General features: G+C 43.7%; 10 protein-coding genes across 28 annotated transcripts; 5 read left to right on the forward strand and 5 right to left on the reverse strand.

Annotated features, from left to right (window-relative positions):
• Positions 1–79,314: 79,314 nt before the first annotated feature.
• NEURL1 (neuralized E3 ubiquitin protein ligase 1) lies at positions 79,315–175,894 on the forward strand. Of its 3 annotated transcripts, none has more exons than XM_054206985.1 (6): positions 79,315–79,402; positions 111,164–111,405; positions 116,014–116,335; positions 156,532–157,212; positions 171,441–171,587; positions 172,907–175,894. In XM_054206985.1, the coding sequence occupies exons 2-6, from the start codon at positions 111,304–111,306 to the stop codon at positions 173,146–173,148; spliced, it is 1,494 nt and encodes a 497-aa protein (XP_054062960.1). In that variant the 5' UTR covers positions 79,315–79,402; positions 111,164–111,303; the 3' UTR covers positions 173,149–175,894. The 3 variants fall into 3 exon arrangements, with proteins under 3 accessions (XP_054062960.1, XP_054062959.1, XP_054062958.1); XM_054206984.1 differs by lacking the exon at positions 79,315–79,402 and adding an exon at positions 85,224–85,339; XM_054206983.1 differs by lacking the exon at positions 79,315–79,402 and adding an exon at positions 85,241–85,402.
• Positions 175,895–179,199: 3,305 nt separating this feature from the next.
• Positions 179,200–459,565, reverse strand: SH3PXD2A (SH3 and PX domains 2A). 7 transcript variants are annotated; one of them, XM_054205000.1, is made up of 15 exons: positions 459,413–459,565; positions 411,285–411,365; positions 379,295–379,370; positions 348,322–348,398; positions 338,703–338,794; positions 279,123–279,151; positions 263,806–263,853; positions 254,508–254,639; positions 219,223–219,336; positions 214,592–214,675; positions 202,367–202,484; positions 196,498–196,832; positions 195,594–195,643; positions 193,134–193,253; positions 179,200–193,002 (listed from the first exon to the last, which is right to left on the reverse strand). In XM_054205000.1, exons 1-15 carry the CDS (start codon positions 459,482–459,484, stop codon positions 191,107–191,109), a joined length of 3,324 nt encoding a protein of 1,107 aa, XP_054060975.1. In that variant the 5' UTR covers positions 459,485–459,565; the 3' UTR covers positions 179,200–191,106. The 7 variants fall into 7 exon arrangements, with proteins under 7 accessions (XP_054060975.1, XP_054060977.1, XP_054060976.1 ...); XM_054205002.1 differs by lacking the exon at positions 459,413–459,565 and adding an exon at positions 459,211–459,305; XM_054205001.1 differs by lacking the exon at positions 263,806–263,853 and having other exon boundaries at positions 459,413–459,564.
• A 6,304-nt stretch (positions 459,566–465,869) lies between these two features.
• Positions 465,870–515,073, reverse strand: STN1 (STN1 subunit of CST complex). Of its 9 annotated transcripts, XM_054206687.1 has the most exons (12): positions 511,871–511,906; positions 509,927–509,988; positions 509,263–509,328; positions 498,423–498,562; positions 493,636–493,731; positions 489,028–489,099; positions 487,012–487,173; positions 485,673–485,784; positions 484,780–484,942; positions 477,705–477,827; positions 477,125–477,197; positions 465,870–473,005 (listed from the first exon to the last, which is right to left on the reverse strand). In XM_054206687.1, the coding sequence occupies exons 4-12, from the start codon at positions 498,553–498,555 to the stop codon at positions 472,848–472,850; spliced, it is 1,092 nt and encodes a 363-aa protein (XP_054062662.1). In that variant the 5' UTR covers positions 498,556–498,562; positions 509,263–509,328; positions 509,927–509,988; positions 511,871–511,906; the 3' UTR covers positions 465,870–472,847. The 9 variants fall into 9 exon arrangements, with proteins under 9 accessions (XP_054062662.1, XP_054062664.1, XP_054062661.1 ...); XM_054206689.1 differs by lacking the exons at positions 509,927–509,988; positions 511,871–511,906 and adding an exon at positions 514,989–515,073; XM_054206686.1 differs by lacking the exon at positions 509,927–509,988 and having other exon boundaries at positions 511,871–512,008.
• Positions 515,074–515,248: 175 nt separating this feature from the next.
• Positions 515,249–566,192, forward strand: SLK (STE20 like kinase). Of its 3 annotated transcripts, none has more exons than XM_054205336.1 (19): positions 515,249–516,045; positions 536,879–537,043; positions 539,396–539,444; positions 540,211–540,360; positions 542,878–542,950; positions 543,163–543,357; positions 544,028–544,109; positions 545,108–545,236; positions 547,193–548,605; positions 549,926–550,056; positions 550,317–550,440; positions 550,694–550,873; positions 552,898–552,990; positions 556,350–556,479; positions 556,739–556,863; positions 557,259–557,447; positions 558,364–558,489; positions 560,076–560,189; positions 560,809–566,192. In XM_054205336.1, exons 1-19 carry the CDS (start codon positions 515,896–515,898, stop codon positions 560,953–560,955), a joined length of 3,765 nt encoding a protein of 1,254 aa, XP_054061311.1. In that variant the 5' UTR covers positions 515,249–515,895; the 3' UTR covers positions 560,956–566,192. The 3 variants fall into 3 exon arrangements, with proteins under 3 accessions (XP_054061311.1, XP_054061312.1, XP_054061313.1); XM_054205337.1 differs by having other exon boundaries at positions 547,196–548,605; XM_054205338.1 differs by lacking the exon at positions 552,898–552,990 and having other exon boundaries at positions 515,250–516,045.
• A 2,502-nt stretch (positions 566,193–568,694) lies between these two features.
• On the reverse strand, positions 568,695–609,104 carry COL17A1 (collagen type XVII alpha 1 chain). Its single transcript, XM_054206320.1, has 57 exons — positions 609,070–609,104; positions 604,384–604,449; positions 603,594–603,638; positions 602,699–602,797; positions 600,600–600,737; positions 600,194–600,241; positions 599,225–599,260; positions 597,574–597,621; positions 597,028–597,171; positions 595,920–596,063; positions 595,085–595,156; positions 593,988–594,059; positions 593,568–593,633; positions 592,009–592,173; positions 591,552–591,641; positions 591,368–591,412; positions 590,622–590,771; positions 589,950–590,165; positions 589,312–589,350; positions 588,900–588,926; positions 588,410–588,436; positions 587,867–587,929; positions 587,587–587,691; positions 587,030–587,092; positions 586,343–586,378; positions 586,148–586,201; positions 585,763–585,798; positions 585,527–585,562; positions 585,045–585,107; positions 584,655–584,690; positions 584,203–584,274; positions 583,810–583,836; positions 583,084–583,119; positions 582,485–582,520; positions 582,189–582,269; positions 581,130–581,165; positions 580,370–580,450; positions 579,109–579,162; positions 578,947–578,988; positions 578,076–578,135; positions 577,857–577,916; positions 577,306–577,332; positions 577,177–577,218; positions 576,950–577,015; positions 576,519–576,566; positions 575,373–575,486; positions 574,960–575,097; positions 574,286–574,369; positions 573,778–573,906; positions 572,520–572,609; positions 571,847–571,960; positions 571,450–571,602; positions 570,238–570,657; positions 569,908–570,048; positions 569,242–569,304; positions 568,937–569,008; positions 568,695–568,744 (listed from the first exon to the last, which is right to left on the reverse strand). The coding sequence occupies exons 2-57, from the start codon at positions 604,436–604,438 to the stop codon at positions 568,695–568,697; spliced, it is 4,554 nt and encodes a 1,517-aa protein (XP_054062295.1). The 5' UTR covers positions 604,439–604,449; positions 609,070–609,104.
• Positions 609,105–632,135: 23,031 nt separating this feature from the next.
• Positions 632,136–637,371, forward strand: SFR1 (SWI5 dependent homologous recombination repair protein 1). The gene is made up of 4 exons (XM_054206213.1): positions 632,136–632,163; positions 634,458–634,573; positions 635,742–636,128; positions 636,363–637,371. Exons 2-4 carry the CDS (start codon positions 634,478–634,480, stop codon positions 636,552–636,554), a joined length of 675 nt encoding a protein of 224 aa, XP_054062188.1. The 5' UTR covers positions 632,136–632,163; positions 634,458–634,477; the 3' UTR covers positions 636,555–637,371.
• An 884-nt stretch (positions 637,372–638,255) lies between these two features.
• CFAP43 (cilia and flagella associated protein 43) lies at positions 638,256–687,512 on the reverse strand. Its single transcript, XM_054206746.1, has 39 exons — positions 687,399–687,512; positions 684,032–684,285; positions 683,138–683,234; positions 680,885–681,052; positions 679,334–679,484; positions 674,460–674,610; positions 672,770–672,832; positions 671,552–671,631; positions 670,687–670,818; positions 669,456–669,572; positions 668,269–668,349; positions 667,302–667,450; positions 666,180–666,283; positions 664,993–665,133; positions 662,741–662,910; positions 661,802–661,954; positions 661,229–661,359; positions 660,353–660,518; positions 659,676–659,789; positions 657,984–658,061; positions 656,559–656,684; positions 656,026–656,130; positions 655,137–655,253; positions 654,116–654,325; positions 652,392–652,598; positions 651,499–651,588; positions 650,675–650,752; positions 649,731–649,856; positions 649,096–649,215; positions 648,908–649,015; positions 647,292–647,378; positions 646,906–646,994; positions 646,298–646,505; positions 645,392–645,504; positions 643,423–643,579; positions 642,413–642,577; positions 640,361–640,441; positions 639,116–639,269; positions 638,256–638,460 (listed from the first exon to the last, which is right to left on the reverse strand). The coding sequence occupies exons 1-39, from the start codon at positions 687,509–687,511 to the stop codon at positions 638,303–638,305; spliced, it is 5,112 nt and encodes a 1,703-aa protein (XP_054062721.1). The 5' UTR covers position 687,512; the 3' UTR covers positions 638,256–638,302.
• Positions 687,513–689,905: 2,393 nt separating this feature from the next.
• On the forward strand, positions 689,906–697,986 carry LOC128911593 (glutathione S-transferase omega-1-like). Its single transcript, XM_054206745.1, has 6 exons — positions 689,906–690,059; positions 690,172–690,280; positions 691,971–692,193; positions 693,886–693,987; positions 696,566–696,672; positions 697,438–697,986. Exons 1-6 carry the CDS (start codon positions 690,026–690,028, stop codon positions 697,589–697,591), a joined length of 729 nt encoding a protein of 242 aa, XP_054062720.1. The 5' UTR covers positions 689,906–690,025; the 3' UTR covers positions 697,592–697,986.
• Positions 697,987–707,673: 9,687 nt separating this feature from the next.
• Positions 707,674–734,097, reverse strand: ITPRIP (inositol 1,4,5-trisphosphate receptor interacting protein). The gene is made up of 3 exons (XM_054206735.1): positions 733,741–734,097; positions 728,932–729,038; positions 707,674–713,854 (listed from the first exon to the last, which is right to left on the reverse strand). Exon 3 carries the CDS (start codon positions 713,839–713,841, stop codon positions 712,192–712,194), a length of 1,650 nt encoding a protein of 549 aa, XP_054062710.1. The 5' UTR covers positions 713,842–713,854; positions 728,932–729,038; positions 733,741–734,097; the 3' UTR covers positions 707,674–712,191.
• Positions 734,098–742,118: 8,021 nt separating this feature from the next.
• Positions 742,119–800,425, forward strand: CFAP58 (cilia and flagella associated protein 58). The gene is made up of 18 exons (XM_054205501.1): positions 742,119–742,155; positions 742,950–743,278; positions 748,337–748,485; positions 750,282–750,438; positions 752,512–752,706; positions 755,445–755,582; positions 757,768–757,927; positions 759,677–759,759; positions 760,936–761,127; positions 765,386–765,547; positions 768,493–768,639; positions 772,142–772,282; positions 772,646–772,869; positions 774,835–774,946; positions 777,139–777,243; positions 794,376–794,495; positions 795,992–796,125; positions 800,305–800,425. The coding sequence occupies exons 1-18, from the start codon at positions 742,119–742,121 to the stop codon at positions 800,423–800,425; spliced, it is 2,706 nt and encodes a 901-aa protein (XP_054061476.1).
• The last annotated feature ends 101,736 nt before the right edge of the window (positions 800,426–902,161 follow it).

Raw genomic sequence — 902,161 nt, forward strand, 5'->3', positions numbered from 1 at the left:
GCTCTTGGTCGGCAGGTGTGCAAGCACTTGACTTGCAGATGTCGGCTGCTAGTGTTCAAATCCCACACACAGGTTGGTTTGGTGTCACTCTGGCTGTTATGTTGAAACAACCGTAAGATAACAAAACCTTGTTTGATATAACCATAGGGAATATGGCTTCATAAAATAACCTCCTGTTTATGTTTCAGTATCTCATTGCAAGTTGTTCCACGTTGACAGTCAAGAACATGTCATGTACAAAGTCAACTTTCTGTTCAGGCAGCAACCATTTAGGGTACCAGACAAGGGCTCTTAAATTTTCAAGATGTAATCTATAGCACAGATTTCTTAAAACACTTCTATAGCTACAGATATGTTGTTATTTTATATATATATATGTATATATATATACACATATAAAATTTACCTGCACTGACTGTGATCGTGGTTAAATTTAGTACTTCTGGGATGCGCAATGATGTATGAGTTCCCTAGAGGCAAACTGATTAATGTCACAGATCTTTTGCAAGGAGCGATCCTATATTTCTCTAATTTACGTGTCAGTAGGGGAAGAAGTTTGTAAAGATAGAAAGAGAAATTTATTAGGAAATGTCACAATCTTTTTTTTTTCCCCCAAGAATTTTTTTTTTTTCTTTCCTTGAGGAAAAGCAAAACCAACTGTGTTTTTAGTCAGGCACAGAGTTATGAAGAAGCATCCCAGCGTCACTGCTGTGTGCTCTGCTGCAGTAGAGCAGGGGCTTTAAAATAGGGAGCCAGGGCGGGTGGAGGGAAAGGAGCTGAGCAAAGCCTCTAAACGGTGTGGAAACACCTTTTCTTGGTGCAACACAAAGTGATGCACCGGCCTTAAATAGTGCATTCAGAAAGATCAAGGTTGTGTCCTTGTGCTTGAGTTGCAGAGGGACCTGCCACCACGGAGCGGTGCTGCGGCTCCCGCCTGCCCGCGGCCGCTGCTCCCCGCGCTGCCGCACGCTGGAAGGGCGGGCGGGCTCTCTGTCCGTCCGTCCGTCTGTCCGGTCATACTCAGAGGCAAGAGGGAGATTTTTCAGGAGTGCTGAGCATCCCTGGAAGTGGTGCCGGGCAGATGAGCCCCGCCAGCCCTGCTGTGGTGCCGCTCACTGGTACCATTGTCACAACTTCTGCACCACGGGTGTAATGCTGGAGGTTGAAGCACGCGTGCGGTTGTCATTCAGGGGGCTTGAGCTCGTCTCATGTATGTATCATCTCAACTACAAATCTTTATTAAGTTTTAAGAGACATCAGGCATTTTTCTGAGCTAAAAGTGAGGTGGAGCAATGTTAACTCTTCCTTATGCGCCGCAAATATGCCTCAGTGGTTGGACTGGTAACTGAGCGTGAAGCAATCCCACTGGCAAGGATTGGTGGGGATAAGGGTTGTGGTCCCCACTCCTCTGTGCTGTAAGCCATGAATCAGGAAGAGGAATTTCCCAAGAAAAGCAAATTATGCATCAAGACATCATAAGCAAAACACTACAGACGTTTTCTTGTTACAAGAAAACCCAATCTCTCTCCACAGGGATTAAAATTCACCTTGTCTCCATGTTCCCTGGTGCTGTGAGGTGGGAGATTTGCTCTTCCAGAGCCTTGTGTAGTTATTTACTCTCATATACAGTGTTGGTTACAAAGCCCTGCCTCTGTGAGAGGAGGATGTGCGTGCAGCAAGGCATGATGGCTGCTCTGCAAAGGTGTAGACCGTCACATACAGCACTATTTCATCCAGCTGGGGTTTGGGTTTGTCTCAGGTTTCCTTCAGGCACCAGTGCTGACTCCAAACTTGCCTCAGAGCAACTCACAAACAGAAAACTCAGTTCATTACGGCATTACTATGCAGAGGAGAAAAGGAAAAAAAAAAAAAGAAAAAAAAAAGGCTTTTTTTTATCAGAAGACTTTAGTCACATCCTTTGACAACCCCCTTTGCCAACCACCCTGGCCCCCGGCAGCACAGTCGGAGGGATGAAGCCTCATCTGCTCCTCATCCAAGCAGACACGTCCCCGCACAGGCGGCAGCTGCAGCCGCTGTCACCCGGGATGGAGCCCGTGTGGGAAGGGCTGAGCGGCTCTGACATCTCCCTACCCCTAGCTGCTGCTGCTTTTCTAAAAGCCTTCTCTTCCAGATAAAAATCTATCTTGTCTTACGGACTCCTCTGTTTCAGAGTAGCTCAGCTGGAGAACAGCTATTTTTTTAGGCAGTTCATTCAGCAGTAGCGACGACAGGATTGTTTAGACACTGTGCAGAAGACATCTTAATTGTCCAGGCAAATATCAAAATTTTCTCTTCTAGCTCTTCTCCTTATCTGCTGCAAAAAAAGGAACTTTCCCAAGTATCTGGGGATCAGGTAACAGCTTAAGTGTTATGAAAGTTGTGGCAGCTTGTTACCCAGCATATGTGTATACACACACGCTGCTGTCTGGTCATCTGTAATAAGTGACTTCTGATCCTAAGTAAAATCATCTTCTGATATAAAAATACTGTCTCATTCACCTACTGATGCTAGGACCACCTGAACAAAAACACATATCCCTGAAGCACTTAAAACTGGTGCTTCACAGTAGCTGCAATTCATCTTCTAGCAAAATTAGAGTCCTATTCTACAAGTTGTCTTGTCATCTAGCTTTTGTCTTTATCTGTGTATATAACCCACCTTCTCACATCGTTAATCATCTTCTCTGTGTATATTTACGATATTTATATAGTGCTGGGTGTCTCCAGAATGCTGTGAACACAAATGTGATCATCTGATTGTGGCAATTCTCTCTTTCTCCCAGGGCAATACCAGCATGCCTCAAACTTCTCCAGGGGGATCACTTCCTTTCACCAGCAGCAGATATCCTCTGTGGTGACAAGTGACTTGTGAATGATCCCTGTGGCAGGTTTCATCTATGCTTGGCCATGATAAATGGGAAACCAACAAATCCTAGGAATCTCAAGATGTTCAAACTCGAAGGTGCGTTTTTCCTTCCTCTGCCCAACTCTTATTTCTCTCTCTCCCACGTTCTGACCCAGGAGATTGTTTCTGAGCTTAAAAGCTTCAGAGCTTGAGCTCTAACATGTTATCAGAGGGAAGATGGGAGGGAGAGGTGGCCTCAGGTTGCTTTGGGTTTACTGCTGCATTGCTGGTCTCTGGCATGTTCCTGCTCCCCGTCCTCAGGTACATAATCACAAGGAGTAATTCATACATGTTTTTAGAAGAGGCAATCACAAGAAAGCAATAAAACTAACATGAAGCAGCAGGTAACGTTATAGAAACTCTATGGTAAAACCAGCCTCTCAACAAGCTCCTGTAGGGAGCTGTTGTAAGGACAAAAACGTGCCATCATGACCAGATGGATGGTTCTTCACAGAATAGACTCTGCTCGCTCCATCCTGATCCTCAGTGCAGAGCACAAAATACCTTTGGAAGACAAGATTATGGACTGCAACTTGTAACTTTACTGAATACTAACAATCATGGACTCAGCAGAAATGGTCTTTTAAGGCACATTACAATTTTCCATGTTCTCTATCCCAAGCTAAATCCTTGTGGTCCCACAGACAGTAATTACCTGCCGTGCCTTGTGTCCTGCAGAGGATAATAATCTTCTCACTCTGCCTTTGGTAACATCCCATCTCTGTCTAACCACTGCCTTTCCGAAGCAAATAGCTGGAATCACATCGTGTGGGATGATAGGATCCTGTGGCGTCGTAATAGTCACCCCTCTGTCCCTTCAGGTTTTATCTACAACGACGATGCTTTGGGTCTGGGCCTTTTCCAGGAGCTCTGAATGCCCCTGAACTGTTCTGTGTTAAACCTCCTGCGGAACTCGGTGTCCTGACTTTGGTAGCACATGCAGGATTAAATGTGCTGTTGTAAATTAATCCCTGTCCCTTCACCAAGACCTTTCATAGGCAGACCCCCTTGTGTTTCATCCCACCCCTTGCTTCTCTACAAGCCATTTCTTGTCTTTCAACCTCATTAAATTTTCCCTTTTCTTTAGCTGAAGGCAATCCACCTCTGCAAAACACGATGCTGTAGTGACTCTGAGGGGCACTACAGAAAATATGTGAGGTCCACGAAGGAATGACAGCAAAGGTGAGCAAGGAGAGGGTCAGGAGATCCGATCCCTCCCCTGTTTGGTCGCAGCCAGGGTCCCTCGGCAGTTAATGGCTGAGCAGGTTTCTTGCATCTAATTTCCCAGCCACGAGGCAGCACCTTCAGCTCAGCCCGCCCAGCGCCTCTGCACCCTTTCTGGTGTTCACCTCCGCTTCCCAGCCCTCTTCTTTTTTATCTGGCCTCACCACGTGCGTTGCCAAGGACCACCCTTGCTCGTTAGGAGTAAATCATCTCTGTGTGATTGAAGCTGATTTTTGGGGGGAACCAAGCCAGCAAACGGTGGCCACAAAACAACCACAAACTGGCTTCGCTGCTGCTGGTTACAAGCGGCGCCCGGAGCCGACTTCACTTGGATGTTTGCTGGCTTCCAGCAGCGGCTTTCTGACCTGAGCAGCAGAGCAGAACGATTAAGCCATATAAGTGCAAGGCAGGGATTGTATTTTGGGTTATTTCAGATTATCAGATTCTCCATCTCTGCATCTGGCATAATCGTTGTTTTATCGCTTGTGTCCTCTTTTAGCTAGAAGCGTGCTCTGGAAGCGGACGGAAGCATTGCAAATCCAGCTCTTGCTATTGAATTGCTGCCCCAAATGAGGCTAGATTCCACCCTAAAGGGTTTTGATTACTGCAAAGATGGAGAGGGTGAAAATAAGAACTGTAAGAATTATATAAAAGCAAAAACCCTGCCTTGGCAATTGGCCTTAAATACTAGTGAGGCCGTAACTAGGGCCTTGACCTGTTCAATTTGTAGAAAAGAAAGTTAAATGGTGGAACCACAATTCGTAAGTGTCTACTTTGCCTGTTGGATCAAACAGGAAAACACCTAATGAGCTCCACTGACACGGAACTTGCCACTCAGCAGATTCAGGCTGAAATGGAGTTGCAAGGTTTTAACTGACAGTCATTTACACGTTGCAAAAACTAAGCTAATAGTGTAGTAGCTTCTCCTTTACTTGCAATTTTAAAATTAAAGGGGAATTTGTTTCCTAAATGTCTCAGGGACACAAAAAACCTCATCATTAATTCATAATTTTGCAGAGAAGCAAAATTTCCCTTTGAATCCAGCAGGCGTAACTCATGCAGAGGCCTTTAGAAGAGATAATAATGTCAGGAATACGTTCCGCAGAAAATGAGAGCTGAAAATCTATATCTGTTCGTGAAGTGAGTAATGATGGCTGATGCTCAGTTACTAGGCTCTAATGCCGCCTGCAGGATTTTAGTGACAGCACGAACAATGCGAGTGGTGCAGTTCGAGTTGGAGTATTTATTTAGATGGGAAGGGAGTGTTTAGTCCTTATGTTCACATTTATCAGAACCCAGTGTCGGTATCTGATTTCATATTGTGATCCGTTGTGCAGACTGGAAATTTTGAGAAAAGAACAGATCTGTCAGCAAGATTATTCAAATAAGCCCTGTCAGGGACTTGTGCTCTCCTCTGTTCCTCCCTGGTTTAGTTGTGCATTTCAAGATTACAGTTTTGAAATGCATGCTAACTGTTCCTGGCTGTCAAGCCAAAATTAAGGCTGATATTTGCCTGTGAGGTTAGTCCTCACTGCTGGGACAGGACTGTACCCTTGGAAAAATAAATAGTTGCACCTGTTTTGCTGAATTCAGCAGTCCCCGATATTCTCCTGGTGAGAAGCGCTTCCCATCATGAACGCACTACAAATTGTCTTTGAGAATCAATGGGGTTTTATAATACTAAGCTTGACACTTCTGAGTTTCTGGCTGGCTCCCACCATTTGAGTCACAGAGCAAAGAAGAGAAATGGCGACTTCAGATGCTACCAGCAGGCTGCACATCCAGTGTCACCAGCAGGGCTCTGTAGACTGGGAAGAGAAGGTTATTGCTAGTGTTTCAGGGTCATCTTTTTGAGATTCAGCCAACTTCAGTGCAGTCTGCTTGGGACTACTCACAGGGGCCAGGAGGAAATTAATGAGCAGCCTGGTCAGCCTGCCTGGGGACCTCTGAAGGTGGTGTTCATCTTCAGGAACTACACAGGGATTGCCCAACTTGGATGGGAGCTTGTCAGGAAGACGAGTACTGGATGCTTCCAGTCTAAGGTTGAGTCTGATGTGGGAGGACCATCTTGGTTGGCTGGCAGTGTGGTACTGCTTTTGTTATTCTGTGTGGTGGTGTTGGGGGGCTGGTTGCTGTCTGGGGGCTCTGCAGACTGTGGAAGACTGGGAAATCAAAAACCAGACTTTTCTTATTGCTCTAAGTTTATCTGGAGTTTGTAAACCTTGGAGGGCTGTGAAGCTGCACTGCTGTCCTGGAACTAGATGGGTTGAGGGTTGAAGGGTCTGGATAGGAATAGGATTAAGTTGGTCCAACACCATGCTAGCAGTGGGGCCAGGGTCTGTCAGCAGCCCTTCCAGTGAGGAATGTGTTGAGGGGGAGAAGGAGCTGGACCAAAAGGTGTTAAAACATCACCAGTCCTCATGCGCAATATGGTTGCCAAATACTACTGTAAAATAACTCCACCTCTAGGTAAAACAAGATGTAGGGTCAAGATGTGTTTAATGCCTTGGCATTTGATGACTGACTAGTGTATCAAAGCTGTTTGGTGCCTTTCCTTTGATAATCAAACCCACCATTTTAGGTGTTGAGGATGTCAAACACTTTTAGAGGTACAAACTAATACCCCTTAACACAATTCCCCTTTCTCTAACTGATCACATTTAGTAAAAGTTTGTTTTTTCCCCCCAATATTCCTTGAGGATGCTGACTTCTCAGCATGAAGTAAAGTTGGCTTGTGATGATCCAATTAGAAATCTGGGCACCTCCACTGTTAATTTGGGCAGTAAATTTGATTAAAAGCAAATATTTGGACGCAGAAATAGGATATGAGGTTGGCACTGGTGTCTGTTGTCAAAGTCTTGATTTGTCCCTGCTTTAACAGAAACCCATTTAGATCTGCAAAGAATGTGGGATCTTCTTTAGAAGGCAAATATCCCTCAGACTCCATGTTCTGCCACAATGGTCTGCCTGCCACCTCAGTAGAAACATCCACCATCTTGACAGAGATGTGAAACTGAGACTGAAGGGAAGGTCCATTGCCCACGAGAATGTTTCAAGGGAGAAACTACCCCAAAATAAAGTGAATAGGAGCAAAAAAACCCCGCAACACTGGTCAATCTGTGGAGCTGGTAAATTCACTGTAAGGTGCTAGGGAGGAATCTCTGGCTCGTATTGCTGGAAGTAGGGGTTCAGGCTGGCTGACAGTGAAACTCCCAAGGGAAGATCAAAGGCTTTGACTATTAGCTGTGCTAAATTCCTGTTAGATTTCTCTTGTAGATCAAAGAGATTCCTTTAAATAGGGAGGAGCTGATTCCCCTGGAAATATCCTCTGCTCAGTACTGGCCTTTCGTGTAAGCCCCAGCTTAGTGGTGGGATCTGAGCCTCTGGGATACGGCACAAATGTGGCCCCTGAAGCTTTCTGCTGTGGAAGGAAGCAGCCTTGGGATTGCTCTAACATACGCTTGGGGCTCAGCAGGACCCGCCGAGTTCCCCGGTGTGGGGAGGACAATAGGTTTGAATTAAAATGGACTTAAACCCACATCGCCGAAGTATTGCAAGAGTATAACTGATACTTGCATGCCAGGGCTCAACAAATGTGACCAGTATGTGTGGGAGAAATTCACATTTTTCTAACCACCCTATTTATTCTCCCTTGTTAATAATTGTCTTCATATTCTTGACTTTGAGCATAGTCCTTAGCAAATGCATAAGTAGCACTTTGCAAAATGGCTGCTCAAAAATGTAAAAACTCTCCGGCTTCTGCTTGTCAGTACAGGGGTCAGACCCTCGCTATGACTTCTGTTGCACAAACGGGCTGACTTTGTTCATTAAAATGGAACTTCCCAAAGGAATTGATTATGCAACGGAAATGATTCTCTTTTGCTCTTTTCCTTGCTCCTTCTTATGGTGCAGTTATTGGATTTGTATGTATTTCACACAAGCAGCTTCAGAGAGAATGTAGCAACCGAGTGAAAGAAATGGAAAGTCAAAAGGTGATAATATAAAGGCATGTCTACAGCCGAATCTGGTTCTGGAAAACCTGTGAGAGGACAAGACTCCTTCATCTGTCAGGGGAAGACACTACATGATGTAAGGCTTGGAAGTTCGAGTAATCAAACTTAGAGCAGACCAGTATGCACCCATTTTTAACTGTGAGGTCAACTGTTGCTGCATTTAGTTCTCTTGAGTATGAGATCTCTACTATTGCACGGCACTTTCAAGAACGGGGTGCACGTCTTCCTGAAAATGCTGCTGTGGATCAGCCCCAACTTGTTCCTGTGGTGACAGGAATCATGGGGTGGAATTTTGTGCCCCCTGTTGCACCAGCGCGGGATGCTGTAGGGATGTTGGATGTGGTGGTCAGCGGTGGTCTCTGCACAGTCACGCGGTCTGCTGGGGAAGGCTTGCAGGGCACTGCAGCGGAGTTTATTAATTTTTGAGGCAGATAAATGAAGTAGCTTTGGTTGCTTTTATGGAAAGCGTCTTCTAAACAGGAAGGGCAGCATGGAAGAGCTGACCTCCATGAAGCTGCTTGATGGAAAAATTACTAAGTGGTTGATACAGGACGAGAGATCTCAACCCAGCAGCTGCAGAGTGCGAGAGGGAGGAATGTAGGAGTACTGGAGGAATAAGAAACCCTGAGAAAAGTCCATGCAAAATCTCTGTGCTTTCTCCCTCTTTTGAAAGTTTTCCCTTTCTGGCAAACAGGAAAGAAAATTTTGACTTTGAACAACCAGTGGGGATGAGAGCCAAGCAGGGCTACGACAGGCTTTGCCAGAGCTTTTGGGGCAAGTAAGAGCATGAATTGTATGGTGTGGGGTGCAGGGCTGGAAATAGGGCAGAGGCTCAGGGTATATGAGTGAGCTGGATGGAGTGTGTATGTGAGCACGGGCTGATTTCTACAGAAAAGGAGAAGGGGATTCAAGGACAGGCTGGTGGATGCTGGCAATCACAGTTAACTAAAGACAGGAGTCAAGCCTGTTGCAGGAGTTGTCCTGCAGAATGGAGCTGGGGCTCTGAAAAGCTTAGAAAAGCAAGTCTAGTAGCTTGATGGCATCAGGAAGAGGAACCTGCTGGGCTTCACAAACATCAATCCAGGAGAATGATTTTCCTAGCAGCCTCCAGGATGGATGTCTGTGTGTATATATATATATATGAGGCACCAAAGTGTCATGTAAGTGCTACTGTGGTTCTGCCTTGAAGGTCAGGCAGTAGCTTCTGCTCTTGTGCGGATCCTGTGCTGATGAATGGGAGAACTGCTAATGTAAAGGTCAGAAAATAAACAGAATTAATCTGAAGCATCAAGCTGGCGGTACGAAACAAGTCTTCCCAGTTTGCACACTGTAGAGCCAGTATGTCATGAAAGGTGGACACTTCTTTCCTATCCCACTCGTAGAAAACAAGTATCTACATTTCTTACAAAAGAGGTGACCTAGGATTTAGCTTTCTCAGGGAAGGAACACCAAATGGGATGATCAGCTGTTATGATGACTTTTGTTGACTGCTGCTGTCTGGGACTAAGCATTTTATAAATGTTCATGAGGCTTTACATATACAGATTTGTTCCCCCTCTTCACTTTAAGCTAGTATTTCTAGAAGTATCTTCGCTGACTGTGCTGGCTGCTGCTGTGAAATCTGTTGTCCTGTTAGACACAGAAATCCACAGGCAAGAAGTTGTTCACTTATGACTGACAGCAGGCTCTTGTCATCCCCTCCTAGTTTAATTCATAATGCTGAATTGGCTTCTGTCCCACCCGAGTCTTACATCTGTCTCCACATCGGTTTCAGAGGTGACAGCAAAGAGGACAAACCTTCCTGATGTAGCGGCTGCAGGGCTTTTCATTTCGGGGTGATCCGTGCCACATCACAAAGGCCATTGGCCAACTGTCATGCAGGCAATTAAAAATAAATTAGGAGATTAGCCCAACAATTAGGTGCAGTGAGTATCTCCCAAATGATCTTTTCTCCCTGCAGCATGCAGATTTGTACCTTTCATGGATAGGTGTGGCTTTTTCTTCCACATCTGTTGAAGTTCTGATGCCAGGCATTTAATTACAGCAAATCAAGCAACAGCTGATTTCTTTTGCAGATCCTTCTTCAATATACAGGCAAAGAATTAGATTAATGATTGCGTGAAATCAACAGGGCCCAGTGGATCAAACCTTGCTCTGGAAGGGACGTGTGGCATATCCCCGTCCTCAGCCCCTTTGCTGCTTTAAGTGCCACATATGCCAAATCAGCTTGTTGCCTCAGTTTCTCCATCCTGAGAGAGAGGAGAACAGGAAGGAGGAGGAAAGCATTCACTCCTTCAGAAACATTAATCTCAACAATAATCCAATGTGTGTAAAAGGTAGTCAAGCCATCATATGTCCAATTTCTTAGCAATCCCACTCATGTACGTGCCAGTGAGTGGTCCAGGCTGCTGGACCCCATGAATTTAAAAGTCAAAAGGAATTTGTCAGCATCCACTCACTTCTCTGTGTTTTATTCTGTGACACCCATTCCCTGGGTCACGCCTCCTGCTCCGAGCACCACCTCAGGGTGTAAATTCTGACATGTGTTTGCTCAAGTCTCTGTCAATGGTGGCTCAGGCTCAATGCGTACTCCTGTTCTTGTGATTCTTCATAGTTATACCTTGTTTGTGGTTGCCTGGTTTCTTCTGTAACCCCTTGAGGGATGATGTGCCTAGAAGGCACAAACGCAGGCTTTGCAAAGGGAATTTTTAACGATGTTTGCTTCACTGCTGCATAGTGCTTCGTAGTTAGAGATCTTCGCAAAATACCCAGAGTCCTTAGATGCAAATGCGCTCATCTGTTTCTGCACCCTTCACAGTCCGAAAGCATCCTTGTGTACCAAATCTAGCAGTCTGTCCGGCCATTCTTCTCCAGCAAGGCCTTGCACGTAGGTAGTACCCTCCAGCTGTCTCACAAATCCTCCTCCACACCCCGTCTCTCTCCTCTTTCACATATGCCTGAGCTGAACAGCTGGAGCTCATCCTTGCACCTGGCTTTCGGGTAGAGAATTCATGGGTGCTGTCATGACTTCAGGCAGTAGACGTTGTTCCATGAGCAGATGTGACTGTGCAGTGCCTTTCTCCCTGTGTTTGTTCATAACGCTAATTGTGATGTTAGCACCTTTCCTGAGCCGGTGGTCGTTTCAGATGAAGTTCACGGACTGACTACATTGTCTCCACCGACTTCTGAGCACAAATTGCAAATTGGTGGTCAGCTGCCCACGCACAAATACAGAAGGTGGAGAGGAATTATAGTTCAGTGCAAACTCATCCTGCTCTCTCCCACAGCATGCTCTCTCCACCAGACCCCCACTACCTGACAGGATTGATACCAAGAAATTGCATGTCCCTAATTAGCCAATTCAACTGATATCACTAATACTAAGAAACAAGGAATGTCCCGACGTGCTGGTATGAAAGCCCTGCAGTTTTGGCAGGCTGTTTCAATGCTCCCTGTTGCTACAGCACAGGAAAAAGGCAAAAACCCAGAATCAGTGTGATCCTGTTTTGTCTATCAAGGGCCCCTGTGATCACAGAGCATATTTCTCACCCTGCTCAACATTTTCTGCGGGAAGAGCTGACATAAGTTGGCAAGGACAGCAAGCAGCCCCTCCTTCTCACTCCTTTCCCAACCAGTGTCAGGAGCAAATTCAAAGACTCTTTGATAAAGTGAACCGAGATACGATCACAGCAAAACCCTGGTGCTGTTTTGCATTCCTCCCCACGGTGTTAACTGCAGGCTGTGGTGGCAGGCAAAGTGAAGCCCGTCCCTCACAGAAGCTGAGCATGTTGCTAAGGCAGATCTGCACGGCTTCCTCCTTTCACTGATGTAACTATGCTTTACCTCGTTTCCCCAAGGTGAAAAGGGAGCTGGTTGAGCACGTAATCTATCAGCCACGTGGGGTATGGTTTATTATTCACACTACGGTACCGAGATCAAATTGATGCCTGGTGTCTAAAACTCAGAGTGGATTTGGTGGATGCAGAAAGCACTTGGTCCTTCTGGGAGCGGGTCTACTACGCGGTGAGCTATCGCGCAAGGCATAGTTAGCAGCGTGCATGATGCACGCGTGAGTGCCTGTAACTTAATGGATGACTGCACAGAAACGTTCCCTGTGCTATTATATGGATGTCCCCTATGCCTCCAGTCCAAAACTCTGGTAACTTTCCTCTCCCAAGATCCCTTTTATCCAATGGAAAGATGCCTCTTTCCATTATAATTTGCCTTATGCTAACACCTCTTTCTGCCACGTAAAACATGACGCTTACCAGAAAAGTGACAGTCCTTACTCAAGACCTCTTACAATTCAAGGACAGTCACAGAGAGAGATTAGAGACAAGGAATTGAGAAAGAACAGGGATTATTTTTTTTGTTGTTGGTTGAGGACAATTAGGTTCAGCAGGATGGAAGCCATTGTATGATGAGGAGCTGGAGTTGCCCGTCTAAGGGCCACTCCAGTCCCGTGTTTCTTCGTGGGCTCACTGTGATGAGCTGGCTGGAAATACAACGTTCGCAAGGGATATAAATAAAGATGTGACTCAGTCTCAATCTCTGTCCCACCTCTGCTCGTGAGCTTCCTGCCTGTGGAGGCAGCTGGTGGACTTCTCATGGGGCCAGGGCAGGACCTGATATACTGGCAGCACTGGACATAGAGAAGCTTGTGTTTGAGCAGGAGTTCAAGCCCTGCGCTACCATGGCAGCACTCTGACTGGCATGGCCATCCCTCTCTGCTTCTGAGAGAGTGAGAAAGGATGCAAAAACATGGTGTACATCTCACCCATATTGCAATCTAAGGCTGGGCAGGACCATAGTCATTCCTCAGCCTGGCCTCCTGCATCACACACACCAGAAGAAATCTTCATCCTGATTTCAGCATCAGATTTTGGTTGAGATTTTCAATGTTTCTTATCAAGTCTTATTATTTAACCTCAGAATGCTTCCCCTTCTCCTCTGAAAGTTATGTACTGGAGTGGTTTCAGAGAACAGTGTGTCTTTTGGCTGTCTGGGTGGGGAAATTGCATCAGTAACTGTTTTCAAGGTGAAAATGTTCATGTGTGGGATTTTCTTTTTCTAGGAGGAAGGAGAACGGAGGGTGGAGATGGATGGACAGATGGATAGATGGACAAAATCACCTTTTGGAAGGAAGCTGAACATTAAGTTTTTGTTCAACAGAAGGAAGGAAAAAGACATTTTACATCCCTAACATAGCTGAACTGAAGCTGCCCTCAGTTTTCAGCATTTGCTGAAACTGCAGATGAAGCTTGCAAATGTGGGCGTCTCCAGAACCTACAGTCCTCTTTAAAGAAAAAGGTAATGTAAGTATGCAGTAGACCAGCATCAGGTATGGATATATTTTAATGTGGTACCAACAGGTCTCCTCCAGGTTCTGGGTTGAGCTCCTCACAGCAGAAATCCCTGTATGGCCGAGGTGCTGCTGAGGTGAGCACAAGGGGAACCTCACCACCTTGTACGGTCCCAGATGCTTTTGTGGAGCACTTGCTAGCCTGGGGGGCTCCAGAGCGGGCAAGGTGGAGAGAAGCCCCACGTCTGGTGGTGGACAGGTGTGGTATTAACATGGGACTTTCTCTCTCACGGCAAGAGAGCGAGCCATGGGCATGGCTTGTGCAGGTACGAGTGAGTTTGTGTCTGCAGAATGGATATTCATAAATATGCATCTGCGCAGAGGCCCATCTCTGCACAGAGGGCTACAACCACACAGGGCAGTCCCAGTTCATGTGGGACATGTTTATATTGCAGCAGCTTGCAGAAGCCACGCGTGCAGGCAGTGCCCCAGGCTAGCACTTTGCCAGTACAAGCTCCTGACCCTTCATAGGAGACCTGCCCGTGAAATGTTTCCCTTCACCACGTTTCTACCTCACCCCACTTCCCTGAGCTTGGCTGGAGCTCCTCGCTGCTTTGAGCCGCTGAGAGGAAAGCGGTGGGTGCAGGCACCCACCCACCTTGCTGAGTAGTTTGGGGACCAGTGTGGGACCTACTCGCCCCTCTGACTATCTGCCTTCTTGTCCACCTGCCCCAGGCCTGGGGAAGGAGCTGCTCGCCCATCTGCTTTGCCTTCCCCCGAGTGCAGCTCTGACATATTTGCATCTGTGGGAATCCTAATTGCTTTAGGGCAGTTGCATCCCAGCACAGCGCGTCTGCTTGGGTGGATGTTCCTGCAGGATGCAGCTCCTTTGAGGGGCCTGGATTCTAGGGTCAGCCGCAAATTCCCTCGCTGGGAGGATGCTGGGTTGGCCCTGGGGAAGCAGGTTGAGAGCCAGCAGGTGTGAGGGAGGTCCAGCCCAGCATCCTCCCAGGGAGGTGGAGGTGTGCCGCTCCATGAAGTGCTTTCCTCCTGGGCTGGGGAGGGGAACGACGTCCCTGACCCTGAGGCTGCCCCTCGGGGTGCGTCGTCCTGGGCATCCTTGTGATTGAAGAGGGGGGGTGCAGGGTGCCTGGGGGGAGGATGGCCGGGTTCCCCGCCCGGGGACCCGGGACCGGGCGGTGCCGCCACCCTCCCCGCGGGGCCACCGTCCTTGTGCCCGGGACCGAGCTGGAGGAGAGGGGGGGGTTCGGGAGAGGGTCCCGCTTGCCCCCACCTGTCGCGCCAGCGGTGGCACATCTGGGCGGTGCGCGGCGGTGTTCCCCCCGCGGCCCCGCGCTCCCCCCCCGGGGCGGAACAACTGTCTCCATGGCGACGGGGCGCGGCGGGGGGGCCGCGGTGCCGCCGCCCCGCCCCGCCGTACCGAGCCGCGGCGGAGCCGAGCGGAGCCGGCGCGGCCCCGCGGAGGGCGGCGGCACGGCGGGGCATGGGGCCCGGCGGGCGGCGGGCGGGAGGAGCGGGGCTGTCGGCGTCGGAGTGAGCGCGGAAGGCGCCGGCGGAGCGGTGCCCCGCCGCTGCCACCGCCACCGCCCCCGGGGACAGACCTTGCGCGGTGCCGCCCGGCCCGGCCCGGCTCGGATGCCGCCATGGGGAGCCGCTTCTCCAGCATCCCCGCGCTGCCCCGCGGCGGCCAGGGCCGCCTGCACCGCGCCCGCCACCACCACCTCAAAGGTACGGGCACCCCCGGCATCCCCGGCACCCCGAGCATCCCCAGCAGGACGGGCACCCCCGGGAGGACGGGCACCCGCGGTACCCTGGGGCATCCGAGGCACCCGTGCAGCCCGGAGTGGGATGGGTGCTCTGGGCACCCCGAGGCGGGATGGGCACCCCGGCAGGACACAAACCCCAGGGACCCCAAATTGGGATGGGATCCCCAGGCACTCATAGCACCCTGAGCACCCCACGCCGGACAGGCATCCCGGGCACCTTGGTACAGGCTGGGCTCCCTGGGCACTTCGGGCGGGTTGGGCTCTCTGGGCACCCCGGGGTGGGGTGGCTCCATGCCTGGTACCCCATGCCCTCTGATGCGTGGGCCCCCCCGTCCTGCTCCCAGCCCTGCCACTTCTTCCTCAGCAGTGCCCCACGGGTGGCTGATCGGTGCACAGGTCTCCCCAGGCAGTGGCACCCCGGCAAAGCAAGGGACAACATGTCGGAGGAGTTGGACTACCGAAGAGTCCCCAGGTGTTTCTCGGTGAATGAAAGCTTTGCTTTGGCGTCTTTTCTGGGTGCTCCAGGAATGTGTCTGTGTGCGTGGGACTATCAACGCTCTTTGGAGGAGGGCAGGGGGTATTTGGGGCTCCTTGTCCAGCTTACGTGATTATTTTGTTCCTCATAAGGATGAAATCCCTTTTCTGAAATTCTGGGGCACTGTTGGGACCAAATCGGATGGGGATGACTTCTGTAAGGCAAGCAGGAATGATTGCCCAAGGTCTCCTCTGTCCCTGCCCTTTTTTGCCCCCTTTTGCTGTAAACTGGGAGGGTGGTAGCAGAAAATAATCCATCATTCTTGAAAGGGGCAGCAGTACACACCCTATGTGTTCAACTCTACCTGGGTACCTCTTCACTAAGCACATTTTCACAGTGAAAGGCACTGAATGATGGTGGTATAGGATATCAGACATCTCTCTGTAAGCAGGGAACGAGGGAAGGTGCGGCTCCTACAGCCATTTCAGATGATCAAAACTTGTTGCAGCTTCCCCAGCGTGTTGCAGAATTTGCAGCCACAGACATGGAAAATAGGGAGGTTGCTGTTCACCCTCATTTTTACTGAGCCTTCGGATACTTCTTTGGCATGGTCTAGAGGAGTGGAAATGGTTAACGATGAGCTGGGCAACTGGTTGCAATACTGAAGGATTTTCTGATACTTGCATTATTCTTCTGTTACATCTCTCTGCTTCTTCCTCTGTACTTGGATGATTCGGAACAGTTGTGTGAACTGAGGATGATCATACCATGGCTTTTTTAATGGCCATGCAAGGAGATGTTACGAACGTGCGCTGCTCTGTCATGGACAAAGTCAGTCAGAAACTCAGCCCAGACAATGGCTGTGCTTAAAATTAGACTTGCGAGGAGGGGGATGCTGAACACTAAACGGGGAACCATCGTCCTCTGTCAATGCAAACATGAAGGCACACGCGATGCTGTAGTAGTTGATATGCAATTGTAAAACTGCCAGGGAGGATTTGTCTCTTAAGAATCACGCTGTCAGCTGGAAATCTTTCTGAAGCAACCTTAAGCAGATAAGAATCTATAAACTGGAGCCAGAAGGGACACTGCCACTTAATCCATTATCAGTGGCTTTTGTGAGATTTTTAAGATGCTCTGTATGAATCACCTGATTTTGGGGGGGTGTGAGGTGTGTGTTAATGGCACTTTGTTTCTTTCTTTCTTCCTTTAATTTCCATTTTAATCAAATTTCTACCTGTGCTGAGGCAGCAAGCAGAAATGTTCTCAAGATTGTAATGTAGCAGAGCACTGAAATAATTTTGATTTGGAGTAAAGAGTTAATAAGGCATTGCCTTTGTTGTAAAAACCAAGCAACTGCCAGGGACAATATGTGCCTTTTCTGTCTTTTTTGAAATCAGACTGCCTCAGGTCCTACATTTAAATGCAGAATAAACAAGTCTGATTGCATCTGACAGGTTCCTGTAAAATGGTCTGGAGGCATAGCAGCGAAAGTATGAATGTCACACAGTTTTGTTATATATCTGCCATTTAACATTGTGTAAAGTGTATTTTAATTGAAGGTCCCCAGTTGTTCTTCCCTCAGTGTATGGCTCAGTGTTAGGGATACTGAACTTCGGTGATTTGGCCACCATCTAGTACTTTCCTTCTGCAACGACCTCTTCCTAACCTGGTACCAGGGATGATTTAGGCTCATTCTCTCTAAAGAAGTAGTTATGATTGCATTAAGTTTTCCAAAGTGGTCTGAGGACTCTGAAGTCAGTCCCTGAACCTTATATGTTCATCTCTGCTATATAAGAAATAAGATCCCTGTACATAGTAAAGATGTTGCCCACATGTACTGAAAATTTTTATACCTTTCTGTTAGTCCTGCTAAAACCGGTCACCTTTGGTTAAGTAAATCTTCTGAAGACCGTATGATACTTTTGGTGGTACTGAAGGCATAACACATATCATTGAAGACTGGCTTGCCTGGCAAAATACTTGCTTTGCTTTTGACGGTCATGCTTAAGAAGGAAAGCACCCAACTTGATTCTCAGACTTCAGCTGCAGTTTTAAAACCAGGTAGCTGAAATAGGCAGGTCTTTACTGAAGGTTCCTGCAACAGTAAGCCTGGAACCCCAGGCTAGTGATTTTAGAGTTGCTTTCAGAGTTGGACAGTACTTTAAAATCTGATTATGTAGGGCCCTTTATAAAAGGACTTCACATTGCTGTTCACTGGAAACCACTAGATACAAGCACTTTGGAATTACCTATTCCAAAGCAGTACGTCATGCTTGGACTGTTAGTCCAGATTTTGGTGTCACAGTCATGCCTGCGGGCTTTGCCTGGTTTGGAGACAGTGGAAACTAAAGCCAGTGGAAACAGAAGTCCTCCAGGATCACAGCTGATCAGATCCTGTGGTCCTGATGTGGCTGTTAATCTTAGAAGTCCTGGCCAGTGGTTGGAAGGAGGTTGTCACTTGGTGATATCATGGTGGGGAGGTTGAGGTGAGATTATTTTCAGCATTCCTGTGAGTATTTCCCTTCCTGTAACCCAGATGTGTCTCTTTCTCTGGGGTGACGGAAGGTGATCCATTGTGTACTTCCCTAATGCTGAGCAAAAGATTGTGATTATCTGGTAACAATCTCCCTCACGATGCAGCCAGATAAACTCCAGGAAATTTTTGCTGTCCACCCTCTCTGAAATATGGTTTGTGATAACTATGAAACAAGGTGTGTATGGCTGCTTGGAGTGGAACCGAGTGGGAAAACTCCAGCCGTATCTAATCTCCTGGATTCCGAGATCAAAAATATCAACCTTTGCATCAGTAGCCCCGTGTACTGATTATTTACTAGTGCCAGGGCAGTCTGGCTCCAACTGTTCCAACCAAGGAGACTCCTATTATTTCTTAAGACATACATCCTCTGTTCAACCCATCTCCCTGCCCCAGAGTTCTTCCAAGGTAGTCTATTCAATCTCATCTCTTAATTCTACTTTTTAATCCTGGCGTGGCTCGATAAATTACTCTCTTTGCCTAGTATTACATCTTCCAAATCTCTGCGGCTGTTGCATTCCTTCCTTAGCTACTGCTCAGCCTTGCTGGATGCGTTTAACTCTTCCTACTGTGATGTGTGGGCTGTGTACGCCATTAGGGCTGTCGTGTAGTTCCCAGATTTGCTGGTCCAGGATGCTAGAAATGCAGGTTTTCCTAGCCCTTGGGCCAGCGGTGAGGAACAGAACCTGAATGCCATCTCCCGTGCTCCATGGGCAAGAGGCTCTTTATCATCACCTGTCTCCGTGTCCTCAGCTTCAAGAAGGCTTAGCCGTCTCTGTGGACAGCAGATCAATATTACATTGTAAAAGCTAAGAAGTATTACCATCTCCTCTCTTAAATCCTTTCCTCCAGCCTCCTACTCAGGTTTGCTGCTCTTTCCTGAGCCCCCTCTTGCCTTGGAAGGTAGATTTCCAGGGTGAATGACAGCGAGCAGGATTTCTTCCGATCGGTTTTCTCACGGGTTAATGCACCTATGATATTTATGCAAAAGAATGCATGCGCTATATTACAGAGACAGCTTGAGCTAGTCAGAGATCCTCTTTTCATCAGCGGCTGATTACTCATGGGTTATTCTTTATTATTTGTATTACGGTGGCATCTGGAGGCTCCCGTCGAGATCTGAGTCATGTTGTGCTGGGTGCTTCCATGGTCCCCTGTACTTACTGCTCATTCATACAGATAGCTCTTGCTCACGTGTCTGGGTGATCTCTGTGGGATGATTTGGGGTTTGTATCTCCAGAGTATCACGTGAGGCGGGCTGGTACCTTTGCAAGACAGTTCTTAGTCCCTTCTTTTGCTAAGAAACCTGAAGCAGAGTCAGGTTACATCCCACTGACACATAAATACGTCGGACTTTTTTCTCCTTTCACTGGTATTTTATGAGCTTCTGAAATACATGCAGAGGAGAAGATAGTAATCTGGCTGGTGTAGGCATTTCAATAATTGTATGTTGTTGATAGGAAAGACTATCCTGCTGCCAGCTCCATTTTGTGCACTCGCTAGATAAACTAAGTGGGGAGCAAAAGGACGTCAGCAGCTGATGATCATGGGGATTAGAAGTTGGGGTGCAAACAGTTCACCGGGGATTAGCCAATAGTGATGCTGTGAGATAACCTCAGCTCCCATTGCTGTCATAATTGGTTCTTCTTTGAAGTACTATTTCATTTTCTTCCAGCCTTAGAGAGTCAGAAGTTTCATCACTCGAGGCTTTGAAGGATTCCTCCTGCTTCCTGCCCTTCTGCTTTCATTCTTTCCTGGATCGTGCTGGTTTCCCTCTGACCCGTCAGTGTGTCTGGGTTGTCGGTATAAAGTTTTTCCTGCCTGAGATTCTCAGGTTTATATGACCTTCTCCCAAGCACTAGATTTTTTCCCAAGCTACTGAACTTTGATTTATTGCATTTAAACTGCCTCAAATTGCCCCATGCAATTTATCAATCTTACTTTTCCTTTCCCGTCATCCTTTTCATAAGGTGCCAAAGCCTCTTGGTGGAGCAGGTAATGCTGCAGCGTGTCAGAAATTTCCCACGAAATCATGTGGTGCTTTGCCAACAGGTGATGGCAGGTATTTCTCAAGGGCAGGAAATGCTACTTTGGAAAACCAGTAGGAATCAAAACATCGGTGGGGTGACTGAGCTGAAAATATTAGTCCAAGGCTCAGTAGCCATTAAAAAGAGCAAATAAAATATTAGAAATTATATGGAAGCCAGACAGAAGAAAAGAGAGGCCATGATTAGATTGTTGTATAAATCTGAATATTGTGTGTAGTTCTGGTTCTCCCCCTTCCTCCTTCTTAAAAAAGGTACAAGAGAACTGGAAAAACTTCACAGGAAGGCAACAGGGACAGCCAAAAGTCTGGATGAATTTCATATAAGGAATGATTGAATAAACTAGGATGCCTACCTCTGGAAAAAGGGACCACTGGGGTGGGAAATGACTGGCATGTAGAGAAGGGGCAGAGTTCCACTGTTCACTGTATCTTCCAGGGCAAGAATTAGGAGGACATCAAATGAAGCTTATAGATTCCAGCTCCTTTTGAACAAAAGGAGGTTGTAGCCATCTGCAGTGGCTAGTAGCTCTGCAAAGCTCATTAATAGTGGATGTTATGGATGCTTAAATGGGTTTAGTTTTGTGGGATATTGGAGGAGGTCATGGAAGAGGAATCCTTTGAAGTTACATTGCCACATACAAAGACCACACACTGGCCCTGCTCATATGGACTTCCCAAGGGTGTCTTCCTAAGGCTACACATGTTTAGCACATAAGGATAACGCTGAAATTAGAACTTAAAACTTCTCCACACCAGTGACAAGTGGAGCTGGGTTGTTCAGATGTTGCAGTGATGGATGGAGGGATAGAGCCTGCTCTGGTGTTGGTCTCTAGCTGGATCCATCCTCTCTTTCACGAATGTCTCTGCCTGGGTGTTTACAGAGTGGTTCATTGCCATGGCAGCATCGAAGTCACGCACGGAACATCTAGGCTTTATTTGGGAGACAGTAGGGATTGTGATGAGGTTCCATCACATCTTTCTTGGATGAGGCTGTGTATCCTGCACCCTGTGGTTGTGATAAATAAAGGTGCTTTTGCATTTATGGGCTCTTCTGGAGTAAAAGAAAGCAGGTTCTTTTTGCTTACATTGACCTCCCGAGTGGCAGGGACCTAAGCACTTCATTTTGTTTCCTAGACTATTGAAATAGCAGTTTTTGTGGATATATCTGTATCTGGGAAGGTTTCTAATACGGAGGCTTGGAAGATTTCAGATTTGGCAGCTGTCCTTACCTACTGCTGCTAGGATAATTGCAGGAACCAGCTACTTGTGCATCACTGAAATTGCTGCCCATGGCAGGTACATAAGTACATGTTGTTTTACTTAGGGTGCATACCTTCATGGTGGCTACTTATTTCAAGCTGGGGATCCACGTGTGCTCTGACTTGGTCTGCCTTGAAATTTTCGGACATCTGAGCAATCCAGTTCTGAACTGTCCCGAGGAGTGGGGTCTGCAACGCCTGTGTTTCGGTATTGTCTCTATCCAGAAATGGTTGATCTGAGATTAACCTTAATCGCAGCACTGTGCAGGTGCTCAGTTCTGTGCCACAAATTGACAAATCCCGAAGTATTGGGGACAAGAGCTGAATTTTAACTCAAACTTAGGATCTGGCAATGGTTAAGGTTTCTGCTGTGGCTATGACATATATGTGAGCCTGAGCTACCTTTTAAGTTAGCTAACTAGGGTATTGCTAGCCATGTAGCTGGGGAGGAAGGCAGGCACCGGGGTACTTACCCATACTAAGGTCTGGGTTCATGCAACTATGTGGTAAAATTGAGGTGGGATAGGTCTCCATTCATTCTTAGGAATCTCTAGCTGATAAAAGCTTGTTGTATATAAGATTCTAGTTCATGTTTATACTACTGGTTATTTGGCCTTCCAGTTACAGGATTAAAATAGGATTGTGTTTTAAAATTATAGGGAGGAGGATGCCATGGTCGTATTATGTTTATATAATTCTCCATTAGTCCACCTCGATTCAGCTCTTTGCTGAAGCGCAGGGAAAGATTCTCAGCTCTCAGAAAACTGTCAGGTTAAGCCTCAGGGCTATTTTACGCAAAACTCTGAAAAGTAAATGTTAACAGTTCTCAGCCAACCTCAGAGATAAAATACCATGCAGGGTGGTGGGTTTTTTGTTTAAAAAACCCACTTAATGCAGTAAGTGTAAACATATTTTGGAAAAACAGTAATAATATTTTAGACAAAATGAATTCTAAAGTACTGGCATTACTTGCAGAGTCTCCTTCCTCTCTTTGTTGCTTCATATTCAGTATTTGGGTTTCACGCTGGTAACTCTGACGCTTCCAGATATTCCTGCATCTGTGGGCTTATACACACGTGCCGGGGCAGATGCAGGCATTCCCTATTGGCTGTTGATCTCATCATTTTTATGATATGGCCAGAACACACCCTATGTCTAGCATCGGTACTTGAGAAGATCGGTAGCTCTCAAGTTATTTTCCAGTTACATTACAGTCCTTTGAGCAAAGCAACGTCTGGGGAGCTCTGTAACTAGCCGGTGCCAGTAACTAGCCAGTGGGGCAGCAAAGAAGGAGCCTGGCTTCTGCAGAGAGAAGGGACCATGGGATGCTGAGCAGAGCTGGAAATGGGGGATCCTTTGTGCCAGTGGAATTAATCAATCATCAGAGGCACTTTCGGGGTGTTGGTCTCTTCCTCGGGGAGCTCAATGGGAGGATGAAAGTCTTTTTGAGCTGCCCCTGCCTGGACATCCCCCTGGCTTCACCCTACTTGAAAGCTGTAGCTCTAACCCTCACCCAGTCAGAAGAAACGTAATCAAGTTATGCTTGATTCATTCTAATTTGCATTGACTTCCCATATGTCAGCATATGATTTAAAAACCCCACTGATCATCTTTTATCCTCTGTTAGGCATAAGCTCTGCTTGATTTCCCTTTAACTGCTACTTGGATGGAGACGTGACTGTGTTTTGTGCTCTGCTGCTCATCAACACCATCTAATGTAAAGATTAGTATTAGAGTCTAAACTTGCTACTGGGCAGGCTTTTGCCAGGTAAGCCAAGCAGCCATAGATCCAGAGCTTATTTACCACCCAGATTCCAACCCTTCATCAGAAGGATAGTTCAAATCTCCTCCGTAAGTGATACGTGTTTAATGTAGCATTTAATTTTATTGGTACTATTCACGATTTCTTTGATTTGAGCAACTGGTGCCATTGTGTTTTTAAATATCTATCTACCTATCTATCTTGCAGGATCATTTTTGTCCATGATGAATGCCAGTTTTTTGTACTTAACAAGTGTTTACTAGGTAGGAAGGGAAGAGATGGTTTGCCATAGAAATATTGAGTCACCGTAGAAGACAGGATACAAATAACTGTAAATGTTGCAAACTGAATCTGCGTATTACGTGAGTGAGTGAGTCACTTCAATGGATGTGCTAGAAAGTGGAAAAGAGAAAATGTACTTCACTAATTGATTATGGTGCAGCATTTCAGCAAATACAGAAAGAGGAGAAGCAGCTGAAATAATTTACTTTTTTTTAATTAAAAAAGGCAGTGAACACGTTGTAAGAGACCTGGGTAATCTCTGATTTTAGAACTGGATTTCTACATTCCCATTCCCATCCCTGTGTATCGTTTAGTGTTCCTGTTTTAATGGTACAACCCTTCAACAATTATATCCCTTGACAGGCGTAAAATAATAATGATAAAAAAAAAGGTGCCTAAAAGTTCTCCCTGCTTCAATCCATGAATACCTTTTGTTTTAAAAGGTTTAGAGTTGAGATGCCAAGTGATAAGTACTGACAGCCGGGAGCGTTGCTCCTTCACTTGAAATCTGCCTTGCGTTAGCTGTGGCAGAAAGTTCTCACCATCTGCTGGATGCCTCACGGCCTGTGGAGATTGTCTGGTGTTCAGTGCCTTTCCTTTGGACAGTTGTTCTCCGACCTTATTGGCATGCACTGGAGGACTTAGCAGAGAGATTAAAAAGCAGCTTGAGGTTTCAACCGGAGAAGTCCTGCAGGTGGGACCCGTAGTGCTGAGCAGAGCGAGCTCTGGTTGCTCTCGCTCACGCTCTGTGTGTTTGGCGGCCGCGCAGATATTGTCAGTCTCCGGTTGTCAGTCCAACACGAAGCCCACGAGGCTTCGTGCAATGGGTGGGAACAGAGACTGAGGGTAAACTCCCAATTTAGAAATGTCAATGCTGCATCCATTATTAATAACCCCACTGTGAAAGAAAAAATGCTTTGCTGCAAGTGAAGCTGTGACACAGGGAAGTGGCAGGCAATATTAAAATTTCATACTTGCCGTGGTCTTACAATAAAGGTTTTGTGATACACACCCAGCAATGCAGCTATAAATAGTCTTCGTTATCTAATCTTCCAACTCGGAATACGACAGAAGATTACAAGTAGGAAAACAGTTCAGTGTAGCTTTTAGCAATTTTCCCACTGCTTCCCTTGCTTCTGCTGGAGCATTATTGCTGTTCTCCTTGTAATTCACATGGAGACAACATTATTCAGAAGCACAGAATGGCACCAGGAGGAGGAGAGTTCAGATAAAACCCAGAAGATTTATGACATAGTTTAGATAAGGCCATGTAGGAACTGAGAGGAGGGAAGTAATGATACCTCGCAGTCCAGCGGCATTTCTCTGGGTGTGGTGAGAACTTCTTCATGCCAACTCCATTGGGTCAGATACGGAGCGGGGCATGTTTTAATAAGGTGCTCTACATGCTTGATTGCAGAGGGAACACTTTTGCTAATGAATAACCCAGACACATCATATAGTATGGGCTCTGTCCTCATGGGTCTAGGACCTGATCCAAAACCAACAGAAAGCTCCTAGAAAATTGCACAGAGGCATAGCTAGCACAGAGAAACCCTCTTTTTCTTTTTGATCTTATTTCCCATGGGAGAAGAAGGTGGGTGGTGGCAAGGATGATACCTCCTCTCCTCCCCTCTCTCTGCTTTGCTGGTGATGCAAATCCTCTTTTCTGACCCTTCCTCGGAGCCCTCTCTGGCCCGTTTCACATGGGATACCTGAAGTCAGTGAGGAAGGATGCCTCCTGGGAAAGCTCCCCTTGAGCATGGGCAGCTGAAAACGACCTTCTGCAGCCTTTGTGTGTTGGACACAAATAACACTTTCCCACGGAGGACTGCAGATTGCTTTCTAAACCTTCGTAAAGTTTTCTTGTGGCATCCGCGGGAGGAGGCATGAGGGACTACGGCAGTTGTAGATGTGAAACCCCATGAGTCTTGAGCCATCCTCCTTCTGCTAGACTTATGAGTATTTCTTCAAACCCCAGCACTGCTTGCCCGCTGCTGGGTGGCTTCCCCACCACGTGGCTCGGAGGAGGCTCTCCACTGGCATCACGTCGGCGCATGTCCAGGCAGCTCAGTGGAGCGTGGAGGTGGTGGGCACGCACGTGATCTCCAGCCATGGCCAACATCTGAAATCTTTTTCTGTGCCTCTATCGCACCTTTTCATGGAGGAGCTAAAACAACGACAAAACTTGAGGAATTGAGCCTCACCGCAGCTGTTGTGGGGAGGCAGGAAAAGAGAGCTTGTCCCGTCCCCTTGTCCCAAAATAGGCTGATGTCTAGGGAGGTAAAATGTTTTATTTATATTTCGCACAACAATTCAGCAGGGGGAAGACTCAACTGATCTGTTGAACGCAGTAGTCCTACATCCATCAATTTCCATAGGGTTCATGTGATCCAGGCTCGGGATCCACTTTTGCCTCCTAGGGAAATGCTGGGACTTGAGCGCTTTCCCCTGTACTCCCAGTCCATCGACACAGCTGAGCAGGCATTCACCTCCAGCTACGCACGGCACACCCTCCCTCTTCGGTGAAGCATTGGCAGCATCCTTCGGAGAGGAGCCGATGGTGTTCAGCGACCACTGACTCGTTCCGTTGGGCACGTCTCTCTCTTGCAGCCCTCGGAGAAGCATCCTTAAATATTGTTAAAAGCAAAAGAGCCAAAGGACATCCCTGACCCTGCCTGGCTGAACTGGGGCCCAATACTGCAAATTCTTTACCAGCCAAGATTCTGGTATTTCAGCTTAAATTCCCAGGCATAAGCAATTCCAAGCGCTGGCAGGTGGAATGCTTTCCGGACATGGGCTTTCTCGTGCTGTAGCCTATTCAGCAGGAAGGAGTGTTACCTTCTCATGATTAGATTCTGCAGGCAGATCAAATTTGCTGTTGGAACAGAGGTTTTATATATAGTAAAATGCTCCCAGGTGTGCTTTTTAGTAGCGTTTCTGGGCTAAAGCAAGGATTTATTAATAAGAGGCACCCAAACCATATTATGTGCCGAAGCAGAGCTGGAACAGGGTGCTTTTGCTCTGATTCAGGGGCTGATTGAATTCAGTGACAGATGCCAAGTATTTATGTCCTTGCCTGAGTTTATCTGCCAAATTCAAGAGTGTTAAAAGCCGGAGGTTTTTTTTGGACAAACATATTAAATAGTGATGGAGAGTTCCAGCTAGGTATTGGTAGGATGGTATTTTATTATTACGTGTGGTTTGTCCAAAGTGTACTGCTCAGACCATCAGAATAGAAAGCCTTGGGGATAATACGTTGCTCTAGATTCGCACCAGAATACTTGAGTTCAGAGAGCCATTGTGACATTGCTTGGTATCATAAAGAATACAATTAAATTATATTTATTGTATATGTACAACTGCATGTAGTATATTGTTACACAGTTGTAGTATTTGCTGCAAAGTTCCTGCCAGTCGTCCATATTTCTACATGAACGTGAGGGGGGTGTATTTTAATTTTAAGTATGTTTTTTAGTATATTGACAAATGCCCAAACTCTAGAGAAGCTGTTACTTGCCTTGGAAACCATTGCAAACACACACCTCTTGGTTCCTTTTGTTCACTCCCCATCCTACCAGTAGTCTTTTGTGCTTCTTTGTTTAATTTATTCTGTAACTTCACCTAAAATAGCCCCTGGCCTTTGTTTTTGTTTATAGCTTGTTTATAGTTCTTAAATGGTTTTAAATTATTTTGGTTTTATTATCTTATCACCTCCTTAATGAGTATTTTATCCTATTAGTCATTACTTAGCCTTTTAATCTTTCCATGGGCCATCTTGAAGCCCTTGCGTGGTGCCTCTTTACAACTGAACCCAGACTCAGGGTGGGGATGAAGAGCTGACCCATAAACTTCAGGCAAGTTGTCGCATTTCCAGTGCCTCTGAGCCATCTTGTGCCTCAAAAATGAACGCTGCTTACAAAGTGCCTTCTGCCGCCCTCTGCCAAATGCTTAAGATGCTGTAATTATTTCTGACAGTTAAAATCTCCTGAAGTATTCAAATAAAAGCCAAACATATAGGGACAGCACGTCCTGTGGAGGAAGGTTATAGTGTGAACGATGGCTTGCTTTGTCTGCAGGTCACATTGGCAGCCAAGCTAGAAACACACGTAAGAGATGGAGACCTCGATGTGTTAGATTTAAGGGGGAACTCCGTAGCTGCTGCCGTTGGACTATTTTCAGGTGTTTGGATGAGCGAATGACCCAAATATAGTTTAAGCCTGTGACTATTTAATTTTAATAGCAATGCAAATACTGTAGGTGAAGGCTAAGAGCGCCGCATCTAATTTAGCCGTGTTGCTTTAGCAACATCATGCAGGATGCAAATAGTCTCCTTGGTAACACTTCCTAAGTGTCATTAGATAAGCGATGGTTATAAACACGGAAGCAGATCAGAATGAGCGACATGCTCTTGTGCTGTGCCTTTTTATAGCCCCAGACATGACGATTAGCAGGATGGCAAAAGGAGAGGGGAAAGCTGCTCTGAGGATCGTAGTGCTTGTTAGCGTTTTGTATGTTGTGCTTTGGAAAACCACACCAGTGGTGACGGGGGTTTGTGACTTGGCTTAAATAAGGTTTTAAACAAAGTGAGGGTGTTGTCCTGCCTGCCGATGGCACCCGCCAGAGACATGCACTACGTGTCCTCCTGGCTCTCCAGGGGATGCAGGTTGCAGACGTTAACTCCTCTGCTCTCTGCATTAATGGCATACTCGTGTCTCGGTAAGTTTTGAATCTACAGGTTGGGAAGGGGAGAGGGAAGGAGACCCCAGCGCTCAGCGTGAATGTGACCCTCCCGTCTTCACCCTGGAGAGGATGTGGAGGTTGAGGTGGTGGTGGAGGATCTGCTTCTGGGCTGGGATCAAGTACAGGGTCTGCTCCCCTTCTGCGGAGCTTCCCCTGCCCCGGTATCACTGCCCAGTGGATTACCTCTCCAGAATCAAATTTGGGTTGCTCTGCTGAATTCTGAAGACTCTTTCCTAGGGTTCAGCAACACAGTAGGGATGAAGGTGAGAAATGGGGTTACATAGTGCTTGGAAACAGGGCAGTTGTTTCTGCTGTTGGAATTGTCATATAGAAGGGAGTCATGAATTGGGGCAGCTTTTCTAGCTCTCGTAACTGATTTTTCTCCTAAAGCCTCAGCTGCTGGACTGAAGGGATTACATGAGAATCCTAGCTTTTGTTTAACCGCCCTCAATTTTATATACTTCTCTGTTAGAGAGAGAAACTGCAAGATATAAAAGGAGTATGACCTAATGGCTCAAAAATCAGAAAGTGTACAAAAGAACCACCAATGCTTTTGTTTTCAACTGATCTTTATTTTAATCCCACTGGTCTATGCCTAAGGATCTCATCCAAGGAATCTGCATGCCTGATAATGTCAACTGGAGCACGTAAAAGACAGTGGAAGGAGCCAAGTCCACAAGAGCATCAAAATAGGTTTAGTCTGGTTTGGGATGAAAGTCTGAAAGAGCAGATGGTTTTATTTTATCATGAGCTTGACCCTGCTTCAGTAGAGGCAGGCAATTGGTGGACTTTTTCATTTTTTTGGAAATCCTCTGAACCAAAGCTAAGTCAGACCCTTTCAGCCAAACACCTCCTGATCTGTGACCTTCAGGTCCATGCGCAAGTCCTGTGGCTGGAGAGTGGCCAGTCCAAGGGTCCCTTCTTCGTGTCAGCAGTGTGCAGCACCTTGCAATTTAGGTACATGGCAAAAGACTGCCTGCAATTTTTCCTATTCTAATACAAAAGGGGATTCAAATGTCAATAGTCTCTCTTTACACGGAAAACTCAGAATAAAAAAAGCAAAACACCCAACCATCCCCCACAGCCCTTTTTAGCTCCCAAATCCTCTTGGAATTCATCCATCTTCATATCTTGTGGCCTCTGTTGTAAATGTCAGTGCTAATTAATGAGACCTTGGCCCTCTGTGTAGTTACGACGAGTAACAATCCAGTGTTTGTTTGTGAGATGGGTGTCCTTACATCTCCCCTTCCCAGGGGAAGGCAGTGGGGCTGTCAGCCTTGTGCATGACAATCTGCAAGAGACAAAGTCCGAAACACCACTCTACCTCTCTAGCGTCAAAAGTGTGCAGGTGAAGCTCTCCTGAGCTGGGTAAGGGCAGTGTTTCCTAAACCTTTTGGAGATTAAAATAGAAAGTCTGTGTTTCCCTTACTGAATTTCTTCCATCCCATCCCTGTGCTGGGCTCCTGGGATTTTGCTGGAAGGCACTGGTGTGTTTTCTGCTTTGTGAAGGAGACACTGGGGTCGCTGGACCCCAGGATGCTGTTCCAGCCCTAAGGCAAAATGTTGCTGCCTTCCCTGTGCAGCGTAACAGCCTTCATGCAGTGGGTCTTGGGATTGATTTGAAGGCGAAATTTGTCTCTGCATCCAGATTGTTCTGCAGTAGAGGGACTAAGCAGCTGTTCCTCACCTCCATGGCCCATGGCTTAGTAGGACATGGGGATTTGGACAAATGACTCTGCTAAATGGGAGCTCAACCCTCAACCTGCCCTTCCCTCTGTTGTATGCAGAATAGAGTGTTTCTCTCCAGGACAGCCATGTTGCTGTGTTTCTGCCATGTGTCATTTGGATACCAAGTTCTTACACATTTGTAGGCATCATTTTTTAAACTAACTTGGGATAGGAATTTGATCTTTCTCCCCAGTATTCCTGACGTATTTCTGCTGCAGAGAGATGTGGTGAAATTCATGCTTTCTCATGAGAATCAAAGGGCTGGAGGGGTAAGTGAGGTTTCTTTGGGGCCTACAAGTGAAAATGCATGGGGAGCAAGAACTGAGACCTAAATCACAGTCTTGCAATGAAGGACTGGTGACTCTTGTCTCGGATCAGGTGGTGCTGTGGCCATGTGTATGGACGCTACTGGTGGACATGACAGAAACCCTCAAGTCCCAGGGAACACCCTGGTGCCATCTCTCCTCATCATTGCTTAACACACGTGTCTCTGTGGCTCTTCACTGAGCTCTGACTTTTGCAAAACCAAATGTGAAACTATCCAGGATGATTTAGATCTGATTCTGGCTTGATCTAGCTGAAGAGCTGGCTGGCATTTTGTTCCCATAAGCACCGTAAAATGCAAAGCCCCGCCATATGTGACATTAGCAGAGTTTTTTGTTGGTCACAGCCCGAGGTGGAGTTCAGCCTGAGACTCAGTTTCCATGACAGGCAGGACCACGCCAGCTCATCTGAATGTGTGCGGTCCTTTTTTCACCTGTGGGGATCTCAGGGGGGTACATTTTCCCTGCCCGTACCCTGGGGTGGGCAATGCAGCCACGCTGCAGGCTTGACCTGAGCCTTGACCTGAGAAAAGCTCAGGCTTTTCTGCACTTGCACCACAGGCTCATCCCGAACGGCACCTCTGCATGATGCCAGCTCGTTGCCTGTTCAGCAGAAAGAGCAATGCTTTTGTATTCCCAGCCCTGCTTCCTGCAGCACCTGGGTTTTCCTTGGAGATCTCCTGTTCACACACGGAGCCAATCCTGCTTCTCGGGGCTGACGGGAGCGCGGGGCCCCGCGGTGAGGCTGTGAGCCAGAAATTGCCCAACCTCATCTTGCGCACCTGAGACCAGAGGGCTCTTGCCGTTGTGCAGTTGCAAACTCCCTTTAAATCAGTGTTTCAATACAAGCAAGGCAGCTCTGGCTTTTCTGAGACCTTGTGTTGGTTTTTTTTCCTTTGGTCCATAGTGGGAAGCAGGAGTTTCACACCCCACTGTGGCTTCCTAACGCACAAGGAAATCCCTTCTTTTCTCTCTTAGTTGATTGATGCTGTGGTTTTGCAGTGCACCCTCTGTTAGAGGTGGGAGAGCAGTGCGGGATTGCACTGTGGCTCTGACGAGGGATGCTATGTCCCTGCTTCCCGACGAGGGATGCTCTGTCCCGTTTGGATGTCGCTCCCCAGCTCCTGGCCTGTCCCGCTCCCATCCCCTGTGCCCTGTCTGCTCCGTGTCTGCCAGCCAGGCTCCCCCTGCCACCACCCAGGGCCAGACGCTGCCCCTCGCCCACCTCCTAGCAACCGAGGTGGTCCATAGATGAGGACTGAAGTGTTCTCCCACTATGGGCGGGCACCCCAGTGCCCAATCCAGCACACGAGACTCCTCTTTCTAACCCCCCCGCCCTGACCTCCGGTTCGCCCTTTGCTGCCTGTTTCTGTGAACACACTCCTTTTCGTGTTTCTTCACAGAAAAATAGAAGAATTCGCAGCCAAAAATCCTTCCCAAGCAGCTGGGGCAGCCGCTGGGCGAGTCTCCCTTTGACACAGAAGTCCCTCATTCAGTGTCACCTCTGACAACAGATGACTTTTGGCCGCTTTCTTCTCACTCAGATGCGGTTGTTGTCTATCGCTCCCTGGGTCCTTCCTCTGCAGCTGGGAGCCGCTTTCACGCCCCTGCAGTCATCCGCCGTGTCTCGGACTGGCACCCCTCTCTGTTATTTTTATATTTTTAGTGGCCTTCCTTGTGCAATAACATGAATTATCTTCTTTTTTTTTTATTTTGACAAGCATCTTCTTAGCAGAATATTAATGTATATAATTAAGATAGTATTGGGCTCTTGAATCGCACTGTTCATCCCAAAATTGGCTTAATTACACAGCTGCTCCTCTAGAATGAGGCTGTGTTTGTTTAAAAGCTTAAGTAGGGAGTTAGGGGCAAAATTCCTTCCTCCAAGGAGAAAACCTCCATTTCAGATTTCTAGCTATGTTGTAAACAGTGGCTTCTCTATTTTAAGGAGGGGAAGAAGTCAAAGGAATTGTACCGCTGATTTTTGGTTTAATCCTCTATATACAGAATAAGCCACAACCCGCCTTGATTTATTTGTTGGGGTTTTTTTCTGCATTATTGAAGGTAAAAAAGTGGAGGATCTTGCATTCCTTGGGTTGGTTCACATGCAATGCCTCTGGTTTTCCTCTCTCTCTGATGTCTTGACACTCAAGCATCCCTAACAGCCAGATGAAATCTGTCGGTTAAGCCACCTGCTTTTCACCAGCTTCCAGTTTGTGAACCGTAAACCTGGCTTTAACAGCAGCCTTAACCTCTCGGTGTTACGACAACATGGAAGAAAAATGCCTCCAGACGAGCCTGTGGGATTACTTCAGCTTTCTGCGAGGCAGCTGAGAAGTTATGTTCAATTTTACTGTCAATTCTTCCGCTTTAAACATTGCTGCTGTAAACTATCAGCCCCTCCTGCGAGTACGTTTGTGTTTGGAACTATGCAGTAAATCAGATTATAGCTGCCCTTTATTAACTCTGATGCACAAGATCTCAGCAGTAGAGGTTTGATTCAGAGAAAATGAATGAGGATAGTTAAAGTCAAATATAAATAGAGCTCATTAAAAAACAAACAAACCAGCCTCTGTTTCATTATGTGACTCTTAACTGCACCATGAGAATAGAAGTAGCTCTCATTATAGTCCCCTGGCAGCCTTGTTCTCTTCGTCTTCTTCTGCAAACTCACTCACCAGCTCATAGGAGCTCTGGGGGACGTGAAACCAACCTGCACCTTGGAATGGGAGAAAAGGAGAAAGCAAACAGGAGAAGCCTGTGTACGTGTGCACACCATGAAATGAGCGTAGCCCTGCCAGAGCATCTGCATCCTCTCCCAGCTCCTCATCGCGCCTGTGCAGATGCCACCGCTCCCCTGCACCCGAGACCCCTCTCCTGTGCTCTCAGCAGCACCCTCTCCTCGCCTGGCCGGGGTAAGCCAGAGGAGCCCCCCGATTTCTCCTCCTTTGCCTGTTGCCCCGGTCAGGGTTGGTGCTGTGGGTGCTGCTGTGGAGCCAGCTCCGTGTTTCCCCTCCCGGGGACCGCTGCGGGCAGCTGGTACCCGGGGATGGGATGGGCGGTGGGGTCAGGATCGCTTCTCGGCTCGAGGGCAGGAGAACATCCCCTCCATATACCCCCCCGACCACCACAGCAAAGCCCAGCATTGCTGGTAAAATGCAAATAAGCTGCCTATTCCCAAGCACAGTCTGTGAGGAGCCTCTGCCCTTTCATCACTACAGCCTTGGCAAGAAGAGCTCAGAGTCCGATTTACACACTCGCCGTCCCCGTGTAGGTGGGTTTATTCATTTCTGGTGGGTTTTTAAGTACATATGTTTTGGGGGAAGGGAGAAAGTAAAAAAGCAGTGATGAAGTCAGAGCATGGCAAAAATCCAGCTACGGTAACAAAATATAGTGTATAGCAGTCTGTGCTGAAGAAGTAAAGGTTGCAGAATGGTACCCAAAGCTTCCAATTCACTAATTTATAAGCAACCATGAATTTTAATGAGGCTTCAGCTATTGCCTTAATGAACAGGACATGCTTGCCTTCATGAGATCCTGAGCGTGCAGGTACAGTGAGTGGGAAAAGAGTGCTGGAAAAAGGATATTGGACAATGAAAGGAAGAGCTGTAGTTCTGGAAGAGGAAGCTACTTTTAAAGCAGAGTTAAAACATATTTTCTTTTAAAAAGGGTCTGTTAAAGAAAAGACCGCGTGAGTCTCATTACTGCTAGTGCAATAGCACGAGTGGGAGATTAATATTCTGTTTAAGGGAATAAAACTGCAATATCTCTTGAGCAAATCTATTCCCATATGAACGAGAGAGCTCAAAAGCAAATAGCAGCTTTATGCTATTTATGATCGCACTCCTCGAACACATGTGGAGCCTGCAAGGGACCTGGCTGTATCAGTTGCACTTTTCTCATGGTTTCCCCCTGTTACAAGCACCGGTTCGATCCCACTGTTGTCACCAGTTCAATCCCAGCATCAGGAGCACTGGGAACACGAGGTCATAGAGTCCTTGGTATTTTAAAGCAATGCGTCATCTACCCCTGCTCCCTGCAAGCTTAACTGGCGTGATGCCCGAGTGCCTGACACAAGGGCTCCCACCGTTCCAACCTTACGTGGAAAACCATTCCAAAGTGTTAATTAATTTTAATTCATGATCACAGAGCAATTTGGTGTGTGCAGATGGAAATCAGTAGAGAAGCGTTAGTTCATCGCGCTTTAGTATTTTTTTATGTATACATATGTTTTACAAAAAGAGTTGCAGCTTACTCAGAACCTGGACTGGACTGTGCCCGACTGTTTAATTACTGTTTACACAGAAGTAATTTGCAAAGTGTTAATTTCCGAAATCAATGCACTCCAGTCCAATAAATATTTAATGCTTCCATCTGCCATTTTTAGGTTACTTACCAACCCTGCTAGATGAAGTCTATGAAACAGTTGTCTGCTGTTGACATAAAGAAGGGTTTTGAGATCCAGCCTGCGCAGAAGCCTAGAAAAAAGCAGGCTTCCTAAACCCAGTTATATTCTCTTTTCTAGATTAAATATGGATAGGGAGAACGTTGCATATGGAGACAGGTTTATAGCAGGCAGGCCCATGTAAAATTACATCTGAATTTTATGAGGGGAAATACATCGAGTCTTTCCTAGTGAGACTACGTCTGCTGATCCTGGGACTGAATTTTGGGAAGAATCTTGCTGGAGCATGCAGCATCTTCTCCAGTGGGAAAAGCCTAATAAAGCAAAGGGCCCGGTGGCCGTTTCAAAGAGCAGAGAGGAGGTGGAGAAGGCCCCTGCCCACGCAGGGAGACATGGGTCGGGGTGGGATGTTGACCTCGCTTTCTGCAAAACTTGGGGCAGCGAAACGTGCCCCCCCCGGGGCTGTGCGGCAGACTATTTAATTACTGATATTCATGGAGGGTTTGGAGCTCGCTGGATGGGAATGCCCTGTGCCAATGCAAATGTCACTGCTCGCAGTACAACACGGGGGCCTTGATGATTAGTTCTGTTTTACTGTTTTTCTAGTATAATTATGTTTAATTCATGTGTTGTTTCATCAAAGTGTCTGTCACTCAGGGCTTGGCCTCATCTTCTTAAATAGCTGGATATAAAATTACAATGTGTTCCTCCAGTGAGACCATATTTCCAGAACATCATGACAGCTTTATTATGACACTGGGCTTTCTCTTTAGCTGAACGGATACACTGAATTATCCTTTTAAAAAATCAAAATCTCTTGCGGTTGGATCATTAGACTTGTGCCATATTCCATACAGGGTTACCCTAAATCAACATAATAAGGATCTTGTGCGGTGTCCTTTAAGCTTTCTTACTGGGTCCGGGTGGGCCAGGAGTTATACGGGAGACAAATCGCAAAGCACCAAGGAAAGCAAGGCTGATTTTCCAGCAGAAGATGTTCTTTGAGTCCTTCTCCAGCCTAGTGGCAGCTTCCAGGGATTATTCAGAAAGTATTGAACTAGTGGGAACAACCCTCGTATCCCTGTGGTACCTAGAGCTCCTGCAGGAACCTGTAGGAGCATTGCTGCCAGTACCACCACGCGTTAAATACCAGACCCCAAACCGCCAGTGTGGGCTGCTGCGAGACGGGTGGAAGCTTGTGCCTGTAAATACAGATCTGTAGTTTAGATAATGGTTTTAGCAACGCATTCAAATTATTGCCCAAAGCCATTCCCCACTATACTCTTGCATGTAAAAAGACCAACCTGTCTAAGCCTAATGGGACCCTAATGAAATTGTTTCCTGTAGCTTTATGCTGTGCAGCTGGATGTAATAACTCCAGCTAATGCACCAGGGACACGCAACAGCAAAGTTCTTCTCAATGCACTTGATGAAGTTGCTGCTTTAGTGGATGGAGGGCTTTTGGGACGGGTAGAGGTGTCAATCAATCTATAATGAGACTGCTGGATTAAAAAAAAAAATTGTTGGATAATGGAACAAGCTTTTGAATTGCAACTGTGCTGGGCTGCCCTTGTGTAACCAGGTACTACAGTCTCCTTTTGCCTTTCACGTGGGTGGTGGTGTACCAGAAAGGGAGAAAAAAAGAGAACCATGGGAAATTGTGTTGGAAGCATAATTTGCAGTATTGTTTTGGTACAAGTCCCTATTTTTTTTTTTTGTACGACAGCTTTTAAACTTTGTGGGGCAGGTACTGAATGGCTGCTCTATGGGTTGATAAACCAGCATCTAACCTCAGGAAAACCCCAGTTTTATTAACCACTCCTTTTGGCTAATGGCCGTGCCTGTACTGCCAGTAAATCACAGAATCACAGAATGGTTTGGGCTGGAAGGTAAAGTGGTGTCCCAGGCAGGTTTTTTGCTGTTTTTATCTGATTTCCTGAGGGAGCCAGGACGACTGCAGTCGGGTGAAGTGCAGGGGGGAAGGAACCGTCTCACTGTTTCTTACTCTTGATTTGGACATGTGCGTGGTGGTGGTGGGGGCAGTCCTAAAGAGCGCGAGGCACTTTCTGTCCCCTTCGTCTCCTTTGCAGCAATCTCTGCAGGAGAACAGAATCTGAACACTGCAGAAATCTGCTTGTTAATGTAAGACAGCATGATCTACTAGTCACAGCAGGGCTTAGTGGAGATAAATCCCTCTACTTGATGTTCCCAGCTCTCCCACGCAGATACCAAGGCATTTCACCTCTCCGTGCCTCACAGTGCCTATGCGTAGGGGTAAAGGAAGGAGAGACGTTGCATTATCGTTGTTATGGTCTAATTCTAAGCAGAACTGAGTGGCAGGAAAGAGATGGCAGTTCTAGGTTCCGGCTTTCATCATTTAGACCCAAATTGGTGACTCAGTGTGAGTTCAAAGGAGGTTTGCGCTGGTCAGTGTTGGGTCTGCTGCAGGCCCATTTCCTCCCCTTGCAGCTGGTGGCCATGTGAGAGAATCCATCTTTTTTGGACAAAAAGCAATTCCTTTTTCTCCCACCTCTTATTTCAAAAGGTTTGTTTTCGTCTGGGACTCCGAATAGCCTTGCTGTGCCATGTGATGTGTGCTGAGACAAGGGATGGGGCGGGATGGTCTGGCCAGGGAGAGAAGCCAAATCATCCCTGTGGAAGGATCGTCTCATGTGGCTTTGCTGAAAATTAAACTTCATTGGAGGGGTTGTACTGAAGACTGAAGGCATGTTTGAACTCAGGGTGTGGGTTGTCATTTGGCCAGCTTATTGGCTTGATTTGAGAAGCTTTTGTGCCATTTAGGGGAGATTCTCCTCCTGCTGACACCTCTTCTACTCTCTGTGACAGCCCAGTGCAATCAGGACCTTCCTGGAGATGACTCTATGCACACTGATTTGCAAGGCTGCCCCTTGCAACCTCCTGGAGGCCAGTTTCCCAGGGCTGTGATTTTCGTGTTTTTGTGAACCAAGAGTCCAACTGTGCATCAGGAATTCATCAGATGAAGCCAACGAGGCAGCCTTGTCATGCTGCTTCCATCCATGTATTTCCACCACAGGAACCAACCTCCTGTCTTGCACAGAGGCCAGGCAAGACCGCTTGGCTTGTGGAAGAGCGCACCTCTTGCAAGACACAGTACTTTGCCTCTTCCTCATCTCACCACAAAGGCCTGATTGTGCCGCCTCTGTAAGCTTCAATCGAGGAACTTGCTTCCAAAGATGATATTAGCATTCTGCAAAGAAAATGGGAGTGCTTTCTTCATTGAGCCAGCTCAAAGGACTAGTGTGTGTCAGCTATTGTAGGAAATAAAACGGATGCTGGAAAAAATAAAGCCATTTTTTTAAACTTATGTTCTGCATTATTTAGGCTCAAAAAATAATTTGTTTTAAAAGGATGGGGGCTGGTTCGGGAGAGCAGTGCTGTGAGAGCCAGCAGCCCCCCAAGCCTGCAGGGTGAGACCCCCGGGGACAAGGTGACTTCTGTAGTCTCCTGCAGGGCAGCCAGCACAGAAAGAGCCTTGGAAAAGAGATAAGCAAAAGCAAGCTGGAGAATAACAGCACTTCCATAATACTGCATTTCCTGGGTATTAGAGTAATTCTATGCTACAGGAATTTAATAGTACAAATCTGGCTGATAACCGTTTGGTAAATAATAATAAAAGAGCTATGACAGTTCTGCTCTAGCTTGACTAATGTAGTGATAGTATCTATCTTGAAAAGAAAAATGCAATAGCACAGAAAGTTCCTTTCTGCCATTCGTCAGGTGTGTGGCTGTCATTGGGTGACATTCAGGCCCCTGCAAGGGGCCAGCACGTACTTACACACCTTTGGGTCTGTTTTAAGCCTTCTTAAAATACCCTGTTTCTATGTCCTGAACCTTTGTGCTTGATACATTGCGCCCATTGTATGGACACCAGCAGCTTCCTTCCCACGTTTAAAGTAGGGATTGCTTCTCTCTAACAGGCAGGAAAGAGTGAGATAGCAACCCCGGCAATCTGTTTCTCCTTTACTACGTCAATAGCATTTGCTAGTGTTACAAGACCTCTGCAGCCGTGGGCAGCAGTATGGGCTGTGCGTTTTTCTTATTTAATGACCAAGAGGAGCCAGAGATAGGTGATACGCTTGGCTATACACCAAGTGCCGAGCGGAAGGGCTTGTGTCTGACCAAGTGGGAAACGGCAGGTTCATTGCCGTGCCTTCCTGTATTTCCCCAGGCATACCTTATGGCATTAGAAGCTTGGAATTATTTTGCTTTGGGTGGAGTTAATTGGAATTAATTGCAAGGGGCTGCTGAGTCATCTCCTCTAATTTGCATATTAATGCCACCTCACACCCTTCTTCCCTTCCCATCCAGTCTGGGAGCAGAGGGGCGAGGAGCCTGCCTGGCACTACCTGTGCGGCAGAGGTGAGTGTTAAAGCTCTGAGACCTGGCTCCCCCTGTGCAGGAACTGCTGGGAAATGCTGCCTTCCACAAACATGTTTGCTCTGCGTTTGCCTCTTCTGGCTGCAGCCAAGGTACCCTACATCTTTCTTTCCCAGATAGATGCTGATGTTCTTGTGGGACCATCTCAGCTGTCTGCTTTGAGCAACGAGATGTTGGGAGCTCTGCTTTTAACTGCAGGTGTGCAGCTCCTAATCTGTAGATGAATTGTCAGCTGTATTTTCATTAAAATAATGCTTCTTAGGACAAAGAACAGAACACAGAAGCTAACCCAGCTCTCATTTATTTGGATGGGAGCAGGCTCTGGCTTTCAAAGTGGTAATAACCAGTGTTGTTGGAGTTTATCTTATGGTAAGGCAGAAGCCCCATCGAGGATTATGGTCTATGTGCTCTGGTGCAGTTAGAAATGTGCAGGCTCTGCCTTGGAGAATGTGCAATCTTCTTAAAATGGTCTCCTATAGACCTCTATGACTTGCCTGTCAAGCTTTCGTTAGCTCTGTGTCAAAAGGAACAGTTTTAAGTGCCCAGAAATTCAGCTTCATTCTTCCATCCTTTTGGTTGTTGTTTTTAAAGCAAAACTAAATTAATTAAAATGGCCACTTAAGTAAGGTAATGTTATTTCCAGCTTTCTAAGAAAGTGTTGGAAAGGGAAAGTGCAAACCTTTGCGAGATTTGGCAGCTTCCTTGGAAACTCTACCCCTCTGTGAGAGTGCATTAAAAAGTATGTTCTCTGGCAGCTCTTTTGGAGTCTGGGAGTTAAAAGGTAGTAACCAACTCTGTATCACGGATTTCTTACATCTTCATTAAATCAGAAATTATGAATATTTCAGACTTGCTGCCCAAACTCCTGGAGAGGAAGGCAGCTGCTCACACTTGATTTTAATGACATTTCAGTATTACGTTGTTCCTCCTCTTTCATACGATAACGCAGGATGAACCTCACTAAGTCTCTCTGATGGCTAATTCCTGTGTGTAAGTTTGCTTGGAGCTTCTCTGCTGCTGCCTGCCGCTATATTGTCTCTTCAGCTGGGACTTCGTCCAAGTTTGTGAGCAGGGATGAGGCTCAGCCTCTGAGTTTTCAGCTCTTGAGTTTTCCTGGAGTGCCAACTGGCCGAGCGTTCGGTACCAACTGTACCAGCTCTGCTAATAAATCACACTGTCTCAGGTGATAAAATTCAGTTTCTAAATCTAGGATACTAACGAAAGTGGTAGCTGTTATTCAGTGGGCAAATAGAGAAATAGAACATTCCTCTCCCATCCCCAGAGTTCTCACTAATCAGAGGCGTGTGTTGCTGGAAACATCATCTATTTTTTTTGTATGTCTCTCTCTCTTATTGCGTAAAGGCTTATCCATTCAACACTTACCACAGTGCAAGAGTATTAGTAAACATAATCTTGTTGATGTTTGTCATTCTGATGCTTGACTGGAGGGGGCTGGAATAATGAAACCTCAATTGTCACCTATGCTCGGGAAGTAACAATGGTTGATGTTAGCCCTGAGGGTGCTGGGTTTTTCACTTAGCAGCGAAATGAGATCCTTGAATGAGAACTGTGTAATTGTGCTGGAGCTTCATGTCTGGGGTTGTGGCTCCTGATCGCCTTCTGTGTGATGTATGACCTGAAGACTTGCTTTGCTAAGGACACTAAAAAGTGGCGATTTTACAGCTGTCTGTAGCTACCAGGTATCTCTGATTCCCCTACGAACTGGTTTCTTTACCTCTCTGCTGCAGGCAGCGTGATTTATCTTTTTTTTAACTCTTTGTTATCTTAACTAACAATGATAAATGTTCAACAGAAGCATCCCTTGAGGCCATGCTGTACCGCAAAAAAAACAGACCTTTTTCTCACTTTGCACACGTGTTTTACGTTAAGGAGAGCTGGATGTGTGACTCTGGAGAGGAGGATGAAGGCAGAAAGGTTGTGCCTTGATGAGGTCGTGCATGCAGCGGTTTACTGACACGCACCCTGCTTTCTCCTGTTCATCATCCCACAACTGTTTCAGCTCTCTGGTACGTGGCTCAGGTCTTCAGCACATTCTTTGTTTCTAGCACAATGATTTGATGCTCTTTCACAATTGACTGCATTTAGTCTGTTGCATCAGTTCTGGGCACCTGGTTACTGGAAAGGCTAACAAGAAATTCAGAAAAAAAAAAGTATATGGTTATCAATTGGACTGAAAAGATTGATTTTTAAGAGCAAAGATTAAAGGAGCTGAATATGAGCAGCTTTGCCAAGTAAAGACTAAATAAGTAGATATGATTTTACTGTACTTGATGAGTGCAAACATGAGGAAAACTCATTAGAGTGCTCACTGGATTCAGCAAGGATGAAACGAGAAGACTTGATGTGATTAGCAGGTAAACTTTGAGACATCACTGTGCTATAGAAGCCACAGGCCTCGTAACATCAGACTTACTCATTCAGCTCTTAGGTAATAAATTCAGTCTAGGAACAATCCTTCTCTAGTAGAGAAAAATTAATAGATTTGAGCATGTAGCAGTTATTCTGGTCCTGATCAGATTCTGATCTAATCCCTGCTACAGTAAGTCTCCACCCTGAGTGCTCAGTGATGGTGTGCAGCCAGGACAAATGTCAGCTTTGCAGGGAGTTGGGTTTTCCTGGATAATGGGGTAAAAAGCTCTAAGCTCTGTGGCAGAAAAGCACTGTATAATTATCCAAAGAGGTTGGTGTGTGCTGCCCTTCCTTTAGCATGTCCCCTGTTACTCTGTTACAAACAGTTTTCTTGGCTGCTGTTGGTGCGGAAGGTGGTGTGGCATCTCCTCTTACGCTCTCGCGTGTTCCCAGCCTCAACAGATAGACAGCTGGGAAGACCAGGTCTTCAGATGTTGATCCTCTTGGGATCTTCACAAGGGTCTAAAGCTGCTCTCCTTTTCCCTGAGCTCTCGCCCAGCCATCTTGCTTTGCTTTCAGTGCTTTCAGCTTGAACCCCTTTCTCTGCCCTTTGTGCCAGTGGGGCAATGGAAGCGCTTTGCGCAGCAGAAAACACCCAGCCTCCCGAGGGATGGCAGCATCTTCTTCTCTCCCTCTCCTCCCCCACAGCTGCATGTGTACAAAGGTGTCAGTGCCCTCTCTTCCCACCCTCTGTCACCCAACCACCTGGTTGGGCTACAGCCCCTGTGAATCCATGACTCGCAGCACAGCCTCTCATAATTAAAAAAAAAAAACAAAACACAAAAACAAAACAAAAAAAAAACCCCAAAACAAACCCACAAACAAAACCAAACACAAAACCAACCTGTGAAATAATCCTTCTTTTCCACCGTTTTTCTCATTTTATTTCTAGGGCTCTGGCTTTGCTTGCAGCTGGGCTGGGAGGCGCAGGGCCACCCTGCATGGAGCTGGGCTGGGCTGTTGCTTTTGCTTCAGCAGCCTCTAGCGGGGAGAGTAATACAGTCAAAGCCGGGGCAGGATGCCTCCTCTGCCGTAACTCTGCTGACTTTGTAGACCAGATGGAGGAGTGAATTAGTGTCTGGAATCTGAGATGAACTCTCTTTTAATTTCTTTTGTAAGAAAAGGCTGGTGAGTAGACGAAAAGGCTATTTTTTTTTTTTTCCAAGAGGCCAACGTGGGGGATTTTTTTTTTTTTTAACTTTCAAAGGTGGGGGAAATAAAACTATCTGGAGGTGAATGAGTCACTTTACTGAGTCACCAATAGTGGGAAGAGGGGATTTAATATTTGTGAATCAGAAGCAAAAAGTACAGTCTGTTCCCTGCTTGTGTGAGAGAAAGTAATGGACAGACAGTTTCAAAAAGCTATTTTCCTCCCTAGAAGAAGAATAAGGATTAGGTTTTAGACTCTTCAGCGTCTCGGGGTGAATGGCTGCCACCCCTCCTGGCACTGTGGTCCTGCTGGTCCCTGTGCTGACTGCACCCAAAGGTGCTCGCTGCCTTGTGGGTTTTTCCAAACCTCGGGACTTCTATCACACACCGTTAGTGTGACCTTGGGCATGCCTTCCCACCAGTTGTCACTCACTTTCTCCTCTATAATACGAGGCCACTGCCAGTAACTTGAAATTTATGAAGAACCAGACTTTGTGCCTCCAGCAGCCCGTTTTCTTCCCTGCAGAAGGAAGATGTGTAAGTGGGGGCAGCAAGCAAACTGCGAGGCAGAAAAATCATTCCCTGGCTCTGCTAATCACTCTTTCAAATGCCTGGTTCGTGCTGAGTAAGAGTGTAACCACCCAAAAAACTCATGAGAGGGAGGGTGTACAGCCCTGGCGATAAAAGCACCAGGGCGAGAGGGCTGCCAGCACCCGCGGGCTGGGGGGGGTTCGGTCCTGGGTGCTTTTTGCCCAAAGTGCACCTGGTGAACGTTGTGTGGCTCCTCTCGCCAAGGCTTGTGGGCTTTGGTTCAGGCTGAGCAGAGGAGGAGGACGCGTGGGGCTTCCCCCAGTGTCCGCCAGCTGTCACTGTTGCTGCAGCCAGCCGGGCGGCCGGGGCGTTCTGTCTGGCTGTGATTTACAGCTGAGCCTGTCCACCCCCACATCCCCCCCCAGCCCGGGCCCGCGCCCCTCGGGACAGACACCGTGAAACGCCCGAGATGATGTTTGCTGCCCCAAAAGACTGAGGATGTTTGGCTCATCCGCAGCGTGAGAGTATTTAGGCTCATGTTAACAACCTGTTCCTGAAGCCGCAACTTTATTGCCTATTAAAAGGCTCTGTAAGAACTCCAGAGATAATTTTAGTGCATACCCATTTCCCCCCTTTTGGGTGTAACCGTTTTATAGATTTCTTTTTTTTGAGGGAGCTGTTACAGAACCAAAACTCACTCAAACTGCTTCTCTGATTAAACAGTGGTTTGCAAAACTAAGGCGGGGGGGAAGTAATGGTAAATCAGGAGAAGTGGTCAGGGCAGGATCTGGCAGGCTTTGGCAGTGTGTGTGCCCACACGGATATCCACATGCCTTTCTGTGTGCATAGGCACTCAGCTTCTTCCACCTTGTATTCTGTGTGAATTTCCCTGCTTTAGTTGAATTAATGAGAACTGCTTATGTTTGTAAAGTGAAGGAGATGGAGTTTTGCCTCCCCAATGGAAACGGTTCAGAGATGGAGGCGTTCCTGTGTGTGCTTGCTGAGGACAGCTCTAAAACGACTTGTAGAAGCCATTAGCATCTCTTCAAGGTATTGCACTTACGCTGCCTGAGCTGACAAACGCAAGGTTCAATTGCTACTCATCTCCCTAAGACAAGAGTCATCTGAAACGAGCCTGACGTTCACCCTGTGGCTTAAGAGACCATATACCTGTATTGTAACCAAGTTTGGCTTGAGTTCTGCTATCCCAGAACTTGATACTTGAGAGGGCTGAGTCAGCATAGTATTACTTGAATTAACTATTGATGTACTTCGTGGGGGTTATGCAGCACCAAAAAACCCCACCACACCATGTTTTACATGTAACCTTGTTTCAGATTTGAGGTTCTAACACTTATCGGACCAGATTCTGCTGTGAGAGATACAGATGTAAGATGGAAGTCATGCCATACCTTGGTGGTGCTGCTCCAGACATGCAGCAAAGAGCAGCATCTGACATCCAAAACTTAATTCTGGTAAAAGCCAAGTACCAATCTACAATGAATCTCTCCATTTAGATTAGATCCTGCCTCATACAAACATAATTCCGAGGAGTGAGCGAGCTCCTGGCAGAGACAGATGGATAATCCCAGCCCCTGCCTTGTGCTCATGCACTTGCTGTTGTCTCCTTTCAAACCTGTGTTTCCTTGTTGGCTGTCTCCCTTAAGTTAAGTGTTAAGAACGGCAAATTGATGTTTTTCAATAGTTTTCTCAATTCCTGACCGGATTAGCAGTGCTGACTACAAAGGGGAAGAATTTGTGGGAACATGTGGCTGTGCACAGCCAAAGCTGTGCGGGGGAGTCTCCTGGGAAGGGCCTGGTTGAGTTTAAATTTGGTTTCTTCTTTTGTATCCACGCTACTGCGTTAGTCGGACCTCTTCCATGCTAGGTGGCTGTGCGGCCAGTGGGGAAAAAGGGAAAGGGCACCTTTCCCACCTCTGTTTCTGCTGTAATCTGGAGGTGCAGAGAGGCGTCTGCACCGCGGGCTTGGGAAGCGCAGAGGAGGCGAGTTGTGATCAAAAAGGCCATTTGTTTCTCTGAGGTGTTTACATCTGCAGTTCAAATAAACACAGCCAGAAATGAAGCGTCCTGGTGCATGCTTTGAAAGCAGGGTTGGACTTGGGGATGTGGAAGGAGGCTGATAAGGAGTTTGGTTGTTTCTGATCTCTCCTGCCCGCAGCCGGGTGCTGCCGCTCAGCGCTCCTCCAGACTATTTTTTAATTGCTTTCTACTGACATGGTGACTTCTTGTCTGGCTCTCCAGGGAGCCAGCAGTAGCACAGGCTAGTGGTCATGCTCCCTGCACACATAACAGCGGAGTCGGTCCTTAGCTGGGATGTCCCCTTGCTTTTCTGGCTGCAAGAGTCCTATCCCTGCTGCAGCCCCAGTGTTTTCCATGTGGGGTGGGGAGCTGGCAGCCCACTGCGCTGGGTTTTGGGAAGAACAAGGCTTCTCAGTAGCTTAATTATGGGGCAATAACGTATTCATGGGATTGATGGGACTTATTCCTGATATATGCAAGAGGAGCTGGGGATGGGTTTCCTCTAAGTGGTGGTGACTGATGGGGTTTGTGCCCTTGTTGACTCCGAGGACATTCCCTTGTTTCTCTTCTGTCTCTCTCCCTATTTGTTTAACTGCAAGCACTGCATTGAGATTCTGTTGCTGAATAAATGTCACATCCTGGGCAGTATTTGGCTTTGTTTTCTACATTTCCTTGCCATGTTGAGCCTTATCTTGTTTATCAGGTTTGAATGAACAGCCTGTGGCTGCGCGGAGATGGGGAAAGCAAAGGAAGGGTTAACCAGGCGATACCCAGCTGGGATGCGAGCATATGTCTGTGTGTCAGGCAGAGGCGAATTCAGTTTGCCTAGGCTGAACCAGAGTAAATAAGCTCCGCTGAGAGGCGGTAATATTAGGTTGAGCTCAGCACTGCACAAAGTGGCCGTACAGCTTCCACGTGGCTTAGAGGACAGACAGAGTAAGGCTGCATCTGTTCAAGGAGTGCAGCTTAAAAGTACCTAATTCAAGCCTTGCTGCAATAAATAGGAGTCCTGGTAGAAAGACAACTGAAACTGTTTAAATAGCAAGGGGGAAAAGAAGTACGGGCTGTTATTTACAGTTATGACAGCAGTTCAAAGATACGGAGTATGTGGTGTAAGTTTGCTGCAAAGCAGCGAAACTTCCCCTGATCTGACATTTACTAGATAAGCTTAAAAAAAAAAATCTGACTTTGTGCTGGCAAAAATAATGGGGAAATACAATAGAAAAACTCTTGTGGGGCCTGGCCCACATCGGGAGAAACTGGAAGGAGATGGTGTGGTTGCACCGAAGTGTGACTTGGGGCTCACACGTGTTTACTCCTTGCTGAATCCGTCCCAAAGACCCTTAAGAAAAAGGAGATAACCCGGTGCTGGGTTCACTGTGGCGCGGTTTCCAAAAGAGGCCGCTGGCCACAGGACTCTCCTTCATCTGCGCTCTGGAAACAAACAACTAATTTTTCATTTTTAGTGGTTAATTCTGAAAATATGAAGGTCTGTTTAGTCTTGTCTCCCTAACATAAACCAGCCAGAACAAGGCAGCTTGAGGGGAGTTTGCAACAAGTTCCCTTATTTGGAATAAGAGTCCCTGTTGTAATGTGGCGGCCGTGGGACTCTCCCACCCCGGTGGGGCTCGGGGGGTCGGGCTGGCCTTGCGACGCATCGCAGGGCTGTGCTGGGGGAACCGCGGTGTGGAGGGACACGTCTGAGGAAGCACACCGGCACAGATTTTGTCCTGCCCTCAGCCTGTTGGTCGCACCCAGTTTGTAGGAGGAGGTTGTCATGTGAATGGGGCCCGGGAAGATGAAATGCAAAAGAAAGTAGTATTTGTGTGGAGCCAAATGTTACTTTCTCATGTAACTTCCATAGCTGTGCTTTTCTGCTTTCCTTCTGTAGGGCATAAGGCCATCCTACAAGCTCTTCCAGGGAGAGCTGCTGTCTCCTGACGATCAGGTACTTGTGGGCAAGCGCCACCTTTGATGAGGGATCGTCGTGTCACGGCCGTGACCAACCTGGTGCGGTGGCTGGGTGGCTGTGGACCTGCCCAGCACCTCCCTATTGCTGCCCTCCTTCCTCCTCCTCCCCATAGCCACCCTCACCCCGCTGCTCGCAGAGGTTTTGATCCTGCAGAAAGGAGCACAGCATGGCCCTTTTGCGCATCGCATGATATTGTCCTTAATGTGCTCTCTTTTTCTCTACCAGCATCAGATTTTCAGTAACTTGCTAATGGTGCGAACTTGTAAGCCTTTCAAGTTTACAACTAGCTGTGGTCTGACATGACATCCCTCCATCCTTGGCAAACGGGGCGGGGGGGATGAGCTCTCTGAGCTCCTGCCGATGAAGGTATGCTGGGAATTAGGGTTTGGTGAACTGGGCTCTGCTCAAACTGTGGCACGCTCTGTGTGTTTGAGTTCTGGTTACTATTTACCTTAGACAAAAGCAGAAAAAAAATTAAACACGTGCATTTCATTTCTGTATGTGGTTTTTAAGTTAAATTATTGTCCCTTATGCTGAACTACTTGTTTACGCTCTTCTCTAATGCTATCTTTCTCCTTTCACTGGTGGTATGAGACCTTTCTTTTGCTCAGCTGCTGGTGGTGAGAGTGCTTTTTCTTTCTTCCATGTCTTCCGCTGATACAATACCTTTATTTGTTCTCTTTGTTGGAATTGCATTGCATGCTAATATTGTATGGCAGATGCTAAGCACACTTAGAATACGAAGATACTTGGATATGCGTTCATCACTGAAAGAGCCTTTTTTAAAAAACTTGTTTAGTAAAGCACTAATGACAAGTTTAGATCCCAGACAAATTCTGTGTCCTCCCAAGAGGTTTTTCCAGTATCAATAAACTTGGTTTTAATTGCAGCTGCCTTTATTAAATTTGTTCATAAATTTGGAAGGTAAATTTGGTTCTATAGGTAGACATTTATCATTTCATAGTCTTCTAACCAAATTTCCATAAATGGAGTTTTAAGCACTGTCTAAATTATTTCCATGCCATCTGAAATGTTTCACGGACCATTTTCACGTCCTAATGATGACTCTAAGACAATGGAAATCTGCATTGCCGTGAAGAAACATTTCCTTTCCACACAGCCTTTTTTTTTTTTTCCTTTTTTAAAGGAGTCACTATGATAACTTGTATTCCTGCTCAAGGTACTTTATAAATCCTGGATCAAGTTCAGCAATCCAACTCTTTTTAACAAAGCATTTAAGTGCGTATTTGAATTATACCTGCTGTAAGAGAACAAGTCCAAGTTCACATGTTGGGAACAGGAGAAAACCCAGAAGAACTTTCTCCCTGGCTCTTTGACTAATGAGGGGACTAACTAGGGGAGACATTACTGTGAGTGCTGCAGCTGCCTGCCCAGGGTTTCAGTCACATCACCACTCCAAGGTTTCTTCTTGAATGAATTAAGACGGGATGGGGGGAGCCAGCGCTCATCTGATACATTCTGTCTGTTCGGTATTTGTTAAATCAGTGAGTTTTGTCAGAATTGCTGCAAGTAGCTCATGTTCTGTGCTTGGAGGACGGAGCACTGTGGGAGCCCTCCTGGCTCTGGGAAGGGGGGCAGCAGGGTGTTTCTAGGAGCTCCCCAGCCCGGTTGAGACTGCAGGGTCCCACGCCACTTCGGAGCAGCCAAGCTCTTTGCTTTTGCCTGCTTACTCAGATGGGTGGGATGAGCTTTTGTAAATCTGCTCCTCTTTTTAATCTTTCCATTACTAACACTTGCTCTTATTGACAGTCAGAACCACAAGAGTTTATTCCCCCTTTCCACCCACCTTTCCCTTTAAAACTCCCACTTCCAGAGCGAGCAATAATTACAGATGCTTTCAGATTGCTTTGCTGTCTCTGTAAACACGGAGCCTGACATCTGGCACATTTTGAAGTTACTTTATTGAATCTTGATCGTTCCTGTAAATAGGCTGCGTGTGTGTCATACCTCAATGTCAGTAAATAGATAAATCTCTTCATGCACAGACTGGGTGGGAGATATCTTCAAGGCAACCCTATGGTGGCTACAGGCTGGTGGACTGATGCCCCGGGGCTGAATGTGTGAAATAGGGTCTCTTTCCGCAAGAGTGGGAGGGTATATTCATGCTCATGACTATGTTGGTGTTAAGATGCTGGTAGAAATGGATTGCAAGATGGATGAAGAATATAGATGGAAGAGACAAAATGTTGTTAGGGCTTAGGATTGAGTCAGTTTTGGGGGAGGCCTTGTTTTGATAGACTCAGATGTGGATCGGCATAAAGCTTAAAGTATCTTTTCCAGTTTTAAAAGCTTTTCTTTTTTTTTTTCTTTCTTCTATGAACAGAAGTTCCTTGCTAGTGTAGTACGAAACTCGATAGTTTCCAGTATGAGCCAGGTGCTAAAGTAGGTTTTATTTTTACAAATTGGGAGATACTCTGCAGAGCTCCCCACGTTGCTGTATATTTGAAAAAAACCCAAAACAACCTAGCATGATGGTGTGGAAATCCTATGTGTATAGCATGAAATTCAAAGACAGCCAATGGCATAGGAACCAGGAGAGTGAACCTGGTTTTTAACACAAATGCAAAGTCAATTCCTTACTCCATGTAGCAATCTGGCTGATTGGTGCTGTTGGGTTTGAGATGGCATTTCCTGCCTCCCTGTAGCTAAATGTGGCTCTAAAAATCACTAACAGAGGCTATTTTCACAGCTTTCTGCTGAGATGAAAGTGTTGTTCCTAACTTACAGGTTGGGGAAGAGGCAGACGGAGGTGAAATGATTTGTCAGGAATTGATCCCAGGTATTTTAAGATCTCTTCTGACTTTTCAGCTGTGTTGGGGGAAGCAAATTTTCTGCACTTACTACAGGAACTGACAGAGGGAAAAAATGTTGTTTTTTTTTTTTAAGTTACGTTTGGTATAAACACAATTACTTTTCAATATTTTGTGTTTGTGCATGTCTTGTGACAAAGAAATACTGAAATTTGTTATGAAGGGCTATAATTCTTGCACATTGGAGGGGGAGGAATGAAATATTTCACTTAATCTCTATAGCATATTCCATATTTTCCTTGCTTTGGTTACATTTTTGAGAGGCAAACTATGAATTCCCTCGCCTATTATTAATTTATTGTTACTGGAACATAATAGCGCAGAACACAGTTCGTCCAGGAAAAAGCTTCAGCAGGCAGTGAGTCATTGATGGTAATAAACTTCCGTCCCTCTCAACAGACCATAGGACCGTTTAGAAAAATGTTTTTGCTATGATTCCTGAATTGCTTGTGCTTTGTACAGCAGCTGGTAGAGATAAAACTGAACGGAGCTGGGCAGACTCCCTGTCTCCCCTCTATTACTATAGCGTGTTTCTGAATCATACACAAAAAATGTTTTTGGTATGTAAAAGTGACTTCAGAAAAGCAACTCCATCTAGAAAACAGCCAGCGCTGTTTCGGAGCACGATACCGAGTGTGATATCTACCATGTATATAGTGCTGAGGGAGTTAGTGAAGCATCGACGTGCGGAACTGAGCTCTTCAGCGTTGCCCTTCCCTGAGACGCGCTGTCTCCTAGGAGCCCTGGGGCCTTCAGGAGGCGAGTCTGAACTGAATCAGATAGTGTTTCACAGCTGCTTGCGTTAGGATGCAGCTTTGCACGTTACTGTCTGTAACCTCCATCTTGTTGATGTGTAAGACCGCAGCTGCGAGAGGCTGGTCTCGTGTTTGACGGAGCTGTGTTCTGTGGTCCCGGCTCTGCCAGATCCAGGTACACGGGAGCGAGTGCCCCTTCAGGTCTGGAAGAGAAAAGTGTGTTTCTGACCATGATGTTTTGCTCTCTCTGTGAAGAGGCAATAGGGTTAGTGACTTGATAGATAATAAACACCTTTTGAGGATGTTAGGTCTATTAAATCTGGCATTGCTGGGATGTGAAGAGCATAAGCATTCCCCCGTCAGAGAACAGTTTGTGGCATGGGTCTTCAATATGTGGTGGGAAGGGTTAAATGCTTCTAATATAATTTCCAGCCTCTTTCCATCAGAGTCCTTTCAAGGCTCTTGGTCCTTCGAAGTACTGCTGCATCCACTGGGAAGGGTGCGTTGTGGCGTTGCCGTTCAGGGTATTTGGAGAGCTGTGTTGTTATCAAGAACTGTGTTGTTATCGTGTAACCGTGAGAGCCAGATTCTGCACAGCTCATTAGATGGTGTATTATGTATCTGGGCAGCAAGCTGCCCCCATCACTGTAACGGACCTAATCACGTAAACATCATGACCGAAGGTTTTGCAACCCAACCCCGAGTCCAGCTCTCATGTGAACCGCAGAGCTGCGGCTGGACGGACGCTTTTAAAGTAGCCCAGTGCAAATAGGGAGCTATATTGCATAAACAGTGTAGTAAGTGAACCCAGCTTTGCTTGAATAATGCTTTTATATTTCTAGTTTATCATATGATGGTTGTAGCTGACAGATTTTATGATTCTAGCAAGCGCAATTGCTGTTACCCTTCAGGGCATGTTTTCATTGTAAAGCCTGCAATTGGGTGACTTTTCTTGAGTGCCATGGTGTTATCTGTAACACTGCCTATTGGAGTGCTAATACAAGCTTTTTTCCTTTTTTTTTTTTCAGTAGAGTAACAAGCCATATTTTTATTTTTTTTTTAGGAGATAATAAGGTATTATGAACTATTTCATCATTTTTATCAGTGTTTAACAGATTTCTGGATCTTCCTTCATTAGAAACCTCAGTAACTTTCACATATTCGCAAAAATATTTCACTTTTTATTCCTCCCAAGAGTAGCACCGCTTCTGGAGTGATGCACAGCAGCAGCATCACAGTTAGGGGTATGCAGCATCCCCCAGGGGAATGGCACGGAGTCAGGCTCTGTGGGTTCCCAGGCTGTCATTATCTCTCCTACAGGAAAGCTGAAGGACCTATCCTGCTCAAGTATCTTTGTGTTTATGTCTCCTCTGCCAAAAGAAAGAAGATTTTTTTTTTTTTTTTTGAAACACTGTGACACTATCATGAGACTGAAGCCTCACAAAAAGAACCACTTCCTTCCCACCTTCAACAAACAAAGGCTTTTCAGTATTATATATAAAGCTCCTAGTCTACCGTTAGGACTTTGAACATCCTGCAGACGCCCATGTACTTGGCTGCTTCTTATTTACTAGAAGACACAACCTGTCCATTGGCATCCCCTGCAGGTCAGGGTTGCAGGCAGACTTCCTGCCTCTCGGTGCAGAAGGTACCCTCCTAAATATTTGACGCTGCCCACCTGCTGGGGTTTCAGGCTCCCTTGTGCCTCCTCTGCTCCCCATCCTTGTTCCCACTGTTACTGTATGCTGGGAAGAAAATTGCACATACGTAAAGAGGAGGTACTTGCATTCGCAAAATGGATGTCTGTGTGCACCACTGCTTGTCTGCTGAAGTGCTTTCTCCGTTATAGAAATGCTTGATACATCTCCCATCTCCACAAAACTGCGCTTGGATGTATCGCTGTCTTTGACATCCTCACAGACATGCAAATCCCACTGGCAGTGTGGAGCTGGGCATCCCGGCATTTCTTTAGGTAAAATTCAACAGCTGAAGACTTGGAGGTGATGAGTTTTGTGCTGTGCTGCTGTAAGGGATCGACTCATTGGGACAGATGGAGCTGATGAGGAGGTTGCGGAGGTTAGAGCAGAGCTGGAACAGGTTGGCCCTGGAGCACCTGGCATTAGCCCAGCGCAGTCCTGCCCACTGCGGGGGAGTGATGCTTCTGGCTGCTGCTGCTCACTTGGGAGCTGCTCTGCACCTTGCTTGCATACGGCTCATCACACTGCCTGCCCTTTCCTCCTTTGCTGTCACCCGGAGCATCACTTGCATGTTGCTGCCTTGCCTAAGCCAAGCAGAGGGACAGTGGCATCCTCCCGGGCTGTCTCCCTTTCCTCAAACCTCCTGGCTCAGTAGGTGCATGGCTGATGCCTGCCTAAAATGCCACCAACTTCTGTGGAGTAATCTTTGTTTGATTTTGCACAAACAAGATTGAAATTGGACCACGGCACACAGATTTTGAGATCCCAAGTGAAATGCCTTGCTTGCTGTGTCCAGAAATCTTAAGTTGTAGGTACTCAAGTTGGACAGCCAAGGGGGTGACTGGAGACCCGACTGTCAGGGGCTCTGAGCTCTTAGTCCTCTGCTGAAAGGGAATGGGAGCTGCACAATCGCAGCATGTTTAGGTCAGGAACATGTGTTTTAGGTGCACAAATACTGTGGTTTTGACCAGTACCCAGAAGGTGTTTATTCGCTGTCTAGGACTGGCTTAATTTGTTTTATCATTAATTGTTTAATATCTCTGCTGGGGCAGGCCAGCACAGTATAAACAGAAGAATAATCAGAGTCGCTGCAATTGTATTTAAACTGGTTAGACTTCATAAAGCAGAAGAAAAATTATTGTGTGTAGTCCTGTTTTATGTTTGCCCAACGAGCTCATTGAGTGGCAAGAGAGGAGCACATGGTGAGATGCAGACTGGATGGCGTGCTCTCTGCGGTGGGGCTAATACGCAGTTGTGCAGTTGTTAAGGTATTCTTCCATGCTCCCATTTAATCATGAGACAACCAGGCTGAAGGCAAGGAATGGGCAGAAGGTGAAAGAGGTCAGAAGATAGGGTTTTTTTTTTTGGACATCTGGATAACTATTGCATTGATGTACGGAAAGCATTATGCCGTGGGAACAAGGCATCCAGTGTATAAGGGAATTGCAAGTGCAGGGAAAGCCCCTGGGTACCTTCTGTGTCTGCAGGCAGAGTCTCGATGCAGGGATTAGCACAGACTTCTGACCAGCTGCAACAGGTTTGCACAAAGCCCAGGAAATTCAGTGCCAGTTCTGGATAGGTTAATGAATATTAAAACCCTCGAAAGCTGCGTTGGGGAATCTCTAAAGAAAACAAACGTGGAGTGCTGCAGGGAAGGACGGCTGGATGCTGGCTGTCTGCCGTCCCCAGGTCTTGCTGGCTGCTCTGTTCAGCTGCCCTTGTAACCCACCAGTCATCCCTGTTCCCGTGGGATGTTCTCCTTCCCTGGTCCCTGATGAACACACTTGCAGGTTCTCATGACCTCTTCTTGGTCACCCAAGTCCAGCACACAGCACTGCCCCCATCTAATAGTAAAACTCAGCAGTGCCAAGTCTAACAGCTGTTGCATTGCTTGGGAGATACAGAAGTCCTCTAGAAATATGGTTCATGCCCGTGCTGTGGATACGCTGGGGAGCTTTTGCTAAAGTCGTGTTGCTCATGCTACGTTGAAAGAGCAGTCCATGCTCTCGTTGGGCTCCTCTGTTCAAGACCCACAGTGTGGGAAGGTCCATTCCTGGTCTTGTACAAATCAGTGGAAATCTTGTCACTGAGTTCAGCCAGGACAGGGCTCAGCTGTAAAGTTCCTTTTTGTGCAGGGAAGAAGGGATTTGCTAGGCAGACATCACTAATTTTTGTAATCGGATCAAAATGTTTTATTTCTGCATTCTAAATATAAGGAAAATATGTGCTGTCCTAATTAATTCTAGATGCTTTTAGGTAATGTGGGTGTGTGCTGCCTGGCTTTGTTTTTTGTCTGTGTAATTATTGAACATCTGTGCCATAAGCTCCACTGGACATCTTTCCCAACCAAAAATTAGTGGGAAGAAACTTTCTCCTAAATTTCATGCATTGCTAATTTAGGCCCAGTGTGTTTGCAGCCTTACGGAAATGGCATGCCTTTCTGATACAGGAATTACTGCTGCTGATTCTTATCTCATACAGATATTTTGCAGCACTTTTCTCTCTTCAGTGCCTGGTATGGCTTTGCTATAAGCTTTGTTTTTCTCTTGTTTCCTACTTCTGTGAATATCTGACGGCTGCAGCAGGCAGTGGTCTGACTATCTGCAGTTGGTTCCCGTTCTTGTATGTATTTTTATCCTTTTTGAGCTAACGCACAGTAATTGCTGTCATTTTCACTGAAAATTAAGCATACAAGTAGCCATCGTCACTCGTTCTCATTTGCTGCCTATTCTTCAGAATAATGGCAGATGCTGAGATATGGCCAGTGCTTAACACTGAACTCTGCCATGAGCAAGTGGAGAATCCTGACAGGCTGTGAAAGGAATCTGTGTTCCCAACAGCTTCCTAGGGGATATGTTGCTGGAGTTTACCCAGGCGACCTCAAGTTGTGTTGTGGGTTCAGGTTGGCAGATGTTCATTTAAAAAGCAGAGAAGTGATCTGTTAACGTTTCGTCCCAGAGTTCTCTTTCCATCAAGGGTGGTCCTACAGGATGGGTGAATAGTGGGAAGTTAGTGTAGATACCGTGGAGAAGAGCTTCTTCTGGGTATCTCAGTTTATCTACATTCAAGGTAAAGGTATGTTAAGCAGATTTATGAATAATAGGTGTTGCTCAGGTAACATGGCACATTCGGTTGGCCCTGTGTTCATTACATTGAACCTTAACGAGGAGCTAAGGCAAAGGGTTTCCCTCCTGTGACAGACACCTCTCTCCAACGTTGTCTCTTAATGTTGTGTAATACACTTTAAAATCATCTCTTGCTTGTAAATATTTTAATGTTTGAATACGCTTTAAAAGGCTGTTAATATTTAAATCTGCACCCTGAAATGTTTTCTGCATGGCAATTAGAGTGCAGCCAGGGAACAGCGCTTCGGCTTAATGGCTTGTGAATTCAAATTGTAGCAACGTTGCTCTCTAACAAGTGTTTCTGTAATTTTCAAGAGCAAGGACCAGTGAAAAGCTAAAATATTTCCCATGTTGGAAAATATCAGTCTTTAATCCTGGAACTGTGGAATCTGAAATATGATGCGTGACCCAGCAGGACTTTGTCTTGGGTGGGAGATCATTAGCGGGATGATATAGATTTAGCCTGCCTCGGTTGACTTCAGAAATAATTCTACTTAATAAATAAATATTCTTACAGATCTCCCACTCATAAGAATGGGCTGGAAATTGCTGTATTGAGCGTGTCGCATTTCAGGTGTAATCACCATATATCATACATGGGCACAGAGACTGTCATCATCCAAATCATCATGTCATCATCCCAGTCTTCTGCAACGGCTCAGTTTTTTGTGCTGGTCTCTGTCACACCTATACCGAATTTACTTTTCATTACTGCTTGTTAATGTTCTTCAAATGGGTAGGTTTTCCTTCCCCATGGGATTTATTTATTGGGGGGTATTTTCTTCTGGATGTGCCAAGTTTGTGTCCTTGGAGTCTGCTCCCCCTCTGCTGTCTTCTGCCAGCCTTCCCAGTGCCTCTTGCTTATTTATTAACTCTTCCTAGTGATTACGTTTACTAATTAATGCATTCTCCCACTTCAGTTAATGCCCCGTGGCCCTCTTAGGGGGATGTGACTGGACACGCATCAAGTGATCCTATGGATACCTGGGCTAACTTCCTCCCAAAGACAGAGGCGTCTGTTCCGTAGAGTGCAATTACTAGAAAGCACCATGAATATCCTCGTGGCTGCTGGTTTCTTCCTGCCACCCAGCGACTTATATCTATCAATGGACCTGACTGATGGAAAGCGCGCTGTTCTCTATCAGCTTTTAAAACAATTCCTGACTATTAAATTATTTAAAAATTCCATCAAATTCCTTTAAACCACTTTTTCATATAATTTTGGGTTGTGGATGATTGAATTTATTTTATGAAACAAGTCTCTCTTTTCTGAGCAGACTTTTTTCTTTAATTGTCACTTTTCTGACATCTGGTAAAATATCTCCCTCATCAGTCATATTTTTCCATTAATTCTCCTTCCCAGCTAATTTTGCCTGTAATTGCTTGCATTTTTGTGAGTTGGGTCTTTTTATCGTATGCATTATTCTGTAATTACTGTTTTGAACTTATTATATTTCACATGCCAAATGCAATCAAGTTGAGGAACTGGAGCACCTGGCTGCAACTATTTTTGTTCTTTAACTCCAAAGATGAGATCCGATGAGGCATTTCTGCCTTTACTGGAGATCTTGGAAGGTGAACATTCAAATTGCAGCTTAGCTTCAATTAAACACTTGGGACTTATGAGACGTGGATAGGAGCTCATCGCTGATGGCATTGCTGGGTCAGGCGCTCTCTACTACGGCCCTGTGTTCCCGAAGCAGCTGCCAGTTGGGCATCTGTCCCCAGTGGGACCCTCCCAGTTGTCCTTACTGGAACCTCTGCTGCAAAAGAATTTGCTCTGCCTTTTCCCCGAATGACTTCCCAAGCTGACAGCATCCAAGATCCTCATTGCGGATTTGAGGAGCCAAGCTCTTGGCTTGTGCTTTCCTCACGGCTGCACCAGGATTGCAGAAAACACAGTGCTGCGTCTGACAGCATCGGGGTAGCTCTGAAATAGCTGTTAAAACAAAATAGCCAGTAAGCTCCTTTATGTTTTGCCTCTTCTCCTGAAGAGCCTTAAAATATTTGAGTTATTCGGTGAAGTAGCCTGCTTGTCACGATCTCTCTGTATTGATTATCCTTTGTGTGATAATTGAGATGCCACTTAGGGCAGGTTCTTGATGCGGTGGTGCTTCTGAAATGAATATTGCTAAGAAACCTTCCCTCGGGAATAGATTCACCACCATGACGAGGGAAGCTATAGCATTTTACTGCACGTTTCAGCAGGCTGAGAGCTTGGACATCACCAATTAGCGTGGCTCATTGGTGGGGGATAATTAGTTAAGTAATTAGTATGTGCCCATGTCTTCAATCCTTTAACTGGATCAATGACTTAACCTAGCACAGCAGTTCTTAATTCCTTTATGAAACTTTGCCTGGATCCTGGACTCCATCCAGTCCAAGAGGCTGCTGCTTTTTCATTAGTGGTTATCTAGGAAAGCAGCTAAGAGCAGCCTTTAGAATTGCTGTCAAGAGTGACGTTAAAGGAATATTTGTTCTTACTAGAGGTGCAATAAATCATTTTAAAAGCAATGAATTGGCCTGAGAAAAATCTCTCAATTAATCAAGTGTCTGCAGCGCCCCTCTGCCTGTGATAGTGATCTCGCCCTGAACAGCTAAGCTCCAAAACAAAGATAGGAGGTGTGACTGCTGGAGATCTTACTGAGATGGTTTTTTGGGAAACTGATTATTTTTTTTTTGTGTGTGTGACCTTAAAAACTGATAATTAACAACTGTATCAAGAGCTATATTTGGAGAGAAGATTATCTGAAGAATGCCTGCGTGTGTGGCTTTTCTTTTTTTTCTAGTGGCTTAGTGTCTGAGACAGGCTTAAGTTCATACCGTTGTTTGAAGGGAGTCATTTCATTTGAGTGAAATCTGCAAAAAGGTAATTACGGTATCTGTTATACCAGTGGACCAGACCTGGAAGTGCTTAACTTGCTAGAAACTCAAAACTATGTCGATGATAAAATTTGAGAAGTAATTTGGGATTGTTGGGTGTGACTCAGTAGACACAACAGCACAATCCTGATCTTGGAAAGAATTTGTGGGTGCAGATAACCATTAGCGCAAGGCTGAGCTGGGAGGCAAATTCAGCAAGAACGGGTATAATCCTGCTGCATAGGATGAAATCTTAGTCTTGAGGGAATTGGCAGAAGCCCCAGAGCTGGTCTGGGGCAGTTGTTCCCCTCAGAGATGGGGGCTAGGCTTGGGATGACATGTCCAGTTGTGGCCAGCACACTTTGAGAAGGGTATGGAAACACTTTAGTAGACCCCAGAGGAGATGAACAAGAGCAATGAGGCAGTGGGAGCTGTTTCCAATGAGAAAAATGTACAACGAAGTGGATTAATTTCCTTTGAGGAGGTGAAGGGAGGTAAAGTCTTCCTTGGAGATGGCTGTGAGAAAGCGCAGAGCAATTCCCTGTCCTTCAGCAGCAGGGAAGGGGCAACCACGTTCGATGGAATATTTTAGCCAAATATTTTGGAAAAAACTTCTAGAGGTTAGAATAGATAAGCACCAGAAATGGTTACTGCAGGAGAAACCTGTTTTGAGGGAAGTTTTAGTAACAAGTCAGACAACATCCACCACGTCCGGCTCCTCACCGTGCCTGTGCCCTGTATGTGCTGCAGCTCCCTCTGTCCCTGCGTCCTTGCATCCGTCCCCGCATGCACTGTACATCTAGGCCGGTCCCACTGACGATGACAGCCAAAACCCTGGCAGAGAAAGTCCATGGCTAATCCATGCAACAGGTACGCTGCAGTGGCACGACTGGGATGAGCAAGAGCACGGTGGTTTAATCCTGACCTGGTGGGACCACCTCGGGGGTGAAAGGGTGCTCAATCCTGTGGAAGAGTATTATATTATAGGATTAGGATTGATTTTCTTAGGGGTCAAATGGGCAATCCTGGATTTCTTTTGTGAAGCCATAGCTGAAATCTAAATTGCAACTCTAGTTATAAAATCTAAAAAGTGAAAAAGCCCCTATCTGTAAAATCCATAAAAGCAGTTCATGGACACCTTGCTGATCTTATCTCTTGCCAATGGAAAGGAGAAAAAAAATCAAGGTGGCTGGTCTGCTGCATGTACCTTAGTGTTCAAGAGGCTAAGGAAACGAGGCGGGTTTTAGGTCCCGCCTTAGTTAATTTGTATGCCTTGCCTCTTCCTTCTAGATGGTACCATGTTATATCTCTGTATGCCTGGCACAATGAAGATTTTTCTTTCTCTGATCTAAGAACTATATTTGGGATATCACTTGAGGGCTGAGCTTTAAGGTTTAACTCATTTAAAATGCTAAATTATTGGTCAAATTTTTGCAAGTTTTGAACACACCACAGCCCACTTAAATCTTCTCTGAAGCTTCAGGAGTTTGACTGCTCAGTGATATCCAGCCTCTGAAAATCAGGCCTATTTGTTTATTTGCTCCGAGTGGTGCTGTTTAAAGTATTGTGTGATGGGTGAAGCTAATTGCCGACACTCCAAATACATCTGATCTGGTGCTCACCCTCCACCTGGATCCAACCCCCTCTTCTTTTTTAGCATCTGTGTTACGTTGCAGGATCCTGTAACATGAGAAGTCAGGACTGAGCAGAAACGAACTTTGCGAGAGCAGTTAAGAGCGACTTGTGCTGAAGCAGCAGATGCGGCTGTTGTTTTCTGCAAGTAGATGATTCCCTAATCCTCTTAAGGACAGGCTGGGTAAAATCCCCTTTGTAACAGTAGGCGCAGCTTTGGGCCAGGTGGCCTCAGCTTCTGTCACCGGCTTCGTGAGCTGCTTTGCTCTGAGACACTCTCCGTGCTGCTGTTGAAAAGCCACAGTAAAAGCAGCCGAGCTGCCAGGTGTGCGGGAAGAGCCCTGGGTAACAGCCAGCATCGTGGTACAGCGAGACCTTTTGCTGAGCCCAGCTGAGGGGTCCTATGTGTTCTTAGGTCCTCGGAGCCTGTGGGTGTTACAGAAATGCTGAGTGCCCTTCCTAGCAGTAACACATGTAACAGGGCAGTAAAAGAGAGGGCAAAAATAAAAAGGGTTGGCGGTGTGAGGTGAGGGATGAATGAGACGGTATGGGAAAAGCTTAATGGTGTGAGCTGACCTGGCACAAGGAATATTTTGCAGCTCCCTCTGCCTTTCTCCAGGGAAAACCACTCCTTTCACTGATGTGTCCGGCCTGTGCCGTTGCAGAGGAAGGTTTTTCCACATGGTTCTGTTGTGAATAGTGTGGTGAAGGAGAGTGGTCAGGAGGTGGGATGGTGGTCTGACACCTGCCATCACTTCTCAGCCCGGTCCTAAACTTTCTGTGGCCTTGGACAAAATATTTTGTCCTGGAACATGCAACATACCCAAGTCTGTAAACAGTCTGAAAAAAGGACTTGGAAACTGAGAGACTTCCCCCACTTGCCTTAAGTTGATGTTCCTTATACAAGCCAGTAGTGACCCTTTAGAAAGTCCATTATTTCATGCTTAATAAAACATACTCTCATCAGAAGTCAAAATCAAGCTCCATGCCATTGCTTTCCTTCTTCAGTGCCCTCTTTCCTCCCCCATCTCCTTGTACCATACTCGACCACCAGAATCTGTATCTTGAACATTCCTTCTAAGCCCATTTTATTAACTGCTGTGAGGAGTGGTGAAGGCCATGTATGAATGCCATATGCCACCTTCATATTTGCAGCATAAAACTGAAATTACTGTAAAGACAAATGGCTTTGAGATTATTGTTTTCCTTTCAGTTTGGTAGACACCACTATTTTTGTCCTTGTTTTAACTAGCCAAAGAATTTTGGTAAGCCATAATTCATCTTTGGAATGGTACAAAATGCATTGTGGGAGCACATCAAGGCTGCTAAGTTCTCTGGATTTTGGTGAAGATAATTTTGGAGGGTGCAGTCCTGAGGTTTTTACTTGGGCAAATCTCCCGCTGACTCTTCCAAGACTACCATGTTAAAGTCATCAAGAGGAGATTATGAAAGGGTCTGAGACTGTATGCGGTATGTTTCTGTAATATATTTTTTGTGTGTCCAAAGCAACTGGTATTAGCTTTATTTCCATGTTTTCTGGTTTATTTTTAATCCCTTCACCACTCTGGCTCATCTGTTGTAAAAAGACCCTTCCTGACATGAGGATGGAGGCAAAAATTTCTGGCCTTGCTTCCTTTGTAAAAGATGGTGATGGCAGGGTCTAGGGTTGCCGGTAGTAACAACTTTAAGGGGGAGAAGATAACATTTTAGTGCAATTAAACACAGTAGCTTTTCTGTGGTGACATGCACCAGCCTCACTTAGTCCTTGTGACTCAAGATTCAATTGATAAATCAGCTGGGACACTGGAAGCATTTTTAGACTGGAAGGTGTTCAACATCTTGCTGTTGCTCAACTACTGACCCTCTTCTACAGATTATATATGAATAATGTGTAAAATGTAAGACGTGTCAGTTCACAAAACAACTTCCAGATACAGATTGTGATTTGCTTGCTCTTTTGGGAGTTTAAAGAAATGTATGCATTTCCAAAGACCTTCCTTCTTAACTGTGTCCTAACAGCCTGCTGGAAGTCCAGTGTCTGCCATGGAAGTCCAGCTCCATGATTCAGTCATTTCAAGCAGGAACAAACTGCCCTCTGAAGGTATTTTCCTCTGTTCAGTATCTTTCATCAATGCAAGTGCTGTTTACAAAAAGAGACCACATGAAAGGAAGGAGTCTGGGGTCTCAGTTTTCAGATGTTGAAACAAGCAGTTTACTTGAAGTTTGGTCGCTCACAGACCTGTTCCTGACTCAGCCCCTGCCGTTGAGGAACCTCAGTCTTTCTGGGCTTGGGTACAATTCATGAATAGGTAAAAAGATTATTAGGAAAAAAATTAAGGCAGTATTTGCATCAAATTAGCTTTTAACAAACTGTACAGCATGGGACTGCTGCAGCATTATGAACTTTTTTTGGCTTCAGTGGAGCTACTCTGTGTTTCCCCTGATGTAAAGAAGATCTGAATCTGGCCTCTTGGCTGCTCCACTTCAGCAATTGATTCTAAATCAGCCTTGCTATCCAAACATGTAGAATTAAAGATTCATTACTAATTATGTAGCTGCAATTCCTGACTATTTTTCTTCCTAGTTTAGTCAAAATCTTTTTGACATTTAGCAGATTGACATTCTCTTAGCATCTCCACAGCAATCTGTCCAGTTTGTTTAAGAAGGCAACATTTTTGGAAGAAAATGCAGCATCTCTGCTGGAAACTCAAGTACCTGGCAAGAGACGCTTGAGATACTTGTTGAGCTGGCCAAGTTCTGCTGCTATGCTTAGTGATTGCAATGGGCAGTTGTGTGACCTCATGCGTCTTCGACTGTCCAGGTTTCACCTTTTGTGTTCTGCTGGATGGTTTAGGAAAGAGCAATGTGGAGTGACGATCCTCAGCAAGAGCCATGTTGCCCCGTATGGTTTGTTCTCTGCAGTGCTGCCTGGTCTCTTTGGTGAGAGGTGATGGATGCCAGCATGACACATGGTCATATGTCCAGTGTGTTTGCACGTTTCCTCGTTCCGCTGGTGGGGATAATGACTGCTTGCTGGTCAGATGTTGCCATCCATACTCAGTGAATGTTTGACTCACCTCAGGGAAGGTATAAAGTGCTGGCTGAAGGTTCCTGTTCCTAGAGGTCTGGAGAAGACTGGAGCAGGGGAGGAAGGTTAAGTTGTCATTTTATGACTATATTTTAAGGGTCTACCTGGTTAAGAAGTAAACCTGTCCTAGGCTAAGGACACAGGACCTGTGTCCTCTGAAACCAAATAACTACTGAAGGGCAGTCATCATTCTGAAAATATCCATGATAGTGAAACAACTTACCCCCTGCCTGGGGGCTCGCAGCTCCACTTAGGGACTGCATTTCTCCAGCTGCCCAGGTTGTTCTCTCCCTTGCTGTCCAACAGTGCTCTGAGAGCCTCCTTGCACTCTTCCTTGTGAAACCTGAATAGCTTTGCTCTGTGTGCTTGATTTTTATTTCCACCAGTTGATGGTGATGTGGTCTGTTAAAGAGCCTTAACAATTGTGAAAATACTTTGAAGTGTATAAAAATACTTTAAAGAGGCATTCCCTATTGTTTTCTGTTGTAGGCAACACTCTCCCAGGTCTTTACACCTCATCCGTTTCACATTTCAGAGTGATCACGCTGACCTCTGCTGATGCCTGTGCAGATCAAGATGGGGATGAATACATGATGTGTGCTCGAGTGAGGCTCGGTGGTTTTTGTTCATTTGTTTGTTCTTTATTGCAGTAGTTTGGTGGCTGCAGATATTCTTCCATCTTGTGGGGCAAATAGGTTACCTTGCAGGATCAGCTGTGCTTTGTAGGCAGGAGAAGTGGTTTGCATGACTGTTTCTTTTTTTCATAACTTACTGCACAGCAACACTCGTTTTCTGTTGTACATGATGAAGGGTACTAAATTCTAGGTTAGCCATATTGAGGTATGCACTACTTTCGTTAGAGTCCTTTTTGGCCATAGTGAAACATAGTGGTGACTTTGGGTGTTACTAACTGATTCAACAAGGGTTACTCAAAGTTCATCCTTTTAGCAGATACTTAGCTTATCTGTACTTGTCCCCATTGGAAGATCACTGTTTATTCTCATTTTGAGCTGCATGATTTGGATAGCTTTTTACACATTGCTCATTATAAATTATACTTAGTGTGTTTTCATTTGGCCTGGATTCCTCTCTGTTTAAAAGCTTATTCCAGGATTTTTTCACTATCTCTGTTTCATATTCAAGTGGCCCTTTTATAACCTTGGTGAGAATTTACATGTAATTTAAAGCCTTGTGTCCAGTTTCAGTTTACAGCCCCTTTTCATTTATGGCACAAGCACAGACTTTGTTCTGCTGTAGATACAGCAGTAAAATCAGTGTTGTTGAAAAGTGCTGAAGACTTGGTTGCAGACACAACTTACTGGCAAACTGGTGGCTGCCTTCATTTTGGAACGGCAGTGGAGAAAATATGAGGGCTGTGCTGAGCCAGAGCATCAGCGATAACACAGTAGCAATCAATACCTCTCAACAAAAGAGGTATTGATGGATGCCCACTTGTCAAAACTTAGGGGTAAAAAAGGCTGGAATAGATAAATAAGCCCTTTCCCTCTTGCCCAGGGCTCTTTGACTTCAACTAAAAGATAAGTTCTCCTTTGTTCTTGGCTGAAGAGGGCGTATGACTTGCTTAGGCATTGCTTACTCTGCCTCCTGCTTTGCTGTCTAAGAGGCCATCTATTAAGTAGTACGCTGGCAGAAACTTACGCTCTTTTATATAGCACTTGTCATTTGAAGATCTCCAAATCTGTCCAAAGTGGAGGAAATTTATCATCTCTCTTCTGTAAATTTAGAAACTAGAAACAGACAGACACTCAAGGTCAGAAAAGCATTGCCAGCACTGGAAATAGAACCCAGCTCTTTTGAGCCATGGTTTCTGATCTTGCTAAAAACTAGATCGTAAGTGGGGAAAGGAAACCAGTTCTTAAAACCGCAATTATTAATTTACTTCTGAACCTATCTTCTGTTGCAATTAAGTTGCTAGGCTGCCATGGTCTCATATTTACCCATGCAAGATAACAATATAAAGCTGTTTGCACAGCGTAACCCAAAACATTGCTTTCCACACAGCGTCAGTAAACCGTTGCATAGCATAGGAGCACCCGTGAATGTTCTGGGCCAGCGTTGTCCTGTAACGCAGCTTCAGCTGTAGAGCTGGATCCAAAGGAATGGGGATTGTCTACCCGTAACTATGTACAGAGCCTGGCAAAATGACGTCTTCATCCTGCTTTGATCCAAGATGTTGCTGAAATGTAAATAGTATAATAATATATTTTTAGATGCAAAGGCAGCAAACTTGTAAGAGGCAAATGGAAAATCCTCATGTGTTGCAGCATCCAGAGAACTTGCTATGTTTTCTTGACTCCTCAAGTCATTCACACATGTTAGGAAGTAGGGAAGCAGTTGCTAACCTAATTTGGTACCAAATGCAAGAGAAAAATAGTTCTTTGTGCGGAAGAGCTGCAGAGACTTTGTCTTCTGTATGCAACTGACTTGGAGAACATTACTGCTGCTTTTAAAAATACCAGATGCTGGCTTGCTGTGTGAGGCAGCATCTCCCTGGGAAAGATACTCTCCTAAATTCCACCAGTCCACTACTGGAGAAAAGGGAATTCATTTTTCATCCTTGTCTCTGGTGGAGCCATCTCCTTTCTGTGAATCACAAGTCATCTCTGCTACAGGTGGCTGGAGCCTCGACATATTGAAAACATTTCAGCTGTACCTATGGTCTGTAATTGGTCCCCATCACGGTGTTCAAACATCTGCTCCCTGGGGAAGACCATTTGCTTCAGTATGTTGATTTGGAAATTGTACTGATGTAGACAGACAGCAACATCAGATTCGGCATCTTGAATGCACTTTCCAGTCTCTGCATATCTTCAGGCTATCTACTAGGAAAAAATTTTGAAAGTATTTCCAGTTAATTCACTTAAATGCTAATTCATTTAAATTCTCAGACTTTTTAGCCATTGTTGTTACCAGACACTTGTATAATGGCACAAAGAAGTAGTGTTCGCTGCCTCCCCCTCCACGTTCAGCCCAGCGTGTAGTCTGGTGGGCTTGGGGACAGCAACTTAATGGGATCCCTTTGTTAAAATGGGCAAGTCATCTCTGAAATGGAGGGCACCTTGATCTAATTGGAGATGGTGGTGTTTGTTTTTATGGAATAATACAACAAAATGCTCCTATGTCACATTGACATAATAGGCAACTTTAAAAATCCTTGGCTTGAAGGTACTTCGGGGGACTGGTGCATCCAGCCGCTCTATGAGTGGCTGTGAGTCTGAGAGAGAGCCTACCTCTTGCTTTTTCTCTGTGACAGTGCTGGGAATAGATTTTTTTTTTTTTTTCCTAATTCTGAAATGGGAATTAATTGAATGCTGAAAACGATTTGTGCAAGCTGCTGCTGAAATGAGGTGATAAAAAGTCCTGAAAGGTCTGTTAGTCTAAAGCAAAGTGAAGGTGTCTGCTGTGCTTTGCTGCAAGATGTCCCAGCAGACTTGTTGTGTTAAAGATAGCTTGCAGAAGGGCTGGCCATCCTATTGTATTGTCTTTGCTGTTTTAAGGCATCTAACCTAAAAGTCTTTCGTTCAGGTTCTGTTGGGTTTTTTAAGTCTCGTCTCCCTCCTTATCTTTGGGTTTTGCCTGCTCAGGAAAGGTACTGATACAAGGCACAGTAAGAGTAAAAATTGAATCTTGATGATCTGATGGGATAAAGGATTTTTAAGTCGAATGCTTTGAAACTTTCTTCAATTAATACTCATTTAAGTCCAAAATCCAACAGGCAGTTTAGATTCCTCACCTAGAGGTTAAACACTTCTTGAATTCCCTTTGATTATCCTCATTATGAACAGGCTGGGTGATTGTCAGGGTCATTCCAGCAGCACAACCAGCAACGGCAAGATTTCATATTCCTATCTTAAAGCTAAAAACAAGCTGGAAAGCAAAGCGAACCATCCTGTATTGTCCAGACTGTTGAAAGTCTTTGGGATGATCAAGAACCGATGCTGTTCATGGTCCCACCTTTGCTGAATGTTCTACAGTTTATCAGTAGGATCTCCTTGAAGAAGTTTATTGCTCCTATCCTGCTAAGGGTCTCAGCTCACCTGATAGATGTGCAGGTATCTTGAGGGCTTTGAAGGACTCATACAACATAGGAAAAAACACATTCTGGTTGGGCTGGATCAGATAATCTTTTGTATATTTATACCTAGTTTTTCTTCTTCAGCCCTGCTTGTCTCAAGGTAGATGTAAGCAATAGTGAACAAATTTAGGATGAAGCTAAACCAAAGCTGTATGTTTGGTGGTATAACTGTAGATTTTTGTCTTAATTCCTTCCAGCTGTGGAAGCATGTATATATTTGTAAGGTACTGAGTACCTTGGTCTCTTAAGCTGTAAAACATTTAGCACCTGTGGGATCTGACAAAACACGTCTGTCTTTCTGTCTGGCACATGTTCTCCTCAGTTGTACGAAAGTGTGAGAAATAGCTCATGGTTCAGAGCATGGCCTTGGTCTACTCTAGTTATAGAAATAGGGCAGGTGTTTCCCACCGGTCCCGTATCCCTCTGTTCTGCCCCTCTAACTTCTCACTACTCATTTCCCAAATGAAGCTCCTGGACCAGAGACTCTGGGGCTATCTGTGATGGAGGTACCCACTGCAGAGGCATAGGGAATAACATCCTTGAGATTAGTCACTAAACTCACTCACCTTAAAAGCAAAGTAAAAATGCTCTTTGTGTTTGTTCGTGGTTTCCGGTTGTTGTTTTTTTGTGTGTTTTGGGTTTTTTTTTGTTGTTGTTTTTTGTCTGTTTTTTCCCTGCAATGAGCTTTTAAATGTCTCAGCTAGATGGGTTGGTAGGATTCGGCACTCACAGGATTCGACGCACAAGGAGAGTGTGGTCTCCTGGACACACCAGGGTATCACCCTACAGCCTCCCCCTCAACCCCAACTCTTCCCATGCCATTTCTGGAGTCACTTAGGTTCCCCCGTATAACCACTGCTGACAGCATGACCACCTCTTACCGGCAATAGAAAGAAGGAAAAGCTGTGCCCAGCTTACGTGTTTTCATCACCTCCGGGCAGATGTGGTTATGTATAATATCACTAAACTCCCTACCTTGTTTGCAGGGAGAAAGAACCCAAGCCCAGGGTGTGTGCCTGGCAGCAGGCTCGGTGTGGTGTGTTGCTGTTTTACAATGTCATCCAGGGGCTGTTCAAAACAAGAACTACTCATGTGGTTTTATGCTAGTGGATATTTAGGAAACCTGAACTAGACCATGTGAGAGATGTTCAAGTGAGATAGAATATCGCTGGGCTGGGCAGTGCTGAGGGTAGGAGGCATCATTGTGCTGGATTTCCTGCATCCTCCGCTTCGGCAACTGGATATTTCCTGCCATCTCTGCTTGCACATGCTCCCCTCTGCTTGGCAGGCTGCATGGTGAAAGCTTGCTGTCTCCCAGGCTCCTTCCAAACGTCTGAGGTGTCAGATTGCAGCCAGGCTAACAGTGAAAGGAAGGGTGTTAATCATGCTAATACCTACTCGATCTTTATGTTTACCTAGCAGAAAGTTACACGTTTTGCCTCTGTAGACCAAGTGCATTGCATATACAGCAGTTATTTATGTTTCTATATTCTTCCCATAAAGATCCCACCCTTTCATTCCGTATTTTGGAAGCTCCCTGCATCCCTGGCTTAACGCCAGGATTATGGGGACTTCTGAACAACACTTCTTTTCCTCTGCTTGCTCAGGGTCCGCATATCCCATGTGCCATTTCTCACAAGTCAGTGGTTTGTGTGGCCCCTTTTCTCTCTTTGTGGGAGAAGTCACGAACTTGTGATTTTCCTATAAACTTTCTAGGGATGGGGGACAAGTGAGATGAAGAGTTGTCTTGGCCACTGCTACCTGTTCATTTCACCTGCGTGTAATTACAGAAGCTGCAGCTGTAGCGTCTGCAAGCTGAATGCAAACAGATCTGCTGCCCCTTTTTTTTCCTTCTGATTTTTTTTTTTCCCCTAATGATCTCCCCCCAAATAGATAGCTTTCTGCCTCATGGTGCCTGGAAAGACTTCATTGCATTTTGCAAGGGATGCAGCAGGGTGTTGCAAAATTGTTGTGCTCAAAGAGAGCAAACCGTTTGCTTGTGATCTGAGCGGAATAATTCACTTTTACCATCCCTTTTGAGTCAGGAAAACTTTTATCTATGGGTTGTCCTTCCAAGCATCTCTGACAGGCACGGGCCATTGGGAGATGCTCTGGTGCAGTTTACAGCAATCTCCCTCTATTGATGGGCAGCTGAACGAGGGATCTATTTTGCCATTACTAATTCATCGAGATGTGGCAGTGCGCTGCCAATGAGCACAGAGCAGGCTGTGGCACTGGGCAATGCAACTCACACCCAGCCTGGATAATACAACGATTTAGAGGTGCATTTTGTTTCCTTGTCTATTTTTTTTATATGACTTAGCAAACAGTGCTGTGTTCCACAAGTGGAAAAAGGCAGTCGACTTGGAGAGAAGAGGGAATGTGTAAGGTGCAGCAAGTGCTGTGGCAGCGGTTGCTGCCCCACTGCTACCCATCCTCATGTTTGGAGGAGAAAGCCCTTCTCTCCGTGGCTTTTCCTTGACTCACGTTTGGACAGAGCAGTGGTAAGGATGACCTTGTGCATCTTCATCCTACCCTCAAAACCACAGAGGGGTGAGCAAAATCTGGTTTGGGATGGAAGGAAGATGGGCTTGTGAAGGGACTCTGCTCCACACGGAGAGAGAAGCAGTGATTGATCGGTGAGATCCCAGTCTCCATCTACAGCCTTGGTCTGACTCTGGCAACCACCAGAACAGGCTCTGTCCTGTAAGAGACATTGTGTTCTTAAGCCTCGAAGAAAGTGCATTAGTTATGTTTTGCCAACAGCTGATGGTGTAAACACAGTGAAATAAGTGAGCTGCAGTTTAAGGGGGTGCTGTGGACATGTTATCCTCTGTGGACTGGGCATGGAGCAAACCCTGTAACTCTTACCTGGGGTTACAGCTGTGTTTCCTTCAAGATTTCCTTGCTGTTGACAGTCAGTCATCCTCCAGAGTCCCTCTGGATGCTGAAGATAGCATGTGCTGACTAAAGTTCACGTGTGGGTGACCTCTGGGAAAAGGGGTCTTGTGTTTGATCCAGTTCCATTTTCACGTCACAGGCAAGAAAAATCACCCTTAAAATTGCCACTTTGCTGACAGCGTGAGCAGAGAAGCCCAGGATGGTGGCGGTTGCACAAAAGGTTCCCCATAGAAGGTGGCCTGGGAACTGCAGGAAGGCTCCCTGTAGGCTGCAACGGCACCGCAGGCTGGTGCAGTTTGTATTTTCACATTTCCTGTTCTTTAATTGCCTGTGGTAAAGCTGGGATGTTTACCTGAGTGTTTGCTATCCAAAGTTTGTCTGCACCTGGTTGAAAAATTAATTGCTCATTAATAATGAGTTTTCATTCACTGCTCGCCTCCCTGGCACGTGACAGATCTCTTCATGATAGTGTCTCTACTTACGGGTGGGGTGATTGTAGCTGTCTGGTTTGGGATGGGAAACATGCTTTCTCCAAACATTCCTATTAGCACTGTTTTGCTTGCCTGCACATTTATCAGCGGTGAATGCAACTTATTTCCACGTGTGGTGGGTTTATATTTGCCATTAGCGGGCCTAGTTGTCGGCTGGGGTAAACCATGACAAGAGCATTGCAAATGTCTTAGGCCTGGTTGAGGGAGAACGCTGATATCATGGTCATGTTGTTAGGCTTGGGCAATGAGGAGAGGCATTTGTGCTGTTTGACTTCTGCATCTTTTAAATTTAAAGTAAGTTTAAAACAATTTTTTTTAAAATTTAATGCTGTAAATACAATTTGAATATGAAGAAATAGCAAAAGAACTTGCTCCAGCAGGAAAGCTTCCTGTACACAAACAGTAATCAGAAAAGATGCTGAACTTTAACCACATGGGATTTGCAATGCCATTTCTCTAGGGCTGGTAGTGAGGAACTTGCCAAGTGTCACAGCTGGTCCATCACCAGCAACAGTCCATTAAAATGTTGTTTGCTGCTTGGCTTGTGTCCCTTGTGGGAAGAGGGGCAGAGGAGCAGAGGAGCAGGCAGCTCTTGGGCACTGTGGTCCCGGTTCTGTGCATCTGGTGCTGGTTGCCTCTCCCATCTCATCTGGGGTCTGACCCACTGCTGGTTGGGGATGACAAGTCTCAGGTCCTCAAAGGATTTGGGATCTGACCCGTCTGTGACATCCCTGTCTCTTGCTGGACATGTTTAGATGTCAGCATTCATCCAGCATTACTCTTTCTCCTCTGCACCTTGCCTGATGTCAGAGTTCTCTGTCTCCTTGCTGCCTCTTCATATTACTCTTTGCTTATTTAAAAAGGGAGAAGAAAGCCAGGTAGTGTCAGGCTCCATTGTGCGTGCTGCCAATTCACCCTCTTACAGCCCCACTCTGTAATTTTTCATATGTGACTAAAGGGGAATCATTCCACTTACTGCTCCAAATTTTTTTTCAGAAATTTCTAACAAGGTTTGGCAAGAATGTAAAGAATACCTGAGGAACCCCCATGTCGTCTTCTTTTGAAGATGAAACCTCCACATTTTATTCTTTTGACTAAAAAAACATGAGCACCTGACTTATTAGGTAAAAAACAGATGGCAGAGGCTTGAGGGATAGTGCACACACACAAAACATCTGTTATGCAGATAGTATTTAGGAAATTATGATATCAGGGCCTGTTGCATTCCGAGGGCTGTAAATTGTGGAAATGTCTCTAACAAACACTGTTCCCAGAATGGGACCTAACCCCAGATTTGACTGCCCTGAAATGCTAGACCTGGATCTAGTTGTGGTGGCTTGATGATGCTGTGCTACTTACCCAAAGGTTAATTGTTTACCCACATTGTTAGTGGGAGATGATCTGGCTGAAGAACCTGCGGCTTTGAAGACCTTGGCCACTCTATATGTTAGGGACACCTGCAAGGACAGCATGTGAGTAGCAGTATGGGTCTGTCAAACAGGAATTTTAATCGTCAGTTGTGGACAAATTAGCAGTGTAATTATGTAATTAGGTTTTCGTGGTCCGTTCAATCTTGATGACTCTGTAGGGACTCTGCTGAGATGGAGCTGTGGTGGTGTAACCGCCATGTGGATAAAGACCCTCCCATGGCATTCTACTGGCAGCATGTGAACAAGTGACCTTTTTGGGGAAAGGTGACGCATCTTTCCTACTATCCTGATCTATCGATCTTTGTCTTTAGTGTGGGAATCTTGGAAAATATTTTTTTTTTTTTTTTGTTCTGAAGCTTGCCTTCCTCCTGGCTGGGGGATCGGTTGTCCCTGCTGTCACCAGAGACCAGTCGGCAGCTGCCTCCCTCTTGCAGATGCCCAGGAGAGGAGCTGCAGGGCAGACCCCATGCTCCTGGCTGAGATTGGAGCTTCATTTACTGATGTTCATTACTGATGGTGATATACTGAATTTGTGCTGAGCACAGGATGATTCCTTCACATCTCAGCAGTGTGGCCTTTTGCCACCAGGTTACCACTACATGGTAGTGTTTGGTCAGCATCTATGCTAAGTGCAAGTGGTGCCTGTGTGGCCTCTAGCTTCAGCTAACCCCTCTGGTAGGTGAGATATCAGGAAAGATATAGCAGATAATTTTTAAGGCTGTCTACCATTGTTCAGCCATGCAATTCTCAGTTTTGAAACTATGAATACTGAAGAAATAGGTATGTTTAATGACTAGCACACTGCTGAGTATCTTCTTGGCTCTATCTCTGGGGGCTGCTAAAATAACTAACTGATGGTGAGAGAGATGAAGATGTCTACAGGTGCTTTCCTTCTGCAGTCATTAGGTCTTTCCAATGCACCTGCAAAACTGCAGCCCTTGGAGTGATGCATCTGATAGTTTCTGCGTCCCACAGCTTGGTGTGTGCATGTGCCAGACAGACTGCCATTGCTGCCAGCCGCGAGATGTGAAAGGCTGGAAAAACCTACTTGAGGTACAGACCAGCTCATGCTCAGGTTGTTTTAAAACAAAAATGCACAAAGCTTTGCTCAGTAGGAGTCTGTGTGCCTAAAATGCATTGAGCAGAATCTTCGCTTTTTAAAGTGGTGGGAGTGGGACATGGAGGGCCACGTTTCCAAGCATCTGCCATGCTGTCAAGGGTTTAATATTTGCAAGTCTGACTGGCAAAAAGATTGGTGTCTCGCTTGCTGAGCTCTTTGTAAAATGTGAACTCCTTGTTTGCCATCTTGATGGGAGCCGAGAGCTTTCTGAAATGTCATCCCTCCCACCCCCTTTATTTCTTCTTTTATTTTTTGTCCCTCTTCTTGCTTTTGGGCTGCTGTGTAGGTTGCTCTCCAGTTCCTCATGTCATTCTTCTGCTGTCTCCCAGTGCGGGCCTGCTGCCTACACAACTAATCTGCTGAGCATCCCTGGGTTTTGATGTGATAGTCCGAGCCCTGTTTCTCTGTTCTGCCTGGTTGTCTTCATTAGATGTTCTGTGCCCAGAGAGATATTAATTTCTGAATACCATACTTTCCGTAGTGACTGCTCAGCGGCCATCTCATTATGATCTTAAAGATACAAAGCCAGATGCTTTCATTTATACTGAATAAGGACTTTGCCTCTGAGGCTTATACGATCAGTTCCCAAACATTAATAATTTACAGAAATATTTTGCCTTTTACATTCCAAGAACTTAAGTTTGAGGACTACTTCATCAATAAATTATTTACAACACACTTTAGCCAAATTCTTTTCTATTCTTGAGCACGCATCTTAATCTCTATGTTGTATTTTTATCTTTTTTTTCTCTCACATGTTCTTTTCTTTGGTGTCTTTATAGATTTTAGCATGACTACCCAAATGGAAAAATCTTTCTTAAATATGACTCAGCACAAGCAGCTTTCATAAGCTTCAAAACTCCTCCAGATCATGAACCCTCATACTGTGAAAATGGAAGTTTAAAATCATCCACTATGTATGGTATATTATTTATCCATCTCATAGGCTATTAACTACAGCAATTTGTATGAGTCTAACACAGCAAATGTCAGATGTTGTTTCCATTTCTGCTTTTGTTTTGCTTCACTGGCAAAATTCTTATTGATTTCAGTGGTGGCAGATTAAGCCCTGCATATGTTTCATTTTCATGAGCCAGCAAAAATGTCTTTCCTCTTTATTGTGCCCATCTCCTTTAAATATTTCTGTGCCTCTTTACACAACTCGCCCACTCAAATTTCAGTGCCTTCCCAAGTCTCCTTCCTCAGCTCAAGTTGTCTAAATCCCGATGGGTATTGGCTCAGGCTGTGGTCTTACCCAGATAAGTGTCCATCCCAGCTGTGTGATAGAGACGCTGCTTCTGTTTGCTAGAAGGTGAAATAAGGGATTGAATAAAGGTGCTTTTCTGTGTCACCTGAGTTCCGAGGTCAGGCTGTTAGGTGTTTCACAGACTTGTGAAGGAGCAGATAACTAAACGGCATCAGCAATATACAGTAGGTTGTGGGGAAGGAAGTACCAGCTACTGATCTTTAGGTTTGCCTAAACAATATCCAGAAAGAATGACCAGCATGGAAACTCTGGTCTCTGAGCATCCAGGCACAGATGGCTCCCTGCCCTCCTCAACAAGAGCAGCCAGGAGTTGCTCCGGTCACTGAGGTATGGGTTGCCCACATCTCATATATGTTCTCTTAAATAAACCTCTGCCTTGACAGGTGGCACTGGGGTTTGTCTTGAAGCAAAAAACTTATGTCTGGGAAGATCCCAAACTCCTCAGACCCGCATCTTGAATAGGCTTCTAGCTGTTAAAAGAACCATCATCTGAAGTAACATCACGTCCATGTTACATACAGACCTGTCCTGCTAACACTGAACATGCAGAGATACTAATCTTTTCATGCCTATGTCTAATGTTCCTGTCTTAATCTAGATGGATGGAAAAAGATTTATACTTCTAAGCTACCCTATATTAATGGAAAACATTCTTCTGTCCTCCAAACACACACTGCAGCTGCAGGGGAAATAGTCTCTGAAGTGGGAGTGAGACCATGGTCAGACTGTGAATGAGGTCTTGGAAATGTCAGTGGACTGAGTACACTGTACGTGAATTAGAAGTGAGTCACAGTGCAATTTGATGAATTTGGGGAACACCGAGCGTCAACTGTCTGTGTTTTCTCCTTGGAGAAGGCTAGGTAGAAGTCAGGTGGGTGTTCCCCTGGGAAGATCAATAGTCTCCTATGGGCAAGGACATGCTGCTGCTACCAAAGCTTTGGTATTTGCTCCTGAAGTTACAAGGCAGGAGATGTGTGAAGATGTTGACTTCTGCCCTGACAGGTCAGAAACATTGGCAAAGAGTGTGGTGGCTGATCCAATTCCAGAGAGACACATGAAAATTTTCTTTCAACGGAGCAGTCTAGCTGGATACTTGGTGTAAGCCTGGTTAAAGACTGTGCCTGCATTACAAAGTTGAAGATGGGCATTTTGTCTGTGTGACTACAAAAAGCTAAAGTGACAAAAGTCATCGTAGTTGACATGTAGCTGCACAGGTAAAAATACTTTTGTGCAGATAAAACATCTCCAGGACATTAGAACAGCTGAGTTAAGATGACCTGATAGGGAAGGAGAGATGTTCTATTTGGGCTGATGTTGTAAATGATGTCATTGCTGATTTTTACCAGCCCTGGGGTATGGCTCACAGGTCACCCTAAGAAAGCAAATAGCTGCACAGAATAGCTTAGAGTTTTTGAGTCGTCCTGTGGAACATACACTTTGATCCTAATAAACAACGTTTATACCTCATTGAAACTCAACTTCTTTGGTTCTAATTCTGTGTAGGAATTACAAGCACTATTTTTAGACCTTCATGTTGAACAGAGTTCAGATGTGTTTTATCTGCTTAGTGAAGAGTTGTGCTGGGGTCAGATTTGGCCTATTACTAGGAATACAGGAATTTAGTAAAATCTCTTGTTTATATCTAAGTTAACCATTTTTTGTTTCTCAGATAGGTTTGATTTAACTTACAGTCTTTTTGTATTAAAGATATTTTCTTGCGTTCCACGAAAACCAAATAATAGTTTTGGAGGCTGAGAGAAAGAAGTGTGGGAAGAAGCAGACAGATATCTAAGTAAAACGTATCTTGAATGGGGAAAAAAATCAGTCATCCTGGGTTCTGGGCTTGTGATTATTTCCACATGCCTGGACTGTATCACTATGCTGTGTGCCACTAATGTCATTAGATGCTTTATGCCAGAGTGGATTTTTTGCATATGCTGATGAGATTGCAGGATTGGGACCTTGATGGGTAAACACTGCCAGTGCCGTGTCAGCAACGTGGGGGTACGTGCGCACGGGGAGGTCTGCACCCTTCCAGACCCCCTTCTTGTGCTGCATGTATGGGCACGTGCCCAGCCAGCCCAGCTGTCCCTGCAGCTCTGATAACCGCCTGGCTGGTTAACCAGCCTCCAGGCAGCAGAATTTGTCCCCAGCCCTCTTTCAGAAAAGCAAACAAGAAAACTGGCTAATCAAACCCCACCTTGTTAAAAAAAAAAAAAAAAAAGGGATATTTTTAACTGGTGCTTGGTGCTGGAGGAAGGCATGGTTAAAAATAAGCTTAATGTTCCTATTCAAAGGTGCCTGTGTGTCGGGAAGAAATGCCAGCCTTTTCCCCCCCCCCATTTTTATTGGGCTGGTTAAGGGGAATGTGAGACGTTGGGAGCCATCCTCATTCCCTTCATTCCCTTTGGTTCCTGGTGAAAGAAGAAGAGATTTGATTGCTCCCCCCAGATGAAAATATAGAAGAGTCTTCTAGGCCAGAAAACAACTTCTTTTTTCTTTTTCTTTCCTTTTTTTTTTCCCTTTTTGTTATTATTCGAGCCTGCCAGATTGGTCTGCTCTCTGCTCTCCAAGTGTGTGGGCGGCACAGAAGAGGATGCTGAGACAAAGAATGGGGGAGGGAGGAAGGAGAAGTGAAAAAGACCTTTGGATTAGAAGCATGGTGTATGGGAGGAAGAGAACGCAATGGCAGAGGCAGCGTTGTTTTGGTTTGCGAAAGTTTGCAGCAGATCAGAAGAAGCTGTGGTAGGTCAGAGACACTCAGTCTAGATGCTGTAGCAATGAATATATTAGCATGGTTTAGATCCTAGGCATACAGACATTTTTCTGCGTTTGGTAATTTTATGAAGCTCATGTCCTACTGATCTCTGATCCCTCCTCCTGGAAATGGGGATGTCGGATGGAGCGGTGGCTGGAGGGGAACATGACCATTGCTCTACTCAGTGCAGTATTTGCATTTTATGTTCATCTGCTTTGTGCTTTGATAAAGTAGGTCCAAAACAAGTGGCGTTTTGGGAAGGTAAAGCTCTGATTTTTGTAGTGATTAAATCCTGTTTTCCTGAGCTGAAGAACCAAAACTCATTTCTCATTCTAATAATAGCTGCCCCCAGTCGATTGCATCTGGCTCATGATCTTACATGATACTTTTGTGAGACGGAGTTACATGCAAAATGTCATTTACTTTGAGTAATAGAAGAAAGGAGTTAAAAGATATAACAAAGGAGAAAGGGTAAATTTCAGATAAAACTTGAAAAGCTACGAAGAATCTAGGATGGGGAGGTGCAGGACAGCAGTATCTGGTGAGGGAGAGCATGAGACTAGAGAAGGGTGAGCCAACAGATAAGCAGAGTGGGAAAGGGCAATGCATGTAACAGTCATTACATGATTTGTTTTGTATTTACGCCTGCAATATTCATCTTGCCTAGGCTGGAAAATTCACCCTTGCCATGTGTTTTGCCCTTGGAGAATTTGACCTCCAGCTCCTTTGGTTCCTTGAAGTCTAACGTAAAAGAGCTTGCGAAAGCAGCCCTGTTAAGGACAAGTTTTGTAAATAAATCCCATTTCCTATAGGATGGCCCTGTAGCAGGAGGCAGGGAGGTTTCGATGTGCGAAAGGGTGGATGGGGTCCCAGTCCTGGGAGAGGACTGGGGACTTTCTTCCGCAACACCCGGAGCTTTTCCAAGCCCAGCCTGAAACTTGGTGTGGGCACACGCAGTCGGGGACGTTGTGTCGTGGATGTGTGGTATGGTCCTGCCTGCCTGTTATGCCAGCCCAGAAGGTTTCCTTTGGACCCTGCTGCCCTTCACCGCCCTCTCTGAAGGACTTTCACAGGGTAATAAAAAGGTGGTTTCACTGCTGGGCTAATATTTACATCCCAAACATACAGTGCCTTTGCTTGGTTACAAACATCAGTGCATGGAAATGAGAGCTTTTCTCAGAAAGGGTGGGACAGGAAACACAGAGGTTATTCTCTCCTGTCACTGCATTTGATAAGATATATTTGATAGAATCTTTAGAAATTACAGCTCTATGCCAAGGGAACACTATTATGATTACAAAGTCAAGTTCTCAAAAGCTCGCATGTGCTGGAGTGCAAGTTGTCTATCTAACCTTCATTTGTACCCTGGTGCTCTCTGATTGCCTTATTTACCTCTGTGGTTTCACAGAGCTCCTGCCTGTGCTCTTTCCAGAGGGCACTGAATGAAGATTGCTAGAGGGAATTAACCTGTTGCTCGTAAGATCCTCATTTAACTTTTTTGCAAAACATCAAAATATGCTTCTCTAGCCTGGGCAGAGAAGCATCTCCTCTTCCTACAGGAATATTCGGAAAACAAATGTGGTGTTTGCTCAACAGTCACACGTTAAAGGGAAAATGCCATAAAAATGCTGATGGTTCCCAGCTGGTAATTTCATTTTTCAGTGCAGAGTTTGGGTGGTGCCGATGATAAAGTGTGAACAAGCTACTTATATTATATAAAAATATATATATGGTACCAGTGTTCCCTGTAGCTCTGTGTGGAAAAATAGTATGCTTTTGTCGCTAAAGGCTGTCATAGTGCCTTGTCACATGGGATGATACTGTTCGAAGTTTCCAAACATTTAATAGCCACAGAACTGGGCTTGAAATAACAGAAATCACATGCCGTGCTGTCGTCATGCTGTGCCTCATGTCAGAGTGAAAATAAAGATATTCACATGAGATTACAGATAATCTTTGCTTGAAGATAGAAACTTTCGTTTTCTTTGCTTGTTCTGAAAGCAAAAGCCAGCTTCATCAGGTGAGTGTTATGAATCATCGCTTTTTTTTTTTATTACAATGTTTCTTCCAGTAAGATGCTTTTATTTTCGTTTTCCATTACATTGTATAGGCCTGTGATTCTTTCGAAATGTGTTGTGCTTGAAGTGTCTGAAATGGCAGTGAGAGGCTAAGCTATTAATGTTAATTTAGCCTATAAATGAAGGTGAGGACTGGAGGCATTTGAAGGCGCAGTTGGTGTGATCCACCGATGGAATGGGCTGATACTTTCCCTCAGGAATGGGCTTTTGGCAGATTCCAGGGGATATTGCCCCAAGGCAGGCATCTAAAAGCTGCTTTTCAGAAACACTGGTTAGCCTGATGTAATGCTTTATTGCAAGGCGCATCTTATGTTGAAATCTGTCATTTCCAGTCTATGCTACTTTGTACTGTCCCACAGGGTTTTTTCAATATATTATCCCAAAAGTATTCAAGGTGGAGGTGCCACGGTTGGCTTTGGGGGCATTAATTTCTTTCCTGACACCCTATGCACTGAGTCACTGTCTTTGAAGGTAAACGCAGCATCCAGTGGGGGCTTGTGGGAGCGTTTGCACGCTGATGGAAAAACATTGTGCAACTTGGCCTGAGGTCAGTTCGGTTCCTTGCCTTGGAAATCCTTCTGGTTGCTCAGCCGCCTGCCGCTCTCCAGCACTGCCGTTCTCCTCTTCCACTTCTGCAGATGGAATCACAGAATGGTTTGGGTTAAAAGATCACCTATTTCCAACCCCCCTGCCATGGGCAGGGACACCTCCCACTAGAGCAGGTTGCTCAAAGCCCCGTCCAGCCTGGCCTTGAACACCTCCAGGGATGGGGCATCCACAACTTCCCTGGGCAACCTGTTCCAGTGCCTCACCACCCTCACAGAAAAGAATTTCTTCCTAATATCTAATCTAAATCTCCCCTCTTTCAGTTTAAAATCATTACCCCTCGTCCTATTGCTACACTCCCTGATGGAGGTGGTCACGCAGGGAGGTTTTATAAAATGCCGAGCACTGGCAGGGTCAGAGTTAAGCCTGGGATGTCCGTGGCAGCTTTGACTTTGAGTGAACAGGGGTCACAGCCCCCAGGCAGTGACATGAGACCTTGGGCTCTCCTTTCGCTGCAGTGTCATTTCCACCAAATCAATCCGCATGCTGGACATCCGTTACAACACCTCGCTGATGTCTTCATTGCTCTACCGAGAGGCAGCCTTTACTGCTGCGCCGCTGCGGCTCCTGTCACCAAAGCAAACGCGACTGATGTCTCATTTATGCTGAGTGTGAATGCGAGGTGGATATTCAGCCTAAAGATTTTCCCTGTCCTTGAATTCCCCATCCTGCTGTGCCTGCAGAGAATTGTACTGGGATAATTGAGCGCCTGGGTTAGTGGTTGCGGTGCCATAGTTTGTAGGTATGAGTGGTGACTTTGATTTTAAGAATTTCATCCAGAATTTTGAACTTCCTCTGACTTACACGTTGAGATTTGTCTTTCATCCAGAGCTGCAACTTTATAATAATGCTTAATAATAACATAACTCAAATGTCTGCATAAATGTCAACTAATCAGCATACCTTTTACTAGGGCACTATCTGTATCTTCGCATTACAGATAAAGAATTGAAAGTAGAGATGTGTCTTTCGTCTAAGCCTCCTCCATTAATGGCAATAAATTAATGTTAAAAGGATGCATAGGTTTTATATAAGGTGGCATAAAAGATGGCAGGGGTTTCCTGGAGGAAATCTGTTCTCTGTACAGGTGAATTTTCTCCCCTAACAGCAGTCAGAGACTCATGCCGAAAAAAGACCTGAGAATGTGTTCCCCTAACTTCTCCCATCTTCCTAGATGATCTCCAGCTGTTTACTGAGAGCTACTGCATTGGGTGAAAAAGGACAATTTCCAGACAATCTGTTTGTTACCATAAAGTTGAGTGCAAGTGGTAATAGAGAAATTGATGGCACCTTTTTAAACATAAAAATCATTAAGAGAAGATTCCTTGTCCCTGGCAAACATCAGATCGATTTCCACAGTTCCCTCCTTTGCCCCATACTGAGATTCAAGGAAACTCTTTGGAATGTTTCTTGGTGTGATGTCTCTACCTACAGCACTGTTTAAGTGGGTGAAACCCCCATCAAGAGAGGTTTTATTGCTTGTTTTGTCTTGCTTATGAAGAGTAAACTCCAATTCTCCGTAGAGCCAAATCCAGTCCCAAAAGAGTTTTAGCTGCATGAGGCTTGCATGAACTGGAATTTCTTGTTCCTGGCCTGGCCTATGCATATGTATAATCTTATCCTTGATCCCTATGAGATGGATTTTTTTTTTTATTCTCTCCTTCTTCCCTGTCTCTTTGTACCTTTTTCTGTGTCTCCTCCTGTGCAAGGCAGGTCTCTGCTGAGCTGACTTTCCCCACCCTGGTTCCCTGCGGGTATCTCTGCTGCTTTCCATCAATCGGGGTGGAATGGGCTGTTTGGCCACGTTGGGATGTCTTTTCCCGGATCGTGGTGGGCACCCTACTTGCTGACTGCTAGCCTTCTGACCAGGACACCAGGGAAACAATGCAGTTGCTCATGACCCCTCGACTTCAGACCCAAACCCACTGCCCAGTGTCCAGGGATGAAGGTTTTAGTGTGGAGGGGTGGGAGAGGTGCCCTGTTGTCTGCTCAAGGCTGCTCGGAAAGATCCAAGGTTTTAGTCTAATACACAGCCTGATGACTGTGAATCTATCTAACGAAGTCCTCTGCAGCCTCAGCATCCGACTGTTGTGGTTAGTAAATATATTTAGCAAGATCGGACATTGCCTCAAAATACTCCTGCAGCAGATTCCTCTCGGCTTGGACAGCAGCACTGCTGCTTGGCCAGAGCTTGCTGGACACTGTTCATGAATGGGAATGGATTTAGGGGCTGGATTTCTGTTGGGTCCAGCCCTAATACCTTTGTCAGTGATTTAGAAGGGAGCACAAATGGTGCTGCTGTTGATTTTTATACTTGATGCCAAAATGGGAGGCCTTGCCCATATTGGCAAGGGCGAAGAAATACCCCAAGGGGACCCTAGAGGGTATTGGCATAGGGAACTGTAAAATAGGAACAGGATTGTGGATAGGTTTTTTTTCTATATGCCTAGAGAAAAATCAGAACCACAAAAGACTGAAGAGGAATTTGGATAAAGGGCAAGGTCTGAAGTGGACTTGGAGGTGATAAGAACAAATCAGCAATAAGTTCCAGCGTGACATGGCTGTGAAGGAAAGATTTGCCATCTGGCAAATAATCCTTGAGGAGTTATCACGAACAGGGTGGACTCACTGTTTGACTACCATGATGGCTCTGTGGGGCTGCGTCCCCAGGAGCTGCTCCACAGCAGTGAGGGAGATTCAGGAGATGGGGTGCTGGATTTTTTCTGGAGGGAAAAAAAAATAATGCAATTTTTAAATCAATTGAAATTGTTTATCATTTTCTGCCAAACAGGATGACTCATTCTGGCAGTCTGCCCTCTCCACCCTCCCCCTCAGACAAACAAACAAAGCCAATAAGTTGCAAAAAATAAAATAATATGAAAAGATAACAATTCAAAATTTTCCTTTTGGTATATTCAAAACAAAGGGCTTAATGTTGGGCGGCTTTTTTTTTTTTTTTTAAGACATCATTTCAGAGCTGGATTCAATGACCATAACTTGAAAAAATGAGGTAAAAATAACTCCGAAAATAAAATGCTTCATTTTGAGTTAAAGAAACATTTTGTTCAGTGAGATGCACAAAGCATTCAGTTTTGGGCCAACATGAAATGATATTTTTTTTTTCCTAGCAATCTCTTGGTTGAGGCAGTGAACCAAGAAGTCAATTATTCACAGAGCTGTAGCAAGATTAAGGTAAGGATGGAAAGCAGAGCTGAAATGAGAAACTGAGGGAGAAAATTTGGGATTGAATGTCCAAGTCAATCTTCATTTTTCCGAGTGAAACGTGGTAGTTGATGGCGTAAGCACCCAGACCCTTTGCCGTCAGCCTGCGCGGGTGGGCTGCCCGCCAGGAGACAAAACTGGCAATGTCCTTGTGGCATCCATGGGTCCCCAGTGGCGTGAGAGCAGAGTGGGGTGCTGTGATGGGTTGGCGTGATCCAAGAGATGTCCTGCACCCATCAGAGGCCATGCTGCTGTGGTCCCTGGAACGCGTCCTCATCTCTCACCGCTGCTGCTGTAAATGCAGCATCGTCTGGGAGGGGAGGAAAAAAATATAGAAAGGGGAGAAAAAAAAAAAAAAAAGGAAGAGTCTTCTGCCAAGAAGCTGCCGTAAGCTCTGCAGAGTGTGACTTTGGGCAGGGAGGAGTGGAGTGCTGCCTGCGCGCTGCTCAGCTGGGGAAGAGCTCTGCTCCGCTCCGGGGTCCGGGCACGAGTCTCCTCAGCTGGGCAGACGGGAGCCCGTGGTGGTGCCTGGCTGCTGCTGGGGGACTCGGGACAGGCTCCTCTCGCAGGTTGGAAATGCTGGGCACAGCTTTCCTCACGCATGCAGTGTTAGTGCAAACACCCTGACTGTGTGCTTTTTGGCTTGGGCTTTTCTTGCACCGCTTTTTTTTTTTTTTTTTTTTTTTTTTTTTTTTTCCCCTTTTTCCAGAAGTGCTGAGACCTCAGCACCCGGCTATCCTAAGCAATAATCTTTACAACACAGGCAAGAGAAAAATCTTATTTCCCATTTTTCCGGTGGCAGAGTCGAGGCAGTGGGATGGCAGGATTTGCCCAGCACCATGGTAAGAGTTGGGAGGCAGAGCTGCACTTGAGGCTGCCTAAGTTTGACTCCCACTCTTTTGCAGAGTGAAGAGCGACTGTGGCGTAGCATAAAGATGCATGAACTAGTTTTTAAATGATATGCCATGCCAGCTGGGATATGCCGTGGCTGGTGGTGGCAGCTCAGCGCCTGCTGTGTTAATTTACCCTTAGAGCAGTGGACAGGAGAGACGCAGGGAGATGTGCATGTGGGCAGGGGCGTGCGGTGCTGGAGATGGAGAGGAGGGAACGAGCGAGCTCCTGCACCAACGGCGGGGTGCAGAGAGCAACTGCGGGACCAAGCCTGGCTGCGGTACCCTGCGCACCTCCCTGCACCACCCTCGGCATCCCCCTGCTTTTAATAACGCTGGCCATTATCCATCAGCAGAGGTAATGAGCTGGAGAGCAGGAAGCATTGTTTCTGGGCTGAGCATGCAAGCCTCACACAAAAGAGTTTACAGGGGGTAATGTTTTTATTATTACAGTCAGTGGCGAACCATTCTGCATTTCAAGCACTTCTTCTTTGCTATTAAATAATTAATAATTAACCAGCAGAGGCCGTTTGAAGACTCTGGTGCGGTGATGTCTGGTAATAATTTTTTTTAACTTTTTTTTTTTTCTTTTCCCCTCTCCTTCAATTCTAATTTATTCCAGGGCTTTGCGCTAGGATACCAAACCACTGGGTAGCAAAAGTTTCAATGGCCAAAGTCGTTTCATTTTATAAATGAGTTCTGGAATTTTTGCAGTGGAGTTGGCAGTGCCCCCTGCTTTGTTCTCGGTGTTGCCGGGGAGCGGGGTACCGCCGGGTGTTCACCCCGGCCAGCAGCGCCCCCCCACCCCAGCACCCCGCAGCCCCGGGAGCGTCGTGCGTGGATGCCTTTGCCCGCTGCGTTCCGCACTGTGGGACTGCGTGTGCGTGCGTGGAGGTGGGGGGGGATAATACGGGAGAAGAGGGGGGGACCCGACACGCTGCATCGATGAAACGCCGGCAGCTATTTCAGGAAGCCGCTAAGTCTCCTCCTTCTTATGTAAATAAACATGACAACTCGGAGCGCCGGTGCCGCGGCGGGAGTGGGTGGGTGGAGGCTGACGGCGCGGGGCAGCCGGTTCCCGCGTGGGCCGGGTGCTGCTGGCGCGGAGCGGGGCCGGCTGCGGAGCCATGGGGGGGCAGGTGACGAGGAGCCTGCTCTACGGTAAGGACCGACCCGCCGCCATCCCCGCCGCCGCCGGGGGGGAGCGGGAGGCGGCTGGGAAAGGTGAGGCGGGTGAAGCGTGTGTGGGGGTGGGATGCGGGATCTGCCCGGCTGGTCCTCCCGGAGCATCCCGTTCCATCCCGGGGGCTGGGGGTGCGCTGATCCCGCTGTATTGGTGGGGATGAGGGAGAAAAATCTGCCTGCGCAGCGGTGCCGGGCGTGCTGAGAGGTGACAGGGGCGAAAAGAAAGTCACCGTGTGTGTATGTGCTGCCTGGCAGCTCCCACCGGGGACAGATCGCTAAGCGATGGTAAGAGCTTGCTGCAAGGCAGCTTAGTAAGGCTCTGAAAACAGTCACCTTATTTCTCCTTTCCACCAGGAGTTTCTTCTTAATGTCAATTCTGGTTTATTTCGTTTTGAGTTGATATGGTTTGGAATGAAGGTTGGTTTGAATTGACTGCTTTCAGGCGGAGCTAAAGCCGTTAAGTGCGGGCTGCTGTCTGCCGGGTAATGTAAAGCAGGGGAGAGGGGGGAGCTGGAAAGGGACTGGAATATCCCGCACAGGCCAACATTAAACCGGAATTTGAATCTATAGATAATGTGCGATACTAGCTGTGTCCTGGTCAGCGCAAATCTCATGCCATAAATACTCCTATGAGAATATTGCACTCCTTAATATTAAACTTGCCTATTGCTCTGAAGTGTTCCGTTTAACTTTGGGCATAGTAAACGTGCCGCGCATTCAGTGTGGTACAAGTGCATTTTCAGTGACACTTCCTTGTGGCAATAGTAAATATGGGTATGAAAGATGCAGGTAAAGCATCGCGTGGGCTTGGAGTATCTCATATCCTTTATTTGAATAGGGATGCATGAGGTATTCACTTAGGCTGTGAATATTCACATTACAGTCCTGATTCTTCTCATATTTTCCACCAAGTCCAAACTCCATAGTTTAAGGAACAAACAGGCGTAGTTAGGAAGTAGATGACTTTTTCCCTAAAGGTATTTAGCAAGCATGTCTCAGTAGAGATTTTTATTTGTTCATCATTTGTGTTGAGAAGTTTCATCTGTGATCTGACCTTATTTCTTCTCTAATTTCATGATATACATGCAATATCCAGAATAACAGTACTGTCGAGTCAACGCAAAAAAAAGAGCTCTGGCTGTTATCTTGTGATTGTAAGTGTCTTTTCGTCTTTGAAGTGTTATTTGAATGAATTTGAAAAAAAAAAACCAAACCCAAAAAACCAACCCTGGCTGGGAAAGAATAATAGCGATATATGTTTCCTGTGTGTGCCAGGGACTTGGCATTCCTGCTGGGGCTTTCTCCCGCCTGCAGCCGGCAGCGCACTGCACAGTAATCCTGCAACTTCTGCCTTTCAGCGATTCTACTCCAGCGAGCATGGTTCTCTTTAATTTTTATTTTGTTGGGAGAGGGAAATTAATGAGGAGATCTGGCTAATTAACTCAAATTTCCCTCTTCATGCAGAGGGGCTACAGGCTGTGTTATATGTACAGGTGATGTACTACTGTGTTTAGCACAGCGATGCTTTAAAAAAAAAAAGGACGTGCATTATTTTTTAAAAAATTAAATAATAAAAAGTCATGCAACAAAGCACATTTAACAAAAATAGACTGCATCTGCACTTGTGGTTTGTCTGTGGCTACTGTTCCTCCAGTTCCATCTTTCTGTTGAATATTTCTATTTCAGATGTGTCTCAAAATAGCTGTGTAAAGAGGAATGAAACCTTATCCGTTTCTCTGAAGGATAATTGAAAATGAATGTAATGATACTGAAAAGAGTTGTATTGACAGCCCTGGGGGCTGACATCCTTTGTTTTTAGAAAGCATGGGTAAAGCATAAATCCGTGTCCTCCAGACATTTCTGATGACCTCTCTGTGTTGCAAGGACGGGCTGGGATTTTCACAAGCACCTAAGTAATTTAACCTCACTGAAAATTAGCTCAGATGAGGAGATACTGCACGGGCTGGCTGCTTATGGCTCTGCTGAGCCAGTCCTGGGGAGGCAGCTGGTTTCCCTGAGAGACATGCCCAGAGCGGTGCCCCGGGTCCCTGTCTCCTCCGGGGCCCACCCTGACCTTGGCAGGGTTGGAAAAGTAAATTGAGATAAAAGCTCCTGAAGTGGATCAGGAGGGAGGCACCCTTTCAAAAAGCATAAAAGCAGGGTGGTGATGTTTAAAAACTGTGGGTACCCTGACGTAAGGACAGAGGTTTATAGGAGGCAAGTGCAGTCATACACAGACTGTCATGAGGAGCACCTGGCATCATTTTACCCTCTTTCACCCACAAATCTACTTTTAAGCAGCAAAGTCAAATCACACAGCATTCTTGCTGGGCAGAGGAGTCTCAGCATCTTTTGGCATGGGGAAAGCTATGGGTGGGTGAAGCATGATGCTCAACGATGGTGGTTGGTGGCAGTGATGCCCGATGTCCCTGGACCTGCACAGCTGCTCGGGTCTATCGTGTGTGCAAGCCAGTGCTGTGTTGATCCTATTTGAGCCATCCGGTGAGGAGCATGCATGTTTGTATGGGCAGGCATCTCCTTGAGTGAAAACGCTGCTTTCCCATACAGTGGCAGTGCAGGAGAGCCACGCTAGTCTGTCCTAATGATGGAGTTGGTGGGTGCTAAAGGGGCATTGAATCACCTGCAGGAAAGTTTCCCACCTGATGGGACTGGAAGGGGAAAAATAAAGTTTGAATCAAGGGTATTTGGTTGCCTGAGCCTTCCGGGAGAGACCCGCCTCTGACTTCAGTCCTCGCTAGCAAATAAACCTCAATGGGCTTGTGCCATGAAAGGCAGCACCTTTATTTTTGAAAGGAGACATCTGATGGCTTGATATGGTGGGACATGGGAGCTGGTCACTCTTGTTCTCTGTGGAATGACATGCATTGCCCAAGCGTCCTCGTGCAGTCTCCATTGATGTCCCTGCACTTGGCACTATGACAGCCTCTGCTCCTCTTTCCCATTCCTTCTCCCTTTCCCACCGCCCTCCACAGAAGCCTTGAGGTTCTTTCCAGAGCTCTCTATGCAAAGAGAAGAAAAGAGAAAATAAGAAGTTCAAAGGTAACACAACCTTGACTGACAGAATGTTTACTTGCTATTTATAAAGTAGTATCTATACATGCAGTGCTTACTTTAACAATATTTTAACCAGGATATGCTGGTATGATTGCTTGTGGTTTACTTTAACAATATTTAAACCAGGAAATGTTAATATAATTGCTTGTGATTCATGTGAAGCTCATTTCTTCAAGAATGACTGTGTACTGTAGTATTCCTATAACATAGGCAGTTTACTAAATATTTATTTTAAACTACTTGCTAGTTAATAATGCTTTGTACATATCCCTAATAGATGCATATGTCATAATATGTATGTTCTTATGCATTTGATTCAACTGTCACCTGCTATATTAATTTTTAATTCCTCCTTACAGCTATGAGTGAGGTGCTATTTGCGGAAGACCCTATTCTTAATTTTAGGGGGCCAAATCCTGGAGTTTCTGTGTGAGAAGGAAAACCCTGAGGTTTTTTTAGTTTCTCTGTCACTCAGAACCAAACTAACATAAAGCGATGGTTTAGCCAAGGAAGCTGCTGCACTGTGCTGGGAGAGGGATTCAGTGTATGCAGACGTGCAGAGGTTAGTGATTAACATGTGCACATCCCTTCAGAGGGCTTTTGACTAGCTAGAGCGTACACAGTGGATTAATTCATGTGCAGGGGATATGTGTATCTGTGTGTACCTGCACATTTGCTCAATAACGTTCCCTTCTACAAGTCATAATTACTAATAAGTCCCTCATTGCAGGGCTTTGTTTTATTTTGGTTTTAATTACTCACATGTCACAGGCATTTATCAGTGTTTTGTGGTGGAATAATTTTTACAAGGAAAAGGGAAAAACGTATCTTGTGCCACATTTTCCAAACTGTAATTGTATGGCATGGATGTAGCTGCAAAGTCCCTAGTGAGAGTGAATCGGCTTTTTAGCCTGGGAAGCAGTACTGATTGGCAGATGTAATTTTCAGTTTGAACGGTTGAGATTTTAAGCTGCTTGTAGAAGATTCTCTGTAAGTTGTGGATACGATATAAATAATGGCTCGTGTGTCTTTGTGTGGTGAGTAGAGGCACACGTATTATGTATGGCCAGATTTCCCCCTTACCGCATGTGTACAAGGCCTGGTGAGCAATGCAGCCACAGTTGGGTGGTTGTGCTGCAAAAATGGAGAAGGGAGCAGGAGTTATGGTGTAGCAGGACTCCATCCACGCTGCATGGTAATAGGCTTTTGGGTGGCTGTCTGGATTTATTTCCCATTTCATTGGGATCTTACTTTCCATAGTCTTTCCTGCACCTGACTGGTCGTTTATTCCCGTGCAGAAGAGGTGTGAAGCACTGGCATTGTCCTTCCTACACATTTAGTTCTCCTGGAGACCAATGTGTGGATCTTGCTCACACTGTTGGCAGGAGGTATTATGGGATATTTGGGTGAGGTGTGGAAGCCCTCAGCTCTAGCGAGAGCGTCTGCTCTAGGGCTTTGGGGAGCAGCAGAGAGCGGGGCCCATTTCCCTGGTGTAAAATAGCTACTGTATGGAACTTTGTTTACTCTTTCTTTGCACAATAGAGCTTTCTCTAGAGCTTTTTTTTAGCTTTCTCTTAATTCCTTTTAGTGTAGTGAATGGTATATCTATATGCAAGTGCTGGAATCAGCCCCACGCTTTGTTTCCCACTCTGTATGTTCATTGCCTATACTGCAATAACCTTTCCAAATACCACTTTTCACCCTTGCAGTTAATATCACTCCACAGAATTGTACTCCAGTGCACACTGCTGTACATGCCTTCAAATTTAATAATTTCCATCTTCTTACACCTAATTAAAACTGCAAATATACCAGAAGAAATAAGAAATGTTAATAGTGTAAAAAAAATTAAGACTTGGCAATACAAATCGTTAGTGAGATTTCTTTGCAAATTAGTATTACTTTGTATTCTTATAATCTCTAAGTTATTGTCTAGATTTTGGGGTAACTTCTCATTCGATGGAGTGACTGGTGATGGGATCAGCCTCACTAGGGGGTTAACATCTCCCATATTCTGTAGACTGTTGCTTGTCAAGAACCAATATGGGACTGGGGAGAAAAGGCTCTTTCTAAATTCACCCTGCTTTCAGCACAATTGGTATACAGCCCTGAGAGCGAATGTGTGTGTATGAGAAATTAATCCTGCTCAGGGTTGGATTAACTGGTGCAGAAGACCCTGGGCAGGGCGCCAAAGCAGTGCTGGCATTTCCTAGAAGTGGGTCTCCCAGAGATTATTTCGATTCATGCCTCTGATCTATGGGTCACCTGCCAATGTCCCAGGGTGGCTGATAGTAAAGCGTGTATCGACTGCTGACAACACTTCTGAAAGTGAAGTGTGTAGTACCTCTATACAGAGAGATTTTATGGGTAACCACGTTTATACTTGACAACTGTTCTATTTATTGTGAAAGGCAAATGAGGTTTTCATTAGTTGTGGCAGTATTTGACTGTAGACCTCTGGCTACAAGTGGTGAGAGCGAAGAGCATCCCCCTTCTCATTTTGTCCTTTGCTTTCATGGCATTTTCCTGTTAGCTTTTCTGTGTTGCTTTGATGCTCTCGTTATGGTGGAACCTAGGGACTGAATGTTGTTTGCCAGATTTTGTTGTCTTATTTGTCTCCGCTTTGACTGATCCTTTCCCTCCTTGATGTGGAAGCGTTCTTACATCTGATCCTTCTTCGCCTCTTCCTTACTTAATTCCTGTTTCCTTAAGAATTATGGGTGATATGTTTAGCTGTCATTCATTATCATTATTATTAGCTATCGTGTAGAGGTAGCAGGTGTCTCTTCAGGAAAGTTTGTAGGATCCCCTGATATGTCCTAGGGAATCATTTGCATGCCTAATCAAAACAAGTACTCCTGTAGCCAGAAGACTCATATTGTTACTAGTATAAAATAAATTTGCAAAACAAATACAATTACCATTGCAGACATCTAGCAGGAATCAAGAAGAGGCAGTCTCTAGACATATAATCTTAAAATTGATAGGCCTGCTTTCTTTTTATTAAATAATTTTACATTAATGATATCCATACGTGCAGAGGGTTGCATTGAGATCACTCTGAAAAAGATTAATCCTAAAGGAAAGGGAGTTTCCTGGAAAGTGAAAGCAAAGCAAAGAATTGATCCTGATCGATTGCCCTCAGGAATCGGGAGGGATTACTGATGGCACAGCAGGGTACTGACCTGGAGGTCAGGAGAGATCTTGTCTCCCAGAGGCTGAATGAAGAGCGGGGCTGCCAGCCACAAGCCTTGCAGTAGGAATGCCCATGGTCAGAGCAGACGCTGCAGCCCTGCTTGTGGCTGTGCTTTGCTCTAGGGTTAATCCCTATTACTGCTGTTGCCTGTTCATTTTTCTCCCCACCTATCCCCCTCTAAATCAGATTTTTGCTTTGAAAATATACGTATTTGAGTGAAGCTGGTCCAAATTGAGTCAGAGCCGCCTTCTCTGTAGCTCTTGTAGAGTTCGTCTCATCAGTATTTCTGTTCCTTGACTCTGTCCTTGATTGTCTCTTGAAGAGACACTGTCATTCATTGGCATTAAAAATAACATTCAAGATAACTGCAGTTGATGGGGCTGAGGAGAGGAGTGCTTTGGTTTATCTGAGATGTACCGTGGGTTTCACAGCACAGCAAAGGGAGTTGGCTCAGAGCCATGATAATTGATCGAATGCATAAACATATTTTTCCCATTGGAAACACTGATAGCACTTTCATTTTAAAGAACAAGGGAAAGTAGTAAAAAGAGGATATAATAAAAGCCATATACATTAACAAACATGATACAGAACGTAAACAGTGTCAGCAGAAATCTGGAGTTCTCACCCTCTCCCTCAAGTAAAAATTGCTTTTTAAAGAGAAGCCTTTGCAATAAACCGAGGCCCCTGCTGTGAAAATCAGCTCCTTTTTGTGGTTCGGTTTACATACTTTTCTGCCTATACTAGTAAATACACCCTAATACAAAGGAGGAAGCACGTGAGGTCAAGTAACGCTAAATACCCATGGTCTGAATTTGCCCCATCCCATTGTACCTAATAAGGCAGGTCTGCGCAGGGGCTGTGTGAGGCTGGTCTACGCGAGGTGACCTACCCAGACATGCTGGTTTCACCCCAAGGGCTCAAGAAGTTGCTCACAGCAGACTTTGTTGATGAAGTCTGGAGAACAGAAAAGGACCCAAAATTTGATCCAAGCAGGATGGATGTGCAGTGACCTGTCTATAAAATTTGCCTGGATAGCAGAGGCTGTTCCCGTCTTTGACTACTTTTGGAGAGAAATTCTTATGGATCTGTCATGGATGGAAATATTTGACACAGTTATGATTTAGCAATGATTCAAAATTTATTGATGATTCGAGGTAGATCACGAGATTGAATTTTAGCAGAACTTAACCATTAACCGATTTAAAGGTTTACAAAGTGATTTAGCGAAATGACTGAACAGTGACTTAATTACAGATTCAAAGATGACAAGATTCACACTAACTTCCTGTAAAGTATCCCAAATGAATACTTATGAGCAAAAGCACAAATCTCAGGTTAATACATAAGCAAAGCATATAAGCACTTGCACACACACATACAGACACACACACAGAGGTCTTCAATTGCTAGGATCAGGAATTTCTTAATAGTGAGCAACTCTAGCGAGCCAGAAGGTACCGCTTTTAAGTCCTACATGTGCACGGATGGATGGAAGAATATCCACATCCATAAAGCTAATGTATATCTCACAAACATATAGGTGGAGAAGTGGATGGAAAAGAGACTAGCCTATAGTCAAAATTTCCCTTTCTCAGATTTAGGGTAAATACAATGCATCAGTGTTCGTCAATGGGCAGTAGTTGAGGCTCGAGAAGGATTCTCTTACCCTGGCCTCTAGGTGTCAACCTGAGAGGTGTCTCAACTCAGAGGAGGTACTGGCTACAGCCCGCTGCGATCCAGAAGAGTTCAAAGGGTCTTTACTAGAATCGCTACTTATAGGATACAAAATAATTGACTTTTGTCAGGTACTTTTCCATTCTGGCCCAGCGTGGACAATGGAATATTCTGGTACTTTCCATTGTCTACACAAGCCCAGGACTTGCTAGGACTTGGGGTCCTGGTGGCCACAATCCATATGTTGTCAGGAGTGATCAATTATAGTTTTTATAGTCAATTAATATTTTCAAATGGTAGGAGCCATGGGAACCAGGTACACTAAGGGGTTGCCATACTGTTCTAGTCCATTGCTCTCCACCTTTTCTTTCTTTCATGTTGGACCACTATGTAACGTTCTGGCCTGTTGTATTATTATGTGTCCCGGTGGGGAGGACATTGCACCAAATACCGAGAGGCCTAAGGGCAGGGAGGGGGCTGCACCACCACAGATGGAAGCACACAGAGCCTTGAAGAGAAAGTGCCCAAAACCGACTTTCAGTGGGGCTCTGAAAACACCATTTTTTTTGTCTTGCTGCAGTTAAAGCCTTTGGGTGGGTTGCTGCGATTTCAGGAAACTTTCTCTGTCTGGCACTGCCGTATTTTCTCTGTGATAGGCCTTGCTGTGCAGCCATGTGGCGCCGTGTGGATGCAGCGTTGGAAGTTTTTGGCCAATAGACTTGTCGGTGAAAGCAGGACCTGCTGTGAGGTACCAGGGCAGGACTGAAAATATGTTTTTCAAGGAAGTGTAAGGCTTGTGGCCTGGCATACGCAGAGCTCAGGCATCCAGGCCGCAGCCTCCACAGCAGTACCTGCTGAACCGGGAGGTGGTGTGAGGGAAGCACGTGCCCGTGTCTGAGTTGCACCTTGGCAGGTCTGGAGGTTGGTGGTGGGTTTTTTTTTTTTTTTGACTCTGACTCCTGCAAGAGCCTGTTCTTCTTCTGTCCCCTGCGGTGCTTCCTAGCAACCGAGCCCTTTGTTTGCGCCACGAAGTTCAAGCGATCTTCAGGCTACTGCAAGTCCCAGACCTAGCTTGGGGGTAGCCTCAAGGAGGGTGGATGGGTTTTATCCTGGTCGAGCTCTCCCACCGGCGGAGAGGAGGTTTCCACCTGCAGAGCAAGGATGGGGACGGTGCTGTGCAGAGCCCCGGTGCAATGCTATCCCCTGCTTACAAGCGTGGAGGGGGAATTGAGCCATAAACCACACCGTGGCACACACAGAAGCCATTTTAATTTCAGCTTCTGCTGGAAGCACCACATGGAAAAGAAAATGTGATCAGTATAAAAAGAAATGTTTATGTTCCTAGGAGCAGAGACCTCCCAAATAATTAACATCACTTGACAAACTGCTGTTTAAAATGCAAGTGGTTTAAGTGCTGCAGCTCAACAGGCATTCGTCACAGCTCTGGCGTAAATGCAATACACACTCTGGGTTGGTTGCTGCTTTAAAGTAAAGAAGATTTCTGGTAAACATCTTTTGCTTAAGGGGAATGTCTCTATCGTTTTACTTTTTCTTGTTTGAAGAAGCTAAATGTTAGAAAACTGGCCAAATGGCAACTTGGTGGCATGGGCATTGGGATATGGCTTTGGAATGAAATAGATCCTGGATTTTCATTTCTGTGGCACAGATCAGGCTTTCAGTCAGAAGACAGACAGACAGAAATGTTTCATTGGCTTTGGGAGGAGGAGAGGGAGGAAAGGGCCTTTGGGGGGAGATTTCTGGAAGCTACAACTTCAGCTCTGATCACTCTATCTCTAATATTCACTGACTCAACTAAAATTTCTTTAAATAAAACCTTCTTTTTCTCTAGGGCTCTTGGGACACTGACTAGAGACATAAGGATTGTTAAGAATTTATATTTTTCAAAGGTTAAAAAATAGCAGTTTACAAAGAGACTGAGATTAAAAAAAAAGTTAAAAGAAAAAAATTCTTTCTGGAAGATAGAAATATGTGGGTGCCTGTCATATGCTGAAGCATTCCAGATCAAAATGACTTCTGCCTTTGCAGACGAAATAGAATCAGATTATCAAATACAAAATAAGGACTTAAGAATCTAATTCCTTTTACAAAGGCATTATTGATGCTGTGAATTTCATGCAACTTGGAAAAGGGAAATTGCTCAATTTATTTTCTGGTTATCCCAAACTAGTTCAATGCCTCCCTCTGATTTTTTCATCTCCAAAGGGAAAGAGAACATCACTTGTGCTGCTTTCTTCTTTTCTGATTGAGTGAAGCTCTGTATTTAGAGGGGATGCAAGTTTGGGAGTTCTAATGGGTGCCGGTCCATCTCACGTGGAGCTGTAGCTGCAGCATGGTAGGAGTTGCTGTCCTTCTACTCTTAATCCGTCAGTGGCTTTGCAAGTTGATTTAAGATATCTTGATCAAGCAGCATGTCTGTGACAAGGGTCCTGGAGAAGCTATCTCCTTTCTCTCCAGCCCAAGACTTGTTTGAGCAAGGGTAGGTGTCTCTATATCTCATTGCTTGTATTTTGGATGGTTACTGACTGTAAACTGCTGTTGCTCTCCTTGGTCTATGCTATTCTGTTCATGGCTTCTAGCAGTCATGCAGCAGAAGATCTTGTATCATGTTAGAAATTAATTCCTGAAATGGAGATGCAGCAATTACAGCTCCTGTATCCTTCCTAGGCAGATGTGCAATGGCATTTATCATACAAAGGATAAAACATTCAGGCTATCTGTTCCCATGGTAGAAAGGATAAAATGCAGAGAAATATCCTTCAAATGTTCTACAAGTAGATTTGAAAGAGTGCTAAAGTCATTCAGTGTGCCTGCAAGAGATGACTGCAGTTCTTACAATGCTCTTTACCAGAGATCCAGTAAGCTCAGCTGTTTTGCTGGAAGATGTTTCTATCCCATTATCTGTAAAGTGACTGCCAGAACTCTCTTTACCCACTTGTGAGTTATCCCACGGCTTCAGAGACCTTTCTGCTCCTCTCATACAGCAAAGCTGCTCACTGGGGACTCCAGGTGGTGCCTCATCGCAAGCTGACTGCAGTTTCAGACTGACCAGTGTACAAGCAATTGCTTGAAGGAGACTGAGGCGTTCTTTAGCATATGATGAATGGAATCTTTTGAGATTCATTGGCTATATATATGACAATCCACACTTTCCATCTCCTCTTAATCCTGCACTTTGGGAAATCTGCGCTTGAACCCTCATGGGCAGACTTTATCCATTTCATCTTTAGTGTGTGGCAGAAGCCGTAGTTTTATGACACATATGTGCCTGGCGCTGCTGGCTCAGTTGATGCAGGAGGAGGTGTGTAGTATTGTGTGGGCAGCTGTAAGAAAGTGTAAATATGGGCAAGTTACCTCAAATAACTTCAGTACTGCACAGCATTGATTTTTCCCTCAGGGAAAAAATAAAGATTGATAACAGTTTTGGATTAGTGCAACTTCAGTTTGATGACAAATGTTTTGGGTTTTTACTCTGTGTACAGTATTTGAAGCAGTTGGTTCAGATTATGCATTGAGATCTGCTTTTGGGTGCAGAAAACTAATCAGGGAAATGCTTCATGGCCCAGAGGTCTGGATTTGCAGATTCCAGTTCAACAGCTGCATCTCTCTGTGTGCTGTCAGGAAGGAGCATCTGCCAGGGGTGCAGTGTGGTCCTTATTAAATTATAATTTAGAGCTATGGCTTAGAGAAACAGGTGCAATTATATACTAAAAAAAAAAAATAATCCAGTGGTCTTTGTTACCAGAAGAAATGCCCCTTAGCTGGACAAAGAGTTAAGGATTTTCCACTATTTTTTCAAGCTACAAAGAGCAAGGAAAATGGATGACTGAGTTGCCCTCCGCACTTAATTGCTCCTTGCTCTTCTGAAATACTGTAGGTGTCTTTCCACCAAGAGGATAAAGCCCCCCGAGCCCTTTAGGCTTGTTTCCTATTTGCACGTGACTTTCAAGGCAGTCACGCCACGAATGTGGCTACATCAGGAACAGTGCTCTGAATTGTGTGACATTGCATTTCTTCCTCTTTCTACTCTTTATCAATACCCCAATATGCAAAAATGCCCTTTTGCATGAATCTTAAAACAGCATGTTGTTCCTATTCCAAGCTGGCTTGCTTTTCTAGCACATCTCTCTTCTTTCAGCTATTTAGAAATGCAGTTGTCTTTTTATCTTCATGATGTTCCCCCTGAGTCACCTGCTATACGTTACCCAACTCCAGTAAATGGTAACTGGTCATCTGAGTCGGGAAAGGTCATGTGAGTAAGTCTGCAGAAGTATAAAATTGCTGAAGACTGAATCACGGGGAAGTTTTCTTCTGCATAGCTTGCACATGTTGATGTTAACACAATTTCCAAGCTAGGAATGGCGAAGCTTCCTTGGCATCCTCTAACAAGAAATATTGCAGTAGCTTCCTCTACACAATGACTTGAGAGGTCGACTCTGTTACCCAAGTCGTAAGAAAATAACCATTAAAGTTCATAGGGGTTCTGTGAGGGCTTATAATGAAAGGGCTTTGGGCTTCTCGCATGAAGTGTATTTTTGCCTAAGCAAATCAGAGAGGACTGGAGCTTATTCATGTGCTGTTATGGTGACAGAAGAGGTGTGGAGTCACCTCCCTCAGTCCTCTGGTGCAAAGAATTGCATTGGCCATATGTATTGAACAGCACGTGTCCTGACTGATTCATTCAAATCAACTGAAACTCAGATAAAACATAGTATTACTTACAAAGTTCTCTTCCTCTCACATTTATTTGCTGTTTTGCAGACTGTAAACAGTTTGGGGCAAGACCTTTCTCTTCTTTCTATCTTTGTGTGATTCAGCATGAGGGGGTAGGTAGCAGGTAGGATCACTTTTAAAGGAATGAAACATCTCTGCATGCTCTTGTCCTCAGGCGATAAGGATTCAACACCCTTGGTCATTTACATCTGACCTGTTGCAGCAGATGCTAAGGAAAACAAGTTCCTGTATGGACTACTCCAGCAGCTATTTATAGCAAAACGTTAAGTAATAACTTCATGGGTCTGGCATGGGAATTGCTAGGAAGGATGATGGAATAGTATTCATGCTTTTTCTTTGGAATAAGCACCATGGATGCTGTTTATCTTTGTTACAATAAACTGTAACTTTATGCCCTGACTGGCTGTTGAAGTCTGATGTTTTAATTCAATGGTCCAGGTTCAGATGCTGATCTGCAAAAGAAACAGGGTTAATTACTGGTGGAGGATGTTTAAGCTGGTGTGTGATGTGCTGCAGAGCCAGACAAGAGCGGGAAAGTCAGTAATTTAGATTCCACTTGTGACTGTGGTACAGAAAGTGCAGATTAATGAAGGAATGTGTGTGCGTGGATGGCCAAAATCTTGCGTAAAGGGAGAAATGTTTCCCTTTCTCCTGGTTTTACCTCAGCAGTACTTAAATTATTTGCCTGGAAAAAAGTAATATTTTAATCATGTAGTGGTTAACGCTTCTAGTGCTACTGGAGGCTGCTGTGGTCTGGGCAGAAGTCCTTGGTTATAATTTCCATTTGTGCAGCGAGAAGTTGCTGGAGAGCAGGGCTGGTGTCCTGCACTGGGTTGGCAGCTTTACTCCTGTGCCCTTGTGCCAGTTCTGCCAGGTAGGCTGGAGGCTTAACAGCTCGATGGTGGGAGCCAGGAGTGGAGCTCCTGTGCTTTAATCCCAGCAATGCACCTGAAAAAAACGCCATTTTGATGACAAACTCTGTAACCTCCCTTAGTACCCAGTGCAAGTTACTTTGCAGGAATACATTGCAGATTAACCAGTAGGTGCTACCAAAATAAATCCAGCTGCTTATAACTTTGGGAGATTGGAGAGCCTTGGTTAATCACTAGGACCTGTTATGTTTTAGGAGAGGGATGGTGGTGTGTGTGTTTTGGTCTGTTTATTTATTTTTTTTTAAATGAGAAGATATGAAGCATGCCTGTCTTGAGGAGAACAAACCAGGAGAGGACAAGAGACTAAAAAAAAAACCCAAACAGGAGTAAACCTAAGTGAGAAAGAAATGTATTGGATAATGAGAGGCCAGTGAAGGAAGTGGAAGACTTGAAAGAGGGAAGTGGCTGAGAAACTTCGGTATTTGTGACAAGGGAGGCAGAGGCAGAGGAGGAGGAAGATGTTTTGGAGAGGAAGAATGGCAAAGCAAGCAGAGGGGGAGGTTGTGTGTTCTGTGAGTTTTCCTCAAGGAGAAATGGCCAGAGGGAGAGATGGGAGAGAGGAAAGGAGGATTTGAATAGAGAAATGACGGAGGAGCAATTCCAGGAAGTATGTGGCTCCTATAATTCTGAAACATTTAAGAGGATGTAAAATGTGGCCAAATAGCAGAGGCAATAGTAAATCTTCACCTGCCTGATAAGTTGCTAGCTCTAATAACCCCATGCTTTAAAGATTTATTTGCTGCCAAATATAGTCAGGAAAAAAGCCACTGGAATCAATATCTTTTGGATCTAGTCAGTGTGTAGCAAGACTAGAATTTCAGGTGCATTTTTCTTTTGTGAGCAAAGAAATTTCATATTCCATTTCACAACAGCATAGACCCTGTAGCCAGGAGGCCCTCAGCAGATATATGTTCAAAGGGCTTCCCTCTAGGATTGCTTTTGGACTTTATATTGAATGAAAATCTTTGATATTTGGGTAGCTGGTGTGGATGGAAATAGTTTGGAGTCTGTACTGACTGACAACAAAGCGAGTAGTGCAATTTTCTCACGCTGAAAATGGGAATTTTCAGTTGATGAGAAAGAAATTAAAACAGACAAAAGAAGAGATACACAAGGTGTATGGGGTGACAGTCACCAGCCTGCAGAAAGGAAAAAGCAATGATCTGAGTATTAAGACATCAACACCAGAAGGTTTTTGCAAAAGATTCAGAGGCCTGCTCGCACAGCTCAGCAGCCTTGTCCTTAGAGAGACAGGACTAAGTGCTCGCTCAGCCGGCTCCAGGGGTAACGCGGGCTGACCCTGAGCCCTGTCTGAGGAGAGCAATGCAGCTATGGTGGTCTGGAAATTCTTGGTGCCTCCATTGAGGGGTGGAAGATCTTTCTCACAAGGAGCCTCTGTAGCTGGACATTGTCCTTCACGCTGTCACCTCGGGGTGTCCCCTCAGTGGGAAGGGGAGCACTGGCTCTTAGGTCTGGTGACAAGCTGTTTCACGTGCGCTTGCAAGCAGATATTAATGGAGGAGGTGCACTCAGACCCCTGAAAGGAGGGTTTGGGAGCCTTTGGGCAAAGGACCGCTTGGGCTCCAGAAAAATAATCACAGCATCTCAGAATTGCTCATTAAGCTTTAAATACAGATGGGATGAGGAGCTGGTCTAGCAGGCATGCTCTCAAGAGACTCTGCAAAGAACAACGGCAGGGAACTTCAGAAGGAAGACTGTAAAGCAAATATGACTTGAGGAATGCGTTTTTAAACGACACAACACGCAAAATGACCCAACTTTACAGTACCTCGAAGTGACTCTAAATGGTTTATATTAGGAAGAAAGGCACACTCCAAGTGTAAATGTCTTGTATGAGAGAAGAAAAACTGCTTCCTGAGGTTCTTTAGAAATGGCATTACAGCTTAAAACTTCATGGTATGTGGTACTGAACGATAAACATAATCTACACTGTCCAGCTGGGTAAGAGGAGAAGTAGAACAGGCTCTGGGATATATATCCTAACCCATCCAGATGCTAAATTAAAGTGAGGGCATACACACGTGACATTCACAATAACTTCAAGCAGCAAAATGCAGAAGAGGCAACGAAGCTGCTGGAGATTTCACAACTGTGGTCCAAAGTTGTCAACAATGTCTCTGAACTGAAAGGAGTATTATGCCTTACTAACACGCTCTGCTGTAGGGCAGGAGCACATCAGGGCCGTGCTGGGCATATCTGTGCTGTGCACAGAGATAGGTAATTGGGGAGGCACGAGGGATGTGCGGATGTTGACTCCCCAGCATGGCTAAGCCTATGAGCTCTAGAGGAAAGAGCTCTTTGCTGTTTGCTGTAATCTAAACTCACCTAGCATGTTGGTCTCTAAACCTTTCATGGCTTTGAGGAACTGATGGTATTGAGGATTAAATGGCTACAATCTCAGGGATATTTCAGTTAGTGCAACTCTAGAGTTTGCTGTGAGATGAATGGTGCTGTCCCTGTCTTGAAGTGTGTTCCCGGCTCTTTCTAGAGGCATCCCTCCAGCAGTCTTTGTTCTCTGTCCCAGAGCTATGAATACAAGCCTAGCACCCATACCACCTGCCTGCAAATGTTATCTCAGCAGAGTTATTCTTGTTTTCTGTCCTACATTGGGGAGCCAGTGATATTCCAAGGTCTTACTGTTCACCTGCTTTATTCTAGGAACACTTGGCAGAGCCCAAATTTTTGGAGACAGTGAGGTAGGATGGTGTTTCCGGTCTGGGACACTTGTCTTTCTCAGTGAGGAATGGTCTCTGATTAGGGATGTGCACTAAACAAGGCACTTAGTATTTGGGAGGGCAGAAACAGCAAGAGATTTTCGTCCACTGTGTTCTGTATCCCTAATGTATAGTCTCATGCACTGGGATGAATGGTAGAGCAGTGGGAGAGCCTCCTCCAGCTGATGATCCAGATGAGATGCTCTTCATTACCCTCTTAAGACCCTATCTCTTTCCACCAGTGATAGAGGGAGTATAAAGTACAGCATCCCAATTTAGCTCATTATATTGTAAATATGCAGTATAAGTAGCCTGCTCTGGGCCCAGTTCAGCATCTTGAGTCCAGAGGCACATCTTTTATTTTGCACAGCTATGATTCAAAGCTAACTCAAGGGCTTAAGTTCAGGACAGTAGCTTCTTGAACTTGCATTTTCTTTGCATGGCTTTGTAGGTAGGTTACACTGTTTTCTGCCATCTCTTGAATTTTGGTTCTACAGGTCTGCTTGTCTCTGCCACTCTTACCTTTTGCTTTTTTACTGCTCCCCATTGCTCCCTCCTTCCTCCTTGTCCTGACAAATATGTAAAGTTTAACCTTGACAGGTTACTTCTGTTTCTGGTGAACTCTCAATATTCAGACTTCCAAGCTATTACACTGTACATGGAAAATGTGCCCAGGATAGACTTTCCATTAAACTGTATTTAAATTGGAAGAGAATGCTGGCACATCTACAAGTATTCCAGAATTAGATCCCAAAATACTGAGGCTAGTTAATCTTTTGGAAGAACAAAAACTCTTACTGATTTATATTTAGCAGAGGGAATGCATTTTAAAAACACAGTCTATATGAGGCCCCTTGAAGAAAACATCTTTTACATTGATTTGTAGTGCATGGAAATACTATGTGGCCATAAAATATTTGCAGTCAGGCTCTGCTTTTATGTAGCTACTTTTTTGCAGTGTGAACTGTCCTGAACCCTGGGAGAGTGGCTGCTCTGCTGACTGTGGGCTATGCAGTGAAACGCGGCTACCTCTGGGGCAGCAGCTTAGCTGTTCATCACAGCTGTGCCTGGCATTGCAGAAGGGGAAGGGAAAACGCAGCGTGCCGTTAGCGCTATGGTGGAAACACTCGACTTGTGAGATGAGGCTTTGGTTCAAAACCGATGCGAGGTTTTTACTTGTACTGTACCTTGGGACCTGTCTAGCCCAGGTGTCTGCCTCTGGCAGGGGTAAGGGGATGTGCTATTCGGGGAGAGCACATGCGGAGCCACCATTTGGCTTCCTGGCAAACCCAGAGCAGGACCGGGGGGAGAGCAGAAGCTGAACTTGGCCTTTCTGTGCACTCGTACGAGGTTAGAGAGAGGCGTGGAGGTCCTGTTGGCCCTAATCTCAGCAGCATCACTCTCAGTTAAATGTCTATGATATCTATTCAGGCTTAGTTTACATGATTATAAATTAGGAGGAACTCTGTAATGTCAATATAGGTGTAAAATGTTCTGTGTATAGTTCTGATCTGTACTATACGAGTCACGGGAATTATGGTAGGTGGAAAAGTTCACTGGATTGTCCAAGTGGACAGTTCCTGGAAAAGGAGCTAGGTCAGGTAAACGGTTTATTAACGCAGTAGATCAGATAAGCAAAGATAACTTGTTTTGTAAACAATCCTAGGGCCAACAGTGTACCTGCTTATCTTTGAGAAGATAAGGATTATTAAGAGGAAGCAGCATGGCAAATTTGGGGTTTTTTCTTCCCTCTGCCCCACCATCTGCAGCACGGACAGATCAGCCATCACCCTGGGCAAGTTGTTCCTCCTCCTGCTGAAGCATCAAATATTAGCAAAGGAAAAGATTCTCAAACTGCGCATCTGCAAGAGAAGGATAAACAGAATTTTTAAAACATCCCTAAATCTTAAGCTGAACTGGGCTTAATCTTGCTTTCTTCTGTTAGAAGATATAAATACTTTTTTACATCTCTCATTAGACTGCTGACAGACCTGACCTGATCACAGCAGAACAAAAACACTCCAGATCAAGAATGAGATCTTGGATGCTTCCAGAGCACCATTTTTCACTTTGATCTTCGTATTTCCTACTCACAGCATTTAACTTATGATGCCTTTGTAAAAATAACAAAGAATTACCAAGATGCAAAGAAAATAAGGTTAGATTCACTTAACAGATTCACTTAACCTTTATAGTACTTGACTCTCCTTTGGCCAACCTAAATTTTTGTTTTGTGTTTTTTTGCTTTTTTAATAAAATATTACAACTCAGGCTTAATATAACTGAAGCAGACCTCTTATTCTCCTGGCACTCCTCACCTCTTTTACCTTTTTTTTTTTTTCAACCTTTATAAAATTTGCCACCCTCCTGACTCTTACTAATATTCATAGCCTCAACCTTCAAGCAAGCCTTTGTAAAGCCTCACATCCGAGTTGTAACCAGAGACTCGGTGGGTTCAGCTGACATTGCTAAAAAAGCCCCACACCCAGGTAATCGCCTGGCACTCCTGCAGAAGTCGTTGTCTCTGCGTGAGGAGTCACTGTAGACACACCTCTGCTCCTCAGCTACTGCACTGGACATGATAAAGGGCAAATGCACACTCCAGCAGAGCAGAGGCAGAGGAAATGACTGTCCCTGCTTCAGACCATCCTCCTAAATCTACTCAATCAAACACATCAGTCTCCTGAGTCTTGCAGATTCTGCCTGCATCTATCTCATCTTCAGGGCACAGCCTTTCCCCTTTTCTTTCCTTTGTGCAAGCCTCAGTCTTCTCTCTTCTGCCATTGACTTGCCACACTTGTGTTGTATTCCAAATTTCTCCTGTTGTACCTGTTTTCCTGCCCTCTGTCCTTACTGTCACTTTTTACATCTCTTTCGCTAGTTTTATTTTTCTCTATGAAATTAAAAATCAGCTTCTTCGCTTTCAATGCTCCTCACAAACTAACTACTCCCTATCACCCATCAGTCAGGTTTGAAAGATGGATCCATTGTGGATCATCCTGCAATCAGCTCTGGCTCCTGTTGCCCACTTTTTATACTGGGGGGCCTTCTTGTAGATGTCTGTGAAACCACCCTTGTTGTCTTTCAGATCTGTTACTTTAAAAACAGCTTTGCTTTTTGGTCGTATAAAAGGAAAAAAAAAAAGCACAACTCCAAGTCCCACCCTGACTGGTATTATCTCCTTTCATGTGCATGTGGTCTGTCTGCACCTGCCTCTTGTCTCGTAGTTTGCAATTTAAATGGAAAATCTTACACTATGTGCAAACCTACTCTCTTGATACATCTCGTCACTGCTAAAATAGCACAGATGAAAATAAGTTACGTTTTGGCTTTGACTTGTTTTGGAGTCTTGGATGGGAGTGCTAGATCTGACCTGCTGGCTCAGATCCACCTTGTGTCCCTAGTTCGCTAAAGTTTAACCCAAGATGCTCCATAATTTCAGGTGTTCTGGATTTAATGCTTCAGAGTTAGCCCTTTTCATTTCTACCATTGAATGCCCCAACACCTGCAAAGCTATAGTCTGTCTTTGTGGAAGAGCAAAGCTTTGTTTCCTGGTCATCTGGTAATGCCAAGATGAGTAGTTCACCTTGGTGACAGCAATCTGATAGGGTCGTTATCATCGTAACAGGCATAGGGAGAGTTGGATATAAACTGGAGATACGTGATTACTTATTCCTCCAAGAACAGCAAACATGTTTTTAAAGGCAGTGAAAAAACCCTTGGTTTTAATTTGCATTAATTTACAGTTCTCTCTCTTCTGTGCACATGCCCTGGGTCAGGCTGCATGTGAGAAAACAAGGTTTGCAACCCCTTTTCAGTTTCCACTGGTATTAAGCTAATATTTATTTTTAGTGAACTGTATCTTGAAGTGTGCTTTTAAGAATCCATTTGCAAAGCCTACCACAACGAATTTCTTGTGGTTTTCTCCTTTTGAACTTTGTTAGCAAATGTGAATGATCAGTGTAACTAGTTACACTGTATTTCATTGTCGTAATTCCCCGAAGTATGGGAACACCTCAAAAAGCAGTAAGGCTTATGAGCTTTTACCTCATAGTTGTTTTTTTTTTTTCCCTGTGCTGCTAGTAACCATCCAGCGCTGGAAAGGCTGTGCAAGTGTTCTTTCAGAGTTAGGGCTTTTCTACTGCACCATGTGTGTGTCCTTGGGGCAGGGCTTCCCTTGTGTTCCCCACACCCGTACTTGGTTTCCTTTTCTTCCTTCTCAGAATCCTTCCTTTTAAATGCATATACAGTAAGGCCACCTGCCAGGTAAAGCACTCTCTGTTAGCCTCTTTTGATAGTGTCATAGTTTTGACTCCCTTTTCGCTTTTCATAGTGTGGTGTTTTGCCCAGTCTGCTCTTTTCACTGTCACTAACCTGCGGGACAGGTACCTCCATCACCAACCCCAGACCTCTCCTCTCCAGGTGGACAGGGGTTTGTTGTTCCAACTTGCTACTGTGTGCCAGTCCCTGGGCTCTGGTTTGAAGTCTTTTCTCTTTCTTTCAATTCTGAATGCCGCTTATTTCACATGCACTAAGAAGTTTATCTTAAATACCTCGCAGTTAGTTTTCAGTCTGAAATGAGTTTTGACAGTATTCCGATAGGTGCCTATCGAGATTTTTTCAACTGGAAAAAATGCATTTTAAAAAAATTAAATCCAGTCATTTCTTGCAGCATTTAAGAAATCCCAAGCCTTTAAGATTAGGCCTAATGTTTGCAGAGCAAGAACACTTCTGGTGAAAACCCCTAACAGGCTTTGGGATGCATTTTGCTAAGCTGAGAACATCCAGTGCCGCCTATTACATAGCATGTGGATGCTGCTCAGGCCTTGAGATCCAGGAGACCAGGGACATCTGGGGGTGATATTCTGCTTTCTCAAACAGGGCTCTGAAAAGGATGCACTTAGAGTGGGACACCTGAAGGCAAAGCAGTTCAGGCTGCTTCACATTGTGGTTCATGTTAACATCTCCTTCACCTTGGCTTACTAAAAGTTTCAGAAGATCCACCCCATGTGTTTGTGGCTCAGGGGAGCAAGCGGCACATTACCAGTTTTGCTGCTCTCTTGGTGAGGTTCATGGTATTAGGGGCAGGCTGTGTTCAGGGTTCAAACTCAGTACTGAATGAAATGGTTCAAACAGCATCTGTTTTTGAGCATGAATTGAAAATGGAAGTCTATCCAATCTTTAAAACCATAACAGTGAGCAGATGCTGTTCTTTCTGACCCCCAGCCTGAAACCTGGAAAGCTGTACAGGAGTCCCTGGTGCTTCTCTAGTTTTATAGCCCCTTGACACAGAGGCTGTTTTCAGACAGGCATGATTTTGCTCTTGTGACTTTTGTCACAAGATACGCGTGTGTGTAGTCCTGGCTTGTTTTTACAAGTCCTGCTTGTCAGGGGAAAGTTGTGTTATGTTGTGGAGCGGGAAACCTGCAGTGCCCTTGAACACGCTCTCAGATTTCAGCCTTCTTTCTAATACTTACTAGTTTACAATTTTTATTTCAAGCAATTACTTCACTTTGCCTTTGTTAGGTGACTGATAAGTCAGGTTGTGGGAGAGGAGTCTGGGACAGACTCTTGGTTAGCGGAGCCTTGCATGGTTGCTGTGAAATCAGGAGGGCTTTTGCTTATTTTGCCAGCTGAAACTCTAGGTTTATGAGTTTCACTCAATTCTTTTACATAAAGAAAAAAAATATTGAAACCAACTGCAAGGGCCCCAGCTGTATTGTACCAGCATTGCTGGTAGCAAAGGCTGAGGATGTCAAAATGTGTAGTAGTTTAAACAACACAATGGGAGGAGGCTGGAGTCCAGGTCAAGCCCAGTGTGAACAAAAACTTTAAGCAGATGATTTAATTTATTTTTAGCTTGCCGAGTAAGGACAGTGATGTATCTCACTAGGTTGTGTTTCTAAAGTGTCCCTTTCCTTGTCTAAGTCCAGACTTAGGCGCTTGTGTTGCCATCTGAAGTTGCCTGGTGTCTCCTCCTTTTGGAGCGGGCGTCCTGCCCTGAAGAAGTGAGCAAAGGCCTTTGTATTTGGCCCGTTGCTTTATAACTTCTTCAAGCCTTTGTAAGGGGCAAACCCCCATTACTATATAGATACACTTTTTAAAAATTAAGACCTTTTCTGATCCTTACCAGAGCATGTTCATCATGCAGGAGTCATTGCTGTGTAAGAGCATTTGGGAGCAAGGAGGTCTCTTCTCCATTTGCATTACCCACCCGTGGAAGCTGATCCTGGGGTGTTTTCCTCCATTCCTGCAGATTGTGGTTGCCCTGCATTTCAGCTGTGTGCATGGGGTGCACTTGTTCCGCAGGCGTTGGTCTGGCATGAGTTTGACCTATTCTCATGTAGCAGTTCCAAACTGTCAACAGCAAATAAGCGTTCTTCTGTCATCCTTCCTGTGGGGTCAGGTGGGACCCTACAGCTCTGCAACACTGCTCCAGCAGATGCTCTGGACATATGTGGTGCTGTTATCAGAGCCTGTTTTGAAAGCTCTGGGCAGTTTTGGTGACTCCATTACTACATTATAAAAGGGCACGATGTCCTACGGAGAGGTGCAGCAATTATTGTAATCACAGCCAAGTTATCCAGTAAAATTAGAGCACTGAGATATTAAATCAAACTAAAATGTGTGTGCCTTTGTGCTGCACAGGTTTGTTTTGGTGAGTCACTGCTAGGAAAATGTTTAAGCTACAAAGTTCAGATCTGGATGCAAAGATGGCATAAATTGAATGTATATGTAATCATAGAATAGAATCATAGAATGGTTTAGGTTGGAAGGGACCTTGAAGATCATGTAGTTCCAACTGCCCTGCCATGGGCAGGGGCACCTCCCACTAGATCAGGCTGCTCAAAGCCTCATATTCACTGGTAGCAGCTTCTTTTTCACACATATGCACCCCTAGAAACTATCAAAGTGGTGTTGAAAAAAACGAGACTGGAAATAACCAGAAAAAGAGTTTTTCATATTTTTCTATTGATCTTTTGACTTTATATTATCTCTAATGATTGATTGCATCCCTCAATATGTGTCTTGTTTCAGAAATGACTGTGACTTCATGTATATTCTAGAGAAGCTGGAAAAGTTAGGAATGAAAGTTTTTATACTAGGTGCTTACTTTTAGTCAGTCTGCCTGTAAAAATGGCATATAGCAGAAACAGAGAGATGAGCAATAGGGAGACCCAGTGGCCTGAAAAATTTCTGCCAAAAGAGAGGCTGGAATGGTTTACTTTGACCATCTGCCAATGGTCTTGTCCCTGTGGACCAGCATGGCCCACCTGGGGAGGTGAAGTGAAGGAAGTTTAAGGCGGCCACTTGTGCTGGCTCTGGCTCATAACCGTTTGTGATGGTGAACAGCATCATGTTTGCAGTGATAAATGAAGTACTTCCTTGCAAAATATCATTAAGCCTTAGGAACTCATCAGCAAGGTATCACTAAAGCTGGGGGCTTAACAGGATTCCAGAGGGGTGGTAACAGAGAGCGTATCTAGTTTGGAAAAAGCTAGTGATACTGGAAGGGATGTTCTTTGGAGCATAAGACAGCCTCTAATTAAACAGGTCTTAGGAGGTAGCCTCAGAAGGTTCTCTCCACGGGGCTGCTGCAGCTTGTGTTGTTTTCTAACCACCCAGTCTGGGCTGTGGGGAGAGGAAGGGTGCACAGTCTCAGGTCAGTAGCGTGCCCAGAGCGAAAAGGACAGGTTCATGTGAGCCGCTGCATGCCGACTTTCCCTGTGTCAAGCTCCCCCTTCCATGCAGTCTTGTCCTCCTGAAAGTTTTCCTCTCCAACCTGCCTGCTCAGATGAACCTCTGCTTTTTCTTGGTGCTCTGCACCACATTTCTCCTTCTCTATCAATGAGGAACAGGAGAAGGAAGATGAGTTATATTCCACATAATTTTTAGCATCAAATAACTCCCAGTTGGTTCATCTCTCCCTTAAAGCATTAATGTAAGTTTTTAAAGTCCTGTTTGGCTGGCCCCCCTGCTCTGTTCTGAAGGCATAGCACTGTGGGTGGAAACGCAAGAAAAAAATACAACAGCAAGAAGCTGAGAGGAGAAGGCCGGAGTGACTGATGCTGAAGTTGAATTAAAATGTCCTCGTCAGAAACCAGGATTTTAAGCTCTGTTGGTAGTTATTCAAGCTCACCCTTCCGATGTGCCGTTACAGCTTCATGTAGCTACAACCTAAAACTACCCGAAAGGCCGGAAGGAATGGGGTCCAGGCTTTTTATTGCAAAGCCAAGAGTTACATTAGAGATGTAACCATTATTTTATAGCAGCTATATAAAGACATAACTGTCAGCAATTAATTTGCATGAAGAATGTATATAATTAGTTTCTATAGTTTGCGTGTTTGAGGAATAGAGTTTTTAACCATACTGTTTAGTCATGCACCCTTACAGCGCAAACTGGCACATTGTTAAGGTCATATTTGCTTTTGTTGCATCCCTGAGTCTATCACGGAATAATCCTTTATTCTGTTGATACTCTGTTTCCGAATCTACGAGTATGTCCTCCCAAACATATGTGCATAATGTAGTGTGTATGTGCACACAAGGAAAAGGAAGCAGATGACTTGTGTTCAGTATAATGATTGTTTTGTGCTTGAACTGCTGCAGGCTCCCTGCTGAAAAGAAACTCACGCATCCATTCATTCATGAACAAAGCTGCTGTCGTGACTGTGTTGATCGTGCATTGACTCTTTGTGTAGGGCCTTGGTTAGAGAAAGACGTAATCTCCTCCCTGCTTCGTAGCCTTTTTCCCTCTTCGCTTTCCTCACTGTAATCATGGTGTGCTGATCAATGCCTTCATGACAAGTGGGATCTCAGCTGAGGTTCCCATCAGGGGAGAAGAGAGGAGAATAGATGGTTGTTGGTGGAGGAATCCAGGTGGGTTATTGCTGAGCATAAATTAGCAATGTATGCGTCTGAGCTGGCACTTAGCAAGGGTGGATAGGACACATGCAGGCAAGGGTCGATGGAGTTGCTGTTGCAAAGGAGGAGTGAGAGAAATGGTCAAGTTGTGTGGGAGTCCTCTGGAAGTTGAAGGTTTTCCCTAAATGTGATGGCTTTGATGCAGCAACTTCACATATGCTTTGCTCCAGTTCTGGAACCAATTCTTGCCTTCTCTTCTGATATGTGCCCTCAAAATGGCCTGTGATTACAGTGCTGAGCTGCATTCTCCATGTTGTGCTCTGTACAATAGACTGTCCAGACAGGAGCCTTCTGTATCCTTATGGCCTTTTGTTGTTCAAGATGCTCTAGAAACCCTTAGTGATTTGCAGAGTTGAGATTTGAGTAACTTTTATTTTGATCTATAATTGCCCCCTGAAGTACCTCTACTTTTTTTTTTTTTTTTTTTTTTTTTTTTTTGCATTGGAAGTTTTTTACTTACTACTCACAGCAGATTTGAAACCCTTTTTTCCCTGTTCTGCTTTCAGATTCCATAGGTGGGTCATTTTCAACTTCCTCCCACCGATGCCACCACAAGCAGAAGCACTGTCTCCCCATCCCACAGTGTGGAGCTCTGTCCATCAGCCCTCTGCTTTTCCATCCCCACACAAAGGGATCCCAAATCATCATGGACACGACGCAGAAGGCAGTGAAGCGCCAGGCTAGCTTCTGCAATGCCATTACCTTCAGCAACAGGCCCATCATTATTTATGAACAAGTCAGGCTTAAGGTAAGTAAAGGATACCTTCCTTTATCGCCATGAGAGTTGCTGTGAATGAATGTTGGGGAAATGCAGGTCTTTAGCCCTTCCTTGAAAAGCACAGTAGTTCGATCTTGGCCCTAAAGATCTGAAATCTTCGTTGGTACTTCTGCTTTGGTCAATGTAGTTCTTGGAGCCATCAGTACAGGCCGCTGTAGAAGCTAGGAAGAAAAGGGAAATCCACTCTTCGAAAGGAACAACAGATTAAGTTGAAATTGGTTGAAAAATAGCAAGAAAAAAGGGTCGTATTTGGTCAGCCTGAAAGGCAGCAGCCTCAGTATCTCTCTAGTGAAGGTGTCCTCTAGGCTTTTCATGCAGACTGAAGGAGGGTGAGGAGTTAGTTAACGTGTTCAGTTCCACACCAAGCCCTTTTCTTCCTATAAACAAGGCAGCAATGAGGGCTGGTCTCATGGAGGTGGGAGTCAGCCTCGCCACAGCTGACAGGGAAGAGGTGAAAAGGCAAGCAAAAAGGACCTGGAAGAGAAGGTGCTTGCTTGTGTGCTTGGCAGGGAAGATAAAAGGGTTTTGCTGAAAGGACGAAAGGAGCAGTCAGTGCGGTCAGAGTTGCCATCTAAGAAAAGGATCTTTCTGGCGGTCTGCTGACTGCTTTGTTGAATCAGTCACCTGATAGCTTAAGGTCAGAGGAGAGAACATTGCAGGCATCACATTTTTCTCACCAGCAGAGGCTGATTTCACTTTCTTTACATCTGTGGTAGCCAAGAAGATAGAGTTGGTACCTCTTGTGCTGCAGCTGGCGTGGGAGGTTCAGCTCCTCTAAGGCAGCATGCCTCCATGTGCAGTGGGAGCTGCTTCCCCATGAAGAAATTCATCAGTCCCCTTAGGAATTGAAGCACTTTTTAGGCTCTCAGCACCCTGACAGAGCTAGGGGCCTCCTGCACTTCATCCACGGCTATTTTCCAATCTTTAGGCCCTCTAGTTTGTGGGACTGCGTTTTTCTGTTCTTAGCTGATTCTGTGCATTTCATTGGCACAAAGTAGGTCATCATCTTTGGCAGACTTTAGTTCATGGCAAACATGAAAGATCCGCCTGCAAATCCTTCATTTATACACAAGGATTTTTCTAGGAGGTTTATCTGCATGTAACTACTGAGTCTGAATGATCATTCTGTTGCCCATTGCTAGAAGTCCCAGAGTGCTGGGACCTACAGCAGTGTATCAGCCTTCCCTGCCCCTTCCCTCACAGCCAGCAAAGGAGCAAGAAATGAGGAATATGTCTCCTTTTGAAAATAAAGAGAGATTTCAGTGCTTTCAGGCTCAGGCCCATAGGTAGAAAATCCCTCCTACAGGTTTGTTATGTTTCCTGTGGAGCTCTTACTGCTTCCATTCGGGCTAGAAACCCAGCAGGACTCCCTCACATTGCCTAATGGGATTTTTTTCCACGTTGGCCAGCAGTTTGGACAAACAACTGCAAAAAATTATTTGGGAGGAGATGAAAGCAGCATTTCATTTTTAAAAATGCCATCAAAGATTTGAGTGGGTTTAGTGGTTTAGGCAAAGGTTCCGGGTTATTCCTTCCTCATTCTGAAACAATGTAGCTATCTCAGGAAATTCACACTTGTTTATCACTGTATATTTTAGGATTTTAGCTTGCATAACATATGCGAAGAATATGCATGCAAATCTTTCATTTCTACGCAAGGGATTTATGAGCAGAGCTCCTGCTGAGTCCAGTGGGAGTGTCTCATGGGAATAATCAACAGGCTTCAGCACTGAAGGGATAGACGGAAATGTGAAAACATCTTTGCTTTTCTGATAAGTCCATCCTGCAATTGCCTTGTTATTGTGTGTGCCTGTGGAAAATGGTGTCTTAAACCTTACCAGCTAAAGACTAGCCATGAACCCAGTCCTTCAGGTCCTGTAAAGTCTAAACTCCCTTTGAAAGCTAGAATAAAGACGTCAGGAGATACCGTTCTATTTCTTAGGTGTTGTATCTTGGGTTTTATTCTGAGATTTCTTTGCAGCTTTGGGAATGCTATCAGGCAGCCAGAGCTGTGTGGGGTTTGGGAAAATTTTCTCTTTAGCTCCAAGATATGTGTCCCAGTAAAGGTTCTTCTGTGTAACTCAGGGCACTGCTAGGGAGCGGGGTGAGGTTGTCAAAGGTGGCACAAGAGCAGCAGCCTGAATCTGTGGAAGCAGCCATGGCTTAGCTGTTTGGATGTAGATTGTGTCTTTTCCTCCCCTTCTGGTACCCATTGGACCTCCCAAGCTTTTCTGCTAGCGGTGGCTGCTGAAGAGAGAATTTGGTCCATCATTAACCATTGCCTTTTTTAGCAAAACTGTGTACCCTTTGTCCAGCTGTGTCTAATTCTTGGCAAGCTTTATACTAGATTTTAATTTGGATATTAGTTTGCCTGTGGTCAGACTGTATTGAGAACTGTTTATAGGTGCTGATTAATACATGGAACATGTGCAGCCTCGATTACCATATGAATATTTACTTCATGTGGCCTGTGATTGCTGTGAAGTATTGGCAAGAGACTGTGAAAGAGTAAATTGTGCGAATAACAATGAGGCCATATTTATCTCAGACCCAAAAGCTTTTAGGGCTTGCAGTAAATTTGCTGCAATAAATAATCCAGGCTTCTTCTTGGAGTGTGCGTATACTCCCTGTTTTGGCACATGCATGCCCCATCTACCCCCCTTCCGCTGGGGACATGCATGATCCCATCCCGGCCAGGCATATAAAATAGCAAATCGGCTTCAGTCTTTTTTAGTGACACCCCAGCATCCATCCCACTAGTGGGAGCTTCCCATGATTCCTGGGACTGAGGTCAGTGCTCAAGTGTGTCATGTAAACAGTTTAGGTGCTTGGCTGGACTGAGTAGGGATAAAGAGCAGCACTCGCTTAACTGAGGAGCTGTCTGTTGATAAGCTTTTTTCTGAAGCTCTGAGTTATTTTCTCCGATACTTTAATTATAAAACAGAAATCTCTAGGCTTTGAACAATGTCTTTGTTGTGAGATTGTTGTGCCCCCAAGGGCACAAGTTCCAGATTTGCCTTGGAGAGGAACATGTGAAAGAAAAATGCAATATTTACAAATGTGATTAGAAGAGAATTCACAAGTCTAAAGAAAATGTCTTGGAGAATCCCTTGGTGAAAATCCTGTGCTGTCGGTTTCCTAGCTGGGACACAAGGAACTGCTGCCAGGCTTTTGAGAACAAAGTCCTGCCGTCCTGGACAGTTCAGTCTTTGTCATTGCCACTCATCCGAGCCCTTACCACTTTGACAGAAGGAGAAATTACAGTAAGGGAGCAAGTTTTGTATGAGCCCTGGTCCTGCAGACAAGAGTGAGACTGCTTGAGGCTGCCGAGGCTTTGATGGAAAAGAGCTGTCTCTAGTGCGGTCATGTTTGCTGCAGGTTCAGTGCATGAACAGAAACACCAATTATGTGTCAACTGGCATGCAGGAACTGCCCTGGCCCCACATCAGCTTCCTTAGGTCTTTAATTTCATAGTCTGTGTGCTGACAGGCTGAATCTCTTTGAGAGGATCAATTCCCAGCAGGTTCATACTCAAACAACAAAATGAGAGAAAAAATTCTCCAAGGGCATCATGTCCATCTAGGGACCCTAATAACCCTGGAATACTCCCTGCTTGCATGGGAAGAAAGAGACCTTGTAACTGGGTGGTGTTTTGGATGTGCTGCACATGTTTAGGACCTGCTGCCTGCTCCCCTCAGATCCCCTTCAGTCCAGAGCTCAGTTCATGTGAGAAGTCGTCAATGACTCTGCAGGCATCTGTGATTCTTTGTCCTGCTGCCTCTCAGGTGCCGAAGGGTGGGTATGGCACACGCACCATCCCAAAAACTATAGCAGATGTTCCTGACCCCAGACACACTGAGTAACCACATACTGATAGGTGGGGTGTAGATGTGCACAACTTACCTTGAAAAACATCATTCACAGCTGAAATAAATAGGTTTTCCCCATTCATAAGAAAACATCTATCATTGCCTCCTCCTAATTGTATATTTAATATAGTTAAATACTGTAAATTGTGCTTTCCCACGCACAAGTTCTCTGCTGCAAGGCTGAGATTTCATCCAATCTGATGAGCTAAACAGGAATAAGACTGTCTTTTACTTGGCTGGGAAACCCAGAAAACCCTGTAGTGGTGACTGTTATTCTGGAGCCAGTGCTTTTCCTTCAGGTCATGAGAGACCCCATCATCTAAGCACCATGGGGGAAGAGCTCTGCTGCTGCAGGTGCTGAGATAAAAGCTTTTATGGCCATTTTTTGGCACATTTTGCTGAGGGTGATTCTTAGGCCAAAAGGAATTACCCTAGAAATAGAAGTGAGTCATCATGCAGCTGTAATTACATTTCACCTCTCCGCAGAGATGTAATTATTTATTTATTTATTTTAAATATGTGCTTTGTATCCTAAGTGTGCAGCATTGCTGCTTGCAGCTGAAAAAGCTACAGCAGTGTTTAGTGGGTAAAATGTTTCCTAAGTCTAGTGGGCTCATCTGCACAGTTGGTGCTTGATGGCATAAAGCCTGTAGTGTGTAAGTAGATGTTCCAGTGACAAACGCTGTTATTGCTGCTGTTATCTTTGCAGATTACTAAAAAGCAGTGTTGCTGGAGTGGGGCTCTTCGACTTGGGTTTACTTCCAAGGATCCATCGAGGATTAACCCTGACACTCTGCCGAAGTACGCATGCCCCGACTTGGTTTCCCAAAGCGGTTTTTGGGCCAAGGCTTTGCCAGAAGAGTTTGCCAACGAGGGAAACATCATAGCCTTCTGGGTGGACAAGAAGGGACGGGTTTTCTATCGGGTGAACGACTCTGCCGCAATGCTCTTCTTCAGCGGGGTGAGGACGGCAGAACCCCTCTGGGCTTTGATCGATGTCTACGGACTCACCCGTGGCGTGCAGCTTTTAGGTGAGTACCTGGTTCCAAACACAGGAATGATGCTGAGCCAACCCCAACAAAAGGCCAGCCTGACGCCACCTGTTCCCCTCGCTTGGGACAGGCACAGGGAAACGGCTGTTGTTCCTCTCCAGAGCATCTCACAACCTCAGCCTTGATCAGTGGGAGTTTGAAACTTAGCATGTAAATATAATACAAGTGGGAGGTGGGGAACAACCACTACAGTATAGCACTAGAAGCCATCTGTAAATAAGTGGATTTCTGCTCAGAAGTGTTGCTCTATCAGAGCGTAGTCTGGACTGTGGCATATATCTTGTAAAACTTTCTTTTTTTAACTCATCTGCTGCTTTCCCCATGCTGAAGTGGGGAAGTGCATTTTATGTGTTATGGATAAATCCTTCCTGGATGGCACTATTAGGACTTTCTGGCTGGTTTAGAAGGCAGATTTGAAACATGGGTATCTTCCAAATGACCTGGGAGAAGCTGTGGCTGGTTTTGCCAGGCTGTTGCTTTCACAGGGAAGTTTGGTTAGTTTGGTTAGAGGAGAGCTGAGTGCCTGTGTCTTCTGCCATCCTCAGCTGAAGTGGAGACAGTCTGGCATTCGTGAGGACTCGGTCTAGCCCCCAATGTGCAGGCTGTCAAGGTTTGGGCTATTTGAGTTTACACATCTTAGAAGAACTGAAAAGAGTCTCCAAGGACTCAGCTCAAGATGCAGCTTGGTTGCTGGGGGACCACAGGTGTCATCATGCAGCCTTTGAGTTGACTTTTCATTGTCACTGGGGTCAAATCACAGCACTTCTCCATGTAACAGTAGTTTCATGGGTCTTGTTTTCACCATGGAAAAGATTTGGTGGTACCTGCTGACCTTCATGAGCTGAAGTTCCTTTTGAAGATGAGATGATCTCGCTAGGCTGAGAGAATTCCTGGCTTTTTCCTGCCGTGCAGCCTGATAATCTCTCTTAAAATAACAGCTTTATGCTATATAAAAAAAAAGTTTAATGAAGCCTCTTTCTGACAGTTCTGCCTCCTTTTTGCACTGCTTGCTGTATTAAAAATGTGGTGGCAGGGGTGCCCACAGCAACCTACATGGCAGGGAAGAGGGATGTTCAGGAGGTGAAGAAATGGGACTGACCTCGTCTTGCTGCAAAAACTAACATCCCAAGATTGCACAAGGCAGAGGAATTAAAGAATTTCTCGGCAGCTTTTTGCTTTCTTTTAGGAGCAGAAAGATTTATCTTTTGTGGTGAATCCGCTTGAATCAGAGCCACTAGGCAACTGTTCGTAGGCCAAGGTGGTGATATTTGAATTGGGATCTAGAATTTGGGCAAATGTCACGCCAAGGCTTCAGTTAGGAAGAGCTTACGAATGACTCCAAGTCCTCCGGCTGTTCTTGTGAGATTTGGCACCTCAGGACTCCTCTGCCTGATTAATGAGGGCTCATAACTCTGGATTATGTGTTTGCTTTCAAAACACCCAAGAAATCATTTCCTATCCGTCATCTGCCCCTGCATTGTCCTAGAATCTTCCATATCCCCTTTCGCAAGGAAAATATGACTCTTGCCAGCCACTGACTTGCCTCTAGCCTAACAGGCTCTGGACTTTCTGGTCGGTATAAAGTCCCTGAATGAAGCAGGCAGCTTCTGAGTTTACACAGTTGGCGTGGAGCTCAGATATGTATTTATAGCTCATTCCAGCAGCCTTCAGCAGGCTTTAAGCCTAGCAACTGCGCTGAAACGTCCTCAACTTGAGTCCTCTCTATCTCCATTCATTATTACACAGCACTAAAAGTCAGAGCAGGGAAATCATCAGCTGTGTTGCCTCTGGATCCTATAGACATACCCACTGCAATGTTCTGCATGCCTGTTTGAGTGTAGCAGACCACACATATAGTACAGGACAACTTGCCAAAACCTCCCGGGACTTGACAAATTAATTTCATAGCTTAGCTACAAACATATGGTTGAATTCAGCCTGGTACGGCATGCAGGGCATCTGATGGAGGCCGGGGATGCTGGAGCGGTATGTTGAACAGAAGAGCCTAGCATTTCAGATTCCAGTTCAGTGATTTATTGCCTCCCCAACCCCAAACATGTTCCTTGTTCTTGAGCCTCACTGTTTTCCCAATGACTGTAGGGCTGCAGGGTCGTACTGCATCTCTGCACTGCCTCCATTTGCTTTTATGTGTATTTCACCCAAGAATCTTATCAAAAGCTTTACCATTTCTGGTGGCTGTCTTTCTGTTTATTGCAGAATTATTCCCTCCCCACTCCCAATAGTGTAACTTCACTTCCAAAATCAGACTTGCCCAAAGGAAAGATGTGCATCAGTAAGTCTGGTGTCACTGCAGGATCCCAGCTCTGTAGGGGAATGCACAATGTGCATTTATGTCCCCAAAAGTCACAGTTTCCAAAAGGTCACATTTTTTTGCTTAGCTGCACTACAGCAGCAGTTACAGCCAAAATAAGGGACCTAGCGAGGCAGGGCAATGATCAAGTCTTGTGACACTGTTTCCGTTTTACAGATTTTAAAAAGAGAGACTTGAACAAAAGGGGGCCCAAAGCCTGGGAGAGTAAAATACAGCAGTGTCACCTGAATCAGGGATGCCATCAGCCTTGTTGCCCAGGTCAGTCCTGCCTCCCTCTCTGTCAGCGTCGCAGGCTGGCATCACTAAATTGCACCTGGTTTGTTCATTAATTTTTCATTTCCTTCTGCTTATGGGTTTACCCATAGCATCAGCCTGACTGGTAATTACCCACATGCGTTACTGCTGTCAGTGCAGAGGTTTATGTGGCTGGCACAGATGTTACTGGCTCTGACTGCCCTTGCTGTATATTCATAAGCAGAGCCCTTTAAGCAGCTTCTTTGCCTGCCTGATTTTGTTCTGAAACAGGTAAAAAGGGCTTGCGTGGTCCACTGCATCTCAGCCGAGGGGAGGTCAGGAACTGAGTTTGGACCACATCGTGACTGTCGCTGCTGAAGTGAGTCAAAATGATAGACTGGCTTAAATCCACTTTGAAGGTGGCTTCAGCAATGAGGTTCACAGTGCTCACACGCTTGGTCGCCGGCACGAGGCTACTCCTGTCTCTCCTTGCCTCTACCCACGTTATAGAGATGGAAAGGCTTAAATTCACCCAGGAATCTGGTCTTCTCTGACCACAAGGTCTCAGCTGTTTTCCTACCACAATGTAAAGGCCTGCATAGGGGAGGTTGTTACAATGGAGTGCATGTATGTTCTGTGTTTTAGGGCATGAGTTTCAGCGTAGATGCAGGCTTACGTGACCTGTAAACATGCCCTTATACAGTGACTCTTCTGCTGACATGCTCAACTTGCAGGCAGGATGGTTTACAGCTCTGCTTCCCTTTTTGGGCAGCTAGTTTTGCACAAGTGCACTTTTACATTCCAGGATAATTTAAAGTAATATTTACTAGAAGTGTGGCTTAGCCTTATGTTATCACTTCAACATACACACATGCTCATTCACACTTCAAAGAGAGTCCGAGAAAAACGGAATATAAGCAATCTGCTGCCTTGCTGCTATAATAAAGCATCAAAAAAGAAAAGGAAAGGACCAGTTGTTTAAATCCTGGGGTCTTCAGAGCCCTGGAGGAAGGATGGCAGCTCATGGGAACCAAATTGTGGTGTCTCACATTAGCCTGCTTCTTTCAAGCAATTGGTTAGCGAGCCTGGCATAGACTAAGAAATGCTTATGTACATTTTCTATGGGCTCACTGCAGGACAGCAAGGGTGGCAATTTTCCTCAGTGATGTGTATGTTAAAGCATAATGTGTGTAATATGGAAAAATGGGTCTGCAAAGAAATCATGATTTCAGCATACCCCTCTACCCACCCTGTATTTCCAGTAGGGTTACATGAGGAACAGTCTGTTCATTTTCTTTAGTCCCATTCATTACTAGTATGGTCAGCAACCAAACCCCCTTACTGTTTATTACTCTTCTCTTCATGCTCTTCTCCCATCTATCTGTATTTTCATTCATGCAGTGTTTCCAAGCGGTCTTGGTCTTTTAGTCCAGCACAGACTTGGAAAACCAAGGATAATGTTATTTAGATTGTCACACTGAGAGGCACCTGTTGAAAGGAAAGCTTCACCACCTCTTGTAAATACAAAATATGTTAAAAACTAGTAAGACCTTGCAAACTGGGAAAAATTTAAATGCATATTTATTAAATGTGCATGTATCAGATTTACCTGAATTAGAAACAGTATAAATATATACTTCAGTCATAAATACGTATACAGATCCTAGTAGAATTTACTGGCAGTGCTGTATATTATATTAGATATTTGGGAAATCTTTTCTTTCTCCAGGTCCCCTTCCTAGCTTCTTATTTCTTGCTGTTTGCAAAGTATCAAAAAGTCAAAATGTGAACTGATCAGGGATGGAAATGTACCCATCGTGGGACTTGAGCTAGTCTATATTTGACAAGGAAGTTGCACATTTTGTAGGGAAAGAAGGAAACACGTTTTTCTTTCTTCACCCTTGGCAGTTCTTAGGTAAATTGAATCTCTAGCTCCAGGGCACCTTTAGAAGAAACATTAAATAAGCCTCAAATGAGGTGGATTTATGGGCAAATTTCAGGTGTGAATGGTATAAGACTGATGATAAATCTAATTTATCACATGCATCTGCAGTTTTACCATGTGGTTATTACGATTTTATTTTCCAAGTGCAAAACTTATTTTCCATTGCCCACGGGAATCCATTTCTGTTGCTATTCTGACACATGCAAGTAAGCAGAGTGATCTGCCGAGAGTGCTTCGCACTAAACAAAATTGGATAATCAAATATGACTGCAGTGTATTTTTATAGTGTATTGTTGAAAGTGGAAGCTATAAACTATTTACCCTCTCTATGGAAGTCTGTGACTATCTGATGGAAAAGAATAATATGTGTTTAAACAGAGACCTACTTAATGAAGGCAAGATATACATGACCTGCAAACAGTCAGTTGTCATTGTTTTTTCCGCATCTCCTAAGGGGAGAGAGAATTTAAATTGCTCATAAAGTTTTATTGTCTGTAGCTGTTGTCTCTATGGCAGCTGCAGGAAGCTCTCTAACATGGCTAAAAATGTGAAAACAGTTTAATAAATAACTCCTCTCTTGCCATTTTAATTAATCCCTGCTTTGTCTTAGCACCTCTGGAGAGATGGATTTTTCCAGATGCGATAGGTACCCAAAAGTTAGCCCACAGCCCAAAGGGAGCTCCTTGTGCTTGAAGGTTTGTCCTCCAGGTTTGTCTGTCTTGCTTATGATGATAAGGCTCTTGGAGACATTACTTTCAGGTAAGCCGGAGCTCATCTTGGGTGTGTGAATGCAATGGCTTTTTTTTCTTCTCTTTGCATTTTGTTGTAAATAGCAGAGAATTTGTGCCTATGAGCCTGGGCTGGCCCGTGGGGAAGGCAGCATCTCCTGGGCTGTGCCCTGCCCTCCCTCTGGCAACGCTGGGAGCTTTGGGCTCTGCAGTTGGATGGCAAATACCGAGTAAGTCGGAACAGCCAGATGCCAAGTAAAATCAGCTCTCTGAGGGATCAGCATTTCAGGCTTCACCGGGTCTTGATGAGGTGTTGAATTACGAAATTGCACAGAGGCTGTGTGCGTAACACATATTTTATCAGCGTTGCTCGTTGGCATACCTGTTGGCTTTCATCTGAAACACCTTTGCCTTAGCAGGACTGCTCGTGGAGCTAAGGCATTGCTACAGGTGAACAGAAAGGACAAAATCTGGCACATAATGTGCTGTTGGGCACGTTATATCCACAAAATATCCACATTGGCATCAGGAGAGCCTGCAAGTGAACCTGGGCAGGAATAAATTTAAGAGGAATTAGTCTGGCTATTATTGCCCAGACTGAGAAAAATGAAGGCTGTAGCAAGACTGAATGACCAGTGGAAAAATAAATTCTGTGCTTTATAAAGTTCCTTTAGTTCTGGTAAGCTGAAATATTGTTCCTAACACAGCAAGAAGGGCTATATAATAATTTTTTCCATGTTACCCATAAAAGCACAACAAAATATGAACACTTTGACAATTGTAAGTGGTGTTTACATTATGGGTACGTGTATGCTGTAGTTTAGATGCGCTGACACTACAAAGATAACTGTTTAAAAAAAAGATGCCTTCACATTAAATATCAGTTCTGATGAGTGATGTGGCTGTTGCTTTAAGGAGGTAAATATTGCTGGTTTACACTAAGAAGTTTATCTTACTTTTGCTAAATGTTGTTATTTTTTTAGCAGAAGCGTGGAAGCTGTAGTCTGGAAACAGTGGTTCCAATTAAAAGGGCTTTGACCTTATTTTACTTCAACTAAAGATATAAGCTACTGGAAAAATTGAATATATACTGAATTCATTACACAGTTATAGTTAGATACAGGAGTTTCTAGTATAGACAGGGCCTTAGAGAATAATAACACCACTAATGGAGCAGTGTATTTTTTTGAGAAACATTTCAGAGAGTTCCTTACATTAGCAAAGATTGTGGCATTTTGATTTGAACTATTTGGATAAGTAAGGTATCTATGTTGTTTTTTCAAAAAAATACGTGCTCTTAACTGATACTTAATGCTGCATGTAGTTGTATTTTCCTTAGTTTGTCTAATGTAGTTCCTATTATAATTCTGTAAGTAATAAGTATCTTTCTTAAAAAGAAAGGTGGAGAGAATATGTTGGTACAGGTAATTAACCTTTGCAACTTCCTTAATACTTGTCTCCAAAATATTCAGCAAATTAGTTTAAACTGTACAAACCATGGACTGTAATGCTGAAAGCTAATTCCTCCTCATTCATAAGGCTATAGCTTGACAAAAAGAGTGCGTTTACTCCAGTGTAAGACAGTTTGAGCTGGAGGTAAGTTTTGGATGTAAACCGAGTAGATCATCTGGTAAAAGTATAACAATTTATTGTGCTAATCTTGCAATTCCAGCTGTTCCAGCTGTGGAGGCCCTTTCCCCTAAGCCTGTATGACAGATGATGGCTAAACATTGCTTACATGATAAAACTAAACACCAGCTCTGTACAGTATGTCTCTGCTGGCATGAGATAGCACTTTGTCATTTCAATGTCTAATTGGTATCACAGCTGCTGAATATGCAATTTACCGTACAGAGCATATGATTTTGTTATCCTTGTAGGTGTCTGGGTTATTAAAAAATTTGACACCTTTAATAAAATTAAATTGGCTTTTCCATCTGTATCAGCAACAGAGCTAAAAATGAGATTGCTTTGTACTCTGAAGTCTCCATTTGTTTCTCCTAGCAGCGTAGGCAGAACTGTTGTTGGACTCAGTCTGGAAATCCTTACCTATAGCCCTGCCCTACTCTCAGTTTTACTAGCCTGAACTTGGAGTCACTTGTGGAGTTGCTCTGGTTTTACACTGAATCTAGCCCCAGGTTTTTGTTCATTCATCACTTTTCTTTGGCCAAACACTGAGCAGAAGTTGTCCTCCAGACCTTGCCTGGCTTGTCCTGAAGAAAAAAAAGCGTTTTGACTGAGGGAACCTGTGCCTGATCCAAGCCAGGACCTCTCCTTCCATGTACCCTTGTCAGGAGAAATGAGCCTCTCGGGGTCTGCGTGAATGTAACTGTTCACAAGTGGCTGCAAGATGGCAAAAATGCAAGTGGTGTCATCTGCTTGTGCAGACTCAGAAGATCTTCCGTTAGTGACTTGGGTCTGCACTCACTGAAGGCTGCTCTCCCAGGATTGACGGACTGATGCAGCAATGCCCAGCCCAGTCAAGTATGCAGTGCCACTGACCACAGCCTTAATTTCTCACCAAACTGTGCTATCAATACAGCTGTTGCTAAATTATGGTGCATTCTCGCATCAAAAAGTTATTGTCTATGTGTCATGCATAAGAGTGTGCCTGACACTTGCTACCAGTAACTGGCTGTAGGCACCAAGTTTCACACTAAATCATGATGGTAGGTGCTACATGGGCTAGAGTAACCCGTTTGTTCATTTATGCCAAAGATATTAATTAGTTGGGATTTCATAGGTAGAAAGAGCCTCTCTGTTCATCAGCTGTATGTGACTCTCTTCTGATGTGTATGAAATGCAATTCATATGACTGTGCATCTGTACAAACAGTACAGCGAACTTTGGGGTTTTCTAGGTAGCGGATGGATTGAGTCAAATGAAGGAATTTCTTAAAAAGTAAAATTTTCAGCTTCTAGAGCAGGCAAATGCAAAGGCATTGCTGGTGCTCTGCGGCAGGGGTTGGGGAGACTGGGGCATGGATGGAGGAGGGATCGCTGTGATACCCCACGTGCGTGTGCACTCTTCCCTGAAAATCTGCTTCACCCTGTGCTGGAGGCAGAGCCTGAGTGGGCCCTTGGTCTTGCACCACTCTTCTGTCCTCAGCTTGCTGCAGTCGTGTTCCTAGTCCTGTCCTTAGTGTGGGTCACTGAAGGTCCACTGAATCCAGTGTCCTGCCTCTGACAACAATCAGCATCTCCAGGTCCTCCTTGGAAAAAATTTCTGCAAGTGCAGGTGTTATTTTCTCCTGCCTTTCACCTTTCGTCGTGCTGAGCTACAACTTCTGTTCTCCAAGAGATATACTACCTGTGTTGAATCAACTCCTGATTTTGATGCAGAGGTCGCATCAGCTCTGTTGTTGATGCAGCTGATCCTGCAAGGTGCTGTGCTCAGTGAGACACTGGGCTCCTCTCTCCTGCTCAGGCCTTTAGGGAAATCTGGATCTTGCATTCATCTATCACGTTCTCTTAATCATATTTTTATAATATGTTCTTCTGACAGTATTACATGTTTCCCCTATGTTGTGGCATTTGGTGAAAATATCATCCCTTGTACTGACATGCACTAGGTAAGTGCTTCTACCTATTGTCATGGGAATTATAGCAGGGTAATGTTGACAGAACTTTGCAAAATTTATTAAAAGCATTTCCATATATATAGGCTAGAACAATATGTCCAGTCACTTACAAGTTTTGATTCTCATTCACTAGCATCATTTTGATGTTAAAGGCCTTTACAGAAATGTAATGGATGGGGCTCTGGGCAACCTGGTCTAGTGGGAGGTGTCCCTGCCCATGGCAGGGGGGTTGGAACTAGATGATCTTTAAGGTTCCTTCCAACTCTAACAATTCTATGGTTCTATGAAATGTTTTAAAAGAAATTTCCACTCCCTTTGCTCCTATTAGATTTTGAAATTAAACTTATTTGGGATTGATAAATTTTTAGTCTCTAGCTAGGGATAAAAGATTGGTAAATCAGATTGCTGGCCACTGAATCAAATCTTGTGCCACTGGCTATGGTTAGTGTGTTTAAGAAGACGAGAATCTCTTGTGGTGCATCTGGCTACCGGTGTGACCCTTCATAGACAATTAATTCTCTTCAGGAAAAAAAAAAGATAAATGTTTAATTGTTCTATCTTCTTTTAAGAGGATAAAGACCACTCCAGGGAAAAAGCCTTTAGAATCCAATAATCCTATTCCAGTGCTGGTACCACGCCAATATATAAATAAATACTGCACCACTTGCATGGAAAGATCTGAAGCCTCCAAAATCTTCAATGCAGAGTGTTCCCTCTTTCTCTGCATGCCTGAGTCTGGAGGACCCCAGCACCTCAGAGCTGTGTAAGTGTTTACTTGAACCAGGAGACTGATGACAGTTTGATCAACGTGTTTCCATAGAGATTTATATTTCCTTTTCATTTTGCAGTGGTGTTTCCCTGGTTGGTTTTATTTGCCCTCTTTGGTATCTGTAGGCAGCAGCAGTCACCCTCCTGAGCTTTTCACAGGCATAGCAGCCCGCTGGTATCCCAGCATGGCTTGTGTGAAAGCATCTTTTTGACAAAAACACCAGTCCTGTTTGTTTCTGCTCCTGTTTCTAAGGCCTGGTTGGTTCTAGCTGGATCTGATTCAATGACTCTGTACACTGTGGAGTATACTTGTGTCTCAGATGAGCCTTGACGTTGTCTGCATTTGTCAAAACACTTTTTATTGCTTCGTTCCTAACATGGTAGAGTCTGCAGATCTTGACTGTAACGCTGCTCGGCCAGGTGGAAGGAAATTGGCCTTATGCTGAAGGTCAGTGCGAGAAACAGTTGGAAAGAAAACTGAACTGATGGAGAATTTCACTGTGGAGCTGCAGGGACTGACAATTTCAACTCAGCCTAATTGGCTCACTCAAGAGAAATACATAGATAATTTGGTCTTAGGCCATGATCACTATTATGACTATTTGTATTATAATTTCTAGTGCTTCAGTTTTGGATGTGAGACCTAAAAGAGCCATGCTCCTTTAAAAAACAGGTAAGCTCCAAAGAGTCTAAGTGACAATCTAATGGTGAGGCAGAGGGTGCTTTGCATTGGCAGGCTAATGGATGAAAGCTGATGGAGAAGAAATTTAAGCTGGAAGTGAAATACCATTTTTTTAAAGGTGTGTAGCTGCCAACCGGACAGTTTACCCAGAAAAGAAGATGGTATGTGCTGCAGGGCCTGAATTCAACAGGATGTTTAACTATTTAGCCACCTCTTCCACATATGTAGTTGTATCTGGTGTGCCAGAAATCGGGTATATGCTTGAGTAAGTCTGTTAATTCACATTCCTAAAGATAGCCATGTGCTTAAGTGCTTTGCTGGATCTTTTTCTTTGCCATCTGCTTGTTACTGGGTTCTGTGCAGGGCTTCCTAGGTCAAAACCAGTGGACTGTGGTTAATCGGTAATCAATGGTTATGCAGGGATCAGGCTCTGTGCTTAGTGGTTTTTCTGAGAAGCAAAGACTCTTTTAGGAGGAGAAGGAGGAGGAGAGAGATGAGCGTGAGTGGGGGAGGCTGGAACACATTGCTGAAGTTGAATGGGGGTAGAGAGGTTTCCTCCCAGCAATGCTTGCTTTTCTTGGAAAACTTGTCTAGTTTCTATGCAGGAAGGTTTAAGAAGGGGTCCAGAAGCATGAGGGGAGCAGAAAGATGAATGCACAGAAACAGGGTGAGCTGCTGTCTGAAAGTGATGAAAGAAGGACAGGTTTGGCAATGAGAGATCAGGTTATATTGAGGGTAAGGCAAGAACAACATGGTGACCAAGATACCATCCTTTCTTTCCTGTTCTTTTCACTCATACAGGGTTCAATTTACACTTGTAAATCACTGGCTCATTTTGACTTTGATAATTTGTAACCCAAAGGCTTTGGTTTTCTTTTATTTATGCTCCTTTATCTGGTCAGCACAGGCTGTTGGGTGTGTGTGAACTGTTTTGCATGGGTCACTGTGGATGCCTGGCATGTTCCTTGAAGATGAGAGCTCTTTTATCAGGTCAAGTACATACTACTGATGCTCTTTTTATCAAAGGGATCATGAAGATACAGGAGAAAAATGATGCACAGGGAAATACCTAAGTCAGATGCGTTTCTAACATCCTGAATTAGATTAGTGGCTTTTTGTTGTGCTCTTGGTAACACCTGTTCCTCTTTGTGCAACAACTCTTTTCATCATAAAGTTAATTTATTATATGTCTTCTGCTAATAGCAAACATTGACAGATCTATCAAAGGGGTGTTTTGGATGAAGGTGAGCAGGCTGTGTGAGGAGAGAGTAGACGCTCTTTTGTTTGCAAGTGCTTTGTAGTGGGGGTTTCACAGTCCTCGGTCTGTGCCTGTGGAATTTGCTGCCAGATGAACGCCTGTGCACCGAATTGCACTTGAGACTCTAATCTGCAACTTAGTAGCATCTCTAGCTTGCTTGGTTAAGGGAAAAAACCTCTCTAAAATATGTATTGGGTGCAGTATTTTCCTGCAGAGGGTTCAGTTACAATGGACAGCCTAGAAAATTAATGCAAATTACTTGCCAACATGGATTTAAAAAGGACTAATTATGCTAACCTGAATCATTTCTATGGGCAAGTATTTAGAATTGAAATAGCATGACTTTGGTTTAGCTAGAATCGGAGTGAGCTCGGCTGACATTTGATTTACCTTAAAAGTTTCGCTGGCAACAACAAAAGTGAGAAAAAAATCTTAGCCGCTCTCTGAGATGGGCACAGGGGTAAGTGGCAGCCACTACACAAGCTCAGGCAGCCATCTCTTCTGGCTTTAGACCTAAGTTTCACTGTCACTCCTGGAGATGTTTCACTGGTGGTTATCCTGGCATAAGCATCATCCGGGGCATATTTGCAGCCAGCAGTCCCAGATGCTCACAACTGCTGTCTCCTCCTCAGGATGTTCCTATTGGCAGATATTTGACCAAGCTATTATTTTATGGTATATTTAGTTCTTTTTTTATCTTTCCTTACCGTCAGTCTCTCCAGCCCAATAATCATGTTTTCTTCTTTACCACAGCCTCCATATCCTGCTGTCATTCTAAAAATGCTTCTGTGATGTTAAATCTTTTCCCATTATACGATGAGAATTAATTCATTCTGACACAGGCATGAAAATCTGATTCAATTCCTTTTTTTGGCATCTCAGTCACAGTCCTTGATCACAAATCAGCATGAGTCAGAATTTCCCAGGTTATTATTTCCTCAGAAAGGCTGATTGCAACCCTGTCTCCATATTTAATATCCTTTTCCTGACTGCAGTGAGGCTGAGCAGTTGAGGCTGCAGTGATTTTGTTTGGAGACCTGTCTGTTGTTCTGGCATTTCATGCCACAAGTGGAAAAGGAGGTGACACCAAAGAATACCCCAGACCAGTTTCAGTGTTTCCGTTTCCCATCATCGGGTAGTTGAGTCCATGCTGGGTCTACAGCATGAAGATGACTGCAGAAACTAGCAGGATTTATTTCTCTGGAGACTAGGAAATGTTGGGTCACAGGTGGAGAGAGAACACAGTGGCTTTTATCAGCTTGTGCCAGGACATGAGAATGTAATAATGATGGGTCTTCAAACTGGCCATATTATGCTGAGATCTTCAGCCAAAATGGACTGTCCTGAAATGTTTCAGATAGATAGGTTTTGAACCCTTTTGGGTTGGACCGGTTAAATGAGTAGCTTATTTGGAGTTACTAGAGGTAGACCAGAATAAAAAACAAATGGGAAATACACTCTTTGGGGCCATTACCATTCATTTATTCTCTCCAATACACATTTGTCTCTCATATTTTATGTCTGGAGGGCAGGACCATGTTGGCTGCCCATTGAAAGAGTGGAGTGCCGTCAGTCTGTTTTCTGCCTTGGGCTGTGCCGTGGCCCAGAGGGGTTTGGAGGCATGAGGAGGCTTCCCTTTCCTTACAGAGAGCCTCTGGCTCTGGAAGAAAACACAGAAGGAAATCCTGCTTCCACTCACCATTGTACTTCTCCGATTTCTGAAGGATGTGCTGTCGGCTGAGCAGCAGCTGAAAGGGTAGCAGGAAGGAGCAGGCATTGCTTCTTGCAGGTCACAGGAGGCAGGTCAGGTCCCTCAGCCTGCCCCAGGGGGTTTGTCACCACACAAATTCAATGCCCAGCTTGAGGACTAAGGAACCATTTCCGTGTTTTCTATTGATTGCTGCAGTTTCCTTTTGTGGTTCTCTTGGGTTCTTCAAATAAGGCAGTAGTAGCTTTAATACCCACTTGGGTTTTTTGCTTGCTTGTTTGCTTTCTACCAAGCTCCAGGAATGTGGGGTTTTTTGCATTAAAAGAGAAAAAAAAAAGCCCAGGCAGAGAATGGTCCATTATTTTAATGAGGGAAGAATATTTATTAAGATTTAATTGTACAAGAAAAGCAACTAAGCACTGCCTGCAGGGGAAAGCCTTTACACATTGCTATGAGTACATCAGATCAATAACTAATGGTTAACAGGCAGGGATAAAAAGCCATCCTTAATTTTAGCAGTAGAGGATTCAGCTCCTGATTCAGGTTCAGATTTCTCATCTTCCTGGGGCAAATCACACAACTGTCTGCTTTCTGCAGGTGGAGATATTGTTTTTCTTCCTGATAGGGGGCTGTGGGTTATAGGACTGCGGGTTATTGGGCTGCTCGTGTGTTAAAGTGGGCAAGCTGAGCTACCGGTCCAACAGAAGTGCCTTACCTGTGTTTGACTTCTGTGCCTTGTGAGTGTGTTTCTGGCAGGGGCATGAGCTACTGTTTCATGATTCAATTTTATATTGCGTTCACGTGCTGAAGGCTCTGCTGTGATGCTCCTACCCTGCTAAACACAACTGTTATTAAAGCTTAGGTGAGTGAACTCAGTTTCCCGTAAAATTTCCAAACAATTCTAGATATTATTGGTGAGGATAATTAGGATAAGATGCTGGTATGCTGAGCAGAATGGGTGGCCTTTGTGAGGCTCATCCATTATTAATCAGCCATGTAATTTCCCTTTAGTGACAAGGTGCGGTTGCCTTTTTTTAGGCTCAATTGCGTCTTCATGCTACAAGCAGAGATGAGACCCTCTCGCCTGCATTATTGTGAATTACCCATTTGGGAAATGAGGATGCTGTAAGTTGGAGATACTGCCTGGGAGCTCGCTCGTGACACAGAGAGACAATCAGATGCTGAATAAGCAAGAAATTAATTCTTCCTCCCCTTTCTCCTTTCCACATAAGAGATGGGTTTGTTTTTGCTGGAGCTTTGCCTGCGTAAAGGCTGTGGTATGGAGCCAGTGTGTGCTGTCACACTTAACCTTTGGCAAGTCAGAAAGCAGGTTATGGTGGGGGCAAAAAGCCTTCTCTGATGGCAGTATCTGCTGAATGTGCCTGCAGGGTGGAAGGGCTCTGGGAGGAGCCGAGTGCGGGGGTACCGGCCCTACAGTAAAACACTGGAAAACAAATTCCTCACAGATGAAACAAATGTGGCACTCTGATTTAATACAACCTAATAGTTGCGCTTCAAGTGACTTATAATGAAGAACAAATGAGTATACTCTTTGTTAAAAACAGAGTAATAGCATAATAAACATAACCTTATTGAACTCGAGGAAGCATAAATCACTTGTAATTCAAAAGCATTATAAAAAATAATTATGATTCACTACTGAACTCTGTTTTACGGTCTGTGAAAACTTGTTATGTTTTGCTTTCAAAAAGGCATTTCTCTTAATCAAAGATGTTGCAATTAGAGGGAGTGGTAATGATAAACATCACCAAAAAGGTGATGTTGCCTTTTTGAGGATCTCCACAGCTGCCATTTTCATAGCATATAGAGATGCTTGGTGTTGGCGGAGAAGCTCCCGTAGATCAGAGCTCCAGCGATTGGAAATGTCGTGTTTTACAGTATACCCCCATTCCCCCAAACCTACCATGATGTTGAATTCCATCCACTTAAAATAGAGCCTATGTTTAACAATAATTTAAATCATTATCCTGCCTGTCAGCTCGGAGTTAAGGGGCTACGCAACTGCGATTCTCTGTTTAGAAACTGCCTGGAATAATAACTTTCAGATGTCTCAAATATGCACCACTTATCTATAACATCTAAATACAAATGTCTCCCTGCTGAGCAAGCCCGACACTGTTTACCTATCGTGTCCAAACCATTCCAGAGGGTTTGCTTGGCGTGGAGCGGAAGGCCCTATATCCGCAGCTCCGACAGCGCTGTCAGTGTAATGTTTTTCAACTCCTCCTCACCTTTAGGTGATTGCAGAGAAAAAAACAGCCTAAGCCTGAGGGTGACAAGTGAAGAATGTCCCTGCACATGCATCCCCTCTCTCCCGCCCCCACACCAAGGGTAAAAGTGCATTGCGAGCCAGCCCCGCGCTCCTGCTGTCGGGATGATGCTGGTGCTGTTGGGTCCCTGCCAGTCTCCTGTGAGATGATCCAAATGCTCAATCCCGCATGCCCTGGGCACACTGTGGCTGGGCAGTGTCGAGGCGCTGTCGCTGGCTTGGGGGCCTCGGGCTCTTTCTCTGCGTGCAAACCTTAGTGGGACCTGTCAAGTCTCGTTGAATGTCAGGCTGCAGAATTGGCTTGCGCCGTATGCTCCCCCCAGCTACGGTGTGCTGAAGATGTGTGCTGCGCAGCTGAATGGTTCCGTTGCTGCCCGGGGAGCTGCCATGCTGGATGTGGGCGCTCGGTGCGTCCCTCAAGGAGCTGCGGGGGCGATGGGCTGTGTTGTGGGCCTGCCCCTGCAGCTCATCCATGAGTAATTAGAGCAGGGCGAGATGAAAAATGCCTACTCTCCTTGCTACAGCTGACCTGTGGCTTTTCATAGGAGAGCCCCTGTGAGTTTCAGGCCCTCTCCCAAAGGTGCGGAGTGTCTCATGCCATCCACACCTGGAAAGAGAGGAGCTTCATCCCCAAAACTGGCATTGGGTACCAAAGGCCTCTGCATGATGCTCTACAACCTAATGGGCTATGCTATGTAGCCTCCAAATTTCCTAATGCATCCCAGGGAGCCCCATGCAGTGCTTGGGCTTTGCTTCCCCTGGGCACACAGAACACCTTTAGCTGGCGTGCACTGTCATGATGCAGCCAGTGAAGGTTAAATAAGGAGAAGCATTCAACGCATCTTTGCATCGTCTTTGGTCCCTAGGTGATGTCTGAGTCATTTGGTGAGCTGAAAGATATCAGATCTATGCAAATGTTATTTTGCATTTCTTCAGGGGGTGGCTTGGCCACATGCAGGCTCTTAGCCCTTTGCTCTCAGTTAGCTCCTGGATTACCTGTTGTCCAGCTCTGCAGCACTGCTGCTCTCCTCATATTACACAACAGACATATTATGTCTGAATTGTATGCATTCTAGGCATTGAAAATTGCTGTTTTTATTAGTCTTTATAGAAAGCGTGGAAGTTGGACTGCTAGCATGGGTCAGACTTGATACCAAATTGTTTTACCTGGCTGTGGTTATGGAAGCAAGGCTTCCCTCTTGTCCAGTTTGGGCAGCCGTTAGCATGCATGTCTCCTCTGCAGGTACCCGGGGCTGCCACAAAGGAGCACTGCTGATCTGCCGCCTCTGCGGCCAGGTTGAGCCTGCTATAGGGTTTTTCAGGATATCTACGATTAGTGAAGGGTGCATAGCATTGGCTTAGCTCAGAACATGTTTCTTCTTTCCTTTTCTTTTTTTAATGTAGGCTTCCTTGCAGGGATGGGGCTTGGAGGGGAGTCCTTTATCGCTTGCTCTCAGCCCGCTCAGGAAACCAGATCAGTGAGGCTCGTTATCTGATGATTTTCTTCATGCAGAATGGCTACCTCCGTGCACATGAATATACAGTCCAATTTACTTGCTTGAAATGCCCAAATTGTGTTTCTGTTCTTCATGAAATATTCATCTACTCTGATGTAGTAAGCCAGGCTTTTTCTGGCGCTGGCGTTTCTGGACAGAAGCGTGCACAGGCACGTGGCTGCGGCGCCCGCTCGGCTTGCTGGAGCTGCCTGGCGGGGAGAAGCTCTGCCTGGGGATCCGCATGGCTCTGCCCCACTCAGGAAACGAGCTGCTCTGGGGCCACCTTCCCTCCATTCATCCTCCCATTTTGTATGGTCGGGGGCTCCATCTTTATGGGCCTGTCCCCACCTGCCCCAGTATCAGAGCAGTTGTGGCTGGCAGCAGGAGCAGCATGCAGGACTACACAGACCCTCTGTCCTCGCGCCAGCTCCTCCTGCACGCTGGCTGTGCGTAACAGCTTCTCGCATACCAGTTACTTTTTCAGCGTCTTGTCACCACCTCAGCAGCTTTTCACTGGCTCCTCCACCGTCACCCGTGCCAGAGGGCCTGGAGAAAGTTAGCACAGGAGAAAAATTTCATACATTTAACCTGTTTATCCATCACTCTGCTGTGTATCTGCGCTGCCTGTGTGTGACAGTTAAAAGCTACCTATATCACCTACACAGAATATCGTATTTACCAAGCGTTCTCTGATAATGGTTTGTAGCTTGGCCATGTGTGCAGGAAAATAATTTGCAGGTACCAGAGTTGTCTTCATGCTGTTTGTTGCTCTAAATTTGTACTGGGTGTTTGCTGCCTGGACGGAGAGAAGGCTGCGATCCAGGATGCTGGCATCTCGGATGTCTTCAGCGAGAGATGACCAGTGACGTGTTTCTTCCCAAGTGGCATCCCGAGGTGACACGACAGAATGACAGACAGATGGTGTTAGGCTGCACAACAAGCACTGCTGGCCAAAAAGGTATAAGCAGATAGTGTGACCCCGTGTGATCAGGTCCAGCCAGTCTCTGTAAGGAGCCGGGGCTAGTTTCATTTATTGGGGGTGGGAATTGTTGACTATAATAAATTAAAGGTTCAAAGCTGAATTGAATCGCAGCTCTTCCAAAACACCCAGTGCTCTCCGATCTGGTGTTTTGATTACCTGAGCCCATTTTAAATGCTAGCTCAAGCGTCAAGCCCTCACATTTCCATTTAGCTGTTCAAGGAAAACAATTTTAATAGCTACCCAGCTATTCATAAGGATTAGGTCCTCCTAGACTAGTTTGGATATCACGCAAGCTAAGTGCGGCATGGTCCGAGCTTAACTTGGAACATCCAGAGGCACCAAAAATATTTGCTTCAGTAACTCCAGTGTGTTCCTCAGCCCCTGCTCTTCATACCACTGGCCATGTCCAGTACCAGGAGAGGAGGGGCTAGGGGAGAACCGGCTCTCCTGTTATTCCTGGCGCCGATGGAAACAGGGAGAAGCAGAAATATCAGCAGGAAACATGTACTTTTGGAGCTTCTGCCCCTGAGTCGATGTGGATGCAGAGGAGAAAAGCATCCGTGTACTTGGGCGCTTACCCAGCTGCCCCCGTGGCAGCAGCACCTCTGCCCATTGCTCACTGTCTGCATCCCCCCCGCCCCGGCATTGCAGCGTGGAGCACAGCTGCCCCCCCAAAACACGTCTGGGATTCCAGTGGAGTGGGGAAAGTGAGTTTGATTCTGTATTTATTTTATAAGTTTAGATAGCTGGTGTACTGCTCTGCTAAGCGTTGAGGGAAAAATTCTTCATTTGGCCTTAAATGTTTCTTGGAGTGGCCCGTGCTGGACTGGAAGTCCCCGGCCAGCCAGCGCTGAGCCAGGTTTCCCTTTGGTGCTGAGGACAGTGGTGGCTTCAAGACTTGGGGCTGCACGTGGGTTTCCTCTCTTGTCCATGTATCTTCACACAGTCATCAAGAAGTTTTGCTTACTTCTCGCCAGTATTCAGTGGGAAAATGCTACAAAATTGTCTTTTTAAAAATAAGAAATAATAGGAGTTGAATAGGTTACGATTGTTTTCATGCTGTCCCTGCTGACGACTGGCTTTTCCCTATCCAAACTTCACTGGAAAATGTTGGAGTATTCCTGGCACCCATCAGGCACCCAAACGGATTTGGACATTTAATTATTGCCGGGGTGGGGATCTGTCAAGGGTGATGCTGGCTGCCTTCTGTGTAATGGCTGAGATCCGGAAGTGGGAGCTAGAAATCCCATGAGAGTCTGGTTTCTTTAAGTACTTTGACCCTTTGGATTGGCTGTGGAGGCTCCTGGGACAGCAAAAATTTATGTAAGACGTTTTGCAGTGTCATCTTTTTTTTTCAGTTTTAGGAAATGTTGAGGCTGGATGAAGTTCAGCGGGGTGAAAGGGATGGTTCTCTTGCATTTAATAACTGCTGCTGCTTGTTTCTGAGGCGTGTCGGTTGCTTTTCAAGGGGAGGTAGGGTAGTATCTGCTTTCTATCTGGTAGGACAGCCACCATTTTATTCACAGAAGGGTCTGAATAAAGATAAATTACTGAATCTTGTAGAAGTCTTGATGGTGAAACAAAGCCCTCTCATTAATTGAAGATAATAATGGGCTTTTTGAAGCTCTGTATAAATATTTACAGCTCTGTGTATATATATATGTATGTACGTATTATAAAAACAAACAAAAAAACTCCCCAAAAAAATACTGCACAAAGACCAGAAATCTTCCAGACTTTCACCATTTTCTTGAAAAACAAGGGGAAAGTAATATGTTAAATTGTTCGCGCTTTTTTCCATTGTCTAGACAGTGCTATACTGAAATAACAGTGTGTCTAGCTGAAAAGGGAATTCACTTAGGACTGGGGATCCCTTGCAGACAGCCGGGAGGAATTGTTGAAAAGCTTTGGGGAATGGTGAGGGTAAGCTGTCTGCCTGGGTGTTGTGTCTCGGAAGAGGTGCTGCAACTGAAAGTGGCTGTCAGCTGTCCCTACTGCTCGGTGCCATCCTCAGCACCACATCCATGGGAGGGAGGATGAGGTCAGCTGGGACCTTCAGCACATCCAGAAAATACCAGTCATGCAGGAGAATGGGCCTCGTCTCTGCTTCTCTGAAAAACAGAGAATTACCCACTTTGAAATTAAAGGAAAACTGCAAAGGAAGGAGTTTAGCTCTTATAGGTTATATATTCACAATACTTAAGGATCTGAAAAAAGGAGAAGAGTGAATTTGTTGTTGTTTCTGTTCTCATGGGACTGTTCTCCTGGCCCTGTGCTTCCCCGCATTGCACAACAAGCACAAGATGCAACTTCTGTGTAGGGGGAAGTGTGGCAATTCCCTTGAACACTTAAATACCTCTTGATTCCTCCAGTTGGACATGCAGTGGCACGCTCTTGTTGTTCTTTTCATCCTCCCCCTCTGTGTCCCCGAGCATCAGAGGCCAAGGAGGGAGACAGCCAGCACTGCCAGGTGAGCCTGGGCGGAGCTGGAGCCGTGTGGAAATATTCAGACTTTCCCACGTGGGTGGCTCTTACAGCAGGAGCAAGCGCGATGACAAACGTCTTACACAGTATGTCCTCTCCTCACCCTTTGGGCATGGGATGAAACCTTTTTCAGCTGAATGTTCATGCAATGCAGGGAGTAAAAATCCGAGCAGGACATGATGTGTTTGAATTTGGGGCATCCTAGAGGTTTGTAGATCATAGCTACTCCGTTCATTTTTAATGTGGGCAAAAGATTCAGCACCATAACTCTGCCTACCAGCACTAAGTCCATCAGCTATTGCAAAATGATCTATCAGGAGGACATTCAAGTATGAGCAGGGTAGACCCTCATGTTGGGAAGCACGTTTGCAGCGTTGCACTGTAGGATGGTGGATGCCCTCAATGAAGAAGTACTTAAAAGCTATGCCAAGTGCCTCCTCTTTGTCTGTCTGTCAGCATCATGTTATCTGAGCAGCAATGTGTTTAAGCCAGTGCTTTGTGTCTCTTTTTGGGGAGGCAACAGATACTTCTGTGTGTGCCTGCTAAAAGCAGAGACTCAGGCCTGAGTCATCTTATGAAGCCTCTGATGATTTCACTTAGATACTGGGCGGTGACGACAAATTTGGCCGTTGTGGAAACTTTAAAGCAGAGAGCGGGCTGGGGAGGGAGAGCTGATCCCAGGATTTCCTCCAAAAGTGGGGAGTAAGAGTCCCCTGCAGCCCTGGGAAGGCTGACAGGTATGTTGAAAGCACTTCATGCTCAGCCACAAGGCGGCTGCTGAAACAGCAAGGACGGGGTGCATTGTAAGCGATTGTCACTGGTTACTACACAGTCTACAATAGATTTATTTAAAGTTTTATGGGCTGCATTTCCCACTTAAAACTGCACAGATTTCCAGGAGAAGTTCAGCTGCCGGCCATCTGCTCCCCAGAGAAATGCCTAAAAGAGCCCTTTCTCCCTTTTAACACCTAAATGTTTCGACATTTAACGAGGCGAACGTGGGATTTCTCACTGAGGGCTCCGGGACCTCACTCCCCGCAGACCCCCTGGGGGAGTTATTCAGAGCATCATGAGCTGCTTGCAGGAGGAAGACTCGAGTCCCAGATCACAGAGATGAAATGATCTCCCGAAGGCTCTTTGGGGAGGACAAGGGACAGGAATAGAAACTGGGGAGCCTGACTTTCTGTCTCTTATTCTCAAGAACAATTAAAGTACAGCCTGTTCGTGTGGTGCAGCTGGTGACCACAGATGTGGTGGGAGAGCAGTGGGAGGGAAGCTTTGGGCAGGGGTGGGAGCACAAGGAGTGAGACAGGAGAATGGGATGAGATGGAGGCAGATGGTTGTGGGTTTGGAGAGGAGGGAACCTTAATGGTGAAAGCAGGGGTGAAAACCCCACTGAAAGGGTCATTACAGAAAATACTCATTTTGCTCAGTTCAGAGAATCCGTAAGTTATTCTAGAACACATTCTCGGGACAAGCCCAGTGTTTCTAATCTGAAGTCCTGTTGTCTAACACGTTTTTGACTGTTAACATTTTCCAATCTATTGTGTAAATAGATTCTATTTTAATGTTTTGGCAAACGGCTTCCCAGGAGAAGCCCAATTCTTCCACCACTCCACCAGGGTCCCATTGTCCGGGGTCTTATTTTTCCTTCCTGTTTCACATGAATGTGCAGAGCTTTGACAACAATTGCATTTGTAGTCTTGAAATGTGACTGCTTTCCAAAGCTAGAAGGAGTCTCTCAGTTTTTGAGATTGACCTTTGGTTTCCAGTGACAGCCAGGATGGATTTCTGCAATTTTTCATGTTGCCCAGAGCCTGACATTGACTAATAGGACTGGATATTCAGCAGGAATGTCAGGAAACCCTCGGTGATGAGATTTATTCCTGCTGTCCATGCGTATTTTCAAAACCGTAGGGCTAAGATCCTGTTTGGGGTGAGTGGAGCAGTGTTACAACAGGGGTGAACTTAGACCATTGCTCCTGAAGGCACAGTGCAGCTCTTTTATTCAACCCCCCCCCGATCTGTCCCATCAGCAGCAAGCAGTCTGTGCTGCTTCAAGTGTTGCAATAACGACATGCAAAATCGCATGGTTTTCTGTTGAAAACCAGCAGCAATCCCATTGCATTTGCTTTTTATTGATCTTTCGTAAGAAAACAATGTATTCTGCCTAGTTATACTGGAATAGTCCCTTGCTGGCTGGAAATTACTAACTATGCAAAAAAAAATAATGTAGCAGCATATAGCTCACTGTGTTTGAGAAAGGTTTCTGTAGAGCTTCTACACCGACTGAATGGGGGGACACGCTGCGGAGACAACTCACCAGGGGAACCAGGGGGCATTTAAAGAAGCTATTTTGCATTCTGATTATGTTTTTACGGCCAACTGGGGTTGCTCCCAGCATCCTGGCAACCTGCTCCCTTTTCCCATGGATGCCTGGGAAGACATCAGAGACCATCATGGCTGTGCTGCAGGGAGAGTTTCTTCAGGGCACCCAGGGGAGTTGGCTGTGCCACCACAGGAAGGGCGCCAAGCACCCACGCCATGCACGGGGGGGACTTTGTGAGGAAAGGGGAGGTTTTGGTGCAGCTTCATCTTTCCCAGTGAAGCAGATGGGGGCTGCAGTGAGGGGAGAGGGAGCCTTTTTGCTCTGCAGTTAGTCAGAGATCTCTGAAGCCATTTCCAACCCTAGATAAATGGGGTAAATAAACCTTCACACAGAGGTTGTCTGAGGAGCTGGTGATATAGTGGGACATGGGGGCTCCTATTTTAAAATTCTTCATTCAGATCCCTAGATGTCCACGAGTATAACCTCACATGATTAAAACAAAACTGATTTTAATAATTCATTTGTTCCTCCCTGTCTTCCATGTCTGGGGCAGGGCGAGTGGGTGAAGCATTCTTTTCTCCTATTTGCTAGTTAACCTTTTCTTTTAACCAGCGCTGGTTGAAATCAGAGGAGGTTTGGTTTTTATGTAAGTGAAGCAGTATGTAAAAACAGTCCTCATTTACCTTAGGTTTTGTAAAAGGCTATTGCTATTTTTTACAAAACACAAATTTTGGACCAAGTTTGATCTGAAAATATTGTTTTCAGTCCAGGATTGCTTTGAACCAGCCACTCATCCTCCTTTGTCCTGACTGGCACCGTGCTGGATTTCACATCTCCTTCAATTTAAATGCTCTCAGCATCCATGATGGGCCCTAACATGGCTCATCTCTTGCACAGCAGCTGGTGGGACATGTGGGATACTTGTTTGCCCATCTCCCCACTCTGTGTCACCTGGCAGCTAGTGGCTGGGCTGTGGATGCTGAGCCAGGAGGGAGGATTCCTGACTGCCCCTCTGCAGTAAAACCTGGGAAGCAGCGCTAGAGCAGCATGGCCATTTGAACCTCTTCGCAATGCTGCACGGCCTTCTCTTTTCTCTATGGGCTCTGGCACTGGGCATCCTCTTGGCCTGGAGAGTACCCCCACCCTGGGAGCCAGCCTGGAGGCTCAGCAGTCCCTCCCAGGAAGGTCCCTGCTATAGGATCAGCAAGCATTTACTTGGGTTTTTTAAGTGTCCCTTTCTGCCCCTTACATTAGAATTTGACCCTGGTTCAGGCAAAACAAGAACCGAGCAGGCGCTTCTCCAGCATTCAAAGCAATGCGAGAATTTAAAACCGATTTCAAAATAAAGACTTTCAGTTGAGAATTCATTTGGGCATAAACGTACACTCACCAAAGAAAGATCCTCAGAGACATTCAGGTGCTGAATCCTTGACCTCCAAAGGACCCCTAAATATAGCGTTGTACGCAATGTGCCTCTTTTTGTGGGTGAGATATTAAGAGCTTATTTATTTATTAGAAAGTGGTTTACAATGTAAGTAAATTAGTGAGTTCCAGGGCCCTTTCCCAGCTGCCAGATGCTGGGAGAATGTTTATGGCCATTGTAAATAATTTCATAGCTTAATACAAATACAGTTTTAGAAATCAAGGGCTGATGGCTGCATGTTTATGGCACAGTTGAGGATTTAGCAATTCCTCCAGAATATGAGAAAGAAAACAAACAGTATTTCAGATATTTTAAAAATTCATAGGAAAGAAAAACCCCAAGGTGTTCTTCATTCACGGTGCTGTGGGCTCAAGTCTGCGTTGCTTTGGCTGAGCTCTCCCAAGTCTTATCAAGTCAGTGAGATCAGAAAATGCTCAGCATCCTTCAGGACCCAGCCCGTGCATTTTGAAGGCTGCAAAGGCTGAGACTTTAATGGTACAGCCAGTTTCCCCTGCACTGAATATGTGTTTGGAGATCACTTTGCTGCTGCTGAATGACCTTTGCTAAGATCAGCTTTAAATGACAGAAAGAGATCCTTCAGTCAGCAGGGCAGCAATGTGGGGCAGCACAAGGGATTTGCTTTATGTTGTGGCTAAAAGGTAACGAGGACTGAGCAGCACCTGTGGGTACCGGCAGAAGGGTGGCTCTGGAGGGAAACCTGCTTCCCAGACAAAAATAGGACATAGAATGAAAATAGGGCTGGAAGGAATTTCCTTTTCAAGGCATGGGCACAGCAAGGAATTAGAAATTGGTGAAGTGACGTCAGAGCGTATGTGGGATGCTTGGTATCATTTTTGTGAAAAGTCTCTGTGCCTCAGGGAGGGATGGGCAAAATGAAGTATTACAGATGCTTCATTTGAGCTTTAGGTCTATTTTCAGCCTCTGTGTGGATGGCAGCGGAGAGCCTGCAAGTATCAGCAGAAGCTGTGGGCCGCTTCTGCTGTGGTGCGTTGTGGTGGCTGCACGTTCCCGTGCTTTGCTCTCTACAGCAACATATTTTCAGTTTAAAATCACAGAACCAGCTGAATAGTTATGAGCATTTACACTCTGTGTACACGGGGAAAAGCTGATTCTGGTTCTGAGCTGCTGCAAGGCAGAAATGGTCCTTGCTTTAAACTGCAGCCTAAGCTGAGCTCTCGGTCTAAAGTTGAAATGCTGTTTGACGATGGGATATGCTTAGGCACGTGCACTCACAGATGCCTTGTTCTTTTTTGGGGAAAAGTGACCCTTTTTATATTACCCAAAAGATCCACCAAGAAGCACTTTGTTTTGGGGGCAGGAGACTCCCACAGGTCTACGGCAGACCAGAGTTAGATGGCTTGACACAACGTGGTTTGCCCAGGCTAATGGTGCCAGTGCTAACTATAATTAATTTAGGGCAAAATAACTTTTTTTGCAGTTTTGAGATAGCGACCCTGCCCCAGATCTGGCAGGCTGAGATTTGGGTGCTCTCATCGCAGTGCTGGCAATTTTGCAGCGAGTGTTGCCAGGTGCCACCCTGATCCTCTTTCTCGATGGTGCTGGATTGCTCAGCCTTGAATTCAGCTACAGGGGCTGCAAGCTCCAGCAAAGCAGGGGCGGCTGTGCCGTGCAGACAGGCAGGCAATGCACGGCCACGGCACTGAGCAGGCCAGGGAGGTAAAAGGAAGGAGCCTGCAGGGCTCAGTGGTTAATCCTGGCCATGCCTGCCTTGCTTGTGTCTGTCCCTTGAATCATTCCCCTCCTGCTAATTTCTCGGCCTGACAGTATGTATGCTGGTGATGGCTTTGAGGTGGCTGGGCAGGTACCACAGTGGCAGAGCATCCTCGGAGTGAGTGCATAGCCTCCGTCGAAGGAGCCAGCTCCTGCGGCTCTGCCTCCAGCCACTTGTGGAGCAGGCACGCCTGCCAGGATGGCAAAGGCACAGAGACAGCGACAGCATTCCACACATCTGTGCTGAATGACTGGGAGTGCTGGGGAGTGAGACTGCTGACCTGGAAAACAGGCTGAGATTAAGAAATGTCAAATTTCTGGGGAGAAGAAGGTTTCCTGGAGGGCTGAGAGGTGGAGAAAGTAGACTCTGGAGGTTACTTGGGATGGCTGATTTCAAATGGACCGTAAACCCTGTTCTAGCACTGGTGCCTCTGGGAAAGGCCACCCTGACACCCTGTTGCAGCTGGGACTCCCCTCCCAAAACTGGGCGCTGGGGCATGGCCAGCATTCAGCAGGAGGACATGAGCGTAGAGGTGACTGTGTCCTGGGGACAGAGCTGGAGGATGATGCCTACTAGTTAGCAGCCTTTGAGGAGCTTCTCACAGGGTTAATGTAGGAGTGGACAGCCTGAAGCGGGCATGTGAGCCACACTGTCCCTTCTGACTTGCACCCATGGGTGCTGCAGCAGGCTGGGCCCCAGGCGAAGCTGCCGTGTAGCAATGAACTGGCACCCTCAGCTCTGCAGCGGCTTCACCTACAGTGAAAACACTTGCTGACCCCATAGGTATTTTGATTGCAGTGGATGTGAAAGTGAACCCAGCAGCCATCCTCTTATTCATTTCCTTATTAAATTCTGTTTGCTTCATGTTGCCCATAAATACGAATTTTCAAAGTGCTGCAAACCTCACTCAGGAAGGAATTTGCACCTCCTGAGCCTGGGAGAGCATGGGCCACCGAGGCGGCTTTAACAGACCTGAGTGAAATGCTTCTGGTGGGATGAAGCAATGAAATGCAGTGGATAGCAAAGCTGTCATTTATCACCGTTGCTGCAGAGTCTTGCCAAGGTGCCAAGGTCCGCATTTCTCTGCAGACAGGGCAGTTTCTCTGCCATGGGCAGCTCTCCCAGCCACGAGGTGGCTGTTGCGGCAGAGCCGATGGGGCAGAACCGGCAGCGTGGGTGAGGTGAACTTCATCTCTCCCCAGAAGGATGCAGGGGCTGGGGATGTGCTGCGCTGGCTGTTGGCAAGACAGCAGACAGAGACAATTTCTATTCTCAATGCTGTCAATCTATTCCCCTGCTAGTAAAGTCAGTGTGGTGCCTTGGGCGTAGGGAGAAGGCTTGGACTCTACATAACTCCGGTTTCTCTTCGTTGTTAAGTCCTGTTGCTCTCAGGGCAAGTCCCTGCCCACTCCGGCAGTCGGTATAAGCCCCATGATTTCTCCATGCCAATTCAGGGACTAAATGTTGTCCCCACATCCCCCTGGATGCCAGGCCCTGTTGGAAGTGGCAGCTCTGCCGCCAGCAGCCCCCTCTCCTTGCCGGGCAAGGCGGGGAGCGGGACGGTGCCTGTGCACCACTGCGACCTAGTGGAGGGAACGAGGCTTGGCCAGGGGGGATTTCACGGGCCTGGCAGCACCGACAGCTTCCCAAAAGGGCTCTTTAGCTCCAGGGTTGGTTGAGGGTTCAAGCTTTGCCTGGGGATGCTGTGGAGCCTGTCCCAGCCGAGGCTGTGCCATCACCGAGTGGCTGCAGCACAACAGACCAGACGGACAGTTGCAAAAACGCGCGGGGATGCAGAGCCCTTACAGCGTTTAATAGGAAGAATAAAAAAGCTGACAAGGCATATACGCAGCATCTCACCGTCTCGCCCTGACCCTCTCTTCCCTGTGTTTATCGTACCCTCTCGCTGTGTTATGTCTAAGTTGGGCCATAAGCTCCCCTGGGATGGGACTTGCCATTTTTAACTGCCAGGCGCCAGGCACACCTAAGCCACCTTATAAATAATATTTCTGTGCAGAGGGAAACTTGACCCTGGGACGTAAAGGGGTGGCCATGGCAACAGCTGTCCGGGTGCTTTGTGTCTCCTATGGACACAGAGCAAATGGGGCTGGTAACGTGGCTTCAGCCCGGGCTGGAGCAGAGCGTGTACAGCTTCATGAGGCCCTTTCTGCACGTATCTGCTGGCTTCCTCCAGAGCATAAGTCATCTACACTCCTCTTTCAGATTTTTTTTTTTTTGCTTACTTTGATATGAAAAAGAGTTACAGAACAGAAACACATCCAGCAGTAACCCTTTCTTCTCTGGTTTAGGTATTAGGATAACGTTAGATTTGAGCACATCATCTGCTTTTTCTTCTCTTCTAGCTTTCAGAAACGCGTGGTTTTTAGCTACGTGCCTTCCCAGTACCATCACGTGGCAGGCAAAAATGAATGCAAATGTGAATTATCCAGGCTTTTGCTCTGATGACTGGACTACATCTGTGCTTGGAAACAAAGAATGTTTTCCCAGTTGTAAATGAAAAAATAAAAGTCAAAGCTGTTATAGTACCAGGAATGGTGGGACCGTACTGAGCAGAGTGGAGAGGCACTTTTTTTCTCCCAGGCAGACCTGGGATCAATCCCAGATTCCTTAGACTGAGTAAGACATCACTGGTGCTGGTGATGACATTTCAGTTGATGTAAGCCCAGCAATTTTTATGGTTATGTAGCAAGGGTTTGATAGTCCCCTACAACAGTTCAGAGTATGTGCAGAAAGGTTCACAGTAACATTGTCACCAAATATTGTTTTAAACTTTGATGCTGAAGGAGGCAGAAGCTGAAGAGAAATGAGTCGATTAATGGGATGAGAAATCCTTGAGCTTGAGTGAGTCACCCCTATATTAGTTACCATCACCCCTATATTAGTTACCGTGTCTCTAGTCCATATAGATCACAGCAAGAGAGTTATGCCTAAAACTTTGCTGCATTGGCTCTTTTTGTTGCTGATTATTCCCAGTTCAGTGTAAATTCCAAAACTAAGCTTGGTCATGACATTCTGAAGCTAAACGTTACTGTTTACAAACCATCAAAAAGTTGATTAGCTGTTTCCCAAACCAGAGAAGCATAGTATCATGGGCTGACAGAAATAGAGGGCAAAAATAAAGGCATGGCAATCTAACAGACTGAAACAGGACAAGTGGCTGAAGGAACACTGGTACCCATTCCTAGCCAAACTGGTGCAAACCCAATACATTATGAGTAAGTAAGGAAGAGGTTCAGAGCATGTTTCAGTCAGAGAGAGTGACCTTCGGCATAAACTGAGATGCTGAATCCTAGTGAAAATGCATGGACAGTACAACAGGGCATCACATGGCAAAAGGTTTGTGCTATTACTGGTCCCTGAGACCTTTCAAGGAGGGGCAGGGAGGTGGGTAAGACAAAAGCACCTAAAAACACAATGAGTTTTTTGGCTCTCTTCCCTTTCCGCACGGTGATTTTCCTTTTCTTCTTTGACCTCTCATTAAACTCCTGTGGCAGATGTCTGCTGTTTCTCAGCACAGGCGTTGGGTCTCAGTTTTAGGATACGGTTTCCCTGAAAGATCTCCCTCCATCTCATCTCCAGGACCCCAGCAGGACTGAGCTTCTTTGCGCTTAGAGTGTCAGTCAGGTGGGAAAGGGAGAAAGAAGAGGAGGAAGACAAAGAAAAGCAGTGCTGTGGGAAGATGGGATGTGGGGAGAGCAGGAACCTTTGGGAACTGAAGCCTTGGGGGGCTGAGGAAGGTTTGGCTACTGGGGCCACAGCTGCATTTAGCATCCAGCAGTGCACGCTGGACCTTGTTTTGCGTGTGAATCCCGTGGCTTCAGCAAGGTTACACTGCCCTGACTGGCAGCCAAACTGTGGCCCTCCGGCTGATTCTTGTTTATACTTTCAATTTGCAGCTTCAGAAAAGCCTCCTGTCTTTCTGTCTAAACCTTTTGAGGCCACATCCTATGATCTGTGCATTTAAATTAGCTTTACTGACAGCCAAGGTGTTGAAGCTTTCCCTTGGGGTGAGTGAGAGCGGAATTTGTCTTTTTTGCTTGTTAAGGAGTTAGCTGAAGCTCTGGTAACAAGATTCAGCTCTTCAGTTTCTTTATTTCAGAGTATCAAAATAATTCATAAAGAAATCGCAAGTATAATGGGCATCTGCTTGACAGAATATATGAAGAATTTATTGAAGAGATGAACTTTTCAATTACGTACCTTGGCAAAAGCGGCCATCGACTCTCTCTTTGATTCCTCCCTAATTTTGTGCGGCTACGACAGCTGGAGTGACTGATTTAGGGTTACTGTTTCAGGTGATCTCCTTTGCTGTTCACTCCACTGGCAGGATGCAATGGGACAACAATGGAGAGTGGACTTTGGCATAAGAACTATTTTTTTTAATGTGGAATGTAGTTTTTAAACCTTACCCCATGTATCCCGTTGTGTTCAGTGGGTTATAAATACTTGTTTAGATGAAGTGGATGTTTAAGCACTGTCATAAAATGGAACAGACCTAAACTTTTCAGAACTTTTCTGAATTGGTGCAGGCTATAATAATTGTGCTGTTTTAAAACAAGCTCATCAAACAAAGCCTTGATTTACTGTTTCCCTGCATAACTGCTAGAGTGCTTCTTTAAAACAAAGAAGATAATCTGGATAAATAGCATTATGTGCATTCTTTCAGAATCATAGAATGGTTTGGGTTGTAAGGGACCTTAAAGATCATCTAGTTCCAACCCCCCCTGCCATGGGCAGGGACGCCTCCTACTAGATCAGGTTGCTCAAAGCCCCATCCAGCCTGGCCTTGAACACTTCCAGGGATGGGGCATCCAGTGTGTGTCAGGAGTAAGCAATGGAGTCACTGGGTATGAGAAGAGGGCTCTATAAAGTCAATGGACAACCAGGAATTGCAATTACTGCTTTAATTTCCCATGAAGAAATTAAAAAAAAACAACAAAAACAAAAACCCCCAACTTTTCGACAGAGGAACATCTTAAAGATCAGGAAGCATCAGATACAGTGACAATTTTCAGTCTCCAGGAAGAATTAGGTCTTGCACAGGTAATTAAAACAAGTAGTAAAAAACCTTTCAGCTGTAGAAAGAATAAGAGGAAAAGGAAAGAAAACAAGGGGCACTCTACAGAGAGAGGCAGGACTGAAATTAAAATAATGTAGGTATGGTCCTAAAAGCCATGATCATTTTGCTGTGGTTTTGACGTGGGATAATAATAGCTAATCATGGAGTCTAGCAGGCCTGGGGCAATGGAAGTGGAAATCATTGCGTTGGGGTGGGAGTAAAATTCAGAGGCTTCATATGCCTGAATGGGAGATAGATGTAGGAGTGAATAGCGCAGATTAGGTGGTCCCCACAAAACCCAAAGCACTTGATTTCTGCTCAAACCATATTTCTCTGACTTCACGGGGAGTTAGGAAACATCAGATGGAAAACCCACAAACACAATAAAGGGAATCAGACATGGAGGTGCCACCATCCGGAGCAGTGGCAGTGGTTAAGCACATCTTCAACCTGAAGGACGTTTGTCAGTCTTCAGGACCGCTGGCTGGGGAGGATGAGTTTACCCCGAATGAAAAGCCTTTCTGAACGAAAACCAAAATGTGTTGTTTGTAACACAGATGTTGCCAGCACCCTGCAGACTCTCTCTGAGCTTCAGCTTTTGTGGAAAAGAAAACAAATCCACAACTGTAACACGCATATGGAAGTTTGTTCTTCATAATCTACTGTCAGGCTCTTTCAAAACATTCGTATTTGCTAAAGAAAACAGTAATTCATTTTAATTTTATGAGGCTAGTTATGCTCTTTGTGCCATTTCATATGTTGAAATCCATTTCACATGCTTACAGATGTTACTCAGAATTGTATGAATGTTTGTTATGAACCAGACTGGTTCAGAGCATAACTTTATTGTACAGTACATGTCCCAAAACTACAATTTATCAGTCACTACTCAACCTTTCTACCTTCAACTGTAGTCTTATTCATGTAGGAAATTGTATGCTTTTAGATTTTATTGAAGAATATGCAGATGATCAATTCAATTACTAGGCTGGCCTGGAAACCACAATTGTTCACTCTGGTTTAAAAACAGCTGCAAGTCCCTAAAGCTCAGGGGTTTGTATTTTTTCTTGATGAATATTTCAGCTTGGAGGCTGGCAGAATACGAGCTGGCATTCTTTTAGAATCTAGGTTTTGTTTGTTTGTTTGTTTCTGATTTGTTTTGCTGTGATATTTTGTCTGTACTATTGGTACAGCGTTGGCAATCTGCGACAAGAAATCCATGATAATCCCAGTAAGCCAAGGGAGGATATTTATATCCTTAGTAAAGTATTCTGAACAGATCCCAAGGGTTTCCTGGGATTCACTTGGCAGGACACCAGCTGCTCTGTGCCTAATGGCACAAAGGCACCATTCCCTCAAAGCAGGACTCAGTGCTAAAGGGCCACATGAAGCCATCGGATTTGCACAATAAATTTATCAAACACCTAGCAGTTGATGACGACTAAAAGGCTAATTTTTCCTCTTCCATTCCATTTTTTATCATTTCTCCAAAACCGCATCATGCAAACCAAATAGCTTTAGTGCTCAGTCTCTCTCAAAATGCCTGGAAAGAAGTGCTGATTTTTATCCAAGCAAATGCAAACACAAAGCAAAGACAAGTCCAGTGAGATGCTCATGAAGCACTGTTGATTTCCACTCATTTCTGTTAAAGTGGCAGATGTTTGTAGCCTTGCAGTTTGTTCCACAGAGTCGATGGTCTGCCTTCTTTTGTAACCTGGCTTTTAAATCTGGTGACAATTTTTAGTGTAAACATGACTGATATCTCCCACAGACAAACTCCAACTTTGACCTCTTCGTAACCCTTGGCTTGGACTTTGACTTCTGCCCCTTGGTTATAGCAGAAATTCTCTCAAATGCTTTCAGCAATATTGGAAAAACACCTGAGTGTCAGATAGCTAATTTGGACTGTGTTGGTCACAGGCAAACAAATGCACTCAGCTGATTTAAATATCTGCTACTCTTGCAATGAAAATGGCTGTTATGAAATGTCAGTTAGCTTGCCTTCCAGACTGCCATGAGCAAGAAGCCAAAATTTGCGTGTAGCCCTTCACTCCCACTTTAACCATGGGAATGCACACAAAACGTGTGTTTGCCCTCCATTGACCACGTGGTGATACCAAGCTGGTGGTTTCCATGCTGACCATTGGGATCCCATAATGGATGAGGAGTCCCAAGTAGGTTGAGTTTTGAGGTGAGAGGAGCAATCTGTTCATGGAAGCAGAGGAGCAGCAGGTAGAGAATAAGGTATTGAATGCAGAGTTAGGAAATGAGAGGGTGCACCGTGGGAAACAGGGTGGTTTTGTCGTGCACTGGGGTAAACCCCAAGAGATTTCACTTCAGATCTCTACCACAGGAGTCATCTATCCCCTTGGACAGCTTACTCCATCCCATGGTTTCCAGTCTATAAAATAACAACATTAATTCTTCCTGCCTCCCACTCACCATTTATATATCCTTTCTGTTTACATGGTGAGAACTGTCTTCTGGTGCAGAGCCCAGTAGCTGAGTTCTGATCTCAGATGCTCTTTGCCCCGGGGCAGATTTTACTGTCTCTTAAAGAACAGCCTGGGCATCTTACATATATAGCTGGTACGAGTGAAATTGTCTGTAGGCTGTAGCTTTGCATATATTCCCGTAAGCATGGTGAAAAGAGAGAAGCCAGAGCAGTGAGAGCAGAAGGAAGCAGCTTTATTTGAAATGGGATATTTATACTGTCAATGAAATAGAGACATGTACATATATAGGTATTGTATAAGTAGGTATTTACTTAACTGATGTCCTTGATTTGATGTGGGTGTTTTCAAGGAGAAGAAATGGTTGATCTGAGGCAATAACTCAGGCAGTTTGATTTCTCGGTTGTTCATAAAGGGAAATGTACTTTGTAGAAGTGAATTCCTAAGTATATGGCAAAGGAGGTTTTTAGTCTGAATCATTCCTTTGAGGGATTTTAAACATTTGCCTCCCACATGCTACAATAATGCTCTGAAAGTGGCTTCGTCGTATGATCCGAGAAGCTGCATTCTGGCGCCTGATGGTTTATGAGAAATAAACACAATAGAGGGGTCTCGGATCATATAAATTCAGGATTTAACAGTAACAAGCAGGGAGGGGAGGGGGAAAGCTGTGTGCGGCATCAGAGCAGAAGCATCCACCCGGGAGCGTGGGTCTCTGCAGCGTTATGCTGAGCACAGCAGAGCCCAGCCTCCTCTCCAGACCTCACATGGAGAGTACAAGTTTGCAGAAAAACAAATAGTTTTATGAGTGTCTGCTCAGACACCGCCAGCAGGCAAGAGCACTTTCGACACGCTCTGTGAGTGGAGCTTTGCTTCTTAATGACTGTGAGCGTGGCCTCGGCTTTCTTCACTTCTCAATTTTTCTCTTGTGTTTAAGTAAGGGCAATTTTCACTCTCCCATTTGCTTAGCTCCTCCTGGTACAATAAAACAGTTAAGATATATGTGGTAGAGACTGAGAGCTCCTAGAGCATCCCATCGTGGTGAGGACATCTTTAATACCATGGGTACAGCAGACTGCATGAAGAGCAGTCCCAGGGACACGCAGCAGTCCTTCTCTTCCCAGACCCAGTCACAGCCACTCTTCTTCTTTCCAGTGGAGGTGGTGGTGTGGCCTGGGTGCCATACACACATCGGGCAAGCTAGTAACCAAAGGGCTTGGGGAATGGGTGTTGCTCCTTGCCCCCCGTCACAGGATTCTTCATCCTTATTTTAGGAGGGATAAATGAGAATATAATTAATTGTTTCAATTTTACCGAATCTTTGGTCCTCAGTCACCTTGAAGTACATAATAGATTGAGCTACAAACAACATATAGAAACTGTTCTGGCTACTTCTGCACTGAAGCGTGGCAGTTCCCCAGCAGCATACATCAGCTCGCTAGGACTGAGTCAGCAAGGGAGAAAGATTGCCACAGCAGGACACCAGCAGGGTTCGCAAGGCAGGCAGCTGAGCTGGGATTAATACCTGCACTCCCACGATGGGGAGTACAAGGCTGTGAGTGACAGAAGGTTTCCAGAAGCACAGGTTTATTTCTTGTCTTATGACTGGTTGCTTTTCCCAATTGCCTTTGAGTGCGATGTTATTTTACGGTGTGGTACATCTGCCTCATATTTCAAACACGTCTCCCTGCAATGTCAAAGTCTTGCCAAATGGGCTGTTAGCTGCGTAAGTCTGCTGTAGACCATGGAGGAGATAGCGCAAGATTCCAGGTGTTGGAAGGCCAGCTGTCCTCCCTGCATAACCCCTTGTGACAGGTACTGCTGATGGTGGGAAAAGGAGCCTTCATCTGCGTTCCTGAGTAGGAATGGAGCCCCTCCAGCATGGTGGGAGTAATACAGTGTATATCCTTTTGCAGTTGTATATTTACATAGAATATTCTTGTAGGGAACACTGACTTCAAGATGTCTTTTGGTAGCTTAGCACCTCTGAGGTTCCTTGGTCGTGGAAGTTATACAATGAGCACCAGTACTCACTAGAAATACTATTTATTACCCAATGAAGTAAGGGATTCATAGAAGAAAAATGCACTTGTGAGGAAGTAAAGCAAAGAACAGAAGGAAGGAGAGAACATGGGGCTATGCATGGGAAGGGAAGGAGTGTGCCAGCAAGGTTCTGACCTTACTAATTTTTTACTCTTTGCTTAGTAGCTGAGGACAGAAATGTTCTCCAGATGCAAGGAATCACTAGGTTGTTCCTTGGTTTCTCAGCATTCCTCTCTCCTGGGAGGGAAGATCATTAGAAATGGGATGGGTTCTTAAGCTATCAGTCTGAGCCCCCAGATTTTAAGTTTTTTTTTTTGTAGTAATAAGGCTCAAGCTTGATTAATTTATACTAGGTCTTCCATTCTTCTATAGCTCATTCTGGAGACATGCTGCAGCCCTCATACTCTGAGGCTGTAGGATTGCAGAGAACTCACCAAGAGGAGGAGTTCTGTGACCCTAGAGCTTGCAGTTAAATACTGGACTCTGCAAGTTTCCAGCATGCGTGTGCTGAGTTTGCTCTGCTTTCTCAGACCCTGTACAGGTGTGTGAATACTGGCTGCTCATGACCTTGGAAAGTCAAGCCTTCAGGCAGTAACAGACAGTACTGAAAAAGAAAAAGAGGAAGGAAATAATGATTTGACAGTCTGACAGCAACACATCGCCTTCGGGTTTGCGTGGGGCTGAGATGATCTGTGCATGGTGGTGGTTAGAAATGCCTTTCTGTTTGGACGTGCACGTAGCTATATTAAATGTGCATGTATGTGAAATCTATAATAAAAAAGTATTATACATATTATGCATGTTTAAGGAAAGAGATGATTTTAAGAAGACCACATTTGGCAGCGGTTCAAAAAAAAGGTGGTAGTGAAATACTTCTGATTTGGATGCAGCCTTTACAGCTGTGTGTGGCTGCTTCTGAGTGCTGTTCTAAAGTGTTACTGCAGTTTCATTGAGCCTGCACAAAGCGGGAGGCTCTTCCATGCCCTCTGAGCAGGAAAAAAAGAAAGCTTCGAAGCCTCTGGTTTGAGGAAGATACTTCAAGTTAATTTTCTGTGTAAGGCATCAGCTGCTGAGAATCTAAATTTTGCAGATAAAACCCACTAAAAAGGAGGAGAAAACAGAAGATGGCTGAACTGCTGAAGTGCCCCTCAGTTCTGCTTTGCTACTCCAGCTCGCCTTTTTTCTTAAACAAAGCCAGAAAAAAGATACAGAGGGATTTGTGAAGTTAGGCATCCTGTACAAAAATTCAGTGTCTCAGATTCTGCAACTGTAGAGCAGAAAAGTTTTATTAGAAATCCTTTCCGCTTTGGCTATATCTATATTGATACCAGAAACTTTAAGTCTCTAAATCCAGCACTGGCACCATAATTGGCACTGACGCAGAGCTCAGAAAAACCTCTCTAGAAAGCTACCTGGGCAGCCAGCCTGCATGGAGCTGCTGTGGTCACAGCCAGCTTGCCGGTGGTACCCCAACCAGCTGGGTTAAAGTTTGCTCTGGTGACTCCGTGAGAGCTGTGGTTTTCACTCACAAGTCCATCTATTCTCACCCAAGGAGGTCTCTCACCATGTGACTTTTCCAAAAGAAACACTGCCAACTGTCTTACACAGGAAATTTTATAGCCACGAATATTTAATAAGAAGGGATGATTTTTAAATTCTTCAGGCTGAAGCCAGGTGATCTCCTTGGTAATTGGCCATTGGACCTATTTTGTATTTTACAGTCTCATCACATAAAGTCTTTCCATCTTTTTGATGTGTGCTCCAGGTTTGTCTCTGCAAATATAAATGTGCCTGGACACTCCTACACAGAGAGTCCCTCCTTTGTAGGCATTAAAGGTCAGTTGTAAATGTTCTGCAGGAGCACGGCTGCGTTAAGGGCCACTCCAGCATGAACAGCTTGGTCTGTGTTTACAAAATGACAACTGGAGCTTTAGCAGAAGAAAATAACTTGTTCCCGCGTATCTTCTGGTGAAAGAAACTGCTCAAAGTCACCTCACTCGTTTCACATTTCACTAGAATTGCTCTTTCATAGCCCTTGGCCATTTTCAGTTATTCTGGATAAATGACATTCCACATCTCTTCCAGCTTATCTACTACCCCAAAAGATGAATCCCACTTTTGTTTTAGTTTATATTCAATGGGATATTTTTTTTTTCTTATTTGGTTGGGTATTTTGTGATTTATAAAAACATAGAGCCCTGGAGCAGGCCAGCATCTCTTAGAGACTCATCTCTAAATTTTCCCAAACCCACTTCAGATACCAGTAAACTGCAATCCTTTTTTCCATGGGTATTTGCAAACATTAATGAACTAAGTCTCACAGTCAATCCCATATGCTTGCGACATCTTATCCCTTATGTGGCTAGGCATCTGAGCTACCGATGGATTTAAGTAAAACAGTTGGATGTGTAACCCTGGTTTGCTATCAATGCCATGTGTCTTGTCTGCAGAAGAGCTCCATCTCTCTTAACCTCTTTTCAGATGGAAAAAGATATTTTGTCCAGCAGCCAAAGGGAAATGCAAGCATCCTGGTGGAAAACAAGCTGTTTCAAAACCCTGGCTGCAAGCTACCCACACATCACAGTTGTCAGCCAGGCTGCACATGCATAGTTACAGGGAATAAGATAGAGAGGACCTTCTGTTCCTATTCAGAAAGGTCTCTACCCATTCACCTCCACCAAAGGATCATCATCAACTGCCAGTATTAATTTGTTCTCCTGTGTGGGTTTCCAGCCAAAGGAGGGTAAAATAAGTCTAATTCTATCCAGCAGGAGCACTTGCAATGCAAATGCCAACCCATATATTACAAAGCATTAATGCGACCCACTTCTAAATTACTTGGGGTAATTTCTGATTTTATTTATTCCTCCTTTTCTTTAATTAACTTGTGGGAAGAGAAGCCGAAGTATCAGTATGGGGAAAATCAAATATGAGAAACAAAGCCCATTTTTATTTTGAGACTGTGCTTCCCTTGTAATAGCAGTTTATTTAAAGAGGAGCCTGGAATAATCCAGTTTAAGCAAAGCAAAGAGCTCTACTGAAGCCAAACTGTGTGTGGGTGTGCTCTTGTCAGGGCTCCCAGAAGAGGAGGGCAGGAAAGGCTGTTAGTCAGGCATCAGATATTGCAGGAGATGTTGGTTATTCAGTAGCTGGCATTTTTCCTTGGCATACCAGTTCAGAGCCACTACTCTGGTGTACTGGGAAAGGGTGCATACCATCGGGAAAATCCCCAGATAACCTGAGGCCCTGCTCTTTTGTTGTTGTAAAAGAAAATCCCAAGGACGAGGTGCCCACTGCAAGGGCCTAGCAGGTGGGTTTGGAATGAGCCTCTGCTCCTCTGCCTCATCTTGTCACTCTACTTGTGCTGTGGTTGTGGCAGGTCCCAGGCTGGGGTCTGGTGGCGTTGCTTTGTGCCACCTGTGGGGGGTTGTATTGTATGGGGTGGTCCTACCTTATGCCATTTGGATCCGGGCTTGAAGCCACAAGTCTTCAAGCATAGCTGGCGCAGAGGAACAGTCAGTATGGGCCGTAGCTTATTGCAACGTTTGCAGAAAATTACCCACGTGCTCAATTGTGTCTTGATGCTATGGGCTTCTCAGAGTTCAGAAAGCCAGACATAAGTATAAATCTTTGCATTATCTCAGCTTACTTTTATAATCTGTTTAAATAATGTGGTGGTTTTTTTTCCCACCACAATTGCTCTTTCGAATTTCCATGGCAACAGCATAGCTAAGGATATGTTAAATAAAAGTAATTTAGGCATTAAAGGCAGGTGATTCTTAGAAAAAGAATCAAATAAATTGATGATTAGCGCTTCAAACAGCAGGTGAGACTAACAAAGAGGATGAGGTGCAATTCTGTTTCCACTGGTGGATTTGAATGTGTAAGCATCATCTTTCTTTGTTATATATCCATAGAATTGCCTAGGCTGGAACAGACCTTTCAGATCATCTAGTCCATGGATTTGATTTTTAATTATTTGGCTTGGAGATAATAAATGATGGTATGTTATTTATAGAAAACTGCATATTCCCAAGTTCCGCACTGTGAAATCCATATCTGTATTGGTTTGCAGTGAGCACCAGAACACTAATGATTAATTAAATGCAGGAATATTAATTAAATTTCTTATGATGATAAATAAATTAGAACTGAACATAGCATTTTTTAAAATAAAAAAGTATGTGTAGTTAGATATTTATTTCCTAGATCTATGAGAATTACTGTAGACAATAAAGAGGGCATGTAAACTTGGAGCCTGTATAGATATTGATTGGTACGTTCAGGGTATATTTCAGATATTTACCCTCTGCTTCCCCTCTCCAAGGAGAGCCTCCCCTGGTCAATGCTTTCCATCGATTTCAAGTCTGTCTGCTCAGAAGCTGAAAATGTTGATGCTGGTGGAGAAAGTACAGGAACAGCAATCGATTGCAAATACATTTTATGATACTCTGCTTCCATTTTTTAAAGGGAAAAATTTATTAATGGCAGCAGGTCTTGGATTTTCCCTTTGAAACATATCAGTCAAACTGACAGCCATTTGCAAACTGCTGGACATTTTCATTTTCTCTGAAGTGACCCCTCTTTTGTTTTCTCTCTCCCTGCAGACAGTGAAATCATTCCTCCCGACTGCCTGCGGCCCCGCTCCTTCACCGCCATCCGCCGGCCCTCGCTGAGGCGGGAGACGGAGGACACGCGCCTCTCGGTCAGCCTGTGTGACCTCAACCTGCAGGAGGAGACCTTCCATGTGACAGCCACCACGTGCCCCATCCCGCAGAACTCCCTCAACTCCCAGCACTCCCACCTCCTCCCGTCCCAGCTGGAGAGCGACCTCCGCTTCCACCACCTCCGGGGACCCCACGTCAAAATCCTTGATGACCAAACCGTGGCCCGTCTGGAGCACGCCCGGGAGGAGAGGACTTTGGTTTTCACCAGCAGACCCCTTCGGATCAACGAAACCATTTTTGTCAAAATCAACAAGTCCAACGCTGTGCGCACAGGGACGTTGTCCTATGGGGTGACGTCCTGCGACCCCAGCACCTTGCGCCCCAGCGACCTCCCCTATAATCCTGAGTCCTTGGTCGACCGAAAGGAGTTCTGGGCCATCTGCCGAGTCATAGTGCCCCTCCAGAGTGGAGACATCCTGGGATTTATGGTGAATTCGGATGGTGAGCTGCACTTGAGTCACAACGGTGCTGGCACTGGCATGCAGGTCTGCGTGGACTGTTCCCAGCCCCTCTGGATGTTCTTCGTTTTACACGGCACGGTCACGCAAATTCGATTGTTGGGTATGTCAAACCCTGTTTTCCAAACATCATGTGCAGGACAGCAAGGAGGGGGGATACATTGCAGGGGAAGGGTGGAGGGAATGAGTCCCTCCTCGCTCTAGGATCAGGTGCAAATTTTGTTTTTATAAAAGGAGAAAAAAACCCAACAGTCATGTACGTAGCACATGGATATGAGTTACGAGGCTTACCTCTTTGCACTTCTCTAGCATTCTTCATGGTCTCAAAGTTCTTTTCAGATAATGAATTAAGCCTTAGAGACCTCCATTAAAGTACAGATGAGTCACCGCTGACCTAGGAGAAGCAAAGAAGGGGGAGGAGAGGTGCTTTGGGCTGAGCTAACGTAGGGCATAACCAGAAAGAAAAATGAGATCTGATGCCCTTTTCTGTGTGTTATGACTGCTTGCCAAAAAGCACAGTCCCCTTGCTTTCCCCAGGTTGGTATGTGAGAGGCAGGCTGGCAAGCAGAGAAGCAGCCCTGTGCCTCATGATCCTGGCACTGCAGAGAGTGTGGCACTGACCAGCTTAACAGGAGAGGCGTCTCCTGGTCCTCCAGCCCTATTTAAGGTAGCATAGCTCATACAGGTTGATGGACCTCTGGAGAGCTGGCCTCTTTCTCTTGATATTTTTGTTTTTAAGCTCTGTTAACTGAAGTTCCTAATTTAAATGCTGAAAGTCATGGTTTGAAGGTGTGGAGGGAAGAGCCTTGAAACAGCATTTAGCCAGGATCAAATTCACTTGTGTGTGTGTCTGTATTGGACACAAAAGTAGGTTGTGTTTGGCCATGAATTTGGACCATATAATGATTCTGCCGGTGTCAGCGTCAAAAGGTAAATGATGGATTCTGAGAACATGATGCAATTCCTGGTACTCCTCTAACTGGAGACGATTTGAAAATGCTCCTTTCTTGTTTATTCTGTTATATTCATATAACTTCAAATATGCTAATATTCCTTTTTGCTTCAAATCCTCACTATTAAAATGCCCCTCTTACCCAACAGGAAAAAAACCCTAAACCCAAAAGCCAACCAACACCTCCTTTTTAAGGATTTATAGACGGTCTTTGAAGATAAATTGTGGTGAGCATACACATCTGTCTGCAGGGTCTTGTTCACCTTAATCACAGTAAGAAGTGCCTTATATAATTTGCTTAAAGTTGACCATAGGCCTATGCTGTGAGTGTTTTTTGGCTGTTAAAGGCTCACAGATGACAAATGTAATACTGCAATTTATTTCCACGAGCCCAAGACTCAATCCCTGATAATTCAGCCTGATTACATTTGTTGTGGGTACCGTACATAATCCATGGCTAGCTCTGCTCTCCACCAACATGTCATTGTGATAATAGTAGGTGAAGTCAAACAGATCCCAGTAAAGTAGGAGATTAAATGCTCCTGTATATGTTAGAAGGAAAACATCCTCAGGTCATTGAGCTGCTGGTAAAACTAAGTCATCGACCAGTGCTTCCTTTCACATGAGATCACTAATTCTGGCAGTTTTGCACAGAGCAAATAGCCGGCTTGCGGTATGTCCTGAAACAGGGCAGTGAGGATGTGTCTCACCAGAGGGACAGAATCACCTCCTCATACAGACTTCAACAGAGCACGGACTTGAATGCAGGCCTCCTGCGTCCTGGACAAACCTCCTGCTGCACATACCCCGTGTGCGTCCTGCCTACCTGCTCACAAGTTCAGCCCAAACCAGTACACTCCTAGTGCATGTTTTAGATAAATCTGTGTTTGGATCCATGAAATTAAGTCTGCTGAGTTGGAAAACTCCTCCCTACCTGTATTTGTGACCACATAACAGACTTTTCTGGCTTCGGTCAGTGGAGGAGAAGCTGAAAATGGGCTATTGTTCTTAAGTGAGATGTAAGTGAAAAGAACCAGACTTACTGCCCTTGCCTCTCTCAAGGAAAGGGAAGGACCCTGCTGAGTGCACAGCTTTATCCACGTCAGTTTGGGCAGCAAGCTGCTATCTCCCAGTTAAAAGCTCTGAAATAGGAGCTTGCCTATAATCTTTAACAGGTATTAAAATACAAATAGAGCTTTTCAGACCTATGTTTCCAGTATAACAATGCTGGGAGCAGTACAGTCCCAGTATCAGTGCAGCTGCCCAGAGAAGAGCACTGATGCTGTCCCAGCACTGCACATCTCTGCAACTGCAGTAGTTACGTGGATCAGCAATATCCCAGCAGAAGGCAAAGGAAATAATGAACTCCCTTCTCTAGCTTTTGCAATGTTATTAGGGAGGTGATGTGCACTGTTTGCACTGCAGTGGAAGAGATTATGGTGCTTGCCATAATATCTGTCATTATAATATTAGAAAATGTAAGAAGAATATAAAGTGTTCATCTTTCTAATGACAAGCTCCGTCTTCGGAATGCAAACAAGAGTAATTTTGTGTGATCTATCTTTTGTAGTTTGAGCTTTCTATCACAGGAGAAGACATGTTTATAGTCATCTTTTTCTAATTTTAATGGAAAAAAATGAAGTTCCATATCCTTGAAAGAAATGAGACACAAATACTGCAAGAGGGATAATTGTAACAAACCTATCTTAAATAGCAGATGTCATTCTGTTTCTGGGGGCATACCATTATTAGATTAATCAAAGCAATGTTACGCAACGCTAAAAGAACATCGGCACTACAGCCGACTATAAAATGAAATTAAAGTTGCAGGGTTTTCTTCTTCTCCAGCTTTTCTGTTTCATTTGGAGGATGGAGAAGGCGTAGAACAGCTATACCACTCTTGCACCTAGAGAAGGTTTATTTTTGACTCATATAATAAGATGGCTCAGGGTATTGAACACTGGATACTACATTTCACGCCGTCACATTAGTTATTTGGTCCTGACCCAGAGCAGGGCTAAACTCAGGTCTTCCCTGGCTTGTGGCTTTACCATAGAAGCTGACGTTTGCTGACCACAGTTATTCCACTGTGTTGGAGATGCAACATTTATTTTCTAATCTAAATATTAGGGGAGACCATCTCTACCCAGGCTGATGGTCTTACAGAACTCTAGAAGAGAGGAGGGGAGCGTGGGGTTGGTTTGATAGTAAAGAATTCTGACTTCTGTTTCCATCTTGCCAATCTGGCATCATATACTGGCAACGTATTTGCTGTAGGAGAAATAAAATAGCAGAAAATAAAGACGAGGTTGGAAACATTTTTTTTTTCTTATGTCACCCCAGCAAAAGGGAAATAAATTAAACCCAAGCACCTCTACAGCCTATAGCGGCCACAGTCATCTGTAGTGGGAGGTGGAAGGATGTCAATTAGTTGCAAAGAAAAGGTTAAAAGGCAGCTTGACCACATGGAGGGAAGGTAAATGAAAGAGGAGGGCACTTTAATATAGCAGATAATAGCATTAAAAATATCAAGCTGCTGGAAAATGAAGGGACACAAATTTAAATTAAACATAAGTGAGGGTGATTAACTACAAGAACCAGCTATTGAGGGAGGCAATAGATCTTTTTGTCAGAATTGGAAGCCTTTCTAAATATTTTATATGTAAAGTGCTGGTCTTAATTCAGAAATTCAGTGGGTTGTGCACATAGGACAACCAAACAGAAACCCAGATCATTAGGCATGTACAAATGAAACAGTCTTTGCATATCCTTTAGGAATTCCATTAGTTCAGGCTTGGGTTGTTTTTTTTCAGGCATCATTCCTGTACAGTTGACAAAAACAGCCTATTAAATTTGATTTACTGCTTTCAGCTTTTGCTGGTAAGCATTTCAGCTCACACACAGTTTTATTGACAGCTCTGAAAGGTTGAAATGAGCCAGTCTGGATGCACTGGTCTGGTTTTGGTCTGGTTTTGGTGGTGTAATTCATTTATGAAGTTAAATTGATCGGCCCCATAAGGCTTTAAAATGTATGACTCATGTCTGGAGGAGCTATCACAGCAATAAGTTTATATATTTAGTATTTGGGGATCCAAATGGTTGGGGATATTCTTTCATTTTCTTTTGTCTCAGAATGAATCACCAGCATGTAAAACATCTTCCTTCGTCTCCTTTATTTTGTTTTTTTGGTGTGGTTTCCCTTGTGAGTTTCATCCATTCCAGTAATATTGAAATTTTCTTTTGAGCAGTGAAATAACATGTTCCATCAACAGTCATACTAATGAAGCCGAGTTGCCAACTTATCTGTGTCCTTTCTATCCATGCACTTGAATTACTCTAGCCCCACCAGAACAGCTGTACAATATTGCAGCTCTCTGGATGTCTCCTAATGCTGGCCAAGAGCCAGCGTTAGGCCTGAAAAAACCAACCCAAGAGCCAGCATTTGGTGTGGGTAAGTCTGTATTCACATCCATGCTGGATAAGTGCGGAGTGTGTGTGGGCGAAGCCCTCCTGCCTCCTTTACCGTGAGCATTGAGTTGGGGCTCCTGCTTGGCTGCCCATTGCGAGATATTTTGAAATCAATTATTGCTGAGGTTTCCGTCCTTCTTTCAGACTTTCTTGGAAACTGGGGAGGCGAGGAAGAAAGAGCTGGCCAGTTGCACCCTGACTGTCCCAGGACTCCAGCATTCCATGGCAGAGCACCTGTCTCTTCCAAAAAAGTTATTCACTCTGGATGCAGTTATATACTTACTTACTTTGCACATACAATTAACTGCAGTGAGCACACAAAATATTAAATGATTGTTGGTGTGTACAGTTGTTGTACACACCGCCCATGGTGCAGACAGCAGGTACAGTTTGTAGAAAAGTCTCCCACACAGAGAGGGAGAATCTGGGATTTTGGTTCTTCATCTCTAAGTTTCTAAGCTTTTCCTGTTTGAGAGAAGCTGGCTTGTTCTTTGCAGTAGTAAATCACACACCCTCATCTCTGATCTCAGTTGTGGCCATGTGTAGGTTACCCATTTGGGAACTTGATGCTTCTCTGACTTGGTTCATTCCAGTGATGTGGAAATTGCTGAATTGAATGCAGCAAAAGAGAAACCTGATAAGTGCATAACATTGGTGCACAGAAATGCACATAATGAATTGCTTCCTTTAACACGTGTTCAATTAGAAGTACCCCGGAGTTTTATCATCCATGTTTTGTTTTTTTATTTATTTTGGAAACATTTCACACTTGTATGGAAAATGGACTCATTAAGCTGATTGGGATATAACAGACCTGTGTTGCGTGGATTTCCTACGTACTGCAGAGTATGTGGTATTTTATAGTGTTAGAAAGCAGGGGGGGGAAGGAAGAGAGTTAATATTTAGTGCCTCTTGGAAACAAATCCACTTGTATTAATTGGTGCCTCTTCATATACCCTCCTGTCATGCGTGGCTTTATCTTTCATTGCAAGTGAAGCACACGTTACTGATGTTAAGTTGTAAGAGCTCCACAAGAGCATTACAGTGTCCGTAACTTCTGGGCTTGATTCTAGCACTGCACAGGGCTCTCCATTCACGCCCTGTTCTATATTCATGGTTTTACGGGATCATTAGCACGAAGGGAAGCTGTTGTGTTAGAGAGGACAGGTTGCTTAACAACTTGGGTTTGGAAAACTGCACAGTCACAGAGAATTGGATGCAGTCAAATGCTTGTCCCTTGTGGTCAGTGTCAGCAATGTCAGAGTTAATACCTGCTTGTGGCGCCTTTATACCATCCAGCTAAAGATCTCATCACAGGTGACACATAATTAACCCACACTTGCCACGGGTAAGTCAGTGAGCATTAGCCTGTGTACTGAGGTATCAGCCAGCATCTGGGTAAAGGCTGGGTAAAGCAAGCGGACCTCCTCTAAGCAAGAGCCACAGGGCTTGCAAATGTCCTGTCCTCTGCACGCTCTCCTCCACAAGAGCAGAAATGATTATCATCACTAGGATAATAAACTATCTGGCTGCAGTGAGATGTTCATAGCTAGTGATGTATAGATCTCCCTTATCTCATAACGCCTTTGCCTGCCTACAGTGAATATACAGGATGTGGGATCATATACCAGCCTCTTTGAATTGCAACTTGTCTGTCAGGACAGATAAAATCTGCCTATTCTTTTAAATAACACTGGCATGAGTTAGTTGTTCTGGCTACTGTGAGAGTGACATAGCAGACTAAACTTTTCTTTTCCTTCTTAGTCAGATGCCTTTTCATCCCAGAGAAATTCAGAGCAGTGCACGCCAAGAAAAGTGAGAGTATTTGTTTCCTGTATGCATCTACCACCCTATTTATACATGTCCCTCCTGGAGAAGCCCAGAGCTTGGAGGTGCTGGGTTAGGCAGCAGTATTCTATTGCTCAGAGAACCGCTTTTGCTGTGGTCTCCCAGATACGCTGAGCCAAATGGCTTTTTTGAGATGGAGCTGAAAAAGGTGCTGTTATGAACAGAAGCGTTTTTCGCCTGGATAATTAATATCTGTGATCTTTTAGAGGGCTTTTTGGATTGTTTTTCTTAAACAAGACGAAAGCTCCAACTCATTTATCATGCAGTTCAGGTACTCAATCCAGGCATCTTTTTTTACCTCTTATTGATCTAAGCATCTGTCTGGGTGCTTTGTTGGTCTGGTATTTCTCAGGTTGAGAGCTGCGGCCCCATTAGAGGCTCTTTCACTTCAGTTCAGATAGATGTTCATTGCATGGTGTCCACACCCTCAGGATTTTGCAGGATGAAGTGCTGAGTAGCCGCTGAACTTCACCTATCAAGTCAAGAAGATGCCTAAGTTTGCTGTGTGCTCTTTGCTTTCAGATGGCACATCAGGCTTGGGCTGTGAGTGTTGCTGGATCAGTTGCTGGAGAACTGCTGTGATGTCTGGAGCTTTCATATTTCTCCTGCTTAATTGGAGTGTGCATATGACTGCAGGACAGTAATAGATGTGCTGGTGCCCTGCTGCCCTTCTGGACACAGCAGACAGCAATGCTCCAGTGAAGCCATAAAGTACCCTCCTGTTCTGATCCACATGAAAGTCTGAACCGTTGTTCTCCGTGTGGTTTGGATCTAATTTTTACTTCCCTGAACAGTGGTTGTCCGACACCCACCTGTAAACACAGGCCTTATGGTTTTGCACGCACAATCTGCCAGGCTGCTTTTTTGACCTATTTCCGTACATTTCTGTAGCATAATGCAAAATCCCTTACGTTTTCATGGGCTTGTAAAGAACAAAATATAATATTGTTCTGTTCGGAACAGTTTTTAAATCCCCCAGGAAGTACTTGAATGCAAAAAGCCCCATGGATCATCAACTGATGTCGGTCACCTGAGAGGCAGAGATGAGCTGCAGCATAGAGGCTGGGCTCTGAGAGCATGGTTGGCCAAAAAACATTGAGCCCAAGGGGAAGGAAGCTCTGGTTTCTGGTCAATGCAGTATTGTTCCCATCACCGTGGGAACATAACAAATGGCTGTGTAAATACATGTATTTTATAGTGTTCAGAAATGATGGATATGCTTACATCCTTCCCTAACAGTATTGTTGATCTTTAACTACCATGTGCCCAGGCAGCAACAGGTGCTTTGTTCCTTTGTTTTAGCGTGATGGATTCAAAAGTCCGTGTTGGACAAGGCCTGAGTGGCCCTGGGGGACAGAATAGCTCTCCTGCAGCCTTGGCTGGAGGCAAGACAATCTGATCATGTGCAGAAGCATATATGGCTGCTCTTTGGAGCAGAGAACACGCTGTGGGGTAGGGCTCCCATTTTAGTATTGAGGCCGTCTTGCAAAAACCGTGTTTGATATTTGCAGGTCTCTCTACAGCTGATGGGACATTTGCATTAGTGAAAAGCAGTTACTGAAATAAAACATGGAAGGATTTAGCTCCTGCAAAGCTTCTCTTGATAAAACGCACCTTTTAGTGGATGTGCCACTGATGGAATACCAAGGTTTCCAGTGTCAGTGTGAAGGGAGAGGTGCTGGTCTGACATCTGCCAAAGAAAGAAACTTCATCTTTCTTCCTGGGAAAAGACAGAGGAAAGTACCGAGGAGATCTCAGTACACTGTGTCTTGCCACTAGCTTGCAAGGTCAAGAGAATACACGCTTAGTGTACTGTTCCAGGTTCTTCAATATGGGCTTTTGCTCTTGTAGTATGCGAAATAATAGCTGTGTAGTTCCACCAGTCTGCATTATCTAATAGTTAAAAGTACCTCTCTACCTTTTTCTGGAATGGGAGGACAAATACACAAGCTACATTCATGAGTAGGAAAAAAAAAAAAAAAAAAAAAAAGATGTATGTAGGAGATTTTCCAGTAAAATAGTAGTAAGGACCAAAATTGACGTCCCAGTCCTACCCACCTTGCACACGGCTATTTATCGAGGGTGTTCACATACTAGAGGTCACTATAAAGCCAAAGATCTGCAGTAGGTAATGTTAAGCAAAGATACGACTCTTTACATGGTTAAGTTGCTCTAGTATTCAGTCTCAGTAACATGCTCAGCTCACTCACACTGCAGGAGTCCCCATGTTATGGGATGGACCTCCATCGGAAGACGTTCACATGAACTCAGTACCCACAATTGTGCTAGATTTTTGAAAGAACCTTGATCCTATTTAGATAATAAAATCAGTGGCGCTGATACATTCAGAATGTTAAATGTGAGAATGGATATTGAGCTATTTCTGAGATAGGGGAATTATTGCAGCTGACAGGCTTAAAAATCTGTCTCCTAAAAAAGGGAAATCAAGTTGAGAGTTTTGAAAGGCATCTAAATGACTGTGACTGTCAGGTGCCCAGTGCTCACCGCACTAAAATGTATGAGAAGTGCACAGCTCTCTTGAGCACCCTTAAATATCCCAGTTGAATTCTACAGCCAGATTTCAGCAGCTGTTCCAATCTTTTCCACAGTGTGCTGGAAGCTGTGGGACCTGCAGGTGCATTGAACAACGTTGAAAAATCTGTGATTACTGGGCAAGTCAGTATGTTGCAGAAGACTTTATCTTGCTTAGAAACTATGGCAGGAGGCTCCCATATTTTGTCTTTTAGGTACAATGTTTAGTTAAGATCCTGGCATAGTCCTTAAGATGGGTATGGGTAAAGCCCATTTAATGGGAAAGCCCATTAAAAAGGTGATGATCAAACTATGTGAGCTGTGAGTTGCACAGTAGTGGTCATTTACGGACAGCATCCTGTAAGCCAGGAAAAATTAAGCTGGATGGGTTCAAAGGGGAAAAAAAGGATAGCTCTGGAGTATAGACTGAATGGTTATGCATTATTTATGCTTGTGAAATAGTCATTAAGAGCCTAGACAGGTAACACGAATAGCAGGAGGTGAGTGAACCACCTGAGAAGGTGTTTGGTGTTGCCAGACAGCATTCTGGGGGCAGAAGTCATGATATTCAGTCCTACTTGCAGCCAGCAAATACTGGGTATTGCTCATTAGTTCCTTTTCTACCTTGAAAGCAAAGTCTCCAGACTAGGCAATACCACATTTCCACTTCAAAGCAGCAGATATTTTCAGCCTGTGGAGCATGGCTTCTGCAAGACTTCCACAAGCACAGTCCCAGTGCTCTGACAGAAACATTGTGCTTGCAGGCCTTTTGGGTTAAAATCTGAAAAAAGTGCAATGGGACTATATAATGTTGAATTTAATTATGAGGGGGAAAGGACTAAAAGAAGGAGACAGAGATTTAGTAAAATGAGTTGAGTCTTGTCTCCTCATGAACATGAACGCTCCTCCCCACACTGGGACAGTATGAGGAACGTCCTGGTCAAATCCCAAGAAGTTAATGGGTACCTTTCACTGGCTGATGGATGTTTTTCATAATTTGATGCAGTTCAGCCTGTTGTCATTATTTGAGGCCCAGGAATGGCTCTACCCCTCTATCACCACTCTCAAGAATAGATACCAGATTAAGAAATGTGTTACGAACACCTTAAACCGGCAGTTTCCCAACCTTCAGTGATCCAAAGTCAACAGTAATAAGGAAGGAACATGCTCTTTGGCACTACTCTACTTTTCTGTCCATCTCAGCTGTAGTTTGAGTCCGGGAGTATTAAGATAGTGCTTGCTAGCAATGCGTTGGGAATAGCTGCAGAACAGATTCATGGCAGCTGCTCCCTGCTCTGGGCCATGGAGATGCCCTGGGGATTTACTTGCATCATAGCAAATGCCCCTAAGCACGCTCAGAAAGAGAATGCAGACAGCATGTTGCTCTTCCCACCTGCTTTTGTTGTTGTGGTTGTTTTCCGATTCTCTCTGTGGGGCCTATACAGTAAGTAATACGCAGGGCACCATAATCACTTTGTTATGAGAAAGAAATGTAGAAATAATATTTTTATAAATGAATTAAGGGGAAGAGTTGATGGAAAATTTTCTGTATTTTTAGGGAGTATGGACTTTGTATCTGGTCTTCTTACCAATGTCAGTCCTTCAGTGGCACAGCTCTCCCCAGACAGCTGCCATTAAGAGAGATCAGCAAAAAGATGTCTGCTTAAAAGTTGGGAAAGCCTCAGGAGATATCCCCTGAGAGTGGATTGCAATGTTCTGGGAAACCACCCTTTCCACCACAATAGACACAGAGAGCCAAAAGCATCTCTGAGGATCACAGCTGCTGTATTTTGGTCACAGTTAGGATGTTCTATAAAAGGGCAATCATGGATACAGATAACTGCTCTCATAAAAATCATAAATGCTGGATGGTATCCCAAGAGACTACCTACTTTACCTTCCTGTTCTTAAAGAGCTCTAATGATGGAGATGCCATGGTCTCTCTAGGAATTCTGTTTGCTTTACAGTGCTTCACTATCTACATAACGTATAACCTGAATGCATTAGGAGCCTGCACCCATGATTTCTTGTTTTATTCAGAACTTTCACCAAGAACAGATTGTTTCTTCTCTCCTTTTAGCAGCCTATGAAAAATGTTGCCATCTTAAGATCGTAGAATCATACAGCATTTCAGGTCAGAAGGGACCCCTGGGAATTAGGTAATCCAACCTCCCGCTCAAAGCACGGCTAACTTCCAAGTTAGCACAAGACCATGTCCAGTTGAGTTTTGAGTATTTCCAGGGACAGAGATACGACAGTGCCACCAGGCTCCTGCTCCAGTCCTTAACCAGCCTCATATGACCCTGGATTGGCGCAACGTTTTCATAACAGGACAGCATTGTTGATTTATGATCATCTGGTGACCTCCAGCAATCCCCAGGCCTTTTTCTGTAGGACAGCTGTATTTCTAATTGAATGGACTAATTCCTTGTCCTGTATTTGGGTAGCCGATTATCTCTGCTTAAGTGCTGCGTTTTGCATTTGATCGTACTGAATACCATCCCATTTATTTCTGATCCCGTTTCCAGTTTGGCAAGACCATTTTGAATTACAAACCTTTAGCATACTAGCAGCCTTTCCTGGCATGATGTTGTCTGTACATTCCACGGTAATGCTCTTGTCTACTGAAAATATAATACTCTGTTTCCGTTTGTGGGTGGACATATAGGTTCATTTATTTGCACCTCTCCCAGAGTGATGACAGAAGTGCAGAGAAAGAGTCAATCATCTGCATTGGATTTTTGCTAATAATTGGACTTTGCAAAGATAAAACAGCAAATGGCATTGATTCAAAATCCATTTAAAGGTGATTCCAGTGTGTTCGGCATGTTTGACATCAAGCATGAGGCAAGTCAGCAGCAGAGACAATTTATCTGGGAGCTTTAGAGAGGAAGAATGTTTCTAAATCAATATTTAAATTAATCTGTTTAGAATTATTTAATTTTTTAAAAGCATGGTTTGAAAGCTAGCTCTTGGTGGGAGCTCTGTGCGCACAATGAGTGTGTTTGGCCTTGAGCGTATGTATCTGGTTTGAGTTAAGCCAAGCTGGCCACACTCATTCCACCCTGCACATGATCTCATTCCGTGCTCCTTGTCATGGTATCTGCACACCATCCAGCAATATATTAACAGCGTGAGTAACGTGTCTTATGTTGATTATTCTGTCACCAAGGGAGAATTGTGTCTTGTCTGGTAGGGAACTCAGATTGTTTTAAACAAAACTCTATACTTATGCTGGAGAGAAGTCAAGAGCTGCGCCTTGTGTCAGGAGGAAGAATTGGGAAGGTGTGTGCTGGCCCCTGCGTCTTGGGTAAGGCCATCTGGGGACTCAGACCAGCTACAGCCAGAGAAGACTGCGGTTCCGGCACTGACGAGCTCTCCTTGCACTGTGGAAAGGCCGTTTGCACTGCTGCCAGCATGCTTCATCGCTTCATACTCACACAGTTCACTCTTGGGGCACCTCCAAATTCTCCTATTAGTCAGGAAGAAAAACGGTCCTAATAGTCTTTATTTTGCATTTAATTAAATTACCAGGTTGGTGTTAGAAATGCAATGTGCTGTGTGTCAGTCAAATGGAGCAATGTCTCCAGGCTGCAGGGCGGAGAGGGAAGGCTTGAAAAACTTGTTCAGCTGCTCAGTGTTCGTATTTGTTCTGTATGCAGTGAACCAGCCGATATCTGTGCCCCCGCTGGGCCTGTTTGCAGTGTGTGTTACCCACGGGGCAAGTTTTCTGCTACGGTCATCTGTCAGATCGGAGGGGAAGGGCCATTGCTTGCGGCTGTCATTAGAGGCTGCATCATTCTCTTTGCCTATTTACTGAGCTGAACCGCAGCCTCATCTCCCGTCTGTGTGATAAAGGAGGTGCCTCTCTACAGCATCGCGAGCGTGAGAGCCCCAAAGACCTCTATAGAGGCTAATTCAACTTCAGATTGTGCCTGGGAGCAAAGCGCTCCTCATTTGAAGAGTGGTAAAACTGAGGGACTGAAGGCTGAAGCGAATTGCTGCTTCTCCCGTAGGCAGTCCTCAGAACAGATTTCGACCCAAACATGACCCCCCCCCACACCCCCAGTCCCTGTGCTACACTCAGGCTGCTCAGTCTCATTCTGCTACAAAGGGCAGGAGAATCTGGCATTGGGGGCGGCTGCTGTGCTTTTGCTTTTTTTGCACAATCCACAGTTGGCACTTGGAGTCCCTGCTTCCCAGGTTTGGTCCTCCTTGGCTCAGTAGCCTCCCTGCAAATAGGAACTGAAGGACCTTTCTGGCGCGTGGGGTTTTCCTGGCCTCCTGCTGCTGCCTTTTCTCTGGAGAGTAGCCTCCGACTCATCGAGGACATGGTGGATCCAAACCCTCTGTGTCTCTCGGCTCCTTATATGGTAACACGAAGAAGTCTTAGCCTTTTAGTTCTGATTTGGAGTTACCCTGGTTGTCTTCTCAGCTGGGGAACTAGAAACTTTAACTTCAAAACCATAGGAAAACTAGTTTTTGCCACCAAGATACCATACCTTTGTTCATGCATGTGTATGCTGCTGTCTCACACCTGTCTTACTGCAGACCAGGCTGCATCGTTAACAATGAAATTGCCCTACAAAACCTCTCCAGCAGCGAGAGTTTTAAGCATTCCCATTTTTTTCCCTTCTGGAAGAGGCTTTAAGGTACATGTTGTTATAAGAGCAGAATAAAGAGGCTGAGCCGCAGGGAGGGTGCCAAGCGGGATGTGGGGCAGAGCTGGCTTTTCTGACAGACCACACTAACACAGAGGTGATGGTGGGAAGTGAGAGCAGGAGGTAGTGGAGCTGGGGACACCTAGAAGGGACTTGAAGGGTGGTCTGCAGTCTTGAGCCATCACATTCAGACATGCAGGGAGTGGAGAAAACATTCCTGATAGCGGGAAGAGGTGTCCTTGTTCATCCCAGAGGCAAATGCATCTTGGTGGGTTATCCCCACTCTGACAGAGGCCACCCTACGAACCAGGCAGAGCAGTGAGCAGAGCTAAGTTTTCCTGATTGCCAGACCCTCATGCTTGTCTCTAGGAAGTCCTCGAGTGACTTTGCATGAATTTGTCGGAGCCTGGAATGATGCAGTTTTGCACTGGGTTAGTGTAGAGTGCTTTGACAAGGTGATACGTTCTTGTGCTGGAGTCCAGCCCACCCTGCTGCAGGCTGTGTCCTCTACTGGCAAGGAGCGCACCACTGGATATAGTGCTGAGGGTGCACGTGAGCATGAAGCCATACAGCAAGTAACTGCACTTAATGACTTGAGACACATTTAAGGGCAGAAACAAAGGGTTTTGATGACTAAAGGAGCTCCAGCAAATTTCAGGGGCTGTGGGAGCTCCATGTCTCTTCAGGGCCAGCTGCTAGCATTTAAAAAGGCGTATGAGGATTTTTTTCCCTTTATGTCTTCCCTAGATTTCATGCTGATGAGACACAAATCCCGACAAGTGCTGAGAGCTGCACTCCCTGCCACATGTCCCCGGTGCCTCGTCAGCCCCAATTTTTAAAAGTAACTGGGTTTCTTTTCTCGTGGTGCAGGTTCCACCATATTAGCCGAGCGGCTGGGGCTGTCCACACCAAGCTCGCCCGCGTCGACACCCAATTCCCCCACCGTCCTCTGCAGTGGTGTCTCTGACCCCATATTGTCTACATGTGGCTCTGGCCCCCTCTGCAGCTCTATCAGTGGTAAGTGTGGTGGGATTCCCCCCCTCTGCCTTTCCTTTGCCTCCTGCTGCTGCTCTGCCTCCCTTCACCATCTCAGGCTTGTCTCCCAGAAGGACTCTAAAACCACAATGATCAACAGAGTCTCCCGTCAGCTCCCTCGCGGAGGAAGGAAGAGCCTCTGCAAAGGCTATTTTCAGTCTTTTACGTGGAAGCTGCTTAGATGCCTAGACAGCAATATTTCTCCAACCCTTTTCATCATGAAAGGTCCCAAGGGACGCAGCAGAGTTTCTGTTATGTGCGTGGCCCTGTGACGCACGGCTCCTTCTGGAGAGCTGTGTGGCAGTGACATGTTGCACGCTAGCTGAGACTGGAGCTATGGGTATGCCTGCAGCCCCCCTTTCCCTCTCCACACACCTTCAGTACCCTCATCAGAAAAAGGCACTATTGATATTTCTAATATGCCAATGAATTCCAGTGAGATTTAGATAAATGTACATGCAGTAGAAAACGATAGGCTGTTTTGCAGCATTTTTAAAACCCCAGGCACCTGCGTGATCCCAAGGCACTGATGGTGGGATATATAACTTGCCAAATCTTTGTCATTGTTGTCCAAACCAAGTGTGGTTTTCGCTGTAGGTACCTACCAGTCTCAAGTCTAATGACTGGTGACAACAGATGTTCAGATTTTTAGTGGATTTCGGGGGGAAAGAAATAGAAATTTCCTCATTATCTTGCTATCTCATCTGGCTTCATTGGTGAGCCCTCATCACGAGCGTGCCTCCAGCATAATTACTGCAGCCCCCTCATAGCTCTCGAAGCAATGACCTGCTATGAGCTAGATGCTGTCCACGCAGGTACTACCCCACCCCTGTCCCGAAGGATCCATGCAGGGTGATTTGTAGCCAGGCATTGTGGTCCCACACCCCTGGATCGTCCCTAGAGATGAAGCACTGCTTGTCTTGGGAGCCACTGCCACCGTGTGCCACCCAGCCTCTCCCTTTTCAAAGCAGATGGCTTGATCCGCCCCTCCTGATTTTTCCTCCTTTGCTAATGTTTAGACAGTGGTTTGAAAATGTGAAACTGTTCTTTGTTCCTGCTGCGGGGGAACAGCTGTCTCTTGGTTGGCTCTGCGTGGGCAGCAGATCCCAGCAGATGCTGCCTTTCTGTTGCCCTGAGCTGGTGAACCAGGGCTCAGTGAGTGGGACAGTAGGTCACAGGAAGGACCCCTGATCCCGGAGCATCCATTTCTGCTAGGGCATGGTTCCTCCCTCAGGGCAGAAATTACCCTGGGATGTCAAGCCTTTTAAGTAACATGAGTGACCCTGTTCTTTGTGTTTCAGGCACAGCTCCAAACTCTCCCATCAGCTTGCCTGAGTCACCCATCTCCCCGTCCGTCTCAGGGCCCTGGGGAGATGAATGCACCATCTGCTACGAGAACATGGTAGACACGGTCATTTACTCCTGTGGACACATGTGTCTCTGCTATTCGTGTGGGCTGAAGCTCAAGAAGATGGCCAACGCTTGCTGCCCCATTTGCAGACGGGCCATCAAAGATATCATCAAAACATACCGCAGCACTTAGAGCAGCACCAGATGCTGTGGTGGGGACTGGGCAGGTGGGGACGAGGCTGTGAAACAACGCAGGTCTTGCTCCATATTCATCATCCAGGAGATTCAAAAACCATCACCCAGCACCACCCTGATCCCCTCTTCCGTGGACAACAGATGAGACAAGCTTAGATGCTGCTCTTCTAGCCTCCAAGCAAGCCCTGGGGCTGAACTCCAGTGTGTCAGGGAAGTTGCGATGGACTACTTACTCTCCCTTGTGGATTTTAAACTTTATCTCAGAAAAACCCCAGCTGGTGCAATCATCCCTTTTCTACCCCATGCACAGTGGAGGGGAGTCTCCAATGTTTAGCAGGGGCAGTAAAAGGTTCAGTGCTACACATCTCCTCCACGAGACACCCAGGGTGCCGAGGACAGCTTAGCAGAAGGGGAGAAACAAGCAACGTGTTTCCATGTACAACCAGCCTGACTGTAGGAAGCCCCATAGAAAGGACAGTGCGAGGCAAGCTTTGACCCAGCCAGCGAGGTGCAGTCAGCGCATTCACAGCAGAAAGGCTGGGGCCAGTGCAGAAAAGGACCCAGGATTTGTGAAGCAAAACCCACCCTATGTCCGCAGGCAGAAGAGCGGCCCCACGGCAGCCCCTCGAGGACTGTCCCCTGCTCCTCCTTCGCTGTTCCCTGGCGGAGGCATTCATGGCGGCTTTGGCAGCCAGCACCGGCCTTGCTCCCTCTCAGCAGTGTCCAGCCACCTCCTGTCGCCGTCCTGTTGCATGACGAGCGGCTCTCCAACCCCACCACCACCCATTTGCTGTGGCTTGTCCCGAATGGTCTCCACGCAGCACGAGGGATTCAGCGGCATCTCTGCCCCCACGGGCCTGTGGGAGATGGAGATGTGTCTCCCCTGCCTTTTCTCCCCCTACCATCCAGACAGCACTTGTGAGGGAGAAAATAAAAGAAAAAAAAGAAACAAAACCCCCAACCCTGCTGGGGAAGAATGTATAAACCCACATGTCTGCGGGTTTCATTTACTGGTAACTTTATCACTGTGCTTTAAGACAAAACCAGCCAGGTGGTACTCAGCCCTTCACAGCCAGCCCGCTGGCAGGACATGGCTGTCCTTACCTGTTTGGAAAAGAGGAAAGAAAAGAAATATAGCTTGAGGGGTTTGATTTGCTTTGGTTTATTTAAATAAAATGCCTTCCCTCCTGGCCTGGTGGGGAGCCCCGCTGTCCCCATGGTGGGCGCCTGCAATGGTGGCCCCTGTGGTTGCTGTGACAACCACTGCTCTGCCATGGCCACCAGCCTGGCCCAGGGCTCCCAGCCCTTGGGCCCAGGCAGGGTGGCTCCACTGCGGCCGGAGCTGGCTGTCTCCCCTCCGGCCCCATCCTGCTGCCTTCCAGGGCCATGTGGGAGGAAGAGACGGTGTCTGGGCCCTGAGGGGTGATCAGGGCTTGGGTGCAGCAGCAGGGGCACTCGCCATGTTGCCCACCAGGGCAGGCCAGGGAAAGCCATGGGGTTGCACCCCTCCTGCCGAGCCTTTTCCTGCGCCCCAGCATATGGCCGCTTATGGGACCTAGGGGAACAGCGTGGCATAGGGATAAAGGCATTAAATATAACCAGCTGCTTGCTGCAGGGGCCATCATGCCACCGCAAGCAGCAGGCGGGTGAAGGAGCACTCGCAGAGGATGCTCCCAAGAGCACCTGGAAAACATGTCCTCGCCCTGTCCTCTTGAGGAAATGAAAAAAGAGGCTACTAGCTGGACAACGCATTGTAGAGCCTTTCTCTAAAGGCACCGCCATCACTGCAGCCTACCACGGGGGTCTGCAGCCACCCCCAGCCCGCCCCGGTGGGCAGCAACTAACTTGAACGCTGATATTCTGGTTACAGGGATTTACGTTATTTCTTTGCATACCTCTCACATACACCCCTAACCCAGCCCTGCGCTCCAGGCAGGCTGTCAAAAGCCCCGGAGCACCATGGCTTCTGTGCCCGGACACCCTCACTGAGGGGTGGGAGGAGGCCGGATCGGCAGGAGCCCGGGGGGGTGACAGCAGCCATGCCAGCAGCACGGGCGGTGGGCAGGCGAGCAGCCAGCCTCCAGCCTGCCCGAGGACAGAGCCCTGACCGGCAGACACAGGGAGCCTGTTTCAGTAGTTATACAAACTCCAGTGCAAAGATTTCAGGAAGAAGGCACTTACGGAGTAGGAAGGTGTCGATGAAACAGTGGATGTGGGGAAACGTGCAATAAGCAGCCTCCCGAGCCTTCACCACGCCAGTGGGACTGGTTCCCCTCCACGCAGGGCAAGCCAAGGGGTACATTTTATTTTTCAAGAAACTCCATCCATGGGTACCAGTGCAGTGGTGTGAATTCCCTTTTCACCTTTCAAACTCAGAGTGTTTTAATATATAACTGTGTTTGTTTTACTGTGGACCAAACTCTAGGAGTTAGCAGAAGCTCAAAGCATCCTCCAACATCCGAGCTCAAAAATTGGGGTTAAGTCCTGCTCCCAGCATCAGCTGGCCTCCGGTGGTGAGCAGGGAGGGGAGCAAAGCTCTCTCCAGGGAGAAAAAAAACACAGCAAAAGCAGTAACAACAATCCTAACCTTTTGTTTTGTTTGACTGGTGTAGGTTCCCACGTACCTCCGTGTTCTTGTGTCATTTGCATTTCATTGCTTTACTTTAAGATGTTTTGTGTTCTGTTTAAAGAGAAGAATAACTCATTGTGAAAAATTGGATAACTGTGATTGTGAATAAAGTTGATTTAGGTATCCTGCAGCGGCCCGGGCGACTGAGTATTTACCATTTCCCCAAGCGTGGCAAAAGACAATGAGCAGGGCAGTGGTGAGAGGCTGAGGTAAGAGCAACAGTGGCATGAGAGCCCCTTCCTTGGGGGGAGCTGGCTGGAGAGCCCAGGCTTTCCTTCAGTGCACGTGGATGAGACGGTAGTGACAGCTGGGTAACGAATAGCCCCCTGAAGGACACCACACAGATAAGGAATAAAGGAAGCCACAAGAGTAAAAGTGAAGGCTAACCACGTTCCTGCACCTAAAGGCCCATGGTTCTGAGCCTCTTCACACCCTGCCCAGAGACAAGCCATAGCTTCTTCTCTCTCATTGCCTTGTTTGCAGTCTCTCCTGAGTGCCTGTAACCGCAAAAAGAAGCCTTACCAGCACAAGACAGAGAAAACATACCGCGAGGAAGCCTGGGACCATGCTGCTCAGCCTAGTAGGGGCCAGGTAAGGGGCAGTGGCAATATAGCTGAGTGTCCCCACCCCAGCTTTGTAGCGACATGACAGTCTAACACCTGACAGGATGATCCCAGCCCTGAACTGGGCAACATGTTGAGAAGGCCCACTGACAAACCGTGGTCTGGCCAAGGGAGATGCTGAGGCAAGATGCAGGTGCTTCCTCAGCACGTAGCAGGGGACTCAAAAGGGATTTGGATTCTCCCGAACGATGCTAGCTCCTCCAAGATCCAGTAGCTTCTCCGCTGCAGGGCTCTGCTCAGGAGCACACCTACACCACAGCCGCGTCAGATTGCCTCTCCATCCTTTTGTTCAACTATTCAGTGGATGGGAGATTGGCTGGATCACTCCCTCCTGTCACAGGACATACTTGAGTTGGCATCATCTCCCTCAGTGTGGATGCACCATCTGCCAAGGGACATTCCAGGAGAGGTGTCCTCAGCCTCTCCAGCTGAAGCTGTTCCACTCTAACAGCTCCCCAGTGGCATAAAACTTTCCACCAGGCTGGGTAAAGCAAAACCACTTCTGCAACCCCGCTTACTTCACCGCCCCCTGAGGAGCTCTTAGCTGCTGGGACAATGCAACTCTGCACACCCCTGTGCTGCTCACCAAGAGCTGTGCCCAGCCCCTGCTTTCCCAGGGGCAGGAGGATGTCTAGGGGGTCTGGAAACCCCCCTCTGACCACAGCCCAGCCATGGGAAGCCTCCTTGTCCCCTCAGGAGCAAGGAGAAGAGACATGCCAGACAGCCCCTGCCAGATGTGCTGAGCCCAAGCAGTGCCACATATTAGGACAAGTGAAGTGCTTGGGACAAGCACCTTAAGCACTCTGGGACAAACTCAGGCCCTCCCCACCCCTGGCATCAGCAAAAGGGACCCCCCCCCCATGCTTCCCCTCCAACAGCCCCAGCCTGCTCTTTCCCTCCAGCAGCTGCCATATGCAACAGCCCCTGGGAGCTCTGCCCCCGTCTGCTGAGCATGGCTGAAGTCACCCTGCCCCGACCCTCCTCCCCAGGCCGTCACCACCAGCTCACCAAATCCAAACCGGAGCTGCCATTTCACCATCGCCCCCAAGCTAGTCACCAAGACCAAGCACGGCGCAGGGCAGACCTTGCCCAGCAACAAGGCATTCCCCCCCCTCCCCCCCTCCGCTGCTGCTGCTGCTCCAGGCTGGGCCGTCCCCAGGGCTCCCCGGCCGGCGGCCAGCCCCGGCACAGCGGGCCGCGCTGGGGGGGCCAGGGCGAGGCGGAGGGAGGGAGGAAGGGCGCGCCGAAAGTGGTCCAGGAGCCGCAGAGCTGGTCCAGCATCGCCACCTGGTGCTCACTGCCCGGCACGGCACACAGCCTCTAACGGCCTTTTTTCTTTTTTTTTTTTTTTTTTTTTTTTATTCCCCCCCCGCCTCCCCTTCTCCTAAGGTTGATTTTACTCCTTTTCACAAATACTACACATACGCAGAAGTATAACCAGAGAAATTTAGTCTGAGCGCAGCACAGCTCTGGTGGTGGCTCTCAGAGAAAAATGAGGAAGGAAGGGAGCAATATACACGGGGATACCTTGGCATACGGTGATTGCACCAGTCCAGAAAAACCCTTTCAAGCCGAAGCCGGCCGGCTAGCTCTACACGCAGGGGAGGAGGGGGCACAGTTCCCAGGCACACTTGTCACTAAGTTTGTGCCTTAAAATGCCGAGGACTGTGCACTGCCTCAGATCTAACTCCTGGCATCCTTCAGAGCGCCGGGGGTGCCCAAGCAGGACGACTCCCGCATCACCTGCCTGTCTGCCCCAATGGAGGAACATCGCCTGGGCTGATGGCAAACACTGTGCCTCCGATGAGAGCTGGCTCACCTCGGGGCCCGGGGGAGACTCGTGTCTCTGCAGGACGTCTGTGAAATGCCACATCCCGGAGTGAAGACGTAGCCTCAAGCTAAGATGAGGGATGCATTCATGAGAGGCCATTCCCTGCTGCAGGAACACAAAGTCGGGGAGAGCCAGCGCCCCTCCGCAATCCTGCTTTCCAAGGGGGGAGCCAGGCACTAGGCACGACCCCTTGTACCTACGGATTTGCAAACTAACAGACAATGAGGAGTGGACAACGCTTCACAGAGGGCTCCTGTAGCCAAGTTTGGGACTGAAGCGCTAGACCACCTCATTTCCTCTTTACTACTACACCCCCTATTGCAACCCGCTCCCCAATTAGATCCCCTAATCCACTGCTCTCTGCATGCCCGAGACATGTCCTGCATATGGAGCGAGGCTCCATTTTAGGAGAAACTCTTCAGTTTTATGTAACTGCTGGTTCATACACCAAAGAACTTTGACTTGTTGAGCTATTTGGGGCCTCCCACCTTCAAAGCTGGATAAGAGGAGCCAGCAGGGCCCAGCAGCCTCACAAGATCTGACCTTAACACCCCGTGCTGAAGCAGAGCACCCTGCACACAGGGGCGTGAAGGGCTCATCCCAACATGCAGAACAACCCTCTTATTTTGGATCTGATGTCACATCCCTCTCCAAAAAACTTCCTGAGAGTATTAAACCTTAAGACCTTGTTCAACACAGACAAAAGGTCTTCATGTTTGAGGGCAGAGGTGGCAGTCCATAAAACTTTGTGGATTAGAAAAAGAGACAAAAATACAGCATACAATGACAACTCAGGGCCAGGGGACAAGAGAAGCTCCTTTATCCATTTAAACCTAAGCTATTTGCAATCGCATGTACACGTAAATTGTAAATTATTCTGGGAAAGCTAAATTCAGTGGTTTGACAAACACAAGTGGAATTAATACTGAAAAAAAATGAAGAAAAAACCAAAATAAACCAACTGGATCACAATTAAAAAGGTCAAAAATTTATTTTTCCTTTAGGGCATAAGAGGCAATGTAAACAAAATACAAACAACAACAACAACAAAAAAAATCACAAGTCAATTCTTACAGTCTGCAAGCATTTGAAGATAGAGTACCCTTTTCCCACCTCCCCCCAGAACACTGCAAGCCTGCTCAAATGGTAACAAGCAACAATTCTGGATGCTGAAGGTCCAGTAAATTTTGCCATGTCCCAAGCTGGGACTAAATTTCTCATGTAAGAAGGACACTGCATCTGTTTTATCAAACACTTAAAAAAAATTCAACAAAATATAAATATTACAGACAAAGATCAGATTTAGCACCACCTTTGGTCCACGCAATCAACGAATTGGGAGATGACAGGTACAGTCTGTTTAGCAAGTCCTTTCTGCCTGAGTCTTTGAAAACATTAGAGGTTCACATTGCGAGAACTTGTAATAACTCTGAGAAAACAGCCCTCAGACTCGGGCAGCCCCTCACAACCTGCCCTGGTGCTGCAGGCACAGAGAGGAGAGCACCGTCGCCGTGCAGCAGCGCCAGCCCCAGCGCGTTTGGCAGAGCCGAGCGCAGTCCTGTGGGACAGGGCTAACGCCGTGTCGAGGGCCTGGTCCTGCTGTGACCCGGCAGAGCTCTGACTTGGGGCATGGCTGAAGAACAGGAAGGGCAGTGACCGTCTGCAGCCTGAAGTTTCCCTTGCCACTAGCACGTGTCGCCCTCCAAAGCCCAGCAGCCCGCAGCCCCCGCGTGCTGTCAGGGTCTGCCGTAGCAGAGCTGGGAGGGGCTGAAGTTATTTCAGCATTTCTGGAACACGCAAACCAGTAGCTCCTATCGAGCATCATTTACTCCAGGCCCTTTTTAGGGTCGTCTTTTCCAATACGCACATGCCCATCACAGACGCATGGCTATGAATTTTTGCAGAGGTGTCTGTACCCAGTAGCTGTGCCACAGCACTAGTGTGGGCCAGGATACAGTCACGAGGATCTGTGACAATCCTAGGAGAAAAATTGAGTTTGTGAAGCACCTGGCAATATTTTACATTTATTGCAACTTTCTCCTCTACAATCATCCAGAACCCAATTTGTCTTTTCTTCTCCTCCAGGAGTTTTCGAGCAGTCTTAATTAACCATTATTAAATGCTGTTCAATTCCCAAATAACACCAGCTCTAATAAATGCCTGAAGAGAAGGGCTGAGATCTACTTTTAGGCACAGCAATCTAAAGTTTTTGCTCTGCATCTTCACGTGCCCAATTGCCCGAGACAGTTTGTGTTTCTCACTCCCCGTTGGGTGACCCATGCAGAGTTTTCACCTTTACAGACACAGACGTGATTAAAATCCCCCAAACAAACATTTGCTTTTACTTCCCTGTTTCAGAATGTGCTGCTTTAGGGAAAAACCCCAAACCTCAATTGCTTTACATGGTTTTCCAGTTCTCTGAGCAAGCACGTGGGCACGGCACGTGGCTGTTCAGCAGTCACGGAGGAGAGGGCAGCCCCCCGTGTGCAGTCCCTGTCCCGCACAGGACAGCAAAGCCCTGACCCAGCCACCCACAGACACAGGCTGATCCGGTGATACTCAAACTCCCATTTACGGCGCTTGGCCTATGACATAACCACAAGGACCGCTCTGAAACCAGTTCTGGGCCAGGCACTGAAGTCAAGTAAAGTCTGCGAGTCTGGATTAGGGGGAATACAATGCTTTTTGCAACTGCTTCCCCCCCCACCACTCACAAACCCAGAGCAATGAAAACATTGTGCTATGATCATTTCATTAGCTTTCACTGGGACAGAGATGCATTTCTATTGTCCCAGTCACAGAACCAGGCCCACAGTACCGTATGTATCAGCTAAATCATCACAGGTCCCCAGGTGATCCGTGCTAAAGCTTGAGGGCCATTTCTACAGGGTCACTTGGCAAAAAGGAGAGCTATGTTCTCCCCACTGATAATGCATCTTTTGTGTTGGCCCGTTGAGAAGTTACTCATCTTTGTTAACTAGTACTTTAATCTGCATCAAATCTACCACATTTACATGCAGGCTCAGTGACTGGTCACAAAAAGGTCTTCTGTTTTGTGCCAGTTCAGACAGACTGGGGCTTCCAGCCCCTCATTAACAATAACTCTTGCCATCAATGGCAAAAGGTACTGTTAAGTGCAAAAACTGTAGTTTTTCTGGGTTTCAATTTTACTGGGATGACTGAGAAAGGCAAAATGTTCCATCAAGCACATGATTTCCTTTTCTAGGAGAGCATCTCAGACACCCACGCACACCTGGACCCTCGCAGGAGCTGTTCACTGTACAAACAGTTTTATCCAACTGGTCACCATCGCGAGTTCATTAAACAGAAATTGCCCAACACATGAGGCTGCAGTTGCTATTTCTGTCTCTAGCTCACATTTGCTATAGGTAGGTTAAGGAGCGATGCCATGTCAAAATATCTGTCAGCTCTGAAAGAATCAATATTTGGTCAAGCGCTCTGACATCTGCACAATGAACAATATTCACTCCACTACCTTCAGCGGAGCTGCATCAGAGGCCACAAGAAAATATGGTCCAAAGTTGTTACCACAAAAAAAGGTTTCCCCAGACTCATTTTCTTCCTCTCTTGGCTTAACTTGCATCCCAAAACAAACGGAATGGACTCCAGCCCATAAACCCTCTTAAAAAGGAAAAAAAAAAAAGCTCTCAGTTATTCCTTCTCACTTACACTGCAACAGAAAACACACCTAATTGTGAGACCTTTCTCCAAGCAGAACAGGCAGAATGGTTCCCACGGTAAAAAGAAAATAAACAAAAAAGACCAAAAAAAAAGAAAGTCACCAACTTGACCACACACACTAAGACCAGCCACACATTTCTCTATCTCTGGTCACCGACATACTCTCCCAAACTCCCACCAGGTACATTCCCACCACCTAACCACTAGAAAATGGAGTACTACACCAACACAGAAGTGACAACCGCATCTAATCCTCAAGGTCACATTAAAAGCATCAACCACCCAGGAAACCCACTGCAAAGCCTCACTTAGACCAGGCCTAGATCAATTTCCCCACCCTCCCCCCAAATACAAATTTGGGACGGCAAAACCCATAGGAGTTTCCAGTCCAGCCAGTTGCAATTGCTCTGCTAACGGAGGGGAGCACAACTGCTCAGATTTCAGCCTACAGTCAACAACAGGTTTAGGCTCCCAATAATGAACTACCCACCATTTCTAGAGACAATCTGGGCTAATTAACAGCTCTGGAAACAGCTGCAGACGTACAGTCCAACTGAGCTGGTTTCAACACCCACCTTGGGTTATCTGCATCTGAACTTCAGCCTAAGCACCCATCAAACTGCTTGGCAAGACTTCTCCTGACATGAAATGTGATATTGAGTCTTTACTGAGGAGTCTCATCTGCTTGATTCTCCCCGCACACTGTGAGCAGAGTAACGAGCACTGCTGTCTGCAATTAAATCTGCAACAGAGGAACAGCACCGATTTAACATGAAGTTAGCCAGACAGCAGAAATGCACCTCCTCCGTGCACTATTGACCCCACAAGACTCAGTTTGGACCCTCAGTACAAAAGAGTCATTGTAATGCTACGCGCAGTTTGCTTTTGCAATACTCCAGGTTTGAACTCACCATGAGTAATGGGCAAGGTTTTTTTTCAGCAAGCCCATTCAGCATGCTGCAGAAAAATTCCTCCTAGAGACTGGAAACAATTATAACTTCTCCCTGCCCCCTGAAAATCCAAGACAGGAAATAGTTAAGTCAGCTATTCACTGAAATATTTCATTTTTTAAAAGGTTTATTTTTAATTCCTTTTTTATTTGTTCAGTTTACTAATTATTACTGGCTAGGTTGCAGTGACTGCACTCTTCTCATCTGTCCTGCTTCTAGGGGATGGAAACAAACCAAACTGGATGCCCAGGGGGACCCCGAGTCAGACCAGAGTTTGATGCCCCCCAGTCTAAACCCCAAGGGTGATGATGGCATTTTGTTTATTTATTACCACTTCCCTGGTGACCCAAGAAGTGGCTCAAGAACAAGCTCTCAAGCCACAAAAGAACTGTTTGCACAGAGAAGGCTGCCATGTTGCTTAAATTTCAGACACCAAATACAGAGTTACTAATACAGCTTTGAAGGGGAGTATCTGTAGAAGCCCGAAATATTTATTTGAATATTAATTGTTATGTTTTAAAAATTCTCCTACAGTGCCAAGTGATTCTCCCTCCCCTCTGTTTTTCTCCTCCACCAAGCAGAGACCAAGACAGACAGGTACCACTGTAACCAAGTAACACTGAGCATCAGGGAAAGATCACTAAACCCACTGTTTTCCCAGAAGTGCCGCTAGCACAGGGCTGTCTCACAGAGGCACGACGCAGGCAGGCCGGGAACAGCCACTCTTGCCCGCTCTGTCAGCCAAACCTCAGCGTACGCAAACCCCCAGACACACAAACCATCTCAGCTACAACAAACACGGAACCCATGTTTTCTGTCTTTGGTGGATCATTGGCTTCAGGATACAGATCGTCATTGTGTATCACGGAGTGAAAAACTCAACTTTTCTCAATAATGAAAAATCCTAACACAGAGCAGTGATGTATTAAAACCATCTATACAGAGAAAGCACCTGCAGTGTCAGACCCAATAATTTATGGCCTTATTAGAAATGTCTTTTTCCTTATATTTTATCTACCCCTCCCCTGCCAATATAGTTACCTCTCATTTCTTTCCAAATTATCAACATAATTCTCATTATTTTGATTCAGTAACAAACAGGAGTCTCAACTCAGGACAGCAGTGGCTTATGCTGCCAAGAACAGGTCTGTAAAACGCCAGTGTGAAGCTTTAAACCAAATTTATTTTATTAAAAAAACAAACACAAAACAAAAAAAAAATTGCACTCTCAATGCTACCTTGATGCAAGAACAAATGAAGAACAACGTTGATGGGACCAGCCCAGCCCTGACATTATAAAATGGGAGAAACTAATTTGTTCTGCCTACGCCAGTCAGGTGCGCACGCAGTGTGGCACAGCTTCCACTCCAGGAACCGCTGCAAAGCCCTAGCACCCAAGGGCACCCAAGAGAAAGAGATCCCCTCGCTCCACCCTTGGCAATGCATGCACACCCCACAAAGCTGACACCCCAACGTAGAGTTATGGGTGACTTTACAGACACCCTCTGACTTGGGTCTAAGATGGAGAAGGAAAAGCAGCAACAGCAACCTACATCCCAATCCGAAGTCAACTGACTGCAGGGGCTTCTAGATCCGGCCCTACATACAGTACTTTATTTGAAAATTACAGACACACACAACAGACACGACTACTGAGCAGCACAGAGAGGAAGGGAAATACAAGCACTGGGCAGAGCTAGCAGAGGCCATCAAACAGTTCAAGTGTGCAGACACATTCCCCATGCATCGCCGCATTGGTGGTCCCTGCTTCTACCAAGCAACTAAAAGCAAATGAAAATAAAATAACTTACACAAACATTTGCTCTCAGACCATCATATTGGTACTGTTGGCAGCTATCGATCGCTGCACATTTATACACAGCACTTTGCTACGTGCCTAAATCGCATCTGAAGTTGCCAGAGGAGGAGCCGCCGGTGATGGGAAGCCACCAGCATTTAGCAGCAAAGCTCCAGTTGGTTTCACAAAGTTGCAAGACCTGCAGGGAAGTGGATGGTGGCATGGCAGCACTGAGGCTCGGCGGTCCCGGGCACCCTTGGAGGTGTTCCTTGCAGGAACTGAGTGTGCTGCCTTTTGCTGAGAGCGGTCCATGCTGAGCACCCTCAAGGTGCTTTGCTCCACTGCGGGTCTTCTGTCAGCATAACTCTACTGATGCTCATGGACTTCTTGCTAGTTTAGACAAGAGCACGTGAAAGAATTAAGTTGGCTCCTCAAAACCAATTTCATTTCTACAGTATTAAAGGTTTTCCAAAATCATGTAATTGATACTATTTCAGCACAGCTGCAGAATTCAGTTTTTCCTATTTGAATGCAAAGGCCTCTAGTAATATTAAGGATTTTTGGCAAACTTAAGAACAGCAGGACAAAAATTAAGCAGAAAGCTGAGGTATAACCCCTCTCCAGGGACATGAACTAGAGCCGCAGGAGATGTGCTTCCCGGAGCTCAGACAATCAAATGCTCTGGCTTTCACATTTCTTGCATCTTATGAAAACAGTCCAGTTTTTCAAAGGCAGATTTTGCTGCTACCTGGAAAATCACATTATTTTGGACAGATGGAAGTTCTTCCATTCAAATAGAATTTAAGACAAAACCTCTTTTGAAGGGCAAAGTTTCTGCCCAATTTTATTTTGGACCTGAGAGATCAGCCTCTGCAAGCCAAGAAGTATGAAATCAATACCCAAATCAGCTGTGAAATTCTGCAGGTGAGAACTAACCCAGACAAAACGGGGACCTTTTTTTTTTTTTTCCTTAGGCTAACAATAAGGAAAGAAAAAGAATAAGGACCTGTAAAAATATTCCCGTAGCTCTTGCAATAAATACAAGTAACAATACAGTATCAAAACTTGGGACTGCATCAGCAGAATTGTTTTCCCTTCTGAAGTTATCATCGATTCTGAAGCGTAACAGAGGACGTAACCGGCAGAGACATACCAGAAGACAGTATCATGCATGGATGACATACAGAGTGTTTCAAGCATAGCTCAGAAGTCCTGTACTGATAAGGATGTTAACGCACATTCTATACGTAATCCTGGCAACATGCTGCATAATCCTTATACTTTCCGTGACAGGTGATGCTTTTTTTAGTGAAAAGCAGCTACTCCCACCCCAAACAACCCCAGCTATCCGTCCCTACCTACCCAAGGGTCCTGTTTTCATCCAGCTGCCCCCTCCCCTGCATTTCCCCTTTCCCTAAGAGTGCATGAATAGAGAATTGCAAACATTTCACACTGCACGTTCCACTCCAAGTCCTGGATGAGGGGCCTGTTTATTCTATGAATATTGCACTTATCCACTCATTGGATTTGTTTTTTCTCAAGAATGCAGAGTATTTGGGAAAAACAGAAAAAAATAGTAGGATACAACACAGGAAAATATGAGTTATTAACAAGCTAGCTATGAAGATCTAAAATTAAATAGTACTAGTTCTATTCTGTTAATACTAGTAATATGAAAATAATGAATGCTTTATCAAATTCCCTTGTTTTTCATACAAGATAAAAGCAGTAACTTTCTTTTTAACTGAGGAAAGCAATGAATATATATTACAATAAAATACGATTCATTAAGATCTGAAAGTGATGAAAACAATTATATAATGCCTTCGTCAAACTTTAGAGCATCATAATGGAAGGAGTCTTTGGGGTATGTATCCACAAGGGCCAAATCCATTTTTTTAGCTGTACCCGTGCAGACGTGAAATTCCGTTTTTAAGAGGCTAACCGTGAGTGAATGTCAATCCTTCATTATTGTGCACTTGCTATTGTTGTACACATCGATTTAAAAAACTTCCTGTCTACACATCAGTTAAGTATCCGGACACGCGCCCATCCTATCTTTTATCTTGAAAAGTTTGGCTTGCACAGGGCTGTGACTACACCCAGCCATTGCAAGGCGTGAGAGCTAAGACAATTACCAGGAATTGCCTCCCACAGGGAAGGGCTGCTAACAAAAACGTACTACTCTTGCTGTTAGGAGAAAGTGTTTTGAAAGGGGAGACAAGGGAAACCAGCAATTAAACTTTTCAGGCATTATATAAACCTCAATAACGAACTCAGAAGTGCTCATTATTATTAAAGTTGCAGTATACAGCAAGACACAATTTTCACATTCTTAAATTTTGTTCTCTGGCATTGGAGTTTGGATTTTTCTGCTGGTTCAAATTCAAGACTTTTTGGAAAGCACGGACAGCGGGTGAGAGCAATGCGGTGACAGCAGCCGCCTCTTCCCCCGGAGGAGGGCCCCCTTCAGCTGCAAATGGCTTTGCCCAAGCCCTGCAGAGCTCTTCCTCTTAATCTGGTTCAAGAATAAACCAGGAGAAGAGAAATTTAAACAGTACTATTGATTTCTGCATTGAGTGTTCACTGAGGTGTACGTTACATTTAAATATTGCTCTTGATCCAGTGTCAGTTTTGACAAATTTAGTAAATAAAGCTTAAGGCGACATTAATATTTTAGAAAAGAGCTAAAACACTTCTAGCACTACATTGTCCTCTGAGGCAACCTGCCACGTTTTTTCCTGCCCTGCAGTCAGCTTTTCTGATTTAGCTTAAGGCCTTTCACTCTGGTTCACAGCTAAGAGCGGAAAGGGCTTGCTATTTCGGGTACGAGTGCAGCTGACCAAAACTAGCCACTTGCCAGTGGAAAAGAGAATTCTCTTCCCAATATCTCTCAGTTGAAAGAATCAAAAAAGAGATCGGTGAGAGCTGTTGTGACAATGGTAAGATGGGAAGGAGAAAAAAATGCATTGGGGGGTATTTGCTTTAAAAGTGCCCTTTTAAACACAACCAGTCAGAACAGCCACCAAATAGAGGGAAGCCCAAACCAAAGCTCTCCCATGGAGCGGGAAGCCCGGCATACCAGGCGATGGCCCACATTCATTTCTAGCATCAAGTAGGTCATTTGTGCCCCATCCTTTTTGCTGGAGCAGGTAGGGGCAGAGGGAAGCCACAAGTGTTGCTTTACAGCCCATCTACAGGCTCTGGCCACTCCTCAGCAGGGACATGAAGCCTTTGACATGGGGTAGGAGCAACTGAGCCATGGACACTGGGCTGTTGCTTGAGACAACCCCGGCAGTACTGCTGGTACTGTCAGTCTGTATCATTCCCTGAACCACTTGGTGCTTGGCAAACTGCCTCCCTGCAAAAGCCAGAGCTGGAGAAGTGAGCCAGCGAGGTGGCAAGGGAGCTGTGGGACAGACTGATGTCTATTACAGAGATGACCCGTGTTTCACAGGTAGATCCTAAAGCCCTCACACTAACCTGAGCCTTGAAGCCAGCCCACATCCACCAGGGACCAGCCTCGTGCAAGGCATGTGGCAGCCAGGAACCATAACCATCTGCCAAAAATGGCTTTGCCACCCCAAAGCCTGCAAGGAGTCCTGCAGTTCAGAGGTGCTCTGGGCTTGGCTTTGCTGGATGCAAGTGCGAATATTTATAGTAGTCTGGGCTCTCCCGTCTGCGCGCTGCTTTCTTCTCCCTGGGTAGGGGCTCACATCACACCGCACTGTACTCGGAGAATTCAGTGGCTCAATGCAGAAGATCTGGGAGCTGTGCTTTTACATCCCCCCAAAGAGATGACCTAGTGGGAATGTCTTTAAACAAAACTTTAGAATATTTTAAATAATAAGTTAATTCTTAATAAATACGTGCTTCAAGAAAATGATAATTAATATACTGCACCTTTAAATAATGCACTTAGTTCTCTGCATTGGCTTTCATTTTGGTTTCTTGTATTGTTAAAGTGCATTAATTCAAAATAATGAACCACTTCCGCATCATTATTGTTAAAATAAATCATAACAACATTAATACGAGTCACTAAGTCACTACTATTAGTACTGCAATCTAGCAGATAACTCTATGTATTGCTCTATTTAATACTGTCCAGCAGAAGAATATAATACTTCTATTATAATCTCACAACAGCTCCAGCAGTCTTTTATGGCTGCTACCATATTAGTACAACTAAAAATGGGGAGAAGTATGAGAGACAGGGCCACAATGCCTCAGATACACATCCAGTAAGATGTAGCTAACTGGATATATACATATATATTATACGGTAAGACATAAGGTACAAAGATGACCCTGCACACTGCAATACAAGCTGTTGTGCAGATACAACTCCTTCTCTCCTGCCACCACAATTTAAAGGGATTCCAACCAAACACCCTCCCTCCCCGCTTGCATGCGGAGAGCTGCCAGAACCACAGCACTGCTTGTAGCCAGTTGTGGCACCTGGATGTTGTTTCAGCTACCAAAAGGACATCAGCCAGGTTAGCTGTAGGCAACTCTCGCAATGTTACCATGTAAATTAATAAAAACCCCCCAAAACATCAAAGAAAAGAAAAAAAGAAAAAAGACAAGAACAATGTATAAATTGTATGATTTTTTTTGGCAGTGAAACATCCCCAGTAACACACGATATCGTTGTGCTATTTTACTCAGCCCCGTGATCCCAGCTATTTTGAAGTCTTTATAACCTTTACCTTCCAAGACAAATTGGTATCAAACTGGTAAAAAAAAAAAAAAAAAAAAGGGCATGTCTCATTTTGTGTAAACCAGTAGTAAATGGTCTGTCCCCTCCCCCTTAAACCAGATTTACAATGTTGCGTATTATTTAAAGGAACTAGATCTTGAGTGATTAACAAGGCCATTTAAAAAAAAAAAAAAGCACGACTTCCTCGAGTACAGTAGAGATTTAGCCAATGCTGTTTACAGTACAAGAGTTGGCTACCTCAAGAATAACTCCATATTCCTAGCCTTTTCCAACGGTGCCTCCTCTTCCATTTCCCACCACGCTACCCCCGCTGTGTGCCACGTTTCAAAGCATGAGTTAAGAAAGGCAAACAGAAATGGAACTAGAAGAGGCAGCTTCCTGGTTAGGTGCATTGTAACCAAATTGCTTCAATATTAAATCTCTGAGCCTCAGAAGGCCAGGCACACTTTCCAGTACAACTGTACTTTCTGGATTCAAGTGGGAACAGAAACACATATTTGGCTCCTACTTCAGTTTTAAGTCTTTTCTGGTAAAACAAGACGAAAAAAATAAAGTAAACCCAGAATGCACAGAAAAGGCAAAAACAAGACACAGAAAAACAATTCCCCAAAAATATACAAATTAAGGATGTGCAGACTGAGTTTGATGGCTTTTCCCTTCCCCCCGCCTCATTGTAAACACTGATGTTGCAGAAGGTTACGGCTGTTTCTAGTTAATACCTTGATGAGCCCTGCCAGCAGTCAGCACGCTTGGATTCAGAGCAGATTGCAAGACCTGAAGTTACACATTTGACAGCTTTGTCTTCAGTGTCTTAAGGGACTTTTGCGCATTTTGATATTATGACAAGTTTTGAGAATCTCAGCTCTGGGAAGAGAATCAACCAGGATCACCTGGCAAGAGTCAGACACAGAACCAAATACAGAGCCTACAAAGTAATCGACGTGCTTAAGCATGGGGTTTGTAGGTTTGTTTTTACAAGCACCAGTAGGCATCACTGCCCTAGAACACCTGAAATCCCAACTCAAAGAACAAGACAGAATGAAAGGAAACAAAAAGCCCCCAACGAACACCACCTGATTGCCCTTTCCGGTGAGTTAGCAGTAACAAGAACACACAGCTGAAGTCAGAGACCAAATCTCTCCATGAGGAAAAGGCTTCAACTCTGGACCAACCAACTGTTGAGAACAGTAAAAAAAAAAAGTGAACATCTCCAAAGGATTAGAGTCTCTTTGTGTTTCAGAAACTCCCATTCGCTTCTCACTGTAAGTTGCAGAAACACATCCAAAACTCTTGGGTATTCCACGTATGGACAAGAATGAGGAGAAAGGGAGCCAAGATTGCAAAACAGAGTTTGGCACAAAACTCCCCAAGTAGATGCATGTGTATTTTTCACAAAAGGCACACATTTGGTTTCCTATCGATAACGGGAAAGATGGGATGTCATACCCTGTTACACATACAAGATTATTAACAACTTCACAAAAAGGCATTTGACTATGCTGCATCTTCCTCATAGTTGCTTACGACACATTAACCCCACAAACCTCTCCAGAACATGGCAGATTTGTCCTCAGCATAGACTCCTTTGTCCCTTTGTACAAACTGGAGCACAGGGAAACATCTTTTTGTGTAGCAATTGTTTTTTCCACATGTACACAGCAGGAACAGTATAAATTAGGGAGGTTAAAGATATTGCAGTATTAGTTCTTTTTCTCCAAGTAATTTGAGGGTACCCAGCCTTTGAATGGCTTCACACCATTCATGATCTGGCAGTACCACCAGCCATTTGGGTTCCTTTCAAGGACCTCCATGCAGACACCTTCCTGAAACCCTGCAGTCTCCTCATCCCCTTCATAGTCTGCAATGGAAACATAGATGTCCTTGAGATTGTTGTGGATGAATTGGGATTTCTCGATGGGCTTTGGCCTGACTGTGGATACAGGAATCCCATTCCTCTGGGTGGGGATGTTTGAGGTGGTCTCCGAGCTCTCTGTACCTGACCGCTCAGGCTGCTTTCCCTTCACATCACCAGGCGGTGACCGTGCATTGCTGAAGGAGGAATTCCGACGGACGGTCCTAAGATGATCGGTAGCTGTTAAAGACTCATTTCTGCGCAAGGAGCACGACAGGTTGTTATCCTTTGGTGGTGGAGACACAAACACTGACTGCGGCCTGACAGCAAGTTGCCTCACACCATTCCTCATTTTCACTGGCCCTGATGTTTTCGAAAAACCACCAGGAGGTTTGCTTGGGATGGGTGGCGTTGCACGTTTGCTCTGGTTGATGGTGTTCAAAGCCTGAACCCTCTTCTCTATCTTCTCTAAACTGTTTGACTTGTTTTCATTTTTCCTGTTCCTGGCAAATGAGGCATCAGTCTCTGCTGATGTGGTTTCTTGCTGGTTATCAGGGAGAGCCAAATAATGGGAAGGAGCCCAGCCTTCCATATCTCCATATTTCAGGTACCACCACCCACTGGCTTGCTTTTCCAGCACTTCTACTTCTACTCCTGCTGGGAAGCAAATTTCACAATCCTGTACCTTTTGGTATGAGTCAGTGGTCACATAGAAACATCTGGAGTCATTTTCTTGCCCAGCTTTGGCTGAATGACTGGAGCAGAAAATGCCACGGGAAGGAGCTGTAATGAGATCAGCTGAGCTCCTCCTCACAGGATCATCTTGGTTGTCAGAAGCTGTGTGTGGGGGGCTCTCAGACTCTTCACTTCTTGAACCCTTAAGTCCACCTCTGAGTTGCCCAGTTGGCCTCAGCTGACGCCTTAAAGTGCTAATATCCATCTTTTCTTGGCTCTGAGAATCTGCCTTGTTCAGGAAGGGTTTGGGCCTAACGATTGGCTTTGCTCTAATGGAAGGACTCTGCCCAGGCTCTTTCTTCATGCCTGTTCTTGGCATGCTACGTAAGCCAACATCTGAAGCTGACCGTGGTTTCGTCTCCTCGCTCCTGGAATAGTGACATTTTCCAAGATCGGGCTGGATGTTTTTGTCCGTCTTTAGCTTCACAAGTGATGATTTCGGAGAGCTAGAACTTGGAGAATTCCTTCGGATCAAGGAGAGAGAGGAGCTTTTCTGAGAATCGGAGTCTCCACTAGATTCCTTATTGGACAAAGCATCTTCCACGTAACGCCTGAATCCCTCGTTCTCATAGATGGTCTCTTCTTCGTGAGCAACGTCTTCTGAAGACTCTCCTACCTTGAACTTTGCTTTCTGAAGTGATGACACAGGAGAGGGCTTGAGGGGCTGAAACAGTCGTTTTTCAGGAGTGCCCTCTTCACGATGACTTTCACTCACTTCACACTCTGAGTCAAAGCCAAAGGCAGGCACATCGTACTCAGGTTCTTCATATTTGAGCTTGTGGGGAGAGTCTTGGTTATCTCCTGAAGAAACCGTTCCAGGAGTTGTTCCTTCTTCAGAGTCTTTTGGTTTACTGGGAGGTGCTGGGGGAGGAACTTTTGGGCGGGTTAAAGTACTGGTTCTTCTGTTTAAATTTGGCTTCTTTCTCTTATCAATGTAAGATGCTGGTGCCCATCCTTCCTTCTCTCCAATCTGCACATACCACCATCCACCAGAATTCTTTTCTATAACCTAGGAGATGACAAGGAACACATTACTTAGACAAAAATCTCTACTAGTTGCTTTTCACTCCTTCCCTTTCAATCCAGTCCCCTGCAATAGCCAAATATTACAATTTTTCCAGTTGCACGGTTAAGGCTTACCTCTGCTTTTTGTCCTCCACGAAAGCTTATGCCATCAGAGATACACGACTGGAACTCTGCAATGGTGTAGTATTCCACTTCCACAGAGGGTGGCTCTGGTGGTTTAGGCAACTGAAAACCCTATGGCAAATAGGAAGTTTTCTTCAATTAAACCAAAGAAACAGTGGGCTGAACAGCAGTATGAAAATACATATGCCTTTATTCACTAAAAGGTCTTCCTTCTTCCTGTGCTACTTCCTAATGATAACTTCCCAGTTCTCCAGAGTGGAAGCTGATGTATTGAGACGGGCCACAAGAGAGAAGCCTTTCAAAATATGCACTGTTCATGCCGCTTTCACCAGCTATTAAAACTGTGATAATCTTTACCTGAACAGTAAAACATTTTACTGATAGGCCATAAAGTGTGAGCTGCCATTCCAGTCACAGTAACAACAGCCCATTTATTCTCAGATTTTCTTCAGAAAGACTCAGTTCTGGATGGCTTGCCACAACTGCAGAAAATTGCATTGCAACAGGTCCCTAATAGATTCTGCCTATCACAAGAATCACAGAATGGTAGGGTTGGAAGGGACCTCTAGAGATCATCTAGTCCAACTCCCCTGCCAGAGCAGGGTCACCCAGGAATGCGTCCAGGCAGGTTTTGAATGTCTCCAGAGACAGAGACTCCACCACCACTCTCTGCAGCCTGTTCCAGTGCTCTGCCACCCTCAAAGTAAAGAAGTTCCTTCTCAAAAGGAATTTCTATCATCAAATACACTACCTTAAAATGTAATCCTAATGAATTATTGCTCTTAATCTGCTGCTGGATTTTTAAACAATCTGAAATAGTGATCTGATAAAACGAGCATCTGTTCTAGCAAGAAACAAGGATAATATCATAGACCCCTATGAAGAGCTTTGCTCAGCTACAGTGAGAAAGAAAGGACTTTACTACAGGATCAGTTGTTTCCGGTTCCTCCCCGTAACAGAGACCCAGAACCTCTACTCAATCCCAACAAAACCTGCATTTAAATTGTATAGAGGCTCCATGAGAAGCAGGACACTGCTATTCACAGCTGTTCTGGCAGCATACCAGACTCCTCTAAAAGCTAAGTGCCTTTACATTAAGCTGTCACATTTTAGAGTTTGCTCCAATTAGTTTTAAGGTGATAAATGGGAAAAGAGTCCTTTCAAGGGTTTCAATATTGAAAGCTTTTCAGATTAGCACATTGCTCATCTACAGAATGCCTAGATGATGGTGAAGCTTCCCAGATTCTGCACTTCACTGCATATGGTTCTAACACAAGACCTGCGGTACATCAGGATCTCTTGAACACAGGTCAGACCTGCCACAGACAGACACAGGACAACTAAAGACACAAAATGATCCTAAGCTGTTAACAGGAGAAAGGCAAATTGCATACTGTGCTTTATTCACACGCTCCTCCATTTCTAAGATATCCTCAGTGCAACTAACAATCCATGTTTCATCACGCACAGCATGTGGCATTTCACAGAAAATGCATCACTGCACCTTAGGAACCATGTATAACAATGTTATAATTGGACGTTTCTGCTCTATAAATGTTGAAATACAGCAGAAGTGCAGCATAATAAAATGCCTTCAGATAATAGGATGGTTTGGATTAAATGAAGATAATTGGAAACAGCAGACATGTTCAGGGTTTCACATATATTATCATTGTCATTTTTAGCATGCAATTAAGCGTAGTAGTCTTGCCAAAACAAATTCTCATTGAAAATAATGCAAAGAGAAATAGGAAGAAAACACCAATGTGCTATTCATCTCGTTTGTTAAGAGGCATCTCAGACGATGCAAAAATTACATCACACACTGCTCATAAAGGGTACAGCAAAGATTGAACACTATGTATTGCCTAGTTATAAACAAGTTATTAGCATGACTTTTGTGCAACTAGATTACTGAGTAGTTCCTATCTGAAGATGACAGCCCTAATCTCAAATTGGTCCAAATTATCCTCAAAGCTAGAATTCTGGAAAACAATCATAGGAGGTCTCATTCCTGTAGTACACGTCCTTCCATTAGATCCCAAGTCACTTTAAACGTACACAAGAGTGAAGCTTAGCCACCTCAAAGGTAGCAGCAATGGAAGGACGGGAGATGTTTCCAGTTGTTAAAGACAAGAGAAGGTCAAAAGATCCAGTCTGGGCTAAAGACACCCAGAGGAACTTTAAACTTTCTCAGTCAGCCAAATGAGCTTAGGATGTTCTCCCTTCAGTTCAATACCTGCTTAGCTGGGTCAACATTTAGAAAAACAGAAATCCCCAATTAACATTAGGATGCCCAGAGGTCTGCTCAATACTTAAACAATAAAATGGAGAGGCATGCAAACAAAGGATCTCTCAGATACCCCCCACACCTTGTACAGTTGTAGGAAGTCTCACAAAGCACCCACACACCTACTCCCCTGCTAACATATACCATAAAACAATACAAACCAGACTGGATTCTCTTCGTGGTGGCGGCCTTGTTCTTAGATTTGGAGAACCTGTGCAGGAAAGGGAGAGGGGAGAGTTTGCTTAACTTTGTATGTACTGCTAAACACATTCTTCAGCAGCTCTCTGCTGTTACACAGTTTGAGAATATTAGAAGTCAGTATTTGCAATATTTAAGGCATCTCTATGAAACAAGACAGGAAACTATGAGGGTATATTAGAAATACCAAGGTAGCTTAGCTATTCATCTCAGCTAAGCCAGCAAGTTTAAGATGAAATCACTGCCAGAAAGTAGTGGATTGTATTTTCTGTTGGAACTGACCAGCTCCATTGGAGATTGGCCAGCAAAGAACTGGCCTAACATCTACTTTTCCCCCCAGCAGTAAAAATAATCCACTAAATTAATAACACTCACACTGTCCTCTATCATAGTATCTTGCCAGTCCTTGCACAGACTAGCGTTAGCATCTGCATTTTGCAGTAGTAAAAACACCATAGCAACTTGCCCCCAGGAAAACAGCAGAACACATGCAAGAGAAGACATAGGTGGCCTCCTAGATTTTCACACACCATCACATCATCTGCATTACTGGGGGTGGGGAGCACATTTTAGAGCATACAAAAGGAAAAAAATCTTATCTGGGAAAAAGAAAAAAAAGGAAAAGCATACTGACTAAGATAAGGAAGAACCAGTCAGCCCTTGTATAAACGGAAATTAAGTTTTATCACTACTAACGAAGGACCATGTCTTGGAGTCCCTGCAGATCTACAGTGCAAAGATCTGTTCATGTGGACTCAGTTATAAGGCCAGGACACATGGGACCTTAGCTGACAGGCAATGCCAGCCCTGAAAGGTAGAGAACAAGAATTCATTGCAAGCCAGTGGAAATCCGGACTACTGCCTTACTTATTTGAGCTCTTTGTGGTGCTATCCTTGCTATGGCTGGGGATCCCTGGGCCAGTTTGGAAGCCTGCTTGTCTGGGGTCATCATGGCATTGCCATTAGAGTCATTGCACAGGATGGGCAAACTGATTTCCTTCTTGCTGATATGGGTTTCTGCAGTCTCGTTTTCTGCTTGAGTTTCCTTGTCAGTGGTTGATTTCTTGTTCAGCAGGTTACTGATCTCCATGATGTTTCCTATGATTTCCACTGGCCCAGTTAAGTTCTTTTTTCTAGATGGAAGATCATCTTTAGCCTTCTTCAGATATGAAGCTGGGGCCCAGCCCTCTTTGCCTAGATACCTGCAGATACAAAAAGAAACATCACCACATCAAACAGAGCCTTCTCACGCATTTCAGGTATAATAGCTAAGGCAAAAGTGATGGATGAAAACATAAAACAAAATTTGCAGTTCTCAGATAAGCTTTTGTGGCCTCTATTCATTACCTATTGATTAGGCATCTCAAAGTCAGCTGAGCTAGCAGTGAACCGTGAACCGCTGTTAAAAGCTACTTCTTATCCTAAGGATATCCTGGATAAGAAATACAGTTTCTCAAGATAAAGGGCTTCACCAGTTTGTTCTATGCCATGCTTAGACAGTACTATGCAAACTCAGTATTTTCCCATACAGCAAAAAAACCAAACTAGCAAGTAAAATATTTTAATAGTTTTAATACTTCCTAGTGGCAACTCAAAATGGAAAAGGGCTAAAATAAGGGTGTACAGAGCCCCTGCGTCTGCAGTTTATAAGGCCCTTGTGCTAACCTCCCCTCTTGCAATTATAGTAACGAACACTACCCCTCCTCCCACAACTCCCAATCCTATATGATCAGCTTCTCCTATGGAGAATATGGGACTCAAACCACTGCAGATTCCTCTAGCACTACAAGGTGGAGAAACAATTTGACTACGGAAAAATGGCTTTGATGAAGACTCATTTTCCTGAACAACCTAGGGGCTATTTGAAGAAATAAACTGGGAAATCTGAACAGACACCTGAATCCAGTATGCGCTCCCAGAGCACCAGCCTGAGCTGCTCATGCTACACTTCAGACTGAAGTCATTCTTCCACAACTGGGCTTTTGGGAAGATGGTTTTTCTAACTCCTGCCATTCCTAACACCTCAGCAGGGACTTCAGATTACAATCAGACTCCAGGGAGGACTACGTGGATGAACTCTGCTTTCCCTAATGAAACCCTAACTTGCTACAGAGTGAGTCACCGAAACCCTTTTCTCTTTAATGTCTCAAGATACCCAAAGCAGGCGCTTGAACTGCAAGTGGGAAAGCAGGCACTATTAAAATCCTGGTGCTCAGGAAATCTGCAAGAAATACAAAGGTTAAAAGAGTAGGACTCTAAGGCTCTTTAATGAAAATGGAGACTCATTAGACAGCAGAAGAAGGAGCTGGGGAGGAGGGGAAAATATCAGCAAATCGTTCCCCAGCAGGTGAGTAACTTTGTCATGCCAACACTTGGCTTCTGAGATTTGCAGTGAGATTTCTGCACCAGGGTACACCCTGGGCTCATTCACCACATCCAGACACTCCAAAGTGGCACTGAGACTTTACGGGGAGAACAGGAAAATGCAGTGTAGGCTTGCTTCCCTAGATTTCTTCATTACTTTTCCTGTACAAAAGGAAATACAATTGCTGTACTTCTAGCAGTGACCACAAGGTCCTTTCTGTCCAAAATCTTGCCTTTTCCTCCCTTCCCATCTAGATCAGCCAAGACACTAGAGATGCTGCTTCTCCTTACACACCTGTCTTCTGTCACACAGAAAGGCAAAGAAACAGGATTCCCCTGCTCAGAGAATTCAGTGACAAGTTTTTCCAAGGATTCTGGTTTCAAAGGAAAGCATCCCAACAGCTCTGAGCCTTGTTTGCCACACGGAGACTAAGATGCAGCAAAATGGTAATGACTTGATTTGACTTCCAACAGATGCACAGCATCCAGCCATCGATACTATGTCAAGATGCAATTTGGATCTATGCAATCCTGTCCCATTTGAGGCTTTTTGATAAGCCTCAAACCAAGTAAAAAAAAAAAAGAAAGAAAGGCCTCAATATGTGCCACAGCCTCTCTTGTGGCAAGGCATCTCTCTGCCATTTTCAAGTCCTGAAGACTTTTGGCTTCATCCCCTTTTGCAATAGACAGCCCTTTTGCAGAGGTACCAACTAATGCTTTCTACTGCCTGTGCATCAGGGAAGTGGTTTTTTTTTTTTGTTTTGTTTTTTTTTTTTTTTTAAAGGATGTTTATAACTTTACATGATCTGGAGATGTAAAGGTTTTTGTCTGTGAGAAAGCCATATTGGCCAATGCACTGAGCACTCCAGTTCCAAAGGTTACTTTCAACAGTGCTTGATTGTGCAAAATCAGCAAGAAAAAACAGTTTACATCCATCTTAGTTTGTGGGAGACTTAACATGTTTAAGATCAGAAAGGCAACCACAGGCAGGTTCTGTACTGGCTCGTTAGTTCTGCTGCCAACTGTACGTATTTGGATCAGCCCATATAACCTTGCTGCTTCAGACACCTCTGATCTCACATAGTTTCTCCCAATGAATAGCAGCAGCAATAGCTGGACAGTCAATAACTCTGGGCAACATACCCTCAGTAGAGAGGCTGTTGCTGGTTATTTCTTCCTGTGAGTTACTAAATTCAACCTGAAGTTAATGCTGAGCAGTAGCTGCCAGTTTATTTGTGCAACCTCACAAATAAAAGCTACTTATGTAAGTCAAATGGGCTTACATTTTTCACCTTAGTCCTTGAACTTGGCAATCTCAAAGCCCGTTGCAAACATCACTTTAGAAGACTACTTGAGCTCCTCATTTTATAGGTGAAAGAACTAGGACAACTGCTAATCAGCTTCAGAGAAGTCCTGAACTGGTAACGATCTTCATTTCGCATCTGAGAGTTGAATCACAAGTATTCTTCCTTCATTTATATTGACCACGTACTGGAGACATTTCAAACCCCATGCTAGATTCCTCCTCACTTCAGTGCCACTACCACCAGCCAACTGCACTTCATTCACATGGGCTGAGGCCCAGAACGAACTACAAAATGAAGATGCAGGCAAATCACAAATGCTTTACTTAGCATATTGCTGCTCACTTGGCCTGCAGTTCACCTGGGCACCATGAGATTACTTCCCAGTGACTTTAACTGATACAAAGCAAGATCTAAATAATGGATGCTAATGCCAGCTATGATGATATTGGGAAGCACACGGATCCACGGAATTCAGCAGAACAGTAAAAAGGATCCCAGGGCAGAGCCTTCCCTTCACTTCTCTGGAGTCCCAATGATTTTTATTTTTATTTTTTTTTTAAAAAGTCATGATGCACATAGGGCAAAATAAAATAGACCAATATTGCCTATAGCTTCTACAGCATTGAACTGTGAGGGTTGCAGAATTAGGTGCAGTGATTTGGTTCCTCGGCGATTCCAAAACCCTCCCTGTTTATATTACATGAAGGAAAAAATGGATTCAAACCATAGGAATGTTAAAAAAAAAAAAAAGTCAGACTCACAGAGGCAATTCTGAGAGTCACATCTGCTTTCCAGCTCCAGAGCACTGGAATTAATCCAGAGGGAAGCAAATGGGGGGGGGGGGGGGGGGGGGGGAAGGAAAAAAAGAAAAAGAAAAAGGACAGGAAATGAGGATCAGCACATGGCCAGGAATTTGGGGAAATTACATATTTAAGGTGGAACAAGCTAATGTCTTTAAGGTGGATTCCATTTGCAAGCTGCTGGATTTGTTTTTATTTCTACATATTGACGTGTGTGTTCGGTCTCTGTTACCCAACCCAGCAGACAAGGCAGCAGGATTCAACTGCAGTCTCTTCCTGCTCCCTCTCCCCTCACACTCACTGCAGGAGGAGTGGCTTCTTTTAAGGCACTCAACAATCAGAAAAGCATATTTCTGCAGAAGAGGAATCCTTTTCTGAGAGGTACCTAACAGCATTAAGAGCAGTTTAAGTCTAATAAACAGCACAAGAAGTTGAAGATCAGCTACCCAGGCTGCAAAGGACCAGCTTGAAGGGATGGATCACTGCATAAACATTTCCAAAAGTGTCGCCCACGGAGAAAAACCCTCCTGTTTCTAGGAGCAGTTTAACCCTCCAGCAAGTCTGCAGCACAGCACAGCACTTTAGAGAGGATGATGGCTGACACCCAACACACTTGTCACACACATTTGGGGAGCACCTAACCCACCTTTCAACAAGAGTAGACGTTGCTCAGCTCAAAATGCCTCTTACAAAAAAGCCAAGGGCATGCTGCATTCCCAGCTATCATGGGGTGGCTGGGGCATCCACTGTCCTTCCAGCAGACCACCATGAAGAAGCCACTTAAGCCACCGCAGCAAGTGGCACTGCTCACCAGAATGCACTTCGACTATATAGAAAAATGTGTGGTTTGGGCTGGCTCAAAGGACTCCATGAGGAAAGGGTCAAAAAAAGAAAAAAAAGATACGGCAAAGGGGAACCTACAGTAGTAATAAGGTTGCATTTCAGAAGGAAAATACCAGTATTCTGATGCCTTGCTATGTTTCTCCCCTCAGAAAACCTATGTGCTCTTGATTCCTCTATCTGCAACTTTGGATTCCACTTCTGCGAATGATTAAAGGAGAAAAAAATGTGACCTGACCAAACCCAGCCATTTTTAAGTTCCTCCTATCTAGAATGCCTTCCTGGCTCCACCGCTATCTTTATTAGCCTATTCCCTCCATGGGGGCATTAGATAGAAGGAAAAAAAAATAATCAGTTTTCTAAGTAAGGAATATCAAGAAAAACAACAACATTGCTTCAGTCAGCATTTTCATAGTCCTCATTCATAGCTGGTAAGTCAAGCAGAACTCAAAAGCAAGTTATAGCTCGGGGAGGGAAAGGGGAAAAAAAATAATCACTATAATTACAGACTGCATGGAAAACAACAACTAGATGAGATGTTTTGTACTGCCCAAGAGATAAACCTCTGTTTTTAAGCTACCTGTAAAGAGAGTGGGATGTCACAGCACTGCCAGATTCACACATCAATACAAAACAAGGGGTAAAATCATGAAAGAGCAATAAAACTCAAGGGCATGAACCTAAATGGAGAAACCTCTCATTAAGTACTCATCCTGACACCTTATATCACTATCCAAGACATCTAGCCCACATTGTCTGCATAAGTATTTTAAAAAAATGGGATTTTTAAGTCACAAGTCTCCTCTATGACTGCTGTTTCAAATACATAACAAGGTTTGATACACAATTATAACTTCACCTGCCCGTGGAATCCAGTTCCTCTACACTAGGAATATCTAATGTGGACATGCATTAATCAGGCAAATTAGTTAAAACCATCAATAAGTTTGGAAAAGGGCTATAGCCAACAAACAGATCTCTTATATCCCTAGAAATAGCACTACCTGCCCCAAACAGCTCAAGAGATCACAATCGTCCTTTCAGCATTGCTATAAATAGATTTAAACGTGTTGCAGAATAACTATTACACTGGAAACACATTAAAATGACACACAACAGAAAGCCTTGTTAGGTCTCACAGATCTTAAATCAGATATGGGCTTTTAACTTGAAGGATGAAAAAAAAAAATCAAGTTCAGGAATTTCCCCTATGGAATGGTCCACAGCTTTTGCAGACACTGTAGTATTACTGTAATCACCATCGTATCGTATTAGTGTTTTCTTTACATTTCTTCAAGAGGCATTATGAAGAATTTGGGCTTCTTTGCCCAGCTACAGAATTATTTAAATGCTAACATTAAGTGAGTGATCAGAAAAGCTCATTGTCACAGGTTCTGCAGCAATCTGGCTGCACAGCTTCTTTACCTTATGTACCACCATCCTTCCAGGTTCTTTTGGATGACCTCCACGGTGACCCCTTTTTCAAACCCAATCTCATCCTTCCCCTGGCTGGCGTACGGCTGGATAGTGACATATTTCTCTTCTAGTGAAGGGAGAAAAGGCAACATCAGTTAGGATCAGAATTAGTCCAGCTGTTTTTCTGTTCTGCTTCCTTTTAAACTGTTATGCAGTGATTACGTGGAGCCATTACAAAAGGCGGAGCCCTGCTCAGGGGCCCACTGATTATTTATGCTGACGACATGATAGATAATCAGCCCCTTGCCACTACCCTGCTGCTGATAATCACAAAGTGTTTCCATGCCAATAATGACACAAAGTCCCCAGAGAGCTTCCCCCCTTCTTCCCGCCCCCCTCCAAGTTCCTCGAGCGGGTAAGGGAGAAGATTTGAAGCTGGACTTAACTCCCATACTGTAACTTGACAGAATCAACCCGGCTGCCAAATCAGCCAAGCGTCACCACGGGAGCTCCAGCCAGTTGGCTCTTTTGAACACGCACATGGCTGTACGAAGCATTGTGTTACTGAAACCCGAGCCCTGCATCCCTGAGAGGGACCGATCCTCCCCAACTCAGAGGGGCTTGACCCATCACGCTGCTCTCCTTGCACCTCTCGAACAGTGTGGGTCTACAGCAACAAGCTTGAAACAGCAACAAAAGAATGTAAGAGTTTTGCATTTGACAGGAGACCATACGGCATCTTGCATTCATGGGTTTTGAAGTGTTTTGCAAACGTACTTTTGCTAGACCTCACTCCAGAGTAATACACGGGTGGCAGTGGTAAAGGAGGGCCAGAACTAAGACACGTACTTCAAAAGCAAAGGCTAGATTTCAAGTATGGTGTTTGAGCCAAAAACTTAGCATCCCCGTTCATCTCCAGCAGCTATCCCCTTCCCAGCTGCGCAGAGGTGAACAGACGTTGTGAGCAAGCCCATGAGCAGAGTAGAACAAAACAGACACTTTCACAGCATCTTCCTTCACCCACCAGGAGTCATTTACTGCAGCGCTTCCATCATGCTCAAGGTCAACCTTTTCCTCTGTTAGCTTAAAAAAATTACAACTGGCACTGAAGACATGAACTACCAAGCCTTGCTCTGCAGCAGCAGACACAGAAAGCGTTACCAAACCCCTCTCCTGAACCCAAGCTACAGTGCATGTAACAGCATGAGTTTCTGTAGCTGGATCAAAGACAGGGCAGGCAAGCAATAAAGCGCACCCCAACTGGCCTTCCTCGCACTTTCTACTGGCAGTTGCAACAAGGCACGGCCAGGAACAAATACAGGGTTGTCAGTGCACAGGAACAGGCAGGAAATTAAGTGAATCCAGAGCTCCTGATCACTGCAAAACAGAGGAGCTACGGAAAGGTTGCAGCAGCTTGAGGCAAACACTCTTTTGGAGAGAGTGAAGCAGACCCAGCCATCTGTTTGGTTTTGTGGCTCCGCTGTATTTTGTTGCTGGGCGAAGCATGGAAACTTTAAAGAAAAGAAAAAAACACCTTACTAAGACACAGTAAGAAACAGTGCCTCAGAAAGGGGAAAAAATGTTGGCAGAGCATCTGATGGCAGAAAATTCAGCAAAGCTACATCTCTGAAGTCAACTTTCCTCTAAGGGTCGCATTTGGATCCTTCTAATTCTGACGGGGTAAAACCTGTCAAAACCTTTGCCTCCAAGAGGAAAATTCTCTCTCCTGCTCTCCCCTAAGAAGGCTGCTTCAGCTGTTTTATCACTGCTAAGGAATTCCAGCTAGTTTGTAATTAGCACTGTCAGGATACAACACCTTCCCCACAAGATGGGGCGTGATGAATGAAACCCAGCTAATGAAACTCAGCTTCAAAGTCACAGGACAGTTTTCCTAGCTGGGCTTCTGCTCTGCGTGGCAAAGGCAGACTCATTTCTCCTCTATTCCAAGTGAGTGTTGCTGAAGGAATTACGTGCCCAGTTTCCACTGCATGCAAAGCCCTAAACACTAAATTGAACTGCAGAAGATCCCGGGGCAGCTACAGCTTGTCCCTGAGAGGAGAGGGCCAAAGGAAAGTTCAGGTATGCAGAACTGCAGCACTGTACAGACACACATTGCTTCAGACACTTCCAGGGATCTCTAGGACAGTAATAAAGAGCTAAGCCATGTGTTTGCTAAGCATTGGAAGAAGGCCCTGCTTTGTCTCTCCCCCCTACCACAGCTGCTTTATAATCCAGGCTATCAGTATTCACCCTTGCCACTACAGCTACAACAGAAGTTTCTCTCTTTATCCTATTTTTCCTCCCCATAAACAGCAGTCCCTGCTGCAGCTAAAGGCAGCTATTCAGCTCCTCTTGCTGGGCAGAGAGGTCTCACTCTTCAGGGGAGTGACCTCCCTCCTTCTGCAGAGGACAGGGTAGGAGGCCATGAGTGTGGTGCTCCCTCCTGGATTTCAATACAGCTTTCCAAACTCCTGCTCCAGCAGGACTTCTCCTGTGTGAGCAACTGAGAGAGTGGTCACCCATCAAATGCAAGAGTGTTTCTGAGTCTGATCATTCATGGGAAATCAAAGTTTGGGGTGAGGGTCCTTTGAAAACTAGGATGCAATCATCTTCCAAACAGTAGATCCATTCCTTCCACACACAGACCTACTCTCTCCATTCCAAATATAGATGAGTGGCTTCTCAAGGGAAAGGGACAACAGATCCATGCAAGCGACTACAATAGCTAGCAACTTCTGCAAACTTCTGGACCTACAGCTATGCATGTGGGCACACATCACCTGTTCATTACTGCCTTCCTCCCAGCCACCAACTCCCAGACTTCCCTTCCAGTTAGTTTCAAGGTAAGGCAGAATAGAAGAGTGGAGGTATTCTCCAACTCCACTCATTCTGGCTGAAACAGGCCAGAAAGGACTGATCATGCTGTTGAGGTGATGCGTTGAAAAAGCAGCTGCCAGCTGCATGGAAAAGCCACATCTTCGGCTGTGAGAGCTTCAGTCTCTTTGCTGAGCTTGTCACCGTTGCTCAGGTTTACTGAGGAGAGAGACTGCTCTTGAGCAGCACTCTGCCCCCCGTATTGAGATGCTGCTTTGCGTGTTGCTGCTCTCATCTTGCTGCCTTACACACACCACACTCAGAATGACCAGAGACACTGGACCAGCTCTAGAAACTGAAACGCTGAGTTGCTAAGGAGGATGGAGCCCTGCCCATGTACTGTGACTCTGGGATGCACAGGTAAGACTGGTGGGCTTTTCTGAGCAGATGCTGGCTTAGCCTGTCCATAAGCACCTCTGCCGCTTAGACCTTCAGTCTTGTGGCTTCCAAGTCAAGATTAACGCTCTTTGAGTGAGAGCCTTCAGGTGATTCTTCCCTACACAGTGGGAGAGGAAAAAGAAACTGAACGGAAGTAGGAAGGGAAGAGAGAAAAAAAAAAAAGTTCTTCCATGAAGCAAGGCAACCAAAATAGTGTCAAAATTAACTTAGAAAAGAGGGTCCTACAACATTTTTCTTTAGCAGTTCTATTTTTAAGCCTACAGATCAAAACCAGGAAGCCACCATTACAATTTCCCCTTGCAAAGTGCTTTCACAGCAAAAAATTACAGCCATTTCCAAGATTACACACGTTTGGTTTCTTTCAGTGGTGCAGGGGATACCACAAACATACATGAGGTTTGTAACTTAAACAGTATTCTGGAGATATGAGCCCCCTTGCAGCCAAAGTGTAATTCTGTTTTGCTTCTCAAAGACGATGTCTAGCCAGTGGACGTTTTGTATCAAGCGAGATTTGCTGAAGGGAGCAGAGGAGCTTTCAGTGGATGTGTCACTTAAAAGGACTGATTGATGTCACATTCAACATATCAGATTACTATTCAAAAGTCTTTAAGGCAAGGTATTTGACATATCGTGAATGATACATAAAGTTACTGGAAAGACAGCACAGATGAGCTGTTTTATGAGAGAATCATCAGAGCACCAGCCAGTAGAAAGGCACTGCTCTGAGCTACACTGACAAACCTGAACTACCATGGTGGTTTCATTCAGATACTATGACAGGCGATGGTGTAAAACACAAGTCAGTAAACCATGGCAGACCTATATGAAAGTTGCATGCCCAGATCTACAGAGAATATAGAAGTGTTTAATTTTGATTCATTACGTTTTGACTTAACAATTACCAGCAAAAAAATGCAAACAAAAGTATAATTTCTATTCCCCAGCTGCAGCTTCCATTACATCAACTTCACCATTGAGGTCAAGTGGGCAGAATAAACTTTACTACGTGCTACAAAGCACACACATCAGCTAAAAGGCTACACTTTGGAAATAATGGGATGAAAGTCCTACTCCCCTTCCAAATCCGCTGAAAACAACACAGAGGCACCTCTGTCCTTAATGCGTGACACCCAGAGGTCTCTTAATAGCTCATTTAGCCAACTTCACTTGTACTTCTTTACTTCTAATTTGCAGGTCAAAGATACCTTCGCCAGCTGAACTGAAAGAAGTACCTCTAGTGGAAATTTAGCTGCACTAGTAAATCTGAACAAGGCATGCATGAAGAAGCAAAGCCTGTTTGGCAAAGAGCTGTGATACAAGTCTGTCACATCATGCATTATCCAACTGCAACCCACTTAGCTTGGAAGGAAAGGATTAGTACATATCATTCTCCCTGCTCCCTGGACACAGACACTATTTAAGACATGCACAACAAGAATTTCTGCAGTGTTTGGACTACCCCACTTATACCACCCACTTGTAGCTGGGTGGTATACCACCAGCCCTCCCAGACATGCCAGCAGCCCAGCACTCAGTCCACTAGTTATTCTAAAACCTCACTTCTCTATCAGTCTTTCTCCTCCTTCCATTTCTTCTCCCGCAAAGAAGGGAAGACTTTTCTCTAACTGTGGATCTATCTAAAGTCTCTTGTAAAAAGACAGTAGAGACTTGGGGTCAAAATACAGAGACAGATCCTGGAGGATCACTGGGAAAAGAGTGTGGACAGCAGAGGACAGTTCCCATGTCTTTGTAACAGCCCACAATACTAGAGAGGGCTTTTTTCAAGCAACCGAGATTTGCCCCCTACATGCACAGCAGAGGTTGCTGCAGTCCATCTCAGAGATATGTATGTGTACAGGACAAAGCATTTGAGCTATACGGTGTCCTGCGCTGCACTGCACCTATGCGGTTTACACAGATGTATGCAGCCATGCTATTTTCAGCAGACCTGGTACAAGGAAGCCAGTGGTATTTGAGAGTTATGGGTCACTTCTCCACAAGCCACAGACATCTAATGCCCTTCCATGGCTGTTAGGAGAGAAAAAAGTGCCCAACCATACACACAACCATTTTGCATCCCTTCCAGCAATGTAAGAGTGCTCTGCCAAGCTAAGCTCTTCCTATACACAAATAGCAATAGCTTTAAACCTAAAAAGCTTCTTTAAAAACAAAGTTTATGAATGCATGCCTAGTGCTGCAGCAGCTGAGACCATTCTCTTCTACTTCCTTCTTCCTGCCTCGCACCCACCACCTCTCCTTGCACAGTTCAGGACTCTGCTGTGAGATGGACTTGAAGCCAACCAGACCAAGGAAAAGTGAGTATGACCCTAAGCCCAGTTTGGTTCATTGCAGATCTGCATGAGCATAAAGGACAGGGGAAGATGCTGGGGAAAGTGAGACTGGTTCTTTTAGTGGTGGCACCACAAACTCTATGTAAAACTTTTCTCTGTACTAAGCCAGGCCAGTTTCAATGCAGCTTCACTTAATTTTGAGGAAAGAGGCCAACTACTGAGACTGCTGGAAGTCGAGTCAAGGTAACATAAATGAAACGATCTAAAACCAGGGTAGGATTATTTAAGAGTACCCACACGTCTCTCACCTACTTCAGGATGCAACTTAATAAAGTGCAACTTTTTTGCATAAGTAGGATTTATAATGCAGTTCTTAAACCATCATATGATTTACAGCAGAGCACGATGACCTGTAGGCACCTTGGCAATGCTCATTAAGTAGTAAGAGGTCACCTGTGCAGCCATAGTGTAGTGGGGATTGAAATATTTCTTCCATCTCACCCAGCCTGTTCAATGGCTATGATTACAACATACTGGCTGCAGAAAAAGCAGGGATGCTACATTTAGCTTGTTAAAGTTTAGGAGAACTTAATGCCAATGCCATTTATTTTTGCGTAATAGCAGACCATGACGAGACTGCTTTGTGTTTTTTCCTTTTGAGTAGGATTATAGCTTGTAATTAACAATCCAGCAGATGTGTCCATCCCATCACGCTCCGTTTAATCAGCATATACCCAAATAGGTTTTCTTTTGTTTTACCTGCTATATTTCTGCCTACTAGTAAAATGGGAATCTCAAAGAATTTTTAGGCATTGGGCATTTCCATATCAGATGACCTGCTAAGCCACCTCTTCCACAGGAAAAACCTCAGAACAGCTAAGACAAAGCTCCATCCTTTCCTGAAGACCCCACACTTAATGGTCTGACAGTGCAAGACACTGAAATTGACAGCTTGTGAGGCTCCTCCAATCCCATATGTCAAACCAGAATCACAGATTTTACACGTGCGCTCGTGCACACACATACTACACATTAAAGTTATGAGGTGTCTTGAAAAGGCAACTTGGTCCCTCCTCTGGCTGTCTGGATTTATACTTACTCACAGGTCAAGGAAAGCAGACCTACGGTTTTACTGCTCAAGTTGTAACACAGAGCTTCAGTAGTGCTTTCCAAATCTTCCTTATTCAATTTTCCCTGATTCCTTTGGCACTGGTTATTTCAGATTCCTCCTAGTCTATCACCACGGTAACAGTTCCTTTCCCCAACATCTTCAAAAACCTCTATCAGTGCCGCTCCTCACCGCTAGAGCCCTGATCTGGCCCTTCGACCTCTTTTGCACAGCCACCTCCTGCCTCCTTTGCTCCCTTCTCAGCCTCTCGGCACACTGCTCTTGCCTAAGGCTCTTGGCACGGCAGCACGCTGGTACTTCAGCCAGACTCCTACCCACTACACACCCAATTCAGTTGTCCTGTCTTGAATTTTCAAGCCTGTGTGCTGTGCCATGCTTTAATATCCTAATACACACTCTCATATGTCTTGCTCCCTTTAGATTTCCCACTCCTCCAAATCCTTTCCTCTTTTCCTACTCAGCCCCATGCCTTTCTTTCTCTTGCCTCATCAACCTGATTAGGCTGCCTCCTCCGTGGTATCAAATAACCCGAAACTCTCAAATCCTTACTAAAATAAGCCTTACCTACTCTGACTTCCTGCCTTGCCAAACGAGCTTAGTTTTAGTCTTTCTCTAAAAGCTTTTAAAAATACCAAATAAATATCACTTTCCACTGTGAAAAACCTTTTGGCTGTAATAAGATGCATGCCAAATTGCCACTTGCCCAGGCTCCTTTGATGCATGGATCTCATTTTCTTTGTTTAGGCTGTAAACTATTTAGGACAGGAACCTTGCCTTTAAGCAGCTAAAATACCATGCACGTTTCCAGCCCTGCATAATAAGTCTCATCTCTCCCAGGCAAATGGCCAGAGCTCATACGTTTCTGCTTCCAAGTTCTAAGCACCCCGTTTCGCATACCTCTCCTTCACCTATATTTTACAAGTTCGCTCTTTTCTGCCTCCATAAATAAGCGTGGAAGTTATCTGCAGCACTTCAGGAGCCAACCAAGTAAGGGAGTAATTTCCTTTGCTCAGCTGGTGTTTGTACATGCCCCCAACTTTCTGTGACCCCATCCTTATTTGAAATGTCAGTATGGGTAGAGATAGGGGGGAACTGGGCTAGAAATTAGCCAATTAATGATTTCTCAGCAAAAATGCAACAGCCCCAACCCTACATCTTCCAAACCACATAAGAATTTTCTTTCAAAATACTTTCCCCTCAGTCAGCAATCTGTGCTCGCCCTCCCCCACTCCTCCACTCCACCCCCCCTTTGTCAGACCTGCTTCTGGAAAAAGTCTCGCTGTTCCAGAAAGCGATGCATTAATTCAACATGGACTTTGTTTTACTTGTCTAAATATTCAGCAGAGAAAATAACTGCCCACAGTTATCAAATGTGTTCATCTGCAGACAGGAGCTCTTCAGGCTTTGTCCTCTCCTCCTCCGCGCCCCCCCCCGTTTTTTTTAACAACAGAAAACCTCATGCCAACAGATAGAAAAGAACAATAATGACATTTCTTCTAAACAGTTCTGTATTGCACATGCTCTTTCTTCAACCAGCAAGGGGCAATAAACATTTACTACTTTCCTTAGAGCACTGGGTGTGGGGGGGGGGAGAGAGAGAGAGAGAGAAGAAAGAACAGACTAAGTCTGAAGCTGCTCTATGCTGGTTTGATTTAGCACAGCAAAGCAGCCTTGTGCTGTGAGTGACAAACATTTCAACAGCATCAAGGACAAGCAGAGGAAAAAGAGTGAAAACAAAGAGAGAAGTCCTGTGGGTAATGAAGGGGCTGCAGAAGAGGGCAAAGCGGCTCTGGTGGGACGCTGGAAAGGGTAAGAATGCATGAGCACACCAGTCAGGCTGATTGAGGGCTCTTTCCGCAGCTAGAAAACTGACTGCGGAGTAACCCACCCAGGCTAGGAGATGGGGTTCAAGTACCAAGACCAACTCAAGATGAGGTTCAAGTACAGGGACCACTGGGTTACATGGCTGCCTTCACTCCATGCCCCATCCACCTCTCCCCATCAAACTCCCTCTCTCCCTAAGTTAGGCAAGCAATAGGAAGACTTGTAGTTTCCAAGTTTTAACTTTAACTCTTTCATTGAATAGCTTATTTTTTCTGCTAGTAGCTACTCTTAAATAATAGGCTCATTTCGCAGAAATTCAGCCCATATGTCACTATATATTGATATGAATAACTTTAAAGTGCTTTCCTGCATTGTAACAGCTTCAGTTGAAAGTGTTGGGCACAAAACCAAAGCAGCAATAACTTATGTCAAATACCTGGCATATAAACCAGGCATGTAAACCCCTAGTTTTCCCAATCAAACTGTAATAGCACAAATGACTTCTCATGAAATTGGCCTGTAAACAATCCTAAGTCCTCTTCCAGGGGAAGTTCCAAATAAATGCATGTGTAGAATTAGCATTTTACCCGGTACAAGAGAACATGAACTCTGCAGCTTGCAGGTCTAACAAGCGTCAGGACTGAGGAAAACTACAAACACTCAGGCTTCTCCTCAAATCCGTATTTGTATTACTGGAGTTTTGTAAAGCAAAGACAAAAGTTTAGAAAATGTACCACATTTAAAAACATTTAACATTCTAAAAAAACAAGCCCTGCAGCTAGGTAAGAAACATAAACCAACGTAATCTCTTAGATCTGGGCACACCATGGACCATTTTAAAGAGAAAAGTTCAGCAACAAATGTCATCTGTTTCTCTTTGTAAAAACAGACGACAGCTGTTCTCTTTGCAGATTTATTTTTTTTTTTTAGCTTTAAAAAAAAAGGAACACTACCATGATATTCAATAATTTGTCTTTCATGTTTCTTATTCACAGACCCAGTAACGTTGCTCCCAAATATCTGAAGTTCAGGGATGCTTAGCCTCTTCAAATGGCTTTGGAAGGGGTAGAAATAAATAAGCCACATGCTATCCCTGATAAGTATTCCCCATAAGGCAGTCTGTAACAGGGAAGCAAACACCGTTCCCTTCTGCACTCAGGCTTTTCCAGTGTTTTTAATATCTAAATCACTTAGAAAATCCTGGCCTTCAAAAACAATGCTTACTTCCTTCAGTTCTGGCTTTTAAGTGGTTCTTTCATAGACCTAGTCAGTAAAAAGGCTTATTAGGGGCACCCAAGCACAAATATAAAGGGAAGCATCCTTTACAGCTTGCTTTTAAACTCCAGTGAACTCTCGGAGCTAACCCTTCCAACAGCAGGGACTATCTGAAGCAGAATATCACTGGGTGGGAAGAATTTCAGCCAAAATGTTTAATTGAATTTATTTCCAAGAAAGAAGCCAAGTGGGGGAAGGGAAGCTGTTTTGCCTGCATTGAACAATTCTGGCAATCTCCTGTTTGAGCAGCTCTAGCTCTGCGCTTTGGAGCCGGGACTTGAAGGTTGGCAGGGGGGTGCGTGTGCACACTTCATGCATTCTGTCATTTCTGTGCAAACCCACCCAAATTTGGCATTGTTAGAAGACTTTTGGGCTGGGATGGGAGGGAAAGAAGGGAGAAAGAATCTCTCCTGACCTCACATAAACTGTGATCTGTTAGAGAGCAGCGGTCTGGACACCCAGAGAGACTCATACTTTCAACAGCTACAGTTTGGAGGGGTAGATGTCTGTACAGGCTGCAGCTATGCCAGATGATGAAGCCATTGTCTCCAACCTGTCCCCCAAGTACTCAAATCACTTTCTTTACTTCCAATCAACCTGCTCCTGTAAAAGCTCCCTAACCTACTATGTCAGATGACATTAAACAGCTTATTTTTCGTCAGCCTGGCTAGCAGTTGCTGAAATGCGTTAGAGAGAGCTTATAGAAGCAGCTCAGCCATGGAGGGTGCCACAAACCTTGAGATGCTGCAGTTTGTGCCAAGTTCAAGTGCCGAGATTTAGTTTGAGATAAAGCACATTCTCCAACACACTCAAATTAGGCCTACTGCTTGGGCCTAATAGGGAAGAAACTGTTATGTAGGAAGAAAAAGGCAGCAATAGAACAGACTAGGGGAGTCTGTGGTGGGGAAAACTGCCAGGGAAGACACTGGTCAGGGGGCAGGACTGGAGAAGATGCACACAGATGGTGGGTGTAACAGTGCAAGAGGAAAAACCTGGGAATGCAACTTGGGTCCTTGAGTCTTACCAGTCAACTATGCTGAGACTGATCATGCAGTTTTAATATTTTATGGAGCTTTGTTTGCAATGTTGTATGAATATGAAAGGATATATTTGTTTAAACTAGTAAACAAATTGTTTAGAAAACTGATTCCCAGAAATTCTCCCAGTTAAGTTGCCAGGAAGTATCTGGCAGACTTTGACAATGCAAAATAAGTAGCTCCCAAACTCTTGGGGTACAGAAATAAGCAGAAGTTCTTTTTCACAAGCCAGCATGTGTGCTTGTGGGATTCTTTTTGGTGCCTTCAGGGTGTATTTGGTGGCTGAGAAGCAAGACATTGTCTTCTGAGGGTAGTTCCAGTTGCTGCAGAGTCAAGCCACAGTAGGAAGAACACCCCTCTTATTTTTGGTTTCCTCAAGAATACTTTGAGGCAAAGGTAAAAGGGCCACTGAAAAGTTGTATGTGCTTGACACACACACGAGTCTGCATGTAGAACCGCCACCAATCCAGGAGAAGGTAGAATTGCTACTGTAAAAATACATTCTCTCCTTAGTAACAAAAGGCACTTTTTCCTCATCGGGGAATCTTCTCCTGTGCTTACATTTGGTTCCATCCCCTCAGTAAAGTTGTCTCAAAGTTAACAGAGGTGCAAGTGATGCTTCCCCCCACCTCCTTCCTTCTTAAAGTGCAACAAATACCACATCTGGACAATCTTGCAAGAAGGGCAGAAAGGGATAGAAAGGGATACCTTTACTGTGGGAAAGATCATTCACATGCACTGCAGAAATGCTTGGTTTGGAAGATTCCTCAGATTTTACCCAATTGCAGCTTCAGAACCCAAGCTGTTCCCCCCACCCTGCCATGCTGTCAGACCAGAAAAGCTAAAAAAACCCCAAAATAAAAATGTTGCTACTGGTGGTATTTTTAAACACCTAGGACTGACATCAAAAGCTCCCCAAAAGTTCTGAAGAAATGTCTTTAGTACCAAGCACTGCTTGTAAGGAAGAGAGAGGACTGAAACTGGAAGGATTCTCATCTTTCCACACCAAGCACTTTTCCAGTGCGCACATCTCTGACCATGGCTTTTTGGCATTCATCTCATTTTAATAGCCCTGAAAGTATCACTTATCCTTACTGAGGTAGGAAAGACTGAGTATGAATATGCCCAAAGTCAAAACACAACAGATGTGAGCCTCCCCAAGCAGCACGAGGAGTCAGACTGCAGAGTTACCCTTGGTTATTAGCCTCCAGCTCTTGGGGTGCCTAGCCCTGCCTCCAAGACACCCTTAAGCTGTCAAGTACAAAATCCACATCTGAACTCTGGAACTGTGGCCTCTCTCTACCAGAGTGACAAAGATGCAGACCCCAGCACACCACAGCTGAAGCTGTAGCATGGCTTTTGGTGCACCCTTAGGGGCTGGTGCCATAGGAAGCTATTGATTCACCTCGACTCTGCTGCCTGTTGACTATCCCGCCTAGTGTCCATCGCCGGTCCAGGCGTCTCAGGTGAGCCTTGCGTCGCTTAGAAACTAGTTTGGAACATGGATGGAAACAAAAAAAAACAAAAAAAAAGAAAAAATGATGGAAGGGTGAGGAATAAAAACAAAACAAAACATGGCATTTACAAGCACTGGTCTTGTTAGCAGGAAGGGGCTAGGTGAGATGCAGATATTTTGTGTTAGTTTATACAGTACAGTGGAACAAGTTAGCTTCCTGAGCCTGAGCAACATGACCCAACTAGAACTGTCACAAATTGCCACCATTGCTATTGGCTTTCCTTAAAAAACCAAACAAAAACACACACACACACCCCAAAACAAGTTGTACAACTGAAGACAACTTGTCCAAGGCGGCTGCAGTGGCAGGACAGACCAACATCATTGTTGTTGCATCTCCTAGTTAATCTGCATTATCTTTGAAGAATTCAGTCTACTGCATGTGATGTCAAACCCAACAGGGCACTAACCCTCTCTAAGCAAAGTTATCACACTATAAACAAAATCCAGAGAAAAAAAAAAAAGAGGCAGCTTCTCTTATGTGAGTTCACTTGTAACAGCAGCACTCAGGAACAGAGACCAAGTGAAAAAGTGTCCGATGTCCCCTTGCTTCAAACATGTGACTCACAATCACTGACACAGATAATTCTCATGAACCAAACTTCTAGTATACTGATTAAAAATATAAGGAAAAACTTAACCTTGCAATTATTGAACAGGCTCAAGAAGCTAACATGCCAGAACTGAGAATTAGTTACACACTGAAACAATAATTTATGCTTAAAATATAAACAAAGACAAGACACCTATGGAAATGGCATTGTGAGAGCAGCTGTGCACAAAGGAGACCATTTGTTTTCTGAACAGCATATGCAGAACTGTACTCAGTTCCTTCTTCCGCTTGTGAAGGTGTGAACGACACAGGAAACACTGACCAGCACAGAAACACAGACAAACAATTCCCTTTTTCCATTCAAGGGCTTCCACGCTAGTTTGGCAACTACTGCAAGGGTGCTTGGTGCTGCCACAAAGCAATGCAAAATATTATACTTCGGCTATCGCTAGTGTGCAAACACAACTGTTTTGCTAGTGATGCTAGGAAGGCGTTCATGAACTCCAATATCACACCATTAATAGTCACTCACTTCTGCTTACGTGCACTCATTTTGGGAAATATACCCTTACACTCATGAGAGCAGACACAACTGTCTTCTAGAACTATGTTCTGTAGACAATCAAGCACAAGAAAATTATTCGATTGGGCAATGATTAGCTGAACAAGTAAAAAAATCAATAAAGTTGCATTTGCCCTTTATATCTGCCAGGGGCTTAGACCAGACTTTTGCATCCAGCTCCCTCTCCTCCATTTCTCCTGTGCTGTAAGGTCTAAACCTTCCCTAGTCACCCTAAGGGGTGGTGTGGTGAGTAGCGTTGAACAGACACACTGTCTAGTTTGTGGTACTCTGTACTTCCCCTTTGGTCCCATGTGGGTCAAAGAAGCACCATAAATTTTCAGAGGAGCTGGATTTCAAATTTATAGATCACTCTGTTTTTGGCTAATGAAATCAGTGATCCTTTTGGAAGCCCATGGTGGCACAGAAGATGAGCTCTCTTCACTCCTTACTGGCAGTGCTTTTCTTACAAATTGGTTTAACCTGGTGGCTTTCTCCAAATCAACAGGACATTTAGACTGACAGTTATACATACGCTACACAAGAGGCAAAACAGGACACCTCACTAGACATACAGATTATAGCAGAGAGAAACTAAAGCTACATTCACAGTAAGGCTGCCTGCATTGGGACATTTCTATGCAAGAAGGGAGGAAATGAAAGATGTTGAACTTAAGGGCTTGTAGGAAGGAGTGGTGTGGAAGGGGTAGAAATTTGCTTCTGGTATCACCACAGAGCAGGCATCCACAGGTCCTTGCTCACACTGGGATTTTGGAGGATTCAGCCATCCAGGAGCACCCCTTGAACACAGTGGGTCACAGAGATACACTGTGCCCTCCTCACAACATATGACTATCCCCAGTAATAGCCCTTTTCTATCACAATGATGCTTTTGTACAAGTCAGGCTTTTTCCTCCTCAATAATACTGAATTTTGCCATTCAATCCCAGGCTGGGATTTGGTTGGTCATGCCACAGTTAGTCACCAGAAAAGACATTTATCAACAAGCGTCTAAACCTTTCCAGAGACCATTCTAAGATGTTTACTTTAACAGCTCCTGTGGCTGCAAATGTTTCTTTAGATTGCTTTCTGAATGTTCTCCAAGCCTTGTAAGATGTGTTGGTCTAAACACAGGCCCAGGTAGCAGCTGACTGTGTACCCTTATCCTGACAAAAGATGTTGTGCAGGCTCAGATGTCGGGAGGAAACACTTTTGCCTTTCTCATGCAACAGACTATTTAAATAGAGACACATGGAAATATTACTGCTATGCAGAGGCAGCATTATTTGTAAGTTGTATTCAGCACCTCCTTATCTTTACAAGGGCCCGCCACAGCAGAGCAGGCCTCTGGGTCTACCTGTCTTGGGGACTTTTTCCAAGCCCACTGCAAATGGAGAGGGCCAAGAGGCTGATACAGAAAGCTCCCTACCGTAGTGTTTCTACCCTTTCAAAGTAGGCAGAGCACAGATTGCCCAGTTGCAGGAAGTCAACATCTGCAGGAGTCACTCTGAAACTTGTATCAACTCTAAATCCGGGGGCTAGGGCACTTAATCCCCTTAAAGTGCCTTCCTCCTCAGTTATATTGGAGTCCCTTTCTCTTTCTTACTGAGACAAAAGTCGGCAAGTTTCTATGTAAGTATGTTCACTTTTATACACTTTTCTTTAAGAGGTGAATCTGAGTTGTTCTTTCTTCTCTTATGGAATAACCATTAGGAGGAGAATTGCCCAAGTAAAGAAGAACAGGAGGAGGGTAAAAACTAAAGAATAAAAGAAGTCTCAGCTTATGTGGCTAATAGCATAAAACAAATTTACTCAAAAGTAAGTGAAAGCTGGAGCACATCAAAGCAGCTGTGGAGGTAATGCAATTAGATTTGTCACTGAGATGGAACTGAACAGAAAGGGGAGAACAGTCTCAGGTTTCAGCGTATCTGGAATTGGAGCAAGGCAGGGAGCATGACTGCTGACCATAGCTGAGGAGAGCAGCTTAATGGATTAAAGGGGACCGAGAGGAAAAAGATAAGGGACATTTGATGGATTTTCCATTACCCAAGAAACACTGCTGCGTGGCAACAGCCCTGTGCAGAGTGCACTCCAGAGGGCAACATGAAAGTCGGAGGAGAGCTTGAAATGAAAGCAGTTTAAGCAATAAGGCTGTCAAGGATTCACCATATTTAAGAGTCAGGAAAAGGGAGGAAGCTATAGACCAACAGACAAGGCATTCTTCAACTCTTTCAGAAAAAAAAAGCAGTTAAGTTTTTGTTCTTTACTAATAGGAAAGCTTTACTAACTGCTTTTGCATCCGCTAAGATGTTGCATCATACCAGACTGGTTCCTGGTCTACCAGTCTACAGGCAGTCTGTCTCTAAACCCTAAGTGACCCAGGATATGGGTAGCTCTGAGCAGGGAAAAATGAATTACAGAGCCAAAGATTTCAATAAGCCACAGACGCCATCCTTGGGGCCCAGCACAAAGTTATGTTTTGCCTGTGTGCTATCTTAATGGGCAGATGGTCACCCCAACACATCTAAGCCTCCTGGCTGTGCTATGGAATGGTCAGCTGAGTTTCCACATACGTTTTACATAAGTGTCATGTCAAGAGCGCCTAGAAATTTAGCAAGAGATTCATTAGAATGGAGCAAATCATAATAAAAGTGTCCTTTGTACACAGTTGCTACATGAGAAGTCCATTAAGATGTGGTTAGTCTTTCATAATGGAACAGAGGAACATGTGAGGTTGTACTATTCCATTTCTGGAACCTGAATTAAGCATCTTCAGCCAAAAACCAGCACAGCTAAATACATATACATGACAAATGGCATCTCAATTTTAATAGAATGAGGCCACACCAAATAAAATTACCTTTCCACACAATCACAGACCACAGCAAACAGCAGTGAAACTAGTTTCAAGGATTAATTAAAAAAAAAAAAATTGTAATGAGAAGCAAATTGTAATGAGAAGCAACCATTAAAGTTAAATCTCACTCCTTTTAATGGCCTGTTGCTCCAACAAGCATCATCTTCTAATTAAAAGCTCTCACTTGTATAATTTCTGCAAACAAGCCATGCAAGTTCTCTCCTTCTGTGGACACGAGAACCAAGACTTCTACCAGAACATACTACTTGGACTTGCACGTAAGTTGTTTGTATGCTTTTTAAGGGTATTAAAGTGAGCATCATTTCGGCTTTTGAACCTTTTGTCACACTGAACAGCCCAATCTGGTTACAAAAGGATTACAGGCATGGTACTTCGATTTCTTCACTGACACAAGATGGGAGAAGAGGTTACCGCACTGGATTAACAGCCACAAGTGGCGGCAAGAGTTTTCAAAGTTTTCCTAGAGGGCGAAAAAAAGCATAAAGCAAGTGAAAACCAGTTTCTTCTTGATAACAAAAAGCTTTCCATACCTTCCCCAAGTTTGGATGTGTTGATGTCAGAGTCATCTCTGGTTCCATTTTGGGATTCCAGGTATGTAGCAGGGACCCAGCCCTGCTCCTCTGCTGTGCTTACAAACCACCAACCTACAAAAAGAAGTAAAAGAATTTGCTCAATCAACATTAAGAGGAACAAGAACAGCAGGATGCTACTGAAAGGCAACACAGAGTCAGCAGCTTCATTGCAGGTTTGAGTTATTCTGCAGCCTCCTCCTCGAAGAAGGGATTTATTCCTATCATACCATTTTTATCAGATACTCTCACAGTGGTAAACAAGCGTGCCAGCAGCCCTTACATAAAAAAAGGTTGCAATGGAGGAAATATCAGCTTATTTTAAGAAATTTGAAGTCTCTCTGTGACAACTCTGATCTGAGTTCTTGTGTCTTATAACATGTACATCTACAGTATCAAAACACTTTGTATGTGTATATATGTGTATGTGAAGGTATGGGAATAGCACAAACATTGGACAAATCCTAGTATGAGGTACCACAGAAGTCAAAAGATGGAAATAGGAAAGACTTTAGTAGAAGAGCACAGGTCTCAGAAGAGGATACAAAATAATAAGTGCTTCTAGAGCACTTGTCACCACAGACAGTGTTTAATAAGCATGACCTGAATTCAGTGCCTTGCGAAGCTAGAAAGTACTGCACAGAACAGGAATAAGAGACAAAAGCTAACTGAAATGTGACTTCAGGCCATAAGCACCAGCTATTTCCCTTTCCACCTGAACAACCATGCTTCTACCACTATCTACAAAAATGTTAAGTAGTCACCTGCTATATGGATATAAACTTTAGGTCTCATCCATGGACGGATGAAGAAAATTATAGGTGAGCCATCTTTAGGTTAAATGCATCCCAACCATAACTATCTTTGCTCTTTTCTTGCTGGGCTACCTTGTTTTATCGAATCCTCCATTCCTAAATTGATTTATGGAATCCTTATTGATGTAGACTCACTCAAGGGCTTGCTGCTCTCAGATACGAGCACAACTAGATTCTCCTCCATTTATGTAAGGTCAGGGTTAAGATGTAGGACAATAAAAAGCCAAGCAGGTGAACCATTTCTGCTGTTTTCTACAATCTCCCAGTCTCCCCAAAAAATGCAGATTGCTTTGTCAAGACAATGCAAACTATTGTTCAACAGCAGTCTTTCAGCCTCCCTAAAGGGAGTTGAGAAAATAGCTATTTCTGTATATGCACCTCAAAGCAGTTTACAGACTTTAATGGCTGTCATAAACCCAACAGATTTCACAGGAGACTCCCAAGTCTGCCGGCGATAAGCAAAGGGAGGGATGAGACAACTTAGTCTGTAAATAGTCAGGGCACAAAACCTAGTTAATTTACAGTAGAGCAAAGCCCCAAGCTGTGTGACAGCCACACAGCCCTCCCACAGGCAGGAGGCCGCAGCCCTGGGCCCAGCAAGGGGAAGGCAGGCTTTGCTGGGCTCTGCTGCCATGTAACACGCAACTTTCTTTAAAGAAAGAAATAAACCAGCTGAAACAATGCTCAAGTGTTCATGCTAAGTCACCCAAGTTCATTTCAAATCCTGTCACGGAAGATTTTACCAGAGGACAGTAGTTACAAGCCCTCACTTTCCTCCCTGGGGCCTGTGGCTGGGAGACAATGTGCCCCAGGCAACAAACCCCTCACTCGCCACCGCACAGCTGCTAGGTAGCTCTATTTATTTACTCTCAAAACTCAGACAAGGCTTTCCATTTTCTGGCCCAGCAGAGGTTTGGAAACTTTGCTTCACAAGGCTTATGGTTGGAAAGTTTAAATTTAGTTATTCCCCCTCAGCAGGAGGTGGATTCTCCTGCCACGAAGCCCACAGCAGTGAACACGCAGGATCTGCCAGACCGTTTCAAAAACACGTCTTCATGGTTGTTCCTTCTTTTACTAGTAACGTATCAACATGGGTAGCAAACACAGTTTAACATACACTTATAATTAGGCACAAAATGTCAGAAGCAGGCTTTCAGCTGATATCAATTAGACTGGAATAGTTTATGTAAACTCTTCCTCAGAAAGAAATTAAGCACAATTGCACAAAAGGACTTGCCTACACTTAAAAACTTGTGCTTGGGCCAAATTCAAGCCATGGTAAAACCGTCTTTGGAGGGCTGGATCACACAGCCTTGACGCCGACCCAGTGCTAGCCCATTTCGCAATGCAGCCCCTCCGGTTTGGCTCACTGAGCTGATCGTGGCCTCAGAGCAGAGTTTAAGGTCTTGTGTTTGGGGCCACTGGGTAACTGAGGCTCCATCCATCTAAACAGGGCTCCCTGCTAAAAGGCAACCTGGGCACGCATACACGTGCCTCCTTCATATCACCGTGCTTCCCCACTGCCATTCCCAGCTACTAAAAGGCCTCACGACTCCACTGATCTTACAAACAGGCTCCCACGTACCAGTTAGAGCTCAAGTCACATTTGAGGTGGGTTACAGTCAAGTAACTCAATCAAATCCACTGCAACATGCAGACAGAGCATGTAGCAGTCTAAGTGAGGTTTTAAGCTGCTTTGATTCTTCAAGCCATCACTAAGATTAAAGCTCCTAATCGCCACAGAGCTCATGAAAGTTATCATTTCTTTCTAAAGATTTCCTGTATAAACTATGTTCAAGGGTAAAGCATAAACAAGAAGCTACTGAGAAATCAGCAGCATCTCTCCAGGTTCACAGAAAACCAGCCCCTCCTTTGAAATTCTCTTCTGCCATTTCCAGCTTACTTTTCAGAAGGACAAAAAGCAGGCTTTAGTGAAACTCATTGGAATAGCATGTCCACAGAAAAAAGTATGTTTCACTTAAACAGCCTGAACAACTGAGAAGCCTGAGAAACTTCCAGTGGCACCCCCCAGCAGCAAAAGTAGTAAAAAACGGATGCTCACAAGCAAGACGTGCAAGGTCTTTCAGTGGCCTCGCAGACATTGCAGAGGCAGCTCACTCCTTATGAGGCGAAAATCTGAATTATGATGGCACATCTAAGCCATAACACTACAGAAAGGAAATTACAGCATAGTGCAAGAATTGACAAACTCCTAGCAGAAAATGGCTGAAGCACAGACAAGTTCCACAACGCAGTCCATGCATGACAGCCACAAACTGCAGAACTCTGCCCAGCTGACTATGAAGTACTTACTCTGCACCATCCCCTCATTAAGAAGCATTAGGGCAGCCACCATTTGGTCCCACCACCCTTTTCCCCCAACCCCAGGTGCATGGGAGTTCATGGTTTGCAGATCAATTAGCCAGATTTGCCTTTGTTTGCAGAAAGTCAGGGCTATAACAGCACAAACTATGCCTTGTCCCCTCCCCTGCCATCTTTCCCAACCCAGAGCATCACAGAAACATTGTTAGAAAACTTGCTTTTGAAACACAGAACAAAACATTGCATTTATTTTGAGTTCTCCCTCTATGCTGGAGTTGAGCTCAACTTCACAATTCTTTATTAAAGCCATTCTGCAGCAACATCTGCAGGGAATTATGTAAAGTTATCTCTGTGCACTGCCAAGCCAGTCTGAGGTTCGCTCTTGCACTCACACCATCTGTAAAAATTAGGTAGTGCTTTACAGCTTGAGTTAACCCTTACAGATGCCCCTATCTCTCAGGCATCAAAATTCAACTCTAAAGCTGATATGGCATGGATGTCTAGACTGAAACTCATCAGCCCTCATCCCTGATGAGGATTCAAAGGGAATTTGAGCCTCACAGAAGGCACACTGGGAGTTGTAGCCACTGCGCCCAGCTCAAGCTCAGCTTGAGCTTTGCTGCATTCCTCCAAATCCTGCCTTAATGCTAATTCAAGAATATTAATTTTTAAGGTAGGAGTGCAATTTTCCTCACACATATGTTGACCCTTTGGTTGGTGTCTGTCAGCATCCTTAGCTGCAATAGCCAAGATGTCTCCACACTCAGCGTCCATCTAGGCTCTGATAACTCTCAGGCATTTTCAGCATGGAGCTACACCAGTGACTAAGACACGAAAGGTTCCACTTGCCACACATACATACACATGGCAAGATAATGATTACAAAATAGACTGGTCACACTGGAGAGTGAATAAATGACAAAAACACTTTGATTCTGAAAATCACATTCTTGCTTTTAATTGTATTCCCAGTTCTCTCCCCAAAAGGCTTAAAAAAACCAAAAGAATTAAGCAAGCGTTACCCACAACCCACACCATAGAAACTACTAGAACATAAAGGACTATCTTTTATGCAAATTTTGCTTACATTTAACATGCATCTTCACTCATCCATGCTCCAATATTGTCCCTTTCTGCACACCAGCAGGAAGATGAGCTATTCCTGTTGAAGTCTGCCTAATCATAAGATGCTACAAACCACTTTTTTTTTTTAAATAATAAAAAGGATCATGCTGAACGTTGGTTTCTAATCCTCAACTATTAATTTCTCTGTAGACTTTGATTGTCAATTTATGAGCCTGAGTAAAGTAAACAAGAAGGATAGCAATACTGTAAAAGGGAATGGGACTCTCTCCTGTATGAGTGGACTACACATTCTTCTAAACAAATACTTAAATAACACTCCACCTCTCAAGAGTCTTGGAAAAATCCCACTCAGGCAGCAGTCTGGTACATTTGACATGCGTTCTTTGGGCTTCAGAGTGCTGCTCCCGTTTAAGTCCTCTGCCTTGGAAACCTCTTCAGTTTTTTCAGATACAACAACTTTAAAGTTGTCCTACAACGCAGTACTAGATGCATTCAGGTCACTTCCAGACCTGGCACATAGACCTTTTCATGCCAACAGCCGATGACTTTCTTTCAGAGAGGTGATCTGCTTCATTAAAAAATGCTAAGGTAAGAGTATTGCTGCACCGATGAAGGTTCTTGCTTTTTCCACCTCTCTAGAGCTCTTCCCACACAGTACATGTATATTTTATACACACAGGGAAGTCAATCATAATTGCCTCCGACAGACCTCCAAAGAATATGCAGAAGCAGAAATATAAAGGCACCAAGAAGTGGCATTTTGCAAGAGGGATTTTCTGCAGTAAGCATATTCTCACACCCACTTCCTAAAAATTCACTACAGTGTCCATTAGACACTACCACTGTACATGCTGGTTCTGCTTTCTGTAAAAGGCTCCTTCAGTCCCACACACTTGGCAAAGGCGCCGAGTTGAAAGCATTGAATTTGTATGAAGGCCAGTGTCCAATTTCTGAGCATTTTGTACTTAGAATTCACAGAAGAGGCATCTTTCTTTTAAAAAGAGAGATATATGTAAGAGGTCTTCCTAGCATGGAGCTGACTATAGTTTGGGGTGCAGAAGTCCGTGCGTGAGTCACTGCACAGCAGACTAAGGTTGTCATCTCAGGATGAATTATTAAAGTTGGTGAAATATTAAAGGCAGCTTTCATCTTTAAACACATAATGTTTCCCAGCCTGTGTGCATTGCAGACTTCACTGCAGCCACCACTCAACCACAAAGCAACATTTGTCTCATTTTAAAGATGGAAGTGGGGCTCAGGCAAAGATACGCTCAAGGAAGAGAGATACACTTGCAGCAGACATCCTACTTGAACACAATTGAGATCCACAGCACAGGTTCACAGCCCTTTATGTGCCATACCCAAAGCAGACTGGGCCACACATTAGGCTTCCAGCTCAACCACGTGCCATGATCCTTCCAGATAGTTCATGTCCTGGAGCAACCCCATATCCCATGGGAGCTTAATTTTGCTAAGTGCTGCAACCCACAAACGTCTATGCCTGACTGCTCTCACAGTCAAGAATGAAGGTTGTTATCTTGCTTGCAACTACTATGGCTGCACCCTAGGTACCAAGTACTGGTTTAAGTAATTCAGGAATAAAACTCACCACTCCAAGTTACTGCTTAACACCATGAGGTTTATTAAATTTGCTGATGAAATACCCCATGAGCCCCACAGCACTGTAATGGGGCAGAGTTGTTAGCTTTCTCATGTGAGGTGGAAGAAAAAGGATTACACCTGTCACTTTCCTGGTACACCAGCATGGGAATCTGGAGCTTCTACATGGGTTATGAAACAGGTTTTCCACCGTAACATTAAAAGCTGAATGTATTTATTTATTTATTTTAAGGAAACATGAGCTTCTCTTCTCAAAGAAAATAATTAAGATTTGAAATGTAATAAGCAAACATTTTGCTCCTGGTACCAAATATGCCACAACATGTGACAGGACATACATTAGAAACCACATGCATGACTGCTATTCAATAGCAGTCACACAGCCACAGGTTACATTCTGCCCAGCAAGCTACCCTTAAACTAGAGTGATAGTTTTATTTGGTGAAGAGAGAACACATTGAAGAAGGAAGGAGAGGCTGCACACTCCTGTGCCTTGCTCCAGCATTCAAAAACATAATAGGAACACAACCTTAAGAGCATTACTTCAGAACCCAGACAACCCAAAGCACACATGAAGTGTGTGGAAACGCTTTTCTTTCCCTCCTTAGGGAGGGTCTGAAAGCTGAGTTATGTTCTCAGAGTACGGGTCGCAGCAGTTTTTGCTTAATTTGGTGATGGAAATACTTGAGAAGAGGGCTTCCTGAGGTGAGGGAGAAGATGGGGAGCAGGAGGTGGGGACTTCTGGAAGGCTGGACTCTGTTGATATCATTTTTTGGCCATTAATAGAAGAGCACTTTGCATCATGGAGCTAAAAGTTGGAAAAAAGGGCCAAGAGCTGAGACCACAGATTGCTGTCTTCCACCAATACTTGGTAGCAACTCTAAGTGCAGTGCTTAGGACTCAGCAGCAGCACAGGGAATTACATTCCTTGCGCTGGTTCAGGTGTTACTGAGTTCAAGGAAAATAGAAATGAATCCTACAGTTTGGGTGCTGTAACATATGAGGGAGATAAGAAAGTTCTTTCCTGCAATGACTGGCTATTAAGGTAACTAGTTGTTTAAAGTCTATATGGTTATGGATTTGCTATCCTAATCCTTCCAGTCTGTCCTCTTCCTCCACCTCTACTACTAAACATGTGGCATTGGTAGATAGAGACATCTCAGCTGTACTGTTAGCATATCCCTCTGCTGCTGTACTCCAGTTCCTATGGTTGCAGAGCTGGCTGGCACAGAGAGCCCACTACATGTGAATAAATATCCTAGTTATTGCTGCCACACAGTTGGGTTTTTTTTCTAGACCAAAAGCAGCTGACTAGGTGTGTACATAAGCGCTCGATACAGAGTCCCAAAGTGCATCTCAGGTTCTGGCTTAAACATCTAGCTTGCTTGGATTGGTTTCACATCACATTATATGCATAAACACACATGTAAATTCACACCCTGACCTCTGCATTCAAATACATATTACCCTAGTCTTCTACTGGGATTGGAACCATGTTTCCTCGTACTTCTGGAAAAAGTAGAAGTGTTCAGAACATGGGAAAGTTCATGGGAAAAGAGAAAACTGGATAATATACAAGTCAGCTCCAATACTTTACGGGTTACATCACTAGCAGAGACGATGGATATTCACAGTATTAGACAGCTAGGAAATACCACACTACTGTGTTTGTTCAAATCTTATAAGCTAGGAAGTGACAAGCCTTCCAGAGGTGCACATTTGGCAAAATACTTATATATTTATCTCTTATTACAGTTGTGACTTCTTGTGTATATGCGTGTGTGGAGGTAAGTAAGCACGCAGTTTATCTTTGGGTTCTGATAATACAAACTGATAGTTACAAACCCCAAGTGCTGTATCTGCAGCTATTTGCTATGGCCCAATTGTTACCCAGGGGCTTCCCCTCCCTGTTTAAAAAAAGGACCTCAGATTTTCGTATTGACACAGCTGGAATGAAGGAATCTGCCAAACACGTTTTCAAGAATTGGCATGTACATCCACAAAGCCATCATATAATCCAGTACAAATTACACAAGTTGTGTCCTTAAAGCAAGGGAGTAAATGCACTACCTATTACTTCAACAGCTATGGAGAAGCCTTGGACATTGCCTGCAAATCCCAGATCAAGTCCCATCATGCTCCAGGTCACCAGCTTCCCCTAAACTGTCAAGTACCCTGGGCTCCCCAAGAGAGAAGCAGATGAAAGCACCGCTTGCTAAGCCTGCCCGTGGCCAGCTCCAAAACACACACAGCCAACATGCCCAAGCTGTTGGCCAGCATCCCCAGACCACTGAAATTAGGGGATTCACAAAGCAATGAAGTCAGCCGGTTGTACAGACCAGTCAGCACCCAAGAAGTTGGGGAAAAAAAAAAAAAAAAAAAAAGGTTTGCCAAGGCTCAAGCATCCTAATGCCTCCTAAAAATAAATTTGAAATAGTTTCTCCCTTCCTGCTTTACTTGATTTCAAGAACACCTAATGGTGAAACTGTCTGTGCAATGTGAGCTGCATTCCACATAACCCAACGTGTTTGCGGCTCACGGTCTTTGTTTGGTATAGGAACAAAAGAAACTAAGAGAGGGAGTGCTTTACTCAGAGGAAATATCTCATCAATCACAACAAGGAACAAAGCTATGTTTAGGTGGGCATACTATATTGTGCAAGCAGCCTGGCTGCAGCTGCTAGCCTGTGAATGCTGTGTACTGTACAGAAACCGGACTAAAACAAGGTCCACCCATCGCCCAGTAGCTTTCAAGATGTTACGGACTTGCATTAGTATACTGACCAACATGGTCCTGCCATCCAGCCCACAGTACCAACTCATTACAGAAAATACCTGCTTACTGATCAGATTTTTCTTTTTTTATCTGATCTGCTTGGAAATGGGATTTCCTGTCTGACCTCAAGTTCTGGTCACGCTACGTATCAATTCTCACCTTTTCTTGCAAACTATTTTTTCTCTTAGAAAATGGTAGATTTACATGCACCCTTCAAAGATAAAGTCTTTGTGATTTCAGTAACCACAAAACAAGGTAAGATTGCAGGAGGGCACACAGATTTAACAGGCGTTATAAGAAGTTGTGCATTAAGTCTGTATGGGCAACAAGTGGCACTGGACAGTATCTTCCTTTCTTTTTCCCTTCCCCCAAAGTTTTATTTACCTTCAGTAGGTCACAGAAGTTGACCAGTGAGGACACCAACTGCTGCTAATGTCTTTCAGTACAGCTTCCATAGTCATGAGGCACTTTCCTTCCTCCATGTTTAATTACAGCCCACACTCTTTCATCTTCTACTTCCAAAAGGATTTCTGTCCTGCATCTCCTTTAGTGTTTCTATTGGTAGGAAGATGCAGCTCAGAGTAGGAAAGTCAGGCAATAAATCCATCTCCCATCCTCCTTAAACCATCCTCCTCTCCAGCAGCCCATCATTTAAAGGCTGAAATCCATAAATCCAAGGTTTTAATGAACCCGCCAAAATGATACTGTAGGCACCATGTTAAAGTAAATCAATAATGTAGAAGAGCTCCCAACCACAGGTGGGTTTTCTGGGGCACAGATAGAGGACTCCAGCACACAATATACAGGATTCAAGTGGGCAAACCCAGCCTGTGGCAGCAGACAGGTAACCCACCACCTTCAGAAAGGCCATGCCAGCACAGCCAGGTCCTGCAGCAGATTTTCCAGAACACAAACAACTGATTACAGTAAAGGCATGCAGACAGATGGCTTTCCATCCCACAGGGCATGGGGAGCTCAGCCCCAGGAGCCAACGGGACTCTCCATTAGTCATTACCAGTTGTGGGGTTGTATGTTTTCTGTGGTCAGCCAACAGGGTGCAACAGTCAAGCTCACAAGTAATTTCCTTTACATTCACAGGACTTAATCTTAAACCAAACACATTTTGTTCCAAGCTTTCTTTAGGAAAACATGAATAAGCTTTTAAATGGGCCTCACAGTAATCTTGTCCAAAGATTACAAATTACTTCCTAGTGGTTTAAAAAAGTTACAGACCCCCAGCCCCAGCTGATAGGAAACAGCCTGCACAGGCAGCAGAGAATAGCGAATATTTACTTCCTGCACAGACCAACAAAAGTCACTTTTGTTTTAATTTCTTATTCTGAAGTCTGTAGAGAACACAGTGTCAGTTGCTTACTGGGAAATCCTCAAAACCACACAGAATCAGGAAAAAGACCAAAGTACCATTCCAGGTGCTAGCGTCAAAATCATACAGGAATCCCATGTTTCAGTCAAAAATGCGTCTGCCCCCTCTGAGACAGACTTCAGTTAAGTCATGACAGAACAGAGCAACACTGGACAAGAGCTTGAAGCAAGGAACAAAGGCTATACTATATCCAGCAGAAAGCAGAGGATAAAGCAACCAAACAATGGTATTAGTTCAGTCCGAAGCACAGCTGAGTCACCAGATTAAAAACATTGCCTTTTACAAACAGCTTTTATGGGATGCTTCTGAGCCACAATACTCCTGGCTAAAGGAACAGAGACACCTTGGTTTGCCCTTGCCCAGCACAGTGCGCAGAGCACCACTGCTCTGCAACGCTTGGATAACCATCTCACAAATTGCCATTTCCATATCCTAGCTGTCCCTTGAAGTTCTGCCGTCCAAATACAACTTCTGCCCAGCTCTATTTATTAGCTAGATCTGGCAAGATTGTAGCCCAGATGGTACGTTATCACAAATACTGATGTAAGCCAAACCGAATGCTCCGCTCTGCCTCTGACGCCGCTTCATTGCTTTTTCTCCTGAGCTCCATTCAAGCCGTGTTTCTGCAGTGACCCCGGGAGCTGAGCCTCAAAGAGCTGCCTGCAGAAGGCTGGAGGAAATGACAGCTTCGGAAATGAGTACCAGAGTGATGAATAGCAGGCTACAAGACCAGCCGGTGCATTAGCGGGCTGACAATTAACGAACTACACTGTATTGAACAAGGACATACATGGGCAAGTAGGATCACTGACACTCCCCAGAAGAGATTACAAACCCTATTCAGCCTTTTCTGAAGGGTTTTTCCAGCGTTCTCTAAAATTTATAAACTTAGACTTGTTACTGCACTTTGTACAGCAGGAAGCTGAACCAGCCCCATTGTGAGCAGAATATGGAAAAACTGGAAGAAGAAAAAAAAAGGGGGGGGAGAAATTCACCTTTTCTCTTTGTCTGTCATGAAGACCCAGATAATGAAAACAGCCTGTGCCAGTGGAAACAGAAGGGGACATTCACCTTTAGGAAGGAGGAAAGCTGAGCTCATCCATATAGACTTCAAAAAAGCAAATAGGAATTACTGGGGTATCTGGTTCCATCAGTTCTAACAAAAAGGTGCACCAGCAGCATAAGAAGAGAAGGTGAATATAGGACAGCTAATGAGGCAAAAACCTCTGGTAAGATGCCTATTTCCCCCCCTCAGCAAAAAAGCACTGCTCTTATGTTAAAGAAAGTACTCTGCGCACAGCCAGGTAACTAAGCGTTTGTTTCTACTTATTCTGGCTTAGCCCCTGGATAAACAAGAAGGCAGCACACTTTGCTCAAGCGTCTTTGCAGGGTTTCTGCTACATAGTAAGCATGCCATTTCCCTGCAGCTTGCATGGTTGTCTCACCTGGGATGTTGACTGATACTTAGCCTTTGGTGCTCCTTACAGACTGGAAAGGCAGCCTTGACTGCGAGCAGAGAGCTGCTCCACCTCGAGAGGCTAGAAACACCTCACTGAGTAAGTCTTGCACTATGAGAGCATCAACAGCAACATTCCTATTAACACCTTCTTCATAGAGAAAGGCTGGCTTGCTGGTGTCCTCAGCTGCAGGCCTGCCTCCAGGATGGCACCATTAAGCACGCAGTAAGTCAAAGTCCCAGTATTTAAACATTTTCATTTTCTGACTCTCCAAGCCTAATCAAACAAAGCCAGAACAGGTACTAAGCACAGATTTGCTGGCAATAATCAGTGAGGCCAATCTTCTGATGCTAAGTAAAGGTTAGCAAGGCAAATTAATGACACGAGATACAGAAGAGCTGTCAATCTTCACGCATTTCACAAAGCTGAGACAAGACAAATATATCATTGCAAGGCTTATTCCTCACATAAATCAACCATGAAACAAGGGCAAGAGTAATGCTGTCCTTGGGCAAAAAGCTGAGATTTGCAGACCCTCCATTACAAACACACATGCATTTTACAATACAGCACCATTTCAAATAAATAAGCAGCACAGTAAGGGATTACCTAAACCTGTCAGACAGATGATATAGAGGCGTAGTGTTTATCTTTTCAACAGTGAGTTGCTTACCCTATGCGTGTATGCAAGACTAAACCCCTACCTCTCCCCAGTACAAGGCTACCAGAAGAAGACATGCTGGACTGTCTTTAACTACCTCTGGCCTGACTCTGCTGCAAGTGTTGTACTTTCCATGTATCTCCTCCTCCCTTTGCACCGGCAACTGCTATTTCCCAATCACTCTGATGCTAACATCATAGAAAACCTTGAGTTCAGGCATTTGGCAACCTTGTACTTTTCAGGATCTCACTCTTGGCAGATTGATGGCCTTTTTTTTTTTTTCTCCCCTTCCCTTCCCCCAAAGTGCATTGATTTTTCCTTCTTATTTTGGGAAAGGTCAGTGATGGAGCACAGGGGCTGCACGTTCACTGCAAGCGGAGAAAGAGGATGGTCCTGCTGCTGGGGAGCTGGCCTAGCTTTGGGGAGTTCTCTGCAAGAGAACCGAGAACCAGACCAATTCTTTTCGTGGGAGGAGTTTTTCCCTCCCCAATGTCCAAGTCTCAGTTACTTCCCTTCCCCTCCCCCACCACCCAAATTTGAACAGTGTTCCCTTTGTCTGTCCTTTATGTAGGCTTCCATTCTCTGGAGACAAGGCCTAAATGTCTAGCACAACAGAACCCTGATCTCAGCTGGGCCTTAGGCACTGCCATAAAAAACAAACACAGGTCACAGAAGCATGGCTCTTGCAATGTAAAACAGCCTGGATAGTAAAGAAATCTTTAGATAGGTCTGTTAGCTGACATACTAATTACGATGTTGGAACGCTATGGTTTAACAAAAGCTTATATGGCCTGAAAATTTATTCCAAAGTATCCCATTTAGTGACTATGTGTACACATTTGGAAGGTTAAGTTGGAGTTCACTGCAATACCAACCTGAAGTATGTGTAACAGTACACTTCCCAGCAAGACCAACTGGACTACTAGCACATTTTAGGATGACTAATGAATTGAAGCTTCCTTGGCACGCTTCCCTCACAATGGGAAGCTATGGGGAAGGATTATGGAGTGGAAAGAACCCAACCTGGGTAGAAAGAGAAGTACATGCTCCTGTAGCTGTTACGTCCCTACTGGAGAAGGGGATGTCCCATTGCATTTCAGAGAGATCTACTCCCCCCTCCTCCGTTTGCATGAGCTCTTCAACACACAGCAAGTTCTCAGACTCCAGCTCAGCAAAACATCATGCAATGCAGCCTGCAGAAGGCAACAGAGACCGTGCATTTTTGGGAAGGACAAACATCACTTCCAAATCCCCTTCTAACTTATGCAGAGACCCTCACCACCACGTATGAGGGGACCCACCTCTAAAGCACACCAGTCCCTTCATGAATTTCTTCGTCAATCTTCTGGCTAGTAATTGACAGGCTCCTGAAGGTTCAAAACTTACGCCTGATGTTCTCAATCCCATGGTAAGATATAGCACAGGTCTTTTGTGCTTGCAAGCCATATTCATGGAGATCATGCTTTTTTTAACTGACCTATTTGTCACCAGTTGCTAATATGTCAGTGAGGTTGCCCAATACAAACACACACAAAACAAGCTTTTTGATGTGGTTATTTTAGGAATGGCCACACACTATACTTGCAGTAGTTCATGTAATTATTAGTTCGTATTAATTACACAGTATTAACTTGTTAATTTTATTTCTAAAAAAGTTTTCCCAATCTGCCCTGCTAAGGAACAAGTTCATCCAGATGCCAGACAATAATAGGAATTGGTTTAATAAAATTTGTAAGTCAGATTTACCTGGTGCTAAAATTAAGGGCTTAATTCTCTATCCTACAGAAGGTTACATTTGTTGGTCATCTGCCAGCATGTACTATCTCAACTCTAAGCTATGCCCCTACGTGCTAGTCCACACTTGAAGCTGAAAGAAAATGAAGATTCAAAAGAGATTCAACATCTGGTCTGCCCTCTTGCATCTCACAGGCCGTTAATGGCACAACACCTAGCTCACCAATGCTGGCCTAATAAACCTTTACCAGACTACTTGTTCTGAGGAACATGGCTTTTTTCCATAGCTGAGGCTACATTACGGAGGCTATTGCAGAAACACAGGCACCAACCACCAGTATCTGAGGGATTATCACACCAACATCTAACCTGCTTCCCAAGATGCTTGGTAAAGATTTAGGTGACAGAAAGGTGGAAAAATGCAGCCTTGCAACATATGTCCAGTTAGATTTTAATTTTCCATTTTGCCTGCCAGTAAAGCTTCTGCAGTTACCTTGGCAACACCTTTCAGGAGTCCTAGAAAAACTCAAGGATGATCCAAAGTCTTAGATATTTCTGTCAGCCTGTCACATCAGCAAGTGAGGTCAGAGTGACCAAGCCAAAGCCTTAAGCATTGCAACCACTGAAATTTCAGAGTATGGTTTGACTTCATGACCTATTTTCTAGTTTGAGCAAAACATAAATCTATGTTCTCCTAAAGCCTGAAAATACGTAATCCTATGAGAGGATGTGATCTGTTTCTACTTGGATGCAATGAATGAGGTGTGACAGAGGGAGGGGATCTCAAGAGCACCTTCCCACTGCAAGCAGCAATTAGTCAATTTTGCTCCCATTTGGTTTTTTTTAAGTCCTGATCTCTACGGAAAAGATAATACTCATTACAGTAACCTCAGAGCTCAGTATGACATTTGACACATTGGCTGATGTGACTTATAGATGTCAGCATGGCTATGACTGACTTCCAGGACCTGTCTCTCCCCCTGCCACTCCTCCCAGGTGATGCAGAAACTACACACCCACACCCCTTTTCTGCCTGGTATCTCTTTTCCATAGAAGATAGGATAGGCAAAACCATGAACCAGTTGACTTCACTTTCTTACCACTTTTGCCTCTCCATCAGCAGTGCAGTGCTTCCCCAGCACACAAAGGAATAGAGTTCTTCACCTTTCATGCCATTTCCACCTCTATTTTCACAATTGTAAAGAGGTTCACATTGCAGTTTACTTATTTATAAAAACAGGAAACTTTTTTCACCTGGATTACCTGAGTAGGCTATAGTCTCCAATTCAGTAAAGGTATTGAGCAGGAAAACAGTGAAATGCCCCCAAACCGCATGTTCTAGTTAAGTGTAGGCTCAAGCACTTTGTTCAGCTGAGGAGCAGAGCCAAGGAGTGAGCAACATCTTTAAGAGACAAAAACCCCACCTGCAAGGAGCCACTTGTTCCTTCACTGAAGGTCATGCCTGTACTGCCATGCCATTAGGCCTTTAACTCATCACAGCTTTGCGCTGCCACTTCCAGCCTCCCTTGCTTTTTCCTTCCAACTATGTCTCAGGCCTTTGGATGAGTCTATGCTTATTTATTTGCAGCTCAGTTTTCAAATCCTGAGCCAGAGCCAGCAAAGCAGAGTGGCTTCTCCAGATGAGGTCCTAGAAATTAGCTACAGAGGTTTCAATACAGTGAAGTAAGAACACCACATTTCCTTCCTCTCCAAACTAAACAAGGGTATGCAAGGGGTACAGATATTGCATAGCAAGTAGGAAAAAAGTGGGACGAAGTCTTTGTGGTTGGGGAAGAAGTTACAAAACCCATTTCCAGCCCAAATACATAAAGGAATTTAAAATATAGCTTACCGCCTACCCCAAACATAGGGTTAAGGTCAGGGACCGGTTTCAGGTTGGTGTTCAGGGGATTTCTCATCTGTTGCTTAAAGCCACCATTCCTTCAATGAAACGTTGGTAATCCTATCCCAGTTTCAAAGTTAGCAAGCAGCAATAGAAGTCAAGAATAAAGGATACCATCAGCCCTGCTTTCAAGCACTGCTAGCACACCTTAGGGTGTACGTCTCATAGCTGCACAGTTCAGCGCTATGCTGCGTCTTAAGACTAACTTTGGTCTTCAGCTTCTGAGAAGCATTACTAGGGTAGACTACTTCAGTGATTTTTATTATTTTTAAAACAGAAATAAATATGCAGAAGAGTGAACAAAGCGTGACCCCAGATCATTGTTTCTGTGCCTGTAGCTACACAATTTAGAAAGAGACCAACAGAAAGACCTACTTTGCAAGTAAGATGCCTGTCTTTAACCAGAGCCAGAAGTCTCAGGAGCATGACATTTCATTCAGATATAGCAAAAGACTTCTTATGACAGAGATGAGGTATTGATTAAAAAAACCACCAAAAAGAAAAGCGGCTGACGTACCCCCTGCCCGCTCAAGCAAGCTGTAAGTTTGAAGAAAAAGAACAAAATGAACTTTGGTTTGACTCCTCTGTGCTCGGAATTACTCTGCGACAACGATTCCCTGCTGCCAACACACACTCCAGCTCTGAGAACAGGGATAACAGCGTCCAAGCCAAACACACGCGTGGCTGGAGAGACTCACGGCAGATTAGACAGCTCTTCTTTGTACCGATACATGAAATACATCTGGGGCACCCCGGCTATATTAAGGGCACATTCCTTGGCTGAGCCGGTGCTTGTTGAGCACCGCTGCAGGCACCAGTGACGCTTGTCTCTGGAGCACTGATACAGCACTTCCAGCAGCTCCCCAGGCTGGCAGATGGAGATCCCTGGGAACGAGACTTGTGAAACACCCCTGACGGGTTGATATTCTCACTCAGATTAGCTAAATCCCAACATGGAAGACATGCCAAAAGCATCCTTACTCTGAATCACAATGAAATGCTCAATAAGAGGCTGGATTTACAGAAAGCCAGCTGCAAGCTAAGGCAGCCCTTGGTCATCAGTGTCACAAGCATCTTGAGGAGTCTACTCAGACCTACAGATAAAACTGTATGTCCAGGTCAAATTCCTACCTCAGAGTCCAATACTCCAATCATGTTGTGCATCTGGAATCAAGCTGTTGCCACTCCAGACACAGTACCTCTCCATAAAGTCTGTATCCTCCAGAGACACAGGGCTGCAAATGGCCCAATTTCTCAAGGGGTTTTTTTCGTGGATTTAAATTTCTTTAATTTTTTTTTTTTTTAAAAGGGAACAGAAATATTAGAAACTGCCATTACAGTGATAGTATCATCTAATGAGAAAATAAAAAAATAGAATATGGAGTTCCCTTATTTTCCATTTCATTAAATATCAGCATTCTTTCAGCCCACTTCATAACTCGCCCATCAAGAAAGTATGAAAATTCACACTGAATCATAGTTTAAGGGCCAAAACCAAACCAACGGTACCAGGCTCTCTTTTGGGTTTATACACCATGGCTTTTTCATAGATTTAGCAGTAAAGCTTTCAACTGTACAACACGAATGTCCAGTTTGACATTAGTAAGTACTAGGAACATCACTGCTCATGTCCGTCAGAGGTTATTTTATGGGGCATAAGAAGATTTAGGTAGAGAACAGACATCTCTATCAGCAGCGAGCTCTTGCCCATGCAGTATAACCTGGGCTAACAAAAATTCCAGCACCTTCCAGTCCTTCTTGTGAGTCTCGCCACAACGTTCACACTTTGCAGTGGTTTCAAGTTTCCAAATCAGAAGCTTTGCTGTATTTCCAATTTCTAGATATTCCCATGCCAGTGGTGAAAAAAAAAAAAGATTCTGAAGAATTTTAATTTTTCCAGACTGCATACCAGGCTTAATTCCGTATTCTCTGTTACTATTGTCTATGAGTTCACTTGACAATTTTCAGCTCTTCAGATTTACAGCCATTCCTAGCGAAGTATTTCATCCACAAATAAACGTAACCATCCTTTTTCTGAAGGCAAGAGGAAAATATATAGAAAGCACACAGATGTTTGGCAAGTACATCAAAGCTAGGCTAGTGAGTACAAAAGCCCTCCCCAGAAACCCTGACGTTCTCAGTGCTTTAACCATACAATCAAATTTTAAATATGAACAGAGGGGGATTCCAAATGGGTACATAACTTCTACAATAATAAATTAATTGGAAGTGCACAGAAACCTGAACTACAGAAAGCTGTATGCTATATTAAACATCTTCATATGCCACTTCATCCTGTGAGGCCAGTCACACTGAGTCAGAGCAAATCTTTGTTTTTCACATTAATATGAAATTAGATGAAGCAGGGTAGTAATATCAATTCCTGGCCACTAGGTATCAACTTCCTGTCTTTGGCAAAGTTGTGCTCGTGTTCTCTGCATAGTTGGAGAATATGGTATTTGGCTCTTCAAACCCTGCAATTCGCTGCTGACCCATGTACGTTCACTTAGATGCTCTTGGATTTTTGGAGAGCAGAGAGCACTTTCCCCTCCGACAATATTTCATAACTTCAGCACGTAATACCTTTTCCAAAGGAGGACAGATGTGCAGGAGTAGTTTCAGTCTTCCAAGAAGTTTTCCATTAGGATCTTGATTTTTCTTTGGCTGTGTAGTCCAAGAGCATAACCACAGCCTCTGCAAGGCTGGAGACTGGAGGTTGCTGCTCGAGCAATACTCGCTGTGAGCCGGCCGTCCAGCTCAGGCACTGCCCATCCGCTCTCCAGGTTCAGAGATGCCGCTGCGAGGAGGCCTGCCAGCACACAGCTACTCACCCTTTTCTGGAGAGCTTTGAAAAGGGCACCGTGGAAGAACAGCTTGAGCCCAGCTTGTCTTACAAGGGGCATTTCAGCCAGAAGCCATTATGTCAAACATTCAGGTCTTTGAGGGGTAGAGAGGTGTCACAGGGGGTGGGCGGGGGGGGGAATGTCTCTATTTGGTTTGCAGAATACTGTATATCCTAGTTACAGGAAAGAAGCCAGCAATAATGCCTTTCCCACTCACAGTACAGTTGTTTTTTTTTATTTTTGCAGGCTTTGAAGAGGAGATGGAGGAAGAGGAAGGTCCTGAGCTCCAAGAATTTCACTCTTGGCATGCCAAAGCCATCACTAGAAATGCCCAGATTTTCCACGATGGCTTGGATACATGCCACAGTAAGAGAAGTCACTTCATAGTAAGTGTGTGAAGAGACACACTTCAGATCACTCAGCTTCAGGGAGAAGGGGCTACTACCCTTTGCTACAGGGAGACCTGATCTGTACATGAACTGCTCCTGCCCAAACAGCCATCAGGCTGTTCAGTCACCCTGGGGTACTAAAGACACAAGCAAGTCTGTTGTCATATTCCACAGGAAAGCATCAAATCCATGATGATGTTGAACGTGGATTACTATGGGCTAAAGTAGCAGAAACCCTGCAAAAAGCAGAAGGGAGAAGGAGTTGATGGGAAAGAGGACAGTCGTATCCGTAAAACTCCAAGGGAAAGTCAGGTTTCCAGTATGGATCTGGAGGCTGGATGCAGAAAGACAGCCACAAGTTAACCTTTTGATATCTGTATGCACCTTAGGAAACATTATTTGTTTCTGCACATTCCTATCAGGACACATACTAGATTTTGCTTACTCTCCGTTTTTTTGCCAGGAAACCCTGATGCTGCTGCTGTCACATGATTAAGAAGTCGCTCATTAATTCAGCAGAAACCCGACACTCCAGTGTCTCTGGCTGCAGCCACTGTACAAAGAACATTTGGGATCCTGTGGCATCTGACAGCTTTCCCCTCCTCCAAGACTGACATTAACCAAAAGCCTCCTATCCAAAACAAAAACGCTAGACAGAACACAACCCACATTCCTCCTATTTTGGGAAAGTCTGGATTGGAAACCTAATTTGTCATCTTGAACCCATGTGTAGCTGTTTAAGCGTAGTTCAGGAGCCATATGACATTTACTGCTTATTCCTGTGAATGCTACAGAAAACTAATAAAAGAGTGAGAATCATCAGTAAAATGTACTACAAAACGCAATGCAGAATAAACTGGAGCAAACACTGGTCATATTGGTCATATTCATACCACTGCTGCCCAAAGACCTTCTGCTACACAGAAGAGATGTGCTGTTGGGAAAAGGCAGTTTAGCGACAAGTTGAGAGCTTGAAAACTCCAGTTTTATGAAGGGAGGCTGGGCACTCAGCTACCACTTCAGCCCAAGCCTGCTCCTCATTTCCACGAGAAACTGCACTTCGATTTTCCAGAGTCTCTGCCACCTATTCAGAAACCAGTCTTGAGCAGAAGTGGCAAGTTTGCACTGCTGCCAGTTCTTCAGCCCCTACTTGGTCACACCATGAAGTCCTCTGCCTCTAAATTCCCTCCTACCAGCCTTCAAATGGTAACTTCTGAACACTATTGGGTAAAATTCCACCTACAAGATACTACTGGCTTTGAAACAGAAGAGGACAGACAAACATCCAAATACAAATTGAAAGCACTTGCTGAAAAGACTCCACTAGTGTCTCAACAGTTCTTGACTAGTCAACACCTTACATTTTTATTTTTAAAATGTACTTCTACCATGGTTCTTGGACCCCTTATAAATCAACACCATCAAATTCCACTACAGATTTAGACTTCACAACGTGACTTTAGCTCTCCAAGCACAGAGTAAGAGTCTTGTGAGAAGGTTTCGCTTCTGCCAGCATCCACTTCCAAGTTCTCCAGCCCCGGATAGTGGAGAAACAAAACAGGATGGCTGCGTAACAGCGGTCAGCTTCCTACGCACTCAGAAGCTTCCTGGCTACTGCTGCATTATGAATTTCATGAGCTGTCAATGAGTGAAACTAGGTCCAACTGTGTGCCCACTGGTTTTACGCTGCACGGCTTGGGGCACCACATGCCATGGCAATGCAACATCCTGTCATGATCCTGCGACAGGAGGCACAGCTCTGTCATTTCAGGGAAGACTATAAAGCCGTACACATCCATCAAAAAAACCCCAACCAAACTGATATTGCCCATATTGAGATGGGGAAAGGTGCACACAAATATCAAGCCCAGTTGGGCACCCAGTTATAAGCAATAGGATGATCAGGAGCCATTTGCAGACTTGAGCAAAGCTGTTATTCACACCCATTTACTGGCAAAATTGTACAAGTCCAGTCAACCAGTGTTGGCATCTCTGAATGTAAAGCACCAAAAGAGCAGAGAAAAATGGATGGAAAACATGACTAGTTATGCAACTCATTTTTCTCCTCCACACTAGAAGTTAGCACAAACATCACAGAGCACAGGAGGCAAAAATTAAGTAACAGAGAAAGGGTGCATGACAGAGGGATACATTTGAGTATCAGACATCAAGAAAGAAGTCAATTTTAACATTCCTTTGCCTTTCAGGCCACAAGGCATCTCCCGTAACTAATGCACCTGGAACGTTTTCAAGGATGCTGGCCACATACTACTCACATAAACTTCATGGGATTAACAGTACAGCCTGTGGGATGAATCACTCCTGTATCTTTCCATTTTTATCCCGCATTAAAGTCTCAGAAGGAAGAAGAGTGGCTTGCTCATAACAGATTTTCTCTCCCTACTCTCTAAAAACATGCAAAGGGCTTGTTACAAATTGGATATTGCTGAGGCTACAAATACATTCCACAGGAGTATGTGCCATCAAAATAAAAGCACCCGAGTTCCTTCATGTCATTAGCTGTACTGTCTTCTGCCATTCTTTGTGTGGTTATTTGTTATATCACCAGTGGAAGTGGTCTATCTGAAGTAGAAGTTGGCCACAGGTAAGCATTCAGTGGAACTTTGTAATCTCCAGGAACTAGCCTTTACAAGCCCACTTTCTCCCAGAGTTACTGTTCAGCTTCAGATTCAAAGATAAGCCGTTCCAACCTCTGCCGTGGCTCCAGTTGAACGGGGGTGACTACAGTTGTGAAATTTGCTTTTTTAGGTGGTGGCTGCTTTTACCAATCTAGGTCAGGCTCCACTACAGCAATCAAGGCTCTTTCCTGCCAGCTCACTTGCAAGAAAAACACTAAGTACCAATGGATGGTTCGACTCCAGAGCTCTACCTTATAAGTGCAATTCTAGTCCATCCACCAAGACCTGATGAAGGCACAACTCTGAGACAGTTACAGAAAAATGCCTCAGCATCACATTGTTAAGGTTAAGGCAAAACTTCAGTCCTACAGAAACAAGAGATTTTGATTTCCTTAAAACTTGAGGAACATGCTCTGTTACATTTCCTTAAATCAGAATGTGCTCTTGACAGGTGAAATTAGCAGATGATTTAGCTGTCACAAAAGATCAAAAAGCTTTAATCACATGGGATTCTCCACAGAAGGTAGAGAAGATCAGTGGAAAGGAACAAGAAACACAGGAGCATAAACGATGCCCAGGAAGGAAGTCACTGATCTCCACCTGCACTCAGTTATCCTCATTGCAGGCCTTCCCTCCTGCACAGACTTAAGGTTCTACCAAATTTACCTGGGGCCAGTCAGATGGTCCACTCAGAAGTCTGCTTAAAGAAGAGGCAAAGAAGATATAGAGGAAGGATTATATGATTTGGGGATATGGAGAAGAATTACTAGTTTAGGCAAGTTTCAGCTCAAGCAGATCGTGTTCCTGATGTATCAAGGACCCAGCACTGTTATTTTACAGAAGCCAGAGTAGCTAACCTGGCAACCTGCGGCCTTCACTAAGGTGCAGATGAGTTTGGCTCAGTCACTATTTCTATTCCTGTTGCTGCACTGCCCCCCAGACATATTTGCCAAGGGGAAGTGCATGCCCAGGCACTCAGCCGCTGCTGTGTCTGCACATAATGGATGGGAAAAAGGCCCTTGTGCAACTCAAGCACACCATGCAAGGAGGCCTGAACACTGGCATCTGTCACAGCTTTGCCAAGGGTGACTACATCTCATCTGTAATAGAAGTTTCCCTGAAACCACCAGCATTTCCCCTCAAATGCCACTACACAACAATTCCTGGTAGCCTGAGCCAAATTTAAACCAGTGTCAGCAAGCATCTTGCAAGCCAACCCCAGAACCATTCAGTCTCCCAAGTTCCCTCATGCACATTCTGCGGACAGTGTCGTCATTGGGGGATGCTGGTTTCTGTTTTGGATTTTTTTGCAAGGGAGACTCTGGGGTGGCATAGGGAAAGCCACACCCTTTCATGTGGCTGGCTCTCAAACCTGGATACTTCTGCAAAAGAGATACTTAACTTCACAGTTCTCAATTGAGTGGAAGGGTTCACACACCAAACCCGAGAGGCTCATTTCTTATTTTAAAACCAACATGCTAACAGCCCAGGAAGTGTATAGTCGGCTCCAAAAATACACCAAAGTCATCTGGAATGACCAACTGTGTAATTTAACTTCTAGCTGGTACAGGAATCAGCTCTGCTTGCTGCACTCAGGAGGAGCAAAAGAGGCATTTTCTATAGGGCTCAGTTATCCCATTTGCCTGTCAATGGAAATAGCATCCCATTTCTGGTCATTCTCCTTTTATTCAAGGAGATTTTGGTCACAGAAGGTCTACTTGAAGCAAGGGAATAATATGCCAGCTCACACAGAGCATATAGCCATCCTGTAATTTTGGTTCTTCATATTCTGCAAAGAGTTTCCCTCTCAGTAGTGATAAGGAATTTAAGTCAGTATTAAGAACAAAACCTCAGAGAAACTGTCTCAGATTCCTGATCTTGTTTTCAGGCAAACAAGCAAGCTTCACCTTCTCTCCCGTGAGTCAGTGTGTGCAGTCTTCCCCTGGCCCACACCCAGAAATACATTCTTCAAAGCGGTTTCCAGGGCACTGAATGAATTGGCTTCAAGTTTAATCCTAGGGTTTCAAATGGTCAGTGATGGATCTTTCCAGGTTCACATTACCCATCCTGAATCTCCAGCTATACTCAGTTAAGATGAATGGGTCAAGTCACTCCAAGCAGCTCAAGTTTTCGTCATGCAGGGAGGCATCTAATAACATGCAAATGCTATAAAAGGCCATGTGAGAGATTAAAGTGCTATTTATCACCTTACTAGTGTTCAAAGCCATTGATTCAGGCTTAATATTAGATGCTGTTCTTCCAATCCTAGGGCCACCCTGCACCCCCCCATCACCTCCATCATGTTTGATTAGGGACCTGTGTTCAGGGCTTCCTTAACTTCATTTCAGTTTCAGCACATTGAAATTTGTTATTCCAATTGCCTAGTTTTGTATGCGCTCACCTAGACTCCCTAAGACCTATTGTCCTTTAAGCAGGATACATTTCACCTGCACGTATGGGCACTGTTTGAAAGTCAGCAGTGCCTCAAGACCTGGACATCAAATCATGAAGGTGTTATCTTACACTCATCAGACAGCGCAGGTATGTGCCTGCCAGCACTAGCCTAGCTAGTCAAGCTGCTGCTAATCATGAAAGAGTAACAACTTATTTTCTCTTTTATCCAAGTATCAAACCAGTCTGGGATTCTTAAGCAAACATATGGCAGCTGTATTAATATAGCAGCAAAGAGAAGCTAGATCTGCAGCATGAGCACACCCAGCATTGCCCTTCCCCTCCCACCACTGGGAGATAAGCTTGCATTAAAGCCCATCCCGCCAGCACGCTGACCAGAAAGGGTGTGCGCACTATGGGAGAGGGGAAAAGATCAGCAGGAGGTGGTTCTGTGAACAGAATTAAAACAACTTTTCAAAGCAACAGGCTAGGGCTCTCCAGCACGTGTCCACATTGCGGGGAGAAACAGGAGAGACGGGCTCAAGCAAGGTCTGGGAAATACTTGGCATTATCACCAAGTTGAAGTTTGGACTATGTTGCCAATATAACTGCAGTCCGGTTTCATTTGAAGTAAAGTGATGTCCCATTGCATGTGAAACTTTCAGATGAAGTCACTCAGTATCAAGATACAAAAAACCAAACCGGCCAATAAAAACAGTAAAGAGAAGCCAGCCAGTAAAACAGAGATCCAAGAGAGCCCATCTCATCCCTTGCGCCTTCCAGAACTGCTTCAGTTAATCCAGCTGCGAGCCAACATCTTTCTACCACAAAAATAATTAAAGTCCCTGTCAAGAATGCTGGAAAGTCTGATGCTCCAGCCCAAGGGGTAGACAGGAAGAGCCAACATACACCCTTCTGTCAAGCCACCCCCTAAATCTGACCATTTCGTGAAACTCCTAAGCAAGGCAATTACTTCTATAAATTTTGCTTAATCTGAAGATGGACAAGAAATTGGTTTGTGGGGAAACTGAATTCTTTTTAACATGAAAACCAAAAGTAAGGAGTTATGTTGCTGGTCGTAACTGAAACATGTCTGCTAATGATTACAGCTTCCATTTTACTGCCAAAGTATTATTAGAACTGCTTATTTGCTGTGCAGCTTGGGGAAAAAAAAATATCTCTTCCATCCTTTATTAATCTTGTCCTCATCTGACACAACAAAAATGCACCATCAGTCTTTCGCTTACTTTGAAAAATAGGCCTTAAAGTCACCACAAGAGCCAAAGCCTTTGTGTATAATTGCTTTCTTGATTAACTAGAACAAAGGGCAGAAGCCATCAGTCACTACGCATTTTAGTATTTTCAGAGCTTATTTAAAGCCATTTCAGTGACTTCCTTTCTTAAAAGAAACTTTGTAATTGCAAAAACCTATCTAAATAATACTTTTATTTTTTTTTTTTTAATTTTTTTTTTTTAAGGCAGTCACATCCCAAGGAATGTAGCCCACAAGGTACCTACAGGACTCATTGGAAGGCGTCAGTAATATCCTTGGATCTTCTTGGCCTCAGGTAGTTTCTTGCAGCAGTGCTGAGCTGGTGACCTATTTGGCTGATATAGGAAACCCAATCATTATAAAGTTTATGTATTCTAATATGAAAAGCAGATTTTCCTTGGAAACATTTTCTTGGGGCAGGTTTCAGGGTCCCGAAACTGGCAGTAACTGCATAAACAGAGGAGGTAATGAGTAAAGGCTCCAACCAGGGATGCTGTGTAAAATTTTTTCCTTTTCAGCCTGCCATCCTGGGCTCCGAACAGGGTATGCAGTGGAAACAGAGAATTTAACTATCTGCCTGAACGTAAAGGCTTAGCACAGCAGATTAGAGGAGAAGGGAAAGAGGAGGGAACTTGCAGGCAGCTGGAAATTTCAGAATTGAAGTTTTCAGAGATCTGGAGAGAGTCTGCTATTCAGAAGTGCCTGGCTGTGTTGTACAGCAAACTTAAAGGTAGTATTGCTTGCTGTCTTGACTTTTCCACGCTTACTGGTGCGCTCTGTTCCTCCAAGACTAAATTGCTTTTATAGACAACTAAGTCTTCAAGTCTGTGGTTTCAGCAGTCACATCCCACCCTCTCTGCAGCAGCCAGACTAGCAGGGCACTCTCAGAAGGCCTGGCACAGATTTCATGCCTACGGCTACCAAACATGAAGTCCAGACAGGCTTATTCCCTGCCCTGCTCCTAGAAGGGGTCTTAAGGGCCTTAGCCCCTTGTATATGGGGAAGTCAAAACAGCTGCAGGAACAAAACAATCTTTGCAAGGGCTGACATACACTTTTCCCCCTTTGAACTACACTTCTTGTGGTTTGGAGACAAGAAAAGCCTCCACACGTGCTGACCTGGCAACCTTGTGGGACCTCTTTCAATCCTGCCTGTGTGAAGGCTTTGCCCTTGCAAGCAAGCCTGCGCTGCTGCGTCTTGCAAGGTGGAGGGGATTCCTCTCTCTGGGCTCCTGTTCCCATTTCTTGAGAGATTAGAGAACTGTAGAACTAAAAAGGTAGTATTTTGTGCCGTGTCAAGCCAGACGGAGGGAAATGTAAAAAGGAACCTGTTATACTTCAGTGGGATGCTTAGAAGACAGTAAATGGAAAAAACCCAGCCCTGTAGATGCATATTTAATACATCTGGAGACTTCCTATTCACAGCAATAACCCTTCCCCCTAGGTTAGAGAAATCTAGGGGTGGGAGGACAGTTGTCCCACAGACATATGACATCAGCTAAAGAAAAGACACAAATGAATGCAAAAGTCAAAGTGGTTGGACTTCAGATGTCTCCATAAAAAGGAAAAAAAAACCACGTAATTGAACTAGCCCTGTCAGAATACCAGTTGCCCAAGATTAAGACAAACAATGGGGACTAAAAAACGAATATAAACCACACACTGAAGCACACAGCATTTGAGAAAATATGCTCTAGAAGAATAATTTCAAATTGGAAGTTCATTTTTATTGTGTCTCTATCTGGAGAGAAGTTCCTTTAAAACAATTTAAAAGTAAACACTACACAGAGGGGATCCGATAGGTACAATTAAAGAGGAGAATACTTTAGAGGAATATAACCCCATGACATCTCATGTCCCTACTACTTGTTAATCGTTTTTCCTCCCTCTATAGTAGAATGAAAGGAGGCAGCATTACTTGGAAAATATTCGTTAACTTCTTGCTACACTGAAAACTTCCATGATGAACCTGAGGGAGCAGCACTAATAGTTGACTTCAGCAAGGCTTTATGAATGCACTGAAGGTCACTTTAGTATGACATTCAGCTGCTCCCAACTCAAGTGAGACCCAAATAATACAAGACACCAACCAACTCCTCCATCCCAACAAGCAAAACATCCCTACTAGCAGAGCTCCAGAACTGTCTGGAGGTGTCCCAGGAAAGCTTCAGCAGAACTAGGCATTGCAAAGGGCATAGTGTAACCAGACAGCCATATTTCAAGTGTTCGTAATGAGCTTGTCACCAAGAAGTTAGAGCAAGTACGCACTGCAATTCAAAGCCGGGCAAACAAGGATGTCTATCAAATGCAGAGTGTTCCCAGAAGAGATGGAAATGTCACAGCACAATTAAAGGGACAGTCTCTCCTTGTCACAGGGCTGTAATGAGTATTCCCAGCAGAAAAGCAGGAGCCCACTCATTCCCTTTGCACAGTCACAAAACTGCAGGTATTTCAGAGGTGACAATGAACAACCTAATTTTCCACAGCAGAGGACAACTACAAAAACCAGAGCATTAAAACCACTGCTTTGGTTCCAACATAGAGAATTACCTTCCAAGCTCTTAAATATAGAAAAAAAAAAAGGTCACTTGCCATGTAAGTTACTAAGCTGGGGAAAGAAAAGCCATTTAGACACCACAAGATAGCTGCATGAATATTACAACACATTCATAATTGAAGCACTTTGTTTTATGCAGCAGCCTCCCAGCCTCAGCTGAGATGTTGGTTTGGTGATGCTCACACAATTGGCAGGTCTAGAAAAGTCAGTTCCAAATAGTTTATTGTTCAAACCTAGGTACAGGGAAGCCTTGAACTGCAGCTCAGGGGTAACTGAATCTAAGTTAAGTTCTTGAAACTTAAGTGAGGGCTTCAGCCATACCAACATCCTTTGCCTGGTGAAAGTTGAACAGTCAGAAAAAGAAAGCAGCCACCACCTCCTTACCTTTGCAGAGAGGCACATTTAAAAATCCAATCAGTTTGGGGGATGAGGTGGGGAGGGAAGGTAAGAAGAAAGGGGTTAGAAAATACTTACAAAACAGAATCACCAGAGAGGTCAGGGTAGGCTGTCAGGGGCTGCTTCCAGCTTAGTACAGCTGCTAAAGTCATTAGACAGTGTCACCCCACCCTTGGGCTCCCAGGGGCAAAAGCAGAGGAAGAAGTGCTCCTCCTCATCTCCTGCTGATCCGGCTGTTTCTGGTGTGAGTGTAAATTCTCTCTATCCATTCAACATTTTGCAAACAGGCCACTGGAAGAGGGAGTGCCTGTCTGCAGTATTTGCAGGGTTGGTCGGGCACTGAATTCCCAGAACAGAGCGGATCTCTAGTGAGAAGTTGGCTAGAGTAAATCACACCTTCAGTTTTACCTCTCTACTCTAAGCTTGTCTCAGGCTTCCCCTGGAGCCAGCACAGAGCCTGGATTAGTCTAAATGTTCCTGTCTGTCCTACCAATACTCCATTGACCCCACTTCCATCGGCTACTTTAAAACAAGACCCCCAGGCTCTCTCCACAGATGCCAGCTTCCAGACAGCTAAAGTTTAACTAAGTTCCACCCTTTGCACATCCACAGATGCATTAACAGGATGCTTTGCTTATACCACTGCAAAACAAAGCAAGAGAACAACCAACCTCGATCACTATCTCCAAAAAGCCCAAAGAGAGTCAAAGACAAGCAAGTTCCATTGAGCATCCTTACCCTCATCACAGACAACTCTGAGACTCTGCCTGAACAGAGAAACCATTCTCAAGCCCCTGAGCTGTAAGCACTTGAAGGAGAAAAGCATCTCTGCTTTGCCAGCATTGACCCTGTTTGGAGGAAAAGCTTCAAACACTGTTTTTTAGGACATTAAATAACTTTCCAGTAACTCCTAGCCAAAAATTCCTCATCACCCACCCTGCCTCCTCAGATGGCCTGTGTTTGTCTGCCTTAGTACATACACTGGGCAGAAAACTGGGGCAGGACAGGAACTGATTCATAAGTGGATCAAGTATCCTCGCTGCAGGGCTGGTGACAAGCCCAGAAAGACAGGACGCATGGCAAGGCAAGCACTGAGTTCAGAATAGGGCACTGGAGTCTACTGCCACAGCCAAAGCGCAACCCTTCCTCCCCCTCCTGAAGGGGTTTGGGGTGATCCTTCCTTGAACTCAGCTCTGCTGATTAGAGTCATGAACACCGGTGCACAGAGGAGTAGTTACACAAGCTATCACAGGTATTTAGTGGTGGCCACTTACCTAAACCTGTCCTCTGGGATGAAGCCACTGGTACTAGAGGAACAGTCTTCAACCTACATAAGTGTTTGTTTCTCCTCCTCAAATTCCAGGAACAGCTCCAGGACTGATGTAGAGAAGGGGCTGCTGTACGAGGGAGTATTTACTTTTTATATCACGACCATGGTCTCTTACAAGGTTTAAAATTCAAATACACAGCCATGCTGGGAAGAAACAGAAATGCAACGCAGCAAAGTAGACCTCTCTGAGCAAACTGACGAATGTACAAACAGAAATAAAGTCCGGAATCACATCTGATGTACCACACTCTCTTGAAATGCTTTGTAAGGAAAAAAAAACAACTTTCCAGGGAAAACCAGCATGCACAATTGCACCTGAAATAAAGCATGGTGTTGGCAATTAGGCATACTGTGTCTGGCAATGCATCCAACCAGCGAACACACAGCTATTGACATTTCATAAGCAAACACAGTAACTGCATTTGCAATTTTGTATAGACCTACACCCACACTGGAAGCCTAGGAAACTGCTAGCATATCACTTATTTGTTAGAATAAACAGAAGCGCACTGGTTTTGGCCAGCTTTTGCAAAATGATAATACTAACGCTCAGAGACGTTTGCTAGAAGTGCAGTTGATGCCAAGCTCCCCTTGTGTAAAACGTGGGGATCATGAAGACAACATCCTAGAGAAAGGGGTAAAGCAGCAGAAAGCAGATATAAGAGAGGAACATCTGTCTTTACAGAATTTAAAACAAAAACCCCCACCACACTAAAGAAAAGGGACTGAAAAAAAGTCAATGCTACTTGCAGGCATGGCAGAGGGGATATAGGGATCAAAGATGATCCATGAAATGCCAGAAACAGAGAAGCTGGGGTTTTTATCTGCTCCACTTGAATAGTGCCCCTTTAGACAAGATATAGTAATTCATCAAGAAAGTAAACTTGGTCTTATTTGGTACTAAGTAAAACCAGTTACTTAACCCCAGAGAACAACACCTTCAAATAAAGAGTGCTATGTTTCTTATGAAGAGGCAGAAGCCAAACTCAAAAAGCCCTCAATCTAAGAGGATGGAGTTTGCAATAGGGAAGCCAGCGTAGCCCCAGGAGTTCAGAGTCACAAGAGAGCTGTGGCCTCTTTATGTCCCTCTCCGACTGCAGCTGCTGAGCGGCACAAGTGAAGTCAAAAGGTGATCGGGAGCACATTGCCAGCCACACACTGATCTCCCAACCAGCAAGTCTCAAGACCCCTAAGCCAGAGCACTGAGACAAGCAGAGACCTTCCTTATGGTGATACCTCAGTGTCATGTCCGCCCTCCCAGTCAAGGGGAGAAGAGCAGCCTCCCTTCTCAGAGATCCCTTTGCATCCCAAAAAAGTTACACTAGCCGTAATAGCTTTGTTTTACGTATTGTATGTAATATAATACTGGAAATTAGTCTGCAGTTATGTAATTGCAAAGGAAATGGCTATGATCCCGCTCAGCCCAGCTGAAAACACCATCCCACGATGCCTCCACCGCAGACATGGCTCGCGGAGGCTGTGATGGAAGAGCCCCCATCCTGCCTGCAAGCAGAGCAGCAGCAGGAGAGGCAGAGGTGCTCGGGAGTATGCTTATACTTCACCGGCTGTCAGGTTTTCCATTGCAAACACTGCTGCCACAGTTTATAGTTTGACCGTTTCAAGCCACATCCACACAAAACTTGGCAGAGAGGGAGCTGCTCTGGCCCAGTCCCTCCTCCTTCTACCTTAAAGAAATCTGTGCAGATTCCTGCTTTAAAGTCACAACATTCCCTTTCTGCAGCAGAAATACATCTTTAAGTCATTCCACGAGGCTTTTTTTGTTAAGATTTAAAAGAAGCCTATGTACTTGACTCAACTATTCGCATTATTGTTCTGAAACAGCTCAGAAATGTTTAGATAGTGTTGGACACTGCAGGTTGGTTACACAGTGCCTTTAAACAAATTACAGTCACCTCCAGCAAGGAAGACAAGCCCTGTATCCCAGACACCATCTGGAGAGACTGTAAATCTCCCTTTTTCTCCTGATGCATCTGTGACCAGTGCTACATGCAGATTTTCCTTCTCAGCTAAGGAAAAAAAAGAATGAGATAAATATCCATCAGATATATCAGGCACACTGCAGGTCGTCTGCTCACGTAACCAGAATTCAGAAGGTCTGAAGGACAATTTTTGCTGATGCAAGACAGGTATTTGCTGCTAAAAACTAAGTGCCAAATCTGAGAGCTGGTACCTTACTAAATAATTTGTTTGAAGTATAGAAATCCTACCGATTTCTTTCGGTCTAGCAAGGTTTGCTTCTGTGGCAATTGCAGCAACAGTCGGGTTGGGCTTCACAACTGAGATGAAGGGTTTCAGAAATTATTTAGCACATATGCTACGCTGACCTCGCTTTTAAGTCAACTTCAAATGATGTCCAAGTCATAACTTTCCTTGGCACAATAACGAAGACAACCTTATCCAACTCTTTCAGTGAAAGAGAAGACAAAGTATGACACAAGGCCCTACCAAATGGGCTTGCGCATATCTGCCTGCAAGACGCCTTAAATGCCATTTCTTACATGGGAAAAGTAACACTGAATAATACGATACAGTAAACACAACACACTTACTTAAGATGAAGTTAATGTAGCTTGATGACAACCAGAACAGCTTCAATAAATCAAGTATCAGATTATTTTTTCCCCTTCTACCTCTGCCCTATACACTGGCCTTTGAAAGCAGAGCTTACATCCTTTCAGGGGGTACTCAATTTGGAGGCAAACATCACAGGCCTAGCTCAGGCCCTAGAAGCATTCAGAAGAAAACATACAGCAGGACACAAAACAGGCACCATTGTTTGGAAACTAGTTTTGACCTTCCTTGTGTAAAAAGCATAGGGCCATTTGACCCGCAAAGAGAAAGTGTTTCCTCCCCAAAGCCATGCAGCACAGCCAAGTCAAGGTTTCTCCCACTCCAGGAAAAAAAAAAAAAAAAAAGAACCCTTGAAGTGCCTCTAGGCATTGGCAAGCAACCCTGTTCAGGCAAGGTTTTAAAAAAATCAAGCGGTCATTTGTGCCTTTTCATATCTAGCTTCCCCAGAGTACAGTTAAAAACCCCCACACCAGATATATGATGTGCTATACGCATCTGTGTGCACAAGGAAGTTTGAGATATTGGCCCAGCAGCACATCCAATGCACACTGTCCAGTCTGATGGGACTTCTCAGCCATGCAGAGACCATACTTCCATCTAACCATGCTTCCTTCCTTTCATTGAAGGAACAATCCCTGCTGCAGGTGACATCCGTAACACCTTACATCACCTTTGCTTGTCTAGATCAGGAGAAGAACAATTTATACAATCACAGATATAGTTTCACAGCGCTTATCACGTCAACATAAGCATACAGTCAGATGAACTACTACACACATGCATAGTTCAATAATCTTATTTTCTTGAAAAGCATATTCCCCATGTTCTTAGAAGTCATAACCACATCTTGTAGGCTTGCTTGCCTACACTAAACAGATACCCAAATTCAAACAATAACTCATGAGTTTCCGAAGTTAACACTTGAGAAACTTTTGCTGCTTTCATTACATGCCATTTATAGGTTCAGCTATTGCTGAAGAGACAAGAAGTCACAGTATTACAGTCATTCCTGGGGTATCCCTAACCTAGGGGAGATTGAGAGTGTATGTTTGGTGTCCTGTTCTTGGAACAACTGAAACATGATTTCTCTGCCAGAACAGTTTAGACAAGTACCCAAAGCAAATGATGCGCTCTCCATCACCGACCAGTGACTTACATTTAAAAAAAAAAAAAAAAAAAAAATCAATATCTTTACTTTATACACATGTATATAAAGGACAAGATCATAGCATGGCATTCAGGGCTTCAGATCTCCTTCCTTGTTTACATGGGCATTAAGAAATCCAGCTGCTAAGCATCAGAATATGGTATTAAGAACTGTAATCCAAGTTCAAGGATGTTTCCTTAGAAGAGTCATATTTCTGGACCCACTAATTAAATTCAAACCCCGACACTCTCCATTTATATCTCCACATACCATGTGATTCAATACAATATGATGTGAACTGTGCAAGGCAGAGAGGCCACATTAAAAGAAAATACAAAGGAACTGTAATTTGGAATTTAGACACTTCTTGCATTATTTAACAACCCAATTCCCTTGGCTCCATAAGCCATTATCCAAGACAGGGATATCATGGATATGAATATAAGTTACCACCATAACCAGGCTTGTTCTGACAGCAGGAACACCAGCTATTGACAATGAGGAGCCCTCAGGCTTGGAAGGGAAGATGCTTGTCCACTAGCCCAGACACAGTTTAAGAAGTTAAGACATTCCCCCCCACACACACACTTCAATCATAACGATTGCTTTATTCTTCTACTTCATAGAATTGCCTAGGTTGGAAGGTCAGATGAGCATTTTGTCCTCCACTAGTTTTGCAAGTGACACAGTCAGTATCCAGGACACAAGCATTTCTGTTCATGCTAGCCAGTGCATTTCCACACGCTATCCTTTTGGACGCCACACTAAATCACTGGCCAGCAACTGACTCTGTCACATTCAGCCAAACAAGCATTAGGCTTTCAGACAGCAAAGAAAAGTTAAAAGAAAAATAAATAAGTCCAACGCATGGTCATCATTGTGGATAACCTGACTCAGAACTCTGGAAGATGGATGTGAGTCCGAGATCAGGGCGCCCTGGTTCCCCCAAGCTCTGGCATGCCCAGCATGCTCCAGATCCAGCCAGCCGTGAAAGCCCTGCGTGGGGAGCTACCGCGACATCAGCCTTCACTCAAACGGCTCCAAATGCCAGCAGCTCCTCTGGATGAGGACACACAAGTCACGAGTGGGCTGGAAACCAGTCCTGGACAACAGCTTTGAATTAATACGGAGGGAGTGCTGGAGGGGAGGAGGGGGAGCTGCTGAAGACAGGCAGTTATTCAAACCAGCTGCTAACCCGCTCCAACCACTCACATGGATGCACTCTCGTGTATTTGTTCAGGCTGACTCAAAGCTACCAGACATCCAAGAGTTAAAGTACACAAAAGATATCTATACAAACACTTGCCAAAAATATCATTTTCCAAGTGGAAGCTGGTTATTCCAGGGATGGCAGAAAAAGGGATTTCGTCTTGCTTTTACGTGACAGGCTCTGCCTCCTTGCCTCAAAATTCCCCAATTAACACTTCTGCAAGAAGTTCTGAAACTGTGCATGGCCACGTACTTACGCACATTCTCCCCCCTCCCTACTGAGCTCTGGGCCACGGGCTAAGCTGTCAAGCCAAGTTTCATCCCAAGCAATTTTTAAACACTCATCCTATAAATCCTCTGAAAAGGGACTTAGTAATGGAAATGCTGACAGAGACTTGAAGAGACAGCAGGGCAACTGTATCAGTCTACTATATATCAGCTTCATTAGCTGCAGATCCTTCTCTCCTTCACCTTCGTTTTCCATTAGCGTACTTTGGCTAATTAATGCACAAAACCTATGAAACATTCTTACAGTAGAAGGCAACATTTGGCCCCCAGCCCAAATCAACATTGAGAAACTTCAACATCCTCAGCCAGACATAGTAACTGTACCAGATGGAGCTAACGTACAGCTACAAGTAGTGATGAGGAAACTGAAAGAAGAGGAACACATACAAAAAAAATCGGACCATTGGAAGAGGGAAAAGCAGCAAATGTGTCTTACCGCTTTCGTTTTTCTCTATGACGTCCACGACCTCTCCAGCCTGGAGGCTGATCTCAGAGTTCTCCTGCTTCTCATAATTGGACACCACCACATATTGCTCCAGGATCATGGGTTCAGAGCTAGCATCAGCACCTGGGGAAGGGAAAAAGCAAGCCGTAAGCCAGCTTCCAGCCATGGCTCCTCGAGAGCGACCTCCGTCCATCCGATTCACGACAGGCCAACTTGTCACCAGAGCCAAGCGAATCAGCAAACAACCTTGGCTCGCAGCATATCCCCAAATGGCTGGCCATATAGAAACAGCCTCCTCTGGCCCACAACCCAGCAGCACAGAGGGACATTGGAGAGAAGAAGAAGAAAAAAGGGGAGGAAAAAAAAATACGAAAAGGAGCTGAAAACAGTGAATTAGTTGCAAAGTTTCATGATGGATTCTGAAAATAAACCTCTTCCCAACATGGTTTCCACAATCCTTGCTCCCATTCAGAGAGAAAAATCCTGGGCAGAAGCAGCATAAATCCACAGATGAGCCATCCCCCCCAGTAAACCCAAAGAAAAAACAGCTCTCCCCTTGGCGGCTCAGCTCCTTCTCCACTCTAAAGGCTTGAGCTGAAAGTCAAGAGGGGGCTGTAGATGCCAATCATATTCGTCTGCACTGCAGCCCTTAAATAGAAACACATGAGCGGGATTGAAAGAGAGGGAGGTGGGGTGGAGGGAGAGAGGGGAGGGCGGGGAAGAGTGTTTACTTGAAACAGAAGAAAGAAAAAAGTTATAGCGCCAGATCCTTGCTCAAACACAGCCACCCCCCGCCTGCCCCCTGCCAGCTACGCAGTTCCGCATTCCCTGCGGCAGAGCAGCCCTGAGCGGGATCGGGGCGCCACGGCCCCGGGCTGCCCCAGTAGGCACAGAGCTCTGGCTTCCCCCTCTCCATCACCCTTCGGCACCTTTTGGAGCCAGCTTCTCCAGTTGTTCCCTTTCTCTTCATACTGAGGGCTTTTGGCTGTCAGAGCCATTTATGAATGAGCGTAGGATCTCACACAAACGGGCGAAAAGAGGCACAAAATAACTGTTCTTCTCCCTTCCCCCACACACCTGGAGTTGTTTCTTGTGGGGTTGTTTGGGTTTTTTTGTTTTTGTTTTTTTTGTGGGTTTTTTGGGTTTTTTTTTTTTGTTTTTTTTTTTTTTGATTTCTAACTTTTTCACCCACAAACCCAAATCGTGCCTTTTGAGGTGGAGCTGTGAGGCAGGCATGCCGCTTGTGCCAGACACGGAGAGGCACCCACTCGCTCTGCCGTTCGTTGTACAAGATAAATCTCGACTCTCTAGTACCACATAAACAGTGCCGCCGAGGCCTCGGCACCCCCAAGCCCAGGCACAGGCTGACTGTGCTCTGCCTGGAAACCACCTCAAAGAGTCATGAAGACCTTTAGGACACCAGGGTTTCTTAATTTGCCCTCACTTACACACACTATGTATCAAACTGAAGTGAAAAGCACCTACGATTTCTGTCTAAGAGGCACCGGACACATGCCTTAATGCAAAACTATTTTACAGGTTTCCCGTTTACAGCAATGTGTATTAGGGCAGAGTGGTTTGGACCAACAGCATTATTATACATTTTATACAGTAAGAGGCAGTTCCTGTCGGTCTAGATTAAGACGCAGATGGAAAGGGGAGACAGCAGCAGATGTACGACTTGCTGCATTTCACGTGACGGGGGCAGAGCCAGGAGCAGACTCCAGGTCTCCTGAATCTCTGATGACAAATTGGCTACAAGAGACGGGAAGGAAGCAGTATGGTCTGAAACTGTCCACCAGACAAGTCAGGGGACTGACAGCCAAGCACAGGATGCTCAGTGCTGTATTTCCAAAAGCAGCATGTTCATATGCGTTTAGGCTGAAGATGCAAAGCGATTCTACAGACAAATAATTAGCATCCCTGCCAAGACAGAGGTAAAGAGTGCATCAGCCATTAAAACAGCATCCTGTGAAATGAAAATCCTAGAACAAAAAGCAATTAATTCAACCATTTCCTGAAAGGAAACGCTATCACAATGCCTCCCTTTGGACCAGATTTAAGAAATACAGAAAATTAGAAGACTTCCTTGCTCCCTAAGCATGCCTCTGACTCTCCTCAGGTTACATAGGTTAATTTTCTTTAAAGAGGAGTCACCTCCTCTAGAAGTTTGTGTTTAAGAGATTTAGCTTTTCTATAGCTAGTTGAACCACAGCCAATAGCAGGAATAGGGGGAGAAGACCATGAACTGACAACGTTGAAATTTATAATAAAAGTTTTCACCATAGCTGTTCTTTCGAAATAAGCATCGTGTTTCTGGTCATAATGAATCAACTTGACTTGTGTGTTCTGGTTTAAACCAGTGCTAATTTGGTTATCCAGAGTGTGACGAGATGCTTCCCCCTGTTTCCCACTGCTTCCCACACAGTCCCTTCTCCAGTCCAGAATCAGGCAGTATTATCATCTTCCTTCAACCTATTTATGCAAGTAACACCTACAACCCCTACTTCATTTTAGTCTTCTTAAGATAAATACCAGTTCTCTAACCAGAAACAAAAGCTGTCATGGCCTTATGTTTACACATGTGCGTCAGCAGAGAATTCACTGTGTGGAAGGGCAAAAGGAGGGACCAAACAGTGGCAAAGGGAGCAGGGGACATGCAGGAAGCTACTTGCTAAATAGACACCCCAAATGTCTTCTTTCCTCTTATCTCCTAGACAGTTTTCATGGGAGCAGAGTAAGGCAAAAAACCCAAAGCACAGCATTGGCTTGGCAGCAGGAGCAGTGCTCATGCGTTGCACATGACCCTGATGGGAACAAGGAGACGACCAGGCTGGCAAACACCCCGCCATCAGCCATTGAGGCCAAGCCAGGGACCATGTGCCAGTGGAGCAACCTTGCCAGGAAACCCGGAGAAGCAGCATTTCAAATCCACCTCTGCAAATCTGGCTCCAAAAAAAAGTCAGTTTATACAACAGTCCGGCAAGGTAGGTTATATCTGCACTCACATATTTGAAACCCAGCACTTTACGATGCCATTTACTCTGTCCTACCTTGGATAAGGTACTCACTGCAGGAGGATTTCTAAGTCACTATGGTGGCTGGTGCAACACATACAATCAACAGTCTGTTTTAACAGAAGCTTGTATAAGTGTTACAGGGTTCCTATTAAAACAACAACAAAAAAAAAACACCCCAGGGTGATAAATTGCTTTGTCTAGGAAGTAACCAAGGTCAAACTTGATCATTTCCAGCTACAGCAGATGATGCCTAGAGGATATCCCCCTTTGGAGAGGTGGGGTCCCTATGGCTCCTGGAGTGATGCTTGCCCAGGATTAAGGACTGCACAGTGGGGAAGACTTCAGTAAAGGAGGAAAGAAAGGAGGAAGGAGAAAAGGAAAGATGACAGAGAAACAGCTCCTCCCGGTAATTAAAAGCATTAAACATTTTGTGGATAGCCTGGTTTAGGTTGTTACTATATTCCCTTCAGCCACAGTCAGTATGGTAAAAAAAAGGAAAAAACAAAAACAAAAAACCCACCACCCAAATTTAACCCTTCTCAGCCTTCTGTCCCTCACGAGCATCTTTAAATTAATTACTCCTCAATGACACTCAGGATGCTCACAACATTGCTGTTACGTTATGTGAGACCGCAGGTTTTTCCCCCCAAAGGGGGTTCAAAAGAACCTCAGAGAGCACAGCACCAAGTACACCCACCGCTGTGGGCACTTCCATATCCCTGCCAATTAGTTCGGGTCTAATTTGTAACACGGGACACAGCATGAAGAGTAACAGGCTGCTCAGTGTGAAGCACGCCAGAGAAGAGGGATGCAGAGCAGCACAAGTTCCCCAGCAAGCTCACATGGACACTGCAATGCCCCCCAACACCAGAGCCCCACTTTTTTTTAAAAGACTCTTCAGCCTAGGCAGAAGAAACGGAAAGCAGAGGATAGGACAAAGCTGATGTGCCAGCTAAAGTTTCCCCCCTGCTTCCCCCCCCAAAAAGCAGAATTAGTGTTTTGGTTTAGCTTCAACTTGCAAGCCCGCCCCGGAGCAGAACGCACGATAGATCGCTGGCTGAAATAAGAGTTTGCTTGCCTCTCCGTTTATTTTTGCCTCGAGTCCGTTTCCTGGTTAAAGTCTTGAGGATACCCCTCCTCCTCTCCATAGGGCTCCACTTTACAATCCTCCCGCTCCTCACCTCAGCGATTCCCTTCCTGGGGCTGGGCAGAAATGTCATCGGGGCTTGTCCATACCCCTCACAGCTGGCACTATTAAGTGACACAGTTGCACCCTGTCCCCCTCGCCAGGCAGGGAGGAGGGAGCATCATTACTCCTGCTGTACTCGGAGACCGGCAACTACTCTGGAAGCCTCCTAAATAAGAGCGCAGAGCACCCGTTCCAAGGAGCGTCTTCCTCCTCCTCCTGTGTTGCAACAGCTAAGACCTATGATGGTTTTGCAATCGCCAAAAATTAAAACCACCAACTGGACTCCAAAAATAAAATCATCTGGATATGGAAATCTGAGACTCCTGATCTTTGCCAGAGTACTCTGTTGTTATCAGGCTATAAACATGTCTGCTCTTTTAATCCATACAGCGCACAAGCTTTTATATTACCCTTTTATGATTATCAATCAAGTGTTTACAGATTCAGACTTAATGAATTAGTACTGGGGTGGTCAGTGGAAGTTTTGCAGAAGCCGCCAAAACCACAGAAACGGTCAGTGAACGCCATACGGATGATTCACAGCTGAACAACCAACTGGTAGGTAGTGCAGCTCTTCCAAGCCGGGCACAACTGCTGAGGACACGTGCAGGGTCTGCACACAGGGATGTCTGGCAGAAAGCATCTCTGAGCGTCATGGCTTTCCATACAATAAAGTCAGAGCTTCACAGTTTTCTGCGCATAGGGAAGAGTAACTGTGGTAGCTTGGATCTAGAGCTGTGGTTTCTTGCCTAAAGCCAATTCATCGAGGGTAAGTCTTTACGTATCTCTGGAAAACTCCGTTTGGGGAAGGAGGAAAAAGAGTATCCAGAATAGCAGCAAGCCTACTCAAAATCCTCAATCCGTCTATCACCTCACAACAGCCATATGCCCAGCTCTAAACAAAGGGATTTTCTTCCCCTAAAAACTTTACCTCTTATTTCTTATCAGAAGGACCAAGTCACTATGATAAATAAACATGTTAAAAACTGCGTGTTTTCTTTAAGCCTTCCACCAGTGATCTGCCCCCAAATATTTTAAGATAAAGAGCTTAGGTCTGCCTAAAAATTGTGTTAAATGTCTCATGCACACAAGATAAAAAGCAGAGTTTCACATAAATCACACAAGGTTACACAAGAGCTCCCAGTCTCACGGTGGTCTCCAAAAAGCAGTTGCTAAAATAACCGGTTCCTAGAGTAAGCAGTGGGATGAGGCTGTTGAAGCCTCCTAGAAATCTGCTTGAGGACAATATGGATTCAGATCAAAACCATGTTTCTAAGCCTAGGATCTCTCTTCTATTCAGTAGGAGGTTTTTGTTTTATTTTGGTATTTGTTTGTTTGTTTTCTTAATGTGCCCTAAACAAACAATCAAGTCTTTGACTCATCTCCTGGATACTCCTGCACTGCAGCCTGACTTCAGCCCCCTTCCCACTTACCAAAATTCACACTGTATTTGCACGTCGATTATTCTTGGAAGTAAAAGGCCCCTCACAGCTTGTGACAATAGGAAAGGGGATTCATCTCCATCCCTTCTGTTAGGCAGGAATTCCCCCAGTCCCAACAGTGTTTGACTTCAGAGATCGACAGCTCTTAGTGTAGCAGTCGTAAGCCACAAAGCTTTAGGGACAGAGACAGAAGTTCAGCACCACCCAGCGTAACTAAAGGAATTCAGTACAAGCCCGGCCCAGTCCCCAGGTCTTGGCAATAAAACAGCACTGGGAAAAGCCTCTTTGCCTCATATAGATGAAAATAAGTATTTAGATAAGTCTATCAAATGGGTTATTAATACACTATCAGTTCTGTAGTTCTTTCCTGAGCTTGGCCAGGTAGGTCTTTTATAAAAAGCAAAGCAATTCTCCTCTGTGTTTTCAGAAAATAGTTTCAAAAGCAGGTGACACCCTGCTATTAAGCAGCAATAGGATTTAAAACAGAAAGGGAAGGGTTTGGATCTGACCATTAAAGTAATTTAGAAGACTCAAAGCCTGAGAAGTTCGGCCTACAAAAATTCTCAGGCCAAAGAATGACTGAGAGTAAGAGAAGGTTGAGGCCAGATCACCCAGTGATGGCCACGTCAGCATGTAAAACTTCTCACCCCAGGTTAGCAGCCATGATTAACATATAAGAAATTTCTCCACAAGTGAACATCCATCCATCCATCTTCCTCAACTCCACTGCATTCACATGCTCTGCGAGCCTTTCAGTAGATGAGGCAATAGCTTCCTTGCACAGTAGCAAAAAACTGTAATCCTTCTTACTATCTTTCTGGCTATACAGGCAGAAGTCTGGTATAGATGGTAACTCCATGAGCTGCATTAATTCCCTCCTGGTCCCCTGGGTTGCTGCTACAAACAGCTACAGGGCGCGTAAGCCAACAGCATGCATTGCCACCAAGAAGGGAATAAGACTAGTGATCATAGCAGCAGAAAATTAACGTGATGCCTGGATTCATTCCCCAGCATGCGGCACACATAGTATTTTCTAGTGCTTCTGAGAGCCAAGATCTGGATAAGCCTTCAAGAGTTTGGGACAAGTGGCAGCTTTAAAGTAGACTGTGGCTTCCAGCACTGGAGTACGTGTCTGACGCACAACTAAAACCAGCAGCAAAACACAGCCCCCACGGGGAACACGTTGGGAACGAGCTTGGCCCATGGTAAGTGGCAGACACTCTCACAAGCGAGTGCTCCAGATCAGTTCTTCCTTCTTTACAGTCCTCAGCAGCATTTCCAACAAAATCCTGACAAACGGAGAAATTCAGTGCTGACCTTTGCCAAGTGGAGCTTGTTAGTCTCAGGATTTTTATTTTTTATTTTTGATCTGCTAGGTTTTAAGACAGAGCCAAGAAAAATTAGAGGCAGGAGGGTAAAAGTTAAAAAAAAAGTTGAGTCCTCTTTCTACTCCTTGGAAAGTTGGCTCTCTGAACAGCAATTCCAACCAACTAGGTTACAGGTAGCAACAGTTAAGAATACTGAAGTATTTTGCACACAAATCTGTTAAACTGCTTGGAGATTTTCACACAGCTGCTAGACAGGGTCTTCCACCAGGCTGAAGTCACCTATATACTCTGGCATTTGCCCTAGTCCTCCTCAGCAGTGCAACACATTCCCATTACTCCACATGGCACAAAGCAGACTAGCCAAGGAGTTTAATGCTAGTTGGGGTGTTCCACCACAGCACCTTTCAGGATCTGGCTGTACGGCACCCATCTTTTTCCAAAGTAGGAAATTAAACCACTTGCAATCCTTGGTTAGAGTCTCCACTTCATGGAACAGTTTCGTGCCCTCAGCTGGAGCTCAGGCAGCACAAAATTGGCTTCTGTTCTAGTCTCCAGCCTGGGAGATCATATTCAAATTCAAGTCTGATCCATCACCTTGCCACATTAGGATATAGCCCATGGCAGTCTGGACTGAGAAGTAGCTGTCTTGGAAACCTGGGATTCATTTGGATGTGAAGTAAACTGAAAGGCCATGTGAACTGGAACAGCATGGGGAGTTAAGAACCTGCCAGATGCACCAGAAGACTTCTGAGCAGGATTACGTATCAACATTCACCTTCTCAAGCACCATGCAATGCAATTAATCACTTACATTTGCCCTATCATCACGCAAAGATATTTTTGAAGCCAAACTAGCAACACGCATTTAGCTAAAAGCAGTCAACAGAAGGGAAGAAATTTGTACCTATTAATGATTTCACTTCTTTGCCCTTCAAGAAGGGTGAAAACCTCAGCATTCAATTTGTCATTTTACATATAGCAACATGAAACATTCCCAACAGATATAGAATCAGGGAAACTCAGCCTCACCCCCCAGCCAGGCAATCTGAAGGCTTCTTGTCGTTCTTCACAAGTGACACCACCTCTTCTGTCTCCTCCTCAACACATTTTGCTCCTGCTCAGTCTCATTCTGTTTTTCTGTCTGAACTCCCTGGTGACCTATCAACCACCAGGCTCCCGTGACTTGAATACTTCAGATATTTCTGCACTTTTATATCTAACTACCACCCTGAAATTAGACCTACTCTGCTAGGATCAGGCAGAATCACCCCAGGGATATATTCAACTTCTGTCAAGGATAGCATTTCTGAAATCACAGCAGTTTTGCTTACTAAAAACCTCAGACAAGCAAGCACTCATCCATTGAGGATGGTGGGATTTTGTTCACATACTTTGAACAGGGCATGAACTTGAATATTTACGATATCAGGTATGGAAAGCAGCAGGAGTGTTTCCATCTCTCCTTGCCTTCAGACCTATGTGTGGCCTTAACCACCCAGGTGACCAGGCCAGCATCTTGTACAGACACAGGTTCTATGGCTTGTGATCATTCATGCTAACTCTGAAGGAAGAAAAGACCTTTTCTCTGGTATTCCACATCAGGTGACAAATGTTTGCATAAGAAATCCACTGGTTACTCAGGAGAAGTCCTGACCCCTTTTACTGTAAAACTTAGGTTTTGCCTTGTATTGGACTACTTCTCCTCAGACCCTGACATCTCACCTAGAAGTTGTTTCCCCACTCCCTCCTCCTTCCAGACTCCTTGTGATAAGGAGTCTGATGCTCCCATGAAAATTTTGCATCTTCTTCAGAGTCCCATGTTTTCCATATAAAACCTTTTCTACTTACTGTGGAAAAGCAAAAGAGCATTTCAGAAGAACAAAGAGCACAGTCACATTCCTCTCTTATCTTGACCCACAAAATTTCTCACTTTTGCTCCTCCTCTTCTCTCCTTCATCCCACATGGCATAGCAAGAGAGCAGCTGTGTAAGCACTTAGCTGAGGCCAGGGTCAACCCACCACAAGATGGGAAGCTGCTTTGGATTGTGGCTTTGAGTTGGGCAAGGAAGATGCAACACAGCAAACTACAAATCATTGCTAGTGCCAACATCAAGGTGTGCAGCAGTCAAAAGCAAAGCTCTTCCTTATCAGAAATCGTGCATCATGAAAAGCCAATACACAAGTAGACGACAGGTTCTGGATATCCACTGTTACAGACTCACGTTCAAGACCACTCCAAAAGCACACACAGTTTGAACTACAGACTTCTCTTTTTAATAGCATGCAGAACACCAAGACACAAGAATTTACCTGGAGCAACACTCTTTTTTGGAGTCTCAGACAAACTGGACATCCAAACTTGAAATCCAAGAAGAGGGCAGCCATGAAAAGAGAAAGTAATTAGAGAAACAAGAAAACAGTCATATCAGACAGTTTGAAAGTTAGCGAAGAAAACACTAAGTTTTTGCTCAAGAGGGGCATTGGCATGATGGGGACTCAGTTACAGGTCGAGTCATAAGAACTACCCAGTTCATTTTTTATGTTTTAGCAGACTTTCAGAGCTTCTGAAACTGATCTGTAGTGATCTGATTTTGAGATCTCTGAATAAAATATGCTCTGAGCTCATTCCCAATAGGACAGGGAATGCATACCAAGAGACAGTTTGACTCATTAAGCCTCAGACCTGCAAAAGTATTTAGCTTTGCAGCTGTTAATGATCCCCAAAAGACCAACAGGCAACTCAGAGATTGAGCTTAGCAAACACATGTGAGTTTCTACAAGCATTTGCATTTTGTTACCCTGGGATAGCATTAAGGAAAATAACAACAGACAAATAATACTCCACAGAAAAGAGTACAAAGCTCAAAAAACCGTACATTTAAAGTTTAACTAGAAATACCATTTTTTAGACAATGAATGAGGCAGAAACCTGATTAAGGAGAAAGCCAACAGAGTTGCTACCAACAAGGTCAAGAGATTTCCCTCCCCCTCCATGAAACGAGGTGTAAATACTTGGCTTGGGATTCTGGGAATAATCTTCAAATGCTAAGTGGTGGGGTATTTTTGGTTGAATACACTGGAAGCATGTTTTAAGAGTTAGTAGGTTTGCCCCCATTTCAAAATAAGAACCACCAAACACTCCCCTTCTGTGGGATGAGGGAGATAAGGATGGCTGTTACTCTCCCATTGCCTGGGAGAAGAGACAAGAGAGTATGACAGGCTAAGAATTTCCTAAGTTCTGACAAGCAATTCCAAAATGCAATTTTAAAAACTCATTTGCAACGGGGAACCCCGTTCTGGACCCATCAGTTTAACAGCAGAGAAAAATCACTCTTCAACCACTTGTAGTGAGGGGCAAGCTATATTGTTGGCCTTGTCTATTTGACTTGATATTCTGCAGGTCAAAAGACAATAACAAGACAGCCAAAAATCAGTAATAGATTCCTAGGACGTATGAGAAATTGCTAGCATGATACATAAGCATAAGAAACAGCTTTCAAACCTTCCCACTGGAAACCAGAAGTCCAAGAAACACATTGCTGCGTTTCCCCAGTGCTAAGGGAACGGTGAGGTTTTGAAATCCTTTCTTTAAATCACAGTTTTCATTGCATTAGGAAAAAAACAGAATTCAGATGGATTCAGCATTTTGCTTGCTTTTCAGTCAGTTCTCAATAGCGGCAGTCTTGAGAAAACCCTGAAGTCTTCCAACCTTCTAACTCCCAAACCCGTGCACTTCACTGTCACAATACACTACGAAATACTGTGGTAAGTTACAATAATTTACTTTGGGTTACCATTTAAGAAAAAAAAAAAAAAAAAAAAAAAAGGTTCTGCATTGGTAGAGTACAACAGGAAATCATCTGGCAGAGTAACTTGTGCTCTAGTTTATGGAGGGAATATACAGCATGTTTCTATTACAGACTCGGGGCACGCATGGAAAGGGTGTGAAGGAGTTGTTGTCAGCAACTTGTCTATTAGCTTTTGACTAGACTTCCACTGCCTTCAGGAACAGGATTGTGAACTTCAGTCAGCTGTCAGATCTTTTTCCAGACAGAAGAACCTGAATATGGCAGCAATAAATAAAGCAGAAGATTTATTGCAGGAACAACTAGGAAGACTTCAAACTGTTCGCCCCAATCCAAATCCAGTAAAAGGCTGAAACAGGCAACAATTATGGATAAAGGGAATAAGCGGCGCTTAACACAAGCTTAGAGCTACCCTGGATCTGTCTGCACAAGAACAGGAGTTTAAACCTAGATCTGCAGTAGCAGTATTTACAAACACCCCATGAGAGATCTCCCGGAACCAAACTCACCATAAAACCCAATTCCCTTAGCTACTATCAATTTTTTTAATTTTTTTTTTTTTTTTTTTAAACAAAGTATTTTTTTCTCCTTGTCAAAACCATTGGTCTATGCCAGAAAAAAAAGGGCAAGCTAAGCATTAACTGGTAAATCACCCCACAGGTCCCCAATGCAGGCTCCCCAGCCCAAGCACTTCTCAGCCGCCCCAGCCTGACAGCAGCTAGATGTGGATGAGGTTGCTTCTGAAGCAGAAGACAGCTAGCATATTTCAGCTGCTCCTGCACATCTGCTTAGCATTAAACTTCCTTCTTAGGATTTTTTTTTTTTTTATTCCAAGACGTTTAAGCTCTAATTGCTACCAGCTTTTAAGAGTTCCCCCTACAAATAATAAAAATATCAGACATTAGTGATGGATTCCACTTCACAGAGAGCTCAAACGAAGAGCCGCAGAGGGAGTCAGGGTACAGGGAGGAGGTCAAAGGCCCCAGAAGCACGCTGTGCCCGAGCCAACAAAACACAAGCTTTGCATGGCCCCGGGTTTCCCCTTTAGGACAGAGTTTTACTGGAATTCTGCGTGGGGCTTGGAGCCGGTTTCCAATGGGATTGGTAACGGTAAACGAACAAACCCTTGCTTCCTGCCTCTCCTCTCCCCCGTCGCCACACGGCTGAGCGCTGGCTGGTCTCAGATGGCTTGGAGGTGGGGGGGGAAAATCTCAGTATTTGGAAGGGAAGTTAAAGTTGCTTGCTCAAAGCAAGCCGCTCCTAAGGCAATGGCATCCCAATTCTGCTCCTAACACCAACCCCCACAGCCCTTGCTGCCGGCTTCAGCTGGAGCCAGAACAAACCCCTCCAATCAGAATTATTTTTAAAAGCTCAAGAGAAACACGGGTCCATAAATTACAGCTAAGCCACAGGGGCGAGGCGGTTGTGAAAAGCACAGAGGAGGCTCCCTGTCGGAGCCGCACTGCACAGAAATAGCAGCGGAGCAGGCGTGTCGCTGGAAGCGGCTGCTGAACCCCATCCCATCCGAGCTGCCACCGTGGAGGTGGGCAGCCCCCAGATGGATCAGCTGGGCTCCTCAGGTGGGGAAGGAAAGGCAAGAGGTGGGGGGGAAGGGGGGGTGGCAAAAGCTTTAAAGACATAACTAAGCTGGTTACTGTGGTGAACTAAATACATGAAATGGATGATTTTATTTAGATTTCACCAGATTTTTTTCTGCTGCCAGTGAGACTGGTTTGTTTGCTGCTCCTCCCACCACTGGCAAGAGAACAGGCGCCAGACTGCTGGGGACCAACGCTTTACGCTCGCAATACAGCCCCACTCATCTCATTTTAGCAACAGACTATTTGTCTTGCATGCAGTTACAGCAGAGCAAGCTTCCAGGAAAACCTACAAAAGCTAGAGTCAGCCTAGAGTCAAATGCACAAGCTCAATGCTACCAAAATCCAGGAGATGTCACATTCATGGTTCACATCAGTACTACATATCCAGCTGGGTCCTGATCCAGCAGGTGCAGAGAAACTCCTCCTCCACAGGCATTTTAGCAGTAGCTACTGGTGTGGGTTTCTTTTTGTCAGTAACACTGCTTAAATTCTTCAGTTCAATGTTGAGTCCGGTGTCCCTTATTTAATACTGCTGTAAAGGCCAGAAGGAGGACCCTCTGAAAGATTCACAGGGTTGCATATTGCTGGGGCTACCAGGGACCTTTATAACAACAAACTTTTTTAAACTAGTATCTGTATAGCTGTCTAGCCTGTATAGCTATATATTGCCCAACAATATTCCTGCAGTAATTCCAGGGAATTGGATCATTCTGGTCATGAGTCTCAGTATTCTGGCCATGCAGCCCTTGCCCCAAATGATTTGTGTGCATAGCTGAAAAGTTAACATGGGCCAAAGACAAGTCCCAGCAAGTGATCTGGATGTGTCTACCTTGCTTTGGAGAGTAAAAAGAGTTTCATTATACAGGCCTGACCTGTTCTATGGAAGTTGCGTTCCACAGGAGATAACAGTCTTAGGTCCGTTTAATAAAACGCTTTTGTTCTCATGAAGCCCTATCTGAAACATCACCTGGGAACACTTAACACCTTCAGCTGTTAAGGTGCAGCTTCAAATACTGAGAAAAGGATTATAAGAACAAGTGGCCATGCTGAAGAGATGCTAACATCTGAAAGACTGCCCCTTTCCAACAGTGATCAATTCTGTAGGTCATTAGTCCTCTCCATGATGAAGTACTACTGGCTCAGTTATTCAAGGACCACAGTGATGAGTGCAGCTGAGCATTCTGCAGATCCATTTTCCAGATATACACCCTTCCTGTCTTAATTGGAAGGGTGAAAAGAGACTAAGCAGTATCTTTGAGTAAACTGAGCTGGAATCAGGGCTCCACTCCACTTCCAAGAACTTCACTGGTGGTCCAGTAACTGGCAGTGTTTGCTCAGCCTAGAGCTGGGGAAAGTAGATACTTCTTTTACTCATCACTGTTCAAATAAAAGGCATTAAGAGAAGAATGGGGGTGTTTTCATCCCAACAGTGGTATCTGATAAATCAGCAAGAAGTGGGCTGACCAGGCTGTTCTTTAGAAGTGTCCATTTCTTAGAAGTGGCCTAGAGCCTTGTTTACTGTAGCATTTGTCACATATGGCAGAACAGAAAACAGAAATTAAGCCTTTATTTCAATCTAGATTTTTTGAGGTCAAGTCTGCCAAGGAGTTGGTATAAATGAAGTGCCACGTTGTTGTCCTGGGTGCTCAGGTGGGACACCTTACTGCCCAGAGCAGGTAAGGAACCCCAGGAACCAGGCTTAGTCTACTCAATCCCTCCTCTGGCTCCTCCAGAGCTTCTTGCTGGGATTTTGCCTCCACTTCTCCCCTCATTGCTTCCTTTCTGCCCTCTTTAGACAAGCTGAGGAACAACCTCCTCCTCCTGTCGAGGTGAGGCTGGCCATCCATACAACCAAGAGCAGGAAGATCAATGAGGAACCCCAGAACTGTGGGGTTTGTTTCTGCTCCCATCTGCAGACAGAGCACTATGCTCAGTGCTCCCCCATATCTTTGTGAGCCATCTCCAAACCCTTCATCCCCCAGACCCCTTGTCAGCCTGTCTCCAGGTTTTCCTCCTCTAGCCTCTTCCCCTTCAGCTGGGGCTTCACACTTTGGTTAAATGGGAAAAAATAAGATGCAGCTTATAGACTAGGGGAGGGAGAGTGAACTACTGGTGTTGCTAACCTCCCCCAGGAATGGAAGTAGTTACTTTTAATAGAGAATTACTTTGATAGAGAATCTACATGTAGCTGTTACAATATGGCTTAAAAGAGCTTGGAAAGAGGAAAAATGCAGATGAGCCTTAATCTGAACTGGAACCATTTTTACACATTTCTGGCTCCCACAATTAACTCATTCAATTAGGCAGAGAACAACAGATAGCCAGAGAAATGGGAGGATGGCACAGAAAGGTTGCAAGTGTTTTGATCTTTTTCAAGCACTGCAGCTCAAGGCACCCTGTTGAACGGCACGATTGATGTTTCTCCCTCCAGGCTCCAGAGGGACCTAAACAAAAACAACATTTGTGCCCAGTGCCTGACCCAGGGTGGGCCTGGTCAGACATTACACTTCCTGGGTACCACAATGACAGATTTATTTGCTACTGTGATTGCTGGGCAAGCAGCAGCCACCCCTGTCCCTCACCAGAGCAGCTTAAATTAGCTTTCCTCGCTCTTATGCCTGTGGGATGCTGATGCATTATGTTTAAAGCAAGTGTTTTAAGATAGTCCTTAAAGGAATACAGAAATATATTCAATTTCCCCCCCCACACACACACCGGGAGCCTGCATTTGAAAGTAAACCTCTCATCCCTGCAGAGATATCTCCTCTTCTATATACTTGAAGGAGAACATCACCTCCACTCCCCACACTACCCGTTCAGGAGGTAGTATCTTAGAGAGCCACATCTTGAAAAAATAGTTGACTAGTAGATTGTCAAACATGCAAATCCAGCTAAAGTGCATGAGTAAGAGGACTGGCAGCAGGCATTAAATAAGGCCATTAATTTTAGCCATATTCACTGAGTTCAGCCCCATCACAGCAGTGCTTGTACTTGGGAAGAGGTGCTGCATTTGGTCAGGGGGTGGGGGCAGATGTGCTGAGCCAGTGAGGAACCCAGCGAGCACCTTCCTCTCCCTGGCAGAAGTGTCCGCTCCGGGAGCTGCCGGGGCTCCTCGCCTCCCCGGCACCACGCTGCAGACCAATCTCAGACCACTTCCACTTGCCACGTAAGCAGAGCTGCCTGGCGTACGCTAGACCCACACACACACTGCTTGGAAAATGTTCACATCTGGCTTTCACGTGACTTGAGCGTGCCTCAGAAATTCATCATCTGGATAACTCACTCCTGCAGGGGAGAAATCCACAACCAGAGCGCTCTTTCCCAAGTTGGAATGCAGCAGTGGGGCGAGAGGCTCATGTGCTCAAACTGCACAGCGACACGCTCACCAGCTGCATTTCCACAGCCTCACACAGTCCTTCATCCTTTCTAAAAGTACAAACCTAAAGAAAACTTAGTTCCAATTTTCTACTCTGTTTACTTCTGCAAAAGCCCATCCTAATCCCATTTGCAGACCCAGAAGTACCCAGGATTGTTTAGTTTTTGTTCTGGCAGCCATAGCTCGTATTAACCCTTTCCACATGGTGAGCAAGGACTGCTTCCGACATGATCACAGTGGTACAGCCCCTGCACATACAGTTTTGTAGCAGTTCCCAGTTTTGCTGGGAAGTGCCTAGAATATCTGAACACTAATCTGCATCTACAGCTGTACAAACTGAGAGCATCACCCCTCTGAGGAAAAAAAAAAAAAAAAAAAAAAAAAACACAACAAAAAAACAGCCTCCAACACTGCTGAGGAAGAGGGCAGGGCAGAGAAGCCCCAGCCATTGCACTGGGCAAGTCACAGGTATGTACGCACATTAGCATGGCTCAAAAAAAAAAAAACCAAAACCAAAAAAAACACCAACAAAAGTCAAGAGTCAAGTCCCAACTGTGAAGAAGTCACACTGCCAAGCACAGAAAGCGTACTGCAGCACCAGCATGTCCAGGCAGCCTGTTTTAATTGGCAGCAGACTGAGCCGGCCAACTGATGCATACGTTATAACTCCTGCTGAACATCTAAGTAATGCTTCCAGCCATCTCTGGTTAGATGAGCTACTCCATCCAGAGCAGACTGGTGAGGATTTTGCCTGTCACGCAGCCTGGACCCAGACCAGCCAGAATGCGACAGGTATAAAACCATGCACAAAGCTGAAGGTGCTTAGGGAGCGCTATTTCAGAGGTGAGGACTCTCAATTACCTAAGGACACGCGCTCTGCCATCCAGGTTTCCTTCTCATAAGAGAGACTTGAGTTTCAGGTGCTTACCAGCCTGAGACTAAGTGATCTAAAACCCTCAGGTAAGAGGTCTGCTCCTCTCAGCCAGCCAGACCTGTCTGTGCTGCATGTGTATTCCTGCAAAGGCTGAGGATCATCACCCTCCACTCCAGCTCCCAAGTGCATTTCTCACCTGCCTTATCTAAAAATCAAAATCATGCCAAAATCAAAATCCGATACCACACAGTTGTCTCTGTGCAAGAGAGGAAAAACCCACGCAGGCAGTGTTAATACCATCTGCCACCGACAGACCGAGGAGGAAGGCAGAACAGGAGCAGATGGAGAATAGAGAACTTCTTAAAAACACATGAAATGCCATTACACCCCCTAAAGTACCCAGCGCTTTCTCAGCACTCAGCTGAAGGCTCTCCGAGGCATTCGCAAGGGTGCACGCTGTTCTGCTGTGGCTGTGCTCAAGACACACCTCATACTTGCAGCCCTTCCCTGCCCGCCCAGCCTCCCTGCCCTCTCCCTCATACGGGGCTCTGCGCAGCATCCATGCTGAACTGGGAACGGCAAAGAGCACAAACAAATTCCTTTCCCTAATCCTGTACCCTGTCCCCACACTTCAGTTTAAAAGCCAAGGAGCAAAACAAAAGACTCACACAACAAACAAACAGCTCTTGCTCTCTTATCCCATCTTCCTCCCACCCCAGCATATGGGCCACCCAGAAGATAGAGATCCTATACATCCAAGGGGCCACATGTCTTGTCAGCAGAAAACTGAAGCAGTGCAGAATAAAGTCTCCTATCTGCTCTTCTCTTCAGTAGCCTCAGGCAGAAGTCCAAAGCATTTCAGTTTAAACAGCGACTTTAAAAATATGGTGTACAAGAAGTGTGAGATCAGCTTCCTGCTGCCAGAATACCACAGGCCGGATTTGGAGCCTTGGATTGGAGTGGACAGATTCACATCTTGACTGAAGATGCAGAATTGGGTCACACACACAGATGCTGCAAGGAGATGAAGTCTGCCTGACTTACTGAAGCTCTCTTTCTCAAATCCCGCTTTGTGCCAGTGCACCTGAGCACAGAGCAATAGCCCAGCTTTGGAAAATACAGAGTGGATGTTCCTTCAATTATATGAAGAATTTGTTAAAAAAAAACCCAAAGACTTACAGGCTTGTTAAAAAAAAAATCAGGAAAGAAAATGAACTGTTTTGGGAATTACTGCATCACGAAAACCGATAAAATGAACAGAAGTTAGAGTTTAGCAAATTCACTAGTTCTGAAAGAATAGTTCTCCATCATGAGAATAGGAAGCTCTGACATCAAGGACTGAACTGAGGATGCACACTAAGATCATTAACTACTAACTCCTTCCAGAACCAGGCCCAAAGATGTACATCCCCAGTAATTATATGCTAAGGCTTATTTGGTCCTTGGTTGCTATGCTTCTGCCTACTCTATCCTTCTTTTATTACTAAATCCTTTATCTTCCTGTTTAAAAAAAAAAAAAAAGAAAAAAAAAGAAAAAAGCTATGTGAGAACCAAAATGTTCTGCCAGAATCTGCTGTTTTTAAATTCCATGCAGTAATTAGTACATACAGCCAAGAAGGTTAATCGTATGATGGGAGAACAGATCCTGATTTCTGATCAAGAGCAATCCTGTCAGTACATGTTTGTGAAGTTACAAAATAGCGGCTGGCAAATTACCTAGTCCAGCCATCCTCATCAACAGGCCAAATGGCACCAAGGAGCCAGTCTGCCATCGCCATTTCTGCACTAATTGCAGAAAACAATGCAAGGAACACAGCACGCTTGTGTGATTCATCAGGACACAAACAAGAGCACGTGCCTCAGTCTGCAGGGATCATGTCGTACCACAGATTTCTTAAAAGGATTAAGACACCAAGCCCAAGCTACATGGTTTAAGATGTTCCTGGGACCTTGCCATGGGCTTGGACAAACTTAGATCCCCATTCACTGCCTTCAAAAAAAAAAAATTCACCTTCCAAGCTGAAGCTTTCCTTTCAGATGGAGGATATGGAGACAGACTTCAGAGACAAACATCGCAAGAGCAGAATGACTCAAACTAATACTGGAGTTAAAAAACACATTCTCGCTTTGCTGCTATCACCTGGACTCCGCTTCATTAAGCAATAACCAACTCTCTGCGTCATTACTCACGCACTCAATGCGGGTAGCCTCAAGACATCTGCTGCAGTCACCACCCTGACAGAAGACTCATCGCCTCACGCTGGGATTTACCGTGTTAGTTAATTGGTTTTTTCAACATCTTTACTACCACACTCTTAGATTTGGCCCCTTCAAGAACCGATTTTAAAGGTTCTGGCTGAGAGGGGAAAACTGAGACAGATTTAACAGTCAACTGAGTAAGTTAAGGCATGTCCACACCACACTAGTGGTTCTGTCCATGGCTCTTCTAACATTAAAAGGGCATCTCACCACTCCAGATGATGTGTGATCAATACTGCAACAACCTTAAGGCAGAAGAAAGGCAGCACCATGTCGCTCTTGGAGAGGTCCTTCCTCCTCCCTTCACTGCAGCCATCTCCCACAAATACCATAAAATATCCGCCAGGGCTGCAGGCTGTGTGTTCCCTCCTCTCCCTGTACCCACACGTAGCTAAACGCCTACTGCACAGCTATGAAGCTCGCAGGGGGCCCCACACTCAGTGGGACCAACAAAGCTTTGTCCCTAGAGTCACCACCTCAGTCCTACAGCAGGTAGAGACAAGCTCCAGCCACACCGCCTTGCTGGTCCAGCTAATGGCTCACACATTGGTGACCCCGTTGAATGATTAAGCACAGAAAGGCTCGCACACACCATTCATTTTCTCCATATCGCCTCAAAGGAGCCAGTTCAAACTGAAGTTAAGAAAATAAAGCCCATTTATAAAACTAAAAAAGAAAAAAAAGTGAGACACGCCATGGAGCTGTAAGCGCAGGCTAGACACGTGCAGTGTGACACGACCAGAAAGGTTAAGCTCTGAAGTGATGAGCATAGCTGAGCTACAAAGAAAAAGTCACAAGTTAAGCCATTTCCCTTCATAATCACAAAGGAAGCAGAAAAAAACTATCCCTGGTAACTCAAAGAAATAGCAATTAAGGCCTGTCCCTCAAGCTGCCAGAGCATGCAGCTTCAGCGTGCGAGAGCGAGGAAGAGGGTTTCCCTAGTCATGAAGAATTAGCCTAAAGAAACAACTTTTGCTGTCAGCTCCACCCGTAAGCCCAAGGCAGCAACCCCACAAAGTGATCAGCCATGAGGGCCCTCGGTGTCGTTACAACGATCTGCTTGTTTTTCACTTGGAGGCCCCACTTCCATCATTGTTGCAGCTCTCAATTTCCCCATTGAGGGAAAAGAGAGCATTACAGATGTTTCTATAAAAAGTTTGAGAAGTAGCTTCCACTGGACTCTGAAGTTTTTATTTACTTGCCAGTGGATACATCCTTCCTAGTTTTACATCATAGGAGGGAAAGGAAGCAGAAATTGTTGTGCGGGTGCTGCCATATTCTGCTAGTCCAAAAACTGGATGTGGGAACCAAGTTGAAGGATAGGTCTCTCTGCTGAAGAAGCCAAGCCTCATCAGCATCCTCACTGAGACAACGCTGGCTTGAACCAAATTGTTACATTAATATTTTAAATGCTCAATTATAGCAGCTATTTAAATAGACTTCAGCTGGCAGGCTCAGCCAGAGTACAGCCAGCTTGATGCAGGCAGGATCTGGTCAACTAGAGAAAGAAGACACTGCAGTACTGATGGAGCCATAAACTTTTTTTTTTTTAATAGTTTATTCCCCCTCCACATGGAGGCGCATCCTACTGCATAGCAACAAGGTGCCAGAGAGAGCCCAGAGCAGCAGCTTGAAGGCAGCTGTGCCCTCAGCAGCAGCCAGGGCGGTCAGAGCAGTGGGAGTGAGCAAGCAGTGGGGATTTTTGTTATGATTTCAGAAGGGGGTGGCCGGCAACGCTCCTGCTAGCACATACAGCAGTAAGCACAAGGGCTTGGCTGCCTACAAGGCAGGCGGCGGAGATCCATACCTCAGCAAAGCATACCTGAAAGCAAAAGTGAAGCAGCATCTCTTCTGCTGGGTTTGGGCCCACTGTTAGCAAGGAGGACCCTCTCAGTAGTTGAGGAGCACTAAGACTCAGTATGGAAAAACTGTGGAGTGCACACCAACTCCCTATTGCCACCGAACACCAGGTCCCAGATACTTGCTTCATCTTCATGACTGGGGCTCTGGCAACAATTTTGGCATAAAACCAGCCAATAAAGATTTTTGGCATAAAACCAGCCAATAAAGATTCTCAGCAAGGGAAGAGGGCAAGATCACCTTATTTCCAGGAGTCTGAAGCTTGCTCTAGCCAGTAAGGGGCATGTGTGTGGGGGGGACATCTTTGGGGAGAAACATACTCCAACTGGTTTTTACAAGCCACCTCAGGATTAGCTGATGTCTCAAGGGTTAATTAGTTCACCATGCACAGATGGTAGCTGGTAAGGTTTGCAGAGTGGATTAACCTAATTTGTGGTTTGTAATGTACCATGCAAATATCCATTACTAGACTTGCAGCAATTTTGCCCTTATTTTGATTTGATGAGAGAAAACCACACAATGGCTGCTTGCATAGAAGTAATGCCTATTTTGAGTGACAAATGAGTTGCTGTTCACTTGGTTAATGAGATCGACAAATTGGAGTCTGAAAAGTAATTCGCTCCCTTTTTGCTACAGAGGGTCTTTGGAGAGACCTAGACGAGACCATTTGTTGCAAGCATACAGAATATGCCCACCATAACCACTCTTTACGGTTGTACTGAGGTCTCTTCGGCACTGACAGATGGTCATAGCACCACAATTCAATAGACTAGAAATATGAAGGCAGCTTTCCAAAGCAGCTCTGCAGCATGTCAAGTAAAGCCCCACAAATCCAAGGTAAGAGCACATGTGTCGGTTCAGGCCACAGCAAACACCCATGCCTACGCAGAGCCGCAGTGAAGCTCCAGGTCTCCGAGCTGACTGCAGGTTAAGGCATTTATAAATTAGATCATATCCAAGTAAGGGCTGTGTGTTTATATAGCACTTTGCACAAGAGGAAGCCTGGCTCAGGACTGGCATGCAGAGATGCCCCAGATCGGTGCAAGACTCCCTTCTGTTTAGCTAAGGACATGCCACGCTGTTGCATTTGGTTCAGAAGGTCTTAAATGTTTACAACCAGTATCAGCTGCAGCAATAAATGTTTCCATAACTTCTATTAAACTCTGAACTTATCCAATTTCTCCCTGCGCTGAGGGGCGAGCACAGGACTAGCTAAACAAGCACTCTGGCAAGGCAGAGGTCAGGGTGGAGGTGATGTCGGCTGTCAGAGGCATTCCCCAAATGTTTCTGCGATCAGCCACGCTTGTGTTGTGCCTGCACATGCCTGAGCCGTGGCAGCTGTGGGATTCCTGCCGGACAGTGCGGGACAGCCATACTCACACCCGAAAGCTTCCTCCCAGCACATCTTTGGTCAAGACAGAAGATGTGTTCACAGGTCTGATTTGTTGGGAGGCGCTTGCATTTAAAAGTGCTTCTTTGTCTCTTGTTCAAAGACAGGGTAGTGTCTGCAGCTACAAAGGAAACTACATTTCAAAGCTATTTGTTATCTTAAAAGACTCTCATAGCACACCCTGGAAATCTGTGCTTATTTACCCCATCATTTGTACAAGTGTCATAAAGCTGGTCTTTGTTAGAGGCTGTAACTACCAACTCTCTTGGCATATTCCTTCATTTGTTGTACACTTACTCCCACAATATCCAGCTCCCAGCAGAATGAAGCATTCCCCCGCTGCTCTAAAATCAGGCAAGAAGATGGCCAAGAACAGAGTCCCTTTATGCAGCTCACTTTGGCCAGAGAGCTGCTTCACATTCCTCTTAGTACAGGGCAAGCAGAGAAAGACCATCCCTAAGCCCTACTGTTTCCAAGCCCTGGCTGTGCAAGCAGCTTCTTCTGCACCAAGAAGCAGAGAAGAGGAAACAGTCCCAAAAGGAGACCTGGCAGCACGTGGAGGTGGGACAGCCAAGGGAAGGAGCCCAACATGAGCATCCACCCCTTGCAGGGATGGATGAGTGTGCCACTTGGGATGCTCAGGGCAGGAGGCCAAAGAGCCCAGCAGAGCAGCATCCACAACTGGTATCTCTGCTCCACTGACTCAACTTAATCTGTCTTCCCCCAGTGTCATGGCAGATCAGCTCCAACTTTCCCCTAGAGCCACAGGAATGGAGGAGAAGCAGCTTCTCACACTCCCAAAGCACTTCCTCACATCTCTTGCAAGAATATTGCAACTCCTGTGCCTGTCAACTGCTGCACTGAGCTCAAAGCTTTCCTAGTTTGCTAATGCTGTTCTAGGTCAGTGCTAAATCAGTTTGCCCCAGAGACTTCAACAACGTTTTTCAAGAGTCTTTACATGGCACGAAAAGGCCACGAGTGCTTGGGATGTAGCACTCTGAGCCAGGAGCTCCTGCACTCAGCTCTGCCTTCTACCTAGTCTCTTGTACCTTTACGGTCTCCCCCTCTAGAGAAGTTTCTGCCACCAATCTAATTCATGGTCCATTGCACACAAACACTTTACTTAATATTAAGACGTCCTAGAAGTGCAATTGCATCACTCTAAAAAGACCCCCCTTTTTTTTTTTTTTTTTTTTTAAAAAAACTGCAACTCAGACAGAAGCTTTGTAGGAGATGAGGAAGATGAAGTGTGCCCGATTTTATCCTTTCTGGTCAGCACTGTGTACCATGCTTGCCTCTTCATCACTACCACCCACCTCAGGGAAATTCAGGGAAAGAGTACCACAAGAATTGGCCTGCAAAGGCAACAGCCATTTAATGCACAGGATGGTCAAGCAACAGCTCCGTTTTAGTGCATCACTTAGCTTATTACAGGACTGCAGCATGAAAGCTCCCATAATTAACCAACAAATCAATCTAGGCAGTGACATTCATTGGAGTTCAGTATATTACATTCATCTTCCCTGCTTTCCCACAGACTAAGCCATTGCAGTGTTTCTTTATCATCTTAAAAAGCAAGAAGAAAAAAAATCCTCCCCTCCCCTGCACACAGGCCAGAGTTTTCCAGAAGTTGCTCTTGGTTTGAAAGGCCTCTGAACAGAATTTGGAGCGCCCAAGACTCCAAACAAAGTCAATGAGAGTTGCAGGTGCTCAATGCTGCTTGGGGAAAAAAAAAAAAGAAAAGAAAAGAAGAAGAAAAGCAACGAAAGCCCTGACACATCCAGCTCAGAGCAGCCAAACCCAGAGGCCCATAATTACACGTCCCTATTGAAAACACATCTGTAAAAATCACTAAGAGCTACAAGGGGAAGGGAAAAATTGGATTTATATAGTTTCAAATCAGGGGTTTATAGGACATTTGAATCCAAGATCTTAAAAACAAAACACTGAGCTAGTGCCTCTGAGGGAGCCCAAACCCAGACACAGGCACTGAGACCATTTTGCATCAGAAGCCTCACCAGAGCCTTTTGGAAAGGCAAAAACAAACAAACAAAAAGATTCCAACTAGAACAGAAAAGCATTCCCTTGCCCTCCAGAGAAGAACCCCAACTCTCAGGCTGCATTATGACTGTCTGCTCAGGTAAAGATTGACTTAAGGAAAAAAAAAAGTGAAAGAAATTTAATATAATTATCCTCTCAGACTGGAGAAGGAGCTGCATAAATACAGTCAGAGGAGAGCAGTCATTTTAACTGCAATACTATATAAGGTGGGTTTCTTCTCTCCAGTGCAAAGGAAAGAAACTGATGCTTGTCTCTTGCAGGCTCCAGCAATACAAAGTTAAACTGCTACACAATTTCATGCAACACAAGATAAAGGGCAGGTTTAAAAGAGGGGAGGGGAAGGCGGGGGGGGGGGGGGGGGAAGGTAATCATGCAGTACATAGAAAGCCTGGTATCTTACCTGATTTTCTCTTTGAAGATCCATAGTCCCTGAAAAAAAGACAACAACAAATAGACATGGTTAGAGCTGGAAACAGGGGTGAGAGACTGGGTACTTCCCAAATTTCCACCCATATGCTCAAGGGCTCATCCTGCGTGCTCCCTCCTTTAAAGAGGAGGTGAGGACCGCAAGGCATTGACAGGCAGGGGCCGGGACGGGTCCTGAGCAGCACCGGCTCATCAGCAGCACCAGCTGGGGCTTCTGCAGCACCAGGGGCTGGGGGAGCATGTGATCAACCAGACAGAGCAAACCATCCACAACCAGCAAGGCAGGGGAGAAGGGTGTCATTTTTTCCCCTTTAAATTGAGCTATTAAATGCACAGCTACTGAATTAACCCCTGACGTTCCCCTGGAGAGGAAGGGGAATATTAACTGTTTGCTGCTGGGGTGTGGCTGCTACAGGCTTATCTGGCATTGCTTGCGGTCCTCTCCTTTCAGAGGCTAATTAATTTGTGAATAACCTCCAGACCCCTCCTAGTTCTCTCTGACAAGCACTTGTCTTCCGAAAGCTAAAAAAAAAAAAACAACGCCCAAACTTTCTTCTTTCTTCCAGGATGGGGAACACACCCTTGCTTTTCAGTAGTGATTTAAAGGGTGCTGGCACCTTTGCTGGTGGCAGAAGAGCTGAAAGCTCAGCAGCTGCAACAGAAGTGGGAAGAAACTGCAGAAGGGAGCTGCGAGAACTGATTCAGGATAAGCAGAACGGAGAACAGAAATGCTTCACTATGGGTATGGTTCCTCCCGGCGCTCCCTGGAGCCTCTCAGACCCAGCTCAGAAATGGTCTGCACTGGCAGGAGCTGGGGCTGTGACAGATTGGGCAGAGCCAGCATCGCTGTGTGGGCACAGCGCCCGTGGCACGGTCACACGCCGCAGCCGGTGGTGCTGCTGTTGGGAAAATCACCCCATGAACCCACCGCAGAAGCAGGCTGTTTGCAGGAATCCCACTGGAGGGGCAGGCAGCAGTCTCTGAGTTTTTTAGGGTCAGACTGTCAGGAGTGGGGGGGTTTGTCCCTTGCAGCATTCTGTGTACTCCAGAGGAAATCAGAGAAGGATTGTCCCAAATGATGTATTTAATTTCAAGAGAGTTTGGGGGATCATCTGAAGAAATGACACATATCTTGAGGGCAGAGGTATGTCTACCAATAAATTCTGTTTCTCACAGCACTTTGCGTTCATCCCGTGCCTTACATGTCTGGGATTTGCTTCCAGTGAGTAATAACTACTTGGGAGATTTTTGCACCCTCTTTTAATTTTCCAGTGTCATTTGTATTTCAATTAAACGCTTGTTTTGTCAGCCATGTCTGCAGTTGTATTTGATGTGAAGATGCTACTGTTCATGAATAGGCTACTTCTTCTACAGCAGTGATATCATATGCAAATATAATGCCTGCTATATGGTACCCGAAACAGAGACCCCTCAGAATGAGCCATGGAAGGCACGATCCCCGAAATGTTGTCCTCTGCCCCGGTTCCGCTCCCACGCCAGGCTGGAGCTTTGCGGTTGCTGTCAATACAGTGCTCTTGGCGTGTGAAAGTCTGTGTTTGGTCCTGCCCTGAACTGCCTCTCTTCTGACAGCACTAAATGGCAAAGAGGTGAAACCCTGCTAAGATCCACACATGTAATTTGCTTGAACCCAATATCTCTGTCGTGCACATGCTTCATGACCACTTCAGTCCCTTTTGCCCTTTCTGCAGCAAAGCCCGTGGACCTTCTTGGCCCTACAGCTTTGAGCTAGGTTCAGCTGGGATTTCCCTCTGCAGTATATTGCATCCCCACCTCCCCACCTCTCCCTGTGTTGCACAAAAAGGTTGCACCCAGCTCTTGCAAATGTTTGCACCCATGAGGACCCTGGGAGGATGGTGTAGCTGGGCACAATCCCTAGAAGATAAATACAACCATCTTTCCGGTTTTTGCCAAAAGGCCGTCAGCACACATTTCCAGGGCAATCTCCTGCCAGCCAGCCATGCTGGGGGCACCCCACAAGCATCCTAAGAGAGGTCATAGGTCAACAGAGCATGCACAGCAGGGTGAAGGCAAGCAGCATCAGACAGAGGCGAAAGACCCTTCAGCCCAGTTGAAGTTGCAAAAGAACACCTAACTCCTTTTTTGCCACTTAAAAAAACACCACCCAATTTACATGATTAGAAGTGGGGTATCGATGGATTGATATGGTTAATAAGCAACCAAAAATGGATGCAGATGTTGCTGAATGTCTTTGCCCATCAGATCAGGCCAAAGTCGGTACCCAAGTTTGGAAAGTACAGTAGAAGATGACTTGGCTGTGCTCTCGCTGGGCAATAGTAGCAAATGCCACAAAAGGCCCAGAATTCAAACGTCTGTCCTGGATAGCTGGTTTTCGGACTTGTGTGAGTGACTGCAGTAAGCTTTTAGATGAGGCTTGTTCTTTTAATTCTAAAGCATGACTCATACATGCAATTTAAAGAAGGTAGAGATTAAAAAAAAAGGCAAAATTTTGAAACTGTTTTCTCTTTCTGCACACAGATCATGGGATGACACGAGATATTACTTCATAAAGAACTTTTTCACTACTTTTTTTTTTTTCCTGTTCTATTCCTCATCTGGCTGGCATTTTTTCCCCAGCAAAAGCACGTCATTTTTGGAAGTGTACTTGCCTTTAAGTCTCCTCATACAAGCCCTGAACTGGGCAGACGCGTTCCACATCACACCACTAACGCAGGCACAGAGCGCTGCACTCATTATGATGTGGCAAGCCACATTTCTGGTCAACGGCAAACATGGTGCCAACAAAGGCAGTAACTGTTCATGTGGGACAGAAGCTCTGGTCCAGCGAACCCCATCATTGCTTCTCTCATGGTTTGTGCATGGTGAAAACAAACCTTTAGATTAGTTTGAAGAGGGGGAAAAGCCCCTTACCGTCACCACAAAGTGCACAGCTGAGCGATTTAGAGTCAGCTATAAGAGGATGAAGCGGCAAGTAGCTCTCCGTGATGTCCCTTTGAGATCAGGCAGGGTAACTAGCACCATCAGAGTGTACCCAAACTCTTGAAAACCCAACTCTGCTTCACTGTCCTCTCAGTACACCAAGCTTCTAATTGCATTATGCCACTGCCTCCAATCAGGCTGCTGTGGGAAACACCAGCACGAAGGGAAGCCGAGACACCTTTCCCACTTGCTGCCCCACGCTTGGCCAGCATACGCTGGTCGTCCCCTCTGCGTCTCCATCTCACACTGTTCCCGTACTGCACCCAGGGTGTCCTCACAGGTCCTGCGTACCACAGCGTTTTATTCTTACACGTCTTTCTCAAAATTCAAATGAAGAGCAAAATGAAGGTGGGAAACTCACTTAATTAAATGCTTTGCAAAAATAAATGGCTGCTGCCCCATATTTATAAAGAAAAACAGATGATGGGAGAACAGTGTATTACACATACTGCCTGAAGTGGAGCTGTAGCAAAAGAAGGCAACTGAACCTACAACTTCTGGACTTAGTTTCCACTCTTAAGCACCAGATCACCCTTCCAGAAGAAGATAAGTGATCATTACAAAATATTTACTTAATCACCCCCACCCCTCAACTCATGAGGCTCACTCAAAACAAAAAAGCCATCAATCAATCTTTTGGGCAGGTTTTAGTATTTTTGTTCATTCTTTCTGTAACTTTTAGAGCCAAATCTTATCAGGTTCTGTTTTTGGAGTTCCTGAAGTGCATCTACCCCATGCGTCGTGGGTCACTTTTTAGTACACCCACATTTCATTCACAAAATCAGGAAAAAGCAGTAACAAGTAGAACGGAGACTGAAATAAAATCCTCATCTCCCCAGTGAAACTCTGCAAGCCAAAACTGGTTCCTCCCAGCATGGATGGGGAAAAAATCACTTTGAAATAGAAAGCAAACAAGGTATAGCAAATAATCTCTCTGGCTGGGTAAAGAGCTCTCAGTATACACGTTTTTCTCTTTTCTGCTAATGAAGAAAGCCTGTGCTGCGGCTTTGCAATAGGAGCCCTGCCTGACTCCATATTTATTTTTTATGTCCTATTATTCTGCATGTCATTCATTGATATCTTTCCCCTCTCCCAAGTGACGATCTATAAGGTGAATACTTCTTAGCCTCACTATTTTCAGAGGAACATTAGTGTGAGACTGAAGTATTTATTGGATTGTGTCTCCAAGATAATTAAAGGAAATTTTTAATGGTTTCTCTTAACTGTAACAACTTCCAAGTACAAACTCTGATCTTCTCCTCCAATACCGACTGCACCTGGCACACTGTTAGCCCTTAATTCAGACAAGAAACCTGGTCTTGCAGAACAAAAACCCTTCCAAGGAAAGGTACAATGAATGTCACAGCTGCAGCTACACAGGGAAGCTCACTTTCTCTTCAGCTCTTGCTCTTTTTATCATTCCATTCTTCTTCCATTTCTGTAGGAGAACAGACACCACAATCCTCATTTCCCTTCCAGCCATAGCTACAAGAATAGCAGTGAAACCAGCAGGTAGAATTAAAAATAGCCCTGGCAGGTCCCTTCTTCATTAGCCAGGATCACTCCATACTGAACAATCGCCTTTCGCAAAAATAGCGTATTTTGAGTCCTTTTCATATTAGAATATAGCAATTTTGTCTAAAGTCTTCCTGTGGGGCACCACCTTTAGCTGACACTGAACCTCATTACTGGCAAGGAAAGTATTTCCTGCTGCTAACGATATTAAAACATGGCTGGTGCCAAGCACGTCGCACAAGCTGGACCCACTCTTCTTTAATGACAAAGGAGAGGGAGGCTGGATCTCCTTTCTCATCAGCATCACGCCAGGATAACATTACTCGTTTGCGTTCTAGCAATGAATGTGAAAGGAAGACCACAAGCATTGCTACAGAGCCGATTGCCCCATTATCACATTAAGCTACCCACCGTCAGTCTGTAAATTTGTAAAAGATAAAAATAGCTTATGTCATTGAATTTGTATGTCACTTGCAATCTAATTTAATTACCAAGGTTATATTAACAATGTTATGGAAAAGTTTTATGGCACAGCCTTTCTTTAGGAACAGACTTTGCTGCTGTACTCGGTAAGAGTTAATAAACATTGATATGTGCATGCATGTGTTTGCATCTATCTAAATACAACAGATATACACAAACAAGCAGTGGCACAACTGGAAAGTTGTTTAACAAATGAGGAATATACTGACATTTGTTCAATAAAGCCTAAGAAATGTTCCAAGTAGAGGAGAAGACAGGCGGTGACTAGGTGCATCTGCGATGGATGGTGCCTATCTCTTTAGCTGTACTTCTGATTCAGTTTGATTTGTATCTGGCCCAGAGGGTTTCTCCTGCGTTCTCCACGGAGATCCAGCGAGTCAGCAGAAGCCTCCTGCAGGAACCAGAAGAGTTTGCAGAGCAACACTCCATCAATGGAGGGGCTGCATCAACTCGGCTCCTGCACAGCTCTGCCTCGGAGGTGATGAATTCAGTTGGGGGACCTCATCCTTGCAGTACCCATGATGCAAAGGCTCTTTTAAAAATCTTCTCCTCTTTGCCATGGGACAGCAGACCCAGCAAGCTCACTCTGTGGGATTCCTCCTTTCTCAGGTATGTCACCTTTTAGCCCAGGACCTCTGCCTATCAGTAAAGCAAGGCTCGGCTTCAACTCATTTAGCAGCGCTTTCAGACAACTCTGACTTTCAACCATGAGAGAAAACAGCGTCTGCAAAGCATGAAGAGCTGTCAGACCCATGGAGGAGCACGGCCGGGGGAGCTGCACAGCAGACGTTTCATCAGACGAGACAGAAGCTAAAGGGAGAGTAAATCAGCTTTCTGTCTGTTTCTCAGTGTTTGCTGTCCAAAGGAGATGAGACAGTGACAAACCCTGAGTAATGGAGGTTAATCTATATCCTCTAGAGTATTTTAATACATAAATTTAAATTGTTCCATATTTGTTGGCTTTTGCTAATTCATGTTTAAATACATTGTAGGCACTTATGTTCCCATGCTCCTTAATTCCTAAATGTCTCCAGTGGTGTGGGCAGGCTGCGGTGGAGATGTATGACATTTCAAACAAACAACTTGGATTATCGTTTAATCGCCAATGATTTTCCAGGCAGATTAAAAGCACAGAAATGTTTTAACAAGAAAGACCACTCTCTCCTTCCCAACACTCATACGGTTTGCAGTCAGTAATGAAGACAGCTTTTTCACAAACTGTTTTTCTTAGCGCTGCTATCAGATTCCACGACAGTGTTTTCAAAGTAAACCAATACAAAAATGCTTTGCTACTGCTCTTTATACGTGCAGAAACCTGAGCCGTGAGGATATACTTGCATCTTGAAACTCTCCTCACTGATTTTCCTCAACAGCCAGACCGACATTTTGTATTTGACACGAGGCACGAACTCAAGCGTGACAGAGGACTGTCACTAGGTGCCTGCCTGTCACCAAGGCCTATGGCTGCAGGAGCACCCAAACACATCAATACTATACAAACACACAGGAGCTATATGGAGAGCGTAGGGTTAAAATTTGCATTCATGGTACTCAAAATGCAAAAGTTTAACCATGTGCATGAAGGTATGTCCATTCCCAGTGAGCTCTGAGACGCATATGACACATAATTTAAGCAAAATTAACTCTATATGTTATGGATCAGAAACACAAACTCAAACACATGGATGCATACAGCTATACATTTTCCCCTGCCAGCACTCCATCCTCTGAAATCATAAAAGCACAGCTGATCTCTTCCCCGAGCCAAATAAACAGATGAAGGCTTTTTTCCTTCTTGGGTTTTTTTTTTTTTGATTTTTTTTTTTAGAAAATATTCTGCTCATTTCCTGATATAAATCGTTGCATTGTGGAACCCTCTTGAACATGAATCTGTCCTTTCTGAGCAGAGGTCGAGCTTTCCAGCCCTGTCAGAAAGGGCCCCATTGTGGCGGTCCCGAGACTCCAGAATTCCTTGCCGCGAGCAAAAGGGACTTGAGGGGCAAGAAGAAAATCTGTCGACCTGACTTCAAACCCAGGCATTTCTTGCTGGCTGGAAGCAGTCTCCGCTTGCTGCTAAGAAGGGTAAGCCACTGTTGTGCAACCAGCTCCTTAAGAGAAAGGAGACAACACAAAAGAGACCATTTTGCCTTCCTGCCACCTTTCTGTTGTCTTCACAGTGTGGCTGTAATGCCGGCATAGAGTAAACAGCACAGAATTATATACTATATACTTCTGGTTAGGCTGCAGTGATTCTCTCTGCATCGTGTAGCAACAGTGGCCCAGTTTGTCTCACCAGGACCCAGCTGGAGGTCCTGATTTAGTGCTGACTTTTGACAGCTCCCTAGAACCCAATAAAGTAAAAGTCAACCCAAGTTCTCCCTGAGACACTCCAAGCACAACACTGCGAACTCATCTATATAAGTGCAGAATACATCTTCCGTATACCAGTAACCTTAGCTTGCACAGAAAAGCTTTGCTTGGAAGGAGATGGACACTGCCTCCTCTCCAGCAATGCTCCCTGCACCTGAATCCATGGATTTGTATCGTGAAGGGGAGGTGCAGGACATGGAAAACCAGGGATCAGAGGATCCCGGACATTAGCCCCTCAGAGCACAACTTGAGCTCTGCCACCAGGTCCAAGGTACAGGGGATGCAGACAGCTCCGGGATAAATGACATCCCCATGGATCATCTCAGCCTCATGCAGACCCACAGTGTTTGCGGGCAGCTGTCACCACTTCTTTTTTTGCAGAGAAAGGGTATAGAAGGACAAGAAATGGGTTCAAGTCATCCTGTCCCTCCCTTAAATGATTGGGGAATGTCACAGATTTCTGTCCCAAGATTCCTCAATGGTGAAGTTGATCTCTTGGCTCCAGAGTGCAACTTCAGTTTTTGGCTCAGGCTGACGAAATGCTAATTCTAGCCTCTTGAATTTTTCACTATTATATTTTTTTATGATTACATTATCCTCCTGGAGGAAGACAGGGCTTTGGAATCGTACATTCAGCATGTCACCAGGCTATGAGATACAGGGCAGGGCGATCTGACAGCAAAGCTTGGCCTCACTGGCACCAGGGAGAGATGGCTCAGCACAGACTGGAAGCTGCAGGACACTGGGGCAATGAGCTAACACCATGTGATCCTCTACTGCAAGGCTTTAGCAGCCTTGAAAAAGACAACATGAATGTTTATAGCAAGCTTTTTCCTGGAAAGAAGTATAAAAACAAGATCTTGCCTAAGAGTCACATCCTCATCTGGTTTTGTTTTACCCTGTTTATTCATTCAGATGGCAAATTTCTCCACAGGACAGAAAAATGTATTTACCTTAGCAAGAACTCTGGGTGGAGGTGCTCTTCATCTCCTCTAAACTGACCTTGCTTGTCCCTTGCGGGGACGCCAAATTTATCTCTGTCTTACAATGACCAAGCATGTGTCACTTTATTATAGCCTTTATAGCATTAATGCTGAGTGATAAAAACAAGGTAATAAAAATTAATCATTCTCATGTGCAGCTTTTCCAGTTGTGCTCTTCACTTTTGGATTTTATTACACGCGTCTACACGCAAATACAATATATGTTTAAAAGATGCCTCTAATCATAGTTACAAATTAAGTACTGAATATCAGAATCGTAAATTCAAATGTACCTTATAAACGAGCTGGGCTAATGAGCTTGCATATATCTACCATACGAATCTGATTAAGAGCTTAAGAAGGCAGCACAGGGTTTGAATCTTTAATTTTTTTTGAGCCCCTCCAGATTTGAGGGTGGGCCCCTCAAATTCTAGTTTCCATTAGAGATTTGGGTCCGTCCTCTGATTGGCAACCACATGGTCCATCTGGGTTTCTAAATTGCAGCCCAAATGGTGAGTATAAGAACAGGCAGAGTCCCTTTGCTGTCCCCCTCCAGGGCCACCTTCCTTCTGCTGTTTTGGACTAACTTTGCTTGGAGCTATGTGTATGGTGCATGGTCACTGACTCCTCCATCCCACGGTGGCACTGCCTCCCTACGGATAACTGCCCCGAACGGAGACATTGCCCACTGCCCGACAAGTTGTGCCTGCTCACGGGAGGCAGGATACCACCACCTCTGTTGGAGCGTGCATGGAGACCAACAGTGTCACCCCCAAAACTCTCATCCCAGACAGTCCATGGAAAAGGAGAGGAAAAAGAGAAAACTTGCAAGTTACAAGTTACAGATTTCCAAGCCTCAACCCCAGGCCCAGACGCAGCTTGTCCAAAAAGGCTTTTGCCACTGAATTACTGCACCAGGAAGAATAGCTGGAGCACAGCAGTTTAAATCGAACTAAAAGAAGAGCTTCTGCATGCAACGCAGCTGAATCATGGTACTCGCTGGTGTTAGACATTGCAATCACCAAAACTAGGCAGGGGTTCAAAAAGCAATGAGATAAATTCACAAAGCAAGGATAAATGGTGGCTATTGTACTCCACGCTCTGGATGCTTTGACCCAAAAAGTCCCACAACTGCTGAATGCCAGAAGCAGAGAGGATACACAAGGGAAGTTCACTCTGTATTTGCTTTGTTTCTTGTCTTGGCTATAAGCCACTGTTGGAGACAGGAGGCCAGATGGGGCCCTGGTCTCACCTAATTGTGGCCTTATAATATATTCTCCTGTAAAAGATCAGACTGGATTAGGATAAATTACATCCACATCAGGCCGCATTACTCAGCACATTAAATTGTCCTTAATCACAGACTTTGATGGTCTAGATTCCTGCTTAAATTTACCTCCTGTGCATATTCCTGTGCCTATGCTGTTGAAACCATTGTTGAATTTCAACTATACGTAACTAGGCTCTAATGAAAAGCCAATACGGCTCTTTGATCAAGCTTTATAGGACTCATCATGGCAGCATACTCTGCTGCGGCAAAATGGTTTCCTCATCCTGTCTCTTTCAGAAATGTTTTGTGAGCCTTTAAAAGCAATTTAACCCTGATTTATGTTAGCTAAGTGATTTCTGTTGCACATGTGAGTTACAAGAAAAGGGCTCTCATCTCAGTTTGCTACACTGTTCAGGAAATCAGTTATAAATGCTGCAGTGCCTTTAGTGTCTCTTACTTCAATGCAGCGGAAACTAGCAATTTGAGTAAATACTTCATCATTCCCAATTCTCCCATACGCCGCATCCAGTACTTGACAAGAGACAAGCTATAGCATATTTTTTTTTGGTAAAGGGTGCTGAGCTTCCCCTGTCTAAGCTGTTTACCTAAGCTGTTTCCAGAAGATATTGGAGGAAAAAAACATGCAATTCTTTAATAGAGAGCATATGAAATATGTTGATGACTATCTAACAAAATCGAGCATGCATTCAATAAGAGTGAGTCACCTCATCACAAGTTTAGAGACAAGGGATGTAGAAATGGTGAGTAAGCAAGCTCACGCAGTAAGCCAGGGGTGCAAAAGCAACCCAAAAGTTTTGATAGCGTGACCTGACCTGCCAGTGGCATCCAACCTGCCCTGGGCATAGGCTAGAGCAGGTCTCTTCACACCAGGGGACAGATGCCAGTAAAAGGACAGGAGCTATTGCGAAGTGCCTATCGCCAGGAGGTGTTTGCCAGTGGTCATAAGCGCTACAGCCACTGCTGCTGCTTCATTTACGGTGTTGCTGAGCAAAGAAACACAGCCCACCAACTCTACTTCCGCGTTTCCATTTGCCAGAGAGAATAATGACAGTAACTAGTAAAGAAATGAACTATTTTCTGTGAAGTTTCTTCTATTGTCCAGCTTGAATCTCCCATACCAGTTTGTGTCCATTACTCCTGTTTGCAAAGTTTGCCACTAACAAGAGTTTGACTCCAACATCCTTTTAATTCCCCTTCAGGAAGCTGTAGGTTGCTATTAGATCACCCCTCTACCCTTTCTTTGCATGACAAGTAACAGAAGAACAACAAAGACCAAACTGTTTTTTTTCTCCCACTTCTCCTCGCCCCTCTCGAGGGGAGGCCCCTCAGAGGGACCTGAGAAAGGAGCAGTGACCCAAACGATAGTTGGTCCGGGCTGCCTTCCTCCTGCTCTCCCCTCCTGCTTATGGGAAAGCCCTCGGCATAAACAATCCCCCTCAACCCACATACCCTTGTCAGCTGTGTCCCAGCTGTAAGCACAGTTCCCCATGATGAAGCAGGGGCTGGTGTCACCAAGCTTTGGGGCGCCCCAAAGGAATGGGACCCTGGAGGGAGCCCACTGGGAAAGCAAAGCAGAAGAGCCTCCTGCTCACCCTTCTCCTTTTGACTGCCTGAGCTGCGAAGACATCCACTCACGGCCTCCTCCGGAACACTCTCCTTTGCCCCCTACTAGCCTCAAAACCACCCTGTGGTGAGTGCGGGGCCTCAGCGTTGCTCCCCAGGATTCCCTGAAGCCCGTCCCAGTGCGTGGTGCAAGTGCTGGCACCAGCCCACGTGCTGGAGGCTCGCACAGGGAATTCCCAGGCTGCCGCTGGCATTTTTGGCGTTTTAAAGGCTCTTAATTAGCAGAGTAAGAAATGAGTTACAGGCATTTCCAGACATGGCCCAGGCCCTGCTAGACCTCCGAGCTCCCAGTATAAAGGATAGCGTGCCAGATGCTTGGTATTATACAATTTTGCATTCCTTTCTGGTGCTGTTCTTATGGTGTCTAGCACTTCTGCTTACTCATCTGGCTTTTTAGCAACATGCTGCTTGGACCTCCCTGTCTTGCTGCTCCTGCTACATGTCCAAGGGCAGTAGGACCTGAAAGATTAAGACAGCAGTGTGCATAGACAGCAGATGGCTATTGCATCTGTACGTACTTTGCACTGCTAAATACCCTATTGCCCTACCTAGCTTTACATCCCCTTTTAGCTGCAGATCTCTCTCCTGACTTTTTAAAATCATCTGTTGTACATATGGCCCTAAGAATGGTAAATATTTTTTCCAGGAGAGGCAAAAACTTACGATGCACGTGAGAAGACAAGATCAAGCCCACAGTACGAACTCTGACTTCTTCATCTGGTGACCGTAGTCTTTCCTTTCCTCATTACATTACCTTCAGTTAGAACAGTGAGATTAAAACACGGCCGCTTCCCAAATCTGCCTCAGCAGTATGTCCTCAGTTAACTGTCTTGCAACATCAAATGTCTTTCCAGCATACTAAAATGTAATGTAGTTCTCTATAAGACACCAACTTTATATACCTTGGAATTGTTTTCTGCCTGTTCCTACAAAGCAGCACATGGAAAGATCTTTCAAGTCATTGGGTGCTTTAATTTACTAGTCAGAGACATAAATCATGGCATGTAAGATCTACTGTGAGTTCATGAACTCTAGGAAACTTTTCTAATCACTGTCCTTTGAACTGAGCTTTTTCAGAAACTGTAGAACTCCAAAACATATCTAGTAAACGCATCTAGTAAATTTGGCTGGATTGGCAACTACTAAAAAGCAGACTTGTCTTCCCTGATTATGTACCAGTATCAGGCAGCCTTAAAACATCCTTTCTGATTCTAAAACTACAACATAAAAGAAAAATAAAGAACTCTTGGGCTTGTCTTGCCCATGTCGTGGTTTAGCCTCAGACAGCAACAAAGAACCACGTGTCGCTCGCTCGTGCCTTCCAAACACAGGAAGAATCGTAAGAAAAGGCAAGACTCTTGGGTTGAGACAAAGGCAGTTTAATAGAACAGCAAAGGGAACAGGCAAACAACAACAACAACAACACGGATAGGGGAATATACAAACGCGATTACGGAACCGCCGCTCCCCCGCCGCTCGCCGCTCGCCGGCCGGACCCGGGCCGCCCCAGCCCGCTTTTAAGCAGCAACTTCCTGCCCCCTCCCCCGGCAGCTCAGGGTGGGCGTGGCTCACATGGCATGGAATACCAGGAAAAGTTAACCCTATCCCCACCGGAACCAGGACATTATCCACCCCTTATTCCATACCATCTATGCCATGCCCAGCAGGTTCCAATGAATTGCCACCACTTTCCCCTGTGCCTTACTTGTAGTACAACTGATAGCAATTAACAGCACACAATCTGATTCATTGGCTATTCTCGCCCAAAATCAGATCTCCATGAGGTACACATCGGACTTCCCCATCCTTCCGCATCACCCACCAAGTGCACCCAGGTCCTTGGGCAAAAGCAATCCCACGGATGGGTTTGCCTTTGCCTGAGGCAGGACTAACCCAGACTGTCTTCCCTAGCATATTCTTCATGTGCACTACGGGGACTTTATCCCCTTCTACAGTACGTGGAAGTTTTGATTGGGCAGGGCCAGCCCGATTGTTAGATCCCCTGGTGTTAACTAGCCAGGTAGCTTTTGCTAAATGCGTATCCCAGTGTTTGAAAGTCCCACCACCCATTGCTCTCAGTGTAGTTTTTAACAGTCCATTGTATCGTTCTATCTTCCCAGAGGCTGGGGCGTGATAGGGGATGTGATACACCCACTCGATACCATGCTCTTTGGCCCAGGTGTCTATGAGGCTGTTTCGGAAATGAGTCCCATTGTCCGACTCAATTCTCTCTGGGGTACCATGTCGCCACAGGACTTGCTTTTCAAGGCCCAGGATAGTGTTCCGGGCAGTGGCATGGGGCACAGGGTATGTTTCCAGCCATCCAGTGGTTGCTTCCACCATTGTGAGCACATAGCGCTTGCCTTGACGGGTTTGTGGCAGCGTGATATAATCAATCTGCCAGGCCTCCCCATATTTGTATTTCAGCCATCGCCCTCCATACCAAAGAGGCTTCAAACGCTTGGCTTGTTTGATCGCAGCGCATGTCTCACATTCATGGATGACCTGTGCAATAGTGTCCATGGTCAAGTCCACCCCTCGGTCACGAGCCCATCTATATGTCGCATCTCTCCCTTGATGGCCTGAGGAGTCATGGGCCCACCGAGCTATGAATAGTTCACCCTTATGTTGCCAGTCCAGATCCACCTGAGCCACTTCAATCCTAGCGGCCCGATCCACCTGCTGGTTGTTCTGATGTTCCTCCGTGGCCCGATTCTTTGGTACGTGGGCATCTACATGGCGTACTTTCACAACCAGATTCTCTATCCGGGCAGCAATATCTTGCCATAGGTCAGCAGCCCAGATGGGTTTGCCTCTACGCTGCCAGTTGCCCTGCTTCCACTGCTGTAACCATCCCCACAGAGCATTTGCCACCATCCATGAGTCAGTGTAGAGATAAAGTACTGGCCATTTTTCTCGCTCAGCAATGTCCAAAGCCAGCTGAATAGCCTTCACCTCTGCAAACTGGCTCGATTCACCCTGTCCCTCACTGGCTTCTGCAACCCGTCGTGTAGGACTCCACACAGCAGCCTTCCACTTTCGATGTTTTCCCACAATACGGCAAGACCCATCAGTGAACAGGGCATATTTCTTCTCATTTTCTGGCAGTTTATTATATGGTGGGGCCTCTTCTGCACGCGTCACCTCCTCCTCTGGTGACATTCCGAAATCCTTGCCTTCTGGCCAGTCCATGATCACTTCCAGAATTCCCGGGCGACTGGGGTTTCCCATTCGAGTTCGCTGCGTGATCAGTGCAATCCACTTACTCCATGTAGCATCGGTTGCATGATGTGTGGTGGGGACCCTTTCTTTGAACATCCAACCCAGCACCGGCAGTCGAGGTGCTAAGAGGAGCTGTGCTTCTGTACCAACCACTTCCGAAGCAGCTCGAACCCCTTCATATGCTGCCAATATCTCTTTTTCTGTTGGAGTGTAGCGGGCTTCGGATCCTCTGTATCCACGACTCCAAAACCCTAGGGGTCGACCTCGAGTCTCCCCTGGTGCTTTCTGCCAGAGGCTCCAGGTAGGGCCGTTCTCCCCGGCTGCAGTGTAGAGCACATTTTTAACATCTTGTCCTGCCCGGACTGGCCCCAGGGCCACTGCATGGACTATTTCCTGTTTGATTTGTTCAAAAGCTTGTCGTTGCTCAGGACCCCATTTAAAATCATTCTTCTTCCGGGTTACTTGATACAGAGGGCTTACAATTTGACTGTAATCTGGGATATGCATTCTCCAAAAACCCACAGTACCTAAGAAAGCCTGTGTTTCCTTTTTACTAGTTGGTGGAGACATAGCTGCTATTTTGTTGATCACATCCATTGGAATCTGACGGCGTCCATCTTGCCATTTTATTCCTAAAAACTGGATCTCCTGCGCAGGTCCCTTGACCTTACTTCGCTTTATAGCAAAACCAGCGTTCAGAAGGATTTGGACTATTTTACTCCCTTTCTCAAAAACTTCTTCTGCTGTGTTTCCCCATACAATGATGTCATCAATGTACTGCAGATGTTCTGGAGCTTTACCCTGTTCCAGTGCAGTCTGGATCAGTCCATGGCAAATGGTGGGACTGTGTTTCCACCCCTGGGGCAGTCGATTCCAGGTGTATTGGATGCCCCTCCAAGTGAAAGCAAACTGTGGCCTGCACTCTGCTGCCAAAGGGATTGAGAAAAATGCATTCGCTATATCAATCGTGGCATACCACTTGGCTGCCTTGGACTCCAGTTCGTACTGGAGTTCTAGCATGTCCGGCACAGCAGCACTCAGCGGTGGCGTGACTTCATTCAGACCACGATAGTCTACAGTTAGCCTCCACTCTCCATTAGATTTTCGCACCGGCCATATGGGACTGTTAAAGGGTGAGCGAGTCTTGCTGATCACTCCTTGAACCTCTAGTTGACGAATCAGCTCATGGATGGGAATCAGAGAGTCTCGGTTAGTGCGATACTGCCGCCGATGCACCGTTGTGGTAGCAATCGGCACCTGTTGTTCTTTGACCCTCAACAACCCCACAACAGAAGAATCCTCTGAGAGACCAGGCAAGGCAGACAACTGTTTAACTTCCTCTGTCTCCAAAGCAGCTATGCCAAAGGCCCAGCGGTACCCTTTTGGGTCCTTAAAATACCCTCTCCTGAGGTAATCTATACCAAGGATGCATGGAGCCTCTGGGCCAGTCACAATGGGATGCTTTTGCCACTCATTCCCAGTTAGGCTCACTTCTGCCTCCAGTACAGTCAACTCTTGGGATCCCCCTGTCACCCCAGAAATACAAATGGGTTCTGCCCCTCTATAGCTTGATGGTATTAAAGTACACTGCGCACCCGTGTCCACTAGAGCCTTATACTCCTGTGGGTCTGATGTGCCAGGCCATCGAATCCACACCGTCCAATAAACCCGGTTATCCCTTTCCTCCACCTGGCCGGAGGCAGGGCCCCCCTAATACTGGTCATAGTATCCATTACTCACTTCTTGCATAAATGACTTGGAAGTTCCTTCAAGAGGATCAGAAGCAAGATCAAGCCTTCTGCTTTGTCTGGGGAACGGCCCACTGGAAACTGGGGCGGCACTTTTCCTGGAGGGATCCCCTTTTGTGGTTGTCCTTCCTTGCAACTCCTGTACCCGTGTCCGCAGGATCGAAGTAGGTTGTCCGTCCCACTTCCTCATGTCCTCTCCGTGGTCCCGCAGGTAGAACCACAGGGTGCCTCGTGGTGTGTACCCTCTGTACTCTCTCTCTTGAGTGGGGAAATGCCTGCTTCTAATAGCTGAGATGCTGGCCCGTGCAGGTGGGGAGTAGGACATATTCTCTTCAAGTTGCTGGACCTTCCGCGACAGTTTCTCCACAGCTGAGACAAGGGGGGAAGAGAGACTTTCTTCATATCGCCGGAGCCGGCCAGCTACCTCATCCACCGTTGGTCCCTCTTCACCTTTCCATTCCATTACTGCCAGGGAGTTGGCATATGACGATGGTGCGCTCCGTACAAACTTCCGCCACATGGGCCTTGTGCATCGCACCTCATCAGGGTCTGTGGGTAAGTCTGCATTGTCCAAGTCATAATAAATCATCTCCCGCACGGCTAATTCTCTCAGGTACTGGATACCTCTTTCCATGGTAGTCCACTTGCTTGGCTGACATACAACATCCTCGCTGAAGGGGTACCTCTCCCTCACGCCTAATAGGAGTCGTTTCCAGAGGCTGAGGGCTTGGGTCTTTTTCCCGATCGCCTTGTCAATGCCGCCTTCCCTAGACAGGGATCCCAGCTGCCTGGCCTCCCTACCCTCTAATTCCAGGCTACTGGCCCCATTATCCCAGCACCGGAGCAGCCAGGTGACAATGTGCTCGCCTGAAAGTCGGCTAAAATCCTTTCGCATATCCCGCAGCTCACTCAAGGATAGGGATCGAGTAATTATCTCTGGTTCTGCCTCTTCCTCCTGCTCTCGTGATGGCCCTGGTTCATCATCATCTCTTACTAAGCGAACTGATTTCTTTGTGTACTTCTTCTTCTGTATGGGGGCAACTGATACTGGCATGGGTTGGTTCCCTGGTTCAGTGGCAGTGGCTACCACGGGGGTTGCAGTAGCCGCAGTGTCTGTCGCAAGGATTGCAGTAGCCGCAGTGTCCGTCGCAAGGATTGCAGCAGCCGCAGGGGCCGCCGCAGCCGCAGGGGCCGCCGCAGGGGCTGCAGCAGGGGCTGCAGCAGCCGCAGGGGCCGCCGCAGGGGCCGCCGCAGCCGCAGGGGCCGCCGCAGGGGCCGCCGCAGGTCTGGTTTCCATCTCTTCCCCTTGAGGGTGCTGCATAATTCTGAGCAGTGCCTGGTAGATACTGGCCAGGGCCCAGCACAGCGCGGTGAGTTGTGCCTCTCTAGAATAGCCACAGCATTTTCCCTTCAAATATTCTACCACTTGATCAGGGTCCTGTAATTGTTCAGGGGTGAAGTCCCAGACCATTGGAGGTGAGTAGTTCTCTAGGTACCTGCCCATGCTCTCCCACATGCCATGCCACCCCTGACTATCCAGCCTCGGAGCAGATCTCCGGGTGGTAGTCTTAAATAGTCGCTTAACCCAAAACAAGACCTGGAACGTATTCAGGAGACATAGCACTACGAACACGCTAGTTTGAGTATCCCAAGGATATTCAAAATTCTCAAAAGCTGTCATACCTGACCCGAAGGAGAAAAGGGAGGCAAAAGGGCTGGGGAAATTATTAACAAATCCTGAGAGACGGTGTCCAATGTACGGACAGGACAGCAAAACCGCATAAACACCCCAAAATAGCCGTCTGAACAGTGATGTTATCATATCATAAACAGATATCGCACAGGACAGCAGAATGATAATCCTCATCCCTGTTCCAGACATGGTAAACAGCATCGCAGGGAGTACATAAGCCATATAGGAATTTATGTAACACAGCCATGAGAACAAACCAAGCAACATGATGACCAGTGACTACTTACCTAATAAAATAAATGCATACAAAAAAAAAAAAAAACCAAAACCGTTTTTTCCACGTTCTAGTTGGATTCTGTCGTTATCTCAACCCTTCGAGCCCCACGTTGGGCGCCAAAAAGGACTGTCGTGGTTTAGCCTCAGACAGCAACAAAGAACCACGTGTCGCTCGCTCGTGCCTTCCAAACACAGGAAGAATCGTAAGAAAAGGCAAGACTCTTGGGTTGAGACAAAGGCAGTTTAATAGAACAGCAAAGGGAACAGGCAAACAACAACAACAACAACACGGATAGGGGAATATACAAACGCGATTACGGAACCGCCGCTCCCCCGCCGCTCGCCGCTCGCCGGCCGGACCCGGGCCGCCCCAGCCCGCTTTTAAGCAGCAACTTCCTGCCCCCTCCCCCGGCAGCTCAGGGTGGGCGTGGCTCACATGGCATGGAATACCAGGAAAAGTTAACCCTATCCCCACCGGAACCAGGACACCCAATATAACTGTTAGGATTCATGAAATGAATTCAAGTTATCATTGACAGGCACCAATTAAGCCAGAAAAACACAGACAACTTCCCAAAGATAAAACCTTTCAAACACTAGGTTTACTTTTCAAGGTAATGACCATTACCCCTTTCAAATACCCAACTCTGATAACAGGTCTCACTCTTCCCCAAGAGGTGAGAAAGCTAAATTACATGGCATTTGCAAAGTAGCATCACAGACCGTTCCTGTGTACTCCACCCTTGGAAGTATCTGCTGAAAAAGGACGTACTGAGCACCCCATGAGTGAATGGTGATGCTATATTTCGTACTGTGGGTATGAAATTATAGATTAAAAAAAAGCCCTATACTTCAAGAATGCTCTAAGAGATTGTTTCAGTTTCAGTACTCAGTTCATTCTGTAAAGGAAACAAAGAAAATAGCACAGCTATGTCAGATTCCTGAGACTAGAGATAGACAGATATACCCTGAGTTTTACAGATCCATCAAAACTTCTAGTAAATTTTATTTGGTTGGTATTTGATCACGTACTTATAGATTGTAATACTGAACTTAAAAATAACTTCACAGAGACAGAAGATGTTTTCACTAGCACATGTACGGATCCATACTAATACTTCCTTGAGCCTTACTCAATTGAAAGGGCAAATCAAAAAATCAGGTTGACCTCCAACATATACCTATATACTTGCCCAAAATGACCCCAAGTCATGTCAACTGACTTTTTAAGGTCACCAATGTTAAATATTAAATACCTCTGAAAAATGTAAAAAAAAAAAATCTTTTTATATGCATTCAAAACTTACGAAGAACGTAAAAGGCATCAAGGCATGTTAAGCACAGAAGCACCATCACACACCATGAAACACTGCAATGTCTGAAATTTTTGCAGTCCAGCTCAGATAAAAATTTGGATGTTGTTCAGACCTGCTCATGCAGAAAACACTAAATTTCTCCTTGTTCCTTTTATGTAACTCCCGTCCAATTCTCAATCCAGATATTAACTTTTAATTCACCTCATACATCTCCAAAGGGTGGGGGTGTGTGGTATTTCCCATGTCTTTTCCCATGTTCTAGGTTCATAAAAGTGAAGAGGCATAATGAATGAATTTAATTATTTCCATCCATTCCACTGGTTACTGAAGACGACCTTTTAATTTGGCTAAAAGAGGAATTACTTGTTCCTTCAAAATGAACACTGATTGGGGGGGTATTTCTGGCCTGCAACTTGAAGGATCTCTATGTTTTTGAAGCTAAATGGCCACTGGCAGCTTAGTACTGTTGAACTGTTCGTGTTATCTGATATACAGATATCAGATGTGGGCGAAGGGAAAATGCCATCAATTGTCAGGAATCACACCCCCTCCTTTTAGGCTGTTGATCTCACTTGCTCAGTAATTCACAAGCTCAGAATATCAACAAGGTTCTGCAAATGTCTTGCCCTGCAAACGGCTTTTGTGCACAATTTCCTCCCTTTGTGCACTATTTTCTCCCTTTGTTACCTGAAATTCCAGAAGGTGGATGATAAGAAAGCACACTCTCAGCAGGAGCATTGCCTTTCCTATCAGGGGACATGCCATGCCGTGCTTGGCGGTGAGCTCCTGCACGTAGAGCTGCATCTACCACAGGATAACAAGAACACCCCTGAGGTCCTGGGGAGATTTGTGTATCCTGAAGTCCACACTGCGGTGTGGTGTCCAGCCAAGCAGATACACTGGATATTGTACTATGCTACAATCATGCTCCATAAAAACAACTGTAAATGTGACATACAAAGATCTGCCTTGCTCTTAGCTCCCCATAGTGAATCTGAATTCAGTGCTATTTTGAATAATCCCTCATTGCTGGAAAATACTGTGAGATCCAAAACTAGGATCTGGGCACACCAGCCATGGGATGCAGCAGTAGGGATTATGAATCAGAGCATGAAACGGAGTGTCCTGCTGCCAATAACCTACTTATTAATGATTTGTTCCACAGTCATCCTCTGGGACTGAAGCTAATTCCTGGAATAGGGCCCTTCTGCTTTGCCTCTGCTGTCTCTCCGGCACCAGCTGCCCGGCCGTCCTCGCCTCTCCACTTCTGGCCTCGACCTGTCGTCCCCTCCACAGCCACTTTCCTCCCTCCCCTCCTTATAACACACACCTCACTGTATTGCAAAATCGCTCTGATCACAACATGAACATCCTGGGCCCTGCACAAAACCCAACTCTGACCTACCTAGCAATAGCGTGTGCGACACCAGAAACCCAGCTCTCCACCTTACCCAGCTAGAATAAAAAACCTTCAAGCTCTGCTGTGCATCCCATCCATTAGCGGTGCCTGGGGAGCTGTGCAGAGACCTACCTCATGATTAGATAAAAGCTTTTCCTTCTAAATTACTGTCCAGAAGAAACCAAGGGTCTGGAAGAGTGAACTCCACATACATTAGAGGCCAGGCACATCCCCTATGCTGATTATTTATGTGTCTTTGTTTTATGCTGAAGAATGCAAGGTTATGCGGTAGGGAGTAAGTTGCTTCATTTATTTGCTGTGATAACAATACCAAGACCCTTTTTTCAGTAAAGACACAGAAAAGGGCAAGTGCCCTGGTTTTACCCAAGAAGTAACATTTTTTAAACAATGTCGTGAAAATCTTAGAGCCCTCTGTGCACCAAAATAAACCTGTGATGGTGATGGAGAAAGACGATCAGTGATTTGTGGCCATCTCTCTGCCCCTGCTCCCCCAGAGTCTGCAGGCCACCTCATGCCCAACAGGCCCCAGAACTGCTCTAACCAGTGGAGAAACAATTAAAACTGCAAACATTATACCCTGTCCCTGATCCCTCCTTTGTCTGCCTTGAGGGTCTTCAAAGGGCAGGAGAGGAACCTGTGAGAGCTGATGACCTCCCAAAGCCCAGGGCAGGAGGACATGAACAGAGATGGGTCCCATCATGTGCACGCCCTGGGGCTGTGGCTCACCCACAGCTCCAAAGAAAGTCTGTCTCCCAAAGAGGACTTGAAAATAACAGCAACGAGGACGAGAGTGCTGCAAATGTGTTTGTGGGTGCAGTTTTGCTCAACGCTTGAAGTCAGGAACATCGCAGGAGAAAAACTGCAGTTCAGGCTGGGAACGGACCCTACTTGAAAGACCTCAGAGCACCCAGTTGCCAGTGCAGCTGTGGCCATGTTATCTTCACAGCTGAGCACCCGGAAGCTTGGGTAGATCTCTCTCCTCAGAAGCAGCAACAAGATGCCACAGCATTTCAGAAGAAGAAAGCTGAGCAAAGAGCTCCTGGCCCAAAGTCGCAAAGGAAGAGTGGAGGCTGAGGTTCAATTTCTCGGTCCCTCAAAGACTCAGACTCAGTTGGGCCGACCTTCATCTCATGCCAGAGCCTGAGTTTAAAAATATACTGCTCCTCTTAAAAATGTGTCACAGCTCTTAGAAGCAAGAAAATCAGGTTGTGGGTGGGAGTAACTGCACAGTATATATATATATATATATGTACTTTTAAGTAACAGTCTTTTAAATTCCACTTTACAAAATGCAGACTTTTTAGCACTTCAGGAGTTGAATACACAGTTATTATCAGAGGCTGGAAACAGAACTGTTTTAAGAGGTAAGGGTCACTTTCTATTCATTTTTTTAGGAAATATACATTGCTTTTGGAGCTCTGTTTTTTAAAAAAATAATTATTTTATGGTCAGTCACAGCTTTTCACTGGTAATGTCACGCCTAATTTAGAAGATATGAGCACTGAATGATTTGGCATGGGGATATACTCAAACAAAGGAAAAGAAACTGCTTACAATTTATGATACGCTTTGATAGCTGTGATTTAAAAATGCCAGTGTTTCATTACAGCAAATGTTACAATAACAAGCACAAGACTAATGACCTGATGCCTTGTCAGAGATGTTCACAGGTCAGATAAAACCACCACATTATATCTGCAGGATCCAGCGTTTCAAAGACAGCCCTGTTTGAGCTTCTCCTGGGCTTTGATCCCTGCAAGCCGTACGTCAGCACTATCCTCCCAAAAGCTGGCCTCACGCTGAGGGTTTTTCTGCCGACACACTTTCAAACCTCTGAAATACGTCCGGGCTGTCCTACCTCCCATCCGCGGCCATCTGAACCACCCGAGCGGTTTCCTACGTTATGAGGAAGCAGCGAGAAGAGAGAAGAAAACGTTCAGCCCATATCAGGCTTTGCCAAACAGCTGGCAAAGAATAACCTTAGAAAAAATGATATTTAAGCACTGTGGAGGAGATTTGTCGATTTAAGAGGAGCAGGGTGAGATCATCCATTGCCTTCTGCTGTCTTTTGGCTGAAAGCGGCCAACGGACAGCTGGATGGCCCCCGATCCTGCACTTAAACACAGTCACAGAAATATTTGCGTTTCATCATCACGTTGCATTTTTCTCTTCTTCTCACAGGCCCTTCCCTCAGCTCGCTCCAGGGTTTCCAAGCCTGTATCACATCTCTTCACACCTGCTGCAGTCTGTTCACATTTAACGTTGAGCAGAGTGTGTGAGCAGTAACGAATACTTTTCTCAGCATATTTGGTATCTCCTTTGTTCAATAAAGTTTGCAATTTTTTTCAGAGTTCCCCATTACTTAAAATTATTAGCTACATAATGTGGGGGAATAATGCTGGATTCTCCACAGGTAGGATGCTCTGAGGATGCGATCTCAGGAGCTCAGAGGTGTGGCAGCGAGCTGTACTAACACGTTGCAGTGCAGACTTTGGCTGACGACGCTGCTCATGGATCAGGACATGCAGGCAGGATTTCAGCAGTACCTGCACTTTTCAGTCACTTCATTTGCTATGGAAAAGGCTTAATTTCCCGAAGAATCCTGCGGCACTCGGACTGCCTCATGCTGCCAGCCCCTGCCACCCTTGAAGAGGCTGCACAAGGACCATGCAGGCAGCCGTGTGTGATGTGAAGGGAATTGCTGCAGTTAGTTACTTAAAATAACCTGACAGAGAAACAAGGTTTTGCTGGGACTCTTCCAGCTGTCTTTGCACAGGCATGATTGAAATTCCTCCTTGGGTGCTGCTCAGCGGTAGCAGCACTTGTTCCAGCCCTTGGGGTGAATTGCAACCATATCTTGGGCATAGGCAAATTGAGTTTCACCCTTTACATCTGACACTTCTCCCCGCAAAAGAGAGAGAGACACATGTACAGGGTGCATTCGTATGTAAATACTATACCGTGATATGTTGGGTACCAGCAGACATGGTCTTCCAAGGCCCACACGCTGCAAGAACAACCTTTGATATTCAAGGATAAGCTCCCCTCCCTTCTGCTTTTGCAGAAGATCTAATTCAAGGCCACATGCGTGCTTATTTTATAAAACATTTTACAGATCAGTTTGCCAATCCAGATGGATTTTCTGATCTGCTTCAGCTATGAAATGATTTAACAGAGTTTACCATACAATTTGTGATTGGGAGAAGGCTGTAGACCAATGAGGTTAAATGGAGGTATCATAAGGAGTTAAGCCATTGAGTTTACAGAGCAACTTCTATTGCAACACATGGTACGTCCTTCCCTTCTGAGACCCATGTCTGCACCCACTCCCCGGACCCACTGTGCAGCCATGTCAAGTCTGTCAAGGGATAAATGCCCAGAGACACAGCAATGCTCGTCTTGCCTTCCTTCTGCAAGATGCTAAGGAGCAGCTGATGCCTTGACAAAAGCAGGCTGCTTAGGGATGACTTTACACCCAACCTTCACCAAACGGGGCCTCCCCCTCCTCTGTATTACTAAGAACGTTTGCCTGAAGATTTAGTGCTTCATTTCATTATGGTCCATCTGTTCCTTGTGGCTCATCTCCTGTTGTCTGGTCAATACTTCAGCACGACTTGCAAATGATTGCAAAAGGAAGGACACGGAGTCAGGTGAATGCTGCACAACCCTCAAAATAGGACAGTAATCCTATTTTCCTACAAACGTCCCTCGGAGCAATGCACATGAGGAGTGGCACACAGAAAATGGAGAGAGCTGAGGCGCAAGGCAGTCTCCGAGGTCCCTCAGGAGCAGGGGCTGAGCACGGCGCATGACGACATGCTGCTGCCTGCTGAGGCTGGGGCACGATCGCTATTTCTGCCCAAGCACTACAGCTGTGTCTGCCGCTGCGTTTTCAGCTGTTTGACAACTGGTGACAAACACGCATCCCCTCTCCTGGCAGTAGATTAAATTTTCCCTGCTGTGATATGTGGGCTTTTTAACTATGCGTGGCTGACTCCTGCTAAGACCAGCTTGCTTTGACCAACAGGTGGTAAATGCGCTTTATCCCTGTCCCCGGCCATAGGCCCCGAGTCCCTGTCGTGTGTCGAGGGCACTGACCTTCGTGCTCTGCCCACTGAGTTCCACCAGGGATCGTCTGGTGTCGGTTTCTGCTCGATTTCAGGCTCGTCTTTGACACACTGCTCCACATCTCCTTGTCTCTCCGTGTGTTAATCACTTTGGATCAGCAGACCCGCAGCAGGGCGAGGGTCAGTGTTAACTCCAGTGAGCGCTCTTAGCCTGCCTATCCTTGGTTTTCAAACCAGGTATCACTTTTCAGGCAGGTTATGGCTCACAACAAAGTCCTGGCAGCACCCAGCTGTCACGGGATGGGGGCTCAGACACATCATCATCTCCTGCATCCTTTTCCCTCTCCAACTGGAGTCAGCCACAACGTGGATGGGCCCAAGCCAGCCCTATGGGGACATCAAGCTTGGGTCCAAGCCCAGATGCTGAGGTTCTGCTTTATCTCTGCCTCAGAACGGAGCACAGCAAAAAGCAACCCTTGGGATGCTGCAGTGACCCATTAAAATTAATGGGGTTAAATCATCCTGGTGCAAGCCACCAACTTCAAAAGAATTACACAAGGGATGAATCTGGAGCCATTATTTTTCTTCTTTGTGCCTTGCAGAAAGATGATCTACTTTCCAGACTGCTACACTCAGCTTACACTCCAGTCAGCCAGTCTTTCTAATGAAACTAACTACCCTCGTGCCGGTCCCTTACTCCGTGCTCTCGTCTACTGCCCAAGCAATTCCAAGAACTGCTCACCTGCTCTGGTTTTCCCCATGCAAAACAGCCCTCATATACTTCCAACTGGCCTAAATAATTTCCTCTTTCAGGGGCAAATAAAAAAACACAAAAAAAAAAAACAGCCCCAAAAGCAAAGCTTCATTAGAGAAACCAGGAGCGTTAGGTACCCACCATGGCACATTTCTTCTCTACCCTAGGTTGCAGCAGCAGGTAAAGGTGCAAGTACAAGTGCAACACTTGTACCCCCCTCCCTTAAAATTACGGTGCACAAAAGCCGACCATGACTGATGTATGTCACATATACTTTTCCATAATTGGAAGCACTTGTTTGAGCTAAGAAAGTGCAGGAGACCAATGAGACAAGAGGAGAAATCTCACATGTAAAAGATATAAGCTCCCAGCTATGCTGTGATCTGGAAGCCAGTCTTGCTCCCGAGGTGGCTCATTCAATAACAGTGCCAGTAGAGATGGCCTTCAACTCTGTCAGCAAAGAGCTCAGTAACCTTAAAATGCATAAATCAAAACTGTTAAAGTTGGCAGATGATGTGATAGGACTGCTTTTTGTCTGCCAAATTCACCCAGACACAGGTACACATATGGATTTCTAGCCTATCCAGGTTTCAGCGGTGATTACAGCAGCGACTGTGGTATGAACCATGCTAGACATATTATTTTGGGAGAGCTGATGCATTAGAGGTAGACAATGAAAAGCTCAGAGTGTATTTGGTCCATGAGTTACCCCACCTCCATAGTTCCCGGGTATTCAGCTCTGGGGGTTTTGGCACCGAAAAAGTAGACTTGAAATTCAGCTCCTGAACTCGTTTCAAACTTTGCTGAAAGTCCGGAGTTGTTTGGATCTGGGATTTTGACTAGTAGCTCCCAAAAGAGGCTGCTAATTTCTCTGGGTGAGGCGGCAGAGGACGGGAGGAACTAGTGTTATTTCACTTTGCTCTAAACGCAACGCAACCATCTGTGCAGCCACTAAACCATGGGGCCTTGAAGGAACTACAAAATAGTCTGACTGTAAAGTCAGTCACTGAGAAACAGTCACTGCCGGCTGACACAGCCTGCTGGTACTCCTCAAACCCCTGGAAGAAATGCTGCCTGACAGCTGCTTTCTATCTCCTGTGCTTTGGCCCCACCATGTCCCCGCTAGCGTCTTTTACAGCCGTGGTCAGACATATACCAACGATGTATCAGGATGAGTAACGGACTAAAACCAAAAATACAGAGCGATCAGGAGCTCCACAAAGCTGCCTGTAAATCTCCTAAAAGTGGCACGTTTCCATAATAAACAATCCGTTATCGTGTCGCTCTGTTCCCACTTAGCGGTCTGCTGAGAGAAGGGAAGAAAGAGGCCGGTTTGCAGGGTGCTGCATTTAATGGGAGAGACGCAGACAGTGTGCAATGGTCCGCACTCCCTCTGCCGGCTGCATCCGCTGCGTCCAGCATAGAATAGTCATAGAATAGAGCATCCTCGGGGTGCTCTTGGAGGCGATGCTTCTTGCTCTGATGGAGACCAGGCGCGACGAATTCCTGCTTGCACTGTGGCAACACCTGTGCAGGCACCGTCCGTGAAGGGAGACCCGCTTAGCCAGGCTTTACACAGATAAAGAATAAAAGTGACAGCACCTACATGAAAGATGAGATCTACATGGCGTGGCACAATGAAGAAACACTCTCTAGCTGGGACTGAGAAGTCCCTGCCGACACCTCCATGAGATGTGATCCATCACCATGCACAAAGCACGCACAAGGCACGTTGGATTCAGTGGGTGGGAAGCACTCTGGGTACCAAAAGGTTTGCAATTCTGTTAGAGGCAACACTCACTTCCCTTGCCCTGACAACCTCTTTTGCCAATATCCCTGGAGATGCAGGGCTCTGTAACTGCAAAAACCACCTGCCTTCTCAAAGATCTGTTGATGAAATGTGTTCAGCTCAATATGCTTGATCATGGCATAGCAAAACTGACAATACCTGAAAATACAGAAGTATATAGATACATGCAGCTGGCAGGACCAGGGATGGAGCATGCATGTATGTCCATGTATTTCGTGTTCGTAAAATATGTTTTTCCTAAACACAGACTAGAGGACCTTACCCTGTCACCGGTATGACTGTGGAAAGCCTGAATCAAAAAGCAAAGAATCACTGCATTACCTGTCAGCCACAGGTATCCTCTACAGGGAGTTGGCCTGAGAGTTAAAACACAGGCTAAGCCACGAACAGGGAGACAACGCAGCTCCCTTGAAGCAAATCTGCAGCAGAGAGAGAATCTGAATTCAAGACTTAACCCTTTCCTCCCACTCATCCCGCAAGTCCCTGCCCAGTGATGCTCCCACCACCCCGGCTACACAGAGCCCCTGCCCACCCAGCAGTGACGGCAGGCACAGAGCACCTCAAACCTCCATTAAACAGCCTGCTTCTTGCTAATTAAATCTTGAAGGCTAATGAGCTTCAAAAGCCTAATTCCAGACTTATATTTCCTACGTCACTTTTGATATAATGGGGGCAAAACAGCTCACATAATAGTTTTTAAGGTATCAGGCAATTTAATTTCTTGCTTCTCTGCTGATCTCTGAGCAGACATAACCCTTTTGATGTCCTGCCCCATGTGTTAAAAGGATGTGGCAATCATGACAGTTTAGAAATGTGCATACAATTATCAATGCTAATACAATTAACAGTGAAAGGCTCATACTTGGATCACAAACCCAGCTCTCTTCCATTTCAAACCCTTCTCGTAAGCTTCCAAGTAATTAGGTCAGATAGCAGTACAAAATTTCAGATAAAGAAAACTAATGCTTTTATGGAAAAACAGACTAACAAAATTCTTCAGAAAGCCCTGACTAGGCACTGTCAGAGAGATTAAAGATGGGAGCAGCTCCCTAGCCCTGAAACGGCAGGGTCAAATTTCAAACTCCAGCTGAAGTTACCCTGGGGATGCGAAGGATTTGGATCAGCAGTGAACTACGAGTGGGTTTTACCCCTGTGCTGAGCGCAGCTTCGGGATCAGTGCCTGTACCCCCTGCAAGGCACGCGTGCGCACACACACACGCACGCACACAGAGCAAATGATGAAAAATGCATGATCAAATTTATTGCAAAACTCCCACCGAGGATCAAAGCTGCCGCCCCCAGCAATACTCGCTGGCCCCAGCCAGCTTCACATGCTGCCTTTTTGAATTTTCTAACATGGGAAAATACATCAAAAGCCTTGAAAGGGGAAAAAGTGCATCTCCAGGGAACAGCACCTTAAGCAGGCAGGCAGTATTGCGAAGGAAGGGTTTTTTTTCAGCACTCTGCAAATACCATGGGCACAAAACCAGTCAGTTTCCCAGAAGAGAAAGAAAACTCCACTTGGCCAAATCCAGAAACAATTAGCCCAGGCACATCCCGTCTGAAGCTGGCACTGCAACAAGGGGAGTCCCTGCCACAGCCGGGAATTCTCGGCACTTCTGAGAACAAACCAGTTAGTACAAATATAATGGATTAAAGTAACTGGATTGCAACTGGTGCCTCTTCTCAGAAGCTTTGAGGAAATTTCTCCTCACAGACCCGGGGGACCACAGGCAGCTGGCTCAAATCAGAGCCTGGTCAGCCCATAGCACTGCAGGCTGGGTCAGTACCTCCATCACCAGGGGCCTTCCCAGCTTCTCCTCCCTTCCCAGCTCACTGACCCACCTGTGTAGGGCAGGGATGCACCTTGCCCAGGACCTGCAGCCCCAGTTCCTCTCCTGCGAGGAGGCACCCTGTGGCCAAGGCAGCCACTGCCTGAAGGGGCTCAGCTGGGAACTTCTCCAGGCACTGCTGACCGGTGGGAGGCTGTGAGAAGGGCAGAGACCCCGCGTCTCCCAACAGCAGCTTGACACGGGTCTAAAACCTCAAGATGCTGTTGCTCAGGTTTTTCAGTTCATAATTGCAAATGTATTTTTCTCTTAAGACCATTTTACCAGCAGTTCATAACTCTGCGGCTTGCAGATTGCCCAGCTCTGGGTCAGACGGTTGCCTGCAATTGTAAAACATCAGAAGTTGCTTGATTAGATCAGGTTAAAGAGGTCCCAGGCCCCTCTCTGTTTCCCCTAGGAGCAGTCATTCTTTCCTTTACTTGATTGCTTAAATTCTTTATTCTGCACCACTCCTGCCCTTGCACTGAGTCTTCCATTTCACTCGCAAATGAAGAGCAATTTTCCTTCAGTGGATTTGGAGGGCTTTGATTGGAAATTTGTCCTTGTTCCATAATTTTTCAAAGGCTTTGTGGTTCCAACCTGCTCCCCACTCTGGGTTAAAAGGAGCAACGTGAACAGCTGTTTGTCTCACTGCAAGGCAGAAGCAGGGCCTGGCAGGGAATAACTCAGCCTGCATAAGAGGTGATCAGGTGCTGGCTGCCAGATTCCCAGAAGAACTGTACGTGGTCTACAATACCACTGGGCTGGGGATGGACGGATGGATGGGAAGCATACAGGACAAGCGGGAGCAGTCCCGGCCACCTAGGGAAGAACAGTGCCTGCGAAGCTGTGGAGGGAAAGACCTTCCCTGAGCTTTGCCAAGGAGCGTCAGGGTGATTAAGTGGCAGCCCAAGGGAGCCTCATCAGATGTGGGGTGGGGTTTAATCCTTCCTGGGTCAAGCACGCAAGCCAAAACTTGGATTAATATACAGTGTGTCAGGCTGCACATGCAATGCACTGGCAACACTACTTGGATGACAGCAAACACCCAGATTAGGTGCTGACAACTCCCCTAACAGCATCACGCACGAAATCTGGCTGTAAGAAGAGTTGTCACTCTGACTTTTACAGCCAAAAATGTGAGCAAGCCAGTGACACCTTCCACACTGAAACCCCACCGAGTGCCCCGGCACAGCCAAAGCCGGGGATGAGAAAGGTTTCCCTTTCCAAGTCAGCTCTCTAGCTTAGTGGAGCAGGATCAAGGAGAGCCTGGTGATCAGCGCAGCTTCCCAGGCCTGGGGAGATGACTCACTCCAGTACCGAGTATTAAAGAGACAAGTAGATAATCTTCAATCTCTTCCATATGCTTACAAACATCTGATCCAGGTGTGGTTCTGGAGTCGTTCATATTAATGTTCAAGACTGCAAGTCTGCTTCTTTCCCATCCCCTCATCAAGTCTTAGATGCAATGTTATTAAATACAAAAAAAATTACTATCACAAGACCAACGGAAAAAGATAGGGCTGTAACACCTAATAAGAAGCCAGGTGGAAAAGCTATTTCATATCTGTTCATAGCAACATGTCACAGCTTTCCCATTGCTGTCTGGAGGAATTCCTGCTCTCTGAGACGCGAGAGCCAAGAGAAAGTCAGCTTCACCAGATGAGCATGGCAAGGGGGTGAGGCAGGGCACATCCCTGCAGAGAGCAGAACACACACATCACCCTGTCCAACATCCACACAAACCAAAGGCATTTTTATCCGGCTCAGCTTGTGCCTTTTGCTGCACAGTAAATGCATGTAAAGCAGCATCTCCCCACGATGTGGCAGTAGATGCCTGCAGAGCCTGTAACACAGCGCCTTCCCATGCCCGACCCCTTGTCATCAAGTGGAGCTATTTTTACAGGCTGCAACAAGCTGTGCAACAAATAGGGCTTTGCAAGAGCATAGGAGAGTTCTGCAAAAAACCCCAAGTGCAAACCTTAAAAACTTCTAAGTTTGCATGTCTCGTTGGCGAGGCTTTTTGGCCAGGCTGATCTGCAGGTTGCCGGTAAAGTGCAAGCATTGCCATTCATTTTTAAATACAAAGTCAGACATAAGGGTGGTGAGCTATGGCTGTGGTAGGACTGCACACATCTACATATACATACACATGCACACAAGGGCAAAATATTACTCTCTGCATCAAGTAGCTTTTGACAGGTAATGGACTTTCAGTTAAGTTTTGTGTGAAATGCAGACAGGAATCTCGGCCATCTGGGGCAATGTTGAACATGAAGCATTTTGTGGACAGGGGTGGACGTGCCTGTTAACGTCCCTGGCTGTCCTCCAGCATGATGAAGCATGCTGAGAAGTTCCCCTCCTGGCTTTCTGGGAAGGGAAGGACACTGGGCAGGTGAAGCCCTGCCCGTCCCGCTGGGAGCTCCATTTGCTGTGCCAGCCATTGCCAGTGAAGAACGGGATGTTAGAGTGAAGTGGCCTCTCCCAGGGGAAGCTCTTTGTAAAACAGATGCCAGCAATGGGACGGAGACATTAGACACCAACTCAATTTCAGTGCAGTCCCAATGTGGTCTGCAAGAATGAAGGACAGGACACACTGAAAGAGCTCGTGCAAGGCTGGGAAAGGAAGCTGTTGCCTCCGTACTAGTGAGTCCTCCTGCTGGCATAAAGGGTCCAATTCATCCCCTGGTATCTGGTCTCCAAGAACACAACATGAGTTGTGTCACCACTGACAAGAGTAATTGTTGGAATGAAGGGGCAATAAAAAAATGGCAATAGAAGAGACAAGGTGTTCAGCAAGGGGGGGACCTAATGACAGCACATTAGATATCACGGCACTTGACTTCGAATGGTATTAGTTCAGCAAATGTTACAGACCTCAGATTCAAGAGCCATCTTCATCTAGCATGGTTCAGAGGAGAGGGCCTGTGGACAATCCACTGCTCTTCAGGCTTGGAGAGCAGTGATGTGTGGTCAACTTGTCATCACTACCTTGCCCAGGTGCTGCCACTCTCACACTGAGGTGGCAGCTTCTTGCTCCACCAGCGGCACCACACTCCACTTTTAGGGCTAAGGAGGCTTTTGGGGGTTCATCCCTAGACTAGCAACATGGGACCATGCGGTGCAGGGACTGCTCTGCTTTCAGTGGGCACTTCCAGCCCAGCACAATTCACTTCCCAGCTCCCATGTAACCTGCTTCTCAGGCAGGGGGGATGAAGGGACATGTGCTTACTCTCCCATCTCCTTCCAGCTCATACTGGAGACATGAATGAGGACTGAAGTGTGCTGAGACAAAATTTGAATAGGGTCAGCCCCATGCATTGGTCTCTGGTTTTTGGAGGAGAACACAGTCCTGCCCAAGAAGCTGCCATGAGACGAAACCTGGATTGAGCCCAGGCAAGAGGCGAAGCCGCTCACCATAGCACACACAGCCCAGTGAGCTCCCCAGCGGGCACGGCTCAGCTTTCCCAACACAATACCTGCAGCGGTGGGAGCCGCTCCATGGGCAGCCACGCTCCCAGGCAGCCCAGTGCTAACTTGCCTCTCCCTCTCATGTGGCTTGGATGGCATTTCCCTCAGCGCTGCCAAGTCACGGGCCCTTGCCTTTCTGGGATGCGCAGGTATCTGCAGGCAAAGCTGGCAGGGCGGCACGCTGGAGTCAGCGAGTCTCCTGTGCTGCGGGCGAGCTGCAGGGCGAGCAGGGCAGGAGGCCTGGGGAAGCGGGACAGGCTCCCCTCCAGCTGCCCCAGTCAGGGCTGTTCACTTGTGATAAGAACTGGCCCTGACGCTTGGCTCCCCTGCAGGAAGTTTGTTCTTGTCGCCCCGTTTCCCACCTCCCACCCCTCTCCCTGCAGGCTGGGGAGGTCGCAGCCCTGGGGAGTGCAGAGGAAGGAGGCACACAGGAGCAGGCCACCCTGCCACCCTCCTCCTCGCCGTCCCCTGATGCCTGCGTTGGGACCCTCCAGCAAAGCATGTATGGAGAGGAAACACTAAGAGCAGCTCCAGCGGTTTGGTTTGCCTTGTGAGCACAAGCCTGCAGCAGGCTGTTCACGAACAAACCAACCATCCCCACTGCAAATCCTTTATTTGTTCCCTTTCCCCACCCTTCTGCCAGAGGGTTTGTCCCCTGCACTGCGCGAGGCCACACAAACAGCTGATTCAACATCCAGGATGAGAGGGGAAGCGGTGGGAGCCCTGGAGCTGCCCGTGCTTGACACAGAAGGACTCTGCTGGCAAAAACAGCTTCTCTCCACTTCGAGAGCTCCTCTCCAAGTGCATCTCCCCCCACAGTGGATCCTCAGCATCCCCTGATGTTCCCTCCTGTCCTCTCCATGCTACAGAGCAGCAAACTAACATTTCCATTCCTTCTCACGTGGGCAGCTGGGGGAGAAACCCCAGTGAGGAGAAGGAAGAAGCAGAAAGAAATGAACCTCTTCAAATGAGAATAAAAGAATACATGGCTTTAAGCAGCCCAAGAGCAACTGGAAATGGCTTAAGGGAACACACTGGGTGCTTGCATTCAGACCCCCTGCCCTCACTCCTGCCTTCAGGCAGGACTGATGGGAGCCCGAGTGGCTGAGAGAGCAGCATGTCCCTCCCGGCTTCAGGTTTCAGCATCACACACTGAGGCTGTTTGACAGAGGGGCAGGGAAAGGGAACGCGGTGGGTTATTCCAGCAAAAAGCCCTCTCTGTGCCACTTCTCTTCCACCCACTCCTCCGCTCTCAGACACACTGGAGACATAAGTACGGGACCAACTCAGCAGAGCTGTTGATCGGCACGGACAGATATTGCAGGCGAAAGGAAGCTGCCAACAAATCGTATGACAATAATGGCACTTTCCACACATTCGGCACTTCCCCTGCCAGAACCACCAAGCCCTGAGGGAGCCAAATAGCCAGGTGGGCTCCCAGTAAAGCCCATTATCTTCAGGAAGCCTGCATTAATTTAGCCTATTCTCATAATTTTACAGATAGGCAAGTCCCAGATATTTAAAACACTGAATTTCAAGGTGTCCCTCAGTTCTATGTGCTGTCACGCTCCCTGGGCTCCATTCAGGCCTTATATCCTGAAGCAAAGAAACCCTGGGTAGCATTTCCCATCAGCAACACACTTTTAAATGCCTTCATATAATAGTTGATCAAGTGGCTGCAACAATCCAGGACTCTGTGATTTGCTCTTCATTTTCAAAACTACTGACTTTCCAAACCTGGAAACAACCAATCCAATAAACGGGTCTCCCTAAAACCTGTTTTGAAATATCAGCTCTGGTGGCAAAATCTGCTGCTGCAGTCTCACCTCCTGAGACCACCTCAGATTCAGATAACGTCCACCTCAGTCTCTCTGCTCATGGTCACCATTATTTTTTCCCTTCCAGAAAAAGTAGGGTCACCCACGGGTTGTGGGGGGGCAGCTGCACAGAGAGGTGGAAGTAGCATCATAGCTTTTAATGGGAACAGCCTGCTGAGGAGTCACCAGGCCGAGCGAGGGGAGGGAGAAGGTTTCTGAGCTGCCGACTCAGCACTTTGCAACACCTCTGTTTGTGTGAGCTCTGCACAGGCAGGTTCAAACCCCTCCTGCAGGTCAAAGCAGCACCACTGACAACAGAAGCGCAGTGGTGGAAAGCAGGATGCACGCCACAGTGTGGTGCAAAGCTAAGTAATAAACTGCCCCACCTCATACCTCCAAAAAAACCTAAGGACTGGTGTATCCCCAGGGTAACTCAGCTGACATCAGCAGCGTTACCACATATGGTGCCTGCCCTCTAACGTTATACAACCCCTAAGAGGTTGCTCGCTGTGCCAAACACCACGCGGCCACCCTTGCAGCAAGAACCAAGAGTTTGTTGCAGGATCTTCCCCGAGTGCTGGACTTTGCTGGCACCCTGTGGGGAGGTGGTTCACAGCCGCTCCTTCACTGCAGCCTGAGGAGAGTCCTTGCAGCACGGCACAGGGAGAATTTCATGTGCATGCTGAGTTTGGCAGGCCATTTACATGCCAGAATTATTATTTTCCTATTATTAATTCCCTGATTCAACTAGCCAGGGCAAAGTGAAGGTGTTGCTGTCATGCAAGCTGTAGCCCATCACAACCAGAGCGTTAGTGCTACCCATTGTTTACATGTATCCTTCCCGTGTCTCTGTTTGACCCAAGAGATGTTAATAGCCTCAAGGTCGAAGAGAGGAGAGCACAGCAGAAGCAACTTCTCCCATAAATGACCTTGCACCAAATGTATTTGTGTTTTAGAGGTCATAGGAAAAACGTCTATCCAGAGAAAAACGGCTCAAAAGGTTCTGTCAAGCCCAACCGATGCCCTCTTTCCTTCCCCTGCTTCTTTTAGGTGTGAAAACACTGCGATACCGTTCAGTGCCCCCGTGCTCCTGAGGATCAGGGTCCAAAACATTAACACTCCCACCTCCAAGTGGGTTGCAGTATGCACTGTCACTCCTTCTCCCCGCACACAGCATCCAGCATCAGGTACCTAGCAAAAGGAATTCTCTAAATGTAGCCACAGCAGTTACCTGAGGTTTTGCTCCTATCTCAGCATGGCCAGCAGTAACCCACATTTTAATCCTCAGCCTGAAGCAACGGGGAAGGAAGAGAAAACCATCCATCTTTACAGCAAGGAACACTCTAGCTCCGGCTAGAGTTTTTATCCACTTTTTTATTTTTTAGCTATTTGCAACATTTGAGCCAACACAGAGACAATATCTGAATTTTAGTCTCAGTAAAAAACAAACTAAGAAATAAAAAGCAATCAGAACATATTTTGCAGTGTCAAATTCAGCTCTCCAGAGGCAAAGGACCACCTCAGATTCCCAGTGCTTCTGGTCCTTCCCCCAGTTGGGACAGAAGGGAGCAAGGATGTTTAATATCTTTATCAATGATCTGGATGAGAGGATTGAGTTGCACCCTCAGTAAGTTTGCAGATGACACCAAACTAGGTGGGAGTGTTGATCTGCTTGAGGGTAGGAAGGCTCTACAGAGGGACCTGGACAGGCTGGATCGATGGGCCAAGGCCAACTGTATGAGGTTTAATAAGGCCAAGTGCTGGGTCCTGCATTTCGGTCACAACAACCCCAAGCAACGCTATAGGCTTGGGGAAGAGTGGCTGGAAAGCTGCCCAGCAGAAAAGGACCTGGGGGTGCTGGTGGACGGCCAGCTTAACATGAGCCAGCAGTGTGCCCAGGCGGCCAAGAAGGCCAACAGCATTCTGGCTTGTATCAGGAATAGCGTGGCCAGCAGGAGCAGGGAAGTGACCGTGCCTCTGTACTCGGCACTGGTGAGGCCTCACCTCGAGTACTGGGTTCAGTTCTGGGCCCCTCTGTACAAGAGGGACATTGAGGTGCTGGAGCGTGTCCAGAGGAGAGCTACCAGGCTGGTGAGGGGTCTGGAGACCAGGTCATATGAGGAGAGGCTGAGGGAGCTGGGCATGTTTAGCTTGGAGAAGAGGAGGCTGAGGGGAGACCTCATTGCCCTCTACAGCTACCTGAAAGGAGGTTGGAGAGAGGTGGGTGTTGGCCTCTTCTCCCAAGTGAATAATGACAGGACCAGAGGAAATGGTCTAAAGTTGCGTCAGGGGAGGTTTAGGTTAGATATTAGGAAGAATTACTTTACTGAAAGAGTGGTCAGGCACTGGAACAGCCTGCCCAGGGAGGTGGTCGAGTCACCATCCCTAGAGGTATTTAAGAAACGTCTAGATTTGGCACTTCAGGGCATGCTCTAGTGGCAGAAATTGTAGGGGTTTTTTTGTGTGTGTATGGTTGGACTCAATGATCTCAAGGTCCTTTCCAACCACAAAGATTCTATGATTCTATGATTCTACGACCATGCCACTCTCCCAGCGGCATGCATACTCCCTGCACGCTGCTGGGGCTATGACACAAGAGGGAGAGGTGGTCTGGGCTGGGTACCACTTTCACACTGCTGTCCTTCAAACACAAGTCCTGTATGTGCCTGTTTCTGCCCCTGCTCCCACCAGCTGGAGTCTGGCTGTCTCAGTCTGGCTGGCACACATTTGATCTCCAGGATCAAAGAGGAGCTGTAGGCTCAGAGGGGCAGGGAGTCTCCTCTTTGCTGTATGTCTGAAGGAGCAATGCAGCTTTGGCCCTTAGACAGAGTCTGTAGGTGTTTCCTTACTTAAGCAATGCAGGTGACTTTTGCCCAGCTATGCATCCACTGATTCCTAAAAGGCTTCTCCTGAGTCCTACTGGCATCAGAGCAGACCTTGCCACAGCAGCAGCACAGAGCAAATACATGCAAAATCCCATCCTTTTTATTAGAGTTTCAGAAAGGGGAGATTTGCCGCAAGAATCCTGGACTGAATCCAATAAATTGCTACTCTTTGCTTCTTATTTACACCCCTGTGACCTCAGATCAAGTGGCATTTACAAACCAACAGAATGGGGCTGAAGTCACCAACCCTGGAAAGCTCAACCAAGAAACTCATCTCCAAACGCCAGCAACAGCTGCCCCAGCCTCGGAGGCTCTTTTGCATCTCAGCTAAGGACAGTAATGCTGCGCTACATTTATTCAGACCATATGTAATATGCAGAAGAGCCCATAAAAGCTTAAACAGCACAATAAACATTTGGAAAAGCACAGTGACCAGATTTACGGGGTTTGGACACCTGCCAGCGTGACCCACCAGAATCAGATCCTTAAGTTTTTGTGTAAGCCCAAGAAATACACACAATACACATGAGAATGTGCTGTTATCCTTGGAAAAAAGATAAACAGCTCCCAAAGCCCATCCCCAGCACTGGAATATGATGGCCTTCCACTATGCCTGATTGGACTTAAAGGCCATAAAGAGGGTCTTGGCAAGGAGAAATAAATGTAGCATGACAAAACTTCACCCCAGAGCACACAGTAAAACTGAGAAAGAGGGAAAGACGAAAAGATTTAGTCACTTAATTTCCATTAAAGGGGAGATGAGCCCTGATGCAGGAAGAGAGCTGTGCTTTGCCAAATTCCAAGATACTTTTGTGCTAATTTTCCTCCACAGGGATGATGTGATATCTCCTGTGCCACCTACCAGGCTGGAGGAGGGGGAATGACGGCTCAACAGAAGGGAAGAGGTGCGAAATGATGACGGATCCCAGGGGGCGCGGAACATTTTGTCCCAAGAACCTGCAAAAACCTTGAGCTTTCACTTGTACGAAGCACTTTGGGATAGTGGGAGAGCAAGGCACCAGTGGGATGTAAAAGTTCCTCTATTTCCCAAGGTGAAGAACAGTTGAAAGAGTTCCAGTTTCCTGGTTTCTTGGGCATATTGTGACTTTTTTTTTCTTCTCTACATTTAATAACATTCATGGCTACACACAGTATTTTGCATACCTACAGCCCCTTCCAGTTCAAAAAGATACTGAACAAGCAGGATTTAGTACAGCCGTGAGCATCTAGTGCTCAAGACAGAAGCCAGGAGTCCTGGCTCTGAGTTTTGTGTTCTAAAACGCACCCAGGGCAGAACCCCATTTCCAGACTTAAAACAAAAGGAAAGAGATAAAAGAACAGCACAAGATACTGCTTTTGAGAAACCTGCCTCATTTGTTATGATAAAGGAGAGTATTACGGATTAGCTGGCAATACATGGAAGGAGTTGCCCACCTCCCACGCATAATTTCCCAGAAAATGTTTTTACAAGTTTAAGACGAGCTGCTACATAAAGTATACAAAAGAAAGACTACAGCGTGACGACAGATTTACTTACATGAGGCTCAGGACGCGAAGATGCCCTCGCTGTTAAAGAACCGGCTCAGAAGCACTGCTCTGCTTTGCTTATTAAACCGCAGAAAAAGGCTGTTTGTGTTTATCTGCTGCTCCGGGAGGTGGGTTGTGCACTGAGAACAAAAGCTACATGCAACAGCGCATTCTCTCACCCACTGGCACGGGCACGCTCAGGGACAGCTTTGCATAGGACAAGGTCTATCTTCGGCACCAGGAGGAGGACAGAGCATGGGGGCCTCTGGTCAGATTGCTGCAGGGTACGAATTGCTGGAAAGACCACACATTTGGTGACCGCAAAATCTAGTGAGGAGGCACAGAGCAGTAAAGGGTCCTGTGGGAGGAAGATACGTTGAAGCAAGTGCCGGGATGGCGTGGGTATCGGAGCCCTCACCAATGGAAAGGCTTAGTAGCTCCTGAGGGGGAGGTCAGGCAGTCAAATGTCTATCTGAGGCAGATGTGCTCGTGTTAGCTCACGAGTCAACAGGCACAAGAGTTAGGGACGGGAAACACAGGACGAGACAGGCAGGGAGAGAACAAAGCCAGAGGGAAGGGCAATGCACTTCTGACACGTCCCTCTTCCACCCGCTCGCGAAAGTAACTCGCACCAGGAAAGCTCTGCTCAAGCTCCAAACTACACAGCTGCCCGACTGCTCGAACAGCCCCAGACAAACTGCCCTGCGCAGACAGCTCGTGGTGCTGGGGGCATCTCCAACACAAGCTGCCATTAGCAAAATCTGCAGTAAGGGACATGGCGGACAAGCGGTGGAGGAGGCAGCCGAAGTGGAGAGAAGAGGACATCAAGGGACACCCAGGGCTGACTCTGGACAGGGACTTGCAGATGGAGTAATCTGGCCAAGTGTCACAGGGAACCAAGCTTGCAGCCCCAAACGGACTGATGTGCCAGGAGCTGAAACTGAGTATGGGCTCCTGAGCAATTTTTTCTTCTACAGCAGACTGCTTCCGCTACTTACAGAGATTTGGTTGAGGAAGAAGAGGAAGACCCAGGAAACCATTAGCCCTCCTCCCTTCCTCCAGCTCGCACTGATCCTTCCCAGAATTGCCATGGGGCAGAGTCTGTGCACGAAAGCAGATGCTTCATCCACATCACAGCTACAGCCAGCCCTGCTCTCCATGCTGTCCCAGCGCATGAAGAAGCGTGAACTGGTCTTTGTGCCTCTTCTGCACAGGTATCTGCTATTCATCTCAGGAGAGTGAGTTTAGATGAGGTAATTCACCACAGTTTGGGGTAGGAAGACAAAGGGGTGAGGTCAGTCTTGGGCTAAAGATCCCCCTTCACACGCTTACAAGGAAGGGATGAGTATGCGTTCATTTGGAGGAACTTCGGGGCCAGGGTTGAAGCAGAGACTTTAAGGGCATCCTGAATCCTACTCCCACTGTAGTCTAGGGCAAACTACTTCAATGTTTCTTTGCCCCATTTTCCTCGAATAGAGTATATTCCCAAAATTGATAGGAAAGTTGATCCACTCCTGCAGATTCGGGGAGTTGTGCATCAGCAACTCAACCAGTTGGTGTGCTCGTGATATTTGCAAAGGCAAATAATGGAAAGTATGCTGAGAGTCACAACATGAAGCTAAAACTCAGACCTTCTGGCTCCTGTTCCAGCCTTGGTGACCTTTCAAAACCACTTTCGTACTTTTGCTTCCCTAGTTCTAAAATAAAACCTGTATTTCACAGTCAGGCTGAGAGAGTAGGTTCATGTTTGGGTTCCACCTCAAGGTCTATGGTGAGGTAGCTCTATAGAAGGGCAATGCAGTACTATTGGCATTACTCCTACTGTATGATTCACATGACACTTTCTTTTCAGTATTATTCTTAGGAACAATCCCTGGGAAGATTTTGGTTTCACTAAAAAAAAAAGAAAAAAGATAGATTATAGGCAGCTAGGGACAAAAATAATGCCATTCCCATGTGGTTTGTGCTATTTAAAGGGACATAATACCTATTTTTGAAAAGAGCAATATCAGAAGACAAACAACTGACATCTGTCAGCACAAAGAAATTTGGGAAAACAGACATAATATCATCTTCAAAAAGCTTTAGGTGTGCCTGAGATGACCTGGTCATCTGGTATGGGAGCAGGGGATGGATGCACGCCCTGCGCGACAGAGCCCAGCCATCTTTCCAGAGAATACGAGCAGGGAGTAGTTTTTCTAACTAATTTTTAGAGAAGGATCTTGGTTTCAAGCCAGGAGGTTGAAGGGTGAACACAGCAGCACAGTGCAGGGAGAGCGTTTTGTCCCACGGTCCCACGTTTCTGTTCACTGTCCTGGCTATGGTGAGTTGGGAAAAAATGCAATGCCACGTATTCAGCACGAATTGCAAATCCATACAATGGGCCGGGTTCTCCTCTGCTGAAGTATCTGGTGGTTGGACAGAAGCCACTGAGCTAACAACATCTGTGTCTCGCAATGAACAACAGTCGGAGGCACCAAGGAACTAGCAGATGGTGGGAATATGCCCCAGACAGTGCCGGATAAAGCAGGAAAGTTTTATGCCTCCTGCATTCCCACTGCATCCTTCATGGCCATCTGCTAGGGAAAGCTGTCTGCTGGGATCCAGAGGTGCAAGGATGGGCTGAGGTGAGTGTTGGAGCTGAAGGATGTGAGTAGACAGAGCAGGGACTGCAGGAGGAGCAGAGGGACGCAGGAGGCAGTACTGGGATTTCACAACACAGAAACCAGGGCAGGATTACTTTTGATTCCTGCCCATCCTGACCCTCATGCAACTGCTGCGAACCATTAACCTTGTCCTGGACTACAACCTGGAGACAATTTAGACATGTTTGCAACATGGAAAATCCCAAGCCATAGATTCTAGAGTTAGTTTGGGTGCATTTAGATCTACATGTTTCGCTCTGTAACCATCTCAAACTCCAGCAAAAACACTGGGTAAAGAACCGGCCAAGAGAAGGATCACATTCAGTTTGTGCTGGTGCTCCCCATACAGTTACTGTCATTAACCACCAGTGGGAAATCAGTGAGAGATGTCTCAGACACAGAATCTTCAGAGGGAGATTCTCAGCACATCATCCACTGCTGTCTCATTTATTCTGAAGATTTAAAACAAAAGATTTGGGGCAACTGCAGATACGACAAGGCTGAACGCAGAAGAGTAAACTTGCTTTGTTTGTCTATAATATTAATAGGCGCATTATGTAATTTCCTTGGCTTACTGATGCAGCAACTCTGGTTACAAGACAGGATGGGATTTCCTTGAGGTCATTCCCCCAAACTGTGTGAGTTGTTATTTTCCTGGCTCACCCACAAACAGAGCAGTTTGCTCTTCTGAAACAGTAACGTCCGACCGTTGAAAGGTTTTGCCAATCAAAACATTGTGGCCTTACCCCGTTTTAATAATCTAAGGCATCAATCTCCCCCTTAGTATTTGTTTGATGTGTTCTGCACCCTGCTGAAATATCCCCTCCAGACCTCCCTGAGCTCAGGCTCTGATTGAAGAGAGATGCCATGCATCAGGCCTGCAGCTTTCTCTCTGAAACGTTTAGCAGGGGATGGTGGTAAAATGTATTTATTTTCATGTATTGAGGAAAGACCATATATTCCAGCCTCCTTTTTTTTCCATCACTCAGAGATGGGCCTGAGGCCAAAACGGTGCTGCTAAGCTTGTTTTCTATTTAAAACCTTCATTTTTATTAATAACCCTTTACAGCCTACACACCAGCACTGCGGGAGTTGCATTTCCGTGTTATGTCATCGTGAACCGTTATGTATTTAATTCCTGTACCCACAAACCCATATGGACATCATTAAACACGCACCGTACAGTATTAAAACTGTGTTCCATAAAGTGTGATTTAGAAAAAAAAAAGACCTATGAAGTGCGGATTTTTTTTTTCCTAAGGTCATGGGAAAATGAAGAAGTAGGGGAGAGAGAAAAGGTTCAGCAGTGCTGGGGGTTAGCTCATAGCTCTCCATGCCTGCAGACTGAAAACCCAGCCTGCCTTATCCACCATGGAAGATTAATTACCCAGTAACTTCAGAGCACAGATGACGAATTTCTGTTTGGCAGACGACAGACACAACTTCTACAAAAATTACAGGTTACAAACCAGCACAAGACCTTGATGATTTTATTTCTGCCTAAATTGGTTTCTGTCACTTCTTCTGAAAGAAGTTGCCTTTAGTGGGGCGAAAGAGCAGGTTTCCCCACATTGCTGAAAGTTAGTTATCAAGGCCGCTAACACCGGCGAGGGTAGACACTTGCCCCAAGTGCGATGCACGTGCGGCTTAGGTTTTGCTCACGGTTTCTGTTATGGCTCCAGACTGGCTTGTCCTGGCTGTAATCTATGCTAGCAGCAAATCCAGCAATCAGGCAACTTCTGCAAGGCAGCGAGGGCACGCTTATCCTCAGCCTCAGGATCTCACCTGTGTCCAGGACACTCCTATCATCCCTCTGTTATTGCTTACGTGGGACTGGGCGTGAAAAGATACAGGAAAGAGAGAAAATGATAGAAGAAATACATCAGACAGCAAATAAACCCAATGTACAGAGTACCAGTGGGAGAAGTAGAAATGAGTGTAGAAATGCTAGGGGAAGCAGGGCAGAACACATTGAGAGAGAAGCAAACAATATCCAAGGGATGTAAGGAGAATGGAAAAACCCAGGGACAAGTAAAAATGGCACAAGAAAAGATATGTCAATATGAAGCAGAGAAACTGATGCAGTCAGGGATGGTATAAGCAAGAACAAAGCACAAATTTTAAATGTCCAGTAAAACAAAAAAAAAAAGATTTATGTATGAATCTAAAATCAGAGACGATAAGTCAATTGCCTACGACTAGACAGCTTACAATGACCTAGTCCTTTACACTGGAGTGAAACCTGACAAATCCTGTTTGATGGCTGAATTCCCTTCTGATCATGGAGCAAGCACTAGCTGCAGCAAATGAACCACCGTGAAAATGGTACCCAACAGGATTTTACAGAAAATACAGCCACAGAAAGGTTTTCTGCATTGCCTTGCGCTTACTGCTTTGTTTCCAAGCGGCTGCATTCCCTTATGGCGACAGTATTGGTGCTCCCACAATTTTACAGCTACACAATTAAAAGGTCCCCTCAAAGATACAGATAAAGATACATACCCAACTGCTTTCAAGCACTTTTTTTTTGTTTTCTTTATGAAATATTAGTAAACATAAATGCATAAAAAGAGCATTCAGGGCACACACACAAATTATCTGTTATATAAAACCTCTAAATGTTCAGGCCAGTTGAGCCTCTCTGCTGGTTTTGCTGTGTGACATCTATGTTTAGGATTCTCCAAGAATAGATGTCACCTACCCTCATCCGTTGAAAGCTGGTGACTTAATTCAGTGTAAATTAGCTGTGTTGGCAGTCCGTATGGTACTATGTATGGAGTACGTGTGCTCCATACATATCCATCTCCAGGCAAGACAGAAGAGTTAACATGAGTTAACATGAGGGGGTTGCTGATGAATGAACCTCCCTTATAGCCCAGCCCTCTCCAGGATTTTTCATTCCTATCAAACAAACATACACACGAACACACACACAAATAACTTTGGGTGCATGTGTGCTCCTACTGAATCCAATCCAGTTATTCACTGTGTAGAAAACTACCCACATGCATAAATGTTTGGAGGAGAATCGCTCTCGGGATGAGGCTGACAGCAAGTTTAATGTTATCTAGCTGCACTACTCTCTTTTTGACACACGTCTCTGTAGGGCTGTGCCCTACTTCATTCAAAATTCAAAATTTGCTTTGATGTTTTGAAAATAAGGTCTTAAAAGGAGAAACAGACATGATTGCCAAAACTTATTCCGGAAACCTGCAAAGGATTGTTAGAGCCCCAAGCTGTTAAATGCTCTATGTTGGGTCAGTGCTCTCTTAAACTTATAATCACATCTTCGAGTTACACAGCTCCCTGGCATGTGATTGTATCTGAACTGAACGTATCTGAAATGGAGATAAGATTGGAGATTTTCTGAGCACATATTAAGATAGACAAAAACATGGCAGAAAGCAATATTTGTTTGTTAAAGCCAAAAATTCTCTGCTCACTGATATTAATTCAATCTTCTCTCACAAACATTATTCATCCTGACAGGGATGAGGACTTATTGGGCAGTTAACCAGGGCTCAGTAGTTTATATGCCTGTCAACAAAAAAATTAAATATAAAACACTTGTCATAAATCTGCACGGCCAAAATTTTCTGATTTATGAGGATGCTGAATGATTGAGGCAAGAGTGTATTTTTAAAAAAGCCTTAAGAGAAAGCAGGCAAAAAAGGAAGAAAAAAAGGTAGTAATTACATAATGCACTGGAGACCAGACTTCCCTAAGAAGAGGGAGAAAGAGACTCCTCTTACGATGCCTATTTCATTCCTTGCCTAATAACTTACAAGCACCTAACTTTCGAAGTATTGCGTTTTTCATAGGCTGGAAGCACCACAAAGCATCCTTCATCAGCCTGGCCTTTTGGCAGGTCTCCCTCTCCAAATGCAAATGCTACATCTGGAAAAGGCAGGAATGCTCTCCCCTGCCTGAAAGCCTCCTTTTATCTCTGTCCTCTGCAGAACTCCTACTTCTTGCAACCACTCACTCCAACATACTACTTTATTGAAGGGATTCAAGGCTTTCTCCTCATCTGCTGAATGTTTGCCTCTTCTTAAAGTCCCAGCTCACCTCCAGAGCCAGCTCGCTAGCTAGTGTGGGGCACCCTGCCATCTCCTCAGCCAAGCATCTGTAAAACAACCCCCTCCCGAACACACAGATGAGGATGAAAATGATAACAATGAAGATTAACAGAAGCTTATTTGTCAGGCCTGGCAAGAAGAGCATCTCATTAGCTGGTATGGCCTGTGCAATTCAGCCGCCGGGGGTTCCTCCTCCCCCCAGGGGATGACACTGATGCATCACGAACATTAATAACATTGTTAGTGCGTGTCCAACAGAGCCCTGCTTTGTGCATTGAGACGACCCAGCAAACAATAAGATACTTTTCTACTGACCTCTTGCTGGAAGAGTTTAAAGCTGTTTGCAGGGATATGAATGACTCTTGCAGCTTTCCCTAGTTGCCCCTGGCCCTTAACTTCACTATAAAGGTAAGCATGTAGGTGAAGGAACCAATCCAGACCCAGCAAGATGCCTCAGCACCCAGGTTACTAGCTACAGGGACTACAGAGGCTATATGCAAGCTGAAGAGCCTTATTATTGGGACCACAGAAAGGAAAGCACTCATTTTTGTTACATACATGCTTCCCCAAATTTGGGAGCTATGTTGCTAAAATGTCCCATCCCATAGAAAGAAATGCAGAACGCTGGCAATATGTACTGGTCCCCACTACAGAGTAAAAGCTACCCCAGTTAATCAGTCTGCATACCTTATACCTTACCTGTGGTTGCCTGAATTGTCAGGGGGCTGACAACAGCCTTACATCCCACCTTCTGGTCCTAAGTTCAGAATAGCTGAAATCTTTCACCTGGGGTGAAAATTCACTGCACCATCCCTGGTGTCACAGTGCTGTGGCTGGGTTTTTTTATGATGAAACCCTCCCTGCTCCTCTTTCGTTTACTAAATATTCATAACACCCCACACAGGTGTTTGCACCAGGGCTTGTTCTTTAATGTGTTCATGAGCCCTTTCTTTGCTTGCCAGATGCTGGCAGAGGAGAAAGGGATCAACCACTGACCGATGCTCTCCCAGAGCTGCCCGCTGGAAGAGCGAGGCATTAAGTACGCAGGACCAGACACAGCCCAGCAGACGAAGTCCCAGCCACACAGCTCCCAGAGACCTGAACGCCATTCACTGCAGAACAGGTCACCTGCAAAGCCATCTGCTGGATGTCTCTGTGAACGTCTTTTCATCTTACATCCACCCTGCTGCTCAGTAGGGCTGATGAAAACTATCCAAATTCTGGGGTTTGGGACCACATTTCAGCAGGAACTGAGAGATTCATTTTTGGTAAAACATTTTCATGAAAAGAAAGCTCCTCCTTTAGCCAGATTTAGAGGATAATCAACATCTCTACAAAATACTGCACTTTGAGGGAAATAAGATTAATTTAATTTTACCATCCTCAAGAACTCTACAGCTCCCCTAGCAGGAGAGGACAACTTTGGTGAGGATCTAATCATTAGAAAAAGGACTGAGACCGGCAACCTATCCAACAGGGAGCAGCAAAGATGGCAATGTCACTAATTCACTAGTGAACCAGGACAGCTTCAAGTCTCTGATGAACGCTGTCTCTGGCAAGAGTCATTCACACTTCATTCCCAGCATGCCTGGACGGGAAAGGAAAAGGTTTATCTGTTAGATATGGTGCCCCTGCCATCCTAACCCCACACTTGTTGCACTGGGTCTCTTCTCATAAAGCAAAATAGACATTTTTTGGCCCCCAACGTTCAACATTTTCTTCTTCTTTTGTATTTTCAAGCACTAAGTATCTCAGGTTACTAGCAATTTTTTTTTGCAGTGGTTCCCAAATGAGCCTGAACTGCTCTGATTTTTCAAACCCACAAGACTGTAATTGAAAGCAAATGTAATCAGACATATACAATGTTCTGAGGTTCACCACAGTGCACTGCAGTCAGCATTACTGGAGTGGCTATTAAAACTCCTTGGAGCTGGGAAGCAAATACAGCTTGCAAGAATCCAGCAAATAACCAGCATTTATTAGATTAGACTAAAGTATTGCAAAGCCACAGTCAATCCTCTATTCAGAATATATCCGAGGTCTGTTTAAACGAACATCTTTCCTGAGCTTAGGCCAATTGTTTTAAGAGCTGTGAGTGGAAACAAGGAAAGAATTCTACTTTTAACACAACAAATTCTGCAATCCTTACATCAGCGTAAATCTCAAATAGTGCTCTACTGTCAGCAGGGTCGTTCCAATCAAACTCTGGCATAACTGGAAAAAGAAAGTGGCCCAAAGACAAAGGGCATCTTTGAACCCAGACACACAGCTCTAGCTAGAGATAAGCAGTAGCAAATCCCTTCCATAAACCTCCCAAACAAAATGCAAGCATTAAAAGGGGTGGGGGGAGGGTCTTAACTGAATTCCCACTGGCACTTGGGTCTGCACTTAAAAGCAGGTCTAGGGTTATCTGTGAAATTTCAATTAAATCAAAAGCTTTGATAACATGATAAGTCACTCCAGAGTTTGGAGTCAAAACACGTTGTTATTTGATCCTCTGCTTGTGTTTCTGGGAACAGCACGCATGAAAGACAGTCAGCTGCAGACCAGTCAAGAAGATGGAAAGGGTGGAAATGGATCTACCGATAGATCATTGTGTCTCCTACAGCCTCAGCCACTTGAGGTCTGGTATTTTTTATACACCGTAATTCCTGAAGAAGGCACCTTGTTACCTCAAGAGAGAGACGAACAGAGAAAAACAGATCATCTCGGACGCGTGCAGCACTCCAGGGGACGGTTCCCTACTGCCACAAATGTTTTTTCTTTCCAGGCTTGCTACAAGCAAGATTTTAAACAGCAATAGCATTGGGAGCTGAATGCAAAATTCTGTGGACACAAAACACCAAGCCCTGTGTATGTGATGAAACGGATTTCCAGCGCAAACCCTTTGGTGGCATGGGGTGAACAGGTGAAGCCAGGTGCACCAAACAATAATACTTTAATGCGCTGTTATGATACAGCCAAGCCAGAAAGGAAGCCCAGCTCTCCTACTAACTCAAAGCAGGAGGCGGTGGCTCTCCAGAGAGACCTGACTTGTTGTACCTGTTGTTCGGTGCTCTTTGATTGCTAATGCTTCCTCCTCTCTCTTCAGTGGCAACTGCTGGATGCTATGGGCAGTACCAGAGACTCCCAGAGTTCAAAGTTCTGTTTACCGAGGAACATCACCTCTACTTCCCAGTGCTTAGACAGAAACGCTCCACCGTAAATAAATGTGAGATGTCAGCTCCACTTGGCCTGTAGTCAACAGCATTAAAACACATTTTAAGCAATGCCTTCCTTTGTAAAATATAGTACAGCCTGGTAAAAGCCTACCAAAGGTAAGGGGTGCTTTACATCGCCCCCAACCAGTTCAGAACCACATGTTGGGTTGCAATAGGCACGTATGCATGAGAAAAACATTCCTTTTATAACCAGCGAGGCTACTGGTCCTCAACAGCGTTAAAAATAAAGGGACTCTCCAGATAAGCAATGTCAAAATTTCATAGCGATCAACAATAGAAGTGCAGGGCACTGAAAAGTCTCATCTGACCCCAAGCGCCACTGAGGGATAATTTATCACCCTGGCAGCAAACACCCCATTGCGCACGTCTGTCCCTAGTGCCCTCCTCTTCAGAGCAGAAAAAGATCTTCATTAAACAATAGTGCGACCATATTAAATATAGACATGGCAATGACAAGCTGGATTCTTCTTCATGATATATTTGTAACATAAGCTGCCTATTCTTGTTTTTCAGAGACGTGACACCCAGAGGACAAGACAGGCTATATTCAATTCTGTCATGTTAGTGAACAGAGAACTCCACCCCATCTCCTCCTGCCTGGCAGGTCATGAGTCGATGGTGACAGATACCTCAGTGCATGCAATTAACCTGCTAGCAGGGGCTCACCAGAACAAGACATCCAGATAAGAACAGGAAGTCCCCATCCCTCTTCCCCTTCTCAGTTCCAGGCTTATTCATAAAGCACAGCAGGACCAGATGCATCTCTTCTGTGTGGACCTAAAGATCTCTTTTGTGTTTATCAGCATGGGCGATTCAACCCTAGGGGCTGCTCCTAATCTGGGGCATCAAACCAAGCATTGGCAGTCTTTAATCGGAGACTTTCAGAAGATCCTGTGGCACTGAACCAAATGTTTCTAGAAGTGAGGGCTCAAGGATAACAGTTGCCCCAAATCATTCACATCAAGCTCAATAACCTCTGGCAGGGGTTGGAAAGAACTGCCCATTTTAAGTGAAGATCAGATTCGTGACCATCTGATGAACCTGAAAGTGTACAAGTCCATGGGACCTGATGCGATACACCCACAGGTACTGAGGGAACTGGCAGATGAGGTTGCTAAACTGCTCTCTATTATATTCCAAAAGTCATGGCAGCCTGGTGAAGTCCCCACTGACTGGAAAAGCAGAAACATAATCCTCATTTTCAAAAAGGGAAAGAAGGATGAACCAGGGAACTATAGGCCAGTCAGTCTCACCTCCGTGCCTGGTAAGATTATGGAGCAGATCCTCCTGGAGGCACTGCTGGGGCAGAAGAATAACGAAGAGGTGATTGGGTACAATCAACACAGCTTCACCAGGGGCAAATCGTGCCTGACAAACCTGATGGCCTTCTACGAGAAGGTCACAACATCAGTAGACAAGGGGAGAGCAACTGACGTCATTCACCTGGACCTGAGCAAAGCCTTTGACGCTGTCCCGCATGACATCTTGGTCTCCAAGCTGATAAAAGATGGGTTTGATGGACTGACAATTCAGTGGATAAAGAACTGGCTTGTCGGCCGCACCCAAAGAGTGGCTGTCAATGGGTCCATGTCCAAGTGGATGCCAGTGACAAGTGGAGTCCCTCAAGGATCAGTACTGGGACCGGTCTTGTTTAACATCTTCGTCAGTGACATGGACAGTGGCATAGAGTGCACCCTCAGCAAGTTTCGCGACAACACCAAGCTGTGTGCGGCGGCTGACACACTGGAGGGAAGGGATGCCATCCAGAGGGACCTTGACAGGCTGGAGAGGTGGGCCCGTGCCAACCTCATGAAGTTCAACAAGACCAAGTGCAAGGTCCTCCGTCTGGGTCGGGGCAATCCCAAGCACCAATATAGGCTGGGCAGTGACTGGCTTGAGAGCAGCCCTGAAGAAAAGGACTTGGAGGTGCTGGTGGACGAGAGGCTCAACGTGAGCCGTCAGTGTGCACTAGCAGCCCAGAAAGCCAATTGTATCCTGGGCTGCATCGGGAGAAGCGTGGCCAGCAGGTCGAGGGAGACGATTCTCCCCCTCTACTCCACTCTCGTGAGACCCCACCTGGAGTACTGTGTCCAATTCTGGAGCCCCTACTACAAGATATGGACGTGCTAGAATGTGTCCAGAGAAGGGCCACGAGGACGATCAGAGGGCTGGAGCACCTCTCCTATGAGGACAGACTGAGAGAGTTGGGATTGCGCAGTCTGGAGAAAATAAGGCTCTGAGGAGACCTTATAGTGGCCTGCCAGTATCTTAAGGGGGCCTACAAGAAAGCTGGTGAGGGACTTTTTAGGATGTTGGTTAACGGTAGGACTAGAGGGAATGGATTAAAACTAGAGATGGGTCGATTCATATTGGACGTTAGGAAGAAGTTCTTCACCGTGAGGGTGGTGAGACACTGGAAGAGGTTGCCCAGAGAGGTGGTGGAAGCCCCATCCCTGAAAGTTTTTAAGGCCAGGCTGGATGGGGCTCTGAGCAACCTGATCTAGTGGGAGGTGCCCCTGGCTATGGCAGGGGGGTTGAAACTAGATGATCTTTAAGGTCCCTTCCAACCCTAACAATTCTATGATTCTATGATTTTGGTTCTACTCTAATACTTCCTCATTAGCCTAGGTTTCCCCCATTGCCAGATGAATAAATTTGTTCTTTTGGCTCACTAACTGGTTTTGCATATAGAAGCACCAGCAGAATAGGCTTTCCTGACAGGTTTTGGAAGTAATGTTTCTTTCAACGTTGACTGATGATTTTAAAAACAAATTATTTTTCTAACTATTCATTTCTAGAGTTATACTATGGAAGGAACAGGGTTTCTTTACCAGAATCAAATCCTCTTTGCAAACCTCTGAAACCATACACCTGCAATCACATTGCAGATACAGCCAGGAGACGTGAAAAGACTTTCCAACATCACAAAATAAACCAATGAGACAAAAAGGAGCAGATTTATCAATCCTCTGCATTAAACACTGAACTTCTCTTCTCCGGAAGGAAAGAATTTCTTGGGTTAAGTTAAACATTAAGCAAACTATTACTTTCTAACCTACAAAAGAGGCATTGGCAAATTATCAGCAGTGACCGTTCCTTTAGGATATGAACAAAAATCACTGGACAGGAAAAAGGCCCTTGAGCCAACAGGCTTGGCATTTCGTTCTTCTAAAGGCAACATCTCTGTATTTCAAAATACCTCTTCAGTCCCAACTCTTCTACAGAGAAAGAAAAAAAAAATTGTCTTGAATTTGTGCTCATAAACTGTAAACTTATATTAGCCCTGACACTACTGTCGTGTTTGGTCCCAGCAAGGCAGTGTTCAGTGCCACCACTGAAGCAGCAACGTGCCAGCAAGGTTGTGATCTTGGTCACATTCTGATAGATTTCGGGTAAGTCTGGTTATTCCTAACCCATCCTGTGCCCGTGACAGCATGCCACTTTTAAACCCTGCCACATGCTCATAACCAATCCAGGCAAAAGCTATTTCTGTACACTTGGCTGCCGGTGCCGTCAGTACATTAAACTATCTTTGCTCCTCTCAGCCCCGTGTCCTTTCACAGTCAGACCTACAAAGCACGAGCAAACCCAAATGTGATATTCAAGGCAAGGAATAAAAGCTCTTACTGTATGGTTACAGCAGTAATGTATGCTATTTCAACTGCCAGTCTTCTACATCCTTTTTTTTGTGGTTGCTGAACTTATTTCATTTAATGTGCGTTCTGTTTTCCCCCAGGTTTAGTGTTTTATATTTCTCTACATATAATACATACATTTTTAATTTTCTGGATGAGTTGCAAAAAGATTCAAAGCTTCTCTCAAGAAGGCTGCATTATTTGCTGTTATCACCAACGCTGAAGCCAGTAGCAAATTTCAGTATTCTCCATTTGATATTCCAGCCCAAATCATTTACATGTTGCAAACAAAAGGGAAAGTTCCATGTGAAACTAAAGAAGAGGATGAGTTACTTCTTTTACTTCTTTTTTTCCCATTTCTAGAGTTTCCTCCATCCCTCTATTGGCTTAGTTTATTTAACATAACAGTCTCCAAGCGAGACCTTCCCAAAGATCATGATAATACGCACTGATGAAAGGCAGCGTACGCTGTCAGGGTATCTAGAGCCCCATCTGACAACGACTGGGTCCCAGAGACCGAGCTCCAGCTCTCCGGGTTAGAGGGGGCACAACTGGGAATCAGCCACACTTCACTCCTCGATTTCTGGGGCACAAGGCTGCCTGACCTCTCAGCCGCAGATCTACTACAGTCCCACACTACGGGCAGGATACTGGAAAGCACTTCTGCGATTCAGAAGCCAAGAAACCATTTTCACAACAAATTTAGGTACTGAGGCTAAATATTTCTACATAAATACAGCCCTAAAACAGGTACCTTTGAAAAACTAAACACAGGTGCGCTACTTAACTCAGATGCTCAAAGAGCTGTGGTACCTAATTCCCACTGACATCAATGAGAGCTGGATGACTAATTAGGAGCTGCCAAGCAAGGCTCTTGGCAAACTCAGTCCTAACAGGTTATTGCATCCTTAGCTACCTAAATCTCAGTGAAAGTGATTAAGCCATTCTTTGAAAATATTAACTTTTTCTTCCCTTCAGAACAGTGGGTCTTCACTGCTTCATCCTGCCACCAGCTTTGTTCAGACCTTTTCCTGCTGTGTTTTGCAATTTACTTCCCAGCTGATAAATCACAGAAAAAATAAATCTTCCATCTTTTTCTGATTTTGCATTTCTTAGGGAAATTAATTTCCATTCTGCATCTGCCAAGTGGAATGGATTTCCCTAATAAAATGCATGCATTGAGCAGTCAGAATACCACTGCCAAGTGCAGACTGTAACATCGACTGTCATAAAATGGTGCTGACCACATTCCTAAATGATGCGAAAATTACCGTCCTGTAATAAAGAGCAACCACAAAAAAAGAAAGACAGCTTTTCTCATAGCATATCTGCTCAGATACTCAGCTATCAAATGGATTGGGAAACAATTCTAAAGGGATGAAATACAAGAGAAATATAAGGGAAGAAATATAAGGGAAGAAATATAAGGGATGAAATAGAAGAGAAATTATTTGCATAATATCAAACAAATCAGAATAAATACAGATATTTTAGATATGAAGAAATTTATTCCTTTACCAATAGGTATTGTTATTACAGGGCAGATGATAGCGCATTTGGGGAACAGAAATAGTCATATGGAAACACAGTCATGCTTATGGATGGAGAAAAGCATATTGGGGAACTGTGCTTTAGCACTGGTAGACTCATAAACTACAGCATGTTTCCTTAACACGGTCACTGCATTACCCTGGCAACTTCTTTCCTTAACAGAAATCCATAGTATGCGAAGAATAAAGGGAGAATCCAGCTTCCATTTCACAGTGACTGCCTGGCATCTGAGTATCCGAGTGTTATACCAGTATTTACATGATAAAACTCATGGCTACAGACCACAATAAAGCCTTTCTGTTCTTCAGTAAAGGCACCTTCAGCATTAAGTCCAATTTCTGCATCAAACCTCATACTGTTGTGTCGTATACGTAATAAGTTCCCAAGTGTTCGTGGATTTGCATATTGTTTGAGAATTGCTTTATGATTCCTGCAGGAAAAATATTCTCAGACATTGAACATTGCTTTAAATTCAGTTGTTAATATTATTAGTGGTGGTTTAAACAGAAATCTCGTTTGAGTCTGCATGCATTTCTGCAGGGGGAGTATTGGAGAACTGAATCCTTGGCGCTTGGTCTGCTTTTTAGACTGGATCCAGACTCAGAAAGAAAAAGCGACTCCACATGAGTGGTCTGGCCGGGATAACCTAACTGCAAAAAAAGCCTGAAAAGCAGTGGACCATATGCAATGTCTAATTGATTAATCCTACTCTTTGGGTATTTCTGTTATTTCTAGTAAAAAAGAATCATTAAAAAAATGCTTTCTGAGATTTTGTTTGTTGACTATGAGCCCTGGCCTGACCTCAGCCTTGAATTTAAATCCCCAGTAGAAGTCTGAAATTAATCCATCTCTGGCTTAGTTATCAGTAATTGTAATTATTAACAGAAGTATCCAGTAAATGAATGGCTTTCAGTGACATGGTGTTTTAACTTAAAATAATGGAAAAATAAAAATGCACTTCCTTCTTACCTTACAGTATCTTTTCCCATCGCAGTGCAGGATCTGGTCCTTACATGGGCATGGTTAAAGACACAAGCCCAGCCATTTGCCTATATACATATGCATTTGCTCAAACACTAAAATTGCACATATTACAAACATAAGGAGTTGGAAACTGCTCCTGTTGTACCAGAATTTATGGTTTGAAGCTTGCTTTCTCTGCAGCTAATCAGTGGAGTGGAGTGAGAGCAGCAGAAGCAGCTGCCCTGGGAACACCGGCACTGGAGTTCCAAACCCTGCCTTGTACATCAATGCTCCCAACGCGTGCCGGTTCTCGTGCAAAAGACATGCTTTCACCACGTGAAACGGTCCAAGAGAGCTCCCAGACTATCTCATGGAATGATTTAATGTCCTCCTACGGTTTCTCCCAAGCAGCATGAAGGAACTGTGTTCAGTTCTGGGCCCCTCTGTACAAGAGGGACATTGAAGTGCTGGAACGTGTCCAGAGGAGAGCTACCAGGCTGGTGAGGGGTCTGGAGACCAGGTCATATGAGGAGAGGCTGAGGGAGCTGGGCATGTTTAGCTTGGAGAAGAGGAGGCTGAGGGGAGACCTCATTGCCCTCTACAGCTACCTGAAAGGAGGTTGGAGAGAGGTGGGTGTTGGCCTCTTCTCCCAGGTGAATAATGACAGGACCAGAGGAAATGGTCTGAAGTTGCGTCAGGGGAGGTTTAGAGTCGATATTAGGAAGAATTACTTTACTGAAAGAGTGGTCAGGCACTGGAACAGCCTGCCCAGGGAGGTGGTCGAGTCACCATCCCTAGAGGTATTTAAGAAACGTCTAGATTTGGCACTTCAGGGCATGCTCTAGTGGCAGAGATTATAGGTTGTTTGGTTGGATTCGATCTTAAGGGTCCTTTCCAACCATGAAGATTCTGTGATTCTGTGAAACCTGCTGTTTGGGAGCAATCTGACCTGGAGTTAGCTCCACCAGCAGGAGCAGACTCAGAGGAGACCGTCAGCCAGTTCAAACACTGTGATTTCTTGTGACATCTCTCCAGCTATCTGCCTGTAAGCTGCTGTACATGGAAGAGTTTTAATGGGGCTGAGTGGAATACCTTCTGCCTATTGTCACAGGACGCAAAAGCCTGGACCATCACCAAAACAGGAAACAGAAAACCTAAGCTGCGAATCCAACCGAACAAATTGGCCAGACTGTAACAGTGTTGGGAAAGCCCAGCTTTTATTATAGCTGGACTGCTTGCTGCTCAGCACTACGGGCAGTTGGAGCAGAGCAGCAGTAGGAAACGACCCTGTAGAGAGCAGCCTGCAAGCCAAACACAGCATAACCTGGAGAGGACAGTACACAGAAGCAGGGAGGAGGCAAGGGCAGGGCAGATGAAGAGTTATAAGGAAGAAGCTGGGACCACATTCAAAAAAGTGCCTAGGGGACTACAGGGAAATGTTGGTTTCTTTTAGGACGATAGGAACAACAGTGACGGGTACAGCTTCGCAGCTGAATTACTGCAGTAATACACGAATTGCTGCATGTGCATCATCGCGACTTATGGCTCAGCAATTAAGGGCATGAATACCTCTCCACACATTCCAGCTGTGAGACTCAGCAATTACGGACATGGATACCTGTCTGCAATTCCAGCTGTGAGGTAAATCACACTTTTTTGTGACTGCTCCCTTGAAGTTTAAGCTTCCATGTTTTTCTGGCTGCGAGCACGTGCTCAGTCACTGTTCTGCTGACACGCAATAACTCAATGGACTCTCTGGGTTCAACTACTCAAACGCCTGTGGGATTAGGGCTACACTCCTGAAAATTATTTAATTAAATTCTAAGCCAGGTTTTGTCTTATAAGGCTGAGCTGCTGCAGAAAAACAAAGCAGGGGTCACAAAATTAAAGACCATCTCCTTGTGCACAGAGGGAAGACACGAAGGTGGCACAAGCCACCCTTGGTGGCTGAGTCCCTCACTTGGCAATATTTGCTCTGCTTTAACCCAGCCAGTTGAATGCCATGTCTATGCTGATATATCAATATATGAACCACCTCTGCACTGAGGGCTAAAAGAAGAAGCTGAAGAAAAAGATAAAATAATTAGGGTAGTCTAGATGCCGCCCCCAGGCTACACCCTTACCACCCCCAGTGAGATGAATGGATCACGTGGTACAGGGAAGACTGAATTCAAAGGGCTTGGGCACCCCTGGCTCACTGTTTCTGGAGGGGCTTGGCAGAGTAGCAAAGTGAGGGAATAAATTGGGGTTTTTCTCTCGCAATTGTGCTCCTTCCTGCAGTGACTGCTGAGGCTGAGAATCACCCTGGAGGTGTCCTCCTTCCCCAAGACCCTACACAGTGGTCCAGTGAGCCCCAGATCTCCTCCCTTCCCCCTCAGTTCACAGAAGAAAAACACTACGATGTTTCCATTGGCTTTAACATCATCTTTTTGTAGAGACTAATCTTCAGTTTCAACAATACATCTTTTGTGAAGCACTCCCAGCAGAAACCTTAGACACCTTCCCTAAGATCTGTTTGCTTACAGAAGACGAGGTAGGATTTGTTTAAACCCAGCTAGATTAATGTCTTGCAGACATTAGTGAAGTGAGATTTAATCAGGTTATTGCTCTACATTTTCCAGGGAAATAAATCACACTTATTACTAGGTTGGAATAAGATGCAAGGCTTGGGCTGAGAAAATTTAGCGTTTTTTGTTTTTCCAGGGGAGAGCGAATGGATAACTTGAAAGTTGCTGCAAGGCTGTAGAACGGGGAGCTCGGCAAAAGGCCCTCAACAACTTGTAGGAGGAAAAACGGAAGGAGAGCCATAATGACTAATGTCAGCCCAGGGGTGGGCCTTGGTCCACATTCCCTACCTTGTGGAGGGGTCCAATCCTGACTCTATTTTACTCCGCCCTAACACTGTAGGGTCTGTATCAAGTACAGAAAGCAGACAAGAGCATCAAACAGCATTTCAAGTAGACACCCAAAGTCCATTTGTGAACTCTCCCATAACCCTGGGGACCTCACTCCTCTTCTGGGTGTCTGTTTCTGCCTGGTATGTGGGGATGTCTCCTTGCATCACAGGGGTGTTGTAGGATCAAGCAACCTTTGCAAACCTTCCTACAGACCCTAAGTAGAAACTGTGATGGTCAGCAGGTCTCAGAGCATAGGCATATCCTGCTGCAATGGCTTCTAATTTTGCAATATGTGTTTAACAATGAAAATGCAACTGCATTTATTCACCCCAGACAGTTTTCTAAAACAAGGATGGCTAGAAAAAAAAATAAAATAGCAGCTCTTTTTTCAGACCTTTGATTTAAAAACTGCTCTTTTTCTTGTTCAAAAACCAAAAAGACTTCGCTCTCAGCTACGCTAGCAGTGTTTTCTTTAGTACAAATGCTAATATGTCCCCTTGTATAAAACCAGGTATATGCAAGAGACTAAGTTTGAGAAATCAAACTGCAAAGGTCCTCTCGTCTACACCAGCATGGGAACAGACAGCTGAAGCCAATACAAATCTTTCTGCTAACTACAGGTTAGCATGCGCTGAACCGCCCAAACCCCAAAAGCTTTATATCTACTTCCCCTTACCCAATGGGCTGTGCAAACACTGGAGAAAGCAAATTACAGTAACACAGCCTGCAATCAAGTTTCAAATCGTGCAACAAAGCAGCACAAAATACAATGGGACCAAGTCAAAATCTTACTGTGGAGCACAATAAAATATATCCTGTTCAGTATGAAGGAGAAAAGGAAACATAGATGAGGCAGCACAGTTGCTTGTAAATACCATCCTGCCAACGCTTTCCCTGGATAAATTAGTCCTCTGAACCCTGACTGCATCAGCATGAATCAGCCTGCCTGCTCCAAGGTAAAGGCTGTGATTCTGTGTTCAATGGGAACTCTTTTCCCAGCCTTTTCTTGGCTTCCTGCTCAGAAAGAATAGACTCTCCAGAGACAATTTTGGATCTGGACCACAATCTTGCTCCCTTCAGATAACTAAGTATCTCTGGGCAGGAGTACATTTAAAGAAGCAGCTGGTAATTATGAGCCAAGTGCTTACTGGCAGGATTTCCCCCTGCTGCTGAGCCAATGCTTTTGGGAACTAAATGACTCCTTGGTGATAATTATCAGGTAAAACCCACAAGCCAGGGGAGGTTCCCTCATCAGAACCATCAGCAAGAAACAATGCAAAAGTGGGTGGAGGATGGCGGAAAATTGTGTCTGAGGGTTGCTTGACTCCCTTGTCCTCCACGCACCAGACATGGTTGTACGTAATTGTTGGGCATTTTCTAGGTAGTGTTTGAAAGCTACAAAATGTGTTCCCACACCTACAGCAGTAATAAAACCAAATGATCTTTTCCTTCCAGCTAATCAAAAAGAACTGAGAAGCACTTACTCTTTTGGAGGGTTAAGGTCTTCTGGGCGAGCCTCGAAGAACCTGAAGACTTCATCGCACTGTGAAATGTGAGGAGGAAGACGAACCAGCGCCTGCAAAAGAAAAGAGGGAGGGAGAAGCACTTAGAAATGTCAAGTTCAAAACACGGCCTCAAACACCTAAACTAACAAGGAAGAGGAGGCAAAAGAGTCCTGGTAGGGGGAAGAGAATACAAAAGGAAAGCATCACACCTAGCTACTTACTTGAGAAGAAGGGAAACAACATGTCTCGACTGCTAATGTCAAGTAGGATCCAATGAATTTAGACAAGCAATGGTACCCAGAGTCGTCAGTGTAACTTTTTTGCCATGTGTACAAGAGCAGAATTTGGTCCACGTGTGCAAAACCATAACACTGAGTAGACAAGTGATCTGTGGTTGGGACAGTGTCCGTGACACGTGTTTGCATAGCACCTCAAACAACGTGGTTAGGGCTTATGGGTTCTATGTGAATGCACACAAATTCAAGCAGAGAAAATCTACAGACTCAACACCCACTAATACTACAGATTAATGTGCTTCATTAGGCTTTCCATTAAGCACTGTCAACAGAAAAAGCAGAGTTTGCTAAAAAAACCCCAAAGAACCACACAAAAATTTGCTCCTAAATTGACAGGAAAAGAAGTTTGATTAACTGGAAAAAAAACAGGCAGCAAGGCTATTTCTGCATGAAGAAGGTCTCGCTGCAACGCATCTTGGCTAACAACATCCATATGCTCTGCAAGGCAGAGGTGTGCAGCGCTTGTCACATTCAGCAATAGTTAAGTACAATTCGGGAAGCGACCACATTATGTTGAAGTGTACTGGAAAGCGGGACTTCAAACCAAGGAGGCAAGCACACAAGGCAGAAACGTGCTATGAATTTGCTGTTCAGACTCTAGAGCTTGGCAGTGCCAAAAGAGGCCAAAAAGCCGTCTCCAGCCTACAGAGATGAGACAGCAGCTGTAAGTGACATGACCCTGAGATTGCCTCTGGAAATGACCAGCAGGAGAGGAAAAGAGGCTGGAGTCTACCTCCTCCTGTGCTAAGTTACATTGAAAATAGGCCACAGGATAAATATAGACCAAGCTTCTTAGAGGTGCTGTAAACCTGTTTGACAAAATGAGATTGTCTGGCTCTTCTGCTAGTTGAAAGTAGGACAAACAATCTTGAAAGATGGATGAAAAACTGCACCAGAGCTAAATGAAGGTGCATTAGGGCGAACTGGTTATACTAACCCATGAGACATCTCATTGATCTTGGTCAGACACACCAGAAGGCCTAGCCAAAGCATGAAGGCAGAACAGGGCAGTTGGTTATCCTCATGGCTGTTTTTAACCAAGCTTTAGAAGCAGCCAGATTTGTTTCCAAGACCACTCCTGCTCGGGGATGTGAAGAAAAACAGCTGAAAAATGAAAAAATCCTGGTCTGAAACTGCAGGTCTCCAGTATTACATGATGGGGTCTTGTTTGAGGTGGCCTGAAATTCAAAGCTGAGTGCTTCCAGACCTACAGCTCTCCTTTTTCTGGTGGAGGGATGTTATAAAAACACAAGGAAAATCAGTTTGCTACCAGCAGGCCTGTGAAGAATGAGGAACCGGCCTTTGGTCATGTACGACTGCACTACAGAACAGAAAAATACCTTGCAATAAGGAAGCAGCATCAGATACTGAAGCCTGGCAATAGCCCAGCAGGTCCGAGTGCTGGGGCATGTGTACAGAACGCTGCTGGCTGCTGCACTAATACAGGATGAAACTTAACAAGTGGAAAACTCAAGTGCTTTATTTTGAATGGAGGATGCCCTCGTCCCCAGCGCTGTCCACTCAGTCTTGCCGTCCTGCCTGAAAGCGTAACAAAGGTGTAAACTGTCTGCCTTTATTCCTAGTGTGCATAAACACACGCATCCAGCTGGCAAATCAAGACTAACACTGGGAAGTCAGGAACTGCCAGGGAAGGGAAACAATTATGGCATGTTGAAGGAGAAGAAGAAACGCCTCGCCAGAACAGGCTAACAAAGACACATTAGAGCATGTTTTATTCTGCTGCACCTCAAGCAGGAGACAGACTTACGCAGAGGAGCAACGTTGCCTAACCAACAGTGGATGAGGCTGAGATTTAGTGAGGCTCTATTACTAATGCCCTTCTTGGTTTGGGCAGGTTACTTAACCTCTTTCCATCAAATTCAGCAGGGACATATCTTCAGTTACCCATTTACAATGCTGGCCAATAACACTTAGCTAATCCGCAGAAAGGTTACGAGGCTCAGATATTGAATATCTACAGTGTGTTTTGAAATCTCAAAGGGCTTGATCTTAGGCAGTCAATGGGGCAAGAGCAAGAACTGCAAATGGTACGTATCATTACTAGAGAAACACAAATACCCAAGTTATACTTATCACAGGGGGTCCTGGACACGAGACGCCTTCCCAAAGAGTCACCGCTTCCCTACAGGTTGTAGGTGTTCACCCTTCCCAAAATACAGGCTACAGATGTCAATACTGAGGTGGAAAACAGAGTAGGTTTTCAGTGATGGAGGAGTACAAATCCTACCAAGCTGCCTTGGACATTTGTGTTCCTAAATCTTTAGAAGCTTCAGGAAATCTGACTACACTGAGTCAGCGATCCCCTGCCTGGAAATTTCCAGGAGCACTGTGGTCCAGTTGGGCTGAAGGGGGGCAATTTAAAAGCACCTCCATGACTCCAGGCTTTCGCAGGCAGTGGATAAAAATCAGCCAAAGCCATTTCCACACCCGGTCATCCACCTTCCGACCCTACGGACACGGTAGCCCTGGGGCAGGGCAGGCTCTCCTCCTTCTGAGTCACCTCCCAAAGTATTGCAATTTTCAGCCCAGTGCATGGAGGTGAAAGGAAATCCACATGGCAGTAACTTGCCATTGCCTGTTTTTTGGGGAGCTCAGGTGTAAGTCTGCAGCCAGACAATTTTTACTTGTTTTTGTTAAGGAACAAAACCTTAAGAAGGGGTAAGAAATGCTAAAAAAGGGTAAGAAAGTGCAAACAAGGGTGTAAAACCAGGCAGAGTCGGTCTATTGATTTTGGACAGTGGCAGGGAGCAGCAATGCTTTTTTGAGAAACAAACGTCTCTTCAGCAAACACACAACATCCACCCAGGAGCCAGCCAAGTCCAATGTGATTCCAGCAAGTGAACAAAAAGTGCATTGAGGAGATGAGGGACACGGCTGTCACTCTGCAAGGGGAAACTGTGAGTTTCTGGCATTTCCAGCAAGATAGTCTCAGGGCAGAGCTGCAAGGGCCTGAAGGAAAGACTGCAGGGTCAAGGAAATGAGGGTAAAGAAAAAGAGGAAAACAGATGGTGAAAGGATGGAAAGTACAGGGAAGTGACATTCTTCCTGGGATTTGGAAACCAGAGGCAAATGCACACAGCTACAAACAGGAGGCATCCAGAAACAGCAAGGAATTTGAACAGGAAAGGTGAGAGATAAAAAGTGCCAGCGAGCAGAATTCAGCCTTGCACAACCGCCGAGCGTTATCAGTAATAGCATGTTTCCTCGCTCGGCATGCAAAGGCAGACGTGCACTGCTCAGACCTCACACACTCCTCAGGAGGTATGCTTTTATGTGTTATTTCAGCCTGTAACGATGTCTGTCTCTCTATATTACAGGTTTCAGACAGTCTTGCAGAGTGGATGATTCAGAAGGCTATTAGAAAAGCTGTAACGTCAGGCAGGGCGTGAGCAAGCAGCCCTTGGCACTGGGGATGGCCGGCTACTCACGCAGCACCAGCCCACCTGCGGGCAGGCTGCTGCACGCCGCACACCACATTCGAAGCAAACAGAGCACCAGGCACAGGCAGGGCTTCATGGCTTAAGGTTACATGAACTGCAGACGGCTCTGAGGGACTATATTAAAGCTCAAAGGCTTCACAAAATACATGCACGCGGCTATAAAACCATGCAGGTACTTGTAAGGATGCGCTGAGTGCTGTGTGTTGCATTTATGCAGATACATTTATAAAAACAGACGCACAGACATGTATATGTAGATACACAGCATGCGCGTAGGTGTGTATGTGTATATATGCACAGAACGATATTCACCCCACTGAAGTTTATATGTCTAAAATGGGAGACTGGTCACACTTGCCTATCAACTTGTATAATCACTAGAGAAAAAGGCCACTCTGTCTACCCCACCATGGACATCGAGCTCTGCGTGGGGTGAATCACTGGCTGTCTCTCGCCACAGCCCATTGAGGGAGTTCAGATATACTGCTCCTTGATCCCTAATGTCCAGCGGGGATAATCCCAGCTCTGCACACAAATACACAGAGACAGCTGACAGTACCGCATGGTTATGACTCCCTGACTTTTCATATTAACTATCCTGCTCTCAATTTTAATTAAGGTTGATCATTAGTGCCAGACATTTGGGAATGGCAATGAGTCCAGCGAGGGGGAAAGGTGCAATTAAAATAGTTCAGTTCTCAGAACAGAGACATAAATTGTTTCACCTACGTGAAAACACTTTCCATTTCTGTTTTGTTGAGAGCCTCAATAACTCCAAGTCTGAACCCAAAGCACTGAAGTGTGGAGGTCTCATGGCAAACACTGAATGTCAGACAGAGACATGGATAAAGAGTACATGGTGGTGATTCAGACTGGAGAAGAAGTAGGGAGATACGGTAATAAATAAAGAGTTGAGGGAAGGAGGGAAAGAGGATGCAGAGTTTTGGAAGTAACTGGGACACAGTTCTGGGCCTCTGACATGGAAGGACCGTAAGGCAATGGAAAGCGAGGCTCTACTCCAGGTGCTGAGGTCCATTGCAAATAATTAACTCTCATTACTGAAGCTGGTCTAAACCCACCAGGATTCTGAAACGTAGATTAAAAAATGACAAAGTCTGAAAGTTTTTCACTTAAACTCTTTCATTCTTGACTAGGACTAACTATTACTTCATCTTCAATGAGCACTAGGTTGTACAATGGATAGAGACAGAAACATCTGTGTATCTGTCTTGACAGGTTCAAGAATTAAGCCTTGAAAGAGACGCAGGACTGAGAGACCAAGAGGGAGGTAATTAAGTTTTTGAAGTGTGGTGTCTCACACTGTGAACATTAATAAAAAAATGACCAATATTTCCTGGCACTGATGTGACTCGCTCGTCTATTTTTTATGTAGGTGGCGTGCATTTGAGTTCTCAAGTCTCACTATGGAAAAGCCTGTAAGCTTCTACTTAAATCCACCTCCAGTCGGGGCAGTATGAAGGCATGAGACAAATTCAGGTAATTGTTTATGACAATGTGACTTCCCATCTTAAGACCTTCCCTGCACAAAGATGCTTCCCTCAATTAGGTCCAACATGCACAAATATGCAAGTCTGCAAATGCTGGCCTGAGTCTTCCCAGTGGTCTGTGTGAAGAGAGAGCGGTGGTTTTATGAACCACCGACCCGAGAGGTCCTTCTTGAACACAGGACAGTACATACTGGACAAGCACACACCAGAGGTGTGTTTGAGAGATCAAAAGCTTAATAAATAAAATGCCCCTGGCAAGGCAAGGCAAGGCTATGAAGTTGCTCTTTCTTTCAGATTGGCAAAACCTCCTAATCAAATTAAGAAAACCAGGCCCAATGAGCCCAGAAGACCTTAAATCACACTAAACTAATTCCACGTCTACAGTTAAGAGGGAAATCATCCAGAGATACCAATTCCAGTGGGCAGCACACATTTACTGGCAAAACGCAGTTTGTTTGGTAACTCACTCAGGTTACCAGTAAGGACATACAGACTCTGCACTTTCGTGTTTAGAGATGAGAAAAGTCCTGGAAACCTTCCCCTGTGTGTCCCACTCCTCTGTTTGTCACTGCAACTTCAAAGTTTCTTGTGGTCTTAGCAAAAACGCTGGCCTAATTACCTTTGTGATGGCATTTCTCTAAGCTGGTACAATGCAATGAAGAATTACCCAGGCGCGAGGCGTCGGGAGGCCCATGCTGTAGGGTGCAGGGGGTTCACATCCCTCACACAGAACATTCTGCGGACCTCCCCTGACTGCCAAGTCTCCCCACAAACTCAGGCGGCCTCTGCCTGTCACTGCTCCTGTGCCTCCTGCAGGAACCACAACACATCCAAACAGCAGAAGTCAGACCTGCCTCTCAGCTGTGCAAATCACCACGCTCTGTCAGAGACAGGTTGCAAAAACAAAACAACAAATGGTCGAACATTTGCACCGCTCATTTGCCAGGACCTATCTGTGCTTCATCTTTCCAGGGCAGGTAAAGTGGATGGAGAACCCTCATCTGGCAAAAAAATTATCACAAAATTTGCATCTGAACCCGCTTCCCTTCTCTGCTTCCTCACAGATGCCAGTGGACAAAGGCCTATTGTCTCATTTATTCATTTTATTATCCCATGTCAGATTTTCTCCATCAACTTCGCCCACATCATTCCAGCATAATTCGCTAAATTTTTCAACATTAAGTATGTTGTCTGGCTACCTATTTTAGGACTAGCATGGGCCGTAAGTTTTCCACTCATGTTTTATAGAAGTCAAAATGATGCTCTTACGCTACAGTTCTACACAATTCTCTAAAGAGCCAAAACATCCACTGGACAGGGGAAGAAATGCAGAAAAGAGCTAACACTTCCAAAGAGGTGGGCATGATCCCACTCTCAAGTCATGTGCATGCATCAGTAGCTGCCACAGAGTAGGAAACAGTAGTGAGTAACATTATTTTATTAGAAGGGAAAAAAAATAATTCTCCCTTCTTACACCAAGACGGGATTCATTGCATTCACTTCAGCTTTCTTGAAGTTATCATTGGAGCTGAGCAAGTCACTCAGGTTCCCTCTGCAGTTACAGCTGAATGTAGAGAGACCCTGTGTCTAGTTTAGGCTGGTGAAGCGAGGCCACTCTCCTTCAGACTCACCACCTAATTTTCTGTTCCCGAGTCACAGCTTTCTGTTATTCCTGGTTAACTTCATATTGGGGTGGAAAGATTACAGTAAGGTTCTGAAGGTCATGTTCCCAGCAACCTTGCAAGTGGTGACCTTCAGGGAAGGTAGCAAGAAAGCAATTCTGAATTTTAAGCCTCTGCTCAGCTCCAGAGATGAAATCCTGTCCCTGATGAAGGCCAGTAACAGAACTACCACTGGCTTCACTGTACCAAGAACTTCTCCTTCTACAAGCTGTTTCCCTAAATTCTTTGTACCTTTGAAGTTCAGTGCCTGATTTTCATCATTATTTTCAGTCTTGTGGACTTTCATATCCTGGGACAGGTGTGGAACAACAATAACATAGGACAAACGTTATTTGAACAAATGCAAATTGGATGAACCATAAATGTTCAAAAGAAAAACTAATTCTCATAAAATATGCAGACTTAGAAAGGTTGGGAGAGGTATGAGTTGCAACTCTCAGGTCCCTCTGTTTATTTACACAGGTTGCCAACTGTGTGACAGGTTGCCAACATCCTGTGCCAGGCAATGGCGTGACCAACTACCATCGTCATTTATCCTCTGTAAGCTGTAGCAGAAAGTGAAGAAATCAGACCATAATTGGATCTGATGATAGGCAGGCCACCATGGCTACTTCTATTCTGTTCTTGAAAGGCGGGCACAAGCTTGTCTGCCATCCACAAGCTTGTCTGCCATCCACACTGGACACAAATTAATGTCTGGGCATGGGTTTGGAGTCAAATGCAGGGGATGGGAAAAAGAGCTTGGCATTGCTTTACTTCCCAGCACTGGCCAAGGCACTTGCCTCCCTGCAGCCCAGACTGTTCAGGCACAGCCACGGTCATACACGCTCCAACAAGATATCTCCCAGGGGGATGGATGAGTTAGCCTGGGCCTTCGTTCCTTAGAGACCTGACACCCCATGCAGAAAGACACTATGGAGGACGTTGCCCTCTTGAAGCACTCATGAAGCCATGAGATGCAATGCCTGCTCAAGCTTTTCAGTGACTACGAGCCTCGCTCTCCAATGCCATCCAGATTTAAATATCTTCTACTGGGAAGTACTGAGGCAAAGTAAATAGAAATTACAGTAAACTGCAAATGAAATAAAAAGACACTACATCAGGCACAAAAAACTTACGTGCCAGAGATTACTGGAAGCTGGGGTAATATGCTGGAGAAGTCACTATAGGTTTGTCGTACTCCTTGCTGGGCACCACTGTAGCTGCTGCTGGAGATGGGAAACACTGGGCTGGGGGAAACTGGGCTAATCCAACACAGCTGGGTCTATGCTCATAAAAGCAGCCCTATTAATAAATAGATCAAGGATACAGCTTGGCTTTGGGGAAGCATCCAGCCACATCTCCGAGCTGGGAAGCAGGAGACCTGCCCTGTATCATCTGAACCAGAGCGAACTGAGCCAGACTTCTCCAGAAGAGAAAAAAGGAAGGGAGGAGGAGGGCGGCAATCACAGTGCCATGGCCCCAATGAACATGCCAGCGGCTGACGCCACAACACATCCCTCCGCCGTGACTGCTGGGCCCGGCCGGGTCAGGTCAGGTCTGTCTAGGGTGCAGACAAAGGGGTCCCAGAGAAGCAGCTGCCCCCACCCCCGGCGTAAGTCGGCCCTTTCTCCACTGCGCATCTGCCGGGTGAACCCTGACATCAGCCCTCTGTGCTCGCGTCGCCGGCAGTTCCTGTCTGAAGGAGGGTGGCCAGGGACGCAGTGAGACCCTACATAATTTAAAGAGAGCCGTTCGGGCCGCCGGCAGGAAGACAGTGCATTAATTGTCGCACAAGAAAGACTGATCTCATGAGATAACACTTTAATCGCAGCTTCCTCACCCTGGCGGGGGGTGCAGATGGCATGGGTTTCGCTGCCCCCCCGACTCCAGCGTGCCTCAGGCACTTTGTCGATCTGCTCCCAATTTTGGATGAGCAAATGTCTGACTGGAGAAGTTCTTGGGAATGTATTTTCTTCCCCTCCACCTGCTCCTCTGGCTTTCTAAAAACGGAAAGAAAACCTCACGGGAAATAAGAGGAAGTCTGGGGTTTAAATTATGCGCTGACTGACACGCTCGATACCTCTACAAAAACTGGGTATCCGCCTTGCTTAGAAACGACTTTTAATCTACTGTCGGAGGATTAATTATCTTCAAATCATAAACTCTAAGCTAGAAAGGAAAGATTAGGTGACTTAACCTTCTTCTCAGCGCAGCTGAGACATGCTTGTCTGTCCTGCAATAAATTTCCAGGCTTTCACTCGTCAGGAGAAGCACTCCTGGAAGCCGCCCATCTGCCCCCAGTGCTGCGCCGGCCGGCCCTGTCCCTCATGCTGCTCTGGGGACAGGCGGGCAGGGAACAGAAGAAAACGCCACCTCAGTTGTGCCTCAACTCCTGCATTCATCGAGGTTGAAGTCAAAATAAAATCCACATTTTGCGCAGACGAGGCTTAGGGAAATGAGGCAGCAATCCGGTGCGTACAGTTTGCAGGGGAAAATGCTGCGAGGACCCTGGGAGCAAACAACGGCCTGTTTTCACCTGCCCTGGTGGTGCTTGGGAAGGAACCATCCTTCCTTATGATGGTGTCAACACAGATGAAGCTCTTAGTAGTATCCGGCAGGGAAAGCCCAGCGTTGGTGGTGGCCCTGAGCCCCTCACACACAGCTCTTACCCTGCAGTACTCGTCGATGGGCTTCAGCCTCTTCACCGCTACGTCTCGGACATGGCTCCTCCGGAACAGGATCTTACCTGAGGAGGGAACAGATGAAAGGGGAGGGTTAGGGGCATCGCCTGCCATGTGGGATAGCACAACAGCACCGGGCAGAAAGGCCGGCAGATGGGGTTTCGTCCCCGGCTCCAACTACAGGTGTCAGCAGTGCAGGTGGCTGAGCACTGCAAGCCCGTTACGGACCCAGCAGAAGAGTCCAGTACTGGGGAGGTTCGCACAGCAGCAGCGTTGTGTGACTGCGGCCCACCATTGCTACAAGACAGACAGGATGGAACACGGAGGAGGTGTGAGTAACAGATCCGCTCCTGCCCTCGGAGCAAACTGTGCAGAAATAGGCTGCGGGGCAGGCGATGGAGGGACGCGGGGCAGAAGCTCTTAGGGGAGCCTGCCTGGCACCTCCCACAGCTGGGTGCTGCTGGTCTTAAGTCTGCACGGGAGATGCAGCACATGGCTAACAGCTACCACAGGCACAGCAGCTCCATGAAACCTCAGCGACTGCCACCACTGCCCCGCTTGCGTGAGCCACCAAAAGGGGACCACAGTGACTCACGGGGCAGGGGGAGTTTTTCTGATTTCATCCTGCAGATAACACAAGAAGTTCTGGTTCCCTTTTAGTGATGGCGTTATCCTGGAGTGGACCAACTCTATGCTATGACTCTCTTCTACTTCAGGGCTGCTTTGGCACGTCCATGCTGGTAGCACTGGGAGCATCGCTGGGGTGGGATGCGGGCTCCAGCTACACCCCATGCTTGCCCACTCAACCGTATCCCACTGCAGAGGCTCCTGCCCTTGCAGGCAGGCAAACCACACAGCCAGCTCACGAGCAAACACAAGGCTGTTGGTGACAGAGCCCTTATAAATCTACAGAGGGAAACCAAATAAAAGAAGAAAAATAAACAAACTCTCTTTTTCTGAAAGTAAAAAAAAATAATAACCTCAGTGTCCTTGCTGGATGACATTTCTGCAAGCCAGTTAAGATTAAATAAACAGCTGGGTTTTGTGTGAAACTGATTGTAACAAAGTTTATCAAAATAATCTAAAAACTGAGTTTCCCCACACACAAGGATGTGATGGTATTTTTCTGGCTTGAAGGGATTATATCTTCATATCCTTTTTTGGTGGTTTTCTTCCCTTTTTCTTTTGTGCTGTATTTCTTTTAATGTAATGAGACAAGAATAAATTATATGTTCTCTTTGTGGTGGAAGAAAACACTATCTGCCAGCATTATTTAGTCCATGAAATGTCTGCGTTAAAAACCACTGACATATGTACCACCCCCTGCTCCAAACTTCTTCTGCCAACAGGCAAATGAGATACTCACCCATAGATCATGGGATAAGAAAATGGACTAGGAAATGAAATCAGATCCAAAATCTGAATGTGTGGCTTTGATTTTGTCATGATTACACAAGCTGAGAGGTTAATGAAACGGCAACCTTTAACAGACCAGTAGCGGAGGCTCTAACCCCCCCCAGACTCTGCCCCTTTTGGTTGCCTTTTCTTCCATAGTTGCTAATCTGGAAGGTGTTAAAGCCTTTTGTTTCAGACAGGAGAAAGTGGTTTATCTCCATCCCCAATTCTGGCAGCAAAAGAGTTTGTCCTGTGAGGTAAAGCCATTTCCTAGTGCCATAAATTTCTCTCTGGGTTCCCTGTGGTTATCTCATTACAAAGCTGGTGCTCAGCCATCCCTTTAGGATGTGATGCCACGTGGTCACAGAGCACAGGGGAAATCTTCAATAGGTGTCTGAGATGTTCATCTGAGCTTGAGCGATTTAGTCAAAAGCTGCTGGTGAAGGAAAGCGTGACTCCCATCTCCCTGCACCGATCCACTTCGGACACATCAAAACATTGCTGCTTTCCTGCTTCTCTGCCTGGTAAATGGGGAGAACTACCTGCACAACTCCAGGATCACACTGTACTTGTACTGCACAACTGCAGTAAGCTGCTTTTTTGAGTGACAGGAGTGTGGGGGTAGGTGTAGAGAAAAGACTAGTTCCTTTCTCAGTGCTCCAGAAATGCTGGTGTGCGAGATTTTGGTATTTCTTTGCAACTTTTAGAAATACACTGCATAGAGAAAGCAACATTTTGGAAACATTCTCACTTTCTGGCTTTCCTGTTTTCAGTTCAAGCCACAAATCGAAAGTCGAACCGGTGACCATATAAAAACATAAAGGAACTAAAGACTTAAACACATTAAAGATCTCCTGTAAATGCAATTCAGCTTTCCTAAAAAGACAAGGAGGCCCAGTCTTCAAAGTAACATAATAAATGAAAGACTCAAACATAAGAAACAAGATAAATATAATAAAGAACGTTATATTAAACACAGAGTACAAAAAAGACCCCAGGATATGATGAGTCTTAATTCAGTCCTTAAAAGGAGATGGAAAATATCAGGATGACTGTGGCATTAGGATGAAGCAAAGCCCAGAAGGTGCTTCCATTTTTATCCCTTCAGAAAAAGGAAGATTTTTTCCTCTGCTATTGGAAGCTGGAAAAGGATCAATGAGGGCTGTGGGGAAGATCTGTAGCTGCCCGGTCCAGTATGGCATTCAAAACTGAGATCTGGAGAAGGCTGAGTCATTTAGAGCACCATGGAGTAGCAGTCAACAAGGAAAAAAGCAATAATTGAAACAAGGACACTCTGCAACCACATCCAGCAGCAAGGGTGGGCAGCGAGGAGGGACCTCCTCACAAATCCTGGGGTCCTCGGGCAGATCGACCTGATCGACCAGCAGGAACCACTGCAAATCCAGTATGAGTCACTAGTGCTTCCTCCAGTTCCCCCATTTCTACCAGGGGAGGTCCCATGGGACTGAAAAGGAAGGTAACACGAGACACCCATGCTGTACACTCCTTTACACTCTACAAGTGGGTGCACTGGACACAGACCCCTTTAATGGAAAGCTTTGACTAGCGAGGTAGTTAGGATCATCCTGTTATCACCATAAAGAAATAAAGAGCAGGCAGAGAGCCAAGCAGCAAGAGCATGTAAGAGCCAGCAGGGAGCCCTCAGGACAGCAGTGGAAAGGAGCACTTCATGCAGCACTAACAGGAAGCAGGGAAGTCCTGGGGTGGCCAGTAAATGCAGAACAGCCCGGCCAATTTCCTTGCAAGGGTGGAGTAGTGGTTTATGTGCCACTTGGCTTTTCCTCTGGGTAGCTCTAAGGAAGCTCTAAGGAAGCTCCACATCTCTAAGGAAGGGATCTACTTCTATGTGACTACATACAGTGCTGCTTCCTCTCTCCTGAATTTTACTGCAGCTCTTTTAAGCCTACTCAGGCACCACAGCCCTGTTTTACAGAAGGACAAGAGGCTTTTTAATCATGCTGCAGCCCAGCTAGGAAGTGAAGGGGAAGTCTGTCTTGGTATCAGATGGGAAGCTATAGGCTACCCAGGACAGCACTGCCTCATGCAAGTATTTCATTCACCAATGTGCCAGGCTCAAACTGGGCCAAGGGAGGTCTGGCACATGTTAGGAAGGACTCTGAGGACTGTAGCACTGGGAGAGAGATGTGGGGAAGACACAGGGCTCCAGCCCTGCTGCTAATGCAGGATAACAATATTTATTTTTACCTTTTTTTCTTTAAAGAAAATATTATTCCTAGGAAATTAATGTGGATAAGAGGCAAAGTATCAGGTTTAGCATTGTAGGGGATATCTTAAGTCATCCCTTCATCTCTCTGTCTATATATATAGATGTAGCCTTTAATTCTGCGACCACACACCCCTTCTCCCACAAGACCCCAGTTCCCTCCTGTATACACAGCGGGTGCTCAAAGTGGGACGAATAAAGCTATGCAGGAGACCGTCTATGGCAGCTGCTGATTCCGCAAGCCTTAAAGGCATCCTCTGAATATCATTTCATTTCTGCATAACCTCACACTTGGATTAATAAAGGCTTAAAAACAACCCAACATTAGACTCCTTGGCCCCCCCATTAGACTACAAGTCTGTGCTGAACACACCAGAAAGGTCCATAGCCTAATACTTTGTAATGGTGAAGGATGTGGTTCATGCAGAGAAGAAACCTTGCTCCTCGTGGGCTTGGTGACACTGTGGAGCATGGTCTGGAGGCAGCACAGCACCAGGCACCACCAGGCTGAGAAGCACTACAAGTCTCTAAGGGGATGCCCAGCAGGAGAGTCCAGTCTTTCCTCTTCAAGGGAGGGGGACATATGCCATACAGTCCCAGCAGTCACAGCAGATGAGAGAAAAGAATTTGGCCCTCACGCAATTACAGCTTCTCCTTTTGGGCTAAGCAGCTTCCTCCTGTGAAACTAAACCCATTTTGTTGCTCATGTATTTTTATGAAGGCTTCTACTCCTTACACATAGCTGTTATTATTCTTTTTATACACTGAAGAAGCACAGATGTGCAATCAGATATGACACAAATTCCCCTCTACCCATTTAAGCTGTGACATCCGACCCAGGATATTGCATGAAACTCTCAGGCACCTGTCACACAATGTAATTCCCAAATGGAGCATTTAAAGACACACTGCCACCTTGCAATGCAAAATAGATAACTCAACAGCATAGCACTATGGGATAGAACAATTTTATGTTTCTCATGGAAGTACGTGTGATTGTCAACCAGATAGCAATCTGACCGCAGGCAAAAATGAGGTGTGTTCCTTATAAAATAATGTCTTGCTTTTACATGGGGATCCCAGTTTCCATGGATTGTTTCATCCACAATTTCCTGGAGTCAGAAAGCCAGTGCCAGGGTCCTAACATTGATGGCATTTGCTCCTGACAAAGAAAGGGGAGGGAAATGATTCATACTGTTTCCACCGGTGGGAGGGGGAAGGACTTTTTTTAATAAGTAGAAACTCATGACAGATTCAGAACTGTTGGCTGATCTTGGCTGCCAAAGTGCCTCAGTTGATAAAGGCCTTCGCTAATCAGCAGGGATTACTATGGAAGGTGACAAGAGGTGATGAAGACAGATGGGGCAGTCAGGAAAGACAACACAAGCAATAACAATATGTGGGGGCTGGTGGGGAGGGTGTCCTTCTGCACTTGGATCCTGTTTTTAATGCGCATAAGCTGCAATGTTAAAGAAAATCACCAAGAAGCCATAAAGCACGGGAAATAACATGGCTTAACTATAAAAGAATATCACCAGGAAGAGAAATCTTTCTTCCTCCATTAGAAGTGATAAGCAGAATATGCCCTAATGTGAATGATTACAAGGGGAAACCAAAGACAGACAAGAGGTGAAGCTGGATTCCCCACCAGAAAAGAGCTCCTACCTCTGAACTTGGCTGCCTTCCACTGTCTGTAAGGGTGGCTACGATCCTCCAGGGACAACAGCATCACCTCTAGAACAGCTTTGTTAGTACAGACTTTGGGAATTCAAGCACCAAGCACAGCTGGAAGAAGGAGAAAAGCTAGGAGCACTGATGCTGAAATTCAGGAGTGACAGATGGGGGCCACAGGGTGCAAATCTCAGGCTAACAGCTCTGTTACTGTTTGTGTTCTGCATAAGCCAAGAGCTACTTCATGTGGTTCTATGTAGTGCTGCTACCACCCAAACAACCTATTGCTCCTGTAATCTCCTCTTCAACTGCCCCAGCTGCAAATCTCCCACCCCTCCAAAGCAAGGCAGGAACCACAGTGCAGGCAAATTATGCAGTGTTTGCTCTGGAAAGGGCTACAAAATTACCTTTTCAATTTTCTTACTGTGGGTGGCTCTCTGTCCACTGGTCTGTATGCACCAGCAAACCCGAAGAGATCCACCACCTTGCTTAAACGAACTTTACCACCGGAGTACAGCACAGTAAAGCACCTACCCCACACAAGAGGATCTCAGTGTGAGCACAAGTCCCCACATCCCTTAAAAACTGAACTTCCCAGTCTGTGAGTGGTTGCAAAATGTTGGGAGTGTTGATTCAGTGAGTAAAGTCTTCAGCTTCTGCAGGGAAACCGGTGCCTCCTTGAACTACACAGCTCAGCTTCCCCAAGGTGGAAAGTGAACTCATTTCTAATTACTGGTTGCAAGTTCTACATTAGCCAGCAAACAGCCAACTGCTTTTAATTGCAGAAAGCAGTCAGTTTGTCCGAGGGGAGAGAGAGAATGGTATTTATACCTGCAGACAGCAACACCAGCAACTGGCACACCCTCACCCAGAGGAATTGACCTGATGATAATTCCGAGTCCCACAGAGATGAGGAGCCAAAAGAAGGTCACGTTTTCAAAACATCCAAGAAACACTGCCTTAGGAAACAGCACGGCTTCCTCACACAGAGGATGCAGGAGTGTCCTCCTCTTTGCATACAGTCTTTACTATGCTGGGAGCAAAAGGCACAGAAAAACAGGAAAGTCTATGCAGATCCAAAGCATCACTCTTGCCTATGCATACTTCTCCCCTAAGATAAGAATCTGCACACTTACACATCCACTGCACCATGTGCTTTTTTGAACATCCTCCAAAAAGATCCGTTTCCAAATTTTCAGGACCAAGTCATCCAACATGCAGAAGCATCAGGGCTTAAATAACGATCAAACTCTCTAGACTCTATACCTAATTGATCAGAGGAACATCAAACCCTACATGTCATTGCTGAAACACTTGGTTTTCCTCTTATATCAGCTGACACCAGCGCCCTGCTTTCACCTAGGTAGTTAGTGGCTCCTAACCTGTGATCTCCAAATCATTACTGGTCCACAGGCAGTCTGCAGCGCTATGTTCAAGAGTAACTTTCACTCCCTGGCCAGCGTGGGAATGATGTGGATCACTGTACATTGGTCCAACAAGTTTGGGAACCAGCAGCCCCTGTTTGTATTATGTATTTGCTGCTGAACGTGCTTGTATCATCCAAACTACTCCAGCTCCTGACTCCAGAGCAGGAAAAGGCAAGAGCCTCTCAAATGTCTTTGTGACACCTTAACCATGAAAAATGTTCTTACTGAAGGGCAAGACCATGCCTTTGCAGCTACGTTAACTAAACTCTTCCTCTACTCTTTCCCAAAACACATCAAGTACCTCCTTGCTCACTGGGGTCTGCTGAAGTCAACAGGAGTCTTTCTACTGACACTCGGTGATATGGACCCTCAGGAATGACCATATCGTTCCACCTCAATCTTTTAAAACAGCAGCCTTAACAAATTGAGCCTACTAAACCATTTGCACTGTCTTATAAGCTCTTATGAGACTCGTCATTAATGCACGCGCTGGTGTGACACTAAGCCCGAGACATTACCTCACACACGCTGGGCCAGCACTGCCTTGCCGACAGGGAACCTTTGAGCTGCATCCACTGAGGTCGAAGACCTTGCAGCAAGGGTGCAAGGTGGAGCACTGGATGGAGATGGATGTGCACCACACCCTTGCCAAACTATACTGGAAAAGCTCAGTAAGGTCCTAGCCACATCCTTTGGCGTGACTGGCAATAACACTGCTTGGGAGACTCCACCCTTAAGCTGGTTGAAAACCGGAGCTGTGAATAAAATAATATTTGCACTCTCACCACGCAGATCAAAGTTATTATTACTAGGAGGTAGGTCATGCAATAACGCGGTGCTAAGGCATATACTCTTACAGGAACATTGCCGGTAGAAATTGAGGAGTAGGGATGCAAAGGTGGCTTCACAAGGTCACAAAATGAGCACACACTAATGACAGCAATAAAGCCAGTCCCTAGATCCTTTTGCTGATCGCATGCAGAATGAAAACACGTCTACCTTGGCATCTGGGGCCAGAAAATCTTTCTGTTCAAACATTTATTCTAATCAAAACCAAATCCTCGATTTCTGCCACAAATGAGGCAAAACTCTCTCCTGTGGAAGACCTTGATTAAGTCAGCTGCCAGGTACACATGTCCCACATTACAGGAGGTGAAATTCAGCAGTCAGATTGGCAGGGACAGTGCTTCTCAGAGCAGTTGTGGTATTTGGAAGGCACCAATTAATACAGAAATTAAACAAACAAACAACGTGGCGGCAAACATAACTAGGTGTCTGTGCTTGTCAGAGGCTGGAACTCACCAGCTAGGGTTTCAGAGAGCAGCATTCAGAAACCAAATCCCCTGTGCTTTGCAAAACAGAGCGCTGTTCTCTCTTTCCAAAGGGAAGTGCTGTCTGGAGTCCTCTAAGCAAAACCTGTGCCTGGTTTTAAGCTGAATTTTCAGTAGACAACGACGACAGGCACAGAAGCTGTTGAATGACAACCAGACCAAAGCTAGCCAGCCTCCGAGTCAGAAAGCTCATCTGCAGATCAAGACACCATCTCAAACCACAGGCATCATTCCCTGGTTCCAGACACATCTTTTTAGTATGTCTTACCTTTTTGTGTCATTAAGAAAACCTCTGGTAGGGATTTCCTCTCTGCCTGCTCTGATCCCTGATAAAGCTAATGTTGACTTCAAAGGCTTGTGAGCGTGTGCATCAGGCAGGGATGGCTGATTTCTGTGTGTTACAGGAGAAGAGAGATGGGCCCTTTTATTTCCAGCACATGCTGGGGGTCTGACTGGTGCAGTCATATTTGCACCTCCCTGCACTGACTCCGAAGCTGGACCTACACCCCTTCCCCTGCCTCCTCTGAGCCTGCAGTGCAATAAGCCAGCTGGGACGTGCGATCTGGCCACAACGCCTGACAAAACAGCCTTTGGGTCAGGTCTGGGGCCAGGCCACCCAGCAGCACCTCCTCTTTAATTCTTGATCGTGAAGCCACCCTTATTTTCCCTTCCCAGCTGATGGTTGCACAGCTAACCCACTCCTTTGGTAGGCAGTGGACATGGTGATCCATATGGGTGCATGTAGTCTGCACCAACACGAGCCAGTGCCCAGTCACTCAGCCTCCCAGGGACAGCAAAGCTCACTCAGATTGCTCCATCTCAGCTGCACAAATAAAAGCACTCACACCACCAGTTACCATGGCTCAGACGATGCACAGGAACAAGGAAACGATTTTATAATGGCTTATCAGATCACCAGCCTCCTTCACACCCGACTCCTCCATGTGTGAGCACTTCAGGCATTTCCAGCTCAGGCCACCTAATCCAAACTACACTCACGTGCGACTTGGCACCAGCAGAGCCTGCTGATGCCAGAAGACAGTTGAGGACAATCTCCCTGAAAAACTCCTCTCAGTTCCTCCACGTGCAAGTAAACACAGTGTTAAGTGCGCAGGGTGGAGGGTGCCAAGCATCCCCAGCTTTCCAGGGCCACCTTCTCCTGGTTTCAGCAAAGTGCCTATGTCCAATCAAAGGAGGAAACAGCACTGTCAGATGTACACGGCTTCGCCCACTGCAGAATAAAAGCCTCTTTCAGGGATTAATGTTCTAAGCAATTACTCACCCCTTGAAAGGAAAAGTGCCTTTAGCCAAGGTGACAGCAGGACCCTAGGACTACGCAAGCTTCGTTTCCCTTTCACGGTTAATACGGCCTTTTCATTTCCCAGGGAGAAGAAAAAAAGGTAGACTGGAAACTAATGTTTTGTTATTTTTTATTTTTAATAAGGTCACTGGTCCAGCAGCATAAAAACATGAAAATAACCCAAACTTTATTGCTAAATTAAAGAAAAAACAGTAACATGACTAGGCACAGAAATCTGAATTAGGAATGTGAGCTGATAATTACCCTTTCGGGCCCTGATTAATTGCATCTGAAGCCACGGAGACACTAAGCAGCCAAACTGGACTGACTGCTAGCAAAATCCATACCACCAAACAAACTGGTCTTTCTCTCCCTATGCCACCACACAGGAATGGCAGCTCCCCAAATGCTGTTTGCCTTTGTGTCCTGGTGTGCAGTGCTACACAGGGCTGGCCAGAGGTATAAAGTCCCACTATTGGGTACCTCGGATAACCCCTCTGAGGTGGTCCAGCCTGCAGATTTGTGGTCTCCAAGTAGAAAGTCAAGAATGGACAGACGCCATCTCCTCCACTTCTAGATGGAGGATCACCACCTACATGTTTAGCTACTACAATCCCAGAATTCAAGCTTCCCTGGTAGTTACAACACACTAAAAAGGGACAGAAGACTTAGTCTGCTTTGTTGCAGTGATGTAAGAGTGTTGCATTTGGTTGGGTCAAAGATCTCTGTAGTCCAGCTCCCTGTCTACAAGACTGGCCAGTAAAACATAAGCAAGAAATTCAAGAACAGGACATGTGTAATGGGATCCTTCTCCTGATATCCACTCCCCATTCCTGCACATCAGTGGTTAGACTTTTTTCTGAATTAGAAAATAACTTTTGACAACTCTAGTACATTTTCGAACCCACAGATATTGTGGTCCCTATAGAGTCCTCTAGAAAATAATTCCATAATTTAATCACACAGCATGTGACTACATACTTCCTTTTGTTCACTTTAGATTTGCTTTCCGAATTTCACAGGCTGTACTTGTTCTTTGCATTCTGAGAAATAAAAATAATCACGTCTTCCTCACTCTCTCAAAAGTCTTTTTGATTTCACAAACTTCTACTCTATCCCACCCATCACCTCAGTTCCAGACTGAAGACTTTTAGTCTATTTATTCCCCTCACACAGAAGGCAATTCACCTCCGTAATCACCTCTGTCATCTTTCTCAGCACCTTAGTTTATTACATACCCTTTTTGAGAGGCAATGACCAGACCTGCCCATGGTATTCACGATGTGGGGAAATCGTGGATTTCCGCAGCTGAAGCTCTGGGTTTTGTTTCCCATTCTTTGCTTAATTCTTTCTAACACCACCTTTGGCTTTCTGACTGCTGCTGACTGTTGAGCTGTAGTTTTTGTGGAAACATCCTCAGAACTGCCGAAATCTCCTTCCTCAATTGCAATCATTGCAATGATCCTCTTCTCCCCCCCATAGCACTGCTTTGTACTCACCAACACTGAACTGCCTTTTTACCATCAATATCACTAGCTCCTCCTCCAACTTTTTGCAGTCAGCTCCAAATTTGAATATCCTAAGTAATTTCATGATCAGCTAAGTTAGTTATTTCACTAACACCCTCTATTGCAGATCCTAGGTTGAACAGCACAGATCTTAGACAGATCCTTCAAGAATCCTTGCTGGTAAAACCATGTCTCTTTTTGGATACGAAGTTTTTAAGTCTTCGTCCCCAGAGGATGCATCGTTTTAAACTGCGGGCTCATTTGCAACTATTGGCTTTCAATCCCCTATTTTAAAAACTTTCCTGTAACTTTTTTAATTTCAAATATCATAAACCAAGGATTATTGTTAATGTCCACAAATGCCAGAGCAACCACCCTTAAATAAAGGCTCCAACCTGGCAGAAAATAAGCTTACAGCCTATGTCAGTCATACATCAAATAACAAGAAAGGCTGTTAATATAATTATCTTCTTATTGCTATTTTGGGAGGCATGGTAGGTTTTGATGGAGCTTGTAGTAATAGGATCTCTTATGCCATAATTTACGAGCACGTCTGTCTTGAACAATTTTCCACATGGGAAATTAATCACATTCTGCCTAATGGGAGGAAAAATATCCCCCTGCAGATTGAATTGGATTTGCCATGGTCAATTGGACGTGGGATTCTTCTTTATCCCTACTCATTATCAGAAGTGTAGTGTTGCTGTCCAAAATTCACTGTATTAGACTCCAAAGGTGGAGATATTTCACTGATGGGTGATACTTTTATGCAATGCCCACAATGAAATAAGTGAAATATATGAGCATGGCACAGACACAAAATTGGATTGTGGCATATGTCAGTTATTTTAGAGAATTATTGCAGAAACCACCTCCGAGTAAGATTCAATTGCAGCTTCTGTATAGTCCAAGCGTACCTTAGTGTTACTTCTGTGAAAAAGAAACACTCAGGCCAGATTTAGGAGCAGGAAACACATTTCTCCCCACCAGTGGACACACGCAGATCACCTGGAGCCAAGCCAGAATGAAGTGGTGGATCTGGCTTTGCTCAGGACCAGACTCGGTGATGCAGCTCAAGACGCCATTTCACAGACCCACATTCTGATTTGAAGGTGTGAAACAAGTTCCTGGGTCGCACAAATACCTAAAACGTTCATGGTCCTCAATCTGATATGTACCTGTGTCTTGGCGGTACAACAGGAGTGAATTTAGCTAAGGCAAGGGGTTGCACACTTGAAATCACAACACCAGCAGCTCCACTTGGTACAGGAGTGCAAGAGCTCTCCGCAGAGCCACTGCCCATTCAAAGAGGCACCACTGGACCCTGGAGATGTGACTGGATGCTGAAGGCCAGTAAACACTGGGGCCATGCTGCAGTTCTGAATGACACAGGACAAGGTATCAATGACAGCTCAAGGACTCACAGGTCTCATTCAGGTGTTCAATGCAGATATTTATTCCTGCAAGAGACCACAAGGAATTGAAGGTTCCCCATGTGCCAGGCTCAGACTCACCTGGAGCCTAGCTCTTCCTTATATCTCCACAGGCATTAAAGAATGAACTGTCCAGAAATTAGGGCTGGCCTTCCCTAAGGTTTTTGCTGAGATAATTTGCCCAATTTCAGTTCAGGTTCGCATTTTAATCCCTTCCTCTCTCCTCATCAAATACCCAAGGTGCAGAGCACATGTCCTGGTGCCGATTCATCTCCACTGTGTATCTGAGAGACACACTTCTGCTTGGAAAATCCCAATTTTGTTTTTAGTTCCAGTGGAAAAGAAGCAAGAAAGAGAGACTCAGAAAGGGTGAGGGAAAATAAACCAGAAAACTAACACTTCAGCTGTCACCAGAGATAAAGAAGGTGTTTCCAGGTAGCAGGAAAGGAAACCAAAAAGATCCATGTCTCTGTGATCCCTTGACTTTGCCATTAAGAAGCAGAACACAGTTATTCAATGTTTCTTTAAGGCTGAAAGACTAAAGGAAAACAGGACGGCTTGAAGTAAAAAGGAGTAATCGTATGACTGGAAACTATGAGTGCCCCTAGCCAAGCACCCAAAGGAACTGAGTAATGCTCATTAGTCAGTGACTTTATTGGTACTTGGGACTTTCAACTGCTGAGCAAGATTTAGACCGAAAAGATATTCTGGGGCATGCTACTCTATTTATGTTTGAACGGAATTCAGCCTCACCCCACGTAAGCTATTTCCATGCTGATTTGAGCAAAATGAGCCCTCACTTTTTTCCTGGGCAGGGTAAGAGTGGGTCCCTTCTCAAGATCAGCACAGTGGAAATGTCACTTCCCAACCCGTGGTGTGAGGGCAGGGGGAGACGGCTGGAAAGAAGCAGTCCTTCTGCAAGGAACCTGAAGATATTTTCCAAAATATTTATTCCCAGAGCAGAAACCCACCATCCCAGACACTGTACAAACACAAGACAGTCCCCAAGATTAATTTGTTCACAATCAAAACGCTCAGTTCCACTGTGGTTTTTGAACAAGCTAATACATAGCAGAGAGGTGCCGGGCACCTGAATTAACACTGGGCACCTGTGCAAAACAAAATCCAGGTCATACCTCAAAACTACCTGACTGCAAGGAATACGCAGCATTAAAGGCCGCCTGTTCAGCAGCTTGGTGATGCTGCAATTGCCACACCAACGTTGGGTAAGATTCAACCACTTGGTAAGGTCCTGTGTATGAAGGGATGGGGCTGGGGAGAGACGGGAAGCGGGACCAGTGGAGCCCAGCAGAGAAATTCCTCAGGCACCCAACAACCCACACCATGCAGCAGAACCTTCCACTGCACTCATTTATAAGACACACAGCGAGTATTACCTGCTCTGCTACATAAAATTATGTTGTTGCAAATGGATTTGAAAGATTGGCCCTTTTCCTTACCAACAGACCAGAGGAGGAGGAAATAAAAAGTATTTCTTGTAACTGCTACAATGATTGCTCTGTGACACAAGACCTTCTGAATGTAATATTCATACACATACACTTCAAAGAGCACATTGAACTGAGGGACTGGTGTTGTGGTGACAAAAATTATGCCGGTGCCACTTTCAAATCAGGGGGGTGTTGTCCAGAAATCATGAGGTTTGGATTAAAAACCTGGAGCAGTTTAGGAAAACATCAGATCTTGAGAAGTGTCTACTGCTGGGTAGACTAAAATTCTTCTTTCTGAGGCCAAAATCTTACAGCCACAAACTACTGACCCTTCATGCCCAATTGCTGCACGTCCTGAATTAATCTTCATCACAATCTTTTCACAATATGTCTCTGAATAACCAAATCACAGAAATACAGCACCAGAAGGGAGCTCAAGAGACCTGCAAATCCACTACCCTGATTAATGGCAGAAGCAACTCTACCTACGGCACTACTGAAGTCTGTTTAACCTGTAGTTATAGACCTCCAAAGATGGAGACTCCTCACCTCCTCAGGCAGTCCAAATCCAAAATCGCCTCTGCAAAGCATTACAACAAGTAAGGAGGATGCACATTCAGTATATTTAGGACACAAAGAAAAGTTTAGGTCTGATTCACCACTGTTTTTCCCCCTTTCACTTGGTCTATGGTTTCAGTAAATCTACCTTAGCACACACTCAAGTAATCAAGTAATGACCAGTTCCAATGACTTTGCTCTCCAAGGTGAACCTGAGACGGTGAGGGAGGGACACAGTGAGGAGAAGACCAACAGGGGACAAAGGACTATGCGCAATGAGCCTGATCACTCGTTAAAGACCTTATCCAGAGTGTGGGGAAATTAAAAAGACTTTTTCTATTCACTCACTGATGCTATGTCAAGCCTGAGCTTACACACACATCTTGAGCATTTCATAAGTAGGCACTTTCCAGCCTTCTTATTTTCCCTTCTCTGAAAGAAGAGCCCTCTGAATCCCAAGCAGATCCTTAAATTACTCTGAGTCAATACACAAAACTTTTTTCAGGTACCTTCTTTTCCATGTTATTTACCCAGAAAAAGATGAGTCTGTTTCACAGGTGTTTCTTTTGTGGTTCAGCAGGTGGGGTTTTTTTCAATTTTTTCTTTGGATGGCACTAGTTTCCACATTGTTTATTTTAACTCACATTTTATTTATTTTTTGTTCATGTGCCAAGAGGGCAAGACAGGTGCATTTTCAGATATTGCCTTGGAGTTTAATGAAATAACTATTACTTGAAAAAGAGGACACTGAAATGACCTTTTGGAAAATATTCACAAAACAAAGACTCTAACTTATTTCTGATATTTTTGAAGGCATACAGAACATTTTGTTTTTAATGACAAACAGATCAATCCCCTGCAGTCAAGTCTTGAGACAGCTCAGCTGCCTGGGGTGATTCAGGAGGGTCACTTCTGAGTCAGCTCAACAAGTCAGGTTGCTTTAGATCACCTTATAACCCCCAGGAAACCTGCATTAGTAAACAAACCACAGAATAAACCCAGAGCCCCCGAGAAACCCCAGACACTGCAAATGGTGAAAAGAAAAATTCTTTCTTGGCCCTTTCTAGGCATTGCAATAGGGAAACGCTGCAGAAAGGGAAGCGCACATTTCCGAATGTAAAAGCCATCAATGAGAGTGGAGTCTGGCACTGGGACTAGCACAGATCAGAACCAAACCCAGAGACATCGGAGCCGATGTCTGATTGCTGCGAGTGAGAACCCGGCCCGGCTATGCCACGAGATCAGAAACATATGCAGCATCAGTGTGTCTCTGGGGAACAGCAAACCGTTTCAGGCTATAGATGAGAGAAGAAAAGAGAGGAGCATCAGGGGGAGACAGTCCCTTCATCACGTGCTGGCATTGAGATGGACCCAAAGGACTTCAGAAAGGGACACAAACACCCTTGCTGGCTACTCTGAAGCACCCCAAGGAGCTACGTGTGGCTCATGGGGCTGAGAAAGCCAAGAGAAGCTGCGTCCTTGTGTTGGAAACCAGCAACGTGCAAGAAGGACAGAAGCAAGAGACAGCAGTTAATGAGACTGAAGAGGATTATCCCTTCTCCCCAAGGACTCACGGGTAAATACAGGTTTTCCTGCAAGCATACTGATGCTCTTGACTCTCAGGGTAATAGCTTTCCTTCCATTGTATTAAAATAGCTAACCAATTTGAAACAGAAGACAAATTTCCAAACACACACACACAAACACACACCAGGAACACATTGACACTTCAGAAAACAGGAGCCAGGGTCAGATGACACTTGGGCTCTTCTGAAAATTTCCTGCTGGAGCCTTTCACACTGTAAAACTACCCTGAAATAATTCAAGTGCTCCAGGCGGAAAAGCCAGCTGCTTCCCTAGGTCAGCCTGAGGCTGCTCTTGAGATTCTTCACTTGCTCACCCAGAATAATTACCTTCTTGGGACGGAGGCTTTCACTGCCTTCCCCAAGAACGAGAAAAAGCCCAGTCTGTGATCCCCATATGCCAATGGGAGGTTCCTCCACCCTACCTCTGTTTGCATTAGGCTGTGTTTTATGAGCCTGAGAGCATTGCTCTGAAGGAGGACAAAATGGGAGTGAGAGACTGTAAATCGCCTGGGAAGAGCAGTACTTTGCTCTCCCTGACGCTCTCAGCCCTACACCACACTCCTTCAGTGTGGTACCAACATCAAGAGAAACTGTGCCTTGGGCAGCTTAATCTAAACCAGACTCTTGTGGGAAACAGCCGGGCACTGCCAGGAGGAGGGACCGGGCTCCCACCACCTCCCTTCCTTCACGCTGTACTGCAAAAGCTGCAGGTCACTCTGTGCCGCCCCACCAACTGCCTCAGCCATCGGATGCCCAAATTCATATTCTCTCCTTGCACCCGCCACCTTCCTGTCCTCTGAGGATGCAGCAGTGAACCATCCTCTCTTAGTTACGCTATTGCACACAGCAGCAGCCAAGAAACAGTTTTTCCTTTGCAAAGAAATCACTCCACCATAATGTAGTAATTTTACTCCCTGGTAATTAAAAAGCTTAGAGTTCCAACTCACACTTCCAAGCATTTGCTCAGAAGGGAGGAAAACTAACAAAAACATTCATAGCCATCACCAGAACCACCCCTGTGAAAGGCCTAATTCCCTATATTGCTTTAATTAAAAGCGGATGAAGAGCAGTCTCCCAGCCTAGAAACCTTGAAGAGAAAAAAAGTCAATCTATAGGCTTACAAAAATAAAACAGGAGGAGGGAAACAAACACAAAAATCCTGCCAGTTTTAGGGCTTACCAGAGGATTATAATATCTGGACTCTCTTTTCAAGGGGAGGTGAACTGGGGAATGGATGGTATGGAGAGGACACAAGCACCTCTCGGAGCGAGCATCGTGTGCAGGGAGCTGGCGATGGGAGAAGGAGAGCAGAAAGCTGCAGAGAGAGGCAACACCCTTGCCCCCACAGTTTTGTCTTCACGGCTGCCTGGAGAAATGCTCCTATCTGCTGACACCACAGAACAAAGGGTCTGGTTTATTTGCAAAAAAAGAAAAAAAGGGAGAAAATCCTAACAGATGATGAGTACAGCTGACCTCTAGCGAAACAGAGAACAAGTTGGTGAGGAATAATCTAATCCGTAAGAGCAAAGTATTTATCTTCACTGTTACAGCAAGAGACCACCCTGCTCCAGAGGACATCTGCAAACACATGTGAGCACGGAGGCTTTAAGCACGGCAATACAGGCACCAGTTGGGAATAGGTAATTAAGGAAGGACCTTAATGCTGCAGCATTTGAGTGCCACACAATGTTTTGTGGATTTATTCTTTTAACACCACAGGGAGATATGGTAATTCTAGTTTGTCTCTCTTTTTCCCCAATAAAAGAAGCGCAGAGAGTCTGGGGGTAGACTTGGACACTCTATATCCCTCCTGAGTCCCCACATCTTCTGCTTCCTCTTTGTAAAGCATCTCTGGCAGGGGGGGAAATAGGCACAAGTCTTGGGCAGAATTAATGACTAAACATAGGCTTAGCTGATGATTCCCATGATCGTACCCTGTAGTTGGGGGACAGAGAGAGAAACTGAAACCGAGCCCCCACCAGCCCCCCTCACCTGCTCCCACGTGCCCAGGGTAAGCCCAAGCATGGTGGTGGGTGCAAGACATCATCTCCGGGGCTTCACAGGAGCAGCATCGATACGTGCCCAGCATGCACGTGTGGAATGAACCAAACTCGATTGTTTTTCCACTTGGGCCAGAGAAAATTAAAACCTTGTGAAAGTCACTTTTTCTTAGAAAGAAAGCAAATTTACTTTGCTTAGCTTTATTACATCTTAGCCTTCTTATCAGTTTGATTTCACTCTTAAGTCATTTTAAACCCTAGTGTCATATAATCTGGCAGCTACTGTGATGGGCTTTATACAGGAAAACACAGGGAAGGGGCTTTCAAAAGCACTCACACCCACTGTGACTGCTCCTGCTGAAGTCAACAGTAAATCCAACAATACCACCGGGAGCAGAGGTCAAGGCTGAGTAGGCTTCGCGCCACAGAAACTTATGGGTGGGATTTTCTACCTCTTCAAAACCGATTACTAATAACAAAGTATATTAAAAATAAAGAGCTAAATTGTGACCCTGAAAATATTTACATATGTGCCTCGCTCACAGCTTGTAAGTAATTATGGAGGGCCTGATTTCTCTCACTTTCTCTAATGTAAGCCAGGAATAAGGGGCCAGATGCGTGTGGAAAACCTTGGCTCATGGAGAGGGTCAGCTACAGCGATTTTGGTGGAGTTACTCATGCTCGGCAGAGCTTACGAGCACAGACATGCACACAGCAAGACTCCTTAGAAACACCAGGATCTTTCTAAACCCACAGCCACACTGACATGTAAACACACCAAACGTGAAACGGGATTTTTCTGTCTGTGACGGTGCTGGATATTTACAGAAACAGCATTAAAATCCACTCACTTCCGATCGACCATAGTAAAACTTGGATCAGAAAATGAGGGCTAGTTAAGAAAAACTGGGAGAAAAAAAAACCTGTTTTATTATTTGTGCAGATCTGACACTGCGACATGAATTAACCTAACTTCAAAGGATGAAACATCATCATTACAAAGCATTGCATCGAGTATAACCATTTCCAGGCTATTATGCAAACCCAACTGAAATAATATTATGGGTACAGGATTATTCTAGTTCTCTATTAATCCCAAGAGGAAGAGGGATGTGACTTATTTTCTCATCCTGACAAATCATCTCAAGACGCTGCTGAATCAGACACGCTTGCAGCTTAAGAGGAAATAAGTAAAAATGTTCAGCTTTTATTACTAAATTTGAGGATTTATTAACAAGAATGTAAAACTAAACCTCATTTAAATCCCCTCATCGTTCACGATATAAATCCTTAGATTGTGTAGTTACTCTGGAATGGAGAAAGAAAAGAGCTACAGAAGGTCACCTCCCTAGCTATTTGTTTCCAGGCAGTTTTACTCCCAGGTTCCTGCACAATGCAGCACTCTTCACGGCAAACATTTCGGGGGAAATGCTTTACTTGCATAAAGGCTGCAACTGTTCCCACTGCACTGAAGCCATAAAACTATTGCAATTGAACCAAAACTTGATAACAGCTTAATGGCATAAAGCAATATTTGGACTAAACTGAACCACTCATACCACTCTAAAGTTCTTTTCCAAGTTAAAAGGCTTTTATTTATAGTCTTTACCGATACCCAAGAGACTTTGACATATTTTAACTAACCTGCCTTCCTTGTCTTCTTAACCTTGGTCTCTCTCCAAGAAAAAAGATGTCATCTGACCACGGATGGGGTTTGATTTCTAGCAGCAGAATTAACCCACGACACAAATCCCTTGTGTTTATTCACTGAGTGATGGTGCATGCCCTGGGGAGTGAACTTTCCTTGATGAAAGGGGTGGAGGGGAACAGGCTGGAGGTACCTTTGTTACCACATCAGCCACTTTGAATCCCACCTATTCCAACTCTTCTGGTTTCATAGACACCAGGAGAGCAGAATGTGCTGAGACCCACCAGTGGATCAATGTCAGTGTTACCGGGACTCACTGAATCTCCTTGCACACGGGTCACCCCGTGTTGACACAACCATCGCAGACTGCTGTACTGCAGAAACATGGCTTAGACGGTGCAATCCTGGCTATAAACACAGACTAATTGGACCTCAGGCAAAGCACGTCACAGCCTTCCCTCCACCCTCTGAGTACACACGGGAAGGACTTCGGAGCTGCCCCAGCAGACAGATACTGTGTCAAATGTACACAGCGTCTGAATGGCTATGCACCAGCCACCCCAGCCCAGGAAGGCTAATGGAAAGACAACTGAGCAGCATTTATAGACCAGAGAGCGTCAATTCACCCTCGCATTGACAGGGCTGGAAAAAATAACATTTTTGTCTAGGGTGAGGGAAAGAAATTGAAAACTGGGATTATAAAACTGGGATTATATCAGGTTGAACAATGCCATGATTGAAAAAAAATCTTTTCCCGATCTTGGAGGGTCTTTTTTTGACCTGTGTCCGAGGGTCTTTTTCAATCAGGTCTAGCAAGTGCCTCCTCTGCATACAACGTGGCTCACGTCTGCTCCCAACCTAGCTGGCGATGGGCCTGTGACGTGGTGGTGGCATCACATGAGATGCTGCAGTATCCAGATCCCGGACACCGCATCTGCCTGCAGCAGCACTACCCTGAAAGCTTCAAGCCTTCGTTTCCCCAACCCCCTTCCCAAGGCTGCTCTCTGGGAAGCAGCAGGGATATACCTCACTAGCAGGGGTACCTCACTACCTTGGTTTTTTTAGAGCAAGACCAAGGAGCGGGAAGAGAGGCACAGACAGGTGGTCCAGCAGCACATCCCTGCCTATGGGATGCAGCAGCACAGTATCACACTCCAGCACAGCAGCTTTTGCTGGGCAGAGAGCATGCTCCTTCCAGCTGTGGGCAGCCCGCTGGTGGCTCTCCTGTCCCCTGTCACCACATACCAGAGCCAGCAGCAAGCAACCTCTTCTTCTCCCAGCCCCTGGGAGAAGGGGGTGGCTAGGACATCGTGCAAAAGTAAATATTTATGTAGCCAGGGCCTTCCTTCCCCTGCCCTGTATTTTCTCCCCCTTCTTAAAATGTCACAGATCAGCTGTTTTCATAATTGTGCAGGAAATGAGTTCCCTGCTGGATGGCAGCTTAACACCCGCATGTGCTGGGTCTACTGTGGCTACACCGTTCATCTCTGCTGCTAGCTCCTGTGTCCACCCAGGATCTTCAGAGGATGGATTTGGCCAGAGAGAGGATGGGACTGTCAGGGATGCGGGCACAGAGCTGCATGACTATGGTAGCCCTTCTCGTAGCTGCAGCTTAGAGGAACCCCTGTCCCCTGGTCCACGGATCAGACCAGGATCCCGGGAGACCCGACACTCTGTTTATGCCACTTCAGAGCAAACATCCAAACCAGACTAACACAGCTTCCTGCCTGCACGCAGCAGCGAGGCCACTCAGGAAATTCAGGCATATTTCAAGCTTGGACTTTTTCTTTGTTCTTCGGACAAAGCCTTGTTCACTGGAGATGTTGCTAAAAGGATTATTATCTATAGGAGACTTCTCTTCCCCAGAGGAAATCTGCTAAACACACAATTCTGCATTTACTCTGTTCTGTAGGAGCCAAGATTAAGATAGGAATATTTTCCCTTCTGCTCTCCGCATCTAACGATTTAAATAGACCAGCAGTGACGACACTGCCTAGTGGGAATAGGCACAAATGCCTTTACCCTGTACTCTGGTCTGATGGTTTTATTGCTTGCCTGAGAGGGTACCAACCTATCCTGTGTTTGGTGTCAAGAGTTGGAAAAAGAGTTGGAAGAATTCGGTGGGAATCACACCTAACAGTGCATTCAGTGAAAAAGAGAAGTCTGTCCACCAGCCCAAACACCTCCAATAAAACCCCATCAAAGGCGAAATCAGATTGCAAATGTTTTGCTTATTCCGGGTCAGCCCTGTGCTGTTCAGAGCCCTGAATGTGAGAAGGAACCTGAAAGTCTGAACTTGACGATACTTAGGATGTAAAAGCAGAAGGAATGTAATTTTCTGCTCTTTATTTAGAGGTGGCAAAACCCTGATAGAAAATGACACAGTGAAAGTGCTTAAGTTCAGACCCAAGGAAATTTGAGAGCAAACATTAATTACCTCCATCCTGAATACAAGCCTGGGGCCTGTATTAGCACCTCTCTGAATCGGAGAAGCTCAAGAGGACTGAATTTCCCACTTCTGGGACTTAACCTTCTTTTCCTCCTCTACCTACCCTTGGTTTCCTCTTTCTAATTCCCATGTTATTTCCCTCTCTCCACCTCAGCTTTCCCATTAAACAGGACTACAACTCTAAAAAATATCACAGGGGGCAGACGCTGCCATGGGTTATTTCATTATAGTGGAAATAGATTCAGTTTGGCAAATCCCTGCCACAGTATGCCCTCACTCTGCTCCTGAGTATAAAGATCCCCTTATGAGTAAGGACAAACGTGCTCACGAGAGCCTGAAAATAGCTGCATTGTGGAGTAGGGAGGTCTGCAAACACACCACACTTAAGAACATCAGCACCCAAAAAGCTTAATAGATAGAGAAAATAAGGTAGGAGAAATCACTTGCGATCAAGCAGCAAATTCCCAGGTTCATTGTTTCCAATCTACAGGAAAAAAAATAATCACAACCTATTTTAAGCGTGTGAGTATATAAATAAATCAGCTGCCCCAGCCAAAAGGCAAAGTGAGCTGAAAACAGACTCAAACAGGGGTCTAGACTATCACCTAGCTGTGAATCTCAGCTGGGCTCTCTCAAACAGGGGTCTAGACTATCACTTAGCTGTGAATCTCAGCTGGGCTCTGCTCTAATGCTAGGGAGCTTAAATCTGAATACAACAGAAGACAAGATCAGGCAGAGAAGCAACAACCAGAGGGAATATCTAGAGCCCATGGGGCTGCAAAGCCATCCGAGTGCCTGGCAAGCTTGATTCCCATGTTAAAAAGCACTTTCATTATATGGGCTATTTGTTGATGGATTGTGGGAAAAAGTAGATTTCAACCCAGAAATGAAGACAAGCAAACCCTTATATAAAGCCACCCTCTCCCCAGCCTGTGGGTTGAATGCAGAATGCTCTCAGACTTGCTACATACCACCCACTTTAGATTACAGACTTGCAGAGTTATTTTTAAAAAATAATTATAGTAGTAGAGGGCACACTCATCTGGTATGGCTGCCTGAGGAAACGACGAGCCCAACGCAGCTCAAACTGCTTTTCAAGTCTATAATCGTGTTTATTTATTGCCTTTAAAAACAAGAATCAAAATCTAACTAATTTCTGAGTAAAAATGTCTGTACACCTCCCCAAGGAGTCCAAGCTGCTATACTGCACTGAAAACCTGCCCTGGCCTTTTCAGTCTAGCATCCAGTGCTGAAAAAAAAACAGATAAACCCCATTAGCTCTGGCTTCAAGCAAACCCAAACCAAATGCCCCTTTCCATTCTTTGTTTTCCCTTGCAACTGTTGGCTTGATCATTACAAAACTCTCATCAGGAGACTCAAATGGTCTAATGAGAGGTGCATCATGTTCTGCATATGCTGATTTCTGCCCAGAGGTGGTTTCTGGTTGAGCAAAATACCAGCTCTTAACCTGTGTGAGAGGAGCGGGTACAAGCCCCAGAAAAATATTCTGTAGGTTTTTCCTATTCCAGTCCCTCGTTTCAGCTGCCAAATGGTGGATTTTGGTTTTGTGCACCGAGAAAGGACTGAAAGAGAGGGAAGAAGACCAGGTACTTGGGCAGATGCCAGTATCTTTTTTTTTCCCCACGTTTTCTTCCTTTTGTAATGAAATTAGGCCTTTGTCTCAGGCCCTATTAATGCCCAAAGTCCTCCAGAAGGCCTGATGATGCCTGTGAAACAGGCTCAGCATGCAAAGCCAAAAGCCCCCTGCAGTCCATTACGTGGCGTCGTCACAGCCCCTTCCTTGGTGGCAGCTCTGAAAGCCAGTGGTCGCTGGTGGCTGCCTTTTCCACAGCTTCTTCAACAGGAAGCAGCCTAAGGGCATCCTATGACCTCACACTTGACGACTTCGTCTTTCGAACAGAAAAGACTTAAACCCTAAAAATATCTCCACGGAACCCAAAGAAAATAATACGCCTGCCTGCCTGCCCCCCTCGAAATCATCAATCCTGCTGCTGCCCGGCCGAGGAACAGCCGCTTCCTCCCGGCAGCCCTTGCTTTCCCTTCAAGCTCGGAGCCGACAGGAAATCCATTCTCCTCTTGTGAGAGACAGGAGATGGATTTTCCGCAATACCTCCCCTAGCAAGGCAGAAAATAGAAAGAAACAATAGAAACTGCTTTCTCAAACAATAGGAGCTCCTGAAGAGCAGCTCACCAGAAGCTCGGCATCACCCAAGTCCTAAATAAGCTGGAGTGGAAACAAGTCAAGGACCTGTTAGCTGTCTTGCTAACACACTGCTCTGGCTCAAATATAAGTTCATTTCAAACCTGGAGTCACTCTCCCCTTTCAAAGAACAGGCAGGAAAACTGAAAATATGTATATTAAAAGGAAATTATATTGCATTATGGAGCAGTCCCCAAAAAGCTCTCCATAGCTGTTCAAGCCCCCAGCATCCTGTGCTGCAGTGCCATGGGTCACCTCCCCACCCCTTGGCAGCTCCTCTGAGGTGGGGACAGGGGACTGTGATGCTGATTTACTGCAGGTGTGTGGAAGGCGCTGGGGGGCAGAGCACCCCTTTCTCCATCCGAGACAGTTTGCTGCCCCATATTCAAGAAAGCACAGCAGAGTATCTCAGTTATTTGTGTTACACAGGTAAGGCTCAGCAAACCAGATGTCTGAGACTCTTCTCTCTCTGCGTATGTGCGCCTATCGTGCCTGCAAGACTACCCCTGCATAGTAAAGGAATGCCATTAGGATAATTTAATTCATAAATGCATTTAACCTTTTTTGACTGGTTCTGAACTGCTGCAACACTACTCATTTCCGTGTAGGTCAGGAATTGAAAATGACTCCAAAGAAAAGTTAAAATCACTTACGAACACCTTGTTGCCCTGGCTCAGAGCACTGTAGGAGAGGAGAATCAAAAATGGAAAACAAGTCTGAAATGAAATATATTTTTGCACATAAAATCCAGCTAAATATTAGGACAGGGAATGCATTTCCTTTTAAATTCCAAGCTAGCAACCACCTCTCCAAAGGAGAAAATAGCCTACAGTAAGAATATCAACAAGATTTCTAAGGGTCCTCCTCGGCCAGCATGCTCCTTACGGTCCACATGCCCTCTATCTCCCGAGGTGGGCAGAATAAATGTTGAAAACACCTGGCATGCAGTGACCACCGCTGAAATGCTGCATCTTTGACAAAATTGCACATGGCTGCATGCTAATTTTGCTGATCCTGGTCTCGATTTACACAGGTGGAACATGAGCCGCTGGATCCGAAGGTCAGCGTGGTGCTGGTTGTTAGGATGAGCCAGTCATCTCTGCTTCAGCACAAGAATAACCGCCCAAGATCTCTGAACAAAACGCTGTTTCTCCTCCAGCCCAGAGCAAAACAAAAGGAGCAAAGCTGGAATATGCACAACTGAGAGGAAAAAGAGCTGCTCTCATCACCACGGACCAAATCCTGCTGTCACAAACGTGTTCGAGCCTTTCTCCTCAGCTTTCTCTTCCCCAAAGACAGCACTGGAAAGGGCAGGGGAAAAAAAAAAAACTCAACACGCTAAACCGAAACCGAAAAGCAGACATATCCACCTGGGATGCAGTTCATCGGCAGGAGATCTCCTTCCCCACTGCAGCCCGCGAGCAGCAGAAATGGAGGCGAGGAAGGTCCCGGCCGGCGTTTGGCGAGAGGTTATTCCCCGTCCTCCTGCATTGTGCAAAATGGGGAGGCTCCCGCCGTGCTCCCTGCCTGCCGGCAGCCCTCGCCAGCCCCAGGTATCTGGGCGGTGCTGGGATGGCCTCCCGCGCCCTCCTGACTCACACATGGGCCTGGGCTCGGCTGGGGCTCGCACCCCCAGCTCCCGCTTTGCCGGGGGAACAGCCTCCAGCAAACCTCGGGCCAGGGGAGGAGGAGAGGCTGGGGCTTCTCTGGGGAACCGGGAGCCTTGCCCAGAGATTAATTAGGCAGGCGAAGCCCTCCCAGCTCAGAGCAGCTCACCCCGCTCCCCACTCGCCGTCGCTGGCACGAGCCACGCGCCGCAGCTTGGGAGGAAAAAATGGGGCCAAACCTGTGCTACCTGCACGGATCTTCCTGCTGCCCTGTATTTGCTACCTGTCCTTAAAATGCCTTGGCTGGCATACTGTGTGTTCCCACTGCCTTGGGGTCCAGGAAGTAGAAAGTCCCAGAGACCATTTTGAGATGGTGCCGGGGCGTTTCTCTTCTCAAGGGGAAAGCAGGTCATCAGGGCATGGCAGGGCCAGACAACGGCTGGTGACATCTCATCCACCACATCGGCTTCCCTCCCGCTGCCCCAGGACACAGCCACCAAGTTCCACTGGCAGCATGCACCCTGAAAAGATTGGTTACCTCTTTCCTCAGCCTAATCAAGGGAGGAAGAAAATCCAAGTGGGAAAGAAAGGAAGAGAGAAGGTGTCTCTCTGGCAGAGGCTCCCAAGCACTGGAGGCAGGGACTGAAGCCAGGCCTGGGTGCTGCTTCTGCAGCTGCCTGACTGAGCTGGTAGGGCAGCCTGCACCAGCCCTCCTGATTCCCTGGGATAGCACCCAGCTTCCCAAGGGCAGGGACAACCAGGCACATAAAGCAGTCTCCTGGAGCAGGATGTCTCCCTCTCCAGGCAGCACGGAAGCTGCAGAGCAGGCACTCCGCAAGGATCTTCCCCTTCCAACACAGCCTATGCCAAAATCTCCAATTTTTTCAGCAGGGCTCAAAACTGGTTTGAAGTCCAGGCAGAGACCAAGCTGGAACGTGGGCAGAAAGTGCAAGGGGCTGCCATCATCAAATGCCCAGCCCTCCGTGCCATGGGAAGCCCTAGCCTCTCTCCGTGGCAGGGATCTGCAGCCCAGTAGCCAGCATGGTGGGATGATTTCATGCTGTGCAGTGTGTTTTTCCCAAGGCCATGCTTTGGAAGACACAGTGGAGCAAGACGAGCTGACATCCCTCCAACTTCAGCTTTGTCTCCAGATGGCTCTTCCACTTAGCGCCAAGAGAAACGAAAAACAATGCAAGCCCTGGAGTCTTGGGTCAACCGCTGCAAAACTGTTAATCCCAGGGTTGCGTCGCCCCATCTGTCATTTGTATTTGCCACTGTGTTCTCCAGAAGCACAACAGACCATTCTTCTCCTTCCAGCTGAAGTTCCTTTATTAATTACCTCAAGATCCCTGAAATAAGGGAGCCCAGATCCATAACCTCTTCTCTCTGCTGGTGCAGATATGAAAGTAGCAAAGCTTTGAAGTCCACACTCCAAAGATCACTCTTCAGATATGGAGTGGTAGAAGTGATGGAGAAATCAGTGCACTGCAAATGGACTCAACCAAGAGTCCCACTAGTACAGCCAAACAGTGTTTTTCATCTGTGTTTTCTTACAGTGACAAACTGTATTTGATCTAGAAAGGGGGTTTAGCAGCAAATTTTATTCTCACTCTTCCACAATCTCCCTCCATCTTCTCAAACAAAAATTTCTTACCACCAACTAAAAAAAAATGCTCTCTGTCCACCCCACAAGCAGGTTTTCTTATGTGGTTTGCTTTTTGCCTCACCTCCCCTGATGCAAACTTTTCCAACAGTAACAAGGGAAAACAGAGAAATGGAAGGAAAAACTCAAGGGAAAAAGAAAAATGGGGAAAGGGAAGGAAAAATATAAGTTTTGCCCTCTTGGTATGGTAAAAAAAAAAGCCAAACCTCACAGAAAAATTGAAGGCAGGAGAATGACTCTCAAAAAGTTAAACAAAAGTACAAACTAATCCACAGGACATCTTTTACAGGACTAGCTGACACTGATTATTATTTCCTTGCTCCTCTTCATGGCACTAAAAGCAACATAGTCCTTACTCGTGTAAGAGGGAAGTGGGGGAAAAATACATACAAAGAAAGAAATTGATAAAAATAAGATTAAGTTGTCCAGGGGAAAGAAAAACTGCACTTTCCTGCTGTTGAACCCAGTACGGTCTCTCACTGGAGGGCAAGGCTCTGAACTCTGTTACGCTTTCCTTGGTTTTTACAGGTAAAAGGCTTCCAGCACAGTCAAATACCAAAGCTTGATTGCCCCAACAGGGAGGCACCTTGCCCAGTAATTTGCAACCATATAATCACCCCGAACCAGCAGCAGTGAGTGCAAAGGGGGCTATTATCTGTGCGTAAAGCAAAAAGCCGAGACATAGCATGACTCTGCCCAAGCAACAGGACCTGGACTGTCCAGCCTCTTGCTCCAGATGCATAGGCAACTGATGCTCCTGATCCTACTGAGGTGACAGCGAAGCACACACTAGCCCTTTCCCTGTGGGAAGGAGATGGGGGAGCTTGCTTTCACCCAGTGAGACGTTCTGCATGCCCTGTCTGTTATCCAGATAATCATGAATAGACCAGGAGGGTGTCCCAGAGGCCATTCATCTCTTGGTTTAGACATCTTCCCTTCTCCCTCTCCAGGCCCGAGATGGATCCAGAGTCCTGGATACCCCAAACCCTGCTGTGACTAAACAGTCAGGGTGTAGGAAGGGAAAGATTACGCTCCTCCTTTGGGACCCGCAATAGGCCACCACCAGGGCTGCGTGGCCCTTTGGCCCAACTTGCTGTGGCCATCCCTTAGTTCTTTCCTTCCAGCCCTTCGCTGCAGCAGGAGATTTGGGTACCACCACCACCTACTTCTGCCTATGGAGCAGTGGCTGCAGTGGCTGCTGCTGCAACTCCACCATGCCACGGGTGACCTGCCCACCAGTCATGGTGCATCCTCTGCCATGGCAAAGTGACCTGCAAAGGTGGTTCCTCAATTCCCAGGCTCAGATCATGCCTTTATTTCAGGAGAGCACCATGGCATTGCTAACAAGCAGGAATCACGGGCTGGCATGCATTGACTTTCTAAACCAGACCTGATGGGGGGAAGTCGCCCAAGCCTGCAAGCAGCATGGGCAAACCCTGGGCACTCAGAACCTAGCACGCAGAATCACTCCAGCTTGGCTGAATCAGGCCCATAATAAGCAAGCAAGATCATAACATCTTCATAAAAGTAGGATTTAAGTACAAACATCTGCCCTGCTGTTTTTTAATTAAGACAGTTTATAGCTAGGTATTCATTTCAGTAATCCACGGCTCCGCTGCAGAAATGCCATGCGTATTCTAATTAAGGCAGCTAGTTTATTTAACAGAGTTTGACATTGTTTGACATTTAGCTGAGTCACCTTGTTCCTGGGTAAAGCAACAAGGGCTTTTCAGCAGTTCAACAAGAAAGAGGCAGAGATTTGATATCAAAAGTAGAACATCTATCACAGAAATTTTAAATTAAATACAGCTGAGGTCTATTCTATTCTGGCAGCTTCTCTCTTTGGGACACTAAGTCAACCCAAATGTTTTCCAGATATAACTCTTCCCTTTAAGGACACGCAGCAGTACCATCTCCCTCATGTTCTTGGAGGGTGGGAAGGGTAGGGAGTGTTGTAATGGGCATATGGGATATATCTCATCCTCCGCAAATATCACCCACCCATATATTGGGACATCCATCCCTAAGAACTGCACATAGGCTGAGCATCAGTCACCTGCATTCAGCCAACATTCTTCTAGGACAAAGTAAAAGAAATGGGCCATTGACGGTCAATACAGGAGGAACAACTGCTACCTGCAGACAGAGATCCTACAGCACCTCACCCAAAGCCATTTGCACTCCTGGACAGTGCATTTCAAGGATCTCAAATGCTTTCCAGCAAGAAAGGCAGGCCAGCAGTATCCCTCCTCATCATACAGAGGTTTCACAAAGTGACTTGTCTACAAGTCTGTTGTTGGCACAGCTGGAAAGAAGGCCCACGCTTAGACTCCTCTCCTCATCCCAGGTTGGAAATGGAGGGCAACACCACCTCCCCCTGGCTGCAGAGGGTGTGGATGCAGCACAGAGCACTGCAGAGAGCAAATCCCCATCCTGGGGCTGTCAGGCTGCCATGCTGCTCTGCTACAGTTCCAATGCTTGTGTCACGTATTTGCACTGCTGGTTTCCAAGTCCCAGCTTCCCCGCTGGCCCTGGAGCTGTGCTCACCACACATGTGGAGCAGCTGCTCTGCCTGCAAACAGTGTTGGGGACCGCAGCATGCTCCTGGAGAGGACTAAGCCCTCCCATCTCAGGTTCTCTTTACAGACCTTTGGGGAAGAGCTAGGATCTCCTTTTTATAGTTAGAACAGACCTTTTAACAGGCTGAAAATACTCCATTTATTCTGGCAGGCAGTGCAGTGAGTCAAACTTTAAACCAAGAGCCAGAATCGTGCAGTCAGACAATAGGAAGCTGGCCTGAGCACGCATTTCCAAGAGCAACGCTGCGGTCTGGCTCATGTTCCCCGTGCCATCCCTGCAGTCACTGCTGGAAGAAGCTTGTGTGGAAGTGTGTGCCGTTACCCTGAGGAGAGGATATTCATCATGTCCAGGCCCTCTCTGAAAGCTGTCAGAGGAACAGTGGTTCAGGCCAGACTTATCTTTTTGGCCAGCGTTGCAGAAATCCCTGTTTGCTTTAACCTTCTTTCATTTTCTTTATATCCCAGTGGCAACTCTAATTATTCATTCCTTATTGTACAGTAACACTGTCTGCAGAGCTACGGCATCCAGAAACAAGGAAGACGGTGTCTCTGGTCTCCAGTGGCCTAAACAGTTGGCGGCCCAAGCTCAGGCTGTCTGGCTGCACCCCACAGGCACAGCCCCCCAGAAGCCATTGAATCCCTTTGTATGGCAGGGCACGAGCCAATCTGAACCTGAACAGCTGATGCAAGATCTCCTGGGAGCCCTAAACACCATGCCAGTTATTTTAGGAGGTGGCGGAGGTCTGGTATCACAAGGCTTCATGTACGAGCTCCCAGGGAAAAGGCATTTGTAAGAGTGGCCACAAAAAGTACTAGAGACGGTGGCTGGGGAACTGCAGTCCCCAACTGCTCTCACCCATCTTATTTAGGGTTTTCCCTACAGCATTACCTGGTAGAAAAGGGATGATTCTTTGCTTGGGGTCTTTCTGGCCTCCTTCGATAGGGAACTTGTCCAGAAGCTGCATCTGCAAAGGAAAAAGAACAAACGTCTTAGGGGGAAAATGGACTGGCTGCACAGGGACCAGGGGACCTCTTGGTCTGTGTGTGGTTTAAAAGAGGATTAGCAAAGCAAAGCAACTGCAGGAATTACTCTGCTTCCTTGCGGGGGAGTCTGTACAGAAAAAGGTACGACACAGTTCACTCCAAGAAAAGGAGGGCAAGTTTCTGGCAGCACAGAGGAGCTGGGACAGGGCCCAGGCAGACATCTGAGTCTGGCCTTGCTGACGTTCTAAAATTAGGCGCTCATTCTTCATTACAAAACACACGCCTTGTCTCTAATCCACAGCCTGCCCGCTTTGTGGAGACACAGTTTTTACCTGTCCCTGCAACAGACCACCCGCCTGGCTAAAAACGCTGTTCAAACAACAGGATTAAAGCATACTTAATAAAACAGACACTCTGCCTTCTTTGCTGGCAAGGCACTGCCCACTGCCCCATGCAGTAAGAGCACTCCTGCTTTCCCAGGGAGAGAGAGATGGGTTTTGGGGGAATATCTTCCACTGCAGTCCCTACATGGAGGACTGCAGGAAAGGGCAGCAGGGAGGGAGACAGAGAGCAGAGCATCCCAGAGGACACCACCACCATGAATAGCCAGAAGGAACAGCTCACGGTGGGTGTGCTATCAGCCCACGGCAACCACTCTTCAGAACATGGTTATGGACCACCTGAGACAGAGTTTCACCCACATCAGCTGAGATCTTGCCCCACCAGCTCCTAAACCCTGCCCACCACAACCACCTGTTTCTAACACAGCCCTGAGGGCCAACCAGGCTCGGGATCCTGTCGTACCGCAGAGTTGCAACCAGCCTTCAACCTGAGGAGCTCAAAGGGGTACTGATGGCTATGGCCAGCTTGCACAGTGGAGCAGACCGCTGACCACCAGTGACTTTCTATGGTAGCAAGCCTAAGAAAGCAGTACGCTGACCTGATGAGCCCTACAGTTTCTCTTTGGGTGATGAACCTGGATGGACCAGTACTACTGAGGCTGAACACCAGCTGAAAATGCCACGAAGGACCTCAGCCAGAAAGGAATGAAGCACCTGCTCCAGTGGCACCTTCATGGACCTGCCCAAGAGGGACCATCCACAGCCCTGAAAACTGCCAGAGCCTCTCGCCCCTCCCATTCATCCTCTGCACCCTTTCGCTGTCATTCAGCCCATGGTGCTACCAAGATAAATACCCAAATCTTCTTATTCTATTTAATTCCCTCCCATGTTTCAAATGTCGAATGCAATGCTCTATGTCCCTGATAATCCTACATGGAAGCCCTAGCTCCCTTGGGCTGCGGGAACACCAAAGCTCCTGCTAGCCCAGTGATTCATTTCCAACAGGCCAGGAGAGATGTCTTTCAACTCACAGGCCCCGCTGCTTCTGAGGAAGGCAAGGAACCTGTTACTTGACCTTGCAGGATCCCTGTCTCCTCACCTGAGCTGCATCTACGGCTCAATACAAATACCTAAAGTGGCAGCAAAAGCTGCAGGGGGAGGAGCTTGTCAATCAGCATTTAATCTCAGCAATGCTACATGTCCAGCAGTGAGGGTGTGTGAGTTAACAGCAGTTTTGCTACCTGAACAGATTTCCTTTAAAAAATATTTTTTTGCTAACATGGGGAAAAAACAGCCAGATTATTAATTTTTTTTTACTGTTTTTGCTTCAAGCACACAGCATCCTTCTCCTCTTCCACCGCACACAACATCTCCAGCGTTTTCACCATATGGTACAGCAAACCAAAGATCAAGAGGAAACTCGGGAGTAGAAGGAACATCTGTGCAGGAGAAAAAGTTAAAAGATCCCACATGTTTCCCCATCAGGGAGTCAGCTTGGTAAATAAATAGACCATAGCTTTGCAGATTGTTAGCTAACTCACTTTTCTGCCTACAGAGACGTGTTTTTTATTGAAAATGGGAAATTTTGTTTTCTTGTAGGTAGAGCTCTGGGTGTCTGAGGTCAGGCATGGGCAGGCAGGAGTTTTGTTCAAAGAAAAAAAAGAAAGAGGGGGAGGGAATCCCCACTGACTGACTTGAAGTTTCCCTGTTGCTACACTTTTAGCCAGGAAGGCGATTCTCACTTTACTACACGGTGACTGATTCAAGCTGGAACCATTACAGTCAAATTCCCATGGTTATTCTTGGAGTTAGATTAGCTTGGCTAATACAAGCCTTTTTAACCACATCAAGAGAGTCACAACGTGTATAACTTAGCACTATTTATCTAAAGGGTGGATATCAGCAAAATAGATACAATAAACTGCAGCTGGAAGAGTTTTGCTAAACTTTATCCTAGACTACACTTTCTGCCCTGGCTCTTGCCTCTGCTGGGAGGGTCTGGATGGCAGGGAGCTGGGGAGGCAGAGGCACTCAGGAGGCCACCAATGCAATTCATGGGGACACAGCTTGTCCCAAGGCAAAGTCCTCAGGAAACATGGAAGATTTCTCATTTTCTTCCATACACAAGACAGTATCCTAATGGGCAACATGCATGCATTTGTGTGAAACAGAAGACAAGGAGTGAAGTTGCTGCTCCTCTAAAAGCCCATACAAGGTTGTGCACCCATGGAGGAGTGTGACAGTCCCTCTCCCAGCCCCTGACCCCAGACGACACTTGCTGCTGGCTTGTGGATCAGCCCCTGGACCAACGAGTTGGGCCTTGCATTTGTGCTGCCCCAGCAAGAGATGGCACAGTGCTGGGCAGCTGTGCAGGAGGTTCAGGAGAAAACTACTGGCTGAATGTCAGGCATGGCATGGGAAACCCAACAGACCTAAAAAGGATTTGAGCAAAGACGTAACTGCAGCCCCGAAACTTTGCCCCTGCCTCTATGCCTGGCTGTTCTCATTAACACCTAAAAAAGCATTCCCAGCATAACTATGTCTGTCCAGGTAAGTATTAGTGGCACGGAGAACGTGCAACACAGACTGGAAGGTAACGACTGCCTTTCAGCTCTGCAGTGCAGGAAACCCTTCAGGATGTTAAAGACAAACAAAGACCAGCAGAAACACAGAGCCTTCCTCAGCCCTGCCCTGCACCCAGTTCTGCCATTCAAAGCCAGTGCAAGTTAGATCTAAAATTCTAGAAAAGCAGGATTCTGCATCGTCCCATCCACGAAGAAGGATGAGAAGCAGAAGATGAGGAAGAGATGGATGCAGGGGAAAAAAACAGCAACGGACCTGAATGAAACATCCCAAGTCTCCCGGAGGTGATGGGGTATCCTGGGCCAACACCTAACAGCCCCACTCAGACCAGTTCTGTGAGAGGAGACGCTAACGATGGAGATAAACAGAGCAGCTGGGAACGGAGGGATCTAAGGGCTGAACCACAGAAACTGGTAGTCACCACTTTCCCCACGTGGATGATTAACAGCCAAAGACCAATAAACAGATTTTCAGTTCACTTAACTAGATGTCTGCAGAGCATCTGAAAGTCAAAAACTCTTTAGCCCATGACAAATGTTTTTTGATGAAAGGAAATTATTATTGTTATTATTGCAAATATGCATATGATTGATGAAAAAAATCCTTCACTTAACATCACAGATTATTCTGCTCAGACATGGGCGTTCTCCACAAGTTGTTGCTCACATCTTTGATATATGACATTTAACTTCAGGACACAATTTGCTGAATGAGAAAGTCCTCCCATCACCTAGAGTAAAACTGTCCCGGCATGAAGGGAAAGAAGGGAAGCCTGGATGCGAAGTCCCAAAGGATGGAGTTAGAGCAGTAGCTGGCTTTGGGCAGGCAAGAAAACACAAGCGGGCAATGCATTTTGTCAAACCTGGGGGAGCTCATACTCATACCTGGTTACAGGTGTTAGTATGTGAATCCCACCGCGGGGGAGCCTCCAGTTGTATGATGAGCATGATCAGCAGAAAGAAATCCATTACCATGTCACTGTACCACAGGGCGGGGGATCCGTTTGGAAACAGGGAGGGTATATGGAAACTGGGAAGTGAGCTTCCACCCATTTGGGCAGTATGTCTGGACTCAGGCTGAACAAACACATCCCACTCCTGCTTCTGGCACAACAGATGCACGTCCACAAATAACTCACCACTAAAGTCACCCCCCCAGCCTTTGTCTCTCCAAACTGTTCTGCATGTGCCAACAGCTTTCCTACATAAGCCCTGCACGGAGTCCTGCCTTCTGCTCCGAGCAGCTTCTTTCTTGCTTCTGCGCAAAACTCATTTAGAAGATCTGCTATAAACCTTGTGGTCCAGATTATGACTTTCTTACAGTGGTCAGCAAATAATCATGCAATTAATCCCATTAAAAATCAAGGGAATTACTTCTGTGAGTGGCTGCTCATTAAAATGGGAGCAGGCTCAGAGTGCTGGCCCATTCCACTCCTTCCTACTTGCACTGTGAGATCACTTGACTTGCAAGAATGGCGTAGGAAGATTTCAGCGGTATCAACTCTCACAATAACTGCCCTTTTTGTTGAAGTCCCAGCTCTTGGAGCTGAACAACTGTTTGAGAATTAGCACTCACTGTAAAAACCAACCAAACAAAAATGACTCTAGCTTTTATGATGCAAGGCATGAATTTGCAAACATGACCCAAATTCATCCTTCGAAGTCTAGAAACTGACAGGCAAATAACATAGAGTCACCACACTTTTGATACAAATGTAGGGAGCTCTGGAAGCTGCCTCAGGCATGTAAACGGCAAACAAGAGGTGCAGCCAGTGTCCTCACTTACAGCTAAGCTGTTACTTCCTTCTCATCTCTGCTTCAGGCCACCTTTACCCAAGAACGCAAGTATACCATGAAGAAAGAGATACTCCTGCACACAAGGACTGTTCGGGCTCAGCAGTTGCCAGCTGATGGCATTTGCGGTCACTCCGCATCAGTTCTGCTGTGAAAATAAGATTCGGCCCCTGTCTGCCTTGCGACAGTACCACCTGATTAAAAATCTTAACAAAGAAAAACAAGCACCCTTTGAGATGCTACAAGTAGCATCTCTGAGGACGAGAAGCTAAGCATCTTTCTGATAATTATTTACTTACTACATTTTATTTATCTTGGTTAGAGTTTCATAAAACAACATTTCTTTCTGCTTTAGATATAAGGACTTCGAGCATCTGATGCTAAGGGGTGACATCTCTTCTGCAAGAAAGGCTTTTACTCTGCTGTAAGCCAACCAATGCGGGGAACATGAACATATAAACTGTTCAATGGGCTGATCCTGTGGCATTTGCCAGTGGGAACATAGTTCCTGATTTTGCCTCGAGGTTTTGGAAGTTTGTGACCAAATCTAACTCCCTGAAATTAATCCACTTAGCCATTTACCTGACCTCCACCTATGCCTTACAGCACAGGCTCTAGCTGGAGTTTCCTGCTGGGCTGTTAATTCCTCCCCTTCCTTCCTTGCAGCAGTTTCAACTCTCCCCCAGTCAGAACAGTGAAGTTCTCCACACCTCTGAAAATGAGCAAATTAGGACACCCACATAACCTCTTATCAGCATGCATATCTTGCTGGTTTCTTTTGAAGTGGATGTAGGTTTGCCATGTGCACAGATAAAAATCAAAGCCCCACAGGAGGTCAGCACTGCAATCATGGGAGATTTATTTTAACACACAAAGACCCTGAGGATGACTTTCATCCAAACCCTGTACTTTGGCAAGTGAAACAACATCCACCACTGCAGACGGATGCAGGACCCTGATCTTTTGCAGAGAGAGATGGGGCCTTGCTCCCTTTCTGGAGTGTCTAATTTACTTTTGTCCCAGAGAAATAGCGGATGAAAATCAAACCATGACCAAGAGATTGAGAGCAGCAGATTTTTGGCAAGGCGCCCCCAGAAACCCCAGCAAGTTTGCCTCCTTACTTTCGATCACTCAAATTGTCCAAAGGCTACAACTCTTCCTACACTAAATGCCAAGACACATATTAGCTTCCCGTTTTCCAAGTGCTCATTAGAAAATGCATTTTCTTATCAAAAATGAGGCAAGCCTCATAATAATAACTTTACTTTAGCCACTGCTGGACTTGAAAGGTAAAGCACATGAGGACGCTTAGGCACCAGGCACACAGTGATCGCAGCTCTTGGTGATCCCTTCTCATGAGGCTGATCTGATCTCAGAGTCCTAAGGAGGAAAGAGGGGCTACAGACAACTGAGAGATGGGGCAGAGGAGAGGAGGCGTCTGTACGCGTATGGGGTTTTGTGCACACTTTTAAGAGAAGGCTGCCAAAGAAACTGGAAGAAAAGCAAAGATGCTACCAGGGATCTGAAACTGGTGATGATGGAACTCATACCCTCAACAGGAGGGGTTCGGCACATCTGCAAATCAGAAAAGGTTGAAAGTCCCTGATGTAGGTTACAAAAGCTTAGATGAGAAGGGGAGGTAAGATACGAGAATAGAAGAAGGGTTATTAATTAAAACCCTGAGGAGCAGCAGCAATTTCCTTTCATTTTGAAGTTGAAAGCCATCTGTGCTGCTCGCTGACATGACTGATGCTTACAGCATCATCAGCTATATTCTGAGTTATAAACAGTGTGATCTGCAAGAAAGGGAAAGGCCAGAATCGGGTTGAATTCAGGTCATCTGCCAGAGTTTTCCCATGGATAAACCTCTCTGGCCCTGTCTCCACTTCTGCACCTGCAAAATGCACGACAGACCTAAGGAAGGTGGCATGAGATTTAATCAAGAGCCATCAAACGCTCTGAGCCTTATGCTGCAGAGCAGGAGTCAGGGACTGAATCCATCTACAGGAACTGTACTCACTTAAAATCAGCAAGACAGAAGCAAACGGAAAAAGTATTATCAGTGGTTTTCGGGTATGCTTATCCTCCTATTCGTGGGCTTGTCCATCTGGAGCATATTGCAAATCCCAGTTAACTAGAGCATGCCAGGGGGTGTCCAACTTAAGAAAATGGCTAGCCACCATTTCCATCAAATGGATCTCATGCTATTAGGTAACGTATCAGCATTTAAATGGCAGCAGGTGAGAACAAGCAAGAGAGTAGAGAACATGAGAGCCTGTCTCTACAGATTCACCTGTTATACGCCTGTTCAGAAAAGATCGCTTCCTCAATGGTTTCATAAGTGAAAGGACCTGATTTACCCCAGCCCAGAACTGTACCTGCTGAGATCAATGACAGAAATCCATGCATGATGGGGAACAAAACCACTGCCCTAGGGGCAGATCCCTCTGCAGGATACAGCTGTTGCAGGATTTCCCCTGGATGTGGGTCACATTGAGCTTCTTTTTATTCCTCCTCTACTTCACCCTCTCACAGGAACAACAAATCAGTTTGCTCTCACAGACACAAGACAACAGGAGGTCTGCCTAACTCACACCCCTTCAAAATTAGTGAAAACAAGAGCTGTTCCTGAATATAATATCAATTAGAAAGAGTTTGCAAAAGACTTGGAGATCTTTGGGTGAGGGCATGAAACAGACTAAGCACAGCACAGCCCATCTGTTAGCTGCTCACACATATAACTGACATCTTACGCAGCAGAAGGAGGTGAAACTCCATCTCTTCCTAAAGCAGTAACCGGTTCCACAGTGCAGCAGGAATAATTATATCAGGCAGCCAGTGACACTGACTCTCTCCTGGTGTTACATGATGCCACAGCATGCAAGAGAAGTGCATTAATTCAATCCCTGAGAAGCAGCAGCAACTGGCTTTCCTTTTATTTGAAAGGAAAAAAGAAATTAAAGCAAAAACCGTGCGGGTAACAGGCTGACATGCCTGACAATTACAGCATTATAGGATATGTTCTGAATTAAATATAGTGCAATCCATGAGAAAGTCAAACAAAAGCAGGAAAACGCATATAAAATAAAGAGAACAGACATTTACAGCATGGTGTAATCCCCAAAGGGAAATGCCTCTCACAGGTCTGAAAATTTCCACCAGAAATCTTGGAAATCTTACAAACCTCTCAGTATCCAACTAAAACAGCCAGGGCAGGAGAAGGGGGGAGTAGGGACTAGGGGTCTTTCCCCAACATGATCCATCAAAAGAGGGAATGCTGGTTCCCAGCCGAGACATTTGCCATTTTTCATACAGAAATGCAGTTTTCTCTAAAGGCTCCACAGAACGAGCCCAGCGTTTGTGGCTAACACAGACTGGCAAAACATTCTGAGGTGCTGGTTTGGGATAACAGAGGCATTTGGTGCATCTCTGAAGAGCTTCTCAGAAAGCCCACACTGTCCTTTCACAGAGCAGCTATTGATGTCCCCTGCCAGAAGCATTTTCTTTCCCCAGTACTAAATTAGACTGGCCTCATCCGACTTAACCACACTGGAAGACGCTTGGACAAAGGCTACTTCATACTTTTCCGTTTCTCCACGGTAATTATACGTCCCTTGTTACTCCAGTATCTACAGTGGATTTGTCCCGACAGCATCCCTGGAAAGTAAGGTCATACCGTAATGCCTGTTTCAGAGAGGCACGGAGAGAGGAATGCCGCAGTTAAGTGGCACAGGAGGGTCGTGCAGAGATGTCAGAGCCACGCTGATGCCATGCCCATCAGGTCAATTAGCCAAGCTTCTGAGGAAGGCTTATAATGTTGGGAGGGGGTGCAAACATTTTGCCTTTTTTCCAGAGCTAGTACACCCGGAGCTAGCACATCCAGAGCCCAGCAAGATGCTCAGATTTTTCAACCGGGGCATGTCCCCCAGATCACAGCAAAATTCCGGGCTGGGGAGAAGAGCTGACCTCAGCTGTAGAGCATCCTTCCTCACCTCCTGCAATTTTTCATCCTTACAAAAATCACAGGCCTTGAAGGGTCCCTTCAGACTGCACGTAAGCAGCAAGAGCCCAATGTGCTCTGGTGACAGACACTGCAGCAATGGTGACAACTGCCCTTGGACATGAAGGGGTGCAGGACCAAGCTTTCCCATAACACTGGCCTCCAGACAGCAGCAGAACTACGTGTGACAGCACTGTCAGAGCAAAGGTCCCTTTTTTAAATACCATGACAACTCTAAGAGCTTCACTGAAAGGGAACAAAGCACCAAGGTCACTTCTATTCATCACTGCTTCCTACATCCCTTAGGAATTTTAAAAAAATATTTACCTTCCATCCTTCTTTACATTTCAAGCCTTTCAAGCCAACCATTGAAATACAGTGTAGCCCCACTGAGCTTTTTGGGTTTACTGGTGCATCAGCCTTACTGAGCCACCCCAAAAAGGCTCACAATGCAAAAAATGCAAGTGCCTAAATCCTGCCCAGGAGAGACTGTGCAGGCCGGAGCAGCTCTGCCCAGCGAAAAGCCTGGACGGGTCGGTGGGAAGCTGCAGGGCTGCAAACCCTCCGGTCCTTGGGAAACCCCCAACTGTAGTGGCAAACACTGCATTGCAGCTGCAAGCAAGGTGCTGGAGGGTGCATCCTAAAAGTAGCACAGAGCCGTCAGCAGAGTGCTGCTATTAATTACATAGCTGCTGTTATCAAACATTAGCTGTTGCCATCTGTTATCAAACATTGCTGTTACCAAATACTAAGGTCAGCTTGATTCGCAGGTTGGTTTGGTTTTGCCCTGGTCCGTTGTGTCCAGTGCTATCAGATTATCCAGGGAACAAAACTCCTGACCTGCTCCACAACACCACAGATTTAGGATGGCATCTTGCAGGAGGGGCTGGTTCTTCATTTAAGTGTCCCCTCGTACACCAGCCTGACTCCTCCTGGGTCCAGCTGGTCCCCCAAAGCAATAGGGGTGTCAAGGGCTGGAGAATCACATCTGTCATGCAATGCCCTCTTCTACCCTTACTTATTCCTCTCATAAAGATGTAACTACTGATTTCTTATGTGTTTTAGGCAGGGACTACCCAGCCAGCCAACTCCCATCTCTGCAAACGGATTTTGTTTGAACTAGTGCAAAGCCTGCTGCAGGAACGCTCTGAAACCTGATTTATACATCAGTCATCAATCTTGCCCCCACAGAATCCATCCTTAGAGAGACTTCTGCTGCTCACACAGTGGTGACCACAGTTTTAACTAAACCTGCTTAAAAACACACCCTTAGTTAAATTGGTAGAGTTTCGTGAGCCTGCAAGACTACTTCCCTGCTTACACTACTGTGAGAGAGATGAGACTTTAGCTCCAAATGTATGAAACTTAATCCCTCTGTTTTCATAATCTACATCTTCTCTACAGCCTGTTAGGTCTGCTTGATATATTGTCCCCTGGAAACCATGAGTAACTTCAATATTGAAAACAGAAACAATAGCTCCGAACACAATGGCACATTTTACTTCAGAAAATCCATCTGAAATGGTATCTACTCATCTCCGTAGGACGCTGCTTGTAGCTCTGGGGAGACAGGGGAGAGCGACCGCCCAGCTCAGTACAATGAAGAAACTGTGCCAAGCAAAACACAACCACAGGTTTTAACTCCACGCTGGGAGGAGACTCCTTTGTCTTCTCTTCTCCCTCTCTCCCCACCTCCAAACCCCGAGATGTTTTGCCTGAGTATCTGGTTCCAAACACATGTGTCTCCTGTCTTTGGGGGGATTTAGAAAGGAGCACAGACAACAAATCCCACTGCCCGAGCAGGCAAACGGAGCTGCACGTGTAACAGAAACCTTGCTCTGGGCCTCGAGGGAGGTAAGCCAGCAGCCCGCAGGACAGGCGGCTTCCAACAGTCCAGAGCCAGCTGCCAGCCTTTACGCTCCCTGAGCCAGCTTAGGCCCTTCGGCTCAGGCACTGCCTGGCCCCGGGTGCCGGCATCTCCCCAGGATGCTCATCTGCCACACAGGGACAGCAAAGGTGTCCAGCGCGCAGGAAGAGCAGACTCCAAGCTGTGGATGCCCACTTGGACTTGTAATGGAGGGAGGAAGGGAAGGATTTAGGGGATGGAATACAAGAACAAACCTAGGCTTTCAAAGTCTGTCCTTACCAGTGCCTATGGCAATGGCATCTCACGGATGGGTTTCTCTCTGCAGATTTACTTCTGGGTAGGGGAGACAAAGTCTCCGGGTATCAGGAAAGCTGTTTCAAGGAAACCTCCTGTCACTAGCACAACCACACAATACAAGCACCTTAGCTGGACACTCAAACCCACACCAGCTCCTTCTAATGGCTGCCCTGATGCGCAGCATGGACACTCTTCTCTCTGTGAAAAAAAATGGGGATTTGGGTAACATCTAAGTCCGTAAAGCCCATGCCCAGAAGAGGGATCCCAGGGGACCCATGCAGGCGTCTCAAAGGACCTTGCAGATGGACCACACCATGACACAAGACTGCACTGGAAGGAGGAACAACACATCCTGCAGGACAAATCCAACCCAGGCCCCCGAGAAGGAAGTCTAGGACTAAAACCTTATTTTTGTAAGTACCAGTCTGCCTGAGCAGCTTTGTTAATTTAATTAAGAATGAAAGCAAACCCTGGGAAAGTAGAGATGGGTTTGGATGACGGCCATGGTGGCTGCGTGTGCTGCTCAGAGCAGGGTGGGCACAGCGAGTGTTTACAGGGCCTCCACATTACACTCTGTGTGCTCGTGTGTTATTCCAGGATTTTCATTCAGATAATAATCATCCATCCCTGGATGCGCCGCTTGCCGACCAGATGGTATTCTGTGTATTATACCAACTAATCACATGTAATATTTGGCAGGGTATTAAAAGCGTCGATGGAGGTCTTTGACGATGGTGGAGTTTTTTTTGGTCTTTTTTAATCTCAGTAGCTTTTAAGTGGCGCAGGCACATTGTCAAGAAATATTGTCAGGGCTGTGACTTTTCCAAACTTGCAGATGATAAAACTGCTACAAGTCGTGAGGGACAAACTGCACACGGAGGTCGACGCCTGCATCCGGGAGAAGAGGGACTCCTTCCAGCTCCATCCTCCCCTCAGGTGGTTCGCAGCCTCTATCCCTGCCTGGTGGCTTCTAAGAGACCTGATGGTGGGACTGTGGCCAGCAGGACCAGGCGCAGCAGGTACCCGGTATGCTGCTATCTGCCATGGCCAGCACAGTGCTGCCTTGAAGGCCAGAGCTGTTGTGCCCATGCAGGAGATGCTTCTCCCATTCCCACCAGGACAGCGGGTTCCTGAGCTTTAAGCTAAGGGTGGATGCAGAGCCATGTCAGCTGCACACCTGCACCCCTTGCTTTGTAGGCTGCTGGCTACATGTCCACCTTGCCAGTGGGCATCCATGCCTGCTCTCCTCTGGCAGATGCTCTTCCTGTGAGTGATACAAGGGGAGGTGCATCACCAGGGACTGTCTGTACATTACTGGGCACTTCCTCTGTCATAAAATGAAAACACAAGTTTTCTCCAGCCTGTCTGGCCACACATGCAATCCACTCTGGCCAGGTGAGGTCTACACTAATTATATGATGCTGGTGTGCTTGGGTGATGCAAGGAAAGGGTCCTGGGGAGTGCAAGCTGCAAGGAATAGGCAACCACAACTCATCACACCCAGCAGCTCCTTCCCAAGCATTTCTGAAGGGAAGGTGCTGACCTACAGGTTGCTTTGGTGGCCAGGCTGATGTCCAACCACCAGGACAAGACCAGTGAGGATGCAGATTTCTATGCCTATGTCCTGTGACCAGCTTTAGAAGCTGGATGGGGCAGACAGGCAGGCCAGACAAGCGTAACAGTCATCTTGCACTGACCCTGCTGGGCACTGTGCAGGCATCCAGGGCTATTTCTCATCCTCCCCGTGGGTTTGCACTCGTCTGTTCTGTCCTCCTCCCCATCACACAAATCCACAACAAAGAGACATCAGAAGGATGCCCAGACTGTGGAAACATCCCCACAGATGTGTTGGAAAGTCCAAGTCTAACCAACAAGCGCAGGTACCACACAGCTCTCTTCTGCCCTAGCCCCTGGCTCAGGCAGGGAATGAACATTTCGCAGATCCCTCCAGAAATTACTTGATGATGCTTTGTCACAGAAAGGAACAGGAACACAGTAACTTGCATCAATGAGATTCTGGCCGTGTCCAGGCCTGTAATTCCCTTACCAGCAGCAGCCAAGCTGTCTGATGGCACTGCGGTATCTAGACTTGGCTGCTGGTTTTGCGAGCCCATGTGATCCTTGTGTGCTCCGCAGGGCTATTTATTGATCACCCTTCAGTGCCCCAGCATTATGGCTGTAAGAGATCAGGGTACAGCTTCTCTAGGGAACTGCCTCTTCAGCCATCTGCAGAACCTAGCCCTAAAACTTCAATTAAAAAAAAAAAAAAAACCAACAAAAATGAAGTGGAGTGGGGAGGAGGTGGGAGGAGAAATGACACACCAACTGCTTTCTACCAGGACACAAGCAACTTCAAAAATTAGATTCCACACATGTACCCTGCTGAGGGTAAGATACACTACTTTTGAGCACAGAATGGCCTGTTTTCCATCAGAAAGCAAGACACCAGCCTCACCCACTCCCAGCTACTGCTCGCCTCCCTCCATTATCAAACAGGGATAGAAAAGAGCATGGGAGGGTAGGAACTGCACACCTGTGGCCAGCACGCATGCAAGCACAGTGAGCTGCTCTTTGCCAGCAAGCCAGATGCAAAGTTATCTCGCTTAATTAGGGCTTCCTTTGGGGGGAAACCTTGGCTCAAGTAACTGAACAAATAAATTACACTACCAGACACACACGCATACACACAAATAACCTATTTTGCTCAGCCAGGTGCAGATGATTGTTTCTAGCCCTTCATCTGGGGCTGGTGCATGTCTCTCCATGAGGTCAGATGCAGGAGAACGTCACGCTGGCCAGGAACGGAGGAAAACCTGAGAGCAGCTTAAGAAAAACAGAAACAAAACTCAGAAGAAATTTTCCCTGCTCTAACAGGTGCAGAGATGTGATTATATGTGCTTCAACACACGGGCTTTCAACACCGCCTGAGCGTCACACTGCAGATCTAACATGGTTAAGGAAGCTTTGAAATCCCACCCCTGCTTTGAACCTTGCAGATTAGTATCAATGTGGAGAAGGATTTGAAGCTGGAGGAAGATGCTCATATTTCGAAAGCAAGCACTGGCAGGTGAAGGGGCAAGCAAAGGGGCTCTTCTCCATTACAGGCAGCAAGAGCTGGGACTGAACAGCATTAGACAGCGTAAATACAACAGAAGCTTGAAAAGGAAAACAAATTTCCCTTCTTAGCCGTATTGAGGCATGCAACAAGGCAAACCGCCAGACGGCTTCTCTTGCCTTTTTGTTAAAACTGAGCAGAAGAATATGATTCAAACATCAATGGTTCCAACGACAGGCAGGCTGACACTGTAATAGTATCTAATCTATTTAAAAGCATCTCTCAAATGTCAAAGAAAAAGGTGGAAAAAGAACTCCTAACTTTTTATCCCGAGTCTGAATGTGTCCCTTGAGGTATTGCTTCCAGATTCGATCCACACAGAAAGAACTTATTTCTAACGTCAGATACGAATATAGAGAAAAGAGGAAAAATAAAATGAGGAAGAGACACTGCTGGGGGGTTATGGGGTTGATTCTCAGCATAACACTGACTTGTAGGAGTCCACCAGGCCCAGGAGATGTGCCCTGTGTGCCTGCAAGTAGACAAAAAAAAACAATGAAACAACTCAGAAAAGCAAGAAGAGGAGTTGATTTCTGCAAAATCTGTTATTTCTAGGTTGCAGAAGGACCACTTTTCCAAGCTTGGGCACTTCATGCAAAGGCAATTCTTTTTTCCACAATGACACTGGATTTTCAGGTACAACCAAATTCCCTTCCCAGGGAAACCTCTCTTACATTTGCCTTTGGAACTGGGATGTCTCCAGGAGTTATTACTGTGCTACTGAAAGCAGTGAGCACACAAGGACTGCGTAGGCAATGAATAACTACAAATTGGCTTATATTCTTTACCAAGAGGGTGGTCAAACACTGGAACAGGCTTCCTAGAAAGGTAGGCAATGACCCAAGCCTGTCAGAGTTAAGAGGCATTTGGACGATGCCTTTAATAACATACTTTAACTTTTGGTCAGTCCTGAAGTGGTCAGGCAGTTGGACTAGCTGATCACTGTAGGTCTCTTCCAACTGAAATATTCTATTCTATTCTAATTCTGAAGGCCTGTAGGATAGACACATGGCAAGGATTTCCATATTTCTGGTGTTCAAGATGATGACAGTCCCACAAGATGAGGATTTTCTGTGAACTTTTAATGTCACTGGACCAGAACTGAACACTCAGGACTGAATTTAAAACTCTGCATTAGAACAAAAAGATCAGTCTGAGTTTTCATCACAACCCCAGTCACCGCTGCATCTTAGCACCTGATGGCCACAAATGAATTTACTCTCTCAAAATCCATGGGTGATGAAAGCTCTTACAGAATGGGGAAACAAAACCCCAAATCTCGAAAACAATTTTTCTGCTTTACTCAGGGCAGGGCAAAAAAACCCCCAACAAAACAGTGCTCTTCCTTGCAGCCCTTGTGGTGCTTTCATCGTCCTAAGAAAATAAGCCAGAAAGCCAATACACTTTATGTGTATTTGGACTATGAATTATGGTTTGCACCAAAAGTATGAGAGATCTCTGTCAAACTTGCCACCCCCATGGAAGAAAACAGCCCCCAGTGTTGGTGGGCTGGAGCACATGGGAGCTGCGACTGTAACCTTCCCTGCAGGAAGCTCTGCCTGCTCATCTCCCAAGGGCAGGGGAGCAGCCAGTGCCCGGCACAAGTGGCTCAATCCTGAGGTCTCACCCCAGTCGTCCCCATCGCTATTCCCTGCATCGGTGAAACGCTGCTGGCAATGTAATGCTTTTATCTCAACAGAGAGCTCCCGAGCTTAACTAATCACGATGAACAAAGGCATTATTTCTTTCAACATATTCATCAGGGCTTGTGGCTTCTCATGCATTTTCCAGCCCCTAACACCAGAGAGACCTACCTCTGCTCAGAGCTGGTATGTGCTACTGAAATACAAATAAATTAACAGGTCACCATGAGGGAAGGAGTTTTCCATTCTGAAGACTGACTTACTTGAGAGCCTGACGTATCTGAAATCAATTTTTAAAAATATATTTAAGGGCTCTCTTTTATAGAGGGACTTTGTTATGATGTGGAAAATTCACAGCTCCTAACATCAAGCCATGGGTGGAGGGAGCCTGGAGTATGAATTAAAAATAATGTGGTTGTTTGCAGAAATTAGCAGCACCGATTTAAATCCACACCCCCCTCCCTCCTCAAATAATCACCCTGTGAACGGAGGTGGTTTATGGAGCCCTCTGGAAAATGTTCCTCATGGCCTCCATTCTGAACCCAAAATAAAATACATCACATCGCAGCAAATACTTCACCAGGGTGCTGCTCTCTCTTCCCCTCAACCCACGTCTCCCATTTGTTGCTAATTAAATGAAACAGCAGGTGCTTATACCACAAGCGCAGCACGGCTGCAGTGAGCACAGTGATTAAACCCCCCTGGAATGTCTTCTTGGAGAGCTGCATCTTTCCAGGGACCGGACTTGAAGAGGAAAGATAAGATTAGAGGCAAGGGCTGGGTTGGTCTTTGGCTGCAAGCTCCATGATGAGAGGGTGCTTTCCAAGGACAGGTCACTAGAAAAGTCAGGTTTCTGGGGAAGATGCTGGCTCCTCTGTTTTGCCAAGGCACCTTCCCGGCATCCTTGCTTGCGACAGGGTGCATGCAACATAGCATGCTCTGCCTCCGGGCTGGAGACATCTCCTTTCTCACCCAGATGAGACCCATCATCCCAACGCAGATCAGCCCTCCCCATGCCAAGGCATGTGTGGGCAACTCAAATCTTCAGGCAACGATTAGCAAAGCAGTTCCTGAGGCAGGAGCCATCCCAGCCTAACCCTGGGCGAGGCCAGAGAAGGGATGCACAATGAGCCAGGGCATCAGAAGTGGCCAGGAAGGTTATCAGCCGTGTCTGAACACACGACACATCAGGCCACGCTAATGAGATGTTCCTCGTTGCCACCAGAGCAAATGGCTGCAAGCCTGGAGAACAATTTTGTAACAGCAGCTCTCTCTTTGGGACATGTCCTCACACCACGACTCCTGGTGCACCCAGTTACCTGCTTCCCTCCACACTGCGATCCCACCCACAGGTACTCTGGGGACACAGCATAGACTGAACCCACCCCATTTCCTTCAGATGGAAGAAAACAACCCTTGCTGCCACCAACGCCATCACCAAGCCTCACCTCCTGACACCAGAAATCAAGAAAATCAAAAGGCAAATACTATTCCCTTATCAATAAGGGATAGGCAATGCTGTAGGAAATGGATAGGCATGGAGCAAGAGGCACTTTCGGGCAGTCAGAGCTGAGCGCCCTGTCAAACAAGCTTTCCCCTGCATCGTGCTCTGGGGCCTCCTTGTTTCACCCCAGCAAAGTCTTTCCCCTGCTTGCCATGCACCCCATTGACAGCCACGGCTCCCTCCCATCCCAGCACGCCAGTCTCGCTACGGTGGCTTCCCATCGAGACAAGCTGGCATGACTTTAATCACCCAAAGGGCACCAGTGAGTACTAATGCAAGGGGACCCTAAGCCAGTTACCAACTGGGATAATATGGTACAAGCCTGCAAATAAACTCTTCATCCCTTCTACAAACTCCACTCCTGGCAGCAAAAGTCCACAAGACCAGGACATAATCCCAAGAAAGAAAAGCAGTATTTATATTTCTGCTGAGCAGTTCACTTCTCTTTGGTCACTCTGCTGATGTTTCACTTCTTCACCAAACCCTATTAGAAATGGCTGGGGGCTCAGGGGGGGAGGAAAGGGAACGTGGTCATTAAGGTCTGGCTTAGCTACTGTAATACAACTAACGTCTGGCTCTGTTAAAAAGACTCCAAGCCGAAGACTTCAAAGCATTTTACAAACATTAATGAATAAACTTTCTCCAGGAGGGCTGATTATAGCCCCCGTTTTATGGGTGGATATTTGCAGATAACCTTCCTGCCACACCAGCAGTTCCCCACTCCTTGTTCCACACCGCAGACTCCCAGCTCCTAATTACACAAAAAACATCCCCACGTTAAGGCGATGAAGTATATTTTGACCTAAGAGTGGAACAGGATTTGACATGAGGTTTCTTAAAAGCAACAAGCAGGAACCTACAGCCCTAATGCTCCTGCAACCCCCAGCACAGCCCTGCTCAGCTGTATAATCCAGAGCTGTCCCACACCCAGAAGGAACCTGAAACTTTGCAGGGCTTCTCTCAACTTTGGAAACACTTTCTGCAAACTTCTCCCTTTGCATAAGGATAGTCAGGGACCACCTTCGTGGAGCACACCGCCCTTTACTGCTCCACCTGCCTTATTCCCAGATCCCAACGGCAAACAAAGCTCTGCCATCTCCTGAAACATCAAATGCTGAATCCTACTCTTGCGTACAAGCGAGATGTGTCAGAGACCGGCACCTTCTAACCCTCATCACAGTAACAAAACACACGTTGCAGATGGCTATAGAGGTTTTTGCAAAGCTGCACTAATGACCACCAATGCACCAGAAACAACAAGCCAACCTGGACTTCTTACAAGGATGCAGATGTTCACCATGTACCATCCCACAATGTATTTTCCTGTCGACCAGGAAGACGCACACCCCCGTTTTGCTAAGGCAGCAGCAGCACATCACTGCAGTGACCAGGACAAGCCCCGACTTGGATTTCAAAGCTTCCCAGACCACAGAGAGGCCAAAACATCCCAATTCGCTGGGGTGTCAAAAGCCAGAGATTAGCCAGATAAAACAAAAAGCCTGTGAAATAATTTCTGCTCCAGGTGGATAAGATACACTCCCTGTAAGACAAAACTTCGATCATTAAACTCACCTTAGTCCTTCGAAATAATTTTTTCCCTGTTATCATTTTACTTAGTCCTTTACTGCTTTGCTTTCTAATTTATTCCCATTTGGCATTTTCCTCTCTGTCCCTCACACAGCGTTTTCATGGTTTGTCCTTTACCTCTCTCAAAACACCTGGCTGAAGATAGCAGCTCAGCAAGTCCCACTGGTTTTCTTAACACACCCTTAAAAAAACCAAATGCACCAAGACCCAGGCGCATGGCTCCGATGTTAACTCAGTTTGCAAAAACACCACTAAATCAATTAGGATCTGCCCTTGACTGCACCTGATGAATCAGAGACATCTCTGCGTTGACACCGATGCCTCACGAACAGCTTCAGTACAGAGCCCTGCTTGCACTTCAGATTTACAGAAATTATCTTAAACACAGGGGTGCTTTTCTGAGTCTCTGCTTAGTATGCTGTGGGCTTCTTCACCGCTTCTGTCAATCAGGAATTTGTCAGCAACTCGCTCCGCTCCAAAGCATGAAGCTCCTCACTGGACTGCAACTCCCCACTCTGCTCTGCTGGCTTTGCAACCCACAGGGTCCCAGCTGCACTTGAAGAGTCCCACGTGCAATCCCTGAGCACTCTGATGAGTCCCTGAGCAATCTGATCTAATTAAAGATGTCCCTGCTTACTGCAGGGGCGTTGGGCTAGATGACCTTTAAAGGTCTCTTCCAACCCAACACAGTCTATGATAATATGTGCGAGGACTCGCTCGCACCATTAGGGACAGCAGCAGCTCACGCCAGCCCTGCTGCAGCTGCAGACCTGTACAGTGTGACCCACTGCTGCGCACCTGTGTCTGCTACCCAGAACAAAGCTCCCAGGGTTTGGATCTGGGAATGCTGTGGGTCAGAAACACGCTTAGCATGTGCCCAGGACACCCTCCTCTCACCCACGTACCGAGGGACCATCAACCCTGCTGCACTTCTCCTGGGCATGGGAAGGGAAGAGCAAATGCTAACCCAACAGTTAACTGGGGGAGCTGCATAAAACTATGGTTACGGCCACCTGTACAGGTAAATGGCTGAAGGAAGGGTGCAGAGTCAGCGGGTTACCAGCCAGGGCAGTGCCAAAGGACCTGACGTGCTGTAAGAGTTCAAGTCCTCCCTTTCCCACACAGATACTATAGACCAGATCTCTCCTTTTAAATGAAAAGCAAAAGGTGGAGAGCAAAACCGCCAGCTTGGCCCGGTGTTGTTCAACCAGGGCACCCAGGAAGGAGCGTGCACAAAGCTGTGCTTCCCCCAGAGCATCAGTACGCTTGCTTTCTGCAAGACTTCACCACTCATCTGCTCAGCAGCGTGGCTCCTCTGTGGGTTTTGCTGCCCTCACCCCTCCACTGGAGACACATCAATGCTTCCCCTGAAGGAGGGAAATGGGGAAATGGGAAATTGCAAAAGACAGTTCTGCAGTGGGAATACTTGTGTTTGCACGAGACACAAAACCGCTCTTGCTGCAGAAAAGAAGCAGCATGCCCCAACTCTAGGCAAGCAGGAAGGGAATAAGGTAGAAAACAAACTCCCAACTTCATGCTGCGTACGCTGCTTCTGCAGAAAAGGTTAGTTATTCAGGTGCTACAGCGAAGAAGCAAACAGCGCCCAACACTCATAAATCAGGCTGGGGTGAGGAGGACTACGGCAGGCAGGACTACGCACAGTCCACAGTGGAAGAGACGCCTGTTGATGCTTTTGTTTGTCCTGTAAGCAAACCCTGGCATAACAGGACCAAGAGCTACGGCTCCTTCCAGACACAGCCTTCCCACATCTGAGCCTGTAAGAGCAGAAAGTCGGGAGGGGCGAGGTGGCAGGGAAAAGAGCCCTGACAGAGCCCTGCATAACCTTTCCATTATGGCTGGGCAATTTTCTATTTGCACTTAAGTGCAATAATGTAAATAAACTCCCGGTAACCCTTGCAGGGCTATTTAGGACGTTTGCGAAAACAACCAGCTCCTCTCATCGCGAGCCAAGGGATGCGAACACAACAGGCACTTCTCATCTCGGTCTCCGCACACTTAATGAAAGTGAAGGATTGTATTCCCAGCACAAAAGCGGAATTGTGTTTCAGGGCTGGGGGTGTGAACTCAGCGCGATTTTCCGGCAGTATAAATAATTGAAAGCTGAGTACGATTAGGGGAGAGCGGCGAAGCAGTAGAGGGGGTGGAATTGTCATGCCTGAACTTTTTGGGCTTGGGTGCTCCAGGGAAGAAAGGCCATGGAAAAATCCTACCGAGGAATTTAATTTTCACACAGAGATTCCAGAAAAAAATAAAAAGGCTGATCTTGATTTGTGGTAAAAGAGGAAACACACTAATAAAACAGCACTTGGAGAATTCACTGCCTGTGTGAGAGCAGCCCCGGAGCCGTAGCTTTGGCTGAGGCCGGTTCCACAGCCGAATTGCTCTCCTGTGTTTTATTGTTACAGCAAACAAAACCTGGAACAAGGTTAAAAAACAAGTGGGCTCCTCCCAAGGCTGAGCTTTAAATCCTGCTCCGGAGACCTAATGGGCTATCATGAGACCTTCCAACACCAGAATAATAGAGACGGAGATGGGATAACATGGGAGATATATGCTGAGGCTTTAAACATCTTCTGCTGAAGAAAGGCTTTCAGCCGTTTTACCACAATGCTGCATAATCCCTTGTACAACATAACGCCCAGGGACAAAACCAGGAGACATGGGGCCAATACCAAAGTTTTCCATCTTGGTTCAGAATTAATTTCAGGCATGTTTTTCTAAACATGTGCTTTCCGTTAGCACCACAACCTTACAGGGACTCGTGCATCCTGATGTATTTGATTTTTAACACGAAAAGCAACCAACAGCTACAGAATAGGTCTGAATCCTCCTCAGCTGATGTAAGTCAACTCAGTTCATTTGGGAGAACTTGGTGCTTTTCCTCTCTGTGGCTGTATCCAGGACCCTTCCTACATTGCAGGGTCCCCACTGTCCTCACAGCCTCCAGGTCAGCGATAGGCGTGGGATGTAGGTACTGATAACAAGAACAACTTACACAAACCAAACCTCTAGAAAGCAAGGGAATAATTCCCATCAAATAACCCTTTTGACTAATTTCACTGCTTTCTGTGCTTGCTAGAGGCCCATAAGTGGAGTGTGGTATTCTTCAGGTGTTCCTTGAAGGATCTTTGCAGGTAACAAGCTTGCGTAGTTCAAATGGTGGATGCAGAGTATCTGACAGTAGGATATAAGCTAACCTTTCTGTTCCCCATCAGAGTGGCTTTAATCCTTTATAAATCAGATTCCCACTCCAGACAATGTGAATTCATCCACTGGGAAATCTGCTATGCATTACAGTTCTGCAGTGCTCCCTTGAGATTTTTGGGTTGGACAAATCTGCTCAAGTTAAACTCTTTCTAGATAACTCATAAAAAACACATGCATGCAAAAAGCAGGTAAAGCAATTTGTCCATAGGTTCCAAATAATATCCACAGAGACTTTTCCAGTCTTTGTCCTGTTCTAAAAATACTATCCCATAAATATGTGAGCATCTGGTAATGTGGCATTACTTCACATCAGATCCGAACCGGAGAGAGAAGCTGAACTAGAAACTGGTATCACATCTGAACTTTCCCAAATCTTACACAGCTTTAGGTCAAGAGCCTTCAGTGCAAGCTTCTCTCTCATACTCAAAGTCCACACACACTCTAAAAAACCCACCCCACTGGGATCTTAATAAGCAGTGAGAGTTCATCACTGCTGAGCTCTGCCACTCATTTAATTTCTAAGTTTTCCCTGACTGTACCTGTAACTCTGCAGCCAGGGGAAGCTCTGGTCCAGCTGCCTGGGCTCAGGGCACTTGCAGAGGGCTCCTAATCAGGATACTTCCCATAACCGCTATTTCAGAGGTCAGGTCTCCTGGGGGAAGTCTGCTTTATGAGCTCTCACTCTGCACCTGAAATCGGAGCCACTTAGTAACTCCACACTCCCCTCTGAACCCCCCCAAGGTCTTCCTCCATGAAGTGGAGCTGGCACTCATCACCGTCCCAGCACGATCACACACCTCACAGACAGATTTCACACTCTCCCCTGGCTGATGAGATTAACAGGGCACTCAATGTGGGATCCAGGCCTTGTGAAATCAGGCAGAGAAAAACCCAAACCTTAGGATTGTCAGAGGCTGCAATTTCCAAAGCATTGCCCACCTCGGATCATGCACGGCACTTTGGGGAAGCAGCAGGCCAAAAACCCACAGTCCCCTTAGCCCAAGGGGTACAGGCTCTTCTCTTGCCAAATAAAATTTATCTGCTGGGCAAAAGCACACAGTTGAGCAATTCTGATTTATTCCAGCAGGGATCAGGGATATGTCTGTGTGCATCCATACACACACTCTTGCTAGAGTGATGATGGAAGATGCTTTTTAAGAAGGTTGAGGAACAGCAGTAGGAGACCATGTGTAGTTAAAAGGACACAGTGAAGAAGTCAACAACCTCTTTCTGATGCTCCCAATCTTTCTTAAAAAAAGAAAACCCCTACTCATTCATATAACTACATATAGAGTCTGTAGCTTAATTAAACTTTGTTTTACTTCCAGGATCAGGAGCCTGCCTAAAGAAGAGCTACAAACTGAATGTTAACAAAGATCTGCCAGTGTTGAACTTCTGCTCAGAAGCTGCAAAAGACAGGAAACCACAGCGACAGTGAATTCCCTTGAGTAATCACAGCAGATCACTACTTGCGCAGCCCCTCTGGAGCAGCTCAGATTGTTGCAGCACACCATTTGAGGGATCACAAGGATGGAGGGGAAAAAACCTCATCTTCAGAGCAGCTTGCCACTTGATGTCATGCTCCTGTAAGACCTCAGAGGTGAATTAGCATTTAATCTGAGTCAGATAAGGCAAAAGCTTCTTAATGATGTGATGAAATGTTTCAATACTACTAATTCCACACACAGGACATGAACACCAGGGAAATAAAGACTTGTCGACATCCAGGAGAACATCAGCATTGTATGAAGCAATGCCCATGTGGTGCCATGACCCCAAACAGCAACCATCACAGTCAATGATGCCATGGTGGGGTCCAGGACCCTGGTCTTTTGCAGCAAGGGAATGGAGGACACAACCCTCAGAGACGCAGCTTCCAGAGACTCCCATCCCACAGTGAGGTCAGGACAACCACTGAACCAGAGCCCCAAAACCTTACTGCCACCGTGTCCAGAACGTGTAAGACTCCTGTGGGTGTTCCTGGTATTGCAATACCTTTTGTGCACAGTGAAAATAAAACCTTCATCCTCTGATAGCAAAGTCCATTCCCTGTTGTTACAGAGGGGCATCTCTGAACTCAGACCACCGAGATAGAGCAGCATGGGTATCACCTCTATTCTTGCTTTGCTGCCATCACACCCTCAGGAGCTGGCTAAGCCATCACATCACTTTCTAAGCTCACCCGTGTCCTGGCCACGCCTGCATATGGGGCAGGCAGGGGAATATATTAAGTCGGTGCTGAGCATCAGACATCACCCCGTAGCCACCATGTAGAAGATTCCCATGCTGCAGTGTATGGGCAACATTCAAGTGTCAGCTTTATGCCTCAACAGCATCCAAGTGCAGAAGTACGAAGGGGAGGGTTCCCACAGGCTGGGTCGCTTTCTCAACTGCAGGTTATTTGCCGTGTTCATTGAACGTGGCCTCTATTGTAGCTTGGCAGGCACTTTGCCATTTCCCCATCATGGCCCTCATCTTTGTCTGACGTGTAAAGTCTCTTTAGAAACAAATACTGGAAGCTGAACAGATTGTTTTGCCAAGCAAACATTTTAAATAATGATGGAAATAAGAATTATAAACAATTCCATTTATTCATTGAAGACAAAGATACTGCCCAAAGCCAGATGGTATCCTAAGGCATCTTAAGACTGAGTGCTAGAAGGAAAAATGGTATTTATATAGCCTTTAAATCAGCCGAGACAAGCACTCCCAGATCAATAACCATATCAGCTATTCATTTTTTTTCCAGAGGCATCTCAATTTCCCCAGCAAGCTCTGTTACTGGCAAGCTTGCTGCTGGGCTATTTTGCTGAAGGCATGGGGGGTTCTGCCACTAAGAGCCAAGTCTCGCAAGCGCGGTCTCACCAGGAGCTCCAGCACAGCTGCCAAAACGTGGCAGGCATGGTCAGTGCTCACAGACAGCGGCTCAGGGCTCCTCCTGGAAATCTGGTTTTCTCCATCACCTGCAAACCTTGCCACTGCTGGCCCCTCCACACACTGTCCGGGACAGCGGCAGCAGCCAACTGGACCGTGTTTACTCGGAAGAAAGGACATGCCATTTCTCCCCAAGGAGCCAGCGCTGACCTTTGGGAACAGACATGTTGACAGAGCCACGTTCAGATTTCCTCCGAATTTTCCCAGGCTTGTTTCAGTTTCAATCCTGCTCTTAAGGAAGCTGTTTTCAAACCAAACCCTACATGTCAACTGCTGGAGTAACTCCATCCTCACAGCCCCGTCACTGTCAGGGATGGTCTTGAAGTCAAGCCCTGGGTCTGAACCTCGTGAGTCAGATACGGAGCCAGGCCCCTGGTCTGGTTGAGGTTTTCACAGCAGCTCTCAATGTCTACAGCAGGGACAGGATGCTGAAGCCCAGCATCCCACACTGAGGGAACAGGAGCAGGAGAAATGTGATCCTTGCAATTCAGACCATCCTGGCCAAGGCCATCACAGCCCAGAGCTGGGGGAGCCACATGCTTTGACTCCAGAGCCCAGACTCTTTGCTGTCAACGCAGCCCAGCGGAAGCAACGTCAGTAAGTAAAGTCTTCCCTTTCTGCCCCTTTGCCTTATGTTTCACTGTGCACTTGCACCACAGCTTGATGCAACAACCCTCTGCCATGCTGTTCCTCCCCACCTCCTCCCCTGCCCTGTTCGACCCCACCCTCTCCTCCAGCTTTCCTACCTGTTTCCATACGCACCCTCAGATGCACACACATCGCCCAACAGAAACACTCCCTAAGCTCGTCAGAGGCTGGGAATCTTTTTAACGCAAACCTCCCACGCTGCGAGAGGGGCAAGCTGCATCACGCGCAGAGCCACATCAACAGCCCTCCTTCTCTTCCCACAGGCCAAGGAGCTACACATGGGGTGGCACCTATGGACCTGAGCATCACTCGCTGCAGAGTGGTGTTGTGGTGGCTGCTGTGGACGGCTGAGAAGACCAGGTGGTGACTCTACTCATCCTGCTAAAACGGCCTGGTGGGTTGAAGATTAGGAGTTAGAATTTTCAAATGCAAGGAGCACGCTTGCCCCATTGCATTCCTACCTATACTCTTCACCACTGATAAATTTAGTGCATGTTTGAGCTTGTCCATTCGCTCCTGCAGAGCTAAAAGCATGAACATTACAACATGAGATATCATAGGTCCTACAAAAACAGTCATTACTGAGTTAGACGGCACTGGACCACCTGATTTAGGGACTGTGAGTCCCCACCTTGGCAATTAACCCAAATTAACTAATGGAGTAAATATATGCATTTCCATCAGAGTCCCATCAGGCACCTACCCCAAAAGCACCCTGCGCCCATTCCCCCTTTGCTCTGCCCCAGAAAGCCTGCCCCGTGAAGCCACCAGGTCCCGTTTCAAATCACAGTGACCTGGTGAAATGCAAGGCGGTCAGGCATGCGGCACAGTTACAACCACCTAACTGGAAGGGCAACTGGACATTACAATATTTGATACAGCTTGGGTTAACAGAGAAAGGGATGTTTGGACAGAAGAGCACGTAACGGAAGAACGATCAATAGCAGCAGCATTCAGATAAACTCCAGTCTGCGTAAGAAAAGCAGGGATACAGACTGCAATTACAAGTACTATTTTTGTTTAATGTCCTCTTCAATGCTCAGTTACTCCATTATAGCACTATAAACAATCAGGATGACCCGAGCAATAAAAAATGAAGCTCTTGATGTTTTATCGTCAGCCTGGAAACAACTTACATCTCTTTCCGCTCCCTAATAAAATTCTTGATATTCTTTATTTTTTTTAATGTTCTAATTGGCTGCTAGTGAGTTCCTCTTTCTGTGCCACTTTGAAGAAAACCTGCTTAGATCAGCAGACCGCATCAGGCAGATAATTTTTTGCTAACTGATACACAAAGCAAATGCTTGAACAGAGCTTTGTTTATTTGCCTTTTCAAAATTGTGACATTTCAGATGTCTCCTTGCAGCCAAAATGTTTGTGTGGGTCATTGTGCGGAGAGTCGGGGATCTGCCTACCTAACATTCCTGCCGCGGCTCCGGCGGGGACATCGTTTGCCTCTCACACAGCCAGAAACACAATGTGGGCTTATGGCACGCCGCTCAAGCCAGCTGCTGTGTTGTGCCTTGAAGAAAGCTGTATTTCGCTATTGTGAGAAAAGATCTTCCACACACGGAGACCCAGCTGTCCTCACGGGAGGAACACAGAGGCTGCTATCTGAACGCAGCGTTTGGAACCTCTGCCAATGCTCTGGTCCTGTTCATACTCTGACTCCAAGCACCAAGTAAGACACACATGAAATCAGAGCAGAACACTTGGAGTCGCTGGATAAAGCGCAGAAGATGAACCGCTGGTGATTCAAACTAAGACACCAGGCACTGAAGCACAGTCACATTTTCCCTGCTTGCTTTGCTGGGGAGAGGGTTTCTCGGCAGCGAGGGGCAGCAGCCAACTGGGGTCATCACATCTGTAAAAAGCCCAAGGTGGTACTGAGCGACTGGCAGGGTGAGGTGGGGCGTGGGTAAGAGCCCCCCCTCACACTTGCTGGCTGAAAACACTGTTGTTGCTTCTCGGCCCAGCATGGCGACCGGGAGGGTGAGCTGGCTGCATCCCCACACTTCTCCACAGTATGGTTTGGGTAATTATTTATGTGCACACTCAACTGCAAAACCCGGTCCTTCTAACAGCCTCCAAAAGCACTTCCCCACAAGAAAAACATGAGCCTTATATCTGTAGATGTCTTTTGCTGCAGACTGGAAATGCCAGGAGTTGTCCCTGCTATCCCAATAAAACAGTGTCCTTTCCCAGCATCTCTGGGGACAACAGGAGCATCGCCAGCTTGAACTACCAACTCAGGAGAGGATTCTGCTACCACCACCAGCAAATCCATCAGCGGTGGCGGGAGACCTCAGACGGCATCCAGAGAACATGCCCAAATAAGCCACTAGCCTACCATGAGAGTCAGCACTAGCTACAGGCGATGTTCACATCACCGTTTCTCCCAGTCACGGGCACTTCATGCTCCCCTGTTCTGCATCGCAGGCAAGAGTGAAGCACCCAGGTGCAGAGTGCATGAGAAAGTAGCGCTTAAAATATTACATTAGGAGGTGGCTTTGACCCCACGTGGTGCTCAGGTGCAAATGCCTCCCCAGGGTGAAAGACAACAGATAATTGGACTTGACAAGCAATTTATCGTAATGCTTTCATCTCTGCAGAGTTAATTCAATACTTTCAATCCTATTTATTGAAACGTTGGCACCCACATGTATTCTGCTGCCATCGTTTGACCCATGCTCAGCAGATGTGACTTGGTTGCACGATTAAATGATGCAGCAATGCCCTGATTTTGTTTAAGCCGATATTTATAGATCTCTAGCCCACACTGAAGCACACAGGTCTGACACTTGGCTTGTTGCATTGGGTTCTGTTTGCCGTACTTCTCACACCTTCATGGGGCAAACTCCAGCTTACAAATCCCATGGTATGCCCAGTCTCGATGCCCTTTTACTCATCTTGAAAACAGCCTGACTCCCAACTCAAGCATATGCACTGCTGAAATAGCATGGCCAATCACTTCTGGGGTTTGAATCCTTGGGACAGAGCAGCCTCTTACTGCCTGCAGAGCCTAAGAGGATTTGCTAGGAAGCATTTCAAAAAACCCAGTACCTAGTAATGCAAGGGCTCTCAAAACCACTGAGCCACTTCCCACAGAGACAGATGTTCGGGGAAGGGTGGGCTCTTTTTCAGAGAAACATGAAATTGCAGTAGTGAAATTAATTATCTGTATTTCTCCCTCCTTGTCCCTGGGCAGCCCCCCAGGTTTCCCCATGGGTCCTATCCGGTGTCACTGTCAACACCAGGCACTGCAGCCCTGATTAAGTCATTACAAGTCAGCCCTTGTTCCTCCACTTCTAGTCAAGAGCAAACGAGACACGCGCAGGCTTAGGAAGCCCTGACGTGCAGCTCTGTCGTGGACACAGTGGGACGAGAGGAGCTGGCAGAGACCTGCAGACTCCAGCTGTTTTGGACATGAGTGGTGCCTGCAAATTGGCTTAGCATTAGTCATTGAGCATTTCCTTGATTTTCTGTTGGAATGGCCACATGGGATTAAGCAGGGACGTTACCAAAGTTGATTGATTACGCTAAGGCCACATTACCACGCCTGGCATTAGGTCACAAAACACAGGGCCAACCAGTACTACATCAGAAGTTCAAACTTCCACCAAAAATCTGGAAATCACAGGTCATCTCCTTATCTGGTGCAAAGGGAGGGAGACCTAAGGAGACTGCTTTGCTCCTCTACAAGCAGACTGCACCCCCAACACCAACCATATGGTCCATGAGCAAGAGCCAGGTTCCGCCCCTCAAGGATTTGGGGAACGTGGGCTGGTATCTCCATGTTGCTCTCCAACTTCTATTGTGAAAGTCTCTACTCTGGGCTTTCTGTTGGAAACATCATTCCTCCATTCGGGAAATCTTAACATGACTGGGAATCGCCATCTGCAAGGCAAGATGCAGCGAAGCCTAGAGCCCCACTTCAGGCTAGTCGCGGTTCAGACAGCAAACATGGGGAATCCTCCATTGCTAAACCCTGAAACAGCTGCTTTACAATACCAGGAGGATTTTCCTATAAATGCTAAGGTCTCCCTGTTGCAGTTGCCTGAAGCTAGAGACACTAGAAGCAGGTCCACCACGTACAGGGAGCCATTAACATTGAGCCTGAGCAATTGCAAGCAGATGGAAAAGCTTCTAAAGTTTTCCATGCCTGCTTATCCATGTGCTGTGGGAACCCAGCATTCGCCATTGAGCCAGAGTCACTGCACATTTTTCCCAAATGTTTCCCACAAGTTTCCCAAAATGCAAAGGTTTCCCAAAGTGCCCCAATATTTAATTTGCTTTCCCAACTCCCTTTTGCAGGCTTCATTAGAGTTGCAATTCAAGACCCAAAGTCCATTTCACTTGCCTTACCTCAGAGATGCTCTGGCAGCATCAAGAGCCCAGAAAAAAATAATAGCAAAAAAAAAAAAAAAAAGAATTACCTCTGGGAGTCTAAAAGCACCTTATGGCAAGCCTGAGCACAGAGGGCCTTGTCCCTATCTTACAGCTGGGAAACTGAGGCACAGATTGCCACACTGACATGCTTACAGAGACGTGACAAGACCGTGAAAACCCCAGGTGAAGACCTCAGTTTCGGTAACTGTGTGTCGCACGCTGTAAGAGCAAAAGAGGCTGCTGCAGAGAGCTGTCACTGCTCACGCAGTGGTGGCCCTGACGGAGATTCCTGAGAGGGAAAAGGGTTAAGGAAGGGAATTTTGTTACTTTCTTGTTGTATTTTCTCGTGGGGGGAGAAGCGTTGTGCAAGCAGGCGTTTTCCACTGGCGCTAGGCCCCCTTGCACTTATCAATGGGACCTTTCAGGACTCACTCCCTGATTGAGACATCATTTCCTGTCCAACACACTAACCCCATTGATAACTCCACGCTTGATGGGAACTTTTCAAACCTACCAGGAAAGGCCAGGAGACCCAGAAGAACATACACATGAAAACAGGACTGGGGCGAAAAGAAAAAGAAGAGAGAGAAAGAAACAGTTTTGGCCACAATCACCCAGTGACAACAGATGTTTGTGATTACGGAGCTGTGCATCTTTAGCAGGTACATCAGACACAGCGAAGCCAATGACACTCTTCACAGCAGTGGGACTGGCAGGCCTGGTGCTTCAGGCCAGTAAGAAGTGGAGAGTGGCACAAAAGGATGCTTAAGAACATCCCTCTTTTGTCTTCCAGACACACAGCAAACAGAAATCAGGACTGGCTATAGAAATGGTCCAGTTTTCCACCAGAAAAGCCAGGAGGCCACAACCGATAGAGCTTGCAAAACAGGCTAGAGATTTCAGATGTTCAAGTACCAGATGTGACACATAAAGGGGGAGCAATGATGAAACTAGGACTCTTCAAGGTATCTCAGATCAAGTGCCCAAGGGAGGAACGTTTTTTTTCCCTAATTTATCATGGCAAACCTGCTCAATGTTATTTCCCAGGACAAAGCCAATCCAGCTGTGCACATTCTTAACACTGACTGTGAAGACTCACTTGATATTCTAACCACTGCCCAGCTCCAACCACAAGCTCCAGCCCAAAACAGACATTTCCCCCAAAGTTTAGGAGTCTGTCAAACCACAGCTTTTATTTTCACCTATCTCCAAGCAGAGATTTCATAACCCCAGCCAATTAGACTTTTGCTGCCTACACAGGCATAATGATACAAAGGTATTGATGGATCTGGATTATCGCTAAATAGGACACCAGTCAGAAAACTCTTCCTACTGATGCAGGTGCCATGGAGCAGCACCAAAAACAGAGTAGCTGATTCCATACTGAAACTTTGTAATTTGGACTTTTCCAGTTTCCTGGCTTGAGACTTGAGCCAGCAGCTATTCAGCAAGAAAACTTTCGAAGAAACCTAAATACACAGGGATAGAATACAGCAAAGGAGCTGTTGAAAACAGCAGGAGCCGGGACACCAGCTGGCTGGGTAGCTGGTTAGGAGGAGGGTCTGGAAGGTTTCCACTACCATCTCCATTACTGAACTGCTGTGGGAGTGTGCAAAAGCTCTGTTGTTTTCAGCAATTTGGGTAAGTAGTTTCTGGGGGCCCAAAATGTAGCTCTCTTTCTGTTCTAAGTGCATCTCAAGTATTTAAAATTAGATTCCCTCTTCAATAGGAACCATTCATGAAAATGTCAGCTTTAAATGTCTTTACAGTGCAAGTTACTCACTGTGAGCATACCACCCACTTATCTTATACCCTACAAGGAGAGAGTCTGAAAAGTTTCAAGATTGTGACATGTAACAGACCAAACAAGCACAAAGCCTTATTTAAAGGCACTATTAACCCAGCTGGAAACACAACTAGAAGTGTGAGTAGAAATAATATTTTATGTTAGACAAGACAGACTTACCTGCAGGTCAAAGAACTTGCTGTATCTCCGGTAGATGATCTGGGAAGTCAGGTCAGACCATGTTACATTGATGATATAGACCTGTTCAGGGAAAAGAAAATACAAGTTAAGGTGGGCTCTGAAGCACAGGATACCTCCAAAGGCTGAACAGTCAGTACAGGTAAATTCTGCATCTTGCTGGCCAATCCTGCTCACAATGAGGAATATAACCCTGGGTGCAGGATTAGCCGAAATTAAAGCCATTGCCCCATTGCAGCCTTTAGCAGAGGTCTCAGGAGACCACCCAGTGTTCTCCCACTCACCCCCATCACCCGTTCTCCTTGGGAAGAAAGCTTTAATTGAGTGACAGCACTTTTTCTGGTCCCTGGTAGCACACCCTGCCCTCTACCTCTGTCTGTAGGGAGGGGCCCAGAGCATGTTGCAGGCACGGTCAGGAGAGCTATTCTACTCCTGAAGTAACATTCCATCATGGGCTGCTGATCTCCAACCCCATGCTCCAGGTTTTCCTTGTATACGGAGATACGATCAAGGCCCTTCCCAAGCAAGACGTGGCTCTAGCTCAACAAGGAAATTTAAAGGGAACCCAGCTCCTGGGGGCTCATGGGATTACAGCCATGTAGCACAACCACTTATGCACACCCATACATGCACAACAGCAGCTCAACCCTACAGCACACAGCCCTCGCTGAGTCACATCGTACCACTCAGCACCTCTGGCACCTATCAGACCAATTCAAAGATGATATAAAGCTAGTCAGTGACAGCGACACTATATTCTTACAGCAGTGGAAACAGCAACACAAGCCCAGAACAAGTCCAGGACTTCCCTTGTCCAGCCCTAGCCCATCCCCAGAACAATCATCTTAGAGAAACAATGTTTTGCTGGAAGATGTAATAAAAAATGATTCACATATGCATGCACACACATGCGCATATATAGATATATATATAAATAACACAAAAGTATTTTCTTTTGACCTTAGGACCTTCAAAACATTTTCAAAAAATGAAAAACCAAGGCAGATTCTGGTCTCTCGTACACTGGCCTTCAGGCCAAATGCTGATTCTGCTGTCTTGATGACAGATACACAACAAGTTTCATCACATCACATTTCATTACATTTCATTTCATTACATCAGCAAACACAGGATGGAGCCACCGAGGGTGACTACACAACACCAATGTAATGGAAACCACAGCTAGCCCAGCTCCTGGGTCTTTAAAGCCATTTCCACGTTTCACATATGGAGTGAGATAACGATCAGCCAGAGGAAACAGGAAAGCATCCCTCCTCCCTCATCCCCAGTGCTGCAGCAGGAACTCTCCCTTTTGCCATGGTTACAGAAGCGAAGCTCTCCGTCTCCAGCGATGGGGGATGGATAAGCATCACCCTCTTCTCTGCCTCCCCCAGGTCACTAGCCCATCTTCCAAGGTACTGATGCAGGGTAATTGCTTCTGTGCTGTTATCGATAAAAGGTACTGCATGGAAATCCCTGGAGGGATGTTGAGGAACAGCATTATCAATGCTTTTCCAAGGACTGCTAAGGGATTTTTCCCTTCTTTTTCTTTCCTGGTAGGAGACAGCTGCCATCTGATGTCTGGAAACCTTGGAGGTCCTGCAGCCTCGCTTTCCTCTCTGCTCTCTTAAGGAGATCTGGGGCCTGAGGGTAAGGACTAAGAGCCTTAATTTGGCTCAGTTATGGTATCAAACCTTTCTTCTGCTCCCACCAGAGCAGAGACCATTGAGGCGGGCAAAGGAAAGACTGCCCAGGGGTGAGAGAATGACTCTCAACAAACCTAGGTTATTTCTCTGCTGCGTCTCTTTATTTCTCCTGGAAAACCAAGCCACGCAACCTCCCTCCCACAGTACCCATATACACTAGGGTGACACCAGCACTGCCTTGCTTCATGAAGGGGAGATAAGACTGCATAACATGAAGATTTCAGGTCCCCTTTAAAGATCTTACCCGCGCAGACAAGCCAGAGGAGTCAGAGAGTCAGAGCCTGGGAAGGAAGCTGCTGTTGCCAATTTTCAGTCCAGCCACACTACGCTGAAGAATATTTTTCCATGTGTTTGTTGTGAAGGAGGGGGAAAAAAAAGTTTGTAGCTTCACTCTGAGCTAATCCACAACACAAATATTTCTACTCATTCTCTATCCAACAGCTACTTTCAGATGGAAAACCCATTTGATTAAAAACAGATCATGACAGATGGGAGCTGACTGGGATCCAAAAGCAACTTCAGATACTGTAATTCTGGCCCCAGGTTCTCACAAAGGGGACGAGACAGGGACAGAAGAAACATATTGTACATGCAAATAAAGATTACATTTTTTCTTTTAATTATGCATCTTTCTCCAGAAACTAGGAAAAAAATACATATGCCACAGACATCCAGGCTTTCTGAATTTCATGGCACTTCAGGCTTCTCCATGCTACTCTTTAGAACCCACAAAAACTGTGTGTCCCTGAAATTTTTAACAGCCTGCAAGTCTGCTTGATCAAGACCTAGTCCGGACAGGAGTTAATCCTGTTTTAAGAGTCCAGCATGGCTCTGTGGTGCAGTAAGCGGCACAACGTCCCCACCACACGAGAGGCAGCAGAAGTGGGTGCGAAGGGATATTCTGGGCAAGAGGTTGGATGAGTTTGGTGCAGGGAGTGGGTGCAGGAGAAGGAGCTCACTGCACGGTGCAGATATGGTCCCAGGTCTGAAATCCAGGCTCTGAGGAAATGAAACTGCCACTTCAGTCAAGCCAGAAATCTGCTGCACATTTAAAGTAGCAATTAAATCTTTTTGAGCCTTAGGTCTCTTCAAGCTCAGCAAGTGATGAGTTGGGCAGCATGCAGATGCACTGACTTCTATTTCATGGGAAGATCATAGCAGGAGCAAGAAAAGCCTTTAATCATAACGTGGAGCTCTGTGAAGCGAGAAATGAAAGGGCTCAAAATCTGCATGGTGGGACACAGGTGCAAAATCTAAAATGACTATTGATTTTCTTTGCTTGTTCGTGTAAATCAAATTGCTTCTTGAAAGCCACCATTTAAAATAATGGGGAATCACTGTTTGCTTGAACTCAGAAAAGATCTGTAAAATGCCAGATTTTAAAAGCAAGGTCTAGAGGTTTCAAAAGCCTTAGATATCACATTTCTCTCCCTCAGAGATCAGAGTTTGGTGATTATTCGCTTCTGCTGCCTTAGCCGGACCCATAACCTTTTCATGAGCAGCAAACATTACATCAGCTTACCTCAACATTTTTTCACTCAGATCTTAAAACGGGTCACTGTGAAAGCGATCAATGATATCCCTGGGGAGACTGAGAAAAGCAGTCCTGGGGGAGCCAGAGGTCATGCAAATGCAACGGGACGAGGAGGCAGCAGGAAATATCAGATAAATACAGAGAGCCGTCCCACGCTCGAACGCCCGGCAGGCCCAGCATCGCCCTCACGAACTGCTTGCAGAGCCAAGGGAGGGCTTTCTGTGGCATCTGACGGCCCCCCAAAACTGAGCCATGTGAGCCACTGCTCCAGCACGCAGCTGGTTCTGCCCACCAGTCCCAGGCCCTTGGCATGCTGCTCCTTGACAAAAGAAGATAAAATCAAAGCATCTTACATGTCTCGGAGCAAGCTCTACCCTGTAAGTACAGTGTTTTCCTACAGTCCCTACATGCACAGAACTAAACTTTAATCGTGATCGCAAATTACAAATAACTACAACAATTAATTACTTAAGGTAAAAAGACCTGTTTTATGTATCTGCCATGTTTATGAGCTTAAAGAAGTCAAAATGCAGCTGCAAATGCTTCACTTTAAAAATTCTTAACAAAAAGAAGAGTTCTTAGCAAGAAATAATAATTGAAGTACAGATTACAAACAACTTACTGAACAAATCACTGGATGCTCCAGCCACTAAGAATTTTCAATTTTTAATTTCACAAATCCAGTCTTTTTTTAGTCTACTAAGTATTTTAAAATAAATCCTTCTTCAGAGAAGCAAGAAGTGAGCCTGTACAAACTGCAGAATATTAATCAGGAACTGAGCTTGATAAGCAGCTCTTAATATTCATGCTGCATGAAAGAAGGTGCAGGATGTCAGGAGGATTTTATCAGCTGCTAATTATTGCTTAATTCCAGCACGGGGAAACTTCCATTTCACCCACCACAGAGCATAAAATTTATTGCAAACTGAAGTTATTGCTCTCCCTTTACTGCCTACACCAAGTGATGAGGAGAGATGACTTCCTACTACAAAAAACATTCACTCAAACATCATTGGGCATGACTCCATCATTGAATGTCTTGTTTTCAATGGAAAATACCTAGTTCCAGCTGGCACAAAACCCAGAGGTAAAGAATTCAGGTTATTCTCATGTGACTGATTTTTCAATTGGCTTTTAAGAGGCTAATGTTTCGCCTTCTACAGCCAGATGAGCTGGAGTAGATGATAAATGCCTGAAATGAGCAGTCCGATGAGACCAAGATAAGAACCTCCACAAATACACGAGCTATTGGCACAGGCAGGATTACAGAGCGAAGACCAGAAATACGCCTGCACCCATAAGAGAGGGTGCTGTTAACCTTTAATAAGTAATTACAGTAAATACCAGCTATTAAGAAAGTTTTATGAATGCAAAAAAACAACGCTATGGTGCAATTTGTATGCAGATACCATCACGATAGCCCCTTTTATCCTGGAGAATGCCAGCTTCTTCAAAGTCTCATATAAAAATGTTGGATGTTTGTCCTCCAGTGAATCATAATCGAGTTGGAAGAGACTCCTTTTCTCCCGTATTCAGATGCTATCGCTGCCTGTGAGCTGGAAACTTTCCACCAGCGCAGCTCAGCACGTGAACGCTCCCTGGTCCGCTTCTGCACAAAGTCAGCCCAACTCCTGCAGGGCTCGCAGCAATTTCAGATGCTTCAGCTAGTGGAGTTTACATTAAAACAGTTCAGACTGCATCAGTCCTCCACAAAGTCAACATACACCTGTGCCCTAAATTACTGGAGTACAGGCACTACACCAATTTACTGTTTGCATAACCATTTTAATGTCAAAGATGTTCTGATGAGCACAAATCAGTGCTGGCCTAGACCCAGATTTGGAGTGGTAACAGCCCAGAGACACCACTTTCAGTACCCACGAGGCCAAAGCAGCAAAGCTGCTCACCTTTCAGAAGCAGCGTGGTTGATATTATGAACCTTCTTCCACCCCACAAGACACTGGCACCAGTACTCAGGGTTTCCCCAGGATCAGGACCCACAGTGTCCTCAATTCCTGCCCTATACAAGAGCGAGCATGGCAGCAGGGAGAGTAAAACGCCCCAGGAATAAGCACAGAGAATGTAAGCCCTCCTCCTGCACGCATCACCTGTGCCTTCGCTTGCTTTGGATCACATTTGACTCTGGATCCAGTGAGAGCAGCACGGGCTTCATGCCCAGCCCACCGGCATCCAAAAGGCCCTGAAAAGCTCTGTAAGACCTGGGAAATTCGCACAGAGATGAAGTCAGACCCTCAGCCCCAAGCCCATGGCGAGTCCACCACTGCTGCCATGCAATGATGTCACCTTTCAGCACGATGGTCTCCAAGGGACCACAACTCAGTCAGGGCAGGGCCAAGGAAGAGCTATTTTGAGCCCCCATCTGGAGCTGTTCTCGCCCTCCAGAATTTCAAGACTGAGCTGAGAAACAGAGATGAGGCTCAGAAGAAACTCGAAACCCAAGCAGCCCCAAACAGGAAAGCTTCTGGCGGGGTGGCTGCTGCCGTGGTAGGGTGCCTCAGAGCGGTGCCGAGCACGGGGGCTGACGCAGGCTGCACGCAGGTGCGGGGCGTCTGGCTTTTTCGCGAAGCAGATGTGGTTTCACGGACATCCCTCTACCCGGCTCGTGTTTCCATTACCAACGGGGGAAATGTAACTGAGAAAAAGCCAAAATAGCCCACAGGTCTCATGGACAAATGTTGCACGTACCCAAGATTTGGACACAAAGCAGAGTTACAGCATGCTGGGAGGGAACCAAGTGGACAGCCCCAGTGCTTGACAGTTCTCCTCTGTGAGCAGCAACCACACAGGCAATTTAAGCAGGACACAGCAATTCCGGTTTGCATCATAATTTGCAGGATAATTTACAGTCTAATTAAACATACAAAGAGAGGGAAGGAAAAAAAAAAAGGGGGGGATAGGAGTTTTCCTTCCTTCACTGTTTCTTTTGTGGATCTTGTTTCAGCTCTGAACAGCAATGCAAAAGGATTAATGCTGGATTTATGTTGCTTCTCTTTTCTGCCACATCACATCAAATCTGTTCTGTGTACAAGAAAAATAAACTCATTTCTAGCTCTGAATCCAGCCATACTCTGAGACTCAACCTGGGTCCTTTCTAGTTTAGAAAACCCCACCACTGCTGCATCCTGTATGGGCACAGACCTTCCTCCTGGTGGAGAATTAACCAGGGTGAAATCCATTTCTCTTTGCCAAATCCTTGTACTTAAACACAAATGAGAATAGCAAACAACTGCCTCAAGCCAGCCAGCAGACATCCCTGGGAACACAGGAAGAGGAGCTCATTTGAGTGTGGAGGCACCTGGGTAGATGTTTTTGCTGGTTTCCTAGCTTCAGGGGTACAGACCAGACAAGGAACAGGGTTGTGTCTGAATGACGAATCCAGCTCATCGTGTTTACACAGGCAGAGTAAGACAATACTTAGCCTCCCATATTTTTCTCATACATTGATGAGGTTTCAAAGTCCATGCTTCAAATTTCTATGTAAGTCTCATCTTCACCCCTCAAGTTCTTTGCGCATTTGCCAACTTGGGTTTTTAAGCACTGACTTCAGGCCTTCACAGCAACTTCCCGCTAGGAAGACTCTAACAAGCCCCATGCAATCACAGCAATAAGCCATAAGGGGAAAACCCTCCCCAACAGATTTCTTTTTATGCCTCTTGTGGCCATGCAATGTAAAAAGTGGAATTTACTCCCATAGTCTGTGACAATAACTTGACCAGAGAGCTGCAGAACTGGAACGTCTGGAAGCCCTGCAGCTCGGGTACAAACCACCTCAAAGCCTCTTGCTGGGCTTGTTTGATTACTTCATTTAACTTCATTCTTAGGGTTGCGTGAGCAGAATATGATGTGTCTGATTCTTGCAGACATGCAATATCTGTGTTGCATTAGCAGGGCTTTGTTTGTTTTCTAACTGATATCCTGGGTCACGTCAAAGACCTGTCATGGCTCCTATCTTATCTTCAACATATCCAATAACTGGAGCTTACGGAAAGAGAATAAGAAACAGGACTAGTAAAGACCGGTTGCTTTCCTGCTACCACCTCCCAGCTTCAGGAAGCAGAATAGCAGCTTCTCTGTGTATTGGGTTTGCATGGCAAGGTTTTGGTAGTTGGGGGCTACAGGGGTAGCTTCTGGGAGAACCTGCTAGAAGCTTCCCCCGCGTCTGGTACTGGTAAGAAACAACGCCAGCTGGCTCCAAGACAGACCTACCGCTGGCGAAGGCCATCAGTGATGGTGGCAGCGCCTCTGGGATAACATGTTAAAGAAGGGGGAACAAAACTTACACAACAGTAACCAAAGAGAGGAGTGAGAACATGTGAGAGAAACAGCTCTGCAGACACCAAGGGTCAGTGAAGATGGGGGGGAGGTGGTGCTCCAGGTGCCAGAGCAGAGATTCCCCTGTAGCCTGTGGTGAAGACCTTGGTGAGGCAGGCTGTCCCCCTGCAGCCCATGGAAATTAACAGTGGAGCAGGTATCTACCTGCAGCCCATGGAGGACCTCATGCCGGGGCAGGTGGATGCCTGAAGGAGACTGTGACCCTGCAGAGAGCCTGTGCTGGAGGGTCCTGGCAGGACCTGTGGACCCATGGAGAGAGGAGCCCACACTGGAGCAGGTTTGCTGGCAGGGCTTGTGACCCCACAGGGAAACCACACTGGAGCAGTCTGTTCCTGAAGGACTGCACCCCATGGAAGGGATCCACGCTGGAGCAGCTTGTGAAGAACTGTCTCCTGTAGGAGGGACCCCACGCCAGAGCAGGAGAAGAGTGTGAGGAGTCCAGTCCTCCCCCTGCAGAGGAAAGAGCGTCGGAGACAATGTGTGATGAACTGACTACAACACCCATTCCCCGTCCACCTCTGCTGCTCAGGGGAAGAAGGAAGAGAACTCAGGAGTGAAGTTAAACTCAGAAAGAAGGGAAGGGTGAGGGGAAGGTGGTTTAAGATTTGGGTTTATTTCTTATTATCCCACTCTGATTTGATTGGTAATAAATTAAACTGATTTCCCCAGGTCGAGTCTGTTTTGCCCGTGATGGTAATTAGTGAATGATCTCTCCTTGTCTGTATCTCGACCCACGAGCCTTTCATTGTATTTTCTCTCCCCAGTCCAGCTGAGGAGGGGATTGACAGAGCAGCTTTGGTGGGCAACTGGCGTCCAGCCAGTGTCATCCCACCACACTCTACAATGAAAGAAGCGGACAATATCCACCTCTTAGATTTACATACGTGCATGAGGGAGACAAAGCATCTGTGGTACAGCGTGGACCTGTTTCCAATCTGTTTCCATCCACCTGCACGTACTTTCCACGTGTGATGGAAATATTTGTGAAACAGAATAACCACAGGACTGAGTTTCTGCCATTTAAGGGTTGACAGATGATTAGAAAACACAACATCTAAGCCTACAGAGCATTAGAATAGCAGAGTGACAAACACAAAATGGAAATAAGAACACACAGGCTCTCTGTGAAACCTGGCTCCCTCACAGCCTTCTCAAATGCTCCACCTGGGTCTGAAAGAGGCTGTCTATGGCAAGCAAATGAAAATAATCCAGCTGCACTTGAAGGTAAAAAGTTTTCAGCTTATTGCCTCTTAAATCTGGACCCCGCTTGAATTATAAACTATTTTAACTCAGTGCTTGTGTCTCTCCCCAGCATGTGGTTGGTGTTTCATGAGAACCCCAAAGCATGAGAATGTCCTGGTAAAAGAAGAGAAACTCCCTTCAAAAAAGGAAAGAGAACTGGAAAAAAGCAACAACCAACAGACAAAACAGACCCTCTCATATTTGAATTTCAAGTCCTTCAAGTAGGTTCACTGAAAGATCTTGAATACAAAAATTGCTTCAATTTCACTAAATTGTTTTTAGAAACTGATTTGTAGTTGAAGTTGTTCTGAAAAGAAACATATCCCTGAAGAGTCTGGCTGAATGTCCTCAGTGCTGGATGCGGAAGTGAGGTGGAGATCCCTCTAGCCAGTCACTTCCCATCTCTTACAGCCATTGCGTTGGCTGCACAATAAAGGACTGACACAAAAGGGACATGGCACTTTTAAAAATTATTTTCAAAAATGAACATAATTTCATTCCCCTGCCTTTATTCGCTCTGCAGAAACAGATTTTAAAAACTGAATCAAAACTGGCTTCATCCTGCTTCCGCTGAAATTAATTTTAGTAAGTGTTGAGGGCAGCTATGAATTCTTTTAAAATACCTCCTTAGTTTATAACACGTCCTTCCAGCTTCAGCTACAGGAGACTACTCTGCTGGTGATAGGTGCTGGCACCATTCAGATGAGGGCAATGTCTGTGAATTAAACCCAGCCCTGGCCCAAATGGGTGCTTTGACTGCCATTACAGAGTCATCAGACCCATGGAAGCCAATGGGAAGAGTTTCATTCCGCCAGTGCTGAATCAAACCTCACACGAAAGTGGGATTGCTAAAATATCAGAAGGATGCTGCCAAATCAGAAAGACTCAAGAGAGAAGCAGCTGAACTGATTCTGGCACAAGAAAAATTGACTTGGGGGATGTAAAATAGGATGGGTAGAGCTCTGCTCATATTTAAGGCAATGAGATTTTTGTCATTGGGTGCCCTGAGGCCAGGGATACAGGAATAGCTTGGTCAAATGAGACCTAACAAGAACCTGCTTGCTACTGTGTTAAACGCATCAAGACTGACGAGACACAGAGAGAAAATATGATCCGGAAATTGCTGTTTTCCAGTTACCACTAAATCTCACACATCTTTGCACAGAGTTATTTATGCCTGGGGGAGATCTCTCCAGGTACATTTCTTTCTGCTCCAAGAACGAATGCCCATCTACGTTGTACCAGCAGTGTTGTACCGATGGGTTTTCCCAGCTGGGGAGCACATATACAGTGCTTCGAGCATACACAGCCTGTGGCCCTGCAAAGACAGAGCACACCATGATATTGCTGACCCTGTGTCATGTACAGGCACAGAGCCGATTATTGCGCTCTGTCGCTGCGTAGCTTTACTTACAGAAGTGACAAAAACTCCCTGCGCAGTCAGCCTCACAACTGCAAAAAGGCATTGCTAAAACCAACCTCCCTTTCGGCTTCTCACATTCGGGATTCCTGCTCTGCACCAACACTTGCCTGTAGTTTATATTAGCATGCAAATCTTCCGGCTTTGATTTGTAACCTTACATATGACCCCCAGATGCAATGTTGGAAAAGCAAAGCGAGGGCCTGGGAAAGGGAGCAAAACTCCTCCAGGCCCTTCCAGAACAATGACAAAGCTCTGGGACATTCTTAGTCCAAATAATGGAAATTCTCCTGGGATTTTGCCATAGAATAGTGGGATAATTTTTTTTCTTCTCATTTTGAGTAGAGGGAAACAAAAAGTTCATGTAAACCAAGAGACCCTCAGATTCACAAAGACAGACCTGAGGGGTACAGTACTTTGAGTGTGATCTATAATCCCAGACAAAAAACGACACTGAAAGACTCTTCTAATTTCTATACAGTTTGTGCAACTACATTTTTCGTGCACGACCGAAGTATAAAACTTGAGGTGAAATCAACTGGATCAACCAGCAAAGCATCACAAAACTGCCAGCACAACACGCTGACAGATGACTATTTGCATTTTAACTGCAAAATACTAGAAGAGTGAAAAATGGACCTATTCTCAAAACGTAAACACCATTCAACAAACACACAATGCATGTAGATCTTTGATTATACTGCATGACCATATATACATAAGACTGAATATACTTGTTCTCCACAACGTGAAACCAACTCTTGGAAAGAAGGGAACAAATTTCCCCAACCCCAGAAAGATGCAATGCTGAAGTCACTGGGAAAAATGACTTTCATTGCAGTGACCTTTGATTTCAGGCTTAGGAGATATCCAAATTTCCTGAGGGGAGAAGACTGAAAGAAGAAAATGACTCTGTATCCTAATCTTGCAAAGAGCACCCAACTTTCTCTGCAAAATGCCAAAAAGGAGGCAAATGTGGAGAGCCCTTCTTATTCCCCTCTGTGCTCCTGGACAAGGCAGGAAAACCGATGCAAGAGTACTGCGCGGGAGAGATCCCCTCTGTCAGGGCACAGCACTGAATTAAACCAAAATTACCTTCTTCCTGTGGAACTTCAGGGTTTTCAGGAAGATACTCTGCCAAATCCTCGCACCCTCAATCACTGCCTCTTTGCTAAGTTGAACTATTGTCTCTGCTCTTTCCTTCCCTCCTACTCTTCTCACAATCACCCTCCTTTTCACTCCTTTTCCCACGCTTGGCTTCCTGCCTTCCCACTTGCAGGAACACCCTCTCCCGCCCCAGACGCACAGGACTATCACCGGACAGTGTAAACCCATCCCTCTCCAACTCTGCAATTTGCAGCCTGGGCCACACACAGGCAGAGACACATGCAGCCACCCTCACCGCGTTCCAGATCACATTTATTCGGCACACCTGGCTGCGGGTTCTGTGGATGGGCGAGCTTTGCTCTGCCTTGGTGGGATACAGGGATATGAAGGATACGCTTTTTCAGCCTGGAGCAACACAGTGCTTTGGGCATTTCTGCTCAAAACATCGCTCCCCCTTTAAAACCTGCAAATATAAGGATCCTACGTTAGGAAAACATATTTAACTGCTGGACACAGGCATAGCTGCTGGACAGGACAGTCACACTGTCTGACTTTGTGTTTCCAGCTGGGAGATGAGTCTCCAGGCTGCACTGCAGCCAGAGGAGAAAGTCTCCAAGCTGTGTTCCTGACCTGCACTGCCCACCGAACCAGCCCGCTTCTCCCCAGACTGTGCAGAGAGGAAAAGGAGATGAGCCCCTAAAAGGACACAAAATCTGGGGATGCAGCTATCCTCAGTAGTTGTAACTATACTGCCAAAGGACATGACCACCAAATCAGCCCCCAAGCCTGCCTCTTGTACTGACAGACAGCAGTACAAGGCAGCCTTAGCTCCCTGCCAGAAGCCTGGATCCTGTCAGTGCTGGGGAGAAGAATATCCAACAGGGATTTTCAGCCACCCCGGGCTGGGCTTTGTCACTTGCACAGCCTTTTCCCCAGCAAACTCCACATCTCCTCTGGAGATACACGCTGACGTTTGGTAATGCACTTTCTGTCAGAGCTGTCAGGGGTGGCAGTGATGGCAACCACACTAATTCCTTCCCGTTTACCTATCACAACCCAGCCACAAGCCACACATACCCTGAGAGTTACTCATTTTTGGAAGGAGAGTGTGCGGCTGCAAGTCAGCATGTGTCACCTTAGAAATAAGCCTTTTAGGGCCATGCCTACATTATATGTTTTATCGAAACCAGTAATAAAATATGAATCAGCAAAATGACTGTATGCGTTTACATTTCTGACAAATTCAGGCTTAACAGTAACTTGGAACAATAAACAAACCTCTTCCTTTCAATCCCCAAGCCTGAATATCGTCCCACTTTTAGACACTTAAAGGGAATTATTAATGTTCCATGGAGAGAAACTCTATTAAATCTGCTTAAGTGACCACCCAAAGCCCAGCAAAATTACTGTCTGTAACAGCAGGCTTTCAAGATCTTATATAGCTGCACCCGACACATAGAGCATCTGGAAACAGCAGGAATTTGCTAGGCAGGATTTTGGGAAAAAGTCCTAGTTTTATGCATCCCAAAGTCAGGATCTCAAACTGGTCAAAGCTACTCATTTCAGATCCCTCTCTAAGTACATGGCTAAGGTAGACATCCATCTCTGGAGGTGCTTCTTCCTCTGCCTGCAGGAGGATGCTATGCTAGACAGACATCTAATGTCTACAAGGCTGAAGTTAAGGTAGATGTACAGTAAGGAAAGGCCTATATGGTGCTGAGATGGCCAAATTGACAGTGACCTGTGTCTCCCCCATGATGCGGCACCACCAGTCCATGGTAGTCCACAAAGCAGCTTCGCTGGGTCAGTCCCACATCTTTGCAGGGCACATCAGCACTGGCACAGCATCTTTTGGATATGGCTGCTCTGCTTGATGGGACTTCTGAACACCATACATCTCTGTCACAGCCACTGGGTCCAACTGATAGTGATGTTACACTTCCAAGTACCAGAGCCTTCTAAAAAATGAGGATTTGACTCCAATCCTCTTTCAGAGGATTCAAATTTTTTTAACCTGGGTCCCCAGGGCGATTTTAAATTCCAATTTATGAAGTGCTAACACAGAAGGAGCTGGAGGCACCACTATAATTTACCATGAAGCAGATATGCAAAGATAATAATCCTGACAGCAGGCCAGGCCTGACTGCCAGCGCACCAAGGGCACGGGCACAGCATGGATCAAAGTGAGCTCCTGCATTTAGTGACCTTGGACAAGCAGATCACGGAGCCTGGGAAGAGGACAGGCGTTTTTTTTAAGAGATGCTTCCTCTTCGACTTGGCTCGGCTGCTGGCTTTGGAGGAGCGCTCTCAACAACGTGCAGCTGCTTTGCCAACACACCCCCAGGCACAGGCACAGGCACATGATGGGGCTGATGGGTTGGACAGTCAGTTTGGCTGAAGGGCACAGAAACATTCTGCCACCCCACAGGTGTCCTGAGAGACAGACAAGGAAGCAACAACTTTTATCCCACCCAAGGGCAGCAAATGGGTTACTCCATCCCTCAAGTGAGCTGCAGGATGAATGCATCTCCTGCCAAGCATTTTAATAATGATCTGATTTGAAAATCCCTTCCCTAAGCATTTGCTCTTACAGAGCAGATTCTTACAGAGCAGATTTGAAGATGACTGAGACAAAAGATGGATGTGCTCAACAGCTTCTTGACCCATTTCAGGCTTCAAACCAGGTTTGCTGCTCCCAGGCACCAACACCCAGTGCCCCAAAACATTTCCAGCAGGCAACAGAAGCAGTGCAGACAACTTCTGAAGTACCTAACACTTTTTTTTCGCTAGGACCAGGGATCCGCTTACAGGTAAGGATACACCAAAGTTGGCTTGGATTTGAGAGATTCAAGGCTTGCTCCGAACCGCCACAGCTTTGGTTGCCAAAGGGAAAGACAAAATAAAATGCAGTGGAGGGAGCGCCAAGCCCTGCAGCCATCTCCATGCAGCCATCTCCGCTTGAGGCCTGAGCTGGCCAGGGGGCAAGCTGAGCTGAAATCATTCACGCTACGTGTGCAGGGCATGAAGCGGTCGGCTGAATGCCATGAAACGCATGAGGTGTGAATTACAGCACCATAACTCACAGCCTGAAGTGTCTCATTGCAAAACGGCTCAGGGCAGAGCTAGGATTTTTTTTCAGTGCTGTAATTCCCCTGCCTCTTTTCTCTCCCCCGCAACCACCCTTTGAGTAGAGATATGTCCAAAGAGGATCAAATCTCACCCTCCTCAGCCCTGTGAAATGTGAGCAAAACTAGCAGGGCTTGGCCCACTGTGCCTTTTCTTAAGGCTTCAATAATACTAAATTAATACTCTTCAAATATAAACCACTCGTTGCCTTGGAACAACATGAAGATGGATGTAAAATCACCCGATTCACAGACGGGTACTATCAGCCGGCTCTGGTGAAAGCCACAGCATCCCATGCTCTAGCAGAGTGTTTCCCTTTCCACCTGCCTCCGTGCCATGCAAATGGAGGTGAGGTGCAAAGGGAGGTCTCTGGGTTCAAGCCCCATAGTCTCCATGGGCCCAACTCTGCAGATAGCTGATGTGAGCTGCTCTCCACCAGGAGGTTCCCGGGTAAAAATAAACCCTTGCCCACGCACCAGTAGATGCAGACTTAAATGAGAGGGGCTGCCCTCAGCAATGCCACCTGGACACTTGCTCCAGGATTGGCCCTGGTCTGCCTCAGGTAGAAGGAACCGACATCCTGAACGTTCCCTGGGCAGAGTGATGGGGTGATCCATCACTCTGGAGGCCAGTGGGATAGCTTCCAAGGTACAAAAAAAAAAAAAATAAAATATCTGAGGCAGGGATCTGCTCCCAGGTCAACCAAATCCCACTGGAAGCAGCAAGCAGGGAGGAAGTCTCCCACAAGACATACCAAACTCTGTCTGACACAGCCACCATGGCTGCCCTCATTTGAGGGAAGAGACAAAAACCAGGCAAAATGAAGGCTGGAGCTCTTCCAGAGGAGAAAGCCACAGGCTCGGGTATCAGAGACACACTATTAGGCTCCCGCAGTCTCTCCTCTCTGTTAACCACCCAAATTGCTCTTGAGGGTAAGCGAAAGAGGCCAGTTGGAGAACTGACCGGTAGTTTTAACACAGGATAACCACCAGCCCTGAGACAGGGCAAAACCACTGCTCCCATCAGCATTCTCCAGGAGCGTCTCAGCAAGCCAAGGGCTGCACTGGATGGGACAGGCAAAGAGAAAGGGCAAAGAGGAAAACCTGGGCCTGCATGCCTGGGACCCATGTTGTCTGTGCTCCAGAGAGCTTCTCTGCTTCCCTGAGCTGACTGTGAGGCTTCTCCATCAGCAACACAAAGACAGCCAAAAACTTCCTCATGGCTTGTAAACACAAAAGCAAGTCCCACCTCATGGTGAGATGGTGGCCTGATGTTTCCAGTTCTTCATGGTCACAAAAAAGATCTCCCCAGCAACCATCCCTTTTCTAAACACTGAGGTGCCCTGTGGATAAATGTCATCTCCTCAGGAGAGGAGGCAGGCTCATCCTGTCAAAACACTGAAGGACACCTTACACTTCAAGAAAGGGCCTAAATTCCAGAGATTCCAATGGGATTTAAGCCTACGCTTAAGTCTGTTGATGACTTGCAGCCTGTGACCATCAAGGTCTTCCACTTTGTCACTTTGTTCAAAGAAGTGACAAATTACAGCCCTTGGACTTGTATAACTGTTGATTTGTGGGCACTGTTGAAAATCCTAACTCTTGGTGACTATCATCCTTCCACCATAATTTTGGGCTTTCCCAAAAACAGGCCCATGCAGTTGGTCTACAAACCTGACCAAGCATGATGATGGTCTTCCAGCCTTGCACAGATGAGCAGGAACCCTCCAGCCCGACATCTCCCCAACTCCAGCACATGTGAATTGCTCCAATACCCTCATTTCACACATCAGTTATGTCCTGCCAACTTTCAGCTGGAGATGACTGAATCCTCTCCAGATTGGCTCACTTCTTGCCACAGCTGCAGCAGCCTACACACATTTCCAACCCTTGTCAAACCGCCCTAGCTGTGGATGCCACACTGCCAGTTGTGCAGCCTGGGGTGGGCTCTGAAGCAGTCCCTCCACGGTGGCAAGAAAGCCAGGTCATGATTGCAGTCACTCAGCAGCCAGGACTCCTTGGAGGGGCTGCCATGCGGCTTTGGTCTGTCAACTGCACTGCCTCTTAACTTGCAACCACAGAGAGTTACAGCCAGCGAGCATGTCACCAACTCTCCAAGTCAGCAAATCACTATCATCACAGCAAAAATATAGAAAACAGAAAAATGTCATACCCCTTCTAGCTGACTAGCCCCATTTCTGTCCCATAAATTTAAGAAGCAGGAGAGGGAAAGAGGCTGGAGGTTTTTTCAGGAGTTCAGAGAAATCCCATCTATGGGAGAGGGGTACCAATTCCCATCTGTAGATCCGGCCACTCAAGAGGTCCACCAGTCCACTTGGAAACACCTGCCAGGCCAATTGGAGACCAAACTGACTTCTCGCTGACAAGGGTGCCCTCCTTAGTTCAAAAACTGACTCCAAAACAACATTGAACTGCAAATCTCCTTGGCAAGGTAAATTACTGATTTAAATGATTTAAAAGTGAGCTCTGAAGTTAGGGAGCTCAGCCAACTGCTGCATCTGGCCACAATATTGAGAGTCAATCCCCCAGTTAACAACCTCAGACTCCATCGAGGTGTGACACTAAAAAACAATCCAAATAATATCCTAGCCATGTCACTTTATTCTTTTCCCCCTTGAAAGGACATCTGGCATGCAATGCTTGGGTTTTCCCTCATCCCAGGGAAACCAGCAACATTTTCCAAGGGTCTCTGTTCCCTAACCAGGGAGTGGAAGGGATGCAGTCAGTTCAGGCATGGCTCCTAACATTCTTCCAAACAGCTGGACTCCCATCTCATTCTGTTCTCCCCTCTCCCACAGAGAAACACAGTTGCTACAATCAGCCTGTAGCTGGGGAGAGAAGGAAACGCCATTCCTGTTGCTGCTGCTCCAAAATCAGCAGCTGACAGTGGCAGACTGCAACACACCTACAACCTCCTTCAGAGGCATCTCTCCCACCTCACATACAAAAACTCTCCAGTACCTCAGTCTGGACACATCTAGCGATGGAAACAGCCTGCAGATCTGGCAGAGCTTCCTCTGTGTCCACGCTCTTGCATGTAACTTCATGACCCCTTTAGAAAAGCAGTATCAAGACTACCCCAGTAAAGCGCCATTCCTTGTTTTCAGGTTGACACAAGCTGAAATTCTCTTCCAACTTTGTGTTCTCCAAACATGTTCAGAAGCTCCGCTCCAAGAACCAATACAACCATGTCACTGTCTCAAAGCCAAGGGGATGGCATCTGGAAGTAAGAGAGGTGGGAGAGCCTTTTCCAAGAAGGGAAGAAAAACACTTCAGGAAAAGCTTGCGCTTAGGTCTTAATGATCCATGAAACAAGGAGTTGAAATGCAGAGGGAATTCACAAGCAAACATCCCTCGGGAACGCCAGCATCAGCACATACAGCTGGGACAAGTAAACTTGATAATGCCAGGCATAAGAAGCAAAAGAGTTTTGGAGGCAAATTGTTTTTTCCAGGAAAAAAGAGCAACATGGCTATAAAATAGTGCATTTTCATACCAAGTTTATTTCGAGCCTTGGGCTGCAGACAGCACTCTCCAACTGACTGCCAAACTGGCTACTGTGCTCCTCTTCACCCTGCAATACTTATTTGATTGGCAAGATACTATTTCAGAGCTATAAAATCCTCCTGGAACATGCTCCCAATAAACTGAATTCCTTTTCTAACTAATCAGTTTATTTGCCTAATTATTAGCAGCACTTGGAACAAATTAGACACCACAGGCAGAATCCAACAGTGTTCAGTCCCTGCCCAGCAGCTGTTTATACACTGCCCTGTTGAAGGACCAGGACTGAGGTCTCCAGCTCAGCCCCTCGTGCTGAGGCTGGGCAGCAGAACAAGCAGAAGGCTACCAGGAGCGCACCGGGGAGCTGCTTACCATTGGGCATGACGTATTCCCAAGGTTAATAACATCTGACTCAACTTCCATGTCCTACCTTGGCCTAGAAAAGAAGCTCTCTTTGGGTACTTGCCTTTAAGGAGTAGTAGGTCCCATCTACTCCCTCAACATAGTAAGGGACACTCTTACGGGGTGCAATGTCCACTGCAATAAAGAAGTTGCCCTTTGGCAGGAATGAGGCAGAGCAGTAGCTATCATTTCCCTATACAAAGTAAACAGAAAGTACGTTCCCTGTGTTTCTCTAGCAGCAACTGGAGACATAATTTGTATGTAGTATTCAGGAGACTGAACTGCTCTCCAGCCTGTATGGAAGCAGCACCATAAGGACAGGTCATAAACATAAACCCAGATAGAACCCATTCTAAGGGCACCTTAGAGCAGAGATTAAAATTCAGGAGTCGGAGGACAGGTATTCACAGAAATGAAGGGTGAACGGGTTTGTGAAGCAAGTATCAAGGGCATATTTTAAATTAACAACCTTTCAGATAACACTGAAATAAAACTAATACAGCCCAATATTAAGAGAGCGCGCTGCTGAAACACAGCAGCATAGCAGTGCACCCCACTCAACCAAAGCTGTCCCTCCAAGCAGCAGAATAAACTTGCTGGAGCCTCTTTGTAGCACACTCAAATTCTCTGGGATATAAAAAGCCTGTTGACTCGCCTGGCATGGGGGGACAGCAGCTCAGTCACGCACAGGGATTTTCTCTTAAAACACTTCTCGTCTCCCTCTGTGTGCAGGCACACAGACACACACACGGTCTTCCAGGCCAGCTGGGATGGGATATCCCAGTGTCAAATGCTTCACAAAGTTCAAACACTAGTCACGTCTGATGGGGAGAGCAGCACAGGCTTCAGCATCATGGGGGAAGAAGGGCTTTCTAGGTCCCAAATCCACCTCCTACTCCATCTCCCCTCCCATGGAACCTGAGGTAGTATTTCCACTAAAGCCCTGTGTTTCCATATGGCCAGGACAAAGGCAATCCTGGGACAAATCTGTTCTGTGCAACGTGCAGAAGGCCACAGAGTTGTCCCCAGAACACGGAACATGAGCTCTAAAATAATCTTATGGGGGAAAATAAAGGACAATATCCTGAAGCATAAAACCACTCTAAGCACATTCGTTTCGCAGTCGCTTGAATATAAAGCCAAGCCCTGGAGCTCTGCCAGGCAGTCAGTATTTTTACGATCGTATCAAAGCACATGATAAAAGCAAAAAGCTTAAGGGTCAAACTCAGTGCTGGGATTAGTAACCAGGCTGAAGTGAATAGCGTGATACCACGTCTGAACAGGACCCTCTGATCACAGGCACTTAAAACACGTTTGTTTTTAAGACAGACAGCAGTCATGCCTGAAACCCATGTGCCAGATTCCTCCTTCAGCCCATTCAGGTGGGGAGCGCTTTGTGCAAAATCTCTAAACCCTCTCCACCAACAAGTACCAACAGAGTCTGCAGCTGTCTCGAGTCACGTACATCACCCAGATGAGCACACTGTCCAAACCCTTCTTTCGTTGCTATTTCGGTCCCCTACTTCAGACACTGCCCCTGCCAAGGCTGCTCCCCACAGCAGCCCAGTATTTCCGAGTATCCCTGCATTAGGCACTATCCAGGATATGACACATTGGCAGGTTGGAGCCTGCAAGAACCAGAAGAGAAGGTTTCCCTTCCAGGTAGATTTCAGGTTCTTACAAAAAGGGCTAAAGACAGCTATTTTTATTTTGTTCACTATAAGGAATCAGTCAACTTCTGCCGAGGGATTTAACAGAAGCAGCAGCATCAGAGACTAAGAGAGACCAAGGGGTCCCTTCATGCTACTTCAGAAACTGTCGAGAAAGGGCACCCATTGCAGAGCAGGAGATCCCAACCCTGGCATTGCCCATGGAAACTGCCTTGGTGACTGCTGGCAGCAGAGACACCCTGAGCCACTGGGGATCCCTGCTCTGACTGTGGCTGGTTTCCCAAAAGCCAGCACGGTCACCACAGGGTTACAAGATGGTTATACACTGGGATGCTACTTGCTGCCACTGCTGCAGCCCAGAGCACAAAGGGTTTGCAGTAGCTCCAAGCTGAACTGCCTGGAGTTAGAAACCATCAGAAACACCATCTCACCCTGTGGGTGTCAGCACTCTGTGCCTCCGTCACCTTTGTCGTGACAAGGCAGGAGGCAGCAATGGGCACATGAGCCAGGGAGAGGAATGGGGACACTAGTCAGTGGTGGCATGTCCCCTGCCGCCTGGCAGGAGCTGATCAGCTCTGGCAGGACACAGTGCCACCTCCTGCCACTGCAGTCCCCCTCCGCATGGCCGCAGAGCCAGGGCATCCAACGCAGACCTTACTTTCAGCTAAATTTCTCTTTTATCCAAGAAGACAGGAGGCTTCCCTATCGAATAGTCTCCAAGAGTGAATTTCAATGGAAGAGATCAGAGAGAAGCTTAAAGCTCGGGCTGTTTGTTTTAAACACTGGATGTTCCCTTGGCTTGGTTATTTTGGCCTTTGGTTAAGCTCCCTTTTATGTTACACATAGAGATAATTTCTTCTTTTCTATGGCAAGGCTGATCAAAACTGGGAGTGATTTCCTTCCAAAATACTTTTTTTTTTAAACTAAATAAAATGACTTATTTGTTACATTCGGTATTTTTCAAAAGTGCTTTTAGTTTCTGCACAAGATACAGCACTTTATTACAGAGGACGTAGATTCCAATAAAAGCCTTTTACTACCCATCTTGCAGCAGGAAAAACATCATTTTTTAAGATATTAGGGTTGATTGAACATAAACTGCAATGACATTCTTCACTTTGTGTTATTTCACTAAAACAAAAGTTAAAAATGCACATTTTTTAGCCACAATGGTTTTAACTGCAGACAGGAGCTCTCCCACAACAGGAATTAAGGACAATTTGGGAACTACATTATGCACAATGGGGGTTTTTGATAAGTAGATGTTACAGTGACCAATTTGCACGTAATGACAAAATTACAACGGGGAAAAAAGTACTGAGGGAGGGAATGACTGGGAATAAAAAAAGAAAAGCCTGTTCCCCCTTCAAGCTGTCCACCGCCCATCACTCACGTCCCTAAGCTCTGACCTTACTTCAACACAAGCTGCCAAAAAGCTCTCATCCTGCAAAGTGCTGCGCACGCTCTGCTCCCACGCACCTCTCTCCATCACCAAGTCTCGATGGATTTGGGGCTGCAGCTCAGCCCCAAAAACACAGCGAGATGGCATCAAACATCACTTCTAGACTCTCCCCCAGGCAAGCTGTAATTTTGATTAAAGGAGCAAAATTTCTAACTCCCCCAAGCAGCCTCAGCTCCCACTCGCGTTTTCCTTTTGATCCATCTGCCCCCTTAATCAGATTTTTAAATGGCTCATGGTGTCATCTCTCCTTCCTGACATCATCTGACCCATGGGTTTTGGCTGGGGCTAGACCCAAAGCACAACATACAATATTACGCCACCTCTGATGCAATGTGTCTCTGTGAGAGATGATGGGGTTAGACCATGCCTTTGCACAAAAGTGGAAAGTAATTTTGGGGAAGAAAACACAAAGAGGAACTTTTCCAGGAATAAATTAACAACCTACCACAAACAGCATATGCAATAGTTTCTCTATTTCCAGCTACAGCTTATCTGATGGATTTTGAAATGTAGTTTTTACGGGGTGGATTTTATCTTGTCCTTTATCTGAAAGTTCAGCTGATATCAGTAGGAAGAGCACAGGTCTGACCGTGCTGCAAAGAGGAGACGTAGCCTTACCCCAGGCTATACTTTGCATCTAGTAAATCCCAAGGCTGCTGTAACATGTGGCTACAGAAACCCAGTGTCACTGCTGTGATATATTCCCAGCCAAGGACAGCTGGGCAGGGATCAAATCTAAACCTGCAAGTACTCCTTGTGACCGTACACACCACTTGCATGACCCCATGAAGGCACCTTCTGTCCACTAAGCTGAAAGCATCTGACAAAGGTGGAAAAACACCATCATATCCTCCAAAACTGAAGTAGGGAAAAGACAAGGAAAAGGCACTAGCTTGCATCAAGCTAGTAAACACCAGTAGCCCCCCATGACCTTCATGAAAGTAATTTTGCAACTCTCATTTTAAAAAGAAAGAAAAAAAAATGAAAAGATCAGACCATGAGCAATTTGCCAACAGTCACATGGCAGTCTGCGGCAAGGATGAGGACAGATGCCATGCCTCCTGACACTCGAGTCGCTCTGAGAGATGTTTCACCATAGCTTTTTCCCCTCAGAAACTGCTCTCATTGAAGCCCCAGTTCAAGTATCCCTCACTTCAAGGGGCTGAAATTTCAAAGGAGATGAGCCCATCCATGCACACTCATCCTCACATTGTTCGTCTTGCTGCCTGGAAGAGACGATTGTTCTTCTACCTTAAAGAGGGACATTAACAAACGAAAGACTGGTTTTGAGACAGTTTCATGGCAAACCAAACACTGGAAAAGGAAAAACCTACGTACTTTGGGTTGCCTGTCCAACAGCAGGCTTTGAGCACAGAATTTTGCTTCTGTGTACCAGCTTCTGAACGCCAGAGACAGGAGGACCATAACAGCTTAATGACAACGCATGGGGACAGGCAGCCCTGACACAGCTCAGAGACAGGCAGACACAATCTTGGCCTCAAAGGGGCAGGGTAGATACTGCAGAGCAAACCACAACGTCCAGGTGAGAAATTAAGTAAATACACCAAGCTCTGTGCTGCCCCAGCTACACAAACCCAGGGCTACAGCCAGCTCCGACACACCTACACAAAGTGCTGTCACAGCCAAGACCCACTTTCTTTGCCGAGAACAAAGATTAAAGCAGTCCGATTTTCTCAGAAGTTGCCGATGATTTTTAATGCTCAGCATTCATGAAGTCAGATATGAGAGAGTACAAGTGTTGCTTCTGGTCACCCCAGAAGCGTGCCAAGGCAAGGAGCCCCAAATTTGGGAGATGCACTGAATTACTGCCCACGCAGGGCTTGCATTTACTTTCCCATCTTGTCCTTTGGACCGCAGTTCTGGAGTGTGTAGCAGAAACAACTAAGATGACGACAATTTATAAAGAAGTAGCTCCAAAACAGACACCTTTGCACTCCGTCTATGCTGAGCACCACTAGAGAGTGGGACACACTGCTGTCACCCCTCCTAACCAGGGAGTTTGTGAGGATGCCCTCATAAGATGTGCAAGCATATTTTTGGCACTAGGGAAACCTTCCCTCAGACCATCCGATGTACGCACCGCGGCCAGGTCAGATGGATTGAGGACACCCATCAAATTGTCACCTCCTTCCATGCAAAACGGAGGGGAAAATAGTATTGAGCCTTTACATTGTCTGAGCACTAATGAGCCACGTTAGAGCACAGTGCTGAAGCTGACTGTTGCCTCTTGCTAAGTCTTATTATGACTGTAAAATTAAACAGTTCATGTTAGAAGTGGTTAAATATCTCTCACTTCAGAACACAGTTCTCAGGGGAAAAAAGAAAGTTTGCAATTTCAGCAGGGCAATGCATGAGATTGTCTCTTAATTACCAAACGAAAGGCAGCTGATTCAGTTCCTGCTATCTTAATAATTTTCCTCTCTTTGATGTCTTGATCGCATCTTTTGAACAACATGCTTGAAGCTTAACACTGCAGAGAACACTTATTTTCATAATGAAAAGGAAATATTTTGCTCCATGCATAATATTTAGTTATCCTGATAGGCTGCATTGATAGGGCTTCATATATTGTGTTTCCAAGCTAATGCTGAGTTTAAAAGAGGCCTGCAGGGTAGTGCAAGACTTCTATCTAAATGATAAATATGTAATTGGTGTACGTGTCTAGCATCTTTTAAAGTGATATCAAATGGTTTCCTAATAAGAAAGGTACAAGCACCCAAAACTTTCTTGTCCTAAGGCATAAAAAGCAAGTTCACTCGTTTCCCATTTTAGTTTTAAAAGTTAAAATTTCTAGGCCATATGAAAATGACGTTAAGCCTTTGCACAGCATGACAACATATCTACTGTTGGACAACATACAAAACCAAAAACTCTCTGTACTTCCCACAGACAGCCAAAAATCTGCAGCAAGGACACAGTTTTGAAAGCTGTCAATAACAGGCTGGGGTTTTGTGAGAGTCGCAGGGATCTGGAGAAAACAAATTTGTACGCTCCTTTGCGCTGTGCTAGAGCGACACAAAAGCAGGAGGATGACCCAGCTACACGTACACAGCACCGAATTCCTTGAGAGGCAGCTGGCCCCATGCGCTGGGATGGCAGCACTCTACAGCTGCCTGCAGTTCAGAGCTCTTCTCTTGATAAGTGGGCCCCATTCAAGATGGGCTGCGATTCAATTGATGCTGTGTAAATCATAGTCTGAAGTCAATAACGATTTCCCTGTTGGGCTGCACACCACAGTAAGGGGTAGTGAATTGTGGAGGAGAACTTGCTAAAAAGGATGTTCAGAGACAGGAAAAATGCCTCCAAAGTGTTTATGACCTGAGCAGAAAGTTTAGGGCTATGGCAAACACTCAGCCTTTGCTCCACTTCTCCACGTAGAAGCTAAGTCTTGATATTACAGGTTACATTCAATCTATCTAAACAAAACCTAGCTGCGGAGGAGTGACTTCAGGATGCAGACTTTATTTTAACCATAACACCCATTTCCTCACTCTTTTCACTTTAAACCAGATGTTTCTTATATTTGTGTGTGTGACATTTACACTTAACAATGCAGACTCTGGTCAGATTTGCTGAAACAGGGAACAAAACTATGATTAAACTACTTCCTATATGCAAAGGCGCTTTGAACATCGTGTGTGTCACAGAGACTGGCGAGTCGGAGGTACAACCGCTGCCCGGCTGAGGTCAGACATGCTTCGAGCTGCAGCTGAGCAGATGTAGGAGGCAGCTGGCCACCACTCACCATCGCCCGTCGCTGCCCCTTCCCTCCAGCGGTTACCACCACCTCACATCTGCCAGAAGGACCAGGTGTGCTGTCCCTTGAAAGTCCAGATGAGAAAAATCCTACTAGGAAACGGGCTCTGGTTAGTCCCTGTTGTTTTGGGAGAAGGGAGGGTGCCAGGGATCAGATTTGTGGGAGGATGTGACCTCTGGCCGGGAGTAGCTGGAAGTGATGACTCTTTACCCCAGCACAGGATAGCATCCCTGAGCACAGCCCCAGGCTCCCACTGAACAGAAAAGCTTCTCTTCCAAAAAAGGAAATAATTTGGGACATTTTTTGCTCCCTGAATTGGCTAACCACAGTCTCAGAGAAGTGCCAAGACAAAGCGGGTACAGGGAAGAGGACCAGGGCTGCTTTCAATGGCAGCTGCCCCTGGTTCAGCAGCACGGTCACCCTACACAGCGTGAGCCGGACTGGCTCTGGGACCCAGACCCATCTGGTCCTCTGGCAGGAGCTGCATGGGGACTTTACAAAATGGACATATACCACACTCCTGGATATAGAGCAACAACCTGAAGTCACTCCTACCAGCAACACATGTCAAAGTCCCCTTCTCTGGAGATTTTCAAGACCCGCCTGGATGCAGCCCTGAGGGATGTGCTTTAGGCAATCCTGCTCTAGCAGGGGAGTTGGACTAGATGATCTCTAGAGGTCCCTTCCAACTCTGAAGATTCCGTGATTCCGTGAAAGGACAGGGACATGCACCTTCCCAAGCACCCCCATTCTCAAGAGATGCAAGTTTGGGATTGAAACAAAACAACAAAATTAAAGGGTTAAGGTGCATCAGCCGCACTGCAGCTGGAGACAGGACCCATGGATCAATCCTCCTCAGCCCAGGTCAGAGACATGTCTGGAACAAGTCTGGGAGGAGGGGGACAAAGGAAACAGCCCTCAACGCCCACAAAACTGCAGAGGAGGTCCTTCACAGCCATTGCTTTGGTGCTGCCATTCAAGGGGCCCTTGCTGGGCGTGTTACTGCCCTACAGAGGGACAGGGATGACATGGCTTTGTGGCTCAGACCAAGATCCTCTCTCCTGCACTCTGTTCACCAGCCCAGCTGAGACCTATTAGCAACCAGCAAGCTTTGGACATGCCTAGAGATGGCTAAGACTGTAGCTGTCTCTAGCCCCCCTGGCAGAATTTCGGATCCATTTCTACCCCCATTCATTTGATACCTTCTTCCATGCCTTGTATTTGCCTCACTCCAGAGCAGCTTCCAAAACGTGCTTACTTTCATCTTCAAAAAAAAGACTTCCTATCCCACTTAAGGATGCCACAGAGACAGATCCAGACTGGGGGCAGCCCAAAAACCAGCCCAGGTTCCTGTCTTGGTGACACCAGCCTCCCATGCTCTACTCATCCCTTCTCCAGTGAACTCCAAAGAGTGGAGAAAGGCTGGGACCAGCATTAACACATGCCAGCAGAGCTGGTGGGAGGCAGGGGAAGGCACTGCCTGGGTGTGAGCAACAATCATCCTGCCCTTAGAGGAATGGTGGAAAGGAAAGGCATACCCTCTGTAGTCTTCCTCACAGGGAGGAGAGACATTCACACACCCCTGGCCACAGTTTCATCCTCTAATTTAGCACTGCACAGAGCAGAACTCTATCCAGCCACCCTCCAAAAATAAAAATAGACCGAATTTTGTTGCTGGGACAGCCCCCCGCTCTCACAGAGCCAGCCAGGGGCTTTTCCCTGCCTCAGTGCTGTCCCCTGACAGCTGAGGTGCCGAGGAGTCAGGATGTGCTGAAGGAGCCACCACAGCTGCAAGGCCAGCTGAGAGCCTAGGAGAAATGGAGCCGCTGCATTCTGCAAAATTTTGTGGAACAATCACTCCGGCGACTTTAGTTTCTTGCCCGCTACATGCACACCTCTTCCCCAGCACCAGACAGCCCATGTCGTTTTTATCAGCATCAGTTTGTGCTACCTGGGGAATGCTAAGAATGCAGCTGAATTCTGATTTAAAAATTCTTGGTTATTAGAAAATTATATTTCTAGTGAGCGAACCATATATTTCACTAGAGAAGACGAGTTTTAGGGCATCCTTTGGAATATTACTGTATCTCTAAATAAGACTGAAAGAGAGCGCTTGGTGTGTTGGAAATTTGGGCAATTTTCAGCAACAGCAATGATAATAGTATTTATATCCTGTTCCTGCTCCTTCCAGCATGAAGGAAAGCTCTTACACACAGTCTAAGAGAACAGCAACAAACACAGGATAATAAAACCACAGACTGTTGAAATACAAACACACTCAAAATAAATCAAATTAGGAGTTGTAATTTGAGAGAGGGAGGTATCTCAGGTTGTGGTAACAGACTCTACTGCTGGCAAATCCATAGCACTCCACAGCCAGAATCATCATTAGTGTGTTTCTTTACAAAGATCAATTAAACCTGGGCAGAAATTAAAAGATCTTCAAGGAAACCCAGTGAAGCAGTGGGAATTGCAAAAGAGACCTTTGATTCACCTTGAATTCACCAGATGGATCATTTCATGTTGAACAAACACCAAACCACACTGAAGAGACGCAACCAAAAGCTCCCAATCCCTGAAGCCATTTCAGACAACCCACTAAATCATGTAACAGATTGATCAGACACATTACCAAAGTGCTATGATTTTCCTTAATACCTGCATTAGCTAATTCATGGCAACTTTGCATAAACCTTGACTTGCAAGAGAATTTGACTCCGTTCACCTGCAAAGAAAGCAAGTTTGCTCTACCGCGTATTTGAGCAGACTGTGAGTTTGCAGGCAGAGTGAGCACCCCACTACTCATGCACTGTTACTTATTAAGTTGCAGTAAATTGCCCATGCGATTTAAACTGAGATCAAAGGGAGACCAAATCCCACCCTTGTAATTTTGGCAATAGCATCTCTTTGCAAGATCAGTGTTGAGCGTGTGAAGTCAAAATCACTATTACAGCTCACTGCTCAAGCATGAGGAACCTCAATTCCTCTGCCCAGCAAACCCCCACGGACACAAGCAGGAATCCAGCTGCAGCAGAGTTAACTGGCAAGAGTCAAATGGATTTTTTCCTCAGCTGTGCGCTCCCGAAGCAAGAGAACTGAGCAATTATTGAAAAATCACCTGGGAGAAAAGACTGCAGAGAGAACATTTTGCAATAAATGTTCTTAATTTTAACCCCCTTTCTATAACATTTAAGTATTCCAGTAATAACAAACCTAGTAAGTATTTTATAGCCAGAGTTACACTGCTGAATGTTAGCCTCTCTTTTTCTAGAAACAGTGACAGCTATTGGCAATCCTCCCAACTCAACTCCTCCTGCTAATCCTCATCTGCCAAGGTAACACTGCCTCAGGAAACGGGCCTAGTATCTCAGGTACATTATCATTAATGTTGTCCCGCTTTATGCTTTGTTTCCATGCCTTTGTGGGCACAACATCTCTGGGGTGGCTAAAGAGGGAGCCAGGCATCAGCTGTTTGACCCATGTGCTTGTAATCACATTGATACCACATGGCTCATAGAATCTGTTGGGTTGGAAGGGACCTTTAAATGCCATCTAGTCCAACCCCCCTGCAGTAAGCAGGGACATCTTCAACTAGATCAGGTTGCTCAGAGCCTCATCCAGCCTGGCCTTGAATGTCTCCAGGGATGGGGCCTCCACCACCCCTCTGGGCAACCTGTTGCAGTGTCTCACCACCCTCATTGTAAAGAACTTCATCCTAATGGCTAATCTAAACCTACCCTGCTCTAGTTTAAAACCACTGCCCCTCGTCCTATCGCTGCATACCCTTGCAAACAGCCCCTCCCCAGCTTTCTTATAGGCCCCCTTCAGGTACTGGAAGGCCACTATAAGGTCTCCCTGGAGCCTTCTATTCTCCAGGCTGAACAACTCCAGCTCTCTCAGCCTGTCTTCATAGGAGAGGTGCTCCAGCCCTCGGATCATCTTCGTGGCCCTCCTCTGGACCCGATCCAACAGGTCCATGTCCTTCTTGTGCTGAGGGCTCCAGAGCTGCACACAGTACTCCAGGTGGGGTCTCACGAGAGCAGACTAGAGGGGGAGAATCACCTCTCTGGACCTGCTGGCCACACTTCTTTTGATGCGGCCCAGGATGCAATTGGCCTTCTGGGCTGCAAGCACACATTGTTGGCTCATGTCCAGCTTTTCATCCATGAGTACCCCCAAGTCCTTTTCCACAGGGCTGCTCTCTATCACATCATCCCCCAGCCTGTATTGATAATGAGGGTTGACCCGACCCAAGTGTAGGACCTTGCACTTGGCCTTGTTGAACTTCATAAGGTTTGCTCGGGACCACGTCTCTAGCTCGTCCAGGTCCCTCTGGATGCCATCCTGTCCCTCTGGCACATTGACCACACGGCTCAGCTTAGTGTCATCGGCAAACTTGCTGAGGGTGCACTTGATCCCACTGCCTATGTCATTGATGAAGATGTTGAACAGCACCAGTCCCAGTACAGATCCCTGAGGGACACCAATTGTCACCTCTCTCCATCTGGACATGGAGCCATTGACCACCACCCTCTGGATGCGACTAGCTAGCCAGTTCCTTATCCACCAAACAGTCCACCCATCAAATCCTTATCTCTCCAACTTAGAGAGAAAGATGTTGTGGGGGACTGTGTCAAAGGCCTTGCAGAAGTCCAGACAGATGATATCCGTAGCTCTCCCCTTGTCCACTGATGCAGTCACTCCATTGTAGAAAGCCACTAGGTTGGTCAGGCAGAACTTGCCCCTGGTGAAGCCATGCTGGCTGTCTCGAATCATCTCCCTGTCTTCCATGTGCCTTAGCATAGCTTCCATGTGCCTTGGCATAGCTTCTAGGAGGATCTGTTCCATGATTTTCCCAGGCACAGAGGTGAGGCTGACAGGGTGGTAGTTCCCAGGGTCCTCCTTTCTACCCTTTTTAAAAATGGATGCGATGTTTCCCTTTTTCCAGTCACCAGGGACTTCACCTGACTGCCATGACTTTTCAAATATCACGGAGAGTGGCCCATTTCACACTGAAAGGTCCCAACTGTACGACTGCCCAGGAGATGTCTTTTCTTTTCTCCTGCGCAGTCAGTTGGGATCACAGACTCCAGTCCCTCAGGCTAGCAGCTAAAATTATGTGCTCCTTAAAGGGCTCAGCAATAACCTAAGAAAGCACTAAGGATAACCGTTGTCCTCACCCTGGAACATATTCTGGCAATTAGAGCAGAGGATGGACAACCAGGGTCACCTGATACTGGCCAAGATTAGCAGAAGGGATGTTGAGGTAGGCAGCTCAAGAACTCCCAGGAACAGTCCTGTTTCTAGCACACAGGCACTCAGCACCTCCTAAGAAAACAGTCTAGGACAGGCCTCTCAAAACCCCAGCAAACCCCACATCCATTCTCTCAGGGACACTCTTTCCTAATTTCACCACCAGACCATGCCAGGTCTTCCATCTTGCAGGCAAAAAAAACCAACCCTAAGATAGATCTGTATCATTTTCCTTGCAGGGCTGCAGAGGGGTTTTCACAAGTCTCAGTTAAGCAGTATGCTGAAAGTACAAAGCATCACTGCGCTCCTCCTAGTAGCCAGCCCTGGTTCCTTCCCACCACGCGTTTTTTAGCCTCTCTACACGACTCCTCTACACAGAAGCTTTACAAAGGAGCTGCCACTGAACAACGATCACTGTCCCAGCACAAACATCTCGCTCCATCCTCACGATCCCACATACTACTACGTATTCCCAACACTTACCATGAAAGCACGTGCTCCAAGGTCCTTCTGTAGTTTCACTGACACTTGTGGAGAAGCGCAAATGAAAGGCACGGCAAAGACATCAAATATAATTTAACAAGTGGCCTACTGCCAGTTGTTCTTTTACCAGCACTCCTGAAACAGGCCACAAGGCTCAGTGTGAAAACCACTGCCTTGAAACTTAAGGCGCTGTGTTCCCCTCTTGGGTTTCCCAAAGAAATCAGCCTCTAAGACAGAGTTAAACATCTGAAGGGCAAATGAGTCTCAGACTGCTTTGATCAAGTAACCTGCAGCCATCCCAAAAGCCTTCTTAGTTCACTAATAACAAATTAGTCCTACAAGATGTGTAAAAACTGGCACTGAGTATGATAACGAAGACACTGAAAAATCCCCATGTCAGGTCCTGGGAATGTTCCCCATCAAAGAAGGATGGAGACACACCAGCCAGGAGGACAGCTAGCCAAATAGCCAGGGTCAAGGACAGCTTTGGGCGAGGAACTCAGTACTTTGGAACAGAGTCAGCACCCAGCTTTGTAAAGGGGACAACATTAAGCGAGGCTGATTTTAATGGCAGTAGATCTATAACCACATAACTTGGACTCGTGGGGATTGAAATCCCAGGGGTTACTATGGCCTCTCCCTTACCCCAAAGGCAAATGCCAAAAACATTAAAAAAGAGCAGATATGGAAGCTGAAAAGAGAGAATGTTTGTGTGAAACATCCCAGCATCAGTTTCGGATCATCAGCATCACAAACCAACCTACAAAGACGCTTGCTGATAATCACCCCAGCTATCTCCACCGATACACATGTGACGTGGCCGTCATTTCTGTGCCCGCCAACACGACAAGCTCCAAATGTGACCCTGGCTGTCTTCCCCAAGCACTGAGAAACTCTTGTTATGTTTGGCTCCCCTCCTGTCCTCCCTTCACAAAAACAGCACACTTCAACGTCAATCTGGAATTATTTACTGTTGTTGAAGCTCAGACAGAAACGGCAGGTCACCTCTCCTCTCAGCCAAGCGGGACGCATTCACGGCGTATTCCTCCCAGGAGCAGAGGCTGCCCAAACAAGAAGGCTTCACCCAAGTGCTCTGGCAACCCTGCCAAGCATCTCATCAGGCAAGTTGCTGCCCTCTAAAATGATGCCCTGCGTCTCTCATGCTCTGTTCCCGAGACCTGCTGAAAACTACTTTATCTATGCTTTCAGAACATTAAATAGGCACCATCTGCTTAAGATTACCCTCATTAAAGCTAACATAACATAATCAGCCACGTTTTCTCTTCTCTGCATTTGCAAGTGGAGTGTGACTTGCAAGGCTTTGGGACTAGCTCTGAAACTCCCTGAAGGGAAGAAAATGAAACCGTGAAAGAACCACAGTTCTTTCTCCAACATTTCTCTCCAACAAGCATCCTCCTTCACACTGACACAGCGCACAGCTCAGGGACAGACCAGACCCAGGAACCCATCTCCTCCAAACCGCACCTGACTACATCTGGCAAATCACCCCACTGAGGTCAACCTCATTCCCAGGTGGCTGCATCTGGCCCCTGCCAACATGGGCAAGGCTGTTCTTGGCAGAGCAAATTAAGCCACTACATGCGTGAAGTTGCCCAGACTGAATTGTTGTCACATCCTGGGCTAAACAGTTCACTTGTATTCAGTCTGCAATGACTGTGAGAAGCGTAGGGCAGGGAAACCCGTTCGCTGTGCACCTTTGAGGGTGACCTCTTCTACAGGAGGAGGCTAGAGCAGCTCAGCAGAATGAAGGCTAAGAAGAGACACAACCACTCTCAACAAAACAGAGGAGAGAAGCGAGACAGCAGGTCAAACCAAACTGACTGCGATGAGACCTGTTTATGCCAAAGGGCAATAATGGCATGAGAACAAATGGGGTGGCTGTGAATAAAAATGTCTACACTGGAAGTTATTAACCATCAGAAGTAGTCCGAGGCTTCCAATCAACCCAACCCAAGCATCTTGAAGGTTCATATGTGGGAAAGCAACATGCTTGCACACCATTAATGACCTAGGTCTGTTCCAGGTCTATGTTCTACAGTCCCATGACCCCCATATGCAACACTTTCAGTCATAAAAGAAAACTACTTCCATCTGCCCAAATTATCCACTAGTCTTGTGAGGGCTCCGAGAAGGCACTTCTGTCAGGAGATACATTGCTGAACACACACTGCTTTCCCTGTCTGATCTGCCTACCTTGCAAAGAGGTGCCGACGCACAGAGTGTTGGGGGATCCTTGGATGAAAGGCATTAGATAAGTTCAAAGCCTGAATCTATACTAATAGTAATATCAAACACAATACCTCTACAAAAATAAATTGCCACTTGACCTGAGGCTGGGAAGCAGAAAGTGATCTGCCAAGGCCCAGACGTGTGACACTAGCCAATATACACGTGATAGGATGCAAAAAAAAAAAAAAAAAAGAGGCACATGGAGCAAAAGAGGGAGCTGGCTGAAGGTGATGATGGGAGGCTCGTTTCCTCACTGCGTACACTGTTCTTCCTAACTTCCTCTAGTCAAGACTCAACAACTCTCACCAATATTTGCAATATGCAGCAAGCCTCAGAAGCCTGAGCTTGTGCCCCACAGTAAGGTGGCATCTGGGAAAGCATCAGAACACCGAGGCTGGGCCAAAGTGAAGTTTTATCTAAGCTCAGTACCCTGTTTTTAATGAAGCTAGATGGTAACTGCTTAATAGCAACAAAGAGCACACAGCATGCCTAGTCTTCTAGCAATTGGGAGATTACAGACTTTCTGACCCAACCGCATATCTTGACTACTGTGTTTAACAGCAGTCAGCGTTGACCCCAGAAATTTGTCAATTCTTTTTTTGAACCATTTGTACTTTCAGCCTTCATAACACCTCTCATCAAGGTATTGCACAGCCTAATTACACAGTGGAGAAAAAACATTTAATTTTATTCCACCTCGTACCTAAGAATGTCCTAACTCCTGCATCACTGCCAAGAGGCTGAACCTGTTCCTCTCCATCACCTATCAGTGCCTGTAGCAGAATTCAGGATCTGCGTTCAAACTAGCGTCTCTCTCTTTCCTCTTTCCTCTGCCTCTAGACTACTTCACTACTTCAGCTGATTTGGGATATCATTTCAGACAGGTCTTGGTCTGAGATGGATTGGACTGTTACCAGCCCCAGAAAGACCAACTAGAGCTATGGATGGGGGGCTTGTTTGTTTTAAGCCTATTAGCTTCCAACCACTGAAGGTGACTGTAAATCTTTACTTTCGTAACTTTCACAGAGACAGCTGGAAATAAGCCTAGAAGCAAAACAAGGAACAATAGTTACACGAATGTTATAAATGGCTTTATTTCATCTGTGGTGAGTGTTGTTTCTGAAAGCTAAAGGAAGTTAATTTATAATGTTCGCAATTTGACAATCAGTCCTTTTAATAGGAACTTAGCTATTGTGCTTTGAAACAAACAGGAGCTAGCATGGGTGGGGTATTGCCCCTGGCTATGACTTGGCTATCATTTTATCAATTAGGAGCAAGGCTGTGCTGCAAATCCCTTCACCTTGTTTTGCATGCAGGAACTCATGAATCCAAAAGTTTGCCTTGGCTAAAGTCACCAGAAGATGAAGCTTTACAAACCAAGGCATCTTTGCTAAACAGGTACAGGAGCCTCATGTAAGACAAATAGGTTGGAAAGCGTTAGCCACAACTGCTAGACCCTACACATGTTTCCCATAAAGCATCTGTAGGCTTTTGATGGACACAGAGACCAGAACACAGGCAACAGTGGGAAGAAAGAGCCTGGGAACTCAGATAAAGCCCCAAAGTGACTGGACGTTTGTTGACGACAGCACTGTAAAGTTGGCTTTGGTGTTTGGCTCCTGGTAAAACAATGACATAATGCTGTGTTTACTAGCAGGGAAATGTGAGGGTTGGAAATGGGTCTGTAAAAAAACCACTAACACGGTTTTTTGACAAGCCAACAGATTAACATCTATTGTCACTGGGGCAAGGCCAAATTCGGCTGGAAGAGGTCCAGGAGTTTGATGTCACCAAGAGGCTTGCAAGGACGTCAGCTAAAGAGCACTCCCATGTCATTTCAGCATTCACTGCTGTGTTACTGCCTAAAGCAAGCTATTACCACCATCTTCTGTTTAACCCTTTCTGTCACAACATGCAGTAAAGACAATGTGTTGGCCTTTTGGCAATAGGGGTTTGACCCATATCTGCTACAGCTCACATTAACGAGATGCAGAAGATTGATGAAGGACCATGCAGATCAGGGTGCTGTCAGATAAAACACATATTCAATCGGGTTTGGACTGTCAGTCCTGTGTTAGTACTAATGACAGTCTCCACCATTCTACAAATAGAAACAGAGGCATCATTTCCTCATTTGACTTCTTAGGATGTTTTCAAGTTGCCTGTGATCCAAATCACATGGGCAGTTGCACCTTTGGACCAACTTGGTCCAAGTCAAGGTCTTTATCAAAACGCAGCCAATACCTCTCACACGCAGCAAGAGAATGGCCAAAAGGCTTCAGGTCCTCACCAACAAGATCCCAACACAAGGAAACCTGGACTCCCATAAATGCCAGTGCCTGGTAGAGAATGATCTCACTCTACTCACCCGATAAGTTAGAGCTCATGTTAACATGGTACGCAGACCCCACAAAGCCCTCAGCACTCAGGAAAAGCTTTATGTCACCCTTCCTCAGGGGTAAAGCCTGCAGTAAGCACATCAGTGCTACATGCTCCGTCCTTCTACAGACCCTCAAAACCTAGTGCAAGGCCCTGGTGCTTGTCCTCAAGATACTCTTCAGTCCAGCCCTACAATATTTGGAAGGTCAATCAGAATTCCATAATTAAGACAATAGGAAATAACCCCATGCTGTGGGCAAGATTAGAGCTTTTTAGAAGAAGGGAAAAAAATGAAAGAATAAAAGACTATTCTTAAGGTCTGGCCAGGACTGTGGCATCAGCTCCAACGGGACCTGAAGATACTTTGCAAACCTCTGCTTTCTACCCCATTTCTTTGACCATGCCCTCTTCCTGCTCAAATGCAGAGCCACATATAAGTTAAAACAGAAGCAAAACACACGCATGAATGCATAAAGTCTCACATCAAGACCCCAGTTCCTACCAAACATCTGCATACTCCCCCAGTGCAAGAAGAGAAGAATTATGTAAAACAGTAATTCCAGTGTTCATCCTGGCCAACACCAGGGCACAGAGATACACAGCATTACTCAGAGCTGAAGGAACCAGTTGAAAACCCAACACTGCCACATCCAAGAAATTTGGCCAACCCCTTCAGCAGTGAGGCCAAGGGTTTGAGTGGCAATGCCTTGGTCCCATCCCCAGGATGTATGTCCTCAGATCTTGCTCACTTGGGCCACAGCCTCAGTTCATTCAAAAAAAGGAGACTCCCTCCTGGATGGCAGTGCCTCTCACACACCAGTACACACTGTCACTCTCCAGTGCCACTAGCAAATTGACACTGCTAGACAAAAAGCTACTGGTCTTTATGCCAGGAGGACAGAGGGAAGTTTAAAGACAGACTGATGCACTCTCCTGTCCAGAACATGACTACTACAATCTCCAAGGGTCGCTACCCATGACAAATTCACTCAAAATATTTTTAGTTTAAACTGAACTATTTATACTTATCCTTACAAATCAGGGATGTCTGTATTAAAGGATGAAATGCAGGCTACAGCTGCCCAGCTCAGAAACAGGTGGAAAGCTGCTTCCCCAAAACAGTCCAGAGTTTTGACACAGATCGTTACAATCATGAAGACAGCAGCAAAAGATTAAACAGAAAATCTCTTTTTGAGCAATAACAGCCGGAAGACTCTTCCGTATGCCTCAAGTGAGAGTATTTCAGAGGCTGGCTACTGGGCTAGATTCCCTTTGAGTAGAACATCCTGTGTTGTCTTTATAAAACACCTTCTGCTGAAGCATTAGAGGAAAACTTCTCTGGATTGAGGGAAAGGAAAGAATTTGTTAAGGGTGTCCAAGGCTTATAAAATGCAGAAGACACAGGATTGTTATCTCTTGGTATGTGGAAAACCAGCATGGATGTTCCTCTAGAATCAGTCACTTTTTATTCTTCTCTACTTCATAGAATTGCCTAGGTTGGAAGGGACCTTTCAGATCATCTAGTCCAACCACCAACCAAACTCTGACAAAAACCGTCACTAAACCGTATCTCTAAGCACTATGTCTAAAAACCTCCAGGGATGGTGACTCAAGCACTTCCCTGGGCAGCCTGTTCCAATGCTTAATAACCCTTTCAGTGTAGAAATTTTTCCTAATATCCAGTCTAAACCTGCCCTGGTGCAATTTGAGGCCATTTCCTCTTGTCCTATTGTTTGTCACTTGGGAGCAGAGACCGACCCCCACCTGGCTACAGCCTCCTTTCAGGCAGTTGTAGAGAGCGAGAAGGTCTCCCCTCAGCCCCCTTCTCTCCAGGCTGAACACCCCCAGCTCCCTCAGACACTCCTCGTAAGACTTGTGCTCCGGACCCCTCACCAGCTTCACTGCCCTTCTCTGGGCCCACTCCAGCACCTCAATGTCTTTTTTTGTGGCGAGGGGCCCAAAACTGGACACGGCACTCAAGGTGGGGCCTCACCAGTGCCGAGTACAGGGAGAAGATCACTTCCCTAGTCCTACTCACCACGCTTCAGGCAACAGCTCTAATCTCTTGTTACTAACAGAAAATAAGCACCCTTTTTGTTAATAAAAAGAGATATTACCAGCAATGCTGGCTGAGGGATTCTGACAGTTTCACCTGATACATAAAACACACACACAGAGCTTCCCTCCTACTCCCGGCTTGCTTCTCTCCTGTGCCAGAACCCAGCTCCAGAGCCTGTTTTAATCCCACTTAGGAAAATGCTGAAATCCAGTATTTCTTCCTGTGACATATTTGGGAGATGGGAGGAGGGAGATGCACTTAAGCTGCTCCCTGTGGCTTTCTTCCAGGAAAATACTTCACATATCCTTGTTTGTTTGTTTTTAAATTCTAAGTGATTTTAATGCCGGTGAAAGTTGCTGGAGTGACAGCCCTGGGAAACTGCAAACCTACTTACACACTAGCAGGGACTGTGCCAGCTGCTGCTCTGCTTCTGCTGAAGACCAGGAGCTCAGCTGCCTCTTGTAGCACCTATCCCACAAATAACCCTCCCTCAGCTCAGGCTCCTCAAGATGAGACAGGTGTCAGAGACTGACAAATTTTCAGGCAAATGAAATATGCTGAGCTCAGAGACAGTGCAGCAAAGCACGCACAAGGCAGGAGAATGGAAAAATATTTAAAACTGATTGTCAGAGTATTTTGCTTGGGGTCAGAGGGGTCTACTCTGGGCTTGCACCTGCTGGAGAGGGGAAAATCAGGAATAACCTTCTATCCACAAAAATACATGTGTGGGTTAATTTATAAATAATAACAGAACATCCTGAGCCAGAGTAGGAAAGTCTCCAGGCATGCCGAAGGAGCAATTAGAAATCTCATCTTCACAGAGCTAGAAAAATGGTAACTCAGATGCTCTCTGTTGCATCAGACCCCCGAGGGTGCAAGAATGCCTGGCAAGAAGATTTCACCTCTGCCAGTGAGCTTTTTTGACAGGGAATACAGACACCAGAGAGAGATCAGACAGCAGCAGCTGGTAGCCTACGACCAAGGGCCTTGCTACCAGAAAGACCATACTCCATGCTTCACCTCAAATACCTCCACAGACCCTGGGACTCCAAGACAGGAAGGAATGCCCTAGAGGAACAGGCTTACAACCGGCTGGCATCCTAAATGTACATTTCCTCAAAGGGGAACATAGCTTTTATATCATCCCATTCATTACCGTGTCTGCTGAACACTATTAGGGAAACAAGGATCTGACTCCCATTTCCGGATAACGACATGACCTCGCCATTCTGCAACCCCTGCTGCCAGGGGTGGACCTGCTGATAGAGGAATATGACTCAAACTCAGGGGTTTCAGAGCCTATGCTAGCAGTCAGCCCTTAGGTAACACATCTTTACAGTCTATAAAAGGTGAGTAAACCCTGTTCACTTTGCAGCAGAGCACACTGAGATCCAGAGAGGTTAAACAAACAATCCAAGGCCACACCACCAGTAAAGAGGACATGTGAGCTCTTCTACAACATTGTACAATGTCTTGTATCACTTGTGTGTGCACTGGACATTAGTTCAAACCTTTCTGGATGATTTGTGAACTTTCTACATTAAAGTTTGCATTTATAGGCATGTTCTGGACAGTGGAGAACCACGTTTCCAGTATTTCAGGGACAACTATGGAAGACTTCTGTAAGGGAGACAGAATGGCAGTGTGGAGCTCCTGTTTAAACACAGCTATGGTTAGTAGAGGTTTGGCATGTTTCTCCCTGTGAACATAGATAGGGGTGTTTTCCTTGCAAACAAGTTTGCATCAAGCCTATAAAATCATGCTGCTGACTGCCGAGAGCGCAGGAGCCTCGTGCATCACCGTGTTTAGCTAGCGTGGTTTATAGGAAAAATAAAACACACCCCATTGGTCAGAGAAACAGTGCCAGCAACATATCAAAACATAATTATTGCTAGCTAGGTTTCAAACACAGTACGTATGGGACCACACACGTATTTATGGACACTTAAAGTCTATGAATATTTTATTCCGTCTAACGAGTCAACCATCACAAACTAAATAAGTTGCGTTGTGAAGCTATGGTACATCCAGATCCTGGGCTAGAGTAGTCGGTGACTATTAAGACCAATTAAGAATACACTGCAGCATACTAGTGCAATATGTGAAATTGTGGTGAAGACACAGATTTGGGGATGTGTATTCTGCCCACAGAAGTCGAACGCCCCCAGTCTAAGGACTCGGTTAGTTACCTATGCATTGAGCTCCTCTTCCAAAATCTGGAATAAGGAGTAGCTTTGCCAAAATCAATAGCTCAGTAAAATCAAGAGGAGAATCTTTACAACTGCCACAAAGGTCACCCTAAGCATGAGAGCACCAGTTACCACATTCAAGCACTTACAGGTACTACAACGAATAGAGTATCTCTCTCTGCTCTACCTTCACCCCAGGACAATTTAAAGCATTACTAAATTATCCTCCTTCACACTCGTTCTTTGTAGTGATGCCTAAATGACCACCAGACAGTAGCTTGGGTTACCATTACGTTGAGACCATCACCTGCTCAGCTAGTTGATATTGTCTCACTGCCCCCACCTGCCTGTATCTGTATGTCATCACTTGTCTTAACAGCCCAGGACAGAGACCACCTTTCAGGTCTGCCTGCACACGTTTCAGTGCAAAAGCATCCTTGCTTTGTAATAAAGGCTCTTACGACTATACCATATTACTGATGTTTAGTGAGTGTAAGTCTGAAAGACTGATTATTATTATATATTCACTTAGAAGGTGGTGCAAAGAATAAGTGAACAGGCTAAAGTGGGAAGGTTCTAACTAGGTTGCAAGATATTCCACTTAAAAATCTTTTCAGGTGAAGAAATATACCTGGTTTCCTTTTGCTTTCCCCCTCGCCCCAAATGTGATGATATCCCTGCCTAGAAGAGGGTAACAAAGAGATTCTGGAGAATGTATTTTTGCTTTTATAGTAAAGACAAAGGGAGATGCACTATATTAAAAAACATAGTAATTACAAACTTCTCAGTAAAACTTTCAATAAAGCGTCTCTCTGAAGGTGTGAGCAAAGGCCCAGGAAGCTACTGGGAGGTTTTTTTTCCATTGACTTGACAGTATTTGGTTTTGACACTACCTGATTAAGCAGCAGACACCACTAATTTCAACAGTATGCTACTGTGCAGCTCTCTGCTTCTTCATGTAATATTTACACAGCACACTCCAGGCAAGAGGGTGTCAGCTCTAGCTGCAAGAAAACATTCAGCTTCACAACGACAAACAACACACAGTGCTGTCAGCCCCCTCTAATGATCCTGCTCTTCTCCGTGGTTACTGGGGACCAATTCCCTTTGCGTGAGCAGACACGGATTAAGAGGATACAGCATGAAAAAGGAAGATCAAAAAAAAAGAAAACCACCTCACGTTAGAAGGTCCAGCTGTTTCCTCCCAAATGACTAAATTAGAGAGCTTGTACGTCACCTCCTGCCTCAGGTAGGGTCATATTGAATCCCTCTTCCTGTTTAATCCGTATAAAATGGGAAATGGGTTTTGAGGAAGACAATGACAGAATACGAGAGTAGTATTTTTTCAGGCTGTGTACTTTTATCAGATAAGTTGCAAGACTGCTTTGGAAACCAAAGAAAAGAATAGAAAATGCTGCCACACACTTCATAGGTGGCCTTGGGCCAACCACCTAACCTCTCTTTGCCTCGCCTTCCGGATGAGGGTATCAGCATATACCCTACCTTGCACGGATGGGAGGAGGGCAATACTCCTCAGCCGTCCATGCTACGTGCATGGATGGGATGAACACACAGACTGCTCTGGGATGCAGGAAGTCTGGGCTCCATTTCCTATTCCACCCCTTGCTTCCTTAGGATGTCTGTTCATCTCCATCTCCCTCTCCCATCACCCTGTCCGGGAAAAGGGCATGATTTGGTCTCTCCTCTCCTCCCCCTTTTAGCTCAAAGCAGTGAGACTGGCATAATTTTGACTACAACCCATCAAGCTGTGTTGCACAGGTGGGCCCCGGCACCCATCCACCCACCCCACTCAGGCTCTTATGAAGCCACTGGTCGCTTGCAGCAGCTGAAAACATTTGTGCTGTCTCTGAGGTCAACATCTGCCCAGTAACCACGTCACAGTTAGAGTCAATAGCAGCATCTTCCTTACTTCTAAAATGGAACTTGGAGGCTTTTGGAGCTGTTGCCCCCAGCTCATGGCCTTGCTAAAAGCTTTTCTCTGAGCTTCCTTTTGGCTGCCCTCCCGGCACGCTGCAGGCTCAGCCACAGGAGAGCTAGTGCAGGCAGCCTGCTGGGATTTAAAGCCTCCTGCGTTATTTCATTCTGCCCTGACCACAACAAATCTTGTCTTTCTATTGGTTTTTAATCTATTCCTAGGGCTGGGGACAGCTATTTACTTTACAAACTGTCGAACTGAGATACTACCGTCTTTTGGCTGAACGTTACCACTGCACAGCTCTGCTGGAAGAAAGGACTGTGAGTGTTCCTTAATCTGCCAGGCTACCCTACTGCCCGCCGAAGAAGCCTTGAGTCACAGAGGTAATAACTGCCAGACAGTGCATGATGAAATGCAGGTTGATGCCTAAAATTTCCCAGCTACTTTGCAAACCTGCCTTGAACAAGCTCAAAGGACTGGTCACTTCCTAAGATAAGGTAATATGGAAAAGACTCCAAGAGAGAATCACATGCAGGTATGGCACTGGAAGGCTAAGAGGATGCTGAGAAAGGGAAGAAAAATCAATCTCTCAAGGCAGTGAATAGGAAAAATCCGTACTTTATGTCGGCCTCATAAAACAACGGTGCCCAAAAAGTAAAAAACCCAACAGGACACGGAAACTAAACCCTCTGATGTTAGGGAAGAATTTCACTTCAACAAGCAACATTTCCATCAAGAACTGGTTGTAGTGATAAAGAAGAGAGAAGTCTTCTGAGCAGGCGGCTTTGGACTAGCAAGGTTTGATCTCTCCCTCCTGCTATCCCTGCTTCTCTGGACATTTGGGAGCAGGGACAAAGAGTTGAACAAACCTGAAGAGAACTGCCTATCCACAGTTCCCAGGTATTTCAGAAATATCAACTTCTTTTCTTCCTGACATGTTTCATCAGACATTAAAAAACAATGACAATTTTGTAGTCTGCAAAATTGTAAGATTTGCATCTAAAACAGGCAGAGCGTTGGAAATTATCCTTAAAGACGTATGTCTACTCCAGCAGGGTGGTGGTCTACATACGAAAAAGCCACTGCAAGGGAAAGGGAATATTTTACCTCAGTCTGCTTTCTCCTGAGCTCTCCTCTGCTATGTGCACAGGGGATCACAGCCATCTTTGACGTAACTCTTGCCAACACACCAAAGTTCAGTTCTAAGGAATGACGAAGTCATGGAGCAGCCTGCTAATTTTCTGGCTTTTTCCCAGCACCCCAGGCAAAGATAATAGTAATAATAATTCAGACCAGTGAGTCAAGCTGGATCATGACCCCTGGAAGGAAAGCCACACAGGGTGTCTTGATGGGGGGAAGGGAGAAGCAGAAAGTGGATCATAAGTCCTAAATAGGTACTCCATCTACTCATCTAACGCTGCCTTCTGGTTCTCATCGGGTCCCTCACTGCACTCTACACACAGGCCACTACCCATGTGAGCTCCAGGTGTGTCACATCCTGTTCACTCTGGAAGAGATCTGGCTCACACGCTCCAGCTCTACTAATTAAAAGGGTCCAAAAAAGCCTGGCTGAGCCTGTCTTACCCATGAGCTACTGGTATTTCTAGCATAAGTGGCACATGGAGCTCCTCAACTCAGACCTGCAGGCAAGGCCACACTGGTTCATTTGATGACCCAAGCATGGGGAATCCAGCTCCTTCTCCATGGTAGCAATGAGGGACCAACATAGGAACAAAGATCCTTGCCACTAAACCCATGATATGTCCACACCCTTCTCGTCAGTACCGGCCCAGCAGCTTGCAACAAAGAGAAGTAAAGCCATGAAGATGACTGCATCCAAGTGGCTCTTGAGCCTAAGCAGGAGCAGATAGGGCACAAGGAACAGATCTTGACCATAGCTGCACAAGATTTTTCTTCAAAACGTGCTGACATTTTACAACAGATCACCCGTGACAAGCACACTCACATTCTCCTGGGGGCAGTGCTGAAACCCAACACAGCAGGATTCAATCCCTTACAATTCAGGAAGACCAGTGCTCCAAGTTTAGCAACCATATCCATGCAGCAGAGAGATTCCTACAGGAGCGATCTCAAGACTTTCAAAGATGGCATTAGGAAACAGTTACTGTTCGGAGGAACTGGGACAGTATGCAGACATCTCTGACGACTAAAATCAGCAATGCACCTCAGTAACTGGAAAGAGACAGGGCAGCCACTTGGAAAGCAAAGCGTTTTACCTTCCCTCCGTGCTGTACAAAGCTGAAAAACACACAAAGCTGAACTGCAACAGGAGTAGAGTAGTGCTGGAAGAGGAAATCTGTACTGATGTATCCATTCCTGCCCTTGGGATAACACAGGCACACTTAGAGACCTCAGAAATGACCCTAAGCATATAAACTTCTAGTGAGATAATGCACATCAGTAACTACTCAGTCCTCTGCAGAAGAGCAAGCGGTCAGGAAGGGGGGTGGGGGACCCCATTCATGTCACCTCAGGCACCTCCCTGAGAGCAGGATCTAGCACATCTGGTAGGCAGTGGCTCCCTGCAGGGCTTCTAAAGCAGTTAGACATTTGGGTAAAGAGTAAGCTATCTGCCTAAAGATAACCTGGAAAGAGAGAGAGGAGGATGTCTTGTTTAAGCTCCTCGATGGATAGTTAAAGGAGACAAGCATCAGCTGTGGGTCTTTTTAAATAGAGAATGTATTTCTGGTTTGGGATCATTTCATGTTTAATTCGGACAATCACAATTTCAGACTAAAAGCCAGAGAAGCTTCATAACCAGATCAAACTTCAACAACTGAGAGAAGAGACTTTCAGACTGTTTAAAACTTAGCAGGGGCTGGAAAAGGGATTTGGATTTTGTTACCAGCTTTTTCTCTTCAGGATGATTAACTGACACCTTCAATCATTAACCACAACATCCTAATCCACCCAGCTTCACCAACAGCACTGCTCAGCCAATGTATGACCCCTGTTGCACCAAGGGTCTTTCCAACAAACCCAGACTTGACCTTCCTGACATTGTTCTTGTTAAAAGAAAAGGAAAGGGGGAAAGCAAGGTGATTTAACATTTTTGAAGCATTATCAAGCACAAATCAATTTTTAAAAGACCATCAGTATGAAGAAAGAATAGGAAATTAATTCAGAAAGTCAAAAGCTGTAAGAGCAGCAGTAGCTTATATTAGGGATATACCATACAATAGGCATGTGGTTATTGATCCAACCTTCTGTTTATCCTTTCACGTGCTCTCAGGCAGGGCCCCCAGTCAAACGGGTGGCATTGTGCTACCCACTTGCTGACAGGGACACAGAGGGAGGCACTGCAGACTCCTTCCCCCAGCAGTGATTTCATAGGAGGGGGAAGCTGGCTGGGTTCATATCAAATAGCACTGGATCTAAGAGTCTAATCTCTTCGCATGTGCAGAGCCCTACAAATCCTCCAGTGAGGCATTAATCTCTTCAGAAGTTTCACATACAAGGATAACAGCAGAGGATATGCAAAGCCACCTTCTTTCTTTTAGTTTCTTGAGTCAAGGCCACAAAAGCTATGCTGGTAACATGAAAGACATCTGCTCCAGGGAATGATTCCTGGCATCTAGGCCTAGCAGTGCAAGGGCTTATGTGCTACACACATTTAGCCCCCTGCGTGTACCCACAATGCCTAAGATTTGCCTTCATCTCTCCAGGCTCCACCATGGCCCTGAAAGATCACAATTAAAAGGAAAGGGTGTCAGGTTAAAATGCCTGCAATACCCGTGTCACCATCTACCAGAGAAACACATAGTTAATCTGATGCCAAAGTACATGTCACATAGCCTTAAGGCATGGCATGAAGGTGTTTACGTATGCTGGAGGTAGACAGGCTTTTTGATATTACAGAGACACATAAGGCAGAGAGCACCAAGCTTTGCATTCTCCAAACTATCCACAGGCAATAGAGAGAACTAAAACCCAAGCCAGGTTTATCTTGATTTCAGAAGAAAACAGTTGTTTCATATTAAAAAAGAGCACAGAATGAAACTAACAGTGATCAGTGGATCAGGTCCAGGGAATTAAGTTCTTTGACAGTGCAGGCTCACCCTCAGTGAGTTACTCCAGCCAAAGACAGATGAAAGGCTGCAGCGCATGCATCTGCAGCAAACTGCAATCTAGGAAATGAGGAAGAGTCCAAAACTTTTGGACCTGTGGGCGAATTCATTCATCTAAAAGAAGGAGATTCACAAGGACATGGATAACTATTATTTTAAAATTAATTACTTCGGTGCTTGTTTGTGAACCAAGACCCTATTGTGTTGAATACTGTGCAACCAGAGATTAAGAGTAAGTGGGAGAAAAGGCAGACAGAACACTAGTCACCCAACAAACCATTTAGTTTGTGATTTTTTGGCAAAGAACTGGACACACAGGGATGTGGAACTGTTGTGCAGAAAACAATATTAGAAAAGGTATACTGAGAGAAGGGTGAATGTGAAGAAATAGATTTTCCACTAGAAGCATTAAAGAGAGCTTCTTAGAACAGTTTAGATTACTGCTATTAAAATGCAAGGACAATGATCATCAAGGAAATACAGATGTGTTTCTGCAGACAAATATGGAAAATATTTTCTTTCAAAACTGTAAATACAGGGTTTAAAGCCTTGTTTTCTGGTTATTTTCCAAAAAATAAGAAATTAACAACATCGATTTCTCTTGGCAATCCGGAAGGTATTGTTATCATTTCTTTTGCATATGTTTGTGCTTGGCAGACATACTTCTCTGATGCTGAATTGCTGCCACCTTTCAGGTGAGATAACAGCCTGCGGTGGTGTCAGCCACAATTCACACCAGCAGCTTGCAAAAGCTAAAGAAGCCTTTCCCGCCTGGAAGCAGTGAATGAGTAATAGACTGAATGCACAGGTCCAGCTGGCAACCTGAGAGGACACGAGACCTAAAACTTCCAACTCCTATGAACTGGGCACAAGATGCTTAATTCCACGGTAGATGAGAGCTTCAGCTTTACATCTACAAATCAGCCTCTCTCAGCAAAATAGTGCCCTCTAGCCTTAAACTGGGTTACGGTTTGAGCCTTAGAGGGAAAAAGCTCAGTGATACAAAATAGTAATAGAAAGCTTTATGTATGATCTTTGGCCTTATCTTTCAGGCAACCCATCCAAATGCTGACCAGCTCTGAAAAAATCTGTCAGACATGCAATGCCAGGAAATACAGTATACTCCAAGTGATTTCACACCAGATGCAACACCCCCTCAGGCTTTTCCTTACCAAAGCTGGATGATTTACCTTCTCCATACACAAAATCCAACCTTCTGTGTATTAAAATACAGGTTGTATTTTGAGGAAAGAGTTAAAGGATTTGATGCAACTAAAACCTAGAAACAGACAACAGAGAGGGAAGAAAAGATACCTTCTCTCCTTATGTGGATGGGCAAAAGCTACTCCACTGTATGCTGCAAACTCCTGCAGGCAGAGAGACACTTCCACATGACACCCTGCGATACTAGAGTCTAGGAAGGTTGTTAAAAATCCTCCTCTGATGCTGCGCTATTGGCAGTAAGGTGTGAAAGGAGGAAGGCGAAAGAGAGATGAAAGAAATTCCAAACGCAGAGTCTGCCTTGATAACCGTGCAGACAGGCTCCCCTCTCAAAAAAGGTCTTAATGTAACTTATGGGAGAAAACGAGTAAAGATGCATTCAGCACCTCTGGACCACTGACCCCACGGCAGGAGAGCCTTGCTCCGCTCCCCACCGGGCACTCTGTGTTGCCGTGGCCAGGATGGGGACAAGCTAGGGAGCCGAGAGACCCATCCCATCCTGTGCTGGATCTTGCTGGGCAAGAAGGGAAGATCCACCTTCAGGAGGGAAGGAAACTTCAAAATTGTAACATATATATATAAAAAAAAAAAAAAAAAAGAAAGCAGGCAAACAGCCAAGCAGGGGACGAAGAAGGGTGAGGGAGAAGAGCTGCATTTCCATAGCACGCTGCCTCTCCGCACGCCGTGCGGGACCCCGCTGTCCCCGGCCGCCCGCGGTCGCCTCACCTGCGTCCCCGCAGGGGCAACCGGGGCGGGGGCGCCGGTAGCCGGGGCTGCCGGGGGGCAGGTTCCATGCCCAAGGTCAGGCTAGGGACGGCTCCGCGCACCGCACCGCGACCGGCCCCGTCCCGTTCCGTCCCGCCGCCCGCACACGTGCGCCGGCCGCCGCAGGACCGGGAGGTCTCGGCCGGGCCCAGCCACCACTCACGTAGTGCTTGGAGGGGTTCCTCCGCTTCTCCACGTCCACCACGTTGGCGTCCAGCACGCTGTAGGACAGCATCTTCGCCCGCCCCGCGGCGCTCCGCCGCTCCCTCCCGACGCTGGCAGCACCCTCCGCCGCGCTGCCCGCCGCGGCGATGCCGGCCCGCGCGGCGGGCGGGCGGGAGGGAGGATGCCCCGGTGCCGGCTCCGCCCCGTGCCGAGGCAGCAGCTCCCCCCTCCCGGCGGCGGCGGCCACCCGGCTCCGCGCCCTGCCCCGCTGCCTCAGGCTGCGCGGCCAGTGCGGCGGCGGCGGCGGGAGGGGCAGGGCCCGGCCGCCCGCCCCGCCCCGCCCCCGGGCGGCCCCGGGGGGCGCCGGCGGGACGGGACGGGAGGGGACCGGGAGCCACCGCCCCCGTGTGGCTGGGGGCGCGGCCCACCCTGAGATGGCGGCCGCCCGCGGCCTCGCTCCGGGTGTCCCTTCACACCCCGCAGGCGGTGGCGGAGCCTCCCCCCAACCCCGACCGGGTCCCCACACCCTCCGCCTCGGCCCGGGGCTGCTGAGGCACCCCGGCCCGGCTTGAAGGAGACCCCGGGGCAGGCAGCGCCCGGGGCAGAGGACGGGCGCAATGCCTCCGCGACCCTCCATCCCTGCAGAGAGCGGCTGAAGTACCCTCCCCGAGCGGCCGGCCAAAGTCAGGCCGGAGACCTGCGAGTGGGGCCGAGCACCCAGCCCACCAGGCTCCGGCTGGGACCTCAAGGCCAGACACGGCTTGGGGAGATCCATGCTCCCCTTGCCCACGGGCCGCAGAAGGATCAAGGCTGGTGGAAGATCACACAGGCTCTCTGTCATCTGGGCTTTTAGAGTGATAAACCCATTTCAGCTCTTTGTATATACATAGATAAATGAGCACTGTCTTCCCCAGTCACACTGCAAGAAGAGCTTGCCCTAGAAATTTCAGATTGTTTTCCTTTCAATAATGTGTCATTACTTTGCATATGATTATTTGGCAGTTACCTCAGAAATGGGAACTTGCGTGTGATCTTCCAGCCCTCAGCTCATTTCATGACATTCATTAGCTCTTCACCACATTAACTGAAGTCACTAAGAGCTCTCATTCCTCTGAAGCCTCCTCAACAGCAGCCCATGCAGATTTTCCACTAAGCTTCCAAAGTGCTGCTGACGGCTCCAGACCTGCCAGCCTAGGAACGCAGACAGGTCCCAGCTCCTGGCAAAAAAAGCCCCATATTTACAGTAAGAATGATCAGTCTCAATGGGATTTCATTATACACGCTACAGGCACAGTTTCTGAATCACAATTTTTACAAGGGTTATTAGCCTTGTTATTAGCAACAACGATCGTGAGAGAGACACCAGAATCACAAACACATAGATAGTTGGGCCTGAAGGCTGATGTTTAAAAGTGGTTGGTTTCAAACCATAGATAGTTTCCATGAAGAGCTTAAAAAAAAAGAAGGAAAATCAGGAGCAGCACCATCAGCACCCAGCCACCATCTGCCGCCAGGTGGGAACCAGGTACCTGGCTGCATAATGCCAGGGAAAGATGCTCTGAGCCAGCCTTCTCCTCCCTCCTCAGCTACTACACACATTTTACCAAAACTAGTGAATTGACATAAAAACGTCAGTCCCACCACGGCGTCCCATGTAGGATGTCTGCAGGCATGCGTGAGACTAACTTTTGGAAATAGGGAGGGTGAAAAAGGGGAAAAGCTGATATGCCCACCTTTGTTGTCGCTTTTTAGGGTTGTCTTTTCTCCTTCAGTGCACCCTCTTCCCTCCTCTTTGAGGGACTTCCCACCTCTAATCCTCATACATGACACAAGGCAGCAAGGCAATTATTTACATTAGAAACCTTTACTGTTTAGACTGGCCAAGAAGTCCCTGGTGTGCAGAGCAAACAAAGAAAATTCTTCCTTGAAAATGTAAATATTCAAATAACCCATTGATAAAAAAATATGCCTGGTGTGACCAGCCTTTTGGGTCTTGGATGCCTCTTTCCTGTGAACCACTATTAATATACGTCACACATTCTGTCCGCTTCTCCTATCACCCTGTCCAAAGGCAAAAAAAAAGGCCCCCCAATCATTAAAAACACTCAGGCTTTGTTTTAAATCAGCTTTCAAAACATGTTGTTGTGAGGGAAAGAGACAAAATACATCATTCTCCAAATACTCTGCCCCATCCTTCCTGACATTCTTACTGACTGGCATTATTCTCCTCTGCTCTCTTATAAGGAAGGAACTGCAATTTTTGGTCCAACCTGAGACAGGCACTTTGGGGTTTGTGCTCCCTTGGTGTCTACCCCATACTTTCATGGCATCTGGTCCACCCTTCACCTTTCCTCGATTCAAGACATCTTGATTTTCCATGGCTCCAGTCAACCTTCTCCAGCTGCAGATCCTGCCCAGCCCTTGTACAGCTCTGACTCCCCTCCTCCTCCTCCATCATCCGCTGGTTTTGTGCTCACCGCCACCTTCTGCTCTCCTTGTTTGTTTGCTGCATCCCTCCATCTACGTAGGAAAAATGTATGTTGCTAGGGGCATGGATTGTTCTTTTAAAATATGTACAACACCCAGTCCAGAGGGAGTCCGATACCAGCCTATTACAAGAGTAGCAGAAAAATAACTGAAACCCTTTATTATGCTGCAGGCCTGGGAAAATCCGCTCCTCTCTCAGGCAGCAGCTGGGAAAATGAAGCTGATGGCGCTTTCCAGCCTTGTGCTGGAGAGCCAGGCTCCGTCTGCTGGGACTGAAGGACAGAAAGACTGCGTATGCAGTGAAGAGCACGGCAGGCTTCTTGGATGACCGACCCCACGTGCTGAAGAGCCTGTACCTGACTAGGACTGTGAACACACAGGCTGAGGCACTGCAAATTTATAGGAAAATAACTAGGGATTTTAATCCTAAATCTCCTAGTATTTTTGTTTTTCTTTTTTCTTCAAGTCTTCATTACTGAAGTCCTATTGTTACAGTGGAATATCACTACTATTATTAACAATTTTAATACATATATTAATATCAACAGCTGATTTAATAATTCAACTTTATGGACCTGTGCTTCCAATAAAATTCACCTGAGGAACACCCTGGGAAATGCAGACTTCTGAAGACTGAGATAAATCAGCTATTTTAAAAGCTTTTGTGTTTACTCATTTGCTAGGTGGGTATTTGGGCAAAGAATTTTTTTTTTTTTTTTTTTACCAAACAGGTAATCACATTAAGCCTCACAGATCTAACACAGCTACAGGCTGGCAACCTAGAGCCTGCTCCGATTACGGCAAAAGCTGATGCGTGACAGAATGTGTGTGTGACGGTCTCAGAGCTGGAGCATGACTTGAGTTTTCATATTTCAAGAGGACTTTGTCATGCTGGCAAGTTTTTTGTAAATAAGCATTTGAGTTGTAAATTGAAAACACTTGGATCATGAAATCGGTGAGAAAATAAAACAAGGGACCGGCTTCTCTTTGCTCCATTAGGGCCATTTCTAATGCCTCTTATTAATTCATGGCATATCACTGTAGCTAAGTAAAACCCCCTGAATATTAACCACACTATAGTCTAACAGCCCTCTCTGTTGTGGCTGGAGTTGTTGCTAAAGATGATTTTTCATTCTTGTTTTTGCTTTTCAGTTTGCTAGGGCCGGGCAGCCAGGTCGAACACAGAGTTTTCCTGTCCCGCTGTCTGGGAGAGGCTCTAACAGTGCTCAGCACCCCGGGGGGGAGCAAAGTGCCCCCTGAGCTCAGCCCCTTGGGGGAAGGGGAGCGTTTCAGTGCTGTGCATGACAGATTAGCCACACAACTCATTACCAGCAACTAGAGTTGCATGCATAATCTGCTAGACATGGTACTAGAGATGTGCCCCTTAGGGTTTTTTTGGCTCTGATGTGCAACAGCACAACACAGAGCCTTTGTTACACTCCCATCTCAGCTTCTGTACTTACAAAACCTCAGCTTCTTAAAAGGGCTGCTTTCCATGCAGTCCTTCCACTTCAGGGTTTCAACATACACATCTTTTGATAGGAGCAAGAAGAATGGTAGAGCCTGCCTGGCATTCAAATCTCAAACTCTGAAACAAAAAGCAAGATGCAATCTTTTTTTTTTTTCCTATTTTTTTAAACCCCACTTGCATTTTGTCTTCTTGGGAAATTACTGCTCTTCAAATAAAATTCACTCTGGACATAAATAGACCCAGCTAATGTGGCAGAAGGGACCCGAAGAAACCAGCTGCAGTCCTGGCAGAGCAGCCCCCGGAGCACAGGAGTGTGCCCCTTCCCCTCCCAGCCTCCTCACCAGAGAGTGCTGCTTTATCAGCCCCTGTGTGCAATCCAGTACAATGGAAAACCCAAAATAATCATTCCCCCTGCTAGCAGCGTACATGCTTTCCCAACGGCATAACAGCTTTTACTTACATTATGAAAGAGCTGCTTCACCCTTGTGACTTAAATTATAGATTATCCTTTTCTCGAAGCAGCTATCTTACAATTTAACCCTTTCATGACTAATGTAATTTTTCAGTCCTCTCTTACCAGAGTTGTGGATGAAGGATTTCCAACTGCAGTATGTGCACTGCACGCTCCATTTAGGGTAGTAGCAGCAAATTGCAGACTGCTTTTCATCCACGTACACTTTGTACTTTCCTATTGGTACAAAAGCTTTACAGATACCTGTTGACGTGGTTAAAACATACAACAAAGCAAGTCCAAACCACACTTTTCTTTATATATTATATAAATGTCAGGCTCACATTCAGGCTGAAGCTTATCAAACTCATCACAGGTTTGGATTGGGACTCACCAGGTTTCTTCCTGGTTGCTCTCCCTGACTTCAGTTGCTCTCACTGTTCTCAAAATAGCACATTTTGAGACTGGCTTCTGCTTCATCTTCTACAAAAAACTTGGCAATCCATTATTGAAAGCGCAGGCTTGTTACAAGTAAAGTCAATCTAGGAAGTAGTCTTTTTTCGCATTTTCCTTCCATGTTACCTCTAAGCATACACATGGACACCAAGTCCTCCACATTAACAGATTTTAAATTTCCATCAAGTCCTTTTTAAACTTGAATTTCCTTGTTCGCTATTTTTGCTCATTCAACCCCTTCTGAAACCAAACAGTAACTTTATTTGGCTGCACATCCTCTAGAGAAAGTAGAAGAGTTTAACTGCCAATATCCAAACCAGACAAGGTTTGATTGATGGGCTGTGAATTGTAAAAATGTATCAATAAAACCTTATGAAAAGTTAGCCATGGAACTGCAGTTAGACCATAGATGAAAAAAGCACAAGCTGGGCACTGTAAGGATAAATCTGTAGAATGCAACCCCTACCACTCAGTAGCAGAGTGCATTGATTTTTATTTTTTTTTTCATTTTTTTTTTTAAGTTACCTTCATGCAAAAGCAGTGGTTTTCCCAGCAGAAAGACTTCTTCAGGAGGAGCACTTCTGGACCTCCACAGCAGCATCATCCCATGGGTAGACACAAATAGGGTTTTTTTTCCCCCAGGTTAGACTTTACAGGGCAGTAGTAGAGATGCTTGGAAAACCAAATGCCCCATAGGATGATTATTGCTTGGAAAAGGAATGAGATCATCCCAAAGCAGATAATTTCTCCTGGCAAGTGGAGCTATGGTTTCTCTAGCAGGGCCTGGTGCAGGTGTGCTTTTCAGCTTGGAGCAGTGGACACACCATCCACATGATTCCAGGAATTTATTTGGATCCAGGCACGTGTTAAGCTACGGCCACACAGCACCAGCGATGCAACCCTAAAGACCACGCCACTCACAGGAGTCTTTCTGGGCCACTGGTCTAGTGACTGAGGAACACAGAAACCACCTATGAAGCAAGGGCAGCTTCTCCTTCAGGCCTGTTTCCATCAGTTAACAGCAGCATCTGGATACGTGACAATTACATTGCCCTGAACTTTTTGATCCTCAAAGGCATTTTGTTGAACAACTCTTACTTTAGCATCTAACTTCAAGCATCCGAGGGATTGGTCTTTCAGAAAGGATGAAATACCCTGCAGAACGGAGGAACTGTTGAAGGATAATATAAGGAAGGCAGAGGAAGAGCATATAAATATTACTGTGCTCTATATAAGTGTGGCCAGCTGTTTATGATAAATGTTCTCTTACTCCATTTTTTCTTGCCCTCATTTCCTCCCCCGCTTTCTAATTGCAGAAAATAAAATAGTACAAGTCCTTGCTTTCATTACATGCAACACCTGCTGCCTGTTCTGAAACAGATGTCTAAAACATCATTAGGCAATTACTTCTTAGCCTTTTTCAATGGGACTGATTTCAAACATTGTGCTAAATCCTCCTCCCTCTGCTTCCTCTGTATTTCTCATCCTTTCCTACGTTCAGAGTTCCAACAAAAACTCCTCTCTGTATCAGTTTGCTCCTGTTATGTTTGTCCTGGATCACTGTACTTACAGAAGGACAAAGAGGGAGACTATAAGTTCAAGAGACTTTATTGGGCAAAAAACAACAAGGTGAGGGAAGAAAACAATGAGAGAGTATTAGTCAGCAGTAGAGGCAGTAGTTTCAGAACACCAGCTGGCTTGTTACAGCTCTGGGTTTTTTTGTGGACATTACGGCAACGTAGAGTTTTACATGCACGCAAGGCCAACGCCTGTGTTCTCAATATGAGTGACTTAATTTTGGCAATAAGAGAAAAACCGAACTCCAAGCACTCCTTTTGTTTCCCTACTGCCTTGTGTACCTGGCCAAGAAGAGCACGTTAGAATCAGCAGGCCTGCAGGGCTTGCACGACTCTGTTGTTGAGGAAGACATTTGAGGGAACCGATTCCTCCCTCCTATTTCCAAATGTCACCATAATATTTGGATGAGGTCTCCATTCCTGCAAGGATCCATGAACTTCTCAGACCAGTAACAGACTTGGCACATGCTTCATTTAATCATATTGGCTGTTTGGCACTGACAAAGACTTGCAATTTATCTTACCTTGTTCACAGCAGAGGTGGGATGACTTTCTCCTCTCTGCTTTACTTTTAACTTGGGGAAATTAAAAAGAACAACGAACTAGCTGTCTTGGCCTAAATTTCCTATGGAAGCAGTGGTTCAGCTGCAGCCACCCCTCCAGTTTTTAAGCAAGATGAGCAGATGTTTTGGCCTTTACATGCTTGCAGATTCCCAGCTTGTTCATCCCAAGCTAAGGTGGCAGAAAGCTCCAGTTCTAGCTGGTAGGGAAGGAGCATTCATTCTTCCAATCAATAACAAAAAGCAAGCTAGAACAAGAGCTGTAGGACATGTTGTGCCAGGTTAATTGGCACTGTACTGTTCAGTGGTTCAACACTTGCTGAAAATCGTTCCTTTAGGTTATTTCTTTCACTAGCAAATTCCTGGTTATATTGCGTTCAGGCAATCTTGTTAATCTGGGCTGGTTTCAACTTGTAAATTACCGTGACTAGATTAGTATAGTCTCCATTGCACATTTAAAAGACATTAGTGGGAACAGGCTGGTGGCATCCCTAACAATCAGTTACTCAACTTTGTACCCTGATGTAGATGCTGTAACTTTACCAGATTTTAACAGTTTGATTTGCAGTTTCCCCTCTTGAATGTCTGCCTTGGGGTGATCTCTGCACGAAAACTTCAGGAAAAACAGTCTGGTCATTTCTTAAGAGAGCATTGCAGAACAAGTACTTCTTGTGGCAGCTGAAGTTACAAAAAATGGGTTCCTTGAGACTGTCTTGTGTGTGGTTTCCCTAGTGTTCTATGACTGAGTTTCTTCCTTCCCCTTAGTGGAGGCACTAATTTGGGCTTCCCTCTTCTATCAGTGCATCTGTTTTCTAAAAATGTGCAAGACCATAGAGCTCGTTCACACCTCTTAACAAGCCAACAGATTATAAAGTCACTTGGGATGGTGAGACAGAAGAAGCTGACAAATGCCCAGACACACAGTGTAATCACATCAGAGTATAATCGCACTTTGTCAGAAAAAAACGGCTTAAAGGAGACACACAAACTAGAAGTCCACATCAACTTTATGGATCATGCCTGCAATGAAACCTGTGCAAGGACATGCAAGTGGCAGGGAGAGGCAGATGGCTTCTCTTGCCACTTGCGCTTGCTCAGGTTTGGGCAAGACACAAGTGTTTTATTTTTTAATTATATTTATTTTTCACTTGGATACCTGCAAGAAAACCACAACTAGAACTGTGGTTGCTGCTGGATCCAGGGTGCTGCTGGATCTTTGGGAGGGTGGGGTGGACAAAGAGTTATTTTTCTGAAATTGCAGCTCTTTCCTGCTGCAAACTACATGGTGAAGAAAACTCAAGACTGAAAAGGATGATATCTGCCTCTATCAGTGTCTAGACAAGGAGCGAAGCACAGCCTGCTGGAATGGGACAGGCCGTTAAAGTGCCAGGTCAGCTAGACAGGGGGATTATACCGAAGCTTTCAATTGTCAGATGCTTACAAGGATATTTGAATTAGGAAAGAAAAAGGGAACAAAGTAGAGAGGAAGGAAGGTTGTCTGGGATGTGTGGTGCAGAGATGAACCATAAGACTGTGAATGACATGAAGGGCCTGAGAAATGACAATTAGAGGAGAGAGTGGAGAGCAGAAATAGATGAAAGAAATTAGGGGGAAAGCCTCCATGCCTGACAGGGCATATTGCTGGGAATGAAACCCAAAATCCCTGACTCAGCATTTCCCTGCTGCCAACAAACATCCACAAAAATGTTTCTATAATGCTGGGGCTCCTGGACGATGGTAACCAATTATTATAACTATTCTTTTATCTCTGCGGTTGAACTTTTGTTTGCTCGCTAGCCTGTCGGGTTGGGGCAGGAGGGCTGGAGACTGTGCTGAAAGATGGCAATAAAGAATGTAGCACCGCACTGACAGGAAGTTTCAAAATTCAGGTTGCCCATGGGATCTGAACTTGCTCCCTTCCCATTTAGAGGTAAGTACAAAGATAAAAATCTTTGCTAGGCACATCTTTTTCCCCACAGGATCGGCTTACTCCCAAAGTAAACCAAACTGCACTTCTTTGACAAGCAGATTCTCAGTACTTTGTCTCATAACTCTCCATGCGGCTCCATGCCTCACTGGCTGCTCACCGATTAATTCTCATTCTGAATAATGAATTAGCAACTCCTATTTATGGTGTTGATCATTGGAATACACAAGTATGGACAGATCCACAAAAGTAAGAGCTTTCAGTCATATAGCCAGTCTAAATTTTTCATTTGTTAGTTTGAAAAAAAAGCTTCATTTCCCAGGTTACTTGTGTAAAATACATACCCTCATGGGTACAAATTTACAATCCAAAGACTTGAGAACAAGAAGACTCAGAACTCATTTATCTGGATTTCTGTTTTTAAAAAGTCACTTAAGAAGCCGTAAGAGGAAACAGGATTCCAGGAAAAAATATTTGGTACAAATAAAAACAAGGAGACTATCATCGCGTCATAGGACCTGGAGAGCAAAAATACAAGACGGGCAAAGCTATATGAATGGAAAGAGCCGGAAAAAGATAAAGCTCTTAGCAAAAGCAGGGCTTGGACTAGAACGAAATCCTACTGCAGGATCTATCCATTCATCCACTCCCACAGAGTTCTTCCCTAACAGCTCTCACAAATAGATCTCTAGAGCTTTTAATGACTAACATTAAGAAAAATTGAGGGAACCATATTATACCCAGTTTACAAAAGAAGGAAACTGAGGCATGAAGCAACCTGATCTCTTCTCCCACCTAAGCAGATAGCAGGGACTGAAGGTAGAGTTGTTCCTTCATTTCCTCACCAGAAAAGCAATCACCTTGCATTTTGCTAGAATGGAATATTAAGTTTTCTTTGTAATTTTTGTTCTCAGGCGCTGCATTTCTATGGAAACATACCTTTTTAAGGTAACAAAAAAATGCTGCCTGCTTTTAAAAAACTCCATTTTACTTACCCGCCTTTTACTGCCGTAACTGTTTCTATGGAAACTGGAACTGGCCATGAAGCAGTCCTACAACATGAATTCTCACTTGTCAGTTTTACATTAAAGTGCCACCCTCAACGTCCTTTAATAAACCAGTAATAATTGTGTTGCCTAACAAGTTTTCAAATTAAACAAAACAAGAAAGCGCGCTTTCACTGAATGTTCCGCACAATATTTTGTAGGTGTGGTCTAGGTCTAAGAATTTTAACAGTCTGCATGATATGACTCTCTTGGTTAAGGATATGATCTTTAAACAGAGAGACAGTTTATTAGCAGTAAAAGCCCTAGTGTGTGTAGACAGACTTACATAAAGGTGACTTATACCAATATGGGTATGTCTAGACTGCTGTCACAGAAGCATACTGTAGAGATACTGAGGAAATGGGTAAATCAACCTACAGTGAGCCCTGTGCTCCCACAGCTAGCTGGGGTACTTCTGTGCAGGCATATGCATACGCTATTCCCTGTAGGTACAAGAGAGGGAATGCACTCAACCAGAGTAAGTGTTTGTCTGTGTTGGGTGGCTAGCATGGAAAAAATAAAGCATGCAAGTTTGAGGCACAACTGTTCTGTACAGTTCTTCAGAATAAGAATCTGTGTAACAAATCTAGGCTCCTCTATTGATTTTACTTTAACCTTCCACTCTTGTAAAAACTGTAGGCTCCCTTATGTTCATTCCTATTTCCCTGACTTAACTCTAGTGAGAAAAATCCCTTTTTCCTGTTCTTGGGGAGCAATTTCCAACAGAATGCACCCTCGATGACAAGAGTTCTGCACTGCCAGCAAGGAACAACTTAAAAACTTCTAAGGACAGGTTTTTTTTTTTTCCCCACAGAGTCACTTATCCATCTTTCCAAGATGAATTCTTCCTAACCTCATCTCTGATGCTTTGCAGTTCGTCAATACTTTTAAATTGCAACAGGGGCAGAACAAAGAGGGAAGATAGTTTGTGTCTGCATCAACCTCCAATGCATAGAAAATAGGTGGCATGAGGTTTTAGGCAGACTTTACACACAGAAACGTATCTAAAACACAGGAAGTGCAGCATCGAAGATGGAGGCAACAGAACACATTAGATGCTGTGTGTATGACTATCCAAGCTGTAAAGGACAAAGATGTAATCCTATTTTGGTATGAATTTTAGAGAGATCCTAAAGAGCAATATGATCTCCACACCATCTTTTCCTCCAAGATTCAGCTGTGCAGAGCTCCTTCCAAAACTCATCCAGCCTACACACTTGGATTACACCCTCAGGAGAACCAGAGTCTTTCTCTCTTCTAACCTGAGAGAGGAGATCACCTTTCCCACTGAGCTAGCAGTGTTCTTTTAACCCTTTCCCAGCAAAATCAGTTTCTGCCAATATAGGACTTTTCAAGAAAATGGCCAAGTCAGTCTCTTAAATTAGATGCTGTGCTCTTCCATATGGTCCAAGATACCACATACTTTCCTTTAAAATAACCTCAAATTCATGCCAAGTAGGTGACTTGCCCATAATCAAACACTAATATATGGTTAACTCCTGATACGAGTCTGAATTTAGGAATCGATACTCCAAAAGACAGCCTTTGTTTTTAAGCATTACTTCAAACTTATCAGTAATCAGAGCAGGAATCTGAGAAGCTGTCTCCCCTGTGGCCAACCAGACCATTTTGTAGGCATAAAGTTGCAATTCCCCTCAGTACCACTTCACTCAGAATCTGGACTCCTTTCCCTGCTTTCTAGAGACGTTGGGGGGGGACGGGGGGGGACAGGAACAGGGGAAGACTTCTACAATTCGTTCTTAATCCTCCTCTTCTCTTATTTCCTTCTGCACAGGGACATCCTTTCACATGTTCAGGCCCATATTAAGATCTGACTAGAAGGTACCCAACTCAAAACAGAGCAGCAACACTAGGAGTAGGGCAGCCTGCAGGGAAACCAACTATTAAGCCCTACAGCAAGTAGGTAATTTACAGCAAAGGAATGATTCATGCATAGTTCTCCACTATGGACAAGCACACCATCTCTTTAAAGCCAGTTTTCCACAGGCCTCTGGATGCAAATGCCAAATATTTTGTCATGCTTTTCTCTTAGCCTATACCTCACTGCAGCCAGGGCTTGGAATGAGGCATATAATATAACAACAAACCAGAGACCTGGCACACGTGGGGCTACTCACTGGCTTTCCTCATGCATATCGTTTATTTTCCCCTGCTATGTCAATCCTTATAGGGCTTTACCACTACATCTGCCTCCTGGGAGTCTGCTATTTCAACTGTTACAGGGAAGCTGCAGAGGAAAGAGGACGGATGCATTCAATCCTTTCTATTCTTTTTAAGTTAAACATCCCACCTCCACACTATTAATTAAATAGATTAATTAAACAGACAAGCCCTTGCAGCGGCAAGCCCTCTCTAAGGATAAATATTGAACAGCTCCAGGCTTTGAACTGTGGCACGTAACAGAGTCCTGGTTATTCCAGATCAAACGTCTTGCATGGTAACTTTGTTTAGGCTAATGTTATTTCATCGATGTCTTGTGTTCCTCTGCAACCACAGATAGGGATAGTATTTTTCGCCAAAGTTGACAAGAAACAGAAGACACAAAAGGCAACAGGGAGCACAGAGATTACAAAGGGTCTTGCTGGCTTTCATATTTTCTTTTCCAAAGCATCTGACCTACAGTTTACCATTTGTGATGTAGGAAGCAATTTAAAAATAAACAGAAAAATGGTGGCTGTTTCTGAGAATTCTAGTCTGAACAGAATCCACAACAGAACATGTCAGTAGTGCACACAGTAGCCAGGGGAAGCCAGCCACGCTTGACAAGCGGTGGGCAAGGTTGCAGGATAGGGAAGGGATGCAGGACCCCATTCCTGAATATTACTTTTCATAGAAAGGTGAGGACTGCTTTAGTAGTGGGAAAGCTGTGCACGTTCAGGAATACATATTTACAGACATTGGTACACTAACACTGCCAGGAAGGACAGGCAAATCTTTTGAATGTTTGCTTGCACGTCGTTTCTCTAACTGTTATAAAGTATACATAAAAAGAAAGATCCATAGCTATTACCATATGGAAAGATCACAAGATCAGTCTTTAAGGCAGAAAAACAAGTCCTGATGTGACCAGTGCTGTAAACAGCGCTCTTTAGCGGTGACTTTTCTTTAGGGCTCACTGGATGTAAATGCGAGGACAACCACGTCACATCTTACTGCAGAGAAGCAGCCCAGTTTCTTTTCCAGCTCCCCTGCTGTATTCGGATATCCAGAATCAGCTTGATACAACTTTCACAAGGAATAGCAAGGAAGTCAGCAAGAATATTAAAACTCGTATTTGGACAACTTCTCAGGAGCTGGGCAAAAACAGCATTTTTGAAAATCAGAATGCTTTTTTTCCCCCCATCTAGATCATACCAGGTAACAGCAGCTTTTCAGGGTCACTCAACCACTCCTTCTTCCATCCTTTATCCTGAATGGACCAAAACGATCTCATCTCTTTAAAAAGCCATGTAATACCCTTCCATAGTGCTGACAACATCACTGTTACTCTCCAGCAGTTCCAAGACACGGTGCATCACCACTTCAGCCAGAGAGGGGTTGTAGCTCTGCCGAACGCAGCTCAGAACATGAAGGAAATGGCAACCTTTTTCAGCATCTGCAGAAAGAAAGGAAAATGCAGCCAGGCATGGAGGTAAGACTTCAATCTAACTGCCTCTTTTTAATGATTGTAATCCAGATTAGTCATGAAAAAAACCACAGCTGTCGCAGAGGAAGAATGCCCTAGGTACTGAAGCAGAGATGCGTGTATTCAGAGGGAAGAGATCCAAGTCTGTGCCTACAGTTCTCCAATTATCAACTGTTCCCACTGACTTTTCTGGGAAGTGTCAGGGCTGTAACACTAGTAATGAAGGTGAAAGATAATCAGTCTTGCAAACTCTAATATACAGGGCTCGTTCAGTACAACCTGATGATAAGGTTAATAAATTAAGGGTACCTCCACTGCCCACCTATGCAAGCCATCCAGTTTCTGCAACTGCAGAAGAAACCAAATGAAAATCCTTTTGCTCACACCCAACTTCAAAAACGTCTAGAACAGAAGGAAGGTCCGTGGCCAGGACCTGTAACTGCTTGCCCAATGCTGGCATCTTGTGGAAAAACTGCTACAGCGCAACTTCCAGAGACTTGAAACCTAGCACTGCATTCCCATTCCCAGCACTTCAGACTGACTACTCAGACAATTACGGGAGTAGAAAGTCACAGAACTTCAGTATCAAATTTTATCTCCTCTTAAGAAGAATGAACTCTGAAAATGTACAAGAGAACAGAAATGTTAAAATAATCCCCTTTCCTAGAGGACAAGCCAGCGAAAAAGGTCTTTAATGGCTGCAGTATTGTGTGCAGCTACTGTGTGCCTGGTGGAGCCATCATTTGATGCTCAGCTGTCCCACTCAACGTTTCCCCCAAGAGACCCTGCAAACCCACTAATCACCAGTGCTGCAGGCTCCCAGTCTCCCCAAGTACTGAACTCCACAACAGATTTCGTTCTCTCCTCTATAGCTAAGAGTGGAAAACTAGCATAAATGAGACACATCAGCACAAATGACTTTCCTCCTCCTCAGCCTTCAACTCACATGATATAAGATAAGTTTGATAAGGGTACTGAAAAATTTCCATGGGCCAGGGAGATGCCTGCATTTTGTTGTTGCTGACTTTGGTTTTATTTTTGCCAATCTCGACTCTAGAATCAGATGAGCCCAGAACTGACTTAGAAGCTGCTGAGAAAAGCCACTGGTAGATAGGAGGCAATGCTGAGTACTGATAAATAAACAGTTCAGCCTATTACACTGTGATTCAGGCAAAGATATCTCTTTAGAAGTCAGCGATCCAGTGTGATGAAAAACCTTTGTGGCTGGTAGCCAAAAAGGCATCCACCACCCTAGGACGGCTAAGTGGAGAGAACAGAACAATGCCTCTACCTGGTCATAGTGACTGTTGTTGCAAACAAAGTAGGTAGCTGCATTTTGCATTAGTCATAGGTTTATCATAAGAAGGTCAAAGTGCCCATCCCTGATCTACAGTAACTTAGCTTAAGTCTCAATGAATTAGATTAGTGACTCAAGTGTTACCCAACAGTACAGTACATACTTTCCTCCTAGATGCTGGTAGAAAGTGTCATTTTGGGATAGCTGCAGGTGTGTACAATCATTAAGTAACCCAGAAACACTCCTAGTCTACGACCCAACTTTGAGGGAATACACTCCTTGCAATGAAGTGGTGCTGTCCCTCTTTCATCGACATACAAGTTCTAACTTTTCTCTACCAGCTGAGGTAAGCCAGGCTGTGATTCACTTTCTTGCCTGACTACCAATAACAGAGAGGACAGAGTTATAGAAAAACTGCCATTTGCCCACTGTGGACATCTCACACAGGGTCTATTTTGACATATTAAATTTAACTTTGAGAGGTTCTGGGTTTTTTTTCCTTTTTACTATTAGCCTCATCTGACCCTAAAACCAGAGCAAATGTGTCAAAAAAAACCCAACCAAACCAAACAAATCTGGACTGAGTCTACCATTTTGCAGTTCAGTTTGGAGTCAAAATGTATTGTCATCTTTGTCTGGCTTCTAGGTAGACCCACAGTGGCCTCGCATGAGGCCATTTAAGATCAGGCTGTTTAGAATTACAATTGGAGCCAAGGACTAGGATTGTCATGTAGGCGTATTAAAGATCAGGGTTTGTGGAGCTCTGACTAGGCATGCTGAGGATTTTTTTTATTTATACAATAGTTCCAGGCAGCTGGGCTGGGCCTGAGAATGTGTCACAACTAAAGCAATGGGGCGAGGCATTGCCTTGAAAAGTGGCAGAGAAGTACCTCAATGGATGGAAGAGTTTGATTTATCATAAACCAGTCTTTCTGTCATGGAAGATTAACATTACTCTTGAAGGAAAATGGGTAGAGATTTCTTGTAACAAACAAGCAAAAGCCCTTGAGGTATTACCATGTTATTTTCTCATGAGCCTGCTTACTAGTCAAGGCCAAGCGGGTGGCTAAGGCTGCCATCCCACCAGCAGAGGGGGTCCGACGGTTACACTGAGCTCTGCACTCTTGCATCATTCAGTGACAACAAAATATAGGCACCCTGTCGGTTTTGATAAAAGCTTCTTGGCTTTCCTTCTCAAATTCTTCTATTACCAGTGACCAGGATATTGAAACGGTCCTTCTGAAAACTAGCAGAGAAAGATACACTGACCTGGAAATTCTCCTCTTTACAACAGGAAACTAAGTAGGTGGAAAGCTTCAACAAGAGGCTCTATAAAGCAGTTGCTATTTTTAACCTGCTCAGTATGGAAATGATGGCTTTGAGGACTCCAGAGTCTTCAAAGTTTTTTTCTGTGACTGATCTAAGGGTTTCTGTCTTTTGTTGACTCCTCCTGGCTCCTCTCACAGAGCACTGAGAGTACTTAACCAGTGTGATAATGCACAAGAGGGGAGTTAAACACCAGGCAGTCACTCAGCACCCTGTGTCAACTATATATATATTCTGGCCCTTATAGTGGCACAATTGAAAAAAAAACAAAAAAACAAAAAAACAAAAAAAAAAAACAGGTTCACAGGAGAACTAGCTGATGTATAAAATAGGCAGAGGGATGATTTGTCTTTTACAGACAAGATGTTTGTATTTGTTAATTGGATAAACAATAATGAAATAATGTGATACGTTGCACTGAAACAACCTCAGGCAAATGAGCCCATCTTCACCTGCGTGCCCAGTAACATCTACTCCCTCCATCCCCCAAAGTTACAGAACTTTTACCTCCACCTACAAACCCTGTCTACAATTGTACCACTGCTTAAGGTAGCCAGTTCACTGGCTTTTCACTTCACCTAAGTGAAAACTTCACTTAGCCTTTTTCACTGCAGGATAACTACCATATGCCAGGTCCTACAAGCACTATTGTAGTTATGATAGTATAAGGATAGGAGCAATTTAAGACTATATGCCTTATGTTCTAGTCAGTCATTTATTTTGTACTTAAAGTGCGTTCTACCCCAAAAATAGCTGCACTCCAGCAGCAAGTGATCCCTGCTGACACATTCTGCCCAAAGAATTGAAAGAAACTGTCGAAGTGTACCTGTGTAATTAGCAGACATTCAAGTCAAGCACAAGCTATCACTATGGCAATAAGACACAATAGGCTTGAGGGACAGGGATAACTCAGAAGCCACACCAGGGACATTATTTGAAAAGAAGTGGATTTTGTTAGACTGAAATCCCTACCTGCAAAGAACAACCACCTGAGGTCTACCTGAGCTTAAAATCTACAGACAATATCCTACTGACTTGAGGAAGTTTTATTATTGACTTAATGGAGGCAGGGATTTCACCTTTCTGTACGGTCAGCCTTGTGTCAACTCCCCCATAGAAACTGAACTAGCAAGATTTGCTACTTATCCAGAGTGCAAAACAACAGCTGATTTGGTTCCTCCCAAAATCTAAGTATTCTCAAAAGATATAGATCTAAGATAATGGCTGTTTATTTCAGATTTGAGAAGTTTGCTTCCTGCTGGGCACACCTGCTCTTTCTCTCTCCATGCTCACAGGAAGCTGCTCTTGCACTCCTGCCTTTAGCTATACTGATTAGCTACACTAGCAACTTAGCTCTGAGTTCAAGGCTAAGGACAAGAAGCATACCTAACACAGCAGCAGCAGGAGATATTGTCATCAGTATATCAGCACCAGCTTATCAGAGCCCTGACCACATTGCTACTTACGCCTGGGTTTTCGACAGTCTTCTTTAATCACATCAAGGGTCACTTTAAGCAACTCCTTATCATGGTCAGTCACCTGGAGAAAACAGAAGAAACTGGAAATACGTATCAGTCTATTTCACAGTAGATGGCATGACTGTTGAAAAGCAATCTAAGGCCATGCTGTATTCTAAAGTAATACTATCATAACTACAGTCTGCATTATATACTGCCTCCAAGATTAATAATGAATGTTACATTTTCAACCCACTTCAATAAAGAGAACTGTCCCAGGTCCCAGCTCTCAGTGTGCTCAGCTGTATCAGCACACAGTTTGGCAAGCCAGTGAACACAGACTGCGCTTGGAACAGCAGCAGTGCTTAAGTCTAGTGCTGAGTTACAAAAAGAACAAGTCAGTGGGTGATACAGAGGTAAAAGCAACAGTGAAGTAAGCTGCAGATAAGACTTTTGAGTAAACAGACAGCACTTGGACGTCCAGCTTCTCTTTCTGAAACATTTCTATTTCTGAAACGTTTCTACTATTTCTATTGACTATGAAAGTCATACCCCTGAACTTGTTTGCAAACACAGCTCAGCTCCTTACATGGTATAAGTCCTTAGAGCTACTAGGTTTCTGGAAAACCACCCCTTTTTCTTGTAGCATCCTTATTGCTTCCTTAAAAACACTGTGAATCCTTTTGGAACTGGAGTCCTTTTTTGACTTAACCTGTATGGGAAGAAAGGAATAAAACAGATGGTGAGAAATCTCAGCTCAACTAAAGTTACCAGCAAAAGCTCCATATGCTTTCAAGAGCAAGAGGACTTCAGGTGATTTTGTTACACATTTTTCTTCATTTAGTAATTCACAAATCATATCTGTTACGTATGAACTAACCAACACACCTAAGCTTTAAAAAAACAACGCTAAAACAAACATACATCAGAAGCTTGTGCTATTCTTAAGGAACTACAATGTCCTAACTGCCTTCTTTCTAGGTACTGAGAACTCTCTTTTGAAACAGGCTTGTGATGCTCACAGAGCATTTGACTGTTTAGCTAATCAAGCTTTACTCATATTCAGAGTTTTCCTAGTAATAAGAGTAGCAAGATAGAGAGATCAGTGCTTTGTCAGGTGATATTCAGGAAGACTCCAAGCGCTGGGGATTGGATTCCCATCTCCTCATTTTGAAACTGAAGCAGTGTCCAAGGAAAAGGAAGAAACCGGCAAGAACAGTATTTGTTTCTTGTCCCCTTAGTTTCCATATATTTGCACACATTCTGGTCACAGTCTCAAGAGCTTCTTCACAGCCTAACGGAAGGAAAGGATAAAGAGCATGCAAAAAATTAAGACAGGCATACAAGATAAGGGAACAAAGGATTCCATTTTGAGGGCAGGTGGTAAACAAGTCTCTTGTGAAAGGAGAACAACATGCCTAGAAGTCCATAACTGAGGAGGTTATTTAGAACAGAGAGTTATGTGTTCAGGAGTCATCTAGCAGATTACGAAGGAAGGAAGGGGAGAAAAAAAAGTCAGGGAAAAGCAGGATTTATTTGGAAGTAGAGCAGAGCCAAGACAGTGGAATGACGGCTAGGGAAATGGAAGGAAATAAAGAATCACTTGTGGAGCAGAGAAAGTATGGGTAGATAAGAGCAAGACCATGACTTACTCTTCTCCATCTCTATCTGTCCTACTGTGTCCTTCAACCTCACATTTATCTACACAGACTGCTCTAATTCCCCAATTGCTGTTTCCTCATCTGTTGTGAGCGGACTGTTCTCCCTGTGGCTTCCTTTGAGAACAGAGCTAAACTGATTCCCACAAACCAACATGTGATAACTAGAACCACACCAGAGCAACCAAAGCAAGACTTGCCAAGCCATTTCTTCAACTATCACTGTAAACGCTCCCATCCTGTCCTAAACAAAAGTATCAGACTTCACATATCCTACTACACTCACCAGACTCACAGAAGCCTTGGGAATGAAACAGGCAACTGCCATATACCCAAAGGAATTCACACGAATATGTGAAACAGACACCACATTAGCCATGGAAGAATATCTTTTCAACAAAACATTCATTCGATCCATTGGCAAGTCTTAAGTGAAACTCTGTCTGCTTCTAACCCTGGAAGCTGATATGCCTAATTGGGAATAGTTCAGAGCTCCAATAGGGGCATTAGCGTTAGCATGCATCACAAGTTTCTTCATCCCCTTTCTCCAGCTAATCCTCAATATTTCACCAGACCATAATCACATATCTATCTCTCTGTGCAACAGCCAACTATCTTTTTCCTCTCAAATCGACAGTCAAAAATAATTGCCTAATAGTTCAAGATAATTAACATACAACAATGGTTATTACTCTCAGTTCAGTTTTCTCCTTCTGTTCCAGACTGAAGGACTTCAGTGTCTGAATGTTTGTCTGTCCCCCTGTCCACCATGGCTGTATCAGTTTGGATAACAACAGACACTGCTTCTAACTACAAACTTGACCATACATCCAGTCACCATTCCAGTCACAGTGTTAATACTATCATATTTCTCTTTATAGTCCCTCTTCTGATAAACTGAAGAAACAAACATAAAACATAGCAGGAAGGGTTAAGTGAAGAGTGAATATTTTCTCATGGAAAAGCATATTCTCAGAGCCATATGTAAAATGAAGAGACTTTGCCGCTCACTCAAAGGCAGTAATAAATCCTCAAAAATCTAAGAAACTGCTAGCAAAGCAACAACCTCAAGACTCTGATCAATTTTTAATGTGAAAGCAAACATTTGGGGAGGAAAAAAAAAAGATAAAAATATCTCCAAAGAAGCACGCTAATTATTCAGTTTGGCTTAACACTGAGATCCCGTCAGAAAAGGGAGATAATTAAAAACAGACTCTGCGTGAACTGACACACAGCTCAGCCTGGATGGATACTGAAACAGAATCACTAAGAATGCAAGGGATTTGACAGAACGAAGGCAGAGAGGCAGGCTTGGGAATGAGAAAATAAGCAAGCAGCTGCTACGTATCAGCACCCTCTCATACGTGCTGCAGAGTACAAGGGAAAGGGGTTCCATGGCAGAAGGACTGTTCCTGAAGAACAAAATGAGGGCTCTTCGCCCTCTTCAGGGGCTTTAACATTATCCTGAAATGACAGGAAAAGTTTGGGGTTTTTTCCTAGTGTGCTCTAGAACATGCTTCCTCCTCTCTGAGTAAAGCAACAATTCAGGAGTTTCTTTGTGAGCACAATCTAAAATTACTTAACCGGTTCTTTTGGTCCACACGAAGTATCTCCAGCATCTCATCCTGCAAATTCACAAGTCAATAGTACTTCTTCCCAATACCTTATCATTTTCTTTTATGCCAAACCAGGCCCTCAGTTTCCTCTGGACATGGATCTCACCTCAGAGCCAATGTATACCTAAGCTTGTGATTTAGTCTACTGAGCAGAAATCTACAGGAGACTGAAACACGGGGCTATACAAAGAGGGAAGAAATCTAGGACTATGAAATCCTGTGTGATTTCACATCCCTACTTTTATTTCAGGAGGAGACTGAAAAATGCTTGCATTTCAACAGTTATAAAGATGTATTGTAGCTGTTAACATAGTTCCACCTGAGTCACAGCTTATTAGCCATCACTTTACTTTTTGTCTGAGAAATGCAGATATTAAGTAGTTTAACTGCTGAACCAAAGTACCAGCAAAGTCTGAATCTGGATTTTGAATTTACCCCTCACAGTGTTCACACCTTGTTTTGCAAAGTGTCCCCCTTCAGCATGCCTTAGTTTCAGGGTGCACAATTTCAAGTTCCCTGAAGTGCTGAAAGTAGGGGTTCCCCCCACCCCCCAAATCAGGTCCTTTTCAGATAAATTAAGCTGCACATCGAAGCACAGGAGCATCCAAAAACCATTCATTGCTTTTGCAAAAAAATGTCATGTCTCCCTCTCACCCCGAAAAGAGAAGCAGGTATTAAATAACAATTTTACCATCACTACCCTCCCTCCCAAGACCAGCCAAGGACTCTGTAGCCAATACAAGAGAAGAATCCACGCCTCCAGAATTAAGTTCATATTTTAATCAATATATTCCATCCGATGGATCTCACACAGCTTACTGGGTTGGTACTGTGCAACCAGTTATTCTCAGATCTTTAAAACAAGACAAACTCTCTGTACAATCGATAATAAGTCAAAGAATGAAGTGGTCCAGGAATTAGTCTCTTCAAAACACTGAAAGTATGTAACCTTTGGCTTATTATGAATCACAACACACCCTGACGGTGTTAAAGTTTCCTGGTATAACCACACACGTGATTCTACTCATGGAATCGCCCTTTGCAATTTCTCATGCAATGTTTAATCCTTGGCTTAGACAGGTGACAATTTTAGTAATAGTGATTCTGGACGTGTCAGTCCTGAAGTCCTATAATAAGCTTTGCAACATACATATTTAAAGTATCAGTGAACCTTCCTCAAGAGGCAGGAAGACAAGCACATAGCATCAATAATGTATAATGCACCCTGTTATACCTATAGTACAATGTACAGGGTATATACAGTAAGTATGAACAACACTGTAAAACTCTCTGCTTTAACTATTTGTCATTGCTGACCTTGAGATAATATTCAAATCAACAGAAGTACAAACAGCAGAGCCTGCATAGTACAACCGAAATTATGTGTCCAAGCTAGTGACATACACGAACTGGAATGGTACTACTAAAATAGCACACATTAGAGCTTATGCATGGAAGAAGCGCACAAAAATGGTTAATCAAGACTGGCTGATTCCAAGTCATATTTAATCCAGTTGAGAAACTGGATGGATCGAGTTCACATGTAGTTTTCTTTAAAAAGAGGAACCAAAAGCTTGTCCATTTGCCAAACATAATTGCCTAAGTCCAGCAACTATACTCTTCAGGTTATCTAAGCACAAGATTACGTTTTCTGGTTTTTTCGCTTGTAGTCTTCCTTGTGTTACCCACCCCTCCAGTCTCAAAAGTCATTTGTTTTAAGGGATAAGGGAAAGACAACAGCTTAGGGATAGAGGCGACAGTGGTTATGTGAAATGAAGCTCCTCTGGTTTTAAAAATCATAACAGATTTGTTAATTTTTAATTATTTTTAAAAACAGCAAGCCTTCCAATTCTCTTACCCATCCTCTGTAGACTATAAAATTAAATGTTCCCTAGTATATGTCTGAGCAGAGAACACAATTTGAGTTCTGCCATGTGCATCTGCTAGAGGGAAATTTATTCTGCAGAGACAGAAGACTGCACTGCTGGGGAGCCATTAGGACTGGAACTAGTTATTATAGGACATGTATGGGATGTGGACAGGGGTCAGGTACAGTAATGCCGAAAAGGAACAGAGAGATGCTGCCTACCTCAAGCTATCCCAGCTACCTCCTTCCATCTTCACCCCCTGCTCTGCTCCACTGCCAGTGTCTCCATAGCAGCTCACCACCTCCCTGGAGAAAATATTTCACGGGGGAGATACCCTCCCACTATGATGAACACTGTGCAAGTATTTTAAAAGTTGGGAAAGAGATGAAGGGGCTGCACCACATCTCCTAGGATCACAGGGAAAGGAAGGGAGGCAAGAAAAGAGCTTAACAGTGACTGTGCTCTAGAACACTAGAATTGGGGTAACAAAAATAAAGTTATACATCCAAGTATCTCATCCTTTCACATCCAGGACAAGTGCAAGAAGTGAGTACGTGTGTATATTGTTGTGTCGCCTAATTACTTTGGTCCACTCATCTCCTCACTCAGCTCCTGCTTTGCCAAATAGGCATGAAATAACATCATTCCACATTAGCTGTACTCTTTATCCTTTTGGTTTGAGTGCGATGCAAACCAGACGAATACAGAGGGGAAAAGAAAGGAAGAGGGACAGAAATCAGATCGATTATGCTTGTTTTTGTGGATCAAACTGGCTACTTAACCTCTTGCCTATTACGAGAAGTGACACCTTCAAGAGACAGAGGAGAGGAACAATGAAATGCATCTCCTGAGAATTACTAGGTGCTTCTCTTAAGGCATCCAGGTCACTTGACAACTGCAGGTTCTTCCGTATGCAAAGATATAAAAGACTCCTTGCAAGGAATTAATAGCAAAGGGCAACAGGGAGAACTGCAATTTCTAAATAAGCATCTGTGTGCCCAAATTCCTGGGACATATACTCACACCCTTGCATCAGGGTCAGGAGCAACTATTAATTATTATGATAGCTCCGCATGACTGCTAACAATGCTGATGCTACATTGGTTTTGTTGGTTTGGTTTTCTTGGTTTGGGGTTTTTTTGGTGCTTTTCTATGTTTGTTCTGCACCAGTTCCTACTTTAACTGGCTTTGCAAGTTATTCATCTTGATCTTTCTATAAATGCTGAAACTTCAAAGATGGAAGTTTCTAGTATTAATCTTAATGTAAAGTGTTTGGGAACTTTGAATACTGTTCCAGCTAGTTTAGAAAAAATACCCTGCTGTCCCATGTTGGATATTCTAGCATCAAACTTTTCTGTCAAAAATGAGAGCAGCTCCTGTTATTGTTTATATCGATGCTTGCTTTAAAGAAAATAACAAAAATGCCTTTAATAAAAGATATAGCTGTCAAGAAGCAGCTATCAGAAGCAGTTCAACAAAAGACCAACAAGAATAAAGCTACTTTGCATTATTATTTGACCTCATCTACAAGGGACTAGGTTTTGTGGGTTTGTTTGGTTTTTTTAAGGATTAAACAAACATCAAATGTTACCGTAACATAGCACTTAACTTTACAGTGCATATCAGAATCAGGCAGTGAAAATTACTGCCATAGATTTATTTCTCTAAAGAAAACCAAAAACGTAAACAAGTGAGTCACACAAGGCTCTAGCTCAAGTTTCAGTTGCCATTAGTAACATGATAAAAGCCACAACTCTGTTACTTTTGCAGAAATTTACCACTTCACACTAGTTGAGAATCTGGTCTGTAATTCATCCAAATAACACAAAGTAATATAAAGCCATTTTACAAAGTGTTTTTTGTTCTATTTCCCATTCTGCAGTTGACCAAGAGCATACTATCTCACTGGAAAGTTTCTTAACAGTTTGGTTACATACAACTACATGTAAACCGATTTCAATAAAATCCCACCGTCTGATCCTTTCAATCATGGCCTTTCACAAGTAGGGATTTCCAACACGAGAAATACATAGCAGCGAGCACTGTTCAACCACTCATTGTAATCTCCTTTTGAAAGCCACATCTCAATATATTAATAGAGCTTCAAATGAGAAACAATAGAAAGACTTCGTGCTATCTTCTCCCGATCAAATTCAGGAGCTCGAACATCTGTCCCAAACAGCTATCAAGCACCTTAAAGGGATCTCCTTATCTAGATTTGTAAATAGTGGCAGTATCAGAAAAGTTAGTACCTGTCGCAGACCGTAAGGTTACTCACCCCTAATACACAATTACCCTTAACAGAATTTTCTCACATTGTTTTCTTTAGTCTGCTTTTATATGTCTCAAGTGACAAGGTTTCCCCAAGCTCTGTAAATAATTAATGCCATAACGCTAAAACACTTGTGGTTTCTGAATCCTCTAAAGGCACCACTCTCTTACCTGTTTGTTTATGCTTAAAAAAAAAGTACATAGTATTATTTCCCCCCCAATAAAAAGCTGAAACAGTTACATTCACTCACCTCCTGACAGCTGGGGGTGGGTAGATGCACACCAGCCAGCGACACCAGAGTATCAATTGTTTCCAACTCCTGTTGGTAAAAGGTCTGAATTTTGTTTTCTAATAGAAAGCTTTTCACTTTCTCATGCAGCATGTTGATTGAGAAATTCTGACCCTCCAGCCCACTACAAGGATACATAGAATATCTCAAACAGCAAGAAATATACTACTAATGTTTTTTAGCACAGTTATGTAAAGTTAGTCTGCTAGACTTGTTTTCAAAGGTCAAAAGGTATTTCACCATCCTTAAGGAATCTGAATTTAAACCCTTAATTAAAACAGACCATTGTTTATATGCAATAAACATCCAACTGTTCCTCTTCAATCATTTGCTGTAACAGTGTTGTGATTTTAAGAACTGCACTCTCTGAAACCACACTACATGCATCAGACCTGCCAATAAGCATCCAGCTACCTTTAAACTGAATATAGGAATGGGTGTTTGGATCAGTTTATTAAGGTTATGTATTTGTGATTTGATGATGACACAGGCAGAAGTTGAGAGCATTTTGATGGAACAGCTCCTTATTCTTACTCATAAAAGGAAATCAGACGAGGACACTCCTCCATCGAATCTGTTGACCTCACCACCAAATCTTGCTCTAAACCCCAGCAGGAGGTCTGTACACAGTATTTTACTACCCTCCTAATATTCACTTTGGTTCAGCATTATATTTCTTTTGTCATCTTACGGACAGGTACCTCATCTGTATGGATCATCAATTACTGGGGAGAACAGCAGGCTGCTACTGCTACAGAGAGGCCCTGTTCTACCTTTCTACAGTTATCACAATAACAAATAAACAATAATAAAATCCCACACTGCCCCAAGGCCAGTCGGGTTACTGCATTTACCTCTGTCCCTCCTCGGGGCTTTGGAAAGGTTTATCATAAACTTCTCTATAGAGACAGGGGAGCTCCATCATTCTTGAAATCTGAACATCACACACAGGATCATCCACTTTATCTGGGGCAACAAAAAGAACACACATACTTGGCCAGAACTACCATACCAATCTTTGAAGCAAGCGTACCTGAGCCAGCACAACAGAGCTTCACATGCCAGTATTAAATTGGCAAATTTTGTTTGCTGTTGTTTTTATTATAACAAAACCACAAAGGCCACTCCTGCTTTTACAGTTTACAAGGAGGTAAATGACCTGTTGTGATGCATTGCAGATTATGCTTTTATCTGACAGCTTATTTAACTGGAATTTATGATCTATTTTACCTTTCAGCAGTCTTTATCCATTAGAGGAAGTTAACACATAATAAGAAGCTTTATTTGGGCCAAAGTGAAAGCAATTTAGAGGCTATTTGAATTGCATGGCTCTCCTTTAATGAAACAATGGTATTATTAACGGCCCTTGAATGGGTTATATATTCATAAATCTTCTGTCTGGAAAGTAGGGTTGAATTCCCTCGCAGATTTTAGCTAGAGCTGAAAAATCTACAGACTTTTTATCTGAGCTACACAGGGTTATTAAAAGACAGGCTTCCCCCCACCAAAGGAATCATTTCAGTATTGCCTCTGAAAGATTTCACTGGGGAAAACCAACTCTTACACAATAGCACAAACACGGAGGAGAGAAGTTCTGTAACTGGAAGCTTCTAGGCTGTAAACAGCAGACTGCAGAACCTTGCTGCCCAAAGAGCTGTCAGGTACAGGGCCAGCACCTGCAGATCTGTGCCAAGTGACTGAAGACAAGGAACGCTTCTCAGTCATTCTGCAGAGCCAGTAAATATAGGAGAACCTGGGTTTCAGTAGTACAACGTGCCCATATGCTGCTGTCTGCCCACAGAAGGGATTATACAGGCAGAGACAAACAGCAACCATTTCTCCAAAGCAGCTAATGCTCTTGATGAAGTGTGGCATAAAAAGGTCACCAACTCCCTTCCCATGGGCTTTGGCTGCTCTACTTCAACACCAAGAAAACTGAAGAGCAAATCACTCTCACAGATACCCAATCACACTATCTACATAGCATTCTTGTATGCATGCTAGCCATCTTTTATAGATTTTCCAGGAACGCCTCATTTACAGTCAGTCTAACCCCACACATTAAGTAGTGTGTTTTCTAACCTCACACTGCTAAAATTGAAAGAAAGAAAGTGGAAATTATTCAATGAATTACATGCAGTCTGACAAATTCAGACAACTAAGTTACATATATCACAGATCCATAACACTCACAAAAACATGAAGCCTGAATTTCTCTTTGTTGCCTGTAGGTTCGGATGTGACCTCTGACCCTGACAACATCCCCAATCTCCAGCTTGGTTTTCTGGCTCACCATTTCTTGGAGTTTCTTCATCTGTTCAAGCACAGTAAGGCTGCTGGGTGTGCTTGGACGACCTGTAAGAAGTCAGGGAAAGGAGATCAGGCATTAAGGCCGAGAGGGCTGTCCTTTTGCATTCATCCAAACACCTAAGCATCACAGGTGTCATATTACTGAAGAAGGGGTAAGGTCCCAGGAACTGTGTGTCCTGGGTAGCAAAACTTTTGGGTAACAAAGTTAGTTTACAGTCTTATATTTATTTGAATAGTTCACCTGGGGAAGGTGTAAAAGGGAAGAGATATTGATTTACCACTGAAAATGTCACAGATGGGTTGCAAAATTGTAAGATTAATTTGAAATAGGTTTTGTCATGCTAAGAAGGATAAGAAGGGAAAAGAAAGGTCAGCTGAACTTTTTACATGAAACAAGGATGAGTCATCTGAGGTGGGACCAAAGTATTCATGTGATGCAATTTGATGTCTACACTGAAGTGAATGCAACTTGACAGAACCTCACATTTACGTAACACACCTTTGCAGCAGAGTAAATTCTTCATAACTTAAAGCCTGACTAATGATCCAAGTATCCCCGATCACAATTACAAAAGGCTGGAAGAAAGCTCCCTGTGCGCCTTAGAAGCTGGTTTTTTTTAGCAGGTACAAATGAATTAATCACAGAATAGTAGCGGTTGGCAGGGGCCTCTGGAGATCATCTAGTCCAACCCGCCCGCCTAAGCAGGTGAATTTCCATTAATAACATAGTGTCCATTCAAGCACTACTGATGTACATGTAAAATAAGAACACAAGGCTGAAACAAGCATTCTGGGCCCTCATTCTGTTTCAAGCAGTATTTCATGCAATTCCTTTAATGAATTTAAGTTCCTCATAAAAAACTGATTTGATTGTGGGTCCCCATTATTTTTTTGGAAAGCTATGCCACACCATCACATTTCTAAAAGTAAGAGCTGCCTTCTAGATTCCAGTTCCAGTTGGGAACATTGTTAAATGTAAGTAAGTATGAATTATATATCTGTATTGTCATGGTTTGGGCTTGTTCCACAGACATCAGAGTTTTTAATTTTTACATCACGCTTTCCTTTCCCCATTCTATGCACATGTAACCCTAACACTGCCAGATGACACTAGTAACATTTATTTCAGCAGGATTTGACCAGCTCCATATCAGAGTTGTCAATCTACAACAAGAGCTTTCAAAAAGGTACAAAGCAGAAAGCACTTTGGTCTATGAGAACTGGTGGGAGAAAAATCAAAGAGAAAGCCAGACACTAGTAAGTTCTTCTGTTAATAATTGCAATAATAGATTCATTTCAAATGCACAATTTCTGCACATTTAGAACTTTCCCAAATCATAAAAGACTGCTGGCATCCTCCCACTGTGTTTTAAGCTTCCTTTAAGTTCATCATTGACAGTATATGTGTGAGCAGAAGAACGTGAATGCAGACAAAGAAGAGGAGGTGAATCCTGAAAGCACTGTATCACAAGGGTGGTGAATGAGACCAGGCTGCTGGTCAATGGGTTGACTTTGGAAACAGAAGCTGCAGCATGTGTCAGATTTCCAGCCTAGTTCCTCACTAGATGAAGTCACAAAAAGAACCATAAGAAGATGACTCTCTGAGCAATGTTACAACAACATAGAATTGGAATACCATATTACTCAGATAAGGAAAAGGCATGACAGGTCATAACACAGTGGTTTAATCAGCATTGGACACAACACAAGAAGTAATATGAAACTCCCAAAATAGCCCGGGCTGTAGGATGTGATGGTTTGAAATTAAAAAAAAAAAACAAAAAAAACCCAACAGTTGAATTTGCTTTTCTGCAAGTTTGATCATTTACTAAATTACATAAGACAGACACAAGGAAAAAATGTACAGTCAAAAGAGGAATTATTTATTTGATAAATTACCTGATAAAAGTGTTTCTGCTACCATGGGATTTTTCCAGCAGACACAATTTATAACTCCAGTACTATCATCCACTGTAAAAAAAATTGCAAGAATTACAGAGTAAGAAAGCAGGTAGTAATGTTCCAAGAAGTGAAGATACATAGATATGTAGGGAGATGACTGTGAAGGATAGCTCATTCCAACCAGTCTGAAAGGGAAAGTGTGTGCTCAACCCCTACTAATACCTCTGAATTAATCTCCACAGTCATTTCAGTCATGGAAAGTAACTCAGAACCAGATACAGTGCTTATATGCTTAGTCAGCAAAGTAACAGGTATATTCTCAAAAAAAGATCAAGCACTAATTTAAATTATGAGGCTTCAGTACATACTCAATACTAAAGGGTTTTTTGACAAGGTCAGAAGAAGAGTCAGTGTTGAAAGCTGAAGCCAGACAAATTAAATAGGAAACCAGGCACAAAACACAGAAGCATTACTGTAACGGTGAGAAAACAGCACTTCAACATTGGGGGGTACGTTCATGTGAATAGACTACGAGTGCTGCTACTTCCAGCTGCATTGATTTCCATGCTAATACTGTGCACAAAGTCTGCTGGCCTTACCCGTACAAGAGGACGTTCAAGAGAGCAGAAAGGCAGCTCCTCTAGCCAGGAAGGACAGAAGACAGCACGTGCTTGTGGTTCTGCTCTAGGCCAGGAATTCCCAACTTAAAGTATAAGTACCGGTGGCATGCAAGCCACTTCCGTTGCCAAAAAAGCTTAACACCTTCTGAGCATAGGAGCTGTCTAGCTTTTCCTGTTTCGTTAGAACCTAATCAAAATAAGTTTTGCAATTTCTGGCACAGGCACTGCACTGTCAAAGACAGCAGAAGACAACAAAACCCAATGAAAACTAAAAAACTATCAGAAGAATCAATTGTTCTACAGATCAAGAGACTGTACATAGATGGTATGTCCAATAAACACTCTCTAAATAAAAAGGCACTAAATGGCTGTCAAACCACAGCAAAGATCACATTTCCAGTCCAGCTAACACTTCAAGCACCTTGCTCCTTGAATGTAATCATCTTCAAGACTGAGCTTCCTGACTTCACAAATTGGAATCTGCAGTTTTCTTCTGCTCCTTAAACCAGATCCATGACTACAAAAGTAACAGCAATGTTTACCAGGAAAGTACTGATTGGTACCTGCAGTCGCTTCCTCTGGGAACCATAGCATCAAAGCAAAATGCCTTCGCATTGTCTCACATGTTTTGAAACAACCTCCCTATTTGGGGGGGTCCAATTTCATATCATTGTCTTGCCTTCCTGTTGCCCAGTGGCTTAGCTGCACATTCCTAATAACAAACATACAGCATTTATAAGATACAGGTAATTCCAAATTCCATCACAAAAGTATGCTCATCTCATTGCTATCCCCCTTTTGAGCTGCTGTGTCTGCAGCTATTTCAGCAGCTTTAATTTTGTACCAGAGCATAGATAATGATCTAGCTGGTAGGATTTCCTCTCCTTGGTATGGACAAAAACCGAACTATTTTAGTAGGAGCGAGAGCCTCCATATCCCATGCCAAGCCATTCATGCAAGCCAGCAATGGCAAGAAGAAACAGGGCAGATGACATTTCACTATTACATTACTGCAGCTTCTAGACGTTCCAGCTTGCAACTGGCTGTTGCACCAGCTGCCGCAGATACACTTCCTAAGAAGGGCTTAGAAGCAAAACAAACAAGACTGAAGGATTAGGAGGCCGGACTTCTCCTCATCAATGTAACAGGAGTAACAATGGAGTCCTAGAGAGATTGACCTGTTCTTGACCACACAAGGAATCTTGTAGCACAGCAAGGCTCACAGTTCAGAAATAAAAGCTTTGAGCAAAAAGACAAATAACTCCTGAAGCACAGATGAATGAGAACTCTTGCAATTGTATTCTAATTAGATAGGAGAATGTTAATCTATTTTAAATGCACTCAAGGGGTCTACAAGCTTCTGAAAACTTCCTGTGTGCCCTGTGCCGCCCTTCATCATCTTCTTGGGTTTAAACTTTTGTTTGTTTGGTTTTTTGTGGGTTTGTTTTTTCAGTTTTTCTCTTTCCTTTTGTGTGTTTGTGTTTGGGGTTTTTTGACTCTTACATTAACTATTTGAGGGGTAGCACTCCCAAAGCTACCTGGGTAATGAGGTAATTATGTTCATTTTTATTTCTTTATAACAAAAAGGGCATGGTTCTTGTAGGGCCTGCGTGAATCTACTGAGATGATCCTGGTGAGGTTTTTTTTCATTTATTTTCAAGGCAAGTGCCTTTCAGCCTTTCAAAACAGTTATGGAGTATAAAAAAAAAAAAAACACGTGTGATGCTTGGTTTTGTTGAAAAGGAAGGGGAAAAAAAAGTTTAGAAAGGTGTATTAGCTAAAATATGAGCTTGTTCAAAGCTACACTTTAATTAGATATCCTTCTCCAAATTGATCATAATAATAGCAATAAACAATCAAATCAAAATGTCAAAATCAGGTTTTACACAGCATGTATTTTTTTATTATTTTTTAAGCCAGGAAAGAGTCAATTCACTCTCTTTTACAATTATTATTTTGTCACTAGTTCTGACTGTATGGTTTTCAGCACAGAGAGGACCTAAGATTCTCTTAAAATGAGCAGTGTTTATTCTGAAGTAGACAGATAAGTAATGGCGGCGGGGAGATAGTGACAGTGATACAGAGACATTTCCGTTCTCTACCAGAGAAAAAGTACAGAGGGGGAATTGCTTTGTAAGTCACTTTTAAGCAGACGGAAAGTGAGCAGCGTGCGGTGCTCCAACTGATGCAATGCCTGCCTTGTGACTCACCAACCAGAGTCTGTAGAACTGAGAGATGCAAGAAGTTACAAGCAGGAAACTGTCTAAGAACTTACAATTTTACGCTGGCGGAGTCAGCCTGCCTGAAAGGGAGGGCAGGCTGGGGAGAGGCACCCTGGCAGGTAGCCTGAAAGCTCAAACCAGGAACCGCTGGAACAAAGAGTGGAGCTGGATATGAAAGGACAGCAGGAAGCCAGGCTCACTGAGCGCTGTACTTAAAGGTCGGCTGATCTAACGCTAAGTCCTTAAGTCCACTACTCTGCAGTTTCTTTTTATTTCTATTCCTTCATTTTCTGCCCTAATCAAACATTTCCAACAAGTTTACATCTAAACTAGTGCCGAGAGTAGCGTGGGAAACCCTTGCTCATAGAATTGGTTTTGCATTGGTCATTTTGAGCCTGTCATCCTCTATTCTCATGAAGTGATAACTGAATTTGCATACTAGTGCAATAGAAGAATAATAGCTGATGTTCAATTTGTTTCAACACTTCATTACATCATCAATTACATCTCCGCCTCTTAACTTAGGTGCTTGTTTAGCCTGTGCTACTTCAAGTGCCAGAGAAACTTGTGCTTCAAAATACTTACTGTCAATGAGTTATTTAGCACAATCACAGGGTAATAACAAACATCCAGAAATTAGCCTAAAAGAAAAAAAAAAACAAACCAAAAAAATAGAAAATAACCACTCTAAGAAACTTGCAGGGACACTTCTATAGAGGACACAGTCACCTCTAAGCAGCCGCACCCAGTGCGGGGTATGCTATATGCCCTAGCAGCTAATGCTACTCCGCAGCAGTATGATGCAACTCCAGGTGTTGTGGAAGCTGGGACCTGGTTAAGTTGTCAACTGTGTCTTCACAATACTCCTGTGAGTCAGGGAATTGCCGCTGGCTCAATTTTGTAAGGAAGGGAACTGGGTAAGAATAGGTGCTCTGTGATTTACCTCCATCAGGGGGAAACCCATGGCAGAGGAAGACACTCAACATGAGTCCTTCAAGTGCTTCGATAGCATCTACGCATTTGGCTCCCCTTTCCTACTGTGAGATGACCTCCCCCACCTTTGAAACTTGCCACATCACCACTACTCCACTCTGCTTCTTCTCCAGACAAAAAAGACATCTGAACAAAATGACAATCAGATGTTTCCTGTTTAATAAAGCAGTCTGAATATTGGGAAAAGAAATAGGGAGGAGACAACTCCCAGCTGGTGTTGGCAAGGGCTGGTATGACAATGCCTGAGTTAGATTTGCTAAGACTCTTACGCATCTAAATATAAACAAGCTCCTGACTGCTATTAAAAGCTGGCTCCAAGATACAACAACACATAAAAAAAGTCAGAAGGGATTTCACAGGTTCAAAAAAAGGAAGAAGTTACTTCCCATTTGCAGGCACTGTTAATTCTGTTTAGATCTGACCAAAGGAACTGCATATATATATATATATATATATATATATATATACACATGGAGAGGAAGATGGTGGAGTCCAGTGGCAAAGCAATAATCCAAATAGATTTGCTAGACGACTCCAAATGAATCAGTTACTCTGTTTTAACTATTTGTTTCTCTGCTTTTGAAGTGGAGATAAACAGTAGCTTCCCTAAATTTGTTAAGTAATCTGAGCTGTAGATACATGTTATATTATGGTAAGAGCACAGTTGTTTCAAGAACAGACAATGATCAAATAGGCAACCTTTAAGTTCTATCAGAAACTAAGATTAGAAGGCTGGTAAGTGCAAGAAGAAAGAAAGAAACGTTTCTTACCTCCATAATTATAAAAGGCATCTCTCTCTTTCGTTTGAACCACTATCCCAACAACATCCACCTGTCTTATTGGATGTCCATTATAAAAGAATATACCTAGAAACAGAACATTCTTGGTAAGTGTAACTGTTTCTTTCAACATCCTACCCTACATACTCACCTTTGTCAGTAAAAAAACATACTTTCTTACATATTTAATATATCTTAAATTATACGATGCCTAGTCATGTGAAAAATCCCCTGGATCACTGAGGACTGGGAACACTAAAAGGAAGAAATATCAGCTCTACTTAGCATACCAAAAGCTTGCTTTAGTAGAGTGTCAGAACTTTATTGCTGTCAGAATTTTTCTTGCACATTTGATCCGAAAAACAGTTTGCTTGCTGCAGGCATTAGAGGTTTTTTTTAGTTGTTTTTTGTTTCATTGTTTCATTTTGGTTTTGTTTTGGGTTTTTTTTGGGGGTGTGTTTTTGGTGGTTTTTTGGGGTTTTGTTTTGTTTGTTCTTTACATCTTGATCAGGCTTTAGAATAAATAACAGAACACAATGGAAGCAGTTTGAGCTCCTCACAATGCAGCTGTTCCTGATTAAGGCAGAGCCTCCAAAAGGAAAACTAACATAATTCTGTCTTTGATTTCTAAAAGAACAGGAACCATGGGGGGTGGGGGGGACAGAAACAACCCTCTTAGATTGTAGAGTACAGTACACAGTCATCATGGACAGCATTCTGAACTTCAGTTTCTGAAATAACACCTGCTAAAAACATCCCTTCAAAGCTATTTTTGTGCACCTATAAAGATGACTTGAATAACACATAAAAACATGGCCAGGAAACAGTGAGGAATCAGAGCCCAGTGGGCTTTGAGAGCACGGAGGTTGCCACATGCTGTAACACCTTTCAAAAGAGTGACAAATGTTGTTAAAAAACACTGATGTAAACATTATACACTGAAGCTTCACAGTCCACTAGTAAGAGGATAATAGGGCAACAAGGTATATCCTGGGCTGGCTAATTTTCAGTCAACATGTTTTCTTCAGTTTTCTAATATCGCTGCTTTACTGAAATATGCCATCTGGGATGTTCAATAACTGTATTCTAAAAACTAGATAACTCAAGGGACTCAGAAGGGAACATTTGGCTCCATACGCTGTGGCAAGTTTTATTCTTACAAAGGGAAAAAGAAACACTGCAGCAGGCAAGTGAGAAAAATGTTCTGTATATAAAAAAAATAAATCAAACCCCAAATCCAAAAATAACTTGTCCTACATAGCTGGCAGCCTTAAATGAGCCTGGAATTAACTTTCTTCATGTAAGAAAGAGAAAACCCCCAACGCTTCAGAAGAAATCACAGGTGATCAGCCGAGCAGCTCATAAACAGAAGTTCTGCTCATAAAAATCCACTGCAGTGTTCTTAGGATGCATCTATTGCTGTCGTCTTCAAGCTGGCTACACTAATCATGCAGTCACTGGTCAGCAGAGAATGCTTAGCAGGTCTGTCCACTTTTCTCTCATTCCATTTACCAGGACACCAATAAACACTGCTATAGAAACCCTCAATGGAGATGTTCCCAGTGTATATAATTATTTGCTAAACCTTACAAATCTCTATAAAAGAAGGTCTGGGTCAGTTTCAGGGTAAGCCTGTTGAGCAGACACACCAAGCTCTTGACAGTGCAAACAAGCTACATGTTATTATGTTCATTTCCCAGCTAGTAAGCTGAGTTTTGGCCAATGACAGAGACCAGATAAAACTGGTTCTCTCCATCCCCATAAATTCACATAGAACTCCACCCTTAGTCTCTGAGAAATTACCTGAATTCATTTGAAAGTTGAAATTATATTTACATTATTAAAAGTTGTTGAACTTGATGACTTTGCGGTGTAAATTGTTTCTCCTGTCAGCTTATTTGTTCAAATTATGATCATATTGGTAGCAATAAAAATATACTAAATGCTTGAAGCTACGTGCAAGCACATTCAGTCAAGCTCCTAGTAACCCAGTAAATAAAACATACATTAACATGTTGCTACTGCAACAGGAAGCCACAGCAGCCGTATAGGGGGCTATAGGTAAAGAGCTCTCTAGGGCAAGTTCTGATCACGTCTTTACCAGCATTTATGAGCACTAAGATGTTTGCCATTGCTTTAATTATTATTACCACCTCCTTTTATGCTATTTGTAGCTTCCCTTGCTTGTTGATAAGCTGTCACAATGCATTGGTGCATAACTCTGAGAAAAGCTCATTTCCATGATATGATTATGTGTTACAACCAAGTTCGACACCCACTCTCGTTTAGAGGCCTCTAAGACAACACAATTGCTGTTTTTATCTGGGAGGTTTTCCAGCCTTCTTGTCACCATTTATAGCAGGAGAGTAATTGGCCAGGTTTACTGTTTTCCTCTGTGTTGTTTTAAGGGATTAGTCATTGTGGCATCGAATCCTAATGCTTAAAAATGGAAAGAAAAAACTTGCTAGGTCATTCAGTCCATTTCCTCAGGTCCAGCGCAAGACCATTCCATACAGTAAGTTCCTGGCAATCTGTACAGTCAGGATATAAACAATCCCTGTGAAGGGCATCCCACCTTCTTCCTGGGAAGGCTGCTCCGCAGTTGAGCAGATGTCATTCTGAGGATGTTTTTCCTGACATTCAGTCTGTGTTTCTTTACACTCCTCCCAGTTACAACTCTTTGTTTTGAACTCATTCATTCTTAATTACCATTACTTAATGACTGATTTATAGTCAATCATATACTTAGCTTCAGCTGGTCTTTAACACACCCATTAAAGGCAGGAAACATTGACAACAAACACCTACCTCCTTCCGTCCCCAAAAGATATTTTTTTAGTGTTTCTGTTGTGCTATCCTTTATTGCCAAAAAATAAGATACAATGAAAGATGTCTGGCTTGGTGTACACACAGCACCAGGAGAATGACCAAAATTCAGTCTGTCCGTTCTATGAAATTTAATTTTATGCTTTAAAGTTTGCTTTAGAAAATGATACAGGATTGCAAGCAAGCTTAGTTGTGCAAAACGCCAGATGCACAGGAAGTGGAGAAAGCTCGCATGCACCAATTTTAAAGGCCGGTATCTTGACATGACAGATACCACTTCCTTAGGATCATCTTAGAAAAAAAAAGTAATAACAAAACTGAAAGAGTTCCTGAAGCAGAAGACAACTCACTCAAATACACGAACAAGAAGGAAAGTGAGAAGGGAAATTCAGGTAATTCAGAGGTGAAAGAGAGAGCAGGATTGTACTTTCTAGGACTGTTCCTGCTCTTGTGAAATGTTTGTTGGTGTTTATAAATTTAATTATTCTGAATGTATTTTTGTGTGTGTATGTACTAATGTCCAAGTCCAAACTACAATCCTATTCTGTTGACATTGAATCATTTTGTATTTTGTTTGAAAACAATTTAAATGTCTCTAATTGAAGCAGGAACAGTTTTTACCAGGTGCATTTGCTACACCAGTACTACTCTAAGACTGCACACTTTAAGAAGGCCTCTGAATACTACTCACTCTAGTACAAACATCAACAACAGACTGTAGCCTAAATCTTGTGATATATTTAAGACAAAAGTCTCCCATCATGTTAAATAACAAAGATGTATATATACTGAGCTTTGCAGTTTGTGAAATCCCTATGTACATAAAAATTGTTGCAAGAAGAGCAAAAAAACCACTAGTCCTTCATTTCTGCAAGAATAGCATTGTTGTTATCCTTGCTGTTAAAGGGAAACAAATAAGAGTAACAAAACTGACAAGGCAGAGCATATTCAAAGAGTCAAACAGATGTACCTTGCCTCTGTGGCAAAAAAAAAAAAAAAAAAAGAAAGAGACAGAGAGAGAGGAAAAAACCCAAACAAAACACCAAAACCAAACTAAAACCACACACTCTACTTAGGGTTTACTGCTTTTCCTTATTAATTCTAAATTCCTTGGGTTCTTCCTTGATAATCTTGCACCTTGTCAAGCTTCGGAGTAATGAACCCTCCTACAGGAGAAAACATACTGCAGTCTATTTAAAGTCTTCGTAGAGAAAAAAGAAATTCAAGGTCAGACCCATGTTGTTTTAGACAATGTACACATGTGGGTGATATTGGCTGAAAACCAGCAGGAAACAGACTGCAAAGCATACAATTTCCAACAATGGTTAGGAAATAAAAGGTGTGGTATAAGATTCAGCACAGATGCCAGAATTTACAATAAGGTTGTTCAAATGTATGAAAGTGTCATATATCTACCACATCTAGAAATAAAGCGGACAAAACCTCAAAACCTGTGTCTGTTTTATAATATATTAATATCCAGAGGAAAACGCAAAACCCATAGACACAGCAATGTCATCAACTGTCAAAACTTTGCAACAAAGAAGAGGCATAAAATCCTTCTCAAATGTTGTAGAGACAGTGGAAAGATATAACATATATGGCCAGAAACAACCAGCATTTTTAGAATTAACTTTATCAGAATATAACAAGTGCTACCACACAGAGGAAACACAACACTACCTTAATGTAAATGAGGTTCTGTATCTATATATATGAGAACAAGAAAAGCCATTAGAACGAACATATTTTATTTTTCACATAGATTTCTCATACAACCTATTGTTCTTAGAACTGTTAAAGATACTAATGTCACTTAGCTTAGGGGCATTGAAAAATTACTTTACTGGTGTTCATGTAGCATTCTGCAACCCCTTGATAAAGAGCACAGAGCACAACATAATTCAATTATAATTCTGTGTGCATCATAACCAGCACATATAAGTACATACCTGGTACTTGTTTAGATTCTCTCATTTCTTTTATATCTTTAATATAGAGTCTTGCAAATGCAGAAAATACAGGATCCATGCCCCAGTATAGAGAAGGCATCTCTTCTTCATACTTCTTGGACTCAGACTCCATTCAAAACCTGTGAACACAGAAGTACTTGTAATTATTTTCCACACGGGTAAAGAGCTGTTCACATATGTTCCAACTGAATGAAAAAATAGACTGTGATTTTTAACACAATAACAGAGCAGAGCTGATGAAGAGACATAGGAATTTATCTTGTAGAATGTTATCTTTGTGTCACCACAGGAAAGATTCGAAGTATCAGTACTGATGATTTACTTGAAGTACTGAGAGAGGACAGCAACAGCATTTTGCCCAGCTCCCTCAAATGAAATAGAATTTCAGGGATTTTTCCTCTATGGACCCATAATCAGAGAACGAAATACAACACTTCTTTAAAAGAGCAGGATTGTGGGATACTAGTTAGTTATTCTCTGTACACTTGATTATTTCCCTCCCCCAGCCCCCATCATTCTCTTTTCCTTCTATATTTTCCTCAGTGTTCATCCTCTGCTTTATTGCAGTGGTGCGGGAGGCTTATTTATATAAAACAAAAGTAGCCAACTCTTTCTTATTTTTGGGCATATAGTCCTCAATAACTGTGTAATTGTTACTTTCCCCTTTTACCTCTTCACATTACCCTGTTTAATGTCTGCTATCTTCTGCCATTACCAGAGACACTTCTCTACTTATCACAGGGCTGATGTCAAAAAACACAGCACTCGATTCAGGAAAGATCCTTGTAGAGATCTGGAAACTGAATATACTTTTTAGTAGCTTCTCCTGTAAGAATAGCTAAATTGTTCCTGTAAAGCTTTGCAGGTCACCCTCGAATGGGTGTCAGCCACTTACAGCTGTAGGGCACAGGTGGTAAGTGGACTGATTTTGAATAGTGTGTAATAGGGCTGAGATTTGTCCCCTACATCTCCTGAGAGGGAGCAGCTCCCTGCTATGGGTTGCCAGTGATCTCTGTGGTCTGCAGGAGACACTTCTAGGTACTGGTGTAGAGGAAACACGCCATGAATATCACGATAGCATCTTGCTGCTTTGAGAAACAACAGAGCTTGGATTCTGCAGGATTTCTGTTTTCACACATAAAGTTTAATTTGGGGCAGAAAAGCAGAGTGTAGCACAACATGCTAGAGCATTGCTGGCATCTACTCTACACTGTGAAAAGAGCTGCAGATGACAATTATATTAATTTCCCCCTTTTTTTTTATTTTTATTTTTTTTAAAAAACAACAAAAGGTTAGTGATACCTTGACCTTCCTTAGACTGGTCATTTGTTTTGTGAGGTATTGAAAGTATTTTATTTAGGCAGTTCCACCGGTCACTTCACCTTTTAGTAACAAACTAAATAGTTTTGTTTATACCTGGACTTGTGTCTCTCTCCCTGCCACAGGCAATTTTTCCCAACCTATCCCTTTTGCACAGGCAATGTCTACTCAAAAATGTCTCGCCATCCTTTTCTCACTCAAGCCTCCCCACAAAGCCCACTTTTTCTGCTGCTGAATTGCAGACACTGCTCAGTAGAAATTTATAAACTAAGCTGTTAACGGTATGATCTTAATAACGCATAGCTGCTATTCCTCCATATGGCAGTTCTCTGGTTGCTTGCTATAGTCTACGTCAAATTTAGACATAAAACTTTCCCAAGCAAAGACATGGTTTGAACCTGTATTTTACTTAGCATGTTCATTTTCATAACAAAATTAGTTTTCCCCATCCCTCTCTTCTTGCTTACAGTCTCGAAGTTGCCTGCATTGTCCCTATGCCACTGTGCTTTTATAGCTTCTATTAAAAAAAAGGGACAGGAGAGAAAAAAAAAAAAAAATTTAGCCCAACAAAACATCATGGCAAATGAGAAGAGTTCACACATCAACCAATAAACGTACACATGACAGTCAATCAAGGTTAACACATAATGAGTTGGAATAAAGAGAAGCACTACTGGTCAGTGTCATCCTGCCTCCCACTCACAAACAGGAATGTTTAAGATATAACTTTGTCCTTAATGGTGCTACAGTCCCCCAGCTATTTACTTTTAGTGGCACTTCTCCCCTGACAAGAAATATGGATACAATCACAGTCTTACTCTTTAAGATCATTTTTTATACAAAGTAATTTTCCTTTCTGCACCATGCCCCCTGACTTAACTTTGCATAGTTACAAAGTCTGTCATAGCTCAGCACCCTTTTTTCCTCCTAGACAGATGGCAGACTGAGCTAACAAGCCAAAAAGAGAGACTCGGGTAACAAGCCTATCTAACTTTTTGTATTTTGCGTGAACAGCCACTCATTGGAGTAAAAAGCAGAAGTTACCCCTGCACATGTGTACATCTGAGGGGAAAGCAATGAAGCAGGACCACTGGAGATTAAAAATATCTGTGTTTTGGTGTTTCAGTAAACACTTGTCAAGTCTGAAATGCACAAATGTTAACAGATCACTAGCCAGAAGTCCAAACAACACTTCTAGCTTAAATGAAGCATCTCCAAAACTTCCACTGCCTCCCTGTCCTGAAGGGAGAAGGATTTCTGCAGCAAAAGCTCTTTCTCTCTCTCTCAGAAACTACTGGGAGTTAAATTTCAAATTCTGGAGCTTCCTTCTAGCTCTCAGGCCTTGTTACAGCTCTTCACTGGAGAAAATTACACCCATCACGTCTGTCTTCATGTGCAGAACCACTCTGCTTGGTTCAAGTCTGCTACAGACACACCGAGTTTAATCTTACAAATGTGGCAAAGATTCCTTGCTAAATATTAAATCATGCCCCCAGCACTATGAAGGCATCAAAAGACTTCTTGAAGTCCACAGGACAAATCTGCTGAAGTCATGAGTTACAGACACTCCATCCGCACCAGGCTGGGACAGTGAAACCATACTCCAGCCACTCACTGGCTTTCGGCAATATCTGACAGGAACACGAAGAGCATTCTGCAGGGCAGTCTCCCATTGCCTCTTCATGGTTCCAACAGCCCTCCCAACCCTGCCACTACCCAAACCCAAGCCCATTTTCTTTCTTCCCTCCCAGATGGCCACTTGGTAGCTACATTTGAACAGTGACCTATTTAAAGCCAAAAGTTTGTGGCCTGCTGGGAGGAAAAGATACTTAGTGCCTCCTGTACTGCTTGCCTCCACACGCTCCTATTACAAGGTCATTCTTTTGGTCTCAACAGCAGTTGACTTTTTGCTCCTATAGCAAAGGAAGATGTTAAGTCAGAGAAACATTCCTTTCAAAATATCTATTTTTTCAGCTAGTGTCCAAGACTGATAGTATTAGAAAACATAATTCCTACAAGGCAGATAAAATTCTTCTAATAAATCTCTCTTTTGTTATCCAACAGTATCTTCCTGGAATTTTTTCTTAAGCTGGCACAGGAAGCCTCTCCATCCTAGGCAGAATATCCCAGGGGTTAATTAATTAGTGAGTCATCCTGGCGAAAGTGGAACTTTCCATTATGCTCAAAGCGTTTTCAGCTCTTAACTGGTACCATTGGTGATATGCTATCAGCAAGGAAGATAACAGCTACCCTGTACAATGAAGATCCAAGAGGCAAATAGCAAGCATTGTGGAGATGCACAGTGTTATCATAAATGAGAACACAGATAGATAACAATAGACAATTCTGAACAGATACTATATGTATCAATGTTTAAGGATTAAACTGGCGTTTGCTGAAAGACAGTGATAAGGCTTAGAAATACAAACAATACAAAGTCCTAGCAAAAGGTCATCCCTTTCCGCATTTTGTTTTAAATGCAGTGTAACGACTTTATGGTTGCTGTAGTACAAGGAATTCAATCCTGCTACAGAAGAAAAAAAGGCAAGAGAGGCATCTGGTCCACAAGTTTATTAGATATAAGATATCTGTAGTCTGTTTTTACCTCTCTATAAAATAACTCCAAAGAAAGGCTATAAAGGCATAATCAAAAACAAAAATAGAATTAAGTTCTGCTATTTGGACCACTTCTTGGGAAAACAATGCTGTTTCAAAGGCAAAAATCTAAAGTTTACACAGCAGTTATCTAAACACAAATAAACAAAAAGCCTAATTTGAGATTATTCTAAATACTAACCTATTAAAATAAGGTTGTCTCTTTCACCTACTGTTACCAATGTTAGCTTTCCTGACTGTAGAGAGAATTAAACAAAGTCCATAATCCTCAGAGTTATCTTGTGAGCTCAGCAAGGTATTAAACTAAAAGGGAAAGAAGGGAAACCAAGGAAAACTGGCAGCCTTCCCAACAACACCACCACCCAAAACCAAGCCCATTTTCTTTCTTCCCTCCCAAGCAGCCTTGTTCAAATAGCTCCCCATTTAATACCCAAGTGATTTTTTCAACAGAATCAGCCCTGGCCAAATTTGAAAAGGTTGTACCTTTTTCAAAAATGGCAAGTGATTAAGAACTGGTCTTCTTTAGGGTTTCCATTTCACTGGGATTGGAAGAAGAGTATCTGTTTTAATGTTTCTTCTTGTCTTTTCTCCAGATGTGATTAACAACAAAAGCTTTTGGAGAAAATTGCCTTAGTTTGAAATTAATCATTTGGAGCCACAGAAAAGGTATCTTGCCAGCAGTTGACCACAACTACCCTGCAACTGCTTGCAGACCTCTCCAAAGATTCTTTCTCAAGTTAGCTGTGAATCAGAAGCAGAGGATATTTACCCACCAATACGGGCAGTTTAACCATCCTACCAGGCATTCACTCTTCTCCAAAGACTGCCACCACTCTTACTAGCACTGATGATTTACACATAAAGCAGCTCCTATGCTGTTAGAGATGCCAACCTAGTGCATTAAAGTCACCATTGGTTTACTTGAATAAATCGGGTTACAAACTGTGGCTCTTAAAGAATTGCTTCCTGGGTCAGCAATCCCAGCCACAGAAAAAGCAACTTGTGGAAAGAGGAGCAGAGTCAACAGCTGGGTTTTGTAACAACCTCTGTCATCTGAATTGAACTCATCTGTGTTTGAGTCAACACCCTACATGACAAATGAGTATTATTCAATTCTTCATGATCAGCAGAGGCAATTCTAGCATGATACAGTTCAAAGCACCATATTTCAAGAAATGTTTTTGATTAGTCAAGGCCACATACAACATCTTAAATTAAAAACAAGTTCAATGTCTTATTATGCAAGTAGATCTTAGTGATCTGGAAAGTAAAACCTTTGGTTACAGATAATATGGAGTAAAGATTCTAAAAATTAAACTCACCCATAGATGTTTTAAAAACACATAATTAAAATACAGTTTTCAACACCAGTAACAAGACAAAAATCATCACCGAGATCACATCATGACAAAAAAAGGCTCCTGAAAAAATGCGTATATCAACATCAACTTTACAGCTGTTAGAAAACTAACAAACAGTAAGATAAGGTCAGATTGGATCCACTTACTACCTGATGTTTCTATGAAAAGTCAAAGTAGGATAAGCACTTTCCTAATAAACTACCTTCTGCTGCTGTTCCTGTGAAGTCCTGTAAGTTTATATGCTACATAGTGCAACAAATGTCATTTAGGGCACTACATATCCTGTAGGTCTCATATACACAGCAAGTACAATTCCAATTTAAAAAAATCGTTTTGAAACAAAATTAAGAGAGCTAGAACACCTCTGAACTTCCACAAGCTTAGCAGTTCCTGAAGTGTTACTTGTACAACTGTTAACATCTATCTGTCTAACCTCCTGAGATAACGTTTGCCATAAAGAAAGTATAGAATTTTTCATAAAGATACTGCTTGAAATTTTAAGCATCATATGTCTTTTAATTACATTAGATTATATTACAATACACTTCCCTGGCAATGGAAGATAGTACAAGACCAAAGACCCATCACCACAAACCTAAGCCAGTAGAGGGTCTATCAACAACATAGAAAGGTATTGTGCATAATGCCTACAATAATCAGGATATAGACAGGAGCAAAAAAGCCTTGCTTTATCAATAAACTGACACTGCTACCGTATAATAGTCTTCCAGTGGAGTTAATCTCTCCATATCATAATGCGTAATGTATTTCCCTTTTTCTGTTTTTTCCTTTCTGCAGCACTGCCTACAAATCCTTCTGGACAGGCACATGTGGCTCCAGGAGACCAGACAGACTGGCTCCTCCAACATCAACAGTCTTGGAAGGAAGAGGGACAAAGCTTGCAGTTCTAGATTGTCTTCTTTGGCATTGTAACTTGTTTTATATGCAAGTTAAACCTTGTAACAAGGTTTTGGCACCCAATTTTCCAAAAGCATGATTCTGGAGAATTAACAAGGAAGTGTGCAATAAAATAAACAGTAGAAATAGCTCCTTCTGATCCTTGTCCCACGCATTAGTCACAAGATATTTGCCTACGTATCAAGAAATCAGCAAACCACTCAACAGGCCAGTAAACTAGTTCTATATGTTTATTTGTCATGGACAGCTGTAAGCTTACCATAAATAAGGTAGTAATCACTACGGATAGTAAGAAAGCCTCACTTGCTATTAGTATTTTAAAGCTATTGGATAATCACAGTGAAACACCTTCTTCAACTAATTCTCTAACCTGTCTCGAGTGAGGGCAGGAGGAAATCTATGAAGATGATTAATTCTCTCTAAAGCTCTTAATCACCCACAGTGCTGGCAGAATGAGCTGAGCTGCTGAAAAGACGTTCTTTCACTGGGAGAAAAGGTTGTCAGTGTCATTAGTGTGAAATAAAAACAAACAAAACTAAAAATAAATTACAGCCTATAAATAATAAGTTTGCTGCTTGGAAAAACAGCAGTATGGAAGCTTTGATAGCAAGAGGATTCCAAATAGGCTCTTGGCAAAGGAATTTTTTTTTTTTTGACAGATACACGTAATTTACCGATCCAACATAAAGGAATATTAACTCATTCAAGTTAACTAACAGAGCAAAGAGAATAAAACCTAATTCACCCCGGTTTAAGGCAACACGGTAAGCTTTCCTACTGTGGTATAGCAATGTAAAATAGATTTAATGCCACTTCTTGAATGAACATTTTCAAATTTCAGAAGTTTGGGTAGCAGTGGCAAGCATCGGTTAATGGATTTCTGAAGCTATCGGGCCTGTGAACTCCATGACAAGATTGACTCAATTTCCAGAGGCATATTTTCCTACCCATTTCCCTCCCTCCTCTTCAAATTAGTTTATGCATCTGACTTAAATTAAAACAGCCTCTGGAATAAGAACAGAATTTACATGAACATTCATAGCACAACAGAGCACTCCATTACAACCAGAGACTTCAAAATAATTAACCTACCATTTGGTCTAGGTGTACAGTTGCGATCAAATTTTCAAAATATTTCCAACACATACCATAGCATTAGATTATGACAGACCTGCTTAATGTTCTGAAATCAATTTAAGTTTTTATTTGCTATACAAGAGAACCTTTTCACTATATCAGAACACTGTGAGGCTGTGCTTGAAAGATGATGTCCAAATAGCACTGTTGTTGGTATATACAAAATAATTCAAATCAGAATAATTTTGAATTCTCAGATTCAAGTAGGACTATCACATATTTTGTGAGCGTAACTAGAGACTGACATTACTCATTTGGAGCTCTTTTGGAAGATTGAGACCTAACTGTTGTTGTTCTTCGAAAGATTAACACTGTTAGCTTGACACCGATCTTTATTTCTGGGCAGGTTGCATTTGTTCTTCGCTTGGTTGTTTTTTAATGTTATTCCACAAAACTATTCTTTTTCTCCTCCAAATAAAGACTCATAACATTTCCTGTCTGAAGGCACTCCTTGTAGATAAATGTTTAGACATTCCAAAAGACAAACCTGTGCAAAATGAAAGGCAGGAGGGTGTGGGGAAGGACAAAAAAAAAACCAAAACATTGAGACTATACATATTATTACAGTATTCTTTTACTGGTGGAAGTTTGAACTATCATCCCACATAAGAACAAAGCTTTTGTTATGCTTTTTTAGTGCTCCTTACACAGGTCCTCTCAGCCAACATCTAGGAAAAGTATCAAAAGTGTGGGGTTTTATATCAAAAATGGTACAATTCCCAGACCACTATTCTCTGAATTTCTTTTGTAACTGTGCCTCCTTTCTGAGGACTAGAACTTTTGTACCTGAAATCATGCACAGGATTTCTTAGTCACATCCAGGCTGCTCTGACCTACAAAGCCAAGAAGGTTTAGAAATGCCAAAGGTGTGTAGATACTTCTTGATTCCCTAAGACAAATTGTCCTGCACAATCTCTTACACTGCATTCTATGAACTCTGAATGATCTGAAGAGTAGTTTCTTCTCTGATAAGGAAAGCTGGCTCATCATCCCTTATCTTCAGCTCCTAACTCTATTAGGACCTGTTAAAAATCCAGAGACTTTGTCTTCTATTAAATTTTGGGTTAGCAATTTTTGTAATTCTCTGATGATATTCTGAAATAATGAATATCTTACAGATGCTCCCTCTGAGGTCTGTCCAAATCTCATCACTGAGAGTTGATATAGGACTGATACAGAACAAACCAAAACTGTTCAGGAATATTTGTCCCTCAACATGAGTATCTTCTTAATAGCTTTCCTCCCTATGGAGCAAAGAAGGCAAGACTTCTTTGCGAGTGATGATTTTTGCCCACCTTTAAAAACTTTTTCCAAAACCAATAGGAAGGTACCAAATGGACATAACATAATATTAAGATTCTTGAAAGAAAATACCTCAGTGACGACTATGACTGCAACTGCTTACATTCCCCACATGAATCACTGTCACAGCTAACATGATGAAGTCACTACTATTTCCGACTTCTTGGTATGTAAAAAAAAAAAACAACCAACCTTCTATAAACAGATTTAAATGTCTCCTCAATTGCATATGAATTTGAATAGATGCCACTCCCTACCTCATGCTTCTGAAAGTCAGTCACTCCTGTATACTGCATCCAGAACAATATATTATAGCTCAGCCAGAAGCCACAGGAATTATTTTTCCTATAGGTAATTTTATTTTCTGCTACAGAAAATTCAGTCCACTTAATGTAATGGCCTTTTTTGGTTTAATCCATAAATATTGCGTGGTGTACTATAAAACATAATTTTGTGGATTAGATACCAGATTAAAGGTCCCTTCTGTCAAAATAATAAAGATTCCAGGGCACTTGAGACAAAAAGTGCATCGCATTACAATACTCTTGTTTTCTCATAAGCAGGTCCTGTTGCCCAAAGTTTGCATATACTATTGTTGAACACACAATAGCTGCTGTTTGCCTTAACAATTGACACATTATTACAGCTCCACACATTGCTCCTGTACCAAGAAGAGATCCTACATAAAACCAAGTTCTACTTTACAACACATAGCAAACTATTTTTTTTGCCTCAAAGGTGAGAATTACCCAACAGCTTACGAAAATCTAGGTAAAAAGAGAAGAACATTACACATACAGAAACTATTATAAACATGGTTATAATATAAAAATAACATTTTTAAATGAAAAACTATGCTGTTTTCTCAGTAAAATCAGTTTACATTTTTAAAGTCTAGCCTTACATTAATAAACAGTTGGTGTCTTACAAGTGTTATTTCCCCGTTTTGCTAATAGACACGTCTCCAATATTATCCCACTGCAATCTCTCTCTTTAGGATATTACTAAAAAATTAGTAGTTTTCAGTGCTATCTTTTCGTCAGATTGCCCTTTTTGTGTGTGTGTGAAATGTTCCCTACTTTTCAGTATGGTATATTTTTAATAATAGTTGTAGAGGCATAATAAACTTCCTGCTCATGCTTACCACATAACCAGAACTGGGTTTGCGGGCTGTCTGGCCAGCTATAATAAAAAACAGATTTTAAAATAACTAAATTTTCATATTACAGAACAGGTTATTCAGTCCCAAGATTCCAGAGCTGATCAGGCTCACAAGAGAACACAACATCCACTCTGGAAAAAAAGATTCCTGGGAAACAGAGGAAGAAATTCAGGATTTGCAGAAAGAAAAGCAGCAATACATGTGGGTTTTTTGTTCAGACATTTTTTGTGCCAGTATTGACTGAAAGCAATACTGAGATGCAAAGCTATCTTTATCCCTTAATAAATTTCTAATCCTAGCTGCTATGTGAACTAATGCAAATTTGAAAGCCACAAACAAAAAGAGCAAATCAGCTCGTGACTCCTATGCAAGAGGAAAAGGTCTAATTACCATCTGGAGGAAAGACAAACATGGTGAAGCATTTGTAATACATACTTTCATGTGACTTGACTAAAGCTTCTAATATCCATCAGAGGGAGGGGGCTCTGCAAGTTTTAAATACTTTGCCTTGTGTTCATGTACAGTTTTGATCAAGTAGATTTTGCTTTAAATTAAATATAATCTCAAATTATTAAATGGTTAGAAAGAATACAGCATCATAACTAAGAGTAGTAGTACTTTAATATTATTTTAAAAGAAATCAATACTCTAGATAGACTTATTCATGTGTGGTTCTGTGAAAGATTATTATAGTCAAGACATGGAGGGAAAGAATTTTTATTAGACTAACTACTGTGTTAAAAAAATGCAGCTATTCACCAATGCAAATCAGTATTTTAATATTACCTGAAAATTCCTATAAAAGGAGTTTTTCGGTTAAATACAAACCAAAAAGTGTTCAGCCTTCTTGAAAAACTTTGTCATGGAAGAGGACCTGAAGTTTCTAATTGGATTAGCCAGTTAATCAATAAAGAGAATCAGCTATGTAATTTCAAGTTGTTGACATTTTCTGTTAAATCTGAGGTTTGCTTCTCACTCAAATAAGTATAAAAGCACAACTTACCCCTCCCAATTATATATGACTATGTTTCTGAATATCAGTCTTGAAGGTGGTTTTCTTGCAGACCAACTAGAAGCAATACGAAAAACATATTTATTTTTTGCAATAACTTCAACAAAGCTAACAAGTTAAAGCTTGAATGCCTTTGACCAGATACATTTCCAAGAAATATTCTTGTACTATTTGTTGAAATATCTGATCCTTATTCAAGATTTCTACATTTATATTATTGGTTTTTCTTCTGCCATTTGCTTTCAAATAAAGCCTATTCAATAAAACATCATTGGTTTACTTGGAAACATTCAGGTAATTTCGCAACTTTTATATTTGCTCTGTTGTCATTCCCAGAGGTGTTGCTTGGTATCAAGAGAATTGCACTCCAAGAGTTCTGCTGGTAGTGGCATCTCCATAAGTAGGAAGAAGAACTCCCATCACACATTTCCAGGACAACTCACCTCACACAGTTAAATACTATGTGATAAAGAAAAGTATCTAAAATGGGAAAGGGTGAATTGCGCTCTGAAGATACCTTTCCCCGGTGACTATTGAAAAAGCTAGGCCAATTTAGACTAAACACACAGATTCTTCTGAAGCCAAAATTAGATCAATCCTATTCCTAAATATATATAAACACTCAATTTTTTTTACTGCAAACATCAAGTAATACCCTTATATGTTGAAGCTTCCAAATGCTGCATGTTTCTATGGCAATTCTTCGATTAACTGGTCCTACAGTAATGCATTAAAAAAAAAAAAAAAGAGAAAAAGTCATGTAATGCATAGTTTCCAGATTATTGATAGAAGCCTGAGCATTGATTCTGGCTAAAGAGATACGGGCAAGCTCTTGGGCATCTAACCTCTGGTATTATAATTTTTTCCTGTTTGTATCATATATAAATGAACTATTCCTTTTACTCATATCAGAAAGACTCATAAAATACTGAGTACAAAACTGAGTTTCTTTTTTGTTCCTTTATGAAGACAGCTTTAAATTTCAAATGCAGAACAGAAGTACAAGTCTCTAAGCTACAGATACAGCAACTGTACATTTAATAGATGAGCTTTAAGAGTGCTGTATACAACACATACACAACATACAATCCCCTCTCAAGGCTTCCAGTAAATGGGTAACATGACTTGATGTGCCTTGGAGGAAAACATACAGCCTTTTAGGCCGCCCTCTTACATCAAAAAGAAATAAAAAGATTTTTTTTAGCCCTCTCTTGTATTTCCTTTTTCACTGTGTCATAAACATGGGTTATTAACTAATGATACTACTAGCTCCTCTGTACTTGGCACCATTAATTAGAGTATTAGGACACAGGAGTCAGGCACAGCACAGCAAGTGTAGAGGGGTCACAGAAAAAGGACAAAAAGGACATAGAAGGAAGAAAAGGAATATCTTTAAAGTCAATATACAAGATGGGAAGAGACTGAAAACATCGTAGTATTTAAAATCCACAGAACTGGTTCTTCCCTATGAGAAGGCAACACATTCAGAACAGTAGGAAAGGAAAAATGACTGATGATGAACAGCAAAAGGGAGAAAAAGGTCAGGTACAGGACAGTCACCAAAAATTTCTCATAAAGCCCAAACAACTGAGGAGACTTAGTAACGCTATGGTGGTACAAGGCGAAGTAACAGAACTTAATTCCATAAAATCCCAAACTCCACAGAAAAAGGAGTCAAATTCAGAGGGAAGCAAGGGTAGCTTTTGGAAATAACTTCAGATACAGAAGCTGGACACAAGAGGTCATGGCAAAACCCAAGAATGCAAAAAGAAGGAGGTTTAAAAAGGAAAGCAGTGGTAGTGGCTTAACTAGAATGATCTAGAGGTTACAGTGGTGCTTAGAAATAAAGTGAGTCCAATACAGCAGAAAACATTAACTTCAGGAACAGAGTCTATGGAAAAACATTGCCATGTAATTGGAAAATAACAATGAAAATACCACATACATCAAGTAAAGAAAACAGAAGGGACGGTGTTGAGTGTCAAAGGTGACAGACAGATTAAGATGGATGAAACAAGAATTATGTCTCCGATTTAACCACGAACAAGCCACCTGTGGCCTTACAGCAGTTCAATGAACTCAAACATCAGAAAGAAGATTGGAGGAGATCAGTGAAAGCGTGGGTGGACAGAAAGTTAAGACAATCTAAAAATATACCATTAAATATTTTGAAAGAACTGAAGACAAGATGTAGGACTGCAGTGAAAGGTCAGTATATGTTGTGAAGAACACATTTCAAGTTTCTGAAGCAAGTGTGTCTTTTCAATTAAGAGAAACCGAAGCAGGGGAGTTTAAATGAAACAGAAGCAGAACTTAAAGAGGGAGTTAGGAACAGTAGCAAGTGCAAGCAATGAAGTCAATGGAAAAGGATGGTGATATTAAGCAGCAGAAAGCATAAAGGAGGCTTCTAAATCTCAAAGAGATTAAAAAGATTGCAGTAAAAAGTTACAGCTATTTTTAAAACAGTGTATTTCATGCACAACCAAGATAACTCTTTAATATCTTTACTCTGACATTTTAAGGAAGCATTGTATTTTCAAGCAGCATTGCATTAAATCCCTGAAGGAGAAATTTTAATATACTTATAATTCACTTTTACCTTTTTATCCTTACCATCTGGAACCACTTACAGTTGCTAAAAACTCCTGCTAGCAGGGAAAAAAAAAAGAAAAGAAAAAAGCCACACAAAAAAAACAGGCTTCATACAGCCTCCTCCGTACCAGGAAGTCAGTGCAAATTGGGAAGGGTTTGCTACTAGCACTTAACCTTCACCTTACAGAGTTTATTTTTAGGATTGAGTGACAAGTCGTAACTCTGAAGTGAAAGAAAGAATAAGGGAAAAATTGAGACTGAGCCACAGTTTTCCTTTTCAGATATAATGTTTTTATCTTGAATTATTTGTTAAAGAGTAAGCAAAAAAAATAGAACTTAAAAGCAAAACTTTTATCACTAGATTAACTGTTCCTTTCTTGTGCCAACCTTATATTTTCAACATTATATGAACTAAAAGCTCTCTGAAACAGGAAGAAGAAAGTCTAAAGTTGAAAGCAACACATCTGTAGTACCTACTAACATTTAACCATTGGTAGGATGACACTACTGTCCCTGTTCTGCTCTGGGTGAACCTTTTTTGTCACACACATGTTCAAAGCAAATTAACATATTATGTAAATGCTGTATATGAACTACTTACAGTCAAAAGTTAATTTATCAATAGACCTGAGAAAAAGCCAAGCCGTGGTATCCCAGCCCTATAACTGCTAGCCTTATTAAGGCAGCCAACTCAACTACATTTGTTCACCCATAGCTCAAGATATTTTATTTTAGTTTTGCATTTATTCCCAGTTATTATTACAAACGCTAACATACACACATACATCCCCCTGCCCTCCGCTGCCCTATGACATTAACCCTGAGGTGAAGAAAAGCTAATCCTTCCTAGATACAAGGATTTCATGCTATGGCATTGGATTTCTTCCACACCCGCCCCATCCTCTATCAATTAGTCATTTCAAAGAAACAGATGGAAATCAGTCCCAAAGCACTTTTTATCCAAGAGAAAGTGAGCTAAAATCAAAATACTCAACTTAAAAAGTAAATTTAAATTATTGTTAAAGCCATCACTGTATTTTAACATAGAAATCAAAAGCTATCATACCACCTGAAGAGGCACAAAAAAAAAAGGTATTATAGAGAGGAAAAAACCATTGAATTTTAAAAATTAAGATTTCAGAAGCTAAATTGCTGCTGGGAACACTGGAGAAATTTTATCAATCGCATGCTTTGTTATTGTATTTAACCCAAACTATCTGCGTGAAACTTGCAGATTAAGTTAATAGGTGCAGACTACCAGCCAGATCATAGAGGAGAAAGGAAAACAGTCTATTTGGATTGCTGTTGTTTCTTGGTACTACCCTTGCATACATAAACAGTCTCGGTTTTAATACCCTTCTCAATAGTTTTACATTTTGTGGCCAAGCTGTCAGTACAAAGGAACCACAAAGCCCAAGACCATTTTTGAACAACAAATTCTGATTAGTACAAATCAGGACTGCTATTAGGTTACCAGGAGTATTTGAGAGGCTCTCTATTCATAGAATAGTACTACCCTTGAAACTGATTTTATACAGATTATAGAAATTGACTCATGACACAACATTGTTGTTTGATGCATAAACTCTTTCTGGCAGGGGCCATCTCCTTGTTCTGTTGTGGGATAGCATCTAGCACAGCATGTTCCTGTACTCTATAAATACCATTAGCACCACTCAACATACAACACCAATATATTCTTAAAAGGCTTCTAACCCAACATGCTTCAGCTGAAAAACCATCATTAACACATGATGCAGAGTTCAGTTCCACGCTGCTTCTACATCCTTGCTTCCTTCTGAACCACCTTTTTAATCTTCATTAAGATTCATTCAAACACCGGTATCATTAGAAAACTCCTTTACTGAAATCCCTTTCTTGACTCAGCCCAGCACTTTCAATTCCTTAAAGTCATGCTTCTTTCAAGCAGACTGTCAAGGCTGCCATATGATCCCCATAACCAGTGCATCTCAATGCCTCATTATTATTACTCGGTTTACACATGGACGACACTCCTTAGATAGCAAACTACTGTCATGCTAATAAAACGGTCTGAGGAATGATACACACCAGAGGCTTGATGTTTAGAAACTTATAATGCAGTTTAAATTAATGGTAACTGCAGACACTGAGGTTCACACGAGGATAGTGTTACATGATTTTTATTGGGTGTTTGTCTCATTGTCAGATCTCTTAGGTCTCACATCATTGCCTTAACTGCAAGATTGACTTCCTGCCTCCCATCACAGCCTAAAACTTTGTCTCCAAGATGTCTGCTAATTGCTCCTTACCCAAACAATGGGCATACCTCTTGTTTTCATCTGAAGAAATACCACACATTTGGTGGCACATAAATAACACAACTATTAAAATACAACCAAACTTCAGGCTGATGAAGGAATCACTTGTGGGAGGAGAAGGCTGTGCGATAAGGAAATTCATGGCTGTCCCACTGATTAAATCTCACAAGATACCAAACATATGCAGCACATTAACATCACATTCTCAATGCTATGACAAACTAGTAGCAGGTCTAGCAAGAGTGCTGGCCCACAAACAAAAGAAAGTCTTCCAACATCGCCTTTTTCTACCAACATACTCCTCAAACACTCCCAAGCTCACACTCTCCAGGAGGCACCACCTGCCATCACAACAAAGTGGGCCTCATACCCCCTTCAGCTCCCACAGTCACCCGGGAGCAATATGGCAAGAGGAGGGAGCCTACCTGGTCTGAAAAGAGGAACCCAAGGTGCCCAGCCAGCCCTGAAAGGAAGCCCTCCCCCTACCTAGGAAACATCACCCTCTGCCATACGGCTGGGGAGGCCTTCCCTACACGGGACAGCTGAGGAGAAAGTAAAGAGGAACAAGGTATCCTTCAGGATAAGGAACTCATCAGAAAGTAAACGATACCTTTTCCACACACCTCCACCCATAACGGCTACCAGAGGATGAAAGGGAAAAGCCACTTCCCTCTCCTCGCAACTGCGAGCACGCAGCCTATCTATCCCAAAGGAAAAACGGGAGGGGAAAAAAAGACGAGAACTCGCCCACCCCAAACGCTGTCCACCAGGCCCTGAGGGGAAAAGAGGCACCGGCCTCCATCTTGGGGCCAGACACCAACTTACCCGCCGGAGGCCTCTGCACGCTCCTATTGGCTGCCGCCGCCGCGCGTCACGTGGGAAGGGGAAAGCCCCGCCTCTTCCCCCACCTTTGCTGGCGGCGGACGGTTGTGGGGGTGCTGTCGGTGTGGCGTTTTGCGCATGCGCCGAAGCCCGGCAGTGGCGCGCGTGCGCTGGTGCGGCGGCGGCTGGGGCGCGAGGGGGTTCCGGGAGCGCGGGAAGCGGGGCGGGGTCACGGGGCGCGCGCACGCGCCGGCGGCGGGCGGTGGCGGCAGCGAAGGAGGAGGAGGAGGGGAAGGAGGGGCCGCCCCGCCCCGCAGGAAACGGTGCCGCCCGGGCCCCGCTCGGCGAGAGGGCGGGAGAGAGACCGGCAGGGGAGCGTCCTCTTCCTCCGCTCCGCCACCCCGGGACGTCGCGGGGCCGTGAGGGCACACCGGCCGGGAGCGGGGCAGCCCCCTCCCTTCCTTATATCCGCCCCGTCCTCTGAGGCGGGCGGCGGGGTGACCGGCGGGAGCTGTGATCCTTTCGCCCGCCCCTCTTCTCCTCAGGCTCCGTCCTCCGCCCCGCCCGCCGCCGCCCGTCCCGAGGAGGGAGCCCGGCACTTGTTGCTGAGGCGATGGTCACCGGCCCGGCCGAATAGGCAGAGCCCGCCGCGGGAGAGCACCGCTGCGGCTGGCGTCGAGGGCCCGGCCCCTCCGGGGGAATACCGGGGTGTTATTTCCCCTCAGCGCCCGGTGGTGACGGCTCCACGGGCGGCGTGAGGAGTTTCTGCTCGGCCCTCGTAGGGATCGCGCCCGGCGGGACCGCCCGCCCCGGATGGTGACGGCGGGCTGAGGGGGCACCGCCAGACGCCGCCCGCCCCCTCCCGCCGCCCGGTCGCCCGGAGGCTGGGCTCCCCTCGGCAGGAGGAAAAATGTCCTTCTTCAACTTTCGTAAGATCTTCAAGCTGGGCGGCGAGAAGAAGAAGAAACAATACGAGCACGTCAAGAGGGATTTGAACCCTGAGGAGTTCTGGGAAATTATCGGAGAGCTGGGAGATGGGGCTTTCGGAAAAGTGTTCAAGGTAAGGGCAAGCGGCAACTCGGAGCATTTCTAGCATTGCTCGTCGCTAAAAAAAAAAATGACTTGTAGCACTGCTTCTGAGTTCGGCGCTCTCTAAAGCGCTGTCACCTTGGGGATATCTGTTGTGAGCACCGAGTTTCTGGAGAAGTTCACCGGGCAGGTGAGTGCTGCGCCCGCCTGGTCCCCTGCCAGGAGGGACCTGTCTCCCGTTCCCGTGGAGCGCCGGCCGGGGAGCGGAGCGTGTGATCCAGGCGCCTCTTGGCCACGGAGGCTCATGAAACTAAAGATAGAAAAGACCTATTAGGTCATTGTCCCGCCTTCTGCTCCACCCTGCCCCTTGGTGAATCGCTCTGTTCTCCTGTATTTTGGTTTTTTGAACTCGTGGACAGCATGGCTTCTGGTCTTACAAAAACTGTAGTCTTAGGTGCGATGTTCATACTTTTGTTTTTTAAAGTTTCTGTATGGAAGGAAGTCCATGAACAGTAAACCTGACTTGTGTGCCTCGTGTAGTAGCTCATTGGGCCAAGCTCACATCGCCTTTAATGGGCATTCGCCTATCTTGTTCCATGTGGAACTGAATTAAATAGTTGTGTTATCTTAGCTGTCTTTACGTCCCAGGATTCCTGTGTTGGGTCTCCTAACTTCTCGCAGTTGTTTGATCTTTAAATCTTTAAGTATACTGGTACAAGTGGTGTTTTTAAGGGTGCTTATCTAGAATTTATCAAGCAGGGTACAGTGACATAATGCTGCTGGTGTTTCGCTACTTTTCCTCTTTCTAAAAGGGCATTAATCCTCCACGATTCATTTAGGGATAGTGTGGAAAAAGCATCATGGAAGGTAAGCATAAGAGAATTAGGGAACTGACATGAATTGAGACTCTGGAACAGATTCTTGAGATGAGAAAAGTAGTATGAGAAATAATAGCATTTACAGTATTTCTGAAAGCTAATTTGGTCAAGAAACATTTATATTTAGAGTACTGCATTTGAGAGTTTATGAATCTGGGTACTCACGAAACCTGTGCTATTTTTGGTAGAAACCATTTTAGATTTTATTGTACTGTAATGTTCCCTGCTTGTAAATTTGAGCAGAAGTGCCACAGTTAGTTCAGAGTGCTAGGTGGTTGATTTTTTTTTTCCCCTAGCAATTTGCCAGTGTTCTATTTTAAGAGCATATAGTTTATTTTGACGTTTGTTTAATACGTAGTCTAGATGGTGGTTCTCAGTGGTGGTATGTATGTCAGTGTGGAAGATGAGAGGGGTTTTTTACTGAAATGACTGGGATATATGTTTGCAGTTGCTGTATTGTAAGACATGGTGACTATAAAAACATAATATTGTCTCTAACAGTATTTGCAATTAAAGTTTTTTTTTTAAACTTCATGGTGGAGTTTTGATTCCCTTTTCATGAATATGGTGCTCTGTCCCATAGAGATGAGTGGGGAAGCCTCAACGGCACAATACTAAATGTGTTTTCCTCCTCCCCCACATGCATTTCCCCTCCCGTTCTCAAACCTCTTCTCACTTCTTATTTATCCTGTAGGCACGTCTGTATTAGCAGTAGTCTGTAAAGGAAGGTGCCTGAGCAAAGCAGCTGGTAAATTCTGCATTTCAGTGTACTTTGTGCACAAGAAGAGAGGTTTTTTTCCAGTTGGATGTGATTTTTCACTTTGAGATTTATTTCTGAACATGAAATGACAGTGTTAACTGTTGAAATTGAGTTTTTCAAAATTAAACCCGATTTTAAAAATTGTAGTAGTTACCAGTAGTTACACTGGTAAACTCGGTGAATGTAGCACATATGAAAATTAACAGGTACTAGTATTCCTGGGGAAAAAAAAAATCCCAATTTAAAAAGAGTCTCTTACTATGTGTGTTCAGCAGCATTTGTTTTGTTTCCATCTAGTTTGAGAACAAAGATTGCACACAGATACTAACTGTACTTGTCTTCCTGCATCAGAGCATGCTTGGCAAGAAACTGTTTCGAAAGCAAGGGTGTGTTAGGTTGTTCTTTCTTGGATGTACACCTCAAAGGACAAACTGCAAGAATGGCCATTCGGTACCTTCTCAAATTGTGGAATTAAAACTATGAACTAGAACAGAACTGTCAACTTCTGAAGACCTTGTCTTTTAAGGATTGTAAGTGGGGGTGTAGAGGTGTAATTTTTTGGCATTTTTTTTTTTGTTGGCTTTTTATTGTTGTTTTGTTTTTTTACCAAAAAACCTCAAACAACCCTGTGTCAGTTACATTTGCCAAAACTACATTTGTTTTTGTTTAAGATCCTAGGAGTCAGTGTGTGACAGGGTTTTGGCATATATATGATAAAATAGAATTGCCAGATAAATAAGGTTTTGTATTCTTTGGACTTGTAATAAAACATAGGTTAGATTGGTTACATGCTGTGATTTCCCGAGGAGAAGTATTTGGTTTAGTTGTGTAACTTTTATATTCTGGACAAAGTATCAAATATTTAAATAAAACCTCAAAATCGACTCTTAAAGGATTCAGACAGTATTATATAAAAGCCTAACTGATTAAATTATTTACCAAAAAAATGCTATGTCTGATGATAACTAGTTTTGTATGTCAAAGTTCTTCCCAATGAAGTACAAGGGTCTTGCTTATTTTGTTAATAACTTAGTTAGCCAAATTAGTAGAAGAGCTTATTTCCTTTGAAGCTGTTTGTTCTAGTTTTCAAAAGCTTTTTTAGCTCTGACAATTCATACATTTGTATTCACTAACTTCTAAGTAATGTTTAGAAATACTCTTAAGTGTTTCTACTGCTGTTGCAAGTCTCTTGTGATCAGAGGAGCTATGTAACTGCAGACTGCTGATGGCAAAGGTTTATGGTTGTATAGGACTTTTCATTCCAGCCCTTTTCAGCCTCTTCAAAGAGGCCACTTTTAGGCTGTTTTGTTTTCTTTTTGCTCTTGGCTAATGAATAATGGTGTAGTTTTCCATCCTTTTTCAACTTATAGACCCTTGCAATACTTCAGTATCAGGTGATCGCCCTTATAAAGAGAATTTCGAGGTTGCTATTGATGGACTTTTTTGATTGCCTTTCATGGGTTATTTAGAATTACTGAAAGGGCTGCTGCGGTTCTGAAAGCCACTGGAGAAGCATACTATTGGCACTGGGGGCTGATTTCAACTTTGAAATTTGGCAGTTAGATTATTTTTTTTTTAAGAGTAAAACTGCTCTTGATTAAATAAGGTTAAGTCCCCTGAAAAATCTTAGGCCTCCTAATGTTCAAGTTAATTGTAACCAATTTGCTTTAGAAATGAGTTACATTATTATATCATGTTACTTTATTGTGTGTTACATTACCCTATTGTATCAAATGTCAGTTCAGTGCACACAGTAAAGGTTGCTTTAAGATAAATACGTATAAGTAAGTGTTAAATTGTAGTAATTTTAAGTAACCATGTGAAGACTTTCATCAGCTTTAAGCTGCTTTCTAAATTCCCAGTAGTTAATATTCAGATGGTGTGAAAACAGGCCTTTAAAATGCCTAACGTGTTCTGTGGCTTTTTCTTGCTAAAGTTCCTGATTCCTGAGGATCTTTGTCATACAGATGCACATAACTAATTAAAATGTAGATATCTTCCAGAGTTAATCTTTTGAATGAAATAAAGTGATGGGACTATATTTCAGTAAAGTTTGCCAGCCTTTTTTCGCAGTAAGAACATTGTACATTAATATAAGAACACATATTGCAGAAAGGTATTTTCCTAGTGTTTAGTCGGTGTTATCTCTGAGCTCTTCGCTAGAGGATACTCCTCCAAGAAATTAATGGCCTTTTGGCCATCATTATGAGAATTATGGGTACCATCTTTACAAAAATACTAATTTAAGTCTTCTGTGGGAACAGATTCTTTAGCAGTAGAATATATGTGGCAGTATACTATATAAGATACAGGGTATCTCTGTGTGTTATGTGTATGTAGAGAAAATATATAATGTATATATAACTTTAACAGAAGCTGGCAAATTGTTATTGGAGAATCCTTTGTATTTGTCTGGTTGTGAATTGCATTCATGCTTCTTAGTTTGAATTGGAATATTCTGCCCATTTGTAATATCTCATTTATTACCCTGAATCTAAGATGTTGGAAGCATTGTGTATACAAGGTTCTCATAGGAATTTGGAATATCAAATATTTGTATTTAATCTAAAGTTATGAAGACAAGTTTTCCAACTCTCAGCAATTAAGTGATGCTTGATTAAAAAGCCTGTTCTGCTTTCTCTTTAGGTTCAGGGAAGAAGAGTTGTGGAAACTGATAGCCATAATCATGGTGAACAGCATTACCCAAATGCATTATCTTTGGAAAATTACAACTACATTAATTATTCATATATACTTATATTTGCAGTAGTGGCCAATACAAAGTCATCTCTGGCAAATGATAGTGGACTTTCGATAATAGCATTTGTTCAAGTCCAATAAACTAATGATGTTCCTTCACTTAATCTAAGCTTTTGGTTTTGTATTTCAAACTATCTTACCTGTAATGTACCTATGTGACTTGCAGGAGAGCTTGTTTTTGCCTTAGTGTCTTCTACAGCAGGTAGAAAAAAATAGAATTTTAAAATTTTGATTTAATAAGACTGAACTGATTATATCATTTAATGATAGTGCAGCCTTAACTCCTTTTAATGCTAAAATATGAACTGACAATTGGTTGCTGCTTAAAAGTATTTTTTGCGTACCACTAACATTGTAACTTATTTTCTAATCCTAGAAAATACTTTTATGAGTCTGACCTGAAAACAAAATCAGGGCAGAGCAAGAAGAATTTACATTTCCTAGTTTCTGTGGCCTTACAGCACATTGTTCCAAATAATTCCTACACTTGGATATTGCAACTCGAAGTTATCATAATGAAACTAGTGTATCATACTGCTTGCTAGAGTGGTTATCTTTTACATCTGTAACTTAACACTCATAGGAATAGATTTTGACCACTTACTTAATAGCTAAGCTGATAGGCTGTTTTTTGTCTGCTCTTTGTCTTTTGACTTACCTGGTGTCATTAGCTCCAATAATTCTTTAGAAGAATTTGTCAGAGCTAAAAGTTACAGTTGCCTGTGGAAGGATATTGCTTGAGTTCATCTGAAATCCTGTTGTTGGTACTACTTGAAAGATAAATTCACGTTTGAAAACTTCCAGTCAAATACTGTGTTTCATAAACCTGAAGTTTCATGTGTGACTCTGCCATAAGCCTAGACCTGGAAAGAAAAAGCAGGTGAAAATGTCCTAAATTGACATTTTAAACGTAAGAATGAATCAGTGCAGAACTTTTCGCAATTTTCATTAAAATTGTTTGCTATACTAAATATATTTTGTTCTAATCTATTTTCATTCATAATTGACTATATAAGTTGACCTCTGATTAAACTAGAGCAGTAAAATAGTGCAGTTATCCTCAGGAGATCTGAATTAATAATATTCACTTAAATGCCACGTTGCTTTGTTTAGCCATAGAGGCATTAGTAGGTAGAAGAGAGAAGAAAGTTGATTTACTCTTAAGAGACTAATGCATAAGATAGCGATGTTCAGTTTTAAATATTTAGTCTAAGTAAAGTAGAACTAAAACTTTACCTAAAGCTTCCTAAGAACAGTAATTTCTGTAAGAGTAGCCTGAGTATTTTAGGGCTGCTGTGTATGGTCTAGATTAAAAAAGATGCATGACCGTTCATAGAAGACAAACAATTTTAGTCTTGCTGATCAGCTTGGTGAGTTGCCCTATAATGTTATCTTTATTTTCACACTATTGCAGTTTTACCATGTTGAAGATACCAGTTACGGAAAAGGCAGTATCCCGGTTTTAAACCCTGGGAAATGTGTCAAGGGGAAAGCTTTGCAGAGCTCTTCACACCTGTTGTCGCTCTATCTAAGTTTTTTAAGGAAAATGGGTAGTGCAAGAATGTTATCTGTAGATTGTAAACTGAGATAATTTTCTTGTTTTAAATCGCTATTTGCAGAATGTAATATCTCCTTTCCATTTTGTCTGTAGCAAGGAAATATTCTAAAGTACTAAGGAGTAGAGCACATGTTTCATGTCTCATTTTTTGGACATCTTTAAGTCACTTGGCTTGAAATCAGCATCACAATACTTATGAGTAACGTATTGTCTGTTTGTTGCATTCAGAATTAAACTGCAGACGAGTTTGTGGAGGATAAATATAGAATGTTCATCATCACTCCTTGGTAAGGCAGTCATCTTTTCCAAGGTGTAAGCACAGTTATATAAACTGTTTAAAACTCTAAGTAAATAGGAAATCATTATTTGATTTTATTTATCTACGTTTATAACAGTTCCTAATTTTTTTCATGTCATCTGATATTTCATATTTCTTAGCTGACTATTTGTGTAAGTGCTTGGAGTGTTTGTTTCTTGTCTGGAGAGTAAAACTTTGGATTTCAGGCATAAGGTAAATGACTGTTTAATGTTGCTTCATTAAAGAATCAAGCTTCTTTCAGCTGTTCTAATTTGGTGAAATAATTCTTCATATCTAAATCAGATGCAGTCTATTTAATTAAATAATTCTGATATAAGAGCTAAAAGAAAAATAATATACTGTTTTGTGTTTGTGTTTTGGGGTTTTTCTTAAAAGGTTTTGTAGACAAATTGATCAAACCTTTAGAGCTTAATCTTTGGCAGGGAAGCAGTCCTCCAGTAATACAATCCTCCAAGCAGTGATACATGTTATTGTTATAGAGTTTTTCACAAGTTTCTTTTGGTGGTCACTCAAATTCTAGTTTTGACCACCCGATAAACAATATCGAAGAAATAATTTGTTGGCTTTGTATTTGCAAATGCCCCAATCCCCGGTTTGGGATTATTTTTTTTAATTGAATGCAGTTATGAATGGGCCTTACATATTTCATGGGCCGTGACCCATGTTTTGAGAATCTTGTAAGATTAGAAACATCATTCTCCTTCAATGACAATTGTGCTTGTTTAAAAGAGGCAGCATGTAATTAAACTCTCTGGTTTGAGATCTTAAATGCATTCCTTGAGACCCTGTCGTCTGAAGTGTCACTTATGAATACTTTTTTGGTCTTTGCTTCTTTGTGCTCCCCCAATAATCTTTAATTAATTCAGGTTATACATGGAACTGACAAATTCATATTGTTTCACTTCTTTTGCCTATTGTCTTACTTTACAGTAGCTGCCAAATTACTCAAATACAGTGCTTTAATTTGATATTGTTTGGATTGTTCCAGTTTTCAATGTTTAGTGATGGAAAATCCAAGAAATTTGCAGTTAGAAAACAAAGCAGACTGAATTAATAGCACAGAGTAAAAAAAAAAAAATGAATGAAGCTTTATAATTTTTCTCCAAACTCATCTAAAATACGTATTGTAACTCCCTCTAATTCATTTTTAATGGCTTTGTAACATGATTATAGTATGGAATGCTTGAAAGAAATTTTAACTGTCAATTACATCTCAAATATGTCATGTGGAAACACATTTTTTTTCGACTTGGAAATGGGAAAGAATCTTTTTAGAGAGAAAGAAGACCTAGTACTTGCAGAATAACTTTGAAGTATGTCAGGCAATAAAAATTGCCTAAGTAATGTTCAATAAGGCTACTTCAGACCCCTCTGCAATGGTATTCATACCTCAACAAAAGTTAAGGCTTTACTGTAAATGTTAATTTTCCATTGGCATTTCAAATTTTCTGTTGAATATGCTCTACGTTCATGATACAAACCAACTAAAGTACATGCAACAGAAGATTTACCTAAAGCAAAAAATTCACAATAAAATAGTAATGAGAGATTCTTTGTATCTTTAATGCACCTACTTAAACTATCATATTTGGTTTTAGGAGGACATACTGTTTCTTAAAGCAGTTCTAAATGTATGTAAAAGCAAGTTACAATATTAAAGTTATAGATTTTTCTTGTTTATTTTTACTCTTCTGGATTAAGATGGGTTTACAGTATTCTGTGGGATTGCATGTGTTTATAGAAAGAGGTCAGTGTAAAACAGCTAAGCATGAATGGTGATTTGGAAGCTAAGACACAACCTTTTTCCCCTTTACGTAGCCATGTTTATATTTTTGAGACATTTTCTATTTAGCTAATTACCTATAGCCTAGAGCAAGAAATTACTCAAGCACAGATTCATGCTTGAATCAAGTTCCACCAAAAACCTGGCTTTAAGAAGGTTCTGATTACCTGAAGCATGCTATTCTACAATATGATTTTTAATTTTTACTGATTTTTCTATGGAGAAGAACATGAAGTGAAAAAGTAGGGTCGTACTCCAATAGCCAAATCAATTTACTGATCAGCATTTAAAATGTGCTAAATCTCTCCTTACTACAGAGGACTAAGTGACTGTTACCCTAAACTGTCAGTCTTAAAAATTAGTCTGTTGATTGTTGTTTCAGAAAATCTGAAACTGAAGGAGGCCATGACAAATAAAGGGATTTTATTATTTTCAGAAAGAATTTTTCTAAAGTTGCATTAATGCAGTAATTCAAAATGGTGGGTGAACAGAGAATGGAAGGACAACTGTACAGTCTACTGAAGTTTTGGGGGGAACCATTACCCTAGAACTTAAGTTGTGTCTACATAAAAATTGTTTTACTTAATATGAAGGCAACAGTGAATCACCATGGTAAGATAGAATCTTTTGAATCCATCTAGCTTGATAATGAATTGGAGAAGACTGTCCCTTTACTTTCTTCGTATCTCACTGAACAGTATTTTAGATCTGTCTGAGCTTTCTTGTTTAAAGAGAACTTTAGAGGCTGGGTTTTGTCTCTAGAAATGTTTAGTCATAACCATGACTCAGAAAACAGTGTTCTGAAGGAAGTTATTGTAACTTAGTTAATGATACAGTAATAACTTGGCAAGACTTTTTGCACAGGAATTTATTCTTTCTTTATCTTATAGGTAATGGTTCTCCTGATACAGATTTATGCTGTAAAACCAAAGCTTTTTGGTAGCACGTGTCTAGATTTCACATTACAGAAGATGACTTTTCACTTGTATTTCTAAGCAGTACTTTACTAGGAAAAGAGTTCGTACTTTGTAATCAGAAGGTGGTAAAACCGCAATGGAGAAACGTCAACTGAGTGCTTCAGCAAGAATTAGCATGTTGCAGTAAACCCTCATCTCCTTCACAGCCTTTGTCTCAATCAGGCTTTATTCAATTCATGTGGTGCCTTTTTTTTATTTTGTAAAGTTCAGTCATGTTCCTGCCCCACCTTCAGCTTTTCCTGTTTGAATTGAAGAGGCCCAACCTTTTTAGTCTGCTTTTTATAAGACAAGTGCTTGACCCTTTAATGATTTTAATTGCCCTTCTCTCATTCTCTTACTTGATCAACTTCTGCGGATGCCACAAATCTTTCAGTTCACCATTCAGGCAAACTGCTCTGCTTTTCAGTGCTGGATAGTCATGGGTCAGAACCACAGGTCTGTGCAACTACATTACACTGTGAAATCTGTGATCATTGCTGGGGAATATGGTCAGAAGAGTTTGAACAGGAATTAGCCCCAAAACAAACTCAAAACATTCCAGTAACATGGAGAAATGGGTACTCTTATAGTTAAGCCAAGCTTGTTTTTACTCTTTCACCCTTTCCAACTACTTTTTACTGCTAGTGAAGGTGCACTAACTGAGTTTATGAGTAACCTGAAAGAAGGAAGCACAGTCTGCTATTTTTCATATCTCTGGTGTGGGAAGTCTGAAAGTTTAAGGATCACCATATAAACAAGAAAACTGTCACGTGTTTCCTATTGATCACCAGGGATAGCTGAGGTACCTGAAAATGCTTCCTTTGCTTTTGGCTGCAGCAACAACTTCAGGCTGTCTCTTAGTAGCAAGCTTAGTTGTTCTGGTCGGCTTAATAACCCTAGAATTAATTACCCTTACTTAAGTGTGTTACATTTAACTAAAAACAAACAAAAAACCACACACCTCCCCTAACATTTGAAAGTGAAATACAAAAATGAGCTAGTGTACAGACTTAACTCTCCTATTTGTGATGTCTGTTTCCATGTTTATTGATGCTGTTGTAACTTCTTAGTCTTCAGTGGCCCATCATGGGACCTCACCTTTGAGCCAGTGCAATATGAAGAAGATACTTTTGAATCTCTGAACAGCACTAAACCAGTATGGGACTGTAATACTAAGTGAAACAGTCAATAACGCATCTTCTCAGAGTGGTGCATGTCAATAGCTTTAGTAAGTGCAGAAGTGACTTTTGAATAATGAGTGGCTGGATCTTTACCATGACTGTTCTCCTCAACAGTTTCCAGCAATGCAAGTCAATGCAGCCAGAGTTCTGGCAGCGTATTCCCATTCCCACCTCCTTCCTTGTGACAGGTCTGGTGCTTGCCCAACCCTATGATGATCTGGTTCAAGGAACTAAACTACCCAAAAGCTGATTGTACTTGTAATCTTCTTGGTTCCCCAGACCAGCTCACAGGAGAGCCAGACAAGTGACAGTGCTGATGTAAGGGAAAAATGACAGGACAGTGCCAGCATTGGCTTAAATAGCTATAAAAGGGAAGCATTAAGGTGGCATATCAATATTCTGAAGTTGCTAAGGTGTGTCAGATGAATGCTTTTTGTCAGGACAAAAGGAAAAATACACATATTTCTGTTGTATAAATCATCTGCTGTTAGCAGCAGTACTGATAAAAAGGCAATTTTGCTAAATGCCGCTCTTGGTATTATTATCAGCCAGTAGTTCTGTCCCTTTGCATCACTGACATCCATGCTAGAAGAATTTTGTTATGTGGACATGTCTTTAACTGGAAATTTACTAAAAGCCTTTGTTCCCAGTTTTGTTTCAGGTGGTGATTCTTTTCTCTAATTTAGGTATGCTACATAACTGCTAGAGGAGAATGAAAATTTCATAAGACTACTTCTTTGGCGCTGAATGTGCCTGTGTGAGGGAAGTACATTAACTGAATTGAATTTCAGAGTGAGCAGAGTGTTTTGAAGCAAGAAATGGCTTAGATAATTTTCCAGAAGGAATGGAATTCTGCATTCCCTATCACTGTACAAACACACAACATAAGATAGCCCTCTGCTTCAAAAAGCCTTCAGCCTAATAAAAGAATAAAAAAATAAACATGAGATAAAAGGAGGAGTAGGAGAAAGGGGGAAGTCTTAAAACTACTTCATCTCTAACAGCTATGCTGGTGTATCCTCATTGCTGTAATGATGTTCTTGGGGACATGGGCAAAATAAAGCTTTCATAATTCCATTAAAAGTAACATTGCTACACTATTAAGAGACAAGAACAGTACTTACTCTTGACTATCTTGTGTGTTTAACTGTTTGCAGCGTTTAACTTTATCATGATACTCAGCAGTTCTGTTGGAGGAGGAATATTGTTACTACATTGCATGAAAATCTACCGATAGAAGCTCACAAGTTCATTAGTTGTGAAAGTCTGAGTAAAGCAACTGTTTTCCCTTTGCATATTTTGCACATCAAGCTCTGTAAAGAGAATTGAAGTATTTTATCTTGGTTTGTTTGTCTGTATTTGTTTTTAATAATTTTATCAAGTAATGTAATTTTTCCTGTGGCCATTTGTATTTATCACTAGCATATTAGGGAAATTCTGAATGAATTACACTAATCAGTAAAATGGCAAGCAGCAAGTGCAAAAAACTTATCGGAATTTGAAAAGGATTATCATCAGCAACATGCTTCTAAATTAAAATTTCTTTTGAAATTGGATGATAAATAATAGGATTAGCATTCATATAGTTTCTCATAGTAGTCAGTTTTCTTACTTGTTTAGTTGTTTAAATCCGCCAATTAAAAAAAACCAAAAAACAAACCAACAACAAAAAAACCTCAAAACCCAACAACAAACCAAACAGTTAATCTGAAAGGCATCATCAGAAGCAACATGTTCCACTACTGTGCTGAATATGAATGAAGTTTACTTACAGAACAGAGGACGCTATTTTTGTGGCACTTGAATAGCCAGTTTTCAAGGAATACCAAATGTTTATTCAGATGGCTCTTTCTCATCTCTGGAGATGTCATACTTGCAGCATAAAGATAGCTAGGTCATTATAAACTGTATGTGAGGCAAACTTTCTAACTTGCCTGTCAGAAGAGTTCACTTTGTTTTCGTGAGATGGTATGTGGCTTTAGGGTTGTTACTTAAGACTCACAAGAAAACTACTGGCAGGTCACAGACTGTGTAAGTATTAAATAGCCTACCTCATCATAGTGAATTTTGTAATTAATAAAGTTCATTGTAGAACTGACTTGAAAATAACTTGTTTACATTAAAGAGAGCTGAAAGACACTGGCTTGACTATATTGATTTTTTTGTTGTTGTTGCTCTCTTTGCAGTTGGTTTCTGTTAAATTGTTTTAAAGATACGTACATAAGGAAGGAATAACTTCCCTCTAGAACTCTAAATTTCCCATTCTTTTTAAAATACATTCATTCAATAAAGAGACTAGGAATTGGTTTTTATAACAATTTCACTTTAAAAACAGGGACGTCGTATAACTTTTTGATGAAAGCTGTCAAAAGCTACTCTACTTCCTTTTTTTCAGAAATAGGGGAAGTTTCATCTCAACAGACAAGAGCATGCATGAAGCAACAGAATATATGCTTTAATAGTTTTGCAAGAGCTGTTGCCAATTTTAATGTGGTTTTGATGTAGTCACGTTTCATTTCCCACTGTTACAACTGTGTCTTTTTGTAAAATACTGAATCTTAAACTGTCTAATAGTTTATATTTTTCTCTTAAAATATATGAATTATACTTAAGTTATTGTTCATTTTAGCAAGACAAAGAATTACATGAGGTGATAATGCTTAATCTTGTTTTATTTAATGTTTCCCCTCTGGCTATATAGCTGTGCTCATTGCAAATCCTGGATATGGTTCACATCGCAGCATCAAATTATACAGAACCTTTTCCCAAACTGCCCTTATTTTTGAGCCAATAAGATGTATACACTTTAAATGACAGTTAAGTTATATCCCGTCTTCTTCTGCAATAAATACATAAAATAAATTGTCTTAGTACAGGTCCTTAAATGCCTTCGTTCTGCTATATGAAATGTAGAGCTTTTAATGATATTCTTTACTTTTTGACAGCAAGTTTTTTTTAACTTAATGACTGTGCCACATTTCATTTCTATGACTATGTAGTTACCCTAGTAACGTGTCAGAAGGCCTTTGTTGACAGGTTCTTAAAGTCCAAAGAAATTGTCATTTTTCTTTATTTATTATTTTGTTGACTTGCTCATTTCCAGTTTGGAAAGACAGAAATTTCCATGCCCAAATCAGATGCGCTTTTTTGGTGTTGTTTTGTTATACATGAATAGCAAACAGCTGTAGCCATATTGCATCTGATCTGGCTAAAGGCTCTGGGCAGAGGAGATCCCAATTTTGTTTTGTAACCTAACTCCAAGAAACAGGATAAGGAGGAACTGTGGTTGGCCTAGCCACTTTCTGTTTTTAAAGTGAAATTAAAAAAGTATTCTAGGTTGGTATGTGTACATCTGTGAATGTACACTGTGTAGTCTGTAAAGTGCTAGTAAACAAAATGACTTAGTGCTACATGAAGCCAAAAGGCTCTGTGGTATATCTGTTTGCAGAAAGCAACAGAGTGAGTTAGCTTTTACAACTCCAAATGTCTCCCTGGGAAAAGATGTTAGCGGGAGTAACGCTGGTTCTCTGAGCTCCGGTGTTATTGAAAGAAGTCTCATCTCAAGTGAACTAAAGCATCGTTACAGATGCTAAATGGCTAGGAGCAAGATAATAACACAGAATCCTCCCAGGTAAAGGAATCGCAAGTTTCTTAAGTCCTGTGTTCAAACAAATCATAAAATTATCAAAAGCAAATAATAAAATTCTCAACTCTCAACCTAGCAGCATGATAATTATCTGAAAATACAGTCTAGAGACAGCTTGAGGTTGTCTTAAAAGTAATTCTAGTGAGCAGCTAGAATTAGCAATTGTTGTTTGATTAAAAATTATTTCTTGATCTCATTGTTTCTTGGAAGCATTATTAATTTATGTCATCTGGAATAAAAGTGTGTTTATTGCTGGAATAAAGACTTAGTTTTAAGCTCTAGTGACTAAGATAAAATTATAAATACTAAGCAGTAAGCATTATGGTTTTTTTTTTCTAATATCAGAAGACTGAATAAATAAGACCGTAGGATATCTGTAACACAGGATGAAGATACAACTTCTCAGGAAAGATAGTAGCCCAGTGTAAGACAGTTTGGGGCTGACATTGGCTGGTGCTGAATAAAATGGAGAAAACCTCTGCTGGCAACTGTTGGTGTCCTCTGCAGATGAAAGATAGTGGCAAAGAAGCTTAGCACTGCAGGGATAAATCTTAATTTGTCACACCTCCCCCTTCTCAAGTATAGGAGTTAACCGTAATGCAGAATTGTGTGTTTTAATGCTGCTTTTGCAAGCAGTATGTGCAGTTGTTATAACTGAATTTAGGGGAAAAAAAAAAATACCAGTCCTTTGCACTTACACCTCTGACACCACTTAATGCTTTAGTTACAAATGTTTTCTCAATATTGTCAGCTGGTTTTCCCTTTTGCTTTTATGTGAGCTATCATGCAACAAGAGAAGGGAAAATTAGAATGTGTTAATGTAAAACAGCATAGCATATTTTGGAGACTTTCTTATCAATATTTAGCAATTTTTACTTATTTTTATTCAGTTTTTTAAATAGAGTTGTTTAAATAAGAAGAATGATACTGAAATCTGATATAATCACCTCTGTTAAGTTTTTCTTTAAAAGACTTTCAGTTATTTTGCACATATTTGACAGTTGAGCCCTGGTATTTTTCAAATATGCATATAAATATTCTTTCTGATTTCAGTGACACAATGCATGAATTAGGATGAGAACTTTGCTTAGCTAGTATGCAAAATACCACAGAATTAATGAAAATACATAAAGGGAATCAGGAGGTTAAGCATGAAAATTATATTCCATACCACTCCCAAAATAACTTGTGGAATCCTCAGAAACCAACTGTGGAGGAAGCAGAACAACCACAATAAGTACGAAGTACAAGGATAATGTTAAAAGAGTGAAGTTGTCATGGAAACCGCTCCAAAACTAGTATACCCACAAAGGCAGCACCAGACCACAGCATCGTAAAGATGTACTTCAGTAGTCTGGGTTGAGCCCTGGGCTCCACTTTGTTAGTAGTACTATTTGCTTGTAGGAAATAGAGACACTTTTACCTACACTTCTATTTTAGTATTTTTTCCCCTGGCATTAAACATTTCTTAAGTAGAAAAAACTGTATAGCGGTTGTTAGGATACATTGTGCAGGCAGGGAAAAATTTTGGCTGGTCAGCTCTAGTTTAAGGGTGTATCATCAGCTTTGGTAGATACTATCCTTTCACTGTCTTCTGAATAGTTCTTTTGTAACAATCATTTCAAGAAGTTTTAGCAGGTGTAACTGAAGCTGGGTGGTCTTTAATTCCTTGGACCAACCATACATAAAATTAAAAAAAAAAATGTGTTTTTTTGATTACTACTACGTTTTCAAACATGGTGCAGTGAAGACTGGTGCAAAATCATGTAGCTTCTTTGAAATGAGTGGCTTATCTTAATTTCCAGAAATCTGTGGAAGTTGCCGTCTACTTCATTGGCCTTACTAGTAATGTATTGTAAAAACTTTGGTTTAATATTGCAGAGGTAGCTATTTGCTCTTGAATTCAAACTGGTATTTTAATTACATTTCTCAACAGTCGATTTTAGAATTCACGCTTCCTCTTATCTGATTAATTAAAGTAGATTCTTTTTCTAAAATTCACTGACAAAGAACACCTTTCCATGTTTTGAACAGAAGTTTGAACACTTGATACTGGTCAGTCATGCAGTTTCAGTTTCGTAATGCACAGGACAATGTTACATATGGTCTAGTAAACTTACAGAAAACAAAGTCCGGTGTAGTTTTTCTAGTAGGCCACACTGCTTCCTACAGATATATTTGATCAGGCTGTTAAAATCTGAAATTACAGCAATTTTTTTTTCTTTCATTCGTATGTTTAAGAAAGCCCGAGATCCACTGCTTTCTGGTAGCTCTGAGAAGCAGCTCTTGCCTTTGTGTTGTACAAGGACAGTTTTTCAGTTGCTCAGACATCATCAGAAAGCATATATGGAGCTAGATCTGATAAGCCCAGGTTTACACAAAAGTGTAGCTTTTTATGGGCAAAAACGTCTTTTGCTGAATAGGGATGTGCGTATTTTTCACTCTTTTGGCAACCTTGATGATCTGTGATTATGACTATACCTTTGTTGAGGAGAATGAGTCAGAAAGAAAAATCTTCTTAATTGATTTGTTTTGCTGCCTGCAAAACATGCAGTGTAGTTGTATAACACCCCAAAAGGGATCAGGCATCAGCAAGAAAGGTGATGAACAATTTTCTATCTCATGTCTCAGCTTTGTTTCCAGTTGGCTGAGTGGTATCTGAAGGACGTACTTAACTTTTTTCAGTTGTAAATAGTGTTTAATTTTTAGATGTCTACATGCCGTATTGCAGGAGGGGAGCTGCACAGTTGGGAAGGAAACATTTGCTGGTGAGAGGAAACTGAAACAGCTCCTCACAACCAAGGCTGAAACTTCATATTGGTCATGTAAAGATGAAAGACTATGAGTTATCTCTGAGCTGTAATCCTATTAGTCCGGAACGGGGGCTCTGCTCTCCCTGCTGTCCAGGGCTGGGAATATGCAACTTCCTGGCTGGGTGCCCAGACAGTGAACCTGCCTTTTAATATTCTGCTAGCAGTTTCTTCACAAAGCTTTTGGCTCTGGAACTTATATTTGGATATATGATACTGTATACAAATCCAGGATTGATAGGGAGGAGTCGCTAATTTCACATACTCGCAGATCCCAGTTTTATGTAGAATGGTTATTCTTTTTTCTTTTACTGATATGTTTTTCAAATGTTTACAACGTTTTTGTGCATTAGATGTCATCACCATTTGTGAGGGATTTAGGTTCTGAAGGTAGTTTCAAGATCTCATTGACAAGATCATGTTTATTCTATGCAAACCTGCAGTCCATCTTTCTAAAAGTACTTTATCTTAGAATTAGGAGAATAAGAGTATTTTTCTGTATGTTTTCTGCTAATGAGACTGTGCCACCCATTGCAAGAACTGTGCTGCAACATTCAGTTTGCTATTCCTTTGTGCATACTGCCTCTCTGTAAGTTAATGTTTGCTGCAATAACCTTAAATATATAATCCAAATAGAAGTTTTGGTGGAAGGATTGCCGTATTTATGTATTGTTGCATATATTAGTTAATAATATCTATGTTATATTGCATTAGTCAGATCTTGGGGACATGAGTTATTCCAATTCTGTTTTCAACTGTTGTATGTGAATCTTTTGAAAAGATCAAATTTTGCTAATGCAAAGAAAGAAATTATTTCTCCCCCCCTTTTCTTCCTTGTCTCTGCATAAGGCAGGATTGAACCATAACCGTGGAAGATGCCAGTCTGGATTTCTTAGCGTAGGACTGAAGCTTAGATCACCTGTCATGGAAGCAGGATCAAATGTATTTAAGCAGAGCATTTAGAATAACTTGAATTGGTAATTAAGAGCTAAAATATAAGAAGAAACTGCTGGGCTACTGATACAGGACGTATATTGAAAGGGCAGAACCTCTGCGTAGTATGAATGGTTATTTGACCTTAAATGTGCATGTATCCAAATGCAAAATGAGTATATGCAGATCAAGACTGTATCTGCACAATTTTGCGCCTGCTCTGACCTTCGGAGAACGTTATGTGGCAGAAGAAAGACTTCAGCCAAAGTCTAGAAAAAACAAACATGCCCACACAAAGCTGTAAATGCTTTTTGTTCCTCTTAATCCAGAGGGGTTTTTTTTTCCCATACAATACAGTGCTACATAAATCTTATGCATGAACAGAAAAATCCTTTCCTGCACAATTCAAAAAAACATGTTTCTTATGTGCTTCTTACAGCAAGTCACATAGGTGAATATTTATTATAGAGTGCATTGTGGAGACAAATAATATCTTATTCAAAAATAACTTTAAAAATTATGTTTAAAATATATAAAGGTTTTTTTTTTTTCATTTTCAAGTGTAACTTGATGTATACTTAAAATGCTTTATCAGTCCTCAGAAACATCCAGTGGAAATATGCTATTTCTAAAGCTGTTTTCTTTCGAGAACTGGAAAAAAGGTCTGGATCTAGACCTACAAAATTTTACTATCTCAAGTCAGAACAAAGGCAAACATTTGTTCTGTTTATCATTGTTAAGATGCTCATAAAGATAATCAGACTGTCTCTATAATAATTTCTGGTTTATAATGATGTGTTTTAATAGAGCTACCACAAGGAGGAAATAAAAGAAACTTATTCAAAGCAGATTTCTAGTTACGTCAAACAAAAGGATATGGGTAAAATCAAAATACAAAGTATTCTGTCAACAGAAAAAAAACCAATATATGCTATAAATGCAGCAAACTCCCTAGCGTTTAATCATGCATGCAAATTTACCAATGCCTGCATCTCTCTCTCAGGTGAAACTGAATCTGAAAACAGTAACATCTGTTATTGTTACTTGATGTAGAAGTTGATGTAATGTACAATGGAGAGTGTGTGGCCATGCATGTTTCAAAAAAGTAAATTTACAGTTAATTTTTTAATTCTTTAAAAAGGTGCTCTAACAACTGTTTTTCTGTGCATGTAAATCTACCAAGTCTAATTTTGTTGCAGAGTCAGACATCTGTTTCACCTTTCATGTTTAATTTACAGTGCAGCTCTAGAATAGGAAGGTTGGTCTTTCATTCTTGCTATAAAACATGAAACCAAAACCAATGATGTTTGTGTTAAGCAGACCTTTTTATTATTAGAATGTGTGTTGCAAAACTTCTCAGTAGTTTGTTTTCAGATAATGTTATACAGATGCCTTATCTTTGTTGTTGAAAATATTGAAGTTGGGAAGATTGGTTGTTTTTTGTTTTGGAATGAACATTGAGATAAAAATAAACATTATAGAATGTTACAGAAAACCTTTACCCTCAACATAAGATGAAGCAGCTAGGAATATGCTTATAAGTGTGCTTTGCTGTTACTGCTGTTTTACTGAATGTTATCATAAATGTTTATCTTTAAGTCTTGTATTCTCTTTTGCCACATTGAGAGAATTCTTTATGGCTGTGAGCATAATAATATTTAGACCTCAGAAATCATTCTTAAGAATTCTTACTTGCTGTCTCATATCAGCTTTTTTCTGATACTAGTATAATGAGATTCGGTGATGAAAGTCAGGTTTTGGGATTCTTGCTGTGTCCTTGGTTCATCTCAGCTTAGTTTGGGGCCAAGATGCCCCATGCAGCAGCCGCAGCAGCAGAGGGACAGGACAAACCACCTGGTGATGCTTCACATCAGGAGTCAGAATTGCCCCTGAAGGTTCTGTTCTTTTGCTGCTTCGGAGTAAGCCGATGTCCCTGCTTCTCAAGTAATTTAATTTGAAAGTCAAAAGCTAGGTGGAGTAAATCTAGGCCTTTTCTTCATGGTCTTTACATATAATTGGTGAAGTAGACTTCAGTCCTACAACTTCATTTATTCAGAGGCAAAAGGTAACCACTGGAAATACATTGACAAATTAGTGGTTTTATGATGGCTTGAGAAAATACATTCTTGTTTAAAGTTTACTAAATTCCAAGTTACAGTATTCTTTCAAACATAACTTGCAATAGGATTATTAGAAACTGTGTATAATTTTGTGATTGTGTGTGTATATGTACACACACATATAGACTGTGTGTTTAGTAGTTGCTTTATCCCCCACATATTAAGAAAAAGAATAATCTCACCTTGCCTAGTTTTGCTGGGTTAGTTTCTCAGCCATATTCTCTGAATAAGTATTTACATCAACAGGTTTCTGAAATTTTTTGCTATTTAAATAACACTCACCCTAATTGTTTGTAATTTCTCATGTTTAAAAAAAGCCAAAGAATATTTAAATGCATAGCAGAAATGTTTGGTTTTTTTCTTTTTTGGGTACCCAAGGTCTTGTTTTCCTTTTGCTTTTCAAGTCAAAATCTTAGTTGTTCTCCAGTTGACTTTATCACTACAGCAGTTCTAGCTCCCTAATCTTAAGGTGTGGAGTAATAAAGTAGAGGCTAGCAGCGTTTTCAGCGTGGCCAACTTCAATGAGTAGCCACCTATGGAATTGCTCCTAGACTTCTGAAGCAAAGAGAGTAAAATGCCCAGACAACTTAGTGATGGCTTGGCAGCTTTTTGACATGGGAGCTTGAGTACAGCCCCTGGCTGGAGAAGAGCGTAACCTGCTGATTACTGGGAGAGGATCTGGTTTTCTCCATGGCTTTGCAAACAGCTGTGCTGCCACAACGTGGGGAGTCTCAGAAGAGCAAGAACATGCAGTCAGAAAGGAGAGGCTGGGGGCTACTTGACACTCCTTGCCAAGTGTTAATAGCTAGTCTTTTGGGGAGCAGCACAGCAATTCATCTTAGGAGTACAAAATAGTAATGATCCTAAGCTACTGACCGCGTGATGGTTTAAAGAATATGACAAGAATTAAGTATTTTTAGATTCCTGTCGTTCATTGTTTCTTGACCTTGAGAAAAGTTATTAAACCCTTTTTCTGCTAGAATTTATCTAGTCTTTAGTATGCAGGTATTCTCTTTTTGTAGAGAAGCAAGATAAAGGCAAGAAGGTAGTATGGAAATGTCAAGACAGATGTTTTTGTTGGTTGGTTGTTTTTTTTTGCTGGTGACAGTTGTCTGGTAGTGAAATTCACATATACATTTGCTGTGACTTCTCTTTTATAGGCTCAGAACAAAGAAACAAAAGTACTGGCTGCTGCAAAGGTGATTGATACTAAATCAGAAGAAGAACTTGAAGATTACATGGTTGAGATTGACATTTTAGCATCCTGTGATCATCCTAATATTGTTAAGCTCCTAGATGCTTTCTACTATGAAAATAATTTGTGGGTAGGTATTTTTTCTTTAAATGCTTTTACTTGTTTCAAAAAGTTATTGAAATTACATTTTTTTTTTCTTGGTTTTATGAACAGATCATTTGTCAGTCACACTTTTGGGTTGTCACTATTGTGATAACTGTTCAGTTTCAAAACTAATTTTTAAATTGTGAGTATGACTTTTAGGACATTGTCACTGTAAAATTGAGCTACACTGAGTCATTTGGTCAGGGGTTTGAATCTAAAATTTGGAAATTAGCAGTTCATTTTGGTACATGGAGAGAGTTCTTAGAGCTTATTTGTAACAGAAGGACTCAGATTTTAATTACATTAGACTTTAGAGTGAGATTCTGAATGTGCAGTTGAAAAATAAATAATGTGCTGAAAAGGTCAGCCTGTGAGGTATGTATTTTAGATATGAGTGAATTCATTAGTAATTCCAGGAAAGAGCGTTTACCAGGACTTGAACGATAATTAATTTACTTAAAAACTAGGTATTTGTACACAGAAGTATAGTGGGCATAAATATGACTGTATGTCACTCTTCTGCTAAGTCCTTTGCACTGAATAGCTTTAGCTATGAAAGTACAATTTTTTCTTTTAGTCAATCTAATGCAATATTTATAAGCGCTTTTGGAATTGTACAAAGAATACATGCTTTTTAGAACAGAGTTTGTAATTTAAAAGGATACCTAAAACAAGTAAAAGAAAATTTCCTTGGAGTATTACAAATATGCTTTGTCCTTTAAGCATGAAAACAATGAAAGTGTAATACCATGTTGCCTGGTGTAGATTTATTTTTGTAAGCTTTCTGAAAACTTTGTGCGATCTGAATGCAGAGTTAAAATGATATTGTATAAAACAGCAGAATAGTGAAAAAATTTCCATGTGTAAGGGTCAGCATGAAAGTATGCATAAAGGCAGAATATGAAACAGAGTGGATAGGCTTCAATGGCAGAATAAAGATAGAAGAGGAGTAAATAGTTTGAAAATGAAATTGTAGATATATAGTTCCAGTGAAATGCAGAGGCATGAAAGCGGCAAAGGGAAGGCTATAATGATGTGGTAAGTAAACAGAATTTAGTGGTGAAAAAAAAAAAAGAGTGGTAGTTCGACATAAAATATGTTTTTGATTTCCAGTTTTAGAAACACAATTTCTCTACCAGAGAGACCTTTGTCAGATTGTCAGATCAAACAGCAAATTTTAGAGAAAGAAATTCTTTATTTACAATTTCGCACACTTAACTTACTTGGCAGTAGGTATGCAGAAGCATGTAAATGGACTAATGGTTTGAAGGATTTACGAAGAGTTGCATTATATAGTACGTTTGTTAGTACTATTGTTGTGAGGATTAATTATAATAGTAATTTGAAGTAATATGTAACGTAAGTGGTGTATATGTAAGTGTTATGGTATAAGGTATAATTTTAGGTTTCCTCTTTTATGGCCAATTATACTCTGATTTTAAAAGTACTCTAAAGGAAAAAATTAAGATATTATTTCCCTGAATATTGACTGTTAGGATTCTGACAAGAAGTACTCATTAGATGTCAGACTGAAAATTTAATAGTTAAAGTTCAAATTAAAGAAGAAAAACACATAAGGAAGGGTGGGGTGTCAGTCTTGGATGACCTTTCCTCTTTTTCGCCCTCCTCATTCCTTTTGTCTACCCTCTTTCTCCTTCGTGTATGTTCTTTCTGTCCTACATGTCAGCATAGTTTGTGCCCCAAAATAGTTGCAGTTGATTTTTGTTTCAAATGGAAACTGAGAACTGGAGATGGAGTTGTTCTGGTATTACTAGGTTCTGGGATAAAAGCCTTGATGTATTGTAGGCATCAATGAAAATGGAGGAAAATGAATGTAAATACCTGAATTTACTAATTTTCTATAACTTTTAAGAGTATTTGTCCATATTTTTCATCTTGTCTGAAACAATAGAGGAGATACCATCTGCTACTGGAAAATCATGTAACTCTTATACTTGGATTTTTCAGTCAGAGAGATTATACTATAGAAGTACAGTTTAATAATTGAGAAATGAGTTTGCAGGGATTATGTAAATCACACTACAATGAGTCAGATTCAAGCGGACTGTTTTATAAGTTTCATTATGCAACTTTATCTTTGGATTAAAACTTTTGTCTGAGGATCTCCAAGCATTTTTCAAATAATTTGCTTGAGCAGCACAGCCCTACTTTTAGCTGGGTAACAGTACCAATATTTTGCAGAGGTTAGTGAAATAATTCTTCAAGGCCAAATAGTCTGAAACTCAAGTCTCCCAGTAATGCTCCATTAATCAATGCTTCAGTTCAGCAGAACTATTTAATTTGTAATTTCTGTATTCTTTTTTTTTTTTGTATACAGATCCTGATCGAATTTTGTGCAGGTGGAGCAGTAGATGCAGTAATGTTGGGTAAATAAGTTGTTTCAAATAATAAACTTAATAACATCTTAAAATTGTAATATATATATATATATTAAGACCTTTTTCACATGTATATTGTTTTGAAATGCAAATATTTATGTAAGTGGTGCGCTATATGTGTTGAATGTTGGGGGGTTTAGTTTAGCATTTACACCCATATCTATGGACATTGTAACTTCTTAAGCTAGATTAATTTTCTCTCATTTTTAAAATGTTTACTTTTCAAAACACATTTTTATCTTGATCCTTTAAGTGAATGTGATGAATTGTTCTCATACACTTATGGAGCTCTCTGTTGTTATAACATAATGCATATGAGCCATTTTCAGGATCTCATTCTTCCCCTTCCATCTTCCAAATTATGTTGTGATAATTTTTTATATTGCATCAACCTTAAAGTTAGTTTTTTCTGTGCTTATTCCTTAAGTTAGGTGAATGCTAGTACCACTAAGTAAAGGATCTAGTCTTTAACATATTGGTGTACTGTACAAAAGAACTAATCTCTAAACTGTCTAGGTTTTTCACAGTTCAGATAGGTAGGTGTGTGTAGTTCATAACAAGGGGTTTGGGTACAAGGGATGAAACTTTTACTGAAAGGAGCAAATATTTCAAGATAGAAGCTTTTCTGACATACGATGTTCAGAATCTGTCAGATTAATTAATTTTTACCTATACTTCTATAGTGATTGCTATGAAGACATAACAACAACAAATGCAAAAATGTTATGTTTATTTCTGTCTCTTTCTCTTGTAGAGCTTGAAAGGCCATTAACAGAGCCACAGATCAAAGTGGTGTGCAGGCAGACACTGGAAGCATTGAACTACTTGCATGAAAATAAGATCATCCACAGAGATCTAAAAGCTGGCAATATTCTTTTCACATTAGATGGAGACATTAAACTAGGTAAGCATGTTGCATATAAAAGTGTTTTCCAGAACTTTGTGTGGTCTTATAATTGTATTTTCCTTAGGCTGTAGTTTGGCAGAGTTCAGTATTTATCTATTTAAATACCAGTCTAACAAGGAGAGTTTTTTCAGATGCAAGTGTTTGGGGGAACAACCTTGAGTAAATGTCCTAACCGTACGTGGCACATCTTTCAGACTTCAAAATCAGCAGGGCTAGGACTCATATCAATATCTGTACCAAGTTGCCTAAAGTCAGACACAGGCCCTACTGTTTCTTAGTATAATGATCTTAATTATACTTATTTTTACTATGGTAACAGCAGAACTTCCGTTGAAGTTGTTAGTTTAGAAAATTAACATCCTTCACTATCACCAAAAACCAAGACCTAGTACTGTTGTCTCTTCCACTATTGAGAGAGAGAAGTAATAATCTTAGTTACTCAACTTAGTTTTTTCCATGCCTTTTTTAATTGTTTGTTGCACTGAAATTAAGATGGAACGGTCTGGAAGACAAATAGTACAAGCTTTCTATTGTTGATTCCTGTTATTTTATCTGAATTTAAGCTGTCATCCACATTTTCCCTCTGATGTGGTATGGAATCCATGAGGATTCCTCCATGAAGAACTGACAAAGGACTACTGGTGGTGAATAGCATCTCATTCAGCCAGGAAAAGATAGAAATTGTCTGGATCCACTTTGTTCAGGGCTTCATCAGGCACAATTGTGTATAAGCTGTCAGCCTTTACAGTGGCCCTACCAACATCATAGTTCCATGACAGCAGCTTGCATTCAGGTTTCAAAAAGTTCTCTTTGCATGACGTGTGTCATTATTTGTACTTCTTTGGATGCAAGGTACACAGAAGGTAAAGGTAAGGAGAATCAGAGGATCACCACAGTGAACTGGGGCTCTAAATTCCCAGCCTTGCTACAGACATTCCTTTCAAACGTAAGCAAGACATGTCCAAATTCACAAATATATCTCCTACGTAACTCATATTGATTGCAGTCTCTGCAAGGTATAGTGTACCACCTCTGTTAAGAAGCTGAGAATATTTAAGAACCTGCTTTCCTAGATTGATCAGTTAAGTGTATCTGTGTTTTTTTTGTATGGTTTCCCTTGCACAAGGTTATTACTGGTACATATACTTGCACGTGCCTTTCTCTTCATCTGCAAAGTATGGGTAACTTTACTATTTTGGCTTTTCTTGGAAGCCTGAAGATTTAGTGATGGATTCAGTCACAGATTGTAGCAAGAGTCTCATGGTCAGAGAGTGAGTCATTTGTTTCTGTTGATTTAATTTCCCTCACATGACCTGGCTCTTCCTCAGACGGACTTGGAACTATTTTAAGCTTTCGTCAAGCTTAGCTGACATACGGAACTGTGCAGGCTGTCAAGATACTACTGTACAGTTCAGACCACAGGGAGATTTCTTCCACACATGCATTTAGTGATGTATTCAGATTTGCTAATTAAGTTTTCTAAAAAAAGATTTACTTTAGTTTCGAAAAGTGTACAGAATCCCTTGAAAGAGCATTTTGCTCCTTTTAAACTATTTATATTTTGCATCTGGTACACAAGAAATGGGTAATTCCTTGTTTGACAAATGTGTGAATGGCAAATAAATTTCCTTCATTGCATTTTATTTTTATAAGAATTTGAGTTTTATTATTTTAGTATCTGTTGTCCCTCAAGATTTCAGATTTTGCATTTGAACAAATAGCTCCCTTAATCTTTTTCTTTTTTTTTTTTTCTTCCCATGGAGCAAAATTAGGCTTCTCAAGTGCTGAGCCCATCAAGTAATTTTGTACAGATTAACGACGGCAACATATGGCTGTTTTGTCCCTTTGCTCTAATATCTAGATCTTCATTAAGAAAGCTGTATCTATAATAAGCATATAACACTTATTTAAATGTCATCTTTTTTTTTCGAAGTGAGAAATGTAGTGCTTTATAGACAAGCAATATTAATTGGCCTAAACCACTACATAAAGTTGATTTTTGGTTGGATGTTACATCAAAGGTGCATACGTGAGCTTTTGGATATTTACTATGAAATGGAAAGAAATCGGTAAGATAAAGGGAAAATCTGGCATTATAAGAATTTGAATCCTGAAATTAAAAATTGAATGAGTTGTTGAATTGATGAGAGCGCTAATATGCCATGTCTGAGGAATACAGCCTTCATAGACTAAATAGATTATTCTCTAATTAAAGTAACTTAACCGGCTTATTCCTACAGTAAATATATGCATCGGTCTTGTCCCACACAACTCAACAGTAGCGTTACTTTTTTTAGCAATGGAGAATAACATTAATTCAGTATCTTTTATTAGAAATGCTATAGAACCTTTGCACTGTTACCAAAACACAAATATTTTTATCTCACTTTGAAGTTTTAATACCACAGAATGTTTGCTCTGGAACATACAAAATATTAAGAGACAGTTGTAAAATATAAAAATATAATGTGTTTTCCACCACGCAGTTAATAGTGTTTTACTGTTTGCTTTAAGCGGATTTTGGAGTATCAGCTAAAAACACAAGAACAATACAAAGAAGAGATTCTTTTATTGGTACACCATATTGGTAAGTGCACTGTTTTGCTGACTTTTTAGTATGAGCTAATATCTTATTATTACCTTTGTTGTTAACATTACAAGCTTGCTACAATATCATGTATACTAAGTGAGAGTAGAATGTGGTTATTAAAATGCTTCGGTGAATTTATCTACTTAGAAACTTTTTCAGAACAGATAAGAGGGCATTTTTGATCTGTTACTTCATTATTCTCTTTGCAGGATGGCTCCAGAAGTAGTAATGTGCGAGACCTCTAAAGACAGGCCTTATGATTACAAGGCTGATATTTGGTCTCTTGGCATTACTTTAATAGAAATGGCTCAAATAGAGCCACCTCATCATGAATTAAATCCAATGCGAGTGCTGCTGAAAATAGCAAAATCTGATCCGCCTACATTAGCACAGCCTTCAAAATGGTTAGTATTTTATTTACAACTTTCCCAACCCAACTTGTTGATTTTGAGTATGAGGTGTGCCAAGTAGATATATACAAAACTTATATTCGTGTTGAACTTTATGGGATTAGCTTTATGCATAAAGTCAGGTACATCTCTATGTATGTTTGTACATGTATACATACACATCTGTATTTCTCCTTATACGGTCGGGACTATGGCTTTTTTGTTGTAGTTCTTTTCAGAAGCTTTTATACTGAAAGATTTTGCATTAAAATGTATGCAAAATACCTTTTAACAAATGCAGTAAAAGTTCTGAAGACTGTGTGAAAAAGAAAATCAGGTGAAAGGAGACTGAAGTATTATTATACTAAGAAAATACTTTTAAAAGCCATTATTTATTTGGTCATTGTAACGTCTTTATGCGATTCAGTTAGTGATACAGCAGATATGGTGGATTTACAAATCCAGAGCCAAAAGTAAACTCCTCTATAAATAGAAGAACACTTTAAAGATGCTATTTGTGACACGTTGGTCTTTGCATTCCTGTATTATCTTTGTGTCTTTCTAAATCAATAGCAGGACCTGGAGTTGCAGTGTAGATGCATGTGAAAGCAAAAGAATATTTCACTATATGCCAGTTTGATGTCAAGACAAAAGAAAAACCACTACCTCTTTGCTTTTTGTGTAGGTCATCGGATTTTAAAGATTTTCTGAAGAAATGTTTGGAAAAGAATGTAGATGCAAGGTGGAATGCAACTCAACTTCTACAGGTAGGGAGAGTTAATTGTTCAGAACTATTGTTTAAAGGCAAGCATATTTTGTATTTTTTAAAATCATATCAGTATTATAGTAACTATTTAAATAATTTCAAATTAAGCGTTCATACACAATCTGTTTTTAAGGTTGTTGCATTGATCCTTATCTGGTAAAATCTGATTAAATAATACCAAATGCAGATCAAAGTCTTTGTTTACATATTTTGATGTACTGTAACTAATTACTTTGCATAAGTATTTAAATTATACTTTGATACTTATAATGGATGAAGGAGATATTTACATAAGTAGTCAGTTGCTGACAGGTGTTTTAAAAGCTTTAGTGCTCAGCCTCCCTCTATAATGCTGTCACTGCAGAATAGCTAAACAAGAGTAGATGTGAGTAGGTACATTTGATTCTGTTTAACGTCAGCGCGCATTTACTATATCCAGCATACATCCGGCATACGGCGAATAGATTTAAGCAGCAGGGCCAAGCAGAGAAAGAAGATTCAGACAGTAGAACACGTAGCTGTTTCCCCTTAAAGAAAAAGGTAGAATTCTATGTTCTTGTTAGGAAAAATTGTTCTAAAGACAAAGCAGACTTTTTCTAGAAAGAGTATTTCTAGATAAAGCTTATCAGAAAATAATTTAACTGTGGAACTGCAAAGAAATGAAACCCACTTCCAGGAAAAATAACCTTTTAAAAACTCTTTCTACTTTTATTCTTTGGACTGTGAAACAGGTCAGTATAAATGAATTATTTGTATTTTTAGCAAGTTTGTTAGACTACTTACACAGTATATTTGAATAAAATGTTTAGATTTTAAAACTTCTGCAGAAAAAAAATACATTAAGACAGTTATGATTAATGTTAAGCATGCATCTTCAAGCTTGAGAGAACGTAACAAAGTAACATTTCTTTGAAGTTGTATTTCTTTCAAGTTATGATGTTCCGACTGTGAACAATGAAGTCAGCACTTAATATTATGCTTATGTTTTATTTTCACAAGCATCCATTTGTTACTGTTACTACCAATAAACCGATAAGAGAACTGATTGCAGAAGCTAAGGCTGAAGTTACAGAAGAAGTTGAAGATGGTAAAGATGAGGATGAAGAAGAAGAAACAGAAAATTCTCTGGTCAGTTTAAAGCTTACTTTTTCAAATATGCAGCTAGTTTCAGTCATCAGTTTCCTGTAGTTTCTGATGTACTACTCAATTTTTGCATCAAGTCTTCCAAGAAATAACAGCATAAACATACTGTAACCTCATTACAAAATAAGTAGTCAGCATTTTCAAAATTAGCATGTTCTTAAACTCCTTAAGAACTAATAATAAAGAATATTATCTTCATTTATTTTTACGTGTATGTGTAGTGTAGAATTTTAAAAATCAGATACTGATTTTTATATAAATAGTTTTAAGTCAAAAATGTATTTTTGTATTCCATAAGATGCTTAAAACATTAAGGAAGGTATTTGACTGTTATACTATAAACTACGTTTGTGATTTTACAGTGTGGCTGTCAGAGAAAAAAAAAAACAAAAGCAAAACCCCCTATATTTTATCAAGAGAAGGTTGTGTTTATGAGTGTATTTCTAATAATGCTTCAGAATCTTGCAACACAAATTCAGTTCCTCAATGGGCAAAGCCATGAAGTGCAGAGATACGGTCGTATGTTGCAGAGCGTACTGGTGCTGTGCTCTCCGACTTCACTGTCTCAAGCGCTATAAACACAGCAGTGACCAGTACCACCAGTAGCTGCCGTTGCCAGCAATGGTAACAAAGCCAAATGCATGTGCACAAGACTCACGCCTCCATTCCCTCCTCGCCCCTCACCAAGCTTGTCACATCCCTGTCCGCCCCAGCAGATCTCCAAGCGTGGATTCCCACCAGCTTCCTCCAGGGCTTACTGTCTCCTGAGGCATCACCCGCCACCTCCCGCTGCTGATTAGCTGCCAGGCCATCAGTCCCCAGGAGGGCTGGGGTAAAGTCCACCCTGCCACTCAATTAAGTGTCTCAACACAAGCAGCAGGTTAGGAAACTGAGCTAGATGCATTTACGTTATTTATTTATGGCAGTTTTAAAAACTGCTTGGAGATCAACACTAAGCTTCTAGAACAATTACGTGAAGAAACCTTTTAAATCCACTTTTGACTTAAAAGCAATTGTTGTCTGTATGCTTAGGAAAACCCGAAGGGAAGAAATGCGTGATCAAACCCGTGCTAGTCACAATAGCACACCTAGTGTGTTCCCAGTGGCAAATCAGAAGCCTGATCTGCAAATTACAGGGTTCTAACAGTAAATATAGACAGAGAGATGTCGCAGTCACTTTGAAGAGTGAAAGGGCAATTATGGTTAAAATGATACTTTATTAGTATATTCTTTTGTATGTCTCTATGTAATCTGATAACATTTATTCATATTCTGGCAGCAGCAATTTCTACAGTTATGGAACTGTTTCAGTTCTAGTTCCCCTAGAATTCCACTCAGAGCTGCTGCAGGTTTTCACCATATTAATGGAGTTTCACAGGGATTAAAAAACAGACTAAAATGTTTTCAGGCATTTTTAACAAAGAATACAAGGAAAGAAATTCTTTTTGATGAAGCAGATGAAGGTCTTAATATTGCATTTTTATCAGTGCTGCATCAACGGAAGCTACACAGCTTCTTCCTGGCCAAACTGGCACAAAGACGTGTGTCTTTCAAATCCAGCTGTAGATGGGACTACTGGGGAACTCAACTACTACTACTACTAAAAAAAAAAAAGCAATGTGATTGGAAAAAGACTCTTGAAGATTCTGTTAAGCGTGAGGCAGAGGGCTTACCACGATCCCTTTCCTTCAATCACAGAACATTTTATTAAATTATGAGAGATAAAAGAGGGTTCTTGTGAAACTGTTCTGTTCAGAGCTTGTCTGCAGTTCATGCACTTGTTCTGTGGTGTAATACCTAGTGAAGTACTCTGAGATTATAAAAAGCATATAACTCTGCCTATAAATACAATCATCGTTCCTATTCAGATATTCTTCAATAGAACTGTGCTTTAATTAAGTTAAAAAATGGTTAAATATTTTTCTTCCTTTAATTTTTTAGCAGTTACCCGCGGACAAGCGTGCCTCCTCTGACCTTAGTATTGCCAGCTCTGAAGAGGACAAACTCTCGCAGAATGCCTCTGTTCTGGAATCTCTTTCTGAGAAAACAGAAAGTAATGCAATTGAGGACAAAGCCAGCACTGTATTTCCAGATGACAAAACAACTGCAGATGAATCTGAGGACATTAAATTTAGGAAAGCAGCCGATAACGTATGTGAGACTACTGCTGGTGATATGAAAGTGCAGAACGGTTCTGTGCCAACTGGTGAAGATGAGCAAGGCAAAATATTGTCATCTGAAAAGACGAGAGAAAACCTGGAAAAAGCACATGAAGATACAGAAACCCAGAAGGGAGGGAAAGAACTCGATGCTGTAACGAAATCAGAACTAAAGGTTGAAACCAACCTAAAAACAGAGAAAGAAAATGAACAGACAGAAGATAATAAACTGAAAATAGTACCTACAACTGAAAATAGTGTAGAAACTGAAGAAGCCATTTCTAAGGAAACTGGTGAAAAAGAAGAGAAGGAAAACAAAACAGATGTCTCAGAAAGTGAGGAAGAAAAGGTCCCTGCAGAAAATACTACAGAGCAAAAGAAAGAAAAAGATGAAGGTCAGAAAGAGGCGATAATGGACACCACTACAGAAACTTTACCCAGTGCTGCAGATAAAGTGGCTGACGAAGAAAAGGAACTAATAAAGCATGGAATTGACAACATTAAGGAGATAGGTGGTGTTGCTGAAACACAGATCAGCGTTGGGGATAAAATACCTGAGACGGAGGATAAGCCAGTGGAAAGTCAGGCTAAGCAGGTCCATGAGATAATCAACTCTGAAGAAACTCTATCAGAAAGCCAAGATAAAGCGATCAAAGTGGACAAGAAACTGGCAGAAAGTGAAAATGAGGATATTTGTAATGTAAGCAGCATGGAGGATATGGAGATCAAAGACTCTGGAAAAGATGATGTAGACCAGAAGTCAATACAGAGCAAGCCTGAGAATATTTCTAACAAAGTGGTGGATAAACCGACTGATATGGACCAAAATTCAGAAGAGCACAGACCTGACAATATCCAGGAAAACAATATTCAGATAGACAAAGAACATTTGGCAGTTACTTCCGATGAAATAATGAAGAATAAGCTTCAAGATGCTGCCAGTGAACAAGCTGATGACTCTGAAGTCACTCCGGTCCCCAGTATTAGTATTAGCACTGAAGAAAATGAGGCAAAAGTCAAAACAGATAATCAAGACAACACTGAAACTTTACAGCAGCTGGAATCAGAGAATTTGAAGGAAAACGATGCCGATTCGGGCACTGGTTCTACGGCTGATAACAGCAGCATTGATTTGAACTTGTCAATATCTAGTTTCCTTAGTAAAAACAAAGAGACAGGATCAATATCTTTACAGGTAAGTATAAGCAATCATATATTTTTATATAAAATCCTATGGGAGTGTGACCTTAAAATTATCTCCAAGTTTGACCTTTGCAACAAAGAAAATTGAGTGAGAAACTAGTATGACAGTGTGGAATATAATACTTCGTAGAAAACAAAGTATTCTAAATTGAGTGCTCTGACGATGTCTGGATTTTGTGCAGTTACGCAGCAACGCTAGAAGCTACAGAGGTGCTAATTATTTTCTTATTTTGTTGCATACTTGTATTTAAAAAATGTAGGCTAGCATATAACGGGAAGTCTAACAACATCAAGGGTGAAGATTTGTGAATGGTTGTAGTTCAGAGCTGATATGCAAGAAGGCCAGTTCGGTGCCTTACTCTGCACAGAATCCCTGTTCAACAGGACAAATCTCTTATATCATCTTGTATTGAGTTCCTGTCACTTCTGTCTCTGTTTATATTTAGAAGCTGTAAGGCAGCCAGTCTCTCAGGTTTGTGTATTCCAAACGCTGTACTCCTATGGTTGTACTGTATCGATGCAGTTATGCCAGTATGAATGAGCTTAAATCAGACGGAGCGCATTCCAGATTATGAACTTTATTTATACCTTTATGCTAATACGATTATAGCCACAGTAGGATAGTAACTTTGTAACCATGGGTTTGAAGAAAAAAAAAAAAAACAAATCCCAAAAAATCCCCAAACAAAGATCATAACTTTGCGTAGCTGTGCTAAGCATGACTTCCAGGTGTTTGCAGTAGCCCTAACACAGCAGAGACGCGGTTTCAGCTGGGGTCTCTCTTCTCTTGTAATGGAACAATAGCGGCTCTGAAAAGGGAGATTTCTCAATCATCACATGATTTTTGACTAACGTATATGACTAAAGAAAATAAACTTGCTCATTTAATTTATTTCCAAAGCAGAAGTAGGTAGGTGAGTAAATTGCTATTCTGTTTCAGTACTGTTTTTCAGAATTAAATATCTTTTTTGGTGACTGGGAAAATTATGGTCAAAAGCAAACAGTAATTGCAACTGCCTTCAGCTCTTCAATATAAAACTGGAACAGTAGTGTTCAGGATTTATCTAGATTATTTTTTTTTCTTCAGGCAATTTAGATGATCAATAATTACAGTTTTCCTTTGCTGACTAGAGAAAGTTTCAGTACATTAGAATTTTTCAAGTTCTCACTTGCTTATCAGGTATCTCACTAATCAAGAAGAATTGATTATTATACGGTAGGCCTTCACAGGAATATTTGAAGTAATTTAATATTAAGAAAAAAGAATATAACTTAGAGTAAGTACATAATAACTTACCAATGCTTTATTCAGGAAACTAGAAGACAGAAGAAAACCTTAAAGAAAACTCGGAAGTTTGTTGTTGATGGAGTAGAAGTGAGTGTAACCACATCAAAAATAGTTACTGAAAATGACTCAAAAAGTGAAGAGATGCGGTTTCTACGGTAAGTATTTTTAAAAGTAAAATTTACAATTAAATCTTTTTCTCTTTGAATAAAAGAAGGGGGCTAATGATATTTCTGTAATATTTGGGATTGATTTCAATTATTTTGTCAGCAGAAAGGAATGCAAAGTGTTTTTCAATAAGACAGTCAATCCAAAATTAATTTTACTGTATGTAAGTTCTGGATGCTTTTTTTATCTTTTGTAATTTTCCACTTTTTTTGTTTTCCCATCACTATTAAGTGTTCTTTTTCATTATTAGACGTCAAGAGCTGAGAGAGCTACGACTTCTTCAAAAAGAGGAGCAGAGAGCCCAACAGCAACTCAGTAATAAGCTTTTGCAACAGCGAGAACAGATGTACAGACGTTTTGAACAGGAAATGACAGTGAGTTTCTGGATTTTGGTGCTCTTAAAATATGACATCTTGATGGAGTAGGCAGAACCAGGTGTTCCCTTTTGTGATGGCTACAGCTTAGTTTTCATCCTTGTTAATAAATGGCAATATTTTCAGTTGCGGTGTGCCCAGCTTGTGTGCTAGAACTCACCTGCCAGAACAGTTCATCGTGGCCATCCTTTGCTGTGATACAGCAGTTCACTGAACAGGATTTAGTTTTCTAAATGCCACATTATTTTTCCAGAGTAAAAAGCGACAGTATGATCAAGAAATAGAAAATCTAGAAAAGCAGCAGAAACAGACAATAGAGCGCTTGGAACAGGAACACACAAATCGTTTACGAGATGAAGCAAAACGCATCAAAGCAGAACAGGAGAAGGAATTGTCCAAATTCCAGAACATGCTGAAGAACAAAAAAAAGGAGGTAAGAGACCACGATGATAATACAGAAAATAAGGAGTATGGGCGTAGCAAACGGTTGAGATCAGATCTCCCAGAAGCCATGTCAACCTCATGTGCTGTACTGAGTTGTGGAAGGGTTACTAGCAGTCAATGTTATTTCTTTTGTTTTACTGTCTAAAGTGAAATACAAACAGCTAACAGGAAGATTTAGGTATTCACTTAATCTAGAAAACATCACTAGATTAGACGACTTTATTTTTCACAGAATAAAATATTTTTTCCTCAAATATTAAATCAAGAAAAAGTATCTTCTTAAAGATTGTGAAAAACACTTAAGATTTCTACTTTAAACAAATCCAGCTATAGCTACTTAGTAAATACCAAATTAGAATTTTGAAGAAAAGAATATGGTCTTGATTACTACTGAGAACCACTTTAATTCCAGAGATTATTTTTTTTTGTTAATTTGTTAGATTTTTATCAAATGTGTGCTGCTGTTGTTTATAATTCCTTTATATGAAGTGACAGCAGTTATAAGGATTTAGTTTTTTAACTCAAAAAGGAAACCCAGGAGAGATAAGTCTGGATAACTTAAAATCTTTTACAGTTAATTTCATACATATCATACAGTTAAGGCAAAATGAATGACATTTGACACTGACACCTTATGCTATTAATTTGCTTGCATTGCAGTTAGAGAAGGTGATGTGTTTCCATATAGTTTTTGCATCTTAAAAGCTGTTTTATTTCATTTTCAGATCAATTGTGTAGCGCTTGTCTGTATATAAATGTCTCTAGTGTTTGCTTTAATAGTTTCTAGACTCACAGAGATTTCTTTAGAGATCTGTACTGTCCATGCTTTTGCATAGAGTGATCCTGTAGTACAAAAGTGCATAAAAAACCATATAAGTTGTATTCAGTTGGAACTATATGCTCGTATGTAAATAACAATTTTTCTTCTTTTGCGGTACCTCTTGCATTTTTGAGTCTCTATCTAATTACTGGTGATTGGGTTCTATATGGGAAAGCGGGAAGACTTTTACGTATTGCTCTGAGCTAAAAGCAGTTCTTTCATGGAAACAGGAATAGCATGTGGTGATTTGGACTCTGTTTTCTGATGATGCTTCCACTATTAAACAAACAGGCATTTGTTTTGGAGTGCGTAGTTTTGTATTTAAAGCTTAAGAAGGCGATTTACAGTTGGAAGGAAAATGCAGCTGGTGCTCTAAAACTACCCATGCTATATTGGAGTGTGCAATGTTAGATCTTTATAAGTCTTAAAAATAAATAAAACACATGAGCAAATTAACAGATTAATAGTCAGTTGATTTAGCCAGGTTATATTTAGAGTCTCTCTTCTAATCTAGTCTAATTCACCTTGGACTGAAACACGTGTCATGAAAAGTTTCTTGAAAACGTACTCAGTTATTGGTGATTTTTGCTTTTAAATTCTTCAGAACCAAACACTTACAACCAATTAATATTTTATTTGCTTGTATGATTATTTTAAAGGCATATCCTGTGTAGATGTCATTTATGGTTGGAGACACTGATAATGGCATCTTATAAATTCATGTCTGAGACAGTGTCAGAAATAGCTGGTTTTCAGTGGAAGTTATTTTAAACTTCCAACCATTTTTCACAGCTTTACCATGAGGTAAACATACTCTGTAGTCCTTTTGCCATAGTGCTTCAAGAAAATACCACTCTTGCAGGTGGTGGTTTTCTTAGCTATTGACTGTTGTAGCTGCTGCATGAAAACGCAAGCAAGAGCCTGCCGTTTGGGAGAGCGCTGGGCAGCATTTGCATGCACGAAGAGGCTGGCATATACCTCCTTTCTGCGCTGTGCTGGCATACATAAAGCACGTATTGTTCGCTCTCTTTCCATTAAGCTCTTTTCACTGAACTAACATCCCTGCTCCTGAAGTAACGCACGCTTCCCAGTACCTCTAGTGCTTGACCTGCATGTCCTATGTTCACAGTAATGCTTGCTGTGGAGAAAACGTGTTCTTTTCGCCACCTTCTGCATGCTTATATACACTGTAGGTTTTATGTGAAGTGGAGAAAGCACCAAAAGAGCTGAGAAAAGAGCTCATGAAACGCAAGAAAGAGGAGCTTGCACAAAGCCAGCATGCTCAGGTAACAACGGCAGCTTCAAGCTACTAAAAATACAAAAGGCAGCAGTATTCACACAGCTTGATGATTTCACTTCTTGTTGTTGTTGAGTGAATATGGAACTTAACTCAGACTAACCCTACGTACTGCTCTCTTTCTTCAAGTACTCCCATATCATGTCCTGTAGAGTATACTGTCTAGAAATGTAGGAGCTGCGATTTCCAGGTTGTGTTAACAGTAATATGCTGTACCAAAAAGAATGGTATTTTTCTATGGCAAGTTTATTTAAAGCGCTTTTATGAGTGGTAAGTACCCCATAGGCCCATCAAATTATAAAGGTTACAGTCAGAAGTTAGTTTTTGGCAATATAAGCACAGGGGAGGAAAATCAATATCATGTGTAAGCCTGAGGCATCTTGTTCACAGAAGCAGGTAAAATGAAGTTATTTAAATGTCAAAGTGTAGGTGTATGGAAACTTTATAAGACATCATCTGTGATTTCACACCTTCAGACTTGCTGCTTATATACGACCCAGCTAGAAAGGGGGCTAGTATTTTAGAAAAATACTGGCTTTGTGATGGCCACAGCTTGTACAGAGTGAGCTTGCACCACAACAGAGCAGGTTTGGATTGAGTAACTTAAAGGTTAAATGTTTATGTGAGCGACCTAGTAGAAAATAATAGCAACTTTATTCGATTACGTGTTTAATTCAAGAGGAGATTTCCCAGGATAGAATGTGATTGGATTGCAGCGCTCTCCCCACACCAAGGATATGTGTCTCTGAACTTTTTAAGGAAACAATTAAAAAACCTAAGTTTTCATAATGTTTGTAGTGACTTGGTTTGTTCCCTTTCCTGGTTTCAATTCGTTGAAGTAACAAAGGTGAAAGAGATAAATTTAAAGGCAAAATACCCTTACTTGGAGTGATAAAGAAGTATTAGACAAGGTGCAGATGTTTAGTTTTAGAATATCTAGAACTTCTGCCAGTGACTATTTCTGTGTGATTAGCCTTGACATATTAATAACATACAGCAGATCTCATTTTTTCTTTTTTTTTTTTTTTTTTAAGAACAGAAATATATTTCATTATATTCTGACATAGGAAGTACATTGTCCCCCACAGGGCGTTGCTCAGGTTATGATTCAGTCTTTTCAGTTGTCTTCATGTACACTTTTCAACGCACAGATGCAGGATGTAAGTCTTAAAATGCAAAACAGAAAAAAGTTTTATTTCCCTCGTTTTCCAGATGTGTGTTTTCTCTTCTTCCGCTCATACGTGCTGATCAATGTCCCTGCTGTCTCCAAACTAGTTAGCACAAATTTATGTAATTAAGCACTATTCATAGTAAAAAGATCAAAATTACAATAGTTATCAACTCTGGACAAGGCACTGAAGTTTCACACAAACACAACATAATACTGTTCTCTGGTGTTTCTTATTTGTTCAGCACATGTGAGAAACAATGTGTGACTTCTCTGCTGTGTGTGCAGTGAAACCATGTATTTTAAAGATATCTGAGTGTATTTTAAAATACTTATTGGTCAAAACCAAGTGGTAATTTTATAAAGGTGGACTGCCTGGCAGTGTCTGCCTTTTTCACCATCCAACATGTTGTTTAGTAAAGTTCGTGATCTTTTTATGTGATGCTCGAGTAGATGTGGGAAGTGGAAAGGCCAGAGTGTTTTCCGAGATTGTCTGGTTTATCTTATAGTGCTAGCAAATCTAAAACTTCTTGAGATTTACCATGTAGAGAGAGCAGCAATGATATCTGAATGTTTGAGTAAAGCTCAAGCATAATTGCTTTTTGACCAGGACTAGGCTAGAACAGCTTTCCCCCCGCTCCCTCCAAATCAAAAAATTCATGGCAAAGTAAACACGGTGTTAATTGTATGTCTGCACCCTCAGAATAATAAACTTTTAATTTTCTTATCTTTTTCATCTAGAAAGGGAAACAGAGCAGTATTTTTCATCAGTCCATATCTTTGATTAGGTATAATCGACTTAACTTACAGCCATAGCCTTCCAGTCCTTTTTGTACCCTCAGGTCTGCCCGTGTCAGAACTCTTCACCAACTTATTCCGCCTCTGGTTTCTGTTTCCTGTCTAAGTGTAACTTTGCCGTCCACTGGGAGAGATGAAAGCCTCATCTATTAGTAACTTTCTGTGAAGATGAAAACCAAGATTCTCCTGTTTGTAATAAAAATGACCAGCATTTAAAAGCATTAAAACCTATGCTTTTAATGAACATTTAATTCCATATGTTGCTGACAACTCTTTTAGGAAGTAGGATAGGTTCAGTAATAAAATAAAAATCAGTAATAAAATAGAAATACATACTTCGGGAGACCTTTCCAGTGATCATCTGGAGCCCAGTAGTGTTCTCCTGCCTCATCCCATCTCCTTTCCAGCAGACCATCGTTAACGTTGCTCTGTTGTGTATAACAGCAAATGCTTCAGCTGCCCACCTCGGCTCTGATAGGACGCTGCCGTCATCCTTTCTTTTGACCTTTACACCATGGTAGAAACATCTGCATTAATTTCTTCTTCTTAAAGTGTGTGTGTGCATGCTTGCATGCTTGTAGATGCTTTTTTGTTTCGTTTTGGGTTTTTTTGATAGTTGCAAAGAAGAAAGGCAACAGTATGGTCTTGGGGCATGGGAGGGGGATTCTTACTACTGCCTGCTTTTCACGATGTGATGCAACAGGCTGGTACACCCCGGATAACGGGAAGATGCAGGTGATACGGGGACTGTGTCAGGCAGATGGCAAGTCACTTTGCGAGGAGACAGCTCAGCTCTGCTGTGAGGAGCTTAGAAGTCCCGCAGAAAGCAGTTCCTGCAAAAGCCGTTGTGTGTCTTGATAGCAGTCTTGCAGAACTCCCAGCCTCAGCATCTTTGCATTTGTGACAAGATAAACCACTTGAGATTGAGACACAAATCTGAAACCCAACTGTATAAATAAATAGGCATTAACTAATCATCCAAAGCAAAATAACCATACATACTTTTATTTTCTCACATCCATGAATAATTAACCCTTGATATGATGAGATCAACTTTATATTGAGTACTAGTCTTTGCTAGCTTTAAACCTGCAGCTTGTTTTGAGGAGACACAAGAGACAGAATGAATTGCAGATTGCTGGCTAGTTTGTTGCCTTTGGTCTTATTTTGGAAGGTGTTATTTAAACATTAAATATACTTTTACTACTCTCTACATAGAAGATACAAGAGACGTACAATTTTATAGCCGAGGCATGTTAGCTCAAACTTTCATAGTTGTATTTGTTTTCATATATAGCTAATGCTGAGAGAACTGGGAGTTTCATTAAAATGTAATGTGGTTAGAAGAACACAATTTAATTTACTTCTATTGGTTTTTCCAGGAGCAGGAATTTGTGCAGAAGCAGCAACAAGAACTGGATGCATCTCTGAAGAAAATTATTCAGCAGCAGAAGACGGAACTAGCCACTATTGAACGAGATTGCCTCAACAACAAACAGCAGCTCATGAGAGGTATCCAGCATCAGACTCTCTTTAAAAACGGATATTTCTGTTGTATTTTAATAAAATATATTAAATGTATTTTAATAGTCCGTCTTAAGTTTATGAAATCAAAGACCTTCATGCCTAATCTAGAACTGTAATGAAAACAGTTGCTATGGAATAGCATTATTCTTGAAGTGCACTTCTAGGCCACTTCTAAGCATACGGTGGCACTTGGATTAGAAAGCATTGTATTGACCTTTCTGAACCAGCCTTCCTCTTTTTCCAGCTCGCGAAGCTGCAATCTGGGAGCTGGAAGAGCGACATCTACAAGAGAAACACCAGCTCCTCAAACAGCAACTCAAAGATCAGTACTTCATGCAGAGACACCAGCTGCTTAAGAGGCATGAAAAAGTCAGTGTTGACTTCGACGCTTTCTTTTGTGTATTATAATACCCACTTTTGCAGCAAACTGACACTTCGTAACTGCTGTAGTGGAAGTTCAGTTCCACAAAAGTTTCTCCTTTTGAATAACATCAATTTTTTAAAATGCAGTTCAGGAGTTGAACAACCGCTGGTTATATATATGTGTGTTCATATTCATTAGACCATTAGGGAATTTCATCTGGGTTGGGCATGATCCAAAGCTCTCCAGAATAAGTGGAAGACCCCCTCTTCCCCTCTGATCTCACTGGGGCTGGGGCTGGTTTCTATTGAAGGAAGCTTACTCATGCTTATTGATGAAATGAGATGCAAATATGCTAACATAATAGTTACTCTGTAACATTTCCATATGGTTAACACTTTAGGAAACAGAACAAATGCAGAGATATAATCAGCGCCTTATTGAGGAGTTGAAGAACAAGCAAACTCAGGAAAGAGCGAGACTGCCTAAAATCCAGCGAAGTGAAGCAAAGACTCGAATGGCTATGTTTAAGAAAAGTTTAAGAATCAATTCATTAGCCTCTCCAGACCAAGATCGTGAAAAAATTAAGCAGGTAATTAGTAAAAACAGTTTTAATAGTGTAAATGCTTAATGTGATGTAAATATGAGTATGGGATAAAGTGCACTCTCAGCAAGTTCACGGATGGTGCAAAATCGGGTTGATGCACTGGATGAGGTCAGAAGAAGTCATCCCACCCCTCTGGGTGGGACTCCTCTAGAGTGCTGGGTCCAGTCCTGGGCTCCCCAGTACAAGACAGACATGGATTTACTGGTGTGAGTGCTGTGAAGGGCCTTGAAGATGGCTGAGGGACTGGTGGGTCTTGTTATAGGAGGAGTCCTGTGCAGCCTGCTCTAGTTGACCCTGCCTTGAGCAGGGGTTTGATCTTTACAGGTCCCTTCCAACCTCAGCTGTTCTGTGATTCTGTGAAATATTTTTAAGAACACTTGATTTTTGTGGGCTTTTGAACTAAAACTGTAGGTGTTGACTCATTCTTTAAAAGGGAATGTTGTGAAGAGGTTTAGAGGTTTGCTTTCTACTGATCCACAAAACTCCCAAATCCCGGTTTCCCATGGTGAGCACCGGAAGGATGAAATATATGGAAAACAGTCTTCTGTAGTTGTATAACGCCAACCTTAACCGACACTTGTAGCAACACGGCTGTGTCACTTGGCTTCAGAGGGAGAGTGTTTCAGGAGTCTGAAAGTGAAATGTGCTGCATTTGAAGGAAAAAAATTAGAATGCAGACAGAGAAATGGAATGAATGATAGACAAAACTGTGTGGGCATTCCCTTTGTAAGAATTTTAAAAAAGAAAGAATAAAGAAAATGCAGTTATTGTTTAAATCGCTTAAAAACCATTCTTTTCAGTTATGCTGTATGTATTCATTCTGTTACATACAGCTTTTTGACTCATGTAAACTGTTGCATCTAGAGGCACAATATAAAGCAGCTTTTTATTTTAATTTTAGTTTGCTGTTCAAGAAGAAAAGAGACAGAAGAATGAGAGACTGGCTCAGCATCAGAAACACGAAAACCAAATGCGGGACCTTCAGTTACAGTGTGAAGCAAACATCAGAGAACTGCATCAGTTACAGGTTAAAAATAGAGGATACTAAATGAACTTTCAGCGGGAAGACTTGGGTTAATAACAGATGCAGGCAAAGCAGAAACATCTTTTCCTTCATTTTTACTGATGGGTGTAGGTTTTTTTCAGCTTTGCTTTCAAGGCCTGCAGCCTACTCGATAACCAGATTCATATATCAATTAATGAGAAATCATTTTAAAATGCAAGAAGAGCAAGAACCAGAAGCAGATGATCACTTCTGGAATATCTGTCAACTTCCCAGTGCTATTTTCTGTAGGCCACATTTCCTTTTAACCTGATTTTGCTGAGATGTCATTAATCAGAACAGGGGTGGGCATTACCCACAAGATGTTTGTAGCAATACACGGAATGAGGTGGTTTTTACAAAGTGCAGGCTGCTGTTTGGACTTGAGCTTCTGGAAGGTACTTGGAAGGAATTCTCTTCTTGCGATAAGGAACTCTATTTTGTCTTTTTTGGTATGCATTTTGTACAAGTTGTTGCTGTATAGCACAGGCCAGATCTCCTTTTCTGTTAAATCGGCTTTTCCCTGTTTCAGGGACACAAGGTGGTTGTAAAGCATTAAATGATCACCTGCTGATAACTTCAGCGTAGAGAAATCTTCCAACGACCAGTGAAGCTAGTGCCACTCAATTCACTCTCTTACATCCTGAGAAAACAGTCCCTGACTGTGCCACTAATACGCCTCAGTAAATCCCCAAGTACCGTGGGAGACTTGTAAGAGTTTCTGCTTAAGTAAAATTGAGCAGATTAGGGCTACTCTGAGCTTCTCCGAGAAAAACTGGCCTCTGGCTGCACTCAGGTCTAGCCAAGGGCTTGTCATTTTTGTTCCTCTGTGTTTGTACTCTGCATCAGACCCAGTTGGGACTGGAACCCTAGAAAAAAAACAAGGGGTTTAGAGACTGTAGAGACTGCCATTGCCAACTGCTCTTAAAAATCAAAGATTTGATGTAGCCAAATACTTCTTTTTTTTTTTTTCTTTTTTTTCTTACCGTGCTTCAGAAGTCGTCAGAAAGTTAGGCAGACGCGTGTGTACCTTACTGTGAAGAATGTGAGGCGGCTGTGTGTGTTGACGATCCTTTTCATTTTTATAGGGCGATTCTGAAGCTGCTTCTGCAAACACAGTTCTCTCCTCTCTAAGCCCCATTTGTTACTCTCAGCTCCTTGGCACCAAGAGTTGAAATATTTCCAAAAAATTACCTCCTTTTTAATGTAATTGATTTTAATAAATTATACAAAGTGTCTTTAGAAAGCAAAGCAGAAATGCTGTATGACCTTGAAAAGCATTATTAGGCAGTGAAACACAGTTTTGAGTAACGCTGTCAGCTGCTGCCTTAATGACACTCAACTGTATATTTGGATTTACGAGTATTTCTTATCTCAGTTGGTTCCGATGGAAAGATCAGCTTTTGGTAATGCAGCCTCGTAACTTACTTTTATCTTGTAATTATTCACGTCACTATTTACACAGAATAAGCTAATTAAAAAGAATTAGGACAACATATGTCACTGTACAAATGTTGAGTTGCCTAATCTGAATTAGTTTTACATAAGGATTATCTTTATCTTGTTTTAAGAATGAAAAATGCCATCTACTGGTTGAGCATGAGACTCAGAAGCTAAAAGAGCTAGATGAAGAGCACAGCCAAGAACTGAAGGAATGGAGAGAGAAATTGAGACCAAGAAAAAAGGTAAATCGGAGCAATTTATGAATCAGAAAATAATCAAGAGTCGGGTCTACCAAATGCAGACAACCAAAAAGTATTGCAGAGGAGGAGAATCAAGCTACTGTACAAAACTGCTGTAGTTCAGTGAATAATAAAAGGTGTTAGAAAAATGTGCAAAAGCTGAGCAAAGGGCATGTCCAACAAAAAAGGCGTGTGTGTTATCAGCTTCTTACTGTGTTACCTCTCGCCGGGCTTGTGTGCTTATTTGCATATAAACCTTCTTAGCTGCAGGTAAATCTGGTTTTAGAAATATATTTCAGAAGCTGATAGGTTACTACAGAAATTGAGTGCTAAATAACAGATAGAGGGTGGTGGAGGTTGTGCTTCGTTTTTATATTTTAATTTAAAATGGAAAATGCTAGATTTTCACACAGTTCAGGGAGTATCCTACAGGCAGATGATGCTCTCAGCTCGCTGTGTCTTGGTTGTCTTGCCATTTCATAATCGCTAGGTCACTTTTTTTTTTTTTTTCCTGTGTGATGGCGTGTGAAGTTACGATGTTATATCAGGCAATATGTCACCAGTATAAGAGGTTTCTTGTACTTTGCCTTGTAATCCTATGACAATCTGCTTTGGGTTTTAGACACTGGAGGAAGAATTTGCCAGAAAACTGCAGGAACAGGAAGTTTTCTTTAAAATGACTGGAGACTCTGAATGCCTTAACCCTTCCACACAAAGCCGGATTTCCAAATTCTATCCAATCCCCAGCCTTCACTCCACTGGGTCGTAACTCTGGGAACTGCTGTAGGTTTTTTTTCATATTTGGAATTCTCCATCCTCATCATCTAACCTGACTTAATCTGCGGTGTCCATCAAAGGACCGAGCGCCTCATGTTTTCAGTGGAGACAATCAGTGTCATGATCAGTTTCTTGACTTCTCGAACGGAAGAAAAGAGAAAAGGTGTTGGTATATAATGGTAATGTTATGTCCTTCCAATGTTTCAAGAATAAGTGCGGGTTTTATCTCAGTCTCGAAAAGTATGTTATCTATGGTTTTGACTTTAAGCCTAAAATATTAATTACACTCTTTCTGATCACAAAACATGGCTTCTCATGTGAACATTTAAACGGTTGTACTATTAGTTCTGCTACTGTGTTTTTAAGTGTCCGATTTCTCCACGAGAGAATTCCACAACTGAAACTGCCATGAGGGGTTTAAAATTTTATAATGTTGAGCAGTGTCTTCATAGCAAGGACTGAAACTAATTACTCAGAACATGCTAATAATCAGAGAAATAAACCCTTATGTTTAAACACGACTGGTAAAAGCGGAAGCCTTTGCAACTTCTTTAAAAAAAAACAAACCTCTGGCATAAATTAAACTGAGCTGATCTCCATGACATATTTTGTCCATTAGTTCCATAATGAAATGGGGTGCTAGTTTAATTAATACAGTGCCTGAAACACATAGATATGCTAATCCTGGCAACAGGATGCTGTTTTCTCATTTAAAAAAGCAACACTCCTTAGCATTGTCGTTACTGTACAAAACAGAAGATTTCTTGCTGCTACTGCCATTTTTGTTGTAAATCCTCACCCTAAAATATTTTGCACTAAAATATGTAAAGGTGAAAGAAATGCTAACTTTAAAATGCACAGTTTATTATTTTCCTTAGCTATTACAGGTGGTTAGTTCTACAAATTGAAAAACTGTAGAATGTATTTTTTAGCAAGCGGTGTGCAAAATGCACGTGCTCTCTCTAACTGTACCTGGAATGGGTAGAGCCATTTTTCTGTTCTTACCAAAGCCTGTTCATTTAAACTCCATCAGAAAAGTGGAGGTGGATGGTCATATTTATAAACAACCACGGCTAAAGTCTGATTTGATTTAGAAAGTGTTAGATTTGATTTTTTTTATTTTAGTCATTTTATTTTATAGAAAGATTTAAGTTAAACATATAGACAAACTACTTCATGAAGCTGGGTTTTTTTGCTTTTGTGTTGCCACGTACTAACATAGGCAGTTCTTATTTTTCAAGTTCGTAGATGTACAATAAGTTATTTACCTGACTGATCTGCAGTGGAAAAAATCCAAAATGTTTCTCATAAAGCTGGTAGGGAAATACAACTGTATTAGGTCACTCTTACTGCACTGCTTTTTGGTGGGCAGAATTTGAGTCATATCAAGACGGTATTCTAAGCTGTGCTTTGGTATGCTGGAGTTCGGTTTGTACAATAGTAGTTGCTTTCTGCCATTTGGGGCCTGACTCTTTAGTCTCTGGGTATCAGTGTAACCGTTTTGTTTTGCTAGCTTGCGTTCGGTGTGCGACCGGTGAACATGCCACGATGTTCATTTCATGGGAACAGTATTGATGCATGTGAATGAACTCATAAATTAACAATGGACTTTAATCAGATGTGGTTGAAATCTTGGATGCTGAAATCCTTGGACGTTGAACCGATCGATACCTTCTCAATGAGGACACATAATTTACAGCACAGTAAAAAAAAATAATTGGAAAATGCATGTTTTAATTTAAATTTTGTAACTTTTTGATAGCGTAATTACTTTAATAGCTAGCCTTAATTTCTGGCATTTTATTATATAAATGTGTATTGTGTACTGTTGTAAATTCACATACCATATCTCTAGAATGTTATCTGTTGCTAAATGCAAAGTTCTTTAAATTGTTTTTTCAGTAGGGTGAAAAATGTCTTTGAAGGCCTTTTACTTTTTAAATTCCACCACCGTAAATTTACTTTTACTAAAATAACATTAAATAATCTTCATCTCTGTATTTAAGGGAATTTGTTTGCAGTTTCGTATGAAGTAGGCTGAGTGCTTTACTCGGAGAGTAGACAGGGCAGGCTGATCTCCCCTTCTGGATTATCTCTACCTTCATCCATGTTCAGTCCTCAGAGGGAAATGTTAATCTTCTCCTTACATTTTTGGCAGTTTCAGTGATAAGTTGCTAATACATACTGGCATCCTCTTTACCTCTGTCTAAATCCTTTATTTGGAGATCCTTTTCAGACAAGCCTCTGCAATCGGATCTTGTTGTAAATTGTACAATTAAGTAACTGAGGTCTGTGATGGAGGGAGAGATGGAATGTAGCGATCGAAGCCTTAGCGGGTGCTTGGTGAGGTCTCCAGGTGTGGAGCGCTGTGTTCAGCAGTTGCAGCCTTGTGAACTGTGCTGAGAATCACTATCAAGAGTGAAAATATGTTTGGGGGTTTTTTTCTGGGGGATAACAGGAACTAGCAGGGGTACTTAAACCCAATTTTATCAGTCTAAATGTGTAAGTATTGCAGAACATGAGAGGCATACAATATTGTATCAATGTCAGAAAATTCAATTCAAATTAATTTAGTCTCATATAGGCCTGGGAGAGATCTCCTGAGATCCAAAATCCAATCTCTCTACAATCACAAGTCACCTCTCTTTATTTAACATTAGAAGTTCCATCTCCAAGGTAGGCAGGTGTATTTGCTCTAGCCAAAACAATGTACTTTCTTACTGAGTTTTTGGCAGATCTCATTTTCCCCACATGCCCTTCAAAAGGCGACCACAAATCAGTATTTGCTCACCTCCGTGTTCTACTACATCATAAATACTGTCTGCAGGAAAATGAACAAAGGCAATAACATGCATCAATCGCAGTGCAATGTATTGGTTATCCTCTTGTATTTACAACTGATTCTTGCCAAAAAAAAACCTGCCTGCAGGCCCATGGCCTCTGACCGACTCAGACCTCACAACTTGTTCTTCCTGAGCTCTGAAAGCAGCTTTCGGCACCTGCTAAGCCAGCTTTCTTGGGATCAGGCCTTGTAAGTACAGGAGCTGGCAGCTCTGCTCCCCTCCCAACAGTTACTAGAACTCAGCTATTTCCAGGATCTTGTACTCCTCTGCTAAGGCAACACTGCCGGTAGCCCAGGGAGATCTTTGCTAACCGAACCTCAGGTGGTCTCACTGTCCCTGATGTTCACATGAGATTCTGCATCCTGAATAAATTCTGCATCTCCCCCGAGTGGGGCTGTTGAGGGGTTACCAGCCGTGGAGCAAAGGGCTGTGTCTCAGCCCCAGCCTCTTGAATTCCAGGGGAAGTTGGCTCTTTACTTTGCTGAAGGGTAAATATTCCAGCATTTGTTTCTCTGATTCCCATATAATAAATTTTTTTATCTTTCCAAGCTCTCTGCTGAATACATGAGAAACACATACAGTATGAAAAGATACGATATTGAGGCTGTTATAATTTATTAGATAGAAGATCCTCATTTATTAACACCTTCTAAAGGAAAATGTGTAATTGAATTGACACCTGAATTCAAATTCCGAGGTGGCAGTACCGCACTGTCCTGACCGGTGGCATTCACTCAAAGTGATTTTTCATACTGCTTTTAAAATACTGATATTGATATTCATTCTGAGATGCATCCTTCTTTTCAGACAACATTTTAAAATAATATCCTTTAAAAATTACATTCATGGGTATTCAATATCTAACCAATCACATGGTTAAAAAAATTATACCTCTGTCCCAGAGGACTTTCTCTATTCTAACTCCATGCTACTGATTTTATTTTTTTTCTTAATAAATAGGAAACTTGGCACCTTAACTGATATGGAGCCAAGCAAAGCAGTAGTGTGATTACTTTCACCACACCACACCGTCTTTTGTGACGGCAATGTCACATAGGAAGTTTAAGTTGTTTCTCCACCTGAAACAGTATCTGCCTTGCAAGTATTTCAAGGATGCTATGGCATAGGAAAGATTTGAATGAGGTTTTTTAAATTCAGGCACTGAAATCCACTTTTAGGTAGCCTGATTTTCAGAGCTGCTGGGAAGCTGCAGCTCCTAGGGCCTGAGAAACTCTCATCTTTGCTGAAAACCAGGGAACAAACTTAAATGTGTAAATAAGCTCAGTGCTAGTTGCTCCCACTGAAGTGCTGCTTTTTGTTTAATTTGCCGTAGGGAAGGGAAGCACGTTCTTGAGGACAGTGTGGTGATTGGAGGGAAGGGCAGGGAGGAGCATTGTGGATCCTCACTAGGTAACTTTCTGCTTTTATGTTAGCATTTACAAGCTGGTCATTTGACTTCAAAATCTGTACTTCTGGATCTCAGAAACTTCCTTGTGTTGATGTGTCCATGCGTACTTCCCATTCCCTGGCGACTTCTGCCATCTTCACAGCAGACACAAAACAAGGTCAGAGAGAATTAACCTTCCTCGTTTGGAGGCAAGCCAAGGCCAGGATGCTCTGTTGTTTCTCAGTCTTACAAAAGATGGAAACAGATAAAGGCAAGGAGAAGACAAAAGAAACTTTATAGTGTTTCTCTACATGGCTTGTTCTCCATCCCCTTTCTCTCGCCTCCATCCTCATACTTCATTTCTGTAGCTACTTCTGTGCCTCTGGCGTTCGGGCAGTCAGTGGTGCCAGAGAAAGACGACAACCTCCTAAATAAGAACATGCTCAAAACCAGCTCCTGAATAAGGGCTCATGTGCGTCCACTGTGCTGAAAGCAGAAGGGAGTCACTGAGCCCAAAGTTGCTCTGATTTTCAAAAATCTCTTCCACAGTTATCAAGTGAGGTGGGAAAGCCTCTTTCTTACTGATCATCAATCCGAATATGGTGGAAAGAACAAAGTAGAAAGGGACGTTGAGTGAACTCAGTGATGTTGAACTGTCACACCCGTTTTCCGTAAGAAAGCCAAGCAGAGTGCTGCTCTGTGGTAAAGCAAACACACCTGAGGCATCTCCGTCCTCACATTGTCCCAGCAGTTTGTTGAATGTTTTGTGTTAACTGCAAACCAAGTCATTTTTGCCTTACAGAAAGCAACCAAAAATGGATAGATGAGCAATTGGCTAAGGGTCTCTGTATGTACAGCTCATGGAAGTGAACTTGCAGTAGCAGCCATACAACAGTTTGGGGGTTTTTGTCTTGTTTTTAAAATTAATTTGATTTCATGGCTTTCTGTAGAATATTGTAATAATTCTGCTGTAAATACAATAAAATCACAGTTTGCTGAGATGGCCTCTGTTTTGTTCATGGAAGACTCCCGTGAAATACAAGTGATTTATGAGTGAATGGGACAACTTAGAATTTTTAAAATAACTGAGTGTAAGAAGTACTTAACATTATGCAGCATGTTGCTCCCTGAGAGGAACAGCCCAGGGCAGGAGTGCAGATTTAGCACAAACCTAGAAGGACTCTGTTTTCAGTGCCTGCCCTGCCCTGTCTGTGGGAATTCAACTGGGGGTTGTAGGAGCTCCAGTTTCTGCCCCCCGGTCCACAGGCCCTCCCTCGTGACAGCCACCCCTCCTACTCGAGTACAGGGGAAGGAATGAGGTGCCACTGTTCGGCAGCGGAGCCCCCTGAGCAACAGGCCAAGCGCCACAGGCTGGGTTATGAAGCACCACAGGCTGGGTTCTGAAGCAAATGAGAGATTGTGGGGCTGTGGAGCCTCAGACCACTCTCACCTGCCTAATCCTGCCCTGTGACACAACCTGCAAGCACAGTGCGGCGCTCGTCAGCACTTCAGGGGTGGCTTCAGGCACGGAAACACAGCTGCTGTGCTCAAACATGACAACACACGCGTGGTGGTGGTGTTCTTAAGGGAGAATTAAAAGGAAAGGTCTCACCTCAGCAGAGCCAGGTGGGGGGTATGAATCACCCAGAAGGACGCAGGCTTTATTGGCAAACACTGCAAGGTGCTGTGCTCTGAAAGCTGACCTGGCTCACACAAGCCTTTGCTCTAAACTCTTCTAAGCAATAATGTGGGAAGAACACCAAAACTTGACATCGCTAATGCTGAAAATAAAAATAGACAATGGGTGTTTAAACCTGGACTGAAAACAAGCAATTCAAGCAAGTTGTTCTGCTAAAAAAACCTGCTTGGGCCAATATCTGAAACTAAAGTAGCGCTTCAGTGTGTGTGCGCGCGTACATGTGTGTGCGTGGCCCCAGGAACACCATAAAGCTGATGTGTGTTACATGTGCAGTGACCAGGTGATGGGGCATCACACACACGGTGACCAAGCACTGTGCCAGGGGCTGCCAGCCGCCCTGGCCTCTGCCAGGCGTCAGCTCAGCCATCACCCCGCCCCCACCCCAACACTAAAATACATAAACTCTACAAGTATTGCCTCGCTGCGAGGAAGAAGCTGGTGGCTGTGGCACCCTCGGACAATGAGCAGCAGCTCCTGCTAATGTAACTGCCAACACCTGAGAAGCAGCTCGGTGTCTGCTTGGATCGCGGACCAGTGATGAGAAACAAACCAGCCACCATCAGCCACCCAAACCACGAGGTGTGTCTGCCCATGGCCACAGCGCAGCTGGCACTGACTGCCCAGTGTAACACTGATCAGGCAAGCTTGGGGTGAAAAACACACTTTAATTGGGCTGTTTACATTAAAAAATTCTTTTTCCCCAATGTTTAAAAACCAGAAAAAAAATACAAAAATATTTTTTAACAGATCAACAAATTATATTTAAAAGTGCTTCAGTTCGGTCCCTGTGCATGTCACGTCTCGCTGTGCGGCTATAAACAGGCCTCGCAAAGCACGTGCCAACCCAGGCTCCCTGCCAAGTACTTGCATGTGCTGCAGCCCATCTCTGTCTGGGCCCCTGCGGTACCAGTTTGTCCAAGGAGCTGGGCTGGGGAGGGGGTTAATGCACATGGAGCACTAGAGCATTGCAAAACTGCCAAGCTGGGAGGGCATCCCTTTCCAAAGCAAGTCATGGGCCGGGGTGATAGTGGTGTCGACCCCAGGGGTCTGAAAGCTCTACAGTGGGGACTGGGGGGCAGGCGTCAGCACCACCACGCAGCTGGGTGGGGAAGGCAGAGCCCAGCTAGTTGTCCCTGTGCCCCCTGCTACACTGCAGCAGCCGGCCACTGGCAGGGCTGGGCTCGGTGTCTCATGCTGGTTGCTGTTTGGGGTATCTCAGTGCAGCTGGCCCCTTCCCAGAGACCCCCGAGCCACAGCCCCACTCACTACCACCAGCACCTGCTTCACCAGGTCCTCCTGCTTGTGGCCGGCACAGAGAGCATGCAGAAGGGAAAGCCCAGTGCAGTGAGCAAGCTTAGTCCCAGGGTTTCTTACAGGGCCTTTTGTCCTGTGGGCTGAATCTAATCTCTGAAAAATGATGCATTTGGTGGGGGAGGGATTGGTTTCTTTTATTCTTTTTGCTGGATAGTTGGCTAGTTGTTAAAAAAACAGGTTTTTACATAGCTGGGAGTAAGACAAGAAGCCTGGATGGGGTACGACAGGAAGCCCTTGTCAACCCGAAGACATAGAACCCTGGGAACTCAGGGGAGCTAAGCCAAATATCAGCAACAGGAGCAAATACCCACGCTAGGGCCATGCTGGACATGTAAAAGAGCCATTCAAATCTCAGCAGCGACACTGAACTATCAAGTCTAAATGGTTAGCTGATCAGCAAGGATGTTTTAGCATTAAGGCAGATTCAAGCTAATTCTCTTTGGGCTGCTGGGAATGCTGCCCAGTGCAGAACTGAGCCGGCTCTTTCCTTAAACCCCAACACTTCTTCTTTTTCTTCTGCCAACATACACTTGTTCACCTGGGGACAAGGAAGTCAAAAGGAGGGTTATTTTAAAAGTTCATGTGGGGGAAAAAAGACAAAAGAACCAAAATAAAAAAAAATGAGGCCTTGTGGGTTTCCAGCAGTTCCCAAAGATGGACTGGTGCCTGGGGAAGCCTCCACTCCCTGACAGGTAAACCCTGCTCTCCTGGGGATGGCAGATGTTCTTACCTTTCTCTCCTTTCTCTCCTTTCGGTCCCCTGGGCCCATGGCGTCCTGGCGGCCCCATCGGTCCAGGGTCACCTGAAGGAAGGAGAAGACCAAGTTTGCCTTTGAGCGTGACTGGCCCATGAACAGGGACAGGCCAGAGTAAGGAAGACCAACTCAGGATGATGCTGGGGCTAAGATCCTGAAGGTGCCACCTCCACTGCGCAGAGGCTGTGACCTTGAGCAGCCCAGTGCTGTCTGTCTCTGTGGACACAGCGCTGCTTCCTGGGCATTACACGCCTTGAGAGGGAAAGAATGGCAAGTCTTACCTTTGGGTCCAGGATAACCCCTCTCTCCCTTTTCACCGGGTGGCCCCTGGATGGTACCATATGCTGGAGAGAGAAATGAAGGAGAGGATGAATGAGTGGGACAAACCACTTGCAAAGGGCACTGCGTTGATGTAGAGAAGCAGTGAGTCACACTGGGAGGACATTTCTCTAGGTTAGATGGGATTAGACTGACAGGGAGCAGGTTTTTCAAAAATGGTTTTGGTCACAGCCATGTCCTGGGGCAGGCTGTGATCTCATTTCACCAGTGCTGCTCTGCCACCCTCTCTGGGTGTCCTGGCTGTCACCAGGTCTGGAGCTGGCCCATGCTCAGGGAGGGGAATTTGAGAACAGAGTGAGCAGCTGTCTCGTATTGCTCTACATGTGCCAGCCCAGACATGTTAAAATGGGCCACGGGAATTGCAAGCACATTGGCCTGCAGGGTTTGGGATGAGTTTCCTACAAGTAGTGGGAAAATCTGATGTCCTTCTGAATGATGAGACTGCAGCTCCCCAGCAAGGAAGGAAGGAGATAGAACAACTGTTTGCCTCCAGCTTTTGTATCTTGACAGTATTTTTGCAGAACACAAAGGTGAAGAGATCACTAGGTCTATGAAAATCTGGAGAGATCATGCATGAGCCAGAAACACCAAGTCAATATGTCACTTACTTCTAAAGAAGTCCATGAGGTCTGCGGTGACATTGCCATAGGCTGCAAAGACCCTGCTGATGCCAGGGGGACCAGGAGGGCCTGGAGGACCTGCAGGTCCCTGTGCAGTGTAAGACATCAGGTCCTGGAGAATACCTTGGCCTGAGGAATAAAGACGTAATTCGAAAGGAGCTCTAGGAAAACTGGCTGGGTGTTGAGGCAGGAAGGTGTAAGGGAGAGCTGTGGGCAGCAGGAAGGATGAGGGAAGTGAACAGCATGACACCAGGCACAGGAGGTTATGAGCTGTGGGCTGGGACAGGGATGGTCAGGACAAGCAGACATTCCACTTACTCTGTAGGCTCTCTGACACGCGGAGTGCCAGCTCGTTGTAATCCAGGGAACCACTGAAGGAGCTGCTGTAGGATCTACTTGAACTGGCTGATCTCCTGTGTGATTCCTCTTCTGTCAGCAACCCATCGAAAGACCCATCATTGCCCATGGAGGCATCATAGGAGCCATCACTGCCCATCGAGGCACTGTAAGATGACATGCTGCTCATGGAGCTGCCATATGAGCTGCCTGTGCCCAGTGATCCCCTGTCGGATCCCTCAGAATCAAGGGATCCTCCATGCAACCGCTCGGAAGTCCGTAACCCTTGGTATGATGACGACATAGACCCAGACACCAAGCCACTATCTCCTTTGGGTCCTGGTGGTCCTCGTGGTCCAGGGGGCCCAGGTGGCCCTGAGATATAGCTCCGAACTTCATCACCTGCAAAATACAAGAGGGGGTACTTCAGGGACACAGGGGTACCTGGGCAGATGTCCCGTGCTACCACCCGAATGAAGACGGGAGTGTGAAATTCTGTCCCACCAATCATCAGAGTAACCCTAATCCAGTGCCATTTCTCAGGCAACAGGTAGGTATGTCGACCTTGATCTCTACAGCTGGCATGACACTCTCCTCCTTCCCATCTCTCCCACAATTTTGGGTCTCCAATCTTGGAAACACGCCCAATGATTTTGCAGAAGCATTCTTCTCAGGCCAATTTCAGCACCTCTGCCAACACAGCTGTTCTGTGACCAGTGTCTCACAAGTGAGGGGATCCCCATGTTTTTGACAGGCTGCCCTGGATGACTTAGCAGCACAAGGCCTCCGACCAGTGCTGCTTCACAGCTGGCTCAGTGCTGCCCTCCAACCCCTACATCACCCATTGCTCTGCAGGCAGGTGTTTGTCAAAGAAAATGCATTTCTCAGAGCAAAACTCTGCCGGTGACCTTACTCAGGACTCGCTGTTCAGTACAGGCCAATTGTAACTGCCCAGCGGCTGTCCCTTTTGGCTCACAACATGAACTTTTGTCTTGCAGTCGGACTGAGAGGAGACAAGCCTACGGAGTGCAGGGTAGTCCTGCATAGATCTGTCTGTAGAGATAAGGTGCTGCTGCTGCAGCCCCAATTCAGAGAAGGCTTCTACAGGCCTGCCTCAGCTCTGGCAGAGCCAGAAGCCTACAAAAGGCAAAGCATGGCTCGTGGTGAGAGGGAGGGTGGATGGCATCCCCTTACTCTTCAGGTACTGGATCAGCTCACTCCTGAACTCGTCACTGTGGGTGATGTCAGCATAGGACAGGAGGCCGGTTCCTGAGAAGCCTGGTGGTCCTGGAGGGCCAGGAGGACCAGGTGGACCCTGGACTCCAGAGAAGGAGGAGTATCCCACACCTGGAGAGAGAGGAAGAATTATTTTCTGACAGTGAGAGGACAAGGAAATCACACATGTCTGGGCATCTCGAAAGTTTAAAGGCTCCAAGCCCAACTTCCATCCTTTTCCAGCTGATGTTGATGAAATTATTTTTTTTAAAGTGACCTTGTTTTCAATGGGCAGTCACAGACCCTGGTAAGTTAAATCTCAGCCTCAGTCCCCCAAGAATCTCCCTGCCAGCTGTGAGAAACACAAGTGCTTTACTTTGTAGGTAAGCAGAGACGTCCTCCAGAGAGGTGCCAGGTGATCCAGGGATCCCTGGAGGGCCTGGGGGCCCTGCAGGACCAGGGGGCCCAACAAGACCACTGAATTCAGAGTCTGTAAGACACAAGGGAAGAAAAGGGTCACACAAACCACCACAATCCTGATGAACCTTCCCTGACAATACAGGTAATGCCAACTACAACCAAGTATAAGGTACTTTTTTTTCTCCCCAGAACCTTCTGGTGCAGCCTTCCTGGTGCATCTGACTTCCCTGCATGTAGACATCACACTGGGAAGTCAGGAGATCCTAAAGAGGGCAAGAAGGCCCTATTTTTAAACATACTTCTAAACAGTGGCATAAGAAATTCCTTTATGCCGCAGAGTTTGGAGAAGACAAAGGGCTCCTCCATCCCCATCCCCAAGACAGCACCTTGCTGCTGCTCTGCTCTCTACAGGAGCATGGTGAGCTGCCCACAGCCCCTCGTGGTGTGTGCAGGTCCTGGCAGAGCCCAGGAGGCCTGCAGTGCTGCTAACTAAGGCAGAGGGACCATCAGTGTTCATGGAGGGTTATTTGTGGCCGGGGCAAAAGGGCAAATTCTATGACTAAGCCTGCAAAAAAAGATGCTGGGTGTGTGTAGGGACAAATGGCAGGGGAGTAAAGAATTTCGCTTACTTCGCAGGTATGCTGTCAGGTCACTGTAAGATATACCAGGTGTCCCTGGAGGCCCAGGTGGTCCAGGGAGCCCAATGCTCATCCCAGAATCTGCAAAATCAAACAGACCCAAGAATAGCACATCAACAAAACAGACCGTTACAGTGTGAGCAGACAGGCTGCAGGGCTTGTTCACAGGCAATGCACGAGGGACTCCTGCAGGGTGAAGTATTCCCAATCAGCAGATTGTGCTGAGAAGCAGGGCTCAAGCCTTGTTCTGGCCTGGAGTTAAAACTTGCCCTGTTAATCCCAACACAAGGGCACCTGCAGACAGGCAGCCATCAGGCTTCTATTCTTGGCAGAAGTTCTGCATGTTTCATGAACCCCTGCTATGGGGGCGAGGGGGCACCCAGGACATGCAGCTCAGCTGTGACCCACTGGCTGATGCATGTGCTGCTCTTCCTGTGTCTGCCTAGCTGCAAGCAGCTCTGGTGCAAAAGTTTGCACCTCTGTGATTTTCTTTAATTAAATGTCCTTGCTGATAAAATGCAGCTGTCCTGCTTGAGCTGTTGGGGTGCTGCTGTTAAACAGCAGTTTCCTGCTTCTAGAGCCAAGGAGGAAATTCTCACCATCTTTAACGGGAGCAGCCCGTTAGTGAGATCCGGTCTCCAAGGACAGTTCAGAGAGAGTGAACACAGACCAGGCTGTGCTTTTAAGCAGATGGTTGCAGCTACCAGGATTAGGCATTTTAGCACTGCTGTTGGGGATGTCCCAAAGTCCTCTCTGTCCGACAATTCTTGCATGCCTTATCACCCTCTTACAGATGGGAAAACACAGCAGAGCAGTGGAATTTGTTTCAACTAACTTTAAACTTCTAAGAATTTATTGCCTGGGCTGCCTCGACACAAAGTGGGCACTTCCCACAAAGTGGGAAGAGATCAACTCTTCCACAGAAAGATGTATCTTGTCCATAGAGCCAGTGAGAAAAGGGTTATAAACACACTTGAAGGTGTCAATGGGACTTCTAAGTTGGCTAAGATGAAATGATGCTCCTAAGTTCAGTTTTAAGCAAAGTGAGAGCTCATTACTAGAGTCTGTAGATAGTATTTTAGGTACTGGGTATCTTTGTTCTCTTCCAAGTCTCTCGCAATCCCTGTGAGGAGGCCTCTGTACATAGAGATTCACACAGTTGAACTGGAAGAGTTTTCACTGATAGCATGAGGTTTCTGCCCAGCTCCCAGAGGAACAGAGGGAAATGCACTCTAATAAAGACCATTACTTGTCAAGTAGCTGATAAACCGTCTGGTCAGCTCATCATAATCCAGTGACAGAGACATGCCATCTCCCCCTGGTCCAGGAGGTCCCGGTGGGCCCTGAGGTCCAATTAGATACCGACGAATTTCTTCTCCTGGAAATGAAAAATGCATCTTTTAAGACTGTCCAGCTGCTGCAAGGGCGACAGGTGTGAGAAGTTACCAGCCTGTGAGCTGAGTCCCCGCCACCACTACGAAGACCATCAAAACGTATGGATGCAAAGCTCCTTTCCCCCTCTCCTCCTTTTACAAGTGTGAACTGCCCTGTGTATGGTGTCAGAAACATTTGTGACAGGGCTGGGAACGTCCCACAACCCAGGGTTTGAGGAAGATGAGAATTTGCATTGATAAAGGCCTCCAAAGGTGCTGCTGGTAACTCCAGTTGGAGACAGGAGACTGGAAGGGAAGGGCAGATCACCAGGCTGCTGCGATGTTTTACCCCCAACCCCCATCTTTCCCTTGAGGATCACTTACTCTGCAGCATGTCCAGAAGTTCTTGGTACAAAACGGATGTAGTTGATACTGAACTGGCAAATGACTGATAGCGATCTGAAGAGCCTGTGGGAATAAAAAGGTTTTATGTCAGGCAGGGTTAAGAGGAGACAGAAGGGGAAGAGGGGTCAGGCAGGGACAAAGGAGAGCTGAATTAATCTGGTTTAACTGGGCTTCCCATGCCACCAGCCATGAATCTGATGCTGTCTCACACAGCCTGGTTGTCTCCACAGCGGTGTGGTCTGACTGAGATTCCAGGCTGCTTCCAAAAGCTCTAGAAATATAATCTACCCAAGCATACCAAGCCCCAAGCCCTAAGCATACCAGACAGCCCCAGAATACCTGAGACCACATATACCAAATACAGCCACCTCTGTTTGGGTCTTGGGGACATTACAGGGTCTAACAGCTATGTTTAATATGAGACTTTTTAAACAGCAGCAACTGTTAGTTAATGTAACCATCAAAAGGGGACAAAGCTCAGAGGCCACCTCAGCTGTATGGAGTCCTGGGCCAAGACGGCAGAAGATGAATAACTAGCTTGGGGTGCTGCTATTTAAAGACTGTTGTTTCTCCTCCAGTTCTTACCTCCTAGGTGTTCCACAAGCTCAGCCGAGAGCATGACTCAGTACAGAGCTTACCAACATGGTGCTTACTTGTCATATAGCTCATAACACGGGTAGCCAGCTCCGCATAATCCAAGTTTGTCCCATCCGCAGTGGTGATGACTCCAGGTGGGCCTGGAGGGCCTGGTGGGCCTTGGGCACCAGTCAAATAATGCCTTACGTTGTCACCTAGGTATGAAGCCCAAGATATGCCCACATCACTAGAGGGAAGGCAATGGTCACAGGCACAATTACTGGACTCTCTTCCCCTGGCAAAAAGCAGGCTGATAGAAGGGCAGTTCTGCAGAGGCCACAGTGGGCAACAGCACTTCGTAATATTCAACAAAAATAAGGCCAGAGCAGTAGGGCTGCTGCTTCTAAAGGGAGAGTGACAAGGGACTCAGGGAGCAAAAGAGAGATAGGCATGCATCTGCTGACCCATGGCAAAATCTCATTATACTCACTCTTTAGGTAGTCAGTGATGTACTGCTGAATCTCTTGAGATGAACTTCCACCTGGGCCAGGAGGACCGGGTGGCCCAGGAGGTCCTGGAGGTCCCTGAATTTGTCTGGATCCACCTACAGAAAGCAGTGTAAGGAGAAGGAATGTTTTTGGTATGGTTGCATTAGACCAAGCAATGTTAAAGTGTGTTCCCACAGGTCTGGGAAGAGCTTTGAGAACGGACTATGGAGGGGCTCCCCCTTCATTGCTAAACATAGTCTGAGCATGGGCAATTAGGCAGTATAACATCTTCAACTAATTTGGCATCTTATAGTTCAGCCTACACAGCTCTGCAGGGTTGAGTCCAGAGATCTCCCTGGCTTGGCGCTGACAGACCTGGTCAGTTTGTGCACCGGAGTGCACCGCATAGATGGAGATCCATAAAGGAGTCAACCTCATTAGGCTAACCTCACTGCCCTACTGCTCCCAATCCCAGCCAGCCTGGGCAGCACCAGCTCAACAATCTCCTCGCTGGTCTCCATTGCAAGATACAGGTGAGCCCGGTGTGACTCCTGCCACCATGGTGCTGAGTGACACCTCATGCTCTTTAATGTGTCTGTCCTCCCAGCACCCTTAGGCAGTATTCCAAGGACATGATGTGGAGATGCAGAGGGCTTGTTCACGTGGAGGGACAACTTAAGTTAATGCATATGCATTTTTTTGTGAAACTGCATGCGTTAATATCCTGCATACAGAGATGCTCTTATTCAGAATGCAAGCAGCTTAATTCACATGAATCCACCCAAGGGTAAGTAAAACCGAACAAAGGACACTTTTGTTCTGATCAGAAGTGTTTCCACAAGAGGATTCAATGCAGCTTCCCTAATCCCTTGTGGAACATGGTTAGCCAACCTGGAATCCCTTTCTTTCATGTCCCATGAGGGCAAACTCTGGCTCAAAGGATTCCCAGTACGCTGGAAACAGAAAACTTGCAATTCTTAAATTGTCTGATTTAAGGCAGGCTATCAAAAAAGAGGTTCTGAACACAAACTCCGTCAGTGTTAGGCTGACATCCACACTTGTAAAACCCAAAGGAGCTTTTTCAAAGTCTCCACCAGGATGTCAGCATTTCCTGATAATATCCAAGCAATGATGGTATGGCCTCTTACCTCGAGATGCTCCTGGGATGCCAGGAGCGCCTGGGACACCTGCATCACCTGGAAACCAGAGTGAGGGAGACAGACAATTGTAATGGGTGTCACTGCGTTTGCATATTTGGTCATGTGAAACAGTTGAGCTACATGTTGTCAGAGAAGCAACTACCCAGACCTTGTAATGACTATTTTGAATTAGCAGCTTGTTGGGGAAGAGCAGAAGGAAGAGGCCACAACAGCTTTCCTGAGCCTTCTGTGATCTGACCAGGTGCCTTGTGCTCAGAGCAATTCTATTGCCATGGTCCTGCTCTGCCTGAAAAGGCAGGGGTGGGCACAGCTGTAACTCTCAAAGGACCGGGTTGCTCCATTCTTTAGTCTCAACCACTTCTGGCTTTGCAAGGCCACCAGCAAAGAAAGAAAGAAGATTTTAAGATTTTTAACTTCACCTTTGGGCCCAGGTGGGCCTGGCGGACCTGGAACTCCTGGAGGTCCCTGCATGGTAACTCTGTCACCTGCCAGTTGCAGAAGGAGTGTCAGAGATTCACAGGAATAAAGCATGTGGACAAAATCCTGGCCCTGCTAAAACTACAACAGAATCCTAGAGCAGGATTTTGCCCCCTGGTTTCAGCCTAGGGACTAGGAATTCAAAAGAGGAAAGGGGGCACAGACTGACCGTGGGAGGAGAACGCTGAAAGGCCAGGCTCACCCGGTTCTCCTGCAAAGGACACAGAAATGAAGGAGCAGTCATATACACAGGCACACTACCCTGCACCCCACTGATATCTCCTGGAAGCCTTCTTACCTGTGAATCCCCGTGGACCTCGTTCGCCTGTGAACAGAGGAGCAGAGGAACAGTGTTAGCATTTGCTTTGTTCTGATCTGCAACATCCCAGCCCACACTGCAGAATATTATCATGGCCTTCAATTTGCAGGGCAGAAATGGGTAAAGGGAGCAGATCCCCTCTTTGCCTGCCAGCTGAGAGCTGAGCTACACTTCACAGAGCCACCTCCTTGCACCAACTTAGCTAAGTCCACACTGCATTTGGCAAAAAGATTGCTCCCCGCTAACGGCAAATCTGAAGCTCTGAATGCTCCTGAATCTAATGGGCTTGCAAAGTCATATCTGAATACAGCAAGTGCTTTGACACCAGTACTGGGGGCTAATCAATTACTCCAACAAAGACTGACTTATTTAATGGCAGCAGACAGGAGACCTATTTAGTGACCACTGTGCTAGCTTTCTTACAGTCACAGAAAGGCAGGACACTTTCTGCTTCCAAGCCTTTCCTTCCTTCTTTTCAGTCTGAGGTGCTGAGATCCATCTAGTATCTTGGTGAGGCAGGATATACCCACCTTGGTCTCCCTTCGGGCCTGGTGGGCCTGGTGGACCTGGTGGGCCTGTGAGGAATGTTTCTGTAATTAAAACAAAAAGGTTTCTTCATGACATCCAACAGAACATGACACAGGTTTCCTCTGTCTCCAACCAGTCCTAGCCAAGGATGTGCTCTCTGGAACTCCAACAGTCAGGACGTTCTCAGGGCACAGACGAGGGAAAGAGTGGGAAGAACCTACCTGAGGTGGACATGGAAGATGACGGTCTCCCTGGTGGGCCTGGAGGTCCTGGCAATCCCTCTCCTAGGCAAAAGGGACACAAAAGAACTTCAGGATGAATAAGCCTCAGCAATGTAAGTAAATGCATGTCAGAGTTGCTACATCTCCAGCCATGGCCATACCTCAAATATTTTCAAGTGTAGGCTAGTAGCATTGTTTTCTCCACACACATCTATCTCTATTAGTCATTTTTCATGATCATTTGCCACCATAGCAGATACAGGACAGAGAAACTCCATCCTTTGTGGTAGAGAGTGCCTATCCCAGCTGGCCTTCACTACATTGAGAGGGAAAGTTCATTTCATCACACACCTGATCTGTCCCCCTTGGCTACTGAGCAGAGAGAAAGGAATAGGATTATGCTCCTGTCTCATGTCCTCCTGCACCTCCCTTCTTCTGTCTGTGAAAGGGAAATCTGTGCTACAGGTAGTGGAGTGGAGATATGTTCCTCATGGTATGAACTGCTCCATCTGTCCCCAGCTGGAAGTTAAGGCTGGGCAAGAAGTAAAGCTGGAACTGACTGCAGTTACTTCCTTTGGGGACTTGAGAACTTTGAGTGCCTTCCCCAAAAGTATGGCTTTTATGATTTACTACTCTAGCTAGCAAACCTCTGCCAAAGCAGATTTTCTCTCTCGGGCAGTGTCTTGCTCCTGTGAAACTATATTGCAGTGAAATTGTGTTAGTAGGAACCCATTATGTGAAATTCTGTTTCCAGTAAAGTCAGCCCTTCCATCAGGTCCAAGATTGCATCTGGGATATCACAAGGCACAGGACTGAGGCACCAGAAAACCCTCCAACTTTCCAGGTTTCTTTCAGAGAAAAAAGCTTTTACCTGGGGGGCCACGAGGTCCAGGGGGTCCCTGCACAGATTCACCTGATGACAAAAATCCAGGGGTATTATAGAATATTTACTCAGCAATCTGCATGGCCCAGAAACGTGCCATGTGTATTAACATCCCCCTTCTTATGTACTGAGCTCTGCTATATTACGTACCTGGTGGTCCAGGGGGACCTGGTGGTCCTGCTCGCCCTTGTAAATCTGCCATCACTGTGCAAATGAAACACACACAAAAAAGGGAAAATTGTTGCTATGGAGCTACTGCTGCTATGGAAACACTGTCATTTTGGTGCTGTTAGAAGCTCTTACAGTCAAAGGTGGACTAAGGCAGGACCTGGATGACCTAACCCAAAGTTGAGACACAGAGGGGAGAGGAGAGAAGTATTTGGTTGCCAGCATGCAGGTTTGGACATGAAGCAAAATACAGTGCTGAGCAGGCTGGCAGCATATTAGAAACAGGGAGGAGATCTCTCTGGAGAGTAATGGTTGCTGAGGGAAAGAGCAAAGGACTCAAAGACTAGAGGAGAGAAAGAACTTTCAAGGAGAGGAAAGATTCTTTCAAAGAGGGACAAATTTTGGGAGGACAACATTATGCAGCCATTATTTAACAAGTAGCTGCACTGTGTTATCTTGATTGGAGATGTATCCTCACCTGCAAGCTGAGGCACAAACTCAAAAATTCAGTGATGCTGAGATCCAAGACTCCTGAATGGGGGATGGGACAGTACTGAAGCGTGGTTTGAATCTATATAACCCCATTCAGGAAAGGACCAATTATGATTTTTATGCCCTCCTCTACCTTGCCTCTCCTGCACAATTGCAGAGGTCCTAGGAATACTGACTGTAAGTGAATCACACATTTAGTATTGCACAGAGCAAGCAGACATTTTTCTCGGGATGCTGCTAAACCATTCTGCTCTGCTTCACTTATTTTCATCTAAAAATAGCTTGTGCTCCCCTGTGAGTTCATCCTCTAATTTGCAGAGAGATTCTGATTTCTGTAGCTCAGATGAACGTGCCTTTTCAAACTGGTTCTCCTCTTGAGGATGGCTCCGTGTTCATATTACATGGGGAACTTCCCTGTGTGAACACAGTGGCTAAAAGGCCAGGCTGAAACTTCACATCCTGTGACCATCTCTGCTCTTAACGAATGTTCACCAGTCACCATTTCTTAGCTTTCCTCTCTGTGACATGGGCCTGATGGCATCTACCTCTTTTTGAAAGCACTTTGGGATGCACAGATGAGAAGGAGGGCAGAAGAAGCAGCTGGTATTGCTGTCCCACCACCAAACATACACACACACACTTCCCCTATGTCGAGGGGAAAGAGGTAGGGTCATCTCCTGTTAGCTGTGAGCAGGCCTTGAGGTGTCTGGCACCTCTCCAAGCAAAGGAGTGGAAAGGCAGGTCCACTTACTTTGAGATGCTAATGATGAGACTTCTGTTTTGATAGTTTCTATCACAGCTTCACCTGGGGATCCCTTCTCACCCCGTGGACCTTTTTCAGGAAAAAAAAAAAAAAGTTAATTATTTAAGTGAAAGAGGGTGACATTTTGTACCCACTCCTCACTTCCTTGACAACAAGTTCAGACTTTGCTGAACTGAGAGCATCAACTCAATCCCTGGCTCTGAGGGACACTGTATTCAAATGTGGAAATTACTGCACAATTTGCCCTAACAGGATCATACAAAACTGGCTAAGAAAGGTTCTTAGGAGTCAGCTCTGTTCAGGTCCTTCCAAACAGATGTCTGTCCAATTGACAGTGGTTTCACAGTGACATTATTCCCAATTTGCCTCTAGTTTGTTCTCTCACCTTTCAAAATGGCAGGACATATCCAGCAGGACATATTCCCTGCCACAGAAAGGCAACTGCACTTGAGAGGTGCCTTAGAAATACCAGCCTCCAGAAAAAATAACATAAGAAAAAAAGACATTTGCAGCATCCACATCACACTGGCTTTTATCACCCCCTTCTTCCCCAGGGAAAGAAAAAAAGAATAGAAATTCTTTATAAGATTAATTACGCCAAATAATGCAGCAAAATGAACTGAAAGAAAGAAATCTGCAAACAAAAGGGAGAGAGATTGTGCCAAGGGCTGAAAGAATTAGAAACAAAGGAAAACTAATGAATTCAGTTCTCTTAAGAAGCAGAATCAAAGCTGATGGAGAATGGTACCTTGCTGTCCAGGGAGACCAGTTGGTCCAACAGGACCTGGTTTCAAAGGAAAAAAAAAAAACAGATTGCATTAGATTTTCTTGGTTGTATTTTACAGTATTTTACAGTAGCAGGAAAGAATCAATAGGTCTTTTATAAGAAGTTGGATTATCAAATAATGTATTTGTCTGCACAAGTAAATGGAATTGCTATGGCGTGTGAATTCATCAATGTCCCACGTATTGCTTGAAGCTCTAGAGAAGAGGTTTATTTTCCACCATGTGGCACTTAAAGTGCTTGGTGCCTCTTAGGCTGGGGAAACAACCAGAATGTCACTGACCACAACAGAAATGCAACAGGCCCAACCCTCCTCTTGCATTCCCTGCTGCAAATCAAGCCTAGCTCTAACAAAGCAGCTCCAGGATTGGCTCCAGCTATACACCTGGCAGTGGCACAGAACTGCCATGAGAACCAGGGATCAGAAATTCTGCTGCCTGACACCAGCGTGCTGTAGGACAGTGTCTGACCTGGGACAGAGAAGTCTGAGGACGAAGGTCATGCATAGCCAGAGTCTGTGTATGTGTTTGTGTGAAAGATTTGTAGATGCTCATGTGGGATTTCTGCTGTCTTGAGTTCAAAGCTAAGACTGGAAAACAAGCACTTCCTGATTTCAGTAACAGTGCCAGGAGAAGGACCAGACACAAGCCTGCTTTCCTGAGAGGCAAAAGAGCTTGGATCTACTTGCTGGATTTGACCTATCACTACTTTGTACTCAGCAGACCAAATGACAACAACAGTGTTTCCAGTTTCTTCATCTTATCAGCTCTCCCTTCTGTCCTGCCCCCCTGTGATCATATCCCATTTCTCCCTTGAGGCTGCTGCGTCCCTAACTCAGCCTGAGATCTTGGTCTTTCTGCAGGGAAGGGTGAGGACCATGAGTATCTAGATTTCCTCAGCAATCTTGCCTCCCAGTCAGGGCAGCCTGGCAGAGACAATAAACTTCACACATTAAATTAAGAACTGGATGCACAGCGATGCAGACTGCCTGCAAAATTCACAGCAGAGGAGCGGCTTCCTCACCTGGAACACCTGGGGGTCCAGTGGGGCCGGCTGGGCCTGGGGGACCTGGTGGGCCTGGCAGAGCAATAGTTGACGAACCCTCTGAAACACAAACATATGCACACATACACATATATATACACATCCAGTGAACATGTAACAAATCTATCCTTAAGGAATCACACTTCTATAGCATACGTATTCTCCCAACATAGGGAGCACCAGTACACACAGCTGAGATGAATTTAGGAGGCATAACAAAAACAGGTAAAATCCTCCAAAAGCAGAAGCGTTTGAACTCTCACAGCACTACATACCAGCACTTATGACTTTTCCTGGAGCTCCAGTTTCTCCTATGAAAAGAAAGGGACAAAAGATGAACTTCAGAGATCCCTTCCAACCCCTATCATTCTGTGATTCTGTGATTCTTTTTTGGGGGGGATTTGTCACTAGCTCAATTACATTATCTTATTAAACATGTGATTTCTGTTCTCTTTGCCCTTGATCTCTTGTCTGAGAAGTCATAGCACTAGAAGGTCATGGGGGAAGCAACAGAGTTCAGCAAATCCAGAGATAGCCTCTGATCAGCTTTCCAAGCACTACATCTGCCTGAATAGGCAGTAGGCCTTAATTTATCCATTGCAGTCACCAGGCATCATACTCATATGCTCAGGGCAGAATCAGGTTTGCTAAGATTTTCTCAGGGGAGAACTGTCATGCTGAGTGCCTCAGCAGATGCTCAGCCGTTCGTGTACGCTCAAGGAGGCTTTGCCTACCGTCTGTTTCTCAAACCTTCCTTTCCTAAAGCCACTAGATGCCACTGTTGATTCAGGGACTGGTCAGTAGAGCAGATAATCCTCACAAAAATGAAGAGCTTAGAGAGTAAATGAGTATTAGGGAAAAAAACAAAACTTACCTTTAGCCCCTGGTCGGCCTGGGTTGCCTGGAAGTCCTGATATGAGGTAGATGAACAATTTAAAATGGTTACTGCAAATACTGCTTCTTTTATTTTTTCCAGGTACCCCAGCTGAGTTTCACTTGTGGGTTTATAGAAGGAAATCCCTACTCAAGACCCTGACTTACAGCATTTATAAGCAGATCCCTGACAGCAAGTGAAGGAACTCGCAGCGGACTGTAGACTGAGCTGGTAGTGCCCCTGGGCATAGTTAAGGGCTTCCCTTCTCCCATGCTCCCTGGATGATGGCACTGCTCCCTAGATTTGCCTGTAGTTTCTTTGAGGTACTGCTCCATGTTCTGAGGCTCCTGGATAAATTACCTGGTGACTTGCCCCCCAAACCACCTCTGCTTGCAGATGTCATGTTCTCTGTTTCTACCTCTATTGCTACATCCTCTCCCCTCCGTTTCTGCTGCTGATTAGAAGGACTTTTCAGTGATGCACGAGGAACTGAAACATGTTATTTGTTGCAAACTATGTTTTGGGGAGAGGCAAATTTTCAAACACTCCAAGGCCTTGCACTCCTCAAAAATTACACTCCAACCACAAATGCTGTCTCAAAAGCCAAGGGGGATGCAGAAACCTTGGGACATCACCACGAGCACCACAAAGGGAAAATTACAAGGGTCTTTTGAACCTGTACCAAAGAGTGTCATTGATAAATCAGAACACAGTGGAAAAACCTACCTGGTGGTCCTTGGGGTCCTGTGAGACCTGGAAGAAAAAGACAAAATTTCTAAGATGTCTAAACAAATTTCAGGTGGGGAAAGGATAGCCAGGGAGAAAAAGATTACATTTACTTAAAATTATAGCACACAGTCCACAAGTGGTGTAAACTGGCCTACCAACTGGCATGTAAACTGAACGTTGGCTCATAGCAGCTGATGTTCTTGTTTACAGCAAGTGCAATGCTGAGATCACATAGTGTCCAGATTCCCTGTGTGTTTTCCTTTCATCACCATCTTACAGTACAGAGATCCTCTGCAAGCCTTAACTTCAAATTAAGACTGGAAATTGTTGACAAAGACATGTGTGTTCCTGACTAAGCAAAAAGTATTTTTGTTCTCTGTATGCTTTTACCTGGCTGTCCTGCATCGCCAGTGGGTCCTGGAGGGCCTCGGGCTCCTGGCATTCCCATAAGACCTGGTTCACCTAGGGATATAATCACCATTAACAAGCCAGAAGCCACTGACTTACAATCTACCGATCCATTCAAGCTTGGCCACCAACTGTCCTACAGCACCTTCTACCTATTATATCCTCATAGCCAACTAGCCATTTCCAGCATCACTGTCTGGGAGGTGAACATCAATGACAGAAGAGTTCTGTAGTGAGAAGAACTCTGTCACACGTTTACAGGCAGTTCCCTTATATGTCTCAGTTCCATGCTTACATGGTTGACTCTACAGTTCTTCTGAGACAGCAAGATCCCAGAACGTGAACGTGTTGCCATCTTCTCCCACCCCTTTCACAAATCAACCTCCTGACAAATCAGAAAGTACCTGCACTTCTACTGCAAAGGAATCACTTACCTTTTTCACCTGGCTGTCCATCACGGCCAGCTTGTCCTGTCCAAAGAAAAGAGATTGTTAGAGATCGCTGAAATAGTACCACAGTTGCCCTGTCCTCCTACTAAGTGGAGCACAGCCCTAAACACAAGAAAGTGGCTTTTTATCATATTGCATCTGAAAGAAACTTTGGCTACAGTTACTGAAGATCCAGAAAAAGTTCACTTGAAACTTAACTGTAGGGCATCTTTTCTGAGCATACAGACTAATCTTAGCTATCTAGACAAAAAACCTAGGATCACAACCAGTGTGATTCCACTCCCATATTATTTCCTTGTCCGTGCTCATCGAAATACTCTCTGGGTGGAAATTACATTACCCCGCATACAAACACAGCTGTTTTCTGTTACCCACCTACAGGTCCTTTAGCCCCTGGCTCTCCTGGAGGACCAGGCATTCCTCTTGAGCCTTGTTCACCTGTAGCGAAATGGTATGAAAATGAATCAAACAAATCTTGGTGAAGATACAATTTATGACTGTCGGCAATGTTTGGTGCTTTGCAACTGAAAAACAGCATTGCCAGAACGCTCAGGCCTCATGATTTGTGACTGTCTCTGGGGATTAGAAAAGCACAAGTGAAGTGAATATAGGGTATGTGAGGGAAAATTTCCCTGAAGCTAAATACAGAGAGATTGCTACCAAGATTACTGGAATCAAGAATGGGATCTATTTGTTAAAAACTTGGGTGCAAAACTAAAAGTCCTATAATCAATAATCATCATTATACTTTCTCAGAAAGCTAACTGGGATTGGCTGGGCTATACTGTTATTTGGAAACTCAAAAAATGCATGTGTACATTAGATAGGCTGTTACTCCAGGGAAACAATCCACTGACCTGTCATTCCACGAGAACCCTTCTCACCCTGATCACCTGTGGGACAAAAAAAGGGAAGGATGCTGTGAGATTGTTTCATTGTAAAATGTTTCCATCAGAGAAAACGAAGTCTGCTTTCTGACAAGAGCACACAAGAAAAACCCAAAGAATGATGGAGTTAATACCCATGGACATTAGCCATATCTAAAGGAATCTAAAGAAAATATCCACAAAAGATAGTTAATTGATCAACATACCTTTGGGTCCAGGGGCTCCACTGGCTCCTTTCTCACCTGAAAGATATATGGATAATTGAAGAACAGTAGTAACAAGTCAGAAGGGAAAGGAATTTCATGCGTCACAGGTACTCTGATATCAGACAAACTCAAACTGGAAATTCCCTTCCTTCCAACCATGTTTCCCCACCTAGATTACTCTGTCACCTCTGTGTCTCTTGTGTTTCTCAATATTTGCTTGCAATCACTAAATCTAGTTCCTCCTCCCTTTTTCCTCAGTCTTATGCTTTTCTTTGCCCCTAGCATCAAAATGTTACGTGCTCAGTCCAAGTCTGGTACTCAGAGCAGTGCTAGAAAAGCACATCAGCTAGTGCTGCTGTAATTGCCGAGGGGACGAGAAGCTTACCTTTAGCACCTGGGAGACCTGCTTCTCCTCTAAATCCTTGTAGGCCGGGAGGACCTGCAGAAAAATGAGGTGGGGGGGTTTGATCCATACATTATGCTTCACTGAAGAAGAAAAACTATGAGAAGCTATCACTCTGGTTTTGTTTTGTCTAGTCTCTAGATGCCAGAGCAAAGTGCCAGATGCCACAGCACTCACCTGGAGGACCTTGTGGGCCTGGAGAACCCATCAGACCTGTGAATAACAAACATGGATTCAGTAACACCACAATTAGAAAATTAACTCTTTTGGTTTGTCCAACAGCATCCACAACCCAATAGGTGTTTAGCAGATTGGAATTCCCCCAGCCACTAGAAGAATTTGCATCACTGGCATCCTCAAAACCAGGACAACAAATCTACGCAACTCAGTTCCTTTGTGACACAGAGGAAGAGGTTTTCCCTAAAGTAAGGCAAAGAGACTTAAGCCTTCCATCTTGGCTGACACGCTGGGACCTGTGATTTAAGTGGGACTCATTTTTTATAGTGCAATTTTTATCCCAGTTACATGTATTGTAGAGCTGGAACTCTGTTAGAAGCCTGTTAGTGATATGGAGTTTACCTTATTGTTTCTGAAAGCAGAGAAAAACCATCTGGGAACATCACACATCTTAAAGACTGGTGTTTTGGGAAATGTCCCTGCTAATACCCACTCCCACTAAAAATCTCCAAGAATTTATTGCTCTAAAGGTTATGTGTACCCACCAAAGTAAATTTTATCTAAAATGAGGACCATTAGTTCACTTTTCTGGTTACTGCAGTGCAACACAAGTGAAACAGGAAGGCTAGAGTACTCATCTACTCCTAACCAGTCTGCTAGGCTCTCTCTGTCCATCTTTTTATTTACCTTTAAGGCCAGCAGAACCTGGGGGACCAGGTGGCCCTGGAGGACCTGGCTCACCAACCGCACCTGCAGAATAAGAACATGAATAGATACTATAGAATACAATTGTGTTCCCATTTTTCCATTATCCCATCTCCTGTTATTCTTTCTCAGGCAAGTGGCGTGAACAATCTGCTGGTCAGTTCAAAACACGCAAATAAGCATGCATTGACCAAGAAAAAAATCCCATCTCACTGGGCTTTAGGATGAGCAAGCAAATTCCCCAGCTTTGGTGACTTAAATAACAGGGGAGAAGATGACCTTGATACTAAGCGCTTTTGGTTCTGACAAAGTCAAACCTGACTGTGAGACCTGGCAAAACCAACCTTTGTTTACCCATTGTAACCTTGGCAAAAAAATCCCTTATGCCAGCTTTTTCTGTGCTGCAAAACGTCTAAAAATTAAATCTGGATTTAAATAATCAAATCAAATTCTATCTCGGAGGTATTTTATAAATTGGGACCAAACTCCAGCTTTTGTCCATCTCTGCTTTATTGAAGAATGGGACACCTAGTTCCTACCTCTGTCTCCTTTTTCTCCAAATCCTGGGGGTCCAGGCTCCCCTCGAGGCCCTGGTAGCCCTTCTCGACCTCTTTGTCCCATGGGACCTTCCATGCCAGGATCACCTATAGGAAAAAAATGCCTTGTAAAAAAAAGGTGTCTTTATGGGAGGCCTTGGGCAAGAGGATCCATGGCCACCTCCATGGGGAAAGGCAATGATCACACCAACCTGGTGTCTGTATTCCCATGCCATATGTCAATCAGCTGTGAGGGACTCACAGCACTGACAGAAATGCTTACCCATGCTGCCTTTCTGTCCTTTCGGTCCCTCTGGTCCTTGGTGCCCAATTGGACCAGGAATGCCTGGAAAGAAAAAAACCCAAATGTTCAGAATCCTTGTCTGTGTACCGTGAAAGAATAACATGCAAATCAGGGAAACCTGAAGCCTGGAAGGATTGATCAGCTGGGGTAAAAAATACATTACTTGGAAGGTGGGTACTTGAACGGGGATCTCTTTAGAAGAACACAATACATAAAAGAGCACAAAGAAGTCGGGCCAAGTACTCATGCAGTTGTGGGACTCTTTCAAATTAGGCTGGGATCTTCACACCCCCAAATTAGAAATGTTCAACTAAGTGGAAGTCGGGCTGAGGCCTTGCTTGTAATCAAGTCTCTGAGCTGAGTCTGTAGCTCAGCATCAAGGTATTAATCAAGAGACTTAGTCTATGCTAAATATCAACTCTTTAGAAAACCTCGAGCTAGGTTTGCAGTGCAAAATTTCCTCTTCCCTACAGTAATGTCACTAAATGTCCTCCCTCAAAGGGGAATTGTACTGTTGCCCACCTGGGACACCAGGAAGTCCTCGCTCTCCTGTAGGGAGAAAGAAATAGACAGTCAGTGGGGACTGAAAGAGACAGTCACTTTGGCTGACCCTCACCCCTCATAAAAAGAAGCCTATGTTCCTGGCATGTTTACAAGTTCTGCCATCTCCGGCAGTGCCACATTGCCCCCCTTGTATTTATGCAATAGACTGAATCACTCACACCACACAAAATCCTGTGATCCACTCTGTGATTAAACCAGGTAGAGCTTGGCTTCAACAACGACTTTCATCCAGGTGAAAGAAGTTTCTAGATTTGTTTTCTCTTCTACTGTGAACTCTAAAATAGTCTTTACTCAGAAGAAGAGCAAAAAAACCCAACCATCACAACAATCTCTGAACTACAGGATGCATCAGCTTCTCTAACTTCTGGAGTAACAAAAATCCATTTGCTACCCAGGCCCTGTGGCAGGCTGCCAATCTACCTGAGGAAGCAGGTAACTCCAGACTTACCTCTGGGACCTTGCATTCCCATGTCACCTGAGAAAAGAAGAAAAAAATTAAAATCAGGAGAGATCTTGGAGATATTTCCAATGATTATTCATTCATTTTGTTTTCCTGTTGGTTTCCCACCTTCAGTGAAACATGAAAGAGTTATGGGTGAACAGGGACACTTGAATAGTGCAGGATCAGACTCATCCCATTAGCGGCAAACAGGATCTGGACTTCCACACTGGGACAATAAACGGGATCTGGCCCTCTACAGTTTAAGTGGCAAACTAGCTTTACAATCCTTTTGTTCAAGTATAAACCAGCTTCATCTTTCTCACTGCCAATTGCCCCTTGTGGGAACACCCACCCCAAACTTGTCCATTGTCAGAGCCAAAGAATAGGACAGAGGAAGAGAAGGACTATATTGCTGTACCTTTCTCACCAGGTTCTCCTCTCTCCCCTCGGAAGTAGCCTGCAACAGAAAGTGAAGGGGCTGTTAGTGCATTGCACAACAGAATAGCTACTCGCTTCAAGGATCCTTCTATTTGGATTTTGAGCCTGCAGGCAACACAGGCTATTAAGCACAGCATGGCTTTGTAAGTAGAGTTTCCTCAGCAAATTTGCTTTCACAAATCTGTCAAACTTCTGAAGCTGGGAGAATGCAGGCCCCTCTGTTCTTAACCTACTTCCATCATCTGCTAAACAGAAGTAAATCATCTTTCTCTTGCTAACAAAAGTAGAATGATAAATAAGGTGTGGGTTCATTTTTCTGTGTAGTTCTTTCAAAATGGAAAAGTTACTTGCTACAGAAAACATGACACACCCTGGCACAGGATAGCACGTCCGCAACCTCCTTTCTTCTGCATTTTCTTCTGGCTTTAAGGGATGTACCACCAGTGTTAGTGGCAGCACTTTGAGCTCCAGCACAGCCTGTCTGTGAGGGCGCTATTTTTGACAGACTTCATTGCACTCTAAAAGTCCTGGTCTTGGGGCCCTTGGGCAATCAAATCCCCCCACTCCCCTTTAAATAATCTGGTCTCATGCAGCATCACAGACATTGGCTTTGCTCACCTCGTTCTACTTCCTTGTTCAGTCTGCTCTTCACCATCAACCAAACTGACTCTTCATTTTCATAAGGGAAGGTTGAGGAGGGTGAAATACCATGAAGAAAGTCTACTCTTGAAACATCCTTTTCTATTTTTGGATTCCCTTGGTTAATTGTCAGGAGGCCGCCATTGATTTTTTCCAGGTTTTCCACACGAGATTTCAGCTTTCTCACTTCTTCCGCTGGAAGATTAAAGTAAAATGCTAGGGAACATGCTGCCACAGATGCATGCCTGAAACTATCTACTTCTAATAGCAGGGACAAGGCAACACTGTTTCAGATAACTATGGCCATTGAGTTTTGCAGAATTATTATTTTTATCTTTTTTTTTCTAGCTGGGATATTTTGAGTGTAAATAATGACTTTGGAATCTGTTAGTCTCTGAGAGGTAAGACTTCAAATCTCAGGAGTTTTCTTATTCTACTCACCCCAAGACTACATAACCCCTCATCAATAGTTTATATTCCGTATCTGTTCTTTCTGTCCATTTGTAATATCTTAGTGGCAGTCACCACCAAGCTGAATGTGCACCTCCTCAGTTCTCTGGCTTGATATCTCTGGCACTTGGCCTCTTTGCCAGCTTGCCTCTGCTTGTCTTTCTATCCCATCCAACATTTTCTTTCTCTGTTATTTCTTACCCAGAGCAATGAGGCCAAAAAGCAATCCAAGGAGAAGCAACCAGGCCAGAAGCAAACCCAGGAGCCATTTCCACCAGCTGCAGCAGGAACGACAGGGACACCAGGATGGTGCTGATCCAATTGCACCCCCTGCATCACCATTTCGTATTTCTGGAAGAGGGAAGGGGCAGTCTCCTGGTTAATGAAGAGTTCCTTGACTTCAGAGTCAAGAATCTCTTAGAATAAGGACAGCAAGGTCTGAAATATTATACAAAGGGCTATGGGGAAAAATCTTTACACACCACTCTTCACGAGGTAGGTGTAATTCTAGTCCCTGTGGAAGCTGGGAACAGCATTCCCAATGGGAATTCCAAAAAGGGACAACACTCAATATATTTTAAAGTAACAGCTGAAAAATGTGATTCGCTTGGGGTCAATTTTTTGCACAGATTTGAGCCATAAATGACAGCAATAGCCAGCATGGTCTGTCTGAGTCCTCTCCTCCCCATAAATCTGTCCTGGTAGCTGTACTGTTAGTTATCTGATTTTCTCCAGCAATAAAAAAATACCCCAACTGCCAAAATATTCCAACTGGTACCAATTTCTCTGGCATGTGCTCTGCTCATTACAGACAGAGTAGCCCCCTGAGCATTCCCTCCCTCTGATGTCATTGCACAGAGATCACTCATGTCATTCAAGAATGGTTGCTTTTTTGTATATTGTGCTGTGGTGCTTCTTACAATGAAAGTCAGAATTGCATCACTTACCTGCGTAAGTTGCTTTGTCCCTTGTTGGCACAGATTTCAGTGCTCCTGTTTTAACATCAGTAAAAGAAGTTTTAACAATCTTTCTGTGCATGACTAAACTTAGAGCATAGGCTTGAAAGGGGAAGGCAGCAATGGAGGCAGGAGGAGAAAGTTCTACTGCATTTCCACAGGGACAAACTCTTACCATTTGCATCTGATTTTAGGCCAGTATCTGTAGCGTAAGAGGAGGAAAATCCCTGCTTCTCTTTCTTCAAGGTGTCTTCTACAAAGGATCCTGAACAGGAACCGAATATAATTAAAAACATTACACCAGAACTTCAACCAGGCCTATATTCTTTCATTGGTAAAAGGCATTGGTTTTTATTGGGAAGAGACAATAGCTCTTCTTCTTTAAACCACATCTGTTTTCAAAGTTCCTGAGCGTTGTGAAATATTCCAAGGCACACGCTGGAACTTCAAATGCAAAAGCTTGACCTAGATTGCAGCTGGCATAGTTAAAGGCTAACTGCCTGACAGGGCTTCTTGTTTGGCTTGCAGGGGTTTGAGTCAGGTGTAGTGTCCTGAACTCTGAACTCCCTCTATGATCATTCTCCATTTCTCTGTCCTCAGCATATCCATATGTCCCAAAGAAGAGAAGTTACCTCCATTAAGCCCAGTGGTGGAGGCACTAAAGACTTTGCCACTGTCCTTTGTCATGATCAAGAGCTCCATCTCCTTCTTTGCTGGGGCATTCTCCTTCTCCAGCAACAGGAACTTGCAGTCTTTGCGCAGAATGTCATCTCCCTGGGAGGTCAAAACAGTTCCCCCTGGAATATTGGTAAAGGATGGGAAAGAAGAGGAGATAAGTGTGGGCCACTGAGTCATAATTACAAGCCACAACACTTTTGTTCATTATAATAGGTAGTCCCATTGTGATTGGTGTTGCCAGTACTATAAACACCCAGTAAGAGACACACTGGTTACTGAAGCTAAGAGAAGAGCTGTGGATGTCATTAGATTTCCTTAGAGATGTGTATTTCATTAGCAGGGGAACAACTGCTACCAGAAATGGAGAGCATCTGGAATTCAATCACATATAGAAATGATTTGCTCAATGACCTCGTCATGGTTTACCCCAGCTGGCAGCTAGTACCACGTAGCCATTCATGCAGTTCTCCCCCTTTGGCCTAGAAGGGTAGGGAGAGGAGCGAGAAAAGAAGGGGAAAGGGAAGGGAAGGGAAGGGAAGGGAAGGGAAGGGAACCCTCATGGGCTGAGACAAAAACAGTTTAATAGAACAAATGGAATATAGTAATAATAATAATGATAATAATAATAATAATAATAATGGTAAAAGAATATACAAGACACAAGTCACACTCATCACCCAGCAAATTGGTGAATTGGCACTGTCCCAAGCAGTGATCACAAGTACCTGCCCCCTGGCTAACCCCATTTATATACTCAGCATGATGTCTATGGTACGGAAAATGCCACTGGCCATTCCATCTTTCTGTCTATGCTCCTTCTCAGCTTCTATTAGAAGCTGAAAAGAGTCCTTGAAAAATATAAACATCACCTGGCAACAACTAAAACTATATGCATTATTGACATTCCTTTAACACCAAATGCAAAACACAGCAACCACTAAAAAGAAAATTAACTCTATCCCAGCTGAAACCAGGACAGACCTCTTTGCTTCTCAAACACACTCACTATAGGTTCATAGAAACTCAGTCAGAGAGATATTCAAGCACCACTAGAGCCAGCACAGCTCAAGCTGAGGAGCACCTTTAGCAGACCTCCTCTGTCAAACAAAAAGCATTCCATACCCTTGGGAGCCAGGAATGGTTATGAGGTATTGAACTGTATCTTACTGAGGTTTGGCACAGGCCAAACAAAGCTCAAAAACGTTGGTGTGGTCACCCTTCTGCCATTATGCAGTATCAAGTATGCCTGGAATGGTGTATAAACCTGAATTTGCACACAAATTGACACAACATTGAAAATCAAGATAAACAGAATGGTATTATTCCATTATTTTAGCACAAAACCAGAGTAAAACTATTTTACAAATGTTATCCTAACTGCTCCTGAGTTATCGTATCACGCTCCTGAGGAGCCATGTGTTAGTGTCACTCAGCTGGCTGAACCTCTAACTCATTTTTACCATTATATGCTTGTACAAGGCCATGCCTAAACAACTCTGAATGACACACTCACCTGCTGAGGCAGACACACCAGTACTTGCTGCAGTGTTGTTCTGAGACGTGTTCTTCATCCCATATGCTGCAATGAAGAAATTTGAGAATGAAAGAGATGAAGGATAACAAGGTACCTGCACGCACCAACCTTGGGCTGCACACCATTTAAAAAATGTTTTTCTCACTCAAGGTACGTTGGACTACTCAAACAAGCAAGGGCTTCCCCAGCAAGCAAATCTCTAGTGCTTACATAGGTACTGGGAGCGGGTCCTGCACATGCAAAGCAGAGGAAATGTTCCTCAATACCCCCTCATACCACACTATTCCACCAAGATGGTAATGAACGAGCCTCTGTCAACATGAACTTTCTAGTCACTAAAGAAAAGTCAGCACACGTTGGTGACCCTCACACTTTCTCTAAATTTAAATTGTTGCTGACCTGCGGAGGCTGCAGTAACATTCTGGGTCAAGGATGAAGCACTTGGAGACAGGTTGTTTTGAACTCCAAACACTGCAAAGAAAAACATTTCAATGGGGGTTATGGGAGTCCTACAGTGCAGGTGGTATTTAGCTAAAAATAAAACAAAACCAATAATAATAATGACGACCTCTCCCAAGAAATTTCTCCAACTATCTGGAAGCATCACAGGCCTAGGCATTTCTGTTCAAAGATTTTCCTTACAAAATGTTTTTTTCCTTAGATCATTTTGCTGTATAAGTTACTGTTGGCCCAGGACAATAATGGTGACCATTTTCAAACATGATCTCAAGTTAGATTGCAAGGCCACCCTCATGGCTGCATGGACTTCCCTGCAGGTGAGGCACTTGGGAAAAAGATAAATTCAGAACACTGGCTTGGTCTGACTACGGGAAATTTAAGGAGATAACTGCACACAGTATGTGTCAAAGTGCTGTCCAGAGAAAAGCAAACAGCTTGGAAGGTGGCACCTTTGGTGCCAGAATCAGTGTGGCAGTATTAGTGCAGTGTACAGACTGCTCTCATACACCGTGCTCTGCAGGCTCAGTCAGAGACCCTGCATGATGGCACTGTGCTGTGTAGACATAGTATGTGTGACTGTAAAAGGAAGAGAAGTGGTTTGGTGACATTGAAGAGAGTCTGCCAGAAGTCATGAGCCAGGTGAAGAAAAGGGAAATTACAGGGAAAACTGTCAGAGAAGCAGTGGGTCTTTACAGATGACTTTACACATGAGTTTATTTTTTAAGGCATCACTCTGAGTTGTTCTAGGGAAGAAAAAGGCTGGCCTAACAGGTGTCTTCCAAAAGACAAATTATTCTCCTTGGAAAATCTGTAGTTTTCCCTGCCTCCCAGACAAAGAAGTCAGGAGCTAACACCAGCTATGCAGGGCTGACTCAGAATAAATCCACCATAACCAAAGAATAATTGGGGTGTACAGACAAGCTGCTGACAGCAAGATGAGGAACATAAGAGAAACAGAGTAATATATGTATTATTTAATTGTACATGTCTGCCAGGACTGTGGTGGTGTGAAAGTGCGAAGGGGAGAAAAATCTGACCTGTAGAGGAAGTGCTCAGGCCTGCGTTCAGAGTATGATTGCTGGGAGCCAGGTTATTTGGAACACCAAAAACTGCAAGAAGAGGATGTGAAATGTTATTACTTCTCTGGAATCAGAAATCCAGCACCTGAAGGTCAGTGGCACAGTCACAGTAATTAAGAGTCGGAATCACTTTGAAATGCAGTTAGTGAAAATGCACAGTAATTGCACAGAAGAAAAATCTTGAAAATTGTGACACCAAACAACTCTTTTAGTGAATTGACAAAGGGGAGAAAATCCTACATCAAACAAGTTGCAATCATGACACAGTGTGAGAAAACAAAGCTTTTAATAGTATGCTATCATAAAGCTTCTTGTGACTTTTCTTGTGACTCTGCAGCTGGGAAATGCAGCATCCCTGGCATTTAGAAGTGGGCCTTAAAAGGTATAAGCACGCTCAACGCTTATTGATTACATCTTTAATGTATGAGGACTGAAGGGTTAGGCCCAGTCGTTCTTACAATGGGCCAGGATAATTCAATGTTGACTACAGTCTAAAACTAGTTTTGATAGGGAATGTTGATAATAAATCATTGATAAAGCTATCATCAAAGTTTAGCAACAGATCAGGCATTCAGGACAATAGATCCCCACAAAGGATTTTCAAATACAGTTAGTGTGTAGAAGCAGAGAGTACTAAGTTACATGAAATCAGATAAAATTCAAGCATATCGCCTGCCATCTTGATTCTTCCATCATTTTATTCCTTCTTGCTGTGCAAAAAAAAAGCACTGCTGTTGATGCAGTTTCATTATGGAGTTACATCCTTTAAGACTGGACGCTCCAGGGAGCTTACCTGATCCTGTAGAGTGAGACATAGCATTGATCAAGGAAGAGCTGTTATGGTATCCACCAAGGGAAGACCCAGCAGGCAGAGTGGAGGACCACATGTATGAAGGGAGGGCGGTATTCAGTATAGTTGTATCATATGTCCCTGACACTGTAAAAAAGCCAAACAAAACAGAAGTGGTTTTCAATGAGACCAGGCTTGTGGCTTAGCATGCATTGCAGGTTTACATGGCAAACAACTTCATCTGCCTTAAATTTCATTTACCCTTGTGGAGTCAACAAAACAGCTCCAGGTTAACATGGTATAACCGATCCCAAATGCCAGCTGATTACAGCCCACCTGAATTTTAACCAATGGAATAAAGATTGACCTGATAGCATAATCATTCAAAAAACACACTGAAGAGATTTCATTGCTTGTAAGATGGTATGATACCAGAATAAAACACTTTGGTCTGACATTCTGTTAATAAGTCATCCTGGGCCATGGGATGTATCATATTTGCTTCCCATGTGTTCCTCTGATTTGTTCGCCAGTGGATTGGACTAAAATTCCCAGTTTTAGACAGGACTTGAGCCATGTGCAAGAAAAAAGGTATTGATTGTTCCTAGATACTGGTGGAGGACAGTGGAGTGAATGTGAATACCACTGCTTCGAGCACTGTGGTGAGGCTTATAAATAAGAAAGGCTGGTTATAGTATTTTAAGTACTGCTTCTATTATCAAGTTTTAGTGATCTCTAAACCATTTGGCGTGGCCAATAAATCAAACACTGACCAAAATGTTGTCTTCAGAGCTATCTCCATCTTGCTTGGAGATAACAGATCAAATGACTCTAAGACATGTTTGCTTACAGCTCTTGTGTCTGCCAGAAGCACCTCTGAATTAAAGCAGGTGGCAGCACGGGACTGGCTTATTTTTATGGAAATTAGACAAGTCACTAGAAAACTACCCAAGATGGCTCTTGTTAGGGCAACATCTGGACAGCCCTCCAGCATTCTGACCCTTTTTCTGTATTGCCACTGCTGTCTGGGACAGAGACCATGTATTCTTACTCAGATGTTCCTAGCAACCTGGTATTTTTATGGCATTGCTAAGCATCCTCTGCCAAGTACCTGACTGAGAGCTCTCAGTAACCATCTTCGTCTCCACCACAGCCTTTTTCGGTATCGGGAGTGTACTTGACGGTGATCGAGTAGGGCTGCAGCTGGCTGATCGACTTCCTTTCAGCAAACGTTTCACATCATCCAACTCTGTCCCTGGCAGGAAAAGCAAGTGTCCAGACTCACCCAAAAGCCATTGCTTCATTGATCTGTAATCTTGCCCTGGCTAAACCATTCAGTCAAATTTACCTGTGACTGTCTATGAAGTTTTACTTACTGGGGGTGTCTTCTGGGGGTGCACTCACTTAATAACAAAGCTTCAGGGCCTCATTTCTGGGACTAAGTACAACTACATCCTTGCAAGACCACCATCTAACCCACAGCATGCTTCCTTGTTCAGAAAGGGGAGACAAATGAACATTCTTAACAGAAAAAAAAATGACACTCTGCTATCTGTCATCATGAAGATTGGGTCCTAGAGATACTGCAGACATACCCAGAGTAGCAACACCCTCTATCTTATACCTGATCCCCTGGAATAAAAGCTGTGGCACTTACATCTACCAGAGGGAGATGCACTCTGCAGTCGGACTCGTATTTCACTCTCTGTGAAGAGAAAAAGCAGATCATGAATATGAACTGAGATGCGTTTGTGCCCTGGGCTGGGAATTAATCCTTAGGCTGAAGTGAATTCCTTCCTTCTTGCTGTCCATGTTACATCTTGCTGTCGTGCTGCTTGATCTGAGCAGCACTCATGGCCCATGTGAACTGGTTGTAAATTGGTTTGGGTGACTTCTTGTTTTGGGGTCACATTTTGCTACTTTTAATCCCAGAGAGCTATATTTTACTCACTGAGGCTCTCTGTTAAAGCCAATAGCGTTGTTAATGCCAGACATACAGAAGGCCCAATTATGCAGTCCTCAACCACATTGATACTCCCATGCATAACAATTATTATTATTGTCCTTCTGGACAAAAACCTAGAGAGACAAAAGAAGCATATTAAATACACAAATTCCCTACTGCTTCCTATGTAAAATTCACACTGTCATCTCTACAATGGGCTGTAAGATTTAGTCTTTTACAACCTGATGACTTCTCTTTTGGCTCACTGAACGTAAACAGGCCAGTTTTAAGCCAACATTCTCACCAGGTACTCGATTTTATTACTGACTTCTACCGTGCAGCACAAGAGACTATAGAGTTAATGCGATGTGGTTGGGTAAGCCTTTAAGCTTGCTACCCACAAGCAAACCGGCCAGCCAGGACATGTGATACATGCCCCTCAAGATGAAACCTGACAGTGCATGCACTATGAAAGAAACATTAGCTTTGGCATTCATGTGGAGAAGCTGATGGATTGGAATTATTTTCTAAAGTAATATGAGAAGCTGGAGCTGATTCTCTGGTGTCTGTTTTATTATGTATGGCCTAGTTCTGCTGGGAGCTCAGGTATGTAGTGTGCTAGAGGAGACTGTGAAGATCTGAGGTAGAATAATTGGTAACTGTGACACTCTCCGGGAGGAGCGTGCAAAAGCACACTTTGATTCATATCTACTGCTAAATTTAACTTGGATAAAGTGACATTATAGTTTCCTCTTCAAGAAACTGGGAACAGGTATTACACTTTTACAGAGCAATATAATCCTACTTTCCCCGACGCTGTTAATAAATTATTAGAAGAGCTGAATGATTTAAACAATGCAGACCTTTACAGTGATCTGGCTAAACAGACCACAGCAAGTCCATAATTTCCTACCATCTCCTTACTATCGGCATAAGATCATTTCAGGGTATGGCCTTATGGTTTGTAAGACAGATCGCAGTAGGAGGAATGTGAATATGATTACTGTAAATATGTCAGAGGCAGGTCACAGAGCATGGATGGACCAAGTTTATGGTAGTGAACAGATAAGATGGCAGACTATGTCCTGTGCCCCCAGATATCCAAGTCCCCAGGTGGATCCTCCTTTCTGACAGAGTCCAAACCACCATGACCTTCACTAGAATCAATTTTTACACTGAGCTTTTTTAAGCAATTGCTTGTAGATAAATGGTTCACATCTGCAGTGGTGTAAATCTACGTACCTCATCTGTCTGCTCTATGCTTAAACTGGTTGATTCCAGCTAAGGAATAGGTCTATTTAATACACTTTGAATCACACTGAAGAAAAAAAAGGAGGCTTCTAAAAGAACAGTATTAACTCACCTCGACTTTGGCTTCTCCCTCTCGTGGAGGCAGATGCTGTGAACAGTAATAAGAGAAAAGCAATATTAGGCTTTACCGCCTGTGACATGTCTGAAAATGAATACATGGATCTTGCTCAAGAGTGCTCAGATTCAGACGGTAACCTTCTTTACTTGGGGCACAGCTCGGGGAATCGAACCCTTAGAGTTTTTACCAGCCCCCCCTTTAGAACATAAGGTATCTTAAAGAGTAAGTAGCATCTTTAGCATTTCTGGACCAACTGCTGTTTCTTTTTGTACACATAAATGTTGTTCATAGATGGTGATCTTCCATTTCAGAAGGCCAAAAGGAAGCTAATACGCCTGTTTACCCCACTAACCAAAGCTGGACACTGTGAAACCCTGCCTCCTGTCTGAGCCAGAAAGACGTCCTGATCATATTGTTTCACTATCTGCACTGAGTAAAATCGGCAGCTCAGAGTTTGGACAGGACAAGCTTATACCAACTGACAATGCTCAGTTTAAATGTATCACTTGATAGCCAGTTCATCTTTCCATATAAATATGTTAAAGCCTAGAAAAGAGACACTGGAAAAGTATATCCAGCAACAGCTTAAGATCCTAAGAGTCTGAGCTTTCTTGCCTGGAGCTGTTCTCCTAGCTATGGCCAGGGGCAGGAGGAAAAGTTATGAAGTATCTCATGTCTATGTCCTCCTGTCCACGTCCTATGCCATATAGGGAGCATCACTAAAGCAGTTGAGTGTAGCAGATATACAGTATGCACCCTCTGTTTGAATATGTGTTGGCTAGAGACCCTGCTGTCAGCTGTTAATGTAAACCCCAAATAAACCCTCCAAAGTCATGGAGCTGCACTGGCTGCCCAATACAGAGGCAACATAGGTAGAGCAAAACACAGCAATGTGCAAAAAGCCACCGTAGTCACCATGAACTTGCCATAATGTTTAGAGGAATGGCTTTAAAAAGAACATACCAAACTCTTTTCTGGGGAACTCAGGAGAAGAGTTGGCACTGGAGCTCCCTGAAAACAACAGAAAGGTCTTCATTAATACTTTGCACAAGATGATTAAAAGCTTTCAAAACATGTCTTCCTGGTAACTGTCTAATCCCAGCGGGTAACAAACATTTCCATTAAAAAAAAAAGCTATTCAGGATTACATGAAAGAGCTGCTAATGTCTTTCAACAAAAATATGCCACAACTCCTTTTAGGAATGAGTATTACTATAAATAAGACTTAATCACTAAATGTGTCCCTAATGGCTTATTTCCTAGCAAAACCACAATGGGACTCCTGTGCTATTTGGGACAATCCTGCATTAATGTGACCTCAGAGTGCACACTACACATTGCGTCCTTGCTAGGGCATGTTCTGTGATACCTTCATACGTTGCATGGCGGTTGACATAGGTTTTTCTTTCAAATGTTGAGCCAGGTGATTTCGTGAGAGTAGAGCTGGGAGACTGGGTTTGTCTGTAGCCAGATGTTGATGATGATGAATTCAGTCTACCACTTCCACCTATAGGTAAAACAAAATGCCGTCAGCAAATTGAAGATATGCCGTGGATGTACACCCTGGATGCCCTGGGCGCTTTATGCTACTGTCTTCTGAGCTGGACAAATTTGCACTAATACCTCACAACTAGAGATGGGCAAGAATGACATTTGGGTCTAACTTTGACTGTCCTCAATATTCAGTGCAGAGAGGAGTATTGGTTATCTTTGTGGTTTCAAAACAAATCTTGTCAGTGATATATACGACAGCAGATCTTGGCCCAGGGGGACGAGTCATGCCCCCCTGAACAAGAATAAATCTGGCTCCGGGTGGTGTTGGGTTTTGTTTTGGATACAGATCCATCTGTAAACTGAAGTGTTATATGACACAGGCCACAAAAACTGGGAAATTGTTAAGTCAAACTCAAAGTGCTGAAGGATGCAGTTCATGAGATAAGGGAAAGCGGAGATGAGTCCATTTGCCTTCCAAAGCAGCTATCCACACTCTCTCTTAGTCATGCCTTAGTCAATCCATTTCCTGGAGAAGTGACTGAGGTGTGCGTCAGGCCCAAGGCAGCCTGGAGGTTATTATCGGCTGTTATATTTAGACAGAGGAAAGAATTTCCTTTCCTAATTCACATCAGTGCCGTGGAGAAAGAACTGAGCAGCCATAACTAATGTGTTCATACTCTTGAATGAAACTGAATGCTAGAGCATGATCAGAGTGCAGCAAAAAATGAGCCCTGTGATAAAGTGCAGCATATCCACGCTGATCAGCAGGATCAGATTGGATATTGTTTACCCATCACTGAAAAAAGAGCGTGCCCCTGTGATCTCAACACAGTGTTTTCTTGCTGACATTCCCCTCTACTAGGACCTGTTTTGTTCTGTAACTTTTACACTTAATTAGCAGAAAGAACTACTGTGACTAGTAGGCCCCTGTTGGAGACATTCTGCAAGCAGAATGGGAAAGCAGAGATTAGAAAATGCTCTGAAAACTTCAAGAACTCATTATCTCTGAAGTTCAGATTCTTTTCTCTTCCTCCACGTGCTGAAACAAAATAACAAGGAAGATGGCAATCCTGCAGAGCCGTCTGCAGGGCTGGGTTCTGTTCTCAGGCTGGTGCCAGTCTAGACAATTAAATTGACATCTTCACTGGAGTTACTTCACATCTGCCCTGAGGCAAAGTGATTCCATACTCTGGCCTTTAATTGGCATGGTGGTGTCTGTCAGATCTATTGGGCATGGCTAATTCTCCTTCCAAACTGCACTTCACTCCCTTTGGTTTGTGAACTCTTGGAGCATGGAGAATGTTTTCTACAGGGATAGTTACACAGTCTGTCCCGCTGGGGACAGAGAGAGGGGTGTGCCAGAAACCTGGCTAGGACGGTTATTCTTCAGAAACCTTTGATAATCTAACAATCTAACCACCGGGCAAAGGATGTTGTTAGAAGAGAATCCTGTTTTAATGGAGTAGATAGCACATACTGATTTAGCACATCCAGAAAATTTGGCAGATTGTTCAAAATGCTAAAGCCATGGACACACACACACACACAAGAAAGTATTTTCTAGGGAATTCTTTAATAGTATTCTATCCCCAGTAAGATCAACAAAAAGACCAATCAAAACTGTCTTTTGAAGAAAAATGGTCAGGAAGCTTGTGATTTGGAAATCCTCCAAGAAGGGAAATTTAGTTTACAAATGAGTTGTTAACAACAGTAGGAATAGCATTTTTTGTTGCTTTTCTCCCGAAATCAAGTTTTCCCTGTGGAAGATGTGAATTCTGTCATTTACTCACCCATCCTCACACCTAACTTTAGGGAAGGAACACCTTCGCTTTGATTATTTGCCACTTCTACTTTCATAAACTCTGTTTTCTTTACCTCTGGCTCATCCTACTTCCCTGCCTTGAATCTCTCGTCACACCATTCATGCTGCCTTTGCTCTCAGTTTCCTCACTGTGCAATGTCCTCATTCCTTACTTGAAGTCACATAGCTGCTGCCATGGGTGTAAGACCTCTTTTCCACTCCGCTTCCTCCAGTGTGGGATGATGTTTTGAGCCCACTGCTGCTACCTCCTTCTGGAAAAGACAAGCACAAAATGAAACATTGTCTCAGGGTAAAAGATGAGAAGAGTAAGGATGCTGCAAGACTGCCCTCACACTCAATTACAAGTATAGCTTCATGTCTGGCGAGATATCAGAACTGCAGAGAAGTGTCTTGGCAGAGCAGAGAAGCATTCACACTGCAGAGGTAGCAGGTTCGTATTCAAGTTTTGCTCCATACATGGACTGAAAGATACTCCTGATAACGCTCATCATAAATGAGATGATAGTGCAATTCCTTTTCAACCCAGCTGCAGCAAGCTAATCAAGAATACGGTGGTATAAAGAGCATGGAGGATTCTTCCCTACTTGATACTTGTACTGCCCTACAGAGGTAGAAATCACCTGTGACATATGCTACTACCCAGAAAGAGTCACTCACTGTTGTCAACTGGGTAAGATGACAGGGGAATACACTGCAGCCTCAGCAGTGGATGCTGCAGATCCATTGCTTTTGACCCTTGTCCCCAAGAGACAGGGACCTCTGGAGACCCTATATCTGGGCTTAAGCCCTTGGAGACTCTGGTCTACCAGTCTTAGTGCACTGTGCGACTTCGTTTCTGACAATACCCAGCCGGCTCCCCACATACTGCTCCTCTCCACTAACAGGTATTTTGGGAAAGGGATTTCTGAAAATAGCTTCTCTTTGGGTGCAAGTCTTTCTGCACCGAGACCTGCTGCACCCAGAGATTTATAAAAGTAACACAGTCAAATAGCATGGAGGGGCACAGAACACTGAGCAGAAGTAACGCAATGACTGACAATTACTTACTGGGTGGTAAGGACGTCAATCTTGTGGTTACAGTCTCTGTAATAACTGAGGAAAGAAAAGGGTGCAGAAGTAATGGCATGTTAATATAGCCAAACAAGATCAATGTTCTACTTAATTTTCATGGAAGAGCATGACTCATTCTAAGAAGATCGATTCATTTAAAGAAAAGTCCCTTAAGACCATGCTGCCTGGGAGCTACAGTCTCATTAGCACAAAATGCTGTGTGTTTGTTTGCAGGTATTTCTAACTCTACAGTAACTAAGAACATCACTGCCGTGAAAGACTTTTTTTTCTTTACAAGACCCCTGTAAAACATGGAAGTATTATTATTTCTGGGCACTTCTGGACCACAGCCATTGCTGTAATAGCAAAGCCTGTGGTCAGACCCATTACTAGCTTCCTACTAGCTAATTCCCATAATGCCAGCAGGAAACTTATCCTCTATTTTACACACAGACAAGATAGATATCTAAAGAACATTTTCTAGGCCACACAGAGCATTGATATTGGAGTTAGGAGGAGAATCCAAATGTCTGCACTACTGTCTAGAAATGTTACCACAAGGCAATCATCTGTGGTTAAACAATCAGGTCATGCTACATATCTCTAAATGTCTGATCTTGGACCATTCTATTCCTTTTTCTGACTTCAACAGAGAGACCAGGGACAGGCCTGGTCAGTTCTGGACCTCTGTCAGCATTCAATCCATTACAAAACTGGGCGTCTGCTTCTGGGATTTGTGGTGTGTCACCTAAACTGGTGACATAAAAATAAAAAATGTCCTTCTTACGTCTTTCAGTAACTTCTGATCCATCTTGCCGCGTTTTCTTTGTTACAGAATCCATACCATTGCCACCTGGAGGGAAAGCAGAGAGACTGCACTCAGAGCTAGGCAAATAGAGATGACAATAGCTCCCCACAAGTCCTACCAGTTTTCTCCCTTCAGCTGGGGTCTAGACTGCCTGGAAGACAACTGTGTCAGGGAGTTTACAGTGCCTTTCCAGAGTCATGTGATTATTACTAATAGACCAGCCCCCCTTGCCTACAAAACTGGATGCTGCACAATGCAGCAGAGCTGAAACACAGAAGAGATTGTAAAGCCAACAACAGGTGAGATAGGGGTAATTGAAGCAAATCCACTCGGTGCTGGAGAAGTTTAGACATGGATTTATATGCAGACTTTGTGGCACTACACTATGGTCTTCAGCTGTGCCCCTATAAAGGCTTGATCAAAACCACAGGACCCAAATGCCACTCCCACACATCCGATCTGGGCAGAACTCAACAGTACAGGATTAGAAATGCAGGCAGTTGCAGGAGTAAGCTACCAACACCATGCCAGTACTGCCAGAAAACCCTAAGCAGAGATACTGTTGCACGGTTTACAGTAATACTGTGAATTCTCAGGGTACGTTGATGCTAAAGCCGCAGCACTGACTTTAGTGAAGTAGAAAAACACCTGGAGGAACCTTTAAACTGGCTATTTTTGCCAGCAAGGAACTTAAGGGAGGAAATGCCTTATCTTGCTTTACAGGCAGAGCAGAGATGGTTTGGAGGCCCTGCCTATGGCTTTGGAATTCGACCTAATTTAATGCCAGCTCAGGTCAGTACACACAGTATTGGAATCACTGCTGTGAATGCTGTGTATACTCTTCTTCATGACTTGGATCCCTCTCTAGTCAAAATTGCAATCTCTTGCAGAGGTATGACTGCCTGCCAAGGCAGGAATACCACAAAGAAACATTGTGATTGTGGAAAAGAAACATCAGCTAGAAGAGAAAACACTTCTGTCAGAAGGAAATACACAGTTGCTCACTACTAGTCTCTCTAAGATAATACTTCATCTTATGCAGCCACAAACAATGAGAAGGAAGAGATTTTAATTTACACACAAGGTGATAATAGGCCAAAACTCTCCAACGCATTTGAAGACTCCTCCTTAAAACTGAAGGCCCAGCTCTACCAAAAACTACACAGTTGACAGGTTGAGTCTAAAAAAAAAGCTTTGGGCAAAATTCCTTCCAAGTTTTAGAGCATCCAGGTTTTAGAGGCAGAACCCAAGACCGTGCCCTTCAGTTCAGCTACCATTTGAGTTTGATCCTCATGATTCCACTTACCCTTCTGCAAAGTGTATACCAAGTAGCCACCTTGATGTTACGCTTGTACTGTCCATGCATAAATAATGACACAAGGCAGGATGCAGAGAATTTGCAGGAATATCTGAAGTTCAGGTTCAGTTCTGTCTTTGAGCAGCTCCCACTATTCCCAGACAATTGGACAGGAATAATTTGAGTGTAGAAGGACACTATTAGTCAAGCCACTTCAGCCTCCTGTCACACTCAGTTGAACTTTGCAGAGAACACCCACAGTGCCCACAGCCCTCACTCTCTGCTGGGTTTACCAGCCCTGTAAACAGGGCTCCTGAGGCCACATCCAAGTCCTTACACAACCTCGGCAGCAGGATACTACCCAACGCTTACAGTGCTTGCTAACATTGGGGACTTCCAAGGGATTACCCAGGGTGTTGATTCCAAGGTACATGCAGGACGGTAGCTACATGCATTAGGAGAGTTCCTCCTCAATCAGGATGACAGTCCCCTGCAATGTAAGGGTTCCTGGTCATTCCCTCCAAGGAAAGGCAATACCTCTCTGCTATTCTTCCTTATTGCATCAACAGTGGAAGCATCTTTCAAGCTCCTTCCCTAAAAAACAGATGCTAGAAGCTGTTGTCTAGATGTCAGCACTGTTGGCTTTGCCAGTGTTTTTGGCAGGGAACACAGCTTTGTATTTGGAAATGGCTTTCCTATGGCTTTATAGTCCTGGAACTCCACTTCCTTTCTGCTACTGGGAAGTCAGGCTGGTAATGGATGCTGGAAGAGGCCAGCACTACCATGGAGTGAATGCATCTTCTGCATCTTTGCCTTTCCCTGAGAAAGGGGAATACCTTGCTCTGATACTAATCCCAGAAGAAATAACAAGAGGTTAACCCACATCTTTGGAGCCACACATGCCGCAGCCTGAACCATGCCACATGGTGCATTTTCATCTACGTTGCACATGCGTTTGCCACATGAATGCAAAAGCCAGCTCGGGCTCCAGCAGGCTGACTGCGCTGGATTTCCATTATCTGCCAGGAATGACTCATTTCACCAGCTCCTATCTGGATTCACAAAGACGCAGCTGTGGGCTATGTCTGTGGCAAAGCAATAGTGCTGTTGAATCACAGAAGCCACCTGCAATCATCTCTGAGCAACAAGCAGGAACTTGTGAAGTGGGATTACTCTCAAACAGTACAGGCAGCATAAGACAGGGCAACCCTATGGCTTTAACATAAGCTCGGGGGTTGTGGTGCACTTGTGCCACCCACAAAAACAGGGAACTTGCAGACCTTCAATGGCACTAGGAACCAGGAGAGGTCTAGCACTGCCATGCTTGTGCATGCTGTTTCCTCTCTGTACAGCAGTGAAAAGCAGGATAGTAATAGCTGCCCAGCTTTGCGAGGCATGCCTAGATCTGTGCTTTTCATATAAACCCAACACTGCAGGGTGCCTCCTGCACCCCTTGTTCCACCTGACTGCAGTGCAGCACACTGGCAAGGATGCTATGCCAGTCTGAGATGGGACATTCAAACCCCTCTTATTTTAGAAATTAGGTATTGTGTGCAATGGTAATAAAGTTTATTACAGATATTTTTCTAAGAGGAGGGGAACAGCCACAAAGACATATTTGAATGGAAAAATGAAAGCAGGCATGTTTCAGATTCTTTTATTCCTCCACAATGTCCTTCCAGTTTTCATGTCAGAATGCTGTTACACTCTCACAGCACATCCTTTCAGCTCTCTCCTCCCTCCATTAACAAGGCTCCTGCTGTGAGACACTCCATTAGAAGAGAGAAGCAGCAGCAGGTGCTGAGATTAATAATATTTCATGTCAGTGGAACCCTTTGATTGCAAATAATCTGAGACTCAGTAGATGCCTCCAAACCATGACATGGACTATGTTAAAAGCAAATATCATGGCTCCCATCATATTAAATGTGCCTTAGGGTGCCCCTTCCTCTTAATGAATCCTTTCAGGTGCCACTATCCTGGGACTAATAGAACTGGCTAAAAAATGGCCTCTTATCTCTCTTTTACGCCACAGTCTAGAAATCTGACCTTCTCATTCTGCTTTAAAAGCTGTTCCTTTCCAGTTATTCTACCAAAACCAAGAGAGTCAGAATCCAACCAATGAAATCATGCTTCCAAATCTGCTCATTTTGTAGACTCATTGAAATGATGCCAATGTCAGGGAAGCGGGTTAGATGCCCAACCAAAGCTTGGACATGCTGCAGGAACAAAATTCTGCTCTGCTCACAACCTGTCCTGGCTTCTATGACACCAGTATGTGCTCGTTTCCCAGAGCAAAAGCAAGAGCACAGCCCAGACTTCACTCCACACTGCCAGGTGCCTTCCTTTCAAAAATGTGTCCTCACCATGCCTACTTAATTGTGCTACCCAAAGAGAAACACGCCAAAGCAAGGCCATTCTGACCTGCACAAGCTTCTTGCCTCCGGCACAGAAAGGGAGACAAACAATCTGTGTTTACACAAAAAACATTTGCAGAACAGGAAAATGCTGCTGTCAACATTTCACAGATGAAGAAACTAGTTACCGAAAGACAAGTAACTTCCCCCAAGTCACTCCACGAGTCAGTCCAAAGACAGGAAAAGAAGACAGGTCTTTTACATTATGCCATTGTGTTCAAATTGCTAGACCTGCTGCAGAACAGATTCAATCTCATTCTCAAATCATACTTTTCTGACTTACAGTGACAAAGCTTCAAAAACACCTTACAGTACCTCCTAATTTTCTATGACAACAATGTGGCCCGAAGTCCATAATCAATGAGTCACGGCTGATAAATAAACCCACCTGTCTGAGACAAAGCAAAGCTTGTCCATAGCAACACAAAATTCCACTCAGATAGAGTTCCAGGTATTCTCAGGACTAGAGATCAATTCCTTAATTTTACACCCTGTACCCACCATCTGAAGCTTTAATTTACAATCGTTATTCCTCCAGCACATTTCAGATCTGCTCAGTTTTAAAAACAGCCAACAGATTATGTGCATTTCACCACACAGGTACTGTTACAGAACAGAGAACATTCAGCTAAACTTTATCTATTTGCATGGTAGTTTCACAAAATGCATTAAAATGCCAGAGCTTAGCTTCACATTTCTTATCTCACAGCAGGTATACTCCTTTCACTTGACACTCATTTTAAAAGAGATACATTCACTGACAAACACAAAACCAAAATGACCCAGCCTTTACACAATCCTATTTTTACATTGTATTGCCCACAGAAAAATGTAACACCTCCCTATTTTGCCTGAGAATACAGCCTTGTTCTGCAAGGAATCTGTAAGAGAGAAAATCCAGGATACTTTCTTCTCCTTTTTTTTTTTTTTTCTTTTAGTAATGTAACTTACCTGGAGTGCTTTCGTTAATGAATTGAAAATCTGTTTTTATTCCTCAACTGTTTCCTTTCTACCAAAATTTGCCACCTACACTTTATATCACGTCCTTCCAAAGGTGTGCAGAGTCTGAGTGATCATCCAAAAATGTTCACCTCTTCTTTATTTAAGCTGTTTTATTCTCGCCCTTCTTCTGCTTTTCTATTCCCGTGCTCTTAAACAAGTCCCAACAAAGGTGTGTTGTGGTTTTCTGCCCCACCCTACCCTCCCAATTATCTGACACTCACCGGAAAAAAAGATCTGCCTCCAGGAATCAAACTTTATTGAAAGAAAAAATGCTCCTACCTGTTTGCTCATGTATATTAACTATTTAGATGCCATACAAAGGTGTGAAGGCTTATATCAGGGAAAACGAACTGTTATGGCAGTGCTTTCTGATACACGATCTGAGATCTGTTTTGGCATTTTCTTACAGAAAGTTACACAGCACCTGCTGCTGACGTCTCTGCAAAGCTGTCTGCAAGCTAAGCATATGTTGCTGCATGCAATACAGGGGGCTAAAGTCCCAGCTAGTACAAACTGGCCAAAAACCGCTGAAGTCCAGCCTGAACTGTCTTGCCAACCCCATAGATATTTATGCTCTATTCAGAAGGCAGCACTACTAATAAATAAAAATACACCAAACTGAGTAAGGAACAAAATTTCTTCCAAGTATACCACCTTCAGACTTCTCAGTGAATAGGAACTGGAGCAGAATAGCAGCCACGGTGGGTCAAAGCAAAACTCCATCTAGCTCCTGACCCTGTCTTCCACCAGGGCCCATTTTCACACCCCTGGGAAGATAAGCACATGCAGATATTTTCCTGGTGTACACTGGACACTTCCAAATCAAAAGCGGCAGCACTGCAATCATTCCTTCATGGATAGTCTCCATTAATTTGTCCAATTAATTTTTTGAATCTGTACAACATTTTAGTACGTACAGTGTCCTACAGTAAAGATTTTTACAGCTTAACTATACCTTGTGTAAAGAGTTTTCCTCCTACCGAAAATAACCGTGTTATTTGGTACCCTGTGCTTGTTTATAAGAATCAGAATTCACTTTGGCTTCTCTCACCCTACACAGATTTTGACAGATTTGTACCACTGAACAGGAAAGAACTTGATGCTTCATGCGTATTTTTGCACAGACCTTTCAAGGGATTGTAGCTGCGTACTGTCAAGATCGTACTCTGTTCTTTTAAGTTCCATACTGGAAATTTCCCAAGGTGCGTACAGACATGGCTGCTATATAGAAAGAACTACACTGACACTCCAAAGGCTACGCCCTGTGTTTCTTGATCAAGACTTCTTCAGAAATCATCAATGCATCTCCTAAATCCCAGAACTTGTAATTATATTTACCTTTAGCCAGACAGATATTTATGAAGCATAATTTCCTCCCTGCATGGAGGAAGCATCCATGACTCTGCCTTCTGAATGCTAATCAAAGGACACTTAGTTGTCTAATCAAGCTGCATGTGTTAATTAAGTCATTAAGAGGTGTAGAGCTCAGTCTGGGACGTGGCCAAACCGCAGTTGGCTTAAGCATTGACCAAAAGGATAAAAGTGGCTTTAGCTTTTTGAACTTCAGGCTCTTTGGACATGACACATTACTGTCCCTCTTATCATCAACTGCACTTTAAACCTGCTTTTTTGTCATCTCATTTCATGTCTGCTTCCAGCACAATCCACAGCTGTACGCTTCAGGCATACCCTGGCTGCTCAGACAGAAGTTGTTCAAGAAAAGACAGCAGTGAATGCACTGGGCCATTCTAGCTCTGTAGACCCACCAATATGAGGGAGACTCACTGGAATGGCACACAGACTTCACTGGAGTAAGAGATGGGACCTCACATTTTAAGATAATGTCCTCAGGACTGGAGGGATTTTCTCCCTCCTTTACCTTTGTCTACCAGTTTTTCTAATATATGTATAAACAAATGGTAGTCATCACAATGTTGATAAAATAATAAAATTACAGTATTTTAATCCCTGCAATACTGGTTTAATGTTTCTTGAGAACAAACTGTTCATGGAGTGTCTCTTCATGTGTCATTTTGACCATTTCTTACTGAAAAGAAAAAGAAGGGGGGGGTGACATAGAGGTGCCTTAAAAGGAAACTGAAAATAAATTACATCTTGAGAACCACTGACTCTGCACTTAGAAGAGGAAATTTAGGTGAAGATGAAGCTGAGGATGCTGCCTGATGAAACAGTTGAACTGCAGCAGACCTAGCTTCAGGTCATCAGCTGCCACTTCTGCAGTAACAGTGGTGGTGCATGGACTGGTGGTTAGAGCAGGGGAGGCTGCTTGATCTCCTCTTGGAGGTAACAATCACTGTCTTCCCATTCCCCCATCTGTCCTGCTCAATTTTACTTGTAGAAGGTGAAGCCTGTAGAGATAGAGTCACACTGCTGCTGGGTGTACCTGGGAATGTTCTACCAGATGCAGAGTTTGCTGCTTTCCCCGTTCCCAGCACAAGAAGACGTGCTGCACAGACTTTGAGCTTTCAATTAATGCCTGTCTGGTAGCTATAGAGATCAAATCATGGTTGAACTGTGTTCAGCACTGTTTTGTCTGGTGAAAGATGCTCCAAAAGTTTACAACAGCTGATGCTGGCACTGAAAAAGTTGAGAAGATAAGGCAGAACTCTACACTGCACCTGGAAGGGGGCTGTGCTACAGTACATCTGAATCACTTCTCACTCTGTAAGGGGAGCCCAAAGATGAACCAGCTGGTTTTGTCATGGCCATCCTCTAGCAGCTTAAGGTGTGTTCATGGTTTAGAAACAGCCAAGTGATGATAACTTGTTATCTTCAACTTCAAAAGGAGCTGTGGAGCACAGGATAAAATGTACATTGGTCTGATAATTCTGTCTCAATTGACATATAAATTACATGGCTAGTGAATCAGCCAAGAAGCTGACTGGAATAGTGCAGGCCCACACAAGGATGGTTCGCACAGGGAAGAAGAAACCACACCTATTTCTGGGTAGCAACTGCAGTTACCCCCGTGCCTTGGTTTTACACAAGGGAGCCGGGCAGCTACTGAACCAACCAGAGTCTCCTGAGTCACTCCCTTGACTCAATGCCCTGAGTCCACGGTTTGCACATCACTTGAGAAACTCACCGTGAGTAACCTCGGGCATGAATAAAAGCCTTGTGGGGAACTGATCCTTGCTTTTGGGGTGCTGGGAGGTGAGTAATGTCAGGATGCAAAAAAAAATTGCCAACTCAATCTCCCAAGTCCCAAGAGACTTCAGTGATCAAGAGAAGATGTCTTGGCTGTTCGTACTTACTAATAGAAAAGCTGTACAGATAAGGACTGCCTTTCCTCTCTCCTTCTGGCTTTATATAGCATTCCACATATCAGGAAGCTTGCTACTGCTTCTAAGGTTTATCACCATGCAAATAACAAATAGCAATATTTATAATAAAGCTATATATGCATAAGGAGCATTATAAAACAATGATCCTTAACAGCACAGGACAAACTGAATTGTACTGGTCCAGAGAAGACCAGCCTGGGCCGTTCTGGTCGGGGACAGAGACTGGGATGAGGTGGCTGAGCTCGCTACTGTTACTATTACCATGCAGACAGGAGGAGTGGGACTCTTCAGCAGCTGTAGACAGCTATATACCCCTGCTCATAGAGAAGCCTGCACAGACACTAGGGCCTAGATGCTGTCTTGGTGCTTTCCAACACAACTGCCTAATAGTTAGAAGCAAGGAGCCCAATCCAAGGGCTGGGATTAGACATATGTATTGTCTTGTGTGTCTGGGACTGCTCCTGATAATGTACACCTTGGTGACAGACAGATCCAAACAAAACACACCTGTGACCTCTTAAAGTCCCCCTGTCCTCCATGCAGCTTTTTATGCGCATTGATGCTTGGGCACATTTTATATCTTGGTACAGGTCAGGCTGTACGGCAGGAGCTGGCTGGCAGAGCCAGGAGTTATCACCCATGTCAGACTCACCTGTAATGGCATCAAGGTTAGGATGTTAACAGACCTGTTTGCAAAGGTGACCTGTTGTCATCTCTCCTTCTCTCTCTCCTCTCTCTCCCCCCACCTCCTCCCTCACCCATGGCAATTAGGGAGCTACCCCAGCTGTCCAACAAACCACAGCATCTGCACAAAACACAGCTGTGAGGCAGATGGTCCTGATCACTGCCAATCTGAGGGGTATCACTGTGAGTTTAAACTAAGTAGCTTTCATCCGTAAGACTCCTCTCCTTCCCAATGCTGGCATGATGAATAATTCCTTTCACTTTGTCCTCTAGGTAAGAGCTGCCTGCAACACATGCTGCATAAAGCAGCAGAGCTATAAACTGGACTGAGTCTCTTGTTTGATGCCGCTGGTTACTCACAATCAGCCCACAGCCCAAACTGCTTGGTCAAAGACAAAGGAAACCAGTCCTTCAGTATTTTACTTCAGAAAATGCAAAGTTCGATTCACAGGATCAAATAGTTTCCTATACCCTAGCTTTTGAAAAACTACTGTCTGTTTGCAAGCCCACCTGTGAACCCTTAAAGCAGTTTTAACACCGGTGTCTTTTAGACAAAAAATATGCACCAGAAAATGCATTATTTGCTAACCTCACACATCAAATGTTTCAGTCAGCCAGGCAGCAAAGGGACACAGCCAACACCAGATGACCTGGCTCTGGTGCTGCCAATATAAATAATGGAGAAAAGTCAATGCAAACTGTTTACAAAGAACTGGCAGCATCCAAAAAAAGATCCTTTCTGGCAGCCCCAAAGAAAACAAGATTTTATTTGTGAATTGCTCACCAGCCGTACCCATGGTCAAAATTCCAAGCAATTAGTATTTCAAACAAACGATTCAACCAATTCTACCTGCTGCCAGTCCAAAGCCTGCAAGTTTAAGCACCACTACAAAAAGCAAAACAGGGAGAATTGGAGTGCACTAGTACATATAGAAAAAAGCTGCAGACAACACTTATGTTACAGGTCTGCCTCAGAAAATGTTAAGTATTGGCAAATAAACCTGATTCTGTCTGCCATCTTGACAGAATATTCAAAACACACATTGGCAAAAAAATCGTGATGGAAAATCTCTGCCGGGCTCAAGCACAGCTTGCAGCAACTCACTCTCTACACAGAGAGAGGGACTCTCATTAGCAGGATGGGAAATGCATGGGAGGGTGACTGAACGGTCTCCCAGAACAGTTTTCTTTTGCTCTCTCCTTCTCCAGTTCTATACATTCTTTTTCCCTGCTAAGATGCAAAGGGTCATTTTTGGATTAAGGATTGTTTTACAGCCCAGAGATGATTTTCAGGAGACTCTAGGAACAGAAGTGCCACTGATGCTCTATCACTCAGGTGAGTTTGTACATAGTGCAAGAACATCTCTTGAAAGTACCTGGGCACAGAGAATGAAATTAAACACCGTGCAAGCTCAAGATTGTGTGTAAAGCCCATAGCTCATATCCAGTGCAAGGAACCTGGCCAGGCACTGGACATCAGTGCAGGGACAGTAAGGGAAGAAAACACCAGAAGTGGTGACACAGGGACAGCTGAACTGCAACTGAGTATACTGTTTGTGGTACATTTTCTGTATCCTAGCCCCAAGCTCTCTAGCCATATCTATATTGTCAAGATCTAACTTTGCTTTCAAGAATAGATTTCCTCATTACCCACATTGTTCACACACTAACTTGTGCTAAGAGAGAGCATTAGCCCGAGCTCCAGAATAGATGAGGCAAGCCCAGGGCACCATCAGTGGACAACACTCCTTTGCTCATGCAGTCCAGACAGATTTTGCAGTGTATCTGCACCAGAACTTGGCTTGTCCTAAGTGGTGTGTTGACACAATGAACTCAAACTATCGGTTTCCTAGAGCAAGACAAAACCAAGTCCAGAGTGGAGGGATTTTCCTCTCCCTTTGAAAATCTGAAGTCTGCAAGTTGAAAAAGGCTGGAAACTATTGTATCAGATCAGAGAAAACATGCTAAAAGCACAGAACATGCAGCACAACAAGTATACTGTGTATGTTTGATCCCTTCTGCAGAGATCTTTCCTAGCACATGGAAAGTACCTAGTGATTCAGAGTAGAAAGTATATGATGATTCAAACTCAGTCTATTTTATTAACACAGGTCTTTACCATGCCCCGTCTATATGGCATGCCAGTCTGCCACTTTAGAAAACATAAAAGCATTAAAAAAAATAAATTGCCAAATCAAGTTTTTGAGCTTTTCAGTTTTATGTTTGCACACAATAGGCTTTTTGCAGTCCATGGATGGTTTGTCTGCATTTGTTGGCGTGTCTGTGCACATGTGCGTGCTGATCGTGAAACTGCCTTTAAGTTTCAATTAGAAAACCAAAGGACACTGAACACAACGGGCCAAACCTGGTTTTGTACTGCAGCAACATTATTGCAGATTTTGTGTGGCTTAAAGAGGGAGGTTTTTTTCCTCAAGAGTATACAGCAGTTAGAAGAAGGGGAAAAGACAGATCCAGAACCTAGATAATCTCTCCATTGTTTACTTTAGAGGAAATAAATGATGGAGCAAAACCATTAGCTGGCTGAAAATTCTCCATCAATTTTGGTTTTCATTCCACTTTTATAGAAAAGTTTACAAGAAAAAATTTTTTTTGTTTCCAACAGAGTTTGAAAATGACAGAGTGGAAAGTGTCTTTTCGTTTCTTTCCTCTTTTTTTTCCAGGGCAGTAGGAGGAATCATTGGGAATACAAGTTTTACCAAAGTAAATGTTTTTTAAAAAAAATTCAAAGCTTTTTAGAGCGTTTTTCAACATTTCTTTTTGATTTTTATAATTTAAAATTAAAATCCCTCCCACTAAGAGTTAAACAAAGAAAACCATGCATTTCTTCCAAAAATGTTTGCTTAAACAGATCCCATTTGTCAACCCTCTTCGCTTACTTTTTCAAGCTGTACTCTGGTTCTAAGCAGAACTCCAGTTCTGCTAGAACTCTGGTTCCAGCTGTGACTAAGAAAGTCACTGCTAAATGAGGCTGGTACAATCTAAACCCAGAAATGATAAGATAAACATAAGCCAGCTGATTCTCCAGATCTGAACAGGGGGCAAGACTTGGCCATTGTTCCCACATAACATTTGTCTGGGATCACTCTTTATAGTAAAGGGGGAGTGAAAGCACAAAACCATATTTCCACTCTTTTAACAGGCAAATAAAAACATTTTAAAAACACATTTCTTGTACAATCATGAGGCTCGATTTTTCACTCAGTTCTGCCAGGTTTACATAGCTAAGATTCAAGAGTAGTAACTTGTCTCTCTGAGTTTCTATCTTCATATTTGAACTCTCCTGAGATCAAATGATGTAGCAGATACTGTCTGTCACTACATTAATACTGATGGGGTAAGAGTCTCCCTTTAGTTGGAAAGCCACATCAAACTGAAATCAAGGCATTTTGATTTTTTGTGGAGAAGCAAGGGAAGCCCAGCCCAGTGGTGAATATATTCACTTGGAGTATGCAAACACCTGTATAGTGATTTAAACCTGTGATTTTCACATTGTTCTCTCTAACCCCATGATCAGTCTGTCCTGGGCTGAAGGGGCTTTCAGAAAATATTTCCTTTAAAATAATACAATTTCTGGCGCAATTGTCAAGTTTAGGTAGCAAGGTTTCTGAGGGGGATAAAAGTGGTTTTGTACAAACATGTTAGAACAGCTGTGCTCTGTATATCCTGGGAAGTTCTGACTATCCCCCGGGCCCCTGGATGATGAAGACTGAGGCCATTCAGCAAATTCATTGAGTCAGACTTCGAATGGAAGACTACAGAGTTCTACAAGATTTCTGTCCCAGAGTTGGTCCCTGTCAACATGATCCTTCTCCTTCTTCGCTAGGAAGGTACTTCCTGTGATTAGGCTCTCAAGCATTTCAGGGTGGTGCTCACTTTTCACTGCCAAAGTAAACAACAGAATGAAAAGTACCTGCTGGGGCTACTAAGGCGTTCCCTCTGAGGGAACATGCTCTGTTGTGAGCCCTGTTTATTGCCACTGATCGTTAGGGATTTATTAGGGATTGGCATTTGTCACAGTAAAGATCAGTGTTGTTATCAGGGATAGGCATTTCAGCTTACATCAGCTTTTTGTTCCCCTGGGTGCTTCTCAACCATAAATCAATTTCCAAACATATGCTTATCTGAGTATTGCAAAAGAGTTTTAAATCAAGAGACTGGTTTCTTGATTTCTGGTTTCCATTAGTGTAAAACTGGATTGTGCTTGCTTCTGTTGCGTTTGTTCAGATCTAATTAACACCATGCACTATAATGGAGCAATCTGGATCTTATTTTGGTCATATCACTTGCTATAACAGCTTGTGTCAAGAAGGCATATGAAACTGTTTCTATTCCTATTTCTACTTCTATTTATTTGCTGAACTGATCCTCAGAAAGGCTTGAATCCTTCTTCCTGGCTTCTGTCTTGCTGCACCTGCTTTTCCTGGGGCACACGGCCTCACCTGCCATGTGCAGGCTTGCAAAGTCCCAGTTTAAATGGCACTCCTTCATTAGAAGATACATTCCAGAGGCATAAAATATTATTATCCAATACACATGGCTAGAAGACTGCTGATCTCCTGCAAGACTGCAAGCACAAGATGGGACATGACATTCTTCGTAAAATCACTCCACAGAACACAACTCACGTGGCAGCTGGAAGCTTCGTACATGTTCTCAGTACTGAGGTTGAAGACTGCCTTGGAGACCCTTCTTTATCACACTGTAAAAATTACTGAAGTAAAGAATGAGTTAATCTCCTGCAGAGCTAATAACACTTCTTCAGAGCTGCCAATTCTTTGGAAACATTCTCCCATGTTACCAAAACCATGCCTCCATCACTTTTTTCTCTCTTCCCTTCTTCAAGAACTGAAAAGTATCCTCTTCAAGACATAGATATTAAATGTCCTCTCTCTACTCTTTTCACAAATTTTCCTCGTCTTGTCTTTTTAGCAAGGAAATATGGAAATTTATTAGTTCTTAAGTTTTGTGGTCATAGGAGGGAAGGTGTTATTTCAATTCAAGTGACTGGCAGCAGAGTTGTGTGAGCTGTTGTATCAAAGCTTTTCAAATTTAGTAGTTTTCCCTAGTCTATTGACTTCAACTGTGTCTTGAGCTACTCTTTATTTACAAAATGGAACTGCTCATTTAAGTTACAGTGCATTGTTTCTACCCCTTGATTTAACACCTGAAGCTTTATTTTACAAGTGTTAAGATTTTTAGCTTTCCTGACTACTTTTTCCAAAAAAAAATCGCCGTCCTTATTGAGTCCTGCTGGAAGGACATTCATTCCCTTGAGGCAAGTAAATGCACCATCAGATCTATACTGAGGGGTAAGTTGGGCAATAATACCTGTTTTGATAAGCATTTATTCATGATAGAAGTAATATTCATTTATCCACAAACGTCAGCTGTTACACAGAGCGACTCTGGTTACATTATCAATTTAAATATGTGTTTTGTAGGCTACTATGTACGCCTTTTCTAACTCTCCCCCACTCCCAATCTCTTCAGCTCACAAGAATCGGGTTATTGCAAATAAGAATTATGCAGCTTATAGCACCAATAAAAAGCTGGGCCCAGAATAAAAGACTGATACAAAAGCTCTGAAGTTTTTGTTTGTTTGTTTTTTGGTTTTTTTTAAATGCTGTTTTCAGTAAGCAAAGATGCTATAAAGGTCAGAGCTGCTACATTCTGTACTGCACACAGGGCCTATGGCAAGGATGCAGGGAGAATATGTAAGAGGGTAAGAAAAATACTTCATTTTTATTGCACCTTGAATAAAAAGACAACTCTGATCATAGTTCTTTAAAGCGATACAACCCAGAAGCTCATATCCCAATTGCAATACTGCATCCATAGAAGCTTTGATCTACAGATCTGAAAGCAGGGCAAATACTTTTGTCCTCAACAGAAGAATAGGAGGCTCTCAGTGGAAGACACCAAATTAGGCTGTGATGGATTGCCACAGGTTCTAAATCACTTGTGTACAGTACAGTAACCTTCCCCTCCTAATTACGTGCCCTTAATTCATATGATGAAAATCTTCAGCCATTTCAAATTCATCAACCAATTTATCAGGAAATGGAATAAGGTGGATGGACTGAATGATTACATGTCAGACTTTCAATCCTTGAACAAAGATAATGATAGATGCACTGTATAGAACAACCAAAGGCAGAACAACTATCTGCCATGAGTAAGAGCTACAAATGCTACAGCAGGGCATGATAAGCAAACCTCGACTCCACAAGAACACACCAAAACCAGGCATTAAAGGAGTGATACTGTTCAGAACATCTGAAGCTGAGTCAGAGTCTGCTAAGATCTCTTTCAATAAGGAAGTTGTAAGTGTCTTTGTCTAGAACATACTTTTATCCTGACTTCCAAGGTGAACTGGTTGTTTAGAAAAAGACACCTTTCCATCAGCTTTGCAGAAAGCATAGCGGTCTTTCTTTGTTCAACCTGGTCATTGAAAAGGTTTGGAGAGAGTAAAGCATCCACAGTGTGCTGTCCGCTCCATGGTGGTTATCCTGGAGTAACACAGCTCTTTGCTCTGTTCAGAAGGAAGCTGGCACAGACTGAAATTGGGATCCAACTTAGTTTCACACTTTGGCTGTTTTTTGAGATCTTGGCCAAAAGGTACAAGGTCTATCTTTCTCAAATTCTGTTACTATATATGGATTTTTATAAATATTCTTTTTTTTTATCTCTTTCACAGTGCCTTTCATCTGTATCTTCTTGTGTTGAAATTAATTATAGCATTTGTGGACTTTCTTCTATTTTGACATGGCAGCACTTCAGTAATCTTGATGAAGTTTCACATCTACATCTGACACCCTGGCACAGACCTCCTGACCATACAAACGTTCCCACAGAGACAGAACAACAGAACAGACACACAAGGAACAGTCACAACATAGACTCAAAACTTCTCCTCAGAAATCATCCAACTTGACTCTGAGTTAACTATGAACAGACATGTGTAAAAGCTGGAAACTGTGGCTGGAGTCACAGAGTAGTTAAGAGGCACACAATTTATCAACACTTAGAATGACAGTAAATATTTATGCAGTATTATAGGAGTCAATAGCCATAGCTGGCAGCTCACTAACAGGTGTTTTCCAATTTTTTTTATGATCCCTCATTGTTCTTTAATCTAGAACATCTTTTAGTTTGCAGTTCTCTTCTCATGTGGGTTAAAAGCAATATTCAGCACCACTCATGGTTATTTTCTTCATGCTCCCACTCTCTCACACCTCTCCAAATGTCTTGCTTTTCATTAGAGATTATGCTTCTGTAGGCAAATCTCTAGCCAGACACACCTTTGCCATATAAAACCACAAGTGATATGCTAATTCCAATCAAAAACTGTTTGTTGAAGGATAAACAAAGAGAAGATTTGTGACACAGAAGAGAAGAGAACAGATCAGTGCAGGTCTGTGGCCCTTTGATGTTATTTATTTCTGCTTCGTAAGAATACAGAAGTACAATGCAGTCTGTGGAATATCTACCCATGTTTATTGGTGTAGTAAAAATAGTAGTAATAATAATAATTTATATAAAAATCATGCAGCTCTTTCATGCATGACAGTCTTACAGTTCATGCAGTTAGAATGCAGATGACCCAAGTTGCTGCATCTACCACAATTCATCTAATTTATCTGTAACTCATTGTTACAATCAAAATGACAATGTTAAGGTGACAAATGTAGGGCCAGCTCTCCAAAATGCCAGAGCTGATTGAGAAGTTTTTATGTTCAGCAGGACTCATATTTCTATGGAGCTAGGCAGGAATGCTCCTTCATTTTAACTGCTGACTTCCTTCACACATTTCTTCTGACGGTTAAAAGAAAAGATGATCCTAAACTAGCTGGGGTCACACTGCCTTGCACAATGGGGTTTCTCCTGGAATAGCTCACCATTTTTGCAAACGGTGAGCATTACAATTTCAGTTGCAATGAGTAAAGCTACAAATATATAAACAAGGAATATTCAGTCAAAGATAATGAGCAGTAGCTGGCTTTACTGGAAAAGATTCTACATAATCTGGCTCCTACATTCAAAGTTACTCTTTTACTCCTTGCTCTCCCCAGTAATGGCCATCAAGGATTCTACCAATCCTTCACATAATGTTGCCTCCAAGAGGATCTCATTTTCCAGAACAGCTTTTCTCCAATGCCAAGAAGGCATTTAAAATCAAAAATAAAAGGAGAAATAGTGGCATGATGGCAAGTACACTGGACTCTAGCTGCTCAGCTGGTAGGACAGAACCCCCAGGAAAAAGGAAGCTTTTATTTTCAGTGCATTGCTTGCACCAGGGCTTAAATACTGACTTTAGACTAGCAGATTATATTTTAAATAGTTCTGAGTAAGATATTTGTAAGTGAACACTCAAAACTTGGAACCAAGCTATTTAAGTAGCCTCTGCTTCCAGTTTCTGGCAGTTTTTCTGACTTGGCTCTGAACCTTCTGGCTGCACCCACCACTATTTTCATGTCTCTTCTTGAAAAATCCTGTTTCTTATCCAAAGCACAAAAGTATTGCCCTTCCCAAAAAGCCAGGTCTGTTGTGTGTCACTTCCTCTCACCAAGATGACTGGCTGGAAACTTAGTTGTTATTCAAACTTTTCATTTCAGAGCGATTCAGATTCTCATTAATTTGCTTCCATCAGAAGTTCAGTTTGTGAGACCTGTTATAATGCACAGCCTTCTCTTATCAAAATCAAGGCACCCTGGGCTCATCCTCACTCCATATGTTATGTATTTCAGATGTTCCTGCTGGGATGGATCTTTCTAGGTATATTTATTGTTATCACAGGTTTGCCAGATGCATGTTATGGTGGCTGCCTTCCTCACCCAGTGCCTGCAAAGGAACTGCTCTTCTTTAATAACATCCATGACTAAAGTTGTCAGGTGAAGGCTTTGTAACCACAATAACTAAAGATGTTTTTAGTTTCCAGCATAAATTAAAGTGTTCAGAACAAAATATTTAACACGCCTCCCCCCAAATATTAAGAATCTATACTAAGAAAATTGTTCTGTTAGGTAAAATGGCAAGATAAAAATATTGGATAAAACACTGCCTAGGTGGTGATCTGAAGTGACGAACCCTCACTAGCAAGTGTGTGTATTTTTGGAGTTCAGTACATTGAGTTCACTGAATCCAGTTTCTTTCGTGAAGATGAGGTATCAACAGAAAGCCCAGTAAGAAGACTGACCCACTGCTCCCCCTTCTGACAGAATAACATTTGCCTAAGCCTATAAGGATGAACCCTGTGAGAGTCTTTGTACATTTCATTTGAGGTATATGTGTAATTTTAAGCACATAAAATTATACAACTGTAGAAATTAAGGCTGAAAAGGCCTTCAATTAGGTATCTTGTCCATCTCTCTGTCCCAAGACTCAGCTCCACCTTAATTGTTCTTGATAGATTTTTCTTTGAAAGACTTAAAAGTTTCCGTGAGGTTTCAGAGCCTTCCGAGGGGGCCTGGTCCATATCTCATCACACTTGCTGTTAGAAAATGTCTAGAAGTTCCAAAACATGTATCTCCTGCTTCAGCTGAGGGTCACTTCCTCTCTTCCATTCTGAATGTAACTTATCTCCATTCTTGCCACCACCTTTTATGCATTTGAATGCTATTGTCATATATGCCATTATAGTTTTCAACAGCAGGCTAAGCTTTTCCTGTTCCTGCAGCTTTCCTCAGATACCGAGTTTCCTAGACCTCTGATCACTAAGAACTACCACTAGCCTTCATGAGGGCTACCCACAGGTTCAAAGCTACGTGCACATTTAAGTACTGTGACGAACTGGGGACTTCATTCCTAGTGTTGCCCAAGGCTGTCAAACACATGCTGGTCTAATTTAATTGCATGACACTTCAGTTAATTACTGTTTTGATAATAACAATCTGGCAGTTTTGCAAATGTCTTTAAACTTGTAACTGCAGGTAAAAACTACCATATTTTGCTGGTGAAGGACCATCAGTAACAAATTGTTGTGAAACTCATCTACCCGACCAGCAGGCAGTGTTTAACTTACAGTTTCATAAGGCATTTCCTTAACAGTGCAGGCATGAACAGTGTGTATTGGAAACTGGTGTTCTTAATATGTCTAGAAGCAAATTCTTTTGCTGATGAACAGCCATGGCCAATACCTAATGCTTACTGAAGCACTGAAACACACATATATCCCCACCCTCATCAATAAAGAGGTTCGATCCTCTCCAGCTGAGTACACAAAATGTGGCAGGCAGAATAGCATCTGTGGTAGCTAATGAATGCCAAGGGTATGCAATCAAGCAAAACATAAAGAAATCAACACGCCGAAACATGCACATAAAATATTATAATGAAAACTTAGGAAGACAGAGACCAAGTCAGAAGAAGATGGAATGGAAACAGAGACTAAGCAACTGCCAGTCAAGAGCAATCGGCTCACAGGAGGGAGGGCAGCGAGCTATGGTTGGGTTGGTGTTAAAGGGGCTATTAAATTACATGCTCCTACTTCTGTTTTGTTTACCTTACTGTAGCTATTTGCAGTGTCAGTGGAATCCTTCAGCTTTTCCTAAAACAAATGTAAAGTATCTGCACAACCGAACAAAGACTAGTGAAAAAAGACCAGCATCTAGAGCAATACAAGTAAGTGTACAATAAAAAATCAGGACGTACAGCTCCCAACATACAAATAACTTAGAAATAAACAAGCATATGATCAAATACAAGAGAATTGTTTGTTATGTACTTGTGTACGTACGAAATATTCACAGAATATTTCTGTGTCAAGTATTCAGGAACTGTTAGGGACAACTGTGAACAGTATTTAAAGAATTAGAAAGAATATGCTAAGAGTATCCCTTGATGCATTTCTTAATACTTTACCTAGGATCTGCATTTTTAAAATATCAGTGGGAAAACACAGTCAACATTCATTTGTGGAATATATTCTAAAGATGCTCTGATTTGAACACATACCCATCTCTTCATGAAAGAGCTTCCTGATTCGATGACCACCTCTTGAAAGTTGTCAGCCTGAGATGATGAACATTAAGTCACAGTTTAATGACTTACAGCATCAGGTCGAACATGGATGCATCTGTGGGGCATAAATGTAAAGGGAATCTTAGATTGCATTTGCATTCATTCTAGTAATGGCTTTAATAGGCCAAAACACTGAAGGAGGCTGCATCTCCCACTTAGCTGCTTCCCACAAAGAAACCACTTGAAGAGCATTTAATCTTATCCCACTTTTCCTACCTTTCTTCTACCCAAATTATGCAGATGAAAAAAATTCTTACAAATTAATTAAATGAAACTGGTCGTTGATATAAAATCATCAATTCCCATGAAATCAGCTAAGCTGAAGATGAAATTGGCCCATGTGGTTTTGTTGTTTCAAAAATCAGTGCAGCAATAATTAATAGCAGCAACAATTAATAGCAGCAATAGAGTTTATTACAGTGACTTCAGGGTGTGGGGTTTGATCCTCCACATTTTGTATGACAAGTCACTGCAACTACCCCATCATATCTGTGAGGATGGATCTTGCACATAGGTTTACTTAGAAAAGATAAAGTAAATATATCTATGTAAGATACATATATGAGCCACATCCTTACTATTTTGTTCTGCCTCAGTAGTATTGATCCTATCCTCTTGGTGACACATCCAAGTCTTAAGAGTGCATCACAGAATGACTTCACCACTCTGGCCTGCTTCTGAAATTTGGCAATATGCATGGCAATGTACCTTTGGTGGACTCAGGTTCATGATAAAAGGAAAACGTATACATTCTTTAGCTTCTTGAGGTCCTCTCAACTTCTCCACTGCCTGGTGTACTCTCCAGAGAGCTGTACCTCAGGCTGGTTGTCTGGTGCCAAAATTAAGACTGCAGGCTTGACCGTTAAAAATCTGTACTACATCTGGAATAATGAGACTGGCAGAACGGAGGGACATTGCCTATAGCACTGAGCAGAAAGGGCAGCATCTTCATTTGCAATTTTCCAGCATTGCTATGCAGTGACTCTGATGTTGCAGGCCAGCAACAACTTTCAGCATCTCACCAGTGTTGGCTTTTGAGACATAGTTAGACTTCTCACCTGCAAGATGTACCCGTGGTGTACCTGAGAAGCTGGAGATCTATGAGAAGAGCTATTTATTTGTTCTAAGTGGAATCTGAAGCTCCTTGAGAAGGCAACAACAAAAAACCAAGACCTTTCAGTAACAGGTACTGGAACATTCTGTCTGAAGAAAAGATCCTCCTGTTTAGAAGGATCTTTAAAAAATCAGCAGTTACAGCTAGGCACACTAACTGGTAATGCTAATAGTAGCTCCTACATTATAGCAATATTTGTGAGAAAGCAGATCTCTCTAGGTTTGAGAGAAAAGCTTAGGACAAGGAAGTGTTAGACTAGAGGTAGTTTAACAGCTGCTAGGCTTGGTTTTAGAAAATGAGAATCCTCCTTTAACAAAAAAAATTCTGACCCGCAATTCCTTGCTGAAATTAAAAAGAATGATTTCATCAAACAAAATAAACTGCATGGACCAGACGATGATACTCTTGACTACTTTTTGTTCCCATGTATCACGTATGATTAAGAAGGGTGCACCCATATACGCACTGCTGATCTTCGAAAAATTAATCCCACATAGGACTTCCTATCCAGACAGCAATGTGCACAGTTTTAAGGTTAGTCGTGCCTGTTTTCACAGACTCAAGAAAAGACAGGGTACATGCCAGCTAAAATTCCAGGGTGATCTATCTGCTGATCTAACTCCTGTGGAGTCTTTCAAGAGAAAACTTGTCAATGCATACCCATATGTTGAGTTACCACCAAGCATTTAACAATGACGAAATAGCTTATTCTGGCATATGTTACCCATAAAATGCTTGTAATTAACTCAAGGAAAAAATGTACTAAACTTACAACATCAAAAACAGAATATCTTTTCTTTCAGCTGTGAATGTACTGGGAGACTTCCAGTTGCAGGAGTGTTACTTGGAATGGTATGGCACGGCTGTCATCAAAGAGGCTGATGACAAAGAGAGCTTGTTCAGTGACAATCAATATGTGCTATGGAGGTCCTGATGCCAGGACACAACCTCAAAGCTATGTGGGCTACTGATGGGAAAACATCCCCAGTTAAAGTGGGTAGCACTTGCTAACTTGGTTCATCAAAGACTTTTCTTTCTTCACTAGCAGCAGTTCAGCATTCCTAGACTCCATTTAAGACAAACATTCTTCGCCCAAAATACAGTTTCCTTAATGTGTTTAGAAGGAGAACGGTTGCCTTCTCACACATTAAACACAGTGTGAAACACTTATGCTAACGCAATCAGTTGCAATTCCAGTATCTCAGCACCACATGAAATCATACCATTAGCTCACTCCATATGCCACACTTCTACTGACTTCTAAAGCATAGTTCAGCTTCCGTTCAGTTCAGTAGGAACTTTCTCAATGACTTCAAATGTCACAAGGGCTAAGCTGTCCTTCAGCAGTAAGGGAACTCTCAATGACTTCAAATGTCACAAGGGCGAAGCTGTCCTTCTGCAGTAAGGGAACATGACAATGGTAAAAATAACATAACAATAATCACTTCAACCCATTGAGGTTGTAAGAAAATATTACACACTCATCAGTAAAGCTCTTTCTGTATGCCTATGTAAAGAAAGGGACTCAAAATACAGTTATTTCAGATATGAACATGAATAGAAAATTTGCACTGAAACCACTTTGGAAATAATTGGAACAAAAGCAATACAGCTCACAAACAGTGAAATATCCATTTTGAAATGAGCCGCAGCTGGCATAAACAGCGTTAAGAAACGAGCAGAAGTCAAAAAGCTTCACTCACATTTTACTTGCTATAGGAAATGGCATAGAAGACATTCTTGTTGCCTTCCCTATAGCTGAGCATTTTGAAAGGAGGTGTGATAAGCAAGTATTTATTGAGTCCCCATTGTCTGTCAGTACCTTATGTCTTCTGACTTTTAAAGAATTTGCTTCAACCTTTTTATTAAAAAGTGAGAGTTTCACACCTGTTCATAATTCTTGGTAAACTGCCTGCCTCACAATCCTGAGGCAGCTTTCCTTAGACACGTGATTTTGTTTGCACGAATAATACACAGACATATCTCCCATATCACAACAATTATGCACACTTACAACATTATGTAAGTTACTAACTGTATGACCAGAAAAAAAGGAGAGAGCTTTAAGTCAGCTCTCACATGAGCGTATTAACCTGTGAGCCTGGTTTGCAACATAAGCATGGTCAGTGCCTGTCAACATTGCCACACTGAAATCTCAGCCCTCTAGATGTGACTTTATTGTCAGCAGTATCCAAAGATGGAAAACTCCCATGAACACCACATTCGTATTTCATCCTTAGGAAAAAAGCTCTAAATTCTTACTTCATAAGGCTTTCTCTAGCCTCAGTTAAATGACCTGATATGTTCCTTAATAACAGGGAAGAAGTGTATTTTTAAATCCGGCTTGCTGATGCTGCAGATCAGTAGGGAAGGAGGTGTCCTTGGCAGAATGGTTTTTTGTTCTAAAACACATGATACCTGCTGATGCTGCTGAAATGATAATGGACACTACTCACTCATGTCTAAAATCAGAGGAAAAGTGAAATCCCCAGGAGACCAGGAAGAAGGTAAGGTGTGCATCTCCATCTATGTGCACCTGCTCATTGGATGACTTGTTTGGTACCCCAGTTTAATCCACTGGGTCCACCCAAGGCCTACAGACCATGGGTAAAAACAAGATTGTCTGCTTGCAAATAAACCATGTCCACTTTTCCAGCTTCATCAATTTCAGTAGCATGGATAAATGCGAGCAACCTGAATTACGTGCGCACAGCATGAAATGAACTTTTGTATTACATATATGAGAAAATTAAAGGACTCTTAAATCTCCACTACATCCCAAATACTTTTAACACAAAAATATGCTCAGACCATCACAGATGACAAAAGCTGTACCAGGGACTAGTTTGGGCAAGGGCTTAGATTTAAAAGGCTTGAACTTTTTAAAAACAATGATCAATCAGTTCTCCAGCAAAGACAAGAACACTGAAGGTCTGTTTGTTGTTTCCTTTGTCTGCTACAGTCTCATAAAGACTTCAAACTGTATTTTTTGGCATGACTATGTCAGAGAAAATCCCACAAGCACACACAAAAATATGAGAATGCCTTATGCCATTCCCTTTTATTAGCACTGTGCCCCACCCACTTGGTTATTCACACATGCAGCAGTGAGAACTAGGAAGCCCATCTCAGCTGGCTCTTACATTATCTTTTGTAATGGCAAATTGCAGTGCCTCTCAGCTACAATAAATTATGTCAGTTTTTCTTTTCAAGACAGGTAACTTGAAAATTGAAGTAAAAAATAAGGGATAATCTAACCAAGCCCCAGATGTAAAGCAGAAAAGGCAACCAAATTTTACTTTTGCTTTAGCTTCATGCTGATCTCATTCTAAGTGACTTCACTGTAATTACTGGACATTTGCACTATTATGAGAGCAGAATCTATCTCCCGAGGACAGGTTTTGTTGTAGCGAACTGGTTTTACTCTAGGAACCTGGTCTATAAAGCCCTTCCCTCGATATATTTACACGGCTATAAGCAAGTCAGAACATTTTTCTCCAGAGTGAATGCAGCCAGCAAAAACACAGCCGTAGGCCCATGCTGAAGTGGGTAGGGTTTTAAAAATTTCTGCAGCAGTTAGTGGTTAGACACATAAAAACACTCCACCCTCCTGCCTCAGGCAAGAGAGAATATGCAGACAGCACAGAACGTATTTCATGCGTCAGGATACATCATTTGGCTTTACACAAGATCAACAGATTTCAGAAAAATGAGAGAAGAGGGTAATGCGTATGTGCCTTAAAACTTAGTATGTTGACTAACATTTCAGTTACTCATTGGCAATGTTTAGGGAGAAAAGGCCTGGTCGTTGTGCCCAGCAAGCTGTTAAATCGGAAGTGATGCTTCTGGCACTCTGGAAGAGAAGAACCCATAAAGGTCAAACTGGAGTCTCTAAACCCAAAGTCAGTATCCTTTACTATTACTCTCCGCTTTGGCTTTGCTACTACAGATGATGCCCATAGGGGAATACAACATGTTCTTGTCCTATCAGTGCTGATGTGTGAGCCCTAGTGCTCTTCTGGTAATATAAGATTAATGAAAGAGATGATACAGTAGAGAAGATCTTTCAATTGTGCAGACAAACTGGTGTAAACTGGAAGAAAAAAAAATTCACCAATCACTAAAACGTCATCATAGAAACACCACAGAAAATAAAACCAGGAAGCACATCTTCTTTCTGGTTTGGGGAAACAAGTTTCTCTGAAGGGAAGCAATATGTTTGGCAAAGAGAACTCAGTAATTTTGTTACCCAGTGCACAATTTCCTGTGCATTTTTTCTTTTATTTTGCTTACTCCAAACTATTCTGATCACAAAAGGAATAAAAAAAAATAAAAATCAAACAATAGCATTACAGTGCTTAATAAAGCCTATTGCAATGAACTTGCTAGCTGTGCACACATACTGGTAACCTTAACTGAACAGTATGAGAAACGCTCTACAGTGTGCCATAAACATGCCGGTATCAATAACACATGGATAATCTCCTTTCTTCAAGGGAAACAGACACACAACGTTTCAGAGGAAGGCTTCAGTCTGACTCCTGTTTGCCATCATTAAGTTGTGGGTAAGGTAATATTCATCGCTACTGGGTTTCTGCAACAAAGGTACTGGATAGTAACTGCATAGTAACTGATGACACTCCAGTTCCCAGCTCCATCGGAACCCATCTGCCAGATCTTGGACAAGTAATGTTTTTGCAATACTATGTGTAAACACCAAGTAAACCCATAGGTAAATGTGGTAAACACAGCTACACACTTAATACCAACCTGAAAAAGCATCTCTTCCTAGTCATGACCTATCAGTGAATACCAATGATAATATTTCCTTTTCTCTACTCTATGTGTAGTACATTAAACTCATAAACTCAATGTGTGGAACTGTTTTCTACATTCACAGTCTCAAGCAGACTGTAATCCTCGCTTGGGGTGGGGCATGTGGGTGTTGCTCTAATAAAGTAGCAATGATAATGCACAGGATGACTTTTTCATGTTATGTTCCTGTAAAATCTTACTGGAATCTCAGCTGGCAAATGATCTAAAATCTCGAACTTTCTGTTGTTCTTGTGCAACTCGACTGTTAACATGTCTGTACAACAGTGCATGAGTAATTTAAAGTAGGGACCATCCTTGAGACAGAAATACGTTGTGAACCTGGAGACATGCCATCTCAAAGCTCCAATGTATTTGAGATCCAACCCACTTGATAAATTTGCTGCAGAAGTTCTATTAGCACTCTTACTGTTGCACTCAGGAGTCCATTTTTAACAACTGAAAAAATAAAATATTTATGACATTAAATTAGTTTTAAGTTTTAAAAAAAAAAAAGAACAAAAAAACAAAAAAAGGGGTAGGTTTAGAAAACGGCTCCAAACTGCCTCAACCACTGAGGTATCGCTTGAGTTTTTCGCTAGATGGTTATGACTGATCATTCAATTTAGTCACATAATCTAACTTCCCACATTTGCTACTGAGATTATTTCTAAATAGATTTCATCCACAGATAGTCAGCTCCTATAAAAGCAGTAATCTAAAGGCCCCAAGTTCTCAGATTTCCTAAAGTGACTTGTTCTAGATGGACTTTTGCTAGATACTTTTTACTGTAAGAGAAAAAAAGGTTGCTATCATGCCTGTGAAATTCTATTTGAAGTGAGTGAATCTATGTATATTTATGGTCAAAAGCACAACAACTGCTAACATATTATCACACCTACACTCGGTGCTCACTCACCTCTCAGTGCAAGGCTGTATCGTGTCTCAATACAGATGGGAGTTACACCAGGTGAAGAGAAAATTGAGCATCCTCTTCTGTCGTTTTAAGGAGGAACCAGGCAGGAAATGAATGCATTTCTGCTACACAAATGAAGGACATAATCTAGCAAGAGCGTGCGGGCGCGTGTATTCCATATGCAACAGTCAGCACAGCCGTGTGAGGCCTCGATGAACAGCATGGAGCCGTGTGGCTGCGGGCAGAGCTGGAGGAACCACAGGGACATCACCCCTGTGGGTTGGGAGCTGTCGCTATTATGGCTTCTACAGTTCATTTTCTCAGTCCCGACAGTTATACTGGAAAAACATTTTGCACAAATCAGTTTTGAGAAACATAAATCCACATCGGGAAACCAGGTCTGCAGCACAGAAGGGAAGTTTGCTGATAAAGATATGGAAATTGCACTTGCTTCAGCAGCGCCTGTGAGTGACAGGGCACTCCCTAGTCTTGCTCTGAACTGCACGACTGCAGCTGCAGCTGGGGCTGCTCCTTGTCACAATCACAATCTACCTGCCCATTTTTCCAGACAAGTTTCTTCATTTTCACTTCTTTCTCCTTCCCTCACAACTTCAGATCACACTCCTCCCAGTGCGTTCCTCGGGTAGTTTCTCCCCTTTTGTGAGGAGACAGTGCCTCAGATAAAGGTGATGGGTGGCCTGAGGTGGAGTTGTGGTTCCCTTGCCTGTGCCGAAGGCCTGGGCCTGCCCTGGTGGGCTCCATGCTCAGGCTGGAGCCCTGCTCCCTAACGAGATGGCACTTTGCCTTGGGCAAAACCCCAGCCATGGGGTGGCAAGCCCAAGCTGGCCTAAGGGACACAACACGGCCTTGCATGACAGCTGCAACAGACGTGTGTACGAGGTTGCCAGCGACGCCCCGCACTGAGGACTCCACAAGCCCTGCTCCGCCCGCCACCTTTGCGGCAGCGGCGCCCAACCCCGCCTTTAGCGCCCGCCCGCGCATAGGAGCAACCTTCGCGTGCCCGCCCGCACCGCAGCCCCCACACCCCCTTCCACTGCGCGCAGGCGCAAAGCGGCCTGCGCCGGCTGGGCACGGCCCCGCGCGCAGGCGCAGTGCCGGCGCCCCGCCCCCTTCCCCCCGCAGCGGGAGATTGAAGCGCTGAGGCTGATGAGGTGCCGGCGGTTTTGGGGAGGGTTCTCTCTGCTTGGTTCCCTTCTCTTGGCGCCTGAGGGGGGCGTGTTCGGTTTCTCACGGCTTAGTGGTGTTGGGGTAGAGGAGGCAGGGGAGGGGGTCCCTCAGGGTGTCTTCTTCCTTGTCCCCTACCCCGGCTCCTGGCCCAGCTGGGGCCCAGGCGTGGGCTAGGCCTCGGCCCCGTGCTCTGTGAGGGACCTCCCCTCGCTCTGCGGCGTGTGGGCAGCTTCTGGCTGGGGCTGTGGTTGTGCTGCGGGTCTCTGCTCCGCTCCCTGTACCTCTCGGCCCTCCGGGGTGCGTCACCTCAAACAGAGCTCCCTGGATCTGCGGCCTAGCTTAATGGGCTGCTCAGCCTTCTTTCTGCTTCTCTTTAGGGTGGAGAAGTAACTAGGGAGAAATTGTCACTGAGTGTTAATACTTCAGTTGGTGAGAGGAGAGAACGTAAAAGGAGTGAGTGCTGTTATGTAGCTAGAAGCAGGAAAATTGAGGTAGGGACTTAGCCAAAATGCAAAATTGCCTTTTCCCCCTTCTAGCCCAAATTTTCCTTACTTGCTGGGCAGAATAATTTTTCTGTGTGATAAATAGCATTTCTGGTTGAAAATGTAAAAGATTCTTAGTCTGAGATCTTGGGGAAGGATTCAAGGGTGCAGGAGAGCTATATGAATGTGCTGCCAAACAGAGGGTTAAAGTAACAGCATTAGTGAACCATTGGAAGAAGTATCCATTATAGTCATGGTCATTTGAAGACAAATAATCTGCATTAGGATGTAAAGGCAGAGGGTCACAGGATTTATTTTAAGAGTGGAACAAGTCTGTTGAAGCCACCTCTTAGGCTTGAATTTATTTTGCTGATTAGTAAGATTTATTACATATTTATGATGTACTATATATGTAGGCATGATGTAGCTCTTTCTAGGCTCTCGCTTACAGTAAGAAATGAGTGATGACTTGCATTATATTTAATGGGTGCAGTGGGTTTCCTGTTTAATTGATAGATTGCTAAAATACCCAATTAACTAGACTTTCTTTACTAAAGCCTGGTCTTTTTTCAATAGAATACCATATGTTGAATTTTGAACAACAGGGGGGAGTGCTGACTTGTAAGATAAACAAGGACCTGCGTCCTTTGGAACAGAGCCAGGAAGACCAGGGTTGCTGGTTTACTAAGGCTTTGGCATACTGAAGCTTTGGTATGTTTCATCTCTGAAAAGGAAGCCCCTTGTGCCAGTCTTGTATTGGTAGTGACTTGTTTGCAGGATTTTATTTTTAAGAGGCTTCTGTTTTGAAACTCCTAATTGCAATTTGCAGGTAAACAGAGGTGTAGCTGATGATTTTCCAGCTGCATTTTGGTCATTAGCAGGTGGTTCACAAGTGCTAAACTTAGTTAAACATTGCCAAAACAATTTGAAGTTGGTACCTGCTGAGAGGTATGACTTATCATTTTAATTAAGGTACTTTTTTGAGGGAACTGGGGATGCTTACTTTTAATCTAAAATTCTACTTGTGTGAGTAATTACTTTTTAAAGCAGCATCCCCAGAAGGATCAAATGAAATATAGTGGATTATTTTCAGACCTGCGTACCCTATTTTTTTGTTTTATAGAAAAGATTAATTGTTTATACATGTGGACAATAAAAATCATCTGGCTCCCAACAGTCCTTTTATTGCTACTTGGGATGCAGTTAAATGAAAGTTCTTCACAACCTCACTTAGTAAGGATTATTCCTTTGTATTAGACAAGCAGTAAGGGTCATTCAGGTGAAGAAAACGCGGTTTGTTTGAAGTGAGCTTTTATTGATGGGTTGTTTTGATGTTGCAGGATCTGACCTTGGATTTATAAGCACACTATAATGGGTTTGAGTGCTTCATAAGTTGTCTTGCTCCTTTTTAACACTTGAAAGAGGATATCAGATAGGGAAAAAGTTGTAATGGAGAATATCTGTAAGACTTCTCATAACACTTTTCATATTTTCAAGAAGAAATTCCATAGAGCTTTATGACTGAGGGAAAAATAATACACAAAATTCCTAGTAAGATACTTTGTACCAGTTAGTAGTGTCATTCATCCTCTTGAAGAAAAGCCATTTGCAAAGCAAGGTGCTACTTAGCATATGAAACAGCTGTGTAACTTATGCAGATGTCTTTTTGAACTTAACAATTAGAAAATAAGTCTCAGTATTTCTTATTAGAGCTTTTTACTCATTTCTGCAGCCACGTGGCTCACTATAATCAGGTGAAAATGGCATCATACAGAATTTATTCTGTCTTTTAACAGAAACTGCTATCCATCTCCAGATGGAAGAACCGGTGCTTGAAAAAATGACATCTTTGTGCCATACTCCAACAGATTCTATGAGAGCAGCTCTACAGGGGACTAGTTCAGGAAAACAGGTATGAAAACGTATTTGTTTTTCCAGTAATGTGACTCTGTACTAACAAAAATGCTTGTGAAATCATCAAGTAGTCGGAAATCACTGAGATACTGTTTGCTGGAAAACTAAAGATAGGTAGCTTATAACCATAGCTACAAGGTTGTCCAGGTAAGGAATGTGTTTAGTGTGCTTTGCTCTGAATATGGAGATCTTTGCTGTGAATACAAAGTGATGCAGTAGTATACTCCAAATGCCACACTAATAATTTCAAATACTATTTAGGGTTTATGGTGGGTTTTATTGGTGTTTGGTTTGGGTTTTTTTGTGTTAATCTGTCATCTTCAGTTTTCTCAAATCCTATTTTTCTGTGTTGCTGTGTATGCAGAATGGCTTTCTATGACTTCTGCTTGCACTTGAGCAAAGTACACTGCTTTCAGTTTGTATATTCTCCATAACGCTGAGCTCCGCTTTGGTGTCCATCCTAACATGCACCATGGTGATGCTGTCACACTCAGCATCCAGACCTATACTGGATAGGGCTACTTTGCAAGTGTTCCTTAACTAATTGTTCTCTCCCATATTTGAGTATATTTTCACAGGTAAAAATGTTAGGCAAAGATTATAAAAAATAATTGTTAACTTATTTTGAAGGAAAAAAATAATCACTTTTTAAATCTTATCAGTGAAAGATCTCAAAGCATGAACAAGTCAAAATTATACAGATAATTTTTAATACTCTGTCGTAGAATACAGATGTTTTATACTAGTGCTGATACAGAAAGAGTGTATGTGTGGTGGGATGGAGGAGCAAAAAACCCCAACCCGTATCTCCATTAAAGTAGAGGAGGAAATTGAACCCGATGCAATAAAACTAACCAAGTTGAGATATGCTGAGGCAGAATGCCTCAGTAGAATACAGGATTTCCTCCTAGCAAATGTGGAGGTATATCTTTCCATATCTTGCAGCTGTGTGTGCAAATACATGCGAAAGGAAGAAGTTAACTTTGTTCAAGTTTGTGAAAGTTATAGAGAGAATTAGGAAGTCTGGCTTTACAATGATGTTTACATATATGACATGTTCTATGTAAATAATAACCAGAGTAAACAGTTCTTTGAAATTTGATCAAAAATTAGATTATTCTGATCCTTCTGGTTTTTTTGGTTTTGTTTATTTATTTTTTTTTTAGCCAATGAGCGCAGCTCTGAGGGAGCGATTAAGGAAAACAAGACGTTCGTTTAATGCTAATTTTACAGTGGCAAAGCGGCTCAAAATAGACACTCAAGAAAAAGACTGTGCTGATGCTGACAAAGGATGCCTGCCAAAGACAAGTACAGAATGTTCCAGACTACAAGATGGTTCTGAAAACCTGGAAAGAAACAGCACTGGACATATATGTATCAAAAGTCCCTTACAGGAGAGTGGTCTCTCTGGATCAACACAGAATCCTGATGTGCTACAGGCTGATCTTAGTCAGCAACAGGCTCTGGGAGAAAAAGTAAGGCTGTTGAAACAAGTGCAAGAGAAGGAAGAACTACTTCGAAGGCTCAAAATGGTTAAGATGTATCGATCTAAGGTGAGGTGAACCTCTGAAAAAGTACTTCTAAGTCATTCTCTGAAGTGGAATTCATAGTGTAACCTCATTTATTAATTTAAGCAACAATACTGACTCACTTTTTTTTGTGTGTAGTGTTTGTGTATTGTTTCAGTTTAAGGTGTTTTATAAAAATAGATCAGGGTACCAAAAACCCCCACATTTCAGCAAATGACAAATCTTTTTTTTGTGTGTGTGTTTTGTCCCCAATTTCAGAATAACCTGTCTGAACTGCAGGCTTTGATAGTGAAATGGAGAAGTAGTACCCAGCTGATGCTATATGAACTACAGTCAGCCTTTTCTGCAGATGGCAAGAAAGTGAGTCTCACTCAGCTGATAGATACTTTTGGATTAGAAGACCAGTTATTGCACTACAGCAGGACAGAAGAAGACTTTGTAGATGCATAATCTACAGGTGCAAAGCTTTCAATTACACACACACGCACAAGCAGGAAAGACTGATTGAACCCTGATCACATAAGAAGTGTTGATCAGACGGTGGACTTTATGCTTTGAGGTTAAGAGGTTTTCTACTTGTGAAACTATATACAGTAGGCACTGTAAAAGACATTACTTAACAGAAAAGATGGAACTCATGCTGTTTTGGAAAACCTGGTTTGATAACTTCATCAGTGAATGGTTATTTAATAAAAATAAAATGAAATCAAGTCATACTTTAACAAGTAGAAGGCAGTCCATTCTTTGATTAGTCTTTGCATGGTTATTTGTCTTGAAATAATGAAGTCAATTTAACTGTCATTTCTGTTGATGTTCAGATGGGGAAGAGTTCAGTTCTTTGTTCATAGATACATCCCTGTTTTACAAATGCCTTCCTGCTGACAGCGTTTTGTGAGATAAGTAAAGATAACTAATTTTCATGTTGTTAATATTTTGAAGCTGCAATGAGATGTTCTCAATGACTTTAATTATTACTGAGGGAAATGTGCCATAATGCACTTATTTTAAGATACTGGTCCAGATAGTTGTCTTCAGGGGAAAGCTGTCTCTTAAGCATTCTGACACAGCCTGAGATAATAGAAGGGAACAGAAGAAAATAGCAACCAATATCTGTTGCTACTTCATGTGAGAGCCAAGGTGTTTTCTCTCTTCAAATAAAGAAGAAAAACAAGGCCTTATCTAATGGTATTGCTTCAAGTACAGTATCATGAAGCTGAATAAAACTTCAGCATTTAATTTATCCTCTGATAAATGTTGTCATCTTAAGTTATTTTTTTTTAATCTTAACTTGAAATTGCTTATTTTCTCATGATGGTCTATGCATATAGTGTGGTGACTTCTGTCTGCTTTTTATTCTCAAAATCATCCTTTGTCAAGCGTAACAATACATAAAGTTCTGCCATTCAGCTAGTTCTCAATCCACCTCACTGTCTACTCCTCTAACCTAAGCTTACCTATGAACATGTTACAGGAGACAGTGTCAAAAGCCTTGTTTAAGTCCAGATAGACACATCCACTGCTCTCCCCTTATCTACGCAGCCAGCCACACCATCATAGAAGGCTATCAGATTGGTCAGGCATGATTTCCCCTTGGTGAATCCATGTTGACCACTTCCAATAACCTGCTTTTCTGCTGCAGCTTCTTCTGGCTGTGGGTAATTAAGCTATCAATCAGAAGCAGCAACAGCTTTTGGGACTGGGCCTGGTAGCACACATGGGCATGCCAAAGCATGTATCCTCTCTCTTCTCAGCAACATGCCATCACAGGTGTAAATATATTTAAAAGTGAAGTGAAAGCCACAGACGTGAATTTTTTTAGCCAGTGCAATTTCATGGATTTCTTGCAGTACTTCACTTTCAAAATGTTGTACAATTGCATATTGCAGACTAAGGATATGCAAATACACCTCCTATCAGTCTTCAGTTTCTTGTACCCTTTGTTTTCTGTAATGAGCTATATGGTTTATATAATCAAAACAGCAGAAATACATCTCATGAACTGCAATATAATGGGGCTAAGACTGAGTATAAAATGTACAAAGCAGACAAACACACATCTTTTAAACTGAAGTTATATTTAAGGAAATTATAGAAGAAGTCATTTGTGGAAAGAAAAATTCAGGGAGAAAAGGTAGATGTCCAAATTCTTTTTTCTTAGACAAGAACATGGGATTTTACATCTACCTGGATTCTGATATTTAAAGAACAGGGAATGTTCCTGATCTCAGTCTTTCTGCTTCTGCCTGAAGAATTTCAAACTGTTCTTCCTGTTCCTTTACAAGACCCCGTAGGTGTTTCTGCTTCAAAATCTCTCGGTAACGCTGCTTTGCAATCTTTTCAGAAACATGCTGTGTGTCTGCATAAAACAAAATATAAGGGTTAGCCTGTACTTGTAGGGGATGCATCATCTATATTTGTATTGGACCTGTCCTGGGGTTATTTCAAGTTCTGTATAAAATAGGCAAGCATTTTAAAAAAGGCTCACAGTTGGGCTTAAGAGACTTTATAGTACTGAATAATACAAAAAATTTCAAAAAGGCACTGGGCACGCTACATTCAGTTCCTAGCAAGTACCTACTGTTTTTAAAGTCTGTAACTGTTTCACTTGTGGAAAGATCTCCACAGTTTTCCTAATAGCGAACACCCTTCTCAGCTTCGTGTTACTTCCTCTGTTCTCTGTGAATGGGTGCAAAAAAGTGGGTTGAACAGTTCTGAGAAAGAATGAAAGCATGGTGCCTAGTGACGGTATTAATGACAACAATATCTTGACTTAAATAGTTTCAGCAATTTAGTCAATTAACTATGGTTAACAGGAGCAACAATGTCCAGGTATGCTCGTAAGTAACCAATGAATTGTTGTGGTAGAAAAGACACTGCTAATTGTGCACATACAGTAATAAACAGGTGCTCCTTGTCTTAGCTGATGCTGATGGAGAACAGGACCATCTAGCCTGGCAGATATTTTCTGAATGTTCTTTGCTTGTGTCTTAAAGTGCATTCCTGTGACTCACCGGCTGCCTCAAAGATGTGCCTCCTTTCTGAAACAGAGACAAGCATTTCTTTCAGCTCCAGGCTGAGCTCATAATTTTCTTGCTCTTTTAAACTGATGCACTTCTCCAACTCTTTAATTTTTTTCTGACGGTTCTTCACATTCTTCTTGTGCAGCTGTCCATTTCCAAATGAATAAAGCAAATATATGAGATGATTATACAAAAGCTATTCAGACAAACTTACGACAGAAACCTATTAGCTTAAGCACTGCATTGTAGCTCAATAAACTTTCATGTATTTTGATTTGACTGGTAGCACATTCTAGCTTTACTTCGTATAGTGTCTTTCACGCACACTGTATTCCAGTATGCTTTATGGAGTTCTAATATAAGTAGCAGACAAGGAACAAAGAGGTATGGGTCAGGGAGACAGATATATTAAAGATATAGATATTGATAAAAATAAAGATATTGAAGGGCAATGGCAGGAAAGGAAACCAATGGAATCAGTGAGCTAAGAATACTCTGGCTGTTAGGAGCTACTGAAGAAAGGGTTGTTGTTGTGCTGAAGTTGTCGGATGGGCTGTAAAGGGACAAGGTAAATACTTAAGCTTGAAGAGGAAGAGGAAGCTGATGCCAGCTAGAGCAACCTGGAGAAAATCAAGTGGAATCACTTAAAAACAAGGATAATCATAATTTGAATGTTGAAATAGATGAGGGAGCCAGCAAATCAGATTTTTGTTTCTCTGTTATTTTGAATATAGGGGGCTAGTGATATTATGAACAGCCTGGCACTCCTGGAGAGAAAAATTAAGCAGCAAAGACTGGAAGAATGCGTCATTAGAAATGGAAGAGTGACTTCTACAGGCAATGCTGTGTAAGAAGTGGTAAGCAGATCTGCATCTGGTGTTCAGGAAGCATTTAATGCCTGTAACAGAGCAAGCAGATTTCTCTCCATAGGGTTGGTCTATGCAGCAACGAATGTATGATGACTCTCCATAGACTTTAGAGAACTGCTGCTGTAGACAGCTCAGCGCCAGCTGAAGAAACTATTGAAAGCTAGATGAATAAATACATGGAGATATATATATTAATCTGTGAGTGCTGTTATGGCTATGCTCCAACAGACCTTGCGTTGGCTGAAGAGTTAGTATGCCTACATCAGTTGCAGTTATTCCTTACAAATACCTCTTGCTACCGAAGGAGAGGAGTTGCATTTACACTAAGGATGCGTCTCTCAAATGCAGTGGTTCACTTAGGATTTACCTCATCCATGATGCCAAGACTCTGCTCCATCACTGAAATGCGGTGGGCGATGTGGCTGTCATAGTTCAGCACAGTTAGGAACTGAAGAATTAAAACCGGAAAAAACCTTTCTTATTAAGCCTGTTTGTTCTCAACAATTACACACTTCTGTAAAGACAATCGTACTATATGAAACTCAAAAACCTAGAATTCTGTACCGTGGAAAGGCTTACTAGTGATTGTAAATGGACATTCTTGGATGCTGTGTGAATACTAGACTGTACAGCTGTTAAAAAGAATGTTATCTATTATGTGTTAATGGAAACAAAGACCAAGAATATTTGTTGTGAGGCTGTCAAAAAACCCAAGCAATACTTTTGATTATAAGGTAGTTTAAGCTAACACAGCTGGAGGCCAAAGTGCTATACAGCCTGTCTTTAGGCCAGAGAAGGTGGTGATTATTTTCTGTCAAGTGGCTTTCTAGTAATTCTTACTTCTTTTATTGTTCTTATATCTGCATAGTAATTCAGGTTTCAGAGAATTTATTCAAGATTTTTTCTTGGGCACCCTGCTACTAAAAAATCTCTTTATCAAATGACAAATGGTAAAACAGACTGTATGACCCATGATGGGCAGTAGACAGGTTTCTGAAGATGTAGATTCATCCTTCCAGAGTACTGTCCCACCAAAGTGACATGTAAAATTTTGTGGACTTTTCTAGTTTAGTTAGAAGAGGCGAAACAGGAAAGACTCAGCAGGGTCCTTGCCTACTGCACCAAACCGTTTTCACTCCCTGCTTCATTCATGGCCTTCACTCTAGGTGTTCTCAGGTCCTTGCCTGCACGCATTTATCTAAGCCATCTTCCTCTCTGTTCCTATTGTTGGGGTCTCTGTTGCCTTGTCTTTCCTACTAACCCCACGTTTCTACTCAAAAAGTGAAGTAAAGTCAAGCTCCTCAGACCATTCAACTTCCAACTAAACTGGTATATGCCTTTGCTATGGGCAAGTCTAACTCTCTCTGAAGGGCAATAGTTCTGCTCATCAGAGCAGAAGTTTGAGCGAATGGAAACACTCCGGTGATAAATCTGTTACAAGAAGTTTTCAGTGTGTTGTCACATCACCTCTTTGGAAAGCTGTTTTGTTGGTGTTAGTTATGGAAGTCCCTTGGCTGTGATTCAGAAGTGAACAAGCAGTTTGGAGAGCAGCAAAACAAATGAAGCCTGAGCAAAACTTGTGTTTTGGATTTTCTTTTAATCTTTTGAATTGCAATACCCTTACCTGCTCTCCAACCTTCTTCATTTTCCCTGTGCTTTATAGCTCTCCCCACTGCAATATCTCCAGCCTACCCATCCTCCAACATCCCTTACTCCAAACCTTTATGCCCCTCGCCTCATCACTACAAAACCATCAGCTTTCCCTGCAGTTCTCTACATCCCATACTGCAATGCCCTCACACTTCCCCTACAACCTCTCTTCTTCTACTGCTATCCTTGGCTCTCTCCCACAGTCTTTACCTGTGTTTTCTGGCCTGCCACCTGGGCTTGCTCAAAGCTATGTGGGTGCTGACTTGCTGGCCAGCTGCTGCCTCTTGCCTGCCACGCGTGGCAAACAATTCCCTTTTGTTCTGTTGCTGGGCCAACAAATGGCAGTGAGTGGAGCTCAGTAATGACCTGCAGGAACGCTCAATCTTTGTATACTGAGCAAAAGTTACGGTATTTCTGCGAGATACCAGATGGGGGCACCTCAGACCTTTCACTTAAAAGGAAGTTCTGGTGCTTTATTTGAAAGATCTCTTCCTTGTGGCCACAAAATCCTGATTCTTTACTCTCAGTGCCAATTTTGAAACACTAAGAGTTAGGGATAATTTTGTTTTTGTTGACACCTAAACATCCTGAACAACTACCTCACTGATCGATCTCAAGAGTAAAACTTCCCTTTGAAAGCTGCATTGTTGACCTATTAGGCATCCGGTTTTTCCCTAGTGGTAAGGGACTTAAGAGGTACAAATGATCTTACAGGTGTCGGCAAAAAAATTTTCTGCGGTCAAAATATAAATTAGAGAAAGTAACTCACTAGCTGGCGATCTTTTGAAATAGGTAGTGTTACAATATCCCGGGCCTTCTGCTTCAGATCTTCTATCTGCATTCTCATTTTCTTGTGTTCCCATTCCAGCTGAAATATCCCTTTAAAGAAGTCTTTATACTCCACCATGCTAGCAATTTTTTTCTCTGCTTGAGCCTGAAAAAATAGATTAATCGTCATTGACACACTTTGCAGATTACAGAATAACTATTTGGAACGAGATGGGCAACCTTCCAAAGTTATAATGGTAGTAACGAAAACATGCTACACTGCAGTCTCTTTCCAGACTTTGCTCCAGGTGGTTACCTTTTGTGGAATTTTGTTCCCTTTTATGCTCTGTGCCACAGCTTTGGATCATAGTAGGAGATGAAGAAAATGACAACTAACCTCTCTCTCCGTCTTTCTATCTTTTATAAGAATGCAAAGGCATTTCAACTCTACAGAATACAAACTTGGTCTGTATAAGGTATGCTGCAGTTATTACTGAAGGCTTTGTGCAGAGGCAGCAACAAGCAATTTTTGTGCAGCTAGAATGCCTAAGAAAAGAACCTTTAATGAGAGTATGAAGAATTATTTTAAGTCGGACCACCAGTTTCACCTTATAAAAAAAGTGTATTCATTTTTTAAATCTTAATGTAAGCTACTGTTCAAATGCTTCTTAACTACAAGTTTGCTTGAGGGAGTTTTCTGATTGGTGCCCTGAATATTAGCATTTTCTATTTACAGCATGTGTGTAAGTGATGGTGTGTCTAAAAACTGTTGCCATTTCATTGATTTGAATTGTATTGATCAAACATCAAGAAAGCAGTCTGTATTGCAATCTTTACATGTGATAAGAGACATTACAGAATTCTTTCTTAATAGCTTCTAGATTACAATGGAGCCTATTGGTGTGTAGTGATGAATAGAAACTAGATATCAAACTGGAGAAAAAGCAGAGCCACTGAAGGACAATACATTTGTTTAAAAAGCTTAGATTTCCTTCAGATAATGTAAATTACCATGATAGAGCAATTCAGTTCTTCAATAACAGCCTTATTAATGAGAATGGCATCAGTGTAGTCTGGGATCTCAGTACGTTCCAATTCTACCTGTCCTTGTTTTAGCAAAAACTGGACAGTCAAATTCAATCGAAGTTTGATCTTCTCCTCCTTCAGCCTAAAATGGCAGAAAACAAAAATAATGTTTAGTGATGGTCTGTGGCTATCTGCACAGGTCAAGGGTACTCAACCTACCTGACCCTCAAGCCAGAATGGTGGGCACTCATCTCAGAGCAAAGCCTGCAGCTACGGCCAGGGGTTCTGCACCACCTACCCCAGCGGTGGCCAATGCCTCCAACCAGAGCTGCTGAAGGAAGAGGCTGCAGTGCAGACCTCAAACTGCAGGAAGGGCCTAGACCCTTCTCCTAGGGCAGGAATAGGTGTCACACCTGCCTGCACAAGGTGTGCCCAGGTGGAAGACCTCCTGCAGCAGGTGGCTGAGCTGCAGGAGGCAGTGAGGAGGCTCCATAGCATCAGGGAGGCTGAGAAGGAGTTAGATAGCTGGTTCTAACCATGGTCTGAAGTGAACCCACAGCCAAACAATCAAAAACTCTGCCACTGGCACACACAGAAAGAAGAGGGGGCAATAATGATGAAGAATGGAAGATTCCAATGGCAAGGACCAGCAGGAGGGAGAGACTTCCCCTGAAGCCCAAGGTGCCCTTGCAGAACTGCTTCACCGCTCTTCAGACTGAAGAGGAAAGACCAGTCACATCAGGAGAGAAGCTGGAGCTGAGTAAGGCAGACTGATCTGCTCCCCATACAGCCACCAGTGCAATTAAGAAAAGGCCACGGCTTATAGTAGTAAGCGACTCTCTTCTGAAAAGTATGGAGGCACCCATTTCCCGACCTGATGCCTTCTTTAGAGAGGTGTCTTGCTTACTGGGGGCTCAAATCAGGGATGTCACTGAGTCACTACCAAGCAAGGGGGTAACTGTTTTAAACTGAAAGAGGTTAGATTTAGATTAGATATTAGAAAGAAATTCTTTACCCTGAGGGTGGTGAGACACTGGCCCAGGTTGCCCAGAGAAGCTGTGGATGCCCCATCCCTGGAGGTGTTCAAGGCCAGGTTGGATGGGGCTTTGAGCAACCTGGTCTAGTGGAAGGTTGCTGGGGAACTAGATGATCTTTAAGGTCCTTTCCAACCCAAACAATTCTATGATTTCAATAGGATTATATAAATCCTCCCATCATTCTCAAAATGTTTTTATTTATTACTTTTAAGTGTTATGTTCACATAGGGTTTACTCTTTGACAGCCTGTCTTCTATTTGTGCCCAAAGTGACTACAGAATTTGCAACTTATTTCCATACATGAAATTTCCAAACACTGGATTCAGTTTAACATATTCTAGCAGATATTCTGCGAGAAAGTGTCCTTACTGAACAGAAATCTTAATAACAATTGAAAAAGAAATAGAGAAGACTCCCAGCCAGCACGCCTTTTCTGTATAATTTATCCTTGGATTTGTCCCTGAATGACAACGAATGTGAAAATTATGTCATGTACATGAACAAATGAAGTATTTCAGGTCCAAGCAGCTCATTGAAACAGGTGTCACATGACTCAGCACCATATTGCAATTAGGAGTGATAACTGTATCTTATTAGGCCCACATGAGCAAAATTTAACTGAGTTAACTTGCACTTGAAGGCTTTGGGGGATTCGCTGTATGATGTAGCTTTTGGGGCAGTCACTTTGCATTGAAGACCATGCTGCCATCCTTACTGATGTTGTTACTTTAAGATGGTAGATTAAGACTGGTCTGGTCTGCTCACATGTGCTGCAGTAACACCTTATTTCAAAAATATCACAGGTCTCTTAGATGAATCCTAGATAAAAGAGTGTTGAATAACACAGCTGTTTAATTCTGCATGTAACTTTTTGTTCTGTGTTGTTGAAGTATTAAAATATAGCTGAACAAAATTACCAAGTGAGTTCTTGGAAGATGTCTTCTATTTCTGACTTAATCTTCTCATTGTCATCCGTTCTTCTCTGGAGAAAGGCCTCCATCTCTGCCAGCGTTAGCGCCTTCCATTTCACCTAAGCAAGCAATGTCGTGACAGTCTGAACATTTTCAACTTCGTCAGTATGTCAGGGCAATCCTCTTAAAGATCAGAGGAGACAAGTTCTTAAAAAGACATATGTACATATAAATATGCAGCCTGGTATTTTTAGAATCCCAGTAGAGCACATGAGACATCGAGGTTATGGTCCTTACACTCTGCCTAGAAAATCATTTATTCATTTATGCATAGTTTATTCACATTAAGGGGAATTATATTTCCTTCTCTCTTGGTCAAAGGTCATGTGTCTCTGTCTCTGGATAATTCAGATTTACACCTTCATGCTTTTAAACAGAACAAATAGCTTGCTAGAACTTTCCAGCAACACCCTTTGTTAAGAATTGCTCTTGGTATTCTAGCAAAATATGGGAATGCGTTGGTGCAAATGTAGAATGCTAATGGGAGAGAACAACTCCAACAGATGATGGAAATCAAATACCCTAACAGGTTTTTGGTATGGATAGAGAAAAGGAAAATTATCTTTTTTTTTTTTAAATTAAACCATATCAAAGTCACTATCATTCTGATCAAATCTGTCAACATTAATATGCTAATTTTTCCTCTGAAGGAGAACTAGAGCTGGTTTCCCTTGATGACATTTCTATTATTCTGAATTGAATGTGGCCAGAAGCAACTTTCAAACTCAAATGCAGCTTATGTCTTCTGCATTGTCATTTCACCACTAGCTTGACCCTACTTTGTAACTCCACAGAAGTTTAAGACCTCAAAATATCAAGAAGTAGACTGGCAAAATAAAGAATTTTACATACCAGCTCCTCACTCTCCATTTTACTTCGTCTAGCTAAACAAAAACGTTCCCATATAGACAGGTCTAAACCATTCGGCATGTGCTCACGACTATCCAGTTCATCCATGGCTTTCATTAAAAGACCAAGTGCATGTTTGTAATCTTCAGCTGAGCCTAAACAATCCCCATACAGGCCAGCTCTGTCAAGGAGCATTTCTGTCATTGTGGTCCTAGTGCATAAACACAGTACATGCAGTATTTACTTTTTATTTTTTCTTGCACAAAAGAAGCTCACAAACAACTAAGAATATTTCATATTCTCAGTCTCTTTCAAAGAACAAATAGGTAAGAGTGCATCTTACACAAAATAAGAATATATGTTTTCGAGAACTGATGATTATTTAGATTGCATTTGAAATAGATTGTGTGGGGTGAATAAGGAAATATAAGTACTCAAAATAGCGATCTTAGTATGATAGGAAATCAACCATTGTTAACTATCCGATAAAAAGCAGGCAGTCTACTGATTGATTACCAAAATAATTTAGACCATTGGAATAAATAGCATTCTCATTCTTGACACACAAGAAATACTAGTATTTAAACAGATGGAATCAGGGGGGATCTTACTTTGGTCGACGTTTGTAAAGTTGGAAAAGTTCTTCAAGGAGATCGGGAGGTACTCCAGCAAACTTCTTTGTAAAACCATGTTCCAGATTCTAGGAGGAAAACAGAAAGCTTCCTTGTTACCACAATACTATTTTTAAAAAAGCATCAACCTGCCCATATCTTAGAAACAGAGAACATGGTGCTCTTCCAAGTGCTCCCAAGCATCATAGGAATCTAGACTAATAAATTCTTCTATGGACATACTCTCCGTTACTGCTTAATTTTAGTGATTAGCAAGTTGACCAGAACTCATCCCATGCGTACAATGAAGTATGTTCTTCTCATTGTCAAGACACAGCATTGACATTTTAATTTCTGAATCTCCTTGTGTTTGTCAAGAGTCTCACCTTCTCTTCAGCTACTGCATTTTCGTAGATGTCTGTGTAAGCTTCAATTTTATTTTTTGCAGTCAGGATTGTTCTTGCAGTCTTGACCTACAGCAAACCCAAAAGATTTCAGGAATGAAACTCAGCCCGCAGAAGCACTGAATGGCCATTCACATACGCTGATGAAGCTGACTCTTTTCTTATTGCTAGAGAAAAACTTGTGAGCTACTTTTACTAACAATATAATGCCTTCTTTCAGGGGTTACTTGTAGATACTGCTAAAAGGTGAGAAGGTGTGAAATTAAACTAGTCCACTGCTAAAGAAATTAAGAAATCTGTGTAAGAAATATCTTATACAGATGCTTACAAGTCTTCTGTTTAAACTTTGAAAACTCTGTTTTCACTTGCATAGAGATTTCATTTTCCTTTCCTGTCATCATACGTAAGACCAGTCAAAAATTCTCAAATGCTGCTCAGTGGAGGGTTCTTCATTTTAGAATGCAGTTTCCCTGTTGTCACAACATAGTTCTGCTACATGTCAAGATACTAAGCTCACCTGTTGTGTCGAGGCTATTAAATGCTTATACTCTGCTGGGAAGACCATTTTGTTTTATTTGGCAGTTTGCATGGATCAAAAGATATATAAATGGAAACATTTAGAAAATTAAGAAAAAAAACGTATTTTGAAAAACGTAAGCCACTTGGCCTCAGATAATTTCAAAACTAGTCCAGCTTATTCAGTGGTAGGGGCTAGATGCCTACTTTGGAACCTCTCTGTGTAGCCCACATACAAACGGCTGCTTGCATCTCCAAACACAGAGGTCTGTACATGTCGAGTAGGAGATCTGACATGGGGAGGCATTAATATATTCTCTGTGGACTCAGGAACAGCTCCACAAAGACAAAGTGGGCAAATGGGGTAATATTGTCCCAGAAGCCAGAACCAACCTGCAGGCTGCCACCACTTAGATCAGGTATTGGCAGGACACAGGAATCAGAACTGTCACTCAAAATTATTACTGCGAGCAGCAAGCACTTGTATTGACATCCAGATCTACTACTTGTGCTCTCCAGTCTTTTATTGACTTATATATGGCTTGACAGGGATGGGTAAACTCCTCAGATTAAATTGGTCAATAAGACTATAAACCCTTTGTACTCTATGGTATATTCTGCTTCCACGGTCAGATACTCACAAACCACCTCTGTCTATGCTTTGAACTGGAAAACACAAGTTGGCAGGGCCCAGGCCTACATTAGACACCTCAGTGAAAAATGTGATGGCGTTACACATTCTTTTGTGCATCTTTCTGTCATAAAAGCAACATAATTGGTGCTTCCAGCTTAATACTGGATACTAAAAAATATTACATATAGCAAACAAATAGCAGCAGGCCCTTCTGAATGTATGGAGTTTTACCAACGAACTCCAGGGGAACCAAGATGAGTATCTATTCAAAAACATATGTATTTTTAACACGTCACCTGTACAAGTTGAAAAAAAAAATCAGTGACCCTGTAAATCATCAGAAAATCATTTATGTCAAAATTTTCATTTGGAAAGAGCAGTTTTCACAAAAAACTATATTGTAAATATTACACGTTTCCCAAGAACAGCATTCCAAATGATAACTTACTTTTTCTTTCTCCTTTTTCATAAGGAAATTATGAAGTCCAGCTTCTCTAGCATCCAACTCTTCATCCAACAGTAAAGCATAAACGAGATTGACTATTTTAAGTTCTTCCTGTGAAAAGATTGTAATAAAAATGTTAACATTCCTGCTGCACAGAGGCAGAGATGAAAAATTAACACTCTCTGTGATACCTGATAGATGACCATCTCTGATTTCACTTTTCTTTCAGAGAGTCTGCACACAGTCTCATCAAAATTTTTTGTTGTTTCCTGGATGGAAGCTTCAAGTTTCTCCAATTCATTTTCCAGTGCCTAGGGAAGGGAAGGACAGGAGCAGCAACATTATATCTGGAGGAACAAAGAAGCTCTGATATAGTATACCAGATGCTGGAGATTGCACAATATGGAAATGTATCCTTCAGCCAAAAGGTCCCAGAAATTACTTGTTTGGAAGGAGAGTGCTGCCAGGCTACCAAGTGATGTACCACTTTGAAGGATAAAAATAATGGTATTATTGTGTATGGCATCAGCAACTCTGGGAATGAAACCTGAAAAAAAAACATTTTAGGAATACATTTATGAAGAAAAGCTAGCTTTTGCCAGATATTGCAAGTTTTGGCATGTATGAATTGGTATAAGCAGAAATTGCCTTACTTTATTGTCTATGCTAGGACTTAATTACTATGCCACATGATCTTTGTTCTTCCTTTGTTATTCATTTATTCTATTTATTAGTATTCATTTTCAGAAGTACCTCCCGAGAAAGATCAGAAGCTTTGGTCATAAGCACCGTGAACAAAACCACTCCTTTTCTCATTTTAATTTACCCTTCTATAATTTTCTTTTTCTTCTTTCAGCTCCTTGACTTTTTTCTCATGTTCTCTAAATATTTTCTTCTCTTCATCATTCCAAACATGCTCAGGCTTGGATATAAAAGAAGGTGGAGGAATATCCTGGAAGTATTAAAGACAAATATGCTTCAAAAGCATTAATTCTCCATCAGCACACTACAAACCATAGCTCGCATCAAATTTCATGAAAGGTATTTCTTAGTGGTAAGTAAGGTATAAGCCGTAAAATTAAGTAACACATACCTATTCTGTTTTTTTGGTCCGTTTCTTGCACAAGTATTTTTGATGTATATATATTGTGCTATTCTCTCTCGCTTACAGGAATTCACTACCGGATGTTGTAAAATACAAGTGTTTTGTAGGCAAACATACTACTGTCTGTACATGATATATAACATTTTCTGTTTCAGAATCCCAAATCTAACTCCATGCTAATGTATAATTCTAAGTGGAGTCCTAATTTTCTAAAACAGATCAATTCCAGGGTGAGCGCTTGGGTCTGCCCTATCCTTTTTCCGTGACACTTCTTCACATTCGTTCCGTCCTCTACTACTGTACTATCGATCTTTGCTGAGTTAAATGGAACACAATATTTTCCTGTAAGATCACAGACTTGGGTAATAGACCCTTACCCCAGCAATAGAGTTGTTATAATGATAATACTAGATTACGTTCCTACAGTATTCCACTCTGATAGGGACAGGTGTTGATGGGTAAATCATATGCAGGCACTAGAATCTTGTGGTCTCTTTTGAGTCCACTGTAGGGTCTCTTATGGAGTCCATCTAGGCATAACGCAATTCTACAATTCTCCAACCATTTTCTATCACTTAGGTTGGAAATATTTGCTAGTTGATTTTCACATTTCCTTAAAAACTCACAAGATGATACCTAAACGATTTGGCAGAAACACAGCTCACCATTTTCAAGATGTCTTCCTTTTTGACTTCTAGCACTCCACCCATCATGTCATTAAGAGCACGCAGTCTTTCATTGTCCTGGGAACGACCACAAAAGATATTTTAGAGTACAAAAGGAAGTGTGTAAATTGGAAGTTTTGGGAATGATAACAGGGTAGTTCATCTCTAGATCACCCATACGATTATACTGTGTGTCACTAGTAGATTAATGCTCTTTGGTGATGTGTGTGCAATATGCTAAAAGTCTCAAGTGTTTTTTTCTGGTGGGCAGATGCTCATATACCAAATAACTTACTAAAACTGCCATTGTGGCCATTCTGGAAAGAATACATAGGCATATGCTACACCTGTCCAGTTGGCAGTCTAGAATGAAGGAATCTGTAGTGACGCTGTCTTATTGTGCATCTCTCTTGGGGCCAGAACCATCTTAGGCTTTTCAGAGATGCATTTTAAAGCCAGAGGAAAGAATTATGATCTTGTAGTCTGATCCCTGAAGAAAAGAGGCCACTTAGTCAACAAACACATACCAAGCACAAAGCTTTTGATTGAGCAGTAACATGCATTTAGAAATGTATGTAGTCCTCAGTCCCCTAATATGGTTTTTTTAATTGCCACTAAGCACATTTTTAAAAATCATGAGACTAACAATAAATCTTTTCTGATTGTAAACGATAATAAGAGGGGAAAGGTACACATCATCATTAACTATTATTTTAAATTTATTCTCCCATACTACACTACTGTAATATTCCAGTGCAACATTAACTAAATAAGCCTAACCAGAGGCAAAGGCCTATTCAGTAAAAAGATACTACTTTAAGTACCATAGCAGCAAGGCGCCTTTCCATTTCAAGCTTAGCCAGCATTTCTGCTTTCTCTCTCTCTTGTTGAGTCAAGTATTTTTCAACTGTAATCTGAAGAAAGAAAATGAGGTTCATATCAGGGTTCTTTTCTCCAAACACGATCACACATGGACTATTTGGAAAGATGGTACAATACTAATTCTTAATGCTTTTTGTATCTCTGCTCTATCATAACATTCCTCAAATTGTTCTTTTGAACAGCTCCAACAGCTATGTTTTAAAAAGGTGAAATACAAACTACCGTAATTTTTTTTCAATTAGTTGTGTTTTGTGCATACCTTTTCTGACAATGGAATAACACAGACTGGTTGGAGAGAAGAGGGAAGTGGTAAAAGACTGATCAAAAAAACCAGATGAGATCAGTGGAACATATTGTATAAGAAAAAAAGGTGTTTCTTTGTAAGTTTTCAACTGAATTTATAAGTGCAGTAGCAAGCATACTTTAGTACCTAGATGCTTAGTTTGAAACTAGTTAGTGTCAAAATGGTGCTCAGAGAAAACAGAGAAGCCCTAATCTATGGAAGTAATCCCTGCAAGCCTGGTTTGAATTTTATAGTCAGGAACAGGGGGAATTTCTACCTAATTTATGGGCAATTAAAAACTTATAACAGCAATAAATAAAGATTGTATACATATTATTTATTTCAAATTGACTTTCTCACAAGAGCTTTCTCCACAAGACCTTTTTCCCCCAAAAAGGGAAGGGAAGGGAAGCTAAAGAGTAAAAAAGATGATTTTAAGTACACAGACACATCTGGTTCAAGGCTTTTCAGTACTAACAAATGTCTAGACATGAGAAGAACTAGAGAGCTGTATTTGAGGGGGTGAAAGAGAAAGATTTATTTTTCAGATACCTCTGAATCCTGAACAGTGAGCGCTCGCTCCGGTATCTCATCATTGGTAAGAGCTGGCTCCCACACTTCCACTTGGAGGTCAAGTTGTGCCAAGATTTCTCGGATCCTCAGGTTTCTTTCTTTCACTCTAGCTATCTCCTGCTCCTTTTGTCGTGCAACTATGTCAAATTCCTTATTAAAAGCAATCTTCACTTTGTAAATAATGTCCTGAAAAATACCAAAAAATGAAAGAGCAATACTTCACAGATCACATCCATCCATGATTACATACCAGTCCTGAAGCCATCAGAATCATAAATGTGTGTATTTGTATGTGTGACAGGGATATAAACTGTTAAAGTCCTTTTGTGAAAATCATAAGGGCAGAGTTCAAGCTTTGTTAAAAGATTCTGAAAGAAACGTGCTGTGGCCAAAACCAGATAAAAAACTAGGCTGCCTTCTATTTGCTGTTTTTTCCACTCTTTAGCTGAAAGAAGGGGCTTCAAAGAAAAAAAACGCATGACTTGTAAATCTAGAGGTTGTAAATCTGAGGTGCAGGGAGGCAGAGTTAAGGACATACTTCCCTGATTTTTAAGTGATGCAACCTGCAGTTTTGATATGCTTTCATGTGATTTTCTGTCTGACATATGTAAGTAAGATGTGCCCGTTAAATAAACAAACATTGAAACTAGTTTTTTTCAAACAACTGACACCTTAGCATGATTTTTAAAAGTCTATATAAATGCTTCCTTTAGCCCAAATAATTGATCTCAGCAAAGAAAAGTAGAATATTAAGGGAGAAAACCATGTGTCTCTCCTACTGTGTCAATTTACTAAAATGAAACATGAAAAGAATTTCAGTTCTATCATTAAACTTCACATTTTGAGATGCTTAGCTGTTTGCAATTTGTATTACAATAAATATCTATGTCCATGATTATTTCATTGATTTCTACTGTAACAGGAAGTTAGGACGTAATAAGGCAGGTTGGCAGATAAGGTGCAATGTTGCTGGGAGGAAAAAGGCTGTGCTCAATGTCTAGGCTTCTAGCTCTCAGCAAGCTTGCTGCGTTGGCCAAGAACACCGAAGATATATCTACACTTAGATACATAATGTGCATCTTTAAAGCCAGACAGTAGAAAGATCTTGTTACATCCAAGCTTACATTTAAAAGTGCTCCTTGTGTTTCTTCCTCATCTACTTTAAACATTAGTGTATCTACTAGATCTTATGTATTACAATGAATAACCATTGAGTCCTGCTACCATTTACAGCTTAAAGAGCTCTGACGAGGCAATGCTTTATAGTAGTTTAACCACTTCTGCCCTTGTAGAGTATCTTCCTAAGAGGCCTACTCTGTTGCATGTTCACTACTTAATGTTTATTAAGTCAGTTTTGACCAGGGTAACAGAAGTAAGAGTCTGATAGTAATGAATAATAAATAACAGAAACATCAAAGACTACAAATGAAGGGACAGAAAGACTAAAGAGAAAGGAAACAGGGATAGGAACCAGCTGATCTTTCAATCAGCAGCAAATAATATGGAAAGAGGTCATGTTTTCACAGGGCACGCTGAGATGTGCAAGCTAGTTTTGAAGGTACAAACTCTTAAACTAAAGCACCAGTGCAACTCTCCATTGTATAATGTCAGTATGCCCAAAACCTAACAGTGGCTTTGACTGCTGTGAGAACCAAGAGATATGACAGTGTCACTGCACTAGTACAAATTTAAGAAGCCATCACCTTCAATAATACTATTTGATTGACTTTCTGCTCCCTGGTGTGCAAGTCCCATTGGTGGTCTAGGATAGATGTGTCTCCACCATACTGAGAGCTCAGACTTCCAACCAGGCAGTAGGATGCACTACCATCAGCCATTGCTTCTTCTGCCTTCTCTCCTTCTTCCTTAGATAATATAGTCTCTGACTCAATCTCAACATTATTCTTCTGAACCTGCATATCACAAACATGATAACTATGTTAATTTTGTAGACGATCCAGAGGCACATGTATGAAAAAATTCTAGAGGTTATATTCTGCAATGAAGCTCAACGATCAAAATGATACAAGTTGAAACGATCATATCTGGATTATTTGGTCCATTTTTAGGTTCCCCAGTACAAGAAAGACATTGCCATCCTGGAGCAAGTCTAGTGATAGGCCACTAATACAAGTAAGAGTTTGAAGCATCTAACATGTGAGGACAAGACGATAGAGCTGGAATCATTCAGTGTCAAGAGGGAGAAGGCCTGGGGGGATCTCAGCAAGGCATATAAAAAACCTGATTGTGGGGAGTAAGGACAACAGAGCCAGACTCTTCTCAGTGGTACTCAGTGACAGATTGAGAGGAAATGGGTATACATCAAAATACATCCAACTTAAACATAATAAAACACTTTTCCTGTGAGGGTTGTCAAACATGGGAAGAGGTAGCCCATAGGGGGTTATGGAATTTTCCATTCTTGGAAATATTCCAAACCTGACTGGACACGGCTCTGAGTAAATTGCTCTAGAAGGGGTGGACTAGATGATTTCCAATGAGCTCTTCTAACCTCAGCTGTTCAGTGATTCTTTAATATTAATACATTTGTTCTGATTAAAACCACAACATTTCATCTTTATTTATCTCTTTAAATATTTTTAGACAATTTCTACATCAAGAAAATGGACCTCAGAAAGGTATCTATGTAAAGATGGGTTAAGGTGCCGACTCAGAACATTCTGCTCTGAAATGCCTTTATGCAGTACTTCAAAGAGACTGTACCTTAAGATCAGCTGTTGCAATCTTCTTTAACTGGAGAACTTTCTCCAAAGTTTCCAGCTCTTCTTTACTACGTTTCTTCAGTGAATAATTCTTCACTTCATGAGCCATATGAAAGCACTGTTCAAATTTAAAAAAAAACAACAAAAAACCCAACAAAATCCCAAAGTAAAAAGTTCTTCATAATGCATCTATTAATTCTTTTGTTCAACATCTGAATACTAAAGAGTTATAAATACTTCTTAAAATCAGCAATAAAATTGAGGATCAATTAATATAGACAATATAGTAAAAATACAGGGGTAAGACAAAAAACACTTGCCTTTTTGGTAGTGAAAAAGGTTGGTTTAAAATTTGCCTTTGTCTTTCCTTTTTTTAATTTTTTTTTTTTTAATTTAAATAATCTATGGATATGACCTCTTTATCCATGGAATTCAACCAGAACTAGATTTTTTGTAAAATTACTTTGTCTTTCACCACCCTTGAGATAATCCAGTATCACCAGTTTGACTAATCTCCCTCTGTTTCAAATAGGTAAAATCAGGGTTAAATTTTGCCTTTATGTTCTGTGTAGCAGAAGTCATACTGACTGCACACAAAAAAAATATTTACCTCTCTTTTTAGCACCGCTGCGTAAAGATATTCTCTGAAACCAAGGAATCAAAGAGTTGCTGATTTGCTTATGAGCACTCTCATCCACGTTAGAAGGTAAAATCAGCCAGGCTCAGACAAAATGAAGAGAATGAAAAATTTGCAGGAGTATGGGGAAGAAATAAGTTTTTTCCCGTACCATAAGCAAACCAGAAATGTGTTATACTGCTATTTATTTTGTCTCTGTACCTTAAGGAATCAATAAACTACTGCAGAAAATGAGTTAGAAAGCAGAGGTTACCTTAACTGCACGTCCTTTTACACACATGGCATCCCAGCACTCATGTTTGATGACATCCTGCAAATAGCGGTTGGCTAAATTCTCCATCTCAATCTCCTTCCTCACCTTTCAAGATACAGAAAATAAAATAAAAAGATGTGGTGAAAAATAACAAGATGTGGGCAATTCGTATTGAATTATTGAACTAAACCTAACAGATGAAACTAATTACCAATCATCCTAGACTACTGCAGCTATCTTCCCCAAAAACTACATTGCATACTAATGAAAGGCACCATTTTACATGTGAAGAAAAGCATTATAGAACTTAAGCAACATGCCCAAGGCCACAGTATCAGATTAATAGTTTCTGGCACAGATCATATTCCAATTGGCAATGTCTGCATCAGCAGTTTCATCTGCTTCAAAAACTGACTTAAAATACTTTTAAGTTTTCCTGCTTCTCAGCAGTGAACAGCAACTTTGAGATCATACTCTGTTATTCAATCATTCTTTCACCTTTTCACTGCTAGTCTCCCCTCATTCTATCATACCCTGGCCACTTCTTGTTCAGCCTCTGCTTGCGCTCTTTCCTGCTCTTCTGCATCCAGATTGAACTCCTGCTGCTCCAGTTTCTCAATGTCTGGCACCTGTTCATTTTCATGCATCATCTTCTGAATCTGTTTTTTTAAAAAATAAGGAATAAAAAGTAATTTGAATATGAATAGAGGAAATGATATTTTTAACACTATAGAACTTGATACTGGAGAAAATAATTTCAATTGCCTCCACTTTTAACCGCTTCATGGTAACTGGTAAAATGTGCTGCCTGTAGCTAGTGACAAAAAGTACTATGTGAATATATTTCATCTTTCACTTAAAGTTGATTTGGATGTTATATGTTAACTTGTGTATACTTTCTAAGAACCTGTTCTTAGAAATTCTTTATTCTCTGGTTCTGAGAACATTATTAAGTTGCTTTCACTTTATTAAGTTATCTATCTCATACAGTTCAACAAAGAGAAGAGAAAAATCCTGTACCTGGGTAGGAAAAGCCCCATACACCAGGACATGTTGGGTGGTGAGCAACTGGAAAACAACTCTGCAGGACAGTAGCTGGGGGTCCTGGTGGACACCAAGTTGAACACGAGCCAGCAACGTGCCCTTGTCACAAAAAAGGCTAACAGTATCCTGGGCTGTACGGAGTGTTGCTAACAGGTTGAGGGAGGTGAGAGACATGGGTATACTACAGAGAGTCCAATGAAGATGACTATGGGATTGGAGCATCTCTCACATGAGGAAAGGCTGAGAAAACTGGGACTGTTCAGCCTAAAAAAGAAATGGCTTGCGGGGAATCTCATCAATGTCTATAAATACCTGAAGGGAGGGTGCTGAGAGGGCAGAACCAGACTCTTTTCAGTGGTGCCCAGTGACAGGACAAGAAGCAATGGGCACAAACTGAAACACAAGAGGTGCCACTCAAACATCAGGAAACACTTTTTTACTGTGAGGGTCACTGAGTACTGGAAAAGGTTGCCCAGAAAGGTCATGGAGTCTCCATCCTTGGAGATAATCAAAATCTGTCTGGACACAGTCCTAGGCAGACTACTCTAGGTAACCTTCTGTCTTACCCTCTTGCAGACAGCAGTTTTTATGGACGGGAACAGAAGGAAGAGGAGATGACAGTACTTTCTATAATGGAAGGCTGTTAGACAGGCAGAAACTAGCCTGCTGAGGTGATAGATTGCTCAAGGTATAAGGGTATACAACATATTTATTTGGAGCAAAGAAAACTGAGAACAGACAGTAGTCCCTGGCAGGTTCAGCGTAAAGTCCCTGAAGAAGCACATCTCTCTATTACCTGTCTACTCAGAGTTTATGACAAAAATGTAACTGAGCGCTAGAGCTGATAGCCATAAAGGAAGTGTACTTGTAAATAAAACCGGTAAGCTGAGACATTACCCTTGTAAGAAACTCACAGTTTTGCGCAGCTTTTTAATTCCCATTTGCAGCTCTTTCTTCTGGTTAGCAAACCTCTGAGTCTCTTCTCTAATGACCTGACACACAACAAATATATTGTTGAAAGACAAAAATAGACAAGAAGAGAAAAAAAGACTGAAATAATCTAATGGAACATTACCTGTACAGAAAACAAAACTCCAAAGGCATTAATAACTGAAACAGACATAATCCTAATTCAATAGGATGATTCTTAGAATTGGCTCAAGAGAAAAAAGATCGTACAACCAGGTCACGTTGTAAACTGGTTGTACAGCAATAAAGCTTAAAAGAAAGAAAAAATTAAAGAAGGAAGTAATTACAAGTGCAATAATTACAGACACATTGAACTGCGTAAAGCCTACTGCCAGAATTTGTCAAGTGTTTTATATTCCTTATATTTTTCATTATCACTAAGCATTTCCAGTGGGATATTTAAAGACACAAGTAAACTAATATCTCTTATGTACTCTGGAAGCTGTGAAAATTTCTTTGCCCCTACAGCCTTGACAATTCATCTTCTGGGGAAAATTTTGCAATTAGTCTGCACCTCTGGAATTTGCTTTCTAAAATAAATTTACAACTTTAAGTAGGCTGATGGCTATTGATTGAACAGAAGGGGTGTATCATTCTGACTCCATCTTCTAAAAGTTAGATGCAAGTCTCTTAGGACATTAACAAGCAGCTTAAAACAACATAGGACCACATTGCTGCCCTTCAACCTTTGCTTCTCATCACCTGTCCCTAGCTGATACTAGTAGTCATGCAGTGCTTGTGTGTATGCACAGTCACATGGATTTGCCAAAAAATTCCAGTATGCACCAAAGCATAAGTGCCAGCATCGAAGCAGAAACAGGAATACATGTCTGGAAGAGAGATGGAGAAGATGCCACTTTCAGTGGCAATATTTCTTAGATTGACTTCAGCCATTTGTGAAACTGCATCATGATTTGGAAAGTCATTCCTGACATCACCCAGAAAGATATTTTGCTTTGTCCTATCATTGAACCTCAAAAGCTGAACAAAATATGCAGCTGTGGCTCATATCAGAAAGAACCTCCTAGCATCCATAAATTCATATTTGTGGGAAAAATATAATCTATACTAACATTAACATAGCACTTTCCAGGCTCACAAAGTGCTAAATCCCCTCTCTGTGGACAGTTAGATCTTTGATGCACTTCTACTTATAAAAAACTTTGGTTACATAACATACCTTAATGTTAACCTGAAATAAACCTCAGGGGCTTTGCAATTAATGTCATATTGTTGAGTATCGATTTATCAGTGCTGCCCTTGGGAAGAAGACAGTGAGCACCAACTTTGTTTCTCGTAATAGTCCTCTGTGCAACTTTTTGACTTTTAGAAGAAAAAAGTCTTTATAAGTTTCTAAAGGAAGACAATTTCTCTGGCAATCTCTTTATAGTTTACTCCTTGCGTAGAAGCGGTCTTTCGGTATTTAGAGGTCCTATTGTGCTAGGTACGTTCTCTGAGGTGTTTATAGCCTTGACCTAGGATTTCTAAAAGTCTAGACTGCAATGCCTTAAAGAGAGGTCCAAATGTCAGAAAAGCTTTAGAAACTAGATTCCTTTACAGCATATAATTTGGCACCACAAATCACTACTGACTCTTGAAAACTCTGGCTTTGATCAGTACTCATTCTATGAAAGTACCTTCTGTATCTTCTGACCCATCCATGTCATGTCATTGCTACTGGCTGAATAAGAACTGGTGATGTTTCCACCTTCTTCTGTCACCTCTACATTGGAAGATTTAAGTGGTGCCTCCTGAAATTAAGGATATAAACATCCATCTCAGGTACATAGAGAGAATGAAAGAGACAGAACAGAAATAAAAAATGGACTTGCATCAGAAGCAACACCACCACCACCAAATTCCAGAGCATTACAACATTTTTATTCCCTAACTAGTCCCCAGATTTGATCCTGCAAACCCTTGCTATTATGCAAAGCCTTTTGACTCAAATGGGCTGACTGTACTAATCTCTGTAAAAACTGCTTTGCTTGATTTCAACAGAAAAATATATGACTGGTAATATGGAATGTATAGCAGTAACATCACACTGTCAATGACACAACTTCACATGAGGAGAAACTGACTTTCACAGTTTCCTCTGGCTGAAGAAACCAAGTGAAAGTGAAGATGTGAATGTCATCTTCCCATAACTATGCCATTTCCTTGATAATACTATTCCACAAATTAATAATTAAGCATATTCAGCCTATCCTCAGGTGCATTCTTCTACTTTTACAAAAGCATCATAGTTTTTATCATGTGTAATATTAGGATAGCGATCAAACTTTTTTCCCAATAAAAATTAAGAAAACACCTTATATTTCTCTTCTGGAATTGATTCCGATGTGGATTCTGGGTCAAACTGACATTCTGCCATAGATTTTAAAACAACATTTTCATTCAAAGTAGACTTGTTCAGTACAGCAAGAAGAGATTGCCAGTGAAAAGCAGCTTCCTTAACTTCAATTTTATTTATTTTCCTAGTAAACAGAAAGGAAAGTGAGGTTTGGGGGCTTTTTTGTATTATGGAAAACAATGAAGTATTAAATATTCTTTATAACACAATTATTAAGTTGTCTAAAAATGCCTATTCAATATTTTTACATATGATTCAATATTGTTTGCGTTCTAGAATTGCATAATTAAGTGAAGTTTCGAGAGACTTAGAAATTTTGAAAGATGGACTACCCAGAGTAGAAATATTGCTCTGGCGGAGTCATCTCCAATCTATGCATCTACCTGAACATTTCTTAAACCACAGAAAAGCTGTAGTTTCCAGTGTCTTTTACTCCTAATGTCTGCTAAGAGCACTCTATAGCCACAGTTGAATTCGCATTAAAGCTGTGATGTCTCCTAATCGCTGAGTTAAAATAGTATCTCATGAGATTACACCCCTTACACCCCCAGAGAGCCCCTTCCAGATCATTTATTTGAGAGTGATAAGCAGCCCACTATGGGTATACTTATCAGAAGATACTCCTATATCTTGTATTGCAACTGTACTCAAAGTACAAGACTTTTCATGAGTAAGGGAGACCACCTCTAAAGATGAATGATTTTATTTCTATCCAATTCTTCTTACTTTGAGACTGATAAAAAGGAAGTCTAGAATCACAAGTAGGTGCAACAATTAGTCTGTCAGGATACAAGAATTTACACCATCAATATTGGTCTGCCACTTTATACGTACTTCCATTTCAGACACACCAGGGCACCATCATTTTCACCATTAACAAGGATGAATTTGCCATCCAGCGAAAATACCATGGATCTGATTCCCCCTCCTTGATATGAGTGACAATGCTTTTGAGCAAGTATATCCTAGAAAAGTCATAGAAGCAGTATCAGCAAATAGGTTTTCCTAATGGAATATGCCTGTAAATTATGATTCTTTATTTTTAGATAAAAATCAATAAAAAAATCTCAATACAAAGTACATAAAAGACTAGGATTTATGAGTCTAAATTTTTTGACTACAGATGGGCAAGTTTGTAGAATATTGATTTTGCAGGAGATGAAGAAGAATAGTAAAATTATCTACCCTAAGATTTACTGGAGAAGAAAGTAAGTAGTTTGTATGATCATATACACATTCATTATAAAAACAATTCTACTGCATAATGCCATGTCAGTTCATGTTCAACATAAATTTTTCTGGAATACCTTATATGCAAGTGAAGAAAAGCTTACAGTGAAAGAAAGTAGCTTTCACACCTCTTTCTCATGTAAACCAAACAGAGCCTGGGCTTCCATGCCCACCTACCATAGTAAGAGAATGATAGATGAACAAAACACCATCCTTTGCTGCTGATGCCAGCCACCGGCTGTTGGGTGATAAACAGAGGAAACCTGATCCAAACTGATTGCTAGGAGTCCTCTTTTCTGATAGGAATACTGACGGATCTTCCAACATATTCTGCCAAACAAGCAAAATGCTATCAGCCGTTCAGATGATGGAAACATCTACGCCATTTTGAGAAGACTAATGAGAGCTTTGTGGATTATTGCATGTGTTGCAATTTAAAATGTTGTTGGATTACTGAGCTCAGGAAGCAGTACTATTGCTATGCTGCTGATCTTCTCATCTCTTCAAAAGGGTCTGTAATTCAGTATGTTTGGGCCTATACATATACTTTTCACTATGTTTCTTGGCTCAGAAAGTATGTGACTTGTCAAGAAGGAATGCTCACTTTTGCAATTCAACTTCTTGCTTGACCTGACTCTTAAACTGAGTGAGACCTATGAGCTGCAGAGAGCTCCAGCTCATCAGCAGACAATGACAGTGACTTCCTGAAGCCCACACAACTTCATTACGAGGCAGAGCTGGGCTGGGTTTGCAGTTGCATCTTAGAGTCATGGGCTCACATTGGCTCAGTTCCTTCCATAGCTGGATATTCAGGTTACTCAGCAGACTGCACAAAAGCAGAGCTCCATTACAGAAGCTACATGTGAAATTCCTGTAAGCTGTAGGAGTTTTAAGAACCAATATTTGGCTTTCTCTGTAATAGAACAAGGAGATTGCTTTTGCCAGGTTTCTGAGTAGGTGGTAGGATACTGAAAGTTGATGTTTATAGATAAAGTAGGTATTTTTAGCGCAGAGAGCACTTCATCAAGATAATATCCTGCTATATTAATTTCATCTACAGCCTTTCTTTGCTGGCATTTAACCACCACTCAAAATAAAGCAGCTTCAGAGAATTACCTCTTCAGAGAGATGGTATTTACAGATGAAAGGTGCACAGTTACAGTAGCCATATACAATGTTATCCTTCAATCTTACTGCTGAGCTCAAAGGGTAATCCAGATCATATTGCTCCTTTTTAATGGCATTAGCATTAAGCATTCCTTGTTCATTAACATACTTCTCGTTATCTAAACGATTGAAAAAAGAAACGAAGAGGAAGAGGCATCACTACCACTAATGCAGGTGCTTCACCTGCCAAGTAATTATGAAACCCAATCTCAGCAAGGAATAAGTTTTTAAGGAGACTGGAAATTAAGATACCTAGGTTTTACAATAACTCTGTGGGTTGTGCTGATGTAGCACACTGCAGTGAAGCAGACAGATAGCTCTACTAGCTCTAAAGTATTAGAAACAGTTTAACCACTGTGATGTGACAATTTTTGTATGCTAATTTACGCTGCTTCTTGGGTATTATGTAAGCAGTGCTAATTAGTTTGCATAGAGGTTCATGTCATCACTGCCTTCATCTAGAACTTGTTTAGGCATCTCTGACATAAAGTACACACAGCAGTGGTATTGGTTAAAACACTTAAGTTCAGATCTTCAAAAGGGCATTTTATTCTTTTTAGTTCCTTAATTTGAGCTTTAAAGAGACACATGAAATTAAGACTGATGTAATAACTGTAGATCTTCAGCAACTTTGAAAATTGAGCCCCATTTTATATGTCTAAAAGTAGGCACAAAAAGAAGCCTAACATTAGTGAATATTTAATGGAAATACTAACTTCATTGAAAACTACTTTTTAAAAAGTTTGTAAATTGTAAGGTCTTTTGAAAATTAAATTTAAATAACTAGAAAATCTAACACAAGGCTTACTTACAGTTTTACAGATGTTTTCTCCACAAAAGGTTTTGTTAGTAAATCAATTGCATATCAAGTGAGTAAAATGATATAAAAATAGAATTATATTAATAATGAACACCGGCTGCCTTTTGCTGTAATGTCATAGATAGAAGACAACACCAAAACCTCAAATTGTATTGATTTGGCAATTCTTAGGTGGAAGAGACATCAAACTGGAAGTGCGTGGTGCTACTGCCAACCAAGCCTGTCCTGCGCTGGCTGCATGGTGAGGACACCAAGTGCAATATTAGTCTGCACTGTGCCTTAGGCAAGTTAATGCATTTAAGCCCTTTCATGAGAACTGAATTAGTTTCCCAGCTGATTCCAGAAAGTGCCCCAAATCAAAGCATTCCTAGAATATCAGTTTTAGATATTCCTAGAATATCAGATACAATTAAAAGTTCTGTGATCACTCATGACACTGAGGTCCATTTTTTTTTTCCTTATAGAACTTGTAAAATGCTATAAGATTATAGCTGTGTCCTGAATGACACAAACGAATTTAGTTGTTTCACAGTTGAGGATGGCATATATAGAAGAACAGAATTTGAGAATTTAGCATGGGTTACCCAATTTAGTGGAAGACTAACAAGTTCCCTCATTTTACTCCCAGATTATGAATAGAGATTCTAACTGTGATGTCTCAATATGTACATTGCACGCTGCAGATACACAGGGACAGATTTCCAGGAGGTGAATAGAGGTACGCCATTCTTAAGTCTCCTTAATTCTCCCCTTTCACTCATAGTGCTGGTTTTTTCCATAGAATGTTTCACTGTAACATTCCTTATTGGGATACAAGTTAATATGTTTAAAATACAGTGGACTTTTTCCTTGGTGCTTTTATGTAGAAAAGCTATAAGAAAGACAGGGAATCATTATTTTTTGAGATATATCAACCTTTAACTTTTTCCTAATGAGCTATTATATACTTATAATCATTCTTTGAAGAGGCTGGTGGGATTAATTCCACTTTGAATGCTAGTCTGCATATGGGTGATGCCAAGCTTAAGGCCTCTTTCTGTCTGACTTTGGGCATTGCCCATACAGTACTAATAAAAATAACAATAACAACAACAACCAGTAGTAGCAGTAGTTAAGTGGTGGCTTTGTGATTCTGGAAGTGATTTACTTTTCTCCTTCCTTCCTTGGCTATCCCTCAAAATATTGGTCTTTCTGCTGAAATGATTCATCTGACTATGTCTACAGACTGCTGTATGAGAAATGGTGTCCCCAGAGACTGTAAAATGAGATGAAGTAAGAAATTAAGATTGTTAGTATTTTTTGTTAAGTATTTTTTGTTAAGGGATGGCAGTAATATGTTCTTGCCTTAGAAAAATATCACGACATATATTTCAGTTCTCACCTGTTGTGAGTGCTGAAGATAGACAAAAAATTTCCAGTCTTGCTCGCTGGACCTCTGCTATATTAAGAAGTGCCACCACTTCAACGAAGTCATTCTTCAAGTCAGAAGCTACAGAAAGATCCAGCACTTCATCTGCCAACACTGAAGCGGAGGGAACACCCATGTAAATTGTTACTGAATCACTGTAACCTTGTTTTTACTAAGATCTCATGTGAAACAAAATGAGATTCCTATTCAGAATACCTCTGAGCTCAACCACAGAGTTTTAAACTTGTATTAAAATGGCAGACAAGCCACAACCTGGTTTCAGAAAGTGCTGTGTGCACACAACTTCAGCTTCAGGCATCGGGTGCTGAGAATGCTAAGCACCAGAGTGTTATTATTACATTAAACATTCAGATCTGAGTTTACATCCATCTTGAATTGTAGCAATTTTGATGCTGTCTGCTGATAACCGCCGGATAAAGCACAGAAAAGCTCTCCCTTAAGAAGCCAGCCAGACAATGAGAACATGATCAGGCAAATTCTGAAAATTTTCTCAGGACATGTAATTCTATATTTGTCAAACCAATTAAAATGATAAAATAATGCCCTTTCTACTTAAAATTATGATGAAGTATATGCACAGATGCGATCTGTAAGTATAACGTTGTTGGAATTGAGAGACTGCATAAACAAATGTACAAATTTCAGAAGAATTTTTTTTCAAGTTAAAATTCCATTTTTTATTCTTCAGTATGAACCGGCAAAGCTGACAATTACAACAGTAGCCATGTTAAAGATGGGGCAAACATTTCTAACCAGAGTTTGCACCCAGCTATCATGACCTACAGTTTCTAATTCTAAGTTCTCATATGGCGAGGCACAAAAGTTTTAAGTTCTTTGACAGCACTATTACTTTTGCACTGCAGTTGTGATCAGTTGGACAACTAATCCATTCTCTTCCCTGTGATTTATACATGCCCTGGAAGAAAGGTCATATTACATTTGCTAACTAAAATTACAGAGGAAAAAACCCAAAAGATTGGCCAGGACAAATATGGTTGGGAAATAGGTGGGAAGAATACGATTAGTCCTCCTAAAAAATAAGTAAAATGAAGGAGAATGGCTTAATCTGATCAGCAAGTATACTTAAAATACAGCAAATGGTGAAAATACGAAGTAATTAATGGTGTTACATACATTACCTACATATCCAAGAACTTGGAATAATTTTGAAGGTCGGGCATCTAGAATAAAGATATATCCTTCTGTAGTTCTAGTGATGAGGAACTGGCCACTCTGATCATAACTAGATAAAATATAAATCCAAGTAGAAAACAGTTCAGTACAATCAATAAAAAGGGTCAAATAATTCCACTCCCATAACTCTGCTGACTTCATGGAGGGCATAAATGCAACTGAAAATTCAGCTTCTAGGTTTACAGGGTCAGGGCCTGATATAAAACCCAGTGCTATGAGTGCAATTTTTAATTGAGTGTTTGGTTGGAGGTAATGATACGCCATAGCAGCCTATGTTAACAAGTTTATTAAATCTTTCTTTGAAGTTCACTTTTTAAAAAATAAAACTACTATACAGACTTTGATATTATTTTGAATAGACATGTCTTTGTTTGCATTGATTTAACTTTTAATAAGTTGCTTTCTGTACCTATTTTTAATGTTTTATCTTAGGTAACTGTGAAAAGAGATCACATCTGAGTTTCCAAATAACAGTCAGATTCATAGTAAAGTTTAATAGTTCAAAATGCATTCTATTTTTTAAAAAGTAGAAGTAAAATACTCTCAGGTTTTTCAATAATTGAAAAAACCTGAAGCAACCAAAGAAAAAAAAAAGCCTTTTAGGTCATTAGAGCTAATTACAGGAGGACTGGTAAGTTCTGGCACTGTATGCAAATGAATAATTATCAATGGTAATAAAAATCTACCATATAAGAAGGGATGACCAAAAGGCTTAAACTTAATGTCACAGAATTTCAAATTTATATTCAGTAAGAAATAACCCTCTAAATTCAGATACATGGAATTGTGCATAATTACTGCGTATGGTGATCTGTCAGAAAGGATGTTATGCATCAGTATCTTTAGTGCTCGGTCAGACCTTAAAATACAGGTTTATTATATTTCATATCAATCCTGCTACTACTCCTCTTGCAAGCAATTCAGAATATGTTGGGAAAAAAAGTGAAGCTGTTAAAATGTTTTACATTGTTATTTTTAGAATAAAAACTTCAAATTTTTTCTTCAACTAGCAGCATTACTCAAGCAACAAATTGACAACATTCCTGCCCTTGTTACTACATACTTACTGCAAAGACAGCACTGGAAATTTGGAAAGAAAAATTCTGTGAACAACCCGTGGAGCTTCAACTTTGGTAACATCAAGGAAATAGATCTGACCCATTTTGGTCCCTACAGCAACACTGTTGGAGGAAGGACAGCAAGCCATGGCCGTTGCCTAGTTAAGAAGTAAAAGATACTTAACAGTTCCGTATCATTTGATATATTACGCTATATATTAGTATGCAATTTCTTTTACTATTTAAAAGTCCCTAGGATCTGGAGAAGAAACCCCAAGTGGTTTGTCTAAAAAGACCTTTTTTGTTGGTTTTAACAAAGAAAGGATTTTAGAGACATCATAGGGATTTTTACCTATGCTCTGTACCTACATGTTAAAAGCTAATTCTGCGCTCCCTATATCCACTATCCAGATTTTAAGTGAAAGAATTTCCACCAAAATAAAACAGTGAGTACACTGTTATGTGTAAGCTGTTATAGAAAGGGATTTTTTTTTCTTACTGTATCAGATTTCAGGGTTTGAATGCATCTTAAATCAGGACAAAGCATTAACAGTGTTAATTACTTTTAACAACTCAGTTCCCAAAACCTGTTTTTCAGATTAGTCAAGGCATTTAGTTTTTATACACTTGAAACTTTTCCTTTCAGTTCTGTCACTCATTTAAAACAAAAATTTATTAAAGTAATATCATAAAAATTTAGATTGTTATTTACAAATATCTGCTTACAGACACATCACCAGGACTTTAGTTTGAAATGTTTCTGTTGCTTTATGGCCAAGTTAAATACATGATAAGTTCAAGGAAACATTCTGAAAGATAATCTTTTTTAAAACTCTTTAATGGGTTGTTCAAAGACACTACTGATCTTTCCTCAGCACTGGTTGATCCAAACCTGTGGAATATTATGCTATGAATTGAAAAATATTAAAGGAAATTTTAAGTATCAGTTACTATATAAGCTCCTGTTTACTTGTACCTCAATATCAAGGTTTAGCTTGCTGAGGCAAGTTCCATCTTCCAGGAACCAAACTTGTACTTCACCTGAAATTGTTACAGACTGTTGAACAGAGAAAAACATAGTCAAAAGAGGGTGGAATAACCAAATAGTCTGGAAGTGACTACCGATCTTCTACAGAATATAAATTCAACTAATGTCTGAGCATAGTAAATCAAGGTTACTAGTTTTGCTTGGAATTATCTTGCTTTTCCTTTAAGTCCAGTTGCTGCAAGTTATACCTGTCTAAGGAAAACATTTAATAATTTTTGTGAATTGTTGCAACTACAGGAATGGACTTGAAGCAAAATGAGACAATTTAGGGCAAAACATGTAAGCTTGATCAATATTAGCAGTCCCACCATTCCGCCAGCAATAGAAAAATGTGCTTATAATTTTCATTGCATAATAAAGAGCTTAAGGAGAGGTCTTGTTTTCTCACATGAAAAATTATACATATCATAATGGTGCTTCAGTTCTTCCTATATCTGGGCAACTTAATAACTCCACAGTAAAGTATGGCTAGAGATCAATGAACCCTCACCTTACCTCGTTCAGAGTCAGGTAAAACTTATCATTCCCACGCTAACAACAAACAGATTCAGGAAACCCAATTGATTAAGACCTCCAGGTTTCTAGGCTGGCTACCTGAAGAATTCATGTCCTGGAGATGAATTAGACTTGCTGGATAAAATGTATGTCTTGCGGGAGTCAAAGACATAGGAGGAAAGCAAGAACGGACAGATCCATGAGTCAGGCCTTTGTCCCTAGACCCAGGACAGAGACATCTCTCAGGCTGTTCCAATTTGTGCTGATGGCTGAAAAGATCAGTACGAATTTCTTGTTCCAACACCTATTCTCTGAATTGAATCCACCTTTTGTGCAGCTATGTTCTTGAACAATAGTGAGTCACACAAATCAACAGCAGAACCAATATGACATTTTAGCAGTTTGTGAATTACCCATTCTGCATTCTAGGGCAAGTTCTGACCCTTTTATAGGCCTTACCTGAATTATTGCCATTTACTTCCTTTAATGAGATGTTACACAACTGTAACAAACACCAGAACAGTCCCAATCTCTACAAGGCTTTGATTTTGTATCTTAGCAACACATTGATTACCTGAAAAGAGCCACGATTACGTATGCGAAAGAACACCATTTCTTACCACACAGTACTTGTCCCCTGGAGTGAGAAAATCAGCTGCCAGAAAACAACTGCTGCATGCATCCAAGAGTTTGACGGCTTCTCCACTGTGAGCAGGTTTGTAAGTATAGACTGTCCCCTGACAAATAAAGAGAAATAATCCATCACTGGGCTATGAAACTTTTCATCAAATGCTTTCAAAGACTTCAAAAACACCCATCTTTCTAAGCTTCGCTCTTTAAAGTTTTATATTTGACTTGAAACGGAGGTAAAAAGTGCCCAGTAGAATTCAGCTGAATTTACTGGATTATATTAATTTACACTACCTGAAGATCAGGTTAGAATGATCTGGCTAGTCCCATTTTCAAGAAGTTTTGTTTCTCAAAATTGCTTTAATAAAATAATTTAAACCCACCCTATTTCATGTTGTTCCAGGAATCAATAAATATTCTAAAACAACATAAAACACAAATCATTAATCTTAAGCTTTAAGAGATGGCTTTATCTAAAGATCTCAAAACCTCTTAGAGACAATTAATAAGTAATACTGACAAAAATTTTAGAACTTCTCTACCCATGTTACAAAAGGAGAATGAAATCAGAAAGCGCGATCAAAATTACCATTGCACTGCTGTCCTGAACACAAAACTACCTGACTCATACACACACGCACACTACAGAAATGTTTCAAGAACCTTAAAAATGCCAATTGAAGTGATTAAAGGTCTGGAAAAACAGGTAGAGTTTGAGGATTTGGGACCCTTTTGTAAGATTTATGGACATCAAGCCAGTCAAAGAAGGATCTTGGACGTGGTTGCCAGACAAACTCACGTACATGTACAGAACAAATCTATTGCATAGCCACAGTAGGTATGATGTACCCAAGCTACGGTTTTCTTACTGTGCAGGCAAACATCAAGCCTGAAGCTAATGCTCAATAGCTCCCATGTGACCTGGACACCCTGAAGACATTGAACATTTACTCCACTGTAAACACACAAGTATTTCCACTGGGAAATCTCAGCACTAGGTACTTTATAATCCACTATCTGCAGGAGACAATTGCTCTGTGCTTCATTAAAAGTCTTTCCAATCTTTCATTTAAAAACACAAGATGAACTAAGTTCATCTTTGATATAATTTATTGACTTGTGTGATTACATTACAGACATTTCATACTAATAGTATCAGCATACACATATAGAATCACAGGAACATCCCACTACATAATGCTATTATCTCAACTGCTATACCTGGTCAGTGACAACCAGAAGTGTGGTGTAATCAGGAGAGAATATGAGGCTGGATATGGGTTGTAAGATATCAGCGCAGATTTTCATCTCGTACTGCAGACCGTTGATGTCATAAAAGAATAACATGCCTTCCTGTGCAGAAAAGTACAAATACACATCAGGCCTAGGTCATTTACCGTAGCCCACTCTGGCAAACTGAACTGCAAGAACTTCTGAAAATCTCGAAAGCAAGTGTGTTTAACCATATCCCATCACTAATGGTCTCATTTGCCTTTAGTATGTCTAAATCCAGAGGACTCTTAAACCTGGATAATTAATCTAATGAAAAACAGTCTTCTTTAATACAAGTCTTACTAACAAGTTTTACTTTTGCTTGATAACAAAAGGCTTTGTCATCAGTTAATACTTAAGAATTCTTATTGGGTTTTTTGAGACAGTATACGAATTTGTCCCACTCTCAAGCAGTAATGTACAATGGCATTGTCAGTTTGGATTATTGATTTAGATTTTGCACAGAACAATTTGGTGGTTCTCTTGGCCACTTTCTCTCCTCTCCTGTTTTTTGTCCATCCTCCTTTTCTGTTCCTGTAAAATACTCTTTTTCTTTTGTTAAAAAAAAAGGATTGTCCTCTTTTGTTGCTTCTTTGACCGCAAAAATGGCATCTCTTCCCACCCTGTTTCCTTCCATTTTCTTGTCTCAAGTCTTAACAAAGAAAAAATACACAATGCCAGGAAGGACCTTTATAGTTCTGCAGCCCTCCACTTTTTTCTAACTCCTGTCTTTGCAATGAAGTCTGCAAATATACTCCATTTGAATGTTCTTTGATTTTCACACAATAAGTCAAAGGCATAAAGGTTGCCTTACACTTCCAGCTGCGTACAGTCCCTTGTTACAAAACGCCATGGCAAAAATACCTCGGTTTTCCAGATCCTTTAATTTGCCACCTGAGAGCACAAAAATGACATAAAATATCAAATTTAATTTATTGCAACAATGTGTCTCAAGTTCAAATCTGAAATGACCTACTATTTGTGAGTAAAAAGGCTCCATGGGCTACATATTCTTTGGACTTCTTGCTGTGAAAATGAAGGAGAAGGTCGGTATACATAATTTGAAGTGACAGGACTACTGTTGTCTGATGAACTAGAAATTAATTTAAGAAATCATTTGATTTTGTAAAGGCTGCTAAATAGCCACATTAAAGTTTTTCAATAACAGAATCATAGTCATTGAGGTTGGAAGGGACCCTAGAAGTCCACTGATCCAACCTCCTCCTCAACACAGAGCCAACTTCAATCTCAGAAACAACTTCAATGTTATATCATGTGGTCTGGAGTCATATCTGGTCTGAATATCCCCAAGAATGGAAATTCCATAGCTTCTCTGGGCAACTTGTCCCACTGTCTGACTACGTTCACTGCAAAAGTATTTTTTTCCCTGATATATACCCAGAATTTTTGGGTATATGTTGATTGATGCAAACCGTGTCATTTGCCTGTTTGATTCCATCATCTCTGTAACCTTTAATTAGGAAGCTGAAGCAACAGTAAAATCTCTCATTTCCTTTTCTCCAGGCTGAACAAACATATTTCTCTTAGCCCATCTTTGTATGTTGTGTACTTATACTCTGCAATAATCTTTGTGGCCATGTGGTGAACTTCGTCCATTATGTGAATATTTTTTTCTGTACTGCAGAGTCCAAAACAAAGTGTTTGAAACAAAATCCTAAACAAACCCCTAAATCCTAACTCAACTAAATTACAAGTGATTGCAGTTCTAAAAAAAGCTACTAAAACTAAGCAGTAGAGAATCTACTCTAGCATTGCTTATTCCAACTCAAATTCAAATGAACAGAGATCGTTTCACTACCACTGTTTCTCCTGAGGCTATTCTTTTGGCTATCCATTAGCACAAAAGGTATTAATCATTTGTCATGTAAACATATAAAAGATTGCCATACACATGTTTTACAGAGGCCAGTGTGAGCTGAGTTTTTCTAACCAGTGGCTTCCACTATTACTACTCCTAGACATCATTGGTGCTGCATAAATATCTATTAACTTCATTTGAACATGGAAATACCTTTCTTTTTCTGTACTTCTCTACGAACATATGACACCACATCCGACATTTTACGCATGTGTTCTGCAGAAAAGAAAATAATTTATAATGTCAACCTTGTTTATATGAAAACACTGCAATAAAAGTCAGTTGTATTCCAGTCTACTGAACAAAAGGCCAGGTTCAGGATACTGAATCAAAAAATGTGCATTCTTCCCCAATACCCAAGTTCTGTCATTTATGCAACTGAGCAGGCACTATCTTTCTGTGATTCAGCTTACAGCTGTAAAAGGGAGATAGCGATATCTGGCATGGAGAGTGGTACAGATGCAGATTTAGCTATGTTCTAGTGCTAAGTTATGGTTTTGTTATTTCTAAACATGATTTTTTTTTTTATTTGATGTAATTAAGAAGGAAACTTCAGTCAGTCTGAAAAAAATGCTCACGTGAAACGTTGTGGCTGCTTATGATTCTGTTTGCAGCACCAGAACAGGAATTTAGCATGTGCTTGAAGTCGGACACGCACTTAAGCATTCTGCTAAATAGCTACAGATTGCAGTATGTTTTAAATTAAGCAGAAGTTTCAGTACAATACAAATACAGAAAATTTTGTTACACATTTTTAGGACAAGACTCAAAGAAGAATATACAGGCCAAGGAAAAGCCCAAATGGTAAATATTCTTGTTGCCTTCTAATGAACTGGCAAAAACATTTCTGGTCACACCTCAGCTTTTTATTTGTTGATGATTTCCAACTCTTGATTTGGTAAATTTAAAACTCTGATAAGTTCAAAAGCACAGAAATAATGCTGGTTTGTTGGGGTTTTTTTAAGAGCAGCCTTACATTTCTCTGTTAACTATCAAAACTGAACAGAGATACAGTACTTTGGAAAAGTCAAGGACACTTGCTGTAGCTTAAACAATAATGTATTACATGGCAAAAGAAGAAAACAAGATTATCACTGTCCGTTAACATTGATTCAGTGTTTATTAGAGAAACAGTTCTATGCTAGTCTACAACAGGATATCTATCATCCAGTTCTAGCACCAGCATATTTCAGTACTCCTCTTAGACCTGAGTGAACCAGTGAACTTCATGTTCACAATCTGTGCTTCGTACCTTCTGCAGTAAAACCTGGTAGTCTTTACAGCCTTGTTTTCATTAGAAAACAGTTTATGTAAGAGCTGACCTTAAGGAATTCTATTAAGCAACATAACATTAAATTCAGTTTTGTTGTTTGAGGACTTATCATGAGTCTTCAAAGATCTGTTCTAACATTATCTAACATACCAAATGAGGACAAATCAACATTTCATGCAAAATAAAATACAATTATTGGTACTTAACTAATAGGGAAAATATTGTGTATGTCTGGTCTATTAAGAGTTTAATATTAATCTAGTAGGGCTGGTGCATAAGGTCTGGGCTCCTGGAACTATTGTTCATTTTATCAGTTTTGATGTTTTTAAATTTCTCTTTTTTTGCCAAAGAGAAATGAAAGCCAAATATTGGGTGCTAAAGAAACCCACAGAGAAGTTCAAAAGACATTCTCAAATGTTTATCATGCTAATAAAAGAACTATGGCTCTACAATATAGCTTTACAATTTCTGTAAGGTACACCATAGGAGAACAGAAGAAAGCAAAAAAACGTTTCACCTATCCACTCTCCTCCCTACTTGAATAAAACACACAATGCAGCTATTTCTTACCAGGTAGAGGTTTTTGTTGAAGAGCAGAAACACTGCGCGTCTCAGCACTAATTGCTAAAACATATCCTTCTTTACAGCCCATGTAAATTTCTGAGGTTGTTGTCCAGCAGTGGGCAGTAGGATGCACTGAGGGCCTAATATAATTTCTAGGCTTCAGCATGAAAATAAACAAGTTTAATCAACAATTGACAAATATCTGTACAAGCAGTTACATAAATTTTTAAGTAAAAAAGACCATTACCTCATAGAGTTTCACCACTTGTATAACATCAGCTTTACTTTATTCAGTCATCCTTTCACTGAAGCTAGTAACTTAAGAAACAAGAACATTTTTGAAAAAAGTCTATGACTGGAGATAGTAGTGAAGAACTCACCTCTCTGCATAGAAGCCTGTTAAAATGATGAATTGTATTTTCACTGAAAAATTATATACTTTTAAATTTGAATTTATCTGGATCTATTCTGCAGCACTTTCATCTGCTACAGTTTTGTCCTCTAGCTTGGAATTCCTTCCAGTATCTTCCCTATAAAGATACTGACCTACCATAACCAGGTCATCTCCCAATTTTTTAATGATAACATTATGATAAAACTCAATACATTGAGCCTCTAGATTGTTTAATTCTTCTGTAACATCAGAACAGCACTGGAAGCCCAAATTGAAATGGTTACCCACTATGACTTCACCCTGACAAATGCTTTTCAAACTGCATTTCAGAATAGCCTTCACTTTGTAGACATAACCTGCACATGTGGTCTTGCACACTTGGCAGTACTAAAACACATTTTGTTTGAATAGTTTATCGTATCATATAATCCAAATTTCTCTGTAAAACAGCTCTGTCAACCTTTGGGTCATCTGCAAATTAGTTCTAGAAATATCCCTGCCGCAGACTTCCCATGTGCCTTGAATTTCATTTTACTAAAACAAATCTCATAAATCCGTCATCCGTAAAACAGGAAGAACAGAACTTCTCCAGCAAATATTATTAAAGACAGTGACCTGTTCAGATACAACGGCAATAGGAGTCATATAAATACCACGACAGAAAGAACCAGATCAAAGAGAATTCAGGGAGGGGGAGAAGGGAACAAAACACAAGAAAACCTTGGGAGAACCTTTAAAAGACAAGACTCAAAGAACCGCATGTGAGCAGAAGTGGTGAGGAGCAATAGACACTATGATGGATGAAAAAAAAAAAGTCTATAATTCTACAAAACGCCTGCTGTCTCACTAAAGGTTCTATAAAAAGAGGAAATACAGATGATTTTGTGATGAAAACATGGGACAGAGATTCATCAGTACATAGATTTCATTAGTAAAATACGCCAAGGGCTTGCTATCTGATTCTTGGTAAGTAACTTGCTCTCTATTTATGCTTACGAAGCGTTTTGAATTTCTCAGGAGAAAATGTTACAGAAATAAAGTATACTAATATTTAGTTTATAAAACAAATATGACTAACACTAATAAATCTATAACAAATGGGGCTTTCCATCACAGAGAAAAATACTTAATATAGGCATTTTCACTGATTTTAAGAGGCTTGAACATCACAAATATTTGTGAAGGTTGTAACTGAACCACTGTGAATCAGAAGATTCCTGTGTAAATACAACTTCTGTAATGTTCCTTTGTACCTGCTGTCATGACTATCTTTACACATAAACTCCGTAAAATATGCTAATCCTAGGATGAGATTATGTAAATCCCAAACCAGGTTACTTCTTAAACTGTGCATTGGTATGGTGGGGCATAATAATAATAATAGCAATGCTGTCTTTTTTTGAACTTCTCTCCCTTTTGAGGAGCACCTCTTCAGAGAAAATAATGCATGATGGATCCTTGTCATTAACAGTTTTATAAAAAGACAATGGAATAAAATTGGTGCTGGGGACGAAGTGGAGTCAAGTGGGCTTGTCATGGTAAAGCATATTAGAGAAAACTCAGGTCCCAACTGTAACAAATACTGAAATAAAACTAAATCAATACAATGCAAGAAAGAAAAGGATTGAAAGCTGTAGGATATTTCAATTCCTTTCACTCTGCTGCCCCGTTGTGGTTACACTTTGGTACATACCCAGCCTCAGTATCTCGTTCTAGAGCATGGAACCCTAACACATTTCAAAGCAGCTATCAAGTGCACAGGCAATGGGCTTACTTTTCTTACTTGCCTCTCACACATTCCTTAGGAGTGGGCTAGAGCCTCCAGGGACCATGGACTACAGGTTGAGGACAACTCCATTAAATAATAGCCTAAATAAATGGTTCTCCACTTCGGATGCTTACATCAACATGAAAAACATCGATCTCAACTGACTTGGATTTAGTGATAAAGAACAAAAATCCTTCTGTTGAATTCTGCGGAGATAGGGAGAGCTTCATCAGGCCATGATACTATTCCCACTGCATTCAACTGAATGTGCCTCATTAATCACCACAGGAGAAGCAGGTTGTCTCTTACTAATTAAAAACACATTCATGATAGTAAAGAGGAAAATAACTCCAAGGTTTTTACAAAGATCGAGGCACAGATTTTAGGCCAAAGTCAGCTAATTGCTCATGGACATTTGTAATGGTATAGAAATCAACAGTGATAGTAACCACTGATTGATCTATTGCAGCAGCCTGTCAATAATAAAGACAGTGAAGAATGGTAGTTATAGCACCTCTATTTTGGATGGCCTGGTCCTTTACAGCACCTGTAGTCTGAAGATACGTTGATATCTGAGGAACTCAGCAATTTCAGTCACTTCAATCTCTCAAAGTTGCTGCATTAAACACTTTCCAACATGAGGATCTTGATAAAGCAGTATTTCAAAGTATCTTCTCCATCAAGTATATTCTGATCAACTTGTGTAGGAATTTCTTTGGCATAACTATATGTTCCATGTTGGGGTGCTGGATGGGGGTGCTTAACGTGACAAGACATATGCGTGTGATTCCCTCCAGGTGAGCACGGTTACAAGATCTGGTATAGCTCAGGTTTTCTGCTAGGTTACATACGGCGCATACGTGCATAGGCACGCGGGGAGGGGAGAATTACTGCTATAAGGCACAATAAATGCAAGTCCTTCAAAAAATTACTCAGCTATCATAGTTTGGAGCCAGGTGAAAACATGCCAGAAATTGATTCAGTGCCTCCTGGTGCTAAACTGTGAGTGTAGCACCTCACAATTTAATACACAGGAAAAAACATACCACCACAATAACAAAAGGAACAGCAGCAGCTTGTATTTCTGCAAAAGCTTTCATTTCTAAATAACCTGATGTTCATTATCTTGTCAATATTCATAAGCAAAACACACCCATCTAGGGAATTTGGACAGTAAGTAACTATCAAAATATTCACCATGTAATTTGAAAGAAAAGAAAATCTTTGTCAAAGCCTAGTAGAACCATCTACTCTTACTCCATGAGTATTGCTGTGTATAAGGAGAACATAATCACCTTGAAGGTGCTAAAAAGAAATCTAGGTTTTTCTGAAGGCAGTTGGGAATTAAAAGACTCTATAGTGGTATCTGGTATGGTTGCAAGCACAAACTTTTCCATGTGGAAAAGTTCACGACATCGTTCTGCAAGTCCAAGCATAAGAAGCTATCAGTCCTGAATGGAATAGCATCCATTCAAGGACAGACAAATTCTATTAAGCTTCACAGACCTAATACGGGAGATTTTTTTTTCCTCAATACCTCTCATAATTCACTTTACAGCCTAAATAACAAAGTATGTTTTGCAGTTCATCATCTGCACGTAATATAAGAGGCAGTATGGCAGAAGAAAAAGGCAATGCCCCAATGAGCATACATTATCTTCATTTTCCATGTTCAAGGTCACTTGAAATATAAACAGTTCATGTGTAATCAGCATCAGTACAGGATGTTTGTTTGCAGTTACTGATTCTCCTGGAAACCAAGGGCACCAGCACTTACACAGTTAAAAAACTGCAAATCTGAATGCATGAAGAAGCCATGAAAAGAGGATGAGGTCAGGGAAGCACCGTTCCCTATTTTTATTTTTTATTCTGCCTTATAAGAAAAGCTTATAGCAGAAACCTGTGGTATACTCATTTGATAATACATAACTCACATTTGTCCATTGAAAAGACATAGTATAATGCCAGTATCATCTTATGCCTGGTAGTTTTGGTGTCTCACATACATCACGAGCCACCAAATAGAAACTGATGGTCTTAATCTTAGAACAGAATACCAGATTTGCAATTTAAATGTTTTCAAACTGGCAGATGCTTCTAATTGGTAGTCAGGTGAAAGTAAATTTCAAACAAAATGAGCACACTTTTGAAGCCTCTCAAAAGAGGCATCTCATGGGAGGCTATCAAGTAAATGATCAAATACATGCGAGACAGATGGACAGGTCCAAGACTGACAGTGGTATGGGAATGTATTTCAGAAGCAGGGGTTGCTGTCTGGAATAAAGTCTTCAATGTTTCTGTAGCATGAAACATTTTCAGAGTCAAAAAGAAAACAAATCTCAAGAGGAAGTAAGGATACCTGAAGGTTAGCATGGGAATAGGTTTTCAAGTTTTGAGCAGGTCATAATAGCTTGGGCACAGTTAAATGCTGAGATGCTTATACTGCTTCTGGGATACAGATTAGTACCTCCACTGCACAGACATGTTACTGTGCTAGAACCTGTGTCAGAAACCTCTACATTGTACTTCACTGTGCAGTAGCAGCATGTCTTGTAAGCATCCTCTAAAAATGGATTTCAAAAATATTGTTGAGACAATAGATCTATTTACTGGGTTGTACCTGTTTAACAGACACTAAAATTATCACTTTATTAACATCCATTTGCATAAAAAGCATAATGACTTGGAATAGTAAAAAGGAAAAAAATCAGTAACTACCATGAATGTTTCTGCTTCATCTCCTACCAGTCCAGCAATGGCTGAAACTGGCAAATCAGGGCCATAGTATGAATCTTCACTATGAGAAACTGGGAAAAACAATTCCTTATGAGGACTCACGGACCCTTGTCCATCATGGAGTTTCACAGGGCTATGAAAAAACAAGAGACATTGTCTGAGGAGAAGAAATATTACAAATAGTACATGGTGATACAAAACTGAGAAGCATGTTTTCAAAACTGTGAGACACCAATTCGGTTAACAGGCTTTACTTATACTTCTGCAAGAGTAGACAATCATTCTACATGGCACATACATTCCATTTCACTGAAAAGCAACAGTAATTCTACTACAAAAGAAGAATGTTGCTAACTGGCAGAAACAGACTGCCATGCTCTAACTCAGTGTCTTTTCCTGTTGCCTTGTATAAACAACTATTCTATGTTACTGTTTCCTTATTAACCAGGATTAATAAAGTCACACACCTAACTTGCATACGCTGTGAGGATTCATGCTTAATATTTCTTTGGAGAAAGTTTACCGATGATGAAAAATTATTGGTAGTATTTGCCTGTTGCACTCTGGTAATCAATGTATGAGTGGCTGCTACAATGCAGGGGCTGAGGATTCTAGAGTTTACAAACTATGTTGATTTATGACTTGGAAAAAATTTATGTAAAATAAACGATTCTCAGTGGAGGTTTATCCTCTATTAAATGGAATGAAAAGTGAGGAAAAATGAGTATATGTGTATTTTCATATACGTACTCTCTAATGACAAAAGGCAAAAACCCTTTCAGTATTCTTTTCATATTACAAATTAGGGCCTTGTCTATACTTTCAGTAGTGTAACTGTGTTAGTGGCAATATGTTGGTTATATTCATAGTTAACGAGATCAAACACACTTGGGAATTGTAGAGTACCTGCCACTGAAACACCGTAGGTGCTATATTTCAAGGACTCCAACTTGAATGATACGTACTACTTTTACACCAGCCTCAAGAAACATTTTAGCATAAATTCTAGGTTTGCTGTGCTCAGTGAATTGCATTGACAGAGCCATCCCCTCTGGACCTGCAAATTGGCCACACAAGCTGGAAATCACACAGAAAACTGACGCTGCTTTTGGTACAATTTGTGATTACAACAACATATTGTTTAACTATGCTTACTAGGAAACAACTTGATCCAAATTTGGTGGTTTCATAGCTACAAAAGCAATGCTCAACATAGCCACTTGCAGGAAAGCAGTCCAGGCACTACCTAAATTCAGTCATGCAGCTTTTGATAGAGGCTGCCAAAGCAGCTGATTCACATTAGCTCCATGATGTGCATAAGCTGAACATGTGAGTGCTAAGAAATGAAATCATAAATTCAATTCAGTTGATTGACTAGACAGATTCACACTGGTTGTGATTAATCAGTTACTGATTGCAATTGCTAGGTGAACTAAATTGGATTAATTCTTTCCAAACACATGTAGGTTGCTAATCTTAGTTATAACAATATAATTCTAGATTTTCTCTTAACCTGAATGGTGTTGCACTTACTTTTGCTTAAGGTGATGCTCATCATTATTCTTTTCGATATGCCAGAATGTAACAGAGCTCTCATTAACAAAACACAGTTGTTGCCAATTCATAGGGTTAAAACTTAAAGAGGTTGCTGCTACCCCTGGCTGAGACTCACTGCACAGGATGACATTTTCTTGCCAGTTCCTTCATTAAGGAGAGTAAAAGAAAATCAAATCCACTAAATAAGTCAAAAACTTTCAAGCCAAAGATCTGGATTTTATTATGACTGACATTCAAGCAAATACTTTGTCACTGACAAAAAATTTCTGCTGTCAAACAAGTTAGGTCTTGAGAATAAAAAGGAGGTGGTTAATTAGCCACACATAAAATTAGTACTGCTATAAAAAGATTGTATAATAAGTAAAATAATTCTGAAAACTGACATTTTAGAAACATTATCATGCACTTCCTTTTGTGGAAAGACCAACAGAATCAAGAGACATGAATTTTTTTCAACCATTCCATCAGTGACTACTTGAATGGGCCCAAACAGTTAACTCTTCAGCACCCCAGACCTCAGCCTTGCTTTTCCAATCTGTAAAATAATTATTATAATGCTTGCAGGCTTGCAGTTGGAAGGTATTATAATAGGAAATAAAACACAGTCAGCCTGTGATTATTTATGGATGACTTAGGTAATACAGTAATTGTGCTGTGAATGCAGACATACAAGCTATGGCTGCATTAACTAATGAGCACAAAACAGGAGAGAATTTGTGTGAGGCTGTTATGTACAGCTGACACAAGCCTGGGAATCTGCTTTCCACTGACTTTTCTTTTGTCCTGTGCAACCTATTTATGTTCTCACCACCTAATTTGCATATTTCTCTATTATCCACATTAATTCTTGACTGCATTTGCATTTTTAGGTGCTATCCAAGAACTGATTAACATAATTTGAAGAAAATGGTTAAAACTGTTTCTGAAGTTCTTGGACAATATATCTGCCTGCTAGCCTAAATAACATTTATAGCCTTAGTATTTGTCATTACTGCTGAGAGGGAAAACAACTAAAATGCATACACTGCTGTAAATGGATTTAGTATAATCCTGTTGTTCTGGCCTGTTATAAATTAACTCACAGAAACAGATCAGGACACAAGACAATGGTTAATATTGATAGCACATGCAAAAAATGAGAAGTAGTCACACAAACACAGTAACTCTCATTAAAATCACAGGTAGGTATAAGTTGCAATTCTGACTTTAAAACATATCAGTGTAGCTCTCTCTCTAAAGATGTCAACATGTTCTCCTCTCATACCTAACAGATAGTGCCAATGCTCTTTTATAGTAGATAATTTATTAAGATCTGAAACCATATGAAACTTCCTGAATTACTGTGTACAATCAGAGTTCACAGCAAACATTACTCCTCTTCTTCATAAGGGATAAAGAAGAGGCATCTGTAATAGTATCTACTATCACTACTAACATTCTGAAGTTATAGGAGTTTCTGCCTTTTCACTAATAATTGTACAAGAAAAGGTTATCATTAAATTGGGAGTATACAGAATATTCATTACATGTCCTTGCTTGCCTTCTTCCTACTCCACCCTCCCCCATTTGTTTTGAAGAAGTGCTTAGACTCCACAGCCAATGGAAGCTTGCTGGCAAGGGAGGCATAAGCAGGATTATATTTTTACATAACAATTAAAAAACTTAAATAATCTTTCTGTATCTGTACCATATTATATAATATTTCTTTTCATGACAACAAGCAGAAAATGACGATCTAACCCAGTGACCCATGGTAGTGCAATCACTGAGCACAACTGTAAGACAGAACTAAGATCAAGCACAAGTAATTAAGAGGACCGCTGAAGGGTCCAGGGGGACGAAAAAGTGGAAATCGACTTTAGAACACTTTTCCCCTTTTCAGCAGGCAACTTACTTTCACAAACACCATGGTACTCAACTTCCAAGGGTGAACAGATAATTAACTGATGCTGAAGACTTTAGAAGTACTCCAAAACACAAAATTTCAAAGAAAGTAGAAGATAGCTGTGGCAAATAACAGCCATTCTGACTAGTGGCTACTAATGCTAGAAAATAAACGGCAAGTTTGGTACAGAAAGTTTGCAGACCATGCTCAATCAGGAAAAAAAAGAGATGAAGGCAACCAGTATGTCTTCCACATTTGTTAACTTAATTTGTGCTAAAACAGCACACATACAAAATATGAATTAAATATAAATGGTATTAGAGATTTATTTTTTTTACTCTTACCATACTGAAAGAACAAATTCTGGGATTGAAGAGTAACTGGCTAGATATGGGCCTGTGAAACTAAACGCAAGTAAGGTGTAGTCCAGCTGAGCATTACCTGAAATGTAAAAATAAAGAACATGGTCTTTAGTTGCCCCAGACTTTACTGTATACTATCACAGATACTCTTCACATTTCCTTTATAACGTTTTCAAAGACATTCTTCAGGCCCCTGATTCTTTTGCTTCACTACAGATTATTGTTTTGATTTGATCATAAAAATGCTCCCTATGTATCACTGCTTGGAATTTTTGTCAAAAACTTTTGTCAATTTTTTTCAATAACAACTTGAATTCGTAAGGTATTTTTCCTTAAGTACCCTGAAATCCTTTGCAGTCATAATTTCATTCATATATATGAAATAAACAAGTTGTATGATCCTTATTTAAATGGCAAGGAAACTGAAACATAGATAGTGTAAGCAACTTAACTAAGGAGAGAAATGTTTTGATGTAGGCAAAAATATACGTTAGATCCCAAACTCCAAAGTTTAACTGCAAGAACCCTGATTCCTCTCACATCTCAGATTTCTCGATGTGGCTTTCAGCAGTCTGCTTGGGAGCCTACTGCAGTATGATTTTTTTGGTTATTCTCACTATATTTTCCTAAAATTAATTCCATTTCATTCCATTAGTTTTTCCTTTAAAACAGCTCCATTTTGTATCGTCATATTCCTCACTAGTTTGAGCCTAACTAAAAGTAGTGCAATGGAAAATTCCTTCCACTGCTTTTCACGCATCTTGTCATGAGGCAGTTTCCTGTCTTTCAAGTCTTATCAAAAAAATCCTTCAGAAACTGGATGATTTAAGTATTGTTTCAATAAAATGGTGATGGGGAGGGTTACCACATCACTACCTTTTAATTCTGTCAGTTTATTCAGCTCTGGAAAATTGTAGATATATATGATGGGATTCAGCTTCCGGTCCGAAAAGGCCAACACTTGACCGTTCCCATTCACTGCAAAGGCTCCCACCTGACCAGTCTGAGAGTGCAGAGCCGACGTCTTCTTTGTTTCAATGTCCAGGAAGAGGATGTAATTGCCACAAGGGTAGCAGACAGTTTGATTGTTGATAAAGCCAAAGTTCTTGTTTGAGAATCCCTGAACCCAACTTAAGAAAGAGCAACTGAACGTTAAAACACTAAAGACACATTTCTCAAAATACTGCGATAAAGTTGTAGCCTAAGTTACACTGAACCAATGCTTGGCATTTCTTAGACTTATCCTCATACCAATGTTACAAAACCACAGTAACTTCAAAATCTAGTATTACGAATCACCGGTTCAGTGTTTCCAAAAACATATGGTCAAAAGGACTGCTATCAGAACATGGAGAGATGCTTATATTTCTTTCAGTTTTCACTAAAAATAAAGTTAGCCAGTTCACAGGCTCTGGTTTTGTACTTTTATAACATAGTAATAGAGTATACCTTTATTCTGAAAGAATTACACAGGTACAATCCATACTTGGGACCCAACTGCATTTGCTTAACCTTTTTACATTTTCATAGTTCATCTCATCCCCATAAAATAAAAAACACAACGGCATGGCTTGAGTTTATATGAACCTAACAAGCAGGACTGTTCTGCTTTAAAGATACCAGTGCTTGAACATGGTAAAACTTTGGAATGTAAACAGGATGTGTTACACAAGGACTGAAATAAATTACTGAAGAGGAGTCAGCTTAGGAATTTACAACGTATCAACAAATTCATAACTGCCTGCAGATGTTTTTACCTTTCAGAAAGTGTGTGGATAAACATCAGGGTCCTCTTATCAAGGGGATTTGCATTTACCACTAAGATGTCTGACTGAGCCACAGCTTAGCCTGCTAGTACCACGGCAGAAAAGTTTCAGCAGTGCCGTTAGCACCTTCTCTTCTAATTTCTATTCAGAAACTTTCCATCTCTTGTTTCAAGTAAGAGCATTTGACTGGAAGAGATCTTTGCCCTCTGCGATTGCAAGCAGCGTTTTTATGCTCCTTTCATGAACATAAGTCAGTCTTAAGATCAGCTCAGCTGCTGATCCTCTATACTCTTACTAGAAGGTTGCACTACAGCCTCAGCACTCTCATAGTTTGAAACATTTTTAAATGACTAGTCTTAAGATATTTATGTCCAGCAATAACTTCTTGTTATCTTTTCTGAGTAGTTTCTGCTCTTGGCCTCTTTTGCTACACACCCGAGGAGTAAGCGTAGCCAGAGGGGAGCAAGAGCATGCTGAACATGTGCTTGTGCAGATGAACTGAACACCACAACAGAGAGGAGACATTTCAGCTGATGAATATTTTTCTGAACCTTTTACAGAAGAACTAGATGTATGATGTGCCACAGCACATAAGCTGACCTTTATGAACAGAACAAGCTCTATGCTCTTCTCCAACACTAGATCTGAATCAGTGGAAATGAAGTATTTTTAACTTCCGTTCGCAGAGGTAAAATGAAGTCTAGAAATATGTATGCAGGGATAAATTAATTGGGATGACAGCACAATTTATCATCCTTATACACCCAGTAAAGGCTTAAGGGGACAAGGATTCAGGCTGTTACCTGATGTCAGCCTGACTGGTGCAGTACACACCGAGTCAGGTAATTAGCCATGGCTCACACACGTGTTTTCCATGCTGTGCCTGTCTCCAGTTCTGTTACAAACATTTTGTCAGAAGTATTTCAGTCATAAACTTAGCCAGCTGATGAAATGTAGATGGGGTAAAGTAATTAGAGTTGCTTGGAAATTTCCTTATGGAGCATTTTGCCACTGAAAAATGCTAGTTCATATAAAATAGATCACATGAAACCATGAGTTTTGTCAAAGTTTTGTGTTTTCTGAAGTTTTCTGAAGACACAGAACACAGCATTCCAGTTTTCCTCTGCAAAATAATTTTTGTCACTTCCCTCTAAAACTAATACTATACCTGCTAATATTAATTTATAAAAAAGGCAAACTTGAAACTTTTCTATTTTATGGAAATGGGCTTTGCTTCACATCCAGTAGAGCTTACATTATTTTTTTTTTAATTTTGCATAATATTTTCATTTCTTAATGGTGTTTTCACAAAGCAAAAAACCTTGGTCACAGCTCTTCCAAATAATACCAGTTTGCACAAGGGACCTTCTCAGAATAGTAATGACATACTTCAGATGGTATCTTTTTTACTCTGTGAGTAGTATCAGAATGCTATCAGGCTGAAGCCTGTTTCTCCTATTAATAGAAGAAATAATTTTCTTTACACTAAAAAGTGCTGCACTTATTACAGATATATGTTCCACAAGCATCGATGAAACAGCTGAAATACTTGCAATGGACAAGGAAGTTTAACATCTGTCCCATTACATAGAAAAAATGTCTAAACATCCTAAATTGCTGTGAAAGTCTCGACCAAGGTGGGGCAGGAACAGCTTAATTCATCTAGAGCTCCTACTTGTTCAGAGCCAAAAAGCAAGTTCTTGGTTTGCCAAGAGCCCTAGAAGAGAAGTGTCTTTCTATATATAGTGTGTGTAATGTTTGTGGGAAAAAGAAATCTGAAAGTCTCTGACATGTAGCTTAAGATGCTGAGAGAGAGAGGCAGGAGTGAGAACTTAGAATACCAGGAAAAGTAAGAGCCACATCAGGAGATGATGACAGCAGGGTTTAGGTAAAGAACAGCCAGGGAAATTCTAGCAGTTGAAGTAGTCTGGGTAAAACAGAAGAGAGATGTGGCCATGAACAGAACTAAACTGTATGGGTTCACAAGGCCAGGTACTGAGAAAAAAAAAGCATGCCCCAAGAATTCATGAGGATTGCATGCTGCCAGAACCGCTCCAGAGGAAAATACCACAACTCGTGCCACACTTCCTATCAACTCAGCAAGCTCCAGCTTAAAACTAGTCAGGGTTGCATATTCCTTATTTCAGAGCCTCCCTGTGCTAAGGGCAGAGTACCTAAGTTTCACCCAAATTCACCAAAGGCTCAGTCACTGCTATACGCTGCAGCGCAAGTACTTCTTTCCCAGTCTCCCCACTCCCAACTACCTGCTCCCCTAACACAGACACACAGCATAGCAGCCTCTCTTCCTTTCTCTGTTAAACCTGTCCTATTCTGATGGCTGCACAGAGCTGGCCCGGGGTGCCAGAAGCTGTGCCCCGGGGGCACAGGGCAGGATACCGGGCACAACCCGCCGGGGCCAAGGGGCTCAGGGGCGTGTGGTGGCCCGAAGGGCGCAGGCTGTCCCGGCCGGCCCCCACCTCACTTCCAGCGCAGCCTCCTCGGCCGAGGAGCAGCGGTGGCCCCCCAGGGCCTCGGCGCGTAGCTCCTCAGAGGCCGGGCCCACACTCCGGGCCTCACCCGCCACCTCCATCCACCACAGACCCGTTTACAGCCGTCTCTTAGGAACAAGAACAACATCTGCTATTAGCTGAAGTAACTCCTCCCGCCGGGCTTAAAACAGACAGCTGATTGGCCTGCGCCCGTGCGCCAACCAACCAATGAGCACCGGTGGGTATTTAAGAGGACGGAGCGCAAAGAGGCGAGAGCTCTGTGCGGTGTGCTCAGTAGTGCAGGTGTTGGTATGTGGGTAGTGCTACCTGTGAGGCGCTGATAGCTGTCGCCTTTAACCTGGGCAATTGTTGCCTCTATGTCTCGAAAGCTGGCAGCTTTGTCAGGTATAGAAGCTTTATCAGCCTTGGGGGAGCCACCGTAGGTTCCTTCCCTTGGCCACCCCACTGGTCCTTCCTGGCACTTGGCCTGTTGCTTAGTGAGACAGCTGTACCTGGTCTCCTGTTGCTTCTTGTCTTTTTCCTTCCAGAAAGTGTTGCACCTGGGGTAGTATTTTTTTCAGGATGTGTAAGATGGCACTTGCGAAGCACCAAAGAGAGTTGGCCACTGGAAAGAAGAGAAAGTACAACTATGATCTCTATATATGTACTTAGTGTGGTAACACAGAAAGAATTTCCAAGCATTTTAAAAGCAGAATTAATAATATCTTCTTTTCCATTTCCTAAGGGGAGAAATGTTATTTACAGTGTCTTGCTCGTGTTAGTTTGTTACTAGCTGTCTGTACAGTGATGGTGTGTGGTTTTGTGATATTCCTCTGCACCCACAGCACCATGGAGCAACGCTGGAGGGTGGCACTCCTGTCCAGAGGCAGCAGGACAAGCCTGTACCTTCTCGTCTCCCTGGGCGCTCTGTGTGCGATGCAAAACCAAGACAGGATGAGGAAATGGGTTTATTTTTCCATGGTGCCTTTGAGGGGGTATCGTAGCAGCCAGATTTTGTGATGCTGCTCTGAGCTCCTGCGTGCCTGTCTCTGGGCTGTGAGTTGGCAGACTGCCTGTGTTCTTCTTAATTGCTAAAACAAATTTCAAATTAATTTTCTCTTTTTTCATGACCAAGAATGCTGCTGAGTATTTCCTAAAGGAAGCACTCAGAGGAATGAGAAATATGTCCTCTAACACAGTTTTTTTAATGGTAGGAGAAATTTTGTTGGCAAAGGATATCTTATGTCACTTCTGTTTGCCTAGGGCATGGCAGGCTTGTGCAATGCATTACCACTCCCTTTCACTGCTAAGCTGCTTATTAATCGCATAATCAAACAGCAATGACTTAACAAAAAATCATGTTGTTGTTCTATCCAAATGGATAGTGGTGTCAGGTTCATGGTCACTTTACTAGTGGCCAACTCAGTGTTTGCCTGCAGAAGGGATCACCACAGAAAATACTGGTCTTTGTGACATGATGCCTGAAGCCCAACTCCAGTGACAAAACCAAACCAAAAGTTACCAGCAGGCAAAAATTCCCCGCTGTGCAAGCAGAGATCCACTGATGAGACCAGGGAAGCTCCAGTGTTCCTCTGTTAACCCTGGGGATTTGACAGAGACATGCCCATCACCAGGAGGGCCAGGACCATCCCTCCCTTCAGCTATGGCTGCCCCAGCCCTCTGGTGCCTACAAAATTGCTGTTTCCTAATAAGGTACAGCTATGACCTGAAGGCCGGGTGGAAGTGTGTGGAACCCCAAGAAAGGAAACACTTTATTTCTGGGACCATAGATCAACTTGGATGCTGAAATGCGTTATGAGGAAAGCTCCTCCATTTCCATTATTATACACCATGAAAAGCTGGTACAAGGAAGGCCCTGGTGCCCTCACCTCGACTGAAGAGGAAGCAAAAGGGACAGAGAGGACTTCAGTCTGTTCTTCGGTTCTCCCTTTTGCTCTGTGCACATCCTGGTGCTCCCACAGGTCTGTTATCCGTTGCCTCCTCTTGGGTTTTCATCATGAAGCAGAACAGCTGCAGGAGAGAGAAACCCTCCTTGTTCTCCTCAAGATGGGACTGGACGAGATTTTGAAGGGCAGACATTGCTGCTGTAGCGGGAAAGGCCTGGCCCAGGTAGCCCTGTCTGTGGAGGAGGTGGATGCAGGCCTGGTGCTTCATCAGCTGCTGGAGGCACCGCTTCAAAAAACCCAAGCATATGGGGTGTTTTGTCACAGGTTTCCCGTTTAAAAGAAAGTGCCAGCTGGGGTGGGTTATGCTGCAAGACCAGCTCAGCAGTGCCTGTCCCAGTCAGCACCCCCGGTGGAGAGGAGGGTCTCCTCTAGGAGGGACCATCGGGGTACGCGACGATCCTCCCATCCAAACCCAGCTTTCCCCGCTCCGTGGGTGCCAGCCACCCGAGGCAGGGCGCCGGCAGCCCCCGGGGGAGGGAGGCGGGCTGGCTCACAGGCCCTGACCCCCAGCTGCCTGCCCGCGCACCCAGCGGCGGCGACCGGCGCCCCGCTGAGGGGACTGTAGTTCCCGCCCTCCTCAGGGCCGTCCCCCGCGGACGGGGCCGGCGGTGGGGCGCGGCCCGGCACAGCAGAACGCAACACAACGCCATGGCGGGCGATCACTCTCGCAGCCTGGGCAAGGGTAAGCGGCGGCCTCGGCAAGCCGGGGCCTCTGGCTGTGGAGTGGGTGCAGGGCTGTGCGTGAGGCGAGTAACGGCTGTAACGATCGTGGCGGTTCTCTTCTCTCTCCTCAGGCAGCGCAGCCCCGGGGCCGGTGCCCGAGGGGGTGATCCGGCTTTACAGCATGAGGTTCTGCCCCTTCGCCCAAAGGACTCGTCTCGTCCTCCGCGCCAAGGGCATCAGGTGAGGCGGTCCCGGCGGGCCGGTGTGGCGGTTCCGGGCCCGGGTGGCTGCTCCCCGCCGGCCGCCCGCTGCACCCCGCGGCGGGCCGTCAGGGCTGGCAGGGGGCGATTCGAGCTTCCCTGCTTACCTGGACGTCCTAAACGGCTATTATTTAAACAGCCCTGAAAAAACTGAATGAAAAGGGGTTTCTGTGGGTGATTTTTGCTATAAAGCTTGAACTTTTAGGACTCTTTTTGGGGGGCAGTGTCTTGCTGATGTGGGAAATAAGTAGGCTGTGTATGAAATCAATTACGTAAAGGCCCAAAGTAAATTCGTAGGGAAAAACCCCAAGCTGATGGGGTTTTTTTTTTGTTTGTTTGTTTTTTTGTCTCGCCCCTGTCGTCCTGAATGTTTGCAATAATAGCATTTGAGCTTGTCCTGGGTAAATGTGAGTAGAGCCTTAATGTATGTTGTTTGATTTTGATGTAAGCTGCAGAGATAATTCTGGGAGATACAAATATTAAGTGTTTCTGTTATATTACAGCTTAGCAAAACACAGTAGTGAGTGAGTGACTTTTTTTTTAAAAGAGGAAATGTTCTGTGTTCCTACAATGTCCTCTCATTCCCGTGCTGTAGTAAGTTAATGGCATTCAGTAGTTGTGTTTGTTTCTCTTTCAAGATAGCCGTGTCATTTCAGTGTTTTTAAATGGGGACTAATGCTTCCCTCAGTTTACAGCTTCAAAGTAAGAGGGTTTTCCACCTGCGGGTTCCCACCAAGTCCCAGGCCTGCCAACTGTTTGTTAACCAGCACTGGGCTGGGAGTCCATATTAGCATAGCGAATGCTTACCACTCAGTTCTTTTGATAGTGAGATAAGAACTGTCTTTGTTTTTATTATTTTCTTGTCTCTTTTTTTCCAAAGAGTAGGTGCATTAAAACTTCCAGGTCAGTTTAATTTTGTTTTTACTTAGTGTCTTCAGTCTGATTTTTTGAGCTGGGAGGTTTGTTTTAGTGTAGTGATTTTGGAGGGGGTTTATTGCTACCTAGCCACAGTAGGTGCCTTCTGGTAACCTTTCAGTTGTTTTGAAGGTTCAGCAGATCTTTGGGCTTACAAGGAATTTGCTAGGGTCAGACATATAACACAGCATTTAACATGTTAGTATAAGATAGGCATGTTTCCCATGTATCTTTTTTATCAAAATCTATTTTGCCTTTACCCTGCACACCTGTTCTTATCTTCCCCACCTGTGGCCTCATATAGTAGGTAGGATGCTGTCCTGATTTGCTCTGTGGTGTAAGGTCAGATTAAAGTTCAGCTGCATTTCTTAATTGGAGTGTAACTTATTTGCAATCAAGTGCTTCTTTCTTAGAATATCCCTGAACCTGTATGTGATAAGTGTGCTGCATTCTAAGCTTGACCTTCGCTTTTAGGATGACTGTAAGGGCTTGCCTCTATGTGCTTGCAGACTATTCATGTGTTTTCTATTAGTTAACAAACAACTCATTGTAAGTCAGTGCTGATTTTCTCCAGCAAAGGGAAGTGTTCCCTGGCAGTATTTCTATATGTCAAATGCTTAGCTCCGCAGGAGAACGAGGATTCAGCCTCTCAAGTACTGTAGCTATTGAGGTGTTATGACTGTATTTCACCATGGTATGGAGTGGACGGTAGCAGAACTGAGCCTACTTGCGTCTTGTTTCTTTTGCTGTTTTAGCCATGAAGTAATCAACATCAATCTGAAGAACAAACCTGACTGGTTCTTTGAGAAGAACCCCTTTGGGCTTGTTCCTGTGCTGGAGACCAGCAAGGGCCAGCTGATCTATGAGTCCCCAATTACTTGCGAATATTTGGATGAAGCATTTCCGGGGAAGAAGTTGATGCCTTCAGACCCATATGAGCGAGCCTTTCAGAAGATGCTCTTGGAACAATTCTCAAAGGTACTGCATGATCAGGGTGGGATTGTGTTTCTTACTTTACTATAGCGCCAAAACCTGCATCTCTGTTGCCAGTGCTGCTTTTGTCCTTTGACAGAGGACTTGTGTCTAGTAGAAGCATTTTAAATAACTGAAGGAGTTATTTGGGGTCTCTTGCTGTGAGCACGTGCAAACCACTGTGTGTCTGAATTGCTCCCAGCATTTATGTGTCAGGATAGATGAAGGCAGACAGCCAAGCTAGTGACAGTGTATATGACTGAGGCAGGATTTTGGGCATTGGAAAGGTTAGTAGACCAAACTAGCTGAATGCTTGAGACCTAGGCAGTAACAATTGCTGTCTTTTGATCTGAGTCTTTCTGTAGGAAGTAGTGTATGAATGCAGAATGTGAAGAGTGCCTGACTGACTGAGAACACCTACAACCATGGAAAAGAAATGGCGGGTAGCTGTAGACATGGGGCACGTATAAGACTGGTTTTGGCTCTCCGTAGGGATTGGAGGTGACTGGAAGTAACCTCTCTGCACCCTAAGCATAGATAATACAAGTATGTACTTTCATGGTTCTAGGAAGTGAAAGAAGTGAACTTGGATATGAGGCAGCAGAGGAGAGAAAGCAGTGCAAGATGCAAAGAGCGGGGATAGGGAGGATATATTTATAGAATCATAGAATAGTTTGGGTTGGAAGGGCCCTCCAAGGATCGTCTAATCCAAGTCCCCCTGCAATAAGCAGGGACATCTTCAACTAGATCAGGTTGCTTGGAGCCCTGTCCAGCCTGCCTTGAATGTTCCCAGGGATGGGGCATCTATTACCTCTCTGGGCAACTTGTGCCAGTGTTTCACCACTCTCATTGTAAAAAGAAAATTGTTCCTTATACCCTCTTTTAGTTTAAAACCATAATCGCTTGTCCTGTCACAACAGGCCCTGCTAAAGTTTGTCTCCATTTTTCTTATAGGGCCCCTTTAAGTACTGAAAGGCCACAATAAGCTCTCCCTGGGGCCTTCTCTTCTCCAGGCTGAACAGCCTGAACTCTCAGCCTGACCCTGCAGGCCTGCTCTCAGTTTACAAGCCTTTCTTGAATAGGCATGATGGGAAGAGGGCTGAGGGGAAGCATGTTACAAGAAAAGAAACGTGCACTGAACGTTGGCTGTATGAATGACAAGATCTTAGAAAAAATGTTTGTCTATGAGCTTTTAAGAATATAATGTGGCTAGACTTGGCCACGGGGCAGCTTCCTGGTACTGTATGCTAATTTATTCCTCTGGCAATTACCAAATTAGAAAATGCACAGGTTCATAGAAGCCTGAGTATCCTGGGCTGCATGTCTCTTTCTTAAAGTACTTTAAATGTTGATAATTAAAGTGCATTTGGATTTCAGGAATGTGTAACTGGGCAAGGAGTACCACTCTGCACCTTGCTACTTTTTTGGTAGTGTGTGCAAATGGGAACCATGCCCTTCTTTTCATTATTCTCCTTTTATTACAAGACTAAAATTCATTAGTATTTGCATTCATTCTTCCTTTAAGCCTTTTATTACCTATTATGAAGTATGAAAGATGTATATTAATGGACTTTATTTAACTCTTTCAAGTTAAGTCTTTAAGCTTTAACTTGCATCTAGTATCTCAACATCTTAAGTTCTGAGAGAGTTGTATTATTGTAATAGGAACATTAAAACTTTATCCTTTCCTTTGTATAGATAACACCCATAGTTTTCAAGTATTTTGTGGCAGTCAAAGATGGACAGGACACCACGGCACTGAAAGCAGAGATTGCTGAAAAGTTTGGCAAACTTGAAGAGGTAAGAGTATTTCATGATAACAACCAGGTTGCCAGTCATTCTATGATCACTTTTTTTCTTTTATGCTTTGGCCTTTGGAACTAGATCTCTTCTCATTTAGTTGGTAGTAATAGCAATGAACAATCGTTCAATTTACTCCCCCCAGCCTAGGATGCACAACAGCACCATTGGAGTAAATTCAAAGTAGCTAAACTAAACTTCATCTGTATGATGAAGACTGTGTGGACTTACGGACTTTTTGAATTCTAGATGATTGCTGTTATCTTAGAAATATTTTTTGTGCTTGAAATGTAAGGAGACCTTGCAGTGTGTTCTAAGAGCAAGGGTTAAGGAGTCTGAGCTGCTAAAAAGCATCTGTGCTGTAGCTCTGCTGAAATCAGTGCAGATACACTGGTGATGAAATAACATCTTTGTTCAAAGGGACAGTAGTGATAGGATGATGGGTAACAGTTTTAAACTGAAAGAGGGTAGATCTAGATTGGATATTAGGAAGACATTCTTTATTCTGAGGGTGGTGAGACACTGGAACAGGTTGCTCAGGGAAGTTGTGGATGCTCCATCCCTGGAAGCGTTCAAGACCAGGCTGCATGGGGCTTTGAGCAACCTGATATAGCGGGAGGTGTCCCTGCCCATGGCAGGGGGGTTGGAACTAGATGATCTTTAAGGTCTCTTCCAACTCTAACCATTCTATGATTCTAATGTAATCTGTCCCTTGCAGAAATCCAGCCGTGGGCCATGTGCTGCAGTGGTGTAATGCAACTTCAGCAGAGGTCCAGGAAGTGTCAGGTGGCTTTGATGCTGTATTAGCAACTTCACAATCCTGATGTAGTGTCAGTAGTGGTTCTTGGCTGTTCTGAACAGCTGTCAGACTTGCCTTTACCATGAACCCATTCCTTCTGTGTTATTAGCAGCCACAACTAATGCTTGTCTGGCTCGATCAAAAAGCATTCCTCTGTAGTGTTTCTCTTCTGGTGCAAAGCTACCAATAGCTTTCTAGTATATTCCTAGTTCTCCTAAGAGTTCTGTGCATTCTGCTTCCCTGTCAGCTTGACTTGCCCAGTTGTTTTCAGAGTAGTCTTGTCTGTCTGGTCAGGCTGATGCTGGACTAGTGCAGATTATAAATGAGCTCTTGGGGGAAGCCACGTGTGTTTCACTTCCCTGAAACACAAATCTATTAAACATTAAGGAAGTACTAACCTTCCTCCTGCTTTATTAATGCTGTGAAATACTTGCTGATCCTTCAGTGTCTCTATTTTACTATACCCCAAAGGATTTAGGAAGAAGTTCTTTACAGTGAGGGTGGTGAGACACTGGAACAGGCTGCCCAGAGAGGTGGTGGAGGCCCCATTCCTGGAGACATTCATGGCCAGGCTTGATGAGGCTCTGAGCAACCTGATCTATTTGAAGAAGTCCCTGCTTACTGCAGGGGGGTTGGACTAGATGACCTTTAAAGGTCCTTTCCAACCCAACAGATTCTATGATTTTGCAGGAGCAGCTGAAGGTCAGCTGAGGGTAGGAAGAAGGAACAGAGCCATGCAACCCTCACTCAGCCTATTGCAGGAGATATTCAAGAAGGAAAGTCTTTTGAAGCACTGTTGTATTTAGCTTGCTGTTACCCAACAGAGGGAGCTGTGTTCCCATCTCTGGGACTCTGCAACTGCCAGGTTACAGTCTGCCAGACACCTGGTAATTCAAACAGCTTGATGCTTCCTGAAGAACTGCTTTGAAATGTCTACTGGAACATGGGGGTTAGGGGACAGGGAGTAAATGCCATAGACGTGTTGTCCAGATTTGTTGTGTGTCCAAATTTGAAGGCAAAGTCCCATATTTCAAATGCCAAAGCATGTTAAACTTGGATGACCATGGCTCTTGAAATGTATCAGAAACATAAATGTTAACATGAGAACTTGCTGCCTTTGTGGTCCTGCTTTCTGTGCTGAGCTGTGGGCATCTCTTTCTGGAGTATGTGGATGTTACTCTTGCTTCCTGTTCCGTTTGCACCCGGAATCGAATCCAGTTCTAGATGTAGGTGTAAGGAAAGCATTTCTAACATTACATATGTTAGAAATGCTTTCCTTACACCATTTGGCTCAAGTGCCATGAGAAAAGAGTCTATGCTAAAACAGTGTTATAGTTTACCTGGATGTTAAATTTAACTGGATTTATTGTCCAAGAAATGCATATGCATTGTTAGGTTTGATTAGTCTGTGCCATTAATGCTTTTTGACAAGTAAGAAATAATAAACTGACAGATTCTGAGTGTTAAATTCCTTTTTGTTTGTGCACAAGCTGCAGTTCACTAGTGAGTCACATTTTATGACAGTTTTTGGACTGCTGGAGAAGAGCTGGACTGGCAGTGTATGAAATAGTTAAGCTTGATAGTACAGCTACTTTATTGACTAGCTTGGACTCCTCAGATACAGCACATTTCTCCTGTACACTGAGTATCTGCATTGTTTGCTGTCTGATACCTTTGGTAAGCCTGCATTCCACTACGAGGTGGGAATGTTTTGTTACTGTAGTGTCCTGCTGCATTAATTTCCTTTGGAGGGCAATTGTCATCTCTCGCCCCTCACAGATTCTGTCCAAACGCAACACTGTGTTTTATGGTGGGGACTCAATCTCCATGTTTGACTACATGATCTGGCCCTGGTTTGAACGTCTGGAGCCATTACAGCTGAAAGAGTGAGTACCTCGCTTGGCTTCTAGTGCGTACTGAAGTGCCTCAGCATAAATATTCTTTGCATACACTCTGCAGCAATGGGCCACTCTTGGGTGCTGCTGAAGAAAGCTTGTATTGTGTTCCAGTTTGGGGCAAGGATCTTCTCAAGAGAGATGAGTTGTTCAGGGATGTTTTGTAAACAGACTTTCTCTCGCTAAGTCTGATTTACTACTAAATAATTTTGACAGATCTGGAAGAAGTGGTCAAAATACAGGACTTTCTCTCCATCCCTAACATCATAGATGAAAATGGTCTTTATTTGAAGGGGATGCAGGTATGGTGGCCTATGCAAGAGAGAGGAGAGAAGAGGCTCATGAGTTGTGGAGGACTCAACCATTGCACACAGTATTTGTTTCAAGAATCACCATTAGCAAAGCAGTCCAGAAGGAGGCAGTGGTGCACAAGCCTCTGCCCTCTACTCAGAGCAAATAAATAACAACAGTGGGCATAACGTAAGCAAAAACACGCTGATATCTTGCACAATAAGTGCTTACTTGTGGTTTTGCTCAGCTTTGCAGAATGCGCAAGCTCTGTAGGAATTCTTTCACTTTCCAGACGCTAGTGTGTCTTCTATGATCTGATACGTATTTTCATCGCCTGCTCTGAGCTGAACACTGTACAGGGAGGGAGAAAGCAAAACAAGAAGTAAAATAGAACTGCTCAAGCTGTTTTTCTTCCTTGATGCCCTCCAAGTTTCCCATTACTTAGTCTCTTTCCTTTTCTCATAGCTCTTTGAGTCATACCCCAAAGCTCCAACACTGGATGGAGGCCATGAAGGAGGACCCTGCTGTCAAGGCTACAATGACTGACCCGCAGACATTCAAAGATTACCTCCAGCTCTACTTGAAGAACAGCCCCGAGGCATGTGATTATGGGCTCTGAGGTGCCAGTAGTCACATGCTTGCTAAAGTGTCAGTGCTGCTTTTCAGTGTGAGCTGTGGGCATCTAGTGTAACTTGGCATGGGCTCTTCTCTGGTTGCATTTCATAATGGGGAATAAATCTATGCTGAAAAGGCTGAGAAACCTTCTTTGAACTCCACTCCTTCCTGTCAGGAGGAGGATGCGCTGGCTTCAGGCAGGAGATGGAAGTCATTGCTGGGCATGTGTATCATGTGAAGGAAAATGTTTGCTTTACTCAGAGGTGATGTACTATTATTTCTGCCCTCTTTGCAAGCATTACTGGTGGGAAGTCCTTGAAGTGACCCTGTTACTTGATTTAAAAGTTGTAATGTTGATGTCTTGGAAATAAATAAAATGCAAACGATGTTGTCTTTAAACGCGGGTTGTTTTTTTTTTCCTTCTTGTTTCCAGGCAGCTGTTAGTCACTGGACTGGTTGCGCAGAGAGGAGCAAGGCACTGTAAAGACTAACGAAGTAGTATGGTTTCTGAAGTTAAGGTCCAGTTATCTAGTACAAACTGTACTTCTCGTTAGACATCATTGAAGTTGACATCCTACCCACTTATCCCTGCTGAAGTTCCATTTGCAGGAACCATCTAGTAATGGCTTCCAATTTGGAGTAGATTTGCTAGTGAAGTGTGTGGTTGTAATCCTTCTCTGCCCTTTTGAAGTAGGGTTGTGTTTATTCTAGGTCCTAGCCTCAATTATCCTAAAGGCTGGAGTAGGGAGTAAAGCTGACAGAAGCCATATCCTGAGCAGAAGGATGTTTGTTTTCTGTTCTGTTCCAGAACTTGAAGTATTGCTATATATGTCAAGATGTAAACAAAATAAGAAACTGAAGTAGGAGGAGTACAGTCAGAGCATTACATACTGGTGGGTCTTGCTGCTGGTGAAGGAATTAATATGTTCTGATCTTGCCATTTGCCTGCTGGAACGGAGCTTTGCAGTTGAACATCTTTTGAAACTATCCTGTATGCTAATATAGCAGAGTGGGGACAAGATCATTTGAATCAAAAGTAGTCACTGGAAAGAGTTCTTCTCTCTCTCATATTTTTTTCTTTTTTCTTTCCACACAGGGGACTAAAAGAACTATGGCCCATTCTGATGCTGCTCAGCTCTGTATGTTTTTCTCTGACAGACCACTAACAACCCAAACTGGCCATAGTTCCAGGAGATGAACAAGCAGAAAGACATAAGGCAAAGCAGTACGTTCAGGGACAGGACTGTGGTTCCTGTGGTGCTAAGGCAGTTGTCATGAGATACACAAGACTATTCCCATCAGTCTCACGTTGCAATGAGGTAAGGTATCACAGCAGAAGGTGGTGGTTCCTGGTTTTCCTGTTAATTGAGGCACTGAGTCCTTGGAGCTTTAATGGAGGAAAACTGCACTAATCTTTTTTTTACCTTTGATATGTTCTACCCCAGCACACTAACTCTGAGGATGTGTGTGCTTGTGTACTTTCAAGTAGGAAAGCAGATATGAAAGACAGATTTGATGAGGAAAAAGAATTAGCAGGAACTTGGTCTGTCAGCTTGTGGCTGTTGGGGGGATTGTTTATGCTCTTACTAGTTTTAATTCAAACTATGCAGGTTTTTCTCCTCCTGTTTATCTTTGTGGCTTTTAAACACATCTGGCACTACTTAGAGAATTACTAATTACTCTGCTGTTTCTTCCAGAACATTGGTGTTCTTTAAAAAATTTCCCAGTCCAGTTCTGATGCTGTGCCTGTTTTGTAGATTATCATTAGAGAACCCAGAGGAAGCATAAAGCTGTGAGGTATGTTGTCAGAACATGGATCTAGGCTGTTTCATTAGATGAAAGCAGGGTTTGAGCTTGATGAAACCACTGTCCCTGAAGTGGTGTTGGGAGGATCTCAGTGGCAAACTTCCAAGGATTAACTGCAGAACATTTTGGTTTTATTAGCTGCTGTGTAGGGCTTGTTAAAGCTGTTAGTATAGTAGGCTCTAAGTTGGCTTCTATAAGCATGGTAGGAATACATTGCAGTTTGCTCCAGTGTATCATTGGACACTAGCGGGAGATGTGACATTAGGGAGATACAATAATGGGTTAAGAGCAGAGACTGGCATCCAAAAACTGAACCGGCTAGGGATAGACCATGGTAATCCAGAGACTGCGTTGTCCAAACAAAGATGTGCTTTCCCCATCTTCATTTAGTGGCCGTAGAGTGTACCATTATCAATATGCTACTTCAGCAAAAAAAAGTAAAATGAAATATTCTGGCGTATAATTTAGTATTAAATATCAGTGTTCTAAATCCCCAGGCAGGCAGCTGGGGTCCTGAACTCATTACGGCACACCACGAAATGGAGGCCTCAGGCAAAGTGTTCTTGATGTGGTAATGAATATGCAACACTTCAGTTTTCAAAGGAAAGGAAAAGTTACACATAATAGACGAGCTCTCCTTTCACGGTGGATGGGTGTAAAGGATACATCGTATTAGTTTAAAGAGGCCATGAAAAGAAAACAATGTATCTTTAGTTTTGGTCAATAGAGGAAAAAGATGGACGTTAATAATAAAAGGATCAAGCAGATGAACAGTTCTTCCCTTCGGTCAGAGCTGTCCTTAAAATCTTTTATGGATCACATTGTACAGCAAGTACTGTACTTTCTCATCTTCTACTCCATATTTTGCCCTTGAAAATTGTTGTTGTTGCTGCTATTGATTTCAAAAACAATGGTGAATTTTTTTTTTTTGTGTTCCCTGTTGTTGTGCCACCAAATATAACTGCTCTCAGCACAGGTTAAAGAAAAAATAAAGTTTAGTGTCAGACAAAAAAGGACAGAGGCTCTCTTGTAAAAGTAGTGAGTTTAGGAGCATGATGGATACTTCCGATTAGCAAGGCATTGGACCTCATTCTGTCCTGCCTCCATTTGTAGCATGTCCCTATATCTTTACTGATGTCCTTGAGGTGGTTGTTGGTACCAGAATGCAAGATGTGGTCCAGCCTCTTGTTCTTCATTATCATTTTAGGATCCGTTATATTGAAGCTAAGAGAAAGGTAGAAGGGAGCCAAGATGGAGGGAGGGATGGGGATCCCAGACTATCAGAGCTGCGAAGCTTTGCTCAGTTCTGGATAAGTTCCACCTCAACATGAGGAGGAACTTCTTTACTTTGAGGGTGACAGAGCACTGGAACAGGCTGCCCAGAGAGGTGGTGGAGTCTCTGTCCCTGGAGACATTCAAAACCTGCGTGGACACGTTCCTGTGCAACCTGCTCTGGGTGACCCTGCTCTGGCAGGGGGGTTGGGCTAGATGATCTCCAGAGGTCCCTTCCAACCCCTATCATTCTGTGATTCTGTGAAGTTAGGTGGGAATTTAGGTGAATGGGACTGTGGCTATGATAGAAGGTCCTTCCTTGGGGAAACTGTTGAGAAGAGTCTGTCCATGGAGGTGTTAAAAGGATCTGTGGTTTGTGTGCTGGAAGTGGTAGTAACTGGAGATACTAGTTTGAAAAGTCGCAAATGTCATGTACTAGGGACACCTGAAACGTGTATGAACTCCAGACAGGAGTCAGGAGGACTCCGCAAAGAAGTTTAGCTTTTAGTCCACAAGGAAATTAGAATGCCACTTGTATTAAGGGACCGATGTACCAGGTACTGTTCCCAGCCATCTTCTGAGGCATAGGAGGCAGTCTGTGAGAATTACAGCACGTGCTGCAGGTTTGTGTCTTGGAACCACCGCTCTTGGCGAAGCTGATGGAAAAAGGCCATCTCTCCAGGGGAAATGGAGCTAAGAAAAGGGGCACTGAACAGCCACAAGCTGAGTAGGGAGCAGACAGTGTTTCCTGTAGCTGCAAACCATTTGCATGAGTCACCTATGTGGCTGCACAGCAAAGGAGGGTTTCGGGGGGAATGGAGAAAAAAGCTGGCAACTTCACCTGAAGAATCAGTAAGGACCAACAGTGGGGCATTATGGCTTGATACTGTCCTTCCCACAGCTCTCTGCATACATTCTCTTTCCCCAAATGATGCTTTTGTGCCTGTCTTTCCTCCTGTCACTCAAATCATCCTCAGAAGGGAGCTCTCAACTGGAATGCACTTCGGGCCAATCCACAAGTCAGTGTGTGACTGGTTTTTTTTTTTTTCCTCTACATTCATCACACAGCTCTTTTCCGTGCCAGTTTAGGCTTGGAAGCAGAGTGTGTCTCCTCTTACTTGTAATAGCTTAGGCAGGGTAATTAATCAGATGTTTCTCCTTGTGGGAAGACAGCTCTGATTAACCCATGTCTTCAAACCCACAAGCTTGGTGCCTCTCAGTTCCTCTTCTTATGCTTTCTGTAGCCTGGCAGTGTTGTGCTGGTGTATCTCTGCTCTGGATCAAACTTTTCACCTCCAAAGCTATGCCAGGTGTGGCTCTGGCAGGAGAGAGTCAGTGTGGGGCCACTGGTATAAATCTGCATGTGGATAAGCCTTGCTTTTCTCTAGCTTTGCATATAGGATCTTCCTAATACTGACATGATGTGATAACCCTGAAGGTGAACTGAACTGGCAGGAATATTGTGCTGACAGCACAGAACACCTCTGTCCCGTGGGAATGCCTGTTCCCTGATGGGAGGCCAGGCAGAGCTGCTACGCATCACTTGTGCTTACAGGCACAAGAACCATCCAGTGCTGCCCTGCCCTGCCTGCTGCAAGCTGGCAGGGATGAGACCTGGAACACATTAGCAAGCTAAGTACTATCTCCCCGTGGATTTGGGAAATCCCTCTGTGCTGTTTGATTCCCAGCAGAGGGCTAGAGAGCAAGAAGGAAGGTTAGGAGCAATGTAATGAATTTCTGCCTTGCTACACTGGGGGAGGTGAAGTGACTGATGAGTCAGGCTGTAGACAGTGTGGTTTACTGATCCCAGCTCTGCCTAGCTCTGCCCACTGGGCCTGTATTGCAGTGTGTTGCATTCTGAGTGTTAGATTGCCTGCAGAAAAGTGCCGAATTGGATTTCCAATGGCATTATAAGTGTCATGGCACTTGTGGAAATCAGCATAATACAGACAGAGATTTAATCTTGGCTCCTTACACGTGATTAAGTCTTTGCTGAGTTGAGACTGTTAATGGCTGTGGGTCTCTTCGTGGATTTGAAGATTGTTTCACATCTAAAATCGACTCCTTTTCCCGCAGAGCACCTAAGACAATTTTAAGGACTTCATTGGGGTTTTAATCTTCATTCTTGTGCACAATTTTTAAAACAGTGCCACAGTCAGACATTTCACAAGCACTCAAATGCCTGAACAGTGAGGGCTGTATTTAAATGTTTCACCTCAGCATCTCCTGCACTTCCACCTCCTAGCAGATCAATAAAGCTAAGATACCCACCTTCAAGACAGAAATTGCTGATTTTTACTTTTTTTCTCTAACACTTCGGATAAGCTATGGTTTTAGGTAGACAGATTCATAATTAGTTAAAAAGTCAGTGCCTTTATTCAAAGGCAGCACCTCTGCAATGACTGAAAAGCTTTGCTCTATAGAATCCCTCAAGCCTCTGCAGCCTGAGATTTTGCTTCTACCAGCTGAGGAGTGCAAGATGACGGTCCTAAATTTAACATAACTAGAAAGTGAAGTTTCTTTTGAAGAACACTGTAACATTGATCCACAGCATGGACTGGTTCAGATTTCTGTTTCAGGACCAGGCTTGTCTGATAGATGTGATAGTAATACCTGGTTGTTTGCCTCCTTCCTCTTCTGTCATGGCTCTGCTACAAAGCTGTGTGGATCATTTTGAGAGTAGCAGAAGTAACACAACCCTCTTTCCTCACAGTTTATTTCTTCAGGTCTAGGAGGACATGAGTACCGACTGCCTTTTACTGCACTGGGGACATTTAAAAGATCTCACGTGCTCTCTCAGCATTATGAGAGTCTGTCCTCTAGCCACCTGCCTGCTTGCCTAAAATTTATTGGAGCTGAGTATTTCTGAGCTCCCTACAGATATGTCAAATTTGGTTAAAGTTGTTTGATGGATTTGAAAGTTACTTGGCAGATGATGAAGGGTTAGACCCTCTTCTCTTCTCCCCCCCCCCATGCATGTACACACTGCATAGGAAACTGGCTAAAAATAACCTAGTTTATGTTGCCATAATGAATTCATCATTTCAGAAAAAGGCAAGAGTGCCTGGAATTTTACTTGGAAGGGGTACAACAGCTCAAATGTTTTGTTGGAGCCACTGAACCAATACCTTGAGAAATCCTCTTTCCAAACAAACACAATCCAGATAAAAGCAAGACACATGTCTGATACTGTGCCAGTGGCACTTGGGAACAGACCTGAGTTAGCTTTTAGACCTGCAAGCAAAGAACTATTACACAGAGTTGAGCAGAGAGGATGAAACCTGCTCAAGAAATGGGCAAATCCTGAGCAGTGACCCATTCTGAGACCAGTGCTTCCAGCTTGACTGCTAGTAATACCTGACCAAATTAACTTTAGCATGCCTGTAGGTCATCATATCCTCTGAGGTTGCTCTCGCTTTTTGTATAGCACAGACATTTCTGCCTACTTGAAATAAAGTAGATTCTGTCCTTGCTTGTGGATATTCTATAAGTGGTAAAAAGTCATTAGATAAATTATTAGCTGTGAATTATTCTCCTGGCTTTACTGTCCTGCCTGCCTCTCTGGATGACTTAACGCTTGAAAAGTGCTAATTTGTATCAACACAAACATCACCCTGATTTGCATAGTAGCAAAACAACATTGTGCAGAGTTGGGAAATAGAAATGCATTCCTGTGTAGAATAAATAATTTTTCTCAGGTCTGCAGAACTTTAGTATTAGCCACACATGAGAATTACGCATCTGATTACCATGAAGGGTGTGAGGTACAGGGCTGTGTTATGTCAAATCCGTAAGAACTGCCCAATATAACGGTTGCATATGCAGGCAGTGTGTAAGGGGAGATCTTTTTCTTGCGCTTGTAGAAAAGGCTGCTTGTTGCATTGGCAAGTGTTGTCTGTCCAATGAAGTCTGTCACTGTGCTGGGGGACCAGGGATGCAGCCTGGACCTGCATTCACAAGCTTTTCGTGACTTTTCTGAGTTTTCCCAAAAGTGAGGTACCACATAGGGTTAACTTGATTTCAGTCTTAAATGTCATGGGGAAACTTGCCTAGAGAGAGGAGGACCAGGCTGTAGCAAGTACAGCGGCTCATTGCACTGGAGAGACCTGCTACAGGCATCTGCGCTAGTACATTCATCTAAATGCTGATGTGATTCAACTCGGGCTTATGGGCAGGACAGTCTACCTGAGAGAGTAGGTAGCAAGCAGCTGAAACAACTCCAGTCTGAAGGAACTGCTCTGAGAGAGGTGTGTACCCCTCACTCAGTGGGTTTGGAGAGGGTTGTTAATGATGGACGTCAGCAAACCCGGATGATTTGGGATCTGTGGGAAACTGAAAGAACTCTGAACTTTGTTTGAAAACCTTCATTAAAATGAAAGATTTCACAGTTAACATTATACTTGTCATTCTCGTGTTCTTTTATTTGATCTATTTCTAAATTTCCAGCATTTAAAATACTGCTTTGAAGTTTTCAAATGATGTGGCAGTCAATGCCCAATGTCACAGCAACTTTACGGGGCCAGATTGGAGGCCCTGACACAGAATAATAGACAGTTACTGTGACTTCTGAGTTTATGGGTTAAAGACACAGATGTAAACCAGCAAAGTCTTTAAGTGTTACAAGGACACTTTATGGGAAGCTTTTAATGACTAAAAGAGGAGTTTTATTGGACAATAAGGGAGGAGGAGGTAAATGTTACTTGTATTCTTGACCCAAAAGAGAAATTCTAAATGCCTAAGACCTCTCCCCACAATTACTGAGTCAGCTTCTGCCGTCTAAAACATTTAAACAACATATGTGTATTGAAAGCAAAAATGCCCACTTCTTTAAGGTCTGATCACCTACTAAACTAGGGCAGCAGAGATATTTGCTCTGCTGTGTGTTAGTCATTTTAATACTGTACTCGTCTCTCACAGAGGTCTGAGAGCATCGGAAGCCAAGAGCTAGTGGAGATTTTCTGGCATGTCACAGACTCGGTTTCCTTTGTGTAACTTCCCCATATTCAGCCATTTATTCTCAACGTGCTGAAAAAATGTCAAAGTACACCACCACAAACTCATCTCTCTTCTCAGGGATTATTTTAAATTGGTGATAAAAACTGAGAATAGAGATGCCTCTAGCTGGAATGGAGTGCTGCTTTCTAAATCTAAGTAAAAGTCAGCGTTTTTTGGGGGGTGAAGTTTCTCTTGGGAGTTTTGATTTTAGAAGAAATTGAATGTTGAAGGGGAGAGAGTCCTGGAACATGACATAGAGCAATAAACCATGGGAGGGAATGGCTGGTACACACACCATTTCCAGGTCCAGGACGCAGGGCTTTCAGTGCACGAACCCTATATTGTGCTGGTGGGGTACAATTGTTAATAAAAGGCAGCTCTGTTTTTTTTTATAAATACAGTTGCAAGTGAAAGGCAGTTGCATATTGATGAGATGGAGAGGACAAGGCTGAGAGGTTTACTCTCAGTTCAAGTTCACGTGCTCATTAGCCAAGCTTGGGATGGTCTGTCCCCTTGCTTGAGGAGTGAAGGACTTCCCAGGACAGTGATACACACCAATGAAGCATAAACAGAGAGCCATGTCTAAGCGCGCTGGTTAAATCCCCAGCCATAAAGCACACATTTAAGGTGTGATCTGCGGTGTGGTGATTACCTCAGGAGCTTTTGCCCATCTCTAAGAATATTGTCTACAAGTGGGTGAAGCACACTTCTGGACTCCAGTGTGGCCATAATTGTATGCCAAAACTCTGGGCTGCTAGAGTGCTGATGAAAGCCAGCACATTGGAATCAGGGCTTTAAGAAAGCCTGGAAATAAAGAAAAACAAGAATTTGATTCTCTGAAGAAAGAATCCCCTTCAAAGCCTAGGGGAAAACTGGTTTACTACTAGAAGACGAGGCCAAAAACAATCTCTAGTGACTGGGGCTGGCTTCTCTCTGTCTCTGCATCTGCCTACTCTATGGCAGATAATACTATAATAGTGGCCATGGCATAGATCAGAAATCTGCTAATTGCCCTTCTGAAAAAGGATTTTATATTGATGTTACCCCTTCTGTTACATAGCAACACAGAAGCAGTAAATGAGGAAAAGAAAAAAAAATGCTCCAGGAAATCAACAGCTCAATGGAGCAAATATTGCTGAGCTTGTCAGAGTGAGCTTTAAAGCATGGTAGGTTTATTTTTGTCTTGTTTTGTTCTGTTTTTAGTAACAAAATTGCACTAAAATAACCAGGACTGTTGATGGTCCTGGGCCACAGAACTCACAAGCTCCATTTACCACAGTGTGTGGTTGGCCCTGGGGAATCGTAACTCCTGGCTCGGTGGACTTGTGCTGCAACTCTTCAGCCAGCTGCTTCTCAGACCTGTTGAATGCTGATTCTCCGGTGATCACTGGAGGGCAGAGTTATTAATTACAGGTGTGCAGAGCATTCTGTGGGGCTGCAAGACACATTGCCAGGGAAACAGTAGCGTTTTTACGATGTGAATTCATAACTAGCTTCGGATTTCCTTCCAGAGCCAAAGCACATTAGAATATTAACAAGGAGGTGCCATTCCCTTAAACCAGGGAAAGGGGTTAAGCAGGCGGCTAAGTGGTGGTGGGTGGTTGCTGGAACTTGGCTGTGGATACAAATAAAACAAGCAGGTAAAGAGGATTCCTCTAGCTGAACTGCAAAATTCAGGAGATTTCTGGTTCAGCCAATAAGGGCAACATCTACCAGCAATATTTAGGGCTTGCCACAAAAGGGCATTTTTTGAGCAGAGATATCCAGAATAACTATTTTGAATTCCTATGGATGCATATTCTCAGGGAGTCTGACATCCCTGGCATTATTCTGGCATAGCTATTCCACGTTGTGTTCACATTGCATCTTATTCTGAACAATTTCTCCAGGCAGTCAGAAATCACAGGGATTCTTGCTTGCCAGCCACAGCCCTGGCATTGCACTGGGCATATCCCCACTCCATCCTTCTCTCAAACATTTTTAGAAGAACTAGAAACAAAACAGACTTCACGCTTTTTTAGATTTTGTAAAAGACTTCCTTTATTATAAATAAAGCTGCATGAGAAGTTCTATACAAATCCAACAGTGTCCTGCTATAAAAGCAGCGGTTTGAGTACAGCATTGTCACTCAAGGAAGACCTTAGTTTGGAGAGTTTTGGTGTTATTGCCCATCTCAGCTGCATTGCCAAGATTGGTCTTCATACTACAGTTTTGCTTCTGAGCTAACGTATTACACACACACCCCCAATCCTAAAAAAAAAGACAATAAATAAAGCTTTTTACTATGTAGGATCCTATGAGAACTAACCCCTCAATGACCGGCAGCTAAGCTGGTACAGATGGGTAAAGTCTCATTTCTTCACCACAGAGAAAACATTGCAAAGGCTTTGCATTAAAATCATCTGGTGAACAGGCACCAAATCCTGCTGCTTGAATACTGGATAAAGTTTTGAATCTCTTTGCTGAAATATATCTTTATACCCATGTAAGACCTGTAGACAGAGCAACCCGGAGAGAGAGAGAAGCCATATTCTATGGTTGAACTCCAACAGCTCCCCTTAGAAGACACTCAGCTCCCGACAACAATAATAACCTCAGACCAAGACATTTTCTAAAAGCAAATGGCTCCTGAGGCTATGTTGTAGATCAGTGGCTGCTATCAAGCCACCACTAATTCCATTGCTGTGACAGAGCCTATAATAAAATATTAAAACCACAAGTTGAGGGTGGAGGGAGTGGTTGGAAACCAGCAGAAGGCAAGAGGAGTTCATCTGTTAAATTCAGCCAGTTAGCAAATAGCAAGAAAAGCAGAGACACAAGGAAGACATCCGGGACAGGCAGTTTACCCTTCCTGAGGATCTCTCAGGGAGATACAGGCACTACCAAAGAGATGGTGTGTGTTTGTTACTCACGTGTCATACGCTGTTTGGTTTTAAAAGAACGTTATTCACTTTAAACCACAAAACCCCACTTTCACCCCCACCCTTTAAAGCTGCTTCCTATGAATGCCCAGCCAGCCTTCAGTCACGGCAGAACTAAATACGGGCGGAACTAAAAAGTCCTAGGCCATTTTTATTGGCTGACAGATGATAGAGCTGAACTGTCTTGTAAACCTATTTTATGAAATGTGAGCGTGGCCTCTTATTGATGGGGCTAGTACTTACTTGGTGGGCAAAGATTTAATACAGGAGAGACACGGTAGTCCAAGGAATGATGTGCTTCACATCACGGCTTTCTTGTACCACTGCGGAGGCCTGATCCAGAGAAATGCTGTAGGGACTAATGTCCTCTGGTGGGACACATATATGCCTCTGGTATATATACTGGTATACGGCGTACAAAGATCTCTGCCCTGAGGTTCACTGGAGCACAGCTTATAATCCCAGAGCACTTTTTCCCCCAGACAGGTATGAGTATGTGAGGGCACAGACTTCGTGCACAGACAGACCTCTGAAAAGCTGCTCAGGGCAAAATAAGCATATGACATGTAGGAAAATTAAGCCAAGCAATTTGCTTTCAGGAGAATCAAATCCATAAATTCCTTGGTTCAGCTCCAGCTTGGGGTCAGCTAAACCCCATGGGAACACTTCGGGGTCAGTTCGGGCTTAAGAGAGAACAGGCACACAAGTACAGAAAATGAAGAACAAAAGATTCAGCCCACTTATGGGTTTAGGTTCCCTTTGAGTCTGAGCAGCAGTGCTTGGAGCTGTGTAAAGGCGAGTTTAGGCATGTTTACAAGCCCGTAGGACTGGCGTTACAAAGCTTTGTTCTGACATTTTAACAGGGGAGTTACCTTCTTCTGTTTAACAGCCTTTTCTTCTCATCCTCCCCCTGCTCAACCTTACATAAAAGTTATTTTTCAACCCTGAATGTCATTTCCTGAGAGACCTGGGTCACAAATTTGTTTCTGTTCTTTGGACAATCTAAATTTAGACTCCTGACAGGAAATGGCAGAGAATTTTTTATTTCTTTCTGGTTGGGCTGGGAACACAGTTAGAAGCAACACTGACCACAACTGCTTCAGCGTGACCTGCCTGCCTGCAGCCCACGCAGAGCTGGATCTGCTACAGGCGCTGTGCAGTGAAGCTGGGCAGGTAAATCCAGCAAATTGTTGGGTTTGCAAACAACTTACACAGCTTCCAATGTAGCCTCCAGGGTCCAGTATTCACCCACCCTCCCTGTACCTCTGCTTGTCACTACCTGCTTGTCATGTCCCCTGAGATCGCTCCTGCCCTCGCTTTCTACTGGGGAAGGCTTGCTTGGTTGTGTTAATGAAAGCCAGGGGCTTACAGAACTCGTTAGCGTTAGCAATTAGTCCTGGCCTGTTGCTCTGCCAGCCCTGGCAGTCTCCCAGGTGCTCATCGCCAAGGGCGCTGAAGCAAGCACTGATGATCCACGACTTTTCAACTGGTATTACCCACCAGCCCCTTCTCTCCCGTTTTGCTTCCTACCCTTTACTTTCTGCTGAGAAATATTACTTACCCACCCCACAGCTGCGATGATGAAAGCCAAGGGGAGCAGCAATTTGAGCAAAGAGAGCCCTGTCCCCACCAGTGCCTTCTTATAAACCACATGTGGAAACAGGAGTTACAGCTTTCTCTGCCTTTGTGCATGAAACGTCCCTCACTGGTGGAGGGACTGACAACAGCAGACATGAAGGAGGTGGTGAAATGATTTTTACCAGGAAAAAGGAGGAGAGGACATGTCTATGGAGTTTTCTTATGAACAGGCTGGATAATAAGCCTCATGCTGTATGCCGTCCCTAGTAGCGATACAGCATTAAATCTTCTCTCTGATGCATGTGATAGTGAGGATTGATAAAAAGGGACCTGTGGAGTCATGGTAATATCATCCCTGATGGTGGATCTCACCACCCAGAACAACTACCCTCTTGTAAACAGGATTCAGAGAAGCCCTGGGGTAAAACATTGCAGGAAATCCTAGAGTAAGAAAATGGTAGGAAAGGCCCCTTGGCACTGGAGGCCCGGCCTCCGGGACCAGTGCGGAAGCAGATCTGCACCGAGGCCCTGGCTTGGATCCTGCACAAAGCACACCAAGGAAGATGAGGAGCTACTGAGCCCTCTTCTCCAGCAAAGCCACCTCGCCGGGGCTGGGCGTCCTGCTGGCGTGGCACCAAATGCTGCATCCTGAGGGAGTTCAGACATCTCTGCTGGGTTTTTTAGCACATGCCTCGAGATTCTCCCCTGGCTTCAAAGCTGCATTGCACTCCCAAATCACCAAATTATGGTCTGCTAGCAGCAGCTCCTCAGAGCCTCATCAGAGCAGCAATCTTTAAAAGAATTGAGGAGAGCCTATATGGAGGCAAAGGGGTAGCTTTTGCCTGGATATGTGGGAGCAGAAGGAATGTGACACAGACCACAAGGCAGCTGCAGAGACAAGGCTGCCACGCTCTGCTACACATGCACCTCTTTCATCCCCTCGTCCTAACTCAGAGCTTTCCTGCTGGCCTTGGCCTCATTAAAACCATGCTGGGAGTGTCACACTCTCATTTGGAGGGTGATTGTTCCCTCCTGCTACCAGACTGCTGGGATTAGCTTCATTACAGCATCATTTTGGAGAACTGCTTCTTTTATGAAAGCAAAACCCGTAGCAGTCCTTTCTCTCTTGGCTGTTCTCAGCCTTGCTGCCCGGAGGTAAGGAAAACACAGAAATAAACCAAAATGCCAGAACCCAATAATGGTGTTTTTCTCCTTTATCCAAGGCAAAAAGGTTCCTGTCCATTTATCCATGGAAAAAGGCCAGGAATATAACCCACTAGCCATATTACCATGAAAAAACGGAAGACTCGAATGAAATAGTCTGAAGACACACACCCTGCTGCCTGCTCTGCTCCATCCTCCCCAGGGAGAAGAAAGGTGCAGGGGTGTTTTTGAAGGACAGGACAAACCATTTAAACTAGTGCTGCGAGTTCTATCAAGAAGGTTTGGTTTTTTTTATAACTACGGTTACCTTTAAATTAAAGAGCTGTGGTTGATTTAAGGATCTCCATCCGGTCGGGATCTTGTGCATGACCCTCATCCCCACATCAGCACCGAGTCTTATGTTGCACTTCCCATCGGTGGGTTGCAGAGCTCCTGCTGTCTGCAAGCAGACAGGCTCCTGCGATCCCAAGATCCTGCCTCTGATTCCTCCACCCTTATCTCCCCCTTTCAAAGGAAATGAAGTATTTGGCCACCACCACCATTTGCATTGCAGGCATCTGAATAAATTAGTCATATTTTTTTTGCTCACCACCACTGTAACGTGACTGAGGCACAATAGAAAAATATTCTCTTAGCTGCATAAAACACAGAATACCAGTGGAGCAGAAACTTACTTTTATACCACATTTTCCAGTTTCTCCCTGTCCTCCCCCCACCCCCTCTCCCCTACTGCAGAAACCATGGCCCAGGACGGGTTCAGCTGCAGACGAGAAGCTGTACTGGCAAAGTCAGTTGTCTTGAGGAGGCTTCGGAAAGCTGCCCTCTGGACTTGTGCTTGGAGGAACGAGTGTTTTCCTGCTGGCTTTGGTTAAAAGGATTCCTTATGGATCCCGTTGGTCTGTGCAAGCGGAATGTGCACTGTGTACTCATTTATCAGTGCAGTCATGTTCCTGAGCATCTCGTGAAACGTGTCTACTGTCTTCCTGTAAACGTCCCTGTGTAACACAAAGGGACGGAAAAGGTTGAGAGGCTCAGCCCTCTGGAATATGATGGGGAAGCCCAGCTCTGCTGGTACCTTCCCATTGCCTATGAAGAAGTGGTAGAGCTTCTTCTCATGCAAACATTTCTCCAGGAATTTCAGCATGTCCTGTAGACGGGCCTCCAACTTCTCCGGGGCCCAGTCCTGACTGGGACGTGCCTGCAGGAGATGCAGCATCACTGTCTTCAGGTGGTAGTTGGTGAGCCCGCTTGGACCTGTGAGGCTGCACTGCTTCCCATGGAGGAAGGAGAGGATCTGAAGGCAGCTGACATGGCAGGCATTGGCAGGCAGTGTTTTGGAGACCAGCTGGATGAACCTCCTCTCATACACTGCGAAGGTGAGAAACCAGTGAGTGCTGGAGGGGAGGTCTGCTGCCAGGCTGCTTCGAGGGAAATGAGAGATGAAGTAAACATCGGAGTTCTCGTACTGCACCACAGGGGTGAGGTTGAAGGCAATCGATTTCCCTGACCTAAATTTTATCTTCAGGGCTCCTGGGGAGTCCAGGAGGCTGAAGGAGAGGTCGAATTCATACTTGTGGGAGATTCTGTTCCAGGCCTTCGTGACCGCAATCTGGAACCACTTCATGACTTGGTTGGCATCCAGATATTGAGTATTTTTGAAGCACAGGAGGTCTTCCATCTCACTGCTGGGCCTGGTAGTATTGGCTTGGCTATGAAGGAGGCACAGCATATCTTCCCCTAGTTTAGTCTTGTCACAGATGCAACCTGTCACATCCTCACCTGCCCTGCATACCTTGATAGTGCCATAACCTTGTTCAGCTGAGGGAAAAGAGTCACCAGAGCACCAGGTCTGGGACCGAAAACAGTATGGCTCTGGAGGGGCAAAAGGCACTATAAGATCACAGACAAAAGGTTTACGCACTCTCCAGTTCTCATACATGCTCCCCACACCCATGCAGTCCTCCACTTCCATGTCAGCATCCCGGTTACAAACACTCCTCAAGGCTTCCAGCAGGTCATCTGCAAAGCCTTCCACCATCTCCCGCATCCTGGCCATGTCTCCGGTGGTACCCAGGATGCGCTTCTCGTAGAAGCTGGCCAAGGCGGCCTTGTCAGGGAAGGCCACACCTTTAAATGCTTTCCCCAGGACAGCCATGTCATCCTCTTCTCCTCCTGTGTCCTGCCAAATCCCTTCCTGGAAATCCTGCCTCCAGAGCTCAATCAGCAGGAAGATGACCATGGAAAGGGCAGTCCACATATCCCATCGGACCTTTTCCTCTTTGCTTTCCTTCACTACCTCGGCAGACTTTTCCAGAGCCTTCTGTATGGCTTCCTGCTCTGCAATTTCCTGCTCCAAGCGCAACTGCTCCAGCCGAAGGGTCTCCTCCCGCTCCTTCATCTTCTGGATGATTTCTTCCGTGTTCTCGGGGACAGTGCCATTCTCTCTAGGGAAAATGAGCGGGTGGTTGACAATGGCTGCAAGCACCACTAGGCACACCCGGAAAATTCCCACAGGCATGGCAGTTCCTTCCCTGGAAGAGAAAGAAAGGCAGAATGACCCACAATTCAGAGTATACTCCCTCAAGAAGAAAAATGAAAGGAAGTGTCCACTTGAATAAAAGCTTTGGCATCCCTTCTATCCCTGAAAAGAGTCTAGAAGCTCCTAAGTGCATGCCTGTTTCTGCAAGTTACCAATCAAGTTTCCCAAAGAGACTTTATCAGCAGATGGTGAGGATGAAAGGGTCCTCTTACCAAATTAACTTTGAAGAAAAGAACTGCGAAGGCACTTGCTACCATCAACCCACTGCGATGCTGTTGGAGCACTGTGGGAAGGCACATCCTTCCTCCCTCCTTTCAAGTTCCCCTGAACTGAAAGGGAAAGAAGCAGACAGGACATCCCCGGGTGTACAAAAGCAGGACTGGAGATGAGCACTGCTCTCCCTCGACATAAGGCTAATGTCGCAGACGTGACAATGGCATAGGTGGGGCTGTCCTGGCCACCTTCCATGTTAAGCATGTCTGGGGACCCACACAGCCTGCTTGGTTCAGAGCAGTCTTCACTGCCGGTGCTGGTTATGTGCACCTGGGTGGGAACAAGCCAGCACGGTTTTGTGCTTCTAAGCAGGCATTACAGACAAAGCTCTTCCTGCCTTTCAGCACCATCAGGATCAGGCTGCGGCAAATCCTCCCAGCCCCCAGGATGCCTCATGACTGCGGTCCCCAGAAAAAGGGCAGAGATAGAAAGGTTGCTAAGCCAGAAGGGGTTTCCATTAGCTCATTGGTTTTAAAAGCATCAGGTTGTTTATTTTTGTTTACTTCACTATTAGTCTGTGGAAGACATCAGTAAACACCATGGCTTTGATCTAGGCCATCTCCCCCAAGCACTCCCTTAACAGCTGTGCTTGTAGCCAGCTTGCTTCTATTTGAAGTGACCTCAGCGTGGCTGTGAGGTCTTGGTGGCATGACGCTTGCCACAGGCAGCCCTGTGCCAGCAACAGTCCCACAGGTCACCCCTTGCACAGGCCCTTGGCATGACGGAGACCGCTATGGTGTTTTGGAGTTGATTTGTATGATTACTGGCTCTGCTGCTTGGACGTCACACTTAATAAAGCTTTCCATGCCATGGGGCTCATGATGAAAGAATTTAATTCCCAGCTTTCCAGGACACAGTCCCATTGTTGGGGCATCCACCTGGCCTTGACGAGGCCTCCCAAAGGTCTGGACCAGAGGGTGCTCAAGGCTAAAGCCTGGGCTGTTTCCTCCCAGGTGGCATTTCTGTTTCTGCAGGGCTGGCAGAGCTGAAGATCCCAAGCGACTGCTCAGGGCAGGACAATCTGAGGTTGTCACCAACTGCTGAGATGTGGCAGGCTCACCAGTCCCTCTTTTTAGCAACATCACCCCTCAGTCCTAGCACAGGGAGATCAGAAGGACAAGACGCACAAGCAGGGGCATCTCTTCTTCCAGCTGGAACATTTTAACACAGTCCCTTTAATGCCTCAAAGTGTGTTTGAGAGAGAAGAGTTTCTGTTACAGAAATAAAGTCTATCCATAAAATATCTAATCAATAGTAATAGTAATTTAATTCCTAACAAACCAATGCATCCTGCTGTGGGAATGAGGCTGTTTCACAGAGAGCCAAGAGATGGTATGGCACCGTGTCTGCATTGGGAGCTGAGAGCTGTAATTTTCTCCCCCTGCAATAGCTCCTTTCTGGCCTGAACCCAGCATGTGTTGGTGCCACAGCAATCCTGCTGTCCCAGCCTCTCGGCAAGAAGGAGAACAACTCTGGCAATCTCATTTATGCCTCCACAGGGCGTGCAATAAAGATAGATCCATCCCAATGGGCCTTGTTATCATTACTGCACAATAAACTGCTGCCTTTCGATTGCAGGAACTTAGATTTCCTCGATGTGAGCACTTACTGTACATGGGAACTGTATCCTTCGGCATGCAATTATCTTTGCTTACAAGAGGGCTGGGACTGGAATAACAAGGGAAGGGAACAGGATTGAGATGCATTGTCCAAGCAGCAAGAAAATTCACACGGTGCTCAGGATAACGCTAAGTGCCCCTCCCTGTGTAACATTTACTAACTATCCTTTTTTTAGATCCATGTACATGCATAGATGAATACCCTAATGCAGACATTGCTCTGGAGATGGTTTGCGGGCCTTTCCTGTCCTTTTTACATTTACATTAACTCTTTAATTCATCAGGCAATGAATTAAAAGCTGAACTAATGCCCAAAGCTGGGTGTTCCAGTTATTCTGTGAGCTCCATGCCTGGCCACATTTAAAAAATAAACTGGGGTCGCCCTGCATTGCAAACGGCTTTATCAGTTTGCCGGGGCAGGGCAGGAAGCGCTGGCGAGTCCCTTTCCTCAGTGCTATGCTCTTGCAGACCACGTGTGCTTTCCAAGCTTAAAAATAACATGGCCAAGGGCCAGGTGGCTCCTTTTGCAGTCTTGACCAGGATGATGTTGCTGTTCTGCCCTGATGGACCACCTTCCCTGCAGATTAAATGTTTTACTGTCACCAGATTACTTCTTAGATGCGTAAGGCTGAAAGAAGTCATCTTCCTTAGAATCTTCTTGTACCCTTCAAGACTCTCTCGTGCCCAGCTGCCCATGGGCACACCACTTCCAGAGGTTACATGCCCCAAAGCTCAGCTAGCAGAAGGGGTTAGGCCAAACATCCCCAAGTCCATCACTGGCCAGCTCAGCTGAATTCATTCTGTGTGATCTTGCAGGAGTAGGTTAGGAGGCACGCACACAACCTCTTTCCTCAGCAAACTCTACAGGCATCAACCTCTGGAAGACAGTCAGCATGAAAACTGGAAGCGACAACATCTTCAGGTCACATAAATTTGCAAGAGGCATGCCTGTTTTCAGCCGGAACAGAGGAAGTTCTCCTGGTCAAAACTGCCCTTTTGCTTCTGTAGCTATTCACACCAGAAAATGAAGCCAAACATTAACCCCAGTTAAGGCTTAACATTAATAATGCTCAGTGACCAAGGTCAGTGGAGCCTGGCCTTGACAGCAGCAAGGGTGGTACGGGCAGAGCATTCCCACATCTCATCAGACACAGCTTTCCTGGCTAATATGGAAAGACTAAATAATACAGGTGAAACCAGTAGCACTGCCTGCTAGGGCGGTCCAGCCTTCCCCGTAACAAAGGCCGCTCTTTTCCCTTGCTTTTAACTTCAGCCCAAGCAATTTAAGTCTGATAAAAATATTTATGCCTGCTCTTGCTGAGACAGCTTTTGTGTGGGGAAGAGTCCAAATGTTTCCAAGCTGTAGGCTAAGAAAGAGAAACATCATTGTTTCATCTATGCATCCAATTTAGCAACATTTCAAGCATGAGAAGAAAAAAAATAAACTATTCAGTAGGTTTTTAAACAGCAAGTTCCCAAAGTGATCTTCAACCTTTTCCAAATTTCTAGCCCTGACAGTTTTTTCCCATTCAAAACACAAACAACATCCAGTCTGGGTAAGAGGCTTACATCTGACTACCTTCAGCAGACCCTCTTGCTGCAGTCTCAGGGCTCCAAAGACCCCCTTGAGGGAGGGCACTGTGGTCCTCACCACAGTGCGCATTATGTGCTCCCGTGGGCACAAAGTGGTGAAAGGAGCAGCGAGGCCAAGGAAAGCTGCTCAGGGGAAGGGAGTAGGGCCAGGAGCAAGCAGGTACATGGAGCCCCACTGTCTCCATGAAAAGGTCCATCTCGGCTCACCACCCAGCACATGATGCTGATTGTTCAAACCCGCCTCTGGCACCAGAATTAGTTTCCTTCTGGGCTTTTCTGTGGCACTCACTGCTTCAGTGACTGGGTGCTTCGCTGATTTTAAGGTTAACAACCGCCCTCAACAACCCTGGGAAGTGAGGGGGCAGGCACCGTCCCACTCTCCAGCTGGGGAGCAAAGGCTCAGAGAGGTAAAAGCAGCTGATCGCTCTGCTGCCCAATTAGAAATAACCATCAGCCACATCCTGCAGCACTTGGTACGTTCAAAGGCTTCACTGAGAGCACCTGCAGCCCTCCACCCTCGGGTCCTAGGCAAGTTAGGCCTCATCCTTTCAAGCCTGAAGCAGCCTCCCTGGGTGGAGGATCCCAATCAGCCCCACAGCAGGTCCCAGATGATGCAGGGAGCCCCAAGAAGGGAAGGGGAAAGATGACACTGCTATCATGCAGTTGAGGTTGGTGCCATGAAGCCACATGCAGGAGGCCATCTCTCACACTGGCTGATCTGAAAGCCCTTCACTGCATGACTGAGCTATGTTTGGTTCATCTGCTTGCCTGGAGCACGGTTACAGGTAACGTGTTGCAAGGAAAGGGAAGCAGCGCATGAAGCTCACAGAAGCATAAAGCTTTCACGCAGCCAGGCAGTGGTTTGCCTTAGGTCAAGCAATGGCTGGAAAGGGGCCAGGAGGCCCTTGAGAGCTGGCCAAAATTCTCTAGCATTCATGTCATAAAAAACGTAGGGGTGAGTACGCCCCAAGAGGCTTGCCCCAAAACTGACACTGGAAAAGACTCTCTTCTTTTGCCACGTGGGCAGTGCCAGCCATGCCAAAGGCTGGGGAGGAAATGAGCTAGAACTCCAAAAACAGTCCCTTAGGTGAGACCTGACCTGCCAACCACGCTCAGCCCCTTGGCACTGGAGCAAAGGCAGAGTTGCAGCTCCTCACCAGCACAAATGCAGGCCCCTAAGATGAAAATCTGGTGCTGAGCTCTGCAAATCAGCACTTGCTGTGCCTGCATCTCTGCAACAACTGTCTCTGTGTCACCTGCGCTACCCGGGTCCCTGCACAAGTGGCCGCAAAGGAAAATCACCTGCAAACACTATTGCAAGACAATATGAAAATAGCCATCATGCTGTTCCCTGACTGTAGTCAGCCCTGAAGATGACAAGTGCCTGCAGTGCACGCTAGAACAAGGAGATTTGTTTAGTGGTGGTTTATGTGGCATGGGGACAGAGCTCGGCTCTACCTTCAGCTTTTGCCTTGAACATCTCCTCCTCACCTGGGAGCATCACAGAGCTCGTCTGTGTTTGTGTGGCTGACTTGGGACAGCCACTGCTCTGTGGCAGGGTGTGCTCTCCTCCTTCCCATCAGCCACCCTGCCATAGGGGATTTCCCTGCATGAGCAGCCAAGTCCTTCATTGAGACGATGATGCTCAAAGCCGTAACAATGTCCCAACCCTTCCAGCTAAAATACGCTCAATTTCTGATGTCCCCAAGCCTTCCTCACACCCTTTTCCACAGCAGCTTCAGACCCTTTTGCCCCCTGCTCAGTCTGGCAAAGGAAAATAAAAGATTTAAACGGCAGCTTGCAACTTGCTTCTGTAGGCTGCTCATGTGCTCTGAGCCCAGATAACCCTCCATCTTCTCTGAAGACATGGGAGAATATTTACCTTTCATTAACGGTCCCTTTCTTTCCTCAAGAGCTCCTCAAATGGCTGTATTTTTTCCACCTTTTTATTCCCTTAAATTTTGAATCACGGGAAGCAAAACATACTCTGGCTGCTGTTCAGCAATAAACCAGATAGGAGCGAGCTGAAGCTTTGGTTCTTAAATTAGAAAATCCCAAGCAAGCCACTGAATGTGGTTCAGTAATGCACTGGAATACGCCAAGACGTCATTTACGACACACTCGATTGCTTCCTGCGACTTGGCTGACACAAAAGGCAGTGAATAAGTAGCTGCCACATTGTGTTTCGCTTTGGTAGGCTGCAAGAAAAGAGGCAATTTGAAGAGATGATAGTTACTACAGCTGGTTGGGAGCTTTCTTCATTGAAAGCTGCCAAGTTTTTGAAACCAGAATTTTCACGAGAAGAAATACGACTTCTGAGACTTTTTTTGGGAAGGTCCTTGAGGTCTGGAAAGGACTCTGCTTCTTGTTTTGACTGGAGAGATTAATAGCCCAGAACAGCCACTAACCTGCACTTGGGACTTCCTTGCTGAAAAGATGTGAAGCTCAAGCCCAGGGGTTTCAGGCCTAGCCCAGGTGTACTCCCTGACGGCTGGGCTTCTGGGACCCCCATGATTCCTCCTCTTGCTGTAACAGAAATCAAATTGCCTTTTGGCTTTTGAGAGTATCATCCGAAAATGCTTCTGCTGCATTTATGAAGACAAAGCCAAGACAAAAATGTTGCTGAAAGCCCTTTGTGATGCCCTGTGTCCTTCTCCAATCTACAAATGCCTTTGCTACCTGTAGAGACCCAGACTACAAGAAACCACCTCAAACACTCGCTGAAGAGTGTCAACAGAAGAAGGGCAAACACGTTGTGGTCGGAGAGGAGCGGCCTGGCCTGGCCCCCATGGGCAGCGTGGCCCCGGCGGCACTCCAGGGGCAACAGATGCCTCAGCAAGGCAGTGCTTTTCTGGGCCGGCTTCCTTACCTTGCGAGGCCACAAGTCCTCACTGGGTAACTGTCACCCAGGACTCCGGACAGGCCACCCCCCTAACCCCAGACAGCTTCCAGAACGCTGACACTTAATTTACGTAAAGAGTGAGAAGGCAGCCTGGGGGAGGAGACTGCTCGTCTATATAAACCCAGAGGACGGACCGCCTCACAGCACCCCCAGGATCTGTACCCCCATTTCGTCGGCTGGACCAGTGCTGGACTGGTGATATCTTTCTCTTTCTCCTTTTCTCTGTTCTCTCTCCAACTACCTGATTTTTCCAAATGGAGGCTTAATGACGTGGAGGCTTAATAACATGGAAGCTTAATGATGCAAGGCTCACATTCGTAAGTTTGCTTCTACTTCAGCAAGGTTAGCTTGGTTAATAAATGTTAATTGTTGTTTGGACTCCTCTGGTGTCGGTTCACCTTAATTCTGACATTAGAAATCTGCGAACCTGAGTCGCCCCAACCTTGAGATGCGACACTACCTCTGCAGGTATTCAGAGATGCCCGGTTGCAGCAGAGAGAAATAAAGTTTCCTCTTACTTGGAAACACAAGTTCTGAATTGTAAGAAACAAACACATTGAAAGAGAAATGGGAATTGTAGAGATCATGTCAGTATTATTGTTCCTGACAAAAGCTTGGAAGGATGCGCTTTAATTAGTCAACCATACACCACTGACGCTGCTGCTTTTTCCACCATCTCCCCATCAACACTTACAGAGCAATGGCTCAGGACAAATACTGAGAGCAGTTTTCCTTCCAGCTGCTACATGTAAATAGACACATGCTGGACGGATGTTCACAGAAAAAGATGAAGGTACCACTAGAGAGGGAACACCCCAGTGAAGATACCCGACTAGTCTCTGCTGTTAGCTGCTGGCACTTTGTACTCTTTTGTAGTGAAAAGAATGTGAAAATCTTCAGGTTTTCATTTTATATGCACATATTTAAAAACAGAGCATACATCCGTGCCCTTATAGTATGATCACTACTTTGGGATGAGAGAAGCTTCTGTTGAAGGCTCTCCTCCAAACAGTGATCTAAGCTTCGATCTCCCTCCTGGCCCCGGGGTTGCTGCCCTCATCACTTGGCTGCTTTCAGGTCAGTGCTCTGCTCTCCGTGTTTGAGTTGGGCTTCCGCAGGACTTGAGGAATTGGTTTTGGCAGGACTTCACTCAAACCTGCCTTGTTTTTGAGACCATTTTTACTGAAGAAGCATGTTCTGGGGTGGGCAGGGGAGAAGTCCCTTTTTGGTGAGGAATTTCAGACCAGAAGTGAGTGAGGTTTCCTCCCAGGTCAGCACCACATTTGTTTGGGGCCTGTGGTTTATCCAGCACCCCGTGCGATGGAGGCTGCCAACTAAGCCAGCTCCTAGCAGGCATCATGCCGAAGCATTGCATCTCAAACCAAGAGTTTCCATGTTCACCTGAGTCAGGTGGGGCTAGTGAGGCACCAGGCCCTTGCGGGGGCTGCAGAACCCATGTACTGAAACACACCCCAGGGTGACTAAGGGTTTATTGCACCAGTCTACCCTTCCCACCCCGCTGCACGCGCCTCAGCACATCTGACCCTGCCTAGCTTTCACCTGGCACAGGCAGCAAGAGCCCAGAGGCTCCAATGAGGATCCTCGGCTGGTTTCTACCCTCCAGGATGAAGACCCCGCTGCTGTGGTGAGAACATGTCCCCAGACCTATAGAGAGCCATGAAGGCACGCCCCCGCCTTCCCTCTGCACCATCAGCTGTGACAGCACCCAGCACAGCCCACCCAGAGATCATGCAGCACGGGGCAGCCAGGAGAGGCTCCTCCTCTCCTGTCTCTTAAGCACAGAGTCAGCTGCAGCACACACAGCCCAGCCAGGAAAATTAGGAGCCATAACAATGCAATACAGAGCCTGAGCAGTACCAACTTGAACTGTTCTTTCAACCCCTATGAATTAAGCTTGCATGCAGCACGTTGGTGTGATGAGCTACTGACTGGGACAGAACAGTGCCAGCCACAGCAGCTATATCTCATGTTCTGACTTGCCTTTTTGAGCATTAAATTAGTGCTACAGACAAAGTACTGAATTCCAGTTGCCAGCACAGTTGCTTCAGTTGTTTCAGCATAGACTGGTGGGATCAAGCTCTGTCTTTGGCTCTCCACCAAAGCCACCAGTGGAAAGGACCAAATGCACGAACACATGAGGTGCACAGGCCTTCATGTTGAGACTGGTACCACAACCATGTTTAAAACCAGCACAAGCCAAAAAAGACAGGTATGGCACTACAAAAGACAGGTATGGCAGAGCAACTGCCTTCCAAAACATGCCTGGAAGCCCCACCCCACATTAGCTGCTTGGCCACAGGACAGCAGCTGGACAAGGCCACTTGCTTGATAACTATTGTTTTGCCGTTTGATTGAGAACATGTTAGCCTTTCGTAACATCCGTGGACATCCTGTCCCGGGCCTGCTGCAGTGCCAACGGAGTCAGTCGCGCAGCCCGAGTCGGACATCCTGCCCAACAGGTCTGCTGTGGAGTTTCGGAAGCAATATTTTCCTCCCGGGGTCACCAGATCAGGTATTTCCAAGGAAATGCTGATGCTCATCCTGTGTACAGGACTAGGTAGCCCACCCTTCCCACAGACAGGCGGAATCAGGGTGGATAAGCATGTGAGCGGCACTGACGTTGCTCTGGAGGCAGAGGCTACTGTGCGGCCCCAGGTCCAAGCGAGGAGTGATTTTGCCAGTGCCTCTTGAAGCAGAGCAGTGCTTGACTTGCTCTGGAAGAACAGGGAGTCTCTCTCATGTCTTCCCATCATTCACCACCTTTGCCGTCAGGAAGCTTTTTCTCATGCCTCATTAACTCTCCCTTGCAGCAGCTTAACACCTAACTTTCCAGTAACCACTGTGGGTAAAAGTAGGACAGATTGCTTCTTTTTTTCTTGCAGTAGCACTCAAGATGTTCAGAGGTCCTCTCCTCCTGCCTCAGCTTTCTCTGCACACAGATGTATTTGTAAGATGTTGACATAAAATTCCATAGCCCTCCTTCCACCAAAGCCTACACAGTACAAAGTTTTCTTTCTGGCTTAAAAGGAATTATTTGCCTTCAAGGACTCTTTTCCAAACCCAAAGAGATGTGGCACCTGTTACATTTTCAGTTTCATCAGCAAGTGTGGGAATTTATCTGGATATTTTGATGTCACTATTTCTCAGTGCATGCAGGTACCACACCACTAACCAGAACGTGATTCTGGCCCTCTCGTCTTACCCCAGACACCGGCAGCCACCGTCAAAGACAGCTGTAATAACTACTCAATAAACGTAGAACCACATCATGCTTTACTCACTGTAAGGCTGGACCCAAGGGGGGGTGCCCATGGTGACCAGGAGACAAAGCTAACAGCGTGAGAAGTGTGTTACTCAGCATCCTGCCCATTGCCTGAATGTGTCTTTTTGTTTTTTGACTGTGCAAGCCAGCTCAGCTTTTGTCAGCAAGCAGCACGTGGGCAGTCTGTGCGGTGCCTCGAGTTCCCCCTGCTATGGCCGAGAAGGGTTTTTACAAATTGGATCATAGCGCTGGCTGCGAGGGAGGCAGGAGGGGAAAGGTAGGAAGCATGCATGTGGCTCCCACCCACGTACCGAGCTGTTGTGGTAGGAACCCGGCCAGGAACAGCTTGGCTTTTTAAGCCAAATAAACTTTGTCTGTTAATTGTAAGGAAAACAATTGGAGTAGACTGAACTTTTGTGAGGTTTTTGTTTGGGGTGGGTTTTTTTTTTTTTTTTTAGGAGGAGAAAAGACACACACCAAGATTTTTAAAAAGAAGGTTGGCTTACCAACCTTGCCAGCTCCCTCCCCCTCAAGCCCAACATGATGGGAGCCTGGGCAATAGCTGGTTGTTCCCTTGCACAATCTTTCATCAGCACAGATGGACACAAACCCCCTGCTGCTTTACGAAAAGCCTGGTAGTGTCAACCACAATGTATGGAGCACTGTCAGCGCACAGATGCTCTCTGGCCTCCACCTGGTGCTCACGCTGGGACCCAGCCTGGCTGTCACCCTCTCAGCGACACGACCTCCCCTTGCACGTGCAGGCAGCCATGCCATGGCTCATTTATCCGGTCTGGCAGTCACCTCAGGGAAAGCTAGTGAGAACACAAAAAGATCATAGATCATAGAAATGTCTAGGTTGGAAGGGACCTTTCAGATCATTGAGTCCAAACATCAAAGATGTTTGTTTAAATCTGCCCTGCTTTTCCCCGCTTAACTCTCAACAAGGTGGAGGAAAAATCACACCAGTGTTGTTAAATCAGGCAGTGGTTACTCTGTCTCTCCTCATCCTAAGGTAAGCATATGCCCTACGTCGCTACACATCCAACTTAACTGTATGTCGTACATCCACCGAAACAAACGCTTCGGTATTAAAAGCGTTGGTGTAAACATTATTACAAAGTTGATTTCCCAGCAGGGATACACCAGTCCAGCACATCTAGGAAGAGCATATGTGGATATTGGCACAGCTCAGATGTGACTTGCAGAACGATTTTGTTTTACATGTGAAACTATGAAGTCCCATTTCAGACATGGGAACTTATATATTACAGATCTTAGAAAGCACAGACACTTCCACACTGAGATGCTGAGCAAAAACACAGCGAAAAGACATTGTCATTACAGGCTAGGAATTCGGTTGGTCTGAAATCTACTCCATCACAGTCTTGACTCAGTGACAAAGTCACACTCTTATGTCAGCAGACCTGCAGGCCCAAGTATCTGCTTAAACAGGACTAAAAAACACTGGATGGGATTGGAGTTTTGTGTGATATTGGACTATTGTTTTGCTAACTAGTTACAGCTGTTTGTATTCAAACAGTTGGGGAGGAATAGTATTTAAAAGCTGGCTATTGTAGCAAAAACGTCACCACAGAAAGGAAAAGCAATGCTTTATTCCATTGCCTGAAATCCCAGCTTTTTTACAAAACACAATATAGTTCCTTAAATAAAGTAATAAAAAAAACCCCACCCCAAACAGACTGTGAAAGCCCCTGCAGGGGTGGGCAGAGGGTGTGGGCAGAGAAAGAGCACTTTTACTGCAATGCCCCATTTCCTTGCATCTCAGTAGGATGACTCCCTGATCTAAGCAGAGGCACTCCGCATTGCACACCAGCATCTGCAGGAAGAGTCAGGCCCCCTTGCTTCATTAACTGATGGCTCTAGAAACGAACAGAAGAAACACCACAAATGCTTTGGGAAGCAGTAAGCCCAGTCTTGGCTCGCTAGTCATAAACCTAAAACCTGCCAAGAGACACGCATGCACGCAAATATGTTGGCTGCAGAGCACTGCTGGCTAACCCTGCTTTTCAAAATGAGTTTGAATAAATAAAAATCAGAAAAAACCAAAGCCATAGAAGAAAACAAATTGCCCCACTTCCATACAATATTTCCATGAAGCTTATCCTTTCAGTACCTGTGGCCACCAACTCAGAGCCATTTTCACCCCAGGGAGTGACTCAGAGACCAGCCTATTGCCACAGGCACCCATAGTTAACAATTTTCTTGTGCTCTTTGCTCAATCCCCCCTGCTTACCAACAAAAGAAACATCTTTAGGCTCGTCCTTTCCCTGAAGAGTTTGTAAACTGAATGCTGGGAAGAAAAACTCTGAGAAGACTCAATGGGGTAAGAGTGATGTAACATGCGCTGCTGTAACAAAAGTACCAAACACACATATTAAGGCTGTGAAGCCACGTGGTTTTCATTTGGGATGTGTGGGGTGAACACATACGCTTGCTTCCTTTATAACATAAGCACAACAAAGGAAGCCTTTGTTTGAAAGCCAAGGGACGGCCTCTCCGCACACTTAAAGGCTAAGTTACAACGTAATGGGAACTGTGAGTCATAGCTGTGGGGCCCCTGCTCATAGACACAAAAATCCCCTCTGCTGCAGCAGGCAAGGAGCTTAGCTTAGCAAGGAGCAAACACAGCTTCCAGCCCCGCATGGGAGACTGAAAGTGTCCAGGACTAGCAGCAAATACAAGGCTGAGCTGAGAGCGCGTGTTGTGGATGACTTACAACAAAAACACGTCCCTTTCAGATGACATTTCTTCCTGTAACTCTTTCAGAGCTTGAGATCATAACCCTGCGCTCGTTCCAAGAGCATGAAGCAGCTATGGCTCAACAGGGAGGTGGGATGGACATCAGCCAAGCATCTTCAAACTGTCTTTTCACTTTGGCTGCAGAAGAGAGTGGCCATGATACTTAGACCGAGCACAGCCAGCCTGCTAGGTAGGACCGCAGTAGACCTCTATGTCCTTAAGTTACCTAGTGTGCCAGATAATTTATATCACTGTATGTTACAGTAGGGGAGAGTCAGCCGATGGATTCCAGCTACCCAAAATACAGATATCCATCTCATCCTTGCCCCTGCTGGGGGCCTGGGAGAAAAAGATAAGAGTCATCTTCAATTATCATGAATGGGTTGCAACGTGTAGTGCAGAAGTGGCTGTGCTGCAGAAAATGCAAGTGTTTTCTCTCACATTTTCAACAGTCCCAAAGTTCGTGGTTGCTAAACCTCCAGAGGCCTTTAGAAATCAAACACCCATCTGAAACCAGCGTCAGTCAGGTACCTGAACATCCAGGAGGAAATAGCTTAGGATCTAAGCATCCTGGGTGCAGATACCCAAAAAAGCACAAGGCCCTCTGGGAAGTACTATGCTGTGAACATCAAGTGTCACAGTTTAGGCTTGAGAACGCCTCCTTGGCTCCATCTCTGGTATGTATTAACATTCTACAAGAGTTTAAATAATAGGGGAAAAAAGAGGTCTGAAAAAGCAATACAGTCTCCCCACTCTGCCTACACACATATGGCCTACACTGCACCTGGATGGTTTCTAGCAAGTCTTTGTCTGTTTTGTTTTGAAAGGCTTCCAGCAAATCTCCATCTCTGCCTCTCAAGGCAGTCTAGACTACTGCTTAACTACTTCTACCTGTAGGAAGGTCTCCTTACGACTGCACGTGCTTTCTCCAAAGTAAGCTGTAAGCCCTGCTGGGATTCTGGCACATACAGGCAGTATCTTGTCTTAGGGAGCTACTTCTCTCCCTATGGGCAGCGTGGGAACCGTTTCCTCCCACTCCTCATCAGGTGCTCCCTGAGCATCACCAAATCCTCTGCAATTTGGAAGAACTGAAAGCAACGCACTCTGAAGCTAATTTTCATTGTTTTCATTTCAGTTTGGCCACAAATTCCCTTTTCAATTGACAGTGCCCACCATCCCTTGAGGGAACCCACAAAAAGATGCAGTTGGTTACACAGGTGGCTCAGCTGACACCTTAGAGCTAATGTCACTTTTCTGTTCAGGCACAAGAACCTTCTCTACGTGCTCTTCCCCCTGGTTTCGAAAGTGAAGGAACAGTGCGTTTTCCTTTGCCAGGCAACAGAAATAACCATATGAATCAGAGACTGTGCCTAACAGGGCTTAAATTCTGCAACAGTTGGCCTCAATGGTCCTCATCCTTGCCAACACCATGCTTGGTTTTTCCAAGCCACATGCATGGCAGTGGGGTGTATTAGATGTTTTCCCTGTAAATGCTGAAAAAGCATCTCTGCCTCGAGGCAAATATCATGGGTATAAATAACGTGCTAGATCAGCCAGAAAAACCTGCCTCTGGAAGAGGGATAATAATGAAAGACGGTGGGGGGAAAGGAAAAGAGAAGGAGCTTCATTTACACACAGGAGGATGGCAATGGGCCAGCTCTCACAGCTTTGATCGGGGCTGGCTGGAGAAGCATGCCAGGGAACGCTGTGAGCTTCGCTTCGCTGGAGCAGAGCAGCCGTTTGAACTGGCTGGGATGGGAAGAAGGGGACAGACACCACGCAACACAGACGCAGATCCAGAATAAATAAGAAAAAGGAATAAAATCATGTGGAGTACATGAAGTAACAGGTACTCAAAGCTGTAGCAGGCCATTGTGGCAGCCAGGACGGCTGCTCTGGCGGCTCCCTCTGCCATCAGCTTCAGTTCTTCCCTTCCCACCACTGCTACCCGCAGGGCCTCCTGTCACACACTCGCGGAGCGGCACTGCCAGACGCCTGGGTTTCACCCGACTGTTCTGCTTTCAGCGGGTTTTTCAGGGGTTTTCGTACAAATATGAAAACTCTGCATGTTGCTGGCTTGTAAAAGCCACTATTTTCCTTCAATCCAGCTGCCTCTGCTGTCACCCCTGATCATCAGGAGGTTGTCCAGGCACTTCAAGGCCTTGGCTCTCCCTTCAAGCCTTGTCTCTCCCTCCAGGCCTTGGCCTCCCTCCCTTGGAAGAGGGGGACCCAGTGCTTTCCCGACCTGGGTAAGGTACCTCTGGCAAGTTCTCCTGCATAGCAGCAAAGGCAGCGGTAGCTGCTGTCTGTAAAGCTTGGACCTCTTCTTTCCTTTCTGCCACCACCCTAGACCCCAACTGTCCCAAGCGTCAGATAAAAGCGATTTTATACTGAATGCCAAAAGAGAGAGGCTAAACTGAAGCCATTTCCAAATGAAACCTTCACAATGTTGCTACTTTTGCCTTGCAAGTGCTGTCTGACCCTCGCTGCTGGGAACGTTTACTAAAATATGAGCCACACCACTTTCCTTACAGCATTTCTGCTGGAAGGCTCAAAATTTCCTAGTAAGAGCCCATCAAGAAGCTTTTTCAAATCACATCAGATCTGGAAGGAAGAATGACCCCCCGAGCACTTACCTGATACACGACTTTGCAGGTGCTCATTAAATTTCACATTATTACTATCACCACAATGCAGAGACGACTATATTCAGTCACCCACCGCTGAAGCACAGCCAGGAAGTCTGCAAAACACAAAGAAAACGAATGAGGAAGTTCAGGCAGAAGATAGGTTCATAATGCAGTTAACTAAATTAGGGATTGATTAAGAAAGAGATTAACTCACCCCCTTACCTAACAAAATGATCATAAAAGCTCAAGAGGATAGAAATAATCAGCTTTGAAGTGATCAGGGATGAGTTAAAACGCTGCTTCTCCTGTGGGAAAGCGTGCAAATCCCACAGCAGATCCGTCAGCGTTGCAGACGTACCAGCAAGCGAGGACCTCCCTCCTCTGACTCCATCCTCACCCACCAGCCTTCTGCTTTTAAAATGGATTAGGGTCAAACTAGCAGCTGTGTAAGGCCAAGGGCTGGGACAGTTTTGTCTGGGATTGGTTTGTCTCAGAAAAGGCATCTAGCTTCTGTAAGCAGCTTGCGAGGTAGAAATACTTGCTTGGGGAGCTGGGTTTAGTGAGCTAATGTGAGAAACAGAAAATGCAGGAGAAGAGGCAGGAAATAAGTCTAAGAGCACAGAGGAAGATGTGAAACACAGAACCACAAAAGATAAACTACCATATTTTAGGAGAGAGAAGTTAAGAAATTTTAGATGAAACAGGAAACAAAGCAAAGTCCTTCAACCAGAAGGAGGAGAGGATGGGCCTGACAAGCTTGTTGCAGGCAGACAAGGGAGACCTTACCCAGCTGTGCACAAGTGGGCTGGGGAACAGGAATCCACCACCCTCGTTACCAGCCGTGATCACCACTTCAAACCCTCCAACTGTCTTGATCTAAAGCCTGATGAAATCAGGAATAGCGTGGGCTGAGCTGGGCTTTGGAGCTGGGTCCTTTACAGGCTCGGGATTAGGTTGATTCACTCCTCGCTCTCCTGAACCCCTTCGCTTTGGCAGCTGCTGGGGAGGGGATGGCTCAACCCTCCCTCCTCCCACGTACCTGCTCTGACCAGACCATGTGTACAGTTTCACTTCTCCGCTTCCGTCTTCAATTGTGAGGCCAAATTGGGCAAAGGGGTTCTGCTCCAACCTCCCAGCGCTTCACAGCCTGCAGGGCTGCTTGCGCCTCTGCTCAATTAGCACCACCACACTACCAGCAGCAGCACAGACTGCCAAGCACAGGAGCAATACATCCCAATCCCAAAAGGGCTGGATCTGCACTGTAATATCCCAGTGAATGTTTGTTAACCCTCAGGGCTTGCAATGCCTGGCCTCGTGGTGGCTCAGGGCCAGTTAGGTACAGCCAGTTAGGTTTCCTCCTTCTGCTTGGAGGAAAGGAGCTATGAAGTGCTGTGCAGGAACTGCTGCTATGGGACTTACATGCTCTCGCATGTTAAAATAATTTATAAATCTCAAAAGAGAGAGTTTAAGTCAGGGTCTCCCTCTGCTATATGTGTATAGATGTTGGGGAGACCTTGACTGAACCTTAGGGGATGGTCTAAGGTCACTACAAGAAAGCCCCTCTGAGCAGTGGGTGCGTCTGTGCTGCATCCTCCCACAAACCTCCTCTTGCTCTCTCAGAGGCAATCCGAGCAACACAGCATAATGTTTCTTGTGGGTCAGCCCTAGAAAAGAACCTCTTCTCCATGCCAGAAATCAAACCTGCCCCTGCTCCAGTGAAGCTCAGCGGGTAGTCTGGCCTTCAGGTCATGGCAGTAAAACCTGTTTGTTTGTTTGAACCACCGGTCAAGGTTGGCTCAGCCAAGTTCACATGGCCCATGTGTGCGTGGAAATCAAAACAAACTAAAAAGCGAGCCCTATAGTAGCTGCACCCCTGGGCCAGCTCTCTGTCCCTCGAGCTGCTTGAAGCTTGGCTACCTGCCTCACTTTCTGTTGCCCATGCTGAGCGGTGAATGGCCAGAAGGTTTTGCTTACATAGCTGAGCCCACATCCCTCCAAAACCTGGAATTCATGGTTGGGCACACAACGATGCCACCCAGCGCACACCCTGGCCACACTCCCTCCCTCCAGCCTGAAAACCAGAGTGTCTACCTCTCTCCACCGCCCAGCAATTACAAGTGCTGATGGAAACTATGCCGCTTGGCAGCAAACCTGCTTTTTCACCAATGTAAATGGATTGTAATAACACTTGGGAGAGAAAGATCTGGCCCACCCAACAGCCCATTTTAAAGGGCACCCAAGGGAACAAGCCAGGAGCTTTTTTCCCAGCTCCCTTCTCCATTGCACCCTTGCTATGGATTGCAATTGCAATTCTGTGGAGCAGAGTGTGCAGGACAGGACAGCACAGGACAGCAAGGAGATTTGTGCAGACTGTTCATGGAGTTCATACATTTTATCAGTGCTTCCCAGAACAACAGCTTCTTAGTGTTCACCTTGTTGACAGAGGCTGAATTTTAGGTTAAGTTTTGTCAGTTGTTTTAGAGGGGATGCAGATGTGGCAGGAGAGAGCGATACAACTAGAAAAATAAACCACCCCTTTTGCTGTGTACACATTGCACTCAGGGAAAAGATTTAAGCTATCAGAAATAAAAAATAATAAAAAAAACTATCCCACAATACAATCCACTAAGTGTTTTTCCTGATATTGCACTATCTGCATTAATTTATTTGCAGGCAAGCTCCAAGATATTGAAATAACAGTCAGCAGGTAGGCAGTTGCAAAAGCCAGCCTAAAATTGTCCTTACGAAAACCATAGTTTTTGCTATAAAAAACAAACTCATACATCAGTTAGAGCAGCTCGTGGAACACCACCGTTATGTTTCCGTGGGTCACATTCCCTCCCCCTGCTACTCACTGCCACGTAAGGAGGATCACAAGTACTGGCATCCCTCTGAAATCATCACACACGGAAGCCCTTATTGCCATGGAGAGAACCAACAAAAAACACAAGGGGAGCAGGACATGCAGCTTTGGTGGTTGTAGCGGTCAGATGGCCTGAAACAATCACTCAGGAAAAGCAAAGTCCCCCAGACCCTGGCCAGGGCTATTTAGTCTGACTTGTAGGGTGGGGAAGAAAAAAAAGACTGTTCTTAATATATTGTAATGCTCCAAGCAACAGAAAGAGGAAGACAGTTAGGTGGGGAGGGGCCACCGCCTGAGCTCTGGATAAACAGGTACAACGTCTTTGGTGTGCACGGGTCGCTTCTCCCTTGCAGATGCCACTGGTGCAAACATAGATCATTGTGTTCTGTACACCCAAGTCATGCACAAAACCAAGTGTCATCTACCAGCTGGGAGCCAGGCAGCACTCAGGGCTGATCCCATACTGACATTGGCTCTCTAACCTTTGGCAAATCAGTTCACCTCTCTCCACATCTGTGGCAATCACACTTAATATGTGCATTTCCCACGTGGGAGCAGTGTGAAGCATCTACTGTGCTGAAAACAAGGTTGAAAAGAAGGCTTTAAGTTTCCATTCCCAATTTCTGTACTCTGCTTTTCCTCAAGGACTGAAGGAATCATTTTCATGTATATTATGGAAAACTGGGACCAGTGGGTTTTAAAAGCAGATGTCTATGAAGGTAGACAGAATCACTTTAGTCAGAGCTGCAGAAGAGCACTATCATCATCACCAAACTCAAAAATATCACAAAACAAACCACGCTACACTACAGCTGCTCTCCTGTCCAACTGCTGCTTGCCTGGCAGCTCAGGTCCTTGCCTGGCAGCTCACACCAAACACGCCTGAAGGAGATGCGCTGGGTATGGTTTAGGCCTATAGGACTCATTAAAAACATGTTAATAGTAGCATTTGCTTAGAGACACTGCTGGTGCTCATCTTGCCTGACCACATAACAGACAGCAATAGCAACATGTCCTGTTTTCCTGAAGGATTTTAATACGGCATTTCCCCAGAGAACTGCTTCAGTGTGAGATTGCTCCCTTCACTCCAAGTTGAAATGCAAAGGCCACTAAGGCTGTGGTTCTGTGTGTCAGTTTTACAGCCCGTAACTTCCAGTATCCCAGTCCTGACTCACTCTGATTTGAGCTACAAATACTTACTGGCCATCTTCAAAAAGATGTCCACACAAACAGCAGCTCTACTAAAAACTTCTCTCCTTCTCTCTGTACTCATTAGACAGATATACTGTATCTCAGAAGAAAGGCAAAAAAGTTTTATAACAAGCTAAACCCAAGCCACACAATACTGAACACGCAGCAAAGCTCAATGATGCATTTTGGACTGTACACGCCTGTGACCACCACTGGCCTGAGGACCCCATGTGCCGTCGGCACCAGCAAAACAAGGTGGCTGCAGGGTCTCTATTCAGCATGGCTCGATCCCGCAGAGGTTCCCCGTGTGCTCCATTGAAGGGGGCCGCAGCCAGTCCTCCCCCAGGTCACGGGGCGCCTGAAAGCAGCTGCCTTCTGCTCCCTGCCTTTAGCTCCTGCCCGAGCTGCCGGGAGAGACAAGCTGAAAGATCTGTGGAAACTTTGGCGGGCACAGTAACCTGCCTCAAGGGCCTCATCCGGCCCGATGCCCCAGTAGCCACCGAGACGAGCCGCTTACGCTCGGAGAAAGCACAAAATGCTAAAGTTACTCCGTAAAGGGATAACCGGGGAAAGTCCCACCAGCGCGACCTGTTGCGGGCGGACGCCGGCACCCGCCGTTGCCAGTCCCGCGGCTCTGCTCTGCCAGCCCGCCGCGGCCAACGTGGGAGAAGCCCTTCCCGCGGCGGCAGCGCCGGGAAGCGGGACAAATCCCTCCCCACCCCGTGTGCTTAGAGGTCCCCGCAGCCCCGGACGAGACTTACCGGTGCGGGGTTCGGCCGGGACCGCCGCTCCCGGCGGGAGGTCCGAGACCGGCGGGTGTCGGGGCGGCGGCGGCCGCTCCCCGGCGGCTCCGCTCGGCGAGGTGCAGGCGAGTCCGCCCGGAGCGGGTTTCCTTTTCTCTTTGGTTGTTGGTTTTTTTTTTTCCTTTCTCTCTCCTCCTTCAAACCACCCCCGCCAGCCCTAGGAGCCGAGCCATCCTCCGGCGGGCTGCAGTTTGCTGTCTGAGCTCCCTCCCGGCTCCCCCATTAGCTTCCCAGATGGTTTTGTACTGAGGGCACGGGGGACGGAGAGGAAATGCGCTCATTTTGCTTTCTCGGATGTATTCTGACCTCCTGGTGGTCGTGCCTGAGAGTCAGGAAAGCAGCTGAAACACGTAACCTTTCTTGTGGTTCTTATCAGAGTGAAGGAGCAGATCCCAGGGACGCTGAACCATTTTCTTGTTCAGAGCTGGCACAAGTAGAAACTTGTGAATCTGCCCGACATCCTTTGGAGGCACAGAAGTGGCACTAGTTTCCTTGTAGGGCTGAGGGGGCTGAAGCAGAGCAGGATTAACTTAACCAATGATAAAGGCCACTGTAAGGGATTTGAAAAGTGTTTTCCAGCACTGCCCTCATTCTACAGTTAAAGGGCATCTTCTTACAGATCCGGCAGAGAAATAAGTTTGCCCAACAACTCTCACTTCACAAAGAAGCTTAAGGGCACCAGGTTTGAGCAACAGCATAGTAACATCTACCTGATTTCAGGGAACTATAGATCCCTTTATTGCACCCTTCCTTTCTCCACAGTGTTGCAACAACTGTCTTACATTACCACTGGTAGTGCATGTTGCATGTTCTCCATCACTGCTGCTTTGATCTTTTTTTTCCTCAGGTGGTGGACATGTGCTGTGGTGGGAGACGATCTGTGTGTTATGTTGTGTTATGTTGCACTAAGACCTTGCAATATCAAGAGGGCACCAGGCAAATGTGGTGGCGCAGGCTGGCATGGAAGCTGTCTAGCTTGTGAGGGATAACTGGGACTGCTAAGTCAGACTGTTCTTTGAATTTCCTGAAATGCTCATGGAATTAAGTAACAGTTTTAATGTTATTCAAAGGGTTTGTGTTCGTAAATGTGTGTGCATGGGTATTATTTTCTTAGTGTCTGAACCAAGTTTATTCAGCTTTATTGGCAACCTGGGTGTTGTTGGTACATTCCTTTCTCATTATGCCATAATCTATGAAAATAATCTCTAGCAAGAGCAGTATTGGAATCTCCCTGCTTCTGCGCTGCAGGACTCAGCCTGTCTTGGTGCATTATTTATTTCCCCTGGGAACTTCACAGCAGCACCAGGAGAGAAAACAGCGCCTTCTCCAAGATCACAGGTATTCATCACCTAAGCCAAAGGAAAATGTCTATTAAATATCACCTGCATAAAGCCTGACATGATAGTAATTACCGATTCTGACCATATATATACACACACACTTGGACAATACAAATCACTATAGGTTACAGTGACTGTAATTCACATTCATATGCAAAGTTTCCCTGGGATACAGGGAAAAGGCCTAAATTTTTTTCAAAGGCAGGCTTGCATTCCAGCAGAATATATTACATATCCACCATCCCATTCAGGATCTACTTTTTGTGCCACCTAAGATGGTAAAAATTATGATAACAATATGATACATGTAAATGGAAAAGTCAAACCAAGACACATTCATTTGATTTATATTAGGGTTTTTTTATGCAGTTCAGCAGTTTGAAAGAGGAGGGAAAGCTAGAAGAACATATCCTGACAACTTCAGCACGGTTCATTGTTTGAGTATTGCTATCTTGCTAAAGGTAGTAATTTATTTGATAATGAGCCAAACTCCGCTAACCTTACTCAGGACCTGAAGCTGTGAGCAGTGGAGTAACAATACCACAGTTCCTCACATGCTGCGACATAACCTGTGGCTCTGTGACATGGCTGCTACTACAGCAGAAATTAGATATAATAATAGTATTTCTAAAATGGACTCTAAGATCCCATCAGCAGGAACAGGAGGAAGATTTCAACTGAGTGTTAAATTCTAGTTATCTTTCTCAGCTGCTTTCAGACATGTTAGAAGATTGAGGAATTATTTTATTCTTTCCACTAGTATTTCTAATCCATTGCAAAACTAGCAATATTTCCTTAAACTATTACAAGCAGTAAATAAGAAAATCATCTTGCAACATCTACAAAGAGAGAATAGGGATATGCTGGAGAAGCCATGGGCAGGCAGCAGTGAAACAGGTTTTAGTACAGGTTCCAGCTGTCACCTTCACAAGGAACCCAGGAGACGGCTGCCAACCTGGAGCAGACAAAGGGATCATGCTAACACAGAGAAAGCAGGAATGATAATCTTGCTGGAGTCAGGCCTTGCTGGGGCCCCACCTTTTATACTGCCAGTGGCTGTGTAAGCCTAAAGGGGACTGCAGCAGGACAGTGTTTTAATAGGCACAGCTCAGCGTGACCCAGCAGAGCAGGAGCAGGAGCAGACCAAGGGGAGAAGGGAGTGGGGGACTCCCTTCCACCCATGAATATTTCACACCTCCTAGCTACCATGCAAGGAAATGTGCAGGGAGACGGGCTCACCTCCTCACAGCTCACCGTATGGTGTCCTCATCTACCCCCTTACATCCGATCTTATAAACATCTTAAATCTCTGTGATTTGTATAGCCTTCCCTGGCTATTAAGATTTTCTTAATAGCCTCTTCCTCCCAGAGGACACACATGTCAAGTACTGAAAGGTGCCAGACAAATTTTCAGCTAGGGAAAGATTTTGTGGTTGAGAATTAAAAGGCTGAAGAATAAATAAAATATGAGGGGAACGGGAATCAGAGATTAGGGCCTGGATTCTGCTGCTGGAACTGAAACACTGCTGGAAGCACGAGGGGAAGTTGTTTCTGCTAATGAACACGTGATGGCTCTAGACATATTTGAAACTCATTTTTAAATACACCCAAATGTTCCTGAGTGGGAAGAGAGCTCTGGATCATAACTGGTACGCAGGTAATGGAAATCATCCATTGAAAAAATACGAGTGCTGTGCAGGGCCAAGTGTGTTTATGTTACCTTGTGGGCTTTCCTTCATAGCTTCTCTAGGGATTAATGATGCTGGGCAACCAGGATGGGAGGGGATCACTTCTATCAGACTGTTCCTCCAAATACATGGAAGGAAAAGAGTCCCCCATGTCACTCTCCAAAGATGTAGGTCAGATTAGTAGCATAAACCATAATATCGGTGGTGATAAGAGCCCGCAGTGGGCAGCAATGCTGATGGGGATTCGCAGACCACTGATTTCTTCCAATGGTCTTGGAGAATCCCTGTGTTTGGCTCAGAGAAGGGTAGAAGAGAGGAATTTTCTATCAAGAATGGCAGGCCGTTGTAATACTAGTTGCAGAACTGGAAGGAAAAACTGGGATGGAAAACTGTTCTGCAGTTTCAAACCATGCCGGGGAATGGCAAACTCAGCTTAGTTCCAGGATTATTGACTTAATTTTTAGTTGCTTTTCATAATCGTCATCTATTTTATTTTTTATGTAGAGCATGTAATTGTACGTTATACCCAGACCGCTTGTCAGCTTTAGCTTCTGTCTCAGAACTAACTGAGCTCTTTATTTGGGCATTTCTATTAATCAAAACATTTCCTTGATTTAACTTCTTATGAAAATGGTAATTTTTCTTTCTCTTGAGTTCATTGGCTCAACTCTAGTGCCAAATATGATCAAAGGTTACGCTATTTGAGATCTGCTGCGTGATTTGTATGAACAAAGTAGAAAGCCTCAATCCAATTTAAACCGAACAACTGTTCACATTATAAAACTATCATTTAGTCTGAAAATAACAGGAAGAGAGGACTTTCAAAAAGAATATAGTAAAAAAATCAGTTAGATAATTAAGTAATTGAGGGCTGCATAGTGTTTCCTTGTCACTGGAGAAAAAGAAGTATTTTTTGTAAGCTCTTGTTCCTTTTAATACTGCAAAACTGATGTAACTCTGAGAAGGCAAACTGGCTTCCAGGGGACGTCCCAGGACGCCAGCCCACTGACAGTGTCTGTAGCATCACTGGTACTTGAGGCCATGAGGTTGTGATGGATTTCCATATCACTGGGGAAATTACAAGACTTGCAGTTAGAGAGGTAATATTTATCTATCATATTTGTAATATATATAAAATATTATTTTAATATTAGTAAATTGTTAGACAAATTTTGCTTTCCTTAGTGGCAATCTCCCATTGATGATATTATCTGGCTAAATTGAGCAAAATTGTATGGGAATACAGGACCCCATCCATGAACACATGTTCCCAACCATTATGGCTCCATATATTAATTAATATTTGTAACACGTTTCTAAACCAGAAAAGCTTGCCAGAGCTGAAAATAGCTGGGGGGGGGGGGGGGGGGGTGTGGGGGTCATTTTATCAAACCACTGTGGTGACGCAGTGCCACCTAGTGATGTTCTTCCTCACAACACCATGGTGTGAAAGAAAACCCATTTCAACCCCCTCCCCTCCCCCCTTCTCGGGCTTTCCTTTATCAATTCTTCTTATCGTTACCTTCCAGTGTCCACAAGGCTCATTTTACACTTGCCAGAAGACATGTACTGTCATGACCCCTGCCCCAAATTACTTACATTCTCCTGGGTGACGTTATGATGAGATTTTACTCTTATTTATTTATATCTCTGCAGTAGCCCATAAATCCTTACACTCAGGAGGTGACGGCTTATCATTTTGATGCCACTACAGTTTAAAACATGCATTAAATTAACTGCCTGAGGGTTGTGACCTCAAATAAATCAGTGAGCAAATATTTCTTCTCTAGTAACCCTTTCTGCACACACACAAACACACTCCACTGATGCGAACCTCTCTTTCAAAACAGGTGATTCTGCTTATTTACCATAAAGCACCCGTGTCTCTTGAACAAAGTCCAATATTCAAGGAAATAAACAACGTTTTCAATGAACTGAAACTTTCTGGGTCTGGCTTGTCCCTGCTGCTAATGGAGATTAATTTATTTTTATTTAAGGTGATTTATTTATTTTTTTTCTTTTTCCATAGCTGTGAAAGGTTTTCCTCTTACTAGCAGAAAGGTTTTCCCAGGCTGGGAACATAGGTGCGGCTTAAAAGGGAGTGTTAAAAGTGATCCCACTTCAAGTGCTCCGTCTTGTCTGGAGGTTCACTCTATGACATGACCACATCATTTATAGCTATGACAGCCACAACACTATTGCAGGATGGCTGATGTGGTTATTTCCATTTTACTGATGAATATAAAGCATGGGGAATTTTAAGCAGCTGGTCCCAAGCTACAGGAAATTCTCGCTAAGATCAGAAACCCAGGTGTCTTCTTGAGCGTCAGTCTAGCTCCTCAGTCATGAACCTGTCAAGGCATTCTGTAGGTTTGTTGCAAAATTAATTGAAAGTAAATATTTGAGTCTTGTCACAGATTTGCGTTCTGTTTGCACTTTATGCGCTATGACTTGTGGTCTTTTAAGGCATGGTGGCTGGCTTATCAAACATGAGCTTTAGCGTCAGTTATCACGGACTCCTAACACAGTTACCCTACTCTGTCTGCACTGCAGATAGAGGGGCAGCTACCATGACGATGAACTCATCAAATTTGAATGAATTTAGCTCAAATAGCACTTGTCATGAAGATCAGCCTATACAGTCACGGGACACAAACCACCAGGAGTTTGAAAAAACAGGAGCTTATGGGAATGCCTCAATAAATGGGTACTATTTCTTGACACATTTATGCTGTTACCCACAAGTGCCAACATAAACCTAAAGCACAAAGGTAACTACCTCCCTTCATAAGTTTCCACCCTTGCTTTGTTGTTAAAGCCACAAGAAAGAGTATAATAAATATCAAGGTTATAGATTTAAGATGTAAATTTGAAGGGTTTTTTGTTATATAATGCTGGGGGTTTTTTGCTAGCAAAATTAAAATCATGTCTTCTGACAGTTCTTTACATTTAAAGGTCTAAAAGTCTGGTCCTCTTGAGAATCTGAAATCCTAGAATCAGGGAATTTATCATGATCACCCTCCTGGTAAATTTATTATGTAAGAAGCATCTACAAAAGAAAATGAGGAAAAAGAAGAGTGCAAAACTTAGAAAAGGAACTATATTTATTTTTTTATTAGAAGTGTGCTTTGAAATGAGTGAAACTATGTTTCAGCATGTAGAATATTCTGTAAATTGTCATACATATAGAGAATACATTATAAAATGTGTATTGCTCTCCAGTTCTAATGGTAAAATCAGACCGTTTGAAGGCATCCATAAATTGTCTATTTTGCCATGTAATCGGTAAAATGAAGCACTACAATTCAGGCTTCATTAAACCAGGAAGAGAAAAAGTTTTCCATTGTTATGATTAGTTTCAAGTGGTACTTTAAGGTCATAACCAACATCCATTCCACTAGAGAGCATACACATGGTATAATACATTCCCTGCCCTAAAAAGCTATCAGGTGAAACAATTTGTGACCCGACATAGATAAAAATGACTATTTCAAGGGTTGGCTGGGAGTGGAGCAAACAGCAGCAGCTGGTACTTGAGCACTGTCAAGCATCGGACCAGGCTGCCCAGGGAAGTGGTAGAATCACCATCCCTGGAGGTATTTAAAAGACATGTAGATGTGGTGCGGAGGGACAGAGTTTGGTGGTAACTTGGCAGTGTTACGTTAGCGGTTGGACTCGATGATCTTAAAGGCCCCTTCAAGCCCAAACGATTCTCCAATTCTATGTCACAGCTCTCCAAGTGCTGAGCCACCGTCCTGTGTTCCCTTGTTCTATGCCATGGTTTGTACAGTATCATTCACACGCACAGACAAGCTAGTGTGAATAATCAGGTGCAATGAAATGACAGAAGCCAGGCTCAGAATATAATTTGTTCCCCCAAGCCACATAAATCCCCTTTTATCACCCTCCACAGGACCAGTCCTGTCCCTCTGTGCCTTGAGGGGACGGGATGTCTCACCCCTCCTGCGGAGCTGATGCACCTCGCCGACCCCACCACTCTGCCCAGGGGCCAGCTCCTGGACTTTCATGTCAGAGGGGAAATATTCCTCAGTGTTTTGATTAAAATCCCTGGTGGTTGAATTTCAACAGCTGAATGAAAACCCTGAGGCCGAAGGGACCCGGGGGGTGACCAGGCTTTTGTGCACGGCCTCTCCGAGTAGCCTCTGGGCCGGGGGCCCACAAAGGTGGGGGGGCCCCGGGCCCAAACCCCGCCTTCCCTGTCCCACGGGACGCCACGGCGGCCACAACGGCCCCAACGGCCCGCCCCGCTCCGCCCGCCGCAGTTGCTACGATACGGCGCGGCGGCCTCCGCACCGCCGCGGCCTGGGGCCGCCACAGCATCGCCCCCACCGCCGCCGCCACCATGGCTGAGGTGAGCCGCCCCCCCCCCCACCTCCCACCTTCCATTCCCCGCCTGTTTTTTTGGGCAGGAGAAACGCTGTACCTCAGAATCAGCCCAACGACATCATCTGTATATCATCTATATCTATATACCATATTTAAGTGTCGAGCTCAATTAAATCCTGTGTTAAAAGTAGAAGCAATCAGGCTACTTGTACATAGGCAGTAATAACACTTAAATTTTAGGAACACCTGCTATTCTTAAGATCGAGGGTGTGATTCTCTCCCTGCCCCCCCCCCCCCCCGCCTCCCCCATATGCTGTTACTGCTCTTCTTTTAACTCTGTTTATGATCACAATCATAAATGAGATCAAAACTGAGGGCTTGACATTGGAGAGGAGGATGAAATCAGAAGAACACCCAATTCGTTGCCGTCAGCGCCGGAGCAGGTTTGGAGGGGTTACGCGCCCAACTTCAGCCATGCCTCGCTGACCGCCCGTCCAGCCAACAGCAGCTGGGGTTTGATATCCGAGTTGCCTTTGCTGTTCTCCCATTGAAATTTCTGACACAAAAAAACCCACCTCAAATCAGAGCCTTGGCACGGAGAGGGGATTTGGAGCCTGTGCCTCTGCCTGGGTGTGTCGCACGGCCTGAGCTTTCTTTCCAGTTGTAAGGGTCTGTTTTTACCCTTTTAATTTCAGGTTTTCCAAGTAGTATGAGCTTACTTAGTCCCTCCCCCAAAACAATGAAACAAATGAAACATGTCATTTTGCTCTCAGAATTCTATTTTTTTCTTTAGAATTTTGAAAATTCTCGCCTTTAAACTGTGTTCAGTGAGTAGGGGCCTGACCATTTTTGAAATAGCAATCCTTTGGTTTGTGAGGGAGATACGAAGGCAAATTTTTAAGGTGGTGGGAGCTGTGCATCTCACTGCCTCTCCTCTGTGAGAGGGGCTCACCGAACATCCATGGCCGGGCTAACACAAGAGCTGTTTTCCTATCCAAGTGAGTCTGCCTCCGAGATGCGATTATAAGGATACACCTAGACTTCAGGTTGCAGCGTAGAGACATTCCAGTCCGTTTTGAGCAAGCTTGAGTAATGGGAGCGATGTAGCTGTGACAGCGTGAAGCATCCTGTGGGTTGATTTATCTTGCTGCTTAGCAGATCAAGGTAACTGCCAAGAAGTGTCCATACTGCCTCCCCTCGGTATGATTGTGTCCTGTTGAACGGTATAATGGAGGCTTATTACAAGCTGTTTTGAAAAATATTCATGGAATTTGGTGTCCAGCAACCAAGCTGGCAAAATGGGGCGTCAGAACTGATCTAGATAAAAATGTCCCTTGTGAAAAGTTTAACAGTAGCATTTCCTGCAGGGGAAGGATTGGCTTGCATTGGCATAACTGGAGCTTTCAGACATGCTTATCTGCAAGTGATTTGCTGGCACTATCTGCATAGAAAGCATAAACTAATCAGACTTCAGAGTCTAAAGAGCTGGGAAGAACTGAGGCTAAAATACTGGGCTTCCTGAATAGTTGATGTATTATTTAAACACTATCACAGTGATGATATTCTATAGATCTATCTTTAAAGTAGTTGTGGTACTCAATTACAGGAACTCTGACTGTTAAAGCACAAGTTATTTCAGTAAAATCGGGGGAGATCTGTTTGAAAAATACCTTCAATATGCATATCAAATGCTAGCAAGAGAACTTTTATTTCAGAAAATTTTGTCATGATTTCTTAGTAGCTGTTGCACACTCAGTATATTACTTTTTTATATTCTGGGGTCATAAGTGAGATTTTGAATTCTTCCCGTTTGTTGATTATCTATCTCATTTAATTCAGGAAAAGTCTGGCAAGCCATATCTAGAAGAAAGTGCATTTGAAGCACTGGAAAAAGACTTCCAAGAAGTCATCCATCTACTTAAGGGAGATAAAACTCTGGAAAAATTCCAAATAGAATATGAGAAACTCCATGCTGTTATGAAGAAGTCTCATGAAAATGAAAAGCGTCTCATGGAGAAATGCAGGGAGCTGAATGCCGAGCTTGTGGTGAATTCATCTAAAGTAGCTGCTCTCACAAAGCTCTCTAAGGATGATCGGGGAACTATATCATCAATGAAGGCGGTAAAGTTTTGAATAGAATTAAATATGATCTGAAATTGTTAATGAAATCATGATACTGCGGAAAGTATCTACAAGAACACTTTATTTTATGTAGAGAACTAGCTGGAGGACTAAGTGTAGAGCTGCCATTTCCAGTTCTTTAACCTCTGCTTTGCTACCAATCGCTTTGTTTCCTCAGCCTGGTATTTTTACACGGTCCAGTCAAATTCTGTGTTTATTTGCTCCAAACCAACTCCATCAGCTTTCAAGTACTCACTAATAGTTTTTGTTTAAGCTTTCCCTCTGTAAAATTGTATATTTTCAACTTAATCTGCAGTTTTTGATTCATTAATATTTTTGAAAGGCTGTTTGGATGTTAACTATTGCCAGAACATAAAAAAATCTACTTACGTGCTGAAATATGGATTGTAGACCAGGGAAGTGTCATAAACACATATAAATAAGTGTTTCACGGTGTTTTTGGAAAGGAATCCTATGTAGCATTTCAATGCGATTTTACCAATTTACTCTGATGTGTTCTTTGTTATTATTGATTTGAACTCTGTCAAATCAAAGTGCTTGACTGGCTAAAAGCAGTCAATGTTTTTAGCCTTACAGTGAGGTTTGACTACCAGAAATGTAAAGCTGCCAAATCATTAGAGGACTGTATTTTGAACTTTTTTCCTTATGGTGGTTTAAAAACTTAGGCTGTGGTACCTCGATAGGCTTTAATTTAGCATTTAGTCGAGAAACCTCCATGCCTTACAATGAAGTGTTTTGTTCCAGTAAAATAAATTCAGTGTGGCAATCCAGAGTGATCTATAAGCACTGCAGAAACAGAAGTTCTTTGAAATGAAGTTTCTTTTCCTTAGAATTATGAAGAAAATACACTCAGAGTAAATATAAATAGCAGTGCTGTCATCCAGTGGCTGCAGCTTGCAAGCCCATGGTACTGTTCAAAGCATCCTCAAGGAGGAGGAAAACCGCGTAGAAAATCTTGTTGATTTTCACTGCTGCTAATCAAAACCTGGTAGGTGGGTGTCAGGAACCGCAATGATCCTTATAATTTTCTTTCTGCTATTACATGGCAATACTCTGTGAACAGTAGCAGAGGCAATCCATCAAGATATTCCCAAGCTGAGGAAACATTGTCTTAGTAATGTCATAAAACCGAGGAGCGTAAGAGTAGGAAAAATAAGAGCCGTTCCAATTTCAGCAGCTAGTTTGAAGCTCAGGCAAGGTATGGCTTAACAATACCACCTACTATTGAACCAGCTAAGAGATTTTGGAGTGAAAAAGCTGCTTGACAATGTATTCCTATTAGAAATGATGTGCAATGAACAACATGGGATATTTAAATTCTAGTGGTGTACTGTGGGACAGGTAAGCAGCACTGATACTTTTTCAGTTTGGTTATGAGAATTAGTCTTTCCCTTAAACGTTCAGGAACTATTTGGATATTGTTTAAAATGTTCATGTCATGTTTTGGGAGGTTTGTTTGGTATACTCTTCATATTTCATGTTATTCTCCTTTCTGAAGCTAAGTTCCATTACAGCTGTAGTATTTCACGACAGTTTTACTAACATTCAAAAAACGTGTTTTGCAGTGCCAAGTGTTTGCAAGTGTTGAGGAAAGTTCAAGTGCTAAAATAACAGAGATAATATTTTTCAGTGCTAAATTAAAGAAACAATCTGTTCCACTGTTTAATTATTTACAAAAGATAGGAGAATCCTGGTGGGGCTGTTCTTGTAAATGTGGTATAGTTGCTTCAAATTAAGTCCCTAAATCTTGGTGACTTGATGGGTCATCAGGGTAACAGGTGTACAGCCTTCCTCTTCTAGGTCATTGTTTCATATACAACTAAAAGTTCCAGAAGCAGAATTTTTCTCTACATGAAGCCTTTTTGTAATCAGTAGGATTTGTTTAGGGGCAGGGGTTAACTACACAGATCAGTGGCTGGTAGGACCCAAGTCAATAATAATCAATAGCGGTTAACTCTCTGATGGTTGTTCAGTGCTCTGTTTTGTAGTTTTAATAAACCGGACATAATAGCCTGCTGTTTACGGTCATATCAAAGGAGCAAAGTGCCAAGCTGAACACCAAGGGAATACAATTCTCTTTTTCATTGATAGGGATTCTAATCCACAAGGCTGCACTGGAAGAACCCTAGAAGGAGAATTTACAGGAGCTTGTACTTCCAAGCCTTGGAATTACCAAGTTTTCAATTTCCAGGGAGATCACTCCAGTATCCTAAGACAGCATTTCAGTAATTCTCAGTTCCTGAGCAGGGAAACTGCTGTGATCTTTCAGGGTACTTAATGACAATAAAGTAAGGCAGTCACACTTTATGAATTCTGATTCGCAATTTCCAGAGTTCCAGTATTTGTCCAAAAAATTTTGAATGATTCTAACTGCAAGCATCCAGTGTACTTCCATCTTTAATTATACAACAGACTGCAATGCACGTTACCTTCCTAACCATGTACTGCAGTCACCCAGTGATGCTGACATACTCTGCATTATTTCAGTTCAGCTCTCCATTGAGTAATAATGTGAGTATTATTTCAATGAAGGCTTCCACTGTCAAAAATTTCCTTCTCTTTACTTTTTGATTTAAAGGAAGCAATCTGTCAATCCGCTATTCAAAGTAAAAGACAGAACCAAGAAACAACTGCAGTGAAGCCCAGTTTCACTGATACTGAAATCTGTAACTAATTCTTACTTAGATTTTGCTTATTAATAGGGCCATCATCTGTGCATGCTAACTGTATTGATGAAAATTGGTTTTATTAATACAAATTCAATAAAATTGTTTTTACACATTGAAAGCTAGATAAAGTCCAAAAAGCACAGCTTAGGGTGACCTGAAGCCACTGCTTATCTGAATGGTCTCATTGACTTCAGGGGATCACTTTTGTGAATACTCACTAGAACAAAATACTCTGAAGCCAGTAAGACCTCTGAGAGGGCATATTGATTTTATTACCAGTTCTGTCTCCCAAACCTCCAATCATAATGATTTAATTCACCAATTTTAATCACAGTCTAATCAGCCAGCAGGAAGCTTTGATTTAAGTAATCAGCTTTAATCTTATTTTCCATTTGCATTTTTCTAGAGAACGGTTGGTTGCCTCTTATTGGTTGACAAATCTGAAACATGTTTATTTACAACTATATTTTATGCTTTTCTGCCAGTCAAGATGATACACTGTCTTCATGCCATTTTTTAAGCCTAGTATGCATTTATTTAAATTTCATAATTGAAGATTTTTATCTAAGATAATAATGAATGAAAAATTTATTATTTATTAGATGATACTTAATACTTTATGTGTGATCATTGCTGCATTTGAATAGAAATTAGAACTAAAAATGTATAAAACCTAAAAGTTGACTTTAATATTTAAAACTGTTTAAATATGCTTGATACATAAGTGAAAAGCACATTTTTCAGACTAAATTTTGAACTAAGTAATTTATTAAGTAATGAAAATACTGTTTGTAGGTATTGAATTTAATTCACTATAGTCTTCTTCAGAATTTCTGAACAAGTAAAGCCCACTGTTTAACTCTTTATTAATAGGTTGTGAAACAAAAAAGAAGAGCAAACATTCCTGGTCTTTAAGCTCCAGATGGTTTCTCGAATTTGGATATGCTGATCTAGTTGAGTAAATAAAATGAAAATCTATTCCCTCTCCAGTTTGAAGAGGCTACAGATGTTATGTTTTGTGTTAGCTTTTCAGCAAACTCTGGTAACCTGTTACTTATGCTAGTTCAATAGCTTGAATTTTTAATTTAGGCAGTAAACAGCTCAGTACTACATTTACTTGATTTAAAAGGGTTCAATAAATATATTAACAATATACCATAATATAGACATTTTGAGTTTAATGTTAAAAAGGGTTTTTTTAGAACCAGATATATTAATTTCAATAAAGAACTGCTGTAAAAAAATTGATATAAATGAAATTACTTTATATTCTTCATTGTGGAGGTGTTTTTTAACTTTTTTTCCCTGCCCCATTTTCATATGATGCAAGTAGGAGTTGAAAGGGATATTATGGCCTGATGTAATGATGCTTCTATCTGGCTCTTGGGGACACCCTGAAGCTAATGTCGAGCTTCACAGCCACAATTGGAGTCTAAATCTGTACAAGTCCATCAAGTCCAGAACTCCACCAGAGCCAGCTGAGAAAAGAGCATGAGAGAGAGAACATCATGCTGTGACCTGCAGTGAAAGGACTTCTGATGTCAAAAGTAGTGTCTTCATTATTTACTGAGTCTTTGGGAACTTTTCTTTCAGTCCAGTTGCTCTCTGAATCTATGCGTTTTTTTAGCACAGGATTCCAGAACTGGTATGAGCTTGGTTTGAGCCTGACAAGGAATAAGCCTGCTGTGTGATTCTTAAGGATCTGATTCAAGGGAGAGAGATGCAGAGGAAGTTAAAAAATCAAGTGAGCCCTCCTACCCTGTCCTGTTTGTGGGTATCAAACCCTGGGCCTGTGAGAGGCACATGAGGCTCTCATGCTGAAATTTGGCATGAGAATTGTGGCTTGTCTAAATATGTAGTCAAAATCAAAATACATTACGTCTTCACAGATGAAAATGAGCAACGAGGGAGAAAAGCCCAGACTAACATCTTTTTTCTGATCCAAATCAGTGATTTGGATGTTCATTGTTGTAACAGCTAGTAAGATTTTTACAGACATAAGTGAGCTATTTAAGTAGATGGTACCTTTGCGGGCACTGAATTTTTGGCAGATTTTTTAGATATTAGTGAGACGCACAAGACCAAGACCTCATAGAGTACGATTTGATAATGTTCAGATCTATGTTTTAAAGAAAATGTATTAGAGCTTTTGCGGTGTAAATAGACATAGCTCGAATGGCTCAAAATTTGCTACGCCCTCGTCCAAAAGAAAAGACAACTGGTGAAGAAAACTGTTCTGAATCTAAGCATGAAAAGGCATGAAAATCTCTTTTCTTAATTAACAAAAATGCAAGGCAATTAATTTTTAATTTGTTGTTCATTTTCAATCCAATTTAATTTATGTAATTGTTTTCCATTTTGTTCCTAGGAGATTGAAAAGGCCTGGAAAATGGTGGATGCAGCCTATGAAAAGGAACAGAAAGCAATGGAAACGATTGATTCACTGCAAGAGGAAATTGCTCGCCTAACGAACTTAGTGGAGCAAGGATCTGGAGTATCCCTGGGACAGGAGTACAAGTAAGCTTTCCCCAGGGAGGGGGAAAGCCTGACCTTATTTGCCATCATTCTACACCTTGTTTAGCCATTTAAACACTACAAAGGCACTGGAAAATAGAAAGGTCTTTTCTGCCTTTTACTTTTCTCATGAGTGCACATTTATTGGTCTATGTGTTTATGCAGTGAGCAAGTACAGAATCAGGCTTTGAGTGAGTTCATTCAGCATTGCAGTAAGCTGAGAGATCAAATAAAAATCAATATTATGCACTTTCTCAGTATCCGTCATATTGTTTTATCTGACTATCATTTCAGCATACTCTGTATTTGAGAATAGGATCCTGTCAACATTTTTACATATGATGGCAGAAGGGTCAAGTAGATAAGTGAAGGAAGGAGGAGACTTGATTTCTCTTCTGTTCCTAGCTTTTTTATGGGGCATTATCACTGTCTGTGTTCTTGTTTGTATTTCATATTTATAAATTTTCAAGACCATGGTTTTTTTTTACTGAACACTTATACAGCCAGTAGCATAGAGGGACCTAATGTCAGGTGGAGGCACTAGCTGCTACAGTGTAAAAATAATAATGATCCTCAGGAGGTGCTCAAAAGCCCTCCAAAAGCTAGCGTTTGTAGTATCAGGCTGTGCTTATGCTGTAAGATTAAGTGTAAATTCAAAGATGAGATATTTGAGTGTAGCGTATTGACCCTATGACCTGTGCACTTTCTGTCGAGACTGCTGATGTTTGGGCCAGCTGGTTCTGGCTTGAAATTTTCACACTGTGTAAGGTATTCATTTATATTATGCATTCAGGATATGCATGGGGCATGTTCATCTCCCCATGCACTGTGTATCCAAGCTGCATAAACAAGACTTGTGTCTGTGAGCAAGACCTTTAGTGTGGTCAAACATTTCCCCTCCAAGGAGTGTACCAGCACGTAAACCAGCTGGATGCATGATAAATCCACTACTTCACCTTTTGGCCCTGAAATGTTCTGGACCTGTGTAACAGGTTTCCTTCGATCTAAAAGCTTGGTCATTAAACCTTCCCCTAGTATAACTCTCCCTAGAGGCAGCTCTCTGTGGCTGCTTTTTGCATTTTTCTGCAAGAGCCAGGAGCCAAGACCTCACTCTTGCAATTGCCAGTTGCTGCCCAGGCTGCTGAGACCTGCCTACTTACAATTTCTTCTTAAAGTTCCTTCTGTATTGCCCTCCAGTTCCATGCTTAAATACTCTGTCCAGTGACAAGACCATGGGACTAGAGGACTCCTCTGCAGGTATTCAGCCCTATAGGGCTGAAAACTCTAGACTCTTTCAGAACTATAAGGCTGTTTTTTAAGGTTGAGCTGGAATCCACAGTGCTTGGACTTTCTTTCAGATTGTAATGTGTCCAAAGAGGGAGTCTGTTTTATTTTTAATTAGATGACTGTTAAGACATAACCCAGTTAGATGCTGCAGGGAGAATGGTTACAACATGTAACATTTTTGGTCCTTTTTTGGTGGAGAAGAAGGAATTTTGTTCCCTGGTAGATTTTTGTGAAACTGAAGGTTTCTTCAGACCCATGAGGATGTGATATTACAAGAAAGACTGATTTATTGGACTAGGTTAACTTTTAAAGCTGCCTATGTTGACAGTGACTGCAAACACAGTAGATAGGGCATATAATTCAATTGATCAGCAGAGCCTTAATCCCAGAGGAGTTTTAAATGAAACAAATTACTTTTAAACTCCTGTTTCTCACAAAAGATCTTGCTCTGGCATAGGAGGAAAAACAGAAAGGGCTGTGACACTGCTTGACTATTATTTCCTTGCTTCCAGTATCCAGGATTTGCTAAAACTTAAAGAAGAGATAACAAAGGAGCGAGACAAACTCTTGTCAGAGGTCGTGACGTTACGTCAAAGTCTAACTCAAGCCACAGAGCAACAGCAGGATACAGAGAGGGCAAAAAATGAGGCAGATCAATCCGTTATGCAGGTCTGTACAGATCACCAGGTGGTGATTTTGGGCTTTGTCCTGAACCATTCTCCACCCTTGCAATTGATCTCCATTGACTAGTGTGCTACTGCCGGTTCTTTCACATCTCAATCATATTTAGGAGTGCTCAGAAAGGAGTCTGTTGTGAATTATTTTTATATTTTTCTCTACTTCTAGACTAGGTCCTTTGCAAAAAGTGTATTGTCATGTACCCACTGCTTCCATAGCTTCCCGATACCCTGAATGAGGCCAAGGTTCCTTTGCCTGAATAATAGTTATCTTTCATACTGGAGATACGTGGATGTTTTCTGCATTGTAAATCCTTACTCCTCCAAAGAAGCACTTAGAACATAGCCCTGGATTGTAGATCTGAGGTCTCTTGCTGTTGGCAGTGGTTGTCATATGGTGCCATACCAGCATTTGTAAGAATGTATCAAATTCTGACTTAAAAGCTAATTAGGCTGTTTTCTCCCATACTGCTTATGAGAAGCTTTTCCAGAACCTAATTTTTCTAATGGTTAGAGACCTTCTAGATTCTTCTTCATACTGATTCCTGCCTACTGTTTTTCAGCTTAAATAATTTTTCACCTCACCACTGTCTGTAGAGAGCAGTCATGTTCCATCCCAGCTTTACTTTTTTTGTTTCCTCTTTAAGTTAGGTTTCCTGTTTTTCAGACTGAGTAGACAGTTCTTCTTTACTAATCCATATGTATAGCTTCCTTTAAATGTGTATAGCAGCTAGAGATGCATAAGACTGAGGATCAATAGGATACTCACTGAATGGAGAGAAAGTAGAAAAGGATGGAACATGGGATACAGAACTCTGATACATCAAAATATAAAAACATAATAATGAGGAATAAAAGAATTTAAAGCTGAATATAAATAGGGGTTGGAGCAAGACAACAGGAGAAAGGAAAAGCAGAGAAGAACTTAAAGAACGGAGAAGAGATGGAAGCGGCATTTAGCTTACAATTTTTTGTTAATCACAAATAGGAAAGTAATGATCAGCCTAGGTTTCATGCATAGAACTCATTTCTGTTTCTAAAGCAGATGGTTGGGAATGTATTACAAGAGAATATAAATCTTTGCTTTTCTGACAGCATTGTGGGCATGGGAGAAAAGAGAGAGGATTGAAACTCCCGTCAAAACTCATTGAATCTTGCCAGCCTTAATCTTCCAATATGCACTTCATCAGCCCTTAAATTTACGGGATTGTTACAGCATTTGTAACCACCTCCCATTCTCCCGGTATGATATTATTCTCCACTTCAGACTGCTTAAATGACAATATCTTTTTAAAGATCCTGTTGAAGACCCTGTCAGTTTTGGCAGCTTTTCATCTGTGGGCTCAGAGGGAGAGGAATCTTTAAGCAAAGAACGTCTTTCAGTTGCTGGTCCCTGGCTGAACTGAATGTTTCCATGTGGATCAACCCCCCGTGTCTCCCCTCTGCTGATTCTGCTCCATCACATTTTTGGGGAGGGAGAGAGCAGAAGTCACAAGAGAGTCTATTAAATATGAGAGAAAGCTCCTCTTTCAAAGCTCCTGCAGAGGAACTTCGAGAGCAGAAAGAATGGGAGCAGTTGTGAAAACACTGGTCTGACATCTCTCTCTTTCCTTTACTATCAGTGTAGTAAGTGTTTCTGCTGGTAAGATAGAAAAATAAAAATAAAAATCCATGCAATACAACATCAAGCTCAAATTAGTTTTAACATTGCATTTAGAAATTACCACTTTACAAGTAACTTACAACTGAAAATACATTTGTGCCACTCCATCTCCGGAGGAATTCTTTTATGTCTGAACTGTATTAGACACTTCTGTGTGTGTGAACTGACTGGTGCTTAACAAATTCTCGTCATCGATAAATAGGTTCCCTCATGCAGGATTTTTTGTTCATCCAGTAGAGAATGTATTTACTTCTGAGAAGATCTGGCATATTCCTTGTAGTAGTGGGTACAGTAGTATAGAAGTTGTTGTTTTCAAAATCAAGCGTAGTAGGAGAGGTGAGAGGCCTTGTTGTCCTGAATAAAAGGCAGCAACTTAAACTTTTGTCTTCTCTATTATTATAGCTTCAGCAAGAAATCCAGCTGCATCAGAATGAGGCATCACGAGAGGCTCGAAAGAGGGAAAAAATGGAGAAGGAGCTGAAAAATCTTCAAGCTGAAATGGATAACAAGCAAGCTGAGATCAAGAATTTACAGCAACATATACAGAGGAACAAAGAGGAACAACTGAAAATGGAGCAGCAGCTAAAAGAGCAGAAGGTAGGGTACATGGCACGCTGTTTTCATCAGGTATAAGATTAGGATCAGATGTCAAAATAAGGAGAAAATAGATTTTCCTGAAAGGAGAGGGAGGGAGATTACTTTTAGTCAATAAATTTTAATAAATATTTATTTTTATATAAATTTTACTTTACTAATGAATAAATATGTAAAGCTTGCTGACAGATTTCAGATAGAATTCCTCACAGAAATCAGTAGCAGATCGCAATGATATTGTTGGAGATCATCTTGAAAAGATCACAGCAAATGAGACATAGCTCTGTGAAGAGCATGGATAATCTAATGATAGTAACAGGAGACTGCCAGGTTGGACTCCTGACATGTATTGCCGGTTTTGCCACTGATTGACTATAGTGGCATTGGTAAAGTTATTTTACCTCCGACCCCTTCCTTCTTCTCTGTCACAATAATTTTTATCTACCCCTCAAGCTTGTGTAAGAATTTCTGTGAAAGAGCAGAGAATTGTCTTCATAAACCTTTTTGATTGATTTTCCCCATTCTGTTTCTAAAAACTTTATCTGGAAATGTCCTAACATAGTGTTCTGCAAGTGTTTGAATTTCCAGGTTTTCGGTCTATTTCCCCTGACTTTGAGAAGCTCTCAGAGAAGCAATTTCAGTAAATGGCAGGGGAGATCTCGTCACTGGAAAACAGACCTACCTCCAGGGAAACTTCTTTGGGAGTTGTGTGTGTCTTGTAAATTTATGACTTTTATGGCTTTTTCTTCCCTTCAGGTTGCTGAATTTGTGAAGGTAGAGGTCTGTGGCAAGTTTTTGTCAACAGAGAGTCTTAGTAAAATACATCACATAAAGAGATACAGAGAAGACTTGATTATTTCTCTGAATATCACTGATTTGATGCAGCTTTTGAGGGCAGATCCATGATCTGCCAGGACAATCACATTGTTTTTAAATAGGATATCTACAATTCCTGGTTCTGCTCCATTCTCTCTCCTCCTTTCTGTAGTCCCTTTCAACCTTTCTAAGTGCAGATTTTAGGGGCATTTGATTGTCCAAACTATCCTGGAAACCAATAGTTCACATAAAGTGCAGTGCCTAGGCTAATTAACCAAACTACTTGTCCTGGTTTCAGCTGCAATAGACTTAATTTTCTTTCTAGTGGCTGCTGTGTTTTGGATTTGATATGGGAGGAATGTTGATAACGCATATTGTTTCAGTTTGTTGCTAAGTGGTGTTTACCTTAGTGAAGGACTTTCTCAGCTTCCCATACAAACTGAGAGGGAGCATAGACAGGACAAGCTGGCCAAAGGAATGTTCCATACCATAGATGTCATGCTGAGTATATAAATGGGGGTTGCCTGGCGGGCAGGCATCCACAATCACTGCTCGGGACAGGCTGGACAACCGATCATCGGGTCACGAGAGTGACTTGTGTTGTATTACTTTATTTTGTATATTCTTTTATTATTATTATTATTATTATTATTATTATCCTCTTCTTCTGTTACTGTTCTATTATTCTGTCTTTATCTCAACCCATGAAGTTCTTTTCTTTCCCCTCCTTTTCTCCCTCTTCTCCCTACCCTACTGGGGGTGGGGGTGGTAGGGAGTGAGTGAGTGAGTGGCTGCATGGTCCTAGTTGGGGCTGGAGTTAAACCATGACACTACTGCACTGTCTTTGTTGCCTGTGCTGGCTCGAAGGTGTCTGTGGAGGCCCTGCATTGTCTTTTGCAAAAAATCTGTCCAAAACACAGGCTATCCTACTGTGCGAGCGTCAGGGTAGAGATCCGCAAGAGAAGGTGACTCAGCTATTGCAATGTCATTGGATTATTGTTTCTCAACTGAATTGTAGTTGGCTGTGTTGCCTGATCTTATTCCACTGAAATTTCTAATAAAATATCCTTGCTTGCATGGCAGTGAAGATGGATTGATACAGCTGCTATAGGCTTCATCCCACCCATGTCCACGTCTCAACAAAGAATCGCCTGAAACACCATGTTATCCTGACATTTGCAACACAAGAAACAGTGTTCCTTGTTTTTACATTGTCTTTGCTTCTGCATGCATTCTGAAGAGGGAGATTCCACTGCTCTTCCTTTAATCAGTTCATCACACATTAATGCTTGAACTGAAAAATATGATTGTTCTTTCCTTACTTATGGAGTAATATCTGTTAGGGGAAGTCTCATCAAGCAGAAGACTGGCAGCTCCAGTATTGTAGTATACGTTCTCCATAGAAACCATGAAATGCTGTTCCACACTTTTGACTGAAGACAAATTAGAGACGAAAATGGTTGTGTCCTGGTCTCAGCAAACCGTGTACCCAGAGAAATGTTATCAGCATATTAATGTAGGATTTGCTTGCTAAGAAACAGAGCTCCCTGCCCTCTGCTGATTGGAGTAATTGAACCTCATACTAATTTTCAGTAATTATATGTAGCAAGTTGTTGTGTTATGTGATGCTTGCCAAATGCCTAACAAGAAGTAAAATATTTATCTACCACCTGCGAGAGAGACCTGCTTAGCTCCCAGAAAAAAATTACACTGTGTTATTCATTAGAAATTATCATTTTCCCTAGTCAATATGAACATGTATCATATTTCACATTAGTAATTTCATCAGCAATGAAGAGTGGTTTTTAAGCAGACAACAGTCTGTAACAGCTTTTATCTCCTGGGGAGATAGAAAGTTCTGTCTTCATGTATATGTAGATATTGTAATGAGATTAAAAAGAATTAATAGGATTATTCTTTAACAGATCCTGAATGAAAGAGCTGGTAAGGAACTTGAGCAATTTCAGATGAGAAATAATAAGCTTGTGCAAGAGAGCGAGCAGCACAGTGTGATGTTTGAAGAGGTGATGCAGGACATCCAACAGAAGACAGCAGAATTGAAAGTAAGTACCAGAAGGTGTGTGCATCCTATCGGCCGTATCACTCTGACGTCAGTCTTGCCACTTGGGACAGGGATGACCTCGGTTCTTGTACTGATAGTTCCCTATGGGTAGTTTTGGGGGAAATCTGAGAAGTTTTTAAGAATAGATCTGGCTATCACTGGATGCCATTCTGTCTGTGGCACTACTATGGTGCAGTCGCCAACTCTGTCACCTGACAGCGTGGCACCTGTCCTGCTTGAGGACCTGCGTTTGATAAAACACATAAACCAAAATGCTCATCGTGTTTATAAAGGATGTATGGTACTTTTGACAAGCATAAGGTCTTTTTTTGATCATGAGATCTTCAGATAAGAGCGACAATTTTCTTAGAGTGATTAACATAATCTGAATGTTGCCAAAACCCATTGAAAAATGTTAATAAATCATAACGACAGTGTCCTGGATAACTTCCACTGAAAGCAGTTGCTTCCAACACTAAAACTTCCCCCCCACAGTATTGGTAGGGGAAGCTAAATATAAGTAACCAAGATGGTGTTTACTTTCTGATCTAAATGGTTTTCTTGTCTGACTTTACATTGTTTAACTGTTGTTTTGTGCCACTCAGAAGCAAGTGAGTTTCAGTTGGGGAAGGATTAAATGATTCATGCATATGCTTTTTAGGGTACTTTGAGAGCATTTGCGATAAAGGGTAATGTGTAAGCGTTCCATGTTATTACCCTGTCTCCCGTATCTTGCATTTTGTATCATCGTTGGGGTTAAAACACTAAACATTAGAAAATTCAGGTAGAAAATCATTATCTTATCAAGGTTTAGTCAAGTATAACCAATTCACCTAAATAAAAAGGTTGTTTGCCAATAGAGAGCACTTTTTTTTCTTTTAAATGGGAACAGTTAGCCAGAATGATAAAAACTAACCACTGACGGATTAAAAGCTCAGTTCATAACTAATATAACACAGAATATTCTGAGTTGGATCCTGAATGGGCTGTATGGTGGGAGCTTGTTTCCTGTTGCATTTTGTTAGGCAGATATTTTTCTTACCTATTCGAGAAATGAATTACCGTCTTTTCCAGGTTATCTGGTTTTATCATTACTTCTAACAATACCATCATTGTTTAAGATTTTACAATGTGTTCAACTGTGACATACATTTGTGACTCTAGAGTGTCAAAAGGAGGATTTTGATTCTATGATCTTATTCTAACTTGAAGAAAAGTTGATGGAACTTGTAGAGTCATGCACACAGAATTCTGGGAACAAAAAAATAGAAGATACTGCCCAGTTAGTAATTAAGCTAATTGCTAAAGTTTCTAAGGGGCCCAGTCATTATCTGAGATGCCCTTTTTGTGGGCACTGTGCTTGCAGTTTCATCCTGCAGTGTGCTGAGTGCCTCCATTATGGTGTTGGGCAACCCGAACTTTTCATAAATCTCTTGAAGGTTATTGTCAGTAAGAATTGAGGAGATTCACATCCTCCCAGAGGATACTCACATAGCAGGATTCACCGTCTTACAGATGCAGTATCTGAGGCCGTAAATGGAACACTGTAGTCTGTGATGGCTGTAAAACCTCACAGTGGCACTGAATTATACAAGGAAGTTATATTTACTTCTTAAAAGGAAAGAGACCAATTTATGTTGTGATTATTAGTTGTGTTTCCTGGTAACCAGTTCCTTAATTTTTATGCAGTGTTTTGATTGATTATTTTCTCCTCTGATTGTATAGCAAATGAGATGAACTCTACATTTTGCTTTTTCTTTAAAGCCATAGGTAATAAAAGACATGGGGATAACAGATACCTGCTATTAGGGACATGCAACCAGACCACACTACAGATATCCTTCTCATCACAGTCACTGTCCCTAATACTTCAAAGGAAATTAGAGCTGCCCGTGTTTAATCTGCAGGACTAATTGGGTAGTGCTGTGTGAGGTCTGCAGCTGGGGATTCTTTATTGATCATCTTCAGCCCTAAAGCATAAGATTTGATTATCATTTTCCTTGCCCTAGCTAGCTTTGTTTAGATTATTTTTAATATTGTTCAATTAGCTAATTATCTTCTCTCAGGGGGCCCACAGCACTTACATCTTTGCTTCCTGAATTTCATGGAATAAGTATATACCAAGTACAGAGGTGCTTTCTTTCTGTGGATACTTTCTCTCCACTTTCCTTGTTGCTGTTCTGTAGGCCAGAGAGGATGAATTGACTCAGATGCGCCTTGAAATTTCAAAGCTGAACAAAGTAAGAGATGTTCTCCAGAATAAGCTGCGTGTTGCAGAGGAGCAAAAAGTTGATGCAGGACATGAAAGAAACACCCTAAAAAATCAAATATCTGGACTGGAGAGAGGTAGGTGCCTAACTGATGCATGGATCTGTCTTCTGCTTCATAATTTATGAATTATGGGTACCTAGTCCTGTTAGGATCATTCTGCTTTAGTGCCTAGTATGAGACTGTATAAATGACAGTTGGAATCTACAGCAGCATTTTGAAAACCTTGTAGGGTTACAGAATTTTTACAATACAGCACATGTAGGGTGAAACTACAACAGACGTAACTGCAATTTGTGATGAGCCAATTTGTGCCACATCACATAGAGAGTCATCCCCAATTCACCTTCATTGCTCCTGCACTGACCTGTGAGAGAGAAGAAATCTCAGAGCTTACTGAAATCAGACGTGGTTAGGACACTTTTTTTTTCCTGCTTTGATTCTGCCGAATAGGTACAGCCAGGAAATGAATATGTGCAAATGAGTTGATAAACTTAGTATGTAAGGTATGTTTAGGACTTCAGTTGGTTAGCGTGGATACTAGAGCTGCACAAGTATTGACTTTGACTTGGTAGCAGATCTGGAAAACTTTAAGAAGGAACTTTCAACGTTTTTGCCAAACGGAAGTTTTGGAAGAAAATGCCTTGGGTCTAACAAAATATTTTGTTTAACTTTAAAAAATAGTGTTTGTTTGGGGTATTTTTTAGCATTTAAAACCACTTTCTTTTGTTTTTTTTGACTTCAGAATGCAAATAAATTTCAAAATCAAATATGCTTTGAAATAAGAATAGGCACATTTTCAAAGTGATTTTCAGAAAAAAACAGCTTTATGGTTTTTTTTTTCTAAAATAATATTATGAAGTTGGCAAAATATTTGAGTTGATGAGACTTCACTTTTGGGGGCAGAAAAACCCCTTTGCTGTAAACTTCCTCTAGTTCAAGTTGATATACACTGGCATAAATGCCTCTCCCTGCTCTTGCTTGTTTCTAGCTTCCGTCCTGAAGAGACTGCATGAATGAGATATGAATCCTGCCGCATAACTGTATTTATGGAAAGTCATGTCTGTTTTTTATGCATCACTGTGAGGGTGGAAGAGCTCTCCCACAAGGGTTTTGCTAGTACTGCTTAAGGTCATGCTCTGTACTAGAAAGGAGAGAGAACTTCAGAAATTCAAATCTTACTGGAATGCCTGAGAATGGCTACTAATAACATGTATTTTTACAATATTTGGCACATCTTAGCACTCCAATGTGCTGCACTTACTGAGTTCCAGTTAGTGTAGCAGGTTTTAATTAATTTTAAAATACGGGGAGAACACATGCCTCCGATTTTTAGTATCTTTTTAATAGCAGTGTTAATCTTGACCTTGAGTGAGTAGTTTAACTCCACTGAAGCCAGTAGAATCTCACTGCTTCAAAGGAGAACTGGATTTTATATAGAGGGATTAGAATAATTCTGAAAGTCCCTGTTTTTGAAAGTGCCTCAATTTTTGGATGCTCACATTGAAGCTTCTTAAAAGGCTCTCGTTTTCAGTGTGCTCCGTGATTTCTGAAAATACAACTTCTCTGTGGTATCTTGGTTTGAATACCCAAATATAATAAATCCCCATACCATTAATTACTGTGCTTGAGTTCTTCTGAGTTCTTCTAAGTGCCCAAATAAGTATTAACACCATTAGCTGCTGAGGTTGCAAAACCTGGTCACAGGTAATTGGACTGTTCATGTAATGTTAAAGGTTTTTTGAAAAGTCCACGAAGTTGTTTCTGCCTTTTTAACAGCTGTGAAGTTTGAATGCAGGATTTATTCTCTTTCCTCCTTTTTTCTAGAGTTGGAGACTGCCAAAAAGCAGGCGGAGATTGACAAGAAAGCTATAGAGGAGCTTGTGAGGGAAAGGGACATGCTAAGCAAGGTGAGCTTGCATTGGTAATACTGATAAACAAATCTCACAGCTTGAGAATGCAATGTCTGTAGTTTAAACACAGAAACAAAGAAATGTTGTAGAATAAATAACATTAATTAAAGCATTTGGATTTCCTTAAGCAGATGCTCACACTGCTTCTTTTCTGTGCATTGAAATAGCATTAGTACCCATAAACACACAAAAGATTTCTAAGTTTTAACATATGAACCTTCAGGGAATTAAAAAATGCTACATGTGGTCACTTGTATTGCAAACCCATTATTTGATATCCAAAGAGTTCATTACATCTGTGCTTTTACACTCTACAGCATATGAAGTTAAAAACTAATCTAGGCAAAATAAGGCTTTGCTAGTAAAATAACAAACAAAAATGTTGATGCACCATGTAGCAGCTTCGTAGGCTGCGTTAATACTAATCCTTGCTTTTAGGTCCATTTCTCATACTGATCGTTTTGTATCAGCCCAAGATTCTTGTACTGCAGGATAGCATATCATGTTTATGGCATTCCTGAAATGTAATCTAGTAAATTCAATGCTAAAAGATGATTTCTGAGGTGTTTTACTTGGTATTGATTCACCGTCCTGTGTCTTGACTCTAGCAGAGTCTCAGATTTGGCAGGTAACAAATACCTGTTGTGTATAGGGAAAGAAATTTCAAAGTGGGACCAGAAGGCTGATTTTGTAAAGATGATATCTTGGTGTTTTCTGTTTAATCCTTATGCATGATCTTAAAGTTTGGTTAATTTCCAGTTTGAACTTGCTAGTTAGGATATGAGAAGGAAGGGTATTTAGCGTTATTATTTATTTTACTGGCTATTTTCATGCTTTACAATCTAAATGCCTTAAAGCTAGTAAGGTTTTTCCAATCATTATATCCATTATCGTGGTTTGTTGTTTGTTTGTTTGTTTTGTTTTTTTTTTTTTTTTTTGTAATGCAGACACTGGTGTTTTAACTTCAAATCATAAAAAGCACTATTTAGCAGCTCCGTTAGAGATTTTTTTTATATATCAGATTTGAGGCTCAAGCATTTCGACTGAACAAATTAGATAAGAGTTAATAACATTGGGAAGTCCATATTCCACTTAGACAATGGCATGTTTTTGTTGTAGTGGTGGCAGTGTTGCCATTCCAGCTCAAGAGTCATTATTTTCTGTTCCTTGTAGAACTTGGTCAAAGCTTCCAGTGCCACTCAGAAGCAGATAGATTTAGTGAAGCTCCATGAACAGTCAAAAAGGAACTTGGAAGAAGAAATCCAAAATTATAAGAATGAAGCTCAGAAACAAAGGAAGATTATTTACCAACTGGAGAAGGAGAGAGATTGTTTCATCAATGAAACCAGTGAGCTCAAACAGAAGGTAGGAACAGCTTTTGTGCAAGTGGTTCTTTCCTGACTTACTCTCAAAACTGTAAAGGTGATATATTTATTTTCTAATATGCCAGTGGGAGGAAGCTTAGAGCAGTGGTCTTCACACAGTTTACAAAGATTTCTTCTTGTCAGTGCATATTGCCTGCTACTGTTTCAGGTCTGTCTGGGGGAACCTCATCAATGGGTGTGTATTCTATGAGAGACTTGGAGTATTTCTCTTACTCAGCAATCATTTGGGAAATGAAACTAGGGCTGGAGTTCAAACCAAGGCCTCTGACTTCTTATACCTTAATCCCACAACTGAAGCTCTTGTATGCAGTTGGAAATTACTCTTTGGTTGTTCTGTCTTATCTGCAAAGGACCTTATCTTGTGTACTACTGGTGTCCTCAAATTGAGGCCAGTGAGAGCTGACAGTCCTCAACATCTTTGTAAGAGACTTAGCATTTTGAAAGATTACTCCCAGTATGGGAAAACGTCCAAACAAGTTCAAGCTAGTCTGCAAAGTAGAAGTTTTCCAGGAACAGCTGCAGAGAAACACTACATAAAATTTGTGTTTCCTGCTGCCCATTATTATGTACAATTTTATTGCTGGCGGCATACTCACGAACATGGTTGTAACATGTTCCATTAATTGCTGAAGATCACATTGGAGGGCCCTCCAAGAAGCTTATTGATTTACTGGGATTAGCTTTCAAGCTGTTTCAACTCACAAGTTATTTGCTGTCTTTTCACTTTAAAATTATCCTTTCCAACTTCATGTGACCAGGGGCTTTTAAATAATTTTTTGAATGGTATGTGCTCCCTAGTCTGGAATACCTTTTGTCATTTCCTTGGAATAATATTCCACAAAAGTGAGATTTGTCTTTGTTGCAAAGTCATATTTTGCATCCTTCCCTCATAGTGCATTTCTAACAGTATAGATATGAGTTAAGAAGATTGTAAACTAGGGCCAGGGAGTAATTCATAACACTCAGAACTACAAGGCTCTTGCTTTCAATTCTGATTAGGGTTGCTCACAATATTTTGAGGGTGAAAATGACAAATATTCTTTTTTTCCCCCTGACACTTTGGGTGCAAATTTTCTGTCACGTCTTATAAGGCAGAGCCTCAGTAAATGGGTTATGACACTTGAGCTGTTTGTATGATTGCCCGCTTCGTGATTGTGAGTTTTGAAAGGACTTGCATGCTTCTGTCGCTCATTAGAGGGGCAATTCCTGACTCAGCTTGCAGGTGAAGAGCGGCAGGAGCAGTTCTGAGCACAGAAGTATGTGAGACAAGTCTTATCCCTGCAGAGGTTCCCTGGGTGAAATTACTCGTTGTTTGGAAGGATAGGACAGGGCAAAACACAGGGTAGAAGGAAGACATAGGATTAGGATTATTATATCCACTAGTTAATATTTAGGTTCACTGTTTGACCTATTCAGACTTGAGAAACTGTGGCAAAAATACAGAAGCCATTTCACAACTGGTGGGGAATGAGCTACTGATGGGCAGGAATCATATGGCCAGTCAATGCTCTTCCATCACCTTTTACCATCAAGCTGGCTCTGAAGGAGCTCACTGCACACCTTCTGAATTGTGTAAGAGCTGGTGAAGAGCCAAACCTGTGTTCAGTCCAAAGACTTCTTGGAACTCCTGCGAGGCAGACAGTCATGCTGGCTCTGAAAGGTGTCTGTCTGGTTATTTATAGCAGGTCAGAATCTATAGAGCTGCAGAATTCCCCTTTCAATCGTCATTTTCTACTGAGTAACTGATGAGTGGAATCTGCAACCATAAAAGATTTCGGTGGTGAGAACTCATGCTAGACTTGCTGTTCTAGTTATTGGCCTGTCTGACTGCTCATTTGTACCATTTTTAAGCCAGTGTCACTTGTTGAATAGTCTTGCTTTTAGATTAGCCAGCACAAATGAGAAGAAAAATCTGGCTCTTTGTTGTGTAGCCTGTATTACTGAGCTACAAATGTTAGTCGCGTATTTCTTTTTTTAATTGAAATTCTTAGCTTATGAAATCTTCGTTTCCCTGTGGAAGGTTCAGGCTGCTGAAAAGGAAGCAGTGAAGTATACCCTTCAGTCTCACCTGAAGTGTTCCCTGACTGTGCCTTATGAGAGATCACAAAACCAGTCTCTGATGTGTTGTTTTTTCAAAAAAAGCCATTTACAATGCTAAGTCTACAGTTTAACAACACATCCAGGAAAATTAAGAAACTTATTTTCATTTGTGAATTCACATAATCTTTTGGAAAACTTAATGCTTAACAGCAGATCATGGCAGCACTTTTGGACTGATTAAATAAAGGTAAGCAAATAAGGACGGCACCATTACTGAGATCTTGAGTAGGTTCACTGAACTAAATAGGTAACCAACAGTTGATGATAAGTGTACAGATAAATAACTGTGAGAATACAGAAGAAAACTATGAATATCTAATACTTTCTGCTCGGCTTTGGCCCCTCATTGCCAAATCTGAGAGGCGTAGTGTGCTATCAACTAAATCAAAATTGAGGATGCTCAGCCTCTCACAGGGCTCTGTTGGGCAACACTACATGTATCTTTTCTGTATTTATGAGGGAGAATTGTTTGTGTTTAATTATTCCTGAAACAGCAGTCAGCATCCAGCCTGTGAGCACAACTCAGAAAATTTAGTGGACAGGCTTATTGTGCTTATATTGTATCAAAACCAAGTAAAACACAAATGCAGTGACCTACTTTCAAATCTTACTCCAGCCTATAATCACCATAGTGCAGATAGAAAACATGCCTTATTGATTTCTTCTCCCTGCTATTAGTATTGGCAGGTTGTTTTAACAGAAAAGGAAAAGGCAGGACTAAGTTATAAATTGGGATTGTGTTTTTTGTATTGCACTATAAGCAGTTCCTGGGATCCTCTGCAGTCAGCTACAAATGTGCTGTAATAAAAGTTTCTATATTTAGCTGTCTTTAAAGTTGGTTGGAGGTGCCTGGTAGAATGATCAATTAACTAAGCTCCTGGCCCATAACTAGATGCTTTACTACTAAGCAAGGGACAACATTGTCAACCACAAACGTTGCAGTTATTGACTATTTGTTGTAAACACATTTTTTTTATTCTTCTGCTTTGACATGTGAACATAAATCTTAGCTCAAACAAACCTTCAAAAACATTCAGGAGAACTGGGTATGAAATGCAGTTGTAAATGGACTTCTCTCCTGGATTTTGTCCATGTGATTTCTCAGCTTTTTCTTTAATGCTTGATCTTTTTCCCAGATTCAAGGGTGGCATTGTTTTCTCCCTCACACAGTGAACCTGAAAAATTATGTTCTTGATGTGTGTACTCCTTAGTTTTCTTTTTATTTCTTTTAATCTTCTTTCTTCGTAATGCTGGATTCCGTTTGAATACTGCTTGTTTGTGGTCCTTGGTTTTCAACTTTGTACAGCAGGCGGAATGTTCTTGAGTTTAAAAAAAATAATTAGGAAGCCCATCATAACGATTAGCAACTATTTGTATTTTTGCTCCTTTAATGTAGTAATTTTTATGTATTGTTACAGTGGTAACTGTTTAATAAAGGTATTTATAAAATTTTGTATTTTTGTTTATTGCTACTTTGTGTGATTATCTTCTTTCTACAGTCTACAATACTCCATTCTCTTTAGGTAATCTTCACATCATTATTTCTAATCCTTCATAGACGCTTCTAATAGAAGCATCTAATAGCGATTACCTGCTTATTTAGATCAACTGTAAGTTACATTAACTAACTTTCTTATTATTGTAATCATGTATCAACAGTTTGTGATCATGTGTTCATGGGTTGGGTTAGAATATAGGAGTACATGCAGGGCTTCTTGGAAAAACATGTGGTTTGAGTCATCTTATCATACAGCTGACATCCAAAACATACAAAGTCTATCTTTGCACTACAAATAACCTAAGGCTATTCTTGATGCAAGATGTTTATGTTCATTTTATTGAACCCACTCAGTGGCAATATTTTCACTAGCTTGTTTTTAAATTAGGTATGTGCACATCTGTAAGTTTTAGTCTTAAAAACAAAACCTAGGTATCAGATTAAAATAAAATGTTGTCCCACATAAGCAATCCAGAAAGGTTAAACTTGCACTTGGACTGAGTGATTTTTAGGTGTAGCTAAAATGTCTTATCACAGGGATTTGAACTTGTCATCTTAGAAGAAAATCACAAACTCTGCCCCATCCTTATAATCTTGTGATGATAGTTTAATCATGTTCACTGCCTTCTTTTCATTACAGGTCCTCCAGCACCTGAAAGATATTGAAATAAGGGAAATGCAGATTTGTGACTATGAGAAGAAAATAGAAGAGTCTGCGATTAAATTAAAACAGCAACAAAACCGCTGTGAAGCTGTGAGAACAGAGAGGAACCTGTACAGTAAAAATCTGATTGAAGCTAAGGTACAAGGCTGTGTTTTTGCTCGTGTTGCTCTCTCTGCTCTTGTTGGGTTTTTTCCTGATCTAATTTTAATTTGTTAAAAGGAAAGCTCACTGGCTAAATGGCAGAAGTGGTTTCTTCATTCCTGTGTGTTTTGGGGAAATTAATGTTTTAGGTCCCTGACATTTTATCTGGACAGTTTGTATTTGGACTGCAAATAGGAGTACACAGTCATGTGACAATATTCCTGCTTCAAACCACGCATAAAATCATGGTACACTGGAGCTATGGAATCATAAAACCCTATCAGCGAAGAAACTTTTTCCTTTCCATCCTGGCTCCACTCTGTTTTATTCCTTTAGGTGTTGTCTGCATGTATAGGAAATAGGATATAAGGGAATACGATTGCCTCCTTAGCGCTGAGTGCATATGCACATTACTGTGAATCACGATTTAGAAAGCAGAGGAAACACTTTCCCAGCTGAAGTGGAATTTTCTGGCAGAATTTAAGGCTTCCACCTTGCTTATTCCTTTCAGTGAGTGCAATTTTCCTCAGATAATGATTCTCTCTATTCATATCTCTTCCTTGGGGTTCTCACTAACAATACTAGAGGAAGAGAACAGATCACTTAAGGATACGTTCTGTTATTGTGATGTAAAGATCTAAAATACTACACAAATCCTATTGCGATTGCAGAGATTGGGACCTTGGATAGCTGTGATTTGCAACCCCGGGTTATTTCAGAATAAGGATTTATAACATAAACATAGATAGTAGATTACAAATTTATACTCTGATTTGAATAGGTAGGTGTTTTGCGTGAGAAGCAGATGGGAATGAACTGTCCAAGTTCCTATCCAGCTATGTGCTGAATTTGATTAGGAATGAATCATTTTGCCATTTATGTGGCTTTACTTGACTTTTGTCTCCTCTTATTAGTGGACACTGTGTTTGGATTCTTGCTGCTCCCAGACAAACTCTCAGGAGAAATGAGGGTGAAAAACTGCAACACTGATGATTTATTTATTTTTTTTATTATTTTTTTTAAATATCGAGCATAAATTTGCTTACTTATAAAAAAACTGTCATCTATGTGCTGAGTTACAAAATGAAGCAATGAACTCTGTAGCCTTTTCAGGTTTTGAATGTTATATGGTGGTATACACAATGCTGTTCATGGTTCCAGTTGTTAGAGGCTGATGTTCAGGCTTTAATAGCTTACTTGTCTTACCATAAAGCTTTTTTAGTAAGTCCTGCATAAGAAGATAGCTCACCCCAAAAGATCTTTTGGTCAAGGCAGTATTATGTGTAGCAGTGAAAAAATAGCCATTCATTGTTCAGTAACAAGTCAGCCAGCCATGAAAGAAAAAAAAAAAGTTGTGTTAAAAATTATGGTAAATTCTTTTTCCTTTTGGGAAGTAAAACAAATTTGCACAAGCTTGTTTAGATAAAGCTAGATGTAAGTATTTTTGGATTGTTTAATGTGGAAAGATCCCTTGTTGCCCACCTTGCTGGTGGTCTCCAGAGTACCATGATGTTCAGCTCAGTAAAATCTCTTGGAAAAGACGTGCTGGCAGGCTGTTATTATGAGATAAATATCTGATGCTTTCATCCTTGGGGTTTCTTTTGGTGTTAGGAGCTCATTTGTTTAAGCAAGTTGATTAGGAGACCTGTTTGCAAAAATCGTGTGTTCTTACTGTTCTTCATTAACTACAGAATTAGGAATGTATTTGGGTATACGTCTGGGCACCATATATTAAATGTCTCTCATCTTTTACAGTTTTGAAGAGATTTATAGGCTATTTAGCAAAGACAGCTATTAATATGAATTTTGCATTCACAGGAGTGACCGAACATGCAAACAGGTGGGCCTAATGGCATATTGTTGCATTTATTTCTGGTTCATTTGATTTGCCAAATGAGTGTAGAATCCACAGTTTCTCTGTACTGTTTGTGAAGACTGCCATGACTCAAGATCTTGCTTAACTATGTTAAGCATATCATGCAAGAAAACATGACTCATCTGTCTAGTAAATCCACACCTATGGTGGACAGTGCTGAAAGAGCTCTAAGCTACCCTGGTTTTGTACTGGAACAGAATGTATTCACATGAAAGGTTATGATGGCTTCTCTGTGAGGTGGCAGCCTCTGGCAGAGGAGTAATAGCTTCTAAAGCTACTTTCATTAGATTCAGAAGAGCATGTCTGTCTAAGCATTAAATTTATTAGCTTCCATTTCATGTCACAACATGTGCTGTCACTCCGATGAGCTGAAACAGTTTCTTAATTTTGTATGGGCAGGCACCTCTGTGCTGTGAGTAGAAGTATTCCTAGTGACCTAATGTCTCTACAATGCTAGCAGGCTTTTTGCTCTGTGTTTTGGGCTTAAAATATATGCTAAATATTTTCATACGAGGGACTTTTTGGTCTCTGAGTGCTCTCTTCCCCCCCTTGCACCTATGTGCAAGCTAACACATAGGCAAAATGAAGATAAGCATTTCCTATACTCCCTTGCAGGCATATAGGTGTCTGATGGGTATGTTCATTTGAACAAAAGCAGCTAGCTTCTCTCCAAACATTTGTGCCCCAACTGCATAGCACCTTATTGAAAAACACATTACTAGAAGCATGAAAACAGATGGATAGGATCAGAATTATTAATTTGGATGGACTACTAGTTCTTGTCATGTGTCCAGCACTTTAGATTAAATGGCTTATTATACTTGTAACTGATGGTCATTATTTTTGTCAACGTATCTTTTACCGGCTTTCTTACTGCAATGTCATGCTGGCATAAACAAACAATTGTCATTTAATGAAACTGTTTTGTTCTGTTGGATTAAAAAGTAATGTCTTGTGATACATACAACGGATCTCTCAAGTATGTGGCTACATTTTCTAGCACCAAAATAGCATTAACTCCCAATCACAAACTTCCTCTTTTTTGATCCTCTTTCTGTCCTATTAGGATGAGATAGCCGAAATGAAGAAGAAACTGAAAACTGTGACGCATCAGGTGGATCAGCTGAAAGAGGAGATTGCAGACAAAGAAGCAGCCCTTGTGAAAGCACATCTAGAACATCAGCGAACAGAGAAGGAGAAGGAATCATTGAAAGTAAGAGTCTTTACGCATACACCTTCTTACAAAGGATAGTTTCCATGATTTCACAAACTGCATTATGTCCTTGGTCTGTGGTAGTTCTTTCGCTGTATTTAAATAAAATATTCTGTAATTGAAACACAAGATCTCAGTACCTTTTAGAGGTATTAGTTACACAAATCTTCCATACATCTGATGAATCTAACCTCTGCCTATAATTATAATCAGAAAGGTCCTGAATTGTCTGTTGGAAGTTTTAAATCTCTTGATGACTGAATAGTTTTACTAAAAAGTTCCATTTTGCTTGCAGAAATTTGGATTTTGGGGATAGCCTGCTTCCAGTAAACTTTTTAATATAGACCCTTATAATTCAAGTTTTTCTTTTTAAAAGCTTTTTTTCTCTGCTGTTTTTAAGTGCAAACCCCATTATATTACACTTCACAATCTTGTATTTCTCTGTGACTTAGCAAGCATTAGTTTTCTGGGAGTTAGGCAGTGCCTTTTAGTAGGTCCCTCTGCACAAAAAGTTATTTTAATATTGTGGTATAATGCAGCAAGAATCTGTTTTAAATCAAAGGAAATTTGAGCTTGAAGCTCTGGTTCTTCTTCTCAGCACTGGCTGCAGCCCATCCTTAGATAAGCTATTAGATTTGTGGTGATATCTCAACTCAATTTGCTGCATTCCCAAAAGATTTAAGGAGTTAGTGTCCACATCAGCTTATTTTTTTTCTCTCCACTAAGCACTAGAAAAAAAAACAAAGCCAGGAAACAAACAACATCCCCCAAAACAAAAGTCCCCTACCACTTTCTGCAATGTTTTTCTTTTGTCAGTTTACTGCTATGCTGCAATGACGCCTTGTGTTTTCAGCCCCTCTCAGCACATTACAGTTATGACATGATGTCAATAGAGCTTTGTAAAAAGGTGATGAATTTTGTTCTTGTACTTGATCTGTCTCAGAATTGTCCTATCAGTGGTGGTGAAGTCAAACAGCATCTCATTTCCTGTGTGCAACTTTCTGCCTTAACTAGTCCCCAATTCTGTCTCATCACCTCAGAACTGTCTGCCATCCCTTTGACAAACATGTGCTCGCTACATGGTTTACCCACTCAATTATTCACTAGCAAGTATGTCCATACACTGACATCACATTAGCTTCAGGGCATTGTGGTCTTCTACCTGGGTGTCTCTGCTGAATACTAAAGCAGAAGAGAATTCAAAGAGGGAGCTGATTGACACAGGCACAAAAGAACCCAATTATTTGTGTAGCAAACCGGCTTCAATTTGTCCTGTTTGCGCTGATGTGAAGGAAGCAAGCAAGCTGTTCCTGGGAAATCAGTTTAAAGAACACACTAAATCATGGAGAAGTGGGATTCATAGAAATGAGACTATACAGACATTAGATTTATGCTTGCCTCGGCTAGCATAAAGGTCTTTAAAATGTGTAATAATGGTAAATGAAACAGAGGATGCCTGATCCAAGCTGCATTAAAGCCAGTACAATGCCATCTTTTGGTTTCAGTTGGCTTTCATACAGGCTTGCGAATCAGACTGGTTTGACAAAGCATCCGAATGTTGAAAAATACATTATCCGAAAGATGTAAGAACTATGGCCCTCCAGGTCTGAGCTGCTGTCAAATGCTTTAGTATACTTTTGTAGATGTTCATGCATGTCTCTTTTTTTTTTTTTTTTTTTTTTTAGTGTTTTCTAGAAATCTGGATGTAAAACCTACAACTTGTTGTTATTTCAGTATTCTGTCCAGCCCCAGTTATACCTTTTATAAAATTCTTATTTTCCTCCCACTTCTATAACAAATAAAAAAACCCTCTTGACTTATGCTAATAGTTCAGAATCTAAACAAGAATTTGGTTTGAGTTATAGACATAGGTCCCATATAAATTCTTCTTTCTTGCTCACTGTTCTTCAGTTCTTACAAACTCTCTGAACCAACTTCAAATCAGCTGTGCTGATTTATGGCAGTTTCAGACCTGGCCATTTTTCTGCATGCACAGTGACTGTGTTTATTCATTTCCTTTTCTCTTACCTAATATACACAGACCCTCATACTGTAGTTTTTAGCATATTTAATCTCACTGAAAGTCCTGTTAGCTTGTGGGGCCTCTGTGTGGCTTAAAGTATTTATGTTCTTTACTATAAAAGGCAGTTCAGATTTACTTTAACGTAGTGCATTCCAGTGAGGAGATTTGTTTATATGAATGTTTGCTGCCAACATCTAATGCCATTTCTTGTTTACAACTCATATTTTTTTTGACATAAGGAGAACATAGAATTTTGATATATTAAAAAAATATTATCCAGCAATGCCAAACGCATGAGCAGTTTTACATTTGTAGACAGCTTTTGCACAGTGTTGATTGCATTTCAATATGAAGTGGCTTGCATTTTTGTTTGGCTGATGGATTCTGATGAACATCTAACACTGAGTAAGAGAGATATGAATGTTGCACATATGGGAAAATGAGAATTTTATTAAAGAAAATAAGAATGGAACAAGCTATTTTATTATGACGATGGAACTGTTTCTGTCTTAAATCAACATTTTTGCAGGTGCAGCCTTCATCACAGCCTCATTCTTTCAGCATTGGATGATGCTCTTTCACAAAAGGCAGCCTGAACATCATCCTTCATAAGGGTCAGAGTTGTGGCAAAGTCTTTGAGTCAAGGCTTGAAAGTTTTCCCATCTATCTGTGAAAATGACTGTAGTCAGCTAGTTCCATCTTGGCTCTAAGTAATTTCCTAGCAACGATAGAAATTTCTAATAATCCAAGAAAACCTTATTAGTTTTTATTTACATACATCCCTTGAATTATAGAGTTCATGACAGTGGGATAGAATTATTGGGCACGTTCCAGTGTTTGTTTACATTAGTGGTGTGTGATCACCGTAGTAGTGCATTACTTCTGCACTTAGGGACAGTGCCTCTTTTTCCCAGTCTTCCTCATCTACACATCCACTAAAAAAGTGCTAAAGCTCATTAATTTTGCTGTTCCATGCCTGGTTACCATCATCTCCACCAATTCTGGTATTCCAGTCTGAAGCCTGTCCTGAGTTGATGCTGATTTGTATTACATAGCATAGATTGTTGCCCTTTCCACCAAGGTGAACTATCCTTCCTCACATCCCAGACTGACTTTCAACTTTGAATAACAATTCCACTGAAAAGCTTTCCAAATATGACCTATTTAATTTAAAAAAAAAAAGTTATTAAATGAGATGTCCCTGTACTACAACTTGAACCATTGTCAAATATAAAACTTCATTCAAATTTCTATTTTGTATAACACAACGATTTTAAGACAGTGTTTATGACATATTTTTATGTGTCTTCATGCTTACTTGTCTTAGTGATTTGTTCTCAAAAAGCAACAAAATATGTACATCTCAGGAAACTAAAAGAATGTATAAAATTTTATTAAAATCCTAACTCTTAATCTCAGATTTATGTAATGGGAATTTGTTACTAAGCGCAGTTTACCTATATTCTTTGACTCCATCAGGCTGAACTGCTTAAGATGAAAAAACAGGCTCTGGAAACCAAACAATTTATAGAAAATCAGGAGGCAGAAGAGAGAAAACTCCTAAAAATCATTGCTGAAGCTGATGCTGAGAGGCTGAAGCAGAAGAAGGAATTTGACCAGGTAGGAATCTCTAATTTGGCTTTTCAAACACACTGCATTCTGTTCCCTTATTTGCCCAGTGTACTTTTACGATCAAGATCCTCAGCTATTGTAAATGTGGTACTACTAAAGCTTTATAGTGCCATTGAAACAAAAATGTTAAGACGTTGAAATGAATGTAGTTCATGCTACATTGAATACGTAGTTTATATTCTTCAGGTGACTGAATAGAAGAAACTATTAGGCCCTTGCCATATTTCTTTCAATAATAACAGTGAAACCTCTTAGTGCATATGATTTTGACTGACCCAAATATAGTCATGATACTTTGGGATTGTATTGAGGAACTGTAACTGAGATTATCCCTTTGCCCTGCATCTTTAGGTTATCAATGAGAGAGATATCCTAGGATCCCAGCTTGTTCGGCGCAATGATGAAGTGGCTTTGCTCTATGAAAAGATAAAAATTCAGCAGTCTGTCTTAAACAAGGGTGAAACCCAATACCGACAAAGAATGGAAGACATCCGACTTCTCAAGCTGGAGATCAAAAAACTTCGGCGTGAGAAGGGAATACTTGGCAAGAGTGTGGCTAATGTGGAGGAGCTCAGGTAGAGAAACTGATTGAATACATTTCTATAGTGACCTTATCCATGATTCTGTGTTTGAGACAGAAAATATATTTTATGCATCGTAAAGATTTGTATCAACCAATATTATACCTTGGAGAAGGGGATTGTTTGGTTTGACCTCAAACATAGAGTGGATTAAATTCACAAAACCATTTATCAGCAATTAAGAAAATTAACATATAAGAAGGAGGAAAGGAGGAAAAAAGACATCTTGGCCAAAATTGAAATAGTTTTCGTATTTCCCCTCATACTGTGAGTTACTGCCTAAAGAATAAACTCAACAGACAGCAGCAGAAAAGGTGTTCATAGCTCAGTGAGCTACTTAGAGGTACTCAAAGCCCAAATTAGTGGAACTGCTTTTTATGAGGCAATCCACAGAGGATGGGGCACACTTGACATATTTATAACAAACCCCTGCACATTTTCAGAGCTCTCTTCTTCCAGATTTATATGCAGACCTGCTCTCTGAGAAAGATTTAGTTAAATTTTTGTTGAAGGTTGTGTTTCTTTAGAACAGAAGTTTAATAGTCCCAGCCTGATTTATCTTCTTCTTCTCTGGCTTAATGTTCCCCATCTTTTTTTTTAACCCTCACGTATTTGAGGTGTATTCTTTGCTGATGGGAAACTATTGTCATTTTCTATAGAATCAGTCTTGGTTTGTAAGGAGAGGCAGCTATGTTTTTAGCAGATAACCATAATACTAATTCTATGTAGATACCACAGGTTTGGGCGAAGTCTTTACCTTAACTGTATCAGTATAATTCCATGGCTTTCATTGGAGCAAATTAACTTCAGTCTGTGGTCAGTCCCATTGACTCCAGCAGAATTATGCCAGTTTGATTTGGTGTAACAGAAAAGAGAACTGGACAAAACATTAGCAGTTGCAGTTTTCATCGACGGACTGCAGACAGGAATAGGATTTGAACTTGCTGCCCAAATGCATTCAGCTAAAAGTCGGTGATGGTATTGAAGTATAGTGTGACACATGCCATGATGGGTGGATCAATTCTTGCTAACTGCAGCAGCAATCACATACTTTAATGAAGTCCAAAACCATCATGAAAACTGCCTGTCGAAAGACTCCATTTATCACTTGTGCTGCTAATTAGCTTCTTGATTTGCCAATTGGAGATGTGGGCTTTTTTCCTCTTCCATAACCTTGTCCAACCTCACAGTTAAAAAAATGCCTTTTTCTCTCTAGTGAGCTAAAGGCAACTCTGAGCTTAGCAGGAAAAGATTCAGTGGGGGAGTAGGCACATGGTGATCCTCCATCCCCTTTCCCCTTGGAGAATTTACAGGATCCACCCACCAAAGTGATAAGGGTTGGACCATCGCAATCCTGCACCTCAAGCCCCACATCCCCACCATAGGAGTGTAGTTGTCAAAGCATCTTGGGAGCACCCAATTAATTTTAAATTCAGCAACGAATCACCCTTGAAATTCCTTGAGGAGAGGTAGTAAAAGAAATCAAACTTAGGTTCTCTAAAGAACAGTGTCCATCATACTTAGGACCTAGAGTGTGTTTTATTTACTGTATTGTGTGAGACATGTAGATTTAAAACCTTCTTTCAAACACAAGCTGTCAGATTCAATACAGGGGTAACTGGGTATGACTCCATAACTGATTTGCAGGTTACTCTAGAAGAATTAACTGGCCTTTAGGTACATGGGAAGATGTGGGCAGTAAGATCCAGTAGGCTGTGGAGTAGATGCCCCAGGCACTGATGAAAAGTCCCATTTTTCAGCCATTCTTCTAAAGTGTCTAACTGTCTTATCTTATGGTTCCACCTGTGTAGTGGTATCGGTGTCTACTATTAATCTCAAGAGTCACTTTGCCAGTGCAGTAGTGCATGGGAGTATGGTTTATTAATGTTTATTGTGCTTTGGTCACATTGATGTGGGTTTCGTGTGTTTTTTTTCTTTTTGTTTTATGCTGGTCTTAAGACAGGAGGTTCATCACATGCGGAAGGAACTATTAAGGGAACAGACTCGGTGTAAAGTTTTGGAAGAAGAACTGGAGAATCCCCTGAATGTTCACAGATGGAGAAAACTAGAGGTGATGTCTCAGCATTTCAAGTTCCCAAAGCCCATATTACCAAATCAGTGACACAGCACAAAGCCTATTTAGTTTACTGTTATGCAAATTCTGTGGAGAGGCAGGCAGACTGAAATTTCCATAGTACCAGTGGAATGGTTAACTGCTGAATGATTTCCTTGCACAATGCAATCAGTGTTATTTTTGTGTCATTTTCTCAATGAAAAACTGCAGAGGGATTTGTAAAGAGCCAGTCAGATGCTGAAGGGAATAAAGAATGCATAAGGTGAATTTAGGAGGAGGTGATTCCTTAAAATGGATGATGAGAAAGAGGATGATTTGGGAAAGATACAGTCCTACCCTCACCAGTTAGAGAGATGTATATGGGAAGAAAACCAGAATTAGAAAGGGTCATGGAACAGGTGGACTGGGGAATGGATAGATATGGACAGAAGGTAAACTGCATCTGTGAGAAAAGGAAGAGGCCTCCACATAAACAGTGGTGGGCTCCCTTTACCAGGTAATGTGAGTTCTACTGTTACGTAAAAAGCAAATCTAAATTTTCACGCTATTTGAACCCACAAAATGAAGGGGAAAAATAAAAAATCTGTCAAGCACAGCCCAAATATATGAACATCAGTTGGCATCACTGGATATTTTTGAAGTAAGTCAGAACCAGCTGAGATTTCTCTGTTGCATGGATCTCTGATCTGATGCCAGCCTAGGTTGCTTGGCTTCTTTAATAATGAGTGCTAGCCCCTACAGAAGCAGAGCTGAATATTTTGGCTGTGCTTACTAGCATGATAGTTCATTTCTGATCTTTCCATGCTGAGCTTGAAGCTGAACGGTGTGTTTGGCTTTTCTCATGGAAGGGAGATAAAATGCAGGATGTTGAACTAGGTTAAAGACATCCAGGTACAATCTCCAGGAGCACCCTGTAACAAAGGAAAATCAGGCCGGTCAAAACATCCAGTGTTGGGAAAATGACTGTATGAATAGACTGATAATGGGAAATGACGTCTCTCCATTCTAGGTCACTGGTTTGTATTTGGAAGACAGAAAGGCCAGCAGATGGCTAGATCCATATGAAATAATCCTGATGGGGTTTTGGTTCAATTCCTAATGAAGAAAAACTCTCATATCCCTACACGTGTCACAAATTGGCACCATGTTTGGGCAGTGCTATAAAAAAAATGAAGGACTGAGTGGGTCGTGGGGACTGAACTACTTTTTAGCCTGGTTTCTCAGGAAATGATGATGTGTTGTGAGCACTGCATGCATATCTGTGTTAGTGTCCCAGTTAGACTTGAACTGATTAGTCAATTTAGATAAAATCAGACAAAGGATTAAGAGCATTGAGATACCAAGTTCCTTATAAGCTCAAGCAAATATGCACAGAGCAGCACTTTATTGGAATCTTTAATGCAGCATGAGTTTAATCCTTATGAGCCACCACAGACACCACATAAGAGAGGAGAAACCACGTGGGAGAGAGGTCGTGTGAATCCCTGAGGGGGGGAAAGCTTCAGCCAGAGTTTGCTCCTTATTAAAGGATCCAACAAGAAGATACAAAGTGGTAGGAAATTTAACTTTGCTGGCTGCTCCTCACAGAATTATTTGTTTGCTCCTTAGAGCTTCCTCCAGATGCAATCTGTGATAAAAGAATAAAAAGGAGAGACATCTGCTAGCTCCTGGTCTTAACTTCTCAACTGACTATATTGCAGTTACTCTTTCTTTTGTTCAAGAGAAAAATCTTCCTCTCCTTAAAACTCAATTGGCAGTGTTTGAAGTTCTTGAAACAGAGGGAAGTACTTGCACTGCTCTTCCTACATCAGTGGGCAGTTTCAGTTTCTGCTAAAAATAACACTAACCTCTTTTCCTTCCCTGCCACATGGTTCTACCAATCTTCATTGGTTTGGGGGTTAAGCTCTGAAGGACCTCTATTTACACTAGTTGTTTTGAGGAGGGTTGATGAGCGTAATAGTGTTAAACATGAACATGCTCCAAGTCATCTTCAAGAGGCAGAAATTCCGTTTTCAGGACTGCTTGTATAAATGCCATTTAAAAAAACCACCACGACTACCCCACCCCCACCCCCCCATTTTGTATCTGTCACTTTTAGACAGTTAGATATTACGGTTTTCATTTGCAAGCAAGAAACACTAACTTGTTGTAACGTATAATTTTTTTGAGACTGCTCTTCTCTTGTCTAGGCCAGTGACCCAAGTACCTATGAGCTGATTCAGAAAATACAGAGGCTACAGAAGCAGCTTATCAGCAAGACAGGTGAAGTGATAGAGAAAGAATTGCTCCTTCAGGTACTGCAGCATCATTATGTTGTTGTATCTTATTAACATATGTGACTTACCCTGCATTCTCTGCTCAGATGTGCTTCCTGAATGTTGTTTGGATGCATGACTTGAATTTGTTTTGCACGCCCCTCAGATAGCTTTAGATGGCAGCACTGACACACTGAAAGAGAACAAATAGCAGCTGATTAGGTGATTTTTATATCCTGGTTACTGATACCTGGACAACTCTGGAAAATAAAATTAAAGGTTTGCTTTAGTTTATTCATGTCATAGATTAGTCTTCAAGTCAGTGTTAGACTTTTGGAAGTTTTTTGTCCTATTAAACATGCCTGTAACAACCAGGACATGAAGGAGAATCCTTGTTTGATTCCATTTGTGCTTAGCTTGGCTTTTGGCAGAAGGAACCCTACAAAGTTTGTGTGATTTAGATATGTTGCTGTCTGGGCCATGTTTGACTTCAAGGTCTTTGTGCTGAACTTTGCCAAAATGCAATTTTTGTGATAGCTTATCTTTTTTTAACTGTATCAGATGTCCCTTAACCTCAGGGATACCAACAAGATTTATCTTGTAGAATCAAGGAGAGACTATATTCCTGTAGTGCAAACATTGCTATCAAATATAACAAAAAAGGACTGTCTTTAGGCTTCAACCGTAAGTGTAAAGCTGGGGAATTCGTCTTCTCTCTGATGACTGTAGGGATAGCTACAGTTTGCCAGTTCAAGGTATGATTTTAACATCTTCGTCTTAAATACCCTGATAGTCTTGATACCTATGGGGTATCACTCAATGGAGAGTAGAATGTGACCTGAAGCTCCTTCCATCTTAAGAAGCTCAGCAGATGTTATCAGGGCAGCGTTTGTCTCTCTTTATTGTTTCATAGGAAAAAATAGATCTGCAATTTCATTTGAAGGTAATGTATGGCTATTTATGCCTTTGCAAGGAAAAATGTAATCTTTGTTGCGTAGCACTGAAATGCTATCAGTGAAATAGTTTGTTAGCTTAAACAAAATGTAGCAAAAATAGCTTAAAACTTGCTATGCTTTACCCATGCACAAACCCAGTTGTTAGATTTTGACATAGTCTCTATGTGTATCTTGCCTTATCCTCAGTGTGCTTCCATTTAGCTATTATCCTTATTTAGAAGTGAAGAACTGAGATATAGAGGTACTAAGCTGCCTATCTAAGAAAGTCTTTGAAATACTAGCTATTTGAGTCTACGTTACTACACTAGCCATTGGCACAATCTTTCTGTCTATACAGAAGTCCTTCTGTGGCAACTCAAAATTTTTTTTTAATTAGACAAGTTTGGCTAAAAGAAATTTAGTTATTATATCTGGAATTGTTAATGAGATCCTTTGCGTCCTTACTTCAAGCAACAATTTCCTGTGCAGCAATGTTGAAATGAAGGTCTCTCTCTGTGAGATCGATGGTAAAGAAAAGGTCAAAAAATACCACACTCCACAGGGCTTCACACCATCAACAAGTTGAAATTCAGGGCTTCACCATCAACATTTCTGAGCTCTTCTCTGGTTTGCCACAATGTTTTTGAGTCCTCCACAATGGCTGAAATAGGGCTCTTACATAGCAGGGCGTAGATAAGGAGAGGTAACCAGAGATGGAGGACACCCCCCAGCTTATCTCCTCAAAGGGCTGTATGTCCTACTGGTCATTGGTGTAGGGCTTGCAAGCTAAGTGTACTAGCTGAGAGCTTCTTCTGCTGTGTGTCTGGATAACCTTGTATGAGTCATTTTATTGTTCTTTGGAGTGGTTTTCCTATATACATGTAACGTGGTATGACGATACCTGTTTTATGAAGTAGTCTGATACTCACTAAAGCAAAATGTTCGCTAATAACTTAGGAAACTGATGCTATCATGTTCCAAGCTCCTCTGGTGAAGGAGCAAGCGTGAAGAACACCTTCAGCAGAAGGAAATGAACGGAGAGCAGTAACGTTAACTTTTCAGGGGCAGCTGAGCTGTATGCACCAGGAGGGTTGCTTCACCAGGCCCCCTTCTGGGCAGTGTGTCCTATTAAATGGAGAGTGTAGGCTTGATCTTGACTGAAATTTACCGTTATGAGAAACAGCAGCAATTTAGCTCCCGCTTCTGGAATTATTTTTTTTCCCCTCAATATAATTTGTCTCGCTTAGTGAGTCTGCTGTCTGGCCAATATAACAGCCAGCGTATAAGGCACTACTCCCCCATAAGGTCTGGTCTGATCATTCCTTTATTATTTTCTTTTTCTTTTTTAAAATCCTGGTGAATTCCCTCATGCTTAAAGGCATTCAGCGTCTTTTTTTTTCTTGTCTGTCTTTTTTTTTCTTGTCTGTCTTTTTTTTTCTTGTCTGTCTTTTTTTTTCTTGTCTGTCTTTTTTTTCCTTGTCTGTCTTTTTTTTTCTTGTCTGTCTTTTTTTTTTTTTTGGGTTTGTTTTTTTTTTTATGGTTCTCTCCTGTCAGCTCAGTTCAGTCAGTTTCTGCTCATTTGCAGGATCGGGGGAATTGCTGATGACTTGACCTGTGCCTAGTTGGCGTAACGTGCCCTGTATTCATCATCAGAGACTGCAGGAGCTGAGGGATCCAGACTTATTAGTTTTCCCCATGTTGTGTTTGCTTGCGTAAGTCACGCCTCCTCACTCCCAGTCATCCTTATCCACATCTTGCCCTGTGACAAGAACATAGCCATTGCGTGTATCTGCTTTAAAACAATCTTAATCTCTTGCTTGCCATACATAACCATTTTTATGTGTGTGTGGCCATCATGCTGGCAGATAGAATATTTGTTGAAGGTGAAGCTTATGAGTGTCTGTGTCTGTGATTCCTGTGTGTGCATATTATGTAACTTAAATTCCCTCACATCAAAGTGTAGTAATACAATGGAGTGCAAAAACCAATATAGATTGAACATTGAGTGATTAAAAACAACTTTGGAATTTAGAAATAACCCCCGTCTGGAAATGGTTGAGCCCAGTGTCAGCAACCTGCAGTTTGATTTGTAGGGTATTCACCTTGCTGCATCCTCATGCAGCACCATAATGTTTGTATAAGCAAAAAAAAAAAAATTCCATTTGTATTGTATGCACTGTAGTTCTGTCTTTTGAGTGTTACTTTTTTTTTTAGCAAATTACCTTTTAGATAAAAGCTTGTTTATGCAGGGAACAATGTTTCGGGATAAGCTGGATATATAAATGAATATTTTTGCTAAGTAGGGATCACAGTGTACAGATTCATGTAGAAAAACACCTGCTTACTTTACCTGCTCCTGTTGTGTATTCGATCACATCCTTTTTATTAGTTTTTTAACTATTTCTCACCTGTTACGTCTTTAAAAATGATGCAGCAGTAAAAAGCATGCCACAATCCATGCTATGTGATTAAAAGAAAGGTTCGCTACATTTCAGTCAGAAAATTTTGATTGCTGACAGTACAGGAAGAACCCAGCTTGACTCTAAGTTCCCATACAAAAATATCTTTCTTAACCTGTCAGTAGGGCACATTGTTTTGTATTGTACATTTACTGAGAGGTACTGAATATGCAAGATGATGAATGTTGGTTTTTTTTAGAATGACTTTTCAGAGTTAAACACTTTAATAGAGACATAGAAAGATGTCCCGCGTTACAGAAATTATTAAACTCTTTTCTTGTTTCTGATTTATCTGTGCCCTGTAGCCACAGCATCTTGGGTTATAACCTATCAGCTCTCATACACCAAATAAGTGTGGACATCCTGAGACTTTGAAGAGTAGCTGCAGAGCAAGCGGTCATACTTTCTCCTTAACTCAGGCGTTGTCACAGTTGTGAGCTGCTGTGCTGATGAAAAACATTGTCTTAAAAATCAGATCCAAAACCAAGGTCTTGAATGCTTATGGTCAATAAAAATGCAATGGCATTTTTGCCAAACATAGGAAATGTTGCTTCAGGGTTAGCCAACTTCCATGTTTGAGTCATTACCTTCCTTCTGAATTTGTGCAGTTGAAAGATAGAGCATTTTTTGGTTCTTTTCGAAGCCGTTGAGTAATACTGCAGGGCTTTATGGAGAAATGCGTTGTGTGTTAACCAAGGGTTTTCAATGATGGGTGAAGGTCTTTGTAAACACATGTGGTATGAGCAAAATGTATTGTATAGCCATAAGATATAATTATTAATAAACAGAAGTGCTCTGCTGAACAAATCCCAACTGCAAAAAAATAATTACTCACTTTGTATGTGGGGCAAATCCCCCACGTGACTGAAACTCTCTTGCTCTACTGCATGCTGAACTGTGATGTGGTAGACTTGCAGTGTAACATAGGACCTTGTTAGGATTATGATTAGTGTGATTTTGGGAACTTATCCCATTAAAAGTGAATTACGCACTGCTTTATTTGTTTCAAATGTAGTTCTTTCTCTTCAGAGCGAACTCCTCTAATTTGATTTTATGTCTGACTGAGCGGAATTTTATTCAGCTGCACATCTTGGAATGGATAACAGTGGGAAGATTCGCATTTATGTCAGTTACCTCCATTGTCAGTCATCTCAGAAGAGTGTTTATAAATGTAAGAGAGAGATGTGCAACCAGGATTATTTGTGGAGGGAGGCAAAGGCAAATGTCTCTCATTTAAGCCTTGCATGTAGTAGTGAAAGTATTGTTCTCCTGTACATATATATTTTTAGTCAGTATTGTTTTAAGTTGTCAACAATCAAAGACCAGGATTGGGCAGTCAGAATGTGATGCTTACAGGCTGTTAGCATTTTGAGCTCATGGTTTCAAAGCGTGCAAGGGCAAAAGGCATGATTAGCTCATATATCTGACTCAGAGATTACAGCCAGATAACACCCACATGTCCTTGTGTTGAGCCAAGTTCTGAGCTAAGTTTCAATCCCCCCAAAGAACTGATGGTCCCACTGACAGAGAGTAGGAGGAGCAGAGGGGATGCTGCTGTCTCCAGTATAAATCAGCAGAGTTTCATTTCAGGTATTGTAAGATACAGGGAGGAGAAAGCAAAAGGGACTTTCTCTGTGACCTTGGGCAGGTTACTTAGCTTTTGCATGCCTCACATCAAAAAGAAAGGGAATAAAATCATTTCCACTCTTATAGTGGTGTGTGAATGAATATATTAGAGACATGACTCAATTCAGTAGTAACAATAGCTAGCTAAAGACTCAAAATAGGCAGATGTTTTATTTCGTTTGTGCTAACTTGGTAGTAGAGCTGTTCTATCCAATTTGAGGTTCTTGTTGCTATAGTGTCTGAACATATACATAACCATCTTTATTTCTCAGAGCTGGTACTAAAGTTTCATAAAGAAATCTGCTTTAGAACAGTGCGTTACCACTAGGGTTTATGCAGGCTGGCAGCTACTGAAATCAAAGTTTTCTCCCAGCTAATGGAGGAGCTTTGGGATTTGCCTCCATGTATTTGTTATACAAAATTTTTCTGCCTATTTATTATCTAAAATACAGTTTTTTTCAATGTTGTATCATTTTTTTGAGCCCTGTTCATGACAGACTAGTCCTCTTGAAAATAATTTCTTTCCCTAGCTTGTCAGTTTCAAGAAGCATGCTTCCGCTAACTTCTTCATTGCTCTCACAGTGCTCTTGCAGCTTCCATTATGCAGCATGTAATGCAGAAAAGTGTGCTCAAATGCTGAGTAATAGATTTTCTCATCGGACAGCCTGCTAGGGAAAATAGGAGAATACACTCCTTTTACCTGCCTTTATTCTGGTACTTTTAAGGCCCAGTTCAGTTTTATTTTAGGTATTATCTGTACATCTTCAAAATAGCTGAGATTACTTTGCCCTCTCAAATTTGGCATTTATATATTTTCAGTGCTGAGTACAGGTTCTACTAGGATTTGAGAGTACAACCTACTTACATGTTACATGTAGGGTAGGTAGTCTGAGTTGGGGATTTTTTTGGCACAATTGTCTATTTTCATAAAAATAACTGCAATTCACTTCAGGAAACTAATGACTGTAGAATCCCTAAGAGTCTCTTTTGACCTGCCCGTTATTGTTTCTCTGTCATCTTGCCTTTAGAGAGATTTTAGCAGAGGTAGTTTGGGAGAGTGCTTTGTGAGTGCTGAAACTTCCAGGTGAACTGCAAAATCCACTGCCAAAATACAATCCTTTCTTTACTGCTCCTTTATGATTTATATATAAAGTTAACCTTTTGAAGGGATTTTTCTGTTCAAAAATGAAAAGGGAAATGTTCTTTTTGGCTTTTTATACTTTACTAGGACTTGCCTCTTTTCTATCTCTATTTCCTGGCGGATTTGACTTCCTCTGGAAGCACTGGATTAATGCCCTATCTTGTGGCTGAAGCTAGCAGCTCTCTCAGCCCTCAATTAAAGGGGTGAGTATATTGAGCTTTAGGCCTTTTCTATGCTTAAAAGTACCATTCCTACTGGCAAAAAGTCACTTTTCTGATTTAGCTTATACCAGCTCTTGAATGGCAGAAGACTTTCTTGCTAGTATAATTGCATCTAATTGCATAGCCAGTAGCTGGCATAGCCATGTCAGCACAAAGAAATTGCACCAATAACTGATAAAGCTAAGCTGGCAAAACTTCTAGCCATTTATCAAATGGTCCCTGACATGGAAAAAAAAAAAGGGCAGAAAAATGTTTTTCTGTCCTTATGAAAACCTAAGCATTGGAATGTATCTTAAGGAAGACCAGAGAGAGAAAACAGTACCTGATGGAGTGTGGTTTGCAAGTTTATGACTCCAGTTCTAAGTTAGTGGCCAGAATTTAGAGGGATTTATATTGGAATATAGAAATGAGAAATACAGTAAGGACTCAGGCCCGACATTTACTTTTTGGCTCAGATGGGTATGAATCATTAAAAAAAAAAAAGTTTACTTCCCCAGTGCCATGCAGAATTAGGCACTAGTGTGTCAAAGGCACGCTGTAAGAATTGCCTTGATTTAGAATTGGACTCTGAAGAGAATCTCTGTTCTTTTTTCAAATAAAAAACTAATGTATTCCCATGAACTCTGGCTGTAACCCTGTTCTAACTAGTGATGAACAAAAAATACCTAATTATCAGTACAATATTTTGATGCACAACAGCCTACTGAGTTGGTGCCATCAAATTAATTTCAGTCTAGTGCCTTGAATATGATTTGAACTGGAGTCTCCAATGCAGTATGAAGTGACAGGTTCTTTCCTTCCTGTGCCACCCTTTTATTTTCCTTTTGTTGTGCTTGAAATGTTCATTGCTGAGCTAGGGCTTTGATTGGGGGTTTTGACTTTGACTGTAAGTGAAAATTTTTGGGTTTTAATATTGGCGTTAAGTTGAAGGATTAGTGTCTTTTAGTGATTCTATGCCTGGCCTGATGATTCCTCCATGCAATTAGAATTTCTTTAGTGCCTTTTGTTCTGCCACTGATATTATTTTTTCAAGTAATTTAATTATTTTTTTTTTTAACTTGATTGCGTATCCAGTAGGGTTCTGTACAAAACCCTTAGACTGAGCAAATTGTAGGATCATAGTGTTAATCCTTGCTGCATCTTGCCTGGGGTCGTATGCAATCCTGTGATGATGTAATAAGTAATCACATCGCATAAACAGGAAAGGTAAGAATCACCTCTGTGAAGGTCTATTGAGGGTCTACATATCTATCTGAAAGTTTTGTGTAAGCCTTAAGAATTCAATAGTGATTTGAGGGATGTTCAGTTCTTGCCCTAGCTCTCAGAAAGGAGTTGATTTCTATTTCTGCATATTTTGAATACGCTTCTTGGCGCATTAGTTTATTTTAGCCCTTCTAATCTCAGTCCATCTAGAATTAGAAGATGTTCTATGCTATAGAAACTTACAGCATGATAAACTGCTCTTAAAAACACACTGACATTTATATTCTTCCCTCCTCCCACATATGTTGCAATTCAAATGGAAGAGAATAAAGTCTTCCCAGGAAAAATAGCCTTTTGGGCTTTTCTTGTTTAGGGTATGTTTTTTTAAACAGCGGTTTTGAAAAACTGGGTATGAAAAGTGCTGATCACTTCAATGTCATCAGGTGAAGATAATCAGCTGCTCTTTAGAGTACAAAAATAATTTTCCAATAAAATTAGTGCAAATATTTCTGGCACTGGGAAATGAGAAGCAAAGCAGATTACTTAGTGATTGAACAAAACATTTTTGGTGGTGAATTTTCTTAGTAGAAAAGTTTAATTTTTACTGAATCTTTGTGGAACTACATTGCCTTCATAAACAAAACAGATTTCACATGGTAAATAGTTTTGGACAGAAGCAAAGTGCATATTTATTTGAGAAATTAGAAGAAAACAGATCAAAATAACTTCTGGGGATCTGCACCATTTTTAGCTGATCTAATGGTGTTTTAGTCAGAAATATTCAGGTGCCATTTACAAAGATGAAGAATTTGCAGGTGGAGTAAAAGTCTCCTAGGGTTTATAGGTGGCAAACGTAGATGACTGCATAATCTGTTTCTAAAGTTTTTTAGAAAAATTGGTATATAGACTTGAGTTTGAGCTTGAAAGAGAAATGTAGTGGGTCATCAGATGCCATCCCTCCACAACATGCAAGATTGATTTAATTACACAAATACCATCCTTGATAGTTGAATGTCAGGTATAGATTTGTTTCCTGTGTTCTAATACGTGTACTCCCAGTCCATGAATTTTAGCATGCATGAGAGAGATTGTTGGCTTGAATTACACTGTGGTTTATGGTTGTGACTTTTCTCCCACGCTTCTAACCTGCTGCTGTAGTCTAGCCCTGACGTTTCTGAAAAGCAAGAAGCAGATGTATTGGCTTACTCAGCATGGTGGTCCTGGAAGCTTTGGGGACTGAGTTTCATTTCTTCGTATCTTCCAGGAGTTTTAGTGAATTTTGACAATTCATGTAGCAACTGTTTGTGTCCAGACCCTTTTGTTGAATGAGAAGAGAATCACTACCCTGGCTGAAAGCAGTACTTCAGCGTAAGCACATTTAAGATTTAACAGCATTCAGATACTGAAAGGAGGAAGTCTCATATGTACCCGAGGTACATCGCTGTTATCTGTAATCTGTATCGCAAAAGCAGAAACGGTGATCACCGAAGTATTTTATACAAATGTCTTGCATCTGATTTAAATCCAGAAATCCTGAGCATGGATACCTTGTGTCATTAAAATTAAAATATTTTGTATAATGATCTATTCTTAAAGTTCTTAGACAAAATTGCCATTAGCTTCAACGATAGTTCACTAGAATAAAGCTTGAGTAAAAAGTTCAGGAATTGTTGCAGTAAATAACAAAGAACTGAAAACAAACTTGTTTACTCCTCATTCCTGTATTCAGCATGTATCTGGGAAGGAAATAAATCTGCTGCACACCCCAGGGTAAAGTATATTAATCAACCAGTTATCTTGTTAAAGGAAACTAAATGATTCTCTGTGCTGACTGAATACATTGCAATGCAGAAACATTGCAGTGCTGTTAGCAATCCAATACTGACTGTCAGCCATCCAGAAGCTGCTAGAGAAGTTAAAATACTGGAGGAGTGCAACAGCAGTGTAGCAATACGTTCACAAGGCCCTATTATATAGTGTGGCCCAGAGCCAGCTGCAAATCTTTATTATTCAGGTGTATCCTTTGGCAGGCATTCTTCTATTGAGGCAAGGGTATTCTGCTCCTCCCTCCGCAAGCGAAATATGGACAATATACAGGATCCTATTCAGTGGTGGATTATTATTTTCTCTGGTAGTTGCAACAACAACAACAAAACCAAATTAAAAAAAAGACATTCCACAGGGACAGATTAGATTTTATCTGTTTCAGATCACTTATTTTCATTCTTATGAGAGTGTGAATGGTGCTGTTGTTGAGGAAACATGCAGAAAGATGCAGCAGCACAAAAGCTGTTTTGGGGCTGTTAGGGGCAGGCAGTTAGAGTCACTCTGTTGGTTTTTTTTTTTAAAAGGTAGCTTAAAATTGGACAGATAAGGACACAAACAGGTGTAGAAAGAACGCAGTTCCTCCATTCTTCACTCTGAGACAGCCAGAGACAAGCTGCTGAGTGCACGGGGCCATGAACCCCGCGTAGGGAGACTCCCTGCCAAGTAGGGTGCGTCAGTCGGCCAGCTGCTCCACATCCTCTAGGCTCAGAGCTCAAGTCTTCCCGTGCCTGTCTTAGTAGATATAGCTGTAATCTTAAACAGGGGATGGCACACTTGGGCACAGCAGTTGCCTTTACATGAACATTAGGATACATGAAAGAAGGATTCCTTCTTCTGTTTGTTTGAATTTTAAGAAGCAGGCAGGGGGAGCTGAAACAGAACTCCTTGAAGGATAGCAGAGGGTCAGCTCTGATTACAGTGACTCTGAAGGAAGCCATATATTAAAACATTCATGATTTCGGAATCGCTGTGTGTGTTTCTTAGATGCACTGTTATTTCTTAATAGGTTCCAAAGTGTAACAGGAGACCACTCTTTCTTCCCTGAGGTACTTGGCATATGCAGGGAAACTCCGCTATCCTGTCAGAAAGATGTATGTAGGCTTTACTGCCTTGTTAGACAGGTATTTGTAGGTTTAAGTGGTGGCTTGACTTTGGAGACAGCTATCAGAGGCAGCAGTTCCAGAACACCAAAGGACTCAAAGCTAAGTGCTGTCACCTTTCAGGGAAATCTAAAGATCTAAGTCAAGCAGGTGATTAAAGAGATGTAGGTGCCTACCTTACAGAAAGGTATTTCTAGAAGCAGCTCTGCAGTTTCTCTGACCCTTCAAGGTCATCTGTCAGATCAGTCAGAAGTGAGAGCAGAAGCTGAGTCTGCCGGGAATCCCCATTCCAAGCCTCAACCTGAAGGAGCGGCTAATCGTTAAGAACAGAGCTGTGATAATTCTCCTTTAATTCATCTGATATTTTAAAAATCTAAATGGCTATTGAATAGATAAAATACATGCTGTTACACTGACATTAAAATACAGAGGTTTTAAGTCAAATAGTCTATATTTGAAGAAGATAATTATTTTTTTTTTACTTGAAACTCTATATGTAGTAATTATTAGCCAGTAAAAGGTTTCCCATTGTTTGCCTTGTGGAGTTATTCGCTTAGAATTTTTTAGATCCCTTGTTGATAAGATTTGTATCAAGCTCTGAATCTCCTCCAGGACACTTTAAGACAAGCTGCTACTAGAATGTGAAACAAAGGTTTGTTTAGAGCTCTCTTCAGCCCAACTGTCAAGCTGCAGGCACTGTGGAAATAGCTGGAACATTTAAATCAATCCATGCCATGTCAGGGGTAATTCTCACCTTCAAAGAACAGCTCACTTTTCTTTTGTGTGTATATATGTGCATATGTGTTCCTGTTCACACATATAGAAGAACAGGGGATAATTAATTGATCATCTTCTGCAATGTAAAGTATAAACACTGTGATTAAATGAGCTACTCTGATTAATGATTTTATAAATGCTTATGTAATGTCAATAGCAAAAATGGAATTGCAGCTGTTATTTCAGCAAGAGGCATCTATGCCGTTTTCTTATGATATATTGTTATCCTTGTGTCTCAGAGTTCAAAAGCTGAAAGGAGAGGAGCATATGTAACCCATGCATTTGTCCATTGGAAATAAAACCCCTGTTTTCCCACACACTTCCTAAGAAATATACAATATATATACCAGTACCTAGCAATAATAATAAAAATAATAAGTTGCAGTTGCACTTTAGCTGGAAATGTTTGTACTTTGTTGTTCCTGGAAGATGGTAATAATGCAGCATTCAGCTCTTACTGTTACAAAAAAGAGTCAAGGGTGAAGACCTTAGAAGATGCTCCAAGGTGTTGTTTTCCTCTCTCATTAAGCTGTTTTGAAAATGCCAGTCAATTTGGTGCAGTCTGCTCTGTGCCAAAGGAAACAGATTTGCTCTTGAGAAGCATTATTATCAACTGGAGGGATAAGTCATAGGACAGGTTTAATTTAACTCCATCTAGAGTGGTGCAAATGTCACCAAAGACGGGAAAATGATCCCAGCCCTTCCTTCAAATTGGCGGCAGCATTTTAACAAGAAAACCCCAAGTGTCTCATGCAGTATTAGTGTTGCCACATCATGAAAGGACTTCAATGTCCTGTTTCAAACATGAATTAATTTACCCAACAAAAAAACTCACATTGGACAGTTAAAGAAGGCTCTGGGTGATGATGAAAATAGAAGCTGTTCTAGGGAACTGCATGCTTGCAAAGGTGTTTGCTGATGGACGTGGAATAGACAAGAAAGAGCAGGAGCTTTTGAAAAGTGTTTATTGAGAAAGTTTATACTTCACATTTCTCACAGTGCTGGAGGCAACTTTCTTCTCTTGTTATAAAATTTGTGAAGGTTACCGTATGCTAATTTTTTTTACACCTCAGAAGACTTTTAATCGTAGATGTCCTGAGCCAACAGCTACTCTATTAGGTATACACATACACACAAGTGTTTGGCTTATACAGGTAAAATTAGTATAACTAGATGTGTACGTCTGTGTATGTATTTAATTCAGATTTCAGTGTCCTGTTTAACACTTCTGAAAAGGGATCGCAACCCCTGAAGGATGCTCTGCTGCTGTGTGACATCGTAAACAAAATGGCTCTGGAGTTCAGCATAGCGCTGACATTTTGGTTATAATGCCGATAAACAAGAAACCCCACGTGGCATGTTGACTGACTTGTTTTGCCCACCAAAGCCATGAGGAACTGTAGTGTGCTTACAGAGTTACTGTGTTGCTTTCTTCACCTTACTAATTAAAATAAGGATTTTTAGCTAGGTTAAATGTTTTGGGGTTTGCCACCATACTCTACGCTACATGCACCACACTGCATTACACGCCTTTGCTCTATGTCTTTATCTGGTTGGGTTTTTTTCTTTAGCTCAATTGCTGGCGATAGGAGCTAACATAAACTTAGTCTGAGTCAAAGGGTTTGGGATTTTTTGCGTGTAGTTTTTTTTAATAATTTGTGTGATAGAAAGCTTTTGGTGCACAATAGGATTTTTGCAGGTCTGGTGGAGAAGGCTGTTGGTGAGCTGCTCTGCCAGGTAAATTTGTTGATTTATCTATATGGAAAGACAAGCTGATAAAAATGTGGAAGCTGGGACTTCATGGCCTATTTCTGCTGTTGAGTACATCTTCATTAAATGTATGGTCATCCATCGTCTCTGGCTCAGGATGGTATCCTGGGCTAACTAACAAGATGGGTCATTTCAGGAGTTTCCTAGTGTGGTGACGGAGCAGGTGATATAAAATGGACTGTCATCTTTAGAGCTAATACCAGGTTCATTGGTCTACCCCAGCATTGCTGATTGCCTCCCACTCCTTGTCAAAGCGGTGAAATGCTTTGGTGTCATTTTAAGAATGTGTCTGATGGGGCTGATGGTCCCTCTGGCAGGGAACAATGAGGAAATCGGGCTGAGCAGCAGCAATACCTTCTTTTGAAGTAGGAGTGTGCTGGCAAAAAAGTGATTCTTCTTGCTGTTGGCTGAGCCAACTTGTGACCACCAAGTCCTGAAGAATCAATTGAAATTTGCCAAATATCTGCCAGTCCTCTGCAGAAGCAAATTATTTTTTCTCACTTCTTTGTAGAGCAGGCAGGCCAGGAGAACTCCGGATTCTGGCTGAGACAGCAGCTAGTTCAATTTAGGGGAAAGCAACAGTCCCCCTCACGCTGAATTAATAGGCGAGAGACTTAGGGATGCAGAAACATATTGTCATGGCTGAACCTAAAGGCAGACCTCTGGGCTCCTTGGATCTCCCCTTGAAAACAAATCTAAGACAGGAAGGGCTGTTCTAAAAATAATGTGGAATTTTATTTACACAATTTTTACAGCAGGTATTCACAGAGGCGCTGAAATTCTCTTCGGAATGCTTGAAATTTGACTGTAACCCTCAATCTGAGTATCCCAGTGTGACCTACATACACAAAATGAATGTGCCCTCATCTCTCCACCATCGGCTTGTCTTATTTTATGCCATAAAGCAATGAAGCTGGTTGACATTATGGGCTCAGTTCTACAGTCAAACACCTGCTGAATTTCATGGGAATTTTGCCACAGGAAGGATCACATAAAAAGCTTTCGTACTGGCCTAGACCTGGGCTGAAGACATGCGCATTACTCTTACTGGTGAAGGCTTAACAGCATGGATTTACAGAGAGATCTCGTGGATCTTCCTTCACCTCAAGAAGACGACTACTGCCTCACAGCACGTTTGTTCTTTTCATCTCAAGAACGTGTAACTCTACCAAGATGTATGTTGTGATTGCAGGCTGACAGAAGGATGGAGGGGAGTGTGAGGGGAAGCATTTTGGGACAAGCCAAAGAAACCCATCTTACACAGGCTATAATGGATTGACTTATGCCTGCCCAATGGGTGTAGGATTTCAGGTAGCTTTTTCTCCAACATCATCTGCGCAGACACCAACAGAAATAAATGGAGTTTACTGACTTCTACTTTGGACAAAATAGTGTTAACTGACTTCCAATAGGCACCAAACAGACTAGCTTACGCTCTTGTTTTCAAATTACTGCTACGCTGCTGATCATCATTGCTGACTTATGATTTTCTTGCCAATGCCAGGATACCTTCTCTCCATCTGGCCCCATTGGGGTCTCAGACATGTTAAGGAATGCACATGCATTTTGCTTGTTTCCAAAACAAAAAAGCAACCTAGATCCATCTTGCAGGGGTATCAATTTATGCACTGCAACTGAAAGCTACTTTGAATACAACTCACACATCAGACAACCCTATAGGTCTTTCTACATGTTCTCTGCTGTCTGTATCTGATAACTGGCTATTTATGAGATATCTGCATGTAATACACATTGCACAGCTTGTCTGTCCTTTGAATATAGCTAGAACATTTTAGAAGCCAAAATTTTTCTTTATTGTTCTGTGACGATTTTTTTTTCCTGGGCTTTCCATATTTCTTATGTGTAGAGATAAAAGTACCTGCAATGCGTTTTTGGTGGTAGTATCACGTGTACCTTGTGACTGACTTAGATTTACTCTGGTGGTTGCTGGTTTAAAATTAATTGAAATTAATTGATTTTTTAAATTTTTTTTTTTTTTTTGCATCCTGCAGTAAAATGTCAGAAATTATAGAAATGCCAACCTGTGAATGTAAACTTCTGCTGATGAGGAAAGACATATCCAGGATTTTCTTTTAATGTTTTGCTGACATATGGTGCTTCTAACCCAGTGACAAATTAATTGACTAGATGTAAAAGAGATGGACAGCACTTAGCAAGGAAGGACAGGATATGCATTATAAGACAGCTGGTTCTGCCTCTGTTGGATTATGGAGACAATATACATCGGACAGCTAACGAGTCTCTGTAGCATAAGATAGATTCTCCTTATAATAGAATTGCACGCTTTGTCTCTAAATGGGGTTATTATACACACCATTGCACAATGTTTGAAGAGCTTGGTTGGCCCTTGTAGAGGGTTAGGAGAGAAATAAATTGGAAAACAATTGCACATAAGACCTTCAGTCCATCAACTGCTCCATATTTATCCAAATTACCGTTACACTCTTCCAAAATACAAATCTGTGATACATTCAGGGGTGGAATGTTAATACTGACCAGACAGATTTTGACAAGGCAGATTTTTCTTTTGCTGTTGCTTTTAGCTTGCAGTAAAATCTTGCTTCCTCAGGAACCACTTGTAGTGACATAACAACTCTCTACTGAGAATGAATTCTCAATCTAATTCTTGCCACTATGCAAACTCCAGTCTGAGTCTCAGGAGGTTTTGAATTTTCCAGGGATAAACTGTGAACAACTTAATTTGTAGGAGCTCTTTCTCAGTAATATTTAGAATTTTAGGGTAATGCTTGCAAAAACAATTTATGATTTGAAGTACTTCCATTTTTTGGGTCCCAACTTGTGACCTTTATGGTGTATGGTTTTCAGAAAATGCTGAGGTCTCCTTATGCTCTTGAAGACTGGACACCTAGAATTTTACATCTTCAAAATAACAAGCCACTTTTGAAAATCCTGGCTGAACCACTGAGCCAGGCCAAATGTAGCATTTCTAGGTGGTGTGATGGCACCATTTCCCACATCTATGGAATAATTCTGTGGTAAAGAGTTGTAGACAGAGCTTATAAAAAAGGCAGCAAAAAGGAGTTTTGTCAAAGCCAATGTAAATAATCACCTATCCTACCTCCTACTTTGCATTTTTGTCTTCTTCAGTTAATTTTTTTGTCTGCTACTCCGACTTCCAGTCAAATAACACTCCTTTTTAATTCCAGCTCTCCAGGTACCAGACAAGGATGCGATCTTGCTAAATAATGTTAAATAATAATAATCTTAGTCTGACAGGGTAGATACTAAAAATATTGTAATGTGCAAAGCTATGAAGGTGGCTTTGTTCAGAGCTTTATTCCTCAGACTGAAAACAAGTACAGCCTCAAAACACAGTTGAAAGCGGCATTTCAGTACAGAAAGCTGTAAGTGGGTCCGTGGTGTGGTTTCTGTTCAGGTATGGCTATATCCTATTCCCACCAGTACACTGTTCCAACATAAAAAATGAGAAGAGACATGACAAAGAAAAATAACTTGGTGGTAATTGTGCTAATCATAGTTGTTGCTGTTTATACTTTCTTTCCCTTTCCCAGGGTCCCTGCAGTTAAACTGAAAGGTTTTATGTATGTTTGTGTGTGTATATATATCTGTATGTGTCTGTGTGTACATGTGCTTCGCAGGATTTTCTTTGGAAGAAGTAGTTCTTTTGTACAGTCCTTCCCTGACATTTCTAACAGCCTGCTCACATCCTGTTGGGTGAAGCTGTGATCCTTAATGTACGGCAATGTGGCTCATAAGAAGAAGGATTGCAATAAGCACAGTTACTAGTAATTAATTTCCCACCCCTGGATACTCTTCCAGTGACTCTTTTATATTCTCTGTGGTAGAGCGTGCTCACTGATGACAGTGTTTAAGAGTATTTCATTCGTGGTTCAAAGTAGCTGGATGTTTCTTTTAATGAGCTTTCCCACTGCTATCACAACAACTTTAAATACCTTCTGGCTAGTGAGGAAAGACTGACACACAGGCAGATTTGTTTCTGCAAATATCTTCCTGACTGAGTTGCGTTTTTCGGTGAGGTTGATTTCATCACACGTTGTGCTGCTGCTATAGTAGTTTTATAAGAGCACTTCCTCTTGTCTTTTTATTAGGAAAAGGAGAAACTGTATGTGGAATTGAAGCACGTCTTGGCCCGGCAGCCTGGCCCTGAAGCTGCGGAACAGTTGCAGCTCTACCGGCATACCCTCCGACAGAAGACAAAACAGCTGAAAGTAAGAGATGCCCTCTGTCTCTGGCTGAGGGGCTGCCACACTTGCAGAACGACTCCACCAGTGATCCTGGGGAGCAAGGCTTCAGGAAGGTTTTTGATGAACAGTGTCCATGCCTTAGTATATTAGATCAGGAAAATAAGGTTAATACTGCATCTCCCCAGGGGAAAATCAAAAGCAGTAGAAGTACTTTTTTCGCATTATGCTAGTTTGTTTCATTAAAATAGAGGAAAAGTCTTATTAGAATATGAGTGTGCAGCACAACACTGTGAATGCTTTTTGTGCATGGGCATTCTGGGACACTATCAGTTTTCCATTAAGCTTATTCTCCTTCCCTTCCCTTCTATTGGACTGCTAAGATCTTTAATGAGCAAATCAAAGCCATTTTATTTTCTTTTTAACAAACTAGTGGGAATATATCAAGAATCCAGTCTTAAATTATTGTTATATTAGACTTGCAACTTCTATAGGGATGACAGGAGTAACCTGTCCTAACCCTTTGTCACTAGAAGGGAGGATTTTCTGGTTCTGAAGGAATTTTGTGGGAGACACTGAAAGCATGATATTAAAAAGTGATTCTTTGATAGAATAAGCTGATCTTCCCTTGTTCTTGCCTGCATAAAAGATCAGTCTCCCCAGGAGTTCATCTACTTCTACAGCTCCTCTGTCTGTTGAAGTCATCATCTCCTGTTCACTGCATCATAATCACGTCTATACTAACCATGAGGAAAAAAATGCAGGAGCAGATGGGCCCTTAGGAAACAAAGAGGCTGTTATGCAAATCTTAGCTTTCCACAGAGAAGAAAAACAATGTAGGAAATGTAAAATAGAAGCCAAAGTTTAGCTAAACTGAATGTGATTTGAAGTTTTCCATACGGTTCCCATTTGTCCTTAATGCAGTCAATTGCTACTGTGTATTTCAGGCACAGTACGCTGTACTGGCGTGCATGCCATTTTGTGGTGCCAGGTCAAGCTATTCTCCTTCTTAATGAAGGAAAACACACTATGCATGCTCCTACTTTTTTAAAGTTTATTGATTCGCACGCAAGCAGCATTGTATTTATATTTACACTGCCTGATACTACGTTGCCTGTGTGCATTTAATTACTTCACATAACAAAGTGGGTCCATGTGAATAAAACCCATTATTATTAAATAAATCCCTGCTTTATTATTTTTTAAGACCTTCATTTTGAATTTCCACCCAGATATGTGTCCCAGAACATTAAGAGCTAATGTACGTATTAATACCATTCCCATAATCTTGGGGCATATTTTACATGTTTTATTGTGGTTAAATGGCATAGCCTTAATTTTGTAAATTGTTCTTAGGTGAGCAGAAGTTATCAAAAGAAGCATATTGACAGAAAATGAGATGTGGTGGAAAATGGTGATGTCTTATATCATCAAATCTGAAAGGAAAAAGTGCTTGTAAAAGTACTAACTTATGTTAGTTAACTAACATCTCTGGTTTCTGCTTTTTGCCTTTTGTTTGTTAGGTTTTGTCCTCAGAATTGAATATGTATGAATCACAAAGCCAAGAATACAAATATGAAATTGAAAGACTTGCCAACGAGCTTCTGAATGTGAAAAAGAAATATCTGGCTCAGAAACGCAAGGAACAACAGGCCAAGTATGGGAAAATAACAGTTTTGTCTACACAACTTTCTGCATAAACCAGATTTTTTTTAGACCCTGCTTTACCCTGTTGGTCAGAACGTGGCCAAATTTGACTAAGAAGATACAATATTGTTGACAGATTTTCCTGAACGTTATCCTTCATATTACTTCAGTCCGGTCTAGACTTACCATGATCTATGGCCAGGACAAGAACATCGAGCAGAGATGTTGCTGACATGTTCTGCAGTCCAGTTAAATTATTCATACCAATGAGATGGTGCCCAGAGGACACAGATTAGTGTCTGGTCTCTCACATTGAATGAGAGATCCTCAAGCATTATGAGGACCTCAACGCATTTTACAAGTTATAAATGTAATGAAACAGCATCTGATATGGGGTACAACCTTTCTTCAAGTGGCAACTACATAATCCTGGTGTAAGAACAAAGTCATTGTTTCCAAAATGTAGTAGGTGTGACTGACTATCCCCTTCTAGCGGCAGGTTGCAGAGAAGAGCATTGCGCATCCGCTTCTTGTTCCCTTCTTACATCCAGATGGAGGAAAGTGAGCAATGCTCAGTCTGGTTTTGGCAAATGTCTTACCCTTTTGACAGTAGAGCCTAAGGACTTTCCTGTAGGTGGTTGTTGTCTCTTAACCAATAGCAGTTTGATGGCACCTCCCTGCTACTCTCAGTACACAAATGAGCATTCAGCTGCTCCTCTTATTTAAAAGAAAATGACTAGGATCTTAGTAACCCAATTTCTGGCCCATTAAAATGAGCTAATTTGCAGAGGCTGAGATGACACCATTCTGATAATGAATCTCCGAGCTGGGACACCAAAACTATTAGTCAGTTCTCAAAATGGAAGTATTGGACTTTCCTTTTAAAGAGAAGTTTCTTAGATTTCTGCAGTCAGATGACATATCTGTTACCAAGTTTTTCTGTGTATGCCTTTTGTCTTTCCACCCTTCCATCCTCAGCCTGTCCCTTTCTCGCACGCTAAAGCAAACAATTCTCTATGTTGCTGAATATAATTCAAAGCTGCCTGTATCTATTTCTTCCTTAATCATATTTCAGCCAGCAAACAGTTTTGATGACTAAATTAGCAAAGTAGTCAGTGATAAACAGTGACTTTTGTCCATCTGCAAATTGCATAATGTTACCTTAATGTTTGGAATTAGCAACAATTGTGAAGTGCTAATGGTCTTCCTGGAGCTTTAGGATCAATATGTGAGGCTTCCATAGTGCCTGATAATCCATTTCCAGCAGCTAAGTATCCTCTTCACAATAGTTTTAATGTTTCCATTTTGGACTTTGGCATCATGTTTCTTCATCAGATGAGAAGAAATTCACCCATGTTCTGTTGTTATATCATACCTCGAATTAATTCCAGTCATAACTCTTGAAAAAACACAACTTGTTAGGGGAATAACTACTATAAAGAAAACAAAAATATTGGGAAAGGTGATGGTGACTGCACTTGGGTCTGTTAATCATACACAGTGAATGGAATTTCATGGTGGAATTCAAATAGTGCCAGAGTCATTACAATGTTTATAGGTTCAGGATAGATATCTGCCATTACTGCAGCTTGTCAGGTTGTTGTTCTTATGGGCAGGCATGACTGTAGACTGATGAGCATGGTGTCTTTGTGACATCTGTGTTTTGGAAGTACATTCAGATGCTGTTAGTGGTGCTTCTGCTATCTCATTGCTCCCACCTCAGGTGCAGAAGCTACCAGCCCTGTGCAGTCAGCCCTGACTGGCACTTGTCTTTGTGGCCAGGTGCTGTGCTTTGCTCTTCTCTGTCCCTCATTGATTTGTTCCCCAGTCAAACCTGTTGGACGACATCCTGCTTTGAAGGATATGCACACCCCAAGGCATAACTGGGCATATCGGTCCTGGATAACTGCAGCTTTTGTAATCTCTAGACTGCCCTTGTGTTGCTCAGCAGCAGAGCAAAGGAAACAACCTTGTTGTGCAGCCTTCCTTCCCCAAACTGCCAATTGTGTATGACAGGTCTTTTGCTTTCTGCAATAGATCCTTCCCCAAGGAGTCCTTCACCACTGATGCACAGCCATTGCACGCTTGGACTGGGCTGGACAGGCACTGCCTGGTGTGTAGATGCCAGCCAAAGAGCCATGGCCATTTGATTCATACAATCTCAGGTTGCTCTAAGTCCCAGCTGATACAAAACCACTAACTTGATCTCTATCATGCTGGCTAATGTTAACATCATGTCTGAAATAAATGCGGCTGATTTTGCTAATAAAAAGAGGATCCTGTCAGGACAATAGCATTAATAGCATTATTGACTACCCTGGTATGAAAGAGAATTAATACTCTGAGATAACCTCACACAAAGGTATCATCTAAAGCTTTTATTGATTTGCACAAGACAGTTCTGGTTTGTGATTTAAAGTCTTGATAGTGAACTAATGCAGCTTTCCATGGGATGCTGAAGGAATATAATGACTGACAACAGGAATTTAGCTTTGTTTTGTGTTAAAGCTTAAAATCCAATGTTTAAGATTTTGGTTGTGAATTTGAAATCCTCTTTTTTTGCTCTCTGATTCTGAATGTTGTCTTTCCCAGATGTCTTAGGCTTTCTCTTTCTCATTCTTCCCATTCTCTCCTTCTGCTTCTTGCACCCTTTCTGCTTCACTACTTTTACCAGTTGTTTCTAGCACCAGGGTTCCAGTTTTATCTTGATAAGGATTGGTAAGAAAATATGAAGCTTAAATCCACACCAGCGACTTGATCCTGCAGTCCTATATATGTAAATAACTGCACTGAGGGATGTCAGTAGTAACTGGGAGCTTTTGCACGTGGCTGCTTGCACATTAATTCTGCATAATATATTACAGTATTCGGCTGCATAGATTTTTTCCATACTGATGAGCACATCTGTTGGCTGTCTCCATGGGAGCGTGAAGAAAGAATGAGCATGGACTCTGGATCATTTTCTCTCCCCAAAGTTAGAAGCCCAATAGTGAGATTGGATGAGCCATCTAAATATAGCATGTTAGTTTTTAGTGCTATCATGTGGCACATCTATTAGTGCCACATTGATAAAACTAAAAACAGTTAGAACTGGTTTTCACTGTTAAGTTCATCTGTGCCATCTTTTGCCTATTCTGACACCTCCATATGATTAAATTTGGAAAAGGAAGCGCAACTATTCATCCTACAGGGTTTCTCTCAACTTCCTCCTCTCCCAACACAATTATTTAGGGACAAAGAGAAAAGTATTAATTCCAGGAAGCGTTTTCTTTTCCCTTACTGGGGACTGAGAAAGGGTGCTAATGCAACAAGGCTAGGTTTTGCAAAAGCGTGGTCGCACTCACGTTTGTGTCTCAGTCTCTATGACTGTAAAATAAAAGTAATGGCACTGACTTTCTTTGTAAAGCCTTGAGACCTCTGCTGTTATGATAAACTTCATAAAGCTCCACTTGGTTAATTTTAAATACCTCAGGACCTTTCTCTGAAACCTCCAGGAACATCACAGTGAGTTTCAAATACTGCCCTTTGTATTTGTTTTGCTGTGCTTACCTCCCCCCCAACCTCATCAGAGTGCAACCAGCTAACCCTTGTTCCCTCCTCTTAAGGCCATCCAATTCAAGCCCTCTTGGATCCTCAGGTGGAGCAACTTCCTGGGGCTATGACTGCACCCACAGCACACTGTTAGTTTTTTGCAAATGTCACAGGGAGGGTAATTATCACTAGAACTTTGTTAAAATGTGAAGACAGGTAACACTATTTGTTCATTAAAATTCAACAAAGAAAAAATATCTCCCCGTTGCACCTTTGATGAATGTAGCTGTTTGTTTGAAAACAGGCATATACTTGCTAGAATGGGATGGTGATTAGAAATCTGAAGTCACAGAGCTCATGTACAAACTTGCTCTAATGAGGTGCTCTGACCATTTTGGGGAGTAGCACGAAGAGAGCTCATTTATTTCTGATTTTTAATAATTCCAAAAAAACCATCAGTAGGCTTGTAATTAGATCCAAACAGACACCTAGTCTTGGTGGTTTAGCCTAACAGGCTTTAATCAACAATTTTTTAATGATCTCTTGATACGTGATAGCATCAAAGAAGCTTTGGAGGACACAGATTTTCTGAATTTGTACACATCACTGGGCTGCAGAATGAAATATGTATTTTCCTTGTCTTTGTTTCTATTTAAAGGGAGAAGGCGCAACTCTTGACTGACACGGAGCCTGAGCTTCCACGCTACAGGTCTGATGTTCCTCGCTTCACCGGAGGGGGCTTTGCTCTCAGCAGACCCCTTCCCAAAGTTACAGCTTAGGAACGGACTCATCACATGCCCATTCCCAGTCTCTTGCTAAAGTCTATTTGTGCTGGGTTTTTTGAGAAACTGTAATTTTAAAAGAAATTCAGCATTAACTTTCCCTCTGAAATCAGTGTTTTGCCTTCAGGAAAAGGCATTTTATAGTAGAATTAATGTAGTTTTGGTTTACAAACTGTGGACCAAATCTGCCCATATGATGCCAGCAACAGTCTGCACTGGTGTAACTGAATAGTGGAGACCATGCAGATATTTCTTATTCAATACTGTGTCTCTATTTAGCTCTGTAACACCACAAAATGCCTTAATATGCAGTTATTTCCCCTTTATCTACCTCTGTTGTAAGCACTCCTTCCATTTATCTTCTGACTCAAAGCACCTGAAAGAAATGAGAAAACGGAAAAGCAGAAAAATTAATAGGCTGCTGTTTCAAGCCCTGCTGAGCAAATGCAAAATTAACAAGTCTTTACTTAGATGTACACATGTAGCAGTTCTTTGTGCAGGTAGTCTGTAATAGGGTTTATGCAGTGTTTGCTACAGTTGTTAGTAAGATCAAGGATGTTTGTGGCCACAATGTGCATTATTAAGAATGCGATTCTGTTTACTCTGGTAGACACAAAGTGACATAATTATGTCTGTTCAGCTGGGGAGACTGTACACACTGACTGGGACATGCTGTTCTCCCACATAAGTCCTTCCAAGCGATTCAAACTTGGACTCAAAACATGGCAAACTTTACTCTCTAATTTCTAGACACTTGGGCATTTTTGTAACTTTCAGAAATTGTTTTTGTAATACAGCAGGAGCCCTCCAACCTTTTCAGCCAAAAGAGATTTAATTACCATTCATTAACAAGTGAAATAACAAAGTCACGGCATGAGGTGCTGAAGTATAGAAAACTTTCAAGCTGTAAAATAAAATGTTTTGAAACTGATTTGTACATGGAAGCTTTTTCCCAGCCTGGGGGATAAAAATACTTGTCCAAAGAGATATGGTGATAAATATTTCACATGCACAAAAAAAAAAACGTTTGCAAAGATTTTGTTCTTTCCTTTGGTGGAATACATAATTAAATATTAAAGCTACTGTGGGAAACTTTTAGTGGAAGTGTTTAATTCAAAGGAATCAAGTTAAATGCGGCAGGGATCTACTTTGCTTTTACATTGGGGACCAGAACACTTAGTCATCAGATCCATTGTGTTTTTCTTTTGTTCCCAAAATAGCTATTATTGGTTATTCACTGTCAAGTGCATTATGCTAAAGTTATCATTTTAGGGCAGTCGTGCTGTTTGAATCATGTCTTTTGTGTACCTGACACGTCCTTATAGTTAGAATAATTGAGAATAACTGACACAGACGCTTGAGTTTGACGGGATCCCGAGTAGGTTTTACTGAAGCTTTTAAGAGCTGGTATTTGTTAAGGTCCTGAGTATCCAGCCTGGAGCTGGACTCTGCTATGCTTACTGATACTGGCAAGTAATTTGTACGGAAATAAATCATCAAAGTCACGCTTATTAATTCACATGAATGAAAGAGGCACAGTCAGACTCCCAGAATACCATCACATTGTAGAGAGGCAACTTATTTACTCCACTCTGAACTGTACAGCATACTCCTTAATTTATCCAGAGGTAATCCAAGACTGTGTACATCTTTCCCTCTGTTATCAGGCTTTAGGAGACAGGTGTTACAGTGGTCAGAGCAAAGGAAGGGAAGCCAAGCAGATGGAATCTGTTCCCTAATTGCATATATTTTTATTAATGCACTAATAAAACGGATTCTTTTCCATCTTCAGGAATACTTAATAGTAGCTTGCATTGCACAGATCGGACTATTTTCAGGGTAAGAAGCTCCATCCCTAAATGATTCTTGACCTGAGTTTTCCAGTCTCTAAAATGGGTGGGATAGTATTTGTCTAATGACTTGCAAAGCTAAATTCACTTATGTCTAAAAAGGGATCAGTCCTCTAGATTAAAAAAACATAGAGGAGTGCAAAAAATTGTGATTTTCTCATATAACATGTTCTTCCAGTCTGAAGGGCTGGGAAGTGAGTGCAGTGAATTCCACCTACAGAATATGGCAGCTTTTACTGCGTTCATCTACAATTTCAGGCATCCAGATGTGAATGTGTGGGCTACTATCTCCAGTTTTACTGCGTTATTTACTTACTACCGGGGAAACTAAATTCAGAGGTTAATTTGGAAAAGAAGAAAAAAAAAATAGGCAAGAAAATGTAGTCATCAAATTATTGCCAGTAACTTTCAGCATAATCAGGAATAGAATAACTGCAGCCAGTTTAATTTATAGTGCTAGAGAGTCAAAACCATTTCTGAGTTCATATAATAGAATGGATTAAAGCACACCAAATCCCTTCCCCCCTGGTCTATAAAAGTCAGGGAGCTTGAAAAATCGCTCTGGATGTCTGTGAACCCAGCTGATGCTGAGGTGCTTTTAGTGTTCAAGGATTTGGCTTGCACAGCAGGGAAAGGCAGAGTGCTAATGAGAGTATCATTTGTTCAGTTGCTTCTGCATTGTGAGCAGCAGCTCTGAAGTGCTTCTCCAAGTTTTGTTGCAGAATAATGTTAATTGAATTCCAGTCTGTGCAAGATGCAAGCCTGGAAGTAGCAAGCATATCTTTAACTGCTTGTTCCTGTAAAGATACATGAAAAGATGGAGGTGAAGGGCTATGATCCATGGCACTTAAGTTAGAGGAAATCTTTCTTCACTTTAATTGGTTCGGATTGGAGCTGTAGTAGCTTGCACAGTAAATCTATCCTGGAGACTTTTTCAGTGAGCAAAGCATGTAATATTGTTCATTTTCAGAGCTCTTCCAATACATAGATAATATTTTAAGTACCTTCCCATCTGAATTGGGCTCTGATCTTGTCTAGCAGGTCTGTATTCAGAGTATTGTTCGAGCAGGGCACAAACAAGGCACTGAACTACCAAGTTCAAAGGCAGGAGCCCGACCCGGCCGGGCCGGGCCGGCAGCTCCCGCGGCACACGGCTGGGGTGGCCTGGCCTCAGACGGCCACAAAGGACCGGTGCCGCTGTCCCGGGCTCCCACAACACGGGGAAGAACCGGACGAAAAAGGCAAAACTCGCGGGTTGAGACAAAGGCAGTTTAACAGAACAGGAAAAGGGAACAAGAAAACAACAGCAATAACACGGACAGAGGAATACACAAACACGGTTACGGAACCGCTCCCCGACCGGACCCCGGACGCCCCCGCCCGCTCCAAGCGGCCACTTCCAGCCCCCTCCGCCGGCAGCTCCGAGCGGGCGCGGCTCCCAGGGCATGGAATACCTGTGTCCCTGCCGGAGCCCGGGCAGAATCAACCCTATCCCCGCCGGGACCAGGACAACGGCACAAGAATCCCACCCTTAATTTACGCTCGCTTTGTGAGCGCTTACTACACACCGAGTACCACGTCCTGCCGCTGTAATCCTGGGAACCCTGTGAGTCCACAGCAGGGAAAACCCAGGCCACAGCTCAGGCTTGTTGTGTGGGGAGCTGCAAACCCTGGGGAGGCAGGAGGGGCACATAAGCAGCAGGTGCTGGGCCCTGGGGCACTAATAGGCCTTAATCACCCTGATCAGCTCCACCTGGGCCCAGGGGCGCCATTTAACGAGCTCAGCCCTGCAGGAGAGTTTCTGGTCGTGTCCTGTCCCTGCTGTACCCTGACAGCAGGACTGAAGAACAGCATTAGTGCTACCTTCTAAGCGCTTTAAAAGAGCAAGCTGGCACAGGATGAAGAATAGATTGTACAAAAAAGGGGCCTTTGGCTGTTGAAAGCTCAGGCAAACGAGAGGGAAGGTTTCCCTCACAGCTCCTGCAGATGAAGAACCACTATGGTGGTGCCTGGCTGTACATCCCAGAATGCTGTCTGCAGGTGGGTTCTAAGCAACTGTGTGAGTCCATGAGTTTATATCCTTGTGTTATGGTGAAACTGTTGTGCCCTAAATAAGTTGCAAGAAAGAGCAAAGAGAAATAGACCCTTGACTTATTCCTTGTCCCCCGTGTGAAGTTAACAGAGGGTAAAGTTAACAGGAGAGTCAAAAGGAGAAGTCAGGCAGCAAAAACAGTGCCTGCCATCTCTGAAGTGTTAATGATTCTTTCTGAAAGTGGGCCTGTCCCAACTATCTTTACCCAAATTAGAGTCTCTAAATCATGTACGTTTGTATTTAGGCATTTCAGCAATTGAGCATTATTTTCCTAGCAGGTGGTTTAGCTGTTGTGCCATATCTTCTAGCAGAGTGTATTTTTAGTGTGTTTCTAAAAGCAGGAGCTTGATTTTGATGCTCTTTCTGTTCCCTACTTGGGTGCTTTTTAAGCAGCCCCACACAGATCTGCTACTTATGCTGTTCTGTGTACAGAAAAATGCCAGGATCTCATCCCCTGGGCTTGCTTGAGGAGCCTCATTTGCCAAGGGGTAAGGTGAAGCCCTGCCTGTGGCACACACGTGTGTGAGGGAGCAGGCCAGGATCCATAGGACGTGCTACACATGGCTGACCTGCTCCTCTGCTCAGCCCTACCCTTTAGCTTGCTTTCTCCCTGAATTGGAGCACTGATACAGGTTTATTGAACCCATAAATTTTTTAATCCCTCTGCTGATCTCAGTGCATTTATATACCTCATCCCAGGTGTATATAGAGCCACTCAGACAAGACCGTATGAGTAAGGCTGTGGGAATGGAGCTCTGGGGCTGGAACAGGCTCCAAACCTGCTGAGATCCTCCCTATCCTTTACTACCTCTCTGTTGGGGAGTGTGGAACACTAAGCTTTCTCTTAGGGCCAGCTCTGCCTTCAGCAGCTTGGTCTGTGCAGGCGGCTGCAGGAGGAAGGCAGCTTGGAGGTGAAGCTGCAGTCTTGCCCTTGCATCATCCTGATGTAAAGAGGCTGAACAGGGGTGTCCAAATATTGAGCAGCTGTTGTCACATGGCCACCCTCATGGTGGGAGCCACACCATGGCTGTCTCATGATGCAGCTTGGGAAGTGGGTGTCCTGTCTGGGTGTCAATTGGGTAGAATCGTAGGGTTGGAAGGGACCTCTGGAGATCATCTAGTCCAACACCCCTGCCAGAGCAGGGTCACCCAGAGCAGGTTGCACAGAAACGCCTCAAGGCAGGTTTTGAATGTCTCCAGAGTTGGAGACTCCACCACCTCTCTGGGCAGCCTGTTCCAGTGCTCTGTCACCCTCAAAGTAAAGAAGTTCCTCCTCATGTTTAGACAGAACTTCCGATGCTCAAGTTTGTGCCCATTACTTCTTCTCCTGTTGCTGGGCACCACTGAAAAGATCCTGGCCCCATCCTCCTGACACCCACCCTTTAAGTATTTATAAGCGTTGATAAGATCCCCCCTTAGCTGTCTTTTTTCCAGACTGAAGAGACCCAAATCCCTCAGCCTTTCTTCATAAGAGAGGTGTTTGAGTCCCCTAATCATCTTGTAGCAAGTGACGACAACCAGAATGCCTGGGAGGGGAAGAGGCATTGATTACTTTTAATTATTTTTTTTTTTCCTAGGATGAAGGGGGTGTTATGGGGGTGGGTGGGGATCAAGTGCTAGATTCTATAAGGCTGCTCTGAAACAGAGGTAAAGGTAAGCTTTGTTCCTGTGCTCTACCTTGGCTAGAAGCAGCACGCTGCTTAGGCAATTCCATCTAATAGCAGCGCTGGGAGGCGCAGCATCAGCATTGGCCTTCTGTGGGTTGGCTGCTGTCAGCCAAGGCTCCAGCAGTGCAGAGGGCACTACCACAGAGATGGTTTTAACTTGGTTTTCAATAGGAATTGGTATTACCAGTGCCTTTGTGCATGTAATAGCTCCTGCTCTACTTGCTGCTGGGGCTCCTAGTTTCTCTACTGCCTTGGCTTGTGTGGTGCTCACCTCTCCTGCAGTGCCGCCTCTGAGAGGGCAAGGATGAACCCAAACCTGTAAGTCATTGGCAAAGTGTTTCTTAATCAGGGTGTATCTGTGGATTTTCTGTTTGGGATCCTTCTTGTCTTACAGCCTGAGTGCTTTCAAGGAGGGACTCCATCTTCCATGGACAATGAAAGGCTGGCCAGGCTGACCTTGTCATGGCTGGGCAGAGCTTTCTCCTAACAGTGAATCTTCTGGTTGCATGTCTTATGCTGCCTTTAAGGCAAGTCTTGCTCCCTTCCTGTGAATCCCAGACCAGCCATTTTCTTTATTTTTACTATTCTATGTTATTTTGCAGATATTGTCAGTATTTTCTCTCTCTTTATTATTATTGTTTTTTATGAGCTCTTCATCTTACTTAACATCCAGAGAGGAAAAAGGGTGCAAAGGTGCTTTTGAAGGATGTTATTTTGCAGGCTGGGTCTTGGCAGATCTGAATTCCCCTCCAAGGCTCCAGGAGCCTCCTTTGCTTGGTGGGCACTTTAATCTGCCCAGGTGTGAAGTGGATATAACAACTATGCTTTCAGCCAGCTTTGACTATTTAAGCTTCACAGTTCTTCACAGCAAGAGCCATTTCTCAGGGCTCTTTCTTGGCAGAAGACTAAGCAGTAATTTAAAGCCATATTAATCTGAAATGAGAATCTCTACATGAGGTTTGAATGCACTTCAAGTGAAGTATGTATTTGCAACTTCTGTTGATCCCTCTTAATTCTCTGAGTGTCCCTGTAAAACAAGGTATGTTTGTGTAGTGGCAAAACGCACTGATAGCTCAGCCTCATTGAGCACTGTAGGGTGATAAAAGCAAAAATAGTAAGGGAGTGGTGTATTTGGGATCAGCACTGGAATGCAGGTGACTAACTATTTTTCCCTACAAAAAAATATAAACTCATCAACATCTGCTCCTGTCTCCCCTCCACAGACCACCCTGAAATTTTATCCTGAGTACAGAGTATTTCTGGAGGAAAAATGCATGTTTTGTTTTAAAAAAAAAAATATATATATTTCAAGTGGTGTGCCCACCTTCTGTGGGAAAGTACAATTTTCTAGGACTGCTTTAACATTTACGTGATCACAATCAATCATGCCAGAAGCTATCTGACGGCAGCCAAGCTGCAGGAGTTGACCACAGATATGTTTTCAGCTGGCCCCAACTGCAGAGTAAAATGTGTTTGCTTAAATAGTCTTTCTCACTTCAAATGAAAAGGTGCCTGAAGCAGCAGTTTAAATAAACCTGTTTTGCTTTGCAATCAGGGCAGGCTAAGAGCAAACACATGCTCAGTTGCTGTGTCTTACCCAAAGGGTGGTAACTTGCAGATTTGTGAACATCCTCAGAATTGCTCGGTTTTCCTCTGCAAAAGCTGTGCCTTTCTGCAGCCCCTTTTGATGAAGGGTGTGCGGAAGCACGTGGTGTGGCTGAGCGATGGGGCGAACTCTGGGGGCTGGCTGGCTAATAAATGTTCTCGCGTCCAAGTCCCTCTTTGAGCTGCCTCATCCCCTGCAATTTCTGTGTTATTGTTCGGATGCATTCCCTTTTGGCAGGTTAGGAAAACTCATCACTGGAGTTTTATTTTAACTGAGCGTACACAAATCTTCCAGAAATTACCAAGTCCCTTGCCAATTCAGATGCCGTAGAAGAAAAAGACAGGCAGACCTGAAGTGTCTCAGACCAGCCTTTTTTAGCAGCCCTGCATTGCTTTATTTGCTTAGCGGTGAGCTATTTGCTAAGTCCTAATGCTTGCACCAGTCCTGAAGTTGGAGCAGCTTCAATAGTCAGCTCCTCTTGCCAAAGTTACCTTCAAAATTCTTTAAAGCAGTCTCTGGGGTTTGGTTTTGGAGTGGATCCTGTTGTCTTTGTTGCAGAAACGAGTATTTCAATTGGTACGCGGCACAGTAGACGAGTTAGAGCTGCATGTATTAACTGGAAGAAGTGAGCAATTAAATGAACTTTGGTTACACGAGTCAACAGATCTCTGCTTGAGTACATTAGCTGAGGGTTTAGTGTATTTCCATTTGCATCTAATCAGGTGCAATTGCTTCTTTGCTTTTAATATGATGTGTGCTTACTAGATCAAAGTTTGATTTGATTTTATTTTTTAATTTTTTTTTCTCTTTTACCATTGATACTGAACGTTGATGGCACGCAAACTGTTCCCAGGGCAATGGCTGTCCCATGGTACAGCAATGTCCCGTGTATCCCATACAAGATAAACAGCCTGATGCTTTGGGTAGGTGCAGTGGGGGTTGTCATCAAAAATGATGCTGCTGTCTTACAAGTGTGCAGAGGCTCTGATGGTGGGGGGGTTCTGGTGGGTTTAGCTGTTGGTAGACCCCATGGTGGATCCTTGCAGCAGTGAGGTGCTGAGGGAGGATGAATGTTCAAGAGACTATTTCTTTGGTACTGGGCCGATGTTTGAAGGCACACTCCCTCCTGCCTCCACAGCTCCTGCCCAGCTCTCAGTGTGGGGAGGTGTCAGAAGCTGGCGGATCTGTGCTGGTGTGTGTGGATGTGACCTATAAACCCAGGAGAACTTATATTTCTGGTGGCAAACCTGATTTCTGCCTGTCTCATATGGGGCAGGTGATTGTCCCCACAAGGCACTAGCTGGCCTCTGTGTGCTTAACTCTGGTGGGGTGTGCGAGGGCTGGATGGAGCAGGGGGTGAGCTCTGTCCTCCTTCCCCAGATGTGCAGCCTCTCCCTGTGGCTCTGGCCACATCTGGGGATGCTCATGCTGGGGGCTGTGTGCTCTGCTCCTTCTGCACAGGAACAGATACCTGCAGTTTGCAGAACTGTCAGTCATGCACCCTTCACAAGCTCTAAAATTCAAGTCAGGTGATATCAAGGGGAATTACACACCAGCATCACTTGTCTGATCAAGAGATTCACCTTGTGCTCATGAGGGATGCCTCTTGTAATTTACTTCAGGCTGAGGGATAACTGATTTTTTTTTATTTTTTCCCCCTGTCTGCCTTAGTGCAAGCTCGCAGCAAACTGCCTAAGCCCTCTGCTGCCTGGTGCGTCTCCCCTGACTGTTTCCTTTGCTGTCAGCGTGCGGATTTCTGCTGGTCTTTGATCAAGCTTTGCAGCTGGGGCCTTGCTTTCTTCACTGTCTTTCATTCTGTGTGCTGGCAGTTCTGGTCTGCCCATCACCATCCCATGTCCTGGCCTTGTACCTGCTTTGCCCTTGGTTGCCTCCGGCCCCTAAGCTGCATCCAAACAGCCCAGGGTCTGCCTGGGGGAAAAGTGGTGGCACTTGCACTGCCTGGGTTGAAGCTGAATTTGAGGAAAGAGAAGCAGGAGGCAGTAGCCATGTGCTGCTTCTGGCACTCTGCAGACAAGACAGGTCATGGAGGGTTTTTTTTTTTTTTGCTGGAGTTGAGGATGGGAACCCCGAGACTTCTAGTGCCAAATCTTAAGCTAAAATTCACCCGAGCACAGCACAGAGGAGTATCAGGTTCTGTGTTGCATCCCTGCCTCCTGGCATCAGAAGAAACAGCCTTCTCCTGCTCTTGTCACACTGTAACCTGCCCAATTCCCCCTAGTCACCTCCACACACAGCCCGGTGCATGCAAGGACAAATCCCCCCAGGAGAGCTGGGCAGGGCTGCCGGCCCACTTTGCAGAGTGCCCCTCTCCTCCCCAATTCCGTCAGCTCACCGGGAGAGGCCAGGTGTGTTGAGTAGCTGGTAGGGTTTGATTCAACATGCCATGAAGTGGTGTGCTGGGAAGCACTTCTGCTGGGGCTGGCCCTGGGAAACTGCCTTTGGCAGCTTCTGATGGGACACCAGCAATTGGAAGTCCTGGGGTGGGGGCGGAAATCAACCCTTTCATGGGCTTTATTGGACTCTTGGAGAAACAACAAGGCTGGTTTTGCTGAGCAATGTTTCCACTAGGAAATGTTGCCGTGTAAAGCTATAAAGTACAGTCACTGTAGGGAAATGCTGTGGGCAAAATGTTGCTCAGGGAGAAGGTGAGTGTTGGGAGCAGAGATCCTCGGGGTGCATGAGAGGCTGAAGTGTTGTCCCCAGTTTGACTCCTCCTCTCTAAGCCCCTGCCAGACAGAGAAAAACAAAGGTGTGTTACCAAGCAAGGCTTCCAGACCATGGCTTGCATCTTCCCTGATCTTGTCCTGGGCTCATGCTGAGGCTGAAGGAGAAGGGAATCGTGAATAAAGGTGTTGGGTTAATTGCCTGCGCAGCGAACGGCTCTTGCCTGGGATCACAGCATGCTATAGCCACCAACTTGTTCACCTCAGCACTTGAACTCTGCTGAGCTTTATCTGCCCCTCGGGGTGCCCAGGGACACCTGCCCACCCCACTGTCCTCTGTCTCAGTGGTGCTGCAGTAGATGGTGGATTTCACAGGGCATCCCTGGCTCCAGACATGGTGAGGTCTGTAACAGTATTTCACCTTTCTGTAGCACATTCCAGATGAAGACTACAAGGAATGGGCCAACACTAACCACATCACAACAACCCTGCTTGGGAGAGATACCTGCACCATGCCTCAAACAGGCAGCTGGAAGCACAAGGTGATTTCTTCCCAGTCGAGTCTATGTCAGAGTCCCTCAGAGAAGTGTTTAAGATGTGCAGGGTCTCTGTCAAGATCCAAGCATCTCCCAGTTTTTAACTGTCGCCTGGCACAGCAGTGGTGAGGACAGGCTTCCCAGCCCTGGTGCACAGATGGGGCAGAGCAGCAGAGCTGGGGAACGCAGTCGGGAGATGCTTTGCAGCCAGGACCTGAGCTGGGTCCTCCATACCAAGTGTCCTGCCCTCGGGTATTTTCCCTCTTTGATTTGCTTGCAAAGAGAACCCAGTTCCAACGCCAAGCCTCGGGCAATCCCTTGCTGGTGTAGGATATTACAAGCATAGCTGCAAATCTACCAAGAAGTTTTTCAAGTCACTGCTTTCCCTGTGGAGTCAGCACAGCAAAAGCCATGTCTAGGTGAGATACTTCATCCCTTTTTGAATTTTTTCATCTAATATCCTTGTCAAAGACTTGCAGGCAGCTGCAGCTCAAATCATCCTGCATTTTTCTTGTGATTGCTTTGCCTGATATCATGGTGAGTGTTCATATCAAGTCAGTGCATGATAGATGGTTAGATTTATGCTGTATGTTGTGAACGGGGGGGGGGAATAAATATATTTAAGTGACTTGCTCAGCTTAAACACCAGCACTGCCCGCTGCTCCCTTGTCAGCGTTACATGCAGAGAGAGATAAAATAGCAGTGGTAATTGTGGTGATGGGGTGTCATTGGCAAGTAATATGAGCACAAAGACCATTTCCAGAGACAAATGGAGTATAACTCCTCTGTAATTTCTCTTGAATTATTTTTAGAGTGGGACAGACTGAAAGCCCTTTGAGGAGAAGGGCCGCATGGAAGGTGTGAAGGGCTGGGAGCCTGAGCAAACATTAGGACTTCCTAAGAGTTTGACGCTTATTCAAAAAAACAAAGGCAGGGAGAGAAGAAACCTAGAAGTGAAAGATGTGGTGATCCCAGCAGCGTGAACTGTTTTCCAGGGAAACTGCTGCTAGAACTGGAGCAGAGTTTAGCAAGAGCTGTGGTGATAAATGCAGCCATCTGGATCACAGGGTTGTAACCACAGCTCAGGCCTGAGGAGGTGCATAAATCACTGTGGTGCATTTACAGCCTTTTTATGCCATCTCCCTCCTTTAAACTTAATTTACTGTGTGGATCAGGTGCCAAAGCCTCTTTGCCCCAGCTTCCTGGGCTTCCCTGTTCTGTTTACAGAGTTCAGAGGTGGCAGAAGCTGCCTGTCCTCCAAAAGGACTTCACCCCAGTGCTCACCTTGCCTCCAGGCTGCTGTGTCTGCCAGAGGGTTTTGACAGCCTTCTGCTGTGCAGGAGCAACAATGGAGAACAAACAACCCCCCAGATCCAAATGGTGTCAATTGGGAAAATTAAAATAACAAATGAGAAGGACAGGTGGGGTCAGTCTTCCTGACACTGAGAGCGGGCATGAGGGAGCAAACGTGTTTCCTCTGTGATATGTGGTAGATTTTGACAACAGGATGACATTTTGGCTTGTTGTTGAGCAGGGGATAGAGAGAGACTAATGAGGAGCAGGAATAATTTGGGATGCAAAGCCAGGGACTCCTGGGAGACCCACAAGGAACACTTGCATAATCTTAACATCTTCCTTTGGCCCAAATCCCCACGGTCTCCTTCCTGGGAACTTCACAAACTCTTCCTCAGAGTGCTGCTGTAACAACATCCTCCTCTCCCCTCCTCGTATTTTCTTGTAATAGCTCTTATGGGGCTATTATTAAAGGTTTGGTGCAAGCTGACAATCCCCAAAGAATTGGTTACGAGTGTTTCCTGTACAAAACTGGGTTCCTCTGTTATAATGCAATATATGAGTGTAATGATTGTATCCTGCACAGGAAAATTAATCAGCAAACTTTGTGGGAGAAGAGGAAGGAGGAAAGGGGTGTGCAGCAGGTCTAGTGCAAAGAGTGGAGCATCTTTCTCTTGTGCTGGGGCTGCAAAGCCTAATCCCATTTGCAATGTACTGGCCAAATGTACAACGAAGAGATAGTCTCACTGTTAAGGACCTTATAGTCTCAAGGATTTAAAATGATGCTCAGGAGAGCATGGACAATGAACAAAGGGTCATGGGCAGTGACTGAGCCACCAGGACAAGACTTTCCCTGGCCACAAGCAAGTCTGAAGTGTCTGGATAAACTGCAGGGACTCTGCTTTTTGAGTTGGATGAGAAGAGGATCATTGCCCTTCTCTCTGAGAGCACCAGGCTCTGCTGAGGGCTCTGACTTGCAGGATTGCAGTGGGAATTAGATACCTCCATCCCATGTGGCCCTTTGTCACTGTGTCCTGGCTCCCTTTCTGTGCCAGGAGGCCTCTGGTCCTGCAGAGGAGCTGTGTGGGTGGCTGAGTTCTGGAGCATCCTCCTGGATCTGCTCTGCCATCTTGGGACAGTGGTACAAGGAGATTCACCGCTTTGGCAGCTGAGGACTTCAAGGCACCCAGGACCAACGTATGCTCTCTGATGAGAAATGGCTGTGCTGTTACCACTAGCAGTACTCCTCCTCCCTGCCTACTTGGGCAGAGACGCAACACACACTTGCTCTGAATTTCACTTTTCCTAATTCAACCAAAAATGCGGTTAAGAATGATGGAAAACGGCACAGCTGTGCCAATGTGCTGCTCCTCAGCACTGCTGCATGTTCAGGATGGGAAAGCTGCTCTGACTTACAGAGCTGAAGGTGTATTTTTCTCCCTTCTTTCTAATTTTATTTTGTTACATTTTTGCAATTATCCCCTCTGGGGCTATAATTTTTGTTTAATATCTAATGCATTTTTAAAGGCAAAGTCATTACTGTTTTGGAACTATGGGTAGGTTTTATTTTTATTATTTTTTTAATACAGCAGCCACAAGCAATTTTAAAGCACTGCTTTACTCTATAAAACGATCTTCCCTTATGATTTGATGTTGATACTGCAGCCTGATTTATTTTGGAGGACTGCAGCAAATGGCATAAATGCTTAAAAGATAATTGTGTTGGTGATGGACGTATGGGCAGCATACGCACTGCACATATTTAAAAGACAGGATGGCAAGGCTAGTATTGTTCAGCTGCCAAGATTTCCTGGTGTATATGAGGTATAGTGGTAACTACATCAGCCTGGAAGGTTTGTGATCTTCCAGCCTTGATGTGGGTGCTTGATCCAGGGTCAGCCTGGCACCAGGTTTAAAGCAGATGAGTAAAGTATTTGGATCCCGTCTTGGTAATGGGTTGTGTAGGCGGTTAGAAGGGTTTAGCACAGGCCCAGATGTGGAGGATGTAGGGGAGGGGACGGGAAGGACAGGGCTGCAGGAGCATGGAGGAGCAGCGGTAGACATTCAGGGCCTGTGGCAGGAGCAGGGCTGCAGAAGCAACCATAAAACATGTACAGAGGGGTCCTGGGCTTCGTCCCTTGCGTTCTCATCTGTTACCCCCTTTCCCTCTGCCATCACTGTGCCACCCCCTGTGCAGCAAGGCTGTCCCAGGGATGCTGTGTGCACGTGAGGGGTCCCTACCTGTTCCCAGGCTATGTGTAGTACAGAGTGTGGCCTTTCTGTGCAAGGCGCCTGTACCAAACGTGGTGTATTTCAGCACTGGGAGCTCAGTGTGTTCCTTCTCTAATACATAACTGGAATTTGATGCAGGGAGGACAGTCTTTATCTGGGTATCAAAACCAATGAGGACAACCTAACAGGTATAGGAAGGCTTGCTGAAGCATAGCTAAAATGTTAGGAAACCAGATCCTGAAGTCCAAAAGGAAGCAGCAGGTCTGGCTAGACAACAGTGGTTTGACTCAGGAGTCTTTTGATCTAATTCATCCCCATGCGCGTGCATGTGGTGTTTGCTGCCTGATTACCGCCTCCACAACCACCTCCAAGGCTTCTGTGCCCCCTTCCAGCCCTGGCACCTGTATCAGGTGGGTACTGGCCAGGCAACAGCTTGAGGCTCTATCAGTTGGTCCCTACTGAAGGTGTTTCTTGTGAGGTTTCTGGCAGCCTTTCTTAAGTTGAGATTTATTTTTTTTCCTCCTGGTGGATGAAATGCAGATGAGGTGATGGATGTGTTGGTGATGTGTGCATTTGAAGTTTGCATCAAAGCTCTTTGGTCTGGAAACTTGAAGTGCAGGCTCCTCTCTGGCCCAGCTCTCACCTCCCAAGTTCATGGGTCTGGAGCAGGGCAAAGTGCACTGAGGTAAATTAGAAATGTTTGGGTGACTGCTCTGAGCTCAGCATCTCCCAGCCTCAGCTGCCTGCGGCTCTGGCATCCCCAGAGGGCCTGGGTGCAGTGAAAGAGGCTGACCTCTTTGAAGAGCTGCATTCCTGCAGCTTTGCTGGCCCTTCCCTAACCCAGATTTGTCTCCCTGTGCTGGACATCCACCCGCCACATCGAATATCCTCCGAGTTTTGACTGCTACAGCCCTGTCGCCTCCAGCTTCTGTGGTGTGATGAATTTAGGCCAGAGTAAACCTCCTCTGCCTCCACCTCAGCCCTAAGCATCCCCTGAATGGAAGATCTGTGCAAGGAATTGGATGTGTCTCCTGCTGCTGACACAACCCTGGGCAAAATCTGCTTTATAGCCAAAGGGCACCTTTAAAACCTATTTATGTATGTATTCCGGTCTTTTCCATTGGAAATAGGGAATTTGCAGAGAGCAGTAATGGACACTTTCCTGTCCTTATAGAGGATTTTTTTTTTTTTAATGCTTCCAACTCTTAAGGGCCAAGACTGTTGAAACAGAAGGATGAATTCTTGGCTGCCTCCCTGTGAGGTACTTCAGGTTCAGTACAAACTGTTTAAGTAATGGGACATCTCACATAGCTGCTTCATTTTCCTGACTCCCAATGAGGTGAGACAGCGAATACCTCACCAAACATGGAGGCTGTGGCATTCTAATGTGACATACCTAAGTATGATTAATCCAGAGAAATACCCTGTCTGTTTAGCTAGCTCAGGTTCCGGTTGCTGTATTTGTTTGTTTGGGGTGTGCAAAAATGTAGTGCAGTGGGACTGTAGGCAGGGCAGGATGTGCTGCTAACTTGTACTGGTGTAAACTCCAGAGCAGAAGGATGCTGGCCAAAGGGCAGGGAACGAGGGTGTTGCAGTGCAAGGGGTGGGCAATGTGCCCGGTGTCCTGTCTGAGACAGACCAAGTCCAAGCCCAGGAGATGGGACAAATGGTGGGGAACAGCCTTTGTACAGCCTGGGGGGAGCTTTTCTCCATCCTGTATCAAACAGCACGAAGGTGTGTCAGCACATCACTGACCAGCTCTTCCAAATGCCTGATTTAGCTCAAGGGACTTATTTAACCCCTGTCAGACTGAAGTAAATAGCTTTCCCCTCTGTCTTTTTTTTCTTTTTCTCTTTCTCCTGACTTGGTGCATCTGGACTCTCCTTTCTCACGTCCTGCCCTGTACATCTCCCTGAAAGCAGCATTCATACAGAGGCGAGGACAGCACTTTCTAAGCAAGGCACCCTGAGCCCAGGCAGATCACAAACTCTATCCCGAAACTGCTGTGCTAATGCTGGGTGAATCAGTCACTGGAGCCCTGGCACGATCCCACTTTGCCCAGTATGGCAGAAGAGCTGTGACACAGGAGATGCTCAGCTCCTCGCTGTGGCCTTTGCAGAGCTGGCCTGTCCAGGGGAGTTGCTCATGGAGGGTTGCTGAAGCATTGCAAACCCTGGGGCTGCAGCAGGAGTGAGAGGCAGGCAGACACAACTCGTGTTCTCCCCAGATGCTCCAGGATTTTTGCCCCTTGCCCTCTGGTGACACTATGCACAAGCAGAGGGGACTGATGCTGCGTCAGATCTGCCAGTCTCCAGGCTCAAGGCAGGTGCTGATCCTGCTGCTCCAGCAGGATTGGAGCTCGCGGTGCTGCTTTTGCTGTTAAAGATGTGACGGGACTCATCACGGGGAGCCTGAGTGCTGCGAGCATGGCAGGCAAGGAACGGCTGAGGAAGGCCACGTGCTGGGAAAGAAAATAGCTGCTCTCTGTTCAGCAGCTGCTTCTCCCTTCACTAGCTGGCTCAGGAGCTGCTCCCCATTGCCATGTCGTGCAGCGGACATGCTCCGAGATCCCTTGTGCTGTGCTCAGCTCTAAATGCACGGGGGGCTGAGCCCTTCTCCATCTGTCTGGGGGGAGAGCAAACTCCAAGGGGGCTACCATCTTTTAACTTTATTCTCTTTCATGCCATGTAGGGGAGCTGTTGGCAGATTCAGACTGAGCTGCTAAAGCAGATATTTCATAACTTCTACAGGACGTTCTCTTTACTTTGATTTCCTCCATCTGAAATGTCTGTCTGGGGAGAGGCTATTCAGCTGTTGGAACCACTGTTTTGATCTGTTGTGCCAATGCTTCTGCTGATAACTGTTGTTCCTGTGATACAAGTATAGAGAGAAAGCAGAGCCACTACTCTGCTTCCCTCTGCAAACAACTGAAGGAAGGAAAATGCCTCCATCTAATTGCTAGGGATGAGTTTATGCTGGGTACTCATGGCTTCTGAGTTCCTGGATGGTCTTCCTGAACGTCTGTGCACTCACAGAGACTGGGGAAGCTTAAAGTGAAACTAGAGCCAGAGAAAATGGAGTGTGAATCAGAGTAACCTGCAAATGTGGGCAGATTCTGGAGAGAAGGCTCTGCCATTACTCTCTGTGCTGGGGCATGAAGAAGGACAAAGGTGCTTTCTCCGAGCCGCCTGACTGTGTTGCTTTGTTACTGGCTTAGGTGGAAGAGCCCGCAGAAAGCGTTTGGGTGCAGACAGGAGCTGATTGTGCTGTTTTTCTCCCCAGCCCACCTAATCTTCTCCATTGATGTTTCTGCAGCCTTTCCCTTCTCTTTTAAAATTAAGGCTATTGTTTTTCCCTGTTGAGGAGCTGCCACCAAAGAATGCAATCTTGGAGGCACATAAACTTTTCTCCGTCACTTTCTAACTTAAAAATACAGACAGTCTTTATGAATGAAAAAGAAATTTCATAGAAATGTCAAATGCTATTACAGCTGGGAGTTTTTTAACTAGATGCTCTTCAGCAGAATATGCCGATTTGTTGAAACTGAAACTCTTCAAATACATATGCTTATTTTAACAAAACTTGCAATGGCAAAGTGCTCTCAGCTCCATGACAAAATTCCTGGCTAGAAATGGAGGAGAAGGAGCTGGAGCAGCTAATAATGCCCTGGTGCTGGGGTGTTTGCTTCTGACCGGGGATGCTCCAGCCAGACCAACCACTGTAACTCGGAGTGCCTTGAGGAACTGGCTTGGTGGTGGGAGAGGAATGTTCCTCCAGCTGTCATCGAGCCTTAGTCCTGTCTTGTGGCCTCTTTCTTCTGCACAGCATCTGTCATAATGTAATGCTGAACCAGGATACGTCAGTCCCTGGAGTCCCCGTCGGTCTTGTGGGGGGAGCAATCAGTGGGTCATGTGCAGCTGCATTGCAATGTGCCAGTTTCTATACAACAAAGATGCTTTTTCAGGCCAAGCTAGATTCCCTTGTGCAGGAGGGATGAAAAGGAGGCAGGGGGCAGCTGCAGAGAAAATGCCACTGGAAAGGCTATTCTTTGATTCGGGGTCAAAAGCAGATTTCTGTGCGTTTCAGCTATAAGCCCTGTTAAGTGCAGCTCTAGGCAGTCTGGAGCTCTGTGACAAGCACTAATTTTGAGAGATTGTTCTTTGCTGGTGGACAATTACACACCAATCACAGCAGGAATCTGAGCGTGGCTAATCTAAATGTCCTGGCATTTTGCTATTCAGGAAGTAATGTTTTTTGATTTGTTAATGTTATAGAGCATTTACCCTGTACAATAAAAGTTCAGATGTTCTCCCCAGGTTTCATTATTTCTCAGGTTTACTTAGTAAAAGCAGGAATGCAATACATGGGCACCACCTTTGTTTACAATTAGCAGAAAATTGCTATTTTACTGTAGCTAACCACTCCTGCGCATGCCACCTATAGCACTTGAAAGCAGAGACAGGCTTCTGTGTGGGGCCTGTTCCTGGTGGGTCTCGAATCGCTACATCCCTGTGCTGAGCTCTGCTGAGTCCCACAGATCAACAGGACCTGCTGATGGCTGGCAGCCCAAGGGACCTGCATCTCAAACAAGAAGCTCTTTGTGAACGCGGTGTCCTTGGGACTGTGCATCTGTAATCGTCAGGTGGAAGCTGTAGGGTAGGCGGCAGAAAGAGAAATTAATATGTACCAAGGCATATTTTTTCCTGGTAATGTACCGTAGGAATGAGAGGTTGTGGGCAAAGGTCTAACTGAGCTGTTTGGTGTCTGTCTGTCACAGCTGAGAGCGGTTTTGACATTCAGAGGTTGCTCTGCTTGTGGATAGTGCTGCTTCTCTCGCAGAGCAGCATTGCCCAAAGGTCAGTGCCGTCTGCCACAAGTGCAAGACCTCAGCCAACTTATAATGGCACCGCTTGGTGCTGTGAATTCAGCTACCAAGAGATCATTGGTATTTGAGAGGTGTTGGACTGGATAGTTTCTTGGAAATCAGCCTCTCTTCCCTCCCCCTCTCCAAGGAATTGGTGCTTGGATCAAATGTCTTAGAATTTGGTTTGGGTTGCTCCTGGCCCTGCTGAAGGCAGTGATAATACTTGGAGGTGTCCCACAGCAGAATTGGCCCTGGGTCCTCTGGTGGCAAGTGCAGGAGAAATGTTGTAGGTGTCTAAGGGTGGGAGATGTTGCGCTGTGCTATACACTGCCTTGTTCCTACTGTTGCTACATCCCAGTATTGGATGAACTGGGATCCTGCATCATCACACAGGATGAAGTGGGCTAGTCAGTAAATCCTTGGATAGTGTAAAACAGCTGACTTCAAGGGATTTGCACTCCCTTGCACCAAAGAATCCAGCCACAAGCATCCAAATTCATCTGGGAGCAGCTTGTTAGTAGCACCTAGATACTACAGTAATTGGTGAGCTATAAATACCAAAGGCAGACATAATATTAAACAGGCTGTGTCATCAATTAGCTAATGACAGAAGCATAGAAATGTTGGATAAAAATAACCTGTAATAGCACAATTCTTTCTTCTTACTCTCCTCCTACTCTCCCTCACCCAGAAATGAGCAGCTCTGGGACACCTCATTTTTTACTATTAATAATTTAGGAGCTGTAACGTTCTGTGACGAGCAGTGTCTGATCTGCAAAACATTCACTTTTTCAGATTGCTTTACACTTCCAGTCATTTGCAAGAAGCAAAGCTGGTAAAAACAAGAGGATTTGAGGTGCAGGGTTCTTTCAAGTGATGAGGTGGAGCATGTGGCGCAGCTTCTAAACGGAGTTTTAGTTCAGTGACATTATTGTGATGGTAACAGCTGCCCATCGTGCCTCAGCGCGGCACAACAAAGAGCACACACAGGCACAAGGTGTGGAGGGGGCTCCCAGAAAAGAAACTTAGCATTAGGTTAATTCCTGGGCTTGGATTTGCAGCTGTGGATGAGACCCCCACAAGTGCAGCTTGGATGAACAAAAACCTGGACTAACCCTGTCAGAGACGACACAGTGTCAGAGTCTGCCTTGTCCCTTCATGGCAGAGCCCTGATCCGTTGCTCGGTGCTACGAGTGGGCAAACGCTGTTACGGGTGGAGAAATCTGGGTCCCTGCAGAGCGCTGACAGTAGCCCCCCTGTTTCTCCTTGCTCATGCCCCTGGGCAGAGGATAAGTCTGCGGTCCCCATGTCAGCCCTGAGCAGCCCTGTGGCAGTTTCTTGGCCTGTGGAAATGCAGAGGGGTTGAGAGAACCGACGTGCCCGTCACTAAGGAGCAAACCCCTTTCCTTCTGGATGTGCCTGTTGTAGCCGAGCACAGGCTTTGTGAGGCATGGATAACCGCAGTCATAACTGCACGGCTCTGGTAAGGGCAGAGAGCAGATTTCCTTCATCAGTTTTGTTCAAAAACGATTGCCAAGCTTAAAAGGCTGTGGAGGAGGGGGGATACAAGGAAAGGGGGGTGCAGACAGCCTGACCCACAGACAGTGTGAGCATGCAAACCCTATTCCTGAAGCTTACCAGCTGGTGAAAACCCTTTGGCAGGCTTCCAGAAAAAATGGAAGCACAGAGAGCTCTCCTGGATCTGTGTCCCAGCCATTAACACCCTTATCAAGCTTTTTCTTTTTGGCAAGGAAATGTTCTGACTGTGAGACGCTGACCTGAGAGCTGGAGTCTGGGAACTGTTTTTTCCTTCTAAGTTTCTCTCTGTGATTTAATAACAGCTCAGGATCCTTTATATAAAACAGCAAGACAAACGAGCCCTGACTTTCTATTGGTTTTTAAGTGGGCATAGAGCTGACTGGCAGGTTGCTGGGTTGCTCCCTGTCTCCGAAAGCCTTGGTGCTGCTGCGTGTCCACCACTGAGCTTATCCCTGAACTTCAAATGCAGCCCTGGGCTCCCCCTGGCCCCCAGACAGGGAGTGCAGGTGGCTTCTGGGGGCATGGAGAGACGTTTTTAATGACATTTTAACTCAGATAGCGCATAGCACTTTAACAAAAGTGGTTTCTGCTACTCTCTGCTCTGTCCCAGCTGCTTCTGTTTTGTTTGCTTGACAGTGCTTGCAGCAATGGTTTAAGATTTGGGCCATGTGGATTAAGCCCTGAAGTAGACTTTGTGTGACGCTGGGGATGGATTCAGAGGCAAACTTTCTGCTATCTATCCAGTTCCTTTTGTAGTCAGAGAGCAGCCATCTCCTCTGCAGAGTGATTCAGAGAGGCTAAATTAAGCGCGTTCTCTGAATCAGCCTCCTGGGCAACTCACTTTGCAGTTCCCATCTCTGCCACAGCCTTGAGGGCTACAGCTGGGACAGAGCTCAAAGCCCAGAGCTGGTCAGAGACGGCTGCGAGAAACAGGGGTCTTGGGGTGCTCCATGTTTGTGGGGCTGGGCCAGCCTCAGGGGGAAGGTCTCTCCACTGCTATTGTTTGTGTCACCTGTCAGTAATTTGGGGAATCTGGGACTTCCCCAGAAAATCTGTGATTTGGGGAACCTCCTGATGTTCCTGCGTTATATCTGGGAGTGAGTCAGGGAAGCCCTTCAGAGCCAGCTGCAAGGTCTGCGCTCCCCTGAGCTCAGCGGCTCAACAGCCAAAGGATGGCAAGAGGGAGAAATGCTGAACCTGATCTTGAGAAGAGAAACTGTCATGATGCAGCTCTCCTCTCCGCCAAAACTTCTTGCTGTTTTTTAACAGAGTCAAAACAAGTCTGTTTCTATTTAAATAACAAAACTGCATTGCAAATGTTGAAATTTTCAACATTTCAGGTTGAAATGGTTCATTTCCTGCCTTTTTCTTTATCTCATTTTCTGTCTTCCAGGTTGTGAAGATTAGGTTAGGATTTGATGGGGATATCCTGAAATACCTCAGCTTTTGAAAATGGAAACAAAATGGGTTTCTTTTTTGTTTGTTTGCTTGCTGGCTTGCTGCTTTGGGAACTTCTGTTTGTCTTTAGGGAAAAAAAAAACCAAACCCAAACAAATGTCCAGATATTCCACACTAAATGCTCTGTGTTTGTTTTTTTTTATTTTTATTTTATTTCCCTGGCTGTAACACATACCTCTGTGCAAGAAGCACTGTCCTTGTCTTGTTGCATGGAGCTTGTGCTCACTGATGGGTATTCTGGAAAAGCCTTTAAAGAAAGGCTCTGGCTAACTTGTGCTGTTGGGAATACCCAGGCTCATAGTGGATGAAACCAAGACAGTGAAAACAGCGGTGGATAAGTGGGAGAAAAGAGTTGTGACGGGCTCAGACAGTGAGGACGAGGGGATGGAGCTGGCTGGGAGGGCAGCGAGGGGCCCTCCGGGACTCACCCCTCAGCATGGGTGGGAGCTGCAACTCCTTCCCAGGCGGTGACTCCTCTCTCTGCTCCTCCTTCCCAGTGCTGGCTCCAGTGGAGCTCCAGAAATTGCAAGTGGGGGTGATTTAGCGTGTCACTGCTGAACACAGGAGGCTTTGTGGTAGTTATCTTATTGCTAATTAGGAATATCTTTGGGTATTTCTTTGGAAGAAAACACTGATCCACTTATAATAACCCGTCTGCTTGTGGCAGCAGGTTACTATTTCTCATTTTGTCTGTGGGCTGCAGAGCCAGTCTGAGCAAGGACGGAGTTCCAGGTACAACCCCCACCCTCTGCAGACTATGTAGAGCAAGAGAGGATGAGGTTTGCTGGGGTGAGGGAAGCGTCTCATGTGCTTCAAACTCTGCCCTGGAAACACTCCTCCCTGTGACTTGAAGGGAGGAAGCTAAATGCCATCTTGTTTTCCAAACCTTTCTAACAGTGATGATGGTTAGTTTGGCTGAATAAATTAAAAGACTTGAGAGCTTAAAGGGGGGTGAAATGTCACTTGTGTTTATTTTAAAAAATACATACCACTTTTTATAATATTTTCATGGCTCATTAAGTTTTCTTTTATTTTAATTTCCTTCCTAGAAACTGTATGATGTGCTACTCATTGCTCAAATTCAAAATGGGATTTTTATCATTGGTATTATCTGTTTAAAATATGTTTGACAGATAAATTCCTCTTATTTCCCCTTTTCTACCCACCCCAGGGCTTAAATAGCTCATAAACAACAACAACATCAACAAAAATCATTTTGTTATTCAAATGAGACTTCTTTTTCCCACTGCAAATTCCTTCTACCCCACAAAATGTGTTTTTTAACAAAAACAACTGCCTAAAGCTCTCTGATTTTTCTTCACAGGCAATCATTCTGGCCCAAAACAAACAAAATAGGGAGCCCATTAAGCCAGAACCTGTTTTGCATACACCTGCAATGACAATTTAGATATGCACATCAAAATGAATAATCTGTTGCACAGCATAATTGGTTAATTTTGATTATGCAGGAGCATCATCTTGCTGCATTGATAAAGGAAGCTCTTGCTTGTCGGCTGGACAGTCACTGATGAGAGATGGGCAGGGCACTTCCCAAATACAGGACAGGTACTTGTGAGAGGTGTGGGGGGGCTTTGCCATCTGTCCACAGATACTTTCGGTACTTTCCTACTTGCTGACCACCTGCCTGTTGCTAAACGCTTCTTCATGTAATCGATCAGGGGCTGGCACTCATAGAATTACCGATGTTTTGCCTATGTGTGTGCATATAAGAAAAATATCTAGAAATCAAGTGCATTAAAATAATTAACTATAATTATTAACTATAATTGAAATAATTAACTTGCCCTGACTTGCCGTATATGTTGTCTCAGCTGTGAGGGACATAAGGCAGTCCTTTTAGTCTGGGCTAATCTGTGAGAAGAAAGTCACACTCTGCATCTCTTTAATGTACTATTTGTGCCCTGGTTGGCAGTGGCGTAGAGGAGAGGCCTGGTTAATGAGAGAGGAGGGCTTTTTCATAGCAACTGAGGGAGGCAACTGCTGTCTTGTGTCATCTTTTGTGTTTTGGTTATTAAAGCCACATGCGGCAGTGGGGCAGGTTGTGAGGAGGGTGAACATCTGGGAAGAGAGTTTCTGTCAGATGTTGCACCAGCTGCTCTCGAATGTGCACTGTGGAATTTGGGACACGAGAACTGGGAAAGGGAACTGAAGTTCCCCGGTGTGCGAGCTGACCCCACAGCATATAAACATCTCTGCACAGCGCTTTGAGATTTCTTTATTGACTATTAGCACAACCCTGGATCTTGTTATAACTCTCTTTGAGCTGTTCTGTGTAAAGTACCTTGATCTATGGCTAAAAAGCGCTATTTAAGTATTAGCATGATGTGGGTTTTTTCTATGTGCTCTAATCTTCTAGTCCTGAAGTGGAAGATTTAAAGTGTGACATGAGAATTGGTACTGCAGGAATTATTCTTGACACATCTGGAGTTGCAGAAAAGAGCATACTGGAGACCTGAGCCCTGAGTGGTTCTCCGAGGGGGACTTTTAGATTATCTGAGGTTTTCCCACCACTCCCTTGTTGGACTCCCTTGTTCACTACATGGTTAGTGCAGTGAAGGTGGGTCTTTTCTTGCAGTTTTTATCATTGTGCTTCCCTGTGAGGTTTGTGGTTGGGGGTAAGACTCCAAAAACCCGCAGTAAAGGAGCGTGACTGTGCTGGGAAAGCAGAGCTGTCTCTGAGCTATAAGGGATCATGGGTGTGTGATCCTTGGGCATTCATCCTGGAGTTAGATGGGTTTTGCAGTCTGTCAGGGAGAAATGGTTATTTTCTCCCTGCCTCGTCTGATCCTACCACTGACACTGCTGCAGGAGTTGTCCTTGTGTTTTCTTGAAGGGGCTGACTGGTCTCTCTAATTGGCACAGGAGGGAAATGGCACAGCCCATGACTGTGGAAAGAAAAGGTCTGAGCTCAGGCAGTGGAGTTGCGTGGCCTGGGGAATGGAGCTCTTTGACTTTATCCCTGCCAGTTGGCATCTTTTCCAGTGCTCCTTTTTTCTTCAGTGCCCCAAATCCACAAAGCAATCCAGCCTGTCTGTTGTCCCATAGCCTCTAATGACTGGCATGCACTCCCAAAGTGATGCACGTAGCCTCTCATGACTTGAGGGTGTGAAGCCACATGTGCACTGAAGGGCTTTGACAGAGCTGTGAGTCCTAAATGCCAAATTCTGGTCCGCTGCTTGGCAGCTCTCTGGATTGACTGTAGCATTCGAGGAGGGGGTGGTGAGAGGAGAAACAAGCACGATGTTTATTTCAGAATTGTACAGAGTAGGGCTGGAAGGGGTCTTGAAGGTCATCTAACCTCTCCTGTGCAGGATCAGTTTGACCTAACGCACCAGCTAGATCTGAACTGAAACCAAGTCACGTTTGCATATAAAGAAGCTTGCTGAGAGCCGGAATGTCATTGTCTGAAAGTAGGCAGAGGCCCAGATCTACTTTGCTGAAAAAGGCAAACTGTATTTAAAAAGATGTTCTTGGAAATTTAGGCAATTTTCTCAATACTGTGCAATGTCTCAGTTAGTGTAACTTCAAAAATCAATTACTTTCTTTTACACTAAACAATGATTAAGCTGTTCAGAACACTTGGCAAACAAACAGCTGCAACATCCAGAGAATGAGAACTTCTGGAAAGGACCATAGTGATTGCTTAGATGCTTGCCTTTGATTAAATTAGAAATACGGATGGTTTTTTTTCCCCCTCCATTCCTACCTCTCTGAGAAAGGTTCTGCAGGAGGCTCTGAACTTGTATTTTACATTCTTGTGCCTATCTCTGAACCCATCTTCTAATAAATATTTGAAAGTTTGACTTAAACTGCTCCAAATGGTGTCTAGATTCCCAGATGAAATGTTAAATTGCCTATAAGAGGAGCCTGAAGATGAAACAAACTCTACAGTAGCAAAGCAGACCTGAAGATTACATATTTCAGTAATTGATAATGGTGCCACCTTTTCAGACCCTTCATAAAAGAAAGAATCTGTGTATCAAAGCCCACATTATCTGGGCAGACTCTGTAGCCATAGAAATCAAAGGCAAACTGTCAGTTCTCCCTCCGTTTTCCTCTCCTTTCCAGGTCATGAACTTCTTTTCAAAAGGAGATATTTTTCTATGGGAACCTGGAAGGAAATCCTGGAAACCGGGCAGAGGCTAGTAGCCTTGATTTGCAACAGAAAAAGTGGGGGCAGAAAGCAAGATATTTCTCATGCAAGGCTGAGTAGTCTGTAGGCATTGGGGTGATGGTTTGCCCAGACATCGGGAAAGTAACTCTTAATTCCTCTCCATTTGGCTTGCTGGTTTGTGAGGTGACACGTGTCTCTTCCTTGCGCAAGAAGCTTGAGTCCCTGCATAAATCAACTCCATCCCTCTTTGTAATGGATCGTTTTTGTGAGCACCATGGTTATGTTCATTTTGGTTCATATTGGGCTACAAGCTTGGCTTGAAAGTTTAGGTAAAGCAGCTGCACAGATAGGACACCAAAAACCAGCATGTAAGAGTGCTGCTGCTGAGGGGCTGGGGGAAAGCCTGGGATGTGCGGGGGATTTGTTTAGAGTAACCAAGAGGGGATGTGTAAGTTGGCATTTGTGTCACAGGACCTGTCACTTTTAACATGCAGTATGGTCTCACCCACGGGCTTAATTCTTGCTAAGAGGCAGAGTCTGCTTTAGTCAGGGCATTTTGAAAGCCCTATTGCTGCATGCAGTCTTCCTGTAGAAGTGTTTGGGAGAAGTTCTGTGTTATTTTTATGACCTTGCTGGTCTCTAGCTGCATGGGATGTCCCGGCTGCATGCAGCAGGGGTTGAATGCAGTGGGTCACATAACAGTTTACCTGTGGGGATATCCCTGCTGGGGACAGCCGGATACCTATGTTTTGCACGTGATGGACCCACCTAATCCCCATTCATTTGTGGTTTCAGGACACCTTTGTGCCTTCTCTGCCCTGGAAGGCTGTCTGCCCTATGCAATTCAGAGCAGCCTTGAGAGCAGAGCACAGCTGTGTCAGGAAACCAGGCTGCTGTAGGAGACCCAGAGCCTGTACCACAGCTCAGCAGAGTGGTGCCTGATACCTGTGAAAGGCAAATGTAGTCTGGCCATGTATCCCACGATGGTGTATAGCCCATGAAAGCTTATTCTTTTTGTCAGTTCTTTTTTTGCCCCTCTGGGTTTTGACTTTCTGCTGCTACTTAACTTTGTAAAATAATAAATGGCAAAAAATGTTCTTAGAAATTCACGCCTGAGGCTGGGGCTTTTTCTAAGTAGTTTTCACTCTTGAGAGGGAAGCTACTACTAAGCAAAAATTACCATAATTAACTATAGTAAACTGCGTGCCATTTGATGTCTCAGACTTAAAAGCTTCTGTTGGGATACAGACGGTTTTTGAAAGCAGGGCCTCAATGGCCTAATTAAAAAAGAAAGAAGAAAGAGAGAGGGGAGCAGGAAAGACTGGTGATAAATCTAAACAAATCACAATGAGCTGACAAGAGGAAAGGTAAATGCAGCCTCACTTCTTGGTCCAAAAATATAGCCTGGGAAGTCTGGGTTTCATCTTGCCCCAACATGCTTTTCCTCTGAAGTGAATGGTCCCTGGTGTTCAGGATTTCATGTCAGGCTTCAGTGGAAGGGAATTTTGGATCAGGGTGCAGTGTTTCTCCGAGTGTTCAAAACAGACTCTTTAAGACTTCCGGTCTTGGGAAAACACATAAGATTTTGAGTGAGTTCATCCCAAGTCAGCAGCAGCCTTGTGATGAATGTGGGCAACACAAATATTTGTATAACAATTAACTGTGCAGTGCAATGATAATAACACAAATATGCTTTCAGTAAGATAGTGCTCATAGCAGTTTAAATTGGGACTGTAAATACATTGATTTCCTGGGAAGCGGGGGAATTTACACCAGCAAAAGTGCTCTCTCTGATCTTGTAAGCTGTTATACTGCTACTGCCTCGGTGGGGGGAAGCAGGTTTCAAAGGGGCAGTGCTGAGCACACAGGCACATCTGCAGCACCATAGAGGTCAGGCAGGTGGCACCAGGGAAGGGTCTTCCCTTGCTCTTCTGCATGCTTAGACTGCTTAGCTGCCCAAAGAAATGTGAGGAGATGGGGCTGTATTTCTTCATCTTGTGAAGATGCCTGGAAAAGCAGTCCATGTGGACAGCAACCCCTAGAAACGAGTGAGGTGGATTCCTGTTGCTTTCTAGATGTTTTCCAAAGCCTCTGACTGATGAAATCAGTTTGTGTTCTGGTATTGGAGGGTGTTTCTGTCCCAATGCAAATAGCTTGTGGAGCACTTCCTGAACTTGACTCACAGCCCCATAGGGCAACATCAGCTGCATCCTGGAATGTCTGCACCTGTCAGGAAGCATCCCTAGAGGCCCTGAATTGCAATGTTGCTACAGTAGCATTTTGCACTGCCCCCAAGAATGTGGCCAGCTTTCCAGCAAAGGGGCCACTGGAAAAGCTTTGCTGCTGTAATATTTGGTGCTGAGGAGCTTTGGTGATGCTGTACAGCTGGAGTATGTTGCATGTCTGGCTGTTTTGCGAGCAAAGGGCATCGCTGTGGGAGTCACCACCAAAAGCAAGGGTGTTGCATGGCTGGGGACCTTGTGGTATCTGCTCATACTGCTGTGTGTGGAGGGATTGCATCTACAGACTCCACCCTCAGGGGCTCAGCCTGTATCTAGCCCTACAGATATCACCTGAGCTGATGGCAGTGACCTTGCAAGGATGAACAGAGCCACTGGCTGCTGTTGAGAGGGAAGCAGTACTCAAAGGGGCAGCCATGTCCTGGCTGCCCTTCTCAGCTGCTGCACTTTGTACCTGGTCACGCAGCACATGCAGGGTTGTGCTGTGACAGTGTCATGTCGCACTTGTGAGTTGGAGGCTGACGCAGGTGAGCTGTGTATCCCAGGCTGAGCTCTACCTTGAGCTCCTCTTGCAGTCTCTTTCAGTGCTGCTGCAAGCGAAGATGCCAGGAGGCATGTGTGGCCTCTACAACCTCACAACTTCTGTCTGAAGCAAAATAAGGAGCAAAGAGAATTGCTTGAGGGAGTTGAACTTCTAAAAGAATAATCAGACTTTGCCCTCAAGGAGGAAGTTCACTGGGTTGCAGCTGCCTGCCCACTCTGATGATGGATATTTCCCTAAGCCTTTTAATGACAGTAATTGTGCTCACCTTTCTCAAAGCTCTGATGTGATGCTGTGTTTCCTGCCTGTCCCTTTTGGCATTTTGTGTGGTGAGAGAAGCAATTTCTTTTCCTTCTGATGTTGAGTCATCTCCAGTTGCGGCTATCTGATGTACAACTGAGCTTTTGAGTTTGGCTCCATGAAGCCTGCTAAGTCCACGAATAAGGCTGTAACCATGGCAATTCTCTTCTGTTGCTGCTCAGATAAACCATCAATGTGGAAGACTCTTGGTCTGACATCCTTAAAGGGAAAAGCAAAGCTTTCTTTGCTCTGAGAGCTCAAAGCAGAAGAGAAGGAAAGAGTCAAGAAAGGCTTCAGACCACTGTTTGGCTGTGGCTGCAGAGTATCTAGGCTAGACATGAAGACAGCTCTGCTGGGTCAGAGCAGAGATCTGTGATGACGCTGTGCTGCGTCGTGACCACCAACAAACACCAGTGCAAGAATAGGGCGAGCAAAGAGTGATCTGCTGCTTCACCTCTGTGCTGTGCTTGTGGTGATCTCGGAGACTTCCAGAACCAGACATGGTGTCTCTGTATGCAGTAGCCCTACAATACAGGCTAAGTCCCATTCCAGCTACAGCCAGTTTGCAAAAGCTTTGACAAATGCTTCAAAACTCCATTTATGTATATGCTAAAATCCTGGGCCAGAAAGAAGTATGATTTCTTTAACGTTGTGTAAGTCCCGTGTAATTCCACTTACTGAAACAGGATCACCTTGGCAGTCCTTTCCCATGCTGCTACCATTACAGATGTCATAGCTGCATCCTGCCAAAATTCCTCAGGGCAAACTCCAGGCATAAATGAGAAAAAGCTACTCTTTCGGCCAGTAGAGCCAAGCTATCCAGAAACTAGGGTAAACTAGACCAGTGTAAATATTTCTTATATCCTCTGGGCTATAGGAGAGAAATCACCTATTTGTCTAATACAAGGAAGTCTAAAATGAGATGCACTATGTTTAACGGAGGGTGCAGTTCGGTAATGTAGCTGAGCTGATCCAATGCCTTCCTGATCCTGAACATTTTTAATGTTCCGTTTATATGTCTTTGGTGGTACAGCTATTGTCACCTTTGATTTTGGTTTTGCTAGTCCGCTCCTGCTGAGATGATTCAACTCACTAAGTTGGCAGAAAAAATAAACTTGGCCAAAAGTTTTTCCCCAGGATAGAATAAAGGAAGCACTTTCTGTCAGATTAGTGAACTGAACTGGCTCTATGAAGGGTCTGACACAAGGAAAAGGGACCATGTGGCTCATAATCAGGTTGGGGAAAGGGAGGAGGAAGGGTAAGAAGACCAGGGCTGACTTTTCTCGTAGCAGAAAACTTATAAATAATCTTGTGTGGGGCTGAAACATGCCATTAGCTGTGACATCTAGCATTATGAGAGATTAATCCTGTCCACAAATTTTCAGCCACAGTGATTGGGTTAGACAGGCTGTGTTAAATGCAGTGCAAAAGCACAGCATGAGGGCAACATCTCTGCTTTCTGGGAAATGGATGTTCTTGGAGTTATGAATGATTTTGCCTGAAATTTATCCCAGAAAGCTTCTACAAGATTGTTTACATGATTGTGTCTTCTTTAACCTAGTTATTCAGCAGAAGCCCCATGTGGAGTTGCAGCGTATGCTAGCAGAAGAGGAGGTACTGCTGGTAGACCTATTTTACCTCCCCAACCAGCATTAGACACGGCAAAGAAAGCAGCTGTCTATGCTACAGTTGTTACAAGCTGTTATTCCTGCCTCCTACCTACCCTTTGAGATGATAATGTTGTCTGCAGAAAGCTGCAGTATATATACAGTATTTATGTGCTATAAATTGTAGTGCTTACTGTGAAGTGCACTGTGGTGATGGAACTCCCTTTTCTCGTTCCCTGTTTATCGGGGAGATGTATTGCATAGCTGGGTGGAAAGGCCCAGCAGCAGCTTACACCTGCAGCAGAAATTTCTCCCGGGAAGCCAAACACAGCTCTAGCTCCAGTAGTTAGAGAAAGTACTTTTGTGGGGTGGTGGAAACCACTGGAGCCTTGTGATGGCCCTGGATCCTGGAGACCACTCATCTTTTTATTGGGATGGGTCGACCCTCTGGACCTGCCCCTAGCATTGATATTAGGAAGAATTACTTTACTGAAAGAGTGGTCAGGCACTGGAACAGCCTGCCTAGGGAGGTGGTTGAGTCACCATCCCTAGAGGTATTTAAGAAATGTCTAGATTTGGCACTTCAGGGCATGCTCTGAAGGGCAGAGATTGTAGGTTGTTGTTTTCTGGGTTGTTTTTGGTTTTTTTTTTTTGGTGTGTATGTGTGTGTATATGGTTGGACTCTATCTCAAAGGTCCTTTCCAACCATGAAGATTCTATGATTACATGAAAAACAATGTGGTCTCCTTGTTGCATTCATGCTTCCTTGTGGTCCTGACAAATTGTCTGGTCAAGAAGGCCCTTCCATGAGTAGTAAAGTTAGAGCTTCCCATTCTGATCCCCCTTGCTCGCTGCAAAAATGAAGCAATAAGGAGGCCTTGCAGTGTGATGCTATTGCCTGAGGAAGGGTGGAGGGATATACGCCAGTAAAAGACTGTTCCAGGGAGCTGTACAAGCAGAAAAGGTTTAGTGAAGTTGTAGGTAATCCTGGGATGGTTTGGGAATTTTTCCCTAGTGATCTCCTTGCTGTTGGAGGGAATTGGATATGGGAGTGAGCGTGGCTCTTGTTTTCTCCTACTGTCTTCTGAGGGCTGAATACATTTCTGTGGCTTTTAGTCTTGCAGGCCTACAGTCTCAGGCTGCCCAGCCTGTGATGGGCAGTGTCATGGGCCCTGTGGGATGTCTGTGTGTGGTCTTGCAGACCAGATGTTCTGTGGCCCTGTCTGTAAGACTCAAACAAGGCACACAGAGGTGGAAAAGTGGTTGCCACAGGCTCCATACATAGGCACTGGTGGGAAAGGGCCATATCATATGCACCTTGGTCAGACATCTGGACCTGCATAGCCATCACTATAGCAGTGTGTCAGATGTTCCTTCAAATGCAGTGATTACCCTGCGCCTTAATGTTATGTCCTGCCCACACCTTGCCTTGGAACAGGACCTGTCTTGTGCTTCATGCCAGGAAATGCCCAATTACAGCACTAACACAACGTAAACTGCAGGTTGTTAACGTCAGCTGGCTGCCATTTCACTGAATTTGAAACTTCAGGAGCCAGGTGCTGGGCTGCCTTCTCCACATCACTCTGCCAAAGCACCTGTTTCTCTTCCCTTCCTGAGCACCTCATGCCAAAGGCCATGCTGTCTGCAGTCCCTCTGGCAGCTTCTTAAGCTGCAGACTGTGTGTGGATCTGTCCTGACACCTCCTCTTGCACCTCTTCTAGCTTTACGCAACTGCCTACCCTCATCTCCTCTCACACTGCTGCTCCTCTTGGCAGCTGAAATAGCAGGAGAGAGTGGTTTGTGAACTCTGGCTGAACTGATGGGATCTCTTCATAACACTCCACATTTCTGCAATTAGGTTTTTTTTTAATTTAATTTTATTTATTTTTAACATGCTCTGCTCCCAGATTTACTGAGCTGAATGCAATTGCTTAGCTTCATTATTCTGTTGCAATAGGTCTGCTGGCAAGTTTATTAAGCAATAAGGGATGAAAGGCAGCAAGTTTCTAGGTGGTTATAGTGTGTGTTGTGTAGCGTTGATAAGGCACAAGGTCGAAGGCTTACAGCTTTAATCACCAGAGAAAAATACCCTGGAGAGACAGGATCTTATTGGTATAATGACATGGAAGTCAGTCATAAATAAAGGAACTGCTATAAAAACTGCCTATTCCTCTTTGCCTGGAGAATCTGATGCTTAGGAGAGATCGTTTGTAGAATTGCTCTAATACCACATCTGTGGCTATCTTCCCCTCAAGGATTATGGACCATGGTGTGAACTTGAAATGGAAATCCCTTGAAGCAGCTCCTTTCTTTATCTGCTAGTCAGAGGGAGCTCCAGTTTTGTTGATAAAATTCATGCTGAGGGGCTTTTTCCCCCTGCAGAAAACCTGGAGCTTTCTGTGTCTGCAGGGGACTTGTCAGATCTTGTAAAGTCTGGCAAGCTGCTGCTGGTGGCCCTGCCAGTGTGATTGTGGCTTTACCCTTGTGGTACTGCTGCTTGTCATCTGCCGGGATCCCATGGGTGTCCTACAGGATTGTAAAGAAACAGCATCTTCCTTGGGCCTGAATATGGCTGAAGCCACACCATTTTGTGCATGTGGACTCTTTTCCCTAAACAAGCAGGTCACGTACTGCTGTCTCTCGTTCTTTCTTATCCTTACCTACTGGTGTGAAATCCAACTTTAAAATCTTTACTTGTGTGTCTGCTTGGTCACTGGTCATCATTGTAATGTTTGGCAAGTGATGTCATTGCTACCAGGCTCCTGGCCTTACACACGCCCTGTAAATCTGGGCTAATAGTACATCCCAACAAAATACAGTAATTTCAGGGTGAATTAATAAATTCTGGAGGATTTGAGACATATCCTGTAGAAATGCTAAGTAATAATATTGTCTCCCTGTGGAGACTATTAGAAATGGAAAGATGACACCTGAGGGAAAGATACTGTTATAACAATGCAGAGAAACCAGATGGGCAAGTGATCCACACAGTTTATGTCAAAAAAACAGGAAGCATCTGTCTGAGGGGAATGGAAGAAATAATTAATGTATCTATGTACAGCCTGGGAGATTGATAGCTGTAATTTAGCAGTGGCTGTTCAGCACTTCTATCAGCAATGACAAAGTGGCCTGCAGAGTTACCTGTTTCTTAATCAATCTCTTGATTGCAGTATGGAAGGGGCTGGACTTACTCTCTGAAGAGAGAGATCTTATAAAGTGAAGCAACAGTGACACATAGCCATATGGGATACCATATGTGAGGACAACATCTGCAGAGGGCTTCATATCTTCTCTTTCTCTCCCCCCGCCCCATCTTATTTAATTGCTAAGGCTTATTGGATTAATATGCAGATCAGCTCCACAGCCATAGCTGAAGAGCTCAGTGCTATGAATCAGACTCCTGTAGCAGCGGAGTCCCTTGACAATGTCAGAGAAGTAGCAGATTGCTGATTTAACGCCCCGATGTGCAAAGCCTACCCCTGTTGTAGGGGATGGAGGCTGGAGGGGAGCTGTGCATTACCTGGTCTCCGGGATTAATGCTGAATGTTCTTGTGGGTCACCACTTCAGGTCAACATAAATTGTTGTCATCACAGGGCACTGTAAAGTCAAAGTGCTTGTCCCTGTTGTGTAGTTCTCAGTCAGCCGTGTTGTAGCAGCAATGCTCTGGTGGCAGGAGCACTATAAGCCTTTTGTAGGTGGAGTGATGTGACAAGGGCTAATGTGTCTGTTCTCTCCTGCCACATCCCAGATGATTTACTGTGACAGATTACCTCTGTCTGCTGGCATTGCCCCATCTGTGCAATACCTTGCAGTGCACCAAGCTGCCTGCAGCGTGCTGTTCCCTCAGAAAGCAGAGCTCCCAGAAGTTTCCTCCTGGGCTGCAGGAGGAAGCAGAACATGGCAGAGCTGGGTGTCAGGAATAAGGAGCTGTGGGTCTGGTCTTGGCCCTGGTTGCCCGTGGCAGAGACCTCAGGGCAGGGGGTTTCCAGTGGTGCAATGGAGAAAGGCAGAGCAGGAAGATGAGAGCAGGGTGGCCAGGAGGGGAGCACCCGGCATCACAGGGCCCAGTTCCTGGACCTCAACTGAGGACGTTCTTTCCACAGATATTGGTATAAGTGCAAGGTAGTCATGCAGGGTGACTAAAAGCCTTGCTGAGAAGTAGCTGTAGCAGAAGCAAGGATGGAGTCTAGGCCTCTGAAATCCTGTACCTGTGCTGCAGTCCTTGGAGCCAGCTCTGCATCTGGAGAAAGGACTTAAATTGGGCTGAGGTGACTGGTCCCATCAATGTATGGGCCACGCTTCCTGATGCAGCAGGTGGGTTACGTCTAACAGGCCTCATGAGCCTACATCCTTTTTTTTGTAAGTCAGCAAATTGCAGGCCTTGCTTTTCACCTGACATGGCCCTCAGATTTGAAATCTGGTGTGGGAGAGAGATTTATTTTAAGGACAGAAAATTGTGTTTTACTGTTTTATAAGTCTGATTCTGCTCATAGCCCTCTCTTGTTCTATTCAACTTACTGAAACAGATTTTCATCTGGAGTAAATAATGTAACTGGTTCCTCCAGTGGAACCGCGATGATTCACACCAGCTTGGGTTTGGTTCCACTAACCTTAACTCCTCAATGTAATTAACTAACATAATTTCCCTCTCATACCCCTGTTTCCCACCTTTGAGACTGCTGCAGTGATATTATATAATCTGAGATAAATTCAACCCTGATAAAACTTCCTAAAAGTCACCCTGATTCTGTTAGGGATGAAGATGCTCATTTGATCCTCATGGTTTGTCAAGCATGATTTTAATATGACTCAAAGTGGCTGAGTGCATCAGGTTTTTAGTAGCACAGTGGGTACCTGACACCTCTTTGCTTTAGGATCTCTGATGCCACTGGTGGTTTAGTGCGGTGCTTTAGCACCGTTACTCCAGTGAGAATCCCTAGGGAAGGCTGTGGTGACGGCTCTCTGGCTGACCTGTACTGGAGACAGCTGAGTGAAGGTGGCTTGGAAATAGCCTTGGCACCTGCATCTTTTCCTTTGGTGGAACACTGCTGCTGTGGTTAGACTGCAGGGACTTCTGTACAGGGGATATACAGAAATGTGGTCATTCACCCTCCACTGATCGTAGTAAGATACCTGGAGGTAACAGAGGATAATGGGGAAACACAATGTTTTCTGGATTCAGCTTGAACAGCAGCTGAACTGCATTGATCAATTCTCTTTTCTTAAATGTCTGAGTCACTAAACAGGAAGGGATATGAAATAAAGAGGAAGCGAATAGATATTATTGCAATAGCTACTTTATTGGCCCATCATCTAGTTTCTGCATCCTCCTCAAGGTCTGGTTGTTCATCGCATAGCCCTTTAATCGAAAGCTCTCTCTTGCCACATCCTAGTGTGATTGCTTTGTTGTACAGTGAAGATGTACACCAAATCCCTCCATGGCTGCTGCAGCAGCTCTGGCCAAGGAGCCATGCCATGCCTCTCACACTCAGAAAATATTAGAGTGAGTCAGGGAGAGGCAATGAGCCCCAGTAAATTGAGCCTGTGATGCACTACAGAACTCTTTCCTGAATGTCCTCCCTTCACTGAGGAAAGCAAAGTGGTTTGGTGATGGATTCCATGGAATGGGACACCTGAGAGCAACAGCTATTCAAGTATAAAGGTGTGCTTTATGGAGAGATTATGTTTTTGTTTAAGCTTGCTTGGATGTTGAGATGACAGCTGTGTAGAGATTGTGTGGACAAATGAAGTGAGAGCTAATGCTCAGCAAGAGGGATGCAAGCTTCCCAGGGGGTATGGATTTGCTGTACAACACAAAATCAGATTTCAGAGATCAGCCATGCCGAAAAGATATCGATTGAAGATAAAATGCAAGTACTTACCTGTTCATTTTCTGCAGTGCTTTATTGCTCACTTTTGTTTAGTTTTGCACTAAATAAAGGGATCTTTGTCTTCTCTCTCAGGCAGGGCTACTCTTTGCATGCTCACAGAGAATCATCACCCTTTCCTCATATAGGAAAGGCTGAAATACAAAGGAGATGGCAAAGCTTCATATTCTGAATACAACAACAAACTAAAATTTTCATTATTTGGCCACATCTGCAGTGGGCTGATGTGATCCCCTTCACCTGTGGAGGATTTTTAGTCTTGTTTCCCATTATGGGATGAGGGGAAAAAATAAGGGCAAGGAAATTACATGACCAAGTGCTACCAGCTGTAATATCCGTTGTGGTATAGGGGGATTGTCTGGTCCCTTGCCCACAATTCTGACCATGGGAGGACACTGTGAAGGGAGCTGTGCAGGTGCAAGCTGTTCTGCACCATGGAGGCCCTAAATGTTTAAGTTAGCTTAAATGAAAATCCAAAGATCAGAAATTCTCCAGGAGGCCCCAGGATGATCTGCTGAGAAACCTTTCCTGTGCCATGAGTGACCATAGGCATGTGGAGACTGAGTGTGGCTGTTAGCTGTGGATCACCCAGCTGGTAAAGGCTGGACTGCTGGAGATCCAGAAACCAGGGGAGATGGATTTACAGAGGGACATGGGAATTTAGGCTCTCGGGTTTTTAGCCCCTCATTAATACTTAGGTGGGTGAAAACCAAAAAGTTTTTGAGATCTTCCCTGTACCTGTCAATTTATCTGAAAATAGAGAAAACGAACTGCCCAGTTGCGTTGAGCAGATAGATCGTGTGGCCCTGTGTTGCTGGATATCATGCATTCAGGAGCAAATGTCACTGTGTTTAAAGCCTTTCTGTGACCTGTGTGGTCCCAGGTCAGCTCCTTGTGATGAAGGTCTCCTTTCCAAACACTTGTGAAGTTGAATGGACATGGAAATTGAGGTTGTCCCCATTGGTCAGGATGAGTGGACAGCATGGACTAAGGTTGTCCTGTGGCCCTGTTGCAGGGACAGGGATTGATTTCTCACGCTTTCAGCAAGCACCTTCCACTGCCAATAAAATAGTTGTAGAACACTGGGGAGTTGCAGGCTGGTTGCCACTTGCTACAGGCTGTGAAACCAAACTGACTCCTCCGTAAAGGAAAGCAAAGATATGGACACAGGTGTTCGGGTGACTGCAACATGCTCCCTGCCTCTTCCAAGGCCTCTAGGTGAGAAACACACGGGAAGGAGGGCAGAAATCCAGAGCTGCTGAAGCAGCTACAAAGCAAATTGTGTGTCTGTGCACATGTGCATTTATGTCTCTGCATGTCTGTTTCCCTGGATTTGTCCTTCTCTTTCTGTGTTCAGAGCTGGTTGACTAACTTTAAAAAAAAAAGTGCATAAATGATTTGTCAATGAAAAATTACAAATTATTTATCTAGCCAATGTTATGTGTCTCACTGTGGAGCTAGCCAAGTTGCTGGAAAATGGATTTACCATGAAATTAGTGAACTATCAACAGTCTAAATGCTGGGGGGCACTACCTGTGAGGGCCAGCGGACAAGCTGTTGTGCACTGCTGATGAGAGGAGGGTAAGAATGAAGTAAAAAAACAGGTGAGAGGGTGTATGATGATGTGCTTAATAAGTGATTCTCTCACTACTACGTTTCCTGATCTTTTTAGTGATTTCTTTCTTTATTTAGCATATAAGCCTAAGTTACCATATATATATAAATACTTTGAAAAACAATATTAAGGTGCAGGAATCTGCCTAGAGAAATTGCAGGGAAATGGCATCTATAAAAAAAATCCAGCATGTTGGGCAGACCTCTGTCTGCTAAAAGTAAGTGGCATGCGTGGCCACAGTATTGCATAAATATGGCTGTTCCTAGGAATGTAATAGCTTATACTGTACGAGAGATCTGTAAATCCCAAAATGCCTTGGACAGTGAGATCTATCGGCAGCGTTTTTGTCTGGGAGTTGGTGAAGCGGTGGCTGAGACTAGGATTGGCAGCATCCTGCCACAGGTGGCAAAGCTGAGGAGTGGCTCTAGGTCTTTTTCCCACTCACCTGGGCTACTTTTCTCTCCTTCCCCAGGACCAAAAATGTGTTCCTGAGGCCTATATCACAGGGCGCAGTCTTGCTTTCTGCCGGGAGGGAAGTCTCTGTGGCTGTCTGGACCGTGAGATCTCTGACATCAGGGTTGCGTTGCAGTAAGAGCTGTAAGGTGTTCTGGGTAACCTAGAAGACTCATCTGGGAAGTGCAAGGTCCTGCCTACATTTCTGCATTTGTTGGTCCCCTTTAAATCCCACCAGAGCTGACAGGAAGAAAGGGTCATGACTCTCCCTTGAAGCTGAAGCAAGGCTCCTGCTGTGACCCCGGTAGTCATGCATCAGGTACTTCTTTGTTCTGTCCCTGCCATCAGGGCTTCTGTCTGCTCTTCCATAAATAGAAAGCATCAACCACCTCAGAAACCTCTATCCCCACTCTTTGATGGCTGGGGTCATGCAGGACTCATTAAAGAAAGTAAATAAAGGATGTGGGCAGGCCTGGCAGCAACAGCTTTCTCCTGGTGCCAGCAGGCCCTCTGCCAGGTAAAGCCGAACTCCTAGCGAGAGCCTCTCAGAGCGCCTTTGGGATGTGTACAGAAGAGTTCTGTGGCGAGATGAAATATTTAAAACTGCTTTGGGTTGAAGCGAGGTGGGGGAGCAGCAGCCTCTTTAATCTGTGCGCAGTTTTAAGACTGTGTGTGAATCATTGATGAGGAGGGCAGAGTGTTTCTAAAGCTCTGGCAGGTCATTAAACCTGGTGATGGACTCATTAAACAGGGAGCTGCATGGAAAGCCCTGGACAAAAGTACTGGAGTATTTCACATGCGTTGCTCTGTGGAGCGCCAGCACTTTTTACCTGTGACTTTCAGGGTATTGTTGCAGTATTTATTAATAAAGGAAAACATCCTAGGCCAGTGGACTGTGTTGCATAAGAGGAAATATGTGAAAGAAGCTCTTTGGTCTGTCAGGCAAAGGCATAAGAAGATACAATAGTAGGAATTCAGGACTCGGGGGTGTTTCTAACCGTCTGATTATGTTGCACATGGTGGTTGGGTAAATCACCTCTGCCAAATCTTTTAACTGGGATTTAACTGGAACGGGGAAGGGGGGTGAGTGTTGCAGCGTTAGTGTTCCTGTGGCTTCATTGGAAGAAAAGTAGAAAATTCCTCTTTGCCAAGCAGTGTCCTCAAACCCATGTGTGTTCACAGCTTCTGCTGGCCTCAGTGTTCACACCATAGTGCTGTTTGACCTCTACTGTACCTGCTGTTCTGTGCCTCAGGCTTTTTCTGACCCACCTGCAAAGATCATACATGCCGTTCAACGGCTCGGATAATTTTCCAGCCATTACAATGACAAATGCGATACCAGATGATCTGTTCAACTAGTTTGAATTTTGCTTTCTTCTGAGAATTTTGCTCTTCAGTAAAACTGTTTACAGAATTCTGCTTTTCACTAAAACTAAGCATAGTAAAACTGTACTTACATGCTGACCATAGACCTGAGTAAACCTGGCCTTATTGCTTACAGTCCCTGTGCTTCACCTCTAATTGTTAATTACACAGATTTAGATACTTGGATGGTGTAAACTGGCATTACCCCCTTGGCTTCAGATAGGTTTACAGGATTTGAACAATATCCCCTGATTGTCTTACATTTACATAGCTGTGTTCCAAAGCAAGGTGCAAATGTCACACAGAGGAGATGATATCTGCCTCCCTCAGGGGGCTGGACACTGTCCCTCAGCTGGCAAGAAAGCAGCAAGTGCCCTTTCCTACAGAAAGGCCTCAGCTGTCTGCCCTTGCGTCCCTGGCCCTCATGAGAGGGTGGAAACAGCTGCAACAGAAAAGATCCTTCAAATTTGCAATGTGGAGGAGGAGCAAGGGGTTAGCAATGTGGTGGATACTTCTGAGCAGAGAGCTCTGAGTTCCTTTTTTCCCCTCTGTTTCTTGGTTGGGCTGAGAACAAAAGGAGGTGGAGGCAGCTTGGAGGAAGGTCTCTGGCATGGCAGAGGTGTGGGGATGTCTCGCTCAGATGCTGGGCTCGTGGCTCAGGTAAGCCCATGTGTTGTTTGAAGCCACAGATGGTAGTGAGGTAATGAAAAAGCTCCATACCCCTTGCTGAGCATGGTAGCTGCGTCTTGATGTTTATGCTTTCTACTTAAACTTTTGTTGGGACAGCTTACTTCTAGAATGCAGTTGCTTCTGGCAGAGTAGAGAGCTGATTGCTACTTACCGTTGCTAAGGAATACAGAAGAGAAAGCGAAGAATTAAATAGGAAATTTGCTTTCTGCTGCACACAAAGGTATCCAACATGCTCTAGTCTTGTCCTCAGGTAAACAGTAATTGAGTTGTTCCTCTTGCTTGCTTTGGTCTGTTGCTTGAAACAAGTAAGCTCTCCCTTGAATGATGCATTTCCAGCAATCCTGTAAGCAGCGTGCTCAGTAGGGGTGGGAAGAGGGGTGTGTGCGCAAGCGCTTGGGAATGTGCAAATGGGAAAAGGGAGTGCAGTGGGAAAGAATAAATGAATTCTGACACTGTAAGTGAAGATTAAGCAGTGAAGAGAGTGAGGTTTCAGCTGGCAGTCATTGCATTAACAGCTTGGATATTTCAATAATCAGTTTAAAGTTGAGTTTATCAGGCACACAAAAAGCTCAGCTCTTCAAGGTGTGTAGTTGTAGCTCAAAGCCGTTGAAAGTCAAGAGAGATTATGATGGTGTGGCGTAAAAATGCATTAATGGGATCTCTTCCATCCACTAAAGGAAAAGACAACTCACGTAGTCAGGAGCAGATTTCTGCTGCTCGTGATCCCAAACTCCTGTTCAACTAGGAGCAGAGAATGAGGCAGCTGCAGAAAGCTCAAGCTCAGTCACTACCTGAAGCTGAACCACCTCTGGACTTCCCTGTGAGAGCCTGTGGCTCTGTCTCCTTTACTCCTCCAATTGAGCAAAGTGGCCTGCAGTGGACAGACACAACAGCACGAGTCCGTTATCCTGCTTGTCCTTGCCCAGATGTGGTCTGACTGGGGCAAGTGTGACTGTGCTTTCCTGAGCAGACCTTTATCAGATACAAATCTGCACAAGCTTCCAGCTTCAGTGAGGCTGGAGTAATTTGTAGTGTGTTTTCAGTGTTTCTACTTGGGCAAGTCAGCGGGCAATTGCCTTGAGAAGAACTGGCTACCTTAGGAACCTCTGCCTGGGGATATCCAGCAGCTGAGCTGTGCTGTCTGTCTGTGGCACTCCTCTGCCTGTAATTGCAGGCAGCAACTCTGTTATATGCTGCACACTTGAGCAAAAACATCTTGTAAGAACCGTTTGTTTCATTCTGGGGCTCTGTGGTGTGAGATCACAGAATGGTTCGGGTTGGAAGGGACCTTAAAGATCACCTAGTTCCAACCCCCTGCCCTGGGCCGGGACACCTCCCACTAGACCAGGCTGCTCAAAGCCTCATCCAGTCTGGTTTTGAACACTTCCAGGGGTGGGGCATTGACACCTTCTCTGGCCAACCTGTTCCAGTGTCTCACCACCCTCACTGTAGAGAATTTCTTCCTAATATCCAATCTAAATCTACCTTCTTTCACTTTGAGGCCATTACCCCGTGTCCTATCATTACACTCTCTGATAAAGAGTCCCTCCCCATCCTTCCTGTAGGCCCCTTTAGGTACTGGAAGGCTGCTATAAGGTCTCCTTGGAGCCTTCTCTTCTCCAGGCTGAACAACCCCAACTTTCTCAGCCTGTCCTCATAGCGTAGGTGCTCCAGATGTCTGATCATCTTTGTGGCCCTCTGCTGGACCTGTTCCAACAGGTCCATGTCCCTCTTGTGTGGAGGACTCCAGAGCTGGATGCAGTACTCCAGGTGGGGTCTCACTAGAGCAGAGTAGAGGGGCAGAATCACCTCCCTCGACCTGCTGGCCACACTTCTTTTGATGCAGACCAGGATGCAGTTGGCTTTCTGAAGAGATCCCTCTCTTCGGTTACTTTCTGACTTCCTGACTCCAGATCAGAAGGGATTCTGTCTCCATCGATTCCTCTAGTGTGTAGCCAGTCTTTGTCTGTGCTTTTTGGCGTCTAGCAAAGGGCAGCCTAGGCCCTAACTACCATCAGCTGTCCCACAAGCGATTACTGCAGCTGCTCTCCATTCCAGCACATAGGGAGGTTGAGACTTGACCCAGTGACAGGATTGGTGCTTTGAGATCCAAACCTCTGCTGTGGCTGGATGTAGTAATGGTGTCAATATGGAATGTGTTTGCCTGGAAGTGTTTTTTCTGTGCTCATGCTTGCTTTCTTCTCTGTACCAGAAGTTAGCCTGACCCTTCTACTATGCAGGTAAAGGTGCATTCAAAGGACAGCTCTTTACTGATAGAGGAGTGAGCAGCCATTCAGACTCCCATCCCATTGCTTCACTAGAGAAGAAAAATGTCTGTGTTATATTTTCCCCTCTGGAAGGAATTTGGTGCAATTGATATCATTCCATAGTCTGCTGTGTCTTTTTGTCCTATTTCTTTCATCAGATCAGTGTGCTAGTCTGAGCTTTGCAAATACAGCGGGACAGCAGAACATAGAGAAAAGTGGGAGGGAAGTTCAAGGAAAAAACATCCCAAAAACAGCTACCACTTTTCACGAAATCTAAAGGGCTGTAAGAAGATGCATTTGGAATGGATGCAAATGCTGGATATAGTTTACGTGGCTACAGGATAAGGAAGGATGCATGCACACATGCAGAATGCATGCTGGGGAATGGCCTACAAAGCAGGCCACAAAAGGATTCTGAGAGCAGTAACATAAAATTAAGAAAAGGGGAAACTGTAAGCTGGAAAGAATTGAAATTGTCCTGGTGAGAGATCTTTAACAAGCTGTGGGTAATTTCCTCAAGGGAAGTGATAGACTCTCCATTGCTGAGGTTGTTTAAAAAGTAAACTGGATAAAACAGTAAGAAATATGCTCTAAGGACTAATCTTCTGTCAACTTGATGAATTAATGACCTAATTGGTCCTTTGGTTTCCTTCCATCTTTCATGCCTACTGTTCTGTAAGCAGCAGCTTCTAGTCATTAAGAATAAGACTAGGTGAAAGGAGTGGCATTACTGGAAATACTCATTTACTTTCAGTGACTTGGTCTTTTTCCAGACCTCTTAGCCGTGAGAAAGTTTTGTTGTTATAAGAGATAGAATGGGTGTGAGTCTCAGAGGGTCCCAAACTGAAACTTGCTTTCTCCTTTCCCTATGATGCCTTGAGTTGTTTCTGTCTTTCAGGTAGGATATTATTCTGAGACCTGGCCCAAAGCAAGCTATTCTTAAAAAGCTATGGTAATTCATTGTAACTCCTACATCTATTGGCTGGGTTGTGCCAACCTAGTCTTTCTGTATGCTTCTTGGGGCTTTTTCAAGGCACAAATAGGCAGACAGATTGTTTTCACATCAAATCTCGTGGCTTTGGGCTATCTGGTGATGCAAAACAGATGGAAAGCTTTGTGATCCTCCTTCTCCCTTCCCCACATACTTTCCATCTATTGAGTTTCCTGTGCTGCTTTACTTCCCGAATCATAGAATGGTTTGGGTTGGAAGGGACCTATAAGATCATTTAGTTCCAACCCCCTTGCCATGGGCAGGGGCATCTCCCACTAGACCAGGTTGCTCAAAGCCCCATCCAGCCTGGCCTTGAACACTTCCAGAAGGGAGCATCCACAACTTCCCTGGGCAACCCATTCCAATGTCTCACCACCCTCAGGGTAAAGAATTTCTTCCTAATATCTAATCTAAATATACCCTCTTCCATTTTGAAGCCATTACCCCTCGTACTGTTGCTACATGCCCTTGTAAAAAGTCCCTCTCCAGCTTTCTTGTAGGCCCCCTTCATATAGTGGAAGGCTGCTATAAGGTCTCCCTGGAGCCTCCCCTTCTCCAGGCTGAATGCCCCACCTAGGAACAGGGCACATGGTCGGGGAAAGAGGAGGGGCACGATGGCTGTCTCTTGATATTTTTGGTGCCTGGAAAATACTTTCTATACATTGGAGGAAACTTTCAGGATGCTGAAGATAGTCAAAAACCAGAACACGTCTTGCACTGAAAGAACATCAATGTGGTTGGAGGTAAACACAGCAAGACACAAATACAGCTGGTCTTGCACCTATCTCAGTTTCATCCCAGTAATGACAAAGGGCATCCTTTTTCTGTCCCATTCTCCTTGACTGTTTTCCCTTCTGTTCACCTCTTTCTGTACCATTTAGGATATGTGAATCACTGCCACATCTACTGTGCTGCTATACTCAGGATTTCAAGTGCTGAGAAAACTGTCTTGCTGTATTTTCCTTGTCATCCCTTTCTCTTTGTGCATCTGCTGGTAAAGCAGCCTGGCAATAGACGAAACAGCATTTGAAGAAGGAAATAAAATATGTGTGACTCAATTGAGACTCACAGACTGGTTCCAGATTACCCTCCTGCAATCAAATATTTGACTTTTTAAAAACAATTTTAATCGCTGTAGGTTTGGGGTTTTTCTGCTAGTTTAAATGGTGGGGTTCCCAGGGCATTCAATGAAAACTTCCTCAGCTGATAGAGGTGGTCTCTGGATTTCATGATTTCTTTTCAGAGTCTTCAGACCTGGTCCCTATGAACTGCTGAGCATCATCAGCCCCTCTAGCCTTGGGTGGGGTTACATAGGCTAACCCTTGCTTGGAATCAGTCCCAGTGTTTTTTGAATGCCTGAACTCATCTCAGCCCTAGTCTTTTTTTTTAATCTTATTTTCAATGGCGTCTTCTCTTCTCAAACAGCTTACAGGTATCTGTTCCCTTGGAGCTTCTTAGCAGATTGTATTTACTGTTTTTAATGTGGCCAGCACAACCTTGACAAATGCCGCTTGAAGCTGCAGCTCCTGTGACTCCTCTTATGTTTTAACTTCTGTTATTTCAGTGCTTACATGTTCTGTTCAGTATTACTCAGTTGTAAAATTACCAGAAGGAAACAGTAGTGGAGCAGGACCACTGATCTTCTGTCTATAGTTCAGGCTAAACTTAAGTTCATTGGCATGTAGAGCACAGACTTTGTTCTGAAAGGAGATTTCTGCAGACTGCATCCCTAGCTTGTTCAGTGCAACACAGGATTTTTGTATGTATGGGAAGGAATGTGATTGCATATGTGAAGACTGGTGCAGGTTTTGGAGCCCTTTGGGAAGAAGGGGATTTTTAGGCAGTGAAGGCCAGTGATGGAGGGAGATGAAAATGGTGAATAAGTGATTTACTAGTATCAAATGCTGGAAGATTAGAAAAATAACAATGTCTTCTGAAAAAAAAAAAAAGAGGACCAGAGTCACTTGGAGGGGAATGGTGCATAGTCCTGGCTGTGGGCAGCAATCCCCGTCTTTGTTATCTCCAAGTAACTGGGAGGGAAATTGAGGAAAAGATGTCCTCATGATGAATGAAAAAAGCTACTTTAATAAATCCGGAAAGGTTCTGAACATCCAGTCATTCAGTGTCCATAGGCAGTCCTTTTTCCAGCTGCTAAAACTGAGGAAAAAAAGTAGGAAAGCTCTCAACAGATATTCCTTGGCAATTAGAAGGGAAATATCCACTGTGCTGTGTGTTTCCCTTGGCCACTTCCACTTAATGAATGCCCTTAGAATAGCAGCTCTGCTATTGAGCCAAAGCAAATTCTGCACCATGTTGGTTAGTTATGTGTGCCCTGTGGACAGAGAACAAAAGTGCTAATGCATGATTTATGTATCAAACCAGCACAGTAACATTAAGTAGCTAAGCTACACAGTGCGCCTGTTGAATAGCGACTGCATCTCCATAGGCGAAAGTGCTTCTCACCCTGACCTACCTGCTTTGCTGAGGTTGTTCTAGCTGTGCCCCCACCCCCCCGCCCCGTGCCTTTGGAGGTGAAAGCATCCTCTGTACTGTTGTTGTGATGTTTGAGCATAGGGAGTAAAACTCTCTGTGCTCAGCTGCTGTACAACTAGGATGCAACATTATTAACCATGGGTGTCACAGAGCTGAATGTACCCGCTGAAGTGGGGGGTGCAGGGAGGTAACAGAAGGGGTCTCTCTAGGCAGGTTTATTGCAGTCAGTTCTTCAGTGATGTGAATATATCATCTTTGGGGTTAATATTTTCTTTTAGAACCTCATAGCAGGTTCGCCGTTCTCCCTTCTGGATTCTGCTAAGGCCTGACTGAGTAGGAATGGGGAAAGGGGACATGTAAAGAGACTAAAACAGAAGTGTAAGCCTGAGAGGGGTGAGACAGTTTGACTCAGAAGTCAGATCGCTTTCCTTCTCCTGGCTTTTGTATTTTGGTTCTCTCAGCAGCAGCCAAAGACTGATCACTGTATGCTGGAGCTGGACCCTGTTCTGAGCTTGTCTACAGCTTCTGGCTCTGTGTGCAGGTGCTGCCCCTTGGAAATGCTTCTGGGGTATGGCCAGCTATAGGCTGTGTATTCGAGCTGTGTGCGTTTGTGGTGCAGGGGCAATAGTACATGATATGCAAGTAAATGATATGAGTACCATATGGATAAAAGCTATTTATTAGTAATACCTATTCTCTGGCTGCCATTTGGCAAACACAACAGCTGGACTGCCCTATAAAGAAATTCAAATGACTTTTAGGAATGGAGACATTCACTTTGTCTGTAAACTTTTTGTAGAAGACACATTACCTGCAAGGATGTGCCATTTTCCAGGGGTCCTTATCTCTTACGGTTTTATTTCTATTATTAATTCATAGCATGAGGCTTAGAAAAGCCATGTGTAACCCAGCAGGTAGTTGTCACCTTTATCTTGCTGGCAAGGTATGGCAACAGGATGAAAGTCAGGAATGATCTTCTCTATTGATTTAACATAACTTCTGTTTAGCAGAGAGCACAGTTAAATGCATATATACAGCTCTTCTTGGCTGTGTGGTCCTACCAGCTCTTTACATGGGTGATAGTGAATAGAAGTATCAATCCTAGCTGTCAGGGTGCTTCCTCCTTTGAACCTGTGCCATTGTGCCATGTTTTAAAGTTGGCTTAGTTGGAAATCCTGGCTTTGGGAGTTAGTCGACCTGTAAATGGAGCGATTGCAGAAGGTAATAGCTGCAAAACATCTTCTGCTTTTTGTGGTATGAGGGCGTTCTCTGCTGGGCTTGCTCACCACCCAAGGTTAAGTGATGGACTTGTTCCCAGCTGAGCTGAAATGGGATAACATTGCGCAGAGCTTCTTGATCAAGCAGATCTTGATATCAATCAGTATTGGGATGTTATGTTTTTGAAGCTCCTAATTTTTAGTTCCTAATGCCCTTTTGATGGCTGTCTCTGCAAAAGAGCTCTGGTGTGTTTGGAACTGGCAAGGTGCTTTTCATGATCTTAAGTGTGCCTATTAAAACAAAAAAAGGCCATATTGAAAATCAATTTTCTCCTTGCAGGTCTTGAGCAATTTTGTAAGATATAATAAGATGAGCAATCTGGTTCTGGCAGCAAAAAGAACAGATGCCAAGATATAATTTCCCTTACCAGAAAATGCTGCGGAGTCACTTTGTGTTGCAGAAGGAAGAATCTATGTTATTAATAGAGGACAGTTAAAACTGGAAGTCCTGAGAGCACACACTTCATCTGGTCTGTGCCATATGGAGGACAGTAGGCAGGGACACATCCTGGTCAGCCAGGAGAGAGATGACGTCTTGGAGCAGAAGAGGTTGTCTGTACCTTGAGGGAGCAGTGGAAACTGTTGGCTAATGTATCCCCTAACACCAAGGGTTTGTGTTTCTGACTGCAGGAACTCTTGCTCATATTTTTTTTGCAGGGCCAGCCTCCAAGAAAGGTGGCAGAGAAAAGCTGGCATTGCCTATTTGCAAAAGAACTGGTAGCTGTGGGGCCTTGACCTGGGTCCTTTGCACCCTTTGCAGCTGAACAGATCAAAGAAATTGCACCCCCCCACCGCCCCCCAAAAAAACCAAAAAACCCCCCCAAAAACCCCAAAACATTATTACTTAAGAGTGCTGAAATTTGCCTATGTGACTATTTTCCTTCTCTTAGCTCTAGATATATCCTGGATCTGTCACCACTATCACCTCCTTGTCAGTGTCAGACACTAATCAGCTTCTGGAACAATACAACACCCCTGCCCACTTCTTCTGTGAATACAGATGTGTCACTTTTAAAGCAGGTGCTGGCTGGTGGAGGGTCACGGGGGTAAATTTGCACCTGAATTTACTGCATTTTTATACAACTGGCAAGCAAGCCTTAACTCATCTAAACAGTCTTTACTTGTTCCCTATTCTGGCCAGCTATCTCATCTCCTTATTAGAATTAATTGTGTTAAGTATTGGGTCACAACTAACCTTTTTTTTTTTTTTTCAGAGGCTGTGGCAGAGGTAATATTGCATTCTCAGCATCATCAAATTTGTTCTTCTCCATTAACTGATGGGCTTATGGTTTTCCTTACTCTCCTCTTACTTTTAATGTATTTATAGAGCCTTCTTTGTTGCCTTTATGTCCGTGTTAGTTGTAATTCATCTTATGCCTTAGCCTTTCTGATTTATCTCTGCATGCTTATACTATTCCTTTATACTCTTTCTTAGTTGCCTGTCCTTGTTCCCACTTTCTATATAGTTGCTTTTTGATTGTTTGGTCTTTAAAGTGCTCCTAACGTAACCATATTGGTTTCAAGCTATGTTCACTGTCTTCCCTCTGTACTGGCATAGACTGCTATTGTGCTTTTGACACAGTCCCTTTCAGCACTACCAGATCTCCTGCATTCCTCTCTACCTTAGATTATCTTCCCAAGAGGCCATGCCTCATAGTTCTGAATGTGTTGAAGTCTGCTTTCTTTCCTTCTTTTTTTGAAGTCCGTTGTCCTCATTATCCTCGTCTCCTTTCCCTTCCTCTGCTGTCTCATGATCACTTTGGATACCTCCATTGCCTTCAACCTTTCAGTCCTTAAGAGTTTCTCCTTATTGGACTAAAATCTAAAATGCCCGCCTACTTCCTATAGTTTTCTTCACCTTTTAAAACAAAGACCTGTCACCGTCACAAAGAACTTAGACTCTCTGTGTCCTGCTGTACTGTTTTGAGTCACCAAAACCCTCCAGGAAAGGTGATATTCTGCTATTTACCTGGAAAAGACTCATCCACTTGCTTCTCTTTGGATCATCCCCTCCTCCCCGCTTCCTCTAGAGCAAGAGATCTGGAACAGGAACTGACATTTCTCTTATTTCTGAGCTTCAAGCCAGCACTGCTGCCATGAAGTGCAGCACCCGCTCTCTTTTTCTATGTTGTTATTCCCTTGAATGTGTGTGTATATATAGCTTTCCCTATAGTTTTTCTGTATGGCCTTATTTCTGATAAATTCATTTTAAGTACGCACAGGCCCCAAAGTTATAGACCAAGTAAGTGAAAACAGAATAGGATCATTTAAAATCAATTCCAGAAGCTGCTTTTTCCTTCACAATGAGCTTTGAGCTACTGTGAAACATCTCTACTCATTATTGGAACCAATACAAAAGCTGGAAACTAATGCTGGCCTATTACAGCTTTTCTTTGAACGCTGTCTTCCCCTCTCCTTAACATGCTGTATCAAAGGATGTATTTACTACACAATTTGAGGCCTCTGATACTACTTGTTTCTCCAGAGAAGAGGTATCTGGTCAGATAACTCTGGGAATCAAGAGACTTCATCAATTCTTGCTTGTCTCTTCCCCTCACAGTGTCTACAGTTGGGCCTCTCCTGGCTTTCTGTGAAAATAGTCGCTTTCCCAAAGAAGGCGTATTTACAAGCTTGGCTGGTCTCAAGTGAAAACTGGCGCCACTGGTTTAGCAGCAGGAACAGATAAAGGTGGATGTTAAGAGAAAAAAGGTGGATGCACCCTTAAATGAAGGAAACGATACAAATACAGAACAATAATAATTTATATTGGACCTACAAACCCCTGCACTATTTGATATATTCAGAAGTGCTATCCACCAGCGTATGACCTATTAGCTAGGTATTTGCATGTATAAGACACAAGGGTGTTCATGTAACATCTGGAATTTTTATCACCATAGCAGAAACATTTGCTGTTCCTTTCTTTGGTAGAAGCAATAAGTGATTATTCTGGACCAGTGACAAAGGGTGGCACGATGCACACCTTACTAATGAAAGCAAATATATTAAAATAGGAGAGATGAGACGCTTAAAAGCCTCCTATTGCCCTGCGCTTAGGGCTGAATGCCAGTGGTGTACTTCAGTTTTTAGTGAGTAAAATAACTTTCAGAATTATTCTAGTGATAGGAAAGGATTCACAACACAGTTCAGACTCAGGTCTGGAAGGTTTACGCTCCCAGTTTCCCTTTTTAGTGTGTCCCCTCCAGAGTTGCTTCAACTTGTAAGTCATTTGCCAGAAAGTGAGGATGAAAATGTTTTTCCAGTCTCTGCTCCAAATAACAGAATTTACAGATCTGCCTTGTTAGTAAAAAATTATATTTCCAGGTATTTAAACACTTTGAATATGTAATAATCTTAACCACAATGTAAAGCCATAAACACACATTGTTCCAGTGCTGCTTATTACAGTGCCTTTAAAACAGCAGAACATCTAATTCTGTGTTCAGTGTTTTGCTCATTTTGGGCAGTTGCAAAAAGAATCCTCTTTCATTAGGTGGTGTGCTATGGCTCCTTGCGATCTAATAGTGAGTCATAAAGCAAGCAGAATGGCTTGGTTATATAAGTGGTTTGGCTTTTGTTTCATTGGCAAAAATAAAAAAAAAATCACAGATGCACAGAGAAGCTTGAAATTAGGAGTTCTAACAGGTTCAAAAGTCAGAAGGTCAGAGAAGCTAGATTAACTAGAAAATTGGTGTGCGTTATCTATTTTTTTGATCCCATTACTTTTGAAAGCCACTTTTTTTTTTTAGTTCTTAAGCTACAATTATTAACTCCTTATATTAGATGCTGCTGCAGTCTTGCTGACTTGCTGAGGATGGCTTCCAAACGGTTGTTTGCTTCAAATGAGAAAGAAATGTTTCTATCATAAAAAGCTTAGCCGATCATTTGCCATTCATGTAGGTTGATAGATTCAGCTAGGGCAGGCCGCAGATAGGCAAATGGTTTGACTACCAGACAGGAGTTTCTCCACTGCTCTAGAGTTAATCCATTACCAAAAATCAGAGGTGTTCAGTAGCATAACACTGAGGCGGGGTTAGATATGCAAGTGTTTGGTTTGGATACCACAGTCTCCACTTGTGAAAGGCATATGTAAATACCTCTTTCTAGTGCTTGGAGGCCAGAAACTTTGAAGGTTCTTTAGTAATGAGTAGCTGGGACAGAGCTTGTCTACAGAAGTAAACTCGGGGGAGGTACAGGGTATCAACTAATGGAATAAATTAGCCTCCTAAGCACACGTGAATGCCCTCATTCAGAAATAAAGTGGCCTTAGATTAGAGGGCTTGAAAAACTTTCAGAACAATGATGTCCACTTGGGTGTTTAGAGAACCTTAATTTATGTGTGCTGCCTCCGTGCTGCTTGCTGATTCACCTCATCTTTTCTGAGCACTCCCGTGATGAAATGGGCCACAGTTAAGTCTCATACTGAATTATCTGAGCATAATCCTAAGGCTTAGGTTACCTTTGCAAACACTGATGGCAACAAATTCAAAACCTGTTCTCCACAACTGTAACTGTTACCAGTATTTCCCCTCTCTGGCAGCATTCCTGTCTGAAGTCTCATTCCCTCCAGCTGTGCTATTCAACCGTTTGTGCTAGGTTAAGAAGAATTCTTTGTGTCTCACCATACCCGTATGTTTCTGCCACATTGACATGTTTTGAGCCTTGTGCCCTGTCTCACAGGGACGTCCCAGTGGTGCTGCATACCTAGGCTGAGAGCTGCAGCAGCAGGTTGCATAGATGTTGGAACTGAAGTGCAAGGCATAGGTATTGGCCTGTTCCCTGGGAAAAATTAACAGTGAATTAGCCTTCATATTGCCTTTTGCACACCTGGTGATTTTTAATATAGAAGTGAAAACAAAAGCTGCTTTCACACACTCTCTGAACAAACTGAGGTCAGCATTCGGCTCCAAAAGAAATAATTTGTAGCGTTAACAGAGAATTATTAGGGAGGCCTGTATCATCACATGAAGTATAGGCCTGCCTTCTGTGTGCAACGAGATAACAACCAGCCATCCAGGGATCTTTAACCTCTAGAGTCGACAGCGTGAGGATGAAAACAAAAAAGCCTTCCTGTTAGAGCAGAGGGATCAGAGGAGGCCTGTGTAATTACGAGCCATTAAATAAAGTACGCTCCTATGTCTTCAAATGCCAAGGCACGTATATAATTAGCTGATAAACTGCAAATGAATAATTATCCAGCAGCAAAAGCCAGAGGGGTGGAGGGATGCTGTTTACCTTCTCTCTCTCTCCTTGCAGGGCAGAGTGCTATGTAAATTGCTTATTTTAGTGAAAAGTTGGTTATTTGATGTTAAATGGCACAATGACTATCTGAACTGGGAGACAGCATTTCACAGCTGGCCCCAGGATTTGCTGGTTTGTGAACTGCGGGTGAGATTTATGTAGCTTGGAGACAGTGGTTATAACTTCAGCTATTTCATGTTGGCTGTGTTTGCACACAGACTGTCTGAGGAACCTCAAACGGAAGCTGCTGCTGAGCTACCAGGTGTAGTTCACTCTGCCTGGGGGAGGTCAGCAGCCTGGGGATGTTTGCAAGACTGGAGATCAGGTCCAGATGTGCAGGACGGAGGTTGGATTTTCAGCTGCCTTGTGCTGGTGCAGTGTTGATGATGTGAGGATTGCTCCCACCTGCTGATTTACACCGCCTGTGATGTGGCTGTGAGGTATGGATCCTCACCCAGGTTACTGTGCTGAGTTACTACACATCAGCTGAGCTACTGTCCCTGACTGCTAGGGCAAAAGGGAAAAATGCAATTCATTTTAATCTCCTTTTGTTGCAGTCTAAACTGTGCTGGATAATCTCACCCTCTCTGTGGTGTGAGAGTGTTTTCATGCATGTTTATGGTACCTCAGATATGCCATCAATTAGATGGCTGTATGAGCCTCTCCTGTCTTCATAATTACTGAATCTCTAAAAATAGTTTCCCTCTAGACATGTCGATGTTTCTAGATTTGGCAAAAGTGGGAATGAAACAAATAGAATCAGACACAAGGAACTGAAATCAGATTCTCTTACAACTAACTCCCCAATTCAGGAATTTTCAAATCAAATAATATAGATAGAAAGGTATCGATTGTCCTGAGTACTTCCGAACCTCAACATGTTTAGTAGTGTAAATCTGTGCCTAATAATCTGGAGCATACTTATTGTTTTGTGTTCAGGGAGTGGGCTGTTGAATGGAATTATGTTTGCTTGTTGTACGTTATTCAGCCTTTAGATGTCTCCTGCTGCTGCAAATAATTTGGAAAGGGCACTCCATGGTTAATAAGAAAAGGAAAGTTAGAGCGTAAGTTTTGATGAAGCCTCTTTCTGTTACTTTTAATGGGTGGCTTTAAGTGGTTTTTGAGAAAATCTCTAATTCCATGTACCATGACAGCTAACAAGGGTGGGTAGTGATGCTTATAGTTTCCAAATCAGTTCACCCATTTCTTCCTAAAGCAGCTTTTTTGAATTTTGAAGCTTACAATTAAGTCTTAATATAACACTTCAAGTAAAGTATATATGTATTTCTAAAGTTTGAACACACAGAAAGTGATTCATGATCATAGAATAGCAAAGATATTTTTTAACATAAGATTAATTTATGCTCTAGAATAAATAGCATTGACATGCTGGAAGTGATTCTAGAATTTGCCTTTTTAATAAGTATGTACATAAAAATGATTTCATATGCAAAGACTTTCCCTCTCAAATAATCCCACAGCATTTTGCAGACGGATGTCCTAACTAAAGCCAGTGAAAAATCAGACATTATAATGCAACCTGAGAAGTGCTAAGTTTCAGAAAACTTTGCAGATTTTGAAAAAATTGAAGGATTGCTCCAGCAGTTGTTTTAAAATGAAGTGGTTTTTATTTTTCTATCTCTCTGGTTTACATAAAACTATTCCCACCAAAAATACTTTTTTTTAACTCAAAAAATTTTTGTTGAATCTGTTGTGTTTGAATTTATATACACCCAATTTTTTGAATTTAAATACACCCAATATGAGCTAATGTAAATCTGAAAGTGTTGAATATGGCAGCAGTTGAACAGTGAGTGGGTCCATCACACAGATTTAATTCTGGGAACCAAGCCTATGAAATAACAACTCAAAATTGGAAGAAACTTAGGAGAGCTGTGGTTTGGATGGTTAAAATCTTTTTAGGAGAGGAAGGCTTATGCCCTGCTTCTTTCAATCAGTGTACTGCTGTCTGGATTATCAGGATTAATGATCTTGACTTTTAGCTATCAATCAAAGGGCAATGTCTCCAGTACAATTCATTTCTCCTACCCAATAGTTGGTTTAGAAGCCATTAAATTACCTTCAGAATCTCCAGTGTTGCTGGTAGCAGCTATGATTGAAGTTGGTAGATATTTTCTGGTTGATTAGATGGTTTCCTCATCCCGCTACATTTTCAGAAAATTCAAAATCTTTCTGCTTTGAGAACTTTCAGATATATTGGTGTCAGAATTACCAGTGTAACCTGGTGAAAGGAGGTATGTGTTATGGGCAGCTGAGAAAGTTTCCCCCTGCAAATCATTGCAGTGTGTGACCAGAGCCACAAGGCTTTAGGTCAAAGGCGTCAGCTGGCACAAGGATTTCAGCCTCAGTGTCCCCTATATATATGATCCACTCGTAAAGACATAGTTTCCATATCTCTGCTTCTCTTTTCTTTGTATGAAGACTTAGGCAATCCTTATGCTGATTCTGCAGGCCAGTAACTGATGTATTTACCTGCAACAAAGATGATAAAGGTCCAGGTCTGAAACAAACACAAATAGACCTCAGCACAGATTTCCCACACGTTCCCCCACTGGTAGTTTGAGATGTGTTGGGTTGCATGTGCATCCATGTCTAGATACTGACCAGAAATCCTAGCCTTGTCAAGATAAGTTTCATGCTGAAAAGAAAGTAAGTCTGAATTGACAATTTCTTATGAAATACAGCTTTTCAATCAAAAATTCCTGCCCTGCTCTAGTTTTAGCCCCGCCTAGCTTGTGAGATCCTATTTCATCGAAGTACATATTGACATGGTTGCAAGCATAATATACTCTGTGGCAAACCTTAAAGTGTACAAAAGAAAGGGGAATGAAATTTACTTTCTTCTTGGTAGGCTTCCTGGAACACTTCAGTATGGAAAACACAACATTGTTCATAGTCATTTCTCATCCTCGGGGTGCCGGCTCCTAAATCCTGGAGGCCTTCAGAGACACCACACAGCAGTGTTTGATAAGAGACACCTCCTTAAAATTTTAGTTTGGGCTCCTCCTACTTTTCATTTCCATTATGAAGTAAAATGAAAGGAAAGGGGGAGATCCAAGCACTGAAGTCACTGGGACCAGAGAGGAGGTAATAGGAGAAAGCTTTATTGTGAATCTTTTTGCTGCTTCTTGAACTGTGCCCAATTAGGATGGAAATACTTGATCTTACTCAAAAGTAGCTAAATTAATTTTACCTCTATGCTAGCATTCAGTATGGAAGAAGCCATTTGGCTCCCAGAAAGTAAGGAGAATAGAAATAAGACTGTAGTACACTGAATAACTCTACAAATTAAGGATTATGTTCTTGGATGGTACAAAGTGGCATTGTCCACTTTGTATCCACAGCACTGCAGTGAGAATTTGCTGTCTTTACTCTCCTGTCTGTTACTCTTCTTAGGCATTTGTTCAGTGCCAAATGACTGTTTATATGGGGAAGTTAGGGATGCTACAAGGGAAGCTTCTAATGAACCTCACTGAAAACACAGAAGAAATGTTTGTCGTAACAGAGGAATCATTCACTCTTATACTCTTTCATATGAAGTTTTCAATATCGGTTGAACCTCTGAGTCTTTAGGAACCACTGAAACTATTCCATAAAAGAAAAAGAGTGTGGAATAAGGAACTTCTCCAAGGTCATACACTGAATGCACTAAATTCTGTCTCTTAGCTGTGAAGAAAGCTATTATTTCCAGATGCCAATCTTCTCTGGAAGTATAAAATGTTGGAAATCTTATAGGAGGGACAATTCTTTAAAGGGCTCTGATCTAACTTTTCACTTCCAAAAGCTTTGGGAGAAGACCTGTTTTTAAACAATTTGAAGGATGTGATTCTTAACACACTTAAGAAAAATTAAGATCTACTGGGATTGATTTAGATCAAAATGGTCATTCCTGAATGTATAGAAATGGATTAGACAAGGTCTTTTGCTGGCTGTATCTTCTGTAATTCTTCGATTACCTCTCATTTCATACTGTACCCCGGAATGTGAAAACATTTGAATATTTCAGTCTTCTCAGCTTCTCTGAAGCTGAAGGCAACAAAGTTTGTTATTGTCCCGAATGAAATTTGATCCTGAAGACTTAGGGGAAGGCATAAATAGTTGCAAGAGGATGATGGGCAGCAAAGAGAAGGATGTGGAAGTTTTGGTGTCACCTGCATGTCTCAAGTAACATATTGACTCTGTCCTTAAAAGAAAGCACTTCAGTTTGACTTAGGGGAAGGCATAAATAATTGCAAGAGGATGATGTCCCTTCTGAGCAGATTCAAGAATGCTTAGCAGCTGCAAGCACTCTGAATGGGAGTGCAAACAGCTTATAGACAAGTGTCAGGGCAATAATGAGTATTGTGTGTGCAGAGATGTCAACAACAGGACTCCAGAAGTTGATGAGGGCAGTCTCTTCTCTTCTAGGTAATGCTCTACAGGTTTTCATAGATCAAGTAATACTTAAATGAGCAGTGAGAGCAGGACTGGGCTTTGAATATTCAGCCTCTTGTAGGTCCCAGATTATGAAGGGTGAGAGGAAGAGAAGGTTTCATCTTGGCCCTGTCTCACTCTAGGTTTGTGCCATAGCTAGTTCCCCTGGTTTCAACAGCGCACCTTGTTGACTTGGTCATACATCACTTCACAAGCGTCAGGTCTCTTTATCTCATTTTCTGACTGAAAGAAAATTCTGTGTTGTTATTTTGTTCCTCATTCCCTTATCTGTTTAGCTGTAGGGACAGTCAGGCAAGTCTTAGTTGAGCTCAGGTTGCTATAATTTGCCTGAAGACCACTTTCCCTTTCAATCCCAGCCTGGGGATCTCGGAGCTGGCTGTAAGCAAAAGATCACAGGTGACAATGGAAGTCCTTGGGGGACTGAAATGGCTTCTTCTCAGTCCACACTAGGCTGCATAGGGAAAGCAGGCTGAGACCTGCAAGGTGTTAGATTAATCTAAGCCAGTGCCCTACTTGGGCAATATGGATCTCTGCAAATGGGTCTACTGAGGACGGAGAAACTAGTTGCAGATCACATAGTGCATCATACGTGCGCTCTGCTGTTCGCTAACACAGCAGTCCACAGAGATGGCCCTTCGCTGCCTGACCTCCAGAGATGCACAAACGGGACAGAAAAGCACCAAGAGCTAGTCAACAGAGGCCCAAAGCTCCAGCTGCCTGAGGAGATTGCTCATCTTTGCATTGCAGCAGAGTGAGATTTGCATTACAAGAAAAGCTCTGGGAAAGAGCAAGTCTCAGTGGCTTCAAAAGTAGTGCTTCCATGGAGCTCCTTACACTGTTTTCAAAGCAAGTTGTCTTAGGCTATTTCATGGGTGCTCATCAGCCCAGAGAAATGTTCTGGAGAAAGATTTCTGCCTAAATTTCTGCCTTTGTTAGTCCTTTGGCTGCAAAAGTCTTGTAAGAATCTCCTGGGAAGGCTTTTCTGGAGACAAAGGAAGGCTGTAAAATATTCAAGAAAACGTAGGCGTTTGTAAATGAAAAAATTACCAAAGACTTCAGATAGACCACGTGATTGGACGCTATAAATATGCTTTATAACAAGCCCCTGTTATGGCAATAATCCATCATGTACTTCTCTTCATGGATTTTTGAGGCTGTCTCTGGAGCTTGGTGGGAACCCATCTGGTGGTTGAATCCCTTCTGAGAGACTGCAGTGGCTTGTTTTGTGCTCACAGGCTTTTGACCACTACTAATGGTCAGACAGCAGGGAGTTAAGGGCAGAATGGTGAGGAGGGTGCAGAGGAAAGGTCTTTCATCCTGTGCTGCTGAGGTTGTCTTAATTAACGCGTAAAGGGCAAGCAGGTTTTTTCCCCTCTTATGCACATTGAAAACAACTGCTTGTATGTGTGAAAAACATTTCATTCCCTTCATGGCCTTCTCTGTGTATTGATTTACTCAATTAGTGGTGCATGGCATGTTTCTCTTTTTAACAAAACGTTGTGGGATTTTTGACATTTAAAGTGTTGGACAATGCACATGAAACGCAGATGCTGTTTTAGGCAGTCTTTGGTATGCGGATCCCTAAGTCTTTTTTCACCAAATACTTATCTACAGCTTCCACAAAGCACCCCACCCTTCCCATCTTTGCAAAGTATTTGTGGTGACAGAGATATACTTTGTTTCCTGTAATCGATGAAACCCTTATAATGCCACTATAGCTGCAAGGAAAATAATGAATTATATAAAGAAAAAAAAACGAAACCACGACTTTAGTTGCCCTTTTTTTTTTTTTCTGAAGTGTTGACATCAAACACCAGACATCAAATGAAGTGAAACAAAGCCCCTAATGTCTTGTTTTTTCAAAAAAGACCCAACACATAATGATCTCTTCCTCTCTAACGGGCAGTTTATTTTTGGTCACCTTCAAAGCTGTGCTTCCTTTGCTCCTGGTAATGGGAGGATGTGCCCCTGAAATGTGTCTGTATGGAACAAGGCTGGAGCTTGAACTGAACGTTTTAAGACGGATAATCAAACATTTGTGCTGCGGGCTGCTATGTTTTTCCCACTCTGTCAACTGCAAGCCAGAAACACTGCTTGATCAGAGCACAAGGGCTGAGGTCTGGCCTGCTTGCCGACTTACTGATTGCACTGCCATGTTGACCCTATCATACTATCACTTTGTGCGTCGATTTTCTCTTCTAACGTTGGGCTGCGATTTACCGGTTTTTCAGCCAGATTCCAGAGGAGCTTTCTGGGCTCCTAGGTTTCATTTTCATTGCCCAGAGCTTGATGTTTTATAGGATTAATGTGGTTTCAAACTGGAATAGGCAAAACATTTACAGAAGCTTTAACAAATGTTGGTCAGTCACTTTTCCCTGTTTCATATGTTTCTTTGATGTATAGGTTGCTCACTTGGAAACTCATGTTAGTGGAAGAATGGAGCCTGCATGTTTTTGCTGTGGAATGGCAGGCTCTCTATCAGACTGAAGCAGAATCTAATACAGCTCTTAGCAACGCGAGGGCTGTGATATTGCTGGCTGTAGGAAATCATGTTGACGCTTGTCAGCTTGACATACCTCAGTGGGGCTGGCCCCGTCTAGTTAAAAGTCTGTGTGACTCACTAAGCAAATTTTACCTCAAGGTTAAAGTGCCAAATTCTGGTAGAATTTAAATATCTCTTTATGGGCATCTTTGAAAATCTCAGCCTCAGTGACCTGCTGGATAGCTTCCATTTATTGTACATTGTTGTACCTACCCTTCTGCTCTAATTTTTTAAAATAAACTGGGCTGATGTTTATCAGTAATGAAATATCCAGTTTCTTGGCAGAGATGTTACAATCAGTGATTTAAGCATTTTCCTTGAAAGAGAGGGGAAAAAATTTAAACTAAATTTTTAGACTAAATTTAGTAAGCCTTTGTTAAACGCAGCACAAAAATACAGGTGTTAATACAGGTGTTAAGGGAATTTGGCTAGTCTAATTTGAGTCCTGTAGCCTCATGAAATGTTTACTTATTTCAGGTTGGTCCATACCTGGATTGCTAGTTTCTGAGCTTGCTCAGTGTTTCATCAGTATTTGAGGTCTTAAAGATTGTTTAGGTTAGGTGAAGAAAATGATTGGGGGACCCGGCACTTTGCTGATATAACTTGCATTCATCCACAGTGGCTGTACACAAGCCTTACTTTCAGTCAGCAGTTTGCCTCAACGTTCCCCTTTTCTTTTGGCGTACATACTCACTTGTAGAACCTCCCATGCATGGATATACAGTCCGTCTAGTTTCCGAATCATGACTTCCCTATCTTTCACTAAAAAATGGGATGTTTCATGGTTCCCTCATTCCACCCAAATGGAAGAATGCTACCAAACCAGTCTCCTGGAAAGTGATGTGAGTGCCTATAGATCAAAACAAGATAGTAGTGGGACAGAGGATCTCAAATATAAACATATTTGGACTTTGGCATGTATAAAATGAATTTATTTCTAAGGCTTTGTTTAGGCAGCATATCAAAAATGTGATTTTTTTCTTCCCACTCAGAATACGCTTTGTCTAATCCATTTTTACTGCACCCTTTTTTTTTATTCACAATGCACTGAATAATACATGGTCCCCAGCGGAACACAGGACAGAGTTCTGTTGTCATATGAGCTGTGAAGGAGCCCTGAGATTAGACAGAGCTGTTGCTGACTGTTGATTGATTTATGACAGCTTGCTCAGGAAAAGAACAAATTTATTGAGATGTCTTAAACTCTTCATCCCTGCTGTCCCCCTCTGATCTTTGAAAGGGTGGTCCCCTTATGACTACTGAAAGACAGCACTGTGAAATGAAGGGTGTTCAGTGTATGAGGCAGATGCTTGGCTGGGCTTCCCTTGTTCTGCACATCCCACCTGTCGAGGGGGTTCCCTTGTGAATTTGAATGCCAGCAGCTATTGGTTTAAAGCAGAAGGGCTGAAATCCTATACCTGCCACTGCTGGGTGCTTTTAGCAGGACTCTGGGCTGTATGCGGGGTTGAAGTGGCCTCAGGCATTTTACAAGGACCATATCCTAAACTGCTGTAACTTTTTGAGAGTCAGTGTGTCTAGCTGATTTATGACATGAGGATCCAGCCCGCACTGTCATCTGAGGACATTTCTGGCCTGGTGAATGTTCAGAACATGGTAAATTCATACAGAAGCTCATGAACTGCTTCAACAGAGCAAGTCATGTTCTAAAAACCAAGCTGTCCCCTCTTTAACTGGCAGACCTGATATAACACAATGACCCTGGTGCTCTTGGGAAGCTTCACTCAATCTTCTGCTAAAGGCGACTATGCATTCACTCTGCAGCATAATTGTCCTATTTCAAGGCTAGAGCTACCTTCCCTTGGGACAGGTTTCACCTTTGCTCGATTGAGCATGTGTAGGAGTGATCCACAGGAGCACATGGAAAGCAATTTAAAGCAGCAAATTCCCTGCTGTTTTCGGAAGCTGTTAAATCAGGTAGTTCTGGAGTGAAGAGAGGGTACAATGCAAGAAATTCTCCTATTCTGAATAGGCTTTCTGTTGTGAGCTGACATGGTGGTTTTCCTCCAATGCTAAATTCTTCCAGTATAAATTTTTCAACAAGGATTTTTTTTTTCCCTTAACAGCACTGATAAAAACACATGATAGGGATGGGAATTTTGATGAATATTCTGCGCATTTGTAGCATGGCATTTCCTACGGCTCAGTAGATCTATGATAAAAAAGAGGTGTAGATATAGAGGACTAATATTTTTGCCACTTGTATGGCACTGATTGATGGGAAGGCTACATCTGGCTGTATGTTCTGTCTGGAATGACAGAAATAGGTCATGAGACTGAGTGAAGTTAATAAACGATAAATGGTACTGGTCAAATTTCTGCATGTCTTGTCCCTGGCAAAAGAGTTTTAATTCAGGCAATAAAAAGCCCCCTCTGATTTGCCTTTGACTGCAGTGGTCTATGCTGGTGCTTGACCTACAGAATAAGGCAGCTTATGCTATAGGAATGAAGGTCTTTGTTCTGTAGCCTGCTGTAAGGTCCAGTGGAAGTGGTCCTCAAACACTGCTATGGTGGACTCTTTCTATCACTTCAGAGTGGTTTAAAATTTCTCTTTTAGTTGAAGGCATCAGCACCCTTCAGTTAGGGGTTGTTTGTGCAGCTGAGATTCTGCTTGCTTTTAGTCTTCCACAAGGCCAAGTAAAATAGACCTGGGTAAAACACTCTTCAGTTAAAAAACTGGGTTCCTAGTTCTCTGGTTTGCTACTTAACTGCACATGCAGCAAAGCCATGGAGCTGATTTTATGCATGGGATGGTGAGTTTAATTGGTTTGTTTTTCTGGGGATCTTGGAGTGTTTTTACCAACGTGAATTAACTCTTTCTGCTGAGTTGCATAACTGTTTCTGTTGTGCTTAGGAGGAATACCCCAAAGAGTTTGAAACAGCTATTCAGGGAGGACCAGTTTTAGACTGGTTACTGTTGCTCATCTGTAATCAATGGATAGCATTTTGCAAGTGAGTACACCCTATGCTACTTCTAGAAGGCTGCAGAAATAATCTCCTGGATTTTTTGTTTGATCTATTTTACATAAAATTGCCAGGCAATTTAACAGATACTAAAGCAATAAAGTTCTGCATACAAATAGAATACCACAAATTTCTCCCAACTTTAATAGAAGAGAGAATCATCGTGGATGGATTTTTAATTTTATATTTTGCTAGCTGATAGCACTTATTACAGATGCCTCTCTGCTCTACAATTAGGCAGAATGATATTTTATTTCAATTATTTTTAGTTGCACTTTAAGTTTCCATTTGTAAACAGTTCATAAACAATTTGTTTTAATTAAATGGTTATTAAAATATTATCTTCTCCAGGAGATCAATAGGACCTTCTCCAGAGGTGTGTGTAGCCAGCTGTAACATACAGTGTTCATATTCATAATAGGCTTGTGCTGTCCGTGGCTCAGCTCTGGTTTGCTAGTGGTTAAAGCCCCCAGCAAAAATACCAGATAAAATCTGACTTCTGTTCCCTAACCTATCACTGGCGTCCTGTCTATGCCATAATTTTCCCCATCCTCATTTCAGAGATAATCATATTGATTAATCCTTTGTAAAGAAAGCATTAGTTGAGAACTAAGGATTATTATAATAAATTACATGTGGAACACTTACAAATACCGTGTGATCTTAACAAATTTTATGTTTCTCATGGTCGCTTCTCTCTGTACTCCTGCTATTTTCAGTCGTTTATATACTCAAGTCATCAACATCTTGCAATATGGTAGAAGGATTAGCTTGGAAAACTCTTACCTATCAGTCAGTAGAGAGAGAGAGACAGGCACAATACCTAAATTAAGCCCTACAGGAGCTTCACGTTCATCATTCTTCTCTTTTTAGACACCACCGTAGAAGTCCAAGACTTTCCGTTGTGCCAGAGGAGATAGTATGAACAGGGACCTGTGTTGACCCACTTACAAGAAGCCCGTGTTACGGCAAGGAGGTGAAACTTGATCTCAGGTCCTTGACTGATGGGCAAATAACTTGGGAACTTGCATGCGTTTGTATCAACAACCAGCTTTGTTTCCTGTTTTCCATCTTACAGATAGGAAAAAGGGAGGTTCACAATGGAGAAATAATTGCCCCAAAACACTTAAGATGTCAATGGCAGAGTTGGCATCAGCTGCCAGCCACAGAGAGCTTTTGACACAAGATGTTGCCTTGCAGTTTCTAAACATATACAGTTAAAACTGCACGGAGCTTAGCGCACCTTTCTTTTTTGTTTCCCGTATGTGCAGCTTTCCACTGTAACTGCTGTACAAATTGTCAGCTTGACCTTGCCCAGAAGCTGCTCTGTTTGGACACTGATGTTTTTAAAAAAAAACAAAACAAAACAACCCAACTCAAACAAACACCAAAAAAACACCCCCTCCTTCCCACCCCCCCCCACCAAAAAAACCCCAAAAACCAAACCCCAAAAAACCCCCAACCACACCAGCCTGTACGTTCATGCCTGCAAAGCCCTTGGAAACAATAGTGGAGTGATACCTGCCCACCTGTCCTCTGGACTCACAAACCAGGTAGCTTGTTGTGAGAAGCCCGTGTGTGTGTGCTCATTCCTCTGTGTACCCAAGCCCCAGGCTGAAGTTGCACCTCTGGAATCACTCACTGAAGATGTCTTAACTTTCAAGAAGCTGTACCAGGAGCAATACAAGGAATGAAAACTGCTTTCCAGCATGGCTGTGTCTCACTCTGTCTTTCCCATCCATATGACTGGGGCCAGGTAGAGGAAGGGCTGAATTTTGTGATGTCTAATAGAAAACCCTTCCCAGTTGAAGACATTAATTTGGGGAGCTCTCCTCTGTCCTATTGCTCGTACTGAAACTCTTTTGAGGGAGTTCATATTTCTGAAGCCTCCACTGGTTTGTGAAGCTGGTTTGAAAATGACCAGTTAATTCAAAAGCAATAGGGTGGGTGGAGAGACAGCTGGCCAGGCACTCCCTAAGAGATTTCCAAATTGTAATGAGCATGTCAGAGGGCATAGAGGTGGGTGAGACCTGAACTGCCCAGAGTAAGATTTGTATGCAGAGATTACTTTCAGAACCAGGGATTTTTCTGCTCCGGATATATTGGTATTGGACTGTGCTCTTAGAGTGGTGGTATTCTGGAAAAAAGACGGCTGAGGGGGGGCCTTATCAACACTTATAAATACTTAAAGGGTGTCGGGGTGGCTCATCCTAGGAAAAAAAAAATAATTAAAAGTAATCAATGCCTCTTCCCCTCCCAGGCATTCTGGTTGTCGTCACTTGCTACAAGATGATTAGGGGACTCAAACACCTCTCTTATGAAGAAAGGCTGAGGGATTTGGGTCTCTTCAGTCTGGAAAAAAGACAGCTAAGGGGGGATCTTATCAACACTTATAAATACTTAAAGGGTGGGTGTCAGGAGGATGGGGCCAGGATCTTTTCAGTGGTGCCTGGGGACAGGACAAGAGGTAATGGGCACCAACGTGAGCGTAGGAAGTTCCACCTAAACATGAGGAGGAACTTCTTTACCCTGAGGGTGGCAGAGCACTGGAACAGGCTGCCCAGAGAGGTGGTGGAGTCTCCATCACTGGAGACATTCAAAACCCGCCTGGATGCGTTTCTGTGCAGCCTGCTCTGGGTGACCCTGCTCTGGCAGGGGGGTTGGACTGGATGATCTCCAGAGGTCCCTTCCAACCCTATGATTCTATGATATTGGGGTTTACTGTAGCTGCATTTGCTTGATGTTTGGGTTGCTGCAATGCATTTGCTGCAGAGGTGTTACAGTAAATTAAACTGAATTCCTGAGAGCCTCTGCTTGCTGGGATGATATGAAAGTCAACCCTGGCTGTTGTCCCAGGAGATATATGTGGGAGCAGGTTTGACTGTATGCTTTTACTGGTTTACTTTGAATTAGGCACTGGAATTCAGTTAATTTTGCTAAAAGCAGAACATGTTGCAGCACTGCTTTAACTTGAGAGATAATAAAACAGGCTAGCTTTCAACACTGATTAATAGGAAGGTCCCTCCTCTGCCAGAGCAGTCTTTTTACTAGGCTGCTCTGGCTGCCTTGCTCCAGAGGGGCCTCATTGGGCTTTTAGACTGACTCTTCTGCCCTTGGAGTAATGCACCAGATGGAGATGAGTTTGCGTTTGTGAGTAGTATAGCTGGAAAGGGTGGGAAGCTAGGAGACAGGAAGGACTTAGTGGAAATATGTTACACATGTGACTAAACCTTCCCCTCAAAGATAGGGTTTTGGTTGTGGTCTAAGTAGTTACACAGTTAATTCAACTAAGATACTACATAGATGACAGGAGCACTGGCTTTGATGTGTATAGACTACTCCCAATGTTCAATGGATGCAATTAAAGTGAGGCCCAACATCTTCCAAAAATTTGGTCCAAAAAGAGGTGCTCGTGCTTTGGCAGCAGATGTCATTATAAGAATTTTATTAATCTTTATCTATTCACTTCACAACTGACACCCAAGATGGACGAAGCTGTGCACATAATCAACTCATGGGTTTTGAAAAGAGTTGTTTAAAAAAAAAAAAAGTCAATGTTTGGTTCTTGAAGTTCTCCTGTAGAGCAGAAAGGGACTCCTCACTTGTCGTCTTATGAGAACTGTTTCTCCAAACTCTCAGAGTGCTTTTCTGTTCCCTACTCACTTGATTGGGGAATGGAATAAGCTTGTGTTAACTAGTCATAATTTTTTTAATCTTCTCATCTGTATTATTTTAATGAAGACTCTCTCTCCATTTCAATTGTTCATCATTGCTGTATAGTGATACAGGTGTTAAGTCAAGGAAATGGTTCATCATTTTCCTCCCATAATCTTTATGTTGGCAGGATAAACAACCTGGTTTGTGTTCTCTGATTGCTCCAAATTTCCTACAGCAGGCTTCTCCCTGAGCTAATTTTTGCTGTGGTTTTACCTATGTGACTTTTTTTTTTAAATTAAATTTTTTATTTAATGGGAGTTCTTTTATTAGCAGCACTGAGAATTGGGCTGCTTTACCCTAGGTTAGGGGCAGCATTTATTAAAAATGAAATAAATAAAAAAATCATCCAAGCAGGAGAAAAGCAACATGTTCACACTCAAAGAGCAGAGACAGTTGGCTAACTAGTTTTGCTTGGCACATGGAGTCCTTCCGCCTGCCACCAGCCTGTACTCTGCCTAGAAATAACAATCTCACTCACACGTTGCACCTGATTTGGCTCCATGGCTCTGCGTGGTGAGATACTGCTGGAATATCTGACACCACTCTTGAGCCTGGGACATAACACCCCTCTGTGAAATGGCTCTTATTCCTACCTCTTTCTGGGCCTGGTCTTTGCTGCCAGGCTGCATGCTTGTATTCTGCAACTCACCACTAAGATCTGTTAATAAATATAGAACTTTCTGCTTACCAACCTTCACATAATTATCTTCGGAACTGTTTTTCTTCAGGGCATCCCATAAATGGCATGCCATAAAATATTAAGAGGGCAAGTTCTAATCACTCCCTGACTTAAAAGTAAAAGGTGATACTCCCAGTGGTGAACCATCCTGACTCTGTTAAATTGGTCCTGTTTTACTTCCCACTGTGTACCCAATGATAATAAGCACCACTTCCTGATGGCCAAAGCTGAAACTTTTATAATCATACCCTGGAGACCTGTTCTCTTCAGTTTCCCATTAAGAATGATGTGGTTACTGTGTGCCAAGTGCATGAAGCTTCTTGTGCTTTCAGAATAGAGGATTTCATGAGGTATCTCAGCAGCTGCGTTTGTCCAGCCAGAAAAGGCAGGAGCTACTGTCCAGTGGGCTTTGCTGAAGTTGGACACGACGCAACAACATGGAGGGCAATAGTGGTTCAGACAAAAAGGAGAAACTTGTCACGGGGGAAAAAGCTACCAAGCAGCCTGCAGTCTAGCAAGTAATGAAATGACTCGATAGACTATACCTGTGTAGGAGCTCCTTAATAGTACCATGGACTGGTAGAATGCTCCTGGAGTGAATGTAGCTCAGTGCAACAATGCACTTAAACAGAGTAAAGCAGAATCCCAGAAATGCCCTCTTTGCTCAATAACGTACTGTTTGCTCTACAGGTTTTTGTTGTTATTATTAAGTCAGTCTATGGGACTGGAAAACCATCTCTTCCTCAGCTGTAGACACTGCAACATGGATGGATCTGTTAGGCAGGCTAGCTGCAGCAAAATGGCATTAAAGAAATCGATGCAACCTTGACAAGCACGTGGCCTGATCAGCCAATATTGATTCACTACTGACATGCTGTTGCATAGTCCTCTCCTATTTGGATCTGGTGGTTTGTAGACATGACTGATTTCAGTGTTTGTAAAGAAGCACATAACAAAGAAAGAAAGAATGTAAATTATTCTGTGAAAGTTGGTTCTTGAAAGTGAAAATGTTTTGTACACCGGGGGGAATTATGTAGCAAACTGGCAGATTTGTGTATCCTTTTCACATACTGTGAATCTTAATGTTAACTTAGGAACATGTGGCTGAAAGGTCATCAAATCCAGTCATGGCAAACACATTATAGCTATGTGCTTTTCAAGGATGATGGAAGATCCACTCTTCCTTCCCACCATATCTCCACAAAGACTCCAGTTCATTGTCATACACTTTTGGTACTGAATACCCATTTTTTTTGAATGCAAAGTACCACAGAACACAGGAGACATCAACAGCTTTGCTGAAATTCTATGTCCCTGCACAAGCCAGGAATTGAAAGTGCTCAAAGGACTTCAGGATGAGGACAACCTCTAATTTATTGGGGATTCTTTCTGGCAAGGGGCTGAGGAAAGAGTGGAAAATGCAAGGGCTGAAGACTGTAAATCTCAAAGGCTTTCTTTCTGTTTACTTCAGCGGATTCTAAGAAGTTTCTGCTTGGATTATTTCAAACATTGTGCAGGACTTCACCCGGCATAGCAGTTCTTCTCCTGCTTTGTTGCCTTATACATTTTGAGGAAGATGCAACTTGATCCCTTTTCCAGGGTATATTTTTCACTCTCAAACTACCTGTCAATTTCATAGTTTTGGATTGTGTTTTTGAGGAAACTCCTAATTCAGACTTGTGTAGCCATTCATCAGGTAAAGGACGTGGATGCAAAATCTATATAAAAAATAGCTTAATGTCTGCCAGCCAGCTCCTTCCTTTCAGGCACTTCATTAAGACTCTGGTTCTCATACAGATAGGGTCTGTACCTCTGAATTGCTCAGATTTGTGTGAGGGCGTGTTGGGAACGCTGTGAGGTTGGAAAGCAGATAGTAAGGGAATATAAAATGGAAATGTGTTCATAATTAAGTGTTGCCAGTGTAATCAGAATCTCAAAAGCGATCACGTGCATTCAGTGCAGAATTTGTCTGTATCCGTAACAGCTGAAGAAGCCATTGCTTTCTCAGTTCAAACCCCAGACAGGGCGTTCTGTAACTTATGAAACTCTTCAAAGCAAATAGGAATGGAAACGTTACATCTTGGCTTAAAAAATTCATTCAAAATGGGTTTCTATTTGTAAAATATTTAAACATTTGCCTGCAGTCGTAGGAATACAAGCAAAATTGTGCTACTGCATGAAAATCTTATGAACTAGCACAGAAATGGAGGTCTAGATGTTACTGCAGTTTAGTAGATGACTCAAGTACATAACTGTAAATTATTCTCCAGAAGAATTACTTACTGACAAACACTGTTTTATGACAATTCCATAATGGTCACATAGGAAAGAAATATATCTGTCTATACAGACATATATAATGTTATCATACTAAATATTCTAAAGCAGATTTTTGGACCTGCCCAAACCAGACAGGGCTCTGCTTCCACTGAACCTCTCTTCACCTTTCCATCCTCCTGTTTATCTCTTCATCCTTCTGTCCATCCCTGCCCCTTTAACCAGGACAGTAGTCTGTGTGCTTTTGCAATGTGCAAAATTTATGGTTTCTGTGCTGCCAGCAAATGGAGACATTTTGTATTCAGGAAATTATTCTCTAAGTACTGCCTGCCTGAACCCCTTTGCAAAAGTTTCTTTTTGACCTGACGGGTTTTTTCCAGCTTCTGCCTTGCTTGCTACCTAAATGGGAACACAAGGGAGCCACGGTCTCCCCTGAGGGACGTCTCTGCAGCTGCCACCGCCTCTATAGGCCTCACACGGTTTAGAGGAGGCACAGGGTGCATTAGGAGTGTCATGTGTTGGGTTGGTGCCAGGTGCGCAGTTGTGGTCCTCGGGGAAGGCGGGAGAGGAACCCTTTCCACCAAGGTGTGTGTATGAGTTTGCAGCTGAGAGTTGAGGCTGCTGTGGAGCTCCGCAGGGCAAGGAGCAGTGTAGAGCTGGGTGTATTAACATATTTATGTTGTTCTACAGCCCAAAGAAGCAAAACTATGCTGTGCTAAAGCTACTTATCTGTTGCTTATGACTACTGCACTACTTCTGTGTAATCAGCCAGAAAGCTATCTTAGGAAGCCCTATTTTGCTTCTCTTGATGTCAAGAAGAAAAATCCCATTTACAGCAGTGATACAGAAACAGGAAGGAGCAGATGCTAGAAAAAATGAATTTGAAAAGTATCTTGAAGAGAAGAGGGAGGGATGGTGCAGAAGGGTCTATAGAATAAACTTACTGGGTTTGATTAGGTATGTGATACAAAAAGCAGGAAATTAAGAAGCCTTTTAAGAAGGGTACCTATATGGCTGCAAACACCGAAGACAAATTCCTGAGGACTGGGGATGACATTACATAGAGGTTTGAAATGTAATGAACCTGGGTCCTCCAGGAGGTGCTGCTGGGAATCTGGGAATGTTTCTCCATATAAAGTTGCCACAGGGCTTAAATGTCTTCTTCTCCCAACACGTGCAGGGGTCCTGTGTGTGAAGTGGCCAGCAAGCTCCACTAAGTGTTACGGCAAGGCATTTCAACCTTTAGCTGTTTCAGCCCGACAGAAGGCTTTGGGATGGAGGCAGCACTATGCACAGCTCTTGGGGGTGAGTAAGCAGTTGTCTGCTGTTTGTCTCCCAGCAGGTAGGTCACCCTGGAGTCGCTTACTTATCTCAGTGTTGTAGCGCAGCAATGGGGCTCCTGGAAGAACAGCTCTTGTGTACACAGGTCAGCATCTGGGCTGAGTGCGGCATGCTATGCTCATCCTCATATGGCTCCAGGAGAGTCTCGCTTTCTCAGGAGCTTCAGCACCCTGCTGCAGATCTGTATTGTGCTGATGTTGTTGTTTCGTGCTGGGAGGAGAGCGTAGGAAGGGGCCCTGGTGAACAGTACCAGACCAGTAACCCTCAGGGTCTCTGTAAGCAATAATCTGTACCTTTTAAATAAAACTCCTATGTTCTAGGGTCAGTCCCACAGTCCATGCTCCCGTTAAAGGGAGTGTTATGAGGACTGTATCAAAACAGGGTGATTAGCAAGGATGCATTGTAGTCTCATTGCCTGCAGCCAGTGCAATTCTCCTTGGCATTTTTTTGGGCTTCTGTCTGTTCTTTACTTTTGGTCCGAAAGCTTATAGTTGCAGTTGACCAGGATCTGGGTGCATATAACTGTGCAGCTGCATCAGGGCAGCAAAATTGTTACTGCTGTCAATAATGGTCCACTATCAAGCTTGTAGGCTTGGGTTGGGTCCTCTGGTTTGACTGGGATGGTGGAAGGCTAGAAATCCACTGTGTCCCTCTCCTGTTGTGCAATCTCTCATGCATCTGCAGGCTTGCTGCTCTGACTGCTGACTTACTTGCATGAGACCTGCACATGGGCAATTCTCCAGGATCGTGACTCTGGCTTTAAAGAAGCTGGCTGCTGGAACGGTTGCTCCTTTGATGCTCACTGCCATGCTCTGTCTTCAGTGGTGCCAAATGTATTGATGCCTGCAGAATTAAGCAACTACTTTTATCCAGATTGCAGCAGCTCACACAGCAAGCTGGGTTCACAATTACACTGTGACCCACTGCAAGCTTGAGAGAGGCATTAACTGCTGTGGATCTCTTTTTACTGTGTGAATGTTGTGCCCTTGTCTCACCTGCCTGCTCCTGGGAACAAGGGGCAGTCCAGCTGTATTTCTCTCACTGTCTGTATTGGCTTACAGTTAACATTTCTTGAGGCTTTTAAAATACAAGTAAAATGTAACTCCTGGGCCTTCTGGGAATACATCTGATTTTTCAGGTTTTATCTTTGTCATTGATCCCTTTTCAGTTACTTCAGCCAAGGTGAGGAAGTGATGTGTGAATGATGGAGCAGCTCTTTTTTTAACTAGGCTGTATGAAAGGGTCAGCTGTTAAGCTGGGATTCTTACAGAAGTCCCAGAAATAGGTTCTCTCTGCTTTTGTGCAGCCAAGACAATTACTCCAGGGAGAACACTCTTCAGTGCACTGAATTCGCCTTTTTGCTCTTACACTTTTTTCTGTTCCCCCCCTCCGGAGTGTGAACTGGACAAAGACTACATAAGGGATGTATCCTGTGAGGTCAAATCCATTGCAGCTATTTAGTATGGCCTTCGCAGTAAGATTGCTCAACTCAAGTTGCAAGAAAGTGACGATAAATGATTCCTGTACAGGGTTTACTTTAAAAGCATTTGAAATTGATTCTGAGCTGACTTGAGTAGAGCATAGAAGAGGAGAACAACTGACGTTTAGTTTCATCTCATAAGGGTCTTCAGGTCATCAAGACATAGTAAATGGGCCTATAATTAAGCGGTGAACGCTAACAGAACAGAGAAAGCCTCCTGTCCTTAGTTGTCAGTGATGCTCTAACGTTGCTTGTAGTTACCCTGTTTCTTTTTAGATAGTTGTAACTTGGGCTGATAAAAGGTCCAGTAACTTGGTGGACCAATTGGTGGGAGGAAGTATATCTTTCATGGTGCATGCTAAAGAGGAAATGAAATTTTTTCCAGAAGTTTTCAGGAAATATTATTTCTAGGACATCATTATGCCATCTGGAACTATGATCCTTCTTATATACTTCCTGATTCAGAGAAAGGAGGTACAAATAAATGTGCAAGAAGGTTACCATTCAGTGGTAAATTCCAGGTTTGTTTCTTTGGTTAACCACATACCACACTGTCTGGACAATATTTTGCATAAAACCATAATTTTGAATCTAGGAAACACAAATGTCAGACTTCTGAGCATTATAGAGTGAAGTATATGTACATAGTTGATCTGCCATCCTGCTGAGGCCAACCTTCACAAGCAAATCTATCCTTGAGATGGAAGGATCTAGACATGTTAGTTTTCTGGTTTTTGGTGGAACAGGTGACCTCGCATTTTCCTATTAATTAAAAAGACCATAACCAAGTGAGAGATGCAACTGTGGGATAGAGGAAGGTCCTTGAACCCAGTGACAAATTTTTGGGCAGCTGACAGGTAGTTTTCAGAGACGCGTGAAGTCATGCCAATGTGCACTGTTATTACCTGCTCCCTGTGTAGCATAAGCAGAACACATTTACAGCAAAGCTACAAGTGTGATGTGGGGACATGTTAAATCTACTTATGACGTGGCTCTTCATCAAGCAAGTTTCCTGCAGCATGTACCTACCTGGGCTGCCCCATGTGTTTGGTCTGAAAGCACAGACTGCTTCTGCCTGAGCAGAAAACATAATTCTGCTTCTCCAGGCAAGATTCACCAGCCTCTGTCTTTGGCCTGCAGCAAATGCAGACATACTAGCAATGGAAGCGCTTTATTAAAAGAGCCTTCTGGAAAATATAGTCAAGGGACAATATATTTAACATTTTTTCCCTATGGTGTGCAGGTGCAACGTGAATGCAGAGCACACCTGAACAAGGAAGGTGGCAGGGTATAATAATATCATGAGCATCTGAGTGCCACACACTTGGGTAGACGCGCTCATTCCTAAGGAGATGAAATGAAGTCTGCTTTTGTCTATGTGTCTTGAAACCATGCCCGCAGGTCCAGGTTTACTGGAGTGTAGATTTAATGCTCCCTCACTGAGCTTTTCTGCCAATTGATGATGAGGTAATTGACAGATTCTTTAGAAGAAGGAGGTAATGAGCAGAGATGCATGGCAAGGTTTCCCTATTCCAGGTGGACTGGAATGTCATGTAGGGTAGAAATGCGGGAGAAGAGTTCTTGTGGTGGATGTTCAGCACCAGGGCTTGCACCACAGGTTCAGGTTCCCTCATACACAACAGCACACAGGGCTTAGGGCTTCAAGGACACAAGGCAAAATCATGCGTATTACGTGTAAGTGAGGTACTTCAAGTAACCTGCTGTCACCTGTTTTTCCCACCTACCCATCAAAGTCTAGCTTAGACTGAACGGTCTGATTCTTCAGTGCTCCATTGCTCTTCAGGCAGTAACAATTATCCTGGATGCTGTATGATCACCTGTCTTGTAAAACGTTCTCTGATATGGGTATGAGGGCATAGTCACACAGAAACTTGTTTGGGAATTACAGGCAATCTGCAAAACTGAGTCTGATTGGTTGTCTTGAACAATGAAGCTGACTGGTGGGATTTCTGCCCCTTTTTCCTTCACAAAAAGAGACATTTTTCCTTAGGATAATTCACTTGTCCAGTTTCCAGGAGAGGCCCATGAACAGCTTTATTAGCATACCTCAGAAGAAGGTGAACCTCCTCAAGAACTGGAAGAGGTAGAATTGGTGGGGGAAAAGAAGGGAACGTTTTAAGCCAGCATCAATGTCAAAGACGTGATGCTACACCCCAGTATCTCCACAGAGTCTGTGGAGAGACATAGATGCTTCAAGAGATGTAGAGCACCTTAATTCAATGCCTACAGTAGACATCAGCAGAATGTCAACCCAAATGAGTCTCTGACTCACTCCAGTTTTTTTAGTCTTTGTGCCTGGTTCTCTAGGTGCCCTTTAGTTTTCCTTGTAATCAAACTGTAATTTGATTGCTAGGGCCACCTCCAATCCCTCCGTTCTCCTTTATGTGTGTGGAGTTCTTCCACCCCAATTTGTTCCTCCCACCCATCCCTTTGTATAGAACTGGGCGAGCAGCCTCCAACACAATGTGCCCAAAAAAGGATTGTGCAGTTGTAAGGTGCTTGTCACCATCACACCTCGTTCACAGCAGGGAGATGACTCAGCTGCCACCCCACATGGCTGGGATGTGTCACCAAGTGAATGATGACATTTTCAAATGCAATGGAATTTGGAAGTGGAGTAGAGTGAAGAGGAGGAGTTGGGCTATGAAAGGACATTGTGGAACATCAATGTTTACAATAATCTGAAGCTTTTAGTTAAAGAAATATGCATTTTAGAGAAGTATAACACTGTCACCTGAGCACATTGCAATCTATTCTACTCTTTTATTTTACAGTGAAGGGAAGGCTGGTCTAGTAGTTAGAGGTTTTGCATGTAACTTGAGTAATCTAAGTTCAGCTCCTTGTTCTGTAGTAAATTCCTTGGAGCTCTCTTACCCCAGCTCCAAAACAAGGTTGAAAAAAGTACTCCCTCATGAGACCATGGGGAGATTTCAGTCGCAGTCTATATACATTGTTGTCATGGAGTAGGTCGGAGCCTGCTGATGCATCAGTGTTTGTGAAGAATTTGGAGCTCTTTTGATGGGTAGAGCCATGAAAGTGCAAAATTTTATTTTAGCTATTCTGGAGGACAAAATACATTCACTACTTGTGGTGGCATAGTATGGACTAGAAGTAAATCAATTGTGTTTAGATGGTACATAGACAAATGAATCTCAGGGCTCACATGGGAAATAATGCATTAAGGCAGCTTGTTTTGAAAGGACAGAATGCTTGAGTGTTTCAGATGCTAGATATGGTGAAATAGATGGTGTTGAAATCCGAGCAGTTAGTCTGGGTTTTTGTGTAGAGACACTTTATAAGTATAGGAGGTTTTCACTACTGTGGATAAACCTCATATTTATTCTTCACAGCAATGGGCAGCTTTGTGAACAGCTAAAGGAGAAACAACTAGAGTATAAACTGGGATTCAACCCATCACAGACTTCCTTTGCTACTGTGAGGAAGTCACTTAGATACGGTGAGCCTTGGTTTATCTGTAAACTGGGAAAAATACTCTTATTCTGCCTCACAGTGGTCCTAGGTCCTAATGCTCATTTATCAGATTTTTTTAAAGACCATTTATGTGCCATCCTGCTGTCTGGGACACTAGAGAGCCTCATTTGGATGTAGCCTAAAACAAAGTTCCCTGATGCTTTGGAGACATTATGGGACCGTTTGTTGGCATTAGGCATGAAGTCCTGGCCAGAATCCAAGTTTAGTATAGTCCCAGCCTGTCTACAAGAAACTCTCCTTTGCATGTTCAGTAGGATATGCTCCTGTCTGTTATGCATGTCTATTGTGTGCTGTTAAAACAGCTGACACGTTTCACCCTAGAGGAGCTGCATGCTATAATAGGTAGATCTTTTTTTACAGTAAAGCAGTGCGTGGCATTTAAGTGTTTTGAGATTCCTTTTGGGAGAATGAGACTTATATAAAAGGATGAAAGAGCATTCTGTTTAGATGGGAAGTGCCTAAATATGTTCTTTCTTTGGTAGAGCTGTAATCCCATATTCAGTGCTTAATGAACAGATGACAATGATAAATGTTTGAAGAATATTGTTATTGAACAAATGTTTCAAGCCAGCAGGTGTAAACATGGATTCAGTTAGTGTTTAGGAGTCCAGAAACATGAAAGCAAAGGTGTGGAATTAATCTTCCGCGTCAAGAAGTCCAGGTCTGTGCTGTCGAAGGCGTTAACTGTTTCACTAACTGATTAAACTCACTTAAAAACAAGCGAGGGATCACTGATACCACAGAGTTGTTCCGTAGTCTAACACTTGTGGTTAGAAATCTTTCTTTATTCCCCAGCTTAAACGTCAGTGTATGTTAGTTCTTTCCTTAGTGTTAATCATCTAAGATTTGTACAGAGAACAGTCATACCCATTTTCCTTCTTGTTTTTCTGAACTAGGTTCCCCTTGTGGGATAGATTTTTCTCTTCCTGATCATACTGTTAGCCCTATTTCATACCACTTCCGATCTTAGTGACTGTAGGGAACAGGAACTGTCTGCTTTATCCCAGGGGGAAGTTCTTATAATGGTCTAATGGCTTTCTGTCTTTCTGGAAAGAAGGCACCTCATGTGTTACTATGATTATTTTTTTTTCCGATTCCTGCATTTTGTTGGTATCATCTGCTAAGCAACAAATACAACATGCTCTCTCTTTTCTTTTGATTAGCTTCTGGCTTAAAGCCACAATTCTTATTAGTCTTTAAGTGCTTGCCTTGACTGTGATCCTTCGGTGTACTCATGATAATTCCTCCATTCCTGCCTTTAGCCAATTTGTATTACTTTTTAAGTGTGATTTCATAAGTGGAAACACAGAGCAAGACTGGTTCTTATGGGAAACTACTCATAAATTCACTCCATCTACATATTGCCCTGTTCAGTACTACCTATTGCCATTGCACCTGTCAGCAGTTCTTGCAATTCCTGACCTAACCTTCTTTTTTTCCATCTTGGCTAAAAACTTCTGAATTAGCACCATAGTAACTGCTTTACTTGGAGTCCAGGTAGATGAGATTTACTCCAGTTCCTTTGCAGAGGAAGCGGTTACCTTATCAAAAACACAGTTATTGTAATATTCTAGATCTATCTTTGGGAAAGTCTGCCTTCAATTTATCTCTGAAAAGATTGTAAAATCCTGCATGTGGGCGAGGCCAAAATAACTGGCCTGTAGCGACCTAGATAGAATTTTTTTTAAGTCTCCTTCTAGCAGTTAGATAACCAAGAAACCGACTAAAAATCTATGAAGCCAGGTCTGTGGATTCATACCTGGATTGCCTGATTTCTCTGGCTGGCGCAAGCAGAACAATTGGAGTTTTACTTCTTTTCCCATGGAACCGGTCATTTCATCTCCTGTGTGTGTATTTCCAAACATTGTTTTGACTCTATTTTTATTATTATCATCTTTAAGAAAAACTGAGGTAGACTACTTATTCTGTTTTGAGATCGCTGCAAATCTGTAACTCACGTTTGTTGTGGACCTGTTTCTTCCTTTCTTGCTTTCCTTTCAAACATGGAAAAGCCCTTTCTGTGAAGTCCTTGGTTTCCATTTCTTTTGCCAAATCTAATCTAGTTTGATTTTGGACAATTCTTGTTTTGTGTTTCTGTACTACCCAATCCTGGGGCTCCCCGTTGCTTCTTGTGTCCTTCCTGAAGTACAGAGCTGTAACCAGAACTTTTCCCTAAGAGCCTTTCTCTCCTCTCTGGGGATACATGATCCAGGTAATCCTTTCCCCTTCAGTTTAAAAAGTAGTTACAAAATCTGATACAGAGTCAAGTTCCTGAGTTCTCTGGCCCTGGTAACTTTACTCATTCTCTTAATTTCTCCAAGTAAGATGAAGCAATATGGTTGTTTGGAAGACACTGACCCAGCAGAAGCTTATGTGAGCCTGGAATATTTTGCACCTAAATAAAATAGCCTACTTACAGAAAAAAGATAAAACGCCATAGTTACGTGAGATCCAATGATAGGGGAGAGCATTTCATACAACATGCCAAATTCAGTAGAACCAGAGAAGCCTTCTGTGTGCTAAAAGAGGCAGAGATGGAGAGAAATATTTGAGGAGAGACATGAGCTGTCCAACAGGATGAGCACGCACCAAAACATACTGAGTTTCCCTGCAGGTGTCCCAGAAGCAGTGCAGCAGAATTGCCTTGGTTTCTGGTAAGCTTCCACTGCCAGCCCAGTTATTTTGGGAAAATTTTTCTGTTGTGTTTTTATTTGAGTGAAATGTGAGAGTCCTTGTCCTCATGTCCCATCAATCCATGCATTAAACTGACAGAGTGGGACCAGCCAAGGAGGAATACCAGTTCATTCTTTTCTGCATGCAAGAATTCTGTTTGCTTGCTCCTGATGCCCTGGTAGCAGACTGTGACCTGGATCCTGAGCTGGCATAAATTGGGAGAGGTTTGCTAAAATGAAGGGAATTGTGCTGATTTACACTCATGGATATAACAGAGGTGGATGTATTCATCTCTGTCGACATTCCAGGGCTGGTCCAAACCTGAAAACAAATGTTCATAGAATCATAGAATGGTTCGGGCTAGAAGGGACCTTAAAGATCACCTAGTTCCAACCCCCCTGCCCTGGGCAGGGACACCTCCCACTAGACCAGGCTGCTCAAAGCCTCATCCAGTCTGGTTTTGAACACTTCCAGGGATGGGGCATCCACAACTTCTCTGGGCAACCTGTTCCAGTGCCTCACCACTCTCACAGTAAAGAATTTCTTCCTGGTATCTAATGCAGAATTTCACAGTGGATCAAATTTACCTTCACTGCCTTACTGTGTATGTGAAAGGTTGGAGCCTAGCAGCTTGATCACTGGATGGAGACTGGGAAGATCTGAGCTCTTTCTGATTTTTTGCCCAAGTTTCCACCAGCCTGTTGGGTGACCTTGTGTAAAGCATCTCACCCCCGCTTCCTTTATCCAAAATTGAGCTAATAAAGCTGAAAAGTGTTTTTCTTTGAAACGTGCTTTGAGGTTTACTGATCAAAACTGATATTTACTGTCATCTTTGTGTGTCGTGGTTTTTGCTTAGTGTACGTTGCCCACCAGAGTCTTTCAGTGAAGCCGTAGATTGCAGCAAATTTGTCATTCTTCTATGTCTATCCCTTGTGGTGGCAAAACTGAATAGGGCTTTTTTTTGGTCACAATGGCTACTATCAGCTTATAGCAAAACTCACACAAGGGAGACAGAAGTATCCAACAAACGCTAGTGGTAGAACTCTTAATATGTCCAGAATATAAATGATTTTGCATACAGAACAGCCACCACTGGATTACAATTTACTGATTACGTCCTGCCATCCATATAAGACTTTGACATGTTGTGTAACTGTGGGGCACTGTAAGCACATACAGTGTGATTTCCAATGTACTTAGCAGGCTCTGTGGCTGCAAGAGTTTATAGTCCGGTCTAAACAGGCCTATTCAGAGATAAGTCATACAAAGTTGGGGGCACAATGTGTGCTTAGCAATGCAGGCTTCAAAGATGGAGTCAGGCCTTAGTCATCAGCCGAAGTGGGTGCCACATTCCTATGAATTTAAGGGTTAAGTGTTTGTATTTTTGCTAGGAAACAAGCCCCGGATGATGGGAGACAAGGGACATGTGCATGTCATGGCTTTTTGATGATGGGAAGGCAGCATAAGGTAAAAAGAGAGAAGGCTATTGGAGGTGCGAGGTGAAAATAAAGATTGAGAGATTGAGAAGGAATCATGAAGATGCCTGACATCAGCATGGGAGAAAACACATTGCTGCCTAACATGAGGCAGTGCAGAATCTGAAATATGTAAATGCAAGATTTGGAAAGCAGATGACCTCTGCACATAGCCACTCTGGTTGCTGGAAATTACCCAGGAGATCTGGCCATATTTTTGCATGTTATTTCCCATCACAAGGTATCTTAGTCATGAATGTTGCTTCATACAGGCATAAAAATCCATCTCAGGACTCAAGCAGTTAAATTAAATATAATCTTCCTCCCATTGTCTGCCAGCACCTCGCTGAGTATCACTTATTCCTGAAGACAAGACCTTTATTGCAAGGAAGCCACTTACAAGGCAATGAGTCGTTTCTCAGAGTGCAAAAAAAAGTTATCCTGACGATTGCTGAGGAAGACTGTCATTGCACTGTAGTAATACATAGCCCCTACTATGCTTTGTAGATTCCAAAAACCTTTTCAGATGTGCATGTGTGTTGTCAAATTGCCTTAATACCAAACTCCTTGCACTTCGCGCTGCATAGAGCACAGTAGTGAAGACATGGCTGGGGGAGGAACTGGGGTGCTTTTGAGTTAACTTAAGATAGGTACATGTCCGCACAGCATCCTGGCCGTCAGACTTCAGTGGCTGCTAGTCAAAATTCTCTGATGGACAACTTTTTGCTGAATATTCTTTTTTCTTCAAACTTGCTTGTGAGTTTTTTATTTGCTTCTAGAAAACATAAACAAAATGCTGTTTTTCAAAAAAGCTTTTAAGTAAGTTTTCATTATCTTCTGAAAAATATGAGTTTTTTTAAACCTTCCGAGAGGGTGGGAGGAATGAGCAACTTTGATGCTTTCCCTATTTTTTGTGTACATAGGAACAGACTGCAAGAAGTGGAAAAAAATGGAAGCAATCAGAAAAACTTGTTGCAAAATTATTGCCATTTTTAAACACACATATCTTAGTTTTGAATCCTCTTTATGGGAAAAACAAACTGCCAATGGTTACAAATTTGAAGTGAAAATACGTGTTTTATTCAAAATTTTGAAAATACATTTTACTCAAACCAGATCTATTTTTCACCAAAATGTCACATAAAAAGGAGAAAAATGTGCCAATCCAGCTTTTCCAGGGAGCACGCTGTGAGTTACCAAGAAGCCTGAAGTGCAGGGAGCCCTGAGCAGCAGCTAGGGGAGCCTGCTCTGGAAGATGGAAAGCCATGGTACAGACTGAAATCTGAGCACTCTCTGAGATGGGGCAAGTAAAACGGTCCTTGTAGAGTCTCCTGCCCTCCGGCTGACAGGCTGCGGTTTTGTGGCAGCTGTGATTGAGACATCCCTGTAGCATGGGGAGCTTCAGAGCTGGAGGGTGTCTCTGGCTGCAGCAGGCAGGCTGGCGCAGGGGCGATTGTATGCATTTACCCTTGGCTTCGTCCACAACTGGTTTTAAACTGCAGGACAAGCAATTATCAATAAATCTAATAGTAACATTAATTCAAATTATTATTAATTCCAGAAAATTAATTATTCATTTTCCCCTTTCAGACTTCCCAGTAGATTACAATGCTGGTCTTTGAACACAGGAAAGGAGGGGAAATGACATTAGTCCTGGCCCTAGCATCTCTGCTTTCTTTATAGATCCACCACTTTTCCAGCCTTTGCTGATGTCTGATGGCAACTCATGTCAGTGCATGCTTATAGCAGACAACTGCTAACACCTGGGAAGGGAAGGCAGCTGGATACTTGGAGTTGCCATTTTGTATCAGAGCTATAGGCTGTAATTCTCTGCCTTTGAACATGTGAGTAAGCTTATTTGGTTCCTGTTATATTCCCTTTGTCTCCTTACCAGGGACATACAACATCCTCCTAAGATACACAGTTTCTGAAAATGCTGTTATAGAAACAGTTGCTATGGTGGAAAACCACTTTTCCCAGCATCCCCACCCTGCTGCTGCCAGAATCTGCCTCCCCTGCTACCACAAGCACTGGGAGGTGCAGATGTAGAGCTGACATGGAGGTGCAAAGCTCCTCACGTCCCCTGCCTTTACAGTGTACGCTCCTTAGCCTGCCTGACTGCTCTGATTGTGCACCAGGGCTTACAATCAAAGGGGTCAACCTGTGAAGTATGATCCTCCCACCACAAACCTTCCTGACAGTATAGAAGTTGGCTCAGAAACCAGTCTACAAAACCTTAATATTAAAGAGTGGGGTTTGGGGTTTGGATGGCTGGGAATTCATATTTCTTTCTGGTCTAACGAGAGAGTTTTAACTCTTGTTCTGTGTGGTCTGGTATCAGACACGTGGGCTAGCGGAAAGCAGGGTAAGATGAAGACTCTGATGTCCAGTGCTCATTCCCATCCTGACGTGCTGGTTCATGTGCCGTGCTAACGTGAAGCTCTGTAAGCATGGATGCATGGGACTGGGCCCTCAAGTACTCTGCGCTGTGTCTGATACCCTCTGCTCCCGCTGTGCGTGCAATATAAAGCTGCATTTGCCATCCGATGCTGTTAAGACAGTCCTGATTTGGTGGCTGCAAATTATTAATTTCTCTTTCTACCCTTTGCATTGTGTGCTTAGCATGATAACAGTTTTTGGCAGTGACAATGTCTATACCGCATCCAATATGACCGAGTCCCAGATGTGGTTGCAGTCTTTAAGTGCTGTTGCGGTACCTCTGCTAATGGATTCTTGCCAGAGCTACTTAACCAAGTCCTGCAGATGTGGGTGTGTTTGTACTACAAGGGAGTTCTCCCTCTTCTCTCTCAACTTGGTTTCCTATTTCCCAAAGTCGATGCTGACATCAGGTACATGTATCTAGTCGCATAGACAATGGCTCCTTCTCTAAGCTGAACTATTCCTGTTTGAAAAGAACGGAGAATTTTGTGACTTACCCTGGAGCACTGCGGTGTAGCTGGCAGCAATAAAAAAAGCTACGGCAGTGAATGAAGGAAGGTCTTTTCTAGATGATTGGGAGTTCAGCATGCAGTCACAATTGAGCTTTTGTTTGCTGTTGTTCTTTTTAAATAACTAAAAATTCAGGGAGTGTTTTGGGGGAAGCCCCTTTGATATGTTTGGTGCTCATCTATCCGGGAGGATGTGGTCTGAGCAGGGTGGACAGTTTCCTTCTCTGCGCAGAACAGAGCAAGGATTGTCTGAGTATGAGAAAGGCAAAGCAATGATCCTTCAGACAAGATCCTGTAAGACAAAGTGGATAAAAAGGACAGTCTAGGGAAAGGACTGAGGCTTTCTTGGGTTTGCACTGAAGTTGTCCCCTTGATATCTTTGGGGTTTTTTTCTGAGATTTGCCATTTCTGTGAAAGCAGGTAGGGAGGTCTGACACTTTGCTTTCAGAAACTGGGAGGGACTGGGCTTTGAAAGGAATACATGCCATCACCCTTAATGTATATAATAATACAAAGCTGAATTTTTCAACTTTTGGGGTCATGTATTGTTTGATTCTCACTTCCGTGACACTCCATTCTTCCACTGAAAAGTGATGCACAACTAACATTGAGGCTTTGGTGGGGGAGGGAATGTGTTTCCTTATGATACTGGCCTTTATTTAGGGGCAAAATAGTGAGTAGAAATCCTGGTGGCTTGATCTCATTTGACAGACTCCATAATCCAGTGATGTCAATGAAAGGAGATGTGGAAGCAGATAGCACCCTCAAATTATCTTCTGTCTGTGCCCGTATTCATCAGTCTGGTGAGCAGTCTCTCTCCCTCACACCTAACTGCTGCTGTGGTGAGGTCCTCACATCTCTGCACAAGCTCTCCGCCTGTGCAAGATCTCTCCTTGGTTCAGGCCAGTGTGTGCTCCTGGCTGGTAGCTCTGCCTCAGGCCCTTCTTGTACTCAGTCCAAATGAAGACAAGAAAGGACAGTGCAGTTATTCCAGCACCTTCCTTTTGTCTCAGGGACATCCTGACTCTGCAGGGATTTTTAAAGCTGTACTGTTTTTCTCCTAAAAGCCTCTGTGCATATTTTTCCTGTTTGCAGGGGTTTGGATTTGCTAAACCCTTGCTGGTGGGCACACCTTTTTCTGTTTGAAACACAAGCTGCAGGATAAATATTCTGTTTGTTTCACCGACTTTGTTAACCACACTGCAGAAAGATGAGCTGTGAAGCTGGTGCTGGATGAGGGGTAAATGTGATGAATGGCATTTCCCCCCCCGCCCCCCCTCATATTCAGGCAAACATCCAGGTTTGTTTCATTTGCAGGGAAGTGGGAGAGTAGGCACACAACTTGAGTGCTGCTTTCTCTTGATTATTCACCTAGTTAAGCCCTTATTTTTCCTTGTTTGCCTTTCCTGTAATTACGTATGTTCTTCTTACCTCCACACACATTAGATGTGCCATGATAGATTCAGGTCCTGGTGTAAATTTTGAGTAACTGCCTTGATTTTAGTGGAGCTGTTTTTTCTGGGAACAATTCTCTTGCAGCTGATGGGGTTAAAGCGATGTAAGCCAGAAATGAATCAGGGAACAGTGCTGTAGTAGCTCCTGGCCTCCCTGGAACAGATGCTGGCCCCATTGCCTTTCCTGTGCTGTTGGCTTAAAGTTGCTCTTTTACTCCCCGCATACTGCAGGGATCAGAGTGTGGCGCGCTCTGCTGCCTCTTATCTAGGGCTGTTCCAACGCCACTAGAGGGTAAAAGGAGGAAAGACAGGCACACCCTGGGAAAACACTGCAGTTCTCTCCAGTGTTGAACTTGGGAGTTTTTTACCCATGTTTCTAATGTGACTTTTAATTTGGCCACAGCCAGTCACATTAGAGGTGAGCCCATGCCCTGCATATTACACACACATGAGTTCAGAAGTGATGGATCTTTCTGGGAGCTTCCAGCAACAGAAAACACAGAGCAACTAAAGGCTTATGAATGATTTATTGTGGGGATGGGTTATGTTATCATCGTGGCATGGGACAGGGGTATTTGATGTGGTGCTGGTCACTAATTCATGTGCGAAGCCTCAAGCGTTGATCTGTGTGGATTAAATGCATGCTGAAGATGTTTTCTGCACCGTGCCACTTGAAATTCTCTCTCACGATGCAAGGCATTCAAAGCAAATCATTTTCTGTTCCCCATTTGCCAGTGAATGTGTGCCATTTAGTTTGTAATTGGAACACAGCATGCTGCGTGTGTCTTTGCTAGATCCTGAAAAGTGGTCCATTTTCTAAATTGCACAAGTATTTGTCACCTTTGTTTTAAAATGGGAGCCATAAATTTTATGGGGCATGTGAATATATATATATTAGTTTTCTCACACAGGTGAATCAGTCGTATTCTGATCTGACATGGGCTTTATGACCCTGCTCAGGTTACGTTCTGTACTAAATTTTGTCTGTTGATTCTATATTTAGATTTTAGCTTTCAATATTTTTTAGAAGACAAAAATAAGGAAAAAGTAGGCATATCAAAGGGGCTGGGCTTCTACGTGTTATTCATAAGCTAGGAGAGTCAATGAGCTATGCCAGTTTGGCATGTTGAAGATGCTTGACAGTCCATTTCTTATTAAATATGGTACATTTAAAAACTTTGATTTTACACAACTGCGGATCTGTTTGATTAATGTGTTTTCTAGGGAGTTTTTAAATACTTGAACTGGCTGAGAGAAGTCCACTAACACTTAATGGGGCATGACAGTGGCCTCAGCCTAGCTGTCACGTGGGATGTCCTCTGACGGGAGAGACAAGAAAGGGTTATGTTTCTAGTGTTATGGGGGATAAAATGCAAATGAATTAATAGAACAGATTTCCTTCACACTTCTGGAAATAAATTTTTTTTTCAGGTCAGCAAACATTATGAAAACCTTGTAATCCGTGCCTCTGAAGAAACATGTGCCTTTCAGAAAGTGAGAATGAAACTCCTCTTATTTTTTCCTTTTCTGATCATACTTTTTTCCTTTGAATATGTGTGTGGGGGGGTTTGTTGTTGTTTGGTGGAGGGGCCAAGGGAGGGAAATGGGGACAGTTTGCAAACAACGTGACTTAACATGACAGGAGTTAATCAGAGTTCATATGCCAAGCCAGCATTAGTCAAAAAGCACTGCTGCTCTTTCTGGGAGAATAAACATCTTTGTGCTCTTCAGCAGTCTTTGTATTTTGGCGGGGGCAAAAAGAGGGTTCAAAGAAATTCTGTAGGATTCCTGTCTGCCTGTGATTTGTAATATACATGGCATCTGTAGTGCAAAGAGGACTGCAAAGTGCAGTGCAGAGAAAAATGCTGTTACGGTGTTGAAGTGGGGTTATCTGAAGCAGCTAATTTTGCTCTTGGTGCTGTTGGTGAAAATTTTTACTGTTGCTCAAAGAGGTTGAATTTAGGCCACTGCCAAGAGCTGTTGAAAACTCGATTGTGGGCTAAGATCCCTTCTCTGAGGTTAACTCAAATGGAGATTTGCCATTTTGTGATGAAGGATTGAAATCAATGAGGAAATAGGAAATAAGAGGAAATCTGGAAATGCTCAGAGCGGCTAACGGGTAGTGAGGTTGGGAGAGTGCTTGTGGAGGGAAGCAGCTCTCTTTTCAGTCCATTGCACTGAGTGGTGCTAAACTGAGGGGTGGTCTGGTTTGCAAGACTGAGGTGTATGTTGGCTGGAATAAGTACAAGGTCTACAGATAGATTGTCCCTTAGCTTAATTCACTTTTGTTCTCATGGACTGAGTAGATAAGCAGTGAGATCTTATTCTCTAATGGATTTGTTGGTCTATTTAAAGCATAACTCTGTGCCTTCTCCTCTGGGATTCACTAGTCTTGTCTCAATATTGTTATTTATACGTAAGGAACAAACTTGACAGGAGATATGGATACAATATGCACTCTAACATGACAGCCTTTAGATCAGGATTGTATTATGTGGAAGCTAGGTTTACATTACATCTAAATAAAATATTACCATCATCTTGCTCTGCCCACACCAGTACATTTTCTAAGATTCAGAGACAATTTGTATCCTGTTCCTATCTCCTCTTGTCACCAATAGCCAGACTTTCACAAGAGATAGTCACTCAGCAGATCTCATTTTCACATAGACCAGTTTCCTGTGCATTCTTTAGGGTGTCACAGTATGACTATAATTTATGTCCATATTAAGGAGGCTTTACAGTAGATTTAAGAAGCTTTAGCATATCGGAGAACCAGACAGACTGATGTTTTGGCTTCAATTTTTCCAAATAAACAATATGCAGAGGATTTTCTGAGCCAGGTGAGCAAGGAGTGGTGAAACCCATTGAGGCAATGCCTCTCATGACATTCGAAGTGTGAGTCAAGAATTCCTCCACAGTCTAACTGTGTTGGAAACAAGCTGTTGTACGTATTTTTTTCTCCATGATACAAACCAGGTTGTTGTTCTCCTCACTTATCAATTAAAGAGTTGCTTCACAGCACACAAGTCTCATTAGATCTGGAAACTCAATGTCTTGATCTATCATAAATGGTTTAAGATTAATATGGAGTAGGCTAGCTTTCTTTTAAGTACTTCACAATTTGATTTAGCCTAGATATTATTTCCCAATGGAGAGGGAGTTGTTTATTTTGGGAATATCATAAGTGATGGAATATTGAGAATCGATCAATCATTGCCTTGACGCTTACACATAGACATCACTGAGACGCAGGGATAATTGCAAAATGTTCAGGTAGAGTCAGTGAGGTTTAATCAAACCACAGCAACTACGGAAGGATGAATCCATACCTGGCAGTTACTGTGAGTTCATTATGAAGAAGACATCCTAACTTCTGTCTTTCGTATTGTAGCATTCAGAGATATTAAAGTGTATAAAATGATGCCACCTTTGATATCATAAAAACCATATCTGCCTGACTTGATTCCATGTGTCGCCAATATTAATTAAAAGCTCATCCTTTGACTCCTGGAGAGTTTCTTTGAAGTGGTGCAGCTTAGAACAGGCTTTGGTTCCAAGTTTATTTTGTTCTCATTTGCTTATATTGACAACCAGTATAAATCTATGAGGGCAAAGAGTAAATTTGTTCTCCCTCTAATGGGACCACTCATTCAAAGGCTTTGGGATTACATCTTAAATTGTCACCTTTTAAATCTCTGGTACAGTTACAGACTCAGTGAGCCATGTAGAGCACTCACCTTTCTTACAGCTAGAACTGTCTGGAAATTACTTTTCTCCTTTGTCAAAATATGTTTTCTAACAAATATTTAGCCTGACTGCTAAAAACAGTGCAAAACACTGAACAACAAGTGTAGTTTAGCTGAAAATATTCAGCTTTATTTGCTTTTCCAGAGAAAGAAAACAGACAAACAAAAAATAGCTAGGAAAAAGTAGATGACATCTGGGGATAAAATTTATTGCTGTGCTTAAAAGAAAATCTTGGGGAGGGTTAGGCTCACTCATCTTGAGTGAGCTCTCACGGCAAGTGCAGGACAGCCAAGGGATCAGGGCCAGACGGCATGGGTTTAGGAAAGGGAGGTCCTGCTTAACCAACCTGATCTCTTTCTGTGACCGTGTGACCCACCTTCTGGATGCGGGGAAGGCTGTGGACGTTGTCTATCTAGACTTTGGTAAGGTCTTTGACACCGTCCCCCACAGCATTCTCCTGGAGAAGCTGGCGAATCGTGGCATAGACAAGTATACTCTTCGCTGGGTTAAAAACTGGCTGGATGGCCGTGCCCAGAGAGTTGTGATTAATGGGGTGAAATCCTCTTGGAGGCCGGTCACCAGTGGTGTCCCTCAGGGCTCAGTTTTGGGGCCAGTTTTGTTTAATATCTTCATCAATGATCTGGGGATTGAGTTGCACCCTCAGTAAGTTTGCAGATGACACCAAACTAGGTGGGAGTGTTGATCTGCTTGAGGGTAGGAAGGCTCTACAGAGGGACTTGGGCAGGCTGGATCGATGGGCCAAGGCCAACTGTATGAGGTTTAATAAGGCCAAGTGCCGGGTCCTGCATTTCGGTCACAACAACCCCAAGCAACGCTACAGGCTTGGGGAAGAGTGGCTGGAAAGCTGCCCAGCAGAAAAGGACCTGGGGGTGCTGGTGGATGGCCAGCTTAACATGAGCCAGCAGTGTGCCCAGGCGGCCAAGAAGGCCAACAGCATTCTGGCTTGTATCAGGAATAACGTGGCCAGCAGGAGCAGGGAAGTGATCGTGCCTCTGTACTCGGCACTGGTGAGGCCTCACCTCGAGTGCTGTGTTCAGTTCTGGGCCCCTCTGTACAAGAGGGACATTGAAGTGCTGGAGCGTGTCCAGAGGAGAGCTACCAGGCTGGTGAGGGGTCTGGAGACCAGGTCATATGAGGAGAGGCTGAGGGAGCTGGGCATGTTTAGCTTGGAGAAGAGGAGGCTGAGGGGAGACCTCATTGCCCTCTACAGCTACCTGAAAGGAGAGTGTAGAGAGGTGGGTGTTGGCCTCTTCTCCCAAGTGAATAATGACAGGACCAGAGGAAAAGGTCTGAAGTTGCGTCAGGGGAGGTTTAGAGTCGGTATTAGGAAGAATTACTTTACTGAAAGAGTGGTCAGGCACTGGAACAGCCTGCCCAGGGAGGTGGTTGAGTCACCATCCCTAGAGGTATTTAGGAAACGTCTAGATTTGGCACTTCAGGGCATGCTCTAGTGGGCGAAATTGTAGGTTGTTTGTTTGTGGTGGGTTTTTTTGTTTGTTTTTTTTTGGTGTGTGTATGGTTGGACTCGATGATCTCAAAGGTCCTTTCCAGCCATGAAGATTCTGTGATTCTATGATTCTATGAAAGGAGCACCAGATAAACAGCTTTACGGTTCTAATCACCAATATGTTTAAAGACATACCTCCTCTTTGCACCTTCTCCAATGCAAAATGGCAAGACAGACTAACTAGTAAAAATGTTGTCTCTCCTCTTCACCGTTCTCAGGGTTCCTTGCGTTATCTCTTCCCTATAAAAAGGAAAACAGTCAAAGCCAGAGAGCAGATGTACCCCTACTGTTGTAGCTGTGAGACAACTGCTCTTATGGCCCAACTGTTTTGGTGACAATCCAAACTGGGGTGCGGGGGGCAGCAAATGCAGTGAGCTTTCTACAAGGAAACAGACTGTTCAGTCTCTGCTGGGTTTGTCAGAGGTTTGCACATCTAGGATTCAAGGTAGCTGGCATGTCTGAATATATCATCTCTGGAAGAGTACTTCAGAGTTTCTCCCTGTGAACAAGGGCAGGCAAAGGGCTGGAGGTTTGTGTGTCAGGGAAGTGTGTGGTAGAGGAAGTTTATACTGCCACAGCCATGCATGCAATATTAAAAAGTGCTCATGAAATGGCTTGATTTTCACATTGTACCCTGGGTGTTTGAGTTTTCAACGTCTCAAGGCTTGGGTCAGAGCTTGTATTTAAATAACGGTGCTTAGATATTTAAAAAGGACCCTCGGCAACTTCTAGTATGAGACCCTTTTGTTACTGAGAATACTGTAACGACCCAGGCTTTGATATTGCATCTGTTGGGAGATATTGTCAAGAAATTGCTGATCATACTTTCTCTGAGCACACCCTTGTAATTGGTTGCTATGCAAAACAGTATTAATGCTAGTCCTGCAGGCACATATGTCCTTCAGTCTCAGCAAGAATAGATCAATGCACCATGCAAGATGAGGAGGGTTGTAGAATATATGGAAAGACAATTTGCAGGCCTAAGAATGAATAAGACTTCTCTTCTGAGGCAGCAGAGTTGGGAAAGGGAGCATGTAAATAAGGTGAAACTCCCCTTTGAGAAGAAGTGCAGTCCCTGTCAGAAGTAAGTTTTTAGACCTCTGTTCAGGGCAGTGAGTGATATGAATTAAATGTGCAGAAAACCTGACCGTGCCTGTGTCAGAAGGCAGAGTGGCATCAAGGATTCTGGGCTTTTTTGCCATTTTCACTTTGCCATTGATACTACCTTAGTTGCCTAGCTGAGCCTGTTCTAACTTTATATCCTTTAAAGCATTAAAAAAATCAATGAATGACCTGCATTCCCCTTCAAGAGTGATATAGTTTGCAAAACTCTGTGGGATCTGCGGGAAGAATGGGATAAGAATGTCACACGTGTTCCGTTGGCTCCTCTCATGGCACGGTACATTCAGAGCAGTTGGGGTTGCTAACTCACACTTTCATGCTGGAGGTATTTGTTCAGTAACGAATGAGGCAGAGGAGCAGTCCCTGAGAAAACTGCACACTCTGATACCCTTCTGAGTACGCTTAGATGGTAATGTAGAATGTCCGTTCTCTCCAGGGGTGTAAAGTACACCATCTATTGCCCTAACACACTATTGTCCTAGTGTGTTACTAAAGAACAAAATGCAGAAAAACAGGCCTTTTAGAAAAATTGTGCCTGTAGATACAAGGAAAATGGAGAAAAGAAAAATCAAATGAAGCCAGGCTTTTTCCCTCAAACGAAGACAGATCTCACATTGCAAATGATGAGAAGCCTGCAAGATAATGCACCAGTTGGAGGCTTCTTTATGGGTTTAACTGGAAAGAGGACAACTAGCAGCAGCATCCCAGCACTGGTTTGCAAGAAGGTTGCTAATAATCACATCCCTGCGTCAGTCATGAGCAGTAGAAATTAGGAACAGAAGAAAGAAGTTAAAAGTCAGCAATCTTCTTTACATCTCATGATGTCCTCTTGGACATGTGCTTTCTGCTGAGATCTTCTAATGCATTCAGATTCATTCTTGCTGCTGCGGCTCTTACAGGCTGTTATTGCTCTGGTGCTCAAAGGCAGTGCCTAAGTTGGGTTTCATAGTGTGAGGACTGTAAAGAAATACAGTAAATAATCACATCCTCCAAAACCTCTTCTTCAGAAGTTAGAACAAAACTAGCTTTGTCTCCAAAATTTGCCTGACACTGCTGATGTTAAAGAAAGAGGGAAAAGCTGGAAAAATAGGTTATGCTGTCAGTGCCTACTCCATTCTTTATAGAAATATCTGCTGAAATAAAATTATGTGCTCTTTTTGGCCACAGTCCGTCAAAAGAGCAAACACTTAGTTTGAGTTTCTGCTCACAGTTGCTTGACTTCAGCGTGATTTGATGAAAAGCTTTGTTTAATTGTATGGCAGGCAGCCTCTAGGGCTCTTTGATCCCATGTGTGTGATGTGGAAACAGGTGATGATAACTGGGGAGGGCTATGTCTGTAGATTCTCCCTTTAGTGAACTCATGTTGGGTGCCTGTAAGAATTTATTTTGGATTCTCAAGTATTGCTACATTTTTAATGAGGAAAGTAAACTTGGGTTAAAGTACCAGGTTCACATATTTGTGTTTTGGTGGATGAAAAACTGACAATGTGTGCTTGCAGCCCAGAAAGCCAACCATATCTTGGCCTGCATAAAAAGAAACGTGGCCAGCAGGTCAAGGGAGGTGATTCTCCCCCTCTACTCTGCTCTCTGAGACCCCGCCTGGAGTACTGCGTCCAGCTCTGGGGGCCCCAGCACAAGACAGACATGGACCTGTTAGAGCAGGTCCAGAGGAGGGCCACAAAAATGACCAAAAGGCTGGAACACCTCTCCTATGAGGACAGACTGAGAGAGTTGGGGTTGTTCAGTCTGGAGAGGAGAAGGCTTTGGGAAGGCCTTATTGCGGTATTTCAATGTATAAGGGGGGTTTATAAGAAAGATGGAGAGAGACTTTTTACCAGGGCCTGTAGTGACAGGATGAAGGGCAATGGTTTTAAACTGAAAGAGGGTAGGTTTATATTGAACATAAGGAAGAAATTCTTTATGGCGAGGGTGGTGAAACACTGGCCCAGGTTGCCCAGAGGAGGTAGATGCCCCATCCCTGGAAACACTCAAGGTCAGGTGAAATGGGGCTTTGAGTAACCTGATCTACTGAAAGATGTCCCTGCCCATAGCAGGGGAGTTGGAGTAGATGGTCTTCAAAGGTCCCTTCTAACCCAAATGATTCTATGATTCTATGAAATATACTATGAAGGGCAATGGGAAAGAGCCAAAATAAGGGGAATAAGGCCTTTTGTAGAAAGGAATAAAAGGGTCAGTGGGCATTACCTTCAAGAGCTTTGCCTAGGTGACTGCACAAATAAAAAAAGCTGCTGAATAGAAGGAAGTCCTGCTCCCGCTTCTCCATGAGGTGGATTTTGCTGCACTCATGGACATCCAGTTTAGGCAAAACAGGAGGAGGCTAAAGAAGAGAAACTCCTAGAGCTTTCTTTCTGAGGTCTGGCATGGATTAGGAGATAGAGGACAAGCAATATATAAGGCAGCTGAAAGTTCAGCCAGGAGTACTGAGAGCAGTGTTACATTACAGGTGTGCGAGCAGCCTCATCTGCGACTGCCAAATCTGATGAGCAAAGATTTCATCCCTCTGGTCTCAGCTCAGCCAACACTGCTACAGGTTTTCTATTTCTAGTATGGAGGGGGGCACATATCAGTTGCTCTGCTACCCAGAAAGGGAGACTGCTATTCTAGCAGATGTGGAAAGCGAAGTCCAAGACTTAAAGGAACCATGAATTGAGAATCAGAGATGTTAAATCAGTTTGGTTGCTGCAGGGAGAGATGTAACCTCAGCGTGAATGGGGGTGTGTGAGCTCCCTCCTGTGTCTACTTGTGTGATAAAGGTGGACCTCAATGAGAGACCAAGGCAGAGAAGACTCTTTAGTTGCCAATCTAAAGTACTTCTGAGTCTCCTGTGCTGGTAAGGCAGTGATGATGGCAGTATAGGGGAAAGTCTAGTGAGAGGAATAAAAAAATATTCTGTTCAGTCTGAACTGGGGAAAGTCAATTGCAACATAAAAATGCTATTATGGTATTAATGAGAAATCCACATGTGGAAAGCACAGTGTCAGGCTAAACCTGCTATTTGTAAAATTTACACAGCAATCTGCTAATTCTAATCTGTTTGATTTAATAAAAAACTACAGTTTAAAAATCCTTTAAAGAAAAATTTAAAGATTTAAAGAAGAGACAGTCTCTGTTAAGGTCCTTGTGATTATTTTTTTTTTTGTCTCTCCTACCTGTGATTTTCACTGAGACCAGAAATCTCAGTATTTCAGTATTTAAGATCAGTGGTGTTTGAAGGTCATATTTTAACCCCGTTTTGTCCGTTTTTTTTCTTCAGTATATGATAGAATACTGGAATGAATAACTTCTAGCTGATTTCTTGTTCTCCTTCTGTTACTTTCATTGTTTCTTTTGCCACACTGTCAAGCATTCAGGGGTGAAGAAGTATTTAAAAGGTGCAATGTGAGGAAAGAGAAAACACACACACTCCACAATGGAAAAAGAACAAAACCTTCTGAAATCTTTGGTTTCTCTGGGTTAAACTGCAAAAGGTAGAAAAGAGGAAAGAGGAGAAGAACTTTTCCTTTCCAAAATAAGAAAACTGAACTGGCAATGATGTGTGGCCAAATTAAGGGTTTGTGTGTCTTTAAGCTCTTTTTTTTTCCTCAAGGTACCTCGAGTGATCTGTGAGAAGATACCTTTCTTTTCCAACAAACCTTGCTTTCAAGTCTGAACTGTTTGTAACTTTGAAATGCTTTTAAAAAAGAGTCAGCAAAAAGCTGTGAACGGAGAGACTGTTCTACCTTGGGATAAAGGGGGGTCCTGGTGCCCCCAACCTCTTTTTTCACCCAGATCTGATTCAGTGTTGTCCTGTTCCCAGTCAGAAGGCAAGTGAGTGGTGTCAGTCACAAAGTGTGGTCATCAGTCTCGTAACTGGGCTGAGATAGATCCCTCAGGTATCAAGCTTATGTTTCTCAATTCCTTACTCGGGAGGGAAAAAGGATCAATAGTTTAAGCACAGCTATTGTGAGGAGCAAGAGTGTGAATGCTTTCTGTGGAACATATAATTGTATAAAGGGGTAAGAGGCGTGAGATGGCCAAAACCCTGTTCAGAACTTCGCCTTTAAAGTGGTGAGGTAATTTCAGCTCCATTTTACGGATGGGAATTTGGGAAAGAGGTTTTAAATGATTCCTTCTAGGCTCTGAAGGGAAAATCAGTGATGGTTTGACCACTAGAACTACCATCTCTATCTCTGTTTGGACTACAGTCAACCCCTTACAGATTAATAATCATAATAGTGCCTTTCAGCTTTTACCAGACCATCTGATCTGATCTAACCTGTGGATGTGAAGATGAAATGTTAATCCCCTGGGCCATCTGCGTTCCTTTACCTTTTCTGTCTGAATGCATTTTCCTTGTCTTGCTTGCCCACTTTTGGCATATGTCTCCTGCTGTCTTGTAACACTAATACTGGTTTACATCTGACTCTGTGCAGAGGACTGCAGCCTCTTCGAACAGCAGCTGCCTATTTAGAGATTCTTACGATTTTCCTTTAGTATTTCCTCTCCTCTCCTGGCAACTCCTCTCAGTATGATTTATGAATAGCAAGCATAGCTGGGGGTGATGCGAAGTATCAACACCTCTGAATTCCAGTGATAGGAGCTGGGGTAATTAATAATAACAAACCAAGAGTGTTTGCTTTGCATGAAGATCACGTAGCAGAGAAGCGTTATTCTGTGTTCTTCGGGAATGGGGGAAGCCAGTCCTAGCCTTTCCCTGTGCTGTTAAATCTGCATGTCATTTTCCTTAGATAATTAAGTAATTCCAGCCTTTCAAGGAGAGAGACTCCCTCCTTTTTCCCTGTTAGCTTGCAGATGTAGTACATGTACCTTGCGGCAAATCAATGCTAACTATATTACCATGCATTATTGCAGTAATGGAGTAGAGTAAGCCCAAGGAAAATGTTCAACCCTTGCCGATTGCATTATGAGCATGAGGATCTTTTGTGTAGCAGACTTATTAATTGCATTTTCATTTGTGTCCCTGAATTTTAACCCTTTTGAGATTGCTTTTCAGCTCTGGAGTACCGCTAAAATCGCCAAGTGTTGGACAGATTCAGAAAAGGGAGAATAACAAGAGTGGTCTCTGTGGCACTGCACTGGAACTGGGCATCTGTAACAAAGCTGAGGAATAGACTTAAAGCACCACCAAAAGAAGGCAGCTGTTAAATCACTCAGTAGAACACAGAATAAATACACTCTGTGTTTGGAGTGACAAATATTGTAGTCAGGTGCCCTTTTAAGGGAGGGGGTGTGAAGGGATTTGGCCTCTCTGCCTGCGCACCCTTTGGCGTGCTGCTTGGTTTTGCCTTGCACAAAATGCCTGTGCAGGTTGTTCCTCCTCCTCCCTCTCCAGATGAACTCCCCGATTTCCCTCAGCAGAGTTTCTGTTTTGCTGAAGATCAGCCTCCTTAGCTGTTCTGATTTGCACTCTGTCTGAAGGCAGTGAACTTGTGTGTTGTCTGCAAGTCATAATCTAGAATTCGGAGTGGGGATTGTCTCTTCGCTGCGTTTGCAGGCCTTTTCCTGGAGCCTGATAGGAACTCTAGGCATTGCTGTAGTTTAAATGATGATTAACTTAGTAATTGGCATTTGCATCGTGGAAGTGCACACAGCAGTGATGCCTGGCCTTTGTCAGCCCACTATTGAGCATGGATTACACTGTGTGTGGGTTACATGTTGTTCTCTTCATGGAGCTAGTATTATTTATTCTAATATCCTGTGATTGTGTGAAACTTCAGTTAGTCCCTGTGAGTTGAAGCTATCAGCCAAGACAGTCTAGCAAAGGCTGTAGTATCTGCCACTTAGTTTTGTCCTAATTCCTGTCTTAGAAATGTTGGGAGCATAAATTTGCCTGAGACTCCCCCTTTCAGAAAGTTTCAAACTCTGTTTACACGAGATTTGATTCAACCTGGCTCCTTTTAGGAATAAGTTGTTGCTGAATCAGCGCACAGGAGATTTGCCAGGTCTGGCTTGGTAAGGAACACCTGCCTACAGCCAGCTGCTTGCTGCTGTAGTTCTGTGTTATTTTTCTTTATATTAATACTTCCTTTTTGTTTTGTTCTTACCCACTAGATATACACCCTTCCATTTATGTTGACTAGCATAAAGTCTTTCCTCAGTGCTGAAGCTCAGTTTCTCTCGTTTGGGGTTATTCTTAAAAGAAGGGAAGAAAATAGCCATAGGTGAGAATCTTAAAAGGTGGTGTTTGTTGTGGGAGAGAAAACGGCATCAAGCTGTGGCAGGTTGAACATCCTCCTGTGAAGTCCCACCATCAAAGCTGGGGTCTCTGCCAGACTTGTTTCTCTCTAGCTTGCTAATAAAATTCTGCCTTAGCATGCGCACACACACACACACACACATAAATTGCTTTGGATTTAGCTCAAGTAGCGAAGAAACAAAAACAGCTCCTTCCCCATCTAGGTCTATCTCAAGCTTTGGGGGAGGGGAGAGTGGAAGAGGGGAAGATTTGTCTGGAAGAGGATACAAAGTGGAAAAGTACCTGGGGTGAGAGCAAGGTCTTAATTGTAGAAAACAGTTTCTGTGTCACTGACCACAGCTGCTTCATTCTTCCTGTATACACTCTGTGGGGTGGGAAAAGTCAGTTTGTGTCACTTTTATGTCTTTTTTTTCTGATTTCTACAAGAGAGTTTTCTAAAACATCTCCTGTGTAATATCTGGTTGGCTGAAGGCTGTCAAGGAAGTTTTCCACCGTTGTAGATTTGTGGGTTCTGGCTGTTTCTTTCGCCAGTAGCCTGTAGGGACCTGGATGTGGCTGATGTTTGGTGTCCCTCTTTATTTGAAGCTATTAAATCCTTTGAATTTCTTCCCTGGGGGCTTCTCTCCCAGACTAGGGAGGAAATAAGTCTGCTGGGATTGCTGAGGACAACATTATCTGGTTGCCCTGGGAGCTACCACCATGCTGTGCTGCACGGGAATGCTTGGAGAAGGCACAGTCATCTCTGGTCAGTGCCATGTTCTTGAGCTATCCCCTGAGTTGTGGTTTGCGTGGTATGACTTCTGGCCTTGCGGGGACTTTGGTTTACAGCTGGTAGTACAGCACTGGAAGGCTGATTACTCCTTAATGGGTTGTAGGGATGTCACTGTTGCAAACTTTGGATCTAACAGTGATCTCTGCAATAAGACAGTCCTAGGACTCCTCTACAAAGGAAATCTGTGTCAAAAATCAGTGTGTCTCAGATGGTTGCATCCCTGGGTAAATACAAGTGATATTGCACACCCCACACAACTGTAGTTACACCTGATAATATTTGGTGTATCTTCAATGATTGGTCTGTAAATAGGACCCCAACCAGCAGATGCTTGGGAGTTACGGAATTTAATCTTTGTAAACTGAAGTGGGAGCAGCGGACTTTGCTGAGCCTACAAGCCATGTGAAGCCTTGGAAATTTGGAGCCTAAGGAGATGTTCAGGGCAGGAGATGGTGTAGGTTCTTGAGGAGTCCCATCAGGATACAGGATGAATATGGGAGAATTTCCATTTCTTTCTCTTGACTAGAGCCACTAGCTGTTGATAACTTTTTAGTGGGATTGTTGAGAGGATGGAGAGACGGGCTCTGGCAATAGACTTGCCACCACAATGCAGCATGAGGAGGGACAGCTTGAGTCTGATAGAGCACAATTTGTTTTTCATTGTCTGATTTCATGTCGTGCAAAAATCTCTCCCTTTTAACTGAGTCTCATCCTACTATTTTAGCTGTGATTTGCACGTTGTACCATGCTTTGATTTAAATGCAGTTGAGTTTGTTTTAGAGAAAGGTAAATGAATTATGTGACCTCTCAAGATCCCTATTTTTGAGGGCTGTGTAAATGCTAGTCACTTCTTGAAACTGTCTCGCCTTAGTAACTAGTAAAATCTCATGGTTTTAAAACCCTAATTCAAAGCCTGTGCTTAAATATGAAGTATGCTTGGGTCACAGAGACAAGTCCTGCTCTGACAGTACAGTCATCAACTACTTTTTTACTGCACCTTCAGATATGCCAACTGAGCTCCTCTGTTATCATAAACCTGTTTCAGTCAAAATAAGGAACAGCTGAAATGCTTTAACTGTTAACATGGGTCACCTGAGCAGCTCAGGCAGCAGGGCTGAACTGGATGGTAACTGGTTGCTTCCAGCAGGTAGAGTGGCTTTGCACAACAGGAAAGGTGTTTGAAGGGTCTTTTCTCAGCAGCAAGTGGTGGCAGGTTTTAGCATTGCACTTTCCTTCTACCAAAAGTTTGTTTGTGCTAAACCTTGCCCTGTTCAAACAGCTTCATGTCCCTGAAATCACAGTATCCGTAGCTACTGTTCTCTGGGTGTGAGTGTCTTGAAGAGAACTAAACCTTTCCGGATCCCACTATGCCCTAGGGAAGGAGTGGAACAAGCAGAGAGTTTCTTGTTCACAAAGACTCTCTGCACAACAAAAGCAGTATTTATGCTCTGCTTCTTAGCAGCAAAAAGCCACTCCTGAACAACCATAGACATGAAGCTTTATTAACAAGCAGAAATGAAAAGCTGATGAGAGGTGCACAAAATTTCTAACAGTAAGGGAGATTCCTCTTCTCCATGGAGCCTGAGAGACCGAGGCATACCATGGGACAGGAAGGGAGATGAGGGTCATTTACTCTTTCTGAATCAACAACTACATGAATATTAGTCACATTCCCTGTTTTTAAACAGATTTTCTCCAAATGGGGTTTCTTAGTACTCGTAGCATGTTCTTGGATTTTATAACATCTTAAGCCATGATTATGCCTCTTTTCATTATACGTGGCACAGTTGGTCCTAGCTTTTTAGACGAGCTCTTTGAATTCAGAAGATAAAGTGGGGCTGCAGGCTTGAACGTCCTGACCCAGAGCTTTCAAAATGATGCTGAGGAGCATACTTAAAAAAACTTGGCAAATGCCTCTGAAAATCTAGGATCTTACTGTGGTCCTGCTTGATTTGAAATCTGGGAGATAGGGAATCCTGTATTTATGACTGGGGTCTCCAAGATAGAAATATATGCAACGTGCAGCATAGAGTGAATTGAACACGGTGAACTTGTGTGCTGCACAATTTATCTTTGTATATGCTGCAAATCCATGCACTCTTTCCATTCTGATAAACTCTTTGGCATTTCTGGTAATGCTGATTATCAGCAGAAGGGGATTTTCTTATCTTGGCTTTAGGAACAACACCAGAACCCAATGTTAACTAGGAGCATGATCTAAAACCTGCAGAATCTCCCCAGAGCATTCAAAACACCTCTGCCTTCTCTGTGTGTCACCAAGTCCTTCACCTGCACTGTGGAGGTTGCGCACTTTTTGGGCAGCCTTAGCAGTGGGTGAAGGTAGTGGAGCTGTCTGAGCATTCCTGAATGAAAGGGGGTCTTCTGTCTCCCACAGACATGGTATTTGGATAGAAAAAATTAAAAGGAGGGGTGCAGACAGGCCGGTCACTAAACCTGGCATTGCATCTGCTCATGCTGGTGAAGTTCTGAGCCTGAGGGTGTGTTCTGAGAACCACAGAAGTGGTTCCTCACTCTGGACAGCCTTAACCGGCTGCAGGTCCAGTGTGGCCTGTGGCACCCTCTCCTGATCTGGGGCATTGTGTGGACGGTGTTGATCAAGAAGATAGTGGTGCTGTGATGCAGTGAGGGGACACACTACTTTGTGAGAACCCTACTCCAAAATCAGCTGTGATCAAATTGTCCCACAACTGTCCCATGACCCAGGATGCGTAAAACACTTCCCTTGGCGTGCTGGTATGCGGTACCCATGTTGCCTGTTTGTGTGCTGGGCTGCTGGACTCCCACTTCATTGTGTAGTGCAGGAACTAGATTTCCTCTTGTAGCACCTGTGCAGTGGTTTTTTGCAGGCCCTGTTTAGGAGCTATGCAGCAAGTCTGGCAACGCAAAAGGCTCCCTGCCATGGGCCTGCTGTGCTTCAGAGGCAGACCGTCTGCTGCACGCCGTGACTGGCTCTGCTAGGAGAAAATCTGTCCCACCACGGGTCTACCAGCAGAAATGGTGGGGGCCCTGCCTGCAGGTGATATTTATTCTGAGGATATAGGGAGACTTCAGCTTTTAATGATTTTTGTTTAGGTAGATTCAGGCCTTTCCTTAGTAAACAAGACAGCATTATCACAGAGCTGCTTTGTTTTCCAGTGACTGGTCTCACACATAATAAATAGGTTAAAGTTAACTGAAGCAAGCATTGATTTTTCTTGTAGCGCATGTGGGATTTCCTCCCTTGGGAGGGCTTGAGTAGTGTGGGAGACCTTCAGGGAGGGTGTATGTGTGCGAAAAGAGTGACATGTAGCTGGGATATTACTTTTTCCCCCACTCTAAATTTTCCACTTATGATCTCTTCCCCAACTCCCCCTCCCCTTTCTTTCAGGTTCCAGCAGGTAAGGTTCCAGCTCCCGCTCAGAAATTTCCTGGGGTGATAGTGACTGGGAGACGGACTCCGGGGAGGGTCTCCAGGGAGGCCTGGGTGTGTGCAGTCCTGCAGGAGGAGGAGGGCATGGAGCAATGATGGGCAGAGCTGGGCAAAACAGAAAGGATGGGGCTACTGGGGAGCAGCTCTACAACCAGCATCGGAGGTAGTGATGGTGCAGTTATTGATATGTGTGGTAGGATTTAACTCTTTGTTTTCTTCTTTTCCCCACCCCCCCCAATGAAAGTCACAGAATAGGGGGGAAAAAAAAAGTCCAACCAAAAAACAAAACAACCAAACCCAAATGATCAATGCTGCTTTAGAAGGTTTTGGCATGAAATGATTGCCAGGCTCTATTTGTTTCTTTCTTTAGATAGTGCCATTAGACTGCTTCCATCCAAATCATCCCCTTGAAACAAACATAACTACCCCAATTGTTTTTCTCTCCTTAATTGA

This window comes from Rissa tridactyla, chromosome 6 (assembly GCF_028500815.1).
Source record: "Rissa tridactyla isolate bRisTri1 chromosome 6, bRisTri1.patW.cur.20221130, whole genome shotgun sequence".
Lineage (NCBI taxonomy): Eukaryota > Metazoa > Chordata > Aves > Charadriiformes > Laridae > Rissa > Rissa tridactyla.

Coding starts and splice junctions, on each gene's coding strand:
- NEURL1 (XM_054206983.1), top strand. CDS start 85,306: ATGGGGGGGCAGGTGACGAGGAGCCTGCTCTACGGTAAGGACCGACCC. Junction 157,213..171,440: donor CACGCAAATTCGATTGTTGG/GTATGTCAAACC, acceptor CTCGTGGTGCAG/GTTCCACCATATTAGCCGAG. Junction 171,588..172,906: donor CCTCTGCAGCTCTATCAGTG/GTAAGTGTGGTG, acceptor TTTGTGTTTCAG/GCACAGCTCCAAACTCTCCC.
- SH3PXD2A (XM_054205000.1), bottom strand. CDS start 459,484: ATGCTGTCCTACAGCGTGCTGGACGCCAACGTGGTGGACGTGGAGAAG. Junction 202,485..214,591: donor CAACAGGCAGCAGAGTCGAG/GTGAATCAATAG, acceptor TCCCTTCACTAG/AAGAGAAATATGTCACTATC. Junction 195,644..196,497: donor ACCACAAAGAGCTCAAATAA/GTAAGGCAGTAG, acceptor TTTCCTGCACAG/GTTCTCCAAATCTAAGAACA.
- STN1 (XM_054206689.1), bottom strand. CDS start 498,555: ATGGAGTCTGAGTCCAAGAAGTATGAAGAAGAGATGCCTTCTCTATAC. Junction 493,732..498,422: donor AGAATCTAAACAAGTACCAG/GTATGTACTTAT, acceptor TTCTGTTTCTAG/GTATATTCTTTTATAATGGA. Junction 484,943..485,672: donor AGCCCCGAGGAGGGACAGAG/GTAAATGCAGTA, acceptor GTATCCTTGTAG/TGGGCTGGAGGGTCAGAATT.
- SLK (XM_054205336.1), top strand. CDS start 515,896: ATGTCCTTCTTCAACTTTCGTAAGATCTTCAAGCTGGGCGGCGAGAAG. Junction 543,358..544,027: donor TTAGCACAGCCTTCAAAATG/GTTAGTATTTTA, acceptor CTTTTTGTGTAG/GTCATCGGATTTTAAAGATT. Junction 556,864..557,258: donor TGCTTAAGAGGCATGAAAAA/GTCAGTGTTGAC, acceptor TTAACACTTTAG/GAAACAGAACAAATGCAGAG.
- COL17A1 (XM_054206320.1), bottom strand. CDS start 604,438: ATGGATTCTGTAACAAAGAAAACGCGGCAAGATGGATCAGAAGTTACT. Junction 595,157..595,919: donor GTCTCACTCTACAGGATCAG/GTAAGCTCCCTG, acceptor CTCTTCTTGCAG/TTTTTGGTGTTCCAAATAAC. Junction 588,927..589,311: donor AGGAGAACCTGGTGAGAAAG/GTACAGCAATAT, acceptor TTCTTTTCTCAG/GTGACATGGGAATGCAAGGT.
- SFR1 (XM_054206213.1), top strand. CDS start 634,478: ATGGAAGAACCGGTGCTTGAAAAAATGACATCTTTGTGCCATACTCCA. Junction 634,574..635,741: donor GGACTAGTTCAGGAAAACAG/GTATGAAAACGT, acceptor TTTTTTTTTTAG/CCAATGAGCGCAGCTCTGAG. Junction 636,129..636,362: donor TTAAGATGTATCGATCTAAG/GTGAGGTGAACC, acceptor CCCCAATTTCAG/AATAACCTGTCTGAACTGCA.
- CFAP43 (XM_054206746.1), bottom strand. CDS start 687,511: ATGGAGGTGGCGGGTGAGGCCCGGAGTGTGGGCCCGGCCTCTGAGGAG. Junction 681,053..683,137: donor GAATTTGTTCTTTCAGTATG/GTAAGAGTAAAA, acceptor TCCTTAATGAAG/GAACTGGCAAGAAAATGTCA. Junction 679,485..680,884: donor GAGCATCACCTTAAGCAAAA/GTAAGTGCAACA, acceptor GTTTTTTCATAG/CCCTGTGAAACTCCATGATG.
- LOC128911593 (XM_054206745.1), top strand. CDS start 690,026: ATGGCGGGCGATCACTCTCGCAGCCTGGGCAAGG. Junction 690,060..690,171: donor CTCTCGCAGCCTGGGCAAGG/GTAAGCGGCGGC, acceptor CTCTCTCCTCAG/GCAGCGCAGCCCCGGGGCCG. Junction 696,673..697,437: donor GAGCCATTACAGCTGAAAGA/GTGAGTACCTCG, acceptor CTTTTCTCATAG/CTCTTTGAGTCATACCCCAA.
- ITPRIP (XM_054206735.1), bottom strand. CDS start 713,841: ATGCCTGTGGGAATTTTCCGGGTGTGCCTAGTGGTGCTTGCAGCCATT.
- CFAP58 (XM_054205501.1), top strand. CDS start 742,119: ATGGCCGGGCTAACACAAGAGCTGTTTTCCTATCCAA. Junction 748,486..750,281: donor TCCCTGGGACAGGAGTACAA/GTAAGCTTTCCC, acceptor CCTTGCTTCCAG/TATCCAGGATTTGCTAAAAC. Junction 755,583..757,767: donor AGAAGACAGCAGAATTGAAA/GTAAGTACCAGA, acceptor GCTGTTCTGTAG/GCCAGAGAGGATGAATTGAC.